Here is a 1,133,234-nt window from a genome sequence, read left to right on the forward strand (position 1 = left end):
CGCCCTGGTCAGAGCCCACCCCCAGCTCAGCATCACGGGGCACAGCCTTCCCCTGGAGGGAGAACCCTGTGTGTTAACATGTAACACTGTCCCAGGCAGTTTTCAAAAGCACAAATTGCAAGCCTGACACCTGGGCTTGAGTCCTGTCATTTATGACCTCTATGACTTGAGCCATCCAAACCTCAGGTTCCTCATCTATAAAATCACACTAAAAACAGAATCTAATCATGATGATCATTGTAAAGCAATGAGGTGCAGTAGCTGGCACACAGTGCTGTGCTGAGCCTTCATAGTCTGAGACAAAAGGAGAAACCCGTGATTCAGTCTTTATTTAACGTTTTGGTATTTGGTTCACTATGAAATTTTTGCATTGATTTTGATTTTTGACTTTGCATTAGGCTGGGATTGTGGCTCAGTGTTAGAATGCTGACCTAGCATGTGCAAAGTCCTGTGTTCAATCCCCAGCACTGAGAAAATTGCATTAGTATCGATTACTGGGGAGGTTCTGTGTACCCCTAAAATTTTGCACATTTGCCTTAGAACTCAGTAAACGTTAGGTGCTATCATTTTACCTTCACCACACAGACTGCAGGGAGCAACTTATCTATTCTATACTAACTTAGAGCAGCAACTATGACATACACCCCTTGTCCTAAAACTGCTCAGTACGTAAGATGCTCAAGTAGGTAGTTGTCTACCAATTGCTAATAGCCCATGGTAGACAAGCTACCAGGCTACAGGTCTCCATGTGTTTCATGTGTTTGAAGGTTTTGTTTCATGATCCTGGAGGGCAGGGATATCACCCTGTGCCATGTCTGACACAAAGCTTGGGGACACAGAATCAAAGAACTGGCAAGGGCCTTGGAGTTCATCCAATCCCACCTGCTCACTTTACAAATAAATTATCTGATGCCCAAAGAGGTTGCATAATGTGGCCAAGCCAATCAGGGATGAGGCTGAAGGGAGATGTCAGGCATCCTGGGCTCTTTCCATCCTAGAATTTGCTGATTTTCTTTTCTCTCTCTCCCTCCCCTTCAGTACCTAGTACAATGTTCTCCAGGTAGGAGGGATCAATAAATGATACAGACTGCTGACTTCTGGAACTCAAGTCGTCTTTGCTTTAGGGGACATAGGGAGGCATTGCCTAGAGCATATGTGTGTTTACCAGCTGTCTGTACATTCCAGCCCAGTGTGGCAAGGTGGTCAAGAAAATACTGATTTAAAGCCAGACAGTTCCGAGTTCAAGTCCCGGCTTCCCTTTTCCCTAGCTATGTGACCTTGAATAAAATTAAGTTTTTAATTTTATTTCAATTAAATTCACATGGAATTTTAATTTAATTTCAATGACTCATTGAAATCGTGAACATAACAGTAGTACCTGCCACAAACAATTATGGGAAGTTATGCAAAACAAATCAGGTAAAGAAGATAGCAGACTCCCTAACACACCATAAATGGTCAATTAATTTTAGAAATCATCACTGTTTCAAAATAAGTCCTAATGTTCAAGTGGGCTCTAAAGGTAGATGGATCAAGCCGTCTGTATGAGTCTGTGATGTACCTACATTTTTGTAACATAGTGAATAAAGATTGGGAATGGAGAGAAAAGCTATCTGTCAAGCACATTTGCTTAATGGATGCAGATGTGCCACATCTATCCCACGAAGCCCCATAAACACCTCTTACTAGAGTTAGTCTGTGGGATCTCAGTTCCATAAAATCATGACAAGGAGCCCTACACTCTAGCTCCTGAAATTTTACAGATTTCCCCCAAAGCACCAAGAACCCAGATCAGTGGACTATCAAAAGGGACCCGTCACAGACTCAAAAATGCCTAAACCGTCATTCCATCTTAGGGTCCATTTGAAGAGAAAATAAACTATCGGTGAGGATGCCCAGTCGATCAGCAGAGCCCACAGAGGCAGTCGACCTCCAGGAACAGTGGCAGCAGAGGCTGATGCCCTGCCCACGGAGAAGCCACTCAGAGAAATCAGCTCACAGTGGACTTTTACAAACCTCGCCTTCTATTCTCTCCTGCTCTCAGCACGAAGCAAATACCCAGGCCCATGACCCATGGGAAGATGGGAAGTGGAAGTCTATGTGAAAGCATCCAATATTTCAGGACTTAGAACCTGAGGGGAAGAAATATACCTGGGTATTCCAAATTTCCAGTCAAAGACGGCAATATACGGTTGTTCAGTATCTTTTCTCCAAAATCTTCAAATCACTTCACCTAACCCAGCATTAACCTCCCAGTGAGGCAGCTAGGGGTTGGGGTTGCAAAACTTTAAAGAGCACTTCATGTTCCAAGCACATTGGTAAGAAAAATGAGAGAGAATTATAAATAAGACCCTTTTAGTCCTAATTTAAACCATCGATTGACAACCTGAAAGTTTCTTGAAATTCAAGGTTTTCCAGAAGTAATGTGGTATTCTAAGTTAGATCCTTAAAGCAACAAAGGTCATTTGTGAATTAGCTGGTGAAATCCAAGGGTCCCGAGTTTAGTCAATAGCATCACCTATCAGTGCTGATTTCTTTGCTTTGACAAATGTACCTTGGTGCATTGGCTATACCCTCGGGGAAGCTGACGTTTGGAAGGTAGACAGGATCTCTGGGCTACCTTGGCAGCTTTTCTGTAAATTGAACATTATTCCAGAGTTTAGCTTTAAAATAGCAAAAATAGAATCCATCAAGGTGGTTGTGGGGATTTTTGATCTGCCAAAGAACCTTTATTCAGTGGGTGGGGGTAGTGGTTACCATTTTCCCTCCCCAGTACCAAGAATATTTAAAAGACAAAGACCTCCAGCCTCTTTCCAGAGGTCAAGCAAAAGATGGAGCCAACTGTTATGCCCTCACGGTGCTTTGTTAGGAAGGGGGGAACTGGGGCCTGGAGCCTCCAGGGTGTAGAGCAGTGGTATCTCCCATGGTCAAGTGCCGCTGGGGGGAAGGACGGGGATGGTGCTGCAGAGCACTGGACACCTCCAGACCGGAGCATTTCCCGTGGCTCCTTCTCAGGACGTCCTCACAGGTGGCTCCGTCCTCACAGGTGGCTCCAGGGGGAGCTGCTGCAGAACCGTCTGCAAGCCCCCGGGGAGATGCACCTGCTCTGTCCCCTCAGGAGGAGCTGCTGGGGGGTGCAGGCCCTGGACAGTGAGCGGCAGGCTCTGCACCCCACTTGTAGAAGGCAGTCTGCACCCTGCTGGACTCCTGTCGAGTGTCCTGGTCACTGAAGTGTCACATGCCACTTTCTGAAGAACAACCATCCATCACTCTGGGACAGCGACAGTGAAGAACCTGCCTCGTGCTTGCCTGTCCACCTCCTGGGGCCCAGCACTGGCTCCACAGAGGCCCCTGTCTGGAGCAGCACCTGCTTCCCTCGGCTTTAGCCAACTTTAACTACATCCACAGCCGCTCGCTTTTCTTCCTGGTACTGGAGTTGAACTCAGGGGCACTTGACCACTGAGCCTCATCCCCAGCCCTTTTTAGTTTTCATTTTGAAACAGGATCTCACTAATCTGCTTAGGGCCTTGCTAAGTTGCTGAGGTTGGCTTCAAACTTGTGATCCTCCTGCCTCAGCCTCCTGAGTCACTGGGTTCACAAGTGCGCACCCCCATGCCCAACTCTTACATCAACTGGGCTTTGTCATTTTATGACAGTATAGAGTCCATCTGTCTTCCCAACTTTGTCTGGTCTTACAAATAGAGATTATTTGGGGAAAAAATCAAGTTTCCATGTACTACTTCCATAGGTTGTAAATTTTCTTGATTAATCTCCATTCCAAATTCTCTGCATTATTGTTTAATCCCAGCCCTATTTTGGGGGGTAGCGGGTACTAGGGATTGAACTCAGGGGGACTCAACCACTGAGCCACAAGCCCAGCCCTATTTTTTGTATTGTATTTAGAGACAGAGTCTGAGTTGCTTAGCATGCCTCACTTATGCTGAAGCTGGCTTTGAACTCACAATCCTCCTGCCTCAGCCTCCCAAGCCACTGAGATTATAGGCGTGGGCCAATTCGCCTGGCTGGCATTATTATTCTTAGAAATCATCCAGATGTCTCCAGAAGTTTAAATATTTCAGCACATAGATCATCTATTCTCTCCCAGACAGCCTTGTCTACCTAAAGGTGACCCCATATTGTGCTACCCTACAGGTTTTCTTTAGAAGTGGTCATAGTACCCACTGGGTATGTGGGTTCTGTCAAAGACATCTGTCATGCGTTTTGGGCCATTTAGCAACTGAACCCTGTTTCTATGTTTGGGGAGCGCCTCTCCCTGCAAGGCAGAGCTGATCTCCCCCCAGGGAGGCTAGCGATGACAACCTCCCTTGGAGCTAGGTGGGGGGACTGGCCATGAGCTAGGCTCCCCCAAACTAGCAATATGAAACAGCAGGAGTCAACAGAATCCACGTGGCAGTGAGGACAGCTCCTTCCGGCTCCCTGGTGCACCCGTGGCAAGGATTCAGGGCAGCTTCCAGCATTTACCAGCATGGCCGGTGGACACCCTGCAGCAGCGCGGCCCAGCAGGGGCAGCTCCATTTCACCAGGCGAGGTCTCCAGCAGTCTGAACACTCTTCCTGGCTCCATAGCCATTGAGCTCGGCCCTCCGACCTCTCTGGGGAAATCTCAGAGCCAGGACCGGCTTCCCATGCATGTGCCCTGTGCAGTCACAGGGAGTCCCAGGCTCAGCAGGGGCCCGTCTTGGCTCTGTACTCAGCTGCTGCCATCTTAAAATTCTTCAGATTTTTTTTGGAATAAGAGACCTCACACTTCCATTTTGCCTGGTGCCCAGAGCTAACCAGTATGCTGTGGGTCCAGGAATTCTTGACCTTTGATGGTCGTGAGCCCTTTGGTAGGCTGAAAACCTGTGGCACCCAGGAGGGATGTTTTTAAGTACACAAAGCAAAACACAAAGAAAACTGATTATATTGAAATGTGGTTAAATCTTGTTTTTGAAGAAACAAATATGGGATGACAGTGCACGTCTGCCGTTTGTATGAGTGCATTAAGCAAATCTAGCGGCAGAACTGAAGCCTTCTGTTATTTAGAAGTAATAACAGGCTTAAGCAATATTTGCAATGTCTGCAGCAACTGAAATGTGACCTAAAAGTATCTATGATTTCCAAAAATGGTAGTCACGGGTACCTAGTTTATTAACCTAAGGAAGTGCTAAGTTCAGTGGGAGACTATTGAGAAAAAAAAAAAAAAGAATCCATCCTAGTTACAGAGTCCCTAAATCTTAAACAGGAAAAGCAACTTAAGAAGCCTGACTTAAATAAATTCCTTTTCCACTTAGACCAAAGCTATCATTTTGTGGTTGACAACCAAGAACTCTGGGGGACAGAGATACCCAGTGTGAGCCAGGTGCCAGACCATCCCTAAGTTTGTCATGGTCCTCCATAGAAAATGAGCAAACACAATAGTCATAGTGGCTCCAGGTGGCCCTGCCCTCGGCCACTAGGAGTGTAGAGGAGAAAGATCAATGATGACACTCCCAGACACTCCCTGGAAAACACAGGACAAGCACTGTGTGTGTGGCAGGAACGTGATCTAGATGGCCTAGCCTGTGGAGACCCCTTCCAGCCAGCTGTCAGTCGTGACCCTTCTCTATGAGAAGGGAGATGAGCCACACAGCAATACAACCCTTGCTCCAAAGCTCACAGCCCGTTAACAGAACAGTAAATATTTCCCTTCCTCAACCTTCCAAATCCTAATCCATCATTCTTTATTCTAGCCCAGATCATCTCTTCACTATTTCAACATGGGTTAATTTTTTGCATGTCTTGAAGGAAATTTGGTCAGCACATCCCTCCCCAAGTACCTTTCTCCTCCTCCTTCCAGTTCTTTTGGAAGTGGAAGACTCAAGAGCCCTTTAGACAAAAGAAAGATCTATCATTTGGACACACTTGAAAAGCCTGAATTCAGTGAAAGTAGAAAGCAATCCATTTGCAGCCATCTTGACTTCTCCAAGTTGTTTCTCATGAGTTTCACTTGTGTTCTCAGCATCTTTCACTACGTCTATTACATTCATGAGGAAACTGAAGTTCAGGGAGGTTGTGACTTGCTCAATGGCACAAGGCAAAGTAACACAGCTGGAAGAGAACCCCAGGTCCTTTCCCTGCCTTACCTCTGCCACGAGCAGATCGCGATAAAGAGAGGCTGCGTTGGAAAGGGGAGTACATTCAAGCAGATCGTTAAAAACCAAGAAACACACACCCCCAATTCTGGAGAGCAGGTGTCCATTGAGAGAAAAGAAGCTCAAAAAGGAAATAGATGACCCAATCCTCTGGCTCCTACTGGGCGCACTTCAAGCCCCACATATACTAGAATTCATTTGGCTGGTGACCAGGGCAGTCCGCCCCCTTCCTGCCTGGGAGTTCCACTCATAACAACAGGCCAGCAGGAAAAGGGTTTCATGAACATAAAAATAAACAAACTTTCTATTTTTAGCAGAGCTGCAGCTGTGAGAATTTCATTCTTTGCTCTGAGCTGCAGCATTCTGAGAGAGCAGAGGGGTTGGGGAGGAGGAAAACAGGGGACAAGGAAAGCAGGGGCGGTTGTGCTGGGGGCCAAATCTCCCATTGCTGGACCTGATTGCATGAGGCCACAGAAACCTATGTCCAGCCTGGAAGTCCGTGGAGTCGGCAGGTCTGGAGAAACTGGAGCTCGTCCACAGGAAGCCAGCCCCAGATTGGGCTAGTTTCTGGCCATATATAGAAGTAAACAATCCTTTTAAATGATCCTTTACCCACATGCATTTTAGAGCCACTGAAAACCGGGGTGGTTTTGTTTCCCCATCAGAGGAGCAGAGAGAAGCTGGTGGATTTCTGCCCTTTGCTTAGGCTCTGGCTGGAACCTGCGTGGCTCTCACAGGAACCCAGGTCCCGCACCTTTCAGGCTGACACACGGGTGCAGAATTGAACCTGCAGCAAGATTTCCCACTCAGCCCTTGTGACAGTCGGCAGCATCAAGAACCTGAGAAAGGACGGCGTCAACACCCGAGGGGGGAGTTAGGGGCACCGCAGTTGCTTTTCTTGTTTTTTTGCCTGGAACAGGATGGGAAGCTCCGAGAGGGGGCTCCTAGGCCCCACCAAGGCCAGGGGAGAGGGCCTCTCTATGGGGCACCTGCCCTGGTGTCAGGGAGCCTCTCAGCCTGGCTCCTGCCTTGCCCTGACCCCAGCCCCCTTCTTCATTTTCCTCTCCCCACACCCCTCCTTCCCCCCCCCCACAGTCCAACTACGCTTCAGTCCTTCATAAGGGGACAGAACTGCAGGCCCCAGAGCAGCACTGAGGAAGGAAAGAACCTCCTATTTCACGTGCTTCAAAGAGCTACGTGATTGCAGAAGGGTGTCACACGTGTGCACACTCACAGACAGTTTCTAAAGCTCCCCAGATCTGGTCTTGCAGCCGAGGCTCTTCATTCAAAGACACGTTTGCCAAGCAACTTACTGTCTGCCAGACGCCGTCCCAGCCCACAAGAGCTTACAGTGCAGTACGGAGAACAAACATGCAATTTCATTACAGTGGGGCAGGCTCCGTGCCGGGCAAGCCGAGTCCTGTGGGAAGCAGAGGACCTGCTTCTACCTCAGCCTCGGGAGCTTCCAGAGGAGACACTGGCTGAGCCGAGAGCCAGGAAGGTGGAGATTGCACAGGGGCAAGAGTTTCTCAAATGCTCTCCATGTAAGGGCAGCTCTCAAATAGCAGAACAGTGGCACCAAAATATACACAAGATCTTACCCCTGGAACTTCAGGGTTTGCTGATTTCCACCACCCAATACCATCTGCCATGGGACCCGGTAACATGTACTAAGCTAATCAACAGCCACTGAATCATCAGATTATGCACTGTTAGTAAGGAAGGTCCTGAATCTTGGGATCAGGAGAGGCCATACAGGATTCTCAACCTTCCCTCCAGGGACAGCAAGCCTTCCATGTCAGGGCATGTGAGTTGTTCCAGTGATGGGAACTCAGCCCTGATGAAGGTAACTTGTTAGTGCTCATTACTCAGTCTTCCGGGCAGGAGCTAGAGTGTGTAGTGTTCTTTTACACACTGGAATTCCTCACTCCTGTCTCCCACTCTTTCCCCACCACCATCAATTATGCAGAACACCATGAACCTGCAGCAACATTTCCCACTCAGCCCTTGCTTCTCTGAGATGAAGTGGCTGTACCTTCTTTGAGAAGGTACACTTCATCATCCAAAGTCTGTAGTGACCTCGATTTCCTACATGCGAGTTCTACTTTCCTTCTAAAAACAAGACTGACCCAAGTAAAAAAAGAAATACATAAATAAATAAAAAAATTTTAAAAAGAAAAAAAAACATGCATGGTTATCTTTGATTACCAGGATTATGGATCATACTTTTTTTTTTTCTCCTTCACAGTTTTGAGTCTTTCCTCATTTTGCCACATTGAGGGACGGAGGTCAAACAATTAATGTGACTTGCCAAAAAAGCCCTACCATGTTTATTCCCCCTGCACACCTTTGTTTATGCTGTGCCCAGAGGCCACGCGCTCTCTTCCCTTGTCTTCAAATGCTGCTGTACCTCCTAGATTCTGGTCAACCAACCTTCATCAGGAAAGTTTCTGTGAGTGTTCCAACCCTACTGTCCCTAAATCTAAATCATGAAATTCAGCATTTTACTATAAAACAATGCTAATCATTTCAAGGGTCAGCTCCACATGGATTTTTGTAGACTCCTTAAGAGCTATATCACATCATATCCTATGATAGTCCTACCTAGCTCAGGGCAGAGGTTACTGTAGGTTCCTCATAAATATTTGCTAGAGCCTGGTGGATAAAATTCCATGGGTCCTATTTATCAGCCTGGTGGCTGGAGTATGGTTCTAACGCCGTTTCATAAGTCATCTGATACTATGCCTCTCAATCTGTGGGGCACATTTCCCCAGGAATGGATGGCAAGATGTACCAAGTGCATGAAATCCCAGCATAACAACTAATGTCCTCCTAAAGCCACAATCCTCTGTCCTTCAGGAATGTTTTGGTAGGAAGACTGGCAAAGTGCTCTTGCACCCCATGGTTTCCAAGTGCAGATATCAATATTCTGCTGGAGCTCTTGGTCTAGACCCTGCTTCTTCATCCTTTCAGACAACCATCTCCAAGGTTCACCAGAAGATGTTCCTGGGCTGCACATTTAGCCTGCATTCAGCAAGTAGAGGCCACTGATATGGGGGCAGAACACCCAGATTCTAGTCCAGTTGTGCAACTACCGTAGGCCACGGCCTCTACAAGCCCTGGCTGCTCATGCCCTGTCCACGAACAAAGGTGAGGTCAAGTTAAGTAATACCTGGGAAACACTCTTGCAAACTGAAAATTTACAAAGCTCCAGGTATTACCGTTGTCCTTATCGTCCCAGAATCAGTTGACCCATGGACACCCACCTACCCATGGGATGAAGGTGGACCAACATGGAGCTCTGAATTCAGAAACTTCTGGGCTGAAACCTGACTCCAGCATAAGCTCCATGAAACTAGAGTCTCATTTATTTTTATATAGCTAACATTTTGCCTGATACTGGGAACATATATGTCGAATAAATCTTTCTATTTATTGAAATCTCTGCCTGCCATTTATCTGACTTTTGACAAATTTTTAAATTTTCAAAATCTCAGTTTCCGCATATATTAGATGGGTATGATAATAACTCACAGGGTGGCTCGATTTCAGAAGCAATGTGTATGAGCTGCGTCACTCAGTGCCTAACACATAGAAAAGAGTGAGTCGAGAGCGTGAGTGTGTTTCTACAGCTTGGGAAACGGAGGCCGGCTCATTATTTTCTGATGTCTTTGTCAGCCCTTCCTCTTACCTGTTATAAAAGAGCCAGCCTAGGGTCAGGAAGTTTGTTGGTGGCAACACTGGTGCTCTGAGTCACTGAAGTAGTTAAGGAAGCAAATTTCAAAGCCACATTACTCCATGGGCCCCGGGGGCAGGAGCGATGAACAATTCCAGCCTCCACAAGAACTTCTGCCTGCGTGGAGGTGCCGCGCAGGGCGCGCCGGGCTTCCCCGGAGTGGGACCAAGGGGGAGCAGCGTTCCACCTGGTAACGCTGTAGGAAGCCCACAGTCTGGGCTCGCTGCATAAACCACCCACCCCCAAGGAGGCAGACAAATGAGGAAACCACAGGAAGGCAGGTGGGGACTCTGTGGAGCTCTGCTCCCACCGGAGACCCCTGCCACAAAACAGAGTCCAGAGCCCCCCTCCCCGTTTACATCCCAGGCCAATGCTGAATCCAACAGAGGTCCCCAAAGAGTAGTGCCAGCCAGTTCACGACTGCCAGCCAGAGTGCCATAAAGACAGCTCAGGAGACACAGCTCTGGGGGCTGTGAGCCACAAACAAAATGAGAATTGAGCCCCTTAGGGCCCAGAGGTATTCCAGGCCACCACCCACCCTCCCCGCCACACTGAAGGAGGTGGGTGCTGTATCTCTAGAACCCGTAGGGACACGAAGGGAACTTTGGTGGAGGAGGAACAGGAGGATTATTAGAGGAGACATCCAAGTTCCCACCAATGCCAAGAGTCGGAGTCCACAAAAATAACATTTTTCCCGGCACCCTGGATAAAACATTGAAGACGTTTTAGATATCACACTAAAAAGAGCCTCCAAGAAAAGGATAGTGTTGCTGCTCTTTTTAAAGGACTTTCACAATTAGTTTATGTCAGAATTAGGTAATTTAGGAGGGAAGTTCTGCCAGAAATCTAATTGCAAGAGATAGATACAATAACTGGCATGAAGACAGACATTCAAAACCTGAAAGAAATCAAAAGCCAAAATGAGGAAGAGGTAACACATTTTAAATGGGTCATGAGACTGCGGTAAAAAGAACAAGGTTTTGCTGCCTTCCTAAGGCAGAGGCCACAGAGACTCTAGAATTGGGTGGGGGAGGGGGGGTGACATGGCCTGCTGGCCTGATTCCAAGTTCCATGGAGGCAGGACTCCTGCCCACGAGGTACCCGCTGTGAGTGCCAGAGGGGTCTCCCTGGACTCCCAACCACAGAGAGGACATCTCAGCTTCTCGTGGGTCTCTCTTAGGGCTCTGCCATTCACAGTCTGTCCAAACCCTTCAGAATCCATTTCCGTTGCCAGCCTGTGCCACCTCTGGGGGATAATCACCCCACAAGCTCATCGCCTGCCTGTGAAGTGGCGCTTCCGCGGGCCTGTCCTGAGCTTGCCTCCCTGTGCCGTCTCAGGATCCGCGAACAAGTCTGTGCTCATCTTCTTCCCACCCCAACCACCTCCGCCTGTCAGCAGCCTCCCGACTTGTGGTCCTCCGGGCTGCTATTCCAGGACCTTCTCCCTCCCTGCGCTGACCTGTGTGGCCCTCGCACCGTGTTGCAGGCAAGAATGCACCACAGTTTTAGATGAGAGGAAGAGAGGGTTCTCAATATGACCTTTTGGCCCTGGAGAAGGAAGCCCTTCTTGTGCAGCACTGTCCCTGGGCGACCACGGTGTATCATACTCTAGACCTGGAGTTTGGAAACTGTCTCCCATAGGCAGGCTGCACAGATAGATCCAAGTTGGCCACTACTGCACCCAAACTGTCTGGAACAGGGCATTACTGAGAAAGAAAAGCAAATGCAGTCTGTGTCGGCCATGGAAGAAGGCTGAAGTTCAACACTTAATGCCCCGCTGATTTTCACAATGTCCGAGAGGGAAGCGACACCTCCCATCCGAAACTGACATGAAACCAAGACACATCAGGTGCTAAAGTTAGTGGGGGGTGGTCACCCAAAAAAGGGGTTCAAATTTCCAGTCTCAGTTTGCAGATCTTCTATTTTAAGCTTTTTTTTCTTAATTGGATGTTACCATTCTGTTTCACTCCATTTGGAGCCCACTAACCTCTTGACCACCTTCAAATGTCTTTACGGAAAACAAGAAAAATAATGAGGCTTAAGCAAACTGGAACAGCTCCGTGGTTCCCTGAGGCCCGTCATGAGCGGGTAGACGTTGTAATGAAATAAGAGGTGGGTGTTCTGACCTGCCTCTTCCCAGGGAGACAGCATCCACCCAGAATGAGAACACCTGGCCAGACGCCCATTCCCACCTTCTGCGGTAATTTCATCTTCTTGGCCGCATCGGGGCCTCAACAGACTCCACAGCCTTGATCACCCAGGGTCAGCCAAGCCACCAGCTTGCCCTCCAATAAGTCCCCGACTTGTCTGCCCCAGAAGCTACTGGCTTTCCGTGCCGCCTTTTCTCCTTAGGAACCAGACGGCACAGACACACCACCTTTGATAGGCCTTGGTTTTCCTTCTTCTGACAGCCAAATCCATGAAGCTCAGAGAGCAACTCAACTGCCTCAGTTCCTCTCATTTGTTTTCTCCCTTCTTTTCTCTTAAAAGCAACCCCCTATAACCGTCTCCTCAGCCAGAACCAGTCTGTAATGTTGGTAAGAAAGTATTTTCCCATCCTTCCCTCTAGGGCATAATTCCAGGCCTGCATCTACCCCTTCCTTCCTCCTCTGCTAGATGAGGTGGAGGGGGAAAGCAGGGGTCAGAAAAACTTGAGCCCAGATTTGAGTCCCATCATTTATCAGCTGTGACCTTGAGAGAATTACCTACCTACATCTGAACCTCAGCCTCCTCATCTGTAGGATGATATCAAATCCCACACACGTGTAACCTCAGACCGAACGTACGTCACATGGGCAGCTCCGTTGCAAGCAGCCTCCATTCCTAAATCCTCAGCAGCGCATTTGAGGCCTTCCCCTCAGACCTCAGCCCTGTCTTCCTCAACCTCTATCAGACCCTACGCTCCAGCTTTGCTCTTCAGGAGTCCCAGAGGAACCCACTTTAAGTGGGTAGATGGTAATAGGCACAAAGTGTCACTACACACTGAGCTGCCCCAGCCTGCTAAAAGCACCTGCTGAGGAACCGGCTCTCCCAAGCTGCTGTTTCAGTCCATGCCTAGACACTGGCTTCCCTAAGAACCTCTGTATCTTCTTTCAAAGCCCAAATTTCTACTCCCTGCAGTCCTACCTAACTACCCACTAGCCCACCTATTTCTGGGACCCCTTTCCCCCCATCTTATTCAAATCCAGACTGAGCACAGAAATCTGCCTGGATTTCTGGGGAGAAGATCCCATCTAATCTTCACTTGAAAGAACACATTCCTCTTCTCTCTTCCTGACCATTCTGGGCATTCCTGGCTGGGGTGCTGGGCTTTCTCTTTGGTTTTTCAACTCAGAGCCATTTGGCCTCTCCAGCATAAACAGGAAGGGCTCTCTTGTTGCTCAGTTGTAACAGCTGGCACCAGTCATTTCCATGGCCACGTGGGGAGGCCACTGCCTGGGCCCAGTTGGTGGAAAGCAAGCCCCAGATCAGCCCTGGTACCTGGTACCTGTGCACCTGGCAGATACAGTCAAGGGGGTAGAATCTCACACCCATGTCATGGAAGGGCCTCCTCAGAGGACTCTGAGGAAGACCCTGGACGCTCCACAGCCAGGTCCTGACACCGCTCCTCCTCACCCGCAGAAACCTTGGAGAACTAATCAAGTTTCCTGGCCATCAGAACCTACATGTGCCAGAGCTACCTGCACCGTTGGCACTGTCTTCCTGTTTGTCATCGTCCAGAACTAGAGATAGGAATGGGGGTGAGAGGAAGAGCTCTAGAGAACTTTGGGAGTTGGCTCCCCCCTCCTTCTCTACTTCTGACAACGCCTGTTGACAGTTTTCCTTACACCTTCAGTGCGAGGCCAAGACATCTCTGAGAAGTCACCCCAAGCTCTGCTAGAGCACAGGGCGTCACCTAGAGGGACTGTCACTTTTCCCTCATCAGCTAACGCAGGGGAGCTTTGTCCACCCCTCGAGGTGTCCCCCTCGAGGCCTCCCACCCCCTTTCCAAGAAGTCCCTCTATCAGGCAGCGCGGGGCTCCTGTCCCTTGAGCCCGTTTGCCCTGAGCTCCGTCCCTGGGAACACTGGGGCGTCTGTGAAAGAGACCGGCTGGCCCGGGACCCGGCCAGGAGGCGGTGTCCTGAAGGAGGCGCGCTCCGCCGCGGAGGGGCAAGAGCGCGTCACAGCGGGGCGGGGGCGAGGCCGAGGAGAGGGCGCGGCCGGCGTTTGCGCCCAAGGCCAAGGGCACGGTAGTCGGTGGTCGGCTGGCTCCGCGGGAAGCCGGGCCAGCTGCGCGAGCCGAGGGGACCGCGTCCGACCCGGGAAGTTGTGTCTGTGACATCAGGGGCAGGACGGGTGGCAGTGAACCCTCAAGTATGCGAGGCGCCGGCCAGCGGCAGGGCAGGGCGGGCAGGGCGCACCCGGGGCGCTGCGGCAGGTAGGCGCCCGCTGGCCGCGCAGTCCTGGACCCTGAGGAGCCCCCACCTCGCCCGCCCGGTCGCTGTCACTCACGGGAGCGCGGGACAGATCCCAGCCAAGGAAGCCCCCTGCGCCCAAAGGTGAGTCTCAAGACTTTGTGTTGTGTCCCTGTGTTTGGAAGGGGACTTCGCGGCCCCGAGGTCAGTGAGGTCAGAGGGTCCTTTCCGACACCTCTGCGGGTCAGCACTTGTGCTTCCCTGCGAGGGTTCTCCACAGGCTTCCATCTGCTCTGGGCAGAGGCCACATGGGCTCCTCCCGAGTTTGGGGTGGAGTTCTCTTACTCCAGTGGACAACAGCTGCCTAGGAGCAGTTTGAAAGGGGCACAGAGCCATTCGGTCTCCAGCCGGGGGAGTCAAGACCGTGACCCTCCCAAAGCATCCCAGGCTTGGAGGTTTCTAGGCGAAGCCAAATATTCTATGGGGCTAAGAAACTGGCCCAAACGAAAATGTGGCCTGGAGCCAGGGGTGGAGTGGGACCTGCCTGCTGTAACTCTGACTCTGGGGAATTTCCAGCGGCCAGATTGTTTCCAGACTTTTTCGACTCTCTAAATGGTCTGTTCTCAGACCCTGCAGGTAGACTGGGGGACTCGACTGGGTCTGCTCCCCTCCTGTTTTAAAAAGTTTAAGGAAATACTTTGTGTAACAGCAGAGTTAAGTAAATGATAGACACTGGCTGCTGTGAACACCAGCCCTGCCTAACCGAAAGGGAAACTGAAGCAGAGGCCACCGCTCGCCCTCATTTAAGAGATCTCCAGCAGCCAGCACACCATGGTAACCTGCAGGACTGTTCTGACTGCTGAATGGAGAAGGGGAGAAACAGCCACTTGGCATCCAGGAAGCACCTGCCTTCCAAAGCCTTTGCTCTCACTCACTGGTCTACAGCTCCTAAGAACCTGAAGGTACCCTAAGGAACCCCCGTTCTGCAGTCCTGCTGGTTAATAAGAAAGTCTTGAGTTACAAAGAGCAGGACTTAAACATAGTATTGGTGCGTCTTGTTTCTAACCCTTTTGTAAGTGGCTTGAAAGTTCTACCTACAGAATCCTGCAAGGGTCTCACTGACCTTAAGCTGACTCAGTTCTACCAGTCACTTAATGTGATATGCTTGCCCTTTACCCTGTGCTGAAAAATCTGGTCAAGTTCTTCATTTTATCTGAAATTATAACTCCCCATCCCCACCCCAGATACAATGTTAGGAAAGAGATGCATTGCAAAACAAAAATTTCTCTTAGCCTTTACACATTGACAGCTTTCAGCTTAGACAGTAAGAGGATGATCTTGGCCCTTTTCCCACAAGACAAAATCCAGGAGGATGACCAACACTCCACACGCTGTTATTGATTTGATCAGGGAGGAGCATCCGTCCCATCAATTCATTCAATGTTATTGAACCTACTGTGAGCTGAGAGCATGCCAGGGCCTTGATAATGAGATAGTTTCTGCCTTTAAGGATCCCGAGCCTGGCAAATAGATGCTACAGAAACAAACTGTGGTTCCAAATATATACATCATAATAGTAGTAAAACCATCCAAAGTTTTACTGCTTTGGAACAGGAATTCCTCCCCAGGAATTTCCTGAGAAGTCAATACCTCAGAAGTGATGCATGAGCAAAGTCTTTAAAAAAAAAAAAGGATGAGGAGCTTCCAGGGGAAGGGTCTTTTGGACAAGGTAAAAAGCCCAAGCCAAGTGGATGGCCAGCTGGGGAAACGAAGTGTCATGGAGATTACGCTCCTGTACAACCTCAGGAGACCTCCAGCCTGTAGCAGAGGGAAGAAGCCACTGCATATCAGGTAGAGGAAGGGTAGTTAGATTTGTGTTTGGAGAAAGAACTAATGGCCAGATGGAGCTGACATGGAGATGAAAAGCAGAGACCACAAGGCCACTAAGAAGATGATGGCCATGGAAATTTAGGAGAGGGAGGGGTTTTCACGGTGTTCAGGCAGCAGAATCAAGAGCAGAATATAGTAAGGTGTTGAACTGGAGGTCAGGGGAACGCGTGGGGCATTATCCATGGGACTCACACAGGTGGAGCAGGATGGCTCAGGAAGCTGACTGCAGGAAGCAGCAATGACACCTGAGACATATTTAAGTTGGATCTGCCCAGAAGGGGTCAGGGGGACTGAGTCAGCAGGCAGTGGGGTAGACAGGTCGCAGCTCAGGCAGAGGCCAAGGATGCTCCGACTTAACTGTCCCAGGGGCTGTGTATGGAAGCAGTGTTGATGGCAGCTGAAGTGGCCTAAGAGGACACTAGCAGGGAGGGCACGTTGACACTGAAGAGCTTGTTTCCATCAACAGATGTGGCCTTGGGCATTATTTTCCCATTATATGGAGAGATGACTCTCTCCAGACTCCAGGCTTTCCCGAGATGCCCAGCAGGGTAATTTCTAAAATGTCGGAGGTAATCGTGGGTTAATGGCACACAGGGAGCGCAGATGCATTCACTAAGTGAGTGAATCTCCAGGAATTCCCCCCACCCACCCACCTCATGACTCTGCTGTGTGAAAAATGAATACTGAGTTCAACTAAGACCTGCCAGGACCTCTCCAGAACTCAGACCCAAATCTTTACCACACCTTAGAAAAGGTGGGAGAGCCCCACCTTCACTAAAACAAGGACGATCCCCAGCTCAGACTAATTCCAGGCCCTTGCAGAATTGTTCCTTAGGTCTCAATTGCCCAGATCAGGATCTTGTATAACTTGTATGGAAGAATTTCAAAAATAAAATAAAACTGAATTTGGAGCTAGACAGGTGTGGGTTCAATTCCTGACTTGACCACTTAGTAGCTGTCCTTGAACAAGTCTTTGAATCTCTCAGCTTCATTTCCCTTGTATTTAAAATGGGGATAATTATTACTCACCAGGGCAATGGTTAGAATCAGAATCCAATTGAAAAAGAAAGTACATTTAAAGTGCCACATAAATTGTAAGCCTCTATAAAAACGTAAGGGTTTTTATTATCATTACTAATCTTACCTCCTGACTCGACCCTAATCAGATGGGCTGTGTGGGTATAGGATCTAAGTGGCATCACAAGCCCAGAATTGGAGCTTTTTAACAGCAGGAGGTATTTCAAGGCAGTGTTGATAAAAGTCCCCTCTGTCTTACCACTGGTGTGCATGTATTCTGGCCTTGACCTTTTCTACTTGTTAGCCAAAGTGGTCAGAATCCAAAGCAGCCAAAGTTCCCGTGATACATATATACGCAGATCAGTCACTGCACAGGTCGCACGGGGCTGGAAGCAGCCAGGATTTCACCAGCCTGGTCAGGAACCCACCCCACTTGCAGCTGAGTCCCCCTGGAGGGGACACTTTTTCTAATCTTCGCCACGGTGCTGGTTAAGCCCGCAGTGTGGTGGCCCTGAGTCTGAGCACCACTTGATGGCTTAGATGGGTATGTGCTTTTCCAGGGAAACCTGACATAGTGCCACACAGCGCATCTCCAGTTGACACCAGCATCCAAACTGTCAAGTGAACAGAGTTCTAGTAATAGCAGCTGTTGAGGAAGAACAGGAAGTCACCCCAGGTTCAGAGACTTCAAATGGAAAGACACTTTAGAGACACTTCTTAGAGGAGAACTAAGGTTCAGGGAAGGAAGACAGTGCCCAGGTCACCCAGCTGGTTCACGGAGGAACCAGAATCCAACTCTGCTCTTCTGTTCAGGAACACCCTATGGTATCTAGAGTCTCTGTCACCTGGAACTTCCATACTCAAGGACACGTGGACGTTCAAATGGTGGCTGAGAGGTGAAATGGAAAGATCACACCCGAAGGCTGAGCCTTCCCCCAGTGGCCTCTGGAGCAAATCAGGAGCAGAGCCTGAGAGACGTGGGTAGATCCCCTCCTGGGACACTCCTGTGCCATCCCCCAGCCCTTCTGCCTCCTCAGCCTCAACCCTTAAACATTCCCAGGAGTCCCAAAGTCCCCTCCAGTAGGCGGGCCACACTGAGCACCTGGATGAGCTAAAACCTTTTCGGTGCTTTGCCAAACTTGTCGTGAGGACTGTTTTGACTCTCAGATGAGAGTGTGGTGGAGACCAGGGCTCGAGTCAGCCTTCCATATCAACGTCAGTGTGTAACTTGCAGCTTGATGAGCAAGGCTCCCGGTGAACAATGGAGCTCCTGAGACTTGTCACAGGTGCAATAAGAGCAGTAAGAACAGTGGCAGGATAGACCTTTTCCCTCTCCAAGCAGCCAGAGGAAAATCCACAACGAGTTCTTTGAAGGGTAGTCCCCAGGGCTATAGGCCAGCATGGGTGCCCCGCATTCCCCCACATTGATCCGAACCTCCAAACACAGCTTCAACTGGGGACACGAGTCGACAGTTAGTTGGCGACTGCGAGAGGATAACTAAGCTCTTAAATGAACTGCTCACTTTTCCAGGGGCAGCTCCCAAGGGACCATAGCAGTGGCCAGACCCAGTCCCTTCCCCTGAGGAGAGACTTACTCCCATGGCTGTGAACAAGCTGCCTCATGGAGTTTGTGTCTAAGAAATGAAGTAAAACCTAACCATTGCTGCATCTCTTGGCCAGAACTGAAGAGGAGGTTGTGCTTGTAAGCCACAGCAGGCTGTTCCTGACTGTCTCTCACCACCCCACCTAGGATGTTTTTCAGTTGAGGTTTTGCTCTCCTTCAACACAACCCCCACCTCAAGATGAATAGCTTGAAGGAAAGCCTATCAGCACCTTCTTTTAGTTTTCTGGGGAAATCATAAAAGAAAATTGGCAGAAGAAAGGAAAAAGTGTGTGAATAATAGCAGTGGGAGAGTTGCACGGTATAGAACATTATTTAATCTTTAGATTGTCCTGAGAGGGAGAAGATTTAGAGATGGACCCAGAGGCTGAGGCTGGGACAGTGGGCAGTTCCATTAGCTTTAGTATCATGGGAGCAGCAGGGCACTGCGGGCAAGCTGTGTATCAACCTCAGCGGCATGTGACAGTAGCCACCGTAAATAAGAAGAAAGTGCCGCCCTCTGAGTCTAGAGCCTTCACATAACCTCCCCCACCCAGGTAGATCCTGAGCCCGCACCTTCTGCTTATGGTTTCCAACCCTAGATTCTCGAGCTGCTTCCCCAGCAGGACAAGTGCAGCCTTTCAAAAGCCCCTCTTCATGTGGTCATCAAACACCCAAAACCCTGGCCACAGCCTGCAGGCTCCAAAGAGTCACTCCAACACCACTGATCTGAAACCTCTTAGGAACTAACACTGGCCAAAGTGACCTTCTCAGTGACCAGGACCCTGGAGTAAACAGAGGTCCCTCCAGTCTTTCAGTGTCTATGTGAGGTTATCATTCGCCATTTATCCAATGGTGGTGCTAAGAATTTGAGGCATGCAAAGATAATAACCGTTGCTGCCCCCCACCTGCAGGGTACCTAGCAGCATGTCACAGCATGTGTCGGTGTTCAGCATTGTGCGAGAGAGAAGCTTCATAGCCAACAGGGAACAAGCCACTCTAAAGGCCAACCCTGCAGGCTGACCCCATCTATCAGTCCTCTTTTGTAAACTACTTTGGCTTTCATCCCCTTCCCGCCTCCCCCTCCACCTTCTGCTCCTGACTGAAACATTCCGTCCTGCCCCAAGCCCACAGTCTGCCAGCAGCAGTCCCCAGCCCAGACATCACTCGCCTAGATCAAAGCCTCGGGGTTCATGACATGGGCGACCCCCCACCATCCCCTAGGGAAACCTCCACTGGGAGAGGGGAGCAGCTTTGCCCCCCACCACACAGACATGGGCTGCTCAGAGCTCTCCAAGTTTCCAGACTAGAAACTCAGACGCTGCCCTCTGGGATGCTGGCACCAAACTTGCCTGGGGCAGGAAGAAAGCAGGGTTCTTCCAGGTGCCTCAGGACGCTTGTGGGTTCCCGAGGACTCTGCTCTTCCCTGCTCTGCCCGAGTTCCTGACCTCTCTGGGGAGAGAGCTGGGCTTCTGCTGTGCTGTGGCTGCCTGGCACCACCTTGCAGGCTGGCTGCTGAAAGGATACCTCCCTGCCAGACAAAGGCACCGCATGCCCCCCACCAGCCCGCTGCCTGGGACAGCGGCAGAGACAGTCACAGGGTGTGCACCACAGGGAAGGCCAGGTGCGCCTGACTGACATTTTCCAAGGAGTTAGATTTTAGTAGTTTGAAAAATATTATTCCTTCAAGGTGGACGTGAAAGTGAGGGGAAAAAATATCTAAACCACTGGGCCTGTGGTCCCTCAGTATTGTAGGGAATGGACAAACACACCAAAGAGTCCCTTAACACGTTTGATGCTTCTCAAATGATGGATAATGAGGGTTATGCCATTCTTCCCATGTGCCGTCTTTTAGTTTTTAAGAAATGTTGTGTTATCTCCCGTATTTTTCCACGAGATAAATTACTATTACATATAATCAGCCATTCCCAAGTGAACAGCTCTGTGGCATTGGGGACATTCACCGCCACCTTCAGCTCATTCCAAAACATTTTCATTACCCCCCGCCAATGAAATCCATTAAGCAGTTTCTCCCTTTTACTTCCTGTTCCCAGCCCCTGGCAGCCCACCTGCACTCTGCCTGGGGGGTACCTAGGGCAGGTATTTCACATCTGTGACTCATACAGCATGTGACCTTCCATGACTGGCTTTTCTCACTTAACATGAAGTTTCCAGGGCTCATCCGCGTTGAGCCTTGATTGGCATGTGTTGCTACTTGATTGTTTTATGGCTGATTAGTGACCCATGGTATGTAAAGGCCACGGTTTGTCTATCCATTCACTTGTTGCTGGACATTGGAGAGATTCCCACCTTTGGGCTGCTGTGATCGTGTGAGCATGAGATGAGTTGGAAGACTTATTTTCCATTGGTCTGAACGTGTAGCCAGGAGTGCATTGCCAAATCCTATGATAATGAGGACTTGCCAAACTGCTCTCCCTTCCCCTACCTTCTTATCAAGAAACTTAAAGATTCATCTTCCTTTCTTGAAAATAATGTACATATTACATGGCTTACATTCCAGGGCCGGGTGTCTTTTTTGATGCTTTTGATCCTGGGCTTTAATAAGAGATATCAAATCTAGTGTCCTCAAGACTCATGGTTGCTTAGATGCTTGAGATTAAAAAAATATATTTGGGGTGCATTGAAGCTCCTCCTGGGTGTAACGGAGCAGGAAGCAGCAGCATTTGTGGAGCTTGGGTGGGTGCTGGGTGTAGCATGAGCCCTTCCTACCTCCTCTCATTTAACCCCGATTTCGGCTCAACAAGAGGTACTGCTGCTATCCCGCTTTTACAGATGAGGAAATGGGGTTTCCTCAGGGTGAGGGGCTGTCCCCGGCTCCTACTCAGGAACTCACCTGCAGAAAAGCTCGGGAAGCTGCTGTAGTGTCAGAAGCTTACAGTCTGTTTCGGCAGGTAGATTACAACACAATTCAGCTGCGAATGCTGTGGTGGCATCACAGCGGGGCCCAGGGGACCCCGAAGAAAAGCACTAAGCCCACCTTTGGGCAATTCATTTCCCAGCCTTTGGGCTCCCTGGTAAAGTCCGAGCCTCTCCCTGCCCCACCTTTTGGGACCACCCTCCACCACAGCATGGCCAGGGCACAGTGTCTGGCACAGAGTGGCTGCTCGTCCCATGTGGGTTAGTAAACACGTGCTGTCTACGCATAAAACCTCCAGCCCTATCTGGCTGTTATTGGACCCAACCCCTGGGGCCTGTCTTTTAACTCAGACAGGATCAGCAAAGAAGGAAGGAAAAGAAGGGATGGGAGGGCACAGGAGGTCTTTCATGCGGCCTGGAGAGGAGGGTCTAGAGTGGTAGGAGATCCTAGAGAAGAAGTAACTGGGCTCCTCCTTGCATTTCCCCATTTCGTCTCTAGGTCTTATTATCGCGTCACTCAGCCAACAGGCACCTGGCACAGGAGCTCCCTGGGAAGGTCGAGACTCTGCCCAAACGCGAATTCCCACCGCTCTTTCCTGGGTCAGAGCTCTGTCGTGCCTATCACTTACCCGGGATCAGTCATCTTCTGCTCTTCTTGGCGAAGGGAGAATGGCAGAAACCCTCAGGAGGCCTGGTGCCTTGTTTAGACGCGGGAACTGCCCTGACATGACTCCGGCTGCATTTTTTTAACTCACTTAAACACCTCTGTGAGTGCCGACACTGTGCTAGAGGCTTGGGGAACTTTCAAAACAAAAAGCAGGCACAGATTCACCCCCAGGGACCTACCACCCAGGAGCCTGCAAGCACCTAGCTGCACCTCCCACCCTTCTCCCTTAGAGCCGTGAGAAACTGCTTCTTCCTGGGATCTCTGCTCACTGGTGCCACCATCTCTTTGCCCACTGACAGGGCTCAAGACCATGCCATCTTGGAATTCCTGGGCCTGTCCCATCCCTGCTGAGCTGGGTCCCCAGGTGTCTAGCCACTTTACCGGATCCACACGCTGCCACTTGGGCTGCAGCCCCAACTGTTCTGCCCAGGCCCCAGTCCTGCTCCCCTTGCCCTGCTGTAGCCCTCCCCTGCTCTCCCACCCCATGGCCTGACCCTGCAGAGGCCTCCAGAGGTGTGTGTAGGCACACAAGCCCGGTGCCAGTGGAAGTAACACAGCCCACACACCCTTAGCTCCAGTTATTTTCCATCCCCAAGCCATAGCCAGTCAGTTGGTTAGTCAGTCAACAAGCAGGTACAAGCATCCAGCCAGGCCCAAACTAGACCCCGGGGATCACTAGAGAGAAGGGTTCTCCCTGGCTATGTCGAGCAGGAAAGCAAACACCAACAGCATGTGTACGCCAGGAAACAATAACCTCGTGCGTCCTCAGGGAGGGCAGGAGGTGGAGGAGGAGGAGATTTTCAATTAGGATGGTCTCTGTGGAACCAGAGACTCCAGAGAAAGCCACCAAGTCTTCCCTGTCCTCAGGTCCCTTTGGTGGGAGCTACACAGGCCAATTTTTGCTTGAGCTTTACACTCCTGCTGGCTCTGAGATAATGGGGCATAAAAGGTGTCTGCTGGGTACGAATTTGGGTGTTGTCACTGGGGTCCCTTCTGGTTGCTCAAGCCCCTCCCCGGGGGACCACAGCAGGCATCTCAAGCTCAAATGTTGCCAGGGGCCTGATGGACGAGGGCATTCGTTGGACATTTATTCCAGGCCAGGCGCTGTTTTAACTACGTTAATTAAATTGGCCTGTGTAGCTCCCACAACCATCCCAGGATGGAGGGGCAATTCTTATCTTCCATTTAGAGTTGAGGAAACTAAGGCGCGGAGAGGGGGGGACCTTTACATGTGCCGCTAGCTAGGGAGGGGTGGGGCCAGGCTTCAGCCAGGCTGCCAGTCAAAATGGGGGACGTAGGTGGTGACGAGCCCAGGGAGGGCGCGCTGGGCCAGCTGTGGGGCCGTGGATCAGCAGAACCCGTTCACTGCTCTCGTCTACCTCGTGGGCCTGTTTGCAATCTCTGATCCACCAGCTGATCCAGGTTGGCCTTTCTGAGGGAAAAAATATCGTATGGTTTCAAAAACCTGTGCTAAGTGTTGACGATGTCGTTAAACAAGTAGGCGAACAGAGTGTGTGTGAGAGAGAGAGAGGAGAGGGGGAGAGGGAGCCCTTTGAATCAAGTAGGACTGGCTGAGGTTACCCAGAGCCTGGTGACGGATTTGGAATCAGGGTCATCGTCAAGTTAAAGAATATACAGAGACTGAGTATGGTGGGGATGGGGAGGAGGGAGGAGGAAGAAGACCCACTCTTTACTCAGGTTTCTTAACCCAGTGATCTGCCGCCTTGGTCAAACGTGGAAAGCCTCTTCTGAAGGTCCTTAGGCCTGGGACATCATCAGCCACCCTACCCCCATCCTGTCTGGGGACATTCAAGTCCTAACACCTTACAAGGTGTGGAGAGAGGAAAGTTCCCGTGGTTGTCCTCCTCCATGGGCCACAGCCTTCAGGAATCCCTGCATGTGCCGGCTGCCTCCCAGAATGCCCTGGTAACCGGAGCTGCTGCTACAGAAGGAGCTGAGGGAACGTCCCCACAGGGGAGGTGGGAACCCTGCAGATCCGGCCACAGCCGGGCCACCTGGGCCACGGACTCTTCCTCAGAGCCAGCTGTGCTTTCTTGAGCAGCCTGGAATCCCCTTTCTTTCCCAGCCCTGCTGCCTTTAAACACCCTGTGGGTTCTCACTCAAGTCTCACCCCGCTTAAAGCCTTCACCGACTCCTCAGTGGGATCAACAGCTTCCGTTTCCCTGGGGCCACTTAACGAGTCCATTTCCCAACAAAGCAGCAGCTTCCTGGAGTTGACAGTCTCTGTATGAGGTCAGAAATCCTCCCAGACTTCTCACCAGGCAGCACTATCTGGAAAGCCTTAGGAGAGGGAAGTCCTCCATGCGCACAGGAGGTGCTTGACCAGCGTACATGGAGTTGGACTCTCTGCTGCCCTACGTGACCGCGAGGGCAGCTGTTGGCATCTGCTGTGTCCATGGTGTCAGCAACCCAGGCCCAGCAAAGGGAGAAAGGAGGCAGCAAAGAGAGCTCCCCTTCAGGGACCTGTGGCAGTAATAACAGTGGGGTTACAAGACGCGGAGTAGGACACACACACGTGCTACTCGGTTGGCCTGGCAGCCGGAAATCACCAGATGAAATGCCATCCATTCAAGAACACTGGTGCTGTAGTCAGCTTGTTCGCTGCTTGGACTAAAAGACCCTTCCAGAACCCGTTCACTGCCACCTCGCATTGTCTCACTCCTGAGTTTTGGGGGAACACCTCACATCCAAACCATAACACTGGGAATTCCAGGAGCATATCAACCCAGGCTTTCCAACAACAAGGGGGCAATTTCACTTCCAAGTAATGTCATCTTAATATTCAATATGGCACCCCACAACAAGACCAAGGTCCACTAAGGCCAATGGTCTTTGTCCACAGAGTGTGCCTACCCTGGGACGCCCCAGCATATCTGGCGTCTGAACATGCTGCCTCGCTGAAAGAATTCTCCAAACCCAGAATACTGAAATTCCAATTGGCAGATTTTTTTTTCCCGAATATCTTCTTTTATCTGATGACAATGTCGTGTGTGAACCTAGAGACCAGTGTGGCATTGTGGAAGCAGCACTAGGTGGACAGGGAGAACAGCCTTGTCATCTTTTATTAGCTGTGTGTGAGACCTCGGACAAGTCATTTAATTTCAGTGGGCCTCAGAGTACTTTCATCTATAAAACTGTTCTTTCATTAATTTAGCAGAAATTTCCCAAGGACAAAATATGTCCCAGAAGTTGGGGGAGTGGTGATGGAAATAGATACCATCTATTGTGCCGAAACAATGATGATTAAATAATAAACAATTACCCTAATGCTGGTTGGACATGGTTACAGTAAGGTACAGTGCAGGTCAAAGAGCAGGGCCCTGACCTTTAACAAGGTCAAAGGTTTCCCAAGGTCTCTGCCGAGACTCTGAGGATGAATACAGGCCAGGGGACTCGGTGGTGGTGACTGGGGAACAGCTGTGGGTTCCACATAGAGAAGCTCGTGGGAAACCCCAAAGCAAGAGGAGAGTCACAGATCTCAGAGTGTGACGGCCCTTGACCAACGTTCCTGTCCCCTCTGTGTTGCTCTCCAGGGCCTGCAGCAGTGAAGAGAGCGTCACGCTGGGAAATGGGAAGGCTGCAGCCATCTGCTGTGGCCACCAGCCAGCTTTGCAATGCTAAGCAAATTTTTGCTCTTTACAAGAAATCCCTCCCCTTTCACATTTCAGAGGGTGGGAAGAAGAAACCTTTGCAGGAGCGAAACATTCAGATGAGTGTTAATGTTGGTAGGACTTTTCCTAATCATAAATAAAACCAAGGCCTGTTTGGGTGTCAGTTCCCAGACTGGAGAAGTGATCTCATCAGTGGTTTTATCTCCTGCCCGCCCCCCCCCCACCCCGCCCATTCCCAAGGGATCTGGAGATAAATAGCAGTTTCTTTCTGATCGGTTTGGTGATATTTCATTTCAGGTCATAATCAGATTTTGTCTAAGGGAGAAAGTGTGCTATTAATAAAAGGGTTTTTTTGTTGCAGTATCTGTGATGACTCTACGCAACTGGGTAGGGCAGACCGCCAGAAGGCCTAGGGGTGGGGGCTTCATCCTGCATAATCCTCAGTGCTGGCACGGAGTCCTTTTAGTTAGGAGTGAGCTCAGGTAAGAGGACGTGGAGACTGAAACATGGATACCAGTAGGTCCCCTCTGCTCACCACTTCTGAGGCCTTCCTGGGGTCCATTGCCACAAACCCATGCGAGGCTTTCAGAGCCCTGGTTAAATCCCACCAAACTAGCTTGCACGGCCCCCTTCCCACTCTTTCTCAGACGATGTCTTCACTGCCATCCCAGTCTCAGACCCTGTGCACTCACCCAGTACCCCCGCCCCCACAGCATGCCATTCCTCCATGTGAGAACATGCAGCCCCACAGCAGCCACCTCCTGCACCCCTCCCCCAAAAAACCTAAGCCAACATCCATCTCTCTCCTTCCTAAGACTGCGTGCATCTGGCACTTGCTGATATTCAGTTTAGCATTTAATTGCTATCATTTTTTTAAATTAAATTTTTCAGAGAATTTTCAGATTACAGAGAACTTGCACGAGTATCATATTTGACCTACACAGTGACACTGGATGAGTGAACTTGTGACTGGCACCCTAGGCCAGAGGCCTGCCTCCAGGGGTCTCCATGAACCAGATTGGGCCCCCTGCCCCAAGCAAAAAACAACATGGTGAAAAGCAGGGAAAACTTTAATCAGTATGGCCACGTTGAGAAGGCAGAGTGAGACCCAGCATCTCAGCCTAACTTCAGGGAGCTGACAGAGCTTTAGGTCCAAATAGGGGAAGGAGCGGCAGTGGGGCTGAGCGGGCTGTATGACTGGGCTGCCTTGGTCAAGTGTGGTCTGGCTGATCACTCTCCAGTTCTGGTTCTGCAATGCTGGGTTTCTGTTCTCACGACTAAAAGGCTCAGGGGTCACTCCAGTTGAACTGGGCTGACTGGGCTGCACGAAATAACCACACAAGAGACACAAATACCTTTTTCTTTGGGGTTGCTGTGACGGCTCCTCTGACCTTAAGGGTCCGCAGAAAGAGAGAGAGAGAGAGCATGCGCTGACCCCTTTTATTGAGGAGAAGCTACTCAAATGAGGCAAGGGGTCAGGTTTCAGGGGGCTGAGTCTATCTTCATGATGTCCACTGTCAGCAGGTTGACTGACACCTGGGTAGGCCACACCCAAGGGCACAGTAAGAGGAGGGGACACACACAAGGCACTTCCATGGAAGATTCTATCCTAAACAGGGCAAGGGGTTATATTACAAAGGAACAGGTGAGCATAGCTTCACCCATGGGGCTGCAGCAAGACACACCCATTTCTGTGACTGAGCTCCTCAGCACCCAGCTGGGGAGTGTAACTCAGTCACCAGTAAGGTTGGCCTCCCACTCTGCAACATAGCAAAGGAGAAGTCCCTATCACTTGAGGGGACAATTGCCACTTGTTGCTCAGGATGTTTATCCATGGGCATGGATCCTGGAAGGGGCAATTCCGCTCTGTGAGGTGATTGTTCCCACTCTTCCTGGGAGGTGTAGGACAATGAGGGAAGCCTTTTAAGCACCACCCCAGGGCTCTGAAACCAGACGCTGCAAACCTGGCCTTAATCTTCAACAGGGATGAGATAGTTTGGGTAAATTTAGGGCAAATAAACCACATATTACTCATTTTTTAAATGAACATTCCTTAAATGATTAACATGCCTAGGTGCAGAGCTTAGCAGGGACCTGACGGAAAGCTTAAGGAGACAGATACAAAATGAAGGCAGAGGGTCCCCTGCTCTATCCCACTTTCACTCACGCAGAGGGCACCCGCAGGTCTAGATAAAGAGTCACCCTTCAGCAACGACAGCCTCTCTAAGTCCCTGCTCCAAAGTCAATGTCACTGATGTCTTCACCGCCCAAGGAGGAGGAGCCTGAGGCTTCTGAGGTTCCACGACTTCGCTGCCACCTGGCCCAGCAGGCAGGACTTAGAGTGTTCTGAGTCTCAGGAAGAAACTCACTCGGGGGGGAACCAGGTCATGCATTTCCTTTTACCCCCGCTCAGTACCATGTCAGTCACCTCGTAGATACTTAACTCATGCTTCTTGAAATGAAATTCATATATAACTGAGAAAATCATTCAAATGGCACCTCTCCTTGATGCAGATCATTATTATTTGTACACATCAAGCCTCTTCAAGTATAAAGTATGTCGGCAGCATCGTTTTTATTAGTGACTCGGTAAGCAGCCTGAGGTCGACCCTGCATATTCTATAACAAAGCTTCCCTGACCCCAGGGACGTGAGCGGCCCCACTGCCTCCTGGCGATGGCTGGAATGCACTTGTCGGAACTTGCTCAGCTGGGTGGACATGCTCCACAGGCCCTAGAAAATCTGGAGTCATTGTGCACCTGGAGGACCCAAGTCACCCAGCGTGGAGCCAGCAGGCGGGCCTCTGCTTTTCTATACCACAGGCGAAAGAGCTGCCCGGGAAGGGATGAGAGTGCCATCCCTCCATCCACTCTGGCTTGAAGGCAGGAAGACCCCCCAGGACTGGAGGAAATCTCTCAGGAATTTCAGGCAGAAACTTTGACACCAGGTGGAATTAAGGAGTGGCTTTTGTTATTGCCCCTTCTTCAACCTAGAGTGTACCAACTGTGACTCTGAGTCACAGCCCCAGCGTACAATCACATGCATTGCTGCTTTGGTCCAAGGACCCTGTCATTCACTTTCCAGGTGCTTGTTCTTTAGGAAGCGTGTGCCGGCGATGGAACATTTGGAACAGTACCAAGGACTGAGAGAGAAGTCATTTCCAGCACTGTCCCCAATTTCCTTCCAAAGAGACAACACATGCTATCGTTTTCTTGTGCACTCTTTTAGATTTTATCCCATTTTGAGATGAAGAAAACGAGGCCCAAAGCAGCTGAGTGACTTTCCCAAGGACACACACTGAGTAAGTCAGACCTGCTTCTCTTACTGCACTTGTGACTCTTGAACTGTCCTTCAGCCAAGATTTTGGCTCACATGAAAACACACAAGAGCATAAACAAAAAACAAACAAACAACAAAAAATAAAACCAGGAAAAGTGAAAGCCAGATCAGGAGGCCTGGGGCCCACAGGCTGTCCGTCAAGGAGCCTGGCTGTCCAGCCCTGAGGGGAAATGCAAGGTCATCTGCCCCCTTCACTGGCTGCTCCAAGCCAAACCCAACCCAGGACCCTTTCCTGCTTTCTAACTAGCAGGGCCACAGGCCAACTTTCAGGTTGTTCTGCTCTATCAAAGAGTCTCCGCCAACATCCATTCCTTCAGGACTTGGACACCTTGATGGCTGGTCTGATAAACAGCGTGTTCTGGGCTGCTAGAGGGAGATAAAGTGTATAGTGTGCCCGGCCCTGAGGCCAGAGCACAGAGAGCCCTGAGACAAGGGCTGAGTTCCCTAATCTCTCCCACCACCTTACCGTCTCCTAGGAGCCTCAAGAGCATTCCAGAAAGCCTAGATGTCTCCAGGCACAGACAGAGCAGAGGCAGGGTGGAGGGTAAGGAGGAAGGAGATGAGGCCAGGGGATGTGTGTGTGCACACAGTGTGGTATTGATGGGGCCTCCCCTGCGATCCCCCGCCCCCCTCAACAATTCCTCTCATCCGTACTCCCAAATCATGCGTTTGCAATAGAGTAGTCTCCCCTCACCTGAGTGGGGTACATCCTAAGACCGCCAGCAGTCTTCCCCTATAAATACACACCTAGGATAAAGTTTAATTTATAAATTAGGCACAGTAAGTGATTAACAACCACAGCTAATAATAAAATAGAATCATTATAACAATACACCTTACAACAATTTAAAAGAATTTATTTTTAAAATATAGTATAGGGCCAGGAATATAGCTCAGAGATAGTGTACTCGCCTAGTATGTCTAAAGACCTGGGTTCAATCTCAGTACCGTGAAAAAGACCCTATCATTCACAGTCGTTTGTGTTCTCTATTCCAGTATTAGAACTGCCAGCATTGCCACTCTTGCAATGAGAGAATATTATTAAGTGAAATAAGTGGTATTTGAACACAAACACTGAGATAGCCTGACATGCAACCTAATAACCCAGATGGCTGCTAAGCGCCCACTAGGCAGGTAGCATATACAGTATGGATACGCTGCACAAAGGGATGATTCATGTCCCAGACTGAACAGAAAGGACCAGTATAAGATGTCATCACACTGCTAAGAATGGTACACAATTTAAAACAATTTAAAGCAATGGGTAACTAGGTCTGCAGAAAGTGAGACCCTGGGTAAGGGGGAACTACTGTACTTTCAGTTTCCTTTGGGAAGGGCATTTCTGAGATGGAAAGGAAGATATTTGGTTACAGGGAGGGGCGGAGCCAGAGAGGTTTAGAAGCAACAGTATGTTTACAGTGCAGCTGCACTTAATGAGACTGGTGGGGGTGGGGGTCATCTGTAGCAAAGAAATTAGATGCTGAAGCAAAAGGAGAAAGGGGAGGAGGAGAACCGCCTGCCTGGCCCTGAACAGTGTTCAATGAATACTTTAGCTCTCTCATATATGTCCTCTGCATTCATCAGCTATTAATTATCAAGACTCTAAGAGGAAGGAGCCTCCAGGCAGTGTTTGGAATGCAGATTTACACCCATGCAGAAAGGAAGTGGAGGCTGGTCCTCAGGCAGTGTGACTGCATAGTCACCCTCTGGGGTGGAGGCTCGACCTGAAGCTTGTGACTTCGAAATATACCACACTGTACATTCCACCAGGATGAGTTGTTATTGAAATGCGACTATTTCTGCTCACTCACTGTGTGATTTGGCCTTTACATTTTAAGCTTAATAGTGTAATAAGGTAGCGTTTGGCTTTTAATCGCCCTGGACTTTTGTTAACATTAAGCGAAAGGAGGAAATGGAAAGGAAAGTGGAATTCTGTCCTGCTTTTGAGTTGCATAATTGTATATTTTTGCCGCCCCATTAGTTTTCAACTACTCCAGCCTATAAACCTCTCTCACATCACCACGGAGGAAAAGAAGTCAGCCGTTCTGTTACTGCTGCAAAGTTTGCAGAACTCTAAATTCCCTTCTCTGGCATTAAGGAGAATTGTGCAACTTTTAATTGAAGGTCTATTTTTTAATTACCACCTGTGTGGGAGGCCAGGAATGACACAAGTGTTTGGTTGTCCTCTTGCTGTTTCAAAAAACACTCCTTCCCTCCAAGAGGATGTGACGTTTGGAGACAAGCATCAGTGTTTGGAGTGGGCCAGGAACAGAACTCTCCCTTTATTTGTAGAGCAGAAAAGGCACTACCCCACCCCAACTGCTGCTAACTCACAGATGACCTCAGAGGCTCCTGGTTCCAAAAATAAAACCTCACCTAGTCACTTTCCACACCCATAAAAACCAGCTCCAAAATCTTTTTCCGAATGAGAGCTGGGCCTTTCACCGTAACCATGACTACAGGTTTTATGAGCACTAACACCCGGATGTGGTCAGATGGGAGATAGACAGAGGGTGAGTTGTAGCAGAGTGTACACTCGAATCCTCCACATTGGAAATATAGCTCCTGATGACTGTGATTCATAAAAGACCAGGGAACTGGAGGGGAGGGAGAGGAGGGCCCGGGAGTACAGCAGCAGGAAGAGCTCAGTGTTCTAATTTTAGCTTTAATTCAGCTTTTTAATACAGTCCTCTGAAATACTACCACCTTCCATTTAGATTGCAGTTCCTCCTCTCAGTGTTCTTTCACGTGTCTTGGCTGTTCTTGGCAACCATATTGAGAGATATCCAGGATGGGTAATGACCTCATTTCTCAGACAAGGAAAGGGCACAGAAAGCTTAATTTTGTCCAAGGTCAAAGGCATGGAGGACAACTGAACTGAACTAGAACTAGGTCCTGTGACTCCTAGCTTCAGAGTCTCTCCACCTCCCTCTCTGCAGCATTTGGTATCGAGCCCAGGGATTTCTACATGTGTACGAGATCCTCTGGCAGACATCGCTCATCTTGATCGTTTGTCTCATTAACCAGAGACCAGGGTCAGTCAATCATGCTGCAAGTTTCAGCTGCTAGCAAAACCTTGCCTTTTGTCCTGATATGTTTCAAGCTGCTGCCTGGCCCTCCTCTTCCCAGAGGGTAATACAGTCCCTACTCCTGGGGGATTTTATGATGGGGGGGCTCCCAGGGTGAAATGCCTCCAGGGACCAGATGGGTGAACAGGAGTGGGCAGAGTAGGCAGGGTGCAGGGATCCGAGAGAACACAGGCCCCTTTAAATCTTCAGCAGACTATGGCTATGTGGGAAGTTAGTGAGGCCAAATATTAGGACTAGCTAAAGATGGAGCATTTTACATGAAATCAGAGGAGGCAGAAAAATCACAAAAAAATGCAAGTGTCTGTGTGTTGCATAGAGTTGTGACTGCTGGTGAGCGCCATGTCGGAGGACTTTCATGCCTCTGGGGCTCCGTCCCTCACGGCCAGACATGATGAAGTGTTATAACTCTCTTCAGGGTGTTTGGTCCCTTTAAATGTGAGCTCCTTGAGGTCACTTTAGACATCTCCATCAGGGGTGTATCCTTATGGTGTGGTGCATGCGGCAGCTCTCAGATGCTGGCGGATGAATGATTGGGTGAACAGCCCATCATCCTAAAAAAGAAAGCTCAGAGACTCAAGTCCTGGGCCGCCCGTGGTTTAGCAGCATCTTTGGACCAAGATAGGACAGGATCAAACCTCATTCTGCCCTTTAGTAGCTCCAAGGCCTTGGGCAAATATCTTAACCTCGGCCTCAGTTTCCTCATCCATATGACGGGGATACCCAGGGCTACTTTGAGTTGCTGGGTGAGGCCTTGTCTGTAACCCCTCGATCACACACATGGGTGAGAACTCAACCGAAGGTGGCCTTTGAATCCGCAGATCATCCTGCTCCTGTGCAAGGCGGTGACACCTTTGCCAACCCCCTGTCGGGAGGCTGTGGCCTTCTGAAGCATCTGAGTCAAAAGAGGCTGGTCAGAGGAAAACAAGCGAGCATTCGCTGAAATGAGGGGGAGAGCTGATAGTGATGGGCACAGCAGGCTCCCTAAGAAATCAGATCCCGCAGGTCAGGAGGGCTGAGAGGCTGAGAGACGGAGCAGCAGCCGGGGATGAACGGAACCAGTCAGCGAGGAAGCCAGGAGAGCCCGGGGTGTCTGCCCCATCCCCGGGGCGTCGGCGGCTCACCCTCTAAACCAGTTCAAGCAGAAACTGATCAGACTCAGCGAGGATGAAATGATTTGTTAATCAAAGGATTTTCCACCTTCCACATGATAGGAACCATCTAAGAGCAAACATGGTGCTTTAGTGTGTCCAAGGCAATCGTGCGGCGCCCGCTGTGTGAGGCATCTCACACCACACGCCTCACACACGCTGTCCCACTTATCCCACCAGAAATGCGGTCATTCCTTCACTCATCCACCCCATGAGGGCTGCCGCCCACATCGGGCCAAGCATGGCTGCAGAGTCCAAGGGCAAAGAGAGGCAGCCCAGGGGACCGAGCCAGATCTAAACAGAAGCTGAACTCCAGGGTGCTGGGGTGGCCCAGGCCCCGCATTGTGATCGTGGCAGAGGCAAAATTCTTGGCTACAAGTTTTCTGATTTATGAGAAGAAAAATTAGGAAATGTCCCGGATGATCTCGGGGGCGGGTATGAGGACGCTGTTGACTTTTGGCAAGCTGGGGAGGTGCTGGGTCCCAGGCAGCGCAGCCAGGTGTCCAGGCCGCCGGAGACACGGACCACCCCCAAGAGGGAGCTGAAAAGGACTAACGATTCTCAGACCCTCTGGACACAACGTGATGAAGGAAGGAGACAGGAAAGGGAACAAAGCAATCGGCTATCCCAGGCCTTCTATTTTTCCATAATAGAAAATCCAAGAAAGTCCAATGAAAACCTTTTAAACTCTTTTTGTTGATCTTAAATCATTCTCTAATTATTTCTCCGGTATCACCTTTGAGAAGAGAGAGTATCTTTACTCTCCCTGTATTTCCTAGCATGGCTTAATTAATACTTGATTGATTGAAAGATGGACTCATTTGAACCCGAAGTGAAATGGAGCTTTTTAATTTTCTTTTCTGCTGATTCCGAAATAGAGCATATAGTAATTAGGAAAGGATCCCTTGTTATCAGAAAGTCCCAGCTACAATGGGCTTTTTGTAACTGAGCAAAGGAAGGTAGGCGATTATTTAGGAGCTGATAAAACAGACACGCCCACTCCCTACTGCTGTTAGTGATAATGGGATTTTCTTGGTCATTATTTCCCCCTCAAATGAGTTTTGTGGCTGGAGGATCTAACTGGACAGTACTAAATGGATGGGTGATTGTCATCAAAGTCCAGCCAGAGCTATGGCTGACGGCCACTTTCTGGGCCCTTCACTGCTTCTCCCAGTCTCCCCATGCCCTGGACTGACGTGCCCTCGAGCACTGGCTTGTGTCTTCAGAACGGGGTTAGCTGTGTCCATGCTGCAGTCCCATGCCAGACTCAGGGTCCAAACAGGCAGACAGGCTCCCTGTTGTGGTGGAGCTCACGTCCTGTGGAGGGAGACAGGCTTTAAACGTGCGCGCCATCACCAGGGCCATCAGGAGTGACAGGAATTCTGGAGTGGGAAGACAGGACGTTGCCTGGGTAGGAAAGCCTCTTATTGAGGTGGCACTGGGGTAAATCTGAATGGAAACGCTGAGGCCTGAATGTTGTGAAGTACTCACACAAAGATCTGAGGACAAATGGACCAGACAAGGGACAAACAAGGTCCTGAGCAGGTGGACTGTCCCCAAAGTAGGTGTGGCCAGGGCACAATAAGTGGGAAAGGAGTGCGATACAAGGTCAAGGAAGGAAGCAGATGAAGGAGGCATGGGACAGATGATGGGGGTGGGGGCCAAGTGATGGGGGCAGGGGACAGATGAAGGAGGCAGGGGACAGATAAGGGGGATGGGGGACAGATGATGGGGGCAGGGGACAGATGATGGGGGCCGGGGGCAGGTGAGAGGATGGGGGCCAGGTAATAGGGATGGGGGCCAGGTAATGGGGGCAGGGGACAGGTGATGGGGGCAAGGGACAGATGATGGAGGCAGGGGACAGATGAAGGAGGCAGGGCCCAGATGATGGAGGCGGGGGCCAGGTGATGGGGGCAGGGGACAGGTGATGGGGGCAGGGGCCAGATGATGGGGCCAGGGGACAGGTGATGAGAGTCTTGTGGACATGAGGACTTTAGATTTCACACGTTGAGTGTTGGAGAACCATGGGGCATAAACAGGGGTGAGACCAACATGACGTGGTTCATGTGGGGAGAACAGACTAGAGCAAGGGAAGAGAGGGCAAGAGGAGGGTGGGAGCTGCTGCCATCATCCATGGGATGAACAGAGACACAGGTTTGCAGCGTGTTTTGGAGGAAGCCTGCGAGAGCAGCCGATGGGGGAGGTGGGGGAGGCAGAGGAGAGGGCAAGGGGGCCTGCCGTCTGCTTGGTTGAGTGTTGAAGATTCGTTAGTTTGTCAAATACTTATTAGCTCCTGTCATGGGACAGGCACAAAGCTAGACCTTCAGGTCACACTGAGGAGCCGGAAGCTCTTTGGGACTGAAGTGAGGGTGAAAAGCCAGTCAAGAGCACCAGAGGATGCGGAGACAGAGATAAGCTTTGTATTTTTCTGTAGTCTTGCAACTTTTCAAAGGAAATAAATAATTATAATACAATGAGACCAAGGTTCCAGGGGGTAATTGCCTCTTTGGAAACTCAGAAGAGAAAGAAATCAGTTCCTGAAGTGGGGACAGGGCCTGAGAGTCACAGAAAACCTCACTAAGGGGGCTTGAATGACACAGGTTCTCCTGGTGGACGCACCACACCCTGCTGAGGAGCTGGGATTAGCACATAAGTGATGAAGAGCCAAAGAGGGGTTAAGCGGGGGTGTGGGATCCCGTTTAGGTTTTAGAAAGATGAGTTGAAGGAAGGAAAAGGAGAGGAGCGTGAGGGCTGGGTCAGTGTGTAACCGTGGGTTTGAAGAGGAGGCCGCTTCTCATCTCAGGACCCTGTGGGAGGAGGGTGGGGAGCTGAGATACGCAGCGAATACCTAGAGAAACATCTGCTGATACCTGAGCAGAAGGAAAGAAGGGAGAGCCACGGACGGCGTGGTGAGGGGGCGAGAGAGGAGAGACCCACGGAGGAAAGGCCAAGGGAAGTATCTGAACCCTCAGACCCTTGTGATCTGTCCCTCCTCTCCCACCGCCCTTTCTCAGTTCCCCCCAAACGCCCTGCTCTCCCCACAGCCTCACTCATCTGCCTGAGCAAGGCCTGCACATATTTCAATTCTGAAGTGGCTACTTTGAAAAAAAAAATAAAGAATGAAATGATTTTTTTTTAAAGAATCTCCTAACCAAGGAAAACTAGACAAAGAATGGGGAATTCCCTTGTAAAGGAGACATACAGAATCAAAATGAGACTCCAGACCATCCTAAATTTGACAAAGGCAAACAAAGTCACTATTAGTCAAGGGGTGTCTATTTGGCCTGTTTGCTTGGGGTCCGATCATCAGGATTCACATTCACTGCCACACAGGCTCTGAGGCCCTCCACCTACTGATGCGCTCAGTTCTCACAGCACCCTACACTATCTAGCCCATTCTCCAGCGGAGAAAACGGCTCTGCCCAGGCACTAGTCTTTAAGGACTTTGATGACACGAGAAACCTGGCAAGAAATTAACCTGAGAGGCAGAAGACACTGAATCTAGCCTGGTTTCTATGGGTTGCTAGCGAGGTGAGCTCCAGCAAAAGGCCCCAGAATCTCACCAATAAAGCAAGGGAATTTGGTCAGGTGGATCTTCTCAAGATTCTTCTCAACCCAGAATGGCCATATAATAAAGCATTGTTTTATTATTTTTAATAACTGTGGTGCCTTAATCATTTGTATATTGATGATCTATTTGTACTTGTGTTCAAAATTGCAGCCATAATTATAAATTCAATTCTGAGGGAACATACTATCTATTTTCCTTTAACAATCAATGTATGGTAACACATGATATCTGCATACTCTAGGAGAAGAAAGAGTCTCCAACTTTTATTAGGACTAGTTATTTGAAGCAATTAATTCAATTGGGAGAAATATAGATACCTATTTTTTAATGCCTTGAGCCAGGTATAAATAATAAACGTAATGTTCTACAACCAGATTATCACCGTGATCTGATTTTTATACAGCACAGTACTTACATCTGTGAGAGGGCATCTGAGCATGCCAGGTTAGCAAGGTGAGAACCGTCAAGAAAATATATATCCCAAGCCACAGAGTTAATAACTACCAGCTGCAGTTCCACCCTGTGCCCTCACAGCCAGAAAGCCTTGGTTTCTGAAGTGAGTGATATTATTGTAACCACTGGGATTTGCAAGGTAGGGTGGTTTGAGAGCCAGGGCCAGGTTTGAAGAGGCAAGGTGGAGAGGTCTGGGGCTGAATAAGATGTTATAAACCCCCAGGAGAGACGGCAGGGTCAGAAGACTGTTTGATGAGATTCTTATTTTGGAAAAAAGATTAAAAAAAAAAAAGTTAATATGTCCCCAAATTCAGAGAGAGCATCACAGGAAACTAGGGCTAGAGCACAGGCCAAGGTGCTGCCACATGTCCCTCTGCCTGGGGGTTCTACACCTGGAGAACCCTGAGCCAGACATGGTCCCCTGCTGCCACTGTCACCCTCACCCACCCGCCATTTCCCACAGCAATCGGAATCATCTCCCACTCCTGCCTCTTCAGTCGGTTCAGCCCGTTCTCTTGCATCTCCGTGAGAGTATTCTTTGCAAAACGCCCATCATTCATACCCCTCCTTGCTTACAACCCTGCAGCCCTCACAGCGCACGCTAGAGTTCAGCACCCAACTCCCGCCCCCACCCCCTGCGGCTGTGAAGCCACTCTGTCCTTTTCAGGAGAAGCAGTGGGTCCAATTGATCATCTGATCAAAAATTCAGTAAATGTATCATTTCCCTACGCCTCCAGACTTTCCGAGGACGCTTTCTAGTGTATTAACAATTGAACTCATTGGCGGAAATTTAGAGTTGCCTCACCTTTCAGGTACCTAAGGGTTGAAGGAAAGCACATCAAGCACATTACTTGGGAATATTTGGAAATAGGGGTATCCCAGGTTCCCTGACTTTTCAGACACCCTGCTCGGGGAGTTTGCTGCTGGGCAATTTGGATCTTGGCTCATCCATGCCACGCAGGGCCTCCCTGGCGGGTCTCTCTTGCCTGGTGTGCCTTGCGGAGCCTCCTGGGTTTCCTGCTCGTGGCACTCACCATGATTATGCTTGGGCACCTGTGCACAGTTGGCTTCTGTGTTGGCTTCCCACCCTAGACTGGAGCACTGGCAGGACAGGGTCTGGTGTGCATGCTCCTGGAGAGTCGAGGCCCAGCTCGGTTGCCAACTGGTTCTCCCTGGCTAAGGCTGCAAAGGGTATAGAGATAAGTCATGTTTCTTTCCCAGGGACTTGAAGGTGATGCTTCCCCTCTTCTCTCTTTACACCCACAACCAGAGTCAGACAGTGGAGGTTGATTAGCACCCATTGCTGGCTGACGAGAATAGATGAACTGCATTTCAAACAGTGTCAGAGTTGAAAGCCAACAAAGCCAGGGTCTCCCAGAGCACAGTCAGGGCCCAGGCCCGGCTGCTTCTGCAAAACATCCCACAGAAGCGCTAACTTTTAATTCATACCACCAAGGAGCTATTTGATTGTTTCCTGGAAATGCTAATAATGCAAAGCTCATAAATACTAATGAAACACTATAGATTAGCGGAGCTCAGCAAGTAACCTAGGGGGCCTAGAAGAGAATTCTTAGATTAAAAAATATAAAGAATACCTTTTAATCGAATTTTCCCCAGACTGGGTTCCCAAATGTTAATGAATACTCTCTTTGGCTGTGGAGAGCAGACTCAAATAAGTACCTTTAAGAATGCAGAAGTGAGTTATTGACTTAGCTTTATCTTGAAAAGAAATCTATTTATTCTAAGGCTGCTTTAGGTGCCATGGGATGGAGGAGTTTAAGACAGGTGGGAGGGGTAGGAGAGCTGAGCACATTGAGATAGACACATAATTCAAATGCATGCATCTATTTCAGCCAGCTAAGCAGCCTAGGTTGGAATTTGCTTATTATGTTTATCTTTCATGACATGATCCTTCAATAATAGTAACTCCCCTGGAATATACAAGGCCCCCTGATATCAAAACTATACCTTCATCATTTGTTCCAAACCCACACCGGGCACAGAACATGGCACATATTAGATGTCTGATTAATGCGGGTGGATTGATAAAGAGCTCTCTCAAACATTTCCCAGAGCTTTTACATCTTGTTAACTTCTTCTAAAGGGCAGCTCTATCACAGGGTTCTGCTATCATAAAACTCCCAAATAAACATCAGCCCCATCTCTACCCTGGCCACAGTTTGCCCTTCTGGTTTGTCTCCCCATCCCCTCTCCCACCCGGAGCCCCAGGCCCATCAAAAGATGTCCTGCGCTCCTGCTCATAGTCTGGAAATTTCTCTGTCTGGAATATCTGAATATTCTTTTTACCCATATTTCTCTGTCAAAATCCCACTCATCTTTCAAGCTCCTCCTTAAGTGACTCCACCTTCAGGAAAACTGCCATAATATTCTCAAAGGCCTCAGCACCCTTCCTCTCTCTCTGGAAGACCCCAAAGTGGGCCCCAGATGCCCTTCAACCATGTGGGGTGGTGTCGTCACTACCATGCTGCCGCAAAGTCACAGCAGCACCGTGCAAGGAGCACTCGGTCCCAGGAGGGCCGTGTGCAAGATCTAGTAAGAGAAAAGACCCGAGTCTTCCCCAGCGGAGCAGAAAAGTCCAGCCCCCAGGGGAGCCCACACCTAGGCCACACAGAGCGAGGCAACGGCAAAAGGAAAAGGAAAATCCAACCAGAGGCGAGGGGTGGACAGAAGAGTGAGGGCTGCAAGCCTGCGGGGTTGCTTTTCCCCACAAACTGCCTGGCGGTGTGACCATGTGTGAGCAGACCCAAGTCCTGGGGTGTTCCCAGACCCTGGGGACTTGGGAAGAGCCTCCAGCCAGGGACGTGGCTTCTCAGAGCGCTTTTCTTTGTTGTGCGTTGAGTTTGGGCAGCGAGCTGCTTTCTGTAAACCTGCACTTGGGCAGGACTTGGTCCTTATGCTATGTTTCTTTATGCATTTGGGAAGTGTCTAACAATGGGAAATAAATCTCTTTGCAGTCTCTTCTACAATAGACTGGGATAAATGTTTAAGTCAGTCTGGGGAATAGCCAGGAATTGTAAGATTCTGCAAATCCTGGGCTTCTTGCCAGAAATGGGTTAATTCCATACAAAGGAACTGGAGGTCCCAGAGCAACACCTGTGAACAGCTCAACCCTTGGGGATCTGGAACAAAACTCCCCAGAATGAGCAAGGCCAGCTCTGCCACTCACTGCATGACTTGTGCTTCTACCTCTTCCGCTGGGGATGGGACATAACGGCACCTTCTTCACAAGGGTACAGTGAAGGTTAGATGAGTTCATAGGTGCACAGTGCCTAGAGCAGTGGCATATAATAGTGCTTAATAAAAATTAGCTGAAATTATCACTATTATAGCATTACTTCAGTCTCTATGGTCAAAGGGCCCAATAGTAGGTGCCAATTTATACAGTTGGGAACATTGTGTAAATAGTGGCATCTGGGGTGGGGATCACATGCCAGCAGACCAGGACTGAGGTTGGGGGAGCCTGGATGGGTGCATGGGTACTAGGTATATGGGACATTTATACATTATGCTATGCAAGGAATTAGACCTTGAAGGACAACCATGGGATGCCACATGTAACACCCCACCCAGCAGGGCCATGCCTTTGTGCTCCAGTGCAAGGTAATGGGTGAGCCTGAGTTACCCGCTGGTGCTTCCGTCCACAGGAACAGCACCATCCTGCTGGGTGCTTCAAAGATAAAATGCATGTGGAGTGATTAGAAAAGTATCAAGTGAACCCTAACGTGAAGTAACAGCTCATCACTGCTGGCTCCTCCACTTGCCCACCATCCTTGGGTCTGGGTGTTCACCACCCATCTGTGTGGCCTCCAGCATGTCACCTCACCACTCTGGGCCTCAGGTGTGTCATCTTTCAGTGAGACAGTTGGCCAGGATGATCTCTAAAGTCTACAACCTGAAAATCAGTGATTCTGGTATTTGGGTACCAAGAGGTCTCTTAAATTCCTGTGAATCATACCTGACCTCAAAGTCTTATTTGGACACAAGAACTTGTGGGTTCCAGGACCCAAGGGAGCCTCTGTGGCATGACACTTGAGAGCTGAGCCCTAGGGTGCCCGTGAAGAGGCAGAGGGGTAATAAGCAAGAGATGCTGCCCTGTGCGGGAACAGGAGAATGTCCCCGTACACTGAGGTCAGCACAGGGGCAGGGGGTCCAAACACCCCCGTTTTCAAGGAGCTGAAAGGCTCCTTACCCCTGAGATGCAAAGGAGCAGGTAGTGAAGGAGTCTTGGGAACAGAAAGTAGAGAGGAAGGTGAGGAAGGAGGAGAAGGTGCCGAGAATCAGGCCCAGGAGTGGGGCCTGGGAAGGGGAGGAGACATGCAGCAGGACATCAAGGAAGGCAGGGGTGGGGCAAGTTGAGGACAGTGTCCTCTGAGCCTGGAGGAGGCTCAGGTCCCCTGCCACAGGCAGCAAGGTATAGACATTGCACCTTGTGCTTGAGCTTTAGTTAGCATTGGGAATGGCAAGTTACGTTCATAGAGGGTCACATCCAGCAGTGTCCCGTGGGAAGTGTGCGGCCACCACCTGGCAGGTGGGCGGCAGTGGGGAAAAGATTGAGAACTGCCACCGCAGAGGGTCTGGAGTGCCAGCGCCTCCTCAGAACCCTGGCTACTCACATCGATTCACGTACCCAAGAATTTTTGATCAGCTACTCTGCACCGGATCGGATAGAATAGTAATGTTTGTATAGTAAACCCCAAAGTGTGTGTGTACACAGCAAGAACGGACTGGTGCCTGTTGACCAAACGCACACATTTACCTTCTTCATTGAGTCACAATAAAATTTCAGTGGACTATTTGAAAATCTGCTCTTCTGTCTCCTCTCTTTGTAAACCTAAAATCTGTGAGGCTACTAAAATCATAGGGCTGAGGATGAGCTCAGGGCTAGAGCCTTCAGAGCACATGCGAGGCGCCAGGTCCACCCCAGCATCACAAAACAGCCTGCCAAAAATAAATAGGGGAACCATACACCTCCCACTGCATTTCTCTTCATGTCTCGGTTTTTCTCTCCTCAGGGGCTTTGATGGCATGCTCAGGCCCAGAGCTGAAAGAGGAATAAATTCCAAGTGGCCGAGGCTGTGTCCTCCGGGGCCCAGGACTTGCTCGCGAGTGACCTGGCCGTGAGCCCCACACAGCCCAGCACCATGGAGAGAGTCATCACCTTCTTCAACTCCATCTGGGACATCATCGTGACCAAGCACCAGGAGGGCATCTTCAACACCGTCTGCCTGGCCATCCTCCTGGGGCTGCCGCTCGTCGTGGTTCTCACGCTCATCTTCATCTGCTGCCACTGCTGCTGGAGCCGGCCAGGCAGGAGCAGACCACAGCCCGCGCAAAACAAGAGGAAGAAGAAGAAGAAGGATGAAGAAGACCTCTGGATCTCTGTCCAGCCCAAGCTTCTCCAGATGGAGAAGAGGCCATCGCTGCCTGTCTAGCTCCCTCTGGGGCCAAGCCTCCTCCCGTCCCCACAGAGACTAGGGAGCAGAAATCCCTGGAGAGACGCACTCATGTCCCCAGACTACCTACTCAACCAGGGAACCAATCTCAGACTCAGTGTCCCCACGGAGGGCACTCCCCGGGGAGCACATGGACGTGTCTTGCTCTGTCTTGGCCACTATGTGTCCAGTAGCCATGCCTCTGACGGCGACCCAAGCACGCATTCCATCTGCCTCTGCACACCCCATACCCCAAAGCACCAAGAACGTGAGTCTGTCCATCTTGACACAGCTTCCCCGTGTACCCACACACCATCACACGGGCAGATTCAGGCAACGGCGCAAGGGCAAGTCTATTCTGCTCATCTGATGGCTGTCGACTGTGTGCTCCGGGCCAGCAGCGCATTACACACACTTGCAGAAATGCCTGGTGGGAAGGCGTGGCTAGACTCAGGCACTTAGACACAGTTGTGCAGCCAGGCAAGGCCCCCACGCACTGTCTGCTCCGTATTTCAGTCAGTTTGGAGACGTTGCCTCCCTATTCCTGTACCTACGCTGCCTTTCACTGGAGAGTCTGGCAGCCTGGTACTGCCCCTATTCCAATGCAGATTGACACAGACACACCAAGTTCCTGTGCTTCTGACCCCTCACCTGTGCCCCTGTAAAGTCTGATGATCAAAATTCACTGAAAGCTCTTTTCTCGCAACATTGTTCTCGTTGCCACTGATGGGTATTCAGTGTGGGCCAAGACCTCTCTGGGACGCTACCCCATAACCACTCAGCAAGGTGCCCTTTTCCAAGCAAAAACAAACAGCTCTTGGCGGTGACTGCTAGAAAACTATGGAAACCCCTCATCCACTTCAGTGGGCTCCAAGTGTATACCTGTGCAATTATGTTTTCCAGATGGAAATGTTAGATGCTACAACTGAGTGAGGTATCCTCTTTCTACCAAAGATTTTCAGTAGGAAAGGAATTAAGACAATCACAGCACCATCTCCAAGAATGCACACAGGGAATGATTTCATATGGTTGTAAGGGGTGCATGGTGTGGTGCAGGAGGGACCCAGAAGTAGCAACTGAAATGAAAGTAGGATGTAGCTATAAAGAAGTTTATTAATATTTATCTTGAAGCTCAGGCAAGTACCTTGCACACAGTAGGTACTCATAACTGTAGTTTCTGTTTGATACATGGTGACATTATGGGTAAACTCTGATACCTCACCAATTCCCCCCAAGTGACCTTGTAAGAGAGCCCACTAACTGCTGCAATGGCTGGAACTAGGTATTGGGTTCCACAGGAGACTACATGCAGAACTAAGGGGCAAGAGGATGCTCACACCCTAAGGGATGTGAGGACATAGAAGCTAGGTCCCCAATGAGTTGAGCAGGCTCCTCCTCACCAGGCTGAGGTTGGGAGACACAGTTAATCTACCATATGATGAACTGGTTGGCATTTTGATTGCATATGACCATATTACAAAGATGGATCATTCCCAATCTGGGAGCAGGTTGTACTCTAACAATTCATTTGCAGATCTTCTAGGGAGCTCTCTTGAAATATTTTCCCATGGAAGCTGTTCTAGACAGTGGCAGAATCACTGCCTAATAGCACAGCTAAACTATGACATTTAGAAAAAAAAAACTAAATTCATCAAGGCTGTGTGAATGGAGAAATGTACTCAATTTGCTTACTTGGGCTACCTGGTACTCACTTGCCCTCCAGGTACACTCCAGGTCCAAGGAGGGTGGGCATCTGGTGGTGACCAGGGTCTAGGACAGAACTCTGTGAACCTAACTTAGGCCTGCTTAGGTGTCCAACCAGTCATGTTTGCCCTGGGGTGAGATTCCTTAGCGACTCAGGCCTCCACTCTTGAACCCCTTTGACCCAGAAAAAAAGCACTTTCTGATTCTGTGTCCCCTTGTCACTTGGAGAACTTGTTATAGAGCATCAGACTGTCTCCTGCATGTCCCAGGATGGCCAGTCATCTCTCCACACCACATGCCTCCCGTGTCCTCTGCTGCCCACCAGGACCAGCTGGCCTTCCCATCTCCAGCTCTCAGTCCCTCTAACGTAGATGACTTGGGAGAGACATGGAGACAGGCAGAGAGATGGGGTGTCGGGATCTGGGGTCATGGATCATCAGCATCAGGGACCATATGAGTAACATGGTTTCCATGGTAACTGGCCACCAAATTGAATTAAGACAGCAGTCAGTTGGCTGCTGTGACAAGGCTTCTGTCCCTAGGCACAGGGCCCCTGCCATCTCCTAAACGCACGGACTTTCTCCCACTCTGGACGTGAAACACCCAGAAACTCACATCTCAATTGTCTCCAAAGCCCAAGACGCAGAAGACTCCACCTGGAGGGGGCTTGTCTGTTCCTCTCCCGGCCTCCCCCCAGCCTCATGGTGCCTAGGCCTGTGCTGGAAGCGTGCCAGGCCCTCAGATTGTTGGACAAATGGAAGCTCGGAAGGGCCAAAGGAACCTTCCGTCATGTCCTCTCCCCCCCGTCCTTGCCTCTCCCGTGCCCCTCCTAGTCCCTCTTCTCCCTGCGCCCGGGGTTCAGCCGTCTACTCCCTCCCCTTTTACTCCCTGTATCCCAGCCTCTGTCCCAGAACCACCTCTGGCAACCTCTGGGACCTCGGGACTCCTGTCCACATGGCTCATCTGGGGAGGTGAGGTTAATGGGGGACAAAACGAGGATCTGTAAAGAAGAGGCCTCAACCAGCACAGGCTAGGAGAGAGGGTCCCCAGGCCCAGAGTTCTCACAGCCTCAGCCAAACCCAGACACGGTCAGAGGAGATATGCCCGCCATTGCTCAGAGTCGCTGTTTGTTTGCATTTCTTGGTGGGGAGGGAAAGGAAAAGGACAGTGTAGAGAAAGGAAATTCCCCTTTCCAAGAAGAATATAAATGATCAAAGCTGTATAATATTTTTCAGTAAAATTCAAATACGCGTAAAAGAAAATTTTATTTAAATAAATATTTTGAAAATCAAAAGCTGTGCCTAGCCTCCTTGCTGGCTGGAGTCAGTTACTTCCCTAACATCAGGTGTTACTCTCCCTTGGCCAGGCCTCAGAAGTGATGGGGCAGGGGCTCACTCTGGACCCCTACCCAACCCTGCCTGGTCACCACCTCCCCAGAGCAGAGTCACAGGTCAAAGGACCAGGAACGTGGCTTTCTCACCCCTCTTTGCTAAGCAGACAGCCTCAGAAACCAAACTCCTCAGAGGTGCCAACTCCGGAAAAACACTTACATTCCCTGGCAACCCTTAGAGAACTTTCCCCTCTATGAGGTCAATCAATGACTTCTCACAGAGAAAGGAGAAAGAGCAAAGACCTAAGCAAAAAATCGACCTCTGGGCTAATCTGGTGCTGGGAAGGGAAGGATCAAGAGCCTCTAGGGAGCCACCAGGGACTGAGCTATGGGTGTTTGCCTGGTGAGCGGGATGGGGGGGGGTACACCCACATGCACACTTGCGTGTATGTATAAGTGTACACCTTCCTTTTGAGTCACCCAGAGCTTTGCATTGGTTATGAAATGCAATGATTTAGATCCTCCTGATTCCTCTCCTATGATGCTAAGAATTGCTGTTAAAGCAGAAGCTGTCCAGAGCATGCTGCCCAAGAATCACAAGTGATGGAAGTGCTCTCCCTCAACACCGTCTAGTATGGCACCATCGCCACAGTGGCTGTTTAAATCCATTAAAATCAAATCAAAGGTCTGCCAGCTCAGTTCTGCCAGCCATACTTCAAGTGTCCAGCAGCCACACGTGGCTAGCTGCTCTCATCCTGGATGACATAGGTCCACGATCTCCTGGGGAACCACTTTCAAACACATTGGCAGAACTCCATGCTGGACTGTATTTTAACGAGGCTCAGGAAGGAAGGCCCATGGAACAGGCTCCCGTTCTGCCCTGTCTCCCCCCAGGCAGGCTACATCTGAAGTTCTACTTGGTTCCCAGTACCCATGACACCAGGCAATGGAGGCTTCACTTAGCTTCCCCTTCATTCCCAGGACCTTCCAAAACTTTCCAGAGCAGTTAGGGATGCTGACCAGAAACCACCAGGAAGGGCGTGGCCCCTGCACCCCTGAAGGGAGCCACTGCTGATGCCCCCAGCCCCTCCACCAGGCCCCCTGGGGTGTGCCCAGGGTTCCCACGGAACCATCGGCCATCACACTCTCAACTCACCAGGGCACCCCTGCGCGGGCCTTGCCTGTGACTTCAGCATGATTCCCAAATTAAACCCCCAGGACTACGAGGCCGAGTGAAGATCCCTTCAGCCAGCTTTCTGTTTCTGTCACAGTTTCAGAGGGAAGTTTTCAGACACCTTTGTGGACAACCCCATAAGGTGGTGCTTTACTCAGGAAGGGTGGCCTGCATGCACTGAGTCCCCTCTCACGATCTGTTCCATAGATGTCTGGACCATCCACTACGTGCCACACACACTGGGTGCCAGACGTGCAAAGCTGTCCAGAGGGGCTCACAGCCTGACTGAGGGGGCAGACAAGCAAAGAGACCACCATGATCCAGTGTGGTCACTGCTTCCTTGGAGGGATGCCCCAGGGCTGGTGTCAGGACAGGCTGACGGGAGACCACGGGAGCACCAACGGCTGCCTGGTAGGAGGTGGCCAGGAGGGTCCGTCTGCACAGTGGACATTGGGAAGGTGCACTCTGGAATAGGCGTTCAGGGGGCAGCTGATGAGACCATTCAGAAGCCATCTGAGCTGTCGAGTCACGGGTGCTGTGGGCTAGGACTCAGGAGGAGGGTGGTCCGACCCTGCTGCTGACTCCAGCTCCCACTGGTCATATCCTTCAGGCCCCTGCATCTTTCTGTCAAGACTTATCTGCAAAGTGGAGCTGATGGCAGTCCCTGTCTCCCAGGGGTGAAAAGCTTAAATGAGATAATGCATACAAAGCATTTAGCACAGGACCCGGCTTATAGAAAGTGCTCAGTAAAGGTTGGGTGTTGTTAATCAGAATAGAGGGAAAGTCATGAGAGAGCTGTCCCAGGAGTCAGAAGAGCAGCGACTCTCAGGAAGAAAGCAAATTCCACAGGACAGAACAATGCAGACAGGCCCCACGCGATGGGGATTCACCCTGATTTTTACTAACCTTTCCCTGTCTCACTCTTCTCTTTCTCTTTCTTCCATTCATGAACCATATGATCCTGTGAACAGCCTTAGAGCTGGCTAGAGACACACCCCTAGCAAGGAGGAAAACAGAAAAGCAACACAAAAATCAAAAGTTTTGAATGAAATCATAAAACCTACTATCTTACCATTCCAGAGGGTTTGCAATACATAGAGAGCACTTTCATTACCTCATTTGACATCCACTTTATAAATGAAGAAAATGAGGCCCACCAAAGGGAAGCCCACTGATCTGGCCTGGAATGGAAACCAGAGTCTCAGGCTCTTGCCCCAGAGCACCCACACACCAGGCCCAGCCCAGGCTGATTTGCTGATTTGGGTTCCTCCAGACTTCTAGGAGCACCTCCTTTGAGTCAGAAATTACTGAATGCAATCAGTCGTAGCCTGTGACATGCCCAAATGTCTCCTTCAGATGCTCCACAGCAAGCCCCATCTGCCTCCTTAGCTGTCTCTAAGCCTAATTGTCCTTACTCACCAAAATAAAGCACTGCTTTCATTTCATTTCCTTCTTTTATTGGAAGTATAATACTACTGCAGTACTATTGTTTTCTGCTTTGTTCTTATGATTACCCTGCAGTTCATCTATTTTATAGAATAAACAGGCTTTATGGGCTAACCTGGAAGTCTAACTTCTTTAAATAACGTTGGAATTAGAACCAAAAGCCTTTCCCCCATGGAAGCAAACAACCAAAAAGAGGACTTTGGGAAGCATTTGAAAACTTGGAACTGCTTGAAATCCCTTCCAGGAGTGCCCCCTTACCTTCCTGCATGCTGACAACCTCCAGCCCCTGTCTCCCCGCTCAGCCTGGTACGCCAGGTCTGGGAACAGAGGCCAGGTCTCACTAGGCAACCTCTTCAAGGTAGCGCCGCTTACCTACTTGTGAATTGGTCCAGCAACAACCCTGCCTGAGCAACCACCAAGGGCAGGTGGATGTTGATATGAGCCACCCTGGCTGACCCTCCATACAACTTCCCAAGAAGGAAGAGAAGTGGGAAACCCTAGCTCCCAGATTCCCTCATTATGGAGGAGAGAGATGCTAAGGCAAAGAGGCTCTTGGTAAGACCACACTGCCATCTCCTGGCCAGGATGAGTATAGCAAGGCTCTGGCACCAGGCTGCAGGCGCCAACTGCACTGATCAACTCCTAGGGACAGGCACGTCCTCCTGCCCTGGTGAAGGGATTAAAGCATGATTTGGAAGTTTGTTTAGTAGAGGACCTTTTCCAGTAGCTGACTACCCTTTGCCAAGAGCTCTTCGCCGTTCCTGTTTTTCCTTCCTCCTGGCTATTCCTGCATCTGCATTTCTCCCATGTACATATTTTCCGTTCACACCCTACACCTGGTTCTTCTCCTTCCTTGAGCACAATTCCTTCAGCACTTCCTAGCTGCAATAGTCCTTGAATCCCTGAAAATTCTAAGTTAAAAAACAGAGCTCTTGACCTCATCTGACTGACAGACTCAGGACCCTTTCCCAGAGGGAGCAGCTGTGAGCAGCATCGGACTCCGAGCTCTGCCAGGTGAGGACGGCCCCTCCTCTTAAATCCTGTTGAGTTTCCTTCCATAGATCTGTTTCACCTGCGCCCTCCCTCCCTTTCCCGGTTGCAGGCCAAGGAAGTCATTACACGTTGCCTGAACTCGTGATTCTCCCTCCTCCCCAAGCCCTCCCCAAGAGGGTGGTTAGATGGGTGGCAGGTGCAGTTGGATGCCTTCTGATGTTCTGCAGCACAGCCGAGTAACTGTGGTTGACAACAATTAGGTGAATATTTCAAAATAGCTAGAAGAAAGGGTTGTGAATGCTCCCAATACAAAGAATGATGAATGCCTGAGGCGATGGATGCGCCAATTACCCGGATCTGATCATTACGCATTATATACGCGTACTGAAATGTCAAACTGGGCCCCTCAGATGTGTGCAATTACCATGTTTCAATTAAAAATATATATATATTTTAAATCCCACCACCCCCATTCTCTATTCTGCCTTCAGACTGATGATATTTTCAAAATAAAACCTGACCGTGTCACTGCAGAGTTTAGGAACCTCTGAGAGTTCTACGCTGTCCAAATGCTTTCACGTGAGCAGTAGCTCTGGTCCCTGCGGGATGTTAGAATCCCCCCGGGGAGCTCTGAAAAGCTCAGATGCACAGGACTCACCTGAGACCCACTGAAATGGAGTCTTTGGAGGGGAGTGAGTCTCTGTGCACATCAAAGCTCATGTGGACTCTGATGGGCAGTGCCAGCTGAGGGCCACCGTGATGGCATGGCAGGGAATCCTGGCCCACTCCTGTAGACTGGTTCCCAAGCTCTTCACATCTGCTAGGTGCCCTGGCACCCCAGGGTGTCTGTGTCCTCCCCTGGAAGATTCAGACCCATCCTTCCAGAACTAATGCTGACACATCACCGCAAAGATTTCTCCAGCACCCACGGTGGGACTGGTGGCCCTGCTCTGCTCACCATGGCCCTGGTGACTCATGGTCCCCATGCTGCCACCGTCCTAGTTTGTTGCCACACTGTCTTCCCACAGCCCTGCCAGCTGCTCTAGAGCAACGGTGGTTCTGCTCATCCTGTGTCCTGTACGGGGCGGGCCACACTCAGGGAACTCCACCAAACGCTTGCATGACTACTGTCCTGTCCCTACCCTGGCCTGGCCTGCGGTCCAACCCTTCCACGTGAGCTTCTGTGTGCTCTGGTTTGCACTAAGGGGTAGACATTGCTTCCCAGGAGCTTCACAACCTTGATGGCTCAGATCCTGGCCCATATTCAGCCACCAGAGCAGGCGCTTCAGGAGCTTGCCACATCAAAAGAGGTCAGGCACACGTGAGGGTTGGGGTGGAATGCCTCCCAGAGCCAGGTAAACACCTTTTGGAACGAGCTTCCCAGACTTCCTTCCCTGCCCCAGTGGAACTCTTGAAGGTCAGCTGAGTTCTCCACCCCACCCCTCCTTTGGGCCAGCATAGGTCCTACATGCAAAGGAATATGAACTAACTAACCCACTCCAGTTTCCTACAGGACCCCTGTGGCCCCTGGTGGCGAAAGCCTGGCTCAGTGAGCACGGGTGTGCACCCTGCAATCTACTGCCATCAGACCCCACCAGAGCAAAAAGACCTTCAGCAAAAAGATCCAGTTCAGGGCTACTCAGAGTGGTCACCAATCCAGCAGTAGCCCCCAACCCCCCACACCTACTGACTTACAACATCCGGGGACAGGGTGCAGCAGTCCGTGTTTTATGAGTGCTTAAGTTTAAGAAGCAGGTTAAAACTGAAGAGCAGGGCTGGGGATGTGGCTCAAGCGGTAGCACGCTCGCCTGGCGTGCGTGCGGCCCGGGGTTCGATCCTCAGCACCTCATACAAACAAAGATGTCGTGTAAGCCGAAAACTAAAAAATAAATATTAAAATTCTCTCAATTCTCTCTCTCTCTCTCTCTCTCTCTCTCTCTCTCTCTCTCTCTCTCTCTCTCTCTCTTTCTCCATCCCTGCTCTGAGCAGTGCCTGGATTGAAGCCATTCTGCTGTTTTAGGAGGCACTTCTTTGCTGGAACTCCTGGACCTACTGGGATGGGCCCAGGGCTTCTGAGTCACAGGGCTGAGTACCCTCATGCACAGGTGCAGAGCATAGCACAGAGGAATCCAGAGATGACTTGAAACTGGGAAGCTGTACAGAAGGACCTTTAAGACAAGCAAGGAAAAGAGCTCAGGTCCAGGGCCCAACAAAGCTGGGTCAAGGCATGTCTCTGCAAAAGCTCCCCCTCAGCACCCATCACAGCACCCTCCTCCACCCCGTCCCCACCTCCATCTCTCTCTTTTTTAAATATATGACAGCAGAATGCATTACAATTCTTATTACACATATAGAGCACAATTTTTCATATCTCTGGTTGTATACAAAGTATATTCACACCAATTCATGTCTTCATACATGGACTTTGGATAATAATGTCCATCACATTCCACCATCATTTCTAACCCCATGCCACCTCCCTTCCCCTCCAACCCCTCTGCCCTATCTAAAGCTCGTCCATTCGGCCCATGTTCCTTCTCCCTATCCCACTGTGAATCAGCCTCCTTATATCAAAGAAAACATTCAGCATTTGTTTTTTTGGGATTGGCTAACTTCACTTAGCATTATCTTCTCCAACTTCATCCATTTACCTGCAAATGCCATGGTTTTATTCTCTTTTATTGCTGAGTAATATTCCATTGTGTATATATGCCACTTTTTTATCCATTCATCTATTGAAGGGCACCTGGGTTGGTTGCACAGTTTAGCTATTGTGAATTGTGCTGCTATAAACATTGATGTGGCTGTGTCCCTGTAGTATGGTGTTTTTAAGTCCTTTGGTTATAGACAGAGAAGAGGGATAGCTGGGTCAAATGGTGGTTCCATTCCCCATTTTCCAAGAATTCTCCTTACTGCTTTCCATATTGGCTGTACAAATTTGCAGTCCCACCAGCAGTGTATGAGTGTGCCTTTTCCCCACATCCTCACCAACACTTATTGTTGTTGTATGCATAATAGCTGCCATTCTGACTGGAGTGAGATGAAATCTTAGAGTGGTTTTAATTTGCATTTCTCTGATTGCTAGTGATGATGAACATTTTTTCATGGATTTGTTGACTGATTGTACATCCTCTTCTCAGAAGTGACTGTTCAGGTCCTTGGCCCATTTGTTGATTGGGTTATTTGGGTTTTTTGGTGCTTAGCTTTTTGAGTTCATCACCTCCATCTCTTACTCCTACTCTTTTTCTCCTGCAGCATTTATCACTCTTGAAATTAGATACTTATTCTTCATTGTCAGTCTCCACCACAAGACTATGAGCATAATTTATTTGCTATTTATTGCTGGTCTTGACCTCTAGTATATAAGCACTAGAATATATAGAACAAAACACATAAGCAAATGTCTTGTTCACGCGGCTAGGTCCAGTGCTTCGGAGGGAACCCGGTATATCACATGTCTGTTGAATGAATAGGTGAATGAATGAGTGAATGACGGCTTTGTGAGCACCAGGCCAGCATTGGGCTTGCTCACCCATTTCCCCCAGTGTCCAACAGGCTGCCTGGTACCAAGCCAGCGAACTCTTCATAGGTTCCTGAGTCAATGAACTGATCAGCCCCAACATGAAGATCATACCTCATGCAGACCACTCATTATTAGATCTAAGGTTACTATGGCATTGCTCAGTGTGTCCATCTGGGGAGGGAGTGGGACAGAAACAGGAAAACCGCCAACTTGGAAGGTTGGCAAAGACAGTCTCAGGAATATGGTGTGACGTTCACCCAGAGGTCAACACCTGGAGAAGCCCAGGCAGTCACCTACACCTGCCCTGATGGGACACTGTAGCTTTTAGGACATACACTTCCTTCCCACTCATGTGCTTCTGCATTTGCCATCACACAGGAAGACAGCACAGCCAACCAAATTCCATCATAATGTGCCAATTGCGCCTTCACTTGCACTTAGGTTAAGTTTAGCGTTCAAGTGCACTTATTCAGGGGAAAAAAAAAACACAAAGCAAAATTTATTTTTGATCAAGGGATTTATTTCTTCTTGAATAGGAATTTAAGTTACTTCAATGGCCATTGACTTAGCTACAGAAAACTTCCAGGATGATAGGAAACAAGCAAGAAGAATCTGACTCTGTCCAGTCAAGCAGTAAGCCTCATGGGGCTGGGGAACCTGGGAAAACCCAGGGTCCAGCAGGGACGGGAGCCGGGGAAGCGGCGAGGCTGAGGGCCACATGGGCACAAAGGGGAGTCCAGGAAGAGTCCTGGGTGGAACTAGTTATTAAGAGAGTCAAATCATTTAAAGTTGAAATGAGTGAGAATTTATTTACAACATATGCAGATCTATGCAAGTGATTATGCAAATGGATGGAAAGGGGGCAGTTAAAGATAGCAGTAAAATGGGAGCTTCCGTTTCCAGCAAGCCGGAGGAGCCCCGTCAGAGCTCAGCTAAATGTGAGTGCACTGGCCCTTCCCCTTCATGTGCCCCATAACACCAGCAGTATAAAGTAGGTAAGAGCTGCACTTTCTCTCAAAACCCAGGAAGAACAACAAATGCCGGGCTGCCTCAGCCCTGACCCCTGGGGAGTCGGAACCTCTCTGTGATGCTTTTTTCCAGAAAGATTTGTAGTAGCAGAGCTTTGAATATGTGTATATATACACACCCATTTCTAGAGATTCCCGATGGGTGAGATACTAGGTGATTCATCTTTTCACCCTAATGCAGTATATGTATTATCAAAGTGGGCTGAAGACCTGTGAGTTCCAACACCCTTCCCCACTCACACATACTGTGCAACTACAATATTGAGGATTCTCGGGTCCCCTGGGGGTAGCTGGGAGAAAATGCAGGTGACAGGGGTGGAACTGCTGTGATTTGAAGTGGGGGACCCATTTGTTCTGGGTTACCCATCAATCTCAGAAACTAGAGGCCCTGAGCAACCCTCAGACTTCCGTCCCCCCATCCCCACTAACCACCAGCCCAAGCCTACACAGCCCCAACCCCAGCTGGTGGCTTCCTGCGAAGACTGCTGCAACCGGCCATCAGAAGGCTCTCGTCTTTCCTCTCAGTGTCCGCTTCTTTCTGCCAGAGAAACGCCCTCTGCTGTAGCCATGGGGGCGGATTTTCAACTCCACGTAAGGAATGGAGAACTCGTGTCCTTTCCAGGGCTCCCAGTTCACCCCCTACGAAGAAGGCCAACATCAAGAAGAGGCATCCGGAAGGAGGGCAGGGGAGGGTACAGTACCAAGCAGTCCTCTGTATCCAGTGAAATTCCTCTCTCCCTCCCTCCTTCTCTCTCTCCAGGGGAGAGAGGAGACAAGGTGGCCCCTCTGATTCTGGGGAGGTGAGAGTCAGATCTGAAGGCACCCTCTGCTGGGCAGCTGGGGTTCGACAAACTGAGGGGACAGATTCCTGCAGCCTCTGTGCTGGGAGGATGGGATGTGAGTCCAGGATGTGGATGAGGCCAGAGGCCCCCAAAATAACACGGGGTCCACCTGGCCAGCAATGAGCAAATTAGCTTGGCCTCACTCTTTCCCCTTCCAAAAAAATTAAAGGCAAAAAATAAACATATTAATTGGCCAATTGTGTAAAATCATTTTCAATTTAGACTGTTTAGATATTAGCTCTGGGGTAACAAATAACCCGCTGAAAACTAAATTTCATTTTATGTCTTTTGACTGGTGAGCACAATAATATTTAATTCACTTAATAACCTTGCAACCTGGCCAATAAAGAGCCCAAGTGACCGATTTTATGTATTTTAATTTGTGAGGTAAATAATAAACAAGAAGCTAAATGCCTTGCAGACTGTGAAAAGCACATTAACCAGATGAATGTCTTTTATTAGCAAATATGGGGATGGTTTAGGGCATGCTGGCTGCTCGGTTCAAATATCTGATCTCTGATGGCAAGTTTCTCTGAGTCAGCCCACATGCTGCCACCATGATTGATGGGCCCACCCTCCTTGGCTTCCCTGGGGGGCAAATTTATTCTTCCCTTTGAAAAACTACATAAGGATTGGGAGTCTCCTCAGCCTAGTTAGGATCAAAGGGATAAAAATGTACCTGGACTTTAGATGTAGTAATATTGGAATGGAGTGAGTTCTGGGGAAAGGTGGCTTCCTGAAGGGCAGGATCAGGACCTGGGATGTGTTACGATCTTTACATGAGGAATATTCAGAGGTAAACGATTAGACTATGAGAGCTGTAACCTGGTCAGTCCATCCTAGTTTGAGTGGACCAACTGGGTGATAACTGCAGACAGGTGGGGTATGACTGAAGGAGGAGGGTCACTGGGGTCGTGCCCTGGAAGGGCTCATCTTCCCTATGGCCCTTTCCCCTCTGTCTCTTGCTGCTTCCTGGCCCCCGGGAGCAGAGCAGAGCTCCTCCACTACACCTCTGCCATGATGTTCTGCCCCGCCTGGGGCCCAGAGCCACGCAGTTGGCCCATCATGGACTGAACCTCTGAAACCCTGAGCCAAGATAAACTTTTTCTCCTCTAAGTTGTCCTTGTCAGGTACTTTGGTCACAGCTATAAAAAGCTGGCTAACCCAGATGGGAAACTGGAAGCCCAGGATGGAACTCTGAGGGCTTGTGGGGAGGACTGATGATGACTAGGAGGAAAGATGCGATTTTCCAGAAGCTGGGAGAGCCCACAGGAGACACCCAGTAGCTGACAGAATCCAGATGATACTCAAGAGTCTGGAGGTTTGAGAAGGGGTTACTAGGAAGCCCTCAGAGCAAGGAGGGGAGAGGTGCCCTCCTGGACTCTCAGCCCTGCGTACACTCTTACTGCAGAGACCCCTCTAGCACAACACTCTGGGAGGACACGGGGTGGGCTTTGGGTGAAGTAGATCCAAGGATAAGTCCGACCTGAGGCAGAAGAGACTACCTTCCTGGTGATCAGGGACTTGAGAGAAATGGCTCTGATCCCATGAGAACAACTAGGAAGGACCATGAAGTGTCAGGTGTGGAAAACGTTCTTCTCTCCCCAACATCCACAGGTGGAAGCCCTAACCCCCAGTGTGATGGTATCAGGAGGTAGGCCTTTAGGAGGTCATTAGTTTAGATGAGATCATGAAGGTACTGTCCTATGATGAGATTCATGCCCAATGCCCTTATGAGAAGAGGAAGAGGCAATAAAATATCTCTCTCTCTGTCTCTCTCTCTCTCTTACTCCCCACCCCCACCCCCTGCTCTCTTGCTCTCTCTACAGCCAGGAAGCAAGGCCCCACCAAGAGCTGGACCTGTGGCACCCTGATCTTAGATTTCCCAACCTCTACGAGAAATAAATGTCTGTTGCTCAAGCCACCCTTCAGTGGCTTTCTGTTAGAGCAGCCTAAGCTGACCGGGACAACGTGTGTGTGAACTGGTAAGGTGAAATGGTGGTGACCCATGTCATCTAGCTTTATACGGCAGTGGGCAGTTGGAGTATCCCACCCACCTACCACCAAGTAAGTGTAAAGCCCTGGAATGCAGAGGGCAGGGGACGTCAAGGGACGTGACGTCAAGGCCTGAAGCCTAGAGGAGAAGCTTTTCTGTCCTGACTGGAAGTCTTGGAGAGAGAGGAGCCCCCAGACCAGGGAGCAGGGTGCCCTTTGGGGAGCCCATGTGGGCAGAGCTGGAACAGAGAGATGTTTGCCTCTCACATACCTCACTGTGCTTGGTCTCCCCGTATTTGCCATTGGGATTGGCCAAGTGGCAGTTCTTGTACCACCATCCACCATGATGGGTCAGGGCACAGTTGCTGAGGGCGATATCATTGTCCCTGTCAAAAGTTGTAAATTTCCATCCATTGTGGTAAGTAAGAGCGTCCCCTGCAGGAGAGAAGAGCAGAGAGGCAGAGCCACAAGGGGATAATCAAGGCATTCCCAGGAAAGGGCCCATGGACCCAGTCACTTATATGTCACGATGGTCACCAGTCTCTGAAAACAGCCATCATGGGAGCAGAACATGAGTGAACAGGTCCTCTTTCCTGGCCTGTCGCCCCAATTCCAGGCTTGTTTCTCCAACAGCCTCAACATTTTCACATGGAAGCTGCACGGTTACATCAAATGTCCAGCCACCCCTCCAAGATGACCACTCTGTCCTTTCATCTCTGCTGTGCTGAACCCCTGCACCATGTCCAACAAGCCCCTCATGCCCCTGACCACCCTTTCTCCTCAGCTCCTCGCACCCCCCCAGGCCTCTCCTCATCTTCTCTCTGGCTTCTCGTCCGCCAGCCCCCCGGAAGCCCAAACACCCATTTTCACTCTCTCCAACCTAACATCCTGATCCTACCACAGGGAGGTGACTTACTCCTCCAAGTGACAGTCTTGTCACTTGGCTGTCCCCTAGACACAATCTCAGATTCCACTGTCCCCACCAGGCACTCTCCACTTATAAATCAAGCCAGTCCACCTTTCATGGCAAGTCTGCCCTTCATTGGTCAAAACCTAACCTCCCGTAAAGCCTAGTAACGCCACTGCTAGGGAAGAGCCTCACTGATCCCCCTGATGTACGCACACACCCCTGAACCTGGAGCCCGTCATGTGTACAGTTCCGCACTTCTTTACATCCCATCTGAGCCCTGCCTCTATGATCTTAGCTGTCTTTCCCTATGACACTTGTCATCTTTATAAGTTCACTTCTTTCTCAGCTCATAAAAGGCAACGGAGTCCCATATCACACTCAAGCTTCGTCAAGTTCTGTTCCAGCAACGACGATGCCTACAATTGCATCGAATCTGAGTTCATGGAGCAGCTTCACACACATGTTCCCGTTTAACTCTCACGGGCCTGCAAGGTGGGCAGGGCAGCTCTTGGTCCTGTGAGGAAATAAACTCACAGCGGTTAGACTCTAGGGAATTTTAAAGTCCCACAGTCCACAAATGGCAGAGCTGGGACCCAACCCCAGTTCCTCAGATTCTAAGACCAGTGCTCTTTCTGAGAGACCAGTTCACGATGACTCCTTGATTCCAAGACAGGGCTTCGAATGCTCTAGCAAGAGCAAGCTGTCTCTGAAAGCCCTTACAGGCTTCGCCCAGCCCTAAAGAACCAGAAACTGATTATGGGGTGGGCCCCTGCCATCTGTGCTTCAACTAGCCCTTAGATGTTTCTGATGCAGACTACAGTTTCCTGCATTCACCTACCTAGTCAAGGACATTTACTGGACACCTGCTATGGATTAGCACCATACCAGGCTCTGGGAATATAAAAAATGAGGAAGTCCTTGTTCAAAAAGCTTAGCTGGGGTGAGTGTTTATAAAGAATTGGTAGGGCCTGGGGGTTCAGCTTGGTGATGGAGCACGTGTTTAACAAGCATCAGGTCCTGGGTTCCAAAAAAAAAAAAAAGTTGGTAACACTTTGTGCAAAGGGAAGGTCCTGGTTTCCCCTCCACCTCTGTGAGCTGAACAGCCACTCTTTTATGCCTCACCCAGCCAAGGCAGGAGGAGCAAGTGGCCAGAGAGGCCACTCCACTTCAACCCAGCAAAATGGCTCTGCCCCCATCAGTCTCCAATCAAAGAAAGGCACTTCCCCCTCCCTCCAAGGTTCTCCCAGGTAGTTTACTACAGCTGTAAATAACAGGCGAGCCCCTCAGCAACATTCTTTTAGTGAGCATAGCTGACCTAAGTTGCGTGAACGTTCCCAGAGCTGTTTTCTAAGAATTCAGGCAGAAGCTTTCTTAAAGATATGTTCATGGTTATCTAACCCTGGGCACTGGGACGAAGAAAGGTGAAGCTGGTTTCAGTCTGAGTGTGGAAGGATTTTTTTTTTTTTAATTTTTTTGTGGTTGTTTTCTGCAGATGAATGTTTTCTGAGGCCATCCTACCATTCAGAGTGTAGATAGTGAGTATACTCACAAAACAGAAAATAACTTGCTCTGGTCATCTGGTCCCATTAAGAATCTTATGTCCCTGAGTGACATCAAGTCATCAAGCCAGTGGGGCTCAGACGCCCTCCCTCCTTCCCACTGAGGTTGAGGATGAAACACTGATGAGGGACAAAGGCCCACCTCAGAACAACGGGACTTGGGGTCAGTGCAGGTCCATAAAAGGTCTGAACCCAAGTTCAAGGTGGGGCCACTGCTATGGTCATCATTCACCTCATCAAAATGTCACCCTGGGACACATTCCCCTCCTCCAGCACTTCAGGGGACAAGAAAGTTGACCCAGGAATCTACCATCTCAGACCAGGAGAATCCATTAGCCTCCTGTCCCCTGCCTTGCGTTTGGACCTGGAAAGTCTCCTATCCTGGGATGTGCAGTAGGCGAAGAGAAGAGGTGCAGTTTCAAGCTTTCCCTTTTGTCCATGTATCCATTAATGTTTTTCCTCTTCCTCAAGTACTAGCTTTTGAAAATCTGCTTCAAAACAAGGAAGCCACTGTCATTCGTAGAAAAAAAAAAAAAAAACCTCATCATCAATATGTGGCATCCCTGGCCCCAACCTACTAAGCGGGAGGCAGAGATCCCAGGTCATGGCTCCAAGTGCCCTGGGGGTGGACACATCCCCTGAGCACCTGAGCACAATGGAGCCCCATGCAGGTGGGATATGAAATCAGCTGTCAGTAATTGGGTGGCCCACAGATATCATTCGGCACCATTTTTCACATTTTTATATTTCCATTATCATCTCTAAGAGGATGAACAGCATCTTGAAGGGAGAGCTCACCTTGTAGCCTCTCCACCCCACTCCAATCCTTAGAATCAGAAACAAAATTTGCACCCTATCGCCTGGCTGGAGTTCCCTTCATGAAGGAATAATTGACTTTCCAATGGGACTTCCGTAAAGTCAAAAATTAGGACCCACCTGGGCAGTCTGAGGCGGGGAATAGCCTTAAACCACACATTTTCTCCAGGGTGGCACAGAGCTCACTTCTAATTAGAGCTTTTATGATATCCGAGCTTTTTAGAAGCTGGGAGAACAAGCAGGGCAGGGAGATCTCAAAATGTTCACCTTCCACTTGAACACCTGTCCTCAAATGGTGATCGTTAGGATGTGAGTGGCCAGAAGCTTCCTAAGTTTTAATGCCCTCCTCCTGGACCAATCAGCATATGTAAGGAAAACCAGAGCCCCATCAACCCACCTGCAGCTCTGAGTTTAAGACTAGATGGCTGTCTAAGTGCCATGTGATCTGAAGTCCCCAAGGCTTCCTATTAAAAAGCACGTCCTCCGCTGACTGGCACTGTGGCCTGAACAACCTGAGGGCAGGAATTACCCCAGAACCCATGCAAGTAGAGGACCTGCGAGGGGAGCCAGGTTAACTCCAGAATGTGGCAACTTCCTTCCACTCGCTTTCTACTCGCATCAGTTCATTTCCTGGGTTATGTTAAACAGACCCAGAAAAGGCAGATTTTGACGATGGAGCAAAGGAGAAGGGACAGCCTGGGAGGATGGGTCTGAGTGAACCAGGAAGTCAGTGACTGAGCTCCAGGGAGAGGCGCAGGGCACAGGGACTACACCCAGCTTCTACCCTGCCTGGAGGTGCCCCAGATGGAGCCTGTGGACACTGGGACCTGTTAGCCTGAGAAGGAAAGTCTGAGGCTAGCTGGTGGCTGGGGACGAGAACAGAGGCGAGGGTAATGGAAGAAAGAGGGACGGACGGCCTGTTAGGCTCTGTGCTGGAGGAGGCCCAGGGGTGAGGGAGACGGCTCTGTGTCCCCTGTTCTACCACAAGGTTGGGAGAGGCGAGAAGAGGCATCAGGAATGCAGGCTGGCTTTACTTAGGGAGGGTGGGAGTGGAGGAACATGGGTTTAGTCCTACAAAATAGCATTTTTAAAATTATTTGACTATTAAATTATCATGACCATTTAAATCATCCTGTAAATGCCTGAAAGCCACATGCATGTCCATCTGTGTTTCCTGATTGTATCTGAACTGCCTCTTCTCCATGCCTGACTTTCATGATTGACAGTACACAGGAGTAATACAGTGCAGCCTCTCTGCAGCCCACAGAGACCAGGGACCACCAAGGAAAGAGGAGGAATCCGGAGTTGCTTTCAAGGACTGCTCCTTCCTGGAGACAGTCTGTGCTCACTCCCCCCCACCCCTACCCTTGCTTGGACTACGCAGACAGCTCTGTCTATAGCCAAACTCCTTGCACCTTGATAGATGCCCACTCCTGCCACATCACCAAACCTGCCCTTCACTAACCCCTGTGGAACCTCCAAAGCCTCAGGAGCTACTCTGTGAGATATTAAATATCCATAAGATTATATAGAAAATTCCTGCAATATTTTGTGTTTAACACTCATTTACATATGCTGAGCCAGGCTCTGTGCTAGACTCCACGAAAGGAAAGCAAAATACAAATGATTGTTGGAAAAAACGAAATTATAAATCTCAAAGAAATTCTGCATTAGCAGTTGACCACTCCTGACCATGGCCCCAGACACTCCAGAGTTCTGTTCAAAGTCATCTGCCACGGGGGGCCTCAAGTAGGCAGCTTTGAGAAGCCCTGCAAGGCTTCAAGACTGTACCAACTTCCCTTGCCCCAGTTCCATCCTTGCCCTCACTGGGTTCCGCAGGCCTGGACAGCCCCTGCCCACCTCCCACCTATGCTCAGCCCTTCCTGCAGACCTGCCTCCAGTCCCTGTCCAGCCAGAAGCTTCCTCCAGTCACTCGGGTCCTCAGCATCCCTCTCCTTAGCTCCTTACTCCCCTTGCCTCTTGGTTCACTCTGCAAATACTGCCTTTCGCTTTTCCCTCTGTGTACATGTGCACTCCATGCTCTCCTGTACAGCAGCCCACCCGTTATGCCAAAGTCGGGAACACTCCAAAGTCAAAGGACAGATTCACATTGTTTAAAACCCACAAATATAGATGTTTAAATATTAGTATTGAAACAATAACCACACCTCCCCCTCTTAAATAAAACATTTACTGGTGTAATCCAGCATTTCAGTCGCATTGCTTAGTTGAATCCTTGGCCTTCGCAACTGAACACATGCCCGCTGTCAGCAGCTCTGTTCACCCTGCCGGTCACAGCAGCTCCAAGTTAATGAGACCTGTGCTTCTTATTGGTTGAGTCAATTTTTTGCTGTGATAAAATACACACACACACACACACACACACCCTGCTGTGAAGAGAGGACCCCCAAAATACTGCTGAGGCTAATGAAAGACTGAGAGCACCATGAAATCACTCAGAGGCTAACTTCATCCACTGAGTTACCGCAGCCTGAATTCGGGCAGTCCAAGAGGAGGGAGAGGCACAAGCGTGCCCCCCGCCCCCTCCAGGGAGCGGGCCTCAGCTGTCAACAAGGTCAATTCAGCTCCACACAGTACTCCACTCTGCAGACCCACCACAGGGCACACCACCCTTGAACAACCCAGAGCGAGGGCCGCAGTCAGAAAACCCCCTTTCTTACCTGCTGTGCCTCTGTATTTCCCAACTGTCAGCTTGTAGCGCTCCTTGCTGGAGGCCACTTGAAAGAAATCATACACGGCATAAGCGGATTCGTTGACGGTCTGCAAGTCCACTCGCACCTCATACCGGGTGGGGGTGCCCGTGGTGAGATTGTGCAGTTTTTCAAGTCCTAGAGACATGGGATGGAATTCTAGTAACCAGCCAACCCTACGCGTGAGACCTCGTCATTTGCATCTGAGACTTTCAGAGCCAAAATTCACTTTAGCCTTTACCTTCTCTGCTAACAAGAAGCCTTCCCAACGCTTTCTCTTTAATTTTCTGACTCTACTATTTCTTTGGCACAGGCATGCCAATGACTTCTATGGAAGGCACCATGAGGGGAGCAGAGTGATCATGGAATTAATCCACAATAGGCTCCATCTCTCTAAAGGAGAAGCAGCTCTATTTATCAATCGTTAATCTCACCAAGTGGAAAAACAGAGCAACACATTCCGATCCCTGAAGAAATCTGCCCCAATCCAACCACAAATACCACCTACTCTACCAGATGCTCAATGTCCGGCTCTGACTTCTAAATTTCACATTTCCCGCTGCATGTTTGGCTATTTCACTCTCTTTGAACATTACTCCAGAAGACAGCAGAAGAGGGGAAACAACATCCACCACCCTCGGCATCCCTAGCAGAATTTCAGGGACAACAGAATGTCTCCCCAGTCAAAGCCCAGGACCCCAGTTCATTGACCCCTTCTCCACTATGGGGTCTGTAAGAAGTCCAGGCTCGGCTGACCCTGCAGAGCTCAGACACAGCACAAACCCCCGGGGCATTCCTCCCTCTCTCCACTGCCATGGCACAGGGGCACAATGTCCCTGTCACTTGGACCTCTCCCTGAGTGTAGTGGGCATCCTTGAGCTGCCTGACCTGCTTGTCAAAGGGGAAGTGACCCCTCTGCCACCCCCACCCTCCCAATGCTCAGAGAACCGACCAAGCCAGAACTCCTTCATGGGGTCCCCAAAGCCTTCCACGTAGCTCCGCCAACGCTTGAAGAAATCCAGTTGCCCAGTGTTCCGTCTCTGGAAGACCTGGGAAGGGAAACAGGAAATAGGTGCTCCACCTGGACATGCTAACAGACAACTGAGTAGAAGGGAAATGATGTTTATATTTCCAAGGTGGTGCAGGCAGACAAGAAGGGACTGTGAACCCGAACATACAGGACTCCCCCGAGGAGCTCCTCTTTGTGTATATTTTAGAAAGAATTTTCATCTATGTATCAGTTGATTCATGGTATTTATCCACCATATTAACAAGTGTTATTTAGATACAAGAAGTATGCTGGGTGCTCAAATGTGGAGCACCTACTACAGAAGGTTTCTGCCCTCAATTATGGAGCACAGAAGAACTGGGGACTGTGATATAGTTACTAGAGGTAGGCTCTGTAGGGCAGAACATTCCAGACCTTTGCTGGCTCTGATCTGTAACCTTCAACATCTGTTCAACTCAATTGGGGCCCATCATGTTGTCTGCCCTCCCTCCTTTAAATAGTTGGAAAAATTATTTTAGTTCACTTGATTCCTAAATAGCAAGTATTTAGTATTTTGGGGGGGGGGGAGACGTTCACTCAAATATTTATTAAGCATGTAGTTGGCACCATGCAAGGTGATAGGTGAAACAGGTAAGCCAGAAATGCTCCCTGCCCTCATGGACCCAGGAGCCCAGTAAATGAAATAGACGTGGATTAGATAATCCAACAAATAAACATGCAATTAAAACAATGATAAGGCTATGAAAGAAGATGCAATAGGACTGTGAAAGAGTGATCAAGAGGCCAGGAAAGCGCCCCAACAGGGAAGTGGAGAGAGCTGCAGGATGGGTAAGGGTATCGGGCAGGAGAACTGGAGGCCAGGTTGTTGGGGCTCTGGAGCTGATTAGGAAGGGTCAGGAAAGGCAGCTGGAAAGGCGGGCAAGGGTAGACACTGGTGGGGCTTCAATAAGCATGGCTGAAGACATTGGCCCAGTGGACGAGCTGTGGGTTGTTGAAGGGTCTTAAGCAGGAAGTGAACTGTTCATACATCCATCTTGCTCAGACCTGTCTGGCTGCAGCATAGAGAATGGAAAAGTGGACGAGAGAGGTCGAGTTAGGAGGCCAGTGTGGAGTACTTGACAGGAGGCTGCCCTAAGGATAGACAGAAGTGCCCAGAAGATCAAATTGGCAGATGTGGGGATTGACAGAATGTGGAACTGCAATAGGAGAGAAGCAAGAATGAGTCTTACTGAGTTTGGGTTTGCAGAGCCTGGTGACTATTCACTGAGCTGTTTTCTTGGATGCAGGATTCTGAGAGAGGCCAGGCTCTGAGAGGACATGGTAAGAGTTACTTTTCAGGTTTCCTGGTGAATGAGTTCTTGCAAGGGCTAAGTTCTAAGGAGAAGCTAGGCTGGATGTCGAAGGCAGGTGTGCGTCTGGGAACACTAGGAGTTCACCAAATCCTGATTCACTTTCCCCTTACCAGGAACCCATAAAGAGCTCCTTCCCTAGCTCCCCTGGCAGTTAAGTTGGAGCCATGTGACTATTACTAGCCAAAAGGCTGTAAATGGGAGCACAGGAGAGCGGATGGGGCTCTCCAGGTTCTCTTCCATTGCCAAGTGTGGTGGCAAAGGCCACATGTTGAAACCACAGAACCACAGGATGAAAGCAGCCTGAATCCTGCATCACCACTTAGAAATGGCTTCACACCAGAGCCAAAAAGCTTACATGCCATCTGGAACCTGGGGCTGGTTTGTCTTCACAGCATGACCCACTCCATCCTAATGAACACAGAGCCACCAGACACAGGAAGAAGAGGAAGTCATGGGAAAGGATGAGACCACTCAGGAAGGAACCAGCAATGGATTTGACAGCCCTGGGGAAGGGTGCGTTCATTAAGGAGAGGGAAATGTAGAAAGAAAATCAGAACAATGTGGAGTCACAAAAGCCACAATGAGAAACATGGTCCAGAGTGTCAAACCATGAGAGGTATAGGAAATGGAACCAAACCTGTCCCTAGAATTCAGAGACAGAAATCACCAGTGACTTTAAAGCCAAGGCTGTTGACAAGAGATGGGGGAGTGCAGGGTGCCAAACTGGAATGGGCTGAGAGTGAGTGAGGAAATGGAGATGGAGTGAGGTATTATCTCACAGGTGGGCTGCTTTCTTTACAAAACTTCCTCTATCTGGAGAAGGAAGGTAGGGTAGTTCCTGTCAGAGTAAATTGAGTTATTTTATCTGAAATAAACTAGAAGAGTACCTAAACCAAAATACATCTGTGTGCACTATTGGAATTGATAATCCATATAATTCCACCGACCTTGAGAGCCAGGGGCTTGAATTGCATCTTCCTCTCCACCTACTTTCCTTTGTGTCCATTCAAAAGAAATCCCAACCCAGGCTTCACAGCTCATATTTCCAAAGAAAACACATTATCCTGAATTTGGTTAGGCAAACCTTCCAATAGATGTGTGGCCTTTACATTTTTCTCTGGGAAGAATCGGGGTGGGGGTAGTGATGCTACAGTCATGCTGAAGCTCCCATCCTGGTAGCTGGCCCAGGAGGTGCTGAATGAAGCACCCACAGTGAAGGGGAGTCCCAGCTCTGAGGCAGCCACAGCCACATCCTGGCAGGGTGTGGGGAGTCAGCCTTTCTGTTCCTGACCCTGGGCAGCCCGTTGAAAAACAGGGACAGAAGTGGGAAAGAAGAGTCCACCATGCAGAGTTGCTGGGAAGATTTCTAGATGCCCTACAAACATGTCCTATAAATGAGAAAGAGCTGAACAGAATTTAGGAATGGTCACAGCCAACAATCACAGGTGGCATTGGCCTGTTGGTGTTGTTCCCCTTTTCTCAAGTGTCCCTTTGTTAGAATTGTCCTGCTCCTTCTTTAGCTTCCTTCATTCTTTGCTCATTCGCTGGCTCACATAATAAAACTAATCGAGCATCTGCTGAGTGTTAGACCTGGATCAAGAATTTATGATGCCATTTTACAGCTGTGAAAGTCCAGAGAAGCAAGTAGCCAGTATCACACAGCTAGTAATTTAGTGGCTGAAGGAAGGGTAACACACACACTCACACAAAACCTCATCTTTAATCAAAAAGGTTGGAAACACCCACTTTGTTTCCTGGCAAGGTACCAGTGCCAACCCCTCCCCCGGGCTCTTCCTGTATCACAGTCAGGGGAGGCCTAGGGCGGAAGTGAGACTGATGTTTGCTTCCCCGTGCATCATGTTATTAGGGGACAGACAGATGAGGATGGTGGGAACACAAGGTTCAGAGAATAATCCTATAAGATAGGCCCACTGTGCTGACCCCCACCTGCTTTCTTTGCCAAAAAGCAATTTGCCTGCAGCCTTGCCTAGCCTAAGTGGACCAGATATGTCACATTCCTCAGCAAACTACCTGATATCTGCAAGGAAATGCAGGCAGGAAATAATGTTGATAAGAGAAACCCATACTTTGAAGGAAGAGACTTTTGTGACTCGTTCATAGAAGGGTAGTTCCTCCTAACCCTAAATCTGTAAGAATGTTTGGTTAAGAAGTCATTTAGAACCAGACAGCATGGGCCAAAGTGACCTAGATGCCAAGGCAGTAGAGACTTGAAAGTTCAATGTCACCCTGCTGTCAGTCAGACAGGTAACCTGGGTGGGACTCTCTGGAAACTTCTCTGAGATCCCCAATAAAACTGGAGTGCAGGAGAGGCACATTGTCCTTCTCCTCTCTGAGAGACCCATTCTCTCCCTTGAGAGTGTCCCCTTTCCCTATCCCTTCCATAAACTCATGCTTATTATTCTGAAAGGCACGTCTGAAATCCTTCTGACTTGGTCACAGGAATTGGGTTTAAAGAATGGGTCTTTATGCTGCCTCAGCTTCTCAGAAGATTCTAGCTCTGTACCAGTGTCACCTTGCACAAGGTCAGGCTCAGAGCCAAGCCTGCCCTCTGAGGACAGGTGCCTCACAGAGGCCTCTGGTCTCCACCTCTCATTCATGAGCCTGATTCCCACACTCACCCTGATTTTTTTTTTTAATAATTCTCCAGCATGGCCAGGGAATCTGATTCTGGTGTTCCTGACTCATTGTTTAGACTAAACCACATCCTCAGGCAAGTTGATTAATATTTTCCTAAATTGTCAGATCAAGACACCAATAGCCCCATCTGTCATGGGTTAAAATCAGGGCTTTAAGCAAGGTCATTAATCACAGTAAATCATAACACATTGAACTCAGAGTCTGGCACATATACATAATAATATTATTATATCTCAATAAATGCTTGTTTGCATTGTATTAAATCAGCTTTGAGTGAATTGACTCCCAGGGATCATTTATACACCTTGATCAGGCAGCATTAATTGAGCCACTCAGAATCTAGTCCATTCCCTTTCTGACACCAACACACTCCATAATGAACTATTTGGGAATAACAAGAGCCCCTTAGAGAACCAGTCTCATGGGAGAAGAATCTCTTTGTGTCTGGCTCTATGTGCCAAAACAGGCCTTACACTCAAGAACTTAATATCCTAAATGACTAAACCAGGAAGAAAAAAATCAAAATTGCCTTTAAATGCCTTGGAAAGAGCCTCTGATTCAGTCCCTGAGACTTCCAAGATGGAAACATTTCATCAGTCCCGGGGTTCCCCAGTTGCCCCAGGGCAGTGTTCTTCCAGCCTGTTCATCAAAGTGGGGTCCCGCCACCCAGGATGGAGAATTTTCTTAAAAACCTTCTAAAGGCTCAAAAGAAGCAATGTTCTCTAGGTCAGCCTTCAGTGACAGAAGACTCCAGAACCCCCAAAGTGAAAATTGTCAGTAAACTATGTGGAGAACTTTTCGGGATTCCACGTTTTCTGGAGCATGTGGCTTTGCAGTGAACCCTGCAGGGTCCTGGCTCATGTGGTTCACCTCCAGGGGACAGAGAACTTGACTTGAGAGGGACTGGGGGACGGGTGTTGGTGAGGATGAAGGGTGGTCTCAGGATGTCTTTTGCACAGAAGGTAGAAAACAGGCTTCTCGACGGGGGGGGGGGGGGCTTTCAGTCTGATTTGTTCACTACTAGATCTTGAGTGCACAAGACAGTGCCTGACACACAGTAGGTCCTCAATAAACACTGTGCAATAGTTTGCAAGTTTTCCAGGCAGCCAGACTGACAGAGCTCATTCTAAAGTTATCCTAGACAGATGTCTTCTTTCCTATGTGGGTTTGGCTTTCGAAAGCCACACTAGGCAGCACAACGGGCCAATGGTCAATTACAAGCACAGTGGCAGCAAATTGGGCTTCAGGCTGGAAGGGTTGGAATGCCCAGAGTCACACCAGTGCCGATGAACAGCAGCAGGTGCAGGGGGCGCTGGTCAGGTGGAAGACTTCCCTTGCTGCATTCTGCTCTGATATTCTACGGATCAATCGGGAATTCTCCCCATCCAAAATTCCCATCCTATCCAATGACGGCTTTTCAGCTGTTAAATGCCCCTGTGCAGACAGTGAGTTTTCTTGATGCTGCTCCTCGGATGGTCTCATTTCAGCCATGGATGCTCAAGTGTCTTTGGTTTCCCAGGCCCCTGAGCAAATGTGTAAATGAATATAGCTTGGGCACTAAGAGATGGCACTTTCCGTTTCCACAGTGGGTTGACAGTGCACAGCAGGCAAAGGTCGCATGCTGGGTGAGGCAGTGAGAGCTTCTATCGGTTCAGACACGGGGAGGAGAGGGGAGGGAGATAGAAGGATCAGATCACCACCTTCATATGACTGGATCAGGCATGGAATCAAAGGAGAGGCTGTGCAGTTTAAGGGACAATGGCTCAAGAAAAGAAAACCTCCTCAGAGAAGAGAAACTACTAGAACTCTGTCCAAGCTTCCCCCTTTCAGGTCTTAGTCTTTCAAATCAAATCCCCAAAGGCCTTGTTTCTGTCCTGTGGAGCCAGGGTGGCAGAACCTAGACAATAGGCTCTGTCATCCTGAGGACTGAGTCCCCAGAGAGGCCATGTGTTTCCATCTTGAATGGCCTGAGGTGACCCATTGGGAAAAACTAATGAGTAAGGAGGCTGGAGTTATATATATAATATAACTAATATAATATAATATATAATATATACACAATATAATATATATAATATAATACATATAATATATAATATAAACTAATGAGTAAGGAGGCTGGAGTTATATATATAATAATGACTTTGTCAGTAACTTGTGTGACTCAGTCAAGGTGTTTTTCTCTGTGGACTTCACTTTCCCTGTCTGTAAAACAGGTATAATAATCCTCCCACTTACTCTAAAGCTGTTGGGACAGGGTCATGTTTACAAATGTTTAGGAACATAAGTAACGCACACAAGCCACGTGGTCACCAGCCTTATTTAACCAAGCCTGATCTATGACCAGTAGTCAGTACGAAGCTCTGTCCTTACAGTAGGTTGGGATCACTCTCAAAGCAGCTGCAAGTCCCCAAAGCTCCTCTGTCCCCTGGATAAAAATGAACTAGAGCCCCAACACCCTGTGAGCAGCTGTGACCAGCTCCCTAGGAAAGCAGTCGGTGTTCCACAGAGTTCCCAGGCTCTGCAGGACTCACAATCCAGCCGCCTCCGTCTGTGTCCATGTCACAGTACACCTCCAAGGGCCTGCTGGCGTCGCCATTTATGTAGATGGTGTAGAGACCACTGGCAGCGTTGCTGTTCTGCTGCACCTGGCTGCAGTCCGAGGGGTGTGGGAAACGGGCATCAACTGGAAGGCGAGCAGAGGGACAGTGTGGTGAGAAGGGCAAGGGGGGCGGCTTTTCCCTGTCCGTAAGGCAAGCTATTTTGTTAGGAAATCAGATCATAACCTTCTGCTATTTTGCTCCTTCAAACTCTTCATACACATTTTATTTTCCTCACTTACTCTGCTCTCATCAAACTCTGCAAAGGCATTTTAAGGCTAAGTTCACATCACTTTCTCCCCCAATCCAATTCTCCCACAAAATAACTCTCCCTTTCACTCTGACTTTACTGTCTCCACTGTGGGATGGATTTCTTTGAAATCCTTAACTCCGTTTGCATTGCCCCATGCCCCAAGAAATCCGGAACTCTGCAAGCACTCGCTCACTCCAGCCTTGCCACTGCCTGTCCTCTATGGCACTGCCATTCAGAGGCCAGGATTCTCGTCACCTGTGGAGAGGGGGGTGGAGACGCTCCTGCTCCGGCGATCACCCTTAAAGGCAACCAAGGACACAGGGTAGGTGGTGCCCTGCTCCAGGTCTTGCAACTCCAACCTCTGGTCGCCCCTTCGGAGCTGCACCTCCTACCAAGCAAAGAAGAAGTGGGTGGTCAGTGATGCGGTTTATGGCCCCAGCATGCTGGATGTTGAAGCTTTCCTTGGTGCTACTGACAGAAGCTCTCCGAGGGCTCAGTGGCAGCCCAGAAGCCCAGTGGGTCCTAGCCACCTCTCTGAGGGCCCAGCCACGGAGATTCAGCACTACTGGAATACAAGCTGAGAGCCAGGCACCGCCACTCCTCCAGCACTGCCAGACCCTAAGGACTTCTTCTTCAGACACCCACCAGAGCACTGACCACAGCCACCACTAGCAGCAATTTGCTGACAATGATGGGCCGAGGAGGTATTTAAAAGGGAGTGAAACTGGCCATTGTATCTGTGGACACAGAAGTAGCTGGTATTTCCCATCTTATTCCCTCTACAAGCACAGGGCTACCTCTCCTAGCAGGACTGTCAGAAGCATTCATTGTAATAACGAATAAGTCAAAATGCCTTCCTTTTTTTCTGCCTTTCTTTCTACCTTACCAAGGAGAGAGAAGGACAAGTTTTGAAAATTTGCTGGCCTTCAGATTCAAGGGTAGATACAACCCTTAAATAAGGATTTGTCAATTCATTCAATATATTTTTATTGAGCACCTACCATGTGCTAAGCATTATCCTAAGCACTTTAGATATAGCTATAAAGAAAATGGACAATGATTCCCCGCCCTCGAAGACCTCACATTTTATAACCTCACTGGTTATAAAAATAAATAACACAGGGAAGATGTGCCACCAGCAAATGCACAGTGGTTTGCTAGGAGCAGGCACAAAGCTTAGACCTAACACTGAGACCAGTGTTCACAAATGACTGTGCTTAGATGTTTGGTATACACAGCTTGTGATCGATGAGGACCCACGGCATGATTAGCATGTTGCCAGCCAGACAGCAACTGAGGTGATCTGCCCAGTCAGTACCTCCACACAGAGGCTGTGGAGACAGGACACTAAGGGAAAAGACAGAGAATATCCAGTACCTTCACTGAGCCATTTGGGAACTGGTAGGTCAGGATGTAGCCATCGATCTGAGCAGAGGGAGGCATCCAGGTTAACACCCCACCAGAATGTGTTACCCCAAATGGACGGAGGTTTTTGGGAGGGTCAATTTCTGTAAATAAAAAGGCAGGTAATTATCATTACTAAGGTACAGCTGAGGCAAGGCCATTTCTGAACTATTGGTTTATATTTTCTCCCTACATATCCTCCCATTTCTCTTCCTTCCAGTGTAAGTTTTTCCTTACCAAAGGGACTTCCTGTCCTCTGTTTCCAAAAGTACAGACCCACTGAGAACAAGAAGATTAAGAAATAGGGTGCTGGATGGGTCCCAAAGGGAGGGAATCTGGGCCCCCGCCTCCCCTAGCAGATTCCCATAAAGCAGTGGAGATGAGCAGCACAGGGGAGCAATGAGTTCTTGGAGGCAGCAGGGCTCCCAGGGTGATGTGGAGCCAGGAGACAGCCACAGACCTAGAAGGGCCCCCACACAGGAACCAGGGATGCCTCAGCAAGCACAACTCTGGTGTGCTCACTGTGAAGCACAACCGGGATTATGATAAAAATTAAGTTCCATGGAAAGATAATTCCCACGATGGAAATACAAAGTTACATTTCTTAAATACCCACGGGTGTGGCATACATTGGTGTCTGCTGGTAATGCATACCCAGCAACCCAGCACAGAAAGAAGTGGGACAAGACAGTACTTACACAGAGAAAAATGAAGGGAGCGATGGAGGCATGGGGAGGGGGTAGAATAAGCAGATTTTCTCACGTGTACTTCCCTACCAAACACCAGGGGGAGTGCGCGGGCATGGGCATGTGCATGAAGCTCAGCAAAAGTACTAGTCACCACCATAATAACTGGTCAGACAGTTCTTCAAAAAAAAATTTTTTTAAACTAAATAAGACATGAATAGAAATTTCCATTTTGAAGAAACTTCATCATTGAAGGCGATTTTAATTTAGAAGTTCCCAAAAAGACGTCTCTGGGCTATTTTCTACCCAGTAGCATTTCAGCAGAGAACAGAACTGCAGTATTTTAATAGAAATCAGACAAACAGCTGTTGTTTTGAATTAGGTTGTTTTGACAAATTTCGAGTTTCTGTAATATCAGCTTTGTTTGATTTTCTAAAACATCTGGCATGGATCTTATTCTACCCATCACATGGAAAAATTGAATTTGCTTGCAAAATTGTAACTATTTAAACATTTTAACCTAGTTCCTGCCACCTCTTTGACAGCCACTAGTCCCCTGGTCATGGACTTGAGATGTCTTTCTTGGTTACTTTCACATTTCTATGAAGTAGAAAGATGAAAATTTCATTCCTGTCTTTACAAATGGGAAAAGTGAGGTAAAGAGAAGATGAAGAAGGAAGAGACCATGAAAGGAATGGGGGAGACAAGAGAGAAATGGAGGGAAAGAAGGAGAAGGCAGGGACAGAGACCCTGTTTGCTGCTCACTGGGAGAGCACACAGGTGTGGGGAGTCTGGGGTGGAAAGAAGAGGTGGTTTTGTTTTGTTTTTACATAGATTTCTTTAGTTTGAAAACTTTTGCTAAAAGCACATATTCACTCGAGGGTTAAAAATACTGGCTAATTTTCAATAAAATTAAAATCATGAAGAAACTTAGGGCACCTCTAATTCCAGAGGCCCCAGTTGGTGCACTTGACCATAAAGGGTATGAACAGAACTTGCCCAAACTGCCTGAATGACCACAGACCTCCAGCTCCTACTGCAGCCTGATTCCATGATGCTCAGCCAAGCCTAGAGACCCTCACCCACACAAAGACACACAGCCCAGCACCCTGGGTGAGCAACTGGATATGGCATGCAGGCCTCACCCCATGGCGACGCCTCACCCCAACCCTGGAAGAGACAGACTGAGGTCCCTGCCTCTCCTCTTCCACCTGGAGTTGAGGCCCAACCTGTTCTGATACCAAGGGCCAGAGAGTCCAACAGCTGGGCTGAGAGTATGTGGCTAGGGGCAGCCATGTTTTGGACAACCATCCCACCACGGGCTCTACACGCAATCTTCTCTGGATGGTCATATGTCAGAGTATCATTTCAAAAATGTAAATAGGAAACAGCCTTGAAGAATGTCCTCGGGTAAATCAAGCTCACTTCCTGAACCCCTCCCCACCCAGTCATGATAAGTGTGAAGGGTTCCCTTGGCTGGTCCCTCGAATACCTGTCAGGGCCTTGGTGTTGGCCTTCTTGCTCTCCCGGGCCCCCTTCTGGGCCCACACCTGGATGGTGTACTCCACACCTGGCTTCAGGCCCGTCAGGACGGTGCTGCTCTTCTCCTTCCCCACTGGAACCTCCCTGGTCTCTCCATCAGCTGAGGTGTAGCGCACCATGTACCTGTCAATGGTGGCTCGCACGGGGTCCCAGGAGATGGTAATGGTGTTCTCTGTCACTCGATTGGTCACCAGGTTTTTGGGGCTGTCGATTTCTTTTTTGAAAGATTTAGAAAAGATTTAGAACCAAAAAAGGACATCTCACCACTCTCCCCATTCCAGCCACTCTCCATTGTCATTAATAATGGTAGGACCTCATTTAAAACAGGGGTAAGAGGCTTCCATTTTCTAGGGAAACAAGCCACTGAATATTAAAACTGGAAGGAATCAGATATTCTCTACATTTATAAATACAGAAATTTTCTGACCTTGTAGTTCTTACCAAAATTGACAGTAAAAATCTGATCATCAAAATGAGTCAGCATAGCTGAAACACTCTTATGATCACCATGGTTTCTATTTACTGTGTTTCACCAAATTTGAGAGCTGAGAAATCAACCCTCCCAAACTTCTCGACTTATAAAAAGGGAAAGAGAATGGAAGACCAGAGAAACGAAGACTTTTATCCAAGTTCCTGTTATTTTCTTGTGCTCAAACCAAGACTGGACCCTCTTTGCTCTGAGTTTTGAAGCCCCTCTCCTGCCCACGTATTCGTCCTTCTCCTCTGCCCTCTCTCCTGCACCACCAGCCTCCCCTTCTCTGCCATCAGTCCAGACACATCAGCCTTAGGGTCCCCATCTCTCCCAGCATCACTTATCCCCTGCACCTCTGAGCTGACAGACTCAAGGGAGGCACCTGCATGTTCAACCCCACCCGTCTCCGGCTCACTCCTCAACTTCATGTTTGGCACCTGCCTGCAACACACCACTAATCTGCTAGTCAAGGTCACCAAGGACAACTTTCTAGTGGACACTTGAAATCCTCACTTTACTTGACATTTGAGAGCATTTGGCAGAGCTGATCCCTGCCCTCCTTCTTGGAACTCTCAGCTCTGCCAAGAGCTACACACTCCCCAGATTTTCCTCCTAACTGACTGGCTCCTCCACTTCATCCTCAGTCCTCTGTTAGAAACCTTCAAGAACCAGCCAAAGCTCCCTCTTTTCCTCTCTCTCTGCGTTTCTCCCTGGGAGATTCACACATATCCACAGCTTAAAGTGTCAACTGGATGCTCATGGCTTCACAAAATTCTGAGCCCCTGGCTTGAGTCAACTGCTGCTCATCTACCACAGTGCCCCGCCTGTATTAGACACCCCCTAAACATGTGTTGGAATTAATGAATAAATCACTCAATTTACCAAAAAACCTCACAGATATTTCAAGCTTAAATATTTAAAAGTCTCACATTCCTTCCCAAACATTTATCTCTCAGCCTTGCTTGTCAAAACAATGGTACCACAATCTTCTGTGTTGCTCAAATCAGAAACAAAGGTCATATTTGATTCCTTATTTTCTTCTTACCCCACATCTCATTGATCAACAAGCACTGTCACTTATACAATATACTCCCAGCAACCCCTTTTCTCTCTTCCTACTGCCACCACACTTATCCAAATCATCACCATCTCTCACCCAGATTTTTATAATAATTTCTTTACTAATCTTCCTGCTTCTACCCTTGCCTTCTCTCTGCCATTTATTCTCCTCACTATGGTGTGCAAAATGTTTTTGAATACTGCATTATGTACTCTTGACTAGTAAATATAACGTACTGCCATGTGGTCCTGGATGACCTAACCCTGCTCCTTCCCACCTCATCTCAAGACACTTGCCAGCTCACCTTCTGTGTTCAAAGATATCATCCTCTTTCAGCTCTGCAACCATCTCCTGGGCTGTTCCTGCTCAGGGCCATCACACATCCTCTTGCCTATGCCAGAAATAGCTTTTTCCCCAGTATCTACCCTCTCCTTCTTCTGTAAGCGCACTGTCCAACAGATCTCTGCAATGATGCAACCAATATTTCTGGAATTTGCACTGTCTGATACAGTAGCCTTAGCCACACATGCTATTGACTATCTGAATGTGATTGGTTCAACTGAGGAAATAATTTTTATTTTAGTTATTCTTAATTAATTAAAAACTAAATAGTCACACTAGCTAGATGCAACTTAAATAGTTTCCAGGAAAATTTTAAGGAAGTTAAAACTAAGGGCTGGGGATGTAGCTCAGAGCTATAGAGCTACAGTGTTTGCCTAGCATGCATGAGGATTTAATCCCCAACACTGGAAAGAAAAAGAGAAGTAAAACTGGGCATATGGCCATTCAGATGAAGACCTCATTACCAGCCTCTCTGTAGTGCGGTCTGGCACTGTGTCTTGGATCTGACAGTGAATAGGAAGAATCTATGTGTGCAATATGCCAGTCATGCCTGCCCTTTCCCAGGCCCCTCCCACTGGCTGGAATGCAGATGCAGCTGTTGCCAAGTAAATGAGGCCAACTCCCTGGAGTCCACTGAACAGCCACAGACAAGGAGCCTGGGTGTCCTGCACCAGGGAGCTACCACACAGCCCTGGCCCCCTTACACGCTGCCATTTTAAACACAGGAACAGATTCCCCTCCTGTAACAACTGCTATTTGGGTGTCTCCATCAAGGTGTCTGTTATCAGTACTCCCTCACCCCGCTAAGGACCACCCCTCCCTGTTGTTCTCTACACCTGCATCATGTTCATCTCCTTCCCAGAACTCATCATAATTCATAATCATAGATTTGACTTTTTGTTTACTGTCCCTCTCCCAGTGGACTTTCAGAGTGCGGCCATATTTATTTTGTTCACGGCTCTATCTCCACGACTGCCAACTGAGAAGATGTTCGTTAAGTTAGCTGCATGTTGGTACAGAGCTCTAGCTGCCCAATTAATGTTTATAACTTAACTATAAGGTATGCATTAAGTCAAACCTACATAAAATAGCCTGCCACAAAACAATTCCTAATCCACTGGTTTTAGGAATTTTGAATTGTTTTACATTATTTACATTATTTCTATAGTTTCTTTCTTTCTATGGGGAGTTGAACTCAAGGATGCTCTACCACTGAGCTATGCACCCCCCCAATGCTTTTTATTTTTTTACTTTTGAGACAGGGTCTCATTAGGACTGCCCAGGCTGGCCTTGAACTTGTAATCCTCTTGCCTCAGCCTCCCAAATAGTTGGATTACAGGAGTATACCATACTCAGCTTATTCCTAAAATGTTCTATAGCTGAGAAGCACAATGGTGAGAAACATAGACTTTAGAAAGATTTTTAAGCCATTGGAGGGACTACTCAGTGGAGTCTATTGCTATGCTTCCTTCCCCCGTTAGGTGAATGGCTCTGGTTTGAATGCCTGACTCCTCTAAAGCTCATCATGAAATTGAACCGTTACTGTATCAGCATTAAGCAGTGGAAACTCTGAGAGATGACTGGGTCACAAGGGTTCTGCCCTCACTCATGGATTAGTGTCATTATCACAGGAGTAGGTGAGAGATCACAAGGTAGGATAAGGTCAGAGCCCTCTTGCTGTCTCTCTTGCCCTCCTGCCAAGTTATGACACAGCACAAAGGTCATCAGCAGATGACAGCACCAAGTTCTGGGACTTCAGACTCCAGAACCACAAACCAAATAAACTTGTTTTGTTTACAATTCACACGATCTGTGGAATGCTATTATAGCATCAGAAAATGTACTAAAGCACCCTGCAAAAACAGCCCACAGTCCCTTAAGTGACAGACCCCCAAATCAACTGTGTCATCATGAAGAAACAATAGCTCATTAATGCAATAAGCTGTGTTAATTATCCTATTTGCTCTACTTGCCCCCCTACCCCCGCCCCGTTACCTACCAATAGAAAAAAGGGAAACAAACTTGACTCCATGGATTTAGCACGGCAGCTCTGACATTCCCAAAGAGTGGAGCCATTTACCTGTCGGGGCCTTGGTGTCAGCCTTCTTGCTCTCCCGGGCCCCCCTCTGGGCCCACACGTGGACTGTGTACTCCACACCTGGCCTCAGGCCCGTCAGGACGGTGCTGCTCTTCTCCTTCCTCACTGGGACCTCCCTGGTCTCTCCATCAGCTGAGGTGTAGCGCACCATGTACCTGTCTATGTCAGCCTGCACTGGATCCCAGGAGATAGTGGCGGTATTCTCTGTCACCTGGTTGGTCACCAAGTTTTTGGGGCTGTCAATGTCTAAAAGGAAAAGTGCTGATCAGTACACGCTATGAACAGGTTCCATGGTGCAGAAACTGGTGGCCATTTTGCCTGTGATGAGACTCTTTCAAGTTTTGTGGGTTTTCATCTCATTTGTTTTCTAACTAGTTCATGAACATACATCTCTCTCCCTGGATACACTTGTCTTCTCAACTACAAAGCACTGTCAACAAGAATCTGAAAATCTGGTCTATCACCTCTACCGAAAGCTTCACAGATCTTCTTGTTCATTTAGTAAGGCACAGGGAGCCTTTCCTCATCACAAGGCACGTTGTAGGCAGTGTGCAAGGTTCTGAGTGGAGGAGGATCTGGGAGCTAACACCCTTATGTCTGCCCTCATGTCAGTGAAGACCTCTCTTTTCATAGAAGGAGATTCTAACAGTCACAACCAAATGCTGCAGGAGAAGGCTGCATCTATTCCCCTTCATGTCCCCAGTGCTAACAGAGGACAGGACACATGGAAAATGCTTGGCACATGTTGCAAAATAAGTCGGCAAAAATTCAAACCCTAATTTAATATTCTTCCGTATATATGGATCCACTTGTCATATTGATTTGATAGTTAAATCACTGTCCACAATATGGTCACATATCTCTTCTACAATGGTAAGAATATAACGCAAAAATTATGCTTATCCTCAAAACCCTGGCCCACTACACTCTGGTATTCTACACAGGGAAATAAACTTTTCTCTTGCTTAAGTCATTGTTATTTAGGCGTTTCAATGTGCTTACTGTGACACCCCAACTCACCCAAGAACACTCTGACCTCATCAGTGTCACTTAGGTCACAGACCCCCAAATCAACTGTGTCATCACGTTCTCTATACCTACACCATATCCATCTCATTCAGAGAAGTAATCATCGTTTATAGTCACAAACTCATTTTAAAGGTATGATTCATTTGTAGTAAAGCAAACCCCATACATCTATCTGCTCTATTAGAAGTCACACTTATAAAGTTGAACTTTTACTGCACTCTAAATAGTATTTATTTTTATTTACTATTCCTATTCAAACTAACTGAGAACATCAATAATATCTCCAGCACCAGCACACAGAAGAGAATTTGTTAGATACACTATCCAAAAATAGCTTAGAGAATGACATGAGGAACTGACCTCTAAGGAAACCAGTTAAGGAAGTGAGGAATGGCATGGAATGTGTCCAGTACCCAGGGAGACTGTCCTGCCCCTGCATAGATTATCCTCTTCTTCCCACGTCACAGGAGGAAATAAACTCTGACCTCCCATAGGTGCCGTATGATAGGTGTCACCTTACCTGTGGGGGCCTTGGTGGTGGCCTTCCTGCTCTCCCGGGCCCCCTTCTGGGCCCACACATCAACTGTGTACTCCACACCTGGCCTCAGGCCCGTCAGGACAGTGCTGCTCTGATCCTTCCCAACCAGAAATTCCTTGGTCTCTCCGTCAGCAGAGGTGTAGCGCACCATGTACCTGTCAATGTCAGCCTCCACAGGGTCCCAGGAGACAGTAGCAGTGTTCTCTGTCACCTGTTTAGTCACCAGGTTTTTGGGGCTGTCAATGTCTAAGAGGAAAAGGGCTGATCAATAAACACTACTAACAGGCACCAGAGAGTGTGCCCGTTTTGCTGGGCCGGGGCAGTTTCTTGTCCTCATGATTTCCCTTCTTCTATGTTCTTCCCTTCTCCTGTGTCATGGACTCAGAGCTTGTCTGCACAGCTGAATTCTTGGGTCCTCAAGGAGGCAGCCCAGGACAATGAAATGAGTGGCACCCCAGAGTGAAAGGGGCTGGGTTCTGGACTCAGCCTGAGGCACAGCTGAGGGGCAGCAAGCACCCTGGCTGCAGCCCCCAGACCATTGGTCTTCTCCAGCTCTGCCCCCAGCTGCCCATGGCCTTGGACCCCTCACTGCCTCCGACTGTGCCTCACATTCCTCATCTGTAAATGTGGATGTTTGCTATTTGTTTGTTTATTTGGTGTGGTGTGGTGTGGTACTATGGATAGAACCCATGGCCCCACAGATGCTAGGCAAACACTCTTGTTTTTTACTTTGAGATAGAATCTTGTTAAGTTGCACAGACTGGCCTTAATCTTTTTTTTTTTTTTTAGTTGCAGTTGGACAATACCTTTATTTTATTTATTTATCTTATGTGGTGCTGAGGATCAAACCCAGGGCCCTGCACGTTCTAGGCGAGTGCTCTACCACTGAGCCACAGCCACAGCCCTGGCCTTGATCTTGACACCCTTCTGCCTCAGCTTTCTGAGGGGCTGGAATTTCAAGCACGCACCACCATGCCCATCTACTCTATACAGATTTTTAAGGTACCATAATATCCCATATTTAATGAATCAAACCTAATAAATGTAACTTTGTGACTTGTAGAAATCATGCACTGAATTTGAGCATTCTCAACTGCAAACGTGGATATTGATTTCTGCTCTACAACTCAAAAAAACATACCTTCTTCTGAGGCTAAAGCAAATGAAGGAAATAACCACCATTCATTGCTGCTGGACATACAATGATTTAACCTCTATGGAAACATCCTGGCAGTCCCTCAAAAATTCAGAATAGAACTACAAAGCCAGGCCTGGTGGCACGTCCAGTAAACCCAGGTACTTGTGAGGCTGAGGCAGAAAAATTACCAAATTTGAGGTCAGCCTTGGCAGCTTAGCAAGACCTGTCTCAAAATTTTAAGAAGGGACTGTGGATGTAGTTCACTGGTAGAGTATTTGCCTATCATGTCAGAGACCCTAAGTCAATTCCCAGTACAGCTAGGAAAAAAAAATGAAATACCAAGTGATATAGTAATCACACTTCTGGGCAGATGCCTAAAAGAAATATATATATATATATATATATATATATATATATATATATATATATATATATATATATATGTTTTGTATGAAGATATGTGTATGTGTGTATGTGTGTGTATATATATATAATCTTTTTTATGAAGATATATGTACATATATATATAAAATGATGCTATGAGGATTTATGTATAAATTTTGTATGAAGCTATATGTATATATACAGAAGCTATATACATATAGCTTCATACAAAACTTATACATAAATCCTCATAGCATCATTATGCACAATTGTAAAACAAAAAAAATACAAAAGTCCAAAAACTGACGAACAAAATATGGTGTATCCATACAATGAAATATTAATTCACAACAAAATTAAGTACCTATGCAGGCTACAATATGGATGAACCTGGAAAATACCATGCTTCATGAAGGAAGCCGGGCACAAAAAGCCACGTATCATGTTAACCCTGGATGTGAAATGCTCAGGACAGGGAGAAGTGAGGTAACAGTAGCTGTTACCTACGGCTGCAAGGATTGGGAATGGAACAATCAGTAATGGATAAGAGGTTTCTCATTGGTGTTGAAAATATGCTGAAGCAGACTGTGGTGGTGTCTGCACCCCTCTGAATGCTCTAAAACTGTCAAATTATGTATTTTAAAGGAGCAAATTTTATAATATTCAAATGCATCTTAATAAGACTTCTTAAAACATGAGAAACAGAGATGGCAAAGCACTAAAATTGTGAACTGTTATTCCATGTAACTACAACGAGGAACCCAAATTAGTAAAGACTATTCAAAACAGGAGCTGGGACTGTGGCTCAGCGGTAGCGCATTTGCCTGGCATGTATGAGGCACTGGGTTCGATTCTCAGCACCACGTATAAATAAATAAAATAAAGATCTATCAACAACTAAAAAAAAAAAATTAAAAAAAGACTATTCAAAACAGAATTTATCCACTAAGAAAGTGATAACCTCCCCTTGTTCCCTTGTGAGCACAGCAAAAGCCATCTCCCAAGGTACCCAGCATGCAGATCCTACAGTATGTGTCTTCTTTATATCTCTACCCTTTCTGAAAGTGTTTTGATGACTAACCACAAAGAAAACACACAATTGGAGGTACAGTGGGTGGACATGACCAATTACCACTAATCTTTACGAAACCCAAATATGAGGCTGAATCCAAGGACCTATTATAAGATAATGTGTTCAAAGTTACTGAAGGATGGTGGGAACAGTATGACAAAGGTCTGCCATCCAGGTCTTCTACGGGTCACTGATTTCTGCCAATATCAGACAAGGAAAACTAAACATCCTCCCACAGGCCCAGCATAGTGTTAGATTGCCAAAGAACGATGCCCTTACCTGTGGGAGCCTTGGTGTTGATTTTTCTGCTCTCCTGTTTCCCCTTCTGAGCCCACACGTAGACTCTGTACTCCACACCTGGCCTCAGGCCCGTCAGGACAGTGCTGCTCTGATCCTTCCCAACCAGAAATTCCTTGGTCTCTCCGTCAGCAGAGGTGTAGCGCACCATGTACCTGTCAATGTCAGCCTCCACGGGGTCCCAGGAGACAGTGGCAGTGTTCTCTGTCACCTGTTTAGTCACCAGGTTTTTGGGGCTGTCAATGTCTAAAAGGAAAAGTGCTGATCAATAAACACTACTAACAGGCACCAGAGAGCAAGAATGTTGCTGGGCGGAAGCAGTTTCCTATTCTCATGGTTTTCCCTTCTCCTGTGTTGTTTTTCAGGGGTATCACAGACACAGACCTTGTCTGCACAGCTGGATTCTTGGGTCCTCAAGGAAGCAGCACTGGAAAGTGAAATGAGCAACACCCCAGAGTGAGAGGGGCTGGGTTCTGGTCTCAGCCTATGGCTTAGCTGAGGGGCAGAAAGCACCCTGGCTGCAGCCCCCAGACCATGGGTCTTTCCAGCTCTGGCCTTGCACCCCTCACTGCCTCTGTAGCTCACAGTCCTCATCTTAAATGTGAGCCTTTCACTAGACAGATTTTTAAGGTACCTTGATAATTTGATAATTCATGAATATTTTATGAACCACACCATGAATTATCAGCTATGTGATTTGTAGAAATCCTGACTTTCACTTATTTGAACATTCTCAACTGCAAAATGGGCATATTGGTTTCTATTATAGTATTTTAACAAATTCCTCTGAGGACAAAAGAAATTTTAAAACTAACCCTCATTTATTGGTATTGGGCAAGCAAAACAACACAACCACTACAGAAATACCTGGGAGTTCCTTCAAAATTGAAGATAGAATTACCAAATGATTAGATTAATTCTACACTTAAGCATATATCTAAGATAAATGAAGATATATATGCACACAAAACTGTATACAGGGTTGTGGGATCAAGCTCAGTGGTAGAGCACTTGCCTACCATGGGTTTGATCCCCAGAAGCAGAAAAAAAAATTAAATGCAAATAGCCAACCATCATTATTCACAACAGCTAAAAAGTGGGAATAACTCACAAACCCAACAGCTGGTGAAAAAGACAATGTGGTATATTTACACAGTGAAATATTAATTCACAACGAAATTAAGTAATGATCCATGGATGAACCTGGAGAATAACATGTTTCAGGAAGGAAGCCAGGTATTATGTTTACCCTGCATGTGAAATGCTCAGGACAGGGAGATGTGTGGAGAGACAGCAGCTATTACCAAGGCTGCAGAGACTGGGGACAGGGAGCAATCAGTAATGGATATGAAGTTTCTCATTGGTGATGTGTGCTGAAACAGACTGTGGTGGTGTCTGCATAGCTCTGAATGCACAAAAACTGTCAAATTGTACATTTTAAAGGAGTGAACTTTATAATATATAAATGCATATTAATAAGACTTCTTAAAAAATGAGGAACAGAGACAGAAAAGCACTAAAATTGTGAACTGTTATTGTATACAACTACAACCATGGGATCCTCAAATGTAGTAAAGACTATTCAAAACAGGATTTATGGCAATTCAAGCTAGGGCGTATCAGAGGAAAGCTGCAGTTCCAGTGGCCTTGTGGTCCCAGATTCAAGCAGCAGGAATACTGCTTCTCAGCAAAGTGGGTGAAAGAGGAAATTTACTGAGATTCTTTATCAGAGAGCCAGCCTCTATTCAGGTGTATTTAACAAAGAACAGCAAAGAGTACACTGGAGCCAAGCCAGCAGCAGCAGCAGCAGCTCACTGCAGAGGCAGGGATGATACCAACAGAAATAAACACAGTGAACAGATGTGAGGAGGGAAAACCGACAGATTAGACAAGTGGCCTGAAATTGCCTGATTCAGAGGCTGCACGGGAGCTAGGGTTTGAAAAGTCCTCTCTTTCTCAACTGGCTGCAGAGGGCTGAGGTGGGGGCCACCTTGAGGCAACCATGCTGCAGCTTGCTGCTGCAGGAACCAGGAGATCACAGCAAACTCTGCCATGCTGCCCTGGAGAGCACCTGTCTGTGGCCTAGGGTGGACCTGGCAGAATGTACGTGAAACAGACACAGAGAAGATGGTGCCCAGGGGGATCCAAATCAGAAATCCCACGGGGAGGGAAACCCACTTTCCCTTTGAGTCGGGCAGCTCACATGACCAGCTGAACAGGGTTGGGAAGCTGAACTGGTGGGCATGATTACTCTCACAGCCTTGGAAGACCATATCCATGGCCAGCGAAGTGTGTGAGAGCTTTGGAGGGTTGGCTCCCCTGCTCCATGAGGTGATCCAGACTCCCAGCAGAGATCTGAATCTGGCCCTAGAAGTGGGTTGATCTAACCTCTCCAGAGAAGACAACACCCAACAAAGTCCCTAAGGCCCATTTAGACGTAAGCCCCAGCCACCAGAACTCCCCTGTTAGAACTTTAAGCAGCCTCACCCTGGGAGTGCATCCATCTGGTCTGGGCAGACAACACTCAACCGACGTACTTCCCATTCCATCCTACCTTATACTGGTGAGAAGGGAAACTGGGAGCTATCTCAACCAGCTTCAGTTTAGAGCCACTCTAGCTGGAAACTTGGTGAACATTTCTAAAAAGGAAGCGGTTAGCAACTGCCAGCCCTAGCTCTTTCTTTGTATTTTTTTTTCTTTTTTTCTTTTTGTGGTACTGGGGATTGAACCCAGGGCCTTGTGCATGAGAGGCAAGCTTTCTACCAACTGAACTGTTTCCCCAGCCCTTTCTCTGTGTCTCTGTCTCTCATGTGTCTCTTTCTCTCTGTACATAACACAAGAAGAAACAGAAAGAAGGACTGACCCTCAGGGATGAGCAGTGACCATCCATCCTCATCAACAGTTATGACCACTTCAGTGGAGACAATTCTTTCATTTTTTTCTAAGAATCTTTATCCCTTTTCCTTTTTTATTGTGTGTATGTGTGTGTGTGTTCTTGCTATGCTGATTGGTCATGGATATATATTGGTAATGGTTATATTTCTTTCTTTTTTTCTCATTCTTGGCAATTTTTTAATGATAGTTATTTTTCCTTGTCTTATGAGAGTTAGGGATTCTTGTTTATTATTTTTACTTGTTTCTCTTGTTCCTTTTTGTCTCAATCTTTGTTTTCTGTTGTTGTTGTTGTTTTCCTTCTTCTTTATAGTCATTACTTGCTACATATCTTCTGCATTCTCTCTGTTCACATCTTGAACATTTTAAAATTTCTTTTACCTTTCTATCATAATTTCTTTCTTTTAATGAACTATATTTTTATAATCTCTCAGAACTAATTGTTGTATATAGCTCCGCCCTCCCTGTTCATGGTGTTGCAGTCATTGTCCTGTGGGCAGCGTAGTCGACACCTGCTGTTTAATGCCAGATCTAGTCCAGGGCTATTTACTGTTTTTGCTCTTGTCAGCTGCTAACCCAGCCATTCCTGTTTTTGTGATAATTAGTGCTGTAGATTTCATAGTAGGCACAGAGTATGTAATGTTTTTTAATGCTCTATATATTTTCCCCTTTTATGTGAAGTGCTAGGAAACTAGAGGGCACTACAAGTTCACAGGGTAGAAACTCTGCTTCTGAACTATACCTAGCCAAGAGACAGTACAATTTGCTCCACACATAAACTACCACACCCAAACTTCAGTAATACTTTAATACAAAGAATAGAAGAGACAAAAACCCCCAAACTAACAACCAGACCCCAAGTAGGAATACTATGGGTGTCCTCAGGTCCCACTTAAGGACATGCATTCCTATAACAAAAACAGAGAGAATTAACACAAAGCCTGTGGATAACACCTGTGAATCAAATAAGAAATAAAAAACTTTAAATATAAGAAGAAACTAAAAGAATTAATGACTACTAAGCCAGCACTACAGAAAATACTTAAATAAATATCTCACACAGAGAAATTTTTTAAATAAAATTAAAAACAGAGTGCACACACAAATGAACAAATCTTATTTATGGAGTAGCTAAGAAAATAGAACCAAATTAAACATTATCAATAAATCAAAATGGCAGGAATTAATAAATATATCTATAATAACATTGGTTAAAATACATAGGCTGGCAGAATAGATTTTTAAAAACCAGACTGAACTATTTGCCAGAGACTCACCCTACAAGCAAAAACAGCCCCTGGCTGAAATTTAAAGGATAGAAATTGACATCCCATGCAAATGGAGCCCCAAACAAGCAGAGTAGCTAATCTCATGCCTGACAAATCAAATTTTTAAGCCAAAATTAATCACTTCATACAGGTAAAGGGAATAATCCAATAAGAAGATATAAAAATAGTAAATATTTATACACAAAACATTGGTGCACCTAATTACTTAAAGCGAATACTATTCAAAGACTCAAGTAGACCCCAATACAATAATACTGGGTGATATCAACATACCTCTCTCACCAATAGATAGGTTATCCAGACATAAACTTAATAAAGACTCTTTGGATCTGACCAATAATATAAAGCAAATGGACTTAACATACATCTGTAGAATATTTCATCCAAAACAGCTGAATAAGCTCTACCAATGAGCTACACCCCTAGCTGTGAACAATATACTTTTTTATCTTTTAGTTTTATTTTAACAATACATCATTTTGAATAATGAGTAAATGATATAAGAAATCAGGGGAGAAATTTTAAAATTCTTAGAATCAAATGAGAATAGGAAAATAGCGATACAACATGCCAGAATGTCTGCAACATTATGAAGGTGAGAGAAAGATTTATAACTATGAGTGCCAATATAGGAAAATAAGAACAATCCCAAATAAACTACCTAATGCTGCATCTCAAGCTCCTTGAAACATAGGAACAAACCACTTCCAAAATCTGTAGAAGGAAGGAAATCGATGAGCTAAAATTAAAAAAAAATTTTGAGAAAAAAAAATACAAAGGATCAATGGAATAAACATTGGTTCTTCGAAAAAATAAACGTGATTGATAAGCCCTTTGCCAAACTAACCAAAGGAAAAGTGAGAAGACCCAAATTAATAAAATTAGAGATGTAAAAGGAGGCTATTTTGAAAATATGGGACTATTCTGAAAATTTATACTCCAAATAAATTGGAAAACCTGGAAGAAATGGACACCTTTCTATACACATATGAACTGCCAAAACTGAATCAAGAGGACACAGAAAACGTAAAAAGACCAATTGAAGTGGCACCCGCTTTTTCCGCTGAAAAGTCTTTAACTGGGCTTCTCCAGAAATCTTCACCGTGGCTGATATTAGGACTGTCAGCAAAAGAGTCTCTGCAAAAGAGTTCAATGTAGATAAACTTCCTATTTTCATGTCACCCTGTTTTACTTGGCCACTGGCAGAGAAGATACCAGCACTCCAGGTGCTGGACACCTCTTACTAGTTTTTCATGAACATATCTAGTATAGTACTTTGTAGAAATGTGCAAACAAGGCTCTGGCCTTGAGCTGGGCTTCACAGAGATGTGTACATTTTTAAGATAAGTTACCAACTGGACTCCATGGCAGGGGAGGAAAGAAGGGAAGAAGAAGCTCTCCCCTTCTCAGGTGTTGTCCATGAAGAGTTAACTTTCCCAAAACAGTGAAAGAAAAAGCGGCTTTTACGTGAACTTTTACAGACTGTGAACTTCTGAGTCCCTCCCTTTACATGCTGGGTATAAAACTCTGAAACTCCCTGAACTCGGGGTTCAGGGGATTAATTGATTACAGCAAAAGCTATGCCCTCTGAACCTGGCTGCAGCCAAATAAAACTGTTTCCTACTATCTTCAGTGCCTTGCCTCATCTGTCCCTACAACACAATAACTAGCAATGAGATAGAAGCAGTAATAAAAAGTCTTCCAAAAAAGAAAAGCTCAGAACCAGATGAATTTTCAGCTGAAGTCTACCAGACATTTAAAGAAGAACTAACACTGGGGCTGGAGTTGTGGCTCAGTGGTAGAGCACTTGCCTAGCACGTGTGAGGCACTGGGTTCAATTCTCAGCACCACATATAAATAAATGAATAAAATAAAGGTCCATCAACAACTAAAAAAAAAAAAATTAAAAAAAGAAGGACTAATACCAATTTTTCTCAAATTATTCCATGAAACAGAGTTTTGGAACACATCCAAATTCATTCTATGAAGCCAATATCACTCTATTAAAACCAGATAAGTTGGACCGGGATTATGGCTCAGTGGTAGAGTGCTTGCCTAGCATGAATGAGGCACAGGGTTCGATCTCTGGCACCACATTAAAAAATAAATAAATAAACAAAATGAAAGTATTGTGTCCATCTACAACTAAAACAAATATTTTTTAAAAAAAAAACAAATAAGTGCACATCAAGGAAAGAAAACTACAGACCAATATCCCTGATAAAATCCTTAATTAAATATTAGCAAATCATATTTAACAATATGTTAAGATCATATATCATGACTATGTTGGTTTTATCCCAGGGATGCAAGGATTGTTTAATATATGCAAATCAATAAATGTAATTTACCACATAAATATAATTAAGGACAAAAATCACATAGTCTTCTCAATAGTTACAGAGAATGCCTTTGACAAAACTCAGCACCCATAAATGCTAAAAACACTGAAGAAACTAGGGATAGAAGAAACCTATCTCAACATTATAAAGGCTATATATGACAAACACAAAAGCCATCTCCCTAATGTAACTAGTTCACAGATCCTAACATGTATGGCTTCTTTGTATCTCTTCTCTTCCTAGAAGTATTTTGAGGTTAACTACAAAAGAAACACATAATTGGAGGTACAGTAGGTGAATATGACTAATCATCATTAATCTTTCTGAAGTCAAACTATGAGACTGAATATAGATAAGCTCCTTATAATGAGATAACATGTTAAACAGCATTAAAGCATGAGGTGAGTAGTATGACAAAGGTCTATCATTCAGGTCTTCTACAAATCATGGACTTTTGCCAATTTCAGAGGAGGAAAACTCAACTTCCCAAAGGCTTAGCATAACAAGTGTTACGTTCCCAAAGAATGGCATTCATTACCTGTGGGGTATTTGGTGTAAGCCTTCTTGCTCTCCTGGGTCCCCTTCTGGGCCCACACATGGACAGCGTACTCCATCCCTGGCCTCAGGCCCGTCAGGACAGTGCTGCTCTGATCCTTCCCAACCAGAAATTCCTTGGTCTCTCCGTCAGCAGAGGTGTAGCGCACCACGTACCTGTCAATGTCAGCCTCCACGGGGTCCCAGGAGACAGTGGCAGTGTTCTCTGTCACCTGGTCAGTCACCAGATTTTGAGGGCTGTCAATGTCTAAGAGGAAAAGTGCTGATCAATAAACACTACTAACAGGCACCAGAGAGTGAGACCATTTTGCTGGGCTGAGGAATTTCCTGTTCTCATGGTTTTCCCTTCTCCTATGTTTGTTTTTAGGGGTGTCACAGACACAGACCTTGTCTGCACAGCTGGATTCTTGAATCCTCAAGGAGGCAGCACGGGACAGTAGAATGAGCAGCACCCCAGAGTGAGAGAGGCTGGGCTCTGGTCCAAGCCTGAGGCTGAGCTGAGGGGTAGGAAGCTCCCTGGCTGCAGGAAGAAGACCAAGGGTCTTCTCCAGCTCTGCCCTCAGCCAGCCATAGCCTAGGACCCTCACTGCCTCTGACTGTGCTTCACATTCCTCATCTGTAAATGCAGGCCTTTCACTAAACAGATTTGAGGATACCTATACCTTGATAATCCATGAATATTTTATGAATCAAACCATGAATCATCACATCAGCTGAGTGACCTGTAGATATACTGCACTGCACTATATTTGAGCATTCTCAGATGCAAAATGGGCAAGTCTGATTCCTGTTCTACTATCTCAACAAATTTCTGTTCTACTATTTCAACAAATAACGCTCAGGTGGGCACAGTGGCACACCTGGTATGACTGGCTACTCAGGAAACTGAGGCAGGAGGAACACAAGTTCAGGCCAGCCTTGGTAACTTGACCCTGTGTCAAAATATTTTTTAAAAGGACTGAGGATATAACTCAGTGGTAGAGTACTTTTTTAACATGCACAAGGCCCTGGGTTCAATCCTAGTGTCTGTCTCTCTCTCTCTCTCTCTCTCTCTCTCTCTCTCTCTCTCACTCACACACACACACACACACACACACGCACACACACACACACAACCATAAATCATTGCTGGTGGGAATGTAAAATGACACAAACACTTCAGAAATAGTTTGGTAGTACCTCAAAGATTAAAGGATAGGATTAGCAAATTGTCTAGAAAGTTCCCACCTGATAGAAATGAAGACATATGTGCACATAAAACCTTGTGCACAGATGTTCATAGTATCATTATTCAAAATAGCTAAAGGTGGAAACAACTCTAATATCCAATAGTTGGTGATGGATAAAATGTATGTATCCATACAATTAAATATTAATTCACAACAAAATTAAGTACCTATGCAGGCTACAACATGGATGAACCTGGAAAATACCATGCTTCAGGAAGGAAGCTGGGCACAAGCCAGGTGTTATGTTTACCCTGGATATGAAATGCTCAGGGCAGGGAGATGTGTGAACAGTTAGCAGCTGTTATCTAGGGCTGCAAAGACTGGGAACAGGGAGCAATTGGCAATGGATATGAGGTTTCTCTTTGGTGATGTGTGCTGAAACAGACTGTGGTGGTGTCTGCACAGCTCTGAATGCACTAACATTGTCGAATTGTACTATATATATTAGTTGTAGATGGACACAATACCTTCATTTTGTTTATTTATTTTTATGTGGTGCTAAGGATCGAACCCAGTGCCTCCACGCAAAGGCAATCGCTCTACCATATCGCTAAGCCATAGCCCCAGCCCCTGAAATTGTATATTTTTAAGGAGCAAATTTTATAATATGTAAATTCATCTTAATAAGATTGTTCTTAAAAATTAGAAACAGAGTTGGAAAAGCACTAAAATTGTGGACTGTTATCCCATATAATTACAACCGTGGGATCCCCAAATTAGTAAAAACTATTCAAAAACAGGATTTATCCACTAAGAAAGCAATAACCTTCCCTTGTTCCCTAGTGAGCACAACAAAAGCCATCTCCCACGGTACCCAGCATGCAGATCCTAAAGTATGTGTCTTCTTTAAATCTCTAACCTTTCTGAAAGTGTTTTGATGACAGACCAGAAAGGAAATACACAATTGGAGGTATAGTGGGTGGACATGACCAATCACCACTAATCTTTATGAAACCCAAATTTGAGGCTGAATCCACGGTCTTTGTTATAAGATAATGTGTTCAAAGTCACTGAAGGATGGTGGGAAGAATATGACAAAGGTATGCCATCCAGGTCTTCTACATGTTACTGATTTCTGCCAATATTAGACAAGGAAAACCAAACATCCTCCCACTGGAAAAAGGTTCACTCAAACTTTGTTGGTGGGACTGCAAATTGGTGCAACCACTCTGAAAAGCAGTATAAAGGTTCCTAGAAAACCTGGAATGGAACCACCATTTGATTCAGTTATCCCACTCCTCTGTCTATACTCAAAGGATTTAAAATCAGCATACTGAAGTGATGCAGCCACATCAATGTTTATAGCAGCTCAACTCACAATAGCTAAGAGGGAACCAAACTTGGTGCCCTTCAGCAGATGAATGGATAAAGAAAATGTGGTACGATACACAATGAAATATTACTCAGCTATAAATAAAATGAAATTATGGTACTTGCCAGTATATAGATGGAACTGGAGACTATTATGCTCAGTGAAATAAGGCAATCCCAAAAACCCAAAGGCTGAATGTTCTCTCTGATATGTGGATGCTAACACACAACGGAGGGGATGGAACAGAGTTCACTGGGTTAGACAAAGGGGAATGAAGGGAAGTAAGCATGAGAATAGGAAAGACAGTAGAGTGAATCAGACATAACTTTCATATGTTCACATATGAATACAAGACCAGTGAAACTCATGTACATCATGTACCAACACAAGAATGGGAAGATATCCTCCCTGTGGGTATAACATGACAAAATACATTCTACTGTCATGTAAATCTAAAAAGAACAAATAAAAATAAATAAATAAAAACATCCTCCCACAGGCTTAGCCTAAAAGGTGTAAGATTGCCAAAGAGCGATGCCCCTTACCTGTGGGAGCCTTGGTGTTGGCCTTCCTGCTCTCCCGGGCCCCCTTCTGGGCCCACACATCGACCATGTACTCCACACCTGGCTTCAGGCCCTTCAGGACGGTGCTGCTCTGATCCTTCCGCACTGGAACCTCCTTGGTCTCTCCGTCAGCAGAGGTGTAGCGCACCACATACCTGTCAATGTCAGCCTCCACGGGGTCCCAGGAGACAGTGGCAGTGTACTCCGTCACCTGGTCAGTCACCAGGTTTTTGGGGCTGTCAATGTCTAAGAGGAAAAGGGCTGATCAATAAACACTCTAACAGGCACCAGACAGTGTGCCCGATTTGCTGGGCCGGGGCAGTTTCTTGTCCTCATGGTTTGCCTTCTTCTAAGTTCTTCCCTTCTCCTGTGTCATGGACTCAGACCTTGTCTGCACAGCTGAATTCTTGGGTCCTCAAGGAGGCAGCCCAGGACAGTGAAATGAGTGGCACCCCAGAGGGAGAGGGGCTGGGTTCTGTTTCCTGCCTGAGAGGCCCAAATCAGCTGTGATTGTTACAGTCCAGCAAGACATTCCAAGACCCCTGCATCTGCTCCTGCCCCGACCTCTCCTCTCTTCTGATTCTTTAGCCCTCTTCCTTCTGACCCCTGGCCTCTCCTCCTGACCTTTGGCCTCTCTTTCAAACACAAATGTATCAGAATTTGCACTTAGCAAGCTGAAAGGACAGTAGTCAGAGTCCAAGAAAGAAAGCCAGAGAGAAGCTGGCAGCTGGTGTGCGAGTGGCCAACGGTACAGGAAGGTGAACTGCTTCACAGGAACTCACTCTTCCATTACCAAACAATGGACATTTGGGGGACTAGACACTGTCTTATTTTTAACTAGAAAAACACAGTAATTATTTCTGCTTAGAACATTCCTCCAGAAGGCAGAAACAAGGGCAAGCTTCATAGAATGGTTTAAACAGGTGGGAAGTTTTTTGTTTTTGTTTTTAAGTTGGTTTAGGATCAGGATGCACAAATCTTGCTCTCTTGGCATGACGGTTACTTGTGTTTCTTCATATTTACTCCTCACCAAGAAACACTTAATTTTTTAACAACAAGAAAGGTACACAGGCAGGGGAAGAATGGGGGACCATTAACAGTAACCATCAATCTGTGAAGACTGAAAGCCATTCAAGGAAGTAAGAGGTACTCCATTTAGTGTGAAGGCGTGCTGAACCCTAGTCCATGAAGCCGCCCTGTCTGCCAAGGTCAGAGAAGGAGCCCAGCCGCACAGACCATGAGCTGGACAGTGACACAGCGTGTCACAAGCTGGTTACCTGTGGGGGCCTTGGTGTCGGCCTTCCTGCTCTCCTGGGTCCCCTTCTGGGCCCACACGTGAAACGCATACTCCATGCCTGGCCTCAGGCCCGTCAGGATGGTGCTGGTCTTCTCCTTCCCCACAGGAACCTCCCTGGTCTCTCCATCAGCCGAGGTGTAGCTCACTATGTACCTGTCAATGGTGGCCTGCACAGGATCCCAGGAGACAGTGACCGTATTCTCTGTCACATGGTCAGTCACCAAGTTTTGGGGGCTGTCAATGTCTGGAAGGAACATGTTTGGTAAAGCCTCAGCTCTGTTGTGGAAGGAACACCCACTGGTCCCCCCAGCACCAAGATTTTTTTTTTATTAAAACAGATACAACATTTTTTATACCTTTATTTTATTTATTCATTTTTATGTGGTGCCAAGGATCAAACCCAGTGCCTCGCACATGCTAGGCAAGCGCTCTACCACTGAGCCACAACCCCAGCCCCAAACACCGAGACTTTCATCTTCCAGAGCTATTAGCACAAGGCAACAGGACTCCCACCGTGAGTCTCTGGTGGGAGTCAAGTCAGAAAGTAGTGGTAGTGCCCACCTATAATTGCAGCTACTAGGGAAGCAGAGGCAGAAGGATGGCAAGGTCAAGGCCAGCCTGGGTAATTTAGCAAGACCCAGTCTCAAAATAAAAAATAAAATGATTGGGGTGTAGCTTAGTGGTAGAACACTCCAGGTTCACTCCCCAGGACTGAAAAAAGAAGTATGAACATTAGCGCAGAGAGAAGGCAGCCCTCTGGTTCTCAAAGGGAGGATTATTACAAATTTGGGTGTCCAGCTCCCTGACGTGGAAGGAAGAATGTCTTTAGTGGTATATGCACACATAGACTGCCAATTAAACATCTGCTGAGCGTTGGGACACCTAATTTATCATTTCACAAAGGCCTACTTCACCAGCAAGCATTGTAAAATTATTACCACAATCCCTGCAATAACCATATCTATGTGTCCTGCCTAAGTCTGCTAAAAACAGTGCTACAACACAACTTTACTGCTTGCTTCTCCTGACCAAGTGGCTTCATGAACAGCTCATCACTTGTCAGAGAAGAGCAGCCCACTGACATCAACCCTGGAGCTCACTGTCCTACAGGTTCAGGGTTCCGGTTGTAGTCTCTCGTCCCTGGTTCCATGCACACTCAAATCCACAAGTACAGAATCCAATTCCAATGGGCCATTTTTCTCTACTCACCTGTTGGGGCCTTAGTGTCGGCCTTCTTGCTCTCCCGGTCCCCCTTCTGGGCCCACACGTGGACTGTGTACTCCACACCTGGCCTCAGGCCCTTCAGGACGGTACTGCTCTGCTCCTTGGCCACTGGAACCTCCCTGGTCTCTCCATCAGCTGAGGTGTAGTTTACCACATACCTATCAATGGCAGCCTGCACAGGGTCCCAGGAGACAGTGATTGTATTCTCCGTCACCCGGTCAGTCACCAGGTTAGCTGGGCCATCAATTTCTTTAAGATATAAAAGAAGGCAGACTTTACCACCCTCTAGTTCCTGAAAAGCCAGCACATTCACAGGCAAAAAGAGGACCTCGGTAACCTTCAGAGTCTGCTATATGCCAATAATTGAGTGAGTTGGAGGATTTAAGCAAGGAAGCAGTCGGAGATCCCACATTTAATAAGCACAGTAGCAACATACAGATCAGTGCTATACACTTTCCCCATAAATTGCTTTTTGATGAAAAGAATTGGTCTTCATATACAGATTTCTCCTCTACCCTGTATTAACATAGCACACTCTTTCTATTCCTAACTTTATATATATCTTTCTTTTAGTTGTACACAATACCTTTGATTTTATTGTTTCATTTTTATGTGGTGTTGAGGATCAAACCCAGGGCCTCGCACGTGCTAGGCAAGCGCTCTACCCCTAAGCCACAACCCCACCCCTATTCCTAACTTCTTGTAAGCAATAACTTCAATAACTCTCTGCATTTGTTTGGGGGAAGAAAAATATCCTGGATGTAGGAGCTGTTAGTTCTTTCCATCTAAACAGCATGTCTGTGTCCAGGAACCGGAAGAGTTTTAAAGGGATGGTATTTGAGGCCTGGGCTAATAAAAGTACTCTTACTTGTAGGAGCTTCCCGGGTTTCTATGTGACCTAACCTCTAGGAAGAGGGAAGTGTCAGTGCCTACCTCACAGACAGGGGTGAATTCTATAGGAGCTATTGCATAGTAAATACTATATGTGAAATACCACATTCTCCTCTAAATGTAAACCCCTAGAGAGAGTTAAAAATCAAAGTAACTGTTATATGGTTAGAAAGGATGCCTTTATTTTCATGTTTAAACAACAGTTCCTCAAAAGGCTGGGCTCTCTGGGATAGCAAATGCATTTCACACCTGCCTGGCAGCACTTGCCAAGCCTAGCACACTGGCTCAGGGGAGTACATGGCCAAGGAACATGACTGGCCTTAAGGACCAGAGTTCAGACTGCAGCACAGGCAGCTGTCATGTAAGGACAGATGACTTAGCTCCTGGGACTCTGAGCTGGCTTTACCACTCCTGCCTTCTTCACAACGCAGCCCCTCACAGACCTGCCCCCTTCACAAGCCCAGAGATTACCTGACCTGAAGCTTCTTAGCACACTGCTGTCACCTCTAACTGCCACCGGCCCTTCCAGGCTGTGTTCAGTCGTCACCTCCTTCAACAGCCTGCTATGACCCCTATCCCACCCTGGACTGTGGTTGATATCCTTTTTATAGGTCGCCACAGTTCCAGGGCTGTGTGTTTCCTCTAGAACCTAACTCAGGGTATTTGATCTTTTTCACTTGTCTTCTCTACAAATCCTACTCTAGAGTCTGCCGGGGTTTCTCTGTGACCCCGCTGGTGAGAACCCGGGCTGCAATGCCCTCTAGCTGTTCACTTGTGAACAACTCCCAGGCGTGAGTCAGTTCCTTTATCATGGCTCCCCCAGAGCCCAGCTCCATGCCTGATGCCCCCCACCCAGCAGCAATGTCACACTCCAGCGGATCCCCAACTGTGGGGTGCTTACTAACACCACCCCACCTGAGGAAAGAGGAGTTTCTTCTCTTGTCCACCCTCTGTTTTCTTAAAAGAGCTGATCCACATGCTTTCTTTGTACAATGTTCAAAATCTGAGTAAATAGACAGCCATGAGTAAACAGACAAGGAGGCAGCAATCTACAGCCCATAGGCCAAATCTGACCCACTGCGCATCTTTATAAAGTCTCACTGAAACACAGTTGTTGTCTGTGGCTGTCTTCACATTCCTCAGCAGAGCTGAGTAGCTGCACAGAAACTGTGTCTCTAAAGCCAAAGACATTTATATCTGATCCTTTACAGAAAGTCTGATGATCCTGACTTTCACCAGATTTAGAACTTGCAGTCTTTACTGTCCACTTCTCTCCTCCCTGGAGAAGAAGGGGGCTCTCAGAGGCCCACTAGCATCCATTCAGCAGGCTGTGCACCACAAAACATTCCAAGGCCAAAGGCTGATTAATTCTAAGAAATAACTATTGCTGTTATTTACATAGCACTTGCCAAATGTCAGGTATTTTACATGAAGCAATTCATGTAATCCTCCCAACGACCTCTGATGCAGACTCTCTTGCACCATTTTACTGATAAGAAACTGAGGAATAGAGGTGAAATAATTTGCCCAAAGCTACTTGGCTAGCAAATGGCAGAGCTGAGATTAAAATCTGGACAGCCGCACTCTAAAACCATACTCCTAACTTGTACCTGCTTCTCTGAAAGTCAGCTCAGCGACTGCCCAGAACAGGGCCCACACGATAAGCAAATCCTTTTCCCGTGATGTCCTGTCGAGTGTTTTGGAACCTCAAGTGAGCACCACAGTCAGGCTGCTCTGAATCCCGGGAGGGACTAGAGGAGGGTGTAGCCAGATGGAATGGCCACGCTCTGTCTCAGTACACCTGCAGGCCCAAGCTGAGCAGGATGAGCAGATGAAGAATGGCAATGCTTATGTTCCTACAGTTTAAAGGCAGAATCGGCACATTTGGGGAATGTTGACTCAGGATGCAAACCATTTCCATTTCCATGGTTTGCAAGAGAGCTCCAGACTATACGCAGACTGCCCACACAGTCACTGCAAACTGAGATAAGTGTCCAAATTTCCTGTCAGTCCAACACTTTAATTTTCACATTCAAAAAAAAAAAAAAAGAAAATTACGAAAAAGGTACCCTCTTGAGAGAGTTGCACACAGAATTCCAGCCCAAATAAATGACCTTCTGCATCAAATAAAAGTCTGGTCTTCTCAGTTTAAAATTAAAAAGGAAAAATTTCTCTAATTATGAAACTCAAAATTGCTTTTGCAAGTTTCCTCTACCCTGCTAATGAAAGAGTTGATGCCAAGTGGCAACAACCTCCTAATTCAAACATGAACCCTCCCCTTGCTCTGGGGAGTCATGCCATTCCCCAGCCTTCCATACCTGTGAGGGCTTTGGTGTCGGCCTTCTTGCTGCCCTGGTTGCCCCTCTCGGCCCACACATACACCTGGTATGCCTCCCCCGGCTTCAGGCCAGTCAGGACAGTGCTGCTCTGGTGCTTGGGTACTGCCGTCTCCTTGGTCTCCCCCTCAGGGGAAATGTAGCGAACCACGTACTTGTCTATGTCAGCCTTCACAGGGTCCCAGGAGACAACTGCTGTGTCTTCTGTCACTTGATCAGTGACCACATTCCTTGGACCATCAATTTCTTCATAAAAATGCATGAGAAAGAAACATTAGAAAACCCATTTGGCTGGCCAAGATCACAGATGCTTTAAGATCTAGTTAATCTGGGTGACCTCATTCTGTAGTCTACACCATGCAAGAGGGTCTCTCCATCATCAGTGACAGGTGGACACTGGTCTCTGCTTTAAGCTGAGTTCATTTGTTCCACAATTCATTGCACATCCATTAAGTGCCAGGGAATGTAATCAGTGGCAGTCATCAATAAATGAATCAGAAATCTCTGCTGGTATCAAGTTTATATTCAAAAAGGACCAACCCAGACAAGATGCAGCCCATGTCTTCAACACATATGTGCTTCCCAATAACATGTCCTGAGCTGGTGGCCTTAGAAAATCCCTAATCTTTCTCACTAACTCAAGGGCTCTCGATCATTGTAAACACTGGGTGCCTCCTAAGTACCACCACCAGAGATTTCATTTCAGAAGATCTCAGATAAGCCTTGGCATTCTAGTTTTAAAAGTCAATATACAAAACTCTCAAATGACTCTGATGCACATCAAAAATCAATAATGGCCTGGGGCTGGGGCTCAGTGGTAGAGCACTTGCCTAGCACATGTGAGGCACTGGGTTTGATCCTCAGCACCACATAAACATAAGTAAATAAAGGTACTGTGTCCATCTACAACTAAAAAAATTTTTTTAAATCAATAGGCTCCATGTTAAGCCACACCATTCTCATTTTTTGCATGTAATACATTTCCTGAACCCAACATTGACCCTTATTATCTTATAGATTCCATTTATAATTTAGTCTTTTGTCCAATATAGCTACTTTCCTGTCCAGCTTCTTGTCATTGGAGAAATTTATAAGTAAGCCATCTGAGCACATCATCAAGGTCCCTGATAAAGATGCTGCACAGAGCAAATCTGAGGCATGTCACCAGAACTCCCCCAAATGCACTTTGGCATCTTGGGGGTAAGTAAACAAAACAGCTCTTACTCTCAGACACCTAAGCATTTTTCCTTCCTCCCATGCTACTTTTAATCTCTTGGCCAAAGAGTCTCCAGAGAGAAGTTACAACTTCACATAGTCTCATTTTTTACTATTAGCTATAATATATCTTTCTCAAGTACAAGGGCAATGTTTCATTTGTGTGTAGAGATGAAACAGGTTCCATCACCAGAAGCAGTGCAGATTTCATTTAGTAAGTCAACTGCCATTTACTGAGTGCATACTAAGTGCCAGGTGCTTTTTATATATTACTTTATCAAATCTCATGGTAGAAATACAAGGCATTTATCAGATTATCCCATGGAAAATGAATAAAAGCTACTGCTCTTATAGCACTAAGTACATGCCTGGCTCAGAAAGGTTAGATAACTTGTTTAAGATCACTCAGCTAGTAGTCAGACTCATTCCACAAAGTCATTGAATGCTTCCTCGAAGCTAGGGATTCATCAGATGGAACTGTGCCCTTCCCCCAGCCCTACTCCCCAAAATATATTGATGTGCTATCCCCCAGGACCTCAGAATATGACCTTAGTTAGAAATAGAGTTTTTCCAGAGATAATCAAGTTAAAATGAGGTTATTAGGGTGGAGCCAATTCCATAGGACTTGAGGGATATTTCTATAAGTCACAGAACAATCATTGTCGATAAACATCAGAGGCTAGAAGATAAAGGAGGGTTCCCCTCTCCAACCATCAGAGTAAGCATTGTCCTGGGGACACCTTGATTTCAGACTCCTAGTCTCCATAACTAGAGACAAAAATCTCTATTGTTTTAAGCCACCCAGGTTTTGGTAGGTTGTTCCAGAAGCCTTTGGGAACTAATACAAGCAATGAACAAGATTTAGACTGTCTTATGAGTGTACACTCTCTAGGGAAGAGATAGGCAACAAGCAAGTAGTACAGCATTATGAATTCAAACAAGTCAAGGTAAAGGGACCACAGGATAAGGAACACGGATGAGGGATATAGCTGAGTGGCAGAGCAAGTGCTCAGGGTGTGCAAGGCCCTGGCTTCAACCTCCGGCACCAAAAAGGAAGAAAGTAAATGATGAACAAATTGTCTTCATGATTTTAGACAAGGAAATCAGGGAAGATCTCTCTCACTGACAAGGTCACATTTGAACAAAGACCTAAATGAAATGAGGCAGCCAGTCGTAAACATCCTGGGGGAACTTACTACCAGGTAGGAACAATAAGTTGATAGACCCTGCTTCCTGTGTTCAGGGAACAGCAAGGAGGACCAGGTATTGGACAGAGTAAGTGGCCTGAGGTAAGGTCGGTGAGGCGAGGGGAAGAGTGGACTGTGGACGGCCGTGAAGGCCATTGTAATGACTTTGGCTTACTGAGTGAGATGAGATTTTTGAGATGAGATTTGGGGTTTTGCAAAGAAGAATGATATGATCTGACTTCTGTTACTAAAAGATTCTTCTAGTTACTGATAAGAGTACAGACCATAGCAAGTTGAGTGGACGCCACCTGGAGGCTGTACTAACCGTTTGTGTGCAAGATGGCAGGTGTTCAGACAATTGCCGCAGTGACAATGGTCATGAAAAAAGGACAGCTTGGGAGTTTTCAAAGGTAAAGCTGCCAGAATCTGCCGACAGAATTGATGTGGGGAACAATGAATGACTTGTTGGTTTGGGGCCTGAGCAATATGCAGAATGGAGTGACCATTTACAGCAGTGGGGAGGGAAAGGTTCACATTAGGAAGTAGAAAGAGGGATGGGACCAACGGTTGCTTGGAGACATATTAAGTGGTATTTGAATCCAATTCTATCAGACCATGCATTCCCACTTTATACCATTATAACTCATGCAGCATTATCATAAGTCTATTCTCATGGAACCACTACTAATAATAAATCATAAACAAAACAAAGTGTGATCTGAAAGGTTAGTAATATCTAAAATCTAGCAGCAGTAGTAAATCATAATTTGAAGAGAACACTGAGGAGAGAAAATAGTCTTGGCCTTTTGCCTCTGGGAAACAGGCTCTGGGCACACCTCATCGGCAGAGCAGACCTCATGGAATGAGATTGGGCAATTGGCACTGATGTCCAGGGGGCCATGTCCAGGTCTTACGAGGCTGGAGCAGGCTCTAAGAGGTGTTCAGGAGGAAGCATGCAAATAGTAGAGGACTCTCCCAGCCCTGTTGCCTCTTTCTATACAATAAATAATTCTGCACATGCTAGGGAAGGGATAAGCACCCTCCAAAGGTGAAATCTCAGTCTGGGAAATCAGCAGAGAACTGAGAATGGAAAAGTAAGGGAGGAGGAAGAAGAGTGCAAGAATACCCTGAGCCAGGCACTGTGATGCACGCTTGTAATCCCAGTGGCATGAGGGGCTGAGACAGGAGAATCACGAGTTCAAAGCCAGCCTCAGCTTAGCAGCTCAGTGAGACCCTGTCTCTAAATTAAATACAAAATAGGGCTGGGGATATGGCTTAGTGGTTGAGTGCCCACCCAAAATGAGAACACCCTTGAAGTCCATGGCCCTCACCCTCTCCAAAGTGACCCACATCCACACACCCCAGGGTCCCAGCAGTGGCTTCCACCTCCTCTCCCTGCCTCTGATCAGTGCTCCTTCCACACTGCCTAGGCCCATAGCATAGGCCCATGGCTTGGTGGGGTCGGGGCTGCCTGTGGGTGATGAGAGATCTACCACATCCCCACAGGCAGCAACCAGCCCTGGAGCCCCATTCCCCCAATGGTCCCAGAGCCCTCAAGAGATGCAGTAGAGCCCCCCCACAAAAGACCCTTGGCTATGAAAAGTAGGAAATGTAAACAGCATCAAATCATGGTGGGTTATAGGAGACCTGGAAGTTTAACCCAGAGAGGAGCTGAAACTTCCCAAGCTCACGTAGCCAGTAGGAGGCAGAGCCAGGCTAGAACTCAGGGCTCTCTGCCCACTTCTACTTCCTTTCTCTCAGTTCCCTAACAATTAAGCCAGAAGAAAGCTCTTCACAACGTTGTTCTCTTTGGCCATTCTCAGGATGATAATCAGATGCTGAGGTACAGGAATAGGAAAAAGACCTCTGAGATGCCCCCCCCCTCACAACACACCACATTGCTAGAAGAAGCCAGCAGGCTGCAAGACCAAAGCCTCCCTATCTGCTAAGAAAGAATGTGGGGGTTATTAAACGGTGATTCCATGCAACAAAGTCTCCCAGTAGCTGTCCCAGCTGGCCAAATCATCAATGAGTCACAGCTGCTGCCTCAACTACAAGACAGAGTATTGGAACCACAGCCCCACCTTCCTTCTCAGGCTGCAACATCTCCCCTGATGGACACTAGCACCCTACAGACCTTTCTCAAGGTTGTTTAAAGCCAGAAAGATTTAAGGCAAGACTGACAAGACTTGATAGGTGACTCACCTTTGAGTGCATGTGTAAGTTAGAATAAAAGAGAGCCCTAGCTCAAAGGGACCTAATAACTGAATATACAGAATATACAGAAGAGGCAGGCTAATTGGTAGCCCCATTCTCATAAGGAAAGTCAAGATTCTCACGGAGTTGGGAAGGACTGGCTGTCCTAGGCCTATGCTGAAATGCTCAGTAGCACATGTCCAGTGCTCACACAGCCACAGACCTAGAAAGCAGTTTCCCTGTTCATGGTGGCCACCTGTGACTCTTCCAACTGTGTTGCAGGGAAGGGCAGAGCCAGAATGTAAAATCTATGGATATAGGTTTGGGGGCAGAGAAGAGGACCAGGACCTATACCATTGATTTGAAGGTGAATTTATGAAAAGTTGGACTACAGTACCTAGGTATGCCATTCCCTGTGCTCAAGGCCTCTGTGACTGGCTTTTCATTGTGTCAACAAAAATCATTCAAAAGGCGCTATTCATAGAAAAATGTGCTCAGAAAGATCAACTTCTTTTCCTGCTCCCCTCTAACTTTGCTTCTGAAAAGTTTACCAACCTTGGTCTTTAGGGACTCTGAGTTCAGGGGCAGATCAGCTGTTCACTAGCTCACCCTGAGTCTCCAAAACTACATAGGCTTCAGTTTTCCCATCAGTAAGACGGGAATAATAATACTTTGCAATACTATTATAAGGACCAGAAATAATACTCATGAAGCCTCACAGATGCAGAAGCCATCATAATAGAGCAGTCACTCCAGTGAAAGAGGCGGTCAATATATTTCAGCCTCTGGTGTTTGCACTGGGTGGCTATGTGAGAGACAGGAGTTCTAAAGTGGACAGGAGCTCATCTTGGAACGCTGAAGGAGTCTGGGAAAGAAAATATCAAGCAGGGAGGCCAATGCAAATGGAACATTAGAAATGAGTGAAAAGTGAAACAGTAAGGGAAGCAAAACTGCTATTTCATTGCATCTAAAGGAGAAAGTTCTGAGAAAACTTTTAACAAGCGAATACGTAGACAACAGGTTCCGCTGTGCCTGGGAGCTTGTGAAATCAGAACAAAGCAAGCGTGCTTTATTTCATGCTCACTATAAGGAGGCAGGCATCACAGAAATCATCAAAAGAATAACCATGACATAAAAAAGACTTTAAATTGGTTTAGTCCTACCCTTCATTTTACAGATGCAGAAACTGAAGATGAAAAAAAAAATGGCAACCACCTCTGTGTTAATTGTCTGCTTTTCTTGTCTTCCATGTGAAGTGTGCTATGGGGCTGATGGAGAAAAACAGGGACAGTCCTCTAAGGTCACTGGCCTGGTTGTGCTTGCTGCTCTGGAAGCCAGCCCACCTAAAGCTACACCTTCCCAGAAGGTTCTCTCTGCACATAAAGTATGTTAATAGGGAGAGGATTTTCTGTCAACTCTGTCCCTTTTTGTGATATTCATTTGATAAAAGAAAAACTCAGAGATGTCCTCTACATAATTAGAAGTCCAGAGGATGGTCAAAAGAGCTATGGGAAATTAACCAATTAACAGCTGTGGGTGAAATTCACACAAGGAGATTTTCACATTACTGGGAATATATTGAAATCTTGACTTAAGTCCCATTACTGCCCAGGGACATTTCACTGTTCACTTATAAATTTTCCAAACTGTTAACTCCAACCAATGTGGAAACTACCAGTACCCCGCTTGCAGACTCCCCTCCTATTCCAAGCCCTCCCACCTTGCATAATTTACCCCTTTGATCAGCAGGCATCGTGGGTTCAAAGCAAACAACTTGTGCTCTCCTTCCCTAAATTTTGTAAAATTACTCTTGGCTGTAGGTGCTACAGATATATTTCCAATTGCTACTTCACCCTGCTGCTGGTAGCTGCAGGATTTTGTCCAAAGACCTGGTCCTTTCTGGCCAGCAGCTGTAACAACTCAATAAACGCTTTTATTTAGAAATCCTTTGGTCTCAAGAGTTTTGGTTTAACAAGTTCCACTGGGTGACTTGTTAAGTGGAAAATACCTGAACTGTTGTGTCCTTTCCTCCTTGTACATGCTTATACTATTCTTAAATTCCAGTGCCTTTTTCCATCTCATGAGAGGCAAAATGTTTGGAGAAAGCAGTTTCCTTTTTCTCTTAAATTAATTAGTAGTCTAGCTAGGATCAAGAGTGTTTCCTGACCTTAGAAGTTACAAGAACTTTTCTTTTTTATATTAGAGAACACACAACACAGATTTTTTCAGTCCAATAAAACATTCCATCCTGCTTTTAGGATATAATTGGTAATAAAAACACTTCCTGGGTGCTAATATTCTAGCTGGAATAGCATACTTAAAGATTAACGAGAATTCAAGGCCACGTGTGATTAAATGCTCTAGGAACTCAGAGGCAGAATGGCCTACATTTAATGTGGTCATGAAAATCTTCAGTCCAGAAGCAGAGGTTTGAGTGGAACCTGGAAGGATAAGTGATATTGCTATGAGTATAGGTATGATGACATGTCATCTTTATTAGTTTCTAAAGGACTATGTCATTTTTTGCCCAATTCTATCCTACAATAAATATTTGTTGAATTGAATTCGTTGACAGGGATGAAGGTAGAGCGTTTTCTAAGATGGGAGTTACAACATAAACAAATGCAGTATATAGATGAGCCTTCTCTGCTGGGAAAACCCAACAAGGGTCTGGCTATGGGAAGGCTTTCTGCTGGAAATAATGAGGACAAAGGTCCACAGAAGCCAAGATAAAAGGACTAGACCTTCTCCCAAGGCAACGAAGAGTACAGAAATTTTTGTAGCTAAGGAGTACACAGTATGAAAACTAACCATCAGTAAAGGAAAAGGAGGACGGAGGTGTGGTGCTGTGACCATGGAGGGCAGGCTGTGCCCTGCCCTGAGTCACTCTGTGTTGTAAAGCAGCGGGAAGCCTTGAGATACTCCATTTTGAATGCAAGTGCTCAAACAGAATGACTTAACCACTTGATTGAGCAAAGAGATAACCATCAGATGTTGGGTGTACAGAACTTACAGGAAAGAATAACTCCCAATAGCTCGGTACAATAATAAGGCACAAACTATCAATTGTGCTGATAAAAATGACCACCTGTGGCCAGGTGTGGTGGCGCATGCCTGTAATCCCAGCGGCTTGGGGGGCAGAGGCAGGAGGATCACAAGTTCAAAGCCAGAAACAGTCAGGTGCTAAGCCACTCAGTAAGACCCTGTCTCTAAATAAAATACAAAATAGGGCTGAGAATATGGCTTAGGTTTCCCTTCCCTCAGTACCACCCCCCCCACACACACACACACACACAAAAATGACGACCTCATGAAAGAAATCAAAGGCACATGGATTCCTGGGTGTATCAAACCCATACCAGGAAAACCAGGCATGTGAGCTTATCTGGCACACCAGACCACCCAACTATGCACCCCACCCTCACCTGAAATACATAAAGGAGAGGCATCTAGGATGGTGGTAGAGGGCAGTGCACACCAAGCCATCAGCTGTCAGACCACCAGGTGTTACAAGGTCAACAAGTGACTAACTCCAGACTCTCTCCGGCTCCCTGCTTGACTCAGCCCCCTTAGAAACTGCCTGCCGTCTGGCCCCTCACTTTGAAGGACCCAGTCCTGTTACAAGTTCCACACCTCCAACAAGTTCTTTGGCTGGGTTCCCCCTCATCCCATCACCTGTAGCCACTCTCACAACTATACCAGCCCTCTGCCTCTGCTTTCAGTTCTGCCTCTTAAACCCACAGCCCTCGCCGACAACCCTTCTTGGCCATCTGTAACCCGAGTATCATTGTGCAGACGGCGATGCGTGACTCACTTGGTACAGACATTAACAATTAAGATTGGAATAGGATAAAAGAGCTAGCTATTGCCATAGTCATGACACCAGTGAACCATGGGCACTCAGTGGATCGCAGCTGATGAAAGTTGTGTGGCTTGTGAATTTATTGTTTTGACATTGTGGAAAGACGTGGATGTGTCTGGTGTGCATTAATGGATAGCACAGCTTATAACAATCATTTATAATAAGAAATACATATTTGGTTTTTGTCCCTTTTCCTGGCACACAGCTCCTAAAACATTTGGACTTTCCAAAGTGATTAGTAGTTTTTTGTATGCTAATGAGATAAAAATGACTGGGAGCTCCTGTACAGCCGCAGGACACAGGCTGGCTGCACTTTTAGTACCACTCCCCTCATCAAGACTGGTGTGGGGAAAAGGGGTAAATGGTTGAGGTTTCACCAGAGGCCAGTGATTTAAACGGTCATGCCTACCACATGAGGCCCCCTTGAAAACCCAAAGGGCAGGGTTCCTAGAGCACCCTGGTTACTGAACACATGGCAGTTTCAGGAGGGTAGTGGGCTCAGAAAGGGTGTGGAATCTCCATTCCCTTCCCCCAGACCTTGCCCTGTGCATCTCTTCCATCTGGCTGTTTTTCCTGTATCCTGTGCAATAAATAGTCTTTACAATAAATAAGTAAGTGTAAGTATAGCGTTTCCCTGAGTTCTGTGAGCTACTCTAACAAATTAATAGAACCCAAGGAAAGAGTCCTAGGAACCTCAACTCACTGTTGGTTGTTGTAAATACAGATCACAACCTAGGATGTGTCTAGCATCTGAAGCAAGAAGGGTCTTGGGAGACTGAGCCCTTAGTCTGTGGGATCTGACACTATCTCCAGGTAGAGTGTCCGACTTGAATTGAATTACAGGACACTCCGTTGGTGTCTGGTGGAGAACTTCTGGGTATATGAGGAAAAGTCCCCACACATAGTTCGGTGACCCTAGGTTAGGTATTCTGTGTTCTGTTGACTCTGTAAGAGAGGAGAATGTGTTCATCTCTTATAGAATCATCAAACTGGGAAACACTTCACCTTTGTGGCTAAGCCCAAAGGCTTAGATTTGCACAAACCACATACAAATCCCAGCTCTGTCATTTCCTGGCTAGGTGATTCCTGAGCTTAACTTCTCTGCGTCTTAGTTTGATTATGCATATGACATAGAAATCATATTAGTCCCTACAACATATAATCGCTGAGAACTAAATGAGATAATTCATGAAAAGTGCTTCGTGAGTATAATGCCCGGCACTGAGTAAATTCTCAGTGAATTCAAAGCTACAGAGAAAGAAACAAGGAAGTCTTTGTCATTTTCCAACTCACTATAACGTTTCGCTAGTCCACGATTCAGGCAGGCTACAGAGTCTATGTTGTCTAGTTTATAAATTAGATTATATCTTATCCTTTAAAATCACTCAACTATAACTCTTTCATACTTTAGATACACAATCTGTTAAACAATTAAAATAGTGAATTCAATCCTTGCCTCATCTTCCACCAATTCTCACCATCCCAACTAGCTACTTCGAGACTAGGTTGGAAAGAACTGTAAGGGTAAAAGAAATTGAAGTTAAAGTGTAAAAGTTAAAGGATAAAAGACCGGGCATTGTAAAGTTTCTAAGCTGCAAGGCCTGAGTTAAAATGTAAAGGACTAGGTATTGTTAAGTTCCTATGTTACATGCAAAACCTGAAATTCCTGTAGCTGTTAAGACAATGCTTGGAACCGCCCAGTAAATATTTCCCCTGACTGCTTGGTTGTTTAATAACTTAAGGGCTCTGTGTGGTCTTGCACGTAGACATTGCAGGGCCTAGACCAATCAGTTTAAATGTGTACCCCGCTTTAGAACTGACCTATCACCCCCGCCTGACCTGTTCCCGCCAGTGAATGAACTAATCATGTCTCAGAATTATTGTTTGATTTTCCCGCGGTGTATGATAATTTGTTAAAGGAGACTGTGATGTATGTAAAATCCCCGCCCTCCCCAAAAAAGTGTACTTAAGCAGTGCTCAGCCCCTGCTCGGGGCTCTGGGCTGTTCTCCCTTCTTGAGTGGGCACGGAGCCCTAGCATGCTAGATCAATAAATCCCCTTCTGCCAATTGCATGAGTGGTCACTTGGTGGTCTCTTTCTCCGACGCTTCGCCGGACCCTTACAGAGCTAAAAAAATTTCCAAGGAAGATTCAAAATCCAAAGATTCCATCTTTGTTGTCTCCAAGAATTAGCCTCCACCAGTTCCATCACCTTCTATATCACAGCTTCCCACCTGGGGCGGGCAGGAGCAGAGTGACTATAGGAGGCTCCCAATTCAATATAGGCGCAAGTATTATTTAAAAGCTGTTACATAGATGTCTTGTATATATGCCTATGATGTTTTCAAATTCTGTTATGATTAATATAAGTTATAAATTTATAAATTACAAATTACTGATTTGTAACATTTTGTCATTATGTATTTTCTCAATACACAGATAGTAACTATGCCACTACTCCCATGTGAGGGCCTTTAATATATTTTCATATTTCAAAGTGGACAGCCTGAGTGTGAACATCAGGAACAAATCAGGCAAGAAAAAACCTACCGGCCACCCTGTCCTTGGGTAATATGAAACTGAGTGCCTAGGTCCAAAGTCCAGTGATTGAAACAATTGAGATGAATACAAAGGTGCCGAGTACCTTTGACTCCAGGATCATGGGGGAAATTTTCTAGGCAAGAAAAATTTGAAACAGGAGAAGTCTGCTTTCCCTCTCATGTTCCTGAAAAAAGATGTCCACACATCTAAAGAGGTAGAATCTCTCTGCCTGCAAATCCTAGAATTTTTATCCAGGAAAGAGTCAACCAAGAACAATACCTGAATGCAAACACAATTAAACATGCAAGTATCACCAAGCAGCTCTTACCTGTCCTGCCATTCAAGAGAATTGGCTTGCCCTCCAGATCACCTCGTATGGGGACAACTGTGATCTTATACTCTGTCCCGGGCTGTAGACCTGGAAACAAGCAGCCAGTGCTCGAGTGAGGGCAGACTCCAGCCCCCTCCCCCAACACTGCCTTTCCCCCAGACTTCTCTTGTGGAGGGGAGATGAGGGGTTCTGCTTCCCTCCCAAAGACTCAGGGTACGGGCAGATAAAGAGCCCCAGGATGGGTGAAATAGAAGGCATCACTGAAGAGGCTGATGGTGGGGGGCACAGGACAGAGGAGGTGAAGTCCGAGCTCTGGTTCCTTATTGGGCCTTCTAGCACTTATCTCCCAATTTTATTCATAACCCCAAATGTTTTTCTGCTTCCAACAATTATCTTCCCTTAAAAGTCTCTTTCCATGCTGGGGATATAGCTCAGTTGGTAAAGTGAGTGCCTCACATGCACAAGGCCCTGGGTTCAATCCCCAGCACCACGCCAAAAAAAGTCTCTTTCCTTTTCACTATAATACCTAGCTCCCTCTCCACACCTTTCTTTTTCTTTTTTTTTTTAATTATTTCTCTGTAGAAGCAATTTGAAAGATTGTTCCTCCCTAGCCACGCACTGTGGCAAACACCTGTAATCCCAGAGGCTCCAGAAGCTGAGGCAGGAGGATTGCGAGTTCAAAGCCAGCCTCAGCAAGTGAGAACTCAGTGAGACCCTCTCTCTAAATAAAATACAAAAGAGGGCTAGAGATGTGGCTCAGTGGTCGAGTGCCCCTGAGTTCAGTCCACAGTACCAAAAAAAGAAAAAAAAAAAAAAGAGAGAGAGAGAGAGATTGTTCCTCCTTATACAAATATTCAGACCCAGGGGCAAAGTTCAGAAAAAAGTAGTGCATGGATATGCACATATTCCTACTCCAGTCCACCAACACAGAGGACCCCAAGTTGTTCTCTCAAGATGGAGAGGAAGGAGAAGAGGGCAGAACAAGGCCGCAGAGGAAGGTTGGCCATGGAGCGAATAAGCCTTGGGGCCCCAACTTGCAAGGGCTCCTTCCCAGGCGACTACTCAAAACTGCGCACTCCTGCTCTTCAAGAGGCCCTGAAAGGGGCTGGGGATATAGCTCAGTTGGTAGAGTGCTTGCCTGGCACACACAAAGCCCTGGGTTCAATCCCCATCACACACACACACACACACACACACACACACACACACACACACAAGGCCCTGAGAATTATATAAACTTCAAGCCTTGCAAAACTCAACCCCGCTGCATCCCCGTTTCCTGAGTTCCAGCTTCCAGCAACTACTCAGTCATCTAAAACAGGAACCCCTCCAGGGCCTGCCAACCCAACCCTCCCAGGGCTCCACAGACCTATCTCAACCTCCTCCCACCACCCCCAACCCTCCCCCACTTCCCCCTCCTCAGAAACACCTCACGTCCTCAGTGCAGCTCTTACCAGTGATGTCATATCGGCTCTTTGGGTCACTGCTCCTGGGCACAGTGACTTCAGCCACCTCCTGCCCTGTCAAGGGCCCATACCGCAGCTTGTAGTAGTCCACCTGGGTCGGCGGGTTCTCCCACTCCACATCCAGGGAGTTTTCTGTCTCTTCTGTCACCCAGGCAGTGCCAACCACAGCAAGATCTAGGGTCAGGGGTCAGAGAGCACAGGAGACAGCAGTGAGGAGCAGAGGTCCCCATAGTCTGTAATGGCCATCAGCTACACAGAGAGAGCTGGCCTCAACCCTAGGACAGGGTCCTTAACAAGGATCAGATATTGCTCTGAATTAAGTGGTCACCCTTCAGGGGCAGCATCCCTTCCCTTAGAGACCACCTCAGAATGAGACGCTCTGGACTTTCTGCGTAAAGTTTGGGAAACGCATTCCAAATTTTCTATAGTATAACTTCTATCGTCCTCTATCGTCCTCCCTCCATCTCCCAAATTATAGCCCTTCACTTGCAAATTCTTCTCTAAGGATTAACTCAAAGCTAAACTATAGAGTAGGTGAATTTCAACTTGGTCCTTCTATGAAGCCTTCCTGCAGTTCTAACAAATTTTAGTACTTCCGCCAGGTACCTGGTGTTCTCATGCTGCCCCAGCTGCCTCCCCTGTGAAGCAGGAGAGCACCTGCTCAGCTTTATTCATAGCAAAGTACTTTAGGCTAAATCTTTGCCCTTCCACTCAGGGGAAAAGAACTGTGAAATTATAATTAATACAGAGAAATGGATCATTGATGTGGCTCTTAGGGAAGAACTTCGGGGAGCAGGGCACTGACTGGAGTCTTTGGGGAGTACTTTGAATTCCAACAGCTATTCCCAGGCCAATCGAGCCTGACCTTGAAGGGAAGACAAGTCCCCAGGTTCTCAGCTTTGTCCTCTTCCACAGTCACTTCTCCACCTTTACCTCTTTGGAGGTGTTCCCACCCGGCTGGTTGACCAGTTGTCAAGGATGTGGGTCAGGGAACTCATGCATCAGGCAGGGTGTGAACTTGGTGATGTCAAGGTCCCTTGGTCCCCTGGAGTGTCCCTGACTCCCTATGTTAAGGATAAAGCCCCTCATTAAGGATAAAGCCCCTCGAAGCCTTTCTCGGAAGCATGCCCTCCCAATGCTGGCTTCCACCTGTAGCCCAGGTCCTGTTTCTTGACATCCTTCAAAGATGAAATTCCTGAGAGACAGGTCAGGAGGAGAGTAACGAAGGTGACACGCAGATTGTAGCAGAGGGCCTACATGGCTTAAGGGATTTGGGAGGGGTTCACAAATGAAAAGGCAAGGACTTAATGAGAATGTTCAAGATTATGATGAGGATGATAAGCCTTGCTGGGTCTGAGGCTCCCCTGAAGAGCAAAAGACAGAGGTTTTAACCTGAATCAGATTAGACAGAAAGACAAACCTCACAGTAGCCAGACTCTACAAGTCCCTAGAGCAAGATGCCAATAGGGGTTGCTACAACTTTCTGAACAGATATTACTCTTTCCCTTTGAGGCTAGACACTCCTGTCTGTAGGCAGATGCAGCTACAGATAAAAAGAGGGAAAGGAGAAAAGCAGTTAGGGCTTTTCACAGCTAGGGCTTGGTGTTCTGTTGGACCTAGAGCCCTTACCAGAACATGAGCATCAGACAAGACCACTCTGTAGCAAAAACAGGCCATTCTGTGACCACATCTGAACACAGACACAAATATGACTGTTGCCACACAAACAATGAAACATCCCCTCTCCTTCAGCCTCCCTCCAGTCTATCCTCTTTCTAGATAAGATCCTCTAAGATACCACCCACAGAATTACCCCTAGTTCCCCCAAATTACCTAACCCAAGCCTATAACCAGTCCTCCATACACTCCAGTCCTTTCTTACACTCTCTTACTGAGATGTCCCCACGAGTCCCCATGGTGTGCATTCTCCAAGCTAAAACAATCAATAAATCCAACCTGTTCAACTACAGGGATGTAACTAGGTGTCTTTGGCTAGAGGGCACCAACAAGGGTGATCAGAAATTGTGCCCTCAAGGTACTGTCTTTCCTGGCCCTTTTCAATTCTGACCCATCCCTCCCCCACCCTATTCCTACCATCAAAGAAGGACAAGCAGCCTGGCATTTCTGCAAAGATGACTCATTACATGCCAAAGTCCCACCCACCTGGATCTACCTGGCTCTCTCCCAGGAGGATCATCAGCCCCTGTACAGTATCTGGCACATGACAGGTGCTCAGTTAAAATGTTTTGAGTAAAGGAATGAATCGGAGTCTTTCAAACAGCTAGATTTCTCCAAACCCTGGAAGATCTAAGTTGCTTTAAGAACTTTCATGAGGAAACAAAAATTTTGAAGAAGTGAATATTAGCTGCTAGATAGGCAATTTTAGGGGCAAGAACCTATACTAACAGGGGAAAAGCCTCTGCCACTTCAAAAGACTATCAGCAGTGCTTTCAAAGCTATTTTTGCTACTGCTGCTGCTACTGCTGTCGTTAAAAACCTTCAGAGAAACTTACCAGGACAGCCAAAATGGCTAAGTCACTCTGACTCATTCTTTTTATTATAATACTAAATTCTTCACCCAGAGGCATCCCTATCTACCATTTTTTTTCAATCTATAATGTATGACCTCAAACTGGGCATGCTCAGGAATATACCCACCTCTACAAGTGATTTTGAGTCTTTCCTAAATGAATATGTATGAGTTTCCTAATAAAAGTCCCAGCTTGCTTTGTTCAGAGGAGAACACTGCTTTGAGAGTTATCCCTGGCACTCTGTGCACCTGCTGCAAGTATTAAAGCTCTCTCCACTCTTGTTTCCTGGTTGGGCTCATTGGCTTTGCATTCACCGAGAGGAAAACCCATTTGCCCTGATCATATTAGCCGTGATGCTTGTTCTTCCAAATATTTTGGTGGTATTTGGTATTTGGCAGGAGACTGTCCCTGCAAGCCAGGCCCCACCAGCCTCCATCCTACTCTCTAGCACAGGTTGCAACCTCTATGAATCAAGTCAGCCAAGGGCCTTGCCCTCTAGCCTCTGGGATCAGCCAGCAGCAGTCCCCAGCAGAAAGCAGGAGAGAGTTCATGAAACTGATCTTCACTCCCTTCCTGTGGGGAAACAGAGCCTGCCTGCATTCCTTCACCAAAAGTGCCTCATCAGGTATCTTTCCTGAACATTTCTCTGCATTGAGTACCAGTGCCTGCCCATCTCCCTTTCTGGCTGGGCTGGATCTCCACTGATGCTAGTCCTCGTGTTTTGCTCTCCAACATGCCTCTTTCCCTGTGAGGCTAGACACTCTTCCCTAAACTTCCTTCAGTTGTGTTTTCCTCTCTTTCCTGCTGAGATGAATCTAACTGACGCAGGCAGCTTCAGCAGCTTCTTACGCATTCCTACTTGAACTTGCTGAAGGCTTTGGAGTCTCCATGAAGGGCCAGGGATGCAGGTTTACTCTTTGGCTGCTTATGTGGGGTGCAAAGCAGCCAGACCTGACTAATTTCAGTGACACAAAGGACCCCTTAAACCCCAAATCAGCAGGCTGCCATTACTGACATGAAGGACCCAATAATCTGGGAGCAGCGAGAGAAGACAGAACTGGGACTCTTCTCCAGAACCTAATGGTTGTGTTTTTCAAACTATCTACTAGGACAATGTCCTGACCCACAGAAGGGTATCTGTGGGGAAAGTGTAAGAAAACACCCAAAATGGGGCCTCTCCTGGGAAACCTGGGGGCATCTGGCTGCTTCCTCACCTGTTGTGGCCAGGAGATGCTGAGGGCTGCTGGAAATATCTTTCTTCACGTTGCGCAGGGTGACTATATACTTGGTTCCAGGGAGCAAGCCAGGGATCTCATAGATGTGCTTCTCCTTGGGCACCTGGATCTGCTTCACAGAGAGCTCCTTCCCCAAGGGATAATAGCTGAGGAGGTAGTGGTCCACATCACTGGAGGGCTCCCAGCTCACCAGCAGGGAATTCTCTGTGTTCTTGAGTAGCTGCAGGCCCTGGGGGGCCACCACTGTGTGCAGAACAGGAACAGGTGAGGGGTGGGTGTGGAACAAGCATGTGAATCTAGCCAGTGGGTGTTCAGTGAGCACCTACTGCACACTTGGCACTAAGATGGCAGGCCTGGAGGAGGAGACTTAAGTATGCTCCTGTTACGGGACACACGCTTAAACTGTTATCTGGTTAGGAGCTAATACTGATACCTTCCCACATGGTGGGGAAGGACAGGTGCAAACCCCCACAAACAGTCTTTAGTGGTCCTCAAAGTTCAGGCCCCAAACCAACAGCATCAGCATTACATGGGAACTTGTAGAAATGCAAATTCTCAGGCCCCAGCCCAGACCTGCAGGATCACAAGCTCTGGGGCATGCGTGTTTAAGAAGCCCTCCAGGGAATCTGCTGTAGGCTGAAGGCCGATACCCCCTCACAGGACCAAGTGCAAGTGATGGTTCAAGGAGTGGAGACCATAGGTGGAAGCAAACAAGGCCCCAAGGCACGTCTCAGCTCTCACCCTGGGAGCAGTCGGGGCCAGTGAAGCCCAGCTCGCAGTAACACTCGCCAGTGTCGCAGAAGCCGTGGCCGCTGCAGTCGCCCGGACAGCGTTGCTCGCTGCAGTCCTCCGACGTGAAGTGCTCGTGGCACTGGCAGACCCCGCGCACGCACGCGCCGTGCCCACTGCAGTCCTGGGGGCAGGCCGGGTAGGCGCAGTCGGGCCCCACGTAGGGGTCGTCGCACAGGCAGAGCCCGTCCACGCAGCGCCCGTGACCGCTGCATGCCCCGGGGCAGGCCGGCCGCTCGCAGTCGGCGCCCTCCCAGCCCTGCTCGCAGTGGCAGCTGCAGGTGTCAGGGGAGAAGGTCCCGTGGCCGCTGCAGTGGCGGCTCAGGTCTGGGGGAAGACAGGAAACCATGGTGGATGGCCATCTCCTTGGAGACGGGTTAGAGAAGGCTCGGGGTATCTGGGTCTTGCCTGGCTCTTCCGGGGATGACCCGGTTCCAGTTCCCCGTGGAGGACAGAGCCTCGGGCCCTTCCAGCTGGGCCCACCTCTAACCTGCCAAAGCTACAGGCATTTTTCTCTTTTTCTTGGTCTGAGAAACTATGGACACCACCCTTTTCCCTTCCCAGATGACTCCCTGGGTTCTGTCCCCTCTGAATGATGAGAAATGTTCAGTGTTTTCCTAGGAATGGGCCTTGAATATTCCAACGTGGCAGGTCGCTGGCTGGCTGACACAAAGGGACATGGCTTCTGCCAGGCAGGAGGGAGATTGTCCTCTAGCCGTGGGTGAGTGGGGCTAGACCTAGGAAGGCCTCAGAAAAAAGGATTCCCTGAAGCTACAAAATAGCCCAGTCTCAATGATGGGCACGGGGACCTGGCAGGGGGATTTAACCTCGCTCGGTTCTGTAGCCCTCTATGGTAAGAGGCAGGGGAAGGGCAGGCCACTCAGCGCAGTGCCCTCTCTGTCCATTCTCAGAACACCTTTCTGGCTTCTCAGAACACCTTTCCTTCCTAAGGATGTGTCTAAGAGGGGGCTCCTCAGGGACTGGTCCACACTGTTCTATTCATGGCAGTGTCCCTGGTGCCTACATTTGTACCTGGCATTTAGGAAGTGCTCTCAACCCTAGCAATTCTTTCAGATATAAAAATCTGTGCCTCAGTACCATTGGTTGTCCTCTGGTTCAATCTAGGTGTCTTATGTTTTTAAAAGGGTGGGACAGAGGGAACTTCATTATTTGTAAAATCAAATTGTGACATTTTATTACTAATTAAATAGTCACAACCTCCAGAACATCTATCACTGGCCAGGAATCTATTACATATCATCTGTAATTCTCAGAACTAGGCTGGCTGATGGAATCATCCTGACTGGACAGTTGAGGAGACTTAAGGAATTTGCCAAGTCACAGTTGGCCTCCATCTTTCCTGCACACCCCACTGCTTCCCCTTTGAGTGGAGATTGGATCCGCAGGTAAGAAAGCCCCTAGAAGCCACACCCATCTGGAAACACTGCCCCAGGAGTCTGGTGTCTTCAAGAGCTGCTGGTCCCTCCCTGATCAGGCATCCAGATGTCCCCTGGAGCTGAAACCAAGGAATAAATAGTGGGAACGAGGCGAATCCCAGAGAAAACCCAGAGTGAGATGTGAGACTGTGCAGCCTCAGAGTGCTCCTGAGGCCCGTGGGTGCCCCAAGTGGGTGCTGAGTGACTGGCCAACTCACCAGCAGCTCCTGGGCAGCAGCGCTGGACAATGCACTGCTCCTTCATCTCTGCCATCTCTTCCTCCAGCTTCTTCACCCGGGACAGGAGGTCCTGGACGCTGTCTGCCAGATCACAGTCCCTCTGTGGCGTCTGAAGGCGGATGTTGTGCCTGAAGATGAAGTTCTGCTCCTCCCCAGCCTCCCCCAGGGCCAAGAGCGAGGTCCCATCATCACTGAGGGACTGGGGATCAGTCTCCACCTGGACCAGGGCAGACTTGGGCACATCAATCTTGTAGGTGTGGCTGACGGTCACCTGTTGCTCCTTGTTGCTGCAGCCCTGAGACTCAGGCATGGCTGGGGCTGAAGCCACCAGGAACACAGAGCCAAGCAGGAGCCCCAGGGGGAAGCTGGACATTCCCTGGAGACCCATCCTTGGAGAGACAAGGAGCAGACCCTCCCTGAGACCTGTAGCCATAAAAAAATACAAAAAAAAAAAAAAAGCCATGCGATTGTTGAGGGAAACTGGTGTTTTTAGCAGGTCCTAAAGAGGCCATAGGAAGATGGGAAGCCAACAGAAAGAACTCATCCTAGATCTCCCGAGGGCTGAGCAATATTATTTTCTGTTCCTTGCTCACACAGGCATGGTCCTGCCTCCTGCCTTTGCTTACCCTGTTCACACCATCTGGAGCTTCCTTGCTCTCACTTCTAATTCTAGGTTCACCTGCACTTTGACAATAGCAAGGAGAACAGCCGTCTTGTGTTGAGAGCCCACTGTGTGCCAGGCTTTGATCCTAATCCCTAATCTTGTCAACAGCCCTAATATTATCCTCTGCATAATATCAGCAATAATAGCTGCACGTGGAGTCCTTGCGATGTGAGAGGCACTGTTCCAAGGGCTTCACATCAGCTAACTCATTAGAGCCTGGTGACCCTTTGTGAAATATATTATTACTCCTATTTTACAGACAGGGAAACTGAGATACAGCTACAGCTACCTTACATGATTTGCTCACAGGCACACAAACAAAAGTGGCAGGATTTTTTAACTTATTTGTGTGTGTGTATGTGTGTGTGTGTGTGTGTGTGTGTGTGTGAGAGAGAGAGAGAGAGAGAGGGAGGAGCTAGGAATGGAGCCCAGCGCCTCACACATGCCAGTCAAGCACTGTACCACTGAGCTGCAGCCCCATCCCAGTTGGAGGATTTGAGACCAGATAACCTGACTCCAAAGACCAGGCTCATCACAGTGATGTCATGTTACTTTGCGCAGATGAGAAAGTAGAGGCTCAGAGGCCGAACAAGTCATCCTGGACACCACAGCCTCAAGGGCAGATCTTTACTCAGATCCAAATCACTGGCTGCAAAGCCAGCATCCTGCCTCCACAGACATACCGACAAAACATAAGAACCTCATCCACGAGGTGTCTCTCTCTCTCTCTTCCCCTGCCCCCCATCCTCTATCTCACCCCAGCTGGAAACCAGCTCTCCCTCTGCTAAGCGTTCAGAGTACTGAATGGTCCCACTCTGGTGGTCTCTTGTAGTCGCTCTTGAAGACAGCTTGTCTCCCTGCTAACCTGAACCTTTAGGACTGGGGTCCAAGGTGCGTTCATCATATTGTTGTCTTAAGGCAAAGGCACAGAGTCTCACACTAAGGGGTTCAGTCCCTATTACTCGAGGCCAGGGGTCAAGGGTGGCCTGGTGTCAGGCAGTTATGTTTCACCTCCTTGGCCACTAGGGGGCGATACGGGCCTTTACCGCCATCAGTGGCAGAGGGACTGGGTAGTTGTATACTGGGTAGTTGTATACTCTGACTACTAAAGAGTCAAGGCAGGGCAGACCTAAAGACCCAGGTGGGCTCACAGGACACACAGGAACCTCATTCACGAGGTGAGCTTGCGTGGCCACAGGTATCTAGAAACCCATCCACCAAGCTGCCCCTTGACAATGGGCTTCTGCAACCCACACAAACTTGTAATAAATTGTTGGTGGGAGAGTTTGAAAGTCCTTTCCTGGGCCTGTGTCCTCCTCCACCCAGGCTTTCCTGCACATGGTGAGAGGCAGCCTAAGAACAAACCACACAGGCCCCAGGGCGTCAGCCTTGGGCGGGCCCTTCTCTGCTTTAGCCTCCTCCTCGGACAGGAAGGATGCTGCTGCCTCCTGTCATCAGAGTGCTTAGCACTGTGCCCAGCACCCAGCAAGAGCTCAACGAACATTCTGGGGTTTGTTTTGTTTGTAAGAGTCTACCAAGGCTGGGGATATAGCTCAGTTGGTAGAGTGCTTGCCTTCCATGCACAAAGCCCTGGGTTTAATCCCCAGTACCGCCAAAAAAAAAAAAAAAAGAGCCTACCAAGTGATTTCCTGTTCATCCCCATTTTTTTTTAATTGTGAAGGATCGTACTTGGAGTAAAAAGCAGCACATAAACAGCTCTGCTTTAATGACTGGTAAAGACATCAGTCAGCCTTGCACCCACAATCAGGTTGAGAGCTGGACCATCGTCAGCATCCTAGCAGCCTCACAGGGCCTTGCCAGATGCTGCCTCTCTTCCAGCTTAATAGCTAGAACAGCACAAGACCATCAAAAGAACTGACCTGGAGGACAACTACACAGGTCAGAAAAAGGAATAAACCTTCCTAATCACAAATTCTAGTACAGAGTAAAAATTTTATCTTTTAAATGGTTACCATTTATGAGGTATCAGAAAATAGAGGAAATAAAGGATGAAGGGCCCTGGTAGAATTATTATTTAAAATAAAAATAATGGGGGGCTGGGATTGAGGCTCAGTGGTAGAGCGCTCACCTAGCACGCGCAGGGCGCTGGGTTCGATCCTCAGTACCACATAAAAATAAATGAATGGAATAAAGGTATTATGTCCAACTACAACTTAAAAAATAAATATTTTTTTAAAAATTAAATAAAAATAATAATATTACAATACATTACAGCAAAGTTCTGTTGTCCAATTGCTGCTGCATGCTGGCCATTGGCCAGGTGCATGGAGCCTCATTATTAAGGCTCAGAGATGCTGTGGAAGGTCAATGTTGTGCTCCTCACTTAGTGGGAGAGGAAACCAGGTCTGAGAGGTAAAGCACTTACCAGGTGTTGCTCAACTAGTAGGTGGCAGAGGCAGGGTTCAAACCAGGTCCACACTATTGCAAGCCTGTGCTGAGTCTGTCAGCATGATGTTCTTACACCACCAGCAAATGAGCTCAGTATCAACAGATAACAAATGAGTGTCTCATGCAAATAGCAAGTGAATTTAGTATATTCATGTCCCCAGGCAATTCCCTCATTTGGACACAGGTACTATATACCTCATACCCAAGGGATGTGCCACCACTGAGAACTAATCAGAATGATGCCAATAAAGAGTTCTTCTTTTATTGAGACATAACATCTGTGAGGCTTTACAGACACAGTGTGATAATTCAACACATGTACTCAGTGTGCAATGATCACATCTGGGTAGAAGCACCTCCACCCCCTGGAGCCTTAACCATTTTAATGTACTGGGGGCTTGTACCCTTCTAGCCATTTTGGAAGAGAGAGTTCGTGTTACTATTTTGCTCCATTCACTCCTCTTTATTCTCCAATCATCCAAAGTGTGTATTGGGGCTAGTAATAATCATGGCAGCTCACATTTCCAAGCACCTACTGCACCTCAGGAGCAGGGCTCTGCCCTCGCAGCGGGAGTGGGATGGTCGGGGCAGTTCTTACTGTCCTGGGATTTGGACAGTGGGTAATAAGTGTCTGCAGACTTTAAAGAGAGCTGCTTTAAGACAGGTTTGGGTTGGGGTGAGTTTAGGGAGAACAGGGGGGTGGCAGGAAGAGAGACCAATACCTGACTCTGGCCAAGACTAATTCAGAGGTGGGCACTTGGCTCAGAGTTTGCCATTTCATGGGCATTCAGTAACTGGAGGGAAGTACAGTCCCAGCTAAATAAGAGAGCCCTTGGCCTGCTTCCCCAGCCTCCACCATGCAACAGGCAGCACCCGGGGAAGCCAGAGCTGCTCTCGGTTGGTGAGAAGTGGAAGAAGGGAAGTACCTGGCTGACCATGGCCCTGCCCTCCTGCGTGTGGTCTCCAACCTCATGCCTGAGCTGGGAGAGAGGAAGGAAACTGAGACTCTGATATTGAAACAGATTTGCCTTCAAAAAGTGGTTCTTTTCTAAGCCCAAAAGCAACCAGAAAACTCGGGAATCTGCTGGGGACTTATGTGAGGATGGAGGAAGCAGGAAAGCCTGTAGTGAGTTAGAAGGCAAATGGACAGAAATAATGAGATGTCGCCATCGCCATCTTAAAAGGTTCAGCCCTGTGATACAAAAGACACGCTCCAGTTCCCCACTTTCTCCTCAGGGTGGGAACTGAGGCTCAGAGACACTGAGCCAAGTGCCTCTGACCACACCACAGAGGAGGGCAAGGCCACACTTCAGGTGTGGGGTCTCCAGCTATGGGGCCCTTCAGCTTGCATGCTCTGCAATTTCCAGTAACAGCACACGTCCATCACCAAAGCTCCTACAGTGTTTCCACCCTAAATCCCCCTCCTGGGGAGCAACAGAGCCAGAGAAGCCTCTCTGCCCACCCCCAGCCTATGCTGACTATTCCTGAGACCTAAATGGAGTGCAGATGTTTTCCTGAATTAGTTCTGAACAAATGCAAAAAAGCCAGGGACTCTCGCCATAAACCAAAGCAAGGCTGCCCAAAGCCCGTCTCACTGTGTTTGTTTTGAAGCCTGGAATATGAGAAACCCCAGAAGCTCTCGCAGCCCTCCCTGTCGCCTGTCCTTCTGAATTGTAACAAGATGTCCTCATTAATTGCAGCCTCTCGGATTTCACATGTTGAGATCAGATTTTCCTGGGCAGGGTAATTTCTCGAAAGAAGATGAGCTGGGAAATCCTCAACCTAACAAGTGTAGCGAGCAAGGAGAGAAGCTGTGGGCTCCCACTCCAACACGTGGCAGGAGACTTTCCATGTTGAACAGCACAAGGAAGGGATGACTTCATCGCTGCTTAGGTATGCACTGCACACCACAGACTGCGCTCCCCAGGGCTGGGTTGGAGGGCTCCCAGTTTCACGGAGAAAAACACAGGATGAGACTTGTGAATAGAGATGAATATTCATCCTATGGAGGGGTAGCTCCCTATGGAAAGTGGGGTAAATGCTGCAGGAGTGCAAGAGGCAAAGGGCATTTACATACAGGAAAAGTGCCTACAAGAAACCTGGAAACCAGGGGCTCGTCAAATTCACTGTCTTGCTGCAGCTGAGCATGTGTTTAATTCTGACTACAGGAGAGGGCTGGGTACAGCAGAGAGACAGGAACAAACTGCTTGGTATTGTTCTTCTGAAGGTTTTGCTGAGTCTGAGCTGGATGGATGGCCCTCGGGTCTGCCTTCAGAGACCTGCTGATGTCTCAGGGCTCTCTGCCTGTGCTCTACGTCCTCTTGGTAGCTGCACCTAGTTCTGTGGCTTTAATTTCCAGACAAACATTAACAGCCCCCAAATCCATATGGATGCTTCTACCCAGATATCCTTATAAGCTCAGGGATGACAGTGGCTAAAACTGTGTTGATATCCTCTGTATTCCCAGTCTCACAGTACAGTTCTGGCTAAATATTTTCTGAACTAAATAATAGCCACTGGAATTTGGGTGTTTAAAGGTGATGGGTACTGTGCCAAATACTTTACAAACATTATTCTCATTTAATCCTCAAAATGCTGGTGGTCAATTGATGACATTCTCTGTTAGAGGTGTCTAGAGGTGTTAAGGACCCCTTAGTATCCCTTGGTCCTTGGAAAGATGAGCTCTTTCCCAAATAGGGAGTTAAATCCCAGCCAGTTTCATGAGAAGCTGGAGAATTCCCTTCCCAGGAGACACCACAGTGCACAAGGTCCCTGTGTGCTGGGACAGATTCTGATAGGAGAGAAGGCCAGACTCCCAATCCCAACAGTCCTCTCCGACCCCAGGCCAGAAGACCTCTGTGTCACCTCATTCTCTCCAAAGAAGGACACACACTCTGGGTCAGGAAATAACAGTACTACTTACACCAAAGAGATCAGTAGCCAGTTTCTAACCACTGTTACAGATCTTTATCCAGGGCCTTTTCTCATTCCCTCATTACCTCATCCTGCCTGTATGGTTGACCACAGGCAAATGAGAGCCACTGCTTTAGCTTTTAGGGGGGAAAATGGTATTATCCTGGAGTTCCAGAGGAGTCACTTAAGATATTCTGTCCCCAAATGACAAAGTGGACATCACTGAACTATGGAGGGAAATGAAGGATGCTAGGGATGCATCAATCACAAATGTCACTGGCAAACTTGTCACTCCTTTGTTAATTCTCTTGAGCTGGTGATCCCCAACCTAGGCCCCAGATGACTCAGGGGTGACTCGGGGGTCTTGTGACCCAAGTACTTGGTCCAGGAGAGTGAGTTCTCAGTGGCTGAGGAACCCATGCTAGCTCAACTCATCCTGCACTGAAGACCTCTCCTCTCTGTCTTCCTCCCTCAGTATGGAAGAGTGAGTGGCATTCAAGGCACATTGTCTCCCCTAGGTCAACTCCCAGTTGAACCAGGTACATACAAGCACTTTTATTTCTAGTCTCTGTGACACTGAACTGTCTACATAGCCATTCCACATAGGATTCGGGATGGCTAGGTGAGGATGAGGATGAGACTGTGGCCTTATGTGATAGGCCTAATATGGTCATATTCTGGGTACACCCCACCCCAGTTCAATTGGATCCACCCAGTGAGCCCCCAGGAAGTGCCTGCAGATGATTCTCACACCGTGGCGCAATGACCATCTTCCTGAAGACCTCTTCCCTTCAGGGTTGCTGCCCACTACAGTAGAAAGGATAAAGGGGGCGCCTGAACAAGTGTTAGCACTCAGTCGCTTCTCAGGGGTCCCATCAGGCTTATTTTGTTTTGTCAACTGAATTTTAATCTGCCTTGAAAAGGCTCAAGTGGGTGATGATAACAGTAGCTCCCACTTTCCAAGCATTTTTACATGCCAGGCGCTATGCTAAGCACTTGTGAGATTCTTCCTGAACATCAGGCAGAGCGTTCACTCACCCCTATAGGGATGAAGTACTTTCTCACAGAAAGTCCTCCTTTAGCTTTCAAGATAAAATGGATACAGGGCCTAAATTCAGGAACCTTCTTTTTCCACATCCAACCAAACACCCAATCCCTAGCTGACTGATATTTGATACAGAATTAACCCTATTCCCCAAGGGTATAAGGGGCATCTATGGCAAACTCTGCTCCAGCTAAATGATAATGAAGAGAGGCACATAATGAAAAGTTAAAATCCTTTGTTTAGTTTAACGTGTGGTTTTCCACATATTGAATAACTTCAAAGTCCCTGCCTTCCATCAAGGAGGAGAAGCCATTGCTAATTTCCAAGGATCTGCCCTGTTCCACCCACACTCGCTGGGCAGATAATTCCGTGGCAGCTGGTTGGCATTAATGAGAGTCCACTGTGGAACAGGCAAAGCCCCTGTCCATCAGAGATTAGGCCTGAGAGCTCGGCTTCACAGGCTCAGATTGGTGGCTCCAAATGCTGCTACAGAACCTAAACCATGATCTCATGTCTGCAGCCAAACCCTATAGGAGCCAGGGCTATGGAATGAGTGGTGGATGGACAAGAGTTTCCATGGGGCTGGGCACAACTCCCTCAGGCATTTCTCAGAAACAGACCTTAGTCTACCCTCCATTTCAAACCACAGAACAGCACTGGATGCAAACCAGAAGCCACGAGACGATTTGGAGTCATCTGTCCCATTTTCTCTGTTTTGGAAGTCAGCTGCAGTCTGCATACTTGGGCATACAGCAGGACTCAAAGTGGGGTGGAAGCATGTCAGGTGCTTTTATCCCTCCTCAGAAAAGAGGACACTGGTGCTGACACTGTTTCTGCCTGAGTCCCTGCTCCCCACACTGTAGCCGTCACTCTGGATCTACAACTAATGCCCAAATGCCAATGGCAATGAGTCTTCATGCACATCCTGTCCCTGCCAGCTTCTAGTGCATAGCCCAGGCCCAGAAGGCATCACCTAACATCTTGGTGCTGACACCAGTGACTTGGACATTGTGGCTTATCTATTTCCAGCTGTGGGAGCTCGTTATTTCTATACTGAGATTGTTCCTTTTTTTTTTTAATGTTTATCTAAGTAACTCAAGTTTTATACTTTAAAGTGAAATCCTGCACAGTCTCATTCATTCTTTCTCCTCTTTCCCCAGCTCCCTCCCAACCACAAAAATTAATAATAAAGTCAGACCTCCAAAAACTAGTCCAATCACATCATTCTTGAGATGTTTCAAAATGGTTTCCTTGAGGCATTGTGAGGGTAACTGGGAATTTGGGAAAAAGAAATTGTCCTCTTACAGGTAATAATTAAGATCAATTAAAACTCAAAGTTCTGCAAGTGAGTTTGCAAATATAATCTTTGTTGGTGCATGTGAAATCCAGAAAAAGGGAAAATTATACTAGCTTCCTGATCATAACTGAAATAAAAATTCAGTTTTAGGATTTAAAAGAACAGTGAGATATAACAGATAAGAACTTTTTTAAGGAGGTTTTTGACATTGTAAAGAAGTCAACAAAGAAAAAAGATGAGAAATACATGCTAGATCGACTCTAAGGAAACACTTTATCTAAACATGTCCTACTCCAGGTAGCAGCTAGTACAACACCAACCGCATTTGGCCAGATAAGGAGATGCTGGACTTAGTCCTGTCGGAGGACAGAGTGTGACTCTGGCTGAGGATGTCGTACGCAGGTCCTGGAAGATATTTCCTGAATTGAATTTAACCTGCATTACACTGCTTGGGTTTTCAGGTTTGAACTGAGGCACGCGAGTCCAGTGGCCCCTGACCATCCACACCGGGCGGCCTTCTTCCCTCTCACAGGCAGAGCTTCAGCGATGGGTGCACTTACCTGGGAGGCGGCTGGGCACTGCTTCCGGCACCCCTGTCTCCTGCAAGCTGGGCTCCTGGTGCTGAAGACCCTGGTGCTGGTCTGTCCTCACTCTTCTCTCCTTGGCTTCCCTCCCTGAGTTTAAATCCTGTCTAGGCCAGAGGAGGAGCCAAAGGGGACTCTTGGGTATTTTCCTCCCTTCCTGGCAGAGATTCCTTTAAAGATTGAGTAATTCATCCTCTTATTCTAACTAGGGGAGAAAAAAATATACATTTCCCCCTCTTTTTCACTTCGAGTACACAGGAGCTAAAAATACTAAAGGCTGTTTCCATTTAAGTGGATCCAGAATAAGGATATTAAAAAAGTTTGCACGTCCCCTGGCCAGGAGCTGAGTCTCAGGGTTGGGAAGTAAGTTTAAAAAGCCTCTTTCTGTTTTCCCTGTTGCAGGCATTTGGGGATTTATTGCCTCCTACTTTTAAAATAGGAAAGGACCTTTAGCATAAAGAAAATGAGCGGAGACCCTCAGAGACAGAGCCTGCTCTGACTCCTACCTCTCACCATCTCACACGTACCTGGGAGCCGCAGGGCTCTGAAGGGGGCTGAGAGCAGACCTGGGGCTTCTGGGTCCACTCGGACCAGGTGGGGACAGTGGTGCCCCTTGCAGGCCACCTTCCTCTTTTGCCATCTCACGGGCAGACTTCTCCTTTCTATGACACAGAGCTATTTCAGTGGGTCACAGGTGGCACCTGCCGCTCTTCCCTCCCCGTGGTTCCTCTCTCAGCCTTCCTGAGTAGATTCTGGAGTGCAGATCCACAATGAAAGGAGCCCATCGGTTTCCAGTCACCCACATGTAGCCAGATACCAAGGAGAAGGAAGAAGGTAGGATAGGAGAGGTGGGGAATCAAGAGCTGCCCTCGGAAGTTCTGTTACCCATCCAGGCTGTTTGTGCTCGTCAGGGGATGCCGATACTGAGACAGTGAGTTTTGTGAAAGAGAAAGGGTTTGTTCACAAGGCAGCCACGCATGGGTATAAGAGAGCCGGTCTCAAATTCTCCTCCCTGAACCTAGGGTTTAGGGTCATTGATGAGATAAAGAAGCAGGGTGGTTTGAGGTGTGGGGAAAGTAATTGTATGTATAGAAGCAACTGGTGACCTTTGCATGCCTAATCACACGTCATGGCTCTTCATGGGATATGTGTTCAGAAGATGGTGGGGTTAGCATGCTCTGGGGCTGGGGTTTGGCCCTCTGACATCAAAAGGTTGCCCATTGGACACTTGTGCACGTTCAAGTGAAGGGGTCAGTGGTTTAATTGGTTCGGGATGGATAACAGTGGCCTCCAAGTTCTATAAATAACAACTTAGGCAACTATTACCATTGTAAGCAACATGTCAGAGGTATTATCTATAGAAAAGCTACGAAGAAACTGTGTTAGCCTGCTTTTCATTGCTATGACTAGAATACCTGACAAGAATAAGTTGGAGGAAGAAAAGCTAAATATTCGGGAGCTCATGGTTTCAGAGGTTCAGCTCATGTTGGCTGACTCCATTGCTATGGGTCCAAGGTGAGGCAGAACATCATGGCGGAAGGTCATGGTCGAGGAGAACATCTCAGCTCCTGGCAGCAAGGAAGCAGAAGAGTGAAGGAGGAGCCAGAACAAGCTATGATCCCCAGTGGTCCTCCCCCAGGGACCTACTTCCCCCAGCCACACCCCACCTGCCTGCAGTTACCATCCAGTTAGTCTATTCAAAGGACTAATCCATCAAGTGAATTCATCCACTGATTAGGTGGCAGCTCTCATAATCTAATCACTTCACCTCTGAACATTCCTGCATTAACACAGGAGCTTTGGGAGGACACCTCATATCCAAACCATAACAGATGCTAATATATTGCTCAGCTATATGACCTCTAAAGTGGGTGATAAAAGCCAGTGAAGTAAGTTAAGTCTGAAGGTTTTATTCAGGTCCAGATTGAAGGTGAGCCCAGAGCCTGAGTGCCTGCATCTGAAACTTGCATGTGTGACTGGCAATTTCCCTCCATGTAACCTCCTTGTGCCTTAGTTACTCATCTCCAAGGAGAAATGGTACAGTTATTGTGAGGATTAAATGAGTTGATGCACAGAAAGAACTTAGAGTAGACTCAAGGACAAAACAAGGACTCGGTAGACATCAGCTGCCCTTGTTGCTGTGATCATTATCATTTTTGATTCTGATAAAATCCACTGAGTAGTCTTTGATAAGCTCCTCCTCAGTGCATGGGTTCATAGTTCTCTATCTTCTTCACTTACAACCACGGACAGTTCTGTTCTCTGCCCCCGGAATTAGGGCCAGTCATATATAAAAGTGACCACTGTGATGAATTAAGGGCTATCAGAAACCCCCTATCCCAAACATACTTATTCTCCCTCAGATCTTTTCTCAGCTTCTGAAATTTGAAAATCTCCTCTTGGGCCTCTTATTCCTAGTTTCCTCTCACTAATTCTTCCCCTGTGAGGGTCTTAGTTACTCTCGTCATTACCCTATCCTCCATGTCCTCAATAGATTCAACTGAACCAGTGCAGTGAGCACCTAAGCCCTCCAGTGAAGCTTAACAAAGCAGAACATGCATCACAGTAGAGGAAGGCAGTCCAGGGTGCGAGGGCTGGGCCACCCTCCACAGCACACCTCTACTCCAGGACATCTCCCAGCCAGTGGGGAGGGGAAAAGGGCAGGGGCAGAGGGAATGCACACCCACTCCTTAAAAACACATAAACCAGCTGGGAGTGGTGGCGCCTGCCTCTAATCCCAGTGGCTGGGAGGCTAAAACAGGAAGATCGTGAGTTCAAAGCCAGACTCAGGAAAAATAAGGTGCTAAGCAACTCAGTGAGACCCTGTCTCTAAATAAAATATAAAATAGGGCTTGGGATGGCTTAGTGGTCAAGTGCCCCTGAGTTCAATCCGCAGTACCAAACATACACACACACATGCACTCACATACACATACAATTATTTTATAATCATTTCAGACTTGCAGAGAAGTTGAAGAAATATTACAAAGAATCCCTTACATCTTTTACCCACATTTCCATACATTAACAGTCTGCTTCATTTGCTTTATTGTTCAGTCTTTCTCTATTTTTTCCCTAAAACTTTTGATAATGACTTGTACCTTTATCCTTCATCCCTAAATAATTTTAGTGTGTAGTATTCCCCCAAAACAAAAGCATACTCTTACATAACCTCCATACAGTGATCCAAATCAGAAATTCACACTGACATCCTATCATCTAACTTCTTGTTTTCAAATCACATCAACTGTCTCCCTAATATCCTTTATAGAGAAACAAAAATATACTGATCCAGGATTCAATTCAGGTAATCCATTGCATTTAGTTGTGCTGTCTTTAGCGTCTCTGTAATCTAGAAGTCTGCCAGCCTTTGCCTTTTATGACCTCAACATCTTTGAAGAGTGACAGCTGTTCTGAAGAGCATCCTTTCCTTGTATTGGGTGTTTCCTCATGACTAGAGTCACATTCTATCTTTTTGGCAGGAATACTGTAGAGGTAGTGTGTCCTCCTCAGTGCACCACATCCTGAAGCACCTGAGGTGATCAGTCTGCCTGATTTGGAGATGTTGCCTTGGATCAGAAGGAGAACTGTGACAGGTTTCCTCCATGGTAAATATCTACCTTCTTTGTAATTCATATCTTGTGGGAAGATTTTTTTCTTATAAATATTCTGAATATTTTGAATCTTATAAATCTTATAAAAATACCTTATAAATATTCTGCTTTTTTCTTATACTTTCACTACTAGTTTCAATCCACATTGTTGGTTCTCACCTCAACAGTTTCTTGCTATATATTAGCTATAGGTGATGATTTTTTTCTAACTCTATCTTTCTACATTAATTAGGCAGAATTCTGTCATAAAGAAGAGCTTTTTTACCATCCCTATTTTATTAACCAAATATTTTACTTACCTATATTCAAACTGACTTGTATTTTTTTTTCATTCTGTGGGTTATATTCCTTTACTATCATTATTTATTTTGTTGCTCAAATAGCTCCACATTTGATGAGAGCAAGCCCTCCAGCACGGTCCCCATGTGTTGTTAACATGCCCCCATCATTCCCTGAGCACTTCCTTACTTTCTGGCACAGCAAGATATCCCAGACTTACCTGGTTCTGCTCCTGTCCCAGTTCTAGAGCCAGCAACATATATGAAGAGCCCTGCTTCCATTTATTAGAGAATGGTACACATTTTGGATAAAGGCTCAGCCTAGGACGGATGTGCATCACTTCTCCTGCCCCCCTTGGCCAGAATTTGGTCACATGTTCACCTACAGCTACCGGAGAGGCTGGCATATTTCTCGGTGGGTGGTCATGTGCCTTGCTAGAATTCAGGAGCTCTGGGAGGAAAGAAAGGGAGAGTGGCATTAGTGAAAATGCAAAGTCCACCACAGTGCCCACCCATGCACCATGGCAAATGCTCTTCCTAAACTGTGAAATCTCATCATGCCACACTCCCCTGCCCAATTCTAGAAATTCCCCTTACTTATAAGATCAGGTTTCTAAAGTTCTCTGTACTCTACCCATAATACCCTTTCCTATTTATTCCCATGCCTAAACTCTTATAAACCATCCATTTCGACCAATGCAGATGCCTCCCCATCCCTGATAAAAGTGGTACTCCTCCCTATCTCTGCTCACTGGCACTACAGCCCCCACTTCTTGAGGCCAATGTTATCTCCACAAGGTCTTCTCTTGTTCCCCTATGATAACCTAAGTTAAGGTGAAATTTTTGCATTTTTAACAAATGATGCCAAACTTTTCCTTAGGAAGGTGACTGTCTTTGCTTAAGAAGATACTTGGGATCCTAAGGATGGGCCTCAATAAAACAAAGAAACCACCATCACCACCACCACCACCACCACCACCATCACCATCACCACCATCACCACAACCACCACCATCATCACCACACCACCACCACAAGCTAAACTGATCTGCATGAAATGAATAGGAATTGGCAGTGGGAAAACAAAATATTGTAGAGGATAGAACCTGGGGAGGAGTAAACCTCTTAGAAATTCAATTGCTTTTAAGAACAAGAATTTCTATTCAGTATTAAATTGTTTGCTTAAATTTTATATACATCTTTGCTCATGGTCCCACATCTTAAGTTAAATCTTCTACCAACACTCATATTTACAGCTGGCTTGAGAGATGGAAATAAACCAAAGAAAAGGGACTAGGTCACATCTTGGTTAGTGCTGCCCAAAGAGAAGGAAGGGGCCATGAGATCTGTGTTACAGACTTGCCCTCAGAATGTGTGGTTTATAGAGCTTCTGTGCCCATTGGCCATTAGATTGTCCATATAGAGGCTTCTTAACTTCAGTATAAGCTCTAGGTGGAAAAGGACTCTGTTTCCCTGGATTGCTCTCACTCCCTCTGAAAAGTACACACTAATTATGGTGTGGATTTATTCTTAGGATACCTAAGGACAAAGCAAATTCCCTAAACACATAGGGGCTAAGCATGCTGGCAGGCACCTGTTGGTCTGTCTCCTTTACAACCTGCCCCTTCCTGTGGCCCAAGAGAATCCCAATTTTATTTTATTATCTACTTATGTCCTTCTGATCTTAGGCGGTAGGGAAATCTGGGCTCATTCCCTAACCAGGAAGAGGGGTCTGGCTGACCTAAGTGAACCAGGGTAATCCTCTTCCCCTTGCCAGAGACCAATTCAGGCAAGAACATGCAATGTATTTGGGATCAATGAAACATAAAGAATATGATACTGGCTATACACACACACACACACACACACACACACACCAGAGAAAAGAGAAATATAGGATGCCTGGAGCTATGGCAGACACCTTGAAACTAATCATAAAGACAAAGAAAACTCACCAAAGATGATAGAATAAAAAGTGGAAGGAATCTGGGGTTTGCAGGACATTGCTAAGCAGCTGAATGAAAGATCCCTCAAGTTTTCCTACTTCAGAACTTTCTGGAGTCAGGATTTTGTTTCTTAGAGCTGCAGCTGTTCTTGAAGATTCAAAAAAGATCCGCCAAGTCCTTAGCAGCAAAGGGGTTTATTGACATGCTGCTAAGAACATAGAACTTGGCAAGGACCTCCAGGAGGGAATGGAGAGTCACCGCCAGTCATGGCCCTGCTGGGAAGCAGGGGAGAGAGGCAAGACCAACTCCAAAGCTTGCTGTCCCTTTATCTCCACTGTTGTCTTCAGGGTGAGAGTCCTCAGTAGATTAAAATGGTCACGAATTCTTTGCAGCTTTCCCCCTCAAAAGGATGAGTCTACTTGCCTGCTGCTTGACCTTGGGCTAGCTTTGTGATTTACTTTCTCCAATAGAATACAGCTAAATGACACTGTGATTCTAAGCTTGGGCCTCCGGTGGCACTGAAGTTTCCACTCTCTGCCTGTTGGAATTCAGTGCTGATTATCCCCTGTTGGATTTCAGGGCTTTTTGGAAAAGGAAAAAAAAGCAGAGGCCTGGCTAAGACCCCAGAGTTCGGAATGAGCCAGGCAGTACCAGGTGGGCCATCCCAGCATAGGCTACCCCAAAATGGCAAGCAGAGGACTATGAGCAAATAAGAGATTGTTTTAAGTTACTACAGTTTAGAAAGGTTTGATAGAACAGAAAGTTCTCTTGATAAAGACAAAAATAAACATTTTTAATAATTCCCACAACCAGAGATAACCCCAGGGTTTTTTCCTGCAAATGTATAAATATGGGCTATGGATGCAGCTCAGTGGTAGATGACTTGCCTAATATGAGTGAGGCCCTGTACTCGATTCCTAGAACCACAAATGTATATGTGTGCAGAAATGTGTGTATCTATGTGAATATATTTAAAAGTTAATTATTCAGATTATACAACAATGGAAAAATGATACAAGAACCTATATCTAGCCAGGTGCGGTGGCACACACCTGCAATCCAGCAGCTCAGGAGGCTGAGGCAGGAGGATCACCAGTTCAAAGCCAGCCTCAGCAAAAGAGAGGCACTAAGCAACTCCGTGAGACCCTGTCTCTAAATAAAATACAAAATATGGCTGGGGATGTGGCTCAGTGGTCAAGTGCCCCTGAGTTCAATCCCCAGTACCACCCCCCACCAAAAAAAGGAAAAAAAAGAATCTATACCTAAACAAGGGGAATAGTTTAATGTGAAACTAATTTCATCATTTTATCCAGTAGTATAACCCATTCCAAAACAACCTGGAAAAAAAGTTGCTGGTTCAAATGATGACTCAAAAAAAAAAAAAAAAACGTGTTATTATATCATTTTCTTTTATTTGAGAAAAATGTAGGATTAAGCATTCCAACTGCAGCCATCTCCCATTGTATCTGTTCTAAGAAATCACCAAAAACCCAATAAACCAAAGTGCTGGCTTTGAGGGAGTCTGAATCAATTGTGTCTAGTTTGGAGATCTGGGCTGGTTACAGTTCGTTTGGGTTTGTTTGAGCTGGTTGGAATGTTTGTCTTGTATCTTTAATTATGATGCTGCTGAATCTAAAGAAGCCAAAGCCAAACCCAGACAGACCTCATTGTTAAGAGTTTATCTTGACTGTCACTCTCTCTCCCATAAATTATATTTATTTTGAACCCCAGGACCTTCCTCCCCTTGGTCCCCTTGTAGTAAATTCTGAATTCAAGTCTCTTAACAGTGCTTGCATGAATGTGATATCTTAGACTTTAGATGTGAAAATTGCCTGTGAAAATTGCTTGTAAAATAAACAACAGAATATGGAATTCAGCAAAGAGGAAGGTTTATTACTCCCTTCAAGGAAATGAAAGACCTTGATTCTTCTTCCATCAATATTTTCTTCTCATGGGTCAATATTTTTTGATATCCATCTCAGTAGAAGTCGATATCTTCTTATTAATCTCTTCTGGCAATAACAGTTGCTATGAGCCAATGACCTGAAGTGTATGGGTTCAGAGAGCTGGATTTACAGCTAGGGACCTGGAAACTCGTAGTGGGTGGCAATTTTCTTTAGGAGACTCTTTGTGTATCACTTGTCTGGGGGGTCACTATTTTGTGAATATCATTATTTTCATTTAAAAAAGCAACCTATTGTTATAGACTAACCAGCACCACAAAAATAGAAAATAAAAACAGAAAAATATAAAATAAACATTTTCCATAATTCCTACAACCAGAGATAACCCCAGGTTTTTTTTCCTGCAAATGTATAAATACGGACTGGGGATGCAGTTCAGTGGTCAAGGATTTGTGTATCATGAGCAAGGCCCTGTGCTTGATCCCCAGAACCACAGATGTATATGTGTGCAGAAATGTGTGTATCAATATGAACATATTTAAAAGTTAATTATTCAGATTATATGGAGCATTTTTTCCTGCTTGTTTTTCTCTTTACATAGTAATTTTTTCTCTGTTTTCTTCCATATATTCAAGGGATGTATTTTCATGTTCCATTGTTTTCTAGTATTTGATACACAGGGGGAAGGACAGACTGCAAAGGAACACAAAGGAATTGGGGGGAGTAATGGAAAGGTTCTATACCTTGATTATAGTGGCTGTCATAGAGATTTATACATTTGTCAAAACTCATCAAACTACACACTTTTAAAGGGTAAATTGTAATGTACATGATTTATATCTCAATAAACCTGACTTAAGAGGGGGAAAAAAAGATTTGTTAAAGTGTCACCACACAATCTGACCCAGTGTCACCTGTGTCTTGGTCCACTCTTCAAGTCTCAATCTCAGTAGCACATGGGAATCACCTGGAAGATTTTAGTAAAACAAGATGGCAACATTGTGGGGGAGAAGCAGAGACTCAGATGTACTGGCCATGTGTTGGGCGCAGGCTCCAAATTTTCGAAAAGCTCTTGTGGAGGTCCTAAAATGTGCAAGGAACAGCCAGATTAAGAACTACACACAGTAAGTCATTGGGACCAAGCAGGCAGAGGAAATGGGTAAATTTTACAATCATAAATTCATTTTATAAACTTTACAAAACTATATATTAGCCCACTGATATTTTTATCCCATTTCTCCCAAAGCCCTGAAATGATCACATAAGTATTTTGAGATAAAATTCACATATCATAAAATTCATCCTTTTGAAACGTACTATGAAGTGGTTGTACAGTAATTGTATATTCATAAGGCTGTGTCATCATTATCTGACTTGAGAACATTTTAATAACCCAAAAAGAAACCTCACACCTATTAACTGTCACTTCCCATTTCCCATGACAACCACTACTCTTTCTCTCTCTATGGATTTGCCTCTTCTACATATTTGATAGAAATGGAACCACACAAAATGTGTTCTTTTGTGACTGACTACTTTCACTTGGCAGTGTTTCCAAAGTTCCTCTGTGCTGTTGCATGCATCAGTACTTCAGTCCTTTATATGACTAAATAGTACTCCCTTGTACAGTTTTATCTCATTTTGTTTATCCAAGCTTAAGGAAACTTAGATCATTTCCACTTTTTGGCTATTATGAATCAAATGCAATGAACATTTGTGTAAAAGCTTTCATGTGGATGTAGGTTTCTTTTATCTTGAGTATTTACCTAGGAATAGGTACTGGATCATTTGGTAATTCTGTTTTAAGTTTTTGAGAAATTGCAGTTTTCCAAAGTGGCTGCACCAGCAATGTATCAATATTTTTCCAAGTCTTTGAAAACACCTGTTTCTCTCTCTCTCTCTCTCTCTCTCTCTCTCTCTCTCTCTCTCTCTCTCTCTCACACACACACACACACACACACACACAAACACACACACACACAGTCATAGTCATCTAGTGGGTATGAAGTGATCTCTGTAGCTTTGATTTGCATTTCTGTGACGCTTAATGATGCTGAGCATCTTTTCATGTGCTTAGTGAACATTTGAATATCTTCTTTGGGGAAATATTTATTTAAATCCTCTGTGCATTTTAAAATTAAGTCATTTGTTATTTGTATTTTTATTATTGAGTTATAAAAACTTTTTAGATATTCTGGATACTAGATTCATAATAAGTATATGATTTGCATTTCACTTTCTTTTTTCTTTGCAGTACTGGGAATTGAACCCAGTGGTGCTCTACCACTGAGTTATATCCCAGACTTTTTTGGGAGGAGTACTGGGGATTGAACCCAGGGGCACTCAACCACTGAGCCACATCCCCAGCACTATTTTGTATTTTATTGAAGGACAGGGTCTCATTGAGTTGCTTAGTGCCTCTCTTTTGCTAAGGTTGGCTTTGAACTGGCAATCTTCCTATATCAACTTCCCGAGGCATTGCGATTACAGGAGTGCACCACCATACCCAGCATCCCCAGCCTTTTTTATTTTTTTATTTTGAGACAAGGTCTCACTAAGTTGCCCAAACTGGCCTCAAACTTACGATATTCCTGCCTCAGTCTCCCAAGTAGTTAGGATTACAAGTATGCAACACTACACCCAGCCTCACTTTCTTGATAGTGTCCTTTGAAGCACAACATTTTTAATTTTGATGAGGTCAAAATTAAATAATTCTTTTTCTTCTTTGACTAATCCAATGTTACAAGTTTACATGTTTTCTCCTAAGGGTTTTTTAATTTTATTTTATAGTGCTAGCTCTTACATTGAGGCCAACGGACCCATTTTGAGTTCATTTTTATTTGTAAGGTGAGGTGAGGGTTCAGCTGCATTCTTTTGTATGTGGATTTGGAGTTGTCCCAGCAGCACTGTTGGAAAGACTATTCTTCTTCCCCTATTGAATTGCCTTGACAACCTTGTTGAAAATTATAGTCACATGCACTTTTTGAGTATTTACCTTTGCTCACCTAGATGACATTTTTATATATTCTGTCAGTTTGATTAGGAGCTCTCAGTCCAATTGTCTAGTCTGCATGCTAGTAGGGCCAGTGTCTGATCACCAGTACACAATACCTCAGTGTACCTGGTTCTTAACAAATGCTGTTTTGATAAGTTGATCCTAAGGTCCATCAGTTTAATAAATAACATAATTTATTTCTGATCAAGTTGATGGTCTGATTCAAGTGGATCTCTCTGACCAAGAGGATCAAATTGACCTGTGTGAGTCTTAGCATCAGGACAGTGAAAGAATTCTTTGGAGGACAGCTGTCTACCAAGCAGGACTACACTTTTGTCTGTGTTTACCCTCCCCAATTTGATCCTGATTTTTTTCGAAACCAATCATAGTAAGTCTGGTCTTCTGATATGGTTTGACTTGGAAAGGATATTTTACCCAATAGTGTCAAATGGGCCTTCTGGAAAAGTTTTCCTGCACAGAATGAAGTGGTCCTTCTCCTGCCAATGTTTGTTGCTGTGTTGGCCTGGAATGTGACAGCCATCTTACAGCTATGAGTTAACAGGTCAAAGGAAGACACAGCAGAAATATGGGCAGAACCTGGGTCCTTCAGGACATTCTCAATCTTCTCAATCAATTGTGATATTTTTTTTAAGAGAGAGAATTTTTTTAATATTCATTTTTCAGTTTTCGGCGGATACAACATCTTTGTTTGTATGTGGTGCTGAGGATCGAACCCGGGCGGCACACATGCCAGGCGAGCGCACTACTGCTTGAGCCACATCCCCAGCCCTCAATTGTGATATTTTTCGACCTTATTTAAGATCATTTATTTCTTCATTAATAAGCAAATTTGTCAGAATGATTCGAGTACAATCAAATGATTCGAGTACAATGATTGTACTCGAATCATTCTAACCAATACAGGCCATTAGACTCTTCATGGAAAATGCCCTTCAGACTGCAAGACTTCAAGAGGACTGTAACACTGCGTACAAATACCCAGGGATATGAAATCCTCCTAAAGGACAACTTCCAAACTTAGCCCAAGATGAAGCTTTCCTAAGATTGGCAGACACTTGCCCTTTTGGCTGAATGATGACTGGGGAAAGTATTGCACATGAGTCAAACTCTGTTACCAGCTCTGAGCCACTGGCTTTTGGGGGAAGGATAACTTATCTCCACTGTTTTTCAATGAAGGGAATAGAGTTTGGGTAATTAATATGTCTCCTATAGTCCTATCCCTTAAAAATGTATGGCTGTGAAGGAAGGACTTTTACATCCTAAATGGAATGATAAAATCTCAACATTTTTGGACTGAGAGGGAGTGGGACGAGGTCATACACGGAGGAGTCCTCTCTGGACTAGAGGGTTTCCCTCTGGAGAGCTGGCTGTGGAGCATTACAACTGGAAATCCCCTCTAAGTCAGTCTGGGGATACGAGGTTCCTTTATGCCAAGGTAAAATATTTCTCAGACTTCATAGGTGTAAATAAAAAAGATGAAGGGCCCTACTGAGCCACCCTGGAGATGACTAACTGCTGCAAATATAGGAAAATCCTGTGGTTCTCCTTGTCCTGAGTCACAGGCTCTCAACTCACATTTTCCTGCGAGGCCAAGCTGTTCATGTTTTTCTTTTAAATGCAACATTGATTCTCCCTAATAGCCAATGTTTGGGTTTTGTTTTGTGCTTTTAATTGTCATTTTCTCAGAGGGTAGGATTACAGCAAGGCTGTGCTGTGGCAATTGTTCCATTCCATGCAAGGGCAAAGCCACAGTAATGACAAGGTCCTACTGTGGAACTGCTGAGGTCGCCTATCTGAGGCCAACTGTGGTGCCTGGGAGAGCTGAGTCTATTGGTAGTTCCCCAAGTGACTGAGAGGCGGGATCCCCAGAGGATACCACTGCAGACCGATTTCCCTCTGCCTCTGCATCTCCTCTGGCTCTGTTTCTGCACACCCGGGTCCCCAGCCTCACAAGCTCGCCTTCCTCCAACCCCTCTTACCAAGTAGAGATTTGAAAAATGTTGAAAAGTGGGGGCAAATTCATTGTCAACACACTGTCTGTGCTGGAGCCTAAAGCTCCACATTATAGAATATTTCAGAAACACAGAAGGGATAAAGAGGTGTTACACACAAGCACTCGTGTCCCTACCCAGCTCAGGAAATACAAACACTGTTCCCGCCTGTGCCTCTGCCATATTCCCCTCCCTACAAGAGAGAGAAATGCTTTCCTGAAGTGGATATTACTAGTCCAACACATATCTTCATATAATTACTGTATATATCTACACACAAGTTTCAATATAATTTTTTTTTCAGATGTACTCTTGTTTCCATATATTCTAGCATTTTTCTGTTGAGAATAACAAGCTTAAAATGATTTTTCTCAACATATTGAATTGACACTTAAACCTAGATATCCAGTCCTATAAAACTGTAATAGTGATTTTAAAGTGGCAATTAAGTCTAATGTGCTGATTTTTTTTTTCATGAAAGAGCACATTCCTACATTACTTATATTTTCTCCTTATTTGTACTCCTCTATTAACTTTCTTTCTGGTATTTTAATATGCAGATGTTTTCATTTTAATTCAATCAAGTTTATCATCCTTTCCCTTTATGATTTGTTCCTTTTGTGGCTCATTTAAGAAACATTTTTCTATCCTGAGGTCATGAAGATAGTCATCTCTATTTTCCTGTAAAGCTTTTAAAGTTTTGTTTTAACACATTCAGGTTTATGATATACCTGGAATGTATTTTTGTCCAGGGTATAAATAAAGTACCCAATTTTATTTTTTTCTACATAGATGATCTAGATCAATGTATGGTACTAAAACAGCTAGCTATCCATGCAGCAAAACTGCTTCCCCTTTAATAGGCCATCTCTCATTTATCAAATTTTCATACATGCATAGATTTGCTTCCAGATTCTCTATTCTGGTCTATTGCTCTATTTGGTTATTCTTCTACCAATACACTCTGCCTTAATTATTTTTAAGTCTTTATATCCCATCAGACATGTCCCACTATCTCATTTTTCTTCAGAATTTGTTTAGTCTATGCTGACTTTTGTTCTTTTTATGTAAACTTAGGTTCAGATTGCCAAATTCCATGAAAAATCTCACTGGGATTTGATTGGAGTCATCCTCAATTTGTAGTTTAATTCAGAGAATGTTATGGACTGAATAAATTCATATGTTGAAATCCTAACTTCAAGTACTTCAAATATCACTGTTAGTCAGCTTTTTCATTGCTGAGAACAAAAAAAAAGACTTGACAAGAACAATTTTAGAGGAGAAAAAGTTATTTGGCACTCTGGACCTTAGGTGATGCAGAATATCACAGCAGATGGGTGTGGTAGAGGAAAATAGTTCAGGACACAAAACCAGAAGCAGAGAGAGCTCTGCTCAACAAGGACAAAATATAAAGCCCAAAGGCATGCTCCCAATGAGCTACCTCCTCCAGCCACACCATACCTGCCTATAGTTAGCACCCAGTTAATTCATTCAACTGGATTGATGCGCTGATTAGTTTGAGGCTCTCATAACCCAATCATTTTACTTCTACAATTTCTTGCATTGTCTAACACATGAGCTTTTGGGGGACACCTAATATCTAAACATAATATAGTGCATTTGGAGATGGAATTTCTAAATAGGTGATTAAAGTTTAAAGACATCACTGGGGTGGGCTCTAAACCAATATGATTAGTGTCCTCATAAGAACAGGAAATTGAGATGCAGACAAATACACAGGAAAGACTATGTGAGGATGCAGCAAGTGGGCAGCAAGTGGGCAGTCATCTAAAAGCCAGCAAGAGAGGCCTCTTGAGAAACCATGTCTGACGACACCTAGATCTTAAATTTCCAGCTTCCACATCTGTAGAAAAAGAAACTTTTGCTGTTTAAGCCGCTAGCCTGAGGTACAGGTTGAGAACCCCTTATCTGAGGTGCCTGGGACAAGGAATGTTCCGGATTTTGGAGGTTTGAGAATTTGAGCACATTTACATAGGCCTCACTGGTTGAGCATCTTTAATCCGAAAATCAAAAATTCAGAATGCTCCAAAATCTGAAACTTTGAGGGCATCAGGTAAGCACTTAGAAAGTTTCAGTTTGGGGAGCATTTCAAATTTGAGGATTAGAATGCTCAAACTGTTCTTTATTATCATAGCCCTTGTGAACTAGTACAGATAACACTGGCAGAATAACAATATTGAATTTTTTTTGTCTACAAGCATGGGTTACCCTTCCACTTAGTATTTTCTTCTATCAACAAAGTTTTATCATTTTCTCCAATGGGAATCTCATATATCTTTTATAAAGTGCCTTATATTTTTGTTTTTACTCTCTTAATAATTCTAATAATTTTCCTATAGATTTTCACAAGTTTCCATGTAAATAATTATATTATCTGAATAATAACAGCTTGGCTTCCTTCTTTTCTATTTTAATATTTTTTTGACAAAATTGAATGGACATACTAAAGGCTAGAGTCCTTGCTTTGACCTTAATCTCCAAGAGTCTACTTCTAAAACTTCAAGGGCATATGTTTTTCTGAAGGAGATTTTGTTACCTGGTATGCTACAGCAGATGCTTAGAACACCCAGCCTGCAGGGCTGGGTGTGTGGCTCTGTGGTAGAGTGTTTGCCTAGCACACGTTGAGGCACTGGGCTCCTTCTTCAGCACCACATAAAAATAAATAAAATAGAGGCATTGCGTCCATCTACAACTAAAAATATTTTTAAAAATTAAAAAAAAGAAAACTCACCTGCATCATCCCCTTTCTTCAATACTTTCTCCCCATTACTGTCTATCTGTTCTGCATCCTGCATCTTGAAAATAAAGTCATTAACCTGGCAGTTCACACTGAAACCCTGAGGGCTGGTCAGATGCACATTCACCTTGTGGGGAAAAGTCTAGACCCAAGAAATAACTGGTTGTTGAGGCCTAAGCAGTAACACCTAAGACCACAATAATAATGGAAAGCATCTATATCTCCCTTCCCACTTACTCTGTAAATATCACTTCTTTAGCACTGCCATCTGGGTACCCAGACCAGACTAACTCAGATGTAACCAGGAGCCATTCCAAAGGATGGGGAATTGAACTCTTCCCATACTTTAATCAAACTACTCAGGTTCACACCCCAGTTCCACCACATATTTGTATGGGCTTGGATAAGGTTCTTCTCTCTTGCTTGTTGCCTGACCTGTCAAGTGCTATTAGAATTAAATAGATCATTAATGTAACTCTCTCGGAACAGTGACTTACACATAGGGAGCCCTTGACAAACACTAGCTAAGCCCAAAGGATGGCCATCTCTGCACTGCCTTCAGTTACTTAGTGGATTTTACTTTTTCCCTTAAAAAATCTCAAAATATAACATTTAAGTATTACTCAATCCACCATGTATTCAACCCTGCAGCCTGGTACAGAATACTGCTCTTGTCTGTAAAAGTTTATACAACCCTGCCTTTAGCAGCCACATTATCACTCTCCTTTCCTTCCCCACTCTACTTCCCTAGCATTTAGGGTCACATACAACCAGCTTCCAGGCTGTCTTTCCACAAGGAATGAAAAGCTAAGCAAGAAGCAAACAAAGTATTCTGGGAAATGTGTTTTTTTGGGTTTCAGACCCAAAGATAAGAATGGTGTAAAGAAGGAATGACAGACAAGCTGAATCTGAGCCTGCAAGTGAATATTATTTTCTATATTTCTCATTGTTTTTACCGTATTTGTCCTACAATGGTGCCTTACTTTACGAAAAAAGTTGGAAGAGCATACTTGTAACTGTGTGGGCCAAGTTCATTACATGTTTTGTCATTTGAAGTTTCTTCTGATGTGGATACCCTAGTCTTTCCTTCACCTTTCCTCCTTCACCTGCTTGCCTTCTACTCATTCCTCAGTCTCCAACTGAAACTTTCACCCACTGAAAGCCCACACTCTTGGCCCCTGAGGTTCTCCCACCCACTGTCATTCTTGTAAGTATAGGATTCCTGTCTTTCTCACCAATATGAAAGCCTCAGAATGCAGCTGTCACATCTGCCTTATTCACAGATGCTCCCAGGCACTTCTGTTCAGCTCCTTCACTCCATTAATGTTGTAGAAGCAGTTAATAATGGCTATACAGGAGGTAAGTCTGGAGACAGGAAGACCAATCACAGGGCAGTTATGGCAGTCTGGACAAAGGAGGGAAAGTGAAGAAAGGGAAGAGAATGGAGGAGAGAAAATAGCCATGGAGATTGTGATGGTTTAGATGTTTGGTGTCCCCCAAAAGCTCATGTGTGGAATAATACAAGAAAGTTTAGAGGTGAAATGATTGGGTTATGAGAGGCTTAACCTAATTAGTGCATTAATCCAGTTGAATGGATTAACTGGGTGGTAACTGTAGGCAGGTAGGGTGTGGCTGGAGGAGATGGGTTGATGGGAAGGTGCCCTTGGAGTTTATGCATTTTGTCAGTGGTGGGGAGCTCCCTCCTTCCCTCTCTCTCTCCTTCTCCCCCCAGCCTCTTCTCTCACCTTCTTTGTGGCCTTATCCTGCACTACTTATCTCCATCACACTCTTCCACAGATATGCTGCTTCACCTCAGGCTCTGAGGAATGGAGTCAGCCATCTATGGACTGAGACCCCTGAAACCGTGAGCCCCAAATAAACTTTTCTTCTCTAAAATTGTTCTTGTCAGGTCTTTTGGTCACAGCAGCAACAAAGCTGACTAAAACAGAGGTGTTGTAGCATTGAGTCTATAGAACCTAGTAACTACTCAGATTTATTCAACAAAAAGCAGAAGTTTGGGGAATATTTTAGAAGTAGAACTATTTCTTCCTGATGGATTAGATTCAAGAATAATAGGGAGATTTCAAGGAGGCCTCAAGAGTTTTGACTTGGGCATCTGGATGTGTGATGTTAAGACTGTGGAGGCGGGTAGGGTGGAGAGCTCCAATTTTGGATGAGAAATAAGGAGTGGGATATGATATGTCAAGAGCTTTGTAATGTTTTGAACAACCAATAAAAAAAAAAGAAATAAGGAGTGGGGAGAATGCACCATGAATCCTAGTTTTCAAAGTATAGGTCATTCTCTTAAGCTAGAAATAGATAAGGTAGACCAAGCTCAAGGTGAAAAATGGACTATTTGGGGCATGTTCACTGTGAAGTGTCCACTGGGACACATTATAAATGTCTAGAATTCAGGAGATATTTCTGGATGCAGATAGCAGTATGGTCATAGTGGTGATGGTTGAAACTGTCAGAATGAATGAGAACGTGTGAAATAAGAAGGGCAAAAAAGAGATCATATCAAACCCCTTGGGAGACTGTTATTTGTGGAAAAAGAAGTACCCTAAAAAAGGAGTTTGAGAAGAAACTTAGAAGGATAAGATTATCAAGAAATTATGTGAAAAAAAGGAAAGCCATTTGAATTTAAGAAGAGTTCAATGAAGTGATAAGGAGCCAGATTTTTGGAAGTCCCTGAATGTCAGCCAAAATAAAATTGACTCTTTATCTAGGCCCTCCATGATAAGTAGTGATGATAAATACAGACATGCTAGCCTTTGTGGGCTGAGACACATGCCTCAGTAGGGCAACTGAGAAACAGTATGGGTCCAGGCTCCAAAATCTGAGATTTGGAGGTAGGAAGTAGAAAGTGATCTTTTAAGGATATATCCCTCATTAAAAAAAAAAAAAAAATGTCATCCAAACCAAATCATCACTGACTTGAATAAGATGGAGAGAAAACCCAGAATTTCAAGGGTTTTCATTATTTTTGCTTGGTTCTTATAACCAGCCCCTTGGCAATGACAAAGGACAAAAAAATTCCCCAAGAATCCTTCTGGTCTCACCAAGTCCAAAACCAAATGCAGCTTATCCAGCAGCCTCTATGACAAGCCTCTGTCACAGAGACTTGGCGCCACATGAAATATGGGGCTTTTAGTTTATGTTCCAGAAGGAGCCATCAGACAAAAGCAGAAGAATGTCTGCCCACCTTTCCATTACAGTGTTCTACAAGAAGAAGGGAATGGCCTGAGGCAAGGGCAAAGGAGACATCGTGACTCAACTTTGGCAGAATTACCTTCTGCCATGCCACTGTGGTTTTGGGAGCAGTTTAAAGCTAAACTTCAAAAATAATTACAAAGGAAGGATCTGGTTAAGCATAAACGCAGAGGGAGACAGATGAGCTGGGTCTTTGCAGAAGGCATTGGGGTGCAGGGCAAGTGTGTAAACCTGCAGGAGGAAAGGCACTTCCTCAGGCGCTGTGGTGAATGGCAAGTGTTAGGGAGTGTGTGTGTCATGGCAGGATGCACCTCTCTGTAGATTGGGAGATGAACAATGATCAGGACTGATGACAAGATGGTTGGTAGCTTTTTGCAGTGTGTTTACCAGCATCTGCGTGAGATTTCGCTTGGCAAAAACACTTTGCAGACACACATTGTGTGGTTGCTTTCAAAAAATTCTAAAGTTCCAGCTGCTGACAGAAGTCAGAAGCTGTAGAGACTCAACTGAAGTATGAGCTGGAAATTCTTTGACCGGAACTTTGACTAACCCTCCCTCTAGCCCCCAAGTTTCACTTCGTGCTGGATTCTTCTCAGTGAAAGGTGGGTTCGTGGGCAGAGAAGACTTCTGGAGAAGGGAGGGACCAGCTCTAGGGGATGCAAAAGCCAGAGCCTGAGTAGTTAATCCCAAAGCACAAGAAGCCTGTGGCTGGGCCTCTAGCCTTCCTCATGATGCGCCACGTTGGAGACAACAGGTCCCTTCTTTCTCCTGGTTTGGCGGTGAGCCCCAATGTAATCAGTGGATTAAAAGAGGCAAAAATCACTAGAGAGAAGGTCAGAGATGAACAGGATCATGAAGGGGTCAATGGAGCCTGGCAGTGGAGGCCAGACAGCCCTGGGAATGAGGAAAAAAGACCAGGCGAATGTGCACACTTTGATCTCACCATCTGAAAATGGAGCTAGTGGCATTTCTACCTCACTGAAACACGGCAACATCAACAACTCACAACTATGTCTGAGGTGTCTGGACCTTCTCAGAAGTACAGGTTGCCAAGATTTATCTGTCCAAATTGTACCATTAACAAGGACTGATGTCAGTCTTTGATGATTCTTTCCAGTATTAAAAGCAATATTAGGCTGCAGTTTCTGCCAGCCGCGCAAGCACCGCACTCAGGGCTGAATTCTGGGTTCGAGACGGGGAAGGAAGCGGTCCATCTCGGTTCTCCACACCGGTCAGACCACAGAGGAGGCCAGCAGCCACCATGTTGGTAAACTGACGTCACCACACCTGTTTTTGACTGACCGCAGCTCATTCAGCCATAGAACAGGTAATTTCAGGCTGCAATTCGCCTGCGGCTTGCAGACAGATTGCTAGGGTTCAGCGCCTGGGGGCTTCTTAAAATCTGATCTTATCGGAGTGAACACGGAGCGCGGGGCGGCCGAGTTCCGGCTCCCAGAACCGTCCCGGAACCGCCCTGGCTCCGGGCTGCGGAGCCTGCGGAGGCTGCTTCTTGGACCCTGCTAATATCAGAGCAAACACGAAGCACCAAGAAGCCGAATTCCAGCTCCCGGAACTGAGCCCGCGGGGACTGCTTCTTGGAGCTTACACTTATAGGAGCTTATACCGAGCACAGAGCGGCCGAGTTCCGGCTCCCGGAACCGTCCCGGAACCGCCCTGGCTCAGGGCTGCGGAGCCCGCGGAGGCTGCTTCTTGGACCCTGCTACTATCAGAGCATACACCAAACACTAAGCGGCCGAATTCCGGCTCCCGGAACTGAGCCCGCGGGGGCTGCTTCTTGGAGCCTACACTTATAGGAGCTTACACCGAGCACGGAGCGGCCGAGTTCCGGCTCCCGGAACTTCCCTGGACCGGGGCTAGGAGCCCGCGGAAACTGTGTCTCGGTCCGGGTCCTGCTGAGGGCAGGTCAGGACTCACCCATTGCTTGGGTTGCCTGGCAAGGGGAACGAAATGCTGCCATTCGCATAGGATACCAACATGGCAGAGATCTGATGTCAGCAGAAAGCGGTGGAGGAGAGATCTTCATCAATACCAGCGGTGACATAAGCAGTTGGTCTCCTGGTAAGGGGGGTGAGGCTCAGTCACCCGAGTCTCCTCAATTTGTCCTCGAGCCAGAGGGAAGGAGCCGGGCCACCGCCAGCCCCCGGAGCAGGCCCAGCGGCTCGCCAGCGTGGTGACCGCGTGACCCCAATTGGAGAGGGGGCGGAGCGGAGCCGCCACCCACACCCGCCAGGTGGGCAGACCCACGACCCAGCAGTACATGGGCGTGGTAGGAGGGGCAGGGCAGAGCCGCCCTTCGCGCTTGCAAGGTAAACAGACCTGTGACAGCCCGGCGGGTCAGGCCCAGTGGCCTGCCAGTGTGGTACACACGTCACCCCAACTCGAGTAGGGGCAGAGCAGATCCTTATCCCACGCCCGGATCAGGCCCTGCCGGTGTGGTGGTCACGTGACCCCAATTGGAGTGGGGGTGGAGCGGAACCGCCACCCGTGCCCGCAGGGTGAGCAGACCAGTGATCAACCTGCAGATCAGGCCCAGGGGTCCGCAGGCGTGGTAGGAGGGGCAGGGCAGATCCGCCGCCCGCGCCTTCAAGGTAGGCAGACCTACAACAGACCGACGGATCAGGCCCAGGAGCCTGCCGGCGGGGTACAAACACCACCCTAATTGGAGTAGTGACAGAGCAGAGTCGCCTCCCTTGCCAGGAACAGACCCAGCATCCTGCAGGCGGGGTAGTCACGACACCCCAATTGGAGTAGGGGCAAAGCAGAGCCTCCACTCGTGCCCGAAAGGTGGGCAGATCTGCGACCGACCAGCAGGACAGGCCCAGTGGCCTGCTGGTACGACAGACACGTCACCCCAATTGGAGTAGGGGCAGAACAGAGCCGCCACCAGCTCCCAGAACAGGCCCAGTGACCTGCCGGCGTGGTAGCCACGACACCCCAATTGGAATAAGGAGAGAGCAGAGCCGCCGCCCGCACCTGCAGGAAAGATACGCAAGCAGTATGAAAAGACAAGGAAAGAAAGGACCACAAGCAATGCAGGTCAACGCAACTTTAGAAGAGGTAACAGCTGCAGCAGATGGAATGTCAGATAAAGAATTCAGGATATACATGCTTCAGATGATCTGGAGTATCAAGGAAGACATTAAACAGCAAAATCAGACAATGAAAGATCACTTAGACAACGAATTACGCAAACAAATCCAGGAAGCAAAGGATCAACTATACAGGGAGATAGAGGTTATAAAAAACAAGCAATCAGAAATCCTAGAAATGCAGGAAGCAATAAACCAACTTAAAAACTCAATGGAGAATACTACCAACAGAGTAGAACACTTAGAAGATAGAACATCAGACAATGAAGACAAAGTATTTCAACTGGAAAAGAACATAGACAGCTCAGCAAGACTGTTAAGAAACCATGAGCAGAACATCCAAGAAATATGGGATAACATTAAGAGACCAAACTTAAGAGTCATTGGGATACAGGAAGGTACAGAGCTCCAAACCAAAGGAATGAGCAGTCTATTCAATGAAATAATACAAGAAAACTTCCCAGACTTGAAGAATGAGACAGAATCCCAAATCCTAGAAGCCTACAGGACGCCGAATGTGCAAAATCATAAGAGATCCACACCTAGACACATTATAATGAAGATGCCCAACATACAGAATAAGGAGAGAATTTTAAAAGCTACAAGAGAAAGGAAGCAGATTACATTTAGGGGCAAGCCAATCAGGATAACAGCTGATCTTTCAACACAGACTCTGAAAGCTAGAAGATCCTGGAATAACATATTTCAAACACTGAAAGATAATGGGTTCCAACCAAGAATTGTGTATCCAGCGAAATTAAGCTTCAGGATGGAGAATGAAATTAAAACCTTCCACGATAAACAAAAGTTTAAAGAATTCGCAGCTAGAAAACCATCTCTTCAAAACATCCTAGCCAAAGTATTACAGGAAGAGGAAATGGAAAATAACAATGAAAACCAACAGTGGGAGGTAGGACAGTAAAGGGGGGGGGGAAACAATCAAAGAGGAAAACAAACAATGTTTAGTAACAGAAATAAACAAATATGGCTGGAAGAACAACCCATATCTCAATAATAACCCTAAATGTTAATGGCTTAAACTCACCAATTAAGAGACACAGGCTAGTAGAATGGATCACAAAACAAGACCCAACAATATGCTGCCTACAGGAGACGCATTTGATAGGAAAAGACATACATAGGCTGAAGGTGAAAGGTTGGGAAAAATCATATCACTCATATGGACTTCGGAAACAAGCAGGCGTGTCCATACTCATATCAAATAAAATAGATTTCAAGCCAAAGTTAATCAAAAGAGATAAAGAGGGACACTACATACTGCTTAAGGGAACCATACACCAACAAGACATAACAATCATAAATATTTATGCCCCAAACAATGGTGCAGCTATGTTCGTCAAACAAACTCTTCTCAAGTTCAAGAGTCTAATAGACCACCACACCATAATCATGGGAGACTTCAACACACCTCTCTCGCCACTGGACAGATCTTCCAAACAAAAGTTGAATAAGGAAACTATAGAACTCAATAACACTATTAATAACCTAGACCTAATTGACATATATAGAGTATACCACCCAACATCAAGCAGTTACACTTTTTTCTCAGCAGCACATGGATCCTTCTCAAAAATAGATCATATATTATGTCACAGGGCAACTCTTAGACAATATAAAGGAGTAGAGATATTACCATGCATCTTATCTGATCATAATGGAATGAAACTGAAAATCAACGATAAAAGAAGGAAGGAAAAAGCATACATCAATTGGAGAATGAACAATAGGTTACTGAATGATCAATGGGTTATAGAAGACATCAAGGAGGAAATTAAAAAATTCTTAGAGATAAATGAAAACACAGACACAACATATCGGAATCTATGGGACACATTGAAAGCAGTTCTAAGAGGAAAATTCATTGCTTGGAGTTCATTCCTTAAAAAAAGAAAAAACCAACAAATAAATGATCTCATACTTCATCTCAAAATCCTTGAAAAAGAAGAGCAAAACAACAGCAAAAGAAGTAGAAGGCAAGAAATAATTAAAATCAGAGCTGAAATTAATGAAATCGAAACAAAAGAAACAATTGAAAAAATTGACAAAACTAAAAGTTGGTTCTTTGAAAAAATAAACAAAATCGACAGACCCTTAGCGATGCTAGTGAAGAGAAGAAGAGAGAGAACTCAAATTACTAGCATACGGGATGAAAAAGGCAATATCACAACAGACACTTCAGAAATACAGAAGATAATCAAAAACTATTTTGAATCCTTATACTCCAATAAATTAGAAGATAGTGAAGGCATAGATAAATTTCTTAAGTCATATGATCTGCCCAGATTGAGTCAGGAGGATATAGAAAACCTAAACAGACCAATATCAATTGAGGAGATAGAAGAAACCATCAAAAGACTACCAACTAAGAAAAGCCCAGGTCCCGATGGGTATACAGCAGAATTTTACAAAACCTTTAAAGAAGAACTAATACCAATACTTTTCAAGCTACTTCAGGAAATAGAAAAGGAGGGAGAACTTCCAAATTCATTCTATGAGGCCAACATCACCCTGATACCTAAACCAGACAAAGACACTTCAAAGAAAGAAAACTACAGACCAATATCTCTAATGAACCTAGATGCAAAAATCCTCAATAAAATTCTGGCGAATCAGATACAAAAACATATAAAAAAAATTGTACACCATGATCAAGTAGGATTCATCCCTGGGATGCAAGGCTGGTTCAATATACGGAAATCAATAAATGTTATTCACCACATCAATAGACTTAAAAATAAGAACCATATGATCATCTCGATAGATGCGGAAAAAGCATTTGACAAAGTACAGCATCCCTTTATGTTCAAAACTCTAGAAAAACTAGGGATAACAGGAACATACCTCAATATTGTAAAAGCAATCTATGCTAAGCCTCAGGCTAGCATTATTCTGAATGGAGAAAAACTGAAGGCATTCCCTCTAAAATCTGGAACAAGACAGGGATGCCCTCTCTCTCCACTTCTCTTCAACATAGTTCTCGAAACACTGGCCAGAGCAATTAGACAGACGAAAGAAATTAAAGGCATAAAAATAGGAAAAGAAGAAATTAAATTATCACTATTTGCAGATGATATGATTCTATATCTAGCAGACCCAAAAGGCTCTACAAAGAAACTATTAGAGCTAATAAATGAATTCAGCAAAGTGGCAGGATTTAAAATCAACACGCATAAATCAAAGGCATTCCTGTATATCAGCGACAAATCCTCTGAAATGGAAATGAGGACAACCACTCCATTCAAAATATCTTCAAAAAAAATAAAATACTTGGGAATCAACCTAACAAAAGAGGTGAAAGACTTATACAATGAAAACTACAGAACCCTAAAGAGAGAAATAGAAGAAGATCTTAGAAGATGGAAAAATATACCCTGTTCATGGATAGGCAGAACTAACATCATCAAAATGGCGATATTACCAAAAGTTCTCTATAGGTTTAATGCAATGCCAATCAAAATCCCAATGGCATTTCTTGTAGAAATAGAGAAAGCAATCATGAAATTCATATGGAAAAATAAAAGACCCAGAATAGCAAAAACAATGCTAAGCAAGAAGTGTGAATCAGGCGGTATAGCGATACCAGACTTCAAACTATACTACAGAGCAATAGTAACAAAAACAGCATGGTACTGGTACCAAAACAGGCGTGTGGACCAATGGTACAGAATAGAGGACACAGAAACCAATCCACAAAACTACAACTATCTTATATTTGATAAAGGGGCTAAAAGCATGCAATGGAGGAAGGATAGCATCTTCAACAAATGGTGCTGGGAAAACTGGAAATCCATATGCAACAAAATGAAACTGAATCCCTTTCTCTCGCCATGCACAAAAGTGAATTCAAAATGGATCAAGGAACTTGATATCAAATCAGAGACGCGCCGTCTGATAGAAGAAAAAGTTGGCTACGATCTACAGTCGGTGGGGTCGGGCTCCAAATTCCTCAATAGGACACCCATAGCACAAAAGTTAATAACTAGAATCAACAAATGGGACTTACTCAAACTAAGAAGTTTTTTCTCAGCAAAAGAAACAATAAGAGAGGTAAATAGGGAGCCTACATCCTGGGAACAAATCTTTACTCCTCACACTTCAGATAGAGCCCTAATATCCAGAGTATACAAAGAACTCAAAAAATTAGACAATAAGAGAACAAACAACCCAATCAACAAATGGGCCAAGGACCTGAACAGACACTTCACAGAGGAGGACATACAGTCAATCAACAAGTACATGAAAAAATGCTCAACATCTCTAGCTGTCAGAGAAATGCAAATCAAAACCACCCTAAGATACCATCTCACTCCAGTAAGATTGGCAGCCATTAGGAAGTCAAACAACAACAAGTGCTGGCGAGGATGTGGGGAAAAGGGTACACTTGTACATTGCTGGTGGGACTGCAGATTGGTGCAGCCAATTTGGAAAGCAGTATGGAGATTTCTTGGAAAGCTGGGAATGGAGCCACCATTTGACCCAGCTATTCCCCTTCTTGGTCTATTCCCTAAAGACCTAAAAAGAGCATGCTACAGGGACACTGCTACATCGATGTTCATAGCAGCACAGTTCACAATAGCAAGACTGTGGAACCAACCTAGATGCCCTTCAATAGACGAATGGATAAAAAAAAATGTGGCATTTATACACAATGGAGTATTACTCTGCATTAAAAAATGACAAAATCATAGAATTTACAGGGAAATGGATGGCATTAGAGCAGATTATGCTAAGTGAAGCTAGCCAATCCCTAAAAAACAAATGCCAAATGTCTTCTTTGATATAAGGAAAGTAACTAAGAACAGAGTAGGGACGAAGAACAGGAGAAGAAGATTAACATTTAACAGGGATGAGAGGTGGGAGGGAAAGGGAGAGAGAAGGTAAATTGCACGGTAATGGAAGGAGACCCTCAGGGTTATACAGTGGAGGGGGTAGAGAGAGAGGAGGGGAGGGGAGGGGAGAGGTGGGGAGGGGGGAGGGTGGATGATGGGAAAGGCAGCGGAGCACAACAGACACTAGTATGGCAATTTGTAAATCAATGGATGTGTAACTGATGTGAATCTGCAATCTGTGTATGGGGTGAAGGTGGGAGTTCATAACCCACTAGAATCAAAGTGTGGAATATGATATGTCAAGAAATTTGTAATGTTTTGAACAACCCACAATAAAAAATTAAAAAAAAAAAAAAAAAAAAAAAAAAAAAAGCAATATTAGTCAGAACCCAACCTGAGAGGTATTATAGTGGGCTAGCAGAAAACAAAATGAAGCCTCTGTGGGGACCAAGTGCATTCAGCAGGGAGGACTCCACGTATGGGCCTGTTCTTATTTCCTCATTACATCAGCTTTTCCAGTAGGGTCAACATTCCCCTACGTACCTGAAAATGCTTCTCTTCTTCAGAAAGCAGACTTGGGTGGCCACCAAGCATATGAGGCTGAGGTTTTATACAGAATCACAGATCACACCAGAGGGGGAGACACAGTCTGAGGTCAAACCCCAAGAACAAACTTCATATGTATGAGAAGACAAGTCTGATTTCTACTTTTCTGATTACCAGAATCTCTGAGATTATACCAAATACAAGCTAAATTCTATTTATTCTTTTTATAAGTATTGATTTAGTATATACTATGTGCTAGGGATCATTCTATGAGCTAGGGAAATAGAATTAAATAAAATAAACTCATTATCATCATCATCACCATCTTCTTCCTCTTCATATCATCCCTGCCCTTGTGGAGTTTCCATTTCTAGAGGGGAAAACAGGCTATTATTCCCTATAGGAGAAGGGAGCCAATATTAGTGAAGGATTGTTCTGTAGTTCTATGAAAGAAGTAAATGAATTAATGATAACTCGTTTTTGTCATGCATCCTTTAAGGCATATAAACTAGACTTCTTAGTACTGCACAGGATACTAAGAAACAATGAGAAGACATGACCCTACAGCTTGCAATTTAGATGGTTACCACTGTATCTTTTCCCTTTGCTCTCTTCCTTAGGTATAACAGAAATGCCAAGAGTTCTAGTTTACAGGAAGTACATTCAAAGGGAAGAAAACAAAACTCCAATAGAAATCTGAAAGCAGAGTTTCGATGAATATAACTCAATCTTGCAACTTGATTATTTGACCAGGAGGGATCTACTGAAGGCTGAATGCCTTCCTAGTGCCTGAGTCCAGCCTGGTGTGCTGTGGAAAAGAGCAATGACATGAGTCCTGCCCTCAGAGACAAGACAGGAAGCGATTAGTGAAAACTTGAGAAGATTATATTAGCTCTTTATGACAGTTTCAGAGCAAAGGACGAGAAATACACTAGAAATATAATTTTAATTTCCTTTTCTAAAATCAGGACAAAATGCAAATTCACCTGGTTTGACTGACAACTGATAATTCAGCAGGAGACCAGGCTTCTCTGAGAACATTTTTTTTGTACCCCAAGGTAAGTTAGCCTGGAGATGGGGCAAGGGTAAGGATCTCTGGGATGAGGTCCTGGGAGAAAGGTGATGAGAAGGTGACCGAAGGGTAAGGGAGCATTCTGTCCCCTTGCTCCTTTCCAGGCCCCAACACAGCTATGGACATAATGACGTGGTACACATTTCTATTGTTCTGGGGCTACTAGGTGGCCTGCAGGATCACATGGACCACATATCTTCTCCAGGAAAGGGGACATCTGCCTTGTGTTGGCATCATCAGGACCCATCTGTGGCTTTGTAGAAGTTTCCTACACTTGGGTCTCATTAACTTATAGCTCTTTGATATTTTTGTCACCATGACTAATAAAAGTGATGCACTCAAGCTAAATGACTCACATTTTGCCTTTTCATTAGATGGCTTTAGAATTTAGAACAATCAAGAAGAGTAGGAAGAGAAACAACAAGGAAAAATGATATATGGAAGAATGGAAAAGCTGATTTTCTATCAATTGTTTATTCCTCCAAATGAAAAGCCATCAAGGACTTTGGAAAAGAAAAAGGGTGTGACCTCATCCCAAAACCACACAAGACATTTTGTTTCAGCCTAGGCCACAAGCAGTTGGAGGAGAGTGCCTGGAAGAACACTGAGTCAGATATGAAATCTCCCAGTGTAGACTGCTCTTGGGAAGAGGAGAAAAAGGCTCACACCTGTCTGGAAAGGTGGAAGACAGAAAGAGAGCCAGCTGCACCATCAGGAAGTCCACCAGTCTCAGGCAACAGGAAAAGAGAGTGCTGGGGCTCTCCAGGAACTCTGAAGAGACAAGAGTTCTGGAACCCCGAATGCCAGGTAGCCCTGGGGTCCCTGTCTCTCCAGTTGGCAGGAAAGGAGCCCCTGTGGGCATTCCAGAGGACTCCAGAGTGAGCCATCTGCTTGGCTTTCAGCCAGCTCATGTGAAGTAGCACGTGTGATCTTAAAAACACAGAGACCAAGTCTCAGCTTCATCCTCTGAACGTTGTTTCTTACCAGAGAGACAAATACAAACATCATGGCTGTGCTTCAGAGGGGCTTCTTGAAAGCCCTTTACTCCCCCTGTGCTCCTCTTGAGGATACTTTTGTTTCTCTCTTTCTCTGGAAGAGATATAACATCTAGCTTATCAACACTTAGACTGGTTTTTGCCAATGCCTGGGAAAAGACACAAGGGCATTTTCTTCTAAAATACTAGGCCATGGGGAAGGATTTGGCCAAATTTTACTGTTACGTCATGTGCATATATGAATATGCACATATGCAAATGATGATAACAAGTCCCACCATTGTGTGTAATTATAATGCACCAATAAAAACTTGGAAAAAAAAATAAAGTGCTAGACCAGCAGGTCACAACCACAGAGGATGGCCTTTAGGGAAAGAGCAACAAAGACTTCTACACCCACAGAGGTTGGCAATGGCTGATGAGAACATGGTCACAGGTAAGAGTCTGACTCATTCCAAAACAAGAAATATTTAGGAGCACCTACTACATATCAGACATTCTGCTAGGAACTTGAAAACAATATGTGTCCTTAAGGAACTTTCAAATAAGTTGGGGGGAATAACACAAATGCAATATTAAAACAGTTGTTTGTGATTCTGTCAGGCCTTTCCTCCCTGACTTTGACTTGCCTCTCTGAGAAATTCTATTATATATGTGCTTACTTTGTATAGTCTTTAAAAATGCAGAATAGTCAAGTCTTGTGCACACAGAATTATGAGTCACTCCTAAGGGAGCTAATTAGGAAAAGAGGAACAGGGAATTGAGAATTGAAGAAAGAGGTAAAGCAGCTGGTGTAAGTCGAGGTCCTTGAGCTGAAGTCTTGGTAAGATAGATGAGTGTAGTGGATTAAATAACATCCCCTCAAAATTCATGTTTACCTATAACCTCAGAGTACGACTTTATTTCAAAATAGTGTTTGCAGATGTCATTAAGTAAAGATTAAGGTGAGATTATACTGAATCAGAATGGACCTTAAATCCAAATGAGAGTATTCTAATCAGAGGCAGAAAAAACACCAAATCATACACACAGAAGAGAACTAGGGGAAAATGGAGATAAAAGAGTCACCAAAGTCTGGAAGTGTTGGAGGCAAGGGAGGATTCTTCCCTGAGGCCTTTGAAGGAGCATATCCCTGTTGATATCTTGATGGGGCATCCGGCTTCCAGGACTGTGAGAGGATTTATGCCTGTTGTCTCAAACTACGAAGTTTGTGGCTAATTTTTATAGCAGATAGGAAACTAATACAATGAGGAAAATTAAGCAGGTCCCTAGAATTGAGAATTAGTCTAACAGGAAGGAAGCTACTAACATTAAAAAGAGGAATCAGGGCTGGGGTCATGGCTCAGTTGGTAGAGTGCTTGCCTAGCATGTGTGAGGCACTAGGTTCAATTCTCAGCACCACATATAAGTAAGTAAATAAAGGTCAATCAACAACTAAAAAATTTTTTTAAAAAAGAGGAATTAATAGTAGTTGCTTCTGCTTACAATCGCCAGGCCCCAGCTGCCAGCTGTGGTTATATGTCCTGTGAGCTGGATAGAAGGGTCAAAAACTACCCACTTGAGCTGTGCCTCATTGGTGAATCAGATTATTCTGAAAACCATTTATTTCTATTTCAAGCAGACACTTATGTGTCTAGTTCTGCCTGTAGGACCACGGACACAGCACGTAGCACTGTACGATAAGATCAGGCCAAGGAGCACATACCGCTGACATCCAGCACACAAGGTTTGCTAGGTTGGCCTTCCTGGCTAACAGCTGCATTATGACCCCCCTACCCCCATCCCATGCTGGGGATCACACCCAAGCTCTCGTGCATGCTAGGCGAGTGTTCTACTACTGAGCTACAATCCCAAGTACTCATGTCAAGAAGACAATGAATATGTAGACAGAAATGGGACTCAGAAAAATCTCTGTGCATGCATATGATCTGCAGCCATTCACAACAAACATGCAAGTGTCTCCTTGAAACTGCTGGGAAGAAATTTAACATATATTTTAAAGTTAGGAATGGTAAGCAGAAATTGAGTATCATCTCTGCTTTTACTAATTTAGAATGTGCAAAATGTCGACTGTATTGTCTTTACTTAAACATCATGAAGAGTTTTTCATAATTTGCCTTACTCGGAACCCCACTTTACCATAAAGATCTCAAGTTCTTCAAGTGCACATTTTCTTTTCTTTTTACCAGACCCCCAGAAGTGTTTCTATCCAGGTGAAAAAGTATTTTCAGGCCCCTACACTGGAGCAGAATAGCTAAAAGTTTTACATGGAACTGTGTTTACCCATGACATTCTGCACCACTAACCCCCAACCTTGTCACCTGATCCTCACCTCCTTGGGTGACCAAAACCGGTGTGTGTCTGATGTTCAATTAAGCATTTGATAAACTAAACTGAACTGAGTGAAAAGGCTTAAGAAAAACCAAAAGGTGGAAGAAAGTCTGAGAGGAAGAACACTTGAATGGAAACTTGAAATGGGAAAATCCAGTGTGGCTGGAGGCATTTGGGGAGACTAATAAGAAATGGTGTGGCAGAGATTGATTGTGGTCACAAATATTGCATTAAGGGATTTGGACTTCATTTCTGGGGGTGATGGGAAACTCCTAAAAGTGAGTAGTCACAGTGTTTTAGAATATTTGCTCTCATGACTCAAAAGGTGGTAGGGAAGAAGATAGGTCAAGCAGTTAAAAGCCAGGGGTGGAGGGCAAAAATGCATTTCGGAATCCAGCTAGTTTAGAAAGGGTCTGAACAACAAGGGAGGCAGGAGTAGGAATGGAGAAAATTAATGACCCAATTCACAGTAGAATCACTAAGATGTGAACAATCTGTTGGGTGGGTTACTTTTTTCTTAGCTTTAGTTCCCCCCACCTACCCGCAAGGAGAATCCAAAATAAAGAATTATGTGCATGTAATTTACTTGGGAAGTGACCTGGCCCAGTAGTGAAGGATCAGGGCAGTGGAAAACAAAGAATAAAAAAGAAATGCAAGGACACCTCTTATACTATTTAGCTATTGCTGTAGGCAGCTGGTGCTCCGCGTCTCTCAGAGCACCTCAGGAGCATTGTGAAGTGTGTCACACACAGGTTTCCAACACCAACAGGGTGTCCTTCTGTGTCACCTCCCCTGCTCTTGGTACCTGTGCATGCATGAGTGCTGAGCAGGCCCCTGGCTCCTCAGAGTCCAAAATCAACATCAGAGAAGCCAAGTGAGAGGGGCCTGAAGACCCAAGGTATCTCTTACTGCAGCTGAACTAAGCCAGTAGTAGTCTGCTCAGAACTGGTCAGCTGGTTGGTAGTTAGAGCAAGAGGTAGCCAAGACGGTTTGCAATGGCATCCAGGAAATGAAGAGAGAAAAGGAGCCAAAGGGGACTGAGACTGTCAACAATGCCATTAATCAAAAACTGGAAGAGCTTATAGGAAATGGTGGGAAAGCAAGGCCCTCTGTGACCTACCCTGAAACCCCCACCTCCAGACTTCACCTTCTTTCTCCCTCTCATTCACTTAGCTCCTCCTTGCCTCCTTCAGACACACCCCGCACGTTCCCACCTCTCAGCCCTTAGGCCTCCTGTTCCTACTGCAGCTTGCATGTTCTTCCTCCAGGTGCCTCCTAGGTCACTCCCTCATGTCCAGAGGTCTCTGTTCAAGAGGTATCATCCAAAGTCGTCCTCTAATCATGTTATTAGTACGTCCTGCCAAAATTCTTCATCTTTCTTCCCTGCTTTATTTCCTGTAGCATATCACCATTTGATACCAAAATCAATCCTTGCCACACCACTTCTCATCAGTCCTCCCAAATGCCTCTGGCCACACTGGATTTTCCCATTTCAAGTTTCCCTTTAAGTGTTCTTCCTCTCAAAGGCTTTCATCCACCTTTTAGTTTTTCTTTTTCTTTTTTTTAAATATTTATTACTTTCACTGTACACCTTTGTTTTTACTTATTTACTTTTACGTGGTCCTGAGGAACGAACCCAGGGGCACCTTTTAGTTTTTCTTAAACCTTTTCACTAAGTTCTGTTTAGTTCATCAAATGCTTAATTGAACACCAGGCAATTAGCTCTTCCTTACCCTCTACTATGGTGTAAGTTCCATAAGGACAGGGACTTTGTTTTGCACACTGCTGTATCTCTAGCTCTTAGAATAGTACATGGAACACAGCAGGAACTCTCAGACACTGTTCCTTGAAGGGATGAATGCTCATAAGCTCAGGCAGGGTTTAAGGTGCTCTGGCTGGCTGGGACATGGCTCAGTGATGCAGCACTTACATAGATGCATGAGGTCCTGGGTTCCATCCCTGGCACTGGGGAAAAAAAAAGAAAGAAAAAAAAACGGTGTTTTGGTTCCTGGATGAAAATGCCTTCTGGAGATATAGGTGAGGCATAGTGTGGGAATGTGGGTGTGTAGATGGCTATGGCCAGGGCTGGCTTCATGAGTAGGCCACCTGTGTGTCCTACAGAACCAGATATTCCAAAGAACACCATGCTTGGCTCATTCTGCTGTCACTATCTTGAAATCTGTAATTTTTCTTTTTTTTTTTTTTAAATCAAGGTCTTGCTAAGTTGCCCAAGCTGGCTTCACACTCTAGATCCGTCTGCTTCAGCCTCCCAAGTAGGTGGGATAACAGATTAACCTTATGAGAGGATACCACACCTGGCTCACTACTTTGAAATTCTTATCCTTGAACTTGTGACTTGGGAGTGGAACCTGATGGGACAATGAAGCATGCTTAAGAGCAGAGGGGATGTGTGTGCCCATCTGCCTTGCTGCTCCTTCCTGGGATGCCCACCAAGATGGAATGCTGGTGGACCCACCATATAGGGGACACTGAGCAGCCTGGGGCACTGGCAGCCCCCAGAGGCCACCAGACCTTGATTCCTACATAGAAAGAAGATTACAGCTTTCTGGGGGGAGGGGGAACAGACCTTTTCCTTTCAGTCCTCCTTACTCATCAGTAAGCTGAAGGGAGAATGTTTTGGTGGAATGTACACATTTCAAGAAGCAGAACAGACTGGGGTAGCTCAGTGGCAGATGGCTTGCCTAGCAAGCAGGAAGCCCTGGGTTTCATTCCTGGTGCTACAAAAGAAAAAGAAAGAGAAACAAAAATAAATGAAATAAAAGCCACTGAATTCTTTTTTTCCACCATTCTGTTAAGAATGAGATGCGTAGGCATGCACACACTATAAAACATAAATTGTATGATTTCATTGATTCTGCATGCAAGTTAAATGCTCTTAATTTGCATTGGGAACTGGCATTATACAATATAGAGATGAGTGGTAAAATTCATGCAACGGTTTAAAATTAAATGTAATATTTTTTCTTTACTAAGAACAATGCTAAACAGCAAATTAAAAAAAACATGACAAGTTGAGAATCTGGGAGAGAAAAGGAGAAGCTTTACATTTTACTTCCTATAACAACACTTTTTTCCCCTGCATTTTGAACAAGGGGCCCTGTATTTGTATTTTGTACTGGACCCTACAAACTGCATATCCTGTTTTAACCTGGAACTCCTTCAAAAGAGGGCAACTCCATCTCACAGTTCCTACTGATGAAGGGCCGTGCCATCATTTCATTTAGAGCACAGCTGTGTGTGTATTTCCAATATGCATCAGGCAAACTGATGGGAACTAGGAGAGGGTGGCTGAGTGTAGGACCTCAGATGCAGTATTACTGCCATCCTGTGTCTAATCTGATGCACAGCACACATCTCCAGGAGGAGGCTCACAAACAAGGGCCCTGTGGCTGCTTCCAGAAACACGGAGCCACCCATACTCTGCAGCCAAACTGGCAAGCCAATAGGATTATTATTTTGCTGGTGGTGTTTAAATGAAGACAGATGTGTAATGAGAACAGAGGTTTAATCCACTATCCATATACACCATTTCAGGACTCTGTGCGTGTATGTGTGTCCTTTGCCTTTCTGTCTCCCTTCACATTCATTTTCCTTCATTCCTGCCTTCTTCCTCTAAGTAGTTTCCTCTGATTGTCCAAGAAGTCTGGTTCTTTAAGTCAAAACATACCCAGCAGCCACTACCCCTCTTGGAGAACATCTCTGTGAAGCACTTTCAGAGCAGACAGGGAGAGTGTTTTAGTCCAAGGATGCTGGTGACTCAACAAGGGCCAGACTCTTGAGACAAGAGTATGCCAAGTAAATGCTCCTTCTTTGCAACTCCGGGGGCTGCAGCCAAGTTAGGTCTGTTAGTTACTAATTGAAGATAAGGAAAGGGAATAATTAATGAATCCTCCCAGAACACAGAGAAGTTAAGGAAATGATCAATTCTGTATTAGGTATAGGTTATGTACCAAGGGGACAACAATCTATTTGATGGTAGACATGGAGAAGCCAGAAAAATGAAAACAAAAAAGGGGAGTGATGATGTCATACTAAATAACAATGAAGAAAATACCCCTGGACTCTTAAATACCCCTGGACTCTTGCTTTGGCCACAGTTCTGATTGCCTTGTTCCCAAGGAAGCAAAGCATATTGATGGGGATAGGAATGACCCTTTCCTTCACCCTTAAAAAACATGCTTTTTAAATATTTTGGGTAAAATAATAGAGGCACAAAAAGATAAGAACTGGTTAATATTTTTAAATCAAATTTAACATGTCTGAGTCTATAAATAATATATGTATATTTTAAGAAAATTGGAAAAATTCAGGCCATAAGAAAAGTAATTTGCTTACTCGTCTTTATTCTTACTGCATTATATATATATATCCAACCATACATTTTACTACATACCTAATCTATACTTATACCTATAAATATATATGCTTTTTTTTTTTTTTCTCACCCTTTTTTTTTTTTTTTGAATTTTTAATATTTATTTTTTAGTTATTGGCAGACACAACATCATTGTTTGTACGTGGTGCTGAGGATCGAACCTGGGCCGCACGCATGCCAGGCGAGCGCGCTACCGCTTGAGCCACATCCCCAGCCCAATATATATGCTTTAACACTTGAAACCCATTAGATTTTTTGTTGTTGTTGTTACCAGGGATTGAACCCAGGGTTGCTTAACCACTGAGCCACATCCCCATCCCTTTTTATTTTTTGTTTTGAGATAGGATCTCACAAAGTTGCTTAGGGCCTTGCTAAATTTCTGAGTCTGTCCTCAAATTTGTGATCCTCCTGCCTCAGCCTCCTGAGTTTCTGGGATTATAGGTGTGCACCACACCTGGCTAAAACCCATCAGATTTCTTAACTTAGAATTATGACATATTCTTCCTCCCTCCCTCCCTCCCTTTCTCCTCTGTTTTACCACTGAGCTGTATCCAAAGCATGTTTTTCCCCCCTTTGGTATTGGGGATTGAACCCAGGGGTACTTTACCACTGAGCTACATCCCCAGCCCTTTTTATTTTTTATTTTGAGACAGGGCCCACTAAATTGCTAAGGCTGTTCTCAAACTTGCAATCCTCCTGTCTCGGCTTTATGAGTCCCTGGGATTACAGGTGTGCATCACTGTGTCTGGCATTATCCACAGCTTAAAAAAAAAATTTTTTTTGAGACAAATTTCTCCCTGTATTCTCCAGCTGGCCATGAATCTGCAATCCTCTTGCCTTAGCCTCTCAAAGAGCTGGGACTACAGGCATGTACCACCATGCAGGGCAAATTTCCTAATTCATTAACTCTCCCACACACTGTTGGACTTTAAAGTTATTCAATTTGCTCTTCTTATAAATAATCCTGTTGAGAGCCACAGCCAAAGGGGCCCCAGCAAACTTTCAGACTGCCAGCTGATGATTGGCTCACAGCGCCCCAGCAACATCTAGCTGATTGGCTCCTCTGCAGTGATGCTCATTGGAGATGCTCATTGAATTGTTTCCCCGCCCTTGCAGACTGCCAGCTGATGATTGGCTCACAGCAGCCCCAGCAACATCTAGCTGATTGGCTCCTCTGCGGGTATGCTCATTGGGCTGTTTCCCCGCCCTTTCAGACTACAGAGCTGCTCATTGGGGGACTTTTTGGCTCCGCCCACACGACCCAGCCAATCAGCCTCAAGAGTAGGAGGAGTGGGGGAGGTTGAGAGGCTTGTGGGAAGCAGGTGGTGGCAGTTGGGCTCTGAGGGTTTTTCCTGAGGAGCTGTTTTGTTTGGCGAGTGTGGTTCTAAAAATAAAGTTCATTTCTTTTGACAAGTGGCTCCTGAATTGTGCCCAGCCAGACTGCGGCATGGTAAATGTCTGTATAAATAAAGTTTCTCAGTACTTCCTTAGAATAGTTTCCTCAAAGTGGCATAACTGGAGCAATAGGTATAAACTTTGAAAAAATTCTTGCCAAATCACTTTGTGGACAAGTTATGCCTATTTTTTTTTTAACCAGGAAGATAAAATTACCTATTTTCCTACACCTCTGACAGCACTGATTTATCTTAAATCTTTGATTATTTGCTAACTTAAATTAATCTCACTGTATAAATTTGCATTCTCTTGGAAACTACTCAGGTTGAATACATTTTTTTCCATATTTCAACTAAATTCTTTTTTTATTAGGTTGAATACTTTTTAAAGAAATTTTTTAGTTGTAGATGGATGTGATACCTTTATTTTATTTATTTATTTTTATGTGGTGCTGTGGATTGAACCCAGTGCCTCACACATGCTAGGCAAGCACTCTGCCAATGAGCTACAACCCCAGCCCCTAAATACTTTCAATGTTATTAGATATTCTAAGAATTGTCTAGTAGGATTTAAAAGTTTAAAAAATATATCCATCTGTATTTTCTTCTTTTTAAAAGTATTTGTTAGTATTTAATTCTTCTTTGATGTATGGTAAGAGTGAAGATAAATTCTAAAAGTTTTTCTAATCTTTACCCAGTTCTTCCATTACCACGTGTTCAATGATTTTTATGCTTTATTTAATATATAATCAAAGTCTAGCCAGGCACAGTGGTGGCACACCTGTAATTCTAGCGACTCAGGAAGGAGGAGGCAGGAGGATTACAGATTAGAAGCCAACTTCAACAATTTAGTGAGGCCCTAAGCAACTTAGTGAGACCCTGTCTCAAAATGCAAAATTTTATTTATTTTTTTTTTGAGAGAGAGAGAATTTTAATATTTATTTTTAGTTTTCAGCGGACACAACATCTTTATTTGTATGTGGTGTTGAGGATCAAACCCAGGCCACATGCATGCCAGGCGAGCATGCTACCGCTTGAGCCACATCCCCAGCTCAAAATGCAAAAATTTTAAAAAGGGGCTATGGATGTACTCAGTGGTAAAGTGACTCAATTTTTTTTTTTTTTTTTTGGTACTGGGTTCAATCCCTAGTACAAAATTTGTGTGTGTGTGGGTGTGTGTACAAATAATGTTTATATATATTTATATATGCCATATATTATATGTATTGTTTATTTTATATATAATTCTAAAAAGAATTTCCAAAACAGAGTAAAAATTTAAAAAAATAAGAAACAAAAATATATACAATAAAATTCTAACTATGTTGGGGTTTCTTTTTGACCTATTCTAGTTCATTTACCTATCTGTGATTTTGTTACCAGTACCACACTAACTGAATTAGCTCAATTTTATGGCTTTATAATATATGGCATATTAACATCTGGTAAAGCAAGATAATTTTTTATTTTTTTTTAAAAAAACTTCATAGCTATCTACAACCTTCCCATCCTACCTATTTATTTACACACACACATATACACATATATTTTTAAAGAATTATTTTAAGAAAAATTTCACTGGGATACTGATTGAAATAGCATAGTTCTATACATTAATCAATGAATAAATTAATAGGCACAGCTTTCCATAACAATAGTCAGGCCTCATCCTTGAGCTACCACTTTGAAGGACAATGTAGAATGAGGATAAGAGCATGGACTGTGGCCCAGTGCCGCAGTCTGGCTGGGCACCAAATCACGAGCCACTCACAACCTTGTAGATTCAAACAGCAATTCTTTATTCCCGAACTCACACTGGCACTCTACACACGTTCTGGGGGAATTCACGTTCGGCCCCAATCACGTTCTGGGCAAAATCCCAAATACTCTCTGAATCCCACGAGAACTCAAGGGGAACTCAAGGAGCGGGCGCGCCTGAGGCAGCAGGATACACCCTATTCCCAGCAGGGTACACCTTAAACCTGGAACCACCCTAAACCCAGATTGTCCTAAACCGGGAACACCCTAAACCCGGATCTGCCCTAAACCCGGATCCGCCCTGGTCCTTGAGCAAGGTCACCTTACATGCAATGACACTGCAAATGACCTGGGTCATGCCATGCGTCATTCTTACTTAGCAATGCCCCTCAGCAGCCCAGGAAAATCTCTGTGGACTTACTAACCTCTCTGTGCTTCAATTTTATCCTTTATATAATCATCCCTATCATTTTATTAGACAGAATCACTATGACAACTAGAAACTAACAATCAAATTTCAAAATATTTTACGCTGTCCACCCAAAAAAAAAAATAGTTTTAAGAAAGAACATGAGGAAAAGGCAAGGGCAATATTATTGGCAATGTGGATCTCTCCAGCACCTAAACCCTAATCTCCAGGTATATTAGGCTAGATTTCCTTTTCAGCCTCCCCACACCCTCACACTTACACACTGATACGTGACAGGCACTTAGTACATATTTGTTGAATAATTAAATGAACAAATTATGATGGTCCTCCTGGTTCTAACATTCCAGGACAGTAAGGCCAACAGCCATCCCCACATTCCTTTGAATGGCCAAAAATTGCAGATTCCTGGGGAGAACTCAATGTGAAGTGAGCCTTCTTGAGATATTACCACACTTCCCCACATACTAACGGAGGAGGGTGCACAATTAATGAATGAAGACCCTGGAGTCTTCTCTCAAAGATTCCTGTCTCACAAGCACCATTAAAATTATTCAATCCCTTCTTAGAGAAATAGCTTAATAAGACACTGGTGCTAAGATATTTGCACACGTTTACAGCAGCAGCATCATTCACAATAGCCAAAAGGTGGAAGCAAAGCAAGTATCCTCCAAAAGACAGAGAACAGATGTGGTATAAAATGATATATTAGGCATAAAAGGGAATGACTGACATGTGCCGCAACGTGGGTGAACCTTGAAGACATTCTACATCAAAGAAGCCAGTAACGAAAGGAGAAATACTGTATGATTCCACTTATATGAGGTACCTAGAATACTCAAATTCACAGAGGAAGAAAGTAGCACACTGGTGGCCAGGAGCTGTGGAGAGGGAGGAATGGGGAATTATTATTTAATGGTACAGAGTTTCGGTTTGGAAAGATAAAAAGATCTGGAAATGGATGGTAGTGATGGTTGTACAACAATGTGAAGTAATCAATGCCACTGAGCTGAGCACTTAAAATGTCAATCTACACCTAAAAAATAAATATTAAAAAAAGAGTTTAAAAAATGGCTAAATAGTAAATTTTGTGCTATGTGCAACAGTTTGCACATGACCCCCAAAATTCATATGTTGGGAATTTAATCCCCAGTGCAATGGTGTTAAGAGGCTAGACCTTTGGAAGGCTATTATATCACGTTCCAGGGGATTAATGTCACTACCATGGGAATGGGTTCCTTGTCTTGAGAGTGGGCTTGTTAAACGAGTGTGGCTCTCTCTCGCTCTCCAAGCTCTTGCCTTTCTGCCTTCTGCTCTGAATGATGCAGTATTAAGGCCTGCACCAGATGCAGGCCCTTTGGTGTTGGATTTTCACTTCCCAGAAGTGTAAGAATGTCTCTTCTTAGGTATTCCATTATAGCAGCACAAAGTGGACTAAGACATTTATGCATGTTGCACTACAAATTTTTTTTAAGGTACTACTTTATCTTTCAGGAATTTTGGGTAGCTGGGAGGGGGGAGCTAGTCTTACAAAAAGGAGGCATAAGTTCACACTGCACCCATTTCACGAGCTGGTCACAGAAGATGACTCTAGTTGTGGGGTGGAAAGATATAACATGGGCTTAGACGTTCTGACACCCATCTAGGACTTCTCTGATTCTAGCATGTCGGGCTCATGCTATCTGCTCCCATTAGACTCGTTCCGGTAAATCTGAACTTCTAAGAAAGGAGCCCTCCTTTCTCCCAGAAGGTTCCCGCGTGTAAGACTGCGAACGACACCCGGCATCTCCTCAGCCCCCACCAACACGTCCACGACACAGGACGGGCCAAGGTCCACTCCTTGCCTCTCCTCTAGTCACAACGGAGAGGGCCCTTCGAACGGTCATCCCAGACAACGGCAGCGGCTACGCAGACGCCCCAAGTCCCCTGTACTAGAGACTGAAAACGCCAGGGTTTAAATGGACGTCCCCCACCCCGGAGAAGAAACAGCGTTGGGTCCTTTTCTCCTGAACCCCGACACAGGCAGGATGTCTATAAAAGCCCCCGACACACTTGGGAACCCAGCAGCGCTGTTACCACCACCACCTCCACAGAGGTGAGAGGAGGGAGGCGCAAGGCCTCCCGGAAGCACGACCCGGGGCACGGAACCCCGCGGTTCCCTCAGGCCGTGTCCCGCTCCCCGCGGAACACGGAGGCGGGACAGAGGAACGCGGGGGAAGCACAGCTGGGGACGATAAACTGGAAGGTGGGGGCGAATGAAAAGAGGTGAGTGGGGACCTACTAGTTTAAGTAAGTGTGTAGACGTATGCAAAGAGACATGCGAGAAGCATCAGACTCCGCCAACACGGCCAAAGTCGTCCCCCCGGACATGTGATTTGCCCAACTTGCGTGAAACCCCGCGAGAGCTCAGCCTCAACTCGCCCTCTTTCCTATAGGCTAAAGACCCGCCCTGCGCCCGCCCCGCCCCAGGCCCCGCCCCCCAAGACCGCAGTATCCGCTTGTGTCAATAAAGTTGCGGGAGACAAGATGGCGGCTTCCACGCTGGGCTCGCTGTTACGGACGTTCCGGCAGGTCAGGCCCGCGCCGTTCTCACCTCCCTACCTCTCATTCCTGAGTGGCGTAACCTTCGGTCCCCACGACCCTACCACCGTAGCACCCCTTGAGGACCAGACCCAGGCTTCTCCCCACCACTTCCGCCTCCGGCTCGACTCGGGCAGGTTGGAGCGGATGGTGTGGAGACCCCGACCACACATAGGACACGGAAGGAGTGTGGGTCGAGGAAGAGAGAACCCAGGGCAGAGCGGTGGCGCGGAGGCCGCCGGTGACAGAATTCCCGGGAGCGGGGTGGGCGACCCTGCGGAGAGGTGCCCGGCCGCTTAGAAGAAGGGCTGATAATTGACCGCGGAGGGTAGCAGTGTGGTGAGGCCGGAAACGTTCCCGAGAGAGTAGGAGGAAAGAAATTGGAGACTGAGTGTGGACGAGCCTTTAGGAGGAATTTTAGTGTAAAGGCAAGCAAAAGGTGTGTGTGAAGATGTGTCACTTTCCAACACGCGTTATTGGCATCATGCTAATTATTACCACTGAGTGTATGTCCATAAAAGTTATTTATCTTTTAATTAGGAAATCTATTATTTTTAATTATTAAAATGATCCCAAACAACTTTTTGAAAATTGCTTCATAATAGGGACCGAAAGATTGCACTGGCAGAGCTGAGGCCTGACCGTCCTGACTCGTTCCTGGCCTGTCTTTTAGGTGGTTCCTTCATTAGCTTCACGCCAAGTCCGAAGTTACTATGTAGACTGGAGAATGTTGCGTGACGTGAAGAGACGAAAAATGGCCTATGAATATGCGGATGACAGGTTGCGGATCAATTCCCTCCGGAAGAATACCATTTTGCCCAAAGATCTTCAGGTTAGCTAATTGAGTCCCTTCCTACCCCAACATCATTAACTCACATCTGATAATTTTCTTCAAAAAATGTTTATTTTAATTTTTTTAGTTTTAGGTGGGCAAAATGTTTTATTTTTATGTGGTGCTGAGGATTGAACCCAGTTTCCCTGCATGCTAGGGGAGCACTCCACCACTGAGCCACAACCCCAGCCCTCACATCAGATGACTTTTGATACTGTTTGTTGTGACTTAGTTATCCATATCATTTCTGGAGAATAAAATCCAGTTGCCCAGATCAGCATAAACAGCCTTGAAACTTGGGTGAGTTTCCTAACTAGCCTTCATCCCACCCTTTTAGCAATCAAGGCATTAGGAAGTGTTGCTGGTGCATGGGGCCAAGTGCCTCAGGTGCTTGAACATGACCCGAACTGTTCTTGCTCAGGACCTGTCTTCCTGGACTCCCTTGCCCACCTCTGGGCTGCGGTGGTCTGCCATTTAGGCTTCTTTTCTTATCATCAAGTTGAATAAAATGGAATCAACCCTACTTGACCCTCTGAAGCATAAGGTCCTATGCCTAAGTACAACATAGAACACTTGTTTCAAAGAGCCTTGTGGGGGGGGGGGAACCTTGTCAGGGAGTATAATTTAAACTCAAGGCCATTCACTTTACCAAAAGCTCATATTTATAAATAAATAAATAAATAACATTTACAGATTCTTTTAAGTTTTGTCTAGATTAAGCCAAATGAGCAGAAAACTGAATTTCCTGGACTGCTCAGTTATGGCTTTTACCATAATGGTTTTAAGCTGTCTGTACTTAGGAGTACTAAGAAGAGTCTCTTGAGACACTTAGCTGAAGACACTGTGATCACAGAAGCAGAGAGTAGAATGGTGGTTTCTTGGAGCTAGGAAGCCAGCGGTAAAGTTGGGGAGATGTTGGTCAAAGGGTTCAAACTCAGTTATAGGATGGAAATGTGCAGGGACACCAAAGCACAGCATGTGGCTACCATCAGTAATTCTGTACTGTATACCTGGAATTTGTCAAGAGGGTAGGCAAGTGTTCTTACCACATTCACACAAAAGGTAACTATGGGAGATGATGGTTATCTTTTATTAGATTGATTGTGGTAGTTTTCACACACACACACACACACACATATAATTCATGTTCTATACCTTAAATATACACATTTTAGTTGTGAATTACATGTCAGTAAAGCCAGAGGGAAATGTTGGGTGCATTATTTATGAAGACCTTCTGTCTGGTGTCGGTACCAGCAACAGCAGTGCAGAGAATCAATGTGGAAACTGATCATGGCTCTCTGCTGTTGCCAAGCAGCTCACAAACCAAATTATGACCCAGTTCCAGAAGCTTATAGGCTTTCAGTGTGCACTTTTTGTGTACTAAGGCATTTATCTTTTCTATGTTGACTTCCTTATTCCAAATGTTCTCACATGTAAACTGTCTTAAAACATTTTGGAAACAAGGGAAGTTATGCATAAATAACCAACTTATAGTCATTTGTGAAGATCTGCTCCATGACACTTTGTTTCAGCCTCCCAGCCCAGTCATTTCTCCTCTCCACTTCTTGCATAGCACTTAGTATCCACTACTTATTGACTCTGTCATGCTGTTTTGGAGCTAGGAGGCCAGGGGTAGGGTTGGAGAGATGTTGGTCAAAGGGTACAAACTCAGTTATAGGATGGAAATGTGCAGGGACACCAAGGCACAGTATGTGGCTATCATCAGTAATACTGTACTATGTGCTTGGAATTTGCCAGTGGGTAGGCAAATGTTCTATTCTCTACATATTTCATAATAGCAATACATATAAGCATGGTGATCAGGAACTATTCTTAACGCTTAATAGTTTGTTAATTTAGTGGCTTTCATATGCATTGATATCATTTAACTTGTGGGGTTTTTGTTTTTTTGGCACTGGGGATTAAACCCGGGGCACTTTACCATTGAACTACATCCCTAAGACTCTTTTTTTCTTTCTTTCTTTTTTTGAGACAGGGTCTTGCTTAGTTGCCCAGGCTGGACTGCTACCTTAGGCTCTGTAGTAGTTGGGGTTATGGGTGTGTTACTACATCCAACACATTCTTTTTCCTTCTTGAACCCAGGTCCTCAGACGCGTTAGGCAAGTGCTCTAACACTGAACCACATCCCCAGACCTTGGTTTGTGAATTTTATGACTATGTTAAAGTTTCAAATTATAAACTACACTGGAAGGATGTCAGACATTTCTGGCAGCCTTCTGGTCTATGGGTTTCTACTCAGGTTAATGTTTACTACATGTCCAGGGTTCTTTGGGAAGCTCTGCCTGACAAAGAACAGCCCTTTCTTTAAGCATAAATTAATTAATTTATTTATTTTTTAAGAGAGAGAGAGAGAATTTTTTAATATTTATTTTTTAGTTTTCGGTGGACACAACATCTTTGTTTGTATGTGGTGCTGGGGATCGAACCCGGGCCGCATGCACGCCAGGCGAGCGCGCTACCGCTTGAGCCACATCCGCAGCCCTAAGTATAAATTTAAACATCTAGAAAAAGTAAATGCATGTGATCTGTGTAGTAATGTTGTGATTTCCTTTAGGAAATGGCTGATAAAGAAATTGCAGCCCTTCCCCGGGATAGCTGTCCTGTTAGGATTAGGAATCGATGTGTTATGACATCTCGTCCACGTGGTGTAAAGCGACGCTGGAGGCTTAGTCGAATCGTCTTCCGACACTTAGCTGACCATGGGCAACTTTCTGGTGTCCAGCGAGCAATGTGGTAAAAATCAGCTCCAGAACCAACTGATCTTTCAGGGAAGACTTTTTTTGTGATGCTGTGGATCAAACCCACAGCTTCCCACATGCCAGGCAAGTGCTCTGCTATTGAGCCACATCCCCAACCTGAGACCCTAGCTTATATAGGTGTCCAGTAGAATTGTCTCATCTACCCTGTGATACATATAGTTAAATTACTTTCAAATTTTAAGAAATTTGGCTATTTCCTTCTGTCATTAAATTCTGTAAAAGATTAAAAATACTGTTCATATACATGATGTAAAGAGTAGAGCAGGCAATAAAAAGTATTTTCTGTGAAAACAGGCTTTGTATGCTTCTTTTTTTTCTCTATGCTTTTCCTTTAAGAGTTATCTTTTAGTAACACATAAGGATTTCTACATTTTTTTTTTTTTTTTGAGTTTTACTTGGTAAAACAGTATTTATCTTGTAGATATAACCCAACCAACTGACAGACAATTTAATTCTGGGTTAGTTTCCCTGCCCTGCAGAGGCTGCCTTACTATTAATTGTTAAACAATGGATTGGAAGTTAGAGGTGATGACCTGTATTACTGGCTAATATGCAACTGCTTTGTGTTGACAACTGAACAGAAGAACCATCTGTTCTTATTACGTCTTTACTGTAAAATATGCCTCTTTAAGCTTTGTTGGAATAATATATATTCCCTATATTCAGCAGGTTTTCTTGTGCAGTAACTAAACAGTGTGATTAGCCCAGTGATGAAAAATGTGTTACTATGAAAGAACCCATTTACATACATGTGAAATACATATATAAAATCTTCAGCTAGGTGCTTTGGTGTTTATAATCCCAGCTACCCAGGAAGCTACTTGGGAGAAGGATCCCTTAAACTAGGAATTTGAGGTCAGCTTGGGCAACAGTGAGGCACCATTAAAAAAAAAAAAAAAAAAAAAACAAACCATCAGCACAAGAGCCCTGTCATGGAGGATTTCACATTATGTGAAGGGGTTGACTTCATTTAACTACCAGGTACTAGAAAGTTTTAAGCAAAGGAATGACAGTTCATCTACAGATCTCTGATAGCTGTCCCTTAGATGGCCATTTCCTAAACACCAAACTAATACTTTGATCTTGGATTTCCCAGCCTCCAGACTGAGGAATTTTCAAGATTCTATTATTTACAAATTAATCTTAAAGCTTTGAAAGGTAAATCTGTAAGCAAGACAGCCAGTTACGAGGATGTCTTGATTGTTCAGGAATTGAGGGCCTGAACCAAGATAGTGGCATTAGCAAAAAGAGGACAGATTTGCAAAGTATTACTTAGGAAAGAAAATTAGGTAGGACTTAAGAAACTAATTATATTATTTAAGAGTGAAGATGGCTCTGAGTTCCTGGTAAGATAAATGGAAAGGGCAACTCCAAGACAGAATATAATGGAAAAAAGAACAGGTTTAGGAGAAAACAGATCTGAGAGTTCAGGTTTTAGTCATGCAATATTTGAGATACCTATCATCTGATGGAGAAGTCTAGTATACACTGGGTACCATAGTCTGGAACTCAGGTTAAGAATGAAAATTTGAGGGAATTGTGATATACCTTAGATTCATATTTTCTAATTTATGATAAATTACCAACTAGAATGCTCTAATACCTAAACTAGTAATTGACGTTAATTTCTCTGACCCCCAATTTTGTGTAAACAACCCAGTGGTTGCAGTTTAAGATTCCTTTGTGGTTATTTTTGCCTGATAGTCCATCTCACTCGCACTGGTATTCAATTTTATTCTGCTAACTTGATGTGTTATGGTTTGCATGTGCCCTTTCAAAATTCATGTTGACTTATCAATCCCTGGTGCAACAGTACAGAAATGAGGTGTTAGGAAGGTACCACCTTCATGAATGGGATTAACACTCATTTTGTATTTGTCCCTTTTGAGCAATTCAACCATGTGAGAATTCTTTAGAAAGCATCATCTTGGAAGTCAAAAGCCTTTACCAAACACCAAATGCAGAGCTAGTACTTTGATCTTCGATTTCCCAGCGTCCAGATGAAGAAATAAGTTTCTATTATTTACAAATTAATCTTAAGGCATTTTGTTACAGCAGCAGGAATGGAAAAGAGTTTGATTTACTTTCAAATTAGGGTTATTTTTACATTTTCAATTTTGTTTTAGATGGTTCTTAAAAATGAACAGTACATTTATTAAGTATTACTTTTATCTCCATCTCCTTTCTTCCCCGTTGGAAGCAATTTTTTATTAATTCTGAGTTTCTAAATGATTTTCTAAAATAGAAATAAGTATATTTACATTTCTAACCATTTCTTACAAAGGTAGTAGGACTACTTTGTTTTGTGCTTTGCTATTCTACTACTCGGACCTGGTGATTCTCTGTCACTACATAGAAATCATTTTTTTTTGTGGCTGGAGGTCCTCTCCCTCATGTAGATGTAACCATACATATCATTTAACTAGTCCCATTGTTAGATATTTGGGTGTTTCCAATCTTCTGTATAGATCATTCCAAATATTTGCCAGTTTATCTTTCCCAGAATTCTAAGCCAGAGGTAAAACACATTCCATTCCACGTGTCCTTATTTCTCTATAGCCTCAACACAATAGCACCAGTATGTTTATCTTCTGGAATTTTCCCCAGTGATAGATAAGAAACAAACAGTGTAGTTTCTTAATTTCTTTTCTGAACAAGACGAACATCTTTCTATATTTCAGGTCATTTATTTTTCCTATAAACTGTTTGTAATCGTTGAAAATTTTCAACATGTCATTTTTGGTTATGGTAGGTTTTTTCTTGCCATGTATTCTTTAAAAAATCTAGAATGAATAGTTTCCCTTTACTTTTGTTTTCGTAGAATTCCCTTTATGTCTTCTCATATTTGTATACTTTCATATCTAGATCTAGACTATTTTAAATCCTGCCACTTTTACCAAATTCTTGTTAGTTATAGTTTCAGATTTGGTTGGTCCTCTTGGATCCTCTAATTGCTTCCTCCATCTAACTACACTGTATAATGCTCCAGTAAAATGTAGTGATAGAGCTCATGGCACTTTGCTCTGGCTTCTGGTTTTAGGAAAGCCTAATCTTTCTGACATACTTCTGAACAAAGAGAGAAATAAAAACCCAACTTTATTGAACCTAGAAATAGATGGATTTTCAAATTCTTTTTGGCTTAATGGTTATTACCTTTATATGCCATCTGATCCACAGCAGACCTAATTGCTCCTACAAAGATGCTTATCCTTGTTTTGATTTAGTTTCAATTTTAATTCTGTATTTGTAAACAAATGCATTTAAATCTACACAGAAGCATGTGACTGAGTGTATGGTAATGGATTGCTTAAGCTGGAAATAAGTAATCACTCTACAGCAACTTCCAAGGACATGTACAATTGAATTTTATGCAAAAATTCAGGTTTTACTCTTATTACATTGGTGGGAGCTGATGTCACTAACTTACAGGCAAGCAAATACTTCTAGCTGAACAAAAATACATAATTTATAATTTTCATGAGGCAGGACTTGCTTTTTACATTTCAATGAAAATGCCATATAACTCTTTCTTGGGGGTGTGGGGTGGGGGAATAACCAGGTACCAATGAAACCATCTTTGGAGTAAGTATTTAATAAGCACATTTTATTTAAATAAATCCTCCAGTAAAGGAGAATTTACTGCCTTTACTGTAAATAGTTATGTCAAATTTATATGTGCAGCTCTCCAACATTCCCTTATTGGAAACATCCATATTTCCACATCACAGTTCCCAAAAAAGATTTAAATGTCTCAAAATTCTGTGTCTCCTTTGGCTTGCTTCTCTCTTGATTCCACCCAGGCTTTATTAATGGTTCGCTTCATATCATCATCTCCATCTTCATAAATTTTCTTTAGAACATTCATTAATCCTTCACTAGGATCTGTTTCAGTGTCGTATGAAGGCTTTCTATTAAAGAAGAACACATGTGATAATGAAATCAAAGCATGGAAAGACACAATTTCAGATTGATGCTGGTAGGAAATAAATGGGTGGAGATAAGAGGAAAATAGAGTATCAAAGTACCCTTGATCCAAATATACAAATTCATCTTAATGAACATATACACTAACCACACATGTACACATCATGTACCAAAGAGTGGTCATCAAAAACGGAGTTACTGTGGGGCACTGTAATTTCAAGTGATTTTTTTTAGCAGGCCAAATAATAAGGATTCGGCTTTTAATTTTTAAGAGTATATTTCTTTACGTTATGTTCTTAAAAAATACTCTGAGGAAAAACCCACAAGCATTAACATTATACAAAGATACATACCGAAGTGCCTACATTTTATTAGAAAAGCCCTTCTCTTAAGCCTGAGATACATGGATCTGGGCCCCAGTGGTGAGAGCATAGTCTTAATAAATATGGTCAGTACCTCCAGTTCAATGAAAGTCCAAATGTATTTAATTCATTAATTGCCAGATTCTGTATTGGGCACTGGAGATACACACAATAAGACAGGGTCCTATACTCGGATATTTCAGTCTGAATTTAAAATCAATTCCTCAGATAGTTTGGTATCCCTCACTCTAGCCAACCACAGCCCAAATGCATGTGGCTACCAAAGAAGTGAGAAACACAGACAGCCAACTCAACGCAGTCATGAAGGATAAAGAGATTCATCTTTTCCCCTAAACCAGTGGTAGTGAAACTAACTATATATCACAAACATCTGAAGAATTACTAACACACATACACGAATATCTGAGCCTTTCTGGAACTCCTGAAACAGAATTCCTAGGAATAGGCCCAGTATCTGTAGATGTACCACCATGCTAAGACTGAGAGCCAGTACTAAAGAGCCAACTCTAACTACAAACACCTACAAAGCAACCTGTGGAACACATGACCTCTTCCAGTAGGCTGTGGCAGTTGAAAGCAGGTAAGACAATGGGGTTACTCAGTGGACATCAAAAACATAAATGGCCAAATCAGTCTCTACAGCTCCATTATCCATAAAAATCAAACAATAATCCCAACCAAGAAAATGATTAAAATATTTAAAAGAAATAAAAGTAGACTTACTCTTTCTCTTTGCATTCTTTTTCAACCTGAGTCAAGTACTCCCACCGTGTATTTTCTGCTTTCTTTCTACATAAGATGAGAACTGTATCGGTCTTAACCTAGAAGCGGGAAAAAATATAACTTATAAACACATGGAGATTAGTATATTTAGAAAACAGTTACTCATTCAAGAGCCTATTATATGTGGGACTTATTCTAGATAAAGAGGGTGCTAATGGAGGATGTGAGCAGGAACCTGGGAAGGATTCTCTGGAGAGGAAACAAGATCTGGAGAAGGGCATTCTATGCAGTTGGCAAAGCCAACAGAATGGCCCCAAGATGAGATGATCCTGGTGTCTGAAGAAAGGGAGGAGGTGGCTGAATTTTAATGACTGAAAGAAAGAATGATATGAAGTATGTTGGGAGGGTGAGGAAGAAGAAGGAACCTCCAACTCCTTTCACAGTGATCAATATTAATTCCCAGAAGTCTCTGAATATTTCTTCAATTATAGGACTGGTGGATGAAGAGGGTTGCAAGGAGACACAAGCTAATAAATTCTCTTATAATATTCCTTAACACTGTAGAATGACTTGTCTACATACCTGATGCATTAAACCTCATTCATTCAAATGATAGAAAAGAGGATTATCTAAGTTCATGACAAGTATGAAATTTAAGACACTTCCATTATTTTTATAGCTTCTACTACAATTAGGTCAAGTAGTTAAGACCTCCTTTTATGTATCAGAAACTTTATACACACAGTATACCTAACAATAGCTACCATTAATTTAAACATGTTATATATAGTAGTTCACATCAGCATATCATTACAATTTTGTGAAATAAATTGTTACCACTGTTCAAATAGGGAAAGTGAGGCACAGTAATAAGCTGCCAAAGGTCACAACTAATAAATGATAAAGTTGGCATTAAACTCAAGCCTCGCTCTTAACCATTTAAAAAGTTTACTTTCCACCTGATTTTAATGCAACGTTATAATAATCTTCTACAGGATAAGTTGGTAAACGTTTTTGTAAAGGGCCGGATAGTCAATATTTAGGTTTCACAGAGCATTCATCTGTTACAACTACTTAACTCAAGTCAATATAAATATAGTACAAAGGCAGCCACACCAACACATAAAAAAAGTCTATGCTCCAATGTTACTTACAAAGCAGGCATGGTCTGTAGTTTGCTGCTCCCTAATATACCCAATAAATTCTAATTCATCTGAATTCTAAATCAGCCAGGTATAACTTAGTAAGTTTCATAATATTCTGACAAAAAAACCAAACCACTCACTTTTTTTGAACTGCCTTCCACAGAGATGGGTTTCAAGAGATTGTTCACAATCATGGAGTAACTCTTCCCATTTAGATTCTTTACCAAAAGATCAAATGACCTACAACACAACAGCAAATGCATTACCTTTCTGGTTGTATAAAAAGGTAATCTCATAATTGCCTTTCTTTCTTTTTGAGCGGGGGCGGGGGGGTGGGTGGTGGTGCTGCTGCTGGGGATTGAACTTAGGGGCACTCAGCCACATCTCCAGCCCTAGTTTGTATTTTATTTAGAGACAGGGTCTCACTGAGTTGCTTAGTACCTTGCTATTACTGAGGCTGGCTTTGAAGTCACAAACCTCTTGCCAAAGCCAAACTGTCACCATACCCAGCTACCTTTTTTTTTTTTTAAAGCCACAGACTTTATTTCAGTATGTACATTTGGGTAACCCAGATGATTTTCACCTCTGCAAAAAATTATAATTTGTTTTACAATCATGCTTTATAAAGCATATTTAAAATAAGCAAAATCTTAGAAACTTTACAGAAATGATAAGGCAAAAAAAAAAAAAAAAAACAGGACTCTTCATGAGCATTGTCTTTCCCATTATGTTGAGAACTCACCTCTCTGTGAAATGAACCTGCACATTCTCTGTGGGAACTTGATGAACTCCCGTTAAAGTGATATAGATTTTCACAAACTTATCAGATTGATCCCATCCTAGCAACACCAATAAAATATGGAACACAAGTTAAGTCTCCAAAACTGCTTCTTTAACAGCCAACATAATGTGGCTTATAATAAAATTCAGTAAAATAAAATAAAAAAATTAAGTAACATGAAAAAATTAAAATTTAAGAAAATTTCTAGGTGGAGGAAACCTCAAAACTGTTAATACACTTTACCCAAAGTTACTCAAATTCTCAAATTCAGGTTTTGAACATAAAACCCATTTTATTTTCCTTCAAATAAAAACATGACAATTACATAAATTCATTTACTCTTTTTTTGGGGAAATAATTTTCTCCTAAGCCTACATAATACTAATTCTCTGCCTAACGGGATGGTGAAACATCAGCACTGATTCTACAATCAGCTCTACTTATGTAAAATACAATCCTAACTTCCTCAATTCCTTTCCAGGACATGGTAGATGTGAGTTTAAAATAGTCCTAGTCTTCATCTCAATGTGTTCATCTGACTAACCTACTAATATCTAACAAAATGCCATTTCAAAACATATTGTCAAACTAACTTACATGAACTGTCAAACGTTAAACTAGATGCAGGGGACCAACTCATACCATAATTACTGATTTTCACGGTATATCCTGTTGTGATGGGAGCAACCACAGCAGCTGGCTTTTCATTATCAAGAAGTTCTGGTTTCTTCTGTGATTTCTGTTGCATCCTGTTCTTTATTTCTGTCTCAATCTTGTTTTTTTCTGCTGTAAGGGCATCACGTATTCTTTTCCTAGTGGTCTTTTCCAGCAACACCTTTACCTCTTCTAGATCATTCTGCAGCTGTGTTAAAACAGAAGGTAAATTAGCTGCGATAAGTAAGACCTACCACCTTTTTTTTTTTTTTTTGGGGGGGGGGCAGTATTGTGGATTGAAGCCAGGGACACTTTACCACTGAGCTACATCCCCAGTCCGTTTAAATTCTGAAACAACCTCAAGTTGTCAAGGTTGACCTGCCTCAGCCTCCTTACTCTCTGGGATTATAGCAGTGCATCACCATACCCAGCTCCTATCACTCATTTCAACTTACTGAAACAACTAAAAATTAAGAGGTTCATCTGTATTTTCCATTTTGGTAAACTATTATCTGCCTTTGTTTTAGGACATTTATTACAAGAAACTTTGAAGATTTAAAAAGGAGAACACAAAAAAATTTTCTCAAAGAAATTAACAGATTTTTAAAAAATTTAGTTATAGATGGACAGTGTCTGTATTTATTTATTTTTATGTGGTGCTGAGGATCAAACCCAGTAATTCACACATGCGAGGAAGGCATTCTACCACTGAACGTAGTCCCAGCCCAACAGAATTCTTTATAACTCCTAGTCCAGCATTATCAAATGCTAAAAATTTTTAAAAATATTAAAAGGGCTGAAGGAATCCATGCTGACAGGCTGTGGCAGGTTTACTGAAGCAATGTTCTACTTTCATACAGTGCTTGGTCCTCACTGATAAGTTTTATGCTAAATACCCCACATGAAAAAGTTTGAATTTTTAAGACAAGATTTTTAAAAATTCTGCTTTTAAGACTATATCTGGGTCTGGGGTTGTGGCTCAGTGGTAGAGTGTTCGCCTTGCATATGCGAGACCCTGAGTGATTCGTTCCTCAGCACCACATAAAAATAAATAAGTGAAATGCCGCAGTCTGGCTGGGCACAAAATAACCCAGCCGCCAGGAGGCACTTGTAGGTTCAAACAGGAACTCCTTTATTGCTCGAACTCCCGCCAACCACATGGCCCTTCCAGGAACACCACACACCAACCGGAACTCCCTCCCCAGCCCAGCCGGAACTTCTTCCGCCCTCCACCGGTCTCAGGAAGAACTCAACGGGTGCCCAAGGCAGCAGGAGCCGCCCTATTGCCGGACAGCAGGGGTCCATATACAACTGAATATACAGCCTGTTTCAATCCAGCATCATCCAGTCACAGCAATTATACACAGCTTAATTATCATCATCTTAATGGCTCACTGGTGTCACCTCTCAACCACTCCTTCTGGTAATGTGCCAGGCGCCATTCCGACTAGGCTGTGGCTCTCAAAAGTGAAATACAGTTGTTGTGTCCAACTACAACTAAAATATTTAAAAAAAAAAAAAAAAGACTATATCTGGTTTGGCAGCTTCGTCAGTCATACAGTAAGACATCTGAGACTTGGTTGTGCAAAGGAAAAACCAGAAAAATGATCCAAAATGCAACATCTTCTCGGAAAGGAGGCTTAAGGCCTGTTTTCTTCTCATACCTACTGAAGTGTGTTCTACTTTCTGGACATGAAGTCAAAACTTTATGAAGTTCCACCATTAAAAGGCACTTTTAGAAAACTGCTGGCTTAAATGACATGCCCCCCCCCCAAATTTCTTTGACAAAAGTGCCAATAAATGCACAAGATCTTTCCAAATAACTGAGTTCTGGTTTCACAGTAGCCAACTTTATCAGAAAAATCTTACTTCATAACTTGACATTAAATAAAAGGGTCAATATAAAAATCTTTAAATACTTGAGCAGCCTGTAATACCATCAGCTTGTGAGGTTGAGGCAGGGGGCTTGTGAGTTCAAAGCCAGCCTCGGCAAAGTCAAGGTGCTAAGCAACTCAGTGAGACCCTGTCTCTAAATAAAATATGAAATAGGGCTGGAGATGTGGCTCAGTGGCAAGTGCCCCTTACTTCAATCCCTGGTATCCTTCCCTCACCAAATACTTGATAACTTAGTATAACATCAGAATACTATGAAGTTTTAAAGCCTTTATGTTTATTAGCCTTATAAAAATGCAGTAACAGAAAGAATACTTTCCTTGTATTCTATGTCTTTAAAAAATTTTTTTTTTTTTTTGTAGCTGAGGCCGGACAGCATGCCTTTATTTTATTTGTTTTTATGTGGTGCTAAGGATTGAACCCAGTGCGTCACACAGGCTAGGCAAGCGCTCTGCCACTGAGCTTCAGTCCCAGCCCCATTCTATGTGTTTTATTATCTTATCTAACTCAGATGCTGTTGTTTCCTAACAGTATCAAGCTCCTGTCTATTATCTTCCCTCCCCTCCAAGGAAAACTTGTACTATTAAGACAAAAAAAAAAAAAAAAAGCAAACTCATCTTTTGAGCATAGTGTTTTAGTTCAAAGTAATCTTCAAACTATGATTTCAAAAACTCATGTTGTTTCTTCTACCAACATAACAAAGATACTAAAATGTATAATGAGTGTACTTGTTCCCAAAGCAGGGATTTGTCAAAAATGGGTAATGTATTAAATAAACCTTACTAAGAGGTTTTATTTTTGATCAAACTAGGATTCCTTTATCTAGCCAATTCCAAAGAACTGAGAATTATTAAGCAAGGGATTCCCAGTGGCTGAATTCCCAGGCCCTCTTTATTGCCAGTTGTGGCTCTGAAGTACTGTGGTTAAGGTATCCACTGAAACAAATCACAGAACTGTACCCCAGAGTTCTTGTTCTTTATAGACCTGAAACCAGCAAAGGTCATTCCTTTCGTATGCTTTCTAAACACATATTAATTTAAGATGCAGTTTCTTATCTAATTATCTTGTAATCATCCCTTGTATGTCTTCTTGACATACATTTGTTTTGTGAATGCAAAGACCACATTTCCCTTTTATTCTTATACCTTTATCTTCAAATGTTTCTTCATTATTCATTAGAGACCTCAAAACCAAACTACCTCAAAAATGGGCAAAGGATTAGAGACTTTTCTCCAAAGATATACAACTAAACACCAAGCACGCAGATGCTGAACCTGTTTAGTCACTAGAGAAACACATCAAATGCATGAGATACCATTTCACATACCCATTAGGATGGTATAAAAACAAAAACAAAAAGCCCCAGAAAATAACAAATGTTGATGAGCATGTGCAGAAACTGAAGTCTTCATGAGCTTGTGGGAATATAAAATGGTACAACGACTTTGGAAACAGTCTAGCTGTTTCTTGAATTGCCATATGACTTAGCAATTGCAAGCTTAAGTATGTGTATAACCCACAGAACTGATAGCAGGTCCACAAACTTGTACACAAATATTCAAAGCATTATTCCTATTAGCCAAGAAGGGAAAACAGGGCTGGGGATGTGGCTCAAGCGGTAGCGGGATAGCCTGGCATGCGTGCGGCCGGGGTTCGATCCTCAGCACCACAAACAAAGATGTTGTATCCGCCGAAAACTGAAAAATAAATATTGAAATTCTCTCTAAAAAAAAAAAAAAAGAAAGAAAGAAAACAACTCAAATGTCCACCATTGATGATGGGTAAAGAAAATACCCATCATGTGGCCATACAAAAGAATTCTGTTCTGACACATGCTACACCATGTGTGAACTTGAACACATCCTAGATAAAAGAGCCAAAAAACAAAAGGCCGCATACATCATGATTCCACTTACATGAAATGTCTAGAATAGGCAAATCCCAAAACTAAAGCGATGGTGGTTGCCAGGGGAAAGGAGGAGTGGAGAGTGAGGGCTTACAGAGCACTTAAGGGCTTTCATTTTGGGGGCCGATGAAAACGTTCTGGAACAAGATAATGCTTATGGTTGCACAACACTGAATATATACACTTCAAAATTGTTCAAAAGGTGAATTTTACGGCAAAACAACACAAAAAGGAGGCGTCCCTAAACGTGTATCTCAGTATCTAAAATTGAAAGCGTTCCTTACTTTGATGGGGGATGACACTGGGCTAGCCACATGCAGGACTGTAAAGCCACCGAGGCTCCCCTCAGGTCACATGGTACCCAAGTCAGTTGTGGCAAGTCACCCAGATTAATTCTTCATGTAGATTTTTACTTAAAACACAATTTTGTTATTTACAGTACATGTCATTCAAATGGAAGGGAAATTTCTCAGAAAGCGAATCTTACTCGATACCCAGCACTCAACCGTGGATAGCAGCATCATGTACTGACACCCTACACAGGCAGGAAAAATGAATGCTTAATCGTCCCATTTTGTAACGGAGCAAAAGCAAGCCTCCACAAAGTTAATTCGCCCACTCCAGCGTCTAGAGAGCTAAAAACAGGCCAATTTCCTACCATTAATTACAGCTAATTTTCCAATCATTTACTTTTTAAAACCAGCACATATATAGCCGTCTGCTGTTTGCCAAGCACTTCTCCAACCCTGACAACCCTGGAGATGGATACCACTACTCCGGGGCGGAGCGGCAAGTCCACTCGCCCAGGGAAACACAGCTACGCGTTCGGCTAGGGAAACACCTTCCCACAGCCTCCCGCCGCGAGCTGACCCAGGCTTCTGCAGCCAGCTTTCGCCTGGCGAAGCTTCCGGTCCCCAGCCCGCAAACCACGGCCGCCAGGGCCCGCAGACACGTGAAGGTGACCGGCGCTCGCAGCCGCGCCGCCAGCACTACCTGCAGGCGGGCGGCACCGCCCCGCCCCCGCCGGCAGCGGCAGGTGGGGCGCGGGAGCCCCGGGAAGCGCGATGGCCGCAAGGCGTGGGCCGAGACGGACCCTTACCTCGTCCAGAGCTGAAGCCATGGTCCGGCTGGGTCAGCCCGCGGGCCCGCACTGCAGCCGTGCACCGGAGACAGGAAACGCCGCGCCAAGCCCGCCCGCCGCGAGCGATGCCCCCACAGCCGGAGCCGGCGCGCACACCGACCTTGCGCGAGACCGGGGCCCGCCTTCCGCACGCGGCGCCTCTGGAACCTTCGCGGTGCCGCCGCCCACCCCGAGCGCCGCCCTCCCCGCCGGCCCCGCCCCGCCGAGCCCGGCCCCGCCCGCCGGCGAGCGCCTAGCAACGCTCAACTCTCGCGATCTAAGCGGCAGCTCCCGAAGAGTAATGTCTCTCCCCCTCCGCCCGAGCAGTCTGGTGTGTTTTGCTTTGACTATGTCTGCTCTGGCTACGCCGTCGCAGCTCAGAACCGCTATTTTAACCCCGCCCCGGAAATGACGTAAATACTCGGGGTCCAGGTCGGAAGCTAGCTGGCGAGTGGACTCCGCCCCCACCCTCTCCCTTTCCAGGACACCCAGCCGGCCATTTTGTCTAAGGCTAGTGTGAGAAACTGCTAGAAAAGGACACAAGAAAGGACACAAAAGGAAGAAGGAGCAACCTAGTTATATTAAGATAAACATGTTAAGGATGGAAGATTCCTGAAAGGAACAGCTCGATTCTCTGGATTTGGGCGCGCTGGAAACGTCACACGGCTAGTCTGACGTGGTGGCGTCATCCCGGGCTGCGGCTGCCTTGGCCACCTGACAGGGCCTGAGGGCGCTACCCCGGGTTAGGGCAGCTGACGAAATGCGCCCCCTGTGGCTGCAGTGTCGGCCCCGCCTTCCTAGGCGAGCTGTGGAAGCACGCTTTTTCGGTGCCGTAGCCCGTGTACTGACCATCCCGCGAGTCTAGTGCGCCCCCGCATGAGGCATGAGCAGGCCTGTAGACCCTCAGGAAACGGGGAGTCGCCTCTCTCGGAGCCAAGTTCCGCCCCTCTCAGCAGGGCCCGGGGAAACCTGGGTGTTCACAGGGTGTTAATTTCCGGCAACATCAAGACGTCAGCAGTACAATCGAAAACGGTGCCCTTGAGAGGTCAGGTAGCCCGCAGTCCGCGGCCCAGGGGGCCCAGGGGGCGATTAGAATCGGCAACCCGAGAAGGACAAAAGGCTGGGAAAGCGCAGGCCGACCCGGACGGTCGGGAGAAATCGCAAGAGCAGAACAAATAGTCACAAGGCTCGGGTCCAGTTTCTCTCCACAGGGACAGGAAGGGAAAGAAGCCAGACCAGGGTTCACATTGTGTAGTTCCATTTAAATGACGTCTCAAACTAGCAAGCCTGTGTGTAGCCTGATGCATTCAAAATGAGGATCCACTTTCTTGTAGTCGGGAGCACAGTGACAGAAAGGAACCACCAGGGGGCTTTTGCGGTTCGACTAAGGTTTCTAAATTAGGATTGTAGGCGTGCACACTTCATAGACTTCACTGGGCTGCATGTCAATTTAAGCCTTGCTTTTGCAAGTTATACTTGAGGCCCAGGAGGAAATTTTCCAAGGTGATAAATGTCACAAACTGGACGGGAGGATCAAAATATGTCAGGAATCAAAGGACTTCTTACCACTGCCTCTGAGCTATCACCACCCCCTTTCTCTGCAGGATTTGAACGCTGGTGTTTTCGTTACTCTTTCCACCCACTGGGTTTGCTCTCATCTCCAAGTTTACAGTGTGCTTTCTCTGCCTGGAATGCTCTCCAGATCTTCACTCTGTTGAGGTCTCTTTAAAGTGTCAATTGAGGGGCTTTTCTAGACTGCATTAATTCACTCAGAGAAGCAAAATTAGTAAGATAGAGAATGAAATAAAAAGTAAGGAATTGGCTGGCTTACATAATTGTGAGAATTGGCTAATCAAGTCCAAAAATCTGGAGACCAGGTTAAAACAGACGATCACAGGCAGGCTGTGCCCTATGAGAACTGGTTGAAGCTTTTATCTGCTGGAAGTCAGGAAGGCACAAACAGGAACCAGGTGGAACTCCATTGAAGTGAAGAAGGGGATTCACCCCTGCTTTTAAAACCTTTCAACTCAGCAAATCAGGTCCCCCTGGATCATCCAGGGTATCTCTCTTACTCAGAGTGAATTGATTATAGCTTTAATTACACACGCAAAATGTCTTTTCAGCAACATTTAGTGTTTGAGTAACTGGTGAGTGTAGGCCAGCCAAGTTTACAAATCAAAAACTACTATACCAACCATCCTACCAGTTTCATCCCAACAGCCTATCTCCCTCCATCCTCCTACCCTGCTGTTCCTTATAATACTTTTTACCACCTGAAATTTGATTATCCTCTATTATAACAGTTCTCAGTTGGGGGCAATTGTGGATATTTTGCTCACTCTTCCGCACCCCATACATTTCACAAGAGTATGGAGATATATTTGGTAGTCACTCTTTGGGAAATATAATTGGCTTTTAGTAGGTAGAGGCCAGTGAATGAGGATGAAATAATAGATAGTAAAATGCCCAGGCTGTCAGGATAATGGGCCCCATTCAACCTGCACCACCAAGGCCTATTTCAAATGTAAAAGACTTGAGGCTTACCTGTGGGAATACCTCTGGCCAACTCCTTTGCCCCAGAGGTGGAGAACTGAAGGTGGAGGTGAACCCAGATGGAAGTTACAGGAAGGAGGAGGGTTACAGAAAGGATGGAAGTGAACCCCATGGTAGCCAGGATGGCTTTTCAATACCTATTTTACATAGTTTTTGCTCCATGCCCAGAACCATATATAAAGTTCTAGGTTGCACACCAAAGTTGGTTTTTCTATCAGGCCCCCTCCAGCATGGTAGGAGTTTTCTCTCTTCTTGCTTAAATAAATCCTACTCTGTTTACTCTTCTCTCTGGTGATTGTGGAGTTCATTCTTCAAAATTTACAAGAACCCAGAGGAAATTGGTGAAGCAAGAATTTAATCTCATCTCAAAACTTTGGTTTCACCGGGGATACTACTAAACATCCTATAATGTATAGGACGCCCCCTCCCATCATCTAACCCATAAAACCAGTGGTGCTGAGATTAAGCACTGCTCTAGGCTTTAAGCTCCACTCAGGAAGATTTTCTTTGTTCTCATTTTCACTTAGTCTCACTTAGAGAGTGGCAAAGTAGGCAATCATCAAGTACAGCTTTAATTAAAAGACCAGCTAAACTATTTTTAACACACTTGTGAATGATTCATATCAAGGAAAATTGGTGAAGGATGTGGACAATAGGCTTCCGGGAACTTCCTTATTTCCCTACCTGCTCTTCTGTCCCACCCTGAATGAGCCTGCCAACCTGTGAGTTGGGATTAATTTAAACTCTCAGAAGCCTGTTTTCCTATGTCTAAATGAGGACCAGAATACCTAATAACAGAGTTTGGGAATTAAGTTCAAGATAGCACAGTTAAATTCAAGATTTAGGGGCTGGGGCTGGGGTTCAGTGGTGGAGTGCTCGTCTAGCACATGTGAGGCCCTGGGTTTGATCCTCAGCACCACATAAAAATAAGCAAAGGTATTGTGTTCATCTATAAAAAAAATTCAAGATGTAACATAGTTCCTTAAAAAATACATATGTAGGGCTGGGGATGTGGCTCAAGTGTAACACGCTCACCTGGCATGTGCGGGGCACTGGGTTCGATCCTCAGCACCACATAAAAATAAAATAAAGATGTTGTGTCCACCTAAAATTGAAAAATAAATATTAAAAAATAAAAAAATACATATGTATATATAAGCTATAAATATTAACTCAGGTTTTAATTCTATTATCTTTATCCATGACTGTGCCTTAGAACCTGCCCACTTCTTATTTTTTTTGGTGCTGGGGATCGAACCCAGGGCCTTGTGCATGTGAGGCAAGCCCTAGAAGCTGCCCACTTCTTAACCCTAAAAGCCCATGTTCCGAAGGCACTTGTTTTTCTAGCACTGTATTCCCTAATTACTACCACATCAATACTGCATTTCTTTGCAGTCTCCATTTTTTCACTTTCTGTTGGCCTGTCAGGAGATCATCAATTTTATCCACAATCCTGGGCCATTTCTGGGTTCCCTGTCATTCTAGTACACCTCTCCAGCCACACTCCCCATCTGCTTTAATTTCCCCTGAACAAGGCTTGTGCTGCTTCTCATCCTCCTATATCTTTTCCTTTTGTCAGCATTTAAAACAGCTTGAGGGCTGGGGATGTGGCTCAAGCGGTAGTGCGCTCGCCTGGCATGCGTGTGGCCTCAGCACCACATACAAACAAAGATGTTGTGTCCGCCGAAAACTAAAAAATAAATATTAAGAATTCTCTCTCTCTCTCTCTCTCTCTCTCTCTCTTTAAAAAATAAAAATAAAATAAAACAGCTTGAATCTCCCATGCTTCTTAGTCTAAAAAACAAACTCCATTTGGCTTCTTTACCTCTACCAAGGAAGAGACTCAGCTCCTTGCAGGGCTGCCATTCTGAGTAATTGGGTACAAATTACTCAGGTCAGTAGCCAGGAAAAACAAAACAAAAAACCCTATGTGTCCGCAGATAAAACCAAGTGATGACAGAAACCACCACCACCACACATATCAAGATTATGTTTCAACTTCTAGTCTCCCATAAAGGAAACCACTGCTCGACACCTACCTGTAAAATTAGCCTCCCTACAATCAATGAAACAAACCGTTTGAAATGCTGATGTTCGAAAACATTTGACAGTAATGTGTGAATTGCTTTTTCCCACCATGAACAAATTCTTGACTCTTTGGAATTGTCTTATGCAAATATAAAACATGGGACAAATATTTTATTAAACTTATTAGTGAAAGGAAAGTGAGGAACTGAGAGACAGGTGAGCCAGACGGAGACCAGGCAGAGATACAGCAGGCAGAGTTTATTTGTCAGAGCTTACAAACAAAGGCCATCTCTCCATAGACAGAGAGAGGCAACACAGGCTTGGGGTGGAAGATTTTTTATGGGGGAGGCTCAGGGATTACAGAGCCAGGTAGGTCCTAATGTGGGCAGGTAAGGTTGGGTTGGTATGAGGGAGTGGCAAGCCTTTCTCAGAAAGGCCCTTGGGCGGGAAAGCAAAACTTTTTCTTAAGATGCTGGCTGTCATTTAAGATGGCCATCCTGATACTAAGCAAGGACCTTACAATTAGTTGATGAGGAAATCAGAAAGAAGTGAAAACTATTTCAAGGTGTAAGGTCCTTGCTTAGCCTCTGGGTGGCCATCCTAACAGCCATGATTTTCCTGCCCAAGGGCATATTACCACTCCCTCATACAGCTCACCTTTAACCACTGCATTCTTTCCCACCCAAAGGTGCACTAACCCCATCCTTAGTCACCCACGTGAGGGCCCTAGCTCTAATCCTTGAGCCTCCCCCATAAAAGCCCCAGAACTCAAGCCTAAATTGCCTCTCTGTTTTAAACTCTCTGCTGTGTATCTCTGTCTGGTCTCCATCTTTCATTTCTGGCTCATCAATCTCCTGTTTTCTCACTTTCCTTTCACAAGGTGTATTTGAATAGCTGGGTATACATAGGCAAATTAATAGTGGAATATTAGTGTAAGGTTGCAAGGTTAGATAAAAACTGGTTAATAATGTATTACAAAGTAAAAAATTCATAACCTTCAGAGTTATTCATTTCACTGATATTTATAGTCCTATTGGACAAGTCTATAAATTAACATAGATTAAGTGTATGACCTTTAATCAATAGTAAAAAGTGAGAACAAAATGCCATCCTCCAGTCCTTGATTTGATATTGAAAGATGTCACTCACCTTTTTGCCTTGTTTCTAAGTTTTAGGTAATTTTCCTTTCAAAATGAAATCCTTCTCCTTATTCATCCCACTATAATCAGTCTTCCCCCCCCCCCACCACCACTTACTGTCAATGTCAAGCCCACTCATGACCTCCTGCAAAACTCAATGGATTTTTTTTCTGAATAGTTTCAACTATTGCACTTATGTAAAATTTCTCATTGTTTAAAAATGCCACACATGGTTTAAACAAACAAAAGATTCCTGTGGTCTAGAATGAGCCATAAGCTGCAATTTTACAAGCTGTAATATTTTTAATACATTCTGGATTTAGAGGAGCTGGCCAACTTCTTGGCTTTCAATTAGGTTCCATGGACTCCCAGGGCAAAATACAATGCAGAATAGACACTATTGGGCTCTCTCTGCACATTGCCTCCATTTTAGAGAGAACCTTTGGACTTACATTTTGAACCATGCAATACTACCTGCCTTGCTATATACCTTGAAAGACTGGCTAATCCCAGATCAGGTGACTGCTGCTAGTCAGATTTCTCTAAGAATTTAGGATTAAGAAACAGATAGCTAATCCAGCTATGCTTGTCATTTGAAGGAAGGACATGTAATTTGGTAGTTGTGCACTTAGAAGCACAGAAAGCTTGTTTTCAGAGAGAAGAATAAAGCAGATAAGCATCATCTGGGAAGACAAGCAGAAGAGGGACTGTAGAGTTGGTTGCTTGGGTGGGTTCCAGATGGCATTCCAGTTTTTTGTTCTAGCATCCCTTTAGGCACAGTGGTTTGGTTTTGGGACCCCTGATATAGAAACTCAGATTTTCTTGTAATTAATTGCCCCTGGAAATTAATACTAATTAATAATTATTGAGAGGGTTTCTATTACTTACAATTAAGAAACCTTAATAGAGGGCTGGAGATATAGCTCAGTTGGTAGAGTGCATGCACAAGGCCCTGGGTTTGATCCCCAGCTCACACAAACACACACACACACACAAAAAAAAAAAAAAAAGAAAAGAAACTTTAATAGAGAGGAGGGTGGGATCGTTGGCAATAGTGCTCTACAGGACAGCATTCTGCAGGGTATGTCCTGGAACAAACTGCTCTTTCTAAGTTGACCGCAGCCTGGCTTCAGATAAGAAGTGTTATATCAACACTAACTTCAAATGGATCAGGATAAAAACAACATGAAAAAACATTAGAGACATATGTGGACTTCAAACAAATGTTTATTACTGCTTAATGGGGCCAAATGGGCAACACAACGCATTGAAAATATCACTGACTCACAAAACAGTCACCTTGCTACCTTCTTGGTTGCAGTTGTTTATTTCACAAGGCTTCATTCACACATGAAAACAAGATACTACTCCAATTCAAGTTCATGACAATTATAAAAGTAAACATTTGTTGGGACAATGTACAATAAATTGCACTTTCCTTAACAAGCATTACATTTACATTTATAGTGTACTATACATAATACATGGAATTATGGAAACATCTAATTGGTCATTGTTTATAGAGGAAGAGGCTAATAACTAATTTTTTTTAGTCAATTAGCACTGTTCACACTTAAGTCATTTATTATATAACCTGCTTTCATTACAGATGCTGTGGGCAAAATCACAAGTTTCATAAAAATAGATAATATAGAATTTCTACTACCTCCTCAGCAAGGGGAAGGTAGGAGTTGGAAAGAAAGGGGGGGGGTCTGATGGAGAAACTTCTCCTCTCATTTGAACTGAGTATCCATGCATTATGCAAAATACCAAAAATAGAGAAACTGATGCAAAAGGCTATTGGGACATCTTGGATTCTGGGACCATCTCCAGCTTTGTTCTTGTGCTTTCATGATACCAGAGTCTTTTGATGCATTTATATTCTCACAATTCAGTTTCCTTTATCTTATTCCATATATAATATATAATTATTAAAAGTTACATTTAATGGAAAAGATTTTACATGTTAACCAACTGTCAATGGAAAAGGAAAGTAACTTAAAATGTTCATTATCTTCTCTGATTAATTTTTCTTAACTTTTCAGAACTAAGGATAAGCCAGGGACTGGGTAAGGAGAATGGGATAGACAGATGAAGATATTTTTATAGCAGGTAGCAAATTCATTTGGAGATAAGCTTGACATGGGTCTTTTAGATGGAAAGTGAGAAAGATACACCAGACAGCTGTTTGCAGTCACTAAGATCCCACAAACATCCACTTTTTTCCTTACTATAAAAATTAGCATCGGTCACATGGCAGTCCTCATTTTGGTAGACTCTGACAGTCAGGGAAGTTGCTAAGATGAAGAAGGACCTGGCCTGTATTACATAGAAGAAATAAAGAGTTGGGGAATGTTTTCATGCTGGTGACTAGCAGCATGGTGACTTAGGAGTTTTATACGTTGTAGCTGGAAAACTGGCCACTCCCTGGCCTTGTGGTCTTGATCACATGTCTTGAAATCTCAATATATATTAGATGAATGGTATCTAACTACACAAAAGAGGCAGGAATACTCCAATTAAAATTCCACCAATCTCTCTCTCACACACACATAAATCTAGCAGTGTTCAAATCATACAATTCATCCTCTCATTTGTAACTGAAGTAAGAGAATCAGAGTTATTTTAGAGTGTTTTAAAGGGTAAATTATATAATACAATCATCTTGCTAAGTAATTAAAAGTGTTCTTTCCCAGAAGATAAAATAAGTATTTTTTTTTTTCTCTTAAAGGAGTCCTAAAAATCAGACAGCCACCTTAGTGTTTAATGCACAGAGTTGGTAAGACAGTAGACTGATTTCAACTAAAAGAAAGTTCAATCCATCACAGTAGTTATTATATATAATTCTTATCCTAGGTGACTGACTCTTTTAAGGATCTAACTCTAATCTCCTATACCTTAACCTTTTATTATCTCAGTTTACTCACCACAGCTAGGAAATGAAGTCACTAATTATTAACTAGAAAATATCTGAAGAATGTGTAGTAGAGGTTGGAGAAAAATAAATATGAATACAGAGTAGGAAAGAATGAACCTTTTCTTATAAACGAAACAATAAATACCATTAAATATCCCAACGTCAGTATAAAGGTTGCTTTTCTACTTTACCAGGAAAATTTTAAGAAAGCCAGTGAAGAAGAAATCATCATCAATTAATAGCTAGAAGAGAGAAAGAGAAATTCATTGTATGGCAAGGTAGGTCACAGCCTGTATAGTGTCTCTATCAGTGTTTCTGATAGGTTCTCATGTCCAAAACATTAGGTAACTAGGATTTCTTAGCATCAAATTCTATGTACCCAAATATAACCAAATTGTGACATGGCTGCTGGAAAACATGCACTACAGAATTAAAAAACCAGCTTGGTTTCTTTCAGCTTTAAAGAATGTGTTAAATAAGATTCTTAAGATATGAAAGCTAATGAACTAAATTACTAAGTTGAATTTTATTCACATTCTTCTACAGAATTTAATAAAAAGAGAAATGATCATTTTTCAAATGTTGCAAATACTGGATTTTTGCAAGAATGTTTTATACAAAGTACAGCCTAAGAAAGGATGAGAATTATTACACTATTTGAGAATGTCCTATATATTTGGCTGCTTTGTAAAGGGAATTCAAAAGAAAAGTTATAGTTCTCAAACAATACACTGTAAAGGACATGTGGTATGCAGTATTGCTATAACATATTTTATGAACAATCATATCACATACCAAAAATTTTAATTTTTCTTTCCCATCACCCGGTCACCCCCTCACCCTGTAATGGGAATCAAACCCTGGGCCTCATGCTAGGCAAGCACTCTGCCACTGAGCTTACTGCCCCCCCCCCCAGCCCTTTATTTTTTGTTTAAAGATAGGGTCTCACCAGGTTGCCAAAGCTGGCCTCAAACCTGCCATCCTCCTGCCTCAGTCTCCCAAGTGGTTGGTATGTGTCACTATGCCTGGCCATTTCTAATCTTCACTATTGCTACTAATTCAAAGGCATTGCAGTGAGGGTCATCTCAGACTTGCCACACCAATATGCATACCCAGTTTGATGTGGGGCTGTAAAAGAAGAAAACTGTGTATTGACCTTATAATCCTTTATAAGAATTAAGGCTAGAAAGACAAATTTACCAAACTTTTGGAATGCATGCTCCTGGCGATTCTGTTCAAAGACTAAAAGGAACAGGACTAAAAACTGAACCAGGTCCACAGACAAGGACTTGACTTAAAGCCTTCTACTTCTCCTGTGACATTTAAGAAAAATTATGCAACTTGGTATTCTGTGGAATGTATTTATTTCTGGAAGCTAAAAAGAGCTTGTTGTTACTATGAAGTTCACGACATAAGAGTATCTGCAATTTGGCTAGCCATTTGCAAAGGCAACTTGTATAGGGCTTCCTGGAACCAAGCATAAAGTACCACTTCAGCTAACAGACTCCACTAATGATTTACAGAGACAGGTGCCAAGATGAAATTTTTTAGCCATTATATTTTAGAAAAAAAACATATATATATATTAGCTTATCTAATCCACCACGTAGGGGATTTTAAAGTCAACAGACACTTGGAATGCTGAGTTATTTTCCTTTTTGGTAAAAAGAAATGAATTTTAGAATAAAAGACATCAGAACAATAACAACAAAAAGAGTTCCAAAGAAAAATATTATTTGACAAGTGTCATGGATACCAAACATAACAGTTTTATGTTGCAGATGATAGAAACAGATGAAGGGGATTTCACTTTTTAGAATTCAAATATCATTCTAGAGGAAAGGATCTGTGGTGAGCAGCTTGTAGTGCATCCTCCTAGGATTGAGAAGGTTCTTATTTGATTCTAACTTTCAAGAGTTGTGTTCCTTATAACTGCAATATATGGCACAGAAGAGAACCACTCTGGCACTACAAAGTTTAAGATCCTTTAAAAACAGCATATCCAACAAAGAAGCCAAGGATGAATATCAGTAAACATTACTGTACATAGCTGACAGTAGTTTTGTTGGTGTGAAAGGATCAGATATCTCCAAAATAGCTTAGAAAATGGGAAAATTAGTTTTGCCCTTACCAAATAATTTCTTGTAAGGACTATTTATATAGGTATGTTAAATATAATTTTTAAAAATATTTCCACCAATTTTAAACAATAGCCTTATCTTTTGTTAGATAAGTATTTCTATAAAGATTTCATATTCAATCAAAAATGTTATAAATGCATTTGTATCTCTTCATCTACAGGTACCAAGGGCACATACTAGGGAGCTACAGCAGTGAGGAAATGTTGCCTAACATTAACTAAGGTGATGAAGCTGACCTCGATTTCTATTTCAATACTACGTCCTCTAACAAAATTACAGAATATTAGTGTTTCCTTAGTAACTATGTCAACACCAAATGAAAGAACTCTGTTGCTGGTTCTGTACTTCACTATAAGCACAGCAACTGAACCTGGGCTTTTCTCGAACTCTCCGGTGAAGGTTCCCTAAGTGCAACTCACAATAGCCACCCTTGACTGGACACTTGCCAGAAGTCTCATCTGTGTTCATACCTAGCCACACTAGGAACATGCAAGTCCCTTGTGGATTTTTGAAAGGATCTGCTAGAACACCAGAGCCAAAATGATTTTACTCCACATTTGTCAAAATCTCAGTTCACTCACTGAGTTTGCATTCTCAATAGCCCATCCATTCCACAGTTCTTGGCACTTCAGAAAATGAAACATGAAAGAAAATGAAAATAAACCAACTACCTTTGGGGACTTTTCAACCCCTGGTCTGTTCTTGCATTGGGCAGGAATATCGCTCCCTGGTTTTAGAATGAAACCTGACGGTGGTCATGACTGGCCCCACAGTGTGCTTTATTTGAATAAATCCTGAAAAGCTAAAGAGGTTTAGGTTTCAATTTTTTTCCCTGTGACAAAGATCTTCCTGTCACGTCAACCTTGGAATGACAGATGATTCCATTTTTGTAGGATAAAATTATTAGGAGTAATTAATTAGTTCTAAATAAAAAGCACTTAGTTCTGAATTACTTATTTCCAACTAAACTTCAGGCATATAAAATAATGTGTAATAGTAGGATGGATCAGAACATGGCTTCCCAGGAAGAAGCTGGGCAGTAGGTATCTAACATAAATCGGGTCAATCTAAATAACATCCCTTTGAAAAGTGTCATACAGGAAAGAATGAGAGCTACTGAAGGATTCTGGCTTGCTTTCTGGCCTCCTTTACTTTCCTTCAAAGGGACACCAGGAAGACGGCTCCCGGGTTTCCCTTGCTTTGATCGTTGTGCTCTTGTGCTAGGGTGAGGCTGGAGCTATGTGCTCTCCTTAGGCGGCTGGGTGGCCTGAGGCGGCTGCAGTGGCTGGGTGCTCGTGGCCGTTTTGATAGAGTTCAGGGTTTTGCTAAACCAAGAGTTTTTTGCAGCTTGGATTTCATTCATAAGGGCCCCTCTCTGATGTTCAAGTTCCTAATTAAAGAAAGAAAATCATCTGAGTATTAAATGAAGAGTGCAGTTTTTTTTTTGTTTGTTTGTTTTTGTAATCCCCAGGTCTATGTAGCCAAACTATTCTTCCCTCAAATCCAGGAAAAATTTAATCAGCTTTTTAATGGAAAGAAAAAGTTTCAAGCTAGAAGAGTTTCTACTGAAAATCAAATCTGTCCTTTCTCTGAACTGTGAAAAGAAACCTTGTTATATTCTTTCTTTTCCCCTCTGCCCTTAGGTCCAAATTTAGGTTTAGGATGCAACCCCAGATAACATGTTTAAAATCACAAATAAATATGAACATTAGGACAGAAAGAATTTATACTACTAGCATAAGCAGAATGAGTTCCATTTCCAAAGACATGGCCTTTGTCCCTGAGAACATACAGGGTCCAGAGTAGAGACATCCTTAGCAGAGGACCCTAATGTGACACAGATTGGTGCCACATAGGCATGGGAGGGGGGTTAGGATCACTGGTAAAAAGGAAATGGGGAAGAGTCCATCAGAACTCACACTCTTTTTCTAATCATGTTATTTTCTAACATGGAGTGAGAAAATGGCAAAATCAAGATAAAAAGAAGCTCCAAAGAAAAGAAGGGGTATGAGCCAATGTTAGGGGCTGGCGGAGAGACTTGGCTTTCATTTTCACGATCAGCTTCTAAAGTGACCAAATTCATTGTGACAGGACATGAGCAAGAGATCTAATGATAAACTGGAAAACTGTGTTCATTACAAAAAGTTCCTTTAGATTATGTGTTTGCTTATATCAGTGTGTAAAAATACATGGCACACAATGTGATCATGTAGGACACATCAGTGGGTAGAACTCATCTGCAACGCATCCAGTGACAGCTCGTGATTCTGACTTAGCACCTGAGCCCCTGCCTGTGATTCTTCCCTGCTGATCTTTTACCAACCAACCTGGATTTTGCACTTAGCCTCTACCAGCTGCAGTTTGGTTTGTGCCAGTTCCAGCTCCATCTCCCTCAGCTGCTTCTTGAGCGAGTCCTTCTCGTCATCTGCTTCAATTCCTTGATCCTCCCTGCTGATGGCTGCTGGTTTCAAAGTGCCCTCCTTGCTGAAAATGTCACTGCAGTGTTTACATGCCATCATTTTACCCTGAAATAACCAAAAGTGATAATCAACATCAAAATGTATTTCATAGCCAGATCACTTCCTGAAATAATATATGATTTCTTAAAGTCACTGCCCATGGCCAGCAGATGCACTGTCATCTCAGATAACATATATTTACACACACACACACACCACAACCAAAATGGTTACACTCAGTACCAAATCCAGCTATTCAAAACAGGTGTTCCGTTTACAGTTCTGAGGATCAAAACTTGAACTCTGTGTGGACCAGGCAAGCACTCTAGTACTGAGCTACCTCCCCATCTTCCATTCTTTTTCTTTAAATAGCTGTAGGAAGACTCTAGGAGTATCACAGTCTTCGAAAATCTGCCCTAGAAATTTTGTGCTGCCATTACTGTTATTAAGTGCCAAGCCCCATACCATATACTCTACCTGTAGTATTTAATTTAATTCTAGAGCAACTAACTATATGAAGAGGAACAATTCTCAGCCCCATTTTAATACCTATAGAACTCATTAGCATTTAAGTAACTTGTGTATAGCATGCCCAGGACGGTCATTATAACTAACCTAAATCTACCCTCACAATAAAGTAAATGTCCTACTGTTTGGCTTTAAGCAAAGATGACCATCATTGTTTAAGTTGATAAAAATAACTCTACTATATGCCTAAGTTGCCAATCAAGTACACTCCACTGAATGACAGCAGTCTTTCCAAAGTTAACAGTGCTGTGTTTTCCTGAATTACTTCAATAAAATTCAGAAATAAAGATATTACATACTATTTCTATTTTTATGTCCTACTGTTACGACAAGCTCATTGATTTAAGTTTTCCAATCCAGGTAAGCAGTTGTACTGGATTGAACCAAATGAAGGAATAGACTGGTGTCACAAAAGGGAGGACAACATTTTTGTAGAGAAAACACCACATGCAAAGCTGCAACATCCTGAGGGAATGTCCAGGAATGTGCAAGGGCCAAAGCTGAGTGTAACGGTGAGAGGTAAGACGTAGGTGAGCATTCTCTGTGGCCAGGTTGTAAAGGTCCTGATTTTACCCACAGGAAATGTGTCTCTTGGCTGCACCACGCCCTTTGCCACATGCTGAGCAGCAACAAGCTCCCTGGAGCTGGGGTCCATTGCGGTGGATAGTGCTGAGTCCCACGGGCCACCCATCTGTCCTTCTTCCTTAGGAATAGAACCCTGATTTTATTTGAGCTGGCAATGGGTCCTGATAAATGGTGGCATTTCTCAAATTCCCTTGAAGCTAGGTGTGACTGGAAACTAAGTTCTGATTCTCAAACAGAAGTGTGACATGGAACTTCTGAGAAGGCTGCTCAGAGAGCACACCCCCACTGCAGCAAGGCCCTTATATCCTTGTAGAATCAAATTCTGCCATGGGGTGTGAATGTGAAGCCGAAGCTCCAGTTGACAGGTGTGGCTTGTAGGTGATCTGAGGGTGGGTGCCCACGTAGAGGATGTGGTCACTAATGACCACCAAGGATCCACCTTTCTAGTCCTTGACCACTTTTACTTAAAATAATCACTACCTTTTGTGTGTAAGCCAATGTCGGGGGCCTGTCTGTGGTCCAGAACTGACACGCATCGTGATATGGCCAAACTTATACTTGGGCATGCTCACTCTGATTACAGTGGAAAGGATGAACTGGAGTGGTGGTAGTGATCAAGAGGGTTGTTATAGGAAGCCGGACAAACCAGACGCTAACACATCATGCCAAATGAGGTGAAGAAGAAGCACCCTAGAGAAAGGGGAGGTAGAACAGTCTAAGAATGTGGGCTTGAGTGTGATGCCCTGGGTTCAAGTCCTGGTACCACATACCAGCACTATAATCTCAATCAAAAAGAATCACTTCTTTGGGGCCTCATCATTAGTAAAAACAAATTGTGCCTATTTTCTAGGGTAGTTATGGGGCTAAGTGGATAATACACAGAAAGTATCAGAACAGTGTGCACAGTAAGGACCAATGAGGTTGTTCTTTATTATGGCTAACTCAGGTTCACCTTCCTCTCCTGGAACATCATGCCTTCATTAGGTAGTCTTACCTACTTATCCAAAATTGTTCTCTGTTGCTTCATAATCAGTTTCCTTAATAAGACATTAAAACACTCTTGAGTTTTCCCTCACGTTTCTGAACCTCTCTCCAACTGAATTCTAACCACCCTGTTTAAATCCACCCTTCTCCATAAAGCTTCCTTTGGTTTGCAGTTCTTATGCATCTGCTTTCCCCACAATTCCGATCGTTGGTGTAATCCAACTCAGCACACTTGACCTGTTTTCCAAACATTCCATGTGTGTAAGTATATAACTTGTCTTACAGGAAAATTCTATGCTCCTGTTTCTGTGTAATTTCTGTAACGAAATGGTGGCCTAATACCTGTGCACAGAGAGATGCTCAATACAATCTTTACTGAGTGACCAGTGTAAATCCTTGTTTCATTTTTATTTCCATAAGGACTGAAGTTCAAGAAAGCTGGCCCTTTTATGGCAAGACACTTTATCAACAATCTGTCAGTAGGCCTATAACAAATAACAATAAATACTAAGTAGAAGGAATAAAAAAAGACCAGAAAGGGAAGATATGACTCCCAAATTTTAACAGGTTTGGAGAGAGAGACCACCAACCCTTTACTTACCAACAATCTCAGATGGATATTTTGTAACATAAAATAAGAGAAAAAAGTTTCTGAAAATATCAGAATGAGGCTTTCCAAATTTTAACTTAAAAATATTATTGTGGGGCTGGGGATGTGGCTCAACGGTAACGTGCTCGCCTGGCATGCTCGGGGCGCTGGGTTCGATCCTCAACACCACATAAAAATAAAATACCGATGTTGTGTCCACCGAAAAGTAAAAATAAATATTAAAAAATTCTCTCTCCCCCCCCCAAAAAAAAATTATCGTAGCCAAGTAGGAATCTAAGCACTTTGTATACATTATCTAATTCAATCTTCAAAATGGTCTTATGAGGTCGGCAATGTTATCTCTATTTTACAGAAGACAAAATGAAGATTAGAAAGGCAAATAACTTTTCAAAGTTGTTAAACTATATGCTAAATTGCCAAGAACACATTTGCTAGTATGACTTGAATATATTCAAATAGGAGCATGTCAGATTTCTGGGACAGTGGGGAGGGCGGGTAGCACTCGCCTGTAATCTTAGCTACTTGGGCAGCTGAGGGAGGAGGATTTTAAGTTCAAGGCCAACCTCAGCAATTTAGTGAGACCCTGTCTCAAAACAAAAAATAAAAAGGGGCTGGGCATATTGTTCAGTGGTACAACGCTTGCCTAGCAAGGCAAAGTACAGTCCTGGTATGATCAGCAGTAAGTCCATTTTCTGAAGAATAAGCAATCACTTTTTTTCAAAGAGAGCCGTAACATGAGTTCTTCCACCAGGGGGCAACATAAAAATAAATGCTACTGTTTTTTTTTTAAACAAACCACTAAAAATTTGGTTGAGGGGCTGGGATTGTGGCTCAGCGGTAGAGTGCTCTCCTAGCACGGGTGGGACTTGAGTTCGATCCTCAGCACCACATAAATATAAAGGCATTGTGTTGTGTCCATCTACACCAAAAAAAAAAAAAAATTTTTTTTGGTTGAAGAATGAGTCAGTTATGAACATGTTTTCCAGCCGAATTCTATAGTGTCACAGTGCTCACTGTTCAAGAGAGTGACAGGATGATCCTACTGAGTCCCAAACTGAAGCTGCATCATTCAGACACAGGTGGGCTGCTGAGGACTCCCAGGCCCCACCTTATACCAAAGCCACACGGCTCAGGGGCCTCTAGTGACAGTGGTCAAACCATATTTCCCTTCCTGGTACCAGCTTCTGCCTTCCTGTAAGATTTATGGAGCATCACCTGTCACCTGGTCAAGAAGACAGCTGTACCCCAGGTCAAAGAGAGATACACTACTCTTCACATGTTGAAATCCTTTAATACCAAATGGGGAAGGCAGACTTTCAGGTACGTGCAAGACCAGGTGGGGAGCAGAGATGGTCCCGGAACTGGCTCCCTGCTTACCTTCACAGCTTCCAGCTCCTCCTTGCTGGCTGCTTGCTGTTTCTCCAGCCGGGTACTTAACTGGGAACAGATCTAAGGCAAATAAAAGAGGCTCTTTACTAGATACGCCTGCAGTGACCACATGCACACATCTGCTTAGCAACCCATAAAGGCCTTGAGCAGATCTGCTCCTAGAAGAAATCTTGCAAATGAGCAGCCCTGCAAATGCTAGTCACTTTTGAAACAAGCAACAGAAGCCTGGGCATCTCCTGCGGAGACTCTGTCTTCATCCACAGAAACAAGACACTGGCGTAGATTGGGTTTCTTGCTATCACTAGCTTTCTGTGATGAGTTCCAATGAATTTTTGGCCTTGCTGAGTATCTACTTTGTACAAATTGATGAAAAGAATTTTGAACCAGAAACAGCTCCTACAGCTCCCATCCAGCCACAGAAAAAGTCTCTTTCCAATCACTAGTTTCCTTAAGTAGCAGCAGAGTGAATAAAAGTTAAAATTATTAGAAAATGAAACTGATTAAAATAAAACTCTGATCAAGAGTTTGGGAAACAGCACAGAAATTAAAAGCTTCAGAGCCAGTGCGGTGGTCCATGACTATAATCCCAGTGATTCGGGAGCCTTGGCTTTAGCGAGGCACTAAGCAACTTAGTGAGACCCTGTCTCCAAATAAAATGAAAAGCTTCAATACTGGAGTCGAACTGTGAGTTTAAAGCCCATCCAGCTCTACTACTTATATCTATAGACTCCTTGGCAAACTCATTCATCTTTCTAAGACTTAGTTCCCTTGTGACTGCACAGTACTGTGCTGTAATAACAAGTGAGAAAGATGCATGTGAAGGGCTCAGTACTACATAGCATCTGACCAATACAAAGCACCTATGGAGTAAAACCCATTATTATTATTAATTCTGAAATAAGGTGCTGATAAGTACCAAGAACAAGTAGAAATAAGTGCTTTCAAAGGAGAAAATTTCTGCTTAAAAAATGCATCCACTCATTGACTAAAATAAAAATCTTTTAAAAATGGATAAAAATAAATTTAAAAAATAAAAAGCAAACAATAAAATAGAAAAATGGATGAGAAACAGGGGATGTCAAATTCTAAAGAAGAAATTAGAATAGAAACATGTCTATTTCTCATCAAAAGACATTAAAAAAAATCTCATTACTAAAAAATAGCTCAAGGCCAAGTCTTGCTTGTTGTTAAGCTTCCAATTTCTCCAGATCTAAACCTGGCAAATAATTCATAGACTGTATTTAAACTGATGTTAAAAAGAAGGGTCTGCTGGGCACAGTGGCACACACTTGTAATACCAGCAACTGGGTAGGCTAAGGCAGGAGAATTGAAAGCTGGAGGCCAGCATGGGCAACTTGGTGAGACCCTGTCTCAAAACAAAAGATAAAAAGGGCTGGGGATACAGCTCAGTAGCAGAGCACTTGCCTAGCATATGCCAGGCCCTGGTTTAATCCCTAGCAGCACATGCACACAGATAAAGAAGGGATTTCCCTGCTCATTTGTGCAAACCATCTCCCCTTCTATGTAAACCAAAGCATTCAGAAATAGAATTAGTAACAGCCAGTTCCCACTACAGAATGCATTCATTATGTTTTATATCCTAATCGTCTTTGAGGAGATGGGTCTGTTGGCTTTTATATTATGGATTCTTACCAGGGAATGTAAAGTCCAGGGCCAAGGATTACTGTTTGAAGAGTGTGGTAGGCTGTGGCCACCTGTGGTGTCACATGGTCATGAGGTAATGCATTTGCAGTGATGGTGAGTTTTGCAGCCATGGTCTTAAATGCTCCTTGCATTAGTTCATATCTAACCACCATGTCTTAGTTACCCAAAGTCAAAGTGCCTGGATGCCTTCCAGGTTTTCCCTTGTCTAGCAGAAAAAAAGGGTGGGGGGCTATATTTGACATCTCCCTCTTCTGTTTTCAGTATTGCTTATTTTAGTCAGGGCCCAATTTTTCCTATTTCTCCCTATTTCTTCTCACTTTGTGACATTAGCCTCTCATGGTCTGTGTCCTTGCCTGTAGATCTCTCCCTTTGGTTCCACATTCCTCACTGGGTCAGAGTAGTGCCAATACGTATCCCTGAGCATGCCATTTTCCTGCTTAAAAATTCCTACTACGACAACAACAAAAACTAGACAGCTATGCCCAACCTGAAGACCGTCCTGGATCTGGGCCCCAGCAAAGTGATGCTTCTCTTCTGTACTCGAATCTCTTACCACATAAAACGTTTTCTGTGTTCACTAGCCTACCTCTGTGCCTTCCATTTCCCTCTTCCCACCATTTGCACCCCATCCTCCACTGTTTCCACATATCCAACTCTCACGCAGCCTTGAAGCCACTCAAGCAATCCCAGCTCTGGAAGGGCCTCCTCATTGCCCACAGGGAGAAAGTTCCTTTCCTCTTATTCTTGCTTAGGTCTGACCTCCCTATGACAAAATAAGCTTCTAGGAGAGAGATTAGATTAATTCATCTTGGGCCCCCTGAATTATTAAGCCTCACAAGTAGCAAGCATTAAATAAGCACATTATTATAAAGGAGAGTAAGAATGCTCTGAAATCTTATTTCTAAGAAATGTTTCATGCATATGAGGAAACCTTATGAAAAGAAGTTCATGATATATGAAGCAGACCAAAGCTACTTCCAAAAAAACAGAATAAACAGTACAGCCATCCTGTTTATATACATTATACATTTTTTATGTAGCAATTTATTTATATAGCAATGCTACATACTCAACATTATAGAGATTTGTAGGTGGCAAGATTGAGGGAGGTTTGTTTTCTTTGTGCTTTATTGCATTTCCCCAACTTTCTACAAAAACATAAATTTCACTTATAGACAAAAACAAAAACATCAAGCCAGGCATGGTGGCACATGCCTGTAATCCCAGTAGCTCAGGAGGCTGAGACAGGAGAATCGCGAGTTCAAAGGCAGCCTCAGCAAAGGCAAGGTGCTAAGCAACTCAGTGAGACCCTGTCTCTAATGAAAATACAAAATAGGGATAGGGATGTGGCTCAGTGGTCAAGTGTCCCTGAGTTCAATCCCTGGTATAAAAAATTTAAAAAACCCCATCAAAACCAAACTAAAACAGTATGCATTAGATTTCAACATCCTTTGTGAGACAGATGATCTCAGGGAAACCCTTGGATCTGAAGGCAGCGCATGGTAAATTTAATTAATTCTGGAAACCTGGAATGTGAGGAGCCAACTCAGGTTTCTCAGAACTGAGAGGGCCCTTGCCATGTCCAGCCAAAAGGAGAAACAGCAAGATGTACCTGGAGTAGAATGAGAAGCGTTCTGGGGCTACCCTGGTGACAGGAGAGAGAGATTTTCAAGGAGAGCAAGCTCTCTGTTAAAAAGAGAATTTTAAGGTGCACAGTAGAAAGCCTCCCACTAGTGGGGGCCTGCACTGGGTCAGGCCACGTAGCCACAGTGCCAAAAAAAAAAAAAAGGGCCTCATTCGGTTCTTTGATTGCAAAGGATACACTGATCCCCTAGCTATTGCCATTTGATACAATCACTAAACTTTGCAAAATGGCAAATGTCCCCAGTGAGATCTATTGTCAATTAGCTTCTCAGTAAGGCAGAAGCTGGATCCCAACGGCAATTATGGTTCCAAACAGTGTTAAACAACCAATGGTTTGTTTGTCAATTAAACCTCCCATGTTATCAGCCAATAGGTCCAACCACTGCCTGTTTTAGGAGAGCGTGAGGCACAGATTTAATAAATTGGAAAACTGTTCTGGAAACTCTAAAAACAAACAAAACACAAAAGTAAAAGGCAATCACTTTTACAACAACAAAATCCACAGTGGCACAATACCTGTTTATACTCAGCAATGATGGCTGTGGTCTTCTTTATCTCATACTCTGCCTTCTCTAGTTGTTTCCTGAATACTTCTTTTAGCTAGAAAGGAAGGAGAAATAGCAGGATTCAGCAAAAATCTTAATAAATTTCTTAAGACACCTACATTCATGTCTTCTTGGTTCACGGTCAGAGACAATGGTAACAATCACGGTTATGCACATTTTCCTCACTGAAGCTGCATCTCAATAATCTGAAAACCTGGGCTGGGGATGTGGCTCAAGTGGTAGCGCGCTCGCCTGGCATGCGTGCGGCCCGGGTTCGATCCTCAGCACCACATACAAACAAAGATGTTGTGTCCGCCAAAAGCTAAAAAAAAGAATAAATATTAAAAAATTCTCTCTCTCTCTCTCCTCTCTCACTCTCTCTTTAAAAAAAAAAAATCTGAAAACCCAAGCATCTCCAGAGACACAGAGATCTTTCTTTTCCATAAAGACAAGACACATGAGCCATGCTGTTATAAAGCTGCTTATGCTCACTGCCTGCCTGGTAAGCATATTGCCTCTAAGTGTCCACTTAGACACCGTCTTCATTTTAAGTGTAAACTAAAATATATCCAGGCAACATTGCAGGCTAAATTTTTCACTATTGATACTATGTTATAAATTAAGGAGAAAAACTTTGGGCCTTGTGTTAACAGTCCCCTCCATCATTGCTCCCTCTCCGAAAGCAGGGTCAAGAGGTTCTGGAGTCGGGAAGAGATGAGATGAGACTCTAGGGAGGGACAGGGGATTCTGGTCATGAGTTCAGGAGGAGCACAAGCTATACAACCCGCAGGTGCTGACTAAGGTCGCTGAAGAGCTAAATGACCAATGTCATACTCAAAACCACAGTTTTTGTTTTGTTTTATTTATTTATTTATTTATTTTTTTTGCTTTTGTTTTTGGCTTTGAGGATGGAACCCAGGGCACTTAACCACTGAGCTAAACCCGCCCTTTTTTGAGAGTGACTCACTAAGTTGCTAAGTTTGTCCTTGAACTTGAGATCCTCCTGCCTCAGCCTCCCAAATTGCTGGGATTGCAGGTGTACACCACTGTGTCCGGCTACAACCACAGTATTTTGATAGCCCAGAGGCTGTAGAATTCTGGTACAGAGGAAGACTGAGTGATGAAAAAATTCAGGTGCCACCAGATAAAAAAGAATTCAATTCTGACAAGTTGGCCAAATAAACAACAAAAAACAACTCTGGTTGGTCCTAAGTACATAATCAGAATAAAGGGACGAACCCTGGAGAGAAGAATCCCATTTTATTTTCCTGGCACTGGGGACTGAGCCCACGGTTTCATGCTTTCTGCAGGGCAAGCCTTTCACCTATGAGTCACAGCCACAGATCTTTTTTATTTTTTATTTTGAGACAGGGTCTCACTAAGTTGCCCGGACTGGCCACATACTTGCATCCTCCTGCCTCAGTACCCCAAGCACCTGGGATTATAGGTATGTGCCACCATGCCCAGCCCCCAAAGTATTCATAGGGAATATTCTACACTTGCTAATTCATAAATTAATAATTTACAATTGGATTCTATCATTAGAAGATTTCTGAATTTCTTCATATTTGTTACATTCTAAAATCCTAAAAACAACTTGTAAGTTATACTGCTTCAAATGCAGCTGTTTATAGAAGTCTCTATTCTCTATTTTACATAACGTTGGACATAAACAATAACCTCCCCTTCCTATAATAAGGCCACACTGACTTTAGATGACTCAGGCAGCTCAGAGGCTTGGAGCAAGTTTTTCTAAGCCATAGCTTCCTCGGGTGACAAATAAGAGTAAGGTACACGGTACAAGTACCATCATCACAATAACCAAGACAGGGTGAAGGGAAGACACCATGAAGCATCTGGCTTTGCTCTGGCCACACGTAGGCTCTTGCCCCTCCGCTGGGCTGGTGTGTGTCGCAGAGCCACGGGGCAGGCAGAGTGTGGGTTAATTCATTTGCCAATAGTGTCTTCTTCCCTGAAAGTACTAAAGGGGTCAAAGAAAGCCAGAGGTAGAGAAGAAAACAAAACACATCAGGAGGCCTGGAGAATCTATCAGCCCTCAAAGTTTTTTGAGGAAGTTTTTTAAAAAAGAAAAAACTTGGACCACACTAAATGCCAAAGACTCATTTTAACATATTCCAGCAGGGGAAAAAACGTCACAGAATATGTTTTATAAATCCTGGAAGGTGCGAAATGGCACATCTCTCTATGTGTAACTTTTTTCTGGATGAAAGTCTTTCAAAGGATTTCTATTCTGTTTTATGTTTAGCACTAACTATTAATACCTTAGAATGAAATTCACTAATCATGATTTAAGAAATTTCCTCACTATATAAGGTAGTTACATCAAGCAAGCTCTGGGCGGTGGACTTCAGTCATTTGTGAAGACACTCTACCAGGTAATCTAGTCCTCCGCCGCTGGCTGGGCCCACGGGGGAGGCAACGGTGGGCGGCCTCTGGGCCTAGGGAAGCAGGAAGCTCCAGCTCCAAGCAGAGGTGCCTCACCCTCACCTGGGCCTGCACTCCTCCTCCACATGGAGACCGCCACTCACCTGCTCCTGGCTCCCACAAACAGCACAGGGCACCAGCTTCAACGCCGGCTCACAGAGGGCTTTTACGTTCCCCCAGCGGTTAGGACCCAGAGCTCTGCTGGGAATGTTGAGGCTCCCTTTTCTAAGGCATGAGTCAGAGGAGTTAGGGGGACTGAGGTAGAGGTCTGTAGCAGTCCCAGCAGAGGCCACAGTGGCTTTCGGTGTGACAAAGCCATAAAGTGCTTCCCAAGAGTTGATGATTTTGGAGGCAGGACATGAAACTTCCCCACTGTCAGAGCTCTTGGATCACAGCTGCAAGTTACTAAACTCAACACTCCTTCGAGATGTCTCAGTAAAGGCACATTCCTGAAAGCTATTGAGAGCAGAAATGCTGCCTCCTCTTCCAATACCCTTAGCACACTTCAACTTCACCCCGACTTAGAATAAATGTCACTTTTTTTTTTTTTTACAATATTCGTAACTCCCTGCCAATCTACCGTGTGCAGAAAAGCCTGTGAACACCTTTACCTGGGCAGTCTCTTCCTCCTGCTTCCTCTTCTCCTCCTCAGTCTCCACCAGCTTCTGCTTGGTCAAGAGGAGCTCCTTATTCAACACATCTGCCTTGTCCTCTGCCTGCAAGTCAGGGCACATCACAGCCATAAAGAAGGCGAATATACACACACATACCTTCTCCACACCCTGTCCCCAGGTATTTCTCTACAGCTACCTCAAGTCCTTCCTCTCTTCCCAGCTCACTGCAGGGTTGTGGCAGGGGCTGCTTTCTCTGACCATCTACGTGCCAGGTACTTGGTACACATTATTCCTAATTCTCACAACAACACCTTTACAGCTAATGACAGTGAGATTTGGCTAGACCAAATACATTGTCTGGGGTCACACATCTAAAATGACAGTTATGATCTGAATTCAGATTTGAATGACATTCTCTTTCCACACCCTTCTCCCTCATTCTCAGATGTCATGACAGCATTCGCGGTGCTTCCAAATGGCAGTGCATGGGGAGCATTCAGAAAAGGCAAGTGGACAGGTGGGTCCACAGACAGCAATCAAGGCCAGGCTTGAGGTTAACTGGCCCACAAGCCGCTCAGACTGGTCAGTCAGTATAGCAGGGAGAAATTAAAACCAAAACCCAAGATAGAGAGAGTCGAGTGGGAAACCAAAGCAGAAACCAGACTCCAGGCTGTTTCCAGGGTGCCAGGACGTGCCTGGTGAGAGCAGGCTGGTTCTACCTGGGTCACAGAGCCCTCTGGGGTGTGTGTGTAACTGAGGGGACACTGTCTTATTTATACGCCAGGACCCCCGACCTCATCCTCAGGTTCCAGCCACACATTTGCACAGCACTGAAATGTGACCTGAGACCCACCCTATTCACTGCCATCTGGACCGGCCCCCTGTCCACGCCTCTCCAGTCTCCCTGATAGCATGTTAGGACAGCTCCATGTGCGATGCGCATCTTGCCCACTGCACTCTAACTCCAGGAGGAACCATGTCTCCTCTGCTCTTCACTATTTCCCCAGCACCACACCCACACGGGGACAGGGGCAGGTTTTCCCCCAAGTCCTCAGTGAATAAATGAATGTTCCCTAAGTCCCTGCAGAAGCAGCCTGTGGGCAGCGGGCCACAGGATGAGTCCGGCAGAAAGACTCCCGAGGCAGAGGAGAGGCAGCTATGTGAAGAAGCCATCCCTGGCTGACAGCAGCCAAAGGTTGTCCAAGAATCATGCAAACTGGCCAGGTGGCTTCTGACTTTGTTTGCCATATCTCCCCCACGCCCAGATGGCCAGGCCAGCACAGTCTGCTGGATACTGGCAGAGAGCGCAGCCCTGCTTCTCTGTGCTTGCTGCCACCTAGGTCCAGAGCCTCCTGGCTCAGTGGTAATAACTCTTGCTTCCAGAGCATTTGGAACTATTGGGTAGTGAAGGTGGAAAAGACTCTATCGCCCTCTAACCCCAGCCCGCTGGTTCAAGGTCTACCGCAGCAGGAGTAGGCAATGCCACCTTGACTTCAGTAGCACGCTTCTTGAATCCTGCAGTATATCCAGCTGTTTTTAGTTTTGGAAACCTCTATAAGAAAAGGGGAAAAACACTTCCCTGAGGAACTCTTTTTAGAAACACTTGAACACTCATGTTGAAGCCCTATTAGTTTTATTTACACATTTTCTGTTGAACAGTCCCTATTAGGTGTAGCTCAGGCCTCCCTACTCTGACTGTAGCAACAGTCATGGGTGCTAAGTGAAGAGGAGTCTCACAGTTTCCTAGGAAGCCGCAGCCAAAGCTTCTCCTTAGTGCTGAATAATAAAGAACAACTGTGCTCATCAAAATAGGATCAGATCTGAAATAACCTAAGTTTCCTCTAAAAGCAGGCTTCTGGATCTTTAAACATCCAGCTGCTCCACCTCAAGGTATCTCTCATGTCAAGTGAAAATAATACTAAACAGACAGTTATGTAAATTCTACTTTTGAACCCAAATTATAAAACGTTCCTTATAATTTGACAGTGGGACTGAGTGGAACTCCATCATTTTTAAGTCTTCTAATCACATGTGTATGTCTTAAGATGTCTTACTGATGCTGAGAGCTCAGACTGCAACCAAGGGTCCTATGACATCAACCTACAGGCAAAACAAGCTCTGCCCTGTGTGGCGAGGTTGTGAACCCACTGCCCTATTGAGGAAAGCTTTGGTCAAAATCAGGGATGAGGAGCTTTCGGAAATCAGCCAGGCAGTTGTTCCATTTAAGAGAAAACAGGTACTTATCACCTACAGCTTCTGGTCTAAGAACTCCAGTTAGAAAGAGCTCAGTCTTCAGTGCGAAGGTACCAATTCTCTCTCTCCTTTTTGTTCCCTGAGAACAGGGAAGGGCAGGGAGGGCCTGAGAGCAGGTAGCATCAGAAATTGAAATGGAGATGTCTTTTTCATTACTAATCTCAGAAATTCTTATTTAAGGAGTCGGAGAGAGATCTTCCTGTCAAAGGAAAACTGACCAGCCTTTGGTGCCTGGTGCCCTGGAGGGTAAAGCCATGACTACAACAATAAGGGTGAAGAATGCTTGGTTTAGAGAAAGTACCTAATAACCTAGGAGTGTGTGTTTATTTCCCATATTGTCTCAGGTACAATCTGCTTTCATGTCTACTACCAAGTTTTGCTGTTTGGGTTGAGAGAAGTGATTTTGGTAAGCTGGGACTCCCAAGAAGGGGGAAGGAGGTGAGGCCTGGTGTCATTCTCAGGTGATGGTGCCCTTCTGTGAGGACCAAGGGCAGGACACCTGAATTGTAGGGATGGCTGTTGGATAGGCACATAAACCTCTGCTGGGGCAGAAACTGCAAATTCAGAGGTTAGGAGGAGATAAGCATAAAAGAGCAGTTTTATCTTTCATTTAGATAATTGGCTTCAAAAGGCAGGATCCAGATATTACTACTTTTCTGAAAGAGGGAGTCAAGAAAGAAGAAAAAAGGGAGAAGAGGAAGGAATGCTGGAGTCCTTCCTTTAGGGATAGATGTGGTGCCCACACGAGGCAGCCAAGTATTCGATTATGTCAGGAGTGTCCATAATAGCAGCCATTTCAGACTGACCCACAAAAAGGATTCTCTTGGAGGTGAACTGACTTTTAAAATAACATTTATCTGATGATTAAAGTTTGTATATTATTTTCCTACATAACACCCATATCCCATTGCACAGTGTTTTTCCGATCCCTTTGGTTCAAAAATTATTCCAAAAAGATACAGATATACTATATCTCCCCCAATACTGAACATGCATTTTATTTCTACTTTTTATTCTTCTAAGTTACACTGCAGTAAACAACAATCTAAATCTCTACTTTTTAGCATAGCTTTCCAAGTTCGAGTATAATTAGATCAATTTCCTCATTTTTAAATAGTGGACCTAAAATACTTGCTTCATGGGCTCATTAAAACGAGTAAATGAGATAATGCTTATAAATCGCTACATATAGTGGTTAGCACATACTAGGTACTCAGTACAAAATCAATTTTATAAAAGGGATAAAAATAGGAAAGGAAGAAGTCAAATTATCACTGTTTGCAGATAATATGATCCTATTCTTAGAAGACACAAAAAAACCTAGAGCTAATAAACAAATTCAGCAAAATAGGAGGTTATGAAAATCAACATTAAAAAATCCATGGTTTTTCCATGAACCAACAATGAATCTGCTGAGAAATAAATCAGGAAAGCAATTCCATTCACAATAGCCTCAAAAAAAAAAAAAAAAAAAAAACCTAGGAATAAATCTAACAAAAAGGTGAAAGAACTCCACAATTAAAACTATAGAACTTTGAAGAAAGAAATTGAAGAAGACCTCAGAAGATGAAAAGACCTTCCATGTTCATGGACAGGCAGAATTAATATTATTAAAATGTCCATACTACCAAAATCAATACACAGATTCAATGCAATCCTCATCAAAATACCAATTACCTTATTCACAGAACAACAACAACAACAACAAAACAGTCCTAAATTCGTAAGAAAAAATGACTGAGAATAGTCAAAGCAATTCTAAGACAAAAGAAGCAACGCTGGAGGCATCATAATACCCGACTTGAAATTATACTACAGAGCAATAGTCACAAAACTGCATTGTATTAGCATAAAAACAGACACATATACAATGGTGCAGAAGAGAAGACACAGAAAAAAGCCCACACATCTACAAGGAACAGTCATCTGTTCCTTGACAAAGGTACCAAAAGCCATGCACTTGGGAGGGGAGGGGGATACCAGGGATTAAACTCAGGGGCACTTAACCACTGAGCCACATCCCCAGCTCTTTTTAAATATTTTATTTAGAGACAGCATCTCACCGAGTTGCTTATGGCCTCACTAAATTGCTGAGGCTGGCTTTGAACTCTCCATCCTCCTGCCTCAGCCTCCCAAGCTGCTGGATTACACGTGTGCACTACCGGGCCTGGCTCAAGACAGCCCTTTTAGCAAATGGTGCTGGGAAAACTGATTATTCATATGTAGAAGAATGAGACTAGATCTTTAATTTTTACCCTATCATAAAACTCAACTCAAAGTGTATCAAAGATCTAGGAATTAGACCAGAAACTCTGTAAATCCTAGAAGAAAACATGGGTCAACACTCCAACATATAGGCAGAGGCTACACCTTTCTCAATAGGACCCCTGTAGATCAGGAAACAAGGCCAAGACTAGGATGGCATCAAATTAAAAAGCTTCTGCACAGCAATGGAAATCATTAGGAAAATGAAGAGAGAACCTACAGAATGGGAGAGAATCTTTGCTAGCTCCTGGATTAATATCTAGAAATTATAAAGAACTCAGACAACTTTACACTCCAAAATCAAATAACCCAATTAACAAATGGGCAAATGAATTGAACAGACACTTCTCAAAAGAAGAAATACAAACGGCCAACGACTATATGAAAAAATGTTCAACACTGTTAGCATTAAGGAAATGCCAATCCAAACTACACAGAGACTTCATCTCACATGAGTCAGAATAATGGTCATCAAGAATACAAATAATAATAAATGATAGAGAGAATATGGAGAAAAAGTAATACTTTCACATTGTTGGTGGGACAGTAAATTAGTACAACCATTATGAAAATCAATGTGGAGGCTCCTCAAAAGACTAGGCATGGAACCACCGTATGACCCAGATGTGCCACTCCTTGATACTTATCCTGAAGAATTAAAGGCATCTTACTATAGCAATAAATGCATACCTGTGTTTATAGCAGCACAATTCACAATAGCCAAATTATGGAAACAGTTGAGGTGTCCACCAATAAAGAAAATATGATACACACACACAATAAAAAAAATGAAATTATGCATTTGCAGGGAAGTGGATAGAGTTAGAGACCACTATGTTAAGTGAAATAAGCCAAACTCAGAAGGTCAAGAGTCTCATGTTTTCTCCATACATGGAAGCTAGAGAGAGAAAAGAAAAGAAAGGTAGGGGTGGATCTCATGAAAATAAAAGGGAGATCAGTACAGGAAAGGGACCAGGTAAGAGGTGAAGGAAGGAGGGGCAAGTGCTGGGAGCAATATTGGCCAAACTGTACTTTACACACTGTGTGCATGAATGAATATGTAACAATGAATCCCACCACTATGTGCAACTATAATGAGCCAATAATAAATATGGAGAGAGAAAAAAAATAAATCTAAAAAATTAATTTTATTATTTGCTTACATCTTATACAAGACTTAACAGGTACCACCAAACACATTTCTCAAACAACTTTCAAGCTCTTTTCACTTCACTGAGCCCCTCTGAGTTCAACTCCTTACATTTTTTTTTTTCAGTTAGCCATCTTAAGAACATTATCAGAATTGGGGGTGAACCACACTGTTTGGGAAGCTAATATAGAGCCCAGACTAGCGATGCAGTATGTGGTCAGGCTGAGGCTGGTTTTGCTGGGACCCTTGCCTTGGTGCTGTGTCTTGGTCACACTTCCCTCATCTCATTTCAATCAACTTCCACATGGAATTTGTGATTAAAAGGACAAATATTTTTCAAATGGACTACTGTTCTATTTCTATGTCCCAAACAGCATAGTTGTTCTGCTTTGTACCAACTATACCTGGAGGCTGAAGGTGTAGCTCAGTGGTACAGTGCTTGCTCAGCATGCATGAAGCCCTATGTTTAATCCCCAGCACAGAAAAATAGAAATCAAACTTCCTTTAGTGCTGACCCGCCCCCTGCAGCTTCCTTCCTTCCTTATTAGCACCATTTCCTCAATATTTATGTTTATCTCCCACCTTACTATGGTTAAAGCTTTTGAGCTAAAAAATTAGCTGTTTATATGAGGAAAAGATATGACAGAAACTACTTCTACCAACTTTATTTTTATTCATTTATTTTTGCAGTGCTGGGGATCAAACCTAGTGCTTTGAGCACAAGAGCTCTACCATTGAGCAATACCACATACTTCAATTATGAACACATAAGCAGATTATGTTATCAGTGGACTTGTGTTTTAAATACTGTCAATGCAAAGTTAAAGCACAGACAATGACTTTTTCTTTCCTTCAACAGTCTAAGTCTCAATTTTTCTAACCCTGCACCATTGGCAATATTTATTTTTTAGAAGTAAAAAAAGTAAAAATTTTAAGTCTGCACAAGACTGCTTCCACCTTGCCAATCATCTCAGGAAATGGTAGCAGCAGCAACAGGAAGTTCTAAGACTGTCAACATTTTGGGAATGAACAAGGAAAGTTATAGCATTAGAGATCTCTTAGCAACAGCGAAGGTTTGTTGAACACATACTATAAGTGCTTTAGCTTAACTCTCACATCTTCCCTCCAGGGTAGACACTTTTGCAACTACGGGCAGCTAAAGGACTGCCCAGGGTCACATGGTTGGCAAGTCGGGGGTGCCAAGAGGTTCACGTGCAGGCTCTCTGGCTCTCAGCCACTAAGATGCCTGCCAATTCGACAATCCAACATTTAATGCTTGCACTTCATGTAAAACTTCACATTTATTATTGGAACACGCAGCAAGGTGCCTACGATGTCAGGGTGGCAATAGTATACTCTGATACTCTTTGGTAATTATGAGGGCAGCTTTTGGTTTAAAAAAATACTGATAAAGAGAAGAGATGCTAAGAGAAATTTAGAGGTATAAAAATCAGCGTCACACATGCCTTTTGGAAATGAGCCACCCATTCTCAAAGGTGTGGGGTTTCTGCTCTCTCCAGTTAGCACGAGCTGCCCTCCCCACTGCCAGCCACCATCCATCTATACCAGGCAGCACACTCAAGAACAGCGAGCCTAGGAATGTAGTGAGAACTACCTGGTCCTCCCCCTTGAGGAAGTTAGTCTCATGTCTACCTCATGAGCGACAGATTTACCTGATCTAAGTCATTCCGCAGAGCGATTTTGCTGGTTACCAGTTCATGGGCGAGGTCATCATTCTCCTGCTCCAACCTCATGCTGGCCTCCTGTAATCTTCGGTTCTCCCTCTGTACAAAAAGAGCAAGAGCCAGAGGTGGGCATGAGTGCCTGCAGGCACCAGCAGAAATGGAAGCAGAAGCAACTGGTGAGGAAAAACAAGCAACACCAACAAAGTGAACTTCCAAAGGTGTAAAAGGAGAAGGCGCAGTGGCACAGGGAGGCGGGCCTCTGCCTGGGCAACAGCAGCGTCTGGCTAGCGGTGCGGCTGCGGAACTCTACCCAGTGCAGCTTGCAACTGTCCCTTATGACCCCCAGACGGACTCATCATGAAATGTGGACCACAAACAGCAGCGTGTCCAAACATACCCATGAAGTTCCCACATAGACCTAGAATGCAGACGACAAGCAATTCTTGGACACATGCACAATAACTCCACCCTGGACCTGACGAGAAATGGTAAGACGCGGCAGGGATGACACTAGACATTTCTCCAAATTGTTTTCCAAGATCTGGGTTCAAGATGATTGAGAATATTTAAGAACACTAAATCAAGAGTCTAGATACTTGGGCTTGTGACTTGCTATCAGCTGATATTTTTTATTCTGTGAGTGAGACCACATTGACTTTTCTGAATACAATCTACTTTTATATTAGTAACAATAAGAGTCCCCATAAAAAGTCTTCTAAATGTCTATTTTGCTCCTTCAGATTAAAAAGACTCTGGGTAAAATAAATTACTAAGCTTGGATCCTTCCCCCCCCCATTAAAAAATAAAAAAAGTTTTTTTTTCATTTTTTTCTGCTCCCAGAAAAAATCTGAAGCAAAGTTATATGATGAAAGAACCAAGTGTCTGATGCTTATGAAATAAGGTCTCCCCTTCACTAGAGGTTGTGAGTCTGGTACATTTATATCTAGTCTCAGAAGAGCAGTTTAGTGCCTTCTACTCTACAGAGTATCATCTGTGCTTTCTTTGCTACTGTTAGCAATTACAAGCAAGTCAAAACAGAGCTGACAGGAAAGACTTAGATGTGACAAAACCAAGTTTAGATTTACACTTCTAACCCCGCCCCCCTTTTTTTTCCTGCAAGGGAGGTAGAAGCAGACAAAGCACTGATGAGAGGAAAAAAAACACACACACACAAAGAATACAAGAGGATAAATATATGTTTTAGAAGAGAGTGTTCCACAGTATAATAGAGGGGGCAAAGTTAATTCTATTATCTTTAGAACAGTCTGTCATGAGAACCTAATCATCTCCCCCCCACCTCCCAAGAAGGGCTAAGAAACAGATGATAAGGGCAAAATCTGAGGTTGTCATGGAGGCAGAGGATCCATTAAAAGGGACGGTCAGAAGAAAGATAGGGGAGAAACCTGCTCTTTGCATATTTTCTTTGTTATTTTTTCTTTTTTCCCCCTTTCTTATTATACACTGGGCCAAGGATATTCTACCACTAAGCTACATCCCCTAGCCCTTTTTATTTTTTATTTTGAGACAAGTTCTTGCTAATTTGCTAATAGGGCTGGCCTGGAATTTATGATTGATCCTTCTTCATCAGCCTCCTGAGTTGCTGGGATTTCAAGCATGTGCCAGTGTAGCCAACTTGACTATATCTTTTTCTTTGGAAAAAAAATAGACTAAGATAGTTGGGGGATATCAGAAAATTCTTGAGAAAGATATCTACTAAACATAAAAAAAGGAAATAATTCCAAATCACTTAAATACTCTTAAGTGGCAAAATTTCAGTTTTAGAATATTAAGAGAAAAATATCTAGTAACTGAGGAAATGCTTATTACCTTGTAGGGGGAAAAAAGACAAATAATGAGAAAATTATTTGGGCCACTGAACCACATGCCTAACCCTTTTTATTTTATTCTTTAAATTTTTTTTTTAGTTGTAAATGGGCACAATATTTTTATTTTATTCATTTATTTTTATGTGGTGATGAGGATCAAACCCAGTACCTCATGTGTGCGAGGCAAGCGCTCTACCACTGAGCCACAAGCCCAGCCCCCCTTTTTATTTTTTATATTGAGACAGGGTCTCACTAAACTGCTGAGGCTGGCTTTGAACTTGCAATCTTCCTGCCTCAGCCTACCAAATTGCTGGGATTACAGGCATGTGCCACCATGCCCACCTAGAAAATCCCATTTGTTTAACAGTATAAAAAGAAATATTAACTGTGGGTAGTATATTATTTTCATTATTGTCTTTGTCCTTTTTAAAAGAAAGTTTCCAAGTTTTCTTGGAATATATAATAAATTTGTAATAGGATTTTTAAAAGTTTTGTTTTTTAAAAAAGGGGAAATTTAGAATTTAAATTCCATCTAAAAGGATAAAATTTTGTTTTAAGTCCATTCCTGTTATAAGGTCATACTCCATCTGAAATACTGGATCTCCTTTGTGACAGAGGCATAGTGTAACCCTTTCCCAAGCTATTTCTGAAGAGACAGTTATTTGTATTTGTAGGGGCAACTCGTACTCATCTGATTCTGTCTGTTCCCTCAACCCACACAGGGTCCATGCTACCAAAGCAGCATAAACGTAGGAACTAATCTATGTATCCAGGGGACACAGCCAGAGTTTCTACAGTCGAACATTGGGAAAGCCAAAGGAACTCAATTTCTCACAGGTTCTTGAGAGCTAATATTTATTTCTGATGTATCTTTATTTCTGAACTTATATACTTGTAGAACACTTAGATTTTAAAAACATGTTTCAAAACTTTTAATAAATTTCCTTCTTGACAGAAGAGCAGCCACACCCAGCACAATTTCAACACAACAGATTTCACAAAGCAGACTGCTTACGTGGGAAGAGATTTTTCTCAGTTCTCAATAAATCCCTCAAGAAATCAAGATAAGACGACTTCAAAACCTAATCCTGAGATGAGTGCCTCACTCCTACCAAAACTGTACTGTAGAACTCCACCTTAGAAATGCTTCCTCTATTACGTAACTAGGTTAATCTGGCACAGGTGAAAATGTTGCAGCTACCAGTTTTTCAGGCTACAGTAATATGCTTAGAATTGAGTTAAATCATCTCCAGGTAAATTCACATGTTGTTTGTGGGAAAGCACTATGTTCAAGTATTTTAAAAATGTACCAGGGAGCTACTTCATTATTGGTTAGAGATCAACATTTGATAAACTATGTATTACAGAGGAAAGAAGTGAGTTCCGCCGAAATTCTAACTGCAACTTCTCACTACAAGGACTACTGCAGCTTCAGCCTTGCCGGAGACCCACAGCTGAAGGCACAGGTGTGGGTGGGAAAGACCCGGAGAAAGTGAGGGGCTAAAAAGCAGAAGAGCCTGGGGCGCACCTACTGGCTTTTGCTTTAGCAAGAAGCTTCTGGTTGGTGTTTGCAAAGCAAGCAGCAGGGTGGGAGGTGTCAGGATGCCTGCTCTGACTCACAGACAGGTGGGAAAGCAAGCTAAGGGGCCAAAGTGCAGTATTCTCCTCCAAAGTACAAGCCTAGGGTGGCCAGGGGTCCTCACATGTTGTTTGGTGCTACAGATGCCTACTGAGTGCTACAAAGAGATGCTGCCACCCAGATGGAGATTTTCTACAAAGAACCTGCCCCTGTGTATCAAGGGGCAGCAGAAATTACACCACTCAGCTGGCTTTTCCAGCCCTTACCAAGAGCTGAAACGGTTTTCAGAACTGACTGATTTCAGAAAAAGTTTGCCTTTCCACTGGAATGAAGAAGTTAAGTTAGGTTTGATGGGCCTGGAAAAGGCAATATGTTCATTTTGAATGTTGGTGAAGTCTGCCCAGGAGAGACTTCAGTTCAGCCAGATAATCTGTGTCACCTTGGAGTTGTTGACAGGCTGCACGTTTACAAAAGCAGACGTGCTGAAGGCCCAGACTGTAAGCAAAACAAGCCGACTGTTCCCCTGGCCTTTCAGAAGAGTGCAGGAGATGTTGGTTACATAATCCTTAAAACTGGCCTCCCGCTGTCTGAAACAAACTCCATCTCACACAAATTACACTATTTCCACAGAAGGTAGACTTTCCTCAGGAGTTCCTCCCCACAGCTGGGAAAGTTCCTTTAGTAACTTTTGGGAGGAGGATACTGCATTTTTCAAAGAGACAGACGCTGATACAGACACACATAGATTAAAAACTTACCTCCTCAAAAGTCATAGACCAACTACCGTTTTCAATCATAGGTACAAAGACAATCGAAAAAAAATGAATATCCAATGAAATCACACACCTACTAATACATACAGGAAATGACAGTAACAAAACACACTTGTTAATGCTATTTTTTCTTAGAGTCGTATGCTCTAAGTTCCTGCTGCTAACATTCGATGGAATAAAGTATGCTAGAGGCAGCCAAGTGGCAAGTCTCAACCCAGGAAGGCTCTACTTGCAAACTCCTCCCTCCCCACACTGCTATTTGCAGCTCTTATGACTGATGAAGACACTGGCTGTAGAAGTATGAGCAACTACAGGGTGAGCTGTGGATATTGCTATTAATGCTGGCAGGAGGAACTTCCCTCTATGACAAGGTCAGCAGCCTTGCAAAATAGTTCATCTTCAGGCAAAAGAATGAAATCGCTGAGCAGGGAAATCCAAAAGAAAAACTGATCCCAGTTCTCATTTGTTTCTGGAGGCTGAAGCCGGCATAAAGCAGTCCAAAGGAGGGTGAAATCATTTACTCCAAGATGAGAAACCAGAGAAATGTGAACTGGCAATCAGCAGAAAATAAACTAAGCGCTAGGGGAAAAAATGACGGGGAAGGAGGTGGCTACATAAACCCTGGCTCAATATTTTGGGTGTGTTGTCTGCTGCTATGATGAATTCTTGGCTCATGCTTTTTAAAAGACATCTAAGGGTCAGGAAAAAATGTTTTTCTAAAAGACCCAGTACAACTTAATTAGCAACAACACATGCAATGCATCCATGCTTTCTTTTGGATACCTCTTTTAAAAGAGTTGATAATCATTTTCAAATTTTCAGCATACAATTTTTGACATACAAAGACAAATGTACACAGATGAAATGTTCAAATGTCTATATTGCATGTAAATGGAGATCTGAGGAGAAAATCTGGTATCTGAAACTGTTTAATGCTTTCATTTCTTTCTCATCACATCCAATTTTATCTTTCTGGTGGAGACTTTAAAAAATTTAAATGTCAAACTAAAAACAAAATCTTTTTGGTGATAACTGACAGTTGGCAGACCAGACTGCATTTCTCTTAGCATTAAAATAAAAAAAAAAAAATCTTAAATGATACTCTGGCACAGGGTCAGTAAACTTTTTTTTTTTTTTAGTTGTTGATAGACATTTATTTTATTTATTTATATGCAGTGCTGAGAATCAAATCCAGTACCTCACACATGCTAGGTAAGTGCTTCACCACTGAGCTACAACCCCAGCCCCTGGGGTCAGTAAACTTTTAATGTGAATAGCCAGAGAGTAAATATTTCAGGCTTTGCAGGTCACACATCTGTGTTGAAATCACTCAGCTCTACCACAGTCATTTTTAATGCAGCCCTAGGCAATAAGTAAACAAAAAGATGTGGCTGTGTTCCAATAAAACTTTATTTACAAAAACCAGCAGTGAGCTAGATTTGGCCCAAAGACTGTTACTTGTGGATCTCTGCTCTTCTTTAGCATACCAACAAGTATTTTAAAAACAAATAGGTTACAGAAGATGTAGAAACATATTAGTGTCATATTTTCTCAGGTTAACAGGAAACAAAACTTTCTAAAAATTAAAGAGAATATCTGGAGGATTCTGAAGATCATCAAGAAACACACTCAAAATTCAGGTGCTTTGCACTTACACCTCCCCTCAGGGCTGGACCAAGCCAGTCAGAACACCAGTGCATTGAAGCCTCAGTTCCTTGCTAGCTACTGTGCTTGAGAAGCCCCCAGGGCTCTAGCTGTGGTCTCCAAGGTCCTACAACAATAAGCTCATTGTTATGCAGGTCAAAAAGAAAGTGGCAGCCTTCCCAAATAGACCATTAGTTATCACAAGCAACTTGTGTCCATTACTATTAAAAACATATGTCCTAAAATAAATATTTCTGAAAGCCAGTAACAGTACCCTTTCATGAGAAAATGATAAAATGTAAGCTTTCACTGGCAGAACAACATTTTTCAACATGGATTCACTTATCTTGACTTCCATGAGCAAGGAAAGACCCAACACAGAGGGAGGAAAGTACCTATAAACAAAAGAGTTTATAGGTAAGAAATTTACTACAATTTAAACATGTTCATTTGTTCAAGTTTTTAAAATGTGACAGTTGCTCTAAATCATTTTAATAAATACATGAAAATGGCAAATAATATAAGTATAATTAAGTTTTATGTCACTATTTTGTATGATTTTTTACTATGTATAATTTAAAAAGCTTTAAAAATTATACATAGTAACAATTGCTCTACAAAAATAGTAAAGTGCCCCTAGTTCAGTCCTTTGTATTGTGGAAAGAAGGAAGGAGGAGAAGAAAAGAAAATACTATCTGTATCTCAAACTCGAGAGTTGAGCTTTCCAGACTCTGTAGGATTTTCCCATCCAGAACAGGTAACCTTAACTATGCTCTGGGAGATTCACTGAACTTAATTAAATTACTTAGCTGCATTTTCAAGGCTTGCCCCCATTTGTGAATAGTTCTCTAATTAAAAGGAAGAGCATATGCACAAAGTCTTATGTCCCTAGAAACCACCTTTCCTCACAATAACATTTCATTTCACTGCTGGGCACAGTGGCGCATGCCTGTGATCCCAGCAGCTCAGGAGGCTGAGGAAGGAGAGAAGAATCTAGAGTTCAAAGCCAGCCTCAGCAATAGTGAGATCCTGTCTCTAACTAAAATACAAAATAGAGCTGGGGATGTGGCTCAGCGGGTGAGTTCCCCTGAGTTTAATCCCTGGTACTCCACCCCTGTGGCTGGGGGGGCACCCCCCCAAACAAAACAAAAACATTTCACTACCTTAAGATAGAAACAGTATTTTGATTCTGAAATGGGTGTTTGCTAGGGGCTTGATTACTAATTTTAAAAATGTTCTAAAGTAACTATACCTATCCATAAACATGTTTTCTGGGGAGTTGTGCAAAAGTGGAAATGTACTTGATGCATTTCTATAGCTATATCCTCACCCCACATTCCACCTCATTAGAAATCAATCAAGAAATTCACAAATCAAAACACTGGAGTAGATAAAGACTATTCCACAAATTGAGCCAACCCCAAGTTAAGAAGGATGTTAAAAACGATTTAAAATATTCTATATTCCTTTCTGTCTTTTGAATCTTGTCATGAAATGAACCAGAAAGAGAACCCTGAAGCAGGTGATGTGGGGTTCACTGAGGTCACATACAACTGATGCCAAGACAGGCAGTGCAGGATGTGTGGGTGTCACCTATTCGCGTATGCACATGTCTCTGTGCATATGTATGTGTAGGCACTGCTAATATTATATCTAGAAATTAAAAAGCATCACTAAAAATGAACATACCACCCATTTGTCTTCGTCTTTCCCCTACAAATAAGGGTACACATGGGGTTGATGATCATTAATTAGCTCAGATTCTGACAGGAAGGCCTCCTTCCCACCAGTGTGGCTTCTACACAGGTACATCTGGTGTGATTTGGGGTCCATAAAAAGGAAGATGGTAGACTAGAACATTTAGCTTGGGTTTGTTTTTCCTTTGGTGGAGGGCTGTAATTTACCTACCATAAAACCATGCTCTTAAAATGTACAATTTAGTGGCTTTAGGATATTCACAAAATTGTGTGACCATTATCACTGCCTAAACTCAGAACATTTTTCATCATGATTATGGTTTTAGAATTTAAATTTATACTAACATTATTTTATTGTATTTTTTTTGTCTGAGATTGAAGTGTTGGATAAAAGTGAGAATGGCTAGGTAACTCGAGAAAGTAAATGTTTGCATATGTCATAAAAATATGCACAAGCACATGCTTAGACGGACACAGCAAGAAGTATGACTGCAATTCTAAGGGCCATCTTTGATTCAAATTCTGCCTTTTCTGCCATACCTTTTTTTTTTTTTTTTTAAACATAGGGTCTTGATAAGTTGTTCAGGCTGGTCTTAAATTTGTGAGCACAGGTGATCCTCATGCTTCAACTTCCCAAGTAGCTGGGACTCCAGGTGTGTACTGCCATGCCCGGTTACAAGAGCACTTTGATGTATGCCACCAAGACCATGAGAAATAGCATCATCTGAAATACCTCTGTTGTATGACATTTCTAGGCATTTAAAAAGTAAAAATTGAAAGAAGTAGGAAAAAAATTTTTTAAAAATAAAAATAATAAGTAAAAATTCCCACTGTCTTCCAAACTCTGTTGCCATATGGCAAACTAGGGGTAGACGTGGCATTTTAAGCAGTGTGAGTTCCAAAGTTTGGGAGGAGTGGATACTGAACTGATGCAAAATTCTCACTCAATGCCTTAAAAGATCTTTCCTGGTTATTATTTTTTAAAAATATCTTAATTTATTTATTTAATATGGTGCTGAGAATCGAACCCAGTGCCTCACACATGCTCAGCAGGCAATCTACCACTGAGCCACAACCCCAGCCCACCCCTCACATTATTCTTAAAGCACTTACTTAAACTGGGTTCCTAGTCCAAAATCTAAAAATTACAGTGTTCATTATCAGCAGAGATCTTATTCTTGACAAGATTAAGTATTATAAAGGTATTTTCTAAAATACTTCACTACTTTAATTAAAATAATGATTAGTTTCTTTTTTTTAAATTTTTGATATTCTGGATTGAACCCAGGGATTTACACACTTTACACTTTACATGCAAGGTAAGCACTCCTCTACTAAGCTACATCCCCTATCTTACCATTAGCTTCTTAAACTAGATGTTAATCATCTGAAGGACCAAATCTGTTGATGGCTGGAAACTATCTTGTCATATGTGTTGTCAACTATATTGAAAATGGAATTATAATTTACCGCGCCCATCACCAGACAAATGCCTGGATATCGTTGAAAACACTGAGAGATGCTACCCTAGATAATATAGTGAGAAGCTATTACAATCATCCAAAAGGAACAATTACTGAGGTTATCTGATATGTGCAAATAAGACACTACAACACTTGAATTTAAAATATTTGCATTCAAAACAAAACCATAGAGTTTAATTTTTCAATGAAAATTTAGTCCTTCAATGAAAAATATACTAACTGATAATCCTACATGTTATAAGCACTTTTTAAAAATAACACACATTTTACTATTTATTTATACATACCTGCTTTGACAAAAGAAAGAAAAACATGGTAACAGTTCAGTCCTAGCCTGTTTTTAAAAGTACAAGGCTGGGTTTTCATTTTCCTCTTTTACTTTAAAGCACTCTTCAGATTTTTTTTCCATAATGATAGTGGCATTAAGGAAATTAAAACTATATAAGCAGTAGTAGGGTTTCATTCTGGATCTACCATTACTACCTTCAAAACTTTTTACAGTAGAGTGTTATAGGACCAACATTAAAATTGGACTTATTGTGGAACAATGGTGGTGGGAAGTAGCTTTAGCTCTTATCTGGTGGTAGTTATCTGTCGTAGCTCTATGTGGGATTTTATTCACAGCTCCTGAGCCAGTTCTATAAGCAAGGGGAGAAGCATACTGACTGGTGGTAGGTTACTCAGTAGCAATACCTGGGAGAAATAGAGGAAGATCCATGAGGGACTGGAGGGGCAGACCAATGTGAGGTTATGTTATTTCAGTAATTCTTGGATAACTTGTGGTAGTAGTCTTCATAAGCTAATAATAACCAAGTTTACTGAACATTAACCCTGTGCCGAGTACTTAACACACAACATCCCTCAACCTCGCACAAATCCATCAAGAAATTATGTGCACTACACATTTAACAGATGTGAAAAAGGTTCAATAACTAGTCCAAGATGCTGAACAGCAGCATAGATTCTAAAATCTCCAATTAGGTTTCCAAATCCTGTGCCCTTTCTCTTAAGAGCCACAATTTCAATTCAGGTCTTCTGACTACAAAACCCATACACTCCTTCCACCCTGCTCCTATGTACACATTCCCCGCTGTTCAGTTCAGCAACACAGTGAAGATGCACTGTGTGACTGTGCTGCCCACATAAAGGCAACTCTAGTTACCACGGTGGAAGCCATCCCACTCTGGGTGATTTCATTAACAAGGCTACCATAATACTTCTCTTGGCAGGACATTTTGGCATTAGTGGGGTAATGAGAGGGAGGGACTTGTGCATCTGCATGAGTCTGAAGAATTAAGACAAAAATGTTTCACTTGGAAAAAGTAAGTTGGCAATCAGTATTTCCCAACATTATTCAGGGACCAGTGTTGCTAATTACTATTGTGATCACAAATAGCCTAATTTAAAAAAAAATCCACAATTAAGAGATTAAAATAAAATCACTTTGATTCTAAGACTGCATACTGTGTCAAATGTCACCATTACCCATGAATTTGTTTATAGAAGTAAATGCTGCAACAAACTCCATTACTGGGCTTGAGGTACCTTTGTGGTTTTTTATTTTTCCTTCCAAAATAAGTCTGTCTTTTTAACATTTGCTACAGGCAGAAATAAGTTTGAAACATCCTTGTGCCAGTCTTGCAACAGTTCACCTTCTAAAAGTCTCTGAGGAAGTGATCATGCACAGCTAAAACAGTACTTTGCCATTTTCCTTTTTTTCTCATTTTTGAAAGTAGAAAGCCACTTTCTCATTTTCTTTTTCCCTTTCTCTCAGCTTCTTATGAAGATTTCCAGTATAAATGCAACAGCTGGAGTTACCTACAAATATACAAACTGAGAGAAAAGAAATATTATGGTTGGCTACTTGGGAGTCTCCAGAAACGAAGACACACCTGGACAGTCAGCATGACAAGACAGTGCTCGGTGGATCGGGGTGGGCCAGAGGGAAATGAAATCCCCACAACTGCTGCTTTCAGATAAAAAGGCACACTGCTGACAGGTGCACAGTACCTCCCATACCTTGTATCTATCCATTGGGTCTTCCTGCTGCAGCTGACTCTCTCGCATTGTCTGATATTCTTTTTCATATTTTTTCAGCTTTTTGGTTGGTACCTGCAGAGTTTTGAGAAAATTGCATTAGACAAGACAATCATTTAGGATCCCCGCTGCCCCCCCACACCACAATACTGGGATTGAACCCAGGGGTGCTCTACCACTGAGCTACATCCCCAGTCCTTTCTATTTATTTATTTATTTAGAGACAGGGTCTCACTAAGTTGCCAAGGCTGTCCTTGAACTTGCCATCCTCCTGCCTCGGCCTCCAGAGTCTCTAGGATTACAGGCATGTGCCACCACACCTGGCTGGGAAAAAAAACTTCCCAATGCTTCTGGCATTCTAAAGGAACATTCCCAGCCAAAGGCTGGGGGGAAGCCTAGATTCTAAAGCAAGGCTTGGCAAACTTCTCCCGTAAAGGGCCAGAGAGTGTATTTTTGGCTGTACAGGCAATAAGATCAAGGTCACAGCCATTCAACTCTTGCTATTGCATGAAGATGGGGGAAAAAGGCACACTCATACATTGCTAGTGAGACAGCAAATTAGTGCAACCATTATGAAAAGTGGTATGGAGATTCCTCAGAAAAGTTGGAATGGAACCACCATTTGACCCAGCTATCCCACTCCTCAGTTTATACCCAGGACTCAAAATCAGCATACTACAGTGATGCAGCCACATCCATGTATATAGCAGCACAACTCACAATAGCTAAACTATGGAACCAACCTAGGTGTCTTTCAACAGATGAATGGATAAAGAAAATGTATACACACACACACACACACACACACAATAGAATATTACTAAGCCTTAAAGAAGAATAAAATGATGGCATTTGCCAATAAATGGATGGAACTAGAGAATATCATGCTAAGCAAAATAAGCCAATCCAAAAAAAACACAGGCCAAATGTTTTCTCTGATATGTGGATGCTAATTCAAAATAAAGCAGGGATGCTGGAGCTATGAAAGAATAGAGTTACTTGGGGTTAGGCAGAAGGGAGTGAAGAGAGGGGAGGGGTATGAAGGGTAGTAGAATGAATTAGACATAATTACCCTATTGTGCATAAATGATGACATGACAGGTGTGATTCTATATCAAGTACAACCAGAAGAATGAGAAGTTATACTCCCATTTATACATGACGTGTCAAAGTGCATTCTACTGTCATATATAACTTAATAGAACAACAACAAAAAAGCTGCCTCAGGTGACACATAAGGGGATGAGTGTGGCTATGTTCCAGCAAAGCTCCATTCACAAAAACAGCCACGGTCTGTCCACCTATTTTAAATACTGTTGTCACAACTCTTCTTATCTATGTATTTAATAGTACTATTAATTTTAACTATCATTAAGTGTAATTCAGTCTTCTATCATATTGAAAATAAAAATTGTTTAATAGAAGTAAAAAGATGAGCAATAATAAATGTCTTTAAATGGGTTAATATATCAAAAACAAAGATCTAAAATTTGACGATAAAACTTGAAAAAATACAGTATCACTGTACTGAAACAACAATAAATCATCTCAACATCTATAAACAACTCATCTACTTCTTGCTAAAATAATGTCATCCTCAAAAGACAGTAGTTGACTCTTTCTGAAAGGACTGGAATCATATAGAATCTTTGATTTTAAAAATAAATAAATAAACACAGCATACCATAAAGATCATAGAATTTGGCACTGGACAAACCTGGGTCCCAATGCTCATTACTTATTTACAAACTTTGTAATCTCTCTGCAAAGAGGTATTTAACTTCTCGGCCTCAGTTGTTCATCTATAAAATGATGGGTAAATAAATTTCTACCTCATAATGCTTGACAGGAGAGTTAAATAACATATAAATGAGAAATCTAAAGAAATGCTTGGATAATAGAAAATTTTGAATTAAAAAAAAAAAAGCTTTAGTCGAAATGAACATATTACAACCTATTCTGCTCCACATGACAAATCAGGTCTACTTTCAGCCTTTCTTTAAAAGGCCAAATTATGTAATTCCTTTATTTATTTTTTATAAGTTGTAGTTGGACACAATGCCTTTATTTTTTATTTTTATATTCCATTGTCTATATATACCATGTTTTCTTTTTACAATTCCTTTATTTTATTTATTTATTTTTATGTGGTGCTGAGGATTGAACCCAGGGCCTCGCATTTGCAAGGCAAGTGCTCTACCACTGAGCTACACTGCCCCATGTAATTCCTTTAAACATCAAAATCTTTCCTTAGTGTTTAGATGCCTGAGAAAGGGACTTGAAATGAAGAAAAGCAGTTTTGTTTTTGAGATTATAAACATGCCACTTTGCAAACATCTTGAGGAGCAGGAAGGCAAGGACGTGGTCTGTACCCTCGGTATCCACCATGACAATGAGCACAGGATGGGTCTATCCTGGGCCCTCGACAGGTTCTTCCTCGGTTCAAAGTATGACGTTTGGAAAACATGTATGTGTGTGAGAGACAGCCGAAGAGAATGGAAAGCAACCAGCATATTCATAATTATTTTATAATTTTAAAGACAGTTTTAATACTCTGGAATCTGACTAGAGAGTTAAATTAAAAAGCAGACTACAGGGCTGGGGATGTGGCTTAGGTGGTAGCGTGCTTGCCTAGTATGCGTGAGGCACTGGGTTCGATTCTCAGAACCACATAAAATAAAATAAAGACATTGTATCCACCTAAAATTAAAAAATAAATATTAAAAAAAAGCAGACTCCAGGTATCATTCTCTTCATTCTAATTACTTTGTTATTTCTATCCAGGAGCACTGTGAAATTCTGGAATTTTCTGCTTCTGAGCACAGTTGGGAAGTTTCACAAACTCAGTCCAAATCACTAGACAACCACGTTGTGAGAATATTCATCTGGCTGATGAAAAAATATCTCCCTTTCCAACAAATGGGGACACTTTCGAGGGTGTAACTGAATTACAAGGCCACCATTGAGTGCGGTCATGAGAAACACTAATCCATCTCCAGAGACCTTCCACAATGCACTGTGACCAACCAGAGAGCAGCAGGAAGGAAAGCACCACCTACCAACTGTGTGACTTCACAGATGGCTAGATAAACAAGGGAAACACACAGACCCGTGCTAGGAAAACAACCATATTTTTCTAGATTTTTCTGGAATTCGATTGTAATTCCCTTTCTCTGTATGAACTAATCAAAAAACCAGACACAGACTCTGAAGATCAAGTAGCAAATGAAACAACCCTGGAGCCCTGGAAAAGAGGGGAGAAGTCCCAGGGTTTTATGCAGTGGCAAGGTGTTGAGTGTATCCCCAGAAGCAGGGCGTGGGGGCAGCTGAACGTGCCTTGAAGCAGCCCCAACCCACCAGATGGGAGGTGTTCAACATCTTTGCAATTGGGATGCGGTACCGCAGGGTGAAGGCTGAATTTCAGTCCCAGGTGGAAGCATTTTCTACTGTTCTAAAATGGATCTGTTCATCAATGACTGAATTACATATTGCAACTTGTTCCTAGAAAATTCTTCTAAAACCATTTTTTTTCTATCACTAAGATTTTTTTACATGTAAAAGAGTGTTTTTTTTTAAGCTACTTATGTTAAAAGGTTCATTTCCAAGTGAATTTAAAAAAAAAAATACACGAAACATCCTCCATAAGCTAATCCTTTCCCATCTGGCTGAGATTCTAGGATGTTTGGCTTCATTTTGTTCAGGGAAACAGCAGGTTCCCAGAACAATATGTTGCTAGGAAACCTTGGAAGCTTATTTATTTTGTGCTGCGCGGTGATATTGAGCATTTACCTGTAATCGCCACAATGTGAAGGGGGAGAGGAGAGCTGATATGGTACTCGTTATTTATGAAGTAATCTAAGAAAACAGACTTTTGTTTTTAAAACTACAGTTCAGGGCAAATTTGCATTTTATTTCAGGGAATGGAATATTGAGGCTAGAAATTCTTATTAGATAAAGGAATAAGAAAAACCTCTCCATTAGGTAGTTTTAATAATTAAAAAGGTCACTAAAAATTACTAGAATAAAACAACCCATTATCTCAAGAGCAGCATAGGTATTTCTCCTCTTAAGTTAAAGTTAAATCAATTTAATGAAGGTATGCTCTTGAAGAATATGTGAAGATATTAAGAATCACCCCTCCTTTTTTTTGGTACTGGGAATTGAACCCAAGGGTACTTAACCACCGAGTCACATCTCCAGCCCTGTTTTATATTTTATTTAGAGAGGTCTCGCTGAATTGCTTAGCACCTCACCTTTTCTGAGGCTGGCTTTGAATTCATGATTCTCTTGCCTCAGCCTCCCAAGTCCAGCTATCCCTCCTTTTTAATGGTTACCTAATGTGGAGGTCCTGTTCCACCAGCTATCTACCCTCAGCCTCTCCAGCATTCACTGTTTGGCTATGTTCAGAAATCTGGCAGAATCCACAACTGTTTCCATGAGTTCCACTGATAATGAGCACTCACCACTCAGAAATGGTATTTATTAAAAACAACCAACCAGGGCTGGGGTTGTGGCTCAGTGGTGGAGCATTTACCTAGCATGTATGAGGCCCCGGGTTTGATCCTCAGTACCACATAAATAAATAAATGAACTGTGTCCATCTACAACTTAAAAACAACAACAACCGGGGCTGGGGATGTGGCTCAAGCGGTAGCGTGCTCGCCTGGCATGCGTGCGGCCCAGGTTCGATCCTCAGCACCACATACAAACAAAGATGTTGTGCCCGCCGAAAACTAAAAAATAAATATTAAAAAAAAATTCTAAACAACAACAACAACAACCACCACCACCAAACGAACAGAAAGAGAAAAATGGAACATCCAACCCTGGCACGACACCTGCAAATGACTATGACAGGGATTGTTTTAACACCCAGCCAAGCTCAACATTTGGGACTTGACAACTAGTTTGGGAAGATAGCATTTTAAGAGAGAACCAGTTTCATCTCTTGAACTGTTTATGGCATTTAGTGATATTTCACACTGTGCTTGCCCCTGACATTTAAATTCATATCATAAATATTTATTTGCATGGAATTAGTAAATGGCAACGGGTGGGCTTTCAGAGATTGCTTGCTTGGTGCATCCTCTCTGCAGGATGCGGACACTGAACACCTGTGGCTAGAGCTGAGGAAGACCCACGAGTTGCAGCAGAGCAGTCTGGGCCTGGGGGGTCGGCTCCCTCATGCACACTGCTTCTTCCTGAGACTGGGCAAACTCTGGTAAAATGCTTCTCAAATATTAGCCATTTGAATATTCCTTCTCTATTTTTGCCATCTATTCACATTTTACTTACTACTTTTCTTTAAATCAACCATTTAAAAAAACCAGATTTATTTTGCAAGAAAACAATCAATTTGGAAACTGGAGTCAAAATGGAACAATCGTTTCTCAAAGATGTCTGCATTCTAATCCCTGGAGCCTGTGAATATGCTATCTTCATGGCAAAATGGGTTTTGCAGACGTGGTTTAAGCTAAGGACTTGAGACAGGAAGATTTTAGATTATTAGGTGATTTGGTGAAATGACACAGTTCTTTAAAGGAGGAGAACTTTTCCAGACTTTACTCAAAGGAAGCTGTGAGTGCTACAGATGGAGGCCCAAGAAAGTCAACGTTGCTGGCTTGGATGACGGAAGCAAAGTCCTCCAAGTAGGGGAATGTGAGCAGTCTCTGAACGCTGGAAAATGGGAGGGAATGGATTCTTCCCAATGACATCAGGGGAGAAATTCGGCCCCTCAATGCCCTCATTTTAGCCCAGCGAGACCCATGTCCTATTCTAACCTAGAGAACTGCATGTTCTTTTAACCACTAAGTCTGTAGTTACCTTTTATGGTAACCACAGGAAACTAACCAAAATATTATAAATAATAACTGCTATTCATGGAACTATTTAATGTTTACAAAATTCAGTTGAAAGTCAACACTTGCTGAAAGCAAGATAAAAATTCCCTCGTCCTTCATTTTATAGTCAACAATAAATATGCCAATATAAAATAAACTGTAAATTACTAATCCTTCCATTAAAAACAGCAGGGGATCAAACTAGACAGCAGTAAGCAAAGATAAAAACCACTGGTCCCAGCCAATGCGCAGACTCATGTGGTCCCTTGCTGCTCTCTCCTCCTATAACCACCCGCAACTGGCTGTGGTGTTGGCCAAGTGATACCCACGAGGTACTTTTTTAGTTCTTGCTAAGGATCAGTCCAGTATCCACTGGCATTTCCATGATGGGTTTATTGTATTCTACTGTTAAAATGCCTGTTCAGACCCTCTAAAATGACTTCATGGCAGCATTTTGAAAGACACTGCACTAAACTGAATGGGCTTTTTCAACGGTTCCCCTGATAACAATGGGTTACAATTCTAAACCAGGGGGATCTTTATTAACTCCACTCCCGGCCACCAACACCTCATCTGCCACTTACTGATGAGCATGAGCCTTATTCAGCTGTTACCTGGAAACAATAAAGACAGGAGCCTGGTGAGCTAAGGCAAAGGGGAGGGAAGAGAAAGGGTGAGGAGTGTTAAGTAGTGACCTTCATGACAGTAAAGGAGAAAGCACAGTAATTGCTCTCCCCCATGTTATCATGCTGGCCTCAGAAGATACGAGAGGAGAGGCTGCAGGAAGAACAGGTTGAGTCTCCCTCAGAGGGAACACTTGGATTCCAAATGTTTCAGATTTTGTAATATTTGCGCATACACACACATATACACACACTCCAGATATCTTGGGGATGGGCATCCAGTCTAAACATAAAACTCATTTACGATTCAGATACTCCTCGTGTATATAACCGGAAGGTGACATTACACAGTATTTCCAGTGCACTTGGGTTTTGACTGTGCTCTGACTTCTAAAGTCAGGTGTGGACTTTTCCATTTCTGGCATCATGTCAGTGCTTAGAAAGTAACAGATTCTGGAACATTTCAGATTTAGGGTTTTCAGATTAGGAATGCTCAACCTGTACACCCAACCTCTTCACTCCCCATGGTCTCTCATCTTCTCATTCAAGGTCTATATTTCTTATTTTTATTTGAGACTCATATTGAATATGTATTTTGTTGTATTTAATTTTAAATGAATTTTTCTTAATAATCTTTATCTTACTAATCACATCTACCAGGATTATTACTCTATTTTGTATTTTTATTTTCTTTTTTTTTTTTAGACAGAGAGAGAGAGAGAGAGAGAGAGAGAGAGAGAGAGAGAATTTTAATATTTATTTTTTAGTTTTCGGCGGACACAACATCTTTGTTTGTATGTGGTGGTGAGGATCGAACCCGGGCCGCACGCATGCCAGGCGAGCACGCTACTGCTTGAGCCACATCCCCAGCCCCTGTATTTTTATTTTCATACTCTAATTTTGAATACTCATTAATATTTGAATTTCACATCATTAATTATTACAAAATAAAAATATATTTTCTTACATATAAGGTTTAGGTAAGTTTCCTGACTACAAATACAACCTTTGTACATTTAAGAGCTCAAGTGCTTTTCAACACTATAGGATAATTAGGATAATAGAACTCTTAAGTAACAAATTTGAACACCCCAACTATATAAACTTAAAGGAAACTTATACACAGAAAGCAAAGAAATAATAGGACACACATGGAGATTTTTCAACTTGCTCTGCAATGCATATAAGATCTTTGGTTTATATGGATTTTATGGAATAGTGTTTCAAGTTCATTAAAAAAATGGTTTTTGAATTTAAACAGAGAAGAGAACCTAGGAGCCACCAGTGTTTCTCAGGGTAAGGTACCACTGGCATTTGGGTGGAATGATTCTTGTTTGTATAGATTCCACTTTCCAGTTCTGAGTACCTGGCAATGCTGGTGCCATTTAACATTTTACCTAGTAAATACCATAGTGCCCTCCTGTCATTGACAAAGGATGCCATACACCTTTTCAAACTAGGGGTGGACACAGGAGTCTGCAATATTTGAGGGGTAGGTAGTTGCTCAGCATGGAATTTGTATTGAGAATTAATGAGCTAACCTGTCAATAAGGAAAGATGGAGACAAGCACGGCATGCTCGGTTCCCAGCAGCCCACTGGTACACCCTGACGCCCGCTTCCCTCTGCAGCTTTCAGTCAGCAGTAATTGGCATTAAGTATGGGATTGTTTCATGTTTAAAAAAAAAAAAAACCAACAGTTTTATAGTAATAACTTAGAAAAATCTATATTTAATATTTTCAACAACTCTGTATTATTCAGATTCTACATATAAGAAAGTACAGTCACACAGATGGTAAATGGAGTCAGGAATGAGATCCAGACAGCTGCCTGCAGAGCCTGCCCTTGTAACTACTTAGCTTTATTGTCTGGGACCAGAGCATGAAGGCAAAGAAACTTGAGAAGCTGAGGGTCTAGACAGAGTGCCAAGTATGTGTCTGATTACCACATGGTTTCATGGTACAGTAACAGATGTTCAGATGTTCATACAAGGTACAAGGATGACCAAAAGGAAATGTGTGGGGTCAGAGGCAGAGGAAGCACAGCTATCAGGGCTTTTTTTTTTTTTTTAAACACCGGTTTAGACAAGCTTCCTTGCCAAAATAAAAAGCTGGTTTTCCCCCATGCTCAAAATGAACACTGGGCCAGCCAACTGTAAGACCTACAATTTAGGGCCTAAGGAATCTGTTTCTCTACTTTAGAAATAAAAGATAAAAATATTTATTGATGGATGCAGATACTTGTAAATCACACTGTTTTTTTTTTTTGTTTGTTTGTTTGTTTTTGGCTTTTTAAAGGCTCATATGACTCAGGTTAATGTTTTTCAAAATAAATATTCCCTGTGATCAGATATTCAAGTGCTTAAAATTTTAATATAATAGAACAAATGACTATCCATTATGTACTGTTCTTGTTCACTCCAGATAATTTCTTAGGATGAATATAAATTATTCCATTTAATATATTAACCATTGGATCAAGAAAAAGTATAGTATCACATTCCTTGGAAATTTAGTGGGGTCTAAGTGTTTCTAAGTAAGAATCACAGACACTTCTGCAAGAACTTATCAAGATCTGGATATGGAATGGATCAGTGACAACCAAAATTGTCACTGTGCAGTAACGTTAAGGACCAAGAAGAAATAGATGGAAAGAAATCAGGAGACAACTTCTAAGAAGAGAGACACTTCCTGTAGGTTTAACCTAATCTTCCTTTTATGGGTAAGCAAAGGATGCAACTTAGATTCTTTGTGAGATTTTTAGCACTAAGAGGGTGGCTGTTAGTCAATGTTTTACTGCATGAGACTAGGGGAAGAAAATCCGTCATAGTACATAAGAGTTTATTAGATGGATTTTTTTTTTTTTTTTTTTTGGTACTGGGGATTGAACCCAAGGGTGCTTTACCACTGAGCTGAACCCCCAGTCCTTTTTATTTCGAGACAAGAGCTCACTAAGTTGCCCAGGCTGGCTTGAACTTGCCATCCTCCTGCCTCAGCCTTCTGAGTTGCTGGGATTACAGGAGTGTGCCACCAAATCCAGTTTATTAGGTTTATTTTTTTTTAATATATATATTTTTAGTAGATGAACACAATACCTTTATTTTTTTATGTGGTGCTGAGGATTGAACCCAGTGCCTCACACATGCTAGGCTAGTGCTCTACCATTGAGCTACAACTCCAGACCCGCCCCCCATCTTTTTTTTTTTTTTGGTACTAGGATTGAACATGGGGCACTTAAGCACTGAGCCACATCCCCAGACCTTTTCATATTTTTTAGAGATAGGGTCTCTCTAAGTTGTTTAGGGTCTTGCTAAATTGCTGAGGCTGGCTCTGAACTCACGATCCTCCTGCCTCAGCCTCCCAGCTGCTGGGATTATAGGCATGCACCACCATACCTGGTTGATCGGGTGCATTCTAATACTTGAGGAGCACATGGTTTAAGCAGTGAGGACAAAGAAGGTATTTATCTCTTACTGCAATCCTAGCATAAGTTCCAGGCTCACAGACATTAAGTTCCAGGTAGTCTTTTCCTGAATTCATAGTAACACAAACTCAGTACACCTCTTGTTCTCCTCTTCTCCAACATGTTCAAATTTCCTCACTAGCTAATGGTGCACACACCTGAGACAGGTTCCTGGGTCCAATCATGAGTAATTGATGACAGCCACTTTCCAACATTCATGGCCCACTCCAGAATGGAGCATGCTCATCCAAGTATTTCTGCAAGCTTCTGAAATGTTGATTTCTACTTTCTTCACCATGTTTGAATGCTACAGCAAACTGAGGAGACTCTTTCACTTTATAGGATCTGCTTCTCTAAACATTTCTAATTATTCCATAAATCTAATTTTGCATGCTGTTTCTGTGAAACTCTGTGACACTTCTGCTATAGGGATGCCTTATTAGTAAATACTGTCTGGAAGGGGAGAAATTACTGTACTAATTGTGTTGACAACTTCCAAAGTTACAGTTTCTAGCCTAGAACTTCTAAACTCAACCTACATATCCAGCTAGCTTCATATTATCCTTTGGGTGTTTTACATTTCAGAAATTTAAAACGTGGACTCATGCCCCACCCCTACTCACCTCCAGCTCTTCTTCTTCCATTGTTAATCTTCCAACCAGAAATCCAAGTCATAAACCCAGAAGTCACCTTTGACCTCTCCCACACCAACACTCCTGCAATCATGAGGTTGTATAAAGCATACCTCTAAAATATCTTCTCACCTTTCTCCCATTGAGCCTCACTGCAAGGCCCTGGCTCAATTCATAATTACCTATAATCAGAACTATTGCAATAACCTCCAAACTGGCCTTCTGTGTCCACGCTTGCTGTACTATCAATCTCTACATCATAGAGCAAAAAGAAATTTTTTTCTAATACAAATCTGAAATAATTCTTCCTAAAAATTTTCATTTGCTTCTCAGTGCTTAGGATAAAAAAGAAACACTCAGCATTACTCAGCTGGTGCAACAGGGCCTGCTCTCAGCCTGCTTCTCTCACTTACTCAATGTCCACATCTTGCAATAGAAAAAGGTGATCATTAGAATTTCTGGCCCTATTTAATTTTTTTTACCTCATATTTTTCAAAATCCACATTTGCCTATTTTATGATATTGCAGGTACATAATTTATTACAAAATAGAATTTATACATGGGAAGTATAGGCTCAACTGATTTTTACTGACAGGGATGTACAGAGTTTGGACAACAACCTCTGCTCCCACCACCCTGGGCTTCTTTTAGTTCCTTTAACTGATGCTTCCCACTCTTCCCTGCTTCTGCTGGGATGGGTCCAGCAGGTTCACCAGACGACAATGAATTGAGAGGTCTGAGGTGTGATCAGGCCCGTCTACTTTCACAGAGCTCCCCAGGCAGTTCTGGTACATGGTCCACTAGAAAACCACTGCCGGGAAACACTGACTGCCAAGCCGGGAGGAGTAGAAACAGGCTAGACAAGCTTTTACTAATCGGCCTGAGCTTATACCCACCTGTTTCTAAGGAAACACCCATTCTGTGATAGAGCAACCAACTTAGAAATCAACTTTGGGAAAGAATAAAATTAAAAGGTTAGAAAGGACTAGGGTGGGCACGGTGACACACTCCCAAAGACTTGGCAGGCTGAGGCAGGAGGATAGCAAATTCAAAGCCTCAGCAACTTACCAAGGCCCTACTTAACAAGACCCTGTCTCATATAAAAAATAAAAAGGGCTGGGGATGTGGCTCCTTGAACCTAGCACATCTAGGTTCAATTCCCGATACAAAAAAATAAATAAAAAATAAAAAATAAAAAGGACTATTTTTATTGTTATAAAATATTTCAAGAATCTGTATACACAGTTTGCATATAAAAACAAAATTAAATTTTAAAGATGGGGAAAATCATATTCTTCAAGAGCAAGTATTTGAGCACACATTTGTTTTTTGATACTCTATGCACAGTGGTTTAGGAGTTAAATAGTCTTGCATTTGAAAGTCTGCTCTGCCAAATACTAGCTATATAATTTTACAAGCAATTCATTTAGGCCTCTTATGCAGAACCTCTTTTTTTTTTTTAATGTTTTGTAATGGAGTAACACAAACATCTACTACTAAAGCCATCTCCTTTTATTGAGCACATAACATATGACACAAAACTGGGAAAAGCACTCAACATAAATTTTAAGCCTCACAAAGGAGAACTGGTATTCTATGCCCATTCTATAAATCAGTAAACTGTGAAGAACTAAAGGGACATGCACAGGCACATGAGAGTGACGGGGGCTCAACAGGCCCTTTTGATACCAAAGCTAAGCCTTGATTGTAGGGTTATGTGACCATCATCTACACTGCCTGTCACCTAGCCAGCACACTAGCTCTCATATTCAGGAACCTGACATGCCCTCTCAGCAGCTTGTTGCAACTAACCAAGCTACTCAAGGGTGGATATATTGTCATTTTAACACCTGACTGAGAGATCAGGAATCTATAATACTTGTCATATTACTGGCATAAAAAGAAAATGAACATCTTCGCCCTGATCTTTCTGGGCAAGCTAGAAGAAAAGAGATGGTCAAATAGTTTCTGGGGTGGTTGAGTCGGGAACTTAATTCTGGGAGAAGTCTGCTTAAAATTCCATAAAGTCTTAAGAGGAAGCAAGTGGAAATGACAGATTTTCCCCCTTTCACAGCCTTCCCAGAAAAGCACTGAAGGCATAAACAAGCCAGTGATTTCCAGCTTACAGCAAATCATCTTAAGCCTCTGGGGTCTTCCAGTGCTTCAGTGGAACTTCTGAGGTAAACATCTGCCTTGATACTACTTCCTCTACTTCTTGATTCCTTTCTGTTCCCTCTGTGACCCATACTGATTTAGGCAAATAATTCTGGGTCCTTCTTCTCACTGACATGTCACAGTTGCTGTGGGACCATAACTATTCCTCCTCCTACTCATCTTTAAATCTCTTTTTCTCAGATTCTTTGCACTTGTAGGAAAGGGAGGAAAAGATATTTAGCTTGCTTTTCTTTTAAGCAATAATGATTCTTCTGTTACTATATTGGTTATCTTCACTTGAAGGCTAACTTAGGAAAATTCTGATATTTTTTTCTCTTTGATAAAAATTAAGAAGCAATAATAAGTTAGTATACTATGCTGGATGTTTGTATTTCTCTTCTTTTGTGGGGGGGAAGTCCTCAAAATCTTCTATATATCACAAGAAAAATTCTTTTAAATGACTTTCAGGTTATCACCTAAAAATTTTAGCAAAATGTTTGGAGAGTAATAGAATGAATACCAAGTACTAAAAATTAAGATTATAAAATGGTATATATTCATTCACTCAATCTGGTTGCATGTTGAACAGTGCTAGTCTGATTCCAGGAAGCAGATAAATTAGATGTAGTTCCAAAGCTGGGCGATAGGAAGACAACACAGCTGTGTATTCAGAAGGAGCTCATTCAACTTATTTTAAAATTAGACAAGACCGGAGAGAAAGAACAATTGGGGAGCCACGTGGGACACTGTTCTCTATTACCATCAAACACCATGCTCACTCCCATAGTGCTCTTCCACCACAGAACACTACAAAACCTTAAGCAGCACTTTTATATCAGTTGTTACTGGCAATTAGATCAAAAGCGAATGTATCTCCTGCTAAAAACACCCACAATGGCTAGCAGGCTACAGACATTTTATGCCATAAGAAAATGAATTCGAGAACAATGTACAAAACAATATATTGTAAACCTTCCTTTAGAGAAGCTGAGCTTTACTATACCAGTCCATCTGAGAAGGACAAACAGTTGGAAAGGAAGGGAAATGGGCAACCTTCACTGTATTCATCTACCTTTAAAAGCAATAGCAGATAAAACCGGCTAAAAGTCACCACCAGCAGCATTAAACCACAAAGTGGATCACTTTGCCATTTTTATGCACCAATTTGTAACATGGGGAGAAAAGCTTATTCTAATAGTCTAACAGTTCTAAAAATCATCTATTTGCTCACTCATTCACAAAGTGTTATCTGTTTACAATGTAGACATCCTGGAACAAATGTACTGTCCCCTCAAGGAGCTTATAAATCTGGTGGGAGAAAGTCTTAAAAAATAGTCACACAACTTAAATACACTCTGGTACTTACAAAGTAAAACACTGTGAGGGAGAAGTAAAGGTAGAGGGGTAATAACACACGGCTCTTATTTTGATTGCTTCTCTGGGAAATGACAAGGGAGCTCTGAATAAGGTAGCCAGTGTAGGGAGATGCTCCAGGTGCAGGGAACAATGGGTACAGGTGGGGAAGAGCAAGATCAGCTACACCATTTCCCAAGTCAGAAAAATGAAGCCCAATTCCCTGTTGTGGTTTAGACATGGGGTGTCCCCCAAGAGCTCCTGTGCTTAAGTCGGTGTGTTCAAGATGAATGACTGGATTGTGAGTCCATCCCACTTTGAATGGACTAACTGGTGGTACCTGTATGCAGGTGGGGCAGGGCTGGAGGAGGTGGGCCACTGGGGGTGTGTCCTAGAAGGGTTGTTCTTCCTGGAAGCCCCTTCCTCTCTCCCATTCTCTCTCTCTGCTTCTAGGCCTCTATGAACAGAGCAGCTCTCCTCTGCCAAACCCTTCCGCCATGATGCTCTGCCACACCTCAGGCCCAGAGAAATGAAGTCAGTCCACCACAGACTGTTTATTCAAAGTTTATTCAAACTTTCCCCCTCTGATGTATTCTTGTCAGGCTTTTGGGTCACAGCAACCCAAAGTTGATTAACACAGCCACTTGGGTGAAATGAGGAATTTCAAGATGGTGACACAGGGGCTGGGGTTGTGGCTCAGTGGTAGAGCACTTGCCTTGCATGTGTGAAAGACTGGGTTCAATCCTCAGCACCACATAAATAAATAAAATGAAGGTATTGTGTTCATCTACAACTAAAAATAAAAAGATGGTGACACAGCATTAAATGAAGCATGATCTATGCAACTGCACAGGTCAACTCTTTTAGTCAGTTTTTTCACTGCTGTTACCAAAAGATCTGACAAGAATAATAGAGGAGGAAAGTTTATTTTGGGGCTCATAATTTCAGAGGTCTCAGTCTGTAGATGGCCAAATCCATTCCTCAGGGTCTGAGGTGAGGCAGAAAATCATGGGGGAATGGGTGTGTTAGAGAAAAGCAGCTCAGGACATTACCAAAAGCCAGGTGGAGCCCTCACCACCACAACAACATATAAACCCCAAAGGCACGCCCACAATGACCCCCTCCTCCAGCCATACTCCACCTGCTTTCAGTTAATCCCTATTAGGGGATTAATTCATGGATTGGGTTAAGGTTCTCATAACCCAATCATTTCATCTCTAAACCTCCTTGCATCTTCTTGTATGTGAGCTTTTGGGGGACATCTCATAACATCACCCACCTATGAGGCTGGATCTAGGAAAGAAAATGCATGTTGGAAGGACATCCTGGAACAAACGTACTGTCCATTGATGGGTATTGAAGAGACAGGAACGCGACGGGGCACCAGGCCAAGGAGAGGCCTCCAGGGGCTAGCTCAGGGAGTGCCCAGCACTGTCTCCATCACACCTCCCCCCCAGAGCTCCTGTGCAAATAAGGCTATTATGTAATCGTTCTGCGGGCTGCTGTGAGGAAGACAGAGAAGACAGCCTCTGCTTTTAAGGAGCTCACAAATAATTGTACAAGAGTTGAATCTGCTAAATGCCACAAGAAAGGTATAAGCACCATTTGCAGGGGATTCGAGGCAAGAAGATTATTTGCTTGGGGTAAGAAACTACAAATACAGAGACAGAAGAACCACAAACTACTGAAATTGGCCTCCTGCTGCCTTTAGACCCACAATTTCACCACAGCACTGCAGGAACAGCAAACACACCCAGCGCTCACTGCAAGCTGGGCGCAGAGTGCTGCGCGCTGCCTGTGTATTGAGTCCCTTGAGACTGATGCCTCTGAAGAAGGTGCTGTCATCCTCCTCCTCTGAGGACAGAGAGATGAAATGACTTGCCTAGGGCCGCACAACTAGTACTGTAGGGATGTATTCACATCCACGCAGACAGAGACCAAAGTCTTAGCTCAGGCTTTATTTTGCTTTGCTTAAAAATCTATATACTATAGGTGTGATTCTTTAATTTTTTCTTCCAGTCTCCTGTTCTCACTTTAATCTTTTTATCTACTAAGTTTTTTATATATACTGCTTCAAATTAACTAGGAGATACACACAACAAGAGCAATCATTCTAAGGATTGATCCATCTTTATTAGCTGGATTCAGACTTGACAGGAAAAGCAGTATGAGATAATTTAGATCTGAATTTCTAAAAGATGCAACATAGACAACACTACTTTCCTCTGCTGTTGAGAACAATCCCAATGTGTCTGCACGATGTCCAACTAGAGACCATGCAGTTGTGGACAATTTCTACTGATCCTGAGAACTGTGAACACCAAATCATGGAACTCTGGAAGCTCGTGTATTGGCTGCTAGTGTTCCCAGAGCCCAGTGCTGGATGTATTCTGCACAGAACTGTGAAGTGCATGCATATCCTCAGTAATTCAGCAAACGTCTAGTGTGTGCATGTACTGTATGGGCCACAAAGACAGTTCTAGCATAGTCCTGCCATTAAGAAACTTACAATAAATTTTTACATTTTGTTAATGCCATAACATAAATATCAGTCTTATGCTATTATGGTTTAGAGAAGGTTTTTACAAACTCATCAAGAAATTTAGGACAGACTCTACAGAGAAGCTAACAGGTAAGAACTGTACAAAGGTTTTGTTGCTGACCATTCAAAAGTGTCAGGATTTGGGGTGTGGAGGAACACAGATATACAGTACCCTCTCAGGACTGGAGAGAGGCATTCCATGGCTCTTTTCCTTAGTACCAGGTAGGAAGCGTCCTCTGATAGGTGGTAGCCACAGGTCCAGAGTGCCACACCATAGAAATTGTTCTATAGGTGTTCCATTGGTTGGCTTGCCAGAATCTTATATTCAATTCACAGAGCCAGAAGACCCTATGTAATATTTCTAACCAATGCGATTCAAAATCATTTCTTTATGCTAATATGAAAACCCTCTGGTATAGATTTTTTTTATTGGTTGTTCAAAATATTACATAGCTCTTGACACATCATATTTCATACTTTAGATTCAAGTGGGTTATGAACTCCCATTTTTACCCCGAATACAGATTGCAGAATCACATCGGTTACACATCCACATTTTTAAAGTAGGTTTAATTTACAGTAGTTATCTCCTAATTAGGGTCTTTCCAGTGCCAACCATCTACCCCTCAATCCAATTAGAGTGCTACTCCCAAATCAAATCAGGTGCTTCAGATCCTCTCTATGGTTCAGGTATGGACAACCACATTAGGCTGGAGTATTTTCCTGTAAAGGACAGACAGCATTACAGTGGAGTAGGACTATGAGAAGTACCCAGAAGGATAAGATGTTCCCGATGAAGGAACAACTCTCTAGTACCAATTTCTTTCTCTGTTCCTAAGGGAGCAGAAAGAAACCTCCAAAGGCAAACACATGGAGCCAAAATAATAATGTGGTCCTATTAATTGTGCTAAGAGTTGTGTCACCTGCATGAGGAGCTAAAAGACCTTGTGTAGGCACCAGCACAGCAGGCTGAAAAGAACACTCTGGACCAGAGTACAGATGGCCTAGGTGGCTGTCAACTGATGGAGTGTGAACCTATAGAATAGTTTGGTAGTAGTTCCTCAACACTACATTTTCTAAAATGAAAGCAAGCACATGGTCTTAACAGATGTTTGCATCCACTGTGGATGTGAGAAGCAATTTGGAATAGGAAAGAACACCTAAAAAGTACTAAGCACCTTTGGATTGTTTGGGTAACTTATAGGACTTATGAGGCAAAATATATGACATTAGAACTGTCTTTTAAAAGAAAGTATTGGCAGAGTAATGTTAAGAAATCAACGAGGTTTTAAAGTGGAACAGTAGGAGTCAAGGTGTAGCTCAGTGGTAGAGCACTTGTCTAGCATGCACAAGGGTTTGATCCCCAGCACAACCCACAAAAATAAGTAATAATAAAATTATTAATAATAAATTAGGACAGAAAAGGATCAAACTGTGCTTTTAAGAATGTTAATCTGAGCTGGGTATGGTAGCGCATGCCTGAGCAGCTCGTGAGACTGAGGCAGGAGGATCAAGAGTTCAAAGCCAACCTCAGCAAAAGTGAGGCACTAAGCAACTTAGTGAGACCCTGTCTCTAAATAAAATACAAAGTAGGGCTGGGAATATGGCTTAGTGGTCGAGTGCCCCTGAGTTCAATCCCTGGTACCCACCCCGCAAAATGTTAATCTGGCTGGGCATGGTAACACATGCCTGCAATCTCAGCTACTCAGGAGGCTGAGGCAAGAGGATCTCAAGTATGAGACAAGCCTGAGCAACTTAGTGAGATACTGTCTTAAAATGAAAAATCATAAGGGTTGGGGATGTAGCTCAGTGGCAGTGTTTCTGGGTTCAATCCCCAGTACCAGCAACATTGTAAAAAGAATGTTAATCTGGAAACAGTGTGTATGCTAAACCAGAAGAGAGAATAAAGAAAAGGAGAAAAGAAGAAACTGGAACACTCAGGAGGTTATGAAAATAGGTGAGGACAATGGCCTCTGTGAAGCAGGTGACAGGAAAAATGGAATGGAAGGAACCAATGAAAGAGAGCTCTGTCTTTTAAGTCAAGTCTTTCCCTGTCACTTCAGCCAAGAGATCCACTAAGCCAAGAGATCCCTCCCTTCCTGGAGCCTCCCTAGAATCAGTCTACACAAGGCCACCAATAATCAGACAGGACTGTGATGAGCTTTCCCCGGGGAATCCACTTTCCTATCTCCACTGGGACAGCTTAGGGCAAAACCCCTTATCAAGCTTGGAATCCATTTCAACCTAACAAGCTGAATGCCTAATATTGCCTAAAGCACATTCATTCAGGTAAATATAGTCCTAACGTCTACTGGTTCCAATGGAATTTTCTAGTCAGTGCTAGTACAGAGACAGCTGAAGCCCATGTCCTGTGTGTTCCTGGAGTATGGGTATTACAGGAGATGTGGGATGACACGGAGCTGATAGGTGGAAAGACACAGAACCCACCTAACAGGATATTTTTGTTACCTAAACCAGAAAATTGTCATAACAAATTAAAATAGCAGACTTCTCTGATATATTTGACAGAGCCAATAATTACCTTTGCTCTGTGGGGTAACTTCTAAAATACAGCAGAATGGGACTATTTGAGGAGACTTTTTATGTTACACAATAGGAGTGCTCCCTGAATCAAAATTCTTGGAGACAAAAAAAAAAAAAAAAACATAAGAAGTAAAAAACAAAACAAAACAAAACAAAAAAACATGCTAAATTCTAAACCCATGAAGAATTATACACCTAATAATAAGAGGATGTTTAAGAGAATTCTCATTTTGGAAAAAAGGTAATATCAAACTGACTCTCCAAAAATTGATTGAAAACAAAATTGGATCGTTTTTAAGATGTTGAATAGACCCAAAGAGACTGTAATTGAGATTATGTTTGGCCGAGCACAGGTAAAGGAGAGGCCAAAGGGAGGGCTTTTTCATGTGCCTCTTTAAGGTCCATCTACTGCACACATGGAGGCTTGCTCTCCAAAGTTCAGGATGGGCTGCTATTGATGTCCCCATTTCTGTGGGAACTGCAGGGAAGTGGGAAAAATAAGCTATGGGGAAATATGCATTTCAACCCTCACTTCCCTCCCTGCCACCCAGCCTTGTTTCCATGGGAACAGAAGTTGAACAACCTCCCCAGCAGCTGAAAGTAAAAGCTCACTCATAGACTGCAGCTGTTTGAATGTCAGCCGAGAGCTGCAAATGACAGTTTATAGCTGCTGGTAAAATTTTTAAATGATGTTTTCCCTAATAAATTCCCCACTGTAATAATTTACTAGGGGAAACTGACTATTTAACTAGTACAAGTAAGAATACTCAAGGGGATCTCCTGAGGACTAGATGTTGCTGTCTTTCATAATTCTAATATCATTTATCAGTTTAAAAAGAATGCCTGTTGCAGGTGCAGCGGCACACACCTGTAATCCCAGCCACTCAGGAAGCTGAGGCAGATGGATCAGGCATTTTGAGTACAGCCTGAGCAACTTATGAGACCCTGTACAAAAAGGAAAAAAAGATAAAGGAAAAAAATTGACTGCAATAGGAAATACAGTGAAATGAAATGAGAGGACACACAAGTCACTCCGATGGCACAAACTTCTTCCAAATAGTGGATGTAGAAAAAGTACTGAGGAACTACTTAAACTGAAGGGGGAAGGAAAGAGAGAGAGGGGTCAAATTGAACATTTAAGTGCTATTTAATTATCTTTTATTACTAGAAACTATGAGAAAATTGTCAGTTACACCCAGAGCTGGAACAGTGAACCAGCTGAACTTGGCCAGAGATCTAGACTTAAGCTTTTGGAGTGAAATCTGTAAACACACAGTACAGCTATCCAAAAGACTTCGGTTCCTGAATTTGAATAGTGAGGTACACCTTTATTTCTTTAGCTACTATAATTGATAAGGACTGGCCAGAACTTGCTAAAGATTACCTATTTCTCCTGTACACCCAAGGGCTTTAGAATACACATGTAAAGTGATTCATGGTGCAAATCTGTGTTACAAGCTTTTAGCTCAAGAGGAAACATCCTCCTTGATCACCTGAAATGATGCCAACATGTGACATGACAAGGATGAAAAAGAAAAAAAAAGATTTTTTTTTTCATGTCCACAATTTGATTTTATCTCTAAGGTCTTCTTTTACTATTTTTGGAGAGGTTGCTATCCAAAATTGTTCACTGTAACTTGGCTCCCACTCACATATGCCTTAGGCAAATGCAAATGCTACTGAATTTCTAAAACAGTTCAGCAGAACAGTGTCCAGAGCAGTAGCTAACAGGATGAAGAGGAAGTATCTACTAGGCTTTAGGCTTCTGGTTCTCACCGTATCTCCAAAGTGACACTTCCAAAGGGAAGAGCTCCAAGTTAAGACTTCTGGTTTTCACTGCTCACTCAATTAAATTCTATTTCAAGAAGCACACACTTAGCTGATCACCTAGCACCAGGTATTGGTGATAACAACATTTAAAATGAAGACAGAACTTCCCACTGCTAGATATCAGTTTTTTAAAATAATGCACTGCTGCCGGGCACAATGGTGCACACCTGTAATCCCAGCAGCTCAGGAGACTGAAGCGGGAGGATAGTAAATTCAAAGCCATCCTCAGCAACTTAACAAGGCCCTAAGCAATTCAGTAAGACTCTGTCTCTAAATAAAATATTTAAAAAGGGCTGAAGATGTGGCTCAGTGATTAAGCACCCCTGGGTTCGATCCCCAGTACAAAAAAAAAAAAAAGGCACTGCAATTTTTAAATTAATATGACAGCTCTCCTTCCCTATTTCTCGCCACAGACCTTGTTACACACGAAGGTTGTAACTTTTTTGGAAATGTCATTTATAGTGTTACAGTGTAACATACAATTTAAGCTATAAAATTATAAAATACAGGTAAATATTTGAGAAAAATAGTGACTTCTTGGGGGGACCCAAGGTGAGTCTATAAATATGGAACCTAAGTAATTGGTAGATTGGGGCATTTTCTAATTCTCAGTAAAGTTTCTTCTCTTTTCGTAAACATATTTTTACTAGCTAACATTATAAATTAGTATTAGAAGCACTTTGCTGTCTCTATAAAGTGTACAATAGTTTAGGTTCATTAACATACATGGAAACCTCTGTGAAACTTACCAAATTAACGAATGCCTCGATTTAATCTGAGCTGCTCTTTTCCTGCTAAAAACCATCTTTCCCTTGGACTTCATGTTCTCATCAATTCTGTTTACGTATTAGTGGTAGGCTTTCCTTTTGAAGACATCTTTGTTATCCAGAAATGAAGTTAAATTTGAATCTAGATGCTGAAAAGACAGCTGTGTTCATCAAGACTGACTCCTGGCCCAGCCTCAGGAAGTCCACAAAGTCATGAAGTGTCATCATAGTACCAAGGCTTATAAGAGAAGCTCGGGGAAGTGGTAAGTCACAGGTGATAAATTCATAAATTAAAAACCTCCTGTGCTGTAATTTTCAAATTTTCAGAATTCTAAGTTTTTCCTAGTTCTGCTCTTTTTCTTTTTCTTTTTTTTGACACCAGGGATTGAAGCCACCCGGGGACTAAACCACTGAACCACATCCTCATCCCTTTTTATTTTGAGACAAGGTCTCACTAAGTTGCTTAAGGCCTCGCTAAATAGCTGAAGCAGGCCTCTAACTTGCCATCCTCCTGCTTCAGCCTCCCAGTTCACTTGGATTATAGGTGTACAGCACCATATTCGGCTCTGAGTTCTTATCTAATGCCAACAATTTCCTGAGACATTTTCAAGGAATTACTTATAAGTGAAAACACTTAAGGACAACATAAAATTAAGCCAAAGTCCACATTAAGTGATTTATTTAATCTCTTAGGCTTGTAAATGCTGAGTGGGCATTTATTATATTACATATTCATTTGTTGTTTCTTGTCAGGAAAAAGTCAAATTACTTATACCTAGATATTTTAAAATTATAAATCACATGAACTCAGAAACACAGATCTCAAAAACCTTTTTTTTTTTTTTTTTGCGGGGAGGGGGTTACCAGGGATTGAACTCAGCAGCACGTGACCACTGAGCCACATCCCCAGCCCTATTTCGTATTTTATTTAGAGACAGAGTCTCACTGGGGTGCTTAGCTCCTTGCTTTTTGCTGAGGCTGGCTTGCGATCCTCATGCCTCAACCTCCTGAGCCGCTGGGATTACAGGTGTGCACCACTGAGCCTGAATCAAAAACATTTATGAACTGTGTGCAGTGGCACACACCTATAATCCCAGCAACTAGGGAGGCTCAGACAAGAGAAACTCAAGTTAGAGATCAGCCTCAGCAACTTAGTAGGTCCTTGTCTCAAAAAGTAAAAAGAACTGAGGAGGTAACTTCATAGTACAGCACCCCAGGTTCAATCCCAAGTACCAAAATTAAAAGAAAGAAGAAGAAAAAAAAGTGGTGTAGCCTGTGATACAATAATCATTTATTGTTATTCATAAATTCTGATATTGTGGAAAGACACACATAGGTTTGTCTGTTAATGACACAGCTTACTCATAATAAATCCCCAACACCACCAAAAAAATAAAAATCTTCTGAGAACAAAGAAAATGAAAATCAGAACTATAATCACCTCTTAGGAAGGGCATCAGCTCTAGTTCAGGAACCTCAAGTAAGAATGGAAGTGTTCTCAAGTCCAGGTACTGTGTGGCCATTACCCCTCTGGGCTGTCAAAAAAGCCAAAGAATGCAGGACACACCTAGCTCAGGAGTCTGTCCAACAGCACACCTTCCCTGGCCAGGCCCACTACAGCAAGAGTGGAGAGGCTGAACTTGACTGTGCTTTCTGCTCTATCACACACAGATCTCACTCATACATTCATGCCACTCACAAAAAAGATACACAACTTTCTGTCAAGTGGTTTTACTTCAGAGCCTGTCTTTCTGGCCTGAAAATAAACCTCCATGTCTGTAGAGAATCAGATTTATGAACCATATTAGTGACACTGCAAAGAACAGCCACAGGGCCAGTTGGTAGCACTGGCCCAGCATGTACAAGGCCCATACTATAAAACCAAACAAAAATATAGCCAGGATAGCAGAGTATTAATTGTGCATTCTTACACCAGATGTGAACTTGAAATAAAAACTGTGCAACTTCCATTTCTATGATGTTGATGCTACCTACCATCTCTGACCCCTACATTGTTTCTATTAGCCTTTTTTTTTTAAATATTTTTTTTTAGTTGTGGTTGGACGCAATACCTTTATTTAACTAATTAATTTATTTTTATGTGGTGCTGAGGATCGAACCCAGCTCCTTGCACGTGCTAGGCGAGCACTCTACCACTGAGCTACAACCCCAGCCCCTCTATTAGCCTTTAAAAAAAAGGTTTCTAGGGCTGGGGTTGTGGCTCAGTGTTAGAGCGCTTGCCTAGCATGTGTGAGGCACTGGGTTCAATTCTCAGCACCATGTATACCAATAAATAAATTTAAAAATCCATCAACAATTAATAAAAAAAAATGTTTTTTAAAAAAGGTTTCTACCAAAATGGTAAAACAAAGTTTAATTCTTCTATAATTTTAAGAGTTTCCCTAGAAGATTGAACTTTCCGTGGATGGTAGGTTGAACTGAGTAGATATTCCCGTCCTGAGCCAATTGAAAGCCCTTATTTTATGGGATGGCTCCAAATCCCTAAGAAAGGGGCCTTGCCTTCACCATGGCATGGGCAACCCAGATCAGAGTGGAGATTCTCCCTACTCCCCTCTCTAGGACAGTGAGTATCAAACACTAGCATGCCTCAAAATCCCTTAGGGCTTATAAAAGGACAGATTCCTGGGCTCCATTCCCAGAGTTTCAGATTCAATGGATCTGAGGTGAAGAGTAAGATTTGCATTTCTAAAAAGTTTCCAAAAGCCACTCATAATCTAGGTCTAGGTATCATACCTGGAAAACCTTTGCTCCTGATTCCTCCCTTTGGAGTAAATTCTTTGTTTGGATACAGGATCTGGCCCTAACCCTAACCCTAATCCTAGGAGTTCAAGGCCTAGGCTAACCCTAACCTCAACCTTAACCCTAACCCAGTACCAAAATAAAAAAGAAAGAAAGTGGTGTAACCTATGAATTTATTCTAATATTGTGGAAAGACACATACAGGTTTGTCTGTTAATGACACAGCTTACTCAGGACAAATCCAAGTCTCAATCTATCTCATGCTTCAGCTTCCCCAGTGACTGGGACTACAGGAGTGCACCTGGCTTCTACAGTCAGTTCTTAAGTATCCAATTCTCATGTATATCCAAATCTATGAAAACAGAGTACAGGAAGACAGGGTCCAAGAGGTGAGAAGGGTATCCATGCAAAGGGATGGCTCTGCCTGTGTGTCACAGCACAGCAAGGGTGACAAGGACATTTAGAGTGGCAACCCATTATGGGTGTATCAGAACCCAAGCAGAATGAGGAAGGCATCTGTGGGAGGGGTACAACCCTCCAATGTGAGGAGGTAGTACAAGGAGAAGACGATGTTCCTACCATCCAGGAGGTGACAGCAGAAATAGCAGACATGGCACATACAAGGGCACTTGTCAAATAAGTGAAGGGAGCTAGAAAGAGAACTAGAAAGAGCTCTGCAGGGCTGGAATGGAGACGGAGGTAACAGTGCAAAGTCGAAGCTTTCCAGGCGCATGGTCAGAGAAATAACAGATTCAAGCGCACATAAGAGGTCTGTGTGTGTGTGTGTGTGTGTGTGTGTGCTTTTTTATTCCCCAGTCCTGTCTGCTGAGAGACTAGAAGCAATAATACTTACCCCAGGAACAATGAACACACTGTTGCATAGGTCTTAGCTTCTAAATATCATTGTCTATTCAAAGAATCAGGGATATGTGGAAAATACAAAAGGCCTGGATATTTGCTCTCCCAAAAGCAAGTTAAACCTAAAGTATACTGGAAACATGTCAAAAGTACACAAAAACATCCTGAAGGAGCTCCCAGTGGTCATTCATAAAATTGGAAATCATGAGTCAATACAGATATGAATGGAGTCAACTAAATCTCTGATTAGGAATAGAATATTTATGTAATTTCAAGCATCAGACTGAGAAACTGTTCCCGGAGGATGGCGGCTAGAGAGAAGAGTGATTACAGCCCCTGGCTCAAAGTTCTTAAGAAATTCTACTAAATAAGGAATGGATACCTCTTTGAAAACTTTAAAGAAAGGACTGACTTTCTGGAGTGGTTTTGGTATAACCCGTTGTGGAGAAGTAAAGGTTCCAGATGACTTTTCTGGGTCCTTCTTGGTTTACCAATTCTCCTTTTTACTAACTGCCTGTGTACCATTCAGAGCTCACTGAAGAGTAGAGTTTTGAGCATATGTAGCTCAAAACTTCACTGCACAGGCAAATAACTACATATCAAAAAAGTAATGAATCAAATGAAGCTGTTTAATAATTTAATCTTATCTTAACCTATACCTAGATGCAAAACAGGAGGCAGTCTGTCTTCAACCACAGAGGCCAGCACATAAAATCTTTCACATAATGTTTCTGCTACTTGATTGTAGGCTCAACCAGGAAGTAATAAAAACAAAACATGTAAATGTTTTTTAAGTTAAAAATTAATGAAACCTTCTGGTATAAAAGAAAAGCCATGTTTTTGTTCCTACAGTTACCAGGAGACCTGTGGCAAATAGTAACAGTGCACTTAAAGTATCATTAGTTTACTTTACATCTGAACTTGAGATGGCTACAACTTACCAATTAGTCAGAATCCTTAAAATCTTTAGGTAAAGACCAAACCAGAGCTAGAAAATCCTGTTCCAAAAGCAAGTTGTGCTCTTAGAGTAAAGGAAATATATCAAAAGGACACAAAGGCCATCTTGAAAGAGTTCCCAGTAAGCAAATAAGGGACAATTTCAGCATTAAATAAGTGATAATAAAAAATATGGCACTGAATAACTTATGAAATCCTGTCTATATTGATTCTACATGTATATATATGTGTGTGTATATATATACACACATATACATATATATATACATACATACATATATACACACACACATACACATATATATACACACACATACACACGCATATATATGCACACGCACACACACACCACATACACACACACACACACATATAATATATATATATTTATATTTTATAAAATTCTACATGGAGAAGGAAAAGTACCAGATGATTTTTCTAGGTCCTTTGGTTTATCAATTCTACTTGGTTTACGGTGTTATAGATACAAAAGCTCCCTGCCCTTCCCCCTCCTCATAGTCTGATTAGCTGGAAGACTAATTCTGTCTTAATAAAGCCTAGTGAAACACATGGCAGTAACTGTCTCTTCCTTAATCTCTTTTAAAAAAACATGTAAGACTTGCCAGGCCAAAGTAAGCTTTGATTAGCTTTAAGGGTACTGGCTTCTATCAAGCTTTAAAAGCTGTACAAAGAAAATCCTGAAAGAAGATCAATGAGAAAAAGCATTATCTGTTAGAAGTTATAAGCAATGACTTCCTTTATTCAGAGCATTCAAAGTGAGGCTTAGACCTAGAGGATGAGAAACTCATCTCACCATCAGCGGCAGGGATTCTGAATTTTATTCTTAGAAGAATACAGTGTGAAAGACATCCTACCACCCTTCTCTTTTAAAAGAGAACGGGAAATATTCATCACATGAGAAAATACCAAGTTTTGCTGGACACAAACATTCACTACCATCACCCTGAGCAAGGCCTGGAAAAGGCTTACATGCACTGTGAAATGTGCGAGAACAAGTGATATTATACATTTCGAGCAACCACATTTCTTTGTCATTGTTTTAAAAAGGGGGACAGTGGTGGAATGGTTTTTAAATGTTTCTGGTAAAAATAAAAACAAAACAACTCTACTAAACTTGGGGGTAACACCAAATTATTCCCCATTTGGGGAACCTATTAAAATTCTTTAACTCAAACTCTGGTTGTCATATTCATTTGAATTTTTAAAATTAACCATTATTAGGTTACTGCTGTGACCACATGATTAAATCTAGCTGCAAGCAAAGGCAATGTATCCCATTTCATACTTGTGACCCTAAAAGTGAAGTGGTGTGACCTTGTTTCCCCCCCCCCCCATGGGCCTTTCAACCTTGGACTGTACCAAAATCAACTAGATTTCAGGATAATACAGTTACAATGTAGAAAATGAAGACTAGAGTTCATCCCTCAACATTTGTCAAATGTATAGTATCTTAGGCAGCAACTATCTTTATGAGCCATTTGCAGACTAGCAATTAAAAAATGTTCTTATCTAATTAAAGAAAAATGTATGCAACAACTGCTGTTGGTTTTCAATATTTAAGATCTGATGCAGATAAATATGCTGGGAAATTTATCCTGGACACTATTATGTATCTAAAGTGCATGTCTTTAAAGAATGTTCCAGCAAGTTATGGAAGTTTTGTCATTTGCTTCTATCTTTCGGGTATCAAGACCTATTTTCTGAAGCAATGAATCACCAGCCATTTCTATTCCATACAAACACTGGCATTAACAGTGCTGAGTAAAAACTTGTCTTTGTTCTTTTTGCTATATTAGTCCAAGGAAACTTTAAGACAGTTATAAAGTATAAAAAAGCTTTAGCAAATAGCTCCATTTATTGAAAGAAGCTAGGTATTTACTTATCAGCCATCTGATTTAAAATGAAACTGTGGCAAGACCACCCAGGAGAATGGGAAGCCGGGAAGTAGTGCCATTTCCTCCACCTGGAGGACACAGGCCTACGCCATGTAAAATTTCCAGGAACTAAGGATTGGCTAAACATATTTACTTAAACAGGAAGATTGTATATTAAAAAAAGGTATGCTGTTTTTCAGGCAAAACAAGAGAAACTTCCTGTCCCACCTGACAGCCCACAGATATGAATCTTCTATCTCCGGAAACAAGCGCTGCTACCTTATTCACACTGCAACCACAGGCAAGTCAAAACCTCCGGGAATAACCCCAGATCCTTACAGGTGGACTGCTGTATTGCACGACTCTTATAAATAAGCCCATCAATCAGGGAGGACCATGCTGGACACCTCACATGCGACAATGAGACATACGCCTTTTTGCTAGGCAACAACTAAACTTGGAATACAAAAAGCTTTCAGAAGCTGATGCTATTTAAAATGGCACATATTTCAATTATTTTCAATCACTTCTAGGTTAGAAAAATCTCGAAATTTACATGTACCTGAAATAAATCTTGTTGTTAAATAAATCCTTTTCTGACAATCTAGAAAAGACAAGAATTCAGTTATTTTCAACTAATTAGCAGGCCTCATTTCTTAGATTGATACACATTTTCCATATTGAAATAAACTTATCTGACCAGACACAGCTGGCACAGTCCCAAACATCGAGTTTGTGCTCTATAATCTGCACTTGGTTAGTTATACCTGGTTTTAAGTCAAAAGACATTTCTTATTTGTGTGTGTGTGTGTGTGTGTGTGTTGCTGGGAATTGAACCCAGGGCCTTGTGCATGCAAAGCAAGCACTCTACCAACTGAGTTATATCCCCAGCCCTCAAAAGACATTTCTATATGTGAGTGTGTTCTTTCTGAGACTGCTGAAATTTCTTGAGATCAAAGACCATATTTTTACTTTTTCTGATATCTCTTACAACAAGACATGACACATTCTGGCCACTTGTATTGTAATACAGTTTCAGCTTATGCAAGAACAAAACAAGTATCCCCCCTCCTTTGGCATGTATCTTTGATTTACTCTTCCAGTATCATGGACATCAGCTGATCTCTCTATATTCTCTTGCTTAGTCATTTTTTATAAGACAAATTTGAGAGACAATTTGCAGGGAAAAGTAGTAAAATGTACAGAACAGCACACTATCATCTGTCTCTTTTGGACATTGAGCACAGGGCTTACATTTCACAAATACCAGCCACCAGGGACAATGCCTTTGACCAGTATCTTAGGGTTTGTATTTTATCTACACAATGAATTTACAAAACATGTTTACCCAATTCAATTAATACTTTGACTTTACAAAGGTAAAAATCAAATCTTACCAACTTCCTCACTTGGTCTACAAAGGAAAGACAAAGCTGCCAAGAGCTTTAGTTAATGTGAATAGCAGTGGTAGAATCAGAGACCAGGAAGTCTCCACAAGCAGCAGGGCTTCTGTATTATGCTAAGCCTCTCAACTCACCACAGAAGCTCCTGAGGGGAATGCAGGGTCTGGAATAAAATCAGTCCTGGTTTTGGGAGGAGTAGGAGTAGAAATTACCGCTTCCATAGTGTCTTTATCTCTACCCTACACTATCAAGACAAGCACAGCCTGATGTGTGGACACCTAAAGAGACTGATACTACTCAGTCAGCAGCTTAGAAAAACCAAGGATCCACAAGGGAGCTTTGATTTTTAGAGAAATAAATGATTCAGTTCCATAACAGGAGTATTTGAATGGGGGTATTTTCAACATATTGAAATCTAATAAGACAGATGATGTCATTGCTAAGCAGATACTAATGCTCAAAAATTTACTGCTAGGGCTGGGGTTATGGTTCAGAGGTACAGCACTCATCTAGCATGCATGAGTCACTGGGTTCCATCTTTAGCACCACATTAAAAAAAATAAAATAAAGGTATTGTGTCCACCTACAACTAAAAAAAATTACTGCCAATGTTGTAAGCACATTCTCAGGTTTTATAAGCTTTATAAATATTGAATATTATTTATAGATGAATGAGAGCCTAAATCAAATACACAGATAAAGCTTAGAAAATGTAAAAAAAATATTCAACTCACAAATGTGCATTAAATCAGCTATTATATTATTTCTGTATATATTCCACAAGACAGTTGATACTCATTATTAAATTATATAAAGGGGCTGGGAATGCAGCTAGTTTAGTGTACAGTGCTTGCCTAACAGGGATGAGATCCTGGGTTTGATCACCAGCACCACATAAATAAATCTATAATATAACATAAAAGTTTGTTTTCTTAAAAAAATAAATGGGACTTCATAAAAATTAAAAATTTTTGTGCAAAAACAATACCACTGAATCTGCTGGTGCCTTGACCTCGGATCTCTGAGCCTCCAGAATATAAACAATATAATTCTGTTTGTTTATAGAATTACTCAGTCTACGGTTTTATGTTATAACAGCCCAAATGAACTAAGTTGGTGGTTCCTCAAAAAGTTAAGCATAAGGCTAGGTGCAGTGGTACACACCTGCAATCTCAGCAGCTCAGGAGGCTGTGTGAGGCAGGAGAAGAGCAAGTTTAAAGCCAGCCTCAGTATCTTAGTGAGGCCCTAAGCAACTCAATGAGACCCTGTCTCTAAATAAAGTATAAAAAAGGGCTGGGATGTGACTCCATTGAGAACATTAAGCAACTCTGGGTTCAATCCCCAGTAAAAAAATAATTAAGCATAGAATAACCAAATGATCCAGCAATTCCACTCATAATTATATGTACCCCCAAAACAGGGTTTCATGTAAATACAGGTATGTGAATGTTCATGACATCACTACATAAAACAATCAAAAAGTGAAAAGTCTAAATGCCCATCAACAGATGAATAGATAAAACAAATTATGGTATATACATACAATGAAATCCTGGAATGCTATTCATCAATAAAAAGGAATGAAGTACTAATATATGCTGCAACTTATATGAACATCTATTATGGTTTAGATATGAGTTGTCCCCAAAAGCTCACATGTGAGACAATGCAAGAAAGGTTACAGGTGAACTGATTGGGTCATGAAAGTTGTAACCTAATCAGTGCATTGATCCAGTTGAATGGATTAACTGGGTGGTAACTGTAGACAGGTAGGGTGTGACTAGAGGAGGTAGGTCCTTAGGGGCTGGCTTTTGAAGTTTATATTTTGTCCTTGGTGAGGAATTCTGTTTCCTATTATCATGTCCTGAGATTTTTGTTCTAACATGCCCTTCTGTCATCTTGGGCACAGAGTAATGAAGTCAACCAACCCTCTATGGACCAGATATCTCTGAAACCGTGAGTCCCAAATAACTTTTCCTCCTCAAAAACTGTTCTTGTCAGGTCTTTTAGTTGCAGCAATAAAAAAAGCTGACTAAAACAGTATCCTCAAACACACTATATGAAAGAAGCAAAACACAAATGGTCACATATTGTATGACTCTACTTACTTGAAATAAACAGAATAGATAAATCCACAGAAAAGAATACAGATTGGTAGTTGCCAGGGATTAAGCAGGAAAGACTAATGGTAAGACTAAGATGGAGTGGATAAGACATTGCTTAATGGGTAAGAGGTTTTACTGTGGAGTGATGAAAATGTTTTGGAACTACACAAAGGTAGTAGTTGTACAACACCATGAACATACTAAATGTCACTGAATTGTTTACTGTGATATGGTTAATTTTATGTTATATTTCACTTCAACAAAGTATTAGGAAAAAAATCTTTCTAAGGAGCTAATAACTGAAGATATTACAGAATGTAATTAAAAAAGCAAAACTACTAATTATAGTTCACTGCTTTCATGGTCAAGATTCTAATTATGTAGAGTTTTGAACTAAAAGAAAAAATAATGGCTTTGGTTTTCTATCATAAGGCACCCTTCATAAAAAAATCACAATCCATACTCTCTGGAATACTCTGTCAATAGCAACATCATTCAACAGCAGGTAAAACATACATTAATGTTTCTCAATTTGATATGAAATTTTAAATCCAGATTTTCCCAAATGCAAATGTAACAGTTTTACCTTTACCACTCATCCAAAAGGGTGGTAAAACACTTTATTTATTGCCACATCCTATCTTGAAATTTTGTGTTGGTTTTATATATATATATATATATATATATATATATATATATATATATATATATATATATTTAGCTGTCGGTGGATCCTTCCTTCCTTCCTTCCTTCCTTCCTTCCTTCCTTCCTTCCTTCCTTCCTCCCTCCCTCCCTCCCTTCCTTCACACTGAGAATGGAACCCAGTGCCTCACACATGCTAGGCAAGCGCTCTGCCACTGAGCCACAACCCCAGCCCATATCTTGGAACTTTGTACAAACTATGCCATATACTTCATCAAAACTGCTTACTTTTTATCATCTCAAATCTCCTACTAACTTTAAATTACTCTCTATAAGCAACACTGTTTCTATAGTTGCCTTCCAAGCTAACTCTACCATCATTCTCCATGAAGGGACAATCTCTACTCAGATGCCACCATTTAACACCACAGAACCTTCTCTGGACCATATTTCAGCAAAGCCTTGACTGCAGAAACATTTTTTATCCCTTCTTATGGACCTCTGCCTACTACTCCACAGCTCTACCTGGTGACATGGACTGAGTACCCCCTACCTAAAATGCCTGGGACCAGACGTGTTTCAGATTGTGGAGGTTTTTTCAGATTTTGGAATATGTGCATATGCATAATGAGATATCCTGGGGATGGGGCCCAAGTATAAACTTAAAATTCATCCATGTTTCATATACACCTTACACACACAGCCTGAAAGTAACTTTATACAATATTTTTAGTGCACCTGTGTTTTGACTGCCAGCCATCATATGGGTTAGGTGTGGAATTTTCTACTAGTGGTATTATGTCAATACTAACAAAGGTTTAGATTGTGGAGTACTTTGGATTTCAGATTTTTGGATTAGGAATGCTCAACCCATAGCACTAATTAATTTCCTCAGAATCTCTCCCTTATTCCGTACACGAATGTTTTTATTTTCTAGTTGCACTGTCACACATAAAAAGCCCATTGTGGATGACTTAAAAAGCAAAGTTGTGAAAGGTTTGTGTCACAGAAGAATGCCTATCTGAAAAGTTTCTCAGTATATATTCACACATTCTACTCATGATCTTAGTGTGAAAGCACAGGCATTTCCTTAGACACACATTTCATTAATCCACAGTGTCAAGAGGACAACCCCAATCACAGAACAATATCTAATTCTATAGCCTCTCTGGGTGCTGAAACACCCTAGAACATGGAACCTTCAGAATTTAGACACGCATGGTTACTTTACCATCTAAATACCTGAGAGAAGGTGAATGAAAATCTGATAAAAATGCCAATCGTTGTTAAAGCAATCGTTTGCCTTTGAGATCCATGCTTCAAAAATGAAGTAACTCTAATTATAGGCTTGACATCTAACTTATCATCTTCCTGAGAAATTGCTGAAGTGTAGAGAAGTTCAGATTCTGAAAAACCAAAGGAATACTAAATGTATTATCTAATGAGTGAATACAAAGCAAATGTTGTGGGTTTTTTTCATGTGTTTTTACTCATTTATTTAGGTACTCATGGTTTTACCTATTTTACAATTGTATTGTTTTTCTATTTTATTTTACTTATTTATTTATTTATTTTTTGATACTGGGGGTTGAACTAAAGGACACTCAACCACTGAGCTATTTTGTGTTTTATTTAGAGACAGGGTTTCACTAAGTTGCTTAGTGCCTCACCGTTGCTGAGGCTGGCTTTGAACTCAAGATCCTCCTGTAATCCTCAGCCTCCGGAGCCACTGGGATTACAGGCATGTGTCACTGGGCCTGGCACAACTGCACTCTTTTTTAATTGGTGGATTACAATTATACACAATAGTGGGATTGCTACATATTCATATATGCACGTAACAGAATTTGGTGAATTTCATTTTCCAGTTCCTCCCCTTTATCTCCCTTCTTCCCTCCCACTGGTCTATTGCTCTCCTATTTTCATGAGATTCCCCCACCTTTTTCCTTTTTTCTAACTTCTGCATATGCAGGAAAAAATACCACCCTTGACTTTGAGTCTCGATTATTTAGCTTAACACAATGCTGTCAAGTTCTAACCATTTTCCTGCAAAAGACATAATTTTGTTCTTGTTTTGGCTGAGCGAAACTCTGTTGTGTATGTATTGCACATTTTCTTTATCCATTCATCTGTAAACAGACACCTAGGCTGATTCCATAACTTGGCTATTGTAAATTGTACCATAATCAACAATCTCACTGTTGTAGAAAAGTTGTGTAGAAAAGTTGGTGTGGAAAAGTTCAGGGGCTGGGGATGTGGCTCAAGCGGTAGCGCGCTTGCCTGGCATGCGTGGGGCGCTGGGTTCAATCCTCAGCACCACACAAAAATAAAATAAAGATGTTGTGTCCACTGAAAACTAAAAAATAAATATTAAAAAATTCTCTCTCTTAAAAAAAAAAAGTACAGATAACCAAAGGAATACTGTGTATATTATCTAACAAGTGAGTACAAAGCAAATGTTGTGCTTTCTCTCTCATGGGCTAGTTTTTATTTATTTATTTATCTACTCATGGTTTTACCTTTCATTAAACTGTATTCTTTTTTAATTGGTAGATTTTTCCTTTACATTCTCACAAGCATTTATTATTTATATTTTTGATGACTGCCATTCTGACTGAAGTGAGATAAATGGTATAGTTTTGAACAAATGCTGTGTTCTTTTGGCAGTGCTGGGGATTGAACCCAGGGGTGCTCTACCACAGAGCTTCACCCCCAGACCTTTTTGAGACAGGGTCATAATCAGTTGCTCAGGCTGGCCTCAGCCTCCAGAGTCAGTAGGATTATAGGCATGAGGCATGGTACCAGCCTAAAATCAGAGGGCTATTGTTCAATTCCCAAAATTTACTAGAGTCCAGCACTGTGACCTTGAATAAGTTACTTAATCTCTGCTTCAGCGTTACCATCTATACAGGTATGCAGACCTTAAACAAAACTGTGCCTACCTCAGAGCTGTTGTGAGGATTAAATGAGTTGTGTATGTTATTAATGTTGCATATGTTATCTTTGCATTCTGTGTCTGTTAGTGCTATTAAGCTGAAACCCAGCTGGGTATGGTGGTGTACAAATGTACTCCTAGCTACTTGAGATGCCGAGGCAGGAGGATACCAAGTTCAGGCCCAGCTTGGGTAACTCAGTGTGACCTTGTCTGAAAGAAGGGTGGGAAGGTGGGGATGTAGCTCAGTGGTGGAGCACCCCAGGGTTCAATCCCTAGTACCACAAAAAAATTAAAAAAAATAAAAAAACACCCCAGGGTTCAATCCCTAGTACCACAAAAAAAAAAAAAAAAAAAAAAAAAAAAAAAAACAACCACCACCACAACCACAACAAAAAACAGAAAGAGAGTAAGAAAGAAAGATGACACTCAGGAATTCTGTCCCTTTGAAGGGGCATCAAACATATCAGCCCGCAAGTACATTTTACTGTAATATGGGAGATTTTCTTAAGTGGAGAGAGGCAAATGAGCTGCACAAGCAGATGGCCATGCAGACCCCTAAAGAGTGGCTGTCTGTAGTCTACAACACTCATGTGGTCATCATCTGGCCTGCTACAGTTTGACTTACATAGGTCAGAGGTGAGTGAAGTATTTTTCTATGAATTATATGAAGATTTCATATAATGTTCAAACATGTTCAATGTATAAGAAACTACTATACAGATTGAAAGACTAGAATAGAATTCACCCTGGGTGGAATAATTACTATTGTATTACATCGTTTTTATTTCTATTTTCCCCTTAGAGGAAGGGAACAAGTGGCACTTTATTGTGGGATACTTCAAGTCTGTGTAACTTTTAAACATTTCCAATCCTTTATTCTCAAGCCCACTGAGAGTTGATAGAACACTGTTTAAATAGATCTTATGGAACAAATAATTTTCACTCTTTGATTCCATTTATTATCTGACCAATATGATAGTATGTCTGTTATGACTTGACCTCAGAAAGTTGAGAAAAAGTCCTTGTTTTGGCCAGGTGTCTGTTAAACAGCCTGGATCAAATGCAGTGCCTTCAGATAGCCAGGAAGTCTAAGCATGTGTCCTAAAGTGAAAGTCTTTCCAAAAAGAGAAATGAACTTGGTGGGTTCAGTGAACTCAGTCATATCCCTCTCAGAATAAAGTTCAAATGTATGCAGATCTTTTCCAGCCTTCCCTCTCACCCTCCTCTCTGCACCCTTCCTGTCACTGTAAAGCGTTCATTGAAAACAGTGAATTCTTGAGTAATGCTTTTGAGGGACAGGTTATACCTTCTCAAAATTTCTTTGAAGAGTTCAAGCCAATGACAACTTGCACTTCACATTTACAGATGATATTAACACTTTCAATGGAAGATATATTTCCTGCCTCTTCACTAAAAGGAAAGCTGAGTAGCCCACCTGGTCAGGTTGGGGGGAGAGCACATGCAATAGCAATTCAAGGATTCCTTCTACATAGGAATCAAGTTAATGTAGCTGTAAGGTTGCAGAGCACAAGAGACAGCACTTTCAGTCGTTCTAACTATTTAGAGAAATTATCCTGGTTCCTCACATTTAGCACATACTGTGCAGTTTTGACCCTGCCTTGCCTTAGAAATGTGGAATCCCAAATCATTAAAACTGTTGTCACAACCTATCAACTTGGAATACTTTGATAGGTAGCTCAGTTCATGCACTTAAGACGTCCCTCTACCCATCCTCACCCAGTATGATTCTTGGGATGCAAATGGAAGGTAGCTCAATGCAATTTTCCAGCAGAAGGGTGCATGTGTCACACAGGACATTACTGACATACTTACAACTCTTCTAGGCAACGAAGACGATCTGGGAAGGGTGGACCACAAACTGCTCCAGCAAGCCATACAAGTGGAAGTCTCCACTATTAATATTAGTAGGACAACTCCAAAAGAGCACTGAGAGTCTGAATGGTGGAGCCCAGTCTTCTGAACCTTCCCACCCGTGCAGGCAAACAGTGTTAAGGTCCAGGGTAGAAGTACCTGCCAGTGAAGTGTCACATAAAGGACGAGCCACACAGTACATGTGCTTTGGATCTATCTAAAAGGTCCATAGAAAGCCCTTAAAGAAAATTAAAGTGAAATGATCATTTCTAACAGATACACTGCAGTGCATACGTGAACAACGGTGCTGTGCCTTATGTGGGGACATTCATCAGTTTTGGTTTTTCTTTTCTTCCTGAAGGAATCACAAGAAATTTCCTACCAAGTTTTTGTCTTTGGAGACCAATTTCTTTTTAGTCTACCTGAAGCATATATTAATTTTCTTTGACTATTTTATCAGCAGCAGGAGTTAATAAAAAAGGAAGGTTATCTCTAAGTGTTAAACTTATGATTATTTTTTGTGTTTTGTGCTTTTATTTGTATTTTCAAAATTTACAATAATTAACATATTATTTACTCCTTAATGAGGAAAAAAACCTTTAAACCACAAGAAGAATCTTTAGGGAATAGACCTAGTTGGCAAACTTCACTTTAAAAAAAATAGATACAAATGGCTATTATTTTTATGACATGCATTAATCAACCTTTTCATATCATTCCCTATTCAAAACCTTCATCTATAGAGTTAAAACTATCACTTATACTCAACACTTTTCATGGCCAACTCCCACTCTCACTACTCCCCGGCCTTCCCAACTGGCATGGTTAGGCTATGAAATGTCCCTGAAAAGTTCCTGTTAAGGTAGGAATATTCGGAGGTGAAACGGTTCGACTCTAGGAGCTGTAACATAATCAGTCCCTTCTAGGTTGACCGGTGGTAACTGTAGCAGGGGGGGTGTGGCTGGAGGATAGGTCACTGGGAGACAGGGTCTGGAAGGGCTCATCTTCCCTAGGTCCCTTTCCCCCTCCCTCCCCCTCCCTCTGTGCTTCCTAACCCCATCGTGAGCAGAGCAGCTTTGCTATGCTAGGCCCTTCCCTCAAGATGTGGGGCCTCTCTTTGGGTCCAGAAAAAAAGGAATTATGGATTGAGACTCTGAACCCATGAGTCCTAAATAAACTTTTCTTCCTCTAAGCTGTTTCTGTCTATATTTTGGTCATGGTGATACAAAACCGGACTAAAACATCAGTTCTAGATATATGCAAAAAGTCAAATTACCCTAACATGGCTTCTCTCTCCCGAGTGCCTCTGAAGGTGCTATTCTTTCAGTCTAGAACATCTTCCCTCACCTGATTATCTGACAATCTCTTATTTATTTTTTCTTTAGAATCCTGATCAAGGGTTTCCAACTTGGGCTGGGGTTGTAGCTCAATGGTAGAGCACTTGCCTAGCATGTGTGAGGCACTGGGTTCAATTCTTAGCACTGCATATAAAATAAAATGAATAAAATAAAGGTCCATCAACAACTATAAAGAGTTTCCAACTTTAAATAGGCATAGATACACATTCCTAGTGGATATATTAATTTAAGGAGAGCAATTTGGCCTTAAGTATCAAAATTACAAGTATCCTTTAGCCCAGCAATTTAACACCTATAAATTTAACCTGCAGATAAACTCACACCCACTTTTGTGAAATGCAGTACCAAAAAAGCAAAATATTGAAAACCTGCATACCCATATGTTGGAAATTGGTTGAATTTATTATAGAAATACATTCAGTGAAACAGTCACACAGCTTTAGGATGAACAAGGACACTCTTCATCAACTGATACAGAAAAAAACAGAAGAGCAAAATACCGAAGATGAGAGAGACCAAAAGTTCTGTACCAAGAGCAGCTGGGAGTGGAGCTGAGGTGGAATGTGGGCTTAGCAGGCATAAGCCTGGGTTTGATCCCCAGCACCAGGGGAAAAAGTTCTAAAGAGAGGGGTGCCCACACACAAATTGGCTTCCACACATAAGCATTTCTGAAGGACACCTCTAAAAAGCTTCAGAAGCACTGCTGGGACAAAAGGAAAGGGCAGGAAACCACTAGACAGTACTTTATAGCTGTTGATACTTTGAACACATGCGAGCATATTACTTATTCAAAAAGTAAAACTTTAAAAGTTTAAAAATCAAAATACCAGAAAGCCTGTCCACATATTTATGAAAACAGCTTACTAACGGCCACCCTTCCCACCACTCTTGGGCTTACTCACTAGAACCTTCCTGCCTGCCGACAACGTGTGCCAGGAGCTGTAGTAGGCAGAACCAGGAACAAAACCACCCACCCGTAAGCACAAGGAACTTCAGCGGACAACCCAGAAAAGCAACAGAACATCCCATTTCAGGGAGTTTCAGGACGCGACATCTGCCACACACATTTCTAATGCTGTTCATGTCACTGGCTCATAATGACAGTTTACATGGCTGTTCCTCAAACTTCAATTGCCATCTCTATGAGATCTCTTAAAACTTAACAGTGCTGTGCAGATAGGAGGCAGGCATGTTAAATGAACTACTGAATAGGTTACGTTGTATCCGAAATAACCACCACACTCTTTTGCTGGCACTGGGGACTGAGCCCGGGGCACTCCACCGTTGAGTACTTTCCCAGTCCTTTTTATTTTTTTATTTGCCAACATTTTAGTTCTTTTTATAATTTCTTTTTTAGTTGCAGATGAACACCTTTATTTTATTTATTAACTTACTTTTATTTGGTGCTGAGGTTTGAACCCAGTGCCTCACACATGCAAGGCAAGCCCTCTACCACTGAGCCACAACCCCAGCTCCCTATTTTTCATTTAAAGACAGGGACATGCTAAGTGCTGAGGATCTTGCTAATAAGTTGCTGAAGTTGGCCTTGAATTTGTGATCTTCCTGCCTCAGCCTCTAGGCTCACTGGGATTACAGGTGTGTGCCACTGCACCCAGCTAACCACTGCATTATTTTTAACACAGCTAAACTCAAACCTGATTCCACAATATATTTTATAAGAATTTAGTATATGAGCCAAATGATAAAAAATAGTTAAAAATAACTTTCCATTCTTAAGTGTACATGTTTCTAAATGTATTTATTTGTCACAAACACACAGCAGACTATGATCATACCCATGTGGCACTTTACTCTTCAGCACCATTCCCTGTGCAGGCAGTGGACACTATGCACACAACACGCTGGGCTGAGGAACCATGACAGACACAGGGCTCTGCTCCGCAGAGGGCATGGGTTAGCGAGGGACCAGCCATAATCACACAAGTGGCACAGGTGTAATTCTGATGCTAAAGAAGAACAAAAACTGAAGGCATAGCCAAGATTTCTCCTAGCCAGCAACAGAGAAGTCATTTAAAAACTTAGTGTCAGATGATATAAGCTACAGGTTACATAAAAGGCTCATGGGGGCTGGGATTGTGGCTCAGTGGTGGAGCGCTCGCCTAGCACGGGAGGGACCTGGGTTCGATTCTCAGCACCACATAAAAAATAAATAAATAAAGGCAATGTGTTGTGTTCATCTACCCCTAAAAAAAAAAAAAAAGATTTATTGAAAAAAAAAAAAAAGGCTCATGGGTCTGTCCTTGATCTAAGATGGAAAAAAAGCATCTATTTTCCTAATTAAAATTTGCCGGCTCCTGCAGTTATAAATGTAGGCAATAATCTTCTGTGTTAGTTGTGATTTGTTAAGATGTTTTCATTTACATTATAGGCATTGTACATATCTCAAAATACTTAGCATGTTACTTTATCATAAAACTGATTTTTATTTATTTTGATAACTAGATTTCAGTATAATTGATTTTCTCTATAATCTTACATATTTTATTTTATTCATGGACTTAACCAGATTGCCAAAGAAATCCATGACTCCAAAAACTATTGCACATCCCTGGGCTACAAAGATAATCAGGTTGGGATAATGATACTGGTATGCCCTAGAATTTCACTGGCAAGATTTGTTTTTAATAACCTTTAGAAAGATAGAAAAGAAGAATGACCATTACTTCAAAGTTCCAGGTAAAAGGAAAAGGATTAAGGTTGTGTTTGGTAAGTTTGAAGTTGCAATCAGGTTTTACTGCATTTTTTAATCATTATATGTCATTTTATGATAACAAATCTGTGAATATATAATTTTCTGAATATAAACTATGTGTGCTATTGAAAAATACAGGTATGTTTTACACAGCTAATTTAACTATAATGACCACATAAAAGGTCAATAACTATATATTATATCTACATATACATCTCAAATGTTGCCACTGGGAAACTTTCCTCTGGGAACTTTCAAATTCCATGATGATTCTTTAGGAATAACAGCACATCCGATGAAACTCAGCTACACCCACCATGACCAGCCAAGCCCTCACCATTCAAAGACTGTAAGGGAAAGATAAGTGCTGAGGGGCTGGGGCTGGGGCTCAGTGGTAGAACGCTCGCCTAGCATGTGTGAGGACCTGGGTTCCATCCTCAGCATCACATAAAATAAATAAATAAAATAAAGGTATTGTGTCCAACCATAACTAAAAAAATATTTTAAAAAAAGATAAGTGGGGAGCACTACATCCCACTGAGATTTATGGTCATCTGCCATGAAACCACATGTAGCAAAACAACATGATCTTATAGTCTTTAAAAACCTTGCCTGATTAATGTTGTTGACTTCTCATATAAAGAAATCTAATACCCTGGGCGTGAACTCTTGTGGCTACCAGGCTGTTCCCACAATTTAGTTTATGTTTAAAAAGAGCTAACTGCATTTGTTCCCAAACCTGTCTATGTTCATAACAAAAAGAACAGAAATAAAAATTTACTGTTTCTATAAAAGCTATGCTGACTAGAAAGACTTAACAAAGATGAGAGATAAAATAAAAAAGTCACTGTCCCATTAAATGGTGGAAATGCTACCATCCAAAATGTGAATAATAATAATAATAATAATACAAAATTTACAAATTTTTGCCATTAGTCTGCTCCACAAATTTAATTTCCTCTTAAAGAAACTGAAAATAGAACATACACAGATTTCAGAATTCCTACGGAAAGAAAGAGCATAAAGACAAAATTGAGAATGAATCATGTTTTTAAATAAATATTTAAGTTAGTATATACCATTTGTTTTGCTCCTTTTCCTGAACCAGATTTTTCTATTAACTGAACAACTACAGCCCTGTCAGAGATAAGAGGGTTTCTATAACAAGTATGTGAAAAAATGTTCAACAAAAAATGTTCAACACTAACAGAAATTACAAATATTTTCATTCACGGTAGGGGTACTACATAATTAAAATAGTTACCAAACTGACCACCATATCATGTTATTTAATTGTTAATAAAGAAGAACATTTTACTATATCATAAGTCTGGCTTTATTTTGATAACTATTTCAATATAATCTTATATCTTTTATTTCATGCATATGAAAACACTTTCCTGGTAAGGGGGTTCAAAGATTTAACCAGATTGCCAAAGAAAACCATGACTTCAAAATTGTTGAGACTCCCTGGGCTACAAAGATAATCATCACAAAAATGCAAACCAAAACAACAATGAGATATAACCTCACTCCAGTAAGAATGGCTATTGTCAGAAACACTAAGAATAACAAGTGCTGGCTAGGATGTGAAGTAAAGGGAACCCTTGTACATTGTTAGTATGAAAATAATTAGCATTGCCATTATAGAAAACAGTATGGAGGGTCCTCAAAAAATTAAAACTAGAACTACCATACGATCCAGCAATCCCACTGCTAACTACATAGCTAAAGGAAATGAAATCAGCATGTCAGAGACATCTGCCCTCCATGTTATTGTAGAACTATGCACAACAGCCAAGAAATGGAAACAACCTAAGTGTCCATCAACTGATGAATGAATAAAGAATAGGCGGTACGTATACACAAATGGGCAACTAATCAGTCTTCTAAAAAATCCTGTCATTTGTGAAAATACAGATGAAACTGGAGATCATTATGCTAAATGAAATAAGTCAGACACTGAAAGATAAGTACTGCATGATCTCACTCATATGTGGAATCTAAAAAAGTTGATCTCAGCAGATGAAAGTGGGATGGTAGTTTCCAGACGCAGGGGAGAATAGAGGGTAGGAAGGAATGGGGAGAGGCTGTTCAATGGTGCTAAGCTACAGTTAGGAGAAGAGGTTCTGGCATACTGTTGTACAGTTAGGTGACTACAGAGAATAATAATAATGTTTCAAAAAGCTAGAGGAAAGGATTTGAACGTTTTTACCATAAAAGAATGATAAGTGTTTGAGGAGATAGATATACTGAACCAATTTAAACATTCCATAATGTCTACATGTATGGAAACATCATGTGATACTGCATAATATGTACATTTTTATGTGTTTATGTATCAGTTAAAAATAAATTTAATTTTTAAAAAATGAACGATTTTTAGAAAGAGAGTAAAGAAGCCATCTACCAATATTTCAGTCTGCTAAAAATCCTGGCTTCTCTAATAATTCAATCATATAAATTTCTGTTAACCACTCTTAAAATGTGGATCATTGGATTTTTAAAATATAGTGACAGCATGTAAGTAATAAAATCTGAACTACTTTACCTGGCTTACAAAGCATTAATCATAGCCTGGCCTCTGATTTCTTACTAGTCTGTTCCTGGTTCATGGTGTTCCAACCACACTGACTCACCTGTTCTGTGGGGGCCTCTCTCAGAGGTTTCCTCTGCCTAAAATACTTTTCCTAATCAGATCTCAAATGGCACCAATGAGGCCCTTGCTGACTATCTAATACAAAGCATCCAATTAATCACCCGATTAATTTGATTACATCAATCCACTTTAAATCTCTGTATAGCATTTATTACTAGCTGGTATGTGATTTGACTATTTTGTATCTTACCTGTCCCTACTCTAGATTCATAGTATATCTTTCATAGTATATTCATAGTATATCTTTCTCCACCCAAATCCCTAGTGCCAGTACTAAAACACAGCACACGGTAAATAAAAAAATAATTTTGATTAATTATTAAATACAAATGTGGGTGGCTGAAACAAAACAACAAAAAAATTGGTGTAAAATTTTTAACCATTGTGGACAAGCTATAACTTTATGAAACAGCTTAATGAAAGTTACTGTATTATGTATTATTACACTAAGATCCTAATGCCAGTCTTACAACAAAGCATATGGTATAACAATGAATAGTGTTGTTCAATTACTGAACACAAATTTGAGTTGCTAAAACAAAAAACCCAGAGTAAAATATAGTGGATAAATTATGATTTTATAAAACAAATTAATAAAAGTTAATGTATTATATATTTAATGTTGATTGTTCCTATAATGTCTTCTATTAAGAGTTTTGTTTGGTACTCGGGATTGAACCCAAAGGTAGTTAACTGCTGAGCCACATCCCCAGCCTTTTTATTTTTTGAGACAGGGTCTCACTAGGTTGCTGAGGCTAGCCTTGAACTCATTATCCTCCAGCCTCAGCCTCCCATATTTTCAATTGACTCGCAAATCAACCCCATACTACTAGCAAGTTTAAAAAGAGTACTTTTCAACATCAAAACAGAATTAAGTACAGTTCCCTTGTAATAGAAGCTAGTTTAAGAATTTCATATTTAATAAATAAATACCCTAAATATTTTTGGATGGTAAATTTATTTATACAGTTTTTCTAAAAGCTAATCTCCTTTTATTTCAAGGTTTTGAATAAGGCTGAGGAATGTAGCTCAACGGTAGATACTTGCTTAGCATGCATGAGACCCTGGGATTCGATCCCTAGCACTGCAAAAAAAAAAAAAAAAGTAAGAACAAGTTTAGAATAATAACTAATATATGTATGCTTCTTACTCTATGCTAGGCATTTTTAAGACTTTGCATATATTATATTATAATAATAATTAGCACAGTAGGTGCTAATATGATTTCAATTTTACATATGAGAAAAATGAAGCTCGAAGTCAAGAGCTAATGGGGGAGAGGTCGAACTTGACCCAGTTAGTGTGGCTCCAGAATCTCTGGAGCTCTTGAGTTCTGCTCTATACCATCTTTCTTCACCTGACATAACTCAGTCAGATTCTCTTCAAAGGAATCTGGAGTTTTGATTCAAAGGTGGCAACATAACTCTCTACATATGGCAGAACTGGCAGCAGTATCCTGTCATGGGAATAAGAAAGCTGAGAACTTGGGGACAGAGAGATAAATAAAGTAGATGCAAAGGGAGAAGTTAATTAGATGGCAAGAAACAGAGAGAAAGCCTGCCAGCATCAGACAGTACCAGCGCTGCTACAGCGGAAAGCTTGCCCTTGCATTGAAGAGAACACACCCCGGTGTGTACTCATGATGAATTCTTCTTGCTTAAGATAGCACAAGATTTTATTACTTGCAATCATAAGAACCTTAACTCATCTGAACCAATAAACCAAACGAGGGAAGATTTTGTTTCTTGGCTGAAGATGAAATTGATAAGCTAGTGCCAAAATACATACATGCAATAACCATAATAAAGTAAGTTCATATTTTTAAAAAAATGGATGGATCTTAGCTGGCTTTATTCTATTTAATATTTGAAACATGTATCTGGTGATAATTTGAAATAACTATTGATTTTATTGTTTTCCCCATCTCTGGCATATGGAATCACTCTGATTTTTTTTTTTTTTTTTTAATTTGGCTTGCTTGATGCAATCTATGTGCCAAACCGATAAGGAGGAAGTAATTACAGAATGCTTACCATCTTCTCCCATTTATAGAACAGAGAAACTAGCTCCCAGAAAGAGTGCCCTTCCTTTGCTGGCATAAGCCTGCTATTTTGGTATCTGTCAGTTAACAACATCTATCCAATGTCAATAGAGTAATAGCATGTGTTATCTGGTTGAGCAACTTTTATTAAAGGACTGATCAATCAATTCTCTTACAGAGATGCCATGACCTCAAATTTCTAGATGTGGAACATGGTAAAGCCAGAATAGATCAACTTTTCTACATGGTATTCATGATCTCAAAATTTCCCATTCAAGTTAACACTGCAGCAATCTTTCCAATTTGATAAAATGGGAAGCTTTCAGTAATTTTCAATGTTTCTCTTTTACTTATTCTTCCCATAAAGAGCGATTGCTGCTTCTTCCTAAACAATATGACCTTATCTGTCCATTATAAGAACTAACCAACATGTCAAAACTAATTTCATCTCTCTCTCTCTCTCAGTTCTGTGTATAGTTTTTTTTTTGTTTTTTTTTTTTTGGGGGGGGGGGTTGGGTTTTTGGTTTTTTTTTTGTACTGAGGATTAAACTAAAGGGTACTTTAAGACTGAGCCACTTCCCCAGACTAATTTGTTTATTCATGCCACCACTGTCAAGTGCCTATGTCCAGATACTTGTTCATTCTTTAGGCCTGCATTGTTTTGTTGCCCTTTAAATTTTTTTTTCCAGGGGCAATGTGGCCCCTGCCTATCACTGCCAGATTGTTGCTGCAGTAATTGATCCCATCTGCTGAGCAGATGACCTGGTCCATTTCACTTACTCCTATTGGCTCTATGTGGCCTCCCCACTGTCCTGAGTTCACTCCTACGGTCTTCTGCACCATCAGGGCAGAAAGCCTCAAGTTTCCTGTAGTACTGATACCTCAATAGCGATTCCCTAATCAAGCAGAGTAACTCACCCCACTAGTCTACTTTCTCCTCTTGTCCTCTCTCCTCCTTTTTCTACATCCCCACTTCTTCCTTTAGACCCCCTCCCAACAGCCAGACCATGCGCCCTCATTGGAAGGGAGACAATTAGAAAGGGCTTTCATTGTGCTGAGTCCTTTACAGATGCTCTCACTTGTTCTCAGAGTAAAGCAATGAGGTAGTACTATTACATTTCTCATTTTTCAGAAGAAGAAACCAAGCCTCAGAGAAATAAAGTAATTTCTGGTAAGTAGCACATCTAAAATTTGAAGAACTATGTCTCAAAATCAAATTTTTTAAAAGGGCTAGAGTCAAGCATGGTGGTGCACGCCTGTAATCCCAGCGGTTTGGGAGGCTGAGGCAGGAGGATCTCAACTTCAAAACCAGACTCAGCAACTTAGTGAGACCCTGTCTCTAAATAAAAAAATAAAAACAAGCTGGGGATGTGGCTCAGTGGTTAAGCCCCTGGGCTCAATCCCTGCTACTAAATAAATAAATGAATCAATTTTTTTTAATAAAGTGCTGAAGATGTAGCTCAGTGGTAGAACATTTGCTTAGCATGTGTGAGGCCCTGGATTCAATCAGTGCCTCCAAAATAAACAAACAAACAAACAAATAAATAAATAATTCATCATATCCATGTCTGAGAACTACTGTATTTAACTGCTTTTTTTTTTTTTTTACCGTTCAAGGAATCAAAATATTTCCTCTTTTAATAAGACAAAGTCCAATTATAGAAAGATATTTAATTAATCCTGTATTAAGACAACTTCTAAATCCCCTTCAGAATAGTCAACTTAAACCAAAACAGTGTCTCATAAGTTAGCATGAGTAATTTGCTTCACAGTACAGGAAAAGCTCAGTTTGAAAAGCAGAAAACCTAAGGATTTCTTTCATATGATTTAAATGGTTTGTCTCAAGCAAAGCAAAACATTCAATATGGAATCAAAAGCAAATGATACAAATTTTATAACAGAACAACTTTATTATAACTTTCCCAGATGAACCAAAACCAACTATTACCTTCAAAGGATGATTTTAAAATGTCAACTATGTTTAAAGAAATCTAAATATCTTCAGAAAGTTGTGTAATTTAATACTTCAACATCTAGACTATTTAAAAGTTTGATATACAAAGCAATATTCTGTGTCTCTTCAATGCTTCCCATATTAGTGACCAAATTCTATATCAAATATATACTAATAACCTACAAATAGGAGAGTGTGTCCTGGTAAGTGCATTACTGCTCATTTACATATTCATTTTTCTCTCTGCATGCATTCCCTCTCCTTTCTCTCTCTCACACGCACATACACACGCACAAGATCAAGGGAGAGGATGCTCCCTACTACTCAGTTGCCGCAGTCTGGCTGGGCACAAATCACGAGCCACTGAAACAGGAACAAACTTTATTTCCAAACTCCCACGAACTCCACGCATGCGGCCTTCTCCCGGGACACACCACACACCCCAACCGGAAATCCCTCCTCTGGCACTTCCCCAACCAATGGGAACTCTCCGGGAATCCCGGGGAGAACTTCAAAGTAGTGGGAGAACCCCAAAGTAGCAGGCCAAGGCGGACAGCAGGGGTCTAACATACAATTGAATACACAGCTTAACATAACCATTATCATCTCAATGGCTTGCTGGAGTCACCTCTCAACCACTCCTTTCTGGCAAAAATGCCATGCATCATTCCAACTCGGCTATGGCTCTCAGCACTTAGTCACTGTCATCCTGTCCTCTAAGGTGCTACTTCACATTTCACTGTTTTGTTTTTTGGCTTTTTTGTGCTGGGGATGAAACCGGGGTCTTTGGTTTTCTTCGTAGGTGCTTTACAGGGGAGCTGTATCCCCAGCCTATAAGTGTTCTCACTTTTCCCCTTAGTTCTAGAAAACTTCTGGTTTGTTTTTGTTTTTTGGTTTTGAGAGAGAGAGAGAGAGAGAGAGAATCCTTTAATATTTATTTCTTAGTTTTCGGTGGACACAACATCTTTATTTTATTTGTATGTGGTGCTGAGGATTGAACCCAGCGCCCCGTGCATGCCAGGCAAGCGCGCTTAAACCACATCCCCAGCCCAAAACCTCTGTTTTTAAAGTGTCAGCTCAGACCATTTACGAGGATGCTGGTGGGACTATCAGACAAAATAAAACAAGTCTGAATTCTTTGGATAAATTTTAATGGTAAAATATTATTAAACTAATGTTTTTTGCAGTACCAGGTATCAAACCCAGAGCCTTACCACTCTACCACTAAGCGACATCCCTAATGCCTAAAATAAAATTTAAATAGACACCAAGGTAGTCTATCTTCTACTGAGTCAGTGTAAACTGTGGTTAACTAGGATTTGGTAATATCTCCACAAAAGAACAAAATTATAAAAAAAGAAATTACCCATATTGTAAGACAAGCAATAGGCCAGATGTTTCCATGTCAGCAAACACGTCCAGAAGCATGCTCTGGTTTCACGTTTGTTTTGCTCCTGTCCCCCCCCCCCATCTGATTTTTAAACTATATCTTTCAAGCTTTTACAAAAGTAGAAAATACAATGAATTCCTATGACCTCTTCACCCAGTTTCATTATAATCAGCATGGTCATTTAGTTTCATCTACATCACCAATCCCTCCACTGGATCCTTCTGAATCCCAGCAGACAGTTCAACCATAACTATTCAAATGTATCTCTGAACTGGCATTTAAAAAAAAAAAATCATAGTATCCACATAAGTCAGTGAAAAGAAAAATCATAGTATCATTACTACACAAAAAGATTAAATAATTCCCTTAATATCCTTAAATAACTAGTGAACAGATTTCCCCTATCTTATAACATTTTTATAGTTTATTCAAATCAGAAGCTAAACAAAGTTGAAATATAGTATCTGGTTGAAATAACCCTTAAGGTTTTTTTTGTTGTTTTTTTAAATCAAACTTGTTTATTGTTGTGGCTGCAATTTATTGCTTAAAAAAATTGTCATGTTTTTAAGGTTCCTGTGCCTTAAAATAGAGAAGCAGGGTTTTATACATATCAGTTTTAACTGATATGACATACTCTTTCATTATGTTGTTTGCAATGAATACTATTAAATATAATGAACAAAGAGTATTATAAAAATTTTCCTAACAGGTATGAATATTTATTCATTTATTATGGTACTGGGGATTGAATCCATAGTTGCTCTACCAGTGAGCTACATGCCTAGCCACCCTCCACCCCGCCCTTTTTTTTTTTTTTTTTTGCAGTACTACAAATTGAACCCAGGGCCTCACACATGCTAGGCAAGCACTCTACCACTGTGCTACAACCCCAGTCCTTATTTTTTATTTTATTTTTATTTTGAGACAGGGTCTCACTAAGTTACCAGGTTGGCCTTGAACTTGGAATCCTCCTGCCTCAGCCTCCTGAGCAGCTGGGATTATAGGTGTATGTCAACCACAAGGGAGGAAGAACTTAATTTTTCTATTATACCAGGCATGTACACTAAGACCCTGAAAGGATGATAAAAAGCTTCTTACAAATATTAAATCCAAACTCAAATTGTACTAGAAGTTCCTTTCAGACATCTTGGTAATAACTTAAGATCCCGAAAACTATTTGATTTTTAGGTAGGTCAATTCACAAAGATGTCATAGCCCACTTCATAGACTGAACTGAATTGTAAATGTAGGTAGTCTCACCTAATAGTCATATACATACATACAAGGCAAATGCTTTGAACAAAGTGATATTTGGCAGTATAAAATTCCTCTCAATCTCACTACATAGGAAAGCATTAGTCTAACATTTAAAATGTACAATGATGTATACTGTAATTTTAATTGTCTTTAGTTGTTGATGGACCTTTATTTTGTTTATTTATATGCGGTGCCTCACACATGCTAGGCAAGCACTCTACTGAGCCACAACCCCAGCCTACAGTGTTTAATTATGTAAATAAGTCACTGAAAACCTGTAGACCTTGTGGCCTGTGACACAAAGCCAACAGCAGTACTTCTATTTCGATTCCTAGGCAGCAATGCCTCAGTTGCTACAGGAGTGTAACTACCATCTAGAAGAGAAAGAGCAGCCCCAGGGCAGAGTGCAAGGTGCCACCTACCATAGACCTGGGCTTGCTGATGGCCACCAGACTAGTGAGGAAGTCTTCATCTTGCAGCTGGCTGAAAACGTGGGCGTCATAGGCCACCATAATGGAGATTTCTTCCATCATCTTGCCAGCTGGCCTTCCTGCAGCAGCAGCGGCTGCCCCAGCTCCAGACCAGACTCTCCCAGGAAAACTCCTACTGCAGCACTGCCAGGACACACACACACCCACCCGAGTTCCAGGGGGCTGAGTGTCAAAATCCAGAAAGAAAGGGGGGGAAAAGCAGCTGCGGTCACTGTCTTGTCTAGCAATTCACCCCCAGTAGAAAACTAAAGGAGGTCTCTTATCTATGCAGGAAGTACACATTATCAACACCTCTGCATTCTTAGCACAGCAGATGGAAAAATTCAGTTTTTAGAAATCTTTAAACTTAAAAAAAAAAGAGAGAGAAAGAGAGAGATGTTTCCTAACTAGAAATATCCTATATCAATGCCCCTTAAAACAAAGCAAAAAAATAAAAATTGATACATGCTATGTTCTTGGTGATTAAATGTTTCTGTAATGGTACATCTTCTTACTTCAGTATTATTTACATGAAAAATCTTCTGTGAGGAAAAGCAGATTTTCTTAATGCTCTTAGTGTTTATTTTTTCCTACTCTAAAAAATAAACACATGTCAACCATTTTAATTTCTCAGAATTTATAGAATTCTTGGCACAGTTAAAATTTATCTCCTAAAGTATGAGAAACAGATTATTTGATTATTTTTCCCCTCTGAGTATTTCCATTAAAAAATTATGGCACCAAATATAAATTATAAAAATGAAAAAATTCATTTGGGATAGCAATGTCAATTAATAATAATTTCTCTAACAAAAATTTTTTTTAAACAGAACTTAGTTTTCTGTGATTACTCAGGAAACAATACTCATGTACAAACTATTTTCTCCCATAGATAAATGGTCTTATCACCTTTTGTTTTTAAGGTTAGACTATCTCAATCAGCAGAGAGCATGAACTGTGTGCTGGGGCCTCAGCCACCAGAAGTATTTTAAAGTACAGCTGGAGGTGGTAAAGGAACCTCCACATTTCTAGAGGAATTGTCCCAAAGCTGCCTCAACTGCCAGGATGTATACTGTATGCTAATTCCATGAAAAGGCATTAAGCAAATAAAAAAGGGGGAAGACAAAAGTTCCTCCAAAAACTCTTTATCCAATATTCGAGATGAAGCCGAATATCTTCCCTGGTTATTATAGGTGAGACTGCAGTGGTATGAGAAATACCTTTTGTTATATTATAAATCAATTTGATGACTTTTTTTTTTCTAAATCAAAAGAAATACAGAGACTGGTTTGAATTTTTAGTTTTCATTACCAATAGCATTAACAATAGCAGAATTGTGTTGTCTAAACTGATTTGCTTTTCAGAAAATGAGCAAACAAAGCTCAGAGACCTAAAGGGTCTATTTCCCCAGATTTTCCTGACGTATCTCCATCTTCCGAAGATTAACATGAGGACTTAACCAGTACTTGTGCCATTTAAAAGTGATCAGGAGAGTTTTACAACTTCTACAGCATTCTAGATTAAAAGTGCCTGCGCACACTAGGGAAAACCCTCTTATTGCTAGGAAACAAGCAAGTCTAATAGGCTTAAAGAAAAAAATTCAATATTTAAAATAAATCCTCAAGATTAAAACAGCTTCAACTCGTGTTTGACCCCTGTTGAGCTGGTAAGGCATTTTTACTTCCCCCCCTCCCACCAACCCAGCTTTGTGTTTAAAGCATTATTTTCATTAAATTTTTTTCCCAGCACATTCATCTTAACACTGACTAACCAGGTAACAATTCAATGATAATCAGGAGTCAAGGCATTGTAAGGCACCCGGCAGTTCATACCTTTTAAATTCCTTTTTATCTTTTCAGTAGTGCTTTAAAAGACACTGTGAGTCTCCTCGTGTGTTCCTGGGCACCAGAAGATGTCAGAGTATCTTGCAGCACCGTTCTCTAGATGTGAAAGCAGTTCCTCCTGCTCTCACGTTTTCCTCACTACAGTGACTCAGTGCTTCCTAAGCTGATATCTGAATAAGGTGCACCGACAAAGACACCTGTTGTGAAAGGTAAGAAAACAGCTTCCCATAATGCCTTACTCCCTGCTGGCAACCGCCCAAGGGCAAACAAGAATCATAACCACGTTTGAGCAACTGCCTAAGAGCACAGTCAGTGTAACAACAGGTAATCTTGCTTAAGTAGAACGCTTATAAGTCAAGAAAAAAGCACCCAGAAAACAATATCAAATAGCACCTAGAGGTGCTGCATATTAAACTCATAAAACATTTAAGGCATCAGAATACAAGAATGCAAAAACATTTTTAGAAACATAATCAAAGGCTACAAAAAACAATTTGATATAAACTGAAGCTGACAACTACAAATAAGTCCTTCAAGAAATCTACAAAATTTTTAATTTTTCTTTTATTTTTGTTTATTTCTCTTTGTTTTTTTCTACACAAATCCTTATGCAAACATTAAGAGCTTCTGACTTTTACCTTCAAAAGACTGTTTTAACTAGCCACAGTGACTATATTAAAAACACTGCATTTCTAAATCTAAGAAGTCCACCATCTCAGCCCCAGTGCATACCTTCTCTTGAGCAAGGACTCTCTTAAATTTGAATTATAACCTTATTTTTTTTCTGTACTCTTAAAATACACTGTACTTTCAGAGTCTGGGAGGACAAATTCAAGGTTTTTTCCCCTTATGTGATTAATTGTATGACTACGGTTCCAACAGAAGGCATGCTCTTTGAAAACTGATGATATATTAGGAAAACTTGTTCCTGTAGAGACTCTTTCTTGTTTACTCATTTTCTCCAGTCTCAGAAGCAAAAGCTACATTAATAAACTCCCAAACTTCAGCAGCTACTGAAGACAGTCATGTTTACATTCAGCCCTTGGATGTGCATCTTACCACCCCACCTGCCCCACAGACACCCACTGGCTGGGTTCCCAGGGTTGTTTACACCTGAGTTTCTGTAGTTATCTACTAACAGCACTGGAAAGGAAAAAGAAAAAGCAGACTGTTGAAAATTACCTGAGATCAAGGGTGTGGTGCGGACACCACCATTTACCGCTACAGTTCAGCTACAGTTCACCAAGAGGGTTGTGCACCCAAACAGGCAGCAGGAACCATGGCGTTCTGTTCACTGTTTAGATGGTCCACAGTCCCAGCAGGAACTAGCTAGCTGCCTGACCCAGGGCAAGTCATTTAACTTCCCCAGGTTCCGACTTCCTCCTGGTCATGTAAATTGAGAGGGACAGACTCCTTCAGAGGTTTTCACATGTGTGTAGAAAGAATCAAAAGGAAGGTGTCCGATTTCCTTCCACCAAGCAGGTTTGCTGGGGAAGCTGAAGGTGGGGATACATTTTAAATCTCTATCAGTATAAAAATCAAAAGTAACATTAAATGTAGATATCAAGAACGTTGCCCCAGTGTTAATAATTGGTCTCAACAAATGCAGTCTACTTTGAAGCCTAGTCGAGAAATTTCAAAATTCAATTATTTTGTCTAAAAATGTGGATTCAATGACAGTAGTTTTATTTTTCATCAATTACATTACAATTTATAGTCTTTTTATTCAGAGGCCAAACCAATTAGAATTAAATAAAATAATTTTCAAAAGCCTTTTCTTTAAAGAAAATATCAATAAATAATAAATCTGCAATAATTTTTAAATACTGTTTTAATATTTCATGCTGATTTTGTCCCAACAGTCATCCTTCTTGGACCATGGTCTTTAAACAAAAACATACTTGGCTCCTGCTAGAGTAGGAGGCAAATCTCCCAGGGCTGGGATGTAGCTCAGGTGGGATCCTGCCTAGCCTGCAGGAAGCCAGGAAACAAAAACAAAAACAAACCCCACATCTTGGCCTTCAGAGAACACCCACTCTCAAGTATCTAACTTAGAAACAGCCAAAATAAAACTTGATAAAGTCTGAATAAGATGTGGTCCTATTTCTATTCCTGGGTTCTCCCAAATGCAGCAAAGCCAAGTCGTTTGACTGGGGCAGCAGAACTGCAATACGCACCAAAGCAGAAACACTAAATCCCAACTCACGCAGAATCAACTCGCCTCACCAGAGAGGCTGTGGAGGCCCTCTCCCCAATCTCAGGTTCTACTTGTTGAACATTCTCTTCATGACAACCATAAAATCAGGATCAGATGGCAAAGAGGAAAAACAACCATGACAGAAACATGGTCTAGAGGGCAAAAGGTTCCTGAGTGCCCCACCCCACCCCCACAGGCAGAGCCCTGCAGACGCTGCTCCTGGCCAGCCGCCTTCCTCTAGTCAGCCACAAACATCCTCATACAGGCTCCTAAATAACTTGACACAAATATCCAGTAAGTCCTCATGACTTAATGTTACGTATACCCACCCAAAAGCAAAATGTTCGTTGTTGATGTAGAAATAAAGAACCATAAAGAGGACAAAATTCGAAGAATACTTTTTTAATCATGGAAAACCATTATTCCAAGTAGGTTTCTAGCTAAGCTTAAAAGTATACATTACAAAACTCAAGGACTCTAAGTAGAAGAAAAGATAAATTAAGATGTGAATGAGAAACCATAGAAGTAGCAACAGAAGAAAGCTTTTCAGAATGTTCTGGATTTTGGAATAATCTAGTAACACCTACTGGGTTTTTACAATGGAAAAAGAACGAGTACAAAGATAAGTGAAATTCTAGTTCTCTTTAAATTATGAAAAGGAAAATAAAGAAAACCATTATGCTTATGTTGAATTGCAGCCATTCAGCACATTATCTTTCCTATCTTTGCTAGCATTGCTAGGCAAACTTAAAACCTCAGAAAACATAGATTCTCTTAAAAAAACAAAAAACATTAAACCAGGGGAAAAAAGACCAGTGCTACCTAAATACTTGCTTCCCAGGTATACTGGATATTTTAATGCCTCATTTGCATCTCACTACAAAGAATGAGGGTGAGGGAGATTCCAGACCACAAAGAAAAGCTGTAACTTATTCAGCTTTTCACCTCAATTATAACATTGTAATCCACAAAATACAGAAACTAAGCTTTACCTAATCAAAAAATATGCCTCACTTTGCCCAAGCATTCACTGATATCTGCTCTCATCCAACATGAAGACAGTATCAGATGCATCTGAAAACTTGAATAACCTTCACCTTGTCTCACTTCTTCGCACAAAGTGTTTTTTTAGTACTGGGGATTGAACTCAGGGGCACTCGACCAATAAACAGAATCCCGAGCCCTGTTTTGTGTCTTATTTAGAGACAGGATCTCACTGAGTTGCTTAGTGCCTTGCCCATTGCTGAGGCACTAAGCAACTCCTGTCTCAGCCTCTGGAGCCATGGGATTATAGGTATGCACCACAGCCCTCAGCTCAAAGTATTTTAACTGAATTCCACTTTCAAAGAACTTGACTTAAATTAATAATTATTTTAAGATTGTCTTAACAACCAAATCAGCCATTGTGCGTGATATATTAATTTTTCATCTGATCAGAGTGTGACCCTTCAGAGAACACAGAAGGGTTTCCTGCAAGTGCTGCTTTCTCAGTTTCTCCTGCCTGGATGACTCCTTTCCATCTCAGGTCTTCACAGGAGGCTATAAACAGTGGACTTGGCTAAATTCCCACAGTTAAAACTTGATGAATTTAATAGCATCTGAATTATATCTTGGTTTTTTGAAAAAAAAACACCCCAGCATTTATGTGCATGAGAGGGGCTTGCAGAATTTGTAATGCAGTGTTACATATCATCTAGTTATAATAATGAATATTTAGTAGAAATTTTATAATGATAATAACACAGCTAGGAGTCTACAGCCCATGCTTAGGTCCATATTAAAATCTGTGCTCTCATTCCTGTTTTAAAAAACGTAGCAGCTAGGGCTGGGGTTTTGGCTTAGTGGTAGAGTGTTTGCCTAGCACACATGAGGCACTGGGTTCGATCATCAACACGACATAAAGTAAAATAAAGACACTGTGTCCACCTATAACTAAAAAATAAATATATATATTTTTTAAAAGTAGCAGCTAATATTTACTAAGTGTGCACCATGTTCTAGACACAGATTTCATTTAATCTTTACAAAGTACTATAATTATCCCTATTTTACAGATGAGGTAACTAAAGCATGGGAAAGTTTAGTGATTTGACTCAATTCTAACCTCTAGAAAGAATGCTGATAAGACTTGAAAAGGTACGTCTGTCTCCTATGTGCATGTCCTTCACATATGAAGGAAGCACACCAGTCCCAGAACGGGCCAAGTACCAGGCACTGCTGATTCTCAAACACTTGTGCACACACATGCGTGCGCATATATTACAGAATATAAAGCAGACTGTTTCCTGTAAGTAATACAACACTAAAGATGGAGGATTGTAACAGACTCAAGTCTCTCTGCAGACAGGGAAGACTTCATGAAAAAGATAGGTAGACCTGAAGAGGCAAAGTGAAACAATTTTTTCATATAGGGAAAATGAAATTAGCCCAACCAAAGTGGTGAATTGATGTTGGCCACGATAGGAGTAAAGGTTTCAAAGGTAGACTTGAACAGGCCTGAGGTGGATTTCAAATGCCAACTGCACAGATTTGGCGTACATGGCATTATAAGGAGCATCTGCCACAGACATACTGGGATATGCCGGGTCTCACTAAGTTGCTGGCCATAAGGAACAGCAGCCATTGAACTGCTTAGTCATGTCTGCTTGCAACTGATAAAGAGATATAAGGGGCATTAGCCACAGGCACGCTTAGCAATGACTGGTTACAATTCATAGGGAGCACATCTCCATGGACATGCACAAAAAACATGACCAGTTGCAATTACATGACCTCACTGGATATAACCAATGGACATTGACTTTCGTACCAACATACACCACCAACTTGGAACTGTATTTAAATTGCTGGTCCTGCCACAGTGAAAAGTTTTGCTCCAAGGACATAGATGAGTCTGGCTGCCTTGCTGTCCATCCCTGGGCTCACTCCACCATTCCCTGATGTCCAGCCATCGGCTGGAGAGAAGCACCAGACAAGGACAACATCTGCTCTTTGGCTAAGAGAAGTCACAGGGCATTGGAGGTATTTGGGGGCTCATAGTTGCCTTAGGATTGTGTGATTTGCTTATAGTGTTTAATTAGTGTGCACTTAAGGCTAGCTGGGGTGCTCCTATACTCCCAATACTTTTGTACTTATTGCTTATATTTGATGATTGGTGTGATTGAATATATGCTTGCATTTAAAGACAATCTGCCTCCGAGTAATTTTTTTTTTTTAATATTTATTTATTTATTTTTGTTTTCGGCGGACACAACATCTTTGTATGTGGTGCTGAGGATCAAACCCGGGCCGCACACATGCCAGGCGAGCGCACTACCTCTTGAGCCACATCCCCAGCCCCCGAGTAATTTTTAATAGTGCTACTGGCAACTGGCATGTAGGCCCAGGGCTGTCACAGAAGGCTTCTGCCTTTCTGGCCTCCATGGAGGAGGGAAGTCCAGCATAATGGTTAACATGTGGGCTCTAGAGTTCCAACCTGGTCTGATACTAGCCCCTCTATTCCCTGGCTGGATCTTAGTCTGTGTGGGCTGCTAAGAGATAAAATACTATGCATAGCCCAGATGATTTATGAACAACAGAGTTTATTTCTTCCTGTTCTGGAAGCAGAAATCTGAGTCAAGGTGCTCAAGGTGTGGGAAGACTCTCTGGGTCTCCATATGGTCTTTTATAAGGACACTAATCTCTAATTCAAGACGACTCCACCTTTATGACCTAATTACCTGACAATGCCCCCATCTCCTAATGCTGTTCTCTGGAGTTAGGATGTCAATATTAGTTTTTAGGAGACACAAACATTGTGTATATACCAGTGACCATGAGCAAATTACATAAGCCACTCAGTCTTGGGTTTCTCATCCATAAAATGAGAAATAATAACAGTGCTGATATTATAAGGAATAATAAGATAACACATGTAAAAGTCCCTAGCAAGTTACCTGACTTTGGATAAAAAACTTGATAAATGTTAGCTACTGAGGTTTTGTTTGTTTTGTTTTTTGGTACTGGGGATTGAACCCAGGGGCGCTTTTAATCCCCAGCCCTTTTAATGTTTTTATTTTGAGATAGGGACTTGCTAAATTGCTTAGGGCCTCATTAAGCTGCTAAGGCTGGTCTCAAATTTGGGAATCCTCCTGTCTCAGCCTCCTGGGTTGCTGGGATTACAGGAGTGCACCATCATATCCAGCTAGTTACTATTATTATCAATACTAATAAAAATTATGTCTGGAGGGAAGAGATCAACTGCCAAAACCTGAAGAGAAGATGGGATTATAACCTTGAATGGGGGGTGGGGGGCTGGGGACAGGGAGCAGGGCATTCTCAGTATGCAAGAATGAAACTAATACCTCTATTCCCCCCCCCCCCATTTTCTTGTCTAGTTAATAAAACTCCAGAAAGGACTGGAAGTCCTAACCAAAGAGAAAGAAATAAAAAGCATCCAAATTGGAAAGAGGAAGCCAAATTGTTACTCTGTATAGATGATATGATCTTATATGTAGAAAACCCTAAGACTCCACTATTAAAAATAATAAATAAATTTAGAAAAATTACAGGATACAAAATCAGCACACAAAAGTCAGTAATACTGCTATATACCATTAGTAAATTATCTGAAATAGAAATCAAGAAATCAATTCCAGGTTGGGGCTGTAGTTTAATGGTAGAGTGCTTGCCTAACATGTGTGAGGCACTTGAGTTTGGTTCTGAGTCTCAGCAACACATATAAATAAAATAAAGGTCCATCACAACTTTAAAAAGAGGAAAAGAAAGAAAGAAAGCAATCCCATTTACAATATCAAATAAATAAATAAATAACCTAGGAGTAAATTTAACCAAAGAGATAAAGGCTATTTATAATGAAAATTATAAAACATTGATGAAAAAAATTCAAGAAGACACAAAAAATGGAAAGACATCCTGTTTTATGGACTGGAAGAATCAATATTATTGAAATGTCCATAGTACCCAAAGAGATCTATAGATTTAATGCAATCTCTATCAAAATACCAATGACATGCTTCGCAGAACTAGAAAGAAAAAAACCCCTAAAATCTGTATGAAACCACAAAACACCTGAAGAGCTGAAGCAATCTTGAGCAAAAAGAACAAAGCAGGAGGCATTATACTGCCTAATTTCAAAATATATCACGAGAGTGAGGTAATCAAAACAGCATGGAGCTGGGCCTGATGTCGCACCCTGTAATCCCAGCAGCTCTGGAGGCTGAGACAGGAGGATCATGAGTTCAAAGCCAAACAACAATGGCAAGGTGCTAAGCAACTCAGTGAGACCCTGTCTCCAAGTACAAAATAGGGTTGGGGATGTGGCTCAGTGGTCAAGTGCCCCTGAATTCAATTCCCAGTACCAAAAACCAACCAACCAACCAACCAACCAAAAACCAGTATGGTGCCGACATAAAAACAAACATGTATAGACCAATACAACAGAATATGGGGCAGAGAAATAAACTACATCTACTGCCAACTGATGTTCAGCAAAGATGCTAAGAACATGCACTATCGAAAGGACAGAAATTTCAATATATGGTGCTAGAAATGCTGGGTCTAGACATGTTAAGAGAATGACACCAGACTTAAATGTGAGACCTGAAACTACCAGAAGAAAACATGGGGAAAATGCTTTAGGACATTGGAATTACCAAGATTTTTATTTTTGTTTTGTTTTACAGTTCTAGGGATTGAACCCAGGGATGCTTTACCACTGAGCTACATCCACAGCCATTTTTATTTTTCATTCTGAAATGGGGTCTTGCTAAATTGTAGAGGCTGGCTTTGAATTTTGAACATGAAGTCCTCCTGCCTCAGCCTCCCAGGATGCTGAGACTACAGGTGTGCACCATCATGGCCAGCTGGAATTAGCATGTTTGTTTTTTGCTTTTTGAGAATACCCCAAAAGCACAGAAAACAAAAGCAAAAATAGACAAATAGGGTTACATCAAATTAAAAAGCTTCTACACAGCAAGGAAACAATCATTAGAATGAAGAGACAACCTATAGAATCAGATAAAATATTGCAAATGAATATCTTATATGGGTTAATATCCAGAATATATAAGAACTAAAAAAATTCAACAGCAAAAATTTTTATTATAAAATGGACAACAAACCTACACATTTCTCAAAAGAAGACATAAAAATAGCAGGTATATAAAAAATGTTCAATATCACTAATCATCAGGAAAATGCATATTAAAGCTATAATGAGATACAACTTCATTCCAGTAAAAATGACTATTATACAAAACATTAAAGATAACAAGTACACACTGTTGGTGTGAAAATAAATTAGTATTGTCATTATGGAAAATAGTATTGCCAGTATGAAGGATACTCAAAAAATTAAAAATAGAACTATCATATGATCCAGAAATCCCACTGCTGAGTATATATTCAAAGGAAATCAAATCAGCACATCCAAGACACCTGCTCTCCTGTTACTGCAACACTATTCACAACAGCTAAGAAATGGAACTAACCTAAGCGTCCATCAACTGATGAATGAGTAAGGAATATGTGGCACACACACAGTGGGATACTAATGAGACAGACAAACAGACACCCACATACATAAAGAAAGAAATCCTGTAATTTGTGACAATATAAGTGGAACCAGAGATTATTATGCAAAATGAAACAGGCCAGGCAGAGAGAAACTAGTATCACATGATCTCATTCATATGGAATCTAAAACAGTTGATCTCTTAAATATTTAGCATAGAATGGCTGAGAGTGTGAAGAATAGGGAGTGGGGGAGAGGTTGATCCCTGGGTTCTAAGTTATGGTAAGTAGGAATGAACCGTTCTGGGGTACTATTGATAGCAGGGTGACTGCGGATAATGATGCACCTTCGTTAAAAAAGCCAGATTTTAAGTGTTTTTACCATAAAAAAAAGACATTTGAGGAGACAGATGTTTAACATGATTTAAACATTATACAATGTATATATGTATTAAAACATCATGGGAAAGCCAATTAATATGTACGATTTTTATTTATTAGTTTAAAAATTAAGTAAAAAAATCCAGGAGTGGTAAATAAAAGGTGCCACACACCACCAATCCTCTACCAGTTTTCCCTAAGCAACTAAAACCCTCTAGACATTGCTTTATTTGAGAGCAATTTGGTGATTTACATGAGTCTTCTCTGAAATGAGGGAGCCAGGTTAGAGGGGGGAAGGCTGGATAAGGAGGTGGGGAGCAATCTCCTGAAGTTTGCTGCCCTCTCTAGTTTCCTGACTACAGAACACAGCACCTTTATTTTATTTTATTTTTATGTGGTGCTGAGGATCAAACCCGATGCTTCACACGTGCAGGGCAAGCGCTCTGTCACTGAGCCACAACCCCAGCTCCAAATTACCGCTTATTAAATCAAATAATTGTGACAAGAATGGGAAACAAAGAGAACACTGCTGTGTAATGATGTCCATCTGTTATAACCTGATTAACACAACACTATTACTATGGTATTATGTGGAAATAAATAATCCTTCTTTATCACTGTATTATAAAAAGGTTTTTCACAGTTCATTTGTACCTTTGGGTCAAAAGAAATATCCTATGGGATAGTTTAAAGTAGCAGCTTATCCTGAAGCTTAGAACTGACCAATAAACCTTCCATCCACTTCATTTCAAAGATGATAAGGAGTTTGGATTAGGGGTGGACTGGGAAGGAGAAGGAAAACATTTAACATCTACTGTGCTGGGCCAGGGCTTTAACCACATTCTCTCTTCTAGTTGGTACACAGAAACATGGGACTGGCTCTATCATCCCCATTTATAAGAGGCTCCAGGCCTTAGCAGTTCAAGTAATTTAAGATTACACCACTGTAAATCAGAGCTATGATTAAAACTGAAATATGAGGGAATAAATCTCAGGGTTTTTCCCACCTACATCAGGTTCATCATAAAATGAATATAAGAGAGAAGAAAGGAGATTCAATTCACTTTTTTAAAAGTATTTATTTTTTAATTTTAGGTGTATACAATATCTTTTACATTTATGTGGTGCTGAGGATTGAACCAAGTGCCTCATGCATGCTAGGTGAGCACTCTACCACTGAGCCACAACTCCAGTCCCGCACTTTTTTTTTTTTTCCTAAGTGAATTAGTGACAAGCCACTTTATTTATTTACTTTTTATTTTTTTTGTGGTGCTGGGGATTGAACCCATGGCCTTATGCCTGTAAAACAAGCACTCTACCAACTGAGCTATAGCCCCAGCCCCTCAATTAAATTTTTAACAGTCCAATTACTGAAAGAAACAAGCTTTCAAATTTCCCACACCAAATTCTATTTCTTTTCTTCATATTTTGCTCTTAATATCGTATCATTATGTATTAAAAATGAGCTGAAATTCATATTGTATCCATTAGTATTATTTATAGGGCATTTGCAAATATAAAGGAAAAAAAGACAGAAGGTCAGCCATCAATTTCTCCTCAAGTTACTGATGCATACAAGTCACAAATTAACTGTCTGTGCTACTACCGAAAAGATTATGTGGTTTGAGGTGGTATTTTTTGAACGACCTTTTAGTGGTGGTTTCCATGATGTTAAAAATAGGCTTTGGGGGCTGGAGTTATAGCTCAGTGGTAGAGGGCTTGCCTAGCATGTGTAAGGCACTGGGTTCAAGCCTCAGCACCACATAAAAAAATAAATAAATAAAAATAATGGTATTGTATTTAAAAAAAAAAAGGCTTTTATGCTGGACATGGTGGCACATGCCTATAATCCCTCAGCTTCCCTGAGGCAGAAATACTGCAAGTTCAAAGCCAGTTTCAGCAATGTAGCGAGGCCCTAAGCAACTTAGTGAGCTCTTGACTCAAAATAAAAAATAAAAAGTACTGGGGATGTGGCTCAGTGGTTAAGCAACTCTGGTTCCATCACCAGTACTGCCCCCCTCCCCCCAAAAAAGGCTTTTAAGAGTAATATGTCAGGCACAGTGACACACACACCTGTAATCCCCAGTTACTTGGGAGGCTGAGGTAGGAGGATCCCAAATTCAAGACCAGCTTAGGCAACTCAGCAAGACCCTGTCTCAAAATAAGAAATAAGCTCTCTGCTTCCAATCATTATATGAGCTGCTTTTCTAGGCCACACTCTTCCACCATGAGGTTCTGCTTCACTTTGAGCCCTGAGGAGTGGAGCTGGGTGTCTATGGCAAAGACCTCTGAAACTTTGAGCCTGCAAATAAGTTTTTCCTCCTCCAAAATTGTTCTTGTCAGATCTGTTAGTCACAGCAGTGAAAAAAAGCTAACTAAAATAGAAACTAGTACCAAGAATGGAGTCATTGCTGTGATTAACTGACTTGACTATGTGATCTTATCCATGGAGCTCTTATGAATGGGTTGAAGGAATTTTGAAATGTGTATCAATGCAAGCTGGAAATGCTTTAGATTGTTTTAAGTGGAGCTTAATGCCAATTCTGGTGGAAGCTCAAAGACCAGAATGCCAATAGTAACACTGACAGTGAAGAGAGGGCTCGAGAGTGTTTAGAGGAAAAGGACACACTATTGGTAAATGGACTAGAGGCCATTTGTTCTGGCTGAGAATGTCTGCATTTTGCCAGTGTCCTGAGACTTTCTGTGAGTTGATTTAAAAAGCAATGAACTTCTTAATCTGGCAAAGAAATTTCTAAGCAGCACAGCATTCAGGAAGTGGAATGGGTATTGCTGGAGGCTTTTAGCCAAGTTTATTTTGTGATATTCAGTAGCAGAAAGTAGAGTAGAAAGATTTGAAAAACTTGAGACTAAAAGGCAGGAGTAAAACTGGGGCTAAGAAGTTATAGTTATTAAAGACTGTACTACCCTAAAAATGCTAAAGACTTTGCCCAGAGACTTTAAAAAAGATGGCTTGAGGGTGTCTCTTGAATTGGCAAGATTCTATCCATCTCAGACTTAAGGAAGTAAAAATAAAAATTCTCTGGAGAAGAGACCAGTGGGGTATTCTTGCACAAGGGGGGCTAGGAAGTTTTTTCAACATGATCAGCTACCCAGGGACTGGGAGGCTGATGCAGCCAGGGTCTCTGGAGGTTTGGCTATTGTTCTAGATGGGGGCAGACCTTGGCATCAACCACATGGTGCTGGTTCCATTCTGCAGGAATGTAGGATGCCAGAGTTAGGGTGTCATGGAGACTTCCACCAAGATTTCCAAGGAAGGCCTGGGAGGCCAGGCAAAGTGCAGCAGGGTCAGAGTCCCTGCAGGCACCCCCTGAGAAGGAGACGCATGGGGATGTGAGGAGGAAGACAAAGATGCAGTAGAGTGTGCGACAATGCAAGAACATTCTGGTGAAACGATTGGGTTATGAGAGCCTTAACCCATCCGTGAATCAATCCTCTATGATAGGGATTAACTGAGTGGTAACTGAAGTTGGGTAGGGTGTGCCTGGTCACTGGAGTCATGCCTTTGGGTATGTATTTGGTGAGCTGAGCTTAGTTTCTGTCTCTGCCTTCTGATCATCAGATGAGCTGCTTTTCTCCACACTCTTCTGCCATGATGTTCTGCCTCACCTCACCTGAGGAATGGAGCCAGCTGTCCATGGACTGAGACATTGGATACTGTGAGCCCTCAAATAAGTTTTTCTTCCTCAAAAAAAAAAAAAAAAAAAAAAAAAATTTAAAGGTAATTTGCTCAACTGGCTAATAATAAAATAGTAAAAAGGTTTTCACAGTTTTTTCTTTGTCTTGTACTGGGGGTTTGAACCCAGGGGAGCTCTACCACTGAGCTACCTACCCAGTCTTCTTTATTTTTTATTTTGAAACAGGGTCTTGCTAATTTGTTCATGCTAACTTTCAACTTGCAATTCTCCTCTCTCAGCCTCCCAGGGAGCTGGGAGGACTATTGTGCACCACTGTGCTCAGCTTCTTCATAATTTTTAAAGAGTAGTCATAGTAGCAGCAATGGCAATGTCCAGAGCATCCTAAATTCATTCATTTGAATGAGAGTTTATGTTAAATCTAAAATACTTTCTATAGAGAGACCAACAGATATGAAAGAGAAAAGGCATAAAAATACACGAAGTTTAAGCTCTTTGAACATGCTAGCATAACTATCCATCTTTTTATCCGTTTAATCTTATCTATCCCTCCCTCCCCCCACCCACCATATCTTCCTTTTTAAAATGTTTTTTATTAGTCCATTATAGTTACATATAGCGGGGTTAATTTTGACATGATCATATATACATGGAATATAATTTGCTCCATTTCAGTGCCCAGTACCTCCTCTTTCCCTCCCTACTCTCCTCCCCCGGTTCCCCTTGCTCTCCTCTACTGGTCTTCCTTCTATTTATTATTTTTTAATTGGTGCTTTATAGAGACTCATAAAGGTATGTTCACTGTGGTATATTCATATATGTACACAGCATAATTTGGTCACATTTATTCTCAGTTCTTCCCTTTTTCTGTCCATCTCTCTCCCCCTCAATCCCTTTCCTCTACTCCATTGATCTCCCTTCTATTTTCATGAAATCCCCCACTCATTTTCCTCTAGCTTCTGCATATGAGAAAAAACACTTGACTTTTGACTTTCTGAGTCTGGCTTATTTCGCTTAGCATGAGGTTCTCCAATTTTATCCATTGTCCAGCAAATGGAATAATTTCATTCCTCTTTGTGGCTAAGTAAAACTCCAGTGTGTATATGTACTATATTTCCTTTATTCCTTCATCTGTTGACAGGCACTGGGGCTGCTTGTGAATTGCCCTGCTATAAACAATGATGTGCCTGTATCACTATATGCTGATTGGTATATATATATACCAAAGAGTAGGATAGCAGGACATAGGGTGGGTCTATTCCTAGTCTTCTGAGGAATCTCCATACTGCTTTCCCAAATGATTGTCCTAACTGCAGTCCCACCAACAGTGTATCAGTGTCCCTCTCCCTCACCTCCTCACCCCCACCATTTCTTTCAAACACACCTCTCTTAAAAGGTTATTTTTCTCCTAAAAGACTTGACACATACTACATTTTTTTTTCACCTTTTCTTTTTAGTTTAGGAGGATAGACAAGCTATCACTGAGCTACAGTGCCAGGCCACATATTCCATTTCTGTCAGATAACTTACTAAACAGACATCTGGAAACTTTACTCCAGTTATCCTACACTGTTCACCTTACACAAGCGTTGATAATATAAGTGAGATGTGAACACAGTGTATACAGTCTTATGATTGTAGTTGATAAATAAGCCCCAAGTTTACTACTCACTGTAGATGAACTCTTCTATTATTTATATTTACTGCAATCACCAGGCTTTCAATATCACTTAAAAAAAAAGCACACACCTCATTTTATATCCACTAATGTCTTACTGAAGATATTCCATTTAAAAAAACAACTGATATGTGTAGGGGACAACTAACATGTAGAATATTATCTCAGGAGTTCTTTCCTATGACAGAAAACAAGCTGTAACTTAGTTGAAGCATCTCTACAAGATTCATTTCTAAAGTGGCCATTTTGTGAAGGAGCATCTTCCTAAGTGGAGATTCCCTCTGAGAGCACACAGTTTCTCTTTCAGGCAGACTCCCTGAGCACTGTTTACAGAAGTTGCTTGTGTTCTTTACAAGCTGTCTAACTTTTCAACATCACAGAACACAAAGTGAACAGTCTGCTTGGTATTTTGTTTTTACTTCAAGGCAGCTGAACAGAAGCAGAGTGAAGAAAACAGGTCTAAGAGTTGCATAGTGATAACACTTCATATATGTTCGTGTGAAGCTTGACTCTCAAACAGGTGGAATGCTCCAAGGCTCCGTGGGATCTTCCAGGGCACTACAATACAACAGTACCCCCAGCCACTCTAAGCCTTAGCTAACCTTAGCTCAAGTGACTCTGCTAAGGTACTTCTGGATCAAATAAGCAAAAATAAAATTATTACAGGTAATACCAACCACTGCAATTTAATCTGAGTGATTCTCTCTTAATATGTTAATATATTTCCTCTAAAAACAACTTAGCATTAAAAAGCCATATTGTAGAATTCTGTATGCAATGAATTTGACATTTTTTAAAATTCAGCATATTATATCATTGATAGGGTATTCTTTTAGAAAAGAAGAACTAAAGCAAATGATGAACACAGCAATGTTCAGAGGCTGAGGGGTGAAGAGACGTTCTTGTTTTACATACTGTGTTTTTTGATTTTGCTACAAACAACCCATGTATGAGTTAACACAAAAATGCAGAAATCACAAGAAATTCAAAGTGAAAAGCACCCTCTTAGTTTTGATGATCAATATACAAACATATAAATTTAAAATAAGTCCTTCAAGCCTTTAGTAGGTATAGTAAAGCCTTTACTTGGTCCTGAAGATTAGTTATTCAGGCAGTTGCTAAGCAACATTCTGTTCTAGAGGGCTAAAGTGCATGAAATTAACAGGTTTTCAGGAAAAGATAAACTGCATGAAACATTAGGGAATAACAGAAAGGGGAAAAGCATTAACTTGCTAATTAGACTGTAAGACATTCGGTGGCTTTAGTAATAGTGCTTCTTTGCCACTAGCACCAAACAAGCACTTTAGTGCATTCACATTTTAATTTTATTGAAACACTGATCATAATACCTATACACTCAACAGTCTAATTATTTTGAAAACCTCAAATTAAATCAGATCAGGATACTCTACTTGCTACTACTAACAGATCTCCAAAGATAACTTTTTTCTAAGAGTATTTTACAAATCACTAGTTTCAGGTATATCACAACCATAGTTTTTGTGTTAAAAAATGTAATTATTGTAACATGAAATTATAAAGTGACATCTTCATAGTGCTGTGTAGAAACTACCAGGTGGCTAATCTTTGACAGGGCACCCAGAACAGGGGGGAAAGGATCTTCAAGTGTAAAAGAAAGAAGACTCTTACCTACACCATAAGAAAAATGAGTTGAAATGGATTAAAGGCCTGAGACCCTAAACCACAAGTCTCTAGTAGAAAACAGAGAAAGGCTCCTTCACACTAGTCTTGGCATTAGTTTTTTGGTCTGACACCACAAGCACAGGCAATAAAAGCAAAAACAAACAAATGGGACAACATCGAACTAAAAAGCTTCTGCACAGCAAAAGAATCAACAAAATGAAAGGGAATGGGTGAAAATGTTTGCAAACTTTATATATGATGAGGGATTGAGAACCAAAGCACATAAGGAACTCATACAAATAAATAGCAAAACACAAATAACCCAATTTAAAAAAAAAAACTTTTTCAGGAGCAAAGGACCTAAATATATGTTTTCACAAAGAAGATATACAAATGGCCAACAGGTAAGTGAGCAGGTGCTCAACATCACTAATCAAAGAAACCAAGTCAAAACCATAAGATGACTTCACACCTCTCAAAGACAAAGGCACGTTGGTGAGGGCATGTAGAAATGGAACCTGCACATTGTTGGTGGGAATACAAACCAATCTAATCCCTAGGGAAGCTGTAGGAAGGGTCCTCAAAAAATTAAAAACAGAACCAAATATGACCCAGAAATTTCACTTGTAGGTATGTGCCCAAGGGAAGGAAACCAGCGTGGTTATGAGACATTTATTGCCCATGTAAAATGAAGCATGGTTCACAGCAGCCAGATATGGAAACAACCTAGGTGTCTGTTGATTAGTGAATGGATGCAGAAAATGTGGAGTATATACTTATATGTGTAAAGGAATACTATTAAGTCAAAAAGAAGAAAATCTTACCATTTGACACAACATGTATGAACCTGGAGGACGTTATGCTGAGTGAAATAAACCAACACACACAAAAAAAACCAAGTTTTGTGTGATCTCAGTCATATTCACAATCTAAAAACATCAAATGTACAGAAGCATAGAATAGCATGGTGGTTGCCAGAAACTGGTAAGAGTGGTAAAAACAGGGAGGTGTTGATCAAGGGGACAAACCTTCAGTTGCAAGATGATTAACTTCTGGGGATCTAATGGGCAGCATGGTGACTGTGATACTGTATTGTAAACTGAAATTTCCTATGGGAATAGATGCTAAGAATTCTCACTACACCACAAAAAGTAACCAACTATATGAGATGTCAGATGTGTTAATCAGCTTGATTGCATTAACTATTTCATAATGTGTGTCTGTGTGTGTGTGTGTGTATATATATATATATAGATATATATATAAAGATATCAATCATCATATTATAAGCCTTAAACATATATAATTTTTGTCAATTATGCCTCAATAAATCTAGGGGTTGGGGAAGAACTATTCGATGACTAAATAAAAAAAATAATTTTGCTGGGTGTGGTGGTACACACCTGCAATCTCAGTGCCTCAGGAGGCTAGTCAGGAGAATTATGAGTTCAAAGCCAGCCTTAACAAAAGCAAGGATGCTAAGCAACTCAGTGAGACCTGTCTCTAAATAAATTACAAAATAGGGTTGGGGATGTGGCTCAGTGGTCAAGTGCCCCTGAATTCAATCCCTAGAACCACCCCCCCCCAAAAAAAAAAAAAAATTGGCAGTCCCAGGGCCTTGCACACACATGGCAAAAGCACTACCACCAGAGTATACCCTATTTCCAAATTTGGTCTTTTATATTAGCATTTTAGAATAAGAACTCCTTCCTGATCTTACTATGTCAACTTAATAAGTAAAAAGGAATGTCATCAGATCTACTGGATATAACAAAGGAAACTCATTAAAAAGGAATTGGCTTAGTAACTGAAGGAAAAATTACTGTAGAATTTCACTACTGTGGGAGAAAAGACAGGAAGGAGAATGTACAGTTTCATCAGTCTGAGAAATCAAGGGAAAATTTTCCACCCTACCCTCTACTTCTCCTCTTTTCCACTTTTAATATTATGTGATACTTTGTATAAAATGGTGCCACAGTGCAAATGTTAATCCCCTTATTCACTGAATGAACTCTCCCCCAAGTTTTTCTGAAGTTCACATTAAGCAAATGCAGAAGTTACTGAAGCCAGTTTTCATAAGTGAGATCAGGAAAAGAACCTATGTTTATGAAGAATATCACCATGGAGGATATGGAAGAGCTTGTGTCTGAGCTGCAAACATACAGTCAGCTCTTATTCCAACTTTTTAGACTTCTTTCCTTTTATTTTTGGGGCACTGGGGATTGGGCCAGAGCCATGCACACATGGACAAGCACTCTACCACTGAGCCACATCCCAGCACCTCTGGCTTCCTTAATTCTGCAGGCAGCTTCTTACTGTATTTTTTTTTCTTCTTCTTCTTCTTTTTTTTAGTTGTTGATAAACCTTTATTTTATTTAAAATAAAATAAATATTTATTTATATGTGGTGCTAAGACTCAAACCCAGTGCCTCACACATGCCAGGCAATTGCACTACCACTGAGCCACAGCCCCAGTCCTTCTTACTGTATTTTAAAATGGCAGTGCTGGACTAAATGATTGGTGAAGTCTAATTTATCTCAACTCCACTTTGAAGTCTAATGCTATATAAGAATAGCTATTTATGAAAAAATTATTCTCTCTTATCTTTAAAATGCTCAGAAGAGGCACTTATGACCAGATTGTAGGATCTTTCAGTGCTTTCTTTTTGTTTTCTCATAGTAATAACCATGTCTCAGACCAAACCAAGAATTCACTGTGAAGTTCTGATTATCCAGGTAAGAGTAAAAGGCCATGAGTTAGCCAGCAGTACATGATGACCACCACGGCTGAGCTACAACATTTTTTGCAAGGGAAGTGAACTGGGTATTAGGGATTGAACACAGAGGCCCTCCACTGAGCTACATTCCCAGTCATTTGCATTTTTTATTTTGAAACAGGGTCTCACTAAGTTGCCCAGGATAGCTTTGAACTTGTCATCTACCTCCCATAGCCTCTCGAGTTGCTGGAATTATAGGGGTACACCACTGCAACTGGCTTATGATATTAAGTTTTAATGACCTTTATTTTATTTTCACAACCCACCAGAATTTTTAACAATGGACTATAGCAGTAAGAAACAATTTCTATGCATAACAAAAATAAATGTATTAACCCCACATTACATGTGCACATACCTACACGTGCACACAGGCACATAACAAATACCTTTTAATCTCAGTTTGTTTTAAAATGTCTTGACTTGAGCCTTTTCAAAAACCTTACTGCATATAACAGTCTTCTTTTTCAAGAGCCTGTGTCTGTTTACCAGGTACAGAAATGAGGACTGAAGTGAAATGCTCAGTTCAGGATTCTATGAAATCATAGGTGAACAAAGACTCATGTGACAAAAGAGCTGAACAGCCCTTTGCGGTTTCCTAACTCAACTGCTGTGTCACAGGCTCCATGTCACAGAGCTGTTCATGGAAAATCAAGATGGGAGTCAGCCCTTCTGACTCTTCAGTAGGGCCCTAAGGGATGCTCATGGCATGGCTTGCTACTGGCGTACGTACTGGATACAGTTATTCCTTGTGGTCCACACAACACAGCTAAAGTCTTGGGGTAAATGAGGTGGGAATACACTCCTCCTGAGGCTGGGGTTGTGGCTCAGCGGTAGAGCGCTTGCCTAGCGTGTGTGAAGCACTGGGTTTGATCCTCAGCACCACATAAAAATAAATAAACAAAATAAAGAAACTGTGTCCATCTGCAACTAAAAAAGTCTAGGCCTGCATGGGACCATTTGAATGTCCATGTGGCTGCTCTGGTTCAGACTTGCCACAGACCCACAGAACAAGGCTGGAAACGTATTACATGACCGAGACTCAATGGTGATTTGACTCTACTATACTTAATATAAAATCAGGCTTCCCTTCACAACATGACTTTAGGTAATTTATTCTATTGAGAATATCAAGGGAAAACATACGCGAGGAAAGGGTTAGGATAGAAAAGAAGAAGTAATGTTTTAAAAAAGCATTTTTTAGAAATGGGAGCACTTAGAGTCTACTGCAGCCATAATGTTTAAAAGGCAAGAAGTGTTATTTCAAATTCACTGGTGGAATCTATAAATATATCTCTCATTTCCTGGTTGCTTAGGCCATTAAGGGTCTAATCTATTTCCTGAGCTAAAACTAGCTAATGGAAAAATATTTAGAATAGTTGTCATCCATTGGGATGGGCACTTGGCATCTCTTCACCTAAAACATATTCTTCATCATAATTCCCTTTAGCAATTTACATGGTTTCTAAAGGACTAATCTCATTTTTTACATTGAAAGTCTTTGTTTCATAATACATGATAAGGCTCTCCTCCCCTAGTGTTTTAGGGATAAGGACACACCTCTGTGACCTTCTTTACCCTCAACACATTTGTGACACGGGGTCTAGAAGTATGTTACTTGCTTTTCTGTCAAACAGTTCACTTGGGAAATCAATGAACAACAACAACAACAAAGAAGTGACGGAAACCTGTTGATAAGCTTATTATACCACCTATTTGCAATGCTGCTCCAAAGCGGCCTAGGCCCCAATTAGTGGAAGCAAACTATAGTGTGCTGAGGCCAGGTTTACCACAGGCAACCCACAAGGTGACACATACTTCTCATCCCGCAAGTTTATCTCCTGTGACTAGTAGCACACTTGTGACATACCTGTGATTAGACAGAGGACTCAGACAGCAAACTAAGTTTCTGTACAGCCTGAGAGAAGTACTGTCAAGGTAAACACGCCAGAGGAAAACCCCACACGCAGGAGTGCGCCCCACAAGACTCTGTGCTATTCCTCCCTTTCCTTCCGCAGAGATCAATCAGCAACAGCTATCCCATAAAACAGTCTGCCAGAGCCAGGCTGGGGCTCTCCAGCAAACCTGGCCTTTGAGTTGAGACTTGGGCGTGTGGCTCTCAGGAGCTCAATTTACACTCCTAATTCTGAAATCTGAGCCTGCCAAATTTAAATTTCTTTTAAACCAGTATCTGTAAAGTCTGACTTATACAGAAGATAAAGCTCAGTGAAGTCTGACTGGTCTTCAAAAAGCTAGCCTGGTTTCTTTCAAGCTGCATTCTTGCCACACTATGCAAGTCACTACTTTCCTATAGTCAAGGCAGCTGTCAGTGACAAAGTCACTTTCTGCATTTGGCACAGAGAATTGATATTACTTTTGCTGCTCTGAATGTCTCAGTCTACAACAGAATTATCAATAATATGGTTGCCTTCCTTTTAGAAATATCACTTTTAAAACAAGACAAAGAAAATCATTTAATTTCATAAAGAAAAATAACAAATTTCTGCTAAAATTAACCAATATTTTCTTTAAAGAAATTTGGTTATAAAATCAAAATAGAAACATTTTTCTGTCTGTGCTGTTATTAAAATCAGTTGTACACATATCTGTTCACACATTTCACCTCCTCCTAGCTGAATACTGACAGCACTCTACGCAGTGACACTGCACAGGAGGCAGAAGCTCCCCCGACCCGGCAGGCTTGTAGCAAGCCCCTGGAGTCATCCGCAAACAGAAAACCAGATCCTGTAACAGACCAGCAAGAAGAAAAGGCAACAAAGCTTAGTCTAGAGATCCGTATGTGACTGCACCTGGTGGTGACATTTTAGCTGGATCCCGACACCCACTCGCAGTGTTTCTGTTCTCAGAGGTGAGGTGGTGGACCCACAGACACACCTCCCACGCTCTGCAGCCCAGCCCTCCTACTCTCTCTGGAGACCTAAAAAGATGTTTCTCCTCTGTGGTTCTCAGAGTGAAAATTATTCCAAGTAAAAGTTTACAAAAGTACAACTAATTAAAAAGCAAATAATTGCTTCTAGCACCATTAAACTAAAACACTCAATTAAGTGAAGGATAAGTTCTGGTAAGTGGCAACTTAAAAGGTAAATTACCCTTTTTCTGTCTTGGATATAATTGCCATTGGAATGAAGTCAGGTCGACTCAAGTAAACCCTAGAAAAACTAGTCAGAGAATCAGTGTTGGAGAACACAGTGAAGACAGCAGAGTACAACTGACTCAGGGCATGGGTGGAGACTTGACCCAGGGCCCTGTTCTGTGGGCTCTGACACTGTGTGGCACTACCCCCCACAACCAGATTGGAGGAACATGGTTCCCAGCTCTATGTCTCATGAAGACCCACAAGCATGGAAGTTTTTTGTTTTTAAATCAGGGCTTGAACCCAGGCTCTTAATCACATCCCCAGCCCTTTTTATTTTTTATTTTAAGACAGGATCTTACCAAGTTCCTTAGGGCCTTGCTAAATTGGCTCTGAACTTGCAATCCTCCTGCCTCAGTCTCCTGAGTTGCTGGGATTACAAGGTATGGGCCACCATGTCTGGCTACATGGAAGTTTTAAAATGTAATTTTGTTCTGTTAGCTTTCTATTACTGTGTAACAAATCGCCATAAACTTAGTGGCTAAAAATAATACTCACAACTCTGTATGTCAGGGGTCCAAATGTGCTCTGCTCAGGGTATCACAAGGCCCAAGTCAAGATGGTGGCTGGGCTGGGCTCCTATCTGGAGGCTCTGAGGAAGAACCTACTTTGAAGCTCTTTCAGGTTGTTTGGGAGAAGCTAGTTCCTTGAGGTAGGAGGAACAAGGCCAGCTCCTTGCCAGTTGTTGTGGGAGCTGCCTGCCCTCAACTTCTTCAGGCTACCTGCCTTCTTTCTCCTATGGTCCCCTTCATATCCAAAGCAAGCAGTATATGTTGAACCCTTCTTAAACTTCAGTTCTCTTTGGCTTCTGCTTCTGCTGTCAGTCAATCCCAGGATGGAATCTACCTGTCTTATTAATTTATCTGGTACTGGCTGGAATGCAGCGCCTTGCACATGCTAGACACATACTCTACCACTGACCTATGCTCCCAGCCCCTCTCTACTGTAATGCCGGCAGTGCCATACAACACAACAAAATCACTGAATGATAGCTGAGCATTGTCACAGGTCCAAGGGATGACACTGGGACATCTCTGGGGTGTTATTTTTAGGAAACAAAGCCACTGTATTCACTAAAAATTAAAGGTAAACAAAACAACAAAAGACAAATGGTACTATAAAGTATTTGCCCCAATGTAAAACAAAGATATTTTAGATTACTTGTAGGTGGATAAGTAATGTGTGCAAATGGCATAAAATATAAAAGGTGTAAAATATAGATAGTAAAAAAGTAAAACTTGTGGGCTGGGGTTGTGGCTCAGAGGTAGAGTGCTCGCCTGCCATGCGTGAGGCACTGAGTTCGATCCTTAGCACCACATAAAAATAAAATAAAGACATTGTGTCCACCTATAAGAAAAAAAAATCTATATGTCTATATATCTATATCTATCTATCTATCTATCTATCTATCTATATGTAAAACTTGTTTCTAACACATCACTCAGCCCAGTTCTGCAATTCCCTAGGAATGACTACTATTTACTAGTTCTTACCCTCCCAGAGAGATCCATGTTTACTAAAGCTTAAATACTAGGAAGGACTGGATTTACCTGTTCTTAAAAGGCTCTACCAAGTAAGTCCCTATTAAATCACGCAGGCTAAGGCTTTTGCGGAGGACTACAGAAGTTATTCTGTGATAAATAGTTTAGATTTTCTAATTATCTGAGGTTAGTAATGATTGTTTCTATTTTCCTAGAAAATCATCCATTTCTTCCAAGTTTTCAAATTTGCACAGGATTAAGCAAAATATATTCGTATGGTTCCCTTATTCTTTTGTATTTCTGTTATTTGCCTATTATTTCTTAGTCTAGGCTGTCATCCCTATCCGTCTTTTAATGTTATAAATGAATATAAATATATAAATTTAATTTGACTTTAAAAAAGGCCTCTTTATTAGTTGATCAATTTTCTCTGTTTTATCTTTACTCCTTTTTTAGGAGTAAATTGCTTAGGTTTATTTCATTGATTACTTTTCCAACTTTTTGAGTTAGATATATAACATAGTTCTTTCTTTCTTCATTAAGATAAGTGCTTTTGGGTCTGGGGTTGTGGCTCATTGGTAGAGCACTCACTTAGCATGTGTGAGGTGCTGGGTTCGATCCTCAGTACCACATAAAAAAATAAATAAAATAAAGGTATTGTGTCCAACTACAACTAAAAAAATTTTAAAAAAAGTGCTTCTGCACTTTAGTTCTGTCCTGCAGGTTCTGATATGTACAGCTTTCATTATGCTCTTTCTCTAGATTTTCTGTAACTTATTTGGTTTCCCCTGTGATCTAATACGTGTTTAAGTAGAAATCTTAAAATGTTCAGGTAATATAAAGTTTTTTTCTAATTCTGACTTTAGTTCCTGATCTACTGCAATGAGATCAGAGCATGTGTTCATTTTGCCTTTTGGAATCATTGGGATTTCCTATATGGTCTATTTTTGCAAATGCTTTATTTGACATTTTTAAAACCCCATTCTTAGTTTTCAGGATACAAAGTTGACAGATGTCAATTACCTACTGTACTTATTATTTGTTCTGGGTTTTCTTGTTCCCGTTTTTTGTCTGCCTGCCTCTCATGAACTGAGGAAGTGGACACCACTCCTCTCCCAGTCTCTCCACGTTTCCTGTGCGGCTGCTCCATGCAGTGCAGGCCTCACCATTGCTGTGCATTGTTCTTCTTTGTCTTATTAAAGCTTTCTCTTCTAAACTCAATCTTTTTTTTTTTTTTTAAATAGGTCTTTAGATGTTGATGGGCCTTTATTTTATTCATTTATTTATATGAGGTGCTTAGAATTGGACCCAGTGTCTCATGCATGCTAGGCAGGTGCTCTACCACTGAGCCTCAACCCCAGCACCCCCCCTCCCCGGATTGTGTGTGTGTGTGTGTGTGTGTGTGGTGTTGGGGATGGAACACAGGGCCTTGTGCATGTGAGGCAAGCCCTCTCCCAACTGAGCTGTATCCCCAGCCCTAAACTCAATCTTGTCTGATATTAAGATACAATTTCTACTTTCTTGTATCTTCCCAGTTTTCAATCTAATCTGAGAGATTCTTCTTGAAGCCCATGACCCTGCTTCTTCTTGATGCCTGATTGCGACCCAGGAAGCTCCTGCTGCCAATCCCTAAGCCCCCGTCCCCTGGGTTCACACAGGACCTTTTGGCTTTGCTCCTCTGAGAATTATGCCACTGGTCTGAGGTTCACAGCTGTGGGCGTCTTTTCTCATCTGCATTCTTCTGTTCTTCATCACATATTGAGGTGTGCAGTTGCGCCTGTCTCCTACTTTTTTGAAGACAGGGATCTTTTTTGTTCTGCTAGTGCAGCTGGATGATTTGTAAGGGAGAAGGAGAATAATGCTATGACCTTTGCTTTGTCATTTAAAAATCAGAGACTAGAATTTATTCTCTTCCCATTCTCTTCCACAGTCCCATTCCCTACATTATGCCCTCTGACCAAAGGCCATACTGTTCGTGCTCTGGAGATGTTCTTGATAACACTATGTTCTGCCCCTTAGTTCCCTGAGTGAAGAAGGCAGTTTCTTATCTAAAAGGAAGAGAGTATAGAGCTGCCTAGGAACCATGAAAGGAAGTGCAAGCTGCTTGTTCTACATTAGCTCTCTCTTCAGGTCAGTTTAGTCTTCCTGAAAAAGTTGTTTTCCCCCCACTAATTCAAATTTAAACTTTAAAAATTCAAGTTAACTTCAAAGTAAATCTTAACAAAACAATAACAGCTACATGATGTGCTCAGTAGTGTTTCACCTATTTTGTACAATGCCCTTTGCTGGGCACTGATGAGTCACAGCAAGATGAATACTTCAGGGACCCAGTCTACTGGGTTAGTAGCCATGTTGTCAATAAGCTTTTCTGCTAAGTGCACAGTTCAAGGGAGTCTTCCCAATGTCAAGCTGTGTTATTAGCATTACCCATCTTTCTCTGGGTCCTCTCAATCACATCATCTTTCTTAAACAATCAGAGTTATTCAGGTTGCTTTTTCTTGTTCAAAGTCTATACCTTTTAGAGTGGGCACAAAAGCTGCTGGTGTTCATCAGTCCTCATCTTAGTAACAGAGCCAAAATAATAAAAGATGAACTCACAGAGCAGTTCTATCAATTAGAATATTTTGGCTACAAAGAAAAGAGATCACTCAAGTTATCTTGTGTGTGTATATGTGTTTGTGTGTGTGTGTGTACAGCAGGGACAGTTACTCCAGGGTTTTGCATTAAAATACGGCTCAAAAGACTGTTATATGCCTATGCATGGTGGCACACTCCTGTAATCCCTGCCATTCAGGAGGCTGAGGCAGGAGGATCAATAGTTTAAGGCCAGCCTAAGCAATTTAGCAAGACCCTGTTTTAAAATTAAAAATAAAAAGGGCTGGAGATGCAGCTCAGTGGTAAAGTGTTCCCTAGGTGTTCAATCTCCAGTACTAAAAAACAAAACAAAATAAACAAAAGCTACCAAACCTGTCACGTGGCCATCAGAACTAGAAGCAATCTACACAAGCTTCATAGGAAGAACAGGAACACAGGCCGAGAATTCCAAGATGAAGCAGACAGCAACAGCAGGGTCAGTTCCTCAAACCCTCGACAGGAATACTTTTTGACCACCCTCTTCCCTGCATATATCCCCTCCCTCCTGGCCAACACACACACACACACACACACATACACAGTTCAAGGGAGTCTTCCCGATGTCAAGCTGTGTTATCAGCATTACCCATCTTTCTCTTTTTAAAGTGTCATGATTGGCTTCTGCTTACTCATCACTCTTGCTCACTCATGGCTTCTATTGACTGTGTCATCGTTGTTCGCATTTTCTGGTTGAGCATTTGACTTCTGTTTCTATCAAATAATTCTCTGAACCTCAAATTTAATGTTTCCTTAGGGTGAGCATTAGGCCAGTCCACTATGTCACCATCATCAATTCAATTAAGCACTTTATCTAGATTCTGATGGGCTAGCTGCCACACCATCTGACAGCTGGGTCTTTCGTTCTCCAAGCACTGGGTCAAGACAGTGAGGGGAGACAGTAGAAAGCATGGCAGCCTGTCCATATCTGCCTAGGGCTGACGTCCTCAGGAGGCTATGGTACCTATTACAATGCTCAAGTCTTCCTTAGTTCTGATGACAAGCATCTTCCATCTTATCCAGGTTCTCTGTGACTGCCAAAAGCATTAATCCTATAAAATAGATCTGCCAGTTTTATTGCATTTTAAGTTTCTTTTGTACTTAAATGTATCATTGTCAAGAGAAATGTCCACATGCTTATACCACAAATATATGAGAATTTAGCCAAATCAGCTAGAAATTCTTGGAAACAGCTATATCAAATGATTCCTTTTGCTCGTTTATCAAGGGGTTATAGTGACTAATGTATCTGCTGGCATAAAGGGACCATGCATTTAGTAGGGTCAGGCACTGTGGTGCCTTGAAGGAATTAGAGCTTATAATTACATTTCTGCCACCTAAGACCACACAGACAAAAGCTTTTTAAAATTTCATTTATGACAATTTAGAACTGAATTTAGGTTTTCTCATCACAATCCCTATAAGAATAGGTTTGTTTTTTTAAAAAATCATCTTATGGAATGAGAAAAAAAAATCTCAGAAGCCAACAATGCCATCATTTTAGAGGAGAGGTACAGTAGATTCAGTGAACAAGCTCCTATTGGTTCAGAATTTCAGTCAGGGCACAGCTGCAAACTTCAGCCTGGCCTAGCACCTGCACTGAGACAGTCAATGCCTTATTTGTTACAGCACCTGTTTGCCCAAGCGTCACCATATGCCACTGGAACTGAAGAGGAAGCAATCCCCCACAGGTCCAGAATGTGTTCCTTTAAAGCTCCTGTGGGGGCACATGCCCCACCTGTCCCTCTGTATGAGATGTGCCTGATTCTTGTGAAATTACAAACTCTGCCAATCCTAAAAATAATCTGATGTTTTTAAGAGTATGTGAAGAAATATTCATCAAACAAAAAGGTTAGGGAAGAGTCTTACATAACAAACATTACCATGAGAAGTTTTCCATAAAAGAATTTTTCAATTGCCAGATATGAATATAGTACTGATGTGGTTAAAAGAAATCTTTTGTAGTGAATAATCCAGAAAATATATTCTATAAGAAACACTCTTATCAATCAGATACATTTCACACTACTTCCAGCATTCATTCAGTTTTCATCCATGGAGTTCTGAGCACTTAACATACCAATTTGCTAGGATTCATGCTGGGAATTCAGCATTTGGAAGTGATTTGACATCATACTTTCCCTCAAGAAAGGAGTCATAAAGGTCCAACAATGTAAAAGGCATGACTGTGAGCAAACAGTGGGGAGCAGGCTGACTGGCTAGTCCACTGGCTGAGGATCCAGAGGGCAGTTGTGATTTCAATATGTCCTATCAAAGACACGCACATCTGCCAACACATTTTGCATCTCTCTCAAAAGTGCTTACCACTTTTGAGATCTGGTAACATCTAGCATCAGGTCTATAAAGGAAGAAAAAATTATTTCTCAGTTCTGATTCATGATTATTTTGGATCTCAGTGTATCATTTTGATTACATGCAATTGTTAAACTAGGCCAGAAGGGAAAGGTGATCAAGGTTGTCATCAGCCCTCTTTTGCAATGAGGGTGCTATTAGCAGGTGGGAAGAAGTAGCTGCAGAAATGCATCATGGAATCAGACACAGGGAGCATGAGGATTGTCTATGGAGGACAGTAAGCAACGCTCTCCCTTCAGTCCTCTCTCATGTCTCAAGTATCTTAACGTCACTCACTCCCTGTGCAGACCTCCTAACTTCCTATCTACTCACATAGCCTAGTCTCATACAACAGCAAATGCAGGTCAACAAAGAAAAAGAGAAGTAAAATGAATGGGAAGGAAATTGTGTCCCTGATATGACCTTGAAAGTAAATTAATCTCTTTTAGTGTGATGACAGCTGCTGAAATAGTTAAATCACAGAATCTTTGTGATTTAAAAAGGCAGAAGTTTATGTTTTGTTCACTCAAAGTTCAGCTGGCAGGAGAGTGAGTTTGGGGGATTCTGAACCAGGCAGTCATTCTGGAACTCCACCTTTGGTCAGCCTTCACATGTACCTCCCAAGGCCACTCTGGATACTGACCTTTTAGTTTCTTGAAAAAGAAATGCCTTTCTGACTGAGGGTCTTGAAAAATAGTATTTTCTGTTTAGAGGGTTTTTATATTTTTCTTTTTATTATCAAATATATTTTCATATAAAAAAAGCAGCTGCTGTGTATGACTCCTACACACTTGAGCTCAAAGGCCAACACAGGCCATTACTCAGCTACACCCCTCTGGAAGAGGAGGTATATGAAGGCACTGGTTTCCCCCAGCACACTATTGACAGAGAATCCTTCAGAGGTCAAGCTTAATAGCTGTCTTTTGTCTCCTGTGCCTATTATTAAATGCCAAAGTGTAGGTCACCAAGAACCAGCAGATATGCAGAGAACAAAGAATGGGTTTAGAATTTACTTACAGCTCAGGAGTCAGGTGTTTTCGTCATTTTTGGCTTCTACAGATTTTGCTTATTTTCCAATTACATGAGACACATTTACAAATATAGTTAACTATTTTATCTAAAACTAACTCTGAATCAATTCCACTACCTCCACCCCACCACTGCATCTCTCTCAAAAGTGCTTACCACTTTTGAGATCTGGTCACAAATCTAGGGATTGGCCTAGGGATACTCCACCACTTCTGTAGCTCCAGCCCTTTTTATCTTCTATTTTTGAGACATGGTCTCAAACTTGCAATTCTCCTGCCTCAGCCTCCCAGGTTGCTGGGATTACAGGTGTATACCACTGTGCCCAGATATTCCACTCTTTATCAGATCAAAAATTCCTGTATGGTGCACATAACCACCTCTCTTCAGTTGGCTGCTCCTATTAATCATTTAGGGCCTGAGCTTAAAATGTCACTTCTTCTGAAAAGTTTTCCTTGGTGCTCATTCCTCAATCTAAGTTAGCTTATACATTTTTTCTCTCTTGTGACAACTTTCTCTTTCCCTTTGTAACCTCTATCACAACTTGTAACTATATATTATCTTTGTATTATTTGTCTCTTCCATTATTCTGTAAACTTCAGGAGAAGACGAATCTTTTTTTCTTGTGATTATTACCAATCAGAACACCTACTACAATGCTAGGACATAATAAATGTGAAATACTTATCAAGTCAAAGAACTAATGAATCCCAATCTAATATGATCTAAGACTGGCGATAAAAAACAGAATCTGGAACCAGACTGCCTGGATTCAGACTTTGGCTCTGTGACAAATTAGCCAACTAGCCTTTGTTAGGGACTTAAAAATTCTTTGCTAGGGGACTGGGGTTGTGGCTCAGTGGTAGAACACTTGCTTTGCATGTGTAAGGCACTGGATTTAATTCTTAGCACCACATATAAAAAAAAAGAATAAAATAAAGCTCCGTCAACAACTAAATTTTTTTTTAATTTCCTAAGTTTTTTTTAATATGAGAGCAGAATGCATTACAATTCTTATTACACTATAGAGCACAATGTTTCATATCTCTGGTTGTATATATAGTATATTTACACCAATTTGTGTCTTCACATCTGTACTTTGGATAATAATGATCATCACATTCCACCATCATTAATAACTCCATGCCCCCTCCCTGCCCGTCTGTCCTATCTAGGATGGAGTTAGAGAATATCATGGTAAGCAAAGTAAGCCAATTCCAAGAAACCAAAGGCCGAAATGTTTTCTCTGGTAAGTGGATGGTAATCCATAATGGGGGCAGGCCATGGGATTAGTGGAGGAACTTTGGATCGGGCAAAGGTGCGGGGAAGGGGCACGGAGGTAAGAAAGATGATGAAATGAGAAGGACATTATTATCCTAGGTACATGTATGACTGCACAAATGGTGCAACCCTACTTTGGGTACAACCAGAGAAATGAAAAATTGTGTTCCATTTGCGTACAATAAATCAAAGAATATTCTGCTGTCATGTATAACTAATTAGAACAAATAAATAAACTAAAATAAAAAATGGCAAGGCACACAAAATCATAGGAGAAAATATGATATCCTTCTGCAACACACTCATAGCACTTAGTTCATCTGATCCATCAGCAATTCTGTGGGAAGAAAGCCTTAGGATCTGTTCTTAGGCTCAGTTTATCTAGAATAGCTGGGAACACCAGCCAAGGAGGCAAGGTTAAGTTGTGGACCTTGGACAGCAGCAGAGGCTCTGGGCATTACAGGCACGTCTGTCTACTGCAGCAGCTTCCTGGAAAATGCAGTACTCATGGATTTTATTTTCTAAACGGCAAAATATTAGAACTTTCCCATTATCTTGGGTCTTCCTTTTTCATCTATATTTTTCTCTAAACACTGAGAGTATATAGCATACCCCCCCACCACCATGTGTTCATCTCCACCCCTCTCTCTCCCATTCCAGGTCCTGGATTGATCTAAAATAGTCATTGGAGTTTAGATCTTGTCATATTTCATTAAGTAAATTATTTTATAAAGAACAACATTTTACCTTTTTATCTGGATAGACCATCTACTCATGACATTCCATTAAATAACAACAACAACAACAACTTTAAGGTAAGTTTAAGCACATTAACCTTGAAAAAAAAAAAGTCTAAACTTAAGCAGGCATGGTGATAAACTACTGTAACCTCCACTGCTGTGGAGGCTGAGGCAGGGGGATTACAAGTTTAAGGCAAACCTCAGCAACTTAGTGAGATCCTGTCTCAAAATAAAAAATAAAAAGGGTGGGGCATGTAACTCAGTGGTAAAGCTCCCCTGGGTTCAATCCCCAGTATTGCAAAAAATAAACAAGATGCAACCATTCTATACTCAGGGGAAAAATGTGGAATATGCATTGGAAAAAACTGCTGTAACGCTCAACTTAAACTTCTTATTGAAATAGGAATATGTGAATTTAAAGGTCAGCTGCTGCTCTACCTTGTCTAGGAAATTAAATATTTTGGAAGATTCAGATTAGTTTTTAAATCTTTCACTGAATATTCTCATGTGCTATTGTCTTAAGATGTTGGTGTTCATTTTGGCAATATATTTTTCTCTTCTGCATTGATTTATGCGGTCTTAACTTTTCTTTTTAGAGTAAACATTGTTCAATAGTTCATGCACAGCACAATATCTTATGAAAATAAATTAAAATGAAATACTTAATTTAAACTTTTCCCTAAATTGCCTATAAATTCCCCCTCCCCCAGTACCAGGGATTGAACCCAGAGGCCCTTAACCACTGAGCCACAGCCACATCCCCAGAACACCCTGCTTTTTTAAATTTTGAGACAGGGTCTCACTAAATTTCTCAGGGTCTCACCAGTTGCTGAGGCTGGCCTTGAACTTTCAATCCTTCTACCTCAGCCTCCTGAGCTGCTAGGATTTCAGGCATGTGCCAATGCATCCAGCTCCTATAAATCTTTTTTTAAAAAATGTTTTTAGATGTTGACGGACTTTTATTTTATTCATTTATTTATATGAGGTGCTAAGAATCAAACCCAGTGCCTCAATATGCTAGGCAAGTACTCTACCACAGAGCCATAACCCTAGCCTTCTCTATAAATCTTAATAACCAGGAGATAGAAAATATAAGTGGGCCTGGGATGCAGTCAGTGGTAGAGCCCTTGACTAGTGTGTGAGAGGCCCTGGGTTCAATTCCCAGCAATGCAAAAGAAGAAAAAGAAAACATTTAAAATTTCAGAGTCCTCTGAATTTGGAAACCAAATTGGCTGATAGATAATAAAATGAGTGTCATAGACTGGATGTTCTATGTAAGCAGAAGATCTTGACTCAAGTATTACTAAGAATTTATAAACATCTACAGCTTCTATTCTCATGGAACATAAACTGATACCAGGTTTACTCATTCACTTGTTTTGTGGAATGTTTTTTGTTTGTTTTACTTGAAAAATAACAACTCATGGTAAAAGGATATTATGAAACAAAAACTCTTAGTAAGTAAATTTTATTAAATGGTAAGGAAGTCTCCCTCTCCCTGTGACTCTCAGAAACTAAGGTACTGTTTTTCTTTTACTAATTTTTTTTTAAGTTGTAGATGGACAGAATGGATAGAATGCCTTTATTTTATTTGTTTTTATGTGGTGCTGAGGATGGAACCCAGGGCCTCACACATGCCAGGCAAGCTCTGTGCCACTGAGCTACGGCCCCAGCCCTAAGGTCCTGTTTTTATGTACTGAAACATAAACTTGCCACGCACAGATGTGGCAGACTGTTACAGGAGTGGCTCCCAATCAATCTTGGTCCCCATTTCCCTTGGGCAGTGCCTTCATACGCTCTCAGCCACACATTTGGTTTTGAGGACTCGGATGCTGACAAAGGTGACACAGCATGGCTTGACAAGTGTTTGTGCAGTGGGTCCTGCCTTCTCGGAAACCATGATGCTGTGGAGTGCCAAGAATGAAAAGGCACAGGGAAGAGCCTTACCCTGAGCTGCCCACCAGCCATGCTCACGCAACCCAAGGAGTATTAACTACTGCTTAAAACCTGTAAGCGAAAAACAGCAACAGAAAACCTGATACAACGTACAAGCATAAATATGCACAAGCACAAGCACTGCTTGAATTTAATTCATGAAGCATAAAATATGATTGATAATTAAATACAAAATGTGACTATCACTCCACACAAAAAGAAGAAACGGACTGGTCTGTCATTTGAGATCTATATTAGTATTCCTTTGATTTTATTAATTTGACATTCTACCCTGTTTTAAAAGTCTGTGGCATATACTTCTGTTTTTGAATTTTTTTTTTTTTTTTTTTTTAGTACTGGGGATTTTACTCTGAGGCACTTTACTACTGAGCTACATTTCTAAACCTTTTAAATTTTTATTTTGAGTTTTTGCTAAATTACCAAGATTCACCTTGTACTTGTGGTCTTCTTGCTTCAGCCTCCCAAGTAGCTGGGATTACATGTGTGTGCCACTGCACCTGGCTGGCATCTTTCTTTTTCTTCTTTATGCCCCCTCCCTTACCTTCATTCTCCTTCGTCTAAGCCAATGAGCTTCTATTCTCCCTCCCCACACCTTATTGTGGGTTAGCATCCACTTCTCAGAGAGACATTCAGCCTTTGATTTTTTGGGATTGGCTGATTTCACTTAGTATGATAGTTCCTTCCATTTGCTAGCAAATGCCATAATTTCATTCTTCTTTATGGCTGAGTAATAATCCACTGTGTATATGTACCACATTTTCTTTATCCATTCATCTGTTGAAGGGCCTCTAGGTTGGTTCCATAGCTTAGCTATTGTGAATTGAGCTGCTACATTGATGTGGCTGTGTCACTATAGGATGCTGATTTTAAGTTTTTTGGGTATATACTGAGGAGTGGGATAGCTGGGTCAATTGGTAGTTCCATTCCAAGTTTTCTGAGGAATCTCCATACAGCTTTCCAGAGTGGCTGCACCAATTTGCAATGCCACCAGCGATGTATGAGTGTAGCTTTTTGCCCCACATCCTCACCAACTTTTATTGTTATTTGTATTCTTTTATTTATTTATTTATTTGGTACTGGGGATTGAACCTAGGGCCTTGTGCATGCAAGGCAAGCACTCTCCCATCTGAGCTATATCCCTAGCCCCATTCTTGATAAATGCTGTTCTGACTGGAGTGAGGTGGAATCTCAGTGTAGTTTTAATCCACATTTCTCCAATTGCTGAACATTCTTTTCATATTTGTTGACTGTTCACAGTTCTTCTGTGAAGTGCCTGTTTAATTCCTTTGCCCATTTATTGATTGGGTTATTTATTTATTTTTTTTGGTATTAAGTATTTTGAGTTCTTTATATATCCTGGAGATTAATGCTATGAGGTGCTTGTCATGAAGACTTTCTCCCATTCTGTAGGCTCTCCCTTCGTATTGCTGATTGTTCCTTTGCTGAGAAGAAGCTTTTGAGTTTGATTCCTGATTTTACTTCTCGTGAAGGAAGTCAGATCCTGGGCTGGCATGGTGAAGATTTGGGCCTACTTTTTCTTCTATTAGACACAGGGTCTCTGTTCTAATGCCCAAGTCTTTGATCCATTTTGAGTTGAGTTTTTGGGCAGGATGAGAGATAGGGGTTTAATTTCTTTTTGCTATATACAGATTTCCAGTTCTCCTAGCACTATTTGTTGATGAGGCTATGTTTTTGGCACCTTTGTCTAGTATGGGTTTGTCTTTGTGTCTTTTATTCTGTTTCTTTGGTCTTCATGACTGTTTTGGTGCCAAAACCTGCCATTTTTTGTTACTATAGCTCTGAAGTATAATTTAAGGTCTGGTATTTTGATGCCTCCTGCTTCACTTTTCTTGCTAAGGATTGCTTTGTGTATTCTGGGCCTCTTATTTTTCTAAATGAATTTCATAAGTGTTTTTCTATTTATATGAAGAATGTCATTTGCATTTTAATAGGAATTGCATTAAATCTGTATAGCACTTTTGGTAGTACAGCCATTTTGACAATATTAATTCTGCCTATCCAAGAACATGGGAAATCTTTCCATCTTCTTTCTAGTTTTCATTGGCATATTCATCTTGATGTCAATTCTTATGGCATAATTATTTTTACTTTAGAAACTAAGAAGTTTATGCAAATTAAACTTGAAGAAAAAATTTAAGTATTCAAAAATCACTAAATAATGATTCAAAAAATAAAATATGTAAAGATAAGAGAGGGCATCTGGTTAGCTAGAACACAAAGTGAGACAGCTGACCTCTCATGGGCTTAACAGACTCTTATGGGTCTGTTAAAGTGGAAAATTCACAAATTTATATTTAGCTGCATAATATGATAAGACCTTTTTTTTTTTTCCCAGATAGGATCTTGCTAGGTCATCCAGGCTGGCCTCAAACTTGTGATGCTTCTGCTTCAGTCTCCCAAGTCACTGAGATTACAGATATGTGCCACCATGCCAGTTTATACACCATTCTTAGAAGTAGAATTCAGCTGGGCATGGTGACACATTCTGTAATCCCAGAGACTCACAAGGCAGAGGCAAGAGGATCGTAAATTTGAGGCCAGCCTCAACAACTTAGTAAGACCCCAGTAATTGAGGAAACCCCTGTCTCAAAATAAAAAGGGCTGAAGATGTGGCTCAGTGGTACAGCACCCTCGGATCAATCTCAAGTATCAAAAAAAAAAAAAAAAGGTAGAATTCCAACCAATTTCATCTTTTATTTTACCTTTCTATAGAAAGAAACCTGGCATACCATTCAGTGTAACGTAGGAGGATTTTTTTTCTGTAATATTTTTTTCCAGAAATATTTTCAAGAAAAATTTTAAACCCAATATTCTTCATGTCTTATGAACAGTATTTGTTAACTGAATATACATAAACGAGTAGTAGATGGACGTCTTTGATCCATCCATATGCTAGGTGTTGGATTAGGCACAAGGCAACTGCGGAGGGCAAGGTAGAGTGTACCCATGAGGGGCATATAGACAGGGGAAATGACTCAAAATAATTTTAATAATAAGAAAACACTTGCACTTATGCAGTGCTTGATACAAAGTTTCTCACTTCTGTTATCCTCATAGCAATCCCATCTTACAAGTACCATATTCTTTTTACAGAGAGATAACTGAGGTATACTGAGCATAGAAACTTGCCAGAGCTAACAAGTAGAGCATCCCAGACTTGAATTCCAACAGCATGGCTTCTGAAAACTACTAGGAACAAACCATCCCGCAGTGGTAGTCTGCTGGAAGAACTGCAGAGTCAGAATAAAGAGGCTGTTATTATTCTGACCTGGCTTTTAAAGTGTAAATAAGAGTCTGCTTGACTATGTGGCTTCAGAAGGACTTGATAAATCATTCCGCCATGCTTCACAGATGTGCCTAACTTAATCACTTCTTACAACATCCCTGGGCAGCTGCATTACCTCGTTTCATGGGGAGGAGCTCACACTTGTGGAGATTCTGTGACTTTCTTGGGATCCCCATTCAGTAAGAACTGCAGCCAGAATTCAAACCCAGACCAGCATGCCTCCACCTTCTCCAGGAACTCTGCAGAGGGCAAGTATTCCAGGAGGGAGCGATAGGATGTGACAGGGGCATGGCATCTTGGCATGAAGTAATGGGTATGTGTCCAGCTGAGGGGCATGGGGCATACTGTACACGAAGGCGCTGCAGCCTTCTCTGTGCTGAGGAGAGCTACAATGAGGGGGTTTCCTGTAGACAACACAAGTGCGGGAGCATAGGGGACACTAGAGAGGACAGAAGGGAAAGCAGTCGGCCCAGCAAGTCAGGGCCTGAACTTGAATTCTGAAGGGTCCAACAAGAGCCTTCTATGTCAGACAATCTACAAAATTTTTCTTTTGAGAGGGGAGGGCGATGTCTGCCATTTGAATTCTTAAACAGTGGCCACCCTAGAATTTGTTAAAATATTTTAGGAAAAAGTTATTCAGGGCTGGGGTGAAACTCAGAGGCAGAGTGCTTGTTTAGTGTGTACGAGGCCCCGGGTTCCATCTCTAACATCACACACACATACAGAAACACAGAAGTTTTATTCAAGTGATTTCAGAAAACAAACTATGACCCTGTGTATTACATAGTATTCAAATGATGTTGCTTAAAATACTCATTCTATTATAATACAGTATAGACTATCTTCTACCCCTGAACATGATAGTCACGCTATGACTTACACGCACAATTCACCGTCTCTAGTAAAAGAAGGGGACAAGGGAGGCTATGGTTTAATGTAATGTATAAGACAACATAAAGGCAGAGCTCTTAAAGGTAACAAGACCACCAGCACAGGGTATGTAAGGTAAAACAGAACTTTTAATCAGCTGAAATACATACCAGAGGAAATTCCTTGCCAGCTAAGTGGGTTGATGGAAGTGCAAGGTGGTTGTGGGAAAAAAAAAAGATATTTTAGATAATCTGTTTAGGAGAAAAGAGAGAACTTGGGTATGCTGACAAAAATAGGAAACTCCCATGTGTTATCAGATGTTGAAGCTACAGCTCAGAGCTGCCATGCAAGATTTATGTTCAGAAGATGAGAGCATTTTCTGGGAGACTGAGAAAAAATTTGTGTCTGGTCGACCATGAGAAGAATAGGGTATGGGTCAGCTGAATCCCCTTCCAAATAAACCTGTTGAAGCTCTAACTTCCCAGTACTTCAGAATATAACTATTTGAAGACAAGGCCTTTAAAGAGATAAAGAAAATTGAAATAGAGTCATCAGGTTGGGCCATGACTTGACCTGTGCGCTTATGAAAAGAGTTTAGGACACAGACCTCATGGGCACAGGGACTACCACATGAGGACACAACAAGGTAGCCATCTGAAAGCTGAGGGGCCTCAGAAAAGTCAACTCTGCCAAAACCTGACTCTCAGACATTAGTGTCCAGAACAGTCAGGCAAAAGCCTCCATTGTTTAAGCCTCCCAGCTGTGTGGTGCCTTGTTATGGCAGCTTTGGCAACTGACAGCCTCGAAGCTGGGGGCTGATGAGGAACAGAAAGCACTGCCTGTTGAGGAAGGAGCTCTGAGAATGTCAGCTTTGGCTCTCGGAATAAAAGTAGTAAGAGCCAGTAGAGTGCAGCCACCCCCGGAAAGGGGTCGTGGAATAAAACACAGGCTAGACCACACTGATAAGCGTGTTATGCTTGTGCCCAGTTGGGTAGCAGAAGCTTCCCGAGCTTCCACTACACCGCCTCTTCATGTGGTCTGTATTCCAAGATTCCTTTAAGTTATAATATCAAAAAATCAAAAACAAGTATTTGAAAGAGACTCTGTGGATTACATATGATGATTTGGGCAGGAAATATCTATGGCAGAGGAAAGAGAAAAGGCAGACATTTGGGATGAAAGAAGTGACACCCTGTCCAAAGATGGGAGAACAGAAAGTCCCCAGCTAGAGAATCTGCCAGGAGAAAACCCGGCCTGCTAACAGCAGCCATGGATGACAGAGAGGAATACGATTCTTCCCTCAGTGTACGCACTTCCGTGGAATCTCAGAAAGCTTAACAAACAACATTTGGATATATGTAAATACAACTTAAAATTTCCACTATCTTTTTCTGGTTGCTATGCTCACTTACAAGTTTTTTTCCACCATTCTTAAACAAAAATTTTTCATGGGGTTGGGGGAGAGCAGGGAAGGAAAAGGAGAGAAAAAGGCACACTAGTAGAATAAGTAGCTTCTCCAGAGTATTAGGTTTAGTTCTTTGCTAACTAAATGCTACATAGATCCAAGAGTTGGAGGAGTGAGAATAGCAACAATTACTAAGTAAATGTAATGCAAATGTCCTTCATATCTCAGAGCAGAGGCACTGGTATCTGAAATAGTTGTGGTTAAGTGTTTGGAATAGAGACAATCCCTGACTTAGGATGGTTAAACTTCAAGGATTTTTCAATTTTACCAGGGCACCAAATCAATAACCATTAGCAAAAGCCATACTTCAAATTTGAATTTTTAATTTTGACCTTTTCCTGGTTACTGACATGTGTTAGATTGTCACAATGCCACCCCCAGTCACCACGCAATCAATAGATAAGCAATGATACTGCAGTGTATGACACTGCTGTGCCCTGATGTCCCACAGGCCAGGCAATCAGGTCCATATTGGCTTGATGATGTTTCCAACTTATGACAGACTTATCAGGATGTCACCTCCTCTTGCAGTGAAGAGCATCCTTTCTAAACACTCAGGAGGTCCAATGGCCCAGCCTAAGCTGTTCTAAACCTAAGACATTGACATTGATTTTTATTTCTGCCTGAGAGAACAATAGTAAATCATTCCAGGAGGCAGCAACAAGGGCACAGAGGAACATTATTTCTTGTCTAAATCAGATTCCTAAACATGAACAATGAAGCATACTTAAGATATAATCTTAGTATGAATAAATAAATAAACTCAAAGGAATGTGGATCTCACTGTAAACAGTTGTGGGGAAATCATTTATTACTGCTGTTCCCAACCGTGAAGCTCTAACTTAATTCTTCAACACTGACTGATAAATATAAATCATACCACCTGGATAAAAGATAATTGTCAAAATACATCAGAAAGTGTATAAAATGTGAAAATTCCCATTTAAAAGCATAACCATGAATCTTACTAAGTCTTACAAGACTACTAGGGGTGAATTAGGTGCAGGGGAAAAAAAAGAATACACTAAAATTTTTGAAGAAAGAGAAAATACTAAGTGGGGTAGCAACTCTGGTGTTCCTTTTTGTGTTAATTAAGTGTGGAAAGTATGTAGCAACAATTTTGGAATGTAGATAAGGGCATAAAGCTTTATTCCTATGTTATGTTATTTTACTATTTACCACTTTCTAATAAAAGATAAACCCATATAAAAATCATTTTTTTCATCCATTTATCTTATTTTTCTTTAGGGAAGGAAAATCTAATGACTCATATGTAGAACAGTTTATGATACAATACACAGTTCACCCATCAAGTTAATTTAAAAATGTCTATATCGTTTTCTTTTTAATGGACTTGAGAAAATGACTGGCAGAAAGAAGTAGGCATAAGGGTAGAGAAAAAATAGAAGAAGCAAAGAAAGGTGATCAGTGCATTCCAGCTGGCTAGGAACAGTACAGTATAAAAGCTGTTTCCTAATCGTGGAGGGTGCCAGGTTCTGGGAACCTGGAGCTGCAGCCAATCTTCTCCGCCTGTGGTCAGCTGTTTCAGAGCACATCCAACACTAATGTGTTCCTTGCTCAGTGAGAAAAAACAATTCTTAAATCTAATATACTCTGAGGATCGTGAACACTAACAGAAGCCTCTAAGGGAAAAAGGGAAAAGGTGTTGATATAGAAACTACTTCATCATCAGTTTCTTAATGATCACATCACTGAATCCTACAGCACAATTAACATTTCTTCAGCAGCAGATTAAGACTGGAGAAGTTAGACTTAATGACGTCTAAATACCTGAAGTGTGGCTATCAATGTACAGAGGTCTTTATGGGAAAGGAACACTAAGTGCATTTTCATCAAAATAAACTTTTTCAGTGATGCACATGAGGGTTCGTTCACATTTTAGATGCATGGAGTCAACAGCAGCTTCTGTGTGGCTTCACTGCTAATTCAAATAAAGCATCCATTTGGGAGACAGCGTCCTTGTTCACAGACCAAACAATGGCCAGTGATAAGCAGCAAGCAGCATGAAGAAAGGAGAAGCAAACTGCTTTAAATATCAAAGTTCTTTGCAGTTTTTCTCTAGAGTCAAAGTTATTTTCAAATAATTCAAATCCATGGTTACAAGTATGGAAGGAGGTCTTGAAGGGAAAAAAAAGGAAAGTGTTGAAAGGGATTCAGCACTATCCCATTAAAACCATCAACTGTGAAGGGTAAGATGGAACTGTACTCATCCACTCTGGGAGAGTTGGAAATTGTTCAGCACTGTGTACAGGTAACTGAGCTGGAGCACAGCTTAGAATTTTCTGAGGCTAGTAGTTACCATAGCAACAGTGTGTCATTGGCAGCAACCTTTCTGGAATGGAGGAGGAAGGCAATTTTGGTGTGAGAGAGGAAGATTCCAGGTTAGGTGTAGCATTTTGCCATTAGGGCCCTCCTCATTCCCCCTACTCAGAGCCTCTGCCATCTTTGTTTATTTCAATGTCCCCCCCCTTTTGGTACTGGGAACTAAACCCAGGGGTGCTCTACCACTGAGCTATACCCCCACCCTTTTTATTTTTTATTTTAAGACAGGGTCTTGCTAAGTTGCCCAGGCTGGTCTAGAACTCGGTCCAAGAATGCTTTATCTAACACTTAGCCTCTACCTGAAAGTCTGCCATCTCCTAAACTTTCCAACTGCACACCACTATGATGATGGTGAGATGACTCTCATCCTTCCCCATTCATTGGAACCTCTCACTGTTCACAGATTCATTAGTTGCAGTAGATCAGAATAGGGAGAGGGGAGGTGGTAGGAACAGTGGAATATAGGATACATATTAGTTTTTTTAAAAAAACAATAAGCTACTATAAATTCAGTACAGTGGGTTGTGATTAGCTTTTTGGTTTGGGGACTTTCTTGGGATGAGGAGAGAAGTTTGAAATAAAATACAACACAATACAGTAAAACACAATGCATCAGAGTGCCTCAAACAATGTAGGGGTAAATCTCTCCGGGGATGTATGAATGTATACGTGCACCTATCTATGGCTCAGGTCTGGAATGAAAAGCAGTTTCAAAATGTAGGTCTTGGTTTAAAAAACTGTTTGAACCTTAGTGTGGTGGCCAATGTTCCAATCCCTGAATATGTGCCTTTCTACAGTTTCATGTCACATCAGCCTCACAATCATCCACTCTACAATCATGTTGTGAATTAAAATGGTACCTACGGGATGTTAAGAAATAGAAATAGCTAAGAAATAGACACTCACCTTAGATAATATAGAAAAACAAAAACAAAAACAAAACCCAAACCCAACAAAACATTATTCATACATTGTACAATTATTAAATTATTTAAGATTTTTAATTATTAAAATCTTATTTAAACCTTTTTAAAAATACTCACATATATCTAGTGATGTCCAAATAAATCATGATGGTTGCAAGATACTTCCTTTCCTGCAATGGTCTACTGGGTTCATATTTTGACTTATTTTCTAATGTTTTGTGTTTCTGTATCTCTTAGATCTCATATTTCTGGATTGTCAACTATTAGCTACCTTCTCTGAGAAATTTCATAAATTATATTGAGAAAAAAATCTTTCCTTATACATTTCATATTTTTGGATTGGTTGCCTGAGTTTTTGTTCTTAATCATTTGCCAATAGTATTTGATTTCCTAGAAAACACTTAACTTTTCACCTTACCTGTACATCTTAGTTCTCACTTTTTTATTCTTAGAAATTATGTTTTACTTCAATAGATTTCTACAGCATCACCCCAATTCACAGTACTTCTCCTGGCATCTCTGAAGCAATCAGTGGCTGAAGCTCACTTTCAAACTTACCTCCTACAAAATTCAATCAAAGAAACCATGGCCACTGGAATATACTTCCAAAATCTACACACAGATGTGGTTTAGGCTTAGATATGTGGCCCAGCCAAATCAATCATCACACTTGAAGGCTTTAAGGAGTTTGTATCTTCAGAGGTCTTTTTTGATACACTTGGAAAATGATCTTTTTGAATATAGGTTTCATTAGAAAAGACAAAATAACATTTTTTCCCTGCTCAGTTGTTAACTTTCAAAGCATTGAACTGTGTGTGTGTGTGTGTGTGTGTGTTTTAACATTTACAATGTACTTTAAAATAGGTTAAAACTCAAAACAAAGGCATTACACCATGAAAGTGTTATAGTGGTTATGGTAATTAAGAGAAGTCTCTCTCAATTATTTATTAAGCTCATGTAACTACAGTTTCCGTGATGAGTTTAATAAATTGATGGCAACTCTTTTGTTTAGTTGCTCAGTTAAAAATTATGGAATTGCCTTGATTGTTCTTTTATTATCATATCCACATTTAACACACCATAAAATCTTGTTGGTTTCTTTCAAGATACACCCTGTTGCCAACCATCTTCATTTCCATTCCATCTCTATCTCCAGGGTGATCACTCTGATTCAATCTGTCATCATCTATCAATGGGATTACTGCAAAACCTCCTGTCTGATCTCCCTACTTTTCCTGCCTGTTCTTAACAAAATATGCATTGTGCTTCTCTGAGAACCTCAGACAGAGCCTATCATTCTTCCATTCAAACTCTGCAAGGGCTCCCCATTTCAAAATAAAGTCTAAGTCCTTATAATAATCACAATTTCTGTCCCCTGGTGAGCACATTGACTTCCTATTCTACTTCTCTGATTTCATCTATTTCACTACAGATACACTGACCTTCTTCCTATTTCTCAAACCCACCAGGCCTGAGCCAGCCTCAGGGTCTTTGTACTGGCAAGCTGTGTCTGCCTAGAATATTCTTCCCCAGGGCAGCTCTACCAGTAACCCCTATCTCCTGTCTCATTCATCTTCTCAGTGAGGACAACACTGACTAACCAAGAACAGCCACAACCTTCCCCACTCCACCAATCCAACCCTGATCTTTCCCCTTTTCACAACTATTTATCACTTCAAAAGTATTAAATTCATTTATTATGTTAATTATTTGGTGTCCATTTTTTTCAAGCAAGAATGTAAGTTCCATAAGACATGTCTGTCCATTTGTTTAAGATTATATAGGACAAAGCAAGAAAAGCCTGATTTAGGCAAAGCTTTCAGTTCTCTAAGGAACTTAGAAAGTTTAAATCTTGATCTGCCCATTTCTATCTGGCGCCTGCCAAATGCCTACACATACATTGGTCCCTGTCGTATGTTTGATAAAACTAAACAAATCTTCTAAGGAGTTCAAAATTGAAAACTCTATCTACAAAGTTGTGATATTAAAGTGAGAATGCAAACAAATTTATTTTAGGTAAGAAGGTCCCTTAGTATATTTCAGAGGTATAAGAATCAATGTTGGTAAACTGGCTCCAAATCTTTTAAAAGTGTGCATTCTCACTTTAATATCACAACTTCCTTTCCCCTTTCCCCTTTTCTTTTCTTTTGTGCTGGGGATTGAACCCAGGGCCTTGTGGAGGTACAGCAAGCACTCTGCCAACTGAGCTCTATCCCCAGCCCTAATATCACAACTTTGTAGATAGAGTTTTCAATTTTGAACTCCTTAGAAGATTTGTTTAGTTTTATCAGACATACGACAGGACCAATGTATGTGTAGGCATTTGGCAGGCGCCAGATAGAAATGGGCAGATCAAGACTTAAACTTTCTAAGTTCCTTAGAGAACTGAAAGCATCGTGGGCTTTTCTTGCTTTGTCCTAAATAATCTTAAAACAGATGGCAAAAGCAAAATATGAAGTCTGCTGCCATGGAAACCACTATCACAGCAGCACTCTCTGGAGCCCCACCTATAAGATAAATGTTTGTCTTCCTATTGTTACAAACTGAACCAGACAACTTTCACTTTAAGTACCATTAGAAGGTACAGCAACCACATATATACTGGCTGGATAAAAAGTCTTGAAAAATTAGCTCACACACAACCTTAAAAATAGTCAAAACCCTGCAGTATAGAGAAGATGATATTTACATCATTTGTTATGTTATTTTGCATTCAAAGTATACCTTTATCATATAAAACTTCACGTCTTACTTTAATATTGCAAGCCTGCTCCATCAGTCTTCTCGCATTTTCCTCTGCCCTGTATCTCTTTGGAAGCTGAACTCTGAAGAACTTTAAAGCACCTTCAAAATCAGCCTGTAGAAGATCTTCCTTTGAGGTCTGAAAAAAAATCACCAAGAATTACCATTACATTTTAGACTGCATTTGGGACATATATATTACAAAAGGAATTTCTATTTTCCTGGATATATTTTCTTAGCTAAGGTCTAAAAAGTTCCAAAAGTTCTAGAAGCTTTTCCCAATATTTAGAGGATATTGCTATAAGCTAATAAAATCACTATAACTTGTAGAAGCAATCTGAGTTAACTAATGAATTAATATTTGATTTAGACTACCTGAAGATTATAATTGTGGATCCTGGCAAAGTTTATTAAGTTACAGCTCTGAGAACAAAACAAAAAAGGAAAAAGAACTCTTGCACTAATCTATGACTTTCCCTTGATGAGCATCTTAAGGACAGGACTACAAACATGACTGAAGACACAGACCATGCCACCGAAGCCCATTAGTTACATAAGAAATGCCTAATGGGAAGATGGCTTCAACTAATGACAGTAGCAGCAGAAGAAGTAAATTAAGCCAACTATTGACTTTTTATAAAAACTATTGCTTGCAAAATTAATTTAAAAAAAAATAACCAGTTGGAAATATATATATTGATGCATTAAAAAAGACTGAAAGGGAACAAACAAAATGTATATCTGGCTGGTGGGATCACAGGTTTTTCTTTTTAATATTTGTTGTATTTTCTGCAGTAATGCGTTTGCAATAAATAATAAGTGTTCTTATAAACAACCTTTTGTGAACACCCTGATACATATTATAGATTTAGGAGGAATAGTTACCCAGAAGTAAACCAAAAAGAAATTAGATGAGTTAGAGTCAGTATTTAATTGTCAAAAGCATCAGTAATTAAAAGAAATCACGGAATTATATGCTAGTTAAAAATGCTAACTTTTGGGACTGGGGATGTGGCTCAGCAGCAGATTGCTCACCTAGCACACATGCAGGGTCCTGGGTTCAATCCTCAGCACCACAAAAATAAATAAATAAAATAAAGGTATTGTGTCCAACCACAACTAAATAAAATGTTTTTTAAAAACTGCTAACTTTATTTAACTTCAAATATAAGGATACAGCCTTTCAAATTAAAGACTGTATCAAAGCAGTATATAGTACGTGTAATTTCTGTTCACAACAGGGCTTAACTTCTTGTCATCACCACTAGGTCCAAGTCACTGGCATCTCGTAGCTTGAGCCACTTCAGTGACATCCTTCTTTCTGATCTTGCTCCCCTCAATCTACTGTCCTTATTGCCAAAAAAAAAAAATTCTTTGGAGGCAAAGGTTCCCAGTGAGCTCAGAACCCAGTCCAACTCCTTCCCAGGGAGCACAGGCCTCCTGTGGTCCCAGCCCTCCCTCCAGCATGTTTGGAACCACTGCTCCCTCCTTGTCCTCAAGACCAAGGCCCAGGCTTTCTTTCCAGTTTCTGTGCACACATCAAGTTTCTTCATTGCTGAAGGTCATTGGCTGGTTCTTCTGCCTGGCATACTTTTCTCCCAGATCTTTACAAAGAAAGCAACTTTTTGTTATCCAGATTTGGGTTCAAATGTAAGATGAACGAGGACTTAAATTCTTCCCCCACCTCATCAAGTCACTTTGCAATTTTATAGCTGTTCCCCTTCTCTCTCCCCTAAGGAAGTTTTTCTCCTCCCCCATTTCCTGTCGTGTTCACTGTTATGTCCACAGCAACAAGAACAAGGCCCCAAATAGAGGAGGTACTCAATTAAAATCTGTTACAGAATGAATGAATGAAGTCTACCTTCATCTCTCTTTTACTATGTACATATACACCAGTTTTCCTTCCTTTCTCCTCTGGCCCTTAAAGAAACACATAAAATAATACACCAACTAACACCTTGGGATGTGGCTCAAGTGGTAACGCGCTCACCTGGCATGCACATAGTCTTGGGCAGTTTCACATAGTCTTGGTTAGCCCACCTTTATATCAGCAAATTAGTAGTCAAAAAATAGAGCAGGGCCAGGTGGGGTGGTGCACATCTCTAATCCCAGCAGCTCAGAAGGCTGAGTCAGGAGAATCTCGAGTTCAAACCCAGCCTCAGCAATGGAGCTAATCAACTCAGTGAGACCCTGTTTCTAAATAAAATACAAAACAGGGCTGAGGAAGTGGCTCAGTAACTAAGTGCCCCTGAGTTCAAAATCCCCGGTATCAAAACAAACAAACAAACAAACAAAAAACAGCTGGGCTAACAGTGACAGTGAAAAAAATATAAAACTTCAGTACATCTAAGATTTATTTCCTTCCTCATAAAGACTCGTATTTGACGGCAAGTTGTGCTGGAGAGAATGTTTATCATGGTCTCAACTCACCTTAATCTAGTTGGAAAAGGCAGTTACTGGAAAGAGTCCCTCTAACTGAAACAGGAGCTGCTGGATTACTGGGAAACATCAGCTACCAGTTACACTGGACACAGCCATATCCCAGTCTTCCCTTTTCACATATAACACCAGTCCTGGTGACAGTTCTCTAGAAGTGGTTTGGAAAATTCAAGATGGGCTGCTTATTGAGCTTTTAGGAAAGAAAAGGATGAGCCCTTTCCTGACTACCCAAAGGTCTCTGAGGGCACTTGTACTTTCAGTGCAACTAACCTCTAGTTTCCTGGAAACACATGCCCCAAATGTTGTGTGTGATGGGGGCAGTGGTTTGGTTACCTAATTTTCTAATACTGTCCAAGGTCTACTTCCAAGGCCTTTGAGCTCATACAAAAGCAGAAGCCTGGGATGAAAGATGATACTATCTGTATCTGACTAGACCTCTCTCTAGTCAGAAACAGATAGTCATGTTCGCATAGATGCTGCTTGAGGTGCTGCTCAGTCCACCTCAGGCTGAATCTCAGGAAAGCAGAAGACACTGTTAGTGTTGGTGAAGCTCTGGAGCATACAGCTTGCCCAATGCAGTTAAGCCCAGACAGAGGACAGCTATGAAGAAGGGAGGCTCAGGTACACAACTGTGGAGACTTCATCTTACTCAATTCTCTACCTCAGTCTCTGGAAAATGCTTGCCCCATAAAGGTACACAAGACTGCAAATATTGGAATGAATTCATTCTAATACCAACTCCAGCTAACTCGTGGTATTACTCAAGTTTTCCCATTTTAAAAATGGGAATGTCTTTAATATCAAGTATTTGAGAATGACATAAGTTAAGGTATATGAGCATATTTCGTGAACACCAAACAAATATGAGGGATGATATTCACTAAATTATCTGTGTTGCTCGAATACTGATATTTTACTGGTGAAAAACAGTGCTCTGTTATCACTAATGTAAAGAAGGTGGCTAAGTTGTAAAAACTCATATTCTTCTGGTGGAGTGCAAGACAGCTGATTTCACTGTGAATGAAGAAAGGTTGCCAGTAAGCAAAACAATACGGGGTTCTAGAAGAACCTGCAGTCCAACTCTTAGACTGATGGGCTGTCTCCTCCAATTTCCTACCTTTAGGAGACTTCCATAATCACGAAGTATTACATCAAAAGCCTTTGCAATGCCATAAGCGGATTATAAGCTTATAGGGATAACTCTCCATTTTTCTGACAACTGTATCTAAGAGGTTTTTCCTTCTACAATTGAAGGATAGACTCTCCTTGCTCTGCAAATATTTGGGTGCTTCACTAAGGACTTATTAGAAAGTAGTAGTTTGAGTATATTTTTTCTTTCCTTTTTTTTTTTTTTTTTGGAGTTCTGGAAAATGAACCCAGGGTCTCACTCAAATACCCTCCCTCCCTTTTAAAAATATTTTCTTTTTAAAAAATATTTATTTATGGGCTGGGGCTGTAGCTCAGTTGCAGAGCACTTGCCTATCATGTGTGAGGCACTGGGTTCTATCCTTAGCACTGCATAAAAAGCTAAACAAATAAAGGCATGCTGTCCATCCACAACTAAAACAAAAAAGAAAGAAAATAAATTTATTTATTCTAATTTGTTGTACATGACAGCAGAATGCATTTAAATTCATAGTATACATATAGAGCACAATTTTTCACATCTCTGGTTGTACACAAAGTAGAGTCACACCATTCATGTCTTCATACATGTACCTAGGGTAATGATGTCCATCTCATTCCACCATCTTTCCTTCCCCTATGCCCCCTCCCTTCCCCTCCCTCCCCTTTGCCCTATCCTCAGTTCCTCCATTCCTCCCATACTCTACCCAACCCCCACTATGGATCAGCATCCACAACAGAGAAAACAAGAGTATTTTCTTTTTTTTTTTTAATTATAATTCATGTGTGTGTATCTATGTGGAAGGGTCATACATTTTCTTTCCTGACTACATATTGATGGCCCCCCTAAAAGGAAAATATTTTTTTAAAAGTTTAATGTAAGGTCTCACCACCTAGAAAAAACTCAATTAACTTTTTTTACATTACTTGTCCTTTTTTTTGCCTGATGTTTCTACACACATCGTATTCATATTTAATAAAATTAGAATCATATTGAATGTTATTTATTAAATATATATGGTTCACTAATATAATAGCAGTCTAAAATATAAGTAGCAGTGCTTTCTATGAAAATAAAACAGGCTACCAGTTTTCACAAATACGAATTATTAATAATCTGGCTATGGAGATGATAACTTAATGGTTATAATTACATTTATAATTGTCTGATACTAATCTTCTGACAACAAAAAGAGGTTTAACAGATGATTTTTGTGATTATAATGCCCAAGCTCTAAAAAGGTATCCCTAAAAGGCAGTCTAAGACTTCAAGAATCAAACCAAGTACCAAAAAGAGGTTGTACAAACTGGCTCCTGGATTACCTCTCTTTTTTAAAATTTTTTTTTCTAAATTTTATTTTTTAGTTGTAGTTGGACAAATACCTTTATTTGTTTTTATGTGGTGCTGAGGATCGAACCCAGGGCCTCGCGCCTGCTAGGTGAGCGCACTACCGCTGAGCCACAACACCAGCCCCTGGATTATCTTTATGTATCTATACTCACTACATAGAATCCTGTCAGGCTAAAGCTGATGTAAACTGGAAAGACAGTTCTTCAACTGGGAAATTCTTAGTTCTTCTATAATGTCTTCAGGATAATAAGGAAGAACAAAATAATGAAAGTCAACTACTTTCCTGACATTATTTGTTAAGTAATGTTAGCCAGAAGAGAATGTAGACAAGAATTAGGGATATTTGAATAAGCAAAGGCATATTTTCTTCCTTGTAAAATAAAGAATTCAATGTTTTAAATAAGAACTGATAAAGAATCACCTGTGAGAATCAGTGGCTCTATGAACATCCACTTTTTGCTCCTCAAACTTTTGAACAAATCCTTTCAAATAATCTGAGACATGTTTACCAACTGCATCTTCAATATATATATATTGAAATAAATATTCATTTATTTGAATTATATAAAAGATTACCTTCACAATTAAAGGCATTTAAACAAGTCCCCTTCCCCCTTTTCCCCTTCCCTTCCCTTTCCCCTTTTCCCCTTCCCTTCCGTTCCCTTTCCTTTCCTTCTTTCTTTAGTACAGGGAATTGAACCCAGGGCCTGTGCGTACTAGGCAAGCACTCTACCCCTAAACTACATCCCTAACCCTAAACAAGCCCTATCTTCTATTACTTTTATTTCCTTTCAAGAAGGTAGGAAGAAATACCCAGAGGGAAAAGATGTAATGTAACTATTGTCTGCACTTCTCTCAGTAAAATGAATTAAGCAGACTACCTGGCAAACCATAGACATCAACACAAATGTGCTCCATAAATTCATAAAGGCTCTACTTCAAGTTTACACAGCAATAAAAAATTATATAATATAAATTAGGGAGTATATTTAGAGATTATTTTGAGATGAAAGTTAATTCTTGAATTTTGAGGGGTATCAGAAGTATACATGGCAACCTCTGTGTTTGGGTCTTTAACTTCTTTTAAAAGTTGCAATGTCTCTTCAGGAAGCAATCCTTATGGTCGTGAGCAATAGAGATAAAAAGGGGAGACACTCTTCTCTATTCTTTCACTTCTGCCTAAAATTAATGTTTTAAGAAGTCTACAAACTAAAATTAGGATGCAATTTGACAGCATAAGAAATATGATCAAAATGAGATCTTATAATGGCTACTAACTGGGCAGCTAGAGGGTGTATGTGCGTGTGCATGTGCATGTGCGTGCGTGTGTGCGTGTGTGTGTGTATGTATGTTTTCTTAACCCTCCTTGGCCTGGAAGTCCTTTGAACTCACTGTGGAAAGTGCCCAAAGTGTCAGTATTGAAAGTATAGCCGACATTAATTTTAACATATAATTATCAATAATAACTTCTTATGTTGTATATAACAAAAAGAAAAATTCCAGGGGTTCAAGGACAAAATTTTGAACATGAACAGAGTAAAAGCTTTCCTTCTTTTTCCAAATCTCACACACTTACAGAGAATGCACTGTTACGTGTCACTGCTGATACCGTTTTGAATGTGTTTTTCTCACTGAAAAATTCAGCGTAAAAATCTCACATTTTAAAGTAACTTTTTTTTTTTTTTAAGAAGCACAGTTCTAACATCTGAATGTTAGCTACAGATGCTTCTATTCTGAACTTCTCACTACTCTTGGATTATAAATCTCTCCTTAAGGGCTTCTAATAGGTAGTAAATTGTTGGTTTGAACTTTCTTAAGGGATTATTAAAAAAAAACATGTAAGTGTGTTTCTCTTCCACACCTGTATTACATTTACCCCAAATGGCTTTTTCCTCCTTCAGTTATGATGTCCAATAGGATTCCTATTTAAGAAAAAATATTTTTGGAGGTCTGAGAGTCATTTGGAAGCAGAGCTTTAGAAGAGAGAGACACTACTAGCTGATATATAGGATGTTTGTATCTCCTTCTCCCATGTTTTAATTTCGATAAAAGGAATATTTGGTGAATCAACACAGGAATTGTTGATTTGTGGTTATATCTAAAACAAAGTACTTGTCCTGATTTACTAAAGGAAATGTGTTCTTTATTGGCTGCAGCTTTGAAGGGCAACAAGAAAACCCTGCAAATGTGCATCTTCCATTAAGTCAGGGGCCTCTTTCTAAGTAGGATTTACACAAACTAGTGTTCTAGTAGTCTGATGAACGGTTCCTCTGGGAATCAGGGAACAATAATTAGAGCTCAGAGTCCAAATCTACAGTGTTGTCTTGATTCTTTTTAAAAAATATTAACTTGTTTTATAATGAAAAACTTTACTGGGAATTTAAAGTAAAATAAGGTATTTGTGCACATTTTACTCAGAAACATTTAAAATAAGGCTAAAAACGCTCACATGTGTCTTAAACTTTAGTGCTTATTTTTGTGACTGGATAGAAAGTGGGCAGCACCACACGTGGCAGGATTCCTCTTAGGACCGCCCTGTGCAGACTGGCCACTGACCAACAACAGCACCAGGCCGACCAAGTCTATGTGCCCCTGGAACACATGCCAAACTTGAGCAGTTACTCATTGGATAGCAGATCCAAATTCACAGCAATATTGCTAATTAAAGGGCATGTGACTTCTCAAAATGTTGACTACCCTGGTTCTATCAATAACCCTGTGAAAAGCGTGTGACTGTCTATAACAAGGCCAGAGATTTCCAAAGGGCCTCACAGACAATTCAGCACACGCTTTTCACACATAGTGAAGTGGCTCTGAAGATTAAGAGTCTGACACAACCTGAGGGACGCGCGACCTCAGATGCCTGATTTCGCAGCCAGACTTGGCACAATTGCCACAGACAGCTAGGGAGGACCTCCCAAAGACCTCAGCCTGGGAACCCAACTCCTTGTGGATTTCATTGCTGATTTTTTTTTTAAACTAGAGGCAGTTAAATTCATACCCAATGCAGATTTGAGTATGAGAGATAATTTTAGTTATCAATGTATGTTTTCCTTCAAAACCTGAAAACTTAAATGCCAAAGAGAAGCAGCACCAGATGATTGGAAAGTCACCAGTAGAAGCCCTTGAGTCACAAAGTTAAGCAATCTCTAAGATATGGAAATACATCACACCAAGCCTGATTCCTCAGAGATGCAGAGAATTTGTTGAAATGTACCTTGGCACTTGATAGTGTCAAAATCCCTGAAATAAAATGAATCATGACTATTCAGTTTTCTCCTTTACTAATAAAAAAATGTGACTCAGGGAAGTAATGATTTCACCAAGGTATCAAAACATATGTATTTGGCTTTCAAACATTCCTTCCTTAAATGGAAAAGGAACTATATTTCTCAAAAGATAACGTCCCTGAAATTGCATGCTGGCCATTGCATCTAACTTCATCTGGCAAAGATCAACAGACTTTCTTGAGGGTGGGAAATTCCTTACATAAATGGCCACCTACATGTCTGTTGCAATTCCACTGTAAAGACGATTTAACACATATCCTTGAAGACTGAGTTAATATAGCTATAAAGACAAGTACAAGCAGAGATGAACTATCCTGAAGGAAGATACGTGAGAGCAAGAGTTAAATTCAGTCAAGTAAATACTGTACTGAAGAGCCTCGGATCTGAGAGAACCCTAACAAGGGAACAGTCTGGAAGGGCATTAAACTCCATTCGGTAAAAGAGACGAACCTGAACTATTCGCCTTCAACTACCAAATAATGGTATAGGACTACCGCAGACCAATTACATTATAGAATAGTTGCTAGGTATGGTTCTCAAACCACTAAAGAGAACCCTGCAACGGTGATTGTGGGTATTTAATTTTAACCCTTGATAGGATATGAGGAAGGATGATTTTCTCTTGTTCGAGAAATCAAATAACAAGCAAGCCTGACTTCCCAGACTCACAGCACAGACTCGGCAGCTTTCGGCTGCTTTACAAACACACAGTTCAGTCATTCCAGGAGAGAAACCTACGATTCCCTACCCATGGATATTTAGGTCGTAAAATTCCCTACCAAGAGAAAAAAAAATCAAATTGGCAACCAAATGGGGAGGTTAGAAAGCAAGCCACACAAAGTCTCGATGTGTGGCTATGTCTGTTGTAAAATTTAACCCTTTGAAGACATAAATAACAGAATGCCTATAGCAAGCACTTGGGCATTCTGCTTTATTGCTGAGCCTAGTCATTCGGAAAATAATTTTTTTTTTTTTGCTTCCATAGAGATAATGCCACTAATGTGACCCTGGGCTCTGAGAAGAGAGCCATGGTTTCCTCCAGCCAATTAAGGAGTGGCATGGACCAGGCTCCAAAGGAGCAGCACAGCAGTGGCCACTTAGCCCTTCTTTCTCAGTAGAAAGGGGAGAAGGGGAAGAAAACAGGAGATCACAAGCCTCCTCCAGGGATACATTCTCACAGAAGACAGCAGATTCTCTACAAATGAAGTTCAGTGAAAAACAGTCTCACCGCCAGAAGCCGAGGCACAAACAGCCGATGCCCCATCCCCAGAAGTTCCAGCACCCGGCACGCATACTCATTCACCAGCTTGCTCCTCTCGTCGTGCATGTCCTGGGACTTTTTGACAGGAGGGGTGAGCTTCGCAGCTGGGGCTGGGCAGGGCACCCCTTCTTCCATGAGCAGTAAGTAGGTATCCAGAATGAGAAAGCTGGGTCTCTTATCCACAATCTTAAGAACTGCGGTGGGAGGGGAGCCAGGCTGATGTCTCCCCAGGAGGATGCACAGAACAGTCAGTGGTGGGAATTGTCAGCTAATGTCGCCACGAGAAAAACATCTTGGCTAAATTATCCACTGAGCAAGAGCCCCAAAGTAGACTAAAAATGAAAATGGAATCAAATGCTGATCTAAATAAAAAATGGCAAAAACAACCAAATGCAAGAAAATGGCCAAGAGTGATGCAGGAGTTCAGACACACGTGTGAAAGCGGACAAGCTGCTTGGAAGGTCTGGCACGTTCCAGTGTATGTGTGTGCTATGTGTGTGTGTGTGTGAGAGAGAGAGAGAGCGTGTGTGTCTATCTCTGCGTGTGAGGACAGGAAGCCAGGGCAGTTGTGAAGCTGCAAGGAGAAAAGGATGAGCTCATTGCAATCCTCGATTCGTGACAAGCAGTGCTGCTGCTGCCACTGCTGCTGCTGCTACTGCTGCTCTGCCTCTTGCTGTGAATCAGTAATGAAGGGGTAAGAAAGGAAGGGGAGGGAGGAGGAGGAGGAGGAAGGTGAATGAGCATGCAGAGTGTGTCTCAAGGGAGAATGCTGTAATAAGAAGCCAATGGCGAGCCTTTGGACAGATGCGCTTCCCCATCTCAGTCTACCTTCAATCAGTGTTAGTCTGACAGCTTATGCTGTTGGATCTTAAACCCACAGACGAACGAACTAGCTTCTCCTAACGTGTATCGTTCACAGAAAAAATCAGACAACCAGCCATCTAAAAGACTGACCTATTCACTCTTGCTTTCTAACAAGGAGAACAGATAAAAGTCTGATCTCATTCCATGCGTTTAAAGCGGGAAGCTCAGATCCTTGTTAGATCACTGAAATCTACAGAAGAGCAGCTAGGGTAGAATGACAGAATATGAACAGAAGAGCAAGGACCCAGCATTCAAGAGACACACCCTCAAGCTGAAGTGTTTATGCAATAATAATGACTTTTTGCAGTGCCAGGATGTACAACAGCATTCCAGCATGCTGGAAGGCAGGCCACAATTCAAAGCAAGATTTTTCCACATACAATATGATAAAATATAAAAATCTACAATATAATATTAAGAACAGACATATAAGAAATTACTAAAGTTGAGAATCTCAAAGCAAAAATAACTTTCTTATGCCATAGACTCTAATAACAACAGCAGTTTAAAACACTGTTTTGATACTCTCTGGTCAAATTAATCCTTCCCCAGCAATGCTGCTAAAATCAGAAATTAAATGTAGTTTAACATTTTACAATCTTTATGCTAAAGTGTTATATCAATTTCTCTGATGCTAGTAATAAGTTGTAGCCAATTAAAAGCAAAAGGACAAGATGACCTTTAGGGACAGTCTCTTAACTTTATGCGAGCCATTGAGTACTTAATGTTTGGCATCTTGATTCTGAAATTTGTAATTGGGCTCATAAACACCAAAACAGAATATTCATGCAACTTTTAGCATGGTACAAGGAATAATGGGGTAAGAGGCTAGAGCAAGTTATTTCTGAGTCTTAGTTTTCTGTTATGACAAAAAAGAGCTACAAATCCGCAAGTAACTAAATAGAAACAGATTTATCTTAGTGCAAGATATAGATTAATTATGGAATTAGGATTAAAGAGATATAGGAAAGCAGATATTGCCTCCATTAACAAAATAATGTTTGGTTTCTTATTTGTTTGTTTGTTTGGTATGAACAATAAACCCAGGAGTACTTAACCTCTAAGCCACATCACTAGTCCTTTTTTATATTTTATTTTGAGATAGAATCTCACTGAGTTGCTTAGGGCCTTGCTTAAATTGCTGAGGATGACCTTGAATTATCAATCCTCCTGCCTCAGTCTCCCGAGCTACTGGGATTACAGGTATGTGCCACTGAGCCCAGCTAGTGTTTGGTTTTCTTTTTCCAAAATCTCATGAAAAATAAAAACTTAAAAAAATATTTAAAATATTATTGAACAAAATGTCTTAAATGAGATATTGATAGAGTACCATCAAGACTTTTATTTCTTCCAAAACTAAAAACCATACAAATTAAAAATTTTATTAATCAATGGTCAAAAGTATTAGAATAGTGTGTGTGTGTGTGTGTGGTGTGTATATTCCAAGTCCCTAAGGTTTTGGAGGAAACCTCTGATGGGCTGCCTAGGGTTGGGGTAGGTTTTATTAGAACTGGGAGACTGGGCCTTTCACACTACACACCACACACACATATGCACACACCACACACATGTGGCACACAGCACAGCTCCATTTTTACTTTGCACACTTTCATTCTGTTTTAGATTCTGTTTGAAAAGACTGCTGCTGCAGGATTAGGGTGAGGAACACAGCCATAGACATCTCACATTTAGGAACAAGGGAGCAGTTTGAAGGCAAAGGAAGAACAGAGCAACTTCTTAGCTCACAGGGTTTTCTCTGATCTGCTTTTTAAAGGGGGGGTGCCGTTTTTGATCTGACTAGCTAGGCCCCACAAAACACTTTCAGAAACATTTATATAAACCAGAGACAAAGAATTTGCACAAAATGATTCTGGTAAAAAGAAGTAATGATTAATCAAATGATTTTAGAAATGTATGGTTTGGCCTTGGTGCTCAAAAAAGAAGTTAAAATTATATGGACTAAGTATTGAATGTAGTTATTAAATATGATACATGTTTGTGTGTATGTGTAGCACTAGGGATTGAATCCAGGGCCTCTGTGTGCCAGGCAAGCTGTCTATCATAGAGCTGTAGCCCCATCCTTCTCCCACCCCACCCCACAATTTTTTTTTTTTGAGACAGGGGCTTACTAAGATGCCCAGGCTGGCCTTGAACTTGCAATCCTCCTGCCCCATACTCCTGAGTAGCTGGGATTATAGGTTTGTTATATCATACTTGGATTAAATTATCATACCTAGTAAGCAAACCAGTAGTTACAATATTTAGGCACATGTAACAGAATGCTATGTAAACGGTTCTATAACAGGTGGTCATGAATTTCAGAGGCCCTAATCCCTTCACAATGTTGCTCCATAAACATCCATCATAGGTACCTTTAAAATTTCCACAAGTTTTCAGTAATGGTCCTATTTTCAGAACAGGATGATGGTTAACATCAAATAACTCTTTAGAACCTCACAGTGAAATGGAAGAATGGATTCCAGGAATTCTTGAAGCCCTTAAACAATTACCCTCACCTCAGTATTTATTCCTTTTTCTCCCAAGCCCCCAATAGTTTATTTATTGCTGATGAGATTCAGCATTAAATCACAGAACACTTCTGAGGAAAAAATATTAATTACAAAGTAGTCTAAAAATGGGATAATAAAAACTCTTCTGAATTAACCAGTTTATAATACCCAAATTATCTTACCCTATCATAAAAGAGATTTAATTCTGAAAGTTCAGTTTAAAAGCAAGTCAAAGATAATATGTGAAATCTGGATAAATCACCTATAGAAGAAGAAAACCATTTTCTCTCTGTTCTTTTAGGTGCTCTGCCTTGGGTCCCACATAAGTCTGATCAAAGACAGTCTGAGGAGAGGAAAACCACAGCAGTCCAATACATGCAGTGTGCGGATAGGAGAGATTCAGTAACGAGCAGCTCAAAAAAGCAATTAGATCTTGAGCTTATACAGCATCTCAACAAAGAACAATAATTTTGCAGAGAAGTGACAAGACAAACAAAGGAAAAGAACTTTGAGCTTCTGGCGTGACAAACTGTACACAGCAGGGAAACTGACGTGCACAAGGGCTGCTCAGGTGAGGCTGTCTGCACAGACTGTTCGTGGAGACTGTCAGAACCATCTCATTTCCACCAACAGGGCTCTTAACACCTTTCTGGTCTGGGAGATGTGTACTCAGGGCTGGGGGGCACCTTCACAGGGTCACTAGTGTTCTACTCTGAGGCAGAGACAGCTTGTCCTGTGCCTCCTTCTTCTCAACTGTCTCTAGCTCAAAATAGTCCTTATAAAGAACTGGCATATTTTGGGGTGGCACACTCTGAACTCCTTCACACCCAAAGAGAGTGACTAAGAGAGGGCCAGCAACAGTCCAAAAGCCATGGCCTACGGACTCACACTGACACTCTCTGGCATGATGGAAGCAGGCGGTGGTGCAGTCCTGATTAGAGTCTTGCGCTGAAGAGTGTTCTTCCTGTGTCATGACTCCACTGTGTCATGACTCCAGATCGTGTTCTGGACACAGTACATTTCCATTGTAAATATAAAAAGCATATCTAACTTAATTCACAAACCCATAATTAAGAACTCATACACCTCCCCAATAATAATCATGTTAGGTTGTTCATTCCATGGCTACAAAGATGTAAAGGAAATACTTTCCAACCTGCAGTGAAGTATCCAGAGATAAAACAAGGTGTGCCAAAAGGAAGGACATGCTGCCTGCCACAACCTGGGCGTGCTGTGGCCATCCACAGCAGGAGCAGAGGTAGGCTTGAGCTGGTGGGACAGGCCTATCCCAAAGCTATGAGGAGTGAGGATTAGATATCTTTAGGAGAAAAATAGGACGTTGCTAATTACACCATCTTTTAGTTGTATTTACTAGCTAAATGACAGGGCAGTTACTTAACACTCCCTCAAGCCTGAGTAGAAAAGCAACATCACCTACCTGGCCCAGATGCTGTGAAAATATAATAAGTTGTGCCCATAAAAGAATCTCTCAGGGATTGGAGCTGAGTGGAGCTCAGTGGTACAGTGTTTGTCTAGCATGCTCAAGGCCTAGGATTAAATCCTTACCACCACCACGAAGAAGGAGAAGGAGAAGAAGAAGAAGGAGAAGGAGAAGAAGAAGAAGGAGAAGAAGAAGAAGAAGAAGACTCACACAGTGCACAGCACAAGGCAGATACTCAGGAATCACTTGTTTTTTTCATTCTTACCAGCAAGTCATACAGAAGAGAAAATGTATAAAATGCACTGTGTTCATTTGGAATAGGGTTCAGAAAGATGAGAAGGGCTCTGGATATCCTAATAATAGGACAGTCAGCCAAATACAGATAGAACATGTTACTAGGAGACCACCTGCCTCTTCAGTTCACTCTTAAGACACAGACATGTTAACAAGAGGAGCAATGCTTCTCAGGGATGAGAAGGAAAGAGTAAATGTCCTTCCCTAGCTACTAGTTCTTCATCAGATGGGTGACTTTTTCAAAAAGGAAAACTCAATGATTTGTTAAGTTCCTAAGAGCCAACAACAGGCCAGAGAGGCATGACACAGTAAGTAGCCTGGGTCTCTTAGTGCTGTGGGTGCCTGCGGAAGTCACACTGGCTCTTCCAGTCAAAGTCTTAATTCTGTTCAGTGCTGTGCTATGGGATCCTGGATACAGAAGGAAACAGTAGACTCTGCTTCTAACTTTATAGGTTATCCAAAGCACTTGAAGAAAAGATTGAAATGAAATGTAATGATACTGAGCTCAGACATCATCTCCCAGGAAAACGTGTTTCATTATTTTACAGTTGGAACTCATATGTGGAAGAATCAGAGCACAAAATAAAGATACTACATAATTAACTGGCACTGTAGTGGGGCGTTCAGGTTATAGATCTATAGGAATTTGAAGAAAAAGCATGTTCCTATAAAACCCCGTAGACTACTGGGTGTTGTGGGGAAAGCACTGATCTCTTGTGAGACTGATGTTATGACAGTTCCAGGAGGGATGTTGTTTGCTCTTAAAGAGAAGACAGCGGTTTCCCCTTCCCAAAGTGATATGATAGCATTCTGAGCAGACCTGGCAGCATCACCAACACCTCATTTCCTATCCTCGCGATCAGATTCATGTGAGAACTTCTGCATCCTTGTGGAAAGGTGATCGATCACCTTATCTGTTTCACATCTACACTGACTAGTAGCTCAGGAGCCTACCTGTTTTATTACTACACATTTATGTTTATTAGAAAAGAACTACACAGAGTAAGCCAGAAATCCAAAGTTTCTACTTAGTGGATTCAGTTATCTATCAGTATCTGTAACTGCTTTATTGAGGCATGATTGGCATACAGAAAGTTATAGATATCTGTGGTTAGGGGACAGAACCCAGGGACGCTCAACCACTGAGCTACAACTGAGGCCCATCCACTCCACACATTTTTTTTTTTTTAATCATGAGACAGGGTCTCACTAGGTTGTTGAGACTGGCCTTGAACTTGTGATCCTCCTACCTCAGCCTTCCCATTCACTGGGGTTACAAGTATGTGCCACCTCGCCAGGCTTAAGTTGTAGGCAATTAATGTATAGGGTGTATACTTGTGTAATATACTCTTATACATTTGAACATAAGTATACATACATGAAACCATTATCTTTATCAATGTCAAAACTTAACCTTCATCTCCACAGATTTTTTTTCTGTCCCCACCCCTTGGTTTCTTTTGTGGTTAGAGCACTTAATAGAAGATCTACATCAGTAATATATTTTATAATAACAGAATAAGTATACTTCTTTTTTCCATGTGACATTAATAGAATTATTTGAAGACAGTCTTAATTTTCTTTTCTCTAAGCTAATCATGTCCGCTTCCAAATCCATCTTCTCCGAGCTAATTTCTAGACCATTCCAGACACAATTCTGTCTGCTGCCCCAAGTATACACTTGTTTAGATAGTGTCCCTCAATACAGTGTTGCCCACAATGGAAAAAATACTCTAGATTTGATAGCAGAATCATAAAATAATGGGATCTTGTTAGACTCTAGAAAATATCAAGGTCTACAACATGTCCATCCAGTTGCTGAAAAGACTGAGGCAGCTTGCCATCATAAAAACTGTAGGAGACGGAGCCAGGAAGGCAAGATCTCAAAGTGCAGAAGCACAGCATGGAAGCCAGCACTTCCGGCACTATAATTTGCTACCTTTCAATTAATACAGTTTCTAAAAAATTATCTTATGAGAAGGACTATCCTTCACCATTTTTTCCACACATAACTGGTCCAGAGCATGTGCCTGCCACCTGCTGTGAAAGAATCTAAAATTCACAGATTTGAGCTGAGGTGGAGTATCCCCAAACCTGCCTCGAGAACAGTGACTTTTAAATACACATTTGTGATAATAAAGCACATGTGCCTTTTCAGCTTTTGAGTGGCAAGTACTCTCTTCTGCAACCAAACAGTTCAAGCAGCTTCTCCCTTGGCAGCTCAGCTATAGTGTCAAATGTAAGAGCTGCTTTCTTGAAGCCATGCTTGTGACACAGGCGTGAAGAGGGAATGCGGTCTCAGGTCTCTCTCTCTCTGCCATGGACAGTGTATACAATGCTCACAAGCATTTCAAGCGTGAGCAGCAGGGATAAACATATGTCAGTACAAGCCTGTTTTTTAAAATTTTAAATTGATCTCATTAAAATGAAGACATATAGAATCTAACTATTCCTTGATCCCCTAAGCTAGATCAGCATTTTTTAAATCTTCATGTATGTGTTTTGTTATTGTTTTTTTTTTAAAGAGGTGCTGTATTCATCTTGTGAATTGCCTCTTCCTTCTAAGGCTTATCTCTAATTTTCTATTAAATTCGCAATCTGTGGCATATTCATGTTATATAGAATGCTAGTTGTAGTATACCAGCTGTCACTATGAAAATATTATTTTCAGCAAAGGAGTTATATGGGTTAGCCCATGTATTAGCAATCGAATTTGTTTCTAAAAAATGAATATGTCAAGATGGGAGCCTTGATATATTAAATGGACAAACCACATTTTGAGACAAAGTGGTAATAGATTGCACAGCTTCCCTCTCTCCTCCCAACAAATATACATCCTAATTCAGTAGAATGGTAGAAGTGGCAAATGGCAAGAGTGGAGATGACCCCCTCACTCTGTGAGCTCAGCACTTGTACACACTCAGTATTGCTATAGCAATCTGACAAGGCAATGGGTGAATGAGTGTACATGGGCTTCTTTGCTTCACAGATGCTTTTATGTATCTCATGCTTGCAAGTGCTCCAAGTGGAGATTAAGATAAAAATCTAGTGACTAAAAGTATGAATCATCATTACTTTAAAAAATTTTTTTAGTTGTAGATGGACATTTATTTATTTTTATGTGGTGCTGAGGCTCGAACCCAGTACCTCACCCATGCTAGGTAAGCGTTCTACCACTGAGCTAAGCCACTGTCCCCCATCATTACTTTTTTTTTTTAAGGTGGACACAATATCTTTATTTATTTTTATGTAGTGCTGAGGATGGAACCCAGTGCCTCCCGCATGCCAGGCCAGCAAACTACCACTTGAGCCACATCCCCAGCCCCCACCATAATTATTTTTATTCAGGGTTTGTAAGAACCATGAGCTATCTGAGTACTTCCCAACATTTTATCATAGCAATATCTGTGCCCATTGAACTTACAAGTTAAGTGACTTGCCCAAGGATATGTAGCTAGTTATGGGGCTCAGGATATGCCACCCCAAAATATGTCTCTTGGCATATTGAATATTTTACACTGAAGAAATTTGAAAAATAACAGGAAGGATGATTCTCTGCCCTAGTCCCCTGAAGCAAGTCTTAAGACCCACGTAGGAGGGAAAGGAGCATCATTATCTCAGAGGATGAAAGGGTGTTGAGAGAATCTGAATGAACACGTTTGTTAACCCACTTTATCACCCTTTGTCCTATCACAGTTCACCCTCTCCATTCTTTACCAACTCTGGTGTAAAAATGTTCGAGTTTAACCATTCCTTTGGGTCTTTATTTGGGGAGTGAGGGTACAGCCCCTGCAGGAAGTAATGTATTTTGTTTAAAGGCCCCTGGGTCATGTAAAACATATTAAACACATTTGTATGTTTTTCTTGTTACTACCCTTAACCTCAGGCTGAGAAGCGATATGTTTTTTTCTCTTGTTAATCTGTCTTCCTGCAGGGGCCCTGGCCTGAATCTGGAAGGGTGGAAGAAAGATACTCTCCTACATTATAGCTACAATGACATTTTTTAGATAACTACATATATTTAAGTGTTTTAAATATAACTTAAATTATTTGAAAAAAAATGAACTTGGAATTAAACAGGCTAGATCCTAGGGGACATGAGACCATTCACCTAGGTACATAATTATGAATATACTGAGAAACTAATATATCTTGTGTTCTGAAAGACATGACAAAAACAAAAAGAAAACTAAGCAAAAACTTGGGCTCAAAGAGCAGCATCTGTACCCTGGTGATCTTACCCATAACTTCCTTCTTAATTAATACCAAACAACCCAATCATGAGACCAGCCCTCTCTCCAGAACTCCCAACCTATATATCTACCTCCTTATTGAATATATGTAACTAACCTCAACATGCTCAAAGTTACCACACCTCATTCCACCTGTTCCTCCTCCTGGTACCTCGTCCACCCAACTACCGAGAAGACAACTGGGTACCATCCTTGCATCCTTTTACCTCCATCTATACCTAACCCATCACTCAGGACTGCTTGATTCAACCTCCTCAGCGTCTCTCTAAAAGATTCCTTCCTCTCCATTTCTATCACTTCTGATTTGAGACCAGCCCTTAGTGTGTCATGAAAGATAGACCTCCACCATTCGCAATATTCAAGTTACTTGAAGTTAACTTTACAAACTAGGTGACTGTATGTCTCCATACCTATGTTCATGTTTTCTTCTTTCCTTGAACTGTGTTTCTCCTCCGATTGATTTGCCTTTTCCTGATCTTTCAAGACTCAGTTCCTGGGCATTACTTCCTGCAGGGGTTGTACCCTCACTCCCCAAATGTGTGGCATGTGGCCCTCCTGTCTGCCCCGTTTCTGTCCATGCTGCCTATCTCACAGCACAATCAGACCTGTACTTGAACGAGTAGCACCAAGGCCAGTGCTTAGGGTCATTCTCTCTTGTGAAGGTTGTAGGAATAATAATAGGGTAAGAATACCAGGTATTCTCTCTCTCTCTTTTTTTTTTTTGTCCTAAAAGCCCAGAAGAGGCGCTACTGAACATGCAGTGGCATTCCCTATAAATGTTCGCTGAAATAGTTTGGCATTCAAAATGGATAGTCTTACTGTCCATGGAAGAGACAGATAAGCATCCTTCTGATTAGAGATGTTATAACACTGACCGATCCTTTTGGGAATTTGTCCTTGGCAGAGTTACTTTTGCTTTCCTTCTCTTGCCCTGCATTCTAGATTCTAAAGAGAAGTCACATCTAAATGATTAGGATGTTAGCTGCTAATTAATCTTCCTTTAGATTTACGGAACCCAGGACATCTGATGTCCTTCAGATATCACTGGAAGATGTAATGCCCCTTCTTAGTTTGTTTGTTTATTTTTGGTACTAGGGATTGAAGCCAGGGGTGCATAATCACTGAGCCACATCCCCAGCCCATTTTTTTTTTAAGAGAGAGAATTTTTAATATTTATTTTTTATATTTCAGCGGACACAACATCTTTGTTTGTATGTGGTGCTGAGGATCGAACCTGGGCCCCAGGCATGCCAGGCAAGCACGCTACCACTTGAGCCACATCCCCAGCCCCCATTTTTATTTTGAGACAGAATCTCATTAAGTTGCTGAGGCTGGCTTTGAACTTGCAATCCTCCTGCCTTGGGCTCCTGAGCCATTAGTATTATAGGTATGAACCACTGCACCCAACCTTTTATTTTTTAGTTTTGTGCATCAACTAATACAAGTATGTAAATATGGCTGGGAGGAGTAATTTGCAGAGAAGTGATATCTGCCTAAACAAACACAAGAACCAGAAGACCAAGGTCCAGTGTCCAGTGCTGGCCAGAGAAGAAGGGGAAAGGAGGCCAAGTCCTAAATGATGAAGATCCTACCCAGAAAGTAATCTTTCTGCCCTCTGCCACTGCACCTCCCTATATAACCCTTTTTGTGTACCAGAGTTCCCCAAGATAGTTTTTAATGGTAGGTAATAAATGTCCACCCTGCTATCCTCCAAGGTACCAGTCCTTGAACAAATCACCCCATCTCCAGAGAATTGGCTTTCGCGTGGCAAGCAACTATGCCTAGGGCTGGCAGCAGTACTGGTACTTTAATGCCTCTGAGTCTTTTAAAAGGTTTTTCCCTTTTTATAGAATGTTCTCCTCCACCATTTTTCCTTGAAAATGTTGTCATAAAAAGAACACAAGCTGGGATGCCAGAAGGACCAGGGTATAAACCCAAAATTTGATGTCTAGTACCTATGTGACTTCATCAAAGTTAAGTAACCTCTCTGAGTCTTATTTTTCATTAGTTAAATGATGTTAATAATAGCAATCATATGAAGTTGCTTAGTTATCAACATCTGTGACATTGTTTTTTAAAAATATTTTATTTATTTAGTTGTAGATGAACACACAGTATCTTTATTTATTTTCATGTGGTGCTGAGGATTGAACCCAGTGCCTCACCCAAAGGCAAGCACTTTACCACTGTGCTACAGCTCCAGCCCCATCTGTGACATTTTTAGCTTGGTAAACTAGGATGATAGAAAAGGAATTAATAGCCTGCCAAAGTGCTATGAAAATTACTTAAAATTGAAAACACCTGGACAACCAGCAGCTGTAGAAAAAATATTATCTAAATATAAAAGATCCTCCTGAAAATATAGCTGCCACTGACCACTTCTAAGGAGTTTCCCAATTGAAAAAAAGCCTCAGTCTTAACAAGAAATGAGAATTCAGTTATCCATTAGCATCAAAAAGCCAACTAAAACATACTACACTTTTCCTATTTAAGCCCTTGGCTTTGCCTTCCCCCTTTTCATCACATTATATATAAACACCTCTCTCTGGCTATCAGAGAGTTACTCATTACTGAGCATGCACAGTAATGATCCAGTCTTTCTCCTGTCAATCTGTCTGTTGTCTGTTAGTGATCAGGCCCCCATTCATTCCAACTCAAGATGGTGGGGAAAAGTTGTCTTCCCAACCATAATGAAGGCAGTAATAAGCAGGCAAGAATAAAGGGAAATCACTGAGGACAGAGAAGAATAGAAGATAAATGGAGTTAATAAGGAATATGTGGCAATGGACTTATTCATTTATTCTGGTACCAGGGATTGAACCCAGGGGTGCTTAACCACTGAACCCCAGCCTCAGCCCCTTTTTAAATATTTTATTTTATTATTATTATTTTAAAATTTTTTTTAGTTGTAAATGGACACAATGCCTTTATTTTATTTGTTTACTTTTATGTGGTACTGGGTATCAAACCCAGTGCCTCATGCATGCCAGGCAAACGTTCTACCACTGAGCCACAACCCAGGCCCCTTAAATATTTTATTTAAAGACAGGGTCTTGCTAAGTTGCTTAAAGCTTCACTAAGTTGCTGAGGCTGGCTTTGAACTCATGATCCTCTTGCCTCAGCCCCCCAAGCTGCTGGATTATAGGTGTGTGCCACTGCACCTGGCACCAATTGCCTTTCTAATAATTTGTTTTAAATTTAGTGACCAAACAAGTAGTAAAAGTGAGGAAATAAAATCTAAGTAAAAAGTACTGACATTGGGATAATAAAAAGGGAGAAAAATCTTCCCAGTCATTCTATAAGGCCAGCATTACCCAGATACCAAAACCAGATGAAAACACACACAAAAAGAAAACTACAAATAATTTATCCCTGATAAATATAGATGCAAAAACTCTCAGCAAAAGGCTAGCAAATCAAACACAGCAGCACATAAAAAAAGATTGTATACCATGATCAAGTAGGATTTACCCCAGGAATTCAAGGAAGGTTGAATATACACAAATTGATAAATGCAATATATCATATCAACAGAATGAAGAATCTCAATAGACACAGAAAAAACATTTGCTAAAATTCAACAAAATTATGTATGTAAGAGCCACGTATGACAAACCCACACCCTACAACATACTGAATGAGGAGAACCTGAAATCATTTTCTCTAAGATCAGGAATGAAACAAGGATGTCCATTTTCATGGCTCTTGTTCAACAAAATATTGGAAATACTGGCCACAGGAATAAGATAAGAAGAAAGAAAGAAAGAAAGAAAGAAAGAAAGAAAGAAAGAAAGGCATCCAAATGAGACAGAAGAAATAAAATTATCCCCGCTTGCAAATGACATGATTTATATAGAGAGACACCTAAAGACTCCACCAAAACACTGTTAGAACTGATAAACAAATTCAGTAAGGTCACGGGATATAAAATCAACATACAAAAATCAATAGTTTTTTAATAAACCAACAGGAAAATTACTAAGAAAGAAATTAAGAAAACATCACAATTGCTACAAAATTCAAAACCAAAACAACCACCACCACCACCCTAGGAATAACTTTAACCAAAGAAATGCATAATATATGCAACAAAAATTATAAAACAATGATAAAAGAAATTGAAGAGGATGCACAAAAAAATAGGATATTTCATTTTCATGGATTGCAAGAATTCATATTGTTAAAATGTCCATACTACCAAAATCAATGTATAGATTCAATGTAATTCCTATCACATTCTTAACAGATCTAAAAAAAAAAAAAATCCTGAAATCTATATGGGAACACAAAGACCCCAAAGAGCCACAGCAAGCATGAGTCCCAAACAACAAAGCTAGAAGCATGATAATATCTGCCTTCAAAACATACTATAAAGACAGAGTAACCAAAAAAGTTTGATACTGGCATAACGGACACACAGACCAATGGAACAGAATAAAATAACCAGAAATAAATCCACATATTTACAGTTAAATGATTTTCTATAAAGACAGCAAGAATAATCACTGGAGAAAAACAAGTCTCTTCAATAAATGGTGCTAGGAAAACTGGGTATCCACATGCAGAAGAAAGAAACCAGACCCCTATCTCTCACTATGTACAAAAATCAACTCAAAATGTAGGGATATAATGGAAGATTTGAAACTACTAGAAGAAAGTGCAGGAGAGATCTTTAGGATATTGGTCTGGGCAAAGACTTTTTTAAATATGATACCAAAAACATAGGCATCAAAAGCAAAGACTGACAAATGGGATTCTATCAAACTAAAAATCTTCTGTATAGCAAAGGAATCAATTAACAAAATGGAAAAAAAATATTTACAAACATTCATCTGACAAGGGAAATATTTTCCAGGACATATATGGAATTCTTACAACTCAGCAGGAAAAAAAATTTCTATTTAAAAATGGACAAATGACCTGAATAAACTTTTCTCAAAAGAAGACATATAATGGCTGATAGGTATATGAAAAAATGCCCAATATCACTGACCACCAGGAAATGCAAATCAAACTGCATCTCAGTATAATGAAACAAAAACAAAAAATAACAAATGCTGGAAAGGATATAGAGAAAATAAAACTCTTATACACTATTGGTAGAAATGTAAATTAGCACAGCCTTATGGAAAAAGCATGGAGGTTCCTGAAAAAACTAAAAATACAATTACTATATGATACAGAAGTCCCACTACTGGGTATACATCCAAGGAAATTGAAATCAATATGTTGAAGAAACATCTGCATTCACATGTTTACTGCAGCTCTCTTCACAATAACCAAGATATGGAATCAAACTAGGTGTACACCAACTGATGAATGGATAAAGAAAACATGGTGTATATTTACAACAGAATATTTTTGAACTATAAAGAAGAATGAAATTTTGTCTTTTGTGGCAATATGGATGGAACTGTTGGAGAACACTTGTTAAGTGAAGTAAATCAGGCACAGAAAGACAAATAGCACATGTCCTCACTTATACATAGAAGCCAAAATGTTGATCTCAAAGTTGAGATTGGAATAGTCTTTACTACAGTCTGGGAAGAGTGTAGGGGAGAGAAGGATGGAGAGAAGATGGTCAGTGGACACAGGGGTGCAGCTGAATAGGAGAATAACTTCTTATGTTCTATAGCACAATACAGTTGACAACAATTTGTTGAGTATTTCAAAATATCTAGCAGGGAAGATTTTGAATGTTCCCAATATAAAGAGATGACATATGTGTGAGGTGATAAGATTCCTCTGAATCAATTCAATTACTCTGCTGATTATTATACAGTGTGTACATACAGCAGAATGCCACACAGTATGTCACAAACATGTGTAATTACTATAAAAAGTATATATTAAAAAGTGTCACTAGTGCCTGTTGTGAGCCAGACATTGTGCTATCCACTTTCAAGCATGATCTTATTTCATATAAAATGTTGTATTAAAGTCATGGCTTTAATAAATCATTTGCATATTCTGTGTTGGAACTCAGAAAATCATAGTCCAAAACATGGCAATTTAGTATGCCAATTATTTTAAATTAAAGATACTTGGGGATCAGAAGATGCTGGATGAGGATTGTCTGTGGAGTTCCCTTATCTACTTAAAGACCAGATCTGTCAAATATGAACATAATTGCCTTCAGTCTTCTTACTAAAATGTCATTTGCCAAGAAAGATTATACTCCTATCACAGAGATGTGAAGAGAGTGAAAATCAAACTCCACATCTAGAGCCCAGAGGAACTTTGCCCAGGCCATTATGTGTTCTTTGGGCCCATTACTATCCCTTAAAAATCTTTTGCTGCCTCTTCAGAACTACCTATGCCCTCCATTTCCTTTTCCCCTATGAAGAGGGTACTGAATCCTTGGTCATCCCACAATTATTTTTTCATATTTTGTATGGCTCCCATGCATGTGTGCACATTAATAAATTTGCATGTCTTTTCTCCTGTTAATCTATCTATTATTGGTTAATTTCAACAAACTCGGTGAACTTGCCTACTCTTTTTGGGGGGAGGGGGTACTGGGGATTGAACCCAGGGCACTAGCCCACTGAGCCACATCCCCAGCCCTATTTTATATTTTATTTAGAGACAGGGTCTCACTGAGTTGCTTAGCACCTCACTTTTGCTGAGGCTAGCTTTGAACACACAATCCTCCTGCCTCAGCCTCCCCAGCCACTGGGATTACAGGCATATGCCTTGCGCCCAGTGAACTTGCCTACTCTTGCAAAAATCAGTTTGCCTTATCTCTACAACATCCTTTTGTCCCCAAAGGTTCATGTGCTGGAAGAATGGTCTCCAGTGTGGCAGCACTGAGGTGGTGGTGAGGAAATGTGGCTTGAAGGTAGACCTGCACAGGCAGACAAGAAAAGGGCCTAGGAGGTCGGGGGAAAGGGAATGAGACCCTGCCATCCTAGAATGTGACATGGGGCCTAAAGAACATCCTGTCATTGCCCCTGACAGCTTCAACCACCACACCTCCTCCTTAGCTAGAATACCCTGTCACTGCTGCTGACAGCTTCAACCACAATGGCTCTTCCTTAGCTGCCCCTACTCCTAAACCTAGCAATGGCTGACCATCAGATCTACCCTTACCTGAAGCACTTTCTCTCCTGAAAGACATGCCAAATCACAAGGTTGGACCCATCCTCTTAATTATGTAAATAAGAGATTAAACTTATGCACTTAGGATTAGCTTATGAAGCTGGGAGCTTGAATTGATTGGTACATGTAGTATCCCTCACCCGCCCAATCACCTGAGCTAGTCCACGAGATATACTTTTAAGACCGGATGCAGCGGTACATGCCTGTAATCCCAGTGGTTCAGGAGGCTGAGGCAGGAGGATCAAAAGTTCAAAGCCAGGCTCAGTAAAAACAAGGCACTAAGCAACTCAGTGAGACTCTGTCTCTAAATAAAATATAAAATAGGGCTGGGGATATGGCTCAGTGGTTGAGCACCCCTGAGTTCAATCCCTGGTTATCCCCCATCCCCCCCCCTCAAAATGAGATATGCCTTTAAAACCCCTGGACAACAGCCACCCTCTCTTGGGACCCCTTCCTTTTGGGGAGCTCTGCTTTCTTTCTTCTATTCTAATGAATCCTGTTACTTTGCTCTTACCCTTCTGTCCATGGATTCCATTCCTCGAATCTGTGAGACAAAGAACCCACCTACCCATACTCTGTGTTACAGTAGGCGATTTAAGACATGCGGCCTAGTAGATGGAAATGAGGTTATGGGCTCCATGCTCATGAGTGGACTAAAGAGGGTCTTGTGGAATGGGTTGGACTTATAGTAGTGGATTAAGTTCCTGAGAGAATGGGCTCTCTTATAAAACAAGTTCAGTACCTCAGCTCACTTTCTTGTACACATCTCCTTCTGCACATGGCTAGTCCCCTTTTTACTTCTCTGCTATATTGTGATGCAGTCAGAGGGCCCTCACTAGAGTGCTGGCACCATGCTCTTCAGACCCTCCATCCATTCAAATTGTCAACCAATTAACTCTCTTTTCAAGTTACTCAGCTTCTGGTATTCTCATATAGTAACAAAAAGCTGAATAAGACATCTATTATTTTTCACTTTTATTCAGTCTTCCAAATCTAATTCATCTACAAATCCTGTCACATATTTTGAAAATATATCTCGAATCTGTCCTTTTCCATCTCACTTGGCCCAAGCTACCATCATTTCCTGTTTGGCCTACTGAAATAACAACTAGATGCCATGCCTCTTCTGTCACCCCTTGTCCATTCACATTACACAAACAAGAATTTATCAATCAAAATGATGTCCCCAAACCATATGTGAAATCAAATTTCTACCTGGTAAAAGTTCCTAATGGCTTCCGCTGTACACAAATGTAAACGCTATTGCTTATATGGCTCACTGACCTGGCCCCTGCTCGCCTCTCTGAATACAATTCCCTCCTCTCTACCTCTCTCTCATTCCTCATAAGGATCCAGCCACACTGGCCTTCTTGAACATACAAAGCCTTTCTCACTCAGACTCTGACCCTAATGCAATTAGGTCTGCTGCATCATTCAACCCCACTTGGCCCACAGAGGCCTTCTCTTACCACCATGTCTAGTGGAGTATAGAAATTGCTTATTGCTTTCTTAAGTATTACCTTTCATCCAACTAAAAAATCTCAGGACACAATCATAGTGGAAAGGAGTGAGAGCTTTAAATGTCTTCATTGTCAAGAGTATTAGAGGAAAATAAAACCCCAAAATAAGAATCTTGCCGGGCATGGTGGCATATGCCTGTAATCCCAGCAGCGCAGGAGGCTGAGGCAAGAGGATCGCGAGTTCAAAGCCAGTCAGCAAAAGCGAGGCATTAAGCAACTCAGTGAGACTCTGTCTCTAAATGAAATACAAAATAGGGCTGGGGATGTGGCTCAATGGTTAAGTGTCCCTGAGTTTAATCCGTGGTACAAACAAAACAAAACAAAACAAAAATCTTGACTCCGCTTCTTCATTCATTTTTACTTTAAAATTATAATTTCATAGAACCTTTTTTAAATTTTTACTTTTTATATTTTTTAGTTGTAGATGGACACATATCTTTATTTATTTATTTATTTTTATGTGGTGCTGAGGATCAAACCCAGTCTCACACTTGCGAGGCAAGCACTCTACCACTGAGCTACAGCCCCAGCCCTCATAGGACCTTCGAACTTCTTTTTCCTGATGCAACCAGGAGTCAACTAAAGTTGGCACCCTGACATTTACAGATTTAATATTTAATGTTTCTCTCCCTTAGAGGCCCAACAGGGCCACAATCTAGTAACTTGTGAGTTTGCAGGAGGATAAATTGAGTTATTCCTAGTAGCAGATGGTGAGTAGCTTGAATTATAGTCTTTGTCCTTCATAATTATATGCTCTTCTAGCAAGGTATTTATTTTATCTCAATTTCATAAAGAAAATGAGTTAAAGTCATAGTAGTATTAGAAAATCGAGAAATTTAAGAACATCTTAAAATGTATCCTTCCCAAATAGTTTTCCCCCTCAACCCACATTGATCCAAAAGAAAGAAGCGGATCACAGTCCAATTAAATTGTCTACCTGGTTAACTGAAGTGATTCTTTAGGAATGCCATAATTAATACCAAATATTATGGTTCCAAAAAGGCTATTATGAACCTATAATCATAAATATTAGTCACAGAAAAACGAAGAGACCATTTTAAACATGCAAGTGGCTCAGTCACAGTGGTATTTGGTACAGAACAGGAAAGCTTCTAAATTTAAAAATAAAGATAGCATAATATTGGTATTACAAGTGTCCTGTGAGCACTGGATAATAAATACATGCTATATAACTGTCAACTACTTTAGGAAAGAAGGAATTAGCAACAACAAACTAGAAACAGCTCTTAGACTAAGTAGGGAAGAGAGGAATAAAGAACTCAGGATTTCCTAGCTTGGACCTGGAACGTCCCCAAAAGCCTACATGTTAAAGGCTTGTCCCCATTAGGAAGTGGTGGGACCTTTATGAAGTGGCTAGTGGGAGGTCTTCCAGTCAGCTGGGGCCACGCCTTAGAGGGGACAGTGGACCCGTTCCTCACTTTTGCATCCCAGACACCACGAGGAGAGCAGTTTTATTACTCCTGTATGATGTGCTGCCTCCCTACCAGAAGCCTGCAAGCAAAGGGCCCACTGGTGATGGACTGAAACCTCTAAAACTACAAGCAAAAACAAACCTTTCTCTCATTAAGTTGACTTATCTCGCTTATTTGTTATAAGAAAGCTGACGAACATAGAGGGTAAAGAGTGAAAGAGGAAATGCTATTCAATTCTCTGCGTACACACCAAGAGTCCAGAACTGTGCTCAGTGCTAAGTGGAATACAAAAGCAGCCCATAGGGTGATCTCTGCCTTCAATGACATTATAGACTATATAGCAGAGACAAAAACTACATATTGGGACAACTGGGGGGTCCCCATGGCATTGTATAATAACATGCCCATTAGCTACAATTAGTTGGTAGGTACATCTGAGGTCAGATTATGATGAAAATAGGATGCTAGAAAAACAAATTATGTTGTACAACAGGCAAGTGAGCAGTACTACTAAGTTTCAGAAAGATAAATCTGGTAGCAGAGGGAAGGATGGATTAACAGAGGAAGAGACTGCAGGTAGATAAGTCATAAAGCTCTTGCAGTAACTAAATATGAGAAAATGAGGGCCTAACTGGTATGGTTGCTATGGAAATTGAACCATGCTTGAATTCAAGAGACATCATATAGGAAACCAGCTCTTCAGTGTTTCAGTGTAATGTTCCAAAGTTCTTGTGGTTTATCGTCTCCTCCTTTGAGTAATCTCCTCCTTTGAGTAACTCACTGATAAAAAACTGCCTGAGAAATAATATTCTTCACTAAGTCATGGAATGGCAGGCCAAAGAGGACAGAGAATGGCCTGGATAAATGAATACAGTAGCTATCTCAAAATTCCTGACACTGAGTCACAAAGTTGTTTAAAAGATCAGATGACTTGATCACTTTCTCTGCAAATCTAATTATTAATGGAGTCAACCACAGTGCACCAAGCTGAGCTAAGCAGAAGTTGATGTGGTGACACTAAAAACTGCCTGAGTTCACCTGGTCATCTCTATGTAACCCATAAATAGGAATACATAAGGTCCAGGGAGCTAGTGTCCTACAAAGACTGCATTTATGTACTTTTGCAGTGCTAGGAGTCAAACCCAGGGCCTCACACATGCCAGGCAAGCACCCTACTACTGAGCTACAGCCCTAGCTTTTCTTATTATTATTTTGAGAGTCTTGTTAAGTTTCCCAGGCTGGCCTTGAACTTGCCATCCTCCTGACTCAACCACCGAAATAGCTGGGATTATAGGTGTGCCTCACCCTGCTCAGGAAAAGAAGACTTTATAGCAGCTACTTTCCTTCAAATTGAAGAACATGTCAGGAAAGTTATTAAAAGGAAGAGAAGGGAAGGGAAGTTAAGGAAAGAGAGGAAGAGGCGGGGAAGAGAAGAACAATGCTCTCAGCATTCATTATCGGACACATCCTGCTGCTCCCACGTCTCCCCAAGAGACACTGTTCACTCTGCCCCACTATTTGTCCCTACTGCCACAGGGATGATTCTAACATTCTCCTAACTAGTCTGCCTGTTTGTTACCAGTTTCTTCACATTTCATTCTCTCCCTCTGTCTCTCCAAGGCCATCTTCCTAAAACAACCTCCAGCATGTCATTGTCTAAAGGTATCCTGTGACCCACAGGTCAAAGGTTAGCATATACCCTAACCACAAGACACCCTTCAGACAAACCACACCTACCTTTCAACTTCACCTGTCACCTTGATCCCTCATGCCCAGTTTTCACATAGAACTTTTCCCCATTTTCTAAATAAGTTCTTTTTTACAATGCTTCTGCTACTTATGTATACTTTTTCACTGCCTAAAATATCATTCCTTCTCTTCTCTTGCTCATCTTTCAAGACTCAAATATCAAGTGTCACTTTATCTTTCAAGCCATCCCTATAACTGCTTCCCTCCTGCTTATGCATCCAGTCCCGTTAATGACCCTATAAGGACCCTCCTATAGCAATTATTCCTATACCTGGCCTCTCCCCTGCTTCTCAGTGAACATTATAAGAAAAAAGATTAAATCACACTTAGCAATATGCTCACCACCAGCTGATGCTTTTTCATGAACATGTAAATTTGAATTGGGGGAGTTCCATCATCAGACAGGTTGGTTCTACAGGAATGAATCAATGAACAGACCTGCATGCCTTGCAGGATGGACCCAGGACTCCACAAGTTACTGTTCTGGTTTAGATTTTGGTGTTTAAAATATACCGGGGAAAGGAGTGTCAAATAAAACACTATTTTCCATCTCACATGGAAATACATAATAGATGTTGATGAAAGTACTAACGTATTTGGCCATAAGTAGTAAGTATTGCAAAACTAAGTCCTTAAAGTACTCAAAGTTTTCCAAATAATGCCAACATGCACTTGAACTAATATTAACACAAAAACACACCTTTAAGAAAATATCTATTGATAGGTTTATTGCTCAAAAGTTCAGATGCTTAGAACTTACATATAACAGGACTCAAATCAAATTCAAGGAAATGATATGAAATCACTGTGACACATGAAAGACTCTTCCTGATGTCTCCTCTACAAGTTGTTAAATCTAAAGAAGATTAAAACTACAAGTAAGTAGCTAAGGTACTCCAAAATGAGTTAGCAGGCTAGGTCGGGTAATTAATCAAATAATAAAGTTTAAAACAAAAACATGTGCTTTTGTATTCACATACGGGTTTTCTTCTTACTTTCCTACTAGTGATATCCCAGGTTATAATGCAGTGATTGTGGAAGACCACGATATTTAAAGTTGAAAAATTTACCCAGGATTCAAGAACTAACAAAAAATATAATACGTAGCATTCTGCTGTGTGTGAGGTAATGGCCCCCACAGCAAGTTGTCCTGAGAGGCTATGGTGGGCACCAACAGTGGAGAAGCAGCACAGGTACAGGTACAAATTCTCCTACTGGGCTCCACTAGTCCTCTTCTTGAAAGATGCCACACCTTTAGCACTCCAAATACTAGAGTCAGCTTTACTGTCTTTGCTCTGAAATGAAAATAAATTATTCTCGAACAAGAATGCCTCAGTAGCAAGTGTGCTGAGCAAGAGCTTTTGACTTCTTTTCTTTACCCTAAAAAAGCCTAAACATGGCACAAAAAACCAAATCAAGATACCACAATTATATTTATAATTCCTTGACTGAAACCATTGATTTTACTATCATGGCATCTGAATGATAAACTAGCATTATCTTAAAGCAAGACTTACTTCTCCATGTCAAAATCACATAAATAGAAATACTGCATTTTAAAATACTGTACTATTTTCTCCCCACAAAAAATTACAAAGATAAGGACTTTCTATGAGCCCATTTAAATGCTATAAGAAAGCAATGGGTTCTGTTCTGAGATATACTACCTTTCATTATTTTATAATCCAAGGGGAAAGACATACAACCTAATAATTAAGAAGAAATTAATTGGTGGTTTCCTTTCCATGCTAATCCTTTAAAATGGAGCTGGCTCAAGCTTGCAAGGGCTTGCAGAACATGCAAGTGCCCAGTAGCAGGACAATACCCATTCTACTCTCTGCCTTCCACCCATTTCCAGGCACCCCTCCCTTATACTCATTTTGATTTGTTTTTCTGGTAGTAAGGTTTATTCTTGGCTTTGTACCCAGCTTCCTTATATGCACCTCCATTCAGCCTTGCCTGATGGCCCATGTTGGTCTCAGTGACCTCTAGTTTACTGGCTCAATGTGTTACCATCTCAGGTAGAAGATGTTCCCATTACCAGTCCCATACCTGCTGGGGACAGCCCTTCCCACTTCCAATTACAACAGGAGGATTCTTAGATTGCTGGTACAATCTGAAGTAAGATAAGTACCATAAATTGAAAACAGAGTTAAAAAGAAGGGATAAAAGAGCAAAATATCAAATCTATAGTTATTCAAATAAAAGGAAAAAAAATGCCAAAGATGCAAACATTTTCAGCTGCCTCTCAATTATCAACACAGAATGGAGACACTAATTTCAAACTGAGGATTAATAAAGATTTGAATTTGTTGCTGTGATCCCTCCCTCCCTCCCTCCCTTCCTTCCTTCCTTCCTTCCTTCCTTCCTTCCTTCCAATGGGGTCTTGTTATATTGCCCAAGCTGGCCTTGAATTTGTGAAACTCCTGCCTCAGCCTCCTGAGTAGCGGGGACTACAGCTGTACGCCACTGTGCCCAGATGGTTTAATTCTATCTTAATATCTCTTGTATATTAGAATGGGCTTAAATAATAAAGTTATTCAGTGTGGAATTGACTTAGGAAGGCCTACTAACTTCTTGAGTTTCCTTATCTGGTACTCCCTCATACCTCCGACACAATCCATTAAACCCATTAAAAAAAAAAATCTAATGTTTCCTATGATGCAAAGTGCTGCTCTATGCAGAGATGCAGAGCTGCCTCAGGTAAGAGTAACAAATAAAGACACTAGTTTCAAAGAGCTTCCCTTAAATTCTTACAGCAACTAATAGGTATTTATAGGTGCTTACTTTAGTGAGCAAGCTGTAACAGAAGATTCCCTGAGAGTTATCTTTATTTGGATTATAATGTAAAAACAGGAAAGCAAGTGATGATCAGATGTGAGACAGACTTGAAAAGTGTAGATTTAGAAAAGCTGGTAGAATGTTGCTTCTGGACAGAAAGCAGACAGGCCTAAGGTGTACATGGTTCATCTTGGGTCCACTTCCAAGTTGGCTGAAGTGGGGACATGATGAAGGTGGAACCATCCAATTGAGGTGGCTGCAGAGGGTTTTGATGACTAGATGAAGATGTCTAAATTCAACCTTCAATGATTAGGAATCAGTGAAGATCTATTAAAATCGGAAAAGCAGGATATTAACAGTATCTGAGGCTATATTCAGCCCTGATCATTTTAACTGAGGGAAATCTTTATGAGTGCATGATTACTTAAATAAAAACTTTTGAAATTAAAAGAAACATGAGATTTTTTTTTTATTCAAAAGAAAGGGGCTCAGTATGCATAATCTCTGTGAAAAGAACTGTATTTACTGTCTAAACAATTAGAGAGTATTAATCAAGAGAAGGATTAGTGTGGGTTTGGTTAGGGAAAAATCAAAGTACATCAACATTGCTTTAGGTGGGGTACAGATTACTTAAGTACAACAACTGGAAAAAGGATAAGGTTAATCTTCTAGTCCTTTTCTGGTCTATGCATCAATTCTGGAATCAGAATGTTAGCTGAACATGTAGAACTGTTTTCTTTGCTACCTGTAGGGACCCAGCTTGACATGACTACAACCATCTTGTGGTAACCAATGTTTTGCCTACCAGATGACCCTGGCATGCAACCCACACCCTATAGAAGAAACAAGTCATTAATATAGACAGCTGAGCATTTTGTGACAACCACTGATGCTCAGGTTTTTTCTTAATTGATGCTTGATGTAGTAATAGTTTATTTTAGAAAGGCCAGGGACATTCTGGTTGGCTGCGGGCCACCTCTGTCTAGCTTAGCATATAAACCTCCTCCTCCTGCCTCAGAATACAGGGATCTTCCTATCTTGCAGCCACACAAGACACGCTTCTGTCGGTAAATCCCCGATAAAGCTCACTTCACACAACCCTGGACATCTGCCTGTCTTTAAAGGGCCTTTGGTACAGGTCTCTGTACATTGGGACTTTAGTTTTCCAAAACAACACTTTAGGGGATAGAAAGTAAGCCTTGGGCTGTCTTTAGGAAATAGTTTACTTAGAGAATGTAAGCATACATATGAAACATCTAAATAACAACAGAAGACAGTTATGTTAGTGTCAATGTGAACAATACACGGTATAATTGCAGGGCATACGCATTGTGGGCAGAAAGAATCCAGAACCATCCTTGAAGATGGGGTTTATGCCACAACACAGGGGCTAGGAAGCAAGCCACTGTATTACACAAAGAAAAGGGAAGATAATTACATGTCACATATAGATGCTTTCAGAATGTAGTGCCAGAGTTCAATTCAAAGATTTTTGATGGGAAAGTGAAAAGGTGAACTCAGCACAATAATGAAGGCCATAATGTCCAGATGGGCAGCCTACAGTCTATGTGATTGTGCCCCAAGAGCTGTGCTGTGCACAAGTTGTCTGGCCTACAGATGAATGCTAATGATAATGAAGGCGAAATATCAAAGGCCTCTGAAGGATTTACACAGGGTCACTGAAGATACAAAATTGAAACTTGAGTTAGGACAAAAATTAGGAATTGCTTTCTTTGGACAGTGAATTTATGACTCCTCCAAAGGAGACAAAGCAATGTAAAACTAACTGCAGAAACCAAGGAACTTATTTATTGCTGAAACCTGAGGAGGAAGAAATGATTTCCACCAAAGGAAAGGGCAAAGAGGCAGGGACATGAAGGACACAAACTGTGGAAGAGCTGGTGCAGGGACCACACCTGCGATTCCAGCAACTTGGGAGGCTGAGGCAGGAGGATTGCAAGCTTGAGACCAGCCTGGGAAACTTTTCAGAATAAAAATAAAAGAGACTGGGGTGTAGCTTAGTCATATAGCACTTCTGGGTTTAATTCCCAGTACCACAAAATAAAAATTAATTAACTAATTCATTAATTAAAAATTGTGGAAGACAGAATGGGAATATATGCAGAATATCTTTTTTTCCCCCTGATCAATTAGCTAGAGGGTCATGAATAGGATAGAAGCTAATCATCAGAACTTCTGCTTTTATATTCAATTTTATGTTGCTTTTCTCCTTAGCTTCATGTCTTAAAAAATAAGATCACTATACTACTTTGCTCAGTTATTAGAATTAAGTATCCCATGACCAGCCTTTCATTTTCTTTAGTTGCTAAAATTTCAAGTTGTAAAACTAAATGCATTCTGAAAAGAGTGCTTTTTAATTTACAAAGGGCTATTCAGGAGATCTCTTCTTTCCTGAGTGAGTCTCAATAATTTGAGATTTGTGCATTTTATCTAACTTGTCAAATTTATTATCATAAAGCTTTACATAATCTTCTTTATTATCCTTTTAATATCTCTTGAATTTGTAGTGGTATCACCTTCCTCATTCCTGATGTTGACAGTTTGTGTCATCTTCCTTTCTTTTCCTGTCAATCTGGCTAGAGGTATTATTAGGTACATAAATGTCTATAACTCTGACATGCCTTTCTTATTTATTTACTCTTAATCCCTTCTTCTTTTTTAATGCTTCTTTTATATAAAATTGTTTTTATGATTGTATTTTATTTCCTTTATTGGTTTGTTAGCTATAACTCCTTGGCTGTTTCTTTTAACCCTTTTAATAATTCAGATGTGACTTACTTTAACTTTTTTATATGTCTACTAAGTATTTACCTTAGTTTTATTTAGTTTTGGTAGGGGGTGGGTTTGAACACAGGCCCTTGCACATGGTAGTTACGTGCTCTACTACTGAGCTACATCTCCAGCACCTTTCCTCAGAACACTACATTTTTCTTTTCTTTTCTCGATTTTTGAGACAGGGTCTCTCTAAGTTCCCTAGACTGTCTATAAACTTGTGAGCCTCCTACCTCAGCCTCCTAAGTAGATGGGATTACAGGCATGTGCCACCATACCTGGCTAACCTTATTTTTTGAAGAATATTTTCTTTCTTTCTTTCCTTTTTAAAAAATCTGGTGTAGTGCTTTAAATATGCTATTCCACTATCTAACTATTTATATTGTCTTTACTATCCTGTCATACTTTGTTTTTTTAAACATATATTTTTCCATTGGTTTTGAACAATTTTATGTACCTTGGTGTTGTTTTCTTCATGTTTCTCTTGCTTGGAATTTACTGAACTTCTTGGATCTGTGGGTTTATAGTTTTCATCAAATTTGGAAAATCATCAGCTGTTATTTCTTCAAATATTTTTATCTCCCTCCTCCACCTGTCTCTCCTTCAGTTCCCCAAGTACACATCTATTAGACCTTTTGAAACATCTTTTTGAAGCATTACATATATTTTTTGCATTTTAAAATTTGTCTTTACTTTTGTATTTAATTTTGAATTGTTTCAATTGCTACATTTTCAAATTCACTAGTTTTTTCTTCTGCAATATCTGATCTACCTTTAATCCCATTTAATATATTTCTAAGTTCTATTAGACATTGTAATTTTTATCTCTTGAGGCTCTGGTTTTTTTCACATTTCTTATTTCTCCATTTAACTTTTTCAGTACATGAGTAAAGTTATTACAGTATTAATGTCCTTATCTGGGAATTATAATTTCTGGGCCAACTGATTCACTAATTTTTTTCTCTTCATTATGGATCAAAAACTACTTTGAACATACAGGTGAAAATGAGGTTCTAGAAGTTAATAAAGCAGTAATTCTCAACCAGGAGTGATTGTGCCCCTAAGAGAACATTTGGCAATGTGTAGAGACATTGTCACAACTAGAAAGGTGCTACTGGCATCTAAATAGCCTATAACACACGGGCTAACAACCCACAACAAAGAATTAACTGACTAAAATGTCAACAGGACTGAGTTTGAGAAACCCTTCTGTGGAGCAACAGGATGAAAGGAATTCAGGATCCTTAGTGGTCTTGTGTTGCTGAGCCCAAATCCTATTATTAAATAGTATCACATGAAAAAGAAAAAAAAAAAAAACAATTATCTCTTATTGAAACCACTGTATTTTGGGATCGAATTTGCTATGGCAGTTTAGTTTACATGGATACTCCTATATTCCCATAAACCCCACTGTAAGTTGAAAATATTTTAACTCAAAAATGCATTTTAAAAAACCTATCAAAAATTATATCATAACTTAGCAACACAACACACTGCAGAGTACTGATTATTTACACTTGTGATCATCATCTGGGAGCTCACTGCTACAAACTTGTGCCATAAGAGCATCCATCATACTGTATACCACATATCACTAGCTTAGGACAACATCAAAATTCAAAATTGAAAGTATAGGCCAATGTCGTGGTTCACAGCTGTAATTCCAGCAACTTGGTAGGCTGAGGCAGGAGGATCATAAGTTTGAAGTTCAGCCTGGGCAACTTAGTGAGACCCTGCCTTGAAACAAAAAATAAAAAGTATTAGGAATGTAGTTCAGTGGTAGAGCATTTGCCTAGCATGTGCAAGCTGTGGGTTCAGTCCCCTTGTACTGAAGAAGAAATTTTGAAAATATAGTTTCTATCAAATGTACATCACTTTAGCACCATCATGAAGCTAAAAAACCAAAACTTGTATTGAACCTTCATAGATGGGAAACCACTGAACTCTAATATAGAAACCAGTTTCCATAAGTGAAGTGCTATTAAAACGAAAAACTTGTTTTGTGGATTTATAATTGACAAAGTGACACAACAAATATTGCTGGCTAGACAACTTTTTATGTAAAGACACAATAGCTGCAAAATAATCACCTCTGATTACCTGAAAGGAAAACGGTGTGTTTATGGTATCTGTCACTCTAAAGAAAGTTGTTGGGAAGCAGTCTACAGTCTGGCTATTAAGAGGCCTCAGGATTAGAAAAGTCAACTACTTTTTCCAAACAGAAGGAAAGAGCTCTACATTCTTCACAAGTATCTCAGTAAGATTTCCCAGCCAAACAGAGTCTGCCAAGAGGCAGAGATCATATTAAAGGAATTGCATCCCACTGAGTCTGTGGTTTCATATGTCCTCAGGGTAATACCATTAAAACAAACCAAGGAGAAGGAGGAGGAGGAAGAGGAGGAGGAGAAGGCAGGAGGGGGAAGAGGAGAAGGAGACAGGCCATTAAAAACAGACAAACAAATATGACAAGAAGACTTGGGAACTATGTCTAGAAGGAATTTTTGGATCTGTTTACCAAGAAGAATGGAAGAAAATAGATCAAAAGTCTATGAAAGCACTGCGAATTATTTTCCAAAAGAAATCAACTCTAAAATACAGATTAATTTTTCTAATACGTATCAGCTCCTTCAGCTTCCCTAAATAATACTGGTCAATTTTTTGTGTACATCCTTATTGTGGTAAAATAGTTATAACATTAAATTTTCATTTTTTATTAAAAAAAAAGTCATCAGGCTGACCTTAAAGAAAAACCTATATTCAATCACAAACAATTCTCAGGCTTCCAAATCTTCACAAATGCAAGTTCTGAAGACCATGAAGCTCCCAAGAAGGGAGTACTGTTGTTGAGAGCCACAGCCGAAGGGGCCCCAGCAAACTTCCAGCTGCCGACTGATGATTGGCTCACAGCGGCCCCAGCAACATCTAGCTGATTGGCTCCTCTGCGGTGATGCTCATTGGGCTGTTTCCCTGCCCTTTCAAACCATGGAGCTGCTCATTGGGGGACGTTTTTGGCTCCGCCCACGTGACCCAGCCAATCGGCCTCAAGAGCAGGAGGATTGTGGGAGGGGGAGAGAGGCTTGTGTTGGAGAGAGAGGCGTGTGGGAAGCCGGTGGTGGCAGTTGGGGCTCTGAGGGTTTTTCCTGAGAGGCTGTTTTGTTTGGCATGTGTGGTTCTAAAAATAAAGTTAGTTTCTTTTGACAAGTGGCTCCTGATTGTGCCCAGCCAGACTGCGGCATTCATTAGCCCAATGTCTCCCTCTACGGCATCGTGGGCAAATACCTGGTATTCTACTCCTTTGATACCTAGTTTTGTTAAACCCTCCTCCTATGGGGCAATTCCTTTTAAAATGTCCTGTTTGTTCACAATTGTAGCATGTTCTTGGCCTGGCATCTAAAGCCTGTTTTACTGCAGCTGCCACAATTTGCCCTTGTTCATTAATGTCTCTGGCATCTAAAGCCTGTTTTACTACAGCTGCCACGACTTGCTCTTGTTCATTAATATCTCTACATAATTTAATATATGTGTTTAAATCTTCATGTTTCCATGGTCTAATGATATCTCTGCACCAACAATTCACTTGCTCATAAGCCAGTTGTTTTAGTAATGGCATTGCTTGTTCTGTATTTCCAAAAACTCTGGTAGCTGTTTGAATAAGCCCATCTACAAATTCAGCATAAGGTTCATTACCTCCTTGTATTACCTTAGATAACTGACCTTGTAAACCTCCATGTCCTTGTAAAGTCTTCCATGCCTTAATTGCATCTACAGCAATTTGTGCATATACACCAGGATCATAGAGGCAAAGAACCTCACCCCACCGCTGGTACAAAGACCTCTCCACAGGTGTGGCTGTATACTGGACCAGTAGTCAGTGACGGGTAAGATCCAATTGCAATGGTACCAACCTAACGGGTAAGAACCATATGTACTATTGGACAACCTAAGGCAGGCACGGTCCCTAAGCCACATGCTTTTTGTTTAAACAGAGAGGGGGAGATGTTGAGAGCCACAGCCGAAGGGGCCCCAGCAAACTTCCAGCTGCCGGCTGATGATTGGCTCACAGCGGCCCCAGCAACATCTAGCTGATTGGCTCCTCTGCGGTGATGCTCATTGGGCTGTTTCCCTGCCCTTTCAGACCACGGAGCTGCTCATTGGGGGACTTTTTTGGCTCCGCCCACATGACCCAGCCAATCGGCCTCAAGAGCAAGAGGATTGTGGGAGGGGGAGAGAGGCTTGTGTTGGAGAGAGAGGCGTGTGGGAAGCCGGTGGTGGCAGTTGGGGCTCTGAGGGTTTTTCCTGAGAGGCTGTTTTGTTTGGCGTGTGTGGTTCTAAAAATAAAGTTAGTTTTATCTGCTAAATCATTGCCCAAACTGGGCTCCAGGCAATCCTGTATGTGCCCTGATATGTCCTATAAAGAATGGATCTTTTCTGTCCCAGATTAGACTTTGTATAGTGAAAAGCAAAGAGAAAACAGTAGAGGAAGGGGAAATCCTACCAGCATCTTCAAGGGATACTATAGCGTTAACTATATACTGACTATCAGAAAATAAATTAAATACAGAATCTTTAAACATCACAAAAGCTTGTAATACTGCATTAAGCTCTACCTTTTGAGCTGATTGTTTGGGTACTAAAAATGTAAAAGTTTGATCAGGTGTAACTATTGCTGCTGTACCATTATTTGATCCATCAGTGAATATATTTGGAGCATTCATGATAGATGTTTTTCTTGTCATTTTTGGAAAAATTACAGGATGCGATGACCAAAAAGACAATAAAGGATTAGATGGTAAGTGGTTATCAAATGAAACATTAGATTTGCACATGATTATTGCCCAAGTATTTAACTCATTAGCTAACTCATCAATTTGATTCATAGTATATGGAGTAATAATTTTATTGGGAGAAATTCCAAACACTCCCTTTGCTGCTTTTATTCCTTTGAGTATTAATTGTCCTACAGCCTCAGGATACCTGGTAAGAATAGTGTTAGGAGAATAAGATAAATGTATCCATAATAATGGACCTTCTTGCCAAAATACTCCTGTAGGAATATTTTTTGTTGGTAGTACAATAAATAATAAAGGCAAACATATCAATTCTATCCAAATGCATATTTTCCATATACGTTTCAATGATTTTTAATGCCTTTCTTGCTTCAGGCGTTAACATTCGGGGTGAATTTGGATCTGATGGACCTTTTAGGATATCAAATAAAGGTCCCAACTCTCCTGTTGGTATACCTAGATAAGGCCTTATCCAATTTATGTCTCCTAATAACTTTTGAAAGTCATTAAGTGATTTGAGTTGATCTACTCGTATTTGAATTTTTGGTGGACGGACCATGGTTGAGGATAATAGAACTCCTAAATAATTAATTGGAAAATTTAATTGTACTTTATCTATTGCTATCTCTAGATTATAATTTTTTAATAAGTTTGTAAGTGTGGCATAACATTCTAGCAATGTGTTTTTATCTTTGTGTGCTAATAATACATCATCCATATAGTGAAATATTTGTAGTTCAGGATTTTGATTTCTAAGTGGCTGGATTACTCTGTTAACATAAATTTGACACATAGTTGGGCTGTTAGCCATCCCTTGAGGGAGTACTTTCCATTCATATCTCTGATCAGGACCTTCATGATTCAGTGCAGGGATAGTAAATGCAAAACGTGGACTATCCTCAGGATGAATTGGAATTGAAAAAAAACAATATTTAGTATCTATAACTAAAACATACCAGGTTTTTGGCAAAGCAGACCATTGAGGAATCCCTGATTGAGCAGGTCCCATAATAACCATCTCATTATTAATGGCTCTTAAATCTTGCAATAATCTCCATTTACCAGATTTCTTTTTGATGACAAAAATGGGAGTATTATGGGGAGATACAGAAGGTTGTATATGTCCTTCCGCTAATTGTTGTTTGACCAGGTCATGGGCTGCTTGTATCTTTTCTTTAGTCAGGGGCCACTGAGGAACCCATACTGGTCTTTCTGATTTCCAAGTAATTTTTATTGTCTCAGTGGCCCTTTCTGAAAATCCAACCCATGTCTGTCCGTTCCTTGATCTATTTGTATTGGTGCTGCTATACCTTGTTCTTGTTTTTCTAATCTTTTTCCTTTCCTAAAATCTTGTCTAGCCATAATAGTGGGTGCATTTTGATTGATGTTATTTGTTAATGTCAAACCTAATTGATCTAGGACATCCTGTCCCCATAAATTTACGGGAAGATGATCCAATACATATGGCTGTATAGTTCCTTCACATCCTTCAGGATCCTTCCAATCTAATACCATTGCACTTCTATGGGGATTAGTCGCCACTCCTAGGCCTCGAAGCGTTTGAGTGGCTTGTTGTAATGGCCAATGTTTTGGCCACTCTTGACGAGAGATGATGCTAAGGTCTGCGCCTGTATCCAGTAGGCCATTAAATTCATGTCCTTGAATATTTAGTTTTAGCATGGGGCGAGAATCTAAATTTAAAGAAAGCATAGCCCAATCTACACCTGTGGAACCTAATCCTTTGGAACCTCTTTCTACAGCACGACTGGAAAATTTATCATGTAGGCTGGGTATTATTAGTAACTGTGCTATTCTATCTCCTGGTGAAATTACTGATATACCCTTTGGAGAACGGGCTATAATTTTTATTTCACCTTCATAATCGGGATCAATTACCCCAGGACTTATCATAAGTCCTTTTAGAGTAGAAGAGCTGTGTCCCAATAATAAGCCTACTGTTCCTTTGGGAAGAGGTCCTTTTACCCCTGTGGGAATGATTTGAACTCCCATTTCTGGAGTTAGTACTGCTCTGGCGGAGGCGCAGATGTCCAACCCTCCGCTCCCTCTGGTTTGTCTGATGAGGGATCTGATGGACAATGTGTCCTGGGCACTACCCTGACGGGGTTGCTGGGTTCCTCCAGTGAGTACTGTAACACCACCTTTAGATCCAGCCATGAGGACAGCAGATAATGGTACAGCTCCTGAAGATCAGAACCGGTCTGATGGGCTAACCAAGAAAACTCTGTACTGCCACAAGAAGTCCTGGAAATTCCTATGGACAACTGACTGTGCCACATTGCCATTCTTCCCTTTTCTGAACGTCAGCTTCTGTGGCGCTATATCTTCCCAATTGCTCCTGTACACTGGTGTGAGATGAGCAGATAAGTATTCACAGGACTATGAGGAATAATTCCTGACTTGAAAGACAGGAACACACATTATCCAGAGACCTTTGACTTTGAGCAGATGTAGTACCTGGAGCCTTGGAAAGACTCCCTTGGAAGGGAGAGCATGTTTTTATTTGGGAATACAGGTGATCATAGATACTGCATGGCCAGCAGGGCACACAATGACACTGCTAACCTGTCTAAAAATTTTTTTCCTCCTTTCATACACACAAGAATTTTAACAGGGCACATGGCTACTGAGCTACAGATTATTCTTCCTCGTTACCCTGCATCTGAGTGTGGCCACAGATAAAATTTTTGTCAATGGAACGTGAACAAAAATGATGTGTGCAACTTCCTGTTTTCTTAAAAGAACACTACTTGTCCTCCACTTTTCCATGAAATTTCCCCTTCTTCTGTATTGCAACATGGATGGGGCGTAGACCTAGCTTTAACCACATACATGAGGACAATGTCCTAGGGAATGGTGAAAAAAAGGACCCACATAGAATCGTGTCACTGAGTGATTTCATAGAGCTGAGATATCTGCCTTTTGGAACAAATTCTATTCTCTCTGAACTGAAATCTGTAAGAGAAATATACTATCTTATTTAAACCACTGTATTTCTTATGGTTTCTCTCTTACATACTCCTTGTTTTTTTAAATAGAAACTTTTAAAAAAAGCCTTGTATTACTCAACGTCACAAATAAATTATTTTGTCTGAAATTCATTTACTTTTGCTCAAACTAAATCCCTTAGTCAAAGCAAGGCAACAGGAAAAAAAAAAAAAAGAGCAAGCCTATAGAGTTTTGATTGCAATTCCCGTAAAAGGAACATATTCTAAACTTTTCTCAACATGCATAAACCAAACATCAAATAAGGGCTGAGGATGTAGCTCAACTGGTAGGCTTCCCTCGCATGCACAGGCCCTGGGTTCAATCCCCAACACCACAAACCCCCTTCCCACCCTCTAAAAAAATAAAGTAAAATAAAATCAATTTGTTTATTCTTCCAATGAATTTCCTCTGACTGGTTATACTGTTGTGATAATATCAACTGAGCGTCACTGTTAACTATTAAACTGTCCATACTTTAATGAACAAAAGTAGTCTGTTTGGTGCTAAAAAGCAATACTAGTAACTCTTACAGATAAAAAGGGTCATAAAATCTGACTGAGCAGTAACATCCTTGGACAAAAGACTCCTGGTCATATCTCCCTATGACCAGCTCACACACAGTGATTGGTCAAGAGTAAAACAGTTTGACTACAGCATTAGACGCCCTTCAGGGATGACCTCACATCTTAGAGGTGATGAAAGAGTAGTGGATCAGCATAACTGAAAACTCAAACATTCTAATCAGTCAGAGCAGAGAATTTAATTTTACCATCATTCTTAACAGTGAATTAATTTTGATTAGCCTAAATTCAATTATTTGTTGATATTATGGCTCTTGGTTTCTCTGGCTCTGCTTCCGTTCTATTTAATCAGTGACATTTTTAGATTGGGACAACTATCTTTGGACATGCAGTCTTCACACAACTTGGCTAAAAATCTTCCTTTTCAGTCATAGTAACCTGTCAATATAGATTTGTGAAACCGAGGCTGATTTCACTAGTTTGTCTCTTGCCATAATGTGAAAAGCAATGGACCACTGAGTGAGAGCTAAGTAGGGTGACAACTTCTTCACAGAGTAGTTGTACAGTCACAGGGTTTAACTAACACACACACACACACACACACACTACAGCTTAGGGGTTAAGAACACTGTCTCTGCAGTAAGACAGGCCCACTGTGATGCCGACATGTTATCTGCCTATCAGAATGACTTCAGCCAAGTTTCTTAACCAGTAAGTCACACAATATTAACATTAATAGAGTTACTGTTAAAAAGTTTTGGAGATAGATGATAGTGGCAGTTGCACTGTGATTGCACTTAATGCCACTGAATTGTGTGCTTAAAAGAGTTAAAATAGTAAATTTCATGTGATATATATATATATATATATATATATATATATATATATATATATTTATATTTATTTTATGCCAATGAAAGAAAAAGAAAATAATTAAAGGCCATAAGAATTAGTTTAATGGTGCTTAGTAGAGAACCAGGAACATTACAGGTACTCAGTAAATAATGGGAGTATTATATTTAATGTATTTATTAACTATTTTTAAATTGCATTTGGGAGTTCCTCACAAAATGTAAAGGCTGCACAATTACATCATTATTCATGGCAGCAGCTATTTTTTTTGAGAGCGAGAGAGAAATTTTTTTTAATATTTATTTTTTAGTTTTGGGTGGACACAACATCTTTATTATTTTTATGTGGTGCTGAGGATCGAACCCAGCGCCCCGTGCATGCCAGGCGAGCGTGTTACCACTTGAGCCACATCCCCAGCTCAACTGCTATGTTTTTTACATAGATCCAACACATTACTTCAGTGTCTAAAAAACCTGAAAGAATGATCATAGCACACACCTTGCACAAACACAGAGACACAGGGTAGCAGTTCTCTTAACTTTGGAAAAATGAGCCATTCACATTCAAGCATGATTCTAAAGAGGCTTTTAAATTTGATTGAAAACAATTTTCTGGGTTTATTCTTCTTTTCTTTCTTTTTTTGGCAGTACTGAGTATTGAACCTAGGGAAGCTTTATCACTGAGCTAAATCCCCTATATCTCCAGTACTTTTTTGTTTTTTATTTTAAGACAGGGCCTTGCCACATTGCCCAAACTGGCCTCAAACTTGTAATGCTCTTGTCTCAGCCTCCCAAATGGCTGAGTATAGATGTGCACCACCATGCCTGGTTATTAGCATTTATTTTTAGATGTAATAAATATTCCTTTGCTCCTAATTTTATTCCTTTATAAACTCTATTTTAGTAACACAGACAAAGATAAATTCAACCAAGACTTGAACAAATATGCTAACTATAATTCTTTTCTATTTATTAAAAGACTGAGATAGTTGTATAAGACACACAGCTCACAAGTCCATACACTCATACATATATACATATATACACATACATATATACATATATATGTACAGATAGCACAGATCAACACAAAATGTATGACAGAAATTACTATGATGATGGAAAATACTTTCTTATTCCTTTATTTATAAATGAGGAAAGTAAGTGTTAAAGGTTAGATGATCTGATTACGGTCTCACAGTAAGCTGACTAGAGAAATGTAACCGCAGCCTGCAGAGCCTCAAACGCACCACGCAAAGGACTTGCCCCTGTGTCTCTATTCTTTCGCATGTATTTCACCTGCCTGAAATTCCTTTCTCCGTTTAGTTGCCCTCTTTGGAAAATCTTCCCTGGTTTTCCCAGAATGAAAATGGCACCCTGCCTTTTGGCTTCTGAAGCACCCCTTTAAGCCCCAGGACCAATCCCACTGAATCCTATCCACCTTTCTTCCTTCTCCTTTAGGTCCAGGACAACTGCAGGACATCAAATGTGGTCTCTGTATCCCCACACCCAGCCCAGAACCTGGAAACAGGAGGCACTCTCAGAACATCTGTTGAGTAAGTAAACCAATCAACCAACCAACACAGTCTTCTCCAAAGGCAGGCAGGAAAGGTGGGGTCAAGGACACAGGTGGGAAGTCAGCCTTGGAGTGAATGCAGAACACACCTTTGCTAAAGGCAGGAGCAAAGCAGAGGAGGATGAGGATAAAGATTTTTAAGAAAGGCAATGAAACCTTGAATGAGTTCATGCTGAGTGCTTATTTTGATCATAAAAACAGGGCAAAGAGGACATCAGATTATTATTCTCATCTATGTCAAATGACCTTATGCTTCTTAAGGTACATTAACTTCAAAATAATTACTGACTACCTGGAACATGATGTGTTTATTCAGCTATCTTTTGTTCCTGGAGTTCTGGACTGTCTCATGAGAAACAAATAATGAGAAATTGCTTCAACAAATTTAGGTATGATTTAACATATGCATTGGTACTGTGATGGTAGATTTTTAATATAGACCTCTAACTCATTAAATACACCATTTCTGAAACTTTAAACTTTCTTGAGTATTCACTATAGAGAACTAGAAGCCCTGCATTTGCGTTGGCTTTAGCATTTACTAGACAGCGCCTGAAACTAACCTATTATCAAACTGAAGGGGCACCAGAGCAAGGCTAAAAACAAACAACTCAGACAACAAATGATGTTGGGGCAGGAACCAGAAGACAGGAAGTCCAAGTCACAGAACTCTAGGTGCACCCTGGGACAAACCATTTCCACAATATCGAGGAGTGGAGTTTTACTGCCACCAACAGGACAGCAGGCATTCTTCAGGCTAGTATAAAACTGTGCAGAAACCATCTCCAAACAGATTCTGTTCAGGTCTTCAGACTTCTAACCTGGTCGTTGACTGCAGAAATGACATCCCTAACTTTAGTCCTTCCTTATGTCACCATCTGCAAGCACAGAAACTAGACCTTTGAGCTCAGTGGGCGTGTCAGACGCCAAGGGAGCTAATGTTCCCTTTCCAGTCTCAGGTATGTGGTTTTCCACTTCCCCTTTTGCCCTGCGGGACCCCAAGTCCTGCAGGGACAGTGGCAGGTGGAGACGCTAGAGCCCAAGTTAGTCCTTCTTTTCCATGATGGCAGAGAAGGAAGGGGGAGTCGTCCCTCGGAAGGACAAGGAAACACTTACCTAATCAGCCTGCTGCTAAACAAATAACTGGTTTTTCAACTCTAATAAATAGGTCCTAATTCTGGATTGTTATTATTTTTTGATTCTCTGTGAAGCTTCTTTTCTCCATTCCTCTTCTCCCCGTTTGTGAACCACCCCCCCACCCCAAAAAAAAAAAAAGCTGAACACTGAAGTAAATGGAATGGACAGGACAATTTTGAGGGGAAAAAATTCAAAAGTAAGCAAACAAATATGATATGCACAAAATATCTTTAAAAAAATAATAAAGTGCTGTATAATAAAGTTTCCCATGAGCCACTCCGAATCACGGTAATGACAAATTAAAAAACTGCACAGGAAGCTTTCTCAGACTATGGAAAAGGCTTTCTACTCCTCATGTGAGGCAATTTGATCCTTAGTAAACAGAGGTGGTCAGACTATGGCCAACTGTGGCAGCAGAGAGTCATGGCCACAGCGGTGGCCATGGCAATCCAGAAATGGAGTGTGAGGAACGAATTTTCCTGAAAGAAGGCAAACGCGATGAGGAACGAGATGGGATTTTGCTGCGGCCACTTCTAGAAAGTGAGCCCCCTAGATTAGACAGGAAGGAGTCAAATTACCTCTGTAGGAGAACATAGCTCAATATAATCTGCATACACACAGGTTATATCCTAAGATCCCCCCACATGTAAAATGACTAAAAATGAGTTCAGCAAGGTTGTGGAATACAAGACCAATTTAGAAAGAGCAAATTCATTTTTAGATATTAGCAATTAAGAAGAAAAGTTAGATTAAGAAAATAATCCCATTCACAATAGCATCAACAAAATATTTCAAAACAAATTTAAAAAGAAGGGCAAGTCTTTTGTACACTGAAAACTATAAATATTATGGAGAGAAATTAAAGACCTAAATAAATGAGAACTTTCTGTTTTCATAGATTGGAAGACTCAATATTAAGGTGGCACATTCCTCAACTGATTGAGAGATTGAATGCAATCCCTATTAAGGGATTCTACTGTCATATACATTCTGTTAAGATTCTACTGTCATATACATTCTGTTATTCTTTCTGCCAGGTGGGGACAATCAGATCAATGACATATACTTCAATTTAGCCCTATATATACAGTCTCCATGAAGAGTCAGTTTCAGGATTTATACAAAGCAGATAAAAAATATCAGTCACTACTGGTGAAAAACACTCTCCTTCTATCTTTTCTAACTAGCCAAATTCTCAGAGATGATGTTTGAAGACTGCCTAAATATTGCTAAAGATATAAAAAGCTTTTCTGCACAGTGACCAAAGAATGACCTCTGCCCAACCACGTCTAGGTTAACAAGCTCAGAAATAAATGGCCATAATACAGAAAAGTAAACATGTTAACCAGGAAGACAATTAACATCTATAGTATTGGGCTGACAAATAAAGTTCTGATATCCACAGGGGTAGGCCTGGGTTACCTAAAAGACTAATGAGCATGTGTTGAAAACACCAGTGGACAGGCCACCAAAAGTATGGGAAAGGTAACTTGGGAAAGATGAAATGTCCAAGACTTAAAAAGAAAATTAGATATGATAGGAAAATCAGAACTTTGTTGAACTTCCTTATACTTGTTTAGAATGTAGTATTGCATTTAGTCTGAATTACATAATGCTTTAATTGATTAAGTCTATAAAGGTCTTATTCTAGCCCTGTCTGTTGAGAGGACACGTTGGAAAGTGATTTGTTTTGGTTTTGGTTTTGGTACTGGTGACTGAACCCAGGGGCTCTTCACCACTAAGCCACATCCCCAGCCCTTTTTAAAATTTTTAAAAAATATTTTTAGTTGTAGATGGACACAATACCTTTATTTTATTTATTTATTTTTATGTGTTGCTGAGAATCGAACCCACTGCCTCAACATGCTAGGCAAGTGCTCTACCAATAAGCTACAACACCAGCCTCCTTTGTTAAATTTTTTATTTTAAGATAGGGTCTCATTAAGCAGCTTAGGGCCTCATTAAGTTGCTGAGGCTGGCCTCAAATTTGCAATGCTTCTGGCTCAGCCTCCCAAGCAGCTAGGATTACAGGAATGTGCCATCACCCCCAACTAAGTGGTTTTGATTTATTTTAATGACAAAAATTCAAGGTCAAGATTCATGACTTCATTAAAAGATAAAAGCAAATATGTTTGTGTTATTTTATTTAAAATAAAATTTCAAATATCTTTTCTAACTTCTATAGTAATTTTGGCATAAAAATTGTCCATATACACTGGGTGCAGTGGTGCACACCTTTAATCCCAGTAGCTCAGGAGGATCATGAATTTAAAGCCAGCCTTAGCAAAGGCAAGGTGCTAAGCAACTCAGTAAGACCCTGTCTCTAATAAAATACAAAATTGAGCTGGGGATGTAGCTCAGTGGTTTAGTGCTCCTGAGCTCAATCCCTGGTACCACGCACTGCCCCCGCAAAAGAACTGTCCATATACAAACATAAAATGATTTAATGAAAAAAGCACATTTTATGAACTTCACAAAAAGCATGTGCTTGTGAATCACAAGCAGCAATCTGCTTCTAGAGTTTCAGAGGACCCATGTTATTTCATGCTTTGTTTAGAATCAAGGTGTGTAGAGGTTATCTATCAAAGCTCTCTAACTCTGTCAAGAAACCCTCCCAAGAAAACTTTTGAGGGATTCCAAATAATAATGGTGGATCTAGGAACATATTCTAAGTACTTCGTAAATGACAATATTAATCATTATCATGACAGCTAACATTTATTAGGCAGTAAGATTTTCTAGACATTATATAAAGAACTTTTATATACTACCTGAATTATTATAACAATGCCATAAATTAATTTTTATTATTATTTCAAAACCCAGGTTCGGAGCACTTAGAGTAATTTGCCCAAGGTCATCCAACAGGACTGAAATTAGAACCAAATCTGCCAGAGTCCGATTCAACCACCATCTGACTCAGGGAAAGGATAAGCCTGAGCCTTTATGAACAAGGCAATTATAGCCTTCAACAGCAGGATGCCATCTTTGTCTGGGTTATTTTCATCAACTCTGCAGCAAACATCTTGCTGTTACCACACTATTAAGGCTGTATTAATATGTTGATATAAAATCCAACAAGGTAATTTTATAGAATTCTAAAACATCTTATAAATTTCCAGCTATCAGGGAAAGAACTGCAAAGTGAAATGTAGCCATTTCTTTCTAAGTCAGTGCATTATAGAATCCTTTTAATAATTCAATTATATGTTTAGGTACTCCAGGGATGTAATTATGGAAAGAAGTATTTTAAGAAAAAACCCTTTCTTCATTTTGACAGAAAACATGTTTTAACTTTCAAATTTCTCACATTATCCAACTCATATAAGGGAAAGCATCTTTTAGGTTATAGGATTAGATAGATTATAGGAAAACTAAACTCAAAACGCACAGCAATAAAAAAGGATGAGAAGGAGGGAGGATCCGAGTTTCCTAGAGAAGCCATCTTCCTCTAGGTACAAGAACCTAGAATGACTCAAAGGCTTATTCCAGTTTCAAACGCAAAGAGCTAAGGTAGTTTGATAATTTAAGACTGAAACAAACTTACCTTTAGGAGAGCCAAGGCAACATGAAAGATTATGTTCAAACCCTGAAAGATAAAAGGGACAGTGAAAATCAATACTATCACACCTACAACTGTTTTATTAAGTACTACCCAAGACTTCCATACATCATTAATAAAATTCCTGATTGCTTTAATCTTCACATACAATACTAATTAAACCATAAGATTTTTTGAAAAGGTATTTTGCCCCTCTGAGATTCATAGTGAAAAATTTACATGCTATTTAATTAATATTCATATAAAATTAATATTTTTCTTCTATCTACTTCTGGGTTATTTGTCTGTGGCTAAGTGTTGCAAAAGTCAAGTTCCTTGCTCAAGATGGCAAAAATAACACAGAAGTCTAAAACCATTAATTGAAATTCCTAATCCTAGTTCAGACATCTGGGTGACAGAGTTAAACTGCCAGTGACCGATAAAACCAAGCCAGTGCATGCTCCTGATGCTCTCGGGATTTCCAACACGGTCCTTAGTGTTGTGTTGTTGTCCTAGTGCTTTCTTTGAAGTGCAAAAACTAGAGGTGGAAATCAGGGGCTATCAGCCAGACTTCCTTTTCCTTTTCTTTACTAAAAAGCCAGAGCACTATTTCAGTAGGGATAAACTAAATAGCCTCTGGGGAAGAAACACTGGAGCTGAGGTCTGGGCTCAGCCTAAAGACTGAAGGAGATGTTGAGCAGTTACATTTAAGAGACAGGGAACCTTACACAGTTAAGGTGACAGAATCAGAAACAGGCTGCCGGGAAAGGTGCTGTTTTCTCACCATGTAAGTCATCACACATGAGAAGAAAGATCTTTCAAGTGTGAGCTGATAGCTTCCAAAACTATAGGATTCATTCAGTGTGTTCTCTTCACCGTGGTGACAAATACCACCTATGCCTTTTGGATACGGAGCTGTACCAAACATATTATGAAATAATAAACCATGCCTTTTGTATCCAAAATCAGAAATGATGATTAGGATTGGATCCCAGAGTGCATTCCTGCTATGATTTGCTAAGGTAGCCTTTCGTATTCAACTAAAACTATGACACAATGTAGAAAGGGTGAATGATGAGCACAAAACATTTGGTTGGCTAAGCTACAAAGTTAAACTAAAGGTTTTGATTTTGGGATTACTCAGTCAATTCTTTAAGAAACAAAAAATGGTAGGAAGTAAGTATAACCAGGACAGGAAACAAAAACAAATTGACATAGTTCATTATCATACCAAATGATGATTCTAGACCTGCTGTGATTATAAGCTGCCAGTTAGAAAAAAGAAAGAAGACTATTCTAGATCAAGAAACTTGGGTTATAATTAAGCAAAATTGTTCTCACCCACTAGCTGATGCCCACCTGCCAAATCTTTTTGTTGTTGTTGTTGTTGGTTCAAAAGAATTCATTTTGACATAATTTTAAAAGCAAGGAATATAATTTGTCCGAATTCAGTCCCCAGGTCTTCCCCTTCCCCTCCCTTCCTCCTACTCCCTGTTCCTGGTCCCTCTGCTCTACTAGTCTATCTGCTATTTACGTATAACTTATTGGTCTATCTGCTATTTACTTATATATTTTTTTTAAATTAGAGTCTTGTTGGATGTATATGATGGTGAGATTCACTGTTAGGTCAGATTCATTCGACCGTCTTTTCCTACGCCATTCCTTTTTCCTTCCCTTAATTTCCCTTTGTCCATTGTACTAATGGTTCTTCTATCCTTTTTTTAGAACAAATCTTATTTTGCATTAGCTTCCACATATCCGAGAAAATATGTGACTTTTGACTTCTGGGGGCTGGCCTATTTCACTTAGCACGACAGTCTCCAGTTCCATCCATTTACTGTCAAATGCTATAATATCATTATTTTTTATGGCTGAGTAATAATCCGTTGTGTATATATATAGCACATTTTCTTTATCCATTCATCTGTTGAAGGGCACTTAGGTTGGCTCCATAGCTTGACTATTGTGAATTGTGCTGATATAAACACTGAAGTGGCTGCAACACTATAGCATGCTGCTTTTAAATCTTTTGAATATATACTGAGGAGTGGGATAACTAGGTCAAATGAAAGTTCCAGTCCTAGTTTTTTGAAGCATCTCCATACTCCTTTCCAGAGTGTTTGCACTAATTTTCAGTCCCACCAATAATGTATGAGTGTACCTTTTTCCCTGTAGCCTCACCAACATTTATTGTTCTTTGTAGTCTTGACAATTGCCATTCTGACTGGAGTGAAGTGGAATCTCAGTATGGTTTTAATTTGCATTTCCCTAATTGCTACAGGTTTTATTTCATACATTTGTTGACCATTCATATTTCTACTTTTGAGAAATGTCTGTTTAGTTCTTTGCCCATTTATCGATCAGGTTATTTGGTTTTCTGGTGTTAAGTTTTTGAATTCTTTGTGTATCCTGAATATCAATGCCCTATCTGAGGAGCAGCACCTGCCAAATCTTGCAGGACAAGATAAAGAAGACCTGCTCCCCTGCTCCCCAGTCCTTCTATCCCATATCACACTGCAAGGCAGCAATAACTTCTCACAACCAGTGTTTGTCAACCTGCCACCAGGACTAGATCCAACAAGTTTCTTAAGTTGATACTCAAAATGTAAGCCTCTCTTGTCTCCAGTTCTCTAATCTTCATACTGCGCTGGTCTCCCCTGCTACACGAGGTTTCTACTTCTCCTTTCCTTTCCAAATCCTTGCATGCTCCTCTTTGGGAACTCCTGCACATTCACCAACTCTGCCGTTCTTCTCCACATTCCCCCCACCTCCTAGCTTCCATTGCAGCAGCGAAATCTATGATTCTCATAGACTGTACTATGATTCTTGTTTTTCAAAATGACTGTGATAAGCCCAAGATTATATATGTATTCAGTAGCCAGGATCACCCCACAAGTCTCCTGATGTTCATTTTCACCAAATAATGCTGGTGTGATACATATAGGAAGTGTTTAGCTAGTCTAAATTTTCTGTGGTTGATTCTTTTTCCTGTGTACTCAACTAGACCAATTTATGGAATTATCCTCAAAATACAGTAAGAGCCTCTTTTCTTCAATTATCTCAGAATCAAATTATGATGTAACTAAGCCTTGAAAAAGAAACAAGAAAGTTTAAATGTCTTAAAAACTTAAGATCTCTAAATATTGAAAACAACTCTCACCAACCCCAAGATAAAATATTTTTTTGGATTTTATTTTATATGTACTTCTAATCAGTTTGGCGATAAGATTCTAGAGTTTATAGATAGTAGAAGTAGCAAGCTACAAAACAAAGTATGTGAGCCAAAATAAACTTTCTCTCTATTAGTGGTGTCAAGTATTAGTTTTAATAATGGAAAGCTACTAACACAGCGAATAAATCACTTTTTTGGGTCTCCCTTAATGTGTCCTCTAATTTCTAAAGGATGAAAATGATTCCTTCCACTTAAAGACAAGTAAATTTTCAGAGTGGACAATAGAGAGAGAGCAAAAATGTGACTCCTACCAAAACCAGATTCTATCATTTGTCTCCATATTAAAAACACTCACAAAAAGGAGCTGATTGAACATGAGGCAATAAAAATCCAGCTCGCTGTGGAAAGAAAGGGTCACCACCTTCCTCCAGTGACAATACATTGAGATCAGCAAGAAGCAGTGGTTCCTTAACTGATCTGGATATTGCTGTGTCAAAATTCAGTCGCAGTCCTGGCAACATCTTTGCTTTTAAGAACACCTACAAGTAATTGCCCCAAATTGAATAATTGCTCCAAAGTGAAGATCACACTGTTCCTTGGTAGGCCAACTATTGAGCACCCACCCTCCTGCATAAATAAAGGTTGACAGCTGAGCACTCACTGAAACAAAGACACCGAACATCTTGGCTCTGATGAGCAGGCACTCGTGGGTTCAGAGGGAGCTGACAGATTATGTGAAAAGCTGTCAAAAAGCTGTACTGACGGCACTGAGAGCAAACTATGCAAAGGTAGTGTCAAAAGTGCCAGATGCACATCAGCACTTGGCTCCTTAGGGTTAAAGTGACAGGGAAATAAATAGTATGCAGAAGTGGAGATCAACAGGCAGCAAGAGATGATCTAATCCAAAGTGGCCAAGGTGGACGGGACAGCCCAGACGAAGCCAGAGGGCTTGGTGTGCCAACCTTTCTGACCATCCCAAGTGGTATATACCACCCAGGAAAGGGTGTGATTAAATTAGACAGCGTATAACTCTGCATTTGGTAAGTACTGATAAATGCTAGCAATCACTATTAAATCATGTACTGATTGCCTACTATCTCCAACATTTTATGTTTTTCCCACTCAAACCTCTCTACCACTCGTCATCATCTTAGAGATGAGAGACAGGCTTAGAGATATCACAACTGTTACAAAGTGATAAAGCCAGCATTAGAATTTAGTTTTCGGTCAGACGAAAATAAATTCATGCTCTGTTTACTAATTTTATCTCAGATGTTTATAGTCAGTGAGACTTATAGATATATCTGTGATAGATTAAAGATGGTCACAATTCTTTGACACTTTTCCCACTGAGAGGCTGGGTCTCTGCCCTCTCTTCTGAATCTGGACAACTATACCACTGCTATGACAGACAGAATGTGATGGAAGTGACACCATGCCAATGTATGGGCCCAGTCCTTCAGAGACTGACAGCTCCCATGTCCCCATCTGATGGCATAATCACTCTTGGAAGCCAGCCACCATGAAAGAAGCACAACTACACTTAGACCCTCGTGCTCCAAAAAGCCAGAAAGCCTCTAGGGCACCTGGAGGACCAGATGTCACTGACAGAAGAAAAACCAAGGATCACCAGGGCGCTGCGCATGTGAATCAAGTCATCTGGCAGTGAATCAGGTTGTCCAACCAATGTCATGTAGATCAAAGGGGAACCCTGCAGTCAAACCCTTTCCAATTCCCAACTCAAAGAAAACAAACAGCTCTTTTTATTTTTTTTTCACTTTGAAATAATTTTAGATTTAGAGAAAATTCCCCCAAATATCTGACATTTTACATAACCACAGTTCAATAACCAAAACCAAGAGCTCAGTATGAAACTGTTGTCAAATGCACAACTTATATCCTCTGAATTTAGTCGTTGTGTCTCCTTGGTCTCCTGTAATCTGCGACAATCTTCAAACTTTTTCTTACATGTTCTTGACATTTTTGAAGAGTACTGGATAATTATTTTGTAGGATGTCCCTAAATTTGATTTGTCTGATGATGTTTCTTTGTGAGTGAATTCAATAGCATAGAAGTATACATACAGTGTTCTTCTCAGTGAATGCTATCAGGAGGTGACATAACATCAGTATGTCTAACCATACAATCACTGCTTTTTGGTGTGTGTGGAGGATGTTATTTACTTATTTGGGTGCTCAGGATTGAACCAGGGTCTTGTGCAGAATCACTGTCTTAAAGTCACTCAGTTTGGGTGTATTTGTTATGTATAACAAATGACAGGTCACCAGAATAGAATCCTATTGGCTTCTCTTTGATAAACTTCCTCCTCTATGATCTCTAAGAAATATATTTTTTAAAAGAACAGGAAAATCACAGATAATTGCCATATAAGGAAGCAAATATTAGCTGCTCTTAAATATATGTTCTATAGCAAGAATACTGTCACAAGTTAGCTAAAGGATCTTTATTCATTCAAACTGTTTGAAGTTCAACCTGTTAGGATGGCTGAATCCTAGAATTTGATGGGAGTGACCAGAAAAACAATGTGATTTGAGTTTGGAGGCTTTTTTTCTTTATGCCCACTAGAGGTCAGGAGTGTAGCACTGAAAAATCAAGCAAGAGTTTTTTTTTTTTTTTTAAAAGGATTTTGAGAGATGCTTCTAAAGGCGATTTTAAATTGCCCTTATGTCCACTACTTCCTTACTAATATAAAATATACAAAAAACCTAGATGATTTCCACACTCCTTTCCCCTCACTTTTATTATATATTTCCATTTTTATTATAGCTTTTTTATTAAACTTTTTTTTTTTCATAAACTAGTAGTGAATATTAAAGAGTTTAAGAATGGAGAGGGATGAGCACTAACTGGGAAGAGACCCCTTTCCCTGCTGCAGGTGGGGATTTCATAGTGGTCCCCACTCCCCACCAACTCTTGATCTTGTGGTTGTGGGAAGAGGAAAAAATAGCTGCTTCCCAGGGAATTCTCGCAGATCACATCCTATACCTCCAGACCTCACCGCGCATGCCCTTTATGCTTGGCAACCCTTCCCTCCACTTGATTACCCCGGCTCTTCTCTATTATGAGCTCAGATGTCAACGCCTCTGCAGAAGCTTTCCTGGCCTTCCGTGGCTGGCACAGATTCCCTTGTTAGTGCTCTTGAAAGCCACCCTGCCCATACCCCAGCACCCATCCTCCAGCACCCATCCTGTGGGTGCTGCCTCTGGTTCCCTTAAATTGTGTGAGGACAAATACTGCCAGTGCCTTTATTGGTATATTCCCATCACTCACAGTAGATACTTGATGTTAGTTAAATGAATGTATGAAATTAATAGAGTTGTTTAGAACAAGAAAATGGACTTTTAATGAGAATTTAAGATTATGAAATACTGATCAAAGTAATTTCTCCTTATAGTTTCTTGATATTAATGTCATTTTTTTTTTGAATTGCTGAGCCTCCTTTTCAGATTGTTTAGTAATACATGTTACCATACCACCCTAATATGATATCAGATTTTATTTGAATTATGCAAAAAAACCCTCATAAAGTGCTAAAGATATTAAGGTAATATTTATGCATTTTAAAATGAATACATATTATTCTATGAGAAAAACAATGATTAATAGAAAGATGAAAGTTGGGATATACTGCAGACTAGTTTTTATATGTCCTATCAGATTACTTGACAGTGTTATGGGCCAGGAGGTATGAGCAAACAGACTCCATTTTACCCTGAGACTCCATCTGACGTAAGAAATGCTTCTTCATGGGAAAACCTGGCCTCTGTACCTACAAACAGTTGCTTAGCACAGCATATTGGCAACACACAATGGCAAAACTGTTCCTTCTAGTCTCATACACTGTACTTGTGCAATGTGCCCTAATCACATAGAATGTTAATGTTTGTCTGGCCTTTAGTAATCATTCTTTAAATTGTACTCACCTAGGGTCGTTTTGACCCACTTCCCCTTCTGCTTATGATTTTAGATCTCATGATTTTTGTTTATGGTCTTGAATCATAGCAACAGCTATTTATGATTAATGTACTGACATGCTTTACTTGTGATATAAATATTTGCTCTAACCTTGGAGGGGGTTGAAGGATGTAGACTTGCAGTCTGCCCCTTGGCCCACCAGCAGGTGAATCTGGACCACCAGCTGGTGAATAAATGTTTCATGTCCTGTTTCAAGACTGAGCAGGTGATTTACTGCAATCTCACCATAACAGCAGCAGCAAAAAAATGCTGAGTGATTATATGGATAGCTGTTGAAAATAGGAGGGCTGTATCAAATTTCCTGTGCATCTTCACTGATCTGTGTCTATGTGTACACGTGCCATTCTACTTTAATGGGAAGCTGTGCAACTGCTTACTTGAAAGCTAAAATGAGTTAAGCTTAACAAAAATATGAACAGAAGATGTGAATGGGATAACTTTATTTTTAGTACTAGGGATGGAATCCAGGGTCTCATGCATGTTAGTTAAGTGTTCCACCACTGAGTTACATCCCTAGCCCTGAATGTGATAAAATTTTGAGATATTAATGATGAGGAAAAAATAGCATATGGTGAAACATAAACAATACAACAAACTCAGTAGATTAATTTTGTAAAACTGGTCATAGAAGAGATTTCAGAGAAAACAAGCTATCAATATTATTTTCTTGAAAATTCATATTTGATCAATAACAAATGTGTTCCCAAATTTTAACATAAATACATACTACTTGATTTCTCAGAAAGCATATTTCTTACTGAAAGAGCCAACCACACAATGCTTTAGAAACTGTTAATAATTATTTCAATCTGAAAATTTAATCAGACTAAAAATGTTTATAAAATACATCAGAAATGAGACAAACTCCTAAATCTAACAACATATTCCGTTGAGTATTTTGATTTTTTCCCACAGTACCAATATTTAGATTTTAGCAAAGGTCTTATTTCTATAGCTTTTGATGTTTCTACTCAGGCAAAAAGTACAAGCATAATTTAAGAGCATACTTTCTTCATTCAACTTAACCATTCACACATCAGGGAAATGTAAAATCAACACCCTCTGGCCAGCGGGCTATAAGAAATATCCACTCCCACTGGGTGCAGTGGCACACACCTGTGGGGCTGGGAGGCTGAGGCAGGAGGATCATGAATTCAAAGCCAGCCTCAGCAAAAGCAAGGCACTAAGCAACTCAGTGAGACCCTGTCTCTAAATAAAATATAAAACAGGGCTGGGGATGTAGCTCATTGGTCAAATGCCCCTGAGTTCAATCCCTGGTACAAAAAAGAAAAGAAAAGAAAAGAAAGAACAGAAAAGAAAGCAAAAAATAAATGAGCTTCCAGTAAATTTTCATAATTTATGTAGCAAGCCATTTGCCAGTAGTAATTAGCTATCATGGAACAAAATATCCATGACTTTCGGTACCATGAAGTATACAAGTCAGTCAGTTAATAGCTTCAGTATGTAATTCAGGACATTCAGCACACTCATGTTTAATTATGAAATGGATGAGAAAGCGTGTTACTTTATTAGGAACTGATGGAGAGAAAGGTATCTATCTAAGAGAAGCAGGTAATTAAATCACTCATACTCTTAAGTTCTTTCCCAAGAAGCCCTGTCCTCACATCAAAAAATTAAACTGGAAATCACAGATCTACCTACTGTAGTAAAGACGAGATAGCCCTGTTTACAAAAACATGGCAGAATTAGTTCAGTTAATTGGTCTGAGATCTATTACACACACACACACACACCCCACACCACACCAAGTTAAAAGTAAGAGCTATAACAAAGTAAAGACACCTAATTATCAACGGGTGCCCTAACAACTGGAATACTGCAGTTGTTGCAAAAATTCTATAATTGTTAAGAAAGGCTCTAGAAGTCCTGTCAAATCCATTGCCATAGAAGCATAGTAAATTAAGCCTCATATTAAACAGTATGGCAGTTCTCTGTAGGAATTCATTAATACTATACTCTAAGCCAAAACTTTTAGAAGACAAATATCACAGTTCAATTTCTGCCTCCTATGGTCTTAAGTGAGTATCTCAACCTCTCTGTGCATAAGATTCCTAAACAATAAAATGAAGAGCACTGTTTCAGTATCACAAAAGGGATTTATTAAAAGTTCAGCAAGTCCAAGATGGGCATTCCTCCCACCCCACCTGCAGTCTATCTAATAATAAAGCAAGCTTTAGGAACCACTGGTTACTATGTTCTTTAGGGTTAAGAGAACTCAAAAAGAGAAAAGTCAGAAATATTAGCACAGGTCAACTGAGGAAGGCCTCAGAGAGGTGAGCAAGTCTGAGGATTCTACCTCCTTGTCCTTATTCCACCTGCGGCTGCTCTGCTTCAGCCCACAACTCATTCCACCAAGACAATTCAGGGTAAAACTAGCAAAATGTCTGATTATTTGCTCAGTTTCTTTCTACTTCTTGAACTTAATTTCCCATGTTCTTTGTGGCAGGGACCCCATTTCCTTTCCACAGATGGCCAGCTGACTAGGACAGAAGCTCAGCTTAAGGTAAGTACTTCCTTGAAACATCTCGGGGCTCCAACACCCTCAAAGGGCCTTGGTAATGTCAGCTTAGGCTCCCACCATCCCTTGCCCACACATCTCCCATCAGTGTCATGGCCATATCCACTTCATGGTCACTTAGTTTTCATGTGTGTCCTTCTCCCCTAGGAGATGAGAAACCCTTCAGGCCATGGACCATATTCACGGTTCTTCATAACCTCAGAGCTAGATACGGGCATATCCTAAAAGCTTAATAATTTTCAATAATTAATTTCAAATATTAATTTGAGTTGGCCCTATTATCTAGATGACTGAAAACTGGGAAGCTTTCTATTTATGGGAGAACAATCCAGGTTTTAAATTTCTTAATGAAATGAGAAGAGTCATAAAAGGTCAAACTGCTTTACAAAGAGTAGGAAGCAGGGAGGTATGGGGGGGAGTGATATTGGTCAAATTATATTGTTATACTGTGTGCATGTACGAGTATGTAACAACAAATCCCATCAATATGTGACACTATAATGCACCAATTAAAGATGTGGGAATAAAAGAAATATAAAGAATATACATATGCATAAAGTTGTTTTATTTTGAAAAAAGGAAAAAAAAATTGTTTTCTAAAATTAAATGAGCTTTCTTTCCACTTTAAAAACAACTAACAACTAAATAGATATGTGTGGTCCAAAACAATCTGAAGAATTATTAGAAAAGGCACAAGAATTTTTAGCATATAAAATAAGCAGATATTATTTGTATAAACACTCCTATTTTATTTTATAGCTGAACAAAGATCAGCTCATGATCTGCTTCCAACTCTGGCACATGTCTTCGGTTAGAAAGAAAGTAAAGAGTTCTACAATACAATATTCAAAAGGCAGAACATCAGGATAGGTAGATTATAGCCCATCCCCTAATCTTGAGCCTCTTTTGAATTTTTCCGAAGGCCAAGTTTCTGTCTTCTAATTCAGTTCTGGTCCTGATTCTTAATTTTATCTAGTCACTGTGTACAAGCTTGCTCACTCTCCAGGCCCATTTAGGACAGGCACCTCAGTTTACTCACTCTGTCCTATTTCTCCTTTAGAAATGAGGCCCTACCTCAAAATCATATCTCTTCAGCTGGGACTCTGCTCCCCGAATCATACATGGTCTTCTAGCTGGCTCCTAGATGACCCCATCAAGTCCTGTGGCTTTAAATACATAGAATACACTGATGTGTCCCAAATCAGCATCTTTAGCTTCTCTATCTCCTCTGAACTCCAGCTTTACATATTTGTGTACTTCAAGAGCTCTATTTTCAGATTGTAATAGAAATCTCAGACTTGTCTAAATCTAAATTCTTTATTTCCTCTACAAAGCTGCTCTTCCTCTAATCTTTGCCACCTTAGTTAATTACAATTGCATTCTTCTAGCTACTCTAACAAGAGCCTTGGAGTCATACTTTCTTTCTATTGCAACCCACAATCAATTCATCAGCAAATTTGGGAGGCTCTAATTGTAAAACATACCTTAAATTTAACTATTTTCTATCATCTCCACTGAGCCCACCCTAGTCCATGCCACTGTCACCTCTTGATGAGGTTAATGCAACAGCCTCTTGGTCTCCCTATCCCTGCTCTTCTCCCTCTTCTCCCCATAGTAACCAGAGTGACCCCTTTAAAAGAGATATCAGCTGAGCACAGAGACTGGTGTCTATATCTCAGCTACTTGGGAAGCTGAGGTAGAAGGATCATCTGAGCATAGGAGTTTGAAACCAGCCTAGGCAGCATAGCAAGATCCCATTTCTTTTTTTTTTTTTAATTTTTTTTAATATTTATTTTTTAGTATTCGGCGGACACAACATCTTTGTTTGTATGTGGTGCTGAGGATCGAACCCGGGCCGCACGCATGCCAGGCGAGCGCGCTACCGCTTGAGCCACATCCCCAGCCCCGCAAGATCCCATTTCTAAAGAGAGAGAGAGACTGACAGACATCAGATCAATTTCTCTCTCAAACTCCTCCTTTTAAAAAAAAAATATGCATTATAAGCTTCATTGGGTCAGAGCTTGGGCCTATTGATTTCATTGTTTGTGCCTGCTTAGTATGTAACAGTGCTAAATAAGTGGGTATCAAAAGAAAAAATACAAGTACAAGGGAAGGCTGCATGTGCATAGGGAGCCTAAGAGTGAAAGGTCAGTCCTCTGGGGACTGGATGCTCACAAAGCAGGGGAAGCTTGAGTGATGTTTTCAGGAATGAACACAAGTTGGTTGCGTTCAAGCATTGGGAGGAAGCAGTGTGAATCAAGAGCACAGCAACTGTAAATGGACAGAGAAATGATGTGGCTTGGTTCACTTTGGGAGTGGCGGGGATCCAGTGGGCAGGAAAGGGCCACCCCTTCACTCCTGTGACTTAACACATCTGGGTCCCAGTTGTTAGCAGTCCTAGAGATACCTGGGCAACCTACCAGAAATTTTAGTTCCCTTGAAGTCTTACTTAATTCTTGCTTTATTTGTTTGTGGAGGGGCAACAGACTGCGGCGGTTCAGAGAGGAACTCTGGAATGAGGCTCCCCGGGTCTGAATCAACCTGTCCCCTGCGTGTAACTGTATAACTTAGGGCCAGTTACCTAAACTCTCTGCACCTCATAACCAGAAGCACCTGCCTCAAGGGGCAGCTGCAAGGATAAAATCAGTTGCCACATGCAAAGCACTCAGAAGAGTTCCCAACACGTAGTAAAGCACTGCATATTCTGGCACAGTATCATTTAAAGTCCCCCAAACGGAACTCAGAATACTTATGGAAAGTTATTCAAGATTCCAAGAATCTGCTACATATTTTGATAAAGGCTGACCTATATATTTCTTGTTTAACTTCTTTTTAAAAAAGTCTCTTCTCTCTCCCAATCAAATTGACCATATGTACAACTGTCTTAACTGATGACATAGGAAGTTTGACATGGATAGGTGTCTAACAGTCCCTTAGATGCACAATGTGAGATTACTGAACTGGACGGCATCCTGGGAGGGTATCCATTAGGCCAACTACACGAAGCAGATATTGATAATAAGCAGAGAATTCAAGAAAGATATAACCAGGAAGTAAAATATCCCTCCTGTTGCAGCATTTACTGACTTCACTGTGCAGATCTGCCTCACATTTAATTGCTGGTATTGCTATAAAGTGTAAATTTACTTCCTTTGTTCTAACCTCAAAGGAAATGGAGAACACCTGGTCACAATTTTTCATGCCATTGAGGATGCTTTTTGAAGAGATCCTTTCCACAGTTAAATATTCTTCTCAATTCTTTAATCTGTCCTCATGGGTATTAATTTTCTTTCTTCTGTTGTTGCTGTTCTCTGATGAATTTTCAAAACTCTTATCAATCTCCTAACAAAAAAATAAGACTACAGGAATTCTGTAACATGGTTCAAACAGTGCAGACTACTATTCAAAAATCACCTTTTCTACACAGAGTATCAACCGATACTGGGCTGCCTATATCTGTGTAGACCTTGAGACCAGCCAAGGTTCTTATAACATTTACTGACATGTTTATACAAGTCTTCATCTTTTAAATAAGGAGTTATCAGTCCAAACTACCTTTAAGGTACCTGTAAGGACTAACAATCCATGCTTCTTTATGATGTGGCTACCCTAGAAATATACATCTTTAGTTTTTTGATTTCAAAATAAGAAGAGATTGACCAGATTCATGGAGACATGACAGTCTTTAAGTTCTAGGTCCCAGATGTGGCAAGGAAGGTACCAGCATTACCAGAACAGAATCTGGAAACCAAGATTCATTTAGAAAATATGCCAATAGAATCTAGCCTTCTCAGACTAGAGGAGTTTCCAGGCATCTTGCAAATTTGATTATAGGGGGAGTCTTTATGAATGAAATCAAAGATGAAAAGTCAGTAATGGTATGGAAATGCCATACCAAATTCTCAATTTGGAGTTCTAGGTTGAAGGTGTTTGTTTAGTTTTGCTTTCTGTATTACCCTTGGGAAAAATATATCCCAAAAAGTATTGTAATCTATTTTTCACAGATGTTGTGAAAAGCAAGAGAAATCCAGGAAAAAAAAATTCCAATGTACACTGGATAAGTTCCCTTTGAATAAACCTAGCATGACACTGATTTTAGAAGGCTATCTAAATATCTCCAGGTAGGATGGCAGTGAACCATGAGACCACTAGGTGATCAAAGGTATATGAAAATTTGAGGCCCATTTGCTAATGCTCCTTCTAGCTTGAAGAGTTTATAATCCTACAACAACAAAACTGATTCTTACTAATTGTGTCCTTGAAATATAAGGTAAAAGGGAAACCAACAGAACCTAAAAATAATAATGCTTACGTGAAAGGGAAGGACTGTGTTAGGTACATGGCAAGTGTTATCTCATTAAATGTCCATGGCAAGAGGATCAAGAGATGCATATTATCTTCTCACAGAAAGAAAACAGGGGCACTCAGAAGTGAGGTGACTTGTACAAGGCTGCACAGCCCATAAGCAGCAGCTCACACCAAAGGTGCCCGTAGAGTGACCAAAACAAACCAAGCGGGCTTAAGTCAAACAGCCAACAGAGAAATCCACTGATTGCCCTCTCTGGGCAGAGCATTGCTACTCTAAGAAGAAAGGTAAGATGAGCAAGAAAAATCAAAACAATGAGCACAAAATCTTGTGGTTCATGCATGTGCTGGATATAGTCAGATTTAAAAATGATTTTACTTAGAAACAAGTAAATAAACCACAGAGCAGCAAGTTTCAAACAGGCTACTCTTCCACTTAAATTTTTTTCACTTAATTTATTTGTGCAGTTTTCTTTTGGGTACCACATATCTGTTCTACCAAGTGGTTCAAAATACAATCCACTCTCCATGAACAGCAGATGGCACCATGCATCAGTGAGTGCATGACAAGAGGTCACAAAAATCAAGCTGTCAAAATTGAGGACATGATTCAGGTTTTTCTAACCTGAGTCAGACAAAGCTTTTTTTCCTAAGCTTTATAATAGTGACAGATAATTTAGAAGACTTCATTTTGATAATTCAGTAAAGATGAAAAAGTAAGTTGCTTTTGATTCAGCCTTGCTGATCAAAAATCATGTGAGGAAACAAAAAAGGAAAGAGGCATCCTAATTTATAAAAAGCTTCCTGAAAAATCAATGTAGAAGTAGAGCTTATTAATAGCCCCCAAATCCTAATAAGATAATCTAAACCTAGTGAAGATTTCTAGAAGAATAAAAACTCACAGGGAAAATTCAAAGTGCTAAATTATTATGCAAACACAAATTTAATATACAAGCTAAGGATCACAAAATAATTATGCCAATCAATAAAGGTAATTCATGGTATTGTCCATTCTAGCTCCTGGGGAATTGTATTTTTTTCCAACCAACCTCACTGCAATTCTCTGACTCCAGAAACTGCCTCAGACTCTCTCGGAGCAAAAACACAGGAGGCATGCCATGGGAACAGTGCGAGCCCTTCCTTTCCCTGGCCTAGCAAGCGAGTGGACACTGCTTCAGAGGCTGTCTCATTCTCACAGACATGAGGCACCTGCTCTGTCTCCTCTCACAGACACAAGACATTCCACAGATACAAGTGCTATGAAAGTTACAGAAGGAAAAACTAAAAAGTAAAGTGAGGTAAAACATTGATGCTTCCATTTTATAAGTCTAAATTCACTAAATTTCTTTCCTAGATAGAAAAGTTGTTTGAAAGAAAAATGGTCAAGTTTCAGAAGTAAATAACAAAAGGTAAACAAACCTCACCAAAAGTTTCTCTGAATTATATTCCTCATTCTCAACCTTCAATTTATATACATAGTGTTTTTGGGGGTCTGTGAGGGGTAATATTTTCTACTATCCCAGATAGGTATTTTTCCTGGGTGAATACAGCAGTGACACTTAAGAGCTTAACCTACAGGTGGCTTTCACCAGAACAGGTACTCTCCCTGGTCTCCTCAGCCCTTCCATGCACTCACAACAGGGACAGCATCTTAGAACATGCCAATCACCCTGCAATTGCAGCTTAAAGATCTTCAATGGCTCCTCGCTGCAGATCTTCAGTGGCTCCTCACTGCATATCTTTAATATGCCATCAAACTGGCATAATCAGCAAACTGGCACAATTAGCCAACTGCCGTCTGTGTTCTAGAAGTTCGGGCTTTCTTTTAGATCCTCTAAAACATGCAATTCCCTCACTCATCACTGGGATTTATCCTACTCATCCCTCAGATCTCAGCTTTAAATGTCACTTACTCAAACCGACCATTCTTGAAATCCCAATCTAAAATAGATTTCCCTGTTACAAAATCTTGAGGCAACTTAGATTTTCCCTTCATAGCATTTGTCATAATGTATAATCATATATATATATATATATATATATATATATATATATATATGAATATGATTCATTCATATGTAGCTTTTAAAATGTGTTTATAATATGTATGTCCATTGGTTTGTTCACTCCATGAATACAAATACAATATCTATTCTGTTAACCATAGTATATCCATTAGGACAGCTCAATGTCAGCATATATTAAATGTTCAATATTTATTTAAATGAATAAATGACTGTTATGATTTGAATCTGAAATGTACCCCAAAAGTTCATGTTTTGAAGACTTGATTCTGAATGCAGCAATGTCCAGAGCAGGGCTTTTTGTAAGTGATTGGATTGTGAGGGCTATAACCCCATTAGTAGCTTAATCCACTTAATGGATTAATAATTCAAATGACCTACTGGAAGGAAGTGCAAACAGCAGGCAGGAGTGGCATGGTTGGAGGAGGTACGCCACTAGGGGCAAGCCTTGGGGACTATATCTTAACCCTGGCCCCTCCTCACTTCCTCTCTCTCAAACTCTCTTTCTCTTTTTGCTTCATAACTGCTATGAGCTGAACAGCTTTCCTATGCCACACTCTTCTGCCATGATGTTCTACCTCATCTCAGGCCCCAAACAAGGGAGCTTGTGGACCGAAATCTCTGAAACTATGGGCCAAAATAAATTTCTCCTCTGCTTAGTTGTTTTTCTCTGATATTTGTCACAGTTACAAAAAACAGATACAATGACATTCCTTTCAGTATCTTCAGTTCCCTAGATGTTGAATTGATAAGTTATCAGCTATGTTCTAGAGACAGAGCCTCACTTCAAAACACTTTACAAGTACAAGCTGCTCCTCTGTTGGCTTCCCTGGCTTCCTGCTAACTGCTACAACCACCAGTCCAATCCATGTGCATGTTTGGAATTAGAGAGGCATCCATGTATTTACTCCTTTCAATGCCTTTAAAATAAAGTACTATGTTCCTTTTAAGTTCCCATATAAGCCATTAATAAACTAACCTTAAAAGTCTAGTTATCCTGCTGATGTAACATAATACATTAATGTATTCTATGAGTTCCTTTTCCCCAAATATAAAAGGTGTATCAGAGAAATGGCTATAAAAGGAAATCTGATCTAAAAATTCTGCATACATTGTGTAATGCGTTCCCTCCTCCATAATTCTGCAAAAATTTAGCACTGTTAGACAATTTGGTGTTATATCACATACTCTTAAGTGTATTCTTAACACAAAAGATAGGCACATATGCTACCAGGCAAACTTAAAAAAACAACAATAATCTACAATGTCAGTATTTATTCTTAATGTGTATATGACAGTTGATATTTCAACACAATTATTTTGGTGGTCTCAAATATACCTTTCTAAAACCATCAATTCCCCCATGCCCTTGCCTTCCAAAGGTTTCCCATTTGTATAACTAAACTTGCCAAACAGAAGTATGCAAGACCTCTGAGGTGGAGGGACTGTGTGAGGAGAGGGAAAGCCAGGGCAAATATGCTGTCTTTTTGGACAGACAACTTCTATTTGAATATGGGAAGAAAAAGGATACTAAGACAACTATAGCTGTATTGTGCAGCAAAATGCAGAATTTACATGCCTTTTTAACAGATGATATTCAACCTCAAAGGAATTCTGAGTTTGGGGGACTGTCAGACACAAACTAGACTCTCAATAAGTGTGACAAGAAGAAATCACAGAGGTCTTCATATTATATAAATAGTAAATATAATGGTCCAGTAATATGGAATTGAACAGTAGATGCACACACCCCCAGCATGAATTAGACATTTTTCTTATGATCTTATCTCCAAGGGATCACTATTCTCAGTACACTATTAGGTTGAAGCACAGGAAATTGATAATATTTAATAAATTTCGGACTTACAAATTCATAAGATCCAAAGTAATACAATCATCGTATTTTATCTGATCACAAAACCTGTCTCTTTCCAAGAGTGTCTATTGGTTCTGTGTCCTCATCATCAAGTACTATGACTGGCATAAAATAGTCACAATAAATGCTGGCTAAGGGCTCACCCTGGGTCCACTGCACACAGCAAGTCCAAGCGAGCATTGAAGTTCCATTTGATAGAACCCCATGCTTCAAGCTGAGGCACAGAAGATGCCTGTTAGCAGCTAATAGTGTAACCACAAGCTTCAGAAAAAGTGGGGAAGTGAGAAGAGCTTTTCAAAATCACATTCCCAGACCTAAATTGAACAGAACATCTGCTCTACAGCTCACATGGGCTGACACGCAGCAAAACCATTCTAATAAACTGTCCATGTAGGAGTGGACTCTGTAAAGTTTGATTATCTATTTTATTGTTAAAGAAAGAAATAGGTTTAAACAAAGTATGAGTGACTGGAATCAACCATAAAGAATTTATTGAGTATCAAGATGTACTTCCCCCCCTTTTTTAAAAAAGGTACTTGTGAATAGAATTTTTAAATACCTGTGTTAAATTTGGGGAAAGGAACACTTTCAGATTTTCAAGAGAATTTTAAGCTTCTTGTTTATAGGGTGCTATTAATGATCATATACATTTTCCAACTCAGTGAAAGTACACATCTGGATAAGCCCACAGGTACTCTTAACAGGAAAAAGCAGACCCACCTTCATTCTCTATTTGTTAAATGCTTACACTAAAAGGATCCACCTTGTTCTCCTAAATCTTCATGAAATAAAATATATGCCTATTTTTAATAACAATTTGTCCTGCTGCAGCACTGCTATGAAACAAATCTGATCCAGAGACTATTGCTGAGGAAGTTTAGCTCTTAAAACACACATCTGCTCTTTGTCAACTTGGCTTTGTTGATAGGCCCATGGTAACACATAACTAACAAACCTTGAAAAAAATCTGCACATCAAGGTTTTACCCCCAGAATCAACACTAAAACCACCACGGAAACATTGCTGGATATTTCCTGTAAGTCTCCTGTTTCTCTGAATTCATTACCTTGGACATTAGCTTACTTCCTAGAATTTGTAAAACTAATGAATTCAAAGAAATGAAAAAGGGGCGACTACCTCATGCCTCTCCACCTCACTCTTTCTCTTCTAGAGAAAGGACAAGCCTAGATCATTCAGTAACTCCCATGTGGAACAGAAAATTGCACCCCAGTAATTCTTTGCTTATGTTGCTTGCATTTGATTAAAGTGATCAAAAAATACCCATCCTTTAATCTGAGCACATTTCAAGGACTATGTACATACAACTGTTAACAGCTTTCTTTTAATAGGAAATGAAAACCTGAGGATATTTATTAGGCATACAGATTTCCTAGGGCTTCAGGGGAAAGAATCTTGTGCCTGAGATGAGCCTCTAGAACTTTTATGTTTAACAAGTATTTCCTATTACTGTAAGTTTTATAAAACAGATAAAATTTGACCGTTTAAAGTATACATTTCAGTGTGTTTTTTTTTAATAGTCACAGGTTATACAACTATCAACACTAATTCCAGAGCATTTCCATTCTCTGTCGCCCCCCCACACCCATCCTCACCCCCCTCCTCCAGCCAAAATCCTGGACTGCTGTGCCTGGGTTCACATTCTCAACAGCATTTTAAATCCATCTTTTTTATTGTAGCCATTCTAGTAGGCCTGCAGAGTATTGGGTGTGGCTTTGTCTTGCATTTCCCTGATGGCTGATGATATTAAACATCTTTTCATTATTTTATTGACTACTTGTATTTTCTTTGGGGAAATGTCTATTAAGATACTTTGTCCATTTTTAAATTACATTACTTGTCTTTTTATCGGGTTGTAAGAAGAGTTCCTTATATATTTTAGACACAAGGCCTTTATCAGATATGTGATTTGCAAATACTTTCTCCCATTCTTCATCCCACCACATTCTTGACTGTGTGTGTGTGTGTGTGTGTTTACATAATCTTGAAACATAAATTTTGGTAAGGGCCGATTTATTTCTTTTTATTGTATTTGTGTGGTGCTGGGATCAAACCCAGGGCCTCATGCCTACTAGGCAGGCTCTCTACCATTGAGCTACATCCCCTGTAATGAAGGGGATAATCTGTAATTCAGGTTTATCAATGATCTTCAAAGAAAATCCAGAATTATCTTTACCAAAGCATTAAAAACTGGTTCATATTTCTTGGAGAAAAATACACAGATAAAAAATACTAGCTAGCACAATTTTAGAATGGTAGAGAGAAGCCCTTAGAAACCCTCCTTGCTGTAAGGAGAGGGTGGCCCCCTATCTGAGGGGTCACTGGTTCTTAGCCCTCTGTTGTGTGGCTGCAGTTTCGCCAGGGCTTTCTCTCCTGTCCTTCCCTACCTCCCAGGTCTCTACTATCTGTTTCTACTGTCTTCACCCAGCCTGGCAGAGCTGGAGGAAAGTTTTAATGTCTCTAAAGACTGGATGAAGACAAATGATACCAAGGGCCTCAAAATGAACAAGCTTATTAAACATTAAGTACCAATTAGAATCCAAGTTTGACAACAGGTAAGCCAGACTAGATTTTTTTCCTCCTCTATCATTCCCTCATTTCCTTTTGGGACTAGGCACCCACTGACCAAGGACAAAGAGGGTCTTCTAGAATACAGTTCTAAGCCCAGAAATGAGGTGGAGACTTTTAGAACAAAGATGCCCCAGGAGCCATGGTGGCAGAGGGAACCATGTTTGATGTATTTATGGTAGAGCCCGGGGGCCAGGGCAAGAGGCTGCATTCACTCTCTTCTTCATTCCAGTCAGATTTGAAAAATTAGTCCTGATAAAACTGACTAACTAAAACCCAGGCCAAAACCTGAGGGGAAAGAAGGCAATTAATAGGGTGAAGGAGTAAAAGCAGAAGGCAAAAGACAAAATCTGAGAAAAAGTGAGAGACGTTCCACAGAAACATTCCCTGAGGGGTCCCTAGGGTAGGAAGCTGACAGACCCAAGGCTTCCCTGGAGAGAGAGCGGAGAGGGAGAAGCCCATGGAGGAGCCCCACCCACCAGGATTCCCCACCCCGATGGTTCTGTGCCGAAGACAGCAGGTGATGAGAGCCTGGAGAAGAGAATGACTCCATCCAGCTTTCAGAACTGTTAGTGACTGACCAAATGGCAGTGGGTTCTGGACAGTATCTCTCGGTACTGATACTGGACCACATCATTATACACTTCTGATATTAGGAGGATGTTCTCACAGAACAAGAAGTATTTGTAAAATTTCCATGTAGTTCACCACTACCCAGAAACAGAAACAGTACTGATTATGGAAATCAAATATGGCATCTGGAACAAGCATAAGATCATACAGGTAGACAGGTGAATAGGCAATGCAACATGGAGTTTCTAAAGGTGATCTGTTTTTTCAGAAGCCTAAAAATGTGATGTGTTTCAAGTTAACTCTTACTATTTAAATATATTCAGCAATATTAACTTCAACTTATTGTTATTTATTTTAAACTATTGAGAGACTATTAATGATTAGGAAAAATGTGTTTTGATTGTATTTAGTGAGAAAATAGAGGACACATAAACTAGGGGTTTTTCAGTACTATAAGATATCTTTCATTCTTTTACAAGAGTTATATGTTGCTATTAGTGAATAATATTTTAAATAACAGACATTCCAAACACTAAGAACGCACACATTTTCTCCTGTATTAAGAATTCTTATTTAAAAATGAATTATTGACTATCTGTCAATTAGCAAACCAAAAGAACTAGTCTGAAGTAGTGCATACCTGCATTGGGATATTAAGAGAACAACAGGACCATTCCTTGAGTAAGAAACATATTACCAGATACTTTAAGTACCTTCTACAAGAACAATGTAATACTTTAAGAAACAACTACTATGTTGTTACCAGACTATGACATGGACCAAATTGCAATCCAATAGGTCAATGAGCAGTGGGCCAGCAGGTAATAGCTCTATTCAACTATGGAAAGTTTTGTGGCATTATTCCTCAGAACAGAAGAATACAGTGGTCTATACTACTAGTACATGGATGAGAGTCAAAATGTCAAGTGGACTTCTAAAACAGAAAAGCTTCTGAATGCTCTGGTGAGACAACCCAGAAAGTAGGAAACCAGAAGGTCCTATTTTGCCTCTTTTTAACCAATATAATCAGCATTCTTGTCCTGGTAGCTGGACCACTAGATGGTGGCAATTCTAGTATTGGAATGTCCAGATATAAGTAAGAGGCCCTGGATAAATGATGAAAAGGTCAAATCCTTATTTGGTTAAAATGCCACACGATGAATGCTGATGATAAAGTACACGAAAAGGGCAGCTGGAGCGGAGTGCCTGGAGCGTCAGGAGAAGGGAATTCACATGAGAAATCCTGCTGCATGATGGGAGGAGCACCTGGGATAAGAGATCAACAGTCCTGGATGAGACACTCAAACTGAGGCTGAGAACTGACAAGACTTCACCCTTATAATGAGCATAGCTTATGAAGCCTATTTCTCTTCCTTCTTCCATTTTTTCCTTCCTCCTTCTCCCCCACCCCGACTTTTTCTTTTTCTTTCCTTTTTTTATTTTTTAACCCAGGGGTACTCTACTCCTAAGCTCTATCCTGAGTCCTTTTTTATTTTGAGACCAGGTCTCCTGAAATTGCTGAAGCTGGTCTTGAACTCGCAATCCTCCTGCTTCAGCCTCCTGAGTTGCTGGGATTACATACACCAGGTATAATGATGATTTCATAAGAGATACAAAACTATCTGCTTGCCATGAACACAAAGGTCAAGACTCATCAGACCTGTGTGAGTTAAAAAACAAAACAAAACAAAAACAACCAAAAACCTATTTCTAAATTGGCCAACTGTGTGAGAGATGTGAAGTTCAGCACTGTTTGGAGTAGAACAATGTATCCAGTTTTGAGTAAAGTGCATGGTCCAGAAACACTCTTATTGATGAAGTCTACCAACATTCTAGCCTCAAAACTCTGTGACAAAGAGAAGCCTGAGAGGTTATCATCTAAAATTGGGTATATATGTGGTTGGTGCATGCCTGTAATCCCCAGCAATTTGGGAGCCTGAGGCAGAAGGATCATAAGTTCAAAGCCAGCCTGAGCAACTTAGAACTTCAGTAATTTAGCAAGACCCAGCCTCAAAAATAAATAAATAAATAAATAAAGGACTTGGGTGAGGGGGCTGCAATTGTAGCTCAGTGATAGAGCACTTGCCTAGTATGTGAGAGGCAGTGGGTTAGAACCTTAGCACCACATAAAAATAAATATACAAACAAACAAATAAATAAAGGAAATGTATCTATCTACAATAAAAATATTAATTAAAAAAAGGACTGGTGGGGCTGGGGTTGTGGCTCAGCAGTAGAGTGCTCACCTAGCATGTTGGAGGTGCTAGGTTTGATCCTCAGCACCACATAAAAATAAATAAATAATAAAGGTATTGTGTCCAACTACAACTAAAACACACACACACACACACACACATGTATATATATAAAAGGACTGGGTGTGTGTAGCTAAGTGATAAAGCACCCTCAATCCCCAGCTCCAAAAACAAACAAAAATTGGGTATGCATCAAACAGGACAGCAAAGGTAATTAACTACTTTATAATACAATATCTCATTTTCAATTTACTTTATAGGCATTAGCACCATTACATTTCTGAGGAACAAATTATAATTTTAAAGATTCTACCCTATTTCACAACCATTCTTCCAATCTAATTAAATAAATACCCATGGCTAAGAGATATATGACTTGTTTTTGAGATGAATGAGTTTTATTTGTAAATATGCTTATCAAACCTTTACTTTCAATGCTGCTGACACTACGAACTTAAGCCTAGGAGCTACTTATACACTCAAGATGTTTTCTGTGGCAGATTCACCAACATTCCTTCTCGGGAAATCTGCCTCCAGGTACAGCTCCTGTTATGAAGGTTGCAGGTGGTGTGACTCACCCCACTCCAATCCCCTGCACAGCATACTAGTCAAGAGATGGACAACTGACCAAAGAGGACCCATACCTGTGACCAATGACTATGCAGACTTATTTTAAAATATGTAGAAGAACACCCAGATTCTCTCTAGGAATTTTATCTAAAAGCTACATAAGGAGATTGCTAAAAACTATTGGCATCAGAGTTAAAATGTCATGCAGACCTTTCTAAGATGTTTTAGGACCTACACAAAGCCAAAAAGAAGTAGGTTAGGAAAAGGACAATTCTCTGATTCATAGAGTGAGTGCCTGGGTTACTATGGTGCCTGTTCTTCCACAGGAACCAGGTTAACTTTTTCTGGATTTCCTCTATATTTATTATAAACCTCCACTGTATTTGAGCTGTATGTCTGGGTTTATATTTCTTAAAATAACTAAGAAAGGAATCCCTAAAGGTATGAATTTATTGTTTTGCTTGTACAACTCAAGAAGTAAGTTGCCTTTCAGCATTTAAATGACAATGAAAAAATTGTCAATGATAAGAATTGTCCACTAATTCTTCTTTTCTATTTTTCTTCCACAGATTCTTTGTATGTGTCTATCATATATCAAACAGATATTAGGTATTCAGTAGTACACAAAAAATACAAAGCTCTTCTTTTTGGAAAATTAAAACCTAGTTAGGGAAAGCATTGGAAAAGTAATACAAAGCAGATAAAGAACCACAAACCACAGAGTATTCTCAGAGGAGGTAAAAGGATGCACCTCCCTAAGAATGGATGGTCAAGGAAGGCTGCTTACAGGAAGCAACATTTAACCATAGAGGGGAAACGCAGCCAGGGAAAGAGTAAGGAACGTATTATAGGCAGAAGGAAAAGAATCCATACATGAATTCATCTTGAAAAAACCTGAAGTGTTCAGAAACTGAAAGAAGACTGATCTCAAAGCACAGTAAGACTCTTAGACATCACTAGGGAGGAGGAGGGCAAGATTACCAAGCCAAATGATGAATGTGTTACTTAGTGGGAAACCACTGCAGGGTTTTTGACATAACAGTAACATAATCTGATGTGCCTTTTACAAAGTTTTCTATGGGTTATTTGAACAACAACAGAATAAAAGAGCCAGGCGGACAGGTGGAAAGAACAGTTAGGTGGCTGGCTGTTAAAAGCTTGTCTGCAACAACAACACTACAAAGTAACTTTGGTTATTAAATTCATTATGAACTGGAAGATTTTTATTAGGGCAACAAAATTTTTGTCACCATTTAACTATAAGTCAGTGATCCTTTTTCTAAGGATCATGAGAACTAAGAACACAACAACCGAATACTGTGGATTATTGAACAGGTCCAAGCTACATAGTCCTTGTGAATCCACAAAGTAGCATGTTCTGATTTTACTGATGCAATAAGAATAAACCTTTACTTAAAGGTATAAAGTCTGACACATTTACTGTCCTGTTGTTCATCTTTCATAATTATTTCACTCTATATTTTTGTTTAAAGACACCAACGATTAACAGTAAATGTTCCCATGGATATCAAAACCTGCTTTTAGAATATAACACTACAGAGAAAGTGCAACATGAGCACTATCAGAATAAATGATTGAGAAATGTCAGTAACAATAACATTTCTCAGTCATTCCATAAGAACAGTGTTTCTAATATATTCCCAGAAGCACAGACATGGTGGAGCCAGCCATTCTTTCCTTTAGCCTTTACATTAAAAGGGAACATGAACTCACCCTAGCTGATTCATCAGCATGTCCTATTGCCTCTACCATTGAAAGCTGTCCACAATTCAACCACTGTTTACTACTTTCACTGTCACCACCTTGTTCCAAACAACCATGGTCCCCCACCCAGTTTACTGCGAATGCATCCTACCTTCCCCCTTGAGTCCTTGCAGTAGTTTTTTCCTTGGTACTGGGTGTGTTAGTCAGCTTTGCTTCACTGTGATCAAAAAATGCCTCACAAGAACATTCTAGAGGAAGAATTGTTTATTTGGCTCATGGTTCCAGGGGTTTACTGCAAGGTTGGTGTTCATTGCTCTGGGCCCAAGGTGAAGCAGAACATCAAGATGGAAGGGCATGGAGGCCAGTAAGCAGAGAAGAGGGAAGAAGGCAGGGGCCCTGGGGAAGATGAACACTTCCAGGCAGGCCCTCAGTAACTCACCACCTCCAGCCACAACCCCACTGTTTACAGTTACTATCCAGCTAGTCCACTCAAACTAGGATAGACTAATAAGGTCTCAGCTCTCACAATCTAATCATCTCACCTCTGAACATTTCTCATTTGCACAGAAGCTTTTGGGGAACAACTTATAACCAAACCATAAAATGGGGATTGAACCCAGGGGCACTCTAGCACTTGACTACATCCCCAGCCCTTTTTATTTTTTGAAATATGCTCTCACAAAGTTCCAAGGCTGGTCTTGAACTTGCAATCTTCCTGCTTCATCCTCCCGAGTTGCTGGGAATACACGTGTGCACCACCACACCCACTCTCACAATATTTTTTTCAACAGTGTAACCTAAGTGATCAGAATCAAATGTATATCCTTGCACCCCACTCCTATATTTAAAACTCTCTACTGGTTTCTCATCGCTGTCCAGTAAAACCTAAAGTCTTTATGAGGGTCAAAAGGCCCTGTTAAGATCTGTTATATTTCTTTTCCTTCCTTTTATTTTTCTCCATATACCTTTTAAATTCTGATATGCTATCTATCCTACTTAACCATTTGTTTATTTTCTGTCTCTTCTACAAATACAAAAACCTTATGAGGTCAATAGTTTTATCTGCCTTTTCTTTATTGTTGTATACCTAAACAGGCATTAGTTAAATGCTTGGCATTAAGTTAGATTTTAATTTATTTAGTTCAATAAATGTCTGAGGAAGGAAGGAAGGAAGGAAGGAAGGAAGGAAGGAAGGAAGGAAGACAGGTTGGTTGGTTCATTCTTCTAAAAGTCATAAGAAGCACAGAAATGGTTCTTCCATTTTAACTGGAGATTTCTGCTCGTGAGGTCAAATTTAATGAAGGCCTAAGAAAGAGTTTTAAGCCAATGGATGTAAGAACTATAAAGATTCTTCTATGTGGGAAAAAGTTGGGGTCCAGCAATAAGGTCTTATATTATTATTTGTATTAAACTGTATTAACTATATATACTAATGGGCTTTAATGTGATCTTTCCATCCATCCATGCAGCGTACACTGAACATATCTGACCACCATTCTCCAACTCTCTCCCCTTATCCCCTGGCATCCTTCTCCCACCCTTAGTAATTACTATTCTACTTTCAGGTAAACATTTTTTGGTTTCCACATATAAGGTACTTGTATTTCTGTGTCTGGCTTATTTTGCTTAATATGATGTTCTTGAGTTCCAGTCATTTTGTGGCAAATAACAGGATTTCATTCTTTTTTTAATGGCGAAAAATAGTCCATTGTGTATATACATGCTATATTATCTTTATCCATTTATCTGTTGTAAGGCACCTAGGTTGATCCCATATCTTAGCTATTGTGAACAGTGCTGCAATAACCATGGACATGCAGGAATCTCTTTTATATGCTGATTTCCTTTCCTTTGGATATATATACAGGAGTGGGATACTGGATTATAGGGTACATCTATTTGTAGTTTTTGAGGAACCTCTGTACTGTGCTCCATAGTTGCTATACTAATTTATGATCCTACCAATGATGTGTAAGAGTTCCTCCTCCTGCTGAGGCTAGCCAGCATGTGGTTTGTTTATTTATTTATTTATTTGCTTGTTTGTTTATTTAATAACAGCCATCCTAACTGGGAAGTGATGGCAACTCACTACAGTTTTGATTTGCATTTCCTTGACGGCTAGTGATATTAAGCACTTTTTTTGTATCTTTTTTTTTGTTTGTTTTTTTGAGGCCTATTTAGATAATTTCCCTTTTTTAAATTTATTTTTTATTTATTTATTTTTTCCCTTTTTTTAAACTAAGTAATTTATTTTTTACTGTTAATCCTTTTGAATTCTTTATATATATTCTGCACATTAACCTTCTGTCAGAAGAATAAGGCAATTTATTTCCTACTGTTCTACAGGTTGTCCCATCATGTACTGATGATGCTTCCTTTGCTGTGCAGAAGTTTTTTTAGATTGATATAATCCCATTGGTTAATTTTTTTATTTTGTTTCCTATGCTTTTGGGGTCTAGCCAGAAAATCATTGCTGATTCCAATATCTTGAAATGTTTCCCCTTTTGTCTTCTAGCAGTTTCAAAGTTTCAAGTCTCAAAGTAAGATCTTTGATCCTTGTTGAGTTAGCTTCTGTAAGAAGTGAGAGGTCAAGTTTCAAGTCTTCTGCATGTGGATGTCCAGTCTTCCCAGCAGCATTTGTTCAACAGACTTCCTCTTTCCAATCCATGTTTTTGGCATCTTTGTCATGAACCATTTGGCTGTAAAAGTATAGATTTACTTCTGGGATCTCCATTCTGTGCCACTGGTCGTCTGTGTGCCTGTGGTTATGCCATATCATGCGGTTCTGTTATTATTACTCTGTAGTGGTCTTGCAATCGGGTATTGTGATGCCTCCAGCTTTGCTCTTTCTGCCCAAGATTATTTAAGCTACTTGGGTCTTTTGCACTTCCATATACATTATTAAACTTCTTTTTCAAACTTTTGTGAATAAAATCATTAGTAATTTGACAGGGACTGCACTGATCTGTATGTAGACTGTTTTAGATAGAATAGGCATTTTTAAATGATATTCTTCTAATCCATGAACATGGGCAGTTTTCCCATTTTTTAGTGTCTTCTTCAATTTCTTTTATTAGTATTTTGTAATTTTCTTGTAGGGGTCTTTCACTTCCTTAGCTAAGTTTACTCCTAAGTACTTTATTTTATTTTGAATGGGATTTCTTTCATGATCCAGGAAAGAGATTTCAGAAACAGTTTCTGGTCCTGAAAATTTCTGTGGATACATAAAATTTAAAAGTAGCCTACATAGTTTTTATTGGTTAGTTAAAGCATTTTTCTTTCTCTTTAATCTTGTGGCTACTAGAGTTTTCAGAAACATGTATGTCTGTGAGAGGTTTTAATCTTCCTTATATCAGCTCATTCTGATGAAGTTTTAGGGAAAATTGGTGGTATAAAGGGAGAATATTATATAATGAATCAACTCTTCAGATAAGTTCAGAAAACTGCCTTGAAAGGGGAAATATACCTGGTGGTATTTAATCAAATAATGTAGAAATGTCTTTTTTCCCCCATCATCCTAAAAAAGGAAATGCAGGGAGATACACTATAATTTAAAGGGTCAATTTCATGAAATGCCAAGTTACTATATAAAGCTGAATATATTTGGTAGTCTAAAAATTGAACTATCTAGGAAGAGTCAACTTCAAACACCAGCTGTCAGTTATCCTGTCAAGACTCAGAGAAATACTGGAGTTTTCCTCATGTGTTTTGTGAGAAGGTGAAGGGGAAGGGGGAAAAATTTTTTTTTAGAGAATTATTTGAATCACTGCTGAGAAAGAATAAAACTTCCATTAAGGTCACTGGCTAAAATTTTGCTTTCAACAAAGAAGTATCTCAACTAGAGGGGAAAAGGTGAATAGAAAGCCAGTCAGAAAAAAAGTGAGAAGTAACTAGAAGGGCTATACAGATTAACATCATTCAGAAAGATATTCTTATTAATTGATATTTAGGCATAGTGCTAAGCATTTTATATCACAGTCTCAGTTCTTACACAAAACATGAAAGATAGGTATTGCTAGTTCATTTTACAAATAAAGACACTGAAACTTACATATACAACAAGTAACTTCAAAATGATGATCCAAGAAGACTTGACTTAAAAAGGCCAATATCTTAATTCCCTTGTTATACCTGTTTCCATACTGCTTCTTCTAAAACTGAACACTGTGATAGATTTTCCCCATCGGGGTAAACACAAAGCAATCCAGCTCTTGGCCAGCTCTTCTGTATGCAGCTTCAGACATCAAGTGAATCACTTTTTATCACCAAATGAGTTTCATTCTGTTGTATATTCATGAACTATAATCTGACCTAGTATCTACTTCTAAAAACAAAACAAAGCCTGTCTTTGACCACAAGAAAAAAAGACCTTTACTGCATTAGGAAAAAAAAAAAAACTTTTTTTAAAAAGAAATAGTCTTGTTATTTTGTAGAGTTGTTTGCTCTATCTCCTCAAGCTGAACATGTGCACATCCCAATCCAGCAATTCCACTCTCAGGTACCCACAAAAATACACATCTATGTTCACCAAAAGTAAGATCAAGAATGTTGGTAGCAGCCTTAAGCTGTAAATGATTCAAATGTCTGTCAACAAGAGAATGGAAGAATGGATAAACTGTAGAATAGTCACACAATGGAACAAATAAACCAAGGGAAGATGCAACAATAAGGATAAATCTCACAAACATGAGGAATAAAACAGAAAAACATACATATTCCAAAACTGCATGTACATAAAGTTTAACAACAAGCAAAACTGATCTATGGTGTTAATAGTCAGAATAGTGATCTTTCTTCAGAGAGGTAGTTACTAAAAAGGGGTAGTGAAGGCGGGCTTCTGACATGAGATGACTTCCTACTTTTTTGATGTGGGTACTGCTGGTTACCTTAATATGTACATTTTTGTGAAAAACTCTCAAGTTTTATACTATTTATATATATATTTTTATTCTGTTATACTTCAATAAATTATTTTTAAAAGTTCAGTGTTTTTATTCTTGATAGTTTAACATCACAACATTTACACTTTAAATGTTAACACATTTAGCTTTTTTCTTATCTCTCCAAATATAGGCAGACAATAAAACAGACTTTTAAAAAATGATTTTCATTTCAATTACTGGCTAAAAGACAATCTACAGAGAGTTCTATTCATCTTAATATAAGAGAATGTATTTTTGAACTCTAGTTTCAAATTCTTTTGTGATCCTTCTTCCACCAAACTTAGGAATTAGCCCTAGTTGCAATATATTCCAGTTTAAGTAAACATTTTAGGTAAAGCTATTAATAACTAGGAGGGTTTTTTTTTGTTGTTGTTGCTGTTGTTTTTTTTTTTTGTTTATTTGTTTGTTTGTTTGGTTTTTTCAGTGAGACTGCATTGTCAGTATCTATAAAATTATTCCCTTCTTGCTAAATTAGCTTCATATTTTCAATCTGGGGATGACAGAACTCTTTAAAAGGACATAAGGCAGGTAGGAAAGCACGCAATGACAATAGACCTTCTGGAAATGAATTCTCCAAGGCAAGGTCTTTCCTTTTTACTTTAAGTAGAATCCTTGGGTAAAAGGCTTTGCAGAACAATAATTTTTGTCAAAATGATAAACTTTGAAAAATCAACACCTTTCCATTTGAGAATTTCAAAACCTTCCATTTGCAACTAAATATTGATTTAAACCATCAAAATTTGGTTGTTTTCTTAAAGAGAGAAAATATGACAAAACAAACATCTAAAGGACAATCTATTTATGACTATGTTACCATTTCTTAGAATATTCTATCACATATGAAAGAATAGCTTGTGATATAAATATTTTATTAACTAAAAGAAGGAAAGGGGCAAAGAAAAAACACAGGCAGGAAGTAAAAGTTTATTCAAAATTTCCTTTGCAAAATAACCCTTGACAAAGACAAGTTAGTGGAAAGAACGAACATCCTGGAGCATACTAAAACATTGTTCCCAATAAAGTTTATTTTGAAAACTGACTTCACTCAGTTATTTCCCTGGATATTACGATGGTGTTATTACAAACCCACCCCCATGTTTTGGAAAGCTATGCAACTTCCTTAAGAGAACAGGTTAAAGGGGAAGGAAAATAATAGTTATGATGCTTTTATTAATTTTAATGAACATTAAAATCCTTCTCCCACTGTGATTGTGAATCACAGTTGACAAGTGATGGGAAGGCTTATGAATTTAGTTTGCTTTTCTGTTAATTTTCTTAGCAACTGAAATTAGAAATTTAAGTACCTTCAAGATGAAATTCCCTGAGCAATTCTGAATCTAGGTTCTAGAAGAACCATGAACAGGTGCCAGGCAGAGACAACTTTAGTAAGTCACCATTCCAGTGAACTAGACCACAGCATTACCACTCTACCAAAAAGTGATTGGAAAATCCAATTTAGCTGAATGATTAAGAACATTAATTTCATTTCCTTTTCTATAATGAATACCATAGAACTAATCTAGTATGAAATTAGATAAACTCAGAAAAAAAATGAATCAATGATAACAAATATTTGCAAGCTCATACTATATAGAATGCAGAAACTATTACAATGCCATACTTCCTAATTTCTTGTTTTTACAAAACATCATGAATACTAACCTTAACTCAATATAATAATGTCCACGAGGACTTATTTATCAAGACTAATTTTTAGTATTAGTTTTCACAATACCCAAAAACATGGTTTTTGCCTTTAAAGCATATTGCCCTAAAGTTTGTGAGTCAGAACTAATCACCACACCAATTGGGACAAACAGGCCAAATAGCATTTTTAGTACAAATGCTTAAATTTGCTTCATGTAAATTGTGATGATACCATGTTGACTCTGAATAGGTTTTAGCTTCAATTCTGCATTCTTCCTTTAGGTTAAATTTAGAATGGCATTTTACATACTAATTTGTAAGTAAAATGAATAGGGAAATTAATGTGTTACCAATCAGCTTCCCTAGCTGTTACATATTTATGATTCAAGAACCTCTTCTGAGAGCCCATCAGGGCTCTCTTGTTTATCAAAGATGCTACAAATGAGTCAAAATCTTACATGCTTACAACGTGCTCAACAACTTGCAGGTACTACACAAGTGCTAAACAAAGACCTTGAAGACTGGGCTGGGGTTGTGTGTGGCTCAGAGGTGGAGTGCTCGCGCGCATATATATATATATATATATATATATATATATAAATAAAGGTAGAGGACTTGATTTGAATTTGACTAGTAATATTCTTACCAGGCAGGTTCATTTAATTATAAAATGAAGAGTAATTATTTAGTTTACATGATTTCTAGACAATGAAGTGCTTATGTATTACACACTATACATGTTGATTGAACTTCTGAATTTTAAAAATGTAGCTACACAAAATGGGTGATTCTTTTGAGTTGTGAACATAAGTAGCTTAATATAAATATTTTAGACTGAATGAAATCTATGTCCATGTGTACATTGGCCAAAAGTTTCTGTGAAGGTAAATAGCTAACATTGGTTTGAAAGTTCGATTTTTTAAAAAATAAAAAAAATAAAAAACGAAACACATACTTCTCACTCAGTAACTTGCCTATAATACTAATTGTCAAACATTTGATGGTAAATATAAAATGTGTAATACTTATTTCTTAAGAGTAAAGTGGGGCTGGAGGGCTCAGTGGTGGAGAGAGTACCTCAGCACCATCCACAAAAAATAAATAAATAAATAAATAAATAATCATATCCACCTAAGGAACTAAAAATAATAAAATAAACGAACAAATACCTAAGTAATTTTGCAAACTGTGTTCTGAACTATTCTACTGCTTAAAAGTATAACTGGGCCGAGGGTACAGCTTAGTGATAGAACAAGTGCTTAACAAGCACAAGGCCCTGGGTTTAATCCCCGACACTTCAAAAAATAAAGACATAGTTATATGACCTAAAACTTTTCTCATCATCTGGCAGGAGCCTCAAACACATACACAGATATATCTTATGAATAGAGGAATTAATTACTGCAAAAATATCACTTATATTTACTATTAGAATTGCATTGATATTAAAACACCTGATTTAAAATTCATTTAACTTTAAAAGTCTGTTACGTTGATAATACACTATTACACAGATATAGGTTTATTATGTATTTAATGATATAAAATTTAACCACCTCACCTTCCTTTGTGGAACTGTATATGCCTTACTATTTTTATACTGCACAAATGATAAAATTACAGAAAAATCTTTACTAAATATTTCAATAGAGCTTTTTTTTGTCATCGGATATGGATTTATATCATACTGTAACCATTTTAAATAGAAACAGGTTTCTATTTTGGCTTGGGAATGAAAGCTGGGCTCAGCCTACCTCACAGAGCAGCAGGTCAATGATGTGGAACACCATACAGAGCGGAAACTTGGCAGTAAAGAGAGTGAGGAACCACTGGGATGCATACATATGAGCCTCCAGGTTCAGATCACAAAAATGGCTGTGCAGGTCTGGGAGCTGTTCCTAAAAGTCAAAATGAAAAACTTAGGAGGCGAAACACTGAAGAAGCTTTACTTCCTGACACATGTGCAGTTTATAGCAAGATTTCTGTGGTCAATTTCACTGTATTCCAGCATTGGTTGCATTTTAAGGAACTACATAGAAGTGATAACAGAATTGATCATATGACAGATAATTGACTTGTTATAAACAAAAAGCTGATCATCTCTTGCTCAGTTGAGTGTTCTTATTTTTTGGGAAATGCTGGGTCTGACAAAACACCTACAGTCTTAAGAATATCTTAACACAGGGTCACATCACAACATCCCATTCAAGGTGCACCTCTTAGCTGGTCAGAAAAGAAACACGTCTCTTTGGATACCATCTAATATCAACATCATCTAGGGTCTATAATGTCATTTCTATGTATTTTTGAGCACTTGGGAAGTTCAAAAGCATAACCACATAGTAAAAACTTATATTTAATATCAAAAATGGCAAAGTGAAATTGTGCAAAGTGTAACACATAAAGCTGAATATCTCCCAAACATGCCTTTATGCTAGCTTTAATTTCTTCCCAAGTTAAACAAGCAAATGCTTTTCAAAATCATGAAACACCAAGTACAAAGTATCAGCTATTTTAATAACCAAAATACAGGCAAGGATGTACAAATTCATGTTCATTTTGTTTTCATAAAGAGATCACAACAACAAAATAAAGCATTTTTATATAACATGCTCTCTGAAAAACAAATATGCCAAGGTTCCAATTGGTCATCAAGAGTTAACAAGTAAAAAGTGCTAATAGATAAAAGAGGCTGAGTTTCTTCATACTATCACAAACTTGCTCTTCAAGTACTATATATATATTCATGTTATTTTCAAAGCCCTCAGTAATACTAACCTTTGAAAAATAGAAACTTCTGTGAAACAAAGGTAAATAGTAAGTAACTCCCAATATTTACTTAGTAAAATTGAATCTTTAAAAAAGAACTTATTTCTTTATAATGCCCATTGTTACTAGATACCAGAATCGTTCCCCCTCCACACTCATCCACCATTGGTCTTATGGCTCATTTGATAGGTTTTCTCTCCATTTCTTCTTCATATGTAAGGTCTTTGACTCTTCCCAATAAAGTTGCTCCCTACTTCCCTGTAAACTCTCAGTCTCTTACTCCCCTGATCTTCCAGACTTTCAGTCTCCAGCTGGCTTCATCGTCCTTTTTAGACACCAGGGGATTTCCTGATAGGTCATGACAATGAACATCTACCAGCATCTTCTATTCTCACATTCCACTACTACTCTTCTTCCTCAACTATCTCACATACGCATCAATCCATTCATTTATTCCTTCACATTTTTCTGGGCTCCCAACACCTCCTTTAGAAAGTCATACAAATATGCTGAATAGATCCATTAAAAATTTAAGATTTCCAATTGCGAGCAGAATTTCAAAACTACCTAATAACTCTATTTATCAACTCTAATCAGTAATTTTGCCCTGCTTACCATTTTGTTCTATAATATCTAATATACATAAAAGAATGTTTCTCACACAAATACATTTATAAAAAATATTATGAGGCACATCAACAACAATGTTTGGGATACAAAAATTATATGGAAGAAAATTAAACTTCTTTCTGTCTTTTCCAAGTGTCCTCTGTAGATCCAAATATGGTAGTAGTACTAATTAGTATGGAGAATTTTTTATTTGGCAAATATATTCATTTCTCTACAAATAATATTCATCATTCTTCTTACTGGATTAACTCACTATAGTCTCACTTCAAAGTGTATTAAAATTGAATATTTAAAACATGAAACTATAAATAGTCAAGTAGCTAAATACATACATTGTGATATTAAGATCAATGTAAATATTGGTCAGAAACCAAATCTATTTACATTTTCAGTAGTGTTTTCACTAAACTCTTAGAACTGATCATTGCTCATCAACACCGTTAGGCTTTTTTGATAACAAATCTGAATGATAAAGGTTCCTAATTTTTATTTACCTGCATTAGTCTTTCCAACTGATAGAATTTGCAATGAAGATCTTCAAAGTTGTTTTTGTAGAGGTCTCGCAAATTATAGTCATACATGATTTTCACCAAAACACAGAAAGCTTGTTCCTCTGGCATCTACAGGAAAATATATACAGGTAAAATGTGAATGAGTACCATTTGTCAGAATGTCAAAAAAATTCCTTCATGCTGTTAGTCCTCTGCATGAATGACTGAAGTTCTACAGTGAATGAAGCCCTTCACAGCCAGCCTTCTACAGAGTGACAAGGCAAATTTTGTGTTTAAAGCTGCCAGCCTCTTCACTTGAGATAAACTGTCTCCTTTGTTAATTAAAAAAAAATTAAAATATTTTTAATTATAGATGGACATGATTTGTTTAATTTTATGTGATGCTGGAGATAGAACCCAGTGCCTCCCACATGCTAGGCAAGCACTCTACCACTGAGCCACAACCCCAGTCCCTCCTTTTTTAATTTTAATCATGCTGTCATTGTTATCTTTTTTTAAAAAAGATAATACAGTCACAATGAAAAATCCAAACACTACCGTGACATACTAGTCCTCCATATCTGCCCCCTTGTTTCTTTTGCGTAACTTCATGACTACTCTTAAAAATTTCTCTAGTACCCTGCCAATGTTTTATGAAAAAAGTATGTTTTTTTTTATTTTTCCCCTTTCCTATAAAAAAGAGAGCATTCTGTATATGTTGTTATACATCTTGCTTTTTCCCCCTTAACAATATAAGTTGGAAACATTTCCTTCTCAGGATGTAAAGAGCTGCCTCTTTATTTTTAAAAAATGGCTATGTAGTATTTAATTATGAGGCTACGCCAGAGTTAATCACTTTCCTGTATGAATGCTTGAGATGTTCCTCATTTGATTTTTATCACCAATAGTGCAATAAACAACCTTGTATATATATTATTTGTACACATGGAGGGATGGGGTAGGGCAAGGATTATTCCACAAAGAGGGATTCAACAGTCAAACCATGACTGCATTTTAAATTTTGATGGATAGTGTGATAGTGTCCTTATAGCGTCTTCTGTTGCTATTTTTCTTTGTAAGAATCAGTTTTTAGGATAGATCTTATGAGTTTCTATCATTGAGATTTCAATGACCAATAAAACATTACTAGCCCTCTCAATTTTTTAAATCTGAACAAAGAATAAAAGTCTTAAGTTACAGGAACAAATCTCTCAATAAGCTGAAAGAATATGGAAAGGGACTTATATATTCTAGAAATTACACCAAGCAGACAGGAAAAGCTGTTTAATTTACCCAATGTCCTAGGATCAACTATATGTAAACATCTACTTTAAATGTCACCCTGAAAAAATGGAATTGACAGGTTATGATATTTTGTATCTCTTTCACTGGTAGATTAGATTAACATCATGCCTAAATAACTGAACAGAGTTCCTTTATCTACTTAGAAATGCAATTATTATTAAGTTCCTATACAAAACAGTTACTTCTACTTGCTACTTACAAATCATGAAGTGCTTTAATGAAATAAAATTTTCTACAATTAAATATACTTCAATATTATCATTTCAATTCTCTAAATATTTGCTTATTTATTTTGGTCTACAAGTTATTGGAGGCCTTTTCAAAAATTTTGGTCTCTAACCTTAGCTGTTCAAGTCAGGAAGCATTTTCAGCTTCTATTTATTTAGAATATAAGGATACTGTATTCTTTGTTTCTTCAGCAATTCTGTCATTTGTGTCTCAAGCGACATCGACTTGCACCTCTATGATAATTCTCTTATCACCAAATTCTAATAAGCTTCTACATCTTCCTCTGAGATGTCTATTTCAATGGCTATAAAAAGCTGCATGTAAGAGAATGATAGCCAGCCCTAGAGAAACTCACTCTAAGTCTCTCTTTGACAATTAAGTAAATATTACCAGATTATCTTTATCACCTAAAGGGGATATGGTTTGTTTCCTCCAATGTGGTAACTATCAAACAAATAAAAGGTTTCACTCCCCTTTTGTTTTCCTATGGAGCCACTGAAGAGATGGTCTGCAAGCACAGTGCAAGGCTCTGGAAGCCCAGAGGGGATGGTACTGGGTCTCTTCCCAGATGAATGAGCAGGCTGCTCTGCCTGGTCAGGTCAGGAGAGGAGCAGGGGTGTGTGGAAGACATCAGCACAGTCAGAGTACCAGCAGAGGAATGGCCAGTATGGGCCACATCAGGTAAATTACTCAGAATAATCACAGGGAGATGACAAATGGACACAAATTCTGCCTGCTTTCAGAAAAGGAGCTTAAACTTCATATCCTCTCTCTTCTACCTCCCCTTTCCTCAAATGGAAAACATTCAATGAATGTCCTTCAAAAATAAAACCATTTAAAAGTTTGACTTGATACCTAAAAAAAGAAAAACTGTGAGTATTGACAATCCCAGCCCATTGTCTATTTTTTCATATTTTAAATTTGTTCTTTTCAGACAATAATGACAGTAGAGTGTGTTTTGACATATTATACACACACAGAGTGTAACTTATCCTAATTAGGATCCCCTTCTTGTGGTTGTCCATGATGAGGAGTCACACTGGTTGTATATTCATATGTGATCACAGGAAAGTTATGTCTGATTTCCTCTACTGTCTTTCCTATTCCCAATCCCCATCCTTCCCCTTCATTCCCCTTTGTCTAATCCAATGAACTTCTAATCTTCCCCCCCCCTCCTTATTGTGTGTTAGCATCCACATATCAGAGAGAATGTTTGGCCTTTAGTTTTTTGGGACTGGCTTATTTTGCTTAGCATGAAAGTATCTAGTTCCATCTATTTACTGACAAAGCAAATGCCATAATTTCATTCTTCTTTAAAACTGAGTAATAATCATATGTATGTATGTATACACACACACACACACACACACACATACCCCATATTTTCTTGCATATATGTGGGAGAGATAAAAGTCCTGGAAGTTACTACAATTTATGTCTAATCTCAGCATTATGGTCAAGTTCTAAATTTTGGAACAAAGTGCCACATGAAAATTCTAGACTAAAACTATAAAATACCAGTCCAGCTAAGGTAGAAACACCTTAGACTCTTTGAAGACTAAAGTCAAATATACTAGGCAATTATAGAAAGATATTATCTCATAAAATGGACTAAAATTAACCACTGTGAAGATAAAAAAAAAATTGCTACCAAAATGAGAAATTAATGGGAAATGGGTAGAATCCTTTGGAAAGTAGAAATGCAACTTTTCCTTTCTAGTTTAAAGATTAATGGGATCTGTTTAGCATGTCTACTTCAGCTTCCTGTGGTATCTCTCCTCTGATAAATATATTCATTAGCAGCAGCAGCGGCATCAGGGTAAGCATACAAAATTGAGCAAAAGTACAAAATAATTTAAAAATGAAAACAAGCATCTTAAAATGTACAAAATATGGCTCAACATCAGATTCTGGTTGACATTTATGCTGCAAAGAAAAAAGGAAATTCACATAGTGTGCATTTTCCTTTTGAAGATATGAATGCATGTTTTACCACAGTGCTGTGGTATGGTAGTATCAGAGATTGACCACTGAGCCTCAATTTGTGATAGTATGTAACCTAAGATGTGTGTAATATGAAAACATTTTAGAAATATTAAACAATATTCACTTATTGGTGGTTACTGAAAAAATTATTGACAGTAATAAATTATTGGCTTTGCCAATGCAAATAAATAGAATACTAATAATTGCAATGACAAGTTGTGCAACAGGGGTCCTGCTGTAGCTTTAGCCTTGTTTGACTATTGTTCATAACTCACAGAATACTCAAAAACACCTGGGCTGGAGTTGGAGGTGACATACAGCCGCAATGCAGCAGTGTGCCATCAGACACTATTTTACAACTCTTTACTGTTTCCTATGTGCCCTTGAGACATGTCTCAAGGGCACATAGGTAACAGTAAAGAATTGTAAAATAATTAGGAAGCAATGAGATTGGAGTATTCAACACTTTTTGTTTTTAATATGAGTTTGTAACATTATACCACTCGATTTTTAAAATTTTTATTAATTGTTGATGAACATTTACTTTATTTACTTATCTATATGTGGTGATGAGAATCGAACCCAGTGACTCATGCATGCTAGGAAAGCACTCTGATTTTTTAACAATAGCTGTGTTTAACAACTGTTTCACAAAATTCCTGAAAACTTAACATGAGCTGGAATGATCTGGCTCCTGAATGGTTGGACACAGACCACAATGAAAAGCTAGGACTATATTCTAAATGCAATGGAAAATCACTACAGAGTTTTTAAGCAGGGGCTCACTTAGCCTCCATATGGAGAACAGGTCATAGGAAAAGACGGGTATAAACATTTTGGTTTAGTAAGATGTGTAATCTATAAGTACCTACATTCAGCCATCTCTCTAAGAAAGGTTGCCCAAATAGAGAGCTTTCTGTACACGAGGCTTTGGATTGAATACACAGCATCAAAAAAGAAAAAAAATAAAAGTTGTCCAGCAGCACATGGTGAATATAGAGAAGAGGCTGCAGTGGAAACGCAGGACTCTGAAGTCACATTAACAGATGAGAATTCCTCCCAGATAAGTTTCTGTTATTAGCTGGGTGACCTTAAGCAGGTAATCTCTGAATATTTTTAGTTTTAAAAACTTAGAAGTAATAATACATGTGTCATAGAAATACAGTAAATATTACATGAAACACTCGTGAAAGATAATATGAACACTGTTGGTGATCATAAAATGTAAACTTCCCTTCTCTTTCCCTCCTTGAAAACAGGGACTACGTCTTAATACATCAACAGCTACCACAGTGCTCTTCATAATAGGACTCAAAGAATAAATAAAAGAATGGGTAAAAATTTTCCCTATTCACAAATTACAAAAGTAAATTTCTACCATAAGACCTTTCTACTGTTAAAATGATTCACTGAAAGGAAGCAGCAAAATGTGCTCTTTCACAGAAGTGACTGCTTTTCTTATGTGTTGCTGGGAGGAATGCCCTCTCCTCCCACCCTCCCCAGTGACCAGCTGCACTTTCCAGATTCCCCTTGTAGTTAAGACATAGGAGCTCAGGGTGGAGATTGGGCGAGAGTCTTCTGTATAACACAGTTCTGCCACTGAGATCCGACCCATCTTTTAAGGTTGATCATAAGAGGCACTTAGATCATAGGTCTTTCTTATTTTCCTTTAACCTGATGAGATTTTTGCTCTCTCAGAATCTCCAAACCTTTTGTTATATGCACTATAGCTATTTGGGTGCATCTAACCTCTGGACTTCATACATCCCCTACTCCTCACAGACCTTAACATAGAGCCTTCAATGAAGATCAATGTTAAATATCTGTTTGAGATGACTTCAGCAAATCTAAGTACATCAGACTTTAGCAATGAAGGCATACCACATGTTGGTAACTTCCAAGAAGGCTAACAAAAATGTAGAAGGAAAAAAATTGGTGTGAGAGCTGGAAGTAAAGAGTAGCTAAACACAACCATAGTAGCACTTGATTTCTTGTAATATTATTAAAAATGCAAAACATAAGGAAATGCATCATCTATATTTTATACTGGCCATCAAGGTTTGTTATCCATAAATCAGCACAAAGTATATCAATCAAGATCCGAGACTTAATACCTGGCTGTGCTAACAAACCTCACCTTATTACATGCAGTTTATGGGTAGTATTGTAGTATCTGCCTATTTAAAAAAAAAAAAAGCAAGATATTAAAATGATTATTTAACCTATTACATGGATTAAGGTTTTATTAAATAAGACAATCTATCATTGGTATGTTATTAGTCTAAAATACAATAAAAATAAATAATTGAAAAAAGTATTTTTAAATAAAATATTAAGATATGGGAACACAGTGGGTCTTTAATATTGACTACACATTTTTGCTGGGTACAGGAACTTTGTCATGAAATGAAGCTTGTTTAATTGGGAAAAGGAGGGGACAAACACTAACCTCTTGTAATTTATGGTAATAAACTATTATCAATGGCTCTGTGAAATACAGAACGAAATACCTGCTTCCCATGCATATCTGAGAATCAAGCAGGATGCAACCACCATTTGGAAACAAGTGTTTACAATGACCTGCCGCCTGCACCAATGGAAGTAACCTGCCACCTGTACCAGTGGAGACAGTCCAAGCTTCACGGTTCGCTCCATGATGAAACAGTGCATAAAGCAAAGCAGTTCTAAGTCCTTCAAAGGTCTTTTAAGACTCAAGTGATGTCATATACATCAAGATATTTTTCTGAAGTAAGATTCTATTTTGATAATTAAAAATAATCTCCATTTTGGATAAAACTGTTTCTTATCTGCATTATCTTCAGATCTTCTTGGAACAATCCACCTTTTTCTATTAAGACAATGAACATTCAATCTACTGATTTTCTAAATTTTCTTAAACAAAGATAGATGCTAGTGACTCTTTTCAAAGTCATAAACTCATGAGTCTTCATTGTTCTGAAGACTTCATTGTACTGAACACTGCTACCCATTTATTTTCCCTTTAAATCAAATAGGTGCTAAAATACATTGAAATTGAATGTCTATTTATTAGCCATAAAATATTGTATAATATATTAGTTTCCTGTGTGTTATCAATTTCAATTAATAGGATGTGAAGCCAACGAAAAAATGTTGGGCAGATAATTACTAATTTGAGAAGTAGTAGCAGCAGCTAACATTATTAGACACATGAATCACTATTTGATTCTCAAAAAGTCCTCCAGAGTTGGTATTATTTGTATTAAAATATTTTACTTATATAATCGATTATTTTATTTATTTATTTTCATGGTTCTAGGAATTAAACCCAGGGTGCTCTACCTTTGAGCTATATCCCCAGGCCCCTTTTTTGTTTTTATTTTGAGGCAGTGAAGTGCTATATTGCTGAGGCTGGTCTCAAACTTGCCCTCCTCCTGCCTCGACCTTTGTGTTGGTGTGATCACAGGCATGTGACATTGTGCCCATCTATTTTTATATTTTAAATATAAGTCTAGTGAGCTTCAGATAAGTTGTGTGATTTGCCAATAACTACAGATCTATTAAGTAAAGCTTGGATTTGTGCCAACTATAAAATAAAGCTCTTTCTTTATACTTATAAAATAAGGTACTCAATACTCATAATGAAAGATAATAATATTATTTCCATTTTATAAATGAAGAAACTGAAGCTCAGTTTAGGAATCTTGCCCAAGGTCATATAACTTGAAAGGTATTAAGCCACAATTCAAATTCACAATTGTGCTTTTTAATATCCTTTGAAGAGGGGCTGAGGTTGTGGCTCAGCGGTAGAGCTCTCGCCCCGCACGTGCGGGACCCTGGGTTCGATCCTCAGCACCACGTACAAAAATAAACCAGTGAAATAAAGTGTTGTATCCAACTACATAAATATTAAAAAAATATATCCTTTGAAGGAGTTCAGTTTTGAAAGGGCAGAGGGGACAAGATAGCAGTGAAACAGGAGGATTAGGAGACATTTTTTTTTTTAAGGTAAAAGAGTCTTGAATATATATCATAGGATACACAGGGAAGATGTTGGGAAGTGGCTCAAAAGCACTCAGTATGAGAATTAACTCAGAACAGAAAAATGAATGCATCCTCCTGGATTATAAGGAAAAGTGATTCAGAAGTATAGAAGAACTTATTTACTTATTTAAAAATACAGTAAAATTCCTACAGTGGAGACACCACCCAAGATGATGTGATTGTGTCCGACCCAGCTCCCAATCAGATGGTGTTTGCATCACTTGTCCTGCATAAAAACCATTCCAAGTCTCAGTAGGGCTGATCCAGTTCTCTGTCAACACTGAGGTAGACAAAAGACCTGGACATTGCCAATCAGAGAACCCCATCCCTCTGGACTGAATAACTGAATCAGGAAGAGCACATGCTCCAAACCAGGCCAACTGGAGCCTTCCAGGGGAAAAGAGAAGGAAGTCATTTTTGTTTGGTTTGGTTTTGGTTTTGGTAGAGCAAAAGATGGCCCCTTTTAAATGAAGTCACAAAACTTAGAGGGTATGAAGCCAGGCCAGGCTATAGCATGGTGTCCACTTCATGGTCTACCCATGCAGACCACTGCAAGAAAATTGAACAAGAGCAGAGACGCAAACCCAGACGCCTAACAATAAAATAGGAACTCCAGATTCCTATCATGTCAAAATCATCTCTGTCCTAGATTTTCCAGTTATGAGGAGATAAATATCCTTTTAATTTAACCTACCTTGAGTTAGGGTTCTGTCCCTTGCACCAGAAAGAGTCCTGAATAACAAAATCTCACAAATGCTTCTACTTATATATAAAGATATCTGGAAACTTCTATCTTGGGCCATTGGACCCTATATATTTTAGTTGTAGATGGACACAATACCTTTATTTATTTATTTATTTTTATGCAGTGCTGAGGCTCAAACCTAGTGCCTCACACGTGATAGGCAGACACTTTACCACTAAGCTACAACCCCAGCCCCTCATGGAATCTTGATTTTCAGGAAAACTAGAAAGTAGCTCTGCTTCTCAGTTCTTACATTTATTAGTTAAATCTTAGCCCGAAGATGTCTTTGTGGGGAGTTATATTAAATACTTTAAAAAAAAAGACTTTATAATTTTTAAATCTTTTAAAATTTTAAATATAACATACAAAAAATGCATAAAAGTTAAATATACACTTTAATGGATAATTGATTATGAAGGAAAAACAAATAATTTTGAAGGACTTAGACAATCATCACCAAGGCTAAGAGAATGCTGCCAATTCCCCTGAAGCTCCCTGTGTGCCCCTTTCCAGTCATTATCCCTGTGTTTCTTTATCCTGATTTTAACAGCAATTGCTTCAATGGCATGCTTTACCATTTTGTCATCTCTGTTATATCCTAAAAACTTTTAATTTTGACTGTTACTATATTTTATTTAATTTATTTATTTTTCTGAAAAAAATATTTATTATACCTTCCTTAAGGCAAACCATTGTATTAAGAATGGGGTCAAGAGGGAAAGAAGTAAAGACATAGTTCCTACCATTCAGCTTACATTTTATATAAAATATAATCTTACATTTTTAACTAAACCTTGTGTTTATAGGATTCACTCATATTAGCATGTAAACAAGCATTCCATCGCTACACAGAGTTCTACTGTACAAACACACCACTATGTATCCATGTTAATGCCTCACTGTAATTCTAATACTGGAACTCTGTTAAATACTGGTCTTGGGCAATTCCAGGCCATGGCTTTTGTTGTATGTGTGCTAGGTATTTCACCAAGGAATTAAAAGTCCATCTAGGAATGGAATTGCTGGGTATGTGGATAAAGTCCAAGTGGTTTCTAGAGGAGCTGTGATTATAGTTTTTTTTTTTTTAATTCAATGGTTTAAACATTCTAGATTATTCAAACATAGTTCCATCATATATATATTATATATACACTTGAAAATGAGCCTCCTTTTCTGAAAGTCCCAAAACAGCCCATGTCCAATAAAAAAAGTTTAAGACTTGACAATAATATGGCAGATAAATACATTGGGTTAAAAATTATCTATGATCTTTACAATAAATGAAATATGTAAGTATTAACCTCCAATTAAGCAAAGACTAATATTAAAATGAGGATATGAAGGATTATTACTGCATTCTTCATTTTGAAGGCAGTTGAAAGGATGGTCGCAAACATTATTCTCCAATTCTAAGTGATAATCTTGTCATAATCTCATAAATGTATACCAACATCTCCTCTTCTATCCCTATGCATAAACATGTAATTTTTCCACTTAATAGACACATGTTACAAAGCATCTGGAAACTTCCAAGCTAGGAAAAGAGAAACTATTTCTTAAAACTATTGAGACATGGAAAAACTTAAAAATTCAACACTTTGTTTTTGGACATACTTTTGCTTTGGCCCTCCTTTCCTCTTAGACAATGAATGTTAAACATAAAAAGACTATGGGTGAGGAAAGGCAGCATCCCAAGAAGCAGCAGTCTGACAGTGATTAATACGGGGCTGCCAAAGTATGTCTGACAGGAAAAGAAGCAACAGCTTATGAAACTGATAAAAAAATAAAATCAGTCAGCAAGACACTAATAACATATCTCCCTGGAGCCTGAGATAGTGTAATTCATGAATTATTCAAGCTAACCTGTATTCTTCTACCTATTTACACAATGGAGGCAAAATATGGGACTATGCATAATTCTATTAATATTAACATAGAAAGTACAAGAGATTGGACTGAATTTTGGTTCCTCTTGTGACGTACCTTGGAAATACTTTAAGTGAATAAGTTCATAATGCCTGACTTATCATGTGACCCTCATTAGAAGAGAGTAGTAATACAGAACAAAAATCTGGGTATTTGAATTTTCTAGTTATTTGACTCATTCTTTCTTTAACAGGTATGTTTTCATCTAATTAGGAACATTCAAATAATCTAACCCTTTCAGAAATCTCAGAACAGATTTCTCAAGAGATTTTCTTCTCACTGTACTTTAATTAGTATGTTATAATGTGCTAAATGGAATGCAGGTCAAAATTGCTAAACTATGGTACATATGAAGATTATTTTGTTAAAAACAAAGCAACCCCAGCCATGACTTGAATATCAGCTTCTCATCCGAGTGGGTATAAAGGTTTCCTTTAGAAGAAAGATGGCTCTGAATTTGATGAACACTCACAACACCACTTGTGTCCAGTCTCCTGAGGTAGGGACCAGACTATTGTAGATCCTAGGTGAGTTTATTAACTGAAGAAAGGCCTCTGAGAATTTTTGACTAGAAAGTGCCAGATCATCACAGGAAGTCCCAAGATGATAGAATGTAGAGATACCAAAGGAGGACACCAAGGAGAAGACAGAAAAGGTCATGAACAGAGATAATGTAGAGAGGACGAATCAACCTCAAAGTGAGATAAAGTGGATAATCAAACCAGCACCATTGTGTACCATCATCATTAGAAACAGAATGGGCTCTAAATGCTCTTTATTTTCAGTACACCAAAGGAAATGGGTCAACTTCAAACTTCACAGGCCACTCAGCTGCCCCTCATCTATATACTACTTCCCCCACTGCAAATTTTGACTGCAGGGGTTCTATTTTCTCCAGCCATTTACATGCTCTGTGTTCCTAAGCTTTATTCTGTTCTTCTTAGTCAACTTATTGTGAACTGACTGATCTGCTCCCATGATTTCAGCTTTGATTTTTTTTCCCCCAGCATCAGTATCCAGTATCCAATGGGTCCCAAACTCAGAGAATTAAAAACAAAACTCCTAACCATCCATCTCAATGAATGTATTTTCTCAAATCAAAATATCACAGGCATTCAGTCATCAAAACTAGAAAACCAGACATCACCTGGGCAATTCCTTTGCCAGACTATCCACAAACCCTATCAGTTTTGTCTGCTCAATGTTTCCTTCCTTTCTTCCTTCCTTTTTTGCCCTCCCTCCCTCCTCCTTCCTTTCTTGTTTTTGTCTTTTGAAATAAAACATGAGTATATGTGAGTACATATCTTCTAAACAAATACATTTTTTTTAAAAAAACCCACCAAATTGTGTTTTAATTTTGCTTCTCTTTTTCTGGGTCTCAACATCTCTCATTCAGATTGATATTTTCTAACTGGTATCTCTGCTACTGGATGTTTTTCAATCCCATACTCTATGCAAGTATAACAAGAATTTTTCAGAAATGAATGTCAGACTGTGTTAATCCCTTGCTTCAAACAGATCAATGGCTTCTCATTGGCTTTGGAAAAAAGCCCACATTTTTGACATGGTTACATGCACTGTCTCCATCATTTGGCCCCTGCCCATCTTACACTTTCACTTCACACCACTCCCTGCAGTAAACTCCAGTTTCATGGTGTTTCCTTTGTGCACAGGGCCCATTTGTTTCCATACATTTACTCTTGTTTCCTTTGTCTGTAATTCTCTATTCTCTCTGCTTCCCCTCTGCCCTCCCCCAACCTTAATTATTCATATCTTGGAAAAGCAGCTGCCTCATCCAGAAAGTTTTTCCTGAAAGTACTGGCAGAACTGGGTTGAATATTCTCCTCTCCATTCTTTCACCCTGTGTTTAGAACACTATACAGTTTCTAGTGAGCATGTGTTATTTTTGTCATTAGAAAAATCAATAAAGACAAAGAAAAGAGAATAAATATAATAAGTCTGTACCAACATTATCTGTGCCCCATCTTAGACTGTAAGGTTTTTGAGAACACAAATTGTAAATGATTCATCTCTGCAATCCCACTTCTTAGCCCAGTACCTGGCAACTGAAGCTCCATAAATGTTCTGTTAAATGAAGGTGACTGACAGGAAAAAGAGTATATGAAAATAAATAATGGAAAAGATAAGACTTCCTTGTTAAAGTGGTCCAAGTCCTGATATTTGGACAGTTACAATGACTTCTTTATTATAGATTATTCTAGTAAAAAATAACTCCAAATGAGCAATTTATTTGCTTCTAACCAGCAATATTAATGCTATTGAAAAACTGTCCTGTTTGTGACATCAGATCTCTCACTTCATCACCCAAGGCACATTTTATAAAAGCTATGCCATGTGTAATCTTCATCAAGAGAATATAAAGGCAGAAGGAAGAACAAAACCAAGTAGAAATAAAGCTGGTAGCATCATGATTTGTCTCTTGGAAGATTACTTACATGCAGCAGCAATACAGCAGCAAGGAAAGACTGTCCTTGACAGTATCCAATGTCTTCATCATACACAGAGTAGGCCTGGAGAAGAGATGAAGAAATACTGTAAATAGTCATAGATTGTAACTGAAGTGTTAGCTCACATCAGGGATCAGAATAAGCTTATTCTGGGCTTTCCACCACAATTTCACTGATTTTTCAATTTGAATATGTGTGCCATTAGCTCAGTGGGCTGTCCCAAGAAGGCTGTGTTTTTCCAAGATGTCCCGTTATCCCAGACTCATCTTTGGAATGTGAAAATAAAGAGATGCTCAGAGGATCTGAATTCATTTTAAAAAACCCATTATTGTTTTAGGTGAGGTAGGTCAGATCATGGGAGGCTCGGGCAAAGGGTGGGGGAAGGTAAGACTCTGATATTGATTAGAATGCTAAGGCACTACAAGAGGGAATCCTGAAGGTTCTGGAAGTGTAGTGCAGGTCTACTATTCTGAGAGACACCCACCCCCTCCAAAAAAAAAAATTACCCTGTAGAACTTCTAGAAGTTTTTGAAGACCTTCTGAACTACTCTCCCATTTTCCACAACGCAGAAGAGCAGAAATGCTCCGCTCATCTCTCTTGCTCAGGCAAGGCAGAACAGTCAGTGTTGTAGAGTGCCTCATGCCACATCACACTCACCATTGTAGGTGCTCTGCCTGTCCCACATCTTTAGAAACACTCTAGCCAGGCCAGACAGAAGACACCCAATTAGGTCCCTCACAGGAAGTCCAGAACTCCTTGGAAAGTAACTATCATACCATTCAACCTAACATTTGCCTCTTTGTCTTCAGAAGAAAGGAAATAAGGTTGTATCCTTAATAAACACTAATAGTGCTTCAAACAGCTGGGATTGTAACAATAAATGAAGACCCCTTATACTAGATTTTAGGAGGCTATCAGTAAGTGAATATGCTGATTAAAGGACAAAGAACAAGTTGGCATTTTCTGTAAAAGTGCAGATAGTAAACACTTTAGGTTTTGGGGGGACAAGTAGGGTAGCAGTTACCTATAAAAACCATTCTTAAATCAAGGGCAATACAAAAACAAGTTTTGTGAGAAGGGCTCACTAACAACTGAGGTGCTGCCACTATTTTTTTTTTTTTTAAGATAAATATCTCAAGTGTGCTGCTGGAATCCTGGATATATATCCTACCTATGTGGTAAACTTCATCTTAGGTAATTTCCTTCAATTTGCTTAAAACAATGTGTTGCGATTTTGTGAGTATAAAAACTGCTTCTGTCCAGGGCAACTGTTATCAAAGATCACTAGAGAGGGTAACCTGAGAAGGTAAGGGTAGTACCTCCTATCTGCCAAGTCACAGGGGGGAGTCTGGAGTAACAGTGCAGTGTTTTGTTTTTTTTTTTGTTGTTTGCTTTTTGGTAAAAAATATAATAATAAGGACTGTGGTTGTGGCTTAGTGGTAGAGCGCTCACCTAGCATGTGCAAGGCCCTGGGTTCAATCCTCAGCACCACATAAAAATAAATAAATAAAATAAAGGTACTGTGTTAAAAAAAAAAGATAATAGTAAGCTTTTTTTTTAGAATTTACACTCAGTGAAATGCATACACTTTAATTACATGACTCCCTGAGTTGGGGTATTTTTTCAGTGCACCATTCCTGAATGACCACACCACTCCAGAACACTCCTTTGTGCCTCTTCGTAGTCAAACACCTCTACCCAGGCATACATTGATCTGATTTTTATAATAATATGTTAGTTTGGGATTTTGTACGTTTTATATAAACAAAATCTTAAAAAATGTACTCTTTAGTGTCCAGCTTCTTTTTATCTTTTTAAATTCTTTTTTTTTCTGCATTTTATTTACACCAAAAGTGTGATATTCACTGTGACTGTATTTATATATGCACACAATGTAACAATATAATTTGATCAATTCAGTTTCTTTTATTCAGCATGTTTCTGAGATTCTTCTGTGTTGTTGTATGTCTTAATACTTCATTCCTTTTTGTTGCTGAGTAGTGTATTTCTGCACAAATACTGTATGACTTGCTTATCCATTTTCATGTTTCCAATTTTAGTCTGATCTTTTCAAAGACCTTATTTTGGGTTTTATTATCATTTTGTTTATATGTTTTTTACTTCCCTGATTTCTGTTATCTTTCTTTATTATTTATTTCCTTCTATTTAATTAGGGTTTAATTTGCTAATTTCCTAGCTTATTAAAATAAAAATTTAGATCTTTCTTCTTGTCTAATGTAGACACATTTGAAGCTATGCGCTTCCCTCTAATTTACTGACGTGCTGGTTATAATGCCCATCCTTGTCAACTGTCATCACACTTGAATGTAGAGAGTCTCAGTCCAGGCTACTTCTCAGCTTAGTGGATCTCACCTCAGTAGTGTTTGTAAAGAACTGGGCAATTTCAGCTCCAAACTCCACAGCCTCAGAGGAAAAAAAAAAAAAAACCTGGGGTTATCCTCAGAGGCATGTGTCCAACACAGGCCCAACTGTGGCTACCTTTGCTTTGGAGGATGAGGAGGATGGGCTAAAGTAGGTCTATTTGAGCTCCATCTGCTCGTCTTTTTCTTGGGATGAAATGAACTAGATAATTCATAAATTTCGTCAATGGCTCTTAACAAAGGTTCTATGCTGCATTTATGCTCAAAATTTTAGACTGAATTAATCCATGAGTTATTAATAAGGGTTTATTGTAAGTTCTAAAGCAAATGAGTATATATCTTTTCTGTTCCTTGTGTTGTCAATGAAACATATGGGGAAAATATTAAAATCTTGATGTTCTATCTATTTTGTCCAACTTTAACATAAACTATTCATAGATGACTACTTTAAAAAATTATTTCCCGGGGCTGGGGATGTGGCTCAAGCAGTAGCGTGCTCGCCTGGCGTGCGTGCGGCCTGGGTTCGATCCTTAGCACCACATACAAACAAAGATGTTGTGTCTGCCGAAAACTAAAAAAAATTAAAAAATAAAAAAATAAAAAATTATTTCCCTTTGGTCTAGGCCTTCGGAAAATTTCTGAATAGTCACTTGGTAAAATTATGAGAGGAAAGGGAAAAGAAGGAAAGAGAAAAATTTATTCGACATAATTTATATAAATAAAAAATGACAAGATTACTGTGAATTCCAACATATGGAAAAATCCAACAAATCAAACAAATGGCCAAAACCTACAACAATCAAAGCAGAGGTCAGAATGTTGCCAACTGTGCTACTGCACCTCCAAAACCAAACACCAAAATATAAACCTTCATTGACAGATAAATTTCTTCATTCAGATACATGTTTCTCAAATAATCTCTATATTTTTAAGTCAGAGATCTTTTTACTCAGAAGTTGAAATTCCCAAATTTAAAATATTTAATAAGCTGCTTCAACCCAGAAAGAACTTTGCCTGTTTATTTTTTGTGTTTTTGCAAAAACTGTTTAACATTTCTATGGAGAAGCAGTTTCTCATTATTTTAAAACTGAGGAAGAACCCTAAGGAGTGACAGTTTCATCTGACTTTCTACTACTAGGAGAAGCATTTCAGCATTCATGATGATAAAGCTGAATAGTGGATTGAGTAAGAATCCCCTAATATTTAAAGGGACATTTTCCTTATTCTTTTTCATTAGTGCATTTTAATTATACAGAACAGGGGATTTCACGCTGCCACATTCACTGTGAATTTAACACATTTTGTTCATTTACAGCTCCCCCTGCCTTACCCACCCTTACCCACCTGTCCCCTGATTCCTTTCTGCTTATGTTTAAGTCTCCCTCTACTTTCATGTCTTTTCCCCCTAGATTTTACATGAGAGAACATGTGATACTTGTCTTTCTGAGTGATTTATTTTGCTCAACAGGATGATCTCGAGTTTCACCCATTTTCCTGCAAACGATATGATTTCATTCTTCATTATGGCTGAATGATACTCCATTGTGTATACAGACCATATTTTCTTGTTCCATTTATCTGCTGAAGAGCACCTAGGCTGCCTGTAACTTGGCTATTATGAATTGTGATGCAATGAACATGAGTATGCAGGTATCTCTATAGCATGCTATATCTGGGTCATGTGGCAGTTCTACTCTTGGTTTTGAGGGATCTCTGCACTGATTTTCACAGTGGCTGGACTAACACATGTAAGGGTTCCCCAACCATCCTTGCTAGAATTTATTGTTATTTGTATTTTTGATGATTGTGATTCTGATAGCAGTGAGATAGAATCTCAATATAGTTCTGATTTGTATTTCCCTGATGGCTAAATATAATGAATACTTTTTCATATAACTATTTTCCAAACGTATTTCTTCTTTGGAGAAGTATCTGTTCAGTTTAGATGCCTGCTTATTAATTGCATTATTTGTTTTTTGGTGTTTTCAAGTTCTTTATGTATATTCTGGATATTAATCCTCTGTTGGAAAGTAGATGGCAAAGATTTTCTCCCATTCCATAGGCTTTCTCTTCACATTCTTAATTGTTCGTTGTGTTGTGCAAAGGCTTTTCAATTTACTGTTGTCAATTTTTACTATTACTTCCCAATGTATAGGAATCCTATTCAGGAAGGTGTTCCTTGTGCCTGTATCTTGAAATATTTCCTCTACATTACATATTGAATTGATTTTTGAGTAGGGTGAGAAACAGGAACTAGTTCCAATCTTCTACATATGGATATCCAGTTTCTCCACAATTGTTCATTAACTAGTCTGTCTTTCCTACAAAGTATGTTTTTGGCACCCTTGTCAAGATCAGAGGACTGTAGCAGTGTGGGCTTACTTCTGTGTCCTCTATTTTATTCTAGTCGTCTACATATCTTTTTTTATATCAGTACCATGCTGCTTTTGTTACTATGGCTCTGTAGTATATTTTGAAATCAGGTACTGTGATACCTCCAGCATTGTTCTTTTTGCTCAGAACTGTTGCTTTGGCTATTCTGGGTCTTTTGTTTTTCCATATGAATTTTAGAATTTTTTTCTAGTTCTGTAAGGAATGTCATTGGCATTTTGTTGGGGAACATATTGAATCTGTAGACTGCTTTTCATAACATGGTCATCTTCATATTGAATCTACCAATCCATGAGCATATGAGTTTTTCTACATTTTAGTGTCATTTAATTTCTTTCTTCAATGTTCTGTAACTGTCATCATAGAGATCTTTTATCTTGTTGGTTAGGTCTACTTCTAGGTGTTTTGTTTATTTATTTATTTTGAAGCTATTATGAATGAAATTATCCTCCTGATTTCTTCCTCAGCTGGTTTATTATTGGTGTACATAAAGGCTATTGATTTTTGAATGTTGATTTTGTATCCTGCTACTTTGCTGAATTTATCAAATCTAAAAGTCTTCTGATGCATCTTTGTTCTTTTCGTTTTTTTTAGTTGTCAATGGACGTTTATTTTTTTACTTATTTATATGTGGTGCTGAGGATTGAACCCAGTCCCTCACACATGCGAGGCAAGTGCTCTGCCCCAGCCCCTTCTCGTGTAGTCTTTAGGGATGTCTAAGTATAGGATAATATCATCCACAAATAGGAACAAAAGTTCAATATAAAAATATTGAACAGGAGTGGTGAGAGCAGACACCCATATCTTTGGTTCCTGATTTTAGAGAAAATGCTTTCAGTTTTTCTACGTTCAGTAAGATGCTGGCTATAGATCTGTCATACATACAGCCCTTATTCTGTTGAGGCAAGACGCTTCTAGACCTAGATTTTTCGGGGCTTTTATAATGAAGGGTGCTGAATATTGTCAAAGGCCTTTTCTGCATCTGTTGAGATGATGGTGTATTTTTTTATCCTTAAGTGGTATATTTGCATATGTGAAAACATCTTTGCATTCCTGGCATGAAACCAACTCAATTATGGCATATGCCCCCCCCTTCTTTATTTAAGATTTTGTTTTTTAAGTTGTAGATGGACACAATACCTTTATTTGATTTATTTTAATGTGGTGCTGAGGATTGAACTCAGTACTTCACACGAGCTAGGCAAGTATTCTACCACTGAGCCATAAACCCAGCCCACATATGACCTTTTTAATGTGCTGTTGAGTTCAGTTTGCAAGTATTTTATTAAGGATTTTTGTGTCTACATTCATGAAAGATCTTGATCTGTAGCTTTCTTTCTTCGTCTTGCCCTTATCTGGTTTTGATATTAGTTAGAGTGATACCAGCTTCACAGGATAAGTTTGTAAGGATTCCTTCCCTTTCTGTTTCATGGAATAGTTTGAGAAGCATTCATATTAGTTCTTCTTTAAAGATCTGGTAAAATTCAGCCACAAATCCATCTGATCCTGGGCTTTATTTTGTTGGGAGACTTTTTATTATGACTTCAGAATTATTGCTTGTTATTGGTCTATTTAGGTTTTTATTTTGTGGATTCAATTTTGGCAGGTTGTATATGTCTAAAAATATATTCCAGAGTTTTCAATTTATTGGAATATAAATTTTCAAAATCATCCCTAATGATCAAGTGGTATCTATTGTAGTAATATCCCTCTTTTCTTCTCTAGTGTTATTAATTTGGTCTTTTTCTCCTTTCTTTTGGTTAGTCTAGCTAAGTATTTATCAATCTTGTTGGTCTTTTCAAAGAACCAACTCTGTACCTCATTGATCCTTTGTATTGTTCTTCCCATCTCTATTTAATTAATTTTAGCTCTGATTTTTAGTGTTTCCTTCCTTCTGCTGGTTGAGGTTTCATTTGTTCATGTTTTCCTAAGACCTTGAGATGTATTACTAGGTTATTTATTTGAGATCTCTCTGATTTTCTGATGTAGATATTCATAGCTAAAAACTCCCCTCTTAAAACTATAAAAGCACCATTTTCATTAACCACACCCAGAAAATTTAATCAAAAGCCCTTTTGATGATTACAATGTTTTCTGAATGATATTCAGTCCTATGAAACATCTGTTTTGTAAATGAAAATCAGTTTCCATACAATAATTAAATTATTTTATAGAAAAAGTCATTAACTGATAAACAATGATCCGGATTATTTTTCTCAGGCTGTGGACAATTCTTTCAGGTTATACAATATAGAGACCCTGAGCCCAACAGAAGAAAAAGCAGCCCAAATCTTCGCTATGTTGCCTTAGGACCTGACTTCTTTAACAAGACTCCTAAAGTGCAAGAAGCAAAATCAACAATCAATAAATGGAATGGATTCAAACTAAAAGGCTTCTTCTCAGCACAGGAAACAATCAATAACATGAAGAGAGAGCCTACAGAATGAGAGAAAACCTTTACCTCACTCACCTCGAATACAACGCTAATCTCCAGGATATATAAAGAACTCAAAAAACTTAATATCAAAAAACAAATAACCCAATCAATGAAGGCTAAGGAACTGAAAAGACACTTCACTGAAGAACTATGAACAGTCAACAAATACATGAAAAAATGTTCAACATCTCTAGCAACTGGAGAAATGCAAATTAAAACTACTCTAAGATTTCATCTCACTCTAGTCAGAATGGCAATTATCAAGAATACAAACAGCAATAAGTGTTCCCAAGGATGTGGGGGAAAAGGCACACTCATACATTGCTGGTGGGACTGCAAATTGGTGCAACCATTCTGGAAAGCAGCATGAATATTCCTCAGAAAACTTGGAGTGGAACCTCCATTCGACCCAGCTATCCCACTCCTTGGTATATACCCAGAGGTCTTAAAATCAGCATATTACAGTGACACAGCCACATCAATGCAACTCAATTCAGAATGGCTAAACAATGGAACCAACCTAGGTGCCCCTCAACAGATGAATGGCAAAGAAAATGTGGTATATATACACAAAGGAATATTATTCATCCTTAAAGAAGAATGAAATTATGGCATTTGTGGGTAAATGGATGGAGATGGGGAATATCATACTAAGTAAAATAAGCCAACCCCCCAAAACCAAAGGCAGAATATTTTCTCTGATATGCAGATACTAACTTATAATAAGGGGGGTGGGTGCTAGGGAAGAATAGAGGTACTTTGGATTACATAGAGGGGAGTGAAGGGAAGGGACATAGGGGTAAGAAGGATAGAAGAATGAATCGGACATTATTATCCTATGTACACATATGACTACACAACCCGTGTGATTCTATATCATGTACAACCAGAAAAATGAGAAGTTATACTCCATATATGTATGATGTGTCAAAATGCATTCTACTGACATGTATAACTAAATGGAACAAATAAAAAAAGAAATTTGGTAATTCAAGGTAGTAATTGTATACATTCCTGATAAGACTCAAAGCTGCTTTGTTTCTTCAAAAAAGATATTAGCTTTGCTAAGAGATAATTTCACCACCCACAATTATACTACAGAAGGTTGGCCTTACTTATGGGTTAGGATACATATCTGGCTCTTAAATTTTCACACAAAAAATAATGACTACATGTTTCCTACAAAGCTCTCAATTTGCACAAAACATATGCTAGAACTATGAGTTACAGGAGCTTGTAAATACCACTATATTTTAACTATAACTCAGCTTCTGTCTAGAACCACCTACAACATATGACATTTTAGAATCAGGTGACAAAGAAGCAGCCTTTCAGCTATTGAAAACTCTCATCACTTAAAAATGATTTAGTCTTTTATATAATATCTCATTTACTGAAGTACAATTTGCATACAGTATTTCACCCTTTGCTCATTTTTTTTTGAGAAAGACACACACTTAGAAATACTGCAAGTCTTCAAATGTTATCCCTGTATGAAGCGAAATAATGAGGAAGCACAATACTTTATTCCACAGAACTCTCTTTAATAAGCTCGTATCTGGCATTACATATGTAACCCCTCAGACTTCAAAAAACTCAACTCTAGACCCAGGTGCATTCAGGAATTACCCATTTAGCCAGATCTATGCACCTTTTGTAAAGGCACACTGAAGTCACTGTCTTCCATATTACCCTGCATATGCCCCAGGAAAATTACTAACACGACTTTTAACCTCAAAAGTTTCCTAATTAGGATGGTAAATGATGGAGTCATCCATTACATATCAGGATCTCAATACAAAAAAGTCTCTAATTTCGTGCCTGAAAAATACATGCCCTTATTTTTTAAGTATATGCTAACAAGATTATAAAATATATATAGTTCGGCGTTTTATTTTTGCCTTAACTGCCAGGAATTAATAATCAAATGCATTACTCAACACTAGAAAATACCTCATCTCTGCTACTTTATAATATCCATTCCTCTTGGTCACTGTATTTATTCATTTTACATAAATTTCAATTTTGGAAACTCTTTTAGGTCTTTCAGTAAGTAAAAGGGTAATCACTCAAAAAATCATTGTGGTACTATTCTCTTTTAACCTTTTTCTGCTAATGATGATAATCATCACACTCACCTCTAATGAGAGAAAAATTAGGTTGTTGGAGTTATTATTAATTTTTAATGAATTTGAAAGAAGCTTTTCCTAATTATTACCAATTTCCAGAGCCCAAATTTTAAAAACTGGAAGATCAATTAATTTAATTACTTTGATTTATATAGTTATATTTCTGTTGGCTTAATTTGCACTTCCATTCAGAGCTCATGTGCATGGGGGGGTATGCACACACTGGGGAACAGAAGGATACAGAAGAATGCAAGAGGAAAAGAGGAGGTGGTTTAATTCTATCCCTATTCGGAATGCTTTTGATTATAAAGACCTTTTTCATGAAGAAGGAACTCTGAAGACACTTGCTGATGAGAAAGCATCTTATACAAATGAGAAACATGTTCTCAGTACTTCCCCTTCCTCACAAAAGATGTCTAGTCAAGGATTCCTTGCAACCGTGGGTCTCCAAAATTTAATTATGCTTCATTAGAACCACATCATTTTAACAAATGCTGGACCCCTTTTTGTACAAATATATTTAATATTGTTGAGAATTGTGCTGCTTCTATGTCCATTTCTGCTATGAGAGAAGTCCAGTCAAACATGAAGGCCCATGAATGATCACAGAAGATAAATTCAACAATTCCATAGCCTACTTTCTAACTAGAGAGCTAAGGATAAAACCACAAATCAGTAATGCCTGAATCTTACTTTCTAGCTGCATCATGTTTTGGTTTTGGTTAGCAATAAAAATGACTTTTCAGAGACCACCTTCTAAACTCATACTATGGATGAATAATAGATTTTTATGCACCACTTAAAAAACAAAATGTTCTGGCAAGTTTTCCCCTGGAGTTCTTAAAAGCACTATTTTGCTTTAGCCTAGGCGTCCTCTGAGTTGAACAGAATCCTTTCCCTTTTCAAAGCTTGCATCTTCTTAAGCCTGAACCCTCCCTGCTCTCATTTTAATTGCTTTCTGGCTGACTGCTGCACCAGCACAAAACCATCTGGGTTTCACTTCTGGTGATGGATGAGTAGCTCCTATTGCACCAATCTTCCCCTGATTACAAACTGAAATTGTACCAGGACAAATACAGAAAATAATTACAAGAGATATTGAAGAACTGAATGAAAGCAGGCAGAAACTAGAGGACAGAATACACTTGGAAAAGGGAATGACCATGGGTAAAGTTCTCATTCTTTGTCTTTTGCGAAAGGCGAGGTTCCATTCATTAAATGGTACCACACTGGAGTGGCAAAAACTTAGAAATAAAACTAATGTCTCAGTGACTTAATGAGACAGAGAACATAGTGGTGTGACCCTAAAAGACAGGATATAAGATAGAGGATTTTGAATAAAAGAGAGCAACAGAGCAACAGCAAAATGTATATACTCTACAATTCCAATTATATAAAGTTCTATAATAAGTCAATCTAATACAAGACTGGAAGGATAAGAGGGATGTCTTAGATTACCCAGTTATACAGTTGTAAATAATGAAATGGCATTCTTCACATGTGTATTTCACTGAAAGTAAATTTTGCCTACAAAAAGAACTGCTAATAATATAAATACCAAACTCTAATCCAATGTTCCTGTGTTTAGGCATAGGTATACTGATGTCCACAACTTATGTTGAAATGGCATAATATATTAAAATCAATTAATAGAATATACAGGTGGATGGACAGATGTGTGATTAACAGAATGTTAACTAGAATCTAGGCATCAGATTGATAGTTGTTCACTGTGCAATTCTTTCAACTCTTCTTTTATATTTTAAAAATTTCAAATAACAGTTTGTAGCTATACCCTGTCCCTTTTTCTGCCCTGGACTATAAAGATTATTGTTCTGGCCAGGTTCCTAAGAGTACTTTACATATTAATTCAGCAAGCCAGACTTACTGTGTACCTATTATTCATTAAATGCTACACTTAGTAAGGCAGCTGCAAAAATGAAAAGACACAGCTCAGCTAAGGGTCTTAGGGAAGAGACCAGTACATGCAATGGAAAGTCCACAGTGAGAGAAGTGCCCGTGGAGATGTGGAACTACCACTGGTCTTGGATTATCTTAGAATCATGAAGGAATGCCTGCAGTCTCACAGCTAGATTAGGCCTAAATATTTATCTGTAGATAAATTACATGGTGGCTCATGCCTGTAATCCCTCTTTCCTCCAAAACACTCTGTGACACATGCAAACCTGATATAGGAAATAAAGAACAGGATATTTCTCTCTGGGCCCAGGAATGGATACATACAGTGCTAGAACACTTGTACACAAGCAACTTGATGGTAAAGATGAGGCAAGCTCAGGTTCATAAGAATGACAGGAAAATCAGAAGGTGTTTTCTGGGGCTGGAGCTGGGGCTCAGTGGTAAAGTACTTGCCTAATATGTGTGAGGCACTGGGTTTGATCCTCAGCACCATATGAGAAATAAGGAAATAAAATAAAGTTATTAAATAAAAAATTCTCTGACCAGATACAAGGGCTGCTGTTTGAGCATGAGAGAACCAGTCAGACCCCAAACAGCTTAGCTTCATGGCCCAGCTAAGGTAGCTGACATATTTGATAACTGATTGGCCATCAATGAACAGTGGTGAAGATTTCATCACTTTTAACTGTGACATAAATGTTTCTCCAAATTCTAACCTAAATATTGAGCTGTCAAGATTTTTTTCAGAACAATTCTAAGAACAATGGTGTAAACAGACAATAGTAACTCAGACCTCCTTCTCACTTTAACAGGGCCTTGACATACACAAAAAGTAATTTGTCATTTATTGGACAGATAGACTCTTTAACCTATCACCTTAAGCTTCTGCCAACATGAGGTTAAAACAAAAAATATCAGCCTTTGGATTATTCTTCTTGGCACCAAACGCCCCTCAGTGAGTAGGTCACGGAATCAAATATAAAATATGTGGAACAAATTCTTTAGCATTGCAAAACATGGAGGCCCACACCTGTAATCCCAGTGACCCAGGAGGTTGAGGCAGGTGGATCACAAGTTCCAAGTCAACCTCAGCAAATTACCAAGGCCCTGTCTCAAAATGTGGCTCAATGATTAAGTGCAGTTCAATTCCCAGTACCAAAAAAAAAAGCACTGCCTACTGACCTAAGTGTTTACATATGTTAATTTATTTAATCTTTACAACTCCCTGGGGCAAGTACTATTACTGTTTGCATTTTAAAGATGAAGAAACTGAGGCACAAAGAGGACAAGTAACTTGTCCAGACAGAAAAATAGAGCCAGAATTCAAACTGAATCACCTAGTGCTTAGCAACACTAGAAAGTACTTCAAACTGTGGAAGTCTTGAAGTTCCAAAGTTCAAGCTTTTTACTGCTGTCTATTTGGTTTCTAGATTTTTTGCATCTTAAATGACTGTTGACATACGTTACCACATTCTGATTGATATGTACCCCATAAATATTCATAAACTGATCACGGAGATGATTTTTGTTAGATAATATAGAGGAATAATAATCACAAAATTCACAGAGTGGTAACTCTGGTGGGGGAAGGCTGGCTGGAAGAGGAACACCTGGGGGTATACAAAAACATTGGTAGTGTTCTATTTTCTAACTTGTAGGCATAAGGATGCTACATTTTTATTTTTTAATCATAAATTCAAATTATTTACTCATTTGAATGTGACACATTTCATAATTTTAAAAGTTTAATTAGAATATTTAAAAAATTACTTATTAGCAATCATTCATTCAATGGTTGTGTTATTTCAATTTTAGTGGCATCTTCAGAATATAAATACATGAAAGATGCCCGTCAAGGTTGTGTTGGAGTTTAATGCAGTGGTTAAAATAGTGAAACAAATACTCAATTAAAAGAGCTCTTCTTGGAGATAACTCTACATATACACAGTTGATTCTTGTTCTTAATAGTCTATGAGGCAGCCACTGCATTGAGTTAGAGAATACCGAATTTGTGCCCCACAGATTAGGGGGTTAGGCTCCTGTGCACCTATGGCCAGTATCCAGTCAAGACACAGCTTGTTTCACGTTTGTTTCTGTTTAAAGGTACCTTGTTTGACACATACTGTTGATGCATTAATGTTAAACTCATAGACAACTGCACTCTACCTCATGCCTCAATAAAGCTTATTTAATGCACGTTTTTGTAAGGGTGATCAGAATCACCTAGTGCTTAGCAACACTAGAAAGTACTTCAGCACTATGCTTGGGAACCATTTCAGGAAAATCACCAACAAAGAGCACAAAAATGCAAAAACACGACAATAAATACACTGCAATACTTGTTTATAGAACAAAAGTTGAAATAAGAAGACATACTTGATCTACCTGAGCTTAAAATATACGCACTAGATGGCTCAAATTTCTTGACATTGCATATTCACATGTGAGCAAATGACCAGAAACACACACAATTAGTGCCAATTTTTTAGGCTGCAAACAAATTGGTAATACCAAGTAGGCAAATCTGCAAGTATAGAATCCATGAATACTAAGGACTGACATATATATGTATTCATATTCAGAATTAAGTTGAAATAGCTTATCTCTGCCATTAGCTGACAAAATAAATCAATACAAAGTGTTTTTAATTAATGAATAAAAATTGTTATTGATTAGTTTCTGGAAGGGTCCCAACACAAGAAAAATTAAGTATTAATACAGGTACAGTCTCAGACTATAATTATATATTTTAAAATGTATAATGCTCTTATTAAAAGTTTCCAGTACTAAATATTCTTTATCATATTTCTTTTCTCCCAAGCTTTTGGAATCATTATCAATTATGTGTTTTCTTATTCCTTTTGTATTCTGTATAGGTAGTCCATGGTGATAAACAGATCATTTCCTAAAAGTTCATTTACCATATTCTTTTTTTTGAAACTCAGACTGTGTTTTACCATAAAAGCAATACAGTTTTGAGAATCTCAGACTAGCTAGATTTCTTTTTTTAAAATATTTATTTCGTTTAGTTGTACACAATACCTTAGTTTTTATTTATTTACTTCTTTTATGTGGTGCTGAGGATTGAACCCCGGGCCTTGCATGCTCTAGGTGAGTACTCTACCGCTGAGCCACAACCCCAGCCCTAGCCTAGATTTCTATAGAGCCCAGAACAATAATTTGTTAATAGTGAAGTACTCTAAAATCATGGCTTCAAAATTTACTTAAAAGTTTTCTATTAGGGGTTCTTAATGCCACTAATTTCAAATTAATGCCACATCTTAAATTTGAGCTCTACCAGTTAAAGAATTGCTTATCTTCTCTAAACTTTCCTTTCATTGAGGCAACAAATATTTCTTGTATACTATATGGTGTAAGCAGAGGACAAAATGGACACGAAAACTGCTCTCATAAAGCTTATTTGCTAGTGGGAAGATAGATAATAGTTATGCTAAATATTTATACGGTATGTTTCAAGTATTAAGTGCAATGGTGAAAAATAAAGCAGGGAAAGGGCTAAGAAGAGATTGCAATTTTAAAGAGGGTGGCTAAGGTAGGTCAGACTGCCTGGGAGAAAAGCACCTGAGCAGGAGTTCAGAGAGGTCACAGAGCAAGCCATGGAGCTCTCTGGGAGTGGAGTGTACCAGGTAGAGAGAACAGCCTATACAAGGGCTCTGAGTGTGAGCATATCTGGCCCCAGTGGCTGGGACAGAATGCACAAGAGACAAATAGTTAGACTTGAAGTCTTCAGCCTGGTAAACCTCTGTAGGGTCTTTAGCTTTTACATGGAATGAGACAAAAAGCCACTGGTAGCTGGAAGACCAGGTAGGAGATGATGTTAGTTTTAAACAGGATGGCTATAGTGAAGGTCATGAGAAATGACTGGATGATGGATATACTGTGAAGGTAAAGCCAGTAAGATTTCATAATGGATTCGATGTGAGATGCTGGGGATGGCAGTCACATGCATGCAGCCTGCTGATCTTTCATGGCTGCAGAAGAGCATGCGTTGGACCTGGGATATTTCCTTACATAGAGATAAGGAGATAAGTCTATTGGGCTTGTCATCTTCTCTAGGAATGTCCTTCCTTGTTCCAGGTGTGATTTGTACTTCTTTGCTCTGTTTAACCATGTGTGTCATATGGCACCTGGCTGACCCCACTGCTACTTCTGTTCCTGGTGAGGAAGGAATGAAGTCCCCGATCTGCAGCAAAGATCATCTCCTGCATCAGCTGTGCTGCAGGTGCGGAAGAAAACTGGCCATGTTGGACCAAAGCTCAATATTGATGCTGATCTCACTTAGTCTCATCTCTGTGTGAGTTGTTCCATCCATGGTCTGTGTGAGTCATGTCTATTTTGGTAACCCTGACACTTGCAAACCATGCAGCGGGCTGATATCCTGGGACTGCTGCTACTGGTGGTAGGCAACAGTGTCCCTTGTTCTGTTTGTGGTTAAAGAGAAAGAAAGGAGACTCAAGGATGATCCAATGTCTCTGGAATAAGCAGTTGAAAGAATGGAGTTACCACCAGCTGAGATCAAAAGGTCCACGGGTGAGCAGATTGTATAGGAAAAATCAAACTTTGAGTTTTAGATAGGATATGTTTAAGGTATCTGCTAGGCAGTTAAATATATAAGTCTGAAGTTTAAGTAAGAAGTTGAGGTTTAAGTTTATAAAATCTAACAGTTATCCTGGTACGCAAAGTATCCACAGGACTAGATGAGACTTATCATTGCAATAAATGTAGATTAAAAGAAAAGTCCAGAGACTTAAATTGGGAGGTTAGGAAATAAAAGAATGAACAAAAGACATCGAGAGTGAAAAATGTACATGAAAAATAAGGAAGTGATCAATAGCACAAGATATTGCTGATAGATCAGGGGGAAGAAGATTAAGATTAGGTTGTTAGAGTTATAAAGTAGAACACATTTTTGTTCAAGCCATTTTCAGAGCAGTGGTACAGGTGAAATCAGGACAGAAGAGAGTGAAATAGAGAGTAGTGGGAATGGAATCGGGTTCAGTAAATACAGACAAATCTTTTTGAGAATTTTTTTGGTAAAGGGTAACAGTCATCTTTATCTGTACATAAAGGTAAGAACGCTAGCCACCATATTATACAAGGATTAAACACAATGCCCAGCACACAGTCAAGTGCTGAATAAATGGTAGCAATTTCAGGCTGATGTTCAGGAGAATTACTGTGTTCTTTCAAACATCCCATTTGATCCACCATCAAGGATGAATTAAAAAGCTGCCTGGATGGGTTTTATTAGTGAGTAAAAATTCTTATGGATTCTTGGATTCCTTACCTTCTTGAGAATGACCAGTTTTCTTTAGGTCCGACAAACCACCAATTTGTTGTACCTTCTTTTCACTTTTTGAAGCCAGATATGCCAGTGTAGGCCTAAGATAACTTTGTAAAATCTCACAAATAAAATTCAGGAAGAACAGAAAGGGTAATGAAATTCACCCTTAAAAGGTCATTAACTTTCCTGTTCCCTTCCTGAAGCCATTAGGTAGAACAAGACAGACACCCACAGGGGTAGCATAGTATAGGATGACACCCTAACTCAGATGAAAAGGCCTCACATGTAGGAAAATAGGTAATCAAGAAGGGAGAATCAGCACATGACAATACGAGCAGGGGTCTGCATAGAGCGATTCCCTGGCACAGGGGGTTAGAAAAGGGTATCTTTATTTAAGGAATGACAGCAGCAATGGGAGACTGGTGGTGACAGAGGGAGATGCTGCCCAAATGGACAACTATATTAGGATAATGGAAGCTACATGTCTCACTGGGAGAAAAAAGGAGCTAAAACTACTGGAAGGGAAACACTAAGATTAATCCTCTGGTGCTGGATTGGAATTGGAAGTGTTGCTATAATTCTATTAGTTTTCAACAAACACAGGTTGGTAGAGAAACAAACTAGACAGTGACTTCAGCAAAAGAAAAAGAAAAAAAAGAGGCCAGAATAAGGATCTGCGAAATTTGCTTCTCCCTAACAAGAGAAATAGTCAGAATTAACTTTTTTGGAACTCTGTTCATTGACCAAAGGCTTGCAGCAGCCTGGAAATTATTTACTCCAAGAAACAATGAATGTTGATGTGAACAGGGAACTCTGGCTTTTTTTTTTTTTTGGTACCTTGCAGAATTTTTAACTTGCTTCACAGCGCCATCCCCCAACCTTCAGATCCATGATAACCTTGAAAATGAACAGGCTGCATGTGGAATGATAACAAGCAGTCTGGCAGCCATCAGAGGGACAGGGTGAGACTCCTATAAAGCCTCATTCCCAGAGAGGCTTGACTGTGGTACTCTGGAACATTCTATTTGTTACACTCACTCAATACGAAAGCCTTTTCCTTGGAGCAATTCTCAAAAACAGTTACAAGCAATTGTTTAATATTGTGGCTGTCTGAGATGGTGAGTAAAAATCTCTGTTCAATCATTAGCTGACCACCAAGTAGAGATTTTAGTGACCACTCTTGACAAAGAATACAGACTTTACAGAATTAGTTCACAACATGCTAATTAAAAAGTTCAAAATTAAGGAAAATCTAGGGAATGAAATTTCCATAATGGCTTTGAAAGACTCAGACATACCTCTCAGAATCTAGAGAGCTAAACTTGTGTGCAAGGCCCCTCACAGTACAGGCTTTCTGCATGCTCAGGAAGGACCTGAAAAGGCTCTCACCTCTAATTTCTGGCTCACCTTGAAAAAGTGAAGGCAAGAGAAAGTTTTCAGTCAACTAGCTGAATGACAGGAAGGTGTTCCCAAACACACTTACAAAACCCCTTAGCAAAGACTGGGAGAATTACTGAGTCTAGGAAGTTAAGAAAAAACTCTGTTAAGTTACTAGTTGAGCACCAAGAAGAGATTTTAGGGGCCATACTTGACAAAGAATACAGAATTTACAGAATTTATTCACAAAAATCACTAATCAAACATACTACTATAAGAAAAAACAACATCCAAAAAATCCACATAGACAGAATATAGATTAATTATTGCCAGGGGTTGAGGGAAAGGGGTGAAAGAAAATGACTTCAAATGGACACAGGGTTTCTTCTTTAGACTGATGGAAATGGTCTGGAATTAAAGTGGTGGTGATGGTTGCATAATCTTATGAATACACTAAAATCCACTGAATTGTATGATTTTTTAAGGGGTGAATTTTATGGCTTGTAAATTATATCTCAATAAATAAAAACATGAATACAAATGCATACTTGTATGCATATGCATGCAGTATGTGCCTACATCTCCCTAGCTCTGTCAAATGACATGGTTTGCAATGCCACTCTAATAACAACAATCATGCCTAGGGTCCAAATCTTGGTTTCTTACCATTTTGATTAAAAGAATAGCAGTTTCTCTTTGGAGAAATGGCTTATTTCAGAGTTGGGGCAGAGAAGTAAACCTTAATGTGTCTGAAAGAGACATAAAGAAAGGCCACACACAAAGAATGACAGAATATGTCTCAAGGACACAGAAATCAGCTTGTGGGTCTCTCGCTGGCCAAATTGAACACCAAAACAAACAGTGATAGTAAGAGAATACAACAGATTGAATAAAATAAGAATTCATAAGTCCACATGGATGTGATAATAAATAATGAATACATTGAAAATCTGATTCAAAAGGGACATTTATATGGTTACAAAGTGTCTTAACACAAAATATCTATTAACTACAAACTAGGCACAGTGACTCATACCTGTAATCCCAGAGGCTCGGGAGGCTGAGGCAGAAGGATCGCTAGTTCAAAGCCAGTCTAAGCAACTTAACGATGCACTTAGCAACTCAGGGAGATCCTGTCTCTAAAAATATATATATATATATTTTTAAAAAAGGGTTGGGGATGTGGCTCAGTGGTTAAATACCCCTGGGTTCAATCCCCAGTACCAAAAGAAGAAGAAAAAGAAGAAGAAGAAGAAGAGGAAGAGGAAGAAGAAGAAGAGGAGGAGGAGGAGGAGGAGGAAGAAGAAGAGGAGGAGGAAGAAGAGAAGGAGGAGGAGGAGAAACTTTAAGTGAAGAAGGCTGGTAGACAATACCTTACTTATGTGATCAAAGCAATACTTATCAATAATGGAAAAAGCTGAAACTATAAACTACCTCAGGGGAACAAGTAGGAACAGATTATTCCCTCTGTTTTATTCCTGCCAAAGATGTATAACCTGATTCTAACCAGGACAAAACATCTCACAAACCTAAGTTGAAGGACTTTCTAAAAAATGACTTACCTATAATCTTAATAAATATCAAGGTCAAGAAAATGAAGGAAAAAATGAAAAACCTGTTTCAGACCAAAAGAAATCAGAGATGTGTCAATTAAATGAAATGAGTGATTCTGAACTGGATCCTCTTTCTATAAGAGATGTTATTTGGACAATTACTGAAACCTGAATGGTGTCCAAGGCTTAGGCAGAAGCAATACATCAACCAACGTTAATTTACTGACTCGGATGTTGGGTAATGGCTATGCAGGAGAATGTCTTTACTTATAAGAAAAACACCCTAAAGTATTTGGGGGTAATGAGACATTGTGCTGGCAAATTACTCTTAAAATAGTTCAGAAAAGCAAAATTCTGTACTTGTGACTTTCCTGTAAATTTGAGACACTTAAAATATATGTAATATATATGGAAATGTATATATATATGTATGTATGCATAAATATATATATATATATATATTTGACAGTTTCATTTTGTTTATTGAATCTAATAATAAAAAATTGAGCATAAAAAGAGTTATTAAGTTTGTCCTATATGCTATTAACAAGGAGAGTATCAACATAAACTCTAAAAATAGATTCACTGATATGAAATAATCTAAACATTGGAGACAAATGTAGAAGGCTAGATGTATTCACAAATATTCACTCACAAAGCAATTTTCTTATAATAACACAGCTGGCAAAATTCCTAGATGTAAGTTTCCTTTTATATAACACTTTATATAAAAAGGCCTGTGGCAACAATTTAAAAGTACACTGACATAATCTTTTTCAAAAGTAAATGTAAAATAACTAGACTATCATACTCTCAAAAAAGTTTTAATGTCCCTATTACAAGTGAACTATTACAGGATTATGGGAAATTGCTGAGGGTAATTAGCTTACATTCTTGGACTTTTGACTTTTTTTAAAGGGTATAACAGAGGAGAATACCACTCAGAAACTATAACAAAAGAGCTCTTCCCTAAAGGAATTTAGCCTGAAAAAAATTTATGACTTAAAAGTATTAACCAGAAGAAGGAAATGGTAGGAATACACATCTCTTTTAGAACTTATATTAAAAATTCATATTAAAGCAGTTCAACTCCTGAAATGAGACTTTATAGGTAATTGTGGCTGAGGTCTCCCCACTGGCCTCGTGGAATTTTCCTTAGAAAATACTATGGGCTGAAACATCTCACCTCAGCTTCATTCCTTCTCCCCTCGGCAGAACTGCATTGTGGTGCAACGGTCTCCTGGCCTCTCCCAGCTCCCTTCCTGCTTTGTCTACAAGTATTTCCCCTAATATATTTTTTATGCACTTAATCCAGTGTTGGTGATAGGCTTTTCTGAGGATCTAAACTAACACAGTGAGTTTCATCAAGTCAAGTTCACAGAGTTAATTATATTGACATTGGTGTGATTAGTACTCAGTATGAATGAGACACTGAAAAAGAAATGTCAGAGAAAGACTTTTCCCTAAGACTGAGTGCAATGCAGAAAAACTTAAATGAAAAATGAAATTAGGTATTGTTCAAAATATGATCCATAACAATAATCAAAATTTTCTGAGTCTTTCTAAAATTAATTGTATTGTATATTTTTGAGGTTTACAACATGATGATAATTATAGTATACATGTAGACAGTAAAATGGTTACTATGGTGAAGTAGATTAACATATCTATCATTTCCCATGCTTACTTTTTTGTGTGTGACAAGAATAGCTAAAATCTACTTATTTAACAAAATACAATTGTATTAACTATAGTCCTCAGGTTGTACAGTAATCTACACTGTGGGAGGAGTGGGAAGGATGAGCTTGACAGAGAAGATGGGCAACTAAGATCTGGACAGATGGAAAGGAGGAGTAGGGCAATTCAGATTCACATTCTTCCTAGGGGGAGAAAGAAGGAAGAGGTCTGGTTAAGGAAGAGGCTTTAAGATTATAAAGATCTTGCCAACTGCATAACAATTAGTAAACATGAGCTAAATCCCCACAATTCTGTAACATAAATAGTTCACTCAAGAATAACCAAGAATTTATTGTCTAAGATATTTAAGGTATTTGAACTTAGCATACAAATGGATTTCATCTGGGGGAAAAAAATCATAAATTCACTAGGAACCATGAATATCATATTATTTGAAAGCTCCTTGTGTTTTTTCTGCACGTTAGTTTTTCCCACCTTTTTTCTCTGTTTCGAAAGAAATCTTACTTCCTCAAAGAGCAACATTGTTTTCTAAAAAGAGTGACTGTAGGCTGGAGTTGTAGCTCAGTAGTAGAGTGCTTGCCTAGCACCTGTGAGGCACTGGGTTCGATCCTCAGCACCACAAAAAAATAAGTAATAATAAAGGCCCATTGACAACTAAAAAAAAAAAATCTTTAAAAAAGTGACTGTTACAGACTGTTAGGATTCACCAATCCATTTATTCCAATTTTGCCCATTTTTATCATCCTCATAATCCCACCCTTTCTCTTTTGCATCCTACTTAATAGTGTGGTGACTTCAATTGGCATTGCAGGTGAAAGAAACTACGAAGCTATTTCAAGAAAAGCTCTTCTGGGGCCATAGCATAGAGAAATTCAAATCTCTCTGGGTACTCTGAAGAGCATTACAAATCACTCATTCTCCTTTCAAGACTCCAGTTTCACTGCCCTGACCTTTGCATTGTTACGGTCTCAGAAGAAAATCTATATCTTAAAAATCATGTCCTATCTTCTCAGTTAAGCTCCAACTCTCAGAAAGTCTATCCTTTTAATATACATATTAAAGAGGACAAACAATGCCCACAAAAATCATCCCTCTAATAAGACTATAGCAATACTAACAAACATAACACACAACTATGAAGTCTTATAAGCAGAGGCCGAGCATGAAGTACAAAAAAATACACACACACACACACACAAAGCCATATGTGAAGTTTTCAATTTCAAGGCACTAAGATTTCTTAATATGTTTGACCACATGTTTATAAGCAAAAGTGTCCTTGGCAATGAAGCAAAACTAGAAAATTCTTCTAATATGGAGAATGCAAAATGATGTATGGGGGGGAAATGAATTAAAATTCTTACGCTAAGAGATTAAGATGTATCAGTATGCAAATCTGGTAACTTCTCTATCCTACTATAGACAAGAGGAACATTGCTAATTTTTCTCTCCTTTAAAAAATGTGAAAGTATTAACTAACACCTTGTCTACTGAAAAGTCTGAGATGAACATTGTGAAAAATTGATTACTCATATTTCCTGACTAGAGCCAAATGATATCTTACAGAAGGGAAATTTGGGGAGAACTGGCCTGCAAGGATGCTAACAGTAATTATGTACAGACTTGAGTGACCTCCCAGTAGCTGCATATGAAAGTCTCTGGTAAATATTGCAGGTTTTAGTTAGGACCCTGGGAGGGCTTCACTCTCTGAACTAACTGCAAAGGATCATGAGAGCACTCTGTGGAGTGATACAGATGTTTGGTATTCTGACTGTGGTATATTTAAATTGTGATGGCATAGATGTACACATTAAGTCGATAATTATCAAACTGTGTAAAATGGGTACAATTCATTATATGTAAATTATGTTTTAATTACATTGATTTTTAAAAGCTGGTATCCCCAGGAGTTCACAGGATTCCTCAGCAGTCCACGTTTAGGTCCACCTCAGAAAGCTGTCACAATTTGCCTTGGAAACTCAAGGCAAAGAGAGACGAGACATGCAGAGAATTAAAACCTGTTTGATTCTCCAAGGGCTTCCTGAATCCCTCAAGGTACTGTTCCTAATTAAATCCCTTTGGGTTCATTTTAGTCCAAGAAAATACCACTCCAAACTAAAGGGCCCTCATTCTGGAACCAACCAGGTTCCAAAGATGTTGAGTAGGAGGAATCCTACAGGCTGCTCCCAGTCAGCACACTAGGCTAGGTACACAGGAGTGAGTGGGCCATAATTTGTTCAGTAAGTCCTGTCATTCAAAGTAGGGCTCACTCAGGTAGCCCAAGGAAGAGAACTGAATCACAAAGAGCCAGAGAGCTAAAAAATCATATTAAAAATACCATGAGAGGTTCTGGGAAGATGGCAGAAGTGAGCTAGGCAGTAAGTCCCCATCTCCTCACAACACAGAAAGCAGGCAGTGAAGGAAAGGCAGCGTTGAGAGGTGTGTGACAAAATAAATGCTCTAAGACTCAACGTTACAAAGTCAGAGTCCAGAAAAGACTTCAAAATAGGTCAACAGAGTAGAATAAGCTCAGAGCCCCCTAACCCCAAACCCAAACCAGGGTCAGGGAGGCGGGGAGGGGCAACAGAAAGGGAAAGAAGGAGAGGGAGTGGAAAATCTCTTAAGCTCATTGCACATAAAAACATTTGGAAAAACAGACAAAATCTGAAGTGTGACAGTAATAGTAGGGTCCTTAAAACAGAGTCTACAGCTTAAAATCAAATCGTGAGCACAGTGAGCCAGGGGTCTGCAGCCATCTCATGGAGCCCTCAGCTGACCAGTCACCCCTTAAATCAACCTTGTATCTTCCCACACACAGACACCAGAGGGAAGTCTCTGAACTGGGACCTATCAAAAATCTGGCCATAAAAAACTTCTAGAAGAACCATCACCACTCAATGAGTCAACCATCACTGAAATGCCCTTTTCCTTCTCCTCACCATGAACAAGAGGAGAGGGCTGATGGGGACCTGTGCCAGGAAATGCCCCTAGCCCTGCTCAGCATGACCCAGGCACAGCATCCATTTGCTTGACTCAGACAGAGACAGCAATGGAGCAGCTTTCGCCCCAACAGAGAAAAGCAGATTCGTCAGGTCCCAAATACTGACAATGAGGGAGGCATCATGAGAAGCCTAGGGATGGCCCTGGTCAGTACCAAAGGGAAACTACCTGAATATCTAGTAACACAGAGACCTGGTTCCTGGATAGTGGCAGCTGCAGACAGAAGGCTGCTAAGATAAGTTCCCTAAATATCCCAGGAAACTTAAGCTGAAGACATCTGCAAAGACAGCCAGAAGGAGATCAACTGTACTGGGAAATTAACAGAGCCAAGGCAACAGGAAGGGGCTGCTGCTCCTAGCCTTAACTGGTGCCCAGCCTGACCCATGATAACACCTGATGGGGATTGTTTGGATACTTGTGGGTCTTGCACCAGACACAGTAAATAGAGGGGATCAATGCCTGCCATTCACAACCTGCAGCAGTGGAAACTAGGGTCCAGGTGAACCATCTGAACCCTTCACTACAGTCCCCCAGAGGGTGGTGTCAGACCCGGTAACAGACACTTCACAGAAGAAGAAAAACAAATGGTCAACAAATATATTTTAAAATGTTCAACATCTCTAGCAATTAGAGAAATGCAAATAAAAACTACACTGAGAGTCCATCTCACTCCAGTCAGAATGGCAATTATCATGAATACAAGTAACAATAAATGTTGGTGAGGATGTGGGGAAAAGGCACACTCATACATTGCTGGTGGGACTGCAAATTGGTATAATCACTCTGGAAAGCAGTATGGAGATTCCTCAAAAAACCTGAAATGGAAGCACCATTTGACCCAGGTATCCCACTCCTTGGTGTATACCCAAAGGACTTAAAATCAGCAAACTATAGTAATGGGGCCACATCAAAGTTTATAGCAGCTCAATTCACCATAGCTAAACTATGAAACCAACCTAGGTGCCCTTCAACAGATGAATGGATAAAGAAAATATGTTACACATACACAACAGAATATTACTAACCATAAAGAAGAATGAAATTATGGTATTTGACAGTAAATGAATGAAACTGAAGGCTATCATGCCAGCTGAAATAAGTCAATCCCCAAAAAACAAAGGCCAAATGTTCTCTCTGATGTGCACATGCTGATATACAATAGGGGGAAGAGGAGGGTGGGGAGAAGGTTCACCAGAGAAGGGGGGTTGCAGGGAGGTGGGAATAGAAAAGGCAATAGAATGAATTGGACATAATATTCCTATATTCATATATGAATACATTAAATATACAACCAGTGTAACTCCACATCATGTACAACCACAAAAATGGGAAGTTATACTCCATGTATATATGATGAATCAAAATGTATTCTACTGTCATATATAACTAAAAGAACAAATAAAAATTTTAAAAAACATATGTTGAAGAAAAGATAGCCTTTTTAACAAATGGTGCCAGGAAAACTGGATATCTATATGTATTAGAATGAAATTTAGCCCTTATCTCTCACCCTGCACAAAAGTCAACTCAAAATAGACCAAAGACCTAGGAAATAGACCAGAAATCCTGCACCTGCTAGAAGAAAATGTAAGGCCCAACATCATGTCAGCACAGAAATCAATTTCCTTAACAAGACTTCCAAAGCACAAGTAAAATTAAAAAATCAATAAATGGAATGAAATCAAATCAAAAAGCTTCTTCACAGCAAAGATAATAATTAAGAGCATGGAGAGAGTGCCTAAAGAATGGGAAACAATATATGCTACCTGGGCTGTAAGGCTTTAATATCCAGGATATACAAAGATTTTTTAAAATTTAACATCAAAAAATCAAATAACCCAATCAACAAATGGGTAAAAGGCCAAAAACAGACACTTCTCAAAAGAAGAGAAATAATCAGTCAACAAATGTATGCAAAAGTGTTCAACATCTCTTGCAATTAGAGAAATGAAAAATTAAAACTACATTGAGATTTCATTTTACTCCAGTCCGAATGGCAATTATAAAGAATACAAATAACAATAAATAGAGATGCCTCATAAAACTAGGAATGGAACCACCATATGACCAAGCTATCCCACTCTTCAATATATATCCAAGAGATATAAAATCAGCATACCCCAGTGACACAGCCACATCAATGTTTACCCAGCACAATTCACAATAGTCAAGCTATGCAGCCATCCTAGGTGCCCTTCAACAGATGAGTGGATAAAGAAAATGTGACACACACACACACACACACACGCAATGAAGTATTACTCAGCCATTAAGAAGAATGAAATTATGGCATTTATGGGTAAATGGATGGAACTAGAGACTATCATGCTAAGTGAAATAAGTAAATCCCAAAAAAACCAAAGGCCAAATGTTCCCTCTGATATGTGGATGCTAACACACAATAAGTGAGGAGGGGGGAAGAATAGAAGTTCATTGGATTAGACAAAGAGGGATGAAGGGAAGGGAGGGGGGTATGGATAGGAAAGACAGTAGAATGAATTGGATATAACTTTCCTATGTTCATTTATGAACATTCAGCCAGTGAAACCCCACATCATGTACAACCACAAGAATGGATCCTAACCAGAATAAGTTGTACTCCATATATGTATAATATGTCAAAATACACTCTGTGTCATGTATATATAAAAAGAATTTTTTAAAAAATCAGTGACATTTTGCATTTTTCAAAATCATACAGCAGTTTCATCACTATTAGTATCACAATAATACATGAAATGCTCCAATTTTTATAATAAATCCAATGTTGTTTTGACAAAAGTATTTGATAAAAAGAGGTTAAGTTTATTTTGTCTTCTCAAAAATCATTATACTCTCAAATTATTAACCCACATGAACATATTGATCTCTCTGTAATATATTAAATCTCTCCTATTAAATCTATAGCAGTATCCTCTTTTTGAGAAAGCAGTTGCCTTAATCAGAAAATTAGAAAAAGCATTATGCACAATTTAAACTACACATCTGAAGTTACTTCAAACTATATTGTTATAAATAATATTTTAGCTGATGACTCTGACTGTTTATAAGTTTTATGAAGAGATGTACATCTAGGGCTGGGGTTGTGGCTCAGTGGAGGAGCGCCTGCCTGCCTTGCACATGTGGGGCACTGGGTTCCATCCTCAGCACCACATAAAAATGAATAAACAAAATAAAGATATTGTGTCCATGAATAACTAAAAAAGTATTTTTTAAAAAAGAGATGTACATCTAGAAGTAAATCAGTAAATGAACACCACTGATGTGACAGTCTAAAACACAGTAACAGAAAACCAAGCAATAATTTTCAAGATCTTTGTAAGCTTTGGTATTGAGACAGAGCAAATAACCAACGCAGGATTTAGCTGTTAAGTTCTGCATTTATCTGTTAATATTTTATAAGAAAAAATCCAAACAACATTTGGAATAATAGTAAATTGGAACTTGAATAGTCTCATGAGGCCCATGTCCTTACCAGGAGTGATCTACCTTCTTCCCCTTGCCCCCTACTTCTACTCTACTGATCCCCCTGTTTTCATAAGAGCCGCCTTTTCATTAAGTTTTTCTGTCTACTATGCACATATGAGAGAAAACATTAAACAATTCAAAATAAGTAAATCCTTTAAAATCAGAAGCAAGAAAAGGATGTCTACTATCATTGCTTCATTTTAACACTGATCTGGAGGTTGTGATCAGTGTAATAAGACAGGAAAAAAAATAATTCTTGGTAAAGAAAAAGCAAAACTGTTCTTATTTACAGATCATTTACCAAAGTGGCTGATATATATGATCAAGGTATCATTAATGTTTATTCAGTTCTGTGCATCATAACTTTCTGAATCTTGTTTTATTTAGCATGATGTTCTTTTTTCATTGCCACCCACTCACCAGCAAATGACGTATTTTCAGATTCAAACACAATTGTTTCCAGATGCCCAGTCATTTAACCTGTACCAACTTGTCTCCCAACCCAAAACACATTTTTTATATCATATTTAAATTAGAAAAGTGCTAACGATACTTGAGATAATAGTATATTCTGCCCCCTCTCAAGGACACTCTATTATGGGCCAGGCTATATGGGCAATGACCAAACAGACTCCATTTTACTCTGAGACTCCATATCATGTAAGAAATGCTTCTCCCATGGGAAAGCCCCATGACTGTACCCATTAATAGTTATGCAGCATAGCATCTTGGCAACACAAAACAATAATTCTTATACAATGTAAAACTGTTCTCTTAGGTTTCCATTTTTCCTGGGCAATGTACCTTGTCAGAGATTGATTATCTAGATGTTAGCAACCATTCTCTAACTTGTACTGAAGTAGGGTCATTTTGACCCACTTCCCTTCTGCTTGCTTGCTGCTGTGCCAACCTGGAAAATCCAGTGGGATATACCAATGTACCACTGCACTGTCTTGCTCACTGCCCAGTCCAGCTTCTGTACCTGCTTGCTTGCAGCTAAGTCAACCGGGATATGGTTTTTGCCTTAAACTATCCTAAAATGCTCAGGCTCAGGGCTGTTCCTTGCAGACACAGTTATGGGTCCTGCAGGGGGCAGTCACTGGCCAGCCAGCTAAATAAAAACTCTTCAATTTGGACAAAACTGGGACTTGTTGTGTTTTCTGTGGGACCTGCTCCACAACAACTTTTAAAAAATACAATATTGACCTAACTAAATGGGAAAAAGAGTGAGGGAAGAAGCAAGGACCAAATTGGTTTTTTTAAAAAAATATTTTATTTTGGTTGTAGCTGGACACAATACCCTCATTTTATTTTTACGTGGTGCTGAGGATCGAACCCAGGGCCTTGCACATGCTAGATGAGTGCTCTACAGCCCATCAAATTGTTTTCATTTTCAGAAAACTCTCATTTGCAGCCTCCTATGAATTTCATTTTACTATTATACTTTCAGCTCAACTTTCCTCATATAAATTTATGACAAAAGAAGCTTTGGACTATTTTGATTTCCTCCTACTCTGAAAAAGATATTAAGAGGTGAAACTGGAATTGACAGGACCAGTAAAACAAGGATAGTAAATTTTTAACAGTCTCCCTCTAATCTGACATTCCAGATCATTTCTCATTTCACCAGAGCCACACAAAACTTTTCAATTACAAAGTCAGACTGTCATATCCTTGAAACCAAGGTTGGTTTCTAAACTTACTGCAATTGAAATTCTCCTTCAAATATCTGCTCAATTTAAAAGTACGGCATATTGCATCATTATACAAGCTCTCTTCAGGAAGAATTATCAGAATGAGGAGACACATGTGAAAGGATTCCCACAGATGGAAGACTCTGTTTTGTTTAGTTTTGTTTTACAAGATGTCTATAATTGTTTTGCTGATGTGAATAAAACACGCCATTCTTCATGGTAAATCCTTTAAAATCAGAAGCAAGACAAGGATGTCTATTATCATTGCTTCATTTTAACACTGATCCGGAGGTTGTGATCAGTGTAATAAAACAGGGAAAAAATAAGTCTTGGTAAAGAAAAAGTAAAACTGTTCTTATTTATAGATCATTTACCAAAGTGGCTGATACATATGATCAAGGTATCATTAATGTTTATTCAGTTCTGTGCATCATAACTAGAAAAAAAAACCCAAAGGCAAATTGCTGAGTATGATATATAATGCTGGATAACATTCTGTGACCAAAAATAATAAGAGCAGGTAGATTATACTCAGCGTTAAGGTCACACACAAGCAGTTTTTAGGGATTGGGGATGAGAGTTGTAACCATGCAAAAAAACTATGGCTCAAACTGGACTCAAAAAACAAAGTAGATGTAGAAGCTTGAGAAAAATATTTAGTCCTAAGTTACTAACAAATATGCAATCATATTTGTGAGGTATCACTACCTCCTAACATTTCCTGACATGAGTACCAAACTGCCAAATAAGGGTATATCAAGAGGAGAAGGAATTGTGTTAATCACAAACCAACTGGTCCATACCATAGGTTAGTTTCTCAAATATTTGCTGATATATACATTTCTGCTCACCTCCATCATCAAAGACTGTTATAAAATTATTTTATGTATATGTATAAAAATTTCTATATGTTATCTTACATATGATTTTACCTGTTTTCTACATATTCACAAAATTCAATGTGATTTAAGTTATTTGTCAATAAATATCTTTGATCTACATTTTTATACTTTTATCTATATAATGCACTAATGACTATTTCTGAATAAACTTAAAGTTGGATTATTGTCTGCTATACCAGAGAAAAGCATATCAAATATTTAATAGTGCCATCATTTAACTTTTAAATTTATGTTTGGTAATGTTTCAGATACTTCCCTAATATAATGGAGCAAATACTAATTTTACTACAATGGAGAAAAATAAGAAGTCAGAGCTTGCAAGAACATGGAACCATCTGTTTTAGTTATATGAAGAAAGTAATAACAATCAGAGAAAAACTGAAGAGAAAAAAACACTGATTGGCTGAAAATACACTAAATGCTAGGGGGAAAATGTTGCTCCATATGCTATAAGCTAGATCCTTCTAAATAAACTCAGAAACTATAGAAAATTTTTCCCATCTTCTTATACAAACAAGAAGCTGGTTAGCTTGTAGAATTTCAAAAATATTCAAAAAATTTTTAATAATTAAATTTACCTTTTATAAGTCTATAATGACTATATTATACACAGTGCAATAATTTTGGTATTTTTTTCAATTTGATGATGCATAACTTTTCTTTTCTCTCTCTCTCTCTTTTTTTTTTTTAGTTGTAGATGGACACAATACCTTCATTTTTAATTTATTTTTACATGGTGCTGAGGATCGAACCCAGCATGCAAGGCGAGCATGCCACCAATGAGCTACAGTCCCACCCCCAATGTATCACTTTTCAAAGATTGTTATTCCCTCAGATTTTAAGTTATTTGTGTATTTCTGGCTCTAAATGATACATCTATATAAAAATAATATTTTTTTTTGTAGTGCCAGGAATCAAACCCAGGGTCTTATGCATACTAGACAAGCACTCCGCCACTGAGCTACACCCCCGGTACCCCCCCTAAAATATATTTCTGATCAGTGTATATTTATATTATTCCAAAATATTGAGATAAAAAAATGAGAAAGAAAGAAAAAAGACGGAGGAGTGGGAAGAGGGCAAAACCACCAACATGCAAGCAGATTTTAATGAAACATGTGCCATTTGCAAAATTAAACAACTGTACTTGGTTGGCATATGTAGGCGAGTGCTTTTATGAGTGCTATTTAAAAAAAAAACAGTAAATATAAAACGAACAGATTTGTGAAAACACTTCAGACTACCTACTGGCAAGTATTCACTATTCATTAAAAAGGCTAAATTTGCTACTCAGGTAATGATTATCTAACTTACAAATTAGCCTCAGTGTTTGCTTTTTCCCCAAATTATTATCTGAGTTTTATGTAGCTCACTATTATTAACAATCTCTCTTAGAGATTCTCTTAGTAAGAACAAGATGAGTATATCCACTACACTTCCTTCTGCATTTCTGATGTAACCTGGAGCAATTAATCACTTGTTAGCTATTCTCCACTGACATAGACAGGGTCTTTGTAACTAAGCAGTTCACTGGAAAGCAGGAAGCAGTGTTTTTCCAGGCCTACTAATAATGAGGGAGAGGAAAGATTTCAAAATGAAACGTATAAACAAAAGGATGTATAATGTGACTTAGCACAGAGTATATCAACAGAATCAGAGAACCTGCCAGGATTCAACAACAGGCCCCACATTGATTCTCACTCTTGCCTTCCTGTCAAAAGTTCAGACAATCACCACATTATCTAGTCAGAAGGGTAGAGTCCTCTGGGACTCTTCAGAGCCTTCACAGCGCAGCCTGAGAGGACATCCTTTTCCTTTCTGTTAGCAGTAGAACCATGCTGCAGCTATGCCGTGCCTCCTTAGGAACACATGGAAGAAAAGTCCCCTTTGAGAAGGGCGCTGGATCGAGGATCCCGGAGTACACAGCAAAAAATATGGTACTATGCAAATAAGGCACAAAAATAGGGGAAAACTTAAAAGGTTTAATTAAAATAGGCTCCTAAAACAGCCCTGTACAACATTCTAGAAAAAAACAGAGGGGAGAGCCCTACCTTGCAGATCTTGTAAAGCGATTCCTGACCATCTCCTCCTGTGTCCTTGAAGTAATCATGAGCAGGAAAAGTACGATGAATATCTCGAGTAATAACACTCTCCTGGGCTGAGTCCTAAGAGGGGAAAAACCCACATTTGGTTATTAACATAAAATTTATTTTCAATTATGAAAACACCATAAACACAGGGTAAAAAACTTTAAAAAGCACAAAATCACTGCACCCCAAAATCCACCCTTTTACCTGAGATCTGCAATCCTATCCCCCAGAGTTAAGAGCTAACAGGGCTTTTTTGTAAAGTCTTTTCACCCACCAATCTGTAAGTGTATGGGTGTGTGCATGTGTGTTTATATGGGGGACAAAGAGAGGAGAAATATCCTACTTTATTTATTAATCTATTAATGACCATTTTTGCATTTATATTTACATAAAAATAATACCATAAGGAACATTTTATACATGTGTCTTATAGGATGTTCAAGGGTAGATTCCTAGAGGTGGCACTGTTAGGTCATGGGTATATGTACTTTCAGTTTTGATAGATATTGTCCTTCTAGAATTGTCAGACCAAAATATACTCCCCAAAAAGCAAGTATTATGTCTCTTCACATGAACCCAATATCACATATTTTCTAATTTTTAATCTTTGACAATCTAATAAAGGAAAATTCAAATCATAGTCATTTAAAAATTAAAAATACTATCAACTCCCTCCCCACATACACAAGGTTAATTATCCAACTCATCCATCCCACAAAAAAAAAAAAAAAAAAAAGCCAAGAAGCTACTATAGTAAGATGCCATATGCTTTATACATAAACCTAGAGATAGTTTTAGGCAAATTTGGAAACCAAAAGCTCAAAATTGAGTAAAATTCTAAGCCTTATTAAAAATGATTAATTATCCACTTGATTTTCTTTTTATTCCTGGAAATGTTTGTTGTATCTACATTTAAATGCCAGGATAATAGGATGGGACTACTCTGAGTAATCCTGATGATGAAAAATACTCTGTGCAATCCAAAGAAGCATCAAAGACTACTGATTGCAAATTAAAAGTATTGTCCAGTGTTTTGCTTCTATAACAATTTGAACAAATCCCCCTTTTCAGTCTCAAATCAAGAAAGGAAAAAAAAAACATTTAAAATATGAGTCACTCTGGTGAATGATGCTTCCCTTCCTCCTTCAGCTGAATACACAGGGAGGGGCAGCTGATTAGCTCTCAGTGAAGCTGCTGCCTGCTCTTGCTGCCTTTTTCATCTTAGCTGCTACTTCATGCTGGGTGGTAATTAGATCTTACATCATACAGAGAAACAAAGGAGGCAAACAGAAGAGATCCAAGTTTGCTAGCAAACAATAGCAAACAAGGAACATACGATAAATCAGTCCAGAGGAAATTCTGATGGCATTCAGGAATGGAAGGCTAAGGCTGAATAAAAATGGAACTTTTAAAAAAGATAAGCTATGCCACAGCATAAGAAAAGGATAGATTCATGGAAAACTTGTGTTTGTCAAGATAAATGCAACTGCTAGTGATAAAGAAAATTTAGGGGTCTAGAAGAGGGTAAGTCTAAAGGCAACACATAGAAAATATATTAGAGGAGTAGGAGTATAGTCTGTAGTAGAGCCTGTGATTAGCATGCATAAGGCCCTGGGTTCAAACACCAGCACTGCAAAAAAAAGGGGAGGGTGTGGAGATAGAAATAGAAGACAAGAAAGAAGGGAGAGTGGGAAGGAGGACAGAGAGAGAAGAAAAAGGGAAGGAGAGAAAGAAAAAAAAAGCATACTCTCTGAAATGTTTATTTTATCCCTCCTCGAGTCTGAATATGAAAATCTGGTAGCCAGACAGTCCAAAGTTTTCATTCTTCAGTTCACCCTGCCCCAATAGGCTTCTTTCCCTATAGTAAAATCTTGACCAACAAAGTGTTACTACTATCACTGGTAAACTATTTTAGGGGCAAACATGTATTCAGTGGCTCACAGAATAACTCCTTGTACTCTGCAGGATATTAAGAGGGAAAAATATTGGACTTGTATTACCTAGAAACTACTTAACTGCTTACATGTGTAACACTGTACTTTTTTTTTTTTTTTTGAGAGAGAGAGAGAGAGAGAGAGAGAGAGATTGATTTATTTTTTAGTTTTTGGCGGACACAACATCTTTCTTTGTATGTGGTGCTGAGGATCGAACCCAGGCCGCAAGCATGCCAGGCGAGCGTGCTACCGCTTGAGCCACATCCCCAGCCCCTAACATTGTACTTTTTAAAAATGGTATCAACAGACTGATTCAGAGGAAGGGAAACTAAATAAAAATGTCTAAAAAGTAAATTTGCACAATACCAAGTAAGTTTTTCTATGCATACCTGATCTTTCTTGTTTAAGAAATAAAGAGCAAAATCAAAGGAAAATAAAATCACCAACATTTCCTAAGTTTCCCCTTCCTGGGGTTACTTTTTGAAAGTTCCTCCAAGATATGGCCTCGAATGGCCTGCTCTGTGGCTGATTACAAATAATTACTAAATGACAAGTAATGACTGTACATATTTATGAAGTTTGGCATGCTTTGTTTGCATATGGTTTAGGTACACATGTTGGAAGCTTGATCCTCAGTGTAATGATGTTCTGAGGTGGTGAACCCTTTAAGAGATGGGGTCTAGTGTGGGATGACTATGTTACCAGGGAGTGTTTACCCAGAAGGAATTAGTGTAGCTCTTGTGAGTCCCTGGTTAGTTCCTGCAAGGGGTTGCTATAAAAAGAGCAATATGGCTTCTCTTTATGCTCTGCCTTCCTGCCTTGCCATGAAATCACTCTCATTTGCACACACACCCACCAGTCTAATACCATCCATTGTGAGGCCCTGGCCAGAGCCAAGCAGAACTACAAGCTACATAAACTTATGTTCTTTATAAATTACTCAGCCTTGGGTATTTTGTTACAGCAACAGAAAAGTAGTATGATATTTCAATCCTTGACAACAATATGGAAATGACTGGATAAGGTTAATTAACATATCTATCACTTCAGACATTTATCATTTCTCTTGTGTTAGAAAACTTCAAAATATTCTCTACTAGGTCATTTGAAATACATAATTTATTTTTATCAACCATAATTATCCTAAGGTACTACAGAACAGTAGAAGTTGTACTTACTGTCCAACTTCTCCATACGTATTAACCATCCTTTCTCAACCCGCCATATACTTCCTGGCTTCTGGTGCCACTATACTACCTTTGATATCTCTGACATCAACTTCATAGCTTACAATGTCAGTGAGCACACATGGTATACGTGTTTGTATGCCTGCCTTATTTCACTTAATATCATGTCCCCAAGCTTATCCACATTGCCTCGTTCTCTTCATAGCAGGATAATATTCTGTTTTGTACGCATATCACATCATTTTTATCCATCCATTTGCTGATAGGCACCTAGGTTGCTATTGAGAACAGTAAAAATTGCAAAAAACACAAGAGTGCAGGTTATCTGTTAAACATATGGACTTCCTTTCCTTTAAATGTAAACCCAGGAGTGGAATTGCTGAATCACATCATAGTTCTTTTTTTTTGAGGAATCTCCCATACTGTTTTTGGTAATGGCTACACTAATTTGCTTTATCACTTACAATGTATGAGAGTTCCCTTCTGTAGGATGACTTTTGCATGCTTTCTACACAGGTGTAATTCTATATTTTTCTTTCTATACATTGCTTTTACTGGAATAATTTCAGGAACTTCACTTTAACAGTGTATATTTCAGGAATTCACAGCTAATCTTCCAAATTCACTCACCCATTCATTCAGCAAATACTTGATTCAAGGAGTCACCAAAATCTAACAGTCTCTGAAAGGAGGACAAAACACATTTTTCTCTTTAGTAGTGACTCCTTTCTTTTTAGACTTATTCTGATTATGGTGGCCAATTTGTACAAGAATTAAAATGAACACAGAGGAAAGACAGTGAGGTAAAAAATTTACCATTTAAATATCTGGAGTTAAAGACTTTCATGTGAAAACATCTCATTTTTATATGGCTAAAAGCCTTTCATATCACAACCAAAACGGAAAGTTCATTTTCCCGGAGGTTCCCATAGAAGACTTCCCTGGATCCTGCCAACTCTCTTCACAGTGAGAGGAGGGAAAAAGTCGCTCCTTCAAGTGCCCCCACTGCACCAATATCCAGACCCACAACCTGACCCACAGCTGACTTCTCAGGGGACACCTCCTCCCATTCTGCTTCTCAGAGTCCAGCAGGGTCGTTCAGGGATTTGAGGCCAAACTCATTGATTCCATTTCTGCTTTCCTCATTCATATCTACAAGATCTCAGACAAGATATTTATTCTTTTAAAAAATATATTTTAGGTTCTTTTTTATGTTTTATTATTATTATTTTATATTATTTTGTCATTATTATGTTTATAAAGCCCTAATGAGCTTTACAGTCATACACAATATTGGGTTCATTTCCACAGGCTCCTACGGGCATGGACACTGGCTTCAGTTCATGACCTCCTCCTTTCCCTCCAGCTCTCCCTCCCCTCTCCTTCCTCTACTAGACTTCCTTTTGCTTGTCTATTAATTTGTATTTGATTGGCTCTTTATTTTATCCCTACCCTTCCCCTAACCTCCATCCTTTATTTGACTCCAGCTTCTGCATATGAGAGAAAAAATTTAACCTTTGAGATTCTGACTTTTACTAATTTCATTTAGCATGATATTCTCTATTTCCATCCATTCACCAGCAAATGCCACACTCTCCTTCTTTTTTATGGCTAAGTAGAACTCAATTGCATACACACACACACACACACACACGCATGCCACAATTTCTTTATATATTCATTTATTGATAAGCATCTGGGATGATTCCATAATATAGCTATTGTGAATTGTGCTGCTATAAACTCTGATGTGGCTGTGTTGGTGTTGTACACTAATTTTAGATCTTCTGAGAAAATGTAAAGGAGAGGAAGTTATTTACTCTTGCTAACCTTCAGTTTCCTTGTTTATAAAATAGGATATTATCAAATGCATAATTACATTTAGAATAAAATACTTGTTTAGCAAATTGCCTAGTATAAATGAGATACTCATTACTGATTGTTTTATTTTTGGTGAATTACATTTCAGACATTCTTCTATATTTATACACTCTAAATAATAAAATAAAGAACTGTTATGGCATTATATTTATGAAACCAATTCTTGTAGAATTTGTGGCATGATGGTATATTAAGACATACATATGCTGCTCTTAATTTCCTATCATGTGTGTTATGTGTTCTAAATTATCTTTGTTTCTATTCAATAGCTAGTAAAAGCAAATGTCAACAATTACTTGGATAAAGTACTAGTTTTATTAACTGATACACAATCTGGGATCAGCTTTGCATACAACCCACATGCTAGAGAAAGATGTACACAAATATACCCAGAAAGGGAGGGAAGGACAGGGTAAGGTAGAAGATAAAATTGCCAAAGCATTACCAATTTCGTCATTACTTTAGAATTTAGCTTCTGAAGTTCAGAGAATGACTGAACACATGGTTATGAACAGGATAAATGCCACTGTCACAACTATATACCTCCTTTCTGGACTATCGCCACCAAGAATGAAACTTGTATGCAATACCCTTGAGATCATGCTTTCTCCTGCCGTAGATTAGGCCATACATAAAAGCTGACTTTGGACCACAAAGTGGTGAAACGTTTGCAACAAAGTCTGAAAAGTTGAGTTTTACTCCCCATACTTTATACCTCTATATCCTATCCTGGGAAACTAAATCCACTTTCCCAGGATTCTCTTTAATTTACAAACCATTAAGTCATATGACTCAAAAAAAGACAATTTTCAGTGGCTAAAATACATGTTACAAACACAGGATCTGATTCAGTTTACTGAAGAGCAGTTGGAAACTATCTCTAAAGAGGTATGATAAGGAGCTTCATTGACTTTTGACCATGGTAAAGTGGGTTCCACTTCAGGCCTGCTGTCAAGAATTCTATGAGCTATTCTTCCAGTACAACACATCTGCCCTGATGGATTTGTAATTATCTGAATTCCTACCAGAAGAGAATCATCACTGACTAGCTTGTTGTTAAAAAAAGAAATGAATGCAACATTCAAGTGTCAACAAGCATTAGGAAGACAGGTTTGGAAGACCACATACTATTATTTTTTATGAAGCAATTTCTGGGCTGTCAAGAACTAGAAGGGCATTTTAGTGAGGACGACTATTTTCACATGTGACCTTGACAGCAGCTGCAGCAGTATAAGAGTAATATGCTGACAAATAAACTCATCTGTAGCTGGGTTTGCCATATTTTAAAAACTGTAACAGCATATTTTCTTATTAATTCCTATTATCAAACCCAAAGTATAAACTGTACTTTCACTTTACATCTACCACAAAATCAATGCAGTTTTTTATAAGTTCCATGCCAATCAGTTAGTGCCATTGAAAATGCCAATACAGAGCATCCCTACCACAATCAGTTGGCAGATAAATGATTCAGAGCTAAAGAAAATTTGACCTTCGAATGTGCCTTCTGTTACTCCCCAGGGACTCCCCTGCAGTTCTGCGTTGGGTGGTTAAACATCACAGCTTGGTCTGCTTACATGTCCCTGAAGGCAGATGGGTTTGCAGTGGTGGGTCTCATTTATTCCCCTTGATGTTTGCCAAAAATGCAAAAAGCCAGAGATGAAAGGAGAAAATATTAAAGTATATTCTAGTTTCAAGTGTGATACTACAATTATGAGGTAGAAACAGTAACAAAACCAGGCTGGGTCATTGTCAGTCTTCATTACTTGCATATGGGGATGGGTACTAACAGAAGTGAGGGATATGGAAGCAAAGAAACACCCTCAGCTGGGTTGCATCAGGAGTGCGCTGCTTTCCAGGCACTGCATGTGGCTGCTAAGTGCCTCCGAGCCAAAGTCTGATATAAAGGTTAAAAATATATATATAGTCTGCCTTCAAATAAAAAGAAATCTCTTGAGGGAAAGTGGTAGCAAAGAGAACTAAAGGGGAACAATGGGAAGAAGAGAAAGTGTCTATAGACCAGTCAGGATTCATGATGCCCATTCTGCTCCTGAAAGAAGCCCTGGAGTGATATCACAGCATGCAACAACACATTCTTTAACTTTTCCAAAAAGCTTTGAGGAATGCCTGTGATTTAAAAAAAAAAAAAAAAGTTTGATAAACCTATTCTAACCTAACCATTATTTTCAAATTTTATTAATTCTGATCTTGTGTATACTCAGTAATTATTTTTACAAGTTAAACTTTTAGAAAATATTCTATCTCTTGAGCCTTCCATCACTTTAAAATCTTTTCTTTGAAACTCTTAAAGCTGTTACTTCTTCTTCTTCTTCTTCTTTTTTTTTTTTTTTTTTGGTACTGGAGATTGAACTCAGGAAAATTCCGCCACTGAGCCACATCTTGAGCCCTATTTTGTATTTTATTTAGAGACAGGGTCTCACTGAATTCCTTAGCACCTCACTTTGGCTTTGAACTTGCAATCCTCCTGCCTCAACCTCCTGAGCTGCTGGGATTAAAGGATGTGTCACTCCGCCCGCCTCAGTTACATCTTCTTCTTTTTTTTAATATTTATTTTTTAGAAGTAGTTGGACACAATACCTTTATTTATTTATTTATTTTTATGTGGTGCTGAGGATCGAAACCAGGGCCTCACACATGCTAGATGAGCACTTACTGCTGAACAACAACCCCTGCCCCTCAGTTACACCTTCTTAAGTTGAATGCTAAACACTGAAATATACATAAAAATAAGCTTTCTATTTTGCTTTATAGTATGAATCCAATCCATTCATGTATTCAACAAATACTTTTCTAAGCACTTATTAAGAATTGGGCACTATTCAAGATGTAGAAGATACCAGGTTTTAACAAGACAGTCTCTGCTCCTATGGAGGATATATTTTAGTAGCAGGGGAGAAAGATATTAAGCAAACAAGTATACCATGTTGGTTGCTGAGTGAAACTATCAAAAAATAAACAAGATAAAGAGATGGTGAGGAGAGGGCTGGTATTTGGGGTAGGGTTGATCTTCTTCTCTCTGAGTGAAAGTACAAATACTTAGAGAAGGTATTACAGCCAGGGGAAAGACAGCACAAGGCCCTGAGGTGGGAGTGGGGTGGCAATACTTCTCTGGACATTTCCCAGCTTCGTTTGCATTTGCAGGTGTCTTCAGTGAATGGCCAAAAAAGACTCCAGGACTTTTCTAGAGAAGCATTACCTCAGAAATTTATAAGTATAGTTCAGATGCTTTTTACAAAATGATTTAAGTAATGTATTCAAATAATATACTCCTAGTTGCACATGTCCACATGAAAACTTACCATTCAAACATTTAACATTTATTCTATGCAAGAAGACATTGTGGGCTAGGGCTGTAGCTCAGTGGTAGAGTGCTTGCGTAGCACATGTGAGGCACAATTATCAGCACTATATAAAAAATAAATAAAAATATTGTGTCTATCTACCGTCTAAAACTGAAAAAAAAAAAAAATAAAAGAAGACAACATTGTACCAGGATCTGACGCATCAAAAAGGCATAGGAAATGAATGGTCCATTCTCTTATTTTTTATAACAGCCTATTTCTACTAACACAAAATTTTAGTCATCTAGGAGTAGAAGATGCACTGATGACAATAATAACAAAAGAAATAGGACTGGCTAAGAATGAAGGATTTGTCCTCAGAGACTTTAAGACTAGTCCTCAATTATAAAGGTCATTTCAATACATTAAGTATTCTAATACCATTCTAGATAATATTACAACTTTCTTTTCAGATAGTGTACTTCCCCCCTCCCCTTCCCTCCTTCTCTTCATTCCACCCCCATGGGAGGGCACAATGTCCAAGTTTCCCAGGCTGGTCTTGAACTTGTGATTCTCCCACCTCCGCTCCCTGAGTAGTAGCTAGGATTATAGGTATGTGCCAAGGCACCAAGTTCCTTTTTTTCTTCTTTTCTATTTAAGATAGTCCATTTCTGTTTCTTCAACAGATTTTGTAACTATCACTCCTTTGGAAGTAGAAGAAATCTTTTTGAGATAGGTCAGATTGTTTTGAAATGAAGCCAAATCAGAAGCAGATGTCCAAATTTTTTTTTTTTAATTTTATACTCTTTCTCTATGTGGTTTCAGAAATGAGGACTATCTAAGATTTCGGAGCACCCAAAGACTATTCTTTTCAGTTTCTGTGCTTTTTGCTTATCTCACTCTGTACTCAGCCCTGCACACCACGTGCTCTCTGTGGCCTCACTAGGAAATCACATCCACCACTGTAACAGCAACTGTCATTCAACTTTTCTCCCCTGGACCTTTACTAAAGTCAATGGCAAACACCATGGCTATCATCTGAGATGCTGTTTCAGAATATATGTTCCCAAATGCCACCCAGATTCAATCTACCAAAATCTTCACGGTACTCCAGGCAATCTGTATTTTTCATAAGCATCTATGCAGTCACCAGCAAATGTCCACAAACTATTGTTTGGGAACTTACATTTAACAGACCCCTCATTCCACATTTAAAACTTAAGCAATAACTGGAGTTGTAGTTCAGTGGTAGACCACTTGCCTAGCATGTGTGAGGCACTGGGTTAAAGTCTCAGCCCTGCATATAAATAAATAAAGGTCCATTTAGAATTAAAATTTTAAAAAAAACTCAATTCAGAATTTCCCATATAATCAACTGTCCTCTTTACCCTCAGTCCGAGCTGATAGGGTTATTATGGAAGTCTCTGCTCCCTTTTTCTCCCTTGACCAATTGGTCCTCTGGGCTTTTGCTAATTTCTAACAAAGGGAAAGAAAATGCAATTGCTATAAAAATTTAGATATTCTAAATTTTTCTCTGTTTATTCTTCATGCATAGCGCTACTTTTTGAAGGCCCACTGACTTGAGTCAGTGGCTATGGAGGCACAAGAATGTTTCTTAGGAGGCTCTCTGGCCCTGCATTTTTATTAAGGTCTGGTTCTACAAATAAAACCTCTTGTTTTTCTGAAGTTTTAAGTTGTTGACACCAAGCTGCATATACAAAACTGTTCTTTGTGCTGCATGGTAACTAGGTATACATGGAACAGTTCACAGTATGAAAGAAACTGATATTTTCTTTAAACAAACTACCTAGCATTGAGTCAGCCAGGTTGTGTCCCTCTCTGGTACTACCACCTGTGTTGGGGGCCGAGAATCAAGTCAAGATGGCGCCTGGCAGTTTGCCAGGAGGAGTGGTATGTGAGCAATGCCATCGAGCCATTAAGATGGTGGGAATTCCTTATTGGCTGATTGCTGTATCTGATGATGCTAATTGAGTCAAGCTGTGTGTAATCAGTTGGGTATATATACCTCTGCTGTTCTGCAATAAAGCAGTTCCCGCTTCATCCTTGAAGTTGCTTGTCACCTCCCGGTTATTTTGCCCAGCCAGACTGCGGCACACCTGGTTCACATTATTATGACTTTTTGTCCAGGCTATTTCAACAGGCTGTAAATTGTTACTTCCTTAGGTTTTCACTCCTTCAATGAGCCTGGACAGTCCTTTCAGGTTAATCTACCTACAGCACTACTCTGTTCCCTCGTAGCACTCAAATCCATTTACAATATGGTCCCACTTGTTAAGTGCAAAGAGAGAAGCACCTCATTGCATGCCATCGGAAGCACAGTCCATTCCGCAAGCTTGCACTGTTCTCTGAAGCTTCAATGCTTATGAGCAATTTCCCCTGCTGGATGATCCTACTTTCCACATTGTCCTACAGTGAAATCCTGTTCATTCGTAAAGGCTTATTAGACTTCTTCTGCAGTGTTTTCCTGTGGACCTCTGGTGAAAGCACCTGCTTCCTTTGATGTCCAGTTGTGTAGACTTCCACAAAACATAACACATATTGCCTTGGGCTAAGACATATCTTATCTCCACCAACTAAAAGATCACTCCTGGCTGCTAGAGATGGTGCCTTAGGATAACATATCCACTACCCTACATGTAGTGGGGAGTAAACAAATATTTGTTGAATAAATGATTCAATGAAGAAAGAAAATGGTAAAATAAGAAAGAAAAAGGATAAAGACAGTGTTTATGTTGCCGGAATGTGGAGGGTGGTCATGCCTCACATGGAACCACAAATATGAGCTGAACTGGGACAAAGCTTCCATTTTTTAGCACTTACATCTACTTTGTGAAATGCCTTAAGGTGGGTCCCTTGTGAGAAGGTTGATAAACCATCACAAGACAGAATGATAGCTGATGGGACGACAGCCACAGCCAACATCATGATTCACAATGCTTTCATTCTCAAAGAACAAATGGTCTCATGTTCAAAACTCTACTCTAGCTAACTGTAAAGCAAGTCATCCCACCTCAGTTTACAATGCCAGCTCCTGATGTGTGGGAAAGAACAGTTGAAGAAGACTTTGCACAGATATATTAAGCACACATTTTGCTTAAGTATACATTCAACCCACCAGGAGTCAAATGCTTTCTGAATATGGTACAGTGCTGTGATTATCTAAGTAGTCACTGAAAAGAGTACTCTTCCAAGTCAGCATTTCTTTTTAATTTTTGTTTGTAGTTGTAAATGGACAGCATGCCTCTATTTATTTTTTTTTTTGTGGTGCTAAGGATCAAACCCAGTACCTCCCATGTGCAAGGCAAGCTCTCTGCCACTGAGCTACAGCCCCAGCTCCCAAGTCGGCATTTCTAAATGCTGATTATAGCTGTGATGTTGTGTTCAAGATCCTAACGTAGATGATGCAGCCCTCAAACAAAGCTGGGACAGTGTGAGCTAGAGACTTTCACAAACATAGCAAATGTGGAGCAACAAGGAAAAGGACGGCGTAGCAATGGTTTCGATTCTTTAAACAACAAAGATGCAGCGTTGTGATCTTGAGTATCAATCAAGAGGGCACATCTGCTTTTGTCACCAGGGGAATGTATGCAACCCCTAAAAGGGGGGAGAAATGGAGATACGGTGGGGAAAATGCAGCAAGAGCAGTCTGGCTCTAATCTGAGAGCAGATATTGCAATAGTGCTGGGCCATAGCCCACAGAGAGGATCAAAGAAACTTGGGCAAGGAGAAAGGAGGAAAGAACGACATGAGGATGGGGCTCAAAGGTATTTCATGTGCAGAATAATTCTTAGTTGTTAGCTTTTCATTTGCATTTCACTAAAGGATTTCAGCAGGGCAACTACTACAAGAATTGGTACTCTGTGAAGAAACACAGTCAATTCAATATGCTCAACTATCCTGCAGGCTTTGTCTAACAGTGTTAAGATTCCCTAAGGGACACCACAATGTTTTCACTCCTAAGGATTGAAAGTCGCAGTGTTTTGCCCCAGATTTAGGACTTGCCAGATAAAACACTGCATGGGAAATATATATATTAAAACTTACTTATTGATTACCTAAAATTAAAATTTAAGCGAGTGTTCTATTTTTATTTGCTAAATCTAGCAGTACTCATCAGATTACTAATATTACAGAGTTAAAAAAAAAAAACCTAAGCATCCTCATACATGGTTTTAATCCTATTTAAATATTCGATATTAAGCTATTTACATTTCAATTTAACAGTGTTAAATTTACTTAATAAAAGTGAGCAAATACTAGTTAAAAGTTACAGATACTGCTAAGAATAGAGTCAGAAAGATCTGATGTAAACTCTAAAAGTCTGGGAGCAAAATGAGGACATCTAGATAACAATGGAGGGACATCACCATTAGTGAAACTAGTCTGTGAGGCACAGAAAAACTAAATTGATGGCCTGGAAAACAAGACAAGAAGGCAGAGGACAGATGACAATTCCTCTCAGTGAACACAGGCCAGAGATGCTGAGGATTTTACTTCATCGACACTGACCTCTGACCAAAGGCCAAGCGGAAGATTTATCAAGTGATACATGAGAAAATTATCTGACCACAGAAAAGGGTAGTTTCAAAATTAGCCTGATGACATAGACCCATACCTGAGGTTCAGTACTAGGCTAGGCCCGTCCAGGACACTTTACCTTTCTGGTTTCACACTGGACATATGGATGTAAAGAAGGATCACCGCACAACATGAAAGGCCTTGCAGGTAGAGTGGAATGGCGACAAGCAGCTATACACCAGTGTCAAGTCAGGAAAACCAGACATTTAGGGTGGGACATAATCAACAATTATTTTTATTTTAAAAGTTAAGTAAATAAATGTTGACTTCCACACTTATATGTTAATTATTTTTCCAAAGGATTTTAAATTTTCTTAGAATAATTTTTACCAGCTAACAGGCCCTATACGTATCTGACTATAATGATAAACTTTTGTACAAATAATTAGTCTCTGAGTTAAATTACAGATTATTTAATTAAAAGATGTAATTTTTCTTCTTCTCCTATTGTATACTTTAAAAGAGAAACTTTTTAAGTGAAAGTAATTTCAGCAGAACCTTCTTTAATACACCCACATGTGTGTACACTCCACACATAGCAACCCACTTCCATTGAAACAATTTCATCAGCAACTTTTATCTTTTTGCCTGCAATCAAACAACCATAGAAGAAACTTAGTTCCCGAGTCTCAGGAACAACAACCAGCATCTCAAGCCTCAGGAGTGGTCACACCAACAGGACTAACTGAGTGCATATTCAGGTATAAACAGAAGAAGAGCACAGAAAATAAGAAGCAACATTTTCTGGAAACAATTTTTAAAATTTGTTCTTTTTAGGTATAATAGTACAGTAGAGTGTATTTTGACATAGTATATATTCATGGATTACAACTTATTCTGGTTAGAATCCATTCTTGTACATGATGTGGAGTTTCATTATTCATATATGAACATCCAAAAATTATGTCTGATTTATTCTATTGTCTTCCCTATTCCTGTCCCCCGCTTTTTCATTCCCCTTTGTCTAATCCACTGAACTATTATTATTCCCCTCCCCCTTATTGTGTGTTAGCATCTGCATATCAAAGAGAATATTGGACATTTGTTTTTTTTTTTCCAGATTGGCTTATTTCATTTAGCCTAATAGTCTCTAAATCCATCCATTTACCAGCAAAAGTCATAAAGTTATTCTTTTTTATGGCTGAGTAATATTCCATTGTGTATATATACCATGTTTTCTTTATCTATTCATCTGATGAAGGGCACCTAGTCTATAACTTAGCTATTGTTAATTGAGCTGCTATAAATACTGATATGGCTGTGTCACTACAGTATGCTAATTTTAAGTCCTTTGGGTATATGCTGAGGGGTGGGATAACCGGGTCAAATGGTGGTTCCATTCCAAGCTTTCTGAGGAATCTCCATACTGCTTTCCAAAGTGGTTGCATCAATTTGCAGTGCCACCAGCAATGTATGAATGTACCTTTTTCCCACATCCTCGCCAACATTTATTGTTATTTGTATTCTTGATAATTGCCATTCTGACTGGAGTGAGATGAAATCTCAGTGTGGTTTTAATTTGCATTTCTTTAATTGCTGGAGATGTTGAACATTTTTTCACACTTTGCTGATTAATTATATTTCTTCTTTTTTAAAGTGCCTATTTGGTTCCTTTGTCTATTTATTGATTGGGTTATTTGTCTTTTTGATATTAAGTTGTTTTGAGTTCTTTGTATATCCTGGAGATTAATGCTCTATCTGAGGTGCAGGTGGCAAAGATTTTCTCCCATTCTGTAGGCTCTCTCTTCACGCTTCTGATTGCTTCCTTTGCTGTGAAGCAGCTTTTTAGTTTGGTACCATCTCATTGATTGATTCTTGATTTTACTTCTTACACTTAGAAGTCTTGTTGAGAAAGTCAGTTCTTAAGCTGACATGATGGAGAGTTGGGCCTACTTTTTCTTCTAATAAGTGCAGGGTCTCTCATCTAATGCTCAGGTCCTGATCCACTTTGAGTTGTTTTGTGCGGGTTGAGAGATAGGGGTTCAATTTCATTCTGCTACATATGGATTTCCAGTTTTGCTAGCACCATTTGTTGATGAGGTTATCTTTTCTCCAACACATGATTATGGCACCTTTGTTTAGTATGAGATAACTGTATTTATGTGGGTTTGGCTCTTCTGTCTTCTATTCTGTTCCATTGGTCAATGGATGGTTCAAACAGAAAGAAAACCACTGAAGCAGTAGTAATGGAAAAACCAAAACTGAAACTCCCTTCCTGGAGCCTGGAGTTCTCACATTGTCCAGACTGTCTGTCCTCACCTCCAGCTGGTAAATTTGATTTTTTTCTTTCTATCAAATAAAGGTGTATCTTGCTGTTTTGAATGTTGGACAAGACACAGAAGAAAAGGCTGAACAAAATTTAGCCCTCTTTGGGTGTGTGAGTGGTCCTAAAATCTGATAATGGGCCATATTTCAGAGTGATGTTAGGTTGGATAACTATAGTATTGAGCCAAAAATCAATATTATGCAAAAGAAATCCAATGCTAAGCATTGGAAACAATTTAAAATTATATTTCCTTACAGCCACATAAAGAATAAAAAGGAACAGGATAAAATTTTAATAACATTTTATTTAACCCAATATATCTGAAATATTACCTCAACCTGTACTGTAATCAACATTAAAAATTCTTAAAATGATTTGCATTCTCTTTTTCATAGTAAGTTTCTGAAACCTGGTATGAAAATGTTTACATCTAACACTTGTTAATTCTGACTTGCCACATTTCAAAAGCTTAACACTATGTGTGGCTCACGGCTACTGTATTAGAGAGTATGGGTCTAAATTTTAACACAGAAGCCACGTCCTATACCTTCAAACCTTTTGTTACAAACTTTTCTCTCAGTAGGGGAATAGAAATTAAAAAATAAAAACACCTTTTGATTAGAGGAATAAAAACAGGAAGGAGCGAAGAATGGAAATGGAACGTGTTCTTTTTTTTGTGTTGTTGTTTTCACTGAAATTTTTTATTACTCCTTGAAGCTACTAAAAGTTAACAACTCATTGTAATAGGGACTTTATTTCCTAGCAAGTATAAACAGCCTATGCAGGATGTAGGACACAAAATTCATAACTGTAAATAATTTAAAATGTTGTAGTAGTTTCTTGTTTAATTGTTATTAGACCTTAAGAAAAATCACACATTTAACTTTTATTACATTTATCAATATGAATATTTTGAAAAAACCAATTCTTTGCAATATAAGTATAATGAATATGCTCTATTAGAATAGGTTTTAGAGGTCAAGGAATTATGGAAAAAATAAATTAATGATGCACCTGAGTTCATGTCATTAGAAGTCAATCGTGAGCATTCATTTGCTTCTTTATTCTATGAATACATCTTTATATGACTCTAGTTATGTAGAGATTAGTATTTAAGTAGAAAGTTAGCAAGCAGAAACCAGTTCTGTAAAAAAATATCTACCTTTATGTAGCAAAGATAAAAAGAGAGCTGAATTACTGTTTGTTTTATTCTCATGCTTTGAGCAGGAGCAGGAACAAAGCCTTTCAATGACTGAGAAATGTCAATTGGTCAATAGGGATGAATAGAAAACAAGAACATAAAAGCAAATCATAATAACATGAATTCCAGATAAGTCTCTTGTGAGGCACTTAAACATTTTGCAGTATGTTTTTGCTAATATTTTCCCTACTTTAAACATTTTCTTTTATTTTTTTAATTGGTTTTATTTTTTAAAATATATGACAGAGGAATGCATCACAATTCTTATTACATATATAAAATAAGTTTTCATACCTCTGTTTGCATATAAGATATGTTCACATCAATTCATGTCTTCATACATGTACTTTGGATAATGATGTCTATCACATTCCACCATCCTTACTAATCCCCTGCCCCTCCCTTTCCCTCCCACCTCTCTGCCCCATCTAGAATTCATCTATTCCTCCCATGCTTCCCCTCCCTATCCCACTATGAGTGAACCTCCTTATATCAAAGAAAACATTTGACATTTGTTTTTTGGGATTGACTAACTTATATAGCATTATCTTCTCCAACGTCATCCATTTACCTGCAATTGCCATGATTTTATTCTCTTTTATTGCTGAGTAATATTCCATTGTATATATATGAAGGGCATCTAGGTTGGCTCCATAGTTTAGCTATTGTGAATTGTGCTGCTCTAAACATTGATGTGGCTGTGTCCCTGTAGTATGCTGTTTTTAAGTCCTTTGGGTATAGTCTGAGGAAAGGGACAGCTGGGTCAAATGGTGGTTCCATTCCCAGATTTCCAAGAAATTTCCATACTGCTTTTCTGCACCAATTTGCAGTCCCACCAGCAGTGTATGAGTGTGCCTTTCCCCCCGAATACTCACCAACACTTACTGTTGTTTGTCTTCTTAATAGTTGCCATTCTGACTGGAGTGAGATGGTATCTTAGAGTAGTTTTGATTTGCATTTCTCTAATTGCTAGAGATGATGAGCATTTTTTCATATATTTGTTGACTGATTGTATATCCTCTTCTGAGAAGTGACTGTTCAGGTCCTTGGCCCATTTATTGATTGGGTTATTTGGATTTTTTTGGTGTTTAGTTTTTTGAGTTCTTTATATACCCCAGAGATTAGTGCTCTATATGATTATGGGGGGTAAAAATTTGCTCCCAAGGAAGGCTGTTCTTGGAACCTGCCTCCAAGAGTCTGTTGGCCCTATGTCTACTAAACGCTTCAGACAGAAACTACTGATGCTCTCCTTCTTCCTCCAACACACCCAGCTTTCTTACAAAGTGGGCAATCCCACTTTGAAAACACATTCCTTAGCTGTGCTTCCACATGGCTAAGGAATTAACAAGGGTTTATTCTATCACTCTGGGCTAACAGCCAAACACCACTAAAAAGCACAAGTAGGGCAGTGGTCTTAAACATTTTCCAGAGTCTTTGGTTTCAAACAGATCCACGTATGAATGTGCAGATCTTAGAGATACGTTTTGTTCTACAAACTGTCAAAAATTATAGAAGCAGTAGTATTTATCTTGTATTGAGAGAGCAATGAGCTGACTACATTGGCATCATCTGAATTCTCCATTTAAGCAGTGAGAATGCTTACAGACTAGGTATCCAAGTCCAGTTAAGGGCCCCCTGAAGCCTTTCAATCTTCTTTAGTCGCAATAAAGAAGAACACTAAAAATGACCTTTCATAGGAAAAAAATAAAAAAGCATAGGCTTTAAAGCCACCAACAAACTATATATTCTTAGAGAAGTCACTTGATGTTCCTAAGCTTTGTTTTTTTTAATTCTTCTACTATTCTACCAAAAAGTGATGTTAATTCTAATTTCTGAAATTGTTTTAAGATTAGATATCACCTTTGCCAGTCAGAGTGCTAATACACAATAAGCATTCAACTTATGGCAGATATTAGTAAGCCTGGGATCCTTTTGCTTTTTTTTTTAAATTCTATAGTATGAGGGCAATAATTCCAGCATCTAGAAGTTGGGTAAATCCTAGAGCCTTTGGGTGCTACCAGGAAGCCAGATCATACCCTCAAACTCTAAGATGGTGTCACAGTAACAAATATGTGGCCATCCCAGTTGCTTCTCTGTGAACTGTGTTTCATGATGATGACTCAGAACTCAGCATACTGGGTCATAATTAGAACTCCAGTGCCACAATGTATCCCATAGACTCACTTCTGGAAACTTTTGCTTCTGATTGACAGGTACACATATGTGTATGTATGAGGAAAGTAAAAACAGTTTGAATACCACTGCCTTACAACAACACTGGAATTTGAAAGAGCCCTGAAACTTCTCACTTCCTAAGAGATGCAGATGGGCAGGAAAGAGGAGAGCATCTAACTCCCTCAGAAAGGAATTTTTAGGACAACTGTGAGATGGATTTGTTAAAGATGGGTACATGGGTAAGGACACATGATCAAAACTTTGATCAGTGTGTTAAGTCCTCAAATGACTATGGATAAAGTACAGCTAGTTAGCTATACTATGTGAAATCTTCATTGAGTAAAACATTTATTCCCCCCTAATTCCTTAATTTTTGCTTTTTTTTTTTTTTAATAAAATAGCACTTGGGAAATACAAGAGGTAAGGCTCTGGTGAGAGGAATTTTTCTGACTTTATAAATAGATTCTGATATAACTCCTTCTTGTGTGTGGAGTTAGATTTACATAATTTGAGAATCCTAATAATGTGTATAATACAGATGCTATAGTTTGTGTTGCTATTTTTGGTTCTGAAAAGAAAAGCCAACCTGGATTAAAGTACATGTCATTTTTAAACAACGAAGCACATTGAGCTGGAAATTCCTGGATTAAAGGAAGAGGTTCTAGCACTAGGAATGAGGGGAGCAAGCCTGTCTTTCGTGGAGCCACTGCTGCACTGCCACTGAGGAGCCCTCCCTGGAGCCCTGCATGCCCTCTCTTCAGCCTGCACAGCAACTGCCCGTCAAGGTGACAGTGACCTTCACAATGTCCAGCACAAAGGATATTTTTTTGTGCTCTTTTTTTTTTTTTTTTGGTAGTTGTAGATGGACACAATGCCTTTATTTTATTTGCTTATTTTTATGTGGGGCCCATGGATCAAACCCAGTGCCTCACACATGCTGGGCAAGTGCTCTGCCCCTGAGCCACAGCCCAGCCCTGTTTTTCAGCACTCTCAGCATGTGAGATGGACTGCATATGACAAACTAACTATTCCCTCCTTCTTGAACCTCTTCCTCTGTCTGCTCCTGGGCACCTTTTGCCCAATTTTCCTCTCATCTATTTGTAGCTTCTCAGTCTCCTCTGCCAGTCACTCTTCTGTAAAATTCCCATGAGTTCTTGCCCTCTTTTTCTTCTTAACCTACACTTTTCTGCACGGTTTTTACTTACACAAGGCCTCAACTTTAGGCCAGTCATTAATGATTCCCAAATTATGTCTCTAGGCTTCTGACCTACATTTTAAATCACCTACTAAGCCTCTGCACAAAGTTGCCCCACAAGTACCTCAAACTCAGTGTACTAAAAACCAAACTCATCATCTTTTTCCCCAAACACTCCTTCCTTCACCCAGTCCTCATCTGCGGTGGCTCAATCTGGGACTCTTCGCATAAGCACCTCCACCCTTTTAGTGTCCAATCATAAAGCCATTTTCTCACTATTGACTCTCAAATTCATCACTTCTCCATTTACAGTGCCCTGATCACAGGACCTGAGCTTCGTCTCCTCAGAATATTATTATATTTAAAAATATTTGTTTTTAAAATAAATTTATTGAGCTGTAATTCACATACCAAAAAATTCACCCATTTAAAATGTAAAATTCACTGGTTTTGAGCATTCACAGTACTGTGCATTTGTCACCAGAGTCTAGGTTTAGAACATCTTCATAACCCAAAACAAACCTACCCTTTAGTCATCACTCCCCACAATACTCCCACCCTTGGCAGCCTTGACTTTCTGCCTCTCTAAATCTGCCTATTCTCAACACTTTATTTAGACAGGATCAGACACTGTGTGGTCTTCTGAGACCGGTCTATTTCATTTAGGCTGTTTTCAAAGTCTGTCCATGTTGCAGCATGTGTCGGTACCCCATTCCTTTCTACTGCTCAGTGATATTCTATCATGTGGCTGCAGCTCATTTTATTTACCATCCATCATTCAACAGATACCTGGGATGCTTCCACTTGTTGGCTATCATGAAGAGTATTTCTGTTGACATTCTGTACACATTTTTGCATGGATTTGCTTTCCATTCTCTTAGGTACATACCTAGGAGTGGAACTCTGTATCTAACCTTTTGAGGAACTATACAAATGTTTCTTAAGGCAGTTCCAGCATTTTGACATCCCAATTAGCAACATATGAGGGTCCTGATTTTTCCATATATACTTGTCAACAGCTGATGGTGATTACAGTCAGACTAGTGGATGTGAAGTGGTATCTCATTGTGCTTTTGACTTCCATTTCGCCAACAGCTATTAATATTAGGCATTTTTTCATGTGCTAGTTTAGACATTTACATATCTTCTTTGGAGACATGTCTACTCTCATTTTTTTAGTTGGACATATTTTAATTACTTATGGAATTTTAAGAGTTCTTTATATAATATTCTGGGTACTAGGCCCTTATATAAGTGATTTGTAATTTTTTTTCTATTCTTTGGGTTATCATTTAATTTGCTTGGTGGTGTCCTCTGATTCACAAAAATTTAAAATTTTGTAACACACAAACATCTGCTTCTTTTGTTGTTCATCCTCTTGGTTTCATACACAATAAATCACTGCCAAAGCCAAGGTGTTTACCCATACATGCTGCTCCTTCTGCCTGAAACATATTCCTGTAGCTCACAGATTGTCTTAAACATCAAAGATGACAACAATGCAAATGGGTATAGCACTTACAAAGTATAATGTTTGTTAAATATGAAAAAAAAGATTTAGTGAACATATATGGGAAATCAGATTTCCATGCTTTATTGTAGAAATTTGAGTGACTTAATGACTGTGTTACATTTATGTTTAGATTTGGCAGTTAATATTGGAAAACCTAATAAGTATGTCTGAAACTACACAGGACAAGTAAAACAATTTCAAAGTCCAAGGAAAGTAAACTGACTATAAATCCATTTTACTTTTATAAGTCATTTTTTCATGTTTTCTAAGAAAATCTTGGTTGGAAATTCATTTGAGGAAAAGTAATGATGTTACACAGAAGAATTTGTATCAGGAAATATGTTGTATCTCCACAAAAAAAATATTCAATTACAAAGGTAATTAAAAGGTATTTTTCACCTATCTATTTTAATCCACTGTATCAAAATCTTTTCTAGATATCACTTTACAAAGGATCAATTTATTCATACTTCATTAAATTTCTTTACAAATAAACTGCCTTAATTTGTGATCCTCTGTTTGAAAGAAACTAAAGTGGTACTTAAAAAGTTATATTATAAGCAATCATCATTATACCCATGAAACATCCTATCCTTTCTATGCTTATTTTTGATTTTTAAAAAATTTTCTAGTTTTACAGTATATTTTTAGAATGTGATTCATTTTTTAAAGTACAATAGACTTTAAAAACTCAAACAAATATGAATCATTTTTAAAATTTCTTTTGATTTTTATTCTAAAGCTATACATATATAAACATATAATATGGTGTTCTGATTATTTAAGCTGTTTCCAGCTAGACAATGTTTTCTTCAGCATTTAACCAAGTGTTGGCAATTGAAAGCAGAGAAGATCAGTGTGATTGGTTAATTAAGATTTCAAAGAAACTGCTGTTCCCTAGAGGGAGGCTAATTTCTCATTTATAAGCCCATTTATAACTCTTGCTCTGAGAAATGGTCGTAATAAAATTCACAGTTAAATAGGCTTTCAAATGCATAGCAGCCATTAACATTTGGACTGCCTGCTGCTGGCAAAATATTAATATTTGATGCCATGGCATGTTCATTTTATAAATCAGTTTCAGAGTCTTATGAAACAGCTTTCTTTATGTGTTAAACAGATTAAACTCAGGTTGTAATGGCTGGTTTAGAATGATTTCAAAGTAGTTGATAGCTACTAGAAAACTATGCATTTTCTGATTAAATTATTGGCTATATCCCCTCTGATAACTGCACAAAGTTACTACTTTTAAAACGAAGAAAACTTACCATAGGATGTTCTACTGAATCCATGAAAGTATTGGTGATAATAAACACTTAGCAGCACTGTTCAGGCTGGCAGGCACTGGTGTGTGTGTGTGTGTGTGTGTGTGTGTGTGTGTGAGTGAGAGAGAGAGAGAGAGAGAGAGATTTAAAAACACTATCCATAACCCTATAAAGCTGTGAACTTGGATACCACTAGTGTACATAAGCTCTTGGATTAACAATACTCTTTGTCAGTTTTAATTCTTAGATATAGGTCTTCTATTTATTGACTAGACCTTTCTACGAAACTTTTACAGTTCCATGAGAAGATATGCATCCTTAACATCAATGGCTGCAAATAATTCACAGAGTCTGGGAATGCAGCTCAGTGGTAGAGCACTTGCCTAGCACAGCAAGGCCCTGGATTCAATCCTCAGCACCACCAAAACAAAACTAAGTTAACATAATCAATGAATCATAGGATGCTAATTGTGGAGAAGGTGCTAGAAATCTACTTAATCCCAAGATAGAGTGATCTGTTGGTGAGATCTTAGGGAACTATATTTAAGAATAAGGTGTACAGCTGGGCACTGTGGTGCATGCCTGTAATCCCAGTAGCTCAGGAGGCTGAGGCAGGAGGATCAAAGCCAGCCTCAGCAAAAGCAAGGTACTAAGCAACTCAAAGAGACCCTGTCTCTAAATTAAATACACAATAGGACTGAGGATGTGGCTCAGAGTTAGAGTGCCCTCTGAGTTCAATCCCAGGTACAAAAACAAAAAACAAAAAAGAATTAGGCACATAAACAACAGGGGAAAAGCTATAAATATAAATATTTATAGACACTTTAATGGTCAAAGAAATATGTCTTAAATACAGATATCCCCAAAGATCATGAAGAAATAAACGGTGCAATTATTCTCCTTGGTTGTAACCAAAAAAAATATTAGTAATAGGTCTTTGTTGCATTTTTTTTTCTCAACAAAGTTTTCCCACATATAAAATTTATATACAGGACCTTGCTTAAAATTTCTACATTTTATAACTTAATAGAGAGCACAATCAGATATACAAATTTTGGGGTGGAATGAAGTTTCCTTCTAGTTCATTTGATCTAACTTTCTGCTTTCCACAAATAGACAAAACTCAAGATTTTCCACAGAAGTCACCACAGACAGAGCTGCTAACTAATCTGAAGAATCTGAACAAAGACTGAAATGATAAAACCACACTGGAAAACTAATTGGCACTTAAAAAATATGAATAACTGTACTGACATCTGCAATCTATTTTGAAATGCACCAAAATATAAGGTGGATTGATGGAGGAATTGAAAGATGTGATAAAGCAAAACCAGTAAAATATTAACAGAAGAATACGGATGGTTAATAAATGAGTATTCACTAAAAAAATCCTTTCAAATTTTTTGAATGTTTGAAAATTCTTCAGTAAAATATGGGGATGGATGGGGTGTTAAACATAACATATTCCACTCATAGATATTTATCCAAAAGAAAAAATAAACATGCATACACACACACAACAAAAAATCTGTATAACAATGTATGTAGCAGCTTTGATCATATTACAAACAACTCATCAGATGCTTGGGTAGGAAAATAGAAATATATCCATATAATGGAAGACCATTCAGCCATAAAATGATACCTCAACCTGGATGAATCTCAAAAATACTAGGCCAAGTCATAGTTCTCAACCAGGGGAATTCTACCCCTCAGAGGACAGCTGGCAGTATCTGGACACCCTCTGGTTCTCACACCTGGGAGAAGGAATTACTATAGGTCTGAGTGGGTAAAGGTAAGGGATGCTGCTAAGCATTGCACAACCACAGCACACCCCAGCTCCTCCACAACCCACAACACAGAATGATCCTGCCCCAGTGTCTATGGTTGCTCAGGCTGAGAATCCCTATGCTCAGTGCAACAAGTTAGGTGTAAAGGAATACACACTGTATGCTTCCATTTTTATGAAGTTCTAAAACAGGCAAACTGAAGTCAGAGCAATGATAGTGTGGGTAAAGGTCAAAGATGGGATTTCCTTTGGTGGAAAGGGAAGGATGAGAAGCGGGAAGAGAAGGTCAGGTGAAGAAAAGGAAAAGACGGAAATGAAGTAAAAGTAAAGAGAGGAGAAGAGAGCACAGCGAAGGACATAGATCATTTGACCTTGTTACAGGATCTTCTGGCTTATCAAGCATCTGGTTTTATACTGCCTCCTCATGCAATGCTCACAGCATCAGATGAGGCAGAGATAGCAGCTATGCCACACCTGAGAAAGCAAAAGCTCCTACAGCATTGAATTACAAATTGGTCACATGGCTAGAAAACAACAGAGCAAGATTAGAATCCAGGCTTTGTGATAAAAAGGAGAATTTGTGCATTTATTCTTCAAGAACCCAAGTTATATCTTAAGTTTTCAAAAAGGCAGAAGAGTGTAAAAAGTGTGTCCATGTGTGAGGGAGAGAAATGACAGGCAGACAGACTAGCACCGAAAGTCACGAGAGCATGGGATGGTGTACTGGCCCATTTTCTGCCCTAAAAAGATCCCTGAGAGCAAGGACTGCATCTTTTCCTCACAACTTAACTCTCCAGGACCTGGTAAGGAGCATCATAACTATCTGCCACAAAAAATATTAAAAAACAAAACAAAATAGAAACTAACAGAGAATAGTGATCAGAAGGTCAAAGCAGAAGACAGTGTAGTCTAAACAAGAACTAAAATGGCCCCTTTGGCTGTGGACTGTGGGGAGAATAAGCTGTACTTTCTGTGGAATGATGGAGGAGAAACAGAAACTCCCATGGTCTGTCACTTAATCTTCATCTCTCTCTGGCTGTGTTAACCAATGAAGGCTAAAGAATTAAGAATCATTTTCTGGGAAAAACAGATCTAAGACATATTCCTCTGAGGTCCAGAAAAAGACTGGCATCAGGGGTGGGAGGATAAGTACCACATCCACTATCTAGGCAAAAAGTTATTCTTTCCAGAAAAGGAACCTAAAAAAAAGAGGCAAAAAGACTTAAGAGAAAATCCAGGCCACACTTCTCCCACCTAGTAAAAAGTCAGACCAATTTCTTAGGTAAAACAGTGAAGTCTGAACCTTAGGCTATTTTCATCTTGTGCTATTTAGAATAAGGAAAAATAAGATATGACCAATAATTAAATGGCACTAATTAAATCAATCAGTTGTTTGGTAATGACTTCTACCAAGAATATTCCCACAGTTAAGAAAAGATGCCACATCAATACCTTTAATACCCATATAATGACTTTTTTCTAGGTAATAAAAATACCATGCCACTTTGATATCTGATTGTTCTATGTATGGAAAAACGTAAGTGGGACAATTTAAATAAGGGCATATTCTTTGAAAAGTAGAACTTCTGATATCTCCCTCCTAAGGCTTCAATCTTCACATCAATAGAAGAGACAAATTTCCTTATAATTTGATCCATCAAAGAATGAAAAGATTAGTCCTGAGATCTAAGAAGGTTATTAACTTTCCTTAAATGAAGAACAAGATCACTATGAGCTTTGAGACACAGATCAATAAAACAAATATAAAAAAGATTTTAAACTTCCTCTTTAAAATGGTACTATGGAAAACTAGAAAGAATGATGCTTTCTAAAAATTTGTCTATGATCTTTCCTTTTTTTTATTCATCAGTATCTATTTTGTACTATACGTCAGGAAATAGTTACTCGTTAAAAGTCAGTTGTTAAACCTGGCTAATACCACGATTGTGTTTTAAGTCTGGAGAATTTCTAATTATAGAGTAATTGTTTAAAAAAAAAAAAAAGCAAATTTATTTCTTTCCAGTTCTTCCTGGCAACAAACAGGTCCCGGGGCCTTCTGTAAGGACTCGATATGGCTGGTTGTGTCAGTGTGTGCCTTATGTGCATGTTAATCAGGATTCCCAAGACATTTTGTTCTTTTAACCATTTAAAACATTCTCTTTCCTATCTCACTACATTATTATTTTGCATAGGAAATAAAAATAGAACTCTGGAACCAGAGTAATTTTTAGTTCATGTACATGGCCTTCACTAGATTTGGATTTACCTTTTTCTAAACATTTCTCTGTTAAGCACTTAGTATTCTCAACAATGTTTTCTTTTTTGTATCAATAGTTTATTATGACAGTAAAAGATAAAACAAGCTTGCAACCATTTCTTATTATTGTCACCCACATATTCCACATTTCAGAAGCCAAAAGAAAAAATAATATTCATTCTGACATTAAAATAAATCATAACATACTAAGAATGGATACATTCTTAAAAAGATTCCAGTACATTAAAAACAACTAATATAAATTTTGATATTTAGTAATTGTTATTATTTTTTTAATCACAAACTAGTTTTGTATTTTTTATATTTGTATCTCTGGTTGTGTTAAAAGTAAGGACCTTCTCTTACATAACCACATTATAATGATCCAAATCACAAGAATATCAGCTACCTTTATTAAAAATATTTTTTAGTTATCAATGGATATTTATTTATTTATTTATTTATATGTGGTGCTGAGAATCAAACCTAGTGCCTCACACATGTTAGGCAAGAACTCTCTCACTGAGCTACAACTCCAGCTCTGGTAATATTTTTTGAGGCTGGATTTAATGTCAAGTGGCCCCTTGACATGGGAAATAATTTTATATATATTAAATCAATGTATAATAATGCCAAAATGATTAGGTTTGGGATTCAAGACACTGCCTTTTCTGCAGTTAACTAAATATCTGACTAGAAAGTATCATTAATTGCTGGATCTCAGTTCACTTACCCAGATAATTAAAAAAAAAATGGCTTAACTGATCACTAATGTCTCTTCCAGTTCCAACCTGTTATGATTCCATATAAGGGCTACTAAAACAAGAAAACTACTATTTGTTTTTCAACTCAAAGACATAAGATCTCCAACTTACTTTTTTGCCTTAAAATTTGTTGTTGAAAGAGTAAGGAATTTTCAACCAACTTCATTCATTCTCAGGAATTTCTGAAGTTTAATTGAAAAATAAAGCATTTTAAAGCTACATGTTCTGACTTCAACAATACTGGGGAATGAAATCTATAAATGTGCCATGTCCATTATGAAGATGCCAAAATTAATTGTGTATGCGTGTGTACATATACATATGCACTAATATACACTAATTTAAATAACAATGATATAAGGGAAATCAGTAGAGTAGAGCACGTGGTTGGGAGAAGAGGCAAAGGAAAGGGAAGGTGCTGGGGAATGAGACTGTATCACTATGTTCATGTAATGAATATGGTACAACGAGTCCCACTGTTATGCATAATTACAAAGTAGCAATAAGAAAAAAGAAAAAAGACAAGTTCATACAAAAAACACAAGGTTCAGAGGCTTTAAGGAAAATTATCAGATATCATATGAAAAGAGGCCAAGTATAACAATATTTAATTTGTGTTCCTTAAGGAAGTTCTATGTTACCTCACTTAAACTTGACAAGATGGAGAGTTGTTATTTCCCATTTTTCAAAGGCCAAGTTCCAAGATGGCATTAGGAACTGCCTAATTAATTACTTCACACCCATTTCAGTTCTATTTGTCAGTTCATGTCACGCCTACTCCACCACACTATCTCAAATGTACACACAAATTCCCTAGATCTCCATTTGATTTAGCAGGAAATGTTTTAATAAATGTTTGTTAACTGTTACAGTCCCATCAAATAGGAAAACAGAGCAAAACATTGCCCAGAATACATCAAAATTTCATTTTTTTTACTTGCATGCTGTTCCTAAAGAAAATTCAGGATAATATAAATTTAAATGATTGAGACTGATTCTGAAAGGAAATACAAGTACTTCTGTTTGCAACTAAAATGGAATCATTATGATGAAGCAGATTAGAACTTATTTGTTTCCCTGCACTGAAATTATATAATTCAAATGAATTTGGGGTAAATCACATTGTTTTAAAAATTTTGTTGCTCTTTTGAGATTTTTTTAGAAGCTAAATTTAAACTATGTGAACAACTCTTGTCTAAAGAGCTCTGGTATAGAACGTCTGACTTAGAAAGACCCTTTGATCATGAAATACTCTAGGAGTAAGCATTTATTTTATTTACTTATTTTGTTACCTTTATTTTATTTATTTACTTTTTATGTGGTACTAAGGATCGAACCCAGCACCTCGCACAGGCAAGGCGAGCATTCTACCGCTGAGCCACAACCCCAGTCCTAGGAGTAAAGCATTTATACTACATGCACATGCCACCGATTATTAAATGCAACATCTTTACCCAGCAGTTACTAAGATACACAACTCTGTAGCTATTCAATCTCTCCGACAAAGAGGCCTAATAAAATCTAGTTTATCAGAAAACCAACCTAAAGCACTCCATGCTTCCTCACTGTGATGCCTCCATAAGTAATAATGATGACAAAACTGTTGGCTTTAGAAAGCCTTTCCAGGTGAGTATTCCTAAGAATATACAGCACTGGGAACCTCTGATCACTTCTAGCCAATATTTTAGGGTTGCCTGCAGCAATTGGTTAGCTGACATAATTCCAACATATTGTAGTTATTACTCAAAATACGTATCATAGCATGATTGTTGTGCAGCATCTAAGCACATTTGCCTTCTATCCATGGCTTTCCAAATTTACTTCTTTTCACAATAACTACACGGGTTCTTAAAGACAGACGTCGTCCTTCCAAAAGCCATGTATACATCGCTGCTCTCAATAATTAGAACAAATTACCTTTAACTTCTTTCCTTTGTGACAAGGTGACTTTTTGCAGAATTAGGAACATTTATGCAAAGGAAAAAGAAATGCAAGAAATCTTATCTAGCAGGAAGTAAAAACAGCAGAGCTTTCAAGACTTGGTTGATTTTTACTTGAGAAAGCTAAGAAAATGCAACACTGGATTCTTGAACCCATTTCTGTACTAAATGACTAACCTCAATAAATTGAGCTTTCTGGGTTGCAACAGCAGAGCTAGTTTTCAACATTTTTTCATGAAAACTGGTGGGCATCATAGTACCACAGTGAAGAGCACTACAATTCAGCATGCACAGGGGTTACAACAGGCTCCAGAGTCAGAGTAACTGGTGATCTTTGTTAGGGAAGATTTGGTTAGATGCAAAAATAAGAAAACCAAAAGAAAAGTATATTTACTCTCTAATATAAATGCCCAAAGACTGGCAGTCTAGGGCCAGGGGAGAGGCTCTGTTCAAGTTCACAATGTCTCAGTTCCTTTCTGCTTTATGCTCTACCATTCCTAGAGTGAAGCCTGGGTCTTCAAGGTCAAACATGTGCTTGTCTCCTTACGTGTCACATGTCTACAATAGTAGAAAAGAGGAACAGAAAAGGGAAGGGGATCAGAGAACGCAAGCCAACTTTCTCTTAAGCAAGTTCCCCCAAACTACTCACAAAGGTATTGTTTTTCTGACCACACTTAATAGCAAGAGAGGCTAGGAAGTGTGTTATTTACGCTGAGTAATCACAGCCCAGATGAGCACATGTCTGCAATGGATAAGGTGAGAAAGATCTGGGGTCCTCACTGTCTTCTACCACTTTGTCTGTGTGACCTTAACCACTTTATGTTCCTGATTTCACCCCTACAAAAAGAAGATGCTTTAAATAATTTATTTGGTCTAATCAGTGGATCTTGAACAGCAGCAAGTTTGTAGTCCAGGACAATATTTGGAAATATTTTGGTTGTCACAACCAGGGGACTGCTCCTGGCATCTAGTAGACCCAAGCCAAGTATGCTGCCACACATAATACAGAACACAGAACAAGCCTCCATGACAGAGAGTCTTCAAGGCCCAAATGTCAACTGTGCCAAGGCTGAAACAGCTTGGTTTTAAAAGTGTCAATTTTTTTAATGGGTCATGTTTACCTATTCCTCTTGAAAGAGCTTTTCTTTATGATCCTGAAATAACTCAGATAAACTTGCCAACCTTCTTTTCTTTACATACTTCCTACAGGAGAAAATCAAGTTCAGAGAAGTTAAAATGGTTTACATGGTTCATGAAGCCAATTATGTGTCAGTTAAAACTCAAAACCTGATTTTACTATTTTACAACCTATGTTCATTTCCTCATACTTCACAGAATTTTAACTCATGTTATAATAGGTACACCTGAAAGGGTTTAAATTTTTTATTTTCAAAATGTGAAGCTAGCCATATATGGTGGCACACGCCTGTAATCCCAGCGATTAGGGAGGTTGAGGCAGAAGGATCGCAAGTTCAAAGCTAGTCTCAGCAACTTAGTGAAGTCCTAAGCAATTCAATGAGACCCTGTCTCTAAATAAAATACCAAAAAGGGCTGGGGATGTGGTTCGGTGGTAAAGTGCCCCTGGGTTCAATCCCTGGTACCCACCTCCCCCCCAAAAAACCATTGAGTTCCATCTTTTAGGCTTTGACCCACCTTAGAATTCAAACCTGGGAGACAGAAATGAAATCTAGAAACGTTAATTCACTGTTCAAAAAAATTACAGGAAAGAATCATAACAATTAACAAATGGTTTATGAAGTATACTTCCCCCTATAGTCTCTGCTTACTCATTTACAGAGTTATCCACCAGTGCCAATATTCTTTTCTACTCACTATTCTTAAATTCTTTTCTTAACTCATAGGATAAGGCACCTACAGTTAAATAACTGGGATATAACTGAAAATAGGACTGGCAAACAGGACTACCGTGAGTAATATACTTAGGGACATTCGTTGGTGGGGTAGAGGTACACTTTAGCTCAGTCTGGAGGATCAGGGAACATGGAAGAAAAAAGATCCCCGTTCCCCTCAGGCCCTCCATGAAACCCAAATGAGGACTCCAACTGTCAATCCTGAAACAGTTTTCACAAAAGGGAACTTACTTGGACACACGTGCTGGCTCCATTTTCAGGGCCAACTCCTTGGTATATGTATGCTTTTGGAAAAATCAAGAATCTATTTACAACTCTTATCGAACTGAATTATTATCAAAATGACTTCATTAGAATCTGAACAAGAAAAACTATCCACTTAGGAAAGATATGAAATAGAGCGGCTCAAATGCAATTATTGCTTCCATGCAGTTCTCTATTCGTATCTTTCATCTCACTCAATAGTATAAGAAAAACAATTTCCATTATCTTGAAATTAAAGACATGTAAACTAAAAACTAATACTTCAATTCAAGCAACATTCTGGGCATATTCCTATGTTCCAGCACAGTCTGGGGTGCAGAGGAAGTTCATTCAGAGACACTGTGAATAAAATGTGAACAAGCTTCTCGATAGTGCAGTGATCTGAGGTCCCTGTCTCTTACACTCAGTATTAAATAATCTGAATTTTCAATTTCTGATGATGTCTTCTTTTAAATGACATGTTCACTGTGTGTCTGTATGTGTGTGCATTTTATGAATGTGTCAGTACTTGGCTGTGTATGGTTTTGAGACATACTTAAGTTGAGATTTTTCTTACCTTGAAATAAAGTTCTAAGACTTACATTCATGATGACATATGCAATATAAAGTACATGTCTTTGAGACATTTAATAAGATGGTACTTTTGGAGCATAAAACATAATAAAATACAATATTTAAATTTCAGTGAATATTTAACTAACAAAAACAGAGTTTGGGAAGGATGACCAGGTGGCCCCATTTCTGGATGTGATATTCCTTCTTTCTGTGTCAACAGAGAGCTAATAAATGCTACTATAGAGTCCTTTCATATTTTTTTAAGAGAGAGAGAGAGAGAGAGAGAATATTTTTTAATATTTATTTTTTAGTATTCGGCGGACACAACATCTTTGTTTGTATGTGGTGCTGAGGATCGAACCCAGGCCGCACGCATGCCAGGCGAGCGCGCTACCGCTTGAGCCACATCCCCAGCCCTCCTTTCATATTTTTCTAGGAGGAAATACATCTACATTTGTCTAGAGCTCAAGACTAATAATGACTGAGAAAACTAAAGAAAGTGCCTGGCCTAATTATAAATTCACAGACTTGCCATCTCCTTGTTTTCTTGTAGCTTTGTACAAAACACACAGGAGTTCACCTTCTAAATTACCAGGGGCTTTTCACTATCGGAAATGAAATAGTACAGCCTGAACTGTGGTGCATGCCCATAATCTCCACGGCTCAGAAGGCTGAGGCAGGTGGATCATAGACCCTGTCTCTAAATAAAATACAAAAAAGGGCTGGGGATATGGCTCAATGGTTAACTGCCCCTGGATTCAATCATATCAAAAATAAATAAATAAAATAAAGGAAGGAAGGAAGGAAGGAAGGAAGACAGGCAGGCAATTTGAGAACTTCTCTTTAACCAATCATTTGATCCTCCTTTATTTTAGAAGATTGGGCAAATCAACTATAAAGGTCAACAGAATAAAAAACATCACAGGAAAAATTGCTCTCTGTCTAGGTTACCACTGGGCAAAGCTTGAAAGTGAGGCAAGGTTAACTCTGGTAAAGTAGCAAATTTATTATTATATATATTTGATTCAATGGGAATTTTAACTCACTCTGGCAGTAAAACTATAAAACAGCATGAGGGATAAAACATCATGTTTTTACAGAAAGCATGAAGGTGGTAGCATGCAGCTCCAGGGTGGACATTTTGTACAGAAAAGGAGGTCAACAAAACAGAATTACGGAAAGAATAACTCAGATTTTGATTTAGATATATCATGCCTCAAAGAGTAGTATTGAATTGAATTCAATAGATGAATGGCAAGTCTATGAATTTATAATTAGGCCAGGCACTTTCTTTAGTTTTCTCAGTCATTATTAGTCTTGAGTTCTAGACAAATGTAGAGATGAATTGCCCCTACCTTTATCTAATGACTTTAAAATGTTCTCTCTTCAACTACTGGGAAAGGGGAATATCTTTCTTATCTCTTTTCTCTTAGGGGATGAGGAAGAAGTGGCTACAAAAGACTGTGATGTCACTCTTTGAACTGGGAACAGTTATAATGCCAGGTTAAAGCTGCAGTGCTTTCTTTTTCTTCTGAAGAGGGCTACCTAGTAGGGCTGGGACTGCCTGCCCTCTGATCATTCTGACCACAAGTCTTTATGGTTTCTGCTTTCCATGGCTACATCACCTTTCTTGTAAAAAAAAAAAAAAAAAAAAAAAAAAAACCCTCCACTAGGCAGAGTTTGAAAGTGAGGCAAGGAGCGAGCCTTCTTTTCCACTGTATATCCTGAAGGATGTGAAAATTTAGCCCCTGAGAATGGCTCTAGACTTTTACAGTGGTTTAGATAGTTTGTTAGGCTTGAAATTTAGATAGATAGGCTTGAAATTCTTAGGCAGCATTTCTAGCTTGCCTGAGCTTGGCATGAAGCTAAAGGAACCATTGGGACCCTAGTCTGAACTGGCTGCCCTCATATTTAGCCAAGAGAGCAACAAGATGTTGTAATTCAGGTACAGACTCTGATTTGATCTAGGTAGGAACTGTTTGGTAGGGTGCTAGACCTGCCCTTACATCAAGACTGTGATGGAGGTACAGGTCTCCAAAGTGGTGGAAGTAGAATAAAGGGGCTGGAAGTGAGGTCACGGGAGTAAGATGAATTCCCAGAGGATAGCACCTAAGCAAGAGATACATAAAGCCATCAAACTGATAGCAGTGATGCTGATCCAGCAGATGGACATCGTGCCCCCTCAGCCCCAATCAGGAATCAGGAAGCCAGTGAGTAATTTTCAAACTGAAGATATCAGTCCTGTCACAACCCTGAAGAGTTCACTGAAAAATCCCAAGTGTGATCCTAGGCTCCACAGGGACTAGGCTCTACTTTGGGAAAACACAGGGAACTCACAGCCTCATCAATGAAGGACAATAGTTCAGACTGCTGCACAGCCACTCGGGGTGAGCTGGCCAGCCACAGAGATTCAAGGGTGAGGGCAGTTTATTTCTTAGCTCTAGCCATGACCTTGCCAGTTCATTCATGCCATTCAAAAGTATACAGATGGATTCTTTAGACATATGTCATTAAGGAATCAATCAACCTACAGTTTATCATCAGCCATTAAGACTCCTTGACATGCTCAATTTTGGGGTGGTTGAAGAATTTACAGACATGAATCTTCCTGTACAAACATGCCACTAACTCATGGATATAAACCTCCAGGTCCCTCCTTCATATCACCAATATTTCTCCCAAAGGTGTGTACTTGGCTGCTATAGATTGGATATTAAATGTCCCCTTTCAAGGTCCATTTGTTAAAGGCTTGGTACCCAGACTGGCACTATTGGAGACAGGGCCAAGTGGGAGATTTTAGGTTCTTTGGGGACAGCCCTTCAAGGGGACATTGGGCCTCCTGGACTTCCTCTGTGCATCCCATCCATGATATGAACAACTGTGTTCTACCACATACTCCTTTCCATGATGTGTTGCCAACAGACTATGGACTGAAATCTCAAAAATGGTCAGCAAAAAGAAACATGCTCTTTTGATAAGTTTGATATTTTACTTTGAAGTAAAAGGACTGCTTTTTAAAAAATCCCCTATTGCAATCAATCAATAAATAAATAAATAAAAATTTAAAATCCCCTATTGCAAAATTTCAAGCAGCTCACTTAAGAAATGTTAAGGGGACAGAGATGTGGTAGAGAGCTTTAACTCAAATTGGTATGTTTTATAATCCCAGGTTTTAAAGAGGAGAATCTAACCTAATTATGTACACATTCTAAGAAACACTTTTTAAGATACCTCCTTTAAATGTATGAGTGAAATACAGATTAATTTTGTTCAATATTTTAAGCAAAAAAAATTGAAGAAAAGATACTGAAAAAAAGAATGGGCAAGGGCTGGGGATGTGGCTCAAGCGGTAGCGCGCTCGCCTGGCATGCGTGCGGCCCGGGTTTGATCCTCAGCACCACATACAAACAAAGATGTTGCTTCCGCCGAAAACTAAAAAAAATAAATATTGAAATTCCCTCTCTCTCTCTCTCTCTCTCTCTCTCTCTATCTTTAAGGGGAAAAAAAAGGTATTGTATCCATCTATTACTAAAATAAAATTAAAAAAAAAAAAGAATGGGCAAGTGAGAAAAGGTCCAAATTTAAAAACTGGACCAAAGACTTGATCTAATTTATAAAAGTAATTGTTTTATATTTGAAAAACATTGATGATACAAAAGAGGAGAATAAAATGAAACAATAAAAAACCTACTGAGTCTGACTACAAATCAACTCATTTTGGAAGCTATAAGAGTAACTAAAGAACAGTGAATTGACATTGCCCTGCAGTGGCCGTCATGATTATTGATCCTACAGGGAAGGAATACCGACTATAAGTCCTTCTAGCCCATGACTGTTGGTGAGGACTTTGCACCTAAGTTCATGAAGGGGGAAAAAAGGTCTATTTTATTTTTCTGTAGTATCTATTTTAGGTTTCAGGGTAATAATGCTAGCTTCATAAAAAGTATGTCCAAACAGCATGGTATTGGCACCAAATAGACAGGTAGACCAATGGTACAGAATAGAAGACACAGAGATAAACCCACATAAATGCACTTATGTCATACTAGACAAAGGCACCAAAAACACACATGGAGAAAAGATAACCTATTCAACAAATGGAGCTAGGAAAACTGGAAATCCATTTGCAGCAAAATGAAAATAAACCCCTATCTCTCATCAGGCACAAAACTCAACTCAAAGCAGATCAAGGACCTAGGAATGAGTCCAGAGACCCTGTGCCTAATAGAGGAAAAAGCAGGCCCAAATCATCATCATGTCGGTTTAGGCCCCGACTTCCTTAACAAGACTCCTAAAGATCAAGAAATAAAATCAAGAATTAATAAATGGGGTGGACTCAACCTAAAAAGTTTCTTCTCAGCAAAAGAAACAATCAATGAGGTGAACAGAGAGGCTACCTTTTGGGAGCAAATTTTTGCCACACACACATTACAGCAGTAATCTCCAGGATATATAAAGAAGTCAAAACACTTAACACCAAAAACAAACAAACAAAAAACAACAACAACCCTATCAACCCAATCAATAACTGGGCTAAGGAACTGAACAGACACTTCTCAGAAGAATATATACATTCGATCAACAAATATATGAAAAAATGTTCAATGGCTCTAGTAATTAGAAAAATGCAAATCAAAACTACTATAAGATTTCATCTCATGCCAGTCAGAATGGCAGTTATCAAGAATACAGACAACAATAAATGCTGGAGAGGATGTGGGGAAAAGATACACTCATACATTTCTGATGGGACTGCAAATTGGTGCAACCAATCTAGAAAGCAGTATGGAGATTTCTTAGAAAACTTGGAATGAACCACCATCTGACCTAGCTATCCCACTCCTCAGTTTATCCCAAAGAACTTAAAATCAGCATACTATAGTAGCACAGCCACATCAATGTTCATAGCAGCTCAATTCACAATAGCTAAATTGTGGAGGCAACCTAGATGCCCTTCAATAGATGGATAAAGACACTGTGGTATACATACACAATGGAATATTACTCAGCATTAAAAGAGGATAAAATTACGGCATTTTCAGGTAAATGGATGAAGCTGGAGAATATCATGCTAAACGAAGTAAGCCAATCCCCTTAAACCAAAGGCTGAACGTTCTCTCTGATAAATGGATGTTGATCCATAACATGGAGGCAGGGGTGCATGGGGAAAAGGGAGGAACTTTGGGCAAAAGGGAGGAGGGTTGGGAGGGTGCATGGGGGCAGGAAAGATGGTGGAATGAGATGGACATCATTACCCTAGGTACATGTATGACTGCACATACGGTGTGACACTACATTGTGTACAACCATAGAAATGTAAAGTTGAGCTGCAATTGTGTACAATGAATCAAAATGCATTCTGCTATCATATATACCTAATTAAAAATAATTATTTTTTTTTTTTTAAAAAAAAAACAATGTCAGAAAGTATTCCCTCCTCCTTTTTGGAAGAGACTATAAATTTGGGGTTAATTCCTCTTAAATTGTTTGGTAGAATTCTGAAGCAGCAAAACATCTTGATCTGGAGATTTCTTTTCAGGAACTTTAAAATAACTAACTCAACTTCATCAATTGTTTAAACAGTTGACTTAGATTTTCTGTTTCATCTTGGCTGAATTTTGATAGTTTGTATTTTTCATGGGATTCGTTTTACCTAAATTGTCCATCAGTAAGTACACAGTTGTTTATAGTGTTCTCTCCCTACTTTTAATGGCTATAGTATCTGTATTAACATCTCCTATTCCATTCCTGATACTGGTGAAATTTTCTCTCTTTTCATTTCTTATACTCTTGCCAGAGATTTATCAATTTTACTGAATTTCTTAAAGAACCATCTTTTAAAATTGATTTTCTGTATTTCTTCTCATTTTCAATTTCTTTGATTTTTGTTCTTATTTTTATTATTTCCTTCTTTCTGCTTACCTTGACTTTATTCTCTCTTCTAATCTCCTGAGATAGAAACTTGGGTTCCTCAGGCAAGAAACTTCCATTACAGACCTGAGAGCCTGCTCATTTCTAACATAAGCACTTAGTGCTATAAATTTTCCTGCTGGTACTGCTTTAGTTGCCTTCCACATATTAATGCTATGTTGTGTTTTCATTTTTACTTTCATTCAATTGCATTTAAAATTTTTTTCCTTTGAGACTTTCCTTGACCCATGAATCATTTTTTCTTTGTGGGCTGTTATTGATTTCTACTTTGAAACCAGTGTGGTCAGAGAACATAACCCTGTATGGTTTCAATAAATCTGTTGAGTTTTAAGATCCAGAGTACTGTCTATCCTGGTAAATGTTTCACTTGTATTACATACTTGTTGGGTAGAATGTTTTACATGTGCCTATTAATCACACTAGCTGATTGTGTTTTTTGGATCTTTTATACGATTGCTGATTTTCTGTCTGGGACTTCTATCAGTTGATCAGAAGGGAGTCCCTGGTATGTTTTTACATTGACATAGTCTGAGAGGAGGCCACATCGGACTTTGTTTTGTTTTTGTTTTTTTTAAATACATCCATCTATCTATCTATCTATTTATTTATTTATGGTGTTGAAGATTGAACCCAGGGCCTTGAACATGCTAGGTGAGCACTCTATGCTGAGCCACAACCCCAGCCCCGCCAGACTTTGTTTTTTGTTCAATGTATATTCAATAACAAATATGAGCCCGCTTACAGAATGTACAACAGCAGGGCCTGATGGGCTAACTTTCCAATGCCTGGTATTGTCGTGGATTTGCTGACTTTCAGAAGTCAAGTGATAACTTCCTGGAGTGAAGCTCCCATTAACCAGCAAATTTTCAGAAACATGGCCACTGGAATGAGTCTGTCACTGACAGGCTGATTTTCACAGCATACATACTGATCCAAAGTTATTTCTCATTATTGGTGGGCACTTATTTGTGACTAGGGACTTTGGGCAAAGAACAGTCTTTCCCTTTCTTGAATACAACAATTAACTTTTTTTTTTTTAACAATCCCATATTATCATTTATTCAGAAAAAAATACTATCCATGGCAGGAAGAAACTATGCAGAAAGAACTAATTACAAAACAATTAACTTTTAATTCTCAGTTCCTCTTTTTTATTTTCTGCCAAAAAAAGACAACAACAAAACAAAACCTGTAGGAGAAACCATAAAGAACTATTGTCCAGGTGTATATGTGGAGGTAGGAAGTATGATTTTCAGAGACTGTTATAAAGTGATTTAGGTATCATTTGCTGTGGAGGAAAAAATATCTCCAAGTACTGAATTTTTGTAATTCACTGAAAAGTGTTAACTACAAGACATTTATTGTCTTGTAAATGTAAAACAAAGCCAATATAAGATGTAGAACAAAATCACTGAGTTCAGGATAGCTGCAACCTTAGTTGTGAGGGAATATGCATGTCCTGATAAAGATTCTGGACTTCAGACAGTGAGAACTATGGATAGTTTTTGAAAGCAAGGAAAGACATGATGACGTTTTAGAAATGGAAGGGAATAATGGTCTAGAAGGAAACAGACTACAGAAAGGTCATCTATATAAGTATGATATTAATCCAGGAAAAATACAAAAATGAGATCCCTCAATAATTATAAACATACTTCCAGAAACTAAGGAGAGAGGTTAAAAGAGGGGATTATAAACTAAAATAGAGCTTCGTCTCTAGCTAGTTTTAACCTCAAGGGTTTTAGACCAGAATAGTGCTGAACTCCTATTTAATAGTAAAGCTAATCCCTCTGAACTATTTATAGGAAAAACTGCAAGCTTCTGGAATTACTGTTAGTTTTAGGGATTCAGAAACAAGTTGGCTTGGCTTTTCAATCATTTTACTTCTTCAACTTGTTTCATATTTTTGCGATTTCAAGGGCTATTACTAAAGGCTTAAGATTTCCACTTTACATCTACATACTTCTAAACTTCACCAACACTTTACAAAACTCCAAACTTCCTTTGAGAAATAAAGAATGTAGAACACATCCAATACAGATGACTCCATAAAGGAAGGGAAATCCTAACTTCTCTTCCAGAAGCAGGAGGAGCAAGAGCTAGACCTTGAGGTGCAGCATTTATAAAGCTCCTTTTCTGAGGACTGCAGAGGACTGGGGAAGTATAGATGAGACTCAGTTTCCCTCAGACCTTTTGCCAATAGTCACAAATGGGAAAGAAGGGTCTTCCATAGAAAGGAGGATTCTTTTATTTATTCTAAATTGTGAAACATTGACAGCAGAATGCATTTCAATTCATAGTACACATACAGAGCACAATTTTTCAGCCTCTGTTGAAAAAAAAGTAGAGTTGTACTTTTGTTGTACACAAAGTAGAGTCACACCATTTGTGTCTTCATATATGTTCCTAGGGAAATAATGTCCATCTCATTCCACCATCTTTCCTACCCCCATTCCCCCTCCCTTCCCTTCCCTCCCCTTTGCCCTATCCAAAGTTCCTCCATTCCTCCCATGCTCTCCCCCACCCCCATTATGGATCAACATCCACTTATCAGAGAAAACATTCGGCTTTTGTTTTTTTGAGATTGGCTTACTTCACTTAGCATGATATTCTCCAATCCCATCCATTTACTTGCAAATGCCATGATTTTATTCTCTTTTAATGCTGAGTAATATTCTACTGTGTATATATATACCACAATTCTTTATCCATTCATCCACTGAAGGGCATCTAGGTTGGTTCCACAATTTAGCTATTGTGAATTGTGCTATTATAAACATTGATGTGGCTGTATCACTAGAGTACATGTTGTTTTTAAGTCTTTTGCGTATAAACAGAGGAGTGGGATAACTGTGTCAAATTAAGTGTTGGCAAGGATTAGGGAAAAAGGCACACTCATACATTGCTGGTAGGACTGCAAATTGGTGCAAACAATCTGGAACCAATCTCCATGGAGATTCCTTGAAAAGGAAGGAGGATTCTGAGTGCTGGGGACTCAAGTCCATGCCTCCACTGACTCTACCAGTGAAATTCTGTCCACTAGGAAGTAGACTGGTTCCTTTACACCCAGCCTGGGTTAAAGAAGGGCAATCGCTGCCTCCCACAGAATTTTCTACTTCACACATTTTATTAAGATACTTTGTACTTGGTTCAACCTGGTAATATGAACTGTCATAGCAACTCATTCAATTGCCACCCACATACAAGCTTAGTCTATTTTTAATTGAAACTTTATCTTAAGTCGAAGAAAAACTGGCAAAATACAAAAGTTCAGCTGGAAAGACATTTATGAAATTATCTATGGTTTGGTGAGGGAGAGTGGAAAGGTGACTCACTACAAAAAAAAAAAAAAAAAGAAAAGAAAAAACAACTGAGATTATTGGCCTTGTAAGTCAAAGAATCAGCTTTGAAGTAGCAACATAAATTCTCAATATTTACATCTCCTCTACAACTTGAAAATCTCCTTGGTTTTAAAACCAAGGAGATTTTAAAATTTTCACTATATATTTCCAAAAAATATTTTAAAATGTAAAATAAACATTCAATATCTAAATTTGTCATTTAGTTAAAGGAAAAACAAATTAATTTAAATATCTAGGTTGAGTCCACATTAGACAATAATGTAGAGATTCTTATCTTCTGCTGAAAAGAAACCACAATATTTATCTTGATAATTGTTAAAAATTTCTTTATATTAACTGACAATGAAATATTTTAATTTCTATTTTGACAAATTATACACCCTTTTCAAAAAGATTTTCCCCTCTGGTCAATGACTTAGGCTATTATTTAAAAGCAACCATCAGTTTGATCTAAAAGTTCTATTTGTTAAACCTACTACTGCTTAATTTGATGAAAATTAATTTTTTAAAAGAAAAAAAGCATAATTCTTCCCACATGAAAGAAAAATGTTTTTCTGTCCCTGTGCCTTCATTCTCCCTACCAATCTCTCTCTCTCTCTCTCTCTCTCTCTCTCTCTCTCACACACACACACACACACACACAAACACACACACACACAATTGCAGAATGTTAAAAATCATTCTTGCTTTAGAATTATTCATTCTCAAACTTTCCCTTTAAGAAAAGTGATTTAACAATGAAAAGAAGTCAATATAAGGCTGGGGTTGTGGCTCAGTAGTAGAGCACTTGCCTAGCGTGTGTGAAGGGCTGGGTTCGATTCTCAGCACCATATAAATAAATGAATAAGATAAAGGTCCATCAACATCTTAAAAAAATTTAAAACAATACATTAAATTTCTATAGTATTTTTCTACTGATATTGAAATTATTACTTGTGAATAAATTCTCCAAATTTCAGATCTCGTCAATAAATAAAGACTGGTGAAAGTATACTTGAAAAGGGAAAAAACATTATGAGAAAAACTTGAGGAAAATAAGGATAAGATTTCCCATAGAATATACATTATTTTAGCATGTATGAATTCCATTAACATGAGACTACAACATCCCTTTAATAAGTGTTCATTGAGAGCTGGTGTTGTGGCTCAGTGGTAGAGGACTTGCCTGATGTGTGAGGCCCTGGGTTTGATCCTCAGCACCACATTTAAAATAAATAAATAAGATAAAGGTATTAGGCCCATCTACAATTTTTTAAAAAATGTTCATTGAGTGCCTACTATGTACAGACACTATTCTAGTAAAAAAAATGTTTTTTCTGAAGCAACTCTGAAAGATGAATGAATCTGTCAGTGCATTTTCATAAATATAGTCTTTTTTCCTTTGGAATTAATTGTTAATCTTTTAGGAATTAGATATAAAACTATTTCTCCTCATCTATGCAAACATGTGTTTGAGGGAGGAGCCAGGTTCCTGGCATTGGAAAATGGGGGCTGTGCATGGGTTATAGTGGGAAGATCCAAGATGTTCCCACTGAACGAACACTTAGCTTCTTCCTAAAGGATCCGAACACCAAATAGGCACCTCTCGCATAACCAGTATCCAGGGTGAAAACACCTCTTGGGGCTAATCAATTACCTACTAATTGAGCATCTTTGCCTGCTGGATACTGTGCAGCTCCTGCAGTGGATGCCACAAATCACTGCTCAGGCAGTATTTATAACGTGCAGAGAATGCAGTTCTCAGAAAATCTACCTCTCCAGACATGTAGAGCCCCAGGCCTCCTGGACCATCACCAAATACTCAGAATCAGAAAGATTTCCTTCTAAAAAAAATGTATATCTTTCTAAGATACCTAGAACTCTACACTAAATGGAAACCCTAATGGAAATTATACTGACTATATTTATTTTAATTTTGACATGTGTAATGAAATCTCTTTAATTTCATTTTCATTCCCATGAGTAGAAACAGAAATAGTAATTTAGAATATCCAAGGTTTAGTAAACTAGAATGACACTAGTTATAAAAGTTAGGGCATTTCAGAATGAACACCATGCAGTCTCATCAGGAAAGTAGCACTTTAAAGTCTGAAAGTCCAAAAAGAAAGTGACAACTATGCATAAGTTTCTGGAAGACATAATCACACAAGCTTCAACACCTGAAATCATAAGACCATTTAAGCAAAACAACAAAATATGTACACGTTATAATTTCCTAAAAACAAGGTATTTCATTAAGACATCTTAAAACTTTCATATCTTGTTTTCTTTTACACACACATACCCAAATCGACTAACAAAATTGACTACACAATTGAATCCAACAGGCAGAATGAATATCCATTTCTTTGTGTTTTTCTATTTCTTTTTAAGTATTCTAAATGATTTAATCCGTAAGGAAATCCCATGTTTATATCCAAGCGAAAAGGAAAAAATGAAAGCTCTATAGAGAAAAAACAAATTTACACACATTTAAAGCGACATTACATATAAAAAATACCTGCACTTCCCTATAAGTGGGAAAAAGAAAAAAGAAAAACAAATCAAAAAAACAAAAGGTGCTAGTAATTACTAGCCTTCTCAAAATGATCTACGTTCAGGACCAAACATCTAACAAAACACCATAACCGTAACCAATGCTTTGTCTGTTTCCACAGTATCACAGGTAGGTATTTTGACATTCTACCTTCAGATTATATTATTACATATTTATTTTTCTTCATAACCCATTTCATAACAACTGTAGCTGTTGTTGCATTCTAGTCAAAATTCTCAAATGTAATTCTGATAGGTACTGCAAAGTTATGGAGATTATTTGTTATATTGTTTACTTTGGCCTTAATCTCTTTAATTTCATTTTCATAACTTTTGTTTTGAGATGCATAAGATCACAAAGTAAGTCTTCAGTTTTCTACTCATACCTACTAGTGAACAATTATTTCCTTTCATCCCCCAATGACCCTATGAAATCAGGAAATTTTGCTTTGAATATTTAAGTAATCAATTCTTGTTTATTTTTGATACCAGATATGGAAACACTTAAAAACATAATCAAGGCATAAAATTCAAGAGTAAGAACATACTAGAATTCACACACACATATATACACACAAGGTCAGGAAACTAACTGGGTTCTAATAAAGGATAAGTGGATTCACAATAAGAATATGAAATGATAGGGATGGGGTTGTAGCTCAGTGGTAGAGCACTTGCCTCGCACGCATGAGGCACTGGGTTCAATCAGCACCACATAAAAATAAATAAAATAAAGATATTGTGTCCATCTACAACTTAAAATATATTTTTTTAAAAAAAAACATGAAATGATGATATATACTACACCAAGAGACAACTTTCAAAAAGTATCAAACCAGAAAAGAATAGAATTATACTTTGGGCAGATGGGTTAATAAAAGCATGTATACAAATACATGTTTTATATATAAATATTTATAAGTTTATATATATTCAATATGTTTACATATATTCATATTCTATGTTTGTATATTATAAATATAAACACATATATCATATGCAACAAATTCCAGTTTTTACTCACATATACCTCCACATATTAAAAAGTCAAACAGAATATTTTGTGACATTAGAATATTTTGTGAAACTCAAATATCAGTGTCCATAAGTAAGTTCTAATGAAGTATAGCCACACTCATTCACTGATAATCACCTAAGGCTGCTTTTGCATTATGAGGACAGAGTAAGCAGCTGCAACAGAGATAACACAGCCCACAGAGATTTAAATACTTATTCTCCCATCCATCAGAAAAGCTCTACAGATTACTAACCTAGTGCACAAGGGCTCTTCTCAACTTTCTGAACATCCTGTACTTTCCTGCTTTCTTGCTCTTGTTCTATTGTCAAAATTCTCTTGATGATGAAAATGCTACTTATATATTAAGACCTAACTCCTTATAAATAACATATGAATATTAAGTGTGTGTGTGTGTGTGTGTGTGTATTTTTTCCTATCAATTTCATCTTGAGGGGCTGGGGTTGTGGCTCAGCAGTAGAGCACTTGCCTAGCACAGGTGATTGGGTTCGATCCTCAGCACCACATAAAAATAAATAAACTAAAGACATTGTGTCCAACTACAAAAAACGAATATTAAAAAAATTTTCATCTTGAAAAAATTCTCTTCAAATACATCTGACTCCTGTTCTGACCTGGGTGCTCAATCAGCCCGTTCAGCTTTAAGCTGGGGTTTTCCTTCCCCTCATCCTGAGTGGTCCCTTTGCCTTTCTTTCAAGGTAGATTTTCTGATTCCTATATCTAGTATCTTCTCTCTTCTTCTGTCTCTAGTTTTTGGTGGTAAATATAACTACAGTAGCCTCTCAATAAAGGATGACAAGAAACCTACTATGCCTAAAAATGTCCTTCATCCATGATAACAATTGGTAATTTTGCTGGATATGGAATTCTAGGTTGGAAATAATTTTCCCTCAGATGGTTGAAGGCACTGTTCCCATTGTTTCCTAGTTTCCAGTTTTACTACTTAGAACAGTAAAACCTGTGTTTTCTCTCTGGAGGCTGGAGGATCTTTTTTTTTTTTTTTAGGGTTCCATATTATTCAACATATGTTGACATTGCTCTTTTTTAATGCAATAACCTGAATACTTGGTGTGCTCTTTCATTTTAGAAACAAAGGTCCTCAGAACCAGAAAACATCCTGATGTCTTTCCTGTATTTCCCTCCCTCTTTTCTCTATCTCATTTTGGAACTCTTATTGTTCAAGAACTGGGCTTCATAAACTGATTCTCTGATTTTTTTTCCTTTTTTCCTATATTATTTTGATTTAGTTAATAATGTCCATATAAGTACATAAGACTTGGGTGTATAGAACATATAATTTTCACATGTGTTTATATGTAGGGAACCAGCCCCATACCAATATGCTTTCCTGTATTAAACCCACCCCTGATAGGAACACTCATGAGCATAATTTTTTCTGTTCTTGAACTTCACGAAAATTAAACCATGAATTATATACTCCTTTGTGAATAGTTTCTTTCACTCAATAATTGTATTTTCAGATTCAACCATGCTGTTGTGTGTAGTTCCCCCTGCCCCCCGCCATGGCCAGGAGTTTTCTAACTTTATGATCTATCTTATCTCTTTTTTAAAATCTATTTTCTATCTCTTTGGATTTTTGTCTATTTTTCTTAAAGACCTCCCCAGCTTCATTTTCTAATAATTTACTAAATTATTTCTAAAATTTATGATGGGTTTTAAAAATTTCCACAAGCTGATTTTAATTCTCTGAATGTTCCTGTTTGTAAGAACATATGTATGTATGTATAAAATCTTGGTTTTGTTTCATTTTCTATTATCTCTCAAGAGATAATTTTTTTTAATATTTATTTTTCAGTTTTTGGTGGATACAACATCTTTGTATATGGTGCTGAGGACCGAACCCGGGCCGCACGCATGCCAGGCGAGCGCGCTACCGCTTGAGCCACATCCCCAGCCCCATCAAGAGATAATTTTAACATAGTTTCTTTTTGTGTTTTTTCTTTCTTCTCCTTATATAGTCTCTGTGTCCCTCATGTTGCTTTTGTTTTTAATGCCAAATGCTTTTATACAATGGCTAATGGTATTTGGCTGTCTGCTCATAAAAGTAGGGCACCAAAAATCTAAGTAGAAAATCAGTAGAATGGATGAAGCTTATTGACCAGTGCACTCTCACTGAAGGATGATCTAAGCTATTTCCTTGGGGAACATCCAGAAATCTGTAAGTCTTTCTTGGATTTGCTAGAGAAGACTCTTCCAATCTCCTGCCGCAATGACATACCTGAACATCAATATGCTGAGGGCTACCAGAAGACCAGAAGTATCAATATTCAAAGTTTCACTTACCATCTCTGATTTCAATCTAGCATACACCTGCCCTTCTGCCTTCTATTGTTTTATGGTCTCCTTTGTACTGGCAACTTTAGTTTATCCTCCACAGAATATATAACTGCACTCAAGTCTCCTGACAAATAGGAGAGGCACTGCAACCCAGCTGCATGGTGAGGGGGATGGGATTTTGGAAAACAGATGCTGCTTAACTATTAAAGTTAATTTTCTGGTTTATGACCCCATTTGAACTCCTACTTCCAGAGGCTGCCAGTGTTTCTAATCTCTGAGCATTATGGGATGGTGGTACATAAATCCAGTTTTGAGAACCTGTAACAGGGCATTCTTAGGTCTGAGATAGTAAGCACTCATCCATCTGCCCTCTAACTTCAAATTTTATAACTCATCCACTCTCCCATTTTCTTTGCTTTAGTGAATTTATCTATTTAAAAATACATTCCTTTTAGAGGAGGTTTCGATGATACGATACATCTTCATGTGTTCAGTCTGCTATGTGTAATCATAAGTCCTTATAACTTGTTGGCTATATTTCAAAAATGAATACAAAGTTCACAAAGCAAGAAGTCTAATTTCTAAATTTAGATTGTAGCTGTCCTTTTCCAAACCTAGACTCCCATAAACAACAGCTATCAAAGTACAAGCCATAAAGAAGTTCAAAAATTCAAGTCAACTGATTACTTCCTTTAATAAACTCATATGACAGATATTTTACCAAGATTTAAAATGAGCAGATGTTGTAGCATAATTTAGACTATGATTAAGTAATCTGCTAAATTCCAATATAGCCAATCAAAATATTTTTCTTTTATTATGATGATTGAATCAAATTAATTTCTTTAGCCTATAATATAAACTTATTTATTTCCATGGGAAACATGCTTTTTATTGGCTACTATCATAACTCACTGCTGTATTTCAGATTATCTGGACTACCAAGTTCTTTGATAGAGCATTTAGTTACTAACTCATTCTATTCTTCAGATTAAAACATTTTAAAAATCAGATGTCTAAAGGATAAAGAAGCCTAAATAATTTTAATTTAGAACACAAAGGGTTCTCCGCATACTAATTGACCATATAAAATATTTATCAGAGTTCTGAATAACAAATATTTTTGAGAAAATGATACAAATAATCAAATGTAAAGCAGAGGTATTTTGTGTTCTTTCCATGGCAGTCAAGAAATGATATGACAATAAAACCTATTCAGTTTAAATTATGTAATTGATGCTACTAAATAATTAGTTATCAAAAACCCATTTTTTATTTTAGACCTGATAAAATAAAATAATTATTTTAAATTTTATTCATAATAATTGAAATTTACTCTGTCAGTTTCTATGGCAGCACAACTTCACTAAACAACAAATTCTTCAAGTTCCACCATGAAGGTGCTGCTGGCCTGAGGTCTTTGAGAAAAGGGAGAAAAACATACAATTTTCTGGTTCATAAATATCTAATTAATTCTTAATTAATATCTAATTAATATCTAATCTAATTAATACCGCTCAGAATCCTGAAGACTGAGGCTTTTTATTTGGCTTTCATTTACTTATCCCTTTAATAAATGAAAACATTCTTGATAAGAGCCATTTCAGCAGGGCTCACCTCAGACAGATTGCCTCCAACTATAAATAGCAAAATCTGCCATCTGCCTTTCTATTCTTGTGCTGAATGCAGTGCTGGCATTGTGTTCACACTTCATTGGTGCCAGGCCTGATGCTGTATAGCCAGCAGTAACAGAAAATAATAGTGCAAGACAGAGATAATGAGGCGAAGAACAGAAATGGTACTACTATAATTAACTGCTGTTTTGATATTCACCACAATAAAGCATACACAATGGTGCCCAGAGCCTAAAGCCATGTTGTATCTGAACCTCATAAATGGGTTTGAAATCAAAATGTTGTTAAAGCCCAGTGATTTTACGTCACTGAAGATTAATTAAAATATAAAGAACCTAAACACAGTTAGGAATATATGTCGGTCACATTAGAGAAAAACACCCAATAGGTGTACCATGTATTCTTCATTCTAATGCTATTTAATGAGGCATTTCTTTTCTATATTTTCCTGTTTCAAAGAGATAAGCTGGCTGTAACTCTTTATGATCAGCAATGATGCAAAAGCCCTTTTGCTATACCAGACTTTTCTATTCTTAGTTGTAAAATCCCAAGCAAATTTTAATGTCATGTAGAGTACCAATTATTCCTCTTGGGATTTTCTGAATCTTCACCTACTGTAAGACACAGACTTTTTTTCTTTTTTCTTTCTTGTATTTTTTTTTTTTTTTTGGTCTTGCTGTTACTTACATCTGACCTACTTTAAATAGAGAATGACCATCAAGGCAGTCATTTTTATACTGAACTGAAGAGGTATCCGTAAAAGGCTATTGCCTTACTATATGTCCATGTGTCAGATACACTACTACTCCTGTGCCACTGATGACTGCAGTTGCTTGTTTATACAACTGACAGCTAATTTCAGGTGGCCCCACTCACTCTTAGAGGAGTTCTTTTCATATAAGGCATAAAATTATGGTGCTAAATGTATATTTAATGCCCACAATGAGATGAGTATAAAGTATACAGATAATTCTGTTATTTTACAATACTCTTGTCTGGGTCTCAGTGAAATCAGAATCTCAGGTGGTCAAAATCGAGGTCTTGGCATGGTTTCTGGTTTGGTTGTTTAATGTGTTGTTGTTTTGTTGTTGTTTTTTGGCATGCTCATTTTTAGCTTTTCCCTGAATGCACAACCATGGTTGAGGTTAAAAAACCCTGGGCCTAATGATATCAATATCTGAGCCTAAGACTTTCAAGACAGGCAAACAACTGAACCATCTGTATCCAATGACATCCCAAAATATTTTATATACAACTTTCACCTAGCTTTTTATTTTTTTTTAATTTTTTTAGTTGTAGATGGACACAATACCTTTGTTTTATTGATTAATTTTTATGTGGTGCTGGGGTTTGAATCCAGTGCCTCACATGTGCCAGGCAAGCACTCTACCACTGAGCTACAATTGCAGCCCTCACCTAGCTTTAACATTAAAAAATGTTGGTAATATTCTTAACTGATAAATAAATGCTAACAAGCATCAAATATAAAAAATGTCATTGAAAACAATGCCATTTTTGTAAAAGTATAAAATAAAGAGATTAAAGATCATATAATATACCAAAGACTGAAATATTTTTTGGAGTAAACTCTGCTGCTTTATTTGAGAAACAGATTTACTGAGCTGAGTGAGAGAGTACCTGGAAGAGTCTATTATAACCAAATAACATCTACATGCAATAGCTGTAGCTGATTTTTGACATCATGATGAAGTAGGGGAGTTTATCAAGCACAGCTCTGATTTTCTAGAGTGTGTTTGCACTGCACTTATTCCTATGGTACAGACTTCAAAACTTCTCTTCCTAGAAAGCTCTCTAGCATTGCAGTGATATAACTTGTTCACTCCAGATTTATAATGTTCTAGCACCTATATAATCAGCAGCCAGGAGAGAATTTTTAGCTCTCTTAGAAATAAAGATGGAGGCTCTTACACTGATTTTCAAAAATATAAAAATATTACAAAAAATGTCGGTGCTTCTCTTTAATTTTGTCTTAAAAACTGTTTAACCAAATCCAGCTTTTAAATGACCTCCTCCAAAACATATTTTAAATGAAATAAATAATTCCTGTGAATTCTTAATGATGCAATAAAAAACTATGTTAATATACATTTTATCTATAATAAAAATCTCTCTTCAATCCTTGGGTTCAAATCTCAGCTCTGCCACTTATGAGGGCTATACAAATTTATTAAGCCTCAGTTTCCTTGTCTATAAAATGAGGGTAATTATAATACCCTAATTTTGAAGGTTAAATGAGAAAATTTAGACAGCATTTTAAGACAGTGCGCACTAAATACACATTATCCACTATAATTATCTATTATGATTCAAACTTAAAAACTGGTCTAAATTTGGCCTTTATATCAGAAGAACAGCCATTATTTTAGGGATGTTCATATTAATATTGAAAATATAATGCTTCAGTCTTAATCTCTTGGCCTTAATAATTATACTGTTAATAGAAGTTATTAAAATAGTTATGAATATGTTTAAGCAGTGTTTTAGGAACTATTATTTCTATTTGACTAACCAGTTTAACGTGTGTCCAAGAAATGTCTCAAATTGATATAAATCACAAAAATTTTACTAGAACCCAAAGTAAAGACAGAGTGCTAGCTACATTATTTTTACTTTAAAAATAAAATTTAAATAATATAGAATAAAAATTTCTATAATTATGCTTTAACATTGTTATAATAAGACAGACAATATCCAACATGCATGGAAAACTTTGGTATGTTACATCAACATTATTAGATATATCCTCTACTTCTTTGAGGTCAACTTTTTAGCTTCCACATATAAGTAAGAACATGTGGTATTTTGTTTCCATGCATGACTTACATCACGTAACGTAATTTGCTCTAGAAATCTTCTCATGTTAATGCAAATGATAGAATTTCATTTTTATGACTTCATAGTATTATACTGTGTATATGTACTACATTGTCTTTATCTATTCATCCATGGTGGATATGTAGGTGGATTCCATATCTTGGTTACCACAACTAGTGCTGCAATAAACATTTGAATTCTGATGTCTCTTGGCAAACTCATTTCAACTTCTGGATATATACCCAGAAGTTGAATTGCTGTGTCATATGGTATTTTTATTTCTAGCTTTTTAAGGAGACTCTTATACTGTTTGACAGAATGGATATACTAACTTACTCATCCACCAACAGTGTATGTGAGTTCCCTTTCTCCTCCACATTTTTGCAAGCATTTGTCTTTTTTTGGGGGGGATGGGGTACTGGTGATTGAACTCAGGGGCACTGGACCACTGAGCCACATCCCAAGCCCTATTTTGAATTTTATTTAGAGGCGGTCTCACTGAGTTGCTTAGCGCCTCACTTTTGCTGAGGCTGGCTTTGAACTCACAATCCTCCTGTCTCAACCTCCAGAGCCACAGGGATTACAGGCATGCACGACTATACTCAGCTTGTTTTGTCTTTTGATAAGAGTCATTCTTATACCCCAAGGTAAGAGGAAACCTCACTGTGGTTTTGATTTCCCTGTTTATCAATGATGCTGAGTACACATTTGCTGCCCATTTGAATTCCCTCTTTTGAGAAGTATCTGTTCGGGTCAGGTCATTCATCCATTTTTAAATCAGAAAACTTTGTTTCTTCCTCCCCCCACCCTTTTTGGGGGGAGCTATTGAGTTACTTATGTATTCTAGAATTGTAAATTTTTGTCAAATGAATAGTTTGCAAATAATTTCACCCATTCTATAGGTGTCACTTTGTTGTTTAGAAGCTTTGTAGTACTTTAAAAAATTATTTTAGTTTTAGTTGGACATAATACCTTTATTTTATTTATTTATTTTTATGTGGTATTGAGGATTTAACCCAGCACCTCGCATGTGCTAGGCAAGTGCTTCACCGCTGAGCCACAACCCCAGCCCCTAGCTTTATAGTTTGATGTAGTCTCATTTGTCATTTTTTGCTCTAGTTACCTATGCTTTGGGGATTACATTGAAAAATTATTTGCCCAGACCAATATCCTGAGGCATTTGCCCTAAGTTTTCTTCTAGGAGTTTCATGTCTTGTGTTTTGGTCTTAAACCCATTATGAATTGATTTCTTATATGTGGCATGAATTGGGGGGTCTAATTTCATTCTTTGACATACAGATATCCTATTTTTTAGCTTTATTTATTTATTTTAAGTGATGCTGAGGATCGAACCCAGTGATATGTGCAAGGCAGGAGTTCCACCACCGAGCCACAATCCCAGCCCCAGATAACCTATTTTCTCAGCACCATTTATTGGAAAATCTGTCCTTTTCCCATTGTGTGTTCTTAACACCGTGTTGAAAATCAATTTGCTATAGACCCATGGGTTTACTTCTAGGCTGCCTACTCTGTTTCAGCTTAGACTACTATAGTTTTATGCCAGTTCTATGCTGTTTTGTTTACCATTCCTTTGTAGCTTGTTTTGAAGTCAGGTATTAAGGATACCTCTACCTTTGTTCTTTTTTCTCAAAAATGCTTTGGTTATTCGGTTCTTTTTTCTCTGAAATGCTTTGGTTATTTGGTTCTTTTTTCTCATTATTTAAATGTTTTTGTGATTTCACACAAATTTTAGGAGTGGTGGTTTTTCCTCTATTTCTGTGAAGAATGCCATTGGTATTTTGACAGAAATTGCACTGAACATGTAGATCATATGGAATATGTAGATCACTTTGAGTAGTAGGAGCATTTTTAAATGTTTTTATTAGTGTGTTACAAATACATAATAGTGGGTTTAGTAGAGACCTCTTAACAATATTAATTCTTCATATCCATGGACATGATGGAATGAATGTTGGAATGTCTCCATTTTTTGTATCCTCTTCAGTTTTTTGTTTTTTTTTTTGGACAGTATCTTATAAAATTTCATTGAGATCTTTCACTTCCTTGGTTCGGTTTATTCCTAGGTATTTTGTTTTATTTTTGCAGCTGTGGTGAATGGAATTGGCTTTCTTGATATTTTCTTTTCAATTTTATTATTGATATGTACATTAAGAATTATTGACCTTTTTGTTTGGTATCCTGTAATTTTACTAAATTAATTAATTAGTTTTAACAGTTTTTTTGCTATAATCTTTAAGTTTTTCTATATATCAAATCAAATAATCTTCAAACAGGATAATATGAGCTCCTCCCTTTCTTGTTTAGATGCCCTTTACTTCACCCTCTTGTTATATTACTCTTAAGACTTCCAATACTACTTTGAATAAAAGTGATAAAAGTGGACATTCTTGTCTTATTTCTGATCTAAGAGAAAATGGTTTCAGTTTGTCCTCATTCACAATTATGTAGGAGGTGGGTCAGTCATAAATAGCCTTTAAGATGAAGAACATTCCTTCCATATTTATTTTTGATCATCTGTATTATTATGAGAGGATGCTGAATTTTATCAAATGCTTTATCTGCATTTATTGCGATGATCATAGGGTTTTCTCTTTCATTCTGCTGATGTGATGTATCACTTTTACAGTTTGCATATGTTGATCATCCTTATATCCATGGGGATTTAAAATCCATTTGATCAGTGTATAATCTTTTTATATGCTATTGGATTTAATTTGCTAGTATTTGTTGAGAAACTGTGCATCTATATTCATCAGGGTATTGCTCTGTGGTTTTCTTTTTTGTTGTTGTTGTGTCTGTGTTTGGGTTTGGTGTTCTACAAGGGTGGCCTTGTAGAATAAGTTTGGAAGAGTTGTCTTCCTTTGAATACTTTAGAATTTTAGTTTGATAAAAACTGATGTCAGTTCTTCTTTAAAAGTTTGGTAAAATTTATCAGAGAAGCCATTGGTCCTGGAATTTTCTTTGTTGGGAAACTTTTATTACTGATTTGCTACTTATTATTGATCTGTCCATGAGGTTTTCATTTCCTTCTGGTTCATTTCTGGTAGGCTCTGTGTGTCCAGAAAATTATTCATTTCTTCTAGGTCTCCAATTTATTGGAGTACATTTATTCAAATAATTCTCTAGTGATCCTTTGTATGTATGTTTTTTTTTCAATTTTCAACATGTTACTTTTCCTTTTTTAATAACTTTATTTTGTTTATTTATTCATTTTTATGTGGTGCTGAGGATCGAACCCAGGTCCTTGCACATCCAAGGTGAGTGCTCTACTGCTGAGCATAACCCCAGTCCCTGTATGTGTTTTCATAATTGTCTTTTTATTCACTTCTGATTTTATTTATTCAGGTTCTCTATGCAGCCCCTCTTATTAGTCCTAGGCAAAATTGTGTAAATTTTGTTTATCTTTTCAAATAACCAGCACTTTATTTCTTTGACCTTTTCTCTTGTATTTTAGTTTGTATGTTGTTTATTTCAACTCTTATTTTTGCTATTTCATTCCTTCTACTATTAAAGGGTTGAACTTGTTCTTGCTTTCCTAGTTTCCTGAGATGCAGCAATGGGCTGTTCATTTGAAACCTTTCTGTTCTTCTAGGCATTTATTATTATAAACTTCCCTCTTAGGGTTGCTTTTGCTGTATGTAATCCCATATTTTGGTATGTTATATTTTCATTTTCATTTCATTTCATTTCTTCACTGGCCCATGAGTCATTTGGGAGAATATTATTCAATTTCAATTAATTCACACAATTTCTAAAGATTCTTTGTTAATTTGTAGTTTTATTCCACAGTGGTCAGAGAAAATATATATTATTATATCAACATTTTTGAATTTGTTGAGACTTATTTTTTGGCCTCACAATGGTCATTCCTGGAGAGTGTTCCATGTGCGGATGAGAATCGTGTACATTCTACAGCTGTTGAATGAGCTACTCTGTAAATGTCTGTTAGGCCCACTTGGTCTTCAGTGGCGTTTAATATGTCTTTGTTGACTTCTGTCTGATGTGTCTAGTGATGAAAGTGAAATGTTGAGTCTGCAACTATTATTGTGTAAGAATTTCTTTAACTTTACAGATCTAATAATGTTTCCTTTATATATTTGGTTGTTCCAGCACTGGGAACATATATATTTATAACTGTTATTTCCACTTATTGAATTGATGATCCTTTATCATTATATTGTGACCTTGTCTCATTTTATAGTTTCAAATTTAAAATCTATTTTTTTATGTATGTGATATAACTAGGTTCCTACTAACTTTGATTTCCATTTGCTTGGTATATTTTTTTCCAACTACCCATTCACTTTCAGTCTATGTGTATCTTTATTGATAAAGTAAGCCGCTTGTAGGCAACATGGTGTTGAGTCTCTTTTTTCTTTAATCTATTCAGCCAATTCTATATCTTTTCATTGGGAGATTTTATCTATTAACATTTAATGTTATTACTGATAAGTAAAAAATATTCTTATCATTTTGTTAATTTTTATCTGGTAGTTTTGTATACCTTTGTGGCTTTTTCTCCTGTGCATCTTTGTGGTTTGGTGATTTTCTGTACTGATAGCATTTGTACTTGGTAGTGTTTTCATGATGGTGGTTATCACCCTTTCATTTATATGGTAGAACTCCCTTAAAATTTTCTTATAGGCTAGTCTGGTTGCACCTCAGTTTTTGTTCTTTTTGAAACACCATTATTCTTCCTTCATTCCAGAAGGATAACTTTGTGAGGTACACCATTCTTGGTTGGCATATTTTTTTATGGCCCCGAACCATGAATATAGCATCACATTTTATCCTGGCCTATAAGGTTTCTGGAAGACGTTTGTAGTTAGTCTAATGGGGTTTCACTAGTAAGTAACTTAATGCTTTTCTCTTACCAGTTTTAGAATTGTCAGGTACTTCCCTGGATCTAGATATCCATATCTTTCCCAGGATTTTAAAAATTTTCAGTAATTATTTAGTCAAATAGGTTTTCTTATGCCTTTTCTCTTCTGTGGAATCTTCACAATGTGAATAATTTCATGCTTAATGTCATCCCAAAGTCTCAAAGTCTTTATTTGTTCTTTTTTCATCTATTTCTTTAGTCCAACGAGGTTATTTCCTCTTCACTTCTCTGTTGGAACTTCCACAATGTGAATTTTTGTTTGTTTAATGGTGTCATATAAGTCTAAAGGCATTCTTTGTTCTTTTTCATTTATTTTTTTCAATCCAACTGGGTTACTTCAAAAGATCTGTCTTTAAATCCCCCAATTTTTCTGACTGACCAATTCTGCTTCAAGGCTCCCAGTTGTAGTTTTTATTTCATTTAATTAGGTCTTTAGCTCTAAGATTTCCTTTTGGTTCATGTTTACAATCTCTATCTGCTGAATTTCTTCTTTATGTCATAAACTACCTTCCTGTTTCAGTAAACTATTTATGTGCTCTTGTATCTCAGTAAGGTTCCTTAAAAATTATTCTTTTAAATTCTTGGTCATTTTCCTTTATTCTTTTAATGAATAGAAGCAGCTCTGGAAGTCCACAAAGTGCCTTTGTGACACTACATCTAGAGCGGATTAAAGGGTCAATACATAAATCCTAAAGAAACATGGTATACCTAAAATCAAACATGCATGTTTATACACACAATTCAGATCCTATGGGTAGAGGGTGAATTGGTGTGAAGGGATGAATCAGATCCAATTCCTAGTTCTAAGTCTTTATACAACCAGTCCTTTCTACTATATTTCAAACTTAATAAATACTGGTGGGTTGATTCTCAGAAAGGCAACACAAGCAAACTATTACTAGAGTACTATAAAAGCTGTTATCCACAATGAGAAGATCAGAACCTATGAAAGCAGATTTGCCAAAGCTCTTCTCGGCAAACTCGCCTGCATTTAGAAAGATGGAAACTGGTTTAGTTTCACAAGTGTCTAAAAACAAATGTCCTATGTAATTGGCCACTAAGGATCACCAGCAGTTTATTTTCATTTCTTTCTTCTCTGTTCTTTATACTTATCATCCATTCTTGGCACATTCTGGATAAGAGTTATCATCCATTTTTGGCACATTCTGGATAAGAGTTATCATCCATTCTTGGCACATTCTGGATAAGAGTTTGTCAGTATCCATCCATACTCCACCATCCCCAGTTCACTACACCATGTTGATGGTCCATCCCATTAGGTCCTCAAGAATAGTGAGTTAACTCTCCTCTATGTTTCAAGTTTCCACTGATTGCTCCTTTATCTCCTCATCTTAACTGAAATCTTGCTTTCTCTCTCAACCTCTTCAATGCAAATTATACATTAATACTGATAAATAAATGAAAGGAAAAGAAAATATGGCATGCATGTGTGAGCGCGCGCACACACACACACACACACACAATGGCAAAATGGAATACTAAACTCACTCTTCAGTTCATTTTTGCCTATTACAGACCACTGTTCAACTTCTCTCTTTTCAAGTCTACTTGGACACTTCTATTATTTATTCCACCCTGAAAACTGTCCTCTATGGACCATTTCACCTTTAATCAATGGTTTAAAGGTTAGCCTCTGCTTGAAGGAGATCAGGGGGAGAAAGGAAGAGAGGCAAGAAGGTATTACTGAGGACTGAAATGAAGCAAATTATGTTATATGCTTTTATGAATATGCCAAAATGAACCTCACAATTATGTAAGACTATAATGTACCAATAAAAATATAAGGTTAGCATCTGCCTTATTACTTATCTTCAAAGGAGTCCTTAATAGCCACAATGACAACAAGTACTTCCTGAACTTCAGTGATCTTCATTTCTATTAACTAAACCCATCTACCATCACTACCATCCTAGTAATTATAAACTGATTCATATACCAGACTCTGAACACTGTAAATGCATCTAACTTCCCCTGTATGATTCCTTGTTCTACTAAATATTCATCATTATCTCCCATTAACTCATCAAAACCTTTGGGCTGCACATGCTTTTCTACCTTCCTATCTGAAACCATTTCAAATATGTCATCAAAAGCATACTATACTTCTTCTCCCCTTGAATTGGTGCTGTACAAAACTTGCTCATTTCTAACCTTGGATATTTTCTAGTTTGTCACTTTTTTTCAGTCTTGGGGATTGAACCCAGTGGTGTTCTACAACTGAGCTACATCTCAATCCTTTCCATTTTTTTTTTTTTGAGATAAGTTCTCACTAAGTTGCCCAGGCTGACCCCAAACTTGCAATCCTCCTGTCTCAGCCTCCTGAGTCACTGGGATTGGAGGTGTGGCTCACCATGCCTGTTTACTACTACTACTACTTCTCTTTTTTTTAATTGCCATAGATTCTTTACTTTATTTTCCAGGATGTATTGATAAAGAAGTCACTAAGCCACACTTCCTATATAGAAAATGAATGCATATCTAACTCCAGTAAGGCTTTTACATTGCTGAACAGCTCATGTAGGCTTTTCTTTTGTTCTCCCACATTTTTTAAATGGTCACTTAAAATCTTTTCTATTCCCTTTAACTCCAAGCTCCATCACTCCTACAGTCAGTCTCAGCAGATGATCTTACCTTCACTAAAAAACTGAAATTCTCTCAACATCCTTCTTCTTCAACCCACACCTACTTTATATAATCACACATTCTCTCTTCTTTACTGGCTATTGAGAAATTATCCTTCTGCTTTTCAGTGTAACCTCTAGACATGTGTCTCTTCACTCCTACCTCTCTACATTCTATCCTATCCATGATGGGAACACTCTCTTGCATCACTGGTTCCCTGATAGATTCTGCCTCTGGCAAGCAAGCAAATAAAATAACTCCTATAAGTTTACAAGCCGTTCTCAAATCATTGAAAAAAAAAAATCAAAACATCTTCCCACCACTTTCTTTCGTGGTTCAAGCCACTACTGGCTGGGTCTACAAAGTGCGGCCAGGGGGTATACGCCATAATCCATTTGGATATAAAAGAAAATATTTGACCTTTCTATTTTTTTTAATTTTTATTTTTTAGTTGTAAATGGACACAATACCTTTATTTTATTTTATTTATTTTTATGTGGTGCTGAGAATTGAACACAGTGCCTCACACATGGTAGGCAAGTGCTCTGCCACTGAGCCATATCCCCAGTCCCTCTAATATCTATTTTAATTTCTATTTTATATAAGTGCAGTAGCATATATATGAAACTCATAACTACATACATATCTGAGTATAGTAATATGTACATATATATTTAAGTAATTTAAATATACATACATAGAAATAAAACCTCTCACATCCTGAACTGTGAGTTACACATTTCTGTTGTTTATAAGCTACCCAGTCTTTGGTATTTTGTTATAGCAGCCCCAGTTGACTAAGACAAGCATCATATGCACATACTTGGAGCATACACACATACTTATGAGATAATTGTGGAAAAGCACAATAGACAATTAGCCTTGAACCTTAATATAGAGGTCCTCAGGACTCTTCCAGGGGTCCATAAAATTTTTTTGCTAATACTAAGATGTTAGTATTAGCTTTTTCACTCTCTCTCATGAGTGTACAGCAAAGTTTCTCAAAGGCCACATGAAATGAGATAATGTAACAAAGCAAATGCAGAAGTAGACTTGAGATTCTAACCATCTTACATTAAGCTAGATGCTAAAGAGACTTGCAATTTCTTGCAAATTGATCCAGCAGTTCCAGTACTAGACCTACATTTGAAAGAAATCAACTCAGCATGTCAGTACATTGAAGAGAGATCTGCACTCCCATGTTCACTAAAGTATTTTTCACAATAGCCAAGGTATGAAATCAACGTATATATTGATGAATAAATGAAAGGAAAAGAAAATATGGCATGCATGTGTGTGTGTGTGTGTGCGCACGCACACACACACACACACACAATGGCACAATGGAATACTATCCAGACCTAAAAAAAGAAGGAGATCCTATCATTTGGAACAATATGGATAAATCTGGAGGACATCAAGTTAACTGAAATAGCTAAGCAGAGAAAGACAAATACTGCATGAACTTATTTCCATGGGGAGTGTAATAAGATTTAACTCATAGGTGCCAGTAACATAATGGCAGTTACCAAAGGTGTGATGGAAGAAAAGATTGAGAAGTATTGGTCAAAGGATACAAAATTTCATTTATAAAGGACAAATAAAATATAAGATAATAAGATCAATAATAAAATATATCATAAAACTTGGCAACCATAGTTAATAGCAAGGCATGGTATTCTTGAAAATTATAAGAGAATTTTAAAAAAAGAGATCTGCAAAAAAACATAGACCACTACCACTCTTCTCACAAAACTATAATGACACTAGAAAAGAATCATTTTTAAAATATCATGTTAACATACAATGGTCTTACAGTGGATCAAAGACTTAGAGGCACTAGCATAGAGACCCTGTGCCTAACAGAAGAAAAAGCAGATCCAAATCTTCATGTCAGCCTAGGATCTGACTTCCTTAACAAGATTCCTAAAGAGCAAGAAATAAAATCAAGAATCAATAAATGGGATGGTTCAAACTAAAAGGCTTATTCTCAGCAAAAGAAACAATCGTTAATGAGAAAAAAGAACCTATAGAATGGGAGAACGTCTTTACCACATGCACCTCAGATAGAGCATTAATCTCCAGGATACATAAAGAACTCAAAAAACTTAATACCAAAAAAACAGATAACCCAATCAACAATAAATGGTCTAAAGAACTGAAAAGACACTTCACAGAAGAAGAAATAGAATCAATCAACAAATACATGAAAAAATGTTCAACATCTATAGTAATTAGAGAAACACAAATCAAAACTACTCTAAAATTTTATCTCACTCCAGTCAGAATGGCAGTTATCAAGAACACAAGCAACAATAAGTGTTGGCAAGGATGTAGGGGAAAAGGGTACACTTATACACTGCTGGTAGGACCACAATTTGGTGCAACCACTATAAAAAGTGGTATGGAGGTTCCTTAGAAAGCTTGAAATGGAACCACCATTTGACCCAGCTATCCCACTCCTTGGTTTATACCCAAAGGACTTAAAATCAACATATTACAGTGATATAGTAACATCAATGTTTACAGCAGCTCACCTCAAAATACCTAAATTATGGAAATAACCTAGCTGTCCTTCAACAGATGACTGGATAAAAATATGTGGTACATAAACACAATGGAATATTACTCAACCTTAAAGAAGAATGAAATTAAAGCATTTGCATGTAAATGGGTGAAGCTGGAGAATACCATGCTAAGCAAAATAAATTAATCCCCCAAAACCAGAGGCCAAATGTTTTCTTTGATATGTGGATGTTAACTCACAATAAGGTGGTGATGGGGGAATAGAATCACTTTAGAATAGGTAAAGGGGAGTGAAAGGAGGGTGGGTATAGGCAGAAGAAAGATAGTAGAATGAATCAGACATTATAACCCTATGTACACATATGACTACACAACCAGTGGGATTCCACATTATATATAACCAAACAAATGAGAAATTATACTCCTTTTATGTATGATATATCATAGTTCATTCTACTGTCATGTATAACTAATTAGAACCCAAAAAGTCTGAACCTTAAAAAAAATACAATGGTCTTAGTAATGTTGTTTTAAGCAAACTGAAAATATTTTTTAGATTCTCAGTTTTGATTTCTAATATGGAAAAAATTAAGTGAAGTCCATAGGAACCAAAATCAAATCTGTGGATCCTTAATAATTTTTAAGAGTATAAAGTAGTCCTGAGACTAAAATGTTTGAGAACTGCTGTAACAGACACATAAATTAGATTCTCAGGATACAGACTGCAAATTTGGATCCTATCAAAATCTGTCAGAAAGAATTGTGATTAAAGAGTGTGGTACAATTGGAAATGCCTTGTGGAAACAAAGAAGGAAAATCACCTTGGTCTAGAAACCAAGGCTAGCTAAAACAGAAGGACTAGAAAAAACAATGTTTTCTGAGGGGGAAAAATAAATATGTAAACTCCACAGTGAGACTTTGGCCTCCTGGAACTGTAGTTTCTGCCCTTCTTTTTATTATACACAGAATTTGGCCCTTATGATTCACATAACAAATGATAACTGGCAGTGCAATGTTTAAAGAAGGGACAATATTTGATTCATGATAAAAATCAGCAAACTGGATAAGTTATAATTTAAACCAAATTATCCTCTCTTCCTCAAGGTCTTTAACTTTCAAGATCAAGCTTCTTAAAGGAGTGGTTTGCAGTTCTCTTCTACTTTCCCCCCTTTAAGTCTGGCCTCTACTCCCAGCCTCTTCCCCTAAGCTTTAAAGGTAACAAATGAATCCCACCAATACAAAAATCCATACACCTGCTTTCCCTGGCTTAATATAACACAGTTTATAATCTAAAAATCAGCATAATTTTCTTTTTATGGTTGAATAATATTCTGACAAACAGCTCAATTTGTTTTTATGGTTGAATAATATTCAGATGAACAGCTCAATTTGTTTATCTGTCCATTCATCTGTTGATAGATATCTGAATGCTCCCCTCTTTGGGCTGTTGGGAATAATGCAATTTTGAGCATACATACATGCCCTGGTTTATTTGTTTGACTAGCTGTTTCAAGTCTTTGGGGTAGATGTCTATGAGTGGAACTGCTGAGTGATGTAGTAATTCTGTTTAAACTGTCAGTTAAATAACTGTCAACACAGATTTTTTTAAAAAGCAGGAAAAAATAAAAGTCAGCACAAAATAACCCATGATTCTACTTTTTGCTCCTGATTTCTCTTCTCCAACGCAACTCATTTTTTTCTAGCAATAATTAGCACTATACCTAAATATACATGTTGATATTATTATTATTTGATTTATTCTTTAAAAATTTTGCCTATTGGCTCCTGCTTTGATAGCAGAAGCTTCGTTTCTGAATGAATAGCAGCACTCACTGTTAGCACTTTTTAGTTTCAAAGTTTCTCCCCTCTGACTTTTATATCACTAGCTGTCATGAAATAGACCTCTAACTCATGCAAATGTATATGACTCATTCGTTAGTTTCGAATTTGTGCTATGTATTCTGAATTAAGAATTTAATCTAACTTCTTTGATAAAGAATTTATCATAGCAAGAAAGAAATTCTGTACCAAAAATTCTACATCAAAATAGATAAGCTGTGAATAAATTTTGTATTTAAAGTATTTGCTACATTAGTCAAAACATAGTATCAGTAATATGATTTAGCTTGTAATAACACAATGATTACCTAGAAAAGTAGCAACTGTCAACAGCTTCTAGGCTTAAAGTTTATTTCTTTGGCTAGCAAATAGTCTGTTAAATGGAAGATATATTTCAAAAGAGATTAATATTGAAAAATATTATTAATACTATTGAGGAATGCTATAAAATCACTGTTTTAAATGCATTGAGTGCATTTAAATTAAGTGCATTTTAATGCACTATTAAGTGCATTTAAATAATAGTGCACTATTAAGTGCATTTCCTATTAAGGAAAAATTAAAAATAAAAGTGCTTGATGGATACTAACAATCTGGGTTTTATATGAATGATTAAATTGGAATAAAAACATAGCTTGGTTATAATAGCAACAACTGTCATGAAGTTTTTTCTTAATGCAATGTGTAACCATCTATCATGATAGTACAATGACAGGAACATTCTCAAGGAGATCGAGGCTGTTGGAAAGGCTTCATTCCATTGTATTGCAGGCATACATTGCTACAGACAAAGAACATGAGCAAGTGCTAGGTAACTAGTAGAGATATCTCTGTCTATAAAAGTTAACTATGCTGAACAATATATATCTTCCACATGTACGTGTTTATGTATTCATTCATCTCTGAGCAGAACAATCTAGCCTAAAGCAATGTCTTTTTAGTCTTCAAGGATCTAGGAAAGAGTACATTTAACAACACTGTCCTAGTGGTCCCCCAATTATCCCAGTGAGCCACAGAAAAGCAGATAGCCAAAATTCTGATTTATGTTATTGAGCCATTTTTAATCTTGGCCTGCTGTCCAAGTACAAATTAGAGTAAGACTGAAGGCTTCCTTACAGTGTAGTCATTTATGCTTTGAAAAAAAAAAAAAACAACATGGCTTTTATAATGACAAGATGATGATTTTTAGCTGTCACCTGCACTTCTGAGAAGATGGTGCATTAGAGCACAACATGTAATTTCTAGTACAGTTTTAAGCATTGACTTTTTATGTACACATTTATACTCTGTATATCTCTATTTGAGAGTAAAATGGGCTAAGACACCTGCCAATGTACATTTCAGAAATCATGTGCAATGTTAGTTGGAAAATGCATAAGAAGAAGTTGTTTACTGGTAGCCAATGACTACAATAGAAACTATAAAAGTGGTAATACTACCACTATACTGCCCTTTAGAATAATGTCAGGTATTAGCTATCACTATGAACAAAATACTAGGCCAGAATTTTTTTGTGTGTGTTCCAAATATAAATTTTATCTTCTAATAAGCATACTTATGCTACGAATAAATGTAATAGAGAAATGCTTTGTTATTCCTAATTAGAATTAAAATTCATTGAAAACACTCCATAATATGATGTGTTATGTAAAGAAGTCATAAACTACTAAAAGCCCAACAGGAGAGAAATCAACCATTGGACTTGATGGAGACTCAGAAAGTGTGTTCAGTATGCCTACAGTTAATCCAGTAGCTACAAAAAAAAAAAAAAACACATGAAATTTTGATTTCTCCTGGAGATTACAACTTAATTTGTTTTAGTTCCAGTATTCTAAATTTTAAAAAATACTTTTATTTTTATTTATTTTGTTTATTTTTATTTTTATTATTATTTTTATCAAACCCAGGGCCTCGCTCCTGCTAGGCAAGTGCTCTACCGCTGAGCCACAGCCTCAACCCCCAGTATTCTAAATTAATGCTTTTTTGAGTAGGCTTACTTAACTGTAAACATTTAGCATCCAATGAATCTCCTAGATTCTTCTACAACCAAAGAAATTACACTTATTAGCCCCTTTTTTCACTGAAAACATTTTTTAAAAAATGTGTTTTGTTGGTTAAAAAAGAAAAAGAAAAAAAAGACCCCATTCTCCTGAATATTTAGCCTTGTATACATTATAAATAAATTTATTCTTTGATTTCATGCTTAAAATCTAAGCTGTTCTTTGCCCATCATATTCTTCCATGTAACTGAAGCCAAGGGCTTGGCTGGCTCTTAGCAGTGCTCCCAACATCTATTTCAATAAGTAATGCTTTATCCGGTTAGGAATATGAAGCCCCCATTTCAGGTCTGAGTCCTTAAGAAACACGTCAGTTTTTATCTCACATTTTAATCATGATCTGCTTCTCTTTCTCATCTAAAGTCTTGGTCATTTATTAAAATTGATGTGGATATAGAACATGGGGGATTTATTGTATTTTGACAACCAAAGTAGTATACCTTGAAAAGCAATTAATTGGTGAACTGAATTAGTATCTTAGGATAAATTATCTTCTTTAGCTGTGATAAGCTGTATAATTAATACATGTCTCTTATTAAATTTCTTTGTTACATGGAACCAAAAACATGGTATAGTCATGGAGAGACCCCACATCTGTTCAGCAAACAGTTCCATTGAAATTGGGATGTAATCTCATTCACCAAAAACTTGGGTTTGAAACTCCTGATCTTTGGGTGTGGTTCTATTTGCTTAAATTTTGTGAATGACAAAGGAGAGCTGAAAGGAGCCATAATAGGAGCTCTTCTCAAAATAAAGCAGGCTTCTAAAATCAAGTCCCTTTATCCAGCTTGGCTTTGAAACCTTTCTGTGCTTTCTTAGTCAAGAACCATTTGATTAGAAGGAACAGAATCCACTAAACAGTAAGCAAAGGGAATTTACTGAGTAAGCACAGGACTCCTGCTCAGAACCCAAAGTCAGGAAAGAATGTTTTGTTTCCTGTGATGGTACCAGCTAAAGATACTTTCCAATTCCTTCTTTTATTCATTTATTTATCCATTCATTCTTTGAATTTTTATTGAATACCTGCTATGTGTGATCCATTGCTTTAGGTTCCTGGTACAGAATAGTGAACAAAAGATATCGAAAGGAAATCACTATCTTCATGAAGCTCATGTAATCCATGAAAAGGTGCAGGGATAGGAAAAATTTAAGGTATTTTAGGAAAATCTCATTTCTCTAGTATATACATATATGTTAAGAAAGTTAAGGGGCTTAAACTGGGACAGGCCTTGCAAATGAGGAGGAAACTATGGCCTCAGGTTAAAAGCCAGTGAAAACTCAGTGGAAGATTTTCAACAGCTTAATGGAATCATCAGACCAGTTCTTAAGGAGGCAAACCTACAATAGTGGGTGGAAAGACCATGGAGAAGAAGCTCTTGAAGATTGACTGCAACAATTTCTATATTCTTGATGAGAGGATATCTGGGCCTGAACTCCAGCACTTGGCTGTGAATGAAATGGAGAAGATAAATTTGATGGGGTCACATAAAACAGAATTGGCTTGCCTTTGGTTGGATATGTAAAATTTTCAAAGTTATCAAAAGTAGCTGATGGTACTACGAATTGAAATAGTGAAGACTGCATATAGTGGAGGTGAAAAGGCAAAAGGGAGGGAGAAGCCTCTGTACGCGAGCTATAATACATCTTAAACTGAATGCCTCTGGAGGCATTCAGTTTAAGATGTATTACAGCTCGTGTACAGAAACCCAGGCAATAGGTAGAAATGCACGAAACATGAAGAGCAGAAATAAGTGTCTGAGAGTCACTGCATAGTGTGGGGTTGAAACAAAGGACTTTTAAGGTATGAGGGAGGAGGGAAAGAAGAATCACTGAAGGATGCCTGTATTTACAGTTTGAGAAAAAGGATAATAAATGGTATATCAGAGTGTTTAGAAGAGAAATAAAAAATCCAGCAACCTCAATTTAGGTTACCATAATGCATTCTCCTACATTACCAGAGGAGGAGGAAAAAAGGAAAGGAGATAGGCATTAGGGTACTTATGTATATAAATGTACATAAAGTTGAAATAAGTCAAAAAGAGGCAATAGTAATGTTTCTAATTTATAAACTGTTATGTTACTAAACAACATGCATTTCCCTTCTTCAGCAAGGATATAGCATAAGGTGTTACAATTTATTTCACTCAGTAGGACCCACTGGACTAGTTTCGCTTACACAAGATTTCTAGGCTAGGGTTCACTATGTTGAATGTAAGGCATTCAACCTAAAATAAAGAAAGAGGATCTGAGCAAAAGGTTTTCATCATTATTCTTCAGGCTTTAATTATCTTACTCCAACACTATCTGAGACTAGCTATTTTTACCCAGAGATCTTCCAGCCAAAGATGCTCTAATTACCTTGCCTTGAATAGACTCTTCTTACCCCTATTTATATAGGGCTATCAACATTTAAAACTTGCAGGCAGTTTTTAAAAGATGGTATAATACTACATTGCTTCAATTTAATTAAATGCAAATGTGCTGTTTTTTCATTCCTAGCAAAATGAACTCAAGATTTGCATATTATACCAGAATAATTAAACAAGCATTGTTTGTACATCAGAACCACAGTTTATTTAAGTCATATAATAATATCATTATTTCCAGGATGAGAAGAAAATAAGTTTTCGATTAAAAAAATGTGGCATTTGTTTGGAAAGAACAGTCATTTCCATGATCTATCCTTGGTCCAGGTATGTGTCATAGATACATTACTATGAATAACTTTTCTAAGGAATGATTCTATAACAATTTCTCCAGGACTCCCAGGGGAAAACATCTCTTTTAACACAGAACCGGTAGAAGACACAATTGCAAATGACATGCCAAGTCATCAAATGTCATCACCTCTTAACCACTTTTTCTCTAGCTTTGGTACCATTTAGCTAAAAAAATCAAGATTCTTCCAAAGAGAAAAGGACAGAAGAGATGAAATACTACATTAATAAGTAAGAAAATCACACTGATATTCAATAGCAAAGTAATCACACAAGTGTACTGGCTCAGAAGAAGGTAAAAGACTGTGAAACAAAAGTACCTAACAGATATATTAAATATATATCTGAGCAATAATTAAAGCCCCCTGAATAAAACCATATTAAAAAAATGTTCTCTGCCAGGGTGGTGGAAATTAAAAAAAATAATAATAATAAACAGATCAGGAGTATCACAACATGCTAGTAACATGCTAAACAGTCACAATTAAAATTTTGTTTTGGTTAAAATACGCATGTTTCCCATACTCATGAGTTCAATTAATTTTACCTACTCCTTAGATTTGCTGTGGCCTACCTAGTGATGCTGGGAAATTATGAAAAGGAAGATTATGGTATATATCTAATTATAATAAAACATATTACGAACATACCTAAAATGTGAATATTACATATAAAATCACAAATATTTATAAAAAATATTTATAAAAGCATACCTGTATTTCTATAAAAAAGATAGTTAAGTTTATATATATAATCATATATTACTTCACTCCTTAGCTGAATAAATGATTATATTTCTTTCAATTACTACATTTCAAAACTAAACAACAACAAAAAAATCTATCAGTTCAAAGTTTAAAAACAAAAAGCTCGGGGTGGGGGGTGGGGGGCCAGGGGGCCTGGGGTTGTGGCTCAGTGGTAGAGTGCTTTCCTAGCATGTATGAAGCACTGGGTTAGATCCTCAGCACCACATAAAGATAATTAAATAAATTAAAGGTATTGTGTCCATCTACAACTAAAAAAAAAAATATTAAAAAAAAGTTAAGGGCAAAATTTTCATCTTTCCCAAGCATAATTTAGAATTTCAAAAATACGAAAAAAAAATATAAAACTGGTTTTCTAAGTGTGACGAAAGTTGTATCTATGAAACTGACAGAATCTTGAAATGTATCCAGCCCATAAGGCAAAACACTTCCAGGGATTTTATTTCCCTTCTGGATATTGCAGTAATCACTACATAGTTAAGACCTCGGAGACGGAAATCAGTAAGTAGAATTCATTTGAAGGCAGTCACTGTCAGATACTCATGCTGTTAACATGTAACTCCCTGACATTAACAAAGACACTCAGCAACTGATGAAGTAGCTAATCAGGTTTTTTAGCTAAGCAAATCAATAGCCAACCTACAAAGGGTTCTTAGAATCTTTTGTACAAATGACAAGGCTGCTGCTCTTTCTAAACAGTCTTTGTTGGACTGAGAGAAAAAAAGAGCAAGAGAATCTGCAAGAAGCTGCCAATGACAAAAGGGCAAAGAGTAGGAGGGAGAGAAAAGCACAAGGAACAGGATCCCAGAATCAGAAATCAGAAAAAGGAGGGAAACAGAACTGATAGGACTCAGAAAGACCAGAAAATCATATGGAACAAGATGGTGGAAGCAGGATATAGCAAGGCAAAGATTCACACCAACACTGTGAGGTCACAAAGAAAGGGTTAAAAGTCAAAATGCAAGTTGGTGCGATGCCATATATTTTCCTTGTTAAAGATAGATAAATTACAACTTCAAATTTCATATGAAATTCCTTAACTTCCTGTGCCACTTTCTTCATATACAATGAGGTGATCTTTGCAAAAGAGTATTTATGGGCACAGTTGTCACATAATAAGCACTCCATGTTAGCTTTTATTACATCTGATAAAAGAAGGGACCACAAGTGTGTAAGTGTGTTGTACAAAAGAATATATAATTCCATTTTGTCCTTCAGTATCCATTTCCTCTAATAGTGATGGATGTGGGTTAGGGTTGGGAGTTGTCAAAATTTACCAAATAAATAAATTCAAATAAATGTCCAGCCTCTTCAAAGAAACTTTCCATTCCTTTCCTAGAATGACTGCTAGGTACAAGGAGGAGACTATACTATCTCCCCATCATGGCATGACTCCCTTGCTAAAGACCAGTCAATTGGATGGTGTCACAGAGACATCTGCCATTTAATCTGGCTACTAAATGCCCCATGCTTGTGTCTCCTGTGATTTGGCTCATATTTTTGGCAGCCACTATTCAGAACCCAGAATCTTGCTGTAGCTGTAGTTTAGAGGTCCAGTTACTCAGCCTCCTGGCTCTGTCCAGGCTCTGTCCAGCTTATCAATGCTCTTAGGCTCTATCCCTAGAAGATCAGTGCTGAGGTCTGAATGTTCCATCCAAAATGCATGTTAAGATTTAAGTGGACTCTGATGGTATTAAGAGGTGGGCCGTGGGGTCCCTCGTGAACTGCTTAATGCCATTATGACAGGAGTGGGCTTCTAACGAAAGTTTGGCCATCTTCTTTTATGTGATGCCTCTGTTTCAAGATGATGCAGCAAGATGCCTTCACCAGATGGACCCCTTGACTTCTGGCTCCTCACCTGCGGGCCAAACACACTTCTATTGTTTCTATTTTACTTAGTCTGTGGTACTCTGTTTCATCAGCAGAAAAGGGAATAAGCCAGTCAGCTTCTCAGACAATCGGCTATTCTCAGATTCTCTCTTGGACTTATCTGGTAGGATGACACTATCATGAACATTGTCAACATCTCCCTCTCTCCTACTTTTGAGATTCAGACACAGATATGCAGAGGAATAAAGACACTGACCAATGGTTCTATTCAGCACTGGAAAGGATTTCTTCTTCCAGAGTGGCAGAAATTGCCCCTGTATCATCCTGAGTCCTTTTATATACCATAATTTATAGTAAAGTTATGAATAGATTTCAAATTTTGTTAATACACATTGGAAAATTTCCAGATTCTAGAAAATTAATTCAGAAAATCTAGGCTTTCATGGCCACAGTTTCACACACAAAAAAATCTAATTTAAAACTCAAAGTTAAAAATAGTTGTCTTTAACCAGCAATTCTACTTCTGTGCAAAATGATGTACGGTCAGAGTTATTCACTGCATCATTATTTGCTAAATCTAAGATTAGGAACTGGTATGTCCACCAACAGGACATGATTGCCATAACTGATAAAAAGAATGAGGCAGACTTATATCCGCTGATAAGAAATTACAATAAAGATATTATGTAGAAAAGCAAAATGTAAACTATGTATCTTTTTTTGTGTACAGAACTGAATGATGGTGTTGTGGTAGGCTGAGAAGGAAAAAGGAGGAGGAGATTCATATAAAAGTTCATTTTTCTGTATCTTTTGAGTTTTGTTCTTCTACAAGTATTTTAAGATAATAATTTGTTTAAAAAATAGACAAAACAGAATAAAAACTTCAGAGCTAAGTAGTATAAAGAAGAGGCTGCATCTATTCTAACCCTGAAATAATGAATGCCAGCCATTATGGGTGGATAAGGGGACACCCTCAACAGGAACAAAGGAGTATTTGGAAAAGAAGATTATTGTTTTAATATTCCCCAAAGATTACACATATCACAGATCCTCTGATATACTACCACTCCATGGATTTTGTGAACCTGGAAAATGGTGAACAATGAGATTTCATGGTATGCTTCTCAGAGGGAGGCAGTTTACATCAAACATTCCCACGATGGAGAGCCACGGACTGAAGAAAACACTCAAAAAAGCCGTACACCCCAGGCTGCAGGGTACAATATGCCTCAGAGAGGTCAGACAAAGTCAGACACTTCTCGGAGACATTCAACTGTTCTAATCAGGAGGAGAAGGGGTGTGCAGGGTGGTAAATGGTAGAGGCTAGGCCATTTTCTTTCCAAAGGTACTTGCTCTGCAGAAATTGAGCACCCCTCAGTAGACAGCACTTGGCAAAAACTTATCACTCTGGACACCCACACTCTGACTGGTATGCATACAAGCCAGAGCCCACCCTCCCTTTTCTTGGCAATGGCACAATGAGGGAGGGTGCCAGGTATTACCTCCACCTTCCAGTAAGGCGGGAATATGGTGTCAAAAGTCAAAAAGGGTTAAAAGAAAGGCCTTCTTATACTTAAGATAAATGGCAGAGACAGAAAAATATGGTTAAAATTTAAGTTGGAAATGATTAAAAGAAAAAGCACTGCATGCTTTATGCTTAAAATGAATGGTAAAAAAGGACTCCCAACGGCAGCCATGGTTAAAGATAAACAGTGGGAGAGCACCTGAGCAATGCAAACAGATCTGACCACCACCCCTTGACCCGAAGACCCTCCAACTCTCACTTTACTACATGTTAAAAGATATGTCTGGGGGGAAGCTAACCCAGGTTTAGGCACATTGTGCATCATGTGGAAACATTTTCACTGTGTACAAACTGAGGTAGGAACATTAGTTGTTGCCCCACACTTTATATATATGCTGATTCCCAAATACTTGCCCCCCAAACCCCTGCAAAAAATAAACAAATAAACAAACAAAAAACATATGCTGTTCACCCCTTGACTTCTTTGGTTCTATGACTAGGGGATAACCACCTTGCTATACAAATCAATGCAATAAGTGATTATTTCTAATCCTTTTTTATTAGCCATGTTCAATTTCTCTCCTGCAAGAGTGAAAGGATATGCTGAGCCAGTGACACAAGCAGCCTAGGTCAGGGGAAATGAGGAGTGGTAGGAGGAGGGAGAGTAACATGCATATGGAGAAGGGCTGGGTGAAGCAGTTTAAAATGACATTCTACAGCACAAAAAATCTGGCTGTTAGGAAATCTTTCTACTGACCAAGTTAATATTTCACATTAATAGTGAAAGCAGAGAAAATAAATTAGCTTAGATGAATAACTTTAATCATCTAAGAGGGAGGGGAAACAATCCAATGATTAAAATTCTGAAACTAGATATTAATAGCCCAAAACCTTCAGAGAATCATCTCATTTCACATGGAAAACCATGAAACCACTTTTAAATACTAACTACTTTGTAAAAATTGTCTTAGAGGGATATTTTTCCCCTAACAAAACAACAACAATAATTCAATTGAGAATGAGATGAATAGTGTGTCGAGGTCTACCAACCTGCTCTGCAGTGCTTTAAATAGCAGCAAAACAGAACAAATTTCCTTCCCTACCATGTTTTTATCTTACATGAAACAGCATCTATTGGCCCAAGGGGAAAGCAGTATATCAACACAAAAGCAGCCTGGCTGAAGATGGCTGTGGCTTTATCTGCAGGAGCCCATCAACAGACATAAGCCTACTTAATTCTACATAAAGCCTCCTGAACCACCAACAGAGTATTATTTTCAAAAGGCAAGAAACAAATCAATGCCATTTTCTCTCAAAAAAAAAATATACAGAATCAATGTTCTAAATATATGCTCTTGAAAATACTAGACTCCAATGGAGAAAAATCACAGAAAAAGAAAATAATTTTCTTGAAAAATAATATCTAACTGTAAAATAACAAGGGCCAAAAACAACATCAAGTTCAAATATAAAGGTGAAACTGCAGGTCTTGAGATTAAATGTTAACTTTGAACTCTGGATGGATTTCAAATAATTTATTTAAAAATAAAAGTGGAATTTACTATTAAAGATTACATTCTCTCTCTAAAACTATTACCAATTTTAATACCAGAAAGGGTTATGAATGTCAGTGATAAGTAAATGAAGTACCTGAAATCACTATTTTATATTTACCTAAACTGAATATATTATTTTTGACACAATTGAGATGACAACTAAATTCCATAATTGTCATTCAGTAAATATTTATTAAGTACACATTATGCAAAGCTCTGAGAATGCAACAGGGAGCAAAATGACCATCGCTGACACTACAGAGCTGACAGCTGATGACAAAGCAATAAAAGGGCAGCACTCCCTATGCTCTTGGGCTGAGGTGGCTGTGCAGGAGCAGGCACAGTGTTCTGCATGGACTGTCCCAACATCAGAGCTTACCACAGGAAGCAGGCAGAGGGATTGGAGAGAAAGAAGTATGAGAGAAGAGATGGGGAGAGGACGTTATGGTGGAGTGGGGTGGGTAGAGGAACACAGTATGTTGGAGGAAGTGAAAGTAATTCAGTTCTTAGGAGAATGAATAAAGACATCTGTCTTCATTCATCAAATCCTCCTGTTCATTCATTCCATTAATAGTTGTTGAGCTCCTACTATGTGATATGTGGCAATTCTGTTCAACACTGAAACCATCTTTATCTTTTTCAAATTATGCAGCTCAAATAAATTAAAATCAATATATGCTGTCAAAGCTACTTAGAATATCTTCACTAAGTAGAAATTCTTTGTAAAACAACCAGAAAAAAAAATCAATGCAATAATGAATACAATCCCTGTGCAAAGAACTTTATAAGCCTTGGAATAACTGGTTTGTTTATTTTCTTTTTTTTCCCATTCCCTTTGAATTTCAGAATATGTACATTTTATAGTTCATTACTTCTGAACTCTGATGTGGGTTTGCTGAACTGGAATCAGAGTCAGCAGGGCTGTCTTCTTATCAGAGACTCCAGAAGAGAACCTCCCTTTCTGTCTTGCTAGCTTTTAAAGGCTGCCCATATTTCTTGCACATGGACCTTTTCTTCACCTTTAAAGTGAAAATGAATTGAGTTCTTCTCATCTAGCAGCACTGTGACTTATCTTCTACCTTTCTCTTTGATTGTTAAGACCCTCATGATGACAAAAGGCACACCAGAACAATCCAGGTTAGTCTCACTACTGTAAGTAATGCCACCTGCTACCTTGATTCTCACTGCCATGCAATGCAACATTTTCAGATGTTCCAGGGAGTAGGTCAGGGACCACAGTGTTTTAAACACATATTTACAGATTACTGATCATGTTCAACATGAGAAAGGTACAGTGATGGCTTCCTTCTCCTGTGATATCTGCTAAGGTATGAGAAAATGTGTGCAAAATCATACTATCAAGGAAACATACCCATACTTTTCTAGTAGAAATTAGACACCTAAAGAAATGAGAGACCATTATTAGCTCAAAGGCTTATAGGAAAGATGGCATATGAATCAGGCATATGAAAATGAAGGAAGATTTTTTAAAAAGGGATGACATATTCAACAAACACTATTCAGGTAACCCATGCGAAGGAGCAGGAACTAGGAATTTCAAGAAAAAAAACGGTGAATGATTCAATTGTGGCAAAGAAGACAGAACAAAAAGAGAAGAGGTCACTGGAGTTTTAATTAGTAGATCACTGATGATCTTCAAATAAGCACTCATAGCCAAGTTCTGGTGACAGAAGCCAGATTACAGCTCTTATAGTGTGGGCTGGCAGCAAAAGGTGTAAATGAGTCTCTTGATAAATGTGTACTTTATACAAAGCAAAATAAAAAGAGGTTTGAGAGGCTGGTAAGCTAAAAAGTTTGGATGAATGCGAATAAAACTGGACAGATAAAAACAAGAGTGAAAAAAAAGGTGAAGATAAAGGTTTCAACATTTAAATCAATATCTAAAGATCAAGAATATTTTAATAAAGTTGATGGCTATATCACTTAAATTCTGAAATTTTAGCTTTGGGGTAAATAGTGAGAGAGATTTTACCCAGTAACCTCAATTTTACAAATGGACTGTGGGGCTATGTCCATTGAAAATACTGTCTGTATTCTCAGATTCTCATATGAAATTTCCTACCCAGTTCCACAAGTGAAAATATTAGGACTCGGCCTACAAATCACAGGTAAGATCTGTAATAGGCTGGGACTCTGTGTGACTAAATGGAAGGAAGATTTTTAAAAATGAAGACATATTCAACAAATACCTTTTTGGTGGAACAAACAACACTCCATGGGAAGGAGTGGGAACTGAGAATTTCAAGGAGAAAATGGTGAATGAACCACTGTGACAGATGATGAAACAAAGCAACATAGAAAAGGTCACCAGAGTGTTAATTAGTGGGTCATTAATGATCTTCAAATAAATACTCACAGCCAAGTGCTGGTGACAAGAGCCAGATAAGTAATGCTATCTCATTAATGGTTCCCACCCAGCAAGCAAGAGAATAATAAGCTCAATTTTTCCTCAAAGTTTTATTGATGGTTCCTTATAGGAAAAAAAATCAATTATTGGAATTCTTGAAACATGGATATCTGGAAGTCTCCTCTAGATTTTGAACAATAAAAATATGTTATTTGTAAGGCACTGGAACACAAGTTGTTACACAGGAATCACAAACCCTGGAAGCTTGCTTCAGTAAACTTTCTCTTTCTGCAGTAAGGTTTCTTTTAGTTTACATATGTTATTGTATGTCCTTCTATGTCCATCATCTTCTCCCTTCTGATAACGGGCTCTTTTCAGTGCCTTAATTTAAGTGACTACTAAGATAATGAAATATTTAATTATATGGCATTGAGGAACTATACTGAACCTGAATTACATTCTACATGTTCCAAGACCACTCTTGTCTGTTGCTGCATCTCCCACAGATCTGAAACAATACTGCCACCAAAGAAATAACAAGAACAATGGTAGTCAACTTCTGCCATGAAAGACACGTGATCAGAAAGCAGCATGTTGTTGACTGGGTCATTTTAACTATAATATTTTCTCATCCTCTTTTCTAAACTCCCTGAATGTGCATACAGACATGTTAAAAATGAACTAAATAAAATGTAAATAACGCTGAAAAACAAATTTGGGAAAACTGATACAAATAAAAACATAGAGAAGGTCATCAATAGCAGAACAGACCAAATGAAAGAAAGAATCAATGAGCTCAAAAACAGGGCATTTGAAAACATATAGAGGAAAAGAGAGAATAAAAAGTAAAGAAATTTTACTTTGGAACAGCTTTAAGAGCAAATATTTGAGTTACTGGGATTAGAAAGAAACTTAAGAATGTCAAACAGGTAGTTAGCTAATTCAGAGAGATAACAACAGAAAACTTCCCTAAACTAAGGATTCAAACCTCCAGAGATAGCCAAGTCAAAGCTGCCAATCAGATATAAATCAACTCTGTCTACTCTAGATTATCTTATAATGAAGCTCTCAAAGAAAAAACGAGGATTCTCAAAGAAAGAAGAGAAAATAAGTAAATGACACACAAGGGTCAATTTACCTGACAGCACATTTCTCAGCAGAAATCTACCAGGAGGGAATGGGATCAGATGGTCACAGTGCTGAAGGGATGAAAAACACAAAACTGTCAACCAAAAATATAGTACCCAGCAAAGCTACTCCTTAGATACAAAAAAGAGATAAAGATGTCCCCCAACTGAAGAGAAAAATTTAAAAAATTTATCAACACCAGACCTGTCCTACAAAAACTGTTAAAGGGAGACCAGGCATGATGGTGCACACCTATAATAACAATTACTTGGGAAGCTGAGCCAGGAGGTTTAGTTAAATTCCAATGCTTGAATAGTATATGCAAGGTCCTGAGTTCAATTCCTAGGACTGAAAATGAAAGGAAGGAAGGAAGGAAAAGAAATGCTGAACGAAGTTCTTTAAACTAAAAGATGAAAATATTCCCCTCTTTCTATACTTAGAATCAATGTAAAGTTACTATCATTGCAAAATACCTTGATATAACCAAAAGATGATTTTTATAAGTCTCATGGTAAACACAAAAGACAAATCTATAAGAGAAATGAGCAAGAATTCAAAACACACTATTAATCAAAATCACTTAAACATACAACAGAAAAGATTATAAAAGAGGGAGAAAAAAAGAAAGGAATTACAATAAAATAAATTAAGAAAATATCAGTAGTAAGACCTCACCTGTCAAAGATTACCTTACATGTAAATAGATTAAATTTTCCAATAATAGACACAAAATGACTAAATGGATTAAAAGAGTCAACTATATATTTACAAGAAGCTCACTTTATCTCTATAAACATACACAGAATGTAGGTAAACATGTTTCATGCAAATGATATCCCATGAAAATGGATTCAAAAGAAAGCATGACTAGTCATATTTATAGCAGACAAAATGTAGTAAAAAGAAACAAAAAGATCATTATATAATGATAAAGTGGTCCTCTCAGCAAGAGTCAATAACAATGCACCTAATATTTTTTGAAGTTCTTAAATATAAAAAGCAAATAGTATTGGAACTAAAAGGAAAGGCAGACTTCAATAAAATAATAGTAGGGAAATTTAAGGCCTCACTCTCTACAATGGATATGGATTATCAAGACAAAAAATAATTAAGAAAGAAATAACAGTTAGACTATACCCTAGACTAGATGGCAGTAACAGATTCCTTACAGAGCATTCCATCAACAGCTAGAGTATATACACTCTTTTCAATAGTATAGGAACATTTTCCAGGACAGATCATGTATTAAGTCACAAAACAAGCCTCAACAAATTCCTGCCACAATGCATATAAAATCACAAAGCAATACGAAGAAACACTTTAGAAACCATACAAATATACGGAAATTAAACAACTTACCTTAAACAACCAATGGATCAAGGAAGAAACTAACAAGGAAATTTAAAATTTCCTGAAGCAAACAAAAATGATAACACATCATACTAAAACTTATGGAATATTAAAAAAGCAGTAGTAAATGAGATATTTTATAGCAATTAAGGCCTCCATCAAAAACAGAAAAAAATATTCCAAATGAAATACCTATTGCTACCCCTCAGGGAATTAGAAAAATAAGAACAAACCAAACTCAAAATTAGTAGAAGGAAAGAAATAATAAGGACCAGAGCAGAAATAAGCAGAGAAATAGAGACTAAACACACACACACACACACACACACACACCAATAAAACAGAGTTGGTTCTTTAAAAACATACACATAATTGAGAAACCCTTTGCTAGATCAACTAAGAAAAAGAGAGAGAAGATTCAACTAAGAAAAAAAGAGGCCAACTAAGGAAAAAAAAAACAGATAAAATGAGATATTACCAATCACACCACAGAAATAAAGAATATATGAAAGAGCTGGGGTTGGAGCTCAGCGGCAGAGCACTTGCCTAGCTTGTGTGAGGCACTGGGTTAGATCCTCAACATCACATAAAAATAAAATATAAAATAAAGGTATTGTGTGCATTTATAGCTAAAAAAAATTTTTAAATAATATATGCCAATAAATTTGAAAAACCTAGAAGAAACAAACAAATTTCTGGATACAACTAAACTTTATTGAGATTGAATCATGAAGAAAAAGAAAACCTGAACAAGTCAATAACGATGAATGAGAATGAATCAGTATAAAAAAAAAAGTCTCCTATAAAAGAAATGTCCAAGGCCAGAGAGTTTTGTTGCTTAATTTTATCAAATATTTAAAGAAGAACTAAAACAAATTCTTTTTAAAATTGCTCAAAAAAAATTGAAGAGGGGGGAATTCTTCCAATCTCATCCTATAAGGCCAGCATTATCCTGAGACGAAAACCAACCAAGGACACAACAACAACAAAAGAAAGCTAGAAGACAATTTTCTTCATGAACATAAGTGCAAAAATCTTCAATAAAATGCTACCACGTTGAATCTAATAGAACACTGAAAAGATTATTCACCATGATCTAGTAGGATTAAGTTTGGCTTCACATTCATAAATGAATGAACATGATAAGCCACATCAACAGAATGAAGGATAAAAACCATGTGATTATCTCCAGACACAGACAAAAAGGCATCTGGTAAAATTCAACATCTCTTTATGAAATGAATTAGGTATAGAAAGAATATAACAAGCCTACAGCTAACCCCACCCAGAATGGGGAAAAGCTGGGATGAGACAAGGATGCCCACTTTAACCATTTTTACTTAACATAGTACTGGAACCCTTAGCCAGAACAGTCAATCAAGAGGAAGAAACAAAAGATATCAAAATTAGTTGAAATTCGAATTGCCACTGTTTTCTGAAAATATGGTCTTCTATATAGAAAACCCCCCAAGACCCCACCTAGAAACTGTCATAACTAACAAATGGATTTAGCAAAGTTACAAAATACAAAAATCAAAATACTAAAATCATTAGTGTTTATATTCACCAGTAGTGAACTATGTGAAAAAGAAATCAAGAAAGCAATTCCACCTCTAGTAACTATAAAAAATAATACCTAGGAACACAGTTCAACAAAGAGGTAAAAGATGAAGAAAAAGAAAACCTGAACAAATCAATAACAATGAATGAGATTGAATCATGTGAAAACTATAAAACATTATGAAAGAAACTGAACAGGACACACACACACACACACACACACACACACACAGGAAGGTACTCCATGTTCATGGATTGAAAGAATCAGTATTGTTAAAATGTCCATAATACCTGAAGCAATCTACAGAATCAATGCAATCCCTATCAAAATACCAATAACTTTCTTCACAGAACTAAAAACAGTAATCCTAAAATTCAAATGGAACCACAAACAGCCAAAGCAACTTCAAGGTGGTTGGGGGCAGGGGGAGCAAGTTTTTGAAATCAGACTTCAAAACTATACTAATCAAAACAACATGGTACTAACATAAAAACAAACACATAGACCAACAGAAGAGAATACAGCTAGCCTAGAAGTAAATCCACATGTCTGCAGTCAACTGATCTTCAACAAAGGTACTAAACAGTGCTGGGAATATTGGATATCCACACACAGAAAAACTAAAACTAGACTCCTTTCTTTCATCAGTTACAAAAATCAACTCAAAATGGATTAAAGACCTAAACCTAAGACCTTAAACTATGAAACTACTACAAGAAAATATGGGGGAAATACGTTAGGACACTGGAACAAGCAAAGATTTTTTTTGGTATAAAACCCCAAAAGCACAGGAAACAAAAGCAATAATAGACAAATGGATTATATCAAATTAAAGAGCATCTGTACAGAAAAAGAAACAAATAATAGAGTTGAAGAGACAATATATAGAATAGGAGAAAATATTAGTAAACTATTCATCCCATAAGGGATTAAAAAAGCAAGATTTTGTAAAGAATTCCATCAACTCACAAGTAAAAAACAACAACATACTCAAAATAACTGGATTATTCAAAAGAACTGAATAAACATTTCTGAAAGAAAGGAAGGAAGGAAGGAAGGAAGGAAGGAAGGAAGGAAGGAAGGGAGGGAAAAGAAAAGAAATACAAATGGCCAAGAGGTATATGAAAAAATGTTCAATATCACTAATCATCAGGAAAATGCAAATCAAAATAAGACAGCTTATCACCCTAGTTAGAATGTATATTACCAAAAAGACAAAAGATGACAAATGGTGAGGGTGACACAAATGTAGATAAAACGGGACTCTCCTCCCCAGCCCTGCACACTGTAGAAAGGAATGCAAATTAGTATGTCCATTGTGGAAAACAGTATATAAGTTCCCTAAAAACAAACAAACAAACAAAAAAACTGGATGTGGTAGCTCATACCTGCGCCCCCAGCTGCTAGTTTAAGGCTAGCCTGGGCAACTTAGCCAGAACTTGCCTCAAAAAAAAAAAAAAAATTTTTTTTAAAGGTTAGGCATGTAGTTCAGTGAAAGTGTTTACCTGGCTTGTGCAAGGCCCTAAAGAAAATGAAATCCTTTGTAACTGTTGGATATAAGTTCAAGGAAAATGAAATCAGTACATCAAAAAGCCATCTGCTATCTCATATTTAGTGCAGCAGTATTCACAATAGTTAAGAAATGTAAACAATCTAACTATCCATTGATTGATGAATGGATAAAGAAAATGTAGTATGTGTACACACATACACATGAATATTATTTAAACATAAAAAGATTAAATTACGAGTAGAGGTATAGTTCACTAATAAACACTTGCCTAGCATTCACAAGGGCCTGGATTCAACCCCCAAAATGATGGATGGTAGGGGATGAAATGCTGTCACTTGTGACAACATAGAGGGAAGTGGAGCTTATTATGCTAAGTGGAAAATGCCAGGCACAGAAAGACAAGTACTGAATGTTCTCACTCATATATAGAATATTTTTTTAAAAAATTTGACCTTATAGAAGTTCAAAGTAGAATGGTGGTTACCAGAGCTGGGGAAAAGAGAGGAGACACATAGAGAGGGAAAAGATGATTAATGAGTACTGAGTTATAATTAGACAGGAGACGGAAGTTTTGGTGTTTCATTGCATAGTAGTAGAACTACAGATAATGATAATGTATTGTATATTTTTTTTAAAAGCCTGAAATAGGAATTTGAATTTTTTACCATAAAGAAATGATAAATGTTTGAGCAGACAAATATTTTCACACTGATATGAATATAACACAATGTATACATGTATCAAAATATCATATGGTACCCCACAAATATATATAATTTTCATATGTCAGTTTAAAATTTTAAAAGTAAAAAATATAAGTCCTAGACAATGAACTAGTAGTTTTTAACTATTTTATTATAGGTAAATGGGAAATCTCCCTTAATAGTCTTTTTTCTTCTTTCTTCTTGGCAGTAATACAAACTCAATGGCTAGAGTTTGAGCAGCCATCTCAAACCACAAGGCAGAAACTCTGTGATGGCAAGGTGGCAACATGACAAAACCGCTGAGGTTTTCACAGCACAGAGCTGCCTCACAAGCCCTGGATCATGTGCCTCAAGCTTCATTTTCATGGGAGGAAAATAAACTTCCTTCTTTAAGCCACTTTTATCTTATAAGTGAACCTTCTCCTAACTGACACAATGGCCATATCCTAACAATTCCACTCCTGGTATATACTCTAAGGTCTAGACCAGAAATGACCAAGAGAACTTGTTGGGATGATGAAAATGTTCTGAATTTTTGCTGTCCCATCCAACACTTAAAATATTTTTTAGTAATTGAAATAGATGGGAAATTTTAATTTAAATTAATTTAAATAGCCATTTATGGTTAGCAGCTATTGTATTAGCTAACCTAGCTCTAGGCACTAAGGAGCATCAAAATTCTAACTGCATTAAGGTGATATAAAATTCTTCCTTAATGTATATATAACATTAAAGTAAATTCACAAACATTACTTAACTTTCACAAGAGATATACCTGCAGTTACACTTTGCTAAAGCAGTTTTACTAACAGTACATGCCAACCTAAACCTGCACAAACTCAACACACGTTAGCTATTAATTGTGAAGATGAAGACAACCTGATATTGGGTCCAGATGAAGATTTTCTACTCGAGTTCAAAAAACTGTCTGCCTTTCTTCTTAATCAGAAATCCATCACTCTAGCAGCTGTTAATGGAACTTAAACATGTCTATTCATGTGTTCTTTTTAAGTAGATATACTGAATGTCTAGAAAAGGGTGGCACCTTTTCAATTTGTTAAAAATTGACGTAGGGATTAGGGCTGTGGCTTAGCGGTAGCACACTTGCTTGGCATGTGTGAGGCACTGGGTTTGATTTTCAGCACCACATATAAATAAATAAAATAAAGGTTTATCAACAAATAAAAAATTATATTTAAAAAAATTGAGCTAATTTTATGCTGGAGAATATCAAAGCAAAATCTTTACTTGTATCTCAATTAACACTACTTTCTAACATGCAATGTAAATTGTTTATTTTAAAAATTAGTAGAGACGACTTCTATCCATTCTTACCACCTTTGTGTTAAGAGGTGTGAATATTGTAAATTGTGAAGCACAGTTCTTGGGTTATAAATACACAAGAATCACAACAGTCACCTCAAAAAGGTCATTTGGTCCAGCATTCTCACTAAAGAGAGAATTGTTAACTGTCCCGTGTGACACATTTATTATCTGCTCCTATTTCCCCTCTCCTGACAGAACTAATCTCTGTGCAATCCTACCACATTCTGTGTGCTAGAGGTCCTTCTTGCACAGTTTCTGCTAATGATGGTCTTCAAAACTGTCTCTGCTGCAGATCCTGAAACCTCAAGGGTATTGTGCTGCTGGAAAAAAACTACCCAGAGGTAACACAAAGGAGCTTGCTCTTGAGGGCAAAGGAGCAGAAAGAAGCCATGTAATCACAGATTCTCTAATCCACACTTCATGAAGGACTGGCCTTGATGGCAATGTGCTTTAATTTAATTCATTCTGTAATCCATTTGGGGGTACACTACTGTTTGCTTACAATTTCTGAATTGCAAAATAGTATGCAAATTAGTGAATGAGCTAATAAATTTAAGCAGATGATGGATTTATCCTAAATAAAGCTTTTAAATCACTTTGGCTGACACTACACAGTTTGCTGAGCCTAGTATTCTAAATAGCACCCACTATTTCTGGTAAGATTATCTAATAACTGCAACCTCTATATAATCCTTTTGTTTTAAATAATTTGTAAAGACTCAATTAGGTATTATATGAATACCACCCACACCTTTAAAAAAGAAAGAAACACAAGGAAATAGAAAACTCAATTTACAAGTTAAAAGATGAAATTTTCTTAAATTGAATTTGAATAACATACTTTTAGAATTTAACTATTGTTTATTGTTAAACCTAAAATGACAAACAACCTGTTAGTTATCTGAATTCCTTTTTTTTTTTTTTTTTTTGGTATCAGGGATTGAACCCAGGGCACATAAACACTCAGCCACATCCCTAACCCTTTTTATTTTTGATTTTGAGACAGGGTCTCCCTAAATTGCTTAGAGCCTCCATTTTAAAATAAACCTGCAGTCTCACCAGGCAAGCCATGGAGCTCTCCAATATGTCAATCAGGCATAGCCTGATAAAAGCAAGTCATTTTCAGGGTGAAGTCACATGTCACTTGTCATAACCCTGAGAAGAGTCAGAGGTGTGATATCAGGGCGGAAAACCTATTTGGTGAAACCCCATGTCCTGACTCCAAGAATGAAAGATGTCACTAAGAAACCTGGTAACAGCTAATAGGGACCCAAAGGGTGGGCAGAAGTCCCAAAATTTAATATAAATATTGGAGCAAACGAACATTCAGCCAGCTGACACTTATGCACACAAGCCTGAGAGCCTGATGAGGACCTAGACTGACATCCCAACTCTTTTCATCTCCCTTATCTTCTGTGGTGTCCTCACCACTCTCAAACTCTACAGCAGCCTCTTGACTCTGGCGAAAAAAGGATGTCTCCTAACCACCATCTCCTCAGCCAGCCGTCAACTCCACCTCAGGAGAAGCCTCTGTGAGTTCCTGACCTGGTCGCTGTGGTCTGAGTGAGTGTGCATCTGCTGGACTTGAGACCTAAGACTTAAGACTTTAAATCTAGCACTTAAGCTTAGCATGCAGAGGGAATGTCTGTAACAGGTCTGTCATGATTGCAGTGCTTAGAGATAACTTAGAATCTTGCTTCGAATTAATTATGTTTATTGTTTTTAGCAGCTTGAATTATTGTGTTTGTAGTGCCCAGCATTAAGGATTGTCATTTTTTAAATTAAGAACCTATAGAGTGAAATTGTATTAAGGGCATTAGCACATGGACATTCTTTATTTCTCCCCTCAACTGCATATGTCACATTTTTGCCCATCACAACATGTGTTAGTCCACCTGCATCAAGATTTGAGAAGCTTTGAAAAATGTAGTTTCCTATGTTCTAAAACCCCACCAAACAGACTCTGAGGATTGATGTTCAGGCACGTATAATTTTTGGCATACTTTCTCCCATGTGATTCTGGCTCATGCTAAGGTTTAACTACTACTTAATAACAAAGTAGACACTTGGTAATGCAGTAAGAGGCAAAGAAAGAGATGTAACACACACTTTCTAGCTAGATACAGTCCCTAGAGTAGAACAATGGTATCACCTTTTAGACTTTTTAGAAATGCAGACCATCAAGGTCATTCCAGCATTGTTGATTAAGAATTTGTTTTTTAACAATATCCTCTGGTAATTCATATTTGCATCAAGCCTGAGATTAACTGACCCAGAGCAGTTACTCCTACATGTGGATTATTAGGATATGATCCCACATCAGTCAAACATCAAAACACGTTAGGGACATTGTAAATATCTGAAACACACATTATAGCAAACTGGTCAAAGGCAAGGCCCTGTTGAAATGTGGAAGATTCTCAATGTCTTCTGGTAAATTTGTCCAAAAAAAAATGTTATTGTTTCTATACTTTAATAATCTGGCTGCCTGGAGCTGAGACTGGGGCCCAGCGTTGAGCGCTCGCCTGACACATGTGAGGTGCTGGCTTCGATCCTCAGCACTACATAAAAAAAAAAAAATAAAACAAAGATATTAAAAATAATAATAATAATATGGCTGCCTTCAAACACATCAATTAGCTACAGAGATTTGTGAGAGGCATTACCCTATAACACCTTTGGACACTTTATTTTATACCCAAATGATATTACAATACTCAAGCAGTACCAATCATTAGATCCAAGAGGGAGAGGTCACTGTCACAGAGTCTATGTTTCAGACAGCCCTCACTATCATAAACAACCCAAATTAAATACATTAAAGAATACCTTCTGCCACTGGGATCTGGCTCAGACTGAAACAGTGTTACCAGAAACCCTACATGTCTACTTTCAGAGAAATACTCCAAGATCCAAAGAAATGCCTGTTCACCTCTCTTGCACTGTGTTCTCAAAATAAAGAGATCCGGTGTCAGAATGAAGGTTTATGGGTTGCGCTACTGTGGAAGACAGAGAAAGATACTGCACTGGAGCTTCAGGAGGACTTGAACAACTAAAGCACTTAGGTAAAAGACTAATTAATTAACTTATCCAATATTTCCTCTCAGGTATCAAGAATACAATAAATCCCTGCTTACCAAGAACCATTTCCCAATAGTACCAAGAGTTCATTTTCTTGCTTCATGTTTTAATTTTTGGTTCTGGAGGTATTCAAAAATTAAAGAGATACTTAAATGAGTTACACATAGTAGCTGAAAAGTATTTTATAACATTAAGGAATTCATAAATCTCTTGTGCTTTGTCTTTTACCTTAATAGATCATTTGGTATGATATTAGAAGAGAAATAACCTAAAATTATAGCTCAAATTTTTGAATAGCTATTTTAATTTCTTTTTTTATAAAATACATTCAAATTTTGGCAAAATATCTACAATATCCAATTGGTCAGTAAATCACTTCAAAATTTATTAAAATTTCATTAACAAAATAATTAAAATTGAAATGTCATAGACATAACTAATATATTTAGAGATTTAGCCGTTTTAATTTTAAACTCAGAATTCTAAAGATTAGAACATTATTGTGCAGAAAAGAGTTGATAACAGCAAGCCTAAAACTGATAATCTTAGTAAGGTCTGCTCAGAAGCTTTTCCCTTTGCTGGCATCTGCAGACTTGAATTGCAGGAGGGTTCCCACTATTTCATCATTGATGAGTGTGGCTTACTATACTTAACGCTTTGCACAACCAACACAGCCCATACCAAATGCTTACTGTCCTGAAAGTTCAGGAATCTTGGTACATGCTAAGCAAAGGATACCTACAAGATGGGCTTTTGATAAAAACTCTGGACTCAGGCTGGGGTTGTGGCTCAGTGGTAGAGCACTTGCTTAGCATGTGTGAGGTACTGGGTTCAATCCTCAATACCACATATAAAAAAAATAAAGGTACTGTGTCCATCTACAAGACAGGCAGACAGACACAGACAGACAGACACACACACACACACACACCCTAGACTCGGGCTCAAGCAAGCTTCTCTGACAGACAACACTGTACATGTTCACAAGTTAATAGTGGAGGAATCACTCAGCCTGTGGAACTCAAATGGAAGAGGATTCTTGAAAGCTCATGCCTGGTTCCCTCCAGACATGCCCACATGCCTCTTCCTTTAATTGAGTTCCTTGTATCCTTTTACTGTAGTAAATATGATGATGAAAATACTATGCTGAGTCCTAAGAGTCCTTCTAGCAAATCACCAGATCCAAGCTGATTTGGAGAACCTCAACACAATTACAAAGAACTTAAACCCTGTTTGGGAAAATGGACAAATAATCTGTTTGACTTCATCACAAATCTCGACCGCATTCTTTGCCCCCATGTTGTTAGTCACCTAGGTCTCACATGCTCTTCTTTCATATCACTTTCTTTGCCTTCCCACCATAATCATCTCCTTACTTTCCTTCCATTGTCCTTTCCCTTTTCACTTCAAGCTCAGATTATGACGGGGTTCTCTGTCTCAGTCTGCCTCAGCTGCCATAACAAAAACACCACAAACAGCTGGCTTAAACTATAGGCATTTATTTCTCACAGTTGTGGAGGCTGAAGGGCTGCAATCAAGCTGTTGGCCAACTTGATTCCCAATAAAGACTTGTGAGGGATGCCTTCGCATTATGTCCCTAACATGGCAGGGAGAGAGAGCTTTGGTGTCCCTTCATCCTCTTATAAAGGACCAGTCCTATCAGATTAATGCCTTAACACCATGACCTCATTTAACACAGGCCTCAGCTCCACATATAGTTACATTTAGGGTTAGGGCTTCAATGTACGAATTAGTGGGAAAGACACATTCATTCAATCCACAAGAGTCTCCTAGCTGGTCTCTCGACCTCTTGTAATAAATTCTGCATTCTACAGCCAGACTGAGCTTCATAAGAGAGACTCCTATGCCCATAGTCCTCAAAGGAGGGGACTCCAACACCTATGGTAGGCAGAACTTTACCTGTATCTAACACCTGAATGAAGTTTGCTTGGAGGTCAAAAATTACAGCTTTTGGGCGTTAGTATTTAGTTCTATTTTGGACTTGTTAACGTTCTTTTAAAAATGTAGATGCCTTGTATTAAATTTTAATTAATGCCCAGGTTACTAAGATTTTGTTAAGTTTGGCAAAATTTCTAATATATGGCTGTGGGTGTAGCTCAGTGGTAAAGAACTTGCCTAGCATGCACAAGGCCCTGGGTTCAATCCAAGGCAGCGTGAGTATACGCACGCGCACGTGTGCACACACAAACACACACACACAAAATAATCCTAATATATGAAGAGATTATCTCCTTTCTACACAAATTATTTCCTACCAGATATACTCAGTATTAGAAAGCAAACTGAATAGTTCTACTTTCCCTACTTGAGCGGATCAATTTACATTAATGTTACCATTATATCCCAGCCTGAGTAGAAAGGAAAAATAATTCAAGACCAGTAACATATCATCAATGCAATAATCACATTCAATCAAAAGGGAGCCGCAGCCACATGACAGCTAAGGTCTATGACTGAATTCAAACATAAAGACTACATACAAAAACAGATAAATACAAACCTTTTAAAACCATTGCTGAAGAAATCTATACAAAGTAGCTGAAATGGCCTTAACTGAAACATAATCAGTATCAATAAATCAAGATTTTTTTTCCTAAATTCCTGCTATGTATAAGTTAAATGCTAGTTAGTTGCTTCAGCGATAAAAAATTACTTAATATATAATGTCCATATTCTTAAATCTCAAATAGTAAGGTGTGAAATTATTTTTTTTTTCCTAAGCCAAAATTCAAGGGACTAGAAAGTACAAGAACTTGATGGAAGATCTGAAAGTAAGACTCAGTTTCTGGATGATGGTAGAGAGGTAAACAGGAAGTGCAGCTATGATAAGCTATCTGCTCTGTGAGATGGGGAGATGCTGAGCCAGGACATCTGGGCAAGCAGCTGGCAAGTGCACTGGTCCTGTGTTAGTAAGGAATGAGTTCAGATGGGCGGTGGCTGTATCGTAGGCAAGATCATGCAGCCAGAGTCAAAAATGATGACACACACAGGACATGTGTAGGCTACAATTCTCATAATGCCAGAGAAAGCTCTGCTCTTATCCACCTGGAACAACTGCACTTTCCCCATAAGCAGCTTGGTTCTACAGGTTTTTTGGTTCTCCTCTGGGCTTTAAAGGAGTGAGAAGCCCATTTGTCAGTGACAATCCACAATGAAGGCAGCTAGCTGACACTTTTCAGGAACTGGAACTGAATGAAATTTAGTTTCTTTTCAGGACTGGTCTGGTGAACCATTTTGATGTTTCTGTTTTATTCCAGTTGACAGCTTTAGAAAACAGTTTAACTCAAACTTGGTTCTAACTCAAACTTGGTTCTAACTCAAACTGCACAATCAGTGGCCCAAGACTGACTACTGGGCAGGGCAAGAACTTTCAGTGAGAGAGTCTTTCTGCAGAACTTCCGGGATCTTGCTCTTCCCCCAGGGCAGAGACACTTCCAGAACAGTTTTGTATAATGATCTTCACTTTTCTGAGTGTACTCACCTGAAGAGATTGTCAAAAGTTCAGGTTTCAGATTCCCACATCCTAGATATTCTGACTTAAGGGGTGTTAAGATAGTGCTTATTTAGAATGGTGTACTCCCAGAAACTAACAGTGAGCCTGATATAAATTGTCCACTAATGAAAAATGCTGGAATAGGGGCTGGGGATGTGGCTCAAGCGGTAGCGCGCTCGCCTGGTATGCATGCGGCGCCGGGTTCGAACCTCAGCACCACATACAAACAAAGATGTTGTGTCCGCAGAAAACTAAAAAAATAAATATTAAAAAAAATTTCCTCTCTCTCTCTCTCTCTCTCAAAAAAGAAAAGAAAAGAAAAATGCTGAAATAGTGGTTTATAGGATTAATTCACAACAGAGAAATGACTTGATTTACTAGGAAATAGTAACTTTGTTGCTAGAAAAATACAGGAAACAACATGACACTTTCTGCTATCTGTTAACTAAAATAATTTCCTTGTTACAAATGTATTCATATGTAATTATATATACAAGTGCAAAGATTTGAGACATTTATTGGGGACAATAAATCAAAGCAATACTTATCTGACATTCAGCAATTTAGGACAGGCTGTTGTAGAGTCACAGCTACAGATTTCTAATACTAGATTTAAAAAACATAAGCATAACACACACACCAAGTATGTATACATTCTGGTTTTAGCTTTTTATAAAACATTTTGATAATAGCATCCTAAAAGTTAGAGAGAAAAAACAAACATATTTAAGCAAAATCCCAAAGTGAATAGCAGGATAATCTATTCAAAAGCAAAAATATTCCCCTGATTTATAGTATAATACTCAACAGTAAAGCCAAGATAGTCTGTCTATAAATACTTAATGAATACCTACCATATATGGAGTATGGCTCTAGGTGGTAGACACACAGTGTGAAATGTCACACAGTCCTTGCCCCATGAAACTTACTGACTTAATGTTTTAAGAGAAGAAAGTTCATATATATACATACACATATGTACATACACACATATACATGCATTTATAAGACATATATGAATATATATTTGTATATAAACATATTCATACATACATAAATACATATATACACACACATCAGTGTCTATTCTTTGTTCTCTGTTTTTTTTTAAATATTTGGCACAATAATATCCAATATTAGTCTAGGGAACTAATAATCACTATTGAAATTCAAGGTTTGGTATTTTCACAAACATATCTATACATTCTGCTTTGTTTTTGAGGGGGAGGTGGGTGGCAATATGGGAGACAAAACCAAAGACATGCACATGCTAGGCAAGTGCTTTCCCACTGAGCTTTTCTAGCTCTTGTAAAATTTTATTTTGAGATAGGGTCTCACTAAAGTTGCCCACACTGCTTTCAAACCTGACAATCTTCCTGTCTCAGCTTCACAGAAGATGGAATTACAGGCTTGCACCACCATGCTCAGCCCTTTTATTTTCAGTTATTTCATAGATACTTGTCAAAAAGAATGAAACAGTGGTTCAACCAGGACTCTAGTGTCAAACTGATTTGGGTTTTAATTTTTTATTCTACTTTTTGTTAATACTAAGCATGTTGCCTAACCTCTCTGACCCTTGCTTTCCTAATAATCATACCTGATTTTAGCGGCATGTATGATAATGAATATGAATCACTGATCATAAGTAACCAACATACAGAAGAACCCAGTAAATATTAGCATCAGGAATAGTCATTACTGTTGGCCTTTCAGGAATTAAATATACACTGTCTCAGGCTTTCCTGATCTAAAAACCCATTTAAATGAGTACATACACACACAGACACACAAATATAACACTGCAAGGTTCCCCTTCCCATTTATTCTTAGGGATAGACACAGTTAAAATACCTTTATTTTTAAAGTCTTCAAAGCCATCTGTCTAGAATTTTAGTAGATGAAGCATCACACTTATCGCTGAAATTCATATTTTTTGTTGAAAGCTTAAACTTTGTCTTCTCTTTAGGAATTTATCATCTTTCTAATGGTTCACAGTTTCTCAAATATTAGTATTACCAGATCTGTTACTAGGTACTTTGTTGTATCTTTGTGTCTCATTAAAATGCAGCATGGGCATGAGAGTCTGCAAATGAATTTGGGAAATGCTGGATGTTTTACTTAGTCATGGTTCTCAGGTCTCTATGAGAGAAAAATATTGTCTGAAAATGGATGAGAAATGACATTTATACCATAGCTACTGTATGACTAGTACCATGAACATATCTATACATATCTTCATAGTAAACATGTATAATACATATTATTTTATTTAACCCTTTTAGCAATTTCATTTCACAGGTAAGGATCATACTTCAAATAGTTTGGTCATCACATATCTAAATGGAAGAATCTATAGAATTTGAATCCATTTTTGTCTGCCACTCAAAACAAATCCTTTCTACTCTATGTTGCCTCCTCTTGCCTCCTACTATCTGGTAGTTACCAGTATTCTTACATGTACATCAAAACAAAACCACCTGAAAACTAATAAAGCAAACTAACCGAATTTGTTGTAGAGGAGATTTCCAAAACCAGAGAATTGATGAGGATCATGATTAAAGTTGCAAATTTCCCTGAATAAGAAAAATTTAGCATCTTAAAAATATTATAAAATCATAAAATCTTAGGGTTGGAAGAGACCTCTTTGGTCATAATTTTTTTTCTGCCCATGTGATAGTCATATATGTGGGATTTATTATAAAAAGGTAATTTTAAGTATTTCTTTCTTTTTTTATTTTGGTACTGGGAATTAAACCCAGGGGGCGCTTAGCCACTGAACCACATCCCAAGCCCTATTAAATTTTTTATTTTGAGACAGGGTCCATTAAGTTGCCTAGGGACTTGCCAAATTGCTGAGGCTGGTTTTGAACTTGCGATCCTCCTGCCTCAGCCACTGGAACCACTGGGATTATAGGTGTGTGCCACCTCCTATGGCCAATTTTTAGTATTTCTATAGTTGAAATATTTTGTTGAGATTTAAGATCAATTCTTGCCTTTTTGGTACTTTTCTATAACATCTTGTATCTTTTTAATATATATTTTTTAATTGTAGCTGAACACAGTACCTGTATTTTATTTTTATGTGGTGCTAAGGATCGAACCCAGTACCTCACGCGTGCTGGGTGAGCACTCTACAACTTGCATTTTTAAAGGGTTCTTCTATATTTCTATAATCCAATGGTCATATAAACTTGATTCATGTGAATAAAGATAAGCAAAAAACAAAAAAATAGAGACTTTAGTTTTCTTCCACACGAGAGAGATGCTGTGGTGGGTTCTAGGTGTAATAGAGGTGTCCTAGTGACTCAGACTAAAACACCAGAAGAGAGTTTTGCATTAACACAAAAAAATAAGTACAAACAGACTGATTTCACGTTAAGTAATTCTGCTTTTTATTTAATTTTTTTTTACTTGTAGATGGACACAATACCTTTATTTTATTTTTTAAATTTATTTTATATGGTGCTGAGGATTGAACCCAGTGCCTCACATGTGCTAGGCAAGCACTCTTCGACTGAGTTACAACCCCAGCCCAAATCTGTTTTGTTTTTTTTTTTAAATAAGAATTTTTTTACTGAACCTAGTTGCAGGACTTTACTGTCATCTCTCACTTAGCCCTTCTTTCTAGGTTTTTTAAAAATATATTTTTTTAGTTGTAGGTGGACACAATGCCTTTATTTTTATTTATTTATTCTTATGTGTACTGAGGATCGAACACAGTGCCTTACCCATCTAGGCAAGCACTCTACCACTGAGCCACAACCCCAGCCTCCCTTCTTTCTAATTTTATGTGATCTTTCTGAATCTGTTGTAGATGTGAAAATTTTAGCTTCTTTGTTTAATTCAAGCCAATGATAATGATGTAGACAGGAGAGTACCATAGCAGAATTTACCAAAAAGCTTTCTTCTAAATTTATTTTGCCTTATAAGCAGATTTCAAGTATGGCCATTTATCCACTTCTAACTCTATATATTTAAACCTAGCTGCCATGTTTTCCTTTCCTTCCTTTCCTATTCTGTCTCACTCATTTTTGGGGGCAGAAATGCACTTAAATAAAAACCCCAAAGGTCATTATCTTTCCTCTAAAAAATCTCCACTAAAAGGCATTCTTAGAAATCTTTTTTCAAACTGTGTTCCAAATGTTAAAGATATCTATATTAAAACATCTATATTTTAAGAGTAGTTATGAGATACAAATGATAATATTTCTCAAGGTAAATGCTATCAAATGACCATATGTTTAATTATATTTGATGAATAACAGAAGGATTTTAAAATTTTGTTTCTTGGCTGTTTCAAAATCTGTAATTCAATATAGAAGCTTAGAAAATAATATATTCTTTTCTGACAAGTCCAAAATATGTACTTGGATTACATCAATGTAAGGGTTATAAAATTAGCAGTATCTTTCTGCAAGAACTTAAATAAGACATACTTCATGAAATTCACATTATGAAGATTAAGTTGGTTTTATTTTCCAAATTGTGATTTTGTGATTAATTTTCCTATTAACATTAGAAAAGTATAAACAAGATTAAAAATAAGCATTAGAGAAAAAATAGGTTCTATAACTTAAATTGTTCAGCATTTTTGTAATGTAGCCATGTAACCAATATTTTTTAATTAATGGTCATGAGGGGGAAAAAGAGGCAACTGTTGCTCAACATTCTTAACCAAAACATATAACTGAAACTATTGTTTAGAAGAAATCAACACAATAGTGAGGTGATGTGTATTATAAGTGAATGGTTTACTGTTATAAAAATAACAGGTCTAGGGGATCCAACATGGCGGCGAGAGGGGAGGCAGCGCTTTCAGTACCTCCTCAATAATGGGGTCAGAGAGACGCATGGATACGCTTAGATTCGACCTGCTGAGAAACTCCTAGCAAAATTCCACTAAAGAGAGACCGGCCGGGAATAGGTAGGATTTTTGGAGGTGACAGTTTGCGCTAGATGAGTGAATCGCCCCCACGCAGCGCAGAGGTCCAGACCCGCCAGACGCTGCACGCGCGACTCGGCGACTGTTGGCTGCCTGCACCGGCCCCCGCGTCAGGGCGGATAGCCTCCGAGGCACAGCGCAGCAGGAGCAGTGCAGGGACTCTAGGAAGAGGTCTCTCGCCAAGCCTTCATGAAATAGAGAACCTGGAGCTGAAACCAACCAGAGACAGACCAGTCCCACCCCTCCCTTCAGACACTCCGGCAAGGAGCCTGGGGCCCGCCATAGCAGAGAGGTGACATCACCAAAGTTCCACCAACAGAATTCCTTCCCAGAGGAATCCACATTAGCAGGTGTGTGACTCCCACCCCCTCCAGATACAAGCAGCCAGGAAACCTCGGGAATCACTCCGGGGGCGTGTCTGTAGGGAAGCAGAGGGGATTCCAGATCCCCACCTCCCCTTAACACCAGCGGCGACACCCAAGATCTTAGCCGCCAGTTTCTGGGGGCGTGCCCACCAAAGGGGTCCGGAAAAATTAAACTGTTGGTTCCCAGATCACCCCACCACAGCACTGGGGCTTAGATGAATGACAGAGAGGGTGTTAATCGTTCGGGATATAGGACACGCGGTGGGGCTGCAAGTGTAATCAGATCCTTGGGGAACCGCCTCCGGTGAACAGGACCTGGCTGGCTGGCTGGGAGGAGGAACAGGGGGAGGGGCTGGATAAGTGAAAGGGCTCTGGACTAACAGGATTGAGAGACTCCCAGGAGCCACCTTACAGGGATTTCTGTCAGCACATAGACGGCAGAAGCTCGGCTCAGAGGGCACAGCTCCACATATTGGAAGAGAAGAAAATGGGATTCAGCCATAGAACAGGGGATGCCAGCATGGCAGAGATCTGATGTCATCGGAGAGCGGCCGAGGAGAGAACTTCATCCGTACCAGCGGCGACGGAAACAGTTGGTCCCCTGGTAGGGAGGGTGAGTCACAGATACCCGAGTCTCTCTCGCTTTGTCGTTGAGCCAGAGGGGAGGAGCGGGGCCACCGCCCGCGCCCGCAAGGTAGGCAGACCTGCGACCAACCTGCAGATCAGGCCCAGTGGTCTGCAGGCATGGTAGGAGGGGCAGGGCAGAGCCGCCGCCCGCGCCGGCAAGGTAAGCAGACCTGCGACAGACCGGCGGATCAGGCCCAGCGGCCTGCCAGCGTGGTACACACTTCACCCCAACTGGAGTAGGGGCAGAGCAGAGCCTTCGCCCGCGCCCAGATCAGGCCCAGCGGCCCACCTGTGTGGTGGTCAAGTAACCCCAATTGGAGTGGGGGCGGAGCGGAACTGACACCCCGTGCCCGCAAGGTGGGCAGACCGGCGACCAACCTACAGATCAGGCCTAGCGGTCCCCGGGCGTGGTAGGAGGGGCAGGGCAGAGCCTTCGCCCCCACCTGCAAGGTAGGCAGACCTGCGACAGAACGGTGGATCAGGCCCAGGGGTCCACGGGCGTGGTAGACACCTCACACCAATTGGAAGAGGTGCAGAGCACAGCCCCCACCCGCACCTGCAAGAGAGACTTTTCAACTATACAAGAGCAATATAAATATATAGGGGGGGGGGAAATTTCAAAAACACAACAGTTTCACCAAGAAGAAAGAAACGCAAACAGTATGAAAAGACAAGGAAAGAAAGGACTACAAGCAATGCAGGTAAACTCAACTTTAGAAGAGGTAACAGCTGCAGCAGATGGAATGTCAGATAAAGAATTCAGGATACATATGCTTCAGATGATCTGGAGTATCAAGGAAGACATTAGACAGCAAAATCAGACAATGAAAGATCACTTCGACAAGGAATTACACAAACAAATCCAGGAAGCAAAGGATCAACTATACAGGGAGATAGAGGTTATAAAAAACAAACAAACAGAAATCCTAGAAATGCAGGAAGCAATAAACCAACTTAAAAACTCAATTGAGAATACTACCAGCAGAGTAGAACACTTAGAAGATAGAACATCAGACAATGAAGACAAAGTATTTCAACTTGAAAAGAACATAGACAGCTCAGCAAGACTGTTAAGAAACCATGAGCAGAACATCCAAGAAATATGGGATAACATTAAGAGACCAAACTTAAGAGTCATTGGGATACAGGAAGGTATAGAATTCCATACCAAAGGAATGAGCAATTTATTCAATGAAATAATACGAGAAAACTTCCCAGACTTGAAGAATGAGACAGAACCCCAATTCTAGAAGCCTACAGGACGCCGAATGTGCAAAATTATAAGAGATCCACACCAAGACACATTACAATGAAGATGCCCAACATACAGAATAAGGATAGAATTTTAAAAGCTACAAGAGAAAGGAAGCAGATTACATTTAGGGGTAAGCCAATCAGGATAACAGCTGATCTTTCAACACAGACTCTGAAAGCTAGAAGATCCTGGAATAACATATTTCAAACACTGAAAGAAAATGGGTTCCAACCAAGAATTGTGTATCCAGCGAAATTAAGCTTCAGGATGGAAGATGAAATTAAAACCTACCACGACAAACAAAAGTTAAAAGAATATGCAGCTAGAAAACCATCTCTTCAAAACATCCTCGGCAAAACATTACAGGAAGAGGAAATGGAAAATAACAATGAAAACCAACAGTGGGAGGTAGGACAGTAAAGGGGGGGGGAATAATCAAAGAGGAAAACAAACCATGTTTAGTAACATAAATAAACAAATATGGCTGGAAGAACAACCCATATCTCAATAATAACCCTAAATGTTAATGGCTTAAACTCACCAATTAAGAGACACAGGCTAGTAGAATGGATCACAAAACAAGACCCAACAATATGCTGCCTACAGGAGACGCATTTGATAGGAAAAGACATACATAGGCTGAAGGTGAAAGGTTGGGAAAAATCATATCACTCATATGGACTTCGGAAACAAGCAGGACTGTCGATACTCATATCAAATAAAATAGATTTCAAGCCAAAGTTAATCAAAAGGGATAAAGAGGGACACTACATACTGCTTAAGGGAACCATACACCAACAAGACATAACAATCATAAATATATATGCCCCAAACAATGGTGGAGCTATGTTCATCAAACAAACTCTTCACAAGTTCAAGAGTCTAATAGACCACCATACAATAATCATGGGAGACTTCAACACACCTCTCTCGCCACTGGACAGATCTTCCAAACAAAAGTTGAATAAGGAAACTATAGAACTCAATAACACAATTAATAACCTAGACTTAATTGACATATATAGAATATACCACCCAACATCAAGCAGTTACACTTTTTTCTCAGCAGCACATGGATCCTTCTCAAAAATAGATCATATATTATGTCACAGGGCAACTCTTAGACAATATAAAGGAGTAGAGATAATACCATGCATCCTATCTGATCATAATGGAATGAAACTGAAAATCAACGATAAAAGAAGGAAGGAAAAAGCATACATCACTTGGAGAATGAACAACAGGTTACTGAATGATCAATGGGTTATAGAAGACATCAAGGAGGAAATTAAAAAATTCTTAGAGATAAATGAAAACACAGACACAACATATCGGAATCTATGGGACACATTGAAAGCAGTTCTAAGAGGAAAATTCATTGCTTGGAGATCATTCCTTAAAAAAAGAAAAAACCAACAAATAAATGATCTCATACTTCATCTCAAAATCCTAGAAAAAGAAGAGCAAAACAACAGCAAAAGAAGTAGAAGGCAAGAAATAATGAAAATCAGAGCTGAAATTAATGAAATCGAAACAAAAGAAACAATTGAAAAAATTGACAAAACTAAAAGTTGGTTCTTTGAAAAAATAAACAAAATCGACAGACCCTTAGCCATGCTAGCGAAGAGAAGAAGAGAGAGAACTCAAATTACTAGCATACGGGATGAAAAAGGCAATATCACAACAGACACTTCAGAAATACAGAAGATAATCAAAAATTATTTTGAATCCTTATACTCCAATAAATTAGAAGATAGTGAAGGCATCGATAAATTTCTTAAGTCATATAATCTGCCCAGATTGAGTCAGGTGGATATAGACAACCTAAACAGACCAATATCAATTGAGGAAATAGAAGAAACCATCAAAAGACTACCAACTAAGAAAAGCCCAGGACCGGATGGGTATACAGCAGAATTTTACAAAACCTTTAAAGAGGAACTAATACCAATACTTTTCAAGCTACTTCAGGAAATAGAAAAAGAGGGAGAACTTCCAAATTCATTCTATGAGGCCATCATCACCCTGATACCTAAACCAGACAAAGACACTTCAAAGAAAGAAAACTTCAGACCAATATCTCTAATGAACCTAGATGCAAAAATCCTCAATAAAATTCTGGCAAATCGGATACAAAAACATACCAAAAAAATTGTGCACCATGATCAAGAAGGATTCATCCCTGGGATGCAAGGCTGGTTCAATATACGGAAATCAATAAATGTTATTCACCACATCAATAGACTTAAAAATAAGAACCATATGATCATCTCGATAGATGCGGAAAAAGCATTCGACAAAGTACAGCATCCCTTTATGTTCAAAACTCTAGAAAAACTAGGGATAACAGGAACATACCTCAATATTGTAAAAGCAATCTATGCTAAGCCTCAGGCTAGCATCATTCTGAATGGAGAAAAATTGAAGGCATTCCCTGTAAAATCTGGAACAAGACAGGCATGCCCTCTTTCACCATTTCTGTTCAACATAGTTCTCGAAACGCTGGCCAGAGCAATTAGACAGACGAAAGAAATTAAAGGCATCAAAATAGGAAAAGAAGAACTTAAATTATCACTATTTGCAGATGATATGATTCTATACCTAGCAGACCCAAAAGGCTCTACAAAGAAACTATTAGAGATAATAAATGAATTCAGTAAAGTGGCAGGATATAAAATCAACACGCATAAATCAAAGGCATTCCTGTATATCAGCGACAAATCCTCTGAAATGGAAATGAGGAAAATCACTCCATTCACAATATCTTCAAAAAAAATAAAATACTTGGGAATCAACCTAACAAAAGAGGTGAAAGACTTATACAATGAAAACTACAGAACCCTAAAGAGAGAAATAGAAGAAGATCTTAGAAGATGGAAAAATATACCCTGTTCATGGATAGGCAGAACTAACATCATCAAAATGGCGATATTACCAAAAGTTCTCTATAGGTTTAATGCAATGCCAATCAAAATCCCAACGGCATTTCTTGTAGAAATAGAGAAAGCAATCATGAAATTCATATGGAGAAATAAAAGACCCAGAATAGCAAAAACAATGCTAAGCAGGAAGTGTGAATCAGGCGGTATAGCGATACCAGACTTCAAACTATACTACAGAGCAATAGTAACAAAAACAGCATGGTACTGGTACCAAAACAGGCGGGTGGACCAATGGTACAGAATAGAGGACACAGAAACCAATCCACAAAACTACAACTATCTTATATTTGATAAAGGGGCTAAAAGCATGCAATGGAGGAAGGATAGCATCTTCAACAAATGGTGCTGGGAAAACTGGAAATCCATATGCAACAAAATGAAACTGAATCCCTTTCTCTTGCCATGCACAAAAGTTAATTCAAAATGGATCAAGGAGCTTGATATCAAATCAGAGACACGCCGTCTGATAGAAGAAAAAGTTGGCTATGATCTACATACTGTGGGGTCGGGCTCCAAATTCCTCAATAGGACACCCACAGCACAAGAGTTAATAACTAGAATCAACAAATGGGACTTATTCAAACTAAAAAGTTTTTTTCTCAGCAAAAGAAACAATAAGAGAGGTAAATAGGGAGCCTACATCCTGGGAACAAATCTTTACTCCTCACACTTCAGATAGAGCCCTAATATCCAGAGTATACAAAGAACTCCAAAAATTAGACAATAAGATAACAAACAACCCAATCAACAAATGGGCCAACGACCTGAACAGACACTTCTCAGAAGAGGACATACAGTCAATCAACAAGTACATGAAAAAATGCTCACCATCTCTAGCAGTCAGAGAAATGCAAATCAAAACCACCCTAAGATACCATCTCACTCCAGTAAGATTGGCAGCCATTAGGAAGTCAAACAACAACAAGTGCTGGAGAGGATGTGGGGAAAAGGGTACACTTGTACATTGCTGGTGGGACTGCAAATTGGTGCAGCCAATCTGGAAAGCAGTATGGAGATTTCTTGGAAAGCTGGGAATGGAGCCACCATTTGACCCAGCTATTCCCCTTCTCGGTCTATTCCCTAAAGACCTAAAAAGAGCATGTTACAGGGACACTGCTACATCAATGTTCATATCAGCTCAATTCACAACTGCAAGACTGTGGAACCAACCCAGATGCCCTTCAATAGAGGAATGGATTAAAAAAATGTGGCATTTATACACAATGGAGTATTACTCTGCATTAAAAAATGACAAAATCATAGAATTTGCAGGGAAATGGATGGCACTAGAGCAGATTATGCTAAGTGAAGCTAGCCAATCCCTAAAAAACAAATGCCAAATGTCTTCTTTGATATAAGGAGAGTAACTAAGAACAGAGTAGGGATGAAGAGCATGAGAAGAAGATTAACATTAAACAGAGATGAGAGGTGGGAGGGAAAGGGAGAGAGAAGGGAAATTGCATGGAAATGGAAGGAGACCCTCAGGGTTATACAAAAGAACATACAAGAGGAAATGAGGGGAAAGGGAAAAATAATACAAGGGGGAGAAATGAAGGTCAGTAGAGGGGGTAGAGAGAGAAGAGGGGAGGGGAGGGGAGGGGAGGGGATGGGAGGGGGGATAGTAGAGGATACGAAAGGTAGCAGAACACAACAGTCACTAGTATGGCAATATGTAAATCAATGGATGTGTAATTGATGTGATTCTGCAATCTGTATATGGGCTAAAAATGGGAGTTCATAACCCACTTGAAGGAAAGTGTGAAAGATGATATATCAAGAACTATGTAATGTTTTGAACAACCAACAATAAAAAAAATAAAAAAAATAAAAGGCTATTTCCAATAAAAAAAAAAAAATAACAGGTCTAATCTCATCAAAAAGGCCTTCAATTCAAAGTCATTTCTACGAACACAAAGAAAACTGAATGACTCCCATTGGTATGTACCACAGTAAACTGTATACTACTGATACCCTAAAACACTTACATTATACATGTATTCTAGTAAGTATCAGCATAACATACTGCAGAGAAAATGGTCAAGACAACAGACCCAAACCTGCCTGTCCTCAGCTGGTCCTTAGTTAGCTTTGGGAACTTGGCCAGCAAATGGTTCCCTACACTGACATAAAATGTCCCCTAAAAGGAACAGGTGGCTCAATGAGCCTTGATGGTTTGTACCAACATATGGACTATATTAAATATCTGCTTTCCTTCTAGAAATCTAGAATCTTGATAGGTGCTTCTGTGACCAACTCCCAAAACTTTACACATGTTGTCACAACTCATGTGTACCACATAACTCCACTGGGAGAGAACTCTTAAATACTTGAGCCTGTTGCCCTTTGCTAAATATTACTTTAAATCCCTTTGCTTATGATATAAATCTTAGCCCTAAGTGTGACCATAGGCTAAATATTATGAGCCCTTCCAAAAAATTTTGAAACATGAGTGTTGTCTTGGGAACTCCTAAGAAAGATGGGGTTGGGGATAATTTAACTTTTAAATCAATTCATCTAAATTTAAACATTAAAGATATATTTACTACATCTCCAGATGCTGAAAAATTAATGAATATGGGGTTGGAGTGGTGGCTCAGTGGTAGAGTGCTTCCCTAGCATGCGTGAGGCACTGGGTTCGATTCTCAGGACCACATATGAATAATTTTTTAAAAAATAAAGGTCCACTGAAAACTAAAAATATTTTTTAAAAAAAATTGATGAACACATTAGAAAAAGAACAGAATTTGAAAAAGGCTAGAGAAACTAGCCAATACTAACGATGTAAAGTTTAAGGAACATAAAGTTGTGTGCTAGTCAACTTTCTATTACTATAGCAAATACCTGAGGCAATCAACTTATCTAAGGATTATTTTGGGCCATTGCTTTTGGACCTGGGGTGAGGCAAGGACATCATAGCAGCAGGTAAGATAGAGGAAGATGCTTAGCTTGTGGTGACCAGGTAGTTGGAAGTGGCTGGGGAAGGGACAGAGTTCTACACTGCTTTCAAAGGCATGCCCCTAATGACTTAAGACCTCTCAAAAGACCCCATCTCTTAAAATTCCCACCACCACCCAAGAGGACTACACTGGGGAACAAGCTTTTAACACATGGGCCCTTGGGGGACATTTAAGATTCAAACTAGAGCAAAAAGTAAAACTGCATTGTTAAAAATACAAACTATTTTGCATAGAGGAAGAATAAACATATTTGAGCGTATATAAAAAAGATGTATGAGTTTATTGAAATTAAACTTTAATATATTAACAAAATATAACTGTCAAAGATACCTAATTTACTTGCTGGTTGAATTAATGGAAGTACTGTGCATAAACCAAATCTGTTACTGGTCATATCACACAGAGGACATTATTTTCATCTCTGAGCACCATTTCAAGAAGGATATAGTAGAACTAATTCAGGGAAGAGCTGGCGAGGAGCTTCAAAACCAGATTTTACAAGAATGGTTCCAGACTAAAACAAGGGTTGATGAGAACCAATGACTCCATGGAAGTATACAGAAGGCGCTTGGGTAAAATAGTTTAATTTTTTTCCATATAATCAGAGTCAGAGAAGTCAGAAAGCCATTCATTTCAGTTGAATATTTAAAAAAATATATCTAAAATCCTGAGCTACCTCAGCTATTCTTTAAGAATCATTTTCAAGAAAAGTCTTACAAATCCACTAAATGTGGATTTTGGAAGGAAGAATGCAATTAAAGTGAATACCTATTTTAAATAATCTTTCAACTCCCCTAAAATACTCTTTTCAATAGCTTTCCCATTTATATAATAACAGAAAGGCAGAAGAGAAAAGGAACTTTGAGGTACCTTCATTCCAACCACTTCTTAACTGAGTTGGGGAGAAAAGGACTGTTGGGAAGAGACTCAAGAAATATAGTTAATCCCAACAATTAAATTCACTTTGACTCAACAAATAAATGGCTTACTAGGAAGAGTACTCTGCATTCAATGAATAATGTAATAAGCACTACAGAGACACAAAGCATTCTGAGTAACCTCAGATATAAAGACATAGCTAGGAGAAAAGTACAGACCTGGAGCTGCCTGTTCCGTAAACTCTAACCCCAGGTAGGACCTCTCAGAAGCAGTAAAGACCCTCATTTGCGCCAGCCACAAGGGTGGGAGCTGGGCCCACATTCTGCAGGTTAGGGAAACTCTACCTGTCAAAACCAGGCCTGAGGTCCTCAGACCCTAGTAGCTGAATTCTTGATGTCCACAAATTCTTCAAGGACACAGGCCTTAAGTTCTTTTGCTTAGAAAAAGATTCTCCTCTATCTTAAGAAGTCAGTATGAATATTACTGCTGTAAGGATGGGAAGGAAAAAAATCCTAAGCCTTCCCAAGATGTAGCACATATAATAAAACAGGCAATGCTGAAGACTGCAACAACAATGGCAGAAGAGCACTGCCCAACCCAGTGTTCCTAAAATCACACGTAGCCTTGCACAGCCAAGCAGAGCACAGAGGCAGTGGTGAGCTGATAAACATGAGAAGACAATCTTGAGCTCAGAGATTCCTGGAACAAAGAACTTTGACAATTTTGTTTAAAAAAAAGAGAAATATTATCCTGGTTAATATTTCTTTGATTTTTTAAAAATCAAATATACGGAAGAAAAATATCACAATCAATCAATGGACTGGGAGAGGATAAAGTGAAAAACCACTTCCTTTAATTACTAAAATAAAACAAAAGTCCACAAATTGGATGTAAAACACTATATCTTGATAAATCACTGACATAATCTGGCTTGCTCCTTTCAGAAAGCAAGCTGGCAAAATGTATAAATAATCTCAAAATACCCTCATACAGTTTGATTCTATTTCTCTTAAAAACTTTAAGAAGAAAACTTACAATAAAGTTCATTGAATTAGACAAAAGCGAATGAAGGGAAGGGAGGGGTAATGGGAACAGAAAAGACAGTAGAATGAATCTGGCATTACTTTCCTATGCTGGTATATGAATACACAACCTGTGAAACTCCATATCACATACAACCATGAGGATGGAATCCTAATTAGAATAAATTATACTCCATGTATGCAAAATATGTCAAAATACACTACACTCTTCCATCATGTATATATAAAAAGAACAAATTTTTAAAAAGAAAGAACACATCCAGTAAAAAAAAATTAAGAAATTCACTGAGACTACATGGGATCCAATGATGGTTCTGCCACTTCAGTGGCTTGGAACAGTACTCTGTGCATAAAAGCATATGTAACAGTTTTTTTTTTATCCTAATGGACCAAATGAAGTATGTCATTGAGATAAATATCAAGGCCATTTATTCATTTTTCCCACCTATTTACTAAACTTGAAGAACACCAAAATTTTCTGATGTTAGTTTAAAACAATAGTATTGGTTACAGCAAAAATTAATAGATAATGCATTAAACATATGTGATTAACCAAATTACTAAGAATTTCTAAACTTCTAAATTCAGGGTAAAAGTCAATTGTGGTGCATACAAAATTATTTTATATCCTGACTCATTCATTGACTGTGGCAAACATCATAAAATTCCTAGTGCTCTAATAAATCTTAGCCATCAATATGATTATATACATTTATTTTCTAACTTACAAATTACCAAGAACCTACTAACAACGTCATACATTAAAATAAATTATAAATTTTCTTAAGTTGTATACATTTTGGAATTGTATACAAGTTTGTCTCTTAATACTGCTAGATACTCTGTTCCTTCATTTTCTTTACTGCTTATTGGAGTATTATGAAAAAGGCTGGCCGTTTATAAGTGTATTAACTTGCTAATTCTGTAGGATTATCATTTGCTGATGAGAAGTTTAACAGATGCCTCTGATGTTCAAAGATTACATCCAATGCTAACTAATACTGACTCCATACTTAAAGGTAAAATAAATTTATGTTTATGTCATATTAGAGGTTGAATAAATAGCAAGTTTTATATGCAAAAACATTACACAAATAGGAAAATGATTAAATTTAAGTATGTAAATTAGCTGCATAAAGGTAAGAACTATTAGAAAGAGGAGACCTGTATCTTGTTTACAGTTGACGAACTGCTGGAATCATAGAGAAAGAATCACTCTCTGCTTTTACGTTAGTCACTTCTCACACCTCTGAGCTATACTCTGGAACTACAGCAACTAGTTGGCTAGATACTGAGATAATTCATAAAATGCACTGATGCCTTACCACTTCAATCTACTAAATTGCTCCTAAGACTTTTCTGCAATCTCTTCCTCAAATTCTAGGAATTAGATACTCTGTCCCCTTGTTGGCTTTCTATAATTCAATAAGTTATTCTTGGATTTAAAAGATTCCAGGAGTACTATAGAACCACAACTTAAACCCTGTACCAAAAACAAAAATAAAAATAAAATAACAAACTCAATCAGTAAGTATTTATTGTCCTAATTTGTTAATTTGAAATGCAAAAATATCTAGTAATTCAAATTGTAATAATTTGGCTTTTGCAATGATTCAGCTTGAAAACTCCTAAGTTAGTAACATAGGTTAAGTAGTTTAAAATTGCCATGGAATCCAATAATCTACACTCTATCTACAACTACCCAACTAGTTCTAGATACAACTAAGTAGACCATCATCCAGCCCTTATATTATGATGTTTCCAGTGCCAAAATCTATGGCTGAGTCTCATTCTTTCAATTTCTTTTTGAATTACAATAAAAAATTAAAATAAAAAATTTTCAATTTCTTTCAATTTATGAGAATTCTCATAAATTAAAATTATCTAAACCAAAGTATAACTGGAAACATATAATCATTTTAAAGCTTTTGGCTATACTCATGGACCAGTGTTATCATGTAGCTGTGCTGGGAAAGTATAGGATTGTAAGTTCAGCTCAATGTCAAATCTTTTTCTATTTTTTTATTGGTTCATATTACTTATATGTTTTCTTTTGACACCAATTGTATATCAATTTTAAAGAGATGTATACTTTCTCTACATTACTTTTTATCATGGTCATGGTCATTATTTTCCAAGATTCCTTTGAAATATGTTCTTAGAAAACATATTTGGCTATAAATGGATGGAACTGGAGACTATCATGCTAAGTGAAATAAGCCAATCCCCCCCAAAACAAAGGCCAAATGTTCTTTCTGATACAAGGATGCTAACACACAATTGTGGGGAGGGTAGGGGGAACAGAGTTCATTGGATTAGACAAAGGGGAATGAAGGGAAGGAAGTGGGGATGGGAATAGGAAAGACAGTACATCATGTACAACCACAAGAAGGGGGTCCTAATTAGAATAAGTGATACTCCATGTTATGTATAATATGTCAGAATACACTCTACTGTCATGGTATATCTAAAAAGAACAAATAAAAAGTACAAAAAAATTGCCATGGAAATTTAATTTAATTAAGAGAATAACCTTTTCAAGCAAATCCATGGAATTAATTTATATTCAATTGATGCACATACTAGAAACTATTTAAGAAAAAGTTTCATCTAAGGGTATTTATAAGGCAATCCTGGGTCTCCCTAATTTGAGTTCTTTTAATTTTTCTGTAACTCCATTGTTTAATTGAAATAAAACTAAAGTATTACTAAAAGGTTTTATTTAAAACACCGCTATTTCAGATGGATCTCTCTGATTATCTGAGTAAAATTTGTCAACTACACACAAACATATATAAAGCACTGTAGTTAAAAACACCAAAACATTTCCATCATACTGCTTGAGAAAAATCTAAACTATGATGACTTCAACAACACTGAAAATCCACTACAAAAGAAAATTAAGAAAAAAAGAGCATAGCTATAACATGTTTACTTTTGAAAAGTAGTTAAATAAGAATATAGCATGATTTTGACAATTATTTATCATTAAGATTACTAATTTTTAAATACACAGAAAATTCTGTTCAACTCAGCCTATATACCTCTTAATAAAGGCAGCAGATGACCACTGTGTTTTCAAAGGGAAAGGTAATTTTTCATTACCTCCTATAGACAAAAAAAGTGTTTAAGAAATACTAGCACACTGACCATGGCTAATAATACATATCATTCAAGTTTCCCATGATCTCAAAGCCTTACTTTTCACTTAGTTAACTTTAAAATATCTTTCCTATGTCAGAAATTAAAAGATAAAATTTCATGTAGAATTTTTCTTATATGAATTAAGTCAATCCTCATTTTCTACTCAAAAAAGAAGGTTCAGGTCATTCTTCCTCTACAACACCAGCTCTCCACAGACTCCACAGGAATGTGTGTGAAGAAACCATTAGCATAAAATATATGATCTAGTAATACCTATTTTAAACTTCAAACTCCATTGGGAACATAAGTAAACACTTTTCAAAAAAATATTTATTTTTTAGTTTTAGGTGGATACAATATCTTTATTTTATTTTTATGTGGTGCTGAGGATCAAATCCAGTGCCTCACAGGTGCTAGGCAAGCATTATACCACTTGAGCTACAACCCCAGCCCCAGTAAACACTTTTAAATTGCATTTACATATAATATGTACATGAGCTCATCTTCATGTCAGGTATAATCATAGACAAGTGTACTGTAGATCACCTCTCGTTAACTATGTTTCACTCACAGATCCATTCTGAATTTAAGAGAGCGGGCTACATAATTTTGTACTTTATTTTTGTGCTTTGCAATTAAATAATTTTGCCACCTTGAATTTATACAGTATATTTGGGCATTTTTAACTGCCATTGACCTTATTTATACTCAAGTAGAAAACATAAAGCAAAACTAGAGTTAAAATTTTAAAGTTAGATAAATGTGATTTCCCTCAGATTAAGTATCACTATCACTTTTGGAAGTGAAAGAATTTTAGAAAATACTTTCATTCAATGAATTCCACTATGACTACTATGTTTCTTGATATTTATCACCTAAAAATTTCAGAATTTTAGAATCTCAAAAACGTTAATTACTATAATGAAGGTTCTAATATCACATACATCTTTTAAGTATTTATCAAAATAACAGACTCCTGCTGAATTTATTTATATGACCTTCTTTACATTGGGAGTCACATGTAAAAAGAAAATAAAAGTTATCACTAAAAAGTCATAAACACATATACACAAAATAAATAAATAAATAAATAAATCGAAATTCACGAAACATGATCTTCAGAGATGGAGACCTACAGGAGAATGCTGATGTTTAGAAAATGCACTTAATGCAGCAACTGGACCCTATATCCCCAGTGCAGGGCCAACCTCTGGTCTTTACAAAGACATGAAAAATGAAAGATGCCATCATTAGTGCAATATAAAATCCTACAGTGATGAGATTTCAGATTCAGCAAACAGCACTTCAATCCGTTTATGTTAAGACACAAACGCATTAAGAACATCTAATATTGCAACAAGAAGGTCATCAAGTCTCTCTGAAAAATTTACCTGAAATAAATACTACAGAAATCAGAAAACTGTATAAACTATCTTCATAAAAATGCAGTATGTTAGATAGAGTTGTTTGCAATAATAACATAAGCTATTTTAAAAAACATCAAAATATTTTTAAATGTTCAGTATTACTTTTAATAAAACATTAATTTTCTTGATTATAAAAGAAATGATCGGGCTGGGGTTGTGGCTCAGAGGTAGAGTGCTTGCCTAGCATGCGTGAGGCACTGGGTTCGATCCTCAGCACCACATAAAGTAAAAAATAAAGACACTGTGTCCACCTATAATTAAAAATAAATAAATAAATAAATAAATATTTTTAAAAAAAGAAATGATCATTGTAAAAACAAAATTTTTAAAAAGAACAGTAATAAAAAAAGAAAACCCTAATTACATCACTTTTAGTATTTTAAAAGACAACCGATTTTACTATTTATAATTAAATTATGGATCTTTTAAATTTTAGAGCAACACTAATAATGTATAAAACTTTTGTTTATTAAAAATACTGAAAAGGGAATAAATTCTTTCATTTCTAGTCAATTTGTTTTCCTTGATATCTATACAACTGAAAAATCTACCTGATTTTCTCTATACAACTGGTTATATAATATGCCTTTTTCTATATATTCTTCTTAATCCTAAAACATAGCTCTGTTTGGGAAAAAGAGCACCCACTAGAACTTACACAGCATTGGCTCACCAGTGTTACTGTGCACCAGGAGAGCCCTACCTGAACAGAAGCAATGCTGTGTTCAGAATGTTAACTTTTTTTTTTTTAAACAAAACAATCTACTTTACTCAAACTAAAGTTACAAAGGAAGTACATCAATGTTTAAACTGAAACTCTTACATTACTCTTAAATGTATCCAGTGGAATTTAAATGTGATATAGATTGGATACCCATCATTATTCATTTAAAAAACTAGCCTCAAGCTCCTAGAATGTTACCTTAGCAGATTCCCTACAACTTGATCTTTCTTATTGCTTATAAAGTTGGATGGTTTTCACAATTAATGATTAGTTAGCTTGGGAAGGGGGGAGGGCACAGGAGAACCACAGAAAATCCCTCTCAGAAAATAATTTTATTTATTTTTGAACTCATAAGATTTGTGGTATCTGTAAAGCAAATTGACTTATTAATCATTGTTTGTTCCAGGTAATTTATATATGAAAATAGTTCAAATTCCATTTTTAAAAGTGAGGAAAATTACACTGCAGAAACAAATGGTAAGACATACTTGGGCAATCCTTTTCTATTATTAGCACCATAATGGAAAAAAAGAATGTTCAAGCATATTTAATACAAAAGAGTAAGGAGGTAGGTAAACCACAGAATCATACCTATCTCATCCTAACATCTGCTTGTTATGTATCTAATTTCAAATAAAGTCTCCATCACTAAGTTCTGAGAAATTCGCTTTCAAATACTGTGAAAGTTTTCTTTATTTAAAAACATCTGAGTTTAACCCCAAATCCAAATTTACACAAATTTGGTAGGAAAAAAAAAATGTTATCTAACAAAACCCTAAATCCTCAATGGATTGATTCTATTTAACTTGGAATTAGAGATCTTTTAAGTTGTGATGTTAATAAATATGTACCCACAAAGATAATAAAAATGCAGTTACCATATTCTGAACAGTTTCTGTGTACAGGGCACCATGCTGAGCACATGGACCACAAAATCTCATTCAATCCTCAAATTCAGCTGAACAGGGAGAGTAAGTCTCTGGCTTTATCCATGAAAAACTGGGGTTTTGGAACATTCGATCTCCTACCTAAGGCCAACTGGCCTACAAGGGACAGGATTTCAGCTCAGATTTCATATACCTATAGGTTATAAAGCCTTTCAACACTGTATAATTTTAGAAACTACACAAACAACAGAAAGCTGAGTTGATAAAATACAGCATTATTTTTGACTGTCATTTATAACCAAACTGGGTGATTACTACAGAATAGAAAAAAATAATAGAAAAAAAAGGTTATGCTTCATATTCTTAAAACACATTAATCTAAAATTGTAGTAGTTTCAAAATGAGTATTATCTTATTATGTGAATGTGAATTAAAACATGTCAAGAGGAAGGTGAGTCGCTTGCCCTGAAGTTGTTACATGCATCCCTGTAATACATGAAGAACCTGAACCAGCAATTGCCTGATTCTGTCTCGTTCAGGCTGATAAAGGCTTTCTTTCCTACTCTTCTCCATCAAAGATTTTTTTTCAAAAAGAAATTCAGAGAGATTTGAAAAAGCTACTCAAGGAAAACTTAACAAAAATGAACAAGAGTAATATCAAGGACATTCCAGGCCCAAAGTTTCAGTTTAATCGCAGATTAAGCTGGTGAGTTTGGGCTTAACAGATTGCTGTTTTAATAAAAGAAATTTACCAGAGCAAAGAAAAAGGTATCAACAAGCAAAGAGTTCAGCAAAAGACTTAGAGTGAGAAAAAATAAATAAAGCTCAGGGAAATGTTGTAGGTAAAAATTACAGACAGAGGTTTGTATAAACTATCTGAAAAGAAGGCAAGGATGCATAGTGAAAGCCTGGCCCCATCTAGCTGAGCGTGCAGGAACCTCTGTCACTGACTCACTGATTAATCTTGCAAGGTGAATCCCTTTTCTATAGTTTCCTCATCCGATGAGTGGTACAGATGAAACTACCATCTCAGAGGGCTACAGTGATAATTGACTATTATAATATATGTAAAACTTAACACTGAGCCTATTACACAATTGTTGTTAATCATTAATAGGAAAAGTCAGAAGAGGAAAATGTAATACACATGGCTTTAGACTTTCTACGCAGAGCATCTACTGGGTCTTTTCTAACTATACTGACACTCTAAAGGAATCAAAATTTGATTCCCAAATAATATGTATAACATTGACACTTTTAGTTAAAGATATCTGAAAAGTTGGCAGCACTAGGTTTCCTTGAACTTTACATCTTCCTTGAACAGGTCTGAATTTACAAGGTGCGCTCCAAGTTATCCAAGATACCACTGGCAAAGACAAAAATAAACCCCAGCTATAAAAGTGTAAAACAGAATTTGCTTTCCAAACAAGCAAACTTCTGTTCCTATTCAGTGTTTCATTAAACTGAAGCAAAGTCTGATTTTGATATATAGAATACTATTTTATTATTTATTTTAAATCTTTCTTACATGTTTAAAAAATATACAGGGGTTCAGAACGACCTCAATAAAGTGACGGCATTTCTACTGAAGAACCTCTGAAGTCAGACCAAACATGGTATGCAAACATGGTTGGCTTCTAAGTTGAGGAGTCATAGGCACATTTCATTAAATGCATTTTATAAAACAAAGAAATCATAAATGCCGAGAAGAAAAATACTCAGTAGTTTGATATAAATTTTCAAACATTTTTCAGTCAGGAAACTTAAGGTAAAAAAGTAAGATATAGATGTTTTACTGCTCACACCTGTTTCACCACTCATTCCCCAAAAGCCACCTTGCTGCATCTAAACCCCTGACAAATACACTACTCAATCTCAGGTAGCACACTAAAAAATAAGTTGATCTCTGCATCTGAAAACAGATTTTACAAAACAAAATCCTGATAGCTCTTTCCTGTGTCTGATAATTAAGTACATTATAGTCTCAGCAGCACTAAGAATGCAGCTTCATCTAATATAAATATCTAAACAACTACACAAAAGTATTTTCTTTTTAAAATAAGTTTTTGTATATACTTTTTCAATGTTGACATCTTAAACAACATTGATCTATGTACTGTGCTAAGAAAACATTAGGCACATATCACATAATAATTTACATTTTCTTTGTTGTAAAAAAATACAGTATGTGCAAATACATATCACACAAATGACTACTGGGCACAACAGTAAGCTGATGTAGACCTAACACACACACAAAAAATTAATGCTTAAAAAAAAGGACATTCCAAATAGCATTAAGAGTGATACATCACTATAGGGTGAGTATCGGCATTTGCATTAGACTTACTTGTGGGTTTACTTAAGAAAAACAAAGCTTCACCAGCAGGGAAGACAGCACATTAGGCACATGAACTAACTTCAAAACAACCAGATAAAACTGTTTCCAAAATCTGTTGAAAATATTTAACACAATCTCCCAAACAAGCTACTAGATTGCTTTGTTGGAAGGAATCAATTATTTACCATTATGATTGCTTTATACAGTAGATTCTTTCATTAACTAAGATACTTCTGGAGTAAAGTACCACAGAAATCAGATGAAGAAAAATGGAAAGGGAGGGAAAATTATACATACATATATATTTTAAACATATATGGTGCTACTACTAGGAAAGGGGGGGGGCAAATGTCATTTTACCCAGAAGAAACAAAAAATACCATTTCTTTTGTTTGTGGCAGAAAAATCTGTGCTGCAGAGAAGACTGTGAAAGCATAAACAAAGGGCTGTGTGGAAAAAAAATAAAATAGGCTTACTGTGCATCCTCCATAAAGAAACCACTATGATTCTAGATTCATGTGTTTAAAAGTATAGTTGGATGCTATACTTGGCCATGTATATAATATGTGTCGTTTTTCTGTAAAGGGCAATTTATGCAAATAATAACTTCCACAAACACAAAAAGTGAAAGACATGTAAAGAGACACAATGAGAGACAAACAGTCAGAGAAACAGACGCTGAGGGGCTTGCCCATGTCCTGAAAATTTGAGATCCTTCCTTTATCTACAATGCTAAAGTTTTCCCATTACTGAATATTTATATTCACAGGCTATAATTCTCTCATGAATTACCCCCTACACATCCTTTCCTTTAGTTCTTTTCCCCCATGAAAAAGTGGGGAGGGATCTGCAATCTCATTCTTCATTTCACAGTCATCCATTCAAGTAAATATTTCTCTGGTGGCAAATTTCCAGGTGAATCAAGAGTACAATCCAAAACCACTGTCAGATTCCATGTGGTTTACCGTGAGTTCTCTTCAAATGGAGCAGGAATTTGCCCGCTTCCTAGGTATGGGGTCTCGTGCTTCCTGATTCTTCACACATACACAAGATGTGCACATTGTCTCTGAAAGTCTTCGGAGGCCAAGCCGGAAAACACTGTTGGAGAGGCTATATATTACACAATTACAAAAACTATTACTTATAGCAAGCCATGTTGTTAAGAAAGACAGTGTTGGATTGTCCAAGACCCGGGAGCTTTCTAGAAGAAAGTAAATGATATAGGGGAGCCACAGCATGTAAAATACACTGGTTATCCTAAACAAAACCATGGCATAGCGACGGTCAGGGCTGTGTCCTGTCTCTCTAGAAGTATTGACTTCATGGCTGGGAAATCGGGCCCTTCTGTCATTAATCTCTTTGGTGTGCTGCCGGCAAATTTTGAAAATGTGAAAGTAAGTGAAGCAGACAACCAAGGCAGCAGGAGCATAAAGTAAACAAACAATAAAACCAGTAAAATAGGCACTGGTGAGCCAAGAGGTGGCACACCATTCAAAAATGTCACCATGGTAACCAGGTTTCCCCCAGCCAAAAAAGGAAGGCAAGAAAATTAGGCAGGAGTAGATCCAGATCAAAACAATGCAAATTCTCAGGCGACAAGGGGTGACCAGTTGATTGTAGGAAAGAGGCTTGGTTATTGCAAGATAGCGATCCACACTAATGCAAGCAAGACATGCCATCGAAACGCTTTTTAGAACTAAGATGATATATCCAAAAACCTGGCAAGTCAGTGACTCATGGACACCTGTGGAGTAGTGGAGAAGTGAGAGAGTAGGGACCAAGCAGCTAACTCCAACGAAGAGATCAGCATATGCCATCGTCTGTATGAAATAGCTGGTAGTATAATGATGTAACAGAGGAGCACAGTGAAAGACAAAAATGACTGTTAAATTCCCAGCAATGATTAAAAATGTCAACAAGACAATAACCACTGTCTCAAGGATGCAGACATCTACCACACTGTAGTGGCCAAATCCAAGTGGGCAGGAGTGACGCTCAGACACATTCCCATTGCCGCTGCTCACATTCAAGAGCCTCCATTCAGTCCACCTGGATTCATTCATGGCTTGGAATTAAGGAATCTGCAGCCCTGGCTCCAGCAAGCAGATGACCTTTCCAGCATCTGTTAAACTCTGTCCATGAATCTCAGAACAAGCCTCAGTGTTTCAATTAGAGCTGAATGTCCCAGAGAGTGCTCAGGTTTCTTCATCAGTCTTAGTTCACCAGTAATGCACCTCAGCTTTGAGGGGTAGGGAGGAGGGGAAGGTAGAAAGGTAAAAAGAGGTCTCTGATTAGCTTCTTCCAGTGCTGCCAAGAAACTTTTTTGCAGACACAAGGCACTTCTGGAAAAAATGGATTTATTACCTTGTACTATGAAAAACTAATTCTGGAAAAAGGAAAAACGAAGAAGAACAAAAAAACATCAATTGCCAAGGGAAGAAAATCTTCTGTGGGCTGTTTTTTCTCATAAGAGAAATAGTTTCTTAGGGATCAACTAGAAAGAAAGAAAAAGGAAGAGTCTTATATTGTCTCATGCTTCCTGCTTCATCTGTGAAGAAAAGTGCATTCATATTTTACATTTAAATAATTAAAATCCCACATTTGGTTGGAAAGCTAAGAAAAAGTTCACTGTGGCAAAGAATGTCCTAGGGCTCAGTTCAGGTTTGATGCTGATGGTTCAAACTTTATGATACATTTCTCTAATTGTTTTTAAAGGTAAGAAAAATAACTTTAGCAAAATTAATTTCAAGAAGTACCATCTCTATATGGGCACAAAGAGCAGAATGGGGATAACAGACTCAAGATTGCCCTATAACTCTCATGAGAAAAGAGGTATATTTCCAGTAGGGAGAATGACATATGCCTGTGAGCAATATAATAAACTTCTGAAGGTTTAATTCTGCATGCATTTTTAAAGCATTCAGATGAAAAGAGTCTTAGCCCAATTCAGTTACTGGTGCTAATAACAGCAATGTAATTTATATCTCTTCCCTTTCAAAAATAAGGTTTAAGTATATTCTGCCTACAATCCACAGAGTTGGGTCTGAAACAGGTAAATTGTAATTCTTAATGCTGTTATTTAGCCATAAATTTCAGCATCTTTAACAAAAGATAACTTTCATTTTTTTAATATGCCACCTTCCTTGTACTGGCGCATGGTAATAAAATATATAGCTCAAAGTTTTTCTCATCTTTGCAACCATTCCTATATCTCACACATATATGAAATTTAAACAATAATAGAAACTTTCCTATGCACTGAGAGTATTTGACTAGAAATACTGTCATTGTTTATTACTTAAGTATTTCTAGTAGGCTTCACATTTTGCCATACCTTTTCTATTTCCATTAGATTATTAACACATGAAATCATTACTTAAATTAAATCTTCTGAAAGTGGAAAATTACCTTGTGTATTATATTTGCAGTTATGTAGCAGCCATATGCTAAGAAAATGTCTCTTCTATTTCTGTATTAGATTTAGAGCAAGTGCTCAATTAATACTGGAGCCATTAGGTGGGCTGTGAGATAGTCTTGCTTTAAAATACCTGAAAGCATGAAGATGAGTTTAAATCCTCGAGTTTGAAATACTGAAAGGCAGGCAGGACAGAATTCATCCAAAAGGCTTCCAAGGTCATTCTGGCATCAGGCTAACATTTGCCAAAGTCTTTTTCTAAAGTACAGGCATTTCAGAGAGTCTCCTATCAGTCTTTGTTGTCATAGCTTTTGAAGAAATAGCATGCACTAGAAATGAAAACATTTCCTTCAGGAAGAATACAGCAGCTTAACAAAAAGCATTCTTCTGAAAGTTATTTTCTCATGCACCGCCACATCATTCAGGGAAGTCCTTCTTCCTTTGTAAAAGCCACAGGATATTCCTTCTTGTACATTCTTAGTTTTACTTATCACAAAATAGTTCTCTTATCACAGGAATAAGGTAACGCTTCTCACCTACACTCACTTTTACAGCTGCTAGGCTGGGCTGCTTGATTCAGAAGTCCGATTCACTGTGATGCAGTTACCAGGGTGCTGCCGGCAGATCTTCACAATCTCTCAGTACCACTGCCTCCACCTGAGCCGGAGCCCTGCTCCTCCTCCTCATCCTGAGCTGATGCAGAACTCACCATCAGAAAGGTGACTCGGTCCTCCTGCCCCAATCAACAGCACAGCCAATGGCTACTGCAGCTGAAACTGTCACTAGGTAACAGTTGCCAGGCACATGCAGGCTTATAGACTTACTCGGCAAGCTCCGATCAAGATTGACAAGAAGACGACAATGGAACTGACCGATCCTTAGAATGTGTTAATGGCACTTATGAACTTCTAGAGCTATTCTTTTTATGCCATCTGTAAAAATTATTCCCTATGAACAGGAGAGAAGTAAAACTGGCACACACCTTTAAACCCTATAGAAAAACTACCACAAGGTACTGTGACACCAAAAAGTCAGCAGTAATCTAATGCTCTTTGGCAGAAAAAACTTATCAATTATTAAAAATCAGTAAAGTCTTTGTAAACTCAAGTGATAGGACTACTAAATTTTTGCCTGTAAAATATATAGTTGTATAACCATTAGTAGAAGAAGTTAAAACCATTTACTAATTTCTCCAATCCCCACCACCGCCACACAAAATTGATGAGTTTGAGGTGCAAAGCAAGCCCTGGTGGGGCTGGGGTTGTGGCTCAGCGGTTGAGAGCTCGCCTCGCACTTGCAAGACCCTGGGTTCAATCCTCAGCACCACATAAAAATACATAATTAACATAAAGGTATTGTGTCCAACTACAACTAAAAAATAAATATTAAAAAAAGCAAGCCCTGGAACTAACAACTCTATATTAAAATCGATTTGGAGAAATACTTAGGGTCAAATATGATCTCAGAATATAAGCATTAGAAGAAATAGAAAGACTGTTTATCACACAATTATCCTAACATGCAAAAAAAAGGTGAGGGGGTTAAACAAATTTGTCATACAGTGCTTAAGCAGCACCCAAGTTAGAAGAAGGCAAATTAAATACCTGCTCAAATATTTGACAGACATTAAAAACATTTTCATTTATTTTGACTTACCACAGACAACCATTCATCTGTTTTAGATGTATTTCTCATGAGGTCAGCACCTTTCTTAAAAATGGCTTAGAACATTAAAAAGAATTTAAAAATTATGTCAGGTTTAAAATAAATCAGGAAACTGAGGATGAAAAGGGAAGACACCTAATATATGCAAAAAGCATGTTTTGTGTGCCATGCATGGTGCTGTGCGTGTTCAGAGTTTACCTGTAAAATCTTAAACCTCTCTACAGTAGGGAACCAGTCACTAACCCTCAAATGAAGAAAGTGGGCACTGGAGAAGGTTAGCATGACTAGTCCAGGGGACAGTGGGGCAACAGACAAAACAGATGAAACCGCCATTCTTAGCTATATAGATCTACCCTCCCCTCCCCTGTCTACTGGTGACTACCAGTCAGGAAGTGTCCAAAATTTCCTCAGACTCTAAAAAAAATATTTCTAAGGTACAACTGCCTTGTAGGAAGACTGCCACTGTTAAAACCTTTATGGATTTAGGTGAATTATAGAATAAGTGCATTTCTCATTACCAGAAATATTTAAAGACAAGTTAGAACAGCAATCTTTGAATAAATATTATATTTAGGTTTGAAAGTAAATAAATTTAACACAAAAAAGCTAGAAAGTCTTATTTTACAGTGAAGCATTTTGACTTTAAGAGATACCCAACTGCATTAAAATCAAACAAAATCAGATCTAAAATTCCCTAGTACAACAATAAATATGCAAAATGAAGTTACATTTGATGAATGTAGCTAGGTTCCACATTCTATATAAAGAAAAGTCAAAATATTAATCTTTACAACAAAACAATTAGAAATCAAATGTTAATTACTATAGTTACCAAAACTTAGACAAATTATTAAAAGTATAGACTTACACATTTTAAAAATAGTTTTAAAGTGTAATATTTCTAAAATTAGAGAAGTGGCAAAAAACTAAATAAGATTTAAATATAAATTTAAATAAGGGAGATTCAAATATTAGATTGCTTTAGTTTGACACTTATTTTTTAAAAATCACTGGCAAGTATGTGAATATAAAAACACCAGAAATAATCAATAATTGTACATGCTTCCGAAGATACCTGATAATGTGAGGCAAAGTCTAAGAAGCAGTGACTTTGACATTGCACACATTCTTTTATCCTTCCACTTCCTAAAAAATGGATAAGTAAATACAAGAGTTTCAGTAGGACTCACACAGTAATTTCCTGTTTTATAACAACTGACTCTATTGGCCCCTTCCTCTTCTTTTCCATCTTCAGATTGGTTATAATAGGAACTAATCATGACAAAAGGCATTAATATCATATGTTCACATAGCTCAGTACACACAGCATCCTTTGTTTTCAACATTAGGCACCATTCTCTTCATTTGAGGGGTCATTAAATGTTTTACTAGCACCATTCTTGTTATAATCACCATCAACTTCCTCCCTCTCCTTTCAACTAATGAACGCTAATCAGGAAATATCTGAGAGGACTCATTTTTTAGGATTACTTCACAATTACATCTAACAGCTAAAACTGTGTAACTGTAGATGACACAGCACAAGCATCTGATTTTTTAAATTTAAGCCTTCAATATGTTTAATATATTATTTAACATATATTATTATTTCATATTAAACATCCAGTCAATTCAAGCAACTACTCAATAGAACCCAGAGAGCAAAGCAAGAGAGGGATATTAGCTATTAATGACAAATAGGATAAGCAGTAGGCAGTGACTACCAAAGGGAGCTATATAAGCAATGCAGTATCCCAGAAGGTGAACAGATAGTGACTAAAGTAAACACTGTTGTCTTCTGATGAATTCTAGAAGACACAAAAGGTATGTGCACGGACACTGCATTTCTCCAACCTTCCCTCTTGTTAATTTTTCTCCATCTCCACTGTCACTCCCCTCTGCAAGCTTGCCTCATCTTGTGCTTGGGCAACTGCAGTGACTTCCAGTCTGGTCTTTCTGCATTGTTTATGGCTTTTCTTCATTCAATTATCCACTAAACAGACATGATATTCTTTCCAAAATGCAAAACCAATAGTGTCACTTCCCTGTGTTAAAATGTTTCAGGTTTTTTATGCTGTTCTTAGACAAAGTGTTAACGGGTCCTACACAAACTGGGCTCCACATTAACTATCTAGTCTCATTTCTCATTTGCAAACCACATTTCCCTCACTCCTAATCCTACATAGCCTAGCTATATCCCCACTGCTTCAGGATATTTCTATCTTGCTATATTATCTCATTTCTTTCATTTGATTTAGATACAATCTTTTGATCTCTAATTTCTCCGGGAAACCTTCCTTGGGTTCACAGAGGGTATCAGACCATATTTCACATTTATCATAGTTTATAATTGTTTATTTTATTCAGTTTTGTTTTCTTGGCTAGACTTCAAGCCTCATGAGGGTAGAAAACATCTATTTTGTTTACCATTAGATCTTAAGTGCCCACACTACAGTACTAGCACAGAAAGGGAGCAAAACAAACAAACGTTTAACTTAACTTTAATAAATAGAGCATAATATAAAAATACTTTGTAAAATATATGAGAGGACTGAAAGAGTTGTAACCAGTTTTTGTGAAGCTCAGAATAAACAAAGTTCCTTGTAATCTGTTGTATGACATACAAGCTTCACAACAAAAAGCTAAAAAATACATGATTCATTACAAAGGGGAAAATCAACCTCCTAATATATTCAAATTAAGAGCAATATTAGTCATCTACACCTCTATCAAAATCCAATTCTATATGAACCTTTGACTAGTACTTTGAAAAACAATAATGGTTACTTATTTTAAGAATACCAAAATGCTGGAAAATGCATTTTTAAACACATTATCAAATATAGTTGGGAGTAACATAGTCTAAGTACTAGAAGATAAATAAACCCTCTGAAGTGATATACATCACAAATCATATTTATGTAGTAACCTCTCACGGGCAAAACCAAGTTTATATTATTAACTTCATTTCATTATGACTAAAGTAATTGGTATTTAAAAATATTTTTTAAAAATTTAAGTTAATGATAGTACAGAAAGAAAATGCCTTAACCTAATAAAGATACTCTAAGGGAAAACCTATATCTAGTATGATATGAAAGGTTAAATGCTTTTCCCCAAAGAATGAGAAGAAGGCACAGATGTATGCTCTCACCCCTTCAATGCACCTTGTACTATGGGTCCCAGCCAGTCAAGAAAAAGAACCACAAGCCAATAAAGAAAAGGCAAACATGCCTGTCTACACATTAAATACTGGGGCTAGGAAGCAGCTTGATGGTAGGGTGCCTGCATGCTAGACTGGTGTCAAAATAAAATATTTTTAAGAAAGGGATAGGGGGCTGGGGATATAGCTCAGTTGGAAGAGTGCTTCCCTCGCATGCATAAAACCCTGGGATCAATCCCCAGCACCACACAAAAGGGGGGAGGCACGGCTGAAGATGTGACTCAGTGGCTTAGTGTCCATGTGTTCAATCCCTAGTACTAAAAAGAAAAAATTAAACTAAGGAGTGAAGAAGTAAATTTTGTTGGAATACATGGTCAATATACTAAAATCTTTCATTTCTATATACTAAACAAATAACAGGAAGTGATACTATAAAACAAAAAAAGCCATTTATAATAGCCTCAAGAGATAGAAAATAGAAATAATAAAAAGTATGTAAGACCTCTACTCTAAAAGCTATAAAATGTCACTAAGACAAAGTAAAAAGTCCTAAGCAAATGGAGAGGTATCCCATCTTGATGAAATGGAAGACTCAATATTGTTAAGAATGTCAGTTTTCCCCAAATTTAAGTATATATTTCTTGCTATTTCAATTAAAATCCAAACAGGGTTTTTTTCCTCAAAATAAGAAGCAGTTGGTTCTCAAATGTATATGTACACAAAAAGAATCTAGAATGGCTAAAACAATCTTGAGAAAGAAAAGAAAAAACAAAGTGGGAAGACTGGCACAACCTTTAAGACTCACTATAAAGCCATAGTAGTCAAGACTGGCATAAAACATCAGTGAAAAGAACACTGAAAAGAATAACCGGTCCAAAAATAAACCCTCAATTATATGGTCAACTGAATTTCAATAAAAACCCTAAAACAAGTCAAGGGGAAAGGAAAATCTTTTCAGTAAATGGCACTTAGAAAAATCCAGAAATGGTACTTAGAAAAATGGTATCCACAGATGCAGTTTTTTGGTCTCATTTGAAATACTAATTCCTCTGGGGAAAAATGAACTTAGATCACACACAAACTTGTACCATACACAAAAATTTAGTTGCAAAAGAACACAGAAAAATATAAAATGGAAACTAAAAATCAATACCCTCTAAAAGAAAATATTATTAAAGAACAACATCTTTATAACACAAGAGTAGATTTTTTAAGATAATGAAAACAATAACTAAAATAAAATTTAATGGCTAAGTCATAATAAAAAATGTTTATAAAAAACATCACTAAGAAAACCAGTAGGGGAGGCTGGAATTGTGGCTCAGCAGTAAAGCCCTCGCCTACCATAGGAGAGGCCCTGGCTTTGATCTTCAGTACCACATAAAAATAAAATAAAGGTTTGTGTACAACTACAACTAAAACAAAATATTTTTTAAAAAGAAAACCAGTCGGCCAGTCAAAGTACTAGGAGAAGGAATTAGTCAAACAAAGGACCTGAATTCAAACTAGACAACTAACTCCTACAATTTATTAATTAAAAAAAAAAACCAGGCTGGGGTTGTGGCTCAGTGGTAGAGCGCTCACTTAGCATGTATGAGGCACTAGGTACAATCCTCAGCACCAAATAAAAATAAATAAAGTTCATCAACAACACACTCTCTCTCTCATATATATATATATATATATATATATATATATATATATATATATATATATATATGAATATATATACTACTATACATATATACACATACACACACACACTCTCTCTCATATATATATATATATATATATGAATATATATACTACTATATATATATACATACACACACACACACACACACACACATATATATATATTTAAAGGTGATCTTGAAAAAGAAAGGTAAGAGCAGAACATTGGTTACCAGAGGCTGGGAAGAGCAATGGGTAGGGATGGGGCAAAGCTGGTCAGTGGATACTACCTACAGTTAAGACAGGAGAAATAAGCTGTGTGTTCTATTGCACAGAAAGGTTACTATAATAATGATAATGCACCATATATTTTTTAATGGAAAAAAAAGCATTTTGCATGCCTCTCCACTAAGAGATGATATTTCAAGAGATAGATAGATATCCTTAAACTGCATCGGAACATTATATAATGTATACTTATATCAAAATATCTTATAGTACCCCGTGAAGAGCACAAGTTTTGCATGTCAAGGAAGGAAGGAAGGTGGTAGAAAATGAAAGAGTGCTCAGCATTCATAGCCACAGCCATCTTAAAAGCAAAGTCAAACACAAAGAGATACCAATATATTCCCATGGGAATGGCTAAAATTCAAAGACTGACGGTACAAAATGTTGGTAAGGTATAGAACAATGGCAGCCTTCTCACTGCTATAAAATGGCCCAACTCTGAATGGCAACTCTGACAAACAGTTTTGGAATTTCTTACAATATTAAACAAATCTATCCTAAATCCTTCCACTGTCATCCAAAAAAAAAATATATATATATATATTTTTTATATATATATGTCTAAAAAAGACTTGCATAAAAAGATTCATATCAATATTTTGAAAATAAAAGAGTCACAAATGGGAAAAAAATATATATCCACCAACAGAGGAATAAACAAATTGTGATATGCCCATGTAAAGAAATACTACTCAGCAACAAAAAGAAATGAAACTGATGATATGAACAACATGGATGAAACTAAAATAATAATTTTTTGCTCAAAGAAAGTAGGTAGTATGTGTACATGTGTATGTGTGTATGCGCATGTGTTTGTGTGTGTACACATGAGCACACACCAAGGAATAGACTAGCAAGAGGTATAAAGGAACTTTTAGGAATAAGGGAAACATTCTGTGTCATGATAGGTGTATATGTATCATGTTAAATCAAAATAGAACATTTAAAATCTGTGTCAATTCTACCAAGGAAAATTATAAACCTATGATTATACTTTTATGTATTAAGCACTCCATTTCTCTGTAAACCCAACAAATGAAAGCCCTAAATTACATGAGTGAATTTTAGGAAAATTCACATAACCAGGAAATCATATAAACTGATGTTTAAAAAGAAAAATACCATAACAACTAACATAAGGTTTCACAAGAGTGACAGCTACCCTGGGCATCATAGCACATGCCTGTAATCTCAGTGGCTTGGGAGGCTGGGGCAGGAGGATCAAAAGTTCAAAGCCAGCCTCAGCAAGGGCAAGGTGCTAAGCAACTCAGTGAGACCTAATTAAAATACAAAATAAGGCTGGGGATGTGGCTCAGTGGTTCAGTACTCATGAGTTCATTTCCTGGGGATGTGGCTCAGTGGTTCAGTACTCATGAGTTCATTTCCTGGTAACCACCCCCCCAACCCCTACCAAAAGAAAGTGAAAGCTAATATAATGCCTTAAAAGAAGGTGTTCTATCTCTTGGTGGACAGAATACATACATCTAGCCTTTGCATACCTTTACAATCATTTTACCTAACTCATGGCTCACTGCTTGTACTCACAAACACAAGAGTCCAGACACAAATGAGACCTAAAATGAGGAAAGCTTTATTAAGGGCCAGGTATAACTCTCTCTGAGACTGTCCCAGCCAGTGGAGATCTAAGACAACTGCAAAATAAGCAAAACCTTTAAGAGAATCCATTACACTGAGTCAATTACAAAGGAAAGAGAAAATACTTATTTACACATACATTCCAATCTTTCTTAGGGGAGGAACCTTCAAACATAAAATATTCATATGAAATTAACTGGTCAAAATAGTATGCAGAACACTAAAATAAAACCATACACAGTATGATCTTTCTTTCTATATTTCCCACTAGACATACCATCATATTTAATAAGGATTTGTTAAGTTTGAAGATAAGAGAGACTGTAATTTGGGGACAGACTTTGGGTAGATCTAGGTTGCATGATGGCTGTACCATACATGGGCCAAGAGGCCTGGTACATCATTCTCCCCAAGTAACTCAGCTTGCATCTACAAAACGAAGATGATAAAGCCAACCTTTCTAAAATTTGTTTATGAAAATTATATATTAACAAGAAAGCACATAGCCGTTGTTCAAAGCTCACTGATAGTAACTATCAGTAAGCTTTCTGTTTCATTATTTTTAAGAAACTACACCCACAGGTAGCCTGATGAGATTAAGAAATTAATAACAGTACTTTATCTTTTCCACCTCCTCAATATGACTTTTTAAAAAATATATCCTTGAAAGAAGTATCACTGTCTAAACCTGACCATGCTTGCTAGGAAAATCCTGGGATTAACAACAAAACAATATAAAATTATGAATCCTTAGTTCACAAAACCTCAGGTACCAGGATCCTACATTTCCTAGAAAATTGAAGGACTTTTTAAGTTAATTTCTTGCTTTTTTTTTTTTTTACTGTATCAAATTTCACATGTAATTTTTTTTTGAGGGGGGGGGCAGTACTAAGAATTAAACCCAGGATCTCACACATGTTAGGCAAGCAAGCTCTCTATCACTGAACTGCATCATCAGCCCTTTTTAAATTTTATTTTCGAACAGGATCTTGATAAATTGTTCAGGCTGAAGTTGAACTTGTGGTCCCCCTGCCTCAGCTTCCAGAGTCATTGGGATTTTAGGCATGAGCCACCATGTCTGGCTGTATTTAAATTTTTATATGAAGTTTTAACTACTATACCTTCCTTAACCTAGAGTTATGAAAATAATTTAATGTTGGCCTCATAGGCAGGGATCATGATTAACATCAATTAGAACATTGCATTCTAATACATCATAACGTTGTACAAACATGCCTTATCTGTACAAACTGATTGTAACCTAATATAATTATACCTAATTTAATCTATACAATCATACCTAATACAATTATACCCCTGTAGCTGCTAGAGATATACATGTGTGTACCCACACAAACACACAGATATATGTGTATGTATGAATATTTTCTGTCCTGATTTTTTAATTTGTTCTTTTCAGATATACATGACAGCAGGGTATATCTTGACATTTTATACATACGTGGTGTATAACTTATTCTAATTAGGATCCCATTCTGTATATATGCTTTAATTTGTTGAATTTCTATAAGTAACCAGGTACCTAAAAAATAATATATCACTCCCTATGTTTTTTAGTTTGTTTGCACAGCAAATATAGCAGTCTTCCCCTTCTTTAGTTTTTTAGAGGCTTAAATATCAGAAACTAAGCTTAGAAAATTTTTTTTCTCAAAGAGTAAATAGAAGTACTGCCCTATGAATAAAGTCTCATACTTCAGGTCTAGGTTGCCAGTTATTTCTAGACTAGTAAGGTGGTAACTGTTTTAGTATGGCACTAAAAATATTTGAAATGTACTTTAAAATAGCATAGAAGAAAAAGAAATCCCAAGCTTTGTCATATCTCCAAAGGTAAGAGATTTTCTTACTTTATGGAATAAAATCTGGAAATTGCTTAACAAGATTTTTAATCAAAGAAATCAAATAAAAGTCTAACTTACAGAAAGTGTTCAAATCAGCCATTTCTCTTCAAATGGTGTACAGTAAACACACAAGAGGGGAAAGTTTAGCCACAAAACATCTCCTGCAAAAGTCTGTTAACATTGTATAAAAACAGAAGAGCACACATTTTAAGTAATATGTTCACATTATAGGAATGAATGTTAATTCAAATTCATTTTAATTGAAAGGGATTTTTCCCTTATAAATGAAAATTGCTATTTTTTAAGATATCTTATTGTTATGGCAACTGAAGTGCTAAAAATAATAAAGAAATATCAAAGTTGTTATAGCAACTAGAATTTTAAAGAGCCATGAAGTGTAGAATAATCAAACCTTAACTTGGCTTGAAATGTAACATCTATGACTCAGTTTTCAAAAGAAAACTTGAAAGACTCATGCTTTTGTGTGTATGAGTTGTTTCTGGAGTCCAAATTAAAGAAACAAAAAACAAAACTTCAGCATAAAGTGCCTTTTTACATCACTTACACCCCTCATCATTCTATACATATTCAACACTGTGGCTGTGATAACCCTATATGTTACTGAATTCCATGCAGAGATGATCCTTCCATAAATGCCTGTTAAACAGGACTCAATTACTCAGTTTGTGTCAAATCTGGATTTTCTAGTATTCTAACTTCATCCATCCAGTCTTCACTGTTCTGCTCTAGAATACACTCAAAGTTAAAAAAAAAAAAAAAAAAAAAAAAAAAAAATCTACTTACTGCCAAAGTGCTATACCCAGAATCATCTAATTAGCGTTCACGTGAAATGTATATTTACTGACGGCCTATCATCACATGCAAGGTGTTACTCAAGGTTGTGGAATCCTGTTCTCATAGAAAAGAAAATTCATAAAGTTTCTACAAGTAGTGGTAAGTCCCTTGAAATATTTAAACAAGTTAGTAACATGAATTAATATTTTTCCTAGAGAATGGCCACATGGAAACAACAATTTTTAGATTCAGATGTTTTGTATCAGAAAGTCAAAAAACTCTTCAGTTTCACATGTTCCTTGCTAATAGCTAGTGGCCAATGTGGTCATATATAAGTTGTTAACATAGCACATTTCTCCAGCATTCATGGACTGAAGAGAATCGGCTGGAAACAGACCCCTATGAATATCATACCTCTATGGATATGTAATATTGGTGCACCCTTCTTTTTTTTTTTAATACCCTTTGAAAATCTTCTTCTTAGTTATTCCCCTGTAAGACCCCACTCTATCCTGTGACTCGTAAAGAAGACTTTAGAAGCTTAGATTGATTTTGGTAGGAAAAAGTGCCACGGACAGGGAGAGCTGTGGCACATGGTCAAGGAGAGCTTCCCGCCCTATCTCCTGTAGATCCTGGTAATCGTGTAGGAAAAGATGCCTTCAAAAACATAGACTCCTTTCCTTAACTACCTTACCCAGTAAAGAAGATGACTAGTCATGACCACTGTCATTTTGGTCCTGAGGCCAATACAACTGCATTACCTTTCATTAAAATAATATAACTGTTACTATCCTTCAGGTGAATGGCTTGTAATAACTTGCTGCATTATTAATCCGTGCTTATTAGTATCACTCATCAAAATACATTTTTTCCTAATTTTTCAAAAAAATAATTATAAGCATTCAAAAGTACCAGAAAAAGAGCCTAATATAATTTATATAATTGTATTAAGGACTTAGACTGTACCTCCAAAAAAAAGGTGAATTATTCAGTAATTAGTTTAATCATTATTTCCAACTACAAAGTAATTTATATCCACATGATGCCTATATGATTAATTATGTAATAGTTGTTAGATTTTTACTTGTTTATGCCACATAATTACTTTGCCTACCTATCTGTATACAGTATATATTTCAAAATAGTTCTTAAATTGTAGTCTAAGAAATCTTGGGGAGATTAACTTTAGTTGTTCAAGAGCATTCATTAATTTTCAAATTTTCATTTTTTATTTCTAAAGCAACCTAAAAGTTTTACTAGAAGCAGATTCTGATACTTTGGCTGCTATCCCTCTATCTTTTTATTACAAAGTATCGATATGTAATGTAGGTGCTAACATTTGTTGAAACACTTACCATCACATTAGAACCAAGTATTTCTTTATTATGTTGCAGGCTAAGAAAACAGAACATAAAGAGATTTAATATGTAAATGATATACCCAGTGGAGGTCACATGATCTATCACCACACCATACACAAAGGATTTCCAGTGGGTTAGAAAAGTGTGCTGGAAAAACTGAGTCATCTGAAGGCACATGGCCTCACAAGCAGGCCAAGTCCAAGGGGGAAAAATATGCATGGTAGCTTTCAGAATCATGTTTATATAAGTTTCAAAAAAACACTTATTCCTAACATTGAACTAGTATGGTAAATATATGTTTTATTGATCTTCTTGTTTGGTCCTATTAGATTATGCTCATGAGGGTTGAAAGTATAAAGAAGTTATACTTAACCTTCTGCCTCCACATATTTAGATAATACTAAAATAATACATATAGTCAACACTGGTGGCAGGAGGACCTTTGAGGATCTTACCTCCATGAAATGGTATCACAAATTACTCAAAGTTGAAGACCCTGACAGATACAGCTGATATTAAAAATATGTCTTTTGATGATGATGATTAAATACCACGGCAATAAAAATGATAGGGAAGGCAAAAAAAAAAAAAAAAAGTCTGTTGGAGGGACCTGAAATAACTTACTAGGTAATTAAATTCACCAATCAACAAATTGAGTATCTTTGGCCAGTCACTCATCTTCTTTGCAGGCTATGAACTGCTCTGAAAATATCTTTTACCACTGTTATCTTCAGTGGCGAGCACAGTGACTGGCACATAATAGAAAGTAATAAGTTTGCTAAATAAATCAGTGGCCTGAACTGTGTTCCTCTTCTGCTGAATATCAACACACACAAAAATATTTCATAAAGAGCCTACTCTGGAAGAAACAGCAGGATTCTCTTAAAATATCAGAAATTGAGGTGGCTGAAACTCACCCAGAATACAAAGCTTTTTAAAAGAAAGCTAAAAATATTATACTTTCTCATCATTCTTGGGTCATGTTAAGGGGGAATGAGAAAAATGACAAATCAAGGAATTGACCTACATCTGCCAGTACAACTTTTTTTCCACCAGGCAGTTTCATAGCTAAGTGGCTTAAAGTGATTAAGAAGCATAGGGAACAACTCAGAACACTGAACCCTTGACAGAAATCACCGCTAAGAGACAGAAATTGAGAAAGGAAAGAATAAACTTATTATACTGTTTTCAAGACATGTCTAAAAGAAGAAGGGACTCTGCTTCACTGGCAGAAGCCTAGTAAGAAAATGCCTCTCATCAGGAGGAATTGGGAATCAAAGAAGAAAATGTGATTAAAAACTCAATTAGAGGCTGGGGCTGTGGCTCAGGGGTACAGCGCTTGCCTAGTATGTGTGAGTCACTGGGATCGATCCTCAGCACCACATAAAAATAAATAGATAAAATAAAGGTATAAAAAATTCAATTAGAGATAGAAGTAGGGATTAGCAATCATCTTGGGCAATTTTTCACCTGCTAAACAGCACTCTGCAACACTGTTAACAAACTTCTAGGTTGGGGTACCGAAATAGCATGACTGTTGACATACATAAACACACATATTCACAGAGGCTACATGTTGCTATTAATCTCACACTAACCCCTCCATAATGACAGCTTCCGTTCTCTAATGCTCCAGATTTTTTTCTTGTGTTGACCATAACACAGGCTGAAGTTTTTTTAGTCTGGGTCTGCAACAGGGACTCACATTACAAACCATTACCTACTATTAGATCTCTGATCTTTAATTCACTTTCTTTTACCCACTTCTAGACACTGAAATAACAAGGTAAAACAGAAGATTATTTATAGCAATGGTTACTTAAACATTAAAGCTTTTTTAAAAAAAACATACTTTTGCTCAGAAAAAAAAAATTGTCTTGAGTTAAAAGTAGATTCTCATAGGATTTGAATGTCTTAATAAGATGGAAGAATTAATTGGACATTTTAAAATCACAGTACTGACATTAAGTAATTTATAGTTAATATTTATAATAGGTATAAAGTACTCATAAAATTTTATTCAATACCCAATATTCTGAAGTTGCTTATAAGACAACAACAAGCTAAAACAACTTCTCATTCTTTCCTTCTTTTATCATATATGAAATATCTACAGTGCCTTCTGAATAACACCAAAGACCACAGAGTTATTAAGTAAAATTTACAGGAGCCCATTGTTTGGATCCAACTCCTACAGTAGGTCAAACAAAGACCAAATGAAAATGGGGTGAAGTGACTCATGCTAGTTCTAAGCCCACCACAATGAAACTAAGTTCTCTGACCTTCTGAGAAATCAGGAGAAAGAAAGATAATAGCCAAATCCCCAAACATCCCAAGTTTAACCACATAAGAAGAAAGTCTCCGCATGAACCTCTACAAGGAAAGAAACTGCAGCAACCAACCACTTTCTGTTCTGTTTTCTTCAGCGTCTCCTGTACATAAAGCCAAACTCCTCTGCTCAGCTCATCAGGATCCTATTTCAGAGAGTGAGAAGTCACTGGCCCCACCATCACAAACAAAAGTCAATGAACACCTTTAAATTCATGGTAATTTTATCTTTTGACAGTGTCTGAACTCTCCAGACTATGGCAGTCTTCACAGGACAAAGGAGTGTACTAAAGAGTACTTGTGACAGAAAAGTTTTAGAAAATTTGAGGAAACCATTTATTTAAAATCCTGTGCCTTTCTACTCATAAATTTTTATATCCCTAATTGTTTAAATGTCTATATATGCAAATATTATCTGGGTACCAAAAGATGGCTGCAGAAATGTGAGAGTCTACTTACAGTAATGGGTTGAAATGACATTTTGCTTAATAACTCCTTTTATAAATGTACCGCCCAAGCTGAATGTCATTATAGGACTATTTATAATTTAGAGCTTTCTGTCAAGATGATTTTATGCCCTGACATGTCACTGAGTAGGCTGGGAACAGCTGTATGTCCCAGAGGGAAACAAAATTATTGGTGTTGTTCAAGAGCAAAGGTATTAAATAGGCAGTATCTCCTACAGAAATTTACAAGACTATGATGGCTAATTGATTGTAATGTGCAGTAAAATTATGCCATTCAAGCAGTAGCAACCATGAAAATATTATTGAACCAATAGATTCTTCCCTCTAAGTAGATGAAAATTAATTAAATACAGTTGGAACTTCCAAAATGGCAGAATTACATATATGCCAGTATTACAATTAAAAATCTTATCTGTACACAAAATAGGTGTTAGAAATTTTTGGAGAACTCACCATTTATCCAATATTCCTGGGATATCCTTATATCTGTAAATTTTTAATTCCATAAAAATGCATTTAACTAATATGAACAGAGCCAAGACAAATGGTTAATTATTAGGTAACATGAGTATGTACTATACTTATGGCAAACACTGGCCTAAACTTTTTGATTAAGAAAATATGACAGGACAATCAGACCAAGATTCTGTTCTTGTTTTGTTTTACTCGTCTTTTAAAATATATTAGAATAAAAACTAGTTAAGTCTAATCTATCCCTCACATTTGGGGGGATTTTCATGAGAATCTAGATTGATGGAGACTTTTGAATACATTTGTAGCAAATAATAGAAACGAGAGAAGAAAGCTCTAGTCCGCTTGTTCTTTGAAAGACAGAGAAGGAGTCACACCTCCTCCCAGTCCTCAATGCCTGTCCCATTTCCAAAATAAGATGTTAGCTATCTGAAGCACAGGACAGTAAAACTAGTTGTTGGTTTTAAGTTCCTGAAAAGACTTAACATTTTATATTCACTATTAAGAGATGTGACTATTATAAATGTGGGGTGAGACACAACTTTAGACATAATAGTTGCAGGAAACTACCTATTAACAAAAGAATATTATAGTATCTTTTGATTACAGAAATCAAATTCCACTTACAGCAAATGTTACATAACACATTACAACAACAACAACAAAAAAAAAGAAACTCAGCATGACAAAAAGATTCCCAATGATATGATTTATTATCTACACATCACAAATAATATTCAGTATATAACAATGTTTCATACCAACTAAAGTCAGCAACAAAAAATGTAGAAAATCCTATTATTTGTAACAAGGATGAATTAACCATTCTGTTTTAAATGCATAATGATAATCCTGGTATTAACCTATTTTAATTCTACAAAAACTTGAATTCTGATTGTATGCTGCAGTTTTGTAACAACAGTAATGCCAACAGTTAGCCATGTGCCCAAATGAAACATAAATATGTACCACGAATGATCCTATATATGAATCAATAAAATGTGATAAAGATTAGAATTGATTCCCATTTTTATTTAATAGTAGCAATTACTTGGGAAAGTGCATGATGTCAAGGTAACGACTGCACTGCATGTAGTTAAAATTATTCAGCACCTTTTTCCAGTACCTTTTTGTTTTATACAAAGAAAGTAAAAAAGCCAACTGATGCTCAGCCCTGAAGTAAAATATGAGTATTGTTGGAGTGCACATAAGCTGAGAGGCACTTCACTAAACTTGACAAAGTCTGAAAATGCCCCTAAAATTTAAATGTAATGTGTATTTTTATCTTATTATCCAAAGGAATCTAATAACTAAAAACACACACTCACAGAAATGACTAAGATTCATGGGAAGAAATGAAAGTCTACATTTCACTCATTTTAAGTGACACACAGAACTTGAAATTGTAGTAAGACATTACCATTGCCTGCCCAAAGGCACAATGTCTCAGTCAGAGAGTGAGGCACTTATTAAGTGGGATTCTAGAACAAGCTCTGAAAACAGCAACTCTCTCTCTTCTTCAGTAGTGGGTCAGAAAAGAGAAAGTTACATCCTACTTTCTATGTAGGCCATAAAAATATGGGCACATATTTTCCTTCACTCATCACTCAGTAAGCTTTTTCTTGAAAGCCAACTGTATGTTATGCTTTCTTTCTGGACTCTTTTGGTCTTGATCAAATACACTCTTATAAGCTGTGCTGACTTTTCTTTTAGAAACAAAAGAATTTATTTCTCAGATAATTTTCCTTTGCCCTACATATACCAAAAAAATTCTTGTTTTGTTTCTGAAAAAAGAAAAGGTTTGGTTCCAAACAGATGTCATATATAAATCAAAAGCAAAATGAGCACTCAATCTACCTTCTGTACTTAAATTACCTACAGAAGTTGTTCCAAAATTAGATTTGAAGTTTTGGCAGAAGAAAGAATATAGCTTCCAGAGAACAGCTCACTAAACTAGAAAAAGGAGGGAAGGTGAAAGTAGGTCAACAAAGAAAACAAAGAAATAAAGGACAAAGAAATAAAATTCAAAAGACCTCCAAAAATGTTATATATAAAGATTATTAAATATTAATATTTATAATGCTTTTTTACCCTAAGCATATAACTTAGCACTTAAACAGTCCTTTTGGCCCAGAAGTCCTTTAAATATTGTTATTAGTTGATTCATAATTCAAAGTACATGGCAGTTTTGGAAATATCATGAAGCTCAGAGAATAAGCAGCTTTACCTATGGTACCTTTTCCAGAAAATAAAGAAAAAGAGGCCAAACCATATCAGATGTTACTGTCAAAAGATTTTTTTACATTCAATATTTGTTGATGCAATAGTGTTGAATGCTTCCTATAATGTCAGATACAGTCCAAAGACATAAAATACTGGTGAGATAATGATAAATGTGTAGTGCATATGGTCATATTCACTTCTATAAGCAAAAGAAGATAGTGCAGCATAGAAGAATGAACATAAAACTTTGTTAAAGATTTAGGTGACAGATTCAGATCCTATAATTATTACCTATGTAACCCATAAAAAAGTTTTTGCACCTTTAGATTTCCCATCTGAAAAAGCACAACTTAAAATTGTGATATACAAATTATCTTGTTTATCTCCAATGATTAAATATTTAATCTCATTTGATATTAAACAATGGAAGATTAAATAAGACTACATTTACAAATATTAGGGGAAATCAAAAATTTAGCTGTTGTCACTACTTTTACCAATAGTAAAAAAAAAGAAAAAAACAGAAAGAAAGAAAAAGAAACTCTTAACCCAAATTTTAATCAGAGATAAATGGTTAGATAACTGATTTAAGATTATTTCCTGTTAAGTTCCCTTAGGCCTGTATTTGCATACCAGTTAAAAGGGGTAGAATCATTACTGACCTAACTCAAGGGCTTGTTTAAGGATAAAATTTAAAAGCATATGGAAATAACCTTATAACAATGGACAGCTATGAAAAAACAAATGATTATTCTTATTATAAATTTATTACCTATCTATAAATTTTTTTTGAAAGTTGGTCAAATGTTTAAAAGCATTTATTTGTTTAAATCTTGATGATCTTTATTAATCAGACACAGGCAGCCTAGATACAAGAAAAGTCTTACCCAATAGGGGAAAAGATATTTTGGTAGGTAACATTTACAACATACAAGTGTCCAAATTGCAAAAAAAAAAAAAAAACCAAATTTGGTAAAATATTAAAATACAGGACTCCTCTTTCAAAAATTGAAAATTTCAAGACAGCAATAGCAGAACTTTTAACCATAGAAAGGATTCTTCTAAGTGTGGGATCTTATGCATCTGCAAGGTCACAATGCCCACGAAACCAACCCTGGAATGATGGCATAGATTCATCAGGAGTTACGGAGCCCGAAAGGCAGGGGATATATATCTGCAAAATATCAAAAGCAAATCTACCAACCCATTAGCCTATAACCAGTGGCAATCACCTTTAAGATCTAAAGCAAAATAAAGACACTTTCAATTCAAGGAAAGCTAGGAGATGTCATCAACAACAGACCTGAACCATAAGAAGTAATAAAGAAATTATTCCAAGCTCAAAGGAAATGGTAGCAGAAAGAAACTTAGCTCTTCAGGAATGAATTCAGAGTGTTAAAAATAGTTTTAAAAAATTGTATCTTGTTCTTCATCTATGCATGATTAAAAAGAGTCCTCTGCCTGCAATGTGGAGAAAATGCTGCAAGAAAAGGGTACTTGTGAGATGAGAGAGGGGTGGAGACCATTTAGGAAGCTACTCTTACTGCCTAGGGAGAAGATTTCCTAGGACGCTGCAATAGCAAACATGATGGAGGAAGCCCATGTTGAATTATAGTTGTAACATGAATCATGTTCTCTTTTCAAATACTCTGGACTACACTTCTACATGAAAAAAAAACTACAGAGTATTCCCCCAGACTGTGACATCAGCAGAAGATGAAGTTTAGTTTAACCTTCATTCTGTTATGGGAGATATATAGTCCCTAGAAATATGTTCACATCACTCTTTTAAAAATTTTGTGCACATATGTTAAAAAATGTTCTTTTCCTTAGACTTCCTCTATCTAAATTGCTTGTTTTTTTATTAAGAGTATTATAATCATGTATAGTATTTGAGTTCAGAATTGTACATACAAGGAATTTTACTTCAATCCTCATCCTCTCCTCCTCCTTCCTCTTTTCTCCCTCCTCTGCTGATCTTTTCACTGCTTTATTATTTTGGATTGGTACTTTCTACATATAAAGGTGAAACTTCCCTTGGTACCTTTATAGATGAATATAACATTATTTTGTTAAATTCATCCCATATATCTTCCCCTTTACCTTTCTTATTCCCTCCCTCTCATTCTCCTCTTTCTTCTCCACTAATCTGCCCTGTATCTTTATGATACCCAATCCTCCCCACAACCACCTTCTTCCCCTTAGTTTGCTCTAACTTGCATATTTAGAAAAAATATTTGACATTTGATTTTTGGAGTTGGCTTAGTTCATTTATTTTTTTAAAATTTTTTTATTGTTGGTTGTTCAAAACATTACAAATTTCTTGATATATCATATTTCACACTTTGATTCAAGTGGGTTATGAAGTCCCATTTTTACCCCATATACAGATTGCAGAACCACATCAGTTACACATCCATTGATTTACATATTGCCATACTAGTGTCTGTTGTGTTCTGCTGCCTTTCCTATCCTCTACTATCCCCCCTCCCCTCCCCTCCTCTCCCCTCCCCTCTTCTCTCTCTACCCCCTCTACTGTCATTCATTTCTCCCCCTTGTATTATTTTTCCCTTTCCCCTCACTTCCTTTTGTATGTACTTTTGTATAACCCTGAGGGTCTCCTTCCATTTCCATGCAATTTCCCTTCTCTCTCCCTTTCCCTCCCACTTCTCATCCCTATTTAATGTTAATCTTCTTCTCCTGCTCTTCATCCCTACTCTGTTCTTAGTTACTCTCCTTATATCAAAGAAGACATTTGGCATTTGTTTTTTAGGGATTGGCTAGCTTCACTTAGCATAATCTGCTCTAATGCCATCCATTTCCCTGCAAATTCTATGATTTTGTCATTTTTTAATGCAGAGTAATACTCCATTGTGTATAAATGCCACATTTTTTTTATCCATTCGTCTATTGAAGGGCATCTAGGTTGGTTCCACAGTCTTGCAATTGTGAATTGTGCTGCTATGAACATCGATGTAGCAGTGTCCCTGTAACATGCTCTTTTTAGGTCTTTAGGGAATAGACCGAGAAGGGGAATAGCTGGGTCAAATGGTGGCTCCATTCCCAGCTTTCCAAGAAATCTCCATACTGCTTTCCAAATTGGCTGCACCAATTTGCAGTCCCACCAGCAATGTACAAGTGTACCCTTTTCCCCACATCCTCGCCAGCACTTATGGTTGTTTGACTTCATAATGGCTGCCAATCTTACTGGAGTGAGATGGTATCTTAGGGTGGTTTTGATTTGCGTTTCTCTGACTGCTAGAGATGGTGAGCATTTTTTCATGTACTTATTGATTGACTGTATGTCCTCCTCTGAGAAGTGTCTGTTCAGGTCGTTGGCCCATTTGTTGATTGGGTTGTTTGTTATCTTATTGTCTAATTTTTGGAGTTCTTTGTATACTCTGGATATTAGGGCTCTATCTGAAGTGTGAGGAGTAAAGATTTGTTCCCAGGATGTAGGCTCCCTATTTACCTCTCTTATTGTTTCTTTTGCTGAGAAAAAACTTTTTAATTTGAATAAGTCCCATTTGTTGATTCTAGTTATTAACTTTTGTGCTATGGGTGTCCTATTGAGGAATTTGGAGCTCGACCCCACCGTATGTAGATCGTAACCAACTTTTTCTTCTTTCAGACGGCATGTCTCTGATTTGATATCAAGCTCCTTGATCCATTTTGAATTAACTTTTGTGCATGGCAAGAGAAAGGGATTCAGTTTCATTTTGTTGCATATGGATTTCCAGTTTTCCCAGCACCATTTGTTGAAGATGCTATCCTTCCTCCATTGCATGCTTTTAGCCCCTTTATCAAATATAAGATAGTTGTAGTTTTGTGGATTGGTTTCTGTGTCCTCTATTCTGTACCATTGGTCCACCCGCCTGTTTTGGTACCAGTACCATGCTGTTTTTGTTACTATTGCTCTGTAGCATAGTTTGAAGTCTGGTATCGCTATACCGCCTGATTCACACTTCCTGCTTAGCATTGTTTTTGCTATTCTGGGTCTTTTATTTTTCCATATGAATTTCATGATTGCTTTCTCTATTTCTACAAGAAATGCCGTTGGGATTTTGATTGGCATTGCATTAAACCTATAGAGAACTTTTGGTAATATCGCCATTTTGATGATGTTAGTTCTGCCTATCCATGAACAGGGTATATTTTTCCATCTTCTAAGATCTTCTTCTATTTCTCACTTTAGGGTTCTGTAGTTTTCATTGTATAAGTCTTTCACCTCTTTTGTTAGGTTGATTCCCAAGTATTTTATTTTTTTTGAAGATATTGTGAATGGAGTGGTTGTCCTCATTTCCATTTCAGAGGGTTTGTCGCTGATATATAGGAATGCCTTTGATTTATGCGTGTTGATTTTATATCCTGCCACTTTGCTGAATTCATTTATTAGCTCTAATAGTTTCTTTGTAGACCCTTTTGGGTCTGCTAGGTATAGAATCATGTCACCTGCAAATAGTGATAATTTAAGTTCTTCTTTTCCTATTTTGATGCCTTTAATTTCTTTCGTCTGTCTAATTGCTCTGGCCAGTGTTTCGAGAACTATGTTGAACAGAAGTGGAGAGAGAGGGCATCCCTGTCTTGTTCCAGATTTTAGAGGGAATGCCTTCAATTTTTCTCCATTCAGAATGACGCTAGCCTGAGGCTTAGCATAGATTGCTTTTACAATATTGAGGTATGTTCCTGTTATCCCTAGTTTTTCTAGAGTTTTGAACAAAAAGGGATGCTGTACTTTGTCGAATGCTTTTTCCGCATCTATCGAGATGATCATATGGTTCTTATTTTTAAGTCTATTGATGTGGTGAATAACATTTATTGATTTCCATATATTGAACCAGCCTTGCATCCCAGGGATGAATCCTACTTGATCATGGTGCACAACTTTTTTGATATGTTTTTGTATCTGATTCACCAGAATTTTATTGAGGATTTTTGCATCTAGGTTCATTAGAGATATTGGTCTGTAGTTTTCTTTCTTTGAAGTGTCTTTGTCTGGTTTAGGAATCAGGGTTATGTTGGCCTCATAGAATGAATTTGGAAGTTCTCCCTCTTTTTCTATTTCCTGAAATACCTTGAAAAGTATTGGTGTTAGTTCCTCTTTAAAGGTTTTGTAAAACTCTGCTGTATACCCATCCGGTCCTGGGCTTTTCTTAGTTGGTAGTCTTTTGATGGTTTCTTCTATTTCCTCAATTGATATTGGTCTGTTTAGGTTGTCTATATCCTCCTGACTCAATCTGGGCAGATTATATGACTTAAGAAATTTATCGATGCCTTCACTATCTTCTAATTTATTGGAGTATAAGGATTCAAAATAATTTTTGATTATCTTCTCTATTTCTGAAGTGTCTGTTGTGATATTGCCTTTTTCATCCCGTATGCTAGTAATTTGAGTTCTCTCTCTTCTTCTCTTCGCTAGCATGGCTAAGGGTCTGTCGATTTTGTTTATTTTTTCAAAGAACCAACTTTTAGTTTTGTCAATTTTTTCAATTGTTTCTTTTGTTTCGATTTCATTAATTTCAGCTCTGATTTTCATTATTTCTTGCCTTCTACTTCTTTTGCTGTTGTTTTGCTCTTCTTTTTCTAGGATTTTGAGATGAAGTATGAGATCATTTATTTGTTGGTTTTTTCTTTTTTTAAGGAATGAACTCCAAGCAATGAATTTTCCTCTTAGAACTGCTTTCAATGTGTCCCATAGATTCCGATATGTTGTGTCTGTGTTTTCATTAATCTCTAAGAATTTTTTAATTTCCTCCTTGATGTCTTCTATAACCCATTGATCATTCAGTAACCTGTTGTTCATTCTCCAAGTGATGTATGCTTTTTCCTTCCTTCTTTTATCGTTGATTTTCAGTTTCATTCCATTATGATCAGATAGGATGCATGGTATTATCTCTACTCCTTTATATTGTCTAAGAGTTGCCCTGTGACATAATATATGATCTATTTTTGAGAAGGATCCATGTGCTGCTGAGAAAAAAGTGTAACTGCTTGATGTTGGGTGGTATATTCTATATATGTCAATTAAGTCTAGGTTATTAATTGTGTTATTGAGTTCTATAGTTTCCTTATTCAACTTTTGTTTGGAAGATCTGTCCAGTGGCGAGAGAGGTGTGTTGAAGTCTCCCATGATTATGGTATGGTGGTCTATTAGACTCTTGAACTTGAGAAGAGTTTGTTTGATGAACATAGCTCCACCATTGTTTGGGGCATATATATTTATGATTGTTATGTCTTGTTGGTGTATGGTTCCCTTAAGCAGTATGTAGTGTCCCTCTTTATCCCTTTTGATTAACTTTGGCTTGAAATCTATTTTATTTGATATGAGTATGGACACGCCTGCTTGTTTCCAAAGTCCATATGAGTGATATGATTTTTCCCAACCTTTCACCTTCAGCCTATGTATGTCTTTTCCTATCAAATGCGTCTCCTGTAGGCAGCATATTGTTGGGTCTTGTTTTGTGATCCATTCTACTAGCCTGTGTCTCTTAATTGGTGAGTTTAAGCCATTAACATTTAGGGTTATTATTGAGATATGGGTTGTTGTTCCAGCCATATTTGTTTATTTATGTTACTAAACATGGTTAGTTTTCCTCTTTGATTATTCCCCCCCCCCCTTTACTGTCCTACCTCCCTCTGTTGGTTTTCATTGTTATTTTCCATTTCCTCTTCTTGTAATGTTTTGCCGAGGATGTTTTGAAGAGATGGTTTTCTAGCTGCATATTCTTTTAACTTTTGTTTGTCGTGGAAGGTTTTAATTTCATCTTCCATCCTGAAGCTTAATTTCGCTGGATACACAATTCTTGGTTGGAACCCATTTTCTTTCAGTGTTTGAAATATGTTATTCCAGGATCTTCTAGCTTTCAGAGTCTGTGTTGAAAGATCAGCTGTTATCCTGATTGGCTTATCCCTAAATGTAATCTGCTTCCTTTCTCTTGTAGCTTTTAAAATTCTATCCTTATTCTGTATGTTGGGCATCTTCATTATAATGTGTCTAGGTGTGGATCTCTTATGATTTTGCACATTCGGCGTCCTGTAGGCTTCTAGGATTTGGGATTCTGTCTCATTCTTCAAGTCTGGGAAGTTTTCTCATATTATTTCATTGAATAGATGCTCATTCCTTTGGTTTGGAGTTCTGTACCTTCCTGTATCCCAATGACTCTTAAGTTTGGTCTCTTAATGTTATCCCATATTTCTTGGATGTTCTGCTCATGGTTTCTTAACAGTCTTGCTGAGCTGTCTATGTTCTTTTCAAGTTGAAATACTTTGTCTTCATTGTCTGATGTTCTGTCTTCTAAGTGTTCTACTCTGCTGGTAGTATTCTCAATTGAGTTTTTAAGTTGGTTTATTGCTTCCTGCATTTCTAGGATTTCTGTTTGTTTGTTTTTTATAACCTCTATCTCCCTGTATAGTTGATCCTTTGCTTCCTGGATTTGTTTGTGTAATTCATTGTCGAAGTGATCTTTCATTGTCTGATATTGCTGTCTAATGTCTTCCTTGATACTCCAGATCATCTGAAGCATGTATATCCTGAATTCTTTATCTGACATTCCATCTGCTGCAGCTGTTACCTCTTCTAAAGTTGAGTTGGCCTGCATTGCTTGTGGTCCTTTCTTTCCTTGTCTTTTCATACTGCTTGCGTTTCTTTCTGCTTGGTGAAACTGTTGTGTTTTTGAAATGTTTTTTTCCCCTATATATTTATATTGCTCTTCTATAGTTGAATAGTCTCCCTTGCAGGGTCGGGTGGCGGTCTGCCTACCTTGCAGGCGCAGGCGGGGGCTCTGCTCTGCCCCTCCTCCAATTGGTGTGAGGTGTCTACCACGCCCGCGGACCCCTGGGCCTGTTCTGCTGGTCGGTCGCAGGTCTGCCTACCTTGCAGGCGCGGGCGGTGGCTCTGCTCTGCCCTTACTCCAATTGGGGTGATGTGTCTAGATTAAATCAGTAGATTAGACAAAAGGACCTTGAAATTTCCATTTGCTGGGGCTGGGGATATGGCTCAAGTGGTAGCGTGATCGCCTGGCATGCGTGCGGCCCGGGTTCAATCCTCAGCACCACATACAAACAAAGATGTTGTGTCCACCAAGAACTGAAAAATAAATATTAAAAAATTCTCTCTCTCTCTCTCTCTCTCTCTCTCTCTCTTTAAAAAAAAAAAAAAGAAGAGCCTCTAAACTCAGTTTTGTTTTTTTTAATTTTGGATGGAGCTTTTAATTTTTGATGTAACATCAAGTTACACCTCCAGACCCCTTTATTTTCTATTCCCAGACACGGTATTGCCTAGTTGCACAGGCTGCACTCCACCTTGGGATCCTTCTGCCTTGGCCTCTGGAGTGGCTGGGATTATAGGCCCTCCACCACACCCAGCCTTGGGAGTGATTTCTAAAAGGTAATGCAGATAAAGAGGCTGTTGAGTTAAGGCATTTAGTGCATCCCTTCATTTCCACAGTAAAGAAACTGGCTAGGTTTTCTTGGAAGGCTGTCCAAATATCTTTCTAATTACATTTCACACACTTTTGAAAAAAAAAAAAAAAAGCCCTCCAATGACCTAAACTCCATAACAAGGGAGAACTCTCTCCATTATAGAATACACTAGCTTACTACAGCTGCTGGCTACACTACAGGCATCTTCTCTCGATCTAACCTGACAGAAGGAATTGGAAACAAAGTGTTTTCCCAGGAATAACTTCATTATGCTTTAAATGTGATGGGTTAAGTGGTAAAGAATGAAAATTAAGAGAAGAAAAATATAATTCTGCTCCTTGGGCTCCATAAAAGTTTTGCTCCCTGGGTTTTTAAAAGCATCTATACATTCTGAGAGTTAAAGAAGAAGCCTGAATCAAAAATGAAAGTGGACAGCCAACATCCAAGAGAAAGAAACTGTCCGGAAGCATCATCGCACTCCTTTGATTCTCTGACTTTCCTTCCTACTTTTCCATCAAGCAAAAGCCAAATATCAGATGATTTAGGTGTTACATAAACACAGAAGCTATGGAAAAACAACTCAGACCTAACAACACATCAGTCTTCAGCCTATTTTCATGGTTAGCCTATGAAAATAATATTATTTTATGTAACATTTTATATAATATTCTTTTGACAAGAAATATAACTCTTTTTTTTTTTTTTTTTGGCAGCAGGGTTGGTGCCAGGGGTTAAACTCAGCGCATTCACCCACTGAGCCACACCCCCAGCCCTATTTTGTATTTTATTTAGAGACATGGCCTCACTGAATTGCTTAGGTCATCATTTTTGCTGAGGCTGGCTTTGAACTCACAATCCTCCTGCCTCAGCCTCCCAAGCTGCTGAGAAGATTATAGGCATGAGCCACTGTGCCTGGGAACTATTTTCATTTTTAACTATATTGTCTCATCTTTTCACAATAAGAACAAACTATGCTATGGACTCACAAGTATAATGAGAAAATGTCATAATTACAAAAAAATTTAACTATTAGTAAAATACAGTATGACTTTTTAGCATATTTCTCTTTCTCAAAATTAAAATAAGTCAAAAATAATCATGTGCATTCACTATGCTATAATCATTTAAAAAATATTTCAGGGGCTGGGGTTGTAGCTCAGTGGTAGAGCACTTGCCTAGCATGTGTGAGACACAGGATTTGATCCTCAGCACCACATATAAATAAATAAAAATAAAGATCTGCCAACGATAATAAAAGTATTTAAAAATAAATATTTCAGGAACATTGCAGTTTATAGTCCAGGACCCAGAACCTTGCTTCAAAGTGCAGTACATGAGCTAGGAGAAAAGCTGGTACCACCTGACAGTTTTGCTAAAAATGAGAATCCCAATCTCTGTCTCTGTCTCTCCCTGTCTCTTTTTCTTACCATGATCTACAGGTAATATAAATGCACATTAAATTTTTTAAAAGTCTGTCTAGATAATGTTTCTGACAAATAAAAAAATCATTTAAAACTGAATGTAAATAAACAACAGATTTTTAATAATTGAAAGCTTTAATAATTAAATCAAGACTTGAAGGTAGGTATAGAAGTGGTCCTGTAAATTATATTCTAAATTTAAACATTACCCACTATCAAAATGATATAATATTGGTATGCATTTTGCTGTCATATTTTTATGGGACTAAAATCTCCTCAAAGTGTCCCTAAGACTACCAAGGTTAAGGACAACTTTCTCTCATTTTTCAAGGATGCTTCACTGCTGTAGGCATTTTTAGAAAACATCTCCACCTTCAAAATAAAAGGACATAGCCATGACTTAATTGTCACTCTCTCAAATATTGATATGCCATTAGAGAACCCCCATATTCAAGAATTATCCAGTGACTTTTAAGCACCTTGAAAGAGGTTCAAATAGGATAAAAATTACCAACATGAGAATGTTTCCTCTACACGGTAGCAAGATCATTGTATAGTTACCTGAACAGTATCAGTGGAAATAATAGCTGCTACCTTGCTGAGTTTGGATATAACACCTACTTAGAAAAGGACCCTCAACTGGGAAAGGCTGAGCACCATGCTGCAGCACCCTCACATCCTCCACTGCCTCAATGCACCAATGAGGGCACGCTGAGAACCAGTGAGCGGACCCGACCACAAGCCAAACAAGCACTGCTAAGAGCTCTCAGGCCTTGGCTTCTGAATCCCCACCACTGCAAAGCCAGCGAGAACCTCTTGGTGTTTAGTCCCTGAAGGTAAACTAAGTATCTCTAAGTATGGATGGAAACTTTGATAAATCTGAAATTTTATCACTGTAAAAAAAAAGATATATATATATATTTTTTTTTCTCCAAGCAATTTTCAAATTAGAATTAGAAATCATAAATTATTTATTAGTAACCCCAGTTTCTATTTCCCTTTCTGGCACATATCTTCTATTTGACCTTGGGTCAGTTACTTAAATGTTTAGACTTTTATGTTAACTATAATATCATTATGGAAAATCAATATAATCTATACATGAGTCACAAAATTTAATGTAACATAAAAGCAATTCTTAAAATTAATATGTTGGTGGGGCTGGGGTTGTGGCTCAGTGATAGAGTACTCGCCTAGCATGCACGAGGCACTGGGTTCAATCCTCAGCACCACATAAATATAAAATAAAGTTATTGTGTCCACCTAAAAGTTAAGAATAAATTTAAAAAATTAATGTTAGATGAACATACAACAATACTTGAAATAGAGTGAATATTTGAGTAACTAAATTGTGTAACTTTATACAAATTCACATATCCACTGTTTAAAATAAATAAAAAATAAACCCAGAGATATAAAACTCAAATAAAAGCATTTGGCTACAGGACTGATACTCAAGACAGTCTTATTTATATCAGATGTATCACATATAAAATAGTTAGTAGCATTTCTGGGTTAACAATTTTCTTTCTTTGTTTAAACAAACTGAATTAGAACGGCATCTACCTGTTAAAAAGCAATTGCCCCATTATTCACAAGACTGCCCTGGCCAAGTGTGCCATGAAGTTTGTAAACATTATACTGTGTTGTGGCAGCAATCATGTGCACAAGTTTGCCACCCTGAACTATAACTGATTTCAGGTAACAGACAGGAAATGGATTCCCCAAAGGGCTATAAGTCTAGCTGACTTCATAAAAATATATTCAGTGTATTGTGATCCAGTGGGTGAAGATGAAAAGATAGGAGAGATACAAGGAAGAGCAGTAACAACCTATACTGATTAGTTCTTACCTTCCTAATTCATCCAAATAGTTGTCCATTTAAAAGCTGAAAAACCTCTGTATGTGTATTAAAACAAACTTCAAAAGAGATAAAACTGACAAAAGCAATATCAAAAACAATTATAAAATTCTCATTAGTAGTTCATAATCATTTTTCATTTGGTAAATTAGGAAAGACCTGATATGATGGATATAATAATCATCATACAAACACAAACCAGTTTGGAAACAACACATGTAACACATATGTAATGCACATACTCTCATGAAATTAAAATCCTCTTTTGAATAGTACTTCCCTAAGACTTCAGCTAAGCCAAATGAACTGTTATGGTATTGGAAATGTCAATATGATTAAAATAACTAAATTTACCTATAATTAGACTTTTTTTGGCCTTGCATTACAAATTCATATCAGTTTGTCTATATTTAAATATATTTACACACATATTCAAATATTGTCTACTAGTATTATTTCTAAGTAGATGATCTGTCCCAGGATTTAAAAAAACATGGTAAGATTAAAAGTTTAAAAGCCTTATAGATCGGCTACAACATTCCAATTCCAAAATTACTGCTTTTATGTAAATTTACATGCAAAAAGAAGTCCATTAACTTTCAAAGTATATCACTACAAAATAATGTCTGCTAAAAATCTTTAAATGATTCCCTTCAATGGGACATTGACAGTTAAAGAAAGCTGAAATACAAGCAGCCAAGTCTATAGCTTCTTTCTTTCAAATAGCCTAAGTAGGCAGCTGATGAGCAGTTTCCTTTTTAATTAGAGTTGCTTCCTGATTAATTAGTCCCAGAACACTTCATGCAAGACTACACAGTGCCACTGGGACTGAACAATGATTTCCCTTCTGGTAATAGTTACATATCATCTTTTCTCCAGGATTAAGCTCAATCTATTTTCTGTTCAAATGGGAAAAGGTCTTTTCACAGAAGTGAGTTAGAAAAACTGCACCTCAATATCAAAACATGTATTATTAATCTCAACAGGAATACAGAATATGTATATTATCTAGGAAAGTTCAGCAAATCCATAATGTAAGGTTCTGATATGGTTTACCTAGAAAATCTTGGTTTGAAATAATTTATAATAAAGATCAATTACCATTTTGAATGCAAGTTTAGATTTATAAGATTGAATGAGATTTAACTCTTGTAAACATGCTCCCTCCCCCCACCCCCACAAGTACTTTAGCTTTGAAACACATCAAAGTCGGAAGATCTGAGGGTCCTGGAATGTAAAGAAAGCTACAGCAACTTCAGTTATAGGTCACTATGGAGAACTGGCACCTTGCTTACAGGCCTACATACCCACTGTACAGTTGGGTAGGAAAACTAGAGTAAGTTTTTGATCCCAAACTGCCATTCTACTTTTCCACACAAGAACTGAAGACTTAAAAGAATTAAATGGAAATTGCTCCTTTTCACATCATTTTTGCAGGTATCAGGATAAAAGCTTCAAGATGCTGTCTTCAAAACATTAGTCATCTATTAAAAGATTAAGCAGTTTCCATACACATGTCAGAGATCAGCTTGTCAAAGGGTAGAAGTGACTGAATTCTTCTGACATAGTAACAATTAAAGCTCTCTTAGGAAAGAATGCATGCACCCCCATGACATTCTAAATCAGGAACAAAAAATTCTGATCAACTGTAACCTAGACTCTTTACCCCTCAGAAATAAAAATTTGTGTACATAAAAACCAAAGGTGACCATGTGCTAAATGGAAATATTACCAATAAAATAAACTATGAATCTAGAAAAAGTAAAGATATAGTGTAGAAGGGAATGGTAACTAAACCAAGAATCCTAATAAATTGCTATAATATAATTATTTTAGTTGAAATAATTGATCTTATACTTAATTTGAATCAAACTAAAGAATGAAGTTAAGGGCTGGGGTTATGGCTCAGCGGGAGAGCGCTCGCCTTGTACGTGCAAGGCCCTGGGTTCGATCCTCAGCACCACATAAAAATAAATAAAGTTATTTAAAAAAAAAGAATACATTAAGTGAATAACATATTAGCTAAATCAAAAGCCAGCTTACAGAATAAAACTTTAAAGTCTAAAAAAAAATTTGCACCACAAATAATATCCCAATTATGGAATGTATATAGTATTCTTTTGAATAAACTCCAGAAATTTCACATAGGAACTGAATTTTGCCAAAATCAAAATAACCTTAAATATGCTCACTCAGTGGTCTTTTGGGTTTTCTTTTTATTTTTTCTATGTGATAGGAAAAGGAAGTAGGACCTAGGAAATGAGTCTGCAACAGGGGAAGTACTACAAGTCATATTTCAGAGTTTGTGTTTCTGTGTGCATATTAACAACTATGTATTTCATAAATAATAAGTAAAATGAACTAATTCTAGTGAAAAAACTGAAAAATATTGAAAAGATAGTTTTTCAAAACTAGTTTTCTGTCTGATCCCTAGTAGCTACTCATTAAATAACTTCTAATCAATTCCCTAAATTATAATACCATAGTCAATTAATTCCTCCTTTGTTTTTTTCTTTTTACCTTTGGGGGGGGGCTGTTTGCTTCTTGTTTAATCACAGAGTGCTGCCCCATGGAGTTTAATTCATTTAATCATTCATCACCTGCTCATTAGGTGACTCTGGGGATACAAAGTACAACAAAATGACAGTCTCTCCAGGATAACATAGCATATTATCTTGTCCCTTTAAAAATCAACTAAAAGCCCCACAACTAGAAAGCAGGCTTATCTGAGAAATTCACAGAGAACAAACATGAAACTAGAAATAATGAAAATCACTTTTCAGAACCACATTATCAACAGTTAGAAAAGGGAGACAACTAATAAAGAGAATGGGAGGTAGGATGGGGAGACAGAGGACAACTATAAAGAGACAGAAAGAGCAAAAGACACTGAGAAAGTGGTTTGTCAACTAATCAAGCAAGAAGCTGCTAAATGAAACAATTTACCAAATGCAAGCAAAAATGTGTAACATGTTGGATGGGGGTTAGAAAGGTAGATTTGGGAGACCAATTTCATAGGTATCTGTTACCTATCCCCTCTTTTATCTTGATACTGATTAATAGTAAAGATATCTAAATGAAAATTTGAATGAGAAGGTAAACCATAAGTCTTGCAAAAAAACTTACCACATGACATTACCCACTAAAACATAAATAACATTCTAGAAATCTGTGCTAAAGCCAATTAAGTTATCATGAAATTGGGATCCAAGGGTACAATCATGGGCTCTTGAATATTTATGAGATTTAAGAGATATCATTGCTTTCATTTTCTGTTTAAATCTCCAGCTATAAACACAGCTAGAGCTATATAATAGTACAGATTCTATTATGTCACAGAATGATCTATGCTCAACAAGAACACCAAGGCTTCCCTCAAAAACCATATACTCCTACTGTAAATGTATAGCATGAAAATTTTCCATAATGTAGCTCAAAATCTAATACTTAAAGGACAACAAAAATTATATTAGTTACTAATTAAACAAATCGCTTAAGTGCATAAAAATAATTAAGAATATATTTTAATTTTTATACAAACATCAGTGCTAAGGAGTTAATGGGGAAACTATTGGTTCTCACATTCACATATAACTATAGTTTCTATACATGTAGATATTATTATAACTATGAAGTATCAGGAGATGAGGACCAAAGAAATTTGATAAAAATTACACCATGGAAAAATAATAATAAGCAGGCTGGGGTTGCGGCTCAGTAGTAGAGCACTTGCCTAGCATGTATGAAGTACTGGGTTCAATTCTAAGAACCACATATTAATTAATTAATTAATTGTCCTTCAACAAGTAAATTACGTGTGTGTTTGTGTGTGTGTATGAAAAAAATAATAATAAGCAAAGATATAATTATGTAATAAGAAAACACAATCCGGCTACCAGGCACAGTGGCACTCATCTGTAATCTCAGCAAATGGGGAGTCTGAGATAGGAGAATCACAAGTTCAAGGCCAGCCTCAGCAACATGGCAAAGCCCTAAGCAACTTAATAATGTCCTGTCTCAAAATTTAAAAATTAAATTTTTATTTCTTTAAAAGAAAAACTTTCCTGTAGCTACATGAACAAAGCATTAAGAAATACTCTTCTCTCCTTGCCCATATTATTTATTTACTTATTTGGTTATACTATTCTCAGGTTAGTGTATTTTAAGGAACTATAAATTTTTTTTTGAAGAAACATCAGTAACCTATCCGAACAAAAGCCTGTGGTTTTTACAAATACCAATAGTACAGACCCAGCTGGAATAACCTCATTCTATCAAAAAGCTCAATTTCTACAACTAGACCAGGTGATGACAGAGAACAGAGAAGCCTGTGACTAAGCAATGGTCTCACAATGGAATCTCATGTTGAGTATTATTTGACTAACAAGCTGCATAGAACTTTTAAGAAGTAAGCCATGTAAAGAAGGAGCAAACATTTACTTGGTTGAAAACTTATCAAATTGAGAATTACATGAACTGATACAATCATTTTACTCTTCAATTTAATATTCAGTAAATATTACACAATCTCAAGAAAAATACCGATTTAAACATTTCCCTTTGAGAAATTACAGTATTATATTTATAGTACATTCTACTACTCTAGAGTAAAACTTTATTTACTTGGACGTTTTATTAAAAGCCATCTGCTACAATAATACACTGGAGAACAGAGAAGAAAGACTTTACTGTGCATAGTACCAATAATCTGACAGGAATAAACATGATGAAACTTTAACTGTCCATACAATGCTCAAGAAAGCAAAGAACTTGGAGAATCTTAAAACAGGTCACTCTCATGGTTGTTTTTTGCTTATTATTCCCCCCCAAAAAAAGATTTTTGGCAGGAATCACCAAGATTAACATTTTTAACAACTGGCCATTTTGCTCTCTCATACAGGTCTGGGAAAATGCTCTCTATCATTTATAAAACTGGGCTAGTCTTTTGCAAGTTATACATGTTTTATTTTAGCCATCAATGATGGTTTTCAACTAACTGATTTTAAAAAATCAATATATATTGCCATCCTCACACAATATCTGGCACACATAGGTACTCAAATATTTTTGAACAGACACTATAATATTATTGGTTAAAATTTTATTACATCTAGATGACCAATTAAATAATCTCTTGTGTCATTTTGATATAATACATATTTTCTGAGGATTTCCACTGTGTATATTTGTTCTAACAGAAACTTTTTTTAAGTTCTTCCTACTTAAGAAGGGGACAAAGGTTGATCCATGAATAGTGAGTATCTGTAGCTGGTCCACTGGGGTACAAGTGGGGGAAGGAAAAAGAACACACACTGATTTTACTCTGTAAGGCTCCCTGGATGGTCCAGGCTAAATCACTAATCAGCAGCTGAATTATTACAGAAGCCACTCCTTATACTGCATCTTCTCTCCTCTCCTGCTCAGACATTTCTTAAGTCTCCAGGGCAGACATTCTCTTCTGTGAAGTTTTCCTTGGCTCAACTCAAGCAGAGCAGACATTACTACCTCCTGTGTTCTGCACACTTGATTAAGACAAATATTGTAACTTGCATCATAACATCTTATTCTACCTGTACACAGACCTGGCTCTTCCTTGGCTGCACTCCCCAAGGATATGAACACTTTTCTTCTATGTAGCCCTAGAAATCAGAGTCTAGTTCGTAGATGATGCTCAGTTAAGGGTAACTGAATGATAAGGGATTGGTATCCTCAATCTACAAAGACCCTTACAACCCAACAATAAAAAGACAACCCAATTTTACAATGGGCAAAACTAAACAGATAATTCTCCAAAGAAGATTAAACAACTAGCCAACAAGCTCATGAAAAGATGCTCATAATTAATCATTAGGGAAATGTAAATCAAAATCCTACTGAGATGCCATTTCATAAACACTGGGATGGCTGTAATAAAATAAAATAGGAAAATAATAAGTACTGGTGAGGATGTGGAAAAATTAGAACTCTCATACATTGCTCCTGGGAACACAAAATGGCTCATCTGTAGTGGAAAACAGTTGGGCAGGTCCCCTAAATACTAAAACTTATCAGCCATACAACCTGGCAACTACACTCAAGAGAACTAAAAACATAAGTTCACATAAAAACTTGTACAGAAATGTTTGAGGCAGCATTATTCATAGTAGCCAAAAAGCAAAAACAAGCCTTCAAGTAAAATAAATATTATATCCATACAAATGGAATATTATTCAGCCATAAAAAGGAATTAAGTACCGATATATGCTATAACCTGAATGAACATAGAAATCATTATGCTAAAAGAAAGAAGCCAGACATAAATGATTACATATTGTATGGTTCTATTTGTATGAAATATGCTGAACAGGCAAATCCAGCAAAGTAGATTAATGTTTGCCAAGGGACAGGAGAGGGGAACTTGAAGATACCATGTTTATTTTTGCTGTGATGGAAATATTCAGCAATTAGATCAACTGAGATGGTTATACAGCACTGCATAAACATTACTGATCTACACATTTCAAAATGACTAAAATGGTGAATATTATGAACTAAATGTTCTCAATAGTACACCAACTAGTGCAGGACCCAAGCCCAGGGTGAGCCCAGGTCCATCCCACCACTGTCACACACCTGCTGGGGCTCAGGCTCCAGCACTGGGCCTCCTCTTCCAACCAGCAGACCACCACCAGAGCCCAGTCCCTGGCCAGATCCACCTACACTGACATACATGGGACCCAGGCCCACGGTAGGTCTGAGTCCACCACCCGCCAACACCTGGGAGCCCAAGCCTAACCCACTTCCATCTTGGGACACTGCACACATCACCACAGACCTCCCCACGCAGTAGCACCTACTTTTTGACAACAGACAGGGTCTAGAAGCAGCTGCATCTCAGAGCAGGCATCCCAAAGACAGTAAGCCCACCCTTTCAGCCCCATCTTTGTAAGACGCTACATCCATCTTGGGGCACCTCCACTATTATTTCGAGTTACCTTGGCTATTACCACCACCACCTGTAGTTGCAGTGGCATACACTGAGGGACACCAGAAGTGTCTGGAAGCCCAACATCAAGGTGAGGTACAGACAATCTGCACGGATACTACAAAAATATAGGGTACAATCTGTAATATCTCAGATCCACATTGCAAGAAAGGAAGACACAGACGACATGAAAAAACAAGGAAGGAAAGTGCCCCAAACAAACCAGGACACTATAATAACAGAACCCATGGACAGCTAAGTTGATACAATGTCAGAGAAGGAGTTCAGAAGGTTCATAATTAAAATTATCTGTGAATTAAAGAATGACCTAAATGAGCAAATACAGGCAAAAATTAATCACTCCAACAAAGATACAAGAAAGCAAATACTGGTTTCAAAAGATTACCTCAAGGGAGAGAGAGAGACTCTGAAAAGAAACCAGTCAGAAATCCTTGAAATGAAGGATACAATAAATCAAATAAAAAACAACAGAAAGCATCACCAACAGACTAGATCACTTGGAAGAAAGAACATCAGATAATGAAGACAAAGTATACAACCAGGAAAATAAAGTTGATCACACAGTGAAGACAGTTAGAAACTATGAACAGAACATCCATGAATTATGGGACAGCATCAAAAGACCAAATGTAAGAGTAATTGGGATAAAAGAAGGCACAGAGTTTCAAACCAAAGGAATGCACAATCTCTTCAATGAGATGATATCAGAAAATTTCCCAAACATTAAGAATGAATTGAAATTCCAAATATAAAAGGCTTACAGGACACCAAATGTACAAAATTACAACAGATCTATACCAGGCATATTATAATGAAAATGCCTAGCATGCAGAATAAGGATAGAATCTTAAAAGATGCAAGAGAAAGGAATTAGATCACATATAGGGAGAGTCCAATTTGTATTTCAGAAGATTTTTCAACCCAAATACTCAAAGCCAGGAGATCATGGAACAACATATACCAAGCTCCGAAAGAAAATGGATACCAACCAAGAATATTTATCTGTTTGTTTGTTTATTATATATCACAGTGGAATGCATTACAATTCTTATTACACATATAGAACACAATTTTTTATATCTCTGGTTGTTTACAGAGTATATTCACACCATTTCATGTCTTCATATCTCAAACAAGAATCTTATATCCAGCAAAATTAAGCTTTAGGTTTGATGATGAAATAAAAATCCTCCATGACAAACAAAAGTTAAAAGATTTTACAACTAGAAAGCCTGCAATACAGAAAGAACATCCTCAGCAAAATATTCCACAAAGAGGAAATGAAAAATAATGATGAAAATCAGCAGAGGGAGGTATTACACTAAAGGAAAAATTAATCAGAGGAGAAACCAAGACACGTTAAATACCAAAAAATTTTTTAAAAGGCTGGGAATACAAATAATATTCAATAATAACACTGAATGTTAATGGCCAAAATTCACAATCAAAAGACATAGACTATCAGATTGGATTAAAAAAAAAGCCAACAATATGCTGCCTCCAGGAGACACATCACACAGGAAAACACATCCACAGGCTGAAGGAGAAAAGTTGGAAAAAATCATAACACTCACATGGACTACAGAATCAAGCAGGTGTTTCCATTCTCATATCAAATAAAGTGGACTTCAAGCTAAAGTTAATCAAAAAAGATAAAGAACGACACTACATACTGCTCAAAGGAACCATATACAAAAAAGACTTAACAATTACAAATACATGTTCCCCAATCAGTGGAGCATCTACATTCATCAAACAAATTCTTCTCAAGTTCAAGATTCAAACAGACCATAATACAATAATTTTGGGTGACTTTAACACATCTCTTTAATCACTGGATAGATCTTACTAACAAAAGCTGAACAAAGAAACTACAGAACTTAATCATACAATCAATAACAGACTTAACTGACATATCTAGAATATTTCATCCTTCAATGAGCAAATACACTTTCTTCTCAGCAACACATGGATCATTCTCTAAAACAGACCATATACTATGCCACAAAACAACTCTTAGCAAATATAAAAAAGATCTGTATTATATCAGATCATAATAAAATGAAATAAGAAATTAATGATAAAGTAAGAAATAAAATCCACTCCAACACCTGGAGACTAAATAATATGCTACTGAATGAACAATGGGTTGCAGAAGATATCAAGGAGGAGATTAAAAATTTTTTAGAGGTGAATAAGAACACAGATACAACACATTGAAATCTCTGGGGCACTATGAAGGCAGTTCTAAGAGGAAAGTTGACTGCATGTAGTTCATTCCTTAAAAAAAAAAGAAAAAGTCAACAAACCAATGACTTAACATTACATCTCAAAACACTAGAAAAAGAAGAACAAATCAACACCAAAAGCAGCAGAAGACAGGAAATAATTAAAATCAGAGCTGAAATACATAAAATGGAAACAAAAGAAAACACTTGAAAAAAAACTGACAAAACAAAAAGTTGGTTCTTTGGAAAAGTAAATAAAATTGATAGACCCTTAGCCATGCTAAAGAAGAGAAGGACGGAGAAAACTCAAATTACTAACATACATGATGAAAAAGGAAATATCACAAAAGACACTACAGAAACACAGAAGATAATTTGAAATTATTTTTGAAAACTTGTACTCTAATAAAATAGAAAATATTGAAGGCATCGACAAATTTCTACAGTCATATAATTTGCCCAAATTGAATCAGGATGATATATACAATTTATTTTTTAAAAGACATTAATGAATCTTTATTTTATTCATTTATTTATATTTGGTGTTGAGAATCAAACACGGTGCCTCGCACATGCTAGGCATGCACTCTACCATTGAGCCTCAACCCCAGCCCAATATACACAATTAAAACAGATAAATTTCAAGCAATGAAACAGAAGATGCCTTCAGAAGTCTACCAATCAAGAAAAGCACAGGACCAGGTGGATACACAGCCGAGTTCTACAAGATCTTTAAAGAAGAACTAATACCAATATTCTTCAATTTATTTCAGGAACTAGAAAATGAGGCAGCAATTCCAAACTCATTCTACAAGGCCAATATCACATGATTCCCAAACAAGGCAAAGACACATCAAAAAAAGAAAACTTCAGACCAATATCTCTAATGAACATAGATGCAAAAATTCGCAATAAAATTCTGGTGAATCGAATAAAAAAACATACCAAAAAGATATGTGTTGTGCACCACAATCAAGTGGGATTCAGCCCACGGATGCAAGGTTGATTCAACATATGGAAATCAATAAATGTAATACATCACATCAATAGACTTAAAGATAACAATCGTATGATCATCTCAATAGAAGCACTGCTTCATGTTCAAAACACTAGAAAAACTGGGGATAACGAGAACATATCTCAACATCGTAAAAGCTACCTATGCTAAGCACCAGGCCAACATCATTCTAAATGGAGAAAAATTGAAAGCATTCCCTCTAAAAACTGGAACAAGGCAGGGATGCCATCTTTCACCACTTGCATTTAACACAGTTATTGAAACACTGGCCAGAGCAATTAGACGAAAGAAATTAAAGAAATACGGATAAAGAACAACTCAAATTAGCACTATTTGTCAATGATATGATTCTATACCTAGAAGACTCAAAAAAATTCAACCATAAAACTTCTAGAACTTCTAGAAAACTTCAGCAAAGTAGCAGAATACAAAACCAACACCCATAAATCAAATGCATTTATGTATATAAGTGACAAATCCTTTGAAAGGGAAATAAGGAAAACTACCCATTTACCATAGCATCAAAAAAAATAAAATACTTGGGAATCAACGTAATGAAACAGGTGAAAGACCACTACAATAAAAACTACAGAACACTAAAGAAAGAAATTAAAGAAGACCTTAGAAGATGGAAAGATATACTTTGTTCTTGGGTAGGCAGAATTAATACTGTCAAAATGACCATACTACCAAAAGCAATATATAGATTTAATGCAATTCCAATCAAAATCCCAATGGCATTCCTCACAGAAATAGAAAAAGCAGTCATGAAATTCATCTGGAAAAATAAGCGACCCAGAGTAGCTAAAGCAATCCATAGCAAGAAGAGTGAAGCAGGTGGCATTACTATACTAGACCTGAAACTATACTACAGGGCAATAGTAACAAAAACAGCATGGTATTGACACAAAATAGACTGGTAGACCAATGGTACAGAACAGAGGACACAGAGTCTATCCAAAAACATATATGGGAGAAAAGATAGCCTCTTCAACAAATGGTGCTGGGAAAACTGGAAATCCACATGTAATAATCAATCAATGGGCCAAGGAACTTCTCAGAAGATATACAATCAATCAACAAATATATGAAAAAAATGTTCAACATCTCTAGCAATTAGAGAAATGCAAATCAAAACTACTCTAAGATTTCATCTCACTCCAGTCAGAATGGCAGCTATTAAGAACAAACAATAGTAAGTGTTGGCGAGGATGTGTGGGAAAAGGCACACTCATACATTGCTGGTGGGACTACAAATTGGTGCAGCCAATATGGAAAGTAGTATAGAGAATCCTTGGAAAACTTGGAATTGAACCATCATTTGACCCAGCAATCCTACTCCTCGGTCTATACCCAAAGGACTTACAAACAGCATACTTCATGGACACAGCCACATCAATGTTTATAGCAGCACAATTCACAATAGCTAAACTGTGCAACCAACCTAGATGCTCTTCCGTAGATGAATGGATAAAGAAAATGTGATATACATGCACAATGGAATATTTCTCAGCATTAAAAGAGAATAAAATCATGGCATTTGTAGGTAAATGGATGGAGCTGGAGAATATAATGCTAAGTGAAATTAGCCAATCCCAAAAAACCAAATGTCAAGTGATTTTTCTGATTTAAGCTGCTGATTCATAATATGCTTCAGGGAAGGTAAATGGGAGGATTAAATGAACTTTAGATAGAGCAAAGAGGAAAAGGGGGGGAGTGGAAAGGAGAGGGGATATGGAATGTGATGGTATTCATTTCCTTAAGTACATGTATGAAGACACAAAGGATGTGACTCTACTTTGTGTACAATCAGAGATGTGAAAAATTGTGCTCTATAGGTGTAATATGAATTGTAATGTATTCTGTTGTCATATATAACAAATTAAAATTTTTAAAAAAGAAAAAAATGTTGTTAATAATAAAGAAGTTATTGAATGAATTAATAAGTGAATGAGATTAATACTTACCTTGTGGTCTTGATTATATCAGACAACCTTTAAGAATATTTTTTAGAAGATATCATTTTACTTTATGATATATGAATTTGCATAATCACCAAAATAATAACTCATATAATCACTACAAAGTCAAGTTTTGGGATTCAAATATTCCAGGATATTCACTGGGGGCAGGAGGGTGCAGACAAATCTGAACATTCATAATTGATTTTCATCAGGTGTTATTCACTTCATGTGTCCTTATGAAAGTCAGATGATGATAGATCCAGCCTGATTTTCTCTTAAAATTGGGAGCCATCTCACCACAAAGCCATGAGAAGATAATTTTGGCTTTACTATAAATTACTGCAAATTCTGAACACTTGCTGGGAATGCCTGCCTGTGCCTTGAACTCACCCATGCCTGGGTCTCTCTGACCAGATAGCAGCCCTCTCTGAAACTTTAGTGATGACTCATAAATCTTGGCCTTCCCTGGCCAGATAATGACCCTCTCTGAGGCTCTAATGACCTTCATAAATTCTGATGTCGGGGCCAGCAAAAATGTAAACTAGCCTTTGTGTTATACTCTTCATGTAACCCCTCTTTGTGTAACTTTCTGGGCTATAAAGCTGGGCTGCAAGAAAAATGCAAGGCTGTCTTGTTCCCGCGGTTTTTGTTGGGAGACGAAGCCCAGCCGGAGGAAATAATAAGCTTGCTTTAATTTGATTTTAATTGGAGTCAGTGGTCTTTTCTTGCATCCTGGTCTAACAGTGACTGGAAGTTTCTACATTTTAAAGTAGAAATACACACTGATTCCAATACTCAATACTTGGGAGAGGTCTTTCAAACAACAAAGCTCAAATGCTTTAAAATGAAAAGGTACAGACTTCTCGAAGAAAAGATTCAGGGGGGAAAAAAATTCAAGGGGTAGGAAGAAAATTATGGTAATTTTGTTATTTCTGAAAGTTTTTCAGTTAAAGGTTTGTTTGGATTCTAATAAAGTACTAAGTATGAATGTTACAAATTCACTTCTACAAAAGAGCAAAAGGCTATAACCTAATATTTGCTATAAGTACTAACCACAAGATTTGATAAATTATATCACACATGTCATATAATTACTGAAACTACATATATAATTCTGTTACACTAGATGAAATTCAAGTTGCCCTAAAATATACATAACCTCCCCATATCAAATGCCACAGAATACATGAAAATGTAATTATTGCTCAGTGATTCATCGTGCCAGCAAAAGAAAGTCAAATTGAGCCAGAGATGGATATCATTCTTGGATGTTCTGATAGCTACACAAAACAACTCTTCAGGCTAGACCCAGCCTGAAGGCTACATGTTCACTCCCCTTGGATGAGTGTTTCAGAAGGTAATCTGTGGCCTCTGCTTCTCATCTAGAGTACTCCTACTATAGAGAGATGACTTTTTCATAGAAGCTAAGTCATAAAGTAGCTTTTCCATAAACACTTTGTATTCCTTCTTTCCTTGCAACCTGGAGCCTCTAGTAAGGTTTTTATGAAGCAACACTGTTTCTTCAAGCTGGAACATTTCATTAACTGACCTTGAAATCTTGCCATTCCATTAATAGATAGAAAAAATTAACTGGAGCAAAAGAAGAGACTAACAGCTGCTGAACCATGACCAATAAGTGCCAAATATGCAAGCACTTCTTACTGAAAATCCTCTGCTTGCTTGTTCTCTTCCCACTGAGGGGTGGTAAGCCCCAAAATACACAAATACACTCTTGGCTACAAGCACTTGCTGTCTCATTTCTACTCCTAAACATAGAAAAGTAAGAAAATCATTTTTAGAAATAATGACAGTATTCATCTTATTATTATCTCTGGCTATGATATAAGGAAGAGAATGAAATTAAGTATTCCATTGTACGTCCTGTCAGAAACGTTATGACTTGAGAGCTTGAATATAGGCACATGATCAGAGTAACACATTTCTATAATGTCTGAAGGAAAATTGTTTTTAATAAATTGTACTGTTAACAATAGAAATAACATAAGTTTATGTTGTCATATATTTATAATTGAATGTGGAAAATTTATATTACAATCTTAATTACAGAATGCTAGTCAATCTCAAATGGCAACTAGTAACATTCGCCATTCTGAATATAAACTAAGATGTACATGTATTTTAAAAACAAATTATTCTAAGACAAATCTCAAATACTATTAATAAGCAACCTAAAGCAGAGAATGGCAGTTGTCCTCCAAATATCTACTCTTTCTTATTATTACAGAATTCTGGTCAAAGGACATAAGTAGAATCATGGTTCGGACTTAGGGGAAAGTTCTTTAAAAGGGCAATAGACTTGGTTGGCTAATTCTGATTTGCACTGTTTTGCTATTAAAAAATAAAACTATCATGAGTAGAGCTCTTTGCTGAGTTCTGAGTCATTGCTACAAATTATCAAACCTCAGGGAGTCTATGGGAACCCTCATATTTGTAGCTAGCTCATCTGAAGTCAGGATGGTCCTGGGAAATCCAATTATGTTCAAATCTCTTATGTAAAATGGAATTGCATCTACATACAGCCTATGTAAATCCGGCTGTATATTTTAAACCATCCATAGAGTGCTTATATTCCCTAATATAATGTAAATACTATGTAAGTACTGATTAGTCTGTATTGTTTAGGGGGGGAGAGCTTAAGTGTTCAGTAGAGACACAAGCTTTCCCCTCCCCCCAAATATTTTGGATCCACAGTTCATTGAATCTGCTGATGCAAAACCCAGGATACCAAGAGCCAATCGTATATTCAATTTGGTAAATAAAATTTATAAAGTCGGGCTGGGGTTGTGACTCAATGGTAAAACACCTGCCTCACACGTGTGAGGCACTGGGTTCAATTCTCAGTACCACATATAAATAAATGAATAAAATAAAGGTCCATCAAAAAAAACATGTAAAATAAAAAAAATCATAAAGTCACTTGAATGAAAAAAATGAAACCTAGGCATAAATTGCTCATAGATGATATGAACATCACTTACCACTATTCAACAAGTATTCAAAACAAAAGTCAGAAGTATTAAGTGCACAACACCAAAATAACTACTTTTACAGAAGTTCAAAGCATTATGACTTGTGGGAGCTATGAAAAACAGAATTAACTTAAGATGCTCCATGAAAATAATATGAAAAGAGTGTCCTACCTTTGTGATAAGAATTCGGTATTTGTCCAGCATTGCCTGGTTGTCATGGCAGCCCGCTAACAGCTGCCATACTTCTGCCCTCAATGCTTCAGGAACACCACTCTTCACCAAAGTGAGTAGCCCTTTTGGTCGTGCACCAAGGTTATTGTGCCTGAAGAAAGAAAATAAACCATTCATATTCCCTTTACCATTCCTGAACTGCCGTTGCTATGGAAAGGGCATTTACTAGTTTATATTAAAATTAGAGCCTGGACTTGGGCATGGTGGAACACACCTGTAATCCCAGTGACTTAATGCAGGAGGATAACAAGCTCAAGGCCAGCCTCAGCAACTTAATGAAGCTGTCTCAAAACAAAAGAAAAGGGCTGGGCACACAGCTCAGTGGTACAGCACTCCTGAGGTGTTCAATTCTTAGTAACACAAAAGTGGGGTGGGGAGCATGAGCCTGGGTCAAGAGAAAAATGACCAGGCATGAAACAAGAGTAGTGTTCAAGCTCTATGATGTCTTTTGACTTTTGTTTTTGTTTTTGTCTAGTCTATCTTAGTTCCTGGTAAGCCATGTTATCCTACCTTAAGGGAAAGCTTTTTCTTCTTCTCATGTACTTTTTAAATCACCCCATGAACTTATTCAGAATAATGAATGTTAGTTACATATTTCTTAGCAGCATTTCAAGGCATAAAGACAAATATTTGAATCCCCTGAGATAAATAGTTTGGTAGGATGGCTAGTAGGCTATCAAGTGGATCACAGGCCTACCACATGCTGACTACACTCTTTTCTCTGAGGTCAGGTCCACTGGACCAGGCGCGAAAAGTATGCTCCACAGTATAGAAGGCATGAAATATACATAGTTTAGTTTCCTGTGACACCTACATTCTGACCCATATTCCCCTGGGAAGTCTATGTCTTGGTTACCTCTCTCGGAACTCTGTTTCAGCATGTGAAGGATCTTTCAGATTAAAAATTATCTAAAATGAACTTCTTGATAAGAATAGTTCATTATTTGCACTTCGGAATTTGTCTTGTTGCCTTATTTTAATTACAAGTGCTCCATAAAGGATGGACCTTACCCTTCCCTATAGGCACCAGAACCTATACAAGTCCACCTTGCCACAAGAACAACACACACTTATGAGCATAACCCATTCTCAAGGGTGTTTAAAATCAGAACAAGGTGAATGTTTCTTGGCCTAAAATCCATGAACACATATAGGTATGATACTATGATAACCTGACAAGAAACTGAATTATAGTTCCCAGTCTCATGTAATTCTACTACTCATCTTTTTCCGGGTGCCTAGCTTGAATCTAGAGCTACGTTCTATGCTTTTTTGCTCAGATTTTACTTATCTCTTAGAGTTGACTCTGGTTACACTATCTGGACTCCAAACTTGATGATGTATTCTGGTTTGGCCTACTCCAGGCTCTGGTTTCAAGATTTAAGCCTGAAAGTCATGGAATCTGTATGTCTGCTTTCCAAAATTGGTGTCCCACCTACTTTTCTAGATTATGCACACTCTTTCATCTCTAGCACAGACCCCAGTTTTGGCATGCCCTATCTCTGACACAATATGTTAATTTTTTTTTTCCTCACACCGCCATGATCTGCATATCTTGGCAAAACCTATACTCATTTCCATAACTTCAACGAATTCAAATAAACTTGTCACATCAGTATTTAAATAAATCATCAGATTTATACCCATTCTGCTTTCAGCTAGCTAAACTTTTGTATTGTTGGGTCAGAGAACCCAAGCTGATAATACAGATGGCCTTAAATCAACTCAAAGTAAAAAGAGGCAGGGCTTACATGATTTAACATTATTAAAGAACATAACTACACTAAGTGACAAAAACAGGTCTCAAAATAGTACAGAGGAATGATTTTAAATACAGTATTTTGAAACCTGCTTTTAAACATGCACAGGAAAAGAATATGGAACAGTATACTCCAAAAAGATATTTTGGAGATCTGTAACAGAATTAAAAGAGGAAAGAGTCCCTTTTATATTCCTATGGCGCCTGAAGTATGTGCAATGACCTTAAATAATTTCATCATCAAAAAACAATAATGATTTGAATTCTTTAGATTTCTCTTATGGATTTAAATTAAAATATTACTTCAGATAATTTGTAAAAACATGATAATTAAATCTAATTGACAAAATATGTTAAGTAGAAGAGTGTTAATTACTCTTTTCAAGAGTTAAAGCTGAGAAAACCATTTGACACCTAGAACTTTCTTCCACCTGACTTTTCTTTATTATTCAATTAAATTTGAGATGACCAAAGAATCTTATGTCACAAGAGCACCAGGATCAGTGATGAAATGATCTTTTGGAACTTAAAGTTTGGCTCTAATCATATTTTGGATAAGAAAAACATATGGTGTGATGGACACTGAATTTCTATGCTCGAGGTACAGAAAATTGAATTAATTAAAGCAACAATACACAAAGGGATAAGCTCATTTTCTCTAAATTGAAAGGCAAAATGATTTGAATTATCATATAAGGATTCAATATAATTAAATAAAACATTTGCTACATGATGTATGTAGTTCAACAAGTCATCACTGAATCTACACTGAAACTCCAATTAATACCTCTAGGTACAAGAAATCTTCATTCAATTCCACATAAATCTCATGTTGTTTCCTACCCTTCAACATGGAATCTCTCAAAAGAGTTATATACTCATTCATTTCTATTTCTTCTCCCCAAACTCAGTTTAATGTGGCTTCTCTCTTTTTCTCTTTGAAAAGTTTTCACTAAAGTAATCTAGACCTCCCTCCATGCCACTAAATTCAGGGGACATGTTCAGTCCATTCACTGTTGACCACTCTTACTAGTGACCTTGGCCTCAGTGACAAAGCACTCCTTCCTTATGCCCATCATGAAATCCATGAAATCCTCCATGTCTCTTAGGTGTCCCCAGCTCCTTCTCCACTCTGCCCCCAGTGATCTAACACTTTCGCTCTCACATTATCACTTCTGCACGGGGATTCTGAGCTCCAGAAGATTCAAAGCACCTTAATACCAGCATGTCATAGTCTGAACTTACATGCTTCTCCCAAAACCTGGTTGCTTTCCAAAATGTCATAACCTCAGCAATTGTCACCACAATCCAATGAGAAGACTTGGATGTGCAGAATTTATATACATAACTTAAGAAATGTTACAGTAGATGATTTTTGTAAGATCTCCCCTGACAAATGTTCTCCCTCTTTCTTCACTATACCGAAACTCCAATCTTTTATAAAGCCACCCATTACTATTATATGATCTGTTCTTAAGTTTTCTATATTATCCTTATTTTTTCTGGTGATTTAAAATTAGTATTAAATATTTTCCTTTGTAGCTTTCGGAGTATCTTTAAATACACGAATTCTAATTTTTATCTATAACAGTTTTGCTTTATTTTAATATACTCATTTAGTTGTTTTAGAATAAATTCAAAATATTTTCAGCTACATTTCATTTAAAAGATCACTGAGAATACAGGCTGTCTCTCCACTTAAAAGAAAATTTCCTCAAAGCACAATGTGTAGGCCCCTGCACAAGTGCTTTACCTTAACAAATTACAAAACTATCTTCATATAAATGCCACCTTTTATTGCTGAGACTTTGAATATTTCTAAATCTAATGAATACTAATGTTTTAAAGAGAAATTCTGAGAGCAATTTTTTAAATTACTAATCTTTGTTTAACAGACATAAATTTTTCTAGGTTAGGCAAGTTTTACATTTTTCATATCCATTGTCATGACACAACTGCAATAATGACTCAAATAAATGGAAAAACATTTCAAATGGAAAAGATACAGCAAGTTTTCTAAAGGCCAATGAGTTTGACATAGACCTATCAATCATGTGACTCCCTCCCAACTAGCTTCTCTGTAAACCAGTTTTCCTCCTATCTCAAAATTACCTCACTAAAAAAATAATCAGGAGCAATCTTAGTTTCAAAACCTTTTTCATATTATCTCTCTTTTGATAACTACGGAAGTTGGGTGGTTGGCACTTGAGGATTTATTGGGTTTTGTTCACATTTGTTGACATGTAGGTTTGCAATGTTTATAGAAGCATGTAACAATTATATCTCAATTTTGTGTTTACTGTTTATGAAACTATCATCCTCATGATCTCTTTAAAATTATGACTAGAAGTTTTAAGTATTGGTTGGGCAAGGGTATCCGTTTCCTAGTCTACTGACTCTCTCACTAGTACTTCTAATGTGCCTATAAAAATTGATCCAGCTACATACCTACCCAACTGTACACAATGACTGATTAAGTTATCCATTTCCTGATATTTCCTGTTATTATGCATTTTCATATTCAATATCTAATATAGGTTTGCCTTGGTTTTCTCACCTCTAAAATATAGATAATAATAATATCTACTTTAGAGTGCTATTGTGATGACTAAATGAAATAACTCATGTAAAGTGCTTAAAATAGTACCTGACACATCGTAAGTATTTTACTCAGTGATTTTATAGCCATGTCTCACCTTTCCTCCTGTTGCAATCACCTATCTGTGCTCCTGGGTATAACGGTTCTATTAGTCAACAAATTCACCCTCTTCTTCCCTGTTTATCAACTATTCTTGCAACTGTCATCTTCCTCTGACATCATCAACTTTTCTCTCTCCTAGACCATTTCTAACATGCAAACATGTTATACTGCCCATGTCAATTTTTAATGACTTCTAAACCCGCATCTGATTCCTAAGGTGTTCCCAATTTTTACTATCACTTTATAGCAAAACTACTCAAGAGCTATCTATATCTACAGATTCCTCTTCCTCTTTGGCACAACTGGACTTTCACTCTCTATTGAAGCTGTTCTTACCAAAGACACCAGTGACATCCAAAGTGCTGAATCCAGTGGAATTCTATGGCTTCATGTAAACTGAACTATCATCACTTAATTACTACTTCCTTAATCAACTTAGTTCACCTGGTTTCTATTTTGGTCCTCCTATCTCACTGACCTGCTTTCTGCATGATCTTTGACATCTTTCCAACTTCCCAACACTGGGGCGGTCAAGGGTTCAGTCCCTATATGACTTTGCTATCTATACTCACTAAGAAATCTCACACCTTCTTCTCTAATACCTTTTAAAAGTATATGCAAGCAGTAATGGCTCCCAAGCTCATATTTCCTTCCATATCTTTCTCTTGAATTCAATCTTACATTAAATTGACTAATGGACACATTCACTTGGATGTTTAAAAGGTATTTCAGCCTCTCCAAAATCTTTACTTTCTCCTCTCTTGTCTTTCATATTTGAGTAAGTGGCACATCTTCTTGAAGTTCAAGGCAAAATTTTGCATATTACTGGTTAGTTCTTTTTCTCAAGCCACACAGGAAGCATAAACTAATTCTATCAGCTTTTCCTCAAAATATATCAATTACATTGTTTTCATTTCATGAAATGATTTTCATTTCTTTGATGACTAATTACTTTGAGACTCTTTTTAAAAAATTTTTAGATGGACCAATACCTTTATTTATTTATTTTTATGTGGTACTGAGGATGAAACCCAGTGCCTCATACATTCTCAACAAGCACTCTACCACTGAGCTACAACCCCAGACCCTTGAGACTCTTTTGATGTCCTAGTTGGCCATTAGTATATTCTTTGGAAAATGACTGTTTAGGTTGTATGGCTCTATTCCTGAATTCTCTATGTCACCAAGCTATGTGTCTATCCTTTCATCAATACTTTCTTAATTACTATAACGTTGCAGCAATCCCTAAAATCTGGCAGTGTGTCCTCCAACTTTGTTCTTCGTTTTCAAACAATTTTTAGCTCCTCTAGTTAATTTGTCCTTCTATATAAATTTTACAATCAGCTTGGTCAATATAAAAAAATTCTGAAATTTCAATTAGAATGTAGATTAGTTTGGAAACAACTGATATATTAATAGTGAGTCTTTCATTCCATGAATATATATAATTCTCCTTTTAGTTAAGTCTTCTTTGATTTCTTTCATTAATGTTTTCCAGTGTTTTAAAATACATACCTAGCACACAGTTTGCTAGATTTCTATGTAAGTATTTCATGTTTTCCTCTGGTGTATTCATACATCTTTAAATTTTCATTTCTGATTTTCCATTGTTGGTATACAGAAATAAGACTGGTGTTCTCGTACTGACCTTAAAAAATTCACTTATTAGTTCCAGGATTTTCTTGTTTGTTTGTTTGTTTTGTAGTATACCTTCAGATAAAAGATGAAGGAGATTTGGACCAAGGTTATGGCTCAGTGGTAGCGCACTTGCCTAGCATGTGTGAGGCACTGGGTTCAATTCTCAGCATCACATAAAAACAAATAAATAAAATAAAGGTCCATAAACTTGAAAAATAAACTTAAAAAATAAAAAGATGAAGGAGATTAATAGAGTAAGCTGTTGGTGCTATTTCTTCTTGATTCTTCAATACCCCTAATTCATCAGTCCCTACTTTAAGAGCATGGGTTTTAAGACTGTCCAATTAGCTGGGTGCAGTGGGGCACATGCATGTAATCCCAGCAGCTCAGGAGGCTGAGGCAGGAGGATCACAAGTTTAAAGCCTGCTTCAGCAAAAGGAGGCACTGAGCAACTCAGTGACACCCTATCTCTAAATAAAATACAAAATAGGGCTAGGGATGTGGCTCATGATTCAGTACTCCTGAGCTCAATCCCCAGTACCAAAAAAAAAAAAAAAAAAGTCAATATCCAATTTAATTAGCCCATATACATGCATGAGTGAGAATTACAATAAGCTATTTTCAACCCTAACCTACTGCTTCTCAACTACAAGTTCACCTTCGTATATTTTTATTCAATGATGCAAGGCCTGAGAATCTGCAAACTATATATCCCAGACTCAACTGCCAAGATGGTTTCCAGGTTAACTTCTGCCAATAAGAAACAGCCAGGTGCAGTTGGAAAGTATAAAATAGGAATAAGGGAATGCATTCCAAGTATGAACTATATCACAATTGCTAAGAAATACTAATACCAATTAACATCCTCGAAGAAGCACAACCATCAATCATATAGTGCCCTCCTCTAGTTCAGAGTTGGGATGTCACTTCAAAAGTGAAGAACTAACCAAATGTCCTCTCCTAACAGTTCCTTCCAAACTTTAGCTGCTCTGAGTATCCTCAGGAGTCTAAGCAACCAGATGTGCACCCCTCTTCAGAGGTCCCACACAGATCCTCAAATTCCTTTTGAGTTCCTAGATTCTGGTAACAACACTTCTAATTTATTTTTCGTGTTCCAGAGGTTTTAGCTGCTTCCTCTATCTTGGTTACTTCAACATATCCTTTTCATTTTTTCAGACTTCTAACTCAATATAAACCAGTTCTCTGCATTAAAACCTCTTTAAAAAGCCTAGCACCTTTAGGTTTTCCAGCTGGGATTCTTCTATCTTTGATAGGCTAGTTAGTCTTTGCATAGTCTAATTTTGTTTTGGGGAGAATAGTAATTTCTCTCTGACTATAGTTTAAATTCTCAACAGATAGGAGTAATGTATTGAAAACTGATAGCATTGCAAATAGTTTCTGTCCACAGTTATGCAGATGTTCCTGTTAGTGTGCAAATGAACTGTCCAATAAAGATCTTATGACTCTATATCAAACAGTCATTTTGATTAATTGTAATATCTTACTGGTTAATGAGTTACACACATTGTCTAAGATATGTTCTTTTTTTCAGCTTTATATTTTTTTAATGTTTCATTTATTTTTTTATTTTGCAGTACAATTCTTAATACACCATTATACAATAATTTAACATATCTCTTATTAGATATAAGGTATGTTGACACCAAATTCACATCTTCATACTCGTATTTGATATGTTCATTTTTATTTACATGAATAGGATAAACAAAAATGAAATTTTCTTCATTTAAAAAGAAGATGCAGCTGACACTCCCTTCCTCTCAGGGTATTTCCTTGAAAACATAATAGGTCCAACACTTTGGTCAGAATAAATAAACCTTGTATCTGGATTTCACAATGAGAAATCATAAACTTTCCAACCCTGGGAACTGTAAATAATTACTCCCTAAATCCTAACTCAGGAATCTCTTAGGATGTATACAGAAGACTATCACAGGGAACATCTCTAAAGAAGATAAAAGAAAGTTTAAGTATTCTTTATTCCACTTTTCTATACGAAACATGTGTGATTCTGCCTAGACTTTATAGTCTCTCCTGGATAGCCTGCATACATCTAACCTGATGTACAGATTCAATAATAACTTGAGGTTTCTATGTCTGTACTGATATGGAGGACAGAGATATGACAGTTCTGGTCATCTTCAAAAAAAAAAAACTGTCTTACACGAACTCTAAATAGGGCAGAAGGATTGGAGGGGAAGAGAGGAAGCATGGGGTAATTAATGATGGTGAAATGTGATGATCATTACTATCCAAAGTACATGTATGAAGATACGAATTGGTGTGAATATACTATGTACACAACCAGAGATATGAAAAATTGGCTCTATATATGTAATAAGAATTATAATGCATTCTACTGTCATATATAAATTTTAAAAACTTACATAAAAAACTGTCTTAAAATTACAAGAGTATTTATTACATAATAACATAAATAGAGTATCTTTTTTTATAATTCCAGGAAAAATATTCCAAAAAATAAAGTAATAATTTGCCAGGCACAGTGGCACATGCCTGTAATCCGAGTAGCTCTGGAGGCTGAGGCAGGAGGATTGTGAGTTCAAAGCCAGCCTCAGCAATAGCAAAGCACTAAGTAACTCAGTAAGACTCTGTCTCTAAATAAAATACAAAATAGGGCTGGGGATGTGGCTTAGAGGTTGAGTTCTCCTGAGTTCAATCCCTGGTAGCCCCCCACACCAAAATGAGTAATAATTTAAGACAGAAAGAATAAAACAGACTGTGTTACAGTCTATATAATTGATGATAAAATGATTAATTCTAACCTCTATATTACCTTTTAAGTGATAATAGATTTGGCAATGTCAAAAATGTAACCTTTTATATATATATATATATATATATATATATATATATATATATATATATATATATATATGTGTGTTGGCAATGTAGCAAAAAAATTGACAACCTGGAACAATGTTATATCTCAATGAAATAATAAGACAAATGTCTTCTGAAAGCAAGTTAAATAAGAACATACTAGAGAATGACCTAGTCAAATATAAGGAATATGTATGGGTTACATTTTAATTTTATGTTTTTTAAAGTAAGTACATTATGATATTAATATTAAGGTAGATTTAATATTAAAATTTCTTTGCTTTGTGTTGATACCAGGGGCTGAACCCAGAGGCACTTAACCACTAAGCCACATCCCCAGGCCATTTTATTGTTTTGAGACAAGGTCTCAGTAAGTTGCTTAGGGCCTCACTAAATTGCTGAGGATAGGTTTGAATTGAAATCCTCATATCTCAGCCTCCTGAGCTGCTGGGATTATAGGTGTTCGCCACCACACAGAGCAAAATTTATTTTAACAAGTTAATATTAACTATATAAATATAAAATTTTCAGTAAGAAAAATAAACTTTTACCATCTTCCTAGCAATTCTCCCCAAGAGTACAGAATCTTCTCAGGACAATCCTTAGACACATCACCTGTTCCACTCGAGAGTTCATTATCACTCTCTGGAAAAAAAAAAACACACACACACACAAAATCAAAACCAACAAACATTGCATTATGTATTAGATATTTAGATATTAGATATTTATATACTATAAAACAAGAAGCACAACTAAGTATCTAATAAAAAAGTCAAACAATATTGTAAAAATTACACTAAAACTTTATTAATGTAATCTATCTTTAGTGCACAAATATTTTCAAAAAAATTATGTAATTCTCATCCATATTTACATAGTATGAAACTGAAAATATTTATAATAAATAGCTTTATCGAAAGACAGCAATCTTTTAAAAGTTTATGGGGTGTCAGCAAGATGGCAGAGTAAGAAGTCTTGGGCCCCCTTCCTCCCTACAGAAGACAATGATCCATAGCCTAGAAAACCCCAACACCTGGAAATAAGCCTGAGACACCTATGTTACACAGAACTGAACAAATCAAATTAGAAAGGAAAGAGGAACGGTATCACTGTGATTGTCCCACCCTTTCCCTCTTTCCCATGTGGGCATATCTACAGATAGAGAGGAGTTTCCTGGGTTTACAACTTCTACAGGAGGAAAAAGAACCAGAAGCAGTCATCCAGTTTCCCTAGCATTCCCAGATGCTTCTCAGGGGACCCATTCCAGTTCAGTTCAATGAGGAGAAATACCATGGCTTTATCTCCCAAGGGATTGGGTGGAAACAAAGAGTGCACAACTGCTGGTGGCATATTTATGTTCCTGCCAACTACAGCACACAATCAGAGACAATGGCCAACCTCAAGGCAAACCTGCAAGATAAAGCTAGTCACCTTCAGAAGAACACTGAGAAAAATAATCTGTCTTGAACCCCTGGACTGCTCGTCTCCACATCTAGCCTGAGAATCACCCTGATAATACTGCCCTAGCAGGGAATCTCCTACCTTTATGGATTTCAAAGAAGCAAAGGGGCTAAAATGGCTTGACCCAAGAGGGCAAATAGCTGGTTCACATAGTCAAACTGCCTATCCAATAACCCCATCCAGGAAGGGAGACTCCAACCTCCACTGATCTCAGAGAAGAAAGGAGCTATACTAGCTTGGCCTAGGGGGGAAGCAGTGGCAGAATTCAGCCAAAATTTTACCCAGTCAGGGAGACTTCCACCTCTGTGCTTTTTGGAAAAACACAAGGGCTAGACCTGCTTGATCCAGGAAGTCCAACAGCAACTCAGCTCAGCCAAAAGCCCATCTCACAGCTCCCACCCCCTCCAAGACAGGGGAGCTATGTTCAATCATGTATTTCTAAGGAACATAGTATTGGGTCCCACTTGTTCAAAACAGCAATTCTATCCAACCTCAGTGCACAACTAACACACCTGCCAACTGTAGATCCCAAATAGCATAGGAATACATTTTGTGATCAGCCTAACAAGAAACAATAACAATACCCAGCCAATTAGTCCAACTGATAGCAGAGCCCGCTAGTAGTTCTATCCAATATCCAATCAAAAGCATGGGGTGAGCCAACTAAAGAACTCATATCAAGCTCCACATGCCTAGGGTCATCACCAGATGGACCTATCCAAAATCACAGACTAGAGTAAACAGCAAAGTTGTATCCCTGCCAATGAGCACGTGTAAAGGTCAGAAGAAGGACTGTCTTGTCAAATGTGTGAACAACCATGCAAGGACAGGAGGATTATGAAAAATCAGGGAATAATGACACCTCCAAAAGAAACTGATAAAGCTCCAATAATAGAACTCAAATAAATGGAAACCTATGGAATGACCAACAAAGAATTCAGAATAGTCCTCATTTAGAACAAATTTTAAAAATTAATTGTTAAAAAACAAAGTCCACTAAACTACAAGAAAACACAGATAGAAAATTTAATGAAACTTGGAAACAATACATGAAAAAAGCAAGAATACTGCCACACACACACACCAAAAGAAAAAAAAAACCAGAAATCCTAAAAATGAAGAATACAATCACTGAACTAAAAAAAAAAAAAAAAATCAACAGAAAGCTTCAATAGCAGAATCTATTAAGCAGAACAATCGGTGAGATGGAAGATAGAACATTTGAAATTATTCAGAGAAGCAAAAAGATAAAAGAGTGAAAAGGAACAACAACAAAAAAAAAACTATAAGAATTATGAGACATCATCAAGAGACCAAACCTTCACATAAAAGGAGAAAAGCTCCAGAAAAAAGCAAAAGAAGGCATATTTGAAGAAATTATGATTGACGACACCTCTAATGTGGGGATAGATATAGGAACAGGAAGGACAGAGTTTTCCAGTCAAATTCAACCCAAAATGAAGTATACCAAGAAATAAAATACACAAACTATCCAAACTCAAAGAGAAAATTCTGAAAGCAGCAAGAGATAAGCAACAATACATGGGATGGGGGGATTAATGAGGAGATATCATATACAAAGGAATGTTAATATAAATATCACTGAATTTCTCGGCTGACAATCTAGCATAGCATGGAATGATATACTCAAAGTATTGAAGGAAAAAGTAAACATCTAACAAAAATACTTGATATAGAAAAGCTATACTTCAGAAATAAAGGAAAGAAAAAGATTTTTCCAAACAAAACCCAGGGGACTATGTAATCATCAGACCTGCTTTATCAGAAATGCTAAAGAGAGTTCTTCAAACCACATTTATAGCAATGAACAGATCATCCAGACAAAAAGTCAACAAGGAAATACTGGACTTTAACTACACTCAGGAACAAATGGATTCAGCAGACATGCAGAACACACCTTCCAACAACTGCAGCATTCATATTCTTCTCAACTGCATATGGAACATTCTCCAGGACAGATCATATTTTAGACCACAAGACGAGGCTTTAAGAAAATTAAAATCATACCACTTTTACTTATGATTATGATATAAAACTAGAAATCATATAGGAGGAAATTTAGAAAATTTATAAATACATGGAAATTAAACAACACACTCCCAAACAACCAATGCATCAATGAAGAAATTAAAAGGGAAATTTAAGTTTTTCTTGAGAAGAATGAAAGTGGAAATACAGCATACCAAAACCTATAGAATATAGCAAAAACAGTTATAAGAGGAAAGATTACAGCAAAAAATGCCTACATCAAAAACAGAAGAGAAAAACATTCAAATATATAAAATCAGAATAAAAAAGGAGACATCAAACCTGATACAAACAAAATTCAAAGGATCCTAAGAAACCGTTATGAGAAATTCTATACCAATAAATTGCATAACTTAGAAGAAATGGACTGATTACTCGACACATAAAAAGAATCAAGAATAAATTCAGAAGAAATAGAAAATCTGATCAGATCAACAATGACTTGGTAACAAAGTCTCCCAACAAAGAAAAGCCCAGGACCTGGTGGCTTCACTAATAAATTATACCAAACATTTAGAGAAGAATTCCTCTAAATGAGTTCTACTCAAACTGAGTTGTGTATGTTAAGTCATACAGGGATGACTTTACATACAAAAATTAATAAATGTGATAGCCCACATTAACAGAATGAAGGACAAACACAATGTGATCATTCCAACAAATGCAAAAAAAAAAAAAAGCATTTGACAAGATTTAACACATTAAACCATCCATATATTAGGTATAAGAGAAATAAATGTACCCCAACACAATAAAGGCCATATATGGCATTACACAGCTAACATCACACTCAACAAAGAAAAGTTCAAAGCTTTTTCTGATCTTGAAAAAGAAAAGGATGCCAGCATTCTACACTTCTGTTCAACATAGTACTGGAAGTCCTAGCGAAAACAACTAGGCAAATGAAGGGGGAAAGCATACAAAAGCCAGGAGCAATGATACACACCTACAATCTCAGCTACTCAGAAGCCTGCTGTAGGAGGCTCATGTCAGCCTGGGCAACACAGTGAGAACCATTTCCTTTCTTTCTTTCTTTTCTTTAAGAAGAAAGGCAGATAAATGGGAAAGGAAGAAGTGAAATTATCCCTGTTTACAGATGACATGATCTTAAAGGTAAAAAAAAAAAACAAAACTGGAGTCTTAGGGTTTTTTAACTGTTCGAATGAAAAAATTAAGAAAAATCACAGGATATAAAATCAGCATACAAAAATCAATAGAAATCAGGAAGAAGACAATACCAGTTATAATATCTACAAAAAATAAAATACTTAGGAATAAATTTAACCAAGAAGGCAAAAGATCTATATTCACTGAAAATTATAAAACATAGATGAAAGAAATTGAAGAAGATACAAATAAATGGAAATACATCCCATACTCAGGATTGGAGAAATCAACATTGTTAAAATGTCCATATTATGCAAAGTAATCTACATATTTAATGCAATTGCTACAACACATACCAATGGCATTCTTCACATAAATAGAAAAAAAATTCTAAAATTTTTTTAGAAAAAGACCCCACAAAAGACCCCAAATAACCAAAGCAACCTTGAGAAAAAAGAATAAAACTGACTATCTGACTTCACATTACCTGACTTCAATATATGCTATAAAGCTACAGTAACCAAAACAGCATGGGGCATAAAAACAGATGCATAGCCCAATGGAATGGGCTATTCATTTTGAGGGAACCCAAAAATGAATCCATGCATTTACAGCCAAGGGATTTTCAACATGCCAAGAATACAAAAAAAGAGAAAAGATTAGTATTTTCAATAAATATTGCTGAGAAAATTGTTCATCCATATGCAGAAGAATAAGCTGAAACTCTTTCATCATATACAAACATCAAGTTAAAAGGGATTAAAGACTTAAAGGAACGTGACCCCTTGCCTCATTTGAATAGCTTCTCCTCAGTAAAAGGGGTCAGTGCATGCTGTGGCTCTCTCTCTTCCTATAGACCCTTAAGGTCAGAGGAACCATCACAGCGACCCCAAAGAAAAAGGGGAAAAAAAAAGACTTAAACGTAAGACCCAAAATGTAAAACCACAAGAAGAAAAAAGGGGAAATACTCCATGACATTGAACTAGGCAGGGATTTTTTTCATAGTATCCAAAAGAACAGGAAACAAAAAGCAAAAATGGACAAAAGAGACATCATCAAACTAAAAAGTTTTTGTGTGGCAAAGGAAACAATCAAGAGTGAAAGAAAACCTTTAGAACTCGAGAAAATATTTCAAACTATGTAACTGACAAGGGTTAATGTCCTGAATATACAATGAATACAAACAACTCAACAGTAAAAACAAAAACAGCAATCTGATTTTAAAATAGCAGAAAGACCAGAATACACAATTCTTAAAAGAAAACAAATAGCCAGTGAGTATATGAAAAAAGCAAATCAAAACTAAAATGAAATATTAACTTACCCTAATTAGAATGACTATTATCAATAAGACACACACACATACAAAGAGAGAAAAATAAAAACCAAAGCTTGCATGATGCAAAGAAAGGGGAACTCCCATACACTAATGGTAGGAATGCAAATTAGTATAGCCACTATGAAAACTGGTTTGGAAGTTCATCAAAAAATTAAAAATGTAGCCATGCAGCTATCTCCTCAAAGAATTATTTTGCTGAATTCCCAGTCTAAAAGTAGATGCAAAATCACTATACCAATGGAATAATTTAAATTATCTAAATGGACCATTTGTTCCTCGTGTTTTTCTTTATTTTTTTTTATTTTTTTGTAGTTATAGATGGAAAGAATGCCTTTATTTTATTTGTTTACTTTTATGTGGTGCTGAGGATTGAACCCAGTGCCTCATGCATGCTAGGGAAGCTCTCCACCACTGAGCCATAGCCCCAGCCCTGTTTTTCTTGATTATTATTTGTTATCTCTCCCCCAGTAAGAAGCAGAGAGAATTTAATTATCTGGTTATGCCAAGGGTCTTCAAGATCACTCTGAAGGCTCAGTGATTCACTAGGCAGGCTTATAGGATTCAGCTCATTGCCATACACACACCTAGGATTTGTTACAGTGAAAAGACACAGCAAAATTGTCAGCAAAGAGAGAGATACAAGCAGCAAGGTCCAGAAGAAACCAGGCATAAGCCTCCAAGAGTCCTCTCCGAAGAGTCACACAGGACACACCGAATTCCCTCAACATCAGAATGTGGCATGTGTGAAACACTGTCTACCAGGAACGTTCACTGCAGAATCAGTGTTTGTGGTTTCTATCAGGGTGGTCACGTAAGTACCCTCTCCCTAGCATATACCCAAATTCCAGACTCTGAGAAGGAAAACAGTTATCTGATACAAGACATATTGTTAGCACAAACCTTTTAAGTACAGTTAGTCAATCTCATCAACTAAAAAAAGATGGGAACCCCCCAAATATAAGTTCTCTAAAACCAGCCAACAGCCAACTTCACAAGTAGGCTTTTCTAAAAAGAGAAGTTTGAAGCTTGCTATGTTAATTCTTTTCTGAACCCTTATTCACTACTATGTCACCTATTCTAACTTCGACTAATAGATCTGTAATACAAAAATATGTTATTCTTCTCTGAATCTAACATTTTTTAATAAATGACAGCGGAATGCATTACAATTCTTATTACACGTATACAGCACAATTTTTCATATCTCTGGTTGTATATAAAGTATGTTAACACCAATTTGTGTCTTCATACACATACTTTGGATAATGATGTCTATCATATTCCACCATCCTTGCTAATCCTCTGCCCCCCTGAATCTAACATATCAAAAAGATTTTCATTCTTAACTGTTTTCTTAAGATTTGCCACATATGAGGCAATGGAAACCCAAAAAAGAACAAAATACCATCTGCCCCTTATGAACTCATACTCTAGAAGGAGAAAGATTTGAATAAACAAAGACAGTAGAGTATGTGTTTTAAAAATTATTATAATTATGTGTTCAAAGAATCAAAAGAGCAAGATGGTGGGAACACCTGAGTTTTGAGCAGAGATCTAAATGATCAGCAAAGGGCTGCTCTCATGGTTCTGAGGAAAGTACCTGCTAAACAAGGACCAACACCTGCAATAGCACTGTGAAAGACTTACCTGAGGAGAAATTCTAAGTATCTAGCATATACTAGGCATTCATTAAATAGTAGCTATTATTACAACATCATGTTTTTAGTGTACTAAGAAACTGACAATGTAAGAGATTAGATATAATTGCCCATACTACTAGTATATTTTTATCTTATTTGTACTTACCCTTATTTATGTCCTTACTTATAAAAAGAATATGAGGCATAAGTTAAAAATAAAAAAGGCCAGGCACAGTGATGTGAGTTGTAGTCCTAAGTACTTGGAGGCAAAGTGGGAGGATTGCTTACACTTAGAGCTCAAGGCCAGCCTGAGCAACACAGCGAAACCCCCTTTCAAAAAAAAAGAAAAAAGGGCTGGGGATGTGGCTCAAGTGGTAGCTCGCTTGCCTGGCATGCATGTGGCCCGGGTTCGCTCCTCAGCACCACATACAAAGATGTTGTGTCCGCCGAAAACTAAAAAATAAATATTAAAAAATTCTCTCTCTCAAAAAAAAAAAAAAAAAAAAGGATGTGATTCAAAGGCTACATTCAAAAAAAAAAAAAAAAAAAGAAAAAAAAATTTCAATTAATAAAAGAATTTCAAAAAGTAGCTAAAAGTAAATTGAAGCCAAAATCAATAAATTCATTATTCACTCATTCAAATATTTACTAAGCACTCATTGAATAGTGAAGCTTCAAAAGGTAAAATGTACATATTTCCTGCTCTTGAGGAATCTGTTCTATGATATCCTGGAACTAGAAGCAGTAAAGTCAAGGGTTGGGTTGAGGTGGGATGCAAAAGATATACCTCCGCAAAAATGTGCAACACTCATCAGGAAAGTTTAAAATTGAGCTTTAAACTACTCCAAAAATAAGGTAAAGAAAAAAAATTTTACACTTGTACATACAACTCTCACTGATAAAAGTTTTTTAAAAAATGTGAGCAAGTCTTAACACCTTATACCTAACTACTTGGAAGTCATTTTTGCCACATCTGTGAACATTTTTTTTTTTTTGAGAGAGAGAGAGAGAGTTTTTTTTAATATTTATTTTTTAGTTTTGGGTGGACACAACATCTTTATTTTATTTTATGTGGTGCTGAGGATCGAACCTAGCACCCCGTGCATGCCAGGCAAGCGCGTTACCGCTTGAGCCACCTCCCCAGCCCAACATGTTATTTTTAATACCCTTGATTAAAGCAGAGGATACCATATTAGTATGGCATCAAAGACCCTCCCTGACCTCTGTGTTCCTCTGATCTCACTGTCTTTCTCCACCCTTCCAGGTGAACTACACGTGTTTTACTGCACATACAATGTTATTTCCTATCACCCAAAGTTTCCCTCTGCCTGGAAGGTCTCCCTTACCTTAGCATACAAATACTTCCAGCTAAGTAATGTGCATTAATCAAAACTAAGTGCAAAGGCTTAACTTACAAAAACCTTCCCTGAATCCCAGGCCAACCCAGGTTCTTCTCAGTCAGTTCACCTGGTATCCTGTTCATCCAGTATTACTGCCTTTACTCTATTTTGTTAAAAATACCTATTTGTGGGTCTATTTCTATAAGAGTCATATCTCTATCTATTGTGTCCATAGCACTTAGCAGAGTAGAAGCTGTCCACTACTACAAGTTTGATAAAACCTGTGTGTCACAGATGGCTTGCAAATGAGGTCAACTGATTAAGGAATCACTTTCTAGAATAAGTCATTAATGTTTCCTTTAGAAGGACTGTCCTGATTATCAATTTTCTCCTTTTTTTCACAGAACATATACTGTAGAACCCCTCAAAACTGAGCTCATTAGCAAGTACCAAAATGTACTGGGAGTCAGCACTGTGAATAAGAGATCTGTTTGCTCTAAACATTTCTTAGATGTATTGGGTGGCAGAAATGAAACTGCATTGCAAAAATCAAAGATCCTTCCATGTATTCATGCTTGGATCAAGGCCATAGAACCTTTACATCAGTAATCCATAATCAATGATTCTCAAATTTTTCTATCTCTATTTTATTTATATATGTAACTTATTTGAATGAATAGCATTTTTCAATGATCAACTGGGGATACAAAATTTGGAGGTAACAAGGTATTACTGATAATTATTATTCTACATACATTACTTCAACTGAAAAAGATCACAAAGAATCTCAGATATTAATCATTTTATGAATGTACTTATAACTTAAAATACATTTTCTTTACTGAAAAAAATGTGATAAAGGTTAGCATAACAAGTGGCCTCTTATGAAGATCAGACAGACACTTTATTAAATTCAAACCACAACCTGTACTTCTGCTCCTTTGCTCTAAACTATGGAGGAATGAAATGAGGATCTGCCATATCATTCCATAATAAAGACTTATTGTTCTACCTTCACAAAATACCATTGTCCTTACAAGAAAAGTAGTGAGAGTAGAACCCAAAATTTCTTAAGCTAAATTTGAGAGTTTTAATTCCTTATCTGGACAGTATTACCATTATAATTATTGAACAGAAATCTTACTTTGGGAATGATCATAGGCACATAGCCCTCAACTTAACTTCTGGAATTCAACTGTCTTTCTTCATGTATCTGTGCTTCCAATACCTTGCATTCGTTTTATACCCATTTCTTTCCATCTCTAGACTGCAAAACTTCTTGAAGATATGAAGTACATCTTACACATTTAATACAGCACCTTGCTACACAAGGCACCCTCTAACTGAATGTGGTTAGAAGAAAGGAATCTGGAAAGGAAGGGTAAGAAGAACAAAGCAAAGCTGTAAAAATGGTGGAAGCAAGAAAGAGAAAACTAGCAGTGGAGAGTCATCAAGATTACAGAAGAGAAGTGATTACAAAGACTACTAATAAGCAGATTATGATCAGGCAATTCTGAAGAGATAAGAAAAATTTAAAATGCTTATTTCTTTATAAAGTTTGGGGTTTTATACAAAACAGATAGGGCAAATTTACCCTCTACCTAGTATCAAACTTTAGTATTATTGTTAAAATACTACTAAAAATTTTTAATGTACTCAAAGGGGTCCTGTTTAGAAATTTTAAAAACTGTTTCCCTGGCTCTATTTACATTGTAATGAAAATCTCAACAGTGTAGCCCTTACACTGACATAAATTCTACAAATATTTACTCCAAACCCTATAATAAAGCCAGAGTGATATTATTAGCATCAAATTTTCAGAAAGTTCAGCGCTCTTCCCACATTTCTAAGGGATCAGTGTCACTCAACTCCTGATGCCATATTCAAATCATTAGAACACCACTTTGCCATGGTGTGACAAGAGCCATAATTTCTCCATCAGAACAATTAACTTCCCTCCTTCTAGATACCAACTGCTGCTAAAAAGAATGACATATGAATTACCTTCATAATCTTTCTGCAAATAGTTAATAATTCCTTAATCTGGTTCCAGCTAAATAAGGCAGTTAACTCCTTATGAAACATAATTATAAAATGTAATCCGGGATCCTAGATTCCAGTCCTGACACTTTCACATAATTTTTTTAAATATTTATTTTGTAGTTGTAGTTGGACAAAAATACCTTTATTTTATTTATTTATTTTTATGTGGTTCTGAGGATAGAACCCAGGGCTTCGCACATGCTAGGCAAGCACTCTGCTGAGCCACAGCCCCGCCCTTTCACATAATTTTTTGGCGGGGACGAGGTAGTCCTGAGGATTGAACCCAGGGCCTTATACATGCTAGGCAAGCAGAAAAGCATTCTACCACTGAGCTACATCCCCAGCCACTTAGAGTCTCAGTTTCCAGAACTACAAATAAGATCATTCAGTGTAATTAAATTCAAGGAACATATATTGAGTAAATTATGTGTGCAAATACATAATGCCTCAGTTACTGTCAGGCTCTGAATTTAAAATATTTTAATGACTTGAGGTTACTGACATTTCCCTGACTCTGCTAAATTGTATAAGGAGAACCCAGACAACCAGCACTCTCCTCCTCAGAGTTTTTCCTCCCTCAGACATTACAACCCTAAGCCCATCCATACACATGTTCTTGGAAGCAGCAACTGCTATCAGCAATTTCTACCTGCACCTCACACTCCAGCAGGAGGTTAATAAACAAGGGAAATCTGCCTGAAATGGAGACAGCACCTGAGAAAAAAGGGGAGGGAGACTGAAGCAAGACCTAAGGTTTTAACAAGAAAAATACTCACAAATGATGTGACACATGCAAGGCACTTAACCTTACAAAGCTTTAATTTTCTTTCCTGAAAAATGGATAAAATGCCACCTTAGAGGACTGGTGAGAGAAGTAAATGAATAATTTACAAAGTGTTTCATGCATATTTTCCATTATCATCTAAAAAGTGGAATTAACTGCTCTGTGAATTAGTCACTCGATCTGTTTCCACAGTGTAATCACCAGATTTTTAGAGGAGTCTACTTCAAGAGAAGGCCAGCAATAGATGACTCTAAGATCACTTTTAACTCAGATTCACTAAAAATAAGCAGTTGAATCACCATCACCATGGTGTACGAATGATCATATCAATGTTATCACTATAATCGTTTAGTCTAAATTCTAAATCACTGAATTGGCAGCAAAAGAGGCTAAGTAAGGTGCCAGCCAAGCACTCTTCGACTCCTGGCTACTTCTGAAGTGGACTCTGCATAAATTGGACCTTCTGCTACTAGTGATGGGAGTAAAAGCCCAGAGATGATCTCACTTGACACTTTGCAGAACAGATATAAAATAGAAATATGAAATAATCCCAGGCATTTGGAAATGCTCAGTAACAATTAACTATGACAGACTACTGTCCCTAGGGACCACCACAAAAATAAGTTTTAAGGACAACATGCTTTTAGGGACCCTATACACCTTAGCAAGGCTGATAAAGTATAGTGTCTTTAGCTTTCACTAGAGACAAGTCTTCAGAACATTTAATTTTCTAGGTCAGCTGAAGCATGATTAAGATGTGTTAATCTAACAAAAAAAATTTACTTTTTGTCAACATACCAAGCAAAGCTTGACCCAGTCCAGAATGAAGCAGGCATAAGTGACCAACAGACATAGTACTAGTAAAGCCAGCACTCAATAACATTTGCGGGGAAGGAAAACTTCTAGGGGAAGGCAAAAATCCCCTCCTCAAGTATGATGGATTATTTCTGGGCTTCCTAGTAGTTTTGATCTGTATATCCATGGTATACAACGTTGTATCCATGCTGATAAACACCAAAAGAAGTGGATGTGAGAGGAGAAAAGAATGGCTTCTAGTGGCTCTCTTCCTGCACTAGTATAAAGGTAATGCTCAGCCTCTTTTCCTAACTTCTCTTTAGATTAATATGCAGAGAGGTTTATATACCAAATCACATTTTAACTCAAGTGAAGGTATTATCAATTACTTAATCTGATAGGAATTTTTTAAAAAAATTTTTATTAGTTATTGATGAACTTTTATTTTTTTTGTTTGTTTATATGTGGTGCCGAGAACCAAATCCAGTGCCTCAAACATGCTAGACAAGTGCTCTACTACTGAGCCACTATCTCAGCTCCAGGAAGAGCAGGGGTTTTTGTTTTTTGTTTTTTTTAATATTTATTTTTTAGTTGTAGTTAGACAATACCTTTATTTATTTATTTATTTTTATGTGGTGCTTGAGGATGGAACCCAGTGCCTTATACATGCTAGGTGAGCGCTCTACCGCTGAGCCACAACCCCAGCCTGAGGAAGAGCAGTTCTTAATGAAGTTCAACAGTCACCTAAAGATTGATAATATCTACTGTGAAAATACGAGGGGAAAAAGTATTCAGATACTCTACTGAGAGAGACATAAATTGGCACTCTTTTCGGGAGATATTTGGTACTACCTTTAAAAAAATAGATTGTGCACATCATTACAATTCTACTTCCAGAATCTATGGTTATGCTTCACAATACATGTGCAACTACCATGCTTTACAACAATATTTTTACATTTGAAATAGCAAAAAAGAAAAGTAGAAAATTTATAAACTCTCAAAAGAGAAATGGAGAAAGAAATTATGTTATATCCACGTTACAGAACACTACGCAATTAAAGAATGAGAAATGGTTTAATGTAGCATATCATAAGACTGCTTCATGAGAAAAACAAGTTGTCAAACAGGATATATAGAATGCCCTATTTGGAAAAGGATATATTAACTGCTTTTAACATAACTCTTTCCCAAGTATTATAACTGGTGGGCAGGGGAAGGAGATGGTCCACTTTACATTTGTTTTATTTGAAGTTCTTAAGCAATAAAAAAGAAAATTCCCCCAAATTTTTGCTTTCTAAGAAATGCAAGGCTTGATTTCTAAGAAATGCAAGATGCTTAACTTCCCAAATCATAATCAGTACCTAGTTTTACAAAGACAATTTTATAGTAGTTCTGTTAATTTCATATTTCAAAGATTTTATTAAGTTCATCATTTTCTCAGTCAAAAACTAACATTAATTCAAAGATCCATTTTAGTTGATTCTTGTACTTGGAAAACTTAAAATGACAAGCATCAACAATAATGCTAGGGGAAAACAGAACTTGCTATTATAAATCTATCTCAAAGAAAATCCACCAATAGATTTTTCTATTACACTTGCTTCACCATTTGTCAGAAACTATTTTAAGAAATCTAGCTTGCTTCTTACTAATTCCTTCTTTCTTGCCATAAGACAAATGACTTAAAATATGGTTGACAACATGTAACAACATACAACTACGACCATTGTGAAAACATATTCTTGCATCCCATTTTTTCTGGATGCTGGATCTAACCAAGCTTTTCAAATACTTACTAAACTGCTCAGGAAAATAAAACTGCACATCAAAAACTAAATAGGAAAAAATTAAAAATAAAAGCATGGACCGGGGTTGTGGCTCGGTGGCAGAGCACTTGCTTCACACACGTGAGGCATTGGGTTCAGTCCTCAGCACCACATAAAAATAAGTAAACAAAATATATTGTGACCACCCACAACTAAAAAAAAATTTAAATAAAATAAAATAAGGTCATATTTCTTTTAAAAACTACACAACCATTAGCTAGCTTCAATGACTCTTCAAGTTCAAAATTCAGCTATCCTATCAAAGAAAGACATTTACAGGATTATATTTAGTCTTCCAATGTTCAAATAGGTACCAGTACGTAACTTTCTTTAGATATGAATATTTTATAGGTAGATTCGTGAGATTTCTGTCCATTTGAACACATTTCAGTTAAACAAAATAAAACAAAGATCCAGGTATAGCACGTGTCTAGCATGTGTGAGGTACTGGGTTCAATTCTCAGCACTGCTTGTAATAAATAAATTAAATAAAGGTCCATCAACAACTAATAAAAATATTTTTTTAAATAAAATTAAACAAAGATCCTCAGGTCATGAGATAATTACTTTACTTTGAAAAAAATTACAAGAATAAAATTTTATTTTAACTTAAACTTTAGAAATAAAAGATTTTCCCCTAATTCCCATTTATTCTATTAATTAACTAGAAGAAAGAAATTTTACTTTAATTAAAAATCTCAGGGGCTGGGGCTGTGGCTCAAGTGGTAGCGCGCTCGCCTGGCATGCGTGCGGCCCAGGTTCGATCCTCAGCACCACATACAAACAAAGATGTTGTGTCCGCCGAGAACTTAAAAAAATAAATAAATAATTTAAAAAAATTATAAAAAAAATCTCAGTTAAGTTCAAATTTCAGAGGTTTCCAGTAAAAATCTTTGACATAATGTTACCTCTGAATATTGTCAACAGAAACATGTGATCAGATTTTCTCCATCCAAATTTGATTTAGCCCAAGTCCTTATACGATATCAAATAACTATAACATTCGCTATATCCAAATGTTAAATTTAGCCTGCCTCCTTTTTCTCATATTTTCTCTTATCCCTCCATCCTGTTCTATAATGTTTACACAAAGTGTTGATAAGGAAATCACAAAGCCAGCAGTGTGACAATGTCTCTAAAATAAATTATAAGTTAATTTTAATCTCTTTTAAGAAACAGATTCAGATATTAAAACAAAGAAAAGAAGCATATTAAAGCAGAGAAGCTACATTAATTGGCATAAAGAAGAACTTAGGGGTTGAGAAGGGAGGCATTTATCAGATTTAAGTTAGAAAATGGTGGACAGCTGCATGCAAATTATCTGACATAAAAATAGCACTAATTAAGAAAGAAGCAGGGATATCTTTCTACTGGATACTGGTTAATATGAAGTTAATTTCCTAACTAACTTCTGAAATGAAATATTCTGAGCAAATTAGAAAGAAATATAGAAAGAGAAACACATTCACTTAATTCTTGACAATGTCTCTTTACATTAATAGTGTCTTGTCATCATTTCAGAAAATGTAAATAATATATCTACAAAGTACTAAATGAACTGAATGTTCACCAGTATGAACATAAAAACACCAAAAAGAAAGAAAAAAAAAAGAACACCAAGAAGAAAAACCAAACCTTCAAAAGTTCAATAAATAGATACGGCATTTAAAAATTCCTTATTTCTTTTTTAAAAGACTACAGGTACAAAAGGTCACAACTCACCCATTCATTCACAATCTTAAACTTGCTATAAACTTAAAACTTAGACTTCATAAAATGTGTCTGCATTTTTTAAATATTTGGATAAAACTGCCTTCGTAACTGATTTATTTATCAAAGATTCTATACAGTATTTATTAATAACACTGATTACCAATCCTCTGTGAAACAGCTTACAAACAATATAAAAAAAATTTGTGGTCTTAAACTGTCTTTTTAATCAAATTACCCATTTATGAAAGGTTGAACTATACATTTGAACCTTACCAAACTGCTTACAGTACTTTTGTAGTCATGAATATTAACAAATTACTTAGTTCCCCTTAAATAAACAGGAAAAATGAGCACTAGCAACCACACCTACATGATGCAACATCAACCTCAGCACACTTTTTCTCTTGCTATTTCTCATATTTCCTTCCAAATACATTTTTTATTGAGAACAAAGTTAATTAATGAAAATTTGAGTGTTGCACTTAAAATTGGTTCAAAATGAAAAAAATCTTTTATTTTTTCAATACTTTATACAAGAAATACACTAAAACTTTAACATGCTATCCACAGTAAAAAGTTTTATAAGAACATTTCATTTTGGAGCACTAATGCAAAGATTATGTAACAAAATATAATCAGAAATAACATCAACTATAAAGTGGTTCCATATTATGTATACAAAAGAAAGCATAGTGATAACAGTACACCTTACAAACTGTTCAGAATTATATAAAACATAACTAAAGCTGTGCTGCAAATGTGCAGCAACTACTGGGCTCAGTCAACTTTTTCTGTAAAGAGACAAACAGTAAATGTTTTGGGGTTCTATCAATTTTTTTATTCTTTTTTGTTTTTGTTTTTGTATTTTAGTACTGGGGACTAAACTCAGGGGTACTCTACCATTGAACTAAAGTTCCAGCCCTTCTTATTTTTCAAATTTTGCAACAGGGTCTCCCTAAGTTACCCAAGCTGGACTCAAACTTGTGATCCTTCTGCCACAGCCTCCTGAGTTGCTGGGATATGGCCGGCTGCCTACCTGCCTGCCTTTTTCATTTGTTCCTTCCTTCCTTCCTCCCTCCCTTTCTCCCTCCTTCCCTCTCTCTCTATTTTCTTGAGGGCATTCTGTGGTTGTTGTTGTTATTTCAACCTTCAAAATGCACAAACCATTCTTACTTAGCTCAGAAGCCATAGTTTGCCAATCTCAAAGCCCTTTCACAGTAATTACTCATTTTTATTTGCTTCAAAAATATTAAAGATGAAAAACATCTTTTCAAGTACCCATACATTTTCCAAAGGAGCAATTAATTTCATTAAAACAGAGAGTATGCTTATAGCACTGGAAAATATGGGACTATGTATTTTACAATTTGAATATAAATCATTTGTACACAGTAAACATATTAGAATCAGTTTTGATTTCATCAAATTCAAGATTCTTATCACTTAAAAGAAATAAAATATTAGATTCCAGTGAATTTTCCACTCCCTAAAAACATAGGATAATAACTCTCCAGGGACAAAAATACTGCTACAGGAATTGATTAAAATATATTCTACGGGAGACCAACCTTGCATGTGACTGAGTCACACTCCTCGGCTAGGTGCTGAGGCGCTCAGTCACAGAAATGTGGCAGAGCTTTTCCCACCCTTCTTGGGTTGGAGAGAGTCGGTGTCTCGTGCATGGGTGTGTCTTGCTACAGCCCATGGGTAAAGCTATGCTCACCTGTTCCTTTATAATATTACCCCTTGCCCTGTTTAGGATAGAATCTTCCATGGAAGTGTTTTGTGTGTGTCCCCTTCTCTTACTGTGCCCTTGGGTGTGGCCTACCCTGGTGTCAGTCAACCTGCTGACAGTGGACATCATGAAGATAGACTCAGCCCCCTGAAACCTGACCCTTTGCCTCATTTGAATAGCTTCTCCTCAATAAAAGGGGTCAGCGCATGCTATTGCTGTCTCTCTTCCTGCAGACCTTTAAGGTCAGAGGAGCCATCACAGCGACCCCAAAGAAAAAGGTATTTGTGTCTCTTGTGTGGTTATTTTGCACAGCCCAGTCAGCCCAGTTCAACTGGAGTAAACCCTGAGCCTTTTAGTCTCTAGAACAGAAACCCAGCAATATTCTTTGTCAAGTCCTGAGGAACCAAGAGGACAACCTCAGAAGCAAGATTTGAGTGACAATCTTTCTCTGTATGATCTTGATGAAAAAATAAAGCATACAAAATTCATCTCTAGAAATACTCTAGCATTTGAAATGCTTTTTATTTAGAATAGTAGTAAAAATGAAAATAAAGGAAATAAATGATCAGAGAATTCCAAACCGGAGAATTCCTTGGACTTTTCTAAACACTTTAACCAGTTTTAATTGGTTGAAACACATGGACACATTATTACCACTGGTACTCAAAGTCTCTGGTAAGCAATTCTCACAAAGATGAGAAGAAAGGGGGGAAAATAAAGATGGTATCAATTTCAAGGAAAAGGAGAAAAGATCTAAGCAAACTGCTTGTTTGGGCTGCAGAAACAAATCAGCTTACTACAAAGTGGAGACTACTTTCTGAGAAGGCCATTCATGTGAACACTCAGGATGAAGCTGAGCACCCCTCTTCATCGAGCAGCTTACACTGGATACTTAGGTACCGTGAAAGAGTTGGTGGCACACGGGGCAATGTTCATGCAGTAACTATAGAAAGCTGGACAGCCTGTGACAGTGCCTATAAGTGGAACAACATCTGAGTGGCTTCTTTCCTACTTCAGTATGATGTAGAAATCAGTGCTTAATAGAGTCCTCTTGATCCCCTTCACCTTGCTGCTAGGAACAAAGCCAAGATATCCTGCAACAACTCTTTATGAACCATTGCATCAAACCAGGTCTGAAGAATAATACCACCAGGAGACCAGTATCCATCACTATCTCTTTCAAATTGTGGAAGGCTGTACAAATTCTTTCACCTCAGTCTTAATGGTTCTAACAATTTTTTTTTTAAGTTTCTAAATACCAGTGCTTCCTTTATGTAAGATGTAAAATATTCCCACAATACAAAGTTGACATCAAAAGTTTTACTAAAATAAAATAGAGATCCATCAACATATAAAAAAAAAGTTTTACTACTAATTCAGTGGTACTCATTATAATGTTCTTCCATGTCAACTGCCTGATCTTGAAGTCAAAATGTATTTGAGAGTTGTTTGAATATATCTTTAATTGGTTTCATGGAGTTTATGATTTTTATGAAAATTTTACCTTATCTTTACTTAAAATTTTGACACGGGTAGAACAGAAAGTAAAGATATTTTTGCTGTTGATCCAAGAGAGCATATGTTTAAATATTCTGTATCACAGATCTCTGTTGAGTGGTATATTGACATATATTTCTATGAAATGAGGTAACCCTAAATTTAATTTAAAAGTTTTAAATATACTGGTACAACTTGGCTGTCTTCTCTACATTACCATACGTAGTTGCTTTTACTTTAAACTAGAAAAGCTAATATTTTTGTGACTTCAATATTTGTAAGTTAAAAAAATAAAATAACCTATATCTTTGTTTTTTATAACATAAACCATTTTGAAAAGCAATTGGCTAGGTGGTTAGTCCATGAATGCTATATTCTGTCACCCTTACCATGATTCACACAATCCTGTGGACAGTCCTATCTCCCTCTGCTTAACTTGCATGATCCTTGAGCTTGTGGTGACTCAAGATGACCTCTGAGTGGAACAGACAGCTAAGCACTGGAGTGAGAGAGGGTAACACTTCTACTCTCCTACTGGGTTTACCTGTCTGACCCTGCTGGCATGGCCTCTGCTCATAGTCTCTCAAGTTCACCAGAAATCTTGATTTTCCAAAGTCCTCAGTGTATTCAAATCACTCTAAGGGCAAAAAGATGGGTAAGGAATTCTAAGAGAAGAGTGATGGTGATTAGAACCACCAAGTGGCTCAGGATTTAAAAAAAAAAACTGTGTAAATAGTGACCAAAATATATTTTTTTTTCAAAAAAAATAAAGCACAAGTTTGGACCAAAACAAAAATTTAAAAATAAAACATGCTTTGTCAAACTGAAAGGTCAATTAGTCCTTAAAATGATGTTAAGAATTTTTACTGATAAAAGACATACAACACAGAAATTTAATGTACTTTCTTTGAATGCCGTAGATTTTCACTCTTTGAGTTTAACCTTGCTATTTTGTATTTTTAACTTTTTAAAAGACAGTTCAGGGGAGGGAATTAATATTAAACACCTGGGTTCACTCTCAGACATCCAGTGGTTAAACCAGTTGTTTTTTGAAACACCTGTGATTAACTGTAGGCAAAGCAGTCAAGAGCCCAAGTGGTACTCCTCATTGATCTCAAAGCATTTGGAATCTAAATCACATATTGGACACTTGAGATTTGGGTCAAATGCGATGGACACTGTGACGTTTTCTAGTGTTCCTTAACTTCTAAAGTGGTTTAAAATGTTTATTCCTTCCTAAATGTAAACACCCTGGAAGGAATATTTTGTCATCTTTCAAAATCCAACATAGTCAGGATCAAAATACAGTAGGTACACCAATGTTTGCTGAATGAATTAAATTAATTCATACACAAAAATGCCCTCATCTAGGGCAAGCTAACCCAACACTGAGCCTTTGAATGTGGCAATTAAAGACAGGTGTGACTTGGTCACCTTTTCCTATCAGTTATTCCCCTAAATCAGCCATTTTCTATTTCCAAAGGCAATGCCCTAATCCAGGCTCTGTCTCCTCAAAATGGACTTATCTCTCACAGCTTCTTCAGTTCTTAACTGCACTTACTTACTCCCAGTTCAGTCTTCTAACTCCAGCCTTTGCTCACCACGCCCAGCTCCAACCCCTTGATCAACCTTCAAGGATCCACACAATGGATCCCACACTGTTCAGTGTCTCCAAGGGGCCCTCTGCCACCTGCTGTCAGCCTCCTCTGCAGCATCACACTGCCTCACAGCCATTCTTCAGATTCTGCTTGCATCTGAATCCGATCTCAACCCACCAAAACCTTACAACAAATAAAACACTAGATTCCAGTGCATTTTTCACAACTAAAAAGACATGCATCATAAAAACTCACCAGGCACAAAAATATTGCTGTGGGAACTGATTAAAATACATTCTTGTTTTCACAAATGTCAAAATGCTGTCTTTTCTATTTTCCCCTGAGATCTCCTGCTAGCCTTGAAGAAGCAAGCCACCATAAGCCCTAAACTGTAAGGAAATTAATTCTGCCAAAATCACAATGGATATGAAAAGGACTCCACACCTTTAAAGAGACCAGAACCCTGGTCAGATCTAAAAATTAGGGCTTCATTTTTTTTTATTGGTTCTTCATAAAATCTCATGGTCATGCATGTGCACATTTACAGTGTGAGAAGCACTTCTTTAGCAAGTGCCTGCACACCTAAGTGCTAGATGATTACCTTTTCAAAAAAAAAAAAAACAGATTCATTTCTTTTTTACATCTTTTATCTTGTTTTTTATTTGAATAATCGTAATTTACAAACCTGTTTCTGTTCCAAAGCCACTCGTGACTACCTTCTCTTTAAAGGGATTTTGGATTTAAAAATTACAAGAAAATAAACCTGTGAGTTTTAGACTATTTGCTCTCTGGCCATGAAAAGTGGTACTAGTCAACTGAATCACTTGAGCCCAAGGAGAAGTTTGGTTAAGAATTCCTTTTACCAGTCCAAATACAAAACAACAACAAGAAAAATGTAGATTATGATACACCTAAAAGGTATAGTCAAGTGTTAAGCTCACATAATGGTACTATGAACCTGGACGTTTACAATTATGTGGGCTTGTGTCTTAAAGGAAAGCATACTGTCTTTCCCATTTATTGCTCTCAAAGAGCTTTCTATAGCTTCCTATCCTTGTTATGAGTAACTAGATGCAAGTATGAGGTCAACAAACAAAATAACAGCTTAAAATTCACATGAAAAAATACCAAGTGTACTCGAGTTTCAACAGGACAGTAATTTAGAACATGTGGGACTAACAGTGACAGGCTAATTTTAAAATAATCCCCATAATGTTGCACTAATGGACTTAACTTTCTGCTAAGATTCCTACCATACAAATTAATACCCTTTAACCCACTTTATTTTTTGAACAGTATTTGAAAAATATGCAAAGATACCTTAATTCATTTTACTTTAGATCTTTTCCAGAAAATTAAGAACAATTTTCATCATTTCAAATCTGTGTTCCCTTTTTAGCTAAATTATAGGCTAAGGTAAGACAATTTAGAATGACTTGAACTTTCACTTGCTTTGACAGGCAAATTGAAGAAAATAATTAAATAAAAGAATACTCCAATTCCCCCCAGCAGGAAAACATTTCTATGCCACCTCCAGTTCTAACTTTTGATGTTTGCGTTGACAGAAATGTCAATTACAGAACTAATAATAAAGTGTATTGAAAATGTATGAACGCCTATCCATAAAAGAAAAGAAACTATTACTTCCTACTCTGTGATTTTTGTAGCTTTTTTTACACAGGCGATGGCTAATAGATCTTTCAAAAGAAAAAGTGACATCTCAAATAGTGAGAAAATGTCAAGATCAGAAATGAAAAAAAATTAGTGAAAAACAGAAATTTGATGAGTGGCTCATATTTGGACTGTATAAGAATGAGAAATGAAAATTTTTATGTATGTTATTCATATTTTCAAATAAACTCTAGAAATATTATCTGTCTTTTAAATCTTCTGCAGTATTGAATAATACTGAAGCATTATGAAAACTATTCGTTGCTTATTATTCATTAATCATTATTTGCTCATTCATTTAGTATTATTCCTAGTAATTACTAAAAGGCAAGAAATCACTGAGAAGTTAGCAGTCAAGAAAAGATGGGGAAGGGGAAATCATGCAGCTACCTGCAAAGACAAGAGAGCAAGGCAACAGGAACAGTATGTGCAACAACCCAGACACAAGAGTGCACCTGGTGGGTCTACAGAACAGCAGAAGAATGAGCAGGAGGAAATGAGGTGAGAAAGGTAAAAATTAAAATTAAAGGCAAGAGTGTGTATATCTTTGTGAATCAAGGTTAAAAAAATAACTTTGGCTAAATGACATGAGAAGTAATATCATCTGACAAATTTCAAAAGGATGGATGGTTGGTGTGGTAAAGAGGCAAGGGCGAAAGGCAGGAAACCAGTTTGGAGGTATTAGAATAACTGACAACAGAAATGACAGGGCCAGGCTGAGGTTGGATTCTAGATTTCTACATTTGGAGCCCAAGAGCTACCACTTGATGACAATGAAAGATTGAAAACCTGATTAAGGGATAATCAGGCTTCAATCATTAACTAAACCTGGAATCAAGTTTTTCTTTATTCAATAAAAAAGCAGCAAAACCATTTAGGAGGTAGAATTCTGGAAATGTATCTCCACTGTTCATGTGCAAGGCGTCATGTCCATCATGAAGATATGAATAATTGGGGCCCTCTCTGCTCTCTCCTTAGTGTGTGCAGTCTTGCACTTTCAGACAGATTTCCAAAACACCAGATATGTGGAAGAGTTTATGAAGATCCACTCATTCTTCAGATCTCCTTTTAAAATCCAGGCCAATCTATGGCTTTCCCAACAAGAATTATAATCCCCTGTAACCCACAACCCTGGCTCTCTCATTCCCTTGCTACAAAAATCACTGTTTCTAATAATGCTCCAGAAATCACTCTGCTCCAAATCAAGTGAGCCCCAACCAGTAGCAAAAGCAAAGCTACTGGTTTTCACAGTTTGCCCCACCCTATTGCTCAGTTGGCAGAGTGCTTGCCTGGCATACACTAAGGCCCTGGGTTCAATCCCCAGCACCATACATACATACATACATACATAAATAGAGCCACCATGACAACAAGTCATAGGTGGGCACTGCAGAATGGAAGCAGCCTCACAGGCTACAACATCAGACTCCACTGTGATGAACCTCTATAAGGTTCAGTAGTTTTTCTTCAACAAATTGCCTCTTACTCTATTGTCTGATTTTGGTAACTTTCCAAAATCCTTAAGTGGCTGTTTTTGACAATCTTATCCACTTTCATCACTAATTTGTGATAAGTGAATTTGCCAAGCTCCTCACTCTGGCAGTCTGCATTAAATATATTTTAAATGTAATTTGCCTGAGTAACCTACTAAAAAAAAAAAAGTCATAGACAATATTTTGAAACATTTCTAAGAATAGAAACTGGCACTAAGCTAAAATTACTATTTTCTTTTGACAGTTAACATGCCTTTGTTGAAAAGACTTACTCAGGTGGACTTAAGAGGAAAAAGCCTTCTAAGCAGAATAAATAGCATTTGTAAAGTCAGAGAAACATGTCAGGAAACTGTATGATTGTGTTGGGTGGGTGAACTCCTCTCTATTTATAGTTCTCCCTTTCAAACTACAAAGAAGCTCAAATCTTACACCCTAAAAATGCCCTCTCTTCGTCAGAATAATCTAGTTTTTAGTTCAATCTCTTCTCTCCTCCTCAAATTGCCCGAAAGAAAAATTCAAACACTGTTGCCCCCTTCCCTACGTCTACTCAGTCTTCAAAACTATAAAAAGACTTCTGTCCCAACGTTATTAAAATCACCCTCAGAGAGATTTGTGACTCTCAGATTAAACAAATTCAGTGCACAGGTTTTGGTTATTACCTTACTGGACCTCCCTATTCCACTGACAGCACCACAAACAGCTCCCCTTGGACAATCTCCACTCCTTAGCCTATACTATTCTGTCTTTGCTCTCCTTAGACAATTCTGGTCACTTTTCTGCAGATTCTTTAGCTGTGCTTTCCCTTCCTAGATCTACTGCTTAAACATTAGTGATTTTCTAATCTCTGCTTTTAACTTACCTCTCAAACATTTTCCCCTAAAATAATTTCAGCCCTTCTCATAGCCCTTCTCGTTGCTTTATGCTGATGTCTCTCAAACCTGCATCTCTAACTATAAAACATCTCTCACAGTTTAAGACTATTTCTAATGAAAGAAAAATAGTTCCACTTTAATGTTCCACATTGAACTCAAAACCAATCTGTAAAAACTGAATAAATTTTATCCTCACCTTCAAATCTAATAGGTAGCAGACAGACATGAATGGTAGAAACATGCTACATTCCCTGACAAACAACCTGTTATTCTTACGGTATTCCCTCGGGGATAAAAAAGTGAAGACTCCTCCCTGCTAATAAGAATATAAATTTTGCTGAAGGAAGACTTTAGTGACCTTCACACAGACCAGAGATTCTGAGGCCAGGAAAACTGAATAATTAAAAGCAAATCCACTGACCACAAAATCTGTTTAAAAAAAAAAAAAAAAAACTTCAATTAGAAAGAGTCACTGTGAGCCAAGAAGACTGAGAGTTGCCTTTAGATCTTTGTTATATAATTTTAATCTCATGATAATATTTAAATCACCCCAAAGTGGGCTCACTGGGTACCTATGGCTAAAAATCTGACACAATCCTATTATCAGTTAGAAGTCGAGAGGCAATACCTAAGCAAGACTCTCTAGATACTTCCCTAAGATCCCCAATCATACTGGAGAATAAAGGGGTGCCATGTTTCTTTCCTCTTTGAAACAACCCACTCTCTCCCTTGAGGGTGCCTTCCCTTTCTCCTCTGATCCTTTGCTGTAAGTCCACTGTGGTTCATATGTTGCTTGAAATTTTCTCTTGTGACAACACAAGAGCAGACAGGCACAAAATGATTCCCTAGATTCCCCAGAACCACCGCCAGTAACAGTGCTCACTCTTCAAGATCATCTACTCACCTAAACTAGAAACCAGAATAAAACCTTTAATTATTCTCCTCCCTTCTTTTCTGCCACAGATGACATCCAGTTCATTTGTAAATCTCATTAATTTTGCCTCTTGACTATTCTCAGATCTATCTCTTCTGCCCCTCATTTCTGACATTTTGAGGTAGCCCTTTTGAAACAGGTACGTCAAGACAGCTCTGTCAAACAGCTATATAAAAAATGAAACTAACCAAATTTAGCTCTCCTCTGAGATTAAAAACATGATGAGGGGCTGGGGTTGTGGCTCAGCAGTAGAGCACTTGCCTAGAATGTGCAAGGTCCTGGGTTTGATCCTCAGCACCACATAAAAATAAATAAATAAAATAAAGGAATTGGGTCCAATTATAAGTAAAATATAAAATATTTTTTTTAAAAAATGAATTTTTCTAATGCTTATTCTATACCATTTTAAGATCCCAGCAGTTAATATTTCTGGATATTCCTGATTAATAAGCCAAAGCTGTGAGGTCATTTGGCTTGCCATTACTTCTAAACATATCCATTTTCTAGTAAGGCTATTTTTCAAAAGTAAATGGATGTTCCTTTAAAAAGCACATCTGGGGCTGGGGATGTAGCTTAAGCGGTAGCACGCTCGCCTGGAATTCGAAGAGCGCTGAGTTCGATCCTCAGCACCATATAAAAATAAAATAAAGATGTTGTGTCCACCGAAAAAAATAAAAAATAAATTTAAAAAAAAAGCACATCTACACAACTTTCAAATCTTCTTACCTCTAAAGTGATCATCTCTGAATCATAAAATATCTAAGAGTTGAATAACAATGAGTAATTTATTATGCATGCAAAATGCATGAGAAATTAACTTCAGGAATGCTTGTTGTCTAGAACATTTCTTTTGAAGACAGTATTTTGGCTTTCAGATTTTTCTACAACTTGTCCTTTCAAGAAGTATGTGCAGCTTCTGACTGACATAATATAAATAACCTATGTAAGTCTTTGTTAATACATGAGTTTATTTGTGTGCTTGAAACTGCTCTCTAAAAAATGTTTCCAAATATAATGAAAGATCCCTAAATGTAGCTTGGAAACAGTATTTTGTGTTATATTTTCATAATATATTATATTTTTCTATCCAAAGTCTGCAACTTTAAGTCCAAAATATGTAGAATATGAATATTATCTAGAAATATGTAATATATAGACATTTTGTCTATAAAGGGAATCTTAAAAATACTATCATTTAAGCAATCATGAGTAAGATTATAACATTTCAGTTGTTTAAAGGTAAAAATCTGCATATTCTGTGTAATGAAGCCTCACAGGCTTTAGGGTCTGACTGACAAAAGGTTTTGAAAAATTATACTTAATTAAGAAATTACCTCTCTGACTTTAAATGATTTACTTAAATTTTTTCAGTCTGTTTCCTCATATGTAGTGCAAGAATGAAGACAGTTATTTTTCAGGTTTAATATGAATAAAATATGAAACTATGTAGGCCCATTAAATATCTCATATATAATGTGCCACAAAACAGATCCATAATCCATTGTAGTTATCTTTCCCCAAAGTTAGCAGGATAAAAGTAGAAGACTTTTTTCACTAAATCAGAGCAAAGAGAGAAATATTGATACTAAATTGTATACTGTTTTTAACAAATAACACTTATCATTGTAATAAGTTTTGCTCTTACAACTCTAGTTCCATATATCTTTCATTTCTAAAGAGAATGGCATTTTTGTATTGTCACCAGAGGAGTTCCAAGAGAAGGAGACCTTGACTCAGGACAGTGGGGTCCTTGGTATTCATGATAGAAAAGAATTTCAGAATTTACCAGTTAGAAATACATACAGATTTATTTAGGAAAGTAGATACACAGATACACATTCAAGGCAAAATGCATGTTATCTAAGGGAAAGACCTTGCTTTACTCTTTTTGAATAAAGCTGATAGGGACTGAAAGGGCGGTCAGAAGCCCCAAAATTGAGCACAACTGATGGAGCAAATGAACTGACATTCAGCAAGCCGACACTAATGCTCACATGCTGGAGAGCCTGATGAAGACCTGGACTGACATCCCAATTCTTCTCATCATCTGCCTGATCCTCTGAATCATCCTCACCACTCTCAAACTCCACAGCCACAACTTGACCCTGGTGTGAACGCGATTTCTCCTTATGACCCTCTCCTCAGCCAGCTGTCAGCTCTACACCAGGAGAAGCCTCCATCAGTTCCTGAGCTGATCACTGCAGTCTGAGGAAGTGTGCATCTGTTGGACTTAAGGCTTAAGGCTTGAGACTTTAGATCTGGCACTTGAGCTTAGCATGCAAAGGGAATGTCTGTAATGAGTCTGTCAGGATTAAGTGTGTTTGCAGTGCTTAAGATTAATTTAGAATTGTTTGCTTTGAACTGATTATGTCTATTGCAGTGTCCAGCATTAAGGATTGTCATTTTCTTGATTAAGAACCTATAGAGTGAAATTGTATTGAGTGATTTGACTGAATAAAGCATTGAAAGGGGCAGAAAAGTGCATGGACATTCTTTATTTCTCCCACTTGACTACATAAGTCGCACCTTTGCCCATCGCAATACTTCCCACTTCAAATTGAGGAAGCATAATATAGAATCGTGGCCCTGTGAGTTTGAGGACCCAAAAAGGACAAAGGGAACATGTAATAAATTTTAAAGGCACAACTAGTTGGCAAATGTCTCCCCTTAAATTAAAATAATTATCAAAAAGTTAGTAAGGATCCTTCATTCTGAGTGAGCCCTTAGGCAGAGGTCATGGAAGGAAAGGCAAAAACTGCTGACCCCTAGAGGCTCCAGGATTGGGGAGCTGCTCCCTAGCCAAAGAAACAATTTTCTTGGTACAGGCACCCATATTTCTTTTCTCTTTTTATTTATTTTTGTTCAGTTAGAAGCCTCATCCTCAAAAGTAATACTAAGGGATGTCCTAATCATAGCTGAGATAAAGGAGATGCCTAATACTTTTCTGAATCAAACCTGCCCTGATTACCAACTGGGGAATAAAATTGGTCTCGAGAGGAAACATAAATTATAGGACCATACTTTAAGAGACTGATCTCACAAAAGAAAAATGGTTAAAATGCCCTGGGCATGAGGTGTAACTCAAACAATAGACTCCCTTGCCTTCCTCCAGATCTCACCCAGGCTTACATTCAAATGTAAATTGAAGAAGCCTGCCCAGCTTATAGGATTTGGGACCAAAGGTGGGGGGAAAAATGTGCCTCTTTAAATCCAGACCACATGACTTCTTTACCTTGAGAATTTTTACCTAAATATTTCAGCTCTCTCTCATTCTTTCAATATCTGAACTTACTCTAATCTGAGTCAAAAGTAGTCTCTCATCTAATAAAGATGTTCTGCATATACTCTTTTATTAATTTATGGCCGAGTTGCTTGTTTTCTAGGACTCTTGTGGGTTGGTTTGTTTTTGGTTTTAATTCTATATTTTTGAGCTCACAGTATTATGGTGAATTCACATTTGATCCTGCACACCTAAATTAGTATATTTTTCTGATAAGTCTTATTTTATCTATTATAGAGGATTTTACATCGTTTTTATTCAGAGGCCAAATTTTTCAAGGGCTAGCTCTCAAACAAATAAAGGCTTTAATAAACACATGAAGCACTACAGTAGAGATCTACCTACAAAAAGATCTTTGTTTCTTGTTTGTGTATGATTGTGCACTTGTGTATTGGGTTGTATCTTCACATGTGCTTGTGGCAATGTACCTGGTATCAAATTAGCATATAGATAAATAAGCATTCACAAGTAAAAATTTAAAAGAAAAATGGATCCAAATACTTTTAGTTCACATGATTTAAAAAGTTCAAGCTGGGCACAAGAGCACACACCTGTAATCCCAGCGGCTTGGGAGGCTGAAACAGGAGGATCCCAAGTTCAAAACCAGCCTCAGCAATGGTGAGGTGCTAAGCAACTCAGTGAGATTCTGTCTCTAAATAAAATACAAAATAGGGCAGGGGATGTGGTGTGGCTCAGTGGTTGAATGCCCCTGAGTTCAATACCAGTACCAAAAAAAAAAAAAAAAAAAGTTCGATTTAAATTAGGTAAACAGATAAAAATAAAGATGTCTTTAACATTACTAACTCACAAGTTTTTCTAGGTGGTCAGACAAATAATGGAATATTAATTTCCACAAAATATCTAGAATGTAATATCCATTGTTTCTACAATTTTTCTTCAATGAGGAAAAAATGGTTAATCCTGTTCACTACATTTGTCTGATAAATCAGTAAATTTAATCTTAAATGTGACATCTGATTAATTTAAAAAGTTAAAGTGTTCACTGCTAAAATACAAAACCAAAAGTATTCATTACTTCTTGAATTCCATAGGATAATATATTTAAACATGTGTTTTCATAAATTGGTAAATGGAAAAAAGTTTAAGATTGCTTTATCTGAGTATTCACTGAAAAGAAAATTACTAAGACTTAAAATTCTAACAGGTACAATTCTAAGGGTACAAAAGCTTCAGCTGTATTTCAATTAGAGTACTACAAATAGCAATAAAATATTTCATTTTATTAAAATGGAATAACTTATCAGAATTCAGAAGTTTCATAGGATTCTTCCAGAATATAATTTTTTAAAAAGGGGTCAACAGCTAGGAAAGAGAAATAAGGAGGTTCTAGGTATGGAAATGTATTTCTTTAAAACAGAAAGTAGAGGGAAAAGGAAATGTTTCTGAATAAGAAAGTCTTTTGTATGGTAAAAGAGAATGTTTCTGTAAGCTGCAGAATGTTTGTGAAGGGTAAATTTCAAAAAGTATGAAACTAAATTGGTCATATATATAATTACATAATCAATGAAAGTGATTCAAGGCTTTTTCCTAAGGTCAAATATTAATGTACTGGTATAAAGCAAAGTTTAATCTATGTTAGAGCAACTGGTTTTACAGGAATTAGGGTTTATACAACTCTGGCTAAACAACTGTTATTTTAGAGTTTTATTATAGTCTAGAACTTTCTTTAAAAGCTCAGCTTGGTTAATATAAAACATCAGTATAATTGTGGTGCTATTAATGACTTCTTGGTGGAATAAATGTATTCATATCTACCAGGTATACAAGTCTTCTTTTTTTCAATTTTTAAAATTTGTTCTAATTAGTTATACATGACACCAGAATGCATTTTGACATATTATACATGAATGAAAGGAACACAACTTCTTATTCCTCTGGCTGTACCTGGTGCAGAGTCACTCCAGTAGTGTAATCATACATGTATATAGGGTAATAATGTCTTACTCATTCTACTATCCTTCCCAACCCATAGCCCCCCTCACTCTCCTCTACACAAACAAAAGTTCCTTCATTCTTCCCTACCCACCCCCGATCCCCGCCTTACTATGAATCATCATCATCCACTTATCTGAGAAAACACTTGGCTTTTGGTTTTTTGGGATTGACTTATTTCACAAGAATGATATTCTCAGTTCCATCTGTTTACCTGCAAATGCCATAATTTCATTCTTGTTTAGAGAGTAATATTCTATTATGTATATGTACCATATTTTCGATATCCGTTCATCAGTTGAAGGGCATCAAGGTTGGTTCCACACTTTAGCTCTTGTGTACTAAGCTACTACAAACATTGAGGTGATTATGTCACTGTAGTATGCTGATTTTAATTCCTCTGGGTACAAACCAAGGAGTGGGATAGCTAGGTCAAATGATGATTCTATTCCAAGGTTTTTGAGGTATCTCCATACTGCTTTCCACAGTAGTTGCACCAATTTGCAGTCCCACCAGCAATGTAAGAGTGTGCCTTTTCCCCCCACATCCTCATCAATACTTACTAGTGCTTGATTCTTGATAGCAACCATTCTGACTGGACTGAGATGAAATCTTAGTTTTGATTTGCATTTCTCTAATTACTAGAGATGTTGAACATTTTTTCATATATTTGTTGATCAATTGTATATCTTCATCTGAGAAGTGTCTGTTCAGTTCCTTAGCCCATTTATTGACAACATTGGGATTTTAATAGAAATTGCATTAAATCTGTATAACAATTTCAGCAGTATGGCCATTTGACTATATTAATTCTGCCTATCCAAGAGCATGTCAGAGCTTTCCATCTAAGGTCTTCTTCAATTTCTTTCTTTAGTGTTATGTAGTTTTCATTGTAGAGGTCTTTCATCTCTTTTGTTAGATTGATTCCCAAGTGTCTGTTGTTGTCGTTATTGTTATTGTTGTTGTTGTTGTTGTAATTGTTGTTTTCTTGAGGCTCTTGTGAATGGGGTGGTTTTCCTAATTTCTCTTGCAGTGAATTCCTTACTGATATATAGAAATACATTTAATTTATGGGTAGTGACATTATATCCTGATACTTTGCTGAATTCATTTATTAGTTCTATAAGTTTTCTGGTGGAATTTTTTTGATCTTCAAAATACAGAATCATGTCTTTGGCAAATAGTGATAGTTTGAGTTCCTCTTTTCCTATTCATATCCCTTTAATTTCTTTCATCTGTTTGATTGCTCTGGCTAGAGTTTCAAGGAATGTGTTGAATAAAAGTGGTAAAAGAGGACATTCCTGTCTTGTTCCAGTTTTCAAAGAGAATACTTCTAATTTTTCTCCATTTAGAATGATGTTGGCCTTTGGCTTAGCACTGATAGCTTTTATAATGTTGAGGTATGTTCCAAATATCCCTAGTTGTTCTAGTGTTTTGAATGTGAAAGAGGTACTGTATTTTGTCAAATGCTTTTTCCACATCTATTGAGATAATCATATGATTCTTTTCATTAAATCTATTGATGTGATGTATTATGTTTATTGATTTCCATATATTAACCAACTTTGCATCCCTGGCATGAAATACACTTGATCATGGTACACTGTCTTTTTAATATGTTTTTGTATGTGGTTTACCAGAATTTTACTGAGAATTTTTGTGTCATCAGGGATACTGGTGTTGAGTTTTCTTTCCTTGATATGTCTTTGTCTGGTTTTGGTATCAGGGTAATACTAGCTTCAGGAGTTGGAAAGGTTCCCTCCTTTTCTATTTCATGGAATTTAAGGAATATTAGCATTAATTTTTCTCTGAAAGTCTTGTAGAACTTAGCTAAAAATCTATCTGGCCCCGGGATTTTCTTGGTTGGTAGGTTTTTGATGGTGTCTTCTATTTCCTTTCTTAAAATTAATCTGTTTAAATTGTGTGAACCCTCCTGATTCAGTATGGGTAGACCATATGTCTCAGAAATTTGCTGGTATCTTTAAAGTATGAGGTTTAAAAGAGCATTTTATCAATCTGGTGTTCTCCAAACTAAAGTTGTCTGTAATGGTAATTTTAGACTTATAAAAATACCACATTTAATTTGGGGTTTATTTATATCATTTAATGTTCTGTAAGTGGACCTATTATCAATAAGATGTACGTAAAATTTTATGTTACTTTTTACACTGGGTAGAAATTTATGTGTATTTTTAAAAGATAGGGACGTGTGTTGTGGCTCAGTGGTAGAGCACTTGCCTAGCACAGGTGAGGCACAGGGTTTCATCTCAGCACCGAATATAAATAAATGAATTAAATTAAGGTATTGTGTCCATTTATAAATAAAAAATTTATATTAAAAAATAATGATTATGAGAGTCTGATCTGTTTAAAGGTTAATATTGTGAAACACAAAAACATTCTGCCACTTTCCCAAAAAGGAGGGTTAAAAGCTCTCTTAGCTTTGGTTTCATTCATGTTTCAGATGTAATGTTATATTGTGTTAGTTAACATTAATATAAACTCAAGAAACAATATATAAACTTTATGAAATTATATTTAAGAAAGAGGCAAAGATAAGCTTCAGAAATAAAACACTTGACATACGATTTGCCAAGAACCCCACCTCACCTGAGTTAAGACACTCCCTCTCACCTCAGTCCATGTTAAGATAATTTCAAAGTAGGCTAGACTTAAGCTCATTTAAATTTATATTCAAAGGATAAATTTTTGTTGTAAAGACTACTGTAATCTCAAAATAGACAAGAAATATGTAACTAAGAGGTTTAAAATTCTAAAAATTATGTTTCTTAGTTTGAAGTTATTATACAAACTCAATATATTTTTACTCTTGTTAATTTCACTTTGTATTTTCCTTAAAACTTAAATGTTAAGTGTTAGCACCTCACAGAAGTACAACTTTTAGTATAATAACCTAAACTAATTTGAGATAGTAGGCCATTATTTATAGACAGACAGGATATAAGGCTAACTTCCAGTACTAATACAGACCCCAATTAAATAGAAGGAGTAAATGACTATAGAGTTATAGATACTAAAGTTAAAACCCAGTACTCTTACTTTAAGACTGGTGAAATTGGCTTATTGAATGTTTAAGACCAAGGCTTGAAGATTAAAGTGAAGGAAGTAAAAGGGCCAAGAAAGAAAATAGCCAATATGTGGCAGTTGCCCTCTAAGTCAGCTTAAACCCAAAGAATAAGGAAACTTCTCTAAGGGCTATTCAACTCTGGGCTACATGATCTCCCAATCAGGGGGGATCTATGAGACTCTGGAGAACAAAAGCTGACTGGTATACATGCTGCAAAAGAGGAGCATCATTGGAGAAGGGAGACATCACTGATGCTTACAAGGGAAACCACATCATCAAGGAGACCTTAACCCACCCTAGCAGATGGCACTAAAAGAGCTAAGAGGCTGCTCTCAAGTTCCCAAGAGTGATCCCCTGAGGGAACTCAGCTGACTCTTAACAATAGATAGGAACAAGGTCAATTTGACCAGCTGGGTCTTGAACACCTAGGAAAAACAGTTATAACGAAAGTACAGCCATTCTTGCACATTTAAAAGAAAAGACAATTGTTCTTTTAATGGAACTAAAGACATACACTTGTGTTATCCCCACAGCCCTGATGGTCCCCAAATTCTGAGGCTTTTTTTGTGTGTGTGAGGCTCATGTTTACCCCTGCCTTCCAAAAATTGGACTGGCCTCTACACCTTGGTCTTCCTAACATCTCAAATCAATGTCTTACCAAACAACCAATGTTTGTCTTTCCTAATATCAGTGTACTACAGAGCCCTTCACTTTATTCCCTTATTCATAGGGCTAGAGATATCTGCTGGGATTGGCTCAGGAGTAGAGGAATTAGGGACCTCTTTTCATTGCTATAAAAATTATCATTACAATTTATTGAAGATATCCAACAGGTTGCCATTTGGTACTGACTTCACAAAATCAATTGGATTCCCTATCGTCTGTCATCCTGCAAAATCTTCAGGGCCTAGATCTCCCTACTGCAGAATGAGGTGGCCTCTGCCTCCTCCTTGGGGAAGAATGTTACTTCTATGTCAATCAATCAGGACTAGCAAGGGATAAGGTTAAACAACTACTGGACCAATTAGAACAGCAGAGACAATGAGAACTAGCTGATTCCTGGTGGGCCTCACAGGCAGACGTAAAACAGTAGACTTTCTGGCTTTTTGCTCTTTAACCCACCTAATATTCATTTTCCTTGTAAAAACCTTTTTCTCTGCTTTGTTAACTGTTAAACAGAAGCAACTTCCTGACAAGGTGACCCATCTAGCCCAGGCTACCTCCCAAGAACATCCAAAAGTCATTCTCCCCCTTCACTCACAACATGACTCTCCTAAGCCCCATAAGGAAGGAATCACCCACAATGATGTCGAAGTACACTCCTCTGAAGCCATAACCACCAGGACTAGAAGCCTAAAATACCTTCCTTATCCTCTTCCAGATCTCTGGCAGAGGATCCCTTACTCCACCCCTTCTCAGCAGAAAGTAGCCAGATATGATGATATTGCCCCAACTTATTATACCCCTTTCAAGAGTCTGTAATGGAGGATACAGAAAATAGGCCCCAAAGAAATGACCTTTCTGTTCCCTTACCTACTCTCCTGCCCCACCCTAAATGATCCAGCCACCAAATCTCCTGCTATGACTTGGCCCTGCTACCAAAAAGGCCCTCCAAAAGTAACTAACTCCTCCCATGACCTGGCTCTACCAAGGCTCGCCACCATTTTTGCCCAAAGATGTGCCCCTCAGTTGCTGAATAAAGCATCACTGGTCTATGAGGTCACCACTATTATCTTTTTCTTTTGTATTCTCTTTCATTTGCTTTCAACATTTGCCCTAGACAAGTCACTCCCTAATTCCTGATCCACAAAAACTTTAAGAAACAAAACATGTTTTCGTTGTATAAGCCAAAGGGGTCTTCTACCTCATATGTAAAAATTGGAACATATCATAGACCTAAATATAAAACCCAACTATAAAACTTCTAGAAGAACAAAGAAAAAAATATTTGAGTTAGGCAAAGATTTATTAGACAGAAATGACAGAAAAAAAATGGTCTTCATAAAATTAAACATTTTCTCCTCAGAAGACATAGTTCAGAAGATGAAAACAAACTACAGAATGTTTACAAAACATTTGATGAAGAACTTTACAAATGAGATGAATGACCCATTTTTTAAAAAAAAAAAAAAACATAATTAAATAGATACTTGATTAAAAAAAGATACAAAAATGGTAAAAAATCACATAAAAATGTATGATAACAGTAATAATGAGGGAAATGCAAGTTAATAATACCATAGAAACTTTGTTTCTTCAAGTTTTTGTGGATCAGGAAACAGGGAGTGACTTGTCCATAACACACCTACTAGAATAGCTAATTTTTTTTTAATTGGCAGAGACAAATATTGATAAAACTATGGAACAATGGACTAATATGTCACCGGTAGGGATGATAAATGTACACCTACTTTGCAAATCAGTTTGGTAGATTCTCATAAAATTAATACACTTACTATAAGACTCTAGCCAGTCCACTCCAAGGTATTTGCCCAAGTGAAATGCACTTGGTAAACACATATATTCATCAAAGAATTGCACCTGAATATTAATAGCAGTATTATTCATAATAGGCAATAGCTAGAAAGAATTTAAAATTCCATTAACTGATGACTAAACAAATTGTCACATACCTCTATAACAGATTACTACTCAGCCATGAAAAGAAACTACTATTGGCAAAACATAGATAAATCTCAAAAGCATTATGATATGTGAAGAAGTCAGACACAAAAGATTATATACTAAATGATTCCATTTATGTGAAATTTTAGAAAAGACAAAATTGGAGGAAAAAGAGCAGTGGATTGTAGGGGCCAAAAGTGAGGGGAAAGAACAGACTATTCAAGAACACAAGGGAAGCTTTAAGGCATACGGGAAATGCTTTAAAATTCTCAGATGATTACACAGATGCATCAACTTCTCAAAACTCAACAAACAATACATTCAAAATAGGTTCTTCACACTGTATGCAAATTACACCTTCCTATAGTTTCATGGTTCTTTGTTATTGATGAATTATAATTATATATAATAATGGGATTCATTATGCCATATTCATACATGCACATGATATAATTTGATCAATCCCTTTTCCCAGTGCTTTAATGCTTCTTCTTCATCCAAACACTACATTAAAATTGTTAGGCAAAAATCAAGCAGATGTCCTATTTTGAAGAGTGAGAGAACTGAAAGAAGGGACTATAATTACAGTGACCTGAGACTTTTGTTTAGGGAACTGATTAGGAAAATGGAAAAGCATGAAGAGCTAGACAGTGCTGACTAGAAAACCACAGAGGGGGACAAATTAATATAATCCATCACATCAATAGCTAAAGAAATAATATATCATGTTAATAAAACTGACAATGGCCAAAACATAAATTTTAAAATGCTCAACATCACTTACCTTCAGGGGAATGCAAATCACTACCACAATGAGATATCAATTCATACCTATTAGAACAGCTATTTTATCAAAAAAGACAAAAGATAACAAATACTGGCAAGAAATGGGCAAAGACAACCTCGGTACACTGTTGGTGGAAATGTTAATTAGTGTACTCATTTTAGAAAACAGTTTGGAGATTCCTCAAAAAGCTAAAAATAAATTTATCATTTAATCCAGCAATACCATTCTGGGTATATATCCAAAGGAAATGAAATCAGTATATGAAAAAGATATTTGCACTCTTACATTCATTGAAGCACCATACACAATAGCTACGATATAGGATCAATCTAAGGTCCATTGATGCATGAATAGATGAAAAAAATGTGATACAATACATAATGAAATACTATATTGCCTATAAAAAGAATGAGATTCTGCCATTTGTTATAGCATAGATGAACCTGATGGACATGCCAAATGAAATAAGCCAAGCATAGGAAGACTGCATGATCTCACTTACATGTGTAATCTTTCAAAAGTCAAAATCAAAGGAGTAGAGAATAGATACACAGTAGATATCAGAGGCTGGTAGATGGGAGGGGTGATGAGGAAAGAAGAGACATCAGGCAGAAGGAATAAGCTTTAGTGATACACAGTAACAAGTGTTAATAATAATGTATTTTTTGAGGTTGCTAAAAGAGTAGATTTTAAATGTTCTCACCACACCAAAATGATAAGCATGTGAGGTGAAAGATCTGTTTATTAATTAATCCTAAATGTATACATATATCAAAACATCACATGTATTTTATAAACTATTTTAAATAAAAAATATTTTTAAAAATAAAAAACATTTAAGTATAAAAAGTTAAAAAAAGGAAAAAAGATTCAACAGACTTTTCAATTAAAGAAGGTATACAAATGACAAAGACATATAAAAGACCTTCAAAATCTTATGTCATTGGGCATTAAAAATAAAAAGAACTATGAGATACTACTATATACCTCATGGGATAGCTAAAATCTTTTTTAAAAAATTTCTGACAAGGCTGTGGAGCCCACATAGAGGTATTATATTCATCTACAAAAATTAAATAATAAACAGAAATTAGGTGTCAAGCCACAAAAGGACATGGATTTTAAGACCATGAGACTATTTTGTATAATTCATTATTGGTAAAAAAATATGATATCACGCACTTGTCAAATTCTATGGAACTAAAAAATCCTAATATAAACTGTGTACTTTATTTAACAATAATGTATCAATAAAGCTTCATCAATTATAATAAATGTACCACACTAAGTAAAATGCTAATAATAGTGTAATAGGGTAAACTGAACCATTCTTTCTGTGAAAAAAGAATGGTTATATGGTAACTCTCTATACTGTATACTCAACTTTCTGTAGATCTAAAAATTTGCTAAGACATTAAATCTAGTAATTATTTTTTATTTGTTCCCCATATTAAAATGTCCACTTTGTGTTAGAAGACATTCATTCAAAAACATCCTGCTTTGAAGAATGAGAGTTAAAATATGATACTGTAAGTGGTAGTTCATATATTAGAGCAGAGAGGATATTTACACTGACAGATGAAGAAAGATAGAAAAGCAAAAGGAAGTTGAGGGTGATGATTGGATAATCAAGAAGTAACCAGTTCAGTATGTATTTGCTTAACAAAAGAGAAAACAGCTTGGCAAGGTGGTGCATGCCTATAACCCAGCGACTTGAGAAGCTGAGGCAGGAGGATTACAATTACAAGGCCAGCCTCAGCAACTTAGTGAGGCCCTAAGCAACCTAATGAAATCCTGTCTCAAAATAAAAAATAAAATGAGCTGGGAATGTAGCATAGTACTAAAGCACTTCCAGGTTCAATCCCCAGTACCAAAAAAAGGGGGGGGGGGGGGGGCAGGGGGGGAGCAAAGGTATTAAAAGGTACGATAAGCTGGTGGGAACAAAAGGTTTGAAATTTAAGAGTATTAAGAAATAAAATGTGGGGCTGGGGTTGTAGCTAAGTGGTAGAGCACCTGCCTAGAATATGTGAGGCACTGGATTCATTCCTCAGCACCATGTAAAAAATAAATAAATAAAGGTACTGTGTCGACCTACAACAAAACAAAGAAGAAGAAGAAATAAAATGTCAAAATGTCAGGAGGTTACTGTCAATGAGAAATAATTTAGAAGACTACCATCTTAACCATCAATTTAATCAAATAAAAAATAACCTGTAAGTGCTAGGTTCAATCTAGAAAGCAAAATGACTATTAGGAGAGCCTGAGAATCTTACAAGGGCCTTGTACTGAAGAAGCAAGGCTCCAGCAGGCTGTAACAAACAAATGGTTGATTTTAAAGTGAGCTGCTTTCAAAACATTGCTGAAAGAAATTAAGATGACCTAGGGCTGGGGCTGGGGCTCAGTAGCAGAGCACTTGCCTAGTAGGCGTGAGGCACTGGGTTCCATTCTTAGCACCACATGCAAAAATAAACAAATAAAATAAAGGCATGCTGTCCAAAATAAATAAATAAATAAATAAGAAATTAAGATAACCTAAACATATGCAGAGACATCCCATGTTCAAGAATTGGAAGACTTCACACTTTTAAAAAGATAATACTACCTAAAGTAATTTAAAGATTTTTAAAGTTTTAAAAACCTTTTTTTTTTCCAAAATAGGAAAAGCAGAAGGACAATTCACAATAGCCAAGTTATAAAACCAGTCACGGTATCTGTATATGAATAGATAAGGAAAATATGGTATATACATACAATGGAGTTATTGTTGAGTCATAAAGAACAAAATTATGTAATTTGTAAGAAAATGGATGGAACTGGAAAGCATTATGTTAAATGAAAGAAGTCAGACTCAGATAGTCAAGGGTCATATGTTGTCTTTCATATATGAAGTTTAAAAAGGGCAGGAGGGTAGGATCAGCAGAAAAAAACAGTAGGGTAGAAGGTAGAGGCCAGGGGAAGTAGTAAGGAATAAAATTGATCAAATTATATTATGTGCATGTACAAATATGCCACAAGGAAACCTACTATTCTATATAATTACAATGCATCAATAAAATAAAATTTTAAAGGAAATAAAAACACTAGATTTGCAAGGGATCCCAAATAGCCAAAATAATCTTAGAAAAGTAAAAAACATTGAAGATTCACATTTCCCAATTTCAAAACTTACTATGAAACTACAGTAATCAAAAGAGTTTGGTACTGGGATAAAGACAGGCATATAAAACAATAGGACAGAATTGAGAGTCCAGAAACAATGCCATATATCTTTGACCAATTAATTTTCAACAAGAGTACAAAGACTATTCAACAGTGAAAGAATAGTCTCTTCAAAAAATGAAGCTGGGGCAGTTAGACAGCCACATACAAAAGAATAGCAGACCCCAAATTCATATCATATTGAAAAAAAGAAAGACTCAAAGACCTAAAAATAAGAAACCTAAGTCCCTTAGAAAAAAACCTGAGGTAAATCTTTATGACCTTGACTTGCAAATGGATTTATAAAATTGATACAAAAAGCACAATCAACAAAAGAAAAAAAGAGGTAAACTGCACTTTTTTAAAGTATTTTTTAGCTGTAGATATAGACACAATATCTTTATTTTATATATTCTTTTTTTTAATATCTTTATTTTATTTTATGTGGTGGTGAGGATCAAACCCAGTGCCTCATGCATGCTAGACGAGCGCTCTACCTCTGAGCCACAAGCCCAGCCCTATTTTATGTATTCATTTTTATGTGGTGCTGAGGATTGAACCCAGTGCCTCACACATGCTAGGCAAGCACTCTACCATTGAGCTACAACTCCAGCCCCTAAACTGCACTTCTTTAAAAACTTTTGCATCAAATGTCACTGTCAAGAAAGACAATAGCCAAGTTATAAAACCAAATACCTACACAATGCAAGAAAACATTTGCAATTCATAAATCTAATAAGAGTCTACTATACAGAATACATTAAGAACTCTTACAACTCAACAACAAAAAGGCAAAGAACACAATTTAAAAATAGACAAAGGATTTGAACAGAAATTTCACAAAAGGAAATAACATAAATGGCCAACAAGCCTATGAAAGGGTACTCAGCATCATTATCATTAGGGAAATGTAAACCACAACAATGAGCAACAACTTCATACTTACTATGGCACTAACATTCAAAAATGAAAAATAAAACAAGTTTTGGCGAAGATGTAGACAAACTGGAACTTCTGTATTCTGCTATCAGGAAGACTGAACTGCTGTGTACCAGTTTGGCAGTTCTTAACAACACAGAAAATAGAATTCCCATGTGATGAGAAATTCAACTTCTAGCTACATACCTACCAAAATTGAAAACAAGTATTCAAAGAAATACTTGTACACAAATATTACCATTATTTACAACTGTTAACTGGTACAACGACTAAATGCCCATAAGTTGAAAAAAAGAAGAAAGTGTGTATAACTATACAATTGAATATAAAAAGGAATGAAATACCGCTACTTACTATAACATGTACCAACAAGGACAAACCTCAAAAATATTAAGGAAAGTGAAAAAAGCCAGACACAAAGGGTCATGTTTTGTATGATTCCATTCATATAAATTGCCCAGAATAGGTAAGCCCACAAATATAGAAAGCAAATTAGAGGTATCTGAGGACAAAGGAAAGGGGGTAACAAGGTGTGACTTCTTAGGTGTGGTATTTATTTCTTTGGTGATGAAAATGTTTTGACATTAGAAGTGATGGTTTCTCAACATCATGAATTTCTAAATTCCACTGAATCATACACTTTTAAATGGTTAATTTCCTATTGTGTGAATATTTTACCTTAGTTTAAAGAGAGTTGCTTGTATGTTTTAGTCATTTAGATAACTAGGAAGAATAATATGGTAATTATAAATGTCAATGTCAGAACACACAGCCTGGGTTCAGACCTCAGCTTTGCCAATTCCAGCCAAGTGACATAAGCAAGTGACTTAACGCTCTCTGTGCCTCTGTTCCTCATCCCTAAAACCAAGTTGATAAAGAATACTTGTAGGACATTAAGAACCAAATAAGTTAATACATTTGAAACACTTAAAATGATACCTTGCAGATACTAAACATTCAGCAAATATTAACCAAAAACAGCTATTATTTTTATGACAATGAAAAAACAGGAATAATTTAATCTAGCAAAAGACTAAGAATTCTATTTCAAAGATGGTATAAATCATAAATTCACTATTGGTAAATTCTATCCCATAGGCAGATAACATAAGCGCCTAAAGTAAAGATCTGTCATATACCCCTAATTCCTATTAAAAGTGTGTTGTGAATGGAGCCAAAGGCTGTGTGACTGTCCTGAGGTTGGTTAGTATCTCCTCGTAGCATCCATGTAGTAAAAAGAACAAAGAGCATGCTATTTCAAAATAGTGAATAATAAGGGATAGGTAGTATACAAAAATCAAGCCAGAACTGAATAATGTCAAACATGAAGTAGAACATATATCAGTGAGGATCTAGAAATACTTGAGAAAATTTGAAACTTCTCATTAAATTCTTCAAAAATACTTGAAGTAAAATAGGAAGCAAACCAGCAAAGTGTCAACTTAAATAGTTGCATAAGTGGCACTGGGGACAGTGTAATACACACACACACACACACACACACACATATATCCATATACATGCCCACTTCTGAGGATCATAGGAAAAGCAATTACTAAAGAGATAATGAGTAAGTCCAACTTCTTACCCTCTTCGGCTTCATCCTCCTGGGGTGACAAGGGACCCCCTCCACTAGTAGGAGTGATGGGTTCCTCCTTGTCAGACTCCCGCTGTAGACTCACCACCTCATATATCACATCTCCAGCACTGGTATGGCCTTTTCCCTCAGACTAAGAAAGATATAACCATGTAAATATTAGAAATTTAAAGAAAATACTGAAAGAGAAGTATTTCAATAACTCGTTGTTAAAAAAGCTTAAAATTTAGAGCAGTACATCCTGTTTATCTATAGCATGTCTGCAATTGAGAAAATATTTAAAGTTCATTATTCCTCACATGACATTCCAAATGTATTGTTCCCTTAGCATTATTTTAACCAACACAATGAAACCTACTAACTATTTTGAGAGAACTCAACTTCTTTTCATTAGAAAAACTTGAGATATCACAGGCTGTAGGACAAATAAACATACGGGAGTCTTGGAACTATCTCATATAGAGGTAAAAGAAATCAGCTTCGCTATTCACTAATTCATGGAAATAGTGTTTACCTTATAAACAGTCTGCATTCTAAATGGAGAGAAAATGAAGCCAACTATCAATAAACTCACCTTCACAAGGCCCACACTGCCCTGGACAAACCGCCTCACCTCTCCTTCCAGCTCTGTCTCTGCCTAGTCTAACACCACATTGCAGCCCACTGACCTGTCTTGCTTCAGCTCCTTCAACCCTTTAAAATCCTTCCTAACTCAAGGTCTTAGGGCATCTTTTTCCTCTGCTAATAGTTTTTCTTCCACTCTTTGCTAACTCCCATCCATCCCAGATTCTAACCTCCAATGTTACTTCTTCAAAGAAATTTTCCAGACCTCTATTCCCAATCTAAGCTAAGTTCTTTATGTTTTTGATTCTCATCAAACTCTGTCCTTTGCCTACATTGCACTTATAACAAAATAATTACACACTTAATTTTAGACTTATTTGTTTAATATCTATCTCATCCACAAGAGAGTAAGAACAATAAGGGCAAGGACTGTGTTGTTTTCAATAAAAAATTAGGTGGTACATGACACACAGTAAATGTTTGTGAAATAAATGACCAGAAAAATGGTAAAACGCGTGGATTTGGGATCAAAAAGACCTGGAGTCTGAACTCAAATTTCACTTGCAGTCTGATGTGTGAAACTAGACAAATTACTGGGTTGAGTCATAATATCTGTATCAATAACACAGAAATATCACCACTATTCCTCCAAACTGTAAAGGTTAGGTATGGGCTGGGGTTGTGGCTCAGCGATAGAGCGCTTGCCTAGCACGTTCGAGTCCCTGGGTTCGATCCTCAGCACCACATAAAAATAAACAAAATAAAACTATTGTGTCCAACTAAAAAATAAATATTTTTTTTAAAAAAAGGTGGTTAGGTATGACACTTTTGAAGTTCACAGAAGAATTTGGAAGAAATTCATCATTATTATGTTTGCAGCACCATACTAGAATCTAAAAGACACAAAATAAGAATATAGGTATATACAGAAATACAATTATCTCTACTGTACTACATTTAAAGTTACAAAAATTTAACAATTTTAATTATTAACTGTTTTCAAGAATTAATCTTGAATGACAGTCAGTTTTCAAGTATATCTTTAAAATCACTTCAAATAATAAAAGTTAAAATTGTCCATTACACAGCAATTAGAGAAATAAAAGACAGTCATGAGGGGCTCAGGATGTGACTCAAGTGGTAGCATGCTTGCCTGGCATGCGTGGGGCACTGGGTTCGATCCTCAGCACCACATTAAAATAAAGATATTTTTAAAAAGATAGTCATGAAAAGTTAAGTGGTTAAGTTTAAAGCAACCAAATTATTGCTATATTTCTACTATACTCCAGAAACAGAGGACTCAATTCATAGTGAACCATTAATAGAACCATAAAAAGAAATACAGAAAAGATTAAATACTTGCAAAAGGTTTGAATAATCCAAATAATAACAGGGAAGGTGAAAACAGAAATGAAAAACAGGAAACAAGCTGAAAATACATAATAAAATAGAAGACTTACATGCAAACATATCAATAATTATATTAAATTAAATGGCCTACACATACCAATTAAAGGAGAATAAGAATCAATTATATTGTCTCAAACAAAAAAAAACTCACACTAAATATAATAATATAGGTAAGTTAAAAGTAAAATGAGAAAATTTATGGACATGTTAGATAGTAGTCAGTAATGAGCAGAGAAATAAATGGCAAGGTCACAGGTTTTTTTAAGTTACTTTGAAGTCAAATGTATAATTAGATGGCTTTCATAAAAACACCACATACACAAACCTTGAGAATGAACAGGTAGAAACAAAGGGAACCAATTAAAGAAATATGTCAAGAAAGAAGGATTAATGGGACCAACTCCTGACAGGGTCTACTGAGGTCACTATAAAGCTAGGATTTATGGCCATAGTTATCTCCATATATCTCAGAAGAGAGGTTTCTTTAGTAGTGCCGGTGCACTAAGGTTAAATTCTGACCAGCCACATTCTGACCAATGTCCACACTGACATAGGACTGACTTGCAGATGAGCACCCCTGAATAGGATGGCCACCATGACCTGAGAGGACAAACTAGGGTCAAAAACTTTACTGCCTGACATACAGTTGGCAGAGTGCAGAAGGCAGACCCCAGTTCTCAAGGCAAACATCAAATGGTAATAAATTTGGAGACATCACTGTTCCCTTTTTCATTCTCTGCTTGGAGACAACCTACTCTCTCTCTTGAGAGTGAGCCTTACTAATATTTTCACTTATAATAAAGTTCCTTGCCTGGATTTTGATGTCTGGCTTGAAATGTCTTTTGTTGGAACATGAGAACTAAGGTTTAAAAAATACAAATCGAAAAAGAGCCAAAGAGACTAGACTACCAAGCAAGACAAGAAATCACTAAGGATAAAAGACATTACACAATGTTAAAAAGGATCAATTCAACAAGGACATTTATGAATCCTACAAGTGTATGCACCTAACAACAGAGTCTCAAATATATGAAGCAAAAATTGACAGAAATGAAGCAACCACACAATTCCAATTTTATAATGAAAGACTTCCAACATTCCTCTTATAGTAATCAAAAGAAAAAGCACAAAAACAGCAAGGTTATAAAAGAATTGAGCAGCATCATCAATAGAACCTCAAATTTACATACCACTCTACCTAAGAAGAGCAGAAAACATTCTTTTTAAATGCACATGAAACATTCACCAAAATAAAACACTTCCTGGGTTATAAAACAATAAAAGTTTCAAAAATTAAAATCATGAAAAATATGTTCAGTGGCCAGAATAAAATTGGAAATCAGTAACAGTAATATATCTAAAAAATTCCCAAATACTTAGAAATGAAACACACTTTTAATAATCCAAGGATAAAAAAAGCCAAAGGGGAATGTTCAAATTATAAAATATTTTGGATTAATCAAAATATGAAAATAAAATAACAAAACCAGTGGGATATATCTAAATAATACACATGGGGAGATTTAGAGCTATAAAATGTTACCAAAAAAAACATCAAACATTCAATTGGGGCGGGGGCGGGCCTGGGGTTCTGGCTCAGTGGTAGAGTGCTTGCCTGGCATGCATGAAGCACAGGGTTCAATCCTCAGCACCACATAAATGTAAAATAAAGATATTGTGTCCTCCTAAAACTAAAAAAAAATAAATATTTAAAAAAAACTCAATACCTCAACTTTCATCTAGAGAAACTAGGAAAAGAAGTTAAAAAAAAAACCCAAAGTGAGCAGAAGGAAGGAAATAAAGATAACAAGATAAATAAAATTGGGAAAAGAAAATTTTTAAATCAATGAAATAAAAAACAGTTCTTTGAAAGAATGAATAAATTGAGAAGGCTCCAATAACAGTGACAAAGAAAAAAATGACACAAAAAAGTGGATATCACTACAGATGCCATAAACATCAAAAGGATAATAAATTCTGCCTATTAATTGGACAAATTCCTTAAATGCCACTAACTATCCACTCTATCCAAAAAGAAACAGATAACCTAAAAAATATCTACTGAACAAAATTGAATATGTAGTTAAAATCCTTCTGAAAATGAAAACTTCTACACATTCAATTTTACAAACACATATAATAATATGTCACAACCAGAGATTTTATTTGGGGAATGAAAAGATTGGGAGTAAAGAAGAAAGACCACATGATCATATCAATTGATGTGTGAAAAGCATTTGAAGAAAAATCAGCATTCATTCCAGGTTAAAACCTTTCAGTGAACCAGGAATATAAGGGAGCTTTACTATCTTATTAAATGGTAACTAAAAAAACTTACAACTAACATCATACATAATGGTGAAATATTGAATACTTTCCTCCTGAGATGAGCAAAACCCAACACTTATTGTTAAGGTGACACTCCTCAGCAACATTCAGTGGAAGTCCTGGCCAGTACACCAAGGCAAGGAGGGCTGGAGGGAAGGAGGGAGGGAGGGAGGGAAAGAAAAAGAGAGGGGAGGGGAAGGAGAGGAGGAGATGGGATAATGGAAGAAATAAAACTATTTCCTATACAAATAAAATCTCTGCTACTTTTTTTAATTTTTTTTTTTTTTTGGTAGTTGCAGATGGACAGCATGCCTTTATTTTGTTTATTTTTATGTGGTGCTGAGGATTGAACCCAGGGCCTCCCACATGCCAGGCGAGCGCTCTACTGCTGAGCCACAGCACCAGCCCAAATCTTTTTTGTTTTTTGGCTAGGTTAGCAGTTCTGTTTAGCATTGACTTTCTTTTTATCTTTACCTGTTCAGAAGCAAACATAAGGAAATTGTATGCTACTTTGATCTCATATAGAACCTAAATAATGTACGTAGCAAATGGGCTTCAAATAATGTATTTCTTCATTAATTTTTTTTTTATTTTCAGTATTAACTTATTATTAGATAAATTTTAAAAATATGTAATTACAAAATAAATTGCATCATTCATATTAAAATTCATCAACTTAGTGACATGACAGGCACTCAATAAATGTGACTAAGTTACAAAGATTCATCACAATGCAACTAGCCTCCTGGGAGCTAGTTACAAACAGTATTTTTCTATATGTCAAACATCATAGCAATTTGTATGCTTTGTGTTAGTTGAAATAATATGAAGGAGTGTTACACATTCTGATGTTCTGAAAATATTCAGATGTTGTGCATTCTGCAATTCTGAAGAAAGATTGTTAAGCAGTTAACATCTTAATCATTTGGGTATACACTTTCATTATAATTTAGAAAGCTGGGCAGAGGAATAGGAAGCAAAAGTAACTCTGCCAAGGACAACTCCTGAAAGAGCACCCCATTACAGTTGGAGACCAAGTCTTATTAACTATTAAAAAGTATTCCTTAAAAAGTAACTTCTTAAAAATTTTAAAAAGTATAAAAGGAAAATTCCCTTTTGGAGGTACATGTTGATTTAAACCTATTTAAATAAAATGTATTAACTTGATGAATAACCAAGAGTAACCAAATAATAGTAGTAAATGTTTTATATGCAGAAAGATGAAGATAAAAAATAATAAGGTGGTGGAACACTTATATTTTAGGAAAATTAAAGGGTATAAAAGTCATTTTGTTTTTTGGCTAGGTTAGCAATTCTGTTTAGCATTGACTTTCTTTTTATCTTTACCTGTTAAGAAGGAAATATAAGGAATTGTGTGTGTGTGTGTGTGTGTGTGTGTGATTTTGGTGATTTTCATGTGATTTTGGTGTGCAGCTTAGACTATCTGATTCTATTATATAGTTTATATAGATTTTTGTTAAAAACAAGATTTCTTCAAGACCGTACTTCTCAATCCAGCTTTATCTGAGTCACTGGTGATCTTTTAAAAACTTGCCTGACAGCTATGGGGATGTGTACCTGTATTCCCAGCTCTCAGGAAGCTGAGGCATTAGGATCAAGACTAGACTGGGAAACAGTGAGACACTGTCTCAAATAAATAAATAAGTCCAGATTCCTGGATCTCACTGTAAAGATTCTGAACAGTAGGTATTAGTGTTTCAAATATATATAAAAAATCCAATCCAAAATCTAAAAAGTCAATCACAAGGTTCCATGGGGGCAGATGGCGGGGGGAGGAGAACACACACAACACAGAGACATGCCTTGAATGAAGATCCTGCCTTATCAGGTAGTTGTCCTGCCCACTGCCCACCCCTTTCTCCTTTCCCCCCTAGAAAGGCCCGGTTCTTCCCTTAGTTCCCAAAGATAGAAATCTGAGGAGGATGGCCCTCTCCACCTTCAGGGGTATTGGCCCTAGAATAAACCTGATTTCCTTCCCATCAATTCTCACCTCCCATATATTGGCTTTTGAGCAACAATCAGCCTGATCTAGGTCCAGTAACACAACTAAAGGAATGCTGAGATACCCAAAAGCAAAGAAGAGATTTGGTGGAAAGGGTTTAACATTAAAACTATACTTAGTGCAGAACTCAAAATCAAGCTTTTAGGAGAACTGAGATAGGGAAAAAAGTGTAAGAAAGGCAGCCACTTCTAACACCAGCTGGACTCTAATACTCCTGGAGAAGACTGAAGTGCATTTTCGTTTACTGACAGTAAAGTCACAGGAACTTCTGAGAACAGGTAAGATTGTTATAACTTTTATCATAACTTGGAACCTATCCTATTCTAACAAGCAAACCTCCTCCCTCCAAACTATCCCTGTGTCTAAAAACAAAAGACAGGAAGATGGCATTTGGAGAACAGATTTCTCAAGAGAAAAGTCTTAGCCTGGCATGGTGGTTCACACTATAATCCCAGTTAACTTGGGAGGCTGAGGCAGGAGATTGCAAGATCAAAGCCAGTTTCAGACTCTCAGCAACTTAACAAAGCCCTGTCTCAAAATGAAACAGAACTGGAGGAATAGCTCAATGGTAAACGGCCCCTGGGTTCAATATCAGACACCAAAAAAAAAAAAGTGATGGGAGTCTTTCCTTCCCCTTAACCCTTCATCTGTAGTCTCATTTTCTTTCACTTTGGCATTTTAACTCCTCTAAATTAATTCTAACTTCTCTTTTTCTCTTGTTTTCTTGAGAATTCTCCCTTTTCTGAATCTAAATCCTGTTCCTAGTCAGACACAACATAGACGTAAAGCACCTGGAACAAGGCTGAATACACAGAAAGTGCTCCAGATGCATTATTTGTTGTTGTTTTATGCTGCTACTTGATATAAGACTTTAAGGCATGAGACAGTCTAACCTAAAGTACAATATGCAAGTGACATTCAGGAACAAGGAAGAAGTAAAAGTGGCTTCCACACCCTATTCTAGTGCTACTCTGTACATCTTCTTGAAGAGGTAATGATAATGGAAATAATAATGATAACAAATATTCAATTCTGACAACAACCCAAGCATGTTCATATTTTAGGATGTTCGCAGTTAGGCATGGTGGTTGCATGCCTGCAATCCCCCTGCAATTACTTGGAAGACTGAGAAAAGAAGATCACAACTTTGAGGGCAGTCTGGGCAACATAGTGAGACTCTGTCTCAAAATAAAATTAAAAGCAGGGCCAAGCATGTAGTTCAGTGGTAGAATGATTGCCTAGCATGCACAAGGTTCTGGATTCCAAACCCAGTACTGCCAAAACAAAAAACTTTAGGACTTTAACATTAGCTGATCCTTTGCAAGGCCTTCCCTGGATCTTCCTATATATGGTTTCTTCTTGTCATTCAGACTTCCAGACATTTAAATAGCACTGTCTCAGGAAGGCCTTCTTGGACTACCCAATCAACATAAAGTATCCATACCATTCTATTACTACCCACTATTTTGCCATTTGGTTCCCTGTCTGTCCCTTCCTTGTATCCTCCTTCTGTTGAGAGATTGCAAGCTCCTTGAAGAGGGACCTCTTTGGTGTTTTTCACCACTGTATCCCCAACATTTAAAAAACAATTTGTCACAGAATAGACAAGAAATGTTTGTTGAACAAATAGATGAATGAGTAAATGAGCAAACATTTCAGTGCAGTAGGTAATATTTTTATCTCGTTTTTATACATGAAGAAGCAGAGGCTCACAGACAGAATTATCAAATGGCAGAACAGGAGACCACCTCATGCCTAGAATCAGGACCAAATCACTAATATTTTGATTTACCTTTCTATGTTACTTTATGGTCTACTTATTTCATGGTCTTTGCTTTGATAACATTATGCATATTCTTTTCATTTGGTATTTATCATGTGATTCCTTGTATAATAGTGACTTTTACATATTTCCTTATAATAACACAAGATGAAACAGAGATCCTTTGGAAGGATTATATTTTAAACATTGTACCCTTACTATGAACACTACCAAAACACAGAGACTATAAATAAGCCTATACTCTGAATTAACTCAACTGTAACAGTCATGGAATTATTTGTACTAAAAATCTTTTATGTAACTCACTAATTTCAATGGCACAATTTTAGAGATAGAAGACTTCAGAACATTATTTACCCACACTCTTATTTTATAATAAGTAAACTATGGATTTAAGAGATATAGTGACTCCTTCTGGGGCTTATTTGCTACTATCTATTGAGAACCAGCCTCATCTGCCATACTTATTTATATATAAATTCAGAAGACTTCATGTACCACATCCATGTACCATATTCATGTACCATATCCATGTACCATATATGATATTCACCACACATACAAATGGGAAAAAGTGATTTCTTTTCAAGTAAATATAAACTTCAATATGTATTTTCAGGACAGATGCCCCAACAACTAAACAACAACTTTTTAAAATTAGAGTTGAAAAATCTCCTTAATAAGCAGTAATATATTTTTCAGAAAAATCTGTTCATCATGACATCATATGTGCTAATAAAAATTATTTCAGTTATTTAAACCTTAAATTTTATCTCAAGAGATGTCAGTCTGCATGAAAACATGCTACGATGGCCTCAAAAGGCTCTGGATATCCTAAGCTAATGTAAAATAAATAAACTTGCTTCATATTATTTTTTTAAATAAACATGAGCATTTCTTCCTTCATAAACTTGCTTCAGATTATTTTTTAAATAAACATGAGCATTTCTTCCTTCATAATATTATTTTTTCTCTAATTGCCTCGAACTGTTCCTTGCAGTCTATCACACATCCCCAGAATAAGATTAGAAAAGTACCCAATGCATCCTCAGTGTTGCTGACTCAGCTGTCATCTAGAGATGAAAATATTGTACACTAACTTCATCTCATCATCTAAACCTGCGCCTGACAATGTCTTCTCAGAGATGCTTAAATAAGAAAAAAACAAAAATCACTGAGTTCATTTATGGAAGTGTTACATTTTCCAAGTTCATATCTCCATGTGTACACTCCTTCATGCTTAAAATTACTTTGTTGTCATCCATTTTTACTACATTTAAGTGCTAGAATAAAGTGGGAAGCCTTTTATGAACAGACTTCAAAATGTTGAATAAGCGGTGTTATGATACAGTCAAAATTTCTTCATTAAATATCAATTATGCTGCTCCTTTCCACATTAGATCCAACATGATCTCTTTGTCATATACTTTTTTTTATTTCAAAAAGCTGAAAGAATACAAGTCTTTAGATCAGTGGATTATGCTTCACTCACAGACCACCTGGTAGTTAGTGCTTTCTTAAATGCCACAAAGGGAAGAGAAAGGAGAAGAATGCTGACATTTAATGAAATGACCCCAAGTCTCTATGCTTGCCATCTTTCTTTACTTAAAAAACAGCATGTTAGATTTTTAATGCATTGCAGAAGAGTAGATGTAAGAATTCTTTCCTAATTTTACACTGCGAGTTCAAAATCAATCCTACTCATTCACTTAACAATTCCACAATTTTTGATGAAGACCTGTAATCAACCACCTATTCTCATTTCAATACTTGCAGGAAATGCTGCTGTATTCAATTTTAAAAATATTTTAAAATAAATAATATATTTATTATGCAGTCTCATGATAAGACTGATGAACTTTAGGAAATGCTACCCCAAAATACAGCACCTTAGCATGTGAGACAACAGCAAGAGCAGAAAGGTCACTCTCACCTTCGCTCTATCACCATGGGAGCTTTAATCTGGTTTACTTTAATAAATTCTTATACTTTCTTTTCACCTTCTCCTGTCCATGAATCTCATCCCTTGAATTCATGAGACAAAGAACGCACTTGACTCCATATTCCATAGGGAAACCAAGAAGAATCTGAACAGACATTGCTGAGTTCCACCCAATTTATCAACATTAGGTAACAGCCACTTTTGTACCCCCATCATGCTTTTCCAACCTGTCCACTCTTCATCAAACCTAAGTATAAAAACATAGTCCAGTCCTTAATTATATAATACTTTAAGTGAATAAAAATACTAAAAAATAGAATAACTTCATATCTACTAAAAAATTCAATTCAAAGTAAAATACTTCTCACAAATTAACCTACAGAGCCAGAAGGTTTCACTGGTGAATTATACATTTAAGGAAGAAATAATACAAACCTTTTTTTCTTCATTATTATTATTTCACTAGTATATTATAACATACTTAATAGTGAAATTCATTGTGACTTCTTCATATATACACATATATGCACATAACTGTAATTATATAGGCTTGCCTCTATATAATTACATATTTTATATATATATATATATATATATATATATATATGAAATATGTAATTATATAGAGGCAATATATATTGTATATATAAAATCCTCCTCTATTCTGTGCCATTGGTCTACCAATCTATTTTGGTGCCAATACCATGCTGTTTTTGTTACTACTGCTCTGTAGTATAGTTTCAGGTCTGGTATATAGTTATGCCACCTGCTGCACTCTTCTTGCTGAGGATAGCTTTAGCTATTCTGGGTCTCTTAATTTTAGAGACGAATTTCATGACTGCTTTTTCTATTTCTAGGAGGAATGCCATTGGAATTTTTATTGGAATTGCATTAAATCTGTATAGTGCTTCTGGCAATATAGTCATTTTGACAATTTTAATTCAGCCTACCCAAGAGCAAGGTAGATCTTTCCATCTACTAAGATTTTCTTTTAACGTTCTGTAGTTTTCGTTGTAGAGGTCTTTCACCAATTCAAACTAAAAAGCTTCTTCTCAGCAAAAGAAATCATCAGTGAAGTGAGTAGAGAGCCCACATTTTGGGAGCAAATTTTTACCACATGCACATCAGTTAGAGTACTAATCTCTGGGATATATAAAAAAACTCAAAAATCTTAACAACAAATAAACAAATAACCCAATCAATAAGTAGGCCAAGGAAATGAACAGACATTTCTCAGAAGATGATATACAATCAGTCAACAAATATATGAAAAAATGTTCAACATCTCTAGCAATTAGAGAAATGCGAATCAAAACTATTCTAAGATTTGGGGCTGGGGTTGTAGCTCTGCAGTAGAGCGCTTGCCTAGCATGTGAGAGGCACTGGATTCAATCCTCAGCATCACATGTAAATAAATAAATAAAGTTATTTAAAAAAAAAAAAAACTACTCTAAGATTTCATCTCACTCCAATCAGAATGGCAGCTATTAAGAATATAAACAAGAAGGGTTACCAAGGATATGGGGGAAAAGGCACAGTCTTACACTGCTGGTGAGACTGCAAATTGGTGCAGCCATATGGAAAGCAGTATGGAGAATCCTCAGAAAACTGGAAATGGAACCACCATTTGACCCAGGTGTACCACTCCTGGGACTATACTCAAAGGACTTAAAAACAGCACACTAGATACCAAGATGGCAGAGTAGAGGAGAACCCATTACTGGCGGCTCTGTGTATGACTCCCAGGGAGCAGGTGAACCTGTTCCCCCACGGGGACTCCCATTGATGAATTTAAGCTTCTTGGAGCACGTGGCAGGATCCTGAACAGCGGATTATTTCAAGAACAGCACAGGTGGTGGGGAGGGGAGAGTAGTCCCTCTTTGCCATGGAAGCAACCAGCAGCGCGGTGCTGGAACCCGCCACAGACAAGCGGAGTTTGAGTGAATTTGAGTGGCTTTCTGGCAGCAGAGGTGCAGGGGTTTTTGCCCCTTCAGGGCTGAAGCGTGCCAGACTGCAACCCGCATCAGCGCAGGACACGGGACCAAGGACCGAGTTCTGGGCATAGCAAAGGAACAGCCCAGCTCCCTCCACCGCAAAGGACACCCGGCGCAGGAAACGGGTGGAAAATCTATACCGTCAACTTCTGGCGGGTGTGGCTGACATCACGATGGGCGTCTGAACAGGTGTGTGGTTCCCTGCCCTCCCTCTCCCCAGCTCTGATAACTCAGAACAGTTCTCCCCAGCTTTTGGTGAGCAGGGCTATCAGAGCAGAGTGCAACTGAGAAGGTCCATGGTCTCCAACTCCCCCTCCCCCTGCTGTGATAACTCAAAACCTTTCTCTCCAGCTCTCGGTGGGCATGACTATCAGAGGGAATTTAACAGAACAGGTTGCTGGTTTCCAACTCCCCCTCTCCCCAGCTACGATAACATGGTGACTACCCAGCACAGAGATAGCACTCAGTTGATCAGGAGCATATGGCAGCCAGGGCGCCTCCCGCCCAGGGTGAACAAGTGATCTCGCAATTGGGACCTGGTGGGCAGGAGGGGGCGAGGGATACAGACTGGGAGCAACCCAAAGAGACCTAAATTGGAGAGGCACCAGGCAGGTGAGGGAGAGCCTCCTCACAGGAGTTGCTAAAACCACCCTGAGGGCAGAGACCCAACCTGGAATGCACAACACCACCTACTGGAAGAGAAGAAAACAGAATTCTAAGAGTGTTGTTTTTTTCTCCTTTTTCTCTCCTTCTTTCTTTTTTTCTTTTTATCTTTTTCTTTTCATTCCTTTCTCTCTATCTCTTTTCCTCCTTTTCTTCTTCTTTTCTTGTTATTTTTCTTCATATCTCATATTATTTTATATTATATTCATTTTCTTCTATCTCATATTAGGCAAAGGTGCCAAAAACATGCACTGGAGAAAGGATAGCATCTTCAACAAATGGTGCTGGGAAAACTGGAAATCCATATGGAACCAAATGAAAATGAATTCCTATCTCTCACCATGCACAAAAGTTAACTCAAAATGGATCAAGGATCTAGGAATTAAACCAGAGACTCTGCATCTAATAGAAGAAAAAGTAGGCCCTAATTGTCATCATGTGGGGCTAGGCTCCAAATTCCTTAATAAGAGCCTATAGCACAAGAATTAAAACCAAGAATCAAAAAATGGGATGGATTCAAACTAAAAAGTTTTTTCTCAGCAAAAGAAATAATCTGTGAGGTGAATAGGGACCCTACATCCTGGGAACAAATTTTTACCCCTCACACATCAGATAGAGCTCTAATCTCTAGGATATATAAAGAACTCAACAAGATAAGCACAAAAAAATAATAATAATAATAATCCAATCAATAAATGGGCCAAGGACCTGAACAGACACTTCTCAGAAGAGGATATACAATCAATCAACAAATATACAAAAAATTGCTCACCATCTCTAGCAATCAGAGAAATGCCAATCAAAACTACTCTAAGACACCATCTCACTCCAGTAAGAATGGCAGATATTAGGAAGACAAACAACAACAAGTGCTGGACTGCAAACTAGTGCAGCCAATTTGGAGAGCAGTATGGAGATGTCATGGAAAGCTGGGAATGGAACCACCATTTGACCCAGCTATTCCTCTTCTCGGACTATACCCAAAGGACCTAAAAACAGCATACTACAGGGACACAGTCACATCAATGTTTATAGCAGCACAATTCACAATAGCTAAACTGTGAAGCCAACCTAGATGTCCTTTATTGGATGAATGGATAAAAAAAAAATGTGGTATTTATACACAATGGAATATTACTCGGCACTAAAAAAGAATAAGATCATGGCATTTGCAGGGAAATTGATGGCATTAGAGAAGATTATGCTAAGTGAAGTTAGCCAATCCCGAAAAAACAAATGCCAAGTGTTTTCTCTGACACAAGGGGAGTGACTCAAAGTGGGGTAGGGAGGGAGAGCAGGGGAGGAAGATTACCTCCAGATAGTAAATAGGGGTGGGAGGGAAAGGGAGGGAGAAGGAGAATACCAAGGATAGTGGAAGGAGATGGTCATCATTGTACAAAATACATGTATGAAAATGTGAATTTGGTGTCAACATACCTTATATACAAACAGATATAATAAATTGTGGTGTAAAGGTGTATAAAGAATTGGAATGCAAAAAAAATCAATAATAGAGCTCATGTATAATGGCATAATTTGCCGGGAACATACTTTAATATACAGAGTTATGAAAAATTGTGCTGTGAATGGATAATCATGAATGTAATTCATTCCGCTATTGACATGTATGAAATATTAATTAATTAATTTTTTAAAAAACAGCATACTAGAGGGACACAGCCACATCAATGTTTATAGCAGCACAGTTCACAATAGCTAAACTGTGGAACCAACCTAGATGCCCTTCAGTAGGTGAATGGATAAAGAAAATGTGGTGTATATATACACTATACACGATGGAATATTATTCAACAATAAGAGAATAAAATCATGGCATTTGTAGGTAAATGGATGGAGTTGGAGAATATCATGCTAAGTGAAGTTAGCCAATCCCAAAAAGCCAAAAGCCAAATGTTTTCTCTGATTTAAGGATGTTGATTCATATGGGGTTGGGGGGACCCAAGGGAAGATTAAAGGAACTCTAGATAGAGTAAAGGGAAGGAAGGAGAAGGAAGAGAGCTTGGGGGTATGTACGAAAGAAAGTGGAATGAAAAGACATCATTACCCTAAGTACATGTATGAAGACACAAATGATATGACTCTACTCTGTATACAACCAGAGATATGAAAAATTATACTCTGTATGTGTACTAATTGTAATACATTCTGCTGTCATAACAAATTAGAATTAAAAAAATTAAAACATGAATACCTGAAAAAAAATTGACTTTTTTAGGCCATCTTCTGTTATTATTCATCACTTTTTGAAGAGAAGCAAAGAGGAGACTTTTTAAAAATTTATTCTAGCCTTGCATAAATGACTACACTGTATCAGAGAATTTCGGCAAAAAGAAGCTTAAAACTATATATTCTCTTATGTTACCTTTATTATACAACATGAAGAAACATGACTTTTTTCAATAACAAGTCAAAAGTTGTTACCGTATTAAGAACATTTTTTAATAAACTCAAAAAAAAATTCAGCCCTAGACTTTGAGTTTGACGTAAGAAATAATACAAATCTAATATAAGCTTTTCCAACAAAAGTGTCCATTCATTTTTTTTAACATTTATTTTTTTTTAGTTGTAGTTGGACACAATACCTTTATTTTATTTACTTTTATGTGGTGCTGATAATGGAACCCAGGGCCTCACACATGCTAAGCAAGCGCTCTACCACTGAGCCACAACCCCAGCCCCTGTCCACTCATTTTTTTTGTTGTTGTTGCCTTCTTTTTTTTTATTATTATTTTTTTTTATTTTTTATTGTTGGTTATTCAAAACATTACATAGTTCTTGATATATCATATTCTGTCCACTCATTTTTGAAAACAACATTATATTAATATTAAAGCCCCAAAAATACAACACAAGAAAACTAAAGATCAGTATCTCTCATAGAGGAGATACACAAATTATTAATTGACAGTACTTCATCTAACAGAGCTACATATAAAAAGAATGCTATTGTGACAGATATATTAAAACAATACTACCATGACCAAGAGAAATTTATCCTAAAGAATTCAAGTTAGCTTAACACTTAAAAAAAAAAAAAATCACTCAATGTAATTCCAACATATCAACAGCAGAAAAAGGAAAAGCCTTGTAAATACAGAGATAATATTTGGTAAAAATATAACACTGTTCATGGAAAAAAATTAAAAATTTATAAAGACAAAAAAAATAAATTACAAGTATTCAGTTTGAAAACAAGGTTATGAAACTTTATTTGTAAATAATATTGTCTCATAAATAAAGCTTTAAGGGATCTAGAAAAGCTATGAAAATAATTTGTAAGTTCATTAAGTTTTTGAAGGTAATATGATTAACATTAAAAAATTGACTTTCTTTTTATATCTAATAATGAACAATCAAAAGTGCAATTTTTAAAATAACAATATCAAAAGTATGCAGGTTCTGGTAGCAAGGTGGGCATACATACAAAGTCCCCAGCTCTTGCCTCCCTCTCAGAAATACTAATTAGCAACTATACATAGACAAGAATGCCTTTTCAAAGATCTCAGAACCTGAGAGGCTGAATGCCCCCTTGAAGCACAAACCTGTGAAAAACTGCATTAGAAGAATGAGGGAAATAGCTTCACTTTGATCATGTTGTCACACCCCTAGGCCAGCACAGCATTTCATGGAGAGGGATCCCCTGGGCCTATAGTTTCGCGGGGGGAGGGGGGTAAGAATACAAGGTATAGGTGCAACTTTCCCAGAATTATGGGGTGATTCCCAGGAAGGGGCAGTGGGAACATCAAATCAAAGACCCCAGCAACTTCCCCCACCCATGGATGCTACCCAACGGCCCATCTAGAATCCTAGGATAAGTAAACAAGTGAAGGTCTTTCCCTGCCCAAGTAAATGTGTAAAGGTTGAAAAAAAGTGATCACTTCTTCAACTACAAGGACACAAGGATCACCAAAAATCAGGGAAACATGATACCACCAAAGGAAATTAATAAAGCTGCAATAACTAACCACTTAAAAATGGAGGGCTGGGGATATAGTGGGAGAGTACTTGTTTCTCATGCACAAGACCCTGGGTCAATCCCCAGCATCATCCATCAATCAATCAATCAAAATGGAGAACCATTAACTAAATGACCAAGGACTGACAATAGTCCCCTTCAGGATTAGCAAACCATAAGAAAACACAAATAAATTCATCAGGAAAACGATGTATCAACAAAATAAGTTCAGGAAATCAATAGAAATCATTTTTTAAATCATAGTATCGAAAAATGCAATGGCTGAATTGAAAATTTTTAAAAGAAAACCTCAACAGATTCAATCAAGCAGAAGAATCAGTGAACTCAAAGACATTTAAAACCAACCACTCAGAGAAGCCAAAATCAAAAAAAGCAAAGAAGATCTCTGGGAATCATAGGATACCATCAAGTGAAACTATATACACATTAAAGGAGTCTCAGAAGGAGAAAAAAACAAAGAGAAGGTCTATTTTAAAAATAATGACTGAAAACATATCAAATCTGGGGAGAAAAATGGATATCCAGATTCATGAGACCCAAAGAGCTCAAATAAACTGAAACCCCAAAATTCTACACTGACACATATTATATATTGTAATTGTCAAATATCAAAGACAATTATAAAATCGATAAGAACAAAGTAGCTTGTCACATAAAGAAGCCTACATAAGACTAAAATTGGATTTTTTCAGCACAAACCTTGCAGGCCAGAAGAGGTTGAGATTCACAAAATTGAGGGAAAATAACCTTCCTACTAAGAATACTATACCTAACAAAGTCGTTCTAAGATTTTTTTTTAATATTTTTTTAGTTGTAGGTGTACACACTACCTTTATTTTATTTATTTATTTATTTATTTTAGGTGGTGATAAGGATCAAACCTAGCTCCTCACACATTCTAGGCCAGTGCTCTACCACTGAGCCACAGCCCCAGCCCCCATTCTAAGATTTTTGCAAACAAACAAAAGGGAATTCACCAATGATAGACTTGCCTTATAAGAAATGCTAAAGGGAGTTCTTTCTTAAAAGTTAAATGAAAGGGTAATAATTAACAATGTAAAAACATATGAATGTACACAACTCAATGGTAAATGCATACAACTCAATGGAAAATTCAAAATCAGAATTCTCTAATTTTGTTATGGTGATGCATAAATCAACTCAGAATAAAAGTTAAAAGATACATATTTTATACATATAAGTAATATTAAATATATTATCTATATAAATACATATTAAATATTATATATTTATAGTACATATATTTATTGAAAATATATTTTACATGTATTTATATCACATATATAAATAAACATAATACATATATGTAAATATATAGAGAACATATTAGATATGGAAAATGACAAACCCCAAAATAATGAAGCCTTGGAAGAGGGAATGCAGAGAAAAGCACCACGTTGATAGCATTGATTCTTTCTCAGTGACAGAACAATCCCTAGAAAGAACCAAAGCACTGATCCTTCCCCAAATAAATCCTTTCCCAATGGCAGTACAATGGGAATCTGAAAGGAAAAAGTACTGAATATTGACCCCCAGATCCTCTGTTCTTCTCCAAAGAAAAATATTGCCCAGTAAAAACAAATTTTCAAATTCTCACAAACCTATTTCCTGAGTGCCCAAAACTGACAAGCTCATTAATTAAGTCACTTCTCAGTATAACCTATATAAGCCCAGTCCCCTCCTTTGTCCAGAGGCTCATTTTCCACCAAGAGAGTGAGTCCATTCCTGTGGGTTTAATCCTGTTTCTGAATAAAAGGCTGTGAGGATCTGTGAAGATCCTATTCAGCCTGGTCTTTTTGTGCGAATAGTACAAATATATACTATAACTAACTATAATAATTTGTTAAGAGATACACAATATTTTTTAAATGATGTAAGCAGGGCATGGTGGCACACACCTGTAATCCCAGTAACTTGGGAGGCTGAGGTAGAAGAATCTAAATTTGAGGCCACTCTCAGCAACTTAGCAAGGCCCTACCTTAATTCATTAAAAAAAAAAAAAGCAAAGTGGAGGGGCAGTGGGAGAGGTGCTGGGGATATAACTCAGTGTAAAGAGGCCCTGGGTTCTATTCCCAGTCCAAAAAAAAAAAAAAAAAAGATGACGAAAATGGAAATTTTTTATTTTTAAATTTGTTCTAATTAGTTATACATGAGAGTAGAATGCATTTTTGATGCACTGTACACAAATGGAGCACAACTTCTGCTTCCTCTGGCTGTACACATTGCAGAGTCACACTGGTAGTGTAATCATACATGTATATAGGGAAATAATGTCCGTCTCATTCCACTTTTTTCCCATCCCCACACCCCTCCCCTCCTTTCACTCATCTCTGCACAATCCAAAATTCCTTCATTCTTCCCTACCCCCATCCCCACTATGGTTCAGCATCCATTTATCAGAGAAAACATTCGGCTTTTGGATTTCTAGGTTTGGTTTATTTCACTTAGCAAGATATGAAATTTTAATATCAATGACTTAAGATGAGGGGAGAGTAAAAGTACAGAGTTTTTGTATGCAATCACAGTTATTACCAATTTAAAACAGGATACTGTACAGTGGCACATGCCTGCAATCCCAACTACTCATGAGGCTGAGGCAAGAGGTTTACAAATTTGAGGTCAGCCTAAGCAATTTAGCAAAACTTTTTAAAAAGGCCTGGGGAAACCGTTCAGCAGTAAAGCATCACTGGGCTGAATCCCTGGTAAGGGAGTCCAGGAGAGAAGGAGGTAGGGAGAGAGAAAGGAAGGTCATGACTGACCTTAGGACATTTGAGTCATTTGGACAAATCAGAACAAGTTACATGTTCATACATTTCACTACATTTGAGAGTAGGAAAGCTCTCAAGGAAAAATAATTTGTGTATAAGACATCTCATCTTGTTTGGGGTCCCCAAGAATCTGATTTAATCCTGTTTAGGCACAGAACTACTTCTGAAATTATCCAACAAGTCCAAAACTCTCAGAAAGAATGAAATAGTTCTAGGTATCTAAAACTAACCCATTCTCTCTTGAATCATTTAAAATGGTCTGGACATATATACTATAACGTAATCTTTTAATTGTATCGGAAGCTCACCTAATTTCTTCTTCCTACTAACGTTGTCTCAATAAAGACCAACAGCTCACATTACCATCAACAGCTATAAGCCAATCCAGTTTCTGGAGTTATGGGAAGAAGGTAAGAGCATACACTGGCTTAAGATAAGAAACTATAGTCTCAGCTCTTATTATAACTAACAATATGAATTTTAACAATTCATTTAACTTCTCTTGATTTCAATTTTTTCATTTATATTATTTCTGCTTAAGGCAGGTATGCCTTCGTGTATGAACCAATCGATAATGTATTTTCCTACTTTTTCTTCAACATAAAATATGATACTAAAGTTGCAAACCATATTCCTCATATTCAAGATGCACTTCAAGTCAGTTTCATATTTAGAACAACTGTGTTATGAATGAATCTCATTCTTTTTTTTTGTACCAGGATGGAATGGAACCCAAGGGCACTTAACCAGGGAGCCACATTCTCACATCCTCAGTCTGTTCTTTACTTTTTATTTTGAGACAGGGTCTCACTAAGTTGCTTAGGGCCTCATTAAAATACTGAAGCTGGCTTTGAATTCACTATCCTCCTGCCTCAGTTTACAGAGCTGCTGGTATTACTAAGTGCACCATCATGCCTGGCCCATGTAGCATTTTTAATGTTTTATCATTAAGAAAAGTCTCATGGTATTTATCAGTGTCATTCAACATTAGCAGTTTTAAAAATATAAAAATAATGTTTAATAATAATCCACTTTATACATGCACACACACACACACGCGCGCGCACGATGTCAGGGAAGAAAGTGCACACATGAGCACAGAGTAGAGCATGAGTTAGCCAATAAAAACCTAACTCCTTCCCAGGCCTCCAAGAGGTAGAATTCATAATTTACTGTCACTACTGTCCTTTAATAACTGTTAAGCAATTTTGAATAATCCTTTGGGCTCAAACTGATGAAATCTATATATATAATATATAGGATGAAATCATATATATATATATATATATATATATATGTATGTATATGTATATACACACACACGTGTGTGTGTGCGTGTGTGTGTTGTCAATGGACCTTTATTTTATTTATATGTAGTGCTGAGAATTGAACCCACATGCTAGGCAAGCACTCTACCACTTAGCGACAACCCCAGCCCCAAAATGAAATCTTTGATAGTGACAACAGCTAAACTATCAAAAAAAAAAAAAAAGGTAGGAAGAAAAGAAGGCAGGATAGGATGAATAGGATAAAAGTGAGACAGGGCAAAGCATAGGTAGGAAAGACAGGGACTGATTTTCAAGGAAAAGGAATTGGGATACTAACACCTCTGGATAACACTTCCCTGCTCAACTGGCTGATAACATCTCCAGTGAGGGGCAAGAATCACACTTCCTGACACAAGGCATTACCCTCCTGGGGCTACTCTTTCCTGCCTTTGGGCACCTATACAATAAAAAAGAGAGGGTGGGGGGTCTATAAAAAGATAAAGACACATCCCCCATTGGCATCAGCTCTTCTTCCCTATCTCTGTTGGTCTCTGTGTTTGCCTTGAATTTCTTGGGCATTTAATCTTCAACACCAGGGGAATTAGCACCCAATCCTGATTTCCAAAACTGGAATTTCAAGAATGAATGGGAGAGAGAAAAGGAAAGAAACCTCATGACAAAACTCTAAAAGATGCTCAGGCAACTGAAGTTTTGAATATTGTTCACATAACATTCATTACAATATGCTGCAAAAACAGTCCACACAGTAATAAAAGCTGACTCAAAACACAGCTATCATAATTGTATGAAAGATGAAAAGCACAATAACTGCAAAGTATCTTCTTAATGAAGCCTAACTGAGCTATGACAAGTTACGTTTTAATATGAAAATGGGTAAGTGGCTTCTATATTTATTCATTGTGTTGGTGCTTTCTTTGCCACACTGCAGTTTGCATGTTACAGTTACAAAGCAGCAAGTATTTTAAAACCTAGAAAAGTGAGCATACTAACAAAAACACCATACTAAGGATTTTCATTATTCAAACAGAACATTTTACTCTGATTTTACAAACTAATCTTATTAGAATTCAAATTATTTTTTACTGTTACCTTATTCATTTACTACAAAAAAAAAGTTTTACCCAGTAATAGTGACTAATTTAAGGATGTCATAGGAAACCTAATTTTGTACATTTAATATGAAAATAACTTTATAATCTTACTGATAAGCCAAATAACATATTAATATAATGCAGATTATCTAAAAATTATAACCAGAAATAACTATAGCAATTTGGTATGTCTAGGAAAATTTTTCATTGTAACTTTATAAGCATATGGCATTTCTGAATTCTATTTTCTTTGTTTCAAGTAATTTTATTTAAAAGACAGAAAGCCTGTTTTATATAGAGTCAGTATTTCTATTGTTTATTCTTCACCACATTACATGTTTCAGATTGCTACAAAAAAAAAAGTACATAATGATTACACTAACCCAAGTTTTTAAAATTTGTATATTGATTATATGTAGATTTTTCAAAAGTACTGTTGGCTGACTTCAAATATCATTTCATTTTTTTTAGAAATTATATTACTTTTTATTGCTACTTAAGGCATTTAATCTTGGCATTAAAAATAAAAGGTAGAAAGAAAAATGTTTCTACATGAAGAGAACAAAAAAGTCCCACCTGTTTCAGCCTCATGAAGAAAGTCTCCGTGAAAGTCTTTCTGCTGAAATACCAAAAACGTTCGTTTGCAGGGTACACACGTGCCACTGCCTCCAGGAGGAAACGGACAGGCTCCACCACCTCTGTGACCACCATATCCACTGCCACCGTCATGTACACACGCTTATCTGTGGTAGAAATATTCTGGAGTTTATGTTGACTTTATTATTCTTTGATTAAAACAACAAAATTCCCACACTTATGAAAAAAATTAAGGTTTCTTTTATTTTAGATTCTTTTACCTTTATTTTATTTATTTTTTTAATATATTTTCAGTTGTTGATAGACCTTTAATTTATGGACTTATTTATATGTGGTGCTGAGAATCAATAAAAAGCAATAAAAGTACCTCACACATGCTAGGCAAGCGCTCTACCATTGAGGCACGACCCAAGCCACAAAATTAAGGTTCTTTACAATAATATTACTTTCTATATATTTATTTTTGAATGCTTTCTTACCATTTTTCTTATTTTTTTTCTTACCACTTTGATAAAATAGGTAACTAAGTATTTCAAGTCTGTTTCTCAGAACTTATGATCCTATCTTAATCAAGTGTCAGAAGTTCCTAATAGCTGTTTTTTTCCACTCCTCAAATCTCAACCTTAATATAAAAATAAATAAAAACTGGGCCAAGGGTATGGCTTCATGGTAGAGCACTAGTGTGAGCAAGGCTATGGATTCAATCACTAGCACCATAAAAATTAAATAAATAAAATTTTCAGGATATGCTTTACTTGAAAACTATCAGATTTCTTATATCATTATATTCTTATTTCATCTTAAAAAGCAAAATAAGAGAAATTGTTACTTTTTTAGTTATAGCTTGGTTATTCCATTCCACTTTGTAATTTCCTTGATGCTCTTTAAATTTTTTTTTAATTTTTTTAGTTGAACATGAACACAATACCTTTGTTTTACTAATTTATTTATTTTATGTGGTGCTGAGGATCGAACCCAGTGCCTCACATGTGCAAGGCAAGTGCTCTACCACTGAGCCACAACCCCAGCCCCTCTTTAAAATTTTTTAATTAATTTTATCCACTGTTTTTTAGTTCTCAAGGAAAAATGAAAACAAACAAGCCCACCATTAAAAGAAATCTTCAATACTGTTTTTTAAGACATTTTATAAAATATTACACTCATTAACTACACTTACACTGATATCATAAATTGGACATTTTATTATACTAAACAGTATTACACTTGCCAATTCAAAAGAAACTAATATGTTCTAGACATTTTTCCTAAACTAGAGGGCTTTAAAGGGAGTAATGTAGAGAGTAACAGAGGATACAGAATAATACTCAACTGGATTGAGCACAGTGAAAGATCCAAGACATTTCATCTCTTAGGGCATAACAATCTTTTGTAAAACTGAAACCTTACATGACTCATGGATTCTGTGAGTAATGTATAATTTTAAGGACACCATATGGAAATTTAGAAATCAAAACATTTTAGAAATCAAGGCAACATGTCTGTGTAGCATATGAAATAATTTTAAATTTAAAATATATTATATTTTGAATCTGAATATTACTGTGATATAGCACTGTTGTTTTAATAGAACAGATAAATTATAAATAAATTATCTTTTGAGGATGAAATGTATATTAAAATACAAAATGAAACAGAACTATGTGTTACATTAAAAGCAAGTAGGAGCTACTTTTATAACTTAATATTTGAAATTCCTATATTTTATTCTTCAAAATTATCCATCTGGCTTATTTTTCTCATTTTTTGTATTTTCTGAATGACTATAAGAAATTATATACTGGTATTTACAAGCCTGTCTCAAAAAATAAACTAAGTGTAAGAATAATTTATTGCTAAAAATATAAAAAGCTTTCAGAGTGGCTCTCTCTTTTTAACCCTCACTTTCAGACAGTTTGTTATACTATCAAATACATGCAATTTAAAAGAACTGGTAAGTACTCTCTTTAAGGAAAACAGAGAATAATCATTATTTTAATGTTCTTCATTAGAATATATTTCCATATTAATATTCATTAATGCTTCTTCTCTTTAACCAAAAATCTACTGTGGATAAAAACTAAATGATATAAAATTCAATACAAAACAAATTGATCCACTGTATTCTAAATATAATATTTGTTTGAATGACAAGAAAGTATTTAGGGTAAGACTATAACTCATCAAGTAAAACATTAAATTTACTTTAAAGGCAGACAGGAATGAAGGGTCAAAACACACAGGCAGTTAGCAGATGCTGGACAAAATAGGAATAAAAAACGAAATGGGAAAAATGAGAAACATGACTATTTATTATTTATAAATTTCTATCCAACACTAGACATGTTAAATAAAATTTTTAAAAAAACATGTAACCAGAGAAAAAATGTTTACTACCAATGAAGTCCTTAATATATACATATTGCTAGGATCCCAAAGATCAAAATACTACAACCAATAATTGACAAAATGAGGAGAAAAAAAGTAAGTAATCTGTAATATAAAAAAGGTTAAATAATAATTGAAGCCAGGTGAAACAGGAGGATTGTGAGTTCAAAGCCAACCTCAGCAACTTAGTGAGGCCCTAACCAACACAGCAAGACCCTGTCTCTAAATAAAAAATAAAAAACAGGCTGAGGATATGGCTCAGTGGTAAAGCAACCCTAGGTTCAATCCCTGGTACAAAATAATAATAGTAATCGAAGATATGCAAAATTCCAGAATGTTGGCATTTATCAATTCTATAATCATAAATGAAGCACAAAGCCCAAATGCCTTCTACATAATCTAATAAAATTAATTCACATGTATTTGGGAGAATTTTTTTGAATGATATGTATTTTCCAATAGTAGTATAAAGTATGAAGGAAACCTGAAATTCTAAATAAGAATATCTGCATTTTAAATAAGCAACGGAATTTTTCTTAAAACAAAACAATACAAGATTGTTCATATTTTGAAGTTTAAAACAAATAATAAGATATCTACTAAGAACAGTCACCTTTTGGGGTTTCTTCATTTAGTGCCAAAAACACTGGTGCATTAGGGTTCCACATGCCAGTAATAACATAAGCTCTCCCATCATGGCTCTTTCCCATCGATTCCTGTAAAATTCAAACAGTACTCACTGATAATTTGCACATCAAGAAAATCACTGCTTTAAATTACTTCTTACTTTATCTCACATATTAAAATTTGAATTTACAATTGAACAGATGTTTTATTTTCTTTGTAAGTTTTTATCACCCTACAAAAATATTTCCTTAAATAATATTATTATTTAATATTATTTTTCTACAGCTTTATTTGAGCATAGTTTCTGTGTAGAGACATGCACTTCTTGGATAAAAGGAGGCATGGCCAAACATGCTGAATCACAAAAGCACAATGTTGCTATGAAATTTAACTTGATCTTATGTTGGTTGTTAAAATCTCAGTTACCTCCCCATATAACGATAAACATAGTCTCTATTAAAACTATAGTCCCAATTTTAATATATTCCTAAAATATTTCTTTATAGCAAGTAATACCTTCAAATTTATTGCTCCTCTAAATTTATTGCTCCTCTATTATCCATGTCAGACATCCATATACTTTCTAATAATTGTAAATCAATATTAGGAGACCAATTTTGGCTTGTAATTAACACTCAAGTTTATTAAGGGTGCAGCATGAGAGAACAACACAAAAGCATACAAATATATGCATATGCAAAGAATAGTATCTACAGTATTGCAATACTCTGTATTTTCTTTTGTTGTAAATAGAGTGCTAAAAGGGTTAATGGAAACAAAGAGAAAAACCTTTTTGCATTATTACCTCCCTCACAGATGCTTCTCAGAATCCCTATAAAACCTGTTTGGTAATCAGTATGTATAGTTTTCTATATATTAGTAAAAATTCACTGATTAGATTATATAGTTTGAGTGCAAGAACCTTGCCTTCCAGACACAAAGTACACTAAAGTTCATCATTTGAAAACCCACTCAGCACCTCCAACCTATATATAAATATATAAATAAATATATAAATTATATATAGCCTTATCATTATCTCTTTCAGTCTCTCTCTCTCTCTCTCTCTCTCTCTCTCTCTCTCTCTCTCTCTCTCTTTCCTTTTCCCTCCCTCTCCCCATCCATGCCCCCACATAGGCCCCCATTAAGAGCAGCAATGGGTTTCTGACCCAAAAGACTCCAATCCATTTCTGGACCGGAATTTTCCAGTGCCTAAGTCCAACAAGATAAGCTACACAAGCTCCACGAATCAAAATCTCTCCTTCAATAAGCAAATACCAAGGAAAGTGGATAGTTAGCAATGGAAGCTGAAAGGTTTTAGTGAGAAGTTAGGCTATGAACACCACATATAAAACAGTTATATTGAAGTTATTATGAAGCAGGAAAAATACATAAGTATAGCAAAGAATTAGGAAACTGTTAAGTGGAAAAAGAGAAATGAAGAAAATATACATAACCCTTAAAAATTATAAATCATGGAGGTAAAAAACAAAGGCAGATACTGAGAAGTGAAAATGAGAAGAGGAAGATGCAAAGAGAGTGGACTGGTCAAAAAGAAAGGGGCAGAAGGGGCCAGGGACAGAGCAAGCAGGAGAGAAAGCAGCAGCGTCCATCACACCTGTGAGGATTAAGGGCTGCTTCATGGAACTTGAGCTTCTTATACATACATTAGAAGGATACTGGGTCAGAGTGTACTTCTAATTGTGGGTACAGCTTCTGGTTTCGTATCAATAAATGGTTAATTTTAAAGATCCATTCCTGAAGCATATAGGACTTTTTAAATTGTGTTCCAATTCCAAGAAATCTGGCTCTGCTGTCTTTTCTGCTTTTCTTGGTAGCTTGTTATTAGGCTTTTCCTAGATATTAATAGCTAAGGGTCGAAAATTCTTATTTCCTTTTTCCTACACTATAGCTTCCTTGACCAAAAATATTCTTCTCCTCCCTACTGGAAGAAAACTGAGTCTTTGTTACTTGTACTGCCATACCCAAACTAATTTTGTATATTTGATTTTATTTATGAGTGGTGTGTGTGTGTGTGTATATATATATATATATATATATACACATATATATAAAAATAAAAGTAACTAGCCGTTTGACCAAAAACACTCACTTCATTTATAACCAACACTTTCTCTTTCATGAAGATCTTAAACTACACTTACAGATTTATTAAACTAGAAAATTCTCAATTCACCTTGCTTATTAGAAAACATTCAGAGAGGAAAAGTCAGTATTGCTTAAGAACAGTTCAAAACAAATAGGAGAGTCTCACAAGTTATTAAGTTAAATTAAATGTAATTGCATGCTTTTTCAAAGTCTGACCAAAAAATAAAGTGGTAGAAGACTTCTTTTCAGTTTCACACGACATTTGGGTTGTGTCATAGAAGGAGCAGAAGTATTTTAGCATCTTGCTCTAGAGGGAAAAAACTGAGACTAATTAGCCAAAGTTACAAGGAATATGATTTCAGCTGATTATAAAGAAATAACTCTGTAAAATCCAGAACTGTCCTTGAGGCTTCAATATAAGGTAATGAGTTCCTTTTCATTAGATGTAATCCAGCCAAGGGTCAATGACCACATATTAAGATATCACAAAGATTCATAGCATCAGGTAATAAAGAATCACAACTGTTGATAACTGAAAACACAAATCCTCCCTTTCTGCCCCACTATTTATTGCAAAGGAAATCCATTTCTCTTTAGGAGCATGAATACTGAGGAGGCCATGGATTTTGAGGTCTCAGGGGTGAAGACCACTCTGCAAGTTGGATAAGACAAAGGGGCCACAAAAGTTCACACCTGCTCTATAATTCTGTCATCTGAATTCAGGTTTGTGAACAAATCTCTACCAATCATTGGTCTTGACATTTTAAGCTCTGAAAAAACACAATGAGGACCTAGGATGTTAAAAGTTTTTAATGCCTCAGTGCTCCCCAATTACCTCCACATGGAATTTTCAGAGCTCCAGAATGCTATGGCTTTTCTAGGGTAAAACCACATTCATTACTGATATGTTGCAGAGAGGGATAGAAGAAAGAAGGATCAATAACTAATTTGTTTCCACATTCAGTGTAATTGGTTGCCCTTACCTGACCAATATATTTCTGTGACCCACTGGACCACGAGAGAGACCACTTAACCCACTGCTGCAGGTACATACTTTAAAAGTCTGTTTCCATCACAAGACTATGAACCCCAGATGACAGAGAGCTACATTCCACTCACATCTACAATCCCATCACTTCGCACAATGACTGGCACACAAATTCCCAAAGCCTGAATGAAGCATTCCAGAACTACTAAAAAATCAGCATTAACATTATCATGAAATAATTCAAAGAACTTGACATAATTAATGATAATTAAGTGACATGCACAAAGCACAGCTGAAAGAAAAAAAAATGTAATACCTCTTACCACTAAACATAAAAATCTCAGTTTATTAATTAGGAAAATTAATGCTTTATGAAGGTAATTATTTCCTATATAACATTTCTAAGTCACAAAGCAAAAGTTTTCATTAAATGCAATCTTAGAATTTAAAAGATGTTTAAAAGTTAAGATGGCTTGCTACTTTTACACCAAATACTGTGTTCATCTTTAAGGGCACTTCTGAAATTAAGCAAATATACTTTGCTAAGGACACATAATCAAGGACAAATTCAGACAGGGAAATGCTTTAAAGAAAACATCACAGTACTCTAATTAATAGTGCATTAAAATAAAGGCACCATATACACTTTGGAGATGCTTGTTAAAATCATATACTTAATATTTTAAGATCAAAGAAGAGACATTTTCCTAAGTGAAAGAGATGAACAGATGGACATTATCATAACACTATCCTTGTTTTGTTTTCAACTAGCCTATGCTTGTTTAACAGGAAAGTATACTAAATCCCTCCCTCATAATTTAAGTTTCAGTATCCAAATTTAATTATTAATACTACATAGCTAAAATAAACAATTCTGAAAACATGACAAAATAGAAAATGCTCTAAAAATATAAAATAACTAGTATCTATACTTGGTTAAAGTGCTTAAGATTATCATTACCATATCCAGTAAATGCATGTCACTGTTCTTCACGTTTCGACCTGGGCTTAATAACATTCCAAAACATCTGAAAATATTGGGGAAAGAAAAAAGGAGAAATAAGGTATCAAGAATATATAGAAGCCCAGTGAGCAAAAAACCTTTTTATAATAAGTATACAATGTGAGCTCTGTACTTCCAAATAACTTTAGCTTTTTTAAAAACATCAAAAATAAGAATTCATTAAGCTATATAATACAATCCCATAAAAATAAGTTATCAAAATTTCCAGATCTTTATTTTGCATATAAAGATAACCAAATTCAGAAACCCTCATAAAAATGGCCACAATTTGTTGACTGTAAGAAAATATGGTAGTGAGATTGGAATTAGTTTCTAGGAATACAAAAGAGATTTTCTTTGCCTTAAAGTTATTCCAAAAACATAGGTCAAGATCAATTAACCCAGCAAAATTAAAAATTAAATTTCTGAAAACAAGTCTAAGACACTGAGCTCTCTCTGCATCAGATCAGATTAACAGAAAGTAAAGTAAAACCTTAACCCTCAAAAAATCCTCAGATTTTTTAAATAAAGGTTATATGAACAAAGGGCTGGGATTATGGCTCAGCGGCAGATCGCTCGCCTAGTACGGACAGGATCCAGGTTCAAACCTCAGCACCACATAAAAATAAAGGCACTGTGTTGTGTCCATCTACACCTAAAAAATAAATATTAAAAAAAAAATACCATTTTAAAAAAAAGTTATATGAACAAAAGTGAGGGAGGAAGGAAGGGAAAGGGGAAGACAAATAGGATAATTTAACAAAATCATATTAAATTCATTTATAAAGATATCAAAGGGAATTTCACTTTTATGTATATGTAGAAGAAAGGAAGTTTTATAGAGTAGAGGTGGGAGGAGAGGGAGGAAAAAGGGTAGAGAATGTAGCTCAAAATCAAATTCCTTATATGCAACGATTTTGTCAAAATGAACCCAATTACTATGTATAATTATGACACATAGTAATAATATATATATTAAAAATATATTTTTAAAAAGAAACAAAAAAAGTTATATGAACTACTTACTCTGTGCTTCCTGATGCTAGAGAAGCTTCAGGAATCCTACCAACACCACCACTTCATTTGTAAATCATTTTCATAAGCACTAAAATTCACCTAAATCTAAGATTTTTATATTTATAAGACTATTGTTAACTCCATTCTATAAGTTGGCAGAGTAAAGTTCAGAGAAGTTAAACAATTCACCCAAATTCATACTGCTATTAAACAGGTTCCATAACTCAAGAAGCAATGTAATCTGTACAGCGTTCCTCTGCCAACAATGCATACTCACACTTAATAATGTTTTCATCATATCTTCCCAAAATCTGAAGATATGCTATGGAGTTACACAAGAGTAAAGAATGTAACTATATTAAACATAACACTTTTTAAAACTTCACAATAGTGATAGCTTGTGTCAACCCTTAATCTAATTCTTGTTGTTTTCCTGAAGTTCACTTTTCCAGCAGCATGGTCTTCGTTTCCTTGAACAAGCTTTGTTCCTAGTCCTATTCCAATACATGCAAGGGAAGTAGTAAATACGTATGTCCTGTGAGTGCTTGAGGATCCTTTATTCAAGCTTGTCTTCTGGCATCCAACTTTATCTTGGACATATACCACAATTAAAATTTATAAGTTTTGATGATAACTTTCAAAGATATCATTGTATCATTGAACAAAATATAATCTAGTATAACAGAAATAATTATACTCTAGTATTCAAAACTTAAATACGATTACTAAATACTGCTACAATCTCTTGCCTATAAACTCCTATAATACTGTCTATATAAATTTAATGAAATTAATCACACAATTCACGGTATTAAACAGTATTATTGCCTTTAATAAAAGAGTTAATTCTTTTCCAGATGTAAAATTTGGTCTCCTCAACTAAGGTTAATGAGGACAGATCTGTCTCCTACTTTCTTGCAAACTTTGCTCAAGCTTGCATTTCCCATGGGTATATTATGGTGTTTTGTTGTTTTTAAACTATTATAAGGTTGCTTAAGTTACAAAGCTATTATACACTCATCGTAATAAGTTAACAAATACCAAAGCACTGTACGTTTGAAAAATAATAATTTCTCCATGTCCCTCAATCCCTTTTGGAACCAATGCTTACAGTTTAAAATTATCCTCTCTTCTTTCTTCTGGCTCTTTTTAAAATTTAAAATTTTATATTATTTTGTTTCTCAAGCACATCCAAGTAAAATGGATAAAATTTTATATTTTCTTAGCATAATATTCCTATATCAAACTTTACCACAAAAAGAGCCTTAGAGGTTTGAATTTCCCTTAAATGGCAATACTTATTAACCTTAGCCTGATGATCTTTTAATGTACTACTCTTCCTGGCTTATGAATTTAAAAATTCCTGCCACCAACCAGCAGTGTGACCTTAAAGAAAGCACCTAGTACCTTAGGCTTCTGCTTCCTCTTCTAGAAAATGGGAGAGGCACTAAAATTTACTTCTTCTAGCACTAAAATCACATATTTTTTTCTATCAAACTGTATTAGTAATTTCCAAAATTATACTTCATTAGAGCATACAAGGCTTCCTATGGAGACCCGCAAGATCTATTAGGAATAATGTGTAGGGAATTAGATAGATATTATTAGAAACATAAACCCCTAATGTGAAGATTAAGCAGTTCATTGGGGAATTCAAAGCATTCAACCTTCTTTTATAAACTTACTTGGTAAGGTAGAAAGCAAACTCATATCCCACCTATTTTTTCAAGACTTTCACAGTCTAGTAGGAAAGGAAAATAAGTAAACAGGCAATTACAATTTGATATAGCAAGTTCTGTGGTGCCTGTAAGTACAGAATGTTAATAAAGAGGAATGGACCCACACTAGACATTATTTATTATACAGTAAATAGCTGACCTGACTCAAAAATTGAAATCAAACCTCCTGAAAATGAGATTATATCAATAAATATATTAACTATAGAAGCTCCTATTTATCAAATGTTTTAACTTTAAGCCAAACACTACTTCATTATTGTATTTACGGCTTATTTTAAATATTTATTTTTTAGTTGTAGTTGGACACAAAGGTATTGTTCTTTTATTTTTTTATGTATGTTTATGTGGTGCTAAGGATGGAACCAAGTGCCTCACATGAAATTGTCATATTCCTTTCTGAATTTGGATCAGCTTCCATTTAGTCTTTGCATTTTCGATGTTGTAAAATATCCAAAAGTTGTTCTAATGTGAAGATTTTGCCAAAGTCACTTCTGAGACATTCTTTCCCCCCACCTTCAACAGAACCACTGTCTGTACTCATGTTGATAGGTTCATCTTCCCTAAGCTCCTCAGCTGCTTATCTAGAGTCCCTTGAATAGCAGCAGTGTCAACATTCCCACAGAGAATCAGTCACTACTTTAACTCTGCATGTGTCCTATTCAAATCCTCAAAATTTATTTCTACAGTGTACTACAGATGTTGCCCCACTACACACATACTGTTCATTGTTGCTTCTTGACATGATGTCTGAATATTTTCAATTGTATTCTTTATGTCATATTGCTTTCAAAATTTAGCTGAAGAAATGCTTGAACTCCAGTCTCCTAGTAATACCATTCCCTTTCAATGTGGTAACTAGCTTTACTTGGCTTCAATGCTAGCAAAACTTATTGTAATTTTTTTACTAGTCTTCAACCAAAAGAAGTTGAGTTACTCCAATTCAACCATGAGCAGCTTCCTATTCCAAGAGAAATTTAAACTAAAAGACATTGGAGTGACTTTATCATGTGTTTTGAATTCAGCAGCCCTCTTCAGTATGGTTCACATCCCAGCTTCATGGACACCTAGGTCTCAGCTTGTCTTCATATTTACTATCACCATTTTCATATCTTCTATTACTTTTCACTTCTTTGCTACATTTTTATCTCGGGTGCCAAGTTTTCTCTTTCAGTTTTCCATTTTTTGTGAAATGTCACATGGAGTTATCACTAGGAGACAAGGAAGCAGTGCAACATGCTTTGCAGTCTGTAAGTTAACTGAATAACAGTACACACTGAGACCTATCACTTTGAAAAAAGTGACACAGTGACTGATCATGTATTTACATTATGACTTATGGAAAGAAGAGGTAACAGTAAAGTTTGTATTTCATGTAATCACTCACAGTTAATACACTACAATAACACAAACTTGAACTTTGCAGACAAGTGGATACAGTTATTTAACTAAGCCATGACAACAGATATTCATACATATCATAACTGGGCCAAACAAGGACTGCCTATTATCCACATAGTTTCTGAATAAATCTAGCCAACATCTGCCTTCCCCCAGCAGCAGTCTACTTTGATTCTGTAGGCTACTTATTCTCGATTATTACATGCAGAGCACCAATCATCAAGGTAAAAATCATGATTAAGGTGGTGGTAAGAGTACTACTAACAGTATAATAGCATTTTATTAAGCATTATTCCACATCAGGGCCTATTACAAATACTTCACAGTCATTAATTGATTCTAACCTTACAACAATCAACAGTCTTCCTTCCCCCGTCACCTTTGGTACTGGGGATTAAACTCAGAAGCACTTTACCATTGGGCCATATCTCCAGTCCTTTTTATTTTTTCATTTTGAAACAGGGTCTCAACTAAGTTGCTTAGGGTCTTGCTAAGTTTCTGAGGCTAGCCTTAAAACTGTAATCCTCCTGCATGAGCTTCCGGAGTCACTAGAATTACAGGCATGTGACACTACCGCACACTACACCTGGCTCCACCCTTCCAACAATCTTAATAGGTAAGTATTATTCACAATTTAGAAATTGGAAACTGAAGTCCAGAGAAGTGAAATAACTTCAAAAAGGTCACTGCAGAGGCAGGATTCAAACCCATAAGAGGGGACTCCATAGTTGTTGATCTTAATAATTTCACTCTACTAGCTTTGGTGCCAACAATAATGGAAAGATGAAGTCTCTCCATTAGAATTTATATTTATCAGCAAAAGATATACACAAACAAGTTAATTCTTTCATCTTCATTCAGCAGATAGGAAATTCTACTTCTTCCCTCTTAGCTTTGCCTTGCTATAACAAGGTTTGATTTAATAAAATATGAGATAACCAACTTATTAAAAGATTTCTTGTGGCTCACAGTTTCAGAAGTTTCAGTTTATGGTTACTTGGCCCTGTTAACTTGGGCTTGTGGCAACACAATATATCATGGCAAGAGAACATAAGTGGAGGAGGTCTGTTCATTTCATGGTAGCCATAAAGCAAAGGGAGAAAGGAGTCAGGGTCCCAAGAGCCCTTTCAAGGGCATGCCCCTGGTGATCTAATTTCCTCCCACTAGGTCCTACTTGTATCAAAGGCTGGTGACCAAACCTTTAAAACATGGGCCTTTGAAAGACATTTATCCAAACCACAATATTCCCCCCAAATTTCCTAGAATTCTAGCACAAATTACTAGGAAAAATATAACTTTAAATAGATGCTTAGTATTGCCTTAAATCTGCTACCCATGTAGAGAACTTAGTCTCTATAGAAAGCTATTTAAAAAAAGAGAGAAAATAAGAAATCACTCTAATCTAATCATAAGATGAAAAACAGAAACCACTCTAACACCTAGAGACTAAATAATACACTTCTGAATAATGAATGGATAGCAGAAACAAATCAGGGGAGAATTTTTTTTTAAATCTTACAAAGAAATGAAAATAGAAATACAACATAACAAAATCTATGGCACAGTATGAAAGCAGTTCAGAGACAAAAGTTCATAGCTTTGAGCTCATATATTATGAGAACAAAAAGAGACCAAATAAACAACCTAACATTACACCTCAAAACCCTAGAAAAAGAAGAACAAAACAAGACCAAAGCAGAAGACAACCGGAAATAATTAAAATCACAACTTAAATCAGTAAAACAGAAAACAAAAAACAATATAAAGGATCAATAAAACAAAGAGTTGATTTTCTGAAAAAATAAACAAGATGGATAAATCCCCAGCCAAATTAACCAAAATAAAGACAGAAAGACTCAAGTAAATAAAATGAGAGCTGAAAAAGGAAATATCACCACAGTCTCCACTGAAATTCAGATGGTTATCAGAAACTATTTTGAAAATTTATAGTCAAAGAAAGAAGCTTGAAGATGTTGACAAATTCCTAGAGACATATGATCTACTTAAATTGGATGAGGATATAGAAAACCTAAATAGATTAACATCAAGTAATGAAATGGAAGCAGCTATCAAAAGCCTTCCAATAAAGAAAAGCCTAGGACCAAACATTCATCACAGAAATAGAGAAAAAAAAAAATCTTAAACTTCACACAGAACCATAAATAATTCCCAATTTCCTCACTCTTGAGCAAACAGACAAAGCAGAAGGCATTACATTACATGACTTGAAAAAATACTACAAAGCTGTAGTAACCCAAACAGCATGGTATTGGCATAAAAACAGAGAAACAAATGACAAAGAACAGAACATTCAGAACTCACACATCTACTACCAACTGACTTTCAATGAAGGTAATAAGAAAATACACTGAGAAAAGATGCCCCTTTAATAAATGGTGCTGGGACAACCAGATATCTACATCCAGAGTCATGAAATTAAACCTTATCTCTCACTATATTCAAAAATCAACTCTAAATGGATTGAAGAATTAAATGTAAGACATAAAACTTCTAGGAGAAAACACATCATTTGAACATTGAATTAAGGATGTTTTAAATAGGACCCCAAGAACACAAACAAGAAGCATAAAAATAGACAAAGGAGATTATATCAAACTAAAAAGCTTCTGACCCTGTAAGGGAACAATCAACAAATCAAAGCAAGACAACCTTCAGAGTGGGAAAAATGAAGGATATGAAGGGTTCATATATAGAATATGTAAGGACTCAAATCAACTGAGGGGGGAATAAAACCTAAATAATCCAATTAACAAATGGATAAAGAATCTAAATAGTTCTCAAAAGAGGACCTACAAAGAGACCTATGGAAAAATGTTCATTGTCATTACTTATCAAGGAAATCCAAATCAAAACCACAATGAGGCATTATCTCACTCCACTTAAAAGAGACAATCATCAATGTCAGTTTGGATGTGAGATGTCCCCCATAAGCTCATGTGTGAAACAGTGCAGGAAGGTTTAGAGGAGAAATGATTAGGATATGAGAGCTTTAACGCAATCAGTGAATTAATCCCCTAATGGGAAGGCAGGTAGAGTGTGGCTGGAGGAGGTAGGTCCCTGGGGGCATGCCTTTGAGGTATATATTATGTATTTGGCTAGTGGAGTCTCTGTCTCTGCTCTCTGATCATCATGTGAGCTGCTTGCCTTCACCACACTCTTCCACCATAATGTTCTGCCTTATTTGCGCCCAGAGGAATGGAATAGGCTGTCCATGGACTGAGACCTCTGAAAACATGAGCCTTCAAATGAACTTTCCTCCTCTAAAATCACTCATCAGGTCTTTTAGTAACAGAAACTAAAAGGCTAACTAAAACAATCAGAAAGACAAAAGATACCAAGTCCTGATGAGGGCATGGAGAATAGGGCACCCTGTACACGGATGGTGAGTATATAGCATAGTAAGCCAGTATAGTAAAGAGTGTGGCAATTTCTCACAAAATTGAAAAATGGAACTAACACATGACCTAGCAGTCCCAACACTGGATATATACCCAAGGGAAATGCAATCATTATTCTGAAGAGATGTCTGCACTATCCTATTTTAGCACTATTCACATATACAACAGTCACAATAGATAATCAATTTAAGTGTTCATCAATGAATGAATGCATACCAGTCAGCCATAAAAAGAATAAAATTCCATCTTTATTTTACATTCAGATACTTCTCTGCCAATCCTTAAAAGTACAACTGAGTTTTTAATCAATTGATCTTCTGTTACTTAACTAGTTTACTAATTCTAATAGATTTTAAATTAATTCCTCCAAGGTTTTACATATGACATAACATCTACATAATAGACAATTCCACTTATTCACGGATAAAAAATAGAGAAATGTTTTAAATAAAAATAATTAAACAAATAAACGTCAGAGCCAGAAACTAAAAATCTTCAAAAAACAATGGTGGGGCTGGGGATGTGGCTCAAGTGGTAGCGCGCTCGCCTGGCATGCGTGCGGCCCGGGTTCGATCCTCAGCACCACATACAAAGAAAGATGTTGTGTCCGCCGAGAACTAAAAAATAAATATTAAAAAAAAAAAAAATTAAAAAAAAAAAAACAATGGTAATCCCAAGGATTCACAGATAGCTGAAACAAGTGAATTTAGCAGACAGTAAAATCTTAAAGCTTGAACTTCACAGCTAAGATTTTAGAAGAAAAGAGAAATAACAGTGTAAAAGAAGTAAGAATAAGCAGGGATACCTTCATCTCCAGGCCAGAATTACAAGAAGTGAAAGAAAACAGCCATCATTTGAAACCATTATAAGGGGAACATTAGACTCAGGTGAGAAAACAGGTTGCAGGAATTTGAGACTACATTCAGAAAGTTGAGGATAAAAGGAATTATGCTGATGATGAACTACAAGCTCCAGGGTTTGGAATGGAATGGTTTAAGAAGCTGGACAGGAGCAGGAGATCAAAGTCAAATGGGGGGACATACAGAATAATGTGGGAATGAGCATCTGAGTATTGACAGAAAACCTGGGAGTCTTGGAATGCTTACAAAGCCAGAAGAAAAAGACAAAACAGAATAATTACTTCAGGGAAATTGAATATTGGGAGTAGGAAGAAGAATCTTGGAAGAAGTGTGCATAATTCTCAAGTACACTGCTCTACTCCAGTTTGGGCCAACTAAGGAAGGAGCAGTATTTACCAGATGAATGTGAAGCTCTAGGCATCCTCTTACCATTACTGAAGATAAGTGGTGAGGAAGAGGATCAATGAGGAAAGGAAGCAGAATATGTTTAAATGTGGATAAGGTTTACTCGAAGTGCATCAGGAAAAGATGGCCTTCTAGATGCCCAAAGATACACTCAGTTGATGTGTCTGCAGAATTGTAAATCCACCTGTATATTTATTATGCATTAATTCAAAATCTCATCTCACAAATAACACTACTCCTCTGAAGAAAAGGTCCAACAGAGCTATCCAATACCTCATAAATAGGCCTTCAATTAGATAAATATTTCCTGAAGTCAATAAAAGCAATACCTAGGGATAAACACATTCCAAGGAGAAAAATAGTAATTTTAAATGTGAATTCCTGGATGTAAATGAGTCACGACAGATGCCACTGTGATGAAACCATCCTAGGTTCTATGACAGGCTAGCAGGACTCACATGACTCAACATATAGTTGCAATTACACTTATGATTTATTACAGTGAAATGATACAACGCAAAATAGGAAAGGAAAAAGACACAAGGAATGAAATCAGGAGGAAAGCAGGCACAGGCTTCCACGAGTTTCTCCTAGTGGAGTCACAGAGGACATTCAAAGAGGCACTCCTACAGCAACAAGTGATTACAATACACTTGCCAAATGTTGTCTGCCATGGAAGCTCACAGAGACTCAATACCCCAGGGTTCTACTGGAAGCACTTTCTCCCTAGTGCCTACCCAAAACTCAAGACTCCCAGAAGGAAAGCAGGTGTTCGTCAAAAGCCACATTGAGTATGCAAACAATTTAAGCACAGTGAGTCACTTTTTTCAATCTGGGAATGATAGAAATTCTCGCAAAAATCAAAGTTTCCAGATGCCATTCAAAGGCCAACCTTATAAGCAAGCCTTAGGAATAGCCATTTCTGGCCTCCTATGTTCATTCTTTTCTGCACAGTCTTATTTTGGCATCTATATTTTAAATGCAGAAAATTTTAATATAAAACAATACTGTGTTTGTGTAAAAAAAAAAAAAATAGGCGCCTCGAAGCTCAAGTCTATTTAAAATAATTTAATCAAGATATGTAAAGCTTTGATCACTTACCAAAGAATTACCAATTTCTTACAGAACAGTAGAATAATGGAATAATTCACCTAAATGTATAAGCTTAAAGAAAACATGAGACTAACAATTAGAAAAGTTATGAGAATAAAAGGATGAGCAAATTTATTATAATACATTGAAAATTTTAAAGATCAAATCAATATTTAAAGCATAAATACAATCTGACATTTGTTTAACATTTGTTAATTCACTGCCTAAATAAAATAAGTTAAAAATAACATTTTTAGGTCTTCCTTTATCTTCTTTTCAATGTTCCAAAGATCTTTTTTAAAAACTATGCTGCAATTACAAATGAAGACAAAATATTAATAACTAAGCAATATTAATAAAATAATTATATCCTATTATAGGCCATTAGTACAATCTCCTAGGTCCATCTCTCCCTCTTCAAAAGTCATACATGAGTAAAATGGAAAGGCTTTAAGAAAAATAGTAGGGCTGGGGATGTGGCTCAAGCGGTAGCGCGTTTGCCTGGCAATGCGTGCCGCCCGGGTTCGATCCTCAGCACCACATACAAACAAAGATGTTGCGCCCGCCGAAAATTAAAAAAATAAATATTAAAAAAATTAACAAAAAAAAAGAAAAATAGTAAAAAGCTCTGATTCAATTCTTATGTTGCTTCTTATTAACTGGCTATATTTCTTAGCAAGGCAAAATAACATGCTTTAGCTACCCAACCAAAATAAAAAAGGAGGGGCTGGGGTTTTGGCTCAGCAGTGGAGCGCTCGCCTAACATGTGTGGGGCCCTGGGTTTGATCCTCAGCACCACAAAAAAAGTAAATAAAAAGAGGGTGTTGTGTCCAACTATAACTGAAAAATAAAATGTTAAAAACAAAAACATTTTAAAAAAGGAAAAGTACTTTGCAGGGTTTCTAGCTTTAGTAAGAAAATATGCACGAAATACCTGAAAAGAAATAAACATATGGTAAAAAAAAAATCATTAAACGGTAGATATTATCCTTGCCATTAATTATGACAGTTAATGGTTTCAAAGCTGCTTTATTTTGCTTTTCCCAGAAAAGTATCAGAAACTTTATCTGTGGCTAATATCATTAGATCCTAATTTAGATACCTTCTGGTGGGGGCCAATCAGGTGAAAAAACACAGTAATTTAAACAGGGAAAATTAACTATAAAGAACTATTAACTATATGTAATAGGAGGATAACTGTAAAGGAAAGGAAAGCATTTCAAGGAAGAGCAAACTTGGAAAGGGGAATCCTTTCCCTAAAGCTGGTATTCAGATCTCCCTAGAGAAGGTATGACTGCAGCCCCATGAATAGCAAAGAAATCAGGCAGACAGATTGGCAGGCAGGCTAGCAAAGGAGGGTTCCCTGAGCCAGCTCACTGGCATGTTAGGCCTGGGGCACACAGAATCTGTGTCCCTAAGGCTGAAGAAGGACTTAACTGAGTCAGAACCAAAGTTATGAGCTCACGGGCAAATGCTGTACAAACCTGGAGGTAAAGCATCCCTAGATGTCCTCAGACAAAACCAAGAAATAATAATCAGCACATCAGAACCAAGAAGAGAAATCCCTTCTTCCTGCAGTGTTTCTTCAGCATCCTCTACTGTCACAACTGATACTGTACGTGCTGTAAAGAACACTTAAGGCTCCATTAGTGATGATCAGGTTAAGAAGGTAGATTTGGAGCCAAGAGGTAATAATCTGACACTGGAATACAGAAAACAGTTAAAATAGCCCATCTCTTCTAATACTTAGCAGCCAGGTTACAAATCCAAATCTCTTAAACCAATAAGTTAAGAAATTATTATTACAGTATGTAAGTATATTATGACTTACAAAACACAGCTCCCATAGAGGTCTATAAATTGTAGCAATGTCAGTTTCCTAGTTGTGATAACATACTGTTGTGATGTGAGATGTTATCCTTGGGGAAAGCTGGGGGAAGTGTACATAGAGATATTTTGTACTATTATTATAATTTCCTCTAAGTCTATGATATATATATATATATATATTAATATGTATATAATATATAATTTCAAACTAAAAAGTTTTTCAAAATTAGCTCTAAGATATCAAAAATCAATCAACTTATAAAAACACATTACAGAAAATATTTTAATTGCTAATATAAAAGGTGTATTTCTTAAAATATGATGATAAAATAAATAATAGTATTACATATATTCATACTTCATACTAAACCTCCCTCTATTGATTGCCAGAAAGCCAGCAATGGAATATGCTGAAAATTCTGCCCTAATTACAAGTTTTAGTCCAAAGATCGAGAGACAGATAGAAGTTTCCAGATACCCACTCTGCAAAGCACTTAGTAATGCCAATTTCTTTCAACTGTCACTTGAAAACATCTTGAGAGAACACTGAAAATATTTTTGTGTAAGTAATAATGTGTTTTCCTAAGGAAAAAGAAGATTATCTTTCTACTGCCTTGAGAAAAAACAGAGGACAAATGAATAAGCTCATGGAACAACTCATGGAGAGTATAGGTCACCCGCTTAATTTTTTCTCATTTTCAGAAAAGGAATTAAGAAAAATATTAGAACATCTAAACATTGTATTTTGCTAAAAAAAAGTTCATAAATTCATTTACATAAGAGATTAAAACATGTAAATTAGACTAACACCTGGGCAACTTCAAGACAGTAGCTTGGGCTTCTTCTTAAATAATAAAACTATAACAATTTCTTACGGTGAAAGTAAAAAGAAGTACTAAGCAAATTTGGCCAAAAACCCTCAGAAAAGTCTTAATACTGTATTAGTTTAGTCAAAAGATGATAAACAATTCAAATCCAACCACCCTTTGACTTTAGTAATGTCAAATCATACTAGAGAACTGTTGGTTCAATGAAAAGAAAAGATCCCCAGGTAATTTTTTTCTGTTATCCTTGCCCAGGAAATCTTTTACCCAAGAAAATAAGATAAGGCAAGGTACCTGATAAGTGATAAGTATGATAAATGCTACTTATTACTTCAATTTGTTACATGGTTTTGGCTGTAAGCCTCAAGCCTAAATTAAGATCTGAAGCTGGAACATCTCAGGATTACTCTGCAAATGGTTAAAGTGCATAGGTCTTAACTCCATTGCTCCATATGGTCTGATATAGGACTGCTTTCTAGTAATGATGTGTTGTATTTTTCTAATGTATATATAATGAATTTTAACCACTCCCAAATTAAAAGTGATAAAAGTGACTCATGGAAATTCTTCCTCTCTATCAGTGTTGGCTGTTACTCAAACAAACTGAGTTGTGTGTTTTAAAACAATCTAATCATTGTACTCAACTTTTTTTTATTACTACTTCATTCTAGTAAGCACAGCAACCATGAGGGGCAAAACCCTGGGAACAGAATGGTGTGCCATAGAGTGAAACCCTGAAACCAAAATCTCTCCTCAATTTTCCTCCCACAAGGCTTAAAATTAGCACCATTAGAACATCTCCCCCTGTAAGGGAATTTAAAGAGGTCCAGTTGCTAAAATAAAGATTAATATGTGGTGGGAAAAAATCAAATAGTCAGAACACTAACACTGGCCAAAACTGAAAAATTTCCCCTTCTCCTTTCTCACTTTTTGGGTATCAAGCAGAAGTAACAATTTATTCTAGGCATCCAAATGGGTGCTAGGTAATAGTGCTAGTAATAATGTATTTGAAACATAAATTAAGGCTTTTTGAATCTGTATCAACACAGCAGAGTGGAAGGAAACCTTCTGCAATATTTGTAGATGTGGTGGTACTAAAACACAGGGAAGGTCAGCTGTGCAAGGACAGAATGTTCACTGTTTCTGCTGTGGCAACACCAGAACCTGACCTGAACAGCCCTGTGTACACTTCAGTGTTTCAGCTGGAGTTCCTCCATGATTCAGCATAGAACTTCCTCACCTCACACATCTCAGACCACAATAGTCTTACATTCTCCTCTTAGTGGTTGATGCTAGTTTTCTATTCTACAAACCAGTCAGCTTTTCTCCCAGGGCATGGTGGATTTGAAATCCCTGGCAATCACCTGGATGCGCCAACACCTATATCACTTTCAAATTGTGCTGAAAATTACCAAAGATTACTAATTTGTTTATCTTGTAACTGGTTTATTTTAAATCTAGCATATAATCAAGATTTAACTGGATTCAGTCTTTAAGAATACATATACCTAGAAATCAGATGGCTTTGGTTAAATCCTGGATCAGTTTCTGACCAAATGACCAAAGTTACTTAACCTCATTAAGCCTCTGTTTCATCATCTACAAAAATGGATTAATGATAATAACATCCTCCTCACATGTTGAGACAACTGAATTGTTAAACAGCCACTTACTAAGTCCTCAATAAATATTTGTCATTATTATTACTGTTCTCTATTTTACATCCCATTCTTTTTTTAATATTTATTTTTTAGGTGTAGATGGACACAACACAATGCCTTCATTTTTATGTGGTGCTGAGGATCGAACCTGGGTCCTGCCCATGCTAGGTGAGCGCTCTACCGCTGAGCCACAATCCCAGCCCCAAAATCCATTCTTAAAGCTTTATATGTGATGTCCAGCACAGATAACTGAGGAAAGTATACAATTTGTCAAAAGAAGAGATCAGTTTTTCACGTCTCCTCTAAAAAACATAGGGACTTTTATTAGGTTCAATGTTCATTCAATAACTCATTCCATATTACAACAAATTTCACCAATGCTCTAATATAAAATTATATATACTTTTTATTCATTTATCCAAGGTTTAAAACAGAGGTAGTAGAGAATAAAAGTATGTATTCTAGTACTAGATGGACTCAATTCAAAATTAACTGTATGACTTCAGACAAGTTATTTAACTTCTGTAATTCACATTTTTCTCAAATGTAAAATGAAAATAATACCTCATAGGTAGTACCTAGAAAAGTACCCAGCACAGAGAAAGTGCTACATAATAATTAAATAACTAATTATAATGTTCTTTGTTCCAAGCACAGTCCTAGATACTCAAGATTCTGGGATTAACAATATACTTGGCTATAAAGGTGTTGAGACAAACAACTGCAGTATAATTTGTATTAATAATTTGTCAAATATCAATATACAAGATACCCTTGAACATATTTTTAAAAAAGAATACTGATTATTAGAATTCCATGTAGGTGATAGGTACATTGGGATTTTATATGATTCCTTCTACTTTTGTATATGTTGGAAATTTTATATAATGAAAAGTTTTCTCCTTCAGTGATAGGCACAAATAATGTAATTTGAAGGATTTTCTTTCACACAATGTCTTTACACTTCAAATTAATTTTGTCAGCAGCAGTGTTAAAGATGCATATATATTAAGAACTGTCTTGGGGCTGGGGTTGTGGCTCAGTGGTAGAGCGCTCACGTAGCATGCACAAGGCATTAGGTTCGATCCTCAGCACCTCATAAATGTAAACTGGGGTTATTGTGTCCACCTAAAACCGAAAAATAAATATTAAAAATAATTTTTTAAAAAAGAACTATCTTGATAAGAGTGCCACCTACTGGGTTACTTAAACCACCATTTACAGTTTGTGATTTAAACACAATTAATATCACATTTAACACAATAAAAAGCAAAGGTTTCATTTTCGAAAATCTGAGTATTTACAAAATCTCCCATATCACAGGTAATTCTGTTATAACAAAGTATTATTAGGACAAGACTCATTAGCCTGAAGCAATGTCAGTTAATTCTAATTTGGATATTTATAAAGGTCTCTGATAGAATGAGTGAAAAAGTAGGCAAAGAAATTTAACACTGATTACTGAATATATGAACTCAGAATTGTATTAGATATTATCATCAATAGTTATATTAAAATAAAAACAATACAACTTACGCATCCCACAATGTATCCAAATTTCAAAATGTTATACAAAATAAACATAAATTTTTTGTCAATTTATTTTAAATTTTTTGTATTTTCTTACTTCAAGACAGGGTTATGGAGGCTGACCTCAAATTTGCAATCTTCCTGTTTCAGCCTCCCAGGTAGGTTGGATTACAGGTGTGCACCACTATGCCCAGTGTGTCAATTTAAAAAGAAATAAAATTAAAACAATATACTAAGCAGTTATGTGTGGAATTAATTTTAAAAACAACTGTCCTGATATATACAAATGAATACATGTAGGAAATTTTTCTTTTTTGCTGTTCCTTTTTTTTTTTTTTTTCTGGTAGCAGGGATTGAACTCAGAGGCACTCAACTACTAAGCCACATCTCCAGCCCTGTTTTGTATTTTATTTACAGACAGAGTCTCTCTGAGTTACTTAGAACCTCACTTTCGTTGAGGCTGGCTTTGAACTCGAAATCCTCCTGCCTCAGCCTCCCAAGCTGCTGGGATTACACGTATTCGCCATCACTCCCGACTTATTGTTCCATATTTTTATTGGTGCATTATAGTTATACATAATGATGAGATTTGTTGTTACATATTGATGTATGCACAAGATATAACAATATAATTTGATAAATATCATTACCCAGTTCTTTCCCTTTCCTATTCCTTTGCTCTACTGGTCTCCCTTCAATTTTCATGAGATTCCCCCCACCAACTTTTTTCCTTTATCCTCTCTAGAGTCTTCACATGATCCTTGACATTATGAGTTTGGCTTATTTCACTTAATAAAATACTCCATCCACTTTTCTGCAAATGACGTATTTCACTTTTCTTTATGATTGGATAAAACTCCATTGTAAACATATACCACATATTCTTTATCTGTTCACCCACTGATAAACAGGTAGGCTGGTTCCATAGCTTAGCTATTGTGAATTGTGCTGCTATAAACATGGTTATGCACGTACTACTGTAGTATGCTAACTTTAATTCTTTAGAATAACTACCAAGGAGTGGTATAGCTGAGTAATATGTTGGTTTCCTGCAAGTCTTCTGAAGAAGCTCCATACTGATTTGCAAAGTGGTTGTACTAAATTACAATCCCACCAACACTTGTAAAAGTGTCCCTTTTCCCCAACTTCCTCTTCAGCAATTCTTATCATTTGTATTCTTGATGGCTATCACTGTAACTGAAAGAGATAAAATTTCCATATAGTTTTGATTTGCATTTCCCTAACTACTAAAGTCGTTGAACCTTTTTCAAATATTTGTTAGCCATCTGTATTTCTTTTGAGAATGTCTGTTAAGTTACTTTGCCCATTTACAGAATTACCTGTTTTAGGGGTCCGAGTTCTTTCTATATTCTCGGTATTAATATCCTGTCAGAAGAGAAACTAGCAAAATTTTTCTCCATTCTGTAGGCTTTCTCTTCACATTTTTAACTGTTTTTTCTGCTGTGTAGAAGCTTTTCAGTTTGATGCCATCCCATTTATTAATTCTCAATATTATTTCCTATAGGCTTCAGGAGGCCTATTGAGGAAGTCATTGCCTGGGCCTATATGTTGGAGTGTTGACCCTATGCTTTCTTCTGAGTTGCAAAGTTGCTGGTCTAATTCCTAAGTCTTTGATCCTTTCGAGTTGGCTATTGTGCAAAGTGAGAAACAGGAATCTAGCCTTACTTTTCTATATATGGAGAGCCAGTATTCCCAGCAACATGAAAACATTAAAATGGCTACCTGTTCTCCAACATACATTTGTGGTGCCTTTGTCAAGGATCAGTATCTATATGGATTTGTCTCTATCTCTTCTATTCTGTTCCACTGGTCTATGTACCCATTTTTATGCCAGTACCATGCAGTTTTTGTTACTATAGCTCTGAAGTATAATTTGAACTCAGGTATTGTGATGTTCGTTTTGTTGTTGTTGTTGTTGTTTTTACTTAGGATTGATTTGGCTATTTCGGGCTCTTTATACTTCCAAAAGAATTTAAGAATTGATTTTCCTAATTCTGTCAAGAATCTCATTAGTATTTTGATGAGAAGTACATTGAATCTGTACATCACTTTTGATAATATGATCATTTTAACAATATCAATTTTCTGTATCCATGAACGTGGGAGATATTTCTATCTTCTAGTAACTTGAATTTCTTTATTCGGGGCTCAATAATTTACATTGAAGACGTCTTTCATCTCCTTGTTTAGGTTTATTCCTAGGTACCTTTTTATTTTTTTAAGGCTTTTGTGAATGGGACTGTTTTCCTGATTTCTTCTTCAGCAAATTAATTATTGATGTAGGAAAGTTATTGATTTTGTATGCTTTATACTTAGGAAAATTTCCTAATGACAGACACATACTAATTCACAATAGGTTCCTCTCAAGGAACCTAAGTGTAACATGAGATAACAGGCTCTGAAAAAATATTGGTATTCTGAAAAAAACATCCAAAAAGTAGTTTAGGTGATGATGAGACTATTGGAAAAATCTGAATAAAACTATTTTATGAATATAAAAGTAGGCTAGGGCTGGGGTTGTGACTCAGTGGTAGAGAGCTTGCCTCACCTGTGTGAGGCACTATGTTTGATTCTCAGCATCACATATAAATAACTAAATAAAATGAAGGTCCATCATCAACTAAAAAAAAATTTTCTGAAAAAGTAAGCTAAAGTAGCATTTCTAAACTATTGTTTTCTACTTTAAATGTATGTGTAAATGTTTAACCAAGTTACCAAAAAGATATATAATTAGGCCCTCAACTATTCCACCTATATTTATCAAGCTTTCTTTATTTAAGTTTATCAAACTTGGGGCTTCTCATTGGGAAAAGAAATGCTTTACATCCAAGTTTGCATAGTTTAGGTATAATATGCCATTTAATCATAAAACTCTAATATTTTGAAATAATACTTATTTAAAGTTAAATTATTCAACACCTAATACTTATTATACATCTCACTATAGGCTTATTAAATATAAAGTTGCTTTTTTGTAACATGCAAAAGGAAGTGCTCAACATAATGATGTGATATGTCATCTAGAATGGGGTTTGAAGGTTTCCTAGTGGCTCATTCTCGGCAAATAAAACAATAAAAGTACTAAGTACTAGAGTGAATTACAAAGTATTGGAGAAAAAAAATGAAATCCAGGACCAGGGTTGTGGCTCAGTGGTAGAGCGCTTGCCTGGCGTGTGTGAGGCCCTGGGTTCAATTCACAGCACTACATATAAATAAATAAAATAAAGTCCATTGACAAATAATTTTAATTTTTAAAAATTAAATCCAGGAGTCAATACCAAAAACAAATAGATAACTAAGTGGAAGAGAAGAGAAGGCTCTAATTTACAGCAGAGTGCCATGATCTGATAATAATATAGGGATGGTAATACAGGAATTGAAAAATTATCATTTTGTAATCACAATCATAAAGACTAAATCAGACAAGAATCATGAATGATTGCTAGATCAAGGAGAAAATTTTGATAAGGAGCAGAATGTTTTTATAGTCTTAAAATTATTCTCTCTAATACTAGTTTAATTTTTTTAAATGCTTCTGAAAGTTTGAAATTGCTTCCAAATAAAAAATTTAAAAACAGCTATTATCTAACACTAGCCAATTTTTTTAATGAAAGGTTATTATATGTAATAAAACAATATTCTTTAGGACTTTAATATTTAGCAAAATTTTTTCTCTTCAGCTCATTTTTCATCAATTTTAAGACTATATAATTAAGACACTTTTTTATACCACTAAGAATGACAGAGAAAGGTGACAATTATAAGATGTTATCAACTATAAAGCACATCACAATTTCAGGGATGTTAAATATGAAAACATATGTCTTACAAATGATGAAATATGATTTTTATACATGGTCAAATTTGCAAACAACTTTTTTAAACATGCATACATCACCATACCATAGTGATTTTATGCTAAATTGAACTTTTTCTGTTACCTGAAAATAGGCAACAGGATCCAAAGATTGGAACAAAATAGAACTAAGTATTCTACTTCCTACAGAAAACTAAAAATGGTTGGGGACCACACATCTTCTCCTAGCTTTCATAAGGACAAAGGGGCTGTGATGTCATCAATTGTTATCTCGGTTGCCTCCACCATAATTCCAGTCCAAGAAATGTAGAAGGAAGACACAGGGAGTAGTCACAGTATACAGCAATCTTGATGAAGAGGTTTTTTTCTCTTGCTTATCACCAATTTCTCCCATTCCTTGAAGCCAAGTGAATAAAAATGTGCATTTCCAATTTTTTTGCCACTACAAGCAATGCTGTTTATTAATAAACGTCTTTAAAAATATCTTTATATAGCATTACTCTTATCTCCAATAGAATAATTTCCCTAAGACCAATGTATCCAATTATAGGACTTTTTAAAAAATATTTTTACATGCTGCCACATTGTTTTTGCAAAATGGGTGTACACACACACTTGACACTTCCATTAACAACATGAGAATATTCTTTTTCCTGTATCTGTACCATCACTACATATTTTTCCAATCTGATATCTTGTGCTTACTTTCATTTACATCTCCATATTTGTGAATTAAGACATCTTTAAATATGCTAGGCATCTCAACAGCTTTTCCATGATTTATTTATTCATACTCTAGTATATTTTTCTCCTTTATTTTCTTCCAATTGTTTAGAAATGTGATATCTACAATACGAATATTCTTTCAGAATTATCATGTTATTGACTTTGTTTACAGTATTGTTTGTCCTACAAGTTTTGTTTTGTGAATAGCTTTCCTATGAAAGATAAACAATTTGTGTCTATGCATTTATATATTTTAAAAATATATATCTATATTTAAGCCTACTCAAATGGAAAAATAATTCAAAAGTTAAGGTATTTGTGCTGTATATGCAAATAAGAGAAAATAAAAGGGTTGAAAGAATTATTGAAAAACTAAGGTAATTGCATGTATATTTTCCCCATCAAATGAGATTTTCAGTGAAGTTAGTTATATGTAACTTGAAGTGGAGACAGCATTATTATTCTCATCTTCATTTTTATTTGGAGAAAGTATAATGAAAAGCCACACTGAGCAACAGAGTTGATTCAATAGCTTGTCTTTTGAAAGTAGTATCAATGTCAACACAAGTTTTGATAGCATTTAGGAGCAAGATACTTACCTTTCAATAGCTAATTCTTTGTTAGAAAGTTGCTGCACTGTAATTACAACCTTCTTCTCTATTCCTTGCTTTAATTTGAAATAAAATTTATCTCTATCCTTTGGCACAGGGCTGAAATATTCAAAAAGAACAAAAATTACCAATATAATAATATAATCAAATAAGATAACCTATTCCAAGGTTTGAACAAGACAATCAAGTATTTAAGCAATGACTCTTAAGATGTGTTATACTCTTGGCCTGAGTTTGTGGCTCAGTGGTAGAGCATGCAATGCGCCTAGCACATGTGAGGCACTAGGTTTGGTCCTCAGCACCACATATAAATAAATGAATAAAATAAAATAAAATAAATGTGCTGGGCTGGGGATATAGCTCAGTTGGTAGAGCACTTGCCTTCATGCACAAGGCCTTGGATTCAATCCCCAGCACCACAAATAAATAAATAAATACAATGTGCTAAACTCTCACCTTGCCACAGATAACAAACTATAAATTTTATGGTCAGAAACAGAAATTTCCATTAATTTTTAAACTGGACTTAAAAGAGCCTTACATTTCATCTCCTAACCAAGTTTAAAACCAAGATGTAACATGATACAATTGCAGGGCTGAGGTTGTGGCTCAGTGGTAGAGCTCTCGCTTGGCAGGTGTGAAGCACTGGGTTCAATCCTCAGCACCATTTTTAAATAAATAAATAAAATAAAGGTATTGTGTCCATCTACAACTAAAAAAAATTAAAGCTATAATTGCAAGTTTTAGTTATTGTTTAATAAATTTTAAAATATAGTTTATTCGCTATTTTTAAGACAGTCACATTTCTGGTTTAGCTGGCTGGTTAGTCATGGGTGCCTATTATATAGTGAAACAGAAGGCAAAAACATTGAGAACTTTAATTTTAAGACAGCATTCAAGATGTTATGACATATTCAAAAACATACAAAGAAAAGATTGACCAAGACAGATAGCGGTAAGTTAATCAAATTCAAGCCTAAACCAAACGATTCTTTTGGGGGGAAGCCAATACTGAGGATTGAACCCAGAGCACCTTAACCAGTGAGTTACATCCTCAGTCCTTTCTATTTTTTATTTTGAATCAGGGTCTCACTAAGTTGCCAGGTTGGCCTGGGACTTGCAATCCTCCTGCTTAAACATCCCAAGTAGCTGGGATTACAGGTATGTGTCCCCATATCTAGCTAAACTCATTATTCATATAATGAATTAATTCATTAAAACAATAAATGTTGAAAATAGAAGTTCTCAACTGAAAAGGAAAACTATCAGGAACAACTTATTTGATCTGAAATTCTATTTCTACATCTAAATTATCTTCCTAGTAATTACTGTTAGAATTAAAAGCACAGTTAAGGCATATAGGTGGTTATTAAATAGTATAAATATTTCTTATTAATTGCCTGTTTTTAAACTGGAGAAAAACATTTTAAATGTCCAATAGAAAAAAAAATGGACAATTAAATGATAGCTGAACTATATAATATACTATTAGTTACCATTAAAAATTATTTTAAGACATTTTAATGAGAAATTCTTAAAATGTAAAGAAACTACTTGTATATATACAATCATTTTAAAATTCCCTTAGAAATAAACAAAGGGGATAAACTAAATATTGGAAGTAATTACCTATGGCTGGCAAGATTAAAGTTTCTCCTTCTATTTTTATTATTTTACTAAATTTACTATAATAAACTTTAGTACTTTTAAATTATTAAGAAAATCATTTAGGGCTGGGGATGTGGCTCAAGCGGTAGCGCGCTCGCCTGGCGTGCGTGCGGCCCGGGTTCGATCCTCAGGACCACATACAAACAAAGATGTTGTGTCCGCCGAAAACTAAAAAAAAAAATAAATATTTAAAAAAAAAAAAAAAAAAAGAAAATCATTTAAATATCTGAAAAGCATCAGAACAATGAAACATATTCACCAAATATTCCTTTACCAGTTTAACACTTTATGCCAACATTGTCTAGCTTGGGGAAATTTTAGATTAGCCAATATTATATTTCAGGGATAATGATATATTTTTTTCCTTCATAAATAACCTCACCTAAAGTTTCCTTTTCCATCATCTTCTTTTACCTCCAAGGAGACACCAAAGGTAAACACATCACTGTCGGGGGTAGGAATAATCGAGTCTTTAACATCAGACACTTGTCTGGAAGAACGTTTGAATGCTGTACAGAAACTATATAAAATTCTGCTTACCTAAAAAAATAAAAATGGAAATACCATTAGGCATGAGTTTTAACTGCATTCTGATACCCTTCTCTGATTTTTGAGTCTATTACTTTCCATGATCACAATTTTCTTAAGTAGATAAAAGATATATAATCTAAGAATCCATTAGTCATTTAGATATTGCATAAATATTTTTCATCACTTATGCATTAAAGAGGGGTGAGTCAAAACCATATGTAGTAAATGTAGATAGATCATCCTAACTCTAAATAAATCATATCCTGAAGACTATCATCAGTTTGAAGTCTAAGAGGGAAAATATTGCTAACAATATCCCTCGAAAGGCAAATTAATTTCACAGAATATTTTAACTTTATGAAAGTAATAAAAGAACATCATTTCAAGTATGATGTATGTTTTCAAACTTACAACAGATAAAATTCCAATGTAAACACTAGAGATGAGAACTAACATTTAGGAGTTGCAACAAGGATCTGGGAAACCTGAGAATTAAGAAAGACAAGACAATGAGGTGCACTCAGGAGAAAAAGTAAGTTGATCTTTAACAGTGATTCAGAATCCGCCCCAGTACAAAAAAGCATGATACACCTGTCCAGGAGAGAGGGAAAAAAATACCATCAGTACCAAAGGAGATCATTTAATTATTATAAAAAACTTTCTTTGAAGAAGTTCTCTGATAATACCTAATGAAAAGGCAAGATTTCCTTCCAAGAAATTGCTGAGATAGCATGTACATCATTTGTTAGGAAAAAATTATTCTACAGAGTGAAGAATATTTTATTATTGTGAAAAATTTCTCTCCAGTATGGACAGCAGGGTATCTTTGCTATCTGATACACAAATAGGTTATCACTGTTAGAAAACTTAGATGTTATTTACTGCTATTTATCAATAATGATTTTATATATAGATAGATAGATATAGATATATAGCTTTTTAGTTTACATACTCCATTAATACACACTACAATATCTGATTCTCCAAAGTAGGTTTATAAAGCAGGCCTGACAGAATTTGCAATACTTTTTGCAAATGATTAAAATGGGGTTCAAAAACTTTCCAAAAATCATGCAGCTATTAAATGATTGAGTTGTCTAGAATTCTAAGTTGAGGGCTTCTTAAGGAGACTGCTTCCTAATATTATTTAGATTAGCTCCCTGATTATCAATGACTTTCTCTTGTAGAATAGTAAAATAGGGAATTAAATTCAATAAGTTTATATGTATATGTGCCTCACTAGAGTAGAGAAATATGCCCAAGTGTATTCATATTGAGGAATGGCCCCCTCACTAAGAAAGAATTCTTTAAGAAACAATCAAAAAAGACATGTTTCAAATATTCTTGTTTTGTTTGTTTCAACTCTGGTATTTAAACTTGGTAATAAAAATAAACTAATTTAGGTTCATCAAGGAAGCCATATCAATTTACAGACATCTCTAGGCTTTAAAATACACTGAAGTATTTTGACTGGATCTTAAGGTGATGCTAGGCTCTACATCTTCCAAATGTATGCTCACAAACAAGGTTTCAGCTCAAGTCTTCAATTTCTCTTTTCACTTCTCAGCCTCAGAGGACTAGAATCTGAGCCACAGAATAAAAGCAAATCCCACTTTCAGAAATAAGCATTCATGAGAACATCACTTGAAGAGATTCCAGTATTTTTACTCAATGTTGTCATAGTATAAAAATACTAAAGGATTCTGCGAATGAAGGGATGATGAATGGTCTTAATGTATTCTATTAGTATTAGGACCTTCTAATGTCCACTTAAATATATATACTCATATACACACACATAGTTATATACAGACACAAATGGCTCATATTTTTCCTAAAGCAGCAAAATATTATAAATCCCACACCTTTCCAGAAGTTATTCTCTTCCTCATCTGCAAAAAATATATATTAACATCTCATACTTGTGATCTTGAAGCAACAACTTCGAATCTCTTATCCCATCCATAGGTTGAATAATGAAAATGAGGTGAAACAAGAGGGGTTAAACAAAGGTCATATTTTCAATACCTCAAAATGGTAAATTAAAAGTAAGGAGATTACTCTGAATATTAACAAATCTTTTACTTATTAGATAAATTCAAATTGTCATTGAATATATTGCTTTACGAATACAACTTTTTTAATTCATTTAAAACAAGAGTACTCCTTCAGCAATAAAAATTTGTTAAAGAATGCAGTCTTTCTTATTTTTCTACTTTTCTACTTTAGTTTTATTCATATATTCTGGCATAAGCTTTTTCTGTATACATACAGCCTAACACATTCAAAAACAACTAGTCCTCAAACTTTTAGTACTCACATTTACATGTTAATCAGTGATTACCCTAAACTCCTTTTCAATGTCAATTAATAGTTTCTTAAATTAGCTGATTAACATTATTTGTTAACATTTTTAGCAACTGTAGAAATATTCCTGCCCACCTAAAGTTCAACTTTGGTTGTAGGACCATATTTGGTTCACAGTGGTTATGAACGTTTAAAAGTATTTTACCATGTTATCCCATTACAATCATATATAAACAAGTAAAAACAATAAAAGCAGCAAAGGTTTGATATTCATAAGAACTATAGGCCTCAACTCCAGAGACTATTAAAACAATGACAAATTAACTTACTCAAGACATTTTTGAGTTACAGTGCTAGGGATACAGAAGAGAACATGGAAGTTACATTGTAACAAATGTTAGTTGAATGTACTTGGTTTGGGAAAGTAAAAATAATTAGGTAAGCCAAAACCAAAAATATTTAGCCTAAGATGCATACTTATTGAACTTAGCTCAATAATTTTAGTGTTAAGAAGGAAAACGTAATCAAACAACACAATATAAATATGCTATTGAAGACTATACCTAGAAGGTGAAGTGTAAATAATGACTTTAAATTACTTTTAGTTCTTTGGATACAATGTACTTCCTAAATAAAATGTGAAATCCAGTGTCTACTTTTTACATATGCAATTAAAATGTTTTTTAAGCAAACATCATAATATGTGAAATTAGGGAAACACATATATAATTTTAGAAAAATTAAGTCAAATTCCATTGATATTTATTCTCTCCTGTCCCTTCTCATCCCTTCTTCTCACCCTTTTATTTTCTTTGTGTCAGAGATACCAGCAAGCTTGCCACATCAAAAGGCTACATCACCAAAAAAGGCAAAGAATTAGACAAATTCTAAAGAGGATGGTAAGGCTTCAGGAATTTATTTTTAAAAGGTTAAGTATATGGAGCAAACCCAGAGTGGTAAAGAATGATGGGGGAAAAAAACAGACTGCACCTTTCTTTTGGAGAATTATGTACAACAACATATTAACTTCATTAACAGCATTTAAAGCTAACCTTATCTTACAAGTTGTTATTTCCACCAAAAAGGTTAAAATCACTTGTAAATTCTACAGTGTGTATGAACAAGCTGAATCCTATAAGTGACCCAAGGATTGTCAAGGTAAATTAATAAAAAATGATTTTCAATGTCTATGATTCTTGAAAGAAATTGGATAGTCAAAATTATGTGAAGAAAATTAAAACTACATACCATGGCAAATACTTCATATGTTACATTATTGAAATACACACAAAAATAATTATCTAGAAGGGGCATTTTCATTGCAGAAGGCAAAGATTTATTGATAAATAAAACAGAACTATTTTCCCCCAAAAGCAGTACCCATAGAAAGCACTAATAAACACAAAACTTTGTTATCTGCTTGGGGTTGTTGTTATTTTTAAATGAGGGTGGGAAGACAGCACCCATAGGTATCTGGAATGGAAATATCCCAAAATTTTAACTGTGATAGAATTCAGGTCACCTTTTATTTTCTTCTTTATTTCAGTATTTTGCAAAGTCTCAAATATGTATTATATGTTAAAAGTCCAAACAAAGCTATTATATAACAAAGCATTTACTTAAATATAGCTAGGGTTTCCAAGATAAAGCCTTTCTATTAATATTGGTGTATGATAACCTACTCTTTCAGAAACATCATGTATCAAGTAAATGTTCATCCAAAAAAGATAGGAAAAAACATTCTACGAACAGCATCCTAAAACAACCTGTTGTTTTAAACAACTTTTAAATACATGTGTCACTGAAAGAACCTATTACATTCACTGTAATTAAAAAATTATTGGGGGGCTGGGGTTGTGGCTCGGAGGTAGAATGCTCGACTAGCATGCGTGAGGCACTAGGTTCAATACTCAGCACCACATTAAAAAAATAAAATAAAGATATTGTGTCCACCTATAACTAAAAAATAAATATTTTTAAAAAAATTATTAGGGCTGGGGTTGTGGCTCAACAGTAGAGTGCTTGCCTAGCATGTATGAGGTACTGGGTTCGATCCTCAGCACCACATGAAAATAAATAAATAAAATAAAGGTATTGTGTTCAACTACAACTAAAAATATATTTTTTAAAAAAAAAAAAGTATCCAAGAAATATTTTTAAAATTATAAAATTCAAAGAAAACATAACCAGAATATTTCTGAATCATCTTTCAAAATAAGGCAAGTAACTGTCTACATGAATATGTTTTTAGAAATATTTTCCAATGCAAAAAGTAGTTTTCTTTTATATAGCAGTATACTGGCAAGCCCAAGAAAATGTACTGCATTAAAAATTCATCTTCCCAACTGATACCATTGACATTTAGCATAAAATACCTTTGAATGCCTTTAACTCCACATGAGGAAAAACTGTGCTTGTAATAACATAACACTGACAGTCGCTAGTATTAATATAATTATAACACAAAAACATCATAAAAAATGTTTTGAAGAAAATGATCTTACTCAATAACAGAAATAAAATCTCAGAGAGTCAATCAAGCCTTCTAAAGTATCTTTTAAAAGTTCTGTATAATATATCCATAAAGATGCAACTAGAATTGGTGACTTGGCTTTTTTCACTATATCTGATATTTTGCTAAGATTGCAATTCAGAAGCCTACCACATAACTCTCTCTGCACAAAGATCACTAACATTAAGATAATTCTGATTGGACAGACCAATTCTTTTGCCAGAGGACACAGAGATCCACTCCAACAGAGTCCTGCAGAAGAATATCCAGAGTCAAATGTGTCGTGACCCTTCTGTGGGAACTCCTAACCCTTGCATCACAGCTGTCCAAGAGAGCCATCATCACCCTCACTGGGATTCCCTTCTGCCACCATTGGTGCCTGCTGCTTGAAGATTTTTACAGTGAAGTGACAGCAGACAGTAGTAGCCGTGCAGTTACTCCTGCTTGAAAAGTCATCTTCTTGCCTTTAACAGAAAAACCTCTGTAGATGTCATCCAGGGAGTCTGGGGAGGAAAAAAAGGAAAATAAATCAGTGTCATTGCCACACAGTATATACTTAAGCAAAAGAATACCTGTCACATGGCTCCTAGGCTATCTAAGCCAATTGCTTGTACCCACCAGAAGGGACTTAACTACTGAGGACTACAGTTGTCCCTCTATTACAAAACAGGAAATTTCCAGGAACCAGATAACCAGTAATTAAATGGCTTTGGATTAACTATAATTAATTTTTTAGGGAAGACAAGATGATGCTGATAGCTTCTATAAAAAACTTGAGTAAACCACAAAGGTAGGTGGAAGGCAAAATATGTGCCTGATAAATCCCCTTATAAACATAACTGAGGGGTCTGGGATTGTATCTCTGTGAGAGCACTCTTGCCTAGCATGTGTGAGGCACTAGGTTTGATACTCAGCACCACATAAGAAATAAATAAAATAAAGGTACTGCATCCATCTACAACTAAAAACAATATTTAGAAAAAGAAAAAAATAACTGAAAGACAAAAATTCACATTTTCTATAATATTTAAGCAATAAGAAAGTTGTTGCTGAAAATATATAACTCCTTAGAGTGAATGACTTTAACTTCAAACCCAGCTCTACTATCCATTCCCTTAGCCTGGGGATAAACAAAAGGTAACTACACAATTCATTATTCAAAACCACAACCCTTTTGAAAATGTTGGCAATTGACCTAGACAGTAGGCATAAAGTAGGACTGCTCTAAATAAATATGTATGCCATGGATGTTATGAGTATCAAGTATGTGCTTGGCACATGCCTGGCATAAGCACTGCATTTATATTGGGTTAGTCTTCATTTCAAAATGGTATCTCACAATAAGGTTCTATGACCACTGTGTGTGTATATATTTCTCCTTCAAACACTGTATATTACCTACCACCAATGGCCCACAGTATAACACTTTCAAAAACATCATCTAAATATGGAAATCATGTACCAAATAAATGCTCTAGATATATAATAAATACTCTTTAATATGCAAAATGATCAGTCTAAGAATTCCCCATTTTTTTCCCACTGATTACCCACTGTCAGAGCTCTTAAAAAAAACAAGCAAACACTTCTCCAACTCAGAAACAAGTAGATACTATAATCCCAAAAGAGAGTTTCATACCATCACAGTTATGGAAAATGCAGCAAGGTCCCTTTCAATTTCCTCCTATAGCAGCATTTCTATTTCTCCAAGAAGTAGGTTGTCCAGTTCTTCAAAGTTCATTTTCTTGAGATTGGGCTCCAGTGATCCAGAAACCACACAGGTGTATTAAATGACAGCTGCCAACATGAAATGCCAGGACTCTACCATCTGCTTCCCCACCTCTGTAGTGGAGTTTATAAGGATCAGAACAGCCCCCCTCACTCACAAAACACACATGTATTCTTTCACACATTTTGAAGCATGCCTACTATGTACCAGGCACACCAGCAACACACTTGTACTCATTTCACTTTCCTATCTATCACATCTTTTTGAGCAAGAAATGGAAATATATATAGATACCTAAGTGTCAGGATGAAATAGTATAAGGCCTATCTGAAAAACAAAACACAAAACTTGAACTTCTTATACAAAGCATAGGTTGTGGAAGAAAATTTATATATTTATGATCTAAATTATGTGTCTGTACATGTTCGTTTTAGTATAAAACAAACTGATGATCACCAGGGCATAAGAATTAACATATCCATCGTGCTTCTTATCAAAATTACATAGATCTATATTTCTATACATTCTAATTTTGTGACCAGAAATAAACTCTCAAACTGTTATTACAATAGTTTGTACATATTTCATGGTAAATGGAGACTAGAAATAACTGTTGCTTTTAGCATTTTCTGACAATTGATATTTTCAAAATTGCCCATCCAATCCCATTTAAAATGCCTTTGAAATTACTGCAAGTAATAAACTCCTAATAATACTTCTTTTAATTTGGGGGCAATTCAAGAGATGCAGCAAAGAATATTTCCCCATGTATTTTACAACCATTTGATTCTGAGCTATTTCTCCAACCTAAGAATATACAATATTGTTATGAACTTACTGGCATCTTCAAAAGACTATAAGTTGATACCCCTGCTGTATGTGAGCATTTATATTTTTAATTAGGTTAGTTTTCCAGAGCAAAATACAGCCTCCAAGTGATAACAAATAATCACTAGTGAAAACCACAGAGATCTATGAAACAATATTAGTACAATATCTAAGTGAAAGTAATTATGCAACTATGAGAGACACAGGTATTGTTATAAGCACTTTTTTAAATCACACAGACCAATTTACTTGAGCAAAATGAAAGGTGAAAAAATATTCATCCTTTCTGAGCATAAGCAATTGCTACTGTGGTAGGGTGGTAGGACAATTTATCAAGTGGTATTTTTCTTTTATTCCTGCTAAATTGTGAAAGTGTCCTACCTAGAATTATCATTTTATTGTATAGATAAATCAGACTTAGCATTCAGTTCTATGCCATTAACAAGATAAACTTTGTCTTTAGAAGCAATCTCCAAATTTATATAATGTACTTATCAGAGAAATTAAGAATTCAAAAATACTACCCTAATTCAGCTCTATAGCAAATTGCTATACTATATTATACTTACTGCCTCTTTAATTTCACAGGAAAAAACATGTATCTGAAATTCTTCTGAACCATGAGAACTCTCTGTAAATGCAAAGCAATTGCTCTCTGTTGTCCCATCGTGTCCACGGGCACAGAATAACACTTTATAGATCGGGAAAGATGCTATCTCCACATTGCTGGATTGGTCTATGATTCTGCAGAAGAGTGATGAAAAATGAGATAAAATATGTTACTAGCAAGGAACAAAGACAGCTTTACCATATCAATATACAACATATAAACATAACTATCTTAAAATCACAAGAATAAATTGGTAATAATAATGCTAGAAAACAGAGTATCTATATATTCCTGGAAACCTTACACATACACATAAATTCTTCATCTTCTTTTGACAATTTCTTTGTTCTTATTTTCCTAAGATCTAACTCGTTTACTCCAAAGCAAAGCAGGCATGGCTACATAAAATACTATCACTGGTTATCACTGGTTAAAACATATACTAGAACAAAAGCACAGATCATCTTGGAAAATCCATTTCTTTTCAGAGCACTACCTTTAAGTTCATCTAAGCCTCAAGTTACTGTTCAACTGAAAACTCTTTGCCCAGAAAAATGTCAGGAAATTTCAAACATAGACTCAACAACAGAACACAAAATTTAAAAGTAGTTTGAGGGATTTAGAAATAATTCTCTGATGTTCCCTACATACATCTTATGCCTTGGATTGATCTAAACAGTCAAGACCATTTCAAAATCTCAAACAAAGAAACTAAGAGATAGGCTGAAGTAATACAGAGGCAACTGTCAGTAATCGTTTAGAGGTAAGTCTTTGTCAAGGAATGTTTGGAAAACTGAAACTAAATAATAACACTAAAATACAATTTGGCATTTTTAGGAGATACTGTGAAATTAATTTTTAAAAAACTTTATAAAAATAATTTATAAGACACTTCTGAAAAACTCAAAAGCATTTTAATCAATACTATGTAAAATTTTATAGCTATTACTTCAATACAAAGAACTTAGTCATCACTCTACTTCTTTGAATGACTGTTAAAGGCTAAAGTCAGATCTTCCTGCTCCCGCAAAATAGAAAAATATAAATCTCAAGTATTTTACATGTCCTAAGGAAAATTTTGCAAATATCCCTTACCAACAGGAACACAGTGTAAGCCTAAATAACGTGTACTTTGCATGTCTATGGAGAATTAAGTGAATTCACAGTAAGTCCTACATTGAATTTATGATATAATACCCTCACAACACTCAAAAGACTTAGAACATGTCTAAAAAAAAAGAAAATTAAAGCTTACCTCACAGAACCTTCTGGAACATTTGGCACATACAGAGTAACAGGAAAGGGGTACTGACTGGACAATCTCATGGTTGCCATTGCCCGTAAAGCCTCCACTTCATTACGTGGGGAAGAAACCTTCATACATCCTAAGTAGGTCAGTTTATTAAATAAAACACTATCTTCTTCAGATAGTCCAGTTGGAGAAGATGGTCTGGGTGTCGAAATTTCTGAAGGGTAAAAAAACAGAAACACTCCAAAGTCAATACAAAACAAGTATAATTTTGCCAAATGCTCAAAGAGAAATGAAATATATCAAACAAAATTTAGATAAATACTAACTGAAAGAAAGCTGCAATGAATATATCAGTAGAAAATAAATGGGCTTCATAACAAAGAAAATACACAGGGATAAAGAAAAATTATTACATAATGATGAGTGAATTCACCTAGAAAATATAAAAATGAGTTATCCACCTAAAACAGAGCTTTAAAATACATGAAGTAAAAATTTATAGAACCAAATGAAGAAATAGACAAATCTATAATTATACTTGGACAATTCAAACTACTACACAATAAAGCATAGAAAAACTAAACATAAAATCAACAAGGTATAGATGATTTAACAAGCATCTTGATCTAACAATTATAGAAAACCCAGAAACTACAGAACACACATTCTTTTCAAGTTTACATAATATATTCACCAAGATATATCAGGATAAACCCCAAATTTACAACTTTTATGAAAATGCAAAAGAAATAGAATAGTCAAAAACACTTTGAAAGAAAATATTGCCTGATTTTAAGGTTTACTATAAAGCTACAATAATCAAGACAGCAGGAATTTTTAAAAAGGACAGACATATCAGGCAATGAAACAAAGCAGAAGGTTCAGAAACAGCCTCACACACATATGGCAATAGATTTTTATTTGTTCTTTTTAGATATACATGACAGTAGAGTGTGGCAACAGATTCCAAACAAAGCACATTCACCAAGCCTGTTGGTCCACACTAATAATCCCAGCTATTCTGGAGGCTGAGAAAAGGATCACAAGTTTGAGGCCAGCCTCAATAACTTGGCAAGACCTTATCATATAAAGCAGCCACTCCACTCCTAGGTATTAATCCCGAGAAATCAAAGTGTATTTGTTCACAAATATTCATAGCACCTTTACTGATTAGCCCAAAACTGGAAACAACCCAGAGACCTTAACATAATAGATTCATAAAATGGATTACAACTCAACAATAAAAAAAAAACTTGATACATGCATCAACATTGATAAATTTCAAAATAATTATGATCACCAAAAAAAAAAAAAACAGATCAAAGTATCTACTATTTAATAAATTCATAACCTGGATTTTAAATAGATCCTAAATCATATACTGGAAATAGGAAATACATTAAACTAAATTTTTATAGTTTAACTACAAGAACATAAGTGTTTTCTCAAAGAAAGTTAAAGCTGAGCTATTGTTATATGCCAATATTTTTAATTTATGCATAGGTTCATTTTATTGGGTTGCAGAAAGGATTGATTTCTCATCCCACATCTGCTATAAAATAGCTGTATAAGCCTAAATAAGGCACTTAACTCCTCTGGTCCCCAGCTAGTGTATCAGCAGCATAAGAGAGTATAAATGCTTTTTAAAGGGCATTATTCCATAGAAATCTAAGAGGTCCACCACGGTGATTTAGTGAAGATGAAGGTCCTACATCCTGCCCCACATCCATTTCAAGCACATATGTTGTAACTACTAGGTGGAGACGAAACATTTTATTTGATCTGATTCCCAGGTTCAAAGTTTCCAATATTGATAATAATAATGATGATAAACATTTTACTAGGCACAATCAAATGTACCATAACTGTAACCTTCATGTAGACAAAATTCACTGATAACTATCAGATTATGACTCATGGAAATCCTGAGTTAAGCAGGCAAAGAGCAAAAATATTTTCAATAAAGCCAACCTTATAGAAATGACAAAAATCACAAACAAATGTAAGGTGCTCAATTTCACCTAAATAAATAAGAATTCAGTACTAATCAAATCATATTCAATTGTCTCATCCATTCTTCAGTAGAATGATGAAAAGAATAACAAAGAAAGTGAGAGAAAAGACCCATCTTTATAATCAAATGGTATTTTAGCACATTTAAACCAGGAATGATTTGCTATTAAAGTTGAACCCAAGTAGCCAGGGTATAAAAACACAAAATGAAAAAAACCAAGGTATCAAAATGCTTAAACAAAAGTTCTCATCAAAATAGTTTTATAACTAACAAAAAAACACACATTTAATGTTTAGTTTAGACCACTTCAGTCTCATTTCCAGGCAGTTTCTTGACACTGAAGCTATCATTTCAAACTAACCATAATGCTACTGGCAAAAATGGTATTGATTTCAACTATGAAAAGATACCAGAAATGTTCTTTTATTCAATATGTAAACTAAAAATACAGACTCAGAAAATAAATACAGAAAACTTACCTGTAAAGCAAAGGAAATTCTTCTTACCAACAGAGATATTCAGTAGAAGATATATTTTTTAAAATGTATTTGGGATAATGGGGATTGAGAATATAAAAAGATGCACAATAGATAGTCTCATAATATACTCGGAAATAAGAATCATATATCTTAAGTCACTGAAAAGGCTAATTCATTCAAATAGCTCCTTAGTGTTACAATAAAAGGCAAAAGGCACTTCTTCCTTTCAAGGACTATATTAAAAAATAACTATATGAATACAGATTACCAGTATGCTTTGGGATTTTTAAGAAATTCAATGACAAAACAAAGTGCAACAAATAATACAATTTCCCATGTACCCTTAATCAAGAAAAAAGAATAATTTGTAAAGTTTGTTCCTAATGTCATATTTTTAATAAAGTCATTTTATGTGTGTATGTTTATATCTATATACACATATAAATACATATGCTGTTAAGTCCTCCTAAACTTAAATCTAGTCACAAGTATGTCTACACACTAAAATCTGTTAAGTCTTTCTTGCAAATCACTAAAACATATGCTGTTTAACAAATATTTATGGTATCTTTCTCATTAAGAAGTTTAATTTTTTCTTTATTAAAATGCAACTATCTGGGCTGGGGTTGTGGCTCAGTGGTAGAGCACTTGTCTAGCATGTGCAAGGCACTGGTTCGATTCTCAGCACCACATATAGATAGGTAAGTAAAATAAACGTCCATGAACAACTAATAAAAACATTATTAAAAATAAAAATGCAACTATCTTTTCCTTTTCTGGTTTGACTTTTCCTACCTGATCCACACACAAAAAAAAAACTTCTCCAATATTCTTTTTATTATTGATTTTTTTAAATAAATGATAGCAGAATGTTTTACAATTCATATCACACATATACAGCACAATTTTTCATACCTCTGGTTGTATATAAAGCATGCTCACACCAATTCGTGTCTTCATACATGTACTTTGGGTAATGATGTCCATCACATTCCACCATCATTGCTAACTCCCTGCCCCCTCCCTTCCCCTCCCACCCCTCTGCCCTATCTAGAGTTCATCTATTCCTCCCACACTCCCCCTCCTTACCCCACTATGAGTCAGTCAACTTATATTCCAATATTTTCTTCTTAGAAATTTGTCCCCCAACCCACACCCCATGATTGAACCCAGAAGGAACACACTAGGCACAGCTCTAGTATGATGCTACACCTCCTGGTCCACATTTTTTCCACTTTTAAATTTTTGATTCACTAGGAATAATTCTAGTATATAAACTAAAAACCTAATTTTATTTTAAGAGAAACAACTACTCCAACACCATTTATTGACTATCCATCATTTCCCCTACCAAATTGTGAGAATAATTCTGCCAATCTTTTTTTTTCTAATCATCAGATGTCATTTCTTTTTCCAGTCATCTTTCATGGGGTGAAGTCTCCAGCACAGGAATACTGAGAACAGGACAGCTAACAGTATCAAAGAGCTAATGCACTTTGTTCAGATACATCTTAATGAGAATACATCTAATCTGAGGGATAAAATATATAACAAGATTTTGATAGATATCATTTATCAAGTAAAGTAAATTTCCTTCTATTCTCAGTTTGACAAAAACTTTATATATCTAATATACATAAAAGATCTTGATTTTTGTCTGCTACTTTTTCTATGTCTACTGATTTGATATTTCTCTTCTCAATATTTATGTGTAAATCACACTGACAGATTTTAGTGCTGAATCATCCTTGCCATAATAGGCTTTGTGATCACATATATACATCTCCCATCATACCCCACTGATTAGCAGTTTGGCCTATACTATATTTACCTTATACCAAGATTCAAAAAAGGGATCACTAGTACCTTAAGCCAATTGGATAATCCCATCCCCTCTGTCAAAGTGACTTATTGAGGAGTCTAAAAGTAAGGCCTACACCTGTATTCCCCGATCACTAGAAAATGGTCAGTTGGTAAAACCAGAATGAGGTTCAGAACTTAGTCATTAGTAAAAGAATGAAATTTTTCTCTCTGCCACCTGGCATGAACAGATCACCTAACCCTACCTACCAATTTCTGCTAGTGGCCAAGGAGGGAAGTCAACTAAGGAGAAGGACAACATGAAGAAAACAGAACTGACTAGTTTACAAAAAAAAAAAAATACCCCCAGACTCAGATCAAACCACATCTCTAGTGTTTAAGCCAGCTGAAGTTGGAGTCAGTTTAAGTTTTGTTTGTTTTTTCCCACCCAAAAGCATATTAAACTCAAAGCTGGTATTTATAGTACAAATCCTACTCACACATAGATGTATTTATTATTAAATACACCAATAAAATTGATGTGCTATTTTACTTAGAATTTTTACCATAATTAGCTTAAAATAAGAGTAGCCAAACTGAAGAAAATGGAATTCTCTAATACTCAAGAGTTCGATATTTGTTCAATATTTGCCCAATATTTGTTCATTAAGTACTAAAGATCAACCATGTGCCAAATATTGGAGAGAAAATTAGGACCCAAACATACTCTTTATTGTGAAAGACTATTGAGACCAGATTTCAAGGCAAATATATGAACAAAAACCAAGGTGAAAATTCTCAACCAGAACAAAAAGCCCAGTGGTCCTGATCTTGTAAAACAAAACTGTTTGCTAATTTTCATTATCATTCTATTCTCTTTCCATTATGATTGGTTTCAAAGAGTTTGATTACAGTACCTGTGTTAGATGGATCCAAAATTAACTGAAGAGATGGTGTATTTGTTTGGCTGGCTGGAATATCTCCAAATGAATGGTCTGAAATCTCACTGGAACTTTGACAGTCAAGACTGCTTTGCCCCTTCTCAGAATCTCTCAAAATTTCTTCCATGGCTTTTTCCAGTTGTTCATCACCATTAGAAACTATCTATTAATTTAGCAAGATAATTGTTTCAATCTCATTATAGTTCTGAAGATTAATGTTATGAAAATCTTTAATTTCTAGATGAAATAAAAACAATCTAAATATTTAAAGATATAGTTACTGAATAGTAAGAGTTAAGTCAGTTACACTTCATTGCACATAGATACATTAAAATTCTGAATAATAAAATCAAGTAAATAAGAGGCAGATTATTAATTTCACAATTTCCAACTACATTTGACATAACATCTTATTTATAAAGGTTGCTTTTTCTTTCTTTTTAAGGAATACAACCTAAAAATCACATAATCTTAAACTTATGTGTTTTAAAGAAAAAAACAGATAAGTGTAAAAAGGACCTGCTATAAATATCATTTAAATGATCATCTCTCTTACGGTGGTATAATCATATTTTCAATTTCTTTATAAATTGTTTGCTAGCTGCCAAAAGGAACTGCTAATTTCCTTAAATTTAAGTTGACTTATCTTTTTTTTAAAAGCAGGTGAGGCACAAAGCCCAAATAAATAAGTATCTTAAACACACAATGCTAAAAATACAGAAACCTAAAAGTAAAACCATGATCATTTGAATAACCTAATAAAACAACATGTTCTTTAGGGCTGCAGTTATAGCTCAGTGGCAGAGCACTTGCCCAGCATGTGTGAAGCACTGGGTTCAATCCTCACCACTACATAAAAATAAATAAGATAAATATATAAAAAGTATAAAACATTATTTTTTTAAAAAACTATATTTTCTTTACATAATATAAATGAATATTTAATAATCTCATTTTTACAAGTTATTTTATTGAGCTGATATGTTAATATATTTTTGATGTCATACTTACTACTAAGTAAAAATCATAAATAATAAATAGCACTTTTGGCTATTTTCTATTCCTGTTTCTAAAGGACGATTACACAATTTTCATGTACATACACCTGGGTTTATCACTTCCTTTTCTCTGACTTAAAAAAGTCAATCCGAAAATGACAAAAAGGACTATAGAAAAAGTTAACTGCTAAAAATGTAAAACACACTTTTAGAATGAATATTCACAAGTCACCAATTAAATCACCTACCAGAATGTTACCAGCTCCTTTAAAACATGAAAAACAGGGGGAAAAAGCCTCTAAAGAAAAACATGACTTTCATGTAACTAATTTCTAAAACCCATATGAGAAACAAAAACAACCAGATAAATTAATGTAAGATTTAATCTTAAGTTTAACTTGCCAATCACCCTTCTCTTTTATTTTTCCTTCTATTTCCTCCTCCTAAAATTCCAAATGAAAGGATAAAAATAATCTGGACCAAAATACTTTTAAAATCCCCAAACCAAATAATTAGTCTCTGAATAAATCAAACCAAATAATTAGTCTCTGGATAAATCAAACCTTGACTTTTATTCTCAAGGTCTTTTATTCTCAAGGTCTATACTTGCGAAAAACCCTAGATCTTTATAATCTCCTGAGAGCTTCAAAAAATGATAATTTTAAATAGTGCCATATTAGAAAAGAAAAAAATACCTTCAGTTGAGGTTTCTCATCATCTTTTGTAGAAGTATCATCTGTGTGCTGAGGAACCAAAACAAATTCTTCACTGTTCAGTGTAGCCACAGAATCAGATGACCCACTAACCTTCTGTAGTGAAGCTCTGACCTCCATTTCAATTCTGAGAACTTCTCTTTCCCACATTCACCTGGCCAAACTACAGGGATCAAAAAACAAACAACAACAAAACCCAATGATTAAAAACTTGAGCTAAATAAAAACATTAACTAATAAAGCTTTAAAAAATGGCACATGTGAAGAAAAATCCTACTAATTATCTCAAGATTAGGAATATTACTACCTTCTTAGACTGGACCTCATAATGGAAATGTACTCTCTTCTCTGAGTTTCCAGATAAAAGAACCACCACATTGTTCCCTGTAAAACATATAAACTACCCACATCTCAACTAAAAATATTTACCTCTATTTATTTAACTCTTATTTCTCTGAGACTTTTTTAAAAATATTTTTTCTAAATATGTTTTTTAGTTGTAGATGGATACAATACCTTTATTTTTTATGTTGTGCTGAGGATAGAACCCAGTGCCTTCCACATGTGAGGCGAGCACTCTACCACTGAGCTACAGCCCCAGCCCTAGACTGTTTTTTTAATAGAGCAAATAATTAAACATGATACTAGAAACACCTACAAATTCATTCTCTCTCTCTCTCTCTCACACACACACACACAATTCAGCTGGGAACAATGAATGGTATATGCCTGCAGTCCCAGATACTTGGGAGGCTGAGGTATAGGATCACTTGAGCTCAGGAATCTGAGACCAACTTGGACAACACAGCAAGACCCAAAAATAGAAAATCATTTTGATTACTTTATAAACTCCAAATGCTTTTTAAAATGCTATGTCCTCAAGACCAAATACTGTACTTTTAAATATTTTATTCTGTATCACTGAGGTTAACTAATATAGAATTCAATACCTTAAGTCATGTATCTCTTCTTTTCCAAACACATAGACCCTTACCAGTACTTAACAGTAAACACATAAAAAAGGAAGGCTTTCATATTACACTTATGTAGCAAACAATGTTTCAGTAATCAAATACAGAGTAACCCTGTTTTCTTGATAAATCCCTACTTTATCCCTATAGAAACAACACTCTTTGATTTCCAGAAGTTCAAATACTCACACAACTAATTCTGAATGAAGATATATACTATGTAGCAGAGATTGCTCAGCCCTGGAGTGATATGAGCCAACAAGGAGGGGTAGCCTGCTATACTAAAGCTTAACTAGTGAGGAAAAAAAAGCCAGTGAGCAAAAAGAGGCAATTGGGGGGGGGGGGGGGGCGGGGGGGGAGAGATGACTGAGAAACTGTAGGGAGTGTAGGGATAACTTTTTAAAGAAAGATAGTAGAAACAATTCTCTGAGCAAACTGTATGAGCAAAAACCTGGAAAACAAAAAATAACTAAATATTAAACAATATGTACAGTAACCAAATGGATAATGTGACAAGCAGGCTACGCTGAAAAACTACCGGACCCTGTAAATCATGAGAAGTCCATGCATAAAACCCCCTCAGAAATATTCTCTTTTTCTCTTTCCAGTTTTGGGTTCTTTTCATTGCCACATATAAAGGTGGCTGCAATATTCTATTTTGCCATTAGATGACACTATTACTCTTGGCAAAATAATAATTTCCTTCCCATTTCAAATTACACTTTTAAAACTTACTCTCCAACTTTATCAAAAATCAAAGTTACTGGGCTAGGGTTGTAGCTCAGTGGTTGAACATTTGCCTCGCATGCATGGGGCACTGGGTTCGATCCTCAGCACTACATAAAAAAACAAACAAATAAGTAAATAAAACAAAGACATTGTGTCCATCAAAAACTAAAAAAAAAAAGTTTAAAAAAATCAAAGTTACCAAGAATATCAAAGTAAAGAATAAAGACACTCGAGGCTAGTATAATTATCTAGCCATCATTTATCTCTATTAATGCATATAAATATCCTTCCTTTTTAAAACCCTTCAAGTGCATTCATCTGTCTTCTAAGGGTTTGCCCACTTTGCATGTTATATGTTTACAAAATTGCAACATGTAGGGTTGAGGATGTGACTCAAGTGGTAGCGCGCTGGCCTGGCATGCGTGAGGCACGGGTTCAATCCTCAGCACCACATAAATATAAATAAATAAAGGTATTGTGTCCATCTACAACCAAAAAAAGTATTAAAAAAAAAGCTGTCAAGGGTAGTACAGTTTTCATATAGTAGGTTTGAGAAAAGAAACCTAGGTGAAGAAAGTATAAAGAATCTGAAGCTGATAATCATTTCCCAAACAGTACAGACCCATAAAATAAAAGAAAGGGGAGAAAGTAGAGAAAAAACTTTTTTGAAACAACTCTAGGGGAAAAGTGGGTAATACAAGTAGTGATTACAGTGAAAGGATGATCTTAAAAGCAATAAAAGAATGTCTTATAAAAACATGAAGCTATAATAGGACAAAAAAAGTAATTTAAAATGATGAGCATGTTATGATTATTGCTACATAATATGACCATGTCATTAAAATATAACATAATAGAAGAAATTTTTCATTTAAAAAATCTGTGTTGGAGCCAGGCACATGGCACATGCCTATAATCCCAGTGGCTTGGGAGGCTGAGGCAGGAGGATCGAGAGTTCAAAGTTCACCTTAGCAACAGTGAGGCACTAAGCAATCAGTGAGACCCTGTATCTAAACAAAATACCAAATAGGGCTGGGGATGTGGCTCAGTGGTCGAGTGCTCCTGAGTTCAATCCCCAGTACCAAGAAAAAAAATCTGTTGGAATGGTGAGACTTACAGATGATTGTAGCATAATACATTATTGCTATCAGTTGTGGTGTTTTTTTTTTTTACTCTGTTACAAAATTATACATCTATGCCTCTTATCACATGATGTTGTAACACCTCTCACTAGAATTAAGTAGAACACGTTTCCCTTCCCTAATAATTTTGTGCTTAGCCATGAAATTTACTTTTGTCAATGAAACATCAGTAGACAAAACTTGAACAGAGACTTTAAATGTGTTTTCATGTTGGAAGCGCAAATGAACTGTGCCCACAGTTCTATCTGAGCCATCTCTAAGTGGAGGGGAGCCCCTTGGAGAACTCTCAGTGTAATCTCACCCATGTGAGACCGCTTTGTTGCCTTGGCAAAGGTCCTCTTCAAAGAGAATTCTGTGACACCGCAGAATTTATTGCCTCTAACAGCCCTACCTTCAAAAGCAACTCCCCAGAGGTTGAAAGAAACACCAGTGTGCCCAACTAGCCTGGGGCACCAGCTCCCTGGAAAAGGAACAATTACTGTGCAAGTGATAAGTCCTCAATTAGGCCAACTACCCAACACTGCCTGGCTTCTTGTTTACCTTGAGGAACCCTTCCTCACAATAAATTCCTTTGGTGTATTTCACTATAAATAAAGCATTGCAGGCTTTTTCCCTTTGTTAGGTTCAGTCTTTTCCACCCACAAAGCCTTCACTTTAAAAAATATTTATCGGGGCTGGGGATGTGGCTCAAGCGGTAGCGCGCTCGCCTGGCATGCGTGCGGCCCGGGTTCGATCCTCAGCACCACATACAAACAAAGATGTTGTGTCCGCTGAAAACTAAAAAATAAGTATTAAAAAAATTCTCTCTCTCTCTCTCTCTCTCTAAATATATATATATATATATATATTTTTTTTTTATCGTGTCTTTTATTTCTTTTTTTAAATTATTTGTTCTAATCAGTTATACATGATAGCAGAATATTCTTTCATTCACTGTACACAAATGGAGCACAAATTTTCACTTCTGTGTTTGTACACGAAGTAGGGTAATACCGTTCACTCATACACACCTAGGGTAATGATGTCCAGTCACATCCCACCATCTTTCCTACCCCCCATTCCCCTTCTCCCTCCCTCTTTGCATAATCCAAAGTTCCTCCACTGCTCCCATGCCCCGCCTCCATTATGGATCAGCACCCATTAATGAGAGGAAAACATTCTTTGGCCTTTGGTTTTTTGGAATTGGCTTACTTCACTTAGCATGATGATCTCCAACTCCATCCATTTACCTGCAATGCCATGATTTTATTCTCTTTTAATGCTGAGAAATATTCCATCTTGTATACATACCAGAGTTTCTTTATCCTTTCATCTATAGAAGGGCATCTAGGTTGGTTCCACAGTTTAGCTATTGTGAATTGAGCTGCTTTAAACATTGATGTGGCTGTGTCACTGTAGTGTGCTGTTTTTAAGTCGTCTGGGTATAGACTGAGGAGTGGGATAGCTGGGTCAAATGGCTGTTCCATTCCAAGTTTTTTAAGGAATCTCCACACTACTTTCCAGAGTGATTGCACCAACTTGTAGTCCCACCAGCAATGTTTGAGTGTGCCTTTTCCCCCACGTTCTTGTCAGCACTTGTTGTTGCTTGTTTTCTTGATAACTGCCATTCTGACTAGAGTGAGGTGAAATCTTTTTTTTAATATTTATTTTTTAGTTGTAGATGGACACAATATCTTTATTTCATTTTTATGTGGTGCTGAGGATCAAACCCAGTGCCTCACGTATGCTAGGCAAGGACTCTACCACTGAGACACAACCCAGCCCCTAAAACTACTTAAGAGTAGTTTTGATTTGCATTTCTTTAAAATCAAGAAACGATAAATGGGATAGATTCAAACTGAAAGGCTTCTTCTCAGCAAAAGATACAATCAATGAGGGGAAGAGAACCTACAGAATGGGACCAAATTTTTACCACACACACTTCAGATAGAGCACTAATCTCCAAAATGTATAAAGAACTCAAAACACACCAGAAAAACAAATAGCCCAATCAATAAATGGGCTAAGGAACTGAACAGACACTTCTCAGAAGATATACAATAGATCAACAGAAATATAAAAAAATTGTTCTATTTCTTAATACTACTTTTTCAGACTTTTACTTCCAGTTGGCCCACACCTCCAAAGGTCACTTCCACTGGTGAGATTTTAGTAATTTGGCTTGGTCTTAAGCCAAAATTTAATATACAATGGACCCAAAATGTAACAAGCAAACAGACCTAAACCAATAGACCCAAAAGTAACAAGCAAAAAACAAAAAAAAAAAAAAAAAAAAAAATGAATTTAGTCCATAGCTTGAAACAAACTCCTTCTTATTGATACATAAAATCATGAACTTAAAAAAAGTGTTTCTATAAGACATCAAAGCTTTTAGCATTATCACAGCAATTTATTCTTAAATTTCTTCAGCATTTATTATACTATCTTCAGATTAGATAAAAAGCTAACTTTGCAACTAATTAATCTTTTAAGAAGATATCAATATATCTTTAATTATGATCTTTAAAAATAGGTTTCTATATTATTTATATTCAACTTAATTAAAATGCACTTCAACAAGCTATCCACCTAATACTAAAACTCAATTCTAGTTATACTCAGTTGTGGAAAAACAATTTTTTGACCTATGTATCATATTGTAGTTCAGATGCCTACTAAGCAACACCTTATAGGCAATAATATAAATGAAAAATATTTCAAAAATGAATGCATTTAGGGCTGGGATTGTAGCTCATTGGTAGAGTGTATATAGCTAGCACATGTGAGGCACTGGGCTTGATTCTCGGCACCACATATAAATAAATAATAAATAAATAAACTAATTAAATATAAATATAAATAAATGAAATATAAATAAATGTAGATATAAATAAATAAATAAAAGTAAAAGTCCACTGACAACTAAAAAAAAAAAATACATTAAAAAAAGAATGTTGGGGGCTGGGGTTGTGGCTCAGCGGTAGAGCGCTCACCTCGCAAATGCGAGACCCTGGGTTCAATCCTCAGCACAACATACAAAAATAAACAAGTGAAATAAAGGGTTTTTTAAAAAAAACAAAAAAGAATGTATTCAAGTTTTTTAAAGAAGATCATCGTTTTTGTCTTGGTTTTCTGCTTTATAATTTTACATAAAATCTATTCAAGAGTTAAGGTTGATTAAAATATACACTTTATGTAGACACTGGCCTAGAAATCCCAGGATTGTCAGCTATACAATTTAGAGTTTCATAAATTTGTTTTAAGAATAAACATCACCTTTATGACCAGCACATAGAGATTATGCACAAAAGGGGGGAAAAATCCATTACATGATGTACTTTTTTTTTTTTTTAAGAGAGAGTGAGAGGGAGGGAGAGAGAGAATTTTAATATTTATTTTTTAGTATTTGGTAGACACAACATCTTTGTTTGTATGTGGTGCTGAGGATCGAACCCAGGCCGCACGGCATGCCAGGCAAGCGCGCTACTGCTTGAGTCACATCCCCAGCCCACATGACGTACTTTAAAAAGAAAAAAAAAAAAAAAGTAACTATAGCCCTCAGTTTTCTGGTGTTTAAAAAAAAAAAAAGTGGGGCTGAGGTTGTGGCTCAGCACGTGCAAGGCCCTGGGTTCGATCCTCAGCACCACATAAAAATCAATAAACACAATAAAGGTCTAAAAAAAATTTTTTTTTAAAAAGTTTTGTAATCTTGGGTCACCAACTAATATTTGGGAAAGGCAATGTAGTATCAGGGTTGTGTTGTATCATGCTGCACAAAACATATAAAATAGTCAAAAAAATCCAGATTTCCTTCTGGCTCAATATGTCCATGGAAAAGGTATATAACCTCTAAAAACACTGGTTTCTTTATCTGAAAATTAAGGGGTTATGCTAGCTATCGCCAAGATCCCTGAGCTCTAAATATTCTACACGCCAATTATTTATTTTCAGAATTTATCTGTATATGAAAAAGAAAGACAATAAGGATGAATAAGTTGAGACACTGTACTAGACATATTTTTGTTGCTGTGATCAAAATACCCTAAAATAACAACTCAAAGGAGGAAAAGTTTATTCTAGGCTCACAGTTTCAAAGTTTAGTCCATACTGACTCCACTTCTCTGGATCCGAGGTAAGACAGAACATCATGGTAGGTGGATATGGTGGAGGAGCACTGCTCACCTCATGGCAGCTGGGAAGCAGAGAGAAAAGTAGCAGGGCCCACAGGGAAACTGATCCCTTCCAATGTTTACCCACAGTGACCCACCTCATTTGGCCATGCCCCACCTGCCTACAGGCACTGCCAACTTATTCCATTCCAACTAGAATGGACCGATTAGGTTATACCTCTCATAATCTGATCAATTCCAACCTGAACATTTCTGCATTTACACAGGAATTTGTGGGAGACATGTCCAAAGGACAACAGACACAAAGAAATAAATTTCTTTTACAAGTTACAGAGACAAATGCAGAATCTAGAAATCTTCAATTGAGAAATATATTCACTAACATATAACCTTTTAAAGAACTGATAAGTACTATACTCTGATGACCGTTTCTTCTGTCATCACATAATGTGTAACTATAAAAATAGACCAAAGGGGCTGGGGCTGTAGATCAGTGGCACAGTGCTTACACAGCATGTGGGAGGCACTAGGTTCAATCCTCAGCACCACATAAAAATAAACAAATAAAGGCATTCTGTCCAAACACAACTACAAAAAAAAGTTTTTTTTAAAAAATGTAGGCCAAAGTACACACCAAAGAGAAATTATAAGAAGGGGCACAAATTAGTGTTTACTGCTTATATTTTACATAACTAGCACTAAATTAACAACAACAAAAAAATTACTCAATTTGTTGGGTCTAGCATAGACACACTCAAGGTAGGACACAAAAGCTCAGAAGCCTGGCAACCAGACTTGGTTCCTACAACTAAGGAAGAAACTAAAATATTCCCCAGTTACTCTCTTCAACTATTTGATCAAACCAAGATCAGCCAACAGGAGAGCCTCAATCATTGCCCAAGAAGACACAGAATCAATGACACTAAGAAAAAAAAATCAAATGACTTTGTTTTGTTTTATTTTCAAACTAGGGACTAGACCTAGGAGCACTTTACCACTGATATACCCACCCAACCCTTTTTATTGTTTTATTTTGAGACAGGGTCACACTAAGTTGCTTAGGGCCTCCTTAAATTGCTGAGGTTGGCTTCAAGCTTGTGATCCTCCTAACACAGCCTCCTGAGCCTCTGGGATTATAGACATGCACCACCGTGCCTGGCTCAAATGACTTTTTTATCATCAAATATTTTATCATCAAATATCATTATATATTTTTTTCTTTTCCCATGAAAGACTACAAGCACGGGGCCTCTAGGTTTGCTAAACCATTGAGAATTTCTCAGATATGCCTAATTTAATACCTTCAAGCCCATCAGAAGAACTCAAAATACATATTGATATACCTTACCCAAACTTCAAAATGTTTTAGACTACAGATATTTTCAGATTTTGGAATATTTGTGAATAGATAATGAGCTATCTTGATTACCCAAGCATAACACAAAATTCAATTATATTTCTGAAATACATAGCCTCAAGGAAACTTTATACAAAATTTTTTATTGTACCTGTTTTGACTGTGCCCTATTGCATGAGGTGAATTATGGAATTTTCTACTTGTGCAGTCATGCTGGTGCTCAAAAAGTCTCAGATTTTGAAGCATTTCAGTTTTCAGATTTTCAGATTAAGAATGCTCAATTTGTACACAGCACCCAAAAGCTTTTGGCATATGGTGTGTATTGGGGATATGATCATATACATTTGTATGTGTATATGCATTTATACTTGCCGATACTACAGAATTAGTGAGAATTTGAAAATACAGAGATCCATATAAAAGAATCAAAAAGCTCATGAAAACTCCTCAAATAAATAGATTTCAAGAAAAGGCATTTTCCTTTGATTTGATACAGTAGTAACATAAAAGAGATAGTTTACATTTGAAACTTCTTCCTAAAATTTACTGCTGAATCACCAAAAGGATTCAGCAAGATACTTATGAGGAAAGTTATGAAATGTGGAAATGAGCTTTGAAATCCTAAAAAAAAAAAAAATGATTTTCAAACTCTGGCTCACAAGTCACAGCTGACTTAGACATGATAATTATGACAACATACAACAAAAATTCAAAGTGAAAAACTGTGCTAGCGCTGGATTTTTCTACTTTATTTTACAATTGTTCATTCTTACAAAGCACATAAAATCCAAATGTACTTTATATTTAATTATAAAAGCAAATTATTCATGTTAACAACAAATTTTTATTAGATATTTTTAAATGCTTTCTGGTGATTAAACAGGAAAAGTCAATCAGGAATCCATATTTGACAGACATGTTGCTAAAACTGCATATTGATGCCCATCTTGGCATTCATCATGCATTTAAATCCTAGGTCAAAAACCACATACTATGCAGGCAGAGATTGTAGCCAGAGGGTTTCTAATTCTGTTAACATCAAATCTGGTTAATTTACTCTTTTAACAAGCACTCATTATTGTTGAACACTTATTATTTGACAGGTAGAGTTATATGGTAGTCTTCAATTACATATCCAAGAGACATATTCAAAAGTCAAATTTCCTCTTTCCTATGGTATTTCCTTACCTCCAAACTAACTCTACCCCAATACCAACCTTCCTGCGGACTTTCTCACCTCATCTGAAGGCAACTCACATCCTTCAGTTACTCTGGCCAAAAACATGCTACGCCTGTCTTTCTCTTTCTTTCCTTCCTCAAGCATGCACACAGACACCAACACACACACACTCACGCACACTCGCACACACCTCTCCCTTTTTCTCACATTCAAACTCATACATACATCCCTCATATTTAGTCAGCAAACTAACTTTACCTTCAAATTACACTACAAATCATCTATTTCTTAGCACCACCACTAACATTACCCAGTCCTAGCCACCATTCTCTCTCCTATATTATTTTAAATCATCTTTCTTTACTTACCCCCTATGATCTACTTCAAAAACACACACAAAGTGATTCTTTTAATTTTGTTCTTGTCAGTTCTCTGGTCGAAATCCACCAATTGTTCCTCTATTTCATTCAGAACAAAAGCCAAATGACCACCAAAGATACTGCATACCTAGTATTATACACAGTACCCGCCCCACGTCACCTTACCTCTGCAACCTATATCCCACAGTCCTCCCTTGTTCACTCAGCTCCAACTATAGTAGCCTCCTTGCTTTCCCTCCCACAAGCCTGGCATCTCTGCTCCAGGTGCTCCATCCCAAGGAACACTCTGCTCAGCTATCTCCTTGTCTACATGCTTAGTCCCCCATTCATTTCTTTGCTCAAATCTCCTTCCCTCAAGAGAGCTACTCTGAACACCCCACCTAACCTTGTTTCCCCCACCAACAAATTTCAACTGCCCTTTGAACTGCTCCACTTACACTACTGTTTCAGAGTACTTATTTTCAAAACATATAGTCTAATTTTAAATTATATTCAATGTTTATTGTCTGTTTCTCCCACTACAATATACCATTGTTAAAGGCAAGGATCTTTTTTAATTCACTGATACAACACACACACACACACACACACACACGCGCGCGCCTATAAGAAAACCTGTCACACAGCAGACAGTTAAATATTTGCTACACAAATAAATGAATAAATATTCAAGATGAATAAATCGAGTTTCTCAAATTCCAGGAATGATTCTTACCTCACAGTCTGATCAATACTGTGATTGATTGACTGATTGATTATGTAGTCCTGGGGCTCAAACCCAGAGTCTCGCACATGCTAGGTAAATGATCTACCACTGAGCTACATCTTCAGCCCCAATGCCATTAAAAGAATATGAGATGAACACTGACAACTAACTAGCATACACTCTTGAACTGCTAAGAATTTAATAACAAAAAATAACTTTAAAAAAAAAGACAAAGTAAATTAAAATGTTTCAGACTTCTTTTCTGTGTTTCCCATTTATGCAAAGAATATGGCAAGACTAGATAATTGCTATTAAGGAATTATTGTTGATATTTTTGAGGGATGTGTGAAGAAAATAGTAATAGTTATGAGGGAGTCCTTGTCTTTTAGCAGAATATATTAAAATACTTATGAATTAAAGGATATGATTATCTGGGACTTGCTTCATGTAATTTTGGGTGGAACAAGGGAGACGATGGAAACAGAAGAAACAAAAATCGGTCACCACTTGATAACTGCTAAAGTTGGTTAAAAGATAATAGAAATATTTATAGTATTCCCTCTTATATATGCTTTAAATTTGCCAAAATAAAAAGAACTTAAAAATCAAGGTAATAATTGTTAGAGTCTGTAAACAAGTCAAGATGGCACCTGGCATTATGCAGAGGGAGTGGTTTGTGAAGTAACGCCAGCGAGCCATTAAGTGTGGAGATTCCTTATTGGTTGACTGCTGTATCTAGTTTATGTTAATTAAGATAAGCTGTGTGGAATGTATATATATCTTTCGTGTCCTACAATAAACGGCTCCCACTCCTGCTGTATCAATCTACACAAGTTGCTCGTCACCCCCTGGTTATTTTGCTGCAGCCAGATTGTGGCAAATAATAGCATATGAAATTAGTTTAACCAAGAAAAAAAAGAGGGCGAGTGCAAACACACACACAAGCAGCTATGGTTGGATATGAGGTGTCCCCCTAAAGCTCCTGTTAATGCAGGATATTCGGAGGGGAATGATTAGATCATGAGAGATTGTAACCTAATCAGTCCATCCCAATTTAAATGGACTTATTGAGGCAGGTGGGGCATATCTGGAGGAGGTAGGTCACTGAGGTGTACCCTAGAAAGGTTGTTCTTCCCTCTGGCCCTTCCCACCTTCTGCTTCCTGGCACCACTATGAGTTGGGCACCTCTGTTCTGTTGAGCCTTTCCCCCATGGTGTGCTACCTCACCTTGGGCCCAAAACAATAGAGTAATAAATTCAGTCATTGAGACCTCTGAAACTGTGAGCCCCAAATAAACTCTTCCTCCTTTATGTTGTTCTTGTTGGGTATCTTGGTCACAGCAATGAAAAAACTAACCAAAACATAAACTGGTACAGAGAAGTGGGGTCACTGCTATGACTAACCTGTGGTTCAGATGACTCAGGAGCTTGTGGGCAGAAGAAATTCTGAAAAGTTTAGAGATGCAAGTTGGAAAAGCTTTAGAATGTCATTGTAAGCAGAGATTAATGGGCAATTCTGGTGGGAGCTCAGAAAACCAGAATGCCAACAGGAACGCAGACTGTGCTCATAAGGGTTCAGAGGCAAATTATGATTCTACTGGGAACTGTACTAAAGGACACTTGTGTTATATTCTGGCAAAGAACTTAGCAACATTTTGCCCATGTCTTGAGACTTTGTGTGATGCTGAATTTAAAAGTGATGGACTAGCTAATCTGGTGGAGGAAATCTCAAGACATCATTCCGTCAGTAACATGGATAGTGCTGGCAGCTTTAAGTCAAGTTTACTTCAAGAAACAGGAGCAAAAAATGAGGCAGATTAGAGATAACAAGATGGCAGAATATACTAAGATGTTACTCAAGTCCCAGGATAATATACCTACCTGCATCATCCACATTGCTATGGGAACTCCTGCCCTGGCTTGATGGGACAAAGGGAAGTAATATAAGGTCAAGTACTACCCCATCTAGAAACCCCCTTACAGGAAGCCATCCATGAATTACTTGAGGGCCTTCTCTCAGCATGGTAGCCAGAGAGATTTGGGTTTGGTATTGCGAACTATCTGTGGCTCTCCCACAGCAATAGATTGCCCAATGCATATGACCTTTATCTCAGCTCTACTAAGAAGATACATCATAGTAGCTTCAAAGATGGGCATAACTCGCTGGGAACTGGACAGACCACCTTTAACTTTCGGGGAGAACAACATTCTGTGGAAGGCCTTTGATGTTTGTGATATAAATAAAGCAGGGGCTGGGGATGTGGCTCAAGCGGTAGCACACTTACCTGGCACGTATGCGGCCCGGGTTCGATCCCCAGCACCACGTACAAACAAAGATGTTGTGTCCGCCGAAAACTAAAAAATAAACATTAAAAATTCTCTCTCTCTCTCTCTCTCTCTCTCTCTCTCTCTCTCAGAAAAAAATAAAAAATAAATAAATAAAGCAGGTAGGAGCTCCATTTGGCCATAGTCTAGAAGCTCAATCCCTCTGATCAGTTTGCCCATCCTGTCCTGGCTTTTGAAACTACCTTCTGTGTCCTGTGGTTTTCTCCTCATTCTATTTTTCCTAGCTTTTACTTCTCAGCCAGCCCATTCCACCCAGGGGAACCCCATTTCCACCGCCCAAGCAGGACATAGGTGGGACCCCCCTACTGAGGGCAGATATAAGCCACTGGGTTTCTGGTCTTAGGGCCTTGAGCCATTCTCTCCTGCTCAACCTGCTCTGCTTGACAGATTACACTTTCATTTCAATAAATGTACACTCTGGCTGCTTCTCGTGTATATCTTGCTCAATTCTTTGCTCAAGAGGCCAAGAATTTGGACACTGACTTAACCCTACTCCAATAACAAAAACAGAGCTACCGGATTTCAAACACTTGTAGTTTGGCCAGAGGAGTACATGTAAAATAGGGGCAAGGAAGATGTGTTTGTTGAAGAAATTGCAGCCCCTGAAGAGATGCTAAGTACTTTGTACAAATACAATAAGAAAGATGCCTCAAGAGCATTTCAGGAATTTGCAAGACTATATCTACTATCTTCTTGTGGGGAATAGAGGAGGAAATTCCTTTGAAAAGAGATCATGAGGGCACCCTGCTCCCAGAGAGGGGCCCAGGAAGTTGTTTTACTATGCAGAGTTGCAGCAGACACTGAAAGACAGGTGCAACTGTGATTAGAGGCCGTCCAGCTCCTGTGCAAACCGGTGGCAGGCCTTGGCATCACACACATGGTGCAAGTTCTGCAAGAATACAGGCTGCTGGAGTTGAGGAGTCACATAGGCTTCCACCAGGATTTCAAAGGGGGGCCTGGGAGACCAGGTAAAGTGTACAGGGCCAGAGTCCCTGGAGGCTGTTCCTGATAAGAATAATGTGTGAAGCTATGAAGATGAAGTCAAAACTGGAATAGAGACCTCAGGCATTAAGAGATGCCAATAACATGGTCTGCTACGAAAAGCTTCTGGCTGTGGAGAAAGCCAGGCTAAAAGAGAGCCCATGTATGCTTCAATCCATAATGTCAAAGAGGGCACAGATGACCAAGCCCTCTAAAAAGCACATCTTACCACCATATGCCCTATGTGCTGTATACAGAGTTACAAGACCAGTTTGCCCAGATGAATTTATGTCTTCCTTTGACCCCATTCTTCTTTCTAAGTTCCCATTCCCCCCTTTTGGAATGGACATTTTAACTCTATACCACTGTATATTGTACATGTAACTTGCTTTTGATTTTTATAGAGACCTACAGCCAAGAGTTTGCCTTGCCTCTCAGATGAGACTTTGGACCTGGACTTTTGGGTAAAGCTAAAACTATGGGTCTATGGAACTCTTAGAGATAAACTAAATGCATTTTGTATTGTGATATACACAACAGGCTTTTAGGGGACAGGGTGGACTGTTATGGTTTGGACATGAAGTATCCTCTTAAAGCTCCTGTTAATGCAGGAATATTCAGAGGTGAAATGATTAGATTATAAGAACTGTAACCTAATCAGCCTATCCTAGTTTGAATAGACTTATTGTGGTACTGCAGACAGGCGGAAAATGACTGGAGAAGGTGGACCACTGGAAGGGAGCATCTTTCCTGTGGAACCTCCGCACACACACATACAACCCTACCTGCTTCCTGGCCCTAACATAAACCAAGCAGCTTTGATCTGCTGAGCCTTTCCCTCTTGCTGTGCTGCCTCACCTTGGGCCCACAGCAATGGAGTTGGTCAACTATGGACTGAGACACCTAAAACTCTAAGCCCCAAATAAATTTTTCTTCCTCTAGGTTGTTCTTTTTGGGTATCTTGGTCACAACGATGCAAAGCGGACTAAAACACAAGTATATATTCCCTTTAGCATATAGTACATTTTATGACACCTAAATATAACATGTATCACTAAAGAATAGTCTCTGAAACTACCATAATGATGGAAAAGATTAAAACAAAAAATAATGATCAAAATGAGCACCTCCTTCTGAGTCAAAGAAAAATGACATAGAAAATGATGGCCCTTGTGGTGGCTACAAACAAGGACAGGAAAAGAAACTTGTCCCAAACAAGCAAAGTTACAGTCTTTGAAAAAGTCACCTCAGATATGGATGACTGGAACAGAACAGGGACGCAACTGAAAAGACTTTTTGTCTTTTCTCAAGATAAAAGACACTATAATATCTAAAACTCATTTATATAAATGCAGAATATAACAAACGGGAACAAGAGAGCATGGCTGAAATTTTTTATTCACTACCTTTTCATTTGTTCTGTAATCCTCTAAAAATGGAGTGAAGGTAATGTTTTTAAGGGTCACTGGGTCCAAGTCCAGACACTTAAGGAAAATGTTGTCACCCACTACTCTGAGAAAACACCTCTTTGTGCTGTGATGTGGCAAGGCATCAACTATTCCAATATCATTGCTAGGAAGAGGGTAGTTTTCTGTGGAGATACAGAGTTAGAGTCCCTATCAAGCTTCTGTCTTCAAGCTCTGTGCCCAGGGCAAGTTACTGGCTCTACTACTGCAATGACGATTCCTGTCCATTCAAGGATAGACTTCAGAGCCATGTCACTCTTCCACCTTAAAGCATCAAAGAAACCTACTATCATCCTCCTTCTAACAGCAGCTAATCTTCTGATGGTTGCTGGCAGTCCTTGGCACCCCTCGGTTTTAGTCACATCGCTCCTTCTCATGTTGAGAGCCACAGCCGAAGGGGCCCCAGCAAACTTCCAGCTGCCAGCAAACTTCCAGCTGCCAGCAAACTTCCAGCTGCCAGCTGATGATTGGCTCACAGCGGCCCCAGCAAACTTCTAGCTGCCAACTGATTGGCTCCTCTGTGGTGATGCTCATTGGGCTGTTTCCCCGCCCTTTCAGACCACAGAGCTGCTCATTGGGGGACTTTTTTTGGCTCCACCCACGCAACCCAGACAATCGGCCTCAAGAGCAGGAGGAGTGGGGGAGGTTGAGAGGCTTGTGGGAAGCCGGTGGTGGCAGCTGGGCTCTGAGGGAATTCCTTAAGAGCTGTGTGGTGCGGTGTGTGTGTGTTCTAAAAATAAAGTTTGTTTCTTTTGACAAGTGGCTCCTGAATTGTGCCCAGCCGAACTGCGGCATTTGGTGGCCCGCAAGGGGAACGACTGAGGGTAAGTGATAAGGTAAACTGCTCGTCCCTGAGGGCAGGATTAGAGGATGGGTAGACATTTTAAGATTCTTCTTTTGTTTTGCTTCACTTTTGTTTTAAGTTGCCTGTCCCTGGAGATGTGTAATTTACGATGGAAGAAAAACCACTCACATCTGAGGAACAGATAGGGAGAAAGGACGGATGGACATTTCAGGAGGATAGAAAGGCTATAATGATTTTTTGTTGTTCCAATTTTGTTTCACTCTGTTTCAGTTTTGTTTGGCGTTATCTTGTTGGGTTGTATTATAGTTATAGTAGAAATATTCGAGTAAAAGAGAAGGTCTCTCGAGCTAGTCAGACAGAAAAAAATTCAAGTGAAAAAGAAGGTCTCTCAAACTAGTCAAGCAGAGGAAGAAAGTTTAAAGCAGAAAAAGCCATTAGGGGAAAAGTTACAACAGGAGACTGCTACTAACACCTTTCTATCACCAGAGGACATAAGTGTCCAACCAACAGCGCTACATCCATATGCTGGGAGGGCCCCAACCCCCACAGTTGATAGATGGGATCCTGAGACAAGACCTCAAATATTAACATGCCCTGTATTTGAGCAGGCAGGAGGGTAGCAAATTCACCATGCTTTAAATTTTAAAACAGTAAAGCAGCTAAAAGAGGCTGTAACAACCTATGGTCCTCAAGCACCCTTCACTGTAAGCATGGTCGAATCCATTACCAACTTGAACATGACGCCAGCAGACTGGGCTAATATGTGTAAAGCTGTGTTAAATGGAGGACAATACCTGTTATGGAAGGTTGCGAATGAGAAATTTTGCAAGGAGACGGCTAGGCGAAATGCAGCAGCTGGTTATCCTCAGAGAAATCTAGATATGTTGTTAGGAAAGGGACCTTATGAGGATCAGCAGCAACAAATTGCATATGATCCTGGCGTATACGCACAAATTGCTGCAGATGCAGTTAGGGCATGGAAGACTTTACAAGGACATGGAGGTTTACAAGGTCAATTATCTAAGGTAATACAAGGAGCTAATGAACCTTACGCTGAATTTGCAGATAGGCTTATTCAAACAGATACCAAAGTTTTTGGGAATACAGAACAAGCAATGCCACTAATAAAACAACTGGCTTATGAGCAAGTGAATCGTTGGTGCAGAGAAGTCATTAGACCATGGAAACATGAAGATTTAAACACATATATTAAATTATGTAGAGACATTAATGAACAAGGGCAAGTCGTGGCAGCTGCAGTACAACAGGTTTTAGATGCCAGGCCAAAAACATGCTACAATTGTGAACAAACAGGATATTTTAAAAGAAATTCCCCATAGGAGGAGGGTTTAACAAAACTAGGTATCAAAGGAGTAGAATACCGGGTATTTGCCCACAATGCCATAGAGGGAGACATTGGGCTAATGAATGCCGTTCTCAAACCACCATAGAGGGTACTCCATTATCAAAAAACTAACAAGGACCAGGTGTTTATCCACGATATTGTGGAGAAAGGCATTGGGATCCATTGCCAAAAAAATGGACAGGGGGGCCCAATACTCCGGGGCCCAAGACCACAAATATACGGAGCACTGGAGGAACCCAGCAACCCCATCAGGGTAGTGCTCAGGACACACTGTCCATTAAATCCCTCACTAGACAAACCAGAGGAAGTGCAGGATTGGACATCTGCGCCTACGCCAGAACAGTACTAACTCCAAAGATGGGAATTCAAATCATTCCCACAGGGGTAAAAGGACCTCTTCCCAAAGGAACAGTAGGCTTATTATTGGGACGCAGTTCTTCTACTCTAAAAGGACTTATGATAAGTCCTGGGGTAATTGATCCCGATTATGAAGGTGAAATAAAAATTATAGCAAGTTCTCCAAAGGGTATACCAGTAATTTCACCAGGAGATAGAATAGCACAGTTACTAATAATACCCAGCCTACATGATAAATTTTCCAGTCGTACTGTAGAAAGAGGTTCTAGGGGATTAGGCTTCACAGGTATAGATTGGGCTATGCTTTCTTTAAATTTAGATTCTCGCCCCATGCTAAAACTAAATATTCAAGGACACGATTTTAATGGGCTACTGGATACAGGTGCAGACCTTAGCATTGGCCATTACAACAAGCCACTCAAACGCTTCGAGGCCTAGGATTGGCGACTAATCCCCACAGAAGTGCAACGGTATTAGATTGGAAGGATCCTGAAGGATGTGAAGGAACTATACAGCCGTATGTATTGGATCATCTTCCCATAAATTTATGGGGACAAGATGTCCTAGAACAATTAGGACTAACATTAACAAACAACATGAATCAAAATGCACCCACTATTAGGGCTAGACAAGGTTTTAGGAAAGAAAAAAGATTAGGAGAACAAAAACAAGGTATAGCAGCACCAATTCAAATAGATCAAGGAATAAATAGACATGGATTGGGTTTTCAGAAGGGGTCACTGAGACAATAAAAATTACTTGGAAATCAGAAAGATCAGTATGGGTTCCTCAGTGGCCCTTGACTAAAGAAAAGATACAAATAGCCCAAGACCTGGTCAAACAACAATTAGCGGAGGGACATATACAACCTTCTGTATCTCCCCATAATACTCCCATTTTTGTCATCAAAAAGAAATCTGGTAAATGGAGATTATTGCAAGATTTAAGAGCCATTAATAATGAGATGGTTATTATGGGACCTGCTAAATCGGGGATTCCTCAATTGTCTGCTTTGCCAAAAACCTGGTATGTTTTAGTTATAGATATTAAAGATTTTTTTTTTTCAATTCCAATTCATCCTGAGGATAGTCCACATTTTGCATTTACTATCCCTGCACTGAATCATGAAGGTCCTGATCAGAGATATGAATGGAAAGTACTCCCTCAAGGGATGGCTAACAGCCCAACTATGTGTCAAATTTATGTTAACAGAGTAATCCAGCCACTTAGAAATCAAAATCCTGAACTACAAATATTTCACTATATGGATGATGTATTATTAGCACACAAAGATAAAAACACATTGCTAGAATGTTATGCCACACTTACAAACTTATTAAAAATTATAATCTAGAGATAGCAATAGATAAAGTACAATTAAATTTTCCAATTAATTATTTAGGAGTTCTATTATCCTCAACCATGGTCCGTCCACCAAAAATTCAAATACAAGTAGATCAACTCAAATCACTTAATGACTTTCAAAAGTTATTAGGAGACATAAATTGGATAAGGCCTTATCTAGGTATACCAACAGGAGAGTTGGGACCTTTATTTGATATCCTAAAAGGTCCATCAGATCCAAATTCACCCCGAATGTTAATGCCTGAAGCAAGAAAGGCATTAAAAATCATTGAAACATATATGGAAAATATGCATTTGGATAGAATTGATATAAGTTTGCCTTTATTATTTATTGTACTACCAACAAAAAATATTCCTACAGGAGTATTTTGGCAAGAAGGTCCATTATTATGGATACATTTATCTTATTCTCCTAACACTATTCTTACTAGGTATCCTGAGGCTGTAGGACAATTAATACTCAAAGGAATAAAAGCAGCAAAGGGAGTATTTGGAATTTCTCCCAATAAAATTATTACTCCATATACTATGGATCAAATTTATGAGTTAGCTAATGATTTAAATACTTGGGCAATAATCATGTGCAAATCTAATGTTTCATTTGATAATCACTTACCATCTAATCCTTTAATGTCTTTTTGGTCATTGCATCCTGTAATTTTTCCAAAAATGACAAGAAAAACACCTATCATGAATGCTCCAAATATATTCACTGATGGGTCAAATAATGGTACAGGAGCAATAATTACACCTGATCAAACTTTTACATTTTTAGTACCCAAACAATCAGCTCAAAAGGTAGAGCTTAATGCAGTATTACAAGCTTTTGTGATGTTTAAAGATTCTGTATTTAATTTATTTTCCAATAGTCGATATATAGTTAATGCTATAGTACCCCTTGAAGATGCTGGTAGGATTTCCCCTTCTTCTACTGTTTTCTCTTTGCTTTCCACTATACAAAGTCTAATCTGGGACAGAAAAGATCCATTCTTTATAGGACATATCAGGGCACATACAGGATTGCCTGGAGCCCTTAGTTTGGGCAATGATTTAGCAGATAAAACTACACATGACATACATATTTTCTCTACACTAGAAGAAGCTACAAATTTTCATAATGACATACATGTTTTCTCTACACTAGAAGAAGCTACAAATTTTCATAAAAAGTTCCATGTCAATGCTAATACTTTACAAAAGCGTTTTAAAATAACTAAGGAACAAGCTAGACAAACAATAAAACAATGTCAAAATTGTGTGACCTTTTTACCACTAGTTAATCTTGGAGTCAATCCTAGAGGACTGATACCTAACCATATTTGGCAGATGGACGTCACACACTTGCCAGAATTTGGAAAATGAAAATATTTGCATGTTACAGTTGATACTTCTTCCGGATTTTTGATGGGCTCCCTTCATGCCGGAGAAAAAACTTAAGATATTATAGCTCATTGCTTACAAAATTTTGCCACTGTGGGCGTTCTAAAACAGTTAAAAACAGATAATGGCCCTGGTTATACTTCTACCTCTTTTAAACAATTTTGCTCAACATTTGGCATTACTCATATAACAGGAATCCCATACAATCCACAGGGACAAGGCATAGTTGAAAAAGCTCATCAAACTATTAAATGTACTTATTAAAGCAAAAAGAAGGAATTGGGAAGGGGTATAAATTCCCCAAAGATAAACTTAAAATAAAATAACCCTTTTTACTCTAAACTTTTTAAATTTGGATTCATCAGGGCTTAGTGCTGCAGAAAGGCATATGTGTCCAAAAAATGTACATAAGCCCAAGGTACTTTGGAAGGATATTGTAACAGGACAATGGAAAGGTCCTGACCCTGTAACGGTCTGGAGTTGGGGGTCTGATTGTGTGTTTCCACAGGGAGAACAGCAGCTGATTTGGATTCCAGAGAGATTAACTAAGGTCCTGACCCAGTGATTGTCTGGAGTCGGGGGTCTGTTTGTGTGTTTCTACAGGGAAAACAGCAGCCGAATTGGATTCTACAGAGATTAACTAAAGCGATTTCTACAGACCAAAATGAAGACGATTTGGCTCAAATCCATAACAGCTGATATCCAGAACTCCAGTTTGGCTACCCTTACATCTGTGACAGAACCAGGATGCTTTTTTCAATATCTATTTTATTATTGCCCTTTCCCACATCATGAAGTTCTATTTTGTTTTTTGAGCTCATACAGACCTAGGTTAATGTGTTGCTGATCAGTTCTATTTTTTGACTATAGAGTTTTTAAACATTGCAATGGAGATTTCACCTGTAAAATGTTATAAGGCCTTTACTATTATGTTATGTGTTGTATGTATTATATTATGTGTGCACATTTGTGTTTTGTGTTGTATGTTTGTATATACATATGTCCATATATCATATATGATGAGCGCTCATGAAAACATGGATCCAAATTTTTTTTTTTTATTCACGTGATTTAAATGGTTTAATTTAAATTGGGAAAACAGCTGTTGAGGATTATTTTAATATGTGAACAAAAAAGGAGGTTAACAGATCTGTTTACTTTCACCTTTCCTTTTCATTATATTTAATAATTCTGTTCAAGATAATGTAAATTGTTCAGAAAATTGTTTTCTTTTAGTGCCTTCTGGAATGTTACATAATTTTTTCTTTAGCCATTATTGCCAGAATTCCTATCTTCATCCCAGTGCCAGTGAAGACAAAGATAAAACCAATCTACAGCTTCTGCAATAACTATCACTGAACTGCTTGCAGCACTTGCCTGGACTATGTATCACTTGTATGCATTGTGAACTCACTTGTATGCATTGTGAACTATCTGTTGGTGCAGCGACTTGTGGTAGTGTTGGGGTATTTTTGCTGATGGTGTACACCAATGGGTGGTACAATTTTTCCAAAAGGAGCTGACAATTGGCTTGGTGTATCTTCCTCCCTTCTGCTTGTGATGGTCGTTCAGCTAAAATTTGGGGGCCAACAGAGGTGAGGCAAAGAACCTCACCGCCACCCCCCCGTACAAAGACCTATCCACGGGTGTGGCTGTATGATGGATCCGTAGTCAATGACGGGTAAGATCCAATTGCAATGGTACCAACCTAAGACAGGAGGCTGACGCCTTGAGGTCAGCTCATCCGATGACAGGTAAGAACCATATGTAGTATTGGACAACCTAAGGCAGGCACAGTCCCTAAGCCACATGCTTATTGTTTAAACAGAGAGGGGGAGATGCTGAGAGCCACAGCCATAGGGGCCCCAGCAAACTTCCAGCTGCCAGCTGATGATTGGCTCACAGCGGCCCCAGCAAACTTCTAGCTGCCAACTGATTGGCTCCTCTGCGGTGATGCTCATTGGGCTGTTTCCCCGCCCTTTCAGACCACAGAGCTGCTCATTGGGGGACTTTTTTTGGCTCCGCCCACCCGACCCAGACAATCAGCCTCAAGAGCAGGAGGAATGGGGGAGGTTGAGAGGCTTGTGGGAAGCGGGTGGTGGCAGTTGGGCTCTGAGGGAATTCCTGAAGAGCTGTGTGGTGCGGTGTGTGTGTTCTAAAAATAAAGTTTGTTTCTTTTGACAAGTGGCTCCTGAATTGTGCCCAGCCAGACTGCGGCACTTCTCCATCTTTATATGGCAATCTCCCTTGTGTATTAAGGATTGGTTGATTTGTTTGTTGCAGTGCTGGGGATTGAACCCAGGGCCTCATGTATGCTGATAAGTGTTCCACTACTGTTATACCCCAATTCCCACAAGGATCAATTTAACTAGAAAAGAAATAAAGCAAGAAACAAAAATTATCTTAGTTCCACAATGATCAAGTAAACAATCACAAGAAGAAAAAAAACTAAAAAGGCATAGAAAATTTAAAGCTAACGTAGCATAAACTAGATACAAGAAATTCTACATTCTTCAAAATATAATTCATACTACCACCAGAAGCAATTTCATCACAAAATGATATCATCATATGGGTTTATGACTTTGAGGAAAAAATTGGTGTTTTTTTAGACCTATCCATCTAGCTCAAACATGTGTTAAAAAATTTAACTCACATTCAGGTAACTGGAATACTAAAAGTTATAAAATTTTCTTATGAAGAATAGAACAGTATGCCAGCTTACTCTCTTAATTTCCCAAAGAGTAACATATATGTGTTTCCCAGTCTAGGAATACCAGATTGTTGACTACCACCTACACAACTTTACAAAGGCATCTCAAGTACCTATTTTAGCTTATTTGATTTTTCATGTGCCTCTTACTGGCCACGCACACACACACACATACACACACACAAAAAAAAAACTGAAGTTCTTAATGAAAACAACAAATATACAACTACTCGAACATTTATTTTGTGTTTACATAAAGACAAATAAATATCATGTTTCCTATGAATAATCACCATTAAATTAAATATAAAAACTTTTTTATAACCATTAATTCTTAGAATAGCCACTATTTCTTTTTGGACTTTCCTGCAACCAGCTTCAATGTTATTTCCCTGAAGCAATGTGAACAAATCACTATATCAACAAGAGTAACTTCAACTTAGTACTGTATCATTGATTTTCATTGTTCACTCTTAGTTCTCTATAGTTCTCTGTAGACTAATTTCCCTGTTCTTGCATGTCTATAGACATGCAACAAGCAACAAAACACAAGTTATATAACACATATTCCCAGCTGAGGTCAAACAAGGTAATCCTTTGACTTCAGCTTCAACAAGTAGCCTTTTTATGATCTATTCAGTATCATGTTTTTCACATTTTAATTAGTCCATTTCTGATTTTACTATTTCAAACAGTCTCCAAGAACAGTACTGAAGTACTATCTAGTATTCCTTAAGCACAAAACACTAAGATGTGCATATGGAGAAAATCTGTGTTAGATAAGTACCCTTCAGTCATGATTTAAATATTAATGAATCAAAAATGTATTAAATAAGGTGTCTTTAAACAGAAAGAAACAAACACCAATGTTATGTGTTAACTGGCTGGACAAAAATATTGAGACTACAGATTTCCAAAAACCTAACCCTGTATTTACTTTGCAAGTAATATTAGCTTCAGTATTTACTAAATTGATGTCCTCAGCAACTATATAGGGTTTTAACTACTAAATAATGGGGATCAACTGTATTTCGAGTATACTTATTAAATATTAAAGAAAATTTTTGCTATAAATAATGTTTTTTTAAATAATACTTACGTGGGCTGGGGTTGTGGCTCAGTAGTAGAGCACTTGCCTAGCATGAGTGAGGCACTGGGTTCAATTCTCAACAACACATATAAATAAACTAATAAATAAAATAAAGGTCCATCGATAATTTTAAAATATATATATATATATATGTATATATGCATGTATATGTGTGTGTGTGTGTATATATATATATATATATATATATATATATATATATATATATAAAGAACACTTATGTGCCAGGAGCAGTGGCACACCTGTAATCCCAGCAGCTTGGGAGACTGAGGCAGGAGGATCACAAGTTTAAAGCCAGCCTGGACACCTTAGTGAGACCCTAAGCGACTCAGTGAGACCCTGTCTCTAAATAAAATATAAAAAAGGGCTGGGAATGTGGCTCAGAGTTAAGTGCCCCTGGGTTCAATCACTAGTACCAAAAAAAAAAAAAAAAATGTAACTAAGAATAAAATAAAAATAAAATACATACCACTTTCTTAAAATTAAAAACCATAACTACTAATACAAAAAAAAAAAAAAATACTGGCACAGCCAAAAAAAAAATTCCAAGAACAAAACTAGACAGATAATGAAAGAAAACCAAACTCAGCAATAAATGTGAAAGGATTCTGCATTGTACTAATGATAATGATGAAAAGACATCAACAGGCCAAAAACACAAATTCCATCAATGTAAATAAAGAACATAAAATAATGATAGAAATCAGCTGTGTCCTCCTTCACAGGAGGGTCAAGATTCCTGGCCTTTGGCCCTCACCAAAGGGTCCATCTGCCAAAAAGCTCAGACTGTTATTTTCTCTTCTTTATACACCAGATTTACACTGTACAACCATCACCACTAGCTAATTTCAAAACAAACCCTATACCTCCCAGCAATCACTCCCCATTCTCTGCTTCCCCAAGTTCCTGGCAACCTCATATCTATGGTCCATCTCTTTCAGTTGCTTTTTGCTTTTATAACTTTCTAGCCATTCCTTGATTATTCAAGAGACCATATCTACCCAGCCAGGCAAGGTGGCATACACCTGTAACCCAGCTGCTAGGGAGGCTGAGAGAGGAGGACAGCAAGTTTGAAGCCAGCTTCAGCAACTTAAGTGAGACCCTGGCTCAAAATCAAAAATAAGAAGGACTGGAGATACAGATCAGTGGTACAGTGCCCATGAGTTCAATCCTCAGTATCAAAAAGAAAAAGACTGTACCTACAGTGACTGACAACAATCTCAGCACTTTTCTGTAAGTAACGTATAGAGTCAACAATTCAATTTCCTAGAATCAGTCCCTAAGATGTGAAATTCCGCTCTCAGGCCCAATCTTTAGAATTAACTAGAACCACTCCCTGCAGATTTCTTTACTACCATCAGGGAGAAGAGAATGGTTACTACTGAGAGTTCATAATGAAGGCAATTAAAGAGGTATCAAAGCCAAACTAATCAGTATTGGCCCCAGGATAGACTACGAATGCCTGATTTTTGAATCATTGCTTCTACACTGATCAATTTTTTTTTTACGTTGAGTACAACTGTTTAATCTCTACATATCTTCATTTTTCAGATATAAAAATGGGACCATATGGGGCTGGGGCTGGGGCTCAGCAGTAGAGAGCTTGCCTAGCATGTGCGAGGCCCTGGGTTCTATCCTCAATACCACATAAAAATGAATAAGATAAAGGTATTGTGTCCAAATACAACTAAAAAAATAAATATTTTTAAAAAAGGAGCATAAATGTATCCACCTTGTAGAACTGTTGTAAACATTAAATGAGTTGACTGTAAGTAATATGCTCAGAAGAACACATATAAGTACTCAGTAAATTCTACTTACTATTTTTTTAAATATTTATTTTTAGTTGGACACATATCTTTATTTACTTTTTATTTTTATGTGGTGCTGAGGATCGAACCCAGGACCTCGCACATGCTAGGCAAGTGCTCTACCGCTGAGCCACAATCCCAGCCCTACTTATTATTTTTTTTAATCTTTTTTAGTTGTGGATGGACACAATACCTTTATTTTACATATTTACTTTTATATGGTGCTGAGAATTGAACCCAGTGCCTCACAAGTACTAGGTAAGTACTCTACCACTGAGCTACAACCCCAGCCCTGCTACTTGTTATTGATACACACACTGTATGCCTACTATAATATGCTTATATATAGTCAAAACATGATGACTACAAAACAATGACTGACCATAGGCTGAATCATATGAAATTGCCAACAAATGGTATTTTTTGAGTTACAGAAATTGCACTTTCTTTTGGTTCAACCTAAAATATACTAGACATACCTGAAACAAAAGTACACAGAAAGTTTTAAAAAAGAAAGAAAGAAAAAAAAATAAAAAGAAAGAAAGCATAAATAGCCATCAGAAAAAAAAAAAAAAAAAAAAAGAATACTGAAATCAGAATGTGATTCAGGCCAAAAGCATTAAAAAGTACAAACAAGGCCTTTTTATATTGATAAGCAGTATAAGCCACACTGAAGATCTCTTGGTCAAAACAGCCTAAAATCAAATACATAAAACAAAAATTGTTCAAAATACAATGACAGATTGACAGATATACAATTCAAGCAAAAGACAACTGTTGACAGATTAAGCACATAAGAAATGAGCATACAGAATGTGGAGTTCAATTTTTATGGTTAACAGATATATACATAAATATTGAACTATCATTTTAGACAAAGTTTCATCTTCAAAATCATACCACAGAACATAAAAACTTAGAAAAATTTTTGAGTAGAGGAGACACAACTGCTCATTTATTGTTCAACATTCCTCAAACTTGACTAGAACATAAGATCTGTCTCATGTACTGCTTCCTGTACCCCCAAAACCTAGGAGTTCCCAACACACAGTGAACACTAAATGCATATGTTTTGAATGAAAGTAAAAAGCACTGGACACTTGAGGCAATAAAGACATCAAAGCCCCAATAAGACTGCTTAAAATTGTAAAAATGAGAATACTACATATCAAATATTCTTGGTTTTGCTCAAGACTATTATTATAGTACAGTACAAACTGACACTACAACCTGAAAGTGTCCATAGAAAACTATAAAAACTAATAAGAGGTTTAAGAAAAGCAACAGACCTTTTAGGACTTATTAAGTAAACAAAACACTGGTAGTCATTATTATTACAAATACTTATTTCTTTTCAAAACTTCCATAGTTTTGTGCTTTAGGATAAAATATATACATTCAGTCAGCCTCCCTTTCACCAAATGCAATCATTTACAACCACAGGGCAAAGATGATTTTCCACTCTTCTATGGAAACATCCCTGGCCAAAGGAGAAAGGTCAGGTCTCTCCTCTACATCCATGCCCATCAAGTAAAATCCCTACCCTCACCACAAAAAGGGCAGGTGTATGCCCATTAAAGACTTTCTAGCCAACAAGGCAATAAGAAAATGATTGAAACACTTTCCCCAGGGACCATGAGTTCTAGAAAGAAATCTTATCCAGTTACACAATTGACCTCAGCCTAAATATGGTATGTTATCTAGAAATTTCATACTTTTTTAAAGCGACCTATGGGATACATACCCCCAACATAAACTGATTATTAAATCTCATTTCTAAACATTTTCTGAAATACATTTCCTATGAAGATAGAATATAATCAGTATTGTTATTATTAAACAAGCCTGCCAGATACAAAACATACTACCTCAACAGTTTTCTTTTCGTCCAGGTCTATCTCATTATCCATCAAAAAGGGATGAGAGGAATCCATTTATAATAAAATACCAATAAAATAGATATCTAAGAAAAAACTAATTATATACACGAACTTAGAAAGAATACTAGTAAACCTTACTGAAGTACATAAACTCCAACAAATCAGAGACACATATAAAAGACCAGGATAGTAGAACTCAGAAAAAAAAATAATTATGTAAACTATACATTGCAAAGATGCCAGTTCTCCACAAGAGGATATACAGATTCAAACCAATTTTTAAACAAAAGATTTTGTGAAACTTGCCAAAATAATTTAAGCTTAAATATTGTGGTTAAGGGGCTGGAATTGTGGCTCAGGGGTAGAGCGCTGACCTACCATGTGTGAGGCACCAGGTTCAGTCCTCAGAACCAAATTAAAAAAAGAAAAAGAAAAGAGATTGTGTCCACCTATAACTAAAAAATAAATATTTTTTTAAAAAAAATACTGTGGTTAACAACCTGAGCTCTAAAGCCAGACTGCCTGAGTTTGACTCCTCAGCTTAGTGTGATCTTAGACAAAGTACTGAACCTATCTTCACTCCTAATTTTTGCATCTATAAAATATTGCTATGGGGCTGGGGATGTGGCTCAAGCGGTAATGCGCTTGCCTGGCACGCCTGGGGCACTGGGTTCGATCCTCAGCACCACATACAAATAAAGAGATGTTGTGTCCGCCGAAAACTGAAAAATAAATAATAAAAAAATTCTCTCTCTCTCTCTCTCTCTCTTCCTCCCCCCCCCCGTCTCTCTGTCTCTCTTTTAAAAAAAAATAGTGTTATGACTTCAACATCAGTGGGCTGTCAAAAGGAGTGCATGTGTTATAACATGTAAAAAACTGACTCAGTAAATATCAAGTAGGATCAAGATCTGGAAGACAATGTAGGGGGAAATCAAAAAAACATTCAGGGGAGAAAGTACATTACAGAGAGTAAAAGACAAATTCTTTAAAAGTGTGCTCTCCTGATTTAAGAAATTGCAGGAAAATCAAAGAAACAGAATAAAGTCTACAATGGAAGCAATAAATTGGGATAGAATAAAGGTATGTTCCAAAGCACTACTGAAAGGACAATGCTATGGTTTGAATGGAGGTGTTCCCTCCAAAATGCACACTGAAACTTAATGCCATGCAACAGTATTTAAGAGATGTGGCCTCTGGGGGGGTGATTACATCATGGAAGCAAAGCTCTCATGAATGGGACAAGCAAGTTTAAAGAACACAGAGTTCCCACCCTGCAGAACAGTGAGAAAAAGAAATTCATATTATTTATATATTATGCAGACTCAGGTTATTTTTTTATAGTAACCCTAAGGACTAAGAAAAGTTAATTCAAAACACTGGTAGAGCTGGGCTGGGGGTGTGGCTCAGTGGTAGAGTGTCTGCATGGCATGCACAGGGTCTGGGTTCAATCCCCAGAACTGCAATAAACAATGGTAGAAGGTGTTATTTAATAAAATCAGTTGTATAGAACAATCAGCTATCAAAGAAATTTTTTTAATTAATCCTTACCTACAACCATACCCCAAACAAATTTCAAAAAGATTTTGGTTCTTTCTTAAATGACTAGGAAGGAAAATGACAACTATTTCCAATATCAGCATGGGGAAAAACTAAGTATAAAAGGAAGAAATCACGAGAACAAAGATTGATAAATTCAACTCCATGAACATTTAAGACTTATGCATTCAAGGATAACATGAGCAAAATTTAAAGGCAAAAGTCTGAAACACAACAAAATGTGACAAAATGGTATATTTATATGAACCTGTTAGAGACACTTTTCAGAAGATGATACACAATCAATCAACAAATACATGAAAAAAATGTTCAACATCTCTAGCAATTAGAGAAATGCAAATCAAAACTACTCTAAGATTTCATCTCACTCCAGTCAGAATGGCAGCTATTAAGAATACAAACAACAATAAGTGTTGGTGAGGATGTGGGGAAAAAGGCACATTCATACACTGCTAGTGGGACTGCAAATTGGTGCAGCCAATATGGAAAGCAGTATGGAGATTCCTTAAAAACTCTGGAATGTAACCACCATTTGACCCAGCTATATCACTCCTGGGTCTATACCCAAAGGACTTAAAAACAGCATATACAGGGACACAGCCACATCAACGTTTATAGCAACACAATTCACAATAGCTAAACTGTGAAGCAACCTAGATGCCCTTCAGTAGATGAATGGATAAAGAAAATGTGGTATATATACACAATGGAATATTTTCAACATTAAAAGAGAATAAAATCATGGCATTTGCAGATAAATGGATGGAGTTGGAGACTGTAATGCTAAGTTAGCCAATCCCAAAAAAACAAATGCCAAATGTTTTCTCTGATTTAAGGATGCTGATTCATAATGGGGTTGGGGGCGGGGGGTGGGGGCCAAGGGAGGGTTAGATGAACTCTAGATAGGGCAAAAGGGAGGAAGGGGGCACAGGGGTAGGACAGACAGTGAAATGAAATGGCCATCATTCCCGGAAGTATATGTATGAAGACACAAATGGTGTGACTCTACTTTGTGTACAATCAGAGATGTGAAAAATTATGCTATATATGTGTAATATGAATTGTAATGAATTCTGCTATCATATATAATACATGAAAATTTTTAAAGACTTTTTAAAAAGAAAAAAATAAGATTAGCAGCCCAATAAAAAATGAAATGAAGGACAAAAAGACAAATGACCAATAAATAGTCTTCTAACCTCCATTCTATCCCTCTTTCAAACATTTCACAGCTCCAATCCCTAGCCTCAGGATAGGGGTAGAGGGAAGTCTCTGGCTCAACTCTGAGCAAGTTCACCTAATACTTTTAACATTTTATTCAAAGAGGGACATTACTTGAGCCAATTAATATAGAATTTTCCTGACAAGAGTTCAGCAAAGAATCATCAGATGAAACCCACAAGAGAGGGTACTGGAGAGTAAAATGAAGCCACCCTCCCCCTAGGCAGCATGACATGTGGGGTCGGGTCCCATAAGAGATCTCAGGAGCCAGCAGAAGGGTAAAGAGAACTTACAAAACGTGAAAAAATTCTTCAGTATATACTAAAGAACTGAAAGAGACATGCTTTGTGGTTAATGAGATAATTTATAGTTTAGTCTGCATCAAGAATAACAGTACACTGGAAAATAACACTTAAAATTTATTTCAGAAAGCGAGTCACTAAGACTTAAAATAGGCTACACAAATAAAGGGGACAAAGCTAAGTTCTATATCTATTGTTTATCTCTATTCCTCTAAAGAAAGTTATAAACACATTTCCATTGTCTAGGGAAAATAAATGCATTAAAAAAATTATAATGCCCCCTATGAATCTTACTGAAATCAAATGGAAAAAATATAAAGCTTCTCTAGGAATGAAGATAATTATTTAGGAAACCTACAGCAGTTTATAAAATACTTGCATGACAGTCTTATGAGCCTCTAGGTAAAGAAAATGATTATCTTTAGCTGGTTACAAAAAAAATAAGTTTTATTATACATAAAACTTAACTGGTCATGCAAGAGGAAGGAGGTAATGATTAGCAAGAAATATTGCACTGTTAAAAGAATAACATTCAGTCTTATGATAGAGTCATCCAATATGACACTGTTTTCTACCTTCTCTTATTCCAAAACAGAATAGAAATTACAATACAGAGACAGATGTTTAAGGACTTGAAGCTAGTAAAGCCGTTTTCCTTCAAGAGTGAATCTGGTAATTAGAACATACTAACTACCAGTGACTAAGGTAAAACAAAACCATATGATCGATCACTCTAAAGTGAAACTACAGCAAAACTGCAAACATCTTAAGAGGTCAGAGGAAAGCCCAAGCATAAAATAGGTTTCCTCAAAGCAGAAAAGAAAATCAGATGAATAGATAAGGAAAATGTGGTATATATACACAATGAAATAATACTTAGCCTTAAAGAAGAATGAAATTATAGCATTTGCTGCTAAATGGATGGAGCTGGAGAATATAATGCTAAGCAATAAGCCAATTCCAAAAAAACAAAGGCCAAATGTTTTCTCTGATATGCAGATACTAATTCACAACAGGAGTGAGGGGTGCTAGGAAAGAATAGAGGTATTTTGGATTAGGCAGAGGGGAGGAGGTATGGAGGATAAGAAAGATAGTAGAATGAATAAGACATTAATACCCTATGTGCATATATGACTACACAACTGGTATGATCCTACATCATATACAACCAAAAGAATGAGAAGTTATATACTCCATTTATGTATGATGTGTTAGAATGCACTTTATTATCATATATAACTATTTAGATCAAAATTTTTAAGAGAATAAAAATCAGAGGTAATTGAAATATGATAGAAGATATGTCTTTCTTTAAAATGTTTACATGGAATTAGTGGTACAATCTTGTAAACATACTACCCAACTGTACATTTTTAAATGGTGAATTTTATAGCATGCAAACTGTATCTCAAAAATATTAGTGTTGAGCTGGGATTATGGCTCAGCGGTGGAGTGCTTGCCTAGCACATTGGGTTCAATCCCCAGCACCACATAAAAATAAAGTAAAATAAAGACATTGTGTCCAACAACAACTAAAAAATAAATATTTAAAAAAAAACAAATACTAGTGTTACTAACACATATGCAAAATCTTGCAAAAAAAAAAAAAAGAAGAAATTTCTGCTCACCAGAACTTGTGTGGTTAACAAAAATACACTATTAAGACTAAGTCTTGGGCTGGGCTTGTGGCTCAGTGGTGGAGCATTCGCCTATCATGTGTGAGACCCTGGGTTCGATCCTCAGCACCACGTATAAATAAATAAAATAAAGGTATTGTGCCCACTTACAACTAAAAGTAATCCCTCTCCACAGGACTTAAAAACAGCATATTATAAGAACACAGCCACATCAATGTTTATAACAGCACAATTCACAATAGCTAACCTGTGGAAACAATCTAGATGCCCTTCTGATGAATGAATAAAATAATGTGACATATATATATACAATGGAATATTACTCAGCCAAAAAAGAGAATAAAATCATGGCATTTGCAGGTAAATGGATGAAGTTAGAGAAGATAATGCTAAGTGAAGTTAGCCAATCACAAAAACACAAATGCCAAATGTTTTCTTTGATATAAGGAGGCTGATTCATAGTGGGATAGGGAGCAGGAGCATGGGAGGACAAACTCTAGATAGGGCAGAGGGGTTGGAGGGGAATTGGGATATGGGGTTATTAATGATAGTGGAATGTGATGATCATTATTATACAAAGTACATGTATGAAGACACAAACTGGTGTGCATATACTGGTGTGCATACAATCAGAGATATGAAAATTGTGCTCTATATATGTAATTAGAATTGTAATGCATTCCATTGTCATATATAAATAAAAAAAGAAAAAGAAAAAGTTATGGAGAGACAGATGGAACTTGTTTTTGGCTTAGACTTAGGCAATCTGGAAAATTCTACTAGCTTAAGCAAACATTATATCTGGAAGTTCATTAAAAATTATAAAGAAACAATCAGTTTCTTCACCTTCAGTGAGCTCAATAAAGCCAGAGGCAGACTTACTGATTTAAAAAAAAAAAAAAAAAAAGACTGTCTCTGTGTATACTAAACTTTCTTTTCTCAAAAAAAGGGGAGGGACCAATACAGCTTATATTTTGTCTTTGTAATAAGCCAAAAGGATTTAGTATCTGAATGGACATGCAAACTCTCTGCAATATTCTTCATAAATACATCTCTATATCTGATGGCTTTTTGAGAACTTACTACAGTTTTGGTTTAGAGTGATCACGACTGTTTTTTTACTGGTCACTGGTTCTTGGTAAATTCTAATAGCTGGATCCTCTCTTAAGAGAAAACTGCTCATGCTTTTACAGACCTTAAGCTGGGAGCTGAGCTACCTCCTGATCCCACTGACAATGTTCATAAGAGCAGACAATGAAAAAAAAAAAAAAATCACCTGCCTGGCACCTGTAATCCCACTCAGCTACTTGGGAGAATGAAGCAGAAGGATCACAAGTTCCAGGTCAGCCTGGGCAATTTGATGAAACTCTCAGCAACTTAACAAGACCCTTTCTCAAAATAGTAAAAAACAAAAGGGGCTAGAGATGAAGCTCAGTAGTAAAGCACCCCCTGGATTCAATCCCCAGTACTGGGAGGGCAGCTGAGAATCACCTGACATTTCTGATTAGGGATTTTGTGTTACACAGGCAATACATATTCTAGGTTGTCCACCTCAAAAAAGCAGAAGACTGCCACTTCTGTAGAAACCATTCTAACTCCTTGGGACAACACCCTTTAAGCTATATTCTTCTTTTCTAGGACAGAAAGAGTCCAAAAAGCATCTCTTTATCCTGAGTTCAAACTGATATTGCTTTTATCCTTGTTCTACAAAAATAAAAAAGAGGAACACTAAAAGAATGCTCTAATTGGCTGAGGTTGTGGCAGAGCGCTTGCCCAGCATGCGTGAGGTACTGGGTTCAATCCCTAGCACCACATAAAAATAACCAAATAAAATAAAGGTATTGTGTTCATCTACAACATATGTGTGTATGTGTATAGAATGCTCTAATTATCATTAATTTTTATTTCACATAAAAATATTATGAATAAATATCACTAGCTGTGGTGGCCCATGCCTGTAATCCCAGCAACTTGGGAAGTTAAGGCAAGAGGATTACAAATTCAAGGTCAGAACCAACACCTTAGTGAGACCCTGTCTCTAAATAAAAAGTGGGCTGGAGCTATAGCTCAGTAGTGGAGCACTCCAGGTTTCATCTTCAGTAGCAAATAAATAAATAAATATTTAAGCAATTATTATAAAGCTTATTTTTATAGAAAAAGCATAAACTTGATTCAGCTAGCCATCAGTGTCAGGAAAATCTAGGCAATTTGTTCATACTGCCAACCCAAGAAAATACAGTTGACCTGTATTTTAGACATCATGACTATACTAATTACCATTTATGGAGTATCAGTGTTACTTATAATATTTCCAAAAACTCTACAAGGTAGTTATTATCCTCATTTTATAGATATGAAAACAGGAAGAGAAAGGTTAAGTAATTACCCAATGTCACCTGTGAGCAGATAGCTGAGGCTATCTGGTATGTGAATTATCTCTCAGGGAATGCTGTAATGCTGCTTCAGACAAGCAATTCCTCTTCCCATCCACACTTGAGAATTTGACAATAGTAAAAGCAGAAAGTGAAAAGTCAGAGAAGGTTTATGTTGACTTTTTCTCCTAAAGGCAAAAATGGGGTAGAGGGCTAGGATTGTGGCTCAGCAGTGGTGCGCTCGCCTACCATGGGAGGGGCCGGGTTCGGATCCTCAGCACCACATGAAAGTGAGGGCATTGTGTTGTGTCCATCTACACCTAAAAAATAAATACTAAAAAAAAAAAATAGGGTAGAAATCCTCTTCTGTTCATAACATCCAAAAAAATTTTCAGTATTTCCTGTCAAAATTACCACCTTCAATTTTTTTTTATTACCACTTTATGGAGAACCATGTAATGTTTCAATACATATACATTGCAAAATTATTACCTTTTAACAAGTTTTATAAATAGGAAATTCCTTTCAAGAAAACCAACCCAGAAGCCAGAATAGTTACCTCCACATGTAAATTTCACTTTTTTAAATATTAGCAAATAAATTGCTTCCCACTAGTAAGCCCCTCTCAGTATTTACTTATTTATTTACAGATGTCATTTGTGCAATCAATGCATAAATTGCTAAATATTACTGACCTCTCAATAATAACCATGGCACACAACTTCAGTAACATCTGATGTTATAACAAATCCACAGAAGACAAATGCTTCAAAAATTAAAAAGATGAGGCCTTTCACAATTCTTCATAATCTTATCAAAACATCAAACTCTGTAAGCCAAGAATATATTCCAATTTACTTTACCCAGAGAATGATAAGCCAGTCACAGTGGTGCATACCTATAGCCCCAGCTACTCAGAAGGCTAAAGAGGAGAATCACAAGTTCAAGACCAGCCTGAGCAACTTAATGAGACAATGTCTCAAAATTTTAAAAAATAATAAAAAGAGGCTAAAGATGTAGCTCAGTGGTAGAATTCCCCTGTGCTCAACCCTATTACTGCAAAAGAGAGAGGGGAAGACAAAGGGAGGGAAGGGGGAAAATAAATGATGATGGAGACAGATGATGAAGACCACATAGGAAACTCAGGAAAGCCAGGTATTAAATGGATTTTTTCATACACATTTTTAGAGCCATATCAATAAATACAATTGCTCCAACAAGAGCAACAAATAAACAAAAATTTAATACAATAAATCTCAGTCCCTTATTATGATTACTAGCATCAAACAGATCTAATACAACCAAATTGGTGGGGTTCTTTATTGATATTTATTTTTTAGTTGCAGTTGGACACAACACCTTTATTTTATTTATTAATTTATTTTTATGTGGTGCCAAGGATCAAACCCAGGGCCTCGCATATGCTAGGCAAGCACTCTACCACTGAGCCACAACTCCAGCCCCCAAATTTGTGTTTTAACCTTACTTCATTCCATTAAGGGATCATCCTGCTGCAAATCTTAATAAAGCACCTTAGGCTCTCCATTCATGTATCTGAGTCAATAAATACAACTGAACAATAATTACATGCAAGACATCTTATATAAAGTTTAAAGGTCAATATTTTTTGTTTTTCTATATAACACTTTTTCACTACATAAACACACTGACTCACAAATTAAAGCTCCTATTTCACCACAGAATCATTTCACAATGATAGCAAAACACTATGTTGTATGCCTTAAACCTACAATTTTTAAAAAGCACCTTATTTCAAATGACACTTAAGACACTGAGGAGAAACAGATGATCCCTAATGCAAGGTGAAATAATATACTCTCTTCTCCAAAAATATAGAAAATATTTTTGAGATTCAACAAGAAAATCAAAACCTATAGCTGGCACTCTATGTAATTTTCATATATATATGGTGAAGTCTTCAATATAAGGACATATTAACTAAAGGCAATGGTAGTCTTTTGTTTTCATTATATGATAGTTCAAGGAAGCAATATTAGTTTAAGAGACTACATGTTTTCTTCTTTTTTTTCTTTTTCTTTTTAGTTGTCAATGGACCTTTATTTTATTTATTAATATGTGTGCTGAGAACCAAACCCAGTGCCTCACACATGCCACACAAGCACTCTACCACTGAGCCACAATCACAGCCTGGAATACATGTTTTCTATTTTAATAGCACAATTTCAGAATTAACAATTGTGTTTAAATGAGGCAGTATAATTTTTAAAGATTTAAATATTTAAGGTCTAACTTGTTTAAACTCACTACAACCTACAAATAACAGCTATAATATTATTATTATTATAATTTACTAAATGCATACTATGACTCAAACAATACTGAACATTTTAGTTATTTTCTTTTATGTTCACAGCAATCACTGAACTAACTGTACTCCAACCAACCTTACAAATGAAAGAATATAATCAAAAGATTAAATGGGTGTAACTCTACATCATGTACAACCAGAAGAATGAGAAGTTACACTCCATTTACATATGATGTGTCAAAAGTATTCTACTGTCATGTATAGCTACTTAGAACAAATTAAAAAAAGATTAAATAATTTGTTCTAGCTAATATAACTAAAGATACAACCTAGATTTGAAGAAAACAATCAATCTCATTTGGTAGTGGTCTGTCTCCTATGATAATAACTGCCTAATGGTCAACTAACTGCCCCCTTCAACCCCAAAGCTGGTGGGAGGATATCTGGTCAAATGGATTGAAGCATGCCTCCTTGGAGTTTCCTGCCCAAAGTTTCAATCCAAAGGGACTGTGGCAATGGCAGGTATCATGACTCACCACCGAAAAGAAAACTCTGTTCCCCTGTTCTCCTATTTCTTATATAGGATCTCTCAATTCTTGCTAAGAAGAGTGCCATTCCAGAATTCTCACCACATTTTCCAATCCACCTTTACCAGAAATAAAGCTCAATATTTTCATCCACGTTTGGCTTCTACTGTGTTTTGAATGTCCCTTCTAAAACTCATGTTAAAATGTAGTTGACAGTTTGATGATACTGAGAGAATGGACCCTCCAGAGGTCATAAGGGTTCAGCCCTAATAAATGGATTAATATTATTATCTCAGGAGTGGATTGTTAATTAAGCAGGGGTTGGACCCTTTTCCTTCTCCATCCTCCTGTGTTCTCTCACCACGTGATGTCTTCTGCCATGTTATGACAGCGCAAAAAGGCCTTCATCAGATGAAGACAATCCATATTGGACTTCCCAGCCCTCGCAAATGTGAGCCAAACAAATCTCTTTTCTTTATAAGCTAATCAGTCTGTGGTATTCTGTTATCATGGCAGAAAATGAACCACGAGAACTTGTTTCTGTGCTTGGTTAAAAACCTGAAGAGGTGGGCACTGTGGCACACGCCTGTAATCCCAGCAGCTTGGGAGGCTGAGGCAGGACGAAGGAGGAAGGAGGAAGGAGAGTTCAAAGCCAGCCTCAGCAAAAGGGAGATGCTAAGCAACTCAGTGAGACCTTGTCTCTAAATTTAAAAAAAAAAAAAAAAGCCTGGAGAAGTGCAAAAGTGGCTTCATTAATTCTTCCAAACCTCCAACTGATATCTTCAATACAGTTACAGAAACAGATTAAGTCTAAGATCAAGTAACTAAAGTAAATGAAACACACTAGCAATGTCAAGAGAACTATGGAAATGGTTATTATCATTTACAATATAAACCGGTCACATTAATTTCTTTAAAAACTTCAGAGATAATCTATTATTGAACATATATTAACTTTAATCTATTTAAATCTTCAAGCCAATTGGTGTAAAACTGACACTTAGGGGAAAAAAAAAACCTAAGATAATGCTACCTGCTTTTTTTTAGAGAGAGAGACAGAAAGAGGGAGGGAGGGAGAATTCTTTTTTAATATTTATTTTTTAGTTTTCGGCGGACACAACATCTTTGTTTGTATGTGGTGCTGAGGATCAAACCCGGGCCGCACGCATGCCAGGCGAGCGCGCTACTGCTTGAGCCACATCCCCAGCCCATGCTACCTGCTTTTGTTGCTCAGAAATTAGACTCCACCTCTGTACTCAATTCCACAGTCTAATCGCAACTTTTATAAATCTAGTCCATCTTTCCATTTATTGCTGTATGAGCCCCCTAGACCCTGGCTTAATCTGATCATTTCCCTGTGTACCTCTCTTTGTTTGTCTTAATATTACCAGTTCTGACTTTTCTCTTTGACTTGTCTCTTTGTCTCTTTTCTTAATATTACCAGTCCTGACTTGTCTCTTTGTCTTTTTTTTTAGTTGTAGTTGGACAACAGTACCTTTGTTTTATTTATTTACTTTTATGTGGTGTTGAGGCTCGCATCTAGCGCCTCAAACGTGCGAGGCAAGCACTCTACTGCTGAGGAACAACCCCAGCCCCCTGACTTGTCACTTATTCTATGTACTTCTCTAGATATTCCCTAAGCATCTTTTAGCACTGTTCTGCTCACTGGCTAATAAAAACCAGCAGGGCAGTAAGCAAGTTGATCATAGCATACCAAAGAGTTATAAGACCAGGGTTAAAATTAAAGAGGAAAAAAAATGCAACAGGAATGTATGTGGAAGAAAGAAGAAGAAAACAATCAATATTTAACGAGCATCTACTATATAATCTTCTCCCAACAAAAGTATGAGTACACATTATTAGCCCAATTTAAAAGGGCAACAAAGTCAAGTAATTTTCCCCATGGTTACAGGATAAAAAAAGGGGGTTAAAAAAAAAAAAAAAGAAGCCAATATTCCATGATTTGAATGACCAGTCTGGTTTTTCTCAACCCGTTACACAGATGTCCAGGCATAAACTGAACCACTAAGACAGAGAAGCTGAATGCTCATCCAGAGAGGCAGTGTCAGTTCAAAGCCAGCCTCAGCAAAAGAGAGATGCTTCATTCACTCAAGTTTTTCAAGGTTAACTGACAAGTAGGATGTGGGGTTTTTCTATTTTGTTGTTGTTGTTGTTGTTAGCAATTAAAAATTTATATAAGCAGTAGGCAGACCGCTCGAACCGGAGAAGGGGCCCAGCAGCCCGCCGGCGCGGTAAACAGACCACCCCAATTGGAGGAGGGGCCCAGCAGCCGCCTACGCGGTAGACAGACCTCCCCAGTTAAAGAAGCCCAGAGTCCTGCCTGTGCGGTAGACAGACCACCCCAACTGGAGGAGGGGCCCTGCCGCCCGTCCGTTGGGGCACCTGACCGAGCTCTTGACAAACATAAGGTTTCCCCAACACCCCCACCTCATCAAACACCTTATGAGAAAAACTAATGGCACTCATCTTGGAAAATCCCACCAACACTTAAAACCCACCAACCGGTGGGCATGGCTACCAGCGCAGTTCTGCAGTGGATCACGCACCTGGTTTACATCTCAGAGAATAAGAGTAGAGAGGCCACAGGTGGAAGCTCAAGTCCTCTCACACTGACTACCACCACCATCCTGAACCCAGAGACCCAAGCTAGGAATAGACAATGCCACCAACTGGAAGAAATGAAAACAGAGTTCTGAGAGACATTTTTTTCCCTTCTTTTTTTCTCTTATCTCTCTCTTTTCATCTATTCATCCAGTCTCCTCTACCCTTCCACCTCTGGTACTCGCAACCTCAACATATGTGAAACCAAAAATTGTGCATGAAAAAGGTCTTTAACAACTGAATCACCAGAATAATATACTACAGAGGAATTGCATATGCCCCACCTCCCTCCCCCCTTTTTATTTCTTTTCTTTTTTCTCTTATTTTCTTTTTCCCGCTCTCTTTTTTCTCTTCCTTTTCTTGTTATTTGTTTTCCTCCCTCTTACTCCCTCAATCCCTCTTGCAACCCCTTAAATTTTACTATTCATAAGTAGGGTAATCTTATAAATACAGATAGGAATTTGAATCTATACATTCTTCCATAAATTACCCATCTATTGGTTAGAGCTCTCCAAAGTTACTAAGTTAGATTAACCCCATACCCTCACTCCTTTCCCCCTAAACATAACATCCTACACCTAAAACTCAGTTTTCTTCAACCCACCAGAAACGGTATGCCTTTCATGAAACTAATGACTATATTTGTAAACGATAATCGAAACCAACATTTGTAGACATACAGTCTAGCTATAAATGTAGTAATAAGGAAAATGTGTGCTTAGATGATGTACTATTCATACTGAGAACTGTTAACATTGTCTTTCTCCACAAAAGGGAGACTTTGCAACTATACAAGAGCAATATAAATATATAAGGGGAAAACTCAATAACACAGCAGTTTCACAAAGCAGAAAGAAACGTGAGCAGTATGAAAAGACAAGGAAAGAAAGGACCACAAGCAATGCAGGTCAACTCAACATTAGAAGAGGTAATATCTGCAGCAGATGGAATGTCAGATAAAGAATTCAGGATATACATGCTTCAGATGATCTGGAGGCTCAAGGAAGACATTAGAAAGCAAAATCAGACAATGAAAGATCACTTTGACAATGAATTACATAAACAAATCCAAGAAGCAAAAGATCAACTATACAGGGAGATAGAGGTTATAAAAAACAAACAAACAGAAATCCTAGAAATGCAGGAAGCAATAAACCAAATTAAAAACTCAAATGAGAGTACTATCAGCAGAGTAGAAAACTTAGAAGATAGAACATCAGACAATGAAGACAAAGTATTTCAACTTGAAAAGAACATAGACAGCTCAGCGAGACTGTTAAGAAACCATGAGCAGAACATCCAAGAAATATGAAATAACATAAAGAGACCAAACTTAAGAGTTGTTGGGATACAGGAAGGTACAGAGGACCAAACCAAAGGAATGAGCAATCTGTTCAATGAAATAATACGAGAAAACTTACCAGACTTGAAGAATGAAACAGAATCCCAAATCCTAGAAGCCTACAGGACACCGAATGTGCAAAATCATAAGAGATCCATACCTAGATATATTATAATGAAGATGCCCAACATACAGAATAAGGAGAGAATTTTAAAAGCTACAAGAGAAAGGAAGCAGATTACATTTAGGGGTAAACCAATCAGGATAACAGCTGATCTTTCAACACAGACTCTGAAAGCTAGAAGATCCTGGAATAACATATTTCAAACACTGAAAGAAAATGGGTTCCAACCAAGAATTGTGTATCCAGTGAAATTAAGCTTCAGGATGGAAGATGAAATTAAAACTTTCCACGATAAACAAAAGTTAAAAGAATTTACATCTAGAAAACCAGCTCTTTAAAACATCCTCAGCAAAACATTACAGGAAGAGGAAATGGAGAATAACAACGAAAACCAATAGCGGGAGGTAGTACAGTAAAGGGAAAAAGTAATCAAAGAGGAAAAACAAACCATGTTAAGTAACATAAACAAAAAAATATGGCTGGAAGTACAATCCATATCTCAATAATAACCCTAAATGTTAATGGCTAAAACTCAGCAATCAAGAGACACAGGCCAGTAGAATGGATCAAAAAAAAAAGATCCAACAATATGCTGCCTACAGGAGACGCATTTGATACAAAAAGATATACACAGACTGAAAATGAAAGGTTAGGAAAATTCATATCACTCATATTGACCTCAGAAACAAGCAGGAGTGTCCATATCAAATAAAATAGACTTCAAGCCAAAGTTAATCAAAAGGGATAAAGAGGGACACTACATACTGCTCAAGGGAACCATACACCAACAAGACTTAACAATCATAAATATATATGCCCCAAACAATTGTGCAGCTATGTTCATCAAACAAACTCTTCTCAAGTACAAGAGTCTAATAGACCACCATACAATAATTATGGGAGACTTCAACACACCTCTCTCACCACTGGACAGAAATTCCAAACAAAAGTTGAATAAAGAAACTATAGAACTCAATAATACAGTTAATAACCTAGACTTAATTGACATATATAGAATATACCACCCAACATCAAGCAGTTAACACTTTTTTCTCAGCAGTACATGGATCCTTCTCAAAAATAGATCATATATTATGTCACAGGGCAACTCTTAGAAATTATAAAGGAGTAGAGATAATACAATGAATCCTATCTGATCATAATGGAATGAAACTGAAAATCAACGATAAAAGAAGGAAGGAAAAATCATGCATCACTTGGAGAATGAACAATAGGTTACTGAATGATCAATGGGTTACAGAAGACATCAAGGAGGAAATTAAAAAATTCTTAGAGATGAATGAAAACACAGACACAACATATCGGAATCCATGGGACACAATGAAAACAGTTCTAAGAGGAAAATTTATTGCTTGGAGTTCATTCCTGAAAAAAAAGAAAAAACCAACAAATAAATGATCTCACACTTCATCTCAAAACCCTAGAAAAAGAAGAGCAAAACAACAGCAAAAGAAGTAGAAGGCAAGAAATAATTAAAATCAGACCTGAAATCAATGAAATTGAAACAAAAGAAACAATTGAAAAAATTGACAAAACTAAATGTTGGTTCTTTGAAAAAATAAATAAGATCGACAGACCCTTAGCCATGCTAACAAAGAGAAGAAGAAAGAGAACTCAAATTACTAGCATACGGGATGAAAAAGGCAATATCACAACAGACACTTCAGAAATACAGAAGATAATCAGAAATTATTTTGAATCTTTATACTCCAATAAAATAGAAGATAGTGAAGGCATCGATAAATTTCTTAAGTCATATGATCTGCCCAGATTGAGTCAGGAGGATATAGACAACCTAAACAGACCAATATCAATTGAGGAAATAGAAGAAACCATCAAAAGACTACCAACTAAGAAAAGCCCAGGACCGGATGGGTATACAGCAGAGTTTTACAAAACCTTTAAAGAGGAACTAACACCAATACTTTTCAAGGTATTTCAGGAAATAGAAAAAGAGGGAGAACTTCCAAATTCATTCTACGAGGCCAACATAACCCTGATTCCTAAACCAGATAAAGACACTTCAAAGAAAGAAAACTACAGACCAATATCTCTAATGAACCTAGATGCAAAAATCCTCAATAAAATTCTGGCAAATCGGATACAAAAACATATCAAAAAAATTGTGCACCATGATCAAGTAGGATTCATCCCTGGGATGCAAGGCTGGTTCAATACACGGAAATCAATAAATGTTATTCACCACATCAATAGACTTAAAAATAAGAACCATATGATCATCTCGATAGATGCGGAAAAAGCATTCGACAAAGTACAGCATCCCTTTATGTTCAAAACTCTAGAAAAACTAGGGATAACAGGAACATACCTCAATATTGTAAAAGCAATCTATGCTAAGCCTCAGGCTAGCATCATTCTGAATGGAGAAAAACTGAAGGCATTCCCTCTAAAATCTGGAACAAGACAGGGATGCCCTCTCTCTCCACTTCTGTTCAACATAGTTCTCGAAACACTGGCCAGAGCAATTAGACAGACGAAAGAAATTAAAGGCATCAAAATAGGAAAAGAAGAACTTAAATTATCACTATTTGCAGATGATATGATTCTATACCTAGCAGACCCAAAAGGCTCTACAAAGAAACTATTAGAGCTAATAAATGAATTCAGCAAAGTGGCAGGATTTAAAATCAACATGCATAAGTCAAAGGCATTCCTGTATATCAGTGACAAATCCTCTGAAATGGAAATGAGGACAACCACTCCATTCACAATATCTTCAAAAAAAATAAAATACTTGGGAATCAACCTAACAAAAGAGGTGAAAGACTTATACAATGAAAACTACAGAACCCTAAAGAGAGAAATAGAAGAAGATCTTAGAAGATGGAAAAATATACCCTGTTCATGGATAGGCAGAACTAACATCATCAAAATGGCGATATTACCAAAAGTTCTCTATAGGTTTAATGCAATGCCAATCAAAATCCCAATGGCATTTATTGTAGAAATAGAGAAAGCAATCATGAAATTCATATGGAAAAATAAAAGACCCAGAATAGCAAAAACAATGCTAAGCAAGAAGTCTGAATCAGGCGGTATAGCGATACCAGACTTCAAACTATACTACAGAGCAATAGTTACAAAAACAGCATGGTACTGGTACCAAAACAGGCGGGTGGACCAATGGTACAGAATAGAGGACACAGAAACCAATCCACAAAACTACAACTATCTTATATTTGATAAAGGGGCTAAAAGCATGCAATGGAGGAAGGATAGCATCTTCAACAAATGGTGCTGGGAAAACTGGAAATCCATATGCAACAAAATGAAACTGAATCCCTTTCTCTCGCCATGCACAAAAGTGAATTCAAAATGGATCAAGGAGCTTGATATCAAATCAGAGACGCGCCGTCTGATAGAAGAAAAAGTTGGCTACGATCTACAGTTGGTGGGGTTGGGCTCCAAATTCCTCAATAGGACACCCATAGCACAAAAGTTAATAACTAGAATCAACAAATGGGACTTACTCAAACTAAAAAGTTTTTTCTCAGCAAGAGAAACAATAAGAGAGGTAAATAGGGAGCCTACATCCTGGGAACAAATTTTTACTCCTCACACTTCAGATAGAGCCCTAATATCCAGAGTATATAAAGAACTCAAAAAATTAAACAATAAGAAAACAAATAACCCAATCAAAAAATGGGCCAAGGACCTGAACAGACACTTCTCAGAGGAGGACATACAATCAATCAACAAGTACATGAAAAAATGCTCACCATCTCTAGCAGTCAGAGAAATGCAAATCAAAACCACCCTAAGATACCATCTCACTCCAGTAGGATTGGCAGCCATTAGGAAGTCAAACAACAACAAGTGCTGGCGAGGATGTGGGGAAAAGGGTACACTTGTACACTGCTGGTGGGACTGCAAATTGGTGCGGCCAATTTGGAAAGCAGTATGGAGATTTCTTGGAAAGCTGGGAATGGAACCACCATTTGACCTAGCTATTCCCCTTCTCGGTCTATTCCCTAAAGACCTAAAAAGAGCATACTACAGGGATACTGCTACATCGATGTTCACAGCAGCACAATTCACAATAGCTAGACTATGGAACCAACCTAGATGCCCTTCATAAAAAATGTGGCATTTATACACAATGGAGTATTACTCTGCACTAAAAAATGACAAACTCATGGAATTTGCAGGGAAATGGATGGCATTAGAGCAGATTATGCTAAGGGAAGCTAGCCAATCCCTAAAAAACAAATGCCAAATGTCTTCTTTGATATAAGGAGAACAACTAAGAACAGAGCAGGGAGGAAGAGCATGAGAAGAAGATTAACATTAAACAGGGAATAGAGGTGGGAGGGAAAGGGAGAGAGAAGGGAAGTTGCATGGAAATGGAAGGAGACTCTCATTGTTATACAAAATTACATATAAGAGGAAGTGAGGGGAAAGGGGAAAAAACAAGGGGGAGAAATGAATTACAGTAGATGGGGTAGAGAGAGAAGATGGGAGGGGATGGGAGGGGAGGGGACGGGAGGGGAGGGGGGACAGTAGAGAATAGGAAAGGCAGCAGAACACATCAGACACTAGTATGGCAATTTGTAAAACAGTGGATGTGTAACCAATGTGATTCTGCAATCTGTATACGGGGTAAAAATGGGAGTTCATAATCCACTTGAATCAAATGTATGAAATATGATATGTCAAGAATTATGTAATGTTTTGAACAACCAATAAGAAAAATTAAAAAATAAAAAAAAATTATATAAGCAGTATGAAATGAAATGTAAAATTCATATGAATTCTTAAAACAGAGAAGTTAAGAAATTTTCAAGATGTCCTAAGGCACATCCCAACAGGTAGACCTACTGACCCCTGCCGTAAAGATTTTTTTTTCTGATACATTAAGAAGATCTGTTTTACAGATATGGGGAGATATGGTTTAAAACCCCAATCTCTACAAATGTCTGGATTAACAAACCTGGAAACCTCCTCCAACTCTCCCCAAAAGAGTCAATCACTCCCTCTATAGTTTATACAACATTTTATATAATTTATATTCCTATTCTAGTATTTATCATAATTATTTATCTATTATAATTATTTCACCTGGGACAGCAACAGTATTTTATTCATCCTTATGTTCTCAGAAGATCCCTCAAAAGTATAAGGATTATAGTACACCACATTCAACATTTGTTGAATGAATAGGTTAAACATACATATTTCAAAAATCAAAGTAATTTCTCTCTAGTAAGATCATTTCAACACAGAGAACTTAAAAGGATTTTAATACTATTAAACAACACTTAATAATACCAAATCCAAATCCACTTATAGCTAATGAGATTTGAAAGGCTAATTTCCTCACCCATAGTCCAGAAACCATATTACACAGACTTAATATTAAGACAACACTAAATTCATACTATATACAGTTCTTTACATAAAATATACCTTTCCAAATCAGAGAATTTCTAGTCATCAAAAACAAACTACAGGGTCTGGGGCTGTAGCTCAGTGGTAGAGCGCCTGCCTCACATGCGTGAGGCAGTGGGTTGGAGCCTCAGCATCACATAATAAATAAATAATACAAAGGTATTACGTCCATCTACAACTAAAACAGATATATTAAAAAAAATGTTCCAGGAGGCTGGGGATGTGGCTTAAGCGGTAGCACGCTTGCCTGACATGCGTGCGGCCCGGAGTTCGATCCTCAGCACCACATACAAAAAACAAAGATGTTGTGTCTGCCAAAAACTAAAAAATATATATATATTTTTTTTAATTCTCTCTCTCAAAAAAAAAAAAATGTATGTTCCAGGAATATATGTTACATATACATATATATGTTTTCATGATTCCCTATATTAAAAATACTGTTTCAGAGCTAGGGATATAACTCAGTGGTAGAGTACCTTCCTAGCATCCCGAAAGCCTGGGTTCAATTCCCAGCAACACACACACACACACACACACACACAAACAGCCTGGGCTGAGGATGTGGCTCAGTGGTATAGCACTTTCCTGGCATGCATGAGACCCCAGGTTCAAACCTCAGCACTCAAAGAAAAAAAAATTTTTTTAATTAACCCACCATTTACCAAACATGATCACGTTCTATTCCCTTTCCCTGTATATGTCTATACTATCAAAGGTACAGCTGAGCAGTAAAATGGTCAGATATAAAGGTGAATAAAAGTACATAAAAAAATGACAAACTGGAAAGTCAGCCTCTAAGCAATTAGGTTGACCAGTTCTTCTATAGAATGAAGCAGAAGGAGAACAGGGGTCTTTGCAAAAACTGCTTGTACTTAAATAATCAAAATAATGAAAATAATCACATGCATTATTTTTAAAATCAAAACACTGACTTTATTACATTTCTCACTAGAAAGCACTCTCCTAAAACATTGTCAAATCTTTCAGAAATATTTTCATTTAACATTCAATCAAAAAGGAAAAATAAATACTAGTTATTACTTCAAGATTAACTATCCTTGAATCTTCCCTACCTGAAATGTATCTACATAGAGAACTTCCTTGGGAGTTTCTACTACAATATTCTATTTGGTAAATATCTTTCATCATTCAATGGAACACATTTCATCGACAATAAAATGAGTTTCAGTATTACTGTTTTAAAAAAGTCAACATTTCTTTATTAGAATTAAAAGAAAAATTTAAACTGAATTTTAAAGTAAATGTATACAAAGATCCAGTGACCCACTTGCAAAAATCTACCCCTGGGAAATGCTTGTCAATATATGAAAATACAGTTACAAGAAAATACCATTGTTTTTAGCAAGGTAGGTGGGAAAAGGGGGCAATATAAATGTCTAACAATAAGGACACAGTTCAATAACTCCATTCTAATAAGCCTGTTTCTTTTTTAAAAAAAACAATTATTAAACAATGTATAATAACAAGCAGAATTTCACTTTTTAATCATACTCTCTTTTTAAATATGTTAAAATAATCACATACGGAGGTGCTGGGGTTGTAGCTCAGTGGTAGAGTGCTTGCCTAACACATGTGAGGCACTGGGTTCAGTCCTCAGCACCATATAAAAAATAAACAAAATAAAGGTATTGTGTCCATCTATAACTAAAAATATATATTAAATTTTTTTAAAAAAATCATCACATACCACCTTGAATTTTTACATACAGGCAAAAAGTTTCAAGAAGTAATTATTTGAGCCTGGCGCGGTGGTGTATACCTGTAATCCCAGCAGCACAGGAGGGTGAAACAGGAGAATTGTGAGTTCAAAGCCAGCCTCGGCAAAAGCAAGGCCCTAAGCAACTCTGTGAGACCCTGTCTCTAAACAAAATACAAAATAGGGCTGGCGATGTGGCTCAATGGTAGAGTGCCCCTGAGTTCAATCCCCTGTACGGAAGGAAGGAAGGAAGGAATGAAGGAAGGAAGACACTATAAATAAAATAAATTAAATTATTTGAATGTATAATTTTAAATGTGTTTTAAAACAAAAACATCAATTTATTTATAAGTAAAACCTTCTAAAAGAAAGAAATTTTTAAATTATCCTTCGATATACATTAACTCTGTTAATTGTCAAGGCAAGATGCATATAACTCTGTTAATTGTCAAGGCAAGATGCATATAATTTGCTTCATTTCAAGAGATACTTATTACTGGAAAGTCCCTAACAGATTTTGAAGTTAGAGCTACATGATTAAAAGGCATCTCCAAGTCTCCTCATATCTCCCAAATACAGTCAGTGGAAGCAAGAGGATAGCAGAGAATACTAACAGATCCCTCCCATTCCTAGAAAAACACCTTAATGGAGTCTATGAACTCAAAGAGGCCAAGAGTCATTGTCTTACATAGCAAAAAGACCCTGAGCAGAGAAAGGTTGCTACTACAACTCTGCACAACACTGAATGAGCTCTGGAATCAACTTTCACACCCTCAGTTCAAGCATCTTGTTAAAGTAGGCATTTCTGGCATACAAATGTCAAAATTAAAAGCTTATTAACTTTGGCTCCTCCAAATTGAAGAAGTAAATAAAAAGAGGTAGGTCTTAATCGGATAATTTGAATTAAATAAATAAGAGAATACATGATGTCAACACTGCAGAGTTTTATGTAGCTTCTCTGCTGGGATTCTAGGCAGTAACTGCCACCCAATGACTCCTTTCCTAAGATTAGAATACTTACTTTTTGTTCTAATTTACAAGAAAAATACTGGACTTTTTTTTTTTTTTTTTTGCCATACTAGGAGCTGAACCCAGGGCCTTATACCTGCTAGACAAGCACTTAACCACTGAGCTACATCCCTATACCTAAGTTGGACATTTTAAACTTAAGTGAAAATAAAGACTCCACTGTCATTTCAGATGGGCTAAGGTCCTCAATAAAGTGGTCCTCAATAAAGTGATCCTTGATAAAGCAGAAAATAACATATTTATACTGATATATAATATACACATTTAATGTAGTATACAGCATATGAAGCATATAGTAAATTTACATATTGAGTATATTACTAATATAAAAATATCAAAATTTATTATAAAAACTTGTCATATACTTTCACATAAGTTTCTTTGGTGTTACACTAGATGTAGTCTCTCTAATCAGTTTCTAAAAAACTAGTTAACTCAGTTGCAAAATACATACTATTTTACCTCCAAAATCCAACCAATTATGTTTCTATAAGTAAAATCTTCAATTCCATAAAGTTCCATTTCTCTACCTCCTAAGAATGCCACGTACCAATCAGAAGAGAATTAGTATAAGCAAAATAGCCAATTCCCTGAGTAGTTTGACTTTAAGGATACTGAGAAGATGTGACAGTTACATAAACAGTTCTTAAAGATAGTGATACTTACATAGTTCTTAGACAAAATGAACACTTTAAACTCCAAAACTCAAGTTCTCTTTTTCCTTTTTGTTTTTTTTTTTTTTGTTTGTTTGTTTTTTTTTTTTTTGGTACTTGGGATTGAACCCAGGGCACTTAATCACTAAGTTACATCCCCAACCCTATTTATTTCTTATATTGAGAAAGGGTCTTGCTATATTTCTGAGGCTAGCTTTGAACTTACAATCCTCCTGCCTCAGCCTCCAGAGACACTGGGATTGCAGGAGTGCACCACTGGGCACAGCTTCAATTATTTTTTAATGGGATTCATTAACACTGGAATGATTTCAATATCGAGTGTTATTGAGGATATGAAGCAATCAGAATTCTCCTAAACACTGTATTAGTAAAAATGATCCTTTTGGAAACCTGTTTGAATGAGCTGTGGAATGATGAGCATCTTCTTAAAGTAGGCATTTTTAGCATTCAAGTGCAAAAAATAAAAGCTAATTATTCTTGGCTACCAAAAACTGAATAAATAAATGAAGAGAAGTACATCTTAGTCTGGGAATCTAAGCTAAATAAATCGTGAGGAGAGCACAGGGGATCAACACTGCAGAGCTTTATAAAGCACTCTGGTAGTTTAATAAGTCCACAAATTCTTTTGATATAACTTGCTTAGAAAAGTGGAGTGCAGTATAATGTTCCTCCCCTTGAATGTGGGTTGGTTTAGTGACTTACTTTTAAAGAACAGAATGTGGAGGAAGTGATGATGTAATTTTGGAGACCAGGTTTTAAAAGATACCGTGGCTCTCTCTGCTTTTTTATATCACTTGCCACAATGATCTAAATTTCACACAAAAATTAGCTTAACAGCTTCCCACTACTTAAAGACTTTTTTGATGAAATCAATGGCAATATTAACCAATGTGACCTTCTGTAATGGTATAAGTAAATATGTTAACATTATGAGGATCTATATAACTCAGTGAAGCAATGTTTTCCTACTGACCAATGTTACAAAATCATACATACAAAAAAAGATCTATTACAAGACAAATCTATGGATTTTAACTGTAACATGGCACAAAACATTCATTAATATGTCAAATTCCACAACACAATTAACCATTAACAAACTTCCAATTTTAGAATCCTGGTGAAAATATCAACAGCATCTAAAAGGCTGTTAAAACTCTCTTTGGACTACATATAAGGCCAGTTTCTTTTTTACATACTTCCACACAAAAGACATACCACAGTGGGATGAACACAGTAGCAGATATGAGAAATTATCTTCTTATTAAACTAGATATCAAAGATAATTGCAAAATATAAAGTAACATTATCATATCACTAAGCTGTTTAATTTGAGGTAACTTTTTAAAATTAAAAATGACTATTTATATTAAATGTCATGGGTTTATTATTTTAAAATGAATAAATAAGATATTAAGTTATCAGTCTTAACTACTGATAGGGTAAGCATCCCTGTATACACATCCAACAGCTTACTTTTTTGGTCATGCTATACCTTTTATATAAAGTTCCCTTCCTTCCTCATATGGCCACACTCGGATCTACCAATCCTCCAAAACTCAGCTCAACATCTATTTCATTCCTTGTGTCCAGCCTCTCCCATCTGCACATTATTTCCTATTTGATTTGCCAATGTACTTTAACTGAACTTTTGTCAAAATTTTCTCTATGTAATTTATGTTCCTTGAAGACAAATTAGTCACTGTATCTTCAACTCAACATACAGTGGGCATAAAATGAATACTTGAAAAATAAACATTTATAAACAATAACAAACTATATCTTGAAGAACAAGAAACAAGAATATGAAATAACTTTTTAAAACTAAGAATGGGTAGAAAAATGTAACCACAGAGTCAAATGGGTTCTTAGAAGGCAATGGGTTCAACTTCTGATCTAAATTATCCCTCCAAAGTGTTTTCCTCAATCAGAGTTGTTATTTAGAAAAGCAAAGTATAGCTACATATACATAAACTATATGTAGAAAAAGAGACTATTAAAAAGGTATCTATAGGAAAGCAAGGAAACAGAATTATAAAGGTCACACAACCAAGGATATGCTTGTCCCTGCCCAGTGATGACACCTCTGCTACTGCTGGGCACAGATGCCAGGGCTTACACCATCACACCATCAATAACCATGATGCCACGTGTAACACCACTGTCTGTTGCTTTTGAAACAAAATGATATTGTGAGCTACTACTACCACCCATCACTAGAACGGATTTTGTACAGTTCCATTTTCTTCATATTACTAGCTTCCAGTCCAAACTGGAGGTATACTTGACTGATGGAACCAAGGTGTATTCTCATGCTCTAGATGAAAAGGGAGCCAGGAATACAATTTCTGCTTCTCCAGAGAAAAGAAGCCTGTGCCTAATAATTGGTAAAATTTCCCAAATGCAGGAGAGAGGTTCAAATTCTGGAAGGCAAAAAAATGACAAATGTTCACTATTCTTTCCCTACTCTTATCTATCTTTACTGATAACATTCCAATAGCCCCATTACCCCAAAAAAAAATCATTATCAAAGCTACATGGTAATTAGAGTCGAGTATTGTCCCACAGATTACTTATTGATTACAGAACAGAACATCATAGAGATAAATTCATTCACATGGTCACTGAAGCATTATTGACAATAACCTAATGTGGAAAAAACCTAAACTGTTGATCAACAGATAAAACTAAAATAAAGCAGATAAAAGTGGACAAAAATTTTGGTGTACACACAAGCATACACAAAGGAATACAAATTAGCCTTTAAAAAGGAGGCCTTTCCTTTAGTTACCCATACCACATGCCACCCCATACCTCCCAGCACCCCACTATCTGCACCAGCTAGCTTCAAGCCCTGGAAATTCTGCCAAACTAGTGCTGCTGCTGTGTCCCTCCACTGCCAACATGATTATCTACCCAGACCTCATCAGACACAATAAGGTGATCTTTGACATTTACAAAATCCAGAAGATCAAAAATTAGTTGTGCCTGGAGATGGAGGGGAAGGTGATAGATAGACAAGAAGACTGTAACATTGATGACACTCTCAGTGGTAGAAAAGCCTCTGCTGAAGGCCCTGAGGGTAACTGCTGGTGTTGACATTGTTGTGAACCACCCGCTTGCAGGAAACCAACTTCACAGAAGAAGCCTATAAAAAGTACATCAAAGACTACATTAAACCAATCAAACTTGAAGAACAGAGACCACAAAGGGCAAACCCTTTACAACAGTGGTTGCAGAACAAATCATGTATATATCTGATAATTTCAAAAACTAGCAGTTCTTTATTGGTAATAACATGAATCTAAACAGCATGGTTGCTCTGCTGGATGATCTTCTTTAAGGATGGCTTAGAAAGGGAAAATGTTAACATATTGGGCAATTAATTACTTTGAATCTATCACCTGTCATCACAACTGGCTATGCTATATAACAATAAAGGCTACTGCTTATCAAGCCACACAACACCAAAACTTAAGGCAGGAGTAATGCCATCTTGAGGTGTTCATTATTTTTTACCTTGATTTACTTAGAGTGGAGACTGTTTTAAAGAAAGGAAAATATACACGTCATGGAGGTTGTCTAAAAATAAAGTCAAAAAAAGAGGAGGAGGAAGATGGAGATGCTGCCATTTGGGATAAACCTAGAAGACATTTTGGGATGAACCTAGAAGACATTTATGGTAAATTAAATAAGTCAGAAAAAAATACTGCATGATCTCACTCATATGTGGAATCTTTAAAAAGTTAAACAAACAGACATGGAGGGGAAAGAAATGGGCAGAAGTAGGTCAAAGGTATAAACTTGCAATTACAAGGATGAGTAAGTCTAGAGACCCACTGTACAACATGAAGACTATAACTAAAAACAGTAAATATATTGAAATATATTTCAATAATATACAAATATATTATTTAAATTTTTCTAAGAGTAGATTTTAGATGCTCTTGCCAAAAAATAATAACTATGAAAGGCGAGAGTCTAATTAATTAGCTATAGTAACCATTTCACTATGCACATGCATATTAAAATATCATGTTATAAAATTACATATATACAAAAAGAAAAAGAAAAAAGAATGGTGGTTGATGACCTAAACTAAAACAAAAAAGATATTAGGGTGTTTCTAGCTAGTGTGAGGATATCACAAAAGAAGTCATTCCTTATAAAGACTCTTAAGTTCTTGACATTGGAAGGATCTTAAAGTCTCCTAATGTCATTCACATATACTTCTCATTGCAAAAACGGAAGAATTCAGGATGCTAGAGATTAACTAATCCACTTTTTATTCAATACACCCCTACACTTCTGCCTTCTACTCCCTTTTACTCACTCATCCTTTACATGAACAAAGTATATCTTTTACATTACAGATAATAGTCTTTTTTAATATTTATTTTTTTAGTTGTAGTTGGACACAATATCTTTATTTTATTTATTTATATATGGTGCTGAGGATTGAACCCAGGGCCCTGCACATGCTAGGCAAGCACTCTACCGCTAAGCCACAACCTCAGCCCCAGATAATAGTCTTTTAAGGACAAGATACTTCTAAAATTTATATGGAAATGCAAAGGGTCTAGAAGAGTCACAAAAATTTTTGAAAAAAAAATAAAGTTGATTATTTAGCTGTTAAAAAAGTAGTCTTTTAAATATTAATTTTTTAGTTTATATTATGGCATTACTAATTACTAATCACAAACTAATATATGTGCAAAATTTTAAAGACTTCTTTGACTTCTTAAATATCATCCAATAAAATGAATACAGCAAAGAATGGTTTTATACTCTTTTGTAAATATTACCGTTTTATATTATTTTGTAAATATTACTGTTTGTGTGTGCATGAGAGTGAGGATGGACGCAGGGTGCTTGACCACTGAGCTATACCCCAGCCTTTTTTTTTTTTTTGAGACAGGTTCTCACCAAGTCATCCAAGTTGGCCTCAAACTTGCAATCCTCGTGTCTCAGCCTCCCAAATCGCTAGGGATTACAGGCATGTGCCAACATACCCAGCAATAAGACTTTTTTTGGTGGGGGTGGGAGAAGGCAGGGGGTACCAGGGATTAAACTCAGGGGCACTCAACCACTGAACCATATCATCAGCTTTATTTTTTTTTTCAATTTTTTTAGTTGTTCTACTTAGTTATACATGAGAGCAGAATGCATTTCAATTCTCTGTATACAAATAGAGCAAACATTTCAATTATCTGTTGTACACAATGTAGAGTCACACCATTCAAACAATCATATATGTACCTAGGGTAATGATGTCCATTTAATTCCACCATCTTTCCTGCTCCCATGCACCTTCCCCTCTCCACCCTCCCCTTTGCCCAATACAAAGTTCCTCCATTCTCCCATGACAATCCCTCTCATTATGGATTAGCATCCACTAATCAGAGAAAACATTCTTTGGCCTTTAGTTTTTGGGGATTGGCTTACTTTGCTCAAAATGATATTCTCCAACTCCATCCATTTAGCTACAAATGCCATAATTTCATTCTCTTTTAATGCTGAGTAATATTCCATTGTGTGTTTATACCACAGTTTCTTTATCCATTCATCAGTTGAAGGGCATCTAGGTTGCTTCCATAGTTTAGCTATTGTGAATTGTGCTGCTATAAACATTGATGTGGCTGTGTCACTATAGTATGCTGATGTTAAGACCTTTGGGTATAGACCAAGAAGTGAGATGGCTGGGTCAAATGGTGGTGCCATTCCAAGTTTTCTGAGGTATTTCCATACTGCTTTCCAAAGCAGCTGCACCAGTTCGCAGTACCAACAGTGTATGTACCTTTTCCCCTACATCTTCATCAACACTTCTTTTTGCTTGTATTCTTGATAACTGCCATTTGACTGGAGTGAGATTAAATATTAGAGTAGTTTTGATTTGCATTTCTCTAATTACTAGAGACGTTGAACATTTTTTCATATATTTGTTGATCTATTATATATATTCTTCTGAGAAGTGTCTATTTAGTTCCTTAGCCCATTTATTGATTGGGTTGTTTGTTCTTTTGGTGTTAAGTTTTTTCAGTTCTTTATACATCCTGGAGACAAGTGCTCTATCCAATGTACATGTGGTAAAGATCTCCTCCCACTTTGTAGGCTCTCTCTTCACATCATTGTTTCTTTTGCTAAGGAGACACTTTTTAATTTGAATCCATCCCACTTATTGATTCTTAATTTTACTTCTTGTGCTTTAGGAATCTTGTTAAGGAAGTCAGGGCCTAATCCAACAAGATGAAGATGTGGGCCTACTTTTTCTTCTATTAGGTGCAGGGTCTCTGGTCTAATTCCTAGGTCTGTGATCCACTTGAGTTTTGTGCCCCAGCCCTATTTTGTATTTTATTTAGAGACAGGGTCTCCCTGAGTTGCTTAGGGCCTCGCTAAGTTGTTAAGGCTGGCTTTGAACTCGAGATCCTCCTGCCTCAGACTTTGGAGCCACTGGGATTGATACTGCCTTTTTTGATTCTCATAATGATCCCATGAAATATAGAAAGCAAGTAATATCATTCCTATTTAACAATAATTAATACAGAATAAGTCGTTCAGAGTTACTACGAGACAGATTTGGGAGCAAAAGACACTTCTTACAAACTATATGACCTTAGACAGATTGCTAAACTTCTGTTTCCTCACCTGCAAACTAGGAATGATATTAAAATAGTTCATACCCCATACACTTACTGTGAAGATTAACCAGCTAATGTATTTGTCTTATGTAATAACTAATCCATACACTCAATTAATATTAGCTTATTATCTGCAAAGAGTGGGAAAAAACTAGCCAAATCACTTATCCTCTCTGAATCTCACAGCAGCACTAGATCAAGAACTGTCCTGTGTGCTACCCGCATTGGTTTTCATAAAATCAAAAATATTTTTAGCTATTTTCATCTTAAAGACTATTTTTCTCTGCACAGCTCACTGCTCCAATTGGGCAACCAATAATAATTTCTAAAACTACTATTTTCTTCCATTTCTAATTGAAATTCTAAGAAGTTGAAAAATTGCTGAAGTTTTCTAAGAAAAAAAGTCTCAGTAAAACCTAATAATGTTAAAGTTAGCATAAAATAAAATTTATTCTCAATCAGATAAACTAGTTTTCTCTAACCTATTAGCAGATTATCTTTAAAATTCTTTATCTGGGGGCTGGGGTTATGGCTCAGTGACAGAGCACTTGCCTAGCATGTGTAAGGCACAGCACCACATATAAATAAAAAAAAAATAAAGGTCCATCGACAACTAAAAAATAAAAATAAAAATTTTGTTTAATTCTTTATCTGATATCTTCATATGGTAGAGATGGCTAATCTATTGTTTGTGATACAAGGTGCAACAGAAGAAATCTGTTAGGTCTACCAAAATCATTGACAATGTTGATGAGAAACTTGAAATGCATGTCAGAATTTATAAAACTTAGGGCTAGATTCAGTAAAAAATTAAGCTTCATAACTCTTGTGAAAAATTTTTGTAGTTTCACTAGTATTGGCAAATAGGTGGTTCAAGGATTTGAATAATAATATTTAATTCCATTTTCCCATTAACTTCAAAGGATGAGCGAGTATTAGGTTCTAGAATACTGAGGGGGGGAAAGGTAGAGGATTAAAAAAAACTGACTTAATTACCATTCACTACAACTTGATAATGCAAGTTGGTAACAGACCTTTGCACAGAAAGTCTGAGGCAAAAGCAAATAAAAGCATTAGTCTAAACATGATCACTGACAGCAGGGTAAATAAAAGACAATGATTTAAAATGAAAGAATAAAGAGAGAAGACCTTTGGGGAAATACAATGATGAATGAGGTCTCGTGCAAATGGCTACTGAATAAAAATATTACTCTAGAAGAAACTCACAAGTCATACTGTGTGTTAGCACAGGTATAGGCTCCCTCCAACAGTTGACTTTTCAGTGTAATCTATACAAAATGTCAAACCAAGATTAATTTACAGACAAATAAACTATTTTTAAAAATACCTAATGATCCTTCTAAAGACAATTTGACATTTTATACAATGTTCTTGTTTGTTCGGTTTTGGTACTGGGTATTGAACTCAGGAGTACCACCTCCCCAGCCTTTTTTTTATTATTTTGAGAAAGGGTCTTGCTAAATTGCTTAAGGCCTCACTAAGTTTCTGGGGCTGGCTTTGAATTCTCAATCCTCCTGCCTTGGTTTCCAGAATTGCTGTATATAATGTTCTTAACAGAGGGCCTCAAAATGACAGATACATCTTGAAGTTCAGAATAAATATCTACGGGGTTTACCAAAAACTAGGCTGTACATATGTCTCTTAAACCTTAAAACTAAAAACCACAAGTTTGCATTTTTTTCTAAAAATAGTGTTTGTCATTTGCATCCCCTATATAAGAAATCTGGTTTGAGGGCAGAATATGGAATATGTGTGGGGTACAGCAAATTTGGTTAAGAAATTCTTCCCTAATATATGAATAAATTCTATACTTGACTTTTTAAAATGTGCTTCTTTCCTGGAAATCTGGCATACAAAAACTCCCTTTGGGTTTGCATTATTTTCATATTTGTGAACATTTCCACAGGACAGTCTTCAAAAAGTCAGACCACTTGTTTCTGGTTGTTTGCCAACTGTGCTATATTTTCACCAAAAATTCCAAGGACTAATGTTATGTGTACAGATATACACACTCATATAAACATGTACACAACTATCACTAAAAATGATAAATTTAATCAAGAACACTAACAACAATCATTCTTTGTACCACAAAAAAAAAACAGAGGTAGAAAATTTAGATTCTAATAACCTTAATTTGTGAAACCTAATGTCTCAAAAAAGAAGAAAAACAAAAAAAAACTGTAGTAATTTTATTTAGCTACTTAATTCAACTTATGAGAGGTAACTAGGGTATGCTGCATCTGAACTCTTATTGTGATACTTGGGGTGCACTGTCTTGCAGAACATTTCATACAAAACTACTGAAACCTGGACTGGGGTTGTAGCTTAGTGGTAGAGCACTTGCCTAACACAGGTGAGGCAGTGGATTTGATCCTTGGCATCACATAAAAATAAATAAATAAAATCAAGGCTTTGTGTCCATCTACAACTAAAAACATTTTTTAAAAACTACTGAAACCTAAAATGACATGACAATATAGTTAACATATTAGAAGCTTAAAAAAAAAAACGAAGAAAACAGTATAGCAATGGTGTAATTCATATCTATTTTAGAACCAAGACTCTAAAATAAATCATCCCCAAAACTCTGCTTTCTACCAAGGGGTTATTTACTTTAGCAACTTCAATACCAAGATTTCCAAAATTTTCCACACACTTCAGTGATGAGTGATTAAACAGTCTCTGTGTGTTGTTTCCTGGGCAACACTCTAAGAGAGCTTTTACCTTTACAGAACTAATGGGTCAAATAGAAGCAAGTTTTCTTCAAAACGACTGTGCATCATTTTAATTAGAAGTAGTAAATAGTAAATCAGCAGGCAGAAAAGCTTGATTAGTGCCACCAGTGCCTCAGTATAACTTACATAACTTACTGTCATTTATCTTTACTTCCACCCACCCAATTCCCCTGTGTGAACAAGGCAAGCTCCATTTAGGACTTCAAAACATCCTCATTCATATAGGCAGTCAAATACATAAATACTGATATCCAAGAAGTTCTTGGTGAATAATCCACGAATTCCTCACAATTGGGTATGGTATAAAACACCCTGCCTTCTACCCTAAAATTCTGAAGCTCCTCAGCTCAACTGTGAATTTGTATAAACTACCTTCCTTCCTGAACCAAACCTGTCTCTGAAAATTAAGATCCAGTCATTTAGAAATAATATTTTAGAAGGTCCTTTGAAAACATTTTCAAAACTGCTTCCTGCTTTGCTACTACCAATCTGATGCTGTCTACAGGGCAAAGAAATAAACAGCCACAGCCACTGGTTTATCTCCTCACAAAAAATAAAATAAAATAATTTAAAAAAATCCCTTTCCAACACTTTTTGGATTGGTAAACTGAAGGTTGTTTCTCTTACATTTCTCTAATAATTTTTCCCTTGAACTTTTACTCTAAGGATGCTTAAGTGCTTTCTAGGTCATATTTTAATTAGAAGCACAGCATATAAAGCCTGTTTAATGTTAAGAAGTACTAAATGACTCCAGATACAAAAACGAAAGAGAAGTTAACAGTAGAAAGGAAAATTGGCATTCTAGGCTCTTAACCATCTGGAGCTGACTCCTTGCCTAGCTCTTTCACTACTCACTGTCCATGACCTTACTGCTTTGATCTCCTCAGCCCCCGGCCTAGAAAGGCCTTTCTTTCCATACTAGTTGTCCTATTTCCACATGTCCAAATCCTACCCATTCTTCAAAACATAGTTAAAAATGTCAAGTCTTCCATATTCTTACAATGAACAGTAATCACTCACTCCTCTCTAAATTCTTCCAGTACTTTATCTGTATCTCTTTACCACCAGTAACTTTCTGCCTCATATTATCTTTGTTTCCATATTTAATCCCCCACATAAGCATAAAGGTCATGGTGCAAGGTCCACACCTTATTCATCTCTATTGAAACTGCTTAACAAAATGTCTTGCACATACTAGGCACTCCAGTTGAATTAAAAGAATGGCTTGAGTTAGAAAAGGAGAGAAACTCGCTAGAAACAACTCCAGGAGTCCGGAACCCTAGCTTTGCTAATAACTAGTTATATGACCTTGGACTTCAGGTGTCAGTATGTTCATTTGCAAAGTTAGAAGGGTGGGCTGATCCAGTTTGTTTGTTTAACTAGACTGTTACACATTAGTTGGGTGTAAAATTAATTTGGTGGTATTTTTTATAAACGAAATAAAAAGAATATATCAAAATACAGGCAGTTATATGCTATAAATGTTTAACAAATATGTGGGGAAGTAGGGGGTCAGAGCTATACTATTTGCTAGTTTCCCTGATGTAAAATACTCCCACCCTGACCAGTTTCAAGCTACAACATATCACTGAATTTGGAGCTAGGTGGGAAGAGATAGGCATAACTGCCCTTGCAAGCCAGTGTGAGCCAACTCAATACAGCCCTGAAAAGATAAGGAGTATTTCAACAAACTTTTCTTTCAAATTCGTCTGTGCACGCACAAACTCATATGCTGAAACACAATATAAAATGTAGTTCTTACTGTGTGTTACAGTCAAAATAGTTTAACAATGCCCAACTAAACAATCTCCTAATCTCCTCCACCTGTACTATAATTCAATAATTCTTATTCTTGGTTACACAACTAACTATCTCTTCACCACAGTTGATATTTTCCTTCAAAAATGAGACTAACAGATGTCTCTTGATATCACCAGCAAGCAAATAAATGACAGGGAGTAAGAATTTAGTTTAGAAATCATCAGCCAAGATCAAGTTCTCAGACTTTGTTCAGCCCCATATACCTAAAGGACACAACACACTCCTACTATAGCAATAGCTCACTTAGGAAGGGGCTGGGGGGAAAGGAAAATAAAATCTGTACTATAAAAGCAAACATCCAAGTGATTCTGGTATTTGTGTTCATGCTAGGTCCAACTGAGAAACCTGGAATAGAGAAAAACAGTGCTGCTAAAAAAAAAAAAAAAAGTAAATTTTCCATACCTGATGTTTCCCAAAGTCCCAGGGACAAGCTTTCATTCTTCAATAGAACCTTTATTACTAAGTCTCTCCTATCAGAATTAAGTTTTTGCCATGCACTAGAGCCACACAGTATTTGTTGAATTTAGAATAGGCAAAAAAGGAGAATAACTCTGTAAACACTTGTTAGACTTGCTATTCTGGGAAAATCAACCTTTTGTTGAAAAAAAAATACTTTATTTTCTTAATTCTTATTGAAGCTTACTGAACCAGGTAAGGAGCAAAGAAGTTTCCTGAATATATTTTTGGCTGTACTATGTCTATCACAACATAATCTATAACAATATTTTTCATGAGTATTTATAAAGAAATGTCTTTTCCATTTTTAAGGCTCTTTAGAAAACAAGAATGCTCAGAATTTCAAGTACACTAATAACCTTAACCCAAATCTAATCCTAAATCAACTGAATATATGCCCAGAAGTTTCCTAGGAAAAATCCCAAAAATTTACCAAAAGATTCAGTATGAGCATAAACTTGCTATGCTCAATTATGGCATTCTGTCTGTTGAATAAGAGCAAAAAAAAGGAATGAAGTATAAAAAAAGAGAATGTTGAGATACAAGTTCTGTTTAATTCCAATAAATCTTCCTTATTATAGGGCCCACTGATGCCCACATACTTATGTCCAATTCAAATAAGAACTATAAAGTCAAAATTATTCCCCATTAGGAAAAGCCAGGCATCAATTCAAGCAATGTCTTTCTCCATATCTCAATTTTAAGACTTTATTTAAAAACTGTCAGGCTCAAATCTGTCCTTTGCTTTCACTGTCACGGAAAATGCTTAGAAGACTTATCTCCTTAAGAAATCCCTGAGATTTCTTTGAAGTACCAGCAAGGGAATAGCCGTGGGCTACTGATGATCCTCAGGCCCTAGAGAGTTAGAAACTTGTAGCAACTCATTAAAACTTGTGAGACATGAGGAAAAAAAAGCTGTGTGCCTGGGAATCACACAGGCTACAGTATCAACTTCAATCTCCAAACATCCACTAATTAATTCCACTAAAATCATCCCCATACCATTTGAAGAGAATGGTAGGCTAGAAAGCAGTGCCAGTTCTACATCCTCAATACAAGAAATTTTTGCTACTTTAGCTACTCTCTCTTCAAAGTCAATATCTACAAGTTTGGCTATCTCCCACACATAATATTTTTACTTGGCATAACAGAATCTCTTCTTCTGTCTACTCCCAAAAAAATGAATAAAAGGACATTCAGCTTTTTTATTTTGTTTTGTATAGCGGTGCTGGGGATTAAACGCAGGGCCTCACACATTCTACCACTGAGCTACATCCCCAGCCCTAGAACTTTCAGCTTCAATGCCATATCATCTGAGAGTTCAAATAAAAACATAGTAACTAAGCAATTTCAAGACTGGGTTAAGGCAAAGAAAAAAAAAGGCTTAAGTACAAGTTTTTAGAAGTCATAAATTCAGAACCGGTGAACTGATATACATGAAAACTCCTGTTTTACATACCCAGTAAAATTCTGTCATTCAAAAAAAATTACCTCTAGCGTGAAAAGGATCTAAATCATGAAACAATTATCAAAGAAACAAAAATTATATCATAACTATAATATACAGAAATGCCCATCAAAAAACTCAGGTCAAAAAAAATAATAATAAACTTCATACATTTATTGTCATAACTTTTTAGGTTAGTCTGTAATGTTTACTATTTGCCACAATAGAACTGGGACCCACTACCTTGTTTCAAGCTTTCTAGAGTACAATGTATGCTATATAATATTCAAGAATAAGCCCTGCACTATTACATCTATTTCTCTCCAGATGACTTAATAATACAAAATATCAGAGCACATCTTGAACTGATTTAGTAGAGACACCAGTCTGATTCAAAGTCTTGGCTAACTTCCTAAACAGGTAAATATTTAATACAATTTGATAGTGTATACATTAAATTCATCTAGTCTTTCTCCTTTGCAATCTCCTAAGTTTCATATGGAAAGCTCTACAGAGATAATGAATCACAGGCCAGTTTTTCTGTGCTTGCTAGCAGCTTGTGAACCAATATTTTCCACCAAAACCACTTCCAATTTGACCACAAACTTCATGTCCATATCTTCTGATGTCAAAACTACTGGATTTTCTCCAAAAGTGCAGGAGACAAAAAATGTAAACACTACTATGAGAAAAGTCAAAAGGTTTCCATGAAATTATGTTTTATGAATTGTAACAAGCAACTATTTGCCTCAGTTTATGCAAAAGAAAATTCAAATGTATTTAATATCCCTAACCCTACCAGTGCCAAAAATATAGGCCTTGAAATCTGATTTCAAAAAGCACTGAAATCTGTCAAGCAAGCGAAAGTTCTCCTTACCATTAGTGTAAATGAAGTAGACATTTTAGTTCATTTGCATGAAGCCATCAATTCTGCAAGTGACCGCCTAAATACTGATACATTTTCTAAGATAACTGAGAAGTTCAAGGTGAAAGAATTCAAAAGCACCTGAACACACTGCCTTGAGATCCGAAACAAACTGTCTGTTCAGCCCCCTTGCTCCCTGCCACCTCCCACTGGCCAGTGGCCCCTTTCCACATGCTGACGCACCGCCCAGCCCTGCACCGTTGGCGACCAAAGCAAGTACTAGCCTAGTCTCAAAAACTTTGACTCAGTTATCAAAATAGTGAGCATTCAAGACCTGGGCGAGGGAGTGCTGGGGTGTTTGTTGTCCAGGCGGTCAACTTCGAAGCGGGGCATTCCTAGCAGGTAGAGATCTGCCCAAGACGCAGCCCATCCCAGACTGAAAAACCACAAGCATTAACAGGAGCCCGGCAAAGTGCTCAGCCGAGGAAGGGGAAAAGCGAGCTAGAGAGGCGGTCACCAACAGAAACCTGAGTGTGGGTAATGCCCGAACCACACGCCCCTAGGACGCGGGGAGGCTGGGACTGCGACCCCAACAGCGGCCGCAGCGCAGGCAGCAGCAGGGTCAGGAGCGCGCAGCTGGAGGCTCCGACAGCCCAAGCCACCACCCCGCCCCCAGGTGAGGGGCGCCCACCCCGCCCGCCCGGGCCGCGAGGAGCGGCCGCCCCGGAGAGCCGCTGCGCCCTAGAGGCGGCCGACACCCGAGCCCGCCCTCTGCCCCCGCCCACGTCCCCCCAGCACTCCCGCCCCGGCCCAGCCCCACCGCGACCCCTCTGGGCGCGGCGCGCACGCCGACGCCCCCAGCAGGCCGACCCGGCCTGCCGCTCGGGGCCGGGCGCCCTCGGGCCCCGGGAAGCCGCCCGCGCCTCACCTCCTCACGTCTCCGCCGGCGCTGCCGGAACAACTCCACCAGGCACCCGCGTCCCACCCGCCGCCCCGCGCTCTGCGGCCGGGCGGTCCCGTTCACTCAGCCGCCGCCGGAGCCCAGGGAGGGCGGAGGGAGCGGGGCGGGGGAGCGCCGAGGGGAGGGGAAAGGGCCGGCTGGGCAGGAAGAGGCGAGGGAGGGGGCGGGCGGAGGCGAGGCGGGGCGGGCGCGCGCGCACCCGGCCCTTCGGCGCGGCGTGCGCGCTCCCGGACGCGGAGGCGCCTTCTCTGCCCGGCGCCGGCGGCGCGGGCGCAGGCACGTCCCGGCTGGGCTGCATTTGAGCCCGGGCCCGTGGAGCGGCAACCTGACAGTACCGGAGTTGAAGGAGCCGGGACGCGCAAAGGCGCGTGAGTGCTCGAGGCTGGTGGAACCCGGGAGAGGACCCGTGCCTGCGAACGGCCCGAGCAAGGTGGACTGAACTCTAAGATTAATCCTTCTGGAGAAGATTATGTTCTTGCTCATAAGCCTGGTTTACATAGTTCCCACTAATCTTCAGAGAAGTCACCTCACAGAGCAAACTTTGCACCAGTCACTCTTTTCCGTCCTCCTTTCAAGGTTTGTGTGCACCTGAAGCGCCCCCCTGTTGGTTGGTTCTGAGGGACTCAGAGATTGAAGAGGGAAGTAACCTGCGGGAATGAACGGGAACGCGCTGAGCACCGTAGTGCGCGTATATGAATGGACACAAGGTACCCTCGATTGCACCTTTTCGTCCTTTGGGGTAATAGGTCTTGGAGTACAAAAAAAAAGAGAGAAACAAGCCAACTCTTTTTCGCCATAGATGTATCGATTGATCCTTAAACTGTCAATATTCTTCCTAGATTGAACAGCCAAAAATGACCTGTACATTTTCTGAACCTCTTTGGCACTTTTTTTTTCTGTAGATTTGTGACACTAATATAGTCAACCTTATTTAGGTTGATCTGTACAATATTTTGTCCCCCAGAAGAACCCTTGAGTATTTTCCACGATGGATCACGCCTGATAGGAAGTATTCAATAAATGTGACTCCAAAGAGCTCATGTGTTAGGCAATGTAGAAATGTTCAGAGGCGAAAGGATTGGATTATGAGAACTGTAAATAAAAGTGAATATAGTGCAGCAAGGAATAATTGTGTCCAGTGATTTCAGCTCTAGGATTACTTCTTTAGTTTAAAATGCTCCATTCTCTCCCACTTCAATTCCCAAGCCCTTGTTTCTCCATACAGATCCAGAAGCTACTAAGAAATGTGACATTTGTCCAAGGGCCATCTAATCCCAAGTTTCTTTTTACCTGTTTTCCTAAGGTTTATTTCTGAAGGTGCTGGGACATATCAAGAGTGTTCCAACTATTTTGTGTTTTCCCTGTCTGCTGGGCTCCTTCCCAGAGGGCATTTTATTAAGCTCTGTATTCCCAGAGCCTTCCTAGCCTTAGAGCCTAACTCAATGAATGCTGGTAGTGTTGGTGATTGTTGTGGTTTGGATCTAAAAATGTCCTCCAAAGAGCTCACGTGTTAGGCAAGGTAGAAATGTTCAGAAGCAAAAGATTAGATTATGAGAACTGTAGCCTCATGAGTGGATTAATCTATTTGATGGATTAATAAATGGACTGCTGTGTGGTAACTATAGGTAGATAGGGTGTGGCTAAAAGAAGTAGGTCACTGGAGGCCTAAGACTGTATCTTCCTTTCTCTCTTTGTCTCTCTCTCACTCTTACACTCTCTCAAGCCCAAAGCCATAGAGTTGGCTGACATGACTGAACCTCTGAAACTGTGACCCCAAAATAAACTTTTCCTCCTCTAAGTTGTTCTTGTCAGGTATTTTGGTCACAGCAATGAAAAGCTAACAGTGATACTTAATAAAGTTAGAATTAAAATTAAAAATTAATGCAAATTATCTGTTGACTTCCTGAGACACGTTTAGTTTCAGTTTTCTTCAAGTACTAAGAATTGAAACCAGAGGCACTCTACCACCGAACTACACCCCCAAACCATTTTATTTTATTTTTAATTTATTTCTAAGAAGGGTCTCACTAAATTGCACAGGCTAACCTCTAACTTGTGATCCTTCTGTCTCCACCTTCCAAACTGCTAGAATTACATGCATGGGTCAGTCACCACACCCAACAACATACATGTTCTATTTATAAATATTCAACAAGTAGGTGCTAAGGCTCTACTAAATAAAGTACAATAAAGATACACTGGGCACCATCAGGAAATCAACAAATGGAAAAGCCACAATTTCTGTCTTCTGATATTTTCTCACAAGAGCAGAGCTTTTTGACAAAAAGGACAATGCTGAAATAATTATCTTCATTCAATAAGAAATTTAGCCAAAAAAAGAAAAGCATAAAATTTTTTTATGATGGAGACTCCAAAACAAATTTAGTGTTCCCCAAATTCAGTTCCTTATGCCTTTAAAAATAATAATAGTGACCACCATTGACTGTTTCCAGTTAGTTCTCCTATTTAAGTGAAGCATGTGGTAAGATCAATTCATGTACCAGCTTGCTAGAAAGAAAATAAAAACCTTGTCCCTTGGCCACATATCACACCAGGGATCGTTCTGTAAACCTGAACTTTTTCTTCAAAGTAGACCCTAGATAAGAGACAAGGCATGAGAAAATTTAAATATAAGACAGTGAATGTGATTTGATACAGATACATCCTCATCACAGGGAAAACAATTCTAAGCTTATGTCAATGAATTCATAACAAAACTTCTCATAATGCTGCTCACTTCTCCCTCCACTGAGGCTTCCTTTGCATTAAGTGTGTCCTAGGAGCTCTGATCCGTGAACTAAAGGTCTCACTTTGGGAGAAGGTGTTACAGAATATTCCAGCATGATTTATAATATGACAAAAACTGGTGGACCAGTTTCAGATCTAACACACAAACTTATTTGTCCTGCATGATACTTGTTTAAAAACAAAACAAAAGCCAAAGTTAAAAAAGCAGATTTCACATGCATTTTGGGCTTCTCTTTTAAAAATGGAAAAAGTTAAAATCAATAAAAAGTAGAAGATCTGATAACAATGAACTTACATTCTCAGGCAACAACAATCATTTTTATGACATACTTCTGTTTTGTCTCTGCATTCCATATCATTTCCTACACTATTTTGTTTCCCTCGCTTAGGTCTGCAACTCTCAATATATAATAGCTTAACATAAAAAAACTGTAAACAAGTTAGACATTGGACAATAATGAGAGTTTAAATTGTGGTATTTAACAGAATATCATATTGCTTTTACAGTAGGCATTACTGGTTGATTCCCTACCATCCATTTTCACCTCTCTGCAATTGTATACAGCCAAGGAAATGAGTTGAGTTAGGCCCATCTTCAGCTCCAGGTGTGGGCCCTATTTTACCATAATCAGCCTTTTCTCATCCTCAACTGACTCAGTATTCATGGTTAGGCACTGGCACAGCTCTAAATTGGTCCAATCATATGGAAGGCCAGATTCTGTGTTAGGAAATGAAGAGTGTTCTCTTTCCCACTCTGGCTGGTCTGAGGGGTGAATGTGAGTCCTATAGTTACTGCAGGCACTTTGCTAACATGAGGGAAGCCAGCCTGAGAGTGACACTGACACATAATGGAAGAACTCAAACCCAGTTTGAAGCCTTCCTCTGTGTTTAGTAACTTTTCTGAATCAATAAATTTTCTTAGCAGTTTAAGAAAGTTTGAGTTTGGCTTTTTATTATTTGCAACCAAAGCTATATTTTCCATGCATGTTACAGAAGAAAGAGCTACCATTGTATTATCTGACTCTTCCAAAGATATATATCCAATGGGATGCTAACAACCTGTTTGGTAAGATTTCAGAGGGTCTTAAAGGAACTTGACCACTCCCCCCAAATCCTTCCCTGACTAGGTTATTTAATGCAATCATCACTATACATTTTTTTTAACTTTGATTTAACTCTGTCCCTTATTTAAACCAATTTCACTGGGAAGAGCACTTAATGACTATAATCTGTTATCTTTTATGAGTTTATCATGGTTTCTGAGTCATTGTTTGGAAGTGGAAAGACTGGAAAACATGACACTGACTTCCTGAGGAAGGGGGACATCGCAGAGGGAGCAAAAAATGTAATAGAAATGAGGCTAGAAACATAGAAAAAAAACTTTCTAATTCACTTTATGTTGGGCTAAAATTCAGAGTAATCTAGACAAATCATACTAAACCTGTATGATAAACGGAACCTATATTACTATTACCCTTTTAAGACTGTATAAGAATACACTCAAACAGTACGTATATGAGGATCAGGGAACTTCCTTATGGAAGAGGTAGGCAAAGCCAGAAATGTATTTTAAAGAAGAATAGCTAGCCTATTGTTTTATAATTTGATAAGAAATAAAAAAGATACCTACCAAAAACTGTTTTCTATCCCTGTAGTGTCTGAAATTTACCCCACCATCAGAGTTCTTTTCTTTGATCTGGGACAGTGATCTACTATGTATAGTGTACAACAAAATCAGTTTTGGAGATTACTTTAAAATCTGATCCTCTTTATCCAACCCCTAAGAAATTCAGTACCTCTGGGGTAGGATCCAGGACTTATTTTAATTTTTTATTATTAAAATTTGTTTAAGAACATAAAAAGTAGAATATAATGAGCCCTCTTGTGCCAGTCACCAAGTTTGCAAAATATCAATGTAATCACCTCTTCCCTACTCTGCCCCCACTTGAGCTTCACCCACAAATACTTTAGTATATAGATCTAAAAAATAAGGATTCTTCTATTGCAATCAATAAAACCCAGAATGTAGGATATTCTACAGGACAGACCACCAATATCATTTAACAAATAAATTGCATAAATTTAAATGGAAGGAGACAATGTTGGGCTTCTTTTGGATTTTTTATTCATTTCTTTTTAACAGATTCATTAGGTATAATTGGCATGAAACAAACCATACATATTTGAAATGTAAAATTTAACAAGTTTTAACATGTACACTCCTGTAAAACCATCACTGGCCAAAATAGAGAACATATCCATCATCCCAAAAAGGGTTCTTGTACCCCTTTGTCTGTTCTGCCTCATCTCCTACATCCTCTGGCAACCACTGATCTGCTGTAATTATAAATTAGTTTGCATTTTCTGAAGTTTTCTATAAATGGATTCATCAGTACATATTCTTTTTGGCATTGCTTTTTTTACTTAGCATAGTTATTATGCTTATTATTCTTGAGATTCATCCATATTGTTACATGTAAATAAATTTTAATCTTTCAGTCTTACAGCAGGTATCCACCCCCAGTACCCCCATAAGCCAAAGGGCTTCAGTATATTCTTGTCTTCATCTTCTTCTAATGCTCTGCTTTTCTATTTTCCTTTTTCTAGAATCTGGGAATTCCCCTTTCTTACTTTCAAGCTTGGCAAAATATCATTTTTTTCAGTTTTTTAAGTTATCATCCAACATTTTTATATTTTTAGAGAAGTAGGGAAGTTTTCCTTGCCAGTCTACTTTATCATGTTAATCTGAATTGATTAATTTTTTTTGACAGTGTAAAGAAACTGTTGTACAGGAACTCCATTTCTGTAACAAAGTAAAAGGGCTCTCTTCAGAGAGGTGCCTGGCCTTGTGTGGGTGTGGTGTCAGACATTTTAGCAGAGTTCTTCCCGGCTGGCGCTTTTTCTACCTCAGTCCTCCAAACACAGCTTTGGCAGAAAACCACAAGTTCCCTTGAAGTACTTGCCACAGGCCTAGTAAATTCTAGGTTTTGACATATAAGAAATATTCCTTAAATACATATGTTTTGCAGGAAAGCAACTTCAAAAATTACAACTGCATTCATAGCAAGGGGAGGAAAATTACCACTTTTCTCTTCTGAGTCAAGGGAAATACACATCCTCTCCACTACTCTCTCGCCCTCCCTCCAAGGCATTTTTCTAGTCCCTTTTCCCTTTGCCACATAAAAAAATCAGCTAAAAATTTGAAAAAGAGATTTCTAAGTTCTAATGTAAAATAAAGGAGAATTATTAAATGACAAGGGCTATTGTTTTAGAATATATTAAAAGATCCCTAACACACTCTAAAACTTCTTCAATTTCAGGAAGACCCTTACTACTCTTTAAATCTTTAATTTGTTGACAACAACAGCTTCTTTGTGGAAAATTTTTAGCTTATGGCATTTATGTCTACATATATCACTGCTAATAATTTCAAACTTTATACCAAAATCCAAACTTAGGGTTATTTTTAATCAGAACTGTGTACTATAATTATATTCAATATATGTTGGGCTCAGGCTGTAGCTCAGTGGTAGAGGGCTTGTCTCGCAAGTCTGAGGCACTGGGTTCAATCCTCAGTACCATATAAAAATAAATAACTAAACAAAGATATAAATATATACATATGTGTGTGCGTTATTTAAAAAGATAGATGGTGAGTAAATAGATGTTTGATGGTTCATTCTCCATTCCTTTTAGTATATTTTAAATTATGTAATCATTTTTTATTGAATACCACCATCAATTTGTGTCTCACCTTGAATTGTCAGTCTTTCTTAATTGATCTCTTTCTCACTCTATTCTACATAAGACCTGGTATATACTTTTTTATAATGTCTATAATACTTTCTTATATATAAATTTTTTCATGACTGTCTTTCTCCACTAGATGATGAGTTCACTGAAGACAAAAATCATGTCTTTTTTTTCATCGTAGTGGGGTTTGAACCCAGGGCCTTGCTCATACTAGGCAAGTGCTCTACCCATGAGCAACATCCCCCAACCCTTTTATTTTTAATTAATTTTGAGACAGGGTCTCACTAGGTTGACCTTAAACTTGCCCAGGCTGCCCTTGAACTTCTGATCCTCCTACCTCAGCTTCCCAAGTTGTTGGGATTACAGGCATGTACTACCTTGTCAAGCTTGTTTCTTCTTTTCCTAGTATTAAGCCCTCATGTTTATTGTAGGATGATAAAAATAATTAATGAATGAATGACTTCACAGATTTTTGTTAGAAATTACTGAGCTTCTTCTCAGTGAAACAGAAAGCTTTAATAGTATAAAACATTATTGAGTTTCCTGATATTTGACCATAAATTAGTTTTAGCTGAAAGTAACAAAAGTATTCCATTCATAAAGCAAAAATTTTTTAAAAATTAAATCTACAGTATAACTAAGGATCAAATAATTTAATAAAATATGTTGAAGCTAATCATTTTATTAGAAGAAACGTAGCTAAGTCTCTACTCCTGACTACTTGCCTCAGCATCCATTTTCTCCTGCCACTTAAGTAACAGAACTCCAAATTTGCTCAAAATTTAAAATTATACAGATAAAAGACTGTAATTCTTGCCCCCCCTTGTAGCCATACATTCGGACAAATGAGAAGTAACTGGGAAATTTTCTTCAAAAAGAGGAACTGGTGGATCCATGGTTGTAGCTCAATGGTAGAGTGCTTGCTAGCACGAGTGAGGCACTGGGTTTGATCCTCAGCACCAAATAAATAAATAAAGGCATTATGTCCATCTACAACTAAAAATATTTAAAAAAAAAAAAACAAAAAAAAGAGGAACTGGGCTCCTTTTTATCCCTTTCTTCTTTCCTGCCACCTAGAACAAGTTGCTAGATTGTTCATCAGCCATCTTGAACCAAAGGACAGGGCCATCCCAGGAATGGTGGAATGGTGAGTTAGAAGGAGGCTAGGTCCCCTGTGACTCTCTCTGACCTGAAATGCCTGCTTCCAAACTTCTTTTATAGAGAATGAACCTTGTGAATTTAATTAATTATTTATTTTTTTGAATTTTACTCAGTACAGCTGAATTACTGTAACCACTATTCTCAACCTTAAACTTTATCTTGGGATCACATTCCTTCTTACTTGAGTCACATGATTTTTAGAATAGAGAGTTAAAATAGTTTTTGTAATAAAATAATTTCTTTAAAACTAAAATTCTCCATTTAGATCCATCTCATCTAGAAGGATAGCTGATGTGTGATGTTTGGATAAGAATTTTAGAAATTTTATCTTAACAACCATAATTAAAAGGGTTTTTCAAGTCTATTTTGGTAGATAATCTTTTCAGTGAAAGTACACTGCATTTTTCCCTTAGAAAGATTGAGCTTTTTCATTAAAATTCTTCATTTATTTCTTCCGTAAATGAGTATTCTACATTTCATTTATTTCAGGATTCTACTATAGTGATTAGTGAATGAAATTAACACAGATTTTGTAAAAGTTTTTATTTAATAAATTTGAACTTGCAATGTTTCTTTTCTCCTATGACCTATACCTGCAAGTTCTGAAGTTTCCACCAACTGTACAGTGGAAAATCATGTGCTCATTACAGTGAGCTGATGTGACTTGTGAGATACAGTCAAAATATAACTGTTCTCTTGAAATGATCTCAGTTAGGGGGAATTTTTTTCCCCTGCTACTAAAGTGAAAATTACTAAGTTTCATGACCTTTTGGATTACTTATAGAAAATAGAAAGTTTTACATTTTAAAATCATCAAAAAAATCAGCCTTGATTTGATATTTAGAAGGGAAAGTCTTAGAGAAAAGGAATGTGGTTAGTTTTTCTCATCCCTGCCCAGTTCCCCCCCGCCCTGCTCAGTGGCTAATCTTAGTGACTCTCCCAATTGGAGTGCAGGAGGGAATAAGGAAAAGGGTCTGGATTGACTAGGGGTATAGTGATGGTTTTTGTGCTCTCTGTGACTCTTGTCTTGTGGGCACTTTTGTGAGCTCCTGGGAGGCTCATGTGCTTGGCCACTCAGGCTGCACTCCTCCACCTTCTGTGACATAGGCTATGTATTATATTCCTACATCTCCACTACCCTTACTTTTTTGGAAATCAACACTGCATTGTTCTTTCTGTTACAGCCCAACTGACATCTCAGGCAGTTTTCTTGGGCAAGAGTCAATTAGAGCTCCAGAATAGCTCTTTCTCCCCTGTGTGACCCACCTCTGTCCATGGAAAGCGTCATGCATCCTTTGTCTTTTTTTTTTTTTTAAGCAATTTTTGAAGTTCTTGATGGACCTTTATTTTATTCATTTATTTATATGCAGTGCTGAGAGTCAAACCCAGTGTCTCACACATGCTAGGCAAGCGCTCTACCACTGAGTCACAACTTCAGCCCTGTATCCTTTGTCTTAACAAACTTTGAAGAGCTGGCTAAATGAAGCTGGCCATATCCCCACAATAGCAAAGAGCCTGCCATGTCTTTCTGACCCTCTAAATTCTCCATTCTTTCCGCTATTGTTCTCTGAAAAAATTCTGTAAGAAACCCCACTCAATGGGTGTAAGGTGAAGGGGGAAATACCTGCTTTTCTTTCATCCTAATGAGGGGGGCACAGGATGCACAGCAAGGTGTTCTCTGAAGAATACTGCATCACAAATGCACTCTCAGTTTCCACAATCTGACCTTTATCGTTTTCAAGAACCACCTAACCAGTGGAAAATTTTGTCTCAAAATTTCTGCTTCGTGGTCTGGCACTTCACTCTGAATATCATACCTGTTGCATTGGCGTGCTTAGGCCAAAAAAAAAAAAAAAGAAAAATTTTGTACCAGGGATTGAACCTAAGGGCACTTAACCACTGAGCCATATCCTCAGCCCTTTTATTTTTCATTTTGACAGAGTCTCACTAGGTTGCTTACAACCTCACTAAGTTACTGAGGCTAGCTTCGAACCAACAATCCTCCTACCTGTTACAGTTCTTATAGCTTTAGGTTTCAAATAGCCAGACTTCTCAAAGACAAGTTTAACAAGAGAAGATTAGCACAGCTTCCCAATATGTTACATTTTTACTTTTGAGGGTTTTGTTTTGTTTTGTTTTTGTTTTTGAGACAAGGTTTCATTGTATTGCCCAAGTTGGTCTCAAACTCTGGACCAAAGGATCCTCACACCTCAGCCTCCTGAGGAGCTGGAACTACAGGCAAATACCACCATACCTGACATAAATAATATTTTTTAAATTAGAACAGGAAGTAAACAAGCTTATCATAATAATCACAACATAGTCACTAATATACAAAGTAAAATTTGATATTTCTCTCTGCTCTATAAACTTTATCAATACTTTCTTTTAATTCCTACATTCTCTTTCCCACTCCATCAGGAATTCCTTTAGACATAAGAAACTCTCTTCTACCAAGCCCTGAATTCTTTATCTCAGAGGAAAAAATATCTTTCAGAATATATATTTGATCAACCTCTTTAAAAACAAATGCCACTTTTAAAACAAGTGTCCTTCTAGATATATGTGTAGCTACTTCAATTTATACAATAATTCCAATGACTACTTTATACAGCTTGATACTGAGTTCAATTTCTGCATATTTTAACTTCCTTGGCTCCAAAGACTTGTTTTCCTTCTAAGTGGATGAGCAGAAAGAAGGGAAATGTAAGCATTAAACATACTGTGTCCCTGTCATGATTCCCTTCTTACTCCTCCTCCCATCAGAATAAGATATTTGTTTTTTGGTTTTTTGTTTGTTTGTTTTTGTTTTGTTGCCTTTACTTACCATCAAAATTCTGCCTTTTGGGGGCTATTACTTCAAAGTCTTGCCCTTCTCTCTTGGTCAAAGCATACTATATAATTTTCCTTTGGTCACAGTAGTTTAATAGTACCTATTTCCATTCATTCATTGAACAAATATTTATTGAGTCCTTCTTAGGTAAAAGTTATTGTTTTAGTTATTGGGGATGCAACAGTTAACATTGACAAAAGAAGTCCAAGCCTTCACAGATACTGTGGAAAGCACCAGCAATTAACAAGTAGACAGATATAATAATGTAATATCAAGGGGCAATCAAAGCAATGAAGAAAACCAAAACAGTGTAAAAAAAAGTGTCATTTTAGACATGGTAATCTGGAAGATAGTCAGGAAATGAGGCTCAGTACAAATGGCCTGAGATGACAGAGCCTTGGCGTGCTCTGGGAAGAGCAGGACAGCCAGTGCAGCTTGGAGCCAAGGATAAAAGGGAAAGTGGTAGGAGTTAAGTTGCGGGGAATAGCTAAAGACCACGATGATTGGGGAACCTAGAAAGATTTTCTTCTAAGTTGATGGAAAGCCATTTTGTGTAGCGGAGTTGTGAGATCAGTTCCATACTTTAAAAAGAACATCTGTTTCCAGTGTTGAGGATTAATGTAGAGAAGCAAGAGTAGGAGCAAGGAGACTAATTAGAAAACTAGTATAAAAGACCAGGTAAAAGAGGATGGTGCCTTGAAATAAAGTGGTAATGGGGGAGAACTAGTAACAAAGGATCAGATTCTGGATGTATTTTGAAGATCGAGTCAATAGGATTTTTTAATAACCTGAGATCTAAAATATAGTCAGAGATTTTAAGAGCTTTAGCCTAAGCAACTAGGTATATGGTGGGAACATTAGGGAAGGAGCAGAGTGAACTAGGAAACAGACATAATCTAAAGTTCAGTTTCACACTTTAATTTGGCAATGATTAGACATCCAAGTGAAGACTTTGACTAGAAAATTAAATATATGATCTTGGGTTTAGATCCAAGATTGTGAGAGAAATTTAAGACTCAAACATTTATATAGTTTTCTTTATTTAAATTAAAAAAATCTTAAAAATTACAGAAATGTTGAAACAAGAATCTTTTCCTTAATCATTTGAGAAAAATTACCAAGGTTGATCTAATAATAACACAGTGAGAATGCCCATCACCCCCTGATGCACCCCACAAGAAAGGACATTTCGCTTCTCTCTCTCTCTCTCTCTCTCTCTCTCTCTCTCTCACACACACACACACACACACACACACACACACTATACACTATCAAAATCTAGAGGGGCTGGGGATATGGCTCATCTAGCATGCGTGAGGCACTGGGTTCAATCCTCAGCACCACATAAAAATAAAATAAAGATATTGTGTCCACCTAAAGCTAGAAAATAAATATTTTTTTAAAAATCTAGAAATTAAGAGTAGTCTATTAATACCATCTAATTCTCAGAACTTACTCAAATTGCAGTGCCCTTTCTGTCAGAATGACTCAGTCGAGAAGCACGTGTGACTTCACTTTCTGTGTCTCTTTAGTCTCCTTCAGGAACAGTTTTCTTGGCCTTGGATTTTTGTGATCTTGCCATTTTGAAAGATCGGAAGTCATTTATTTGAAATACATTCTCTAATTTATATTTCTTTTGTGTTTCATCATGATTAGATTCAGATTGAACATCTTTACTAGGAATATGATATTCCTAGTAAAGATGTTCAATTTTGTCCTGTCTGGTGGTGGGGGTACAATTTCAATTTGTCTCTTTAATGATGTTCATTTGAATCACTCATTAAGGCAATATCTTAGAAAGCTTTTCCATTTTAAAGTTTATTCTTTTCCTTCTTTGTAATTAATAAGTGTTTTATAAAAGGGTACTTTGAAATGACAAATATCTTTTCCTTACCAATTTTTCAATGTGTTCATTTATTAATATATGTCTATATTATGGGGTGAAGGTGGGAGTTCATAACCCACTTGAATCAAAGTTGGAATATGATATGTCAAGAAATTGGTAATGTTTTGAACAACCCACAATAAAAAATTAAAAAATATATATATATGTCTATATTGATTCATGGTTTATTTAGTGAATTATCATCTGTTGCTGTCATTATTTAACTTAATGCTCAAATTGTCCCAGATTTTGCAAGTGGAAATCCCTTTAAGCTGGCTTTTCTCAGTTCTTTTCACATTCTTAGAGCACTTTTCTTTATGGCTCAGCAAGATGTTTCAAACTTATTTTATACTTTTGCTATCCCTATTAATGGAACCAGCTATATCTCTAAGAGCCCTGTTTGTTTGTTGTGGAGAATGGTATTCAAGGCCAAAAATCTGAGTGCTACATATGCTCAGTTGCTATTAGGGTGGTGTTACTTCTCGGCCCTCTCAATGGACAGAGCTAAAGAATATGAAGATAGAAACAGAGGTACAAAAATGATAAAAGATATCACTTTGATATCTATATTTATTTCTCTATATATCTCTATCTAAATATATAACCACAAATTCATACCAATGAATGCCTTCTATTGCAATCCAACATCACAGCATTTATTCTAGTTTTCTTCTTTTCCAGTATCTGGCTCCAACTTTTTAATATGTTTACTTATTTTTTTTTTATTTTTAGTTGTAGATGGACACAATACCTTTATTTTGTTTATTTATTTATTTACTTATTTTTATGTGATGCTGGATATCAAACCCAGTGCCTTACATGTACTAGGCAAGCACTCTAAAACTGAGCCACAACCCCAGCCCTAATATGTTTACTTATATGGTCAACCCCATGAATGATGAATTTTCTAATGTTGCCACCACGCCTTTCCCTGTGCAGATGTTTCCTCAACCCACTGGGACTCCAACATCTGCCCCTCCTAGGTGAATGCCTTCCGCATTCTACTTAGGCTCTTACTCCTCACTCATGGCCAGTTTTCTGAGTGGATGGCTAGAAGCCTCGCCAGATTCCCTCTGCTCAGCTTATGACTGTATGTGAGGCAGTCCTCTTTTGTAGGCATCCTCCTCTCCCAGATTGAATGCCAAAACCCAACTCTGAGCCTCTGTGAGTCTCCCCAACTCAGACTCAATGCCAACCTTCTTTTGTTCCATTCACCAATGGCTTTGAGAATAAATCATTAAGGAAGGGAAGGGAAGAGCAAAAAAAGAAAGGGAAAGAGAAAAGTGTCTGTGTGTGTGTGTGTCTGTGTGTGTGTGTATATAGTTTTTGAAGCCATGAAACTGGTTGAGAACTCCTAGGGAATGAGGGAAGGTAGAGAAAAGGAGAACTGAGCCTTGAGGCACTCCCACTTTGACATTTACTTGTCAGAGTAATGAGGAGGAACTAATGAAGAAGGCTGTGAAAATGGCTAAAAGGACAAAGAGAAAAACAAGGAGAAGGAAGTTTCTTGGAATCCAATGTAAAATGTGTTCCAAGGAGATCAATTGTGTTAAACACTACTAAGAGGTCAAGCATGATGAAGACAGAATTTGGCATTGGGTTTAATGATATGGAAAGTAGTGGTATACTTCATGAAAGTATTAACAGTGGAATAGTGAGCACAGAAAGCTTTATTGGAGTGTATTCAATATAGAATAAGAGATGATGATATGAGGATAGAAATATAGATACTACCTGTGACATTTCCTATAAAGAAGAGTAAATAAAGAAGATGGGAGGGGAGGGGGGGATAGTAGAGGATAGGAAAGGTAGCAGAATACAACAGTTACTAATATGGCATTATGTAAAAATGTGGATGTGTAACCGATGTGTTTCTGCAATCTGTATTTGGGGTAAAAATGGGAGTTCATAACCCACTTGAATCTAATGTATGAAATATGATATGTCAAGAACTATGTAATGTTTTGCACAACCAATGAAAAAAAAGAAGAGTAAATAAGTGGGGCAGTGGCTAAGAAGGGATATGGATTCAAAAGAAGGTTTATTTGTTAATGAAAGACATTAAATATATTTGCATATTGGTGTGACCCTACAGAAAGAAAAACTGATACAGGAAAGAGATGGGTTATTTAAGGAACAAAAGGGGATGGGGGTGCTGAGGTGGTGGCTCAGTGGTAGAGCACTTGCCTACCACGTGTAAGGCACTGGTTTTGATCCTCAGACCACATAAAAATAAATAAAGGTATTGTGTCCATCTACAACTAAATAATAATAATAATAATAATAATAATAATAAGGGGTGGGAATGGGTGTTTAAAGTGGAGCCAGCCATCTGCAATATAGGAATAGGTCTATCTCCTATAGACCAGGAGGAGAGTTAGATTCAAAGAGGAACAGTTTAGCCTTCTCAGAAAGAGGAAGGGTAAGGTGCAAGTAAATGAGTAGAAGTGTTGAGAGGCTGAGAAAGTTCTTTTTTTCTTGAAATAAAAAGCAAGGTCATCAGCTGAGATGGAGGAAGGAAAGGCTTGAGGGGAACAGCATTATCTTGAACAGTGGAAGAGTCAAATGACTGGGGACTTGTAAAGAATGAATGGGCAACTCTTGAGAACCTACCTGAGGCTGGAGGTCATAATTTAAATGAGCCCAACTAGCATGTGACTTGTTTTTCTCCTGTTGATTAAGTGCAGGCTCTGAGCAAGGGAAGTTGTATTTCACCAGGCTTGGGTTTTGCCAAGCAAGTACCAAAGGAGAGAAGGTCAAGGGTATTGGGGTATGAGGTACAGCCACTCCTGGTACAAACCATTTCATGAAAGAGTTGAAAAATGGTAACTATATAATGTTTAAGCTGCATTTTAATAAAAATCAAAATAACTATAAAGTAGTTTCACCATAATGAAATACTTATATAAAAACATAAATATATAAAGAAAATATCTTCTTACCTAGAATTGCCAATTACCTTTGGAGATAATACTACTAATGTGTTCAGGAATTACCAATACTAAATAAATTGGAAAATCAATATCATCTATCAATATTGTCACTATACAACTATGGGCTTTATGATAAATGAATGTTGTTCCTTACTCTTAGGAATTCCTGGAATAAATTTTCCCCCTTGCATCTAGAGGGGTATTAACTTAAATCTTTTGACTCACCTCACCCTTCTGCCTATTCTGAGGCACCAATAGCTTAAATAGCTTTTAATTCAGTGATTTTATTATCTCATTCCAAGATTATATATAACTAAGTTATTAGGGGTATACATTGGTTCTGACTATGTGAGAATAGGTGTGAGTATATCACAGATGGCTGGCTCCACTTTTAACACCCAGATGTTCCTTAGACCTCAATCATTGTTATATATGGTAGCCAAGACTTTTGTGTACTTATCCATTCACTTGTGATTACTCAAACAACATCCATGTATTGGCATGGGAAAGTGGTAAAAATTATTGTGCCAGGATTTCTGCCCTCAAGAGGTTTTCTCAATAGTAGGCCAGATGAGACATTTAGACAAATAGTCCTATAAAGCAGCATATGATGAGTGTTATACTGATACAAACTACAGGCCACAGTAACACAGAGCAGCAGATAGTTACATGGAAAAAGCATTAGGGAAAACATGATATTTGAACTGGGACTTGAAGGATGGCATGATTTTGAAATATAAAGAATAAAGAAAGTGTTCCAGGGGGGTGCAGTTGGGGCTCAGTGGTAGAGCACTTGCCTAGCATGTGTAAGGTACTGGGTTTAATCCTCAGCATCAAATAAATAAATAAAGGTATTGTGTCCGTCTATAACTAAAAAAATTAAGAAAGTATTTGAAGCAGAAGAAACAATATGAGAAAAACATTGGAGGTAACATGGAAAATGTTGAAAAGAATAGTATGTTTTAGAAATCATCTGATGGCAACAATAAAATTTATTCAGTCAATTTTAAATAAAATGGAATGTTTTTCCAGTGTTGGGGATTGAACATAGGGTTTCATACATGCTAGGTGAGTGCTTTACCACTGAGCTACATGCTCAGCCCTCTTTATTTTTCAGACAGGGTTTCGCTAAATTGCCAATGCTGGCCTGGAACTTATGGTCTTCCTGCCTCAGCCTCCAGAGGAGCTGGGATTACAGAAGTACACCACCATGCCTGGATTTTTTTTTTTTTTAATAAGAGCTTTCCACAGATTCAAGGTCAGGCAGGAAGTGTATCTGGGCTCCACATATGGGTGGAACCAGGAACTGGAAAGTTAAGAACCAAGGTTAGTCTTTCCTTCTTTCTGGAGCTATTTTACCTCTCATTTCTATTTTTTACTATCTATTTATTTTTTCTCTCCCTCCTCCCTAGCATGTCAGTTCAGGTCCTCTAAAGTGTGCACCAAGATACACATATAATATTAAAAATTACCCTATCCCTTCGCATTGTCTCCTAACAAATTATGAGAATCTACATTCCCTCCTTTGGGGATATCATTCCATCTCATGGCTTTAAATAGCTTCCCTGAGTGCTGGCAACTCCAAATTCACATCTCAAATTCACATTCTCTCCTGAACTCCAGTGTCATAAGTCTAACTTCCTATATCTCACTGCCTAGTTGATATCTCCATTTGTATATTTAATAGGCACCTAAAGCTTAACACATCCAAAACTTCACTCCTGATTTTTCTCCCTCAAACCTATTCTTCCTGAAATTCTCTCCATCTCAATATTTAACAATTTGATATTTCTGGTTCCCTCCTCTGCTATTTGAGCCTAAAATTTAGGGAATAATTCTCCTGGAATATTTCCCAATGTTCTTCCTCAAATTATAATCAGGGGTGAAAGGTAGAGGATGAATCGTGACAGTATATATATATATATTTTTTTTTTTTTTAATTTTAAGGCAGGTACTCACAAACTTAATGAGGTTAGCCTTAAACCTAAAATTCTACTACCCCAGGCTCCTGAGTTGCTGGGATTACAGGTATTTGCTACCACACCTGACAGTAACCTTGCTTTATAACAACCCTCTCTCACTGGTAACTGAACTGGTCCCTTAAGACGGCATTAATCCATTCACTTAGGCTCCACTCTCATGAATCAAATTCCTCCCCCTAGGCCCCATCTCCCAGTACTGTCTCTTTGAGGAATTAAGCCTCAGTGAGGTTTTTTTGTTGTTTTTGTTTTGTTTTCTTGTGTGTGTGTGTGTGTGTGTGTGTATTTTGGGGGATTGAACTCAGGGCTTTGTGCATGTGAGGCAAGTACCCTACCTACTGAGCTATACTCCTAGCCAGCCCCTCTATGAGTTTTGGCAGGAACAAATCATATTCAAATCATACCGATATGTCAGCAGTTTGGGCTGGACTTAGGTGGGCAGCTCTTCTGGTGTCAACTGGACTCATTCATGCATCTTGCATCTGTGGTTAGTTACCAAGAAGCTAAGAGGTTCTGCTTTGTAGTTTAGCAATTTGTTGGTTGAAGGGACAGGGATGACTATGTCATATATTGCTTATTCTCCAGCAGATTGGCCTGGGCTTCTTCATTGGGACTGGCATGTTCTGAGCATCAGAATAGAAGCATGCAAGATCTCTTAAAGTCTACAGTTACAACTGGCATTCAATATCACTTCTACTATATTGTGTTGTCCAAGGAAAGTCACAAAGCCAATACTCAAGGGTGGGAACATTGCTTAATATATATGCCCATAGCATCTTGCACTTAGTACTCAAAATATACTTATTGAACAAATTATAAGACCTTTAATCTTTTTTGGGGGGGGTTGTAGATGAACACAACGCCTTGATTTTATGTGTTGCTGAGGATTGAACCTAGTGCCTCACACATGCTAGGCAAGCAATCTACCACCGAGCTACAACCCCAGCCCAAGACCGTAAATCTTTTTTTTTTTTTAGAGAGAGAAAGAGAGAGAGAGAGAATTTTTAAATACTTATTTATTTATTTATTTTTAGTTTTTGGCGGACACAACATCTTTGTTTGTATGTGGTGCTGAGGATCGAACCCGGGCTGCACGCATGCCAGGCGAGCATGCTACCGCTTGAGCCACATCCCCAGCCCCTTAAATCTTTTTATAAAATATATATTTTTTTGTATTTGTTCTACTTAATTGAAGATCTTTAATCTTAATACACATTATTTTCAATGCAACTAATTGGTAAATTTTATCCCTCATCTGCTGGGGGCTAGAAGTCTCCAACTACCAATTCCCATCTTTGGTTTCAGAATAGTAAATAATGAATCCAATAAAGAAAGGCAAGAGGAAGCCCAAATGAAAGTCATAATGAGACATTCAGCTGACCCCAAAAGAGTTCTTCTAAAGAGATTCAGAGCATAGAGACCTGAACAGGCACCTGTCTGAAGCCTAGCCACCTGAACTGTAAGCCAGTGCCCTTCACTATGAGTAGAGGAAGACTTCTAGGCCTTTGTCAGGGCACGGAGGCAGTCTCTCTTGAGTCTTCCCTCTCTCAGTTTAGCAACTTTATTAAGATAAATGATGGAATACATTTCACATATTTAAAGTATACAATTTTATACTTCTTGGTGTATCTATATCTTATGAAACTATTTCCACAACCAAAATAATGAATATGTCCATCACCCCTGAATTTACTCATGCTCCTTTATAATCCCTCCCTCCTGCCTTTATCTGTCCATGCCTGTCCCAAGAAACCTCTGATTTGCTTTCTCTCACAATAGTTTGTATTTTCTAGAATTTTATTTAAATAATAACAAATCTTTTTGTCTGGCTTCTTTAATTCAGCATTATTATTTTGAGATTCACCCATGTTATAATGGGTATTAATACTTTTTCCTCTTTATTGCTGAGTAATAATTAATTACATAGATATTCTACAACTTATTTATCCACATACCTGTTCATGGGCCAAGACCATGGTAGCCAAGTTTTAAATATGGTTTTGTTTGACTAAAGTATCCATCATTTTACATACCATATAATACATTTTCTTATGAGTCAAATTATGTCCTTCCAAAATGCCTATTTTGAATCTTTCACTCCTAATGTGACTGCAGTAGAGACAGAGCCTTTAAGAAGGTAACTAAGGGGTTTGGGTTGTGGCTCAATAGTAGAGCGCATACCTAGCACATGTGAGGCACTGAGTTTGATCCTCAGCACCACATATTAATAAATAAAATAAAGGCCCATCAACAACTAAAAAGAGTGTGTGTGTGTGTATGTGTGTGTGTGTGTGTGTGTGTGTATTTTATATATATATATATACAAAAGAAGGTAACTAAGCTGGACAAGGTGGTGCATGCCTGTAATCCCAGTGGTTTAGGGGGTTGGAGCAGGAGAATCACAAGTTCAAGGCCAGCCTCAGCAATTTACCAAAGCTGTAAGCAATTTAGCAAGATCTGTCTCAAAATAATAAAAAGGGCTGGGGGTGTTGCTCAGTGGTTAGGTGCCCCTGGGTTCAATCCACTGTACCAAGAAAACAACTAAGATTAATGAAGTCATTAATGAAGTCATACGTCCCTAAACTGATAGGACTATATTCTCATAAGAGGGAGAGACAGCAGAGCTCTCTCTCACAGAAAAAAAAAAGGCCTATATGAAGACATAATGGTGGGAAAGGTGGCTATCTGCAAGCCAGGAAAAGAGAATTCTCCAGAAATCAATGCCACTGACACCTTGTTCTTGGACTTCCAGCCGCCATAACAGTGAGAATATCGATATCTGTTAAGTCTGTGGTATTTTGTTATGGCATCCTGAGTAGACTAACACACTTCAAATGAAAGAATGAATGATCTCTCAAGTCCATCAGGTACAAAATAAACACAGTGTCTTCTCAACCAATGCTTGGTCCTCTGTTAGCACACTTGATATCGATCTCTTGGAATGACACCACCATGTAACCTGTTATGGAAGCCTAAAACCCAGAGCTATTCTTAACATTTTTCCAGTCTCTTACCTGTTCCTCTACTTTTCAGTCATTTCTCAGTTTTATCAGTTCACTTCAACTCTAGTCCTTGAATCCAGACATTTCTCTTTTCCTCCACTACCAACTCTCTAAGTTGGCATTCTCTCTTACCTCACCTGGAGTCATGGAGTTCTAACTGATCTGTCCTCATCCATTCTTGCTCCCATATAATCCATTCTCTTCATGATAGCCAGGGTGTTCTATTTAAAGCCAAAACAAGATATCAAGGGAACTAAGAACAGTTCCTTCCAAGTGCCGTGGCACATGTATGTAATCCCAGTGGCTTAGGAGGCTGAGGCAAGAAGATTGCTAGTTCAAAGCCAGCGTCAACAATTTAGCAAGGCCCTAAACAACTTAGCAAGACCTTGTCTCAAAATAAAAAATAAGGAGGACTGGAGATGTGACTCAGTGGTCAAGTGCCCCTGGATTCAATACCTGGTACCAAAATAAATAAATATAGCTCCCAGTGTTCTTAGATTGAAGCCCAAATTCCCTTATATCATCTATAAGACCCTTCATAATCTGACCCTGCGTCAACTTCACTAGTTCTCTCCCTCATTCTCTGTACTTCTGCCACCCTGGCCTTAATATTACCTAAATGTGCCTACTACCACTTCACATCATAGGACTGTTGAATGCACTTCTTCCTCTGTCTGAATGCTGTCTTTCCGGTTGACTCTGCCTCAATCATCATTTCACCAGAAAAACTCCCCAGAGATCTCTCTGCTGAAGGCAACTAACCTGTAATGGACCTAAAATCACAAATAGTAACTTCACATTTGTCTGTGTGATTCTTTGATTAATGTCTGCTTCTCCAGTACCTAGTACAAATAATATGACAAGAAGCACAACTTTTCATTTATCTGGTTGTACACAGTGTAAAAAAATATTTATATATGATGAGAAGCATTCTGAAATGCACAAATCTTCTAGAGATGTCCATGGAGCCTTGAAACTATGTAAAATACTTTGTGAGTTGACTAGGTGTATCTTTGTCTGCAGAGAAGAGCCACAGTGTACACTATATTTTCATCCATTAGGAGGAAATTAAACTCTGCAATTTGTCCATTTTCTTATTTCTGGTTGGCCTAGAGATCTCTACTTAAAAGCAGAAGAGGAGAGGGAAGGATGAATTAAAAACTTAATATCCTGTATTATAAAGTTCTAACTCTGTGGCAAGCCAGGGCTGTGTTATATAAAATAGAAAAATATTTCTTTTCCTCCTTAATGTTCCTGCTCTGAAAATTGATGTTTGTCCTTGGAAGTTCTATGTGTGCACGTGTGTCTGATCCAATGATTGTGTCCCAGATTCTTAGAGTACCGGAGCTTTCCCTCTTGACTCTAAACTATGCAACCGGACTTAGAGTGGAAAATCAACCTAGAATTTCATAACTTCCCTGTGATGTTATTCTGGATTGAAATGTGCAAGATGGAGAAATTGCTCTTCGGGACATTCAGATCCATCAACTACCAGGAGAAGGAAGAAGATGCCTTCTACAGTCTATGATTCAAACCATTAGTAGCAGAAAAATGCAGGTGTTCTCTAACTGAGCAAAGAACGCCCTCCTGAGCAGCAGAGCACAGATGAGTAAACTCATAAGGGATGGGATGGGGGCAACCCCTTTCACCTTTCACTTTCACCAAATAAGCATACTAAGGCAGGCAATCCAGTGGGCGGGGGCAGTGTTTAGGGAGGAGGCTGTGGAGGAAGACTTCCCAGGAAGAAGACATCTGAGCTGCGTTTTAAAAAAACTAATAAAAATTTTCATGAACTATCTAGCAAAAGCAACAGAAATCTTCATGAACAGAGTTTAGGGAACTGAAGCAGAGGTAAATTAATATATTTCCCCAAAGAAAATACAAAGCATATGGTCTGGCATCTGATTTGGCAACAGGACAGAATATCTGAAATTGAGACTCTCCAGAAAAATAGAGAGCATATGGTCAATCGAAGCATAAGGTGTAGCTGGGGAAAAGGTTCTGAGGTGTGAGCAAATGAGACCAGGAAAGGGCAACGGAGTGCACAGAGATTAAATGAATGTTCAATGTCATTGTCATTCAATGCAGAGAGCTAAAAATAGAGTGAAAATATGGGCACAAACAAAACCCCTGAAGAGTTTCTCTCTCCTCTCTGGTGTGACTGATATTAATGTCCTCCAGTAACACCCCATAAATGGGCTGTAGAAGTGGGTGATGATGTATTTTCAGGTAATATGGGACATAAAGGTCAGCAGAAAAACAGCAGTTAGGAAATAACCAGCAAATACTGCTACCAGAGATAACTGATTACACTTCCTCTAATCTCCCACCTTGTGACAAGTGCCATTATCATAACTATTGCAATAGGTTATATGTTCTATAAATAGAAGAAAACACCGAAAGATGTAGTTTTTAAAAGGACAATAATACTTTTTAACCTCAAGAGAAAACTGATTAAATGGTATTTTGGAACTGCCTGCTTAATTCCTTCCTATACAAGTTATAAATTCCAAGGCATCCACATTTAAAATAAGTAGTTGAATCAGAGAATCTTAATTTTGGGGATAAAAGAAAATAAATTTTGAAAATCAGGACTTCCTGAAAAGGGAATAAAAGAGTGGAAATCAGCTAGAAACTTCAGAGAGGAAATTTATAAAACCCAAAGAGCTAGGTGATGACAACAAAGCAAGTAGTGGTCGTTCTTGATGAGGGTGGTAATTACTTTCAGATTTTGAGTTTGCTTCTCTCCATTTCAACACAGAATGATGTGGCTAATCACATATATCCACACTGAAGAAAAATGGGCACTTAATAGGAGCAGATAATTCACAAAAGAAGAAATATAAGGCCAAAATATATGTTAAAATGTTTAGCCTCACTAGTAATCAATAAAACAATGAGATATATCTGCCTATGCAGATTAAAAGAATGATAATACTCAAATGTTGTTGAGGGTGGACATAGTCTTGTAGGTCATCAGTGGAAATGTAAAAAGACACAAATTTCCTGGAAGGCAATTTGACAAAAGATAAGCATCAAAAATGAGCACACTTGGGACTGGGGTTGTGGCTCAGTGGTAAAGCGCTTGCCTCCCACATGTGAGGCACTGGGTTCCATCCTCAGCATCACATAAGATAAATAAACAACGTAAAGTTTTTGTCCACCTACAACTAAAAAAATTTTGTAAATTCTTTTTTAGATTTTGATGGACCATTATTTATTCATTTATTTCTTATGTGGTGCTGAGAATCGAACACAGTACCTCACTTGCTAGGCAAGAGCTCTGCCACTGAGCCACAACCCAGCCGAAAAGAAAATTTTTTAAAAATGAGTACTCTTGGGCTGGGGTTGTGGCTCAACAGTAGAGTGCTCGCCTAGCATGTGCAAGGCCCTGAGTTCAATCCTCAGCACCACATAAGAAATAAAATAAAGGTATTGTGTCCATCTACAACTAAAAAAAAAAAAAATGAGTACTCTTGCTGGTGCAAAAGTTCCTCTTCTAGTATTTATCTTGGGAAATAATTGGAAAAATGTTCAGTGATATATAACTTCTAACAATATTCTTTACAAAAGCTAAAAATATCCAACAAAATTCATTGCTGACATGTTGTGATACTTGTATACATTACATTACATACATGTTAAAAGTAAAAAAAAATTATATCTATCTGCAAAGAAATTCACTACTGATAAAGTACTACTGATAAAGCAGACCCTGAAATAGTATGGATATGAAATAGTATAGACCCCGAATATTTATAATAGTTACACAATTATAACTACAGATATGAATGTTTGTAGAAAGAATATCAAAATGTTAGCAATGGAAGAATTAATGGAAGCTTGTTTCTATCTGTGTTCTTGTATTTTTTGTTTCTCTTTAATAAAGATGCATTATTTATATAAATTTTAGTAATGATTTTATGAACAGGATTATATGTCTTTATCGAAGGTCTTCTCTCCGAAATACAGAAAAATCAAAGTCCATGAATATGAAGGTGTCATGAGAGTGAATTGGTCAGAGGTGGGTGTGTTCAGGAGGATTACATAATGACCAGGAAAAACAAAGAATTCTTATCTGTGCTCCAAAGACCAAGAATTGAATGGTTCTTGTTTTTTATGCCACCACTTCCATTTTTTTTTTTTTGACTTAACAGTTCTTCATCTTGAGAAATAAGCATTTTATGGGATGGGATGGGAAAAATCAAAGATTTTCTGTCAACAGCTTTATTTTTAAGTGATTTTTATATTCTGTCAATGTTTGTTTATCTCATCACCAAGAAAATATTAGTCTCAACCATCAGAAATGTCTCAGAATTTCAAAAATACAGCAAGAACAATCATTATTCATGATTTTTTTCAGAACTTTTTAAAATGCTGACATGTTCACTAACATCAAAGAGAGTCTATTATAACTATATAATCTGAATTATGCCAATGTGTCTCATTGGGTAATTGTGAAGCATGGGTTTCCATACTGCTTTCACACAAAGGTTTCTACTTCAGTCAAAGGTCTTGGGAGGAATAATAGAGAAATCTCCTGATTAAGGCAGAATACTAATTGATTATAAGGATAATTAAAAGGGAAGCTGAGGCAGAACCATCACAAGTTCCCAGCTAGCCTGTGCAACTTAGCAAGACCCTCTCTCAAAATAAAAAATAAAAGAAGGGCTGAGGATGTAGCTCAGCAGTAGAGCAACCCTGGGTTCAATCCCCAGTACTACAGACAAACAAACAAACAAACAAACAAAAACAGAATCAGGGGTTGGGAGCATGAACATTCAAACCATTACAGATATTGAGTCATACTTCTATAAAAGGGTATTGCATGGCTCACAGAATTTCTGAAAGAGCTGAAAAAAAAATGAGGCTTGAAGCTGAGTAGCACCCACAGAACTGATCTGATGAGGAAAATTGGGTAATGTGACCAGCTTTTCTGGTTTTCCCAGGACTGGGTTACATTTGCATCCTTCCTTGCTAAAACCTAGAACATGCTGGGCAAAATGTGACTGACAAAGTGGTCACCCTACAGCTGGCACTGCAGACATCAAACTAGACCCAAAATTTAACCTTTGGCCATTTCTATGCTGAAACTCAAGCTTGCAGTAACCTCTACTACCACTAAGGGGAAATGGAAAAGGTGGGGGATGCAAGGGAGGCAAAGAGAAGGGTAGACAGTCCTTGCTTGCCACCAAGATTTATATGGTAAGGAATACTCTAAATATAGGGAAGCGGTTCAGGTGGCCCAAATAATGATCCATCTCCATTATAGGATCCAAGTTATTTTTAATTCTCTCATATTTATGGTTTCTTTGATTTCAAATTAATTTTCAAATGTCTGATTAACAAAATGTTACTATATTATTATAATTATTTGGTCACATAATAGATTATACCTGTTATATACTGCATAACTGTATGATGAAAATACTTTTATACTTAGGTCATAAGAAATGTAGTTTTTCCAACCCTTATTCATCATATTTGATTGCTTTATATTCATTATTTGCCCAGAAAAATGTTTTCCCCTTATTTGTTTTTGAAACTTCTCAAGGAGAAAATAGTTATACAAAGGCCACCATGTTTGCCAAGAAGAAATGGATTTTAATGGAAACCTTTTATCTAGAACAAACTTTAAGAAGTGCAGTAATGGACAGTGTGCTCTGCACGACTCTTCAGTCTTCGCTCTTGCATTTATTGTGGCCAAGTAATTGAGCAAAGGATTTCAAATCAGGGTGTGTGTTTATTTTTCTTACCTGTTCATTTCTCTTACAGAGTGAACGTCAACAAACCCATGAAGGTTTTTGTTTTGTTTTGTTTTGTTTTTTATCTTCATATACTGAAGCATAAAATGGAAATGTCAATAATTAAAGATACAAATTTTACTGATGGTAAAGAATAAAACACTGGAGCAAGAAGCCTGGTTTTGCCTTTCATGATACAGTTTAAGGGCTTGGCCATATCACTTAAATTCTCATGTCTTAATTTCTTCAACCTATAAATGATAATAGCTACGCTATCTTGAATTATGCATGTATCAGCATTTGAAAGGTGAAGTGAAATTATTGAATTATGTCTTCTAGCATTTATTACAAAAAACATAGAATGCTTTCTTTGTTTTTATCTAGAAAATATCTCTCTGAAAATCAGTTTAAAATTATAAAGCTAATACATTAGTTCTTTTAAGTTTGCAGTATGGCAGATTTTTAAATGGTAATTATTAATATGGCTTTCTTGCACTTACTATTTCCAGGACTCCATTCTTTCAGAAGTTTTCTTAATTATATTTACAGTCCCTTGAGTTGTAGGGAGGCTCTTCTGAGGGTGGGGTTTTTTTTTTATGTTTTAAACCTAAGATGTTCAAGATTCCATATAGGAGACAACCATTAGTGCAGCCAGTAGAAAATAGTAGAATTGTTCTATTTAAAATAAGTGTCCATTACTGAAAGCATAGAATATAAGCCCCATTTACAGTGAGAGGGAACAAATGAAGAGGAGGAGAATGTATTGAGAGAGATTTGCTTGGCAAATACACCACACCTATTTTGTGAAATTACCAAGTTCCTAAGGACCAGAAAAGTACTCAAATACCTGCCTATGAAGTGGCTTCTTTGTTTTTTTGATCTCCAGCCCTTTAAATAGTGTCTGGATAATCTCATACTAACTCTCTGGAGCTGTGAATTTATAGATTAAAAACTGCTGATGCGAACAGCCGTGCAATTAATCAAGACACCAGAAATACAAGCAGACAGGCAGGATGCTTCTTTTGGCAGTGCCATAATTTGGGCTCTTGAGTAGAGAAAAAGAACTATCTCAAGCCTATTCTTTTACACAAGTTTTTTTCTGTTTCTCTACTTTCACTGTCTGAACCTAAATAGAATTCCTTTCTATTTTTAATCCTCTTTCAACAGTGAAAGTCGGATTTACACATCAGTTTTTGTCTTTTATCCATCAACACCTCAGTTGCAGGCAAATGCACTGCCTGTTGTGTGAAGTGGGCTAACCCCTTCTGACGTTCCTCACACCTACTCTGCATGTATTTATCACAGAAGTTTGAATGAGGGCAAATGATCTGAAGAGGTGGTACTGCCTAGTTTTCTGGCTGACCTTGGCAATTGTTCGGATTCCTTTCTTAGAGAATGTAATACAAGGTCACCCAGTCCCTCTCCCATGAGAGAAGAGCCTTCTTCTCCCAACACCACCACATTGGCAACACCTGAATTTGGTAGGAGATAACATTCAGACCACAGCTTTGTATAATTGATTGGGAGAGGCATTTAGAGTCACAGCACCAAAAATAGAATTTATTAGTAAAGTGGGATATTTCACAAAGGATTTGTTTTAGTCAGCTTTTTTTTTTAGAGAGAGAGAGAGAGAGAATTTTAATATTTATTTTTTAGTTTTCGGCGGACACAACATCTTTGTTTGTATGTGGTGCTGAGGATCGAACCTGGGCCGCTCACCGCTTGAGCCACATCCCCAGCCCCTTTAGTCAGCTTTTTTGTTGTTAAGGACCTGACCAGAACAATTGTAGAGGAGAAAAAGTTTATTTGAGGACTTACAGTTTCAGAGGTCTCAGTCCATATATAGCCAGCTTCATTCTCCAGGGGCTCCAGGTGAGGCTACCCATCATGGTGGAAGAGTGTAGCTGAGGGAACCTGCTCACACGATGATCAGGAAGGGGAGAGAGAGAAAGTCCACTCTCCAGATACAAAATATATACCTCATAGCCATGCCCACAATGAGCCATTTTCTCTAGCCACACCCCCACTGCCTCCAGTTACCACTCAGTTAATTCCATTAGGGATTAATTCACTGATTAGGTTAAAGCTCTGACCCAATCATTTCTCCTCCAAACCTTCTTGCATTGTCTCACACTTGGGTTTTGGGGGGACACCTCACATCCAAACCATAACATGATTATTTATACATTAACTAAGATTTAAAAAGAATTTGGCTTAGTCCTTAAGACACAGGCAAAGTCTACACATTAATATAAGTATAATGCAAACTGTAATTTGGATTTATATAAAGAAATATAAAGATTTATAAAAAATAATCTGTGATTTCAAGGATCTTACTGACTAGTAATGGGTTATTTCAAAGGACTGAATTCAAAAAAACAATAAGAGTCCTTATTATGTACCAGGCATGGTAAAACAAACCAACAAACAAGAAACAAGACCACCTACTGAAGTATCCTAAATAATGCCTCTGAAATATTATGATTATAAGTTAAATTTCTGTTCTCATTTCTTAAAGGTCAGCAACTTCTAATAGGATATATAAAAACAAACAACAGTCCTCATCTTTCTACCAATCATTTTCCTGTCTGCAAAGACATCTACTTTCGACTCTAGATGATGCCCTTCATAAGGACCTCCACACTGCAAAGGGTATGCTTAAATTGCTATTTATATTGTTTTAGTTGTAAACACAATTGTAATTCCTTACCCCCAGAACACCTAAACACACATACACACAAGCAGCTCTCATTCTTATCATTACCATGTAGTGATATAATTTTGGTTATATAAATGTATTGTTTATATAATTATGACCATATGTGCTTTCAGAATGAAACAACATAGTTAACTATGATAACTTTTCTTCAAAATGTGTGACCTATCCCTCAACTTAATATTTTTATATGTGACTTTATTTTGTAATTCATAATGAAAATAAACTCTAACAGTTGTTTAAATTTGCATAAATTCTTCTATCAATTTCATCTTCCTAAAGATTTCTGTCTCAGGACCACATTAGACTTGTTGCATAGCTATCATCTTAGGATCTCCCTTGATAAACATCTTGGAGAACTCTTTCTCTCCTTTTCAGTACAGATCTCCTGTTTTGATAGTATGTGATAGTCAGGAACTTCTTCAGGAAGGACCCATGGAAAAATTTTTTTGAGAACTTGCATGTCTGAAATGTCTTTTCCCCTTTTTTATATACATACCTTGTACAGAATTCCTAGCCGGAAGGAATTTCCTTTCTGAATTTTGAGGCCATTTCTCCATTGTTTTCTGTCTTCCACTCTTGCTATTCTGATTCTTGATCCATGTATAAGATCTCTTTTATTCTTATTGGAAGTTTGTGGGAAGTACGTGGGCTCTTCTCTGTCTCCAGTGTTCTGAAATTTTGTAGTAATGTGCCGGAATCTAGGTCTTTTTCATCCCTTGTACTATGCACTCAGGGAGCTCTTTCTATAGAAACTCATGGGCTTCAGTTTGGGGAATTTTTCTTATCTTCTTAATGCCTTCTCAATAGTTTTCTTATTTCTCTATGTCTGGATGGCCTCAATGTTTCTAGAGGTTAGACCTTTTGAACTAGTTTTCTGGATTTTTGTTTCTCCTTCTCTCTCTTATTTAGTAGCTCTTGGTCCACCCACCACTCGCCTTCAGTATTGAGCTTTGAATCCAGGGACACTCTACTACCAAGCTACATCCTCAGCCCTTTTTTAATATTTATTTTTTAGTTGTAGTTGGACACAATATCTTTATTTTATTTATATATTCTTATGTGGTGCTGAGGATTGAACCCAGGGCCTGGCACATGCTAGGCAAGTACTCTACCGCTGAGTCACAATCCCAGCCCCTCAGCCCTTTTTATTTTTTATTGAGTCAAGTTCTCACTAAATTGCCCTGCTGGCCCCAAACTTGCCATTCTCCTGTCTTATCCTCCCTAATAACTGGGATTACAGGTGTGCCCACCATACCCAGCTAGTTTTTGGTCTTTTTGCACTACCGTGTAGAAGATATCCTCAACTGCATCTTCCAACTCTTCTGAATTTTTCATTAATATACCAAAATTTTACTTTCAAAGAATACTTTGTAATCTGAAAATCATTTTTATATAGCATCTTATTTTATGGATGTTATATCTTGTTTTTGAAGTTTTTTTTTCCTCAAATTTTCTTTCTTGTGTTTATTCATTTTCATTTTTATATTTCTGCCAGAGGATTTCTCCAGTTTTCTGGTACTACATTGCTTGTTTGTTCATATTTAAAAATTGATTGAATATATATATATATATATATATATATATATATATATATATATATATAAAGTGGATTGAATATATATATATTCAATATATATATTTTAAACTGTTGTAGTTGCTATAACAATATACCATAAACTGGCTAGATCATAAGCAAAAAAAAAATTATTTTCCACTCTTCTGAAGGCAGGGAAGTCCAAGACCAGGATGTTCGCAGATTTGGTACCTGGTGAAGGCTACTTTTTGGTTCATTGATGGCACCTTCTTATTGTATCCTCACATGGTGGCAGGAGCAAGGTAGCTCTCTAATGCCTATTTTAGAAAGGAGCTAATCCAAATTGTAAAGTCACCACCCTCATGATCTAATCACCTCCTAATGCCCTAACTTTTAGTACTATCACATTAATGAGTTTTTCAACATATGAATATTGAGGGAGACATAAACATTCAGACCATAGTGATGTATCATCTCTTAGTTTCACTGGGAGTTGATATGGCTGGGTCATTGTTTGAGGAATCCTTGAATTGCTACATTTACCCTTCCTCTTGGACTAGCCTGAGACCTGAAACCCCAGGGGAAGAACTATCATATCCTGTCTAAAAAGACTGGCCGCCAGTGTCTTGGAGCCAACTGTGGTAAGAAGACTTAGGATTCAATATTCAAAACACACGTTCCTCCATGCTTGGTACTGTAGCCCACATTCAGCTGTGCCTGATGACCCTTAGCCCAGAGATGTGGTTTCACAGGCTCCAAAGATTGTAAAGGCACAGAGTAGATGTGGCATGGGAGAAAAGATTTAACTATCCACTTCTTAGTCTTCTAGAAATCCTCCTCCTTAAATGTTCTTCCCACTTTTCTTTTCATTTCCAGAGGTATCTGATCCTTCTAATTCCTGGCCATTTAAGCATTTCTGCAATATAGATCACTTTAGTTCTGGCTTTCCCCTGGCTGCTTTAAGATTCCACTTTCTCTGGACTGCTGACAGTAATCACCAATCAGCCTCATAAAGAGTTACTAAATGTCATTGATTTTTTTTTAACTTTCCTACTTTCTAGCTTGTCAGTTTAAAACCTTAAATTTTTTTTTCTACCATGCACTCAGCACTGCAAACAAATTTTTTAAACTATATTTTAATAGTCTAGTATATTCAGTTTCAGGAGGGAGCAAAACTAAGTACACATGTTCCCTTTTACTGGAATTCCCAGATTATTTTCCTTTAACTGGGAGATTAGAGAATCAAAAGGAATTTAAGCAGAGCTGGGGTTGTGGCTCAGTGGTATTATTCCTTAATTCAACAAGTATGTGTTGAGCATTTGCTATGTTGCAGATACTCTTCTATACACTGAAGTTAATGAACAAACATTCTATCAGGAGTGATAGGAATATATCACTTAGAGAGTAATAAGTAGAAAAATAGGGTGATGGAAGTCTGTAGGAGAGCAAGAGAGTTACGATTCTAGACAGGGTAATCAGAGAAGGTCTTGTTGAGATGTTGACATTTAAGTAAAGTCTTACAAGAGAAGATAAGATGAGGTATACAGATATCCTGGAAGGAACAATTAAGATAGGGAGAGTAGCAAGTCCAGAGACCCTGAGGAAGAATAGCAGTGACAATGAGAGTGGTTGAATACAATGTCAGAAGAGTAAGAAGGGGCCAGGTGTGGTAAAGCACACCTGTAATCCTAGTGACTCAGGAGGCTGAGACAAGTTCCAGGCCAGCCTCAGCAACTTAGTGACACCCTGTCTCAAAATAAAAAATAAAAAAGGCTGGACATGTCACTCAGTGGTTAGGTACCCCTCGGTTCAATCCCTAAATGCCACCTCCCCCCAAAAAAAAAGAGTAAAAAGGGGGCAGATGATGTAGTCTTAGGATCATTATAAAAATGTTGACTTTGATGTGATACAACAGAGGAGAAAATTTAGTCCATTTCAAGAATCCCAATAGTCTTAACAGTTCCAGCATTCCCAAAAGACCAAGTTCAAAATCTCATCTCAGACTCACAGCAAACTCTTGCCAAAGGAAAGTCATATGTATCCAATATATATAATAGCATTGAGTAAATGTTTCCATTCCATGCAGAGAAGGGATGGGACCAAAACAAGACCAGAATCCAGCTGGACAAGCAACTTTTGTAGCTCCTTCCAGCACCTGGGTCATGTGGCATGGTGATATTCTCTCCAGAGGGTTTGTGTTGCCCTGCTCCTACGTTCTTGCTGGTTGTAATGCACATGACCTCACTCTTGCCTTACTTCTGCTTGATTTCAGCAACTTTCCTCCAGTATATATTCGATGTCACTGGAATCTCCTAATTTTGGGATTCTCCACTGCAGCTTCAACTTCCTTTCTCACAGCTTCACACATTCCTCCTTGAGGGGCTGCCTGCAGGAACACTAACACCTTGCCTGACCTCCCAGGCCTTCCTTTAAAATCTCAGTGGAAGCCTCTGTGAACTCCGTAACTCTTGCACCCTGCATTCCTGCAGAACCAGCACCATCTCAACAACACCAAGGTCTACCATCAGCTTATACAACAGCCAGGCTTCCTGGGACCATGACTCCAGTGCCCTCTGAGTACCTGGGCAGTTAAGCATAGTTAACAACTTCCTACCAAGTTACCTCCCTAGTCTCTTAAAGGAATTTTTATTTTTACACCCTTGAACCTGTGATGGGTATGGTCTTGCCAATTCCTAAGATGTCCACAAGCCACCTCTTTGACTGCATCTGTGTAAAGTACTTAGCATCTCTTTAGTGACTGTAATCACCTCAACAAACACACCTTCTTTGGTCCCAGTTTTACATGCACTTTTCTGGCCAAATTGCAAGTCTTCCAAATCTTTCTACCATGCTTTCCTCTCCTAACTATCACAATAAACTTGACTAAAAGCTACCAGCAATATCCATGCCACCACCTGAATGTTATGCTGCCTTAAATTTCTTCCACCAGAATAATTAATCCATCACCTTTAAATTTAGTCTCACATAAAGTCTCAGGACATAGGCAAAAAGTAGAAAGTTCTTTGCCAAAAGGTAACATAAATGGCCTCTAGTCCAATTTCCAATAGAGTCCTCCTTCTCCTCTGAAATGTTGTGAGCCCAGTGTTTACCATCTACAGTCCTATTGGCATTCTGGTCTTCTGAGCTTCCACAAGAATTGCCCATTAAGCTGGGTGAGTTGGTCCGTGCCTGTAATCCCAGCAGTTTGGGAGACTGAGGCAGTAGGATTGCTAGCCTCAGCAACTGAGCAAGGCCTTAAGTAACTTAGTGAGACACTATCTCAAAATTTAAAAATAAAAGGGGCTGGGAATGTAGCTCACTGATAAAGTCCCTGGGTTCAATCCCAATACCACCCCCCCAAAAAAATTGCCCATTAAGTTCTACTTACAACATTCTAAGGCTTCTCCAGCCTGCATCTCCAGACTTTTCCAAACTCTTTCCACAAACCATTTCCAAAGTTTCTAAACCACATTGGCAGATTAGTCACAGCAACAACCCCACTCCTGCTACCAATATGTTTTATTCAGCTTTTTGTTTCTGTGACCAATATATACATCAAAAACAATGCAGAGGAAGAAAGTTTATGATGACTCACGGTTTCAGAAGTTCAGTCTGTGGTGGGCCAATTCCATAGCTCAGGGCCTGAGGCGAGGCAGGTTCATGACAGCCAGGAAGCAGAGAGAGCTTGAGTGCAAGGAGCCAGGCATCACATGACCCCCAAGAGCATGCACCCAGGGAGCTACCTTCTCCAGCCATGTCTTGCTGTCTAATCCACTCAGATTATCAATTCATCAAGTGGATTAATCCAATGATTTAGTTATATCTCTCATAATCTAATCATGTGAAAATTCCTGCATTTTCTCCTACATGAACTATTAGGGGATGGGGATGCCTCATTTCCAAACCATAACAGGGCTCACAAACCATTTTGTGTGTACACACACGCACGTGCGTGTGTGTGTGTGTGTATACATATATATGTGTGTACGTGTGTGTATATACTTGAGATTGAACCTAGGGGCACTTTGCGTCTGAGCCACTCAGCCCTTTGTATTTTTTATTTCCATTTTTTGTTTTGTTTTCTTTTGGTAACAGAGATTGAACCCAGGGGCCCTTAACCAGTGAGCCATATCTTCAGCCCTTTTTATTTAAAGTTAGGTTCTTACTAAGTTGCTTACCTCACTAAGTTGCTGAGGTTGACTTTGAACTTGAGATTCTCCTACCTCAGGCTCCTGAGCTGTTGGGATTACAAGCATGAACCACCAGAGCCAGCTTTATTTTTTATTTTGAAACATGGTCTCACTGAGTTGTTTAGGACCTCACTAAGTTGCTGAAGCTGGCCTCAAATTGGTGATCCTCCTCCCTCAGCCTCCTGAGTCTCTGGGATTACAGATGTACTCCACCATGCCTGGTACAAACCACTGTGTCTCTTTCTTTGTGGTAGGAAGAGTAGCAACATGATCTTAATTTTTGAAGGAATATTCTCATTTATTCAGGCTACAGTTCTCATCCAACAGTGCTCAAAATCTGGTTGAATATGCCATGTATAGAGTGTGCTGAGATTTGTTAGAAGATTCACAGCAGGGCTTTGAAGCAGAACAAAACACTATACCTGCATTAAATATTATATACATAGGGCTGGGGTTATAGCTCAGTGGTAGAGCACTTGCCTAGCATGTGTGAGACACTGGGTTCAATCCTCAGCACCACATAAAAATAAATTTTAATTTATATATATTTAAGAGAGAGAGAGAATTTCTTTTTTTAATATATTTTAAAACATGTATATATTTGCATATATATAGTATATATTTGTTGTTGTTTGTTTGTTTGTTTGTTTGTTGGTACTGGAGATTAAACTCAGGGATACTCTACCACTGAGCCAAATCCTCCCAGTTGTTTTTATTTTCTTTATTTTCAGAAAGGGTCTTGCTAAGTTTCTTAGAGCCTCTCTGTATTGCTGAGTCTGGCCTCAAACTTGCAATCCCCCTGCCCCAGCCTTGTGAACTTCTGGAATTACAACCATAAGCCTCTGTACCCACCAACAATGCTTAATAATATTTCTTGTCAAGAAAAAATACCAAGGAAAAAAGCACAAGCATAATTCTGTATCCCCTGTTTCATTTAATTCCCATTTCCATGTCCCAATTCTCAATTATTAGGATTAATTACCAAAGAAAAAAAGCTGCCCTTATAAAGTCTAAATTTTTAAAAATTTATTCTTTTTATTCATGATAGTAGGATATTTTTTGATATATGTATACAGACATGGAATATATCTTATTTTAATTAGGATCCCAGTCCTGTGGATGTACATGCTGTTGAGATTCACTGTGGTACATTCATCCATGTACACAGGACCAAAAAAAGAAAAAAGAATCTCAATTTTTGAAACCATTTTTTTATTTTGATGAGGTCGGATTAAATATCCTTAAAACTATTTATTAGACACATTATTTGATAGCATTGTTTCAAATGTTGGAAAATCTTGTTGGCATTTTCATATGTTTCAGAAATTTAAAAATATATTTTTTATTCCAAATAGGAAACGATATCAAAAACATGGAAGAATTGTCTGTCTCACAATATACTTTTGGAAGGCAAGATAGAATTGTATGGCACATGCCTCTCTCTACTCCAGGGACTGTAGAAGCTGAGGCAGGAGGATTGCAGGTTTGAAGCAAGCCTCAGCAACTTAGCAAGGCCCTAAGTAGCTAGAGAGGCCCTGTATCAAAATAAAAAATAAAAAGGACTAGGGGTGTATCTCAGTGATAGAGGGCCCCTGGTTCAATCTCCAGTATCTTTAAAAAATTGTATAAAAAGTACTGGGGGGCTGAGGTTGTGGCTCAGCAGTAGAGTGCTCATCTAGCATGTGTGAAGCACCACATAAAAATAAAAATAAATAAAATAAAGGTATTATATATATGTGTGTGTGTGTGTGTGTATGGTGTTAGGATATATTTTTTTTAATTTTTATTGTTGGTTGTTCAAAACATTACATAGTTCTTGATATATCATATTTCACACTTTGATTCAAGTGGGTTATGAACTCCCATTTTTACCCCGTATACAGATTGCAGAATCACATCAGTTACACATCCATTGATTTACATATTGCCATACTAGTGTCTGTTGTATTCTGCTGCCTTTCCTATCCTCTACTATCCCCCCTCCCCTCCCCTCCCCTCACCTCCCCTCTTCTCTCTCTACCCCCTCTACTGTCCTTCATTTCTCCCCCTTGTATTATTTTTCCCTTTCCCCTCACTTCCTCTTGTATGTAATTTTGTATAACCCTGAGGGTCTCCTTCCATTTCCATGCAATTTCCCTTCTCTCTCCCTTTCCCTCCCACCTCTCATCCCTGTTTAATGTTAATCTTCTTCTCATGCTCTTCGTCCCTACTCTGTACTTAGTTACTCTCCTTATATCAAAGAAGACATTTGGCATTTGTTTTTTAGGGATTGGCTAGCTTCACTTAGCATAATCTGCTCTAATGCCATCCATTTCCCTACAAATTCTATGATTTTGTCATTTTTTAATGCAGAGTAATACTCCATTGTGTATAAATGCCACATTTTTTTAATCCATTCCTCTATTGAAGGGCTTCTAGGTTGGTTCCACAGTCTTGCTATTGTGAATTGTGCTGCTATGAACATCGATGTAGCAGTGTCCCTGTAGCATGATCTTTTTAGGTCTTTAGGGAATAGACCGAGAAGGGGAATAGCTGTGTCAAATGGACGTTCCATTCCCAGCTTTCCAAGAAATCTCCATACTGCTTTCCAAATTGGCTGCACCAATTTGCATAACCACCAGCAATGTACAAGTGTACCCTTTTCCCCACATCCTCGCCAGCACTTGTTGTTGTTTGACTTCCTAATGGCTGCCAATCTTACTGGAGTGAGATGGTATCTTAGGGTGGTTTTGATTTGCATTTCTCTGACTGCTAGAGATGATGAGAATTTTTTCATGTACTTGTTGATTGATTGTATGTCCTCCTCTGAGAAGTGTCTGTTCAGGTCCTTGGTCCATTTGTTGATTAGGTTATTTGTTATCTTATTGTCTAATTTTTGGAGTTCTTTGTATACTCTGCATATTAGGGCTCTATCTGAAGTGTGAGGAGTAAAGATTTGTTCCCAGGATGTAGGCTCCCTATTTACCTCTCTTATTGTTTCTTTTGCTGAGAAAAAACTTTTTAGTTTGAGTAAGTCCCATTTGTTGATTCTAGTTATTAACTCTTGTGCTATGGGTGTCCTATTAAGGAATTTGGAGCCTGACCCCACAGTATGTAGATCGTAGCCAACTTTTTCTTCTATCAGACGCCGTGTCTCTGATTTGATATCAAGCTCCTTGATCCATTTTGAGTTAACTTTTGTGCATGGCGAGAGAAAGGGATTCAGTTTCATTTTGTTGCATATGGATTTCCAGTTTTCCCAGCACCATTTGTTGAAGATGCTATCCTTCCTCCATTGCATGCTTTTAGCCCCTTTATCAAATATAAGATAGTTGTAGTTTTGTGGATTGGTTTCTGTGTCCTCTATTCTGTACCATTGGTCCACCCGCCTGTTTTGGTACCAGTACCATGCTGTTTTTGTTACTATTGCTCTGTAGTATAGTTTGAAGTCTGGTATCGCTGTACCGCCTGATTCACACTTCCTGCTTAGCATTGTTTTTGCTATTCTGGGTCTTTTATTTTTCCATATGAATTTCATGATTGCTTTCTCTATTTCTATAAGAAATGCCGTTGGGATTTTGATTGGCATTGCATTAAACCTATAGAGAACTTTTGGTAATATCGCCATTTTGATGATGTTAGTTCTGCCTATCCATGAACAGGGTATATTTTTCCATCTTCTAAGATCTTCTTCTATTTCTCTCTTTAGGGTTCTGTAGTTTTCATTGTATAAGTCTTTCACCTCTTTTGTTAGGTTGATTCCCAAGTTTTTTTGTTTTTTTTTTGAGGATATTGTGAATGGAGTGGTTGTCCTCATTTCCATTTCAGAGGATTTGTCGCTGATATACAGGAATGCCTTTGATTTATGCATGTTGATTTTATATCCTGCCACTTTGCTGAATTCATTTATTAGCTCTAATAGTTTCTTTGTAGACCCTTTTGGGTCTGCTAGGTATAGAATCATGTCGTTTGCAAATAGTGATAATTTAAGTTCTTCTTTTCCTATTTTTATGCCTTTAATTTCTTTCGTCTGTCTAATTGCTCTGGCCAGTGTTTCGAGAACTATGTTGAACAGAAGTGCTGAGAGAGGGCATCCCTGTCTTGTTCCAGATTTTAGAGGGAATGCCTTCAATTTTTCTCCATTCAGAATGATGCTAGCCTGAGGCTTAGCATAGATTGCTTTTACAATATTGAGGTATGTTCCTGTTATCCCTAGTTTTTCTAGAGTTTTGAACATAAAGGGATGCTGTACTTTGTCGAATGCTTTTTCCGCATCTATCGAGATGATCATATGGTTCTTATTTTTAAGTCTATTGATGTGGTGAATAACATTTATTGATTTCCGTATATTGAACCAGCCTTGCATCCCAGGGATGAATCCTACTTGATCATGGTGCACAATTTTTTTGATATGTTTTTGTATCCGATTTGCCAGAATTTTATTGAGGATTTTTGCATCTAGGTTCATTAGAGATATTGGTCTGTAGTTTTCTTTCTTTGAAGTGTCTTTATCTGGTTTAGGAATCAGGGTTATGTTGGCCTCGTAGAATGAATTTGGAAGTTCTCCCTCTTTTTCTATTTCCTGAAATACCTTGAAAAGTATTGGTGTTAGTTCCTCTTTAAAGGTTTTGTAAAACTCTGCTGTATACCCATCCGGTCCTGGGCTTTTCTTAGTTGGTAGTCTTTTGATGGTTTCTTCTATTTCCTCAATTGATATTGGTCTGTTTAGATTGTCTATATCCTCCTGATTCAATCTGGGCAGATCATATGACTTAAGAAATTTATCGATGCCTTCACTATCTTCTATTTTATTGGAGTATAAGGATTCAAAATAATTTCTGATTATCTTCTGTATTTCTGAAGTGTCTGTTGTGATATTGCCTTTTTCATCCCGTATGCTAGTAATTTGATTTCTCTCTCTTCTTCTCTTCATTAGCATGGCTAAGGGTCTGTCGATTTTATTTATTTTTTCAAAGAACCAACTTTTAGTTTTGTCAATTTTTTCAATTGTTTCTTTTGTTTCGATTTCATCAGTTTCAGCTCTGATTTTAATTATTTCTTGCCTTCTACTTCTTTTGCTGTTGTTTTGCTCTTCTTTTTCTAGGATTTTGAGATGAAGTATGAGATCATTTATTTGTTGGTTTTTTCTTTTTTTAAGGAATGAACTCCAAGCAATGAATTTTCCTCTTAGAACTGCTTTCAATGTGTCCCATAGATTCCGATATGTTGTGTCTGTGTTTTCATTTATCTCTAAGAATTTTTTAATTTCCTCCTTGATGTCTTCTATAACCCATTGATCATTCAGTAACCTATTGATCATTCTCCAAGTGATGCATGATTTTTCCTTCCTTCTTTTATCGTTGATTTTCAGTTTCATTCCATTATGATCAGATAAGATGCATGGTATTATCTCTACTCCTTTATATTGTCTAAGAGTTGCCCTATGACATAATATATGATCTATTTTTGAGAAGGATCCATGGGCTGCTGAGAAAAAAAGTGTAACTGCTTGATGTTGGGTGGTATATTCTATATATGTCAATTAAGTCTAGGTTATTAATTGTGTTATTGAGTTCTATAGTTTCCTTATTCAACTTTTGTTTGGAAGATCTGTCCAGTGGTGAGAGAGGTGTGTTGAAGTCTCCCATGATTATTGTATGGTGGTCTATTAGACTCTTGAACTTGAGAAGAGTTTGTTTGATGAACATAGCTCCACCATTGTTTGGGGCATATATATTTATGATTGTTATGTCTTGTTGGTGTATGGTTCCCTTGAGCAGTATGTAGTGTCCCTCTTTATCCATTTTGATTAACTTTGGCTTGAAATCTATTTTATTTGATATGAGTATGGACACTCCTGCTTGTTTCCAAAGTCCATATGAGTGATATGATTTTTCCCAACCTTTCACCTTCAGTCTATGTATGTCTTTTCCTATCAAATGCGTCTCCGGTAGGCAGCATATTGTTGGGTCTTGTTTTGTGATCCATTCTACTAGCCTGTGTCTCTTAATTGGTGAGTTTAAGCCATTAACATTTAGGGTTATTATTGAGATATGGGTTGTTCTTCCAGCCATATTTGTTTATTTATGTTACTAAACATGGTTTGTTTTCCTCTTTGATTATTTTCCCCCCTTTACTGTCCTACCTCCCACTGTTGGTTTTCATTGTTATTTTCCATTTCCTCTTCCTGTAATGTTTTGCCGAGGATGTTTTGAAGAGATGGTTTTCTAGCTGCAAATTCTTTTAACTTTTGTTTATCGTGGAAGGTTTTAATTTCATCTTCCATCCTGAAGCTTAATTTCGCTGGATACACAATTCTTGGTTGGAACCCCTTTTCTTTCAATGTTTGAAATATGTTATTCCAGGATCTTCTAGCTTTCAGAGTCTGTGTTGAAAGATCAGCTGTTATCCTGATTGGTTTACCCCTAAATGTAATCTGCTTCCTTTCTCTTGTAGCTTTTAAAATTCGAGAGAGAGAATTTCAATATTTATTTTTCAGTTTTCGGTGGACACAACATCTTTGTTTGTATGTGATGCTGAGGATCGAACCCGGGCCACACGCATGCCAGGCGAGCGTGCTACCGCTTGAGCCACATCCCCAGCCCCAATAAATTTTAATTTTCTTAAAAAATTACATACTACATAACACAATAAGATATATAATAAAGGCTAGATGGAAACAATATAAACAGAATTAGTTTTAAGCAGGCACAGGGTGACAAGAAACTTATAGGGACAGGTGGCTGACACTCCCAGCATGCATTTTTCACTGCCACTTATCCCACGTCCCACTCCTGTGGCCTCATGCGTCCTTCCTTAGGATCACTTGCCAGGAAGGAGAAAGTCTAACCAAGTTTATAGAAAGTTCTGTACAATATGGTAGCTCTTGCCCTAAGTGGACTTCTGTGACATTTAGCTTCATTAGGGTAAATTAACTCTGAAGGGTGAGAAGAGATATCTTCACTGTGGGAGAAATGTCAAGGACTAAAACTCATTGGGTTGTCTGCTCTTTGCAACTGAAACATCCTTTGTGATGTGAATTTTCTATACCACATTACCTCAAACAAAAGAACTCTGAGTCAACAGTCAGACGCCCATTGGATTTACAAGTCTTATCTTGCACCTCATCGGTCAAAAGTATTTGGTGCCCTTGGTCTAGAACAGTGGCATGGCCGTTGAAAACTCAGGTACCTTGCCTGCTCAGGGACCATGCTCTACTGGGGTGAGCATCTGGGGTGTGTTCCTGCCAGGTGAGGTAAATGCTGTGAACCTGTGACTAATCCAGAGTGTACTTTCTCCTCTACAGGAACCACAGGAATATAAAAGGGGTTGCTTTGCAAAAACTTTTCACTTAATGGCTCTTACACAGAATGTTTATTTCCTGACTTTGCTAATTTAGCACTTTTAACAATTAAGGTAGGAGTATGTTCACCAGGGATATAATAATTTTGTGGGGTAAACAAGTAGAAATGTGATTTAGTCAGAAAATAAAGATTCACAATTTAAGTGAGAAGACAGACCTAGAGACAGCAGTCGAGAGGATTCATCAGGTGTCAGACATGAAGGTGTAAGAACAGATAATTCTTCTAAAGAGGAGTACAGATTGAGCAGCCAGCCAGAGACTGCACCCCGGGAAATCCTGGAGTCAGAGGCTGAAGAAATCAAAACAGGCTGATGCAATCACAATTAAAAAAAAAAAAATCAATGAGGCATTTCTAGTTTTAAATGATATTTGGCTAGCAGCCTCCAACTCCGCCTGTCTCAGCTGCTGCCTGAAACACACAGAATAATTAAGAAAAATGGGAACATTTATACCAATGCAGAGCATGAAGAATGATAGGCTGCCCATTGCTAGGAGGAATTATCCTAATTCATAAGGCTAATGGAGTTGGATTCAGAGAAACCAAACTGGTAGCCTATCAATACCCTGTTTCATGATTCAAAACAGATCCACCCATCTGAAAGAAGGTAAAGGGCTGAGTGTCCTTCCCCCACAGTCTGCTTACTGAATCAGAGAGGCAGTGTTCAGACAGAGTTGCAAACTAAACAGCTGTCCCTCTTTTGCCTCCAAAATCTGAAATCCTGCTTTGAGAAGTGATTGTGGTACTGTCAGAGGCTATCTTCATTTTTTGTGTACATGGAGACTGAAACTTCCAAAATTCAGTGGGGAAGGATGAGGTGGATGAAGAGACAATAGTTGTCCGTTTGCGCTAGCAGATTTGTCCCTATGAAGATTATGCTAAGTGAAGCTAGCCAATCCCTAAAAAACAAATGCCAAATGTCTTCTTTGATATAAGGAGAGTAACTAAGAACAGAGTAGGGACGAAGAGCATGAGAAGAAGATTAACATTAAACAGGGATGAGAGGTGGGAGGGAAAGGGAGAGAGAAGGGAAATTGCATGGAAATGGAAGGAGACCCTCAGGGTTATACAAAAGTACATACAAGAGGAAGTGAGGGGAAAGGGGAAAATAATACAAGGGGGAGAAATGAAGGACAGTAGAGGGGGTAGAGAGAGAAGAGGCGAGGGGAGGGGAGGGGAGGGGGGATAGTAGAGGATAGGAAAGGCAGCAGAACATGACAGTCACTAGTATGGCAATATGTAAATCAATGGATGTGTAACTGATGTGATTCTGCAATCTGTATATGGGCTAAAAATGGGAGTTCATAACCCACTTGAAGCAAAGTGTGAAAGATGATATGTCAAGAACTATGTAATGTTTTGAACAACCAACAATAAAAAAAAAAAAAAAAAAAAAAAAGATTTGTCCCTATGAACACAGTCTTCAGGCAGCATGCTGGTCACAGTGCTTACTGAGATGACAACAAATCAGGGATTCTACTGGTTTGGCTGAGAATCAGTCAGTTTCCTTCCCTCAGGCCGGGACATCACAGCCGTCGCGTCCTGTTGCAATACAGCAGAAATCAGGCAGAAAAAGCACGAGGACTTACTCTGACGTTGCGCTTGTCCATCTGGCTTTTAGTCACATACCCAAGATGGAGCCAAAGGAAGTCCATATTTCCGCCGGAATATATTTCGGATATACTGAAAATGGGTGAAAAATAAAGAGGGAGAAAAAAATATCCAAACTGCCTTAAGGGCTTAATAATTCCCTGTGAAGACAACCACATGCTCACGTGGTGCATTTATTTCCTCAGGTTGACATTGCTGGCTCTGTCTTCAGAACCTACTAACTAAAGTCAATCTTGCCTGACGACCTTTGGAAAAGATCCAGTTCTTAAATTCATCTTCCCCCTGCAGATTCATGTTTCAGATTATAGTTTGATCCTGGGGGCTGCTTGGCAAGCTCTGAGAGTTTGACTCCCCGGTGACACCACCCATGGCTGGTGGCCGGCCCTACTGACTCGCACATAACCTGCACTACTTCCTTGAACCCAGAACCATATCCCAAGCCAAGAGAGCTTGTTTCAAGAGAGATGTAAAAATAATATAGAAAAGGGGAAAAGATCCTGAAGATTCAGAAATCTTGCTTATCTCTGAAAGCGGATTTCAAAGGAAACAGATATCTCTTTTAGAAAAAAATATGGAGAATATCTCTCTTCAGAATTCTCCATAAGAAATTCTGAAGTTGTGGCCTGTACAAAACAGAAGCCAAAGGACAAAAGAAGATGAGCTAAAACCCAAGCTGAGAATTAAGAGTAGATCTGAGGAATAACCTACAGGAAGTTGGACAAAAGTAACAGCAAATCAAAGACAAGTTAAACAAAAATGTCTAGATCTAAAAGAAGAACTAAAATAGAGGGAAAAAATGTAACATTAAATTGATGGAGAAAGATCCACATCTAAACATATCTTGTTGGAGAGGGGTAATGAGGATTTTATAAGCATCCAAACAAATTAAACCAGATTACTTATAAATGATCAAAAATCAGATGGGGGCTGGGGATGTGGCTCAAGCGGTAGCGCGCTCGCCTGGTTTGTGTGCGGCCCGGGTTCGATCCTCAGCACCACATACAAAGATGTTGTGCCCGCCGATAACTAAAAAAAATAAATAAATGTTAAAATTCTCTCTCTCTCTCTCTCTACCTCTCTCTCTCTCTCTCTTTAAAAAAAAAAAATCAGATGGGGGCTGGGGATGTGGCTCGAGCAGTGATGCGCTCGCCTGGCATGCTCGGGACGCTGGGTTCGATCCTCAGCACCACATAAAATAAAATAAAGATGTTGTGTCCACCGAAAACTGAAAAATAAATATTAAAAAATTCTCTCTCTTCTCTCTCTCTCTCTCTTAAAAGAAAATCAGGTGGGTCTCATTTACAGATTTCAGTATAACAGGATTTGTAACAAAGTTTGAATGAATAAAACTTGAAATTTGAGTTGTGGCTCAGTGGTAGAGCACTTGCCTTGCATAGATGAGGCACTGGGTTTGATTCTCAGCACTGCATATAAATAAATGAATAAAATAAGGGTCTGTCCAAAACTAAAAATTTTTTTAAAAACTTGAAATTTGAAATTGAATGAATAAAACTTGAAATTTGAGATACTTTTCAATGAGAACCAATGTGTGTGTGTGTGTGTGTGTGTGTGTGTGTGATAGCAAGAGAAATCATAAGGAACTGTAGGGGGAAAGTGCCAACGATGTTCCCTTTAAAAAAAAAAAAAAATCTCAAGTAGGGCTGGGCTTGTGGCTCAGTAGAGCATTTGCCTAGTATGTGTGAGGCACAGCACCAGATAAATAACTAAATAAATTTTGTTCATCTACAACTAAAAAAATTTTTTTTAAAAAATCTCAAGTATGTATTCATCTAATCTAAGAAAGCAAGCAAATTGAGAATTCCAAATTAAGTGTGGACATTAAAGCCCATTAAACATCATTAATTTATTCAGTTAACAGATGTTTATTAAATTTTTCCTATGTGCTGAGCATTGGAAAGCAACAGTGAAAGAACTGGTGTCTTGAAGCTAGTGGGAAATAAATAAAATTCAACAAGTATGTGCTGTGGAGTATATAGCAGAAGCAACTGGCTGGGTTTGTGGCTCAGTGGTAGAGCACTCACCTAGCATGTGCGAGGCCCTGGATTCAATCCTCAGTACCACATAAAAATAAATAAATTAATTAAATAAAGGTACTGTGTTTAACTACAACCAAAAGATAAATATAAAAAATTAATAATTGTGGTAGATAAGTGGTTGGATTCAAAAGATGTATACAAACAAATATAGTTAAAGAATAGAATTGACAGAACATGGTGAATGTTTGGACACTGCAATAAGGGAAAGGAGGAGTTAAGAATGATGGCCAGGGCTGGGGATGTGGTAGAGCACTTGCCTAGTGTTTTAAGTAGCTTTTTTGTTACTATGACCAAAATACCCAATAAGAACAGTTTTAGAGGAAGAAAAGTTTGGTGTTCACAGTGTCAGTCGATGGACAGCTGGCTCTGAATGGAGCTCAAATCTCGAGGTGAGGCAGAACATCATGGTGGAAGGGTATGGTGGAGGAAAGCAGCTCAGGTCATCACACCAGGAAGCAGAGAGAAAGAGAGAGATACTGCAGACCAGGAACAAATTATAGACCCCAAAGGCACACCCATGGTAACCCACCTCCTCCAGCCACACCCTACCTGCCTACATTTACCACCCAGTTAATCCCTATCAGGGGATTAATGCACTGATTAGGTTAAGACTCATAACCCAGTCATGTCATCTCTAAACTTTCTTGCATTGACTCAAATGTGAGCTTTTGGGGTACACCTCACATCTAAACCACAACACCTGACATACATAAGACCCCAGTTCAATCCTCAGATTACAAAACAAAACCTAAGAACCTAGAGTATGAATCTGCAGCTAAGGGGGTAGATCTTTCCCAATGTACATATTTTGAAATTAAAAACAACTGTCAAGAGGTTAGCCCAAGAATGTTAACAACAGCCCCAAACTTAAAATAATCCAAGTGTTCAGTAGGAGAATGAATAAACACATTATGGCACACTCCTACAATGACATACTACTCCAAGTAATAGATAATGAACTATTGAAACCCATCAGTACAAGAAGCCAGACCCAAAACACCACATTATCCCATTTACATGAAGGTAAAGAACAGGTAAAATTAGTATATAGTATTAAAAATCAGAGTAGTTGTTGCCTGGATTTTCTGAATGTGGGGTACAGGGAGGTGAGGATAAGGGGTTTGGATAGAAGACACTGAAAGGGAACCAAGTCCTTTGAACCATGAACCAAAGGGCAATGTCCTAGGTTTGTCTTGACTGGGGTATTCATTACATGGGAGGGTGGATTTATCTTAATTTATCCAGTTATATATATTACATTTATGAATTTTACTGTATGTAATTAAATAAATCATTCAGTGAAAAATAAATTTTGTAAAATTTTCATATAATCTTAGTAAAAATTTCAAAAATAAAGTTTCAGATTCAATTTTACTTAATAATATCAAGAAAAGAAAACTCTCACGAGAGCATTTCCACAAGCTCCTACCATCATCACATCTGCCCACCTACATCTGTGCCCAGATACTGTCTTTCCTCCTCTTTCTAAAAATGAACTGCTGTGCTCCTAGGGCCAACTCCTCCATTTTCGCATTAGGTCTCATTCCATCTCGTCTCACCTCATCAAGGGCATTACTCTAGCAACTCTCCTCTCACCCTTCTCCATAAATTTTTGGTCTCTACTGAATCATTCATATGAGAATAAAAACATGCTGTAAAAGTTCCCATCTTAAAGAAAGAGCTAGCTTGCTGGGCACAGTGGCCCTCACCTGCCAGCTACTCAGGAGGCTGAGGCAGGAAATAAATAAAATAAAGTGCTAGGGATGAAGCTCAGTACTGCAGTGCTTGTCTAGCCCTGAGTTCAATCCCCAATACTGAAGAGAGAGAGAGAGAGAGAACCTAACCCTAACCCTAACCCTTCCCTTAACCTGACAGCCTCCTCCCTCTTCTACTCCATTTCTCTTCTCCTATCTTAACAAAACTCTCAAAATGCTGCCTGTATTCTATATCTACAATTCCCACCCATGTCTTCTCTTGAACACCTCCAAGTAGGGTTTTGCTTTTATCATTCAACTCAAACAGCCTACTAAGATCACCAGTAGGGCCTGGGGTTGTGACTCAGCAGTAGAGCGCTGGCCTAATATGTGCAAGGCGCTGGTGTTCGATCCTCAGCACCACATAAAAACAATTAAAATACAGGTATTGTGTCCAACTACAACTAAGAAAAAAAAGAAAGATCATCAGTAACCTTTATGTGGCCAGTCCACCGACTTCTTTCTTCCTTGAAACACTCGTTACTCGCTGCCAGGAATCACAGTTCTCTTCATACCTCATGGACTGCTCTTCCTTTGCTAATTCATCTTCCTCAGCCTGATCTCGTAAGTGTTCAGTGTGGTCCTTGCACCTCTGTTTCCTGTCCTATGCTCAGTGTCTGAGTGGTGACATCTGTCTTACAGCTTAAATATAATCTACATGCTGACAGTAGCTAAATTTTTAAAAAATCTGTCTCCTCAAGACCCACCTCAAGAATCCCACCAAACCTCTAAGCCCACATTAATTAATCCCAGCATAGCTCAGAGGAAAAAATGCAAGGTCTTTTGTAGGGGAGAAAATAACTTTATACATATAGAAAACATATCAGTTGAAGGCAACTGGGATTGTCAGAAATTTGGGGAGCATACAGACATATTCTAAAAGTATTAGTCCAAGGAGAAAAAAAAATGTAAGCTTAGATCTAGCTAAATTTATCAATATATAAAATATGGATATTTGATATGTTTGTCCAAGTCCCTGGGTGTGACTATAACAATTTGCTTTGTTGGCTCATGAGTCTGGCTGCAAGGGTGACCTTAGTGAATGAAACTGAATGCCAAATTTTCTTTTATGTAGGAATGAAACCTAAGGCTCAGGGAAATGGGTGTGTTCAGCAGATCTCTTCATCCACACATCAAATGTGACCTCTCGGTGGCCTGGAGGCTTCCCTTCATCAAGCCATTACTAAATTAGTAAGTAGGAAAAGGTTAATCAGTTAATAAAATGCCTTGATATGGGAGGCCCCCAATCCTCGAAAAGCTCTGTGTTGGCTTCCACTACAGTCAGCCATGATGGTAAGAAAGGTTTCCATGAAATTGAGGATACTGATTTCAGTAGGATAATAGGATCCAGGAGGAGGAGGCCGGGTGGCAGCATTTAATCATGAGAGACAAGACAGATGCAATTACCACCTTAATCTGCACAGAGGAAATGTTAATCAAGTGTTTTAGCACAAGAGATCTGTGGCAGTAATTAACAATTACAAGATCCCTAGCAATGAGATAGATGGGCAGCTTATCAAAGTTTTGCTTTAGAAAATGTCTAGGAGGTCTTTAGAGAAAGCAGTATGCAATCATTTAAAAGTACATACTTGTAAACATTTTGCTAGCCCTGTATTAATTAGACACAACATTAGGAGTTTTAAGATTCTAATATTTTCATTTTCAAGTTGTACTATAAAAATATCTTAAAGTGGGCTGCAGTTGTGGCTTAGCAGTAGAGCACTTGCCTAGCATATGCAAGGCCCTGGGTTCAATTCTCAGTACCACATAAAAATAAATAAAATAAAGATATTATAAAAAAATACTTTAAAGTATTTGAACAGGATCAGTAAATGAGATTATTGAAAAAGTTGGGACACAAAACAGCATGATAGTATGATTTACATCTACTAAATATATATATATATATATTTAATATATCATAACAGCATATTATTATATAGTATATATTAATTAATATAGTATAAAATATAGACTAGAAGGAACTTTTGGTTTCAATCAAGATAGAATAACAGGGACTGGGGTTAGAGCTCAGTGACAGAGCACTTGCCCAGCATGTGTGAGACACCATTTTTGATCCTCAGCACCACATAAAAAAATAAATAAAATAAAGTTTAAAAAGAAAGAGAATAACCGAAACCAGGTTTCCTCTTCTGCCTACAACAACTAAAAAATTGACCAAAATTCATTGAGAAACATAAGCTACCTAAATGTGCTCAAAAGAAATAGAAACTCAAATAACCCTGTTTCTATCAAAGAAATTGCACTTGTAGTTAAAAGTTTCCCCCACTAAAATAAAACTGCTCTAGAATCCATATGAATTTTTTGGTGAGTTCTACCAGTCAGGCCAAAATAATACCAATGCTATGTAAAAGCTTCCAAAAACTTGAAGAGAATAAAATACTTGCCAACTGATTCTACAAGGCTAATATTATTCTGACACCAAAACTCAATAATGATATTACAATACACAAGCAACACACACACATAAGCACAAACTAAGCACCGGTATCCCTCAAGAATATAAATGTAGGTGCGGGGAGTTTGGCTCAGTGGTAGAGCACTTGCTAGCACCTGTGAGGCACTGGGTTTGATCCTCAGCACCACATAAAAATAATTAGCTTAAAATTCTATTAAAAATATATATAAATGTAAATAATTCTTAACAAAATTCCACCAAGCTGAATCCAGCAATGTACAGAAATGATAATATTTTATGCCCAAGTGAGATTTTTCCCAGTAATAAGTGAAAATCAACTGATTACAAGTAATACATTTAGCTCCTGGGCTACATTGGGCCCCAGAATTTTGGCATCCAGAGTTTCAGTCCTTAGAGATTAAAGCATTGCTACCCAATGTGTGGTCTATAAATTGGTCTTTATTACTGATCTGCAACAAGATAAGGATTTTATACAAGATCACTAAGTGTCCTGTGAGTTGTCTCCCTCAACCTGCTTAGCAAGATTTTCTGAATAGAGGAGGTAAGCAATACATTGATTTACATTCTGGTGTAAACATCTCATTTTGTCTTGTGCAGTTCTTTCGGTGGAACTGTATTAAAAAACTTCCTACTGAAGAAATTAGCTAACAATCTGAACTGTGTCTGGGGTTCTTACTGTGAAGTTTCACAGTTAGGCAAACTCCAAATAGGCTAAGATTTGGGTGACATTTTTATTTCTAACTCTTAAATATTAGTGAACAGCCAAAAATCATCAGACCTTTTAGGAAAGTCTATAATGAAAGAGACCAAAAGAAATAGTCAAAAAGACTTCAGGAAACTGAGGCAAGTAGATAGCAGGGGAAAAAAATCTCTTGAATAAAAAATGATGACATGCTTAAAGAGATAAAGGAGACAGAATCCATGAAATAAGATCATAAAACCGTGGTTGCTACTACTGTTTTGTGGGGTTTTGTTGATTTGTTTGTTTTTTCAGTACTGGGGATTGAGGCCAGGGACAAGCTACCACTGAACTGCATCTCCAGTCCTTTAATTTAATTTATCTTTTTTTCTTTCTTCCTTTCTTTCTTTTGAAACAGGGTCTTCTTAAGTTACCAAAGCTGTCCTCAAACTTGGGATCCTGCTGTCTCAGCCTCCTGAGTAGCTGGAATTACAGGCATGTGCCATCATGCCCAGTTTAAAGTTTGTGGTTGTGGTTGTTGTTGTTTTAGGATATTGTATTTAGAGAACAAGAAAGTGCTCTTGGAAATGGAGACTACAACAAAAATTTTATATTAAGGAGAAGAGTTTAATGATAAAGAAATCTTTCAGAAAGTAAACAAAGATAAACCAAAGGAAAATGAGAAATTAAAAAACAAGAAAACTCAAAAGATTGAGTGCCAGTGCCCAAATTTAGAAAGAAAAACACATAAAGAAAATCATTAAATAAATCATGCAAATTTTCTATAGCTGAACAACAAACCTTCAGACTGAATGAAAGTTTTGAGCACCCAGCACAATAAATGAAAAAGACCCATTACAAGCTGCAGTATTATTGAATTTCATACCTAAAATTAAAAAGATTTAAGGGGTTTTGGAAATTTAAAAGTCACATGCAATAGGTGAATGTCCTCAGAATGTTCTCCACTGTGATCACCGAAGCTAGAAAATAATGAAGCAAAAAAGACAAGAGGGAGGGCTGGGGGTGTGGCTAGCCTGGCATGCGTGAAGGACTGGGTTTGATCCTCAGCACCACATAAAAGTAAATGAATAAAATAAAGGTTTAAAAAAAAAAAAGAAAAGAGGGAATATTATCGCTAACCCAGAATTCCATCCCCACCAAATAATTGGTTATGTATAAGGGTAGAATTAGATTTTTTTTTTTTTTTGGTACCAAGGATGGAACTTGGGGCACTAGACTACTGAGTCACATCCCCATCCCTATTTTGCATTTTATTTAGAGACAGGGTCTCACTGAGTGGCTTAGCCTCAGCCTCCTGAGCCACTGGGATCACAGGCGTGTGCCACCACGCCCTGCAAAATTAGACATTTTTAGACAAGTAACGTGTGAAAAATGACCTCCCATGTACCCTTTCTCAGAAAGCTGCTGGTGGATGTATGTCACCAAAAAGAGGGAAAGAACCAGATTACACACTTAATGGAGGTAACTGAGAAGAGCTTAACGGAGGGATTTTTACAGAGCTGTGGACTACTTGGAGGGGTTAAGGAAAGCAACAAGGAGCAGTGTAGCATTCTGGGCCTGCGAACACCCTAGGCCTCAACAGTCCGGGAGATAGACAGAGCTAGGTGAAGACGGTGGCCTGATAGAAGCCCTGCTTTAGATAGAGGGAGGGAGTTGGGGGAATCAGTGCCCCAACTTGACTCTCTTCCTCCCTCCTTCCTTGGCTGAACCCAACCAAAGACCAAAAAGAACAGTGATGATATGAACCCCGAGAGAAAGCACAGAGCAGAATCAAAGGAAAGAGCAAGGGGCATGAAGGCCAAGGGATTTCTGCGCCAGAAGCTGGAATTAAAGTCCTAGAAGACCATGTAGCAGATTGGAACAAGACACTGGAGAACTACAGGGTGGATATCTTAAAATTTGATAAAAGAAACCAACTGGTTACTTTGTGTGCTTAATGATCTTAAAGGATATTGATCATTCTTTCTAAGATTGAGGAAAATAATTTGTCATAGTTGTAGAGCAAACTAAGCAAAGAAACTAGGCTACTATTAAGTGAATATTAAGTGAAGAAAAATTAAAAGTAGAACCAGGAAGAAAAAAAAAACAGTCTTTATACTTAGTTCAACTCTGAATACTGTGCATGTAAAAGTTATAAGAGATATTGAGTGTTCATTTAATAATCTGATAAGTGTAGAGACAGGAACTGATAGCAAATGGTAATATTTCAAACCAAAATATCAAGAAACAGCAGTATCGGGTATAGTGGTGCATACCTGTAATATTATCTATTCTGGAGGCTGAGGCAGGAGGATGGCAAGTTTGAGACCAGGCTGGACAACTGAGATTCTGCTTCAAAATAAAAAATTAAAAGGACTCGGGCTGGGGATGTGGCTCAAGCGGTAGTGCGCTCGCCTGGCATGCGTGCGGCCCGGGTTCGATCCTCAGCACCACATACAAACAAAGATGTTGTGTCCGCGGATAACTAAAAAATAAAAAAAATATTAAAATTCTCTCTCTGTCTCTCTCTTTAAAAAAATATTTAAAAAGTTCTCTCTCTAAAAAAAAAAAAAATTAAAAGGACTGAGGATGGTAGAGTGGTAGAGTGCCTGCCAAGCATGTATGAGATCCTGGGGCTCAATCCCCAATACTGGAAAGACAAAACAAAAACTGCAGTATAAGCATGTCACTTAGAAATACAGTGCAAATATCGGAGGAACCAGTTGTGTAATTGATTGCATGTGTCAGCTTGATAGGGCCACAGGTACCCATCCATTTGGTTAAACATAATTTCTGAGTGTATCTTTGAAGAGGTTAGCCCTTGAATTGGTGGTCTCAATACAATAGATGGCTCCTGCCAGTATGGGTGGACATCTTCCTTCAACAAAAGTTGAAGGAAGATTAAATTAATTCTGCCTGACTGATCAGCTGGTACCCACATCTCCCACCCTTGGCATTCCTGGTTCTCAGGCTTTCAAACTTAGACTGGAATCCACATCGTGGCTCTCAGACCTTCAAAATACTCCATCGTGCCTCCTAGTCTCCAGCTTGCAAATGGCTGACAGTGGAACTCTGCCTCCATAATCACAGCAGCCAATACCTTACAATGAACTTCTCTCTCTCTCTCTCTCTCTCTCTCTCTCTCTCTATATATATATATATATATATATATATATATATATACACATATATGTAATATGACAGTATATAGATATATCCTCTCCAATTGGAGATACACAGTCAAAAAAAAAGACATGAAATAGTAGTTCCTAAAGAATAGAGGGAGGTGGTAGTTTGGGGGAGGGATGGGACTAGGGATTACATTTTTCATTACAAATTTTATAATTCTTTCGATCTTTAACCTGCGTACAGATAGTACTGTGGTAAAATTTAAAATTAAACTTAAAACAGCAAATTAAAAGGTTTTTTGTTAAAATAAAATTAAACTAGGCAGGGCACAGTGGTTAGGCCTAAAGTTCTAGCTACTCTGGAGACTGAGGCAGGAGGATTGCAAATTTGAGGCAAGCCTGGGTAATTTAGTAAGATCCTGTTCCTAAATAAAATTAAAAAGGTTTGGGGATGTAATTAAGTGATAGAAGGCTTGCCTAAACATGCAAGGCCCTGGGTTCAATCCCTAGTACTGCAAATAATAGTAATAATAATTACTAATTAAAAGATGGATAACTTCTTTATACCAGTTTAATATGAAATAAGCAATAAAACCTTGTTCATTCCTACCTTGTTCCAGTTCCATGATTTCCAAGTTTCTTCTCCCCTGTGCTCCAGCTCCCTCACATGTTATTAAGTGAAGATTATTTTACCATCTTCACAAGGAACGAGGAAAACTAATAAAAAATGATTGATAAGTATAAAGAAGCTGCTGAAAAGATGAGGAATCTGGGGCAAGTTTTTTTTTTTTTTTGGCTTGAAATTGTTAGAACAGAAGATATGAAAAAGAATTATAGAATGTGGGGGTTTAATTCAGAAATTTCTTCTTGGAGACAGACTTTTATTGAACAAATACATTCTGCAAATGCTGTCAAGTATATCAACAACCAGAGTGGGCCTCCAAAGCACTCACAAAGCTAGTAAACATGGTACTCAAGACAAAACCCACTTAAACCTGGGTGCAGGGGTGCACTCCTGTGATCCCAGCTATTCAGGAGGATCATAGATCACCTTGGTCAAATAACAAGACCCTGTCTCAAAATAAAAAAGAAGTGGGGATGTAGTTCAGTGGTAGAGTGATTGCTTAGTATGTGTGAGGCCCTGGGTTCAGTTCCCACTGGAGGGAGGGGGATTTGCTAAGCTAAAATATAACAAAACAACAATAAAGCTAACAATAACTGAGCAATTGCTAAGTGGCAGGTATTGTGCTGAGCCCCTTGTTTGCATTACATCACTCAAGTCCTCAAAGAGTTCCTGTGTATCAGGATAGACTCTTTTCCCTCCTACAGATAGAGAACCTTTTAAAGGATGAGTAATTTGTTTAAGGAAATGGCACAGCCTGGATTTAAACTCAGATCTGTGTCTTAGTCAAGGGTCTAAGCTCTGGTAAACCTCCAGTGTATTTTGAACAAAACCAAAAATAACAATCTGGTGGTTGGGGGTTGGGGGAAGATAAGAAATTACTATGGCTGCCAAGTCTCAAGGCAAGGCTCCAGGAGAAGAGAATATCACTGAGGGCCGATTAAAACCGCAAAAGAATGCCACATGGGTTGTCACATGAACACTTCTAGAATACGCCAAAGTACATGTAAATCAATTTACCCAACAGTTGTTAAATGTCCTCTGAGTTTGTCACTGAGTTAGGCACTAATAACGGAAATTCTTAGTTTAGGTACTGAATATATCAGAAATGAAGAATTATGACCCAGTTGGGATCCTTTGCTATCCTGAGACATAACACTAATAATCAGTTCCTTGGAGAGAATCAGTTAAAGTATTAGTTTGTTATTCTCTGCTTGTTTCAGCAGGGGGCACTAGGTGACCTACATAGTTTTGAATTTCAGGTGGCAACATAATTAATAGAAGCATCTTTCTGAACTGCATAGTCACGGTTTTTTAAAGTGTATCAAAAGTCCCCAAAACTAAAATATGCCATGAACAAATAAAAGGCGTTTGAAATATGAGGGTTGATAAGATCACTAATGTCAATATTCTAGGTGTTTATACAATTATAGATTCTTTGAGTGACTCTGCTTATAAAATAATTTCCATTATTTATTTATTTACAAGCCTCTAATAGGGCCAACAGGAAATGTCAGCTTAGCACCTCGCACTTACCAGAGAGAAGGCTTAGGGTAGTGGACCAAGCCCGGGGCCAGAAACCAAAGCAGGAAGTTTGAGAGCACCTTCACCCCTCCCCACCTAGCTTGCTACTAATCACATGACTTGGGGCAAATTGCTTAATCTCACTTCCACACCTTTAAAATAGTGACCATTTCTTCCCTGCTTATGAATGTGTTGCAGAGTGTTGCTGATGCATAAGGTATTATTAAAGTATGAAAAGCCATGCTGTTAGAATAGAAATTCCAGACACAAAATGCAATCCTTCAGACACCCTTTTGATTCTGGGCTTATGGAGATTGCCCTTGGGATCTTCCAGTCATAAACAAAGATAAAAAGCTGAAATCTTTAATCATGATTTCAGGATATTTTCTCCAGCCCCTTCTTAAATTTTTGCAAGTCCCTTTTCCACATCAAAGAAGAAATATGAATTAATTAATAAGATCTTCTAAAAGGTCTTTTTATCATGTAATCGTCTACTGTTCCCAAATTCTCATCAGTTTGCATTTAAAACATTTTCCCAGTTTTCATGAGGAAAGCACATCCAGCTGGTGTGTTTTTCATGTTCTTAAACAGTCACGCACATTGTTTGCATGCCTGATTAGTAGTGTGGTCACTCTTCGTCACTTCCAAATTGCTTTTATGAGTAATGCTTCCATAAACAAACTAATAGGGTGCGATTATATTTTACTTATGTATGGGAAAATAAAGAACAAGATCAAATGTTTTGCTTTAAATTAAATAGCATCTACCATGGAAGTTTGCCTTCTAATAATCATAGTGTTGCCAAAAGCTCAGTCCTTGTCCCCAATGCCGATCTGATAATGAGGACCCAGTTTTGAGAAAAAGGAAAGAGATCGTTTATGGCTTTGCTAACACAGGGAAACACAGGGCATTCCTGTCCCAAAGACTGTGATTCTGCCCATCAGCAGGAACTGGGGGCTTTTATAGAGGTGACTCAGAGAAAATGAAATTAGGAAGGAGAGATCAAGAAGCAGAAAATCAGGGAAAAGAAGATCAGGGAGGAGAAGTTTAGGGAAAAGAATATCAGAGAAGATCAGGGAGAAGAAGTTTGGGAAAAAAGAAAAAAAAAACATGTAATTTTCAAAGACGAAGTGAACCCCTGTCACAATTGAACCACTATTGAAACCACATAAACTGCTGGTAGATTAGCATTCTATTTATCAAATATATTTTGAAGTTACTTCATGCAGGTCCTGTGGGAGGTGCTAGGGATACATTAGGAAAAAAAGCCAAAAAACAAAAACAACACAATCCCTACACACTCATGAAACTTGCTGTGGGGGAAAATAAGAAAAGAAAAAAAAAAGTAAGAAGAATAATAAAATAGTTGTAAGGAAATAAATACGTGGTTAAAATAGTACAGAACAGGGGAAACACTCTTAGGGTGGTCAGAAGTCAGGTCAAAGAAAGATGCTGCCTTGCAGCTGAGACCCAAGGAGAGGCAATGTTGAGGAAGTTGTCACTCTTCTGTGACAATAAATAGCATGTGCAAAGACCGAGAAGAAAAAGACCTCCAAGTGCCTCAGGAGCTGAAAGATTTTAAGCAGAGAAGTGGCATGATTGCTTTTGGATTTGCTTTTTGGTTTTTGCAGTTTCCGGGATTGAACCCAGAGGCGCTCACTGTGTTACCCAGGCTGGCCTTGAACTTGGGACCCTTCTGCTTCAGTCTCCCTAGTAGCTGCAATTATAGGTATGCACCACTGTACCTAGCTTTGTATTTTTATTTTAAGAAAATTATTTTTGCTACTGTGGAAGAAGGGGTTGGAAAGGAACAAGAATGGCAACAGGGGGGTAGCATAGGATTCCACACAACCATCTGAGATAGTGACGATAGACTCCAGAGTGGCAGCAATGGATGAGAAAACTTGGTGAATTTGACATGTGCTTTAGAGATTTTTATAATACTACTAGTTAATAGTAAAGAGTTTCTATGTGTAATTCACATCAGAAAAAAATGTAGATAAAATCTTTGTCACTTGACAGGATGTTAATTTTCTTTCAAAGACTTTAAAGATTTTAACAAACACTTTAATCAAATTATTATATATTCATTGAATACCTTCTAAGTGCATAGAAATGAAATTTGAGAGATATTCTTCCACCTTAAAATGCTTACTAGGGGCCGGGGTTGTAGCTCAGTGGTAGAGTGCCTGCCTGGCATGCGTGAGGCACTGGGTTCCATCCTCAGCACCACATAAAAATAATAAAGGTATTGTGTCCATCTGCAACTAAAAAAATATATTAAATTTTTTTTCAATATTAAAATATTGGAGGGCTGGGGTTGTGGCTTAGTGAGAGAGGCACTGGATTTGATTCTCAGCACCACATATAAATAAATGAATAAAATAAAGGTCCGTCAACAACTAAAAAAAAAATTTTTTTAAATTGGAACCACTATGGAAAGCAGTATGGAGATTCCTTAGTTTGAAAATCAAAAGCTTTCTGAAAAAAAAAATTAGAAAATCACCTATTATGTTAACACTAAATTACACAGGGCAGAAAATAGACTATCAAGGAATCTGGAATCTTTAGATGACAAAACTGGAGATTCTTCTTGGGCTTTTAAGGATGGAAATGGTTTAGATAAAGAAATGATTTGAGCAAGATCATTGTGGCAGAGACTTCAGGAGGTTTTTGCTCAGCTCAAAATAATCCCTCCCTTTTTCTCTCAGAACTGACCTTCCCTTCCCAGGAATGGGCACCTGATATGTTTCCTCATGTAGCAGGATTGATTAAACTGTGCCAGATGTTTGACCCACATCAAGTCAAGCCAATAAGGTTTTTAATCTAGAAATTCCCCAGGCAGATTCAAAACAGATTCAAAACAGCATGGCACCATAGCACCGTAATCAGGTCCATGAATGCATCAAGAAATGGGCAGAGCCAGTCTGCAGAGAGAAGACAAAAGTCCTGGTTTCTTGTTCCGGAGCCTATACCAGCACCTCCAGAGAGTCTCACTGCATTCTACTCCTTGAGTTCTGAGGGAAAACCCAAAAAACTACAACTCCATTTTCTTAAAATAATCTCTCTCCTTGCCTCCTGCACCTCGTGCTAATTGCTGTTACTGAGGACAAATATGCATTATCCAGGCTCAGAGCAATCCTAAGAATAAGAATGATCCTGACAAAGAGAAGACTGCCACAGACAATTGCTCTCTACAGAATCAAGTCAGAAAGGAAACCTGGGGGCTAGGCTCACCTGATGAGCGTGCCCAACAGCACCCAGGAGAGCCAGTGCCAAAGGGGACCCTGGCATCAGGGTTCTTCAGGCATGGCTGGAGGCATCGCTGGAGAGAGTCAGAGTCAGGACTCACGCCCTCAGGTGCCAGTGTTGATTCTGAGGATCAACTTAGCAATTGCTATCCAGATTTTTTTTTTAAGTTTCTTTTTTATTTATTTATTTTTGATGGACAGAATGCCTTTATTTTATTTGTTTATTTTTATGTGGTGCTAAGGATCGAACCCAGTGCCTCACACATGCTCGGTAAGCACTCTGCCACTGAGCTACAGCCCCAGCCCCTCTATCAAGATTCTTAGAATGGATATACATCTTTCAACAAACGAGTATTTATCAAGTCCTTCCTATGTTTGGGAGGGACTCTTCAAAGTACTGGAAATATGGCTCTAAAAAATAATGGAAAATGGTCTGCCCTGTGGAACTTACATTCTTGGGGAGGAGGGAGTAGAGGACAAAATTAATACATTAATTACAACATAGTTCATAATAATTTCTTGGAATTTGGGCTGGGGTTGTGGCTCAGCGGTAGAGCACTCGCCTAGCACGTGCAAGGCCCTGGGTTCAATCCTCAGCACCACATAAAAATAAAAAAATAAAGGTATTGTGTCCAACTACAACTAAAAAATAAATATTAAAAAATAATAACAAAAATGATTTCTAGGAATTTAACAAAGTAAATAAGCAGACAAATGTTCATTGATGTAGGCACAAGGATGTTGACACATTATAATATTATTTTCAGTATTAAAATATTGGAGGGCTGGGGTTGTGGCTTAGTGATAGAGCACTTGCCTCACATGTGAATTTTGAGTCTCAGCACTGCATATAAATAAATGAATAAAATAAAGGTCCATCAACACCTAAAAATTAAAAAAAAAATTGGAACCATTATGGAAAGCAGTATGGAGATTCCTTAGAAAACTTGGAATGGAACCATAATTTGACACAGTTATCCTGCTCCTGGTTTATACCCAAAGGACTTAAAATCAGCATACTTCAGTGAATGTTTATAGCAGCTCAACTCACAATAGCCAAGCTATGGAAACAACCTAGGTGTCCTTCAAAATATGAACAGATAAAGAAACTGTGTTATATATACACAATGGAATATTACTCAGCCATAAAAAAGAATGAAATAATGGCAGTTGCTGTAAATGGATGGAAATGGAGAATATCATGCTAAGTGACATAAGCCAATCCCAAAAAACAAAGGCCAAATGTTCTCTTTGATTCATGGATGCTAACCTAAAACAAGGGAGGTTGGGGAAGGGAAAAATAGAAATCCATGGGATTAGACAAACGGAAATGAAGGGAAGGGAAAGGGAGGGGAATAGGAAAGACAGTGGAATTAATCAGACATAACTTTCCCAGCCTTGTATTTGAATATACAACCAGGGTAAATCCATATCATGTACAACCACAAAAATGGGATCCTAAATAGAATAAGTTATATTCAATGTATATATAATTTGCCAAAATACATTCTGCTGTCATATATAACTGAAAAGAACAAATGAAAAAATTTTTGAAAATTGAAAACAACCTAGAAGTCCAATAATAAGGGGTTGACCACATAAATTATAGTTAATCCAAATAATGAAGTAATATGTTAGAAGTAGATTTATTATTATTATTATTATTATTATTATTATTATTATTGTGCTGGGGATTGAACCGAGGACCTTGAGTGTACTAGACAAGCTACTCTACCGCAGAGCTACCCCCAGCCCTGAAACTGTATTTAAATAGCAGTAGCTAATGTTCATTTAGTGCTTACTGTGTGTGTGAGGTATTGCTCTAAGTGTTTTATATGCCTTAACGCATTCAATAAACACAAATCTCCTGAAGGAGGCAGTTATTATCATCTCCTTTGTATGGATAAGGCAGCTGCGACATAGGTTAAATAACTCACGCAAAATCATACAGCTATTAAGTGGGAGAAGTGAGATTTGAACCTTGTGAAAACATTGACTTCAGAGGCTGTCTCCTGAAAACCATTTCAATACCGAAAAATACCATAATAATTTTAAGTAAAAAAAGTAAGATATTGATATAACTTTTTATGCAATTTTTTAAAAATTAATTTAAAAATTAAATTATGTAGAAAAGGGATTGGAAGGAGATTTTACAAAATAGTAAAAAAAAAAAAAAAAATTTTTTTTGAGGGCCAGGGCTGTAGCTCAGTGGCAGAGTGCTTGCCTAGAGTGTATGAGGCACGGGGTTCAATCCTCAGCACCACAAAAAATAAACAAATAAAATTAAGGCATTCTGTCCACCTACAACTACGAACAAATTTATATATATATATATATATATATATATATATATATATATATATATATATATAGAGAGAGAGAGAGAGAGAGAGAGAGAGAGAGAGAGAGAATGGTAGCATTACACTTTTTTATTTTCTTCTTTATCTGTACTGTATTTCCAAAATTGTTTTGTACTTAACATGTATTACTTAGTAAAAGGGGTAAAATTTGTGCCAAAACTTGAAGAGAAGTAAATGAGAATTAAAAGAAAAGTAAAGCCAGGTGCAGTGGCATGTACCTATAATCCCAGCTACTCGGAAGGCTGAGACAGGAGGATGGGGAGTTTCAGGCTAGTGTGGGAAATTTAGTGAGATTCCATCTTTAAAAAGGAAAAAAAAAAAAAAAGAAAGAAACATTTTTTAAAAGAAAGTTAATGGGATGAGGTTTCAGGTTTGTGGCCATAATTCTTAGAGTGAATCATAAAACATGGGAAAAATCTATGTTCAAGAAAGTGCTTCTCCCAAGATGTTTTAAGAAAGAGATTTGGGCTGAGGAGGTGGCTCAAGCGGTAGCGTGCTCGCCTGGCATGCGTGTGCCCCGGGTTCGATTCTCAGCACCATATACAAACAAAGATGTTGTGTCCGCTGAAAAAATAAATATTTAAAAATTCTCTCTCTCTCTCTCTCTCAAAAAAAAAAGAGATTTGATGACTGAAATTAAGTCATTTTAGTATTCATTTTTACAAAATTTTTTAGAGTTTCTTTTTGGCAACACACTGAGGATCCAACCCAAAGCCTCATGAAAGCTAAGCAAGTGCTCTGCCCCTAGCTGGGCTACATATCCTCTGCCCTAGAGAGATTCTTTACTGGGGAAAAGCATCAGGGTGCTGGAATTGAATTGCAGAAGGAAAGAGAGTGACTACACATTTTCTCATGTGCCTTGTCAGAACCATTTATAAAGTAGCTAATGCTGGTAACTAGCACAAAGTATTTAAGAATTGGTAATGCCTGCCATCCTGAAAGTCTCTGACAATGGTGCAGAAAAGGAAATGGAAAAAGTTTCATCTTGATATCTACATATTTAAAAGTTTAACTATTTATTTGATGTGAGAGTTTCTTGACACAAGAAGATTGTGGACCAGGACATTACTCTTTCCCTGTTACATTTCCAATCACATAATGCACTTTTCTGAAAGATGCCAAAGGAATAAGATTCAAAACTTCTCTCTAGAAAGTCCTAAAGTGGAAGAATCAGTAGAGATATATCTTGGAGAATATTAAAGTAATTTGTGTCATTACTATCCATCTGACATCCATTCAACAGACATTTGTCCAGTCCTCCTCAGGGGCTGGGAGCCATGGAACCATTACACCCGTAATCACAGCAACTTGAAGGCAGGCAGGAGGATTACAAGTTCGAGGCCAGCTTCATCAATTCAGTGAGACCCTAAGCAACCCTGTCTCAAAATAAAAAATAAAAAGGGGTAGGGATGTAGCTTAGTGGTAAAGCACCCCTGGGTTCAATCCCAGTACTTCCCTGCAACACACACCAAGAAAAAAAAAAACCCCACAAGGTAAGGACAACATCATTGAAAACTCTGTGGTACAGGCACAATTGTGGCCTTCAAAGAGTTTGTCCCTAGTAAAGAAGTAACACATACAATTCAGGGCACTATGAATGGCATGATCCATATACTTTAAATAATTGCAAAGGCAGGAAGGTATACTTTCAGGAAGGCCAAAATTCAGTAGACAAAAAAGAGAGGCAAGTCCTCTAAGTACTCTACCAAGTGTGCAGTTAGAAAAGCACATCATGTGTTAATGTCAATGCCACAAAGTGAAGGATTTTGAATTTCAGACACTGCAAGAACATGCACCCTCCATTCTCATTCCCTGTTCAGCAACAAGAAACTGAAAACTAAACCAACAACATCCAGGCAGGAGATATAAATCGAGACCGTCTGAGTTGTCCGAGGTGAAAGACCTAAAGGACTAGCAATGGGCTGGGGATGTAGCTCACTGGTAGAGCACCTGCCTAGTATGCCCGAGGCCCTGGGTTCCATCCCCAGCACAGGGAAAAAAGAAAAGGGAAAAAAAAAGATCAGTGTGGGTGTTCCTTAACCCAGTGGCCCACACCACTGTCTCTACAGTAAACTTCAAAGTTAACAAGCCTTACTTTTGGGCTCAGAGCTTCCAGTCACATTTTTAGTGATTTGAAATAAATGAGCAAAGATCACAGTTACCTGAGGAAAGCCTCTAGTAAATATGTAAAAGTAGTTTGGGGGTGAGGGTTTAGCTCAGTGCTGGAGTGCTTGCCTATCATGCTGTGGGGCCCTGAGCTCAATCCCCAATACAACAGGTGGGGAAAAAAGTAAAGTGGAGGAAGCAAGACTCTGTGGAAAGAATACTTAAAAATTAACAAACAAAACCCTTACTAACAATCTCAGAGAAACCATTTTATCCATAAAACAAGAACTTGATGTCATATAAAAAGAAAATTCATGATACAAATAAAAGAAAATCAATGCTTGCAAATTAATGCTTTGAGAACCCAAGTGAAAATATCAATATGTGGAAGATTTTATTGGGGGTAAAAAGTAGGACATAAAGCAGAGATGGAAATGGGAAGAGGGGGAACTAGAGGACAAACCCAGATGGACCAACATCCAGATAATCACAGTTCTAGGAAGCAACAGAGAAAATGAAAGGGAGGAAAGAATGAAAATATTCAGAGGGAATTTAAGGAGGAGTTTGTTTGTACACTGAAATGACTTATGCAGTGTGCAGCACAGTAGATAAAATAGACTCACACAAAAGCATACCATGAAATTTCAGAAAGCTGAGAACAATGGAAAATCTTGATGAGCTTCCAGAGGCAACAATAGGACATATAATATGAATCACAAGTTAGAAATTTTTAACTTCTGTGGAAGGCAGAATTCTTGGATGATTTGCAAGATTCCCAACCCCTGCACACATGCCCTGTATAATCTCAGGTACTATGAAAGTGATTGATTTCACTATCATATGTAGGTTGTATTATTATGCACAGTTGCCTTTAAGAAAAACTTGACTTATCCCATGTTTACTGCTGCACTATTCACAATGGCCAAGAAAGTGAATCAGCTTGTATCTTATCAACTGATGAATGGATAAAGAAACCATAGCATATGTATACTATGGAATACTATGCATTCACAAAAAGGGCAAAATCCCATCTTTTGCCTCAACAGGAACGAAACTAGAGGGCATGTTAGAACATGGGTTCTTATGTTAAGTTAAATAAGTCAGGCACAGAAAGGAAAATACCACATGATCTCACTCCTATGTGGAATCTATAAAAGTTGATCTCATAGAGATTGAAAATAGAATAGTGATTACCATAGGTTGGGCAAAGTGTAGGGGAGAGAAGGATGAGAAAGGCTGGACCACAGATACAAAGTTATAATTGCAAACAAATAATAAATTAGTTCTGGTGTGCTATTGCACAATAGTGACTATAGATAATATCATATACTATATATTTCCAGAAATCTAGAAGAAAGAATATTAAATGCGTTCATTACACACAATTATAATTGCTTAAGGATATAGATGCACTGACCCATATTTGAACACAACACAATGTGCATAGTGTATTAAAACACCACATGAGCCGCGTGCCGTGGCACTCGCCTGTAATGCCAGCGGCTCCAGAGGCTGAGGCAGGAGCATTGCAAGATCAAAGCCAGCCTCAGCAAAAGCAAGGTGCTAAGCAACTCAGTGAGACCTTGTCTTTAAATAAAATACTAAATAGGGTTGGGGATGTGGCTCAGTGAGCGAATACCCCTGAGTTCAATCCCTGGTACCCCCCACCTCCCCCCAAAAAAAATAAACACCATGTGAGATCCTGCAAAAATGTACAATTTTATGTCAATTTAAAACATTTCAAAAATACATTTTCATTGTGTTGTCACTAAAAAGAAAAAAAAAGACTTGCTCTAACAAGCCTGAAGACAGGCTCTTGGAAGTGAAGGGTTGTTCCTGGCAAAGGAGATTCTCCATGGCAGCTTTGAAGATGAGGGGAAACAGGGATGCAGGGGTTTCAGGGGCTGAGAGTGGCCCCAGGCTGGCAGCTAGCGAGGAAAAGGTGATCTTAGTTCTACAACACAAAGAACTGAAATCTGCCAACACCCTGCTTGAGGTGAGAAGCAAATTCTCTGCAGCCTCCAGACAAAAACCCAGTCCAGTGATTTCAGTGTAACTATACCCCAACAGGAATCCAGTCGGGCTCTGTCAGGTTTCCAACCCTAGAACTGTAAACTCAGAAATGGCCTTGGTCTAAGCTGCCAGGCTTGGGGTGACTCAGTAGTGGGTTACCAGAGTCTGGACCAGTAGGAGGAAGTGGGGAAGGGGAGAGGCCGGCCACTGGGAACCATGTCACATGTTAAATAGCTGGGAGAAGATGACTGGAAGTGGTGGGGAGAATACCAATGGACATGCCCCGTCTAAAGGTACTTCAAAGGCCAAAGTTAGTGTATGCACAGCACATAATTTGATAAAGGGAGTAAATTCTGATGTTCTAAGGCACAGCAGGGTGAATATGATTAACAATAGTGTATTATATATCTCAAAAAGAGGGTTGGAATGTAATCCCCATAAAGAAGTGATGAAATTTAAAGGTAATTGATGTGCTAATTACCCTGAGTATGTATGTATGTATGTATGTATATATATATATGTGTGTGTGTGTATATATATATATATATATATATCACTACCCAATATATACATGAATCAAAAACATTACAGTATACTTTGTAAATATGTGTAAATATTATGTCAATCAAAAATATGGAATTACTTTTATAAAAGGACAAACTGTAATGAAAGGCCACAAGACTACATAGTGTAGTTTTATTATGTGTATAATAAACTTGGCCTTCGAAATGCCTTTGTTGTCAATTACCAGTTGGCTCCTCTCAGCCATTTTACGTATTTCTATTCCCTACCTGGTCCCCGAATAAGCTGTAATATGTAACCTCTGAAAACTACATTAATCTGGTCCAGGAGATACGCAAGGACAGTCACACATTGTATAATTTAATTTACAAAGTAGTAATTGATCATTAAGAGCTGGCAGAGGGCTGGAGTGGGGGCTCGTGCCTGTAATTCCAGCCACTCTGGAAGCTGAGGCAGGAGGATCACAAGTTCAAAGCCAGCCTTGGCAAATTAACAAGGCCCTCAGCCACTTAGTAGACCTGTCTCAAAATATTAAAAAACAAAAAGGGCTGAGGAAGTGGCTCAGCAGCAAAGCACCCCTGGGTACTAAAAAAAAGAAAAAGAAAAAAAAAAGCTGGCAGAAGTTTACTATGGACTCATAAAAGTTTACTATGGACTCATAAGACTAATCCATCTTCTAACATATTGATTTCAAGTGACAAAGAGGTGATCAAAGTAAAAATAAAAAGTATCAACTATTTAAACCAACACTTTAGAATATCTGTTTTTAAAATATTTATTTTTTAGTTGTAGTAGGACACAATACCTTTATTTCACTTATTTACTTTTATGTGGTGCCGAGAATCAAACCCAGTGCCTCACACATGCTAGGCAAGTGCTCTACCACTGAGGCACAACGCCAGCCCTTAGAATGTCTTTGAGGCAAATACACCACAAGTTGGAAACAGTGCTCACTTCTGGGAAAGGAATGAAAAGGCTGGACAGAGGAGGGAGGAAGGCTTATTTTTCACCATCTCTCTTAAAGTCCTGTTGAATTTTATAGCTCTGTATTGCAGGTAATGGAGCCTCTGTGTCAACAAAGGCAGGAAACACTGAGCATATGGAACAGAGTCCAAACTCACCTAACGTCCAGAAAGAGTTTCCTGGAGTTTCTCTTAGATGAGGCTTAAACTGTCTCCCTGGCCTTCACCGGGAGAGAGGCCAACTGCCTCGGTTCTCAGGGCAGGCTGCTGGATTCAGCCGCTGGTTGAGAGTGCAGCTCAGTGCTCCAGCCATGACTGGCTGCTGTTTGCCTTCCTGGTGCGTCTTGTCACAAGGAACCAGCTAAGCCGCGACCTGACAGAAACGCACCCCTCCCTCCTTTGAAGTTCTGTATTATTTGACCCCCATACTTCAGTCTTCCAACAACAGGTCTTTAGGCTGTTGAGTTCCCCTCTCCTCCTTTACCTGGGTTTGCCACAGATTTGAAGTTTGTAATGGACTCAAAGTTTCAAATTGTTGTTTCCCTTAGCTATTTGTCTTGAATGTTTCTGACATATCTTTGTCTAGAAAATATTGACTTTTTAGCAACAACAAAAGACATCAAAGGATGTGACTAAATTTCTGTCACTTTCAAGAAGTATAATGTAATTATCGGAAGGTTAAAAAAAAAAAGCTCAGGGCTGGGGTTGTGGCTCCGTGGTAGAGCTCTTGCCTAGCATGTGTGAGGCACTGGCCTCAGCACCGTATAAAAATAAATCAACAAAATAAAGGCACTGTGTCCATGTACAATAACAACAACAAAATAAAAATTTTAAAAAACCACACATAGCCTTTAATTAGACAGAAGAGGGAACCATGGGATAGATTGCAGATATAAGCATTTGAGATGATATTCTTTATTCTTCAACTGTTTTCTTTTATTGTATATGAACCTTTATTTTGTTTATTAATTTATTTATATGTGGTTCTGAGAATTGAACCCAGTGCCTCACATATACTAGGTAAGCGCTCTACCACTGAGTCACAATCTCAGCCCTGTTTTGTTTTTTTTTTTTAACATTTTTTAGTCGTAGATGGACACAATACCTTCATGTTATTTGTTTCTTTTTATGTGGTACAGGGTATTGAACCCAGTGCCTTATGCATGCTAGGTTAGCGCTCTACCACTGAACCACAACCATGGCCCCTCTTCAACTGTTTCTTTAAAGTATAACAAATAAAACAGCAAGATACAATTTGAGGGCTGGGACTGTAGCTCGTTGGTAGAACGCTGGCCTCACAGGTGTGAGGCACTGGGTTCAATCCTCAACACCAAATAAAAATAAATAAAGATATTGTGCAACTACAACTAAAAAAAAGAATAGATACAATTTGATACAGAATGAAGGATGGACAGTATTGCATATTACTTCTATAAACATTGCGATAATGTACAAAAAATGGGGATTTTTTTTCCTATATGCTTAAAGACTCACCTATTTTAGTATCACTGAGTTGCTCACTTTTGCTGAGGCTGGCTTTAAACTCACCATCCTCCTGCCTCAGCCTTCCCGCCACTGGGATTACAGGCATGCACCACTGCACTGGCTTGGTGAGGAGTTTTGACTTCTACAATTCCCTCCTCTTTTAAGAGCAGTTGAAATACATTCGGAGTGTTTTCTTTTCTTTTTAAGTATTTTTTGTTGTTGTTGCTGTATTTGGACACCATACCTTTATTTTATTTATTTTTATGTGGTGCTGAGGATTGGACCCAGGGTCTTGCACATAGTAGGCGAATGCTCTACCGCTGAACCACAACCCCCAAATCCTGAAAGTACTGTCTTTGAACTTTCCCCAATTTAATACTATATAAACCTAAACACAATGGCTTTCACTTCATGTTTAAAATTCAAGAATGACTGCTAACTAAAGTTAGTACACCCAAAATACACAAAATGCAAAACCAAATAAAAGAGTTAAATCTTTTCAGAGTTCATTTCATTTGTTCTATTTCTTGGAGACTAATTATCTAGCTTTTGGATTAAACAGTTCTTAGCTCCTTCTCACTCCAAATATAATTTCACTCCTGCCACTGAATTGTCCATTTTTTCTTCATAGGTATCTAGGAGAAATGAAACAAAGAGCCAACATTTCAGCTCATGGACTTTCAAGAAGACAAGTTCTTTATATATTATAGTGGACACTGTGGTCTGCCAGGTGTGTTGGCTGCTGGCTCACAACTGCAAAGCTCTTTACAAATTGTCATCAGCAAAAGAGAGACACTTTACTCAGATCATCTCCAGGTCAGGCCTCTCTCCTGGGGCTAGTTGTTGACAACTAGCTAGTTTTAACAGTTGGCCAATGTGAGGTTATGAAGATCTGGCTTCTTATGTCTAGGTGGGACAACTCTAGATCCAACTCCAGAGCTTCCTATGGGATCGACTGAGGCCTCTGTGTGATTGCATCCCTGGTCAACTACTCCCTCTGGCCCTTACTCCTTAAAGTTTATGTCCCTGAGAACATTCTCCAATAAACCTTCCTCACCCAACTCTACATCTGCTTCTGGGGAAATGACATAGGTGGGGTTGATCCCCACAGCAGAAATACATTGATTTACAGTTCTATGTCTGTGTTCTTTTTATCTTTTTTCCCCTTTTTTCTTTTTCTTTCTTTCTTTTCTTTCCTTTTCTTTTTCTCTTTCTTTCTTTCTTTTCTTTTCTTTTTTTTTTTTTGCAATTTTCCAATTGCCAGTATTGTTTGTTCCTTTAAAGTTCTTGTAGCATATTGCAGAACTACCCAGGACACACATTCCTAACAGAAGCAGAAAAATGCCTATTCTATGATTGCCCAGAATAATACTCAAGACTTTCTCTTTGAGCTAGGGGATAAAATAGAGTCCAAACAATAAAGTAAGACTAATATACCTTCGTGGACTTCAAAGTACTTCATTTGTCATGTACTCAAGCACCTAAAAAAATTATTTTCCATTCATCCTTCTCTGGGTTTTCCTTAGGATGGATTCCAACAAAACAGGGATATACACCGAGATGAAGAAAGACAAGGAATTCAAGGAAACAGTGCAATCCAACACTGAGGAAGTCTGCCTGGAGAGCAGGCAAGACAGGTTGGAACACAATAGTACCATCCACATACGAGTCTCTAGGAAAACAAGAAATAGATCAATTTTTATTAATATGAACATTTGAGGTAAAACTAGTGAAAAATTGAGCATAGTTCTTTTTTTAAATATTTATTTTTTAGTTGTAGGTGGCCATTGGACATGATATCTTTATTTCATTTTTATATGGTGCTGAGGTTTGAACCCAGGGCCTCCCATGTGCTAGGCGAGCACTCTGCCACTGTGCCCCAGCCCCCAGCCCCAGCCCCTGGAGCGTGGTTCTAACTGAGCAGTTGTGACAACTTTCTATGGTCTAAATGTGTTTTCCCAAAATGCATGTTGAAATTTAATTTCCAAGCAAATAGTATTAAGAAGTGGGTCCTTTGGGAAGGGATTGGGCCACCAGAACTCCTCCCTTGTGCTTAGGATTAACGCCCTTATCAAAGAGGCTTCGCACACAGTTCAGTCTTTTTTGTCCTCTGCCTTCTGCCCTGTGAGGACACAGCAAGAAGGTCTATGTCAGATCCTGAAATGTCAGCAACTTTTGATCTCTTTTGATCTTGGACTTTCCAGCCTCCAGAACTGTGGAAAGTAAGTTTCTGTTGTTGGTAAGCTACCCAGTCTGTGATATTTTGTCATAGCAGCAGAAATGCACTAAGACACAACTTAAAAAATGTTTTAAAAAAGAGTTGCATAAAAAAGTACAATAATTATAGAACAGTCTGAACACTGTAGTGAATAATATTTACATAGACATAACATAAATAAATGATTGATTTAAATAAAAACTATTATATAGTCATGTGTTGCTTAATAATGTGATACACTCTGAGAAAAGTGTCAGGTGGTTTCATTGTTGTGAGAGCGTTATAGAGCATATTTATACAAACCTAGGTGGTATAGCCTACTACACACCTAAGCTGTATCATATATGTATAGTTTAGCCTATGATGAGCAGAACAACACAAGATTGAATCAGCACAAGAGATTCTGCAATCAAAAGATGAGGTTGAGGGCTAGGGCTACAGCTCAGTGGCAGAGCACTTGCTTAGCACATGCAAGGCACTGGATTCGATCCTTAGCACCACATAAAATAAACAAATAAAATAAAGGTGTTCTGTCCATCTACAGCTACAAAAAAAAATTTTTTTAAAGAGCTGAGGTTGACATAAGTTGTAGGACACTGCTACTGGTAGAACATCGCCTGCTGTTTTATAGCACACATTTTTATAAGGAGAAGGTGTACACTATAAAATAACAATAAAATGTATGTCATAGAAAATACACAAACTAATAACATAGGTGTTTACTATCATTATCAAGTATTATATACTGTACATAATTGTATGTACTATACTTTTATGCGATTGACATCACAGTAGGTTGTTTGTACATCCCCACAAATATGTAATATATTATACTATGAGTAATACATTACACTATGACATTCCAACACCTTCAATGCCACTAAGCAATAGGAATTTCTCAGCTCCATTATAATCTTATGGGACCACTGTCATATATGTAATCCAAAGTTAGTCAAAATGTCATTATGCAGTGCATACCTTAATCTTACTAGAAGTATGAGGGAGGGTTTATCTACTTGACAGTCAAGAATTGGACTGTTTTGTTATCTCTGGCACCCAAAGCAAGTAGAGCAAATCTAACATACAGTAGGTACTCCGTCAATATTTGTTGAACAAATAAACCCTTTCTAGGATGCCAGAAAGTCCATAGACAATGTTAAATATAATACATCAAGTGATACCTTTATAAAGGTATCATCTAAGTATATGGTCACAAATATACAAATAGGTAAGATGGTGAAAAACAAAGAGTGTTTCTGGGACAATCAATGGGAGATCATTTGGAAGGAAAGGACAAGAAGATAGTTTGTCTTTATAAGTTATTCAATGTGGCTAGGTGCAGTGGTGCACACCTATAAACCCAGCTACTTAGGAATCTGAGACAAGAGGATCACACATTTGAGGCCAGCCTGGGCAGTTTAGCAAGACTTTGTCTCAATATAAATTTAAAAAGGCTAGGGGTTTAGTTCAATGGTAGAATGCTCTGGGTTCAATCTCCAGTACACCAAAAAAAAAAAAAATCTTTAATGTGAGTTTTTAAAAATTGTATGTATGCAATACCTTGATTAAAATCTTTTTTTTAATTTTATTTTTTTTAATTTTTATTATTAGTTGTTCAAAATTGATTAAAATCTTTAAGTGGGCGGGGGCCTCGGGGGTTATGGCTCAGCTGTGGAGCGCTCACCTAACACATGGGAAGTGCTGGGTTTGATCCTCAGCACCACATAAAAATAAATAAATAAAATAGGTAGACAATATTTTTTATTTTGTTTATTTATTTTTATGTGGTGCTGAGGGTCAAACCCAGTGCCTCCCACGTGTTAGGCCAGTGCTCTACCGCTGACCCACAACCCCAGCCCTAAAAAAATATTTTTTTTTAATATTTATTTTTTAGTTTTACGTGAACACAATATCTTTATTTTGTTTCTATGTGGTGCTGAGAATCGAACCCAGTGCCTCACGCATGCTAGGTGAGCGCGCTACCACTTAAGCCGTAACCCCAGCTCCATATTTTTTTAAAAAATTTAAGTGGAGTAAAATGAAAAAAGTTTAAAATAAAAAAATTGTCTCTAATGAAATATTTTTAAAAGAAATGACTAAGCAATAGAAGCTGGACACAAAATGATAATTGTAAGCCATTTTTATTTTTTTAAATGTCAAATAAAATCCAATTGTTTAGATAAGATGAGGCTGACAAAGCTAATAAAACTCAGATTCTAATGCACTACAGAGGAATTGTCTGATGCTGGAGGTAGGGAAAGCATCCACAGTGATTTATTTTGCACAACTTCTGATTTAGCATTGTGACATCGGACAAGGTTAGATAACGCCACACTATGCAATTATGGCTACTATAAATTGTTGTATTGCTGAGCAATCTACATATTCATTTGATCATGATAAGAAATCTAGGGTTTTTTTTTTAATGAAGTAAGGTAGACTTAATTTCCTTGCTGAATTATTCCAGTGCTTAACTGTAACAATTTTTTTTTTAGTTTTTCCCCCCAAAAAAGAAAAATTGGTTATCACTTTCTTTCTCCTTGTAACATTAGTAACACACGTCTTTTGGACTGAGCTCTAGTAGGACCTTTCACTATGATTCGTATAAGAAAGCAAGGACTTTGAAATCAGGCGATGTAACTTGCAAATTCTGTTGCTTCTGACTATGAGTCTGTCACTTAGCTTCTCTAAGTCTCAGTTTCCCACCTTTCAAATAGGGTTACCAATAGTTACTATATGATATTATTTTTTAACTTAATTAATTGGTATGTGGGGCGGATACCTAGCAAAGTGGCTGGTGCTTGACAATAAATGCCAGGCAATATCCTAATTTAGGATTTAGACTGTTAGATTTTGTGACGTTTTTTTCATCTTCCCATAAGTTTACCTTTGACATATACGTATTTTTTAATAAATTGAATTAAAATTTGGCTTTCAAGATTCCATCAGATGCTTTGAGACAACAGTGCTGTAGCTAAACCAAGGGATTGAGAACTTCTGCCGAGTTCACTTCATAGAGCTGTTTTGAACAAGAGGAGCCAAGGAGAGGATTGCTAGCTAAGTGGTGATCATGTGGGGTCTTTACAACACTGTTCCATCTATTTTGTACATATTTGAAAATTCTTATATTAAAAAACTGAAATAAAGTTGGGCTCCCCCCAAAAAAGAAAATGTGTTAAATCAGTTTTACCAGGTGAAGCATTTGTTGGTATACGTCCTCAATTGTTCAATGAGTCAGCTTAGAAAAGAAAGAGGCCATTTTTGTGTGTGTTTTTCTTTATATTCATTTTTGTTTTTATTAAAGAGAAAGGCCTACATAAAAATAATGAAGATTTCATCTCTTCAGCTAAATAGGCCTTGGCCTGCTACTCGCCTAAATGAGAGACCCTCTGGGGAAATATAGGCAGGCAGTGTTGACAGTCAGGGCTTGGCACACTTTCTCTGCATTGATGCTAAATCAAAGCTTCAGCTAATGACCAGGGCTGCCTTGTTGCTAAAGCACTTGTCTTGGGAGTGACAATAAGACTGAAGGTGTAGCTATTAATAGGTTATAACACCTCCTTCTTTTTCTGTGTTATTTGCTGCAAACATTCAAGTGTTGCTTTGTAGAAACCTAGATAAGTCATTATTTAGATATTTTCTCACTTAAACTCCCCCCGCCTTTTTTTTTTTTTTTGGTATTGAGAATTGAACACAGGGGTGCTTAACCACTGAACTACATCCCCAGCCCCTTTTTATATTTTATTTAGAGGCAGGGTCTCACTGAGTTGCTAAGTACCTTGCTGTCATTGGGATTACAGGTGTGCACCACCACACCTGGCCCTTTTTTCTTTTCTTTCTTTCTTCTATAGTTAAAAAATGATGACTCCTTTCCTACCCTCAACTATTTGACAGGGTTGCTGATGCATTAAGTCATACCAAGCCTCGTCTTACCACAAACGCTGTGTTTTGCTGGTCCTTCAGGTGATTCATCTACTGTATACACATACAAATTATAGTTCCCCAAGGTTGTTGTAAGAATTAATTACTGTTTGCTCTACACTTTGTGGTCCTCAGATGAAAGGCACTAAGGGAATGTAGTATGTCTACATAAAATAATAACAGGAGAACACATCATAAAGAATGTGGGGATCTTCTGAATAAAAGATGGTGTGTTAATTTCAAGTTATCTTTTATCATTGTTTGTAGAAGAATCAAAACAGATTTTCAGGTGAACATGCAATTGATAAAAGAAGTCAGTACACGATAATTCTGTTGAAGCCTAAGGAAATATAGCCTTTTTGCTTTTGGATACCTAAATATCAAAAAGGAAAACAAAAAAAAAAAAATGAAAGGAGGGGAGTATAGACTCGATGATTAAAGAAGATGGCCAAAAAGCAACCATGAAGATCCTTGATTCTTGAGACTCTTTCTCCATTGAGATAAACATTATAAACTGGCCAGAAGTAGTTTATTAGAAAACACTTGATCTGATTTTATTTCTCATAGTTTTGTGTGGGTGGGAGAAGCCAGTTTGAAGAAACAGAAGGGAGGAAGGAGGGAGGAAAGTCGGGTAAACATAAACATCAGTGGGCACAGGAAAAGCCACAGAGTTATTTCGAACCCACTCTTCTATGTCACTCCTACTAATAATGAGGACTAAAAATGTTTCCTTGCATTCCCATCTGCCTGGGTCAGATCTCTCAGAGCTCAGATCTGGATTACCATAGTAGACCCAGGCCACCCTCCCTGAACACGCTTTGACGCTGTATTCCACACCCATCACACTGATTCCTCTTCCAAGGGAGCAGGTCTTCAGTTCCCAGAACCCCTCACACCTGCCCTGTGGTTTGCTCAGTGGCATTGTTTTCCTTGGAAATGTGTGCTCTTTCGTCACCCTCACATCACTAGGGTAACTCAACTCATTCTCAAGTTTTCTGATCAATTTTTTAAACCTTTATTTTTTTTTTATTAAAAAAAATTTTTTTTTAGTTGTTGATAGTCCTTTATTTATTTTACGTGGTGCTGAGAATCGAACCCAGTGACTCACACATGCCAGGCAAGTGCGCTTTCGCTAAGCCTCAGCCCCAGCCCTTAAACCTTTATTTTTTAATTTTATTTATTTTTATGTGATGCTGAGGCTTGAACCCAGTGTCTCACTCAAGCTAGGCAAGTGCTCCACCACTGAGCCACAACTCCAGCCCGGTTTCTGATCAATTTCAAAGATCCCTCCACTATGATTGCTTTCAATGATCTCAGCTTTCATGTTTGGTCTCATGTACTTGAGGCTGTCACCTCCTGGAGGGCAAGGACTGTTCTTCATATACATTTGCATCTCATAGAGTTTAGTTACTCAAAGAGAGGCAAGACTATAAGGAAGTTTTAAATTTGATAACATCCAGAGAACTACTGATATAAATACCAGACATGTCTACATTCTATCCCTGACCCATGGATAAGGACTTCAGATCAGGGAACAAGGACCACAGGTCGTGTTCTTTGATATAGAAGAAGAAATGTTTCATTAGTTATGCCCAAAGCCTGAAGGCAACATTATCCTCAGATTTGTCTCTTTCCTTTGTGTGGCACTAATAAACTTCCTGGTTCTCCAGGTTCCCTGATAGCAAGAAGAGTGAGTCCCAGATAGAGAACATGAGTTTCCAGACTGGAAAAGAATATGCATTGGGCTGGGGCTGTAGCTCAGTGGCAAAGTGCTTGCCTAGCATGTGTAAGGCACCGGGTTCGATCCTCAGCACCACATAAAAATTAACAAATAAAATAAAGGCATTCTGTTCGTCTATAACTACAAAAATTTAAAAAAATTCATCTTTCTTAAAAAAAAAAAGAATATGCCTCATGACATATAGCTGTTACCAGTGCTCAATGAGTGTGGTCAGAGTGAACTGCCTTCAAGATCCTCATCATCTCTCGGTAACTGAGAAAATCCAGTTTATGAATCTCCAAAGCTGACGACTATTCTGCCAAAGAAAGCCTGTCAGAGTGGTCAGCTCCAAGCTTTACTTCCACACAGGCCCCCTGCAAAACCATTACGCACTTCCACTTGGAAAACCATCTGTCCTGATTTGGGCTACACCAACAAAGCCACAGGCTTTAGACCTAGGTGGCCTCATGAATCATGTCTCATGATTCATGGTGATTTATTAAGTCACTGTTAGTCAGCTTTCTGTCACAGTAACAAATATCTTTCATAAAGATAAAACGTTTATTTTGGCTCGTAATTTGGGGGATTTCAGCTCATGACGGGCTGACCCTTTTGCTTCTAGGCCTGTGGCAAGTAACACATGGTGGGAATGTGGCAGAGCAGAACAGCTCACCTCTTCACAAGCCAGGTAGCAAAGAAAAAAAGAGAAAGAGTCCCGGTACCACAGTCCTATGCAAAGTATGCCCCAGACGGCCCAAAGACCTCCCACGAGGCCCACCTCTTAAAGTTTACACAACTTCCCAATAGCACCTTCCTGGGGACCACCACTCCAAAACATGGGGCCTTTGAGAGACATTTACCATCCAAATGACAGCAGTCACCTGAGTCCAGCAGCCAACCCTCTGTGCCCGTGTCCTTACTTGAAATAGGATACCAACTGAGTGACTATATGGAAAACCATTCACCCAGGGCCCAGCACACAAGTTCTCAATAAATAACAATTATGCAAAAGCAAGTACCAGGTAAGATGATGAGAAAACTAGTGTAGCCCCAGACTTCTGACTCATTTGGCAAAATGTGAGGAATAACTTGTTGAACTTGTTAAAGTTTTGTGAATCCTTGTTAATTCCTCATTTCTGTTGATTTCTTTTGACTACAAATTTGTTTTCCCATGGCAATCACCAGGATTTCCTCCAAAAGGAAAGGGCCTCTCAGATTTTTTTTTTTTTTCTGAAGTCATTAAGGACAGCTAGAGAAAGATGAATAGATCATTTTTCAGACTACCTTGTGAGGTGACACATGGATGGGGTGGTGGCAAGTGTGAAGAACAAAGGAGTGCAGGACAGGTCATATGAACCTGAGGGAAGAGGTGTCCACGGGTGTCACCAAATCTCAAGCAGTACTTCAGATCTTGCGAACAGGAACTTCTGACTTCACTGACGGTTGGCCTGATGCTTTTCCTCAGCGCCACAAAGACAGTCTCCAATCCTGTAGTAGATAAAATTACTTGTGATACAAGGGAGACTTGGATTAACACCAAAAAGGAATATGCCTTTTTTTGGGGGGTGGGGGTAGGGGCAGTGCTGGAGACTGAACCCAGGGCCTCCTGCATGCTAGGCCAGCACTCTACCTCGGAGCTACAGCCCCAGCCCGAGGAATATGCTTTTTTTGTGTGTGAACATTGCTCTGAGATATTGAAATACATTGCATTCAATCTATTCCTTGGGTAATTTGGAAATTTTAAAAAATTTACTCTGATCTTCAACAAACATTTCTGAATCCTCGATGTCTTCTGAACATTCAAGACCAAATTGATTTTTTGGTTTGACTCCAGAGTCTTCACTCAGTCTAATTGGAACTGGAAGTGTGTTTTTGCATATCCAGCACTATTAGGTGGATTTTCCTCCTCCTCTTTGGCATCAAGGCCTAAGTGTCCAGATTCTGGACCCCACTGCCAAGGCCCTGTTCCCATTTCTACTGCTCTTTTGATGTATGATCTCTTGGCAATACTCCAATTCATAAGGCTGCCATCAGAATTTTAAGTTAGTGCATTTCAAACAATGCCTACACACAGTGAACATCCGGTTAAGATTAGTTGCTATTGATACCTTTAAAAATTGTTGATGTTCAATGAATTGTTTAAAAATGAGTTCCAATACATTTTACCTAAAAGGCAAAAAAAAAAAAAAAATGGTGAGCGTGTGGTTTTAAAAGGCACTGTAGCATATGATCATAAGCATGGATTTGTCTGCCCAACCCCCTCTGGCTTCACATGGTCTCCATGGAGTTACTAACCAAAGTCCCCGTTTTCTCAGCTATAAAAATAGGCACATGGCACAGGCTGGGCCCATCCTTTTTTTTTCCCTAGAGTTTCCTATTTGTTGTGCTGAGTATGGGGGTGGGAGTGGGGAGCCCCTCTTGCTTTTGCCAAAACCTCTCCTCATTCTTTCCCTCCACATTATGAGTTCTTTTAAAAATCTCTCTGCCATATCCTTTCCCTTTTCAATCATTAAGTATCAATTTTTCTATTCTACTTTCCAAACCCACCTCAAATGCTGTTTCTTCCAGAAAGGCTTCCCTGTCACCCACTCTCATAGAGCTCACCAAACCTTCATTTTGTCTTAATTTCACAGATGCGCTGTGCCCACAGTTCTGCTGACCTTCTCATGCTGTACTGTTATTTATTTGCTACTTATATATCTCCCTCTTTGCGGGCTTAAAAGTTCTTGTGGACGAGGGATGATGTCTCATTCATTTCTGTATCTCTAGAGTTTAACAAGTTGTCACCACAGAGTAATTTTCCGATAAACATTTCTGAATGAATGATTGGATGGATACATAGATGTGTCTGGTTTTCAGTTGTGGAATATCTGACTGTTGTCTCAACTTGATCTCTCCTCTATTCCAAAAGAGAGTCATTATCATAAAATATTCCCAGAAATGTAAATTTCCCACTTGAGTGTCAGAAAGAACACTTAGATACCTAGTAGTGAACATCTGATATCTCATACACCTGAACATCTCTTTTCCTACCACATAAGTCACTAACGATGTGGGTATGCTTGTATGTTCATAAGGAATCAAGGAAGAAAAGGCTAGTGGGTACTTGACACAAAAATCAAAACATCTGGACTCTGTCCTAGCCCTGTCACCTGTCTCAGTGACCTTTAGCTAATGGAAGATTAATATTATAAATCACCATTTTATAAAAATAAAATTAAAAAGAGCTGAGGATGTAGCTTAGTTTATGAAACTTAAATGTCTTTTTTAAATTATAGGAATAACCCCTACCTTTTTCTATCTCACAAGATGCGTATAGATGAGTTGGAAATATATAAGGATGATTTTAAAATTGTTTTAGGTTGTTATATTGGTTGCAAAAACCATAAGCATATTCATATTATACAAGGTAGTATATGGTTTATTGAAAGAAGCATACATAGGGAAACTTTTCAAAAAGAAAATAAAGACAAACCTTAGCCACAAGTCTCAGCTAACCAAGAAAACAGAAAATGGCAAGATCACTAGATCACAAAGGAAAATTGGGAACCTGAGTCCAGCTGAACTGGACAGAGACTATACTGTGGTTTCTGAACTGGAAATTTCTTCAGGATCCAGCACAAATTAAGTAACCCTCTACAGCAAGAATGTGTTCATATTTCCTGAGTACTTAGCTATTGATATTGTATCTTTTCTTTCTGTGTCTGTTTCTTTCAGTGACTGCCTTTGTTCCTACTACCAACAAATTAACCTTCTAAATCTATAGTGCAAAAAACAGATTGTTGCTGAGGACCTGAGGGCAAAGCTCTGGCCCCAGGTTGCCTCATAGGAAGCCAGACAGCCAATAGTTAGCTGTTGTTGGGTTAGAGGCACTTCCCTGGTCCAGTTGGTGGTGACCATGGTGACAGAATCAAGAGGAACAAATATATCCACTTATTCTTATGCCTGGGGCTCTTGCTTTAGCAGACAGTGCTGAAGATTCCCCTTAAAAGAAGATAGGTACATTATTCCCTTCAAGTGAAACAGACTGTACTTCAGTATATTTGAAGCACATAAAAATATTGATGGTATTATTCATTTATTTTTGTGGTACTAAGGATTGAACCCAGGATCTCACACATGCTAGGCAAATGTTCTACTACTAAGCTACATCCTCAGCCCTTTTTAATTTTATTTTTATAAAATGGTGATTTATAATATTAATCTTCCAGGATTTGAAGACGTCTATCAATATACAGGAAAATTCTCTAAAACATTCCCTCATGACCCTCCTGACCACTACCCTCTCCTGCCCAAAGGAGACCATAGTTCTGATATTTTTTTCCACCAAAGATTGCCTGTTCTAGAATCTTGTATAAGTGGAATCATGTGCTTTTATTTTTCATTTTTAGCCATACTGATGATTGAGCTCAGGGCCTTGAGCACTGATCTGCATCCCCATCCCTTTTATTAAATTTTATTTTGAGATATGGCTTTGATAAATTGCCCAGGCTGGCCTTGAACTTGAGACCTTCCTGCCCCAGGCTCCAAAGTAGCTGGGATTATAAGTGAGCCACTATGCTTGGCTATATTTCTTTTGTGTATAAGAATTCTTTCACTCAGCAAAATGTTATTGCATTTATCATTAGTGTGGTCCTTTGTATTGATGAGTAGAATTTTAGGTGGATATATGATGGTTTATTTAGTTTTTTTCCTATTGATGGACAGTTAGGCTATTTCCAGTTTGGGGCCATCATGAATGAAGCTGCTATGAACATTTTTGTCTAAATCTTTATAGACACATGTTGTCATTTCTCTTAAGAAAATATCCAGAAGTTGGATTGCCCATTAATTCATAGGTTTGGAGATAGATGTTTTGCTATTTGTATAACAGCAAGAAGATCCACTCTATGCATCATACTGATCTGAACTCTCACCTATTTTGTTCTATAATTTTTTTTCAATGAGTACTTTTTTAAACTTTATTTTATTTATTTATTTTTTTAATGTGATGCTGAGGATCAAAGCCAGTGCCTCCCATGTGCTAGGCAAACGCTCTATCACCGAGCTACAACCCCAGCCCTTCAATGATTATTAATGCAAAAAAAAAACAAAAAAACCAAAACAATGACTCCTTCTGCATCCCAATTTAACATGAAAAGAAAAATGATGCTTATAGACTTGCAAGTTCTCTGTTAAATGGAATTTACTTCTAGATTAAATATGTCTGACTTCTCCCCGCCTCCACCTTTTTTTTTTTTTTTTTTTTTTGATACTGGGAATTGAACCCAGGGTGCTTAACCACTGAGTCACATCCCAGCCATTTTTTATATTTTATACTGAGACAGAGTATCAGTTGCTTAGGGCCTTGCTAAATTGCTGAGACTGGCTTTGAACTCATGATCCTCCTGCCTCAGCCTCCTGAGCCACTGGGCTTACCATGCCCAGCTTTCTTTTGCCTTTTTACTGGGCAAATTCAACTTACAATCTGCAGAAGCTGCTCAAGGAGCCAAGAAACTTCCTTGTTTGGACAGGATTTACAGATCCTTCTATAATTTTTTATATATATATATATATATATATATATATATATATATATATATATATATATATTTGTTCTAACAAAATCAAGTAGTATAAAATTTACCATCCTGCCTATAATCCCAGCTGTTCAGGAGGCTGAGGCATGAATCATGAGTTCAAGGCTAGCCTGGGTAGCTTAGTGAATCCTATTTCTAAAAAGATTGGGGGGTGGGCCACTGGGAATATCGCTCAGTGGTATGGCACTCCTGGATTTACTCTCCAGTACTATGCAAAGAGAGAGAGAGAAAAAAAATTACCATCCTAATAAATTTTAAGTTTACAGCTCAGTAGTGTTTACTATACTCATTTTGTTATATATCGATATTCAGAACTTTTTCCATCTTACAAAACTGAAACTCTATACCTATTAAACAACTTTCCATTCTATCTCCAGTCCCTGCAACCATGATTCTACCTCCTATTTCGATGAGTTTGATTACTTTACATACTGTAATGGTTTAGGTATAAGATGTTCCCCAAAAAATTAAATGTGAGAGAACACAAGAAAGTGTAGAGGTGAAACGTTTGGGTTATGAGAGTTTTAACAAGTCAGTGTATCAATCTACTAATAGGAATTAACTGAGTGGTAACTGAAGGCAGGCAGGGTGTGACTTGAGGAGGTGGGTCATTGGGGTGTGTCTTTGAGGTTTACAATTTGTGGGCCGAGTTTAGTAGTCTCTCTCTCTACTGCTGGGTGGCCATGTCCGGACTTGCTTTCTCCACCACACCCTTCTGCCAGGACTTTCTGCCTTCCTTTGGGCCCAGAGCAATGGAGCCAGCTATCTACAAACTGAGACCTGCAGGAGCGGGGGGAAAGCTCTGTGAACTCAACAAGCCCAAACAACCGTTTACCTCTGGGGATCGTAGTGGCCAGTCGCAGGAGAGAACGGGGTCCTGAGAGAGGGCGAGCATGAACAGGGTGTTGATATTCCTGGGCTCAACGCGGAGTGAGGAGGAGCCGGGCGAGTAGGCTGTCACTTCCTCATTGGCCGAGAGTTTCCGCCACTTCAGGGATTGGAGGTGCGCCATTCAAAGTTTGTGCGGTTCACCGGGATTGGAGGTGATGGTTCCGCACCATTCAAAGTTCACGCCATTCAGTGCGTCATGGACCTGAGCTCCTGGAAGAGAAGCGCTCTGGGAGCCTCTTTACCAACAAGTCCTCTGAAACTGTGAGCCCAAAATGAGTTTTTCCCCCTCTAAAATTGTTCTTGTCAGGTCTTTTGACTAAAACATATATCCTCAGGACTCCTCTATGTGATAGCATGTGACAGACTTTCCCTCCTTTTCAAGGTTGGATAATAGTTCATTGTGTATATATAATAGCACATTTTCTTTATCCATTCATCCCTCAGTGGACAATGGCTTGCTTCCTCCTCTTAGATGTTGTGCATAATGTTGCAATGAACACATTGTGCAATGACCCAAGACTCTGCTTTCAATTCTTTCGGATCTAGGCCCACAAATGGAATTGTTGGATCATAGATGCTTGTAAGAAACTACTAGCTGGCCCTGGGGGCGCCATTCCTGTATTCCCTACTACTCTGGAGGCTGAAGCAGGGAGGATCACAGTTAGAAGCCAGCCTGGGCAATTTAGCAAGATCTGGCCTCAGAAGAAAATATAAAGGGCTGGGATCATAACTCAGTGGTAGAGCGCTTGCTTAGCTTGTACAAGACCCTGGGTTCCATCCCTAGCACTGAGGAACAAAGCAAAACAGCAAAAAATCCTTCGCTAAGCATTCACATGCCCACTAATAACACATAAGAGAACAAGTTGCTCCATGTGCTTGCAAGTCTCGTTTTGTCCGCCTAGAACATCAACTTTTAAATATCCAATGGAGACAGAGCTATTAAAGGAGGCTGAGAAGCACCCAGTCAAGAGATAGGAGGAAAAGGAGTGAGATTTCTTAAGTCAAAAGAAGAGGCGGTTTTGAGAAAGAGGGATGATAATGACCTTCTCATGCTCTTTTGTTTGCCTCCAGTACATTTTCCACTCTATAATTACAGACTAATTTCCTCCTCGGCCTCTCAGACCACACATTGCTTTCAAAATAGGAAATAGGGTTGCCAGGATTGGCAAATAAGAATACAGGATACCCAGTAAACACTGAATTCCATGTAAATAATAAATAATTTTTTCAATATTAGTATGTTCTGTGCAATATTTAAAACATGCTGATTATCTGAACTATGAATCTTAGGCATATCCTTAAAGTGTAAACTAATTTGACATTGTATATATTACCTGGAAAATCTTAAAATAAAGTTCAAAATTCCTACTTTGGCTTCCCAGGTCTATCTGCCTACCTCTGCAGGATCATCTTTGCTAAGCTCCCTCTGAATTTCTATACTTTTCCCAGTCAAACTGGATTGATATCAGTTCTTTAAACACAACACACTTCTCCCTGCCTTGGAGAATTTATGCATGCTGTCCACTGCCTGAAAGGTTTGCTGTAATAGTAAATTACTACTCATCCTTTGGCTCAATTTCATTGTCACATTCTTTTTTTTTTTTTTTTTAAGATTTAAATTTTTAGGGCTGGGGATGTGGCTCAAGTGGTAGCGCGCTCGCTCGGCATGCGTGCGGCCCGGGTTCGATCCTCAGCACCACATACAAACAAAGATGTTGTGTCCGCCGAAAACTAAAAAATAAATATTAAAATTCTCTCTCTCTCTCTCTCTCTCTCTCTCTCTCTCTCTTTAAAAAAATACTTTTAGTTGTAGATGAACACAATGCCTTTATTTATTTTTTAAGTGGTGCTGAGGATTGAACCCAGTGCCTCACCTGTGCTAGGCAGCTGCTCCACCCCTGAGCCACAAACCTAGCCTCTCACTGTCATGTTCTTAAAGAATCTTCCCTGTTGGTCTCAGACTAGGTCAGTTCTCACTGTTAAATATCTCATATGCTTTGGTCTTCAGGGCATTTAACAAAGTTGTGATTATTTAATTATTTATGGTATTCTATCTTTCTGGCTGAACTATAAGCCCCTGAGGTAAAAATTCTGTCTTGTCCAGGGCTGTATCACCACAGTGTCTTGTGTGTCTTGTGGTGTTATGTGGCACATAACAGGTTATCCAAGATTTGTTGTTATTTATAATACATTGATTGCAAGTTACTTTTGTTCTGTGACTTTAAAATTTTTATTATACATTAGCAAATTATACTCATATGAATTCTGTAAATTTTATATTATCACTAGAGAACATGTGTGACTTGATTAGATGTTACAGAAAAAAAGTTAAGAATCCCTGCACAGGGCCTAGGGTAGTGGCTCAGTAGCAGAGCACTTGCCTAGAACATGTGAGGCACTGGGTTCAATCCTCAGTACCATATTAAAAAAAATAATAATAAAAGTATAAAAAACAAAAGAATCTCTGCACAGCTGGGTGTGGTGGAGCACATCTGTAATCCCAGCCACCAGGAGGCTGAGGCAGGAGAATAGCAAGTTCCAGGACAGCCTGGGCAATTTAGGGAGGCACTGTCTCAAAATGAAAAGTCCTGGGGATGTAGCTCAGTGTTTGCCTAGTATGTGTTAGGACCTGGGTTACATTCCCAGTACTGAGAAAAAAAAAATCTTCTGCACAATAGTTGAAATATTTTTGCAAAAATTTTTCACAAAGAATCTTGTTTCCATGTAATTTTAGCAAGGAAGTGTTTGATTGTCCCAGTGAAATGTTTGATTAGGTAATTTCTTGTTAGTAAAAGGGATTCAAGAAAGAATAAAAAGCACTACGCATTTCTAATAACTTTTAGCTAAGAGAGACATTTATATGAAGACTTTTTCTTTGAGAAACCTGTGCAATGTTAGTTTTTAAATTAGACACTAAACAGTATTGGCAGGTGAATAAAAAAATTCAAATCAACAGCTTGAGAGGAATGCTTATTATTTGGGTTTAATCAATGAACTAACTTAACAGAAGGAAACCCATAATTTAAAACATCTTCACTTCAGTTTACGTGAAATGGATACAAATGTACCTTAAGTTTTGAAACTCTGATGATTAAGGTCATAAAAATCAGGGCATATATCAGTAGAGTCTGGCAAGTGGGTCAGGGGAAGGGAGGGAGGAAGGGAAAGGGAAGGTACTGGGGAATGATATTGATCAAATTACGTTATGTGTGTGTACAATTATGACATAATGAATCCCACTATTACGTATAATTGTAATGCACCAATAAAAATTGCTTGAAAACCCACAGAGAAAAAAATGGATAGTTCCTTTAAACTGAAAAAAAAGGTGACTATATGAGAAATAGAAAAATCAGTGCTTTCTTCAGTCCCTCAATTTCTGCACTCTTCTCTTATATGTTAAACTATTTCGGTGGCTAACTCAAGCAGACAGGTACGATACTGGAAGAAGACTGAGTAGTTCAAGAGTTCGAAAATCAAGAATTGAGGAACCTAGATAGCCAGTACCACAGAAAAGTCAGCTTTGAAATGGCCTGATAAGGTACTACTATTATTGTCAGGTGATCCCAGATGCTGCCCCAGGGATTGTTGCATCAGACTCTGATGTGCCACCTGTCTCTGGGTACCACATTTGCTCAAGGAGGTAATTCCATTTAGTTCTGTACGACTCATTCCACACTCAGAGTTCATGTAGTTGAGATCACTTTTCCTAGCTGGGGATGTATTGGGTGTTAAGTAGGGAAGTTGGGGGTGGGGGTGGGGATTAGACATAGATTTTTGGGTCCTGTAGTGGGAGAAGAGAACCTACTACCCTCCAAAATTCCCAAATGGAGAATTCTCAGTGAAAGGAGGAGAGGATCAGAATCTGGGCAGCCAAAAAAACTGCTTATGTTCACAATGCTCATCCACCTTTCAGGGATACAGGAGAATCTTGCCTCATCCAACAGCCACTATTGCATCATTTCTACAGTTACAAGCAACAGGTTACTAAATCACCAGTCACCTGATAAACCCCTACATACATGCACATTGGACCACACATACTGATCTGCTGACTTTTCCCCTAAATTTACAATTATTATTTAGAGAAGGGGATATTTTTCTTTGGGGTTAAAGGAGATGGTGTCTTTAAATTGCAACTAGCCACCTGGAAGGCAGGAGAAATATGAGTTCTAGGACAGCCTGAACAGCACAGCAAGATCCAGTTTAAAAAAAAAAAAAATCCACAACCAAAAAGTACAACCATCACATAACTCCTAAACTCGAAGGGTAAATCTAATAATAATGTAATTTAACAGACAAATTATAATTGAGAAGAGGCAGATGTAGCCATGTGGAAAGGCATGAAGTATTATTGAAAGGACCCCTTTCTAAAAGATGCTCCCTCACAGCCACTTACGGAAAAGGGGAACTAATCTGGGGCATCGTTCTTCTTTTTATATAAGTTCCTGAAAGATTGCTTATTATTCTTTTCTTTTAACAGACATTTGTAAACCAAGAGCATTAGGAAATCTGCCCGCTCCTGAACTCAGGTTCACAGCTAGTTTTATATAGTTTATTTGACAGTTACTCATTATAAATATTATGTCTGTGCTGTCATTTTATACTATTGATTCCTTGAAAGGCAGGAGTCCTGTTGATTAACTGTGTATAGCTCCAAACATTTTTAAGACTAAATCTTTTTTAATAATATTTATTTTTTAGTATTAGGTGGACACATATCTTTATTTTATATTTATGTGGTGCTGAGGATCGAACCCAGTGCCTCATGCATGCTAGGTGAGCACTCTAGCACTGAACTACAACCCCAGGCCCCAGTCCCCAACCCCGCCCCTTTTTTTTAAAATTGTAGATGGACACCAGCTTTTTAAAATTTATTTATTTTTATGTGGTACTGAGAAACAAACCCAGTGCTTCACACGTGAGGGGCAAGCTCTCTACCACTGAGCTACAACCCCAGCTCCCCGTATAAGGCTTCTAATGATGCTATTAAACATGATAACAAAAGACTTTCCATAGCAATAGCAAATAAAATCTTTCTTCATAGAAGATACGGTTAGCAAGCAATAGTCTGGGGCCCAAATGCAGCCCATCACTTCTTTTTGTCTGTTTTATAAATAGTTTTTTATTGGGACATACTCATTCTCATGTATTTACAGATTGTCTGCAAATGCTCTCATTACAATGATGAGCTAAATAGTTGTGATAGAGATTCTATGACCTACAAAATTAGAAACATTTATGATCTGATTATTTACCAGTGACTTATTGCTGACTTATTGACTTAGGTCAGTGACTCTCATCTGACAAACAGGATGGAATAACCTGCAAAACCCCAAAAAAATACAGATGCCTGAGCCCACACCAATAACCCAAATAAGAATCTCTAGAGAAAGAGCTAAAGATTTATTATAGTTTTTAAAAGTTACAGCAGGGCTGGGGTTGTGACACAGTGGTAGACTAGCATGTGTGAGGCACTGTGTTCGATTCTCAGCAAAAAAAAAAAAAGTCCATTGACAACTAAAACATTTTTTTTAATTTTTATTTTATTTTAGGGTTGTAATTGGACACAATACCTTTATTTTATTTTTATGTGATGCTGAGGATCAAACCCAGGGCCTCGCACGTGCTAGGCGAGCGCTCTGACACTGAGCCACAACCCCAGCCCATAAAATATTTTTTTAAATATTTTTTTAAGTTCACAGCAAAATTGAGAACTTCCAGCTTAATGCAAGACACTATCTAGTATAATTTTAATAATTATTACTCATCAAATGCTTAATAGATGTCCAGCAATGGACTAGATGCTTTTGTTTAGTTTTATATTTGTGGTTCTGGGGATTAAATCCAGAGGTGCTCTACCACTGAGCTATGCCTCCAGCCCTTTTTATTTTTAATTTTTAAATTTTGTTTTGTTTTGAGGCAGGGTCTCACTAAATTACCTAGGGTGACATTAAACTTGTAATCTTCTTGCTTCAGCCTCTGAGTAGCTGAGATTATAGTCGTGCGCCACCAAACCTGGCATGTACTAAATATTCTACATGCATTCTCTTGTTTTAACTTCATAAAATACTTTTCATAATCCTTATTTTTTTCATGAGATACTTTTCATAATCCTTTTTTTTTTAATTTTAATATTTATTTTTTAGTTTTCGGCGGACACAACTTCTTTGTTTGTATGTGGTGCTGAGGATCGAACCCGGGCCGCACGCATGCCAGGCAAGCACGCTACCGCTTGAGCCACATCCCCAGCCCCTCATAATCCTTATTTATAATAAAAAAACAAGCTTTATTGGGTTAACTTTTACAAGATTACATGTTCTATTTCAAATACTAGAACTTTCTGCATGTCCCAGATGGACAAGAGAAGAAAAACTCCAAGGTGGAGAAAGGCTCTGACCCTTCTCTCCTGTTATTTCCTTTTCCTCTGGGGGGCTGTAGATACTTCCCGTTACCTGTGATACCCTGGCCTGCATGAGAACAACTGGCCCACGTATGTCTCAGAATTCTCCCATTATCAGAAGGTAGCAAAGCTGAGAGAAGACTGGATCATGCAAAGACTGTATTCAAATTAAAGATAACGACAGGATGCTCCTAATTCCAGCTACTCAGGAGGCTAAGGCAGGAGGATGGTGAGTTTGAGGCTAGCCTGGGCATAATAGTGATAGCCCCATATAAAATAAATAAATAAAACAAAAGGAAAATAAATTCATGGAGTAAGCTATATTTCTTCAACAAAGAGTCTACTCTAGGAACTGCTTCCTGCCTGATTTACAACCTACCTCTCAGTGACAATGATTATCTTAGATTCCTAATATTTGGAAGTATTATATAGACTTTCAAAGCCTTCTCCAACACCAGATATTATAAAGCAAGGTATTAAATAAAAGGAAGTTTCCCCTCCAAATTGCTTAAAGCACACCTTTTGGATTGGTCCATTTTCCACTGACTTACAACAAAATACCTGAAGCTGGGTAACGTATAAAGAGGTTTATTTAGCTCACAGTTTTGGAGATTTCAAAGCATAGCACTGACATTTGAAAAGCTCTGGTGAGGCTCCCCCCTTGGCTGTTTCACAATGTGGCAAATGACATCATGGTGGAAGTGCATACCAAGAGGGAGAGATCACATGGCAAAACAGGAAGTCAGAAAGCTTTGGGAAGAGGGCTCATGCTTTTTTAATAATCCAGTCTCTTGGAACTGACTCGGTATTAATCCCTTTCAAGTGTGCCACCCCCAGTGACCTAACCACCTTTCACTAGGCCCCACCCCTTAAGAGTTCTGCCACCTGTCACATTGCCACACTGGAGATCAAGCTTCCAACTCATGAAATTCTGTGGGACAAAATTAAACCATACTCAAACCAAAGCATCTTTTAAATTCTGGTCTGAACACATTTGACCACAACACATTCAGAATGACATATCTAGACATAGAACAAGGTTCCAATCACTCCCTTGTTGGCCTCATAAACGAAGATTCATCCTTCCCTTCTCTCTTAGTCTACTACTATCCTTGGAGGTGAAGTAAGCCTCTTGTGGGCAAGGGTATACTTAGGCCTTGCTTGCAGATTCTGCTTTGAGCCTGGTTAGGATTGGATTCTAAAGGTGAAGGGTGGGCCCAGCATAGTGGGACATGCTTATAATGCCAGCAACTCAGAAGGCTGAGGCGGGAGGAATACAAGTTGTTTTTTTATCTATGCAACCACTCTATATCAATTCATTGGAGAATTAAATCCATTTATATTTGAAGTAATTATTAAGTAAGAACTTTCAAGTGCCATATATATATATTGTATCTGGGATTGAATCCATGGCCTCATGCATGGTAGGCTTCCAGTGCAAGTGCTATGAGAAAATTGTTTTCTAGTTGTAGATTCTTCCATCTTTTCTTCCGCTCTTGCTTAATTTCTTTGTGATTTCATGATTTTCTATAGTAGTACACTTTGAATCTTTTGTTTTTATCTTTTGCATTTCTGATATGGGCGTTTTGCTTTGTAGTTACCCCGAAGCTTACGTAAAACATCTTATATTGGGGTTTCTTTCTTTCTTTTTTTTTTAGGTCTACTTTTCTTTTTTATTTATTTTGGTTCTGAGGATGGAACCCAGGGCTTCATGCAGGCTAAGCAAGCACTGTAACATTGAGTCACACCTCCAGGCAATATACTTATCTATTTCAAGCACTATTTATTTTGTTAAATCCCAGTTAATGTAGTAACTTAATTTTTTTTAAAAAAATTTTAAGATGTTGATGGACCTTTATTTTATTCATTTATTTATATGTGGTGCTGAGAATTGAACCCAGTGCCTCACACATGCTAGGCAAGTGCTCTACCACTGAGCTACAACTTAATTTTTATCACCTGCAACTTAATTTTTATCACAAGCAAAACTTTATATTTTTACTCCTACTTCTCCTATATTTTACTTATTAATTAAAAAATTCTTTTAGACTTTGATGGACATTTATTTTGTTCATTTATTTATATGTGGTGCTGAGAATTGAACCCAGTACCTCACACATGTGAGGAAGCGCTCTACCACTGAACCACAACCCCAGTTCCTCTCCTATGTTTTAGATGAAAGGTTTATTATCCTTTCAGTTTACTTTTTTTTAATATTTATTTGTTAGTTTTCAGCAGACACAACATCTTTATTTGTATGTGGTGCTGAGGATTGAACCCAGCGCCACGCCCACGCCAGGCGAGCGCGCTATCGCTTGAGCCACATCCCCAGCCCTCAGTTTACTCTTGAGTCTGTTCAAGTTCTGGTATCTATCTTCTGGTGATTCTCACTGTGACATGACTCAAACAATTTTCATAATCCATTTTATTATTTTGGTTAGTATTCTATTTTTTGTTGCTAATTTATGCCAAATAATGCATTGATGTTTTATAATATGGGAGTAATTAGAAAAAGGAAAGCTTCAGGTCAAACTGGGGAAATTTAAAACGGTACCCTCACAGGACGCCTTTTATTCACAAGTATGATACCCTTAAAGTGGACATTTGCAGGGATGTGGAATGAATTGTGCTCCCTGCTGCAAGAAAGTCATATATTGGCGTTCTGACCCCTGGTGCCTCGGAATGTGACTCTATGTGCAGATAGGACCTTTAAAGAGGTTAGTTAAGGGAAAACAAGGTCCTAATCCAATGGGACTGACGTCCTTAAAGAAGAGATTTGGATACAGAAAACACAGATAAGTAGTGGGTGATGACACATAAGTAGGTGGCTGTCTGCAAGCCAAGGAGAGAGGACTCTGAAGAAGCTAGTTCTGCCCAAGACCTTGATTTTGGACTTCTAACTTCCAGAAATGTAAGAAAGTTATTTTTTGTTGTCTTAAACACACAGTCTCTGGTATTTGGTATAACAGTCCTAGCAAAACAGTACACTAATAAGAACAATATTCTGGTGCATGTTGCCGGGGGAAAGTAGAGTTTTGTTCTCTCAACCCAGCACTGTTTAGAGCAGTGCCTAGAAGGAACCCATTTGCTTAAAGTTGACTGATGTCTCAGATCTTTCTGTTTACACTAACCCTGGGATAAGTGTCCGGGGGTCAATTGAAGATCAGACATGCTCAATGTTGGGCTGGAGGACTTGGTGGAAGGCAGACCAGTTTAGAAGCAATTTCATGTAGAACTCAGAAATTTGTTGTGGTTGTTGTTTTCTTCTTTCTTTTTGGTGCTAGGGATTTAACCCAGAACCTCAAGCATGCTAGGCAGGTGATCTACCACTAAGTTATATCCAGATCCCCCAACCCCCATCACCCTTTTAACTCTTTGGGGATCTAGTCTACATGGGACTTAGATCTAGAAATCTCAGAACTGACTTGGGCTATACCTGCCATGTGATTATTATCCCAAATCTAAGACAACCCCTTAGGCCTTGCTTGCAGATTCTGATTTGAGGCTGGTTAGGATTGGATTCTAAAGGTGAAGGGTGGGCTGAGCAGAGTGGGACATGCTTATAATCCCAGCAACTCAGGAGGCTGAGTCAGGAGGATCACAAGTTCAAAGGCAGCCTCAGCAATCTAGTGAGGACCTCAGCAACTTAGTGAGATCCTGTCTTAAAATAAAAAATAAAAAGAGCTGGGGATGTGACATAGTGGAAAAGTACCCCTGAGTTAAATCCCTAGTACCAAAAATAAATATGTAAATAAAGGTGAAGGGTGGGACAGGCACTTTTGGTTTCCTTAGTGTGATTGCTTGGGACATCTTCCTCTGCTTCTTATTTTCTGGAGTTTAATTCCAATAAATACTGGTAATAGGACTGGTGCAGTTGTAAATTGGGGGAGGGAGTAGGAGGCCATGAGAATCTGTGGATGTGGGCAGGAAAGGCTCTGAGGAAGGGGAGGATTCAACCTTAGTTAACCTATTGTGGTCTGGGAAACCCCTGTGACTCAGCTCCTGTACTCCCTATTTTGTGTATGTGTGTGAGTGTTATTCTCTCCCCTTACACAAATTATTTATACTGGAGAAGGCTTAGGTTCCAGCTGTACTTTAACGATGTTTTTTCGAGATTAATCCTAATTCGATTTTCATACTCTTTGTTCCCTTGATGCCCCAAAATGAGAACTGTCCTTCCAGGCCCCTGGGCATACATTTTTTTCCCTAGTTGTAGACAGACACCATGCCTTTATTTTATTTGTTTCATTTCTATGTGGTGCTAGGCAAGTGCTCTGCCACTGCACCACAGCCCCGGCACCCCCTGAGTGTACTTCTAATATCATGGCATTATCTACCACCTTTGGAAGGTAGAGTCAGTGACATGAGGAAGAGGGTTTTAACTCTCATAAAATTTTAAACTTTCTATGCACTGAGCATCAAATTACTTTAAACACTAGTTTTTACATGCACATCTCATTATATTTCTCTTACTAGACTGTACATGTCTCCAAGGCCTGACTGATGACTTATTCATTTTTTCCCCTTTTCCTCAGTCTTCCACACAACCCAACACTCCTCAATTACATGGTGTTTATCTATAAAGGAGTTGGGTAGAAGAGTCATCTATCCAACCTTTCTTAGTCCCAGTTTCAACTGTTGAGATAAGCGGGTATCTAAGGTTTTTCTGGCCTTCATATAACAAACAATGTTATAGGTTGACAGTTACACATTCTAGAGCAATTTTAAAGCAGGTAGTCTCTTTAAAAACAATCACGCAGCATGCCAGACATGTTGGCACAAGACTGTAATCCCAAAGGCTTGGGAGGCTGAAGCAGGAGGATGGAAAGTTCAAAGTCAGCAACTTATCAAGGCCTTGAGCAACTTGGTGAGACCCTGTCTCAAAATAAAAAGTAAAAAGACCTGGGAATGTGGCTCAGTGGTTAAATGCCCCTGGGTTCAACCTCTAGTTGAATAAATAATAAATGAATATAAATATAAAATAAATATAAATGAAGCATTACTGAAAATGCATATTTTTTAATCAAAAGAGTATCAACATAATCCAGCCATATAAGAAAATACATTGAAAAATTTCACAAGGTACAATTTTAACTGATTTAACTATGATATACAAAACCACATTAATCTTTTTTTTTTTTTTAGAGTTTCTGGGAAGAGCAAGACTGTATTTGACACTAGTCGGGGCACGTGGGCTTAAGGCTATATTCCAGCTACCTGGAAGGCTGAGGCAGGAGAATTGAAAGTTTGAGGACAACCTGGACAATGGATGGAGCCCCTATCTCAAAAACAAAAACAACAGTAAAAAACATCTGGGGATGTAGCTCAGCCTAGCATGCCCAAAGCCCTAGGTTCAATCCCCAGTATTGCAAACAAGTTAACAAACAAAGGAAAAAAGAGAAACTAAAGACTATAATGACATACACATAAAATTAATTAAAAATATTTTTTGTGTGCTCACTATGTGCTATATACTAAGTACTTTATATAAAATTACTCATTTAATTCTCATAATATATTGATAGTGGAAGCAAGGGCAGAATCTAAATTTCTGGGCATTCCACATCATAATTAAATAAAACTAGTGCTTTAAATTGTTTTGAAGCTACAAAACAGTGATTTCTGGGTATAAGTGACTATAAAATATTTAAAATGTTTATTTTAAGTCACAGATTTTTGATGTATTATCTTAGCTCAAGGCAGTTCATAAAACACTATTCATTTCAGTGTATCAATACAAATTTCCCTGGATTAAGTGAATTATTCAATTTTAAGAGTATTGAAATTATATGTATATTTAAGTTTCAATATAATGTCTCATTCTTCTTTGGGGGCTGGGTGGAGGGTACTGGGGATTGAAACCAGGGCCTCCCACATGCTAGATAAGGGCACTACCACTGTGCTATATCCCCGTCTTTATTCTTTGAGACAGAGGCTGTATCAGTTACCCAGGTTGGCCTTGAACTTGTGATCCTCCTTCCTCAGGCTCCCAACTAGTTGGGATTACAAGTGTGTGCCATCATCATTCAATCTTATTTGTATTAATTAATTCACAACAAATCTCAATACCCTTACAACAGTAAAACAAACAAAAAAATTAAACAGCAAAATCAGGAAAAAAGAGACCTTAATTCACTAGGTCAAATTTTAAAATAGCTGTTACTTTGGGGATAAAACTCAGTCTTTTTCATCCCTTGCTGAATCACCACAAGGGACAAAGTATCCAATATATCTCATTCTTGCAGTCTGTCCTCTATGTCTCATACTTTCAGTTCAAAATATACATGACTTTTCCTAGTTTTCATTGTAAACATTTAAAGTGTTTCTTCAAAACCAGTCTTCTTTCTTTGTAAAATATTTCTGCTTAGCTATATCATTTAAATGAATTTTGAGAAGCTCCTCTTTTAAACTTATTTTAGTTGAGATATTAATAAAATAAAAATAAATTTAACTTTCAAAATCATATTTTATAAGGGATCTTTGAAGGGTCTTTACCAACTGAGGTACGGCTATTAATATTTCAAAGAAATTATATTATCTAGGTTGCTTGTAATGGAAGTTGAGTCACTTGTTTCACCTAAACAGGGAAGTTGGCACCTTTGCCTAGCAACAGCAGCTAAAACCTTCTGTTGTGGAAGGTTCCCTGGGAGGGAGAAGGGAGGAGGAGGAAAAGCAAGAGGAACAGATTAATCTGTTTTTCCTTGCAGGGGACAGAGGCCTGGTTGTTGGAGGTGGGAACTCTCTCTCCAAGAGACAGCCCTTAGATTAGCACAGGCTAACTTCATCCCCTTGTGGTAGTAGAGATTTAATCTCTGTAGCACTGGAGTTACTATAAAAGTTAACCCCTCATCTGCAGGTATATGTTCCCAGATGTTCAGCTGATGCCTGAAACTAAGGATAGTACTGAACCCTGAGTTTGTGTGTGTGTATACATATATGTATGTATATATATAACATACATATATATAATATTTATATAATAAATATATAAATAATATATACATTTCTTCTGCACATACATAGTTATGATAAAGTTTAATTTATGAATGAGGCACAGTAAGAGATTAACAACAGTAATAAAATAGGGCAATTATAACAATATACTATAACAAATCATTTAAAACTCATGAATTGTTTATTTCTGGAATTTTCCATTTAATATTTCCAGACAGCAGTTTTCTAAGGATGACATACCACAGAAATTTCAGCTAAGAGGACACTGCTGTATTCAGTAGGCTGACAGGAAGGTATAGATTTAGCCCACCTCAAAGGCAGTATATTTAATCAATATAGAGACATCAATAGGTCTTCTAAAGAGCTGAAATCTTAGTTGCTGGCAGTGTTATCAGCTAAAAAGAGTTCTTCCTTGGCAAGTTTAAGAAGGTATGTGATATGTTTTACAAATAATATAAAAACTATGGGTCACAGAGATTCACTTTATTAAGTTAGGGACAGAAGTTTCTTAACAATTTTTTTCTTTGATTGATGTACATAATGAAGAAAGGACAGAAGAACGAATTCTCTGCTCTCTTGGCCAAGAATTGAAGCAAATCGCAGAGTGGAGTGGAGACTATTAAATGGGTGTTGAAATTAACAAAATTTGTACGATATTAAATGAATTGCATTTCTATCCCTTCTCAAAAGCAGGGGATTGGCTAAATGGTCCTGCCTTGAAGCTCTCTCCCATTCTCAAACCCAGACAACATCCTTTTCATAAGGAGCAAGAAACTTTGCAGTCACAGGTTAGGTCCAGATGCAGGAGCTCTTCCAGGCGGAAGCTGTCCCTTCCCACCCCTTACAGTTCTTATTGTTCATGTTGCTCCACAGACGTTTCCGAGCAGCGACTGGCCTGGCCTCTGGGTGGTTCCCTGCGGGGGAGGCGCAACTCTTTGGGGACGTTAGGAGCGGGGTGGCGAAAGGGCATAGCCGGTGTGGCGGGGAGCCTGGACAGAGGGTGGAGGGGAAAGCACACGTGGGGGAGACGTGGAAGGGACGGCCCACTCCGAGAGCGTGGGACCGCAGCCGGGACGCTGGCGCCGCCGAGCAGCCCACCTCCACTCGTCCCGGCCCGAGGGCGCTCGCAGCACCACCGCCCGGCCGCGCGCGGGCGACTCCACCGCCCGCCCCGCCCCGGGGGCGGAGCCTCTCCGGGCCACGCCCCTGTCTCCGGGGCGGGCCGGAGTCTGAGGAAGAGGAAGGGGACGAGGACAACGAGCGGCGGGGCGGCGGAGGACGCGGAGGAGGAAGAGGAGGCCCACCTACAAGATGGCCCCTGCTGCAGGAGCGGCCTCGGCAGCAGCAGGTGGGGGGCTGGAGGCGGCGCTGGCGGCAGCGGCCGAGGCCCGGCGGCCTGGGACAGAGTCAGCGTCGATGGTAGCAGCGGCGGCGGCGGCGGCTGCCGCGGCGGTGGCGACGGCCGCGGGGACGCGGAGCTGAGAGGAGCTGCTGCTCGGACCAGCGCGGTGAGCGAGCGGCGGCCGCGGCGGGGAACAATGGGCGGCGGCGGAGGTTCGTCCCGCCCTGCGCCGCCGGTGGCCGGGCCCGTCCGCAGCCGGCGTCCGCAGGCCTCAGGCCGCCGCGCGAGCCGGGGCGGGGGCGCCGGGCCGGGGGCGCGCAGCGAGTGCCGCGGGGCGGGCGGCGGCGGGCGGGGCGGCAGCGGGCAGGCCGCTCCGCTGGCCGCCGAGGCCCGCGGGGTCCTTTTCCCCGGGCTCCGGGACAACGGCCCAGTCTTCCTTCTCCTGTCGGCGAGGGGAAATTGCGTGTGCAGGTGTCTTCAGGAAAAAGCAAAAAGCGGCCCAAGTGCCACCACCACCGCAGCCGAGTGGCTGTAGCCGGGGTGGAGGGTGTCTCTCTGCAGACCGCCCGGAGCGGCGGCTCCCGGCAGCGGTTGTGCCGCGTCCCGGGGGACGGCGACCGGAGACTAGGGCCCTGTGGAGCAGGCAGCGATACCTCTTGAGAGCCCGGAACAGCCCAAGAAACTCAGACAAAGCCACTGACTGGCAACGCGCAAATTGTAATGTTGGGATAGAACTTTTATCCAGACTAGCCGTTTTGAATTATTAACGTGCAGCCGAAGGAGCATTAAGCAGCATAAAATGGACTTCAGGAAGCACTTCTTCAGCCCTGAGAGGTGCTTCTGGGGTCCTGTCTGGTGTTCTAATCTCTCCTTTTCCTAATTTTGTCCTAAAATTATTCAAAAGGCCAACTTTTGCCTCTTGGCTTTGAAATATCAAAAGCACATTTTGTAAGATTTCAAAACTTTTACCAATACTTTTCAAATATTAGAAACAGCTATGGTTCTGTTGTGTTTACGCTGAAGGAGACAGACAGCTCTTCCATTCTGTTTGCTCCTCTGTACTGTAGTAGTGTCTCAGCCTTCAAAGTTAGCCACTAATTTTCCTAAACTTAAGTTTTCAAGGCATTTACCACATTAATTTCCAAGTGAAGAAGAAAGAAAAGATATAAGTTATTTCTCTTCCAGATTGTAACTTCGTGCACAGAAATTGATATTAAAATTGCTTGGATATATCCAAGAACATTGCTTTCCACTGTTTTTTAACTTTCAATTGTAGGGTTCATCTAAGGGATTTATTCATATTCTAGAGAGAAAGATTGATTTGGGCAGACAAGATACCAGTTACTATCTTTGATCTATTTTAAGGGTAAATTTCTGATAAGGATGGGTTCCTGTTTGCAATAATCGAAAGCATTGTCGGGTTATGTGAAGTTTAATAAGTAACACTATTCTAGTTCTTAGTTCTTCCACCAAAATTCGTGGTGAATACACTAGCAATTGAGTGAACATGGAGGCTAACCTAAGTTGTTTAGGATTTGGAGTGAAAGAATGTTCATTTTATGCCTACCATAAATAATGTTGTGGATGTTCAGCTTTCACATGGCTCCTGCTAATGTGACTTTTTTGGGAATAAGTAATTCAGAAAGAACACTTTTTCCCCTCAGCCCATAGAGTCCAAGTAAAGTCTATATTATAGGGATGCTTAAATTTATTTGTGCCCCAAAGTCTATTAGAACAATTGTACTGATTTGTGAGTTTGTAATTTTCAAGTATTCAGTGTGCTTGGTTGTGGGGAAAAAAAAACCTCATTATGTTGTATCATGGATTTATTTACATCATTTGATAACATTTTCCTGAAACAAAGATTTTTTAAGTGGGAAAATTTTCTATTTGAAATTGAATAATGAGCCAGTAATTTTTGGGTTCAGTCTGGGTCCCTATTTTCTGTTTAATATTGAGAAGTTTTTTAGGGAATTGTTTATTTATCTGTCAAAACTATCATGAGAGCCCATGGAGGTGGCCTGCACCTGTAATCCTAATGACTCTAGAGGCTGAGGCAGGAGGATTATAAATTCGAGGCCAGCCTCAGTAATTTATCAAGGCCCTAAGCAACTTAGCAAGATCCTGTCTCAGAATAAAAAGGACCTGCTGAGGATGTAGAGTGCTTGCTTGGCATGCAGGAGTCCCTCAGGTCAATTTTCAGCAACACACACACACACACACACAAAGAAAATAAAAAATAAAAAGGACCATGGATGTGATGTAGCTTAGTGGTGAAGGGCCCCTGGGTTTAATCCCCAATGCCAGAAAAACCTGTTATGTGATTTGTGATTCCTCTATTGTCATATCTTCAAGTTCAGTGGGTCTCATTTCAGTTCATATTTTCTCCAGTAATATTTAAACATTTCCTTTATTTTGGAACCATATTTTAAGAATTATAATTAACATATGTTTGATTCATTTGAAGAGATTGGAAAAGGGAATTTCAGATAAAATAAAATTACATATTTTCAGAGCATATTTTTTGAGTGACTAAAAACGTCTCATTTAATCCTTCTAGTTATGCTACTGTATTGGTGGGTTATTTTGGTACCAGGGATGTTTAACCGCTGAGCCATATACCAGCTCTTTCTGTTTTGTCTATTTTTTATTTTGAGACAGGGTCTCCTGGGTTGCTCAGGGCTTCTGTAAGTTGTTGAGGCTGCTTTGAATTTGGGATCCTGCCACCTGAGATATTTTACTGGTGTAGACTCTGAGGCTGGAAAAGCTAAATAATTAGCAAAAAAGTCACATAATTACTAGATAAAAGAGCTTACTCAGACCTGGGATTTATGTCCCAGCTGCTTTACTGCTGTCACCATGTGTCACTATTAAACTTTGAAGCAACTTGGGCACAGTGGTGCTCACCTGTAATCCCAGCAACTCCAGAAGGTTGAAGCAGGACGAGGATCACAGGTTTGAGGCTAGTGGGGCAATTTAGGGAGACTATCTCAAAATAAAAAGGGCTGGGAATGCAGCTTCATGGTAACATGCCCCTGGGATCAGTCCCAAGTACTGCAAAACAAAACAAAACAAAAAAACCTTGAAGCATCTTCTGTGATGACAGTTTTTGTTTTTTTTAACTGTGAACAGTTTTGTAATACTGTACTTGCCCTTACCTCTAATTTCCTTTTTAATATTATTTGTACCCTGCCAAATATTCACTTATATGGTGAAGAAATTGTTCAGTCTTGCAAACCACAAAGTAACACTTGCTTTTGTTTTTATTAGATCTGAATGCTATGAAATATAGAAATTTATATCGTTTATATAGGACAGATTTGTGACCTTGCTGTGATTGTTTCATGGTTTTAACTTGTTATGTAAATAGTTCCTAAATGGTACCTTTAAAATATTTTGTGAAAATTTAAAAATTAATAACATTCAATACTGTTAAAGTTTGGTCAGCTAATATTTATAATTATTTATTTCTAAATTTTTTTTTTTTTTTTAGGCATTTAGAATTCTGAAGGATTTTATTTTTTCTTTATATCTTAGGATTTGATATGGAGTTTGATGGGTCTAATCAGTGTCTTTTGCATATATCTTGAAAGCAGTCAGCGTCCAACAAAATGAAAACTGATAAATGATCCCTGTTAGAGGAACACCTCAGATCAGGATGTTCCTTGGCACAGTATTCTGACCTGGTTTAGCTTTGGCCCTGTCTATGCTCAGGGGTTAGGTATTCTTTAGAATTTGATTCAGAGGACTTAACTTCTCAGATTGACCTGTATAACAAAATAGTCAAATTTTAAAATGAGCCTGTTCTCTGGGATCCATTTTAAGATCCCCTTTTCTTTTACTTAATCAAGGAGTCTAGAGTGGATTTGGACAGGCCTTGGAAGTTATAGGCATTTACACAAAGGAATTTTTATGAGTCCAGAGTTTCTCTAAGTATTTCTTTTTTTAACATATATTTTTAGTTGTAGACGAACACAATACCTTTATTTTATTTATTTTTACATGGTGCTGAGGATCTAACTCAGTGCCTCACACATGCTAGGCAAGTGCTCTATCTCTGAGCTACAACTCCAGCCCCTCTAAGTATTTATTATATTTCTAATATTTTCAAGTGTGAAGTTTACCAATCTTCAGCAATGTTTCCCTATGTACCCAAGACGATTAGCTTCAGTATATTTATTTTTAATCCATTGTTAGTTAGACTTGTGCCTGTTTACTTCTTATGTAATATTTTTGTTTGCTTTCTGTATACTAGGTGAGAAACTAATTATTAATTCATAATGTTTTCCTGGCATTGGTTATGCTCCTCAGTGATTATTACTGTGCATATATAATAATAATTTAACTTGTAATCATTTTTATCTAAAAATCTCTTAAGATCCAAATAACATTAGGATATAGTAGCAGTGTTTTTTTTTTTTTTTTTGCTTGTTTTTGGTATGGGAATTGAACTTGGGTGCTTAACCATCGAGCCACATCCCTAGCCCTTTTTTTATATTTTATTTAGAGACAGGGTATCCCTAATTTGCAAGTGCCTCCCTAAGTTTCTGAGGCTGTCTTTGAACTCAGGATCCTCCTACCTCCAGCCAGTCGCTGGAATTACAGGCATGCACCACTACGCCCAGCTCAGCAGTGTTTTTAAAGAAGTAAAGATTTTTCAGGGAGTCAGTTTTATCTATGTATTAACATACAATTTTTTACTGAGGGGGAAAAAAATCACATTACATAAAATTAACCATTTCAAAGTGAACAGTTAGTGGCATTTAGTATATTTACAGTGTTGTGCAACTACCACTTTTAATTCATCACCCCCAAATTCCCCTAGCAATTGCTAATCCCTAGCAATCATTATTCTGCTTTCTATTTCTGTGGATTTAAATGAAATTAAATTCAAACAAGATTGAGGAAGAGACTATGTACAAGTGAAATTGCCAAAAACAAACAATAACAACAATGACAACAAAAAACCTTTGGGGTGTGCTTGCTAGGAATAATCATGCATGTAGGGTTGCTCATTCTTTGCATCCCTTCTTTAGATACCATAAACATGCTGTCAGGAACTCAATATGGAAGAAACAGTTGAGAGTCACAGCGGTTTTTGGTTTTAGCTTTAATCAAAAGAGTTTAGTTTCTTAAACTCATTTGTATTTCTTCATTGAGTTGTGGAAATTAACTAAAATTTAATGTTCTATACAAATGTGAGCAATTGATACTTATTTAATCTCTTATCTAGAACATGTTTGCCTTTTAGTTTTTCTTAATATACAGAAGAAATTGAAATACATTACTTGAGGTTACCATTAGAATTAGACTTTTAGAATTAGATTGAAATACTTTCATATCTTTGACTCCAACTTTATAACTACTCAGTTAATCTTTGAGAACACTAGAGTTATGATTTGCCTGACATGACGTTTATTAATTTATTGTTGAATAATTTTTGGGCTGGTCTCCAACTCGTGAGCTCCTCAATTGATCCTCCTGTTTCCTCAGCCTCCTGAGTAGCTGGGGCTACAAGTCTGTGCCACCACAACTGGTGTTTTGAATAAATTCTAGAAACCTTAGTCTTGATCCTATTCTTGAGATGATTATGGAGGCAATTGGTTTGTAACACTTTTTTAAAAAAAAAAAAGAAGAAGAATTAAAGTGGACTAATATCTTTAATTCAAAATAATACTTCTAATTAATTGAAATCTTGAAATGTATGATGAACACTGAAAAATACATTTCTTGTTATTAGTAAAGATTTGTAGTGGAGATATCTAAACGGAAGAATTTAATTTTTTAAAAAAATTTGTTCTACTTAGATATACTTGGCATTAGAATGCATTTTGACAAATCATATATAAATGGAGTATAACTTCTCATTTGTCTGGTTGTACATGATGTAGAGTTACACAGGTCATGTAATCATATATGCACATAGGGTACATTGTCCAATTCATTCTACTGTCATTCCCCCACGTCCCCTCCCCTGTTTTCACTCCCCTCTGTCTAGTCCAAAATAAGGATTTAAATTTTGAAACTAATCTTTCTCTCCTTTTTACAAAAATATTCACAACTCAGTAAAGTAAATTTTTTTCTAGGAAAAGATCAAGTCTATAATATTTGAATTTCTGTGCTTTCATATTTGCGTCAGTAGCATTTTGAATTTTTATTTTTTTGCAGTTCTAGGGAGTGAACTTAAGCCTCATGCATGCTAGGCAGGGGCTCTGCTTCAGACTTTATAATTCCTCATTCCTAAAAACAGAAATGGTAATATCTTTTTTTAAAGGTTGTTTGGAAATTTAAATGATATAATATATATTTTTACTGTCATACCTAATAACTAGTATCCATTTAATACATTTTATGTTCTTTAAGTTCTGTTTACAAAAGTAATTTTAGAAAGGTTTTTATTTAAAATGTTTGAAAAAGTTGTATAATATTTTAATATTAAAGCAACATAAAAACTGTGTAATTTAGAATTAACTGTACATGTAGTGGCAGTGGCAGTCAGAAATAAAGTATTTTTTAAAGTAATTATTAAAACATTAATTGTACACATTTATGGGATTCACTGATATTGCATATCATGCATTGATCATGTTCATCCACCTTGTTCTACCCTCTTCCTGAAATAATTCTTTTTTTAAAAAAATTATTATTATTATTTTTTAGTTTTAGATGGACCAATATCTTTATTTTTATGTGGTGCTGAGGATCGAACCCAGTGCCTTGCATGTGTGAGGCAAGCGCTGTACTGCTGAGCTAAAAACCCAGCCCCATTCCTGAAATAATTCTTAATATTACCATTCTCATTTTCTTCCCATATCAATCTTTCATTTTTTTTTAAAGATTTTTTTTAAGAGAGAGAGAGAGAGAATTTTTTAATATTTATTTATTTTTTTTTTAGTTTTCGGCATACCCATCTTTGTTTGTATGTGGTGCTGAGGATTGAACCCGGGCCGCACGCATGCCAGGCGAGCGCGCTACCGCTTGAGCCACATCCCCAGCCCAATCTTTCATTTTTTAAAAAATATTTTTTAGTTGTCAGTGGATCTCTTATTTATTTATTTATGTATCTATCTATTTATTTATATGTGTGCTGAGGATTGAACCCAGGACCTCACACTTGTCAGGCAAGCGCTCTACCGCTGAGCCACAACCCCAGCCCTCAATCTTTCATTTTTACATTTGCCTGTGCTGTTCAATACCAGCTGCTGGCTGCATGTATTATTTAAGTTCTGGGTTTATAGAAAAATTGTATAAAAAGTAGAATTCTCTCAAAGTTTCCTGTGTTGGCATTTTGTATTTCTATAGTGCATTTCTTGTAATGCATTTGTTAAACTTGATGAACCATTATTAACCACAGTTAACTACAGATATTAGGTTAGCTACTCTGGAAGGCTGATGCAGGAGGATTGCAAGTTCTAGACCAGCCTGGGCACATTAACAAGACCCTGTCTAAAATATAAAAATAAATTTAAAGGTCTGGGGATACAGTACAGTATTAGAGCACCCTTGGGTTAAAACAAATAAAACCCATGGTTTACGTTAGGTTTCATGCTTGTGTCATTGTACAATTCTGTGAGTTTTGTCATATGGCTGATGTTATGTGTCCACTCTATTGTAGAGTCTTGAAGAACAGTTTCACTGCCTTAAAAATGCCTTGTGTTTCATTTTTTCTTTATCTCTTTCATCTCCCTCTAAACCCCTGGTGAACACTGATCTTTTTACTGTTTCCATAGTTTTGCCTCTTGAATGTCACATGCTTGAAGTCATACAGTATGTAGCTTTTTCATAATGGTTTCTTTCACATAGTGAAATGTGTTTAAGGTTCTTTCATATCTTTTCATGACTTGAAAGCTCATTTCGTCTTACCACTGAATAATAGTCTGATGTTTGGATAAATTTACATTTTAATTAAATAACGTTTAATTTAGTCCACAGTCTCACCAGCACATTTCAAGGGCTTAATAAACACACATGGTAAATGGCTGCACATTGAAAAGCACTTACATGTTCAAGGTTTAGTTCTTTATTTATCTTCACTCTGAGGAACTTAAATAATTTACATTTTTTCCTTAAGCCTGTATTTTTGGTACTTTCTAATCCTAATAGTAAGGTTTTTCATGTTTCTCTTCATAACATCTTTTATTCCATTCTTCTTTGTCCCTAAAATCTGGAGCTATCTTTTTCTTTTGTATTTTTCTCTAAACATTTTGAATATTTAGGGAAGATATATAGGTCTCAGAACCAATAAACGGCAGAGTTGGGATTAAAATCTGGATCTCCTTTTTCTGGTTTTCTCTTGGGATTGCCACTGGGTTGCTTTTAGAAGTTATAAGCACCTTTGAAGAGGTTATTTGGGACTAATTATATACTTTGTAATTTAAAATATTATGCTGTCAGGTATGAGGCGTGAGGATGATTCTAGTCTTCAAGACCAGCCTGAGCAACATAGAAAGAACCTGTCTGCAGAAAGAAAAAGAGATAAAGGAAGAAAGAAAGATATGGGGGTTAGTGTAGTCCAGTGTTCTCCTGGGTTCAATCACCAGTGTCTGTCTCTCTCTTTCTCTCTTGGGTTCAATCCCCAGTGTGTGTGTGTGTGTGTGTGTGTGTGTCTCCCTCTCCCTCTCCCCCGCCCCCCTTCAGTCCCCAGTGTCTGTCTCTCACTCCTGGGTTCAATCTCTAGTGTGTATCTCTGTCTTTCTGTCTCTCTCACATGCACATACACGTGTGCACGCCTTATATCAGTCTCTTTTACTTTTCAGATAAATTATATTTGTACTTAGTCTTTTGGTAAAGGTGGCTACACTGTATATGGTCTTGATTTTACCCTCTCTGTACTAGTTATACTTGCTGACAAAGCCTTTTTTGTGAGGACATTCTGTAGAAGTAGTCCCAGCAATTTGGGAGGCTGAGGCAAGTTCAAAACCAGTTTGACCAACTTAGTGAGACCTTGTCTTAAACTAAAACTTAAAAAGGTCTGGGGATGTAGCTCAGTGGTAGAATACCCCCCTGGGTTCAATTCCCAGTATCACAGAGGGGAAAAAAACATAGTAGTCTTTCATATGTAAGTACTATACTTTTAAGACACCTAAATTTTAATCTTCATTTTGAAATGCTTTCCCTGTAATTACTGCTTTTAAAATCCTTATTGTATATGTGAATTTAATTTATTTTTTTTAGTTGTAGATGGACATAATTTTTATGTGGTGCTGAGGATTGGACCCAGTGCCTCATGTGTGTGAGGCAGGTGTTCTACCACTGAGCCACAACCCCAGCCCCATATGTGAATTTTTATACTAAATACCTCATTGAGAGCAGTTTGCCTTTTTCTTTCTTTCTTCCTTCCTTCCTTCCTTCCTTCCTTTCCTCCTTTCCTTTCTTTTCTTTTCTTCTTTCGTGGGGATTGAACCAAGGGCCTTGTGCACACAAGGCAGGCACTCTACCAACTGAACTGTATCCCCGGGCCTCATCTGTTTTGATTAAAACTGTCACTCTGCTTAAATCTAGCCTATCATTAAATTAAATTTATTAAAAAAAAATAATGCCTGTTATCCCAGAAGCTTGGGAGGCTGAGGCAGTAGGATCAAGAGTTCAAAGCCAGCCTCAGAAATTTAGTGAGATACTAAGCAACTCACTTGAGACCCTGTCTCTAAATTGCCGCAGTCTGGCTGGGCACAAAATCATGAGCCACTCAAGCAGGAACAAACTTTATTATTTTTTGAAACTGCCGCCAATGTCCAGTACGCACCCGGGAAGATTTTTTCCACCCACGTGGCCTCCTCCCGGACCTGCAGAGAGAGCTCCTCCCCCGGAACTCCCTCCTACTGTACTTCCCCAACCAATGGGAACTCTCCAGGAGTCCCGTAGCCGGCCTAGGTGAACAGCAGGAGTCCAATATCCATATGAATGCAAATCTTAACATAATCATATCATCTCAATGGCTAGCTGGCGTCACCTTTCCGACCAAAAATGCCATGCATCATATACTTGGCTCTTAGCATCTCCCCCCTTCTGTTTAAGTAACAAGCAATCTGGCTAGGGACCGTGCCTGTTAGGTTTGTCCAATTTAACATATGGTTCTTACCCATCATCGGAAAACTGACTTTTAGGCGTCAGCCTCCTGTCTTAGGTTGATACCACTGCAATTGGATCATACCCGTCACTGACTACCGGTCCAGCATATAGTCATACTTGTGGATAGGCCTATGTACCAGTGGGGGGGTGAGGTTCTTTGCCTCACCTCTGTTGGCCCCCAAATTTGGCCCTTGGTGTCGGTGGGGGGGTGAGGTTCTTTACCTCACCTCTGTTGGCCCCCAAAATTAGACCATCACTAGTAGAAGGGAGGAGGATACAGAAATGTCATGACACCAAGTCAATTAACGGCTCCTAGGAAAAATTACATCACTGGTGACACATCAGCAAAGATACGCTAGCACTACCATAATTCGCTGCATCAACAAATAGATCACAAAGCATACAAGTGATACATAGTCCAGGCAAGTTCTGTAAGCAGCTCAAAGCAGAGGAATCTATCAATATGTCCATATCCTCCCAAAATAAAGCATACAAGTGATACATAGTCCAGGCAAGTTTTGTAAGCAGTTCAAAGCAGAGGAATCTATCAATATGTCCATATCCTTCCAAAATAAATCGACTCATTGATTGAGCATTACTTGTTGAGTTATAAATCATTGATGTATCAGTTTACACGGTTTGTTGTGATAACTCTCGAAGAAGTTGTAGTTTGGTTTTATCTTTGTCTTCACCGGCACTGGGATGAAAATAGGAATTTTGACAATGATGCTAAAAAAAAAATATGTAACATTTCAACAGGTACTAAGAAAACAATATTTAGAACTATTTACATTATCCTGAACAGAATTATTAAATATAATGAAAAGGAAAGGTGAAAGTAAACAAACAGATCTGTTAACCTTCTATTTGTTCATATATTAAAACAATCCTCAACAGCTGTTTACCCAAATTAAATTAAACTATTAAAATCACGTGAATAATAAAAAAAAATTTTTTTTTTTTGGATCCATGTGCATGAGCGCTCCTCATATGTGATATATGGACATATGCACATACAGACATACAACACAAAACAGAAGTGTGCACACGTAACATATAACACATAAGACAATAGTAAAGGCCTTGTAGCTTTACCTAGGTGAAATCTCCATTGCAATGTTCAAAAACTCCACAGTCAAAAAATAAAACTGATCAGAAAAAACATTAACCTAGGTCTGTATGAGCTCAAAAATAAAATAGAACTTTATGATGTGGGAAAAAGCAATAGTAAAATAGATATTGAAAAAAGCATCCTGGTTAATCACTGTTGCAGATGTAAGAATAGCCAAGCTGGAGATCTGGATATCAGCTGTTATGGATTTGAGTCGAATCATTTTCCTTTTGGTCTGTAGAAATTGTTTTAGTTAATCTCTCTGGAATCCAAATCGGCTGCTGTTCTCCCTGTGGAAAAACACAAACAGAGCCCCGACTCCAGACTATCACTGGGTCAGGACCTTTCCATTGTCCTGTTAGAATATCTTTCCAAAGTACCTTAGGCTTATGTACATTTTTTGGATACAAATGTCTTTCCGCAGCACTAAGCCCTGATGAATCCAAATTTAAAAAGTTTAGAGTAAAAAGGGTTATTTTAAGTTTATCTTTGGGGGATATATACCCCTTTCCAATTCCCTCCTTTTGTTTTAATAAGTACATTTTAATAGTTTGATGAGCTCTTTCAACTATGCCTTGTCCTTGTGGATTGTATGGAATTCCTGTTATGTGAGTAATGCCAAATGATGAGCAAAATTGTTTAAAAGAGGTGGACGCATAACCAGGACCATTATCGGTTTTTAACTGTTTTGGAACGCCCACAGTGGCAAAATTTTGTAAGCAATGAGCTATAACATCTTTAGTTTTTTCTCCGGCATGAAGGGAGCCCATCAGAAATCCGGAAGAAGTATCAACTGTAACATGTAAATATTTTAATTTTCCAAATTCTGGCAAGTGTGTGACGTCCATCTGCCAAATATGGTTAGGTATCAGTCCTCTAGGATTGACTCCAAGATTAACTTGTGGTAAAAATGTCACACAATTTTGACATTGTTTTATTATATGTCGGGCTTGTTCTTTAGTTATTTTAAAACGCTTTTGTAAAGTATTAGCATTGACATGGAACCTTTTATGAAAATTTATAGCTTCTTCTATTGTGGAGAAAATATGTATGTCATGTGTAGATTTATCTGCTAACTCATTGCCCAAACTAAGGGCTCCAGGCAATCCTGTATGTGCCCTGATATGTCCTATAAAGAATGGATCTTTTCTGTCCCAGATTAGACTTTGTATAGTGGAAAGCAAAGAGAAAACAGTAGAAGAAGGGGAAATCCTACCAGCATCTTCAAGGGATACTATAGCATTAACTACATACTGACTATCAGAAAATAAATTAAATACAGAATCTTTAAACATCATAAAAGCTTGTAATACTGCATTAAGCTCTACCTTTTGAGCTGATTGTTTGGGTACTAAAAATGTAAAAGTTTGATAAGGGGTAACTACTGCTGCTGTACCATTATTTGACCCATCAGTGAATATATTTGGAGCATTCATGATAGGGTTTTTTTTTGCATCTTTGGAAAAACTACAGGATGTTTAGACCAAAAAGACAACAAAGGATTAGACGGTAAGTGATTGTCAAATGAAACATTAGATTTACACATGATTATTGCCCAAGTATTTAACTCATTAGCTAACTCATCAATTTGATCTATAGTATATGGAGTAATAATTTTATTGGGAGAAATCCCAAACACTCCCTTTACTGCTTTTATTCCTTTGAGTATTAATTGTCCTACAGCCTCAGGATACCTAGTAAGAATAGTGTTAGGAGAATAAGATAAATGTATCCACAATAATGGACCTTTTTGCCAGAATACTCCTGTAGGAATATTTTTTGTTGGCAGTACAATAAATAATAAAGGCAAACTTATATCAATTCTATCCAAATGCATATTTTCCATATATGTTTCAATGATTTTTAATGCCTTTCTTGCTTCAGGCGTCAACATGCGGGGTGAATTTGGATCTGATGGACCTTTTAGAATATCAAATAAAGGTCCCAATTCTCCTGTTGGTATGCCTAGATAAGGCCTTATCCAATTTATGTCTCCTAATAACTTTTGAAAGTCGTTAAGTGATTTGAGTTGATCTACCCGTATTTGAATTTTGGGTGGACGGACCATGGTTGAGGATAATAAAACCCCTAAATAATTAATTGGAAGATTTAATTGTACTTTATCTATTGCTATCTCTAGATTATAATTTTTTAATAAATTTGTAAGTGTGACATAACATTCTAGCAATGTGTTTTTATCTTTATGTGCCAATAACACATCATCCATATAGTGAAATATTTGTAGTTCAGGATTTTGATTTCTAAGTGGCTGGATTGCTTTGTTAACATAAATTTGACACATAGTTGGACTATTAGCCATCCCTTGAGGGAGTACTTTCCATTCGTATCTCTGATCAGGACCTTCATGATTTAGTGCAGGGATAGTAAATAAAATGTGGACTATCCTCGGGATGAATTGGAATTGAAAAAAAAAACAATCTTTAATATCTATAGCTAAAACATACCAGGTTTTTGGTAAAGCAGACAATTGGGGAATCCCTGATTGAGCAGGTCCCATAATAACCATCTCATTATTAATGGCTCTTAAATCTTGCAATAATCTCCATTTACCAGATTTCTTTTTAATGACAAAAATGGGAGTATTATGGGGAGATACGGAAGGTTGTATATGTCCTTCCACTAATTGTTGTTTGACCAGGTCATGGGCTATTTGTATCTTTTCTTTAGTCAGGGGCCACTGAGGAACCCACACTGGTCTTTCTGATTTCCAAGTAATTTTGATTGTCTCAGTGGCCCTTTCTGAAAACCCAATCCATGTCTATTTGTTTCTTCATCTATTTGAATTGGTGCTGTCATACCTTGTTCTTGTTCTCTTAATCTTTCTTCTTTCCTAAAGCCTTGTCTAGCCCTAGTAGTGGGCGCATTAGGATTGATGTTATTTGTTAATGTCAAACCTAATTGATCTAGGACATCTCGTCCCCATAAATTTATAGGAAGATGATCCAATACATAGGGCTGTATAGTTCCTTCACATCCTTCAGGATCCTTCCAATCTAATACCATTGCACTTCTATGGGGATTAGTTGCCACTCCTAGGCCTCGAAGCGTTTGAGTGGCTTGTTGTAATGGCCAGTGTTTTGGCCATTCTTGACGAGATATTATGCTAAGGTCAGCACCTGTGTCCAGTAGCCCAATAAAGTCATGTCCTTGAATATTTAGTTTTAGCATGGGGCGAGAGTCTAGATTTAAAGACAGCATAGCCCAATCTACACCTGTGGAGCCTAATCCCTTGGAACCTCTAAATGGTAAGGCCCTAGATTCGTGGATTGATTGATTGATTCCCCCCCTTTTTTTGTACTGGGGATTGAATTCAGGGGCACATAACCATGGAGCCACATCCCCAACCCTTTTTAAGAAATATTTTATTTGGAGACGGGGACTTGCTGATTTGCTTAGGGTCTTCTTAAGTTGCTAAGACTGGCTTTGCACTCGTGATTCTCCTGCCTCAGCCTCTCAAGCCTCTGGAATTACAGATGTGTGTCACCACGCCCTTCCCTAGATTTCTTAACTAGTAGCTTCCTAGAAGCCTAATTAATAAGATTTCTAATATATGTAGGATGACTTCATATGTATTAGAACCATAGAGAAAATAGGAAAAAACTCTAATATTCTTTGATTTCTAAGGAACTTGGAGTATCTATAGGCATACCTTGGGGATTCTGGGAGGGAGTTCTGTTCTAGGCTATAGCAGTAAAGCAAATATTGGAATAAAGGTAGTCGCACAAATTTTTTTGGTTGCCCAATGCATATAAAAGTTACTTTATACAACCTTGTAGTCCATTGACTGTAAAGTAGCATTATATCTAAAGAACTTAATATATAGCAGGTGTGGTGGTGACTTGGGAGCCAGAGTAGGAGGATTACAGGTTTGAGACTATCCTCAGCAGATTCACAAGAACCTGTCTCAAAACAAACAATAAAAGGGGCTGGGGGCCTTTGGAGGCTGAGGATGTAGCTCAGTGGTAAAGCGCTTGCCTAGCATACATGGGAGTCTGGGGATATTGCTCAGTTGTTAGAGTGCCCCACATTTGATCTGTAGTGCCCGGCCCCTAATTTGCATACCTTATTTCAAACATTCTTTATTGCTAAAAACTACTACCAGTCATCTGTGCACTGCATTACATCCTCAAGTCTTTCTCACTTTTGAGACAGGGTCTTGCTAAGTTGCCAAGACTGACTACAAACTTTGTATCCTTCTGTCTCAGACCTCCCTGTAGCTGGGATTACATGTGTGAGCCACTATGCCCATCCTAACTGCACTTTCTATTCCTGATTGGTTGAATTCAAGGATGTAGAGCACCAACTATGTTAGTGCCATCCTTTAAAATGTCTCAATTTTATCAGATCCCTCAGAATTCCATGGGATAGTGCTTAACAAATGATCTGAAAACATATATTTGGCACAGGTTAAGGTTTTCTTTTCCTTGTGAGCATTTGTCCTCACTATTTAAAATTATCAGTTATTTGCCAATCAGATTTATCATTGTATCTCAAAATAACTTCTGGAACAGGAGGAGCAAACTTCCTGTATAAAAATGAGCATTATTGCAGTAGCAGAACTAATTGCAAAGATGACTTGAAAAATTAGGTCTTGTTAAAACACTTGGCCTAGTCTCATTTATTCATGTGTCTTTTGTATTGGGACCAAATTATATTGATGATGTTTTTTAACTTATAGTTGGACACAATACATTTATTTATTTATTTATTTATTATTTTTATGTAGTGCTAAGGATCGAACCCAGCATCTCGCACTCTACAGCTGATCCACAACTCCAGCCCCTTAATTTTTTTTAAAGGCATAATTAAGAAAAGACATCAAATTTCACAAAGAAAACAACCAGTTTTAGAAATCTGTTTAATTTAAAAGCAGTTAACAAAAAAATGAATAAGCTTAAATGTAAAGTATATTCCAGAATATTCTTGATTTTAGTAATCAGTTTTCATTATGTCCTTGGTTTTTGGCCTACCACTAAATGGTGATGACATAGTTATATACTTGACAGTACAGTATAGTATATATAATATTCAATAGTGTTAATGCAAAAACTGAAAAAAAGAATAACTGTTTGCTTTTTGATATATTTCTTAAATTTTCCTTTATCTCAGAGCTCCTTTAAAGATGTTGCTTTTGAGTCTGACCATTTCATTTCGTCACCTCTGTAATAATTGCTAATGTCCCCTTGGTGTAGCACATTTACATACAATACATAACTTGAGTCCAAAGATTCATCTATATACATGAAGTTAAATAAAGGCTGTCATTTAACATTTTCATGGGATTCTCTGTTTCAACTGAAGGTCAGGCAGCTTCCCCATTAATGGTTTTTGTCCCACTTTACTGCATTTCCTCCTAAATTTAGTTGGAGCTAAAAATGTTTCTTTTTGCCTTAACACTGTGAAAAATTAAGTCATCTGAATTAATACTTTTCATATTTCCTCACCCGTTTAGCAAGTTCCACTTTCAGGCTTTTCTCTAGCTCAATAGCCCTTCTCTTTATATCTGACTCAGGTACTTGTCCATTTGTACCAACATTAGCATATTAGGTTATTCAAATATAGGGTGTTGTATACTATAGGGTTATAATTAAATCCATATATTAGGGGAAGAAATTTTTCCAACAAAATTGGGTCTCCACAGGGTATTATTACTGGAAAAACCTCAGGTTTCCTCAAATCTTTTTTTTTTTTTTTTAATATTTATTTTTCAGTTTTTGGCGGACACAACATCTTTGTTTGTATGTGGTGCTGAGGATCGAACCCAGGCCGCACACACGCCAGGCAAGCGCGCTACCGCTTGAGCCACATCCCCAGCCCTCCTCAAATCTTAAGACTCTTATTTCTTCTCAGTTGATTGATGTTCTGCTGAGAATTCAAATACAAAATATAAAAATAAATGTTTATTTTTCTTTGTGTTATTTCCTGCCTTCATTTTTCAAGATAAATTTTTTCTTTTTCTCTTAATGTGGTCCTGCTTGCTATTGAAATGTTCCAGAGAAATGGAAATTAAGGTCAAAAATCATGATTCTAAAAACTAATTTCTGGGGTGGGAAGAGATTGAAGATTTTCTTATAGACAATAAGGTTTGTTTAATGTTTTCCTCAGGCAAAATTACACTTCACATTCACCTAAGACCTGGGTTCCAGTTCAATGATTTATTAGCTTTGGGCCAATAATGCTACGCAACCTTGAGTTATTATATATAAAATGGGTATAATGATACTTCAGAGGAGTGATTAGCCCAGAATAGATAGTTAATGGATTTTAGTTTCCATTTTCTTTCTAAATCAGACAGATAAAATAAATCTGTAATAGAGGAGATGGCAGTAAATTTGTAATACATTTAAATGAAATCTTCAAAGCAAGGTAATTTAGCTATTTAATAAATCTATTGCTGTGCTCATAGAACAAATTTGAATAGTCTATATTTTTATGAAAGTTTAAGATATAGGAGGATTGAACCTAGGGGTATCCTACCATTGTTCAGTTTTAGAACATTTCCATCATTCCCCAAATCTCCAGCCATTTTTGTGGGGAGGCAGAGTCTCACTAGGACGCCCAAATCTGACCTGGAAATTGCTCCTGAGTAGCTGGTGTTACAGATGTGCGCTACCATGCCTAGCTAAATTATTATGTTTAAAAATGTGAAAACTAAACTTTATTTTTAAAAAAGTTTAGTGATTATTTTAATAGCTTTCTTGAAATTAATTTGCATAGCATAAAATTCACGTATTTTAATTGTACAAATCATAATAATATATGATTTATAATAGTAATCATAATAAATAATTGTAACCATCACTGTCATCAGTTTTAGAACATTTCCATCATTCCCCAAATCTTCTTCATGTTAGTGACTGTTAACTTCTATCTGTAAGGTGAAACAAACTGTGGTGTTTAAAAGTGTGTCGTGGTAGGGGCTGGGGTTGTGGCTCAGTGTTAGTGTACTTACCTAGCATGAGTGAGACACTGGGTTCGATTCTCAGCACCACATACAAATGAATAAAGGTCCATCAGTAACTAATAAATTTTTAAAAATAAAATAAAAAATAAAAATGTGTGGTGGTGCATGCCTGTAATCCCAGTAACTTGGGAGGCTGAGGCAGGAGGATCAGGAGTTCAAAGCCAGCCTCAGCAAAAGTGAGATGGTAAGAAATTCAGTGAAACCCTGTCTCTAAATAAAATACAAAATAGGGCTGGGGATGTGGCTTAGTGGTTGAGTACCCGTAAGTTCAATCCCCAGTACCAAAAAAAAAAAAAAAGTACCAGCTTAAGATTTGGGCTTGTGTTTGAATCATAGTCCTGCCACTTACTGACATTGGGTATTTCTCTGTACTTAGGGTTTTTTATTTTTTTTAAATTGGGATGATAACTGCATTACAGCATTGCTTTAAACATGTATTTATATTCCCCTTATCCTTGGGATATTTTCTAAGACCCCTAGTGAATGCCTGAAATCATGAATCATATGGAATTTATTAATATGTATGGTACTGTGTCATGTGTGTTCACATACATGTATGTGTTTTTTCCTTTATACCCCGCAGCATTGCCACAAAGGACCAAAGTTAATCTGTCCTTCTGTGTTTTTTTTTTAATATTTATTTTTTAGTTGTAGTTGGACACAATGCCTTTATTTCACCTATTTATTTTTTTGTGGTGCTGAGGATCGAACCCAGGGTCCTGCACATGCCAGGTGAGCACTCCACTGCTGAGCCACAACCCCAGCCCCTGTCCTTCTGTATTGGTCCATCAATAACTAATAAATTTTTTAAAATAAAGTGTGTGGTGGTGTTTGAATTTGCATCACTAATCTTTGCATCACTAATCTTTTTCTTTGGGGCCATTTTTAAGTAAAAGGGTTACTTCAACATAAACAATGTTGATCTGATAACCAGAAGACAGTTAGGCAGCTAATAAGCAGGTAGCATATGCAATATGGATATGCTGGACAAAGTTACCCATGGTCAGTAGTGGACCAAAAAATATTAAATGAAAAATGCCAGAATAATTAAGAAGTTTTAAATTGTTCTCTGTTCTGAGTATCATGATGAAATCTCGTGGTGTCTGGGACATGAGTCATCTCTTTGTCCTGCATAAGGGTGTTGGTATTTTAATTATTTCATTTCATGTGCGTGTTTTATTGGTTTTGATGTTGTTTTTTTCTTTTTCTTTTTCTTTTTCTTTTTTTTTTTTTTTTGGTACTGGGGATTGAACCCAGGAGCGCTTAACTCCTGAGCCACTTTTTAATATTTTATTTAAAGACAGGGTTTTGCTGAGTTGCTTAGGGCTTCGCTGAGTTGCTGAGGATGGCTTTGAACTCTCAATCCTCCTACCTTAGCTTCCCTAGCTGTTGGAATTACAGGTGTGCACCAATGCATCTAGCTCATATGTTTATTCTTGACTGAAAAAACACTTATTATATTTATTCAACTATATATCCTGTGTATTTCAGATATATTTTGTGTTTAAAGATGATAAAAACAACTGTTTGAGAAACTTAAAAAAATGTTTGGAAATGAGGGAGTGGAAATTGTTCTTATACTCACAGTGTATACAATTAACAGCATATACAATATACACAGTACATATATCAAGCTTGTTATAATTGTCTCTAAGAACTATTTTATTAGGTGTGTTACTCTTCACTTAATGACCATAATAGGAGTTGGAAGGTCCTGTGTTATTTGATCCTTGCTAATTCTTTTCTTTTTCTCCCCACGGCCTTCCTTTTTCCCAGAGGGAAGGATCTGACCCATGACGTCAAGCATTCCACTACTGAGCTACATTCTCAGTCCTTGGCTAATTCTTTAGTCTCATCTCTTAACACTTGTATTTCCCTGTACTTTACCATCCTATAATGTACCATAATTTGCAGTCATGTGTTTAGTTGTACAATTATTATTTTTATATAATATAAAGAAACAAGTAAGTTCCATGTAGGCATGGAATAACTTAGCTTCATCATTTTTTATCCTTATTACTGGACATATAGTAAAACATGTTGTGTAATAAAACTGAATTATTTAATTTTTACTGAGAATGAAAAAATATTTTTAGCTATAATTTGTAAGAAAACTTAATGAAGAGACAGAAAATTTTGAATAATAGCATTTAAAGTACTTTCTTTCCAATTAGTTATATGTTGATCTACATGCTTAATTAAAAGGAAAGTAATATAATGGTTTATCTGTGAGATAAATGAGAACTAGGGGGATAGGAGATAGAGGTAGGAGGGAGATATTTCACTGTAATCATTTAAAAAACATTGACCCACATAAATATTACTTGAAAAGATTTTTGTAAGAGTTTGTTGAGATTGTGGTGTAAATACAGAACACATGTTCATATGAATTATTTCTTCTTTTTTATATACCTTTATGTTTTCTACAGTTATTTCAATATGCTTAGGCCAGTGATCCTTATTTTCCCCACCAACAAAGCCTTTGAGAATGTGATAAAGAGAATGAGCATGAAACAGTTTTACATTGTTTCTCCAAGGCTAATGGATGACTTAATCTAGGCCACATATTGTTTGTTATATTTTCAATATGACGCTATCAGTGATGAGTTTGTATGTAAAATTAATCTAATTAGGTTGTAAGGGACACTAAAACACAAATCTGTGTATTTGGCTTTTAATCCCATTTCTGCCTTTAGAAAGTGTGTGACTTTTTTTTTTATATTTATTTTTTTGTAGTTATTGGCAGACACAACATCTTTGTTTGTATGTGGTGCTGAGGATCGAACCTGGGCCACACGCATGCCACGCGAGCTTGCTACCGCTTGAGCCATATCCCCAGCCCAAGTGTGTGATTTTTGAGTGAAATTTTTGCTTCTCTTTTCTTCAGCCTACTCCATGCTAAACTGATGCGGTGGATACCTCAAAGATTTTAGTGTCAAGTAGACCTAAGGTGATTGTGAGTTGAGTTTACCTGCTTACTCCCTATGTAACCTTGGATGAGTTCTCTGAATATTATTTTTTTAATAAAAATAAAGGAAATTGCCAACTACTTAGGCCTTAAAGATTAAATGAAAAGTATTTGAAAAGCATAACAATACTTGTTACTAGTAGGGACATATGTAAAGTTAGTCATCTTATGTTAGAAAACTAATTAAGCTAGAACTAGATGTTCTTTGAGGTATCTTTCACCAATACAGTTTTATGTTACAACAGAATAATTTACAAATCTTGTTTATAGCCACATTTACATGAAATTTCATGGGAAAGCAAGGAAATATTAAATATTTAACTCCTTGCTTTTCATATTTCAGAGTGCTAAACATATAATAAATCTCAAATACTTATTAGACTTTTAAGAGTTGTAAAGGAGCAGTACAGGTTAGAATTTCTTAATCTGAAGTCTTTAAATACTTTGAGATTCATGAGAAGGTTTTATGAATCATGTTGAGATTGTTGGCAGGTCTCTGAATTCTAAACTTTTTAGTGTACTTGAATTGAAGTGAGTATCTATAACTTTGGTTGTGAATAAGACAGATTTGGTCTCTGCTTTGCTGGAGATGGTATTCTTTTATTTAAAGTTGTAGGTGAACACAATACCTTTATTTTATTTATTTATTTTTATGTGGTGCTGAGGATGGAACCTAGTGCCTCATATGTGTGAGGTAAGTGCTGTGCCATTGAGCCACAATCCCGGCCCTCCTGGAGATAGTATTCTAATAGGAGAAAATAGACTTTGAAAAACAAAATATCAGTAAATTTACAGATGGCAGAAATGTTTCAGAGAATTTAAACGTTGTGGTAGAATGAGAGTAATAATAAAGATTGTTAGGTAGTATAAGTGGTCAGGGAAAGCTGAGAAGTTGACATTTTTTGTGCTTTGGAAATTACCAAGAGTGGCTGACATTTTTTGTGCTTTGGAAATTACCTAGAGTGGCCTTTGATTCAAAGATTAACAGAATAGTTAGCACTCAGATCCAGTGATGGGAACAGTGTTCAAAAATTAAAATTGGAGGCTGAGGCAGAAGGCAAGTTTGAGACCAGCCTTAGCAACTTAATGCCTGAGGCCCTACACAACTTAGTGAGACCCTGTCTCAAAATCAGAAGGGCTGAGGATGTAAAGAGTGCCTGGGTTAAAAGTCCCAGTACCAAAAAAAAAAAAGTAGTTTGAGAGATAATTAGAAGTCATATCATTCAGGGCTTTTTAAACCAGAGTAAGAAATCTGCATTTTATTCTAAATATAATGAGAAACTATTTCAGGATTTTAAACTGGAAAATGATGAGAAAAGAAAACTCAAGATAAAGCCCTTTCAAAATTTAAGGGTTCAGGGGGCTGGGGATGTGGCTCAAGCAGTAGCGTGCTCGCCTGGCATGCTCACGGAGCTGGGTTCAATCCTCTGCACCACATACAAATAAAGATGTTGTGTCCACCGAAAACTAAAAAATAAATTTTAAAAAAATTAAGGGTTCAGAAAAATAGCAAGTGAATTCAAAAGGAGAGGAATGTTGTTCATGACAACATTCATGACATGGTGAGAGTAGCAGTTTCATATCTTTTTGAGAATACAAGTAAGATTAGATTAACCTGACCATTAGATTTGGCAACAAGTTTGTCAAAAGGACCTAATGGCTGTGAAGTCAGTAGCTGTTAGAACAAAATGCAGGTTTGGGTCGATTTATACCAACTTTACTGTCTTATATGGTTTATTTAATGAAACTGCAAGTAGTTTTCCCTTTGTTATATGTTAATCTTTAACCTGGGCATGGTGGTATGAGTCAAGAGTTTGGGTTTTGAGCAAGAATATCTGAGTTAATATCTGCCTTTTTAGCTTATTCAGTCTTTCTTTCTTTCTTTCTTTCGAGAGAGAATTTTTTTAATATTTATTTTTTAGTTCTTGGTGGACACAACATCTTTATTTTTTTTTAGGTTATTATTTTTTCTTTTTTTTATTGGTTGTTCAAAACATTACAAAGCTCTTGACATATCATATTTCATACATTAGATTTAAGTGGGTTATGAATTCCCATTTCTACCCCAAATACAGATTGCAGAATCACATCGGTTACACATCCACATTTTTACATAATGCCATATTAGTGACTGTTGTATTCTGCTACCTTTCCTATCCTCAACCATCCCCCCCTCCCCTCCCCTCCCATATTCTCTCTCTACCCCATCTACTGTAATTCATTTCTCTCCTTGTTTATTTTCCCATTCCCCTCACAACCTCTTATACAACATCTTTATTTTATTTTTTAATGTGGTGCTGAGGATCAAACCCAGCACCCCGCGCATGCCAGGTGAGCGCGCTACCGCTTGAGCTACATCCTCAGCCCAGCCTATTCAGCCTTTCTAAATCTCCATTTCTCTTACCTGCAAATGGGATAATATACTTATGGATTTGCTCTGTATGAAGCATTTAGCACAGCGTGTGGTGCATGGCTGTATGAATAATAAAAATTATAATGATATACAATAAAATATATTTGTGCTATTTGGAGTTGGTATTGTTTATAGGAATAAAGTGCTATTTTCCCTTTATAAATAATTCCTGTGGATGATGCTTTAGCAACTTAATCAGCTTTATCAAACATGTAGTGTCCAGCTCTCATTTTGATTATATCTTCTAAACACCTTTTTGGCTGTTTAATTTTGAGCCTGTTATAACCCCATGTACCAATGTAGCATTTCACTCTACAAATAGATATAGATTTTTCTTTTTTAGCATCTAGAAGACAGTCTCAATTTATCGAATAGTAATAACTATTTATAGTGCTTTATTAAAGAAGTCAAAATATAGTCAGTTTCACAATTTACTCTTAGTGTTGTGAGATCCATTTGGATATATATGCAAATAACTAACTATAGAATTAAAATTAATTTGAGAGCTTTCTGTAAAGTAGTTAAATATTTTTTCATTTTGGAACTAGGGGTATTGCTTGGTGGTAGAGTGCTTGCCTAGTGTGTGCAAGGTGCTAGCACGGTTCAATCCCCAGCATGGGCCGGTGGGGCTGAAATGAAAATAGACAATTAAAAAAATTTTAATTTTTGTTGGTGATCAAACCCAGGACCTCACACCTTCTAGTCAAAGCACTATACTGCTCAGCTAAACCCCCAGTCCCCAGTGTTCATTTTTATTTTCTAGTAGCATACATTGTAAAAATCCAAACAAAGTTAAGTTGATTTATTTATGTTTTGTGGTACTGAGGATTGAACCCAGGGGCAACTACCACCAAGCTACAGCCCCAGCCCTTTTTAAAAAAATTTATTTGTGACAAGGTCTGGCTAAGTTGCCGGTCTGACCTCTAACTTGCAATATTCCTGCCTCACAGGCCTCCTAAGCAGCTGGAATAACTAGGATTATAGGTGTGTGCCACCTTAATTGGCTTACCCATAATTTAAAGAGCCTGGCACATAATAGTGCTTGTCAATATTTTTTGAATGAATGTACAAAAAGTTTTTAGCATACATAATAGAAACCATTCTCTCATCAATAATGGGCTTCTATTCAAGGTTGAGTAATTTCAATAAAATGTGAATTAAATGTAATACTTGAAGAATAACAAGTATAAATAATTGACTTCTGTTTCATTATACTTTAAATGATTCATCTTTGTAAGTAGACTATTGAGCATAATTAAATCTTTAACGAGTTGTAATACTATTGTACTTTATTCTGAATGTCAGTTCTCATTTTTTAAAACTACAGTTATTTATAAATGTAGTATGTAGTGGGTATTGTTTAAAATATGTGTTAGAGGTTTCAGGTTGGGTTTTATATTTATTTGGCGAAAACTTTTGATAGACACAGTGATGAATTTTATGATTCGTTTTTCATTAGCCCACCAAAAATAGATCAGTAGTAAAATTGAACTTCATATGAGTTCTGGTTAATAGTAATTGTTCTGATTCTTAAATTTGGAGATTTGAAAAATCCTTTTTTTTTTTTTTTTTAATTTTAAATACCATCTACTGAACCGCATCCCCAGCCCTATTTTGTATTTTATTTAGAGACAGGGTCTCCCTGGGTTTCTTACCACCTCACTGTTGCTGAGGCTGACTTTGTGCTGATGATCCTCCTTCCTCAGCCTCCTGAGCTGCTGGTATTACAGGTGTGCACCACCATGTATTGCTTCCTAGCTATTGTTAATATTTTATTTAGAGACAGGGTCTTGCTAAGTTGCTGAGTCTGGCTTTGAACTCACAATCCTCCTGCCTTAGCCACCATTATGTAAGACTATTAGGAATGTGTAAACCTTAAAAATAAACCCTGAAAAACTTCACCATCTCTTTATTATTAAATTATTTATTTATTGTAATTTATTATACATAATGGCAGAATGCAATTAATTTCATATTATAGACATAGAACACAATTTCTCAAGTCACTGATTGTACACAAAGTGTTTTCACACCATTTGTGTCTTCATACATGTACTTAGGGTAATGATGTCTACTCATTCCACCATCATTCCTACCCTCTTACCCCCTCCTTTTCTTTCCCTCCCCTTTGCCCTATCTAAAGTTCCTCCATTCCTCCCATGCTCTTCTCCATCACCATTATGAGTCAGCATCCTCATATCAAAGAAAACACTTTGTTTTGGGGGGGATTGGCTTCTTAACTTAGCATTATAGTCTCCAGCTTCATCAATTTACCTGCAAATTCCATGATTTTATTCTCTTTTAATGCTGAGTAATGTTTCATTGTGTATATATACTAAAGTTTTCCTATCCATTCATCTACTGAAGGACATCTAGGTTGGTTCCATAATTTAGCTATTGTGGATTGTGTTGCTATAAACATTGATATGGCCGTGTCCCTGTAGTATGCTGTTTTTAAGTCCTTTGTAAACTGAGGAGTAATTTTTCTTATTAATTTCACCAAATTTGATGGTAAAATATTTTTTAAGGTATTTTTAATTTTAGGCCAGTTTTAAAAGGCCTCTTGATTTATAGCATACATAAAATGAAGAGCTTGATAAATTCTCACAACTGAACACTCCACACCCATGTAACATATTCAGATCAGGAAACAAAATATTAATAGCCCCCTCCAAACAATTACTTTCTTTTTTCTTTTTAAATGAAGCTTTTTTTTTGTACATATCTTTATTTATTCATTTTTATGTGATGCTAAGGCTCGAACCCAGTGTCTCACATGTGAACCTCACAAGCGCTCTACCACTGAGCCACAACCCCAACCCCCCCTGGAACAGTTACTAACTTTTAAAGCATCACCTTAGGCAAGTTATTTCATCTTTCTGTGGGACTAGTCCCCATTTCTAAAATGAAGGAATGAGACTAGACATTTTTATTATGGCTTTAATTCTGTGAAAGTGCAAAAAGATGGATTACTGTGCTATAAAACTGTTATGAGAAGTTGTAGGGTGGAGACTGCACTTTTGACTTCAACAGTTGAATTGACATGAAACATACTCTAAATTTTTTCATTTTTCTTTGTTTTCCAGGTTATATTTCACACTATGTGCTGACTGTATCTACAGAAGATATTTAACAAAAAAAAAAAGATAAACTTTTTTCAAAGATTTTGATTCCAGTGGAATCTTTGCTTTAGATTTGTGTGTGTGTGTGTGTGTATTAGTGAATTGTAACTCCAGAAGCAATGCCTGTACAAGCTCCACAATGGACGGATTTCCTCTCCTGCCCAATTTGCACTCAGACTTTCGACGAAACAATTCGAAAGCCCATCAGTTTGGGCTGTGGCCATACTGTCTGTAAGATGTGCCTGAACAAACTCCACCGCAAGGCTTGCCCATTTGACCAGACCACTATCAATACAGACATTGAGCTCCTTCCCGTGAACTCAGCATTGCTGCAGCTAGTGGGTGCTCAGGTAAGATGGGTGACTTAATAGTTTTTAAATTGAGTGTGTGTGTGTTTGTGTGTGCACATGCATGATCTTGACAAAAACTTGTTGAATTAGAATTGAATAACATTGTCTTCTATTTAAATAGATATGATGCTTTCTTGTACTATGTTGATCCTTTATTTCAGTATATTACAAGATACACTAGTAATTCAGTATTTTTCATTCATAATATTGAAATGTTCATTTATTCTTAGATTTTTTTAAGAACCCTAGCTATTCAGATTACTAGAGAAACCTAAGAGATAAGTCATAAGGAATTCTTTGCGCTGAGGAAAATACTATTCATAAACCCTTGCACTGAATTAATAGAAGAGATAAAGCTGCTTCAGGCAGTTTTACATATTAGATACTAACTGAAATGATGAAAAGGTGACAAAATCAACAGAGCACAGCTTTTAAGAAGCACTTATTTAAAAGAGGATCAAATATCCCTGGTTAGCTACATTTGGAAGTTAGTCTGGTAATTCTGAAGGTAATACTTCGAAAGTTTTATGTAAGTGTTCTCAAATTAGATGATGGGATAGTGCCCCACCCCCCACACTCCGTGGAACTGGGGATTCAATTCAGGGCTTCATGCATATGAGGTAAGCACTCTACTACTGAGCTACATTCCCAGCCCCTAGTCTTCTCAAAGGTCATTTTCCTCACAAGATTTAAAGACAAGTTTTTGAGTGTTAGATATGATTCATTTAGATAATTCTTCACTATTGATTTGTTCAGTTTAAGTCTGAAGTGCCATATATTTAGTATAAAAGTTTAATCTTCTGTAAATTGCTAAAGTATGACAAAAATTGATGTTATTACATGTGTCGAAGATAAAGAGAGCTATTCTAGGATAGTTTATTCAAAAGGAAACCTTTATTTATATGCCTATCTTGATATTACCACCAGCACTACTAAATATTTGTTAAGTTCGAAAGTACAGAGCCTGTCTTGGTGACACATAGCCAGTAATATCAGTTATTCAGGAGACTAAGGCAGGAGGTTTACAAGTCCAGCCTGGGCAATTCAACAAAACCATGTCTCAAAATAAAATTTCTTACTTGTGGGAATGAAAAATCTAACAACCACTTTAGAAGACAGTTTGGTAGTCTCTTATTAGTTTAATATTGATAATTAACCAACTAATTTGAAAATATGTTTACACAGAAACTTTTATTTGACTATTATCTCAGTGGTTGAAGACTTGCCTGACGTTCAGGAGGCCCTGGGTTCAATCCTTAGTACCACAAAAAAAGAACAACCCACTGAATGGAGGAAAATAATACTAAAATCATATAAGGGACTTATATCTAGAATATATACAATTTTTAACTCAGTGTTTAAAAGACAAGCCAATTAAAAATGTGTGAAGATCTACATAGACATCCCAGCAAAGAAGACACAAATATGGCAGATGAAAAGTTTCTCACATTAGTAGAAGAAAGGAAATAAGGGGAGGAGGAAGAGGAGGGAAAGAGGAAATACTGGGCAATAATATTGGCCAAATTATATTTTTATATTGTATGCATGTACAAATATATAACAACAAATCATACCAATGTGTTCAACTATAATGCACTAATAGGGAAAAAATTGCTAACTATTATCACTAGGAATAGCAAATTAAAGCAACTGCTCACAGCTTTTCATACCTTTGCTTACCTATTAGAAAAACCAAATTCTGAAACATGGACAACAAATGCTGAAGAGAATGGAGCTACACAAACTTTTATTTTTTACTTGTAGGAATGAAAAATCTAACAACCACTTTAGAAGACAGTTTGGTAGTCTCTTATTAGTTTATTATTGATAATTGCCCAACTAATTTGAAAATATGTTTACACAGAAACTTTTATTTGACTATTTACACCAGTTTTATTCAGAATTGCAAAAAAATGTAATCAAGATGTCTTTCAATAAGCAAATGAATAAACATTGGTATATTCATGTAATTAGAATATTGTATAAAATGAAATAATAAAAGGAAGTAGTAGTTAAGCCACAAAAAGACACAGATAAACCTCAAATATACATTGCTGAGTAAAAGATGCCACTTTGAAAATCCTACAATACTGTATGATTCCAAATATGTGATATTGTATACAAAATTAAAAATCACAATAAAAATATCATTGGTTGCTAGGATTCAGTAGGAAGGCAGGAGGATTGATGAAAAATAGGGTATTTCTTAGGGCAGTGAAACTATATGATTCCGTATTTGTTGGATGTATGATATTCTGCATTTTTCAAAAAGAGATTTTAACCCAAGGTTGCTTTACCACTGAACTTCATCCCTGGCCCCTTTTATTTTTTATTTTGTGATAGTCTCACTAAGTTGCTGAGGCTGATGTTGACTTGGGATTCTCATGTCTCAGATTCTCAAATCACTGAAATTACAGAAGTGTGCCACCACACCTAGCTAAAACACAAAACTTTACAAAAGTTTATGGAGAACAATCTGAAATAAATGAAACAATGTCACTGCAAGGGCTGTAGAGGAAAGGTGCTAACCTAATTAACTTTAGATACTTACTAGTTCAAAGTAAGTAAATTCTTAGAAAATTAAAGGCATTAGATATTATATATGAACAGTGTGTCCTAATTGATAAAGTGTTTTCCCCATGAAAGTATGAATTAATTTTGACACTGCTGTACATGTATATGGGAATTAAACTTTTAAGTAAATGGGAGGCAGATGGTAGAGAATGAAATTTCTCATTATTAGAAGTTTATAGATATGCAAAGAGGAAGAGGCTAGAATGATCTTTGTGCTAATGGCTTAGAATTGGGGCATCAGTGGAAACTTGGTTTTAACTGAATATACATACAAATGGTTTTATAGTAATATTTACACACACACACACACACCTGGGGTATAATATACACACATTTTTTTTTTTTTGCCTTGTCAGCCAAGATGGACTAGCAAGCACAATACCCCAATATCAGCATTCATACCTAGTGTTCAATTTTGGCTTCTAAATATAGTTCTTCACTAAAAGAAACCAGCATTCTTTGGAAAAGTGGCTGATTGTAGCCCTGCACTAGGAAGTTGGAGCATCTAGTGCTAAAAAGTCTAAAAGCTCAAATACAGTCAGTGAAGGGGATATGTCATAGGCACACAGGAATCATCTGAAAGAGCTCTCAGTGGTCAAATCTGAAACAGTTTGAAAACAAAACAAATAGAATTGTATTGGATTGTTACCAAAGTATAAAATAATTATTCAAGTATATACAGATAAAAACCTAAATGAATAGAGAAAGAGACTGGATTTCTCATGCGGAATTCCAAATAAATTTAAATAAACTCTACCCTCAAAGAATACACATGTGGGCTATACATAGTGACTCCCTTTGGAAAATAGTGTATGGAGGGCTGGGATTGTGACTCGGGTAGAACTCTCACCTCACACATGTGAGTCCGTGGGTTCGATCCTCAGCACCATATAAAGATGTCCAACTGCAACTAAAAAAAAAAGGAAGGAAGGGAGGGAGGGTATGGAAAGTAGGAAATTGACTAACTTCATCCTTACACAAAGATACATCTATATTTTTCCTTAGGAAGTTCATAATTGCATTTCTTTTTTTGTGCCTAGAATTTGATCTTACTTAACGACTGAGGCAGGTGTTAATTCAGATGGTAGGTGTTCCAACAAGACTCCCATAAAAAGTAGCATTTCTCACTCAGTGTGGTGGTGCATGTCCAATCCCAGCAACTTGTGAGGTTAAGACAGGAGGATTACAGGGTTTGAGTCCAGCCTCAGCAACTTAGCAAGGCCCTGTTTCAAAATAAAAAATATAAAGGACTACGGATATAACTCAGTTTTTAATCCCCAATACCCACTGCCCTCACTTTCACCAAAGTCACATTTCTCAGTGTAGGACTATAACCCAATAAATTAGGAGAACACTTGTGTCAGGAGAATATTTAGAATAAAAGGGAAATCTGAGAAGAAAATGAAAAAGATCTCAAGTTTTAAAGACAATAAGTATTAGAACACTCGAACACGTATGTAGGATCAGAGCTAGTCTAAATTTCTAGTATTCTATAAGTATATAGGTGAAAAAAAAGAGCCCACAGAATTAAAGTGACAGTCTCAGGGCCCCATTACATAGGCCAGGCCTTGAACCCAGCTTTATTCTCAACTGTACTGAGGCTGTTTGCACAGATGATGTAGGAGGAAAAGGAAGGATTCCTTTCACCTTAGACAAATTATCACATATTGATTTGTCCTTTTATAGCTTCTTATAAAGGTGTAAATATTTTATTGGAAAAGAGATTCCCCATGATGCTTTGCTATAATCACAGTAATTCTTGAAATTTCTAAAGTAGGGATGAAGAGTTCATAGTCCTTCCTTGCTTGTTTGTGCCATATACCATGTATGTACAGTAATGCTTGAAATAAGAGGGGGAGTAGGAGAAAGAAAAGGGTGGAAGACATGGTGAAAGATATCCTTCCTCTTTGATGCCTATACAGCTTGGCACATAGTAAATACAAAATCTAGGTATAACCATATCAGCAGGACAAGACTTAGGAAAGAGTAGTAGTAGAGAGCTGACCACATAGGAAGTGAAGTTTAGAGAATCTTACAAACTTTTCTGTGAATCTAAAATCATTCCAGAAAACGTTTAAAATGTGTAGAGAAGTTTGAAGTTAAACAGATATTCCAGTTAACTAATTATTTTAGCAGATCTATCTGAAGTGACAAAATTATTCATCATTTCAGATTATAAATTTATCAGAACAATATATCATAAATATAGACAATTATATATTGTCTATATATAAATACCCTATAAATTAGACAATTATTATTTGTCAATTAAAATCAAATGGCATGCATAAGATCCTGGGTATAGTGTGCAGGACACACATACAAACACGTTCGTATATTTTAAAAATACGCACGCACACACCTACATATATACATGTATATACATAAATATATTTGGATGTATATGTGATAAATATATAATTACACATGTGGCAGGTAAATGTGTAAAGGGTACTCTGCTTTTGGAAAATCGTCTGGCAGATTTTCAAAATATTATCACTCACTAGGTGTGGGTACCCAAGAAAAGCAAAAACAAAACAAAAAAATGGTTCACACAAGATCTTGTATACAAATATTTGTAGCAGCATTATTCATTATAGTCAAAAAATAGAAAACTGAAATGTCTATCAGTTGATGACTCATATAAAATGTGGTATGTCCATACAATGAGGTGTTATTCAGTAATAAAACACTAGAATATATTATAACTTGCATGGCCTTAAAAACATATGCTATGTGAAAGAAGAGTCAAAAAAGACGACACATTATATGATTATGTAATTTTGTTTATATGAAAGATTCAGGAAAAGCAAATTCATAGACCCACACATAATAGATTGGTGTTTCCTACAGTGGGTTGGGATGACACGATGGAGTAACTGTTAAAATGGTATGAGATTTTCTTTTTGAGGGATGAAATTCTGAGGTTAATTGTGTGATAGTTATTCAACTGGGAGTGTGCTAAAAACCATTGAATTGTGTTCTTAAAAATCAATCAGTAATATGGTATGTGAATTATCTCTCAATAAGGCCATTTTAGAGATGGAACAATTCAGTAGATGTGTATATGAGGAAGATCTTTTAATTAAGTAAATTTAGTAGTTTTGATGTTGCCAGTGTTCAAGTTATCAGTGCATAAACTATACACAATAAAACAGTTAATTAATTAATGAATACTCTTTTCCTGCAGGTCCCTGAACAGCAGCCCATTACTTTGTGTAGTGGGGTTGAAGACACAAAGCATTATGAAGAAGCCAAGAAATGTGTAGAAGAATTAGCATTGTACCTGAAACCGCTCAGCAGTGCTAGAGGTAAATCTCATGAAACCATCTATGCCAAGCGAACATCTATGAAGTATACTTTTCATTACCATAGGAGTTATGAGCTGTGCCTGGTGTAGTGGAGCGCAATTATAACCCAGCTGTGTGGGAGGCTGAGGCAGGAAAATTGCAAGTTCAAGGCCAGTCTGGGCAATTTAGCAAGACCCTATCTCAAAAAAGGCTACATAAGGGCTAGGGTTGTAGGTCAGTGATAGCATGCTTATCTACCATGTGTGAGGCACTGAGTTCGAATCTCAGCACTGCATATAAGTAAAATAATAAAGGTCCATCTACAACTAAAAATATATTTTTTAATAAAAAAAGGGGACTGTATATGCAGCTTTGTGGCATAGTACCCCTAGGTTCAATCTTTAGTATCCCCCCAAATTGTGAACTGTAAATGAATGAAATTCATTTTTTTTTAATTGTAAGCCAGACCTACTTCATACTAAATAATGTTACAAACCCATTAAATAAAGTAGTGAATTTAGAGTTCGTGTTGTTGGAAAAATTATTTGAATGACTAAAAGTGTAAGTATGTATAAGTACTAGCGATTCAGAAGGGCAGCCTTTCCATCATTTGACAATTGTCAATAGTCTTGTCTTCTGTCTAGTTTTAGATGGTGCACAATAGGGGATGTAATAAAAATGGAAGTTGCTATTACCTCCCAGAAGGGGCTTGCTATTTGATCATAAAAGTAAGATTAATCACTATGAAATAATATGCTAGAACTGTTATGACTTTAAGATTTGGGTCTTTGAACAATTTTTATTGTTGGTTGATCTTTTTTCCTTTCTTCTTCAAAGATTAAAATGAATAATAGTATTTCAAATGTCATAGTGAATGTTGAATTTCATGTGATACATATAAACATTTGTATACTTTTAAAATACTTGTGTAGTTACATTGTTTATTTTAAATATTCTAGTAGTACCCAGAACTACTATGCACATACCTACAATCAGCCCATCAGAGAAAGTGCTCCTGGACTGTAAAATTGTACTGTAAACCTATAAATAATGTTCTTTTTTTCTTCTAAAGGAGTGGGTCTGAATAGCACTACCCAGAGTGTTCTGAGTCGCCCAATGCAGAGGAAGCTTGTGACTCTGGTTCACTGCCAACTAGTGGAAGAAGAAGGCAGGATTCGTGCCATGAGAGCTGCTCGCTCTTTAGGTGAACGAACAGTTACAGAACTCATTCTCCAGCACCAGAATCCTCAGCAACTCTCTTCCAATCTTTGGGCAGCAGTCAGGGCTAGGGGCTGTCAATTCCTTGGACCAGGTATATAATTAAAATTTGGTATTTATTGTACTAGTAATTCTAAAAGAATAATGTAGAACTCTTTTAAGTGATATATGAAGACGAACTGGGTTTACAATATCCCACTCGGCAAGTTTCTCAGAGAACTTAAAAATTTTCTCTCAATACCAAAGTTTGTTCATTTTCAGAGAAGTTTTTTCTAAATGCATTAGTCCCTAATCTACTTTCTTAATAAAATATAGAGAATATAAGCCCAAATTGCCCATAAAAATGGTTTAATAAATGTAAAGCTATAAGACTGGGGTTCTAGCTCAGTGGTAAAACGCTTGCCTAGCATGCGTGAGACCCTGGGTTTGATTCTTGGTACTATAAAAAAGGCATAGTTCTCAATGTCTTTTATTGTGTTTCCCAATAATTGTGTGATATCTGCAGAAATTATCATATATTGTTCTTTAAATAAAATATATCATCTCTGCACCTGATGAATTTTTTATTTTGCCCAACTTTTCCTAGCAATGCAAGAGGAAGCTCTAAAGCTGGTTCTACTGGCCTTAGAAGATGGCTCTGCTTTGTCAAGAAAAGTACTGGTTCTTTTTGTGGTGCAAAGGTTGGAGCCACGGTTTCCTCAAGCCTCTAAAACTAGCATTGGGCATGTTGTTCAGCTCCTTTACAGAGCCTCCTGCTTCAAGGTATGAATCTAAATTAAAAGTTCTGCTTGAAAGGAAACATTGTCCTTTCCCTAAATTTAATAAAGTTGCCTATACCTTTACAGAATATCTCAGGAATTTTTCTTTTGTAAAGAATGTAGATCATACATTATTGAAGTTTTTTTTTTTCATTCTTTTCAGTGCTGGGGATGGAACCAGGGCTTTATGCATGCTAGGTAAATGCTCAACCACTTCGCTACATCCCCAGCCCTAAATTTTCTACGTGGGTATTGAAAAACATAGACCAAACCAAGGCTTACAGATTTTTATATTGAAGAGACTAATCAGCTGGGTCAGTGTTTCACCAACATTGTAAACAGAATTGGTCTGAAGAAAGTTATTTGAGCCACAAACAAGTTTTCTTGAAGATTTGTTCCTCTACATATGCAATGGAATTGTTGTTGCCATTTCAGTTTCAGCATGTGTGGTAAAGTTGGACATATTATTCTCTTATATCCCAAGTTAAATCAACACTACCTCAAACATAGGTATCGGTGCCTGCTATGTATCATTTATTATTCCTCTGTTTTGTTTTCCTACATCTTAAAATCAAGGCATAAATAGTGGGCTTAGGGGTGTAACTTAGTGGTATGGCGTTTGCCTACCAGGCATAAGGCCTGGGTTTAGTTCCAGGCCCCCCCCACACACACACACAAAGAGATGGATATTTAAACAGTAAATTTAAAATTTTTAAAAAATGGAAGCCAGGTGTGGTGGCCCATGCCCGGTTTGGAGGCTGAGTCAAGAGGATCACAACACAAGTTCTAGATCAGCCCCAACAATTTAGTTATAATCTATCTCAAAAAAATAAAAACGACTAGTGATACACTTCAGTAGTAAAATGCTCATGAGTTCAATCCAGTAACTCCCCCCAAAATTTGAAAACCAATTTTTTCTACTTTAAGCATTCCTCTTAGGAATGTGTGTTCATATTACTGTGTTCCAGCTGTACTCTTTAAGTGTCTTCTAAATTTTCATTTGAAAAGTTTTTTCAAGCTGTGAGATAATTTGTTAGTACCATACAGCTCCAGGACTTTATTTATTTATTTTTTTAACTTTTATTTTTGGTATTGACAGAGGTTTATTTAGGAAAGTAGATACATATTCAAAGGAGAATGGGAGCAATCTCAAGAAAGACTCTACTTTTGGGGTAAAGCAAGGAATACACATTCAAGCAAGAATGTGGGCTACTCCAGAAGGAGGAAAAAGCCCTGCTCAAGAGTATTGAGAGTTGAGTCTGGGGAATCAGTGTGTCATATAGAAAGCAAATTTTATCTTTTAATGAAGGTTAGCCTGTTTTGAGAGTTCTTTCTTTCTTTCTTTTTTTGTTTTTTGTTTTATTTTTTGAAACCCTTTATTTAGTTATTTTTATATATGACAGCATAATGTATTACAATTTATATTACATGTATAGAGCACAATTTTTCATGTCTCTGGTTTTATATAAAGTATATTCACACCAATTCGTGCCTTCATATACATACTTTGGATAATGATGTCCATCACATTCCAGCATCATTTCTAACCCCCTGCCTCCTCCCTTCCCCTCCCACCTCTACCTCCTAAGCTCCTTCTCCTATGTTTTTCCTCCTACTCCTCCTATGCTCCCCCTCCTTACCCCACTATGAATCAGTCTTATATCAGAGAAAACATTCGGCATTTGTTTTTTTGGGATTGGCTAACTTCACTTAGCATTATCTTCTCCAACTCCATCCATTTACCTGCAAATGCCATGATTTTATTCTTTTTTTTTTTTTTTTGCTGAATAATATTCCATTGTATATATGTGCCACATTTTTTTTTTTTTATCCATTCTTCTATTGAAGGGCATCCAGGTTGGCTCCACAGTTTAGCTATTGTGAATTGTGCTGGTTTAAACATTGATGTGGCTGTGTCCCTCTAGTATGCTCTTCTTAAGTCCTTTGGATATAGACCAAGGAGAGGGACAGCTGGGTCAAATGGTGATTTCATTCCCAGTTTTCCAAGGAATCTCCATAGTGCTTTTCATATTGGCTGCACCAATTTGCAGTCCCACCAGCAATGTATGAGTGTACATTTTCCCCACATCCTCACCAACAGTTATTGTTGTTTGTCTTCATAATAGCTGTCATTCTGACTGGAGTGAAATGAAATCTTAAGAGTAGTTTTGATTTGCATTTCTCTAATTGCTAGAGATGTCCAACATTTTTTCATATATTTGTTGATTGATTGTATATTCTCTTCTGAGAAGTGTCTGTTCATTTCCTTGGCCCATTTATTGATTGGGTTATTTGTTTTTTTTGGTGTTTAGCTTTCTGAGTTCTTTATATACCATAGAGATACTGCTCTATCTGTGTGAGGGGTAAAAAATTGCTCCCAAGATGTAGGTGCTCTATTCATAGATTGTTTCTTTTGCTGAGAGGAAACTTTTTAATTTGAGTCCATCTCAATTCTTGATTTTAATTCTTGCACTGTAGGAGTCTTATTAAGGAAGTTGGGGCCTAATCCGACATGATGAAGATTAGGTCCTACTTTTTTTTTTTATTAGATGCCGGGTCTCTGGTTTAATTCCTAGGTCCTTGATCCACTTTGAGTTGAGTTTTGTGCATGGTAAGAGATAGGAGTTAATTTCATTTTGTTGCATATGGACTTCCAGTTTTCCCAGCACTATTTGTGAAGAGGCTGTCTTTTCTCCAATGTATGTTTTTGGCACCTTTGTCTAATATAAGGTAACTGTAATTATGTGGGTTAGTCTCTTGTGTCCTCTATTCTATACCATTGGTCTACCTGCCTGTTTTAGTGGGAGTGTTTTCATACGTGTGTGTGTGTGTGTGTGTGTGTGTGTATATATATATATATATATATATATATATACATACACATATATACACACACACACAAGTATTTGGTCTTTGAGCCCATGAACTGTGGTAGAATGTAATTTAGTTTATTTTTTAGCTAATGGCTTGATTTTCATCTTTCTGTGGACTTTCCTAACAAAATATAGATTGGACTTTATTTCTTTGTAATGAGAATGGAATACATATTTTAAATTAATATCAGTGTGATATGGAATCCTGACTACAATATTCTGTTTTTTTTTTAGGTGGGAGGAAGGAAACAGAATTTTCCACTAGAATATTAGGTATCTTTATGGAAAGAAAAAGTTAAAGCTAAATATGTAGATGATCTTAGGCTAGAATTAATTATTTTATTTTGATTTGTTAAACCGTTAGTCTAAGTACAGCTTGATATAAAATGTGACTTATTGGGAGTGATAACATTTGTACTTAAGTCAGTAAGTTAAAAAAATGAGTTACTACAGTAGTGTAATGGTTAATTCAGTAATTTAACATACTGACTGGCACAATACTAAGTGCTCAGCAACTAGTTGCTTTTTTTTAATATTTATTTACTTTTTAGTTGTAGTTGGACACAATACCTTTATTTATTTATTTTTATGTGGTGGTGAGGACTGAACCTAGGGCCCCAAATGTGCTAGGTGAGCGTTCTACCACTGAGTCACAACCCCATCCCTAGTTGCTTTTTTTTTTTTTTTTTAAGAGAGAGAGAATTATTATTTTTTTTTAATATTTATTTTTTAGTTTTTGGCGGACACAACATCTTTGTTTGTATGTGGTGCTGGGGATCGAACCTGGGCCGCACGCATGCCAGGCGAGCACGCTACCGCTTGAGCCACATCCCCAGCCCTTAGTTGCTTTTTTTATTATTTAAAAATATTATTATCACCTGGGCATGGTGGCAGATAACCTGTAATCCCAGCAACTTGGGAGGCCGAGGTGGTAGGATCGCAAGTCCAAAGCCAACCTCAACAATTTAGTGAGGCACTAAGCAACTCAGTGAGACCCTGTCTCCAAATAAAATACAAAAAAGGGCAGGGAATGTGGTGAAGTGGTTAAGCATCCCTGGGTTCAATCCTAGGTAAACTGCCTCTCCCCCGGTCCCACTCGCGAGGGCACGCATGCACACGCATACACGCATACATACATAATTATCAACATTTTGATTATTCTAATCTAGCATCTCAAACTTTACACTTGGTGGTGGCCCATTTCATAGAACTACATAGATAATTGAGCCAAGTACAAATTAGTAATCTTTAGAATCACATCAGCATCTAAAGTTCCTCAAGTTATTGGTACCACATAGTTCAATGTCAGGTATTTTCTTTTCAAAAAGGTATACGTACACACAGATATGTATTAAGTTTTATCCAGTCTTTGAATTTCATTCCCATATATGTCCTTTCTTTCTGGAAGACCTAGCAGAAGATTTTGACATCTCTGTTGGAGCATGTTTTATAAGCAAAATGGCATATTACGTTTTAATCTTGGTGTTGTTGCTGGAAGAAACTTTTTACATTTGAAATTGTTATCTGTGTTTATATAAAGCATAAACTTATTTCCTTACCTCATTATGAGATTAACTGTTTCTGACTAGGTCACCAAACGTGATGAAGACTCTTCTCTGATGCAGCTTAAAGAAGAATTTAGAACCTATGAAGCTCTGCGACGAGAGCATGACTCCCAGATAGTACAGATTGCTATGGAAGCAGGCTTAAGGATTGCACCAGACCAGTGGTCCTCTTTGCTTTATGGAGACCAGTCTCACAAATCTCACATGCAGTCCATTATTGACAAGGTAGAGCCTCTTTTGTCCTTTATGTTAGACTACCCTTAGAATTTTGATATTTTATGATTTATGATTTGGTAATTCATTTACTTAACAAATGCATATTGAAGTGAATACTGCATGTCAGGCTTTTTGTAATTTGTATCCAGTGTGGCTGTGTCATGTTATAACTAGTCACATCAGAATACTAGTTTGTTTATCTAAATATTTGATTAGTGTTAAAATGCTTTATCTAGTTACTCTCCCACATTGCTTTGGGGGGGGGGGTCTCTCTGGTCTTTTATTTAGTCATTGCCTCTCTCCCTTTGTTATTCTCTTTGAGTTTTGATCACAGGATTAGTTAAACCCACTTTCTAAAAATCTTTATTGTCTTTCTTTAGTATCCATTTTATGATCTATTAGATCTGTGTATTGTGGTTTCTTATGATTCTTAGCCAGAATAATTTCACATATAATGAAGCTACTACCATTCTGAGGTAGATCAGATTTTCAGTAAACTTGTTTCTATTTTATCTATTGTTTATTAGGATAAAAAGACCATTCAAGTAGATGTAAATGTTAGATCAGGCTCATTATTTGTATCTGATGCTAAAAACTATATTTCTCTTAAAATTAGAGTAATACAAGGGGCTGGGGTTGTAGCTCATTGGTAGAACGCTTGCCTGGCACATGTGAGGCACTGGGATCCATTCTCAGCACCACATAATTAATTAATAAATAAACAGATAAATGTGTTGTATCCATCGACAACTAAAAAAAAAAAATAATAATAATACTAGAACTGTTTGTTGTAATTCATAATGAAATTTATGAAAGTGCTATTAAAAAGTCTTAAAGCAGTATGTAAAACATACTATAGTATGTTAAATAATAGTATTATCTTTTAGTGTTTCACCTTAAATACTTATAATTCCAGAAATGATTGCCAATTCTAGAGCCTACCGTACATTTAATTTAGAGTAATAGGGTCAAACTAATAAAATAATAACATTAGTTGAAACTTAAAGGTTGATATGTGCCTAGGTTAGAATGGAGCTTGTATTTGAAGTTAAGCAACTGACTGGTTATAATTTGTTGAAACCTTAATAATGATCTCTTTAAAGTAGTTGCTTTCCACCTCTGAAGAAAAACTTCGCTTACTTTTCAAAAGATTTTGCAGATAGGTTAAACTTTTTGTCTCAATTGAACTATATAATTAGGCATAGGTCCTAGAAGAATTTTTTCATATCCTGCTTTAAATTTAAAATCCAGAGATCTTTGTACTACAAAATGGTAAGCAAAATTTGTAATGTATTTCATATCTTGTCATTTTATAGAGCAATACATAATACCGAACTTTTTGTAATAATGGAAATATTCTTTGTATATACTGTTCACTATGTTGATCATTAGCCCCACATAGCTGTTAAGCACTTAATTTTTCTGTTTTATTTGTTGTTGTTGTTGTTTTATTTTTTGGTTATGGGGATTGAAACAAGGGCCCCACACATATTAAGCAAATGCTCTGCCACTGAGCTATATCCCCAGCTGCTGCTAAGTACTTGAAATGTAACTTGTGGAACAGTTGAAATTAAATAAAATAAATTAATTTAAACTTAAATTGCTAAATATGATAGCCAAGCTATCATACAGTACAGTACAAATATAGAATTTACTAGAAATGTCCCCCAAAAGCACTAATTCCAATAAATTAATAGAGAGAGAAACAGGAATTAACAGTTCACAAAGAGAATACATCAAGAATGGGCAATGTGGCACATGACTTAATCCAAGCACCTTGGGAGGCTGAGGCAGGAGGATCGCAAGTTTGAATCCAGCCTCAGCTATTTAGCAAGGCCACATCTTAGAATTAAAAAAAAGGACTGGCTAACTTAATCCAAGCTACTTGGGAGGCTGAGGCAGGAGGATTGCAAGTTTTAATCCAGCCTCAGCAATTTAGCAATACAACATCTCAAAATAAAAAAGGACTGCAGATGTGGTTTATACAATAAATAGATAAACAAATAAATAAATATATCACCAGCAGTAATGATTAAAATAGTGACATACCAAGTATTGCCCGTTAAAGTTTGTGTGTGTATACACACACATATATACTCTCAAAACATTGCTGGTTGTTTGTAAAGTATACATTATAGATTGTTGTGGGAAGCAATTTGTCAGTGAATAAAAACCTATAAACCAAGGACAGTAGCACACATTTTATTCCCAGTGATTGGGCGGCTGAATTAAGAAGATCACAAATTCAAGGCCAGCCTCAACAATTTATTGAGGCCCTTTGTAACTTATTGAGACCCTATCTGGGAAAAAAAAAAAAAAAGGGCTGTGCATGGAGCTCAGTGATAAAATACCCCCGGATTAAAACCAAAAACCTATAAAATACTCTTATCCTTTGAATGTGCTATTGCCAATAAATTTTTGTTTTTGTTGTTGTTTTGGTACTGGGGATTGAACTCAGGTTGAACACTGAGCAACATCCCCAGCCCTACATTGTATATTTTATTTAGAGACAGGGTCTCTCTGACTGAGTTCCTTAGTGCCTCTCCATTGCTGAGGCTGGCTTTGAACTCATGATCTTCCTGTCTCAGCCTCCTGAGCCACTGGGATTATAGGCATGCACTACCGCAACTGGCCCAAATAATTAATTTTAAGGAAATATTAAAAAATTTGAAAGAGTTTACAATCTCAGGAGTATTATTTGCTACATTATTTAAATGGAGAAAATAAGGGAGTGATTAAAGAAGATTTATAAGCTCAGAACACTAACGTAGCCCTAAAGTTAGTTGAGAGGAAAATCCTCTTCAGCAGATACATAGAATTTAATTTCTTATTAAAAATGATAGTGAGTCAAGTGTGGTGATGCACCTGTAATCCCAGCTATTCCAGAGGATGAAACAGGAATATCGCAAATTCAAGGTCAACCTCAGCAATTTAGTGAGACCCTGTGATAAAATAAAATAAAAACGGACCAAGATTATAGCTCAATGGTAGAGCACTTGCCTAGTATGCATGAGGCACTGGGTTCAATCCCAGACCACATAAAAATAAACAAATATGTTGTGTCCAAATATATATATATATATATATATATATATATATATATATATATATATATATACACATACACATATATATATATATATATTTTTTTTTTTAAATAAAAAAATAAAAGAATGAAACAGACTGGGGATGTAGCTCAGTGGTAGAGTGCCCTAGGTTCAATCCTTAATACCACCAAAAGAAAAAAAAAAAAAAAACTTAAATGTTATTATTTATTAAGTCTTGGTGATGGAATACATTAGATATATTTGTCTGAAATGGTTTATCATAAAAATGGCTAGCAATCTAAAAATGCTTCAGTTATAGTATTAAGCCAAAACAAATATATAAATAGCTGACTATGTTTTTTAATTATAATAAATTATTTAATTATGTTTTTTAAATTATAATAAGTTTTGGTACATATATTAAAAATTAAATAAAGGCATGTCAGGATTCTAAGGATAATTGTGTTATTTTCCTTTTTTTTTTTTTTTTTTTTTAATGTATGCTGTTTAAAACATTACCTCTTGAAGAGTGACCATTTTCAGGAGGAAAATTCTCATCGAAGTGTTTTCATTTATCAAGAACCCTCAATTACTATTACAAAATCTGGGTGGTAGTGTTTTCAAATTAAAGAGACGTGTTATGCCCACCTGAAGTAGATAATGTGAGAATGTGTCTCATTAAACTTTTGGGACCTATACAAACTGAATGCTTCCAAGAATCCCAAACTAATATAAGATTGTTTGAGCTGGTAGAGTTCTTGAAATTGTTTATTCCAATTAACAGAAGAGCTTCTGATGTTAATAAGATTTATATTCAGTGTCATGATCTTAGACCCTGTAGACTGTATTTCCAAATTTTAATTATTTAGAAGGACCCCCTTAGAGCCGAAATAACACACTGTGCTATGAAAACCAAAGTTAGAGCCAGGCACAGTGGTGCGTGATTATAATCCCAGTGACTTGGGAGGATGAGACAGGAAAATCACAAGTTCGAGATCAGCCTCAGCAACTTAATGATGCCCCAAGCAACTCAGTGAGACCCTGTCTCAAATTAAAAAGTGCTAGGAATGTAGCTTGGTGGTAAAGGGATTCTGGGTTCAATCCGCAGTACCAAAAAATAATTTAAAAAAAACAAAAACAATGGTACTATGAAATTGATAAATTAAGAAAGGTCCCACATTTGAAGAATGTGTAAGCAGAGGGAATAGTGCTTTATACCACATGCCTGTTTATACCCTGTTTAAAACATTGTGGAGATATAAGGAGTTTGTTTAGGTAATAAATAATTCACTCTGGCCAAAACATATAAGGTATGTGAATAAGATAAATTTCAGAAATTTCAGAAACATCTATGAGTTGTAAGTAATCTTTATTTTATAAGAAGTATCTGGTCTCTGAGAAAGTTAATATTTATGTTTTTTAAGTTGCAGACCCCAGCCTCTTTTGCTCAGAGTGTTCAGGAACTAACAATTGCTCTCCAGCGGACTGGAGACCCAGCAAACTTGAACCGACTAAGACCCCATTTGGAACTATTAGCAAACATTGACCCAAGTCCAGGTAAACCCAAAGGAAACTAATGAACTATATCTTATGTGTGTCCTCAGCTGTTCAGTGATTGTTCATTTGTCTTTTGTTACATTCCTCTAGAATTTCCCAGAATATTTTTTCAAGATCTTTTCTATAGTATTCTTTTTGTCCCAAATCTTCTTCCTTATTTCATTTAAAATAATATTTATTTGACACTTTCATTTACTTAATGATTAGCTATGCTAATCACTTCACCACGAATCTCTTTAGGCTCCTTTATATTTCTTCTTTCTTCCATCACAAAATTGTGCTGTATTTTACCTTTCTCACCTGTGCCAAAACTCATTTTTTCTATATTCTATATTCTTAGTTGGCATTTCCTTAATCTCATTTTTGCCTCTTCCTTGATACCTTGCTCATTAATTTTCTCTTTTTGGGTATCTTTACTTTGTCAGCCTTTTCCTATATTCTGTTTCTTGACCTGAAAATGTACCCAAGCTTAATTTTTTACCTAACGTTTGCATCTAAGCTATTTTAACTTGTGTTTATCACAGTGTTTATTCCTACTACTGAACTAAAACTCTGTTAATATTTGCTAGAAGTTTTCAAGTCTCTAATTCCAAAGACTTCAGACCTTTAAATTTGACTTCAGCATTTAATAATGTTGTTGAACACTTCTTTGGTATAGAAACTCTTCTGACACCTTATATTTCTGCAGTCTCATGTTCTCTTTTGTTTTGAAAGCTGCTTCTGTCTTGATTTGTACCACTCTTTTCCCTCCTTTCCACAAACTTGTAGTCGAATTGTGCTCTTGGAACTTTGTATTCTCTACATGCTTTGTTGATGATGGTTGTTGGTTTTTAGCATCAGGGTATTACCTCTTCATAGAAATAGACTTCCATATATCTCTATCACTGTTATCTCTTCACTCCAAATCCATTTCCCAAAAACTGCTCTGTGTTTCAAAGTAAGATCATCTTCATTTGATGACTGCTCTTCCTCCTGTTTCCTCACTAACATTCTCTGATGTACGTAACCTTAAAAACCTTAGTCTTCTGTCTTGCTGCATACCTTTTCTTTCACTTAACTCTACATATCATTTCAGACAACAGGATCTATTTGTTCTTCTTTTATAAGTTTCTCTATTCCACGCCTATTATTGCACCTTACTGAGATGAGAGCCTGGTTCCTTTTCTCTCAGACTGAATGGTTATAACTTTGTATCCTATGAATTCTTCCAATCCAGTGTACTTAACTGCTGCAAACTGGAACTTATTCCACACTCATAAATTTTCACTTATGCCTCATTGCTTTCAGAGGAATATTTGGAATCCTCTTACCTTTTTTTTTTTTTTTTTAAATACATTTTTTAGTTGTAGGGCTTGGGATATAGCTCAGTTGGTAGAGTGCTTGCCTTGCATGCACAAACCCTGGGTTCAATCCCCAGCACACACACACACACAAACACACACACACAAAGGTAGATGGACACAATACCTTTATTTTGTTTATTTAGGGTTTTTTAAATTATTATTTTTTATTTGGAGATGGACATAATACCTTTATTTTGCTTATTTAGTGTTTTTTTGTTTTGTTTTGTTTTCATGTGGGGTTGGGGATTGAACCCAGGGACTTGTGCATACTAGGCAAGTACTCTACCGCTGAGCCACAACCCCAGCCCCTTATCTTACTTTTTTAAAGCAGCCTCCTTTTGCAGATATACTTCCAAGATTGCTCAATGAAACCACATCAAATCTCTTCCTAGAATATACAGTAAGGATGTTGTGGCTCAGTGGTAGAGTGCTTGCCTGGCATGCATGAGGCACTGGGTTCGATCCCTGGCATCACATAAAAAAATAAACTAATAAAATAAAGGTATTATGTCCATCTACAACTAAAAAGATATATTTTTTAAAAAGAATATATAGTTTTTTCCACTTTTTTGCTTTGATCATTCTGAGCAATTAAGCGAAATTCCACAAGCTCTTACCACTATATTAGCCTGTCTACATCTATGCCAGTATATTCTGCTGTTTTCGTATAATTGTAGATAAACTGTTCATTGAACTAAAGCCACCCTTTCTCATCGTGCACTAGCATCACCTTGACAAGCATATTCCATCAGTGTCCTTTTTCTGATATCATTAGTTTTCCTTTATTAGAGTACTTCTGTCAACATTTAAATACAGTTATTTCTCTCATCTTAACTCATTTTTAGCCCCTTTTTCCACCTACCTAGAAATGTTTTTTACCTTTTTAATAACACTTTGTGCATGTTTCTGGGAATTAAACGTAGGGCTTACTCTACCACTGAGCTGTGTCACCAGCCCTGATGCCACTGTCTTGAACTCAATCCAGTCAGGCATTTTTCTCTACCATTCTATCTAAACTAACATCATCAAGGTCACAGTGACTTCCCTGTGACCAGTTCCAGAGTTCAGTTCTCAATTCTTGTATTTGAAACTATCCATAGCATCTATCATTACTTTTTATTGTCTTTTCCTTGAAATGCTTTTTTCTTGGCTTCCATGCCACCACATTCACCTAATTTCCTTCTTACTTTATTAGGCTGTCCTCGGCATTTTTTCTGCTGATTTCCCATCTATAGCTGATGACTCTTGGGGTAGTCTCAAAGTTTAATCATTGTACCTCTTCTCTTTTCTACTTACATCCAATCCCAAGACAATATCAGCAAGTCTCATATGTTTAAATATCATTTATATGGTTCACAAATTTATTCTTGTTTCATCAGTTCTGAGGCCTACCTTTTTTTTTCTGATATTAGCATTTCTGAAATTATACAGTGATATGTTTCTCTTTTGGTGCCATATAAAGTAGTGTAGACATTATAACTGATTGTCTTTTAAAATCTGAAATAGAGTTCATCTAGCTCAGTCTTTTTTCCTAGCCTGTGTGTGGTGTGTGTGTGTGTGTGTGTGTGTGTACCCAGCCACCATAATGAGTCTTAATTAGTATTTCAAACTTTAAAAATGAGCTTCTCCCCTTATCTTGTTAGTGGCAACTCTGTTCTTTGAGTTGTTTGGTTCAAAACCTCAGAAAGATCCTTACCTTCTCTTTATCTCATAGTGTATATGTGATCCATCAGCTAAATCAGTAGGCCTTACCTTTAAATTTCATTTAGAATCCACGAACTTCTTAGTACCGTCCTTGCTACAATCTTTATCTCTCCTTGTAGATTATAGACTAGCCTCCTGTTTTGTGTATGACATACCACAAGAGCCAAAGTGATCCTATTAATTTTCTGCCCAGAAATTTTTCAGTGGCTTTCCTTTACCCAGTGTAAAAGTTAAAATCTAGCCCATGACCTATAAGTCCTCACATGGTCTGGTCTTTCATTATCTCTCTCCAGCCTTGCTAGTATGGAACCTGCCAATCACACTCTCACATCAAGGTCTTAGCAGTTTTTCTTCCCTCTTAACTAGAAAGATTTCCTCCTAATATCTCTATTAAGACACTCCGAAACCCTTTTTACAGGTCTTTTACTAAATGTAGCCTCCTGAAGGAGGCCTCCTCTGGCTTCTCTGAAAGTTTATATAACTTGCTGCACTTCTTTTCTTTGTTCTCTTTTTTCAGTTTTCATCATTTCCTAAAAACTCTGAGCCGGTTACAGTGGCACATGCTTGTAATCCCAGAAGCTCAGGAGGCTGAGCCAGGAGGATTTAAGTTCAAAGTCAGCTTCAGCAATTTAGCGAGGCCCTAAGCAACTTAGCAAGAGCCTGTCTCAGTATAAAAGAAGAATTAAAAAAAAAGAGCTAGGGGTGTGACTCATAGGTTAAGTGCCCTGGTTTTAATCCCCAGTATCAAAATAAATAAATATAAAATTGAAAAATGGTGGAGCAAACACAGAAAATGCTTGCAATATAATGTTAAATGAAAAAAAATTAAAACTCTGTTTTGATTATTTTTCTTGTTTATTATCTGGAACCTTTCCTTGAATATAATGGGAATTTTTGTTTTATCACTACTGCTTCTCTAGCAACTAGAACAATACTCAGGCATGGTAGATGCCTGAGTATTGTTGAATAGCTGTTCACTTTAGCTTCTCCGTGTTCTCCTTTTTCCCCCCTATTGAAATTCCATTTGTTCTTCAAAGCCCCATTCAAATGTTGTCACCAAGAAGTCTTGCATGATGGCTTCAGCAAGAAGTCATGTCTAAAAATGTGTTTGCCCTTGATTTTGTATTTCTTTTAGAGATTATTTTATATTTAGTTTTATGGTTAATTGTTATATAATAAAAATCTGGCACTAACAAATACTAAATGAAGACTGTAGCTGAGTTGCTTTATATAATACCTCTTCTATTAAGCTTATTAAACATTTTGTTCATCCTATACCTGAATTATGTAAAACTTCAAAATAAACATACCAAATTGGCTGACTCTAGGCAGTCCATAGTTAAGTTTTGTGTGAACTCCCCTGTGTTGGTCTGTATAATGTTCTAAATCTGTTAGGTGCCAAAATTTAAAAACTGTTAAATTTTGTGGCTGGGGTTGTGGCTCAGCAGTGGAGTGCTTGCCTGGCACGTGTGATACACTGGGTTTGATCCTCAGCACCACATAAAAATAAGTAAAACAAAGGTATTGTGTCCAACTACAACTATTAAAATATTTTAAAAATATATTTAAAAAAACTGTTTTTAAGTTTTGACTAGGGGTATAATTAAGTAGTAGAGAGCCCTTGCCTAGCAGGTGCAAGGCCTTGGTTTCAATTCTCAGCATTTAAAAAACAGAAAATTGATAAATTTAGGAATCTCAGATTTCAGATGTCCCTGGGAAACTATAGGACCAACCTTGCATCTTTACATAAGAACAATTAGTTGAAGACGCTGAGTGGTAACCATACATTTATATCAGAGATATGTTCTCCAGTCAGCTCAGTCCATGTCACACTCTGGTCTGTTCAATACTAAGGTTCTAATGACAGGTGCCTTTTTTTTCTGGCTTCCTTAATTCCTTTGTTACCTTTTTTTTCCCTGTGGTAATTTTAGTTTGTAAACACATCTTTTAAAAGAATATGTCCATTCCTTTAAAAAGGAGGTTAGGTGAATAAGTTATTTGAAAGGCTGCATTATGCTTGATTGCAACTTCTTTATTAATATATTGGACCAAATATTTAATAACATTATAGCTAAAGAAGATTTTTGTTGTCATTTGTTCTATAGATGCTCCTCCTCCTACTTGGGAACAGCTAGAAAATGGACTGGTAGCTGTGCGTACAGTTGTACATGGGCTGGTTGATTATATACAGAACCATAGCAAAAAAGGAGCAGATCAACAGCAGGTAAGATGCAGCTTAAAATTTAAAATTAAGTCACCATGCATATACCTTGAAACTATTGTGAGTAAATCTACAGATATGAAGTCAAAAAGATAACATGAATATTTTAAGACTCTGACAATCAAAACTATGTAAATTATAAATTAGCATGGTTAGCAGCCAATTTACTGGTTTAGCCTAGTAATTTTTTCCAACATCATTAAGCTAATCCTTACTGATCTGATGTTGCACTGGTTCACTTTTCACATCGAATATATCAACATTTGATGAAGAAAGCATATTCCGTGCTAAACCTTATTCCATTTAAGATTATTCTCTGGACTTTGTATTATATATTAATTTGACAATAGGTATTACTGCTGTATTAAGTAATCCAATACTGCTCATACAGCTGTAAATGGTTTTTCTATATTATTATATATGCAGTGAAAAGCCTGTGAATTTAATACTCTTATTAATTTCCCTGACTTAGGTAAATATTAAAAATAGATTATGCAATCTATCTTTTTCCCCTGTGGAAAGGCAAAAAATATCAAAAGTAGCCTGCTTAGTAGAATAATCTGGGTATGATTTTCCCATTTATTCTAAACACAGATAAAGAGCTTTATTTTATGACTAAGAAATTTTGAAAAACCTGAAACTTTCAGTTGCTTTCTATTCCATTGGCTATCACAAAGAATATAGCAAAAACAATGAGACAAGCTTTTAAGGTCTGCCATTAGTGATAAAATATGTTAGACTTGGTTCACTTCTGTGTTATATTTGATATTAACTTTGAAATCCATCCTAATGCCTATCCTCAAGTTGTAAATAATAAGCTTAATTTGTACCTTTGGAGAATTTTAAGTCATTGGCATATTCGTCTGCAAGTCACGAATTGGTAATTGGACCTTTTGTACATTTTGTAGTATTTTATAGGAAATGTATATCTGTCTGAACATTGCACAAAACAAATATTAGAAGAGAGTTTATACATTTGCAGGTCTTAAATTCCATTGGTTTGTTTTTCTGTTATAAAACTTGGAAGAAAGATTATAAAGTTGCCCTGAGGTTTAAGAATTTATATGATGCCATGTGTTTGAGAATTAACATCAACATGTCAGAAAAATTAGAACTTATATATATTTTTTTTTAATATTTATTTTTTTAATGGTAGTTGAACATGATACCTTTATTTATTTTTATTTTTATGTGGTGCTGAGGATAGAACCCAGGTCCTCGCACGTGCTAGGTAGGCGCTCTACTGTTGAGCCACAACCCCAGCCCAGCACTTACATATTTTTAACTTTCTGAGACTTAAGGAAAATAACTTTTGAGAACTTTGTCTCTGGATAATTTAGATGAATATGGAGATTAATCTTATTCATCTAGATTGTGAAAATCCTAAACTGGCAAATTGGAATTTGCATTTATTTTGGTTTTGTAATTTTTGTTTTATGTCTGATGTTTTGATTTTGGTCTTAGCCTCCACAGCATAGCAAATATAAAACATACATGTGTCGAGATATGAAGCAAAGAGGAGGATGCCCTCGTGGTGCCAGCTGTACATTTGCACACTCACAAGAGGAACTGGAAAAGTAAGTGTGAAAAGCATGAGACAGCTTTTGGAATAAGATATTAGTAGAACAGTGTGCTGACTTTGAGAAATAAGGAGAGTGGTTTTTTCGGCTTTCATTAATTACATTGTTTCTACAGAGAAAACTATTTTGTGTTTAGGTTTATCTCAAAATGAATCATTTTTACTACAAAAAAAATTAAAATGTTAGCGATTTTCATTAATTTTAGCTAATTTTTAATAATTATATAATGTGTTACCTGTGGAAAATTTTGCCATTGGCTCAACTTCATAGTTTTTTGAAATTTCAAGGGCTGGATAATTACAGTGATGTTAAGTTTTCTAGCACACTAAAGAAAGAAAGACCACCTGCTCTCACCACCCTCCTTCGCCAGATACTGGGGAATGAACCTATCAATCCTTTGCCACCGAGGAGTTACATCCCTATCCGTTTTAATTTTTTATTTTGAGATGGGGTTTCATCAAGTTGTTGAGGGTTGCTAAGTTGCCCAGGCTGGCCTTGAACTTGTGATCTTCCTGCTTTAACCTCCTGAGTCACTGGGATTATAGGTATGAATTACCATGCCTGTTTTCTTCTTCTTTTTCTTTTTTTTTTTTTAATAAAGCCGGTATGACATGCCAAATTTTAACAAAGATAACACAATTAAAGAAAATTTTAGGGGTTGGGAGTATAGCTCAGAGGTAGACACTCACCTAGTATACACGAGGCCCTGTTGGGTTCAATCTCCAACACTGTAAAACCAACAAAAGAAAGAAAGGGAAAGAAAATGACAAAAATATTAATATTAAAAATCACTCCAAATAAAAGAATTCAGTAATTCATTAAAATAGATTGAAGAAATAACATGATCATACCCAAAGATTGCAGAAGTCATTTGAATAAAATCTAACATCAATTTTAGATCAAAATCCTTTAATACAACAGTAGATACTTTGTATTATAGTATAATAACAGTATCATACATACTTTCTCAGCCAGTTAATTAATTATATCTTAAAAGCCACCATGGTAGCATGATGCATTTAATTAGTACAATAATAATTTCATCTTATTAAGTCAGTAAAAAGGTAAGATTTTTCTCCTAGAAAGTTTAAGTTAGCATTCCGGGGTTTTCCTTTTTGTTGTCGTTGTTCTGGTATTGAATCCAGAGGCCTTCTACCAATGAGCACACCCCCAGCCCTTTTTATTTTATTTTGAGACAGGGTCTCACTAAGTTACCCAGGCTGGCCTTAAACTTGGGATCCTCCTACCTCAGTCTCCTGAGTGGCTGGGATTATTGGTATGTGCCATTTCACCTGACTCTTAACATTCTGGAAGTAGTAGCTGATATATGTAAAGTTACAAAATGAACCACTTTCATGTAAAATAAAAAGGAAAACATGTAGGCCCTGTTGGCCCTAGCATACACAAGGCCCTGTTGGGTTCAATCTCCAATATTGTAAAACCAACAAAAGAAAGAAAAATTAAGTTGAGTATTGGATGGTGTAGGTAGTGGTAGAGCGCATGTGCAAAGCACTAACTAGGTTGGATTCCCAGCACCATGTGAGAAAAAAGTTGAAATTACAGATTCCTTATAAACAGTAAGTTCTGTGAGATCCCAATTAAAATCTCAACGTGGTGATTATTAAAGGCCCAACAAAATCATTCACTTGAAAAGAATAAATACATGCAAATAGGTAGGAAAATTATGGAAAAAAAGTTTTCAAAAGAGACTAGATTAATAGTTGTTTTATAAGCTAAGATAAATATAAAAACTGGTATGCATAGGAACGGTAGCTTAGTAAACTGTCTAAAAAGAGTTTGAAAAACATAAGAACTTATGTGCTCAAGGTGACATTTTACATCAGTGACAAAAGATAATGGCTGTCTCTTTGAAAGATTCTTACCTGTCTTTGTACAAAACAATGAGTTTTTATATCAGTGTCTGTATAGACATGTCATAGGAATAACATTACAGAGTACTGAAGTATTTTTGTTGATATTTGTGTGTTTTTTGTTTTTTGTTTTTTTTTTTGTACCTTTGCTTTTTGTTATAGATTTCGTAAAATGAACAAACGTCTGGTTCCCAGAAGACCTCTGAGTGCCTCTTTGGGTCAGTTGAATGAGGTGGGCCTGCCTTCTGCAGCCATCCTTCCAGAAGAAGGTGCAGTGGATCTACCTAGCAGAAAACCCCCTGCTCTACCAAATGGAATTGTGCCAGCAGGAAATACAGTAACACAACTGATTCCACGGGGGACAGATCCCAGCTATGATTCTAGTCTGAAACCAGGGAAAATAGATCATCTGAGCAGTAGTGCTCCAGGATCCCCTCCTGACCTGTACGTCATTTTTCCTCAGTTTCTTCCTTTTAAATGTAAAGCAGAAGAAGAAGGAAAGATTAATGTTTTAGTTAAAGAAAATGTTTTCTTTCTTTATTCTACTAGTAGTTTTTAAGAAATAGCATAGGTGTGAAAATGATAAAATTTGCAAATTTGGTAGAGGAAATGACTATTAGAATAAACCAGTTTATCAAATTGTGGCCATCTTGTTTTTACATTGAACAATTTATGTATATTAGAAGTATCTTAGAGATCTAAATCTTAGATTTATAATCTTATTCCCTTAGGCTAGAATCTGTCCCTAAGAGTATTTCTGCCTTACCTGTGAATCCACATCCTGTACCTCCAAGGGGGCCTGCAGATCTGCCTCCCATGCCTGTCACCAAACCAATTCAGATGGTACCACGAGGTTCTCAGTTATATCCAGCACAAGCAGATGTTTATTATCAGGATCCTCGAGGAGCTGCCCCACCATTTGAACCAGCACCTTATCAGCAGGGTAATGGATATTTCATTTATATCACTCACTTGTCTTAGGGGTTAAGAAAACTATGCAGGTTAGAGTGATGATTTACATAGTGGCTTCCTTAAAACAAGTAATTGTGTTTTTACTTTGGGAAAAAAATGAGATTTTTATGATCAACTAAATAAACTACCTTTGTAACTATGCACAGTTATCTGTATTTTTTGGACCTATAAAATATATATATATATATATATATATATATGAAAAACTAACATTGATCCTTTTGGAGTTTATTGTATATAATCAATAGTAAAGAATAAAAAACTACTTATATATATGATTAGTGTGTGTGTGAGAGAGAGAGAGGGAGAGAGAGAGAGAGAAGCTGACCAAAAAGGACATCATTGAGAACTTGAGTCAGAAAAACCCATGAAAAAAATGCTTCAAATAGAGGTATTAGGAATGGAAAGAAAAATTTATGAGTGGATTAGAAAGAGTCTAGAGTCATGGAAGAGTTAGAAAACTGTTAATCCTCTAGGCATGGTGGTGCGCTCCTATAATACCAATGACTTGGGAGGCTGAGTTAGGAGGATCACACGTTTGTGGCCAGCCTGGGCAACTTAAAATAAAAAGGGGTCTGGGGTTGTAGCTCAGTGGTAGAATGCTTGCCTCACATGTGTGAGGCACTGGGTTTGATTTTCAGCACCACATATCAATAAATGAATAAAAATAAAATAATGTCCATCAACAACTAAAAAAATTTTAAAAAAAATAAAATAAAAAGGTTTGGGGATATAATTTGTGGTAGGGTACTCCTGGGTTCAACCCTAGTACCCTCCCCCCAAAAAAAGGTAAAGGTATGGAGAAGAAAGGGGATGACTAAAGTTTAATATTTACAGTATATTACAAAATGCTGAAAGATTTTAAAATTGAAGTGTTGTATCTCTGTCAGAGATACAACAGAATGAAATGCTATTATTTGTTAAATGGAGGCCAGGTATGCATACCTGTAATCCCAGCAGCTTGGGAGTCTTGAGACAGGAGATCACAAGTTCGAGACCAGCCTCAGCACTTCAGCAAGGCCCTAAGCAACTTAGTGAGATCCTGTCTGAAAATTTAAAAAAAAAACAAAAAATTCTGGAGATGTAGCCCATAGGTAAAACAACCCTGGGCTCAATCCCCAGTACCAAATAAATAAATAGGCAATAAAGATGTCTTTTGTTTCCTTTTCTCAAGGCTTTTAATTTTGAATCAGAAATGTCACCTCCTGTACATTCAAGAGAATAATTTTTAATTGATATGACATTACTAACAAAAAAAAATGACAAAACTTGATTGATATCTTTCTTTTGACCAGGAAAAATCTAGCTATTTTTATTGAGCTGGCTAATGTGTAACTTTAAATGTACTGTGTACTAGTCAGGACCCAGTTGTAGATTACAGAAGTCATTCTAGCTATATTAAGTAGAAAGAGGCTTAGTGCAGGAGTTTAATGCCCACGATATCCATGGACTATGGGAAGCAGACTTAAGCTAAGTCTCCCAAGAATAAATCCCAGAACTAGATGCTTATTGAATCTTTTACAATGAAAATACAGAAGTGGAAAACTTCTGTTCTAACTGCTACAGTGAAATTGAAAACCTACTACTGCAGCTTTATCTCAACTCTGGAACTAAGTAGTAGTTACTAGATATGCACCAGCAAAATGGACTTTTTGTATGTTACCAGTAAATTCAGTTTCATATTCAGATCTGTAGTAGAAATGGAATTTCAAGGATTTCTGTAAAATGGAACTTTTTGTTTTCCATTTTCAGTATTACATTAAGACAACACCAGAAAGAGGGTCAAACAGTAAGAATCAGTCTACTATTGTAGATTATAAATAGCTTAGTTTTTTTTTTTTTTTTTTTTTCAGTGACATTTAAATTGTGTGGCTATAGGTGCATGGGCTATTTGTACTAGGAATCAAACCCAGGGTCTCACACATGCTAGGCCTAAGGATAATTTTAGCTTCATATTCTCATAAAGCTAACCTAACAATGTAAGCAGGAGGGAAAACTTCTGAAGAAATAAGTGAATTATTAATGCTTCAGTGTTTCAGTATTTAAAATATGTGTTTGTGTATGAATGAAAATAGTTTGGCAAATTGTTGCCTTTGGTTCCTTTTCTTTGTATTATACAGGTATGTACTATACCCCACCACCATGTGTATCCCGCTTTGTTCGACCTCCACCATCTGCTCCTGAACCTGGTCCTCCCTACTTGGATCCTTATCCACCCTACCTCCAAGATCGTGTTATGAACTCTCAGTATGGCGCACAGCCACAACAGTACCCACCTATGTACCCACCTCACTATGATGGCCGTCGAGTGTACCCTGCTCAGTCTTATACAAGAGAGGAAATTTTCCGAGAAAGCCCTATACCCATTGAGATTCCACCTGCTGCAGTACCATCATATGTACCAGAGTCCAGAGAAAGATACCAGCAAGTGGAGGGTTACTATCCAGTAGCCCCTCATCCTACTCAGATCAGACCTTCGTATCCCAGAGTATGGTGTATTTTTTTTTTCTCATTACATAGACTTAGTTTATTTTTGGCAGTGATTCATTAATTTCTTGGCTATGCTGATAGAATTTGATCACTTATTTTGTATAAGAAGGTTTCTTTCCTTTTAAAAATTATTTTCATAATTCAAGTAGGGTTTTTTTTTTTAAAAGTATTAATGGGAGGTCTCCCAACTAATGATTCTTAGTTTGTGAATTTAGATGGTCTTAATAATTCCTGGATAGCATGAAGGTATATACCTGTAATCCTAGTTGCTCAGAAGGCTGAGGCAGAAGGATTGAAAGTTTGAGTACAACCTAGGCAACTTAGTATGACTCTGTGTCAAGATAAAACTAGAAAATGTAGCTCAGTGTTAAGAGTGCTTGCCTAGTGCAAGCAAGGCCTTAGGTTCAATCTCCAGTACCATAAATGAATGAATGAATGAGTGAATGAATATTTTGATTCTATTAGGAAATGATGGTCTCTGGCCAAGAAAAATAAACCTAAATTTAGCTTTTGGGAAACCTTGAGCATTTTAGTGCATTTCTTTTTCTTTAGTTTAAGTCAGTATTTCTGAATTTTACAGTGTGAATACAGGCTGCTTCTAATTTTAAATATATACTAAATAAACTGATGTGTTCTGAAATTCTCTGTTAATTTTAACTACTCTTTCCATTTTCAGGAGCCTCCATATAGCCGGCTTCCTCCTCCTCCTCCCCAGCCCCATCCTAGTCTAGATGAGCTACATCGCCGACGAAAGGAAATTATGGCTCAACTGGAGGAAAGAAAGGTTATCTCTCCACCTCCTTTTGCACCTTCACCAACATTGCCTCCCACATTCCATCAAGAGGAAGTAAGCACATCTTTTTCGTTTTTTATTAATTTTTCCTTTATCAGTTTGTGTGTATGTGTGTGTCCTGTTTAAATAATCTTTATATATTCCCAAGGTTATCTGCCTATTCCTAGAGTTATCAAGGTATATGCTGTTTTCTTCTAAAGATTATTTTATTTTATACTTAGATGTATAATCCATCTAGAATCCATTTTTTTTCTTTTTTAATATCTTTGTTTTATTTATGTTTTTATGTGGTGCTGAGGATTGAACCCAGTGCCTCATGCATGCAAGGCAAGCATTCAACCACTGACTATAACCCCAGCCCTTAGAATCGATTTTTTTTATATAAACTGTGTTGGGGTCATGATACTTTTGTGTGTGTGTGGTGTGTGTGTGTGTCTCTCTCTAAGGGTAACTCATTTATCCTGTACCATTTAATGAAATGAGCATCCTTTCCCCCTTGTCCTGCAGTTACCTTGTTATAATGAGGTGACCATTGATCTGATTGTCTTACACCAATACCATGTATCTGCCACCCCTATCACCTCCAGCCACATTCCTTTAATGTAGTTTTATTTATCATGTTAGCCAGTTGCAGCATGCACACCTGTAATCCATTGGCCCAGGAGGCTGAGGCAGGAAGGTCCCAAGCAACTTGATGAGACCCTGTGTAAAATTAAAAGGGCTTGGGATTGTATATTCAGTGATAAAGTGCCCCTGGGTTCAATTCCCAGTACTGGGGAGTCAGGGGGAATTTACATAATTTCACAAAAATATTTGCTTCAGTTTTGATTAAGATTCATTGAATCTCTGAAGCTGTGCTGGAACATGTGGTAGCTAGTCCAGGGGCTGGAGGTATATATCAGTGGTAGAGTGCTTGCCTACCACATAAGGCCCTGGGTTCAATCCCCAGAGCTGCCAAGAAAAAGAGGCAGGAGGAGACTCATCCAAATTGAAATGTGCTATAAGCACATTTTTTAGTACCAAAAAAAATATTTTACTTTTTACTATCTGGATATATTGGGTTAAGTGAAATGCCTGTCTCTCTTTTATTTCTGTACCGAAGATTGAACTCACCGGCACTTAACCACTGAGGCATATACCCAGCCCTTTTTGTATTATATTTAGAGACAGGGTCTCACTGAGTTTCTTAGGGCCTCAGCCTCCCGAGCCTCTGGGATTACAGGCATGTGCCACCATGCCCAGTTGTGAAATGCATTTTTAAGATTAATTTTGATGAATGCAGTGGCATCTAGCAAATGGGAAAAATGATGCAGGAGAGGATCACAAGTTCAAGGCTTAGTCTCAGCAACTTGGTGAGACCCATTTCAAATTAAAAGGCAATAGGGGCTGGGGATATGGTCAAGCACCTCTGGGTTTAATTCCCTGTACCCCTCCCCCTCGCTAATTTTTTTTTTTTTTTTAAAGATTAATTTTAACTGGTGGAGCTCTTGTCTAGTGTGTTCAAGGCTGTGGGTTTGTTTTCTAATACCACCCCAAAAAATTTAATTTCACTGTTTTTTTAATTATTTTTTAATGTGTCTACTAGAAATTTAAAACTATGTATTTGAGTAAAATATATTTCTATAGAATAGTGTTGTTTTAGATCAATTTTGAAAGAAGTGACATCTTTAGAAATCAAGTTTCCATGAACATGATCTCTCTCTCTATTTGTACAAGTGATTCCCCACCCCCCACCCGCGCCCCATGATCCAATGGAGAGTCTTGCAAGTGCCCTACCACTGAGCCACACCCTCAGCACTAATGTTTTTCTGAACTACTTTAAATGGAATCCTTTCTGAAATTTTATATTCTATTTGTTATTAACATAGAGAAATTAAGTAGACTTTTGTGTATTCTGCTCTTTAGCAGGCTAAATTTCCTGACTAATTCTAATATTTGTTAGTGGGTTCTTTTGGGTTTTCTGAGCACATAGTCATGTCCTCTGAATAATTACCAGCTGTTTCCTTTGTATTCCTTTTGTCTTTTGTTTATACTCCAGAATAATGTTGCATAGAAGTATAATAGCCGGTATTCTTTACTCATTGGTAATTTTTGAGTAGGTAAAGCTTTTAGTAATTCACCATTATTATGTTTGCTCTAGGTTTTTTGGTAGGAGATCTTTATCAGATTAAGTTTCCATTTATTGTTTTACAATTTTTGTGTTTAACTTAGTAATGAGAAAATTAACAGGATGGTAATAAAGAAAAAAAAAAGCAATACAGGTAGTCAAAGTTGGAAAAAAAGAAGAACCCTAAAATAAAGCTGCTTAAAACAAACAAACAAACCAAAAGCTGGTTAATGTAGTAGGCATGGTAGTATAAACCTGAAATCCCAGCAGCCGGGGAGGCTGAGGCAAGAGGATCTCAAAGTCAGGACCATCCTTGGCAACCTAGGGAAGACCCCATTTTTTCAAAATGGGCCAGCGAGGTAGCTCTGTGGTAGAGTGTCTCTGGGTTCAGTCCCCACTACTGAAACAATATCAAAAACTAATTAATGTACCATAGGACAGTAAACCATAACTTTGGATTTTACCTTCTTTGTATTTCTACAAAACAGTGCTAATAGTTATTGTGAATGAATGTTGTCTTGCATCTTTTTAATGTTTATCTGATCTGTAGTGATACTTATTTTTCCACTTCTGCTGTTGGTATATATTTTTTCTTGGTTGGTCTTGCTATGGATTTGTTCATTTTATTTGTAAAACCCAGCTTTTTGCTTTATTGATCTTATTTGTTTGTTTGTTTTGTTTTGTTGTTTTATACATAGTACTTAAGCTTATAGTTATATATGTTTTTTGAAAGACAGCACATAGTGGACATTTGGTAAATAATAACTGTTTATTTTATATTTTAATTTTCATTAAAATTAACAATAATGCCTCGCTGTTAAAGAACTTTATATAGAACTATCTTAGGACATAGAAAACTCTACATATTTAAGCTTCAATTTTTATTATAAACAGCTTACATATAGTTGTACTAAATTCAAACATTATAGAAATACATAACATAGAAATAATTTTCCAAAATCCTATTTTCTGTAGCTACTGTTAATTTGTTATGTATTTCATTTTCTTTGTGATCCTATACTAACATTATTTTCTACTAGGATGATTTGATCATACATTTTGAGATTTTATGCCTTTGTTTTGCATTTTTTTGCTTACAGTTTATTTTTACTTAACTAGTTACTCTGTATGTTTATATATAAAAATTTATCCAATTCCTTTAACAGTTGCATAGCACATTATATTTGGGGTGAAAAGGGTGTGCTTTTTAGTAGATAGTATGTTTTAAAAGCTAGCTGTTATACATGAAGTTTGAAGATGAAGGGGAAATATAAAGGGGATGAAATTTTTAAAAAGTGGTAGGGCAGTCAAAAGGAAAGATGTTTTGAACAACAGAAACAGAAATTGTGGTTGAAGTGAGTATTGATGAGCACATAGCCTTGCTCAGTGCAGAAGGCTATACTTATGACTCAGAAGAGATCCTTAAGTATAAGACTTAGATCCTCTTAAGTGTACCAGCAGCCCATAGATAACAGTAGATCTACATATTCTTGTGATAAAGTGAAAGCAATGTTAAAGTTCTTGTTCTGTTGTGGTTTAGCTTTGATTAGATTGTATCTACATTTTTCTCTATTGAACTTGAAGAATTTATGAGACAGTGTACAGGAAACCACTTTGAAAATGCCAAATATTACATAAAAGTGAATATAACAATAGCTATTCTCTTACTAGATAATTGCAGAACTTACATTAAGAAGATAAAAATTATGCATATTATCCTTTTTATATCCTTGAATCATCCTATGGACCAGAATTGATATTCAAGATAGGAATTATTGCTGTTAAAGAGATTTTAATAAAGAATTGTTACATCTGGGGCTGGGATTATGGCTCAGTGGTAGATCTCTCGTCTAGCACATGCAAGGCCCTGGGTTCGATCCTCGGCACCACATAAAAATAAAATAAATAAGATAATGTGTCCAGTTACAACTAAAAAATAAATATTAAAAAAAAAAACGAATTGTTACATCATCATCCACTGCACTTGAAACTGTATTTAATGTTTTTGTTTATCTTAAAGACAGCATTGAGGGGGATCTAGGAAAATCATGCCTTAATACATATTTGCTTAAATGTTGATTTCATCTAATGTAATGAAGAAAAGGATGGGCAAACCTGTAAAATTCTGGCTTGATTCCTTGTAGGAAACTGAGATACTTCTTTTTGACCTCTCAATAACAAAGTGTGATGGCTAAAAACACCATTCTTTACTAAAGCTATTCGTTTCATAAACTATAAAAATTGACACTTAAAAGTCAAATATACAGGCTAGGGTTGTGTCTCACCAGTGGAGCACTCGCCTAGCATGTCCAGGGCCCTGGGTTTGATCATCAGCACTACATAAAAATAAAGTAATTGTGTTCAACTACAACTAAAAAATAATATTTTTTTAAAAGTAAAACACTTTATTGCTTCAGTTTAATGTTCTGAGAAATTCCTTGCTTTCTCTGTCTTGTTACTCATAGACCCATTTCCTGTTTGGTTTTTTTTTTTGTTTTGTTTATTTGTTTGTTTTGTTTTGTTTGTTTGTTTTTCTTCATCTATAGTTTTTGGATGAAGAATTGAAGGTAGCTGGGAAATACAAAGGAAATGATTATAGCCAATACTCTCCTTGGTCATGTGACACCATCGGCTCCTACATTGGAACCAAAGATGCAAAACCCAAAGATGTTGTGGCAGCAGGGAGTGTGGAAATGATGGTATGTGTAATGGCTAAGCCATAATTAATACAAATCAAGAGACACCAAGTAAATTTTTACTCATTATAGTCTAGACACAAATAATTGAGCTTTGCTTTAGAGTTTCAGATGATAGTCTTCTCTGCCGTTGAACTGCATTGAAACTATATGGTTCTTTTGTTTCATTCAAGTAAAAGTAAAAATTTATTATCTAGACAAAAGAACATTTATTATATTTCTGTGCAGGTGGTAATTTCCCACCAATTATTTAGAACCCAAGCTAAATTGTTTTATGTAATTAAGATTTTGGGCTTCACCAAATAAAACTTTTTTACAGCTCTAAAAAACAAAGTTGAATCTAGTGAATAAGAGTATTATTTGAGTCAGAATTAAAGCTGATTTAGTTTCAAGTGAGCTCTGACATTGAAATTTATTATACTTAAGTTATCTGTTTTATCTTAATTGCCTTTTTATTTTTTAAAGAAATGAAATTTTCCAGAGTTTGTGGCAGGAGCATTGCAAGTTTGAAACCAACGTGGGCAACTTAGCAAGACTTTGTCTCAAAAGTCTGTAATGGTTGAGATTAGCTTGGTGGTAGAGTGCCCTGGGTTCAACCCCTGGGCAAAAAAAAAAAAAAAGATGGTAATCACTTATACACTGGTAGCACTATAAATAAATGGTTTAATGTCTGTAGTATAAACACAAATAAATGACAGAAAAAACAGAGATAGGGATATAAAGGACAACAAGCAAAAACAAGCCTTTAGGTGTTGGGTTTATATAGTTCAGTGCTGTGGTACTTCCCTAGCACTTGAGGCCCGGGGTTTAATCCCTAGCACATGCGCACGCATACACACACGCCTTTGTGTTTTTCTGTGGCATGATTCAGGAAACATTGCATTTAGGCCATAAATAAGCCTTTTCACTGAAATAAGATGAGGAGGTGGAGTTAAACAGGAACCCTTGTTTTGGACATGGTGTACTTTCTGAAAGGATTATTACATTAAAAGTACATGCATACTATATTATAACATATATCATGTATTAATATTATTATATATGATATTTTAGGTATTACCAATAAATTTTAATATTTTTTTAAGTACATATGTGGTGGGGGGTTGTGGCTCAGCTAGCACATGTACTCCCCCAGCACATGTGAGACCCTGGTTTTGATCCTCAGCACCACGTAAAAATAGATAAATAAATAAAGGTATTGTGTCCAACTACGACTAAAAAAAAAAAAAAAAGTACCATATATGCTATCAAAATAAAGCTAATTTCCCCTAAATCAGTCAAGAATAAAAATGTTCTTAACACAATCTAGGTGTAATCTAGATGTAATCGAAAATCTCCCACAGAGGCGCAAAAATTCTAGCTCAGTGTTTCTCAGACACACTAATCTGTATACACATTACCTAGGAATTAATATCTCTCTACCACCCCATATATACAATTTGTATGTATAACATTATACATCATATATATGTGGATAAATACATGTTTCCATCAGGTGCTGTGGCATATGCCTGTAAATCCTGGCCACTGTAGGGAGACTGAGGCAGGAGAATTGCAAGTTTAAGGCCAGCCTCAACAACTTAGTAAGACCCTGTCTCAAAAAAATAAAAAGGGCTAATGGTGTAGCTCATTAGTAGAGCATTTAACTAGTATGTTTAAGGCCCTGATTTCAGTCTACCACAAAAACTATCTGTGTGAGAGTATATTTGTATGTGTGCATACTTGGTCATGATATAAAATATATTTTTGACTATGAGGAGTGGTCATTGGTCTAAAAGGCAGTGTTTTATATAAGACACTAAAGATTTCAGTCTTACCAATATGGGCATGATGCAACCTTATTACAGAACGAGAAGAAATTATGTTAGAGATCTAAGTGTGGGGTAGACTTCTCATTCTGCTTTTTTCATCAGAATGTGGAAAGTAAAGGAATGAGAGACCAGCGATTGGAACTTCAGAGAAGAGCAGTAGAAACCAGTGATGATGACCTCATCCCATTTGGAGACCGACCAACAGTATCTCGGTTTGGTGCCATCTCTCGAACTTCCAAAACGCTATATCAGGGTGCTGGCCCAATGCAGGCTATGGCACCTCAGGGAGCTCCCACAAAATCTATTAACATTTCTGGTAAGAATCTTCAGAGGTATGCTGACCCAAATTAATATTCGTGATTCCCAGTTTAACTCCTCTTCCCCGTTTACTGCCAGTGCTTTCAACAATTTTCTAAGTCAGTAATTTTCAAATTTTTCAAATTTTTATGTGATTATATCAAAATTATACCAACTATTATAAACAACTGTAATCCACCAATAAAAAGCAAAATAGTAATAATTTAAACAGAAGAAAAAATATAAAAACTGAAGGTTCTATGGGAAAGAAACAAACAGCAACACCCTATTTACCATTTTGGTAGATGACTTTTTAGACAGCTTTATAGGGAATATGTCTATACTTTTTAGAAGAAGAATCAAATCTGCATCATACTACAATAAATCATTCACTTACAGATTACAGTCCATATGGAACCCACGGTGGCTGGGGAGGTTCTCCATATTCACCTCATCAAAATGTAACTTCTCAGGGACACTTCAGTGAGAGGTATGAATCATACTTTTTACTTGTACAGATCTTTAAATTTTCAACCTATTTTGTTTTTTCAGTAAGTAGCATTTTCATAAAATAAAACTAAAATTTATTTCATGCTTTTCCCACAAAAGGGAGCGAGTATCCATGCCAGAAGTAGCCAGTCATGGAAAACCCCTTCCATCTGCTGAGAGAGAACAGCTACGACTAGAATTGCAGCAACTGAACCATCAGATTAGCCAGCAGACTCAGCTACGCGGATTAGAGGTATTAGCCTCTGAAAGTATAGATACTTTTTCATTCCAATTTTTGCAGTGTTCTCAGATTTTAAATGGAGGAACTTTTGAGGTATTATGAACATAAAACTTTAAGGTCTTTTCCTTAAGGATTGGTATAGCTGTCCATTCATCAAAGAATTCAGTACTAGGTTTAATTCTGGGATAATAGGAAATATAAGAAGAGCCACCTACAAAGAGAAAACAGTTTATCTAAATTTCCCGGCAGGAGCTTTTATTCTCTGGTGGTACAAGTTTAAGGTAAATGTTTATTTATCAACAAGTACTTTTAGCTTTAGAAATTTTTAAAATTTCTCTTATTTTATTTAATCCTCAGCTTTTATAAATCTTTAGAAGGTAGAAACTTAGAACTTTAACCTATAATTCCTATATAAGAATATAACATGTTTCATTTATATAGTTATTTACAGTTTATAAATTATAATCACACATTCCCCCCCAGTGCTGAGGACCCAGCACAGGGCTTCACATACTCACACAAGGTAAGCAACGGTATTACCACTGAGCTACACTCCCAGCCCACTACCACATACCTTATTTGACCCTCATAATATCCTTGAAATGGTAGGCAGGTGGTATTGCCTCCCTCTTCTGATTGTGTGAAATTTTCCTATCATAAAAACAGAAGGCTGGGCTGATGGTACAGTAGTACAGTGCTTGCCTACCATTTGGGAGGCCCTGAGTTTGATCTCTAGAACCACAAAACAAAAATCAAAATGCTGTTTGCTTATGTTGGTCTTTAGTTTCATTAAAAGATTCAGATCTTTGTTCCCACAGGGTGCAGTACTCCTTATCCTCAAATTTATGGCTTTTTGTCTTGTTGGAGTTTCTAGAGCCATTTTCTATATCAAAAGAATATTAGGGGGGCTGGGGATGTGGCTCAAGCAGTAGCGCGCTAGCCTGGCATGCGTGCGGCCTGGGTTTGATTCTCAGCACCACATACAAACAAAGATGTTGTGTCCACCGAAAACTAAAAATAAATATTAAAATTCTCTCTCTCTCTCTCTTTGGGCGGTGGCACACACCTGTAATCCCACCAGCTCAGGAAGCTAAGTCAGGAGGATTGTGAGTTCAAAGTTTGCCTCAGCAATGGTGAGGTTGTAAGCAACTCAGTAGGACCCTGTCTCAAAATTAAATACAAAACAGGGTTGGGGATGTGGGCTCACAATATAAAACAATATATTGTATCCATCTACAACTAAAAAATAAATATTTAAAAAAATAATTTTTAGCCAGGTGTGGTGACAAACATCTGTATTCCCAGTGACTTGGGAGGCTGAGGCAGAAGGATCCCAAGTTCAAGGCCAGCCCCTGCAATTTAGCAAGACCTCTCAAAAAATAAAAAAGAGGTAGGGATATAGCTTAGTGGTAGAGCATTCCTAGGTTCAATCCCTAGTACCACAAAAAAATAGAATTTATATTATATCTAAGATGAAATTACTATTTATCTAATTTAAATACCTTTTATTTTTTTTCAATTTACATGGTACTTGAAAGAGATTGCACTTTATGTTGCATCATTTTTATTGCAAATACCTGGGTGGTAAGGTTAAATAGCTGTGGTCTGAAAATGGACCTAGTTATTCTGTGCATGGTGAAAGTGTGTTGACATATGTATGTTCTTGGCTTTATACACTAGGCCGTTAGTAACAGGCTGGTGTTGCAGAGGGAAGCAAACACCTTGGCGGGACAGCCACAGCCGCCGCCGCCTCCTCCAAAGTGGCCTGGAATGATCTCAAGTGAGCAGTTGAGCTTGGAACTGCATCAAGTGGAAAGGGAAATTGGGAAGAGAACCCGGGAACTAAGTATGGTGAGTGTTATGATGAGAAAGAAGAGGGAAAGTGAAGTGAAACCTGTGTGGTGTGTCACATGACTGTAGAGTTCTTGAATCATCTGGAGCTCGTCTAAGGCATTCTAATGAGTAGAATAATTCTCATGAAGATGAGCTTCTGCCTATGTTGGATCCTTCCTCTCCTTACTCTCATTTGGTTTGGATGTATTCTTTGTTGTAGGATTCTTTAGGGAAAACATGGTGATTAATTAGGAATTCTTAAATTTCTGTTTAAAATATCAATAGGGAAGGAGATGAGATGATGTTTACTATTTTGCATTATGTTATATAAAGATATATTTACCAAGTAACATTCTAGTTTTGATAGCCTTTGAGTTATTTTTTTTAAGTATTTATTTTTTTTAGTTATAGTTGTACACAGTACCCCTATTTTGTTTTTATGTTGTGCTGAGGATCGAACCCAGTGCTTCACACGTGCAAGGCAGGCACTCTTCCACTGAGCTACAGCTCCAGCCCCCAGCCTTTTAAGTTATTGATGACCTATTTTTGTGAGTGAGATGCAGTTCTCATGTGTCTTTTCCATGTTAGTTTTGATGCATTTTCCCCTATGGCCAAGCATTAATTCCTAACAAAGTTTTTTACTGTGTTGTCTTCTTCTCTTTGTTTTAATTTATATTAAATATAGCCTTATGTTTTAAATGATAAAAGTAATATATTCTAGTTTTTTGGTGCCAGGATTAAATCCATAGCAAACAGGTGGGTTGTACCCATTACACTTTTGTGTGTGTTTTTCTTCTAGTTTGCCTGTTTCCTTGTTCTTTTATAAAACTAAATGTAGGGGCTGGGGTTGTGGCTCAGTGGTAGAGTGCTTGCCTAGCATACGTGAGGCACTGGGTTCGATTCTCAGCACCACATACAAATAAATAAAATAAAGGTCCATCAACAACTAAAAAATATTTTTTAAAAAATGTAATTTCTGGATCATCAGTTTGTATCATCTGTATTAATCTTTCCCATTAGCACCATTAAATACAAGATAACTGGCTTTTATTTCCTTCTCTTTCAAAGGAGAACCAGTGTTCTCTGGACATGAAAACCAAATTGAATACAAGTAAGCAAGCAGAAAATGGACAACCAGAACCACAAAACAAGGTTCCAGCTGAGGACCTTACATTGACATTCAGGTAAAGAAGGGGACATTTTCATAGTCTTATTAAACAAAAAAATATACAAAAGAAAAATAATGCCACCTATAATCCCAGCTACTTGGGAAGCTGAGGCAAGAGGAATTTGCCAAGGCCCTGACTCAGAATAAAAAACCAATAAGGCTGAGCATATATCTCAGTGGTATAGTACCTCTGGGTTCAATCCTCAATATGGCCAAAAGAAAATATTATGTTTTGTGGTCATACCAGAATACCCTTTATAAATCTTTTGGTTTGGGCTGGGGTTGTGGCTCAGCAGTAGAGTGCTCGCCTAGCACATGTGAGGCCCTGGGTTTGATCCTCAGCACCACATAAAAATAAATGTGTGTCCATCTACAACTAAAAAAAATAAAATAAAATATATATAAAAAAATCTTTTGGTTTGTTTAGAGTTTTGTTTTGTTTTGTTTTTGTTTTTTGGCACCAAGGATTAAACCACCCCTGGTTTAACCACTGAGCCATGTCCCCAGCTCTTTTTCTGTATTTTATTTAGAGACAGGGTCTTGCCAAGTTTCTTAGGGCCTCGATAAATTGCTGGGGTTGGCTTTGAACCCACAATCACCCTGCCTCGGTCTCTGGGATTACAGGCGTGAGCCACCACGCCCAGCTAATGTTTTGATTTTTTTAAATAATATTATTTTATGTATATTCAGAGCAGAATATTTTTATATTAATCTAGGAGTTATAGAATTTAGACTCAGGGTTGAATTATCTTTTAATTCCTAACAAAGTTTCTTACTTTGTTATCTTCTTTATTTTAATTTATATTAAATATAGCCTTATTTTTAAATGATAAAAGTAATATATTCTAGTTTTTTGGTGCCGCGGATTAAATCCAGAGCCTCATGCATAATATTTGCACACTTTAACCCTAAGCTACATCCTTAACACCACTCCTTACATTAAATATGTTATTAAAAAAGATGTAAGAAATTGAAAGTTTTAAATCAAGATAACTTTTTATTTTATAAATTTGTTCTTTTTAGATATACATGACAGTAGAGTGTATTTTGGCATATGAAAACATACATGGAGCATAGCTTATTCTAACTAGGATCCTATTCTTGTGGTTGTACATGATGCAGTTATCCTGGTCGTGTATTCAAATATAAGGCTAGGAAAGTTATATCAGATTAATTCTACTGTCCTCCTATTCCCTGCCCCCAAGATAAATTTTAAACTCCTGTGTGGTGGGACATGGTGGTACACTTCTGTAATCCCAGTAACTAAGGAGACTAAGGTATAGGAGCATTGCAAGTTTGAGGTCAAGCTGGGCAGTGTATCAAGATCCTGTCTCAGAATTTAAAAAGAATGTATCTTAGTGCTTGCCTAGCTTGTGTGAGGTCTGGGTTCAGTCCCCAGTCCTGAAAAAAAAAAAAAAAATTGTTTTTTAAATATATATCACTTGTAATCCCAACACCCAGAGTTAAAATTTTTCCTATCTTTTAAAGTGTTGGGAGTGTTTAGCCTGTTGTTTTTGCAAATCTACCCACCTACAACCCTGCCCTCTAGGTTTTGATTGATCTGTCCTATTCATATCCTGTTACAGCTATGGAAAATATATATCAACTATCCTGAATAATCCTGCAATAAATAATGTTGAAATTAATTGCAGACCTTTAATTATTTTATTAGGCTACTTTGAGTCTTTTTGAGTGCATAGTCCTGAGTTGACCTGATGACAGCAAGAATTTCTAATACCCTGTTATTTTCATTCTTGGCTTTTGGCTATTTTAAATCCATGTGTTATCTTAGATTGAAAAGAATTTCCTAGGGCTAGGCATGTATTCCAGTAGTTAGTGCTTGCTTTGGGCTTGATCCTCAGCACTGCAAAAAAATAATCTATACTAGTAAACTCGCTAAATCAGAAGTCAGCACTTTTTCTAAAAGACCATTTGGTTAAAATCTTAAGGTATGGGCTTTATAGTTTTTGTTGCATCTTCTAACTCTGCTCTTAATAGTAGCAGACAATACATAAATACATGAGCAGGCTATATTCCAGTGAAACTTTATTTACAATCAGGAAGCTACCTACTTTTATTTTGCCAACCCTATATTAAAACGTGAATGAAGAGCTGTAAATTAAAATTTGGAATCCATTTATATATTTTTCTATGGTATTCAATGATGACCCTGTTGATTTTATTCTACTAAATAATTGATTTTTTTTCCTCCTCTTTTTAAAAATTGTAACTCCTTTTTTTTTTTTTTTTTTTTTTTTTTAATGTTAACAGTGATATACCGAATGGATCAGCCTTGACACAAGAGAATATCAGCCTCCTGTCAAACAAGACCAGCTCTCTGAACCTATCAGAGGACCCAGAGGGAGGAGGAGATAACAATGACTCCCAGAGATCCGGAGTTACTCCCAGTTCTGCTCCCTAAAACATGAGGAATCCTAATATTCTCTTCTGCTCCTAATCAATTTGGGTAGAAGAATGGATGACTTCTAAATGTGTTCTCTCTAAGAGTGGTCAGAGAAATCCAGGAAAAGCACCAGAGGCAATGTGCACAAACACCACTACTAAAAACAAACCCTGCACATAGTTCACGTTAACGCAGTTTTTTTTTAATTTAAAGAAAAAGAAAATTAGCAGTATCTGCAAGCAATTCAGATTAAATTTGTTTTTGTTCTGTGAATGAACTTTATTTTAATAACTTTGGACGCCTTGGATCCAGGGCTTTAAAAAAAGATGATGATATTATATATACACTCTGTTTGATTAATTGTATGATCTTAATGAAGTAGGTTTTTCTTGTATTTTGGTATTATTACATACCCAGTGTATAATTCCTTACCTCCAGTCCTTTCCAACTCTCACCACTCCTTAAACTAAAACAGACAAAAAGCACTGGTGTTTCTTAGAATTCTGTGGTGCTTGAGAAACAGAGACAATAGACTGAGTTACTAGAAAATGTGCAGCAAACTAAATTTCTCAGACCTGTTATTTAGAATTTTTTCCTTTTTGGATCACTAGGTTCATGCTATGACATTAAAACTTTTGTTGTTAACCAACCATTTAGAAGGGTTTTATTTTCAACTTTTAAGAAAGAGAATTAACAGCTAATGTTTTAGCTCCCTGTTAAGGATCCTTTGCATTCTATTAATGTAATCAGAAAGGCAATTCAGTGTGTCCTTTTTGATGAGATTTAAATGAAGATTAAGAGTGAAATGTAATTTGTTAGCACTAAAAATACACAATTAGTATATTAGCTATTGAGCTCATGGTTGGAAATTTGAAGCTTTTTTTTTTTATTATTAAACTTTGCTAAAATCAGAATGCTTAAAAACAGGACAATCATCCATGTTTTAAAATTAACACTTTAAACAGGGACACGTTTTTTCAGTAAATGAAATATGGACACATTATTTCTTTTACTCTCAAAACTTACAAAAGCATAAAATAAAACCCCTGTGTACTGGAGCCCTCGGATTTCAAAAAAGATTTGGCAGATATAAAACTGCCTGAATCTTAAGGCTGGTTTGTGAATTGATCACTGGTTGCTATCCCAAATTATTAGCATAAATAAGTAGTAAATATTTTGAAATCAGTTTTCATAGATTTGGATTCCAGCCTTTATAAACTTTGTTCAAGAAAATTTTGCAAAGAGGAAGAATTTTTTTTTTAATTTTTAGTTCTGCTGCACATATTCTGATACCCTGAGTCTATACTTAACCCCTATAAAGCATGTTTTGTGGGGATTATTTCACTCTCTCTGTCCACTGTTTGCCTGATATTTTTAATTTCCCTTTTTGGATTATACTACTAAATCAGAAAGCACTGGTTATGTAATAAGTTACTGCATTGCTTTGGTTGGGTAAAAGCAAAAGTTTATATTTTTCTTGTTTCTTATATTCTTAACCCTTAACTCCTGCTGAGGTCCTAACAGCCTCAGTCTAAGCTCTGTGTCCATTATATTATTAACTGAAACAAATGGGGGTGGGTGGGAAGGGTAATACAGTCCTGCCATTGCCTACCAGTAGGAGAGTCCAAACCGAACACTCTTTTGAGTAGCGATTATTTAATTTGCCCAGTCAAGGCACCGTGTTTATATACTATTTCACATTGAATTTGATTATGCCCTACAGACCTGGCTGGTCAAGGATTTGATATACACATTTGGCTTGGGATTCGAGCTTTCTTTTTTATTTAAATAAAAATTTATATATATATATTATATATATACATATATACATAGCTATATCTGTATATATATTGGGTATGTTTTAAGGATTTCTTCGCATGAGCGCAGCTGTTGCGATAAAATGACTGATTGGGAGGTAGAAGCACTGAACGAAGGTGAGGCATTTTTTCAGTTGATACATACATTTCCTTTTTTTGAAAAAATACATTCATACATTTGCTTTTTTTTTGACCTTTTTAAAAATAAAAACCCTATTATATTTACACTTTAAGTACTTATTGTTTATTGGGAGAAGGAAAGAAACTTTTGTTATGTCTGACAGTCTTAAGAATTTTAATTTCTTTATATAAAAGCCAACATTATTTGCCTCCAACCTTCTGTAGGCAAATTTGGACCTATCTTATTTCTCCTTTGGACATGTCAGATAATTCCTAAGTTTTAGAAGCAGTTGGTTTATTTTAGAAGTTGGAATGATTCTGCTATTAGAAAAGAATTTATGGGTAATGATTTTTGTTGAGGTTAGGAATAAAAGTAAAGTAGTTCCATTCCCCTAGTAACTCAAATTCTTTCATTCTTGTTCTTACTTTCTCCATATACACTAATGCCTTTTTTTAAATGTATTTTCATTTGGGGGCAAAAAAAAAAAAGTCTTTTCTGGCATGAATTCTAGCTATAGCCCTTCCTGTCCCCACACTCTAGAGGCAGTCTGTTTGGATAGAAAAGCAGAATGTAGACCATCTTCTTGTTCAGCTGTTTTAAATTAGCCATTCTCCCTTACCTGCTGGAAACTGTTACAGCTTTCCTAGTGCCCTCCAACAGGTTTGGGAATTTATTAAAACCCCTAAACTTGGGGGAGGAACATTTTGTTGTTGTTTTTCTCTTGGATATACTTTGTGTTATGAGGAGCCAGTAAAGGTAAATGGCCTATTAGGGCATAACCACTTGACTCTGTAACTGCTTTTTTATCAAAATCTGGAAAGCATTGATTTTTTTTTTCCTGGCTTTTTAAATTTATTTGTGCCTTTAGAGACATTAGAAGTGAAACCAATCAGGTAGGAAATATAGTTTTTTGTGCTTCCTTTTAAAAATTAGTTTCTTCTGGAGATGATCTTGTGCTTTTCAAAAGCAAGTCTTGGAAATCTCAAATGAACTCCATCAACAGTTCTGAAAGGGTTAAGATAGGAGTAATGAGCATTGTGTTCACTCTTGTTTAGATAACAAAGTTAGATTTTATTATAAAGAGGAATAGAAAAAGTGTTTTGGATTATTTTTTCAAGGGGTTTCTGGAAAAGTGTAGAAGAATTGAGAATAAGATGTCCAGGCTCAGTTTCCTGTCTTACATGTAATTTTTTTTTTTTTTAATTTATAGATATTGTCAAAAGGTAAGTCTAATAGATGCCCTTTTTTGGCTAATGTACAGAGCCTAAAGTGACCAAAGATCTATTCTTTATTTTCTAATTGAGAAGAAGTTAGTTATAGAATAAGTTCCTAGTAGTAATATTACTCAAATGATAATGACACTATTCTTAATGTCAACTACTCAGAATGTATAGAAATTGGTTTGGTACAGCATTAATGTGGGTGATTCCCTTCTCCCATCTTATTTCCCTTCCCTTTTCCTACTTTTCCATGTGTTTATTCGTTTGCCTGAAAGATAACAAATTGATATGATTCTTATTTGCTACTTTGAGTATGTAACTCCATCAGATTTTTGCATGGGTCCCCATTGTTGGAGCTCAAAATTTAATTCCTAAGTTTTCCCATGAACGTTTTGTTTTTTCCCCTGACCCTTTTCCATTCTGCAGTTTCCCCTTGACTTACCCACTGCCCTTCCCAATCTGTAACAGTGACAGTTTGCTGCCTCAAAACAGAGCATTCAAATGAATTCGCTTAGCCAATAACTTCTGTGAAGTTGCCTTTTCTAATGGTGTTATTACTCAGTGATGCACAAATGTGGTATTTGCCCTACTGGTAGGCAAACAGAGGTCTGGTTAAGAATGGTAACCTGCTGTTTTCTTTAAGGGAGAGCCAAAGACTTGTGCTTTACTGTTTTGGTTTGGGGGGATGTAGTAGCCATTTTGATTGTGAAACCTTTTAGTATTTGTGAATTGACTGTACTGTGTAGATTTATCTAAAGTTAACTGTTAAAGTTAGCTGGCCTTATAAAATGTAAAAAGTAATGGAAATTCATCATTTTTTCTAAACCAGTGAATGTCTTCTTTTACAATATTGAGTAAGCAACCACCTGCCTTTTTTGAGACTATCTTATAATAGCATCTCCCATGGTTTTGTTTTTTCACTTGTGCCTGAAGGATGATACACTCTCAGGATGGTCAGGTCATGGAACTGGGTAATCTTCCTGAGTATCTGGCTAGTGAGAAATAATTAATTGTAGTCAGATTCAGAGAAAAATAAAATTCTTTTCACTAAAGAGGATTCATTTCCTTTTATATATATATAATATATATATATATATATATATATATATATATATATATATATATATATATATATATATATACACCCATGGTGGTGGATGGAAGTCTCGCTATCTTTTTTCCACTTTTTTTCATTTTAAAGAACTGAGTAAAGGCTTCATAGATATCTGTAAAAACCACCTATAATGATATTTCATTAGGAGAAATGGCCCAGTTACTTTTAGAAGAAATTAATAACTTGTCTGAAAATTAACTGCAGTGCTCACTTAAACCTTTACCTTAAAAATAGTCCTAGTTCATTAAAATTTTAATTGATGATACGTGGTTACAGTGTTGTAAAGTGATCTCTTCCCCTCGAAGTTAAAATCAGAGCTGCCAAATTAAAAACAGATTGTATTCAGCTTTGGGGACTAAACAGACAAACTGTCTACTGCTGGTATCATTGTCCCTCATGCCCTCTGGCTGATCCACATCTACATTTCTACCTTGGACAGCTTTTATTTTTATATTTATTGTTGCTTCAGCTCAGCTTTATGAAATTTTTCTGCTGAAATGACTTATTGGGAATTGTAGATGAATTGCAGTTAATTTTTTTTAAATTCTCAATTCCATTTTTCTGAGCCACTTAAAGCTGTTTTGTCAAAAGGTACTATTTACTAGAGTAAATAACTTAAGATTTGAAATTTTAAGATTTTTGTTTTTGTGATTGCTGAAAGTCTTTTCACAGTAAATTCTAATTAATAAGTAATACTAGCTATAATGTTAATTAAGAATAAGAAACTGCCAACACCAGGAATAAGTGACACCTTTTATTAATCAGTAATGTTCCCAATAGGTGGGTTTTCAATACTGCACTGAGCAGAGTGGGTCCAGAGCCCTTTGCAACCATGTGTGGTCGCAGGGTTACCTCACTACTGGAACCCTGGTTTTCAGAGCCTCAGAGTTTTCAGCCAAACACTGAATTTCCCCTAAATTTTGTCCTGAGCAAAACATCCCTAAAGTAATATTTATTTTCACTAGAAATTAAGGCACAACAACCCAAGGTGGAAAACTTAAACCTGTAGACAATATTGTGTCTAAAATGTGTGTTTAGAGAAATAAAATCCTGTGGAGTTTGTTATCCTAATGTATGTTTATTATATACTAGATAACGTGACTTGTTTTCTTACATTGAAATTCCACTGTCTCTGGCTTTTCTTTGGTTTTGTGTTCTTGTTTTTGTTTTTGTTTTTTTTTTTTAACTCTAAGCAGACAGCTCACAAGTCTTTGGCATCCGTTTTAGGTTGTACACTCAGAGTTGTCTTATAACTGGAAACTGTCAGGTGGGGCATGTGAGAGGGTCAAAAAAGGGTGGGAACAAATAGAGGGTTGATAATTGGTTGGATGGTTGCTTTTTTTTTTTTTTTTTGGCCTGGGTTTTTAAAAAATTAAAAATGCTTAGTGTTACCTCTCTTCATTATTGGTTGCCTTTCTCACAATAATATCTGAATTAGCCCATAAAATATTCCTTTGATTTAAAGGCATTTTAAGCTTTTTTTGCCTCTAATATTTACCTTTATCTGTTCAATTGAAACACTATCTTCAGACTACTTTTTTCAGATGTTGCCTGCGTGTTCATACTTACCCCTTTTTCATCCTTTGTCTTTTTCCCACATTCTGGGAATGAATAGAACTTGAAGAAAAATTTTTTTCTTTCATTTTATTTATTGGTCATGGACTTCATTAGCTTTATGATGAATCTATGACTTGGAAACATGAACAATGGAAAAAGTGAATTAAGATAATGAACAAAAACCTTTCACCCACTTAAAACATTTTCCAGTTGTCAGATTCCTCTTGATGTGTGTGGTCTCTTCCCATTGCCCCCTGCAACCCTTTTTTCTCTGCTCAATTGGTCTTTAGGCTCATACCAGTCTCCCAGAGACATTCTGCAGTCATTATCACCTTTTTGGGTGGATTTTATTTTGTTTTGTTTTTTAAAAAAAATAATAATAACTTTTTAACATTGATGCATATTTGCTTGGGATAGAGCTTGTGTAATTTACCAATCGTATTGATTGTATGTGATTGTGCCCTGCAGAGGTATACTTAACAAGACAAAAATAATCTAGGTGAATAAAGGAGCCCTTGAGATTTGAGTCAGGTTATAAGAGATTTAATGAAATCACTTAGAATTTTGGATAGTAAGAATTCTTTCTCTTATTCTTATAAATCAGTGCTAGATAAAATGTCATTTTTTAAAGGTTTTCTTGCATTCCTGGGTTTGTTTATTTGGTTTGAGGTTGTGTTTTTTTGGGGGGGCCTGTCTCTACCCACCTGTTCAGAAATTTTTAAAAACTTAATGTTCAGCCTTAAAGTGACAGCTGATTTTTAATTGCTGAATTTTGTGAAATTTTACTTTTTCCAAATGTTTCCAATTCTTAAAAAAGTGAAAATAGACAATGGGTTGGGATTTCACAAGTTGTGAATAATTCCGTAGCATCTGGCAAACTGTGAAATCTTGTTCGAAGACTTTGTAATGACTTATCTGAAAGTTCTTTTGGAATGGGTGGGCAGGGAACCTTGTTTGAAATGGACCATTTCCTCTCTTTTAAAATCTATTTAGTATTTCTAATTTTTAAGCAGCCTTCAGAATAAATGAGGTGGAAAAAAAATGATAGGACTGTTTAGAGCAGCAAAACTCTGACTGAATAAGTACAAGTTCCACTTTTTGCAGATTTGAGAGGATTAGGGCCATCTTTTTCTATTTTCTATTATTTGTGTGCATGTTGTTTGTATCAAGATGCCACATTTTGTTAAAATGCTATTTCCTTTCTTTATTACCTTGGAAACTGACTCAGCCTCTTGTTGCTCCTAATTAGTGTTTAAGGCTCCCATGAGTTGCAGATAAAAGGATTTATTTTAACAAGTAGAAGGAGGTGATTCACCATTTGGATTGTAAATATATGAACGTGTCTACAAGGTCTTTATCTGCTTTCTGTCAGCATTTATATTAAATGATAAATTAATGAGTAATGTGTAGTCTGTTTTGTAAATGAGTCTGTGTTGTCTTATTCAATCATTGGGGTTATACTCTTACACCGTTTGGGGGAAGTGTTTTGTAGATGAAAAATAAATAAATGGCTAATTTCCACAAGCACACACATACTTGTACATCCCCCTTTGTGTGGATTTCATGAGAATGGGTCCACTGTTAAATATGCTGTGGTCCAGATTCCTTCATTTGATGCACAGTGGTTCTGAGACACAGGACCAGTATTCAGTGAGACCGCAGCTGACATCCAGCACCTTGGTTTTTGTGCCTTCTCATCAGGACCATTTTTGTCCTAAAGCAAAATGGTCTTGTTCTGGGTATCTTCATGAGGCAAAGTATATGTCTTTTCATTCTTAGTGACTTCCTAATTTTTTTGAATTCCCTGCCTACTAGTCATTCCTGGCAGAGGATAAATGTAAGTTTATAGCCATGAGACCATATACATCAGGCAGCAACTCAATAGCATAAAGGGAAAAAAATGGGAGGAGAAGGGATTATTAATCTATCACTGAGCCATATCGATACCCCTGACATTTTATAGTTAGGGAAATCTGACCAAGTATTGGATATTAGGTGAATGATGGTTTTGTTCAATATAATAATAACAACATGGTTACTAAAGAAAATAATCCACATTTTTTTTTTAAAGAAGCAAGAACTGACAATGGCTGGAGTTTCCTTTAAAATAAATATTTTTAAGGAGCTGGAGTTGTAGCTCAGCAGTAGAGCGCTTGCCTCACACGTTACACATGTTGGTTCTCAGCACCATATAAAAAATAAAGGTCCATCAACAACTAAGTAAAAAATAAATATTTTTTAAAAAAATAATAGACATCATTACCAGTGAAGGTTATAAACCTTACCATCAATTAGCAATGAAGTATCCAGTGGTGTCACATCTGACCTTGAGGGAAGAGGCCAGAGTAAAGAAAGTTGTTCATAGGAGATGGTAACTGCTGCAGCATCCCTTAATGGTTATAAAAATCCAGAGTGGGAACTGCAAAACCAGACATGTCTTTTTGCACTTACCTAGGCCTATCCTGCTCACAAGCAGTGCACTTTCTGACCTCTTAGCTAACACATAGGCTAGTATGGACTTCAATCCCAGTGCCCAGCAATCTGCAGTGATTAACTAGTATAAACTGCTTACCATCATGTTGGCTCATAGCACAAATGGCTACCACCCTTTTTTGGAATAACTAGCATATAAAAGTGAATTTATCAACTACTCCTCAAATACTTCAGTAGTCCCTCCTAATTTATTGAGTATTCTGCATGTGCATAACAATATAGAAGATAAAGAGAAGATTGTAGAACTTTTTAACATTTTGTTTATTTATTTATGTGGTGCTGAGGATTGATCCCAGGGCCTCATATATGCTAGGTGAGCACTCCACAACCCCAGCCCAAGTACACAGTTTTAAAATAGTGGCAGAGAAGTAAGTTACTCAACCATTGCCATTCTCAGAAAAGTAAGGATCCCTGAGACTATACAAGGAAGAACTCGCCTGCCTGGTCAGCTGTAAGTTGCCTTGAAGGTAAGAATGGTGGGGCAGGGAGAGTGGATATTGGAGGCAAGACTCCTAGTGAGAAGATAGGATGTATGAATTCTGAAGGAAGAAAGGGGCCGAGTTGAAGAAACTTTCATGTCATTGCAGCTACAGCAGGCCCAAGTGGCTTGAGAGAAGGCAGAGCCAGATCATGGAGGCCCGTAGATCATGCTAAAATGTTGGTTTGAATTTATTCTGAAGGTAAAGGAAATGCAAGGAAGGGTGGTAAGCAGGGGAACAAACGAACTAGATATGTGCCTGTTTACACAATCCTTCAATAGACTCTGCATCAGTTCCTCAAACTTCCATGTGCGTGCTGTTCATCAGGGGTCTCCGTGGGTCTGCAAGGTGGAGGGGGGCTGCTGAGGCTATCATGCTGCAGGTGGTGCCAGTGCTATATTTGGTGGGTAGTAAGGTTCAATGTGATGGGTAATTTTAGAAGCAGAAAGATACTGTTTCTGCCTATCAGAGACTTCAATTACAATAAAGTGAGTGATATATAAGACAATTAACACTACCTGGAGACTGTTCAAAGGGAAAGGAACTGGAGGAGCAAGGTGATTGAGGAGTTTTTACATCTGAAGGGCTGGGGTCTGAAACAGTTTACATGATGGGGTGGCAATGCCAGGGGAGTATGGGAATATACGTACAGTCAAAAGAATGTGGTCCTTTTATGGAACTTAAAGGAATTAGGTCTATCTTTAAAAATAGATCAAGGCTGGAGCTCAGCAGTAGAGTGCTTGCCTAGCATGTGCAAGGCACTGGGTTTGATCCCCAGCACACATAAAAATAAATAAAATAAAGGTATTTTGTCCAATTACAAATATGCCTGTTATCCCAGCAGCTCTGGAGGCTGAGGCAGGAGGATCACAAGTTTGAGGCCAGCATCAGCAATTTAGTGAGACCCTGGTATTAAAAAATAAAAAGGACTGGGTATGTAGCTCAGTGGTAGAGCGCCCCTGGACTCAATTGTCAGTGCAAAAAAAGGTTTGTTGTAATAGGCTTAGAAGAAGCCATGGGGACAAGTCCATGCAAACAGATGGCACAAGCATGATTATCATTATCAAACAGGAAAACAGGCGGCTGTTGCCAAAGTCAGCTGCTCCTCTTGGTTCCCATGACCAACACTAGGTATGTTCATACATTACCTGTACCAGAGCCCTTTGAAGTGCTCAGTTGTGAGGAAAACCTGTAGTTACCTCAATTGACATCACCCTCTTATATTCTCGGGTCCAAATGCTTACCTTGTGATCTAAAAGGAACCCTCTAATTTTCCTCAGTCATTATACTCACTTCTGTCAAATATTTGAGGCTTTTGCTTCCCCACAACAAGCTAGGGAACCTGAGAACATCTGAACATGCAGCAGAGTGTGCTCTGCTTCCCTGGAGTGGGCTGGCTGTCCCTCCTCTACCTGTGGGAGGCGCGAGGGTTTGGCCCCCAGCCCTTCTTTCCTGGTTAGCTGAACACAGCCATTCAAGATAGGATCCCTGAAGCTAAGGTGGCATTTGTTTGGGGCAGTACTGAATCAAACCCAGGGCCTGGCGCCTGCTAGGCAAGCACTTCTGCTGGGCTACTTCCCAGCCTTGGTGCTAGTTTTTGTTCCCAAGCAACATCTGTTGTTTTTTAGCACTGGCCATTTGGGAAGGCAGGGCTCAAAACTGCCACGCTGAGTCAGGCACAGTGGTGCTGCTGTGATCCCAGGAGTCAGGAGGCAGAGGCATTAGACGGCAAGTTCCAGGCCAGCCTCAGTAATTTAGGAGTCCCTGTCACAAAATACTTGGTGAGTTGGGGGGAGGCTAGAGATGTAGCTCATGAGCACCCCCAGCTTCAGTCCCCAGTACTGCAAAAAAATAAAAACAAAGCTGACACGCTTTCATTCCCAGATCCTCCTGTCCTCCCCAACCATCAAATGAACTTGGTCACATTTTGCTACAGCAGGCTTTGGAAGATGTGGGTCAGAGGCCTGTCACATGACTAGTCTGCACTTGGCCCTAGCTGTACTATGAGTTCCTTCAAGTTGCTTCTAGTTCTGTCCAAACCATCCTGTTTCTCTACAGGGAATTTTCTCCCACTATCTCTGCCTCTATGCTCTGCTTTTCTCCTCCACCAATTCCTGAACTAATATATAAGCAATGAGCTTTGACCCCATGCAGAACTCTTGCTCAACCTTCTAAGAGTACCCTTGCCCATTGTTTCTGTTCATGTGAGGTAACAATCCCTCTGGATGAATAGGCTTGCTTTATTTTTTCTTTTCTTTCTCTTCTTCTTTTTTTTTAAACCTGATTCAATAATTCGAACTTTCCATTCAGGAGGAATTTAAAGCATTTTCTGTTAATAGGACATTCTGGATCTGAATTTCTTCAAACACCAATGTTTACTGAGTACCTGGTACACTCAAGGCCCCGTGCTGTGCACTGAGTGTGTTCAATAAATATTTACTGTCTTAATTTGATTTCCCTGAAACCCAAACTGAACTTTCTCACTGTTGTGAGAACAGAGACAAATTCCAGTGAGATGCTTTGAGTCTCAGCTAAAAGCTGTCAAATGATAATGCAGGCTTTATTTTGATTGACTTTAAATCATCTTAATTAAAATGTCATCACCTAATAAACTGGACACCCAGGGGGGTTGGAGACTCTTCTTCATTTTTTGTGCCAGATGTTCTGCCAAATTTCCATGGAAGAGTTGAGCTTAGAGTTACTCAGTAACCACAGGAGGAGCTTGGCTCTGGATTCTTGACAAGGGCTTACTCTGGGATCCAAAGAAAATAATACATCGGCCCAGAATATGAGGCAACTGGCAAGGACCAGCTAAATGACCTACTCACAGGAGTTACACTGAGGCAGGTGGCAGACTAGGAAGGAGATCTCACTGACCTTGAAAGAAACTCTGGACATGAGGGTGACCAAATGATCATTCTTTTTTCTTCATGGCTCCTCAAAGTAACCCCCAACAGCAGAGCCCAGGGAGACTGTGCTCCTTCCAACCTGGTTTCCACTCGTAACAGAGAAAAATAGTCCCACATCTCTGTTAACTTTGTGATTTGGGGCAAGTAATAAACCTAGCAAACAGCAGTTTCTCATCTGTAAGCTGGGCATAGTAATATCTTCCTGGTAGAGCTCATGAGAGAGCTTTAGAAGGCAATGTATGTGAGGCATTTAGCATAGATACTGATATGTGCTTTAAAATAGCACCTGTCAGCCAAGCATGGTGGCACATACTTGTATTCAAAGCTACTTGGGAGGCTGAAGCAGGGGGATAGCAAGTTTGAGGCCAGCATCAACAACATAGCAAGACCCTATTGCAAAAAAAAGGGGGGGGGGGCCGTGGATGTAGCTAGCTCAGCAACTGAGGGCCCCTGGGTTCAATCCCCAGTGCTACAATAAAAATAAAATAGCACCTATCATTGTAATATCATGGCTAAATACTCAAAGAGTTTGACCTAAACTAATATCTAACAAAGTAATGGTTAAATCATAGACAATGGTTAAATACCATACAGTCAATAGAGATTGTTTTGCCGGAAGGGCACCTGAAATCTTCTTTTCCTCCTGCAGACACTGAGCTGGGTTCCCCTATTCTTCCTGTCACCAGTCAGGGGCTCAGCCTGCAGGTCCTCCCTGTGCTGCTATTGCCTTCAGCCTGCCCTGGGCTGCCTCTCCGCATGGCACCCACAGTCTTGATGTCCAGCAAGTTAAGACCTTTCAGCACAGGTGACACATGGACATGTTCAAAACAGGAAACTAAATTCAAAGGTCCATACTGATGAGTCCTACCCTGCCCCTTCCTGCCCACCTCACCCTGTCACCTTCCCCTTTGTTACAACAGGAGCACCACTGTGAACACGGCCTGGCTGCTTTCCCACTGCTTTATTCCAGAGATGCTCCCGTGGCAGTAGATAGCTCCCTCATTCTTTCTGACGATGGTGTGGTTTTCCATTGTGGTGCTTGGTTTGTTTAGAAGTTAGTTCCCTAAATATTTCCTTGTAAGTAAATAGTTGTCATTAGTTATTATAAAAAATAATCCCTTGTAGATGGAAGTTATTTCCAATCTTTTGCTATGTTGAAGCAGGTTACAATTGGTGACCTTGTTTACACCCAGGCGAGCGTGTCTGTAGCATGCATTTCCTGCAGTGAAATTCCAGCTCAAAGGACAAGTGCATTCGTAATTTTGATATTTCCAAATTTCCCTTTGAAGATTTATAGCAGTTTGTACTCCAACAGTAATGGAAGGAAGTCCTATTTTGTCACAGTCTGACAACAGTGTGTTGTCTGACTTAATCTCTTTTAATTCTAATGGCTTTGTGAGAACCCTTTTTGAGGAAACAAATTACAAGGAAGGGAAGGAAAGCTGCTTAAAAAGTTGTAAAGCCTGGCATGGTGGTACATACCTGTAATCCCAGCAGCTCAGCTCAGAAGGCTGAGGCAGGAGGACCTCAAGTTCAAGTCAGCCTCAGCAACTCGGTCAGACCATGTCTCTAAATAAAGTACAAAAAAGGGCTGGTGATGTGGCTCAGTGGTTGAGTGCCCCTGAGTTCAACCCCCCATAACAACAACAAAATCTTGCAAAACGTCATTGAGGGTGCTTAAATTAGCAGGTGAAAATATGATGAAAAACAGAATAAATTCTTGAAGTTATTTAGCCAGGAGCAATGGTGCACATCTGTAATCCCAACTACCCAGGGGGCTGAGGCAGGAGAGTCACAAGTTCCAGGCCAACCAGGCAACTTGGTGAAACCTTGTCTCACAATACTCAAACAAAATAACAAGGGCTGGGGATGTAGCTCACTGGTAGAGTGCCCAGGTGCCAGCCCCAGTGTGTAAAACCGAAAAAGGAGGAGGAGGAAGAGAAACAGAAAACTAAATCTTCTTATCCACCTGCAGACACTGAACTGGGTTCCCCTATTCAGAGATTATCTTCATTTATAGTTAGTGACCTCCTGTTGGAAACTATTAAAATTTTCAGCTGCCCCACACTCTGTCTCCCAATCCCCCAATACCATTTTGCTAAGTGCTCCCAACCAGCTCCTTACTCTTCAGAGAAACTCTTGGCTGCACCTGAAGCTCCTGTGTTGGTGTCTCCCTCCCATGGCTTCAGGGCTGAGTGTGGAACAGGCCCATCTGGGCCACGGGTGTAGCCAATGTGTGTCCTGGCTCTGGCCAGAGACCTGCAGCTCGTTCCACTTTCCCTCTCTATTCAGACAGTATCCAACCCCCCAAGCCACGAGAGAGGGGATATTGTACTGAACAGGCAGAGGTCTAGAAGTTTCTGACATCCAACTTGGTAGTTAGTTCACCTATTCTTACTCCCTGAACTAAATAACCAGCCAAAAAAATAAATAAAGTAAAAAAAAAAAATCCCTACAAGGTTCTCCTGAATCAGGTATTTCCTAGCCAAGTTTGTATTCATAAACATGTTTTTTTCCTCTTCTATAAAGAAGGAGAGGAGTGTGAGAGACTGTGGACAAGAAAGGTGGTTCTTATCTTCCCTAGGCTGACTGGACTTCAGCTTCTCTATTGATTAAACACCAGGGCCTATGCTTGCTTAACCCAGGGAACTGGTCATCAGTCTTTGACCTCAGTCCTCCCCTCCTATCCAGCTCCCCCCCCACCCTGGCCTCTGGAACCTGAGTCAGATTTAGAGGAAAGAACCAGTTTTCAGAGGGATTGCCTCAGACCACACCATCTCCACTAGCCCGCCCTGGGGGATCAGTGGTCATGGGGTCCGTTGGGACAGGAACTGCAGCTGCTGGGGAAAGGTAAGAGGGGCGCGCTTGCCCTTTGCATGCTCTCACTGGCTTTCCACCTGCCACACCTCGAGAAGACCAGGCCTGGCTTGTACTTAGGGACCTGTTAAGAGATGTCATTGCAGGAGCCCGCAGCCCTCCCGGGGTAAGGCACTTCCCTAAGCCACACCCGGATCAGCCCAAGACACCAGGAGGTGCCTTCCTTTGTGCAAAGATGCCTTGCAGATTGCAGAACTGGACGCTGGAGGGGACTGTCCAGGCTGCCTGCGTGTGAACAGGGGCAGACTGAGACCTGGAGGACCTCCTGGCTCCCTCCCTGCTCCTCCTTCCACTCCGTTCCCACTGCCCGAGGTCTCACTGACCTTTGACTCAATGGCTGAAGTCCTGTCCCTTTTCACAGCGAGACACCCCCACCCCCATGCCACGCGCAGTCCCTTCTTGATCTGGGTTGTCACGGGAGGCTAGAAGTGAAGCGGTGACTCAGTTCATCATGGTTTTTCTTTATGCTTAGCACAGCTCCAAGGCCCCTCCAGCTTCCATTTGTATTTCCAAATATGCTGAAGGACAACATGGGAAGCGGAGGGCAATGGAGTCGGGAGATGGATGGCAGATTCCCGACCTGCCTTCCTCCACCTCTCTCCCACGGTGCACCTCTTTCTTCAGAGCTGCAGGGTTGGCCTCCAACCACGCAAAAAGATAGATGTCCCTCAGCCCCTCTCGACTCCTAGCCCCCTGCTTGCCCAGCAGACCACCTCAGTGGGGTTCTCTGTATTGCTGCCTTTTTCTGCCAGGGGGAGGTGAGGAGCCTCAGTCCCCAGATACAGAGTCCCTTCTATAGACCCAGGGACCCCAAACCACCCTAAGGAAGTCCTAGCTCCGTCTTATCTATAGAAATATTACAGAGATGTGATCGCTTGGTCTGTTTTATTGGGTGTCCCAATTCTCTCTCTCTCTCTCTCTCTCTCTCTACAATTCTACTGCTTCATTTTCTAAAAACCGAGATTAGCTTCATTTATATCTAGTGATCTCCTGTTGAAAACTATTAAAATTTTCAAGCAAAGAAAAAAAAAAAAAAAAGATGAAGGCCTGATCCCAACCATTCGGGAGGCTCAGGCAGGAGGGACCACCAAGTCTAAGGCCAACCTGGGCAACCTGGTGAGACCCTGTCTCAGAACAACATTTGAAAAAAAGAGCTGGGCTGTAGGTGAGTGGCAGAGCGCTTGCCAGGATGCACGAGGCCCAGGGTTCAGACTGCTGCACGGGAAGAACGAACAGGAGGCTGGGGGTCTGAGTTAAGGCAGGGGCAGCGGTTGGTGAGAGGAAAGGGAAGCAGAATTCATCAACTCTGGGGTCTAACTAAAGAAGGAGGAAGAGAGAGAGGCATCCGCGGCGACTCAGGGGTCCCATTCCCTGACCTGAGCTGAGGAAGGGAGACAAGGTGTGCCGGGAGAAAGACGCCCTGGCGGGCCCTACTTCACAGGAACCTGCAGGACTGCCAGGTGGGCCTGTGTCCCAAGCAGTGGGCCTGGGCTCAGTGGGAGGGCGGAGCCTTGGTTCCACACAGTCTTTCTCACCCCTTCTCTTCTAAATCCCAAACATCCTCCATGATCCAGGAAATCCCGCTCCATCTGGGAGGGCTTCCCGCAGCAGCCTGGCCAAGCGGCTCCCTCACTTCCCCAAGCCCCCCGCCCTGCGCCCAGCAAGGGCCTCAGCAGGGGCCATCTGCTCGTGAGGAGTCTGGGCTTGTGCTCAGCTGGAGGCCTGGCCCTCCTCCTGGCCACCTGAGGGGCCGCCCTCCTCAGCTTTCCTGGGCAGACCCCTGGTGGCCAGTGGCGTGGGGCTGCCCAGCCTACTTAACTCAGCCTTCTGTCCCTCTCAGGAAAGCGTGTCTTCTCTGCTTGCTGCTCATTGGCCTCTGGGGCTGTGTGGCCTGCCATGGGAATCCTGTGGAGGACATCTGCACAGCCAAGCCACGGGACGTTCCCGTGAATCCCATGTGCATTTACCGCTCCCCAGAGAAAAAAGCGCCTGAGGATGAGGGCTTGGAGCAGAAGATCCCCGAGGCCACCAACCGGCGGGTCTGGGAGCTGTCCAAGGCCAATTCCCGCTTTGCCACCACCTTCTATCAGCACCTGGCAGACTCCAAGAATGACAACGACAACATTTTCCTGTCGCCCCTGAGTATCTCCACAGCTTTCGCTATGACCAAGCTGGGGGCTTGTAACGACACCCTCAAGCAGCTCATGGAGGTACAACGGGAGCTCTCTTCAGCTTCTTTGCTGGGAGCATCTTTTGGTTTACCAACACATAGGGACCTCATTTCAGATTATTTCCTTTGAATCACTACTTCATGTGTCATGACTTTTTTTTTTTGGTACTGCAGATGGAACCCAGGGCACATGCTAGACAGGTGCTCTCTACCACTAAGCTGAATCTCCAGTCTGCTAATTTTTTATTTTTGAGACAGGGCCTCACTGAGTAGTTGCCATCCTCCTGCTTCAGCCTCCTGAGTCACTCAGAATTACTACCTGGATGACCGTATTATAGAGTTTCCTCTTTTAGGGTGTTTTTTTTTTTTTTTTTTTTAAGGTTGGCTCCTAAATATGCTCATCCAATCGTACTCCCTTTAAAAAAAAAGTTAGTTGTTAATGTACCTTTACTTTATTTATTTGTATGTGTATGTAGTGCTGAGAATCAAACCCAATGCTTCACACTAGGCAAGCACACTACCACTGAGCTACAACCCCAGCCCTCTTTAGGGTGTTTTTAAATGGGTGTAGCCCTGTGTTTCTTAAAACTTCTCTTTTTAGTCATTCTTTCATTATATATTTATTCACTCATTTGATCATAGTTATGTGTTTATTCAGCACTATCTGTGTGCCAGACAACGTACCTGGAGGTGTAGACTCTCAGTTCCTGTCTTGGTATGGGAGCAGAGCTCCGGCAATGTGCTCTGTGGGTGAAGACTCGAGGATTGCCAGGCACAGTAGCACAAGTGTGTAATCCCAGTGACTTGGGAGGCTGAGGCAGGAGGACTACAGCCTCAGCAACTTAGTGAGACCCCAAGAAACTTAGTGTTGGGGCTGGGGATGTAGCTCAGTGGTAAAGTGCCCCTGGGTTCAATCCCCAGTACCAAGAAAAAACAAAAAAGGACCTTGGATTTTACCTTGAGATCTGGTGCCAGGGAAGCCAAGGATGTGAGAGCTTTTTCTTGCTCTGGGAAAAACTAATCATTTCAGATCAGTGACTTAGTCCCCATCCTGCTTTTTTGTGGGAGGGAAGTGGGAAAAGATAAGAAATGCCATAAATTAAGTAGCCAATGATACCAGTATAAGAGGTCATAGATGGAACACTAGGTCCTTAATCCCTCCATAGTGCCTGGCTGGCTTTCTTCAGGTTTTCTCTCCTCTCTCTCCTCACCTCCCTCCACCCCTTTTTTCTTTCTATTCTCTTTTTTTCTTTTTCTTTTCTCATTTTTTGTCGTAGAGGGGATTGAACCCAGCACCTCACGTGTGCCAAGAAAGCACTGTACATCAGAGCTCCACCTCTAGCCCTTCTAATTTATTTTTTTGTGTGTTACCCCAACACACAAAAGAGACTTATTGAAGAGACTATCCTTTCGCTGTTAGGTACTCTCAATGCTTATTTATTTACTTATTTTTGTTATGGTGGGCACTCTACCACTGAGCTACACCCCCAATCCTTTTTAATTTTAAGATAGGATCTTATTGCCCAGGCTGACCTTGAACTCACGATCCTCTTGCCACACCCTCCCAAGTAACTGGGATTATAGGCATGGCCACTGCACCTGGGCTAGAAACTTTTTTTTGTACCAGGGATTGAACCCAGGGGGGCTTTACCACGAGCTACATCCCCAGCTCTTTTTATTTTTTTATTTTTTGTTTCAAGGCAGGGTCTTGCTGAGTTGTTGAGAGTCTCACTAGGTTTCTGAGGCTGGCCTAGAACTTGGGATGCTCCTGCCTCAGGCTCCTGAATGGCTGGGAGCACAGGAGAGCCCACCTGGCAGAAACTGTTAGGACCCATGCTACCGCCTTCTCCTCAGTTGCTCTGCATACATTGGTGTTGGTCTCAAAGCACTTCCACATACCACTGTCTCTCGCCCCAGGTGAGAGTTTAAATCTGATCTTTCCTATAAGACCAGAAACAAGGTCTAGGGGGTGGCTTCAGTTGTAGGACACTTGCCTAGCAATGCACACGGCCCTGGGTTTGATCCCTAGTGCTGGGAAAAGAAACAGAACACCGTTTCCAAACTAGCAGTCCTTCAGGCCCTCCTTTCTACAAGATCTTCCAAGACAAGATGCCATGTATTAGAGAAGTACGGTTGAGCTCTATTTCTCTAGAGAAAAGAGAAACTCTTTTTTTTTAAATATATATATTTTTAGTTGTAGTTGGACACAGCACCTTTATTTCACTTATTTATTTTTATGTGGTGCTGAGGATCAAACCCAGGGTCTTGCACGTGCGGGGCGAGCGCTCTACCACTGAGCCACAACCCCAGCCCAAAGCACAATCTTTAAAAAGAAAAAAGTGGGGGCATACTGGAACAAATCAGGTAAACCACAGTCAAAGGATAAAAGCGGCAGGCCTTTGTCACCTGAGGACAGCATGGCTGGGAGGGGAAGAGCAGCCTCACCGTTTCGCCTTAGGATGGTGAAGGTAGGACGGGCCTCTGACAACTCTGTGGTTCTGACTGGCACGGCGACCTTTGAGTCCTTTTCAACTTGGAGACTCTTTTATTATGGGCCCATTTATTCCCTCGCTGGACTCTCTTCCTTTCTCACCCTCACACAACCAGTATCCCAGAGTCCCCAGGAGCTGCTGACCCTGAGGATGCCACGACAGTGTCTGTTACGAGCAGAGACGTGGTCTTGTGTCCATGTCTCCCTGTCCAGCATCATCAAGAGGACCATTCCCATTCCAGTGAGAAAGCATCTCTGTGTTGGTGGGTGCCCTTTAGAGAATGTAGGTGGCACCCAGTCTCCGTCTTTCCCTTTGTCCTTCCTGCCCTTTAGACTTCTTTTATCCATTTATTCATTTTAGAAATATGAGCTGAGCTCGCATGCCATGCCAGGCGCTGAGCTTGGAGTAGCTGACACTGAGGTCCCTGCTGTGCTCACCACCTTGTCACCCAGGCTGCCCTACAAACCCAGCATCTTCTCTTCCTTCTCTAGGTTTTTAAGTTTGACACCATCTCTGAGAAAACATCTGATCAGGTCCACTTCTTCTTTGCCAAACTGAACTGCCGACTCTATCGAAAAGCCAACAAATCTTCCACATTGGTATCAGCTAACCGCCTCTTTGGAGACAAATCTCTGACCTTCAATGAGACCTACCAGGATATCAGTGAGGTGGTCTATGGAGCCAAGCTGCAGCCCTTGGACTTCAAGGTGAGGTGTAGGTGTCCTCTCTAACCTGAGTTTTTCCTCTCCACTCAGAAACTGAGGAGGTAGAAAAACAGGGTCCAAATTAACTCTGCTCTGCAGGCTGAAGACTGGTGGAGGATGGTACAAGTCCATACCCCTGGGATACATATTCCTACTTGATACATCCTCAGAAATCAATGGTACCCATACCTAGGTTGTAGAGGTTGCTCTGAAAAACTTGCATAAATCATGGATTCTTCATTTGCATCACTATGTTCAAACACATACCAAAGGCTGTTCTGGAGATGCTAGTCCTACAAGAGACCTATTTAATGTAAACAATTACCATGGTCAAATAAAATGGTATATGATGCTCATTTCACATTCTCAAAAATTAATGAAGCACAGAAGCTATTAAGTGTTCTGAGGAGTTCTGCAACAAAGAAATACGCTGGCATTTCTCCAACTGATTTGCCAGCCAGGCATTCCTCCTCCCTGTCCTCTCAGCCTGCCACAAATCCCTGCTTCCCACAGGATGTGTGTTTGGAAACTCTGCTTTTGTGGGTTCAGGTTTTCCAAAGTCAGAAAAGATAATATTTTATCTTCTTTTCCCAGACTCTCTTCTTTTTTGCTGTTTCTTTTTTTCTTCCTCTTCTTTTTGTTCTTTCTTATAGATTAATTAGCTGTATGGAAATTTGGTGGCACTGCATTATATGAATGAGATTTGCTCAGTTTGGGGAAAAGTGATGCTTCCAAACCAAATTGTGGGAGAGCACAGAGAGATGGTGAGCAAAATGAAATGTTTCACGTGACTATGGACAAGCAACTGAACAGCAAAGGTTTGTTTCCTGTTCTCCTTAGGAAAATGCAGAGCAGGCCAGAGTGACCATCAACAAATGGGTAGCCAATAAGACTGAAGGCCGGATCACTGACGTCATTCCCAGGGACGCCATCAATGAGCTCACTGTTCTGGTGCTGGTCAACACCATTTACTTCAAGGTACTCAAAATGGACCTGGGGGTCCCCAGGGACTTCCTCTTCCTCTTTCACACCGTTGGGCACATGTAGACATTTCCCTTCTGTGAAACAGTCCATGTGTGGTCTGGGCAGACATAAATTTGCTGAGAGCATAGAACTTTTAGGACCATGGCAGCTGGGCTGAGGTCCAGGAGGCTCAGTCGTATCCCTAAGCTTGGGGCAGAGTACACACACTCACAAACCCCACGTGTGATACTTTCTGTCATCCTGTTGACTCCACTTGAAATCTGGAACAAAATGACAGCATCTGTTGACAATTCTCAGTGACAAGATTGTCTGGAGTGGTTTGTACAGAGACTCAGCTCCTCTGCCTGAAGCTTCTGAATCTCTATGTGCCAGGCTCACCTCAGATTTAGCAGAGGCCTAGTTATTTGACCATGTAGATGGCCTTGTCTTCCTCGGAGTCAAGAGTTCCAAGGACTTCATAATTGATTCCATTAAGAAGGAGAATCAAGAGGATAGTGCAAACAAACAGATCCCTGGCTTTCAAGAGGCCCACCAGCAGAAGTTGAGTTGTGGCATACTGTTCATTCTGGGGCGTGCTCCATATGCATTCTCCCCTCCTTCCTCCAGGAGGCCCAAGGGGTTTAGTCTGTCTTTGCTGTTGCCAATCACACTGTCTCTTGGGATCCCCCTCCCCAAGAATAGAGTTGAGGACCTTTCCATAGTGTAGTAGCTCACCCCTAACAGTTTACAGAACAATTTACCATTTGTTTGCCTCCTCTTCTATTTCCCCAAGAGTTCAGTAGTTTTTAAAGATAGTGGGAATCCAAGAAAGAAAACAGAGCTTGGTAGCCCTTTTGATACAACACCAAAAAAGAGAACTTGAGTCACTTATATAGATGAGTTTCAAATCCTGACTCTTCCTAGTGTGTGAATTTGTGTGAGAGCCACCAGGAATTTCCTCTGGAAATTTTGGCATCTATAAGATGATGATAATGATACACTTACCTCATGGGGTAACAGAGGAGACTGAAAAAATCAATCCATGTAAATTGCATGAAGTAGTATCTGTATGCCCCTACTGTACACAGTAAGCATTTTATAAATATTAGCTGTCACCAGCCGCTAACCTTACCCAGAGAAGCCATCACTCAGAGTTAAATGACTTGTCCCAAGAGGTAAGAGCCAAAAAGTGACAAGGAATGGTGCAGGAAGTCAGTCAGAACCCAGCCCCTGCCTCAGTGCCACCAGGCCAACCCTCGGTTATCTGTCTGGCCTCTCCTTGTCAGGGGCAGAGCCAGAACTTCAGAGGTTAGCCCTGCAGAATGAGGCTGGAGGAAGGCAGAGAGCAAAAGACAACTTGAGGGCTGGGCTGGGGCTCAGGGCGGACCACTTGCCCAGCATGTGTGAGGAACTATGTTCGAATAAAAATATTTTTTTTAAAAAAAGGTAACTTGGATTAAACTCGTGAACTTGAGAGGAAGTTTATAGGTTATTCTTGGTTTTAGCTTTTATTTTTCTGGATTATAAAAGCAATAGTCACTGCTGAAATTTTGAGAAATATAGGAAGTACACAGAACAAAACCCATTTATAATTCCATCACTGCAATACAGTTGTTATTAATCTTTTCATGCCTGCTACTTCAGTATTCTTCCTAATAATTATACTTACATATATTAATGTAATAAGATATTTCTCATTTCAATAATATTCTTCTATGAATGTTTTTGTTCTTGCTTTGTGACCATCTCTCCTGGCGCCTTCTTCCAGGGGCTGTGGAAGTCAAAGTTCAGCCCTGAGAACACAAGGAAGGAGCCGTTCTACATGGCTGATGGGAAGACATGCTTAGCATCTATGATGTACCAGGAGGGCAAGTTCCGGTACCGGCGTGTGGCAGAAGGCACCCAGGTGCTTGAGTTGCCTTTCAAAGGAGATGATATCACCATGGTGCTCATCCTGCCCAGGCCTGAGAAGAGCCTGGCCAAGGTGGAGCAGGAACTCACCCCTGAAGTCCTGCAGGAGTGGCTGGATGAGTTGTCAGAGATGATGCTGGTGGCCCACGTGCCCCGCTTCCGCATTGAGGACAACTTCAGTTTGAAGGAGCAGCTGCAAGACATGGGTCTTGTTGATCTGTTCACCCCTGAGAAGTCCAGGCTCCCAGGTTGGTACAGGAGGAAGTTTCCTCCTCTCTGTCCCAAGGTGGTTTGAGCAAGGGAAAGAGTGGAAGAAAGAGCAGAACAAAGCCACGGGTGAGGACACCTAGATTCTGATACCAGCTCTCTGCTAACTGTGGAAAGTCCTTCCTCTTTTGAGGCCTCAGTTTCTTCTATGAAAGGGGAAATTTGCTCTTGTATTGCCACTGGTCCAGTTAGCCCTAGTGCCCTATGAATCTGTATCTTACAGAGGAGATGGAACCATGTGGAGAAGAACTCAAAAAGGAATTAGAAGCCAGGTGAAGAAGCACATGCCTGTAATATCAGTGACTCAGGAGGCTAAGGCGGGAGGATGGCAAGTGTCTGACGGAGGCCAGCCTTGTCAACTTAGTGAGACCCTGTCTCAAAATAAAAAAATAAAAAGGGCTGGAGAGCTCAGCGGTAAAGCACCCTTAGGTTCAATCCCCAGTTAAAAAAAAAAAAAGTTCTATAAGATGGTAGGTCATTGGATTTATCTTTACTGGGCTGACAACTATAAACTAGTTCTGAAGGTCAACCCACCTCTTAAAAATGTGGCTAGATGGAAAAGAAAGCTATTCCTACAAAGTAGGTGAGGGCCTTTTTTTAAAAACAAAATCCTTCTGAGCATGGGGATGCACAGTATAATCCCAGCTACTCAGGAGACTGAAGCAAGTTTGAGGCCAGCCTTAGCAACATAGGGAGACTTTATTTCAAAATGAAAATTTAAAAAGGGCCTGGGGCTATAAGTCAGTGATGGAGCGCTTGCCTCACATGTGTGAGGCACTGGGTTTGATCCTCAGCACTACATAAAAATAAGATATTGTGTGTCTATAATTAAAAAAATATTTAAAAAATCAAAAAGGCTGGAGATATAGCTCAGTGGTAGAGCCCCCCTGGGTTCAATTCCCAGTAGCAAGGAAACAAACAAAAATCCCACCTTTCCCCACCCACTCCAAAGAGCTGAAGGTTGAGGTTAGATCCACAAGAGCCAGGCTGAACTAGCCCAAAGTACTCTATTATTTTTAACACATATTCACTGTGGAGGTATTATTAGGTGAAGGCCCAGGATTTCTATTTTTCAAAAAAATCCCAAAGGACCTCTTAATTCCAACTGAATTCCTGTCTGTGCGTTGAAGTCAACTTCCTCCCATTTCATAGAACCTTCTCTGGACTTCCTCCTAGGTATTGTTGCAGATGGCCGGAATGACCTCTATGTCTCAGATGCATTCCACAAGGCCTTTCTTGAGGTGAGTTCCCTTCCAGTGCGGTTTTCTGAATCTCATGTAACTGGCAGTCTTGCTGCACTAGCCCTTATGGCCTAGATGCTAGGACAACTGGACACAGGAGTGGAGGGGGCAACTTCTAGCACCTCAACCCAAACCTGTAGTCCTCTCCTCTGTGAGGTCTCCTGCATATGACCCTCCTCCGAAACCCTCATGATGGGGCTGTCCCAGCCTCCTCTCCCCACTCCACATAGCAGGTCACACAGGACACAGGGACACAAATATTTAGGGGAGGGTGACACAGAAAAAGGAACAATCAAAGGCCACTGAGAAGGACTTCAGAGGAGGAGGAGGAGGAGAACCAAGAGGAATTTTAAGAAAACAGAAAGTATCTAGCAAGAAGATTGAAAGTGAATGCAGTTACCTTTTGCTGAGGAATTTGGACAGAACATGCCTAATTGTACCGGTGTGGATCAGTCCTGAAGAGTGTTCTGGAGAATGGGAGCACTAGACTACATTGCAGGAAATGAAAAGTTAGGTGGACAAATAAATGTGTACCCTCTTCTTGAGAGATTAATATGCATACTGCCATGTTGAGATGTGAGAAGTCCCTTACCGAGGAAGACAGTCAAATACTGTTTAACTTACGCTCCCCCAACAGAGGCCTCCATAGAACGATAGCTCTGTATCACTTACGGAGCTTCTGGTGCTCAGAGGGTAAACTGTGGACCAACAGTGTTAGTCATCTGGGGCTCTTCACCATTGGAAATTCTGAGATGGGGTTTGAGAATCTGTTTATTTACAAACTCTTAGGGGATTGTGATGTACAATCAGATTTGGGATTTACCAGTGTAGACCATTCTTCATGGAAGCCAGACTGTAAGGCAAAGGAGATGGACCAATGTTAGAGATATTCCCAGGACTGAGGAAGCTGTGAAGAAAGGAGGTTGTCCCAGGCATGGTGGCACATGCCTATAATCCCAGTGGCTTGGGAGGCTGAGGCTGGAGGATTGAGAGTTCAAAGCCAGCCCCAGCAAAAGCGAGGCTCTAAGCAACTCAGTGAGACCCTGTCTCTAAATAAAATACCAAACAGGGCTGGGGATGGGGCTCAGTGGTTGAGTGCCCCTGGTTTTAATCCCTGGTGCCAAAAAGGAAAAAAAAAAAAAAAAAAAAGGTTGTGGTCAAAGAAAAAGGTGCAGAGTGTGATGCCAGTAAACATGGTTCCAAGGCTCAAACTCAGTAGGAAAGGGTTAGTTGTGAGGGAAGTGGCTCAAGGGACAGGAGGAAGTCTGCAGACTGAAAGATCCTGAACCTGTTGGTAAAAGCTCTAGTCTGCTATTAAATTTAGTACCAGAATGAGCATGAAAAAGACACTGTGGAGAGACAGAGGGTAAGGAAGGGAGAAGGAAGAAGTGGAAGGAAGACCAGGAGAGGGGAAAACACCATTAACCAGGACCACAAAGCTCAGGGACCTGAAGTTCTCACAGGGACAAAGCTAGTGATATTCTGGGTAGTCAGGCAGCATTTTCTGATGTCCTTCTAGATGTAGCGATTCTGTCTCTCAGCCAAGTTCAAATAGCTTTGTCTCAGTCTGTTACTTCAAGAAAAACCCATCTTATCCAGCCAGAGGACCCTCTTCATAAGCTGAGTCCTGAGTAGCGGTTTGGGGTAGTTACATCTGCAGCTCTGACCTTGGGTCAGACTTTCCTTCGGCAGTTAGTACAAAATAACCTTGTGACACCATGTTCAATGATGCCAGCCGGAATCATTGTGTACATTCAGACTTCTGGCTCAGGGGAACATGAGTGAACTCCTGCAAGGCTTGGATGGATGTACACAAGTGCATTACATTCACTGGGTCAAAGAATGAGTAGAGCCAGGTGCGGTGGTGGCGCACACCTGTAATCCCAGCAGCTTGGGAGGCTGAGTCAGGAGGATCATGAGTTCAAAGCCATCCTCAGTAAAAGTGAGGTGCTAAGCAACTCAGTGAGACCCTGTCTCTAAGTAAAATACAAAATAGGGCTGGGGATGTGGCTCAGTGGTGAGTGCCCCTGGGTTTAATCCCCAGTACCTTAAAAAAAAATAAAAGAATTTGAGTAGAAGTAGGGTTCTGGAGGGAGCTTGCTCTGACCCATTCTTTACCACTGGAAGACAAACAGCCTTTCGAGGAACTGCCCATCTGCGAATGAGGCCCCAGCCTTGGAGAGCCACAGAGCAGCTAATACAGCAGTTGTGTTTCCTGTGTGACTTGCAGGTGAACGAGGAAGGTAGCGAAGCAGCAGCAAGCACTGTCGTCAGCATCGCCGGCCGTTCGCTGAACCCCAATAGGGTGACCTTCAAGGCCAACAGGCCCTTCCTTGTTCTTATAAGGGAAGTTGTTCTGAACACTATTATCTTCATGGGGAGAGTAGCCAACCCTTGCGTTCACTAAAGTATTAGTATTCTTTGAGCCTCTTCCTATTTTGGTTTGTGAATAGAAGTAAAAATAAATACAACTACTCCCATCTCACAGTTGTGAAAGGACTTTGCTACCTGAAATGAAGACAAGGGAAGGAAAAAGAGAGGCTATTGGGGCATTTGGTAAAATGATGCTTTCAACTGTTCTCTCCCCCTTGCACAATCTTAGGTCAAGAAAATGAAAGAGGAGGCACCATGGCTCACGCCTGCAATCCCAGTGACTTGGAAGCTGGGGCAGGAGAACTGCCAAGTCCCAGGCCAGCCTGGGCAACTTAACCAGACTCTGTCTTAAAATAAAATTTAAAAAGGACTAAGATGGGCACATGCCTGTAACCCCAGTAGCTGGGGTGGTTGAGGCAGGAGGATCACGAGTTCAAAGCCAGTCTCAGCAATTTAGCGAGGCCCTAAACAACTTAATGAGACCCTGTCTCAAAAGGGCTGGGGATGTGGCTCAATGGTTAAGCATCCCTGGGTTCACTCCCTGGTACAAAAAAAAAAAAAAAGAAAAAGAAAAGAAAGAAAGAAACAAACAAAGAAAGAAAGATCGATCCTGAAAAGGTAGGGCTAACTGGAATTCTCAATATTCCCATCACATTAAAAACTTCCAAAAACAGAAACAAATTGATCTCTATATACAGACAAGACAGATTCAAATCTGAGTATTAAACCATTTAATTCTCAAACCACTCACATGCATAATAGTCTTTTACACAGTGTTAAAATAAAGAGGAAAATGCATTTTCATACAAACAGAATTTCAAGTATACATTAATAGACTTTTCGGATTACTAACCAAGTTGCTAAGATTTCATTCACATTGTTCTTAAAGCTGTTCAACGAGAAAGCTTTTGCTAAACTGCTTTAAATATGTTCATATAAACCCACATCTTAATTCTTCTGGGAATTGCCCTCCCCCACCCTGCTGCCCGCCCCCCTCCCCAACACCACAGGGCTCCTGGGGTTCTAGGAGACATGCTACCCTCCAAGAATAACTGGCTTGTCACCAGGGGAAGGACAGTCTGCAGGAGGAGAGTGCGAGGACACCTGTCAAAGTAAGGGAGAACCAACCTGATACTTGGGGACGATGCAATTCTGGATCGTATCACTTGAATTTTAATCAAAAAAACCCCTCGGCCTCCCACAAAACAAACAGAAGTTCCTCACAATTTGGTAGCTGACAAAATCACCTAGTGTTAGGTTTTTTCCTTTTCTTCCCTCCAGTGAAATTTCCAAAATCAGTGTAGGCATTTTGAACAATTTCAACTTGGTGGTTGTTTCTTTCTCCCTTTGGCAGGGAGTAGGTGGGGGCAGCTTAAAAATGGATATTATTTGTGTGTTCACAATAAGACATTTGGTTAATCTGATGGGTCTGGCAAGAGTTCTCCCTCCTCCACTCTCCTCCTGAAGTACTCTGGCTTCAGAGCCAGAACAGCCACTCTCCTTAGGAATTAAAGTGCATTTTTCAGTAAAGGGGACAGGGGAGAGGTGGTGATTCACACTGAAGTGATTATGGTTAAGGGAGGGTGGGGTGAAAGTCCTAACCCTATATATAGGTATTTATAATTAAGGACATGATAAAAACAGATAGTCTTAGGAAATAAGATGCGAAAGGCCAGTCTGGCATCCTGGCTCGCAGGCCTTTCGGAGGCATCTGTATTATTAATGGAGTAGCTGCTGCAGATGAAAGACACAAGTCTCAAATGTTAGGGTTTTTCAAAAGGAAAAAACAGACTGGTAGGTTCTTAGTTAAAAATACTCTATCCCATTCCCTTCCAGAGTAACATTTTAGAAACTGATTGTCTGTTTTAATACGAATCCAAGTTGTGAAAATAATAGCAAGTTGTGAAAAACTGTTACGTTACTTATATATACTACAGTAGCCTTTAGAAACTCAGGAAGAAGCAGGCACAGTTGATTCTTGTTATCAATATCAACTGTAGGGGAGTGAAATCTTCCTATGATCTCTTTATTTGATAGCTACCACCAGAGACTTATTTTCTATTTTACTCTCAATGCTTTATCATTTATTGGTGGGGAGTGGGGAACCAAGTTTCCCAAGGAGAAGTTAAATGCTACATTATAAGCTGTACAAAGTGATGGGTTCAAGGTGAGAAGGGGAAACTCGTCCTGGGTTCTGGCCTCTGAGTCCAGTGTGATCTGCTTTTCACAGTGACCAGTGGGAAGGCACAGTGCCAGGGACAGGTAGATGGGGAGAGCTGTCACCCATCGTATAAGCACCATAGAGAACAGTTGGATTTCTTTCAGACTGTGTCCATCTGAAGGAAACCACATTTCTGCTACACTGACTTTTCTATCTTTGAACCCTCAACCTTCTCTTTGTGTCTCAGGAGGCAGTGCATAAGTGGGTTCCATCCCCAAATTATGAGGAACCAGGAAATCTGAATGTTCTCCCTATTTCTCCCTTTACTCAAGTAGGCTGACAGGCCAAAAATCCAGAGTTCTGATTTTAAGGTTTCTTTAAGGGAAAGGAAGATACTGACGTTCCTGACTCAACTAGTGAATCCATTTTAAGTTCTGCTATTGGATCACAAAATAATGCGACAGGCTAAGAATTGTGCATGTATATCTAGGCAGATGAAAAGCTGGTGGATGAGCTGGAACACACACTTCGTTAGCCTATAATATGGGAACGTTTTCCTTTGCTAGGGCAGGAGGATGGGCAGTGGTGGACTGTGGTCAGGCTAGTATTTGCTTAGTTGTTTCAGAAAGGATTCCCTAGAGGTTTAGGGATCAGCAAGCCAACTCACTAGGGCAGAGGTTGACCTAACTTCACAGTCCATCTGGGAAATTCCTTTTAAGGAATTTGTTTCATTCCTTGTTTAAAACATAGTACGTGTTTATAATTAATCTTTTACTGTTTCCCCATCCTCCCCCACCATTCTCCCCTGCTCAAAATCTTAAAATTCCAGTGCGATATACTTTGCATAAAGTTCAGCAATATTTCACAGTACTCCATAATGTTCTTCAGGGGCTACTCTTTTTGGAGTCCCACAGGCTGTTGCTTTTGTCTTTCCACTAATAGGAAGACTTCAGCAAATCTAAGGTCAGAAGGCCTGTCTGATGACACCATGGCACTGACATGCTGAGCAACAGCAAGGCCTAAATGCACTTCAAACCAACTTCATAGTCAAATGCTAACCCAGTCCTCTGCACTAATCAACTTTTTCCTCAACCTACTTTTTCTTTTTGCACACACCACCTATTTGAAGTTCAAATTATCAATAAGTTATACATAATACATGAATGAAATTTTCTGTGGTGTTGAGAATACTGAGAAGACAAGACTGCTATATTTGAACTTGCTCTTAAACAAATTTCTTTCATGAGTTAGAAGTCACTTGGTGGCTAGTTAATTTGAACAGTGGTTCTCACTTTTTAAGGGTAATGCAACAATTCTCCCCTCCCTATTACCAGGTGTGAGGTTGCCAAAGGCAGTAACAAACCCTGACTGCCATGAAAAACACACCTTTACTACCTGGGGTAAGAATGGAAGATATGGAATCTCATTGGGAATTACTGGGTGATGTCTTTTGCCATACTGGAACAAAGATGCTAAAATAACTCATTTCACATTTCATATAATAATCAGAAACATTTATGCCTTAGTTAATTTCATTTACAAAGAAATTCAAGGAAAAGTGAGTCACTTAACACAGAAATCCCACTGAGAAGACAAACCAGGAGACAATGTATCAAGATGGCCCCAAGCATGATCCTTCTCTTCCCCATCACCAATGCTACCTCACTGTTTACAAATAGCTCTTTTAATACATTCAAGGACTCTATTTCAGCTACCAGAGTTGAGAAATCTCTACTCAACCTTCCCACCCCCAATAAGCCTGTGATCCCAACGACTCAGGGAAGCTGTGGCTGTGGCAGGAGGATCGAAAGCTCAAAGCCAACCTCAGCAATTTAGCGAAGCCCTAATCAACTTAGTGAGACTCTGTCTCAAAAACAAAAAACAAACAAACAAACAAACAAAAAGGGCTGGGGATGTATGTAGCTCAGTGGTTGAATACCCCCTGGGTTCAATCCATGATTGCCAAAAAAAAGAAAGAAAGAAAGAAAGAAATCTCTATTCACATCACAAATTTGTTTTGCTTACTCAGGCACACTCAGTATTTGGTTTAGAGAAGAAGCTGGATGGATCACAACAATTCCGTCCAGAATTACTCTGAGGAGAAATGGATGTATCATTTATCATCTGACCCTTGGCCCTCTATAATGCCAGGATATCAATCAAGATATTTTATGACAAGACAACTAGCTTGAGATTATCTAGTTCGGCAGTGATTCCCCACCCTGGCTGCATATCAGAATCTTTTTTTTTTTTTTTTGGCACTGGGTATTGAGCCCAAGGTGCTCCACCACTGAGCTACATCCATAGACCTTTCTATTCGGAGACAGAGTCTTGCTAAGTTGCTGAGGTTGGTCTCAAATTTGCAACCCTCCTGCCTCACCCTTGGGAGCAGCTGGGATTACAGGTGTGCACCCCATGCCTGAAACAGGAAGATTTTAAAGCCCAAGCTGCACAACAGACCAATTAAATGTGAATGTCTAGAAGGGGTCTCATCTAAGATAGAGAACCACTGGCCTAGGTTAACAGGTTTCTTAATAGAAAGCATAAGTTCAGTGTTCATCCAAGCCAGAGGGAGTTAAAAATCTATGGCTTCCTTCTAGACTCATGGATTTAATATGCTTCAATGAAACTACCTAGGTATTTCTCACTTTTTTTCCCCTAATTAATCCCTTTGTCCAGAATAGGCAGCAACATCAACAGTAAAGTACTGATTTAGGTTAAGTCTGCACCTTAAGTACGAATTATAGCAAAACATAAGGAGGCAAGCCTGGGACAAGACTCTGAGCACAATCAATCAAAAAGCCAGAGGGAAAATTTTTCCTAAGCAGGAATTAATTCCTGAGTCTAGCATGTTAGCATGGCTGTTAGGCTGAGAACTAGTCTACAGTTAGACAGAGCTGTGGGGAACAGATTCACATAGTTCGCCATCTCATCTCCTCAGGATTCATGCTGCGTTCCAGCAGGAATTACTCTATCCATTGTAACCCTTCTTTGGAAGTTTACATGTTCTCTACTCCCCACTTGCTTACCAGTAAATACTTATCTATTAGTGCCCTAAAGTGACCCCTAAAACATCTGAAATGGATCATGCTCTCATTTCCACTCCTAATAGAGAATCCCTGTTAGACAACACCACCAATCACACCACAGGAATGAAGAAGTGGAACACACTCGAGGATGACTGCTGAGGCCAGCCTTAACCCGTGGCAGTCGCAAGTGTTCAAGAGATAGGCAGGCTGACTGGACTCAGTGTGTTATGTGCTAATGCCCCAGACAGGAAATCAGTTGAATGCTACACTGGACTTTAATATTAGGTCTGCCTAAAGGCCTTTTATTACTAAAACCAAATCTCCATTCAGGTGAAGCCATCTTGTCTATTACAACAGTATCAGCAATAAAAACAAGACTTTCTCTTTGGAGTGATTAAAAGCAAAACAGCTCATCTGAAAACCTTTGTCATGCACACATCCATGTAAGATATTGGCAGAGACTCATTATCAGGGAAAGATGGTTAATATGCCAGTCCTGCCAAAATGGACCACAAATGGCAACGAAAAAAGAAAACTGGCACTCAAACAAATATTTCACCTCATTAGAAAGCACTGGGTGCATCCTTAAAAACAAATGGCGCCCACCTCCACAGGCTATCTTGGCAAGCAGAAGCCAGTGGATAGAAGAGTTAAGCCTCAGTGTCCCGACACTTTTCATTTCGGCAACACATAAAACATTAATATCTGCACATAATAAGAATTTCAGACACTGCAGCCTGTGTTCTGGGCCTGGTTATCCTTTGCTTGCTTCAGAAAGCACCACTCTTTCTTCAGCCAAGTGCTCAGAGGTAGAGGAGCTGAAGTGAGTTACGGAAGAGAAAGGGGGTGGACAGTAGCTGAGGGAATCCAGCTCCTGCCTAAGGGCAATCTTGAATGTGCTCAGTCTCTAGTGGGAGGTAGAATATTCTACACTGACTTATCTGCCTTCATTAAATACCTTTTTCTCACATGCGTACATAAACGCGAATACATACAGCTGGCAACTCAGCAATACTGCCATTCACAGCCACAGGAAGCCTACCCACAGCTACTTTCAACTAAATCTCATATCAATCCCCAGTCCTTCTCAGGTAGATGCAAGCCACGTTTATTTTTCCGAGGGCTTTAGTTTTGCCAGGGTTCTAGACATATATTTCCTTGTAACACCTACATCTTTTGTTTCTAAAGAACAGCTGCACTAAGTGGGTACATTGTGTCATAGTATCTTTATAAATAGAAAGTGCAAGAAATAATTTTCTTAGCCAAAATACAAAGTTAACAAAAATCTGTCACAGCCTACTATGCCAAGAATTTGATTTTTAGAATCAATAAGACAGCTAACAAAATGCTTCTATGCTACCAAGCTCATGGTGGATGAGTAAATATATTTATAAACATTTATGAAAAGTTATTAAGAAAATAGCTAAACTTCCCACAAAAGTTATTTGTGTGAACTATCTTTAGTATACCATTCTGTGTTCAATGCACATGCATATACATTTGGAATTATATTAGTGCTATTTTTCCTGGGCCAATTTTCCAAAAAGAAAACAGGCTAATTCTTAAAAAATTCAAGTTACATGATTTAAAATTATTTTTGTAAAAATATTAGAAATACCATATAAATTCTAAATATTTATGCTATCTGATAGCCATTCCAGGGGTGGATTTAGCCACACTTTTAGTAACCTCTGTTTTAGCACTTGGCTTCCAGAGGAAACATTTTAAGCTTTGTCCCTGCAAAACATTTCTGTTTCTGAGTGGTTCTTAACCACTAGAGTTCCTATGACTCTATAGAAAACTCGGTAGATCACCTTCAAATATGTCATCAATATCTGCTTCAAGAAGTGGCTAAAAGCACACATCTAAACCTTAAGCAATTTCTACTCACTTGAGTTGCTGTGATTGGCTTGAAATGGTTTAGACTTGTGATGCTGAAAAGAAAGAAAATAATGTCAATCTATAAGATTCCTTTTTTTTCTGATCTTGTTCTTTTTCATTTCAAGACCACAGAGCTTATTTCTCGTGCAACCACCCAGAGAACCTAGAGAGGGCCCAAAAGCTATTAACATAAAGATTTTCATTCCTTGGGACTGTTTTCAAAGGCTTTCTTTGTCACAAAGGGCAGATTTTGAGGTAAGTGGATTATGCCAGGGTGGAAATGAGGATCAAAAAGAGTTTTAAGACTGTTATTTTCACATATTAAAACGTTGCTCCAATCTTTTTTGTGTGTGTGTGGTGCTGGGGATTGAACTCAGGGCATTGTGCATGAGAGGCAGGCACTCTACCAATGGAGCTATATCCCCAGCCTCTGCCCCAATCTCAACATGATAAAATGTGATTAATCTTTATGCTTTAGAATAACCTTAATCATTTCCTCTCTGGTTATCCACTGCAAATGCCAAATGTCTTTTTCCCTTCCCAGCATTTTGTAGAGCCTGAAATTAAGTCTTTGGCCATGAGCACCTCTTTTATTTCCTGCAAAATTGCAATTCCTGAGGCCTGACTTTAGACAGAGATCTCTTTCTATTCGACAACTGGAGCTGGCCAGTAAGAAGTCTCTACAACTAATTCTCCAGGATCCACTGCCCAGGGAGTAGATAATCTCAAAACTTTTTTTTCTCTTCATGTTTTGCTTTGGGGATGAATGTTCACAGACTAAAATTCACTCTCTGCTCATATTTCTTCTCAAGGCAGGAATAGTCTCATTTTTTCCTAATTATTATTATGAGTCAGCAAGAGTTTAAATAAAGCATGCTAAATCTGATAAATGTAGCCCCAAATCAAAAACTTCAGTGATTTATTTAGAATGACAGAAGCTAGTAGCAACTGCTAATTTGTAAAGATTAATGAAATATAAAACAGGGCAATAGATTTTCCCGAATAAAAGGTAGTCAAGCACAAAATTATGCCAGAGGTGTGGAGGTATAGAAGAGACCAAGACAAACAGGTAAAACTTTTAGTATTGTAACAATACGATGCATCCAGTCACACAATAGAAACTCCTATTAAAAACAAATTAGTAGCCATATTTTTCCATACCATAGGAGTTTCCACCCATTTGTAGATGTAAAATTTGGCTGTCATTTCTAATAAACCAAATTCTCCAACAGTAAGCTTTTTACTCTGGAGTTTATTTGGATCAGCATTAATAGTTGTGGCTTCACAGCAAATACGGGCAAATGCTCACAACTTTGAATACAGCACAAAATGAAAAAAATGGAAATTTTGCTATAAATTAAACTTGGGAGGAGGTGAGCAACTAAGGAAATGTGCTCCAGGTGTTTGTCTCATTCTCCCTGTAGATCCTTTACTGACCAACAGTAGACAGAATAAATGGTTTCCATGTTACTAACAATTGATAGAAGAATTAAGAAAAAAACAACCTAATGCTACATGTAAGATATTAAAGGTTCCAAATCCCTGACTTGTATTTCATAAAATGGTAGGGTACTTCCTCTCACTTCAGATCTGAGCTGACCAGACTTCTCTGAAAATAGTAAGATGGTGACTCTTGACAGTTATGGACCTTTAAGAGGACTGGCACTTTCTACCCAGTATCTCAGAAGCCTGTGCTGCCACATTACATCTGAGTGCCTTCATGAAGAACATATAGAGAGTACCTGATATACAGTGAAAAGTGAGAAGCCCTGCTGGGTCCAACCTTGCAACTCTCCCTACAAAAGGTATCAAGCATATGAATGAGATCATCTTGGACCCTCCAGACCAGTCCAACATCTGCTGAATACCACCAAGTGAACTGAGGCATCACCATAGTGGCATTATCTTTTGAAGAGCTCTTGTAATCATTTACTCTTCAATTACAAATTCACAAAAACAAGTACCATATTGGCTACTGTATAATCCAGCTCATCCTAACTCATGAGCAAATGACACGAGTAGTGAAGATGGTCTGGTCTTTGGAATAAGACTGGTAAATACTGGCTCTGCAATTTACCAGTATGTAACCTTGGGCCTGTTGGGTTCCTCATTTATAAAATGTGGAATAATTTCACCTACTAGAGGTAACACAGACTATTAAGTGTCAGGTTAAGCTGTGTTGCTCAAGATATGCCTGTTTCTTTTCCTCTAAAATGAGGAAATGGGAGTGTTCTAAGTTTTGGATGCATTAAGCAAGGTAAAGCATACAGAACTAAGCACACAAGCATATAAAACAGTTGGCTATTTTTAATACTGTTATCACCTCATAGGATTACTGGACTGACTACAATTATGCCTCTAAAGCACTCAGTACAGATAATTCTGGACTTTTCTTTTTGAATATTATCTCTGTAGTGAAAAGTGCAGGCTTTTTAAAAGCATATATCCCAGACTCCAAAAGCAAGTTTAGGACTCTCAAGTCTGGGAAGTCACATTTAAACTATGTCTAAAGTCAACTTTGTTATACAAATTCCAGGCATGCTGCCTAGTCCCAAAGTACTTAATATTTATTTAATGGAACAGCTTCTCCTATATATTATCTATTATGGAAGACGCGTGATTTCAAATAGGAAACAGGGTCCTACAGATACTTTTAACTTCTGGCATTATGGATTAATTCAGATCCTAAGCTTCACAGTATATTAAATTGTGGGAGGCCATATGAGATGCTGAACACGAGATTCTCCTAACTGGATGGTGCATTCTAGCCTCTTCAACAGGACCTACTGAGTAGACATGAAGATAACAAGCATTTTTTTTTTTTTCATTAAGTGCTCTGACTTTCTAATAGCTTTGTTGTTTAAAGCTTCTGCTTTTTGAGCTAGTGGGTTTCCTTTCATTGGTTAGGATGGGAAGTATTTGTTACATAGGTAATGGGACAGACATAAGATAGGAAACTTATTTACATATGTACCCCCTATAAGATGTAGATTTCAAGTAACGTTTCTTAAGCAATGCTGTGTGTCACAGTTGAAGAAAGACAGTCTGCATAGACAATAAAACTGGATAATCTGTGCAGACATCTTTCAGGTTGGATATCATGGTCCCTATCAATAATTACTTTCTTTGGAATGTAACAAATTCAGATGTTTCAAAGTACTCATAATATTCAACTCCAGCTTGTCCTGAGCAAGAAAGCCTACTTACTTTATATGTAAAGAGACTGGCCCTTGGAAAAGCACCATTTGAAAACAAGAAGTCTATACAGCATGAGGTCCTGGGTTTGATCCCCAGCACCACTGCAAAACACAAAAAATAAAATAAAATTAACAAGTCTGAAGACAGGAAACAAAAAAGTAGGAAGCAAAGAAGGAAAAAGACTGCAAATTATCAAAAATCACAATGCTTAGCAAACTCCAATGCTTTCAGTTTCAATTTCTCTCACAAGTCCTACATCCCAGATTAATCAGAATTCCAGGTAAATCAGAAAATTAATACTCTCAAATACTAAGAAGCCATGATTACTATGGTATAAGTGCTCTAAGAGAAGGCAGATCTAATCTAGGCAAACATTCTGGAACTTTATGAGGATTACCTATTATTCAGAGAATATGTCATATTATTTGTTTGTTTGTTTTTTAAGACAGAGGAGAGAGAGAGAGAGAGAGAGAATTTTTTTTTTTTTAATACTTATTTTTTAGTTTTTGGCGGACCCAAACATCTTTCTTTGTATGTGGTGCTGAGGATCGAACCTGGGCCACACTCATGCCAGGCGAGCGCGCTACCGCTTGAGCCACATTCCCAGCCCAGAATATGTCATATTAAAATTTACAAATATCCAATTAGAAGAGGGCAACTTTAAGCATGAGGAGGTACCCTATAAGAGACACTTACCTACCTGAACTTTGCATATGCTGGTAGGACTCACAACAAAAAAATCAAACTCATGGGATTATTTCAGCATGGTCTGGAAAACTTTGTCCAAATAAAAACATTTAAATTCAGAAGCTCACATACTGCTTCCAAGAAGCAATTATATTTCCTCTTGCATGGATTTCTGTTTATTAACACCCTAACATTTTCCATTTTATCCCCATCTGATATAGGTAAGCTATCTTAACACTAAGAATGAAGATTCATAAAGCAAAAATGTAATGGTCCAATATAAGCTCAAAAGAATTACAGACAACAACACAGATAGGAATATAAGTCAAACAAGATTGTTTCACTATTTTAAAATATCCAGAAAAAGATAAAAACAAAAAGGGAGAAAAATTTGGCTTTTTACTACTCCACATAGGAATAGAGTAAGTTTACTTGAGGAAATTAAACTGAAGATTTATAAGAAGGAAAAGTTACAGGTTTCTAATCTAGGAAACTGTGCTTTGGATAAGAATCAAAATACCTATTCATTGGCTGGGTGTGGTGGCATGCCAATAATCCCAGTGACTCAGAAGGCTGAGGCAGGAGGATGGCAAGTTTGAGGCCAGCCTCAGCAACTTAGTGAAAGCCTGTTTAAAAACAACTTTTAAAAAGGGGTTGGGGATATATAGCTCAGTGGTAGAGCACTTGTTCAGCTTGTACAAGACCCCGAGTTCAGTCCCCAAAACTGCCGAGAGAGAGAGAGAGAGAGAGAGAGAGAGAGAGAGAGAGAGAGAGAGAAAGAGGGAGAGACAGAGAGGGAGAGAGGGGGTGAAAGGAGGGAGACAGAGAGAGAAAGAAAGAAATGGATGCTTAACATGACGGTATGAATATAAAACTTTGATCAAACTATTATAACAAATTTGGGGAGCAAATCTTCTAAATCTAATTCAGGAGATTGCAAATTTTTCTGTCAAAATTCTAGACAGTAAATATTTTCAAGCTTCGCTGTTCATGTACTCAACTTCATCATTACAGTAGAAAGAAACTGTAGACAATATCTAGGTGAACAGGTGTGGCCCTGTAATCATCTAACATGATTTTCTTTATACAGTAGGTGGCCTTAAGATTTGAGTCCAGGGCTATTGTTTGCTGAACCCTGACCATAAGCCCTAGGGATACTTTGCTAAGGGGTACGTTCTTAAAATTAGGAATCTACCTGAAAATTGCTTATTGTCCCTTTTCTAAATCTTAGCTAACAAATTAGTTCAATGGTTTATTAATTATTTTTTGTAGTATTGGGAATTGAACTCAGAGACACTCTACCATTAAGCTACCCCTAGACTTTTATTTTTTGATTTTGAGACAGGGTCTCACTAAATTGCCAAAGTTGGCCTTGAACTTGTGATCCTCCTGCCTCAGCTTTTCAAGTTGTTAGGATTATAAGCATGTACTATTGTACCCAGCTTATTTCAACATTTTAAACAGTTTCTCATATGGCATAAGTAAAGAACTGCACTTTTAAAGAGTAAGTTCAATAAAGACTCATCTGTCATTCTTTGAACAAATAAGGAGAAGAACAATTGAGAAGAGAAAAAAATCATGCCTGCTGTATCTGAAAAACGAACATCTAGGATTCTGACTCCTTTCTGATGCCTTTTCCACTGTGATTAAGACTCAATTGCATTTACTTTTCTTTCTCCATTTCTTTGAATTTGATCTTCTAGTCAAACAAAATGTAGTTTTCACCCATTAAAAGAAACATAATTAGTGTCATGTAACAGCTAAAACTTTGTAAAAGTCATTTCACAATCACAAATCACTCAGCTATAAGAAATGAAGCTCCAAATTTCACACTCCACCAGATAACTTCCAACCAAAGTCAGTCGTCAACTATGAAATGAGGAAACAACCTAGGTCTACTTTCATACCACCTTTGTAAAGTCCTGCTTCACTGATAGAGGGAACCTGAAACACGAGAAAGTGCCAAAACACAGGAAAATGTTAACTGCTATCTCTCTTCTTTTCCAATCTTGATCCTTTTCAAACTATTTTTTTTATACATTCACCCTTAGAATTAACTCTTTAGCGTAATAAATGGTGTGGGGTAGACTGCAAGTTACATAAAGTAAAATTCAACGCAGTTCAGAGGTAAATATGGTTTTGAGTAAAGAGAGAGAACAAGTCATTAGAAAGAGCCTTTCTGCCTAAGTACAGTGTCACCATCATGCCAATGCTACATTTTATACAGATATCAGAGTTCAGAGAGAATGAAAGGTACATCCTAAAATGAAAATAGGTTAATATGTTGCCATATGTCTTCTTCTGCAGAGAATACTGGATAGCTCCTTTGCTATTAAGTGCCACTCAATAAATGAAAACAGTCCCAGTGTTTGCAATCTCATGGCACTGGTACTTAATGATGAATTAGCTCTCACTGCTAATGCTGTTCTCTTCACAAGGTGACACGTGCAAGTTAAAGTTTGGTAACGAGTTTTCAGCATTAGCTAACGTCCATTTAGTATGTCCTTAAGAGGTATTGTCCATGCGCCCACCAATACAAGTATTCATTAATGTACATAGAACTTAAACTCCTATGACCCTAAGAGTGATGTTAGCTAAGAAATAGGACAGAAATCACAGTGAACCTGGATAAGAATCTTGGATAGATAATTAGAATAATATCTCTTCTAACTAAGCTAGGGAAATTGCTTTTAGAAGCTTCAATTTGTTTACAAGCTAGCCTGGCTTGAATTTTCAGGAATTTCATGGCTCTCGCAAGGCCTAAGGGGAGAGAACGAGCCAACCTGATTGTGCTAATGTGGTCCTAGATAACCAGGAAGTGCTCCATTCACAGTATCAACACAGTAAAAACCTGTAAGAGGAGAATGAAAAGGGAGGGGAACCCCGTAAAAGCACAGCATCTGCATACCACTTAGACCCTACTTAGGCAGGATGTTTTTTCTAACCCTGGATGGAGCACTGCCAGATGCTGCAGTTTCTTGTTACAGAAATTACTGCACTTCACCTTTACAATTTGGTAATAGTGTAAAAACTCTATTTTCTCATATATATTCTAAGAAATTAACAAAGCAATACAGAACTTTTCCACATACTATTTCTCAGAAGTAGGAGGGAACTTGAAAACTTTTTTGGTAGGCTTAAAAGCTCCATCTTCTGTCTTTCCCATCCCTGCCTATGCAGTAATGGCAAATTTTGTCACTGAAAGCCTCTTGACTGCTGAGACTTTTTCCTAAGGATGTGAGTCTAATCTCAACTCCATGTTTTCGATGCCACAGAGCACAGCCAATTCCTAATATTGCTCTATGGGACAGTTTTCACCCTAGCATGCTGTTGCCCAACAAGGGAGGAGAAGGACCCATTGGGTAACCTGAATGCCCGACATAACCTCAATGCTGCCCTTCAGGGTAGGCTCTTATCAAATGGCAGCAACATCACATTCCTCTAAAAGATGAATTTCTACACTTTTCCAGAAGAGAAAACCTTCCTCTAGTGAAAGAATGCAGCTGTATGCATACGTACAATTCTCAGATTGCTTAAAGCTACGCTTTGCATTCTAATTTATCACCAAAAAAAAAAAAAATCTTTTCTATCCACCTTTCCATGTACCACAAAATATCCTCAGGAAAGGAGCACGTGACTAACATTCTCACAAATGGCTCACCAGTGCAGGAATGACCAGCCTTCTCCCAAATCTCTTTCACAATCATCTATGTCTCTGCACAAAACAATTTGTTAAACCATTACATATTTAAATTTTTTTAAAAAAAATCAAGAGAAGTGAGAGATTTTTCTCTTGTTATTTGCACTGTGAGTTTTAAGCATTTCTTTGCCTACATCCCTTAATGTTCCAATATTTTCTCTTTTCTCTCTCCATGTAAATCAGGGCATCAAAAGCTCTACATGTTTGGTAAGTTCTTTATCTCAGTGCTGGATTAAGAATCTCAGAAAAACCCAGAATTACTAAAAAGGTCCCTTGAAGTTTTAAAAATCTTAGGAATGATTAAGTAACCAAACCTGATCAAAACTGATCCCTTGATCATTTATTGCAACATGATTGTGCATGATGTTTTCTGGTAAGTGCCCTGTGGTGCGTTATTAAAAATCAAAGTTCTTGGAGTCAGCAGCAATTTGCTGATGGTTGGTTTATGAATTTCTAGGTTTGCAGACTCGAGACATAGATTTAAATGAGGTTCTTCATTGGACTGAAAATATAAACTACTACATATGTAGAAGTAAATGAAATTGTGGTTGCAGTAAGAATAATAGTGCTAAATCTCTTCAACCACAATATTGCAGGAAAAATGTGTCTAAAACTTCATATAAAAGTTATCAAACGTGACGACCTGTGGATTTAAAAATACAACCCAGGCTCAATTCACTGGAAAGTGACATTTCTGATGTACAATATTGCTGTTATGTGAAACTAGGAGCCAAAGAGACTGGATGAAACTTTGGTAGTCAGCCTAACAGGTTAATTCATCTGAACTAGAGCCATTTCCTTAACACCAAAGGATTCATGAGCACTACGCTGTACAAATACCAGTCAGGAAGCTGCAGTTTGGCTCTGTGCTGTTCAACATTTGTAAAACATGGAAACACTTCCTTCCCTGCTCCTCTCTTCCTCAATACATCACTCAAGCCCCCAAGTGCAGCTATACCTATTGCAAACACTTTGCTACTCATTTTACTTCCAGGTGCCTAAAGTGCTTCAGGTGAGGCTGCCCACTAGAATACTGCTCCAAGATGGTTGACGACATGAGTCGATCAGGCAAAGTATCAGATGCCTAGTCAGGGCAAAGATAAAGTCTAACCTTGCAGAACAGTAAGAACCACCAGTATTCACTCTTTTTTTCTTGATGTGAAAATGCACATTCCGGCAGGGAAGGAAGAGGAGAGATTCTTCCTCCTCACCATCATGACTACCTCCTTCTCTCTCGTGGCTGGCTGCTTCAGATGGCCAAGACTCCTGTTGCATTTTTTAGATCCTGGCAATTACAGCCACCAAGATGTTATGGACCAAAGTACAGTGTTCAAACACAACTGGTAGATAAATGACCATTTATCATAGTTTTGCTAAAAAAAAATGTTTTTCTTATAAAGTTAACAAACCAAGGCTGTTGATCCCTGAATTAGAAAGTTGATTTGCTTGATTTTTTCCAAAGTGTGAGGAGGGAAGGAGGAGGGGAAGAGCCTTTAGTGCTTCTGTGTATATTGTTGATCCTCTAGTTTGGCAACATCTTGGGAGCATCTTCTGGTTTAATGAGGTGACATTTTGTGAATCTAAGTACCAGTCCATGGCCCTGATGCAGGCTGTTTATGGCCCAAAGGGGAAGAGGGTCTGCCCCCTCCCCCTCAATGTCTCAATCTGGCCCAGTGGTGGACACAGAGCCTTGGGCAGTTTCCCCAGGAGCAACTGTCTCTTCCCGGGAAGGTGACTCTTCTTCAGCTTGTCCTCGAGATGTGACAGTTGTTTCAGGAGAGATGCTGTGAGGCCCCTCCAGGGGTATACAGCCAGGGTGGTTTTTACGAAAGTGCTGATTCAAGATGGCCTGGAAGGGAAAACTTTTGCCACAGACATGACAATGAAAGGGCTTGTTGCCTGTGTGCTTGCGTATATGATACTCCAGCTGATCTTTCCGGGTATACTTCTTGCCACACATGCGGCAGACAAATGGTGTGATCCCCATATGTAGGCGCATATGGCGGTCTAGGCTCCCCTTTTGGTTGAAAGATTTTGCGCAGTAGATGCAGGTGAGACGGGGATTGTATCGGAACCACCGTTCAGATACTTCCTGTTCTCGGAGATACTCCACATAGCCACTTACTCCCATCATTGCTGATTCTTCTACCTGTTCCAGGAGAGGAAAATAAGCAAGAATAAACTAAGCATACATGTTAAAAGCAATCAAAATATTCTCTCTATATTTATATATGTATGTGTGTGTGTATATATTTTTTTAATGGCACTGGGGATTGAACCCAGGGTTTCATGTGTGCTAGGCAAGTGCTCTACCCTTGAGCTTCTTCCCTGGCTCTTTTCTTACATTTTACTTTTTGAGATAGGGTTTTGGTAAGTTATACAGGCTGTCCTCAGACTTGCCATCCTCCTGCCTTAATCTCCTAAGTAGCTGAGATTATAAACCTGCACCACCATACCCAGTTTTTGATTAACTGAAATATAAATTCAAACACCACATATGACAGCAGCCAATGGATACTGTGTCAGACAGTACAGAAGAGATAATGGCAAACATAATATAAATTATATTTATGACATCATTATTACCATACTTCAACCAGCAGCAGCTAACTTTATAAAAATGTATATAATTTATAGGTGATGATATGCCTTTCTACCCCGAAATATTCTGATACCATATCAATAGATTATCTTCATTCTAAAAACTCCTCAAACTGGGCATGGTGGTGCATGTCTGTAATCCAAGTTACCGAGGAGGCTGAGACAGTAGAATTACAAGTTGGAAGCCAGTCTTGATATCTTAGTGAGACCCTGTTTCAAAACAAAATAAAGAGGGATCATGATGTAGTTCAGTGGTAGAGCACCCCAGGGTTTAATCCTCATTACTGCAAAACAAAACAAAAAGAAAATAAAAAATTACTCAAAGTTTATCTGATTTCAGAGTGAGGTTTCTCCTATCTGAAAGCTGGGAGGGAGAAGGAATATATTCCTTTTGAGAATTACTTAAAATTTTAGATTTATAAATGCTTTTTGGTTCAAAAATTCTGTATTAAAATCTCACTACTCAGAAATTACTTACTGAGGGGCTATGGTTGTGGCTCAGTGGTAAAGTGCTTACCTAGCACTTCAGCACCACATAAAAATAAATAAATAAATAAACAAATAAATAAAGGTATTGTGTTTATCTACTACTAAAAAGAAAAGAAATTACCTACTGACTTTTTTAGCCTATGACTTCTAAGTTATTGTATTAAAAAAAATTAAAAAAAATATGTTGGAAGGAATGACATATGTATAGCAGAGGCTGAAGTACCAAGGAAAAAGAGGATAAAATGTCAAAGCTGACTCTGGATTAACTAGAGAAAGTCTACCTAGTTAGCAATTAATCTATCAATCTCAAGCTTTTTTTTTTTGGTAGATGGACACAATACGTTTATTTTATTTAATTTATTTTTATGTGGTGCTGAGGATTGAACTCTGTGCCTCACATGTCCTAGGCAAGTGCTCTCTACCTCTGAGCTACAGCTCCAGACCAACTCTCCTGAGTTTTTGTTTTGTCTCTTTCTTCATGTTAGCTGACAGTGCTTTTTTTATAAAGCATTTTGAACAGAGGCAGATTTGTTAAGAAACAGATTTGGGAAGCAGCATGTTAAATCAAGGGTTGAAGAGAAAGACTGAAGTTTATTTCTGATTCATTTTATATAACATTTCTTTCTGCTTTATTTCTCTAGATAATCAAAATGAAAATCACATAAAGAAGGATGAATTATCCCACTAAAAAGTCTTAGGTGATCAAGGACAAAGCACAGGATAACTTCCCTAAGCTAGTCCTCCCATTCACAAAATGAAAAGGCTATTTTAAGTGTTGCCAACTTTTAGGGATTCTCATGAGAATCAAACATAATAATACCCTAAAATATATTTTTAAATTTTGCTTATTTATTTTTTGGCAGGGTCTCACTATGTTGCCCCAGACTCAAGCAATGCTCCTCAGTTAGCTTCCTGCATAACTGGGACAATAGATGCTGGCCACCACACCCAGCTACTCTTAAATATCTTGAATGCATAATATTACATATAATTAAGGGTGCTGGAACATGGATTCAAATTCAAGTTCCATTTATTATTTCACCTTAAATAAGTTAAATTTAACTATTCTATTCCTCAGTTTGCTCATTTCCCAAATGAATATAATAATAACCATCTCCCTCACATGCTGCTTTGAGCACTGAATGGGTTTATACACTAATGTGCTTATTGTAACTATTAGTTATCATTAAATATTACATAAACATATATATGAAATAAAGTTTTTCCTGACCTGTTTCCTCCCTGCTCAGTGGCACCTGACCAACTTCAAATTCATATTATTTATTTATTTTTTGAAAGAATTTTTTTAAAAAATATTTATTTTCTAGTTCTTGGCAGACACAACATCTTTGTTTGTATGTGGTGCTGAGGATCAAACCTGGGCCACACGCATGCCAGGCAAGCGAGCTACCGCTTGAGCCACATCCCCAGCCCAAATTCATATTATTTATAATCTTGAGGGTGTGATTCCATAAATATCCTTCCTAACATTAAGAAGTATTGTCCACATGCAGAAGGTAATGTATTTTAGTAAATATGGATGAGCTATGATCACAAAAATCATTCATTATGATCAATCTCATTTAAAAGGCTACTGTAGTAAAGCTGCAATATTATTGTAAATGCTGTAATAGTGGTTTAAGCACGAACAAAAAAAGACAAGGCTAATTAGGGCACATAGAACTAGCAGATGAGCTCCACGAGGACCCAGGAAGAATGAGGGGTATCAGATACACAGTGAGAGAAATAATATGATGGGCTTGTGACACATGGAGAAAGTGATCTTTTGAGATGGACAGTGAATGCTGATGAGTGATGGGAAACATTGGGTTAAAAACATTATAAATTATGTAGAAAATTAGGTCAAGGTCAGGCATGGTGGCACATGTCTGTTATTACAGAGGCTCAAGAGGCTGAGGCATGAGGATCACAAGTTCAAAGCCAGCCTCAGCAACTTAGGAGGCCCTAAGCAACTCAGTGAGACCTGTCTCAAAACAAAATATTTAAAAAGGGCTGGGGATGTGGCTCTGCGGTCAAGTATCCCTGAGTTCAATCCCTGGTATTAAAAAAATAAATAAATAAATAAAAGGAAAATTAGGTCGAATATTTTTAACTTTCACATGGCAGAAAAAAGAAAAAGCTGCAGAAGGTTTCTGAATAAAGGAATGACTTCAGTAGTCTCTTATAGTTTATTCACCCTATAATCAAGAAGTGCTTCAAGTCTATCAAAATTTGTCCTCAATGCCAGATGCACTGGTGCATAACTCTAGCCCCAGCTCTCAGGAGGCTGAGGCAGGAAGAAGGATCACAAGTTTGAGGTCAGCCTGGCTGTCTTGGCAAGACCCTATTTTGAAATAAAAAATAAAAAGGCTGGGGACATAGCTCCATAGTAAAGTGCTCCTGGGTTGAATTCCCAGTACAAAAAAAAAAAAAAAAAAAAAAAGAAATAAAATAAAATGAGGTTCTTATAATGTAAATCCCTGCCCTGCTTTGGTCCTCTGCAGCAGGGTAAACTGCAGAGCAGAGTCAATACACTTTCATACGTGTTTAGGCATATATATCACCCCTTAATATCATCTCCAGACAGTACTGCTTATTTTCCATTCCTTAATAGCTTATACCTTTTGTTTCAGCCAGCTAAACAATTTGAGAATTCCAATTCTTATCCCTATCCTATCTACAAGAGTAAATTACTTCTTCCCAACTTCTTCAAAAACTGCATTTATAGCTGGGCAGGGTGGTAGTATGTGTCTATAGACCCATCTACTTGGGAGGCTGAGGCTGAAGGATTATCTAAATTCAGGAGTTTGATGCCAGCCTGGGCAACATAGTGAGACACCTCATTAAAGAAGAAGAAAAACAAAACAAAACAAAACAAAAGCCAGGTGTGGTGGCACACACCTGTAATCCTAGAGGCTCAGGAGGCTGAGGCAGGAGGATGGGAGGCTGAAGCAGGAGGATCATGCGTTCAAAGCTAGCCTCAGCAATCTCAAGGCACTAAGCAACTGAGTGAGACCCTATCTCTAAAATAGGGCTGGGGATGTCGCTCAGTGTTGAGTGTGCCTGAGTTCAATCCCTGGTACTGCCTCTGCCGCACCCTCTCCCCCTCAAAATAGAAAAAGAAAAACAGAATGAAACAAAAAACACGAAAACAAATAACAAAAACAAAGTTAATTCACTTTCCTTAAGTGGATACTGATTTTAATTACAGCCTGTTAAGTACATCTATTCCCATAAAAATGTTACTGAAGTCTATATACATCATATGTGTGTGTGTGTATGTATGTATACATACATATATATATATATATATATATATATATAATTTTTTTTAAATTCACTGGTCTGTCTTATCTCTGCCCTCATTAACCTTCTAAGATTATCTCATTACTGTATTTATATGTTTAACCAGTTATCTTTGCATGGTTATCATACCATATTTGACAGATGAAAAAAAGGGCCCCAATTATGAGAATAAACTACTTTTCCTCCAAGCTCCTGACATTTTCTCTAAAATCTTATAAAAAAAAAAAAATCACAATTTGTAACAATGTCTGTTACTACTTTACCGTGTATACCATAAACATCCAGTGGTTTAGCTAACAAGATACAAGTATAATGTAGAGGTTAAAAAAATTATCCATGCAATCTTAATCTTAATCTATTAGTGCTTTTTCTTTTTCAAATTTATTTTTTAGGTGTAATTGGACACAATGCCTTTATTTTATTTATTTATTTTTATGTGGCACTGAGGCTCGAAACCAGGCTCCGAGTGCTTTCTTTTAAAAGGCAAAAGTATCTAATTTACTGTGTTCTACTTGGTGAGTTACCACTTTCTAAAAGCTCAATCTTCAATTATAGAAATTCTTGAGAAAAAACAAAATTAATTGATTAACTTCTTATACTAGTTGCTAAAGAAAAGAGAAGATATTCCTGTTCTTTTTAGAACACTGTAGTCTAATAAAAGATGCAGGAAGCTGGGTACAGTGGTGCACACCTGTAATCCCAGCAACTCGGAGGCTGAGGCAGGAGAATTGCAAGTTCGAGGCCAGTCTTGGCAACTTAGCGAGACCCTCAGCAACACAGTGAGATCCTGTCTCAAAACAGAAAATAAAAAGGGCTGGGACATAGCTCATTGCTAAAGTATCCCTAGGTTCAATCCTTAATACAAAGTTTAAAAAAAAAAATTCAGGAAGAGAATAAATAAAAAAAATACATGCATACAAAACAGCACACATCTGAATTGTATAAGCAATCTGTTTATACATACATACCATTATAAATTAGTTACTGTGCTTGGTGTCATACTCTCACACATACAAAATCATACACTTTCTCTTCTGGGGCCTAAATTACCTGCATGTAGTTTTCAGCAGTTAATTTTACTGTCAGGAATAGAGAATGGCCCCTACAATCAGGAAAGAGTATCACAATCTTGTTATTTTTTTATTTTTTTTTTCTACTTCCCAAACAATATTGATGCCAAAAATGTATTTCTGGCAAGCTCATAAACAAGAATAAAGTAATCAAATATTTCTTCAGCAAGGCCACTATATCTTTCCTTTCATTCATTAAATTCTGTTCAGTCAGTTGGTAATTCCTCCAGTTATACAGCAGCTGTAAGCCCACAACAACATACCTGGGAGCTTGGCTGCTTGGGCTCATCCACTCTCCCAGGAGACTCACTTCGGGCTCTGTGTCTCTCAGCCAAGGGGACAACACTGCCGGAGGGGCTGAATCTGTTGGAGAGGAGCATAAAGGTACTATAGAAAAGTAGTGGCTGAGGAAGGGACAACCAAGCAACTGATGACTGAAAAATACTTTCACAGTCAATATATAACCTGGTTTGAAATAAGGTAAAAAGGTCTGTCCTAGTAAATTTAAAAAAGTACAAAATGCATAGTAAATCCTATGAGCTGGTGAAACTATAGCTAAATATAAGCTTTCTACCCCTGCATAAGTACTGGAAAAGGGGTAAAAGAATAAATAAAAAATGGTTCTGTAACATTGGGTTTTTGGTTGTTTTTTCCCCTAGACCCCATTATAACCTGTTAAGTATTTCAGACTGTTGACATACATCATAGAAAATACAATCCTTGCATTTAAATTGATATTTTTGTTGAAGTTCTAACATAGGAAAATACAGTGCTAACATTGGGACCAATAAGTTGAATGTTCAAAAATATATATACATATATATTTTTAATATCTATTTTTTAGTTATAGATGGACATAATACCAGGGCCTCACATGTGCTAGGCAAGCATTCTACCACTGAGTTACTACCCCAGCCCTCGAGAATATTTTAACTATTAAAGGCACACTTAATAGTTAAGTACTTAAATCAAAACCACCTTAAGTAGATACAGTGTAGTATCTGAATGTGTGAAACAGTAGTGTCTCTAAAGATCAGCTATATGCCAAAGAAATGGTATCCTTAGTTTTCATCGCTCAATTTTAATTAATTAATTAATTAATTAAATTTTTGGCACCAGGGATTGAACCCAGTGGCATTTACCCACCGAGCCACATCCCCAGCCCATCTTTTTTTTTTTTTTTTCAATTTGAGACAGGGTCTTGCTAAGTTGCTGAGGCTGGCTTTGAACTTGTAATCCTCCTGCCCCACAGCCTTCTTAGTTGTTGGGGTTACAGATGTGCACCACCATGCCTGGCTAATTTTTATTTACTTTTAAGAGGAGAAAGAACAAATATTACAATATAAATTATTTCTTTGTTTCAATTGGCTTAGATTAAAATTAGTGCTATTTCCATCAAAGATAAATGTTCTAAAAAATTTGATGTATTAGGAAGACAGAAGTGAGGCACAGGGCACAGTACCACTGGTGAAAAAGGACAGTCTCAGGTCTGCAGTAGCAGCATTCATCTTTGACAGAGAACAGATAAGAGACCACCAAATGACAAATGAAAATAAGAATGAAGAATAACCAAAAAGCTTTTCTTTGGATTCAGTGTACTATGTTGACACTAATGTGAAACAAACAATCACTGATGATACCACACTTCTTCTAGTTTGTTAGGTGGGCGCAAAGAAAAGCATATAGTGCCACAAAGGAAAGTTTAACTCCCCAAGGCACATACCTGTGTGATAACCAAGGAAGGGCAATGCTGCCAGGTTCCCAACTGATGATCAGTTCCTTGCCGGGAATCCTGAGAAAGCCCTGGCAATGACTGATCCTAGTGTGGCTGCGGATGTTGATTCATGTAGGTGTCTAACTTTACCCTAGTTCTCACAGCATTGTGAATACATCATGACTAGGAGCTTCCTGCTTTTAAAAAAATAAGGATACAGGTCTTTTGGACACCTCAAATCCCCAACATCAACTTATTCTGGCTAAGTACATGTGGTAAACATGTCTGTACCACACAGAGGACCCTCTTAGTGATGTCTACAAGAGCCATTAGAAGGGAAAAAAACTCAGAACTTACCTGTCAACTTCACTGCTTGTTGGCCGAGCCACCTTGGCTCCTGAAGACCCTAAGGTGTAACTCTCCTGTCCTACAGAACCATGGCCTGTGGTGTCAATTACCATGGCTGTGACTTCCTCTGCACTACTCCCATCTTCTCCAGAAGGCTGATTCTCAGGCCCAAGCCACTCCTCGAGATTTTCAGTTTTGATGTGCACTGCTCCAAGAACCCTAACTTCATCATCACTCCGGCCACCCCGGTCTGCTACTCCTGTCTCCACATACCACTGTCCTGCTCGGTTGATTCGAAGAATGGGCTCCCGGCTTTCTACATCAGAACTCTGTTCAATTATCTGAGGGCTGGTGGACTCCTCAGGGGGACTTAGCTCTCTGATATCTAGCACAGCACTGACCTGCCCTCGCCGGTTTCCCTTTGGGGTATTATGTCGTGGGCTAAGGGAGCGGTTTAGATTTGGTGTAACCCTGTGAGACTCAGGAGGCCTATCTTGATGCTTTGTCCTTGTTTGACTTAATTCTGCTTCAACCTCAGCCACATTAATTTTGAAATGAATACCCTCTAGGATCTGTGTACATTTGTCTATAATATGCTGCATTTGCAGAAAACTGGCAGCTGTTAGGTAGCTGATGATATCTGCCAGCTGCAGGCATATCCGCCCCGTGTAACAGAAAGAAAGAAGCTGTTCAAAAACAGTAGGGTTCTTGATGACTGAAATGGAGACAGTACTCATTTCATTCAAGGACATATGATCCCGGAAATAGGGGGAGCTGGCCGCCAGTACCACTTTATGAGCCCGAAAAGCTTGTCCTTGCACATTGACCACAATATCACAGAGACGGCCCTGCATGCGCAGTTGATTTAGATGGCTGAGGACTGAGTTGCTGAAGTCAGGGATCTCCAATTGTATGTTCCCACCTTTCTCCATGGTCGTGCCTGAAGGTGCAGGCAGGCATTCAACCCTGCTGAAAGAAACCATGTTCTCATTAATCATAATTTTATTACCCTGATGCTTTTTAGTTCAAACATACTTAAAAATATCATTTGGTAAAATCTCCAAGTACAAAGAGATACCTGATGTTGAGATATGGAAATCATATTACCTACAGGTTTTTTAGTCTGTTTCACAGCAAGATAGTTAACATCAAAAAAGCAATCTTTAGACTCCTAAAAATTCAAACTATGATCATGCTTTCTTTATACAACAGCAAAACAGAAGTTTGACAAAAGGGAGGAGGGACGTTAATGGCAATGTATTTGCAGACTGAATATAAAATCCTATGACAACATTACAACTTTGAAGGAGGAAAGCTTTTTGAATAAATGTATCTACACACAGATAGATTGACTGGATATACCTCTTAAAGTTTTAAAACATGCTGCTTGAGTTATGCTTATTACTTTGTAAAGTGACTAATATCCCATATGAATGCAGGCCAATTTTTAAGTTTAGAAGTCAGAGCTCCCACAGTAAGCCTTTGGATATGGCACTCTGAGGCAAACCCTACATTAAGAAAAATTCTGCAGCTGTGTCAGGAATCAGATCAAAACACAGAGAACTTCAAAGTTCAGTTCTCAAAGTTAGGAAAGGTCATGAAATCTGCCACTATTCGAATTCGAGGTTGGGAATTTCAGAGTGGTGATGATACTTTGATCCTGAAATTTACTTCCCTAGAGCTGGTAACAATAGAACATTTACAAATACATTGAAAGAATGCGACTGCATCCAATTGTTTTTAATAGTTTATAGAGTACAGTTTGCAGAAATCCCATAAGGAAGACAATGCTTTAAGTCCAGTGCACCTCCACTTATCTAAAGTTTTATATTCATAGTTGCATATGCCTTGAAACTGCAGGAACTTATCCTAAGAAGCTCACAGCATTGCCCCGCATTGACAACACATTTAACAGTAAACAGGGAAGTGTACACACTGCTTTCAAGAACCAACTTTAGCCAATCTGACCTTTTTCCAAAGCGTTATTGTTTGTTTTGAAACTTTTAATCCAATAAGAGCCTCTGTCGATGCCATCATGAATTCAGATGTGTTTATTTTGGAGCCTACACCAGCGCCTTTTTTGTTTGCTCTTTCCGGCAATTCCCCAGTGAGGAGGAAGACCTGGAGTAAAGTCTTTCTCTACCGTCGGCACTGGAGGAGTGAGAGCTGAAAGAGGGAGAATCGGGATCGCCATGGGGTTGGCCACTCTGGAACTTGAGCGGCTTTCGTCTGCGTTAGGAAGCGTGGGGAAACGGAACTGGCTGAGGGGCGACATGTCACGGAGGAACGAGGAGCGGGCGCAAAGGTGAGGGCAGAGCACTGGGAAGGGGGCGGCGCCCCGGGCCCGGGTCCAGGCGGTGCGTCGCGGGCGGGGAGCGGCCGGAGGTGGGTGTGTGCATCTGGGTGTGTCCCGGCGGCCCGGGGGAGGGGGCCGCCCACCCGGGGTCTTGAGGGAGGGGCCCCGCGAGAGGGCGGGTCTGTGGCTCGGCCCGGCTCAGGGCCAAAGGGGCGGAAGGTCGCCGGTGCCGTGAGGGGCGGTGCGGGGAAGCGCCTGGGCGTCGCGGGAGCGGGCTGCGGCGCAGACGGGCGGGGCGGCCACGGGGCAGGGCGGCGGGGCCGGGGAACGGGTCTCGAGCCCAGTAGAGGAGCAGCACCTACCTCCGGGGGTGGAAATGGGCCGGAATGGGCCGGAACACCGTCCCGGAAGTGAAACCCCCCGCCCCCTCCCCCGGAGCGGGCGACGTGCCGGAAGGAAATCGCTCACCCTTACACCGTCCCCCTCCCCCAGCGCTTTCCGTTCGCGCCCCCTCCCCTCTCAGCATTTCCTCCCGGGCGAGGAGGAGGGCGGATCCCAGCGTCACGTGAGCGGTCGTGTCCCCGCCCCAAATTACGATGTCGGGCGGGGCCTCGGGAGCGGGCGGGAGGTGGGGCTGGAGGAAGGGAGGTGGCTTAGAGAGGGTGCGGGGCGAAGCAGCGGCGGCGAGGGGCGGGGCGGGCGTTGTGACGTCACGAAGAAGAACGCTCTTATACTGGAGTTCGGGCGCCATATTGGTCTTTCTGTGCTGCGAGTCTGGTCGGGAGTAGGTAGGTTGCTGCTTTGCGGTGGTTGAAAGCGGTCAGCTCTTGGAACTCTTAGGCGTTTTGTCCTTCCCGAACGGGTTGCTTTGCTAGGCCTAAGGCGCGCATTTGCAGGCCTCTCTAGGCGGAGGGGGAGATGGCGTGTTGGGAGCCCGCGCGACCTAGATAGCGTTGGGATTTTGGGGCTTAAACTATGAGGAAGACCCGGCTCGAGTGCCCTGCCTGTGATGAAGCCTTAGTTGGTAGGGACATCTGAAGAGTGTTGAAGAATGCCAACGGCTCTGAAGGCGGCCGGCGCCGAGTCGCCAGAGTAGGCCTTTGTTCCAGTAATGGCGCTCCCAGCCTGGAGCGGCTCGATCTGAGGGAAGGACAGAAGAGCCCACGTGGTTCTTTTAGGTGGCTGGATTCCGCAGTGCACCATTTTTGGTGCATAACAGTGTATTTCTTGCTTGCATATTCATATGTATTCACGATTTTATCAGTGGTTTTTAGTTGCATTGTTATTTCGCAACATGAAGTGCATCATTTACTTAAGCCTATGGTGGTATGAACTATCGGTATTAGATAGTAACAAATGTAAAATATTAACTTAAATGGAACGAAAGAATTTAAGGTCTAACGTATTAGAAATGGTATGGGGTAGGTATGTAATGTGGGTTATTTTGTGTGGACACTGGAAATTGAACCCAGGAGTCACATCTCCAAATGTTTTTCTGTTTAGAGACGCAGGGTGTCCCCTAAACTGTATCTACTTGCTTCAGCATTCCGAAGTAGCTGCAGTGTGGCCCCGGATGGCATCTTGCATGCAGGTAAGAATGAAATATTCATAGAGATAGCTTTTATATTAAGCCTATGATGGTGTAAAGAGTAGTGGACAGAAGGGATTTCTGAAAAATTTCATTCTGAGGCTTTAATATTTTGAACATGTAATCTGATTTTTAATTCACCAAAGGATGTTTCTCATTGTTTGTATTGTTTGTTTTCTAGTTACATGCCAAAGGAATGAATGCCAAGGTAAGATACTGAAATTTCCTCATAAGGGATTTAGATTAATTGCTTAATGTGCTACAATGATGACATTTATTTGCTACTCTTGACTGCAGGAATGACGATAGACTAAACCACCATTATTTTAACTGAGGCACACAAAATAGTTATTTGGGGACTGTAGAGATTGCACCTTGGTAACATGAAATTGTTTTTTCCCAGGTAAAAAAGAGCCTCTCCAGCAATGGACGCAAGGTTAGAAACATTTATATACTCATGCATTATTTAAAATTGAAAGTAGACAAAACAATCTTATTAGCATTTCCCCCTTTGTAGATGTGATCTGCTCTAATTCCTAAATCAAACTTCTGGGGGCAGGCGGAAGAGGCAGATACTGTGATGGTTGCATAGTTCAGCAGATTTAAGGCATGAAGAAATTTACCTTTTCTGATGTATCTGGGATTGTTGTTCATGGCTGTTAATCAGCATAAGCAATATGGCAATTAGCAACTTTAAGATCTAAAATTTTTTTATATATTTTTTTTTTAGGCACTAGATAGAAAACCAGAAGTAGAAATGGTGAGTAAAGCATTCCACTAAACATAGGTAGCTGGGCAAAAAAGATGGCGTTTTTGGATTGCATTTTTTTGTAGTAAGCACTCAAGCATGAGGGCTAAATTCATTAAATGCCAGTATCTTGCCTGTTACCATTTCTGTGAGGTCAGTGTGGCCTGGATGATGATAAGAAGATAACTGACTGAACGTGAAGTTTTTAATTAGCTCTAACTGATTTCGGGCATTGTTGGTTTGGGCTGGGAGAAATTTCATATTTGGCTATTCTAAAGTCACCCTTATTCATTAGGTGGAGGATGATTTCTTTGGATCTGCTTTATTTTTCTAGTAAGTATTGGAAAGCATTACCTGAGAATGCCAATAAACTGCATGCCTGTTGCATAATTTAAAAGTGAATGAAAACTTGGCATATTTGAGCATGCTCCAAATGGGGTTTGTGTAATGATGTTGTTCAAATGTCTGACCTGAAATGAGCATGTAGACAAGTTTTATGCTGAAGAACCCAAGACATACAGTTTGAAGAGAATTGATGACATTTAGCATACTAACAAAGTTCCTCATACTTTCATTTGTAGTTCCTGGAAACACATTTTGATCTGGATAGCATGATTGGGTAAGACCACAAAAACAATTTTTTAGTTCCTGATGTCTTAGGTTTATAGTTTTGAAACATAATTTTACTAATGAATTGTTAAGTCTAAGGATTATTTCTTGTTAAACCAGTAGACCAGAAATAACTTTACTATATATAAAGTAGATTTAACAATTGAATAAGGGTTGCAAGTATTTGTAAATAAGGTAAATAACTGTTTTCAAAGTTAGTATGAAACTGTTGGGAAGAAGTTTCTAAAGCAATAACTTTACAGATTGGAGACCTGTTTTTTTTAATATTTTAAAGTTGTTGATGGACCTTTATTATGTGGTGCTGAGAATCGAACACAGTGCCTCATGCATGCCAGGCAAGCGTGCAACCACTGAGTCACAACCCCAGCCCTGAAACTATTTAAAGGTATGTATCATTTATCTTACATACTTATTGTGTAAGGTGCTGTTAATGATGACTTAAAGTTGAAACAGATGGGAATCTCTCTGACAGAGAATGAAGATTAACGTTAAACTGAAACAGTAGTTGGAAAATATTTAGAAATATCTTTGTTAAAAACCTATTGCTAAGTTAGACTAAATTCCTGCAGGTACACAGACTCAGCTTGGGAAGCAGTGGCAAGAAGTTTTAAGCAAAGGTACATCAGTCTCAAGATTTTAATTAAGGGGTGAACTAAGGCCTTGCATATACTAGGTGGGCACCTCAGGCCTCAAGCTGGATATAGACTAGATGTTCTCAAAGCCGATACAATGATGATAACATAGTTCAGCAGATTTTCACTGATGAGCAATCATGTCTTTCGCTCCTATCTGATGTATCTGGCTCAACAATCCAACTCATTCTGTTAAAAATGACCTTTTATTGTCCCCATACAAAATTTTTATGGACTTGGTACTACAATGACTGTTTCAGATCCTACCCTGTATTTTCCATTAATGCCAGGAGTGAAGCTGGACAAGGTGTGTCTATGATCCTCCTATCTACACTATCCTGAGGGATGACCATCTCATGAGCCCAGGAGATAGTGGCCAGGAGAAGCAATAATGAGAACTCTTGAATTCATGATTGGGGAGGTTAGTACCAAAACTTAGGATAATTTTATTACATACTCAAAATTACTTAGCTTAACTAAAACATAAATACTTTTTAAAAAATTACTTCACTTGCCCCAAATGAGTGCTTAGCTAGCTATTTTTTTAAAGATGAAAATATGCCACTAAAATGAAAGAGAGTAGGACCTTTACCATTTACTTTGGGATGCTGGGGATTGAACCCTGGGCTTCATGAAAGCTAATCTATGTTCTCCACCATAAAGTACGATAAATTTCAAGTGTATACTTGTTTTCTTTAACAGGTTTGCTGCATCCTGAGATCTAGGTATGTCAAGATTTAGTACATATATTACATATTTTAGTATGTAACCAGTGATGTAATGATTCTGCCAAATGAATGTAATGATATCACTTTCAAAACCGTTCCATTTTTGATTCTGAGGTTACTACACCTAAAAAGCATCCTGTAACATTTTTTTGCCATGATTAATATGGACTTTTCTGTTTTAGGGCTTTTGTGGCAGCTGCAGGGATATCACTTAACCTTTAGGTAAGTATTGAAACTATCAGCACTAATTACTATTCTGAATACATGATGATCTCACCCCAACTTGAACTCTCTCACTGATCACTTGATGACAGTAAAAAGATCTGATATTCTGTGTTCCCCAAGTACCATTTAAGTTGTAATCTGGAAATGTGGCTAAAAAGTGTTTTTTGTTGCAGGTAGCTGGATGGATGCTCTTTTGGGATAGAAGATTGAATATGTCATCACTTTAAGTTTCTGAAGAGATCTGAGTCTAGTTTTGGGCTGCGGGTTGAACCTATGAAGTATATTTCAAGCATGATGGGGAAGGGAATAAAGGTGCCTAATAAAAGTCACTAAGGAAAATTTTAGTGCTCTGTCATTTTGAGTTGAAATAGAGCCTGTACAAGTCATGAAGACTTCTTTATCAGTGTAGGCAATACACTGGTATTGGGTGTCTTAAAGGTTGTTTTCTGCTTGAAATGCCATATTTAATGCCAACAGAAATAAGATCTGCTCAGGATGAGCCATATATTTGAGGGATTCATTATGGGGCTGAAAGACTGGGTCAGTGCTTTTTAAAGTACCTGAAAGACAATAAAAATCTCAAGTCATGGAGAGAACTTAAGACTAAGGGAAATATCAAATTTGGATTATCACTGCTTGGTGAAACCTCCCAAAGAAAAATGTTTTTTGAGATTTACTCAAAGTAATATGTCAATGAAATACCTGTCAGCCGAATATTTTGGACAAGAGACATAAATGGTTATGTCAAAAGTGGTATACCCTGTAGGATGGATAACATTAGAGTTATTGGTACTTCTCAGTGGAGCATTTGCCTTATATTTTTTTGCCTAACTGCAAATCGGGAGTCAGTGTGGATTGCCAGTTAACTCCCTAAATTTCCTGAAGAAATCTATTAGCATTTCATAAGTTATTTTTGTCATAATGGGTGGCTACAAACTTGGTTGTGTGCTAAGCAGAATGGCCCTGTTTCTACCACATTCATCTTACAGGTTTTCAGGACAGTTTAAATTTATCCTTTCTCCATGGTGTAACTCAATACTTAAAAAAACAAACCCAATGTGTGACTGCATGGAACTGAGAAGCTTGGCCAAATGATAGGAATTTGCAAGGCATGTCTTGAGACTTGATCATTAGTCATAGAAATATGATACATACGATATGTATCTGCAGTTGCTCAGATGTCCCACCTAACATTTTTATAAAATGTTACAAGAAAAAGGTGAGGGGGCTGGGGCTCAGCAGTAGTGCCTTTGGGATGAGTGAGGCACTGGGTTTGCTCCTCTGCACCAGTCAACTAAAAATTAAGGTCCGATGTTTCCAACTCCATCCAATTATTTTCAATGTTGAGTAATGATCCATTGTGTGTATATATACCCCATTACCATCTGTTTAAGGGTATCTTGGTTGCTTCCAGTTTACCTACTATGAATTGAGTTGCTATAAACATTGATGGCTGTGATACTGTAGTGTGCTGATTTAAGTCTTTTGGGTATCTACCAAGGAGTAAGATAGTTGGGTCAAATGGTGGTTCCTTAGTTTCCTAAGGTATCTCCACTGCTTTCCAGACTGGTTGCACCAATAACTGCCATTCTGTTTTTTTTTCTTTAAAAGTTATCTTTTTTACTGATATTCAACAGAATTACCTTGTCAAATTGTCTTAATGGTTTCTAAATAGTTATACTCGATTTCTGTTTATCACATGCACAATAACAGACTACGCACTATGCTTTGCGGACAATGGGTGCAAATCATTCCTTTCTTTCTCATTGGTTCTCATCCCATTCACAGATGAGCTGTATGCCTGGGAGAACTTCTCTCATGTTTTTCTGTCCCTCTTGTTGGAGTTAATCCTACTAGACTTGCCTGCATAGTCAAGGCCATGCAAAAGTTAGTTGGGTCTTGAGGAGACCTACAGTATTATGTAAGAGTAGGCTTGGTCTTCTTGGATTCCTCTAAGTGGATCATATCTAAGATAGATGACTCTTTCTTGCTAGAGTTGATGGCTTGCTATCTATGATTCTGTAGATCACTCATTTTTTGGTAGCTCTTTTGTCTCCCACATCAGCCTGTCCATGGGCAGTCAGATTAGCAGTATGTGAGATGAAGCTGCAAATACTGTTTCCTGGGTCTAGAAACTTGCCCATCATCTATAGTGCTATCATAAGCATATGTAGCATTTTGTTCCTAGTGAACTCAGCTTTGTGAGGTAAGATCCATTGTGGATTCTTTACAAAGTGTCTAAGATGTTACTATGCTGCGATGATGTTTTCCTGTGCCATGTTTCTTGCCTACCTCAGCAAAACATGACGTCTAGCCAGGGCACCTAGTTTCTAGAAGAGGTGAGTACATCTGTCACTCCTGTTCTCTTGGATGACAAACAAGGTCAATGTTAGAGTATCTCTTGATTTGCATTTCTCCAATTGCTAGAGATGAACATTTTTTCATATATTTGTTGATCAAATGTGTATCTTCTGAGAAGTATCTATTCAGCTCCCTAGTCCATTTAAGTTGGAGAATGTCATGCTAAGCAAAGTAAGCCAGTCCCAAAAAAACAAAGGCTGAATGTCTGAAGTGGACAAAAGAAGTTAAATTCTCTTGGAGGCTGAGGAGACTGAATTTGAAATACTCTTGGTTCCCAGTCTATAGCTTATTATGCATTCCAAACTTATGCATTTATTTTTTTTAAAGAAAATGCTTAATTTCAAATATCACCTTACCACGATGATGTCTTAAATAGTAACATTTCCTTAGATTTCAGTAGTGGTTCCCCCCACCCCCCAAATGGTCTGAAGTTGAGTAATGCCCAAAGTGATTATTTCTGGTATGTCGGGGCAGGACTGTCTCCCAGAGACCTAGGGCCTTTGGTATTTGTATTCCAGAAAAGATCTGGATTGTGGGTCTCTTCTGTATACAGCTTGCTTCCAGGACAGTTTGGTGAGAATTAGGCATTGAACAGCAAATATATATGTATTTAGAAATTAGCCAACAACCTTAGATGATATTGATGGATGTAAAATTTTATTTCCTTATCCAATAAAGGGCATCTCTAGAAATTCTACTGACAAAGGGCAGGCAGAATTGGACACCTCACTAAGGGAACCCTGCCAGCAAGAACCAGCAAATGAGGGAGACACAAGCAAGGTTAAAAAAAAAAAAAAAAGTTTAGGGAAAAGCTCTAATAGTGAATCAATTTGCTGTTGTAGGGAAAAACATTCATAGCTTTTTTGTGTGTGTGTGAGAGGGAAGCTGTACTGGGAATTGAACCCAGTAGTACCACTTTACCAGTGAGCCACATCTCCAGCCATTTTTATTCATTTAAAATAAGGTTTATTTAAAATAAAGAGGTTCTTTGTTTAACTGCTGAGGCTAGCATGGAATTTGTGATCCTTCCTTGGCCTCCCAAGTCACTGGCATTATAGGTGCGTGTGTGCCATTGTGCCTAGCACTCCATAGCTTTCTAGGTGTCACAAGTTAACTGGGGTGGAGTCTTATTTTCTTAGTGTTATATTGCTTAGAGTGTTGAGAAAATAAGGACATAAAACTGATAGTATTTACAAATTATAAATCAAAGGAATTTTATCAAGGCAGAAGATCAAGTAGAATTTCAGTATTGAGATTAATCTCATTTTGCAATTATTAAATTTTTATTTTTATCAAAACAAAATCACATTATATATATATATATATACATACATATATATTTTGTTTTTAAAGAGAATTTTTTTATTATTTATTTTTTAGTTCTCGGCGGACACAACATCTTTGTATGTGGTGCTGAGGATCGAACCCGGGCCGCACGCACGCCAGGCGAGCGCGCTACCACTTGAGCCACATCCCCAGCCCCACATTTTTTATATTTGAAGTTGGTCTAAGGTCAGTATTTATAATAGAGGGAAAATATTCAAGGACTAATGATTATCCCTAAAAATTGAAAACAAAGAATACTGATTCATAAATCCTTTTTTCCTTCTGCAAGAGCCCTACTAAGTAATCAGGGCAAGTATTGTTTGCATTTTACATAAATAGGGAGGCTATAAAATTTGCTTAATGTGAAACACAGACTTCATGACTGATTTTGTGTGTGTGTACACGCATTATATTATGGTACTTAATATTATTGATGGTTGAAATGTCATCAGGGCTGGATGAACTGAAACCCTCCATCAAGTGGCAGTCTAGAGAGACAAGCATTTTTCTATATAATTTGATTTCCTGTTCTGAGTAAATCTACCATCTGAACATGAAAAACATGATTAGAAAACACTAAGCCACTATATTACTCCAATAAAGAGCCTTTTGTGGGGATGCGGTGGTAGGGCACCAGATATTAAACCCAGGGGCACTCAATCACTGACCCACTCCCCAGCCCTATTTTGTATTTTATTTACAGACAGGGTCTCACCGAGTTGCTTAGCATCTCGCTTTTGCTGAGGCTGGCTTGGAACTCGTGATCCTCCTGCCTTGTCTCCTGAACTGCTGGGATTACAGGTGTAAGCCACAATACCCCGCGAAAGAGCCATATATATATATTTTTAACTCCAAGTAAAAAGGAACTTACAAAAAAGTCCCAACCAAAAAAAAAAAAAAAGCATATTGTGAAATTTTGATACATTATTGTGAAGAATCCTTCCTGGGTTATATTCGCCTACAGACTTGTCATATGAGTGACACATCCAGATTTGATTTTAGCCTTGGTGAAGCAAAGAGGACAAAACTCAAGTTCAACTTTCTGGATGGTGTGAATGATTCAGTGAGCTCCTTTCTGCTTCTGAGTCTGCTGGCCAGGAGACCTGGATGTGATAGGGCTTCAGTTCCTGAGAGGAAACAGAATCTGGGGCGTTGCTCATGAGGTCATGTCCCCGGAAGGATTTTGGGAAGGCTATGACATCTCTGATGCTTGCAGCTCCAGTGATAAGGCACATCAGTCTGTCTAACCCTGTGAGTAGAATACAGTTAGCCAATGAGAAATACATAGTAATCAAATGTTGGGAATGTCTTAGTTTTTCTATAAAATTTGTAGAGAACTTTATTTTTGGTGATACTGGAGACCAAACCCAGGGCATCACATATGCTAGGCAAGCACTCTTAACACTGAACTACAATTCTATATATAACTTCTAAATAAAATCTAGGCTGCACCAACCATAGTATTCTGTTTTTACAGAACTGAACTGGACATGGTAGTGGTGTATGCCTGTAATCACAGTGGCTTTGGAGGCTGAGGAAGGAGGATTCCAAGTTTGAGGCCAGCCTGAGCAATTTAGCAAGATTCTGCCTCAAGGAAAGGAGGGAAAAAAAAGCTCCAGGTGTAGCTCTGTGGTAGAGTCTCCCTGGGTTCAATCCCCAGTACCATAAAAACCTTTCAAATGCAAAATTATGTCAAGTTTTAACTAGTAAAATATACTTTTAGGGCATGTGCTTTTAGCATGTGTGAAGTTCTGGTTTCAATCTCAAGTACCAAAAAATAAATACATACATAAAAATATATTACTGAAATTAAAACAAACTTACATTCTCATAGAACGCTTGACCTCAACTCCACCCGCCACTTATCATAGGCTAAAAACCCCAACTTGAGACAGTGCTATGGAATGAAATGTAGTTTATAAATGTACAAGTTATTTACCTAAGGCAATTCCTCCATGAGGGGGTGCCCCATAATCTAAAGCCTGGAGCAGATGGGACAGTAATTTCACATCTTCCTGAAATTCAAAAGATATTCCATTAAATATAAATACCGAAGGTTCACTAAGTACTGTGTTCAAGGCTTAGGTGCTAATGGGAAATAAAGTTGAGTTAACCTTAATGTGACTTAACTAAGTTATCATGAAAATTCATTAGCAGAGTTAAAACAAAAAAAAACTTTAAAGAGGTTTACAGTTTAGCAAGGGAACAAGACAAATCACAGACAACATGTAGAAAAGTGCCTGGTGCTTAGTAACTGCCACCACTACTGTTCTGCTAATTGGAACGGAATAAGACGGACCAAGGAAGGTGGAGGTGTAGGCTCAAAAGGGCAAGATGAGTAGCAGGCTGTGCTGTCACAGGGACCAAGAGAAAAGCATAAGTATCAAATGCTGCTGGGAGGCAGGAGAGGCTGAAGGCCAAGCACCGGAATAATTCTCCAGCCAGACTCTAGGGTAGGATCTAGTGAGGAACTTCAAAAAATGAGTACCAATCATTTTATTTATGTGGAGCCCAAGCATCAGGGATTTTTTTTTTTTTTTTAAACTGGAAAGGTGATTCAATTTTCTTTTTCTTTCAGTCCTAGGGATTGAACCCAGGTTCTTGCACATACCAGGTAAGCACTCTACCACTGAACCACACCCCCAGCCTTTAAAACAATGTCTCACTAAATTGGCCTAGAACTTGTGATCCTTCTGCCTCAGCCTCCCAAGTAGCAGGGATCATAGGCATGTGCCACCATGTCCAGCAGATGATTCTGTTCTAATGGGCAGTAGGAAAGGGCTAAGAACCACCAGAGGCAAAGAAGTGTATTCTTACTCTTCTGAAAAGCTTGAAAATGAAAGGAATGAAAAAGGTAGGCTGGAAACAGGTCTGGGAGCTTCGGGCAGAAAAGGGCACAGGTTTCACAATGCCCTTAAAATCAAAGAGCACCTGATGTTTTGAGTTTTCCAAACGGGCTCTCACATCCTACTTCATACCTGTTAGTCTCACAAAATTAGTTTTTAGGACCAGATTGATGGATGGTTTCCTTCATGAAACTTATCCTATCCTAGAGAAATCACTGAATTTTTAAATTCTCGACCTTTATTTTTCAACTTTTAAAATTCTGACCAAATCCCACTCTCTATATCACTAAAATATATCCCTACCTTTCATACAGCTCAAATATATCTATTAAAAGGCATAAAATCTCTTCATACTTTTCTCTCTCAACATTTTCAGTTACTGGAAATAACATTTTTTTGGGGGGGATGGTAATGGGGATTTAACTCAGGTGCCTCACCTCTGAGCTATATCCCCAGCCCATTTTAAAAAATTATTTTAGTTGTAGATGCATACAATACCTTTATTTTATATATTTATTTTTTTAAGTGGTGCTGAGGATCAAACCCAGTGCCTCACATATGCTAGGCAAGTGCTCTACCACTGAGCTATACCCCCAGGCCCCCCAGCTCATTTAAAAAATTTTTATTTTTAGACAGGGTCTTGCTAAATTGCGGAGGCTGGCCTTGAATTTGTGATCTACCTGCCTCAGCCTCCAGTCACTGGGATTAAAGACATGCACCACTGTGCCTGGCTTGGAAATGACTTTCGAGTAGTGTAGTGGTCAGCTAGTTGAGCTCAAGAGCCAGTCTTCAATTCCTGGCTCTACTTATCTTGTGCTGTGTGTGTGACTATAGGTCAGGTACTTCATCTGCCTCTTTCTCATCTCTGAAATTTCAAAGAATAAAGGTATCTATCTCATGAGATTACTATGAGGATTAAATGTATCAATGCATAGAAAGTATATAAACAGTTACTGGCATATAATAAGCACTAATGTTATCCTTATTTCACTTACATTTTTAAGTCCTACATTAAAGGTAGAGAGATAAGCTGAAACTATTTGTATCTAGCAAATAATCATGACGGATGTTTAACAAAACCAAGGGAAAAACAGTGAGGCCAGGTTAGATGGTATGTTACCTTCAGTAGTGTCGCCAGGATGTAATGCTGTAGCTCTGCATCGTGAATTCGGATGGAACCTCCTCCAATCTCACTGCCATTTAAAACCAAGTCATAGTGTTGGCTGCGAACCTAGATTCACAGAGCCTTTATATTAGGGAAAACTTCTAGCTTTCTGTTCTACAGATTAAAGATGCTATAGCTACTTAGACAATGTATTAACCACTGGCTCAATTTCTCCTGGGACTTCCAGAACTGGTCCTAGCTGTCTTTAGACTATGAACTTTGAAGTACTTTGTCTTTATTTACATATGTCCTTTTTATTTGGAAATACAGATATAGTACCTTTTCAGGTTCAGTGTACAGGAGGTGAATGTCACCAGGGTGGGGAGCAGTGAATGGGTGGTGGGCTGACTCCAGCTCCAAGGGATTGTCCTCCTTGGGAAGAAAGAGTGGGAAATCCACCACCCAAAGGAAGGAGAACAGGGCTGGGTCACGGAGCACCATACCATTCATTTCCAAAATGTCGGCACAAGCCAGACGTAACTTTCCCAACAGAGAGCACTGCAAACAAAAGATACAAACATTGAGTTAGCTTCTTAACAATAAGCAGCCCACCACCTGGGTTCTGAAGCACTATTCTCTAGGAAAAGAGCAGCCAACTAGAAAATGAGATGTTCTTTCTTAGGAGACAGAGACCTGAAGATGACTAGCAGTCTTAGCTAACTGGGTGGTGAGCACCTAGTAATCCAGTGATTAAGAACACAGACAGCAGAGCTTCAAAGACTTGGCTTGGAGCCTCAGTGTGGCTATTTAGGAACTCTTTTGTGCCCTTATCCACAGTAAAGTGGGGATGAATATATTTAATCCAAGACACTATTGTGATCTTATTAATTTATTCATGTAGTTGTAGATGGACAGAATACCTTTATTTTATTTTTATGTGGTGCTGAGGCTTAAACCCAGTATCTCATGCATGCTAGGCAAGCACTCTGCCACTGAGCTACAGCCCCAGCCCCTTATTTATTTTTGACATGGGATCTCACTATGTAGTCCAGGCTGGCTTTGAACTCCTGGGCTCAAAGGATCTTCCTGCCTAAGCCTCCTAAGTGGGTGGGATTAAAGGCAGCTGGGATTATAGGCATGTAATCCACCATGCCCAGCAAGTTTCCTTATATTAAAAATAATAACAATATCCATACTTCTCTCATGGGTTGGCATGGGCATTAAATGAATCAATATATACACAGTATTTAGATCAGTGGTAAACAGGAGGTACTTAATAAATGCTAACTATGGTGTGCAGAGTTTCCCTGAGAAGGCAGTTTATCAGAAAAGTGTCACATGCCTGGAGATGCCTAGAATGCCACTTTTTTCTTTTTTAATACTTTTTTAGTTTTGATGGACATTTTAAAAAAAATCTTTCTTTTTAAAATTTATTTATATGTGGTGCTAAGAATTGAACCCAGTGCCTCACACATGCCAGGCAAGTGCTCTACCACTGAGCTGCAAACCCAGCCCCTAGGAGGCCACTTTGAGATCCATTCTATTCCCACAGGACACCTTCATTCTGACATTTTTCAGAAAGTTAATGTTACTTCCCACAGTCTGGTGTCTTTCTTTCAAGAAAGGTCCAGCAAGAATTGTAGTCTACCTTCCTTAGAAAGAAACAGCAGAATGTTTGGTTCACACCAAATTAATTTGCAGCAGAATGTTATATAAAATTGCAATGTATTTTTTAAGAAATTCATTAATAATAAAATTTGTATTTAAATGGATTTCTTCACTCTGCTATTGCAGAAGGGAAAGATAATGAATTATATTGAGCTTTGAAGCTGAAAACAAACCTTTCCTTTGAAAGAAATAGTAAGGGAAATATAAATTACAGTGAAAAAAATTGAATTTATGTTTAACATTTACAATATATTTTCAATATTCATGTTTGATTTTTTAAAAATATTTTTAGTTGTTAATGGACCTTTATTTTATTCATTTATTTATATGTGGTGCTGAGAATTGAACCCAGGGCCTCACACATGCTAGGCAAGCACTTTACCACTGAGCCACAACCCCAGCCCCTCATGTTTGATTTTTATACTACGCTTTTGCCTATCTTTCAAAGATTCTTAAAGGTAAATTCAGCCTCCCACATATGCCCTGAAGAATGGTGATTTACACAATGCATGGTAGCACTCACCACCTACAACTACTGCTTTTGAGAAAAAAGGGTCCTGCCTTGACTAAGCGGGTCCAGGAGTGTCTTTCAGCCTGCAGCCCTCCAGCAGTCTGAGCCGTCCCGCCACACTCTTGGTAATGCACTATGTACAAAAGTCAGCAACTACCAAATTTCCTTCATCTGCAAACCTTAAAAATGAAAAGTGTTTCATGGTTATATAACTAAAACTATTGACCCTCTACTCAGGCAGATTTCCTAATCTGAGTCAGATCTAATTTGTGTGATGATGCCAATGGAGTCTGACAGCTAATGAAAAGACTCCAGTGTTCACATAGTGCATTAAGAAGTACTGAAAGACACATAACAGTGGATGCAGCTCCATCTCTGAAATTAACAAGTCATTTTAAATGTGCACATCCACAGGAGAAGAGAGGCAACATTTAGCATCCATTGCACAGATGCCTGCAGGTGACTTCTTACTGCTTTCTTGTGCTCTCCGGCAGTCAGGAGGACTACATCATCTTCTTGAATCTCCATTAGTCTAATTAATTCCAATCTTTGTTTCTCCAGTATGAATTTAGCAACTGGTGAATTCCAGTTTTCCTTGTTTTTTAGGAATACAGGTAAGACCTCCTGTGATAAAGAAAAAGAATCACTTACTTTGTGTGTGTGCATCTGTGGTACTGGGGACTGAACCCAGGCCCTTATGCATACTAGGCAAACCTCTGCCACTGAACTACATCCATAATCCTTACTCATATTTTTTAAAAAGTGAGATTGATTCATTTTCTCATAGTACAAAGATTTCTTGCTCCCAGTGGAATTTATATGAGATTATCACTATTCTCTTCCTTGAATCCCTTCAAAATGATAAAAAGGAATTTTATTTTTTGTGGTTTTGGGGACTAAACACAGGGGGCATGTTACCACAAGCTATATCTCTGGACTGTTTCATTTGAGAGTGTCTTGCTAAATTGCTGAGGCTAGCCTCCAACTTGTGATCTTGCCTCAGCCTTCTGAGTAGCTGGGACTACAGGCGTGCATCACTGAGCACTGCATAAAAGGAATTTAAAAAAATAATCTCACCACAATTAAAAAAAAATGGGAATGAAGCATAGGGAGTAATATTAGTAGATGAGAAATTTCTGATAGATTCCAAGCGAATGATATAGGGATGGTTAAGGAAGCAGGATGAAGAAGGCTCTGGCCTAGGAAAGAATGGAGGCAGCTTCAGCACAGGAAGGAACTGTTTTACCCAGCAGAATCCTGGAGAGGCTTAGGACTCATACACCTTGAGTCCCCAGGGTAACAGCCAAGTAACCTTGTTGCTCACCCTAAACCTATCCATTTACAAAGCCTTTCCTAGGACCCTGTATTTCCAACCAGCTTTTAGAAGGCCTTATATTTAAACATGCCCAATCACCACACATTGAAGAAATTCTTCAGCATTTTTAAAAAAATCATTAAAATCGGAATAAAATAGAATGAAAAGAGCTACTAGAAATACAAACATGAGGGCTGGGGATGTGGCTCAAGCGGTAGCGTGCTCGCCTGGCATGCGTGCGGCCCAGGTTCGAGCCTCAGCACCACATACAAACCAAGATGTTGTGTCCGCAGAAAACTAAAAAATAAATATTAAAAAATTCTCTCTCTCTCTTTTAAAAAAAAAAAAAAGAAATACAAACATGAAAAAAAGTTCAACAGAAGACTTGAGGAAATCTAGAAAACAGAATAAAAGGATGGAGAAAATGATAGGAAAGGACTTGGGGGGGGGGAAAGCAATATAAGCTATGTGAAAGGGTTCAACATACAACTCGGAGAAATGCTAGAGATAGATCAGAAAAAATGATGACATCAAAACAATAAGAGCTGGTCGGTGATAGAATTGGTGTGCAGCATGTGTAAGGCTCTGGATCAGTCCCCAGCCCTAGAAACAAAACAATCCAACAAAATAATTAAATAGTAAAAGAAATTTCCCCAGATGAAGACATGAGCTTTCATACTGAAAGGGCCCTTCAAGTGTACAATACTTGAATAAAAAAATGATCCAGGCTAGGTGCAGTGGCACATACCTGTAACCTGGCAGCTTGGGAGGCTGAGGCAGGAGGATCACAAATTCAAAGCCAGACTCAGCAATTCAGCAAGACTGTGTCTCAAAATAAAAAATAAAAAGGCCTGGGGATTTGGCTTAGTGGTTAAGTGCTCCTGGGTTTAATCCCTGGTATCAAAAAAAAAGTGATCCAAACTTGAAATTTTAGAACATCAAGATTTGGGAGGGGCTGGTGTTGCTCAGATTAGGGTACTTGCCTCACATGCATGATTCCCTGGGTTCAGTCCCCAACACTGACCCCCATCCCCGGAAAAAAGTTTTCAGGAGGCTGAAAACTTCCAAAGAGAAAAATAATCAAATAATCATGTCTGCTGTAAAGGAAAAAATCCATACAAACATTATACTTCTCATCAGTAACAGCAGATGGGAGAAGTAATAACCATGGCTATGTGGTATGGCTATTTAAATTTAATTAAAATAACAGCAGCACATGCCTGTAGTCCATTACTTGGGAGCTTACCCAAGAGGATCACTTGAGCCCATGAGTTTGAGACCATATGAACAGCCTAGGCACCATATTGAGATCCTGTTTTAAAGCAATCCTCCTCAAAAAAGAATTGGAGGGGTTGCGGCTGGGGCTCAGTGATAGAGCACTTGCCTGGCACACGTGAGGCACTGGGTTCGAGCCTCAGGACCACATAAAAATAAAGGGAGCTGGGGTTGTGGCTCAGCAGTAGAGCACTTACCTAGCACATGCGAGGCCTTTGGTTTGATCCTCAGCACCACATAAAAACAATTATTGCATCCAACTACAGCTAAAAAATAAATATTACAAACAAACAGGGCTGGGGTTGTGGCTCAGTGGTGGAGTGCTTGCCTAGCACGTGTGAGGCCCTGAGTTCGATCCTCAGCACCACATAGAAGTAAATAAAATAAATATTTAAAAAAAAAAATTGAGTGCTCTACCACTTGCTAAGTCATCCAAGCTGGCCTCAAACTTGCCAATCCTCCTGCCTCAGTCTCATGAGTAGCTGGGATAACAGGCTGTACTACCATCCCAGGCTTGCAAGAATGTTGATCTGGCTGAAGCAAAGGTATAGACTATAAAGAAACAGGAAATGAATGAGACTGTCTAAAAAGTGAAGTCTCATTTGACTGTTGTCAGGCTGGTCTCAAACACAAAATGTGTCTGTCGAAGTTGGATATAGAGTCTTAAAATAGGTATAGGAAGAACCCTGAATACTGGAAGTCATTCATGCTTGTAATGCTTTTTGTTAAACCTTGAGCATGTAGGGCTCTATTTATTTTCCAAATTGGATAAAAATACCTTTATTTAAATGGAATATGTTTGAGCTTTCATACTCTGATAAATGTTAATTCAATTAAATTGAAGTCTTAGAGTTATACCCAGGGGTAACATTAACTTTAAAGATAAATAGAAGAAAAGTCAAAGCGTGATCTGAAATAACAAGACCCTCAAAATTAATGATATCTTAAAAGCTCAAGCAATCAGTTAAAAATACTGAATTCCCAAAAGGAAGAAAACTGCTTTAATCAATTCCTTACCTCTTTAAAATGGTCAGCTGCAAATTTTCTAATGGACTCAATGTCTTTCTTTTTTAAGTAATTCTGATGAAAAATAAAGAAAACTCATTAATATGACACTCAGCTTCATAAACGTGTTTATAACATCAATGGAACACAAATATATTTGTTTTTTTTCATCACAATAGTGAGATTTAATACAAATTTAATTTCTGCTACTAAATTACAAATTTTCCTGCCATCCTTTGGGATGATCCTGTTCTCTAGGAAGACACAAACCAGAGCAGGAAGCGGTGAGGAAAACCAGGCCCCAGCTGCCTCACCTCCTTACCTACCTTAACCTCACCCAACCCCACCAAAGCCACTAGAACTCTAAATGACCAAAAATAATTTTTTTTTTTTTCTGTATGAGGAACTGAACTCAGGAGTGTTCTTCATCTGAACTACAGCCCAAGTGCTTTTTTTAAATCATTACTTTTTGAGTTGGGGCCTCACTAAGTTGCTGAGGCTGGCCTCAAACTTGTAATTCTCTTGCCTCGCTCTCCTGAGTAGCTGGGCTTACAGGTGTGTGCTACCTAAACAGGCTTCTAAATAACACTTTTTTTTTTTTTAAAGAATTTAACTCTTATTTATTGATTGATTGACTTTTCAATACGGTGTTGAGGATTGAACCCAGTGCCTCACATGTGCTAGGTAAGTGCTCTACCACTGAGCTACAACCCCAGCCCTAAATAACACATTTTTAAAACTTATTATAGGTCTTATTTTTCCCAATTATGCAGGTCTCATTGGAAAGAGCTGTGTCTGTATTCCCCAGAAGTCTTTAGATGTGGAATACAAAGGATAAATAAAATATAACTGAACTGTGAAAGAAAATATTTCAGATCCACAAAAGGATTCAGAATTTATTGAAGGTTTCTTAAAAATTCTTTATATCTTGCTTTTGATAAACTGGATTAAGTTTTTTTTAATGTTTTCTTCTTTTTTAAAAAAATATTTTTTAGTTGTTGATGGACCTTTATTTATTTGTATGTGGTGCTGAGAATTGAACCCTGTGCCTCACGCAATGCTAGGCAAGCGTGCTACCACTGAGCTACAACCCCAGCCCCTGGATTAAGTTTCTTAAAATTCTTTGCATCTAATTTCAAATTATCTTAATGTCTAAGTGAGACATTGGTCGTCCTCAGGTATTCTCATGGGGCATTTCATTAGTAACAGGAGATACAAAGAGGTGAAAAATAATATATATTCCTGTAGTCTACTAAGAGAAGAAAAGACACACGAGGCAAGCACTGTACCAACTTAGCTATATCCCCAGCCGAAAAGATACACTTGAAACAGGGTAAATAATACCAACAGGCAATAAGTTATCCTGGCATACCTGAACACACTTTTTATTTGGACTAGAGAGAGTATGGATACCAAATTACTTTCCACTGAACATAGGAAGTGAATATAGAGTAATAAGACAAGAGTTCTTTCCCCCATTCTAAATATACTATGTATCCAAACGAGCATAATCTTTCAAAATAGTAATCTGATTGAAGAAACTTCTGGAATGACTCATTACTTTCAAAGCAAGTATACTTATTACAGTACCAAATGTGTCCCTTCACTTTACAGTGAGTGCTTGCTCAGCCCAACCACTCTCCTTTCTCCTCTTACCTCCCTTTCTTTTTGCTTTTTTAGTGCCACCTCCTTTGCTTCCCCTATTGATGCCAGAATCTTCAGAACACCAAAAATCAACAGGCCAGGACTACGCTAGGTGCTAAGAGTCTTTGGATAAACCAACACTATGATTGAAATGCTAAATCCTATCCAGCATTTATGCTTATAAAGTATTGCCAATGAAATTATCCCAAATGAAGTACAATAGCAGTGTACAGCCGTGTTTAAAAGAAAGGAAAAAAAGAGGGTGGCCAAGATCTCGAATATAAACTCACATTCTTAAGGTTTATTGTTCTCTACTTAGAGTTTTAGGGACACTGCTAGATTTTGAAAAGTACATATTTTTATTTAAAGAGAATAGTTCTTCCTCAAGTTTAAATGTACCAATGTTAAACATATTTACTTCCAAAACATACACTATAGAAAAAACAGAACTATGCTTCACTTACTGCTCCTTCACGGACACACATGGCTTTGACAGCTCCTTGGGGCTTACTAAGTGCATCTTGAAGAAATCTGACCTCTGTGTGTTTGAACACATTACTGATATCGACAATCTGGTGAAAGGGCAACAAAAAGAGATAATTAAACATGAAGTCATTTTTATCTCAAAAACATTTTACAAATAAGATTTCAAAGAAGGGAATAGATCTTGATAAGTTAATATTTACATTCAAAGAGTGCTAAGCACTATGCTCATGGATTGAGCATTATAACTTGTATTTTACAAATATTTATTTCATTCATACAAGAGTACTAGGCTGACAGTCTATCTCCATTTCATAAATGAGTAAACTGGGGCACAGAAAAGAAAGTAAGTTGTCTAAGATGACAAAGCTAGTAAATGGCCAGGATGTAACCCAAGCAGTTGGACTTAAGACCCACTATTCCATATTACAAATGAAGATATGAGTAGTTAAGTTGGTAGCTATATGTACAGTTATGACTTTGTATGCATCCTATTTTTAAAAATATTTTTTAAGATGGACACAATATATTTGCTTTATTTTATTTATTTTTATGTGGTGCTGAGGATCGAACCCAGTGGCTCACATGTGCGAGGCAAGTACTCTACCACTGAGCTATAACCCCATCATCATATTTTTTTCATTCTAAAAACTGAGCACAGGGCTGGGGATGTGGCTCAAGCGGTAGCGTGCTCGCCTGGCATGCCTGCGGCCCGGGTTCAATCCTCAACACCACATACAAACAAAGATGTTGTGTCTGCCGAGAACTAAAAATAAATAAATATTTAAAAAATTTCTCTCTCTCTTAAAAAAACAAACAAACAAACAAAAAAAACTGAGCACAGATTTTATTGACTAGGCAGAATTCAATTTCTAAGAAATTTTTGTGAGAACTGAGGTTCAGAAATACCAGCAGCATTACAAAGTTCAAGGGCTACTGCTTTCTCAGAGCAAATAATGGAAAGCCTGGTAATGAAACTGCTCTATATAAATTCTACTCTTGTCCTTTCATACACACAGATATTAATAATCTGAATAAATGTCTTCAAGTGTTTGAGTTTTTTATTGACCAAGGAAAATGAAGAACTCTGGATCATTTGCCTTCCAAGTACCATGATGGCTTAAAAAATTGAAATAGAAAGCATACTTTTTTTTCTTTCAAGTTACTATTCATGTCCCTCTAATCAATAACTGGTAAGTACTGTAATAAAAACTTTATAGCAAGTATCTTGCTCTTGGAAATGGATCTTGGAACACATTAGATAGAAAAAAAGCAATTTAATGCTAACATGTTATTCTTTTTTGCTATAGTTCTGTAACAAGGTAACAAAAATATAACAGTGTGTAACATAAGTTTCATTAAAATGGTTTAAGAGACTGTGGAACTATTTGAGAGCAGGATTCTGGAAAACTGTGGAGAAATACCTTCATGCCAAAGCGAGTGTCAGGTTTATCAGTTCCGTAGGTGGCCAATGCCTCAGCAAAGGTCATGGAAGGAAAAGGAACTACCAAAGGGTCTTTGTCACTGGGCCAGGAATACTGGAGCAGACCCTCAATTAAACTCTGGATCCCAGTCTGGTCTACAAAAGACATTTCTATGTCAATCTGAAACCAAAATAACACAAGGAGACTAACTTGGAATAGTCACACACACTACATGTATATATACATTTCTCTGCTTTCAATTTACCACAGGATTCTGTACCAAAAATACTTACAATATATATAGAGAGTGTAAATATTATTGCATATCTTCTTTAGGTCAGGCACTATGCTAATGCCTTGTATTAACTTGCTTAGTTCCCACAACCATCTCATGGCTTAAGGCTCAGAGAAGCTGGGTAATTTGCCTGTGTACCCGGCATCAAGAAGTTGTGAAACTACATGTGATCCCAGGTTTGTCCAACTCCATAGCCTATGATTTTTTACACTTTATCATACTTATTAATATGCTATCATACAGAAATAAAATCATAATGGCTTTGATAAGTCCACAGATAAACAAATTAAATATCAATATACAGAATTACAAGTTTTTTTTTTTTAATTTATTTTTTAGTTTTAGTTGAACACAATACCTTTATTTTACTTATTTATTTTTATGTGGTGCTGAGGATCGAACCCAGGGCCTCACAGGTGCTAGGTGAGAGCTCTACTGCTGAGCTACATCCCCAGCCCTAGAATTATAAGATTTTATTATGCAAGAAATTTGCTTTAAGGACTTTCAAGTCAGTAACAATCAAACATTGATGACAACTCTGGCATTCCTCAGCTGATGACCATGCTCCTCATGAAAAGGACACATGAAATAGACCAAAATTTGGATAATGAGAGCCTCAACTGCAGGTGAATTTAACTACATATGTGCAGGATAATACTTAATGAGAAGTTAGGTATATAAAGTTACTTCCCTGGTGTTCATGTAACTTTGTACCTGAGTAAACTCGGGCTGCCTGTCTGGTCTTGAACCTTCATCTCGATAACATCGGGCAACCTGAAAGTATCTACAAGTGAAACAAAGCACCAACTGAGTCATGGGTTTAAGAACACACAAACTTATCACGAGGCAGATTGTGAGATAAATTAATAATGATACCTCAAAGACATAAGAAACTTTTTTTTTTTAAAATGATACTTTAATTGGATACACAGCTGATCCAAGAGAAGTTACTATTCTATATATTGTTTCTAAAATATTCTCTGGCCCCTTAGGACAGTAGTAATTAGAATGTCATGTAAACCATTGGATGCTTTTTTTCCTAGTCAGTGCTTCTCAGCATTTTACTTTTTTGCTCTAGCCAGACTGAGGTACTTCTGCTGTAGGAACACACTGTAGTTTCCTGTTCTATGCCATTGCATGTTCATCCCCACCCCTGCTGAAATGCAGCTCTCTGAGGGTGTGACTCAGGATGCTTTCAATGTAATTTCAAACCTCTTCATACTCAGTTTGTAAAGTTCTTTTTTATTCTTTGTGACAGGGCCTCACTGTTGCTCAGGCTGGTCTCAAGCTCATGGGCTCAAGTCATCTTCTGTCTCCCAAGTAGCTGTGACTACAGACTCACTCCACTGAACCTGGATCACAGTTTTCAAATTTCCATGCATTTATATTTTGGTTTATTTTACAGTTGGTTTTATTCATTGTTCTATTCTGCTTTGCTAGTCTTATTAACTCATGACAACAAAACCTTCTTTTTAACCTTGTCACATCTATCAGCATAGACCTTTGTACGTGGTAGATACCAAATAAACTTTTTTTCCCTTCAGTACTGGGGATTGAACCTAGGGGTGCTCTACCATTAAGCTACATCCCCAGTCCTTTTTGTTTCTTATTTTGAAATAGGATCTTGCTAAGTCGCCGAGGCTGGCCTGGAACTTGTGATTCTCCTGCCTTAGCTTTCATCACTGGGCCTAGCAATAAATTTTTACTAAATGAGGACTACTATGAAGTTTTCAGGGTATTTTATTAAGTATTTTTTGAATTCCTATAAATTTTACAACCTTAAGAGGCCAGACAATTTTTTTGAATTTTTTCCCTTTCTTTCATTTCTCCCTTTTCATTTTTTTTGACAACTTTTATAGCATAAAAAACTCACCTGTCTAAACCACCAACCATCAGAAGCTGCTTAAACTGTTGAGGACTCTGAGGGAGAGAATAAAACTTTCCAGGTTCCCGGGATGGTACTAGAAACTCTTTGGCACCCTTTTAAAGAGAGAGAGGGAAAGGGGAGACATTATTAAAAAAATAAACCCAAGGTATAACTGACTGATGGAAGTGTATACTTCAGCTCATCAATGAAATTAACTAAAGAGCAATGTTCCCCAGTGAACTTAGGTGCTGTGTCAATGTCCTTTGAAACGATGCTGATTTGGACACTGTGGCTAGAGACAAATGAGGTCAGGGGATATGGGACCAGCAAGCTTCTGAGGATCTCATCTGTGTGTCTGTTGTCTCAGCACCAATGCAGACAGTGGGTGCTGAGCAACAGAGAAGTGCTTCTGACTAAGATGGGGGTGGAGAAGAGCTTGGAGTATGATATACATTTCAGGAGAGTTGCTCCCAGCACAGAGAAGAGATGGTAAAGAGGGCGGTTAAACACACACACACACTTACACACTTAGAAATGTCTGTTTGGTTTAAAAAAAAAAAAAAAAAAAATTTTTTTTTGTACTGGGGATTGAACCCAGGGACAGTCTACCACTGAGCTACATCCCAGCCCTTTATTTTATTTCATTTTGAGACTGTGTCTTGCTAAGTGACTGAGGCTGACCTTGAACTTGTGATCTTCCTGCTTCAGCCTTCCAAGTCACTGGGATTATAGGCATGTGCCACCATGCCCGGCTGAAATGTCAGTTCTTTTTTTTTTTTTTTTTTTTTTGTAGTTGTAGATGTACAGAATACCTTTATTTTATTTGTTCATTTTTATGTAGTACTAAGGATTGAACCCATTGCCTCACATATGCTAGGCAAGCACTATGCCACTGAGCTACACCCCCAATCCCAGCCCCAAAATGTCAGTTCTTAATAAACAAGGGTTTTGTTTTTAAGGAACCAATTCATTAACGATTTACATCTATGAATTGCAAGGAAAAGAAATCTCCATGGAATAAAAGATTCTGACTCAAATTACTGACTCAATTTTCTCAATTCTTAAGAAAATCTAGTTAATGTGACCATCCTGTGGCAGTAAGTAAAACGAAATAAAAATAAAAGTGGACCAAGTGAATACAAAAGCAAAGTGGTCCAGTTTTACAACTAATAAGACATTATTAATAGAATGATTTCAGGAATATACATACCCCTGGGGTTCTCTTAAACAGTGTTGGGGTTTCTATATCCACAAACCCTAAAAAGAAAGAAATATCAGAATTTAGTAGATAGGAATTTTTCAAATATGATGTCTATACTACAGTCCAACAAATGAAAGGCTCTCCTTTAATTAATAACTTGGGCTGAAATAAGCTGCCAACCCTAGTTTTATTGGTTTTTATAAGTCCAAGAAGTAATCTGAAGCTTTTCAAAAGATTCTGTTTTTTTATAAAGCTGATACTTTTGATACAAAATAATCCTAAATACTTGATGGATTCTTGTTTACTAAATTATTCTGCTATTCAAAACGTTCTAAGCGTAGGGACAATAACACAAATAGTGCAGATTTTCCCCAGAACTAATCAAGGTATCTAGTTAAATTCACAAGCCATTTACAAGGTTCCAGCAAAAGTAAACAATAAACAAACAAAACATTAAGAAAACTTCTGCTGTAGAAACAGAAAAAGGGCTGTCCTGCCTTCAATAACAATGGGAAATGCTAGGTTAACCAATGTAACAGGTATTACTACCTTCAAAAGGAAGTATATGTGACCCAGTGAGCACCTAGTGACTAAATTATGCTCTAGGACAAACACCTGTAAAATAAATTTTCTTCAAAAACTACACATGGCGTCAGTTCCAAATTTCTCCCAATACCTGACCCATGACGGAAGGAGAGGATAAAATAAAACTGAATACAACCTAAGAGATGCTAAAAAGCCCCAAAGGATATTCAGGCTTTCCCTTACCATGGAGATTACAAAGGTACTCCCGCATTTTCATGACCACCTGGGACCTCAGTCGCAGATTGTACTGCATTTGGAAACTACGAAGGTCTAAGTAGCGATACTGCAAACGAAGAGCTTCCGTTTTCTAAAAAAATTTAAAGATTTTTATGTTTACTTTTTGAATTACAGGTGTTATCTTTAGCTCTGTCCTTAGCTTCTATCACCAGGAAGCCTACAGCCTGCTATCTGCACCATGTGTACACCTTGCCAGCCTCAGCTCCTACAACTTCTAAGTTTGTTACTAATACAGATTTTACATTTCTTACTATTCATGAGTATTAACATCACCCTTCACTGATTTGAAATTTACCTATTAAACATTAATCCATTCATTAAAGTCCATAATTGACTAGTGAAAATTCTAAAGATCTTTTAAAAAGACATATCAATCAGCAGGGTGGCATATGCCAGTGGCTTGGGAGGCTAAGGCAGGAGGATTGCAAGTTCAAAGTCAGCCTCAGCTGTTTCAAAATTAAAAATAAAAAGGGCTGGGAGTATGGCTCAGTGGTTAAGTGCCCTTGGGGTTCCATCCCTGCTGCAAAAACAAAACAAAATAAACACATCAAAAACTGCTGACTTAATTATTACCTGGAGGGGACCCTTGACTACAAGTGTAAGGAATGTAAAGGGATGGCAGGTGGAGCCTCCTCTGCTGTACTGGCAGAAATGGGTGAGGTGTGCTTATGTTCAAGGCTGAAAATCTGCATCCATCTTTGTGCTGAGTACTTTTTTTAAAGAATGTCATATCCCTCCAAAATAGCTCCTTTCTTAGATAATAGAAACAGAAATAGTAAGAAATACCTCTAAATTCACTTTCTAAATGCTTATCTTGAGAAATCTGTATATTTCTTTCTCACATTGAGGTCAACTCTGTAATTTTATTATTTTTTTTCTGAGTATTGAGAACTTATATTTATAAGACTAAGTGGCTACAGAATTAATTTAAATGTTCCTGAATAGATCACTTTAAAATGAGGTATATAGGACTGGATAGAACACTGGCATGGCATATTAGGCCCTGGGTTTAATCCCCAGCACTCTAGTAAAAAAGCCTGTAACAGTGACCCAGCTGAAAATCATCTGGATGTACTTACCCAGTGCTACCTAGCTCCGGTGATCCCTCAAACTTTGGCAAAGAACATCTTGAATTACAGTAATTCTATTTACATGTTTGGGCTTGAGAAGTCACTCTAACCATAATTTTATCACTCTTAGAGGCTTAAATTTAATAGGTGCAGGATTCCCCTACACCATTCAATGATTTCCAAGATAGATATAAATTTTCTTACAAAACATTAAACATTTTGGAGCAACAAAGAAATTAAATATAACACCTCTAGTCTTAAAGATAGACCCATATTTCAACCTGTCTGAAAAAAGTTTAGGTGTTTACAGACTGTAACAGCTTAATGAACTGCCGCTATTTAAGAACAATTTGTTGGTAAGATGTTTAATTTTGTAGAAGGTAAACTTTTTCTTTAAAAAGCTCTGAAAATTCTGGTCATCAAATAACAGAAGTTAGTACCTTCACAAAGTCTTTAATTTCAAAGGGCAGTTTCTTGCAGGAATTCAAAAGCTCAGCTGTTTTAACTTTGATTTCAATCTCACCTGTTGGCATTTTCTTAAAGACAGAGAGAAAAGACCTATTTTAAAATCTGCTGATCAGGACATGTACATGATGCACATTTACAAAACACACAACTTTATTCATAGATGTAAAATGTGTAGGTCCTTATTAGAGTGTATAGTATATACGTCTGTGCATGGCTTTGATGTTCTTGTGCCTACCCATGGATGATACTTTGTCTTAGCATGCATATTTATATAGATGTGTTTGTAATGAAGATGTTGAAATCTATAGGTTTATCGGTAGAACTTACTGAGCATTTAGTGCCTAACGGACAACAGGTCTATATTGCCTGAATGTGTATAAAGATATTGCCAATGCAAACAGGTAAAATTTACATAAACAGTTTCTAAACTACTAACTGCATTTTCCTGTCCTGGAGGTCGGGAAATGACTGTTCCGGACACTTGCACCACAGATTCCAGAGGGGCTTCACATAGAATCTTCTTTACAGAAGCAGCTGTCTACAGAGGAGGAAAACAGTTCCAAGAAACAAATGAACTTACAGGTGTCTGAAAGTTTATGGCTTAGAAAAATGTTAATATTCACAACTTACCTCCCATAATACTTCCCATAAGATGACTGTATTATAATACATTTGGCAAACTGCATCCTTATTTTGACTCCATGTAATATAGCAAGTAAAACTATCAGTTAAGAATTTTAAAAACTTTCTCAAAGGAAAATAAGAACAACTATTAGTAATGCAAACACCTCCCTCATACTTTGAAGACAACTGTCTCCAGGGTTAGTCTAAGGGGCAGTTACGTCCAATAGCGATAATGGACTATACGGTAGCTATGCTCACCTCCAAGTCCTCGTTCTCCAAATAGTTCACCGCTTCTATTTCACTTAGCTGAGTAAATCTTATTTTCCTTTGACATAGAAGCATTTGTAAAAATTACCACAACTAGGCACCCACAGTGCCCAATGGGCATGACGGCAGTTCTTTTATCTAATGTGAATGGTAAGTATTTAGAGCAGGTCTTCCCTTCGCTGGGCTCAAAATGCAAAAGGTATAGAAAGATAGAAAAGATAAAAGTTTCCATCTTATCCATGTCTTCAAGGACCTCAGTTCCCCTCCCCAGAAGCACCCAATGTTAGCAGATCCATTTCACAATGCGTATAAACATGCACACAGTGAGCACACATTCCATCTCTTACTATAGTTCATCTGGATAACAGCACTGTACATGTTCGTCTATATCCTGTTGTGGGTTTTTTGTTTGTTTTTTTCATTTAACAATATATCTTGGATTTTTTTCCCTATTGGTAAAGAGATTCATTCTTTTTCCATTCATTCTTTTTTTTTTTTCCTCCAGCGTTTGCTTTTTTTTTTTTTTTTAATATTTATTTATTTATTTATTTTTAGTTCTTGGCGGACACAACATTTTTGTTGGTATGTGGTGCTGAGGATCGAACCCAGGCCGCACGCATGCCAGGCGAGCGCGCTACCACTTGAGCCACATCCCCAGCCCCCATTCATTCTTTTTCTACATCTCACTGTAAAGATGCATATTATTTTTTAAACTAATATCTTATTGAGAGCATTGTAGTTCCCATTTTTTCTATTAAAAATAATCCTGAAATGAATATCATTTTATGTATGACATTTTGCATCTGTGTCTAGATGTAGGATAACTGTAATTTTCCAGAAGTGAAATGAATGGTTCAAAGTATATATGTAATTATAATCTTGATATTGCCAAATTGCTCTCCATACAGCTAGCGATGATATTGTACTCCTTCCAAGAATGTATGAGCACCTGCTTCCCCAAACACAGTGTGTTGTCAATCCAAAGTGTTAAAAACAATTCTGGGTAGTTTTAATTCACATTGCTCTACCTGTGAGTGAGGCTGGGTATACTTCATTTGTCTGCATGCCATTTATATTTTCTGTAAATTTTCTTTCTTTTCTTGTGGTGCTGGGAATGAAGCCCAATGCCTTGTGCATGCTAGGCAAGTGCTCTACCACTGAGCTGTATCCCCAGCCCACTGGTCTATTTTTTTTTTTTTAATTGATTTGTAGTACTCTTTAATTTTTATTTATTTTTTATTTTTTTGGTACTGGAGATCGAACTCAGGGACACTTAACCACTGAGCCATATCCCCAATCTTTTTTGTATTTTATTTAGAGATGGTCTCATTGAGTTGCTTAGTGCCTCCCTAAGTGGCTGAGGCTGGCTTTGAACTCTTGATCCTCCTGCCTCAGCCTCTCTAGCTGCTGGGTTTACAGGTGTGCGCCACCGTGCCTGGCTCTAATAGCCTTCTAGCTATTAGAGAAGCCATTTTCTGTAACATGAGTTGCACATATATATATATTTTTTCCAGTTTGGCATGTTAATGTTGCTTATGGTAGTTTTTAGTTTTTATTAACAATAAGCCCCTGAATTTAAAATCTCAAACACACTCATATCAAACTACTTAGCTTTCTGTAGCCACAGCATCAAAGAAGCTTTTAACAGTAGGACACTTTCTATTACCTCATCCTGGGGAATGACAACTTGAACAAGACCGTGGCAATCTCTTAGGACTAGGAAGATGTTTTGCCTGATTAATGAAAAATAAAATGAACATTTTAGGATAAAATCTCTAAGCCCAAAGTTTAATCAGAGTAAACAAGTTCAATAACAAAACAAAAACCCCAAGCAATTTATCATGTTCCTTTTTTATGAATAACTATGTACTTTCATTAGCTATATTTATGCAATTATTGTCTACATTGCTTATTAATGAAAACAAGTCATTTTTTAAAATTTCAATTTTATTGGTCACTTATATAGCCCACTACTCTTCTATAGATAGTTTATTAATGAAAAAGCAGATTTAAAATTAAAAGAACTTGTGCTGGGGTTGTGGCTCAGTGGTACAGAGCTTGCCTTGCGTGCGTGGGGGCACTGGGTTCGATCTTCAGTACCACACAAATAAATAAAATAAAGGTACTGTGTCCATCTACAACTAAAAATTAAAAAAAAAAATTAAAAGAACTTTTCATTGGCTTAAGTCTGCATAAGATAATTTTATGAAACGTGGAAACTTTTTATAAGGTGCAATTCAGACATAATATGGTATTAGAAATCATTTTTGAAATATAGCAATGTTAAGGTTTTTTTCCTTCCTAAAAAGGTATATGATCTGAAATTTCCTAGAAGAGTTCCAACTACTAATTTAACAATTCTACAAATCACCAAAAAATTCCCCAGATTTCAACCTTTTAACATTCAATCTACACTCCTCATCCTGTCTTTAGTATCTGAAAGAGGTACAGATTTTGGGTTCAGAAAACAAAAATCACCAAATTTACGGGGTAAATATCCACCCACTTGGGACATACACTTTATAAAAAAAAATATTTTATTTTTATTTTTTTAGTTGTACGTGAACACAATACCTTTATTTTTATTTGGTGCTGAAGATCGAACCCAATGCCTCACGCATGGTAGGCGAGCTCACTGAGCCACAACCCCAGGCCCTGGGACATATGCTTTTAAGGTCACACAGCCTATGTATTTTGAATCTCTTCACATATGGTCTGGAATACAGAGCTAAACAACAAAAAATAGGCTCTGATCTTAAGAAACCACTGTTGGTGCTTTTAGGTTTTTTTCCCTACCTAATATTAGGATGAAATAAGCTCTTTCCCCATGCTATTGAAGCTTCCCAGCTGTTTCCAGGATGTGGGCCCATTTCTAGTTTACTGGTCATAGGAACTCTTCCAATTTAGTTAGCCCAGGGCTATTTTTAGTCCATTCCAGGACCAAGCTTCATTTTTATTCTCTTCTGGTACTTACTAAGACTGACACCATTTGGATCTTTCAAAACAAAAATGAGAAATAAGAATTCAGTGAATTTTGAGAGTCCTGCAGGGGTTACAGAAAGCTTTTTATTCTCATGAATACTTAAAACTTTAGTAAAGGTTTGAAATTGCTTTCGGGAAACAATTACCATTCATTCAGGGGTTTCTTGGTGGTATTGGGAGATTTAACCCAGGGGTGCTCTACCACTGAGCTATACCTCAACCATTTTCTATTATGAGACAGGGTCTGCCACTGCTCCTTGGCCCACCATCCACTTATACTTCAATTTACCTTCGGTACTGAATCCATCCACACAAGGTGACTTCTTGGCCTAAGTGAGAAGAACGTAACTCTCCACACGTGTTGGTCCTGGCAACAAAGCTATTGAATTCTTGGAAAAAAAACAAATGTGTAAAAGGCAATATTAAAAATATATTACTTGCAGATTGCTTAAAAATATTCTCAATTCACAGATTCTTAAATATTTCAGGCAGAAATGTGTAAATTAGAGCATGTAGATTCATCCAGTATTAAATTTACCTGCCAATGTGTCAAAAGCCAAGTGAATAACTGTTTGAATGCAAATTTTTGCTTTGGGTTAGGAAACTTAGCTTTTTCTGGATCTAGCAGTTGCACTGACCTAAAATCCTAATTGCCCAATTCTAAATATTACACTTTTTTCCCGAAATGAAATATGATATTAGGAATTAAAGATGTTTGATGGTGCAGTAACAATATAGCTGTAGTATGAAACTAGTGTGTAATAGCCACTTGTACACTGGAAAAATATCAAAAATGTGAAAGGTTCTTTTTGGCTTCCTACTTGTAGTATCAACCAAACAGAATAGACTACAATGCGGTTACCTTTCTAGGGTCGTTAAAAAACAAAAGCAACAACAACAAAAAACAATGAAAAAAAAATGCATAATAAGGAATATAAAAAGGAAATGGTCTGCTTCTCCATACATACAGCTATCAAGACTGGGGGGAAATGGCTGCAAAGAACAGGCTCTTCCCTGTTTTTACCTGGAATTCTCCTCTGTGAACTCAGCGCCAGACTTCGGGAGAAAGAACCCCAGGTTGGCTGGGCTGTCCTTCCGATGGGTCTGGATAAACCCCTGCACAGCTGACTTAACCAGGAAAGGAAGTACATGCTGAGACCCCAGGACGGCGAGAGACGATCACAAATTCCACGCTGCAGGTGTTGGACGGTGCTCAAAACTCTGTTTTGGAAATGCACCTTAGTCCCTTAAAATTTTAGTTCCCACTCTTCTCCAACATTTAAGCCCTCCTCCGCTGAACATCCGGGTACGAGTGTCTAGCAACTACATAAATCTGCAAGGTTTGGAAGGCCCTTGGATGAGTGGATAGGGAAAAGCCCTCTCCCCGTCAGGGCATCACTTTCCACTTCTATCAATGCCGCTGCGCCGAGTGACCATAGGACCAGTGTGAAGCGCGACGCGGAAAGGCCTGTCACCAGGCGCACGCTTTCCTCCTCTTCTCCGCCAGAACGAAGGCTCCCACGGGCAGAACCGGAAAACAAGGAGGAAACAGCCTGCGTTCCAAATCTCCTAGACCTGGCAGCCGACCTAAGCCTTTCCGTAGGAAAAGGAAAGCAACCAAATCAAGAGCACTCCTAGGCCAGAAACCACGCAAGACCCGGGGAGTCAATGGTCCTTGTACCCGCCCAGCCAGCGCCCAGGATTAGAGGAAGGCATTCTACCAATCAGAAAGAAGTTTCCGCCGCCATGCCTACTACGGGCGGAAATAGGAGGGGAACGCTTCGCACCCGAGGAAAACCGAGAAGCAGCGCCGCGCAGTTGATAAAGACTAAGTCACCGGCCTTGACCTCAGTTAAAATGGCGACCTGGGTTACTTCACTGTCTTGAAATAGGAGGGGCGCCAGGGAGGCTTCCTGCGTGGGACCGCAGAGCGAGTCGGGAGATGATTTTAAACTGTGAAGGGCGCTGAGAGCCGAGCTGCCGCTTCTGGCCGTGGGCTTTCAGATCTGGCTTTACCCCAGGAGGGCTCGGGTGGAGAGCGAGTGGTCTCCTGTCTCTTGCCGACCCCCTCCGGCTAGGAGCGAGCGGCGGCCTCCTAGCTGGGCGCATTGGCGTTCGGGGGAGCTCGCTCGGGGAGCGCCGGCGGCACTCGGGCCTCTCCCTCAGCTGTCATTTTGGCGGCTTTTCACTTCAGGAGGTTTCAGCCTCGACCAAGTTCTGGAGCCGGATTGAAGAATGACTCGTGCACGCGGAATGGGTGACAGCGTCAGCACTGCACTTTATTGGTGAGCTGCTTTGTGTTGGTCCAGGACTGGCCGTGAACTTGGCTGTGGCCTGTGTCTTTAAGCACAGACGTGCTTTGCACTACGTGGTTGACACTCCGCCGCGCTCGGGCTTCGGAGCTGTTGGCCTTAGGGACTGGTGGGGTGTACCCAAGTGATTAAGCCCCTTTCTGCACGGACTACCTACAGGACAGACAACTCGGGGTGTCCTGGTTTGCTACCATGAATTTTAAATGGTACTTACAAATTATCATTTAAATGTAGTGATACTGCGTCCGGGCAATGGTGCGCACACCTGTAATCCCAGCTTTTCCGGAGGCAGAGGCCGGCCAGCTTCGGCAATTTAGCGAGACCAAAAAACAAACAACAACAACAACAACAACAACGGGGGTGTAGCGCGGTGGTAGAGATCCCTGGGTTCAATCCCTAGTACCGCAGAAATAAATAAAACTGTAAGTATAACCTCATTTGTGAAAAACTCTTTTAAAAGACTAACAGCACAGTAGTTGGGAGTAATTATAACTTTATTCCTTTCAGTGGAAATGGTATTTTCATGTTGGAGCTCTATGGAATACTTATGTTCGATTAAACCAATACTTGGTTAACAATTAAAGTGCACTTCAGCTTTGTATTAGGGCTGTCATGCAAGAGAATTATAAAGCACTATTTCAGTCAAAGCAGCTTAGACTTGCTGGGGGAACAAGAAATTCACACCAAGAAAATAAATGAACAGGGGCCAAAATGAGTGGTTCAGACTTGGTGAGGAGAGCTGTGTGGCTGCTGTATCTCCAAAGATTTTACAGAACATTCTTGAAGAATTTTGCTGGACTCCTTTGGAAATGAGATCTCTCTCTCTCCTTTGGAAATGAGATCTCTCTCTCTGTTTCTCTCTCTCTCTCTCTCTCTCTCTCTCTCTCTCTCTCACACACACACACACACACACACACACACACACACACCCACCCACCCACACCTTCCAGGAATGAGCCACAATACAGATAGAATCATATAATGTAGGCATTTCAGGGGCAAAAGATTTGGAAAAACCCTCTTGTTTGAATTTTCGAACAGGAATTTTTGCAAAAAAAAATTTTTTTTTTTCAAACAGAATTTGAAAGGAGGTCACATTCAAACATGGTCTTAAAGGAGGTGGAATAGGAAATGTGAATTCAGACAAGTGATATAGTTGATAGGCAGAAACATGAAGATTGAATATATTTATATCCTAGGTTGGAGAGGAGAAAAAGGAGAAGCTGAATTTGGACAGACTTAAATATCTGGCAGAGGAGTTTAGGATTTATATTGTCATGAGGTTTTTGCTCTGATAACTAACAATAGAGTGCCATTTCTGGAAAAATGTTTCACTCTTAGGGACTCTTGGTTGTGGTTATAAAAATATAGACCAGCTCATGGCTTTGGGAATGCATGACAAAGGCTGTTGAAGGAAGAATTTGATAGAATGTGCTGAATGACTACTTGTGAAAGAGTGGAGGTGGGGGACTGTAAGCATTTAAGTTCTCCTAGAAAATTGATAGGAATTTGAAAGTGGGCCAGTTAGCTTTTGGAAGGAAGGAGTTGAATTTAATTTTGAACATACTGTTTGTGGTATCTATAAAGTATTCATAAATATGGCTATAGCCAATGAGAAATGTAGCACTTCATGAAAAAGTTGAAGAAGGGGAAGGAAAGAAAGAATTATTTTATAGTGGGTAGAGGAATCTGTGGAACTGTGAATATGAGTTAATCTTTTAGTGTTTAGAATTCTGTCTTATTATTATTATTATTATTATTATTATTATTATTTTTATGTAGACCATGGATCCTTATGTTGCATCAGAATCAACACCTGAATTGACTCCTAGACAAAGTACATCCTCAGGTCTTAAAGATTACCTTATAGGTGCCACCCCTCTGCAAAAACGATTGGAGTCAGTTAGGAAGCAGACTTCATTTGTCCCAACCCCACCTCAAAGGAAAATTCCCCAGTGTTCACAATTGCAGGTATGCTTTGTGTTCTTTAAAAGAAAAGAAAAAATATATATATATATATATGTTGTAGATGGACACAATATCTTTATTTATTTTTATGTGGTCTGAGGATTGAACCAGTGCCTCACACATGCAAGGCAGGCGATCTACCATTGAACTACTGCCCCAGCCCATGTGGATTAATAAATAATTGAGACTATCTGAGCAAAACATTTCAATTTTTGTTATTGTTTATAATATCTTCTTAACCCTTCACTAATAAAATAAATGAGAAACAGTTAAATAATTTTATAGTATTAGCACTATATTCTTGTCTTTTATCTCCTTAATCTGGATCATTTCCACAGTATTTTTCTTTGTATTTTTTTATTTCTTTGTTGTATGATGTTAACATTTTTTTTTAAAGTACAATCTTTTCTCCCCTTTTTAAATAGAATACTGCTCATTTTGTATTTGTCTGATGTTTGCTTGTGATGAGAATGAAGTCATATTCTTTGTTGGAGCACTGCATAGGTGCTGTTGTGACCTTCATTGTAGCTGTTTTTATCAGGTTGATGCCTAGTATCTCTTGGGATAGGAGTCAAGTTTTGCATTTTTGTAACAACTTTCTTAAAGAAAAATTACTGATGCTGGTAATGAAAGTGATAGCTTTTAGCCAGAAAACAGAAATTTTATATGAAGATTGGAATGCCTTATTCTGTGCTTCTTTACCTTTATAATAATTTTGCCATATATTTTTATAACTATAAGAAAAAAGTGTAATTGTTTCAATAAATGTTCTATCCCGAACAAATATTTTTTTTCTCAAGTAAAGTTTTAAAAAATAGATGGAGCTGGAAAGCATGGACTTTTCTGGGGAAAACAGACAATAAAAATCAGACAGTATTTTATTGTCACTCAGTAATTAAGTGCTGTGAAGAAAAATAAAGCAGATATATAAAAATATATATCTATATCTTTATATAAAAAGATCTTTATATATCTTTTTATATAAAGAAATAGAGTGACACAGTTGGAGTGGGTATAGGTGCTACTTTAGTGGAGTAGCCTCTTGGGTGGCATATTGGGAAGAGATCAGAATGAAGTGAAGGAACATGCCATTCGAACTCCTGGGAAAGAGCATTCTAGAAGGGAATGTTCAGCGAAGTTTGAAGATCTATAAAAAATCTTGCAAACCCCACTTTAGTTTGATCTTTGGGAATGGAAAGATTTGGGCCTCAGTTATAGATTTGTATAAATACTTAAATCCTTTGATTCTTTCTTACTAATGTTTGTTAATTTTTAAACTTTTTTTTTCTTTTTTAGGAAGATATTGATTCTCAGAAGGTTGCTTTCCTCCTGCATAAACAATGGACTTTATATAGTGTAACTCCCTTATATAAATTCTCCTATAATAATCTTAAAGAGTATTCTAAACTTCTGAATGCATTTATTGCTGCTGAAAAGCAAAAAGGACTTGCTGTGGAAGTGGGAGAAGACTTCAACATTAAAGTGATTTTCTCTACTCTCCTGGGAATGAAAGGAACACAAAGGGACCCTGAAGCATTTCTTGTTCAAGTATAGTATATAAACAATTCTTGTTTCCTAGGGCAAAATGATCTACATTTTGTTTTTATTTTGTTCTTTTTAAAAATTTTGCAGTGCTGGGGATTGAACCCAGGGCCTTGCACATACTAGGCAAACTTTCTACCACTGAGCTACATCCCCAGCCATTTTTTAAAATTGTGAGACAGGGATTCACTAAGTTTCGCAGGCTGGCCTTAAACTTGTTATCCTCCTCTCTCAGCCTCCCAAGTAGTTCGAATTACTATGCACTACTATGGCCAGCAGCATTTTCTTGGTTTGGAAATAGTGGTATTTTCTTATTGTTTTTTAAGTTCCTAAGCTTGTGATTTTTTTAATGTATTTTATGTGTTATTTTACCAAAGTGTAATAATTAGATTATGGCCAATGTAAATTTTTTTGACATATATGTGTATGTGTAAAATTATGTTAATTTTATAAAACTTTGAAAATATGTAAAAGTACAAAGAAACTTAATGATCATAGTTAAGCTGGTGCATGCTTGTAATCCCAGCAACCTCAGGAGGCTGAAACAGGAGGATCATAAATTTGAGGTCAGCCTTAGCAACTTATTGAGACCCTGTCTCAAAATAAAAAAATGAAGAGGACTGGAGCTATAACCCAGTTGTAGAGTGCCCCTGGGTTCAATCCTTTGTACCAAAAAAGAAAAACTTTTTTTAAAACTCACAGTTAAAATTTATGGCATTTTTACCAATCAACATTGTAGATAATTATAGATTTTATATATATATATATATATACACACACACACACACACACACACACACACACACACATACACATACATACACACACACACGTATAATTCTCTGATTTTTATTAGGATTCAATTCCTAAAAGTAGAATTTTAGTAAAGTATGTAACATTCCATATAGTGATATATCATGCCATGTTACTCTTAGAAATGTAATATTTTAGAAAGGTAGCATATAATGGCCTGTGCCTGTAATCCCAGCAGCTCAGAAGGCTGAGGCAAGAGGATCACAAGTTCAAAGACAGCCTCATCAACTTAGTGAGGTCCTAAGCAACTTAGTGAGACCCTGTCTCAAAATGAAAAGGGCTGGGATGTGGCTCAGTGGTTAAGTACCCATGGGTTTAATCCCCACCACCCCCACCCCAAGTAAGGCTATCTTTTGATGAATTTAAAAAAAGACCACAGATTTATTTTGTTATTTGTAATAAAGTCTCTTCTGAATTTATTAATCTTAATCACTAATAAGAAAATGAAATCCTCAAGCAATTAACAAGACTGGATTTATTTTTTTATGTAAATCAAAGGTCAGCAAAGCATGGTCTGACCTGCTCTTTGTTTTGTAAATAAGGTTTTATTAGAATGTAGCTTCTTTCATATGCTATGTCTTATGTATGTGTGGCTACTTTGGGGCTGTGATAGCGGAGTTAAATAGTTGCAACAGAAAACACATGAACTGCAAAGCTTAAAATATTTATTATCTGTCCATTTACAGAAAAAGTTTGCTAACTCCTGGTATAGGTCATGGTATTGGCAAAGATCTCAAGGTGTTTGAGGGTTAGGTTCCATTGTTTGTAGCATAAATCCTGAGTTAACAGTGGATTAAAAATGATAGGCTCATTGTCTTCCTGAAAAGAAAGGGTAAATGAAGACAAACTGTCCAAGGCTGGCATGACGCTTGATGATGAGGTCATTAACAACCCAGACTCCTTTCATCTTTCTTCTCTACCATCTGTAGTGGATGACTTCCATTCTAAAGGTCACCTTATGGTCCAGGGTGGCTCCTGGAGCTATAAACATTATATTTAAGTTTCAGGCAGGGGGTAGAAGGAAGATGAGAGGGACAAAAGGAAACCCAGAAATGTGAATCTTGCTGAGATTCAGCAACTTCTGCTTACATCCTAGTTGGAAAGGAAGCTGGAAAATTTTTCTTTTTTAGTGGGCACTTTGCAACTTTAAGTAAAGGGACTATTTTATTGCAGAAGGAAAAATGGATACCAGGTAGTCAGCAGTCTGTGTCAAGTAAAATAGCTGATGTCAGAGACGTTTTGAGACTTGTATATCATAAAGATGTTCTCATGAGGATTAGAAATGATATAAATTCCTGGTACAGTGTTCTGATAGTTTTCAAAGTAAATTTCAGGGTTTTTATTTTTTTAATTTTATTAGTTGTAGATGGATACAATACCTTTATTTTATTTATTTATTTATTTATTTATTTATTTATTATTGGTTGTTCAAAACATTACAAAGCTCATGACATATCATCTTTCATACATTTGATTCAAGTGGGTTATGAACTCCCATTTTTACCCCAAATACAAGTTGCAGAATCACATCGGTTACACATCCACATTTTTACATAATGCCATATTAGTGACTGTTGTATTCTGCTACCTTTCCTATCCCCTACTATCCCCCCTCCCCTCCCATCTTCCCTCTCTATCCCATCTGCTGTTATTCAATTCTCTCCCTTGTTTTTTTTTTTTTTCCCCTTTCCCCTCACAAACTCTTATATGTAATTTTGTGTAACAATGAGGGTCTCCTTCCATTTCCATACAGTTTCCCTTCTCTCTCCCTTTCTCTCCCCCCACTCGTCTCTGTTTAATGTTAATCTTTTCCTCATGCTCTTCCTCCCTGTTATTTATTTTTTTAATGTGGTACTGAGGATTGAACCCAGTGCTTTGTACATGTTAGGCAAGCACTCTACCACTGAGCTACAACTCCAGTCCTGTAAATTTCATTTCTTGACAAGGTTATAGGACTCTTAAGTTATGAAAGTCTGATAAATATAGCATATCTGAGCTTCAAGGTATGCAAAAGTCTTTCATAATTTCTTAAATAAAAAGGAGGACTATGGTAAAAAGAAACTGCTCCAACGATCATCTCTAATGGCTGTGATCTTAACCTTGGCTTGGTCAATATTTAAACAAATCTTGAAGGTATTTATTATGTTACAAAGTTTGAGGGATTAGTCAGTAAGCTGGGAATATGATCAAGGTCCTCAACAATCTGAATGGATTGGTACAATGGGCTAAATTGAAAGAGCTTAAAATTTTAGTAGAAGTTTAGTTTATACCTCAGTCTAAGCTGGGGGAGATTTACCTATTTACAGCAAAATTGAATATGTAGGGCTAATTTTATAAAACTGTCTACTAAAAATCAGAAAACTGTAATCTAAGATTATACCAATAGAAGTATAATATAGATCAAAGATGATGATAGTCTTGTAATCAGATCTTTTTTGAAATAATCATGTTAACTTATGAATTACTCATGCATAAGAATTTCAGAAAAGAGTGTCCAGAATAGTAAAATAATGTGAGTCTATTTAGGAAAAATGGTTGAAGAAACTGGTTATGAGCCAGGCTTGGTGACTCATGCCTGTAATCCCAGCAACTTGGGAGGCTGAGGCAGAAGGATGTTTTGGACTAGCCTCAGCAACTTAGATCCTGCCTCAAAATAAAATTAAAAAGAGCTGGGGATGTTGCTCAGTGGTAAAGTGCCCCAGTTCCCCATTCCTGCACTACTCTCACAAAAGAAACTGTATATGTTGAACTTGGCAGTATATGTGGTAGGGATCATGAAATAGTTGAAGGGCTTTTCCTGTGGAGGAGAGAGTAAATTTTATTTATTTTACATGCGTATAAAGAAAGCAGGTCCATTTGGTGGAAACTACGGGGCTTGATGTATGGAATTGCATTTTAAGTTGATGGAAGGAGTTGCCTTAGAAAATGTTGGTATCTTCCCCAGTGGGAGAATTCAATATGTTGAATTTGGTGACCTTACAGTCCCTTCTAAAGTTGAGATTTTTTTTTTTTTCAAGATACTGTACCTAATTATTCTATGTAGGTATCTCCTTTTTTTGCATTTTCATTGCACCAAGATCTTGCCATATGACATACCTCTATAAAATATTAGAAGAAGAGTCAATTATTTTTATAAACCCTAATAATGACTAGCAACACTATTCCTTTTTTGTCTTTTGAACAATATGTCATTTTATTTCTAATGTGCTAATTAATTTTGGGAAGATGTAATTTAGGAGTAAATGTACTTTTGAACTTAATGAATTTGTTTTACTTTTACTTTCCCTTGTAGATTTTGTCAAAATCTCAAATGCCATCTGAGAACAGAGAAGGTAAAGTGTTATGGACTGGTTGGTTCTGCTGTGTATTTGGAGATAATCTCCTGGAGACTGTTTCACAAGATTTCACTTGTCTACCCTTATTCCTTGCAAATGGAGCAGAGTCTAATACAGCCATAATTGGAACTTGGTTTCAGAAGACTTTTGACTGTTATTTCAGTCCTTTAGCAATCAATGCATTTAATCTTTCCTGGATGGCTGCTATGTGGACTGCATGTCAAATGGACTGCTATATGGCTACTACTGAATTTCTTTGGTCTGTTCCCTGTAGTCCTCAAAGTCTGGACATTTCTTATGCAATTCATCCAGAGGATGCAAAAGCTCTGTGGGACAGTGTCCACAAAACACCTGGGGAGGTTACCCAGGAGGAAGTTGACTTATTTATGGACTGCCTTTATTCACATTTCCATAGGCATTTCAAAATTCATTTATCAGCCACAAGATTGGTTCGTGTTTCAACATCTGTAGCTTCTGCACATACTGATGGAAAAGTAAAGGTCAGTTTGAACAAATCTGATTAAGAAATTTTTTTCTTCTTATTGGCAGTTTTCAACATGCATGGTGACTTGATCATCACATTGAAGAAAAACATTTGAATGTATGCCAACTGAAGATAATAGAGATACTTTATTTTATGCTTTATAAATGATTTATCAAAGTCTTTAGCCTTGTTTTTGCAGCCCTATAATGGAAGAACATTATACGTGTATACTATAGACTTAGATGATAATTTAAATTATTATTCTGTAATAATATGAGTTATAATTCTTTCAAAATTGTTTCTTATCAAATTTTGAAATAATTATGAAAGTTATAGAAGATTTCATGTTAGAAAGAAATTTATAGCCAGAAACACAGAAAAAGGTATCATCTTTATATTTTAGGCTTTTCTATCCCCATTGGAAAGGACTAATAGACACATTGTTTTACTCTTTTGAAGTGCTTATTACAAGAAATATCAGAAATAGAGTTAGTCCAGGACTGGGGTTTGGCGCAGCGATAAAGCACTTGCCCAACACATTGGAGGCCCTGGGTTCGATCCTCAGCACCACATAAAAATACATAAATAAAGCTATCGTGTTCAACTACAAATAAAAGATAAATATTAAAAAAAAGAAAAAAAAAAGAAATAGAGTTAGTCCCTAAAGCATATTTGAAAATAGAGCTGTGTTATGCTCTCAGTGAACATTTCCTATGGTCTTGTTATTGTGTTAGGAGATTTTTTTGTTTCTTTTTTAAATTGATACATATTTATGGGAGTACAGTATGATAATTTATGACATATGTACAATGTTAGTGATCTGATCACAGTAATTAGCATTTCCATTCTCTTCATTTATCCTTTCTATGTGTGGGAACCTTCAGACTCTTCTAGTATTTTAAAATATATATTAAGTAGTTGTAGACTATAATTACCTCACTGTGCTACAGAACACCAAAATCAGTTCCTCCTATCTGATTATATTTTGGTACTATTATCTAATCTGTCCCCTCTTACCTCTACCCTTCCTAGCTTCTAGTGACCACTGTACTGTTTTTATATGAGGTGAACTTTTTTAGCTTCCACAAAATGGAAAGCTTATATTTGTCTAGAGGACCTTAATTGTGTGTATGTGTATATATGTTTTATTGGGGATTGAACCCAAGGTTACTCTGCTCCACTCCCAGCCCTTTTATTTTTTTATTTTTGAGATAGGGTCTTGCTAAGTTGCTCAGCGTGTGCCACCGTGCCTGGCTGGCCTTTAACATTTGCCTCAGCCTCCTGAGTAGTTGGGATTACAAGTGTTCACCACTGTGCCTCAGCTGGGTGTTTTTATCCACATTTTATTTTAAAACAAGAAAACAGGTCAAGGTAAGTTTAAGTGATACATGGAAGATAGCTTAGTAAGGCGAGAAGTCAAGATTTGTACTCTCTTAGGTTCCAGGAGCACAGTTTTCTATAAATTATCTTTTTCAGAATGGAAAGCTGGGAAATAATTTTAAGGAGAAGAGATCAGCATTAAAAAGGAAAGAAATAGAAGATATAAAAATGATAGTGTATTGAATGTGCCAAATTCAATGAACTAAATCCAGAAATTCGACCAGTGTAACACTGATCATTCAAATATCAAACTGCCCTGCTATAATATTATTCTAATTTTAAATTAATTTCTTTCTTTCTTTCTTTTTTTTTTTTTTTACAGATTCTGTGTCATAAATACCTTATTGGTGTGTTGGCATATTTGACAGAACTGGCAATTTTTCAAATTGAATGAGTGAACAATAAGTTATGGATCATATACTCTTTTCTCACTAATTATTTGGTTAGTTGCTACGCTGAAAGGGTCTGCAAGAGAGGTGGGTATGTATCTCTGCCTCTGCTTTCCTCACAGTAGCTTTGGAGTTGCCCAGATGAAAGCCAAGGAGGATTTAGAAGAACAAGGACTGTGGCACTGGATGAACCACAGCCACGCGCTTGTACTGGTCATGATGATCTCAGATGACAATGCCTAGGAGCAATGTTGTGTTGTTAATTTCTTGGTTATCTTTTTAAAAAATGTTTTTCATATCAAACTTTTAGAATTCAAATGTGATATCTAATATTGGGTATTTTTGATTTAGATTTTTAAAACCTTTAATCCCTTTGAAGCATTTTAGACTTGCAATCAAAGAATTTTCATCTTCTAAAGACATTTTGCTAGCATTGTTTTGCTGTAGAGAACTGGCCATCAAAATCCTCTCAAAAATTCTAGCTGGGTATGATGGCATATGCCTGTAATCCCAGCAGCTTGGGAGGCTGAGGCAGTTTCAAAGCCAGCTTTAGCAATTTAGTGAGGCCCTATCTCAAAATAAAAAATGAAAAGTGCTGGGGATGTGGCTCAGTGGTTAAACACCCCTGGGTTTAATCCCTGGTACCAAAAACAAAACAAAACAAAACAAAACAAAAAACCCTCTCAAAAGGAAAATAAAGATTAATAGACTTTTTTAAAGCCACTAATATGCTTCTGATTTTAATATTGTTCAATTCTTATAACAGTGTTAAATTAAATATTTACTTTTAAAATGAAGTAGTGTGTTTCTCAGTGTCTTTGTTTTTTTGTTGTGCGGCCCCGCAATATCTTGCAAAATTTTATGTGTGCATTTGTTTTAATTAACAGTTTTACTCCTAAGATTCTATCCTAAAATTTCACCTGCTAATAATAATAATAATGATGCAAAAGGAAGATTATTTATTACAACAGTATTTATAATAGCAACACTGAAACCAATTCAAATGCCCATCAGCTGGATCTGTTTGAATGAACTATAAGTGCCAACTCAATTATTATGATGCAACTATAAAAAAGTGAGGAAAATAATCTGCATGCTCTCATAGAGTGATCTCCAGGAATATTATATGTGAAAGAGTAAGATGTGATGTATGTAGTGTATGATATGCTACATTTTATGTAAGGGATGAGGGAAATATGAGTTTATACGTTTATTTCCTTATGTTTTCAAAAACCATTGGAAGAGCCAGCTGTGGTGGCACATGTCTGTGATCCCAGCAGGCAGAGGCAGCAGGGAGGCAGAGACAGGATCATAGTTTGAGGAAAACTTGGGCAATTTAGTGAGACCTTTTCTCAAAACAAAGAAATAAGGCCTGGGGATGTAACTCAGTGGTAGAGCATCCCTGAGTTCAATCCCTAGTATTGTAGAACAAGCAACAATGAAAAGGTAAACCAAAATAACTAATAAATGTGTTTACAGATGAAAGGAAAGAACTGAGTAGAGGAGACACTAACAGAAGTTAAGACTTCCCTGAACATTCTTTGGTTATAGTTTATAATCATATGAGTGTTTTATATAATTATAAATAAGGGCTGGGGATGTTGCTCAGAAGTAGAGTGCTTGCCTAGCATACTTGAGGCCCTGAGTTCAATCCCCAATACTGCAAATATTAAGTCAATAAATTATGAAACAATATTATATCAAAACGGAAAATACAAGATAATGCTCCCCTTCCCGCTGTGGTACTGGGGATTTATCCCAGGGGATGCTCTACCATTATGCTACAACAACAACCTTCTTTTATTTTTAGAAACATGGTTTTGCTAAGTTGCTAAGGCTGGCCTTGAACTTGTGATCCTCCTGCCTCAGCCCCCAAATTGCTGGGATTATACAGGTGTGCTCCACCATGCCTCGTTGCTCCTGTTTCCTTCTAAGGATTTTATAGTTTTAATTCTTATATTTAGGTCTGATTCCCTTTGGGATAACTTTTATTTTATTTAGTGTGAGGTAGAGGTTCAGATTCATCCTTTTGTATATCGACATTCAGTTGTTCTAGCACCATCTGTTGAAAAAACTATTGTCATTAAAAAATCAATTGGTTTTAGATGTTTGGGTTTCTTTCTGAACTTGAATTCTATTTCACTGATCTATATGTCTGTGCTTGTGCCAGAATCACAGTTTTGATCACTGTAGCATTGTAGTGAGTTTTAAAACCATGAATTGTGAGTCTTCCAACTTCAACTTTTTTTTTTTTTTTTTTCATGGTTGTTCTGACTCTTCTGGGTCTTTTCCATAAGAATTTTAGAATCAGGGCTGGGACTGTGGCTCAGTGGTGAAGCACTCGCCTAGTATGCCTGAGGCACTGGGTTCATCCTCAGTAGTTTTTTCATTGAATTCCTTAGGATTTTCTATGTATAAGTTCAGCTTGTTCTATGAATAAAGGCAGTCTTACTTTTTAATTTTCAGTATTTCTTTTTCTTTCCAAATTCCCTCAAAGTTCAATGGTGAATGAAGTTGGGAGGATGTACATTTTTATCTTCTTCCTGGTCTAAGTGCAAAAGCATTGAGTCTTTTTTTAACTATTAAATATAATGTTTACTGCATCTTTTTTCATAGATGCTCTTATCAAGTTAAGGAAATTCCCTTTGCTGGTTGATTGAGGGTTTTTATTCTGACCTTGTCAAAATTTTTTTACCAAAAAAAAAAAAAAAAATCATCCATTGAGATGTTTTATGGTTTATTTTTTCTTTTGCTCAGAATCATATATTGCTAGCTCTCTACTGGGCAGGCCAGGAAGCAATGAAAACTTATTAGCGGTGAACGTTACTGATGCTCAGACTGTGGTCTTTAAGTATTTCCCACTAAAGGTGAGTGTGTGTGTGTATGAGTGTGTGTAGTCCTGGGGATTGAACCAAATGCTAAAGCACACTATAACACTGAGCTACATCTCCAGCCCCTAAGATTTCTTAAAGTCTATTTCAGGTTTGGGACAAGAAATGTGGAATATATTTTATGTATCAAGAAACAAGGTAGCTATCTATTTAAAGTTGTGTCAAGGATGGATTCCAATATGATTATCAAAAAGATAATTTTCAAATGCTGAGTATGTAAAAATTGAGCTCATACTAATAATAAATGCCATTTTATAAACTCATGCTTTACCTTTGGGGGTTGCTATGGAATAACTTCTGAAAATTGGTAAGTTGAAGGGGTTTTTGTCTTTCAAATACATTATATTTCAAGATAAATGATTAAGGAAAGTTTTTCTTTATAGAGGTATCTCAGCCAATGAATGTATGCCCAAAACTTCCACTGAAATAATGTGTCTAATCATCAATCATTATTAATATCTATGAAAATCAGTAGGTCAGAGTTGATGGGGTACTTTATAATAGATACAGCTGGTAGCACCTGAACACACTGCTCAAGCTCCGTACCTCTAACAGGGACTGTCCAGATAACATGTTCTGATTGATGCAATGAGAGAATACCTATGAACTAGTTCTATAATTATTTTTTTTAAGAGAGAGAATTTTTATTTTATTTTTGAATAGCAAAACCTAGTTTATTTTTTTTAATTTTTTTATTAGTAGTTCAAAACATTACAAAGCTCTTAACATATCATATTTCATACATTTGATTCAAGCGGATTATGAACTCCCATTTTTACCCCGTATACATATTGCAGAATCACATCGGTTACACATCCACTTTTTTACATACTGCCATACTAGTGTATGTTGTATTCTGCTGCCTTTCCTATCTCTACTATCCCCCCTCCCAGAGAGAGAATTTTTAAATATTTATTTAGTTAGTTAGTTTTTGCTGGACCCAACATCTTTATTTTATTTTTATGTGGTGCTGAGGATCGAACCCAGCGCCCTCTGTGCATGCCAGGTGAGCACGCTACCGCTTGAGCCACATCCCCAGCCCCTTCTATAATTATTTAATTTGAATCTTCTTTAATTTTTAAACAAATTTGAACATAAGATAAAAATATGGGTCTTCTTTTCCCTTTTTTTTTTTTTTTGGTGGTACTGGTAATTTAACCCAGAGCTTCACACATGCTAGGAAAGTGCTTGACCACTGAGCTACATCCCCAACTCTCCTTATTTTTAATTTTGACACAGGGTCTAAGTTGCCAAGGCTGATCTTGAACTTGTGATCCTTCTGCCTCAGCCTCCCAAGTCAACTGGGATTTACAGGTGTGCACGACCATGCCTGGCAGAAATACAGGTTTAACCATGCCTATTACATTGGGGATACACACATAAAACTATAATAGAGAATATAGAAAAATTGTCAAGATGATAGGGTGAAGGAACAAAAAAAATTGATTAAGCAAAAGGAGAGGAAAAAAGAAAACCAAAGTATACTAGTAAACATTAAATAAGATGGCAATTAAGGAAATTTTTTTTTTAATATTTATTTATTTTTTTTAGTTTTCGGCAGACACAACATCTTTGTTTGTATGTGGTGCTGAGGATAGAACCCAGGCTGCACGCATGTCAGGCGAGCGCGCTACCGCTTGAGCCACATCCCCAGCCCTAAGGAAAATTTTTGATTTCATTTTTTTGAGAACATGGTAAGGATTTTTGTCAAAACAAGATAACAGACTCAAGTTAGGTGTTCTGATAGTTCTGGACTCCAGGGCTTCTCTAGGAGAACAACTTCTCCTTATGTAAACAAAATGCTATCCACAACAGAAAGCACCAAGTATTCAAGATAGTGTTGAAGACAATGAACATGTACAGGGAGAAGAAAAAGTTCCTCAGTTTCATTTTCTCAGGATATGTGTTGCACTAAAGGTATGAGAATCATCTTGGTGAAAATGCTTTTATTATAGAAAACTTTAATTCTTCTAGTGCCGGGTTTCTGTTCTCGAGACTAAAAGGCTCAGGGGTCACTCTAGTTAAACTGGGCTAACTGGGCTGCACGAAATAACCACACAAGAGACACAAATACCTTTTTTGGGGGGGTTGCTGTGACGGCCCCTCTGACCTTAAGGGTCCACAGAAAGAGCGAGAGCACAAGCTGACCCCTTTTATTGAGGAGAAGCTATTCAAATGAGGCAAGGAGTCAGGTTTCAGGGGGCTGAGTCTATCTTCATGATGTCCACTGTCAGCAGGGTGATTGACATCTGGGTAGGCCATACCCAAGGGCACAGTAAGAGGAGGGGACCCACACAAGGCACTTCCATGGAAGATTCTATCCTAAACAGGGCAAGGGGTTATATTACAAAGGAACAGGTGAGCATAGCTTCACCCATGGGGCTGTAGCAAGACACACCCATTTCTGTGACTGAGCGCCTCAGCACCCAGCTGGAGAGTGTAACTCAGTCACCTGTAAGGTTGGCCTCCCACATTCTAGCTCCCCTCCAAAAAAGTTTGAGGCCCTGACCTGGACAAAGAAACCAAAATAACACTAATTTTATAGGACCTTAAGTCTATAATATAACTGTACTTACCATCTCTTTTATTCTAAAAAGGTCGAACATCTGGGGCCTGAGTGGGTGAAGCTCAGTGGAAGAGCACCTGCCTGATGTATGAGGCCCTGGGTTCGATCCTCAGCAGCACAAAACAAAACTTAACATCTATTCATCATTATCATATCCATAGACTTAATTTTTTCTCTTAGGACATTTCCACCCAAATTGGAGTTAAACCACTGTCACTTTAAAGTGCAAGGAAGTATATGCAAGATGAGTGTTTGTTCTGTGACATCCCTCGAACAGCAGTGGCCCAGGAGGAATGAAGGACTGGCTTCAGGACAAAGTTAATCAAAAAGCAAGGAGACTCCAGTTTCAGCCTAGAAAGAAGAGTCCCTGCCAAATCTGGCTGTTAACTATGCTCAGACCCGAAAGAGGCCTTAGGTCCCTCAAATTGACAAGGCTGGAGCACAGCATTGGCAGAATCTAGGCCAAAGTGGCCCAAACTCAGAAGGCATCTCCCTGCTCATGCTGATGGGGGTAAGAAGAATCAAGAAGCCTGGGTTTTAGAATAGCATAAACATTATTCACCTAGTAAGCAAAGATCAAAGTTCTGGTCTAGGTTAAATAATAATGGCAATGAGGCCCCCAGGCCACTGCTGAGAATTTTTTTTGTCTGATTTTAAAGCAATACAAAATGGTTTCTTCTACATAAGGGCAAGCTTTGCACTAATCTTTCTTAAAACCAATTATGTCTCTAGCTCTAGCTTCAGGTAAGAGTTTTTTTTAAAAAAACATACCATGTCTATCTCATAGGAGTGGAATGAGGAGCAAGAAACCCTCCAGCCAGTATCCCTGGGATGGAAAACACCCTAGAAGCCAGAGTGTATGAATGCATGCATGTCCCGGGGCTTGAGATTGTGGGTACCCAGCGGTTGTTTCTTCCCTTCAATCATGGGACATCCATCTTGGGTGGCTTGAAGGTTGCTGGGTCTTCAGCCATTGGGGTGGTCTGGGCATGGATCAGCTCCAGGGAGAGGGCTTTTTTTTTGTAGGTCTGGATGGCAAAACCTCCAGAATCAGACTTCTGATGATATGATATGAGCCCAGAGAGGCTCCATATATCTGATGAGTCTCTGTCCTCCCCAATGCCAGGGCTCGTGGTGCTAGGCCTCGGGCAGGTAAGGCTGTAGAAGAACAAGAAGTGAACCAGCCTCTGGGTCTCTGCTTGGGGAGGGTGCTTCTGCCCCTCAGAGGTACATGGTCTCCCCTGTGGTAAGGCCCTTGTGGAGCATGTTGCCAGCACCTCTCACCCTGCTGAATGCTGTCCTGAGTCTGTTTGGTGATCAGAGAATTCATGATGACATGGATAGCTTTAACCTTCACCTCTGGGACCTTATCTGTACTGTGGGCAACTGTTGACTGATGGTTCAGGGCAGAGGGATACGCTGGCCTTTCCCTCCTCTGCCTTGGCAAGGTGTTGATCCTTGTGCTCTGGATCACTGGCATGCTGCCCATGTCTAATGGAGGAGGCATGGGCACGGGCCCTGGAGGTGGTCATCATAGCTGAATGCCTTGTGGCAGATCCCCATAGCCAGGGGCATCTTGCCAAGAGATCCACTAGGCCCAAGAACAGGCACTTCTGGTTGTCTTGAAACCATTGAAAGACTGGAATTTGGGTTATTTTTCTATATATATTTGGGAGCTGAGTCCCTGCCACCACTGTGAAATGATGTCATAATGATGTTCATAACTGGTGTTAATGAGGAATATTGTCCAGCTGCTGCACATCAGCAAAGCTTCCCAGAACAGCCCATCCAGGGGTTCTGTTCTGCTGCCATCACTCTGTCTGCAGCCTGAACTCCTCTACTAATGAGGCTCTGGGGCGGTGGCACATTCCAGACTAAAGCCATCATGAGGGAAGTGGCAACCCTGCAGGTCCCCACCACTGATCAAGGAGCATAAGCTTCAATTACTTAACATTGATGATATTAGATGATATTAAGGAATTATAATATTATCAAGTGTGATAATGCTATAGTATCTATTGAAATCATTCAAGAATGAATGAAATAACATGACTGAAATTTGCTTTAACTGGGGAAAAGAGTAGGAGAAAATAGTTAAGAAAGGGTTAGCAAAATGTCGATGATTTTTGAAATTGGATGATGGGCACGTGGAGGCTCGTGGGTGTATTTTCTATTTCCATGTATTCACTTCTTCCAGAACGTGAAAGATGAAAGAAAAAAGCACACAGAATGAAGGCTGGTTTTTTATAAACTGGTTTTGGAAGTAAAACTAGAAAATGTCCTCCTCCCTTTAAAAATAGATCTTATTTTTAGAGCTATTTTAGGTTCACAGCAAACTTCCGTGGAAGGTGCAGGCATTTCTCCTACACCCTCTCCCTGACATGCTAACCTCCTTCCTTATCGACATCTCCTACCAGAGTACAGACCATCAGACCAGCTGGTGCAGTGGGGGAAGGTTACAAAGGGTGTGAATACCAGGAGGCAGCGGTCTTTGGGGCCATCTTGGAGCCTGGGCACCACACCGTAACGGAACAAAAGACTTATTGCAATAAAGCAGCAGCAAAGAAAGCTAAGAACTACTGAGTTGAGAGGCCTTTGTGATGGTAACTGCTTCTTCTCCTGGCTTATTTCTGCACAGTGGCTTGTTTGTTCTTCATTCTGAAAGAAGACATCTTTGTTTTCCCCTAATACCCTATGCTTTCTCGTGGCCTTTATTGGGTATAATTTACACATGCTACATTCTCTTCCTGGAATGTCCTTGCAGCTCCCGTCCACTTAACAAAACTGCTGTGTCTTTCAGATTTTCTCAGGCTCAACTTCTTTCTGAGGGCTCTTTCAATCCTCATCAGGGCAACTGTTGAGTCACTCCTGGGCTAATTAAATAATTAGGTCCTTGCATGTTTTATACTGCAATACATTACTTTTAGAATTGCCTGACTCATACTTGAAGCTTGTTTTTTTTGTAGTCTTTATTTATTTTTTTTATTAGTTGTTCCAAATATTACAAAGCTCTTGACATATCATATTTCATACATTTGATTCAAACGGATTATGAACTCCCATTTTTACCCCGTATACATATTGCAGATTCACATCGGTTACACATCCACTTTTTTACATACTGCCATACTAGTGTATGTTGTATTCTGCTGCCTTTCCTATCTTCCACTATCCCCCCTCCCATCCCTTCCCCTCCACTCCCATCTTCTCTCTCTACCCCATCTACTGTAATTCATTTCTCTCTTGTTTTTTTCCCCTTTCCCCTCACTTCCTCTTATATGTAATTTTTGTATAACAATGAGGGTCTCCTTCCTTTACCATGCAATTCCCCTTCTCTTTCCCACCCCCCTCTCGTCCCTGTTTAATGGTGATCTTCTTCTCATGCTTTTCCTCCCTATTCTCTTCTTAGTTGCACTCCTTATATCAAAGATGACATTTGGCATTTGTTTTTTAGGGATTGGCTAGCTTCACTTAGCATAATCTGCTCTAGTTGCCATCCATTTCCCTGCAAATTCCATGATTTTGTCATTTTTTATTGCAGAGTAATATTCCATTGTGTATAAATGCCACATTTTTTTTATCCATTCATCTATTGAAGGGCATCTGGGTTGGTTCCACAGTCTAGCTATTGTGAATTGTGCTGCTATGAACATCGTTGTAGCAGTATCCCTATAATACGCTCTTTTTTAAGGTCTTTAGGGAATAGTCCAAGAAGGGGAATAGCTGGGTCAAATGGTGGTTCCATTCCCAGCTTTCCAAGGAATCTCCATACTGTTGAAGCTTGTTTTTCAAAAATATTTTTTAAATGCAAACTTTAAAACATATACCAAAATATTATTAATGCCTACTGAATTCATATGCCAGCAATGACCAATACTTGGTCTTCTTATTTCATCTACATTCCTGTCTCCTTTCTACTTCTCTAAAATCCAAATTATTTAACCCACAAATATTTTACATGCATCTGTAAAAGGACTCAAAATAACAAACATAATACTATCATTCCTGAAAATATTTTTCAGTAATCCTTGAATGTCAAATACCCAGAAAGAAATTTTCTTTAACTCAAAAATTTTTGTTATTGATTTGCTTGAAACATTATCCAAATAAGGTTTGTACACTGCATTAGATGCTATGAGTCACACATTCTTTTTTCATACTCTCCACTTTTTTTTTTTTTTACAAAAACTCATTTATTTTTAAGAGAAACTGATCATTTGTAAAGTTTCCCACATTCTAGATTTTGTTCATTGAATTCCTATGATGTTAACTCACTCCTCTATTCCCTATAAACTGGAAGATTTTGAGCAGTAGTTCTCAAACAGTTTTTCACTGAGATCCTTTTATAGTCTCAAAAACTACTGAGGATTCTAAAAGAGCTTTTGGTTATGAGGATTATATCTAGTGATGTCTATATATTAGAATTTAAAACTGAGAAATTAAAAAATTAAAAATTAAACTTACTACATATTAACATTTTTAAATGATTTTTTCAAAAACAAAATTAGTGATGTTACATTCTTTTACTTTTTTTTTTTTTAACACATCCCAGTAATTTCTGGCCTAAAAGAAGGCAATTGGGTTCTCATATCTGTTTCTGCATTCAATCTTTTGCAATGTATTACTTTGGTGAAGTATATGAAGAAAGCGTGGCTCACACAAACATGAAGTTAGAACAGGGAGTATTTTAATAGCTTTCCTGACAATTATGGATATTCTTTTTTTATTTTTTAAAAATTTTTAATTGATTTTTAAAAAAAAATGACAGAGGAATGCATTACAATTCTTATTACACATATATACAATTTTTACACATATTTGTATGTGTAAATATATATGCATATATATATATATATTTATATAACAAATATATACATATGTTGTATATATTTTTACACATATATATTACACATATATACAATTTTTCATATCTCTATTTGTATATAATGTGTTATGACACCCAATTCATGTCTTCATACATGTACTTTGGATAAGGATGTCTATCAAAACTTGACAAGTGTCTGTTGAAATCTGAAACCATATCATACTGTTCCTATAAGATCTATTGGTCTATCTTGCACTTAGAAGGATACTATAATTAATTATACAGTTTGGTGCCACTGCCTTGATTTGTGCTAAGGCTCCAGCAGTCTCACCTAGTATTGCTTTTGCACCATCAAATATCACCACAATAAAAAAAGGCAAACATGTCTTAGTATTATTAAGAAGATAGTTTTGACTCATGGATTCTTTCATCAAAGAATCTTGGGAACTTTAAGGGTCTTTAGACCACACTTTGAGAACCACTGATTTAGAGGCTTGATCAACCTTAGTTTTGCAACTGTAAGCTTTTAGAAGAAAAGGACTCTTCTTGTTTAGCAGAAGTCCAGATCTTGATCTAAAATCACACTGCAAATCTGTTCTAGGAATTGAAACCTAATGAAACGTTCTTACACATCTTTCTAGGATAAGAATCACAGGTCACTGTTACTGGAATAACCTGAAATACTTAATGTTAGTACAATAAATACCATTTCTTTACATTTAAGAGAATCTGGGGATGTAGCACAGTGGTAGAATGCTTCCTGGCACACACGAGGCTCTAGGTCCAATTGCACCACACACAATACAAATAAAAGAATCTAAGTTCCTAACTTAAGTGGCTAAATAACTAAAATACTAAAAATCAATGAGACAATTTGATTGAAGAGTTTTGTCATTTCTTGGGGCCCCTCATATCAATCATTTCCAGAATAGAAGAGCCTTCAACTTAAAAGCCAGTCGTCAAAACTACTTAACACGGCCAGGAAGCACCATTTTTGCCTTCTGTTTTTTGTCTCTTTTCTTTCTTGTACTTCTTTCCTCATCCCAGTTTTGTTTCCTTTTCCCATCTGTTTCCTACCAAAGTTTCTAAGACTCTACCCCAACTCTCATAGCTTGTTCCAGAGCATCCTCTTCTTTGGTGGTTAAAAAATATTATCTGCAGGCTGTGATTCTCCAATTCTCTCCACCCTTGAATCACTGCCATATTAATTGCTTCCACGGGGAACTTTCTAAAGGAGAGAACTATGTTCCTTTTATCATTTTTTTCCTTTTCCTCAAATATATACAATCATAAAGTCTTGAAAAATACATGATTTTTCTTTGAAGAATGATAATGATGTACTATAGTAAGGATCTCATAAGTTTTTAGTTTAAAAATGTTTAGCCAGACTAACTTAAATACTACTTATAGTCTGTATTACCTTTCTGTTATTGTGACAAATTAGCTGAGGTAATCAACCTAAAACAAGGAAAGGTTTATTATAATTGGCTTGGGGTTTCAGTCCATGGACGGTTGGCCGGTTGAGACATAGAATGCAGGAGCATATAGTGAAGATGGCTGTTTACCACATGGAGAAGAGAGGAGGGAGGTAGGGTCCCAATATCCCCTTCAAAAGCATACCTCCAGTGACCTAATTTCCTCCAATTTGGTCCTACACCTTCAACTAGTACCAGGGGCTGGGGAAATTTTAGATCCACACTACAGCAGTCTAATGACTTATTTTGTTCCAGGCCATGTTCCTGGTAGGCTTGTAGTGGCAGGGGGGCATATAGAGAGATGGGGTGGGGATCTAATGTCAGTTCTGTCATTAGTTGACTATTTAATTTTAGGTAGACTTACTTGGTGTTCAGATTTAGATCAACGTAATAGATCGGTTTGGATTAAATGTCTTTTTAACTTAAAACTGTATGGCTCTAAAATATATTTATAGATCAGGTAATATAAAATATATAATAAGTGCTAATTCTAGCTGGCAACCTCTTTGTTCTTTCAAGTTTAAGGTCTCATAACCAACTTTACATAAAAGTAATACAAATGATAAAGAAATAGAAAACCCAAATTAAATTGCAAAGGTACTACAAGCATTAAAAAGCAATCATTAGAATTTATGGTAAATACTACCTTTATTTAAAAAAGTTATACATGCTAGAAAAAAGCATAAATGATATATGTAAACAATTGTTTACCAAATACTTTTTTTTCCTTGAAAAAGGTGCAAATGATCTTTAAATGTAAACACAAAAGTTGCCAAACTTTTTACTGTAGGGGAGAAAGTGAAGATTATTCTTTTATTGTAGAGGAGAAAGCAAAGGTTATTCCTTCTGGTTGTGGTTAAAGTCTTTTTTTTTTTTTTTTTGCTGTGGGTGTTGGTGACTGAACCCAGGACCTTGCACCAGGCAAGCATTCCACCACTGAGCCACATCCACAGCCCTTTTTATTTTGAGACAGGGTCTTGCTAAGTTGCCCAGGCTGGCCTCCAACTTGCAATCCTCCTGCCTCAGCCTCTCGAGTAGCTGGGATTACAGACGCGCACCACCATGCCCAGTGTGCGGTTAAAGTCTTATTCAAAGGTTTTCCTGCAAAATAATTGAAAAAATTGGTCTATGAATATAATGAGGGAAAAAAAAACTTTAACCACTGAATATCATTTATTTCCTTAAAAATTTTAACTTTTTCACCAGAAAATGCAATTTGAGAGAAATAGTTAACAGTGGCCTTATAGAGTGAAGCTAATGATGTATAGTTTGCATAAAAGAACCCAGATATTGATAAAATGTCTCAGTTGATTACGTGAACTGAAGACTTCATTCCTTTGGAGGCCGTTATTAAAGGTAAGCCTCAGCTTCACCAGGCCTGAGTATCAAGGGTAAATTACACAACAGAATTCAGTGCTGGGGAGAGGACATTTCTCCCTGCCATCCTGGGCAGCAATGAGGAAACAGCAAGGGAAGTGGCTTCCACTGGCAAGTCTGTGAGTGAAAACTCTGGCAGAGCTGCATGTGGTTGGGGGGTCTCAAGACAGCAAATGAGATGCATTCCCATTTTTATAAGAGGCACTGATCAAAGTATAGGTCTAGCAGAAACTCCATGAGAATATTATGGTAAAAAGGACTTTAGTAACTAGAGTTGAAAACGAGTTCATTTAGAAGGAAATAAGGTGAAAGCTTCCACTGATGAAGACTGTCGCATTAGACTCCTGCTTTTGATGATTTAATGTTCCTTCTGAATTGCACTATTTAATGAGATGTTTCCTTTTTATCTTAGATTTTCAAGTCTTGTGGTGCTGAGTATGAGAATGACGAGTAGTTCACACACTGTGCATTCCCATCTCTGTCACCGGAGTCCTGGTAAGTGGTGGAGGACATGGATGGAGTGTCCAGTACATACGACCACCAGACCATAATAGCCCTTCTGCCCTTATCAGTATTTGTATTTTCAAAATTAAGTTAATACCTTAAAAATCAAAGCAAGCTTGGAACTGTAGTCGTTGTCTTCTTTTCTTGGGAGGAAGGATAAGTAAAAAACAAAAACAAAAAACCAAAGCCCCAAACACCCCCAAACCAAAACACCATGATAAGTTAAAACCAAAAATAAATATTCTTCTGCACAGAGTTGGAAATTATTGTGCAAAGGTGGCATCTTGCAGGTGAAGCACTGTCATCAGAGTTGCATTCCCATATGTTGAGGCACCGGCAAAGAATAAAATTTGTTCTAATGTTTTCTCAAGCTGTACAAAGCTTCAAAGTCAGAGCTCTCCAGAATACAGAGAAGCAGGTTCAAGACAGTCTTCTACATATTCACCATATATGGGATTCACAATGTGTCATTTTAATAACTCCTACACCCCCTCCTAGCCGACGGTAATTCATCCCGCCATATAACCTGCAAAGATAGAAACAAAATCAGATTTTCTAGCTGGGAAAAGCACTGTTTCTACTATAACCACAAGTCAAACACATGTCTATGTTTTACACCACAACTATTATTTCCAGCTTCATACAACTCTTCCAAAGATTCGAAGCCAGAGTTGAGCACTGGCAAGGAGCAGAATTATTTCAGACACTGACTGAAAAGCTCTCATTCACGGGCTCTTTAAAGAGTCAAGAGCACCATATTTACTTTGTGCATCAGAACGTTACAACTCTACAACTACAATGGCTTCTAAAAATTGTACATAAAAAGTTAAAAATACAAACCCAACAATGACAGAGAATCTTCTGTCTGCCCTGTAGCTTTGTGTCTAACTTTGCCCTGTTACGTTGACTTTCCTATCCCATTCCCTTTGCCTAGCCTTCCTCAGTGGTTTCCTTTTATCTCTTTGTCTTCCATGCACTCTTTTGACTCTTCTCAAATCCTGAAGAGAACACAACTAGAGTCAAGCAAAGAGTGTTGGCAGCCAGGAGGTGAACAAGATCATCTTCAACACTACAGACTTTCACGGACAACGCCAGATCCTCAGTTAGCAGGGAGGTGAAACTGGTTTTAAGATGGGCATTTATAACTGCAAAAATTTAGACATTAATCTCTCTACAGACGACCCTCCACGATTTCATGAATATGATATCATCATGTTACAACTCTAGTGGTGGTTACTGAGCAGCAAGTCCTTATATAAATTGGATTACACCTGATTAAGTAGCAAAAGTAAATTTGGCTATTTTCCCAAATTATTCTTACTCACAAATTCTTACAAAAAATACAACACTCTATATGGAAGAATCCCAGGAGAAGGAGGCTTCCATTCATGAAAACCTGCAGCCTTTAACTTGTAGTAGGTTTTGCCAGAATGTTTCCTTGTCAGCGAGGCCCTCGATGGCCCTTGGCAGCAGACTCCTCCCTAGCTTCCGAATGCCCCACTCTCCTGCTCACCTGCACTTCCACCTCCTGTGAGCCCAGCTGGCCTGAGCACAGGCTGGCTCCAGGAGGGCAATGAACTTCTTTTTGTTCACCTTTGGATCCCCAGGGCCTGGAATACTCAGTAAATCTTCAATGAACAGGGTGGTGAAAATATGAGGTTTTGGAGCACAAAATACTCCAGTGTCGCAGGCTGGCTTTAGTACTTTAGGCACACAGAGCTGCGAGAGCCATGCAGATAAAGCAAGTTATTTAAACATCTGTAAGATATTCCCGAGGTGAAGACTGGGAACAACTCGGTGAATGTATTAGTTGATCCAATGGGGAGAGGAAAAAACTTGGTGGTTAGTTGCAGGCTCCACATTATGAAGTGATTCGCTGGGACCCAGTGGGAATGGCCTCTGAGATGAGTTCAGCTTGTATCTCAGGATGGACCTGAGAACCTCCCGGAGTGTGCTGTCTGAGACCTCACGTTCATACTCGTCACCCTGTTTGATGTTCTGCCTCAGTCACTGAGCTGGGAACTTTAAAATTTGCTGAGGCAAGGAAGTTCAATTTGTGGAGAAGAGAACCCTTAATTGCTTGGAAGGTGAATTTGTTTTCTTGGAAGACTAATTTATTTCTATTTTATTTATTTATTTTTTGTGTGGTGCTGGGGATTGAACCCAGGGGTGCTCTAACACTGAACTACTTCACCGGTCCTTTTTAAATTTTGAGACAGGGTCTTGCTTAATTGGGATCACAGGTATATACTACCACACCCAGTTCTTGGAAGAATTAGAATTTTAGTTAAAAAATATTTTTTATTAAGTCTGAGAACTAACTCTTACAAATTTGAGTTCTTATAATATCTAAGACAATTTGGCATTTTAGAGCCTCTATCAGATTCGTTTTTTTTGGGGGGGGTACTGGCAATTGAATTTAGGTATACTCGACCACTGAGCCCCATCCTCTCTTTTGTATTTTATTTAGAGACAGTGTCTCACTGAGTTGCTTAGAGCCTTGCTTTTTGCTGAGGTTGGCTTTGAACTCATGATCCTCCTGCCTCTGCCTCCCGCTGGAGCCACTGGGATCACAGGTGTGAGCCACCATGCTGGGCTTCAGCCCTCTTTAGAGTACAACGGCGGGTATTTCAAAGCCCTGACCATCCCAGTTTCAAGGATTTCAAGTCAGAGTCAGAGTGAGCAGAACTGCGCACAGCCTAGGTTTACCTCCAGGTATTGGCATCGGGGTCAAACACTTCGATGGTCTTCAGGTAGGTTGTGCCATCAAAACCTCCCACGGCCATAAGTTGTCCATTGACCACGGCCAGGCCCACCTACAGAACGAGAGCATAGTGGCTGCTGAAGAGCTAGACAATTACTGGGAGATGTCAGCCCTGCTTCTACATTGATCTCTTTAGTTCTTTATGGTTTTACATCCTGGTTCACTTGAACACAGAGGAAAAGAGTAACAATGAATATCTGTGAAATATGGGAACCATAAAATTATATATTCAATTACAATATTTATAGAATCCAAAACATATTTCTTAAATTTTAGAAGAAACGTTCATTAGAAGAAAGCACTAAGGCCTGAACTGCTAACTTCCTCTGGTACCCGCCAGCTCTAACGCACTTTCTACACTGCTACTAAGATTCCCTTTCACAGTGCTGCGGACTGAAATGGGGGCACCCGACCACTGCGTTCCAGGTCTTTTTAAAATTTAGTTTTGAGACAGGGTCTTGATATGTTGCTGAGGCTAGACTCTAATTTGGAATCCTCCTACCTCTGCCTCCTAAAACAAAAACTTTCTAAGCATCCCTCCCCCCTAAAAATAAGTTTGAAGTCCTTACTATGTGACTCAGGCCTTTCAAGAACCCATTGTAGGCCACTGTATGTCTAGCCTCCTATACTGTCCCCTTCTTCCTCTTCACGACTCATGCTGCAGAAATACTGGATTAACTGATGGTCTCTTTAAGTACATTTCTATACCTCCGTGGTTTTGCACATGTCATTTCTTGACTGGTGTTTCTGTACCTCCTGGAAAACCTTACTCTTTCTTCATGACCCAGCCTATGTGGACTGTCCCTGGGCGCTTCACTACCCGCCCACTCGGATGCATTTCCACACAACCCGAGGCATCTCCTGCCATGCTCTCCAACAGCACGCCACTGTGGCTGCTGCATTGGCTTATTACAGTCGGCAGCAAACCTTTCAATTTCCTTCCCTAAATTAGGAGTTCCTTGAAGAGAAGCCCGCTTCCTCAGCACAGTGAGCACTTAATAAAGGCTCGCTAAATGAGGGAAAATATGGTCAACAGGATATAGCAGTGAAAATAACAGGAATGTGACTAAGAAGCTGTTACCAGCAATGAAAAGCCACATGTGAATGCTTTGACTTGTTGACACCTCCCACTGTGGTCCTTGATCTCTGCAAACTTGAATTCATTCATTTCATCCTCAGATTGTGGAGTCTCCAGTCCTTTCTCTTATGGCTGTGTCCTATAGTGATGGACTCCTGACATGGTCATTACATGTGGGTTACATTTCAGTAAGCCAAATGTTCCAGGATGGATGAATTCTATTTTTTTTTTTTTGGTGCTGGGAACTAAACCAAGGGGCACTCTACCACTGGGCTATTTTATTTTGAGACAGGGTCTTACTAAGTTGCCCAGGCTGGCCTTAAGCTTGTAATCTTCTGCCTCAGCCTCCCAAGTTGCTGGGATTGCAAGCGTGCACCACTGCACCTGGCTCCAGGGTGGGTGAATTGGGTACTCCACTCTGGAAGCTGCATGTAGCCAGAGGTCATTAATGGTTTACAGCATGACATGGGCCAGCCAGATCTGGCCTCTCCTCTGGGTGGGACTGATTCAAACCAGCTATGGAGACTAGTGGGGGGTGGGGCAGATACATTTTTGCCTAAATATCTGCATAGTAATGTATGTAAATTTTTGGACTACTGGCTAGAAATGTTATGTAAGAATACTGAGCTCTAACGGATCTTAAATTAGAGGAGGTAGTAGTAATAAAGGCAAATGCCTTCCAGAGAATGACCTGATTCAAAGTAAATCAGAAGAAACTAATTATCTAATAAAAGAAATGAATGGATATAAGATAATTATTAGAGTTGAAAGCAATCAAAAGAATTTTTTCTAGTATAAAATCAGCAGGCATCATTTTGTCTTAAAGCACCCACAGCATCGGGTGACGCAGCTGAAGACTTAACATCTGCAGGTCACCTCCCCCCTGTGGCAGCACAGTGGATTCACAGACCAGCGCGCCCTTATCACAGTGCTCCCCTGGTGCCTGGTTTCCACAGCTCCAATCTCCTGGCAGCTGGACACTTACTCCACTGCGGCGGGATGTCATGGCCACCACCGGAGACCACTGGTTAGTTCTGGGGTTGTATCTCTCAGCACTGCTGAGCTCTGTGGTGTCATCTCTCCCTCCCACGGCATAAATCATGTCCTGATACACTGCACAGCCCAGGTGTTTCCGCCGGGTCCCCATAGGGGCTATGGTGTGCCATCTGTTTTCCTGAGGATTGTAGCGCTCCACTGCAGGGAAAAGAAAGACCAAGATGTGACCACTCAACCGCTTCCTCTCATGCAAGTTTTCCTGAAACAGTGATAACACTTATTTCCAAGAAGCAATTTGATACTTGCTTCTGAATAGGATTTGTGGACTTTGGACAAAACCACATCTGTTCTCGTCAGACTAGCGTCCTCAGGTGTGTTACAGTGGAAAGGGCACGTGCTGGAGTCACGATACTCCACGATACTCCAGCTCTCGTTTTGGCTATAATTAATTAGCAATGGTAGCCTCAGCCTTGCTCTTCTGACCTTTACAGAGGGGACGGACTACAGGAGCCATAAATGCCATTCACTACTCATTATTTTGGCATAGACAGCCTCCTTTGCTTATAGCCTCCTATAGTTTAAGCCACCCAACAGAGGACAAGCTACGTGATCGTGATCGTGATCGGGGTCTGAAGAGAGTGCCACTGGCAATATCCTTAGGCAAAGACGCCCACTGCTTCTAAATAGAAAGGACGACACACAAAGTTTCTGGTTCTAAAATTTTATTTATTTATTCTCAGACTGTAATATTATTCTTTTCTCTTTCTCTCTCTTTTTTTTTTTTTTTTTTGAGAGGTGGAGACTGTGGTGGGGGGAGGTGAAAATAATTTTTCAGAAAGGAGTTTTAATTCATTATAAATTTTCATCAGTTTGCAAAGCCGAGGGAGAAAGAAACACTTCAGGAATGTATACAAGAGTATGGATGCAGAAGGAGCTAAGAGCTGCATCCTCCTAGAAGGAAGAGAAAACATTTTCCTAGTAAACTGCAGCATAACTTGGACCTTCAATAGGGGGAGTCTCCTCAGGGATATGTGCTATTTGGGGGGAACCAGAAGGCCTCTGGGAGGGACTAACCTGTGTTGAGTGGAGATGTCCCATCAGAGCCACCTACGGCATACAAGAACCCTCCCAACACGGCCACGGCCACGCCGAGTCTTCTGGTACTCATTGACGCTACCCGAGTCCACTTGTTCTCCTTTGGGTCATACCTATGGTGACAGAGACCAGGATGTGTACATGTTCTTACTGAGTGAAGCTGTTTCCATAAGGTCTGAAATAACACTAAGATATACTGGATATTTAAATTACAATAATATAAAAAATCATATTACCACACATGCAATAGCATTTATCCTTTTTTTTAATATTTATTTTTTAGTTGTAGGTGGACACATACCTTGATTTTATTTTTATGTGATGCTGAGGATTGAACCAGTGCCTCACGCACGCTAGGCAAGTGCTCTTCCTCTGAGCCACAACCCCAGCCCCAGGATTTATTCTTTTTTTTTTTTTTAATATTTATTTTTTAGTTTTAGGCGGACACAATATCTTTATTTTATTTTTATGTGGTGCTGAGAATCGAACCCAGTGCCTCAAGCATGCTAGGCGAGCGCGCTACCACTTGAGCCACATCCCCAGCACCCAGCATTTATTCTTTTTTAAATTTTTTTTTAATATTTATTTTTTAGTTTTCGGCAGACACAACATCTTTGTTTGTATTTGGTGCTGAGGATTGAACCCAGGCTGCACGCATGCCAGGCGAGTGCACTACTGCTTGAGCCACATCCCCAGCCCAAGCATTTATTCTTAATAAAAGTCTTGTCATTTGTGACAACATGGTTGAACTTGGAGGACATTATATTATGTGAAATAAACCAGGCAAAGAAAAACAAATTCTATACAAGTTTACTTGTATGTGAAATCTAAAAGAAAGTCTAACTCAGAAGCAGAAAGTAGAATGTGCTCTATTCTCTGCTGGGCTGGGTGGGGGGTTGGGAGCATTGGGAAGATGCAGTCAAAAGATGCAAAATTTCAGGAATAAGTTCAAGAGACTTAATGTTCAATAATGGTGACTACAGTTCATAATAATATACTGTATGCTTCAAAACTGCTGTGAAATTTTAAGTACATTCACCATGAAACATGGTAAGTATTTGGGGTAATACGTTGTCAGTCAGCTTGACTTAGGTCTTCTACATGGTAAACATATTTTAAAACATCATGTTGTTCAACATGAACTTATATAATTTGTTGATTAAACATAAAATTTAAAAATCTTTTTTATGTCTTTCATCTTTCCAGACTTAAACATTTTCCTGAAAGCGTATGGGAAATCTACTAAATAGTGGATCTATCAGTGTCCTAAATTCAGCTGTAATTGTTTTTTTCTTTTTTTTAATTGAAAGTGACTTTAAAAAAAAATTACCTCTCAACAATGTTGAGGCAAGACACACCATCCTGGCCCCCCACAGCATATAGGAAGCCTCCGAGGACTGCCACCCCCACGCTGGTCCTGCAGGTGCTTGTAGGGGCCACATCACTGCTCCATTGGTTTGTTTTGGGGTCATATCTGTAAAGAACATATCAAGAGCAGAGCTTATACTGCATAATGGAAGCTTGGCTATGTTTACATATTTCAAATCAAAGGATTTATATATTCTTTCCCCAAAATATGGGGTGGATTAATAATTGAAGCATTTGAAAATCTAATTTATATTTTTATTTTCTGAAATTTATTTTTACTTAAACAAGTTACATATGAGTATATTTTCTTTTTTGAAAAATCAGAATGTTATTGATAAAGCTACAATCCCCGGAGTTCCACCTGAAATCTGTTCTCTATCCAGTTTGAACTGGCACATATCTTCAAGACTTTCCAGTAAAATGCTCTTAAAAACGCAAATATGTACCTACATATGTATTTCTTTATGCACAAGCATTTTTTTACATAAAATAATACCACATAGTAAGCACTATTTTTTTCTCTCAATAATTTTTGACATCTATTATGCTAATATAACTCTAGAATTTTTCCTTTGAACTATTTTATTTTTTTTATAAATACCTTTATTTTATTTATTTATTTTTATGTGGTGCTGAGGATTGAACCCAGCACCTCATAAGTGCCAGGCAAGCGCTCTGCCACTGAGCCACAATCTCAGCCCCTGAACTATACAGTATGTGCCATCCATTTTTTAATCATATTCCTACTAACATCAGTAGGAATTCTTACTGAATCTTAGGCTGTTTGACATTTTTGCTATGAAAAACAATAAATATTAGGCTGGAGGTGTAGTTCAGTGGTAGAGAACTTGAAGGCCCTTGCTTTTATCCCTAGTAACACAAAAACAAAATAAACTAAACCCCAAACTATCAAATTGCTCTTTTTTACAGTTATCTCAATTTAATTTTAATTTTATTTTTTTGGTTTGAACTCAGGGACACTCAACCACTGAGCCACATCCCCAGCCCTATTTTGTATTTTATTTAGAGACAGGGTCTCACTGAGTTACTTAGTGCCTAGCCTTTGCCGAGGCTGGCTTTAAACCCGTGATCCTCTTGTCTCAGCCTCCTAAACTGCTGGGATTACAGGCGTGTGCCACCATGCCCAGCCAATAGTAATTTCAATTTTTAAAAGTTATTTTTAGTTGTAGATGGACACAATACCTTTAGTTAATTAATTTATTTCTATGTGGTGCTGAGGATCAAACCTAGTGCCTCACATGTGTGAGGCAAGTGCTAAACCACTGAGCCACAACCCCAGCCCTAATTCTCTCAATTTTAATTTTTTCAATTTTGTTAATATTTTCTCCTCATTATTTTTTTTCTTTCTGTTTTGTTGCTCATTGTTGTATACCTTCTTGATTTAAACACAGGGTTCATTTTTCATCTGTCTTATTTTCAAATGCAGGTAACAAGTTGTATGAATTAATATAAGCTAACATTCATTTACCTTTGCCTTTGTATTACATTCTATATATTTTGACCTGCACAGGCTTAACTGTTAAGTTATAAATATTCAATTTTTTCTACTCTGATTTCTTTTATTCATCAATTTATTTTTAAGAGTTCTTCCCTGCAACCCTGCCCCATTCAACGGAGTCCTCTGTCCCATTCCGCCCCAGCTTATATATGCTACAGGGTTTCATAGATGTATTATGTAAATATAAAAAACCACAATAAATCAACATGGTAGAATGAAAAAAAGGTGTGTGAGAACAAGAAGCTACTCAAACACAGCTTTCCGTGTGCTAGGCATTGTGACACGTGGAAACGGGAACAGACGTTTCAACACACAATTACAGCATGTGTGATATGTACACGCATGTTTAAAACACTCATGGAGGAGCAGAGGAATGAATAACTCTTCTGTATAGTTAGAGAAAATTTTATGTAGAAAGAAACAGTTGAGTTTTTGAAGGATTTCTAAGTCCTTAAGGGACAGAGATTTTCTGGGGAAGAAAGGAGAGCATGCCTACTTGTAGGGAAAAGGTATGAAAAACACAGCACACCCAAAGGACTTCAGGGAACTTGCTGGGTCTGCAGTAGCACGTGCAGAGAACAGCGATGACAATGAGAAGCTGGACAAGCAGGGGGAAGTGAGTTATAAAGGACTTGTATGTCATGCTAAGTGGTCTAGGTTGCTAACTGGTGCCACAGTGAAACAGTAAAGTCACATCTGGATTGATATCTAAAATGAAAATATTTCAAATTAGCCTCACTCACCTTTCAACACTATTTAGGTAAGAGGATCCATCGTGGCCTCCTACTGCATATAATAGGTCATCAAGAACACTGACCCCAACTCCACATCGCCTTTTGCTCATTGAAGCTACCATTCGCCATTCATTGGTCTGAGGATCATATCGTTCAACACTGGAAATGGCATCTCCACTGCACCAACCACCAACTGGGAAGGAAAGAAGGTTAAGAGAGTACCTGTCCTAAAGGCAGAATATATCCCTGCTAGCCTCACTGGGACCTAAAGCATGGACTAACTAAAAGCAGATTAAAATGTAGATTACAGCCATAGGACAGTTGGCTTGGACCTTGGTCGTGGATTTCCACTTTACAACTGTAAGAAAATAAATTTCTTTTTGTTTAAATTACCCAATATTTTGTTATGGCAAACTGAACATATTAATAGAGTAGGTAGTGTTCAGAATAACAGTTTCAAACGGAGTTCCATGAAGCTCCTCTAAAGGACCCTTAAAAAAAGGTAGAGTTATGGTAGGCAAGCTTAATTTGCTTTTTTTTTTTTTCTTTCAATCAGGGATTGAACCTGGGGATGCTCTACCACTGAATCACATCCTGTACCTTTTTTTTTTTTTTAACAACTAATTTTGTTTTGGAGTTGTAGATGGACAGAATGCCTTTATTTTATTTGTTTATTTTTATGTGGTGCTAAGGATCAAACCCAGTGCCTCATACATGCGAAGCAAGTGCTCTGCCATTGATCTACAGCCCCAGCTCCCTTCTTTATTTTTTGAGTCAGGGTTTCATTAAGTTGCTCAGGGCCTCACTAAGTTGCTGAGGTTGGTTATGATCCTCTTGCCTTAGTCTCCTGAGGTTCTGAGATTGTCGGTGTGTATCACTATGCCTAGCTTAACATGTTTTTCTTTTAAATCATCTCTATTTCAATCCAAAATAAGAGCTGGATTCTTAAAAAATAAAGTGTCATGGTATTGTAACCTCTAAACCTTTGAAAATGACTTGTTTCTTAGGGTCTTGGGTAAATTCCTGAGTCAGACTACTAAGGCAATAATGTTCCTAGTCATCTTCAAGATAAATCTAAAAATTCACTTTTTAAAGTTCAAATTTCAATGTGATACACAAATTTTACTTTATTATGCTTTCATTTAAATCAGAATATACAACTAATACTAAATCACAGCAAGTTTTTTGAATAACAATTTGTTAAGTTTGAATTCTGTAACTAAATATATACCAGGAATTTCAGTATCAGGGAAAGCATTCTTAACTCTAAACTAAAGTCAGACTGGAAATGTGAGGGTTTACAATACTTGAGACCTATCAAATAGCCTAACAGCTGTTCAATGCTTTATACTGCTCCAAACCAAATAAATATTTCATAAATGGTGATGTTCAATACCAAAGGGAAAAATAGGCCTTTAGGAAACCAAATTTAAATCTTTCATGTGACTTAGGAAAGCAAGAAAATGTTTGTTAAATTCCACTGCCTTCTGGCAATTCATCTGTGCATTATGATTTCCAAGGCAGCAACTGATGTCATAACTGGTGTTACGGACTGTCCTTCGAAATTCACAAGTTGATGCCAAAGCCCCATGACCACTGTATTTGGACACAGGGCCTTTCAGGAAGTTACTGAGGTTAAATGAGGTCATGTGAGTGAGTCCTTTATCTGCTAGAACTGGTGTACACGTAGGAGGAAGGGACATCAGAGTTCTCTTTTTACCTTTGCACACAGAGAAAAGGCCATGTGAAAAGGAGACAGAAGACACCCTCTGCAAGCTGAAGAGAGAGGCCTCAGCAGAAGCCAACCCTGCCCACACTTTGATTTTAGACTTCCAGTTTCAAGAACTGTGAGAAAATAAATTTCTATTATTTAAGCCACCTAGGCTATGACACTTTGTTATGGTAGCCCAAGGAGACTTATACACTGTAGCTAGCAAAATCCAAGTCCCTCTCTTGGAACTCTCAATTTGTGTTAAGCAGCATACTGAAGAAAAAACCCTGGGGAAGGGGGATATACAGTTTTATACATATGAGATGTTGACTAACAAGAAGCACTTCACAAAGATTTGGTCAAAAAGTGTTAAAGAAGGCAACTGAAAATTGACAGATGTCAATAAGACTAGGAGAAAATAAGAGGAAAAGCCAGAAACAAAGACATCAATAGGATGTAAAAGGCTCCTGAGTCAAAAACTACTGAGATTACACATTTGCTCTTAGGCTTCCAGTGTTTATTTCCACAGAGTGATGAAGAAAGATGGATTCCACTTTCCAAGGATATGTGAAAATTAGTGACTTGGCATTTCAAAGATTAAAAAAATAAAAATAAAAACCAAAACAAACTGAACATTACAGACATATGGGTCCAGATCTAAAATTATGTTGAACAGTGTTGGTAAGAACAGAGTTGAGCTGGGCGTGGCACACACCTGTAATCCCAGTGGCTTGGGAGGCTGAGGCAGGAGGTTCACGAGTTCCAAGCCAGTCTCGGCAACTTAGTGAGACCCTGTCTCTAAATAAAATATAGATATAAAAAAAGGGCTGGGGATGTGGCTTCCTGGGTTCAATCCCTGGTACCAAAAAAAAAAAAAAAAAAAAAAAAAAAAGAGTTCAGGCTGAGCTTGGTGGTGTACACCTATAATTCCAGTGTCTCAGAAGGCTGCAGCAGGAGGACTGCAAAGTTTGAGGCCAGCCTGGGCAACTTAGCAAGAAGACCCTTAGCAACACAACAAGATCTGGTCTCAAAAAAAATCAGTGATAAAACACCCCTGGGTTTAATCTCCAGTATTAAAAAAAAAAAAAAATAGAGTTTAGAAAATCTATACTGGTGGTAAAGGAAAAGAGCTAATGGCTCTTTTCTACAAATGAAACCTGACTAGTGTAAGAAAGGTGACAGATGATTTTGTTTTCCTGCTTTATATTTTCTGTGCTAATCAAAATTTCTATACTACTTGCACATTACTTATATAGTGAGAAAAAAATGTGTTATTTAAAAGTAGGTTATCTGACTGCAGCACTGCAAAAAACCCCACAAACCTACAAAAACAGGCCATCTTTCATTTATAAGTGAATTCATAAATTACTGCTAGAACGTGGCTTTGGTTTTTCTTTTTCCAATACTTTTGAAGGATCAGGGCTAATTTCTTACTAGAGTTCCTCATGTTCAGTTATTCTTCAGTGAGTGCCTACTCTGACAAGTCCAAAATGCAATCTGGAAATTATGAGAACGAATTAGAAATGGTCCTTGACCTCAGTACTTAATGATAATACAGTGGAGGAACCAGACACCCAATCAGCAATAACCAACAATGAGACCATGAAACAGATCCAATTTAACAGGCTTCTGAAGAAGGTGAAGCGGATGTAGCTTCATCAACATCATGATGTAGCCAGGCGTGGTGGCACACACCTATAATCCCAGTGCCTCAGGAGGCTGACACAGGAGGATTGCGAGTTCAAAGCCAGCTTCAGCAACTTAGTGAGGCCCTAAGCAGCTCAGTGAGACCCTGTCTCTAAATAAAATACAAAAAGGGCTGGGGATGTAACTCAGTGGTTAAGCACCTCTGAGTTCAATCCACAGTACAAAAAGAAAATCATCATGATGTAATCAAAAGAGGCAACTGAGATTTTATTAGGGAGAGTCACAAATAGAAAACTAGTCACCCAGTCTGTAGTGCACAACTATAATCCCAGCAACCTGGGCAAGAGGATCAAAAGTTCAAGGTCAGGCTCAGCAACTCAGCAAAACTCGGTCTTAAAATAAAAAATAAAAAAAGCTGGGGATGTAGCTCAGTGGAATAGAGCCCCTGGGTTCAATCTCCAATGCCAAGGGGGAGGGGGAAGGAAGGAAGGAAGGAAAGGGTATTATAACCTAAAGACTGCATAAAATTCTCTGATGAAAAGAAGAGCAGAATCAGAGAATGGCCATATCTAAGAGCATGGAATTACTGAAATCTGGAAGCTTAAATAAAAAAGGCTATAATAAGTTACAGCCAGCTTGATGAAGCAGGATTTGAAAAAATTCTGGAGTGCAGGTTGAGTATCCATCCCTTATATGAAATGTTTGGGACGAGAAGTGTTTCAGATTTTGAAGTATTTGCATAGATCACCAGCGTAGCATCCTTAATCTGAACATCTGAGATATGAAAGTGCTCCAAAATACAAATAGTTTTGAGTCCAGACATGACTTTGGAGCATTTTTTGACTTTCGATAAAGGATACTCAACATGTAAGAAGTTGTAATAGATAGTAAGAAAGCTGTTATTCCGTGTTATTCAGGTGGGTAAGGGAGCTGACTGCAGGGCAGAACTGAAGCACATGAAATTGGAAGATCTCAAAGACAGGGGCAGATAGAAGGAGTAAAATAATATAGCATGCTGTCTTGAGCTCAATGTAGGATAACAGAGCCAAGAAAGAGTCTGTGTCATATTAGGTGATGTTGTTTGGCAACTCCATGAAATTACGAGTTGATATACATACACTGGTATATAAATTAATGCATGTGACTCATTTTTAAAAAAATTTTTAATATTTATTTTTTAGTTATAGGTGGACACAATATCTTTATTTTATTTGTGTGGTGCTGAGGTTTGAACCCAATGCTTCATGCTAGGCAAGTGCTCTACCTCTGAGCCACAACCTCAGCTTGCATATGACTCATTTTAACGAAACATACCTTCATGATATTTTTAGAAGTATAAAAATAGAACACTCTTTCTTTTCTTCAGTACTGGGGATTGAACCCAGGGCTCTCTACCCCTGAACTATAGCCCCAGGCCTTTTTATTTTTTCTTTTGAGATATGGTCTAGCTAAGTTGCCCAGGCTGGCCTTGAACTTGCCATCATCCTGTCTATCTCCTAAGTAGCTGGAATTACAGGTGTGTCACCATGCCCAGTAAAAATACATCACTCTTTGGGAGACTACCACTGTTGTATTATGGGTTTAGAGTTAAGCTACCTGATGACTTAATAGGTACAGTCGATATCACAAGTGTCTAAACAATTATTCAAGTCACATTGGAAAATAATTGACTTAGTTATGGGAATATTAAAATTCCAACCTGCAAAGAGTACTTCTCCACATCGGATAGGTTTCCGTGGTCTTGTCCGTGGTCCTTGCATTAGTGGTCGTTCTTGAGGCAACAGGAGGTAGTTTTTAGCCTCATCCACCAAGTCCCTGTAGAAAAAAGATTTTGCCTTTATTCTAATGTAGAAAAATACATTGCCATTCAAGTCCCAATATGGTTTAGGAATATATACATTGGCAAAAGGGAGCAAGCATAAATCAAATCAAATCATGAATGCCAGCCAATATTAAATTGGCACAAACATAGAAGCAGTGATGCCAGTCACACTATGAATTGTGGATTCATCGGATTTCCATCATGACTTAATATCTCAGTGAAGATTTAGCCTAAAGCTCAACATGCTTACAGCCAACAATAACTTATGAAAAACTAAAAATTACAACTCAATTACCAGCTTGCATAGTTACTACTTTCTAATGAGTTTTATTAGATTCTGCAGAATACTGGAAAAGCAGCACATTAGCCGGGGCACTAGATACTTGCTACATTAATTAAGGTAACAGAACTGGGTCAAATATTGGATTGCTAAAAAGAAATAGTCTAGAGTTACTTAATACTAATTTATTATCTGGTATCATATGAATAATTTAATCTTAACAAGCACAGTGAGATGAATAAAAATTTCTTCTAATTAAGTTGCTTTAAGAACCTGATAATTATGCTTGTGAATACAGTACTCTAAAACAAACTGTTAGTGTATGTACTTATTTCACTTGAGTCCTTCATGTAATGCAGTGCCTTCTTATTGCAAATTCTGTTCTTCTCTTCTTCTTTAACTAAAGTGTTGCCTAAAATACTCTATATTGTGATTTCTCTTATTATTTATGTTACAAAGAGTTAATTTATTCCTGTCAGACCAGTCCAGGAATTACTCAATAATGCACTTTCCAACATAAGCTTTTGTTAAAGCTCCTTCTGAGTTATCTACTCTAAAAACAAAAATTGACACAACAAAAAGGCCAGGAGCAACAGTGCACACTTATAATCGCAGAGACTTAGGAGGCTAAGGTAGGAGGATCTAGGTTCAAAGTCAGCCTTGGCAATTTAGCAAGGACCTAGGCAACTTAGCCAGACCCTGTCTCAAAATGAAAAAATAAAAAAGGCTGGGGATATGGCTCAGTGGTAAAGTCCCTCTGGGTTCAATCTCTGGCACCAAAACACCAAAAAAAAAAAAAAAAAAAACAAAAAAAAACACACCCCCAAAAGACAAAAGTTTTTTCAAGCTCCATACTTGAAAGACTTTGATCTCCTAATTGCCAGTTTTTAAGTCAGTATAGAAAGAGCACTACAGGGCTAATACTTAGAAAGCCAATGCAAAATTAATAGTAACAACAATGTAGTAACATGCTGCTCCCTATTTTACATGCTTCATATATATTAACTCATTTAATCTTTATAGCAGCCCTATAGAATACACACTATTATTAATCTACTTCCTGGATGAAGAAACTGTAGCACAGAGAGGTTAAAGTAACTTGCTCAAGGTCACAAAATTAGTAAATTGTGAGGTTAAGATATCAGGAAGGCTCTTTTAAAAGTAACTCACAAGTATTGTTAAATTTCTACATCAGAATTAAAATAATCTGATTATGCTTAACGAAGGAGGAGAGTTATCAGTGCTTTGTTTTGTTTCTTCAGATTTCAGTGCATATAATTCATATGGTTTCCTTTTTTGCTATTGCAAATATTTAGGGGAATTAATTAAAATTAAAATTTAAAAGACAGATATCTTAAAATCCCCAGTAGCATCTCCTGTTAAACAACAGGCCTTGGATTATAGAAGAAATGCAGTGAATTTGCATGTCCTACCTCTGTTGTAGAATTAGGGTTAATCCCAAATTTCTTTAATCACCAAGAGAGGCACAGAGATGAGTGTAGTTTTAAGGAGTACTGACTTGTTCTTTCACCTTTCTATTTAGAACATTCTTCATAATTGGAAAAAAATTATTAAAAATGATTTCATTTTTAATGGTTTCAAACTTGAACCTAAATCTTAAGATATTTCAAACTGGAAAATTAATTTGTTAAATTTTGTGTCTGTTACAGAGACAGTCTAGTAAAATAGTTTTTTGTTTCGTTATGTTTTAGTCAAAAAACGTTTGGAAACTAGCTCCAGTGGAAATCTTTCCAAAGTTACTTTAGGAGTTGGTCTTTAACTCTTTAACTCTGTCCATAGTTTTAGAAAGCAAGTCTGGTCCTATTTCCCAACAAGACGTATGTGATGGAATGAAAGAGTGCTCACTAACACAGAGTCAACAGCATTGTCCACTTTATCTCAAGAGAAAAAAGCAGAGATTGCCTCTTCAAAGTCAAGCTAGCATTAAAATCTTAGAAATCTACCTCTTTATTGCCACTTCTACACCAATAAGCACCACACATAAAAAACTAACGGAATGGAATACTGGAGGCTCAGTCCTCTCTTCTTCATTCTCTTCCTCTTGACCCTAGCCCAGAAGAAAAACCTGTTAAATACCGCCCCGGTTTCAGCACTAAGAAATATAACATTTTAGAAGCAATAGGAGATTAAAAGAAAACATTAATGTTTATTTTTCTCCTCTAGGGCCACTCATACCTGCATTCTTCATCACTTTTAATGAGAGGATCAGAGCCTACTGTGCCCACCAGGAACTTGGGACTAAGCAAGGGCAAACGGACATGCTGTAGCACCTATGAGATAAGAAATACTATTAATACTAAAGGCATGAAGTCTACCCATAAGATTGTCAAGGACAAAATCATAGAATTTACAGGGAAATGGATGGCATTAGAGCGGATTATGCTAAGTGAAGCTAGCCAATCCCTAAAAAACAAATGCCAAATGTCTTCTTTGGTATAAGGAGAGTAACTAAGAACAGAGTAGGGTCGAAGAGCATGAGAAGAAGATTAACATTAAACAGGGATGAGAGGTGGGAGGGAAAGGGAGAGAGAAGGGAAATTGCATGGAAATGGAAGGAGACCCTCAGAGTTATACAAAAGTACATACAAGAGGAAGTGAGGGGAAAGGGAAAAATAATAGAAGGGGGACAAATGAATGTCAGTAGAGGGGGCAGAGAGAGAAGAGGGGAGGGGAGGGGAGGGGAGGGGAGGGGGGATAGTAGAGGATAGGAAAGGCAGCAGAACACAACAGACACTAGTATGGCAATATGTAAATCAATGGATGTGTAACTGATGTGATTCTGCAATCTGTATATGGGGTAAAAATGGGAGCTCATAACCCACTTGAATCAAAGTGTGAAATATGATATATCAAGAACTATGTAATGTTTTGAACAGCCAACAATAAAAAATTAAAAAAAAAAAAAAGATTGTCAAGGAAATACAAGACCCATGCTCCCCTACTCTGCTTCAAAGTATTTTGGTAGCTAGTTGAACATGATAAACAAGGAAGAAGGATGACAGGCACAAACACTAAAACTAAATGACTTATTCTAACTAACAAGTCAGTAATGTGAAATGACTGAAATACACTAACATCACTTTAGAATGTTATTTTAGGTTTTAACAATGTTACAAGCTCATCTGTAACTGTACTCAAATTCACTCACAATCTGAAAAAATATTCTGTTAATTACTAAAGAATATAATAGTCCCCTGTTATCTGCAATTTCACTTTCAGTGGTTTCAGTTACTGGTAGTCAACCTTGGCAGAAAATTTTAAATGGAGAGTTCCAGAAATAAACAATTCAATATAAGTTTTCAATAACTATTATCACAGTATATTGCTGTAATTGTTACTATTGTTGTTAATCTTCTACATTGCCTAATTTATAAATTTAACTTCACCACAGGTATGCAATGTATAGGAAAAAAATTAGTATACATAGGGTTTGAAGGTTTCAGGCATCTAGCTGATCTTGAAGTGTATCCCCTGTAGATAAAAGGGGACTACTGTATAGTCATAACAAGTGATCATTCCTGCCCCAATTTACCCATTTATTATTCAAGGTAAGGTAGGATTTCTAAGCTATCGGAAAAACATCCTTGCTTTTTGTTCATTTTATATAATTTAGATTTTTGAATCGTGTTATAGCTCAAAAGTAGAGTCCAAAATAGAAGGGAAGCAAAGAAGTAAAAAGTTCACTATGATAAGCACTCAAATGCTTCTAAACACTTCCTTGGAAACAGGTAAACTGTCTTGGAGTCTAAAACAACGGTTTCATTTTTGCAAGACAAGTGCATACTGTTTCTTCTGGTACAAAGCAGTTTAGAGAAGTGTTTCTAGTATTACCTGGGGCAACTGAGGGCGTCTTTCTTGAATACTGTACTTGACCCACGCCATCACTGCATTGAATACTTGCTCTTCACTGCGAACATTCAGCTCATCACTAGATATGATATCAATGAGTTGATTGGCTGGAAGTAACATGAACTCTTCACTCTCCATTACCTGTTCAAAGTTAGGTAAGAATGAAAGGGGGACGGAAAGAAAAGAAAGAAAACTTATGAGCACATTTGATTTAATTTTTCTTCAGGGTTATATGGCAATACTATTCCACAATGGAATGTAAGTTTAAAACAATATCTGAAGTAAGGATTAAAAATAAAGTATAGAGATCACAATCAAAATTTTACAAAAATAATCACTTGTGACTTAAGCAATTTAAGAAAAATGACATTTTCCCTTAAAGATCAAAATAAGCCAAATTAACTATATCCAATTAAAATTCCACAAATGTCCAGAGGTACATAAAGAGTCAGGAAAAGCTTTCAGAGGAAGATTAGTTGATAAAGAGCAGTATTTAGGGTAGAAATACAAAAGGGTCAGTTTTAAAAAAAGAATGAGGCTGCCTACAATTCTGCAACATGAATATGAGGAGAGCAGGAGACCAACCTCTGAGGACCACACTACTCTGATACATATTTTAATGAGAATTACAAACTGCCAGGATTTATCTTTACTCAAGTCTAGGGAACTGTAAGATGGAGGCGCAGGCAGCCACAGATTCCAGGCCCTCCTGAGTGTACTCCTCAGGGTGTGACTAAGGGCAGGATGCAGCAGAAAAGGTAGCGGCCACTGCTCCATCCCTCCAGACGGGGCTACCTGGAATGTCTGCTGGTCCAGCAGGATTGGCCGGGAGCTGGTTCCCCCTGTGCTGCCTGAGGCAGACCAAGGTTTCTCTTGAGATTGGGTTATTTTCATCCTCATCAAAGTCAACCGACTATTTAGCAGGATATATAAGGCTATAACAATAATTTGAATATTTGGTCGTTTTCCTCAAACACATTAGAAAAAACGCAAATCTCAAAAAGAAACAGTTAAGGGCCATTAGGTCAGTTATACCTTTTAATAGCTCAAGTTTTCAAATGATCTCTGTGAAATACTTTCCAGGGTTCAGGAAATAAATATTAGCTAAGGCTGCTTAGTCAGGCAACAATAAGTAGAATGGTTGCATTTTATTCTTTATAGTAGGGTTGCGAGATTTAGCAAATAAAAATATAGCACATACTTATACTAAAAATTATTTGTTGTTTGTCTGGAATTTAAATTTAATGGACAGCACTGTTTTATCTGGCTTCCCTGTGTTGGGAGTGGGTGGAGGGCTACAACATCGAGAACCGTTTGGAGTCTAGTTCCTAGTGTGTTGGCTTCATATCAAGCACAACTTTAGCCATGGCTGAATCTTCCTTTCCCCTTTTTTATTTTCTGATGTCCTCTCTTAAGTACAAGTATGGTATCATGTATCTTTATAAAGTGTCTTAACATTCTTTTAAGATCTTGTCAAAGAGTAAGATTTTTTTCCTTTTCCCAACATATTGATTAAAAACCAAATGTTACTGAAATATCACCAGGTTTAAAGTTTATGAATAAACCACTATGATACTAATAATTATTTAACAATAACATGACATAGCAGGAAGGCATGAAAATTTGTGTAAAAATATATTTGGCACAAAATAAGAGCAGAAAGTAAAAAAAAAATAATACTGGTGATAGACAAAGTCTGCTAAAATGCCAATTCTTTTTCAGCAACAAGAAATAGATATTAGTAATATATCATCAGGGCAAATCTAGCACTGAAATCTATCCTTGAACCAAATGACAGGTTAAGAAAACATGATTAAAAATTTTTCTTAACTAAGAGTTTAGAGGAGAGTGAATTTTAAGACCCACACTATTATGGTAATCATAGTTTGCTTTCCGTTTCTTCAGATGAACGCAGATACTATCTGAGAAATGAACAAAGCTAAAAACAAGCAGAGTGAATAAGCAAAGTCACCTAGACTTTTTCTAATGGAGTATATGGTGAATTTTGTGCTGCTGAGTTTAAAGACAATTTTAAAACTTGTTTCTGAATAAGAATGACACTGTATGCATTAGGCTAGGTCTAATAAAACAGAAGGAAATTAAGGATAAATCTGATAAAGTTCAGAAGTAATTTAAATATGTCATAAGTGTTAACCCCCAAACGGTGATCCTTGTTTTACACCTATGTGGACTAATACACTGCAATTTCATTATGGTATGTATCAAATTCCCTTGAAAGGCAAGCTCACAACTAGAAGAGACTGCAGAATTTCCTTATGGTTAATAGTGTTCTGATCTAAGAAAAAGTTACGGTTAAAGCAGAACTTTAAAAAAATCAACTTATGACTGAAAAATAAGAAATATAAACTATTAATATGCACACAATAAGACAGGATGCCAAGAACACTCTAAAGAATCAAGAACAGGGTATATGCTGATGATGCTACTCAGGAGATTAAAGCAGGAAGATCACAAGATCAGGCCAATCTGGGCAATTTAGCAAGACTGTCTCCCAAAACAAAACAAAACAAAACATAAAGGGCTAGGGATATAGCTTAGTGGTAAAGTGCGCTTGGGTTCAATTCCCAGTTTCTCTTTTGGTTCTGGAGATTGAACTCAGGGGCACTAGACCACTGAGCCACATCCCCAGCCCTATTTTGTATTTTATTAAGAGATAGAGTCTCACTGAATTGCTTAGAGCCTCATTAAGTTGCTGAAGTTGGCTGTGAACTCACGATCCTCTTGCCTCATACTCCGGAGCCACTGGGATTACAGGTGTGCGCCACTGTGCCGGAGTTCAATTCCCAGTTAAAAAAAAAATGGTAGAAGTAACTAAAAGAATAAGAAATTCAGTAAGTAACTTTCATATACATTAATGATAACCAGTTAGAAGATATAGTGGAGGAGAAAAACTAAATAGGAAAGGGGAAAAAAAATCTACTTAAAAAAGAAATCTGTAAAACCTACATGAAGAAAATGATAGACATTCCTGAGTGATTCAAAATAGTTAAAGAAATGAAATCTTGTTCTTTGATATGACATCATATATAGGACTGTTCTTAACTTATAGATTAATATGATTCCATAAATATATAAACAAGTTTTTTCTTAGAGTTGGATAAGGTGATATTAAAGTTCATCTGGGAAAATAAACATGCAAAAAGAGTTCAGGTACAAGAGTACCTGCTCAGCATGCATAGCCCAGCACTGCAGGGTGGTGGTGATGGGAGTCACATGTAAACAAGCAAGAAAGCTGGAAACCACTGGAAACTAGGCCTATCACATGTAAGGATATATTGTAAAGCCTTAATAAATAAACCATTACAGAAAACAGTGGAGTACATTGTCAAATACAAAAGCAAATACATACAGAAATCTAGTACATAATAAAGATGCTACCTTGAGTTACAGTCTACCTCACACTACTAGTTGACCATTTAGAAAAAGACAAAACTTGGCTCATATTTCACACAATACACAAAGATAAATAGACTACATACATAGTAGAAAAAAAATCTGTGTGAATTTTTCTGTAACTTGATATAGTTTTGAATTCTGTCTTGAAATTCTAAATATAATAAGACCGATACATTTGACAACATTAAAAAAAGCAAAAATTGCTGGATGTGGTGACACATGCCTGTAATCCCAGTGGCTCAGGAGGCTAGGGCAGGAGGATTGTGGGTTTGAAGCCAGTCTCAGCAATTTAGTGAGGCTGTATGAAAACTAGTGAGACCCTGCCTCAAAATGAAAAATATAAAGTGCTGGGTTGTGGCTCAGTGCTTAAGCACCCCTGGGTTCAATCCCCAATAAACAAAACAAAACAAACTCAAAACCAAAAACTTTTGCATGACCAAAAATATAACAAGCAAAGTTGAAAGACAAATGTAAACTGGAAAAAATATTTATATTATTTATATCATAGATAAAAGGTTGTTATTGTTAATAGGGGGAAAACCCTAAAAGCTAATAGAATAATGGGCAAAAGATATTTAAAACATAATTTGCAAGAATTATAAAAATTATCCTTAAACACATAAAAGATGTTTGACTTTGCTTATTTTAAGAGAAATACAATTTAAAACTATATTACTCTAAAGATTAAGTCTCAAATTCTTACCATGGTCTATCAACTCTGGTGTGATTGGGCCTTCTTCCTTCTGTGAAATCATGAGGGAACATCCTACCCCAGGTCTTGGGGTCTAGAGTAGGTTGTTTGTTTTGTTTTCAGTCCTTCAAACTTGTTTAGTGTCTCAGAATTTTGCATGAACTGTTCCAGAATCCAAGTTAAATACTTCTACACACTTCCAAATCACCCAAGGCTTCCTTCTCTGCAGACCCCAGTGATGATAATTATTTGTGTAACAGGCCCACAATAGCCATCTAGATTAGCTAAATTATAAACTCCATGAGTAGAGACTGTGGGTGTTCGTTTACTACTGTATAGCCTATGTGGATGAAACACAATAGGCTTTATAAAGATCTGTTCAATGAACAAGTGAAAAATAGTGTTCACTGAAAAATTCTTTGATACCATATAAATTTTTCTGATTATTGCTTGGTATTTTGGTTACTCACAAATAACCTCTGGTCTATAATTTATTCTGCTGACTAATTCATATAATCAGGAAGAAAAAGCCTTAAGCAAATGACTGACTGCAGTTATTCTATCAGGTGATAGATCCTCTTATGAATGAATGGACTGTATTTTGGTTTATAAATTAGCTCTTTATGAATTGGCTAGTGAGAAATGACTTTTACTGGCAAAACACAACATTGGCCTTTAAAGTAAAAACCAGGTTTAGCCAGATGCAGTGGTGCATGCTTGTAACCCCAACAACTGGGGAGGCTAAGGCAGGAGGATTTCAAGTTTGAAGCCAGCTCAGCAACTTAATGAGACCCTGTAACAAAATAAAAAGTAAAACAGGGGCTGGGGATGTGGCTCAGTGGTTAAGCTCTGCTGGGTTCAATTCTTGATACCAAAAAAACCAAAAAACAAAACAACAAAAAAACCCAGGTTTAGAATTTAAAACAACTTGATATTATGAATGAGAACCAGTAGTAAATATCCAAGCAGATGTCATTTATTGGAGATTGTGAACCCATATTGTCCTTCCAACAAATAGGTTAAGAATGCATTCAAACAACCATGTACAGCTCACCTCTTGAAAGTTATGCTGAGTGAACTTGTCTGCTATCCTCAGCAACTCACGGCAAGAATGTGTGTCAGCAAAAGCCCGAATGCCCAGGCAGTTAGAAGGATCTAATTGTCTCTTTAAGAATTCACAGCAGGCTTCCTGTATTTCTGCCAGCTGGAGGAGGCAGGCAGCTGGCAAAAGGGTCTGAACGTTGCCTTCCTCCACAGTTATCTGGGAGGTATACGCAAAGTCAATCAGAAGCTCCATGGCCCTCTCATCTATGTCTCGGATCACGACCTCTGTCTGACGGCTCTCCGCCAACTCTCCCGTAAACATAGCTCGGAAGTAGGGACTACAAGCTGACAAAATGACTCGATGAGCATATATCTTTTTAGCGCCCACAACTAGCACCACATCGCATAGCTCCCGGTGCTTTCTCAGTAGGTTAATCACTTCCAAGGTTTGTCGAGGGTGCTTATCTGAGATATAGGGCATACGGGCAGGTTGGGGAACCCCTTCTGGCAGTTTGTTGGGGTCTCCAAGGGTGCAGCGGCTTGTTACGTCCATTCCAGTCTCTCCTGGACGAATGTTGGTACACCTGTGGGAATGGGGAACAGGAGAGAAGGTGACAATTATTAGAAGCTCTCTTTTGCCCTAACTAAAGTGCTCCTAAGTCAAGAGGTAAGGAAACTTGCAATTACTGAGAGAAAGAAACGCACCCCTAAAGAACTCCTTTTCTAAGAACTCTAAAGCTCAAATTTCTTCAAAGTCTCTTAAATTGGTATTAATTCCAAGTCAGAGCACTTTTACTACATAATCCCATAAAATAAAGGGTAATTCATCCCAGAAGTATCAGAAAATAACCAGAAAAATTTAGATGATATTAAAACAGTAAAGAAGATGGCCAGTAAAGTACTGATTTATTTAGCAGGACTCTTAAGAGCCTGTAGAGTGGGGTCTCAGTGGTGAAACATTTGCCTAGCATGTATGAGGCACTGGGCTCGATGCACACAGCACATAAAAATAAATAAATAAAATAAAGGTATTATGCCTATCTATAACTAAAAAAATTAAAAAAGAAGAGTCTTTAGAGCAAGATTATTTGAGATTCATTTGGGTCTGGAAACATTAAATATGACAATGAGCCTCATTTAAAAGTACTACATATGTGCTGAGCAAGTGGTACCTGCTTATAATCCCTGAGACTCCGGAGGCTAAGGAAGGAGAATCCCAAGTTTGAAGCCAACCTGGGTAACTGAGTAAGAACCTGTCAGAAAAAAAAAAAAAAAGTGAAATAAAATAAGAAGGGCTGGGGATGGGCTTAGTGGAATAGCATCCCATTTGAGTTGGGGTTTAATCCCCACTACAAAAACCAAAACAAAATAAAACAGAACAAAAAAACTACATTATGTCAAATTCTCCCTCCAGATCAGTCTGAATTAGTGAAGCTTTACTCTGATTACAGGAGAAAAGAATAAACCCACATACACTTTTTAATTTGTAAGTAAGTAGTTTCCAAAGGTTTGAGTTTTGTTGGCAGTTTAGAGGTTTAGATTTTCCTAATAAGAGTGTTATGAATAGGAATAAGGTTTAGTTATAAAAATTCAGTGCCTTATAAGAAGCATTAAACATGAAACAGGATGAGAAAATACTGGCATACATTCCATTTAGTTAAGTATGTTCAACTGTGTGCATATACACGTTCACGTATGTTTTCATAACTGGTTCCCTTTGTAAATTGCAGGTTATATAAAATGAGTTTGAAAGACACTATGTAGAATTCTGGCCAAAAAAATTTAAAGTTCTAAGCCACAAGGGCCAAAAGATACAAAAAAGGAAAAGAAATAGAACATTTATTTTTTTGGATTATTCAAAAAGACTTTTTAAAAAACATTTATTTTTTTAGTTACAGGTGGACACAAGGTCCTCCTTTTACTTTATGTGGTGCTGAGGATTGAACCCAGTGCCTCCTGCTTGCTAAGCGAATGCTCTACCTCTGAGCCACAACCCCAGCCCTCAAAGATTTTTTTGCTGCTATTGTTTTTGGTTTTTAAGTAAACAGTTTGGGGTAGGGTGACACTGGCGCTTGGGGAATTGACACTGATACTTGTCTCCATCACTGTGGAAGACTATAAACTGTATATTCAAGTGTGTGTGGCCTACCTGTGTTAAAAGATATACTTTTCAGAGGCTGAAATAATCATTTTATTTTAAAAAGGGATATGAGGAAAAAACTGACATAAGTATTTTATTTTGTTTTGGTTTTTGTAGTGGGGATTAAAACCAGGGATGCTATACCACAAAGCCCATCCCCAGCCCTTCTTTTTTATTTCATTTTTGTTTATTTGTTTTGTTTTGAGACAGGTTCTCACTCCTTGGAGGAGTGTCTGTAAATTACCCAAATTCAATGAACACTGAATTATAGGACCAGGGCACAATATATATGTATCAACATCTATAAATTGTACAAGCTTTAAGTATGCAAACTGTGCTTCCTCACTTGGCATAATCTGTTACCCAGCTCCTCTTACTTAAGAGCTTGATTCCTTATTCCAGAAAGGTTCTTCTCCCAAACATCTGCAGAACTCTCTCCCTCATTTCTTTCAGATATTTGCTCAACTGTCAACTTACATACCACCCTATATGAAATCCCAACTCTTACTCCAATTACTTCCTTTACCCTTCTTCATGAATATATCACCTCCTGACATAATACACTGGCTCTCTCCCCTAACCAGAATGTAAACTTGGTGAGGGCAAATGCTTTTGTCCGCTTGCTCACTCCTTTATTTTAATATCTGAGTCCAGGGCCTGCTAAATAATTGCTAATGAATTCAACTTTTCTTGTCAAAATAAGTTATACCCATCAATTTACTTGTCTAGTTCTCATGAAAAAGTACTCTGTTTGAAGCCAGGCAAGCATCGGACAAACTACTATGCTCTATGTCATACTAGGTATAATCTTGGGGAAATCACGTTCCGTACCTCCCAGGAATGACAATGCTGAGTTTGTCTGAATGTTAGGTCCTCTTACTCCAAATTCTGTGCTTTATTATCCCAAACTCTCTTAGGCAATGGGACTGAGTATTTACAATGGAAATGACCTTAGAAATCTGGTCTATGTTGCTATTATTCTCCGATGGGAGAAAAAGCAAACACATAGCCACTTGATTGTACCACACTACTCTTTTAGGAGAATGAGAGGGCACAAGAACAGGGATCACCAGTTTGCTGAAAATTTAAGGGGCACCTCATTTTAAATATTACAAGAAGTTGTACTTAATTCTATACAGAAAGTTATTTTTTCCTGTATTTGTGCTACTCATCTTTTAAATGCACTTTTTTTTTGAGGGGGGAGGACTGGGGATTTAGCCTAGGGATTCACTACCACTGAGCCACATCCTTAGTCCATTGTTTAAAAAATTTTGAGACTAGGTCTTGCTAAGTTGCTGAGGCTGGCCTTGAACTTGGGATCCTCCTGCCTCAGCCTCCTGAGTTGCTGGGATTACAGGTATGCACCACCATGCCTGGCTATAAGTGCACACTTAAAAAAAAAAAAAAATCTAAGCTCACACCTTTCATCATTTTCATTATGTCCAGAAGGTTTTATTGGTAGAAAGTAATTCTTTTCTATATGTTTTCCAGGTGCCTTTGAAGGGAAATTATAATTATAATAAGAGACCTAGAAATAGATTGTGTTCACACCTTGCCACATCTACATTCACAACTTCTTTGTTTGGAGTCTGATGGAATAAATGCTCTAAAGATCTGAGGGGTGAGGTGTTGATTTGAAGCTTTAACTGCTCCCCTCCCCAGGATGGAGCAGAATCCTAGGAAAGATTTCATTGAAGGCTTGAGGGAGCAAGCTTTATTGTCCAAGTAAAAATTCAACTAGAGAAACCAGGGGGTCTCAGATTACTTGCTTTTTCAATCTGTGGATTTCTATTCAAAAACTGAATTAATGACATTATAAAAATAAAGGAAAAGAAATTAAACTCAAGTAACATTTTTAGTAAATGTCAAGTTTGTGAAAGAATCAGTATTTTTAAAATCAAAGGGAAGAAAATCTACTAATGATAACTTCAGCAGATATTGTACTCTTTTAGAAGTTATAAAAAACATAACTTCAAGATAAACTCTAGTAATGACATTTTACCAACAATTATTTCAAGCTTTAAAATAATTCTGATTTTATTCCTCTACCCCACCATAGGCGTCAAGGAAAACTTAACTATTTACCCAGTTTTAAGGATGAATTCTCAGTTCTCTTAAATCATTAACTGATGGCATTCCCTTATATAAGATGGCAGTTAACACAAAGGAAAAGACTTACATTCCATGATTCTGGGCATTAACAAGAAGGCAGCACTGGTAGTGGTGGTAGAAAGGATTGGTTGAGAGGAAACTAATGCAATAGCAACTACATGAGAGAGAAGGAAGGAATTTGGGTCTAAATGGTATCATCAAGCTATGGCATGAACCATCCCTGAAGCCCACCCTACCTCTGGTCTTGCAGTAAATAAATTATTCCAGGGATGAAGCCGGCTGCATCGAGACTTTGTGTGACTTTCAGCCCCAAACATTATGACATCCAAAATACAGCAGCTAAAATGTGAAACAGCCAAACTAGTCACATATTCTAAATTTACTAACCAACCAAGTACAGAAACTTATTATTGCTTTGACTGGTTAATTACTGCTGTTTCCAGAGGGGCCCCCCACCATCTATAATTGCTGTGTTTTTCTATAGATACTATTGAGAGTTTAGAAATATGGTTTGAATTTGCGCCTTTTCTTACAGATGAAAAGAAAACATAAGAAGATCTATCACTGAGCTATTTCACCAGCCAAAGACATACCAGGATTTAAAAGACTTCTATTCTAGAGATATCAGGATTGTAATAAAGAGAACTAAACTGCTCATAACAGTAATTTGGAGGGATAAAGTTGTAGGTGGAGGGCTGGGGTTGTAGCTCAGCAGTACAGCACTTGCCTAGCACGTGTGAGGCACTGGATTCGATCCTCAGCACCACATAAAAGTAAATAAATAAAATAAAGGTATTGTGTCCATCTATAACTAAAAAAATATTTTTAAAAGTTGTGGGTGGAGAAAGAGAGAACAAGGAGAGAAAAACTGATTAAAAATGGTGGCAGACACTGATCTAAGGAGAAAGACAGCTAGTAAATTGCTGACAAACTCTATGACCTCCCCAAGGTATTCAAGAGCCTCGAGGTCATGGTGATGGGGAAACCAAACTTTCAATGGCAGTGATCAATGAAGGAGGAGAGACAGTGAGTATGGAGTGTTTTTGGAGAAAACTGGTGTGAAAAGGGGAGACATATAGTAAGATGTCCATTTGCTACTGGGGCAGGGGAGGACTTGAAAATGAATAAATACTGATGCAAAGAAATTTAAAATTATAAGGAGGAGAGAATAAATGCTGGAGCAAGATCCTTGAAGAGTGGGAGTGCACATAACCAAAATGCAGATGAAATGAATCTTAGAATAAAGGAAGAAGAGCTCACCTTGGAGATCAAAGGAAGGATATAATAGGGAAAATAATGCAGAAAAAAGACGTGTTTATTCTGGGGAGGCATCAGGAAATTGGGGAAGTTCATTACCTCATGGCCTCTATTTCTTTTCTGTGAGGTCCAAAAATGGGAGCAACACGTCATTTGCTCCCAGTGAGAGTGGTGATGGGATCATGAGGATGGGTAAGGATGTGAAATACCTGCTGTGGAACAAGTAAGCAATAACCAGGACTCACAGCAGCACTGCGGGATGACACTGTTGGCCCAAATGATTTTGAAGAGCATGGATACAGCAGCATGAATTCCCTGTGGTTGGTTTTATTCAGCAATACCCAACAGCCAAGATAAGAGAATATAAACTCATGGATTAATCTAGAGTTGGGAAATGCCTCAGACAAACTAAGGAGTTGGGTGATGATAAGAGACTGGATGCAGTGGTTGTAGCTCAGCAGTTGTAGCTCACTGAGGGTTGTAGCTCAGTCGGAGCACACGTTTAACACACGCAAAGTCCTGGATTCCACCCAGGTACCACAAGGAAAAGTGCAGGCATGCTGTTTCTGACTGGTCAGAGAAGACATGGAGTATACATTCAAGAAGGGTTAGTCAGAGGACAAATTAGTCGTGTTTAAAATTTCAGGGAGATTTTTGAGTGCTGAAGTGAACTGTTGAAATGACAGAAGTCAAAGTCAGGAGTTTAGGAAGACAAGGAAACGCAGGCAGGGTAAATAGATGGCTATCCCATGATGTGTCCTAAAATGACAGTGAGGAGAATAATTAAATCATGTGCAAGTACAAAGCATGAACCGAAGAACAAATCAAATATCTTTAAAAAAAATTTTTTTAGTTGTTGTTGGACATAATACCTTTATTTAATTAATTTATTTTTATGTGGTGCTGGGGCTCAAACCCAGAGCCTCGCATGCACGTGCTAGGCGAGAGCTCTACCACTGAGCCACAACCCTAGCCCCACAAATCAAATATCTTAATTACTACTTCACCTCTACCAAAGAAATGCTACAATTTTTTTATATCTTGCTAAGCAAATAACATTTCTACCCTCCCTGAGAGAGTCAACTTCAAATTTCAGAGTTATTAGGTTGCATCATACTCTCAGATCTACTAATCCATGATTTAATTAAGGAACTGAATCATTTTCTGTAAGTGGCTAAGATAATTTTAAAATTAAACACAATAGTTTAGAAAACATATCTTGGTTCTAAGGCATTTGTAATCAAATTTCATCTCTTAGTCCAAAGACATGTGGAATGTGTCCTTCGACTGGAACTGTGCTCCCTGTCTACTGGAATCCCTCTTCTATGTCTATGCTTCCAGTTCTGCTTATATGAAGGGTGTCCACCAGGCACTGTATGCCTTTTCTGATTTCATACTAAAAAGCCAGGCTGCCTAAACTTTATCTGAAAAGAGGTTGTGAATGTTTTAGCCTCAAGATACCTCATCACTGCTTACTAGACAAAATGAGTATAAGCTTTGGGCCAGGGATCAAGGCAAGGAGGAGGAGGAAGGGCAAGAAGCCGTGCCAGCAAGCTAGTCTCCCTGTGTGTCAGGAAAACCTCCCTAGAATACCTCTCAGCAACTTCTGCTAACACTCTGTGGGCAACATAGTATAACATAGCCACCCCCAAATGCAAAAAAGCTTAAGAAGTAGAGCACAGTATTTAATTTTCTCATGAGTCTCTTGAAGGTGGGAAGGGGAGCGGTGCTGAGCAGGCAGACCTACTGCTTATGCATGCCAGGGGACATCAGATCAAGCAGATCTATTTTCCACTATTTTTAAGTATACCTTTTAGAAAATCTTTAAAGATAAGAGATCTAAATAGATTTTTTTTCTTTTGTAATTAAATTCATGAAATAGCTTATATGATCTTCACTATGGGCAAAAAGTTATCAGTAAAATCTCTAGATACAAATAAATAATACCCAAAGCACCTAATGCCTCTATCCATTTTAGAATTTTTACTGGGTTTTCCTCCTAGGTTCCACCTTAAACACCCCTGGCACTGCCTAGGGTTCTGTCCTTGGCATTCTCCTTTCCTGTTCTACCCTCATTCATGTCAATAGCCGGAAGAACCTTCTGCATACTGATGACTTAGAATTTGGGGCGGGGGGAGCTATGGGGGATTGAACTCAGGGGTACTCCATCACTGAGCCACATTCCAGGCCTATTTTGTATTTTTTTTTTTTTAGAGACAGGGTCTCACTGAGTTGCTTACCACCTTGCTTTTGCTAAGGCTGGCTTTGAACTTGTGATCCTCTTTGCCTCAGCCTCCCTAGCCACTGAGGATGACTTAGAATTTTTAAAAGAAATTCCTATCTCAAATCTCTCTTCAGTTCCAGACCCATAATCCAGTTATAAGATGAATACAGACACAATAATCCTCAAGTGAACAAAACAGACTGTATTCATAGCTTATTGAAACCTATCCTCTTCCTTTTTTTTTTTTTTTTGGTGTTTCTGAGGATTGAACTCAGGGTGAAAAATGGAAAACTATATTATAAAATGTTTTAGTTTCTCTAAATTATTAAAAATAACATCTTAGGACATTATTAGTGTTATTATAATATTGTTGGTAAGATTGCAAATTGGTACAATCTTTGAGGAGGAAAATCAGTCCTTATTATATTTTGAGACAAGGTCTATTGGCTCTTAAATATGTAAAGAATAAAGGTCAAACTCTTTCCCATGGCTGTAGTTTTGTTCTCCATGTTTTTCTGGTTTCCACTTCGTTCCCCATATACCTTACACTCCATAAACTCACATTCTATCCATGTCTGATTTGGGGTGCCATTATTTTTGTTTCTTTACAAATTCTTCCTTCTGTTTATGGTGTCATTAATTTACTTGCTTCTTCAGAAGTAAGTTATTATCCTTTCTAGAAGATCCAGCTTAAATATCACCATCTCTGTGATGCTCTCCACATCAACACAGAGCAGAAGTTCCCTCCTCAGGATTTACATCTCTATTAAAATACTGATGTCTGTTTCTATCACTTCATCTGAATACAATCAGTATACCGACACATACAGGTATTTTATAAACACTTGATGACTAAATGAGCCAATTTCTAATAGAATTAGACTCAGTTTCCAATTTATATTTTTATGGAAAAATGGAAAACTATATTATAAAATGTTTTAGTTTCTCTAAATTATTAAAAATAACATCTTAGGACATTATTAGTGTTATTATAATATTGTTGGTAAGACTGCAAATTGGTACAATCTCTGAGGAGGAAAATTAGTCAATATCTACCAACATTTTAAAATGTGCATACTCATCAAGAGTGGTGGTACACATCTGTAATCCCAGAGTTTCAGGAGGCTGTGGCAGGAGGATTTCAAAGTCAAGGCCAGCCTCAGCAACTTAAAATGCCCATATACTTTGCCTGGTTAATTCTACATCTAAGAATTTATTCTACTCTTACACATTTTAGTAAAAACCATCTACAAAGATGTTCACTGGAGGGCTGGGGATACAACTCAGTTGGTAGAATGCTTGCCTAGCATGCATAAAGCCCTGGGTTCAATCCCCGGTACCATAAAAACAACAACAACAAAGGATATTTACTGCAGAACTGGTTGTAACAGCAAAATATCTGAATAACTTATTTATTGAAAACTGTACATAATATGCCTACATCAATTTTTTTATAAAGGGCAGATATTCTTCATATGTTTTATATGTATTACAATGCCTCTGAAAGAATGTATAAGGTTGCCTTTGGAGAAGAAAACTAGGAGCTGGGATCAACACTGGGAGATTCACTTTTCACTGAATATGCTAGTATATTTTTAAAATTTTGCCCATGTACACATAATACTTAAGTGAATAACTTTACTAAAAATGCCAGTTAATTTCATAATCTTTATAATTAAGAATTAGACTATCTAGCATTTATCATTTATTTGTGTTGGGAACCTTCAAATTCTTCTCTTCTAGTTCTTTATAAAATATCATAAAGTGTTGTAAACTATGGTTACCCTACTGTGCTGTAAAACACTAGAAGTTATTCCTCCTATCTACTGCATTTTGGTACCCATTATCTAACCTCCCTGAATTCCTCTCCCCTTCCCCCAATTCCTAGCCACTATTTCCTCCTCCTCCTCCTCCTCCTCCTCCTCCTCCTCCTCCTCCCCCTCCTCTTCTTTTGCGGGGAAGGGCAGGGGTACTGAGGATTGAACTCAGAGGCACTCGACCACTGAGCCACATCCCCAGCTCTATTTTGTATTTTATTTAGAGACTGGGTCGCACTGAGTTGCTTAATGCCTCAATTTTGATGAGTCTGGCTTTCAACTCACCTTCCTCCTGCTTCAGCCTCCTGAGCTGCTGGGATTACAGGCATGGGCCACCTTGCCCAGCTTCTATTCCCTACTTCTATGAAATCAACTTTTTTTGGCTTCTACGTTTGAATGAGAATATGCAACATTTGTCCTTCTGTACCTGGCTTATCTCATTTAACAAAATGTCCTATAGTTCCATTGAGATTGCTGTGACAAGATTCTACTCTTTTTTTATAGCTACATAATATTCCTGTGTGTGTACATGTGTTTATTACATTTTCTGTATCTATTCATCCATCAGTGGATACCTCAATTGATTTCATGTCTTAGCTATTATAAATAGTGCTATAATAAACATGGGAATGCATATATCTGTTCTTTAGTATTTTTTTTGTTGTAGTTGGACGCAATACTTTTATTTTATTTATTTTCATGTGGTGCTGAGGATTGAACCCAGAGCCCCATACGTGCTAGGCGAGTGCTCTACCGCTGAGCCACAACCCTAGCCCAGGAATGCATATATATATATCTTTGATGTAGTAATTTCCTTTGTATACATACCTCATAAGGTGATAGTTGGATATATGGTAGCTTTAGGTTTTTGAGGAATTTCCATACTGTTTAATAATGGCTATACTAATTCACATCAGAAGATGGAAATGCTAATTACCTTGATTAAACTATTACACCTGTATACATGTATTGAATTATCACACTGTACTCCATAAATATGAACTCAAAATAATTCTGAGTGGGGGGAAAAAAGCACACAAAAAGAATACCTTTAATACTAATTTGAAACTGTGTGTGTGTGTGTGTGTATGTGTGTGCGTGCGTGCGCATATGTGTGTATGGCACTGGAGCTTTCTGCCTCTGAGCCACATCCTCAGCTCTTTCTAAATTTTATTTTGAGACAGGACTCACTAAGTTGCTGAGGCTGGCCTCAAACTTGTCACCCATCTTCCTCAGCCTCTTGATAGCTGGTATACCTGAGTCACTGTGCATAGCTCAGTCTCTTCTTTTTCATAGCCCTCTACAGATTGTCTGCAGAAGCTCTTCATTCAATTATTCAGTGATCATTAGATGTTAGGGGTGCAAACATATAAAGACCTATGAAACTCAGCTCCCAATCTAACAGGGAGAATGAATTTGTATTCAAATAATCTCAATAAAGTTACTTCTCATCCAAAGCTTCTTTAATAGCAGCTGAGTATAAACCCAATGTTATTTTACAGAGACTTCTGGGATGCAGCTGCAACTGACAGCCAAACAAAGAAAGGTAGGGAAGTGTGACAGAAGTTAATAGGCAGCAGGTAAAAGTAAGACTAGAGAGCAACAGGCAGGCCAGCCTCTGGCCAAGTGAGAGTGATGAAGAAAGAGCTGTTATTTAACAATGGCACTGGAATCATCCAACAGGAGTTTGAATACCTGACAGTATTATGTAATAGGGCAAGAAAAAAAAAAGAACAGATTAAAAAAACAGATATGAGTAATTAAGTGAATATTTTATAGAGAAATTATTAATAAACCAAAAACATTCCCACACACACTGCCTTTCCTTAAAAAGGTCTAATTTTAGCAATTACATAAGATATTTATGGCAGATGAGGAAGAGAAGCAATCAATGGTTTTTGCAATGTTAGAAAATGAAGTGAAACATTTAATGTTTCTTCATGTACTTTACAAATATTTCTATTGTAGAGAAAGACATATAAGAAAACAGAATGTGTCACTTCCACAACATCTTTTCATTTAGTAATATCAAAACAAGAGCAAACATTCACGAATTACCAACATCCTGGTTAGATATACTAGAAAAGTAAACTGGGCTACAGAGGTGCAAAGCTTAAGGTCCATTGAAAATAAGAGAACTAGAAAAGGAAATATATTCTGATTCTAGTTCCTAGTTCTTACTCATACCCTCATCATGAAATGGTTCTCTTAAAAAGGGCTCCAAGAGTTATCTTTGCTGTTAAATAACAAATGATTAAATAGAGTTAAGTAACCATAAAACATGTTTGAACAAAGAAGAATATGATTTATTTTAGAACAAGAATCATTTGTTCTAAGCAAAATTTAATAAGATTTGAGAATCTTTAAAAAAAAAAAAAGCCTTGAGTTTAAACATGCTGAATTTCGTTTAGTGTAACTTATGGTTTTCTTCCTAAATGCCTACCTGCGCATTGGCTTTCCTTCCATGCACCATGAAAAGTATCCTTCACTACACTCTAAAGCCGAACCTAAAACAAACAAACAAACAAAAACCAGTAACTTAATAAAAGTTATTTCTGATTTTTCCAGCAAAAAAACCTTTTATAATAATTTCACTTATTTTGTCAGCAATCAAGAACTTCATATAGTAATATCCCTCAGACTTCTAATCACCACGGAGTCCAGGGCGGGTAGGAGGACTATCCTTCCTCTGCAGGCTCAGACGGTCACCTGCGAGGTGCAGGAAAGTGCGATAAATGGTCCTAATTGCTAGATAAGTCTTGTCCCTCCTCAAAAACTCCCCAGAGACTCTTAATTCAGCCTTCGCCAAAAAGTGCATTTCCAGGGTAATCGCCGCTACCCACAACAGTGCCCACCGGACGGACCGGGTGGGGATGCGCGGGTTGACACGGGACCTGAAGGGCGTGAACTTGCTCCTAAGTGCAAGGCACAGGGGGCGGCAACCGCCTTTACCCAACCTCTCGTCTCGAAGCCCCGGGCAGCTGGCACAGGGCAGGGAGAGGACGGCTGCGGACTCACGAGCCCTTCCCTTGGCCCCAGAAACGCTGCTGGCCACCCACTCGGCGGGATCTCGCCGGACCGAGGGTTCCACGGGACGCCCAGGACTCGCTTCCTTCCCCGCCTTCACGCACCGCCGGAGGCAGCCGTGCGGGGCGCGGACCCCCAGCGCCCCCGGCAGGGCGGCCGGCACCTCCCCCGGGTCCAGGACAGGCTGTCAGCCAGCGAGCGCGCAGCCTGGCGCCCCGCGAGGCCCGGCCCGGCGCCCCAACAGCCTCTTTTCGGCGCCCACTGACGGGCGACCGACGACGCTCTGGCTTGACCCGAGCGGGCAGCTCGGCAACTTGGGATCCCGCGTTTGCAAAGCGAGACCTGGCGCGCCGTCCGGTGTCCGCGGCTCTACCGCAGCTCACTTACCGGCTCTGACACTTTCTTCTCTGCCGCAGCCTCCTCCGCCTCCTCCGCCCTCCTCTCCTCTCTGCCTCCGCCTCTGCCGCCGCTAGCGCAGGCAGGACGCCGCTCGGCGAACTATTTCCTTTCCCTGCACCCTCCCCTAACCAGAAGCAGGAAGTGGTCCTCTCTCTAAATCCTTCCCGCAGAAACTCACAGATGCCGGCAAGAGATTCCGACGCCGCTCCGGAAGTAGCCGCGCCCTTTGTTGGAAATTCCAAAAACCTCAAAGACTACCAGTGCTCGGTCCCTTTCTTGTACCCGGATAGTGACCCCTTAGTTTACTGCTGAACTGGTAGTATTTGAAGCTTCTTCCTTTCTATGAAGATATGTATATGATGTTATATATAAAAATATTATATATGTGTATTATATCTCAGGCCCTTACTATGTGAAGAGCTCAGGATACACAGACAAATCAGAAACAGACCTTACCCTCCACATTCCCCACACTATAGCTTTCAAGGAACCACGATTTTATCCAGACTCCAAGGCAGTGCCTTTTCTGCCTAGTATTTACCACCAGGCACAGCTTCTGTGGACTCACTTTCCTATTACAGGAAAACATAGTGTTCCCCTTCCAATTTGTCTTTTCTTCAAATTCCCCATAGTATGTAGCCCTGTGATTTTTAATTTATATATATTTTGAAAGGAAATAAATGCTGCAAAGGTAAGGTGTGATATTTTTACAAATTTAAGACTATCAGAAAAAGATCATTGCTGATTTCCTGATAACTATCCTAGGCTAAGCGTTAGTTTAACTGATTTTTCTTTTGCTGTTCTTTACATGAAATCTAACTAGGTCTATTTAGTTAGTTGTTTCTGAAAGGGAAAGGATGCCTCTTGTTAATAAGCATGTGATGAGCAATGAATGGTGTTTAGGTCCAAAGAACTATAGTTTCCCGTCCTAGTCCTGTGATTATCACTACATGTACACATGTAAATTTTTTTATGTTTTAAAATTACGTATATGGTATCAAATTGTATGCCATATTTTGCAACTTGTCTTTTCCACTTAACATTCTGTTTGTAAGATCTGTCCATGCTGATTAATGGCTGTTCAATTCAGAGAATTCTTAAAAATGTAGTCCTGGATCAACAGCATCAACATCACTTGAGAAATGCAAATCCTTGGGGGTCACCACAGATCTACTGAATCAGAAACTCTGGAAGTGGGGTCCAGTAACTTGTAATTTTTTTTAAATAGATATTTTTAGTTGTAGATGGACACAATACTTTTAAAATTTTATTTATTTTTTAGTTGTAGTTGGACACAATACATTTATTTTATTTATTTATCTTTATGTGGTACTGACAATTGAATCCAGGGCCTCACATGTGCTAGGCAAGTGCTCTACCACTGAGCTACAACCCGAGACCCAGTAACTTGTATTCTAACAAGTTCTCTGAGTGATTATAATGCATTTAAAGTTCAAGAACCACTGCAATAACATTTTTTTCACTGCTATATGGTATTCTTTTATAAATATCCCACAGATTTTGATAAATCCATTATCCTACAGTAGGGTTCCATGTTGACATATCTATAGCCATCTGGGTTATAATCACCCTTTTCCCCACCTGGTGACAATAGCACTCATCCCAAACCCTGTGAGACAAAGTCAGTTAGGATAGTTGGCTGAACGTGCCTTATCAGCCACTGATGCCCAGACTGTTTTTTAACTGATATTTAACTTAATACTTTTTGGAAAAAAAAAAACCCCACATACATTCTAGTTGACCATAGCCCGTCTTTGCCTATCTTAACATACAACCCCCTTCCTAATGTTTAGGGGTGCAGGGATCCTGCTGTCTTGCTGCCACTGAAGTCACACTGCTCTCTGCCAGTTTTTAACAAAGTAAACGTGTAATTCTGCCTCTCTTTGCCTTTTTCTTTGGCCTCACAACATCTTCCATCTTTGGCAACCAGTTCTAATACACCAAGAATGTTTTTTTTCTGAAATATTCACAGATGGATATTTTCACTGTTTTCAGTTTTCCATTACAAACATGCTGCAATGTAAATTCTTGCATATGCCTCCTGTATGCACCTCTAAGAATGTCTCTAGGGTATGCAGTTAAAGTAAAATTGATGAGTGTGCTATGCACAGCTTCAAATTTACTAGCACTAGTGAAAGTTGTTCTAATAACATTAGCAAATAATATAGCATGTTTTGTTATCTCATCAATAACCATTAGTCCTCTTGAGGAAGGTTCTAATATCGTCATTTGGATTTTACGGATGATGTCAAGATAATACATAACTTGCCCAAAGTCAGGTGCTTCTGGGAAACACCTTTCTGTGATACACAGCAAGGCAGAGGCAGAGCCGGGACTGGATGCCGTGCCCAGTGGCTCAGGACTCCCTGCCTTCAGCCACAGTATTATGTTGCCTCTCCCACAAGAAGGGTTTAGAGTTTTGTTGGTCTGTATCATCCTCACACTTGGTGTTTCCCAACTTTAAACTTGTTTGTGCCAATCTTATGGGTATAAAATGGCTTGGATGTATATTTCTCTGATAACTAGTGAAATATCTTTGAATGTTATCATTTGCTAACATGTTTTTAATTTTTAAAAAAATTATTTCGTCTTACACTTTTTTTTATTGGTGCATGTTGTGGTTTGGATAGAAGGTGTCTGCTGAAGGCTCACAATTAGATTATTAGGGCTGTAAACTAATCAGTGGATCAATACATTTGAGTGACTGATAATCTGAAAGGCGTCTATGCTGGGCAATAACTGTAGGCAGTAGGGTGTGGTTGGAGGACGTAGGCCATTGGAGGCATGCCTGTGGAATTATGTTTTGTCCCAAGCACCTCATGCTTTCTTTCTGCATCCTGACTGCCACGTAGCTTTCCTCTGCCATGCCCTTCTGCCATATCTCTGCCTCACCTTGTGCCCAGAGAAATGGATCAGCTGACCATGGATTGAACCTCTAAAACTATGAGCCAAAATCAATTTTTGTTGGATATTTTCGTCACAGTGACAAAAAAGCAGACTAACGGAGTACATTATAATTACACATAACAGTAGGATTTGTTGTTACATATTTCTACATGCACACAATAGAACAATGTAATTTGGGTAAAGCATGTTTTATGTGTGAAAAGCTGGCTTTAAGGTTTTCACATGTGAATTGTCTATAGTAAAAAACATCTTCAAAGTGACCTTAGGCTTTTTCCAAAATATGAATTACATTTTAAATTATTTGTAGTTATAATATTGAAGAAGGTATGAAAATGTTAAGGAATACGGCAAACCAAAGACTGATTTTTAAACTCTGGGCCAGATAAGAGCAGTCCCTCCTCCTTTTGTGAATCTGTGATTCACTCTCCAACTCTCTGCAATCTGGCTTCTGCTTCTGCTACTCTATTTCTTTTTAAAGTAGAGCAGTTCAATGTGAATCCACTCTTTCTACTTATGTTAAGGGCAGGAAACTCCTTTTAGAAATATACATATGGCAAACCTGGCAATTACAATAAGTACATGACCTCCATCATTTTAGAAAGATGATGCTGTTGGAGGCCTTGAGTTTCTAGTTGAAGATACACCCAAAACAGATGTTACCTAGATCCAGTGTGAGGCAGTGGCAGCAGCCTAGCACTTCTTCAGGGGTTGCTGAGCTAACTCTTAGTCTTTCTGTCTTTTGTTTCTCCCCATTTTCTACAGTGCATTGTAGTTGTACAGGATGATGGGATCTGTTGTTACAATGTAACTGTACAATCTGGCTAACGTCACTTTCCGGCACTTCCCTTTCCCTCTCTCCCATCTTTCACCCTCCCCTCTACTCTACTGATCTCCCTTCAATTTCATCAACTCATAGTCTTTCGATTAGAAATTACATCTCGTTTAACTGTAGGCAGGTAGGGTGTGGTTGGAGGACACAGGCCATTGGAGGATAAAATACTGTGCAGGGGCCCAAGATTCAGTGGTAAACAAGACCTATAGGCCCCTTATTTTGTGGAATTTTCATTCTTGAGAAGGTAGGCATTATAAAATTGAACCATGAGTTGCGTAGTTGTTTACCATTGAGACACAATTGAAAGTGACAGACGGCTGCTAAGAACCAGCTAGCAGGGCATCCTATCTACACCAGAGGGTAAGGGCAAGTGTGGTAAGATGTCCCTCCACTTCTGCAGGTGCATTTTTGTCCCTTCAAAATGGTCTTTTCCCTTCCCACTTCTTTTAACGCAGTGGGGGGTGGAGTATGGGGTGGGAAGGAGTTCACCAAAACGCCAGATGTTAGGCTATTTGGACTTTCCAGACACCAGAGTAATTAGCTAAACAGACTTGTTTTATTTTTAAAACACCCAGCCTCCAGCATTCCGTCAGAGCAACGCATAACTGACAAAGACCGGTGGTATAACAGGAAGTGCTATGATGGGAGCCAGAAGACCTGGTCTCAGAGCTGACCCTGTGACGTCAAGCAATCACTTAGTCCTTCTAATCCTCAGTTTCTCATCTGTAAGTTGAAATTTGAATCCTTACAACCTCTGAATCAATAGTTATTAGTTATATGAGACTTGTATGAGGCAAGTTATAAAACCCTTCTGAAAAAGACAAAAGTAGGCTTTCAAACATATATGAAAAACTTTCCATGCTATTGGATAGGAGGACTCAATTTCATAAAGATAACAGTGCCCCTGTATCAGTCTGTTTTCTGTTGCTATAATAAAATACCAGAGGCAGGGGAATATAAAATAAGAGGGTTCTTAATTCAGAGTTTGGGATGCTGAAAAGTACATGGTTGTGTGTCCCCATATGTTTAGCTTTTGGTCAGGATCGCAGAGCTTATGCATCACTATAGTGGTTCCACAGGCAGAAGAGAACACATGGGAAGCCAGAGATTCAGGGGCTAGTCTTGCTCCCTTTACAAAAACTCAAGTGAGAGAACTCACTCTCTTTGCAAGAGAAGCAGTAATCTTTGCCCAGGGTGATGTCCCTGTGATCTAATTATCTTGCAGTTGGCCTCACCTTTTTTTTTTTTCCTTTTTAGTTTTTTATTTAGAGACAGGATCTCACAAAATTTCTTGGGCACTCCTTGCTAAATTGCTGAAGGCTAGCTTTGAACTCGTGATCCTCGTGTCTCAGCCTCCCGAGCTGCTGGGATTATAGGCATGCACCACTGCACCTGTTGGCCTCACCTTTTAAAGACTCTACCGCCGCTCAACATGGCACATTGAGCACCATGCTCATGAGCCTTCCAGGGATACACTCGACCAAATCCAAGCCCGACCATCCCCAAAGTTAATTTATATAAACACAACACACTCCAAGTATCCTGGTCCATTTGTGCAATTATAACAAAATGCCTTAGACTGACTTATGAAGAACAGAACTCTGTTTTCTCACAGTTCTGAATGCTCAAAAATCCAAGATCAAGGGGCTGGCATTTGGTGACTGACAAAGTCTGTTCCCTACTTCTGAGATGCCACTTTGTTGCTGCAACTCTGGGCAGAATGCATGCTCTGTGCGCACATGAGGTGCCCACCCTTCAACCTCAAGTCGTTTTATTTTTTTTACTTTTTGTGGTACTGGATTGAGCCTGGGGTGCTCTACCACTGAGCCACATCCCCGGCCCTTTATGTTTTTCATGTTGAGATAGTGTCTTATTAAGTAACTGAGGCTGACCTTGCACGTATGATCCTCCTGCCTCAGCCTCCTGAGTAGCTGGGATTAGAGGTGTGCACCACTACACCCACCTCAAGCCCTTCTATAAAGGAGCTAATCCCATTCCCTGCATGACTTAATCACCCCCAAGGTAACACCTCCTAAGAACATTGCATTGAGGGTCAAGTTTCCAGGAATTTTGGAGGGAACCCAATCATTCAAACCATATCATCAAGTCAAATCAACATCAGTTTTTACAGAGCTAGATAAATTGATTATAAGTTTACGTGGAAGAATAGACAAATGGAAATACCCCAAAATGCCCTAAAAATAGAAGATGCAAAGGGTGGGGTTAACTGAGACTTTATAAAAACATATCAGAATATATTATAAAACCTCTATCATTGAAACTGTGATTTTAGCATATGAACAAATGAAGTCAGAGATAGACTTAAGATCAATGGGAATTTAGTATGTGATAAGGGCAGTATCTCAAATCAGAGGGGAAGATAGGCACTGTTTCATAAATGATGCTGACAGCTGGGGAAGCCAGTGAAACTGGATTGATTTCTTATTCCATATGAAAGGCTGAACTCCGCCACAGTCTCACCAAAGCTCTCTGAATACCGCAGGGGAAGCTCTGAGGCTGGGATGGGGTGAGAAGCCTGAGTCTTTGTATTGTATGACAACCAAAGAATTAGGAATCTGAATACAAATAATAAAAACATTTAAAAAACTAGGAAAACATGGATGAATTTCTTAAGAGTGGAGAAACACTTCTCTGATCATGACTCAATTTAGCAAAAAAGGGAAGGCATGGGAGGAAAGGAGGAACTTTGGATTGGGCAAAGGGGAGGGAGGAGAAAGGAGGGGGCCTGGGGGTAGGAAAGGCAGTGGAATGAGATGGACATTCCTAGGTATGTATGATGACACACATGGTGTGACTGTACTCTGCACAACTAGAAACATGAAAAATTGTGTTCCATTTGTATACAATGAATCAAAATGCATTCTGCTGTCATGAATAACTAATTAGAACAAATAAATAAATCTTTAAAAGTTTAGGAAAAAATTGATAAATTTGCATATAAAAATGGCACAGAAAGGGCTGGGGTTGTGGCTCAGTGACAGAGTGCTCGCCTAGCATGTTCGAGGCCTGGGTTCGATCCTCAGTACCACATAAAAATAAATAAAATAAAGGTATTGTTTCCAACTACAACTAAAAAATAAAAAAAAATTTTTAAAAAGAAACATTTAAAAAATGGCACAGAAAAAAGACAAATGAAGTAAAAAAATGACAATAGGAAAGTATTTGCAATATCTATCATAAAGGGTTCATAATGGCATATAAAAAAAGGCTTCTAAAAGGGAGGAGGAACAAAAAATATAGATAAGTGGGCAGAATGCACCAACAGCCAGTTCACATTAAAATAGAATGTCCTTACTCATTTGAAAATGTTTATTTGCTCCCAATAAGATAAATGAAAATTATAGCTAGATTGGGACCAGTTTATCACCTACAAAGTAGGAAAAAATCCAAAATTAGATTACCTGCTTTGTTGACACAACTGTGGGCAAGCAGACATACATTTGTGACCGGTGTGTGTGCAAAAATGCTAAAATGTCTATGGATGGAGATTTGGCAAGATCTAGCAAAATTACATTCATATTTACTCTTTGACCTAGCAATGTTGTTTTCCTTAACCTAGCAATTCTGTTATCTTAAGGAAACATATACAAAAGTAAATTTTTAAAAAAGTGTAAATAAAAGGAAACAAAATACAAAATTATGCATAAGTTTGTCGTTGCAGGATTCTTTGTAATGGCAAAAAGTGGAAATAATCCAAAAGCCTTTCAACGGGGGCTGATTACATAACCAGGGGATGTCCACATATTGCATGCTCCTCAGGTATATTGTTGAGTGATTAAAAATGGAATGTCTCATCCTATAACCAAATGCTTGAGACAATTAACTTATAAGAAAGAGTTTTATTTCGGCTGACAGTTTTGGAGGTTCAAGCCCATGGTCAATTGGCCCCATTGTTTTGGGGCCTACGGTGAGAAGGCGCGTCATGACTGGAGCTCGTGGAGAAGCAAAACCGCTGTTCACATCATTGCCAGGAAGCAGAATGAGGAAAGGCTTTAGGGGTATTGTCTCAATGAACTAAGGACCTGCTAGGGCCCTGCCTCCAAAGGTCCCACCATCTTCCAAAAGCACGAACCAGGGACCAAACTTTTAACACATGGCCTTTGGGAGACATTGAACATCCAAACCATAGCACCAAGTGAAGTTCACAGCACACTAACTTTTTTTTTTTTTTTTTTTTTGGCACTGGGGATTGAACTCAGGGCCACTTGACCACTGAGCCACATCCTCAGCCCTATTTTATAATTTATTTAGAGACAGGGTCTCACTGAGTTGCTTAGTGCCTCGCTTTTGCTGAGGCTGGATTTGAACCTGCAATCCTCCTGCCTCAGCCTCCAGAGCTGCTGGGATTACAGGCGCGTACCACCACCCTGACCAGCATGCTAACTTTAAGGTGGGGATAGAAATACAACCTGTGAGCATGTACATATGCATATGTATTTACCTATATTTAAAAATCTTTACTTCCATATTTAAAAATAGAAAGATAAATGGAGAATTAATAAAAAGGGTCATCTGTAGAGGAAGGAGGAAATGAGGTAGAAAGGTTAAAAATGGAAGCTGGATTGCTTTGAAAATGTTAGTTTTTCTATATTTAGTATATGTTCTTTTTAATATTAAATAGTCTTAATAATTTAAAAATCACTCAAGCAAAATCCGTGTTAAGAAACAGCTTATTATTTTATTAACATTATATTTATTTTAACAAATTAAAAAACATTTTCTTTAAATGTTTCTTAACAATTTTAAAACAAAATTTAGTCAAAAAAGAAAAAAAGCAGTTCCTGAATGTTGAAAAATAAATGAACTCAAGTTTGTGTCAAACTGGTGGCATAAAGTTAATGCTGCAACGTGACACCCAGACATCTGGACATCACCAGTGGCTGGAGGTGGTGCTGACAGAGGGGCTCAGCATCAGCCCTCTCTGGGTGCCTCTTGGCTGAAGCCTGCTGCTTGCTCAAGCCTCATGCTTTCCAGGGCACATTTTGACACACATGCACGGAATGTAATTTGTTCCATTTCAGTCCCAGGGCTTCCTCTTTCCTCTTTTTCTCCCTCCCCCATTCCCCTTCCTTTACTCTGCTGGTCTTCCCTCTATTTATTTAATTTTTTAAACTGGTGCTGTATAGATATACAGAAAGGTGGAACTCACTGTGGTACAACATATACCTATATAGCATAATTTTGTCATTTCATTCTGCATTTCCTCCCTTTTCCAATCCCTCCTCCCTTCTCCTCAACCATCTTCCTCTACTCCATGATTTATCTTCCCTCTATTTTGGAGGGATCTGTCCCCCCACGCACCTTTTTCCTTACTTTGTTCTAGCTTCTTTTTATGAGAGAAAACATTTGGCCTTTGACTTTCTGAGTCTGGTTTATTTTACTCAGCATCATGTTCTTCAGTTCCTCCCATTTACCAGAAAATGGTGAAATTTCATTCTTGTTTATGGCTGAGTAAACTCCACTGTGTGTGTTAACACATTTTCTTTATCCATTCATCTGTTGACGGGTACCTGGGCTGTTCCATAATGGCTGTTGTGAGTTGTGCTGCTATGGACATTGATGTGCCTGTGTCACTTAAGGTGCATTTTAGTTCTTTGGAATACTACTGAGAAATGGATCTTGGTCAGATGGTGGTTCCATTCCTAGTCTTTTGAGGAACCTCCATACTGCTTTCCAGAGTGGTTGCCCTAATTTGCAGTCCCACCAACAGTGTATGAAAGTACCTTTTCCTCCACATCCCTACTAGCAATTATTATTTGTATTCTTGATGACTGCCATTGCAACTGGAGTGAGATGAATCATAATGTAGTTTTGATTTGCATTTCCTTGACTGTCAGGGATGTTGAACATCCTGAATTTTCATTTATTTGCTGGGCATTTATTTCTTCTTTTGATAAATGTCTGTTTGGCTCTTTTGCCCATTTACTGATTGGGTTGTCTTCTTGGTCTTAAGTTTTTTGAATTCTTTATGTACTCTGGATATTAATACCCTTTAATACTTTGTCAGAGAAGCAGCTGACAAAGATTTTCTCCCTTTTGTAGGCTCTCTCTTCCTTTCCTTTGTTACGCAGAAGGAAAAGATTAGGGGCTCATCCTGGAAAGGCTGGTGCAACCAAAGAACATAACCCTAGGGAGGAGGGGATTATTTTTCTATGCTCAGAGTTCAGGAAACATTGGCCATTAGAGATTTTCGGGTGCAGAAGCTGGGCATGGTAATAGTTTAGTGAAACAAACACATGAGTGTTTATAGCAGCACAATTCACAACAGCCGAGTTATGGAACCAACCCAGGTGCCTGTCAATTTGATGCCCACATTCTGATTCTTGGTTTCATTTCTTGAGCTTTAGGGGTCTTGTTAAGAAATTTGGTGTCTGTGTCAATATGATGGAGTATTGAGTCTATGTTTTCTTCTAGCAATCACAAGCTTTCTGGTCTAATTCCTAGGTCTTTCATCTACTCTGAGTTCTCTTTCTCATGCAGAGTGAGAGATGGGAATCTATCTTCATTCTTCTACACACCAATATCCAGTTTTTACAGCATCATCTGTTACAAAGGCTGTCTTTTCTCCAACATATATTTTGGGTTTACTTACCTTTGTTAAGTATTGGTGGATGTAT

The 1,133,234-nt window shown here is 38.5% G+C and overlaps 13 protein-coding genes, 2 long non-coding RNA genes, 11 other non-coding genes and 2 pseudogenes across 56 annotated transcripts; 20 read left to right on the forward strand and 8 right to left on the reverse strand.

The window, feature by feature from the left end:
• Window positions 1-14,047: 14,047 nt before the first annotated feature.
• On the forward strand, window positions 14,048-45,997 carry Kiaa0040 (KIAA0040 ortholog). 2 transcript variants are annotated; one of them, XM_046430114.2, is made up of 3 exons: window positions 14,048-14,408; window positions 29,175-29,247; window positions 42,580-45,997. In XM_046430114.2, exon 3 carries the CDS (start codon window positions 42,709-42,711, stop codon window positions 42,997-42,999), a length of 291 nt encoding a protein of 96 aa, XP_046286070.1. In that variant the 5' UTR covers window positions 14,048-14,408; window positions 29,175-29,247; window positions 42,580-42,708; the 3' UTR covers window positions 43,000-45,997. The 2 variants fall into 2 exon arrangements, with proteins under 2 accessions (XP_046286070.1, XP_046286069.1); XM_046430113.2 differs by lacking the exon at window positions 29,175-29,247 and having other exon boundaries at window positions 14,049-14,408.
• Window positions 45,998-53,951: 7,954 nt separating this feature from the next.
• Tnn (tenascin N) lies at window positions 53,952-126,889 on the reverse strand. The gene is made up of 22 exons (XM_046430272.1): window positions 126,809-126,889; window positions 117,900-118,343; window positions 116,198-116,572; window positions 115,436-115,699; window positions 111,679-111,864; window positions 110,222-110,311; window positions 98,877-99,140; window positions 95,653-95,916; window positions 94,424-94,687; window positions 93,129-93,392; window positions 90,026-90,289; window positions 82,947-83,210; window positions 80,056-80,319; window positions 78,489-78,752; window positions 74,485-74,748; window positions 72,280-72,410; window positions 71,158-71,290; window positions 70,584-70,735; window positions 63,983-64,079; window positions 63,001-63,168; window positions 57,306-57,469; window positions 53,952-54,836 (listed from the first exon to the last, which is right to left on the reverse strand). The coding sequence occupies exons 2-22, from the start codon at window positions 118,306-118,308 to the stop codon at window positions 54,696-54,698; spliced, it is 4,686 nt and encodes a 1,561-aa protein (XP_046286228.1). The 5' UTR covers window positions 118,309-118,343; window positions 126,809-126,889; the 3' UTR covers window positions 53,952-54,695.
• Window positions 120,127-120,199, forward strand: Trnag-ucc (transfer RNA glycine (anticodon UCC)). The gene has a single exon. It is a non-coding gene; the product is annotated as a tRNA-Gly (tRNA).
• A 41,982-nt stretch (window positions 126,890-168,871) lies between the features above and the next one.
• Mrps14 (mitochondrial ribosomal protein S14) lies at window positions 168,872-172,917 on the forward strand. Its single transcript, XM_046430258.2, has 3 exons — window positions 168,872-169,002; window positions 169,685-169,843; window positions 172,422-172,917. Exons 1-3 carry the CDS (start codon window positions 168,958-168,960, stop codon window positions 172,602-172,604), a joined length of 387 nt encoding a protein of 128 aa, XP_046286214.1. The 5' UTR covers window positions 168,872-168,957; the 3' UTR covers window positions 172,605-172,917.
• A 3,050-nt stretch (window positions 172,918-175,967) lies between these two features.
• On the reverse strand, window positions 175,968-185,316 carry Cacybp (calcyclin binding protein). The gene is made up of 6 exons (XM_046430193.2): window positions 185,135-185,316; window positions 180,225-180,444; window positions 179,544-179,640; window positions 178,942-179,041; window positions 177,657-177,754; window positions 175,968-176,534 (listed from the first exon to the last, which is right to left on the reverse strand). Exons 1-6 carry the CDS (start codon window positions 185,153-185,155, stop codon window positions 176,378-176,380), a joined length of 693 nt encoding a protein of 230 aa, XP_046286149.1. The 5' UTR covers window positions 185,156-185,316; the 3' UTR covers window positions 175,968-176,377.
• Window positions 185,317-192,084: 6,768 nt separating this feature from the next.
• Window positions 192,085-808,290, reverse strand: Rabgap1l (RAB GTPase activating protein 1 like). 15 transcript variants are annotated; one of them, XM_058574417.1, is made up of 27 exons: window positions 808,135-808,256; window positions 755,081-755,150; window positions 742,205-742,385; window positions 740,488-740,674; window positions 735,281-735,491; window positions 733,985-734,159; window positions 725,891-726,048; window positions 723,829-723,939; window positions 702,849-702,915; window positions 698,777-698,879; window positions 695,758-695,924; window positions 673,300-673,441; window positions 630,490-630,583; window positions 620,916-621,066; window positions 458,486-458,599; window positions 426,167-426,241; window positions 413,501-413,626; window positions 411,362-411,505; window positions 377,403-377,444; window positions 325,783-325,911; window positions 227,777-227,869; window positions 216,743-216,853; window positions 209,399-209,503; window positions 206,314-206,397; window positions 202,477-202,548; window positions 198,261-198,458; window positions 192,085-197,323 (listed from the first exon to the last, which is right to left on the reverse strand). In XM_058574417.1, the coding sequence occupies exons 3-27, from the start codon at window positions 742,370-742,372 to the stop codon at window positions 197,171-197,173; spliced, it is 3,180 nt and encodes a 1,059-aa protein (XP_058430400.1). In that variant the 5' UTR covers window positions 742,373-742,385; window positions 755,081-755,150; window positions 808,135-808,256; the 3' UTR covers window positions 192,085-197,170. The 15 variants fall into 15 exon arrangements, with proteins under 15 accessions (XP_058430400.1, XP_046286093.1, XP_046286095.1 ...); XM_046430137.2 differs by lacking the exon at window positions 755,081-755,150 and having other exon boundaries at window positions 808,135-808,290; XM_046430139.2 differs by lacking the exons at window positions 755,081-755,150; window positions 808,135-808,256 and adding an exon at window positions 807,541-807,828.
• LOC131423640 (uncharacterized) lies at window positions 334,937-342,504 on the forward strand. The gene is made up of 2 exons (XR_009225464.1): window positions 334,937-335,932; window positions 338,914-342,504. It is a non-coding gene; the product is annotated as an uncharacterized LOC131423640 (long non-coding RNA).
• Gpr52 (G protein-coupled receptor 52) lies at window positions 560,796-578,493 on the reverse strand. 2 transcript variants are annotated; one of them, XM_058574422.1, is made up of 2 exons: window positions 576,100-578,493; window positions 560,796-575,045 (listed from the first exon to the last, which is right to left on the reverse strand). In XM_058574422.1, the coding sequence occupies exon 2, from the start codon at window positions 574,612-574,614 to the stop codon at window positions 573,529-573,531; it is 1,086 nt and encodes a 361-aa protein (XP_058430405.1). In that variant the 5' UTR covers window positions 574,615-575,045; window positions 576,100-578,493; the 3' UTR covers window positions 560,796-573,528. The 2 variants fall into 2 exon arrangements, with proteins under 2 accessions (XP_058430405.1, XP_046286111.1); XM_046430155.2 differs by having other exon boundaries at window positions 575,960-578,493.
• LOC124083366 (ankyrin repeat domain-containing protein 49-like) lies at window positions 647,745-658,050 on the forward strand (annotated as a pseudogene).
• A 97,291-nt stretch (window positions 808,291-905,581) lies between the features above and the next one.
• Window positions 905,582-982,897, forward strand: Rc3h1 (ring finger and CCCH-type domains 1). Of its 2 annotated transcripts, none has more exons than XM_046430018.2 (20): window positions 905,582-905,696; window positions 932,162-932,547; window positions 938,312-938,432; window positions 939,484-939,723; window positions 940,216-940,391; window positions 944,850-945,050; window positions 949,513-949,645; window positions 954,798-954,916; window positions 956,378-956,490; window positions 958,527-958,808; window positions 959,096-959,307; window positions 961,457-961,824; window positions 962,503-962,673; window positions 967,273-967,425; window positions 969,336-969,549; window positions 969,930-970,020; window positions 970,140-970,272; window positions 971,941-972,111; window positions 973,162-973,277; window positions 975,533-982,897. In XM_046430018.2, exons 2-20 carry the CDS (start codon window positions 932,317-932,319, stop codon window positions 975,681-975,683), a joined length of 3,396 nt encoding a protein of 1,131 aa, XP_046285974.1. In that variant the 5' UTR covers window positions 905,582-905,696; window positions 932,162-932,316; the 3' UTR covers window positions 975,684-982,897. The 2 variants fall into 2 exon arrangements, with proteins under 2 accessions (XP_046285974.1, XP_058430458.1); XM_058574475.1 differs by having other exon boundaries at window positions 949,519-949,645.
• Window positions 982,898-990,064: 7,167 nt separating this feature from the next.
• On the forward strand, window positions 990,065-1,002,485 carry Serpinc1 (serpin family C member 1). Its single transcript, XM_046430127.2, has 7 exons — window positions 990,065-990,225; window positions 992,093-992,462; window positions 995,406-995,621; window positions 996,459-996,596; window positions 998,350-998,740; window positions 999,936-1,000,000; window positions 1,002,231-1,002,485. Exons 1-7 carry the CDS (start codon window positions 990,185-990,187, stop codon window positions 1,002,405-1,002,407), a joined length of 1,398 nt encoding a protein of 465 aa, XP_046286083.1. The 5' UTR covers window positions 990,065-990,184; the 3' UTR covers window positions 1,002,408-1,002,485.
• A 201-nt stretch (window positions 1,002,486-1,002,686) lies between these two features.
• Zbtb37 (zinc finger and BTB domain containing 37) lies at window positions 1,002,687-1,029,323 on the reverse strand. 5 transcript variants are annotated; one of them, XR_009225484.1, is made up of 6 exons: window positions 1,028,526-1,028,986; window positions 1,026,567-1,027,523; window positions 1,024,759-1,024,858; window positions 1,024,117-1,024,212; window positions 1,018,141-1,019,178; window positions 1,002,687-1,009,497 (listed from the first exon to the last, which is right to left on the reverse strand). XR_009225484.1 is itself a non-coding variant. In XM_058574477.1 (6 exons), exons 3-6 carry the CDS (start codon window positions 1,027,487-1,027,489, stop codon window positions 1,018,690-1,018,692), a joined length of 1,608 nt encoding a protein of 535 aa, XP_058430460.1. In that variant the 5' UTR covers window positions 1,027,490-1,027,523; window positions 1,028,526-1,028,723; window positions 1,029,216-1,029,323; the 3' UTR covers window positions 1,002,687-1,018,689. The 5 variants fall into 5 exon arrangements, 2 of the variants coding, with proteins under 2 accessions (XP_058430460.1, XP_058430461.1); XR_009225482.1 differs by having other exon boundaries at window positions 1,002,687-1,012,743; XR_009225483.1 differs by having other exon boundaries at window positions 1,012,652-1,019,178.
• Window positions 1,028,750-1,030,653, forward strand: LOC131423638 (uncharacterized). Its single transcript, XM_058574400.1, has 4 exons — window positions 1,028,750-1,028,862; window positions 1,029,106-1,029,641; window positions 1,030,357-1,030,444; window positions 1,030,623-1,030,653. The coding sequence occupies exons 1-3, from the start codon at window positions 1,028,750-1,028,752 to the stop codon at window positions 1,030,374-1,030,376; spliced, it is 669 nt and encodes a 222-aa protein (XP_058430383.1). The 3' UTR covers window positions 1,030,377-1,030,444; window positions 1,030,623-1,030,653.
• LOC124083559 (small nucleolar RNA SNORD74) lies at window positions 1,029,849-1,029,929 on the forward strand. Its single transcript, XR_006848803.1, has one exon. It is a non-coding gene; the product is annotated as a small nucleolar RNA SNORD74 (small nucleolar RNA).
• LOC124083566 (small nucleolar RNA SNORD75) lies at window positions 1,030,483-1,030,545 on the forward strand. The gene has a single exon (XR_006848809.1). It is a non-coding gene; the product is annotated as a small nucleolar RNA SNORD75 (small nucleolar RNA).
• Window positions 1,030,654-1,030,698: 45 nt separating the features above from the next.
• On the forward strand, window positions 1,030,699-1,030,779 carry LOC124083555 (small nucleolar RNA SNORD24). The gene has a single exon (XR_006848799.1). It is a non-coding gene; the product is annotated as a small nucleolar RNA SNORD24 (small nucleolar RNA).
• Window positions 1,030,780-1,031,013: 234 nt separating this feature from the next.
• LOC124083563 (small nucleolar RNA SNORD77) lies at window positions 1,031,014-1,031,080 on the forward strand. Its single transcript, XR_006848807.1, has one exon. It is a non-coding gene; the product is annotated as a small nucleolar RNA SNORD77 (small nucleolar RNA).
• Window positions 1,031,081-1,031,352: 272 nt separating this feature from the next.
• LOC124083560 (small nucleolar RNA SNORD44) lies at window positions 1,031,353-1,031,414 on the forward strand. The gene has a single exon (XR_006848804.1). It is a non-coding gene; the product is annotated as a small nucleolar RNA SNORD44 (small nucleolar RNA).
• A 114-nt stretch (window positions 1,031,415-1,031,528) lies between these two features.
• LOC131423647 (uncharacterized) lies at window positions 1,031,529-1,033,743 on the forward strand. 2 transcript variants are annotated; one of them, XR_009225486.1, is made up of 7 exons: window positions 1,031,529-1,031,808; window positions 1,032,094-1,032,204; window positions 1,032,389-1,032,436; window positions 1,032,742-1,032,872; window positions 1,033,154-1,033,176; window positions 1,033,362-1,033,401; window positions 1,033,578-1,033,743. It is a non-coding gene; the product is annotated as an uncharacterized LOC131423647 (long non-coding RNA). The 2 variants fall into 2 exon arrangements; XR_009225485.1 differs by having other exon boundaries at window positions 1,031,529-1,032,204.
• Window positions 1,031,632-1,031,696, forward strand: LOC124083565 (small nucleolar RNA SNORD78). Its single transcript, XR_006848808.1, has one exon. It is a non-coding gene; the product is annotated as a small nucleolar RNA SNORD78 (small nucleolar RNA).
• LOC124083557 (small nucleolar RNA SNORD79) lies at window positions 1,032,242-1,032,323 on the forward strand. The gene has a single exon (XR_006848801.1). It is a non-coding gene; the product is annotated as a small nucleolar RNA SNORD79 (small nucleolar RNA).
• LOC124083561 (small nucleolar RNA snR60/Z15/Z230/Z193/J17) lies at window positions 1,032,541-1,032,620 on the forward strand. Its single transcript, XR_006848805.1, has one exon. It is a non-coding gene; the product is annotated as a small nucleolar RNA snR60/Z15/Z230/Z193/J17 (small nucleolar RNA).
• Window positions 1,033,219-1,033,296, forward strand: LOC124083558 (small nucleolar RNA SNORD47). The gene has a single exon (XR_006848802.1). It is a non-coding gene; the product is annotated as a small nucleolar RNA SNORD47 (small nucleolar RNA).
• LOC124083556 (small nucleolar RNA SNORD81) lies at window positions 1,033,436-1,033,513 on the forward strand. Its single transcript, XR_006848800.1, has one exon. It is a non-coding gene; the product is annotated as a small nucleolar RNA SNORD81 (small nucleolar RNA).
• A 2,657-nt stretch (window positions 1,033,744-1,036,400) lies between the features above and the next one.
• On the reverse strand, window positions 1,036,401-1,061,664 carry Dars2 (aspartyl-tRNA synthetase 2, mitochondrial). 4 transcript variants are annotated; one of them, XM_046430244.2, is made up of 17 exons: window positions 1,060,988-1,061,663; window positions 1,060,253-1,060,352; window positions 1,058,648-1,058,714; window positions 1,056,527-1,056,628; window positions 1,056,063-1,056,158; window positions 1,054,499-1,054,622; window positions 1,053,740-1,053,786; window positions 1,052,536-1,052,642; window positions 1,051,377-1,051,446; window positions 1,050,368-1,050,547; window positions 1,048,925-1,049,032; window positions 1,046,829-1,046,891; window positions 1,043,693-1,043,845; window positions 1,041,382-1,041,600; window positions 1,041,058-1,041,168; window positions 1,039,031-1,039,106; window positions 1,036,401-1,038,340 (listed from the first exon to the last, which is right to left on the reverse strand). In XM_046430244.2, the coding sequence occupies exons 1-17, from the start codon at window positions 1,061,112-1,061,114 to the stop codon at window positions 1,038,126-1,038,128; spliced, it is 1,965 nt and encodes a 654-aa protein (XP_046286200.1). In that variant the 5' UTR covers window positions 1,061,115-1,061,663; the 3' UTR covers window positions 1,036,401-1,038,125. The 4 variants fall into 4 exon arrangements, with proteins under 4 accessions (XP_046286200.1, XP_046286201.1, XP_046286202.1 ...); XM_046430245.2 differs by lacking the exon at window positions 1,056,063-1,056,158 and having other exon boundaries at window positions 1,060,988-1,061,664; XM_046430246.2 differs by lacking the exon at window positions 1,043,693-1,043,845 and having other exon boundaries at window positions 1,060,988-1,061,664.
• A 227-nt stretch (window positions 1,061,665-1,061,891) lies between these two features.
• Window positions 1,061,892-1,072,979, forward strand: Cenpl (centromere protein L). 2 transcript variants are annotated; one of them, XM_046430249.2, is made up of 6 exons: window positions 1,061,892-1,062,248; window positions 1,062,510-1,062,697; window positions 1,064,058-1,064,246; window positions 1,065,540-1,065,791; window positions 1,069,891-1,070,433; window positions 1,072,120-1,072,979. In XM_046430249.2, exons 3-6 carry the CDS (start codon window positions 1,064,061-1,064,063, stop codon window positions 1,072,189-1,072,191), a joined length of 1,053 nt encoding a protein of 350 aa, XP_046286205.1. In that variant the 5' UTR covers window positions 1,061,892-1,062,248; window positions 1,062,510-1,062,697; window positions 1,064,058-1,064,060; the 3' UTR covers window positions 1,072,192-1,072,979. The 2 variants fall into 2 exon arrangements, with proteins under 2 accessions (XP_046286205.1, XP_046286206.1); XM_046430250.2 differs by lacking the exon at window positions 1,062,510-1,062,697.
• A 5,507-nt stretch (window positions 1,072,980-1,078,486) lies between these two features.
• Window positions 1,078,487-1,079,275, reverse strand: LOC124083373 (putative monooxygenase p33MONOX; annotated as a pseudogene).
• A 5,297-nt stretch (window positions 1,079,276-1,084,572) lies between these two features.
• On the reverse strand, window positions 1,084,573-1,122,960 carry Klhl20 (kelch like family member 20). 5 transcript variants are annotated; one of them, XR_006848782.2, is made up of 14 exons: window positions 1,122,825-1,122,960; window positions 1,121,854-1,121,917; window positions 1,111,033-1,111,113; window positions 1,109,871-1,110,444; window positions 1,104,691-1,104,849; window positions 1,103,035-1,103,129; window positions 1,100,436-1,100,551; window positions 1,095,388-1,095,571; window positions 1,093,088-1,093,231; window positions 1,091,737-1,091,870; window positions 1,090,652-1,090,860; window positions 1,088,534-1,088,640; window positions 1,085,922-1,086,350; window positions 1,084,573-1,085,044 (listed from the first exon to the last, which is right to left on the reverse strand). XR_006848782.2 is itself a non-coding variant. In XM_058574479.1 (14 exons), the coding sequence occupies exons 5-14, from the start codon at window positions 1,110,411-1,110,413 to the stop codon at window positions 1,086,266-1,086,268; spliced, it is 1,776 nt and encodes a 591-aa protein (XP_058430462.1). In that variant the 5' UTR covers window positions 1,110,414-1,110,444; window positions 1,111,033-1,111,113; window positions 1,114,349-1,114,451; window positions 1,121,854-1,121,917; window positions 1,122,825-1,122,960; the 3' UTR covers window positions 1,084,573-1,086,265. The 5 variants fall into 5 exon arrangements, 4 of the variants coding, with proteins under 4 accessions (XP_058430462.1, XP_046286208.1, XP_046286212.1 ...); XM_058574479.1 differs by adding an exon at window positions 1,114,349-1,114,451 and having other exon boundaries at window positions 1,084,573-1,086,350; XM_046430252.2 differs by having other exon boundaries at window positions 1,084,573-1,086,350.
• Between the last annotated feature and the right edge of the window lie 10,274 nt (window positions 1,122,961-1,133,234).

This window comes from Marmota monax, unplaced genomic scaffold (assembly GCF_021218885.2).
Source record: "Marmota monax isolate L192 unplaced genomic scaffold, Marmota_monax_Labrador192_F-V1.1 WCK01_AAM20220418_F8-fsc00055, whole genome shotgun sequence".
NCBI lineage: Eukaryota > Metazoa > Chordata > Mammalia > Rodentia > Sciuridae > Marmota > Marmota monax.

Bases quoted from the DNA above. Each gene is read 5' to 3' on its own strand.
- Kiaa0040 (XM_046430114.2), top strand. From the start codon at position 42,709: ATGGAGAGAGTCATCACCTTCTTCAACTCCATCTGGGACATCATCGTG.
- Tnn (XM_046430272.1), bottom strand. From the start codon at position 118,308: ATGGGTCTCCAGGGAATGTCCAGCTTCCCCCTGGGGCTCCTGCTTGGC. The intron at 83,211-90,025 runs GTAATGAATGCC...TTTTCCTTTTAG, and splicing joins TTACACCAAATACCCCACAG to ACATTGACAGCCCCAAAAAC. The intron at 71,291-72,279 runs GTACTGGATATT...TTTGCTTGGTAG, and splicing joins TCCCAAATGGCTCAGTGAAG to GAGGTGCAGCTCCGAAGGGG.
- Mrps14 (XM_046430258.2), top strand. From the start codon at position 168,958: ATGGCGGCTTCCACGCTGGGCTCGCTGTTACGGACGTTCCGGCAG. The intron at 169,003-169,684 runs GTCAGGCCCGCG...CCTGTCTTTTAG, and splicing joins TGTTACGGACGTTCCGGCAG to GTGGTTCCTTCATTAGCTTC. The intron at 169,844-172,421 runs GTTAGCTAATTG...GATTTCCTTTAG, and splicing joins TTTTGCCCAAAGATCTTCAG to GAAATGGCTGATAAAGAAAT.
- Cacybp (XM_046430193.2), bottom strand. From the start codon at position 185,155: ATGGCTTCAGCTCTGGACGAG. The intron at 179,641-180,224 runs GTATGAGTTGGT...TGGTGTTGCTAG, and splicing joins CGTGAAAATCAGTAATTATG to GATGGGATCAATCTGATAAG. The intron at 179,042-179,543 runs GTGAGTTCTCAA...GTTGTGTTGTAG, and splicing joins CAGGTTCATTTCACAGAGAG to GTCATTTGATCTTTTGGTAA.
- Gpr52 (XM_058574422.1), bottom strand. From the start codon at position 574,614: ATGAATGAATCCAGGTGGACTGAATGGAGGCTCTTGAATGTGAGCAGC.
- Rabgap1l (XM_046430137.2), bottom strand. From the start codon at position 742,372: ATGTGGGAAAGAGAAGTTCTCAGAATTGAAATGGAGGTCAGAGCTTCA. The intron at 202,549-206,313 runs GTATTGTGCCAC...TATTTGCCTTAG, and splicing joins TCATTGCTGAGTATAAACAG to ATCTGTTCCCAGTTAAGTAC. The intron at 198,459-202,476 runs GTAAGCAGGGAG...TGGTTATTTCAG, and splicing joins AGGAGCTGGAAGCTGTGAAG to GGTAAAATGATGGCATGTAA.
- Rc3h1 (XM_046430018.2), top strand. From the start codon at position 932,317: ATGCCTGTACAAGCTCCACAATGGACGGATTTCCTCTCCTGCCCAATT. The intron at 967,426-969,335 runs GTATGTGTAATG...TTTTTTCATCAG, and splicing joins CAGGGAGTGTGGAAATGATG to AATGTGGAAAGTAAAGGAAT. The intron at 970,021-970,139 runs GTATGAATCATA...TTCCCACAAAAG, and splicing joins CAGGGACACTTCAGTGAGAG to GGAGCGAGTATCCATGCCAG.
- Serpinc1 (XM_046430127.2), top strand. From the start codon at position 990,185: ATGGGGTCCGTTGGGACAGGAACTGCAGCTGCTGGGGAAAG. The intron at 992,463-995,405 runs GTACAACGGGAG...TTCCTTCTCTAG, and splicing joins CCCTCAAGCAGCTCATGGAG to GTTTTTAAGTTTGACACCAT. The intron at 995,622-996,458 runs GTGAGGTGTAGG...TGTTCTCCTTAG, and splicing joins TGCAGCCCTTGGACTTCAAG to GAAAATGCAGAGCAGGCCAG.
- Zbtb37 (XM_058574477.1), bottom strand. From the start codon at position 1,027,489: ATGGAGAAAGGTGGGAACATACAATTGGAGATCCCTGACTTCAGCAAC. The intron at 1,024,213-1,024,758 runs GTATGTTGTTGT...GTTTTGAGACAG, and splicing joins CCAAGCAGCCAAGCTCCCAG to GATCTCACTGTGTTGCTGAG. The intron at 1,019,179-1,024,116 runs GTGTGCACCACT...CTCCTGGAACAG, and splicing joins CCGAGTTGCTGGGATTACAG to GTAGAAGAATCAGCAATGAT.
- LOC131423638 (XM_058574400.1), top strand. From the start codon at position 1,028,750: ATGGGGTTGGCCACTCTGGAACTTGAGCGGCTTTCGTCTGCGTTAGGA. The intron at 1,028,863-1,029,105 runs GTGAGGGCAGAG...GGTGCGGGGAAG, and splicing joins AACGAGGAGCGGGCGCAAAG to CGCCTGGGCGTCGCGGGAGC. The intron at 1,029,642-1,030,356 runs GTAGGTTGCTGC...TTTTCTGTTTAG, and splicing joins GCGAGTCTGGTCGGGAGTAG to AGACGCAGGGTGTCCCCTAA.
- Dars2 (XM_046430244.2), bottom strand. From the start codon at position 1,061,114: ATGTACTTCCTTTCCTGGTTAAGTCAGCTGTGCAGGGGTTTATCCAGA. The intron at 1,056,629-1,058,647 runs GTAATAGAAAGT...CCTCCTCTGTAG, and splicing joins TTGTCATTCCCCAGGATGAG to ACAGCTGCTTCTGTAAAGAA. The intron at 1,041,169-1,041,381 runs GTACTATATCTG...CTGTGAATCTAG, and splicing joins TGTACACTGAACCTGAAAAG to GTTCGCAGCCAACACTATGA.
- Cenpl (XM_046430249.2), top strand. From the start codon at position 1,064,061: ATGGATCCTTATGTTGCATCAGAATCAACACCTGAATTGACTCCTAGA. The intron at 1,064,247-1,065,539 runs GTATGCTTTGTG...TTTCTTTTTTAG, and splicing joins CCCAGTGTTCACAATTGCAG to GAAGATATTGATTCTCAGAA. The intron at 1,070,434-1,072,119 runs GTCAGTTTGAAC...TTTTTTTTACAG, and splicing joins ATACTGATGGAAAAGTAAAG to ATTCTGTGTCATAAATACCT.
- Klhl20 (XM_046430252.2), bottom strand. From the start codon at position 1,121,876: ATGGAAGGAAAGCCAATGCGCAG. The intron at 1,104,850-1,109,870 runs GTGAGCTGTACA...AACTTTGAACAG, and splicing joins CTCAGCATAACTTTCAAGAG to GTAATGGAGAGTGAAGAGTT. The intron at 1,091,871-1,093,087 runs GTAATTTTTTTT...CTGTCACCATAG, and splicing joins TGCCTCAACATTGTTGAGAG to GTATGACCCAAAGGAGAACA.